Below are 1,153,433 nucleotides of genomic sequence, written 5' to 3'. Positions count from 1 at the left end.
AATATTTCTGTAACATTGTAATATAACAGTCTACAACACAACTACAAATACGGTTAAATTTAAGTAAAGACCATATCTGGTTACTGTTTGGTAAGTTACCTGAATTCTAGATAATGACACCCTATCAACTTTTGACATTTTAACTGAAATAACAAAATCACAGAAGGAAATGTGAAGACACTCCAGACTGTATCTGACTCCAAACTATGCTCAACCTACTATCACTTCGTATCAGCCATGTACAATGAAAATTAATCCAAATAATCCCCACTTGTTGTTTTATGTAAATAAATTTTACTTCTCATGGAAAAAGATTAAAGTCTTTCTGTTTGCAACTTGCCATGATTAGGGCAACAGATAATAAGTGAGTTCTTGCCTAAATGGGCACGCAATCCTTCTCTCAAATGAGGAAGGCAAACCCATGTCTCATGTTCTTTATAGAAGGCTCATTGGATAGTAGGAGAAATGGGATGCTCTCAAGTAAAGCCTTGGATCTGAGAAGTAAGGGGTTAAAACACATTTAATTTGTTGTTTTGCTGAATTTTAAAACTCTAGTGCTATTTTTCACTTGTGACAGATAGACAAACTAGTAATTTAAAGATATATTATCAAACTTACCATCAAATTTTTATAGTCCATACATAAAATACAATCAAGAAAAAGAGATAAACTGTATTCAAAGTTAGAATATCAAGATTCATTATTATTGCCATTAGTACAATATAATGAAATTACTAGTGATACTAATATGAGAAATGTAAAAATGTATAATGTCTAAAATCAGCCTAATACAGCATTCTTATATTGATTTTCTGCAATATTGTATGCTCCTCATAATTAAGATTTGCAATGATGATTGAAAAATTCTCATTTGCTTTAAGAAATGTTAATACAATATGGCTCCACAAGCAGGCTTGACAGCTCATGCCTGTAATCTCAACATTGATATCACATCAACCCTACTCTGAACTACTTATAGTGACGTTAGTGGGAACATATTTCAGAACAAAGGAACAGGTAGGTGATGTAGCACAGCATGACATCCTCTGGATCAACCCCCACACTCAGAATCAAACAAATTTATCTATATCTATCTATATATCTATCTATTTATCTATAAACACACTGAATACACAGTGCATGTGATACACAAACGTGTTCAATATACACTGAATATAAAGTCATTAAATGGGGGGATAAGTCACTAAATAGGAGGAACAGTAAGTTCTGGTGAGTACAGTGACTATAGTTATTACTGCATTGTATATTTCTAAGTAGTTGAAAGGGGATTTCAAATGTTCCTACTAGAAATAAATGATAAACATTTAAATTGATAGTCTAATATCCTGATTTGTTCATTCCACAATATATGTATGTGGTATAACATCACATTGTGTCACAGAAATATGCACATCCATAATTTTAAAATTAAAAGCAGCACAAAAATTATCTGAAAATGATCTAATATGTGTATTTCTTGACTCATTTACATAAAATGTTTATTATTTTTATCTAAAATTATTTATATTGATTTATTGCAATAAAATTTCATATCAATGTAGAAAACCAAAATAAGTGTATACTAATATTGATCTTTATTCTCAGTCTTGTTAAAAACAAAGTCCTGAACTCACTCATATAAACACAAGGTGTTATCATGTAACCAGATAAAATAAAAGAGAAATATGGAAATAAAAAAATATTTCAGAATTGTCTTAAATTGTGGTAAAAGAAAAATGTACAAAAAAATCACCCACATTAGTTCAAAAACATTTATTGAAGGATTCCTACTGTAATGTTTTTTAAAAAGAATCAGACATATGAACTTAAATATATCGTGGCTTATTTTCATAAAACCTCCAAAATATAAATAAATTAATGAACCAAAAAAAAGTTAGTTTACATGAAGTAAGAATAGAAATTTCTTGTACCAAAGAAGAGATGGGAGTGGGGAGAGAGGAGCAGGGACCTGCAAGCAAAGCGAATCAAGATGTGAGATGTTCATGTTGTAACTCAACACAATGAATGCTCTGATTATGTACTGCTTACATATACTAATAAAATCATAAAGTGGATATGTAAATATATATTCAGGCTTTAAATTCAAATATTTGTCCAACTTTCAGTACTCACTGAAAAATTCTTTCAAATGATTATAATTTGTGGCAAAGACTGAAAAAATAGGAACTGAATTACAGAAAACTTTTACCAACCTGGTTCACTGTGGAAGAGATGTTCATTTTGTATATGGTTGCTATTAAATGGCATTTGAAAATAAGGCCAAGACCCATGTTTATATCAGCATTACAAAATTAAATATGGTAAATGGGAAAAGCAAACCACAGAAATTCCTAAAGCAAAACCAAACATAATAAAATTAAACACAACAGCATGAAAACAAAATCACAAGTAATAGATGCATATGAGGTAACAGTCATGTGTAACAATACTACCAGAGATGTAGACAGGGAAAGGTACAGTTAGTGAACACAGAATTAGAGGGAACTTTATTTTTTCTATGGGGAATCGTTTGGGCCAACTGCACCAGATTCCAGCTAACAGTTGCCAAATCCTGTCATTTTCTCAAGAGCACCTGGCCCTGGGCTCACAGTTGCTCCAAAGCCTGTAACTCTAAAACAGAGATAATTTCTAGATGGACAAAGCAAACATCTAGAGGGGTGAGATAGTGGCTGTTTTAAAAGACTTTAATAATACTTCTCTAGCTCTCAACGTAATTGCAGCACTACCGTTCATGGTTCTATAGTTAAGCAAATGTGATGTTTGTATCAGGCTCCTTTCTAAAGCCCAATGGGGTGTTTTATCTTCCCTATTATAGTGCCACTATCATGCCTATTCTTTATTATTATTATACACACAGATAATCATTGTTTCTGTAGATCTGAAAGTGTTATTACAAAGAAAATTACATTAATCACCTGATAAAGTTTTCCCAAACAGTGGGCAATTGTATATTTTTAAATGACATTTTCTAAAATTGTGTCACACACCACATCTAAGAGACCAAATGAAACATGATAGGGAATATATCTGGGGTAAGTCAAAACTTTCACTTTGTATTTTCTCTAGTGAACGTCTAGATTTGATAAATTAGAAATCAATTAAATACTAATTGACTTTAAGTAATGGAATAATTTCATTTGAAGGATTGTAAATAGATCTGTATTTTTTTGCCCCCAAAATACTATTGCTAATAGTTTTTAAAATTACTGTATGCCAGCAGACTCTGAGCATTCAAGAAAGTTTAATCTCAGTACAGAAGAAATCTTCAAAACACTGGAGTCAAGGCACAATCATAAATGAGAAGCAACCTCCAGTCTTGAAAGAATTAACATAATCTATCAGTCAGAATGTTCACAGATGCAGTAACAAACATCTCCAAGTCATGGTGAAATCAAACAATAGAAATATATTTCTCTGCATGTCCACATAGGTTCCCTAAGAACTCTTGTCTGAGAACAATCTCTAAACATGATTTGCATTGTCAATCAGAAAAAGGAAAGGAATGTTTTGACTTTTAAAATGACTCTTTGGAAAAGGTAGCACTCAAATTTTCTCATGTTTAATTGAAGTCATGTGACTACTCCAAATTTCAGAGGTATCTGGGATAGATATAAACTTGTCAAAAATCCATTTGCATAAAGAATGTGTTTATTGCCTGTTTTTTAATTGACCAGAGGAGGTGCTTCACTAATATTCTCCTTTTCTTTCCTTTCTTTTTCACTTCCTTGCTCTAAATGACACACTTTCAAAACATGATAGTTTAACAGTGGATGCAAAAACAGTACATAGAAAAGCTGACATCATCTTTTACAAAATATATAGTGCTTTGTGACACTTATCTGATATCCCTCCTGAAAGTAGTGATTTCTCAGCAGGGGTGACTAATGATTTCACAAGCCATCACTGTGAAATCTGAATTTAAAAATATATTGTTTAAGTACCTACCTAATACATTCCTGAAATAATTGGTCACTCAATATTAATTATCATCTAATGGTTTCTTTAACCCATTTTTATTGTGTCGATTTTGGCATTATCCTCTTTCTTGTTAATTCTCTCAAAGCAATTTCTTGTTGCCAAGGCTATATGATAATTCTTATTCTTCAAGGTACATAATCACCTAATTCCTACTGTGCCTCTTTTTCTCTTTCTAAATCTGTAGATTTCCAGTATTGCAGGATCCCTCTCAGATGCTAAGCATCCCAGGAAATACCATTTAGTGGTCTGTCCAGGTCTCCTTAGAACTAGGCTTTCATGTCTCGAAGCCTCCAAATAATATTTGACAAGAGTACAAATATTGTGCATATATTTGAATTCATTCACACTGACCATAGAACATTTGAACTGTAATTAGAATATATTGATCAGAACAGTGTAACCCTATAAAAGTTCAAGAATGTGGGTCTTGCTCAGTAAGTGGGTCACTTACTCAGACTTAATATGACATACTATGCATTCACACACACACACACACACACACACACACACACACACAAAAAGAAAGTGTCAAAAAGGAGTTAGGCTTAAAAACTGTTAGAGATGAAAAAGAAATAAAAGAAAACTAGTAAAAATGAGAAGAGTACTCAGCAGTAAATAATTTCCCTTAGTGTGAAAAATTGAACGTTATGACACCAAGTATTATGTCTCTTAGTGACGGTGACTAAGAAGTTTGAACTGTGTTATGCATCAACACTGAGACTTTTTCAAAATCAACTAAGAATAAACCAAGATAGGAACACATTACAATAATATGAGGGAAATTAAAAGCCTTGGTGAATGTTTCATTAATAAAGAACTCTGAAATAAAGTGGAGAAAATGGAAAAGAACCTAAGCTAGATTAAGCATATGTCTTGCGATTCTAAATAATGCCTTTGGAGTTTTCAGCGTGTGGATGGAAGCCAAAGTCCTCAAACCCAGAAGCCTAAATTTAAGCAAGATAGAAAAACATCAAAAGAAGTAATGGACTGATGCTGAAAAAAAAAATAACAGGTAATAAGTAAATGTAGGAGATAAAATAATAGATAGCATATAGATAGCAACTGGGAAGAAATGTTACCATAGAAACTGAACTTAAGAAAAGACAGGGTTGGTAACTCCTCTTGAAAACTATAGAATGATTATACTGGAAAGTGTGGAGGTCACTAAATGTAGTCATCTTCATTTCACTAAAAGTATTTCCTAGTCTCTTGATATTACCACAGTCCTCCTACACAGATACAACAAGAGTAAGAACATGGAAAAAAAACAAAAGAGAAGACTGTGACACACAGATAAAGATGGAGAGAAAAAGAGAAATCAGACTGATATGTAACTGTACGTTAATAGTTATTCTTAACACAATAGTAATTTATTCTTTTTAAATGACACACACTGTAGATAATCAAACAAATTGGGTAATAATGTGAAGAAAAATGTTATTTGCAGTCCTAGTACTAGTTTTATAATGTTTATCAGATAATTATCATTAAGCGCATCTACATGTCTTCTTGTATGAGTTTGGGAGAATCAAAATTGCAGGATAGATAGATGGTGAAATGAAGGAGGGGTGGATTTTCAGTAATAAATGGAACTTGAGTCTGCGTGATATTTTAATAATTAAATTTACCTTTAATTGAAGTTCTTATTACAAAAATAAAGCTTATTGGATGGATGTGAGGGAGTGTTTTTCCATAAAAGAAACCTTTGAAGTGACCATAACCAGGATAGAAAGTGAAAGAAACACAGAGTGGATAACTTATGTTAATTAGTTTATATGTTACTGTCACTATGAGACATAAGGAAATTCAGTCCTGATGCCTTGCTTCCCTCTCTGTAATTCTTGATTTTTTAGAGGTGGTTGTTTGTTTTACCATTTTGTTTACTTTGGTCAACATGTGGGATATCAGTATTACATCCGTTCCCAACATCCTCTTAATTTTTCAGAATGCATCATTTTCACATGCACAGTATTAGTCTCTTCACAACGGGTTTTCCATGCCAGATCTGTTTTCTCACTGCATAATTGGCTAGAATTTGTCTATAAGTTAAAAGCTTCAAGACAATCTCAATGTCCTTTTGTTTATAATTTTCTTGAGACTTTTTATGCATGCATGAGAACTCAGCTGGATAAAATGCTCCTATATGATCACATTTATTCCCTGGAATCATGTAGTATTGATCCTTTGTCTTCTGGCATGGAATGTTGCAGTAAAATGTCAGACCTAAACAGACTGCCCTTCACATTCCAGCCCTCTGGAACACAGCACAGATTTACATAGTGGATTAGTAAATGCAGCAGACTGGCAGGCTCCAAACACAGAACTTGATTTCTCAGAGTTCTGCAATCTGAATTCAAGATCATGACTTCTCCTAAGAATGAGATTCCCTCTCTAAGGATTCATGCTGTATTAGAACCAATCTTAAATACCTCAGTTGTTTTAATCCCCTTTTCCATGACTCTGTCCATAAATTAGTCATATACTGAAGTCGTAGGGGACTATGGTTCCAACATATGGATGGCAGTGGGCACAATTCAGCCTGTCACAATCAGTAAGCAAAATTGACAATTACTCAATGATTTAGAGAATTAGAAAATACATTTTTTTTTCTTATGATCTGTTACTTTCAGATGTGGCGTGGCTTTTACAGGCTATAGATCACCTGTTCCATGCCTCTTCTGAATGCCTACTGTTGTCTGCATTTAGGAAGTTTCATTGTTTCCTACTTTATTTTTTAGATTTATGCCAGTGTTATTTTCTTACTGTATTGAAATCTTTGTTAATACCTCATTTTTAAATATATCCTTTATTTATCTTCTGTTACTATTGTATTTTGTTAAACTTTTTAAGAGATTTTATTTAAATTATTATTTCTTCTCTTCCATTATATGTAATGTTTTATTTTGTACTCTTTCATTTATTTCTCTTTTCTTTACTTTTGTTATATTTGATTTTTCCCATCATATTCTTTTGTAGTTGCCAAATGCTATTAACACAACATTATTTTCAGATTCTTAAGCTTGGGCAACTGTGTTCAGACCATTAAGAACCTCACTTTTTATCATTATTATACAGATTGATGACTTCTAATGAAATCACTACTTGCAATTTAAAATATAGTTTGAGCTATGGAGTGATATATATACATAATTGGCTGAAGTATATGAAATCTGAAAATCTCTGAGATTTGTTTCTGTTCTCGGGATGATTCCTCCACTTTTTTAATTTGTTTCATGTTGTCAAAGTTGTCTAAAGTTTCTAAGCAATAGGAGTGAGTTTTCCTTGGTTTCAACTTTCTTGACAGCTCAATGCATAATAATAGCTCTTTGGATTCAATCTGACAAGGTTAGTGTTGTGAGTCCTTACTGTCTTTGTCCATTGCATTAGGTTGCTATTTTCACTAAAACGTGTCAGGAGGAAGGAAGAGACACTACTTAGGTGTTCCCTTTAGACATAGTTAAAGTGTAAAATAGTGCAGTTTATTTTTAGCTTTGTCCTTTATGTTATCTTTACATGAGAGCATGTTTAGAAACTATTCTTAAGAAATTTGTACTTATTTTATAATGTCCATAAGTGTTTCCTTCTGTATAATTATTATTTTCATTTATCTAATAAATAATAAATCTTATAAATTTTAAGTTATTAAAAGATAATGAGATAAATGAAAGAAAGAAAACCTGAGTAGCTTTGTTCTACAGCTGCTAACTTTTCCACACCAATGAGAATATTCTCTTTGAAAAAAATATGACTATAAATAACTGTAAATATATGATAACTTTTACTGTTAATTTCTGGTAGATACAATAAAGTTGTTATTTCCCTCAGATAATGACATATGGTCTTAACAGAAAACTAACATTAACACCATTTATAATAGTAATAATAACACTCTTTTTATTAGAAAAAGATTCCTGTGATAGAACTTGAACTTTCAATGTACTTAATCCTTTGTTTCATGCATCAAATTTATAACTAAAAGTAATAATACCTGCTATAGTCAGAACAAAAGCAACTGAATATATACTTGTTAAGATGTAAAATTTTATGTTGAGTCAAGAAGCAGATAAAGATGTGATACAAAATTCCATATGCAGCGATGTGATCTTTTCTTATATGTTCTTAAATTATCCTAAAAGTCATTTGAAATCAATTTTTGCTATAGTTAGAATAAAATCTTCATACTTATGAAGTCTTTATTCTATTAGCATGCATACAAATATGCAAGGTTTATGCTTTTTATCTTTGTCCTTGCTTGCTAAAAAATGGATAAAGAAATATTTAATTTACTAATTAATCAATTATATATATATTATTTCATAAAACCTGATATTGTATGGTCATTTCCTCTTTCCTTGTGACATTTAAACTAAGTCGTTACTAAGAATCTTAAATTGATGTACATAACAATCTCCCCTCCTCTACAAGTAATCTAAGACTCTATATTATAAAAACATTAAAATTCATCCAAAAGAAGTGAAATTAATAACATACATTAAAGACATAGCAATAAAGACAATAATTCTGAATTCTGTACTGTTAAATAGTCAACAAAGCACCAGGATACACAGAATTAAGGGTTAGCCTAATTATGTTATTGGTGGCTATAGCATTTTGATTTTTTTATTTGGAAATGACATCACTGTAATTTATGTTTGCATAATAGTTTATTTAAAATTTAAACCAATAGTGTATATGTGATTTTCATAGAAAAATATCATTACTCAGAATAAAGAACATAATGAGAGATAAATACATCTACAGACAGATACACCACGGAAAAAATTGAATATGGACACACTTTAGAGTGAAACTTTTTATGATTATTTTTTCAAATATGTGATAACTAGATAGTGATTAATAAGCCATCCTTCCCGTAGATAGGTAAGTAGATAAAAATTTGTGCACACAACCATGTCGGTCCCTATATGATTAATCTTGTGTGTTTCAAAATAGAAAACATTCAGTACACTTGCAATTTTCTTGTTAATTAAGAATCAAGTAAGTGAAAAATCAACTAACTCAAGAATCAAATAATTTTTATTGTTTTAATATATATATATATATATATATATATATATTTTTTTTTTTTTTTTTTTTTTTGTCTTGTTCCTTTTTATGGGTACCGGGGATTGAACTCACGACTGCCTGCTTACAAGGCAGGCGCTTATGCCGCTGAGCTAAATCTCCATCCCTCTATAAATATTCTTAACCTATAAATATTATGGGTCACCTATTGGTTCCATCCCACTTTGGGATGGGAGTAGCTACTTATTTTAACAAAAGCATAAAGGCTGGAATGCCATGGATTATGATTATCAGTGCAACTGATGCACCACTATCCAGATGGGGCTTCAATTACTCCCTTTTTTCTGCATGCAAACATACTCTCAAGAACTTCATACGCCTCATTTGATCAGAGTATAGTGCTCATAGGGTAAGAGTCTACACTTCGCCAGATCAAGACATGCACTTCCTAATGCAGATTTATGGTACGATGTGCTAATAGTTAATGACCAGCTCTCTGGAGGACAACCGTGATCTGCAGCATGAGTGGTATAACTACGCCTATCATAGCCAGTCTCAAGTCACTAATGTGATGTCATTGAACACTAAGTTGAGAAGGATGCTCATATTATGGTTTGGGGACCCTTTGGTGTTTGGGGACTTTCCCCACACATCTTGGATGTAGAGTGATGTAACTGAATAACTGAAATATACTTGCACAGGTGAGAGGAGTGCTTGAACTTTTGAAAATTTGGAAAAAAACAGAAGTCAGTGATCCTTAGAAGTTCTTAAATGTTGCTAAAAATGCTAATTATCCTTTACTCTGGAGAGAAAAATGTTACTTAATTAGTTTGTCATTTGCTTTTTGTACAGTTTCACTGGTCTCTATGATTGAGATTTGCTTTCTGGGACATAATTCTCCTCTCTCTTACCTACATGGTTATTTCTGAAGAAAAGTACCATGGTGATAATTTCAGTGTTTTTATGGTATGCCGGTGTTTCTCGAGCATGTGATTCTCCCATACAAACACTCCAACCTTCTTTTTATTTGATTCAATTAAAGCCTACTTGGAAAACAAATGCAAACTCATTTATTTTCCTAACAAATGTGTCTCTCTATAGTCTTGATATAAGTACGTGAGGCTAGTATGGGATAGATTTTTAAAGCATCCATTTTAGCTGCAAGTGTTTCTTAGGCAAAACTTCATATACAACCTAAGTACTTACACGAGGTTTTAGGGGCTGGGTATTTAGTTCAGTGGCATAAGTGCCTGACAGGCAAACATGAGGTCATGAGTTCGATTCCACATACCATCACCAAAAAAAAAAAAAAAAAAAAAAAAAAAAAAAAAAAAAAAAAAGGTTATAAACCACAACACTGACTTGAATTTGTATTCAATGTCTAATTTCTACTACTACAAAATGTGCCTGTATATGAAGAAACCCTTTATACAGAAGTAGTTAAATTAAAATGAAATCATATATATATATGAACCCTAATCCAATGTGAGTGATTTTAGATCCATTATATTAACAGCAGCATATATCATAGTTATAATTTCACTATTTAGCACAAAATCTAGAATTGCAAAAACTTAAAGCACAAGGACAAGAATGGTACCACAGGTAAGTTTTAGTCCATAAAAGAGGATTTTGTGTTCTAAAGAATCATTTCTTTTTTTTTTCCCCTGTGTCAATATTATGTAGTACAGGATATTTGGAGATATTAGAAACCTAGGATAAAATGCTCTTTAAATGTAGACAGTAACATAATTGAGCTAAATGTGCAGAGTTTGGGTCTATTCTATGCTGAAAGTTAGAAGCACTGAAGCTGGCAGAAACAGCGTGATTTCAAACTGTATGCTAAATACTAATTTGTGTCATGGATATTTTATCTCTTCCTCCTCCTCCCCTTAATCTTTTTTCACAGCATGCTCAAGCAGAAGAAGATAATAATTATGCTCATCCACATTGTCTTTCACTGTCTTTGGGAATTTATGAAATGAGACAGAAGAATAAGCCTCCAGAAAGCTCTTTTAAAAAGTGATACGATAGTTATGTCTGGTGAATTTAAATAAAATCGCCAACATTCCTGCCTCTCTTTGGAGCTCTCAGTTCCCATTTTCAATTATTTGCAATTTCTGAAGCAGATCAAGATGGAACTGGACAGGCAATACCAGTCCATCATAGGAATTTAAATCAAATAGCTGGTTATACAAGAATAAAGCATCCAGTTTCTGTCTCAGGGTCTTCCCTGGTAAACATTGTTTACAAAAAGATTAGGGACTGTGAAAAGTTTTGAATCTCTATACTGCATCTGATTGCTATAACTCGAATACTATTGACCATTAGAAATTAGTCATCTACTTTGCAAACTATGCTTGTCTCAGTTTGATGGAAAAGAATTAAGATATTTGTTTCTATGTGGGTTAACTCTTTATTACATGGCCTCCTGCCTAGAAAATAAATACACAAGCAGGTAGAGACATTATGTAGCATGCTTTAAGGAGAAAGCTCTCTTAAGGTTTAAATGTTAAGTATTGATTATAAAAGCTCATTTCTTTAATATCCTACAATGCTATTATGTCCTCTTTTATCTCAATGTCCTTCCCTTTTTTATTGTTTTTAATAAAAAAAAACAGAAACAAAGAAACTTATCTCCCATATACTTTATCAAATAAAAGAATGGGTGAAAAAAATAGTATCTTACCGTTCAAGCTCAGCTGCACATACCTTGATTGGTAGATATTCTTTTTTTGTAACAATGTGATGTCTCATAGTGGAAATTTGTTTAAGGATAAGTTTTACTTACTTGTCATTCATCAATAGTAACAAAGTAAATATAAATTAGGCAATTGACATATTTTCTTATTTTAAAAACCAAAAAAGAACAAAAATAGTGAATCAGAATTTCAAAACAAAATAATAGGAGTTTAACACTGGTTAATATATTGAGTATTGTTCTCTATTAAACTATGGTTGGTGGGGATTTTAAAATTTGAGCATGAACAATACAAAGCAAACATAGATTAAGGTATAGCTTCAATTCTTAGAAAAACTAACTATAATTGTCTGTTAAAACAAAATATATGGAAGTTTTTCTTTCAATTTGCTAATTTCAAAGAAAATTCAAACTATTAAGTTTGTGAACAAAGCATCTGAAAAAAGTTTGCTTCAGTTTGCAAACTCCACATCAAGTAACAAACAGGACCTCAGGCATCTTCTCCACACAAGCATGAATGCATCCATCTTCCCCTAAATCATGAAAAAAAATTAAGTTCATAAAAGGAGATATCATTGTATTTTTACTAGAGTGAGCAATAGCTAATAGTTTTAGAATTTTTAAAGAAATAATACATTCCAGATAAAATGTATCTATCTTAATTTATTGCCATCCTCCTTTGATAACACCTGATATGTTAGCTTTCCATTACTGTGCCAAAATACTGTACCTAAAGTAATTGACTTGAAGAAAAGTTTACTTTGGGTCATATGTTCAGAGGTTTCGATCTATAATTGGCTGGCACAATTGCTTTTGGGTTCATGGTGAGGCAGAATACTAGGGGACAGGTGATATAACAAAGCTGCTCAGCCCCTGCCATCTGAGAAGCAAGAGAAACAGCATAACATAACATAACAGCATAACATTCATAAGTCCATCATTCAATATCTCCTTCAGGTGCACAGCCTAAGACCAAATTTCTCTCTCATTACACCCACTTCTTAAGACTTCCATCACCACTCAAAAGTGTCGAGCTGAAGACCAAGATTTTAACACATGTACTTTGAGGGACTTTCCACATCCAAACTACTGTAGAGAGCCAGGCCAATTTAAAAAAACTATCAACAACTTTTGTGTGTTCTATTTTTAGTCCCATTGAAGTTTGCCTGCATACGTGCATACATGCACACATACATACATGTACATGCATACAGATATATTTATATATACACACTTACACATAATCTCCATATGGCTATATATTTTTACCCCTATAGTCATTATATGTATGTATATTTCTGTGCATCTGCACTAAAGGTTATATACACTAGGCATAATATCTATATACATCAGATGCCTGCTTATCTATATAGATGTTTGCACACGTGCATATGTGTACCTACATTTATACTTCAAATCATTTTAAGGTTATTGATAATAATGCTTAGATCAAGCTTTAAATATACATAAGAATGTTTTATGATAAAAATTGTTTTATAATGTAAATTTTCATATGGCAATATGTCAGTATGTTTTAATATGTTCTGATTCTAACATCTGATTTTATTAGATGAAAGTCCACTTATTATTAATACCTTATTGAATATGATTTAGATTTTTTCCACTTTTTATTGCAAATGAGTTTTTAATGAAAATTTTCTTTGTTTCTCCCCTTTCTCACTTTCTCACTCTCCCTTATTTCCTTGGATTTGTGACTCAACTAAGGGCTTAATGAGCATACTTTACCATTGATCTATACCCGAATCTCAAAATTTAAAATTTTACAAAAAAACCCTAAACATTATATATATGTATTATTGAGTGTCATGTGATTTTTTTTTATTCACAAAAGTAGAGACTTTTATTCTAATTTACAAGTATGTGCTAAATATCAGAAAATAGGTACATGCAATGGAACGTATTTGTGTACATACACATGGCTTTAAAATAAGCACAAGTACATAAAGAGTTTGGATAGTTTATACTATATTTACACTTTAATAGGTGCTACTGTGTGGGAAGCCGCCTATGATGGCGCCCATTTCCTGCTTCCGGGTTCTTCCCGGCCTGAACAAGCCCGCCAAATTGTCATGTCTGCCCAGTTACCCGTGACGCTAGCCTATCAGCTTGTTAGACGCGCTTCTCTGTGATTGGATACTGCTTCCCCTTATAAGAGGTTGTTCCTGCCCCCAACGGGCGGAAGAGGAACCAACGTTGAGGGTGGCGGACCTTGTTAGGTCCGGTTCGCTGTACGTAATAAAGTTTGAGAGCTGATCCTGCTCGAGTTTGGTCTCCTGTCTCCCGCGGCTCCGGTCATCTGGTGGCCCCGTACGGGGAATCGAAGATAAAAGACTCAGCGACGTGCCTCTTCGGCCGGGAGGTGCGATTGCTGTCGCCTGCGGTATGACGGAGGACCTGGCTCAATAACAACGGAAGGCCGCGAGCGCCTCTTCTCTTCACCCTGATCAGCTACGTGAGATACAGCGGTTCCCGGGACAGGTGAGTACTGGGTCACCTGGGTTGGGTGGACGCACCTAACAGATTTTGAGCGCCACACGAGTAGACGCTGGGTTTTTTTTTCTTTTCTTTTCCCTTTGCATCTGTTTTGCTTTCGCTTCGCTAATACAGCCCGACAGGCTTTTGATAGAGCTCGATCGGAATGCTCAGAGGAGCCCGGAGCCACTGCTGATTGTGGGTCTCCGGAGGACCCTCAGGGCTCTAATTCTGATTCGGATTCAGAAGGCTCAGAAGAGGAGGTCGTCTTTGCTAAGCATGACCCTCCTACACCGTTAAAAGAGGAACTTAGGGCTCGGGAAGATACCACCCTGCCTGAGCTACTCCGCCTTACGGGAGGAGCTTAAGCCCTTCCGCCCTTTGGCAAGTTCGCGACCCACGATCGCCCCTTTCAGGGCGCCAGGCCCCACTGCACCGCCGTGGCCGGAAGAGGAGTTGCTCCCTGGGCTGCCACCACAACCTATGGCACCGCCCTGGTTAGAGGGAGAGCTACTTCCTGGGTTGCCTTCTGCGCCCCCATCTGGGGAGGGAGGAGGACGTTCCTTCCACCAGAGGGTATGGTCGCGGCTTCCCTTTGAGTGTTCCGGTCTCCATGCATTCCCGGTACAAGTAGGAGGCAGGGGAGGAGGAGGATATTATGAGCCCTTAGAAATTAAACAACTTAAAGCTATCAAGGACGCAGTTTCAGCTTATGGGCCCAATGCGCCATTTACCATGGCGCTTTTAGAGGCAAGAACCTGGAGAAAGGGCCACCCATGCTATTAATCATTGCCTGGCAGCCTAGGGCTGCTTGGGGAAAGCCCAATATATTAAAAACAGACAATGGTCCTGCTTACACCAGCAAAACTTTTGTAACATTCTGTCAACAAATGGATGTTGTCCTTAAGCATGGCATTCCATATAACCCTCAAGGACAAGGCATCATTGAACGGGCACATCGGACACTCAAGGGTGTCTTACAAAAGCAAAAAGAGGGGATAGGCCACGGCCTAACGCCCAAAGGAAGAATATCATTGGCACTCTTTACCATAAATTTTCTCAATTTAAACCACAATAATCATTCCCCTGCCATGGAACATAGCAATCCGTCCCCAACCGACAAAGGGCTGGTGAGATGGAAAGATGTCCTTACAGGACAATGGATGGGCCCGGATCCAGTGATTAGCTGGACCCGAGGTGCGGTTTGTGTTTTCCCACAGGAACCAGGCTGCGAACCGCTGTGGGTCCCGGAAAGATTGACGCGAGCAGTAAACTCCCCACCAGTTCCTGATAAAGCACAGGAGGATAAGCCCGCAGACACAAGTCAACTCGACCCTTCTGGGACCGACGCTCAGCACCCGAGACCATCTACAAACTAAAATGTCTGGTTTGGAGTTTTTTCTATTCTGTGGGTTCCTATTAATCACCCCTGTGATATGCTCAGATTCCACAGAACCACCACAATATCTTTGGGGTCCTTGGCACCACCCGCCCACATTGGCACCTTTCAAATGCTTGTTAGACCGCCTTATGCAAACCCAGCAACAGGTCAAGGTCACGGCTATGACAGCCATGCAAATGGCAGCAGGTGGCCCATCAGGCCAGCAGGCCGCCGCATATCTCCTTCACATTGCGGAACATCAGCTATAAGAGCTGAGTGGGCAAGCCAATGATGGGTAAGACGGGAAAAGCCCTCCCGGTCAACCTAAGACAGGCTCCACTCAGATATACATGGCCTATAAGGCCAGGGGTCCCTCCCGGAGTCAAATTATTGGCATTGAGATGCGAGACCAAGGGTACTGCAGTGCCATCCGCCCCAAAGGTTGGGGGGAAGGCAGGAATGAATGTCTATATGCATCCAGGTTCGGTTCACAAAAGCCTGGCCCTGCGAAAAAATGAACCACTCACCTTGAGCATGGTCCTGGCGCAAGGATATGCACAAAACAGGGTGATGCACAGCAGGGTATAGACCTCTACATTCTCTCATGCCTCGGCCTACAAGGTAGGCCCCCTCCTAGGTGTCTAACAGCAACAAGGTCATAGACACCTTGGAGGGACCCACAGACCATCCTATTTTAATAAATAAAAAAGGGGGAGATGTGGGAAGCCGCCTATGATGGCGCCCATTTCCTGCTTCCGGGTTCTTCCCGGCCTGAACAAGCCCGCCAAATTGTCATGTCTGCCCAGTTACCCGTGACGCTAGCCTATCAGCTTGTTAGACGCGCTTCTCTGTGATTGGATACTGCTTCCCCTTATAAGAGGTTGTTCCTGCCCCCAACGGGCGGAAGAGGAACCAACGTTGAGGGTGGCGGACCTTGTTAGGTCCGGTTCGCTGTACGTAATAAAGTTTGAGAGCTGATCCTGCTCGAGTTTGGTCTCCTGTCTCCCGCGGCTCCGGTCACTACTGAATTGCTTTCCATCATAGTAGGATAGGGAAAGTTTTATTTCCCTATATCTTCAATAATTATTTGTATTCCTGAACCTAGATAAAATGTATTCTGATGGGAAAAATGATATTATTATTTTAATCTTCCTTTTATTATTATTCATAATAAGCTTAAGCAAGCTAAGTTTTTTATTGGTGACTTCCTTAAATTTCTTGTTTATATGCTTTGTCTTATTTTGGATTACATTGTCTATTTCAATATGAATATGTGATTGTTCTATTTTGAGTATCCTTCATTCCCATGATTTTTATCTTTCACATATGTCTTCCTAATTTTTACCTATATTTTAATAAAATGATCAGTTATTTCTTTTTTTCTTTTAGTTTATAAAGTTTCTTCTAATTAATTAAGCCTATATTATTTAAGTGATAAAAATGTTATTTATTTTTGTAGTGATACTTTTCATGTTTCTGCATTTATATGATTATCATATCTACATATGAGACAAAAGTATATTTCAATACTGAAATTGAGCACTATTTTCAATTCTAATATTTTCACAGTTTATAATTTTATAGCTATATTTTATAACTTTGCCATATTGCATAGATTCTTCTTTGTAAAGTATTACACATCTCTATTGTATCCTTTAATTTAGGGTGATGAAATTCTTTTAAATTAGATATAATTCCAGCTTTTTATTCTTGAGGCCATTTCTTGTGCAATTGCAGTTATGTTTAGAAAGTTCTTGTCTATACCTATGTCTCCACCACTAAGTGTTTATGTTTTAATACTTAGATTTTTGATTCATTTAATTTTAGTTTATTACCTGGTGAAGTATGAGACTATTTGGCAATTTTCTGCATGCATGTAGCCAGTTTTCCTAGCACAGTTTGGTAAAGGGGCTATTTTTCTTCTAATGTGTGTTTTTGACTCCTCCCTTAAAGATCAGATCGTTGAGTATGCCTGCAACCTCTATTCTGTTCTACTGATTCTCATATCTGCCATTTTGTCTCTACTGTGTTGTATGTATCACTTACTATTTTAATACAATCTGAAATCTGAGATTGTCATGCCACTTTTTTAGTTTTGTTGGTTGGGATTGCTTTTCCTCTTCTGGGTCTCTTGGCTCCATATGCATTTAGGATGGTTTTCTCCAGTTCTATGAAGGATTCTGTTGGTATTTGGAATTGGTATCCCATTAAATTTGTGTACCAGCTTTGAATATATGGCCATTTTGACAATATTTATTCTGCTTTTTGAGGAATATAAAGTATCTTTCTTTTTACTAATGTAATTTTCCATCTCCCTTTTCAGAGTACTGTAGATATCATTGCAGAGGTCGTTCACTTTTTAGGTTAGTCTAATTACTAAGTATTTAATTTCTCTTGATATGTTTTAAGTGTTACTGTTTTCCTAAATTATTTGTGTGTAAGTTCATTACTGATATTTATGAATGGTATTGACTTTTTGCATGTTGATTTTGTATCTCATTATAGTGCCAAATTTGATAATTAATTCTAGTAGTCCTTTGGTAGGATATTTTGGGTTTGCTACGTGAACAATCATGTTGTCTACAAAGTGATAATGTCTTCTCTCTTACGTATATCATTTTTATTTCTTTCTCTTACCTGATTTCTCTGTTTTTTCTATTTTTTCAACTTTTTCTTCAATATTCTTTATACATTTACCTATTCATGGAAATTTTAAAAATGTTTATTGTAAGGTCAATAAATATTTTGGGCACTTTTCTTGAGTTTAAATTAAATCGGCAAATTCTTATAACTATTTTACAATGCTAATATTTGTGGTCCTAGTTCCTATTAAATCTTACAGAATTAAATTCATGCCTGCTGACATGCACAGTTTAGATTTAATTTTAGAGTACTATGTGAGTATTAGCAATACTACAGCTTTAGATGTTCAACCTGAAATTTTTGACCTTTTATTTTTTCGTAGATTTTAGACCTTTAAAAGTGTGTGCTACTTCACATTACTTTTGTTGCATGATAACATTTTGAAAAGAAAAAAATGCATATCAATTTCTAGAGATACACCTAGTACTCATCAATAATTTTAGCAGTCATCCTGACTGTAATCAACTATAGAATTTTAATTTTTCTTATTCTTGATAATCCTTATCTATATGTCATGCTTTTGATAGAAGTAAGTGATGAAGTAAGATATTGATTATCTAGGAACTATTAAGAAACTGAATTTGATGTAGAATCTTTGATTAAGTTATATATGCCAAATGAGGCTTTATGACTAATGTCAAAATGACATCACATTGGATACTGAATAAATAATTCCTATCACACAATGAAAAGAAAGAAATGTTGATAACAGTATTAGATATTTATAACTTATTTTGAAAACAAGTTGACAGAAAGCATAGGCTAAGTCACTGCTGCTATAATAAAACACATTTTTAGTCTAGTTCCCTTTTGGCATAAGGCAATAAACAAAAAGAAAACAAAAATCCAAAATGGCACTTTATCACATGTCTTTAATCTTATTTTTCCCAAATCCACTGGAATAGATAGAATATGCATCAAAAGAAATACAATCATTATTGTTCCAAGAATATGGGCACTGGTAGACAAGATATTTGCCAGATTTATGTAACATAGCTAACGCTTGGCCTTAGATTGTGTATTAACCAGGCAAGAGAGAACCTGTCTTAAAGGCACACTAATTAAAAATAAAAATCAGAGATTCTTGTACAAGTCCACAATTCATCAGTCAGTGTCAAGAGTATAGATCTTCAGTAAGTAATCAAGGTGGTTATTTAATAATTAATGATTTTTTATTATAGATGAGCTGTAAAGGTCCCCTTTTACTTTCATTCGTCAAATTCAAGCACAATTTGAATACACAGAGACAACAGATAACCAGTGTATTGGTTAATATGTCATAGCTGACTGTCACCAGTGGGAATCATTCCTTACTTCAATGCTTGAGATGGGTCTCAGGCAATTTTTCACCCTCTAGTGTAGCCACACAGCAAGTCTTTCTCAAATTCTCCTGCCAGTTATTGCAAGGAGAACTAGAAATTTATACATCATTCCTTTATATTAACCTTTTTTTTTTTCATTTCAAGGATACATGTGAATCATCAAGAATGCATGTGAATCATCTGAAATTTAAGACATCTTAAAATTGAAACATGAATCTGAACTACAATACCAACAATTCAAAGAGAATTACTAAAACAAATTTAACATCTTAAAGAGAATCTCATGAAGATAAACTCATAATAAATAAGAATAGCTTGCTTTAACAAAAGAACTGGGCAGAAAATTTTTACAGTTCAGAAAATAAAATAGAAATTTTAATTTAAAGTATAATTATAATTTAAAATACAATTCAATAGAATGTTTATGTTAAATTTTAAGAAACTCGGAGAATTACATTAGAATAACAAAAATACAGAAATTTGGTGAACACAACAACTTAATTAAAGGGAAACAACTGATTCAAGGTTGACCATTCATGCTTCACTGAAGTGGTAGAGAGAACAGAAAACTTGTAATGAGGATGCATTTTCTCTGAGGAAAAAAAAACAACTAGAAATTTTTAGCACCATGTGCCTGTAACACCACTTTTTCATCCCCAAGACTTTTTCCAAGTCAGGGGTGTTCTGAGAAGATATGGACTGGAATGTTCAGATAAGAGTTATCTGAATGACCTGGGGAACTGGGCAACCCAGTATTATCTGTAGGAACTTTTTTGCTACTGGTATGCTAATTAGCTAACCCTTAGAATGATGGTCAATAAAAAGAAAGCTATGATTACTTTTTAACTTACATTGCAGTGTTAGTTTATAAAGTCCCCTCCCTGCAGTAACCTGGTGAAGAATTACTCCTGAAAGACTCTAACCTGCTGCCACTAAACTTTTTGTGTGATGCTCTTAACTGGTATGTGCCTGTAATATCTTTTGCATGGCAGGGTTCTTGACCCGTACAGTCTTCTTCAGATTTTTCAGGGAATACTTTGGACATAACGTGCTTTATGTGCACCCTCCTTCCTTAATAATTTGCACAACCCTATTCTTCACTGTTATTTAGTCTCAATAAACCAAAAAAACAAAAAGGTTATCTACACGTATTTTCATTCATCTCTTAAAAATTTATTCTATTGACCTGGCACATGTAGACTCTAGATGAGACTAAAGATACTATTTATTTTAAATAAAACTTTATTGTTAAGAGCTGAATCATCATGATGAAGGTCATACACACTAACAAACAATAGGAATTAATAAATAATAAATTGTAGTTTAAAAGGAAGCTTATAAATTTATCCAGAAAAAAAGAAGTTAATCTGCAACTAAGCCTAGTGGTGCACACCTATAATCCCAGTACTAGAGAGGCTGAAGCAGAAGGCTTACTGCAAATTTGAGGCCTACCTAAACCACATAGTGGGACCCTGTCTCAAAAAAACCAAAAATGAAAAAAAAATAAGTGTCTTCAAAATGACGAACTAGAAACATTCATTCTGAAAGCAACAAAATATTATCTAAATAATTTTCAAGATCGAATTCATCATCAAACCAAAAAATCACTCAGTAGTAAACATAAAAGACATAAAAAAATTAAGGAAGATTATTTTCCAAACATTCTTTTTTTTTTTTTTATAATTATCTGTACTGGAGATCGAACTTATGCACTCTTTTTTGAAAAAAAAAATATTTTAAAGGAAAAAGAAAAAACAAAACAAAACAAAGCAGTGTAAGGGTACAAGTAATACAGAACTACAAAAAAGTAAACAGTAAGAAATCACCAGTTAATAGATTACATATTATCATCTTAGAGATAGTTGCTCAAGTCACAGTATCAAAGCATACAAAGTGGACATTCAGACAGTGAGACTGCAAACAGCTGTGTTCAAGGATCCAACCAAAAACATTAATATGGTCATCTATTTAACACCTCTAAACACATTTGCTGTTGTATCTTTTAGAGCACTTTTTTCCTTCTCTTTTTTACAACAAAATTTACACATTTTGGGTTTTATTACTCCTTAGTTCTTATTACTTTTTTTTTGGGGGGGGCGGAGAATAAAGTCAAATATGGCAAAACAAAGCTGTCAGTCAAAACCAAGGATAGACATAGCACATGATGTAAAAACAGAGTACAAGGTTATCAACAGTGGTTGCCATAACGTCTCTTGTTTCCTTAAAAAGAATTGTCTTGCAAGGCAGGTACTTATGCTGCTGAGCTAAATCCCCAGCCCTCCAAACATTCTTTTAAAGATTCTCAGAACGATCTTTGGCAAACTTAAAAATAAACTCTAATAAGGAAGAATACATGAAATGTAAGAGGAAGTAAAATAAGGCATTGTTTTGGTAGGTTCACAATGCTTTAATAAACCTAATCATAAATCCAAGGTAAAATAAATAAAGACATGGTACAAAAGTGAATAATATTAAATGTTGATATTTGATCAAATGACAGAGAAAAGTGAATATAAATGTTTGCAAATTTTAAAATAAATATAAAAGATACAAAATTTTATTGCACACCTGACAAATATTTATGTAATCATAATACAGTAAATATTGCTTGATTTCTTTTTAAAATTTATCTTTTGTTTGAATTATTGTAAATGGCCTATTTTTATTCATTTTTACTCTATAAAAGTAGTAAGATATTAAGTTTAGCACAAAGTATGAACAGATACATTTAAAAGTTGATTATGAAAGTATATTATAGTTAAAGAAGTAACAAGGATAAAGCTAAAAAAAAGCAAAATAATACAAATATTTTAGAAAAAAATGAAACACAGAAGTAATATATTGATATAACCTGGATAGATGAAATCAAACTTCAGAAAAACAATTCACTCTGATGAGTGTTGAAGCCAATAGCATCACAGGGTACAAGGGTAAATACAGGCGAAAGGGAAATGGTTTACGTTATGGCTTATAATTTCCATATAGGATCATTTTATTTCACAGCTAAAGATTCATGCCTGTATTATCTTTTTTTTAAAATCAAACTCACAACCTCGTTTTATAATTGAAAGAAGGAATTATCACAGTAAGAAAACAAACCCAGGATCCTCTAGAGTCTGTCTTCCTCTAATGTCTTCTGTATCTGGAACACTTTCAAGATCTCAGGTAGGAACAGGTAACTATTGAATTTTAAAATAATCTCAGAACTTGTCAGAAGTTAGTTTTACAAAAGCATTGCCAACTAGTCTTCACAAAATTAATAACTATTTGCTTTAGAGATCATGGCTTGAGGGTTATAAAATGGCTTCCTATAAAAATAAATCATAATTGACAAGAAATTGTTTTTTAAAAAATCATTGGAGACCTTTGGAGACATCCCAAGGGCAAGTGGTAAAGGAAGATGTATCTAAGAAAATCTGCTTATTTTCAATAGAAACAGCATGAGACCCTCAAGCCCAACTTGACTTTACTTTCCTTAACCCTAACTTAGTAGAACTCAGTTCCATTCTGATCTTCTGCATTTGGCTTCTGTATTAAAGTTCCTCTGAGGAAGGACCAGGACACCCATTTTCTTATTCTCTCAGATAATTACTACCATGGTGGAATTATAGGTGAATACCAAAGAGTTTAGAAACTTTTTCCTCAGCTCAATACCTACCTGCTACCCTGGCAGTTCTACCCAGGCATTACAAGCCAAGTGTAGCTAGGCTGAAGTAGCATTTGCTAAGGCTTACTCATTGGTTCACTCCTGGGTGGCAGCAGACATTACTGTGACATGGAAATCCAGCTTGAAAAGAAGGCTATCACTTTGAGAAGGGGTTTCTGTTGTAACTCCAGATTAAGGCCCAAGAACTTTGCCAGAGAGTAACAGTGGGTAGCCTCAAAACTCTACAGGAGAGCTCTCATTATTTTGAGTAGAACTTTCAAGATCAAGATAGGAACCCTAATGAACACAGTGGAGATCTGAGTGGTAAGCAATTTAAAGGAAGCTGACCACCTTGAAAAGTCACAATGAAATTGTGTTGCTTGACCACATGAAGGCTGATGTTCACGGGTTCTTTCTCCACTTAAAGAACTGGGAAGGACATTGAATAAACTTGAAACTTGAATATTCATTTAAAGGTAAAAGATGAAAAGAAGCTAAGTGCTCTGAAGAAAAGTGAAGATTCATCCTTCATGTAGCGCAGGGCACTATTATAATAAGAAGACCATTCTGCTGCCCTTTATCTCTTTTTCTTATCAGATTCAGGTTGTAATTTGACAGCTCTCAGTGATTTATTGACGGGTCATGGCACTATTGTCCAGTTTTCCTGCCTTGCCCTAATTTCCTGCCTAAATCGTAAGTGAGAAGATTCACCAGCGAGAATGAAGGCAGGAGTTGAGGAACACTCTCTCCTGTGGTTAAAATGATTTCCCAGATGTATTGGGAGTGGATGTTTTTGTGTTTACCCTATTTACCATGTTCAGCTTTTTTAGTTTCTTGGATATATGGATTAATATTTTTCACCAAATTTGGAAGCATATTTTTATCATTTCTTTGGGTATTTTTGAGACAGAAAAACAAAAAGCTGTATAAATAAAATTAATACCTGTTTCTTGTCAAACTTTATTCTCTGATAAACTCATAAGCTTATATGAAGAAGGTAAATCTTAAAATCTAACAAGGCAATTTTAATAGTATCTTAGAAAACCTGGAAAATCAGAATCCACCAACGTCATTTAGAAATAAATTCCAAATTTGCAGCAGTTTTCATAATTCAACAACAAAAAAGAAATATATCAAAAGGATCTCTGAAAAAGCCAGGGAATATTGAAAGAAATATGTCATAAAAAAGCACGATTAAATGTCTCTCTGATGTTAAATATTCTATTGAAAAACAACAACTCTTTGCACTCTTAGAAATACAAGTAGTGTAGACTCTTGAAACAGAAAAGAAATTAGCCATAAGAATAACAAGCTAAGTTGAAAAGATAGTTGATTGTGTTAGGAATGAAGGAAAAACAATATGCCTAAGTACCAATATGCCTATGGTTTTAGAAAATGATACCAGTGTGTTGTGAATGACATAACTTTTTATAATAAAATGAATAAAAGGGAAATTTAAAAAAATAAATAATAAACAATAAAAAAAAAACTTCATCGAATTAGAAAACAATCTGAATCATACAAGAACCAAAAAGCCAGACTTTCCGAAGAACTCTATAACCTGCCTTCCATAGCCTTTTTTTTTAACAAGGCAAAGTGTACTAGTAAGTAAGTATATGCACAGATACATACATGAATTCTGTTAAGTTAGGAAGATTAGCTTCCACAAAGAAGTAGTCACAAGAATATTTTATGAAGGCAGATACTTCAGGGATAAAATCAGAATAAATTTATTTTGTATTGCAAGGATTTCAGTTAAAAATGATTACAACTAACAACCTAACCTGATTGTACGAGCCTGTATTTATGTACACAATTCAATCAAAATATATTATGTATATTTAAATTTAAAACAAAATTTTGCAATAAAATCATGTTGCCATTAACTCCCTCTAGAACACTTCCCTGTGTTTCAAAACCACTCCACACTTCTTGCCACTTTCTGAAGCTGCTCTGGTAGTCCTCTTTGGTGCATTTTCATTAGGTGTGCTCAACAAGTAATACGGTGAATCTACTACGCAGTATCACCCACTGGAAAAATGGGCTCCCAAACACATCATGGTGTGTCCTCAACCCCTGATTCCTTGGATCAAAAGGACAATGAAGGTAAATGCTTTGAATTAAGATATCAAAGAAACTGTGACAGGGCAACTAAAGACACTCACAAAAAGGACTTCCAGAACTGCTTCAGAAAATGACAAGAACTCAATTGTCTCATGAGATAACTGTGTTTGAAGTGAGAGGCAATAAAGGAAACACAGTGTGCTGTGTTTTTTATTGCAACAAACTTTTTTAGATTTATTCACTGTATTATTCATTCACGTCTTGTTCATCTGTAGTTTTGTCATGTTTCATGTACTTATTCATCTCAATTTCATGTCCCCAACCATTAATTTTCCCATTTTATTTATAGTGTTGCATCATTGTTAGGACAAAGCATAAATTCTTTCAAATCCAGCAGCTGCCCAGTATGCAGCTGCTTTTGTTTCCTTTTAATTGGGGCTGATTCCAGATGGGAGTATTAATTACTGGTTTCCATTGCATTTTTACTGAGAGAAGTTCACATAATACAAATTTCACTCTGTTTTTAATAGACTCCCAAGACAGTCTATAAAACCTCACTCCGTACAATAAGCACCTTTAATATCAAACCAGGAGAAATCATTTCTCTCTGATTCTTTAAGACTTGAGTACAATTAAGTTTCTAAAATTGGGGAAAAATGGTTTAAGTTTTTCCACATCATTAGAACATAAGCCAGAGAGTAAGATTTGTAGAATTATGATAGAAATAATTGCAAACCATAAATTATATAAGAAATATATAGCGTGCATGTAGATTATGTTTCTAGTACACTGTTTATGTAAATGGATTGAACTCACTTATTGAGTTGCTGACCCAATACCATCTATACAAGTTAACAATCAAAAGTAAATATGGATAGTGAAGTCAGAAGGTCTTACATAATTACCAAAGATGTATGCAGTATATATTCCTTCTTCCTGCTCACAAACCTTTTATACTTGAGATGTCCATATACTAGCACCACACAATGTAATTACTGAATGCATCTTGATAAAATACAATTTCTGGCATCTGGGTATATGTGACTAAATTACCACATCGCTATTTTCTGTTAACCTCAAATTGTCTGTATTTCCATTTTCCTTTTTCCTTTCATTTAGGTATTGTTGTCTTTATTATAACTTTACTTTCTTTTCTATTATAATGTTTGGTGCAATTTGACTTTAGAAGATACCTTGAGTATTACAATATGCAATCTTGCCTTAGTAAATTCTAATGAAAATAATGTTTTTGTTAATATCAAGAGAATTAAATGAGCCTACAACACTTCATTTCTTTTACTACTCTCTGAGTTTTAAATTTGGTAGTCATGTGTTTTAAATGTATCATATTTCACAGTATATTAGTATTGCTATTTTAAATGTTTGCTAGATTAATCCAAATATTTCCCTTCTAATACATTTTTTCTTATATTTAATGTATCTTCTTTAAATAATCTAGGAAAATTTTAGTTATCTCCAAATAATATGTGTTATTTGCAAATAATACATTTTTCCTTTGAGTATTCTGCTAACAATTTTTCTCTAAATTTACTTTTTGGACGCTGTGGCAATTTAGTGTTTATTTAAAATATTCTAGTTTGCAGATTTTTTGAGTCATTTGATTGTTTTGGTTCTAAAATGTTAAATTCTTGGTTCCCTGATTTTGATTAAGAATTAAATTGTCAGTTTTATCATTATTCTTGGGATATATTTTCCATTCTCTCACTACTTAAAAATAGTTTCTCTTTATTTGTTTTTAAATAGTTTTAGTGAATATCTTTTTGTAATTATCTATCAATACTATTTGAAGTTTAAGTGATTTCTATCTGTGACCTGGTATCTCTGACACATTTGTTAAATTCTTAGCCATTATTTTTTTTTCATTATGAGTATTATTATATGTTATCATACTGTATTAATTTTTAATATTAGTGAGGTTTTATGCACAAATTTATTTGAAAAATTAGCCACTATTATACTTTACTCTTATAGTAATATTATCTATTATGCAATAATATATGATAGTTTTATGTATCACTACTACTTACTAAAATATTTTCATTAGTTTATAAGGTCAACAATTACTGAGATGTATCTATAATTTTTTCTCAGAATCCTGCCATTATTTCTATATCAGCATTCTCTAGTTACCTACCAAATGGAATTGCTTTCCATCAGCCTGAAATGCAGACCGTGAAATTTTATTTACATATATTTTCTCAAAAAAATTTAGGATTATGTTTTAGTTGCATGAATACATTGTGTAATGATATCAGAGTGTTATCATGTCCTTCACCAATGCTCAGAAATTCATAATTTCTTTCTGATGAGAATATCCAAAGTTATTTTGGATAGTTATTTTGAAATACCTATATATTCCAGTGGGTATGAAATTATGAGCTGGCATGATTTCTTTCTTTCCTTTTTTTTGATCCGCCTTTCTACTCCAGTAATGCCAGGTCAATTGACAGTATTTTTCTTGCTCTTTTAAGGTAATTCAGCTTTTGGTGCAGCTCTATTTAAGTTTTTCTCCTACTTCCTTTGTGTTGGTAATTTCTACTGTTATCACCAAACACTCCCTTTTGTAAGCTGCCTCATGATGGAGAGATGGAGACTCATCAAACTTTTGCATTTTCATATAGATTCCTCTTTGATTCAAATCAAATGAGTATATAGAGGAGATGTAAAGGTTGTCGGGATAAAAAGGAATTTGTTTTGGTTTGGTTTGGTTTGATTTGAATTTTTTGTATCCATACCTTGGTCCCATCTTCTATCTCTTGTTTCCATTACCCAGTTTTCTCTATGTATCTTGATTAACCTCTTCATGTCCCCTCTGAACATTACCTGCCTGTGCCTCCTCATCCATCCAAGACCCATCTCTGAGAAAACTTTATCTGTTTCTCACAGATCTTTGCAACTGTTTTCTCAGTTTTCTGTATCCCTTTCTTTGGGAATCCTTCCCAACTTTCCACATTTTAATAACCTTAGATTTTTCCCATTTTCTTTTCATTTTTCCACAGTATTCTCTGAAGCTCTGTGGTCACACATTTATAGTTTTTCTTTCTCAACTCCCAATAGTCTTTTATTCAATTGCTTGTATTCTTAGTGAATTTTATCTGTCTGCCAATTTGTCATTGCCTAATACGTGTTTTTATTTTGCCAATATAATGTGTCTGACATTGTTCTTTTTGCATTAAGATTTCTACTATTATAATATCTACTTTTCTCTTATTAATTTTGAGTTGAATATTTGTAAAATGAGCAAAATTTTGATTTTTAAATTTACTTTGCAAAATAATCTTTAAATATTATCATAAATGTGATTTTTAAAAAATTACTTGGTTATTATAAACAATAAAACAATGTCCTTTAAATAAAATATTATTTCTCCTCAAATCTGTATACATAAAATTATTCTTATTATATAACTTTTGCTTAGGACTTCCTGTGCTCTATCAAAATGTGGTGCATATCTTTATCCTCTTCTAACTTTAACGTACTATGTCAATTACATTATTCTTAATTATATTCTCCTGGCTTCTGACACAAGTAGTTAAGTTATAGTTTTTTTTTTTTTCTCTTACTAAGAACACAATAAATTTCAGTATTTGATTTCCTAATAGTGATCCATTTCCCCTTTCCTGGAACTTATTCTTTGTATATACTGCTATCAATTGGCTATTATTTGGAAATCCCATATTTTATTAAAAGTACGTGTGAATGTAATATACATGTCCAACAATGCTGTTAAGGTTTGATAAGTCATATAAAAAGCAGACGTATTTTCCTTTTGTACATATGCTTCACTTCACTAAATGAAATAATTTTACTTTAATATTTAAGGTGATTTCAACATCAAATGATTTCAGCACATTTCTCTTTTGATTATAAAGTTTGTTAACTTTCTAAATTCACAGTGGTTGTTGGTTTATTCTGTATTTATATCTGGAAACAGTTGTGTATTTATTTTTCAAAAATGTTGCTTATTTTCTTTTGGGTTTTTTAGTTCATTAATGTAATATACACAGAAAGCGCTTTCAGGATTTAAATTTGTAAGGTCTCTGGTTTTTGATCATTTTTTCATGACCAAATCTTGTAATCTGAACAACCACTTTCAAGGTAAAAATATGCAGTATATTAACTAGTGTTAATTTCCTATTTTATTGTTTTGGAAATCCTGCATTGTTTTTATCCTGTTTTGTTTGTTTTTTAGAATAAAAGAATAAAAATAAATAAAAATAAATCTGTAGTTGTTATTCCCCAATGTTACTATTAAATTTATTTTGATGATTATTCTTTTAATGAGAGGTTGCAAGATAATTTATTATTTTAGTGGAATAACTTCTTAATATTATTAATGTTCTTTTTCTCTAAAATATAATGATTTCAATTTGTGTCTATTTCTGTTTTTATAAGTTCTTATTTCAAGTATTCTACTTGAGTATTCTTTGTCTTTATTTTCTATAGTTCTATACTTAAAGTTTTAAAAAATATTTTAAAAATTCAGAGTAATTTTGGGCTTTTTTGTTTTCAACACATAGTTCAATTAGTATCAAAGGACTATTGACTATTCTTGGTGGTATACTATTTTGTATTTTTATAAAACTTAAAATTGCCTTTAATTACAATGTAGTGTACTTTGACTAAAATTTAACACTATTATTAATTTCTATGTGCTTTAAAATATAAATCAATACAATGAAAAAATGTAAGGGATATGCTACAAAATCTATTGAGCTTAAAAATTAGAAAATCAATTTGTTCGTACTTGTTTACCTTAGCCTCTCAGTATAGTACTTTGTCTTCTATTTTTTCATGTCCTATTTATTTAAACATCTAACAAGCATTTTCCAATTATTAGATACTAAATTTCTAGTCACCAGTGATGTCATTTAAGAAAAATACTCAGGAAGTGAGAATGTATTCATGTTATCCTGTTCATTCTTCTTTTCATTTTTCCTTAATGATATCTTAATTTTCTTGAGATATTAGGCAAATGCATGTCTAGTGTTTCATAACTGAAACTCTCTATCCAAATCTCATTTCCTTTGTCTTTTGCAAGAATGAACTTTCTGAGACCTTGGATTTTTAGTTTCTTCATTATTTCTCCTGAAATTGCCTTCATCAATGTGGATATCATTACACAGAGTTAGTTGCAATAGGTTCCTAGGAACATCACAGCAAATGAATAGCATAAAAGCTTTAACTGATTGTCACTGAAGTAGAGAATCTCAATAGAGGAGATGCTCTAGAATCCTTGCCTTTTGTACCACTTTTATTGAAACCACTGCCTGTGTTCCATTGCTATTATGTATCCTGGTTTCTTATTATTGTAGCTCCTCAGTCCTCCTGGATAAGCATTTTCATTTGTCTCAACTTCTGAACATTGTAGCTATCGCAAATTGCTGTGTTTCTGGTTCTAGACAAAGAAAATAGAGCCTGTTTGCATACTTCACATCTACCTCTTTCTCTATTTAATTCTTTCTCTAGGTTTTCCTAATTGAACTTCTCTGTATGATAACTATAAAAGGAAAGTCATAGGAATGCTAATTTTATGATTAAAACACATATATCAGTAAAACGCATATATCAGTATTTATAGGTAATGCTTTAGAAGTGGTTTTTAAAAGAAGTTACATTGCTTTGTACAAAATATTGCAAGCATGCTTATAATATTTGACCTTTTTTATTTAAAGTTCTAGTTAGTATTTCAAGCTCTGTTAGTATTTGTCCAATTAGGCAAACTTTACAGTTTCCATTGTTAAATTTGTTAGTCAGTTTAAGGAATCAATTTTGTTGTTTAAATATTTAAAAACACTAATTATGTAACTTGATAAAAACTTATTACATAGTTTGCTATAAAGTTGGTTAAATTTTATAATCACTTAAAAAAATGCAGAACTCTGACTCTTTAAATTACCAAAACCCTAAAATTCAATAATACCAAGATAAAGTAAAATGAGTGGCTTATATATAAATCCTAATCTTGATTTCAATTGTTAATTACTTAACACAATTTTGAAATATTTAGGACAGTCTTTTTGATATTTCATAAGACAAGTACTTCAGTTAACAGTTGGAACATCTGTTACCTCTCTGACAGGCTGATAATTCTTGCTTTTATTCTATACATTGCATTTATCTTTTATTAAGTAAAAAATCTATTATTAGTAGTAAATTTATATATAACATTTATTTTTATTAAGTAAAATAATATTCATAAATCAATTTTTATCCTTTTGAAAACTCAGCTCTTTGATTAATTTTTTGCATTTTTTTCTTGTCTCAATTGCATTGATTTCTGCTCTGATCTTTATAATTTCCTCTCTTCTAAGAGCTTTGGGTTTGACTTGCTGTCTTCCTCTAGAAGCTTAAGGTATAGCATTAGATTCTTCATTTGTGCTCGTTCAGTTTTCTTGATGCGTCATTTTATCGCTATATTTTTCTCTCTTATGACTGCTTTTATTGTGTCCCACAGGTTTTGGTATGTTGTATCTGCATTACCATTGAATTGTAAGTACTGTTTAATTTCTGCTTTAATTTCACCTGTAACTCATTGGTTGCTCAACAGGTTGATATTTAATTTCCATGTGTTTATGTAGGTTTAACTCCTTCTTCTGCAATTAATTTCCAATTTCAGTGCACTATGGTCAGACAATATGCATGGGATAATTTCAGTCCCCTGTATTTACTTAAGAATGTTTTATGGGAGTTACAAACATGGCGGACAGACAACAGCAACTACTGGAGGCTCTCTGAAAGGCTCGGCTCAGAGGCCAGGAATGATGCGGACTAAGGAGACATGAACCGGTAGAGATATGCTCTGCTGACTCAGGAACGAACTGGGCTGAGAGAAACCAACTTAGAATACAGTCCTGGCGCTAAAATAGGAACAGAAAAGACTCGGTGTGGAGGCTCGACCCCGCGCCATTGGAAACCGCGATTTGGGTTTCCCACTGCCCGGCGGCTGGCTGCCTCCACAGCGGCTCGGCAAGGAGAGACGCGCAGAAGCTCTGGGAACGGGAGTCTGCGAACGGAGTCGAAAACAGGACGGACAAGGAGGCGTACACGAAAACTGACTGGTGGTGAGGTGAGTGAGAGAAACTGACCCCCTACCACAGTTTGACTCCAGCGGAGGACTTTCTGGGCTCGGGCAGTCCTGTAAGAGCAGGGTGTGGTGGCGACTCCAGCCACACATTCCCCTCTCGGACGGGATTGGTGAAAAGTGCCTGGCCTGCGTGACGCTGCGGTCGGACTCCCTAGGCTGGCCTAACCCAGATCCCAGAGCCAGATGGTGGCCCTGAGGAGCGACTGACTCCCGCGTAGGCTGCCTCCTCCGCAACTCCCTGGTGCGCAGCGGTGGGCGGGAACACCTAGCCAGCGCAATTTGATCAGGCTATGGCTGACAGGCAGGGAAGCCGGGCCTCCTATGTAAGCTTGCATTTTATAAGGAACAGAAAATATGGGGAAAGGAAGCAACAAGAAAGGCTCCTCGGCCCCCAATTCTGAGAAACAGGCAATAGTGGACACCGCACCAATATACATTAAGCGCCATATAGAGAGCCTCATAGACCAATTCAGGAATGAAGTTATCAACGACCTGAAGCTAGAAGTATGCAGAATAGTTAGAGAAATGCTAAGCACCACCCAGGAAAAAACAGATGGTGGAATGGAAGAACAGAAAAAGAGAGGAGAATTGCTTGATGGAGAAAACAGAGAAAGCATTGAATATGTGAAGCAGGTTCAAAGGGACTATCAAGAAATTAAGACGTCTATCCAAGACTGGCATAACAGCTTGAAAGAAACTAAGGACAGACTATCTGAACTGGAGGGCAGACTTGTAATATGGGAGAATGAAATGAAAAACTTCTTAAAAATAACAAAGAAACAGACAGCAATAATACAAGACAAGAAGATGATAAGAGGAGCCATAACTTAAGGATTAAGAACATAAAAGAAGAAGTAGGGGCACAAACAAGTGAACTACAAAAGCTACTCACAGAAATAATCCAGGAGAATTTTCCTAATTTAGCAAAAGGTAAAGATACTCAGATGTATGAGGCATACAGGACCCCAGCTACCTACAACCCTAACAGAGAAACACCCAGGCATATAATAATAAAAATTCCAGAAATTCAATACAAGAACAGAATATTAAAAGCTGTAAGAGACAAGAAACAGACCACTTACAAGGGAACACCCATCAGAATTACAGCAGATTTCTCTGCACAAACCATCAAATCACAAAGAGCATGGGGGGAAATAATTCAAGCTTTGAAAGATAATAATCTCCAGCCAAGATTGAGATATCCTGCACAACTGTCCCTGGAAATTGATGGAAAAACGAGGTGCTTCCAGGATAAAGAAGAACTGGGGGAATTTGCAACCACCAATTCAACCCTACAGAAAGTATTGCAGGATATTCTAAAAAAAGAAAAATACAAAGAACCCAGAAATAGTGGCGGGGAGGCCACAACGAATGGAGCAGAGAACAAAATGAAGAAGACAAACTGACAGCTACTGACAGAAAAAGAGCTCAACAGAAATGAGACAGAGAAGATTGGATGATAGGAACAACTATTTTGGAGAAAATGACATCTTGATAGGTAATACTGATTTAGTACCATCTTGTTTTGAAGTCTCATCTAGCTTTTGTTCTTCTGTCTCCAATGGTCTAAACAGGTTGTATCTTATTGGATTTTATTATGTATGATAGTATAAGCAAAAACCTTTTAAAGACAAGGAGATTATACAGAAACCATTGTTCATTTTCTGTTAGTCGATTCTAAATACTCTATAATGCTGTCATTCTCTTAAATGGTTTTACATTGTTTTGATATACTTAATGCTACAGTATACGAAGTTGTACTCAAGGACTTCAAGGAAAGAGTCAATATGGTAACTACTTTTGGGTCGGAATTATCTGGTGGTGAAACACTATTCTGCTTAAATGGTTATGTTTTGATCTGCCCTGTTTCGCTGTTATGCCCTCTTTTTTCTCAATCTCCACTCCATTATTTACTTTTTTATTCTTATCCATTTAATTAAAGGGAAAAAAATAGCAGGATATAATATAGTAACCCACTTTGACTTTCTATTATCTCAATTTGAAGCCCTGTATTACTCTCACCATCTTGTTTTTGACTGAGGTTCCTCTATTCTGTTTTGCTGGATAGTATCAGGTTCGAAAGTTAAGGCATAAGCTGAGAAGATAATGAGATTCACTATAACGCCCATTCTCGTTGACTTTTATCTACTTTTGAAGACCTACAATGTCTCCAATGTTTTGGTTTTGTCGGTTTTGTTCTTTACTGTTTTGTTCAATTGTATTACAACTAATGATATAGGCAATTCTATTAGAGATAGCGGGAGGCATTATGGTAACCATTGTTGATCACCTTGTATTATGTCTTTATATTATCTATTATGTCCACCCTTTTGACTTGACCGATTCTGTTCTGTTATGTCACATTTAGTTTTACTCTCTTCCAAAAAAGCAATAAGAACCGTGGGAGCAATGAAACCCAAAATGTGTAATAGTCATTGTACAAAAGAGAGGAAAAGAAAGTGCTCTAAACTATATAACTGCATGTATATTTAAGTGTATAAGATAGAAAATGATATCACAGAGTTTTATTGGATCATTGAACAGAACTGTTTGCAGTATCATTGTTGGAATGTCCACTTTACAAGCTTTAATTTTGTGACTTGAACAATTATTTCTAAGATGGCAATATGTACTCCATTAACTAGTGATTTCCTACTGCGCATTTTTTTCTTCTGTAAATCTGTATAACTTGTACCCCTTCACTGTTTTTTTTTCTTTTCTCCTTAAATTAAAAAAAAAAAAAGAATGTTTTATGGGCTAATATATGGTGTATTTCAGAGAATGTCCCATGAACAACTGGGAAGAACATGTATTCTGATGTGGTTGGGTGGAACACTGTAAACATCCACTAAGTCCATTTATTCACAGGTTTGATTCAGTTCTTTTATTTCCTTACTGATTTTTGTCTATTTGATCTATCTCTTTGTGACAAAAGGGTATTATAGTCCCCTATTACAGTTGTGTTATTGTGTATTTGGTTTTCCATGTCTGTTAGTATTTGTCTTATATAATTGAGTGCTCCTGTATTTGGTGCATATATATTTATGATTGTTCGATCTTCCTCTTAAATTAGTCCCCTTACAGGTATGTAGTGAGTATCTCTTTTGATCACTTTTGGTTTGAAATTCACATTGTCTGCAAATAGAATAGCTCCCTCTGCTTTTTTCTGGGTTCTGGTTGCATGGAATATTATTTTCCATTCTTTGATTTTTAGTTTATGAGAACTGCTATCCTGTTCCTTTTGAATCAGATATGTTTCCTGTATTACACATATTGTTGGATCCTGCTTCTTAATCCATTCTGTCAACCTATTTCCTTTAATTGGTGAATTGAGGTCTTTTACATTGATGTATATAACTGATACGTACTGGCTTAACTTTTCATGTTATTTTCCTGCCTCTTTCCTCTCTGTTTAATTCCTTCCTTTGTCTGGTAGTTTCTTTTTGTTGTTGTTCTGGACATGGTAGTCATTTTTGTCACCACCTAGTATGTCTTTATGTACTCTTTCTAGGGTTGGTTTGGTGGATATGAATTTCTTCAGTTTTTCTTTTCATGGAAGTATCTTCTTCCATTAATTTTCAAAGAAAGTTTTGCTAGATACATCAATATGGGTTTAAAGTTGTTTTCTTTTAGAGTTTGAAACACTTTACTCCATGCTTGTCTTGACTGGAGGGTTTGTGATGAGACGTCTGCCATGATTCTAAGGGGCTTTCCTTGATAAGTGAGTTGTGTCTTTTCTCTAAAAGTTTTAGTATTCTGTTTTTATGCTGTATGTTTTGGATCTTAATTATTATATGTCTGGGTGTATATTTATTTTAGTTATAACTGTTTGGAATTCTATATGCTTCACTTATCTGCATACCTGATTCTTTTTCCATGTTTGGGAAATTTTCTGCTACTATTTCTGCAAAAAGTTTACCGATGTCATTTGTTTTGACTCTTAAATTTTTGTGGATGCCTATTCTTCTTAAATTGCTTCTCGTTGCATGGTCTTGAAGCTGACAAATTGTCATTTCATGCTGTCTTATTATTTTTACATGTTCTTTCCTTTCACGATTGCTAGCTGCTATCCTGTTCTCAAGGTCCGAAATTCATCCTCAGCTTCATTCAAATGGTTTTTCCAGCTTTCAATAGAATTTTTTATTTCCTAGATATCTCTTTGAGTTTATTTCATGCATTCTACTTCTTTTCTATATTGTCCATGCAAAATTTCATCATTGTCTTATTCTCCTGTACTTTTTAAATCTGTATCTTTTCTAGCTATGTTGAATAATTCCTTTATTAAGGTTGTCATTTTTTTCCTTATGTGAGAGATTATTTGTAATCTGATTTCCTATATGGCCTCATGGATTTGTTTCTTTATTTCACTTGCTATTGTTTCAGAAATTTCAGGTGTGTGACTTCTGTTATTCTCTGTTTTGGTATTTCCTGTACTTTTTCCTGATGGACTGGATGTTTGAGATTGCATTTTACTTTTTTGTTTTGTTTTGTTTTCACTTGTTAGGTTAACATTTTGGTCTTTTCAATCCCACTAGTCTCAACTGTCTGTCCTGTGTGTTTTGGGGTCCTACAGTGTGGTTGATATTTATCCAATTGCTGGGTGTCACAATGAACTGGAGAGCTCCATCACCTGAAATTCTCCTGCATTTTCATATGTCCAGTGAGTCCTATATTCTTCCTAAGCTGACTAACGTAGCAATATTGATGTAACTCAGTCCTTGGTTTCTATTGTTATTACAACTTAGGCTGTTCCAGGCTGCCAGATCTCCCTGGATATAGTGTATACCTCTGCTGGGACCTTACTGTGTTACTGAGTGTTTAGTAGACTTTCAATTTCCTCCAGGTTGAGGAGAGGCCTTTTTCCATTCTCTTCAACCCATCTGGGTATTCTCTGTACAGAAGAAGGACTCACCCACCCTCTTGCCAGACACCAAGGTCCTACAGTTGGGGAGGATCTCACTGTTGCTTCTGTTGACTCACTGAGCTCCTCTGTGTAAAGGGTAAACTCATCACCCTATAGCAAGTCTGCTGAAGTCCTCTGTGTGAATGAAAAGGTTCTAAGGCTCCTACCAGCTCACCAAGGTTCTGCAAGTGGTGGAAGGGGTCATTATATGCTGTGGTCTTTTGGGTGAGGGGAGATGGTGAGTGATATTTCCACCAACCCCTAGGTCTGTGGAGCAAGGAGGAGAAATGAAGCCAATGATTCTGATGTCTAATTGTTTAGTCAATAAACTTTCAGTTCATAGATACAGAAATTTAAGGCAATAAGATGTGTAACATTTTAATTACCAAACTAAATAAATGCATCTAAGTCATCAGAGGCTTATTTCAGACATTTCAACACATCTAAGCTCACAAATTCTTCTGCTTTCTGCCAAGCTTTAATTTTGAGTTTCTGCTACGCATATGTGCAAATTTTACATTATGCAGTTATTCTTCCTTTTACTGAATATGTTCAAGATATGTACAATACAATGCTTTAATATACATATACACGGTTAAATCATTATAACAGAAAGATAAATAAATATATTCATCATCTCATCTTGTATGTTAGAAAATATTTGAATTGTATTTTCTGTGAATTTACAATATGTAATACATATTGTTAAATACAGTCTTAATGCTATTCACACTAAATCTCTAGAACTTATCCATCCTGCAAATCTGCAAACTGACATCGTTTTTTCAGGGTTTCTCAGTCACCTTCCTGTAACTTCTCTGGCAACCATCCTTTATTCAATGTCTGTGTATTTGAGTGTTTTGTTTGGGATTTTACATGAAAGTAAGAAAATGTACTATTTTTTTCTCTTTCTTATTCATTTTGCTCAGTATAATGCTTTGTGTGTTATCCCAAAATTACCACTTCATAAAGATACTTGCACTCCAAACTTAAAACCATAAGTTCTTGGCAGCATTTTTCACAGTGAACACAATGTAGAAATAAATAAAATACATGAATTGTGATATACATATAGTTGTATATAGGCACAAAAATATATTATATTGTATTGAATATGCTTATAGACACATACAATGGAACATCATTCAGTATTAAACATATATCACTCCTGGTAACATTCCTTACTGAGTGGGTGTTTTACTTGTCTCAAAGTAGAGAATATTAAGAAACTATGTGAATTCCTCTAGTATTCACTTTTCACTATTCAATGAAGACAATCCAAAAGTTAAAACATTGAAAATTCACCATTATAATTGAGTCTGAATGTTCCTGAAGTCATGGAAAATTTGAAATAAAGATATTTTGGAATCTGATATTCAGAAATAAATATGCATGACCTAGCACATAATTAGGGTGATTCAGAAATAAAATATTGCATAGGACAGAAAAAAGGGAACTAAGAGAAAATACTGATATGACAGTTTATAGAGATTTGAATATGGAAAAGAACTCAAACACTTCTAAAATTAAGACATGATTTTAAATTTTATCATGTACAGTGAAGTTGGCTTTCTGATCCAACATTTTATTCTTTGAAGAAATAATTAGAAATAAAGTTCCTGCATATTTCTTTATATAAATTAAGTAAATGAATATATTTTGACTCTAAATGTTCATAATTTTCATTGTGATTTCGCTGATCTTCTCAACTGTCTAATGCTTAACCCTTGTCTTACAGAAAAACTTGTAATTCCAGAAACAAAAATGGAGTGGAATGTGTGTGTGTGTGTGTGTGTGTGTGTGTGTGTGTGCATGTGTTTGTGTGTGTGCATCATAAGTGCTTAAATTCTAAATGGTATATATGACCATATAATTTAAATGTTCTGCTCTTGGCACCAGTAAAGAGGTCTGGGAGAATCTTCTGCAGCTAAATATTGGACAGAAGGCTTCTGAAAAATCCAGAGATTGCTGTCAGAAAGCAATTAAGCAGAAGAAATTAAATTAGAGGAGAGCAGATGCCATATTTAAGTCAGACCCTTATTTTTCATGCAGTTGAAATTCACTCATCTTTTATTTCCTAATAAACAAAAGATTGACCAACACCTGTCCATTCCATCATCATCAGATAATTATTTATCTGAACAGTAGGGCAGCCCCACGAACACTTTCCCTCTGCTTTTCTTATTATATGTTCATTTCTGATGAGAGTTAAAAGGAAATCAAGGAACTTAAGACTGCTTACCCTTTGTTAGATTTAACTTCATGGACATCATTGTACAATTATTACATGGTCATTTCTCAGTAACATTCTAGCTTACATTGTTTAATAGTTGCTCTTTTTCATTTGTACTTTCTGTCAATGAAACACGTTTAGTACTTTTTCAACTGAGGAAATATCATCAGCAAATTACAAAGCATAATTAAGCAGAACTGTTTTAAATCATCACCAAATTCACATTTCCCTTGTTCTCCTATGAAACAGATCAAGGTAAGCTAAATGTTAAATGTGTTTTTAAAATTTCAAATTTTATTTTAGTGAAATCCTGAATTTTCCCATGCTGTATTTTTTTCATACTTATATCTTGTTTATAGAAATGTGTAGATGACTTTATCTCCCTCTTGACACTTTAAAAATGTCTTTCTATTTTTCAATTTAAGGATTCATTTCACCATATGGTGTGTTTAGCCTGATAAACTCTCTTGCACATTAGGAAATAATTGTAGCTGTGGCAAGCCACTCATATCTTAGCAGTTAAGGTTATGTTGGTGTTTTTATGTGCACTGACCCCTTATTCAATTCCAGAAATTTATCACCGAGCAGTCACTTTTGTGTTAAATCTGCAACCTCATGAACAGGAACTATTTGCCATGATGTATGTGGCTCAATAGATTACTTTTGTTCACCAATATGAATGTCATATTAAATCCATTATTTTAGGAAGTTGAAATAAGGCAAATATTAAAGATCATTATGAATGACAAGTTAAAACTGTGATAGCCTTTCAAATTAAATCAGAATTAAATACAAAATACTTTTCAAGAGAACTCTAGCTGTGTAGAGTCAAGACAACAATGCAGAGGTAAGATTCTCATGTCAGTGGTGGCTAACTGCTTCACTGCACACAAAGATAAGCATATGTTGTTTTTGTGTATTTAACTGATAGTAGAGTTATTCTCCTTACTATGTTACTTAATTTGTATTTCTTAATGCCAAGTTCATATGCATTAGGACATGAATAAAATCATTTAACATGCTGTAAAATAATCATGACAAGAAAAAAAGCAATAAAATGTTTCCAAAAAATGGTGTATTCTGACTATTGCCTTTTTTAAGTGTCCCAACTCTCCATTGTGTTTCTACACTCTCTGCCAAACAGTATATTCATTCACACCTTGAATAATTCCACCATCATATGTAGCAATCCCACTTGCTCTTGAAGGCCCACTTCATTATGAAGATACATGGATGCATGAGTTATAATTAGTCATATGTTGTTTGTTATAAGGTATGCTTCATATTTTCCAGGCATCTTTCTAGGTGTTGTTTTTCAAGGATCTGGTTTTATGGATGGGAAGGAAAAAATAAGACATAATGTATCTGTCATTCATGTTTCTACTGCTGGGACAAAGTACCCAACATATATAATTTAAAGAAAAGAGTTTTATTTTAACTCAAGGATTCAGTGTATAGAGAACTGGCTGCAAAGAAGAAATGACATGGCAGAACGAAGGGTAGACAAAAGCTATTCAACCCATGGCAGTAAGGAAGCAGAGAGATAGTGAAAGTCAGAGCAAAAATATACTCACAGAAACCATACATCCATTGATCTACTTCCGTAACTGAGCCACACCTCCTAACAGCAGTTTCAGGAAAGAGAACCTTAATGAATTAATCCACTGATAAATATAGGGCTCCTCTTATCAGTTACCTTCCAAAAGTCCCACCTTTGAAAAGAGGAGAACATTTAGTTTTAAACCACACAAGATTTAATCTAAAATATTTTTAATTTTTATATCAACATTGTTGTACAGATTAATAGTTGTACACATAAAAATTAGATAATTTTGTTATAATGTCTTATTTCACTCTGAAAAGTAATATGGTTCTTTCCATATTAAAATTATACTCAGCTATTCATTACTATAATTTGTCTTTATTTAATTTTATTTCTTCATATTTTATGCATTAGATTTTTTAAAAGTTTAGTATTCTGAGATTTGAACTATATATTCAAATTCTGCACTCAAGCAAACCAGTCATATTTAAAATCACTGAACTTTAATAGTAAAGTAAACAAAAGCTTGAAATTTGAAATTAGTATTTCCAAATTTGATTTGGAAAATATTTAATTTTCTTAGGTGCCTCAGAGGTATACGGCTGGAGAAATTTGTAAGTGTGAACACATGTAATTTCTGGGATTTGTTACCATCTTATTACATGGTTCCTATGATCATACATTTCAATGGGACCTGCCATCTGAGGCTACTTTATTTGTATATGCATGTCTACCTGGCAAATATGACTTTTCGTGTGTATAATGGAAAATGTCATGAAGAACCCAATCTTTAGTAAGACTGCCAGAAATACTAAGATTTCAACTAGCCAGTTGTGTTTGGACAAAAAAAATATTTTCTATACATTAAGATAAAAATTTTAAGACCTCAGTGGTGAATTAACATGTGTTCAGTATACTTAGAAGGGAAAAAAAATTAGTCCACAATTTTTGTTGTTATAAAAAAGTTGTGCAAGAAACAGTACCTTTGTCAAACTTGAAAAAGTAGTTAAGTATAAGATTAGAAAATGTACTAGTAACACACCAACTGATAATCAGAGAAACCCGAAAGCACATTCAGGGTTTTCCAGCAAAAGTCTTAAAATAAGATATGAGTTACTGATTGGTTGATATGAGTTATTATTGATTCTCAAAATGTTAAGAAAAACCTTTTTTGCCTAACTAATACCTCACAATAATAAAAGGTGCAACAACAGTACTAGTAATTACAGTGTAAGTATAATATTCATAGCACCTTATGTTGAATACTATGTTCCAGTAACTGTTCTAAGAAATTCACAGCAAACTCATTAAATGATTCCCAAATATGCAATACTTGGAACTATTATTTCAGATTTGAATACTTCGGAATGTTTATATTAGGTATAAGTTGCTGACATCTGTTTGCTCCCACTAATAGGAATAGTAGTTATTAGTGCTCTTTATTGAGTCTTGATTGTGACGCGTATGGCGATGATCATTTTGCAGCTTTTCCACCACCCAGTCCTTATGGCTCCAGCATACAATTTAACTTGCAAAGGTTACAGTGTAAAATATGAATCACAGTTATAGAAATTAAATTGAGTGCCTTAAAAATTATTCATGAGTTTTTTATAAAAAAATTATGTTCCATACACATCGTAGGAACCCAAGAATAAAAGGAGTGGTCCCTGTTATTTAATTTTCATCACACTCATTACATCTTCATAGTTACAATTTTAATCACTTAATTTTTAATTGTTCCTCTTCCTTATTTTTCTCTGAACACCTTTAACAAATATTGTATCACTAAATTACATACATTTTACCACCTCAGTCATTTTAAATAAACAGTTCAATACATTCCTATTTTTAACAATAGAAATCCAGAACTATTTCAGGCACCAAAACTAACATATTGTATTTACTTAATAATTATCTTCTTTCCTTCATCATTTGACAAACACCTTACTATTTTCCAGTTTTTATGATTTTGATTATTTTAGATACTTCTTAGTGAAATCATATATTATTTGCCCAGTTAAGACTGGATTGATTCACTTGGCACTGTATCTTTGAGACACAAAACAATGTATAGAAAATAAAAATATATAAATCACTCATCTTTATCATTAATGTTGACAAAACATTTGAAATGTTTTAAAATATCATTTTTAAGAACTAAATAATTCAGGGATAGTACCTTAATACGTGTTTGAGCAGCCTCATTTGGTACGTGGCTGCATGACTTTTCATTTGGCAAATAAGAATATTAACATTGTTAGTTATCCCTCATTTGTTCTCTTATTAAATGAGGGTTTATTCCTTGTTTCCATGCATTTGGCACTGTTTATAATTTGGATGTATAATATAAACAAAGAAATGTTTTAAAAGCAAAAGTAAAGCATGTCTTCAAAGAGCATTCCTTCCGATAAGCAAGTGTGATGAATAATGTCTAACTAAATGAAGAATTCCATGAGAAATAAGTGCTTTGGAGAAGGTAAGGCAAGGAGAATAAGCAAGATGGAGAAAGGTAGAATGTCAAAATGAGTTGGTAAGAAGGCATTAGTGTAAAGATGACTGTTTTCCCAACCAACAAGGTAAGTGGATCACTGAACCTGTATTCCACTCAGGAAAAAATGTTGGAAATGAAAAGTCAGTGTAGCTGGTACAGCTGCAGCAGAGTATCAAGTGATTAACACAGGACACTTGCAAGTGATCAACCAAGAGGGTGAATAGGGAAGGTATATGCCCACTATTTACAGGGGAACAGGAAGACGTAAGTGTTACAAAAGTGAGGAATGAGATTTGCTCAGAAGTTCCAGAGGAAGACTCTAACTTCTCTATGTTAAATGTGTTTTAGGAGACAAAATAGAAGCAACAGAAAATAGAGTGAAGGCATTAGAATGAAGCAAAGATATTTCCCAAATGTTTTCGGAAATGATTCCAGCAAGAGTTACTTCTCCAGAGAATGTGGTATGTGAGCAAATGCAGAAATCAAACTTACTCTATATTCTTGATAACAGAAGAATGGATTTGTTAGTAACAGGGTTGGGAATACCAATGAATTCAATGAGAACTAACTATAATTGACACATTAATTAAGAAATTAAAAGAAAACAATTTGATATAAAAGACTCGAATCTAGGGAAGCTTAGTCCTGAGTCCACGAAAAGAGTTCAGGCTAAAACACTAATTAAGAAAGAAATAACAAAAGAGAATGAAAAGAAGGAATCACAATGAAAGAAAAACTAAAAGTGTGTGACACACCAGAATGAGTGTCATTGCTAACACTTTGATGCATCCCACAATACTGTGGTTAATTTGTCATTTGTATGCATTCACAAACATGGGAAATAGCTCATTATTATACATTTTTATATCAAGACTGTTCCTAAAACTATTTGCAATATATCTTATAAGTAGGGAACCACTTATAATCTTACTAATCATGGATTTGGAACAGGTTTTTCTATCTCTCAGAAACACAATAACACTGTAAACAGAAAAGTTTTGTTATTGGCAATTGAATATTAAAAAGACAGTATTTTCTGGTTATAATTTAGAGTCATTTTCTTTTGAGCTTTATAGATTTCTTTGCCATTTTCTTTCTTGTGTAAACAGTTATATTATTATATAATACACTTTTATGTTAAATAACCTATTATCTCTAAAGATTATTGTATAAATATTTCTCCCATCAGTCACTTGTTTCAGATTCTGTATGTGCGCACACCTATGTGTATGCCTGTGCTTTTATATTACATTTCCAAATTTGTATCAAAGCAAATTTAACAGCCTCAGTATTTGTAGGTAACTTTTCTTTTTGTCATGCTAATATTATGAAAATTATTATAATATTTTTCTTTCCATGAAATTTACAGTTCATTTTTGCTTACATTTTTGTCATGAATTTATTTTGGTGTAAACTGCAAGGGAGAAATGAACAACTTTACTAACTTTGTTTCTAGCCATTTAATTGTACCATATGCTTACTGAATAATATTTTACCTGCTGATCTGCAATATTTTCTTCAGTAAAAACTGTTAAACTCTCTCCTATTTTACTGCCCTCTTTTTTTTTATCTTATAGTGTTAGATTCTCTGGGTTTCACTAGGCAAGGAGTCTATAAACTGAAGTTTTCCTTGCTCTCGTTTGACAAGTTCCATGTGTGCCAAGTGATGTGTGTGATTTATGAAACACACTTCTTTAATAAAGATGTTTTTCTTTCAGCTTTTCTGTTGCCACCTCATGAAACATAAATGTGGTGGTGATAGAGTTCAGTTTGTCTAAAGGACAAGAGAAGCATTAAAAAATATCAAGGAAAGTAGCTGCACAGAAAGAAGCAGGGACTGGATTACATCATAGATTAGAAGTGCTCTCTATTCTGAACAGCTTACGTTCTAGATTGAAAAGAAATTTAATATATATATATATATATATATATATATATATATATTATATGTAATATATATAAATATATATAAAGAGAGATTGAAATAGCAGTAGAGAAGTTGATATCTGGAAGTACCACACTGCTGTTACAGAACCATAAAATATATGCCATTGTCTTGGCTTGCATAGCAGGAAGTAGAATTGCAGCTGTCAGAAATTGAAAGCGAATTCTATAGATTTAAATATTCTAAAAAAACAATACATTTACTCTAAATACTTTTACTTTCCAAAACAGAAAACACAGCAAGATTTTACAGGAATTCATTACAAAATACATAGACTGCTTTAACGTTGTAATGCACAAATGCTGGATGTGAATCTGCAACTTTCACTTCTGATAGGTGACACAAGGCAATATTGTGGCAAGTGTAATAAAGAATGAGACCCCATAAATTGAGAAGATGTGTTACCCAGGAGATCATTGCATTTTCCAAGCAGGATAATTTTGCAATTCCTGCTCGATTGCATACCTTTATGTCTTTAATTCTTATGTTTCATGTTTTGACTATCCATTTTTATAGCACTTACTCGTATCTAAAGTTACCCTTTTATATTGGAGTTGAAGGAGTGGCAAGTAATTTAATAGAACATGAGTCATCTGACTCAAGGGAGCCATATTTGGGTTTGACAAGAAAGATAAAATGTTGCATGGAGTTTCCGGAAACTAAACTGGATGCAGTAGTTAATGGCAGATGACATTATGGATTATCTTGGGGTATGTGGCAAGAAGAGTCTGCTTACAAATAAATGTCTGTAGCCAGAAAACTGCCTGAAAACAGATTACGAAGTGTCTGTAAATATCCATTCTTTCCTCTTTTAGTTTTAGCTACTGCACAGAGAAAAAGCCAACAAATGATGACAGAAGCACTAGATGCATGGAATGAGTCCTCTTACAATATCACAGGATCCAGCTGCATCCTTTCTTACAGCAACCCACATCCCTTTCCAAGGCTGGCTTCTGGACTAACTGAGCAACAAAACTCAAAGTTTCCCATACGTCACTGTATCTTGAATTTCTTTTTGCAAAGTCTTCACCTTAATATTGCATGATCTTTGTCCTATAAATAATTTCTACAAACATCTTACACTTCTGGGAATTAGTATGTGTTGTATTAAATTGTGTCTTTTTATGCCTGTATAAATTTTAAAACTTGTAACAGATTTATTTTATTTCTATATGTACAAATTAAAATGATTCATTTCAATTTTTATTCTTTCCCTAATTTTCAATTTGTATTTGCAAGTAGATATTTTGTCATAAATCATAATGTATTATCAAGGAAATATAAACTCTAGAGAACTTATTCTATTTTCAATATATTTTCACATATTTTTTGATATGTTGATATCAACTGCTTTCAAAATATTCATTATCCATATTTATTGGAAACCAAAACTTTAGAAATGCTGAGTAAGTAATTAAAAATTACCTCTTCAAAGGACATGTGTAAAATATCTGTAAGAGTTTTAGTTTTGAATGTGTTTATATGTATAAAAAGGCTGAGGATTTAGGTCAGTGCCATAAGCACCTGCCTGGCAAGCACGAAAGAAAACATGCATTTCTATTAAATACTTTTTCTGAATCTCATTTGAATAGCCAAAAAAGTTTCTATATATAAACTTATATAAGAATTCAAAATGAAAGTCAAATCATATAGCTGCTTATAATAAGATATCAGCCAGTATTTTATTTGTTTATCACTTTATTTACTTTGGTAAAAAGATGAGAGACACAGAATTGAGCAATTAAATTTTTTATACAGAAAAACTATTTGCCAGTAGCTAAAAGAATCTCAAATAGCCAATAATATTCAGAAAGAAGATTAAATTATTTACATTCAATGTAATGCAAATTAAAATAAGGGAATGTCTTTCTAATTCAACTGATTTTCACACAAAAATAATTCACAAATATACTTCCTTCTAAAATGTATGAAGAATTGATATTTCTTATACATTGATGCCTGCCATATGAAAGGATAGTGTTTTTTGAAAAATAATCTGCTCATACACAATATATTTGAAATTATACTATTATAACTGTATTTCTGGAAATTAAGCCGATCTGTATATTAACTAATGGATCATCTGCCTTCCTTCAGTTCTTTACTCTGTATGGGTTGATGGACAGATAGATAGATGATAGATAAATAAATCTATAATAAGCTATTTGAAATGAGTACATGTGGCTAGGGACTACTCTAATAACTGAAGAATTTCAACAATCAATTGTGTACAAAATGACAAGCTTCAGAATTATTTAAATTTTTGAATAACTTCTGAACTGTAAGGTCAAAATAAATGACATAACACATTGACTGTCAGGATGGGCAAAATCCCTAATATATGTTTTTTGATTCCCTAAACATCAATAATCTAAATAGTATTCATGTATTCAGTTTTTTTTTCCAACAAAACCTGCCATTTCATATGGCAGTTATCGATGCATAAGAAATATCAATTCTTCATACATTTATTTCATTAAATGTAACCTCTTATTTTCCAAGAAATACAAAAAGGAACTCAGAGGCTGAAAAAGTCTTTGTAAAAAAGTCTTTGTATCACTTTTATCAGTTAAATTTATCAATCATTTTGGTAGAAGTTCAATTCACTTGTCTCACAGTCTGGGTTGTGTAAACACTGTGATAAAAAGGCAATTGATTACGAATATCTGAATGGATGAGGGACCACCTGCCTGTTAAAAATCTTGTTAAAATCTCAGGTATAGCCAAAGATGTGTGTGGATGACCTCTTGTTTCACTTGTGAAAGATTTGGTATCCATTCAGGTTATTAGATAGTAGATAAGGAAACTGCTTCACACCATCTATGGTGAGACACTATTTTTCTATACTGGTTTTCTGTAAGGACTGATGCCTTCACCATTCACTGCTCATACCATATGAGGATGTTGCTGCATTGAGGGGGACAAGGTTACTTAAAAATGATGTTAAGGAACAGAACAACTACTAAAGTTAAGGAGTTCTCAATCTCATTGTGGCAGATGGACCTCCATCAAGGTAGACCAAGAGTCATGTCCAGAAGAGTGGAGGAGCAGGTGGTTGCACCCTAGGTACCAGAGCCTGAGAATTGTAAGGGTAGGGCTGGCTCAGTCCCACAGTAGGTCTTTGCTTACCATGCATAAATTATATGAAAAGTATGTAGATAATCACTTTTTAAAAAATCTTACTTTGAATCACATAATTTCTGTGAGAATTCTGTATTATTAATGTCCTCAAAAGACAGCTAGGTTAAGATGTAAAGTTAGTCTAGATTTCTTCTCAGAATTATCAGTGTTTTCCATTAGTAGAAAATTTAACTAATTCATACATTTAGCATTGTTTTAAAACATCTTTAATGATTTTAAAATTGCAAAATAATACAACAAATAGCTTTTCTACATACAAGAAAAAATAAAGTAAAATATACATGCTTCTGCATTTACATGATAAAATGCACACATTAGCTAAGAACAGCACCAATAAAGTGTGCAAAGAAACTATGAGACATATTACAAAATTCAGTTCACATGAACTCTATGAAATACTCAATAAAGTATCTGTCAATGATTCAATTAGAAAAGACTAATTTTTTGAAGAGAGTACTCCTTTTCAAATTATATATATTTACAATAGAAGGATTTATACCAACAAATATAAAAAAGTAAAATAAAAAATAAGGAAATTTTAGACTCCTAAAAGAATGATACTAAAGCAAACATAGCCGAGAATTAAAGAGAAAACTATTTAATGGTAGTAAAAGATTACATTAAAACTATTTAATGTAATCTTTTCATTATTTTGTAATGCCTCACTTTAAATAAATATGAAACTTACTTTACTCCATTATTTATATATTATTCATAGTATGTATTATATAACATACATAATGTATACTATTTACAAGATACACAATGAATGTAATATAAACAATATACAAATTATATACAATAAGAGCAAAAATCACTACACAGCTTGAATTACTTAATAAATGTGACTAAAGTATTGACTATATGGAAAATATTTACTCATACTGTTCCTTATTCAAAATATAATTCCAGTTGTGGTAGAAGAGATAAAGGGGAACATACAACCATTAAAAGATTAACATCTGCCAGTTTTCCATGTAAGAAAATCCTGCAAAGTTTAGATAACAGATGAAACCTAATGTCAACAAAGATTTGGTAAGTGTTCACTTTAGTGTTGGTCACCAGGAAAAGCTACAGACTAGGTTCAGAGCCATAAAGGAAGATGCTGCAGAAAGGACTGACTTGAGTCTTTTCAAAATTTCCACATGGACATGCAGCCCCTTTTTCCTTGTAATTGAGTAGAGAATTAAAAAACAAAATTTCCTTTAGTTATGACTTTGAAGTAGCACATTATCAAAGATCAGTTTTTTTAAAATACACAATTCAGGACGCTAAGAAGATTTTAGTATAACTTCTACTGAAGGAATTTTAGCAAATTCAACCTTGAAAGGTAACAGTTTCAAAATTCAGTCTGCCTCTGTGTAGGATTTAGGGTGGTTCTCTTTTACCTCACAAACTATTTCACATAAAATATACTTATTTTGGGGCATACCATTTTCTTTCTTTTTTTTGTAAGGCTATAGAGGCTTTGTATAGAATCCTTCATTATTTATGAAAGTGAAAGATTAGAGGTCAAAGACATAGCAAATTCTTTTTCATTTGAAGTTGCCAAGGTAACTGTCTACCATGGGAAATTTGAGAACGATTATTTTGTTTTATGTATTACTGTTCATAATAAATAAACAGCAAAATAATATCTTTATGGGGGAGAAGGGAAATAACATGAAACACAAATATCTCCTTTGTTGATTTTCACAAAACAATGTGTGTATCAGGATAAAGCACAAAGTCAAAATGGAATCAGCAGAACCTAAGTCATTAAGATAGAAGTGGCTATGTTTACTTGTCTCTCATACAAAGGAAGTATCTGTCACAGGGGAATCAAGAACAAGACCCTAAACAACAATGACTACACATTTAATTCAACCCTCAAAAACATAAAACCTTATGCTGCCCTTAAGGTGAGAAGTGACTTTGAACTCTCCACTCAGCAGCTGCTGGGATTCTTTGAGCTCATAGATGAACATCTACCTGCTCCATGCCACATCACAGATCCTGTCCTGCAACCTGTATGTACCACATATGCTCATTTCCCAGATCAAGCAGGGGAAATCCAGCACCGTGCCGCAGCCAACTGCTTACCCTCCTGCTTTCCAGTCCCCAGCCTGCACTAATTTTCCTGCAGATACTATGTTAATCTTCATCATTTCACATTTCCTCTGGTTGACCTAGGATCTTGAGTGGCTTCTTCCCTTCATTTCTTTGTAATATCTTTCTATCTTTAAAAGTATTATAGCCAACTTTCCTTTGGTCCCAACTTGGAAAGCTCCCTGTACATTTTGCAGTACAGCACACTGTCCTCTGCGTTTGATTTATTCTAGGCTCCTTATAATGATCTTACCTCTGATAAAGAGGCTGACTCACATGCTTCCCCAGATTTTTTTCCACACTTAATACAATGTCAAGTAAAGTCTCATTGTGCACATTTTCAAAGTAAACCTCGTGTTTTTTCCAAGAACATACATATCTTCCTCTTTCAGATGCCCAGAATTCTCTGACTGACCTCTCATGTCGTTTTGGTGTTATCCAACTCCACAGAACTCATTTCCTTTAAATTTATGATCTGTAGGGAAATGGGAAAAAAACTTACATCATGTACAGGTATAAATTCTCTATGATTAATGTGGTCATTATGTATAGCTAAAATATACCAATAAAATCTGATTTAAAATAAATAAATCTTCATGTACCCTGTGCATTTGTACTCCCAGAGAGATACCTGGGTACCTTTTGACTCAAAATGTATGTTTTCTAATTTTCTACAAAATAGGAATAATTACAAAAAGTTTAATTTCACTATTTCACAGGTAACATACCTGCCTTGCTCTTTTTTAAATGCCTTCTGCAGAGAGTTTGATATGTTTATTACAGGCAGTTTCTCACTTTTGTGAGAAGTAAAAGCATCTGGAATCAGGTAATGTTTTCTGATTAATATGCTCTTTGCCTTGTTGAAGTTCCTGACATTTCCACCCATTCCTGAATTCCAGTTTTGTAAGTACTTTCATGTTGCATGTAGGTAACAAAGCAATTCATTGCCTGCTCTAAAGTTCCATAAAACATGAGTTGTATGAATTTAATATCAATGAAACAGGCACTGAGGTACAAAATGCTAATGCAATTTGGGTAAGATTAAGTAAGTAAGTAAAGCTGGTATAACTTTACAGTGTATTGTTGCCATATTGTTCATGGTCTTTGAATATATCTCCACTTCTCATTCACTATTTCTAACGATAGTATTTATGCATGCTTCTTGAAGACACACATAAATATGTAACACATGCAATTGCTTACCTATCAGTTAAGTGCATAATGTTAAGATAAATATATTATCATTTAGTAACCTTACATTTACAAAGAAAATTTATTTGTGATTTTTTAAAAATGTAGATAAATGTTGTAGGAAAATTTAAACAAACTAATTCAAGTCTTAGGTCATATTCTAATTTTATGCTCTAATTTTAATTTTTTTATACACTGATCATATTCGTTCATTTATAAAGTAAATGCTCATGAGATTTTTTTCTATTTTGACTTTCACAGATATTTACATGGGAAATAAAACCCAAATGTCTAAATAGGAGTCATATTCACAATAAACTATCTTCTTTGTTGTTTTGAATAATGTAACTGTATGATAAATGAACACAATAAAGTTCATTCAATTTTCAATTTACCTAATAGTCACTACAGAGATATTTAATCATTGGAAAATTTGTAATTATCTATGCCTATTGACATTAATGAAAATTTGACATTTATAGTATGTACTAAATGTTGCTATTTATTAATGCAAAATATTTTTAAAAATCAAAGAGGTAAATGAATATTCTGTTAGATTGGGTTTGGCCATTCCAGTGTTAGTATTTTTCCTCAACTATCAAATCTTTGTAATATAAGCTACATTTCAGCAAGAATTTTACTAGAGTTATACTGGCTTGTATAAAGACTCATAAACATATTTATGCATATATGATATATTTCAATACCAGATATTTTACGATCTTTACATACATATATAAAGAAAAGCTGAAATTAATATGAAATTACGACAAAACTCATTTGTTTTACAATAATTAAATGAAAATATTATATCACACATGTATGTTATTTGAAGAGAGTTTGGGGAAAGTACAAAGAAAAAATGAATAGTTACTATAATTCTATTATTTCTATATCTACAAACAGCATTATTTATATCTACACAGTCTTTTGTAGCCATAAAATATAATTTGTATTGCCATGTTTGAAATTTGTTGCATTATTTATAACACAAATTACATTATTCTATAAATTTTTAAAATTTTATTGTTTTCTTTCATTGATGTATGTTTGAAATACAGGATAGCAATATTCAGTTTGGGAAATTGGTATATGTATATAACATATCTTGATCATTCTCTAACCTTTTAATTTCCCTTCCCTTACCTCTGCTCTCAAAAATTTGCTTTTCTTTCCTACCCTCTCTCTTGTTTGCTAATTTATGTACTTTGTTTTATATAAAAGAAACCATGTGATTCTTATCTTTCTCTGATTTATGTTCCTTAGAATTATAATCTCAAGTGGAAAAAGTAATTTTTTATTCAGCATAAACAAATTCTATTGTAAATAGTAGTAATTAAGAAACTTTTTAAAAAAATGCCCATTCTTTCAAAATAAAAAGTCCTTACAGCTGATTGGAAGCTCTTTGGTGTATCATTTCAATGTGCTATTTTATTTGACAACATGTAATTAATACTTGACAGCTCAGCATTCATGGAACACAACTTTTCTTCTCCCTGTTTGCTTTTCACTTCTATGGGGCATTTGCAAAAGTGTAATACTCAATATCTACATCCAAATTCTGAACTTGAATTAGAGAAGAATAGCTTTCCCTTGCTGAGCTCAAGCATTTCTAAACTGGCTGCCCAAACTGAGGAAGCCACTTTGTAATGTCTCTCCTGCTGCCTGTTGGTCCTACTACCAAGTATGAAAAGTCAGGACAGATGAAATGATAAGGGCATACAGCTGTGATCTTTAGACATGAAGTGTGGGTCTTATACTGCTTCTGTTTGTCACTGCTGCACTCTATCTACAACAGCCAATGCTCACCCAAAGTGATCATCCCATTTCACCTTTTGGGCTCTGTCATTCTAGTCACATGAGCAGAAGGATTTATGTGATAAATTGGTCACAATTTTCCTACTAAAAATAGTTAGCACCTGGAACCTGTACTGCAAACAGTACCAATTCCCAAACTTGGGTTGAGAGACTTCTTTTCTTTTGTTTTGTTTTTTAGGTTTTATTTAAGGAGAAAAAGAAAAAAAAAACAGAAAAAGGGTACAAGTTATACAGAATTTCAGAAAAAATAAACAGTAGGAAATCACTAGTTAATAGATTACCTATTGTTATCTTAGAAATAGTTGTTCAAGTCACAAAATTAAAGCATATAAAGTGGACTTTCAAACAGTGAGACTGCAAACAGTTTTTTTCAATGATCCAACAAAATTCAGTAATACAGTTATCTATCTTATACACTTAAATATATATGCAGTTATATCCTTTAGAACACTTTCTTTTCCTTTCTTTTGTACAATGACAATTACACATTTTGAGTTTTATTACTCCCACAGTTCTTATTACTTTTTTTTTTGAAGAGAGTAAAACCAAATGTGACATAACAGAACCGAGTCAGTCAAATCAAAAGGATAGACATAATAGATAATGTAAAAGCAGAATACAAGGTGATCAACAGTGGTTACCATAATGCCTCTTGCTATCTTAAAAAGAATTGCCTATATCATCAGTTATAATAAAATTGAGCAAAACTGTAAAGAATAAAACCAAAACATTGGAGACACTACAGGACTTTAAAAGAAGGAAATAGTCAACCAGAACAGGCGTCATAATGAATCTTATTGTCTTCACAGTTGTTGCCTATACTTTCAAACTTGGTACTATCAAGCAAAGCAGAATAGGGGAAAATCAGTCAAAACAAGATGGTGAGGGCAATACGGGGTTTCAAATCAAGTTAATAGGAAATCAAAGTGAGTTACTATAATGTATCCTGCTATTTTTTATTTATTTTTCCCTAAACTAAAAAGATAAAATTAAAAAGTCAATAATTTAAAAAAGGAAATTGAGATAAAAGAGGGCATAACAACAAAACAGCGCAGGTCAAAGCATAACCATTTAAGCAAAATAGTTTTCACCACAAGATATCCTGACATAAAAGTAGTACCATAGTGTCTCTTTCCTTGAAATCTCTTAGTATAACTTCGTATACTGTAGCACTAAACATAAGGGACAATGTAAAACATTCAAGAGAATGACAGTATTATAGGGCATTTAAAGCCAAGTATCAGAAAATGAACAATGGTTTCTGTATAATCTCCTGCAGTATTCTCTGTAGAGTTGAATTGGTGGTTGCAAATTCCCCTAGTTACTCTTTATCTTGGAAGCACCTTGTTTTTCCATCAGTTTTTAGGGACAGTTGTGCAGGATATATCAATCTTTGCTGGAGTTTATTGTTTTTCAAAGTTTGAATTATTTCCCCCCACAGTCTTCATGATTTGATGGTTTGTGCCGAGAAGTCTGCTGTAATTCTGATGGGTGTTCCCTTGTAAGTCATCTGTTTCTTGTCTCTGACAGCTTTTAATATTCTGTTCCTATATTGGATTTCTGGAATTTTGATTATTATATGCCTGGGTGTAGCTCTGTTTGGGTTGTAGGTGGCTGGGGTCCCGTATGCCTCATACATCTGAGTATCTTTACCTTTTGCTTAAATTAGGGAAATTCTCTTGGATTATTTCTGTGAATAGCTTTTGTAGTCCATTTGTTTGTATCCCTACTTCTTCTTTTTATGTTCTTAATTCTTAAGTTACAGATCCTCTTATCATCTTCTAGCCTTTTTTCTTGTTATTTTTTAAGAAGTTTTTCATTTCATGCTCCCACATTACAAATCTGCCCTCCAGTTCAGATAATCTATCCTTAGTTTCTTTCAGGCTGTTATGCCAGCTTTCGATAGAGTCTTTAGTTTCCTGGTAATCTCTTTGCACCTGCCAGACACTCCCCACCAATCCCTCTTGAGAGGGAAATATGCGACTAGAGTTACTGCAGCATCCTGTTACGGCAAGTTTGCCTGGTCCCAGTATGCCCTTTGCTGATGCCTCCTACTCTATAGAAGGGTCTCTGTTCTGCTCACTCACCACAGGTCGATGCAGGGCTCCCTGCCAGTCCCGTTCTCAACTCCATTCACCGATTCTCACTCTCAGAGTTTTTGCCCGTCTCTCTCCCTGCCATGCTGATTTGGACCCAGCAGCAGCAGCAGGAAATTCAAATCACAGCTTCCAATGGCGCGGGATCTAGCTTCCACACTGAGATTTTATCTGTTCTTATTATAGCACCGGGATTGCCTTTCCAGTTGGTTTCTCTTAGCTTAGTTCATTCCTGGGTCAGCAGGGTATATCTCCCCTTGCTTAGGATTCCTTGTACCGCCCCATTCCTGGATTCTAAGAGGGGTATCTCAGAGAGCCTCCGAAGCTGCTACTATCTATCCACCATGTTCTTCCGGAAGTCTTGAGAGATTTCTTTTAGAAATAGAAAAAGTGAGTGAAAGTGCCTTCTTTTCTATTGCCTTTTAACTTTTTTCTAGTGCCTAGTCTTGGCTACAAAACAAATAAAAAATTATAAAGCATTATTGTATGGGGAGTGGGAAAATATTTTTACAGAGTCCCCTTCATCATAGACAAGTAAAGGTATGATAGATTTGGTGTTGAACAGCAACAGACAAACAGTCACACAAACAGCTGTTGCCTAGTATCTGTGACTTGATATCTTTCAATATAAGGAACTACCTGATTCTCTCACTTATGAATCACCATGAGCATACTAATTTACAAATGTGCTCTTTCAAAAGGGAATATTTGATATTCTATGGAGTCCATTTATTGAACTCTGAATATCTTTTAGGAATCAAAATGAACTTCGTAAAGTCAACTAACTAGCTGACAAAAAGGCATTGATTACCCCAAATAGTTGCAAAAGTTAATGAAGAATTTATAATTACATTTTGTAAATGGATTTCAGTATAGAGTACCATGACACCACAAGCATAAAAAAAAATAAAAATTTTGGTCACAGGGATTGGGAGGCAACTTCAGATCTCTGCAGCCATGTAGGGACCCTTGATGAGCCCTGGAGGACAAGGAAGCCATTCTTATTTTGGGGGCCCTCAGTGAGGCGGGAGAATTGATCCTAGAAATTCAGTATTAGAACAGATATTAAAAATCATTAGAGAAAATAAACTGATTACTTATAAAGGAAAGCCTATCAGAATCATAGCAGAATTCTCAACACAAATCATTAAGTCAAGAAAAAAATGGAGTGAATTATTTCAAGTCCTAAAAGAAAACAACTGCCAACTCAGTTTAATGTACCCTGAATATCTGTCTTTCAAAACTAATGGAGAAATAGGATACTTCTAGGATGAAGAATAACTGAAGAACTTTGTGACTTCCTAGCCAAAAAAGAGTACTGAAAGACATTCTACAGAGAGATAAAAATGAATGAAATGTCAAGAATAACAACATAAAGAAACCACAAAGTAGGGCAAATAATTTAAAAAGGGAGAAAGTAAGGAACTAGCCGCAGAAAGATAACATGACAAACAAAAGCCAATATGTGTGTTATAACCATTAATTTAAATGGCTTCAATTTACCAATCAAAAGAAATAGACTGGCAGAGTGAAACAAGAAACAAAATCCAATAGTATGTTATATACAAAAAACATATCTAATGCAAAAAGAAATTTATAGACTGAAAATCAAAGAAGGGAAAACAATATTCCATGCAACAAGAAACTAGAAAAAAACAGAAGTAGCCAGCCTGTTTGCAGACAAAGTGAACTTCAAGCCACGAATGATCAAAAGAGATAAAGAAAATCAGTATACACTTATTAGGGGGAAATTTCAAAGGAAGAGATAACAATCACAAATATATATGAAATAAATATGGAAGCATACAACTATATAAGATAAATATTAGACATGAAAAATCAAATATACTGTAACACAGTTATAACAGGATAACTTATCACTCTATGGTCACAAAGAGACTGATCAATTAGACAAAAAATCAGCAAATAAATAATAACTGGGGGCTGGGGATTTAACTCAGCAGCATAAGTACCTGCCTTGCAAGCAGGCGGTTGTGAGTTCGATCCCTGGTACCGATAAAAATGAAAAAGACAAAAAAAAAAAAAAAAAAAAAGAAAGAAAAGAAAAGAAAGAAAGAAAGAAAGAAATAATAACTGAATCAGACATGTGAACAAATGGACTTGGTAAATGTGTACAATATTCCACACAACAACATCAGAATACACATCCTTCTCAGGCGCACATGGAATGTTCTCTAAAATAGACCTATACTAGACCATAAAACATGCTTAAATAAGTGCAAAGGAATTGAAACTGTCCCATGCACATTATCTGATCATAGTACAATGAAATTAGAAATTAATGATAAAATAAATTGAAAAAGCACCATAAACACATGGAAATTAAGTAGCACCCTCCTGAACAAGCAATGGTTCACAGAGGAAATTAGAGAATAAATAAAACAATACATACAATCAAATAAAATGCAAACATAACTTTATTAGAACCTGTGAGACTCAATAAAAGCAATCCTCAGAAGAAAGCTTTTAGCAATGAATTCTCACATCTGGAAAACAGAATGACCTAAAACAAACAATCTAATGCTGTTCCTCAAACTTCTAGACAAAGAGCTAGTCAAGTACAACAGCCAAAGGAGGGAGGAAATTATACACATCAGAGCAGAATTAATGCAATTGAGACTAAGAAAACAATACAAAGAATTACTTAATCAAAGAGTTGGTTCTTTGAAATAAAAACAAGATTGATAAATCCCTACCTTATCAAAAAGGAAAGAAAAACTCAAATTCATGCAAAGGAATAAAAGATGAAATTACTATAGATCTTATGAAAATACAGAAAATTATCAATACCTACTCTGAAAAACTTTACTCTCATAGGATTGAAAATGCAGGGAAAGTGGAAAGATGTCTACAAAGATGTCAATTACCAAAGCTGGATCAAGAAGACACAGAACTGCGTGTAACTCAATACCAATTAATGAAATTAAAAATATAATTAAAAGCTTACCAACTTGACTCTGAGATATTACCGACATTACTCTGATGATACTTTTTACTCTGAGATTCCAAAATCTCCACCAAAAGACTTCTAGACAAGCCCTGGTCCTGATAGATGAAGAAATGAATTATACCAGAAATTTAAAGAATATTTAACGACAATACTCCTCAAATTTTTTAATGAAATTGAAAGGGAAATAATTCTCTCCAATTTATTCCAGGAGAAAATATTACACTGATATCAAAACCAGAGAAAGACTTAATGAAAAAAGAACTACAATACAATCTTTCTAATGCACATAGATGCAAAAATTGTGAGTAAAATGCTAGCAAACAGAAAGCATCAAATCATCAAGAAGGTTATACACCATGGCCAAATGGAATTCATCCCAGGAATGCAGGGATAGTTCAATATACACAAATCAATAAGTGTAATACATCATATCAACAAAACTAAGACAAAAATCACATATCATCTCAACAGATGTAGAAAAGCTTTTGATAAAATCCAACAAGCATTGATGATAAAAAAAACCTACAGAAAATCAAAATAGATCGTCTTTATCTCAACCCGATAAAAACCATCTATGACAAATCAACAGCTGACATCATACTAAATGGACAGAAACTGAAGGGTTTCAACCTAAAATCAGGCACAAGATAAGGATCCCACTATCACCACTCCTATTCAATATAGCTCTAAAACATTACCAAAAGCAATTAGGCAAGAAAGAGAAATTAAAAAAATAGAAAAGAAAGAAGTAAAATGATAGTTAGTTGCAGATGATATGATACTTTACTCTGAGACCCCAAAAACTTCACCAAAAGACTTTTAGATATAATAACCAAATTATATTGTGAAACAAAAAGAAACTGCTCAAAAGGAAAGGACAATTGGGATAGAGAAAAATAGAAAAGAAGAAAGAGGAAATATATACATATATACAATAGTTAAGATAATTTTACTGTTAATTCTATTAGTCTGTGTAAAGATAATTTTACTGTTAATTCTATTAGTCTGTGTAAAGAAACTGAGTGCTTATATTGTTTATTTTGCATGGCTGTATCTTGTAATCTGAAACACTATTTTGAAGATAACAATATACAATATTGTATATTGTTCACCTTATTTTGAAATCCTATATCATTTTTATTATTCTGTTTTGTTTTTATTGTTTTGTTTTAATATCTTTAAAATAAGAAACTATAAAAATCACAGAGGCCAAAAATAAATAAATATAAATAAAAAGGGAAGATTCATAGACTTGTGGTGCATTTTTGGCAATAAGTGAGTATACTGATCTTTGAGCATCTTTGTTCTTCTTTTTTAGTTTTTCATGATCTCTCTTGAATGTTCAATGCTTGCTTTTTCTTCTCCTCCCATATCCAGAGTTATGCTCCCTCTCTCAATACTCAAATGACTTATTAGGGATTTTTCTTTTATGAAGCTAATTGTAAATTTTCTATATTTTTCTGTTAAGAGAAATTTACTGTTTCTATTTTTAAATAGAGTATAGGAATTAAGTATCTTCTCTTTTTCTGACCTATGCATCTCTCTCTTGTGGATGTATTACATCTCCTCCCCCACTCCCCAATACTTCCCAGAGTAAAACAGATCATTCAGGGCAGTGGGACCATTCAAGTTTAAGAATAACAATTGTCTTAAACTATTTCTCTGATTCAACATTTTTCAGCTGTCTCGGACATGGCACTCATCTTAAATGCTATGACAATCAGACATTGGTCAGACCAACACTTATTAGAAAACTAGCAAGGTGTTAATAAATTAATACATAATAGATTACAATGTGGGTCTTTAGTGTAGTCATGAGAAAGTCAACTAACAGATAATGTTTAGCTGACTAGAAAAAGCAAGGAAAACACATGGCTACATCAACCCATTCCAATAACCCTTTTTCCTTACTATTTATTGTTATAATTCTACTACTTTAGGCTTTCAAAATACTGATTAGAACATAAACTGATAATACAATTGATTCTAAGACTCATATTTGATGTTTAATTTGCACAAACATGCTTTTCTAATGCTAAAACTTATTTCTGCAAAAAAGTATAACTAGAGTTTACTATCATGCAATGAAAAGCATAGTGTAAATAATTTGGAGTGCCATTCTACCCAAAAAGCCCTTGAGAAGATTACAGGTTTCTCAGTCAATGCAGTGACCATATCAAACAGCACAACACTAACATATTAGCGAAAGTGCTTTATTATAGCTTTTTACCCACCTATGCAACTCTGATTTTAAGTCATGCATTCTAATGTGTTTTGACAAGTAAATTGCCTGCCTTTTTCCATGATAGCCAACCACATAAATAATGCATGCATAGTAATAGCTAGAGCAATAATGTAAAAGTCAACCATGAAGCACGTGCAGCATGTTAATGATAAAAGTGTTTTAGTCTTTGAGGAAGAAAGGTACAACCTAAAGAAAGCTGACATATATGAGGCTATATATATTTTTGTCACAGTGTGACAAAGATTGCATTTGGATAATTTTTGATGTGCATGTCTTCCTTCTTAAAGTATCTACCTTTGTCTTAAACTCCATGTTCTGAATTTAGTTTTACTCAAAAGAATAAGACACATACACACTAATACTATCATGATTAGTATCATTTTCGACATCAGCACCCTCATTATATCCAGAATCACTTAGCTTATCATCAAAATCATCACTATTATGGTGATAAATTTTCACTCCATCATCATCAGCTTCTTTATCAAAAGCTTCATCTTCAACATCATTAATATTGTATCAAAATCAAATCAAACACTGCAGACAATGCCACATCCTCCTTTGCAGGTTCCTAAATTTTTTTTTATTTAAGAGGAAAAAGAGAAAAACACAAAACAAAACAAAGCAGTGTAAGGTTACACATAATACAGAACTACAAAAAAATAACATAAGAAATCACCTGTTAATAGATTACATATTATCATCTTGGAAATAGTTGCTCAAATCACAGTATCAAAGAATACAAAGTAGACATTCAAACAGAGAGACTGCAAACAGCTGTGTTCAATGATCCAAAAACATTAATATAGTCAGCTATTTAACACCCCTAAACACACTTGCTGTTATATCCGTTAGAGCTCTATTTTTTTTTCCTCCCTCTCTTTTTTACAACAAAATTTACACATTTTGGATTTTATTACTCCTTAGTTCTTATTACTTTTTTTGGGGGGAGAGAATAAAGTCAAATATGGCAAAACAAAGCTGTAAGTCAAAACCAAGGATAGACATAGCACATGATGTAGAACAGAGTAAAAGGTTATTAACAATGGTTATCAACATTGTCTCTTGTTTCCTTAAAAGGAATTGTCTATCTCATTAGATATTATAAAGTTGGACAAAACAGTAGAGAACAAGACCAATAAAACTTAGGCATTGTGAACATTATAGGACTTCCAAAGGAGACAATAGTCAAACCAGAATGGGCATCTTTGTGAATCTTATTGCCTTCAAATTAGTTGCCTATACCCTCAGACTTGCTACTATCGCACAGAATGGAACAGGGTCTAATCAGTCAAAACAAGATCGTGGGAGTATTACAGGACTTCAAAACAAGTTAATAGGAGATCGAAAAGAGTTACTATTATATATCCTAATTTTTTAAAAATTTTTTCCTTAATTAAAATAAACATAAGAAATAGCTAAATAATTTTTTTAAAGAATAGTAGTTACCATAGTGTCTGTCTTTTTCCTTAAAATATTTGGATAAAACTTCATATACTATAGCTTCAAATATTTCCATATCAAGAAGCCCAGAATAAAGCCTTTCTAATTAATAAGTGAAAATTTTATAAGGCTTCAAGGCCACATAATGGGGAATCATGATTACCACATATTTTTATGTATTTGAATCATTACTTACATTAGGGAAACTATTCGGTATTCATACATGCGAGATTGATTTATTTCACTTATGAGTATGGTCTCAAGCTGCGCCCATTTATTGATAAATATCTCAATGTGATCCTTCTTTATAGCTGAATAATACTCCATTGTATAGAAATACCACAACTTTTTTATCCATTCCTCAGTTGATGGACACTTGGGTTGTTTCCAAGATCTGGCGATTACAAATTGTGCTGCTATAAACGTAGGTGCACACATATCCCTGTGGTATGATGCTTTCAGTTCTTCTGGGAATATGCCTAGAAGTGGAATAACTGGAATAAATGGGATTTCCAATTCCAACTTTTTGAGAAACCTCCAGACAGACCTCCACAAAGGCTGTACCAGTCTACACTCCCACCAAGAGTGCAGGAGAGTTCCTTTTTCCCCACAGCCTCTCCAGCATTTTTTGTTGTTGGTTTTCTTGATCCTGGCCATTCTTTCAGGAGTGAGATGGTATCTCAGTGTGGTTTTAATTTGCATTTCTCTAATGACCAATGATGATGAGCATTTTTTCATGTATTTATTTGCCATTTGCATTTCTTCATCTGAGAATTGCGTATTCATCTCAGATGCCCATTTTTGGATTGGATCTTTGAATTTTGGAGGTCTGAGTTTTTTTAATTCTTTATATGTTTTAGACAAGAGTCCCTTGTCTGAGAGAGAGTTCACTAAAATCTTTTCCCAGTTTGCGGATTTTCTTTTCACTATGCTGGAGATTTCTTTTGACATGCAGAAACTTTTTAATAAGAAGTGGTCCCAGTTATTGATTCTGGGAAGTATTTCCCATGTGGTTTGAGTCCTGTTCATGAATTCTCTACCTACTCCTATGTCTCCAAGGTTTCTACCCAATTTGTCTTCCAATAGATTTAGTGTTTCTGTTTTAATATTCAGATCTTTGACCCATTTAGATTTTAATTTAGTACATGGTGATAGACATGGGTCTAGCTTTAGTTTTCGGCAAATGGAGAGCCAGTTTTTCCAGCACCATTTATTAAAGAGACTGTCGTTCTTCCAGTGAACCTGCTTGGCTCCTTTATCAAAGATAAGGTGGTTGAGTGTGTTTGTAGTTGTGGTTGTATCTTCTAATCTATTCCATTGATCTTCAATTCTGTTTTGATTCCAATACCATGTTGATTTTACTACTGTTGCTTTGAAGTATAATTTCAAGTCAGGGATTGTGATGCCTCCTGCTTTGTCTTTGCTGCTTAGAATTGCTTTTGCAATTCTAGGTCTCTTCTGGTTCCAGATGAAATTTAGGAGTGATTTCTCTAGATCTATAAGGTATGTTGATGGTATTTCTATTGGGATTGCATTGAAACTGTATAAGAGTTTTGGGAGAATGGCCATCTTCACATTGTTTGTTCTTCCTATCCATGAGCAAGGGATGTCTTTCCATTTTCTGAGATCATCTTCAATTTCCTTTTTCAGTGTATTATAGTTTTCACTGTATAAGTCTTTCACTACTTTCGTAAGAGTAATTCCTAAATATTTCATTTTTTTGCTTGCTAAGGTGATTAGTCCAGTTTCCCTTATTTCCCTCTCTGTGATTTTGTTGTTTGTGTATAGGAATGCTATTGATTTCTGAGTATTTATTTTGTATCCAGCCACATTACTGAATTTATTTATTGTATCTAAGAGTCTTTCAATGGAGCTTAGGGGGTCTTCTATGAGAGTATCATGTCATCTGCAAACAATGACAACTTAACTTCTTCTTTTCCTATCTTTACCCCTTTTATTTCTCTTTCTTGCCTAATTGCTCTGGCTAGTACTTCCAGTTCTATATTAAATAGGAGTGGTGATAAAGGACATCCTTGTCTTGTGCCCGATTTTAAAGTAAAGGCCTTCAATTTTTGGCCATTTAGTATGATGCTGGCTGTTGGTTTGTCATAAATGGCCTTTATTATATTGAGGTAAAGACCATCTATTCCAATTTTCTGTAAAGTTCTTATCATGAATAAATGTTGGACCTTATAGAAGGCTTTTTCTGCATCTATAGAAACGATCATGTGATTCTTATTTTTCGCTTTATTGATATGGTGGATTACATTTATTGATTTGTGTATGTTGAACCATCCTTGCATTCCTGGGATGAATCCCACTTGGTCATGGTGTATAATCTTCTTGATGATTTGATGGATCCTATTTGCCAATATTTTATTGAGGAATTTTGCATCTGTGTTCATTAGGGAGATCGGTCTATAGTTCTCTTTTTTAGTTGGGTCTTTCTCAGGTTTTGGTACTAGAGTAATATTTGCTTCCAGGAATGACTTAGGAAGGATTGCTTCCCTTTCAATTTCATTGAATAGTTTGAGGAGTGTCGGCATTAGGTCTTCTTTGTATTTCTTGTAGAATTCTGCAGTGAATCCATCTGGGCCTGGGCTCTTCTTGGTGGGTAAGGACTTAATTACATTTTCAATTTCAGTAACCGAGATTGGGTTATTCAACAGTTTTACATCCTCTTGATCTAGCTTTGGTACTTCATATGTTTCTAAGAATCTGTCTATTTCTTCTGTGTTATTAAACTTTTGAGAGTAGAGGTTTTCGAAATAGGTGTTGATGATCTTCTGTATTTCTATTGGGTCTGTAGTGACTTCTCCTTTTTCATTTCTTATTGCATGAATTTGAGCTTTTTCTTCCCTTTTTTTAATAAGGTTGGCTAGGGGCTTATCGATTTTATTTATTCTTTCAAAGAACCAACTCTTTGATTTGTTGATCCTTTGGATTGTTTTTTTAGTCTCTATTGCATTGATTTCTGCTCTGATTTTTATAATTTCCTCTCTTCTTTTGGCTTTGGGCTTGACTTGCTCTTCTTTTTCTAGCTGTTTGAGGTGTAGCATCAAGTTACTTATTTGTATTCGTTCTGTTTTCCTGATGTGGGAACTCAGTGCAATAAATTTTCCTCTCAGGACGGCTTTCATTGCATCCCACAGATTCCGGTAAGTTGTATCTGCATTTTCATTTTCTTTTAGGTATTGTTTGATTTCTTCTTTAATTTCTTCTATGACCCACTGATTACTCAAGAGTGTGTTATTCAGTTTCCATGTGTTTGTGGGATTTTTGCAGTATCTTTTATCGTTAATTTCTATTTTCAGAGTGCTGTGACCCGATAACATGCAAGGGATGATTTCAGCACTTTTGCACTTGTTTAAATATTTTCTGTGAGCTAATATATAGTCTATTTTAGAAAATGATCCATGTACTGCTGAGAAGAATGTGTATTCTGATGTTGTTGGGTGGAACATTCTGTATATGTCTATCAAATCCATTTGTTCACAGGTATGATTCAGTTCTGTTATTTCTTTACTCATTTTCTGTCTGGTCGATCTGTCCCTTGGTGTCAATGGCGTGTTAAGGTCTCCTGTTACAATTGTGTTACTGATAATTTGAGTTTTCATTTCTGTTAATAATTGTTTTATATAACTGGGCGCTCTGGAGTTTGGTGCGTATATATTTAAGATAGTTATCTCTTCCTCTTGGAGTTTTCCCCTTACGAGTATGTAGTGACCTTCTTTATCCTTTATGGTCATTGTTGGTTTAAAGTTCACGTTGTCTACAAACAGAATGGCTACTCCTGCCTTTTTTTGGATTCCTGCTGCATGAAGTATTGTTTTTCCATCCTTTGACTTTCAGTCTGTGAGTATCCTTCTGGGTTAGATGGGTTTCCTGTAAACAGCATATGGTTGGATTTTGTTTCTTGATCCATTCTGCTAGTCTGTTTCTTTTGGTTGGTGCATTGAGACCATTAACATTAATGGTTATTACTGTGAAATGTTGGTTAATTGTAGGAATCTTATCTCTCTGCTGTTGCATCTTTATCTTTCTGTTCTGTTTAATTATTTTGCCTTGCTTAGTGGTTTTTTCCTTTGTGTATCTAAACTGTCTTTCAATATGTTTTGCAGGGTTGGCTTGGTGTTCATGAAGTTCTTCAGCTGTTCTTTGACATGGAAGTATCATATTTCACCATCTATTTTAAATGATAGTTTTGCAGGATGTATCAGTCTAGGTTGGAAATCATTTTGCTTTAGGATCTGGAATACTTCACTCCATGCTCTTCTTGACTTTATTGTTTGTGATGAGAAGTCTGCTGTGATTCTGATAGGTTTTCCTTTATAAGTGATCTGTCTTTTCTCTCTGACAACTTTTAATAATCTATTCTTGTGTTGGATTTCTGGGATGGTGATTTTTATATGTCTGGGTGTAGTTTGATTTTGGTTATGACTATTTGGAATTCTATATGCTTCACTGATCCTGATGTCAGTTTCTGATCTCATGCTTGGGAAGTTTTCAGCTATTGCTTCTCTAAATATCCTCTTGATATCCTTTATGTTGTCTCCTTCTTTTTCATTAATCCCTATCATTCTTATGTTATTCTTCTTTGCATCATCTTGCAGTTGTTGAATTGATGTTTCCTGATTCCTTGTTATTTTTAAAAGATCTTTCCTTTCCTGTTCACTAGCTGCAATCCTGTCTTCAAGGTCTGAAATTCTATCTTCACTTTCATTAAGGCGGTTTTTACAACTTTCAGTGGAGTTTTTTATTTCCTGTATATCTCTGTGCATCTGCATTATGTATTCTGTTTGTTTCTTATATTGCTCATCTAGGGATTCTATCTTTTTGTTTAGTTCCTCCAATTTTTTATCTGTGTTTTCTTTAGATATATTTAGAATCTCTTTCATTTCTTTTATCATTTCTTCTTTTATCTGGGATATTATTTTGAGTTTGAATTTCTTTAAAGCTTCCTGGAGTTGCTTGTCAACTTCAGTAGCTATTGTGTCTGATATATGAGGAGGATGGGATATATTTTCTTCTAAATACATTCCTCCTAGGGTTTCCTGAGATGGGCTGGAGGTTTGAGGTTGTAATTTGGTCTTTCGTTTTGTCATTTCCTATATTTCTGTGTTTCAAGTGTTATTTGAAAGCCTCCTCAGGATCTGTTGAAAATCCCCTTCTATGTTTGCAGCTACTGAGACTCTGGCACCACGCTACCCCAAGCCACTGGGCCTCTAGAACCAATGGCCCTCCTATGCTTGTTCAGAACTCCGCGTTTCCAGACAAGCTGGGCCTCAGGGACACTGTGCGCCCACCTGCCCCTTGGTAGATCCACAGCTCTTGAATTGCAGCCGGGTTAGGGTACTCACCACAGGCTGCAGTGCCTCAGGAGCCTGTGATCCCTGCCTGCTTGCAGAGATATCCACAGTCCTCCAGACAAAGGAAGGGCCTTTTGCGGGCACTCCGGATCCACCCAGCTCTTCCTCTGCACACAGATGGCTAGGCGCGGCTGGGCTGGGGGCAGGGGGATAGTGTAGGCCCGCCCACCCGGTGAGCTCCACAGACCTCCAGGTATAGCCGGGATGGAGAGGAGGCTGTAGTGGCCTCTAACCCACTGCTCCACTTCACTGCACCCAGAATCCTGGGGGGTCCAGAACAGTCTGAGATTTGGGCAGACTGTGCTGGCCACTCACCACAGGCCGAGGTGCCTCAGGAACCTGGGATCCCTCCCTGCTTGCAGAAATATTCACTCCTCCAGACAAAGGAAGGGGCTTCTGCAGGCACTCTGGATCCGCCCAGCTCCTCCTTGCACGCAGGTGGCTAGGCTTGGCTGGGCTAGGGGGATAGTGTAGGCCCACCCACCGGGTGAGCTCCACAGACCTCCAGGTGTAGCCAGGATGGGGAAGCGGCTGTAGTGGCGTCTAACCCACTGCTCCACTTCACTGCACCCAGAAGCCTGGGGGGTCCGGAACAGTCTGAGATTTGGGCAGACTGTGCTGGCCACTCACCACAGGCCGAGGTGCTCAGGAACCTGGGATCCCTCCCTGCTTGCAGAAATATTCACTCCTCCAGACAAAGGAAGGGGCTTCTGCAGGTACTCTGGATCTGCCCAGCTCCTCCTCTGGACGCTGATGGCTAGGTGCGGCTGGGCTGGGGGCAGGGGGATAGTGTAGGCCCGCCCACCCGGTGAGCTCCACAGATCTCCAGGTGCAGCCGGGATGGGGAGGCGGCTGTAGTGGCGTCTAACCCACTGCTCCACTTCACTGCACCCTGAAGCCTGGGGGGTCCGGAACAGTCTGAGATTTGGGCAGACTGTGCTGGCCACTCACCACAGGCCGCGGTGCCTCAGGAACCTGGGATCCCTCCCTGCTTGCAGAAATATTCACTCCTCCAGACCAGGTTCCTAAATTTTAATCTCTGGTTCAAAGGAATAAAACTATGCTACATTTGTCAACCCATTATAATCTCCCTTCTTCCCTATTACTTATTGATCTTAGAGGAGTAATATGTTAAAAAATATCAGTGTTGACAATTTTTCCAAGACAGTACAGTCAAGTAAGGCCATATGTCTGAGCTGCTGTTAGATTACAAGGAAGGAGCATGATTATAAAGCTGAAGTATATTGTACTTAATGCAGTGTGGCTCTCCTATCAAAGGACCAGTATGTCCTAAAGTTATGTCTCAGGAATTTGGAAACAAAGACAGAAATCGTCTGGATTCTGTTCATAGCAGAGCCACTACATATGAGGTAAATTTTATGTAAATGAATAATACACCTAAATGCATTGAAATACCAAGGGAAAAGGGATTTTTGTCAGTCTACTTCTAAGAGTCCCTAAACTTGTAAGAATTTTACCCCAAGAGCTTTGACATGTTCAAGGTGAAGACTGTAGAAAATTTTCCTCATTTTTACAGGAGCGACAAACAAAGACAAATCCTTAATCACAACATTATAGAATGCTTCCTCTCCTCCACACATATGTATCTTATCACCTCATCACTAAATTCCTTATATATTGCTTTCATTTCTCCAGTACATTCAGTTTGTAACAAAATATTAAAATACATATTGAAAGGCAAAAATTGTGGTTTAAGGGGAAAGCACAGTATCAACAACAGTCTCTGACTGCTCATGAATATTGGAATTATCTGACTCAGAATTTGACGTAACAATAATTAATATCTGATATTAGTTCACAGGTAAAATGTCTAGGGAAGAATAAAACATATATGTTAGAAATAAAAAATATTTCTGATGGGTTCTTCAGTAGACCAGATGTGGTTGTGATAAGAATCAGTAAACCTGAATAACTGTCAATACTAACTTCCAAAAAAAGATAAGCAAAGAGAAAAATCCTTGAAAAAGTGAACAAAATATCCAACAGTTATAGAAAAAGTGAAACAGGAGAAACTATTTTAATGGGCATGTCATAGAAGAGAAAAAAAAACATTTGAATGAATAATGACTAGATTCTCTAGATTTATATCAGATTACAAACCAGAGTGTTATAAGGATAAAACAATTCTGAAACAGGTAAATTCTACATTTTTTATACTTAAGCACATCAAAATTAGAACTTCAAAGACTCCATTTTTATCAACATGAAACATTCAAATATAAAAATTGATAGTCAAAATTATTTAAAACCAATAAAGTAAAATACCAAATTAATGAAATAGAAAAGTAAAACCAAATTCAGTTCAAACTAAGCAGATAAAAACTATGAAGACAAAAACAAAATAAATAAAATTGAAATATGAAAAATAAAGACATTTTATGTGTGTCTTTAATATCTATGCAGATTAACAAAAGAGATGTAGAGATAAACAAAATCACTGTCAGAAATGAAAATACTACTAATTTATTGTTTCCATAAATATTAAATGTATCAAATAGAAGCATCATAAATAAGTCTCTTTACACAATTTGATGCATCAATTGGTGGAAAGATTAATATCCTCAAAATTCACAAAAAAATAGCCACATAAATTAGCAAAGAACTCTATTAAAATTTGAAGCAATAATAAATATTCTACAAAATAGGAAACTCCAGGTCCATCAACCTATGTTCATTAGTAAAATCTAATGACAAATTTAAAAAAGGAAAGATAAAATAATTCAATGTTTATGGGAAGGAAGACCCTACATTGTTGAGTTGTGAATTCTTCCCAACTTGTCCTAGAGATTCAATGCAGTCTCAAAATCTCAAAGTTTTCCCATTAAAACGTCTTCAAATATTGTAGATTAACTAATCTTCCTGTATTTGACAAAAATAAGGTGACTGAATGTGTCTGAAGCTGTATCTTTATCTTATAATATGATCCATTGATCTTTGGTCTTTTTTTGCCAGTACCATGCTGATTTTATCACATATCTTTGTAGTATAATTTCAGATGCTCCTCTATCTTACCTTTGTTTCTTAGTACTGTGATTTCTATCCTTGGTCTTCTGGACCCAAATAAATTTTAAAAATGTTTTTTCCCAGTTCTATGAGGTATACTAATGGTATTTTATTTGGATTGCATTTAATCTGTAAAATCATTTTGGAAGTATGGCCATTTTCACTATGTAGGTCTTCCTATCCATGAGCAATGGATACATTTATTTTTAAATATTATCTTCAATCTTGTTTTTCAGAGTACTGTAATTTTCAGTGTATAGATCTTTTACTTATTTGTTAGATTGATTCTTAAGTAACTATATTTTTGGATGCTATTATGAAAAGCACAGTTTTCTAATTCCTCTCTCATTGAGTTTGTTGAGTTATGTACAGGAATGTTATTTATTTTTGAGGGGTGATTTTGCATCCAGCTGCACTCCATAAAGACTGAGCTAAATAATCTTTTCCTCCTTTAACTTTGAGTGTCAGGTATTTTGTCTCATCAACAAAAGAAAAGTAAGTAACAAAAGACACAGTTCAAAAATGAGTGTCAGTGATGAATACACACTTCTCAGATGAAGAAATGCAAACAGCACATAAACACATGAAAAAATGTTCACTATCACTGATCATTCAAAAGATGCATATTAAAACAACACTAGGATTCTACCTCACTCTAGAAAAAAGGGCTATAATCAAAATCACCTAATAACAAATGCTGGAGGAGCTGTGGGGAAAAAGAGTTTTTTTTGATTGTTGGTGGGAATGTAGACTGGGGTAATCACCGTGGATATCAGTGTGGAAATTTTTCAGAAAACTAAGATCAGAGGTTCCATTTGACCCAACTCTTCCCCTCTTGAGTATCTTCTTGGAGAATTAAAAGCATACCACAACTATATATATATATATATATATATATATATATATATTCATATTTATAGCAGTAATAGGCAAATCTTGAAAACAACTCAAATGCCTATCAATTATTTAATGAATTAAAAAGGTGTGGGCTTTGTTTATATAAAATGGAGTGTTTTTCAGGCATAAAGAAGGATAAACTTGAGACATTTCTAGGTAAAAGCATATACTTTAAGACCATATTCTTAAGAGAAATAAATCAGAAATAGATGTGTAAACATTATTTTGTCTCCCTGATTTGAGAAGCTGAAAGAGTGAATGAGGACCAATATGTACAGAAGATATTGTGAAAGAGTAAGAAATTGATCGAAGGAAGAAGAACTAAGGAAGAGAAGAGGGAAAAGATGGAAGGGGAAAAAAGGATAAAACTGAAACACAGCTTTGTATATAGGGAGGAGAAGAGCATTTAAAGGAAGGGGAAGGTATTGGGAAATAAAGAGGAATCAATGTTATATCATATACTGGTACAAATTCCCTATAATGAATATGATTTATATATATATATATATATATATATATATATATATATATATATATTGCATTATATGATTAAATAAAAAAAGAAGGCAAAATGTCAATAGAACAAATAGTAACCCAAAAACAGATCCACATAAATTTTAAAAATCCTGATAAGGTAGCAAGAAAATTTAGTCCTGGTTTTCTTTTTGTGGTGCTTAGGATTGAACCCAGGGCTTTTACATGCTAGGTAATCACTTTAACACTGAGTCAAATTGCAGGCCCACAAAAAAAAAAAAATGCAATCAATAATGCTGGGGAAAAGTTGATCAAAATATGTAAATAAAGAAAATGAATCTTGGTAAGAGTCTCATACCAAGGAAAAACTAACTCAAAAGACAAATATACTTTCTTTTTGAAATGTCATCCTACAGATACAAACAAACAGGAGAAAATACAAATGATTTTGAATTTGGTAATTATTTTAGATACAACAATTAAAGAAAATAATCTTATGATTCAAATTTAAATTGAAAACTTCTGTACATCAAATGAAAATAAGAAAACAAGCCACAGACAGGGAGAACTATTTGCCAAACACATGTCCCAGAAAAGAGTGCTATACAAATCTTACACATTTTAAAATTTTTAACTTTTAAATTTAAAAATTAAGAAAATTAACAATCAATAAAGAAGTGGGCAAAAGATCTAAATATCTTTTAAATTTCAAAATTAACAAAATTAATCAATAAAGAAATGGGCAAAAGATCTAAATAAAGATTTAACTAGATATAATATACAAAAGAGGCATAAGTACATAAAAAGTGCTCAACATCATAAACCATTGGTTAATGGAACAATAAAACAATAATAATGAACCAACAAGCATATATTAGACTGGTAAAAGTCTAAAAACATAACACCAAATTCTGGAAAGGACATGATTTAAAATCCTTTCACTCACTGTACTTGGAAATAACAAATTCTGAAAACTCAGTGAGAGGCAGCTTGGCCATTTCTAAAAAAATTAAGCACTCTACATACAATAAAGATTTTCACACTTAGTGGTTCAAATCATTTAAAAACAACATAAAAAGATGTGCACAAATACTTACAGTTGCTTTATCATTGCCACATGTGTGATTAAAAAAGACATCCTTCAGTTAGTAAATGCATCAGTAAACAGAAGAATCCATGTAACAGTAAGAAGAAATAAATTAGGAAACTGAAAAATATGGGACAAAATTGCATATTAGGTAAAATAAGCCAATTTGAAAAGATTATGACTGATTACACTTCTACAGCATTCTAGAAAAGGCAGAATTATAGAAGTGGTAAAAACATCAGTAGCCCTAGGATACAGAGTGGGAGAGATTAATGACTAACTGGAGTACAGGGGATTTTTTTGACAGTTGAAAACATTCTACATGGTACTGTAATGGATACACTTAACTATCCATTGTACAAACCATAGAATATACAAACCCAAGTCCAACCCTCTTGTACACTATATAGTTCTTCTGATAATGATGTCTAAGTGTTGAGTCACTATTTACAATAATTCTGCTCTGAGAGATGTTGGTGTTGAGGGTATGTGTATGTATTTGTAGGCTGTGTGTGGAGGGCTAGAGAGGTTACATGCAGAAACTCTCTGTACTTTCAGTCATTCTATGAACTTAAAGTACTCCAAAAATGTATTTTAAAAAAATATAATGTAGAAAACTTCAGTACATGTAACTCTTCTTGAAACAATGAATAAAACATACTTTTTACTTATAATAAGACTATATTAATCTGAGAGGGAAGATAACGTATTTTTATAAAAGCTGTTTTTTACAGAACTAAAATGGCTTTTTGATAAGTATCTGACTATAATTTTTTCATATTTTCTAATAGGTACCATGTATTATAAGATTTAGCTTATGAAACTGTAATTTCTATCATTTTCACAGCATGCTGCTACATTATATAATGATACGAGGCTAAATCTATGTACAATCTGTTGTTTTAATAACAACAAAAATGCATTAAGCAAATGGGCTAAAATGGATTTATATCTACAGATGCTCAATTCTCACTTCCTTTCATTTCAATTCTTATTATCAGGCTGCCAACTGTCTTCTATGATCATCTTAATCCAATGGCAATTATAAGCATGGTGTTTACATGTGTGTATATCCCTACAAAGTTGTAGGTATAAATGTCTTCATTTAACCCTTTGAAACATTCAATAAATTAATTTGTTTTACTCAGCAGCAGAGTTCTCTATCGAATGATACTGTGTTTGGATTCTTATAAAATTAGTTAAATACAAATTTTAATGTATCTAAAACTTACTTTATCCAGCTTGAAAATGTGCATCATTTATACTTGCATTCTGACTGGTATAAAAACATGATACATTTGTGTCTTTGATAAATAAAATTATTCCAAGTTAAATTAATATAGATTCAGATATTCCCACACAAAGAGATCAACAGCTGCTCATAATCTCCAGTTAGAAAGTTTTCACTCACCCATCCCTTCACAGTTCTAGTGACGTCTATAATTTTCCTCCAAGCTCTGAATTCCCCACATGTGCCCCACATTCCCCCAATGAGGGAACCATGCTTATTCCCTAATATATAATCTGTCTAAAGACTTCCCCAGAAAGAATATAAAAATGGTGATATTAGCCACCTATGAAAAAGTAAAGTGAAAAGGAATGAACCAAAGATTATACTGTTCATTTTACAAGTAACTCAAGTCATTCCAATTTATAAATTATTTTTTATCATTCATATCTTTCTAATTGGCCCAAGAATCTCAAAATTAGACATAATATGAAGGCAAAAATCAAACTGAAATGGCTCTAGTATACCATATCTTAGTATCTAGAAAAATATCTATAAATCCAAAGAATTTATTAAGGTTTAACAAGGGTTAATGGGCTTATGGCATCTCTCCTGGACAAAGGGTCTTGTAAGGCATGCAAAGACTGCAGAAAAATTCTTATTTTAAAACAGATGAGTGCACAAGATCTGAAATACAGAGTCAGTTTAAAGTGAAAGTAGTTGAGCTTGGCGTTTAGCTCAGTGGCTCAAGCACTTGCCTGGCAGGTGTGAGTTCAATTCACAGTACCAAAAAATAAAAAATAAATAAAGTGAAAGTAGGTAGTCAGTCTCCCATTTTAAACACAGTTTCCTTTTGGAAAGAAAGTGCGGTTTAGACCATGGACCTGGACCTCCAATACTAGACCCAAAATATGAAAATAATATATTCTTAGCGAGCAGGAGGCCCTACCCAGATAAGTCTCTTGGTCATTGAAGAGATTTTTAGGCAATATGTATTTATCTGCACTTTAAACTCTTGCACAGGAACCAGTAAGTAGCAGCAATTTCAACAGACTTTTGGTTTTCTCTATCCATTTTTGTTAACTCTTCTTGTCTCCTAAAGAGACACTAGATATGTGAATAGAGATTTTGACATTTTCCCCCACAGGTCATTCCAACCTCCAGAGCTGCTGTAACATCTTAGAGCCTGTTGGTTAGGTGTGAGTTCCTGAGTTTTAATTATCAACTTGAAGGTTCAGTGAGACAGGAATCTTGTGGCAAAAGGAAAACTGTCAAAGTTAGACAGCTTTTAAAATAATGCACAAATGTTATTTTATGTATTTTTATTTTTACTAGTATGTATTTGTAGTGCATGATTTCATTCATAATGGAAAGTTAGTTTGTGTACATAACAAATTTTAACATTTTTTCCATTCCTTATTGTCACTTTCCCTACCAAGAAGTGGAGAATTCTTATCTAGAATCAAAATCATGTCCTTGATTAGAATTGTAGTATGAAATTTCATCCTTAGGCCTTAGAATGTTGAGTAGCAGGTGATGAAAGGGTAAGTACTGTTATGGCAAAATGTGAAAGATTCACCCACAAGAAACCAAGAGTTGAGAAACAAATGAGTTTTGTTTTGAAGAGCTGCAGAGATTGGCAGCAAATTCAGGCAGTTGCTTCCCTTTAAATAAGCATTTATGAGTTCATAAGATCAGTGGGTTGTCATGGATGTCATATTTTACAGCATCATTTCTTTGGAATGTCCACAAGATCTTTTTGTGCATCTGATTAGTTGACATTCAGAATGTCAATTTGATCACTAGTGGTCAATTTGAACACTTTGAGTTTAAACATTTTGTTCCTCCTTTTTCTCTTTTTGAGGTTTTATAATTAACTGTGGAGAGAGCTTTCTTTGGAGAAGTAGATTAATGCTCGCTAACTGTTTAATGTCTAACTACAACCTGAGCTATCAACTACAGGCAATAAAGTAAAATGAATTTTTTAGAGAAAAATGGAGCTATAATTATACACACACACACACACAAAGAGAGAGAGAGAGAAGAGAGGACAGTGAATCTATTGTGTGTAATACTGTAACAGTAATAGTGGACACACGGCTCTGCATTTGTCAGACTCCTAGAATGTATAACAGAAAAGATGAAAGTGTTATGATATGAATGTTTGTGTTACTTCAAATTTCACATGTACTAGCATTTTATGCAGTAAAGAACTTCTGAGTAATGAAATAGAATACCTAGCTGAAAAAACTTCTCCGTGTTGAAATGGGACTTATCTTACCTTGACTAGTTAAAGTAAAATGACAAAAGAAAGAAGTTATTCAAGGAAAATTTTTTGTTGAAAGAGAAAAAATTAATTTTGGGGGAAAATTCACAGCTTATCAATATAGAGAGAAATGAGAATGTGACCACGTATCAAATGATCAGATTAACTGACCATTTGATAAAGGATAGTACAGGTTAGATATTAATAGAAGCCTGCCCTACTCATCATTAGCATGAAGCATGATCTAAAGGCATTGTAGAGATCACCAGATCTGTTTCTCCCAAGAATCACAGGCTTTTGGAGAGCCATGTACAGGGAGGTACCCACAGCATCTGGAAGACATCAGCGTTTGCCTAAACTACCTCCTGGATTCCTTATCTAGATCCTCAAAATTATATTCTTTATCATTCTCCAGTACACAGTGCACCCAGAACAACTGTGATAGAATTGCAGGATCCAGGCAAAAAGCTGCTGTGGGGGGAAGGCCACACAGCTCAGGAGACAGGATCCTCTCACTTCACCACAGCGGTCCTGGAGGACAGACCCTTAAATCAAAAATTGTGACCTGTTACTTCTTTTTACTTTTCTAGATCTCCTTTTTGAAATAAGAACATCTGTGCTATATGTGTGCCAGCAATTATGTCATAGAAATTCTCTGATTGAATCTTACCTGGCATCTCACTTTTATATGACTTTTAGGGTATTTAGAGGAAATTGTTGGACTTTTGAATTTATAGTTGCTGCAATGAAGTAAGACCTGTAAAAATATTATCATGGAATTAATGTAATTTCCATGTGAGAAGACTGTAAGCATTGTGCAGAGCAGGGCAGAGTTACCCAAATATTTTGTCTTCTACCAAAATTCATACATTAAACAATGCTTGCCATAACAGTGTCGCAAGTCGGGCCTTTGGGAGGTAAGCTGGTCCAAAGGAATAGCCCTTATAAATGGGATTAGTGAGTTTATAAAATAGATCTTAAAAAGCTACCTTGTCCTTCACTGCATGAAGGTAAAGCAAAAGGACACTGTGACCTTGAAAAAGGGACGTGAGAAGGTACCGAATCTGTTAACACATTGATATTGGATTTTCTAGGCTTAAGATATATGATAAATTAATTTATGTTTATTTATAAGCTATTCAGTTTAGTCTTTGGTGTAGCAGTTCAAATGGACAAAGATGTAATTTTTTTTGTATGTTCTAAATTTTAATTAATAACAATCAACATTATTTCATCAATTGTGACAAATATACTACACTAAAAAAGTGTGATATGTCTGTTATAACCATGATGCTAATAACATCCGTATGAAATTATATCCATGACATAAAATTGTTATAAATTTTGTGTTCAGTGCCAAAGAAAAAATTTTCACATATGTAACTGCTATATATATATTAGAAATTAAAGCTGAGAACATTATCACATATGTTAGAATATAGTACATTTTGTAACTAACTTCCGAGACCTGCACATTAAAAAAAACTGAAAATAGAATTATTATTATACCAAAAGTTACTTTATTCAAATTTTACTGCATAAGAATTATTTGTCTACTAGAGGAGCATGGGTGTTTGTATGTTAGCAATTCACACAACTGTGGCAGAACTCATGATTAAAATTGTAGACATCATATAATTTCTGGTTTCTGATACAATGTGAACCATGTGAGACTCTTTAATCATTTAGCAAATAATTTTTCATGAAAAAAACAGATTGAAGATATTGAAGAGTTGTATGATGAAAAATAGTAATGTTTGAAAGTAGACTGGCTTTATAAATTGTTACATTTCCATTCATAATAATAGCACATATTCTTAGCTGTAAAATTATAAAATATTCTGTTTCTTATAATTATCTATTATAAATAGTAATTCATTTATTTCTTTAAAAACAATTCTTTTCTGATCTATTATTTTACAAGCTGAGTAGTAAGCTATATGAATATAAAGAAAAGTATACACAATTTTAAGTTACACATATGTGAAGAATATGTTTCTAAACTAAAAGAAACATAGGAACACTAAAAATTGAAGAACAAAGTAGATTTCAAGTAACAATCAAAACTTGCAGAAATTTTGCACCTTTCTTTTAACAATGCCCTATTTTTAGAATGTATATTTCCTGAGCTTTGAAACATTTATCTCACCTCCTACACATCTAAGTAAGAACAATTACTTTGAAATGAGTGGCTGTGTACACTCATATAAATAGAGGTCTTCAAGCTTCATTTTTAAAAAGTGCTACTGTAACTTAACAATGGAATCATTTTAATTTTGACATCTTAATTCTGTCTCCATAGGTTTGCTTTGACAATGTTTTGTTGTGTTTTGACACTGTTTGTAGTTTTATTCCAAAGTCTTAGAATTTTAATTCTTTGTTTCACATCAGAGACACAATGGCAATCAATTAAAATTTTTTTCCTACTTTGAAATGGAGGATAGTACTCTGATATTTGATGGATGCTATTTACTTCATTGCCATGAGAAGTAAGTATAACTCACAACCTTATATAAGTATTATATAAGATTATATAACATATATGACCTTTGTGTCTGTTTTTTCTCCTATCTATATGTGACCAAAAGTTAAAAATCAAGAAAACAATGGAAAAACAATTACTTTCACTTCTTGATTTAGGTTTGGATCAGTGAGATTTATAATATGGTGAATGTATTAAATCTTGGTCAGTAATGATCTCTAACTTTCCAAATATATGTGAATGAAGTTCTATTAATGGTTTAAATAAATTTTCCAATGCACTCAAAAATTATGTATACAAAAATATTATGTATTTCAAAGAAAGCATTCAATATTCACTATTACTAGAATCACACAAGTACCATCACAATGTTGGTCAGGCTTCTTGAAACCACCAGCCACGTGATGAAACTCACCATATCTGTATTAATAATTCTTTGCATTGCAGTCTCCCAGAAATAGTGAAGAAAAGGGTTGAACTAATTTGAAGTAAAACAATATATGCTGTAGTGCAGTTTAAGATAGTCTCTCGGTAGAGATGAAACTATGACCTTTGAGGTGCAGTTTAATATCCAGTAAGGCTCAATCACAATTGGCAATTGTCAGTCTTTCTTTTCAATCATACTTAAGTAGCCAATGGAGAAGTAGAGGTCATCCTTATATAATCAGTGAATATATTATCTTTAAATTAAGGTAGGAGCCCACCCCTGTACCCCATATGGGCAGAAAAGCCAATCCCTAAGGTCTAGGATTATACTCCTTGGACACAGTCACACATGAACTCCAAGCTTATGTTCTATTTTCCTTTGACAGAGAGTAGCAGAGGTGCTGATCAACTGGTCTACCTAATTATAGGACAGAGGTAAGGTCTAAAAAAGAGAAAGTAAGGCTCAAAGAGTCAACACTTCCAGGGAAAACCAGAATACCTAGCCCATAGCACTAGCCCCAAGAAAAGTTCATGGCTACAGCAAATTACAAAAGCAGTGTGGGATTTTATTTTGAAAGTGATCTCTGCACTGTAAGCTAGACTAGGAGAAGAAACCCAGTGTAATATCTGCCATATTTTTAGACAGTGTTTAATGAGGTTCATTTGGGGAAGTGGCTGTATAAATTGGAGCCACAGAGTGTCTACTTCAGTGCTCCCCATATTATCCTTTGACAGTGAGTGGATGAGATATAAATTCAAGGAACAGTGATGAGGAGGGAGAGGGCTATCTATAGATCTCCTGAAAAGTTTAAGATCTTGGCAGCAAGGGCACAGGTTCTGCTTCCAATGATGAAAAACCAAGCTCAGTGTGGTTTCAGAGGAGGTTGGATCTGAAAGTGTCAACGTTAAGTCCAACAGTTTGCTTGAATACCTACCCCATGACCTACATCTAGCAGAGAGCAGAGGTCTGATTGTTTTCCTATCTGCCTACGTGGGTAAAGACACACCTCAGCTTGAACTGTTGCCACAGGCTGATGTATACAGGAGAAGAGGCCCCTGGAGTGGGAGAGGATTGCAAAATCACAGGTGATAAATTTAGGGGGAGAAAAGTATGACTTATTGTATTCCAAATGTTCAAATTCACTAATTAAAAAAATACAGAGGAATAATTTTCTTTTATTTTTCTTTTTTTCCTTTCTTGTTCATTTTATCTATTACTATCTAATACTATTAATTTCTTTGTACTCCTTAGTAAAAGACTCTATCTCATTTTCTCATTTCTCATTTTCCACTTTGTCAACATCCATTGGTTAATGTTCCACATTATCGTTTCTTGTTCTCCAAATTCCCATTCATTCCTGCTTTATTAGTACAACTCTTAAATTTTTTGGATTTTTAGATAGTGAACACTATGCTGCGTCTTAAATACTGTTCTATTGTTAATGGAGATAAAATTGTTCCATTGAGTAGATGTTTATTGTTGATAGGTATTTGGTTTGTATTACTTTAACATTATAATTATAGGTCTCTAGGGTTGTGTATTATTAATCCTTAATGTATGTTAGTTTCAAGAGTATCTTCGATGCTATTCTTATTGCTAATTTTATTACTGTTGCCAAGGTGATATTGTTACTATTTGCTGTGTAGGCCAAAACCTAGATAGCCTTTGGGTTGTTAAGAATATTGAGACCCATTCTAGGGAAATTAGATACTAAGCCAAATACACCACAGCCTCTCCACCCAAATAAACAGAGGTGACTGGATTCTGGGACAGATGCAAAGCTCTATACTTAGTCATACCCATAGGGCACCACTGAAAAGCTGATATAAAGTAAGGAGGTCTGCATACTATTAACAAAGTCACTATATTCAACCCAAAAGACTCACTGTGAAATACAAGCAAATAGCAACAATGAAAGTGGAAATATGAGAAGTTAAAGCAACAAAATTGATGAAGATATAAGCTACCTCCTTGGTAAAGAACATCTCAAGAAATTCATGACCATCAACCCAGCACTCTAAAAACTTTTCAAGGATACCCTAGAAAGAGATAATGAAGCTAATGAATATGCCAGGCATGGGAAACATTAAGTAGAAGAGGAAAAAAAAAATAAATCAGCAATGGGAAAATAATATAATGACAGAAATGAACCAATATCTACTTGTCAATAATAATTCTCAAAATGAATTGTCTCAATTCTTTAATGAAAAGTCATAGATTAGAAGACTGGATCAAGAAATAAAATTTAATAAGATGCTGTATACAAGAAATATACTTAAGACAAAAAAATCATAGATTAAAAATTGAAGATGGAAAACAACACTCCATTTAATGGGACACTCTCAAATGCAGGAAGAGTCCACACAAAGTAGACTTCTATAGAAAACTGATCAGAAGAGGCCTAGACTATCACTACATATTAGTTAAGGGAACCATGCAACTAGAATAGATAATATGCACCTAACGTCAGCACACCTAACTTCATATAGTAATTACTACTGAACATAAAAGATAAGTTAAACATAAACACAATTACAGTGGGTAATCTCAATACTGTACCATCACAAATGGATCATCTAGAAAGAAATCACCAGTGAAATATCAGAGCTCAGAAAAATCTCTGAACAAGTGGACTTAATGAACATATACAGAGTAGCCCACCAAACAACATCAAAAAAGAAAGAACATTCTTTTCAGCAGATCTTGGAACTTTCTCCACAATTCATTATACTAGCCAACAAAGTATGCTTAACAAAGGAAAAAAGAATGTAAATTATACCACACATAATATCAGATAAACAGTAAAACTAGAACTTAATGGCAAAAGAAACCACAAAAATTAAACAAACGCAAAACAAATTAAACAACATAATCTTGCAGAAGAAATAAAGGAAGAAATAAGGCAGTTCTAGAATTAAATGATGAAGTCAATAAAATATTACAGAACTTATGAGACAATAAAACCAGTCCTAAGAGGAAAACATTGCCATTAATGCCCACATCAGAAAAAAGAGCAAACTTTATTTATTATTAAATAAATAACCAAATGATGTGCCTCAAGTGCCAAAACAATTGAAATTTCAAGCTAGTGTAAGAAAAGAAATTATAAATGTCAGAGCATAAATCAATGATATACAGAATAAATATACAAAGAATCAGTAAACTCAAAACTTATTTCTCCAAAGAAAAAACAAAATAAATCCTTAGCCACTTTACAAAAACAGAACCCTCAAATAAATGCAATTAGAAATGTAAAAGGTGATATCAAAATGGTCACTGCTGACACTCAGATTATTAGTAATTATTTGGTAAACATGTATGCTACTAAATTAAAGGATTCAGAACAAATAGATGTACTCCTAGATACATATAAATTATCAAAATCTGAACTAAAACTTTTTTTTAAAACCTGAATAATCTAATAGCAAATGAAATTGAAGAAGTAATTAAAAATCCTTACCAAATAATATAAGTATAGGTTTTGATGGATTCAGTGATGAATTCTACAAGACCTTTAGGGAAAGGCAATGCATTCACTTCTTTGATGAACTTTAAAGGAATGAAGAACTCCAAAAATTACTTCTGGAGGCTTGCATTACCATGATTCCAAAATCAGGAATGGACCCAACATTAAAAAAAGAACAATAGGTGCATCCATTTAATGAACAAAAATCTTCAACAAGATATCAGCAAATATGATTCAATAAGTTATCAAAAAGATCACATTAGACAAATACACTTCATTTCAAAGATGAGATTCAAAAAATTCCAACAAAAGACTTTAGAATTTATAAATATATTCAGTAATTGTAGCAGTATACAAAATCAACACACCAAAATCAATAGCATTCTTACACAATGATGAACTTACTGAGAAAAGTTAGGAAAACAATGTCAATCACAAAAGACTCAAAAAAAAAATTAAATTCATAGGAATTAGCTTACTTAAGGAAGTTAAAGAACTCTGCTACAAAAACTATAGTATACTGAAAAAGTATATCAAAGAACACATGGAAAATGGAAAGGTAACCCTGATTCCTCAATAGATGGAATCAATTTAGTCAAAATGATATTACTTCCAAGACTAAAGTACAGAATAATGATATGACAATTAAAATATCATATAGAGCTATACAAATCAACTAAATTCATATATAATCAGGAGATGCCCAGAAGAGCAAAAGAAATCTTGGATAATAAAAGCAAAGAAACAGGCATTTTAAGATGCAGATTTGAAATTATATGGCAAAGCTGCAGTGATAAACACAGCTTGGCACTAGAACAAAAACAGATATGATGGATCGGTGAGACAGATCAGAGGATCCAGAATGAACTCCAGGTACATGCAACTATTTGATCTTGTACAAAGTTCCCAAAAATATACAGTGGATGAAAGATAACATCTTTAATAAACAGTGCTGGTAAAAGTGCCTATCACTATCTATCTATATGGATATCTATATCTATATCTATATCTATATCGTACTAAACTGAAATGAAAACAAATTAATTTTCTAAATGTGTTTTAAAAACCTTAATTTTCTGGAAGATAAAAGGGTGAAAGACATAGTCAGAGGCAAAGAAACAAAAACACAGAAGCCCAAGAACACAAAAATAAAATCAAAATCAACAAGTGGGACTCAAAAGCCTCTATATAGCAAAAGAAACAAGCAATAGAGTGAGTAGACAACCTACAGAATAAGAAAAATATTTTTGCAAACTGCTCTTTAGACAGAGGACTAAAATCTAGAATACATGAAAAACTCAAAATATTAGACCCTACAAAAGAAAAGTCCCAGTTTAAAAAAAAATATGCAACTGAAATGAATGGGCATATCTCGCAATAAGTGCAAATGGCCACCAAATACACGGAAGAAAGTCTCAACATCATTGCCCATCAGGAAGATGCTAATTAAAATAACACTAAGACTCCATCCTATTCCAGAAAAGTGGATGTCATCAGAAATAAAATAAAAACACATTTTGGCAATCTGTGAGGCAAAGAAACCCCGTTACATTTTAGGGGAATATAAACTTTCACACCCACTGTGGAAATCAGAATGGTGATTTCTCAAAAAACTAAAAATAGAAATTACACTGGACACGCTATTCTCCTTTTAGGTATCTTCAAGAGAGAATTAAATATATCATATTACAGGAATACGTGTATACCCTTGTGTATACCAGTATAATTCATAATTGCTAAATTTGGGAAGTGGTCTTACAATTCCACAAACAGATAAAGAAAATGTGGCATTTATACACTCTCTTAGTTGTTTTTATCATTATTGAGACATCCAAAGTTAAAGGAAGAAAAGTTTATTTTGGTCCATAGTTTGTAGAATTGTCAGTTCATAATCGGCTGGCTCCAACGCAGGGGGAATCACAGAGCAGAAAGGATGCAGCAGAAGACAGGTAGCAGCAACAAGCCACAATTAACCAGAAGGACCCTCTTTCTGCCCCTTATGTTCTATGTAAGTCCCCCGCTCTTAAAACAGGTATCAGTCACACCTAGTGTGAGGCAGCATTAATCCTAACATTGTACCATAAATAAATCACAGCATTACAGACCTTAGATCCAGCCACCTCCAAAACACCCCACCTATGACACTTGAGGCTTTAGGGGAACAGCGAGACACAAGCCATAATATACATGATAAATTACTACTCTGGCCTGCTATAAAGAGGGATAAAATTGAGTTATTTGTAATAAAGTGGATGCATCTTGGAATATTGATAATTGAAATAAATCAATCACATATGCTAAATACAGATGGTTTCTCTTATATGATAAACCCAAAATATAAATAAAGAGCAAAATAAAAGATAACAGGAAGAAGAGCAATAATTTTGTTCAAAAGGGAACTAGATCAAGATATGGAGGGTGTGAAGGGAAAGAAAGAATGAAAAAGAATGGAAATGTGTTATGTATCAACACCAAACAAGGAACATAATTATCGTGTAATGCAAACATGTACTAACAAAAATAAAAAGTTAAAAATCAACTATCTAGAAGCTACATACAATAGAAATAAAATTTTTAAAATTATTGATAGTATTTCTGTGAAAGTTCACCAGAAAAAAATGATTGATTTTTTACTTTTAAAACCATATTTCAATATATTTGATTTTAAAATGCCATAATCCTCATTAGATATTGACATTAAGTGCACAACAAAGAAAATTTCTGAATTATATTATTGTATATGTATGTGGTTTTGTTAATTTGATATTTTGCCACATACTTAATTTATACTTATTGATTGTTTTACCACTGCCATATTTCTTCAAAACATATTTATTAAGAATGTAGCATAAGGCAAACAGAGAGCTAACCATGTGTTTTTTGAGGTAAAATATTTTGTACACAAAAAATATGTATCATGACAATGTAAATTGCTCTTCTCTGGGAAACAAAAATACGTACAAGCACCATAAAAATATTCCAGTTTCTCACTTAATAAGGATTATGCACACATATGGTGCTCAAGATGGTCTGTTCAAAAAAAGAGCAGTTTCTGAAGCACTTAGCCATATGATTTTCTTCTTTTGTTTTAAGAATAAATGATAATATTTAGGTTGGAGGACAGCTAAGTTGGAAGACAGATAAGTTGAGGTAACCATATCTCAGGCTATTGATGAGAGGAAATGCCATGACGTGAGGGTTTCAGTATGCCTTTTCTTACCCCTCGTCTGCATAACCTTTACTACCTGTAACAAAACAGGTAAGTGTAGTCCACGTGGAAGAACACAATGTGGGAAAGAATGTAAAATAAAAGAAAATGCAAGTCCAGGTGATTGTGGAACAGTCCTTTCCCAGGACAGTAGTGAGAAATCCTAGCACAATACTACAGGGAAGATAATCCTGCTTCCCACTTTATTGTTGCCAGTTCCGGCCAACAGAAATATTTTGTTAACAAAAAATATTAATAATTGTTGAATTGATCTATAAATATTTGCATTTTCCATGTTCTTAGTTTGTTTATTTTGTATTCTTCTTCTTTTAAGTAAATTTCCTACATAGGTAAATTAGGGGGAAAGATTTCAAATAACAATAGTTGTATCTACCATTTCCTGAAATAAAGGCAAAAGCTGTTCAGGCTGACATAACAAAATACTACCAACTGGGTACCTTAATAGCAAGAGCTTATTTTCTCACCTTTCTGGTGGTTAGAAGTCTAAGTTGCCAGCCGGTTTACTGCTGAGGGTCTTTCTCTTGGCTTACAGAAAGCTCCTCACATTATCTTCCCTTTGTGTGCATATACCTGATGCCTCTTTGAGTATCCAAATAATCTCTAATAAACACCACTAGTCAGACTTCATATTTAGGGCCAATCTAATGAACTCTATTTTCAATTAGTTACCTTTCTACAGGCTCTATCTCCAAGTCCAATCGCATTCTATAATACTTAGGCTTAGAGATTTGACATATGAATTTAGGGTGATATAATTTAACCCATGCCAATAGCATATTTGGTATGATAACTTTGGACTACTTTTTTATTTTTAAGAAGATGATGACTCTTTTGTGTTCTGCATTTTCCACTACAATGAGACCTTATCATCTTCCTTTAAATTAGCATGTCTTTTTGAGTCTGGACAGATCTGTAATTTTTTGTTCAATATCACATAGTTGAAGAATAGCCAAATGTCTTTTGAGTCTGGTTTACAAAAACATAAATAACTGCCACTTCAGTCATAAAGAAAGCACAGCTACAAGTCCTGGGTCACTCTCCAGGATCTGTTAGCCTTCTAGCTGTACAGACCAAGTCACATGGAGGAATGCAGTTGAGACTTTCCAGGTAATACCAGTTGAACTTCTGTCATTCTGCTGGTTCAGGGGACAGACATATAAATGAGCAAAAATTAAGAGATGGTTCCAGCCCCCCAAACTTATAACTGATGATACTGGTTTAGAATAAAATGGCAATTAGAATTAGAAAGTCCATGAGGGAATTGTGAATACAAAGGGAAGAGTCTCAAGAGGAGTGTCCACAGATCATCAAAAGATGATAATAAAGTTTCAGTGAGATTTTCAAGGAAAGTAGAACTGGAGGAGGCCTATTTCTGTTATGTCACTGTGGAAAACATAATAGTCACCTGTGGTAATGTGAACAGTAACACAATAATGTAGGTAAGGAAAATCCATGCCACTGTTTTTTCTCATTGCTTATTGTAAAATACAAAAAGAAAGATGAGCCATGAAATGATCTACTTGATTGTCAGGAAGAATTTTCTGGAAGTATAACAGCTAGGATTTGCTTGTTCTGCAAATCAAACTATTTCTTATCCCGAAGGAAAGAAAGGAACCAAAGGCAGTGATCAGTTTTTGACTTTTGTTAATATAACATACCTTGGTGTTAAGATGAGGTAAAAGTTTTGCCTATAAATCAACTAATTTCTTACCTTAAATATCCTCTTAGGAAAAACAACAAGCTTTAAAGATAATGAAGGCATGGCTTCTAGACCTACTCTATTAAAATACATAGCTTATTTGAGTATTGAAAGTCCCACAACAATTTCCCAGGGAAAAAGTGGAGACTTTTAAGGAGTTATGATTCTGGATTTTATCTAATGGGATGATCCCCACGCCATTTAAAATATTGAAAACAAAGTTCTCAGAGAAATATGTAGCAGAAACAATGTAGACTGAACTAAAGCAGAGACAATAAAAAGTGGCAACATTTAATGGAATGAAGCTGTTGCCTTGGGAGTTGTACAAACATGGGTCATTTCTTAAGAAAAAGTAAAGAAGAGTCAGATGAAAGCATCTGAGAATACCCCTGTTGTTGCTTACTGCACTAAGCTGAGGGTTTTTGTAATGCATCAATAATAATCAAATGAGATCCTGGTGCTTTTATTAAGAACAATATAATAAAAGTAGTTTCCTCAGTTGGCCGTATTCTCAAGGTGAGTTATCCGCATAACAGCATCAGAGAATAAATCAAAAGAGTTGAGCCTGAAAGATCCTATCTGAAAAAAATTCCAGAATTCAAAGTCATGTGCACACACAGCACCATTTTTACCATAAACATCCTTTTCACATCTCACTATGCACACACAAATAAGCACATCTATGTACAATGTATGTATGCACATGTACACATCTCCAAGCCAAACATGAATGGAAGAATTTTAGAAAGGGACTAAAGTGTATAGTAGGTATTGTGAAATAGAAAATGTATTTCTCAAAGAAAAGTGGAATTCAAAAAAATGTAAGAGGAAAGGAAAAGGGGAAAATAAAATAATGCTAAAAGGAGGACAAAATTGAAACAAAGCTTTGTAAACAAAGAGGGGAAGAGATTTTGATGAAGAGGGGACTGAAAAAAAAGATAAATCAGGAAAAATCAGGTATAGGTATAAATTCCCTATAATGAATGTGATCATTATGTATTCTAAATTGTACCAATAACTTAATCAGGAAAATTTAAGACGAAAGCTAAAAAAGAGATCAGTAGACTTTTAAATAGTTCAGTAGAAAAGCATGCCTTCACTCACAGTAAATTTCTCTCTTGGTTAGTTTTATATCATTGCTGAAACAAAATACTTGATGCCCAAAATGAAGGAAGGAAAGGTTTATTTAGCTTATAGTTTTTTGAGATTTCATGCCACCCCTGGCCTCCCAAAGACTCATGCACTTTAGAGCTCATCTCTTTAGGCAAAACACATTTAGCCCATTTCCAAGAGTTGCCAAAGTCCTAACAGTTTCAGCATTGCTAAAAAGTCCAAGTTCCAACTCTCCTCTAAGATATAAGACAAACTCTTAGCTTTTACAATCTGTACAAATGAAAACAAAGTTAAAAATGTGCAGTGCTCACTGACATAAGATAAATAATGGGACAAAAGCAAGTCTAAAATTCAGCAGAGTGAACATTAAGTCCTGGAGTTCCATATTTAGCACCTAAAGCAATCTGTTTGTGAGCTCCAAAAGGCTTGAGTGACCCAAACCTTCCAATGCTTGTAGCTCCCATGGCTTTTCTATAAGGCTGGCTTTGCTCCCTCCTTGAAGGATTCCTTAGATTGACCCATGATTCTGGTTTTTTCAAAATACTGAGTTCTCCACTGCACCTTTAGCTTCACACTCACATCTTCACATACTGCCTTCTTGGGAGCACATTGCCTGACCTCCCAAGCCTTTTGAAATTGGGGTGGAAGTCTTTTTAACTTCATAAAACTTGCATTCTGTATGCACCTAAAACCAGCACCATGGATGATGTCAAGTCTGCTGCCAGTTGGAGCAATAGCCAAGCTTTCCTCTCTCTTGATTGTAGGGCCTGAGTACCTGGATTTCTGGGCACTCTGAACCTGATTGTGAGGAACAGATTTTTTATACTGTCACCATTTTGAAACCTCATGTGACACCTTCCACTATTCTGGAACAAGGCACTCTACAGTTTTCTCCTCAAAAGTCTTTCACTTTTGTAGTTTTGTAGTTTTAAGGCTGCAACGCATGGGGACCCACTGTGCTTATGAAGTACTAATGACATCTTTTATATTCTCCTGTTACCTCTCAACAATAAGGATCTTAGCTCTGTCTTTACAGTCCACAGCTCTACTGGAGCTTCCTTTATTGTCAAACTCAGAATGTTTTAAATCATCCTTCTGGGCACTTTGCTTTTGATTTACAACATAAATCTGGCTAAAAGCCCCAAACAATAGTCATGCCCCCACCTCAACATTTGACTGCCTTGAAATTTCTTCTGCCAGATTAATTAGCCCACCCACCTTGTCTCAGTCTCAGACAAAAATCTCTGGACACAAGCAAAATGCAGACAAACTTTCTGCCAAGCCATTATAGTTATCATCTGTAGTGGAACACCCAATGCAGTCCTGCTTTTCAGTAGAAACCTCCAGAGCCTGCTCTTTAACAGTAAGATTTCTATCAGCCTTCTGATCTTCTGAGCTCTGACCAGAATCTCCATACAGAACAGCCTAATGTGTTTCAGCTCTACTCTTTTAGGCAACATCTGCGAATCTTTCCAAAATTTTCCCACAATCCATTCCCACAGGTTCTTGAATCACATGGTCAGGTATAGTCACAGTAATGACTCCACTTCACTGGAATCAAATTCTCCAATTCACTGGTATCAAAATGTTGGTTACTTTTCTCTTGTTACTGAAACAAAATATTTGACACTCAAAATGAATACAGGAAAGGTTTAATTAGCTTAAAGTTTTTAGGGATTTTAGTCTGTATTCAGTTGACTTTAAGTCAGGGTGGCATGGCTAAAGTGCAACCATTTTTGGTGCCCACAAATTATAAGAGTAAAAAGGGCAAAATGGGAAAAGCATGTCTCTTTCTTTCCTTTATATGCATGATGTCTACCCATCTCTTAGTCTAGGGTAAGTTGCAAAAGTTGGGCTTACCATTTTGCATGTCCAAGAAGATGTACAAATAATAATTCAGTAATGGTTTAATGTGACAAAATTGTCATTGAGAGGCACATTCAACATGTCTGGATTATTATCAAATTTTATATAATTACTCAGCAAAACTTGACAGAGTTACTGAGGAATATTTTGGTAACCAGGATAATAATCCTTAGACATTTGCATTTTGGCATTGGTTTTGATATGTGCACCTGCCAACAAATACTTTTCAGCCTAGAGAAAAGCTTTACTCTAATTACATGATCTATAGAGAGAACTGTGTCATTCCTTCATACCCTATCAGAACAAAATGCTTTCAGATTCACAGACAAAGATCCATGAATGTGTATTTGGTTATATTTTATGTGAGTTGACAGTTTTCACATTATTACACAAGTAGGTGTTTTTTAATCGATTATGATACTTAGCTTTTTCAGGGTTTTCCTCTCTTGATCAGCTGCATATCCCAATAAACCAAAGGTGAAATAAGAAGAATTTAGAGCAACTCAACTTGTGAAATCTTTGGCTTGGTTTTTATTCACAGTGTTAACATCTTGCTGTGTGTGATGTGTAATAAGCGATCTTTCTCTTAGGAGACAATTCCTCCTCAAGATAGGAGGAGCATAAGCAACTCTTAATTCTAAACAGCTAAAGGTAATGAGCTCACTTTTTAGGATACTGCCTGAAATGCTGTTGTGGTAGTAGTATGACAGTAGCTTATTTTCCAGTGAGTGCACCTTTTTTTTGTAAATCACACTGATGACCACTGGATCTTAAGAAGAAATACTCTATCTCATAGTATACAGATATATAAAGAATGGCTAATATAAAACTGCAGCTAATTCTGTGCGAATGTGTGAAACACTTAATGTGGGTAACTCCTCAATTGTTAATTGCTAAAAGTAAACATTATAGATGATTTTATTTTGTATTAGTCTAATTTTGTTTACACAGCACACACATAATCAGCTTCAATAATCCATGAGCACTTGCTGATTCCCATAGTAAGTTGTCCCCAAAAATTCACTTGAATTCAGTTTTTGTTAACTCATTCATACTTTAAATCATTGATAGGTACAGTAAGTGCCTTCTAAGGTAAGTAAAACGCCTTCTAAAATGCTTAAAGATGAATAAAATGCCAACTAAAATAACAAACCCTTACCTAACATAAGTACAAAGTATTCAATGCACTAAACCTGGAGAGAAGCCTCATTGACTTATTCCACAACTGTACCTCCGGCATCTATATGTACCAAAATAAGGAGCTGGGCAATTGAGAACACAGAATCCTTGGTACTACGAAACCTGCATTCTAGCAGGAACTCAGATTAGAACAACTGAACTGTAGTTGGAAGCATGTTAGATTTGTTTTGAACTCTTCTTTAAAACAAAAACAATGTTTAGAGGGGAAAATATCCACTTGCCATGCAAATAGAACAGCATTAGAACAAGAAGAAAGAAAGAAAGAAAGAAAGAAAGAAAGAAAGAAAGAAAGAAAGAAAGAAAGAAAGAAAAAGAAAAAATAAGAATGAAAGAAGTGAGAGAAAGAAAACTTAGAATGAGGACTACTTAAACACAAAAAACATGAAGGTAAAAATATGAGATTTGAGATGGGATTTTACCACAAAATGATGGCAAACAAGGTTAGGATAGATATCTCAGGAATCATGCTTGTTAAGATTACAAGAACTACATTTTTTTCAGAGTAGGATATGTTATCTCTTTTTCTCATTGAAGTAAATCTATTCCTAAAGATGGCATTGTTTCAAACTCTCACATTTTTTATAAAGAACAACTTTACTCCAGGAATCTGAAATGATGGTGAAATCTAGAGGCAATTTGGTTTTGTTTTTAGCTGAAGTCTGTTCCTTTTTATAACGAAGTTACCTACAAGTGTGCAAGGGAATTCTGTAATAGACATTCTACTTTGTTTTTAAAAAATGGGTAAAACTAAGCAGAACAAAGCAGATCAGAAGAAAACAATATAACACAGATTTCAAAGCAAGACAACAGGAGATCTACAGTAGCTACCATTATGTCTCTTGCTTTCTTCTAAATGATTGTCTATATCTTCACACACAACAAATCCACACAAAACAAAATAGTATAAATCTGATCAGAACAGAGTAATGAAGGCATTACAGGCCTTCAAAACCAGACAATACGAAAATTAACAATGGCTGCCATAATGTCTAGTTCTCTTCAAAATAGCTGTCCATACCTTCACATATGTTGAAATTAAACCATGAAAAATATACTAAAACCACTCTGCACAAAGAATAAAATATTACTGGATTTCACAGCATGATGATATGGATTCAGCAATGGATAACATAATATCTGTTTTTCTTCAAAGTAGCTGTTCATTTTATCACACATAATATAATCAATTCTCATAAACTGCTATGGGGAAACTCTAGACATGTATAAGCCTCTACATGTATACTTATCCTTTCTGCATTGGAGGGAAAAACAAAACAAAACAAAACAAAATAGACTACTAGACAAATAAGAAGCAAAAAAGACAAAGAGTCCCAAACAATAATGATATGCACCTTCAAAATACGGAACAGAACTAAGGTTGGTATTTTACATAGTGATCTTCAGAAGAGTTCCTCGGGTCACCTGACAGAAACATGCAAAATTGTTCCAGGTCTATGAATATTAACTGATTTGTTCTAAGAACTTATAGAATTTATAGCAAAATCATCTTAACTATCCTAAATTTTTATTAAAAAATTAGGTATTTTTTCTTTCCCCTTCCTTTTTCTTTTTTCCTCATTTTCCCTGAGATATTATTTTCCCCTTTGTGAAGATTCTTACTCTTTTCACAGTATTTATTGAAGATTTTGTATCTCATGTATCCTTCCCATTTCTTATGCTAGGTAGACGATATGATATTTACTCATGTGAGTTTGATTTATTTCATTTATGAGTGTGATCTCAAATTGCATCCACTTATAAGTATCTCAGTGTGATCATTCTTTTTAGCTGAGTCGTACCCCATTGTACAAAAATATCACATCTTTTATATCCATTCTTCAGTTGATGAGTATTTAGGTTTTTGACAAGATCTAGCTATTACAAATTGTGCTGCTATAAACATGGGTGCACATATATCATTGTGATATGATGCGTTCATATCTTCTGGGGATATGCCCACAAGTGGAATATCTGGGTTAAATGGGATTTCCAATCCCGGCTTTTTGAGGAACCTCCAGACTGACCTCCACTGTGGTTGCACCAGTCTACACTCCCACCAACAGTGCAGGGGAGTTCCTTTTTCCCCACAGACTTTCTAGCATTTGTTGTTGGTTGTTTTCTTTATCCTGAATTTTCTCTCGAGTGAGATGGAGTTTCAGTGTAGTTTTAATTTGCATTTCTCTTACGATCAATGATGCTGAACATTTTTTTCATAAATTTGTTTACCATTTGTACTTATCTGAAAACTGTATGTTCAACTCAGATGATCATTTTTGGGTTGGTTTCTGAATTTTGATTTTTTAGAATTTTTTATATGTTCTAGACAGCAGTCCTTTGCCCAAGGGACAGTTGACTAAGACTTTTTCAAAATTTTTAGGTTTCTCTTTTACTCTGTTGGATATTTCTTTCAACATGCCAAAGCTTTTTAATAAGATTAGATCCCAGTTATTGCTTCTGGGAAGTATTATCCTTGTGGTTTGACTTCTATTTATGAATTCTCTATCTACCCCTATGTCTTCAATATTTCTCCCTACATTGTCTTCCAGTAGACTTAGTGTTTCTGTTTTAATATTTAGATCTTTGATTAATTTTCACTTTAGCTTAGTACATAGTGATATGGATAGGTCTGGTTTTAGTTTTCAGCATTTGGAGTGCCAGTTTTTCTAGCACCATTTATTAAAGTGATTATCTTTCTTCCAGTGGACATGGTTGACTGCTTTACCAAAGGTAAGGTGGCTGAGTATGTTTGTAACTATAGTTGTATCTTCTAATCTATTTCATTGATGTGCAAGTCTGGTTTTTTCCAGTACCATGCTGATTTTATTATAGTAGCTTTGTAGTTTAACTTCAAGTCAGGAATTGTGGTACTTTTTGCCTTGCCTTTGTTGCTCAGAATTACCTTTACTATTCTAGGTCTTTTCTGGTACCAGATGAATTTTAGGAATGATTTCTCTAGGTCTGTGATATATACTGGTGGTATTTTGATGTGGATTGCATTAAATATGTATAACAATTTTGGGAGAAAGACCATTTTCACAACATATATTCTGCCTATCTTTCCATTTTTCTGAGATCCTCTTCAATTTCTTTTTTCAGGGTATTATAATTTTCTATGAAAAGGTCTTTTACGTCTTTTGTTAGATTGAGTCCTATGTGTTTCATTTTTTGGATGCTATTGTGAAGAGTGTGGCTTCTCTTATTACTCACTCAGTAAGTTTGTTGTTTGTGTATAGGAATGCTATTGATTTTTGAGTGTAGACTTTGTATCCAGCTACATTACTAAGTTTAGTTATTATACCTAGGAGTGTTTCATTGGAGTTTTGGGGGTCTTCTATGTAGAGTATCATATCATCAGCAAATAATGATAATTTAACTTCTTCTTTTCCTATCCTTACTCCTTTTATTTCTCTCTGTTGTCTAATTGCCCTGGCTAGTATTTGCAGCACTATGGTGAATAAGAGTGGTGATAATGCACATCATTGTCTTGTTTCTGATTTTAGGGTAAGGGCTTTCAGTTTTTGGCTGTTTAATGTGATTTTGGCTATTGGTTTGTCATAGATAGCTTTCATCATATTGAGGTAAAAACCATCTATTCCAATTTTCTGAGGTTCTTGTCATGAATCAGTGTTGGACTTTATCAAAAACTATTTATGCATCTATAGAAAGAACCATGTGATTCTTATTTTTGGCTCTATTGATACAATGGATTAGATTTATTGATTTTGGTATGTTGAACCATCCTTGCATCCTGGTATGAATCCCACTTGATCATGGTGTATAATCTTCTTGGTGATTTGCTGCATTCTGTTTGCCAATATTTTATTAAGAATTTTTACATCTATGTTCATTAGTGAGATTGGCCTGTATTTTGTTGTATCTTTCTCTGGTTTTGGTATTAGAGTAATACTTGTTTCAAGGAATGAGTTAGGGAATGTTGCTTCCCTTTCAATTTCATTGAAAAGGTTGGGGAGTGTTGGCATTAAGTTTTCTTTAAATTTCTTGTAAAATTCTGCAGTGAATCCATCAGGACCTGGACTTTTCTTTGTTGGTAAGGTTTTAATTACATTTTCCGTTTCATTAATTGAAATTAGATTATTCAGCAGTTTACATCTTCTTGGTCTAGCTTGGATAATTCATATGTTTCTAGGATTGTGTCCATTTCTTCTGTGTTATCAAGCCTATGAAAGTAAAGGTTTGAAATAGACATTGATGATCTTTTGTATTTCCACAGAGTCTGTAGTGATTTCACCTTTTTTATTCCTTATTGCATGAATTTTAGAGTGTTTTTTTTTCCTTGTTAAATAAGGTTGGCTAAGGGCTTATCGATTTTATTTATTCTTTCAATGTTTATTATTCTTTTATTTCAGTTTCATTTATTCTTTCAACTCTTTGATTCATTGATTATTTGTATTGTTTTCTTAGCCTCTATTGCATTGATTTCTGCTCTGATCATTATAATTTCCTCCTTTCTTTTGGCTTTGGACTTGACTTGGTCTTTTTTTCTAGATGTTTAAGATATGGCATCAGGTTGTTTATTTGTGTTCACTCTGTTTTCCTGATGTGAAAATTCACTACAATAATTTTTCATCTGAGGACTGCTTTCATTGCATCCCACAGGTTCCAGTAAGTTGTATTTGTATTTTCACTTGCTTTTATATATTGTTTAAGTTCATCTTTAATTTTCTCTGTGACCCACTAATTTCTCTGGAGTCTATTACTCAACGTCCATGTGTTTGTGAAGATTTTAGTTTCTTCTGTTATTAATTTCTAGACTCATGGTACTATGATCTGATAACATGTATGGGATAATTTCAATTCTTTTGCATTTACTTAAGCACGTTCACTCCATGCTCTTCCTGACTTCATTGTTTGTGTTGATAAGTCTGCTGTGATTCTGATAGGCTTTCCTTTATAGTTGATCTGCTTTTTCTCTTAAAAGCTTTTAATATTCTGTCCTTATGTTGAATTTCTGGGATGTTGATTATGATATGTCGGGGTATAGTTTTACTTTGGTTATCACTTTCTGTAGTTCTATATGCTTCACTGATCTGTATCCCAGTTTCCATTCTCATGTTTGGGAAATTTTCAGCTATTACATCTGTAAATAGCTTCTTGATATCCTTTGTGTTGTCATCTTCTTTTTCATTTATACCTATCAATCTTATATTGTTTTTCTTTGCATCATCTTGAAGCTCTTGAATTCTCTGATTCCTTGTTATTTTTAAAAGATCTTTCCTTTCCTGTTCACTAGCTGCAGTCCTGTCTTCAAGATCTAAAAGTCTGTCTTCACTTTCATTGAGGCAATTTTGCCCACTTTCAATGGAATTTTTTATTTCCTGTATATCTCTTTGATTCTGCTTCATGTATTCTGTTTGTTTCTTATATTCATTCAAGGTTTCCATATTTTTACATTGTTCCTGTGATTTTTAAACTATGTCTTCTTTATATGTGTTCAGCATTTCTTTCATTACATTTATCATTTCTTCTTATACCTGGGAGATTATTTCTGATCTGAGTTCTTTTATAGCTTTCTGGAGTCATTTTTTTTTTACTTCAATTGCTATAATTTCAGAAGTTTCAGGTATGTGGCTTACATTTTGTTCTATGTCCATATCTTCAAGACTTGCTTGGGATGAGCTGGAGGCTTGAGACTGCATTTTGCTTTTTCATTTTTTGTCATTTTCTTTTAGAGAGGCCTAATGCAAGGTCTCAGTTGTTCTTGGGTTGCATATCTATTGTTATTGCAGAGAGTTTCCTCAGTTATGTGAAGGTCCTTAGACCAACCTTACCGGATGGCTCCAGCCACTTAGAGTTACCAGGTGGGCCTTTCCTGTCTTGGAGAGCTTCCTGGTGGGCTTGAGAGGGCTATGTGCCCTTTTGGCTTGACAGGCCCAAGGCTGACAGCTGCATTCAGCTCAGGAAGCACTGGGTAGGGGATGGAAAGGCCCAGAGGGAATTCCTGTTGCATCCTCTGGTGATGTGGGAGACAGGGCAGGATCTAGTAATGAGATAGACAATTCTTTTTAAGGAAGCAAGAGGCATTATGGTAATCATTGCTGATAACCTTGTAGTCTGTTTTTATATCATGTGCTATATCTATGCTTGGTTTTGACTGACAGCTTTGTTTTACAATATTTGACTTTATTCTCTTCCAAAAAAACATAATAAGAACTAAGGAGTAATAAAACCCCAAATGTGTAAATTTTTTTGTAAAAAAGAGAGGGAAAAAATGCTCTAAAGGATACAACTGCAAGTGTGTTTAGGGGTGTTAAATAGATGACCATATTAATGTTTTTGGTTGGATCATTGAACACAACTGTTTGCAGTCTCACTGTTTGAATGTCCACTTTGTATGCTTTGATATTGTGATGTGAGCAACTATCTCTAAGATGATAATGTGTAATCTATTAACTGGTGATTTCTTACTGTTTTTTTTTTTTTTTTTTTTTGTAGTTCTGTATTACTTGTACCCTTACACCACTTCGTTTTGTTTTGTTTTTTCTCTTTCTAAAAGGAAAAATTTTATTTAAAATTTTTAAAAAATCAGTCAAAACTCTAACTCAGTTGCACAGCTTTGCATATTCCATCTGCACTGTGTCGCTGGGCCAGCTAAAATAAAAGTGCTTCTTCCTAAAAATGCTGTCGTTTTGCCCCATCTTTTCCATCTCAGGGGTTTTGGCCCATTTTTCATCACATGGCCTTTTTGGGGAAGTACAACAGTAATAACTAGTTATACATAATAAATTTATGTTGACAGCTAAATATCCAAAAATACATAGACAATTTTTTGACATTAATAAATATCAAATGTGTTAAAATGAAAATAGCATTTTTTTAAAAATTTAACTTATTTTGCTTAATTCAAACATATCCGTATCTCCTGAAATATATCAAAAGTACATTGGAGTGTAATTTAAAGAAAGGTTTGAGACAATTTGAGACAGGTAAGGACAGATGAATTGCTTAGTTGAAGAGAAGCATGTGAGAAAGACAGATGAGAACAGTTGATAGAGGATTTGATAGTGTTAATTAAAATGGATGAGAAAGAAAACCTTTTACCTATGTCAGACTCTTTCATCAAAATATCAGGCAAGGCAAAATGAGAAATGCTTACCAAAATATACTAAAATTACATCTTTTCTTGGTGATACAATAGGAATATAAAGTAACAAATATAATGCCTTAGATTTAAGAAGGGATATAGTATGTTATTATGCAAATATACCAATCAAAAGGGATATTATTGGTTAGAATAAAATCACATTTCCAACATGATTCAAGCCAGTGTTTCCAGACTTATGGTAATGAGAACAACATACACTTCTGTCACCATGGAGGCTTGTATGGGAGACTAGGAAGGGGTCTACATGCTGAGAACTGTGTGGGTGACATCACCCAAAAGGTTTTTGGTCTGATTGTGATAAATGGGGAAAGCAGCAAGCTGACTGGTATTTTGCTGCCGCCTTCCTGCTATGCCATGGACTGTTTCCATTTTGCACTGCTCCTGGGTGCCACCCTGTGCTGGAGCCAACCTACTATGGACTGAAATCTCTATAGACTATGAACTGAAATAAAGTTTTCCTCCTTTAACTTTGGAAGTTGGTTATTTTGTCTCAGCAATAAAATAAATATGTAACTGATTTTTTTGCATCTCTATTCACTGCAAGAATCTCTATCACTTGCTGTGAAAGATTATCACTGAGCAAGGAATTTTTATAACAGCAGTTTGTGTTTTGCTTTCACCAAGTATGCACATTCTGTGATTTTTTTTTTTTTTTTTTTTTTGTACTGGGGATCAAACTCATCACTTTGCCCTTGCCAGGCAGGCTGTTATGCCACTAAGCTAAATCCCTGACACATTCTGTGATCTTTAAAAAGTAAAGAACTTTGGAAGATTCTTTGAGAGGAAGGGACAAGTTTATAAGTAAAAAGATCACTTCAATCTTTATAAATAACTAAAGAAAAACAGGATCCCAATGGTGTCTTACAGATTTCTCCTGTGATTTCAAGTAAAAAATTCACAGGTTTCATATGTCATAACTTCTTAATAAATCATGCAATTATCTACCTCATTTTTCTTCGGTAACCAAATGATTTAAATAACCTAAAATTAGAAGTTATTTTACTTCTAATACTTAAGTCCTTCTGATTACTTTAATAAGATGCAAATTGCATCTTTATGACTCAAAGTTCATAATCACCTGACTATTTCTGCAAGAATTCACTGTATTAATTACATTAAAATGTATTCAATTAATTAAAGTCAGTTCCTTGCAATTATGAAATTGCAAAGAAAAATCCATTAGAAAAATGAAGGCATGATTGAAAAGAAGGGCACTTTAGGTATTTTTTATTTACTAAATCATTAACATACACAGATTATTTCATAAGATGTCTCTCATGACTTACTAGTATAAGTTTATTTGAATCATTCAATGATGAAATAACTTGAAGTGTAATAACAATTAAGAACTAAACTTCTATGCACAATTGTTTCTAGTTGTGTATTTAACACTTTTGGACAGATCTGCAATGGAATGAGATTGACTATTAACATGCCCACAGCAAGGAAATTACACTGGCAAAGTGGTCTGAAAGACACCACATTTCAAGAATTCACTGGGTCACCATCAGAGAGGCTAATATCCCTAAAATTTTCTGATTAGTTATTTTTATTTTGCTTTTTTTTTTTTTTTTTTGGTGTGCTAGTGTATTAAAGGGGAAGAACTTCAAATGAGTTACAGTCTACGTGGGAAACTGCAGTGAATCAAATGATTATGTCAGAGTGATGAGCAAGCAATTTTACCTAAATATAGTAATTTCTCTGCTTTTTCACTGTCATACACAGAATTAGATAACCTCAGGTGTAATCATGGAATATGGTAGTTGTTGATGTCAAGATCGCTTTTCTAACTATGATAAAAAACCAATAGGAGAAAACAGTTCATTATTGTAGGATTTAAATTGAAAACATCTTTAATATATAGTTAACTTACCAAAGATTCAAAGTGAAATGATTCAAAAGTAAATAATCTTTCAAAAGATATATAAATAAATTTCACTTGAAATACAATATAGTATCTGTATACATATTCAGGGATTCATAAACATGTGTACTTCCCACAACCTGCATCAAAACAACAAAGAGGGGAATCCAAGACTGCAGAGTGTGAACTACTGTTGGAAACAGGGATTACTGTGGAGTATTAACCATTGCCTACGCCTGCAATGCATTCTGCTGGATGAAAGAAAATAGCAGCATATCCTTGGAGAAATAAAACCAGTTTAGGAAATCTGCAACTGCAAGTTCTGCTTCTACTGGCATTAGTGAACACTTAGGTTTAGTGCCTTTTAGCAGTGTCACCATTTATCTACACCTGGTAAAAAGGAGGTGTTTACTAGGAAGCTGATAGAAAAGTAAAGAGAAAGAGAAAAGGTACTAAAAGACAAAATGAACAAGTTAGCATCATCGGGTATGACTGTTGCATTTGTTGTAACAAAATTTGAATTTTTGATGTAGCTGAATTAAAAAATGTTGTGCCTTCTTTGCATCTAGAATTCTGAGTACAAAAGCAAGCTTCACAGCAGGCTATGTCAAATATTTAGTGGAATCTTTAAAACAACCTAACAGTTTAGGCATATTTTCCATACCCATTTTACATTTGAAGAAAATAAAACTTAGAAAGATTAATTCAGTGGACCAAATTAGTAGACTTAAAAAAATAATAGAACTACACTACAGTCTGTACCAAAGTATCTTCTGTAAGAGTTTGTGAGTTTCTTAGGGCTGCAGCAAAAACTACTACAAACTGGATGCCTTAAAATATCAGAAAAGTATTGAGTCATAGATTTACAGCCTGGAAATCAAGTAAGATCAAGTAAACATCAGGGTCCGATTTCTTCTGAAGCCTCTACAAGAAACTATTTCCTTGCTTCTTTCGTGCTCTGTTGGTCCCGGGTAGTTCATGGTTTGTAGCAGCAGGACTTCACACTCTGCCTTCACCTTCCTATCTTGTTATTCTTTTATATCTTCACTTCTGTGCTGTCTGTGTCTGTTATGGTTTAGATATAAAGTACCGCCCCCAGAGCTTCCTGTGTTCAAAGGTGGGACTTTTGAAAGATGATTGGATCAAAGGGATGCTAATAATCATTGATTGATTGATCCGCGGGTACAGTCATAGCTAGACATACTGTTAGAATTTGACCAAGTCTAACAACTTCATTTTAACTTGATCAACTTTCCAAATAAGGTCATGTCTTAGGGCACTTCTGGTTAGCACTTCAACATATTCGCTTCTGGAGAAGTAATTCAGTCCATTGCAATCTATGCCACCGCCCCTCATAGTTAATGTCCTTTCAAAATACAAAATATATTTGTATCTACCCCCAGAATCCCAAAAGGCTTCATCCTCCCAGCCTTAACTCAAAACTTCAAATCTCTTAATTTACCCATTCAATTGGTTATAGATTATATGGAGTATATCCTTCCTCTATTTTAGGTCAAATACTCATTTTCACCCAATCCATTGCTAGAATCACCCATAATCTTCATATTTCTTCCAACAACATCTCTAAAATAACTTGGTACTTTTCTAACATGAATTATGAAACTCTGACAGCCTAGTCCTTTTCTAATATGAATTACAAAACTCATTAAACTTCAATCCATTACCTAAACCCAAAGACATTTTTTTGAATTTGAAATGTATGTTATAGTGGCACTAGCACATATCAGAAGTATAATCTGATCAGGCTGTCAGAACAAACTATTGCTAGTTTGGAGAGTTAAAGAATTATATTTTCTCGTGCAAGGCGAATCTAGAAATCAAAATTTGGAGCTGACTTGGCCAAGCTCCTTCTTCAGTTTCAAAGGGAGGATCCTATCTCTTCTATTTCCTAATAACTTCAGATATTCATTGGAATATTCATGGATCTTAATCATTGACTCCAATTCACATAATATTTTTCCTGTACATATATCTGTCTTTGGATTTCTCATCTCAAAAAGACACTAGTCAAAAAAAAAAAAAAAAAAAAAAGACACTAGTCATGCTGGATTAAGACACATCCTACTGATTTTAATTTGAAACACTGATATACAAATTCTCTAAGGTCACATTCTAGGATATTAAAATTCAAAACGTTAAGTAAAGATACTAATTTTTTTTTGTCTTTTTCATTTTTATTGGTACCGGGGATCGAACTCACGACCGCCTGCTTGCAAGGCAGGTGCTTATGCCACTGAGTTAAATCCCCAGCCCCAACACTAATATTCTTGAAAAATGAAAATTTCAATACATTGTAAGCCACATTGCTAAGTACTAATACATAATCAACTCTAGTTCTACAATATCAAACTTCTTTTGGTGAAAATATGTGAGAATATCTTTTTACTTACCATAAAAGGATCCCAGGACACAAAAGAATGCTCAAAAAGTGATTCAAACATTTCAATTCCCAAATAAAATTATACACTTATTTGTTATGTAGATATTTGCAATGAGTCCTAAATTAATTTCCATATATTGTGCTTTCAATAAAAATTTTAGCTTTCAATTATTGGCTTTAATTTTACCTTAACAATTTTGGGCTATTATTGCTTCATATCCTGAAAAATATTTAAATGCTTAAAGTCAAAACTTTTTTGATGCTAACCTAACCTAACTATGTGTATAGGTGCAACAAAATATCAAATATCATGACTGAAACTCCAAAAATGTAAACTGAGAAGTAAGTTACATATAGTTTTTCAGTATATAACATACTGTTAGAAAATGTTACAAACTTTAATTGTAATGGTATATATTTCTTAATAAAGACCAACATATGAGTAACAGGATAACTGTAGCTTCATACAGTAGTGAGAACTCAACTTTCTTTCAACAAATGGCTAGCCTTCCACTACCAGAAATTATAACATTTGGGATTTAGATACTGTGCATTGGACATATATAAGGATATATATATATATATATATATATATATATATATATATATATATGTTTATGCAGGCCAGAGATCTTTTTTTCAGGCTCTGAAAATAAATACCACAGTTATATAAGTGACTGTTAACATGTATGTTTAAATTAAGTAAACATGAACTAAATTAAAAAGAAATAAAATTCAGCTTCTGCAATGACTTGCCACATTTTAAGTACTCAAAGGACACATGTGAACAGTGACTAGTGTAATGAGTAACACAAATGTGGAACATTTCCATTATCAGAGAGTTTAATGGAAGGCACACCGCTAACCTAGAAAAATAACGTCCGATCAAGATTAGCTGTAGGTCCTTTCCCTACAGACTCAAATTGTTTAAAATGCTTGGGGAGTTCGTGTTTCTCTAGCCAATGCAAGATGCTAGGAAAGTAAACAAAGATGGCTGAAACAAAACTCCTAAAGGAATGGGAAATTTCCACAATAAATCAGACTTTGAGTAGAACCTACTAATGGTTCTAAAATCATATTAGAGTTCTTTCCTGGCTTTTGCAGGCAATTATTGACAAACTGGGTTTATGACAATTAATGATAAACACGTGACTTGCATAGATTTATTTAACAGTAAGAGCTGTAACTCATCCATAATTCCTAAGAATATGAATGATAACTTAGTAGACCAAAACCTCACCAAATATATTGTAGACACAAACAGAAGGATATCCAAAGGCGGAACATAGCAATGGGAGTACTGGAAAAGCTAGAGAGAAACAATTTCTTATCATCAGTATTTATAGAGAAACCTGAGGACTTCAATTTTAGAGTGAAATATAGAGCAATATCTATAAAATTACTTTCTGCCTTTAAATGGACCAAAACACTATGCAGTTGCTCTCTTTTGAGATCCTACCTAATTAGATCTCAAATAAATATGGTGCTGGTTCATACAAAAATATAACAGTTACACATTATCCAAATGATATATAAAAGCCATTGTATTTTTCTATTTATGTGCTGTTAGGAAAGCTAATTACCAAGATTAATAGACTACGATGTATGCATTCACACTTGCTAAATGTTATCATAAATTGATACTTAAAGTTATCAGTTGTTTCTATTTCTACCATTGAACCATATGGAAAAATAGATGACCATTTAGAAACATTGAAACCTGTATGTCAGAATATTGGAAACAAATGTGAACCAGTATTTATTAACACTTTCAAAACTTCAAGAATGTTTTTGTTTTGTTTTTGACCTTTTTTTTTTTTTTTTTTTAAGACAGTCTTGCTATGCAATTCAGGTTGGGTTTTGGGCTCACTTTGTAGCTTGGTTTGGTCTCAAACTTGCAGTGATCCTCCTGCCTCTGCCTCCCAAGTGTTAGAATTACAGGAGTGTGCTACTACACTTGCTTAAAATTTAAAGACTTAACAAAATGGGCACACGAAAAGTGCTCAAGGCTGCAGGAGTGTTAGAATCTTATCTGTGTGAAGCCCCACTACACCTAATGAGTGGTTTCCACATCATTCCTGGACATATTGATGCTACCACTGTACTGGAACATTAGAGATTTGTACACATAACATATTTTTGCAGAAAAAATAATATATTTTTTCTAGATATAAGAAAATATTCTTGTAAATATAAAACTGTACATACAATAGTATTACATTTATACCTCAAATTAGAAAACAAAATCTAAAGATATAAAAGTACTTTTGATTTGGTGAATTTTCATGGGCAAGGATTTTTCATTTTTAAAATTTTTGTTACTACATGTTTATAGCACATAATGGTTACATTTATTGTGCAGACATTTTTGTGTACATAATTAACTATTAATTCTTTTTCACCCCTTTCATTGTGATCTTTCTTTTCTTACTTCTTCCAACTTTTGTTCCAGTAAAGGATTGTTTTACAACTGAAAAATTACTCAGAAAGCAATAATGTTTATAAATCCAACTATGTGAAAATCAAAAACAATTCCAAAGAGGAAAAAACTTCAGGAAAAGTCAAATACAAATGACGATATAAGTTGAATTATTTGTAACTAACCCTAAGAGCAACAGCCAACTGAGAATGTGAGAAAGATTAACAATCTGAGTGACTTGCCAAAATGTAAATTAGAGAAAGAACATTATATACCAAGTGTTAGCTAAGTTTATAGTATTTAACTTAGGCATATACCATGCAGATTTTGAACTCCATTATTACATTGAGTCTCATAATTATGAGGGACAGCAAACCAAATATTGATAAATTTGATCTTTTTGAATGTTTGAGAGGAAAACATTCGAGTAAATTCAAGTAAAAGTAAAAGCATTATCATAAAATCAATGTAAGTTATATTTGCATAAAACAAACGCAGGTTGAAATTGCCTTAATAAATGAACTTTAATAATAATCGGTATATTGCTTATGAATAAGAAATTTTTCAAATGATTTGCGCTTTAACAAAATAAGTTAAAATAGTCATTTAGTTGGTTGGAAGAATCACTTGTAAAATGAGGGGTGCAAATACAAGAAGAATGGAATTAAATACAAAACAAGCTGCCAGCTACTTTTACTTCAATGATATTGAATGAATTTGTCATGATGAATCCCATGGTGTTACTACCTCTCCAGCATCAAAACGTGAAGCAGTCAGCCAGTATCTCTACAGCTTGACAAAAATACATAACATTTGTATTTGAAAATGTATTGCAAGCATAGAACAATAATTCATTCTCTGTCTCTCTTTCTGTCTTTCTCTCAGCCTCTCTCTCTCTCTCTCTCTCTCTCTCTCTCTCTCTCTCTCTCACACACACACACACACACACACACACACACACACACACACTCATATGTTTCAATAGTTTATGTTAAGTAGGAACTCATGTGCTTCCAACCAGTAGACACTGCAAAAATTTGAGAGAAAAATAACATCATCCACTGCTGAAATTATTTTTTTTCCTTGCAACCAAAGCTTGTAAAAGTAAAATCTTTGACTTTATCCATATATTACCCAGAATGTATTACATTATTCTGAAAACAGATATGAAACTAAACTGAAATTAAATAAATCTAAGCTTTAAATCGCACTTGAAATTTTAGTTCTAGTATTTTGATGGTAAAATGGGTAATATAACCAGGTATGGTGATGCACACCTGTAAACCCAGGGAAGCTGAGGCAGGAAGATTGGTGAGAGTTCAAGGCCAGCCTGGACTGTATAGTGAAACCATGTCTCACAGGAAGAAAGAAAGAGAGAAGGAAAAAAGAAAGAAAGAAAGAAAGAAAGAAAGAAAGAAAGAAAGAAAGAAAGAAAGAAAGAAAGAAAGAAAGAGAAAGAAAAATGATAATATAACCATTTGAATAATTTTATAATATACATGCTTAGTGCATAATACTCCAAATACCAAGTTCAAAAGGAAAACATTTTTTAAAAATATTTCAAATATTAGCATTTCAACTTGTGACAAGTTTATATCATTCATGTTTTTGTATTGTTAGGACTTTTTATGTGAATTCAATAAGGTGCTAAACCCTAAAAATAAAAAAATCTTTGGATAACTTGAAGCCTGTTTGTGTCATTTAACAAAGCTAATGAGAAACCTACAATCAATGTTGGATTTCTGAACAAATACTCTGTGAGAACTAGAGAGAATAGATCTCTGCAGACACTCTGTTATCCTCATGTTTCTCTTAAAATTTTGAAGAAAAAGTTCTTTATGTACACAGGGCAATCTCTCATATTTTGAAGATCTCTCATAGTTTGAAGATTTGAAGATATTTTGAAGATAACTATATAACTATATGACTATATAATTAAAGTCATAAATGATTTTAAAATATATAATAGCATTACTTTTACCTTGCTAATCCTTTTTTTTTTCTATTACGGTCTTTCATTGTCATTTTATCTGCTATTTAACTCCTGGGAAAGCAAATCATAGTTCAACCAATTTCTGCAAACTCTACACTAAATTCACTTCTTGGCATTTTTAATTGCAACAAAATTGACAGTAGGAGGTGCACTAAACACTTCTGGTAAATTCTAATGTGTAAACAGTAAAGAAGTTTAAAAAATTAGCATAGTATATTTCAGACATTTCAATACAGGGCTTTTAAAATTATAACCTGTAGAGACAGCCTGATGAGAAATGAAAACTAAGATTATTTCAGTTTCTAATAGGATATCAAAGTAAATCAAGGCTTGATAAGTATACAGACTCCTTGAGCTAAGTACATAAGTGAGAAAAGAGAAGAAGAACACGAGAAACTCGTCTGTCTCTCAGGACCAACTGAGCATGTCCCAGATGTTGTTAACTATTAAATTTAACAAAAGATATCAATTGCTAAATGAGTAAAATATTGATCCATCGCTTCCAGAGAGGACATGTAATGATGTTACATAGAGACTACCAGAAAAATCCATGTTTATGTCCATTTAGGAAAGTCCTTTAAACCTTGACTTCAATTAGAAAGTAATACTATAATAAAAAGGGAGAAGATATAAAATTCCCAATAATCAAGATTATACAAGAGGAATCCAGGCCTCACCAGGAGGTGATCCCTGCCTGGAAACCAGTACCACGCATGGACCACTGCCAGACCCAAGTCTCTCTGTGAGTCAGCACCATTCATGGATTGTGGAAGGAGAGAGCAAGGCCTCACTAGAAAGCGATCCCTACGAAGAAACCATATCATTTTCATTATTTTGTTAGTTTGGGTTTATTCTCATTTGTTTTGTGTATGATAAATCTGATGGCATGAGCAGCTACTTAAAAGATAGCAAGACATATTACGGTAGCCATTTTGGGTTTACTATTAGCTTGTTTTGAAGTCCTTTACTGCACTTACTGTTTTGTCTTTATTGTTTCTATTCTAATTTGTTCTGTTCTATTTTTACTATGCAGCTATTTTGAAGACAATAAAAGGCATTATGGCAACTATTGTTGATTTTATGAGGTTTTGAAGTCTTGTATCACTTGTACAGGTTTATTTTGATTGGCTTTATTCTGTTTTATTTTCTTTGGTTTTAGCCTCTTTAAAATAAAATTAAATAACATTTTAAAAGACCATACAGAAAGCAAAAGGACAAAATGTTAACCACTGCTAGCACACCAGAAAAAGAAAATATATGCTAGAAAAAAGTAAAATATTGCCATCACATGCCCACTGCAATTTGTAAGAAAATTATCACACTCCTGACTTAGAGGAAGCAGAAGAGAGACTGAAATTTCAGTATAAGATTCAATAAACCACAAGTCAATCCTTGACTAAAATGTAAACAAACATGGAGATTATTCATAGTAATAATGTTTCAAAAATAAAACTATTTTGATTCCAATTACTGTGTTTCTAAAAGAATAGGCCAGGGACTATAGTGAGGGATAAAGTCAAGTCATTAACAATGTCTAGAATTACACACTTTCCCTCAAAACTTCCTTTTGGAGAATCAAAGCCTAGAGTTCCACTATAACATTTATTTTACCACATATATTAGTAAGACGCCAAAACTTACATTGTCCTTTAACTACTTCTCATTAAGGGCAATTCAATGTAGAGTGTTATGTTTTTATATTAGAGGAATAGAATCAATGGAAAATATATTTATGCAAAAAGATTTATTAGGTAGGCTTAGAGGATCAGAGGCAGGAGAATCTACAATGACTGTGTATTGGAAAGCCTGAAGATCCAATAGTTGCTTAACTTAAAAAGCCAGAAGCTGCAGAGCAAGTGGGATTAAGCATGCAGCTCTAAGATCAAGGGCTTGGAAGTTCACTGAAGATTTACTGATCCAGGTCTGTGTTGAAAACTGAAGAAACTGATGCTCAAAGGAGACTGCAGCAAAGAATACAGCTGATCAAGAAGACTGGAGTTCTTCAAAATAGGCTCAAGCACTACTTCCTCTGCTATAATTCACCCAGGCTAAAAAACTATTGGTGAATGCCACCTCTAACAAAACTTAAGTCTTCATTCCTCAATATGATGGCCAATATCAGTCATCCACAGAGAAACCCAAAACTGTGCTTTACTAATGTAATGGATGATTCTTACTAAGTCAAGTTGACATATCACAATTAATAGAGTTGTCAAGAGGACAGAAATACAAACAGTATATAAAAATCCTGTTCAAGTTAGACTTTCTTCAAACTCTCTACTTAGCACAATTATTAACATTTCCATAATTAGTGCAAATTGTTTCTAAATTTGTAGTAACAGGAATAAATACTTATGTAAAAATGAAGTAATACTTATGGTAAAAATTAATTTACTTAATGCATTCCAAATAATTTCAGTATATTAAAAATTACATAATAGTACCAATTACAATGGATTAGATCTCAAAAACTAAATATTGTTTATGGTTTGGGGGTTATGTTTAAAGGAAATTTTTATGTGTACACATACCATTGGGCTAAAAACTTATTTTTAAATGAAGATGGAGGAAGATGCTTCTAGGTGTTGAAGAGGCCAGAAAACAAATTCTCCCCCAGAGCATCCAGAAGCCAACCATACAAAATCTTGATTTTAGCCCCATGAGGCTCATTTGGTCTTCTGATCTGCAGAATTATGAGATAATAAATTTATGTAATCTAAAAAATAGTGTCTGAGACCAAATACCTGACCCCCCAAATTACAGAGGGAAATATTCATTAATCTTACAGCTTTTGGAGGCTTCAGCCCATATGCAGCTGTCTTAAAGGCAGTGTGGTGAGGCTGAGGGGCAATGATTCATGGTGGCCACAAGTGAATAGGACAAAAAGAAAAAAGCATGCCTCCTTCCCTTCCTTATACTGTATATTTGTACCTAAATGCAGATTCTGGAAAGATGAAGAAATTAGAGCAGAAAGCTCCTCATGCATCCTTACCATTTTATTATGTGGAATGCTTTTTTAAAAATACATCTTTCATGTTAGTTACAGTAAATGTTTATTCCTCCCATGTTTTACTATTCACCTTACACTCTTCTCTATACCTTTGAAAGATCTGTTTCAGATTCTGTAGTGAGTTGATCTTTTTTCCTCAGTGCATTTGAACACATTTGGAAATCTACCCTAGTGTAATCCAAATTGAAAATATCTGTGTGTGTGTGTGTGTGTGTTGTGTGCAAATGTATTTGTGTAATGTCTCTTTCTTGACTTAGCACATAAACATCTTTTTAAATCCAGTCTGCTAAGCTGCTACATCAAACGTAGATCACATTTTGTATGTGGTCAATAAGCATTTAATGAATAGATTAATCATCACAATTTCTCTTGAAGCCCACTCTGAACTCAAAGTTGAGCTAATTTTTGTGACAGTTTTAATAGCCTGACCATGAGATATTGTACCCTCAAGGAGTTAACAATGTATTTAAAAAGATGATTATAATACATGACAAAAATGTGACTATAAGACAGCATGTAATTGAGTGCTAAATTGTGTGGAACACTGTCTACGTACTGTCAAAGTTGGAAAGAGACAAATTAGTGAGAACTGACATAGTTAGAAAAACTGTATAGAAGCAACTGAGCTATGTCTGTGAAAAGAGAGTTTGGATGGGTGCTGTCAAATGTAGATGATACTCTGCATCCAGGAATGAAAAGACGAAAAAGAGAAGTCAGTCTTCCAACAAAGTGGTAAGGGAATATTCTGCTAAAAGTGCTAATTGAGCCTCTAAGGGGAAATGAAACTTAAGTCAAGGGAACTAAAAATAGCTCATGTGCCTCCAAGTGATTGCTGTCTCATTTAGTTCTTGCAAAGCCATGGAAAGTCAGAACCATTATTATTTTAAGGACAATAATGAAGGGATAGTGACTGAAGTGGCCCAAGATCACTCAGTTGGTAGACCAAAGAGCTGAGATTGGAGCCCACAAAAGTGCAGAAAATGCACTAAGGAGAAGCGGAGATAGAATCAAAGCAAAGACACAGAATGAAGGGTCAAACGCAAGGGGGAGGAGGAGGACAATTCTAACTGAATGCTAGCAGAGGATCTGGTATTAAGCAGTATTATAAGACAATAGGAATTTTTTTATTAGTGATCACCATTAAAAGGAGGAAATAATTTAAAATGCTCATAAAAATAACAAAAATATAACTAGTATACATTATCAAATTTCACTAACATGTTAATTATAACACAGACTATAATGAGTCTAGGTAATATGTTATGCATGCATTATAAAATTATAATTTCACAAATATAATACACTACATAGTTAACTATCATCATGTCATACATAATATGTTATTTTAATATCTAAGTGAATAATGATTTTAATAAATGATGTAATATCCAAAAAGTCTATAATAAACCTTATTAGACTACAAATGTCAACATGCTCATTTACTGCATTTTTAAAAGTAAGGTATGTGAAATTTCAAAATTACAAATCTAATAAATAAGCACTAGAATTCCAACAAGTGAATGTCATAGAGGAGTATGTGATCTCCCTGGAACATCCGAAGGCCAGCAACTAGCAAGAATCCTAAGACTTAATTGTTAATTGAGAACAACACCCTTGTGAAAAGTGCTATGGTCGAAAAGGGGCAGTATTCCTGAAAATGTTGGGGTGCTACAATCTCCTACTCCCCAAGACAAGGACTGGAAAGCAGAGGTGTGTGAGCCCAGGCTAATTGCTGCAACTGACAAGAACTCTACAGTGCCCCAGTGTTCCGGAGCATCACCCACTCCTACTGAGCCTTCTTTTTCTGCCTCAGCATCCCTCTGGCCTCTGCAAGGTTATCTGAGTGCCAAACTCTCCTTCCCTGCATTTGCTTCTAGGAAATCTCAAGTAAGACAAAAGTCACTTAGGGAAATTAAATGAGCAAGTAGCAAACTGGTATAATACACCACACTACAAACATTTTACAGACCAAAATGTCAAGGAATTAATGAGAGAAGATTACCAGGGATTTCTAAGGCCATAGTAGTAAGCATAATGACTTTTGTAATGTGTGAAGGGTTAATATATAAATGGTAAACCTTTTAAAAGGTCTCCAAGTACCCAGATAAAGATAAGCACTGTATCACAGCTTGAGAATTATTGGTGTCTACCCATTAATAATCCTTCCTCACCTCTTGCCACACACCTTGACGTCTCTTCTACAGCCTAGAGAACACATTTTAGATTCTAAAATAAATTAACATTTTTCCTAAGAGCAGGGGGACATAGTCTGTCTGGAACTCTAACCCCAATTCAAGCCTAAATAAAAATATTTAAGTGTAGCTGGAGTGGCAGCACATTCCTATAATCCCACTACTGTAGGAGGCTAAGGCAGAAAGACTGCAAATGAGCCTATCCTGGACAATGTAGGGACTTACTGAGGCCCTATCTCAAAATAAAAAAGAAAAAATAATCGACTAGGGAAGTAGCTCACTGCAAAGGTCCTGAGTAAAAATCACCTGTGCTGGAGAGAGAGGAGGAGGAGGAGGAAGAGGAAGAGTAAAAGGAAGAGGAAAAAGAAGAGGGGCTGTAAGGGAACAGAGAAAAGGGGGAGGGAGGGGAAAGGAGAGATAGAGATGCTGTGTGCATACACATATGTACTTCCATGTATGTGTCTGTGCACATGGTGTCTAATATATGTACACTAAGTTCAAATAAGTCAAGAGTCGTCTTTACACAATGATTACCAGTTTTCAGATGAAGAGAGTGGAGAGAAAAATGAAAGCAAAGAAAAGAGGGAGAAGAAATGAAAGGGAAGAAGGAATGGAGGGAGGGAAAGAAAGAACAGGATGGGAAGGAAAAATTGAGCTAAATTATTTAGAAGAATAATCAGAATCAATTTAAGAGAATTGATTAGATATAAAGACATTTAAGAAACAAAGTGTAGCTAAAATTTTACTATTAAAATTTATGAGGGATGTATTGCTACAGAGACTGAAGAGAATGGATAAAGACTGACATTTTCATGAACTGAATGCATGGGTTGGTTTTCATCTCCATTGCACAAATATGATTGTGACACTAGTAGAAATACATGAGTTATAAAGTTTCTGGGTTTGAAGAAACAAAGAACAATATAAACATTTGATATTTGTTATTTGTTCTGTATTATTTAGAGACATATAAACAAAGAAATTCTTTTGCTACTTGAGACCTCTGAGAGTCTCTAAACACTAATGTGTAGGAAATATATAGACAGGTGCAGTTTTTTATTGTAATTATGCCGATGACTTTCAGCACCAGAAACCAGGAATTTAAATACACTGTGGTTTGTGTGCATACCTCACACAATGAAAATGTGTCAGTCCAAAATGCTAGTGTTTTATTTCCTATCTCCAGAAATCTTAAGACTGTGGAAGCTAGCAGGTTATCAACCAAAACATTCATTATGAAATGCAAAATAGGAGGTAAGGTTCTTTAAAATATTTAAAAACCCGGATATCATTTTCTTTTATCTTTGATAGTTTTTACAATAAACTACAAAGTCAGCGAATAGTGAAATGCTTCATTTCTCTGTGCCAGGAACAAGATGGATTATTACTTATTCCTTATTACTTATTTGATGCTCCCTATGTAGCTTAATAAGGATAAAAATGTCTACTTAGATTTGAATCCCTATGAATCTCATGCAATAGACAGACAAAGAAGAGATCATTTATGATATTTTAAATATATCCCTTTGGGTTTTTGTTCAGCTGTTCATGTGAACTGTTAAAGATAATGAGTGATAAATAAGCAATACCAAATTGGAATAATGACATGTTTCATTTGTTTCTAAAGATTTTAGGTATTTTTTCAATTTTACAAAGCTATGGATCATCATATTTCAACACTGACAAGTCATTTGTCAAGTTATAAAGTCTACCATTCTCCCTTCCTGACCGAGGAAACTATTCTTGGTGAATTATGATAATCCACATCACAGGTTTTATTAGAGGGGTCAAATGGTATACTTATTTATCAAAAATTAGTTTGCAAGAAACATTCAATGCATACAAACAGTATTTTTCTTCATGTTATTGTGTTTTTGTATTAAAACCTATCTATTAACAACTGACCATACTTAATGGCAATATTAACAAAACTATAAGATTTGAATATTTCCACTTGTACTATCTGTAGTTTTGAGCTAGTTCTGTTTTTGCAAGATAACATGACTATTTATTGAATATCATTATATTATTATAAAATTTCTTGGCTGAAGATTTATTGGGGTAAATATATATGAGTATATTTTGTGTGTATATGTAGTATATGCAATATAAATATGTTTATTACATATATTTTCTTCCTGTTACTTAAAATATGGAGCTAAATTGTGAATAAATTCCTATCACCAAGATTAAAAATTGAGCTTCTTATTCATAAAATTTATCTCCTTAGTTTTCCACTGTAGTGTGATTATGGAAATTCAACTCATAAAAACTCCTGAATCACACAGCACTATAGTGAGAGTTAGCTTTCTTCATACCTCCTCCATGTGACAGTCTGTTAACATTTTTGTCTACATGAGAGGTACTAATGTATGCTATGGAGAAAAAAATTATAATATTTCTTAGAAGAGCAAAACTCCATTTTTTAGTACTGGAGATTGAACTTAGAGCATTCACTTTGAGGTACATCTCCAGCTATTTTAAATGTATTTATTTGTTTGGTTACTTATTTAGAGAGACTGTCTTGCTAAGTCCTACATTATTCAGGCTTGGGTCAAAAATGGTATATATGGCTGCTTCCCATAGTGCTTGTATTACTGGCATGTATGACCATGCCTGACTTTGTATTATTCTTAGTTTCTTGTCGATTGATGAGGATCAAATTTAGATATCTATAACACATCTAAACTTTGAGACTCTACCTTCCAACCCTAAACAAAATTCTCTAAATTTAGATAACCTTGAATAGAATAACAATTTGTTTAAAATGTTAAAATTAAATTTCATAAATGCAATCATTATTATGGATTTTCCTTCATAATATTCTTATGATGTCACCTTGTGTACCTAAAATAATTCATGTTTTGATAAGCAACATACTGTTTAAAACATGTAGTATTTTAAGAAGATGAATTATAATTTTATAATTTTCACCAGGGCAATGTTTTTCTACATATAATAAAAGAGAAAATTATAATCATCTTATTTTCTTCTGAGTGTATTTGAGAAATGTTACATCATGACACCTGATGTAAGAGTCTGGGGGAGACGGAGCGAAAGCTTCACAGATATGAGTAACTGCATAAGTAACTGTAATTTGACCAAGAAATAAAAAAAAAAAAAACAACTACTTCCTGTTGAGGTGTGTGCAGCACTCCTGAGCGCTCAGCTTTCTCTTCTAATCTGTGTTATAATTAGCAGTGATTCCTGTGCAGCTCCAGGAAGGCTGACAAAATGTACTCCAAGATAGAAAATGCCCAGGAAGGGAAAACATACAGTCCTTTTATTAGGAATTGGCAGTCAAACATATAAGCATGCAGAATGAATTATTTTTTACTTACTACACTTTCCCCCCAAGTTGCCACTTGTCCTTGTTCAAATGCAAAATTTGGAGACAATTTAATTGACCTGGCCAGTGGGCATAATATACTGATAATAAGGATGTGTACTAACCATTTGCCAGGTTATTGCTTTCATTTTTTTCTAGGACCAACTATAAACAAACTCTCTCTGCCTCTCAAAAATAATGAAATATGAAAGGAGAAAAAGATGGCAGATAGATAACAACTGGCTACAGGAGCTCACTGAGATAGTCAACTTAGAATCCAACATAATACAGAGTGGGGATCCCCAAACAGAAGAAGAATTCTCTCATCCCAAGAAGAAATTAAGGCAACTTGCCTACCATCTGAGGTCCCGCCATGACTGGCTGATGTTGTGACTTGCTGGGGTCCCACCACGACCTGCTGAGTTCCCATTACAACTTGCCGAGGCCCCACTGCAATGACTGGTCGAGGCCCCACTGCGACTGGCCGGGGACCCACCATGACTTGCTGAGCTGTCTGAGGTCCTGCTGCTTCAACTCACTGGAGGCACAGTTACATAGAGTTCAGGGGTCAATGAGCCGAATGGAGAGCTGAGTTGGCAGGGAGCCTATATCAACCTGTGGTGGGTGATGGGGGTGGATCAATTCCATAAATAGGGGGGCTCCAGCAGACAACATTCTGGGATCGGGCAGAACTGGCAAGTACAAGGGGCAGCAGTGACTTCAGTTAACTGTTCCCTGTAGAGATTGGTGGAGTGAGCGAGGCATGGGTCACGTGACCTAACTGAGACCCAATAGGTTACCCAAGGTCAAGTCCCTGCAGCAGTGATGCACACTAACCGCACTGGCCCAGTGGGGCCTTGGAGGTTTGGCTGGTCTGAAGGGAGGTGGCACAAAGTAATACAGTAATGCAGGCCACACCAGCTTGACTGATCTGGAGGGAGGGGCCAGCATATGCTTTCTCTATCTGCAACTCACTAACAGACTGTAGTGTGAAGGGTCACCTAGCCAGCGCACTTCAGAATTGTATCCAACAAAGAAAGAAACTGGGGCCTCCTGGAAGAAGCAAAAAAGATGGGAAGAGGAAGCAACAACAAAAAGTTCCCAGGCCCCAACCCTGAGAACACTGACCTAAGACAGGTAAATACAAAGGAGAGTGAGAACAGCAAACATACAATATCCGACACAGTGCCAGTGGACATAAAGAGATATATTTGAGACCCCATAGATGAGTTCAAAAGTGAGATAATTAGCTAAATAAGGCAAGATATAAGAAGATCAATAAAAGAGATATTAAGCACCCCTCAAGCAGACACAGATGGAAAAAGGGAGGAACTCAAATGCAGGAAAGAACCATTTAGTGAAGAATATATATATATATATATATATATATATATATATATATATTACATGAAGCAGACTCAAAGGCATTACCAGTAAATTAAAAACTCTATGGAAAGATGGCATATCAGCTTGAAAGAAACTAAAGATAGATTATCCAAACTGGAGGACAATTTTGCAATGTGGCAGTATGAAAGGGAAAACATTTTAAAAATAACAAGGAAATAAGCAGTAACAATACAAAGGCTAGAAGAGGACAAAAGGATTTATAACTTGAGAATAAAGAATGTAAATGAATGAGCTGGGATACAAACAAAGGAACTACAAAGGTTATTCACAGAAATAATTAAGGAAAATTTCCCAAACATAGGAAAAGGAAATGATATTCTGATATATGAGGCATACAGAACTCCAACCATGTACAACCAAAGCAGAGCTAAACCCAGGCATATAATAATCAAGATCCCAAAAATTCAATATAAGAACAGAATATTAAAAGCTGTTAGAGACAAGAAACAGATAACCTACAGAGGAAGGCCCATCAGAAAAACAACAGACTTCTTGACACAAACCATCAAGTCAAGAAGAGCCTGGGGTGAAATATTCTAATCCCTGAAAGAAAATAACCTCCAGCCCAGGTGGATATACTCTGCTGAATTATCTCTAGAAATTAATGAAGAAACAAGATGCTTCTAAGACAAAGAGGAACTTGGGAAATTTGCAACCATCAATCCAACTCTACAGAGAATACTCCAGGGCATTCTAGAGAGAGAGAAAAGTACTAGGATTCCAGGAAAACTGGCAGAGAAGCCTCAATGAATGGAGAAGAAAACAGAATAAAGAAGATAAGCAGACAACTGGTGGCAAAAAAAAAAGAGCATAAAAGAAATGAGGAAGAGAAGATTTTATTCAAAACTGATATGATTGATAGCATCAAGTCTGCGAGTATAGGCAACTACACTGAATATGACAAGACTCTACAATACACATTCTGGCTTGATAACTGCCAATTTTTGAAGTTCTATACTATATACAAAGTTGTGTTTTTATTAATACTGTTGTGTACTGATATATTGAATTATAGTATGTCTGATGATATAGCCAATTCTATTGGAGATAACAAGAGACAACATAGGAACCTTGGTAGAACTCTTTGTACAATGGTCTTATATGTTTATTTCATTTCATGTGTTTATAGGAATATGTTTGTTTTGCCTTGCTTTGTTTTGTTTCCCCCTCTAACACCTAAAAGATAGAAATACATGTTAAGACTCATGCATGTGTACAATCTATAAACAGTTTATGAGAACTGATCATATGACACATGATGAAATGAACAGATACTTTGAAGAAAAAAGAGACACTAAAATACCCAGTGCTGATCGTGGGGTGTCGTAAGGTGAAATCCAGCAATAGTGTTATTCTTTGTTAAGAATGATATTAGCCTGCTTGGGTTTATTCAGTCTCAACATAATTGAAGAGATGGATAACTTCATGTATATTTAAGTGTATAGGATTGATAACCATATTTCTAAGTTTTTGATGGATCGTTGAACAGAACTGGTTGTAATCTCACTGGTTGAATTCCCACTTTATATGCTCCACTTTAGTATCTTGAATAACTATTTGTAAGAAGACAATCTTTAATCATCAGCTGGTGATTCCTTACTGTTTATTTTTCTTTGAAATTATGTATTATTTCTACCCATCTGTTTTCTTTAATCTTTCTCTAAATTAAATTTAAAAAAAACAGTACAGTACCCAGTGCTGATCATGGATTGTCATGATGTGAAATCCATCAATACTATTATTCTTTGTTCAGAATGATTTTAACCTGCTTTAGTTTGTTTAATCTAAACATAAGTGAAGCTATGGATAACTGCATACATGTGTAAGTGTATAGGATTGACAACCATGTTACTAAGTTTTTGTTGGACAGAATTGTTTACAATCTCACTGTTTGAATTCCCACTTTATATGTTTCATTTTTGTATCTTGAACAACTATTTGTAAAACAACAATATGTAAACATCAACTAGTGATTTTTACTGTGTATTTTTTCTCTGAATGTATGTATTATTTCTACCTATTTTCTGTATTGTTTAGTCTTTCTTTAAATGAAATTTTTAAAAATGAAATATATGTACTTTGTTCCTATATAGCCACCTTGAGATATAGTTGCCAATTTTGGTTTGAATTCAGTATCTCTGGACCAAAGCAAAATGCAAATAAATTATATTTTTAAAAAATTATCTAAAATAAAAATAAGCTGTTTCAAACAGTTATGGAATACATCTTACTGAAAGAGAAAATAACCAACCGGAAAGCAGCCCTTAAATTTTCAGACATTTACTTGAAAGCTGCAATAAGGACATTAATTTGTGGCATTGTATAGTAAGATACACCAGCATCTATTCACTTGTACTCTGTATAATTAAAAAGTTAATTATTTAAAACTGTGTGCCAGCCAGACATAGTAGCACAGAACTGTACTCCCTGCACTTTCTGATACTAAATAAGAAAGATCATAAGTTTCAGCCCTGTCTCAAAATAGTGACTTAGTGAGACCCTATCTCAAAATAAAATAAAAATAAAAAGGACTGAGTACATAGCTCAGAGCAAAGGTCCCGGGTTTAATCGACAGTACTAAATAAATAGATAGATAAACAAACAAATAAATAAATGCATTCCACTTGCCTCTAGCTAACTTTAGATCCAATGTTTTTCTTCTACTTCTAAAATCTCACTCCTTTTACTAACAATACTGCCAGACAGTAAATACTAATCAATTCCAAGAAACCTCTAGTGAGATGTATTTGTATCTATTCAACTTCTGAATTTTTCAGTGCTTAACCCTTTTCTTGAGAATCTGACCTTGATTTTCTTAGCACTATACCAGTTATAATGCTTCTAACAAGGCTGGATAATTCCTTCCCACCTGATTGTTACCGCTTCATCTTTTATCTTTTCTAAGGATGCAGAATGAAAAGAAAGGTTAAACTATATCCTTTGTGCTAGACCAACAAGAATTTGTTTGAAGCCCTACTTCTTGCCCATTCAATACCTTAAAAAAAAATTTGTTAACTTCTTTTGAAATTCAGTTTGCTCAAATATTAAAACAGAATGATAATAGTGACAGATACTTACACATTTATTTTGGGTCACTTTATCCTATTATTTCATAAAAATGAATATTCCTTAGGATTCCAGGCCTTTTTAGATAGATGACAGCTAGCTAGAGAGGTAGATACATTTGTATAAATGAGGGAAAGCAAGATGATTTTTTAGTACAATGCAGAATGATTAAATCAAGCTAATTAACATAGCTATTATGATGCAGGTTGTCAATAGTATTTGAATACACTTCACTGAAATGTGTATATTTTCTTTTACTAACAATTCCAAAATATAAGTGGTACTTAATTTGTATGAGTGTGGTAGTAAATATATCACATATATATGCTGTTTGATCTTTGTTTTTAATTTAGTAATATTGTCTATATGTTACTTAATAGCTTTTCACATATAGATCAAGCACAAAAATAACTGTTATCCCATGTCTTAGTTATTTTTCACTCATTGCTGGGACAAAATACCTGATATCCAAAGTTGGGAAAGGAAACGTTTATTTCTTACAGTTTTTGGAGGTTTTGGTCTATACTGAGTTGGCTCCAAAGACAATGTGGCATAGTGAGGCTGAATTTCATGGGGCTGCAAACAGCAAGGCAGAAACTGGCAAGAGAGAGAGAGAAACACACTTTTTTCCTGCCATCACATTGTATGCTGGCTCCACTCCTAGATGTGTGTAGCACTGAAACCATCAATCCAAGCAGTAGACAATGAACCAATCACAAGTGCACAATGCAAACACATGAGGCCTGGGGGCCACTGAACATAAACCAAAGCATTCCATCCCTGGCCCCCAAGGAATCATGTACAGCTTTTATATAAAAGACATTTAGTCCATATCCAAGAATTGCCAGTCTGTTTCAGCACTGCAGAAAAGTCTAAGTCTCAAGTCTCCTCTAAGAACTATGGCAAACTCTTAAATGTTACCCCCTGTACAAATGAAATGAAACAATGTTAAACATTTATGAAATGCAAAGTCACAAGCTAAACATTACCATTCTAATAGTTACAAACAGGAGAATATAAAGTATTGGAAACAAAGCTAGTCTAACATCCAGCAGTGCAAATATTAAGTCCTAGATTTTTATGCTCAACATTTGAAGGAATCTGTTGCAAGCTCCAAAAGGCTTGGGTGATTTTTACCCCTATGTTACTTATAGGGATATCAGTTCTCCCAGCTTTTTTTCTTAAACTCTTTGTGTTCACTTTTTGCAGCTTTTTCTGGATGATCACGTTTTTGGCTTTTTTAAACTTTTGTGATCTCTATTGCACCTTTGGCTTTACTTTTATATCTTTACATATTGCCCTCTCAGGGGTACACTGCTTGGCCTCCCAGACTCTTTGCAATCTAGATGGAAGCCATCTTATTCTCATAATTTGTGCACTTTTTTGTACCTAAAATCAGCCCCATGTGGATTCCAACAAAGTTTGCTGTCAGCTGGAGCAGTAGCCAGGCTTTTTTTTTTTTTTTTTTTTTTTTTTTTTTCTTGGCTGTACGAGTTGATTGCCTGGATGGGTGGGCTTTGTGAACCTGATTGTGAAGAAAGGCTTTTTTATGTTGCTGTCATTTTGGAATTCCATGTGGTTGCCACCATTTTGGAACCTCATGTGGCCACTGTCACCATTCTGGAGCACAGTGCTGTGAAACTTTTTCCTCTGGGCAAATTATTTCACTTTTGCAGTTTTAAGGCTGCAAAGGGTGGAGACCCACTGCTTCCTGGAATGTCCTGCGGGCTATCTTTTTTATCTCTTTGTTTTTTTTTTTTTTTTTTCAGCAATCAAAGTTCCAGCTCTGTCTTTACAAGCCACAGCTTTACTGGAGTTTTTCTTTTGGCCAAACACACAGCATTGTAAATTATGTTGCTGGGCTCTTTGCTCTTGATTGTAATGTAAAACTAACAGCCCGAGCAATAGCAAACATTTGACTGCCTTGAAATTCCCTTTGCCAGATTAATCAGTCTATTGCCCTTAATCTCAGTCTCATGGAAAGTCTCTTTGCATGAGCAAAATGCACACAAACTTTCTGCCAAGCCATAACACACATCATGGGGAGTTCAACAACCTATGAAGTCCTTCTTCTCAGCAGAAACCTCCCAAGCCTGGTCTTTAGCATCAGGCTTTTTATCAGCCTTTTGGTGTCCTGAGCTCTGAACAGAATCTCCTCTATAGAATAGCCTAAAGCTGCTCCAGATCTATGCATCCAGGTGACATGTCCAAACCTTTTTAAACTCTGCCCACAAGCCATTTTCAAAGCCTCTTGAAAACATGGTCAGGTATAGTCACAGAAAATGACCCCACTCTTGGTACCAAATTCTGTCTTAGTTACTTTGTACTCATCGCTGAGACAAAATACCTGATGCCCAAAGTTGGAAAGGGAAAAGTTTATTTCTTACAGTTTTGGGAGGTTTTGGTCTATACTCAGTTGGCTCCTAGACAGGGTGACATGGAGGGGCCACAGTTCTTGGCAGCTGCAAATAACAAGGCAAAAACCAGCAAGAGATAGAGTCACACCTTTTTCCTGCCATTACATTACATGCTGACTGCACTCCTAGGTGGGTGTAGCACTGAGACCATCAATGCAAGCACTAGACAATAAACCAATCACAAATACACAATGCAAACACATGAGGCCTGAGGTCCACCAACATAAACCAAGGCATACCAGTTATGAAATAAATTATTACTTGGTAGAGCTGTTCATTTCCTAATGAACAACTTAATGAACCGTATCAAATTTACCTTTCAGAATTTCCTGTAAATCTTTTTCTAAAATAAAGAGTTTAAGGGTTTTAGCCCATGTTTGGGGAAACAATCTCCACTGATGGGGTGAAAATCCATGCTTGATACTCCTGCTTTCTCTTGCAGATGCACATGCTTATCTTTCCAGGTAACTCCTTCACCCCAGCAAGGCAACTGCCACCTTCTACTACCATTCTACACAGACAAAGTCCTCTTTCTCTAGCCTCTTAACCAAACATACCCTGGCATCATACAGTCCTAGGTATTCTCTAACTTTTAGCACATACTTTTCCTGTTGCCTTTTATATTAACTTATTACAATGCAATTCCATGAAATATAATCTCCTAAGCATCTTAAAGACTTTATTCTTCCTATGTATGATCTACCTCTAGTAATGGAAGCAAGAACAGAGCCACAAAATGGATTCACTTTTGAAACAGCAGAATCCATATCTTTTAAAATTTTATTTATAAATTTATTAGTATGGGTTTTACAATACATGTTTCAATCCATTGTGTGGGGGTTTGTGCAGGTATGCAGTATGTCTAAAATGTTTTTATGTCTTCTCATCCTCTTTGTCACGCTTGCTTCATCTGTTTGCTCTCTTCTCATTTTCAAAATACCTATCAACTTGCTTTCTATTATCTATCTTTCATTTTTCTCTTTAATTTATTTACATTCTATAATTGTGACACTCTGGCCTCTACAACTTTGATCATTGGGAGAGATACTGAAACTGACATGGCATAGTTTCTAGTAGTAGCTGTAAATATTCAACATAGATCGATAGACATCTACCTCTGTATATTTACCTGTCAATAAAGGAAGGTTCAATTCAGACACTAGATAGAAAAACTGACTTTGTATGTAATGTTAAACAAATAGCAAACTGGTTTCAAAGTATTTTGCTGTTTCTTGAACAATACTGATTGACAATCTTTTTTCTATATAATGAAAAACCTCTATGTCTGACCCCAGAAATTCCCTTCAGTACCAGAAAAAGAATTCTCCTGAAAAAATTAAGAAATGAACACTTTACTCAATGATAATTTATTTAATAATAGATTAGATTTATCAGTATATACAGAGTATTTTGTGCTTCACAATTATAATTAAGGAATATTTCTAAATTAAAAATAAAACAAACAGCATCATCTGTAACATTTTCTAATATATTTGTAAAAATTAAGCACCACTTATATTTTGGGACAGTTAGTTAAATAAATCATATGTGTATTTCAGTGATGCAGATTAATGAAATGTTTTATCATGTGGATTCATGAATATTTTATCAAATATCTGATTTCTGAGAAGTTAACAACAGGGAAGCTATGAATGATTAACAAGGTGCTATTATCAGGACCACAGTGAAAGTCAACGTGGTTGACTGAAGACTGTGGAATGAAATTGAGGAGGTTCAAATCCCTATTCTGTTACCCACTCTTGAACTACTCTTTTTCTTTTTATCATTCTTATAATCTGTAAAAAAGGACAATGAATGCTATCTCATGTTATTTTAGAAAAAGAGTAATATAAACATATATTTAAAGCCAATAACATAAGTGGAATTATGTCTATGCTCTCAGATTTACTAATATCACTACAATTATTGCATAAGGGGCAATTTAAGTAATCCAAAAACTTGATGATAGGCATATGTCACCGAGCAGAAAAGTCATTATTTGAAAGCTGCCATTTATTATGCTATATCTTTTGTTAGTAAGGGAGGGTCTCATGAGTATTTGTTTAAGGGCTAAACAAACTAAATTATGTCCATTTTGACAGCATAAATTTATAACTTGTTTGTGCCTTTTGATGCAATATATACAGAAGTATATGTTTAACACAATCAAAATATCTCAAAATTCAAACTTCAATAGTTTTACCCCTGCAATGACTTTGTTCACTCTGAAACCTTATCATAAGTAATTTGACAAGAGGAAGGCGTTCATTCACAAAAATCCAAGAGCTCTGTATGTTATAAGACTGGTAAAAAACAAAATCATATGATCAAAGAATCATGTTGGTAAAATATTAAGAGAATTTGTGGAAGAGGTAGCTATGTCCAGAACACTACTGGAGTTGTAAGAACTGAAGAATGATTACAATGTGTATAAGAATAAATATGTTGATGGATAAGCACATTGTGTAGTGAGGAACTTAAATATAAGTAGAGAAAGATAAGGTTTATCTAAGATGGTACATGATAAAACTATAAAAGAGGTTGTTGTTTTTAAAGAATTAATACAAGAAGAAAAAGGAGAAGGCAGAGGAGGTGAGTGAGAAGGAGAACAGAAAGAAAAGGAGAAAGGGGAAGAGGACAAGCAGGAAGTGGAAGAGAAGATAGAGACATAAAATTATAAAATATAATTTTACAACTATAAAATCATAAAATATGACAAAATTAATTAAGATACAATACATAGTCATGTAGAAGGGAAAAAGAATCAAGAAACTATGCCTTCCCATGAGCCAAGGGCAGCCATACAGAATTGAAAGAGAATCAAGAAGCTAAACCACAACTTCTGGTGAACCAGCCAGGGTATGGGCTGGGAAACGTGAAGAGCAACACCCACTCCATCCACTCTATAAGCAATGGGGTGGTGGTCTGGGCATCTATTGGAGGATAACCATAAGCATTGTGACAACTGTGGGGGATTTCCTTCTGTCTTGTTTTTGAAATCCAATGTTTTATTCTGTTTCACTGTTTTGTTTTATTCCTATATCTGGTGTCCTGAGCAACTATTTTAAAAATAACAATACGCAATATAACAACAACTGTTAAATTTCTATCATCTTGTTTTGAAAATATATATAGCTGTTGTTCTTGTCATTTTGTTTTTGTTGTTGTGGTTTGGTTTGTTTGCTTCTTGATTTTTCTGGTTTTTTTTCTTTTTTTCTCTTTAAAATAAAATTTAAAATAATACAGTATGTATACCAATTTCTCTAGATGAATGTAATTGTTACATATTGTAAGCATATCTAAATGATGAAAAAGAGAAAGAAATATAATATTGATCCATATCAGAGAAAAATGGCAGTGAATAGATGAAAGGTAGAGGTTTTTCTTTCAAAACAAAAGAAATATCATAGTCTCTTTCAATAGAAATGATTCATGAGTTGTTTTTATTAAAAAAATCAGAATGTAACTGATCTTAGATAAGAGAAGGGAAAATGAATTTGTCTTTCTGAGCAATAGGAATACAAAAAGTTACTAAAAAGTAGACAGTTGAAAGGTGCATTTAGTGTTCAGGGAATCATGAGTTAGTAAAAGCTTTAGGTAGGAAAAGAGATAGTGTAAAATAAAACATATCTAGGAATAAAAATAGATGCTAAATTTCATGAGACCTTGAGAGCCACTTTATGAGAATGCCATGTGATATAATCAAAGTTCTCTTTCTTCAGTTGTCAACTTTATGCATTACAAAGTGCAAAATGTCTCAATGCTGCAGCTTGCCTTTTTGTTCTCTTAAAGGAACCTCTTAGTCCTCGGCATTAAGGCAGTTCAATGTAGTAATTACTTTTTTTGCATACCTTTTAAAAAGTCCTGAAATCTAAATCATAAGCAAGCATAATCTATGATTTTTATAGTTAAACTATTATATTTGTAGTCCAGTTTTGATTGATTTTGTACAGAGTGTGAATTATTATGATTCATTTCTCTAGATAAATCTCAATTTGACCTTTGTCCTCCAAGATATCCATGCTCTACTTTCCACAGTCTGTGAATGTTAGGTAAACTGAGCATTTAGTTGCTACAGTTTTATAATATGTCTTGACAATGGAAAAAAGGCATATTGCAAATATGATATCAACATCATTGTTATTCTAATGCCTTTGTATTTCCATATAAATTTTGAATTGATTATCTAGTTTAAATACCACAATCAAAATCTTATTGGAAATTTTACTGAGATTTAATTACAATATGTGATAAATTTTTACATAACTGATGACTTTTAAAAATGTATTAATCTAAAAAAAAAAAAAAAGAAAGCTACATGCTTCATGTGGGTCAGGAATTTAGCTCAGTGGCATAAGCACTTGCCTGGCAAGTGCAAGGTCATAAGTTTGATCCCTGGCACCAAAAAAGCCATGTATTAATCAACTTCATGCATATATTTTAATATATTCCAAATTTTATGTAACTTTTTAAATTCATATAAATTATATATATCAAGTATTTGTGAAGAGGAAGCATTCATTTTGCTTCACATATATTTGTCTGATACTTAATGCTCTATGCTACTGGAAAATGTTTATGTTACTGATCTTATTTTGTAATTACATCTGGTGATATGTGGAAAATATTATTATAATTTGTGAAAGAATGTTAGCAAATTTACTAGCATTTGTTTTTAGATTCTATTGGGTACCTATAAAATTAACATGTTTTCTTAGCTAAGTTCAATTTTCTCTCTTTTCTCTTATCATTTATGTTTCAATTCTTTCTACTGACAACTTACATTGTAGAAAAAATACGTACTTATTTAATTTTCAATTTCATTAAAAATTTATTTTACTCTAAATTATAATTTTTACTGTAAATTTTGGTGAATATATATGAGATTGAGATTTTTCTATTTCTATTTCTATTTCTATAGTAAAAGAAAAAAAAATGTAGAATTCCAAAACTTTGATTTGAGCTTGTATTAAGATGATCACACATCTTATTTTCATTTTAGAAGACGATTATTTGAATTTTAACACTGTTAAATATTAAATCACCCTTATATTTATGAAATATAACCCATGTAAGTATATATATGTTTCCTTTTTAATATAATATATCTGATATATTGACTTTTTAAAATATTTTTGCAATTTTCAAGGTGCATTATTTTTTGTTGAATTATTTTCAATAGATTTTTGTATCACATTATGCTGAACTTTAACTCCTGCTTTATCAATCTTAAAAACTGGAAAAAATTCACTATTTAATGAGTCTTTTTCTATTTTAAAGAGGGTAACAGAACAAAGCAGATCAGAAGAAAGCAATATAAGTGACACAGATTTCAAAGCAAGTCAACAGGTGATCTATAGCAGCTACCATGTCTCTTTTTTTTTTCTTTTAAATAGTTGTCTATATCTTCACACACAATGAATTCATATGAAACAAAATAGTATAAAACTGATCAAAACAGTAATAAAGGCATTAGAGGCCTCCAAAATTAGAAAATAGGAAAAATCAATAATGGCTACTTTAATGTCTCTTGTTCTCTTCAAAATAGCTGTCCATACCTTCATGTATGTTGAAATTAAACAATACAAAACAGACTAACCTGCTCTGAACAAAGCATAAAGGCATTACTGGACTTCACAGCATGACGATGCGGAATCGGTGACAGATACCAACATGTCTGTTTTTCTTCAAAGTAGCTGTTCATTTCACCACGCATGATATAATCAATTCTCATAAACTGTTTTAGAGAAGTTCTACACATGCATAAGCCTCTGCATGTATTACCTATCCTTACTGTATTAGAATGAAAAACAAAATATTACCTATCCTTACTGTATTAGAGTGAAAAACAAAACAAAACAAGAAAAAACAGATTACTAGAAAAACAAGAAACAAAATAGGCAAATAACAATAGCAAAGAGTCCAAAATGATAACGATAGAGGCCTCTAAAACAAGGTGGTAGGAACATAATTAAGGTTGTTATTTTACATAGTGGTCTTCAAAAGAGTTATTCATCAGACAAAGACTTGTACAATTGTTCCAATACTATGTTATTTTAACTGCTTTGTTCTAAGAACTTACAGATTTTGTAGCAAATCATCTTAGCTATCCTGTGTGTTTATACAAATTTAAATATTTTCTCTTCCTTTTTCTTTTTCCTCCTTTTTCCTGAGGTATTATATTTTTCCCTTTTGAGCAGACTCTTACCCTTTCACTATATTTATTGAGGATTCTGTATCTTATGTGCTCTTACCATTTCTTACACTAGGAAGATAATATGAAATTTACACATGAGAGTTTTATTTATTTCACTTATGAGTATGGTCTCAAATTGCATCAATTTACTTATAAATATCTCAATGTGATCATTCTTTATAGCTGAATAGTACTCCATTGTATAAAAGTACCACATCTTTATTTTATCCATTCCTCAGTTGATAGGCATTTAGGTTTTTTCCAAAATCTGGCTATTATAAATTGTGCTGCTATAAACATGGGTGCACATTACATCACTGTGGTATGATGCTTTCAGTTCTTCTGGAATGTGCCTAGAATTGGGACTTCAAATGGGACTTCCAATTCCAGCATTGTCAGAAACCTCCAGACTGACCTCCACAATGGTTGTGCCAGTCTGCACTCCTAGGAATAGTGCAAAAGAGTTTCTTTTTCCTAGCAAACTCTCCAGCATTTGTTGTTGGTAGTTTTCTTAAACTGACTATTTTCTCTTGAGTAAGATGGAGTTTGGGTGTGGTTTTAAATTGCGTTTCTCTTATAATCAATGATGCTGCACATTTTTTCATGAATTTGTTTGCCATTTACATTTATCTGAAAACTGTGTGTTAAACTCAGATGGTCATTTTTGGATTGGGTCTCTGAATTTTGGGAGTCTCACAATTTAAAAAAATTTTTATGTTCTAGACAGCAGTCCTTTGCCCAAGGGAGTGTTAACTAAGACTTTTTCAAAATTCGTAGATTTCCCTTTTACTCTGCTGGATATTTCTTTCAACATGCCAAAACTTGTTAATAAGATGAGATCGCAGTTATTGGTTCTGGGAAGTATTACCCATGTCATTTGACTTCTGTTCCTGAATTCTCTACCTACCCCTATGTCTTCAATATTTCTACCTACATTGTATTCCAGTAGATTTAGTGCTTCTGTTTTAATATTTAGATCTTTGATCCATTTTTACTTTAGTTTAGTACATAGGGGTAGGCATGGGTCTAATTTTAGTTTTCCACATATGGAGAGGCAGTTTTTTCCAGCACCACTTATTAAAGAGACTATTTTTATTCTAGTGAATGTGTTTGACCCCTTTATCAAAGATAGGGTGACTGAGCACGTTTGTACTTGTAGTCATATCTTCTAATCTATTCCATTGATCTTAAGGTCTGTTTTTATTCCAGTACCATGCTGATTTTATTGCAGTAGCTTTATGGTATAACTTCAAGACAGGGCTTATGATGCCTTCTGTCTTGCCTTTGTTGCTCAGAATTGTCTTTGCTATTTTAGGCCTTTTCTGGTTCCAGATGAATTATTGGAATCATTTCTCTAGGTCTATGATATATATTGGTGGTATTTTGATGGGGAATCCATTAAATCTGTATAACAATTTTGGGAGAATGGCCATTTTCACAATATTTGTTTTTTCTATCCATGGACAAGGAATGTCTTCCCATTTTCTGAGATCCTCTTCAATTTCTTTTTTCAGATTATTATAATTTTCCTTGAATAGGTCTTTTACTTCTTTTGCTAGATTAATTTCTAAGTGTTTCATTTATTTGGATGCTATTGTGAAGGGTGTGGCTTCTCTTATTTCTCTCTCAGTGAGTTTGTTGCTTGTGTGTAGGAATGCTGTTGATTTTTGAGTGTTGACTTTGTATCCAGCTACATTACTGCATTTATTTACTATACCTAGGAGTCTTTCAATGAAGTTTTGGGGGTCTTCCAAGTAGAGTACATGTTATCTGCAAATAATGATAATTTATCTTCTTCTTTTCTTATCCTTACTCCCTTTATTTCTCTCTCTTGTCTAATTGCACCGGTTAATATTTTCAGCACTATACTGAATAGGAGTGCTGATAATGGACATCATTGGTTTTTTTCTGCTTTTAGAGTAAAGTCTTTCAGTTTTTGGCTGTTTAATATGATGCTGGCTGTTGGTTTTACATAGATGGCTTTTATCATATTGAGGTAAGGACCATCTATTCCAATTTTCTGTAGGACTGTTATCATGAATGAGTCTTGATCTTATCAAAAGCTTTTTCTGCATCTACAGAAAGGATCATGTGATTCTTATTTTTGGCTCTATTGAATACAGTACAGTACAGAACTGTACTGTACAGTACATTACATTATTGGTTTGGGTATGTTGAACCATCCCTGAATTCCTGGGATGAATCTCACTTGGTGGTGGTGTATAATTTTCTTGGTGATTTGCTGCATTGTTTCCCAAAATTTTATTGAGAATTTTTGCATCTATGCTCATTAGGGAGATTGGTTTGTAGTTCTCTTTTTTTGGTTGAGTCTGTCTCTGGTTTTGGTGTTAAAGTAATTCTTGTTTCCAGGAATGAGTTAGGGAGTGGTGCTTTCCTTTCAATTTCCTTTTTTTATGCTCATTCATACAGAAAATAATTATTGAAGTGAGTTTTATGTGTTAGACGTTGTTTTAGGGAAATGGAATCAATCAATGAAACCCTAAATATGTGGCAAAAAGTGTGGTTCAAGCGGAGACTAAGAATTATATTAAATTCCTTGTTAAGGGCAAATTTGACATCACTCAGTGTTAGCTAGGATGTTCTGGGCTTCCAAGGAAGTGAGATAGGGAAAGAATGAGGTCCTAGAATTAAAAGGATTTTGGTTATTAAAGGGAAGATCATGATCAGTTTTCATGAAGGTTTTGGCTTTTATTCCAAAAGAATTTCAGATTGATTATTTTTTATCATTTTGCTATTATATACATATATAGTCACTTGAATGATGAATAATCATTGCAAAGAAAGAATACGTGTTTGAATATGTGTTTGCCAGTGCCAGCTGTGAGACATGCAATATAAAGATAGAACCAATATGATTTCTTGATAGACTGGGAATATTTTCAGTATGAGAATAAAAAATACACAGACACACATAAGTCTCTTAGCAAAGTGACTAAGCAGGGTGGAAAAAAGTGAAAATTCAGTAAGAAACAGTGCTATTAGTCTTTGGAGAACAGTGATTATAAAAACATGTTATTCCCAAATTAGTCATTCCTCAGATTTAAAAGACCAAGTTATTCAGTATTTGAATGTTTTCATAAGGATATTTGGCAGCAACAGCTTTTTCCTATTCACACATACCCACATGTACAAAATTTAACAGATTGTGAGCAATAGTTTAGACTGACATTAATGTTCTTTCACTGGCTGTTTAAGTTGAGCATATTTTGTAAAACAACTTTCCTGACATATCAGATAAGAGTAGTCTCTCAGCTTCATTATTTAGAGTTTTTATTTTCTCCAATGAACAAAAAACTTCTTAAATTTCTGGTTCTAAAAGCATAGATGGTACCATTTGCCTTTAAATTGATTGCTTTAATGTCCTAATTTGCTTTGTTCCTCAGTGTTTTTATTAATATGATTTTGAACACTTGTCCCTTCAGCAATGTATTAGATTTTAACTGAATGTTATTTTTAGAATTTTAAAATGATTTGTTCTTCTTTACTCCTGGAGTTATACATTGCTGAAGGAGTTGCTGGCTAGGTGTGATTTTTTATTGCATTTTTATAATATGTCTATCACCACCAGTGACCAGACTTTCCATAAAAATGTATTAATCAATTTGTTCTATATTCATACATTTGAATCAACAATAGTTTGATTATTTTTCCTAAGACCTTTTCATCATATTGCTACAAAATTGGTCTTGGTTTCCTTCAAAGTCAGTTGCAAAGGTTTCATTCTGAGACTGGCTCTCAGTATATCAAAAAATGTGTATCTCCTAGGCTGATCTACTCCTTAGTCTCCTTTATTTCTCTATACTTCTCTATTGCCATGTTTGGTGAAACTTCTTAAAGCATAGCAAGTAAATGCTGACACTTTTAAACTCTGATATATCAACGTGTTTTTATCTTTATATGCTGTATAGCTGAAGGAAGATTTTCTGTTGAAGATTTTGTGTGCGTGTGCGTGTGTGTGTGTGTGTGTGTGTGTGTGTGTGTGTGTGTGTATTTTGAGAAACTGAAGAGATTAGAGCTACTGTTCTCCATAGCTGCTTCAGAGAAGTCTGGTTCTATTTAGATTCATGCCATTTTTAAATTTTATTTGTATTGTACTTTGTACCTGTATATAACAAATGTCAAATCCTTTTTTCAACCCCCTTTCCAACACTCTTTCCCCCTTCTTTCTGTCTCTTAATCCTCTCCATTTGAGAAAGATCTATCTCTGCTCTGCTTTAGATCATCTATCTTTATTTTGCTCTACATTTATCATTTAGTTTTCTCATATAAGAGAAAATATATGATATTTAAGTTCATGTATCATACTTATTTCACATAATTATGGTTTCAAGGTGCATCAACTTTTCTACAGATAACTCAGGTATAACTTTGTGAGAGGACAGCATTCCATTATATGTAAATACCACAAAATCTTTATCGACTCCTCTGTTGGTGGATATATAGGTCACTTCAAATATGTAGTATTATGAATTATGATGTTGTAAACATGGTTATGTATGTATCAATGTAATATAATGGCTGTAACTTTCAGGGCTAGTAGCTGTGTCAAATGGAATTTCTATTTTTAGTTTTTTTCACGACTCTCCATACTAATTTCCACAGTGGTTGTACCAGTTTACATCCCACTAACACTATGATACATATTATTTGAATGGCCAAATCATTGTTATAGAACATATCATCCCACATGTTAAAACTGTGAAATTACCTAAAACATAGCTAAATATCAACATGTGATAATGCTTAGTGAACACAATATGTCAGGGTTAGTGAAGGGACTATATGATTTACTCTTCTCTGCTCCAAGACATCTAGGTTATCACTTACAAAGATTGTGTTGCTGGGGTGTTTCCATGGCTATATACCTGTTATCATAGGTGCATCTGCTCCTCAACAGCAATGTTGGGAGGACACTGTATGCAAGTCTTTTCTAAGAAGTCTAAGTTGCCTCATGATGCAGTAATCCCAAGTAGTTCTCTGGTAGTGCAGAAATTTAAAAAAATAGCAATATATGAAGTAGAAACCAGTTTACCTCCCCTTCATATCCTACTGTGACAGGTTAGAGAATGATATTCCCATCTTTTCTTTATTGGTTATGAAATAAGACACTAAAGGATCCAGGTTCAAGTGTAGGCCCCTTTCTTGATAGAGGTCTATGAAAATTCTTCAGACTTAATTTCTTCCTCTGCTCTGATGTTGCACATTTCTTCTCCCTTTCCAACTTTGAAAACATGCCTCCTTGTTCCTTAGATTGAACAATATCTCTTTAATACTGCGCCCCAGAAACAGCTCCAAGTGTGGCATCTCAGGATCTGGATCAGATCTAGATGTTACTGAGGGTCTTGGAGTTTGAATCACTTGAACCTAAAGACCCATGAAGTAAAAAGACAATTTGCTTCTCACATGTGTGTCAAAATATAATGTTATGTTAGGAATATTATAACCACTAGGATACTTTTTTAATGGTAGAAAATGGGTTGCATGGATTAGAACCATCACTACCTCATAGTGACTCTGAAATCTGCCTGGATGTGGTGCTATTTCCATGATTAAGGCTTGATTCTTCTTGCTCTCTGTAGTGGTTGATTTGAATTTCTAAACTCATGCTTTCATTCTGTAAGTTATCCTTGATTTTGCATAAGAAGAATCTATTGATGCAAGTGAGTAACCTGCTCAACTTGATCACTTAGAATTGCGGATCCAAAGTCAGTTTGCTTTTTTATTGTTTGTTTGTCTTTGTTTGTTGTCATCTCCTTCCACCCTGTAAAAAGTTATTTGATTTTAAGATCAATGCATCAATGCTTAATTCCCTTCATTATACAAAAGTCATACCCACAAATCTCCCCCCAGATTAGCATCTTTACCTTTGACACACAAAAGATCTTTCATGAAACAATACTTTTGGTTTCTTAGAATCTGGATACCATCTGGTATGATTTATCTTAAACCCTTAAAATGTCTTAATGGCTATCTGAGAAGGACTAATATCACCTTGGAAAACTTCCTAAGTTGTCAACAGAAAGTTTATAGTACTGGAGAAGCCATGGTTCAGAGTGTACTTTTCTCAGTCCCATCTTAGCTGATCCTGATGTCTATAATCCTCTGAATTAAAACTCATCAGAGAGTAAACCTCTTGTCACGTGCATAGAGGCAAGTGCATTGCTCACTTGGGCAAAGATGGGGAGACTGGTCCCACTGTTCCCACTGCCTTCAAATTATTTTCACCTTCATTTTAGCAGATACCTGGGGCCCTCAATTCCTGACGCTTTCAGAGTTCTGCCTCATGAACTGCCTATTGGGATCCAATAGGCTCCTGCATCAGCTTTTTTCCCCTCTAAATGTGTTATAATTTGAAATTTTTGAGATCTCCTATCTTTTTCCAGTTCTGTTCATCCTAAAATGGTTTTGTATACCTTAAAGTTCTTTCTCTTCATTTAGTACAGTTTTAGAAAAGAAGTACAACATATTTGAACATTCTATACAACTATTTTAAATTTTTTATTATGGAAAATATGCATAATCTTTAACATTTTAATCACTACAAAGAATACAATTCAGTTGCATTAATTACATTGACAATGAACTCACTAATACCTAAGCTATAATTCAACTATTTCATCCTTTGAACTCAAAAATGTCTAATTTACTTTTCCTATAAGAATTTGTGTATTCTAAATGATTTACATAAATATAGCTGCATGTTATTTTGTGTCTTTTTTGCACTTTTATAATTATTTCCTGTTCCACTTATAATGTGCCAGAAGTTCAATTCTATTATTATTATTATTCAATTGTATGTAAATAAGATATTTTTCCATTCATTTATTTTTTGACATGTGGATCCTTTCTATCTTTTGACTCTTCTGAATAATACTGCAGTAAACACTCATGCACACATAAATTATTTGATTCCTCTTTGGTATTATTTTAGGGGAGTGAAGTTGTTGGACCACACAGAATATTATGTTTCATATTTAAGGAACATCCAAACTTTTCCACAGAAAATACACAATGTTACATAGCCAGAAAAAATAAATATTTCAATAACTATCTATAAATTACAAAGAAAAAGATCATCACAGTTACTTTAAACTTATTTGTTTATCCTAAAGCTTTGTTTAAAAATTCTTCTTTCTAGAAGATATATATTGAGATAACCTTTATTTATAAGGAAACAATGAATTTGGGTCTTAATATTCAGTATTTGTTTTTTATCCATTTTATTTATACCATCATAAACATCATCTAATCAGTTGAGCATACTACATATAGGCAGTTAGTTTTGCTCTAAGTCTCCTTCTCTTAAAATGTGAAAGAGACTTTTACTCTCACTAAAGTTATGAATATTATCTCATCTTTCTTCAAATACATAACAATTTATTTGTTTAACCTTGATTGTTCTCCAAATCACTATATTCCTTTTGCTTTGGTAGGTTATCTATATTTCAGTAAGAGTTGAGAGAAGAATTGAAAGGAATCTCACTTGTTTTTTACTCATCATTACAGAGGTGTATGAATGAGCTTGTCCTTCACTTTGGCATTGTATTTAATTCAATATGCAATGAACACATTCAGCCCTTAACCTTTCTAACTGTAAAACTTAGGAATAAAACAAAACAACAACAACAACAAAAAAAACAGGTTTCTATAAGTTTATAAAGAATTCATAAAGGATCTAGCAGCAACATATGTGAAATATATCTTACTTTTATAATTGTCTCTTTAGATCAAGTTTGCTAAATAACTGCCTGTACATTATGATGTTTTCACATTAACTGTAGAAAAATATCTCATCCATGATTTAGTGTTCTTTTTTCTAGTACAAAAGTATACAGGTAGTAATCCTTTATTGATTCAATTATTTATTAAGTATTTCTCTTTTTTAGTTTAAAAAGCAAAACAGAAAAAAAGGATAAAAATGATATAGAACTTCAAAAATAGGAAATAAATACTAGTTAAAGTATTACATATTGTTACCTTGAAAGTAATTGCTCAGGTTATAAGATCTAGGCTTTAAACAAATGATCAAACAATCAAAGCACAGACTGTTCTTTTTGATGAACTAATAGAGATTCGTGGTAAAGTTATCTATCTTGTATATATACATACACACACACACACACACACACACACACACACACATATATTTACTTTCTTAATTTCCACCACATTTTTAAATAATTTTTTTATTTGAGGAATTTGAGACATAAAATTTTCATGAGTTTCACAAGTTTACATATCGTGTGACAAAACATAAACTTGAGGACTTTATGTTAACTTGAATGCCTGTGTTCATTTCCAATTTATCTCCATTGAAATTTTAAAATCATGTATAAAGAAGATGTTGATTAGAATATTTAACCTAACTGATGATGCTTTAAAAGCTAGGGGTTTCTAAACTTTCTATAACTGTTTGTTTACTTAATCATAGTTCCTCAATTTACAATGTCAGTGTAAGAAAAATATTGAAAATACATATTTACTTTAAAAGTAAAACAGATTAATTGAATGGCTACCAAAAGTCTCATAAAAGGAAAACATTTCATTTTCACATGCTATAACTTACAAATTTTCCTTCTTTGTAAATTGTATTTTATAGAATTTATTGATAATTTATTAATAATAAAATACTAATCATGTTGATGATAGTTCTGGCTCCCAAAGATATCTATAAGGCCACAAGTGTTGAAGCAGATTTAGAAAAATCAATAATCATATTAGATTTTTGTAAAGAGACAGAAAATTTTACCAATTAATTTATTTTTTTCTAATTTTTTTACCAATTAATTTAAAGAATAGTGTTCAAATCTCTATCCTTCCCTTTAATTCAGTAGACCACTACTAAATGAACTTTTTCTCTTTCACAGCCTATTCCCTACCTGTAAAGTTAGAATGCAATGTAAGACTTTGTGGAAATTAAATACTTTAATAACAGGGTTGTAATTAGTATGATGCTTGGCCACACACTTAAAACTCAGCACATGCTGAGAATTTAATTATTGATGAATAGGCAATATGTATTTCTATATTTTTAGTGATATCCTGTTCCATCTGAACAGGCTAGAAAATCCAATAAATTCATCTCCAGAAATTACGCTTTTGCTCCTATCTAATTAAAATATTTTATTAAAAAACATTAAAAATGCTTTCAAAATTTTTGAAATAAATTATTCTCAAGCTACAATTTTATTCCAAGAGATTAAAAACACATTATAGAGCTAATATTTGTATTCAAGACAGTGCTTGACATAAAATTAAGTGGTTTTTAGTGTCTTAAAAATAAACGTTAGTAGTAGCAAAGAAATATGCATTAAAAGTTTGAAAATTACATTCCGTTTATTCATTCCCAGAAACACATGGGGATCACAAAATAGAGGAGTAAAGCTACCAGCTGGGAGATTCACAAGAAAAATGAGGCACATCATAGGATGAGGTGTGATACAGGTGTGAATGCACGGAAGGCAGACGCCAGCAGTACCATTTCCAGTGATGAGACTTGGAAATGACTGGCTGACTTATCATTTCATCTTATTGAAAATGCCTTTTCTGAATTCACTTGAAGTTTTAAGAAATACTGGGAGATACATAAATATGAGACAGAAGGCACAAAATCAATTAAAATTTGTCAGGGAAAATGCGTTGTGACAAAATTATAAATGATTTAATGAAAAATTATTTATGACTAATTGGAAAATGTTGGAAAAGAGGAAATGTGTGTGTAGCTATGGTCTAAAAAGGGCCCATTATTAGATGGTTATAAACATACCCTGAGGAATCAGTATATAGTATGGTAAAGCACAGGCATTACAGGGAACAGCTTATATCCATAATAATATTTTACTTTTTAAAAATTATGTTAATAGATATAATACTTATTTTAAAAATATTTGAAGTATATAAATTTTATGCAGTTTTTATATCTGTAAAATATATTGTTTATATATTAGTATCATTAAATCTCAAAATAGGTGTTTAAAACATCACATAATAGTAAGAAGTTATAACTGTTTTGTAATTGATTTGCTATGAGTCATCTAGCTGGTAATGAAAGTGGGACAAACAGTGACCATTTAAAATTTCAAATGGTTTACTTTATTTATTTATTTATTGGTACTGGGAGTCAACTTCAGGACCTCATGCTCTTCAAGCAGGAGCTTGTATCACTGAGCTGTAACCCTGATCCTCAAATTACTTACTATTATTAATGTGCTAAATGTATTTATCAGTTTCTCCAACACTGGAACACAATATTGGATCCTTGCCATTTAAAGGAAGAGAGGTTTGACATGTAACATCATGAGATTCAGTCCACAGTCTGCTGGTTCCAAAGCAGAAACACATAATGATGCAAACATGCTACTATGAACATGCTTATTTCATGGCAACCTGCAAAGAGAACAGAGGAACACAAAGCCAAAGAGAAAGACCAGAGACCATATATAATGTGCAAGGTCACACTTCCATAACCCACCCAGATATACCTAAAAGTGTAATTTACTAATCCCCTAGAAGGTACACAATCTAAAGAAGATGACACAATGAAGCTTAGCAGTCTCACTAAACAACAATAAATGCATTGGAAAGAAGAAAATAAATAATAGAAAAGATTACAAGTGTATATATACTCATGTATATATTCATATATATATTCAAGATGGGTAACTATGCTAGTAATCCCACTAGTTAATCAAGAAGAAAAGTTTGTGCTTTCATTCTTTGATAATTTATTTCATGCCTGTATCTTGTAATCTGAATGACTACTTTGAAGATAACAATACACAATATATTGACCAGTGTTTATCTTTTTTATTTTGTTTTGATATTGTATATCATAGTTTTTGTTTTCTTAAAATAAAAAATAAGCTATATGTGTATGCCAATATTTGAAATACTTTCTGAATTTTCAACATCTCTACATATAAGAACAATTGTGTAGCATGCGATTCACCTCTTAGAATTCATTGCTATATCTGCACATTTACAGTAATATAAAGTTGGCCGGTCTACTTCCAAAAATGCAAATGTAAAATAAGGTCATATACTTAAGTGCCAAAAAAATTAAAAGTAATATTATTCTATTATTTTATGTATTGTGAGATCAGCTACTTACCTCAAAGGAAACCAGTACTTTTTAGTTATTTTTAATGATTTAATAAAATCAAAAACAATTGTGAAGGCCAGGGGTTTCGCTCAGTAGTTTAAGTGCTGTCTGGCAAGCATAAGATTGTGAGTTCGATCCCTGGTACAAAAAAAAAAAAAAAAAAAAAAAAAAAAAAAAAAATATATATATATATATATATATATATATATATATATATATATATACAGTGATTTTAATTTCTATTCATTTGCTCATTCAGTTACTAAACACTTAGCAAACATTTAAACATCATACTTGTTGAATGTCTTTACCAACAGCACTAACATCTTTTCCAAAATCCTTCAGGGCCCTGAAACGAAAACTAGAATACTCTTGTATTACCTCACCAAATAAAACTTAGGAACTGTGAAGCTGGATACTTACTGAGAGCAGTTCTGCAACATTTAAGTATGCATTTCCTATACTTCTATATGTAAGTATTCCAAAGCTAAGTGGAATAGAATTTCAAAAACCAACCCCTTTTCACAAGTGAGTAAAGACTCTGAACAGATTCCTAAGGTCACCTCTCCAGAAAGTACACCATTCCTGTGCATTTGCATCTCATACTCTTAGAAAGGTTTTTACCATACCAAGATACATAATCATTTTCATAAGTCATTCACATTAATAGTTCACTATTCCGGGCTCTGCTGTATGCATTTTAAGTGCACTGACTCACGTGTCTTCACAGTGATGAGCTAGGGAAAATATTCTACTATCATAAAAGTGAGGTAATTATGACAGACAATGCAGAAAACCCCAAATCAGTTAGCTGGTAGATAACCAGGGAAGATTGGATTAAAAAGTAGGTAGTATAGCTCCAGATCATGTGTCTTAATTTTCTGCTGGAGAAAGGAAGAATTGTTAAATAGGGTTTGAATTGCTTGCAAGTATAGAACACTTATATTAATGTTATTGGACAACAAATTACCACAAAATCTCATCTTACACTAATACATTTGTTCCAACAAATTGTCTGGACATTAGAAGTCCTGTCTCCACTGACTGATTCCTCTTCTCCGGTTCATCCAGTTGTTGATTCTTTGAAGTATTTCCCATGCAGTTTGGGTTTTCTTTATGCTAAATCTTGGAAACAACCCAAATACGCATCAATTATGGAATGGATTTTTTAAATGCCGTATTTTTATGCAATAGAGTATTACTTAGCTACAAAGAAGGATAAGTGAGGCTTTTATGGGTATGAATGAAACTTGAGACCATAATCATAATAGAAATAAATCGGGCTCACATGTATAAATATCATATTGTCCCCTGTGTAAAAATTCAAAGAGTAAATAAGATCCAAAATGTTCAAATTGTGAAAGTGAAAAAGAAAGAAACTGCTCAAAAAGAAAGAAAAACTGGGATGGGGAAAGGAGAAAAGAAATTAGGAAAATGATCCTAGATAGATAGATAGATTGATAGATGATAGATGGTTATACTCCTAATGTCTGTTAGTTCATCAAAAATGATGATTTGTACTTTCATTGTTCAATAATTTTTCCATGCCTATATCTTTTAATGTGAACAACTACATTGAAGATAACAATATGCAATATATTAAACGTTGTTAATCTCCTATTGTTTCAAAATTCTGTAGCACCCTTTTTATTCTTTTTCCATGTCAAAAACTGAAAAAACTTAAAACTTCAAAATTACAACTGCCTCATTATAGATGTGTTAATTTAATTGTGTTCCAAATATTTGACCTGAGGAAAGAATGTATAAATTCACCATGAAGAGGGACAGGAGGTACTAGGAGTTTCCTGGGGATATGTTACTCTCCAGACAAGAAAATGCATCATTTTTAAAAGATTAATGACCTTGTAATTTGAAATGAGAAAAAAAATCACAATCACATAGACTTCCTAAGCGTGAAATAGGCCTGTGGGGAGGGGAAACCATTATGGATTAACATGGATTAACATGCCCTTCTGGTTTACAAAAGCACAATGCCAAATCCAGTTAAAAGAGAGATGAGTGCAATTGTTTTCTATTTGTGATAAGCAAATCTGCTTTTAATCTCATCCGTCAGGGCTGAGATTAAAATAAAAATGACCCAACAGGCTTTGTACAATTTATTTCAATGTAAGAATACTTCTGTTTGGTGTATTTTATTTTCCTGCTGGAAAAAGTCTGTTAATGTCTTTTAACCACACATTCTACACATACCCACACACATATGAACACAAGTAGCAAGATATGAAAATGATTGAAAGGGGAGAGAATGTTTAGAAGATCCCTTGGCTGAGGAAAAGAGGGGATATACATTTCAAAGTGCATTCTATACATTTCAGATGTGTTTCTCACTTCTGAGTGAATGGTTGGATATAGAACTGCCTGCTGGAGAGCAAATTCACTTTCAGCTTATTTCTCTTCTATTCTGAATTTCTATTTACAAGAAGAGCCAGAGCAGTAGGAAGTACTGAAGCATTACTGAAAAGCTGCAGCAATAACTTCCCCGTATCATGGTTTAATACACTGATAAACTGGTTATTGAATTCAGTCTCCATCTGTATGAAGGAGCTTGAAAAGTAAGCACATGAAATCTGGCTTGATTTTAGTGTTACACATACTGAGAAGTGTCTTTTCCCCAACTGAGGGATTAATAGTATAGTACTTGCATCATAATTAAAGCATTCAACCATTGTTTTTCTAAAGTTTAACTTACTAGAAAAGTTATTCAAACAGCATGAGTTCTCATGGGCCACAAAAATAATATCAATACATGTAAGACATTAATTTATACAATAAATCATATTAATAACATTGACATATAGAATCACAGTGCTGACATTTTATACTTCCAAACTGTAGGACATATTATGGAAGATAATACCTATATCTCTTCATAAAGGTTTAGAGAAAGCCCACAAACATACAAGCATCACCACCATGATTTATCTGGTTTGTAAGATAAATTGTATTTTATATCAATATATTAAAAAAAGCATCGTTTTTAGTTCTGAGTGCAGTCTGAAAGGACCTCCATTCCTCAAAACTTGTAGGTTTTAATTTTAACTAATTCAGAAACATATAAGTCAGTTTGAAGTTCCTAAGATTGGAATTACTGTGCCAAGTCACTTTTCTGCAAGTATACTACTTTTCCCTCAGAAACCCATTCTTTTTTCCGATGAAATCATAGGGTAGAAGGACACTTGTGTTTAGTCTTACCAAGTTCTGGGCCTGAATTTCTCATTGCTTCTTTTAAACAAAAAAAAATGGTATCAAAAATTAAAAATCAAATATTTGAGGTTCAAATTTGAAGAACCTTTTTTATCCTCTCTCCTGAGAACTTTAATATTCAACTCTGATTCTCAAAAAATGAAAATTTACCTTCCTATATTTTATTTTGTTCTGCTGTGGATTTCCTCCTTACCAATTAGGACAGAAAAATGATCAGGCTGAAAAAGTCACATGAAATTACAAAAATTAATGCAAATGCGTCAGTTAATTCAACTATTACCCACTCGCAAATTTTACTTAAAGTTGCCGCTTAAAAAGCCTAAATTAGGGAATAACTAAGTGAATTATGATGAAAACTAAAACAGAAGCACTTCTCATAAACTTTCTTTAGAAGATTACTTTCTAAGTTCAGAAATGCTCATTACTCAAGAAAAACTAGCAAGCAGTGGCCATGTGAGGGCAGGAAGAGAAACAAGAAGCCAATTTACCCTTCCTGTGAGCTAGCTGGGCACATATCCTGGGAGACAAGAAAAGCCTCCCACCCAAGCAGCGGGCTGATTTGTAGAATCACAGACTGAGTTGATAGCACAACTTTATTTTTGTATTGTTTGACTGACTTTGTAGGCCTAAAACTGGTAGTCTGAGAATCCATTAAGAGGATTATATGCAATATAGCGATTATGGGGATTTTCTTCTGTCTTGTTTTTGAAATGCAATATTTTTCCCATTGCTGTTTTGTTTTGTTTCCTCCAACGCTCTTTTTTGATTGGTTTTATTAATGTTTTGTTTTGTTTGATTTATTATGTCTGATAATATAGGCATCAATTTTGAAGATAAGAGGCATTATGGTGACCATTGTTGATTATCCTGCTTTGAAGTCCTGTATCTCTTTCACTGTTTTGCTTTGATTGGCTTCATTCTGTTTTATTTTATTATCTTTAAAGTAAAATTTAAATAACAACTAGAGAAACAACCATAAAACTGAGTGGTTGAATATGTTGTAATAGTTGAAGAAAGTAAACTAATATGGAGTGTACTTATAGCTGTGTTTTGTTATGATGATTATATGAGATTCTTTCTTTAAATGTTTCTGTAGTTCCCAAGTTAAACACTGAGTTGTAATATATAACAAACATGCCTGCTTCATTGTGTTCTGTAGATATCTAGTATTGCCTTCTTCCAGGCCACTGAAAAATCATCTTAGTTGACATATAAGATTTGCAGCTGAGTAGAAAATCAATTATATTCTTCTCCATGATACTTTTCCACCAAATGTGTATATGTAAATTTTGTAAAAATTGTAAGAAAGTGAAATACACTGGGAAGTCAAGAGATAAGGTTTTCACAATGATATAAAAGTGAGATCATATTTTGGCGGACTTATTTTAGACACAAGTTTTTGTTTTTCAGCTAAACACTTCTGCACATCGTCAGTTCTATATTTAGTTTACCATGTAATTATAAAATGTATTTCATTACAAAAGTATTCACTGTGATTTTCCATGCTTTCTAACATGGTACATTTTAAATTGCATCTCCCCAATGGTACTTTTTTCCTTTGCTTTATCCAGATTTAGGCTTATTATTAAGTAGAACGAAATAGCATATCTTTCTATGGCATATTTTACTGGAAATAACCTTAGTATTATGTGCATTTATAATTTTAAATTAACCCCCAAGGTAAATGAAAATATTGCTAATATGGAAGATCAGTCACAGCCAAAGACCACCAATTAAATAATTCACCTCTTTGTCTCCAAAATTTCAAATCTCAGTAGCTATGAAAGTGATTGCCATCAGCTAGCAATAAGTAAGATATGGTCTAAGTATAATGAGGAAAGTATTATTGTTTCCATAATAAAGGGATCTATCTAATAAATGCATATAGAGTGAAAAATGGGAATATCATTCTGGTTCAAGTTTTTGGTCCTAAATTGCAATGAAAGAAATCATCATTTAAGTACTGAATTTTGGTTTTATGAGTCTTAAGTAAATCTCCCTGATAGCTCACTTAATTTTAATGGAGCAGTGAGTACATAAGGATGATCAGGTCTCCAAAATTGTGGTTAAGATCTACTTCATTAGCTCCACAGGAAATCACTGCCACCTGAAAACGAGAATGAAGAACTTAAGGAATATCACTTTCAATTCTTTAAAGAAAACAGTTAAAAAAAATTAAACCAGGCATAGCAGCACACATTTGTAATCCAAGCAGTCTCACAGACTGAAGCATTATGCCCAGTCTGGGAAATTCAGTGACTTAGCAGGAAACTATTTAAAAAATAAATTTAAAAAGCTTGAGATGTAACTCAATCTTAAAGACCCAGGTTCAATTTCCAATACTGTGACAAAATTTCTATAATATAAAAATACATTTACTTCTGAATATCATAAATTATTTCTCAAATGCAGTTTGATATGCATGTGTGTATGAATATATATGAAGCTTTTTTTGGCAATGTTGGGATCCAGTGCCTCACATGTATCAGGTGATAGTCTTCAGTATTATGTACAGTACTATGTTTTAATTGTTCCTTTGATTTTCAAGAAGATTATATTTTATGTAGAAATGTAGATATAAGAGATACAGTTAAGTGAAAGAGTTGCTGGCCCAGACTGGATACTTTAACCAGGAGAAGCCTCAGCCAAATAAGGGCTCCTGCCTCCCCCGCCCCTATAGATTTATCTGTAACCCTATACCCCTGTCCCTAAGAACCTGTCCCTGGCGCCAAACGTGTGCCAATGAAATACCTGTGCATCTCTAATGGCCTTAGGGCACTGCCCTAAGCTTAGGCTATTTATATTCCCCCACGTCACGTGTCCAAGAGAGAGATTGCCAGATTCCAGCGGCCAGTGCGCCAGTCTTCTCTCCCCGTGTTCCCGGAATAAAGGCCTCTTTTGTCTTATACTCCTCAACTTTTGGAAGCATCTTTTATCCTCTGAAGATAATCCTATCATTAAGGAAATGTTGCTTAATTAATGATCTAAATAAAGGATATTAGAGTTTTACAGAATTAGGCTCTGTCTTTACCTCCTTTAGCCAAGATCTCTGGAGTAGAATACAAACGCATGTGAATGAAGATGGATTAATTTGACTAAGTGTTTCATTGATTGGTTAAAAGAAATTAGGAAGGGTATGGGAAGATGAGCAGAGAAGGACAGGCATCCTAAGAAAGAAACACTCAGAGATAATCTCTTCCACAAACGATCAACATTACCCTGATCTTGCATGACATTCTGGGTATAAATTATGCCTCAGAGTTTGTCTTAATAAAAGTTAAAATACCTCATCTTCTATGATTCTGTTTCAGTCCTGGGCTAAGGGCTACCTGGGAATTTGGAGGCACACTCATGTATTGTGCAGATGGAGGGACTCAAGGCAAATGGGAGAGGTCAATGAAAAGCTAGATCTACAGAGACTCAAAAGAACTGAATAAGAAAATAGGTTGTAGAGGAATTGGACCGAGGATGTACAAATTTGCTTGCCAGTGACCCACAATAATTGAACAAAGAAATGGAACGTGGAAAAACAAAACACAGATCTACAGTTATTTTAGCCCTTGGTTCAGTCAGAACTTTTTTTTATTACTTTTAAATAACAAGGGCATAAACAAAAAAATTGATAAAAGTGTGTCAAATTCTTTAATAGCATTCATCACGTGAGGGATCCAGATGAGCTTGCTATACAAATCCAGAGACTATATTAATATTGTTTTATATATGTGTGTATGTGTATGCTATTTTCTTTCTTCCTATTCTTTTTTCCATGCTAATTATATTAAATCCATTATTTATTTGGTATCAATGCTTCATAACAATCAAAATTTAAAGCAGATAAATGTTGAGATTACAAACAAATGCAGAAATATTAAGAACGTATTGCTGCATAATCCTTTTAAATTACAAAAGCTCTTGTGAAACAAAAATTAATATGAAGAAAACCCAGGGCTTTTTTTGTTTATGAAGCTTTGCTTTTCATATAAAACCTAAGAAACTAATTTGACATTAATTGATCTATCAATTTTAGTTGTGAAAACTAAGAGGCCACAGCATGACTAGAATGACACCTGTCTGGTTTTATTTCACTGAATTACAACCTCGAACTCAAATGAGTATTTATTCAGCTGGATTCATAACACAATGAGAATTGCTCACCTGTTATCTCCCTTATAGATTTGATCCATCATAGTTTACATAATATAATGAGATGGTGTGACACTGTACCAGCTCTGCATGGATTTTCTCCCAAGTGTGATTAAAGAAGTGATTGCCTGCCAAATGGGATGGCTTCTTACTGAGCCAGCTAATACTGGGAGATGTGTTAAATTATTATTATCTGTTGCTATCACCTTTTCTCAGGAAGTAGAAAGGACTTTGGGGATTATTCATGGTACTATTTTAATAACACTCCTATAGCTCTGCTGATGTATGGTCATTAAAATTTTTATAGGTAGTGATTAAAGTGGAAGTGGATTTTTGGAATAGATATGAGACTTATAAAATGCTCTCTTTTCTTAAAAGATACTTTGAAAACCTTTTTTAAAATAATAATTTGACCCACAGGACATAGAAAACTCAGCCAAGCCTTCATCTATAAAGCCAACAAAAGGAATGATAAAATAAGAAAGCAAGTGAAAAGTTCAGTGAGGCTCTGGTATCCTTGGGAATATATCAGCATTGTATGAGAAAATGGAAGTGTCAAAAGGAGTATATAGAATCAGGGAAAATATGGAACACTAGATCTAATAAATATGTAAATAAACACTGAATTGGATTGAAAAAATTCAACTGCATAGTAATAGTAACATTTCATAATTTAAGAAAAGGATTTAATTAGCTGACCTTTAGAAACTCCAAAGTAGGCCTTGGGTAGAGATAGCAACTTTGCTAATCTTTGCTTAAAAGATCATGGACAGCTTATTCTATGTTTCTGTATCTAAGTAGTGATGAAATAGGAGGGAATATATTGCTTTATTTTGAATTATCCTTGAATCCTAATTCTGTTGACATTCTTATCTCCAAGCTATAATCTCAGCAAGTTATTGAGCTTGGTCCTTCCATTTTTCTATTTATAAAATAAGAAAAACGATAATGTGAACGTTATGTGCTTGTTTTAAACATTGAATGAATCAAATATTTGACACTTAGGAAATACAGTTTAAAATAGTAAATGATGTTAAAAAATGACCTAATAATGTTCTTAGTTATGATAGACAAAATTAAATTATACATATAAAAATAAAATATTTGAATGGACTATGAAGTCTAAGAGAATTCTGATATTTTTGACAATAAGTTGTCAATAGAAGTCACATAGAAAATTTTCTGGAAATATTAAATTATGAAAAAATAGTTCACATTATTCTAAATGGTGAATTAATTAGTCACTAAATCTACCACTTTCCTTGACATAAGCTGTCCCTGTATTCCGCAACCAAAATCAAGATCTATTCTGAAATCCACTCATCTTATTATGGTGCTCATTGAGAAATGTATTGTGGCCCTCTTCAAAGGCAGAAACAGGAACAGATTATTGGGAGCATCACCATATTTGTATAGTCTACTTAGCTAGCTTCTCATTATACTGTAACACAAAACTTGATATAAAGTGGTTTATTAGAAAAATTTCAATAATCTAAATATTTTCATATATAAAATAAACCACATCATTTAGAGTACACAAGCATGCATTTCTTTTCAGATAAAACTGATTAAATTTGGACAAATGTTTCTTATCTCTGGTAAGCTATATAAAGGACATTTAAAAGTGCTCATTTCTAATGTTTGAAGCAATTTTAATGTTTTCTATAACTCCAAAACTGATAAAATTAATTCCTCAGTGAATCACTCATGGAACGCATATGTTTAACACAATGCAGTTGATCAGGAGTCCATCTTTCCAACCTCTCAAGAGTACACATATCTTTGGATGTTATTGACGTGGATGTCTTTATAGAGTTGCCATTAAAAAGATATTTAGTTATGAATTTATAAAAATCAACACTGAAAAATGCAAGTAAGTGACCAATAGTTAAAACAAGTGGGAATCTCACTAGATACTAAACAGACAGAATATATTAGTGAATTAACTCCTCTCTTACATTTCAGGAGGATTGTGCACATTAGCCACGCAAAAACTTTGTACATATTCCAGAGAGGAAGCTGGGAATAATGATTTAGAGATCAGGGGACAATGAGCTTTGAGAGAAAATAATCTTATGAAGTTAAAAGACTGGCTTCTGCTTGATCTCCTTAGGATATATTTAATCCCAAAGGAAGAGTAACAGATTGCTGCCAGAAAACTACTTGGGATAATATGAAAAATTATAAAACAGAAATATGACATTATATAAGATAACAATTAGAATTAAAGATTCTTACATTATTATATTTCCCTAATTCAGAAATTCATATACATATGGCTAGATATAATGGCAATTACTGTGTAGCCAAACTTTCTTACTTATGTTAGTAAAAACTTTGGTCATTCCCAGATAAAACAAAATATATCTATATTTATATGTAATTTTTTTGAAACTAAAACATGACCAGATAGCTTATACTTGCACTTTCTCCTTATTCTCTCTTTATTAGAGGACATTTTACAGCTATTTCTTTCATATGTTTATAGATACAATTTTTTTCCAAAACACATATTCATAACAAATATATGTTCATTCCCGACTATCTATCTTTCCCTGTTTTCTTCTTTATTTCCCTATACATTTTTAAATTTTTTTCAAAATAGTCAAGATTTTGCCTTCAAGACTCTAAGGATTTTGATTACTAACATACATATATAGTATCTTACTGATATACTCATTTTCTGGCATGTTCCTTTCTGTAGAGTATTTATTACTTCTCCCAGTCTTTTCAATTTTACTTAATCAGTTTCATTTGTTAGTACTCATGTTATAACAAATATCATTAAAACAAACAGACAGTTATAAGTATGAGCTGTCTATCCTCCTCACCATTATATGTAGGCAGGAAAAAATAAACCCACAAATTGCCCTTTTCTTACCTTTCATTCCAATCTCTCAGGCATCTGCTTCTAAATATAAGACAACACAATGGAATGAAACATAAAACATTTTAAAATATTTGGAAATAAAATTCAAAGAGATGCAATTCGATTTTCATTCTCTTTCTCATTTCCAATCCCCTGTTTGTTCTTTCAGAAATTTTCAATTCATCTTGGTTCACTTAAATGTAACATTTCTATGTGCTCATAGCACAATCCATCAGAAGCCTCTCACCATCACCTGACTCTGACTATAGTGAGATCCACTTAAGCTCTTCTGTACTCCGTCTGGGGAACTCCTAGCATCTTTTCCAAGGATCTGTTAGAACTCAGCTTTTATGAATCCCAGTAACACAATAAGAGAATGTGTTGCCAGCCAGAATAGCAGCACCCTATATTGGATCTATACTCTGCCATAATTTATCACTAAACTTGCGCAAATTCTACCAAGAGCAGTAAAACTGAGCACTTTCTCCTATATACTACTCAAATTTAATTCTAAACTTGTATGGCAGTTGACATCAGGGAGTCACACCTTGCTTCATGTCCTTACTAAGTTCACTTAACACCTCTTCTGTGCACACAGTCTAGACATTTGGCCACATTGATGATCCAAATGTCTATTTTCCTACTGTGTCTAAGAAACTCTCCCTGAAATTTTTCATTCTTCTTTGTATCCAGAGTCTCCAACAGACATTTACACTTTTAGTAACACCAGCTTCTGACTTTGATCACTGCTCTGATTTTAACGGATATTTATTTAGTTGTGCTACATACAGGAATGTGATTGCATGAGATATTGTTCTTAGACTATTCACTCTCCCCTATTACTCGAATTGGAAGTCTTTGGTAACTTTTTTAAAACCAATACAGCAGAAGAACATCGGTTTATCATGTTGTATCTTATTGGATTTTATTATATGTGATAGTATAAAATTTTTTATAGACAAGGAGATAATATAGAAACCGTTGTTTGTTTTGTTAGTTGGTTCTAAATACCCTGTAATACTTTCATTCTCTTGAATGATTTTACATTGTCTTGATATGTTTGCTGCTATAGTATACAAAGTTATACTCAAATATTTCAAGGAAAGAGACACTATGGTAGCTACTGTTATGTTGAGTTATCTTGTGGTGAAACACTATGCTGCTTAAATTGTTCTGTTCTGACCTTTGTTATTACATTTTTATGTCCTCTTTTATCTTAATCTCCTTTCTAATAATTTTTTTAAATTAAAATACAGCAGTTTCATTAAATTGAGTTTTATTTTCTCTTCTGTTTTACACTCCACTGTACTATTCGGCATCAGACTATAAATGTCCTTTCATTCCCTATCAAAAGTAAGAATGAACTACATATCTATTGTTTGGGATTACCACATCTGTAACTAAAGCTAGAAACCCAAATCGCAGACATTAATTTTCATAAAGATAGTAGCTTTCTAGTTCTTTCACATTTTTCACCAACACTGTTTGACCTCACTTCTTTATGATATGCACTTCTTCAGCAGCTTTTGAATTCCAGCAACTCAGTCCTCTCAACTGCTCAAATTTGTTGTTCTAAAACTTATTTGTAATAACTCACCAGAACATAAAGTTCATTGCTCAAAATTATGATTATTACTTGATGTTTCTTTCAGAAGAATGGATGATAAAAATCCAGTAAATGTATGTTAACTATCTATTTTATATCCATTGCTGTAATACTTGTTCTGAATACTGAAAAATAATTCCAGGGCAAATTTTGCCCTTTAAGAGCTAATGAATGTAACATCTTACTATGTATCATTTGTATTCAGTTCTTGATAGAACCACACTTGAAATTTATAATTTTTAATGATGGTCATTAAAATGATTAAGATAATATGAGTACAAAAATAGTTTCTAGGATAAAATTCCTCATATTAGATAGGCTTACGGAATTTTGCTCAAGGAATGTGTTTTTTTATTTCCCTCAGTCTTTCTGTTCTCATTGTATTTTGCTAGAGAAAGACATGATTTGAAGATACTTCATATGGTTTCTATACATGGCATTTGGTGTTAAACAACACAAATTCTATTGATCTTGGTGCAATTAACAGTGAATACATAATGCAAATTTGATGTTACAATGTTCATTAGGTTCTGCCAAAAATTGTAAAGTCAAAAACAGACCAAAAATTTTACATGCCAACAAAGTCCATTACCATGTAACAGCTTGAGTCTCTGAGTCATGAGACTGTTGGGAAGGAACAAACAGGTTTCATGAGATTGCCTATTTAGCAACACTGGAAATCTTTACCACCACTGAATATTTTTAGCAATGGTAGAAATATGTACCAATTAAAAAGCTGAATTTGTTTCCTTTAAAGAACTAACTAAAAAATAATGGATTGATCAGAATATCAGAAATAGTTTAACATCCTAGATATTTCCTGAGTTTTAGAAAGTCATAATAAAGACTGCCAATTTAAACTGAATATTTTTCAACACAAGTAAAGGAAACAAAAAATGCATAATAAAATATCATGTAAAAAGTTTTGAGAAAAATATAGTAAATTATATCAATATACATGAAGATATCTTATCAGCATGCTACAGGTTTTGCAATTTTGCAATCATTTAGTTTTCTGTGATATCTTGTTTCTGAAGCATCAGAAAGATCACAGGCATTCCACATCCATGCAGCACTGAGGGGCTCTTTGTTTACATACTGGAGAAGTATTCCAGTGCTTTTCTTGTCTTCCTGAATAGCATGTTACTCCAGCTAACTGACTCATCAAGGTTAGCCATTCTTCTTGCCAACTTTAAAAATTGCATTCTTAGAGCAATTGCACAACCATGTCAGACAATGTGAAAGATTTAATTAACTAAGTGTCAGAGTCCATAGCTATTACAAATGACATAAAGGAAAAATTCAGGATAGGACATAACCTTGAGATACTTATTATTGTTGTTAAATGTTTTTAAAGGACTGCTCACTGAATACAGTATTTCTGATTCCAAGAGTATTTAGGAAAACTATGAATATATCTATAAATAAAAAATAACTTCAACTGTCCTATAATTACAGAATACTGAGTCAATATAAAAGATTTTAGAAAGTGGAACAATTTGAAGGTTTTTTTTTCTTTGATTCTGTTTTCTCTGAAAAGTAAAGTCTTGCTTTTAGCGAATCAGAAAGACCTCTGGATCATCTGCTGAGTGACAAATAGCACATATAGAGATGACCCAGACTGAGTTCATCAGTCTTGAAATAGTACAATCCTCTTTATTTCCTAAATCAACGTGACCATATAAAATAAGATTGCTATGTGAGCCTGGAGAATATAAATATTTGCAATACCTTCCTTACTTACCAAGTTTGCCGTGTTGTTGGTACTAAATATCTCCATTTGTTGCCATCCTTGTTTGTTTGTTTTGTTTCTTGGTCACCTCACCTCTTCTAAACAGTGGTTTCTAGGAAATCACTCATTTCACAAAGCACAGGTTTCACCTCTATCTGTCTCTTCAAGTTCTAAAAATATTTGTTGGTGGGTATAAACATTCCTTTCTTGACTCTGATTTTATTGAATTACACCAAGTACTTTACACTTGATCATGGCTCTCAATATGTGTGATCTCTTCCTGGTCATCTAAATTCTGTTACTGCCTTCAGTAGTGTGGAATAATAATATCTATACCTGGAACATGGGTTTTCATATTATTCAGTTTCAATATCTTTCCTTATTTATGAAATAAGTATTACAATACAACACTAGCCACATTTCCAGAATACAAGTATTATTCAAACCTGTTTCTACTCAAATAATATGTTATAAACTCCAACGTAAAAATCAAATTATCACCGCCATTTTATCATCACTTTTATTTATATTTTTATTGTGCTTGCCACAACAGTATAATAAACACAGTTTTTTTGAATAATTTAGATTGTTCCTTTTTATGAACTAACAGATTAGAATAGTTATCTATCATACATGCATATACATACATAAAGTTGTATATGCAGACCTACATACATATCTTGGGTATGTAGCTATGTCTGTAGCTAAACAACTACTTCTAAAACAACAATCTGCAGTATATTAACTAGTGTTAGTTTCTTATTATTCCTTTGAAATTCAGTATCATTTCTATCCTTTTATCTGTTTTGCTTTTTAAAAATAAACCAATCACAATAAATAAAAAAATGTATAGAGAAAATATACACTGCTTCAATATATCTAGAGAATCCAAATTATTACCCTTTGAAGTTGGGAAAAAATAATTCAGGAATTTGTTGACTATTAAATGTATAATTATTGTTTCAATTTCCCCTTTGCATTAATTTATTAATTCTTCACCAACTAAGACACCTGGAAATCTTGAAACAGAATAATTTCTATCTGCTATATTGTAAAATTTTTTGTCAATAGAAAAATGTTTAACACTTTTATAGTATCGATGCAGGAAATATGAGTGTATGCTTGTTGAATTCTCATGAAAAGCTCACTAATTTATTTAGTAGCAGTCTCATTACAGAAAAAGAATGAAAGAAGGGGGTTGGCTAACTTATTAAAAGTCATTCTTTTAGTAAACAGCTGAACCGTCATTCTAGTTTCATCCACTTGACTTCAGAGATGTGCTATTTTCTTTACAATATGCCACTCCTCTTACAAATTTGAAGGTAGTCATGTATTTTAACAAAGGAATAGATGTACAGCACAATGAATAGAAATCAACATTCTATGTAGCATCACTGCCTTTATCATAAACATAACCAAGTACTTTGTCAAAATTTCTGAATTAAATAATCTGTAAATGTTAAGAAATAATCACAATAGCCAGCTTGGGGGAAAAAAAAGTATTTCTTCTTTCATGTTGAAAATCAATGTACTATATAATTCAGTCTGTACTGGTACTTAAGGACTAACATTTACCAAATAATTTAATTAAAATGAAAGCAAATAATACTAAATTGCTTGGATTTCCATACATCAGAAAGAAAAACTGTCTAATTGCACAAATATCTACTATTTAATGTTGACTAAAAATCAAGATTGTTGAGTTAAATGTCAGTCTTTTATAAAAGCTTTTGTTTTTAAACAACTATATTTTATATTTAATAACACAAATAAAACTATTAAAGCAAAATAAGCTTTATGGACATGTGTGCATACAGAACATGGTTTAGTGAAACATTATTTTCTTTACTAGTAGGAAGTGAATCTTGTTTATATACATTGCAACACCTGGGAGCTTTCATTCTATGTCCTCAATTAGTTTTACTGGAAAAACTGAAGAAAGTTCTACTGAAAAAACAATTTTACTTATCTAATATAGAATATTCCAAAATAAACATTCTAAGGAGTTGTTTTAAAAGTATTGATACTATACAGCATCTTAATTAAAAAAAAAGAAAAAAGCCATGTTCATATATTCCATAGGTCAGAAAAAGAGAGCACCCTCCAATGTAGTGGCTCCTTGGATTTCAGCACTGATTCCCACCCAGAAAGCTCTGTAAACCTACTGACGATTCTTATCATGGGTAGAAGCTATAAATGCTAGGTTCTAATAGCCCCAAAAAGCTCCAAAAAGAATAATCAGAGACTAGCATCAAGTGATGAAGATGAGCCGTTTAACAGAGATTGTCAGAGCTGACCAGTGATGACTGGAAGTGACCAGTGACAACTATCAGCAACCATTTCTGTCAGTGAAGTTACTAGAAAAGCCTTCCAGAGAAGCAGTATAAGCTGCTCGCAGAGAGAACTCCAGAAAGCTTCTAAAGATGTCTATGAGTCTCAGCTGTTGAGAAGTTTATAGGGTCTCTATGAGCTGCTGAGAGCTGTGTTCCTAAAAGTCAAGGGCAACTGCACTCAGGGCACAGAACTGTAACATTAAGGGCTAAAAGCCCTTGATACTCAAAAGTCCATAGCTGTAAATGAAACTGAAATTTGCTAATTGATAATTTTGATCTTCACTGAGGAAATCTCAGCTGATTGACAAGAATAGTAGTGGATCCCACAATGATGGTTTCATAATGAAGAGAATTTGAAGGACATGACAATCATTACAGTTCCTGTGATATTTATCATAAGCTACAAACTCATAAAAACCTGTTTTAAGGCTTAGGCTAAACAGGTGCTTTTATATATCACACTGAAGTGTCTCTTCAGGTTCCCTCAGAAATGGAACATTAAAAATTTTCAGGCATATGTATTGGTAAGGGAATCTAGGACATATTACTTGAGAAACACACACAAAAAAGGGAAATCTTCAATGCAGGGTACATTCTTGAATTCATAACCCGTGTGGGCACATGGAATTCAGTGCAAACTGGAAAAACATGAAGTGAATCTGTACTATATTGTTTAGATTTACCTATATAGAACATAGGAGGAAGAGAGAGAGAGAGAGAGAGAGAGAGAGAGAGAGAGAGAGAGAGATTTGCTAATTCTCAAAGGATTCTGACTGCTCTGCCAGTGAAAATCAGGACAGTACACTATGCTATAACTCTGTAAGAAGAGCTGTGAAGGCCAGGGACATGATGAGCACATTTAGTGCCTGCTATAATTTTTAATCCCTTGAGTAACAAGCCCTTAACTAACTGGAATCTTTATACAAAGCTTTAGTTTCAGGTGCAAGGTAGTCTTGAGGAAGGCTGCAAGAAGTGAGCAAAGCCACAGATTGCTAGGAATCCTGGACACAAAGCTATAGGATTTAAAATTTACCCAGCAGAATTTTTTTTCTTGCTTTCTTCCCATTGCTTTCTATTCCATTCTTTGTACCTTTTGCAATGGAACTGTCCATCTTGTGCCACTGTGTGTTGTGTTTAACTTTATTTTCATTTGTACAAGGGCTTGCAGCTAAGATTTTGTCTTAAATCACAGATATTACACTTTTCAGAAACGCTGAAACTGGTAGTACTTTGGCAACTCTTGGAGATGGACCATGTACAAACAGATGTATGTGAGTCTCTTAATGGAGAATGGGAGAATATTATGGCTTTCATTTAAATTTCCCCTCGCCCAAAACCTCAAGCAATCACTGGTGGGGCTTTTTAGAGGTTGCTCAATCTAGAATGTGTGATGCTAGGATCAAGGGTGTTTGATTACTAGGTTATCCCACTAACTTGTTCATCATAGTTCTGTGTGTGATTAGGGGTTCACCACCTTGTGTATGAGTACTTCCTGCCCTAACATTATGTGGCCTGGATGAAATATTAGGGACAGAAAGAAAGCTAGTAGTGTCTTCTAGGGAAGTGTCACTGCTTGTTACTTACTTCCTCATTACCTCACTGCCTCTCTACCTTCTGCCCACCATGAACTGTTTCTCCTCTGTGGTGACCCTCTGCTATTCCAGTTTTCCTTGGAGCTGGCCAACTATGATCTGAAGCCTCTACAGGAAGACGTTAAACTGTCACTAATTGCAGATGACATGATACTCTGTATAGAAGACCCAAAACACTCCATTAAAAGACTACTAGAGGTAATAAAAAAATTCAGCAGTGTAGCTGGATACAAAGTCAATGCTCAAAAATTAATAGCCTTTCACAATAACATCTAGCAAAATGAAATACTTAGGAATCAAACTAAGAATGTAAAAGACCTATATGCTGAAAATTATGCTACACTAAAAAAGGAGATTGAAGAAGATATTAGAAAATTGAAGTATATTCTTTGTTCTTGGCTATGAAGAAGCAACATTGTGAAAATGACCATACTCCCAAAACTGTTGTACAGATTTAACACAATCCCAATCAAAAACCATTAACATACCTCACAGATCTAGAGAAAACACTCCTAAAATTCATTTGGAAACAGAAGGTTGCAATACTGGGCAACAAAGGCAAGGCAGGAGGCATCTCAATTCCTGACTTGAAACTATACTACAAAGCACAGTGATAAAATCATCATGGTACTGGCAAAGAAATAGATCTGAGGATCAATGGAACATATTAGAAGATGCAAACAAAGCTACAAAAACCCTCAGCCACCTGATATTTGACAAAGGAGCTAAACGTGGAAGAAAGATAGCCTCTTTAATAAAGTGTTGGAAAAAAGTAGGAAATTTTTAAGAAACAAAAAGAGAGGTTAAATGACACCAAAATCTTAAGACTTTTAAACAGATGTTATGCGTGATGCAAAAAGGGAGGAATAAAGAATATATCAAAGAAAATTTTATAAATGTTCAACACAGAAAATATTTGACTGTGTGATAGATTTCCAAGTAAGAGGGACAAGGGAAAAAACAAACTATGACTAAGTACTCAGGTAGAAAATGTTGAATGTAAGAGATGAATTACATTGTGCTATCGTGTACTTGGATTAAGAGACATGTTTTTAGGCAGCTCAGTGAAGGCACTCCTAGGTTAGAGCTGTAGCATACTAAAAAAAATAAATAAAGAGTAGAAACAATGACTAAAATATACAACAATTTAAACTGAGCCCACATTTGAGAGAGTAATGTTAGTAATGATCTTTGAAAGACATTGTAGGTATTCACATGGACTGGTGCTTAACTTAGTCTATTCATAGGACAGAAGTTCTGGCTTTTTCACGTCCTGACAAGTGTGTCACAGAATATTGTCTCATCACTGAAAAGGACTGTCATGGATTAAAAACTGGTGGTGAACCTAACACTAGCTGAATTAAATCAGCATGGTGTTGAGTACAGATGGCTCACCTGAGGAAAGTTGCCAGCATAAAAGGATTTGGAGAGGAACAGTAGGGTACTGTGTGTTCTCCTAAATTCACTGTTTGGAGCTGTTGGTTCTCCTGGAGGCTAGCTTCCCTGATAAGAATTAAGCAATTATCATCAGAGGAGCTCAGGACTTTGTCCCTGAGAATGGCTGTGGTTCACTTTGGGAGAGCTTGGGTGCTTACTTTGAGCATCACTTCCTGGCTCTGGAGATGAAGATGTGTGCTGTTTAATCTCCAGGAGAAGCTTGTCACACTGGCTTCCTGGCATGTACGTGACCGTTATTGTCAGTGGAGACAGGGACCTCATTGTTGCTGAAGATGGCTTGTGGTACCTTTCAGGGGACCCCTGGTCCTTATTTTGAGCATCAGTTCTTGGCTCCAGTGTAGAACCTTCAACCTATTGGCACAGATCCTACACCTTGCTCTAGCTTTCACCACCGAACTTTGAGCCTTCCAGGTACATAGCCATAAAACAGACTTGCATGAATCATTGTCATGGACTCTAGGCCTCCAGCTCGACTCATACAGGACATTGCCAAGGGATCCAGGCCATCAGCTGGATTTTCCATGTCTTTAGAGTGTGGAAAGATTTCTTGTACTTCTTGTATTTGACTCTGGGTAACCATCATAAAAAAATATAAATTCTGTGTCCTGTATGTAATTGTTCTTCTTGCAACTCCTGACTACAGTAAGGATATTGTGTGATCGCCACATAGAATACAGAGAAAGTTGCATAAAGTTTGCCTAAGACCTTGATTAACTTCTCAGGAAAAAAATCCTATTTATAAATATTTTTAAATTTCTTACCATCTTTTAGCGTAAATAATTCATCTATAAAAAACAAATATTATCTTAGAATCAGTCACACAGACTGTGGGGACATTTCTAAACTATGTGGAAGGACACTTGGATTTCTCAGGAAAAGTACTATTATTTACGTTTTCCAGTCTAATAATGTCTTCAATTTGTCAGTAGCATGTAAGACAGCTTAGAAGAGGCATTTAAGCACATCAACAAGCAGAAAACATTTATACCCATTTAAAAACTATTCAAGGTATTAGCTAGTGAAACAAAAGCAGCACCAGGATTAAAGAATTAATTAAACTTTACAAATAGAGTTTCAAGTAGATGTGGAGTTGCTATAAACATGAAAAATAGTATCTTCAAAGCTAATTTGTTTCTAACAAAAATAAATGAACTCCTTAAAGTAAAGTAGAAGAAATAAACTGGGAATCAAAGAGACCACAGAAGAGCTATGCATCTTACAAAAAACAAGAATTTGGAATTCTGTAATGTTGAACATGTATGACTATTCAACAACATTTGTTTATTACCTGTAGTGATTATTTAGAGTAAATTGTAAAATGAAGCCAATTTAGCTTGAAAAAGTGGATATTTGAGATTTTAGTAAAAATGTTTTCATGTAATTAAGATGAATGTATATGCTGAATCCAAGAGGAAAATTCTACCTAGTTTCAATGAGTTTACAGAATAATATAACAATATTGGGTCACATTTGTCATGACACTTTAAGGAAATAATGTATTATGGTATGATCCTACTCTTCAAAACAGTCACAGAAGAAGAAAATTGAAAACTCATTTGCTATTGCTCAAAGTGCCTAGAAGATAAACTCTCTGGGGACTTAAACTCTGATTTGCACCTGTAACTTGAAAATATGTCCCAAGAAAGAATTTAATGAGCCAACATCATTTTGTCCCTCTTGGGGGATGCTTTAATTATCTTTGCTTTATGTATTTGTTAACTGGGACATCGACATCATTCTTCCCTCGTCTTTGCCCTGGAGATATGATGTCAGCAAAGCAGCTAGGCAACCACTGGAAGTTTGCATTGGATCAGCAAAGTAGATAAGGAAACAAACTTTCCATTAGGTCACATTCTTTCAAACTCATGAAAAAGAATTATAAAAATAATACAAACTACTGTTAATTTCCACCAAAGTCCACCTACATTGTTTCGTGTTATAAAATGTCTTCTAATTATTTGATGTCATGCAATATAAAGTAATTAGTTATTTGATATTGCTACTCAATATCATATACAAAACATAAGAACAAAAAATATTTCTTGAATATTTTTCACTAGGCTTAATGCTAACGAGCTTTTGCCACTGGATATGTGCAAAGATAGGCTTATCAAAGTGTATGCATTGCAGCAGGAACAGGGCTCTGGGCTAAGCTGCTTCTTCTTCGAAGTCCCAAGGAGGGAACTGTGTTATTGATAACTCAGTTCTCAAACAACTTAGCTTGCCTTGAACTACTTTAAAATCTTTATTCATAGACTGTCATTCTTTGGTTTTCTTTTAGACCTAAAGGAGTCTTTTACATATTAATTTCTCCTCTGTTCTTGTCTCATCTTCTCATGACAATTAAATTACCACTCCCTGTTCTGAGCCCTTTTCCTATACTGAATCAAAGTTCCAGACAATAGTTTTATATACTGAAATCCCTCTTTAAAATTATGAATTATAAAGCATAGTTTTTGTACACTGATAAATGATAACAATAAGAAATAGTACCAGCATACAGAGCAACCCAAATATTTCATGAGGTTATGGATGGCTCTCTTTTGCATCAGAATTAGGGTTTGGGTGATGATCAAATGGAATCATTCAAGTTCCTCTTGTATATCCCGTTGTGCATTCTAATTTGAATAAATATCATGGAATTCACACCAAAGAATAAAACATTTGAGGTTTTGGCCTGTAGATGCATGCCCCCTCATCAGGAGTAGAGTTCTCTTAAAAATAGTATATAATATCTGAAATTTCTATAAGCAAATATAATTCTAGTCTTGTTTATAGTAATTTATTTCAAAGAGAAAAAAGAACAATGAAACAGACTTTCAGAACAGGCTAGTATGAGAATTAATACTTTGCATATAGATATCTTCATAATAATTATTGAGATCAAAAGATATAAGAATGAAATCTTGTCCAAACAATACTAGTACAAACCTTTCTTTTAAATGAACTAAGCAAAACCATCTGTATTACCATATCAATTATTTGTATATACATGCATTTTTTTCTTTTTCCTTCCTTCCTTTCCCGTTACCTCTATCACAGTTTGTCTTTAATTTTTTTCATTGTTTGTTTTTAAATTTTTGTCCTTTATTTTGAACATTTTTTCCCAACTCACAATATCTACTGTACATTTTGTTGTTGTTGTTGTTGTTGTTGTTGTTTTTGTCTTTTTCCTTTTTATTGGTACTGGGGATTGAACTCATGACTGCCTGCTTGCAAGGCAGGTGCTTATGCCACTGAGCTAATTCCCTAACTCCTATCTATTGTACATTTTGGGTATTATTTATTCCTTCAGTTTCTCACACAAGTGAAAATATTATGTTTACATATGTAGATATGATATATTTCACTATGAATATGATCTCAAATTACATCCATTTATCTAGAAAAGACTCAAGTTTGTCATTCTTTATGACTGAGTAGTACTCCATTCCATAATAAAAGCCCACATCTTTTGTATCTATTCCTCAGTTGACAGGCATTTAGGTTGTTTTCAAAATATAGCTATTACAAATTGCATTTTGTATAAACTTAAGTGTACATATATCACTGTGGCATAATGTTTTTAATTTTTTCAGAAGATACCAATAAGGGGAATAATTTGGTCAAAAGGAAACATTACTCCCAGGTTTTAAAGAAATTTTCACATTTAATATCACAGTGTTTGCACCAATTCACACTCCCACCAATGTAGAAGTGTTTCTTTTTCCCCCACAGCCTCACTAGCTTTTATTATTGGTTGATTTATTAAAAATAGCCATTCTTTCTGGAGTGAGATGAAATCTCATTTTTCTAATTTGTATCTCTTGACCAATGATATTGAACATTTTTTCATGTATTTATATGCCATTTGTATTTCTTTGTCTTAAACTGTGTATTCATCTTGAGTGCCCATCTTTATATTGGGTCTAATTTGGGGGGCCTGAGTTGAGAACATTGACATTGATGGCTATAACTGTTATGCATTAGTTTATATTTTTAATGTTACTTTCCTGTTATTTGTTCCCTATCTTTCTCCTCTGTTTAATCACGTGCCCTGTCTGGTGGTTTCTTTCTGTTGGTGTTCATTTGTTTGTGGTCTTCATTATCTCTTTGTAATATATCCTTCAGAGTATTCCAGAGAGCTGCTTTGGTGGACATAAATTTTGTGAGCTGTTCCTTATCATCGAAGTATCTTATTTCTCTTTTGACTTTGAAAGATAGTTTTGCAGGCACCTGTGTCTGAGTTGAAGATTGTTTTCCTTTAGAGTTTCAAATAACTCACTCCAAGCTTCCCTTGATTTGAGGATTTGTACTGAGAAATTTTCTGTAATTCTGATGAGCTTTCTTTTATAGATGATTTGTTTCTTTTCTCTCACTACTTTTAACATTTTTTTCTTCTTTGGTTGAATTTATGGAATCTTGATTATTATATGTTGTGTTGTAGATTTATTCTGGTCATAGCCTTTTGGAGTTCTATATGTTTCATTTATTTGTATGTCAGTTCTTCATCCATGCTTGGAAAGTTTTCTGTCATTATTTCTGTGAAGAGTTTTTTAGTGTCTTTTGTGCTGTCTCTAGCTTTCTCACTGACTCCCATGAATCTTAAATTTTTAATTGCTTGTAGCTTTTGGATTGGTTTTTTATTGTCTCTTGCTATACTTAGGATATATTTCTTTTCTTGGTCAAGTCACTTTCCTGTCTTCTAAATCTGATATTCTAATCTTAGCTTTATTCATTCTGTTGAAAATAGTTTCAATGAAGTTTTTTTTTTTATTTAACGAGAAAGAAACAAAAAAATGGATATAAAAAAAAGGGTAGAAATAATACAGAATTACAGAAAAATAAACGGTAAGAAATCACCAGTTGATAAGTTACATATTGTCATCTTATAAATAGCTGTTCAGGTTACAAAATTAAAGTATGTAAAGTGACATTCAAATAGTGACACTGTCAACAGTTCTGCTAAATAATCTAACAAAAACTTAGTAATATGGTTATCAGTCCTACACACTTGTTTTTTATCTTAAAGAGGGTAAGATTAAACATATCAAAGCAGAACAAAACAGTTCCAAAAAAAAAAAAAACAGTTTAAAGAAATACAGATTTCTAAGCAAGTCCACTGGAGATCTTCACTGTTTATCTAATTATCTCTAGTTTCTTCCAAATAGTTGTCCCCATCTTCACGCACATTACATACATCCTGCATATTATAGAACTAATCAAATCATTACAGGATAATGAAGCCTTTTTAGGTCTTCAAGATCTGACATTGGGGGAGACAATAACAACTACCATGGTGTCTCTCATTCTCTTCGTAGTAGCTGTCCTTATCTTTACATATGCTGAAATTGAATTTAAGAGACTAGACTAATATCACTCTGATCAGTGAATAATAGTATTGCTAGATTTTATATCATAATGCAGAATTAGCATTGGATTTCTTAGTGTCTCTTCTTCAGAGTATCTGTTCATTACATGTTGCATTATATAGTCTGTTCCCATAAATCGTTTTTTAAAAAATTTTCTCATATGTGAATTTCTACATGTATATCTATCCTCTCTGTATTATACGGAAAAATAAATCATAATAAGACAGCAAAACAAATTCCTAGAAAAACATGCAATGAAAAAGACACATAAGACCGCAATATTAGGTGATCTACTGTAGTTACTATGCTTTTTCTTGTTGTTTTCACTAGACTTGTCCACATCATCGGGCTTAATATAGTTAAACATAGTATTACCTAGCTATTTTTATAAATACACAACTTTGAAAATATTGTAGGACTTGAAAGCTGTTAATAATCAATACCAGTATGAATATCTTTTACATCTTGTCATCTTCACAGTAGTTGCCTCTACCCTTAGGGTTGATACTATCAAGCATAACAAATTCAAATAAAATCAGCCAAGGCAAAACTGCAATCTAATGAATTGGATTCAAATAAGGTCAATCATAGTAAGACAGTATAAGTAATATAGGGTTTCAGTTTAAGTTAATAGGAAATTAAGAATAGTTAACATGGTATAACCTGCTATTTTGGGGTCAGATGTCTGTGCCCTCAAATCTGATATGAGTGGACAGACCAGAACAAATTAAATTCAAACCAAACAGAGCGATAGGATTACTGTGTCTTTTAAATCCTGATACACTAATAACAATGACCTCTGCCTTTTTTATAGTGTATCAAAGCTATCTATACTAAAGACTATAGCTTACCATTTCTGCCTCATGTCTTCTACTCCACTTTACTGCTATAATTTGTTCACCTTACTCCCTCATTCCACTGTCCCGTTTATTGAGGCCTCTCTGCCACTGTTGCTGGAATCCTGGTATCCCTTCCTCTCTTTCTCTGGAATGTCCTTCAGCACTCTGTGTAGGGTTGGGTTGGTGGCCACGAACTCCCACAGTTCCTCCTTGTCTTGGAAGCATTTTATTTCTCCATTAATTTTGAGAGGGAGTTTTTATGGGTATATGAGTCTTGGTTGCAAATTATTTTCTTTCAGGACTTAGAATATTTCTGCCCATTCCCTTCTTGATTTAAGAGTTTATGTTGATAAGTCTGTTGTTATGTTGATAATTTTCCTGTTGTAGGTAATCTGCTTCTTTTCCTTGGCTGCTCTTATTATACTCTGTTTTTTTTTTGGTGGATTTCTGGAATCTTGATTATTATATGTTTGGGTGTAGATCTGCTTTGGTTGTAGGTAGTTGATGTTCTGTATGCCTCTTTTATTTGGATATCATTTCTTTTTGCTATACATGGGAAATTTTCCTTTAATATATCTGTGAATATTCTTTGTATTTCATTTTGGGTTGCTCCTGCTTACTTATGTGCATTATTCTTAAGTTATGTATCCTTTTGTCATCTTCTAGCCTTTGAATTGTTTGGTTCCTCGTTATTTTTAAGAGGTCCTTTCTTTCATGATCATATATCAGAAATCTCTCTTCAAGTTTCAGAAGGCTAACTTTGGTTTCTGTCAAGGCATTTTGCCAGTGTTCAATGGAGTTTTTAGTTTCCTGGTAATCTCTTTGGATCTGTTTCATGTATTCTAGGTTATATTTAAATTCTTCTTCAGAAGTTTCTCATTCTTTTCTGATTTCCTCCGTTCTTCCATCTGTGTTCTCTTGGGCAGGGCTTATCATTTCATTAATTACTCTTTTCATATCTTGCCTCATTTGGATCAGGAGTACAGCTTTAAATTCATCTATGAGGTCATGGAGGTATTTTTTTTATTTCGGCTGATGCTGTGTCCAGTATTGGATGGTTACTGTGCTGGTTCTCTTCTGTGTTTACTTCTCCTGGGCTTATTTGCCCATGTTGGGCAGCTGGAGATTTTTTTTTAAATTTCTATCTCTTGTCATGTTTCTGGTTTATTTCAGACTGGAGTGTTCTGGGGGGTCTCTGGGGCTCTCTGTATTGTTTAGGGCCTTTCAGAAGCATGCTGACTTGAGTTTTTGCTGCCCTCCCCAATTTGCTGTTATCTGGGATAGGCAGGGATGCAGGGATGGTCCAGGCTAGCCTCCAGCCTCTGTGCCAGTCAATCTGCAAGTTAAGCTGAACTTTTTGGATGTCACAGAGTCACGACTATTTTGTATCTGCTTATTGGGTCCCAACCAGTGACTTGGTTCAGCCCCAGCAGATCCTGCCAGTTCTCTCTGTGCCAGAGGCAGCTGACTTATGTTACCTTGGCACAGGGCTCTGCCCAAATCCCATCTGTCATCTACCAGACCTCTCTGTGCCAGAAGTGACTATCTAATGTCACCACAGCACTGGGTGTGCCCAATTACAAGATGGCCTCCACCAGACTCTCCATGTTACTGATGTCACTATTCTGGTGGGCTCTGCCCAATTCCAAGATGTCCTCCATCCAGCCACGGGACCCAGTCCCTTGTACGCACCAGGACTCAGTGCAGGTCTTCCTCTTGGGTCTACTGCACACTGTGCCACTTGCCTTCACTGGGTTCCCAACACAGCGCGGAATGGTCAGAAAACTGCACGGTGTCCGGCTTCTGAGCTCCGGAGCTTCTCACAATCTCCTCCAGCACAGCTGTGTGGCCCTGGCTGCTTTTCAGGGTTCCAGGTCACAATTTCCAGCAGTCGCCAAAAGCCAATACAGCTTTTCCTCTTGGATCCACTGGTCAGTGTGCCGCGTTAAAGTTGCGGGATTTGCAGACTCCCGTTATCAGTAGCCTCAGTCTCAGCACAGCTTTAAATCCTCCATCTGCACTGTCTTGGTTAATAAGAATCATTATCCATTCATCTGGCCCTCTCCTTGTTGTCATATTCTAGCATCTAATATGATTTCTCCACAGAGACTCTCTGCCCAATCCCCTAGCAAGCCGCCATTCTTGAAACTACGGACATCTACCATTTTCACCACTCTCAATGGAGTTTTTAATCTCCTAGATTTCTGTTTGGAACTGACTTATCAATTTCATTTCTTGACCATGTTTGGCATTCATGATTTCCATCATTTTCCTGAGCTCTCCTCTTTATTTCTCTATTTTTTCTTTAATGGTTTTCATTTCAATCGTCATTTCTTTTTGCATTTTAACTTTTTTTCTTATGGCTTCTTTCATTTTTTTTTCACTTCTACTGCTATCATTTCAGAGAATTCCCATTGTTGGTTTTCAGTTTCCTCTATGTGCCCTGGACTCGCTTGGGTGGGCTGAGTTTGGGGGGCTACATTTTGCTTCTTGATCTTATCACTTTCTGTTTTCTACTTTATATTTTTTTGTTTGTTTTTTTATTGATGTTATGGATTTCTTATCTTAGATAGCTTTATCCCTGGTTTTGAGGTTTTTCTAGGAGATGTCGGTTCCACAGAATGTCTTCTAGATGTAGGTAGTTTCTGGTCTTTATGCCTATGCCAAAAATCTACCTTCCCAATATGTAAAGAAGTGGAGTTGCTATCTGTTTGACTTAAAGCTCATTCCTTTGGTACTGGACTATGGTTATATTATGATCCCTTACAATTGCAGGAATGGCATCCAGGTTAAAGTAATCCAGCTACCAATAACAATGGACTCAAAGCTACTGAAAAACTGTGGTAACTAGTACCTGATACTTAAAACTATAGCTAGAGTTCTACAGATCTATAATATAATCCAATTTATACCAAGAATTTGTATGCAATCGTTTTCCACATAGTAGAGTTTACCCTGTTGTGAGGGGGTGGGTATTTCAAGAGAGACAGCCTATAGGATGGAGAGGTAAATTAGGTTAAATACATTAGAAGCCAGGAGGGCACAGGATGGTCATCCGGGTTTTGGGATATTGTAGGACACAAGAAGAAGGATTGGAAGTGCAGGCCTAGGAGTTCTGAAGTGAACCAGAAAGAGAAAAGACAATGTTTACTCATATGAAATAATAATAAATTCCAGCAAGATAATTGACGAGTGAGAGAGAGAGGATGAGTGGAATAACACAAAAGGAAAGCTTAGGAATCTAAGTCATGAAGAAAAGAAAGAAAAGAAAAGACTGAAATACCCAAAAGCATTAAAAAAATCCTAACCCACTGAAAAGAACAACAAACTATAGAAAGAAAAGCAAAATAAAACAAAACAGTAGAGAGAAAAGAAAGAGAAGACAAAGAAGCAACAAAGAGAAACAAACAAGCAAAATACTAATCTAGTGAATACCAAGAGGAAAACCAATCAGGCAAAAAAATAAAAGTAGTGAAATTCCTCTAGTGTCTGTATACCTGTGGTAGGTCAAAGTCAGATTCCAGAAATATGTGCTCCACACAGGATTGCAGATGGATTTGTGTTAAATTTGGGTCTGGTCTTTGTATTTGAATTTGGGGAATAGGATTAGGTTTCTGTAACCTGAGTTTTCCTTAGTCCATTAGAAAAAATAAATAAAAATGAAGAAAAAAAAAAAAGAAAGAAAAGAGAAAGGGGCTGCCTTAGCCACTTACTTCTATTCCATGTATCTTTGTCCCCAAGCAAAATACTGGTTCACCTAACTTATCAGCTATTGTCTCCTATTGTTACTGTTGCTTCAGACTTTTCTGCCTGCCCATAATGTGTACCTTAGCTTTGATCCTACTGTGTTTTTCATGTTCCTACAAGACTTTGGACCCTGAGTCCCACCAGGTAGAGTAAGGGAAGAGCAGATCTCAAACTCTTCCCACCAACCACTACTATTCTGAGTCAGTGGAGGGAGGGAGACTAGTCTGGTTTTGGTAGAAACAGTGCTCTAGAGATCTTAGGAAAATGGACAATTCTATACAGTACTAACAGCAAGAGACAGTCCTCTCTCTTTGCTATAATTAAGTGCAAATAGGTTTGCATATGTATATACAATAGATAATTACATTTGTTTATTTTATTAGCTAAAATAAGGACTTGAGAACTTAGCTCTGGGTTTCTTTTGAATGTGGAGAGAGGAAAAAATACCTACCACTTAAAAAGCGACTTTCAGATTGCCATAGTAAAAAGAGAGAAAAAGGTAAATCTTTGAGTTACTAATGACAGAGCTGTGGTAGGAATTTACTCTAATGATCAGAGATTCCACACAAATTCATTCTGAGTCTAATATTGGAAAATGTCTAGACTTTATTCAATTAAGAAGAACTATAGAAAGGTTGATATTTCAAATATCAATATATGTGAGTACATGATACAGTATTCCTTAATACAATACAAGTCAGTTTTGCCCCTGAAGCAGTAAACTTAAAATTTGCTATTTTGGTGATATAAAAGACACATTATCTACATGTATTTAAATACTACAGAGACATTTTGCTGGGCAGAAGAATATTAGCTACTAACTGAGATTCATAGGTGTGCAAAGCAGTAAATAAATATTTAATAAGAGACCATTTACTTCGAAAAATAATATATTACAATGAACTTCAAAGATCAATTTGAATTACCTCACCTAAAGTCATAATTACTAGTCCTAAGACAAATTAATTACTATCACCTCTTCAGTTTTATGATGAATGCAAATAGAAAAGAATTAATGTCTTGGAATCTACTCATGACTTACAAGACTGACGTTTTGGCCAAATCTAAACATTTTCTTTGAGATCTTCTTGTCTTAAAGAAATCTGTATTTTAATGAGAATTCAGAAAATCAATATAACTACAGGGGGATCTTAGCTGTACACTTAAGAAAATGATGTTGAACCTTACTTTAACAATAGCTATGTTGGCTGCTTATGTCTCTAACTAGACGAGATTAGTATTTCCGTGTACTCTCTTTTGCTACAAATCAGGTGCAAGGTAATCTGGTACCTAATATAAATACCTAGAAAGCTACATTTACATAAAGCTAATGACACCTTTTTTTCACTTTGTGCTTAGAAAATTCAAATTTTAGCTCAATTTTTAAAAATAAAACTAAAAGTATATTTTCAGCAAAAGATAATTGCTCAATACATAGGGTCAGCTTAAAACTCCTGAATTTCAGGAGTATAATGTTATGTGGACCTACTGACCACCAGTGTCTTTTTGTGGTGGAAATTGTCTTCCTTCATTGCTGTTTGACTCCTATCAGTTCAAGGTCATATTTTTGGATATAGCTCTGATTCAGGACCATTATTTTAATTAAACAATACTAGAGCAGAGTGGAAATATTACCTGTATATGACTTTGTTTCTACCAAAAAGAACCAAATTCTGTCTATATATAAACAATGAAGTTATGAATACTTCACTCTAAAATACTACTATTGGATAAGGAAAACAGCTTGCTCTTTTTTTTCATTTATATCTAAAGTCATAATAATAATAACTTTGATTTCATGTGTCATTTTCTTTTGTCTCGCCATTGTATTTTCTACATAAAAGTAGTTATTTTTTGAGTAACCAAGAGAGCAAAGAAAAGTCAGTGACACTAAATCTGATGGAGAAACATAGCAAAAAGCTACAGTAATCATTTCCCCAGACCCATTCCTAGTTCAACTATCAGTTTACTTTCTGCTTTTTTTAAGAGGTGACCATTTCATACACTTCAAAAGTGTACTCATTTTTCAACTCTGCCTAAGAAGAGGTGTTTATTTATGTTTGCTATTGCTCCTTTTATTACTTGTTAGCTCCACAAAGCTGTTTAGACCTCAGAAAGGCAAGATGTTATGCTCTGATGTTACTCACTGCTATGATGGCTTTCATCAAGTGGTCAGTAGGCACTGGTGCAAATAATTTTGGAAAATTATTACTTTGAAGGTGTGTGCTTCAATCACTCCCTTGAGGGCATAAAAGAACACAACAAAGAGTGAATGTTTGCTACAATGGTGCTTTCTTTAGTATATTCTGTATTGAAAAATAAATGAGAAAGGAAGTTTGAGGTAGAAAATAAGCAAATGAAAGTTTGTAAAGTTTTATTTATATTAATATTTGAATGAATATGAATTTATAAGTGGGAGTATCCAGGTATTGTTTCCATGCAACACAAATACATAAAAGTTAGAATTTTTTTAAAAATTAAAACTAATAAAATATTCTGAAAGATCCTAAGTCACACACACACACACACACACACACACACACACGCACACGCACATGCACACGCACATGCACACGCACATGCACACGCACATGCACACGCACATACACACACACTCAAACTAGCAAAGGAAAAGAGCAGCCAAGTGTACTGGGCACAATACTTCCTACTGGGAGTACTTTACTTTGCCACTGTCCTTCAGGGATGCCCTATAAAGAGGCCATCGTGCCACAACTATAATATTTAGGGAGAGCTTACCTGTTGGGCATAACCTCCTGAAAACCAAGGCTTAGTCATTTCTACCTCTGTCAATTTATGACAGGTATTTCTCTATGAGGTCATACTGTAACATGAGAGAGTGAGAGGGCAGGCAAGGAATTTCAGCTCTTATGGCTACTTTGTCATGTAACTTATTCATATCTTAAGGGCCTTCTCTGATCCCATCATGGTATTCCACTCCCATTTCTTGATGAAGTGCTGCTGTTTATGCTTAACTTTATACTTCCTAGTGTCAACTGTACCTGGTCAGTAATGATAGTTTCAATATCAAAGCAAATAAGCTAATTTCTGCCTACTCTAGGTCAGTAACAAGCCCAGAGATGTGTCTCCAAAGGAAGGCAGTTATCCAGGAATAGTAGGAAGTCCTGACTCAGCATCCCCACCTTTCAAGTAAACAACATGGCTGCTCAATCTTTTGAGCAAAGTGTCTTACTAGGCTTTAATAGGCCTGTTACAGAAACTTTCTTTGTTTTGGGCTTCCAAATGTACACACACACACACACACACACACACACACACACACACACAAAGAGATCTCTACAGTGTCTTTTCATTTAATGCCTTCTTCTATTTAGATAATGCCCACCCATATAAAAGGGTAGTCTGTTTTACTAAGAATCTGGAGTTGAATCATTAATTACACATTTGAAATACTTCCAAGCAACATTTAGACTATTGTTTAACCAAATAGCTGGACATCATAGGCTGTCCAGTTTAAAATTAACTCTCATAAAAATCAACTTCAGAGATGTTAATATGAAGAATAATGCATTAAGTGCAAGTCAGGGCTACATTGCAAATTTAATGAAGATTCTAGATCAAAGAATCAATTGATTCCACATTAATAAATTAAAAATATTATGACATAGTCATTGCACTAGATCAATAGATACAGAGAAAAATAGACTCTGATGGGGTAGTCTCTTCATTCATATTTCATTTGAACAAGGACCAACTGCCAAAACTCCTCAATCTGTACAACATAAAGTATTGACTCACAGTTTTGTAAGTTAAATGAACTCTTATTTTATTAAGCTGCTGCCTTTTGTTTGCATGTGATTTTTTAACAGAATAACTTTGCCAGTAACCTACTGATGCTGGACTACTTACTGGAAACACAAAGTATTCTGATTTCTGAAACACAATTTAAAAACAAAGAATTTCAAGTAGTCTATATATCTACATGTAAATGTTAATAAACTAAAAAAGGAAATATATGCATAGTATTAGAGTAGATACTATTTATAAACTGAATATACATTAAATTTAAAATTTTTTGATATATTAGAATATGTTAAAATTTAAGTATGTCCAGACTTGTCTCCACCTGCTGGCCTCTGCCCCTGGAAAGCTGCTTCCTGCGAGTAGCCAGCACTGGCAGAGAGATCAAGCAGACCCATTTCTGCCTGCTGGCCACTGCCACCAGAAGGCTTGCTTCCTACAGGCAGCCAGGGCAGGCAGAGAGACCCAGCAGACTCACCTTCACCTGCCAGGCCACCGCTACCAGAAGACTCCTTATTTCAGGCAGCCAATGTGGGCAGAGAGAGACAGCAGACCCACCTCTGCCTGCCAGCTGGTGACAATACAAAATTTGCTTCTTGTACGCATTGAGTGGGAACAGAGACATGTAGCCAGGTATGCCCCATGCATTCCACTTGTAGGCCAACATTGGATGTCCTTGCTTCTTTTAGACAGCCATCACCCACCAGGAGAATCAGACAAACACACCCTTGTGTGCTACCACCATTGTAGAAGTCCCAGTGTAGATACATAGGCTGAGAAAAACAGCCCTACCACCATGCACCCCTGGCCATCAGGGAAGCCCCAGTGTAGCTGTACAGATCTGGAGAAGCCCAATCCATGCCCTGCCACCTCCCTGTAAACCTGGGATCAGAGGAATACAGGTACCTACCTCATGCTCCTATACCACAGAGGGGCAGGCAAAGTGGAAAGTGCCTGGGACCCTATAACCACCTTGTTCAGAAGAACCCAGGAAAATGTCAAGATGAAGGAGCAAAAGACAATTTCAGACCTCCAGCCCACACAGAATAAGTCTGGTATATACAGTAATAGAGGAAAATGGAAGTTACAAATCTGCAATCTCTGAAAGTATAGCAACTGAAGTAAAGAGACAACTTCATGAGACTGTAAAAGTAATAAAATCAGAAATAATGTCTCAAATAAAAGAAGAAATGAATTTATCAGCATATATAAAGAAGACATAGATTTTTAAAAGTAGAACATAGGAAAATGATGGAAATCTTGAATGAACAATATAGAAAGGAATTACAGTGCAAGAAACATTTAAAAAGATACCCAGGAAATTAAAAAGTCAAAAGCTAGCAAAACTACTTGAAAGAGATAGAATAGACTTTCAGACCTTGAAGATAGGATTGCATCTAGCAAGCATGGAAGGAAAGATCTTTTAAAAATAACAAGCAACAGGAAATAACAATTCAACAGCTGCAAGATGGTGCAAAGAGAAATACATTAAGAGTAATAAGTATCACTGAAGAAGCAGGAATCAACATCAAATGAAATAATAAGGCTATTTACAGAAATACTAGCAGAAAATTTCCCAAATATGGGAAAGGATCTGGCATTCACATAAGTGAGGCACACAGAACTCCAACTAGCCATAATCAAAGTAAATGTACACCTAGACATATAATAATCAAGATCCCAGAAATTCAGTGCAAGAACAGAATATTAAAAGCTGTTAGAGAAAAGAATCAGATCACCTGTAAAGGAAAATCAGTTATAATCATGGCAGACTTGTCAACACAAACCATCAAGTCAAGAAGAGTTCGGTGTGAAGTGTTTCAAATCCTGAAAGAAAACACCTTCCAGCCCAGATTGATGTACCCTGAAAAACCATCTTTCAAAATTGATGAAAAAATAAGATACTTCTATGATAAAAAAACAATTGAAGAAATTCATAATCATCAAACTGACCCTACAGAGAGTGTTGAAGGGTATTCTAGTGAGAGATAGAGTGTTAAATAAACAGAACAGGTTCTAGGCACAACAGCAGAGGAGAATCACCAAACAGGACAGGCAACTGAATGAAGGGGAAAAGTGGAAGGCCAACAACAGGAGGATAGCAGAGCAGAGATGAACCAATGTATGCTAGTTGTAACCATCAATGCACATGGTCTTAATTCAGCAATAAAAAGAAACACAGAGCGTGTATCAAGAAACAAGACCTATCAATATACTGTTATGTTAGAAACACACTTAACTCAAAAGGAAATTCATAGACTGAAAATTAAAGAAGAGAAAACAACTGTTTCATGTGACAAGAGACCAGAAAAAAGCAAGGGTAACTTACCCAGTAATCACAGAATAAATAAGAAAGATATGGTGTTTTCATACAATGGAAAGATACCCAGCTATAAAGGAGGATAATCTTGAGACTCTTATAGGTAAATGGATACAACTGGAGGTCATGTTTATGGGTGAAATCGTTTTAACTCATAGGGATGAACACTAGCATAAAATAACAAGGAGTTAGTGGAATCCAAAAGCACAATAGGTATTATAAAAGTGATAGAGAAGAAAAACCTTGGAGGAATAGGTGGTAACCACTGTTAATTTCTTATTGTCTTGTCTTGAACTCTTGTGATGTTTTCACAATTTTGTTAAGTTTCATTCTGTTCTGTCTTGTTTTGTTAGATTTTACTGTATAAAATTTTTTGAGTGTAATGGGATATATTATGGTAACCATGGTTTGTTTCCTATTGCTTTTGAAGTCCTGTACTACTTTCATTCTTTTGTTTAATTGGTTTTATTCTGTTTTGCTTTGTTTGATTTTATTAGGTGTGATAGTATGAAAGCCATTTTGAAGAAAACAAGACATTATAGTAATCAATGTTCGTTTATTATTATCTGGTTTTGAAGTTCTGCAACATTTTCATTCTTTTGTTTTGATTGGTTTCAATCTGTTTCCTATTATTTGATTTCATTGTGTATAAGGGTATGGACAGCTATTTGGAAGAAAACAAGAGGTATTATGGTAGTCATTATAGATTTCTATTGTCTTGCTTTGAAGTCTCATACAGCTTTAATTCTTTTTTATTGGTTTTATATTATTTTATTTTGTTTGATTGTATTGTGTGTCAAGGTATGGACAACTATTTCAAAGAAAATAAAAGGCTTTATGGTAGCCACTGTTGATTTCCTGTTGTCTTGTTGTGAAGTCCTGTGTTACTTGCATTGTTATGTTCTGATTTGCTTCATTCTGTTTTGTTTGGTTTGATTTTGTTTTAGTCCCTTGACTAGTCTAAAAAAAATAATAAAATAAAATAAAATAATAAAATAAATAAAATATGTCTATTAAAAGGCACTATGAAAAGTTAATAAAGGCCAACCAAATATTGCAAAATAGTTTTTTAAAAAGAATCAAGAAAAAATGATATTCAAAATTTATGAAGTATTTTTATAAAATAAGGTAACATCATAAAATTAGGGGAAAGTTTTAAATAGCACTTCACATAAAATGGTTTTCAAGTATCAAATGAACGCACCTCAGAAAATTTAAACCTGTAATACCTTATCAAAATTAAAATTCAGTTTATCAACTTGTGATTTATTACTGTTAATTTTTTGCCTAGTAATTTCCTATTTTTTAAACTGTATTATTTCTATCCTTTTATCTGTTTTGCTTTTTTCTCTAAATAATGAAAAAGAAGTAAAACCCACACACCTCCCCAAATAAATAAAAATATAAAGTGTTGAAAAATATAAATATTGTGTAGATCTCTATCCAACCAGTGACTGAAGGATAAGTGTCCTCCTTACAAAAACACAGAGCAATGACATGGAAAAATATGCTTTACTCTGGAAAATAAAAGTTGTATTTTACAGATGTATACCCATTCTCCTAAATTGTGTACTTAAGCATATCCATTTGGGTAATTTGTTACCTTTTTCTTTTTGTCTTATTCTTGTTTCAAGTCATTGGCTTTTAAAAATATCCCAAACGAAAAGAAATCAGAAAACAATGTTATTTTGTGTTTCAAATGTGGACACAAATGTTCAATATTGTGTCTTGTTTCTAAACCTAGCGCAGAGTGCAGTTTGGCAAAAAAGAATACAATTTAATGGATGGACTGGAGAAATACAAAAATAAATAAATAAGACCAGCTGCATATGGTCAGGTGGTGGTTGGTGCCAATAACTGATTCATCTCAGCATGCCTTCATTATGTTGAATTGCTTTTCTTTGCAGGATGCTTAATAAATATGTACACCTCCAGCTATGCATGCTCTGGCACAGCAATAAAGAGGTCATGGCCAATCCATGTACTAGTTTGCACTTTAAAAATTTTTTGATGAAGTATATTAATTTCTACATGACTCTCTATAGTTTATAAATAGAATTGCATTTATAATTTCACCTTACTAAGTATTTTAAAAAATCTTTCACATATAGGTTATGGGTTTTATCATAAGTAGATTATTATATTTGAACTATTGCTACACAGAGCTCATGGTAGATAACTTCCAGGGGATTTGGCCTCTGTCTACCTAACATGGCACTTTGCTGCTGGTATCATCTAACGGAAGACTTTTATGAGGAGATACTAATTCCCTACCAAGTAACACTCCTTTGTAGTTAAAAATGAGGCTAATGAGTAACTATTTATTTTAGACTATTGCTGTGAAAATAAAGAAGGTCCATAAAGTTACCAGAAAATGACACTTAAATCCTGGGCCCATTGACTCTCCCAATCTCTACACAGTCTTCAATACTTTTACATCCTCTCTCCGCACAGCAAATACCTCCACCACACCCTTTCCCTTAGTTGATGTCCCCCTGCTTCCATTCAGAGCTATCTGGTGAGATGTTGCCCACACAAATATCAGCAGTTCATATGCACCCATGTTCTGCCTTTCCACGCTCTAGGGGACCAAACTTTGTATATACAGCCTTTGTATATACCCTCACAGTTCCCCAGATCTGAGCCTTTCCTGCCTGCTAGGGCATATTACCCAGAAAATCTCTTGTTCCCATGTATCACCAACCAATTCAATATGTTGTTATTCCACCCTTCTCTGAAAAGCAATGAGATTTCTTTCATTTCCCTATTTGTTTTTCCCCCATTCTCTCTTTCTCTCTCTCTGTCTCTCTCTCTCTCTCGCTCTGTCTCTCTGTCTCTCTTCTCTCCCTTTTGCACAAATATTAACTATCTGCAGTCCTTCTGATCCCACTCTGTCAAATCCAATCCACTATATTTTCCTGTTCTTTCTCAACTCTGTTAGGCTTTTTTGCTGAAATTTCCCATGACCTCTACACTGCTAAAATGAATGACAAAATCTCAGTCTACCTTACTTATCAGCAGAAAGTGTCATAGTTTTTCTACATCATGTTAGTTTCTAAGTTACTATTATATCTTACCTTTTCTTGGTAATTAATTAGCTGTGCATAAATTTAGCCCTGTCCCCTGAAGTCCGCAAAACTTTTGAATCTCAATGTGTCTGAGACATTAGAAACATTTTGCATGAGACTTGGAAGGAGGCAGCAAAACAGCAGTCATACCCTTTATGTTGTAAAGTCTTGTGTGATGTAAAAAGATCGGGTGATGTGGAGCTGCTAGCTCACTGTGTGAGTGATAACTTCACCCTAACCTACAGGGCCTCCACCTCCTGCCAAATCTCCTTCGTGTTCTCTTACTCCTGGAGTCCAAGAGTCTTAGTATAAATACAGCAGCAACAGCATATTTAAACAACTTAACTGGGCTTCACAGTTAACAGCAAATCTTGCCTCTATACTAAGGCCTAAGTTCTGTCTCCTAATGGTTTTGTTTCTCTGACCACGACTTTGCTAGTACTTCCTTCTCTCACAATTTATTCTTCGACCTCTTTGCTTGTTCTTCCTAATTTTTGAATATCTCAACTTGAGTATTTAGTCTTCTTATGTTTCCTGTCTGCACTCACTTTTTGGATGTCTTCATCCTGTCTCATAGCTTTCAATGACTTCTACATTCCAAAATAAATTAGACATGGATGTAAAACAGATAAAAACATATTTTTGAGAGTTCACATACAGATACCTGAGAGCATACTCAATATTGCCAATGTTGTCATATGCTTGTCTAACAGACATATCAAATTCATTGTGTTCAAAATTGAACTTCTGCTCTACCTCCCACAAAAATGTATCCTACTCTACCTGGAACTTTTCCTTCATCAGTTGATGCCAACTGAATTGTTCTAGCTGCTTGGGACAAACCTCACACCTCATCACTCTCTCACACTCATGTCGTTTAGGGATAAATTCATGGAGCAATGACTGCTGATCAAACGTCTAGCTCACATGTGGCTTAAAAGCTCCCAGTCCTGCAATTTCCTGACCTTGATGTCTGGTGTGCACTTCCCTCACAGCACGACCCATGGGTTGCTCCTTGCATATCCCTGGACTGTCTTCTTCTCTAATAATTTCCTTACTTCCTAGATAAGTCCTGAACAGACACAGTAACAACAGTCTATGGAACGTGTTTAGCTCTCCTTTTAACTCAGTGCTACCTTTCATTGTCGCTTTGACTCACATACTTATCTTCAGTTGTTACTTCAGTAGCACAATTTCAGTTAGGTCCTGCTTTATTTAATAACACAAACCACCCATCATGCCCTTTTGTACAGCATAAAAATGTATACCATTTTATACTCTGATATTCTACATAATTTATGTAATATGGAAACTTTGTCTCATGATGTTCAATAAGCCTGAAACAGAGCCTCGTTTATGGTAGGCATTCAACATGTATTTGTGAAATAAAAGTGAATCACAGGGGTTTACTCTTTTTCTGCACAATCATTTGTGAGTAATTTGAGCTCAGTATCTTCTTAGACTAAATGATGGAAAGATGTACAGTCATTTCTAATGGTTAGTCTTTTCTTTCTACATTTTCCTACTTTTGGGCTTCCTCATCAACTCTGCTTCTCAACTGCCTGCTTCCTCTCAGTGCTATTAATCTGAATTTGATCTTTACATCCAACTCAGCAACGTGTGTTCCCCAGTGTAGGACTATTGTTAAGCTATGGTATTGTAAAACATTTTTTAAAAAAAAATGATACCTTTAGAAACATGCAATAATTTAACTGTCAACTAGATTGTAGTCATTTACTGCTCAGCCTCATCCCTTCCTAAAGCTGTCATGACACTTAAACAACATAAGAAAGTCAGGACCTTTAGATAACCATATTTTCCAGATTTTTCTGAGATCGGAGAGTAGTGTTAAAAGGTTGTACTTTGTTATGCTATTATTTAAGGTTTTTATGTAGTTTTTAAATGTAGAAAGATTCTGTTATTGTTGTTGTCATTGATAGTTGTATCTTGTGTTAGCTTTTCCTTAATGAAATTCTTGGTATACTGTTTTCCCATAATAACCTAGACAGGAGCCTCATTTAAACAGTGTATATTGTTTTGTGTCTTTCTGGTAATATTATTTCAGATTAATTTTAAATGTCTATATATAACAAAAATATTGATCATTTTAAAGCAGTTTAAGACTGATAGTAGGCAATATGTATTGAAAAATCCCTTTAGAAAAGATGCGTATATATGTCATTCCGATAACTAAAAATGATAATGGCATAAAGCAAGAAATACTCTGGTACAGTATGTTTCATATTTCTTAGGATAATAAGAAAAATACCTGGAGAATTATGGAGCAGACACATAACAGTGATTAACTCTTTCTAAGTTGGGAAGTGAGCATAGGAATTTTCAATTATTCACATGTTATTTTCAGATTTTAAAAAGTGTGTAAATTTGGTGTGATAAAAATAATAGTTTTAACTCATTTATATATTCTAAAATGATGCCTCAGTCTTAAAAGTCTTTACTTTGAAAATTGATTTTAATGTTTATGTTCTTGTATAAAGAAATATTCATTATTATCTAATGTATCATCACTTTGTAATCAATCTTATTTAATAAACAGAAATTTATAACTATAGAATTTATTATCAGTTCTCAAAAATACAAAACAAGGTCTAGCAATATGTATAAGTATATACGTATATATATATATATATATACTCATTAATCTTTCCTGAAAATTATGTTTTAAAAAGATATACAAAAAAGCAATCAAAGGTAACTTGCATATTATTATAGTGTCTTTCTCTCTTAGCATTATTTTTATAATTTTTATGTTAATATAATATGAAATAGTGCTATATTTCACAACATTCATCAAACATAGATTCTTGGAAATTTTTCTACAGGTAAGTTTATAATCATGAGGGTGGGCGTTTAGCTAAGTGGCACAAGAGTCTGCTTGGCAAACGCGAGGTCATGAGTTTGATCCCCAATACAAATATATATATTCAGTTAAACGTTCAATAGTTCAATAAAAGTTCCTTTAGAATTTAGTGACAATTTCCATATTTAACAGTGTTTGTTTATCAGAGAACATTTACTTTAATATAATGTTAAGTTATGGTTATGTTACAGAAAAAATAGCATGTAGACTTGATTATAGTAAATCGCTATATATCAGTGTTGCGACAATTGAATCTTATAATGAGCTTGCCTGTGTGACAAGAGAAAAGGACTTTTTATGAAATAAAATCAGTGGTTTCCAGGAAATACTGTGCACACTCATAAAGAGAGATTAATCATATCCCTAGTCTCACTGGTAATAAAAGTTTTAGTATTTTAGCTCCATTAATATTTCTCATAACCTCAAACTTGTGTTCAAATATTTTCTAGATTTCTAATTTCCTCTTCTCTGGTTGACACTGCAAGCTTGTGTACAGGTGTCTTACTGAGTACTTAAAAGGAGTGGTACATAATCTGTTTTTCCTTCATTCTAATAGGAAATGGAAAAATAGTAATTTAAATTTTCAGTACGAAGCAAATAGCATTCCTTTTAAATTGGGATAATCCACACTGTGAATATAAAAAATTCATGAAAAATAGTTTACTTAAATGGTTGTTTTGGTTTAACCTTTGCTCTAGTTAATTGACAGCTTTGGTGGACAACTGTTTTCCTCTTTATGCAAGTTTTCAGAAAATATCTTATAGATGTCTAAGGAATCAACAATCTTCATGAGTACTTCTGTTTCTCATCTCCCTTCCACTGCTTTAGAACAAAGGTCACCAGACCAAAATAACAGAATAATGATAATAATGTACAAAATCTCACCACTATTAACCAGCTCTTAAGCAAAACCAAATAAGCATTATAAGGCTCTATTTCCTTATTTTTGTAATTTTTTTTATTTTATTGGTACATTTTAAATATCCATAGTAATAATATTCATCATAGGGAAGTTGTACCTGTACATGATCTATATTGCTACTTTTTTATCCCATTCCCTTACTCTCCCTTCAACTCCTCCTTCCCCTGCTTATTTATAAAAGCAATGTTTCTATTTTTCCTTTGTATTCTCTATTTTTTGTTTTGTACATTCCTACCCCTCCACTCTACCTCATTCTGCTTCTCATTCAAATATTTTGTTCCCATTTCCTGGTATCTATTATACATTTTTGGCCCTTATTTATACATTTGGTTTCTTGAACTGGAGAAATATTTTTAAACATGTCTGTATAGTTTATTTTACTTAAGAGCCTGATTTCAAGGTATATCCATTCAGCTAAAAATGTCACAAGTATATCCATCTTTATCATAAAGTAGTATGCCATTGTATAAAAATGCATCTTGATTATCATTTATCAGGAATGGATATTTGAGCTATTTCAAATTTTACCTATTAGAATCTTGGCAGGAGTGTACATATATTGCTGTGATCTGATGTTTTTAAGCCTTTTGAGAAGGCACCAACAAGGAGAATATCTGGGTCAAATGGAACCTCTACTTTTAGTTTAGTGGGGAATCTCCACACTGATTGTCACAGCGGCTGCACCACGTCACATTTCCACTAACAGTGAAGAGCGATTTGTTTTTCCCCATAGCCCTGTAATAGCCATTCTCCCTGGAGTTAGATGAAATCTCACATTGTTTTAATCTCTATATCTCAGATGACCGATAATACTGAAATGGCCAGTGATATTCTCTCATATATTTATTTGCCATTTCTATTTCTTTATCTAAGACTTGCCTGTTGATTTCAGGTGCCCATATTTTGGTTGGGCCCTTAAGTTTGGGGAGTCTGATTTTTTAATTCTTTATGTATCTTAGATAGTAGTCATTTGTCTGAGGAACATCTAATAAAAATATTTTTCTACGCTGAAGGTTACATCTTCACTCTTTTGGTGATCTATTTTGCTGTTCAAAAGCTTTTTAATTAGATGAGATCCCACGTGTGATGTCTACTGGCTTGCCTTTGTTGCCCAAAGTTACTTTTGCTATCTAGGTCTCTTTGGGATCTAAATGAGTTTGAAAATTGTTTTCTCTAGTTTTGTGAAATACGTTAATGGCAGTTTGATAAGAATTGCATTAAGACTGTACAATAACTTTAGAAGTATGGCCATTTTCAGTGTTTTGGTTCATACTACCCAAGAGGAAGGGATACCTCTTTATTTCCTGATATCTTCTTTGTTCATTTTTGCAGAGGTCTTTCATTTCCTTCATTAGATTGATTCATAGGTAGTATTTTTTTTTTGGATGCTATTATGAAAGCTGTTGTTTCCTTAATTTCTCTTGCTGTGAGTTTGCTACTTGTTGAGTGTTGATTCTTTATCCAACTACAGAACAAAATCTGTTTATTTGAGTCTTCTTTATAGAAGTCTTTTAGTGCAGTTTTTGGAGTGTTCTAGGACAATTCTCATATTATCCATTAAAAATGATAATGTAACTACTTTCTTTCTTATCTTTGTTCCCTTTATTTCTTTCTCTTGTTTAATTGCTCTGCTTAATGTTTCCAAAGCTCTATTAAATGGAAATGGTGGTAATAGATATCCTTGTCTTATTCCTGATTTCAGTGTGAAAGCTTTCAGTTTTCAACCATTCAGTATGATGTTGGCTGCCAGTTTCTCACAGATGGCTTTTATGATAAAGACCATCGATTCCAATTTTCTATAGGATTTTATCAGAAATGGATGTTGGGCTTTGTCAAATACTCTTTTCTGTATCTATAGATGATCATATGGTTTTGTCCATGGCTTTGTTAATGTGGTATGCTATGTTTATGTATTTGCATATGTTGAACTATCCCTGTATCCCTGGGATGAAGTGTACTTAGTAATAGTGTATAATCTTCTTGATGATTTGCTTTGTTCTGTTTGACAATATCTTGCTGAGCTTTTTGAGTCAATGGTCACTGGGGACATTGGCCGTTAATTCTCTCTTTCAGCTGGGTGCTTCTCTGGTTTTGATTTCAGGGTAATATTTGATTCCAGGAATGAATCTGGGAGTACTGCTTCCTTTTTAATGTCATTCAAGAGTTTCGGGAATAATGGCTTTCAATCTTCTTTAAATTTCCTATAGAATTCAGTAGTGAATCCACTAGGAGTTGGGCTTACCTTTGTTGATAATTTTGTCATTATATCTTGAATTTCATTGACTGATATTGATTTCTTTAGAATTTTTACATATTCTCAATTCAGTTTTGGTAATTAATATTCATCTAGGTACTTGTACATTTCTTCTGTTTTGCAATTTATTTGAGTACATGTTTTTAAAGAGATGCTGATAATTTTTTGGATTTCTGCACTACCTGTTGTTATTTGACCCTTTTCATTACTAGTTGCATGGATTTGTATGCTTACTTTTTAAAAATATGGTTGGCAAAGGGTTGCTCAATTTAATGTATCAAATTACAGAATCTACTCATTGATCCTTTTTGTTGTTAACTTTGTCCACATTGCATTAATTTCTGCTCATATTTTCATATTTTCCTCCATTATTTCCTCCAATTAAGTTTTTGGTTTAAATTGCTCTTCATAGTCTAGAAGATTGAGGTTCAAACCTAGGTTGTGTTTTTGAGCTCACTCTTTTTCCAATACGGGAATTCACTGATACAAATTTTCTTCATAGCACTATTTTATTGTATCCCATAAATTCTAGTATGTTTTATTGACATTATCATTTTGTCTGATTTCTTATTGAATTTTATCTGTACCCTATTGATTTTTCAGGAAAACTTTTATTTAATTTTCATGTGTTAATGCAGTTTTTTTTGTTTCCTTTTGGCACTGACTTACTATTTCATTGCATTATGGCCTGATAGTATTCATGAGATAACTTCAGTTCCTTTCCATTTCCTTATGCATGTTTTATGAGCTAGTATGTTTTCTATGTGTACCTTCTCTCATTATAGTTATTTTGGTTCTTCTTTGACTTTTTACGTCTGTTAATATTTGTTATATATAGTTGAATGCACAGGTGTTTGGTGCATATATATTTATGATCATTATCTCTTTCTCTTGGATTGTTCCCTTTACAAGAATATGTCTTTCTTAATGTGTGTTGGCTTGAAATCTGTTTTGTCTGAAAATAGAATGACTATTCCTGCCTTTTTTTTTTACATATTCCTGTAGCACGGAGTATTTTTTTCAACTTCTGACTTTAAAACTATGAGTTTATTTTTATTTAAATGTGTTTCATGTATACAGCATATTATTGGATCTTACCTCTTGATACATCCTATGTCTGTTTCTTTTGATTGATGAATTGAGACCATTAACATTGTTGCTTTTAATTAATATTTATCAACATATACCTGTTATGTTATTTTCCTAAATTTTGGTTCCTCCTTTTCCCCTCTGTTTAATTGCTTGCCTTGTCTTTGGGATTCATCTGTTGGAGTTCATGAAATTGAAGCCCTTGTTTTCTTTTTTCTAGAATGTCTTTCAAAAGATTTTAGAGTGCTTGTTTGGTGGATGTGAATTTCCTCAAGTGTTCTTTCCATGGGAGTATTTTATTTCTCCCTGAATTTTGAAAGACAGTTTTGTGTGAAATATCTATCTGAGTTAGAGGTTGTTTTCTCTTAGTGTTTGAAATTTCACCTCAAGCTCTTCTTGACTTGAGAGTTTGTGTTTCAAAGTCTGCTGTAATTCTTTTGGACTTTTCTTTATAGGTGATTTGCTTCTTTTTCTCTAGCAGCTTTTAATATACTCGTGTTGAGTTTCTAGAATCTTGACTATTTTATGCATTTGTGTAGATGCATTTTTGATATGGTTAGCTGGAGCTTTATATGCTTCACTTATCTGTATGTTAAATTTTTTTTCTCTGCTTGAGAAGTTTTCTGACATTTCTTCTATGATCTGATTTTTTGTATCATTTGTGCTCTCTCTTGCTTTTTCACTGAATTCATTCAAAATTGTGTTATTCCACTCTACATTGCCTAGCAGTTGTCGGATTGATGTTTCATGGTTCCTTGCTATTTTTAAGAAAACTTTTTTTCATGATCACTAACCATAATACCGTCTTCTATATTTGATATTCTGTCCTCTTATTGATTCATTCTGCTACATATAATTTTAATATCATGTTTAATCTTCTGAATATCTGTTCAAATCAGTTTCATTCTTTCCTATGTTGGGCATACATATTTTCATCATTTTGATAAGATCCTCTTTTTCTTTTATTTGTATCTATACTAGAATTACTAAGCATGTCTTACATTATGGTCACCATCTCTGTAATTATCTGAAAAATTATTTCTGATTTTATTTTTTCTAAAGCCTCATTTACCTGCTTTGTCACTTTCACTATTATCACTTCAGAGAATTTAGATTGGTGGCTTTCAACTTGTTTCACCTCATTGCCCCTGGGTTTGGCTTTGGTGGGCTGGAAGTCTGGGGTTGCATCTTGCTTAAGCATCTCTTCAGTGTCTTTCTTTTTAAAATTTTGATTCTTGGATTGATGCTTGTAAATTGCTTATGATGAGTAGTCTTATTTCTAATATTTAGAACCCTTAGTAAAGTACTACGTCTCAAGGATGTCTTCCAGGTGTAGCTGACTTTTGGGTTTTGAGTCTTTTGCAAGATCCTACCTCTTCAACTTATGGGGATGAGAAGCTGCTGCCTAATTGAGCCCTGGTTCTTTGGCATTGGCCTACAGTGTTGTATATGACTCTTAGGCAGTCTCAGCCTCAGTGTACTAGAAAAAACAATGGATTAGAGCAATTATGTTACCTTAGTTAAAGTAGTGCAATCAGCAATGACAATAGCATCACAAGCAGCCTATAAAATGGAAAATAGTGGTAACTACTAACATTACTTTTAAGTGTATGGACTAGATTTTTGGATATATAAAAAAATTTTTTTAAAAAACCTGGAAATTGTATATAGTGAACCCTCAAAAGGATAATTTTACCTTCAGGGGAGAAAATCTTATAGAGGATAGAGGGGAAAGAGAAATAGAAGAGTGAAAGTTTAGAAACAAGGCTGGAAGAAAAAGGGAAGACAATGTTCACTTCAAGCAGTATCTCTGCTGATAGAATTTTGGTGCAGCTGAAAAGATAAGAAGTATGAAATACAAATGACCTTTATTTTAAGAATGTGGGGAGAGACCCCCCCCCCCACGTTCCGGGGGCTGGCATTGTCTCCTGGGCCTGGCATTCTCTCTGACAGACACGTGGAGTGGGGGCATACATGTAGCTTAGGTTTGGGATGGTGCCTAAGGGGCATTAGTGATGCACAGGTAGCCCATTGGTATTCATTTCGCGCCACAGGTGAATTCCTAAGGGCGGAAAAGATAGAGCCCCTTGGTTCGGCCTCCAAGGTTTACTGGTTACAGTGTCCAGCCTAGGGCAAGATTCTTTCATCTGCTTTCACTGGTAGAGAAAGTGGACAGACAGAATCCAGACCTGTGTTTATTAATCCCATCAAGCCATCCATGTTTTAAAGTGTTATCCTGGATAATCCCAGAAAGCCTGCATCTTTAGTTCCACTGAAGTTCAGGCTGGTTTCTAGCTGTGAGGCTGGAATTCAACTTGTTAATCTGGTAACATTCAGTGTGTCCCCTGCTGACTTGAATTCATCAACTTCACCCTGACACTGATAGCCACTAGATGGACCTGATAGTTGCCCTGAGTTCCACTGCAGAATAAAAACAGTAAACTTTCCGTACCATTTTTGTTTAATGCAAAACTTAAATTAGTTTGGAAATAATATGTAATTTCCAGATAAAATTGTTTTAAATGATTATTAATTTAAGACTCGCATTTATTATCAAAAAACTCTCCACTGAGTTTAGCACAATTGTTTCAAAAATTATAACATTTACAGTTTTTCCTGTTTTACATTATTGTAGAAATGACCCCAACCTTGTTTCTTTGTGAAAAATAGGGAAAAAAAAAAAAAAAAAGAAAAATAGGAATAAGAAGCCATTCAATGCATATCACTATAAAATTATCAGTTTATGACTTATTGTGTGGTGATTAACATGGATATTTCTTACCACCACCTGTCTATTCTTTGTCCTTTCAATATGGTAAAACAGTTGCTAAGCTCTTCATAATCAGCACTGTGGATTAACTTTAAAAAGTTGATATACATTTTTTGTTCATCAAAATCAGTGTTTATATTTTGACTCTTATGAAATAAGGATGTGAGTGTTCAGTAATCTAAATTCATTTCTTGGGTCTGTTCCGGTGTCATGGCGTCAAAACAGGGAGAGCTAGATTTTTGCTAGACTGCGTTTTGTGGCTTCTATTTGCTGTGGACTGCTTAGAAAGAACCTGGGAGACCACCAAGCTACGCAATGGAGTCGGTGACCTTTGAGGATGTGGCTGTCAACTTTAGCAGTGAGGAGTGGACTTTGTTGAGGCCATTCCAAAAGAATCTCTACAGAGATGTGATGGGGGAATCCGTTAAGAACATGGCTGCTATAGAAATGACAAGCTAGGGAAATCTTATGGACATACATATTGGAATCAGTGTAAAGAAGTATTTCTTTGTACTGCAGAAGGTAATGTGGATGTGAAAGAAACAGAAACAAAACACCATGTTCAGATCCATGAAAAATATTGCAATGGAGGGAAACATGATTTATTTAAGCAATGCATGAAAGGTTTTACTACATATGGAATTTATAAGAAACATAAAATAATTCACAGTGGAGAGAGACCATACATATGTAAGCAATGTGGGAAAGCTTTTACCAAACATGGACATTGTAAGCGACATGAAAGAATTCACACTGGAGAGAAACTCTATGTATGTAAGCAATGTGGAAAAGCTTTTACCCAGCGTGGAAATTGTAAGAAACACGAAAGAATTCACACTGGAGAGAAACCCTATGTATGTAAGCAATGTGGGAAAACTTTTACCACACATAATCAGTGTAAGCAACATGAAAGAATTCACTCTGGAGAAAGACCCTTTGTATGTAAGCTATGTGGGAAAGCTTTTACCACAAATGGAAATTGTAAGAAACATGCAATTATTCACACTGGAGAGAAATCCTATGTATGTAAGCAATGTGGGAAAGCTTTTACCCAATATGAACATTGTAAGCAACATGAAAGTTTACACTCAAGATAAACCCAGTGTATATAAGCATCATGAGAATGGTTTGAGCACAAGAACATTTTGCATAATGCATGAAAACCTTCACACTTCGCAGATAACTTATATATGTAAGGAAATTGGGAACATTTCAGCAGAAACGCTCTTTGTCCAATACATGAAAAAATTCACAGTGTTGATTAACCCTATGTATGTAAAGAATGTGGAAAAGATTTCATCACACATGGATACTGTAAAATACATCAATAACTTCACAATGTTGAGAAACCCTATGTATACAAACAATGTGGCATAGCTTTTACCACATACAGTCATTGCAAAACGCATGAAAGAATTCACACTGGGAAGAACCACTGGCTATGTAAGCAAGGGGAGAAACTTTCAGCAGCCAGAGTGAAAGTGAAATACCTGAAGATACTCACTGGAAATGAATCCTATCTTTTATGGGAATACTCTCAGCACACATGATGATTGTTACATATCTGAAAGAGCTCACTGGGCAGAGATCCTATGTGGGTTTCCAGTGTGAGAAATACATCAGTCCATATTTGTTGTTAAACACTTAGAAAAAGCATCACTGCTCAGACTGTTTAGATCCAAGTGTACTTTTAAAATCACAAGGAGGCCTGAAGAAATAATCAATACTGAAATTTGATGTCAATATTTCTTCACAACTTTTCCAGAAATGTCAAATCTGAGGTGTAGTTCTCCTCAAGTACACATGTTGTATGATTTTCAGTTAATCACATGTACTTCTCTAGATTTTTTTAAAGTGTCTCTGTGTTTCAACATGGCATCTTGTAATTAAACATGGTAAACTTAAATGTGCTTTTCACTTTCAAGTATGATTAGTGTCCATGTACTTAATGTTTTGTCTTTAATACTTAATTTTTATATTTTTTGGTGAATTGTAATGTTTTTTATTGAAAGAGAAAAAATGGAAAAATAGAGTAGAAATAATACAGAATTTCATAAAAATAAACAATAAAAAATCACTAGTTGATAAGTTACACATTGTCATCTTAGAAATAGTTCAAGTTACAAAATTAAAGCATACAAAGTGACATTCAAATATGACACTGTGAACAGTTCTGCTCAGTGATCCAACAAGTCTTAGTAATATGCTTATCTGTCCTACACACTTATTTTTTGTCTTAAAGAGGGTAAGATTAAACATTACAAAACAGAACAGAACAGTTCATAAAAAAACAAGTTAAGGAAACACAGATTTCAAAGCAAGTCCACTGGAGATGTTCACTGTCTGTCTTATTGTCTCTAGTTTTCTTCCAAATACTTGCTCCCTTCTTTACATGCCTTGAATTTATACTGAACATTATAAAACTAATTAAACAAGTACAGGACAATGAAAGCTTTTTTGGTCTTCAAGACCTGATTTTGGGAAAGTATATAATGGCTACCATAATGTCTCTCATTTTCTTTGAAGTAGCTGTCTTTATCTTTACATATGCTGAAATTGAACATAAGAGATAAGACTAATATCACTCTAAACAGTGAATAATAGTATCCTGAGAAGGGGAAAGGTGAGGAATTGCCTAAAATGAAGGCAGAGGACGTTGTTAAATGTGTATCAGGATTTAAAAGCTACAGTAGTCTTATTGCTCTGTTTATATTTTGTTGCTCATATTAGATTTGAGGGCACAGACAGATAACCCAAAAATAGCAGGTTATACCATGGTAACTATCCTATTAACTTAAACTGAAACCCTGTATTATTTACTTTGTCTTACTATGACTGGTCTGATTTTAAGCTGGTTAGTTTGAATGATATTTTGTCTTGACTGATTCTCTTAACATTTGTTATGCTTACTAATATCAAGTCTAAGAGTAGAGGCAACTACTCTGAAGATGGCAAGATGTAAAAGATATCCATTCCAGTTTTGATTATTAACTGCTTTCAAGTCCTACAATGTCTTCAAAGTTGTATTTTTGTAAAAATAGCTATGTAATGCTATGCTTAACTATATAATGCCTGATGATGTGGATAATTCTATTGAAAATAATAAGAGAAAGCACAGTAACTACTGTAGATCACCTAATATTGTAGTCTTAAATATCTTTTTTATATCATGTTTTTCTAGGAATTTGTTTTGTTGTCTTTTTTGATCTGTTTTTCCCCATAACACAAAAAGGATAGGTATACATATTAAGATGCACACATGGGAAGAAATTCTAAACTGTTTTGGGAATAAATTGTATAATTCATGATGTAACGAACAGATACTCTGAAGAAGAGACACTAAGAAACCCAATGTTAATTCTGTATCATTATGACATAAAATCAAGCAAAACTATAAAAAAATAAATAAATAAATTCATTTCTTTTTTCTCCTTTGATTTATAATATCAATAGTTCTGCAATATTAATTATAGTGGTATTTGTATTATACTCATGAACGTCACCGTGTCCTTTTTTACCTGTCTTTTTACTCACCTCTTGTAAATACATGCTGTACGATTATGAAAAACAGCCAGTGCTTCCTACCACCCTCCTGTGAGCTCAGATGCTCATGTAAGTAGATGTTCTGCCACACCAAAAACAGTTTGAATGTTTTTGAAGTTCAGTCCTATTTTTGTCTATTTAAAGCTGTTCTGCCTTCTCTTAAATGAGCATTTTCATCAGATCATTATGTTACTTTATTATCAGTGTCTCAATTATTTCAACCACTGCATTTAAAACTAAATATTTATACAGTTCATTTGTAAAAATTAATATGAAATGGGTCATGGAGCCATACAGTTGTTTAAATGGAACAGATCCAGTTAAGTACTATAATAACATAGTGTTTGGTACTATAAAAGTCTGTGAAACCTTATAAAACCTATTCCTTCAAAATTTATGAATACTGAATAAAGAGGTAAAATGATTATGTTATGATGATAAGAGAAGTAAAAACTGATGTTCTTTATCTTTTGAAAGTAAATATATCTTGGTCACAGGGCTCAACTCCTTGCGCAGGTGTTCGGATTGGTCCACTTGTGCTTTTAAGTTACCAAATTAACAAGAATCACTGTGATTTGTAGAATAATCTATATTACAATTGCCAAGAAATTTGGGGTTTTTCTTGGATCATAAAAAAATGACATTTCTAAAAGCATATTGTCATCTGATTGACTTATAGAGAACTTAAATCTAAAGGATAAACAAAAAAGAACAGTTATTTACATAAAGATATTAGAGAAGAAATTTAAATCCCAAAATATAAAGGAATATATAGCCAGTGCATTATGTAACCTAGTAATTTATAACTTGAAGTTTAGAACTATAAATATAAATGTATCTTATTCTTATACTGCTCTGGATTAAAGAAGATACAATAAAACATGCAGTAACTGACAAATTTTTACAGTTGTTTGTGAAAACTTACTACCCCTGAATATGTGACAGATGATTTGTCTATGTATAGTACATGCATAACTTATATTCATGATTACATATTGCATATATACACATATAAAGTGTCAAAAGCAACTTGATAAAACTGTTTCAGTATTATCAATCTACTTTTATTTTATTTCATATTTAATTGCTAAATTAATGCTTCTCAAATCACTGCTGATTTTTGATGCATCAAACTAGAATGCTGTGGTTCCCATTCATAGAGATTTGTTTTGACAATGGAGAAATGGGATCATTATTAGAGAATTTATTCACTGTATGTATCTTGTGGTATTAGAAATGAGAGAAGCAGGCAAAACACTTTTATAATCAAAAAACAAATTTAAAAATTATTAAATATATGTAAGGTTTTATTAAAGAGTTATATCAAGTTTTTGAACTAAGAAGGGCTAACAGGCTATTGTCTATATAAAATAAATTAATCAAGACATCACTTAATGCAGTTAATTTTGCAGGATATCTAACAGAGTTTTACTTTTTATGTAATTAGAGAAAGTCACATTGTGGTCACCTTACTAAAAGTTATTCAGATATTACAAACTTCACAATTTTCATAGCAAATGCTTTGTACAAAGGAATCATCAGTCTTCAGACTGATCATTAAAATTTCATGTTTCCTCACATTGATTTTAATTTAGGCAGTAACAAATTGGGAAAAGTATTAACATATAAGCAGTACACTCATTTTAATATACTGACTTACTTTTAATTTTATTTATATTCAGTTTCTAGAGTCTGATTAAATTATTTTATCTCCCTAAGCATGGCAATTTTATACAATTTTAATTTTGACTACCACATCCACATGGAGATTTTCTGATGATGTAGTTTAAGAATATGAATGTATTCATTTGGCCTTAAAATGTTGACCCTTGAAGTTTTCTTCAGTATCAGCAGCTCCCAATGTGACATCTTTAATTTGCTAAGTGCTTTGCTTTTATTCCATAACAGTCCCAAAGCACAGGACCATTGCATTCACCCAACTGTAATTGCCACTCACAAATCAACTTTTACAGAACCAGATCAAAAGACTTTGCAAAATAATTTTCAGAAATGAAATTTTTCATAACCTTCTTTACAATCCATCAATATAATTTATAATCATCATTTTAAAGCTTTAATTTCCTGGTGAATGTTGCATTATTGAACACCCAGGGTAAAGGATTAGGAAAGTCTGTATTCCTTAATGTGAATATTACAGCAGACAGAAGTTTGCTTTCCAGAGCTTTGCTCACTAAGCTGGTCTTTCTCAATCCCATGCCATGCAAAAGCTAATTTCCACACCCTCTTTCTCATGCTCATCCAGAGAAAAGTGCAAGAGCTTAAAAACTAGGAAATCATCTTAACTAAATTTCCATATAATTTAACTCTTGAGTGCTTTTCTGTGCTTCAAGTTTTCTTAAAACTGATAAGTTGAAAGGTAAATAAAGAAAAAATATGAAATATAACCTCAGTTTCTATTGAGTTTTTATAACCTAAGTTTCTTTTACTTTCATATAATTTTTCAGATATATAAAACACAAAATTGATGATAGCTGGGAACTTCATACAATAAAAAAGAAGCTTTGAATAAAAAGATCACTAGCCTCAGTGGAAGGATGTTGAAAAGAGAAGGTATTATATGGAGTCTAATTAATGAATTCTTGTCTAGTTATTTGTTTACTTTCATTTTTTGATCATATTGAGACAATGTCTTATACTTTTTGTAATATGCACATATGTCCCACCCCAGTTCTAATAAAAGAATGATCACCTGTGTTTTACAAAGAGATTCTCATTAATAACAATATTTGAGAAACATATATATGTATCTATATTTATTTGTTGTACAATAGGGAAAGTTGAAGGTTTTTTTTTGATAACTCCAAGGACTTGAGAAAGGAAACATCTATTGCTTTTTAACATGTATAATGAATAATTCCTATGTACTAACTCCCTTGGTTAGTATTACACATGTGGAAGAGAAATCAAATGAGCATAGTATCTATTCTCAAAACATATACCTAGGGAAAAACTTCATACACATATTTTTTCATTTAGAAAAATTTTAAGCAATAAATGAGTGTCAAGCTCAATTAAGGCTAAGAATCACACAGGCTTTCTTAAATCTCCTTTTTCAGAGTACTGCAGTTTTCTCTGTAGAGATCTTTCCTTTTTTTATTAGGGTAATTCCCAAGTATTTTACTTTTCTGGAAGCTACTGTGGATATTATTTTCACAATTTCCTCCTTATCCTGTTCATTCTTGGTGCACACAATTTCTAATGATTTTTGTATGTTGATTTGTATGTGGATACACCACTAAAGTTTATTATTAATGATAAGAGTGCTTGGTGTAGTTCTTTGAGTCTTCTATGTAGAGTATCATGTCACCTATGAATAATGGTAATTTAAGTTTTATATATAAATAGACACACACACACACACACACACACACATATATATATATATATATATACATATATATATATATATATATATACTTTATGTATCCTTTTTATTTGCTTCTTTTGTCTAATTTCTCTGGATAATTGATTACAAGAGGTGATAGTGGACCCTCTTGTACTATTCCTGATTTTAGTAAGGAATGCTTTTTTTTTTTTCCACTTAGTGTGATACTAACTATTGGACTGTGTCTTTTTTTTTTTAATTTTATTTAAGGAGAAAAGAAAAAAAAAAGCAGGGAAAGGGTACAAGTTATACAGATTTACAGAAAAAAATGAACAGTAGGAAATCACTAGTTAATGGATTACATATTGTCATCTTAGAAATAATTGTTCAAGTCACAAAATTAAAGCTTGTAAAGTGGACATTCCATCAATGATACTGCAAACAGTTCCGTTCATTGATCCAATAAAACTCTGTGATATCATTTTCTATCTTTTACACTTAAATATACATGCAGTTATATAGTTTGGAGCACTTTCTTTTCCTCTCTTTTGTACCATGGACTGTGTCTTAGTTACTTTTCTCATTGCTGAGACAAAATATCCAACACTCATAGTTAAAGGGGTAAAGGTTTATTTAGCTTACAATCTGCAGTGGTTTTTAGTTCATAATTGTCCAACTCCACGGCATGGTGGTGTAAGATAAAAAAGAGCTAAAAGAAAGAAAGAAACACAAGCCTCTTCCTGTCCCTTATATTGTATCCAGTCTGTGGGTATTAGGATAGGCCCAAAACAATCAGTATACTGATTCAGCAATCACCCAGTCTTAAACCCAGGACCCTTAATCCCAGGATTGCACTGCCAATCACACACTCTAGATTCAGCCACTTCTTAAAAAGCCCTGTCTAAAACTGCATGAGGCTTTGGAGGGACATCTAGACACAAACCATAGAAGACTGTGATGAACAGCATTTACCATATTCAGGTAGAGTCCTTCTATCCCTGTGTTCTGTGTGAGCCCTTCTCCTGGATAGGCAAAATCAGTATTATCAAAATGGCCACAGCTTCAAAGCTGTTATACAGAAACCAAAATACCAAGAGCTTACTTTAAAGGTCTGGATAAAACAATCCCAAACCTCATATGAAACTAGAAGAGATACAGAATATCAAACACATTTTTGGGCAACAAGAGCAAAACAGGAGATATAACAATACCTGACTTCAAACTATACTACAAAGCAATCTTGACAAAAATGGCAAAAATAGTGGCTTAAAAATGGCATAAAAGTAGATACTGTACATGAATCAGTGGAATAGAATTGAGGATATAGGAATTTCCCAGACACATTCAGTTCTGCGATTTTCTAAAAAGGGGCCAAAAGCTTATGGATAGCCTAGTCAGCAACTGGTACTGGGAAAATTGCTTATCTGGGTGCACACAAAATACCAGCAAAAATCAACAACTGGGATTGTATCATAAAAAAATCTCTGTGCCACAAAAGAGTCAATAACTATTTTGAAAAGACAACTTACAGAATGGGAAAAAGGTTGGCCATTTAAAATTTTAAATCTAAAATATACAAACAACTCAAAACAATTTAAACTACCTAAAATTAAATACATAGCCAAGAAATGGGCAAGAGAAATGAGCATATACTACACAAACAAACACGAATGGTCAACAGTTATATAAAACCGTGCTAAACATCTCTGGTCATTAGAGAAATACAAATTAAAACAACACTGAGATTCCATTTTAGTCCAAAAAATAATGGCAATCATTAAAAAATAAAAAATAACAAATACTGGCAAGGTTGTGGTAAAAAAGGAAAATTCCTTCATTATTGGTAAGAATGTAAACTAGTGCCACCATTACAGAAATCAGTATAGAGATTTCTCAAAGAATGTGACCCACTTGTCCCTTGCTAAGTGAGCTTAAAATATCATACTACAGTAATACATGCATACTAATGCTCATAGCAGCTGACTCATAATAGCTGGAAACATCCTGATATCCATCACCAGATGACTGAATGAAGAAAATGTGGAATCTACATATAATGAAATACTACTCTGTTATAAAGAATGGTAGATTTGAGACATATGCAGAAAAATAGATGTACCTGGAAAATATAATGCTGAGTGAAATAAACCAAACACTGAAGCTTACCTACCACATGGTATCTTTTATTTGAGTGAGACAAAGTACAAAAATAGTAATATAATGGAGCGAAAGGGACCAGGAGGTAGTTCTCTTACAATACAGACATGGTCTAAGACAAAATGTACCAGGGGTGGGGGAGAAGTAAAAAAAAAAAAAAAAAAAAAAACAATATGCCATGCATAGGAACCTACTAATCTCAGTGAACATAAACATTATGTGCCGTAACATGAGCTTAGACTAATATCAACAAGAATGAAAACTGGGTTAGTGAAATTGCAGGATGAAGGAGGGAGAATAAAAGGAATTAGAATTTTAGAAAAAGTTTTGGTATGTACATCTACACACTCCCCAAGAAGATTATAGACTGTGTGAACTACAACTATGTACTAATAAAATGTTTTTAAAAACTAAAAATAACAAACAAACAGAAACATAGGTTTCTATAGAGAAAAAAAAATGTTAGTTTTTATTTTTAAAAAGCACAAAACCAGGCATGCTGCTCACACCTATAATCCTAACACTCTGAAGGCTGAGACAGGATAATCTTTGTGAGTTTGGGCCAGGTTGGGCTACAAAGTGAGCTCAAGACCAGCCTGAAGTGCACAGTGAAACCTTGTCTCATAAACACCAAAATAAATAATAATAATAGATAATTAACAAATTAAGACAAAGAGAGCCATAAAATCAGAGATTATCTCAAAATGTGTTTTCTCTGGGCTTTATTTCTTATCCTCCATGCCTCAATTGTTAATTCATCGCCTCAAAAACAATTCTATATTTTTCCAATTTTTCACATTAGGTACTGAGGATGTCAATGTGTTTTGGGGTAGCTCCTTCTGAAAGGGGCTTGCCAAACAAATGTTTTGTGTTGCTCATCACTCGTGGAGTTGCATTCTACTTTCTTCTTTTCTCAAAGAATTGGAAAAAAATAAGCAAAAACCAGTGGCAAAGTTTGTTTCAAAAAAAAGTAAGAGTGAAAAGTGAGGAAAAAACTGGCTCTGCAGAGTGACCTTGGGCCAAGTAAAAGAGGCAAAAGCAAGATGAAAATACACAGCAGCGATGTGGACTATTGTGAAAAAAGTTGATAGCAAAATTTTTCTTGATGTCTGTGTCCTTTTATAATGTGCAAATCTTAAGGAAAGCTGCAAGAAATTCTCTCTCTCTCTCTCTCTCTCTCTCTCTCTCTCTCTCTCTCTCTCTCTCTCTCTCTCTTAACAGAACAGGACTTTGCTCTGTAACTCAGGCTGGTCTTGAATTCATTATGTGGCCCAGGATGGCCTTAAACTTTCAGTAATCCTGACTCAGCCTCTCAAGTGCTGAAATTATAAGTGTGAGTTTCTACGTATGCATCCAGTTAGAACTTCTACATATGCGTCCTGAGAGATGGTGCTGGGATCCCATATCTCAGATGCCATGTTTTGGCCATGCCACTGAAAACCTGCTTGAATCCTTGCAAGAAGTCAATGTGCAGGACTGTGCTGCATTTGTGTTCAGGAATCCTGTAATTTCTTCCCCAGCCTGTTTTGCCACACCCTAACATGCCATTTCATTTCCCCCTGAGAGAAATAAATTCCCATAATTCTTTATGGAGTGATGGGGGAGTGAAGTTCTCTTTTACAGCTTCTTCAAACTTCAAGAGGCTGTAGACTCTACCTACTGGGGATTCTGTTACCTCCAAGTACCTTGGGGGACTGTGGCTCACTTGTGGGTTGAAGAAAGAAAATTCTGTTAGGAAACAAGAAGATTTAATGACCACTGAGCCCCACTAATAACCCAATTATGAGGAATAGGTCAGATTTCCAGTTCCAGTAGCCGTAGCTGAATCTGATTTTTGAAGAGAAATCTCACGTCTTTCAGGGGCAGAGAGGAGTAACTTTCTCCTTTTTGGGTGATCTTGTTCTTTAGTCCATACAGCTGGACTGGTTTTATCCTAGAAAGATGAATCCGGTTATCTATCTCTTCCACCTTGACTGCAGTGGATGCAGTGATTCTTATCTCTGAGAAAGGGCCTTTTTATCTTGAATTTTATTTGTCAGTGGATGTACTTCCTCTCCATGTTTCTGCAAGGACTTGATCCCCAGGATGGCCATTAGATGGTCATCTAGTCCAGGAGCTGGCAGGACTGAGTTCCCATACATTTGGGCACCCTGTTGTGCTTGACCCAGATTAATGAGATGTTATAAGAGCCTCATGGTGTCTGTATGTGCTATCGTATCAGGAATGGAAATGGCTTCCAGTATAATATCTGCAATGAGTTAAAACTTAGTCCAGTGTTGGGCATTTTATAAATCCTCATGAGCACTATTGACATCAATCAGAGCCAGAGAACAGAGAGCCAGAGCCAGCAATCAGAGATCTCTTGCCAAAATATTGCCAGAGCTCACTTTAGGGTCTGCTTGAACCTCTGCCTTTCCAGAAGATGGAGGCCTACTTTCCATGTAGGATTTTTATATCTTATCACCATGTCCCTTCATAAAGGACCAAATGGCTCCTAAGGAACTAGAAATAATTCTAGGTCATTGAGGAACTGAAGCCCTGTACTTTCTTTCCTATTAGACTTATGATTTTCTGAGGAGACTTCAGGTATGTCTCTTTGGTACTCTTAACAGTGCATAACTTCAACCTGACTGGGAAAATGAACTGCCTCTAAGAGTTGTAGAAGTCCCTGCCAATGCTTTATGGGTTATTTGCAGTGCTACTTCCATCAGTGAACCACATGTCCTGTGGGTCTTGGAGGGGCAGGTCAGTGATGTCCTCCCTCTTATCATAGGCCTGGGAGATCACTTCACAAGAGTAGCTAATATATGGCCCTATAGGAATCAAAAGAACAGGGTTAGTAGTTGTAAATGTTTTATAATATCCTTAGATGTATCTAAGAGCACAGCCTGATACTTTGCAAACCATTCCACTGTTAATCACAAGCAATTTTTTGTTTCCAGAATATCTCTCATCTGATGGGGAGTAAGGACTTCTAGACTCTATACCAAACTATAAATTCTTCTGTTACTACAGGTATAAAGAATCTCTGATTAATGGTGCCCTTGACTCAGCTAGGGCTATAGATCCAGAGGAGGATTTTCTAGAAAAGTATGTCAAAACAGAATAAAGTGATTTAATTAGCTCTCTGTCTTAGTTACTTTTTACTTGTTGTTGAGACAAAATACCTGAAGCCCAAGTTGGGAAAGGAAAGGTTTATTTCTTACAGTTTTTGGAGGTTTCTGTCCACATTCAGTTGGCTCCAAGACAGGAGGGAATGGCTGGGCCACAGTTCATGGTGGCTGCAAACAGCAAATAGGAACCAGCAAAGAGCAAGACACACCTTATTCCTGCCATTACATCACATCCTGGCTCCAACCCTATGTGGGTGGAGCAATGACACCATCAATCCAAGCAATAGGCAATGAACCAATCACAAATGCACAATGCAACTCATGTGGCCTGGGGGCCACAGACATAAGCCATGAAACTCTCCTACAACAGGAAGACATGGTGATGTCCATGGTTGGGTATTGTTAGGTTCCCTGGGCCTCTTCAGTCATCAGCACAGGAAATGAGGGTCTAGCTGGCCTAGCTCTCTCTAGGAGTGTGAGTAGTCAAACCCCAATGCCACAGGTCAGACATATTAGCTGCTTCATATAGAGCAGGGCATTGGCAAAGGCTAGTTGAAGTCTTATGTCCAATTTGCAGTCTTCTTGAACTTGAAACAAGACCCTTGTTGCCCTAGAGTTTTTCTCTAGACAACCTAGATGGGGTTTAAGCATTGACAATTACAATAGCTATAATCCTATCCTTTCACTTTTGTCCTTCCTCTGGATCCTAATTGAACACAGTAAAATGTCTGTGATCCCATCTTAAATTTTCATAGCTTATACTGAATAAGTTGGACTGATTGATAAATGAAATTATGTCCAACTAGTACTTCACCCTCCCTGAAATATAGATCTCTATTTGTGCATTTATGAAAAATTTAGTACACCTTTTACCTCCATGGTAAGAACAGCTAGTATGTCACACATCTCTCTTAGTCCTTCATGAATATTACAGCACAAGTCTGATTCTGTTGAAAGGGGAATACCTTTCCATAGTGGTTCCTTTTCCTTGTTACAGTACAATGTACTTTAACAAATGGGATTTCATCTTATTAAAACGCTTTTCACAAGAAAAAAATCACTAATAAAAGAGAAATTTAGCCAGTTGCCCCCTCATAAGTACATATCTATAACATGTAAAGACCTCAAGACACCAGATCACCCAAATTTAAAGACCAAATCCAAAAATGGGCATCTGAGATATGTATATATATATACTTTTCAGAAGAAGAAACACAAACAGCAAATAAATATGTGAAAAATGTTTAACATTACTGGTAATTCAAGAGATGCAAATTAAAACAACACTGAGATTCCACCTGAACCCAGAAAGAATGGCTGTCATCAGGAAATCAAGCAATAACAAATGCTGAGGGGCTGTGGGGGAAAAGGAACCCTTTTCCACTGTTGTGGGAATGCAGACTGGTGCAAGTACTGTGGAAATCACTACAAAGATTCCTCAAAAAACTAGGAGTAGAGGTCCCATTTGACCCAGCTGTTCCCTTCTTGTGTGGAAGAGTTTTGCCCTAGAATAAATTACAGGACATTATGGTGACGGTCTAAGATGGCAGAGGGTCAAAGCAGGAACATTTACCCTGATAGCCACTTCCTCCTTCTTCCCCTTTGACAAATTACAACCTTCCCTGTGTGCACAAAGAAAATTCTAATCAGTTCCTTGCACATCACAAATGCCCACCATAAAGGCCACTTCTGGTCAAAGTTCATATATATCCCTAGCCTCCTGTATCAAGCCAGAGGAGAAAGCCAAACTGTGGTGGATTGTCAGCTCCTCTCCCAGTCTTCAAATAAAGAGTCCACTTTCACTTTCTCTTTCTTTTTTGTTTTGCTTCTGTATTGTGCCAAAAACTCTAACATTGGATATCTTCCCAAAAGAATTCAAAACATCATACAACAGCAATATATGTGCGCCCCATGCTTATAGCAATATAACTTGTAATAACTAGATCTTGCAAACAGATTGAATGCCAATCCACCAAGGAATGGATAAAAATAATGTGGTATTATTATACAGTGGAATACTACTAAGCCATAAAGAAGAATACACTGGAGACTTTTATAAGTAAATATATGCAACTTGAGACCACACTCATAAGTTAGATAAATAAGACACACTAGTATAAATATCATTTTTTCTCACTACTGTGAGAAGCTGAAGCAACATACATATATGTATATGTGTATATATGTATATAAAAAATAGTTAAGATAATTATACTATTGATTTCTCTGAGTTCACTGGAGAGAAAGATTTGTGCCAGTATTGTTTGGACAATTAAGGGCAGATGTCTTGTGCTCTGGGCAATGATTTGAGAATGACAATGCACATTGTACATATCATTGTTGCCTCCTCATTGATGTGCTTTGAAATTTATTTTTAGTTAATCTTTCTTTTTAAAATAAAATGGATTTGAAACAAATAAAAATAAAATAAAATTGACTTACCAATCAAATGTCACCAGGTTTTGGGTTGCTCACCTGCCCTCTGGAGTTGGACTCCAAGCTCTTTTCATCTTGAGTCTTGAACAAAAATTGAACAAAACAAGAAAAAAGCAGTGGCAAAGTTTATTTCAAAAAATAAAAGTGAAAGGTAAGGGAGAAATGAACTCTTGTAGAGCAAACTTGATCCATGCAAAAGAGGAGAAAGCAAGATGAAAATTCACCCTGTATCATAAAGTTATCATGAAGGAAACAATGATAGCAAACTTTCCTTAGTGTCCGTGTCCTTTTATAATATCCAACTCTTACTGAAAACCATAATAACTTCTTTTTTTAAGACAGTGTCTCTGTAGTTCAGGCTGGCCTTGAACTATAGAACTTACACTGGCTTTGAACTCATGTTGTTCCTTCTGCCTCAGCCTCCTGATTGCTTGGATTACAGGCATGTGCTGCCACACCTTAGAGAACTTCTCTTATGGGTCCTGAATCCTACTGAAAACCTGCTTGAGTTCTCAGGAGAATTCACCATGCAGGATTTTTGGAGTTGTTCTATATATTTGTTGGAAGGTCTTGTAATTACCAGGTTACACCTACTCTGTCAACCAGTTTTACCATACCCTATTCTCCTATCTCATTAGGACTTTAGAGAATGAATAGTTTTAATTACAGTGATAGAAATTATTCATTATGCTACACTTTTTTAACCAGTAAGCACTGATATGGCTTTTAATGAAAATATTTCTGTGCTGTTTGGTAAACAGTTTATGTGATTAGTGGTAAAAACCATCAGTGTATACTCCTACAAACTCATTTGATTTGAGATCAGGTAGACAGAATGACTGAGTGTATTTTTGTAATGTGTTCTAAACTTTAGTGGAATCATCAATTTTCTAACAATGAAATCATCCTTGCTATTTGTCTCAAATAATTTATTTTTATAGTGTCTTTAACATTTGCAAAACACTCATATAACACTACTTATTTTGTAAAACATAGGTGTATAAATCAGATAATCTTCAGGAAAAAGAACACCAAATTCAGATTGAGAAAACAGAAATTTTTTATTAATGCACATAGATCTCAAATTTAATGAGCTTTAATCTTAAAACTGTCTACAGAAGAAACAAACATTAAGAATGAAAAATAATGTTGAAAATTGTACTAATGAAAGAATCTGAATAGGAAGACTATATATTGACAATAAGCAAGAATCAGTAAATTGAACTACTGTATTCAAGAAAATAAATAATTGGATTATTGTTTCTTGTCACATAATGTTGAAAGTAAATGTTGCTCAGAAGTCATATCATTAAAACCCTAAAGGGCTAAGATTTCAGTATCTCCCAAGAATGAAATATTTAACATCTGGGTCCCAAATTGATAAAATTTGCAACTACCAATGGAGAAAACATTTATATAACATAGATCCTAATTAAATCATACCAGGCTAAGAAATTACAAAAAATATTATTTCAAAGAAAGTTGAGGGGACAGAGAAAAGATGGCAGATAGATAACAGCAGGCTAAAGAGGCTCCCTGAGAAACTCAACTTAGATTCCAAAAATAATGCAGCATGGGGAATCCCAAACAGAGTGACATAGATCCTCCTGACCCAGGAACAAACTAATCTGAGAGAAACCAATTAAATATACAGTCCCACAGCTACTATTCGAATAGCAAAAGTCTCAGTGCTTCCGCTGCAGCGCTTGAACTTGCACAGCCAAGACTTACCAAGCTACCTGAAAGCCGACTGCTATATCAACTCATGGAAACGCACTCACACTGAGGACAGGAGTCGGTGAACTGAACAGACAGCTGAGCTGACAGGGAACCTGCATCGACCTATGGTGAGTAATGGGAATAAAACCCTTCAGTAAGAAAAGGAGCTACAACTGACGACATTCTGGGACCAGGCAGACTGGCGAGAACAAACAGCTGCAGTGACATCACTCAGCTGCTCCCAATTCAACCGGGATTGGTAGGGAGTGTTTGACTTGGGTCATGTCCTTGACTGAGACCAAATAGGCTAGCGCAAACCAAGTCCCTATGCCTGACAGTACACCCTAATGCAGTGAAGCCCTCAGCAGGTTGACTGACCCACAGGGAGGGCCCAGCATAGGCTGCCTGGTCTGTATCTCCGTAGTACACTGCAGTGGGTGGGACCACCTAGTCAGCATGCTTCAGACAAACTGTAAACAACAAAGAAAGAAACTGGGGCCTCCTCCATACATCTGTATGGAAGGCACAAAAAATATGAGAAGAGGAAGCAAGAAGAAAGGGTCCCTAGCTTCCAACCCTGAGAACAGATCCAGGAAAGGTAAATGCAGAGGAGATTGAGGACGGCAAACATGCAATATCAGACACGGCATAAAGTGGACATAGGGTGATATCTCGCAACCTCATAGACGAGTTCAAAAGTGAAGTATTTAACCAACTAAAGCAAGATATAAATAATGTAATAAAAGAAATGCTAAGCACCTCTCAAGAAAAGACAGATGGAAGAATAGAGGAACATTAAAAAAGGGGAGAATTGTTTGATGAAGAAAATAGAGAAAACATAAAATACATGAAGCAGGTTCAAAGAGATTACCAGGAAATTGAAACTCCATTGAAAGCTGGCAAAACTGCTTGAAAGAAACTAAGGATAGATTATCTGAACCAGACTACAGGTTTGCAATGTGGGATCATGAAAGAAAAATTTCTTAAAAATAACAAGGAAACAAGCAGTAAAAATACAAAGGCTAGAAGATGACAAGATGATCTATAACTTGAGAATAAAGAATGTGAATGAAGAAGCAGAGGTACAAACAAAGGAGCTACAAAGGCTATTTACAGAAATAATTAAGGAAAACTTCCCAAACTTAGGAAAAGGAAAAGATATTCAGATGTCTGAGGCATACAGAAATCCAGCCACCTACAACCAAAACAGAACTACACCCAGGCATACAATAATCAATATCCCAGAAATCAGATATAATAACAAAATATTAAAAGCAGTCAGAGACAACAAACAGATTACTTACATGGGAAAGCCCATCAGAATTACGGCAGACTTCTCGGCACAAACCATCAAATCAAGAAGAGCGTGGAGCGAAGTAATCCAAGCCCTGAAAGAAAATTACCTTCAGCCTAAATTGATGTACCCTGAAAAACTGTCCCTAGAAATTAATGGAGGAGCAAGATGCTTCCAAGATAAAGAGGAAATGGGGGAATTCGCAACCACCAATCCAACTCTACAGAGAATACTACAGGGCATTCTAAAGAGAGAGAAAAGCACCAGAATTTCAGGAACAGTGGCAGAATGGCCCCAATGAAGGAGCAAAAAGCAAAATGAAGAAGACAAATAGACAACTAATGACAGAAAAAGAGCACAACAGAAATGAGGCAGAGAAGGTCGGATATAATTTCTAATATAGATGGCCTAGATACACTAAATTAAGGGAAAAAAAGAGAGAATCACAGGCAGAGTGGATCAAGAGGTAGGGTTCACCGAGATGCTATTTATAGGAAATATATTTAACCTGAAGAAAAGTATATGGACCAAAAATCAAACATGAGAAAACAGAACACTATGTGATAGGGAACCAGAGAGTAATAGGGGCAACTGCACCAGTATTTATGGGTAGGTTGGAAAGCAGGCTTTAATAGGTAAAGAAATACAACTAGAGATCAGGTCCAGGAGTGAGAAAGTTCGGAAATACTTAGGTAAATAGCAGGTTGCCCCTCCAATATAAAACCGAAGGTGGGGGGAGACCCAAAAATGTATAGTACACCCTGGGGAAGGAATAGTCTTTAAAAAGACAGCAGAAGATATTGCTAATAATGTATCAGGAATTAAAGTCCATATTACTTGCACCACTCTGCTTAGATAGAACTTATTCCATGCCAGTGTGTACAAACACTAGATCTGAGGACATAGACAGCTATCCCAAAAATATTAGGATATAGCACAGTAATTACCTTTAATTTCCTATTAACTTAATCTGAATCCCTGTATAACTTATTCTGTTATACCATGACTGATCTTAATTAAATCTGATTTGTTTGATTACTGTTTGTTATTGACATATTTTATTCAAAACTGTTAAGGTTGATAGTATCAAGTCAGAGTATAGACAACTATACTGAAAGTGACAATGATTCGCTACAATACTCATTCTGGTTTGATTACTACCTGTTTTTGTAGTTCTACACTATCTACAACATTGTATTTCTATTAATTCTGTTATGTACTGAATTATTCAATTCAGTACAATTCAATTATTCAATTATTCTATTAATTCTGTTATGTACTGATATATTCAATTATACTTTTTCTGATGATATAGCCAATTCTATTGATGATAACAAGAGACAATACAGTAACCATGGTAGAACTCCTTGCACAGCAGTTTTATATGTCTTTTTAGTTTTATGTGTTCATAGGAGTATGTTTTGTTCTGTCCTGCTTTGCTCTGTTTCTCCCTCTAATATAGAAAGGATAGTAATACATGTTAAGACTCATGCTTGTGTAAAACCTATAAACAGTTTACTAGAATTGATCTTATGACACATGATGAAATGTACAAATATTTTGAAGGAAAAAAGGCACTACACTAACCAATGCTGATTCCGGAGTGTCATGATGTGAAATCCAGCAATATTATTATTCTTTGTTCAGAGTGATTTTAGTCTGCTTTGGTTTGTTTAATCTCAACATAAATGAAGACATGAATAAATGCATGTATGTTTAAATGTATAGGATTGACAACCATATTACTAAGTTTTTATTAGACAGGTGTACAGAACTATTTGCCATCTCCCTGTTTGAATTCCCATTTATATGTTCCACTTTTGTATCTTGAACAATTATTTGTAAGAGGACAATATGTAAACATCAACTAGTGACTTATTACGGTTTATTTTTTCCTTTGAAGGTATGTAATATTTCTACCCATTTTCTGTTTTGTATTGTCTTTCTTTCAATAAAATTTTAAAAACAGAAATTTGAGAAAGCATACTAAAATTATTTTAAAATTGAGAAGAAAAAATTAACACTATATACAGAATAGCTGAAAATAATCAGCAGTTTAGATGTTTAAGAATTACTAAAATCCCAAAACATAATCTCAATACCTAGATATATGTTTGATTTCCTGCAAAATAATTATTTTAATGAGAAAATTAAATTTTTGAAATCAAAGTTCAGTGTGGGGGCACTGATCAAATGAGATGGATATGCAGAGATAAGGGACTTTTGAAACCACATGCCCAAAACCTCCCAGAATGTATGATTAGAGATTAAAAGATAGCCTATTGGGCCACAAATTCAAGTAGGATCAAAACATTGCCTTAAACAATGAGTGCTCTTGCCATTTCCTCCCCATACTCCAATTTATCACTTAGAGTGGCCTTAAAACCTTCTCCTGTCTTCCCCTACATGAATTCCCCCACAGATGTCCTTCTGTCATCCTTTATCCTTGCTTTCTGGTTCTACCAACAAAAAGCACAGAAGCTTGGTTGAGAGGTGTATTTATGAGATTCTCTCATGCTGAGGCATTTTGGTTAAGGGCAGTCCCTCTAGGCCTTCAGGGAGTTCAAACTGGACAGTGAGTCTGAGTAGTTTCTCATCCTGTGCACTGTGCCATTGTGACAAACTGTGACAACCCAGGATAACATATATTCACCACCTGATGAAGATTTACTTCCTGTAAAAACAAGGTTTAAATAATTTCTAAATACTTGCCTTAAAGTAATTTCACTTTTTGTGTCATAGCATTGAAAGGAACAAATGCTAGTGGTTTAAAATTTTCCATTGTAAAAAGAGTATTGCTGGATTTTTGGTACAAGCCATATTAGTGAATTTACAGGAAAAAAAAATAACAACTATAGTTTTGTTAGAGGCAGCTGAGCTAATTAGAAATATTATAGGTAAACAGACAGAGCTAGGTCGATGAAGAAGCCAACACAGAGGACCAACTGTCTTGTGACCTTGGAGGAAATACACACTTCTTACTGTGGGCCAGAAGTCAGAACAGAAGGCAAAACAAATGTGACCACATGTTTAAGTATAAACTTTTATGGATAGGTATGGATCACTTTGAGAAGCCTGATGTTACCATCCCAACCCCCTACAGAAGTCACTGATCCATAAGAATGCTTGCTTGCTGTGTGACTCACTTCCCCATTTGTCTCTAATTTGGACAACTTTATCCAAACAATTAAACTGATTAGTTGACCTGAGCTCTGTCGCACCTTATGCCCACCTATCTTGTGAGAGTTCCCATTTTTCCCTACCTTAGACCTGCCTCCCTCATGGTTTTACTCTATAAAAATTTCTAGAAAATACAAAATCTTTGGCAACCCACTGGGGACCCCTTCTGTCTCTCTCCCAGACAGAAGCTTTCGTTCTCTCAGTAAGTATTTCTACTCTTAACCTCCATTGTTTCTAAAATTCATTTCTCAATTTTAGAGAACACAAACTCATACCGGACATATAGTAGGTTGGGATTTTTGTTCCTCTATATCAGTTTGAGCCAGAATCTTAGGAAAGTTTCTAAAAGTTTTATACTAACATTGTTTTTCCACATGAAATTATATCTGTCTGATGAAAAAAATGCAATTATTTTAAGTGTTTTTTACCATATGTCAAATAAATTTCACAGAGAATTAAATACCAAGAATTCAAAGCATGAAATTTGGACTTTTGTAGTTAGCCCCAAGGGTAAAAGAGATGAGAGTTTGAAATTCCTATCAAATCTTCTAAATTTACTCTAATGGAAGTTAATCAAAAAAGAATAATCACATAAAAATGTAATTATTAGACTGATTTGGCTTTCACAAAACATATTCAATGAGATATACCAATATTTTCTTTTGTTTTAAGAGAAAGAAATAACTTACTTACTAAACCATGAAGCTTTCACTTAATTAAATGAAGGAAACTTTAGTAAAGATTCACAAAGTATCACAGAAATGAATTAATTTGATTCAAAATGAAAAATAAAAGTGAATTTTCTGTGAATTAAACTAATAAATCATACTATAATTATATCAAAGACAATGTTGAGAAATATAAAATTTATATATTCATTCTTTTCCCTTTAGGATATATTGTACTTGACAAATGCTATTAACAGTTTTCTATGGAGGAAAACTAATCACAAATTAAAATTTAGATATAAATAACACATAAAATAACAATAAATTTCTTGCTGGGTATTAGTGCAAACATTTCATATTTGCATAATAAGTACACCAAAAAACCTTAATGCAATTTCTCCATTGGCTGAAACAAGATTCAACTTTACAAATAATGTGGATATCTCAGATGTGGAAAATCAATGTATGAGTTTGAAAATTGTTATTGATATCAGACCATAAGCCAGAAAAAATAATTACATTACATAAAATTATATCAGACAAAATTAAGAGAGGAAGCTTACCATTTTAAAAAAAGAAATAACTAAGAAATTATTAGAGTGACTATCAATTCATTATAGTACTGTTACAAACAGCTGAGTTAAAAATACTATAGGCAATCAGGCAGGGCTGGGCCCTGAAAGGAGCCAGTGCAGAAGGCCAGATACATTGCAACTGTGGGGGTGAAAGACACCTCCACTATAGGCCAGACCTCAAGACAAAAGACAAAACAAATGCAACCACACCCCAAATATAAACGTCACACACTGATATACTAAATAGGTTTTGATCACCTTGAGGAAAGCAGGAGTCACCATCCCAACCCCCTAGAGGATGTCACTGCTCTTTAAGCATGTCCATTTGCTACATGACTCAATTTCCCATTTGTCCCTGATTTGGTCAGTTTTACCTGAACAATTAATCTTATTGGTTGACCATAGTTCTGTCCCACCTCATGATCACCTTACTTTCCCCATTTTGTATCTATCTCACCTCATGGTTTTACTCTATAAAATTCTCCAGAAAAGACAGAGCTCTTGGCAACCCACTCAGGACACCTTCTGCCTCTCTCTCAGACAGAAACTTTCTTACTCTCAATAAATATATTCTGCTCTTAACCTCTATTGTTCCTAAAATTCATACTTTGATTTTATGGAACAGAAACTCATACTGGGACATCAAGTAGGTTGAATAGTTCGTTCCTCTATATCTATAGTACAACCTCTAAAACTTAATAAATATTTTATTAGTGTAATACATAAGTGATAATTGTATGACTAGATAAAAAGAATTTTGACAATGTAATTCTTTTTGAAATGTCTTTTTTATTATCGACGGCAAAAATGGAGAAAAATTAAAAATAAGAATCCTTTCTGTGAAAATTAGTCCAAGGAAACAATTGGTACTAATATTATATCTTGATGGATTAACTGATTCTTTAGTAATATTTTCTTTTTATTCTTTTTGTGTTTTTATTAAACCATGTTTGCAGAACATGCAATTTACAAGCATCATAGAAAGTGGGTACAGACACATAATACGAATTCTTTTTTAATTCAATTTCATTTTCCTTCCTCTTCTCTCCCTCCCACACTTAAGCTTCCTTTCTTCATTTTCATTCTTATCAACACTATCAATCTTAGTTATGTTTATGATATATAATACTTACATTCATTGAGGTTATTAGGGTTCTCTGCATGGTATAGCTTTATTCTATTTATTTCCCCTTCACCTCCCCATGTTCATAACAGCATAAATTGATAAAATCCTGGAAGCAGCCTGTGTATACATCAATAGATCACAGGGTAAAGTAAATGTGATATGTCCTCATAATGGACTACCATTTAGCTATAATGAAGGACATTTATGGGAAAGTGGATGCACCTGGAAAATGTAACATTGACTGAAATAAACGAGATATGGAAACTTAAATATCAGATGGTATCTCTCACTTGAGTAAGGAAAAGTATAAACAAAGAGATTATTAAAGGATAGATAGAAGACAGGGAGATGGACTTCCTAGACATGGAAGGAACCCAAGAGAATATTTTCATTCTAAGTGTGCCCAGTAATCTGGAGCTACTTTGGCAACTAGTAAGTGAATGATATATAAAGTCAGATAGGTGGCTTTTATAGGTTTCAATATGATGACTTAAAGAGAAGTTAAACATAAAATAAATGCATATTTGAGAACTGGGTTGATGGTAGCAAAATAATATTGTGACATAAGAAGTCAAAATCATATGGGAAGGTTTGAGACACTTTCTTTGAAGAAGTAACATTTGAGCTCTTTCTTCCCTAAGATTAAAAGCAACAAAGGTTATCTCACATTTGTCCAATTTTAGTATAAAAATAATGACAGTATATCACTTTATTGGGACAAAATATTTATGCAAGTTTTAAAAGGGTTAAACATGTATTTGTCACTGAAAGGTTTTAATTGATCAATACACTAGATGGTATCTTTAAGAAACATTTTTCCCTGTTCATCAACTGTATTCATACAGAAAGGGCAAAATGTTGCCACTTGCCATTCTTCATAATTCAGTGTCATATTTAAATGGCCTGATGTAGTTACAAGAAAAAGCAAATAAAAAAGAAATCACACAAATTGAAGATATTTGAATATCTCTGATTTTCCCTTTTAACTTTGAACAATCTCATAAAGTTTGATATGAACTGTATAAAAGGAAATGTGCAAAGCAAGTCATGTTTTTATTTTTATTAATACATGTTAGCTGTACATAGAGATTACATTCATTTTGGGGAGTTAATACAAATGCAGAATACATCTTAAGTAATTTATCACTTTTTCCACCCCCTTTTCTCCCTGAGAGGTATATGCTTTAGTTACTTCTCATGTAAAGCAAAAGAAATCATTATTTTTATGATAAATCTATTGTATTGAACAAAGTAGCATTCTTTTAATAGATAAAAGTTTAAAATGCAAGCCTTTTGATCACATGCCACCATTGAATTCCAATAGGTCTAATGATAATGACAAATATTTTTAATGATTTAGTAAGCAAAACAACTATGTGATGACCATATAACTTAAGTGAAAGAGCTATGTTACCCTGGAAATTTTTTTCAAAAAAAATTTCTCAGAGAATATTTAGGCCAATTAGGATGTGAGTTTTGGGAGGTATATCCCTAGAAACTATTGTATTCACTAAAACTTGTATAATGGAGTCAAGAATGGTGTTTGAAGCAGAATTATTTAAGCTATAGGATTCTTTCACAAATGTGTTTCACAAACAGCATCTTTAAAAATTATACTATAAAACAGTGTAGGTCTTCTAGAATTTTATGCTGAGATAAAATTTTTCTGACTTATCTTAAATTTTGAAGACTAAAGTTGTTCACTGTTTCATATTTGTGGATAGTTGTTAGTGCTCTTATAATGACAACTATTAATATTATGCCTGTCAGTATTGTTTGATTTTTCTCTCATGGTTTTCTGAGAAAAAAATTTCTGTGAACTTTCTACTAAGTAAAAAATTTTGTAGAATATATTTATTTAGCATCTCTTCTTTTATAATCACAACATATAATTAATTGATTGAGGGATACAAATTTGGAAGCCATATCCCCAAGTTCCACTGTCTCCTCCTAATGTACTATTTTGGAAGTTGAAGTAGTAGAGTTTATGATTTAAAATGTACTATCTCTGTACACATTTAATTAAATGTGTAGTGTAAAGCATGCTGACATACCACTTATACTGTTACTCTTTCTGTACAAAGGAAATACCATCTGCAAAGCACCACACTCTCTGTGGCCCACACAAATGGCAGCTCTCAAGGCTGGGCAATCTCAAGCTACTTGGCTGCACACAATGACTGCTATGATGTATAATATAATATATAAGAGTCACATAATATGAATTATACAATCTCACTTGGAGTTGTATGTATGTTCATGAACATCAGCATATATTATTTTGGAAGAAAAACATCAGTTTTTCCATTAGATTGACTTCAGTTAAACCATTGTTTTTCTTTCTCAAGTTTGCCAGTAGAAGACCTACCAACGTTAAAATAGTACCATTTGTGCTTATCTCACAGGTGATAAACTTTGTTATTTGTCTGGCCTTTACTGTTTCTTATGATCAGTTTAAAATGTAGTTTTCAGACCTTATAAACACATGCAATTTGGAGTCAAGAAAGGAGAGATTTGAAGTACTGGATATTACCTTGACTTACATTTTACAAGAGAACATTATTTATATTCTGTTCTGGCTACCATTGTTTTCTCCTACACAGAAATATTGATTTTTTTTTTATTCTGTTGCTCAAGCTTGTGAAATAGGGTAAGAAACAAAGTAAAATAAACAAAAGTTACAAATGACCCAAGGATATGAAGAAAAAGCAAAACTTGTTCCCCTCTCTCCAGTAGTAGATGCTAGTTCTTTTGAATGAATACCTTGCTATATCCTCTTAATTTTAAATACAGACCCCCCCCCAGGACTATGAAAGTCCAAGACATGTGTCTCACATACTTTCTAATGTGACAGTATTGGACTCCGAAAATTACTGAACTTCTTTCCTTGAATATTGAGAGCTAAATTTGTCTTGAAAACTGAAGATTTTAAGTGTCAGGTTCAACAAAGAGAAAGATTTATGACCTTTGGAGAGTTAAGAGAACTTCAGAGATAATATAGACATGTATAAAGACAATAAGTGATGCTTTCCCTACTTCCGTATTTCACATACAATTTCTTTTTTCTATCTCCACATGATATAATCTGGAAAATGTCTATCCAGCAAAAATACTTTTGTGTGTTTCGAGGTTTCTAACATAATACTGTGTTTATTTTCACTATATAGGAACCCAAGGATACCTCAGGAGATTGTGATACATGAGCTAAATAGAAGGTCATTGAGGTCTCATTTTCCACCTTTTTCCCTATATTCCTATTGCTGCTGTCTCTTGTAAAAGCCTTGAGTAAAATGCCAGAAACAGCAACAACAAGATAAGCACATAAAGATCCTTCTCATCTAGCTCCATTATCAGAAAGACGTTTTTGGGTTGCTTACCATACACTGAGTTCCTTCTCATTGCGCCCTATGAATCATGTCATTTGCCGTTGTTCAGTTCTAAGTAAGATGTTTAGGTGACCAGGCATAAGTCTGTATATTTATTTAAGAAAAACTGCTTTAAAATAGTAACATTAGGCAGGCATACATCACAAGTAGTCCACTTAATATTTGTGTATCACTTTCAACTCAATGAACTTTAGGCTGTTCATTTGTAGAATGAGAGTAACAATGTTGGCTACTCTGTAGAGTTGAATGCAGAGTGCTCACTGACACCCCAACAATGATGCTGACAACTAGGGATGCTACAGTACTTGGAAATTTTAAGACTGATGTGCGTATTTAATGAAGCCTTCAAATGCAAAACCCCTTCAAGATTAAAAGATTGTTTCTAAGGATAGAGTAGGAAGTGATTGGACTAGAATTTGGGCTCGGTTGATGAAAATTAGAGCAGGGAATGACTTTCATTTTCTTGTTACACAGAGATACAGCAACAGCAAGACTGACTCAAAACGTATGCAGAGCTGGATTTATTTGTGGCAGAATCACAAAGGAAATATTCTATTGCATTCAGACATTTAAAATTTTTCCTTAAAAAGCAATTGCATTAATAAAAGATGAATTTTTAGTGTTTTTTAAAATGTAGAAAGGTCTCTTCCCTTCTTTGAAGTTCACTTTTACACTCTTAGAATGAAAAATGCTAATATTTACCATTAATAGTACTTGTTCTGGTATTGAAATTTTATTGTTTTTAAGTGAGAAACTAACTAGACATTTTAAAGTTTGATATTCCTTGTATTTCGAAGCTTAGAAATTTCAAGTTGAAAATATTTATTGTCATCTTTTTTTCATTAGGAGAATTTGAATTTTTTTCTTGTGGGAGAAGGATAGAATAGAAAACAATGGTTTTTAAAAATTTTTTTATTTTAAAAAGCAAAACAGAAAAAGAATAGAAATGACAAAGAATTTCAAAAATAGTAGGAAATGCATGCTAGTAAATATAATGCATCTTGTTATCTTAGAAATAGTTGTTCAGATTACAAGATTTAGGCATTAAAAATGATCAAACAATGAGAGCACAAACTGTTCTTTTCGATGAACTAACAGAGATTAGTTGTATAGTTATCTACCTTGCATATACATACATACATACATACATACATACATGCATACATACATACATGCATATGTATGTATACTTATATAATCTTTTCCCTTCTTTTTCTCCTTTCCCCATCCTAGTAGTTCTTTCCTTTTGAGCACTTTCCCTTTCATTATCACAGTGTGTACCCATGTTTATAGCAGTATAATTTGTAGTAGCTAAATCTTGGAAACAACCCAAATGCATCTGCAGGATGGGTGAGAAAGATGTGTTATTTTTCTATAGTGGAATATTACTCAGCTGGAAATAAGGATAATCTTTTATTAGGTAAATGGAGGCAGCTTGATATGATACTCATAAATGAAGTGAATCAAACTCACATTTGTAAATATTTTATTGCTTCTCTAGTTTAAAAAAAAACTGAAAGAGTAGTAAGACCCAAATTCAATAATAGAAAACACTGTTATAAATCATGTCATGTTTAAAGTTTGTTCAGTCTTATAGTATGGTGAGATTTTTTTTTCTCTCACCATTTAATACTGGGTTTACCCATGTGGTCAATAATGTCCTAGATTGAATTAGTTTCCTAAGATTTTAGCAGTGCTTTATATCTCTCATGTTATTTTGTTCATCATTTCTTCTAATAGTTTTGTTGTTATTGTTGTTGTGTTAGAACTGCATATAAATTACCAGCTAAAATATTACCTAAAAAAATTTATTTCAAATAATTTGAAGAAATAAATAAACTGATCTAAAGTTATCACAATTTGTTTTCAGTCACTCTACAATATACAATCCAGAGAGGTTCTTTAACTCACAATCTCATCTCTTGGTGTCAATTTTATTTCCTACTGCATTCCTTCTCCTCCTTTCTGAGAAGTCTCAACTGTAAGATTTCAGGATTATTGCCATCCGATTACCTCTCATGGTCATATTTTCATGCTAGTCCCTTTTATTTCTTAGAAAGCTGCCTCTTAAATTGTTCTAAGTTATTTATCATGATATAAGAATACCTTGATATAAGAATATTTAAAACACAAAATAATTTGTTCTGCAAATTCTATGCACTGCTTCTACATTATTAATAGGATAACATGATAGACATATTTAAATAATATGGCCTGTACTTGAACAATCAACCCCAAATAGTTTACTTTTGATCAAATGCATATAATTTACTAGTACCTACAAATTAGGTTTAGACCATTTATAATACACTGGGCTCTTATACTACAGATTCAAGAAATTTTATTTGTAACTGTTATAAACTGTATTTCACTTTACCTTTCCTACTTTAATTTTTTCATAGTTAAATGTTAATGTTTACATTTGTGTATATTTTCTGCTTCTCTCACATCCATAAACATTTAGATATCAGCAGAACTGTTTTGAAATGTGTTTACTTTCTGTTGTGGAGATTTTTTAATGAGAAAATCATTTGCAAAATACATTAGGAGAATACTCTGCTTCTAAGAATGTTGCACACAGCTCAACATATTTTGAATATGTGAAATCATACAGAGAATATTATTTATACCCTTGAAATCTAATACTTGTACAACATCTTCATAAATTCATAAAGCAGAGTACTTCCAAATTACCCATAAGGAGACCCATAATCTATTGCATGTAATATTTGAAAATAAGAAATGAAAATTTACTTCATACAAATTCCAGCAGGACATTTTAAAATAAATATTTTATTTTTTTCAGACTTGATATGGAGGTTTGCATTATAAAATTTTATGAAAAAGGCAGAAAAGGTAAGTATTAAAAATGATAGTAGAAATCAATGAAACAATATACAAATGTTCTAGATAAGTGAACCAAAACAAGACTTAGCTCTTTACAAAACTCATAAACATTGACAAACTCTTGGAACCCTGAGCTTAAAAAATGCATAACATAGAGAGAACATAAATAATTGATATTAGAAGGGATAAATTATACTGTTATTAATGTAAAAGTTATTAAGCAAAAAATAACATTTTAAGAAAACTTCAATGCCAATGACTTGAAATATGTCTGAAATATACTAATACTTAGAGAAATAAAATAGAAAAGAGTTCCTAAATAGAGAGCTAAATCACCATATAATTTTTAAGCAAACTGAATTGATTATTAAAACATTACCACAGGGGCTGAGGATTCGGCTCAGTGGCATAAGCCCCTGCCTTGCAAGCGTGTAATCATGAGTTCAATTCCCGGTATCAAAAAAAAAAAATTATCACAAAGAAAACTCCAAGTCAGAGGAACTATGTGCAATAATCTTCCAAATATTTAATAAAGAAATATTACATATAGCTCACAAAATTGTCTTGTTCACATTCCAGAAAATTTCATATATTGACAGAGAAATGATACATATGAACTATTATGGGCAAATTTTATTCATTAATGTAGATAGAAATATCTTTAAAATCATAAAATTATATTCAAAAGAATTATAATCATAATTAATAAAAACAATAACATTCAGTAAATCATATTAAGTATTTGTAAGTAATTCAATTAAAAAAGTATTCATAAGACAAGGGAACCATTGTAGTTGGTACAACAAATCAAATGATTTCCTTCCGAATTTGAGACTAAGATGAAGAGTCTTCTGTTCTCATTTATTCTGTATATTTTAAAGTACTAATTTATTCCATAAGGAAAAAAAGAATAGTATCTATATATTTTTAAAATATTGAAGCCATAATAATTAGTTGATACCTAAATTTTGCATGTATAAAGACTGTGTGTTAAAATACACATTCTCCAGAAAATTTAAGTGTATATATGAAACATGTGAAAAATATTTCAAATTCCCTTTTAATCACTGCAATAAGAACTAAAAGTCAACCGAGAGACAATTTTTCATATATGTGAATATTAAATGTGACAAAAGAGAATCTAACAAAGATATAAGAAAATAGATTTTCACAGGTATTGTTAAGAAGAGTAAACCAGGACTCAGAGATAATTTTATAATACCTAGAATAAATATATATATGCAAATAAGTCAGATCCTCCAAATTGTTCTCCTTAGTGTTTGTTCTATGGATAATTTACAAACCTATATACAACTCTTGTGGCTCAGATCCCAAATTCTCCCTAAAAGGGCTCATTGTGTTGAAGTCTTGGTTTCTGACAAGTTCCTGAGAAGTGATTAGATCACAAGGCTTCTTCTAGCTTCACCTGTGGATTAGTCAGCAGATGAGATCATAATTTGATGGTATTATTACAAGACGATGAAAACAGAAGGTGGGGTCCAATTGAAAAGTGGATCATAGGTGAATGACCTTGAGGGACATGTCTGGCCCTTTTTCACCTAGCTCTGTCATTCTCTCTGCTTCCTGGCTGTTAGGAGGTGAGCAGCTTTCCTTCATCACACCCTTTCACCATTATTGTCCTGTGTCACCACTGGGTTTAAAAGCGGTGAAACCATATGACTGAAGAGACTGTGAACTGGAATAGATCCCCCTCCCCGCCCCGCAGAGGTGATATTCTCAGGTATTTTGTCAAAGTGATGAAGAAGACAGAAAGCCAAGATTTATCTGACATAGACTAGATGCATTTATGTGTTTGTGTTTGTAAGTGAAAAGAAGTGCAAACAAGTGAAACGTATTGAAGAAGCATGATTGAGTATATAAGGATCAGATGACCCTTACATTTTACCTTTTGTAGTTTAGTTTATAAACATGTATGATATATATTTATATATTAAAATAGGGTATCAAAAAAAGAAAAGTTAAGTAGTCAAATAACTAGCAATGGATACTATGAAGAATCATTAGTGCAAATGCTCTCATTCCTCCTTAACTCTTGTGATTTAGATAAGTTTTTTGTTTGTTTGTTACCAGGAATCAAAATCATGACCTTGCACTTGCCAAGAAGGCACTTACCCCACTGAGCTAAACCTCCTCTGGCCCTGGGTCAATTTCTTAAGAAGCAAAGCTTCCTTATTCTTGTCAGTTAAATGAAGGAAGGACTTAGAAACACCATGTTACTGTAAGTTCCTTATTAACTATCAGCACGATCTTATAAAGCAAATTAAATGATCACCAGTGCTTTCAAAAGTCAATAGTTCATATTTTATTTTTCTGTGACCAAAATACCTGACACACAAAACTTAAAGGAGGAAGTGCTAATTTTCATTTGGCTCACAGATTTAGAAGCTTCAGTCCATTGTCCCCAGCTTTCAGGCAGAAACATCATGAAAAAAGGGTGTGGTAAAGGACAACAGCTCACTTCATAGCTAACAGGAGTCAGAGAAAAGGAAAAGTGCCTGAAGGGAAGTGGCCAGGGACAACACGTCTCTTACACCAATGAAAATTATAATCAAGACTTAATTATCAGGGGCTGGGGATTTAGCTCAGCAGCATAAGCACCTGCCTTGCAAGCAGGCAGTCGTGAGTTCAGTCCCTGGTACTGAGGGGAAAAAAAAAAAAGACTTAATTATCACTGTGTAGCACACACAAGAAAGAGATGCTTTGCACAATCCCTCACTTACTGTATTCAAAATATAATAAGCCACCATACAGATATTACCCTTAATATCTAAAAAATTATGAATAAAGTAATAATCTAATCACATTCACCTATATTGTGCAATTTATGTCCATCACAATTTTGGGAGGAATTTGAGGTCCTGACTTGTGTACTGCTTCATGCATATGTTCTTTCATTGCATTCAAATAGATATCTTTTGAATAAGCATTCTTTTGTCATGATATGGTTGCTGCTCAGAGTGTCTACTTCCTAGACAAAGAGTTTTAGATTTTTAAAAATGAAAACATTGCCCACAAATTATTGGCTGGGAAAAGAATCATTTAGAGGCAGTGGCAGATTCACAGCTTTGAGTGAATACTGCTCATTATTTACCAGTTAAATATTGCCTACATGTACTTTTGTGTATGTGTATATGTGTATGCTTGTGATGCATCTCTTAATGCCTTACCTTTCTCTCTTTTCTGTTTTGTGCTTTCAATATGCCCATTAGTAGTAGGTTTAATTTCTCTGCCTCCTGAAATGTGTCAAGGGATTTATATGAAGCATCATGATTGTAGATGAAAGTCAATTGGCCTTGTTCTGAAACCTTCCTTTGAAAATAGACTAACTTTACATATTATATTTAAGTCATAAAGTGTGAAGTAGAGGATCTGATTGGGAATGGTTTGGTTTATCCTTTAAAATGTATGGAAAATAAGGTTTGGGTGAGAAATACCATTATATTGGAAAACTAGAACTATCACTGAATACTTGCCAGCAGAGAATCACCAAGATATGTTGAAAGCTTGAGGAAGTATAATTATGGTCTGATGAATAATCTTACATTTATCTTCAGAACTGAAAGTATTTCTCATGTGCCATAAAGGCCTTTTTGGGTAAAGAGATGCTTAGATGGTTAGTTGGGTAAAAGACTTGCAAAATAAAGCCATACACTATGATTGAGTTGGGATTCTTCTGCCCTTGGGCTAGACATGCAAATAAAGAAAGGAGTTATCAGTCAGTAAATTGTCAAACTCAAAGTTTTATGCAATCAATTTCAATATATTTTATTTTACACACAGTTTAAATTAAATTTTTGTGTAAATGATAATTAAACATTTCTACTGTTTAAAATCTAGTGACATAAAGAACCAGAAAAAATGAAAAAAAAAGATATTTATGATTGATACCATCATGCATTGACTAGAAAAACATTTTTCTAGAATATCTTGAAGACATACTCCCCTGCTGATTCTAATCCTTAGGGAAAAGTATAGTCTAGAATGATGTAGAATCATTTCTAATTCAGAATTAACTTTTGAATACTATCTTCTCATATATGAGAATGTTTGAAAAATGAGAGTCCTGGCTGTATATGAATTTCAATTAAAACATGTCAATTATAAATCCAAGATTTTGCAGATAAAATTAATTTTTAAGTTTATTTCAATTGCTTTGCTTCACAGATAAGAAAGTGAGATTTGTTTCGAATTTGTTAGTGACTGTTGAGCATAATATATTAGTTACTAATCACAATATAAATGTTAATATATTTGACAAAATTTAAAACATATAAATATATGTTAAAAATATATGATAAGAAATCCTCATAAGTTAAACACAAATAATAAGTTAGGAAAATACTGCATCAAATACACAAGAGAGTAAATTTTCAATTTTTTGATTTATAAGTTTTACTTGCCCTTTAATAAAAATTAGTAAGTTCTATAAAAGTTAAACTTGAAATAAAAGATAAAAGCACATAAAGATTTATCTTTAGGAGTAAATAGGGATATTTTTTCTGGAAAAGTTTTTTTAGTTAGGTTTTTTTTTTTTTTTAGTATTTTGCATTACTAATAAGTTTTCATATTCCCAATCTGCAAGATTAGTTCAAACCTTGGATATCTATTAATGTAATACTTTTTGTCAACAAGGGGAAATTATATAATCATATGAATAAACATAAAAATTGATCAAATCTAAGATATAGTCAGTTGGCGTCTCAGGCAGTTAGAAATCCAGAACTTACTCCCTGGATAAAGAATAGTTACACAAAATAAAAAAATAAAAGTAACTAAAAGCATACAGGTTGGAGGTGAAGAGGAAAAAATAAAACCCTTTTTGATTGCACAAGACATGGAAAAAAATCTATGTCGAAAATTTGAAAAAAAAAAACCTTTCTTTTAGCTAATAAGAAATTATAGTAAATTAACAGAATAGAAGATTCATATATAAAAATCAATTGCTTTTCTATACACTCAGGACTGAACAACTGGATTTTAAGTGATGCACACTAATATTTGCATCAAAAAAGAATAAATAATTTAGTCATAGATTTAATAATATATATTATATATACAGAAAATCACAAAACATTAAGTAAATCAGAGAAGAAATACAAAAATATCCCATATCCATAGATAATAAAGATTCAGTATTGTTAAGATATTGCATCTTTCAAATCTGATCGAAATAGCAATTCAATTTCAATCAAAACCTTAGCAAATTATTTTGGAGAATGCTACTGATTTTTGAGTATAGTTACAGAACAAAATCTAGTTATTGAGTCTAGAAGTTTTAGTGGAATTTTTGGATTTCCTGTATTCCATCTATTATATTATCCACAATGATTATGTAACGTCTTTCTTTCCTATCTTTATTCCTTTTATTTCTTTCTCTTGTCTAATTGCTCTACCTAATGTTTCCAGAGCTCTATTTAATAGAAGTGGTAGTAGTGTATATTCTTGTCTTATTCCTGATTTTAGAGTGAAAGCTTTCAGTTTTGAACATTCATATGATGTTGGCTGCTGGTTTGTCATGGATGTCTTTTATCAGATTAAGAGAAAGACCATCTGTTCCAATTTTCTGTAGGGTTTTTATCAGAAATGGGTGTTGGACTTTGTCAGGCTTTTGCTGCATCTATATGGTTTTGTCCATGGCTCTCTTCATATGGTGTGCTACATTTATTCAATTGCTAATGTTGTACCATCCCTGTATCCCTGGGATGAAGTGTACTTAGTGATAGTGTACAATCTTCTTGATGATTTGATGTATTGTGCTTGACAACATCTTGCTGTGTTAATTTGAGTCAATAGTCACTGGGGACATTGGCCATTAGTCTTTTGGAAAACATTTTTGGCTGGATGTTTCTCTGGTTTTGATTTCAGGGTAATACCTGATTCCAGGAAAGAATCTGGAGAACTCTCCTTTTTAATATAATTCAAGAGTTTCAGGAGTAATAGTATTAAATCTCGTTTAAATTTTTTTATGGAATTCAGCAGTGAATCCACTGGGAGTTCAGCTTAACTTTGTAATGTTTTAACTAAATTTTCAATTGCATTGACTGATACTGATTTTTTTAGAATTCTTAGATATTCTCAGTTCAGTTTTGGTAATCTTGGTATCTGTGCATTTCTTCTGTGTTTTGAATTTTATTTGAGTACAGGTTTTAAGTAGATATTGATAGTTTCCTGAATTTCTGTGCTACTGTTGTTATTTTACCATTTTCATTACTAGTTGCCTGGATTTGAATCTTTACTTTGTTTAATATGGCTGGCTAAGGCTTCCTCTTTTTAATTTAATGTGTCAAATTTTCTATTCATTGATTGTGTTATTTACTTAGTCTGCATTGCATTAATTTCTGCTCTTATTTTTATAATTTCCTCCATTATTTCCTCCAACTAAGCTTTTGGTTTAAATTGCTCTTCTTTTTCTAGAAGATGGAGGCGCAACATTAGGTTGGTTTCTTTTTCTCCCTCTTTTTCTGACATGGGAATTCACTGATATAAATTTTCTTCATAGCACTACTTCAATGCATCTCGTTAATTCCTAGTATGCCGTATTAGCACTGTCATTTATTTGTAGAATCTAATTTCTTATTTAATTTTATCTGTGACTCAATAGTTGTGTAATTTCCAAGTATTAATGCAGTTCTTGTGGGGTCTTTTTTGTCATTGATTTCCTATTTCGTTGCACAATGATCTGATAGAACTCATGAGATAAATTCAATTAGTTTCCATTTACTGATGCATGTTTTGGGAGTTAATATCTTGTCTATTTTGGAAGACATTTGATGAGCACCTGAGGGGGGGAAAAATGTATTTTAATGTGTGGGGCAGAATACTCTGTAAACATCTACTAAATCTATTTTTGTTCAACCGTTTCACTTAGTTTTGTTTTTGTCTAGTTGATCTGTCTCTTTGTTACAGTGAATTATTGAGGTACCCCACTACAATTGTATTAGTGCTTATTTGATTTTTTTATGTCTGTTAATATGCATTTTGGTACACTGGTATTTGGTTGATATGTATTTGTGATAGTTATCTCTTCCTCTTGGAATTGTTACTTATCAAGTATGTAGTGATCTTTGTTTCTCTTTTCAATATTGAAGCTTATAAATTGCATATGGTTAGGTAGATTTATCACTAGTATTCAGGTTTCCAAAGGAAATGTCTTCCTCAAGGAAGTCTTATAAGTTCATCTGGCTCTCTGTCATTATGTCTGTCCCAAGAACCTACCTTCCCAATTTATTAGGGATAACAAATTGCCATTTATTCATCTTTGTACCTGGTGTATTGGGACTGAATTATGATAATGATTTTGACCCAAACAATTACAGTTCTGTCAAACAAAAACAACTGATTACAACAACTATGATACCCTGTGTGGTACAACTTATAATAACAATAATATTCAGCACAAGCTAGAAACTGACAAATTGTGGTGCTATTAATTTGGTACGTTTAATGATAGCAACAAGACCTACAGTTATATTTAAAAATCTAATTTAAGACAGTGGGTGGGAGCACCTAGTCAGCATCCTTCAGACAAACTGAAACCAACAAAGAAAGAAACTTGGGCCTCCTATATATGCTTGTATGGAAAGAACAAAAAATATGAGAAGAGGAGGCAACAAGAAAAGGTCCTCAATGCCGAATCCTGAGAACATTGATCCAGGAAAAGTAAATGCAAAGGAGAATGAAGACAGCGAACATACAGTAACAGACATGGCACCAAAAGACATAAAACGATATCTTCGGGACCTCATCGATGAGTTCAAAAATGAAGCATTTAACCAAGTAAAGCAAGATATAAATAGAATAATTAAAGAAATGCTAAGCATCTCCCCAGAAAAAAGCAGATGGAAGAGTGGAAGAACAAATAAAAGGAGGGGGGGAGAATTGTTTGATGGAGAAAAATAAAGAAAACAGAATAAATGAAGCTAGTTCAAAGAGATTACCAGGAAACTAAAAACTCCATTGAAAGCTGGCAACACTGCTTGAAAGAACTAAAGATAGATTATCCGAACTGAAGTACAGGTTTACAATGTGGGAACATGAGAGGAAAAATTTCTTAAAAATAACAGGGAAACAAGTAGTAACAATATAAAAGCTAGAAGATGACAGACAAGAGTATCTATAACTTAAGAATAAAGAATGTGAATGAATATATAGAAACCATTGTTCATTTTTATGTTAGCTGGTTCTAAATGTTTTCATCTGCTGAAATGGTTTTATACTGTCTTGATATGTTTGGTACTATAGTATATGAAGTTATATTCAAAGATTTCAAGGAAAAAGACACCATGGTAACTACTATTAAGTCAGGTTATTTGGTGGTGAAGCACTAGGTTGCTAAAACTGTAATGCTTTAACCTATATTGTTATGTTGTTATGCACTCTTTTATCTCAATCTCTCCCTTATTAATTAAAAAATATTTAATTATTTTTATTACTTTTTTAAACTAAAGGGAAAAAAATTTAAAAACTAGCAGGATATATTATAGTAACTTTTCTGATTTCCTATTAACTTGATTTGAAGTCCTGTAATACTTCCACTATCTTGTTTTGACTGACTAGACTCCGTTCTGTTCTGTTCTGTTCTGTATGATAGTATCAAGTATCAGAGTAGAGGCAACTACTTTGAAGGCAATAAGATTCACTATGATGCCCATTCTGGTTTGACTATTATCCTCTTTTGAAGTTCTGTAATGTTTACAATGTTTAGGTTTTATTGGTCTTGTTCTCTACTGTTTTGTTCAACTTTATAATACCTAATGAGATAGGCAATTCTTAAGGAAACAAGAGGCATTATGGTAACCATGTTGATAACCTTGTACTCTGTTTTTACATCACGTGCTATGTCTACCCTTTGACTGACAGCTTTGTTTTATCATGTTTGATTTTTTTCTCTTCCAAAAAAAAGTAATAAGATCTATGGGAGCAATAAAACCCAAAATGTGTAAATTTTGTTGTAATAAAGAGAGGGGAAAAAAAGTGCCCTAAAGGACACAACAGCAAGTGTGTTTAGGCGTGTTAAATAGATAACCATATTAATGTTTTTGATTGGCTCATTGAACACAACTGTTTGCAGTCTCACTGTTTGAATGTTTACTTTGTAAGCTTTGATCCTGTGACCTGAACCACTGTCTCTAAGATGATAGTGTGTACTCTATTAACTGGTGATTTCTCACTGTTTTGTTTTTTTTTTTTTTTGTAGTTCTGTATTACTTGTACCTTTACACTGTTTTGTTTTCTTCTGTTTTTCTCTTTTTCCTTTTAAATAAAAAAAAAGAATGTGAATGAAGAAGCAGGGGTACAAACAAAGGAACTACAAAGGCTATTCACAGAAATAATTAAGGAAAACTTTCCAAACATAGGAAAAGGAAAAGATACTCAGATGTATGAGGCATACAGAACTCCAGCCACCTACAAACAAAACAGAACTACACCCCCAGGCATATAATAATCAGTATCCCAGAAATCCAATATAAGAACAGAATATTAAAAGCTGTCAGAGACAAGAAACAGATCACTTACAAGGGAAAACCTATCAGAATTATGGCAGACTTCTCGGCATAAACCATCAAATCAAGAGCATGGGGCGAAATAATTCAAGCCTTGAAAGAAAATAATCTCAGGCCAGATTGATGTATCCTGCACAATTGTCCCTAGAAATTAATGGAGAAACAAGATGCTTCCAAGATAAAGAGAAACTGGGGGAATTTGCAACTGCCAATCCAACTCTACAGAGAATACTACTGGACATTCTAAAAAGAAAGAAAAGCATCAGGATCTCAGGAACAGTGGCAGAGAGGCCTCAATGAATAGAGCAAAAACCGAAATGAAGAAGACAAACAGAAAACTAGTGATGGAAAAAGAGCACAACAGAAATGAGACAGAGAAGGTTGGATATAATTTCTAATATAGATGGCCTAGATACACTAACTTAAGAGAAAAAAGAAAGAATCGCAGGCAGAGTAGATCAAGAGGTTGGGTCTGCCGAGATGCTCTTTATAGGAAATATAATTAACCTGAAGGACCAAAATCAAATATGAGAAAACAGAACTCAATGTGATAGGGAACCAGAGAGTAATAGGGGCAACTGCATCAGTATTTATGGATAGGTTGAAAAGACAGGCTTTAATAAGTGAAGAAATGCAACTAGAGATGAAGTCCAGGAGTGAGAAAGTTCAGAAACTCTTAGGTAAATAGCAGGTTGCCCCTCCAGTATAAAACCAAGAGTGTTGGGAAGATGCAAAAATGCACAGTATGTCCTGGGGAAATGAAAGGGGGGGGAGATAGTCTTAAAAAGGACAGCAGAAGATATTGCTAATAGTGTATCAGTGATTAAAACGCTTATTACTTGTACCACTCTGCTTGGTTGGAACTTGTTCGATCCCAGTTTGTATACAAGCACTGGATCTGAGGGCACAGACAGCTGTCCCAAAGATATCAGGATATAGCACAGTGGTCATCATTAGTTTCCTATTAACTTAATCTGGATCCTTGTATGACTATGCTGTTGTATCATGACTGATCTTATTTAAATCTGATTTGTTTGATTGCTGCTTATTATTGACAGACTTTATTCAAAACTGGTAGGTTGATTGTATCAAATCAGAGAGTATAGACAACTATACTGAAAATGACAATGATTCACTGTGATACCCATTCTGATTTGATTATTACCTGTTTTTGTAGTTCTACACTATCTACAAAGTTGTATTTCTATTGTTATGTACTGATATATTTAATCATACTTTATCTAATGATATAGCCAATTCTGTTGATCATAGCAAGAGACAGCACAGTGACCATGGTAGAACTCCTTGTACAGCAGTTTTATATGTCTTTTTAGTTTTATGTGTCTATAAGAATTTTGTTCTGTCCTGCTTTGTTATGTTTCTCCCTCTAATATAGAAAGGATAGAAATACATGTTAAGACTCATGCTTGCATAAAACCTATGAACAGTTTATGAGAACTGATCTTATGACACATGATGAAATGAACAAATACTTTGAAGGAAATAAAGGGGCACTGCAGTACCCAGTACTGATTCCGAAGTGTCATGATGTGAAATCCAGCAATACTTTAATCTTTGTTCAAAATGATTTTAATCTATATTTTGTTTGGTCTCAACATAAATGAAGATATGGATAAATGCATACATGTCTAAGTGTATAGGATGGATAGCCATGTTACTTAGTTTTTGTTACATAGTTGAACAGAACTGTTTGTAGTCTCCTTGGTTGAATTCCCATTTATATGCTCCACTTTTGTATCTTGAACAATTATTTGTGGGGAGACAATAAATAAATATCAACTAGTGATTTTTTACTGTTTATTTCTTTTCTTTGTAAGTTGTACTATTTCTGCCCTTTTTCTGTTTTGTTTTGTCTTTCTTTAAATTTTTTTTAAAAATCCAATTTAAACCATGAACTGGTATGCAGTGAGTTTTCCTTTAATAGAATGATTTTCCCTTGTGGGAGGAAATTTATGAGGACTAAGTAAAATAGAGATATCCATAAGAATGTTCACTGGAAGAAAGATAGCCTCTTAAATAAGTGTTGTTGGAAATGGCTTTCTACTTGTCAGGTGCTTAAACTAGACCCATGCCTATCACCATGCACTAAAGTCAAAATGGATCAAAGATCTAAATATTAAGACAGACACACTATACCTAATGTAAGTAGGTAGATAGAAAGTAGATAGAAATCTTGAGGACATAAGTATAGGCCAAAAGTTCATGAACAAAAACCAAACCGCATGGGAAGTACTAAAGAATTAACAATTGCAATCTGGTCTTATTAAAAAGTTTTTGCTCATTGAAATAAATCACCAGTAGAGTGAAAAGAAAACCCACAAAGTGAGAAATTATTTTGCCTACAATCCTTCAGACAAAAGACTTTTAACTAGAACATATAAGGAATTTTTAAAAATTGGGCCCTTCAGATTTAAAGATCCAATCCAAAAATGGGCATCTAAGATGAATACACAGTTCTCAGAGAGAGAAATACAAAAGGTAACTAAATACATGAAAAGATGTTCATTGTCATTGTTCATTCGAAAAATGAAAATTAAGACAACACTGAGATTCTGCTTCACTCCAGAAAGAATGGCTAACAAGAAATTATCCAATAAAAATGCTACCAAGACTGTGGGAGAAAAGGTATTCATCTCCATGGTTGGTGGTAGTATAGACTGGTACAACCACTGTGGAAATCAGTGTTAACATTTCTCAAAAAACTAGGATCAGAGATTTCATTTCAACGCAGCTATTCCTTTTCTGAATATTTTCTCAGAAGAATTGAAAACATTTTACCATTTTACTGATATATGTGGACCCACCCTTACAGCTGCACAATTTATAATATCTAAATCTTAGAAATAAATGCCCATTAACTAAAGAATGGATAAAAAAAGATGTGGCATTTTTATACAATGGAGTGTTACTCAACCATAAAGAACACTAAACTCAAGACTTTTTTAGGTAAATGGATGCAACTCCAAACCCTACTTAAGTGAAATGAATCAGACTTGCATGTATAAACATTGTATTATCTCACTAGTATAAGAAACTAAAAAGTAAATAAAATACAAAAGTTACAATCGATATAGTAAAAGGGAAGGAAACTGCTCAAAGGGAAATTATGTTGTTTGATCAATCTTGCAAGCATATATCTGGTAGCCTGAACAATTGTTTTGAAGATAGCCATATGCATGCAGGATAACCATCATTGCTAAATTCTTATCATCTTGTTTTGACCTCATATGTCGCTATTGTTTTTTGTTGTTATTGTTGTGGTTGCCATTTTGCTTTTGTTGTTTTTTGATTCTTTGTTTGTTTCTTGATTTGTCAGTTATTTTCTCTTTCAAATAAAAAATAAACACATCAAAAGAAATATAGTAGAAGCAAGGGTGAAGGACAAAGAAAGATCATGTAAACTCTGAAAAACTGGACAAGAAGACAGGAAAGAAAGAATGAAGGACAAATCAAGAGAATATTGAAGCAAACTAGGGTCCCCTCTGAAGAAATAAAAGAACTGAAAAAGACAGTTGATGAAAAAGAGGAAAAAAGATGAACAAAACAAAACAAACAAAAATGAAAGCCTAAACAACAATAATATAAAAAGATTGAAAAAAGAAAACAAAATTTAAAAAATGAAATTCCTTGAGATCCACAGTTCTGTGGGAGTATCCAAGTTAGATCCCACATCTGTGTGGTGTATCTCTGCAGCAGGATTAGTGCTGGTTGCAGGGATGATCTTGGCCTCTGATGTGGGCCAGTGTCTTCAGCCAGCAACTCTTTGGATGTCTTTAGAGGCCTTCCCGTATCTCCTAGCCCTGTGTACCTTCGCATCACTTGCCAAATTGCTATCACACCCTGAGACAGAGAGAGCGTGAGGTCACATTCAGTCCCACATTTGATCTGCGATTGCTGTTTTTTGCATATGTTGGTTTCTGTGAGGAAAGGGATTCCAAAAATGAGGCATGGCAGGTGAAAAGAAAACAAGAGAGAGACAAAGGTATGGGATAAAGGGAGGAGACACAGTCTCTAAGACTGAAACCTCCATCATGGTTTTCTCTAGCTATTTATTAAGAGTCTTCTCTTCACAAAAGCAGAAGCAGGAAATGGGAAGGGTAAAGTACATACGTGAGAATTTGTTTAGCTATGCCAGGGACCATCTTCAGCTGTGTCTGACCTTCATGTTTTGGATGTTCTTTTGGACCTATCTAGCAAAGCATCTCAGGCTGTCCCAGCAGCATTCCACCAGGACTAAGGTTCTGCTTTCATTTGTCTCTGCATTATGCTTAGCAAGACTTCTTTCAGAACAAACAATCATATGGCCTAGCGGAGTTCAAAGTCTCTGGAGTAACAAGAGGTAAGATTAATTTAAGACTTTCTTTCTCCACAGTATAGCCTCCTCTATTCCTTTCTGCTGGCATATGTCTCTCATGCCACTGGCAACAAGGAAGGCGGAGAGGTGTTGTATGCCTCACTTCCTTTGCATTAGCTGCTACTGTCTCTTACCTTGCTGTAACTAGGGGTCTAGTTAGCTGCTACGGTACTATGCCAGAAGATGCTATGGTACATGCCGAAATGAGAGAGAGAGAGAGAGAGAGAGAGAGAGAGAGAGAGAGAGAGAGAATAAAAGAAATGAAATGAAACAAAAAGAAAAGAAAATTAAAGCAAAGAACACAACAGAACATTGGCAACCTATACAGAAGGCACAGCTTCCTAGTTGCTTCTCATCATATGCTGACAAAATTTGCTACCAGGCTTAACATCCTCTCCTTAGAGGAAGATAAAAGAGGATGAAGAGCCATATCCCCAGATCTATCCTGTGTGGCTTGAGTTTGCCATGTTATTGCAGTCCATCAGTTTTTGGGGATCTTCCCAGAATGGTTGCTCCTGCTCCACACAAATACAGAGGTCCCACAGATAACCTTATGCACTGCTTCACCATTTAATAAGCTCCTATGCCTATGTATTGGTTAATCTACAAGACTCATTTCAGATTGATTCTGCTGTCAGGATGTATGCCCCTCCCTTTCTTTTTTATTTTATTTATTTTATTGTTTTTAGTTGATTTTCTCTGAGTAATTCTAATGTGATTCCTTTTCTGCATCCTTGCAAAGGTGATTTAATAAAAGAAAGAACAGAGAAAACCTAGAGATCAATCTTACATTTTCACAAAAGTTAACTCAAAATGAGCGTAAACCTAACTATAAAATGCAAAACTATAATATTCAAATAAGGTGGTATATAAAACAATTTGCTACCTTGGATTTAGTAGTTAATTTTTAAATACAACACTGAAAATCTTATCACCAAAAAGAATCAATAAATTGGACTTCGTTGAAATTAAAAACCTGCTCTGCATAAAAAAGGACACTGTAATTGTGATGAAGAGACAAGCTACTTACCTGAGCAAAATATTTTCAAAGATATATTTAATAAAAGATGTTAACCAAAATATACAAAGATTATTGCAACAAGAAAACAATCCAATTTAAACTCATGTAAAGTATCTGAATTAACACTTCACCAAATAATATAAAGATGGTAAATAATTATGTGCAAAGATGTGAACAACATATGTCATTAGGGAAGTTAAAACAACAGTAAGATACTAATGTATACATGTTAGAGTGACTAAAATTCAAAGCACTGGTAATACTCAAAGCTAGCAAAAAGAGGAACAGGAATACTCAATTATCACTATCATTAATCTGAATTTTGAGCATTTGATTAAGATTTTTGATTTTTCTACCCTGGTTTCAGAGCTTGTTATGGTTTGTGCATCCATCCAAAGCCTCATGTCTTCATGAAAGTGGCAGAGTCTAGCATTTATAGTTGGTTCATTGTTAGTGCTGAGATTGATGGTGTGAGTGCTGCACCTGTGCAGATGCCAGTAGCCGTCATACAATACAAGGGAGGGAAGGAGGCATGCTTTTCCCTTTTCCTCTTTTCTCTTGAGGCTTCTGGTATCTGCTGCAGCCACTATATTGCCCCTGTGTCATGTTACCCTGCCTTGGAGCCAGCTGAAGATAGACTGAAACTTTGAAAAACTGTAAGCTAAACTTTTCCTTCCTTCATTTTGAGCATTAGGTATTTTGTCTCAATGATGAAAGAAAAGTAACCAAGACTGAATTTGGTATCAGAGGAGTGGGGTTGTTGCTGTGACTATACTTGATCATGTGGTTCAAGAACCTTTAGGAGTGGTTTATGGGCAAGTTTGGAAAAGTTCAGAGATACCATCTGAAAGACTATCCCTGGAACAGCCTATGCTATTCTATATGCGAGATTCTGGTCAGAACTCAAAAGACCAGAAAACCAGTATAAACCAGGCTTGGGAGAACTACATTGGGTGCTGGACTCCAGAAGATGCATGCTATGGCTTTGCAGAAAGTTTGTCTGCATTTTGCTTGTGTCCAGAGACTTTGCCTGGGACTGAAATTAAGAACAGCAAGCTGATTAACCTCGCAGAAGAAATTTTAAGGCAGTCAAATGTTGAGGCTGTGGCATGGCGATTGTTGGGGGCTTTCAGCCAGATTTATGTTGGGAATCAACAGTAAAGCCCCCAGCAGGATGATTTAAAACATTGTGGTTTTGGCCAGAAAGTTGTGAACTGTAAAGATAGAACTGAGACCTTGATTGCTGAGAAGAAACAGAGAAATAAAAAAGATGGCCTGGGGCATAATGGGAAGAAATGGGTCCCCATTCTCTGCAGCCTCCAAAACGTGGAGGCTGTAAAAGTGAAAGATTTTGTTTGGAGGAAAAATCCACAGGGAGTCGTGTTCCAGAATGACAGTGGAGGCCACATGAGGTTCCAAAGGGCAGCAGCCACACCAGGCTCCAGAATGTCAGTGACATGGTGAATTTATTCCTCATAATCAGGTTCAGAATGCTCAAAAATCCAGGCACTCAACCCCTATAGACAAGATAGAGGAAAGCCTGGTTACTGCTCTAGCTGGCAATGGAGTTTGGCAACATCATATGGTGCTGGTTTTAAATTCATGCAGAAAGCATGAGTTCTGAGGTTTAAAAGGCTTCCAATTTCAGAAGGCCTGGGAAGCCAGGCAGTGTGCACCAGAGAGGGCAGTGTGTGAAGTTACGAGAATGAAGCCAAAGGTCCAGTGGCAAAACCAGAAGTTTGGAAAAGCCAGGCATGTGGATTTATCTAAGGAAAGCTGCAAGGATTGAACAAATCAGGCTTAAGAGTGAAGCCCTGTGAAATATAACCACCAGAAATGACATGGGGGTGAAGTCACTCAAGCCCTTCGAAGCTAACAACCACATTGCTTCAGATGCTGAGCGTGGAACTGAATTTCTGACTGAATTCTTTAATGTTTGTACTGCTAGATTTTTGACTTGTTTTGCTCCAGTCCTTGATATCTCCTTTTTAAATGGTAGTGTTTATTTCATACCATTGTGTGATGGAAATGTTTAACTATCTTTTCATTTGTACAGAGGGTACAGCTAAGAGTTTGCCTTAGATCTCAGAGATTTACAACTTGAACTTTTCAGCAATGCTGAAACTGTTAGGACTTTGACAACTCTTGGAGATGGACTAAATGTCTCTTCTATAAAGGATGTGTCTGAGTCTTTGGAGTTCATGGGTGGAATGTTATAGTTTGTATCTGGGTATTCCCCTAAAGCCTTATACTATCATGGAGGCAGCCAAGTCTAGCATTTGTGATTGGTTCATTGTCTAATGCTAGGATTGATGGTGAGTGCTGTACCTGCCCAAGAGCTGGGAGCTGGCACACAATATAAAGGAGAGAATGAGAAGTACTTTTCTCTTTTGCCCTTTGCTCTCATGGCTTCTGGTATCTGTTGCAGCTACCATGCTGCCCCTGTGCCATGCTATCCCGCCTTGGAGCCAGCTGAGTATGGAATGAAATCTCCAAATCTGTAATCTAAAACTTTCCTTCCTTCATTTTGGGTGTCAGGTATTTTGTTCCAACAATGAGACAAATGTAATCAAAACAGAACTTTTCCATTTTTCTTTCTGACTAACTTTATTCTATCCTGAAGTAAATGCTTATTTCCGGCAGCTCTTGCTTCCTTACCTGTGCATCCAGAAGTCAAGTTAAACAAAAAAAAAGTGCCATTTCACCTTTTCTCTTAATTCTCCTTTTGAAGAGACCCAAAAGATTATTTAACATGTTCTGAGTTCTCAACATGTCAGCTCACTACATAAGTCATCTGTTAACCAGAAACTTCTTGTATATAATATCTCTTGTAGTTTTATCTATCTAGAAATTTCACATTCCGTGTGTGGACAAATATAATATGTATCTCAGTTTGAGATGTTAAAAACTTTTTTTTTTCCATATCCTTTTCTACTACTAGATCTAAGCTGAAATAAGGCCAACAGAAAAACAGAAAGTGTTTTGGAGGCTTGTGAGGATTTTGACTTTTCAGCTAAAGAACATTATATTGCCTATAATCCTCTTAATTCTGCTGCCTTTCTTGAGCTTTGATCTGTCCTTCAACTCATCAGTGATTGTCTTGTTTTCCAAGATGCAATCAGCTTTTCCTTTTTGATGCTGTATTTCCTGACTTATGAAAGTCGTTATTCTTTCTCTAGCTCCAATTATTCTGAGACAACATTTGTTCACCCTTTGCTAGTTTCAGTTGTTTTATCATGTCATTTCATTTGTTTTTTATTTCCTATTGGTGGTTCTCAATTATAGAGTTTATAAAGTTTACATTTTTATCAATTGCATCTCTATTTATTTAAAAAAGATTGCTAAATATTTGCATCTAGTCAGAGATATCTAATCTGTAGCATAGCACTCTACATTTAATTTTGCATAATTATTTCAAAAGTAGAAATCATTTCCCATGAAAACAGAGTTTATGTGGTTCACATCAAAGACAATGTTTGACCATATCTTTAAGTGAAAATAACAAAATCAGAAAAACATATCACAGGCATAAGATCCAAAGAGAATCATATTTTAGTTCAAATAATAGACATCCAAACATTCAGAGAAATTTGTTCAGCATAGTTAGTGGCACAGTCATTGGTGTCAGTCATCTCTTAAGCCTTTTGTTCAGACATGTTTGCTGTATATTTATGTGCATTAAATTATGTAAAAGTATATCCTGGACTTTGAATATTATGGTAGTGAATGATATATGTACTTAAAATATTACATTTTATAATTTGATATATCTATTATAGGAACTTCACATTTGCAAGAACTTCAATTTATATTTTAGACCTATTTTGCATAAAAAATAATAAGTATTAAATGAGGTTACATTAAATTAAATGAAAAAAGTGCTCTTCATATGTCAAATGTATCCTATAACATTAAATCACAATGAAACCATAGTGATAACATTGGCGATCTTAAAATAATACGTGCTAGCTGTGAATTTGAAACACTGCAGGTTTTCATGATTCTAACATGAAACTCAAAGGAGGATAAAATCAGACAGGCATGATTTTAAGACTCTTGGGAGAAAGTAGTGAACTAATACTGCGTCATAGATGCCGCTTTGTGAGCAATGCACCTGTCCTGGAGTTTGTTTCTGTTTCAGCAACATCACTGCTGTGGATGCTGTGATTTTGTTGTTCTACCATAACTTGATCAATGGCACAGCAGCTATGTAACTGATTGCACATCAGACAGCATAGGTATCTTTTATTAATCTCCTCCTGGTAAGTATAAAGGACAGAAAAAGCTCCTCAGGATTTCTGTTTGCTCTCCTCTGCACAGATCAGAGACAAATAGTTCCTTCCTGCGTTATTCTTGTCTTGTGTAAAGAAAGTTTGTACAAGAAAGCCCCTGGTATAACAGTATTGAAAAATTGTTCTAAAGGATTAAAGTACCTCTAATGATCTGACCTCAGAAGTGTGTCTTCTTTCAGGCTGCATGGATGTAGCTAAAGCTTCCCAAAATGATACTTAGCACCTAAAATAAAAAATACATTAATTAAATAAAAACAGTAAAAATTAGGCTTCATTGTAGATTTTTAATATAAATAAAGAATGATAAACTTAATATATATGTAGTGTATCAAGAATATGCGTAGTATGTTTTTATGGACTCTGAGGGCATATCAATCCTAGATAAATTAAAGTACTAAGAATAGCTGCATCTTTAGGGGAAAAATCAAAATATAACTATGATGAATTACTAACATTGAATTTTGAAAACATATTCCAATTTATCACTTATTGGCAATTACAACAGGGTTTTTTTTTTGGTCCTGTTCCATCAAAAAGTGGCTCAATAGTAGTTCTTACTCCCTAAAAAGGAATGTTAGTCTGTCATTATAATCTTCTTGGATCAGTGAATCATTAACAGCTTAATCCAGCAAAGCACTGCCTTTATTTCCAGGCCAAGGATAATAAAGAAGACAAATGCCTGAGTGTTAGGCTGAGACTCATTAGACAACCTTCTAATGCCCTGACAATATTCTAAAGATTATAAATAAATCTAAAGATTAAAAATAAATCACTATCCAAAATGGCACCTTCTGTCCATCTGCTCTGGAGTGATGGAAGCCAGGATGCACTCCAATTACTTTGATGGCAATGAGTGTTCTCCCACAAGAAGCTTGGTCAGCTAACCTTTTAAGCTAATCTGTGTCATCGAAAAGTTAGGTTGGAGGAGCATTCACATGGATAATCTAAAAACACATAACTGGAAATGCACTGTCAAAATTCTCTGAAAGCAGATTTCAACTGCTTAGCCCAAACTTGAAAACATTTTAAGAAGAAAATTACTAGCTTCCCGTAATCCTTGGCACCACTGGAACAGAAATATCGTTCTATAAATATGCACACCATAACCAGCATATCTAAAGCATGTCCCATTTAAAAATGGCATTTGAAATTATGTGCTGTGAATTAAAAAAAAAAAAAAACAGCAAGAAGCTATGGGTTTAACAAACACATTAGAGATTTCTCCACTTCAGTTGCTGGGAGATTCTGTAATATACAAATGTACATTGTGGTCTACAAAAAAAATTATAATAGATATGATCATACTATAGATTTTCCAATAAGTAACATATGGTGTTTCTGAGATTATTAAGTCTTCAATGTGAATTGATTTGAGATGTCAGTTATCAAATATGTCTTAAATATTACATTTAATAACTGTACATTTTACAAGCTAGTTCAAGGCACTAGATTTCATGAGAACCTCTGAATATACTCCCAGCACCAAATCACCAAATTTGGGCCATCATGTTCTAAAATATACAGCAGTCAAATGGTAATTTCCTTCTTTTTTATATTTGCACTCAAATTAAATGGAAAATTATATCCCACGTGTCTTAGTTACTTGTTTGTTGAGGCAAAATACCTGACATGCAATGTTAAAGGGGCAAAGATTTATTTAGCTCGCAGTTTGTAGAAGCCTCTGTCCATAATTGTCTGACTCCAAGGCACAGTGGCTTGGCAGAGGTGCATTTCAGAGTAGAACTGGTTCATGGTGGGCAGAAGACAGAAAAAGCAAGAAAGCAAGGGACCTTAATAGTATTTTTGGCCCCTATTATCTACTTACCCAGTCTACTCAAATTGAGTAGCATTCAAATCCTTAATTGTAGTGCCCTGGAGCCTACCATTGCACCATGATTCAACTCCAACATCACATTCTCTAGACTTAGCCACCTCTGAAAAAGCCCACCTATGACTGCATGAGGCTTTGTGGGGACATCTAGACACAAACCATAACACCAGGTCCTGCAAAGCTCTCTAACTTGCACATCAAAACCATTATGTGAATCTGTAACGTCTGTCACTTCACACATCTCCATCAAAGAGCATTTATTCTTAGATTTCTAGAATACTTTTAGTCAAGGGTTACACTATATTGTGCCTTTACTACTTAGTTATAATTAACACCAGCAAAAGTCTCAAAGAGTTAGGGAGCAATTTTCTTAGCTACTTTGCCTATGTTAATGTTAAAAGCACAACTTTGAGGGAAATTTTTTTGATTCCAGAAAGGTTTCGTTCTTCATTCAGTTCCATTAACTATAAGGATATCATTATTATTTGTTATTAGCTATTTTTATCTCCCTCTTTCTATTGGTGTTTTTAAAACTCTTCTCATGTGTATTATATTAGGAATAATATGGTGGCATTGCCAAGAAAGCAATTTTATTACAGTTGAGCCCATGTCAGCCTTGATTTTTCTATCTGTAAGACAAAGACTCTGGGAGAACATAGATTTCTCTCCTATTTTCAGGTTTCTTGCAACCACAGTTGAGATTTTTGCTGTAATTGTGATCGAACACCCATGGTTCAGTGTCTGTGGTAGAACAGCTTATTTGCTATGTATTTAAGACACTATTTCACCCTTTGTTTTATTCTTTATGTTCACATAATCATAACATTTTTTTCTTTACAGTGCCCCCAACACTCTCTAAATGCAAAGTCAACAGAAAAGGACAAGAGAAATGAGGAGGCAAGTTCATAAGATCCAGTTTGAAAAGAAATCCCCATAGCTATTGTTTCAGCTAAACCTGTATTTCTGTTGCAATTGGCTGTGTGGTAAGTGTGCAGTTGTGTGACCTCGCTTGTCCTCCAACATTAATTAGTTTGCACTTTGTGACTAACTCCTGCTGCCTAGAATCCCAGGAGTTAATCACGTCATGAGGGAACTTGTGTTAGCTTAGAGGCTTTATATTACTACACTAATTGTACAATTAGTCGAAGGTTAGGTGGGCACAGGAGTCTCCCACAACCTCTTGTGGAAGAAAGAGCATAAATCTGGACTGGGGCAAGATTTCTCACTAGCAACTGCACATAGAGGGCACTAGGTACTGTAAATTGCAATGAAAATTCTACTTGGATTGCAATTTTTCTATTGAAAATCTCTGAACACTGACACAGCATATTAGGGGAATACTTTACTAACAATTCACATACAAAAATTAAATAAAATATAGAAGTCCAATGAAGAAGTAATAGGGTCACAATGATCTAATATTGTTCGTTATTACATGCCAATACAAAAAATCAAGTAAGGTAGATTTTTCCTTGTTTCCCTCAAAATTGTAAAATATATTCAATAAAGTTTCAGAAATTCTTTGAGTTAAATCCAGGGTAAACAATTTTGTGTGTATGTGTAGGAAAATGTTCACGTTTTCATATAAAACAAATTTGCTTAAATTCTAGAATAGCATGCGAGATGCAAAATCACTTTTATGATTCCATGTAATAGTTTTAATGTTTTTTAATATTTGGCGCGATTCTGTTAGGAGTAGTATTTCTAAAATAGTAGTTTTCCAGTAAAATGAATGTGATGTATTATATTTAAGTCTGTTCTATCCCCACAAACACCACCAATTTGTCTATTTTCTGTGCATAGAGGATATATATATATATGGGTATGAAAAATAGAAACAACACTAATTAATAACCATGGAGACAATTTACAAGTCTATGGTAAAACCACTTTTTGTTAAAGAGTTGATTTGTTTAGAATATTGCTGTTTCTAAAACTAGGGAACTCTATTCTGAATATTCACTGAGTTTATGGAAAAAATATTGGGAGGATGGGGTTTGTGACTAAATTGAGTATTGCAGGAAGGAAGAAACAGGAAAAGAGACAAGGTAAGAGATGAGCAGCAAAATGAGGCCCTGTGGAAAGAAAAATATTTAATGGATTACTTCGCTGTTTGTGTAGCATCATCTATAAAGCACGTGCTCAGTATTCTCAGTTAATGTTCATATCCTGTTCTAAAACACTGTGTCTATGAGTTTGTTTTTCTCATAGAATTTGGGAAATGGGATTTAAGAGTAGGTAGTAACTCTTATCACACTAAAGTCAGCATCTTATATATTATAACATATGGAACACTGCAGAACTGAGCCAGGAGTTCAATTTATCATGATTATCAAAATACAAGACAAGAAAAATTGAAGAATAATTATCAAATATCAGGTTCTACGCCTTCTGGGCTTGGATACAAGTTTTACCTGAGGTTGAATACAAGCATAACGAGTCTTTAAAACTTGAAAAACATACTTTAGTTTGCTCGTGATTGATTGATAGATACACAGTTGCTATTGATTCATCTAATTTTGTTCCAATAATTCTCAGATTTATTAAATTATGACTTCATTTTTTGCTTAGGATATAAAAATTTGAAAGAAAACTTCATCTTTGACATTCTGTCAAACTAATTCAAAAAACTATGGAAAAGTAATTTTAGCAAGACAGTAGAAAAAACACACACCAAACTTTAATAGAAAAGGAATTTAAGAACAGAAACAAGACTAAAATATAATTTTTAAATATTGCCAAAAGTTAAACACAACATAAGTACAGTATATAAGAACATTTGAATAAATATGATGAAAGGTACAGAAAAATTAAATTTAGGTCAATAAAAAATGAAAAAAATAAAAATGGAATTTGGATCTAATTCTTTAATCAAGATATTAGGATCTAAAATATATACAGCTGGAGTCTGATAAAGAGAATAAGAAAGCAAAAGTATTTGAAGAGATAATGCTAAAGAATTTTGCAAAAATAATAAAAAAACATCAATCCAAATATGAGAAACCCAAGAAATTTGAAACAGTATAAATTTAAAGCAAGCCACATTTCTATACTTATTACCAAAGCAGCGATAAACCAGAGATAAATGATAAATTGTGAAAGAATATCCCCCCAAAAAAGAGACATTACTTACAGGAAAATGTTGAAAATTTTAATAGCTGAGTGATTGACTATTGTGTTTACACTATATCATTCAACTAGCCTCAACATATAGTGTATAGTGTAGGAACATTTAAAACAGAGTATGTCTATATACTCCTTCTTCTAAATGTTTTGTTGGCACACACTATTAAACAAATATGCTATAAACCCAATGACACATTGATGTTCTTTTTTATTAAAGAGTCAATGATCATTTAAAAAATTAAGAAATATATATCTGCTCATATTTACAATTTCTCCAACTGTTGCTTTCTTTCTGTTGATACAAGTCTCCATCTGGTATAGTTTTCTTCCTGCATAAATAGTTTACTTTAACATTTCTTGTAGTCCAGGGATATTGGTAATATTTTCTCTCAACTTTTGTTTGCCTGACAAAATCCTTATTTCTATTCATTTTTATAACAGCCTTATTGAGCTACAATATATTTTAATGAAAGTCTTCAATTTTACGTTTATAATTTGAATTTTGGCATGATGTCCAGTCAAGTACCACAAATATAACTGTAGAATAGCCACTGAAAAATTTCCCTACTTTTTTAACAGCTAATGTCACCTTCTGTGGCAAACGCTAAAATGCCTTTTATCATTAAGGTCCTGTACACTATGAAATTTAAAATTTCATGCACATAAATTATACAAAGTATAATATTTGCCTGGCCCTTTCATTCAGACTACTGCTTCTGAAATTCTTTTAAGTTATTATATGCACCAGTTTGTTTCTTTTTGGAAAAATGATATTCTCATCTATGCATATCCACACAGTTTGTCTATTTACATCTGCTTGATTGACATTTTTCTTCTAATTATGTCTACTTGAGTAAGGCTATTAGCAACACAGGAATACAACTTTTGGGTTAATGATATTGTGTATTTTCTTTACATTTTCTAATTACTGAGTCATAGAGTAAATGTATGTTTAATTTTGAAAAAAACTGACAAGTCATGTTCCAAATTGACTTTTGTTTGTATTTCAAGTAATAATTAATGTGATTTCCATTTGTTCTACATAGTTTTCAGGATTTGGCTTCTGATAACAATTAACGAGAAAGATAGTATTTACAATCGCTCTAACTTAAATGTCACAAAGACCTAAACATATTGTTTTTTTTCTTATGCTTACTTAATAATAGCACATTTTATTTTCTAAATGTTTGTTCAAATTTTTTCCAATGTAAGAATTATGTTGTATTTTTTCTCATAGTTAATTGAACATGTTTTCCTATGGAACATGTTTTCTGGAACTATGTTCTTAATAAGAAAAAGTGTTTTTAAAAATATTGTTCTATGTCATAACTTGAAATTTCATTTTTTTAAAGTTACACTAGAGAGTTAAGATATTTTTGTAAATTTGAAAAGGTTAAAAGGTTTTGTATTTTTATTCATTCATTCTTTGTATTCTCTCTTTGTGGCTATCAAAAATTTTACCTTATCCAAGGCTATGAAGATTTTTCTCCAGTACTTTCTTATTAAAGTGTTATTGTTTCAGCTCTGGTATGTAAAACTATTATTCATAACAGTTATTTTTATAATATGAGGTAAAGGTTGATTAATTATTGTTTCAGGATCATTTTCTGAGGATACTATTTCTTCATTTTAGGTACTTTTGTTGACAGTCAATTGCTCACTATATTTTATTTAATATACACATCTGCTTTTCTATTAAGATGACAGTGCATTTATTAATGGATTTTCATATTACATCTATGAATCACTTTATATAAGCGATCCTTTTCAAAATTGATTTGGATATTTCTAAGTCCTCTGATTATCATATATATTTCTAGAATCAGATTATATAAAGAAGGTCACTACATACTTGTTAAGGGAAAACTCTAACAGATAGCAATCGTCTTAATTTATATACACCAAGTAGAAGTGCACTTGACATATAAAATAAATATTAACACACATGAAAAATCATAAGCATTTTGTAATGGAGGAATTTAATAATCTATTGTCATGAACAGATAGATCAACGACAAAAAACAGCAAAGAAATATGAGAATTGAGTCAAACTTTTGAACAGATGGACTTAATTTATGTCCACAGAGTGTTCCACCACATAACATCAGACTACTCATTCTTCTCAGTGGAACATAGGACATTCTTCAAGGTAGACCACATAGTACCACATGGAACATGGTTAAGTAAATTCAAAAGAACTGAAATTATCTCACACATATTCTCTGACCACGGTGCAATGAAATTGAAAATCAATGCAAAAGAAACCATAAAAACACAATAAACACATGGAAATTAAATAACATTCCCACATGGAAATTAAGTAACAACCAAAGAGACACAAATAAAATTAAAGAAGAAATTAAACAGCTAAAATTAAATGATAAGGCTGATACAATGTACTGAAACTTATGGGACACAACTAAAATAACCCTAAGAGAGAAATTAGCAGTGAACTCTCACATCAGGAAAATAGAATAAGCTCAAACAAACAACTTCATGCTGGACCTCAAATCTTTTAAAAAACCAAGCAAGTGAATCTCAAAGCTAGTATGAGGGAGAATATTATAAGGATCCGAGCAAAAATTAATGCAATTGAGACTGAGAAAACAATGCAAAGAATCAATGAATCAAAGACTTGCTTATTTGAAAGAGTAAATAAAATTGACAAACCCTAGCCAGACTTATCAAAAGAAAGAAAGAAAGAAAGAAAAGAAAGAAAGAAAGAAAGAAAGAAAGACAGACTCAGGTTCATGCAATTAGGAATGAAAAAGGTGAAACTACAATGGATTCTTCAGGAATCCAGGAGATCATCAATACCTACTTTAAAAACATTTACTCTAATAAGATAGAAAACACAGTAGAAATGGATAGATCTATAAATATATATGAATCCCCAAATTGAATCAAGGAGATGTAAAAAGTTAAATAAATCATTATCAGTGAATGAAATTGAAGATGTGATTGAAAACTTACCAACAGAGTAAAGACTGGGTCCAGAATTATTGCTGAATTCTACAAGAAAGTTAGAGATGCCACTACTTATTAAACTCTTTAATGAAGCTGAAACACAAGAAATACTCCAAAAGTCAATCCTGGAGGCAAATATTATCCTAATACTAAACCCAAAGGCTAACCCAAGAAAAAAAGAGAACTACAGGTCAATCTCCCCAATGAACATTGATGTAAAAAAAACTCAATAAAATATTGTCATGTAGAATACATTAAATCATCAAGATGATTACACACCATCACAACAAAATAGGATTCATCCCAGGAATGCAGGGATGGTTCAACATATGCAAATCTATTCTATAAACATAACACATCATAATAACAGACCCATCTCAATATATGCAGAAAAAGTATTTTACAAAGTTCAACACTCATTCATAATAAAAAAAAACTGACAAAAAATTGAAATAGATGGTCTTGTTCACCATCTGATAAAAGCTATCTGTGACAAATCGACAACCAACATCATACCAAATGGTTAAAAATAGGATGCTTTCACTCTCACCACTATAGTGAGTTGTCTCACTATCACCAGTACTACTTAATATAGTTCTGGAAACATTAGCCAGATGATACATGATACTCTGCATACAAGACCCCCACAAGCGTCACCAAAAATACTTCTAGATTTAATATCCAGTTTCAGTTGTATAATGGTTATAATTAGCATTCCTGTATACAAGCAAAAAACTCATTGAGAGAAAATGAGGGAAACTGTGCCTTCCATAATACCAATGAAAAAATGTAATATGTAGGAAACACTAAACAAAGGAATTAAAAGTTCTCTGCATTGAAGTTACAGCACTCTGAAAAAGAAGATCAAAGAGGATACCAGCAAATGGAAAGATATATCCATTGTTCTTGGGTAGGAAGTGCCAATGTGGTAAAAATGAAAATTGTTATACAGATTTAATGTGATCTCAATTAAAATACCAATAGCTTATCTGACAGAGCTAGAGAATACACTCCTAAAATTCATTGGGAACCAAAAGAAATCTATAATAACAAAAACAATTCTAGGTGACAAAGGTAAAGTAGGGGGTACCGCAATCTCTAACTTGAAATCATACTGCAAATCTACTTTGATAAAAATAGCACGGTACTGGCAAGAAAAACAGAACTGAGGATTAGTGTAACAGACATGCATCAGAAGAAAGATGCAAAAACAACTTCATGCACACTAAAGAACCTGTCTTTGACAAAGGGGCCAAACACATTTACAGGGAGAGAAATCATGTCTATAATAAAAAATGTTGAAAAAAAATGTTGTTGCTTATGCTGAAGACTAAATCTAGACCCTGGCCTACTATTGTGTATTAAACTACAATCAAAATGGATCAAATATCTAAATATTAAAACAGAAGCACTAAACCTTCTAAAAGAGGGAGATCTCCTGAAGACATAGGTGTAGGCAAAAATTTCATGAGCAAAACCCTGATGGTGCAGAAACTACTGGATTGAAGCAACACCTCAAATCTCATCTTACTAAAAAGCTTTTGCACAGCAAAAAGAATTACCAGTAGAGTAAAAAGACAACCCACAGAGTATGTTGATAGTACAATGAATATATTAATGTGAGACAATAAACTATAGCGACTCTTCTGATCCATAAATATGGTATAACTCCAAATTATTTGATTCATTTTTAAAAATTTTTGTCACAAAATCTTTGGTTTTCAGTACATATATCTTGTACAAATTTTGATAGAATTATCCCTATATAATCTGTGATTTAAATGCTTTTGAAAATGTTTTTCTTAGAAAACTATTCTCTTGCTTAATCTTGATTTTCTATTTTGAAAGAGAAATTATAATAGAATACAATTGAATTGTTATGTTGATCTTGCAGCCTGTAACTTTTCAGAATTTGACTGCTAATTTTGAGTTTTCATGGTTGTCATTATTTTGGAAAATCTTGGATTTTTCTGTTAAAAAGATCACATCACATATGCATGCATCTATTCAGTTTTCTTATTGTTTTCACCCTTTTTGTCTTTCTAAAATTTCCCATAAACTACTTATCAGAATTGGTAACAACAAATACCTTTTTCTTGTTCCTAGTCAAAGGAGAAATTATTCAGGAATTATTATTCCCGTGTGATAAAACTATGTTTGATGTTGACATAGTTCTTTTACATGCCTAATTTTCTAAAAGGATATTTCAAAATGGATATTGAAATATGACAATGTGTCTTCAACATGTTATGATAATCATGTAACTTTCTTTTTTAGTTAATGTAGTTGATTGATGTTCAAAAATAAAACGAGTTTGCATTCTTGTAATAAATTCTACTTGGTCACAGTATAGTTATGTATTACTAAATTCTGCATGCTAATATACCTTCTAAAATTACTGAGTTTATACATATGAAGAAATCAGTAGTTTTCTCGTACTGACTTTTAGTTTGAAAACCGATTAATTCTGGCACTATAAAATGAACATTTGGTATCATTTATTTCTAAAACTTTCCATAGACTTCACTAGCGAAACTGTTTTTAAATTATCTCCCGTAGCCTTAAAAAAAATTAATTTTAAAACCAGGTATACAGTTAATGATCAAGCTTTTTCTTTAAATCGGATTTAACAATTTTATGTCTTCAAGGAATTTTTGTTTCTTCTATTAACATAAATTCATATAGAATTATTATTCCTCTGATTATTTTTTAATGACCATAGAATCATATGTCACTACTCTTATTCTCAATATTAATACTTTGGTATTTTTTCTTAGTTTATATTAATAGCTATACATTAAAAATGATCAGTTTTACTGATCATTTGAAGAATTATCTGTTGTCTGAATTACTTTTCTCTCATTGCTGAGACAAAATACCTGATGCTCAAATTTAGGGAAGGAAGGTTATCTTAAGATTTCGGAAGTTTCAGTCCATAATCAGCAGGCTCCAAGGGGGTTGGCAGGCACCGGGAAGTGGGGAAGTGGTGGCAGGCACTGGGGCAGGCAGCACTTCAAGGCAGCAGCTCAGGAAAGCAGTCAGGGGGAAAAGGGAAGAAAACAAGCCTCTTCTTTCTATGTACACAGGCCACCTCCACGCCAGGGAAAGTGTTGCACTCACAAAATCTGTATGCATTGGTCTTAGACAGGATGAGGATATTTACAAAGTAAAAACCCTGGCTCCCTGCTGAGTCTCAGTTAAAACTTCTAAACTTCTCAAGTTGACACAATGTATCAACCATAACACCTGTTGAATTCTATAGTTGGTATGATTTTTTATTGAATGTAATGAATGTCCTTTCTTTTATTATTTCCTTTTTCATATTTGACTCATTTATGTTTCTATATCTTTTTATAGTTTATTAAGATACACACTCCTCTGACTGATTTCATAAATTTGGGCTTTTCTAATTAGAAAAAGATTTCTTCTCTCCTGAATGACCTGAAAACATTTTGCAGAATCATTGTGACTATGGGACTCAACTTATCAGCTTTTCTTTTCTGCAATAAGTGTAACAAATCTTGGAAAAATAGTGAACCCATATACTTTGTTCATTTTCACGTTTACTAATAGTGGATGGGATTATGCTATGTTGGTCATTCAATCATACCCAGAAACAGAAATGATACTTGTATATCTTTTAAAATGAAGAGACACATTTATAAAATACAGCCTATTTTCTCCGTATGTATTTTTCTGTATAAAGCGATTAAATTAAAAACAAAAACAAGACCAACTCATCTGTCCCTTACAGCGTAGCTTTCACAGCACATGTGGAGAAGTCTTCCATGAACATCTGCTGCTTCAAGCACCATGCCAGAGCTCTCAGCCTGCAAAAAGATGCCAGTGTCAGTCATGGCAAGCCTGCAGATATCTGAAATTACACCTGTCAGAGATATCTCCAGCTAGTACCATCAACAATATGTATTTCTCTGTTTTGAAAATGACAGTGATAACCAAAGAATGATATAATTCAGACATAAGTGATAAAAAGGCTAAGGTGAGGTATGTCTATCTAACAGAGAATATTGCTAAGTATGTAGGATTCTCATTGACAATATATTGCTCAGTTAGTACCATATAAGTATTTACAGAATCTTGGATGTATTTAAAATAATAAAGAAGCAAACTTGGTTATGAATATCTACAAGCAAAATATTACCGAGAGTAGCACACTTTATTCAACTATATATATACTTTTTTCCAGTTTTGCAAAAATTATTGAGCAAATAAAGTAGATTGAAGATTAGAGTAGTATACAATTTTTCTAAATTCAAAAATGAAAGTCATCAAATAATATATCATAGGCATAGGTATATATCTACATTAAACTACACCAAGGAATGATAAAATTTCAAAAATCAAGCTAATAGCTATACCAAAGGGATAGGAAAGAGATTTAATAGAGGCAAGAGAAATTTGCAACCCATATAGACTTTATCTATAGGTAGATAAAGGCAGAAAATATTGCAACATTCAATAATAATAGAAGAAAAACCAAAGCTTCCCCATGTTCTTTATAAATGCTGGGCCTAGTCTCTTGGATGAAACAATGAATGAAAAATCATGTCTGAATTCTGCTCAAGGACTTTATAGTATGCATATTTTTCAAATTTTGTATCTTAAATACCATAGATTATAATAGAATATTTAGAAAAGTTCTGAGATCAAAGAAAAGAAACTATATTTCTAACTACATAATATATTAAAAAGATCACATATTTTATTTTCGAGCAAGAAGCTACACAGAAATAATCTAAGAAATGGAAATTACAGAGAAACCTACACTGTTTCACTCTAAAGTTCTGCCTTTGGCACAAAAGACATTTTGTTCATACCATGGAGTAGAATTGATGGATCGAAAGTGGTCTCTCTCACTTATTTGTTCACTAAGTATCACCCAGGACAATAGGCAGGTTCAGCACACAGCACACAAGCTGCCCTAGTGGAGACATGCCATGAACAGCAAAAGAAGGCAAGGCTCACAGTGCATGTACTTTTGAAGACTTAAACTGATTTAGCATTTTTAAAATTTTATTTCGAAGAGAATAAAACCAAATAAAATGAAACAGAATAAAGCCAATCAAAACAAAACAATGAGAATGATATAGGATTTTGAAAAGAGATAGTAGGAAAATAACAATGGCTACCATAATGCCTCATGTTAACTTTAAAATAGCTGCCCATAACAAAAGACATAATAAAATCAAACAAAACAGAACAGACTAAACAAGTCAAAAAATGAAAGTGATCCAAAACTTTAAAACAAGGCAACAGTGTTCCATGTGACAGGGACCCAGAAAAAAGCAGTGGTAGCTTGCCCATCAACCATGGAATAGTTGGAAACATGTTTTTATACAATGAAAAGCTACTCAGTTATAAACAAGGATATCCTCAAGGCTCTGGTAGGTAAATGGATGCAACTTGAGATCATGCTCATGGGTGAAATGACTTGGACTCACACGGGTGAACATCATGTTGTCTCCTAGTATAAAAAAACCAAAGGAGTTAGTACAATAGATATTGTGACAGTGAAAGGGGAGGAAATGTCTAAAAAGGGAAGATGATAGCTATTGTTAATTTCCTATTACCTTATTTTGAAGTCCTATATCCTTTTCATTGTTGCATTTGGCATGGTTTTTAATCTGTTTTGTTAGATTGCATTATGTCTGATGGTATGAGCAGCTATTTTGAAGTTAATGTTTAGAACTTCAATGCATTTTGATTTTAATTTAGTATATGGTGAGAGATAAGAGTCCAGTTTCAATCTTCTGCCAAAGAAAACCAGTTGGTAAATAGGCTATCTTTTTACTAACATGTGCTTTTGGCACCTTTCTCAAAAATTAGCTAGTTGAATATGGTTGGGAAGGTTTTTGTATCCTCAATTCTATTTCACTAATCTATGTGTTGTTTTTGTTCCAGCACTATTCTTTCATAATCACTTTTGCTTTAAAGTATACCATGAAGTTAGGTAATGCTACGTTTCCTGATTAATTCTTTTATCCAAAATTGCTTCTGTGATTCTGGCTACAAATAAGTTTTAAGTTTGTTTTCTCCGAATTTGTAAATTGTATGATTGGTATTTTGATTGAAAATACACTGCATCTGTATAACAGTTTTGGAAATATGGTAATTTTGATGATATTTGTTCTGCCTATCCTGGAACCTGGGACATCTTGCATTTTCTGGTGTTCACTTCAATCACCTTCTTCAGAGTGCTGTAGTTTTCTTTGTATAAGTCTTTCACTATCTTGGTTATGTTAATTCCTAAATACTTTATTTTCTTGAACATACTGTCTAAGGCACTGTTTACACATTTTCCTTCTCCTATTCATCGATGATGTACACAATTGCTAATAATTTTGCTTGTTGATATTGGATTCTACTATTTTGTTGAAGTTGGTTATTAATTCCAAGTTTTTTGGTGGAGTTCCTTTTCTTCTATGTAGAGTACAATGTCATCTGCATATAATGATGATTTCAATTCTTCCTTTCCTATACGTCTTCCATTTCTTTCCCTTGCCTAATTGCTCTGGCTAATGTTTTAAGTACTATGTTGAATAGAAGTGATAGTAAGCATCTTTGTCTGGTTCTTGATTTTAAGAGGAATGTTTTTAGTTTTTCCCCATTTAGTATGATGCTGCTTATCGGTTTGTTTACGGCAATAGTCTTTATCATAATTCAGGTAGGATCCTTCTACACATTTATTCAGGATTTTTTAATGAAGGGTGTTGTAATTTATTGAAAATCTTATCTGAGCCTATTGTTGTGATTATGTGGTTTTTGACCTTTTTCCTGTGTATGTGATGTATTACTTTAATAGATTTCCATATGTTGAACCATTCTAGCACCTCTGAAATAAAAACTACTTCATCACGATGCATCATCTTTTTGATAATCCATGGCAATCTGTTTGCTAATATCTTGTTGAAGATTTTGCATCTGTATTTCTTAAGGAAATTGGCTTATAATTCTCTTATTTTAGATGACTATCCAGTTTGGGGATCAGAGTGGCACTGGCTTCCATAAAGAAATTTGGGACCACTTCATCCCTTTCAATTTCTTTGAAAACCTTAAGGAGTATTGGTGATATAACATCCTTAAAAGTTTCGTATATTTCAGCAGTAAATCCGTAAAGACCTGGGATTTTTTTTGTTGGTAGATCTTTATCACTGTGTCAGTTTCACTGCTTGTTATTTGTTAATTATATTTACGTCTTCTTGGGTTAGTTTTGATAAGTGTCTAGAAATCCATCAACTTTTTCAAAATTTCCTAATTTATTGGGTAATAATTTTAAGACATAGGTACTTTCTTTTGAAACATTAAAACTACTGAAAGATAAAATATCTCAGCTACATGTAAGGGAATGTGTTGGAAAATATTTTCTAAACAAAATTTCAATTGCAAAATAAATAACAGTAAGAATAAAAAATAAGATTATATCAGAATAAAAAATTTTGGATAGGAAAATAATCCATTTGTAGAATGAATAGATATCTTACAAAATGGGAAACAAACTGACAGAAGACCAACAACTAGAATATACAAACAACTCAAAAACTATTTATTTTTATTTTAATTTCAAAGATATTAAGACAAAACAGGACATAACAAAGCAGATCAGAACAATGTAAGCAACACAGTATTTCACAAGACAAGCCATAATTAAGAGTAACTATCACAATGTCTCTTTCTTTGAAATAGTTGAGTATAGCTTCATATACAATAGAATCAAACATAGCATAATAATATAAAAACATTCAAAAGAATGAGAGTATTACAGGGAATTTAGAACCAAATAACAGAAAACAAACAGTGGCTACTATATCATCTCAATTTCCATAGAAAATTTGTTTATACTTTCACACATAATACAATCCAATAAGGTACAACAGCCAATGGAAACAGAAGAGCAAGAGCATGGTAGAACTTCAGAGTAAGATGATATTATATCAGTACTGGTTATTATAATAACTTGTTTCCTTCAAGTTAGCTGTTCATACCATCACAGATAATAAAATCAAAAAACCAGGACACACCCATTACAACTAATGAATGCAATCATTATAAGGCTTCAAAACAATGTAATGGGGAATCGTGATTACCATAAACTTTTATGTACTCCTACTGTTTCTTACACTAGGGAGATTACCTGGTAATTATACATGTGAGTTTGATTTATTTCGCTTATGAGTATGGTCTCAAGTTGCACCCATTAATTAGTTAATATCTTAATATGATCATTCTTTATAGCTGAGTAGTACTCCATTGTATAAAAATACCACAACTTTTTTATCCATTCCTCAGTTGATGGACACTTAGGTTGTTTCAAAGATCTGACTATTACTAATTGTGCTGCTATAAACATGGGTGCACATATATCACAATGGTATGATTTTTTCAGTTCTTGTGGGAATATGCACAGAAGTGGAATAGCTGGGTTGAATGGGACCTCCAATCCCAGCTTTTTGAGGAATCTCCAGACTAATCTCCACAGTGAACAACTCAAAAATTAAATCACCTAAAATTAAACACCCAGCCAACGTCTGCACAAAAGAAACAAAGATACCTCAAGAGGAAGACATACAAATAGTCAGGAAACACATGAAAAAAATGCTGAACATCTGTGGTCACTAGAAAAAATTTAAATTAAAATAATGCTAAGACTCTATCGTACTCTAGAAAGAATAGCAGTCATTAAAAAATTGAACAATAACAAATGATGGCTAAGCTGTGATGAAAAAAGAACCTTGTTTCATTGTTTGTGGGAATGTAAACTAGTGCAGCCATCATGGAATTCAGTATGGAGATCTCTCAAAGAACTGAAATTTGAAACTCCATATGATCTAGTGATCCCCATTGCTAAATATCTTCCCCAAATAGCTTAAGACATCAAACTACAATAATACATGCAGTTTATAGCTGTACAACTCATAATAGCTAAATCCTATAAACAGCTTGTATATTCATCGACAGATGACTGGATAAGAAAAATGTGGTATCTCTATATAATGGAATACTACTCTCCTATAAGGAATGACAGATTTGAGACATTTATATAAAAATGAATGCACTTGGAAAATGTAATGCTAAGTGAAATAAACTGGTCACACAAGTTTAAATACGACATAGTATCGCTCATTTGAGTGAGACAATATAGAAACAAAAGAATAATAAAGGGTAGATAAAAGGGGATGAGGGCATGGATCTCTTGCTATAGGGAGATGGTCCAAGGGAAAAAGCACTAAGGGTGAAAAATGGAAGGGAAAAGAAAAAGAATTAAAATATATCCTGTACAGGAAAAAAAGAACCTAATAACTTCAATCAGTGTAAACATTATGTACCATAATACTCATGAGCTAAGATTAATAATATCAATAAGGATGAAAAATGGGATAGGAAGTATGGAGGAGAATATAGAGGGGAGGAAGGAAAAGAAAGAGGATTTTAAAAAAGAAACATGCTGCAATGTGCACATGTAAACATTTCACAAGATGATTGTAAACTACGTGAACTACAAACATGCACAAATAAAATTTTTAAAAATTATTAAAAAGATTGAACCTAAGTTATTTGTGTTCTTGCCCCAGTGACAAAGCAAGCTAAGTGATTGGGTGGTGACTCCACATGAATCACTCAAAATTGCTATGACTCTCCTGGAAGTGTTGATGCATTAATATATTCCAGGTTTGGACTTTAAGGATCTGCATCTCTTCCATACATTAAGTTTCCTCACATCAACCGATGCCCCTGATGACCATCCCATCCATGGTCACATGGGTCTCAAAGTTTAGGATTTTATCAAACAAATTATGTATAGATGTGACTCCTGGTATAATCTCACTTGATCTAGAAACCACCAAATTAAAAGATTAGCTATTTGGTCTTTACACACCAAAAAACAGTAGCAGTCAGGCATGGTGGTCTAAGCTTTTAACCCCATAACTCTGGAAGGCTAAGGCAGGGAGATTATAACCTGAGCAGTTTAGCAACTCTATCTCAAATTTATTTTTAAAAAAGACTGAGAATGCAGTTCAGTGTGAAGGCATTGGATTTAATTCCCAGTATTATGTAGTACTTACACTTACATACACACACACACACACACACACACACACACACACACACACACACACAGACACCTCTTACCTTTGACTCAGTCTTTGGCTCCAGACCTCATTATACTTTGAGGATCTTTGTAGATCTTGAAATGAAAAGTAATTTTACTTTTCAAATCAAGAAGACCTGACTACTGTAGAATTATTCAAACTGTTACAAATTGCTCAATTATTTCTTTAATTCATTTCCTTCTTTTATATCATAGGTGAAAGACAGTAACTTACATGTCCAACATCTTGGCTGGAAATCACTAAATATCCACACACTGGGGAGATCTATCTTCTCTCATTCATGTTATCATAGAAAACATTTTTCCAATCGCTTTACTACAATATAACATGAGCCAGAATTTTTACAACTCTGCAAGGAATCTTTCTAAACAGTTTCCACTAATAATTTGTCCATAATTTCTTCAGAGTTGGGCCTTTGCCTCCACTTAATGCCTTATTCCAGGGTCAATGCCAGTATTTTAGTTTGTTATAATTTTATCATTATTCTTATCATTCGATTTGCAGGTACAAGTATTTATTTATTTATTTATTTATTTATTTATTTTTGTCTTTTTCCTTTTTATCAGTACCAGGGATCGAACTCACGACTGCCTGCTTGCAAGGCAGGCGCTTATGCTGTTGAACAAATCCCCAGCCCCAAGTATTTTTTTTTTTATCAGTTAGTTTTTTCCATGTAGAAACTCATTCAAAACTCAGTTCAAGACAGCTATGTAATCAATTATAATTGAGCTCAGTTCAAGAGTTTTTCTCATCAAGGATCAGTAGCATAGTTATGCTGAAGTTCAAAGTCAATCAGAGCTTAGGTGACCAAGGTAAGCTTCACAAGGGTATAATTCACCTTATCTTCACAGCAAGGCAGAGCCACCTTTTCCATACGGTTACAAAATTCCATGGACAAAAGAATAAATTCCAATGTTGCATAAGGACTAGATTCAGAGAATAAGTCAGTGTAACCATTACATCTAATTGATCAAACCATTAAGAAGCCCAGCATGTTTTGTGAAATAAATGGCACTGCTACTTTTTGACAGAAGTTCCAAAATGTTAGCCCATTTCTGTAATATATACACTATCCTTAAGTTCTGAACCTTATTTTGATATGTTTTATGTGAGTAAGGAAAAATATGTTAAAAAATGATATAGACTTGCCTGTTTTCAATTCTTTACAGGTAAACCTTTGGGCAGTCACCAATAAACCTTTCTGTGTCTTTTTACGAGTTGGTTTTTTTAAACCCCATTCTTTATTTCTACACACAACAACACAAGTGGCAGAAGTCTTGAAGAATTGACATGTTGAGGTCGTAGAAGAGTAGTTATTTAAAACATTTCACTTGTTTCATCCCAATCACCAGATACATGTCAATTTTGTCTTATACAGAAGATTATCATGATTTACAGAACAAATACATTTGTTAAAAATGGCATCTATCTAAACAATGGAATGATTGGAAATGCCACAAAATGTAGAAAAATGTTTATATTTCCCCTTAAAATCAAACTATATTTTCTTGGCTTAAACTAATCTTAGTATGATGCATGTGTTTTTCCAAAGTCAATGTTTATAAGATAATAACAGTTGATATTCTAACCTCTGCTTGAATGAAGTGATTAAAGAACGTGTTGCCTGGTAACAAAGTTAGCACATTTAATGATTGTTGTGGAGAAGTTAGTATCTTCATCTATCTTTCAGGAGGTACTCTGAGTCAAATTAAAGTTTTGCTTTTCTATTAATATGGTTTTACTTTTAATACTTGTCAAAATTATGATAATAAGCTTTCTATATCATCTCAAAAATCGTAGTGACTTTTGAACATGCAAAGCTTTGGGGAATATTTTGAGCATCCCTGGAAGCAAGCAGGTTCCTTTAGAAAGGAAGAAAGCTGTTTGGTGGATTTGAATATTCTGCATGCTTTGTTTCTTTCTGTCCATCTTTCAAGTTTAATGATTATATTGTTTTTTATGTTTCTATGACATTTTTTTCTCTAATTCAGAAATTTGAGGCAAAATTATGCTTAATTCTAGGTATATTTCTAGCTTAATCTTGATATTATTATAAGCAACAAATACACTATTGTTGACAATAGAAGGGTTATATCCTTTAGAAAGTTTTCTTTACTCCATTATATGATTATCTTGTTTGCATCCCAGGATAATTTTTTATACTGATTTAGTAGAAATATCGTATGGTTCTAAAATATTGACTACTCCTAAAATTTGAGTAACTAAATCTTTAACATGTATACTGTAGCAATATGTTTAATAGCAATATCTTTATAGTTTATAGCATCAAAATACTGGTTTGATGACAGAAAAAAGAAAACTGCCATATGACTGCGTTATATGTGACATAAAATAAAAGAAAAAACTCTCCAAAGTAAATTTCTATGAATAATTTCTGCTTAGTTTTCTTTAATTTACCAACCTATTTGGTTTAACACAGGTAAGAGCTCAGTGTTTACATACTATGCAGAGGCTCCTTATAGTTCATTACACCACTGAGAAAAACAGATTGACTAAAGTGATAACAACTAGTGAAGAAAAAAGCTGAAATAAACTGGGCACACACACAAGTCACATGATAATTTATGTGTGGAAGCTAAAAAGAAAAGCTGGATTTTTAAAAGTAGAGAGGAGAAAGTGGCTACCAGAAGTCAGGCATGGTAGTGTAGAGAGAAAGGGACAACTTTGGTCAAAAGTAAAATGTTCACTTAAATAGAAAATGAGTTTAGTTATATGCATGGAATTCTGTCAATAATAGACAGTAAAGCATTGTATATTTCAAAATTACCTAAACAGTACAATTTATAAGTGGACCACAAAAAATAAGTATAAGATGTTATAGATTCGTTAATTTGCCTTACCCATTCTATGTCAACATGTCAAAAGGACACATTGTACCCTATTAATATATTACATGCAATTAATATTTTTCAATTAGAAATTAATTTTTTTCATCATTTTTATTAATACATATTGCAGCACATAATTTATACTTTCCTTGTGTGGAGTTGGTACACATAAATAATGCATCTTAGTTACATTTTATCGGAACTCTTTTCCTCTCCCTTCTCCATCCAATTCTTGATTCTCTTCCTACTTGAGAGAGATCTATATTTCTGCTTTATATTATCTTTCATTGATTGTGCTCTGTATATGCGTACTTAAAACAGAAGTAAAATGATCCTAAGAGGCACATTTCAAAAATAAAAATTAGTGGCCTACAATGAGATTCAGGTAAGGTAGAACTCTGAATATCAGCTTTACTTAAGAATTTTAGCCTGGGCAAATATATACATATACGATGCTTCAGAATCAACTCAGAAAAATTATTCTAACACCCCACCTCACCCCATGTCCCAACTAGTGACTTCCTGGATACACCACACATCTGCACAATTTTCTTTTGCCATCAGTCTCTCAGAAAGTTAGCCACGCTTTGAGAAGTAGATTATGTTGGCAGATCCAAGTGTATTTACTTGGTCCTGATAGATCCTAAATAGTGACTTTGCTTTCATAACTTCAGCTTTCTAGATATCCAATCTCCACAGGCACATCATAAAGTAATACTATAATTTCCATCAGTAGGTCTTTGAAGATACATTATATACATATTGGTTCCAATATAAATATCCCTTTAACCTTCCACATCATTAGAAAAGAGTTCTTTTAAATTTGTTGTTTTAAGAAATCTTTGTTTTTTAAAATAATATTGTTTATTTGGTATAATATTAATGTTTGTTAAATATCTTTATTGTCTGTAAAGATACTGAGAATCTCTTTCATTATAACACTAAAGCATGTATTTCCAGGAGTAAAAACAGTGTTTCTTAGACCATTACAGTCTCATTTGATCATTCCTTCCTTAGTAAAGCTTCTCTTGCATACATTTCAAGAATTCAGTTCAGAAAAAAAAAAAACTTCTTATAAAATGATCGAGATGATGCAGTACTGGCAAAAGAATTGACCAACAAATCAACGAAAAATATTTGCACACAGAATTTACATAAAATTAATCCCAAATGATTTGGGAATCACATAACTAAATGTAAAAAGCAAAACTATAAAATAGGAAAATAACAGGAAAAAATCTAGGTGATCTCAACTTTAATAATGGATTTTAGACAAAATACCAAGGGTGCAATCCATGAAAGAAAGGCAAGTTGGCAATAAAATTTAAAATTCTTTTGCTCTACAGAAATACTAATAAGAAAATGAAAATGCAATTCATGGACCCAGAGAAAATATTTGAAAATAACAAATTGGATAATTAACTGCTACTTAAAATATTCAAAATTGCTCTTAAATCTCAACAAGAAAACAATCTAAATAAAAAAATGGATAAAATATCTGAAAAGACATCTCTCATCACAGATGGACTATAGGTAGAAACTATAGGCATAGGTTAAGATTCTCTGCATCATATCTCATTTAGTAAATGCAAACTAAAACAATTATTAGAATGATCAAAATCCAAAACACTGATATCATCAAGTACTAGCAATAATGAAGAGCAACAGGAAATTTCTTTCATTATTGATGGAAATGCAAAAGTACTACAGGAATTTTGGGAAAAAGATTAAGGAAAAAAAATTTAAAAAGTGTTTGGATTATTTCATTTTCTTTTTGACGAAATTCTTACCAGATGATGCAGCAGTCATGATCCTTGTTCTTTACTCAAATGAGTTGAAAACTTATGTCCACACAAAAAATGTGCACATGGTTACTTATGACAGCTGTATTCATAATTGCTAAAACTGGAAGGCACTGAGATTCTTTTCAGTAGTTAAATAAGATGTGGTCAGGGAGTGGTGGCACTGCTGTAATCCCAGCATTCGGTAGGCCAAGGCAGGAGGATCGTTGCAAGTTCAAGACCAGCCTAGGGTAGAAAGTGAACCAAAGATCAACCTGAATTGGATAGCTAGACTCTGTCTCAAAAAGACAAAATAATAAAAATAATAAGACGTGGTACACCCATATAACAGAATCAATGCTAAAATATATTTCATAGGCTATCAGGCCATGAAAAGACACAGAAGAATCTTTTTTTTTTTTTTTTTTTTTTTGACTTTTTCATTTTTATCGGTACCGGGGATCGAACTCACGACCGCCTGCTTGCAAGGCAGGTGCTTATGCCGCTGAGCTAAATTTGTGTCCCCAGCCCCGACACAGAGGAATCTTAAGTATTGTACCTATTTCTAAATTGAAGAAGCCTCTCTAAAATACTACATGCTATAATGATTGCAAGTCTCTGATATTATGGAAAAGCAAAACTATAGAAACAATAAAAAAGTTAGTGATGTCAAAGATTGACGAAGAGAAAAATCAACAGCAAACAGACAGAACACAAGATTTTTAAGCTTGTGAAACTATTTGTTATGATACTTAGGGTAGGTACATGTTATTTTACATTTGTGATAACTGGTACAAAATACAACACTAACAATAACTTAAGAGAAACTTTTATCTCCACTTGGAAGGCAGCTTCCACTGACTGCTTGGGTCCATCAGTGTTTGGCAAAGAGTTAAATGCATCTGTCCAGTTCATATTTCATATTTCTAATGTGTCAACTTCTCTAGCAAAATAAAGGTATTTTTTTTCACTTTACACAGTTAATTCATGGGACTTCAGATGCATCCATGGTGGCCTGGGAGGGCAACTGGATCATGACGGTTTTAAAGATGTCCCTCTCTTAGAACAACTTCAGCTTCATGACTGTTATTGGAACGCAAGTGAAGGAAAATGTAAAAGCAAACAAGCAGCCAAGTTCAGTTAAACAGCTCAGTGTTTGCTGAAAAAAGGGCAGTAAAAATGTTCTATGGAGATTTCACATTTGGTCAAACAGAGTCACTTAGGCATGTAATCAGAGGATCCCTATGAGGACTGGAGGTAGACCAGTCCACATGCTTGTGGGAAAAGGAACGGGTTAATGGAAGCCAAATCCAGTATTATGTCCCTGTAAGCTTGGGAAATAGCAGATGAAGCAATGTGTATATAACCCAATTTCAACCATATAATGATACAGGTCATTAAAAGACAAAATTACAAATGGAGTTTAAAGATTTTAATCATGCTTTGCTCATGATGCCATACCAGGCAGAAGCCATCAGAACTAACCTTGTGAGAACTACAAGGTTTCAACATGGTCAGAAAACTAGTGATGCCCAGATACAGCTCACTTGATTACAGTTCAATGTTTTTTTCTAATTAGATCAGTTGAGGTCTGTGATTGACAGAAGCTTAGCTGTTAAGATTGACTGAGCCCCAACTCTTTCTATCAAAGTAGGTTTATTCCCTGAGAACTCCAGTACAATGGAATCCTCAGGTCTAATTTATTTAAATTTAATGGACACTTGATAAATCACCGTAGAAATCAGGCTTCCTCCATAGTGCACATTCCATTGGAGGCACAATGTAAAATACTTAGTGGGTTTGAAGGGAAACATGGCTTGAATACATGAATACATTGCACTGACTCTTGAAGCTGGGTAGGATGGCATCGCCTCTTCATTGACTTGAGTGCACTAATAACCAGGGTTAAACATTTTTGTCCTTTGTATCCTCTTTCTACCTTAATGGAAGTACAGATGCCTCCACTCAGGGTGAAATGTCTCCAGGTTTATTAGTGCTTAAAATAATGCACCTGATCTAGCATTAAAACTTTTATCACTGCTTCTAGGAAGGAAAAGGCATTATTGCATTAAGAATTTGTAAAGGCCCACTAGACATACCTCAAGAGCCAGTATAAAAGTCAAATTTGTAGGGCGCTCCCTAACATTTATAGTTGACTTTAATTTTTTAAAAATTAAGCTTGGTTTTTATTTTTTAAAGGTATGGCTTTGTTTGTTTAATGAAGTTTTGACTCTTTTATTCACAGTACATTCAAGATTCTTCAAGTTTAAATATGCTAATGATTTAGTTGTCTTGCTAAAAATTTCATATAGAGACTGAGCCTGCACCTGAACTGGGAGATATGTTATCCTTCTATGCTTGTTCTTAGCTAAAAGATTGAAAAGCTATGTTACACTTCTATAAACTAAAATAAAAAACATTTACATTCCCTCTAGAGTAGAAAATTCCATTCTTAGCATGTGCCATTTCACCTCCCACATTTTTAAAGAAATTATATACTGGAAACAAAGTATTTCTTTACAATATGGCTTACAGTACACAGGATGGACTTGAAATAAAAGAATATGAATAGATCTTCCCATTCCATTCTCTTGGGTTTCACTCATGTGTCTTTACCTTATGATGGTTTGCCTCCCAGAGATTCCTGTTCCCCTGTAGATAAACTGACTGAGAATTTAGAAACTATTCTTCAATGTCTGCTCTTCAGAGTCATCATCTTTGCAGAGGTGACCACCCATAGAAACGTCCTTGGTAGACAGACACCAGGATCTAACCACCTTGCAGAATCTCATTTCTTGGCCATTTCCTGGGCTCAAAGAGACCTGTAGTGGCATGTGGCTTCTAGTAACCCAATGCTTTGTGGCAAAAAGAATCTAAGAGCGTGGTTAGCTCCAATCCTAGCCCCTTCTAGAAAATCCTCCAACTACTCCACACACAACAATCTCCTCCACCTCTAGACACAAACACCACATTGTCCTTACTGGTCTGGCTTATATTTGTGTCTTCTCACCTATGTAATGAAGTCCAGAGAGTTAGAAAAGCCCTTAGGTCATCTAATATGCCACAACACTTCACTATTGCTTGGCAAATCATGGGAGCTCAACAAATGTCAACTGATTTTGGACATCTGTCATGGAATGCAGTTCACACCATGGGAACTCAATTATCAACCAAACATATCAGAACTTTTATATTCCTTCTTGGTGGAACATCTACATGAAAATTTCCCAAAGCTTCTACAGTTAAGTAGAAGAGGGGAACATTTTTTGTCATAAGGAGTTAAAAAATGCAAATCAAAGTATTAGTGAAGATGAATTGAGTGGACAAGTTATTTGGAGTATTTGGAGACTTCAAATGAATATTTTCTCTTTCTCTGTCTCCTTCTCTCCCTTCTATCTTCCTCTATGCCTCTTTCTTTGTTATCTACTCTGTCTTCCAGTCTTTCTCTGTCGCTGTCTCTTTTTCTCTCTCTCCCTTACATATTCTTACACATAAACTTAATTATGATAATTTAAGTAATGTACAACCCACTTTAGGAGTTCAGCTTCCTGAGGTGTGCTGTGACATCACTAATCTGCATGATGCAGCACATATTGAGGGATGTAGCTAACTAGTAGTCTGGCTCCATCATTATTTACCCTGGTAATCAATTGCAGACTTTAAAGTGCACTTGGGTTTGGAACTGCAAATCATGACATGGAATAATATCAAGGCTGAAGGGGAACAGCAAATTGAGCTCAATCCTACAGAAGTGTATAAACCAATAATACTTGTCTCTTTGGAGAATTGCAATTGAGATTTTATCACTGGAGGTTGTTAACAAAGTTATGACAAAGCAATTTCCATCCTAACCCCAGGGCATGAGTCTCATGGGATAGAACTCTAGGTTTATTTCATTTACATGCAGGTCAAACATTCGATTGATTTCTAACTATTTTGTTAACTTTCAATAAAAAGAAAAAATAAAAACAATTTTAAGGACGTTGTTCCCAAAGACAAATTGTTCAGTCTCAGTAGAGTATTTCTTGGTCACATATAGCTCCCACCGTGGGAAGTAGAAGGTTGGACCCATGCTAGCAAAGGTCACTAAGTTGGGATCTCTGAAGGGGGCTGCAAGAGGTTATTAAGCCTGTAAAGGTTTTGTTACCATTTTAACTGCTGTAAAGACGGTTTTGTTTACTCTTTGGGGTTAAAAGAATAACAAACTTTAAAAAGTCATCAGCCTTTTTGTACTTGAGCTTGAACTTGATTTATCAGGTTAACATATAGTTTTGAGCAGCTATTTAAAATCTAACTAGTTCACTAATTGGTTGGGCAAAACTGCTTGGCAGTTTGGGTTCTCGTGGGGTTTTTTTTTTGTTTGTTTTTGTTTGTGCTTTTGTTTTTTTAATTTTAGACTAGTTAAGTTTTCAGTAATGATAATTTTAATTGCACACATGTATCCAATGTCTAATGATCAAAGCAGGGTAACTATAGTTTTTTGTAGTAAACAGGTATTTTATAAATATCTAGGAAAGACAAGCTTTAAATCTTTAAACACAAAGTAATGATAAGGAGATAGAAACAATAATTACCTTGTTTTTAACAGTTCCTATTGTACACAGGTATTGGAACTAGCACACTATACTGCAAAATAACCATAATCAAGTATTAATGAAAATATACGCATCTGCTGGGTGTGGTGGCTCATGCCTGTAATCCCAGCACTCAGGAGGCTGAGGTGGGAGGATTGTTGCGAGTTCCAGACCAGCCTGGGCTACAAAGTGAGCTCAAGGCCAGCCTGAACTACATAGTGAGACTCCCTCTCAAAAAAGACAAAAAGAAAATGTATGTGTTTAAGTGTCAGAGATTTTAAAAAGTGTCTTTCACTCAGGGATCTTGAAAGTTAAGTAAAATGCTGTCTTAAGAAACTCAGCACATATAGTGCTTGCTATATAAGAAATCAAATATTGAAGATTTGGGGGTCCAATTCTTACTTTGATCTTTGTTTCCTTTTACATATTATACCCATCCAAATTTTCTGACATTTTAATCTTAGCTTTAATTCAGTTATCCAAACTAAGTTTCATTCATGAAACAAGGATAAGAGCATTGTCTGTTAAGAAACATTATGCTCTTTGGCCAAAGGAACACCTCACCCAATAGGATAGAAGAAATCATATGAAGATTTGGGGAAGTGCCAAGCAGGTGGAATAGTGTGAAACAGGTGAATGTTGAAACTTCGGTGTCCAAGATGACAATTACATTTTTGGTGCAATGTGATAAGGCTTCAGTATAAACTAAGGAAAACCTGGCATCAATCTTCAATTAAACATTTAATTTAATTTTGACCAAAGTCATGTTATACATCCTCATTTTCTCATTTCTTCATATATAAAATAGAATTCATAATAGTACTCGGTAGTACAAGAATTAAGTAGCATATCAACTGCTTACAACAACAAGTCAAACTGCTTACATTGTTAAAATACTCAATGAAATGCATTAATCATGAAAAGAAACATCTACTGATCATCTTATCTAAAAGGAGCTCTTATTTAAGGAGTTTTTTACTATCTTGCTCATTCTTTATGATAGCTACTATAATCCTTTTTCTAAAAATAAAGAAAATGAGATTCAGGAACATTAACAATAATAAAAATAAAATTCATTTACATAGAAAAAAAGTCATGTTGGATTCAAACCTACATCATCCTTGGTACTGTTTGCTAAATACTTTAGTTCCCAGTGAGATGATTAGAACAGATTTTCACTTTAGTAAACTCAGCAGTGACGATGCCTTGTTCACACCTGTGAAATGGGATGGATGAAAGTGCTGTGTGAGTTTCACCTTTATCAATGTTTTTTCTAAGGTAAGAACAAAGGAAAATATGATTCAAATGTGACTCTAATTTACTGAGAGGTGAGGTTGTTTGTTACCATGACACCTGAGACAGAGAAAATAGTTAATTTATTTTCTTCCAGAGTAATATGTCTTCAGATTGATTAAGATTAAACTGTAATGGTAATTTAGCACAAGGAAATGGTGACAAGTTATGTGCAGTAACCTCTGTTTATTTTGCAAATTTTTCTATACCTGCAATTAGTAGTCTAGACAGAATGAAGCTTTGTTATGTTATGTGATATAGCATAAATGTTCTTGTATTATTAAAACAGTGCTTTTAATTACTTCTTTTTAGAAAGTTTTTGATGCATACTGATAAAGGTGTACTTGATTGTTTGAGGTAAGATGTGATTTTTCAAGGAAGATTTCCTGAGATTTAACTTCCCAAAATAAGTTTGTTTTTATGAATATGCCCCTAGAATGAATCTGCTTTTTAAGTCCTTCTATTCCAAAAAGCCATACTTGGAAATTATATTGAATCTTGATAATTAAGTTATAGGTAGTTGCAATTTTCATGCATATGAATGATGATGAAATGAAATTTGGTAAAGACTTTCAACAATTCCAGAATAAAATATTGAGATAAGTAATAAAATGATTGAAGGACAATTCAGGAATTAATATAATAGCTACATTAAAGATTAAATGTTACAGGCCAGAAGAAAGTTGTTCCTGCTACATAAACCCAGTTACTTACATCCAACAAAATGACTGTTGTTGCTGTTTAGGATAAGCATTGAATTTTTAGCTTTGAATAAATTCATATACATGCACAAACCCGGTAATTTAAGATTTTCATTTTATAAATTATGTGATTCAAAAATCATTATGTTACCTATAAAAGAAGCAAGAATGGTCTATTAGAATATTTTCATTTTTACATTGGTTTGTTTTACAAAATTATTTTCTGAGTTTCTGTAAGAGGACTTCACAGCACTCCTAAAGCTGTCTAGAAAAATAGAAGCAGGTAGAAAAACTAATGTTTTGTTCAGCAGTACCAAACATGACAGAATAAGAAAATTTGAACACATAAACAATTGAATCTATCATAATAAATCCAATAACATAAAACATTCTGAAATGCACATGCCAAAATTACAAATGAACCTACTCAGGGGTGGTCATAGCTTTGTAGTCACAGTGTATGTAATGTTATAAAATAGAATGCTCAGTTTACTTTTACATTGGTATTACAGGAACTTTAAGAGTATTGAAGAAGGAATCAAAGATACTAATATCAAGACCTTCGTAAATCTTCAAAAGTGGTAGTGAAATGATTAAGCATTCTTTGAAATGGAAGAGATTGGTGGACTAGATTATGCAGGGAAGAAATGTCTCTTGAGGTTGGAATGGTGAGTGACTTTAGATAAGAAATGGTGAAGAAATGTGAGCCTTCTCTCTTCTAAAGTAAAACTCTGAAGGTTTCTTTTTTCTCCCATAGTCTATCTTTAAGGGTAATTCCAGAGAACTTTCTGGTTCAGTAATCTAGTAATGTCTCTGGCACCACCTATCATTGGCTTCCAGGTAATTGTAGTTATCTGTCATTTCCTTCTTGATTCAATAAACAAATACTTACTTAACAGTTCTCATCTGCGTGAGACTTTGAAGGCACCATGCAGAAGAAATATGAAAGCGACAAAGTGCTTCATTCAATGAATTATTGTAACAAGAACACCCTCTGTCACTCACAACACCAGAATCAGAAATGAGTGTACAGAATACCTGCCTTAAAGTATAAATGTTAGAAAATCACACCTTCCAAGATGAAGTTGACCAGGAAACTATCTTACATTTACACAGTGTATGTAGCTCTTCACATCACATTTTTCCATTCATGAGATTTTCTAAGAAGAACCCTATAAAATGATGAATATCTTTATTGTTGTTTATCAATGACTGATGACTTGGAAATATAAACATCTCATTACTTTTAATAAAGGAATTAACAAAAAGTTGAACCCAACAAAGTCCCTTAATAACTATCTCATTAACTGCTTCCTGAATGTAACATAATTCTAAAATGTCTGCTGGTGTTTGGTGAAATTTTTAAACATCTGAAGTGTTTTGATTGAATCATTTCAGTGATCAAATTAATATTTTTCTATCATATACGTTACCTAAATAAAGTGAATAAATATGACTCAAGAGGTCCATAGATAGATAGATAGATAGATAGATAGATAGATAGATAGCACATCCATACCTTATGCATGGATCAAACATCAAAAAGAATATTATTTACTTTCAAGGGTATACTTACTGTAGAGGGTATACAATATAGAAGATCTAACTTTGCAGTACTTTATGTTTCTTGTTAAACTTGTAAGATAAACTTGAAATAACATTAACAACAGTCACTTCTGAAGAGTTGATATTTGCCTTTTAATGACATTATTCCTTCCGTTCCTCTAACTTCTTTGTAATTACCAAATATTTTACCATTTTGAAACAAACATAATGACTTTCAAAGATTATTTACCTTTTCATATGGGCTTATAAAGTAGTTTTACGTGCTATACATAAAGGACAAGCTTTTCTAGGAAGAATGTTTGCATACAGCGTCTTTCTCTGGTGTAACAGTTTTCTACAAGAACTTCTTGTTTCAAGCACTTTAGGTAGAAAATTTTGCATCTCAGTAAGAGATGTGGCTAAGGCTGAAAAATAGCTTTGATTTAGACAAAATAAATACCTCCCCTGTTTGCATCTACTCATATGAGTTAACATATCTGGCCACTTAAGTAAATGGAAAATAGAGCTACAAGAAGTCTGTGTGAAAGGACTGAAACAAGGACTGCAGAGGCATAGATGAGAAATTATGGGATGGCACCGAAATCACTTGTGAGAGTGTGTTTATCTTCTGAAAGAAAACTAGCATTTTTAAAAAGGGAATCAGGCTTAGGTTTTTGCTCTGAAAACTTGGTGGATGATACATGGAATTAACCTGAGACAGTTATACATTCTATTTCTCATAAAGTATACTTGATGCAAAACTAAATTGAGGGGAAAAAAAGCTAACCTTTACAAGTCTAGCATCTAATACTCAACTTGGGAGAAGCTTAAGGGATAAATCATTTAAATTACTTCATTTTGTCTCTGAGAAAGATGTTCTACCCCTCAGTCCTCTGGTCCGCTTACTCCCCAGCCTGCGATGTCTCCTGACCATCTTCCCCTGTCTTCTGGCTGCCCTGTTGCCTTGAGTTCCCGTTAGTTTCTGTTGCCCTCTTAACCAAGAGACTATGTGATAAGAAATGAGGACCCAGGAGTGGCACAGAACACACAGGGCTTTAACTCACTGGCATGATTTAGAGCTTCATAGATTTTACTATTTTGAAAACATTTATATAACACTGGCTCAGGGAACTCAGGCTGCAGGTGCCAATTTTATGAATCAGATAAATCCCTATTGTTAGTTGCCATTGTATATAATAGGATTATTTCCAAAAGATGTGAAGTGTGAAACAAAAGAGGCCTTTATTCTGAGAACATGCAGAGAGATAACCGACACCGGTCAACTGCTGGAGTTTGGCCATCTCTCTGGCGGACACGTGGCATGGGGGGTATATAAGTAGCCTAAGCTTAGGGTAGTGCACTAGGGCCATTAGAGATGCACAGGTATATCATTGGCATACGTTTGGCGCCAAGGGCAGATTCCTAAGGGTTTGGGGGAGACAGAGTCACAGGTAAATCTCTAGGGGCGGGGGAGGTTCCGGTTGAGGCTTTCCTGGCTACAGTGTCCCATCTGGGCCAAAATCCTTTCAGTATACATTTCTCCATAAAGACACTGTGGCTCCCAACTTTATTAGTTCAGGCGACAGTTTAGAATCAGGTTCTGTATGAATGGCCAAGTACTTTAATCCAATAGTTAGCACTGCTTGTGTACAGATGCGTTCTTTATTGATGAGACCAAGCAGCTGGAATACACAAGGTAGTTTTTGAATTTATTTGGTAGCTTTATTTTGTTCAGAGAGTTGGCCATAGGTAGAAATCCAGGGGACAGTTCTATTTGAAAGGCAGAATAGCACTGTGATTCAGAGTTCTGAAGTCAAAACTGGGCTTTCAAACTATGTTCTATTAAATTTAAAAATTAGATGCCATGGGCAACTGACTTATATCTCCTATACTCAATGCTCTTAACTGTAAGATGAATAGAATAACATTTTGGTTATTCATTGTCACATGAAAAGTGATGTGACAATGTCTGATTTATAGTAGTCAAAAACCCTAGGCATTAACTTTTAGGTATAATAACAGCAGTAAATGATTCTGTAAGTAGTGGTACTGTGTAGGAACATTGGAAGTGTGATTGGAAAACAAAACTATGACAAATCATTGTTTAATGATACAATGAAAGTACTCTAAGGAGTGGGGTGGTTAATCGTGTTGTGAATATTCCTCAGTTTGAATGTAGAAAGAGCTTGTTTTCTAATTCAGGGAACAGAATGTATGTGATTTGAAAGACAGAGGGACAGTGTTGAATGGAGTTGCATTGTCTATGAATCTGGCTCGTGCCTGCTTTCTCCATAATCAAGGGCATTCTGCATCTTCCATCATATTTAACCCTCTAACTGAATGCCCATCATATTGTAGAGGGTCAAGCTTTCAATCATATAAACCATTATATGATGGGATCATGAGTTTATTTTGAATTGGTCTTGTTTTACTTAAGTAATTAATTATGCAGAGCTAGGAAAGAAGTAAATGACATCCTTATGGCCACGTTAAAGCATTTAAGTATTCCTAGCATGGCTCTACTACAGGTAGGCACAGAGCTCAGGGAGCAAATCCCATATTCAGTTAAGGACCAAATATATCTCTATCCAGCTTCAGGCAGTTTGGTCTCCTAAAATAGAATCCATAAATTTTATCTTCTTAATTAAAATTTTACATATAAATTTATTTTCTAGAAACTATTTTCCTCAAAGGTCTCTGTCTGAATACTATACTTGGTTTCACCCATATCATGAATTTCATGTAATTCTTAGTGTCCTGCATCTTGACAAACTATACAACTGTTCATCTCATTCCTACTTTTACTAATATATTTCACTTATGGTGTGTACAAACCATATTAGTGCTTAAGTCTATAGTTTCTTCTGTTCCAAGGACTCAAAATGAACATAGGGAGTTGAATAATTCCTTGATTTCAAAACCTATAGAAATTTATGCAAATAGAGTCACTTTGAAATCTCATCACACAATGTAAGAACTGTATTTCCCTATTTCAATAAATCCAGCAAAGGTAATTAGTTCCACTGGGTTACTTAAATATAAAGAAACAATGACTGGTAGAACTATGATCTACAGTTGAAATGGAAATTACATGAAAATTAGTAACCTTATTTGACCATAGGTCTTTTTTTTAAAAAATTTATTTTAAAGGAGGTAAAATTAAACACAACAAAACAACAAAATAGGACATAAGAAAGCAATGTAAAAGATATAAATTTCAAAGCAAGATGACCCAAGATCTACACTATCTATCACATTGTCTCTTGTTTTCTTTCACATAGTTGTCCATGTCTTCACAAACAGAATATTCATACAAAATAACATAGTATAAAACTGATCCAAACAAAATGAGAAAGGCATTTTAGGTCTTCAAAACCAGACAATAGAGAAGTCACTAATGGCTGTTGTAGAGTCTCTTGTTCTCTTCAAAATAACTGTCCATACTTTCATGTATTTTGAAGTTCAACAAAACAAAACAGACTAAAATAACACCATTAGGTAGAACAAATCAAAACAGTGATAGAAGTATTTGCCTTCAAAGAGAAGGTAGAAGGAAATCTTCCCTATTTGCTACATTGCCTATGACATAGGTCTTAATCTTTCTGGTTAGGTACTAAACTGCTTTTCATTTTCATATTGAGATTTCAAAGTATAACAATGAATTTCTTTGTCATGAATAGAATAAAAGTGCACAAATTAATGTTCATTCTAACCCCAACATTTTTTACTAGTGTTTCATATTAATATTTCCCAAAGGTGACCCAGCTTGTGTATGGAACCTAATAAAAGGTTGAGTTTTCATATGATTCGACACTGGATGAAGACAAGAAAAGCAGCATATTATAACCAGAGAGCTGTAATGAGTGACTCAGAAAGGCAGCTTCTGAATTCAGAAGTCTGAGGTTTAGTGCCTCTAGTGTTTGGTCTCCAAAACCAACATCTGTTTAACTGAAGCATTAAGACTTACCATCCTCTCTTTCGAAATGAGGAAGAGACTTTGTAAATAATAGAAAAATAAGCTAAAAACTGTGTGAGGTCACAGGCATTATGGTACAGAATGGTTATATTCTCCCAAGAACCTAACCTGAAATAGTTTTGTTTTATTTTGTTTCCCTCATACCGTTTGAAAAGAGGAGCAATAGTGTCACAGAATTTCTCCAGAATATGACAAGCATAGTGCAGTGTCATATGAAAAAGTGAATACTGCTTGAGCCATTTGAAAAAAAAAAATGCCTGTAGTTTTAAGTACGTGGGGTGGAACATAACTCCTGAGTTTAAATATTTGAAAGCCAGTCACAGAGATGCAAAACAAGTTTTAGTTCATGTGGCGACAGAGGGCAGACTTGACCTACATCACTGGTCAAAGACAGTCTGCAGTTTTTGTTTTAGCTCTTTACTAAAATCCTGTTCAGTTAGACATGCCACAACTCTATTTGATTATGCAACAGTAGGAGAACCTGTGCTAATGTTAAGAGAATCCTCATAGCCATGTACTTTTAGAAATTAAAAGGAAGAAAGAATGAAACATATGTTATTGTTTTTTGGGTTTTGGTTTTTTGTTTTTTGTTTTTTGTTTTTTGTTTTTTGTTTTTTGTTTTTTTTCCCTAGTACCAGGAATCAAACTCATGACCTCCCACTTGCCAGGTAGGCACTTGTGCCATTGAGTTAAATCCCCGCCCCTGTTACTGTTACTTTAAAGCATACTAATTCCAAAAGGCAAATAAGGCTCTGTCATAATTATCAATGTATCTACATGAAACTTCATTATGCTGAGGGAGAAAACGTGTCAACTAGGAACATTCTTTTACCCACAATAAATAATATCAAGAATGGGGAAATGAGAAACAGTTTTGAGTTAAGATGATTCTTCTCTAAAACTTGCAGAATTCCAGGTCATACCCAAGAGAGTGGAAAAGATAAAAACAAATAAAACCAATGTGACATTCAGAATCTTATTTTAAATTTTAGAACTCCAAAGTGTCCACACACCTGTGTTTATACGTGTCTCTAGTAAGATGAGCCACACACTCAAATACCTGTTTTGTGACTAACCAGCTATTCAGAGAAATTTGTTGTGTGTATTGCTAAATACTATTTAAATGTGGTTAAAACTAAAAATATGATATGTCCCTTTTTCACAACAACTATTCAAAAGCAAGTTCTACAGTCCTCTAAAACACTGCTGTCCTAGGTTAGATCATCAAATATTTATTCAGCACATTCTCTTTTCCTCCCTTCCAAAATGGTGACCTCACGCTACATTTATAAAGAGGCTTCCTTTGGTTTGGTATGCTGCCAGATTTTTTTTTCCTTCTGTTTTAACATTTAGTAGGAAAGTTGTCCTTGTGGTACCGATGATAGTGTCAAGGGATGCAATTTTTCCAAATTACTGGCTTTGTTTAGTGGAATGTAGTTGGCTATCAGTAGCAATTCCCGACAACACCACGAGGTATGTTTAAACTTGCAAAGCAATTAGAAGACTCTCAAAGGAAAACCCATGTGCAGCCAATTTCCTGTAAGAGTCAAGCCAGGATTTCAGAGCTGTGCCTCAGAAAATGCTTTCAAATTTTAGCTTTCAAAATTCACTTGCTTCTGTTTCCTCACTCAGTCCTTGCAGTACTGGGCCACTCTTGTCATTCCACATGTACACTGCATGCATTGTTGGCCACCTGCCCTACTTGCCTGAATCCTTGGGTTCTGAGTTCAAAGAAATACCACCACTGATCTTAGTGCTGCGTCCCTGCCAGATGTCACCATTGCTCACTGTTCTACATGCTGCCTGCTCTTTCACTCATTCCTCCGTGCCAAATACTTGCTAGTCCTCTACAATTCAATTGAGCTATTGCATATGTAATAACATGACCTGTATTCACCAGAAGAAGAAACTGACCACTTATTTCCATTGCTTCACAAACTGTTCTCCACTAACACATCACTTTTTCTAGGCATTGTTTCTCTTGCAAAGCCTGTTTAGATAATTAATTCCTGCAATGTAAAAGAAATGTTTGACATATGGGTGCCAACCAAACTAAAGCTTCATACAGCTATGTTTCACTGGAAGGGAGAACTTACAATAAATGAAAGCCTGCATCAAGATGCTTCGATTTACCTTGAAGCAAGTGGGTATATTTTGGAGATAGGAAGAGGATCTGGGGACAGGGAGAGATAGAAAGGTGGGGAAAGGAATGGGAAGTAAAAATGATCAAGAATGTATGTGTTAAAGCAACTAGCTACCCTCCCTGGTAAGCAACTGTGGTGTGGCAGGCTGCGAGGGGGAACCATCAGGGACTCCTGAGACACGCCATGTTGGAACTTAAGGCACTGAGGAACCAAGCAACCAGTTTGCCACCTTTGGTAAGCAGCTGTGACTCAGCAAGCTGCAGCTGCCCCAAGGCGAGAACCACCAGTGACTCCTGAGATCCATGCCACGTTGGAACTTAGGGTGCTGAGGAACCAAGCAACCAGCTCGTCTCCCTGCTAAGTGGTAGTGAGCCTACCAGAACATGAGCTGAGAATCAAACATTCCACCTCCCCACCTCCTATTTGTAAATGGGAGCCAGAGATCTGAGCATCTCTTGGGAGGTTGACCATATGCAGTATAGCAATTAAGGGGGATTTCCTTCTACCATCTCTTTGAAAGCAAATATTTTTATCACTGTTCTGCTTTATTCTGATTAATGGTATTGCTAATTCAATATTCTGTTTTGATAATTCTATAATGTTCTATATTTTGTTTTATTTTGCTATACCTGATTGAAAGAACAACTATTGTGAAGATAACGAGATATATTGTGGCACCTGTTACTGTTATCCTGGTAACCTGCTGTGAAGTTCTGTGCCAATTTCACTACCCTGTCTAAGATGGCTTTGTTCCATCTTGTTCCATTGTATTTTACTACCTTCAAAATAATAAAAAAAATTTAAAAAAAGAATGTATATGTTTCTCATGATGAATATAGTCATTATGTATGTCAACTATATACTAACAAAAAGTTGGGTGTATTGTTTATTTTATTTTTAAAGAATTTTAACTTTAAAAAGGAGTAAAAATATTTAAGATAGAAAATAATTTCTTCTTTTTTTCACTCTAATTCCATTTTTTAAATTAAAGTTCAAGGTCTGAAAACTAGTATGGCTTAAAGAAACACTTGCCTTTCAATAATAGCAACCTGAAGTCTCTAATATTTTACTAAATTAAATATGAAATCCTTAGACGAGGGAGAGGGAAAGAAGTGGAGGGGAAGTGGATGATAAAAGAAGTAAGATATGTTGTGCATGTGTACCAGCTCTCCACAAGGAATGTGGCATGCACAGCATATATAATAAAATATAAAAGTTAAGGAAAAATAGAAGAAAACTGCTGGCATCTGATACAGAAATGAAAAACAGATCCAAGTTTGTTTGAAAGGATCCATATTCTCTCCAGTTACTTCTAGCATGTGAATAATCATTGGGTGTAATCAAGAGAGATATTGTAGACATAACATATTTAATACATACCCAATAAATGCTTATCAGATAATTGAAATCAAAAAGAAGCTGAATAAAATGTACATAGAAACTTTGACCTGGGTCAAAGTTTTCACTGAAGAAGTCAGGCTGGGATCAAGTTTGTGACTCTCACCTCAGAGTCTAGTGTCATTGCCTGCCCTTTTTCTTTTGGTCACATTTATTTGAGATACAACAAAATTCACTAAATCAATTATCAATTAGAGTCTATACATATAGTACGATAGGAATTTCAGTATCTGCACTTCATTAAACATCTCCAAATGTAAACCATTATTTAGAAGCTTCAGGAACATTTGTTTGAATCTTCACAATAGCTTCACTTCTGATAATTATTATTTTTTACTGCTTTATAAAAGCATTTTCTATAGGTCATTTATAAAGTGGAAAACTGAAATTCAAATCTAATTGTTGCCCAGTACCATATTTCAGCTAAGTTATTTAATGTATCCTGAGGGAGTAAGATTATCTCCAAGAGGAGGCATACAGCATGCTTAGAGAATCAAAAAGCTGAGTACCCAGTGTGAAGGAGCCACTTATCACGCAGTCAGTAAGTGTCCATCTGGGTGAGAACAGCACTGATTAGGACCCACATTGTCCTTCAAACTATAAACAGAAAGATGCCTTTCCAAAGAACAGTGTGTGTGTCTGCGGAAGGGGAGGTGGAGGGAGTGGGAGAGGGGAGAGGAGAGAGAGAGATTAATGTTGGTAAAATGATGTTGTAGGGGGGTGGTAGGCTGGCAGGAATTTTGTGGTGTTGCCCACAATAGAGGAACCATAACTGGTGAGAGAAGTGGCTCTCAGGCATCATGGTTGGTGTACTTACAGGTGTCTCTCAGAACAAACTGAGTTCCCTGGTCTTAGTTGCTTATTATAAGAACTTTGTTTTACTTAAAGATATTTGAAATTGTCCATAAATAATTCAGTGTTATTGGGAATTCAGAAGCAATTGTGAGAACATTAAATTTCCATTAACTGTATTAATTGCAAGCCAACTGTCAAATGTTCTCTCGGTATCCACTCAACACAGTGTTAGATTGGGCAAGTGAGAGGAAGCCTGAATCACCAATGCAGAGTATGTTAAATTGTAGTTTTTGATTAAAACAGGAAGCCTATTCCAAAGTGTTTAAGGGATCCGAAAAATAAAAATAAATAAGAGCACTATACTACTTTAAGAAAGAAGAAAACTGTCATTCAAGATGACATGAATAGAAATGCAGGACATTATATACAGAAAAATAAACCAGGCACAGAAAGAAAAGCACTATATGATCTCACTTCTTTGTGAGAATTTCAAAAAAAATCAACTCACAGAAACAGAGAGTAGAAAGTTGAGTGCTAAAGGCTGGAGAAAAGGAGACTGGAGTGGAGAAAAGGGTTTTTGATCAAATGATACAAAGTTTCCCATTAGACTAAAGAAATGTTTCAGTAATCTATCACCTTGCACAGTGAGACAGTTAATATTAATGCAGCCCTGTTTCAAAATTGCTAAAGAAATAAATTTTAACATGCTCTTCATAGAAACATTATACTTGGTGAGGTAATAGATACATAGATCAAAACATATTTTAGCTACAACTATACAGTTGCTATCTGTAACTTAAAAATAAATTAATTTTAAAACCATGAACTTTGGTAAAAGACATTGGTTTAGAAAAATATTTAATGTAAAACAACCGTGAATCAAACTGGCACAAAGGTAAAAATTGAATCAGTTAAGAATATGGGAAAATTCTTCTATCTTTATCATCAAAAATATCTTAAGTTCTGGTGGGCAAGAGGATATCAGTTTATCTATTCCTTTGACCATGAAGAGAGTGTCAGTAACAACCAAAGAAAACTGTCGCTTTATAAAAAATCCGAGACAGAGAGGTCATAGGCCTCCACAAAGGAGAATTTCTGTTTGTACCAGGAGCAATAGGCTTTAGCCTTTATGCACAGTGCATTTTTATAAGATTACTTGTCCAATGATGGAGAAAGATATAAACATGAAAGCATCACTGAATGTTAATGTATTTTAATGCCTCTGTATGTTTTCATCATTCTAATAAAAGTTTAGTGTGGTATATATTTATTTAGTTAGCTATTATGCAGAAATAGGACTTGAATTTGGGTCCTTCCCACCAAGTTGCATCCCAAACATAGTGTTGCTACATTCTTGAATAATCCAGACTGGGTTCAAATTTGTGATTCTCCTGCCTCAGAGTTCCTGAATGCTTGGATTACAGATATGTGTTACTATGTCCAGTTACATTTGTATTTCACTGATTATTAATGAGATTAAATGTCTTTTCTTTTGCTTATTTAATAGCCACCTTTGTTTAATAAAAGGTACAAGTATTTTCCAATCATATCACATTACTTACCTTTTTATTATTTAAATTGAAGAACTGTTTATTTTTACTACAAATGTCTTTAAAATATGTATTTTCAAATAATTTTTCCCAACATGTGTGTCTTTTCATTGAGTTTACAATATTTTTCCAAAAAGAAAGTATCTTTAATTCTAATTTATTGATTTCTCTTTCATTGTTGTAAGTTTTCACATGTCATTGTTTACTTTTCTACATATGAATGTTCAATAATCTCAGGATCCTTCATTATATATATTTTTGTTGAGGTATTTTGGCCCAATTACCAGAAATAATTGAAGATCTGATTTATTTATGTTGTATCAATAAGTATGCCAATATAATGTCTACATTACTGCACTTTTATTGAAAATTCTGAAATGAGTTATTTTTGTTTTACAAAATCATTTTGGCTAATTCAGAATCTTCATTGTTTATATACATTTTGGGAAGAACATGTAATTTTAACACAAGCTAGTTGTTGAAAATGTGATTGTGTTGAACTTATGGATTAGTTTTGAGGAAACAATTTTACTTACTAAGCTTTTACGACCATCAACAGTGTATATGTTTTTTCTTAAGAAATTTTATTAGTTAATTATAGACATATATATAATAGTCCATAACAAACTTAGAAAGTTTACACATACTTTTAATCTTATCCATAACTTTAGCAGAGTTTTGGTGATATTGTTAATGTATTTGGTTAATTTTAATTTCTATTTTTATAGCTAATAGATAGAAAATTTATTATTTTCTTGAACTCATTTCCTTAAAGTTTACAAGTCATTTATTTTATTTGAATCTTTGCAAAACCTTGAGACATTCTTTGAAAATTTTCCTTCAATATTGATACTTTTATATTATCTTTTGAAATATACTTTTATACTATTTTTCTTATTTCTTTAGTTATTTGTACAATATTGAATAGAACTAAAGGAGAAAATATCTAACACATGAACAACCTCATTTCTTATTATGAAGGGAAAATTTTAACCATTAAGTATGACTTTTCCTTAAATGAAGTTTTGTTCTGAGGCTAATGACAAGAGTGATTTGATCTGTGTGCTATATTAACTAATGGTCAACTTGTAACACCCGGATGAACTAATCAACACGGTTCTGAGTGTGGAAGGCCCACCTGAGGCTTATTGCCAGCAGCATGACCGAACTGGAAGGGAAGATGCTGTGGTATTGATTCTCCGGAAGAGACTTGTCATGCTGGGTTCTCTGATATGAACTCAACTTTTCTCATCATCTTAGGAGTTTGGGTCCTCACTGTTGCTGACCATAGATGTGGTTTTTTTCAGGGGATCTCTAGTCCTATTTTTGAGCGTATTTTCCAAGCTCCAGTGTGGATGCCTCTCCCTGGTAGCACAGATCCTTCATCCTGCTGGCACAGACTTGCTCTCTTGTACCTCTGACCTTTGGGCCTTTGATCCAAATTTACATGAGACATTGTCGTGGACTCTAGATCTTCAGCAAGATTCATGCAGGCCATTGCTATTGGATCCAGCCCAGCACCTGGATTCTTTTGGTCTCTAGTGTATGGACAGATCTGCTCTCATCTGCACTTAATTTTTTGGGTGAATATTATGATATCCCTATAAATTATGAGCTCTGTATTAAATTATTCTCTCATACACCCTGACAAAAACCTGTAAACTGGAAAGGGCTTTTAAGATAATGCAACTTTATCCCTCTACTTTTGTTGAAATCCTTACCAACCTCAACCTGTCCCCAGTGCACCCACAATTCACAATAGAGAGGTGATGCCTTCATCTGCAGTCCTGAAGTAAGCAGTTTGTTTCTACTGAACCAAAATCTGCCTCCTTTGAATTTTGCATGTTGGTTTTAGCCAAATTCAAAGGTCAATACTTCCTATACTTAAAAAATTTACTGCATCCCATACTTTGCACTTCCCCAGGCCAGCATTTCAGGGGTTTCAAAAAAAATCTTGTCATCTGTCCACTAGACAAAAAATTTCTGTCCACTAGACAAAAAATTTCTACTGTCTGTATTCATCAATGTGTAAAGTTCAGACCTAAACAAATGCCTTCACTCTTTTATTGTTAGTTCCATTTCTTCTCTTTGAAATAAAAAAATAGTACTTAGCTATCATCTTGAAAACTTTAGAAGGAGGACTAGATCTCTTCCCAAACGATGTTTCCAGAAATGTTAACCAGGGGTTACTTTGGGGACCATGCCACAGTGTCATTCCGTGCCAAGCAAGGAACATGATTATATCTCCCTATATTTTGGTGGACTGTCACACAAACTTTTGTACTTGTTTCATGTACATTATGTTCAAAAGGGAAGAAAAAAGATGAGAACACCATTTGGTTTTCATATTTATATATTTGACTTTTAACAAAATAAAGTTCCTTCAATTCTCAAAATTAGACAATGAAAAGTAATTCTCATAACTTTGTGGCCCTAATACTGTACTATGAATAGATTATTCCTTCATCTTAAAAAGGACTTTGAAAACTACAAACCTAAGTCCACATATTAAATAGTGACAAGGCATTTTTGTCTGATATACATACATATTACTATAAACTTTCATAGAATGTTATAACCATTGAATTATATCTTCATTAAATCTGAGAATTGTACAAGTCCAAATTCTTTAATAAGCCATCATTTTAAGAGGCCCAAATTATACTAAATATTGATATTTAAAATAAAATCACCTGGTAAAATCATCACTCTTTCACTTTTCTGCAAAATGTTCAGTAATTGCATCGAGACATGGAAGGCATGATTGCTGCGTGATAATAGCAGGATTTTACATAGCGCAAGCTCTGGATTACATAGAATTGGCTGAGAATTGTAGCTCTACCATTTAGGAGTGTTATAAAATTGGGAAAATTACTTAACCACACTGGAGCTTAGTTTTCATAGATAGCAGACTTAAGCAATGGAAAGAACTGATGGTAAAGAAAAGAGAAACAGTAGGGAAAGTTTCCGTCACCAGGACACAGAATATGGGAGCCGCTATTGTTTCCAGTAATGAAGGCAATAGCCTAAATCTCCTTAGTTACTTTCAAAGAAATTTAAGCGAAATTGGTTTATTCAAATAAAAGTTAGTTCATATGAGCTTTTCTTGTTTCCTGTGAGCCAGGTTGTCACCCATCCCATTTGTTCCTCTTCACTAACAGCACTTTCCTCTGTCCAACTAAACTCTAGAAGGCGAAGTCAAGTGAGAAAATGTGGAATCAGAATCTGCTCTGTCTTAGTCCCTTTGTGCACAGCCCAGGTTTTAGATCATAAGCATCACCAATGGCTTTAGGAATTGTGGAATCTAATAGGAGAGATTAAGAAATGTATCTCAAAATTGCACTTATTCTATAGGATCATTCTGCCTGCTTTTGAAGTCTCCAATGGGAGGAAATTATGGGAACAAAACTAAAGGATGAATAACTTTTTGTGCATCTGGATGGTTATTTATTGTTTAAAAATGAACACAGCTGAAGACGACAGTGGAGCCTGTCTTCTTCATCACAGAATCTCTATGTTTTACACCTGTGATGTGTATAGAATATAGTTGGGAAGAAATGAATGAAACAAAGCCAAGCCACAGGAAATAAATAAGCCTTGTTGCATGTGCTGATGAAATATTAGATTGCTTTCCAACTTATATGAATGATCTACAAAAGAGTTCGCTGGTAGCAAAAACATTGGGAAATTTTTTCCCCAAAACTGATTAATTGAACATTTAACAGCTTGTTTTCATGTACAGTTTACCCAATTTATATAAGCAATTACTGAATTTGCATGTACAAATAGATGCAGCTGCAAAGCCTAAGGTAGTTTTATTAGATCTACTAAATTTGAATCGGAAAATAGGTTTAAAAGTAGCATTTGGTATTACTTTCTCTGCTAAGTATAAACAGAGCTCAGCATCCTGCATTTTAAAAGGGTACTGAGAAGGTCACTTTTACCAAATAAATTAATTGGGTTTGAAATGCATGAAATCTTATTTTACAGTGAAAATGCAAGAGGGGAACAAATCTTAATCATATCCTTCTTTGATCAAATCCTAACTCCTCAAGTGTCTAAAATTAATAATATAGAAACAATCCATAGAAATGCAGGTAGTTCACAACAAAATGTGTTCACAACTGTTATGTTAAAATATATTTCAACTTATATGTAAAGCTGATACGATTTCATTTTAAAAACATATTTGTGTACTTTCACACTGGAATTTAAGTGATGAAAATGACGTTTCAATGTTGTATTTGATAACTCCATAAAATTTTGACTTAGTATGTACTCAGATTTATAATTAGACTCTCTTCTGGATTTGCCAGAGACATCATCTATATACTGAACTGTATAAAGATAATATATAATTAATAAAAGATGTTATTTTAAATTTGTAACAACTTCCAGGACAAAAGAACTTCATAGCACATTTATATTCACACTTCCAAAATCTTGACCATGTACTGAATACATCAGAATTCTATTAATGAATTCACGTTCTTGAAAATTTGCTTCACATTTTACATAATACATAACTCAGTAAAGATCTAGCAGATTATCTTTAAAATCACTTATACACAAAAGTGATTATCATTGTTATTTGAAGTTTCTTAAATCAAAGTGTCCTAACATTCATATATTTTAAGTCATGCTAATGACTAAATGACTTGCAATTCCCTGGTTGTGTAGCTAACAGAGCCTTTCAGTTCTAGCCATTCTCACCTTTTTATCTTCATCAAAGTATATTCAGAAAGAATTGAAATGACAGAGACTCTTCAACCAATAAAACAAATCCAGTAATTTTCAACTTGTTTGAGGCTAGAACCTAAACTACTCTTACGAGAACTGTTCTTTCCAGCTAATATGAGTGATTCATTTTATTGTTTCTCTTGATGGAGAAATTACCTTAGAAGTTCTTGAACATAGAGTTCTATTACTGTTCTTTTAGTGACTTTTGAGATCCAACTTCTCCTGTGATGTAACCATTTCATATTTAATGGAATTCAGTGACAATTTTTATATATGGATTGACTTAACATCTCCAGACAACATCAGTTAAATGGCGTAGTGCATCAAGGAACACTTGAATTAATTATAGAATCACACACACATTATGTGTATGTGAATGTGTCATTGTTATTCCTACAGACTTTAGTTATTCATATTTTTACCAACTGCTATTATTTTTCATAAAAAATGGCTTGCACTGATGGGCAACCATAAATATATTAGACACTGCACAAATGGAAGTATGTTTATTCTAGTCATATAACTTGCGAGGGAATCCTATAATACAGGCATTAGCATTATCACTAATTTAAAAATAAGAAAATATTGAGGTCCATCAAATAGGAATAATTTGTTCATGATCTCACATCAAATAAGCAGTCAATTGGGAGTGTAGTAATAAGGCTTGAAATGCATTCATGTACTTAATATCTGTTGTATGTCTTTCTTCACATAGTAATGTCAAAGTCAAGCTTTTCAGCTACTAATGTGTATTCCAACTGAAAAATTACAGATTTGCATGAAAACTTTTATAACTTTAAAGTGTATAAAGTTTTCTATCTTTTAAATTTTCTTTTTCATTTTTAGATTACTGTTCTGAATCTTGAATCACAGTTTTAAATTAATTATATTAAAATAGTGAGTGATCTGAAACCATTCACATTCTTTGAAAGTTATAACATCTCTAATATACATTCTAGATTTTACCAAAATTTCTTCCATTCATAATTAAAGCTATTAGTTGTATTTTAAATCACAATTACTGCACCTGCATGCAAGTCATTAATATTCAAGTAGTGTTTGTGCTCATTGTACTCTTATATAATGAAAATCACATTTTAAAGTACCAAGTGCCAATAATCTACACCCTAGAAAATATGACATGGAGTTGTGACCTCCTGACATCTTAGGGGAACCCTCTAATTTCAAACACCATGTATACCTAAGAACTACATCTCCAAGTGTGTTTTTAAAAATCTTTGCTACGTCCACTGTTGCTTTCATGCATTGATATCTTTATTATATTTTTTTAAACTTGCACAATTGTATTAGGCTAGTTAAAAAAAAATGTGCCAAAAATTGCAATTAAATAATATGGGGATTGTTTGTAAGCAGCTGCATCTGTTTGTATCTAATTTGTTTCTACCCCAGAAACTATGTCCTACGGCTACATCCCTGATTTCATGCTTCTGATATACACAAAGCTGTACATTTGCCTGGTCTTTTTGCCCACCAACACTGTCTGCCTAGACCATATCAGGTTAAGCTGTCACCAGAAGCTGACAGTGCATGATTATTCCTAATTCTCTTGCTTATTTATGCCAAAATCCCTCTTCAGAATCAAACTTTTTAACTATCATTTGATGTTTATATAAAGACATGAACCAGTATTGAACTTTACAGAAACAACCTAGTAATTCAGGTAATGAACAGACAGTAATTTTTCCCATATTGCTGCAACAGAATATATTCAAGGTACTGTATATTTCATTGCAATAAAAGTAAAGTGACTTTCATTGAATTTATTCTCCCTTATTAAGCATATTTAAAGTACACTAAAAGTTAACTTTCAGTGTACTTTCAATATACATAATGATCACATTCATCATAGGAAAACTGTATCTGTACATAATACATTTGGATTCCTCTTTTCTCCCTAATCTTTTTCTCTGCCTTTAAGCTCTCTTCCCCTCCTTATTTACAAAAGGCTTATTTCCGTTTTTTCCTTCCATTCTCTTTTTTTTTCTCATTTTCCTTCCTCCCTCCCTTTACCTGTCACTCCCCCTTTATGAACAGTACTAACCTCTCTTTCTTTTTATACTTATAATTTCTAATATATTTATCAGAAATAAATGAACCCCAAAGTATATAAGAAAGATTGTCACAGATTTAGCTCAGTGGCATGAACTCCTGCCTAGCAAGTGTAATGTCGCGAGTTTGATCTCTGGTACAATAAAAAAGAGAGATCATTCTTTATAGGCTCACGACACTTTGATTTTTATTTACTTTGGGGTTATTTGAGACAAGGTTTCTCTATGCAGTTCAGGCTGACCTTGAACTCACTTTGTAGCCAATACTGGCCTCAAACTCAAACTCACAGCAATCCTGCCTCCGCCTCCAGAGTGTTGAGATGACAGGTGTGCACCACCATGTCTAACCTGTAGGGTTATTTTTATTTTTATTTTTATAGAGCTATCAAAAAGTTTTTCTATGAATGAAATCTGTTCAGACTATGAAATATTTTGAGTTAATGCATGGAGTGGGATATAGTTTTGGTTACTGTTACTGACAAGAGAGCTGTATTGCCTTTGAGGTAACATTTAGAAAGTTCTAGTATATTTAGTTTATTCATGAATTTTAAAGTATTAAAATCTTCATTAGAAAACTTGAACGAATTGTTGTCTTTATGTTTTTAAAAGCTATTTACCAAAGTGAAAGCTGTGAGAATTGAATTATGTAAATATAATTTTGTCTATGTGTTTATTCAATATATATTTATAAAAGTAAGATTTTAAATAATTTCTGAAATATAGACACATATTATGTGTATTGCAGAGAAAATCACACAAGAATAAAAGCTGAATTACCTGATTCGATATGAAATTTACATTTGTATTTTAAAGTAGCTAGTGTTATGGCTATTTCCCTCTCCATCTATAGTGTCATTGAGGCATTTATTCTTCCCTACTTACCCTGTTTTCAACTAACAAAAGCAACTCTGATCTCTCGAGATAGTCTTTAACTTTTGCTTGCTGTGATTGACAGCTGAATTATTGAAGGTCGTGGGAGTCTCAATGACACTCATAAATAAATTTGTTTCATCACATAATTAAGTAGTTTAGCCCTTCAAGATTTAATATAGAATATCAGTTTGTAATTATCACCAGCTGACATACATAGACAAGCCTTGATTATCTGTGCAAAGAACAGGTTAGAATTTTGCTTTGCCTTGTTTCCATTCATGTAAAATTCTGTTCTCTGTACAGCTCAGGCTCTATGGTCAAGATAAATGAATTCAAGTAAAGCTCTACCACTGCATCTTTCAGTCACCTATTACTCAGACTCCATCCTAGAACAAGATCATCTGCATGATTTGAATATTTAAATTTAAATGACTAGACACACAAAAAGATAAAAGAGAAAAAAAGCAAGCAAGAAAATAAAATGTTAGTTTGAGAGACATACTGAATTATACCAAAGCTATCTGGGAATATTACTCCTCATTCCTGTTGTTATCGTCACTTTTAATCATTGAATTCCAAGAATTCTGAAAGACAAAGCTGTTGAACAACAATGTTTTAAATTTGAAGACTGTATCTCAGATTGACCACAAAAGGAAATATGTATTTTAAATTGAATTTTCTCAGGCCATATATTTCTTGGGCAAAACCTAACCTGTATTCACAAAGGTTAGATACTGTCTCAAATGACTCTCCATCCTTGACTCATATCTCCACAATCTTGGAAGTCCTCTGAGAGTAGCATCTCAAAAGTGATTCTCTGGGCTGGGAGTGGGGCCACAAACAGTAATCCCAGCCCCTGGGAGGCTGAGGCAAAAGTACTGCAAATTTAAGGATCGGCCTGGAGGACACCCTAATGTGAATGTATAAATGAATGACAACATTTCCCACGATGCCTACAAACTTAGTTTACAAACATGACTTTGATTTCTTGAATTGAAAAAGTAAAACATCCTTCCCTCCATATTATCAGTGGTTACCAATGCAAAATATGATGCCAGGTCTCATAAAATCAGCCAAGATAAAAGTGTACTGTTTGCCTCCTGTGGCCTTTCTCTATAAAATTTAAAAGCAATGTGGAACATCAAAATCTGCATCCACCACAGATTTTTCACTTTTCATTAAAATTTTAAAAGACTATGCAATTTTGTGCCCCGAATTTTATTGACTTCATCAGCTGTACTCAAGAATTTTTCATTGAACATACTGAAATATTTCAAACTCTTAGCTTAGTATCTAATCACTGTTTTCTACAGAAGTATAGCAGAAGCTGATGTGAGTGATTTATACATATCTCAAGAATTACTCATGTCTTTACTCAACAAAAACTTTTTGAATTTGAAAAGATGTCAAGGACTATTCTAAGTAAGCAAATTCTTAACACTGGGGAGTGGTGGGAAACAAAGCAAAAACATTACCTGCTTTTATGAGCTGATTATTTAATCCCCACTCAGAAATGTGAAAACAAAGACTTATAGTAACTCAGTAACTTTCTTCAAGTGTTCTAGATTATAATCTGCATTGTTAATGTATTACGCAATGCCTTGGATTTTCAAACAAGAAAAAAATATCCCTGTTATATAAAACACCTTCAAGGAAGTTAAAATATATATATTCACAACCTCACACTTTCCAGACAGGCACTGTATCAATGAACTATATCCCAAATATATATTTTTAAATTTAACTACAGTTTTTTTCCCTTGATTTATAATTATGTACTGCCGAAATGTACTAATAAAAATTAAAAAATAAAAAATGTAACTAAAACTAATAAACATCATTAGTAAGAAAAAATTCACAAATTAAAATGTTCCTGAAATACTATCAATGGAGTTTGTGAAAATTATCATACCATAAATACAGTTAATAACATTATTGTATAGTTTTATAAAACATCATTGTATGGAAATTTTTACTTTAACCCACAGAGAGTCTGCATTAAGATTAACAATATAAGGTGTGCAAGACTAACACTATTTCCCAATGTTAATGACATCTTTGATTAAAATTACTCTGAAATATACAGTAAAATATATGAAAAGTAAGTAGAAGTATTTGTTAGTTATGAGCCATTTCCAAATATGAAACCGAAATGTTAAGAACTTCACTTAAGTAAAAACAATTACATTATGTGAATCAAAAGTGAATTTTTATTTCTTAAATATTTTATTTGTTTATTATTAATATTGATAATGTATTGTTAATTTAATAGTTATTATCAATTATTAATATTTAATTTCAGTTATTGGTTTAATATTAATTTATTACTCATTTGATTTACTTATTTTATATTGTGAAAATACATGCAGAGCTCTTGTTTCAAAAGTATAAACACTATCATCAGCCAAACTGAATAAACATTACTTGTATACTGTTTTCCACTGTAGAAGCTTCTATCTACACACAATGTGTTCATATATGATGAGTAGAAGAGGGACATGTGTGTGTATATGTGTGAGAATTGGTGGGTATAAGATATGATGAAAATAAGGTGAATGTTTCAATTTTAAAAATTTATTACACTCTGCACTCCCACCAACAGTGGAGAAGTGTTCCTTTTCCCATAGCCCCATCAACATTTGTTATTGATTGATTTCTTGATGATTTCTTAGCCATTCTTTCTGGAGTGAGATGGAATCTCAATGTTTTAATTTGCATTTTGCAAATGACTAGTGATATCAATGTATTAACTAGTGTTGATTACCTAGGCTTTTTAAACTTCTGTATTAACATTAACCTCTTTAACAATATTCTTCCTTGTTTCAGACATACTAATTACATTATTCTTTGCACTTTCTGATGCAATTCTGGGTGTCTTTCATCATGAATATCTTTAGTTGTGCTATCATGGCTATATTGATAGACTGAATCAGCTCAAATTGTTTACCTTTAAATGTTATGGTTACCCTGAGAATACTTCCTCAAATCATTATGCACTCAAAGACAGAGCTCTCAAAAAGAGATTGACCCATGAGTACACCATACTCACAGCGTGCTCTTGAGAATGGATCTGGTCAGGGAATGCAGCTAACTGGGATCATGACCTGGAAGTATATATTTATCTCTTGAGCTTCTGCTTTTACCTCTCAAGTCTCTTGATTGCCATGACATAGCAACTTTCCTCTGCCTCGCCATTTCACCATCCACTTCCTGCCCTGGAACTTAAAATGTATGAACAGAAATTTCTAAAACTGTGAGCCAAAATAAACCTCTTCTCTTTTAAAAGGTATCATGCCTCATTGATGACAAAGTGGTTAAGACAGCTTTTCAGAGTTTGGTCAAGGAGTCATTACCATTATTATTACCAGACCATGGAAGTGGTTAGTGGAAGTAGTTTGGAAAGGTTGGAGATACTAGATGGAAAAGCTGTAGAATCTTGTAAGCCAAGCTCAGTAGGATAAACTGGTTAGAGCTCAGAGGACCAGAATGCTGACAAAAATTTAGAAAGAAAAGATGTTTAGAAGGTTTCAGCTGGGACTAAGGCTCCGTTGATACCATGTGTTTTATACACTGGAAGAAAAAATTGTCCTTGTTTTGCTCGTGTCCTAAGACTCTACAGGAGATTGAGAATAAGGCTAGTAGATTAATTAACCTGATGGAGAAAAAGTCAAGGTTGTCTAAGGTTCAGGTGGTGGCATGGGTACAGCTTGCTGCTTTTAGTGAGATTTTATTGTGAGAATCAGAAGCTAAAAGCCTATTTTCAAACTTTTCCAATTCCATAGAAATCAAGAAGTTAGAGCAGAAGAGTACTTGGTTGCTAAAAAGATTAACATTAGAAAGAAGTCAAGTACTTTGCATCAGTAGCACACTGGAAAATATGCTTTGACAGCATCATAGAAATCCACAAGACTTCCACCAATCTCAAACTCAAGGAGACAAAAGTATAAAGCTTTCATCTGAGCAATGAGCCCCGGAGGGCAACTTAGGAAATTAGTCCTGCAGGATTCTGTTCATGGTCCTCAGCCATCCAGGCACTTCTAGCCTCTGAAGCCATGATTTAGGTGTAAACAATATAATTTTCATTAGTTAGCTCATATATATTTATCATTTATGAAAAATAAGTGATAAAAAAGGGAATTCAATATTAATTTCCTCTTCACTGAAGAACTGGTAGAAATTCTTAAGGTTTTATTTCCACCCTCTATAAAGCATCTGATGAACTTCTGTGTATTGTACACTGTTTTTGTCTTGCTTAATCTACACCAGGATCTCATTTTGCTTATAGACCTTTATCTTCAACCTACTTATAAATTTTCTGAAGGTAACCTTAAATAGAAGCTTACCAATGAATTTCCTCAGAGACTTGCTTTATATAATGTCGCCCATTCTTTTGTCATTACCCAAGAAACGAAACGGCCTAGTTCTTCTAATTTGGTGTCCTGGTTTCTATTGCCAGTTCCCTCATCCTACTTTGCTACCACCCTTCCAATTACTCCTGACATATTGTGGTGACCTTGAAATCTATATTCTGCTGATTTAAGACAATTTCTCTACCTTAGCTGAAACTGATGCTCCATTGGGGTGGGAATGTTGCTTTCTTTAAACCCATTTGTACAGAAAATATTGCACATCTCATGACATAAGATAGATACCATGCAGATAACACTTTTGCAAATTATTTTTCAAAGTGCAGAACATACCTTACAAGTATCTGTCACTGTGATTAACAAATAAGTTGGCTGGTCCGATGGCAGTGGGTTATCAGAACTTATTAACATTAGTGTCACTAAAGTTGGTATGCCACCCCCCCACACTGCTAAATTTGACTGGCTTTAAAAAAAAAAAAAAAAAAAAAAAATAAGTAAACTTACTTTTAGTATAATTCAACCAACATGCATCTCCATTTGCCAAAATTTAAATTATTTAATATCACTCTGCTAGTTAGGAAATACTTATGTAGGACTTATATACGTCAGGCACTGTAATAAATCCTTAAATGTTTGCAAAATGTATGCTTTGTTTAATATAATTTCCCAATAAAGTGAGGCTTAACTACAAATCTTTGCGACTGTTACATAATGAACCATAAAATCACAGACTCACAAGGTAGAAGGGATTTCAAATTTCTTTGGGCCCAGTGCCCTGAGAAATTTTGAGTTTGCAACGTCAGGTAACCAACTTGAATATGGTTACATCATAGAGGTAACATTGTCTTTTGCATCAAACTGTGGAAAACACAAGGTTGGTATCTTAGTTGCTTTTCTCATTGGTGAGACAAAATAAGGGACATCAAAATTAAAGAGAGAAAGATTTGTTTAGCACACAAGTTGTGGAGGTTTCAGTATGAAACCATATGGCTCCAAAGCAGGATGGCATGGCAGACGGTCAGCAGTTCCAGGTGGAGGAAGACAGCACAAGTGACAAGATCATAAAAGGGGGAAACAAGCCTCTTTGCCACTCTTACATTATAAGCAGGCTACCGGCCCTGGCTTGGGTGTAGTACTCACATCTCTCTACCCTCCTCTTGCACAGGCTCAGAATGTTTACAAAGTGAAGCCCCTGGCCTCTGCTGAGTCACTTAATCAAACTTCTACTAAACTTCTCAACCCTATATATCAATTCTTACCGATGTACTTTCCTGGGCCAGTGGAAAGTGGGGCAATGGGAGTAAATCTGGGGCTGGGTCCTGAGTCATCTTTGTTCTATGGGGAGCTCTTTACCACCTTTGGATGAAATCACGATTCAGCCCTTAAATTCAGGCTCATTCTATTAAAGTCTCACAACTATAGAGAAATTTTTGTTTTTGTTTTTTCAGCTCCTGTTTAAAAGAAAATGAACTTAGATCAACCGTCAATCAAATAATCACTCTCATATAATCTACTATTGCCATGATAAATGTGTCCTTATATAGTGGTGGTTCCCATTCAAACAACAAAGAAAAGATACATTTTCCTAAAGACAAGATTTGCTGATTCTTAAAGTAGGAAGCATTACTAGGAGAAGAGAAGAAATTTAAAGTTCTACTAAACCTTTCATTTTACAGTTGTGCTATACCTACTTAATGACAGTTGCTTACATTTATATTGGTCACTGGTTGGGTGGTTAATTTAGAATCTAAAGATCTCTGTGCTCCAGGACAAATGCACACACACTTGAAGGAAATATTTCTAAGAGTTCTGATTCTTTTGTTAAGAAATTAAAGTATATTTGATGACTAGTGAGCATATATCACTTTGGCAGTCATTATCTCCTTTGCACAGGTGAACGTATTAAAGTCCCTAGTTCTTACCGACATTTAATAAACTTACTCATGTTAAATGAAGATTTTCTATCATTTCTTCTCTTTTGTAAAATAATTAAGAAGAAATAGTTTATCAGTCTGCCTGGGAACTCCACTTAGACACATTACAATTCTTAAAGATTTGTACACTTTTTAATGAACTTAGTTTGTTTATACACCAGCAAACATTTTGTGATCTAATAAGAAAACCTCCACTTACCAACATACAGCTAACAAACCTATAAAAGCATTTTAAGAGAAGCAACATGAATAAACTCCTAGCTAAAGATGTACTTTGGTGAGTTGATTCAAATTTATTTTAATGAGAGCATGTGTAAGAAGCTAAAATTAAAATTCTGTAAGTTTATTACCATACCTAATACACAGGATTCTTTTTCATCTAGTTAATATATACTCTTTCTTTGAAATGCTAATTATTGGTTTGTAAATGCAGCTGAGCAGAAAAATACAAAAAGCATCTTAAGATACAAGTTCTAATTGCAACACTCAAGTATTTAAATGGACAATATGTATAAAGACATGTTTGTGTCACACTGCTCAAGGGAAGGTGGGACCAGGAATTGCTCTGTCTTATTATCCTGAGAATTTGATTTTTAGTCTTTTCTATCCTCTTAAGTTTCTCATCTCATGCTCTTTAATATTAAGCTCTTCCTGTTTTATGCATAGACTGTGATCTATATCTAGATATGTACCCCTTTATAAAGAAATCTATGAAGTAACCTTGGATCTTACCAGTAGTTACTTAATACCATCAGCACTTAGAAGAGTTGAATGAAGTTTTCCTTTACCAATGTTCCTTCTCAGAAAAGCAGAAATTTAGTACACTAAATCTGTACTGAGAAAAGACCTGATCAGACTTGACCTGAGCCCAAACTACACCACATACACTGGATACACAGTGTGTATCCGTTCTCAATATAAATATGCAACAAATAATACAAATTCCTAGTATTTTTCAAATATATTCTCAGTTACAAATATGTCCTTACTTTGTACCTTGGATACCCAAATCACAGTGAAACAAGACTAAAATGCAAATGAACATACCCACTTAGCATTCAGTATGCATTAAATGATAAACTAGGCCCTGCTAAAAATAACGAATACCTCATTGAGTAATTTGAAAAGAAGAAATAATCTATAAAAATAATTGCCATTGATCTTTTTAATTGCAATTGAGCTTGAAAATTGCATTCCAAATAATTTATGGATGGTGCCTGATCAACCACAGGAAAAATCATTTTCACAAATTCTGATCTTTTTTTTTTTTCTTCTGTCTCTCTGGAATAGACTACAGGAACATTTAAACATGTCCAGGCTTCTGAAAGAAGCCTGCTAATATTTCAGCATACAGCTTCAAGCATCTGGCTCCTGAAAGAATAGCTAACGTTCCTGTGAATTTTAGTTTAGGAGCTAAACAAGCAATAACTTTGGTTCATACTTAATACCAAAGCCCTGTAAGAAAGGTCCCCTGTATTCTAGTACACACTATCCTCTATCAACTAGTACAAACCTCCAAAGACTATCCTGCTAAGATTAACTGAAATGTATTGAACCTTAGTCATTCAAAGATATATATATACACCTATACTGGGAAAACAATAATTTATCACAAGGGGAAGAGATTTCCAATTTCTTTCTGTTAGGTTTCTAACTATATTACTATATTGTAACTATATTAACTGTTAGTTTTGTAACTATATTAATTACATAATAAAACTATATGTAATTATAGTTTTGTAAACTATATTTTATAACCATATTAATAACTATAACTATTTTAAAATAATTTTAATACTTTTCAATACTTTAATTTCCAAGTTGTGATTCTAGCATGTAATGATTACAGTAATTAACAACTAAACATCTTTGAGTTCTTCCAGATATAAAAATGATTTCCTTCCTAAACATTTCCTATGTTAGACATTGGAAAGGAACACAAGTCTAAAAGCCCCATTGTCTCTAAAAGATCCTTCATTTGTGGAAAATTTCCAATTTTCTTTTGAATTACTGTTTAATTGACAATTAAATATTAGATGTATTAAACCCATACAACATTTTTTTGAAATATGTGAACATCATGGGATGGCTACCTGAAGCTAATTAACATACTTATTGTCTTATATACATTTTATGGAAAGAAAACTCGAAACTCACGGTTTTAGCAAAGTTCAGGACCATATTACATATTATTGTGTGTTAACCACAGTTACTGTGCTTATTATCAGCCTCTTGAACCTGGAAGATGTTACAGTCCATTAAGTAAAGGAAGCACCTGAAAGTCATTAGGTGGATAGGGGAGGGAGGTGAGTGCTTCTCTCACCACCTTCCCCATCAGAATGTTACCTCCAGCCTCTGCCTTCTTGGTGCCTGGCAGCACTGGATCACAGAACCTACAGGGGAGCTTCCTCCTCCTTCCTAAAACTGTTCCTGGACGTCATCCTCTTTAGTCACCTAGATTCTCTTCACTGCAGATTGAGTTGCTCCTGCCTCTGGGTTCTCTCTGACTCTCCCCTTTCGCCGCCCAGTCCATCCCCATCTGTTTATTACTGAGCCGGATAATTAACATTTACAGAAGGCCACAGGGCATCCTGGGACGCACCTGGGCAACTGGGTTCAGGGCTCCTGCTGCACAGTGTGATCTGATGTTCTCTGCTCTGGTGTCTAACCCCCTCCTGTGCTCCGCCTTATCTACCTGGCTCCTTTGACACTCCATTTCACATTGTCTATTAGCTGTCATTTGGCTCTTTGTTTATCTTCCTCTAATTTCCCAAACAGTTCCTAGAGGGTACAAACTGCACTGTATTACCATTTTGTAAAACTGCCTTGTGCTTTAATTTCCTGTGTTAGTAATGACAATCAATAATGCCTTAAAGAGATATGGCATAAAAATAATATGAAATCTCACAGCTGTGAGAGACATTATAGGTAATACCACTTAATGTATATATGGAAAAATAGAAATAAGAGTTCTCTGAGGCAAATATCAAAGTGGGCTTTTTCCTCCCTGGATTTTAGACTAACATGAAGTTTAGTAAAATGAACTGGTCATTTGCATAACGTCCTCATGTCAAAACAAGCCATTGAGAAGGGATGGTGTTTAATTATTTGATTTCTCTTAAAAATACATTGTCTATTTTCTATTAATTGCTGAAGACCAGACCTTTTCGGCATTAAAATTATTTTAACAGTTGTACCTTATTTCAAAAATATGTGAATATCATATTAAACTCCAGATAAGTTACTAAGAAATAGACAGCTGATTACTGTATATAATTCTGCAGCTCTCTTCTTTTATTACTTTTATAACTATATTTTCAAGACAGATATTCTGTTCTTAGCATCTATTCGCTTAACACTTTCATTTTCTCTGAAAATCTAATTAACAGGGGAATAATTAATGATGAAAATGGAGAAAATTAAAACACAATGACTACTTCAAGTGTTAGTATTGTAAACCCAAAAATCGAGTTCAGTCACCCAAGTATTGGAATCTTCTTTCTAGTTATCCTCACAATCCAAAAAGTTATATTTGTAATCCCAATGAGATGTTATTGGAATCCCAGCCTGTCAATTCCAATCTACCACCACCAATGCAACTCACAGGGAGAGTAAAGACACCAAGACATATTCCAAGTTCAGGGCAGCCAAGTGGGCCCAAGTCCATTTCCTGTGAGGACATGTGGACAAAAGCCTCAATCTTAGGCCTCTCCCAGCATTTATTCTCTTGTGTAGAAAGGCAAGTAGCTCAGAGATGAGTGATAGTCAGGATGCTGAGGGGATTACTGAGTAACTTGAGTGGCTGTCCAGGTGCAAGAATGGCATCTCCGTAATTTTCAGAGATAAAGATATGCAGAAGGATCAATTTACATAAACTGATTAAGGTAACAGTGGAATTGTTTTGGGGGGGGGCTATTGCTTCGGTTTTTGATATGCAAACTCTTGTGCCCTGGGGAGTAATAGCCTCTTATCTTGAGGCTCCTACCCAGTTGACATTCCCGGAGCTATTTGCTCTGTGTCTGGACAACTCAATCTTGTAACATGGAGAGCATCATGCAAGGAAACAGGACTGTCTAATGGCTAGACTTTGCACATTAACACCTCAGCTAGCCTTATTTGCAATGCTTAGAGCCAATTGAAGAGAAAAAGAAATACCCTAGCCAGCCTTTCACATATAAGGAAATGAGTCCCCAAGTAATCAAATCACAGCAATTGTTTTGATCCAAAGAGAGTCACTGGAGTTGTCTCTCACATCTATGATGGCTGTAGATTTCTGCACATTAGCACCTGAGTTAGCCTTGTTTGCCATGCTCGGAAGTTAATTGAAGAGAAGGAAATACCCTAGCCACTCTTTTACATATCAGTATAAGGAAATGAGTCTCCAAATATTCAAAGTTATAGCAATTGTTTTGGATTCAAAGGGAGTAACTGGAGTTGTTTCCCACATGTTAGCTGTGATAGCAGTGAGTGCACACCCAAAACATATGAAGTCTCTAACCACAGACTGTATAATTGTTTCACCATAGAAGAATGGCAATTTGAACTGAAGAGAATGAATATTAACTTCCAGGGTGAATCATCAGCTATAACGCTATTAGACCAAGTAAGATATTGGAGTTAAAAGTCAATTTAGAAATGTTGAGAGTTTATTTATTTGGCAAATACATATTTAAGCCTTCTTGTATACCAGGCATGGGCTTAGGCTTAGAAAAATAACACACAATAAGAACCTTTCCTCCTTGGCCTCACATTCTAGCAGAGAGAAAAGGTGAGTACACAAGGTGAGTCCACTTTGTGATGACAGACAGTGACAAGTGCTTGACACAGGTGGCAAGGCGGGGAATCACGGGCAGGAGGCATTATTAGTGATACAACTGCATCCAACCACGAGATCACTTCCTTCAAACAAGAGGGCAGTGACCCTAAGTGCATTCAGGGAGACCTGCAGGCTTCTGGGGTAGATTTTCACATCTTCATGCAATACTCCTTATTTGGTGCACATTGGTATTGAGGTGAAGCTAACCCCTGTGTCAAGCCAGATGGTTCACAATGGTGGTACAACATTCCAACTTGTGATCAAAGATGAAAGAAAGGTAAACTCTGTATCTCTTTGGATGCATCCCCTTCTGCTAACCTCAGCCCAGCTCAGGCGGTGTGTATGTTAGTCGGCTTTCTCAAGCTGGAGCAAAATATCTGATACACACCGCTTAAAGAAGAGTGATTTATTCTGGCTCATGGTTCTGCAGATTTAGTTCATGGATGGACTAAAACAGAAACATCATGGTGGAAGGGCATAACAGAACAATGATGTTCATGTACTGGCAGTCAGGAAGCAGAGAGAGAAAGGAGAAGGTAGACAGGTATAGATTCCCTCCAAAGTTATCTCCATAGTGATACACGCCTTTGAACACACCACACCTCCCAAGAGTACTTTTAGCTATGAACTCATCAGTGGATCAAACCACTGCTGAGTGTAGTGTTGCCAGGATCCAGTCACTTTTAAAAGCCCCCCCCCCACCTCTGAACATATGAGATTGTAGGGTACTTTTACATCTAAAACTTAACATTGTTTACTTCCATAGAACCCACTTCATTGAATACCGGAAAAGATGCCAGTTTCTGTTGTATCATTTCAACTCATAAACAAAATGAATAGCCCTGCCAGAGGGCACAACAAAGAGGCTCCAACTAGCACACAGCATACAAAAAGACATACTGAAGGACCATCAGAGACCCTCAGTTTATCTGGCGTGTTTTGCTACAAGGCAAAAATAAGTCCCTCATATTTTATTTTAGGAAAAATGTTGAAAATATTAACTCTATAATAAGGAAATGGAAAAAAAACCAAAACATTGCTTTAGTCATTAATCTCTTGAGGAAATCAAAGATGATGTAGCAATGTTATGACTCTGAGGATTTTTTAAAATATATGATAAAGAAAAAAGCATCCAGAAGTTTGTTACGTACAACTATCACCATGATAGCATCCTCATTTTTTAATTAGCTGTTCCAATGGGATTGTGGTGATTTAAATAGACAATTACTTAATGGGTCACAATTAATTTAATACCAGGGTGATGTGGTGTGATATAAATAATAAAAGGAATTTTCAAAAAATTACAAAGAAGACTAAAAAGTAAATATTTCTTGCCTAAGGTTTGCAGGATCTTAAGTATTACATAGAAAAGACAAGAAGAAAAAGTACTGATTACTTACATGCATTTACATTTTCTGTGGTGTGTGATATTAGACAAGTAGAAATGACTTTTTTGTATCCAAAATTACCTGAGTCACAGCACATATAACAATGTATCCTTATGGGTGAGTGTTTTTATTATTGATATAGATCATATTTAAATTCATGGAGAAATCTCAATTCAAGGAGATTCCTTCTTGAATTCCTACAGGTGGTAGGAAAAAATATTTGGCTTTGAAATACATTGTTTGGAAATTTGATGAGCAATTAACAGGCAAGAAACATTTAATAGATAAAAATATTTTACATAGGAAGTCAAATGCAGCAAAAGTGAAAAAAATCAGAATACCGAATAATAAACATTTCTTTGGCATTCCAATATCTTATTTTTGAGATCAGACAACGAATGACAGGGAAATGAATGGTCTTCTATATTTCAAACACCATGAGATGGTTCTCAAAGAAGTTTCATGTAAGTAACATGCTTATATTTCTTTCTGTGAATCTTTCCTTTTATAAACACTTACAGGGAAAGATTCTCCTATGCCCTACTGTGCAAAAACAATCGCATAGCTAACAGAGAGTGTTACAGTATTTCCCTAAAAACTGCCATAAAACAACCCCATCACTCCTCTTTGGTGCTCAAAATACTTTTTTTAAATCAAGAAAACTATTGGTAACTGTGAACATTACTTTTCAATAGATATCTATTTTTCTGTTTCAAATTCTTACCATAGACTGTATATTAATTTATTACACTTGTGTTTTACCAAAAAAAATAATTTTTCTTATAGGAGAAGCAAAAGGATAGCATAAAGTCCCTGGCCTCTACCTGCATTAAATGTAAGAGTGTTTACCCAAATAGAAAAAAGATTAACTCATTGTTTTATAGCAAACAAAAAAACGAAACTGTATTCTCCATTGAGTTAGCACTACATTTGCTTCTGAATAAATGTTTTCTTATTATCTTTGGTGATTCCCAATAGAAATCAAATAAATAAATTCAATTTGAGAGGACAATTTACTGATTTCAAAACCTTTCATTAAATGTTAATAGTTCTCAGGTTGTACAATCGAATATGCCAGTCAGTATGCACACTTCTATGATATGCGAAAGTTCCCAATTTCCTTAAAATCTAACACTTTGAATAATCTCTTTTCCAAAGTTTGTTGCAATTAGCAGGTTTACACTGGCAGTGTTCAAATCTCCTTAAATCAGCCAAGATGAATGGTTCAGGAGTCCACATTATGATCTGAGTTGTACTTTATAGGAGAAATATATAAATTTTTCTATAACCTATATTTGTTTTAAAGAGCATTCCTACGCTAACTTTCAATGAGTTATGAATTTATTGACAAAATAAAGGTCTATTGAAACATATCATGTGAATAATCAGGACACAAATGCATTAATAATTATTATTAATCATATTAAACATAAACTAATATAATCTGATCTGAACTACATTTAAAAGTAATTTTTTTAACTAGAGGAAAACTTAATAAATAGTAATTAGGCAAGGTGATTCTTTTTATATTACTTTATTTCTCAAATGTCCTAGATTAAGCACTAGCTAATACTTAAAAACTGGAAAAACAAAATGATAATAATCTTTAATATATCTGAGATATAGTGGGTTTTCCTACATTATTTACCTTTTTTTTTTTTTTTTGCTGGTGTTGTTGTTTCATCTCTTTTTTTGTTTTTTGTTTTGTTTTGTTTTGGGTTTTTTTTGCACAGAGGATTGAACCCAGGATTTTCACACTAAGCTACAGCATTATTAGCCCTATTATATTTTGATGCAGGTCCTTACTGAGTTGATAAGTTGCCCAGGCTGGTCTCAAAATTGTGATCCTTCTGTTTCAACTTCCCAAAGGGTTGATATTACAGACATGCATCAATATACTGAGCTAGTTGCTAGACTTTCAAACATTATAGGGCAACAGAAAATTTCTCTTGTAAGTCAATTGCAAATATTTTTGAACTTGTGTTGCTTTTAATGTACATTTTTAACAAAAATATTTACTGATGCATAATTTACTTTTAGTAAAATTATCTTAACGTAAATCTATTGATTTTGACAGATGTGCACACCTGTCAAACCACCACAAATTGTGCATTCTTGCTTGAAGGATTTGAAGAATGAAATGGTCATTTATTAAAATGAAAAATTATCTGGAAGTTTCATTTTGGAAGTGGAGAAAAGATGAATAGTTCAGCTATGGGTAGCTTCAGTTGAAATGCTGACTAAAATACTGATTTGTGTGGGTGACATGTAAAGCCATGAGCTCATGAAATCCTCCAAGAGGTTAGTGCAGAGAGAGATGAAAGTGGTTTATGGAATAAATCTTCATCTGAAACTGCAGGGAGGGAAGACAACTCAGTGCCACAGAAAATGAGCACCAGAAATGGAGGGAGAAAGCGCGAGAAAGGGGCTCTGTGAGAACCTGGTGAAATACACCGAAGGGAGAGAGATCAACTATGACAAATGCTGCAGGGAGCTCCAGTGATGTGAGGAATGAGCATGGATTTATAAACATAGAGGTTACTTTTGTTACTACTGTAGGGAGATATGAAAACCGTATTACCTTCTAATAAAAACTCTGATGTACAAAATAGGAGGATATATTTTTTGCTAGTAAATATGTAGTGTTTGTGCTCTGAGGTTTTGTACAGCTAAAATTTTTATTTCATATGCAAAGTAAGTCAAACAAATCAACTTTTATGTTATCATATGATTGTGAGTGCGATAAAATCTGTAAAAGAAAAGTTTGTGTATATGTTACCATACACGAATGACCTGCTCACCATCAGTGAGTCAGGTATTAACAAAGATTAACAAAAAAATAGAAATTTACATAACCATTAAAAATAAAAATAAGTAATGCAAAAGATGAAAAGTCTATTTAGAGTTATAAATGTCATTTGAGGTTTTTTTTTACAAAAAAAATTAAAAACAAAACAGATGAGCAAATATTTGCATATATTGGTTTGCTCTTAAAATAGTTTTGTTACAGAGAAATATGCATGCATGCATTTCAAAATAGCCAATGATCAGTAGCATAGCAATATTCTACATTGTGAACTAGAGATTTTAATTATAGAATTTCTTATGAAAATAGATAAATTATTACCTGTATAATCCAAAGACTAAGAATATGAAGAAGCCTTAGTTTACTATCTAACACCAACACAGTTTCTACCACTGTGATATGAACTCCAAGTTATTTTATTTCTCTCTTTTTAAATTTCCTCTTCTATATATAGGGATAATAAATCCACTAATATCATCATATTCTTATAAAAATTGTACAGAGGCAATGTTTACAGCATGTAGCACAATTCCTGGCACATGCTAAGCACTAGTGATAATCTTCATTATTATTATTATTAGTGGTTGACTCAGTAAAGAAACTTGGAAATCATTTTGTTACCCAAAGAAGAATCAAGTATCATGTCTCAGAATTTCTTGTCAGCCTACAGAGGTTGTAGAATGTCAGCGGTCCATTCCAGCTCAGAAGCCATATATTCTTTTCCATAGTCACAGGAGAAAGCATTCTGGGAATCAATATTCAAGACATTTGAAATAAGACTAATTTGCCGCATTGAATACTCCACATTGAGTAATATGATACTGATCAGAAAAGCCAGACTATTTTTTGATCAGCTCTAAAAGGGGCTCAAAATTCAAGAAAATCACCAAAATAAAATAAAATTATTTCTGCAGATACATGGGGATTCTAGTCACTATCAGTAATGAAAGATGAGGATATCAGAAACTTCTATGCTGGAGAGAAAAACCTGTATCTTACCCTCTTAATGTTAAGTCTCTACAAGTGTGATTTTTTATAAAAACATATGGCTTTTTTAAAAGCTTTCTTACTTAACTTCCATGGTCCTAGACTCCCCATCTTTATGCTACCAACCCAGTGCAGCAGTGTTTTAGTTGCTGTCCTTGCATCACCTCAAGAACCCTTTGTTCTATAGGATAAGAACAAAGCTACAGAACAAGCTGTGATTCTGATTTTAACAACAGTTTCACACATATGGTACCTGTTATATCCCATTGGGTAATAAAGTTTTTTGTATTCAAATATGCATCTTAACTTTTGTGGTGGATAATAAGTTGCTTGAGAACAGAAATAAATTTGACTTACTGATGTATTACTTCACAGTTCCAACCAGAGTATTTGCACATAGTACTCAATAAAGTGATGTGAATGCATTTGCTAGAAATATTATGGGTATTATTAATGCCCTGAATCTCAACTGAAGGTGAAGCTCAAGGTTCTTTAAGAGGAGAGAGGAGACAGTGAAAGAGAGAGACAGGGAGACAGAGACAATGACAGACAGAGACTGAGAGAGAGAGACAGAGAGAGAGAGATTCTTAATGTTTAGCTCATGATGTGACAAAGTAACAATTTCAGTTGGAATAGAAAAATTGAAACATAGCACTAGACACAAAGAAAGCTGATATGATATAGAGGATGCTGCTGCTAAGAATAAAGTACAAGTTTCACTACTGAAAGAAGCACTGTGGAGACTTTCAATGCAATTGATAGTAGGTGAGATGGAGATCATGAGCATGAACAAATGCCCCGCATGAAATAATGAACCAGAGTTAACAAGGCAGTACGCTAACAAGGAGAGAAAAATTATGCGCAGTGCTTGAGGGGATAATAGGATTTGAAAAGGGAAACTTAAAGAGAAAGTGAATGAGCCGGCAAGGAGCTGTATAAAAATTTTATCTGGAATAGTTTAAAAGATAGCTTTTGTATTTATATGCAAAGCAAAAATAGTGCACTATTAAGACAGAAAGTTATAAATAATGATAAGAATCTGGTTTAAACTTTCAAAATGTACATTCATATATCAAAATGTCTCTTTGGAGTTGCATTTTGGAATTTGCACACTTGAGCAGAGATCAGAGATGAAACAGCCAAGTAAGAGGTATGTGATTCTATAAAAGTCACCTCTCAGATGAAAAGGGTCACATAGGGTCAGGATTCTGGGTTAAAAATAATGTTACCAAGATAGGTAGCCATCCAAAAAATGATCATAGTTTATATGTTTCACTTACAGTTCGTTCCTAGGGGTGGGAAGTGTCCACAGCATACTGGATGCCTACGAGCAAGTGGCATTCATGAACTTCTCTCCAATTCCTGCAATATTGTCCAGGAATCCATGGGGCCCTGACACCCTCATCCTATGTTGTCTTTTATGTACACAGAATCTCCTGCTTTGAGATTTAAAGACCAAATCCTCTATTTGCCACACTGCTTCTTTTGGTTTTCAGGTTCAGGTCACCTTATATTCAGTAGTAGCTGCCTTTCTTAGGTTCAGGACAGGTGCAATTGTTTCCTGCTCAGGTGATTTCAGGATTCTCACCTGTTAAAATTATCTTTGCAATAACCACAGAAGATGTAGTACAACACTATGGCTCGTTAAGTTGGTGGCTAACTTTGTGCAAATTGGCTGTTGCACAAAGTATTTATTGATTTCTGAAGTTCCATGTCCTTTTCAACACTGTAAGTACTAGAAACTACAGAATATCTCTACTGTGCCAGCTAGGATTGTGCTTGCCTTCTCAGATTCCCTTTCAGGATCATAAAATACAGAACTAACTTTCTCCTTATTAATAGACATTTATTTGCCTTTTTATTGTGATTTTTACAAGTAGCAAGTCTACTTATAAACGGTCTACAAGGATGTTACATTTTATTTATCCAGAAATAAAATTTTATATTGCACTTATAAAATTTCATTTGTGTCTGAGGCACTGATGAGATTATGGTGCAGGATGAAAAGATGGATGCACAACATCATATCCTACTGTAGGCAAAGTCCTCGCCTCATGAGCAAAATTGGAGGGTGACAACCAGCTTCAGGATGTGCTTTCTCCATTTTTCTCTACCTTATACTAGTTACTGATTTGTCCCTAATCGTTGTTGCTGAGTAAAAGGATTTTGTTATTAATTTATAAAACATACTACTTATAAAGTCTGTGAAATAATCACAGAATCTGTCCTAGCCAACTTTTGAAAGTCAGGAAATTATTCAGCCTTGCTGCATCCCAAGAAATCGTTTTTTTTTTTTTTTTTTTTTTTTTAAGATTTTATTTTCATTAAGACCAGAAAACTTTTGTTGTAACTTCCAAGCCTAACATTAGCCACACAAATGCAGACTACAACCCCCAATTAATATGCTGAAGTCCTAACTCCTGGTGCCTCATTACGTGAATCCAGAGCTAACGTAAAATTAGGTCATCAGGGTGAACCTTAATCCAAAGTTCTGATGTGCTTATGGCAAGGGGATCCTTGGATAAGGACAATGGGCTGAAGAAACAAAGGAGAAGATTGTGTCTGCAAGCCAAGGAAAAGGACCTGGAGCAAACCTCCCCTCCAAGCCATCTGGAACATTCTGGTGCACCTCATTCTTAGACTTCCAACTTCAAGAACTGTGAGAAAATAAATTCCAACTGTTTAAACCACCCAATCTGTAATAATTTGTTACAGCGGTCCTCGATTTAAAAATAATTCTAGTATATAAAGATGTAAATTATGTGAAAATTCACATAAAACTTTTAGAAAGCTGAACTAAAAAATACTTGCTGAGGTACAAGAGATTGGTAAAAGACTCGGTACACTGGCGGACAGGTCGTCTGAATTTACTCAATCAGAAAAGCAAAAAGCACTAAACAGAACAGGAAGAAAATTTACATGACCTGTGAGAGGCTAGAAAAACAAATTTTATATACAAAAAACCAGTATCAGGAAGAAAGGAGAGAAAAAGGCAAAAATAACACTTCAGGAAATAATAGCTAAAATTTGATCTACACATAAAAGAAGCTTACCAAATTCAGGTCCGAATAAAAATCAAAGGAATCAACAGTAAAATACATCATGACATAATCGTTGAAAGTAGACCAAAAAAAAAAAAAAAAAAAATCATAACAGCAAGAAGGAAACAAATGTTTAGTAAACTTATCAGCAGTCTTCCAACAAGAAACAATAAAGGCTAATCAGTGGGTTTGTTGTTAATAATTAATGTTCTTTGTACATATCAAAAATCAATATACAAGAGGAAATAATACATGAATATCTCAAATTGCATATACACAAATAGATTCAAAGACTGCTTGCTCATAACACATAAATACCTATACCACACATACCAATACCAAATGTACCCATGTACCCATGCCCATATCAAATATGCTACATATGTATGCACTGAAATTGTTCAATATTCATCAGTAGTGGGAATTTTTAATGGTTTATCGAGGCACAATTCATAAACCACACAATTTACTAATTTAGTGTATGCAGACCTCTGTGACTTTTTACCTGCAGTGGTATATACACAATGCTTGTCTAACTATGACCACAATTGATTTTAGAACATTTTCCTCACCCCAAAAAGAAGCCCTGTACCCATTAGCACTCACTGTCTGTGAGCACAACCTCCTAGTTCTAGCCACAAGTGGCTGTATGCATTGGCTCTGTAGCAGGATTTAGGCTATACATTTAATAAAAACTTAACCACACATTTGGAGACTACCTTCTTTTATTTAACAAAGTGTTTTTAAAGACTTCTCCATGTTATGTTAGATGTGTCAAGTACTTCACTGGTTTTTGTTATTGGAAGAAAAATAAATCTTTTTTTTTAAATCCATTTTATGGAAATAGCAATGTATTTTCAGTTCATTCAATAGATTTTCATTAATTTCTTTATTAGTTGAAATGGATTATATTCACTTCATCTGGGCCATATGTGAGAGTTTATGTGGACATTTTTCCTATTGTATTAGGATGTATTCCTAGGAGTAAAATTACTCAATCACGTGATAAGCTAACAGTTGACCTTTAAAATAGTTGCCAAATTACTTTACAAAGTGGCTACACACTTTCCCACAAGCAATAAATGAAGGTTCTATTGTTTCATATTCTAGCATGTTATTGTTTTTCTTTCTAGATACTTAAATGGATACAAAATTGTTATTTATTTTTAAGTGATTTTTATCTCCCTAATGATTAGTAGTAGCAAACATCTTTTCAAGTGTTTGTTGTCCGTGTATGTATATTACTTAAACAAAGATCTATTTATTTCTTTGGCATATTTTAAAAATTAGATTACTATATTTTCATTTTCATTTAGTTGCGAAGTTCTTAAATATCCCAGATGTAAATCATTTTAGCTTGTAGACATTTTCTTCTCTTTGTAGTTCATCTTAATTTTTTGCTTTCTTATGGCACCTTTTGAAGAACAATAGCTTTTAATTTTGATGAAGTAAAATATTTTTGCTTAGTTGCTTATGCTTTTGCTGTCCCAAATAATTTCTGCCTAATCAAAGAAAAGCTATTCCTATGCTTCTAGTAACAGTTTTATACCTTTTGTATAAATCTTTGATCCATTTCACTTTAATTTTCATATGTAATAGGAGGTAGGGATCAGATTTACAGAGAGCCCTTCCTGGACCTCGTCAGGTCCAGGAAGTCTGTATTTGTAATCCCAGGTAAAAGTTATTAGGATTCCAATAAATTAATCCCAATCTACCACTTCCAGTGAAAACCATGGTGAGAATAAAGATACTAAGGCATATTTATTGTTATGGGGAGCCAAGGAGTTCTAAATCCAGCCAGGATGAAGCTTCATTGGAACAAAGGCCTCTACCCAGGGTCTAACCCAGATTTTAGTAATTAAGGAAGAAGGGAATGGTTTGAGGATGAGTGACTGTGAGATGGAGGGAAATGTGTGGGTACTGTGAGCTGGGCTACGTAGGAGACCTGAAAGCACCTCACAATGTGCAGAGAGTAGGATGTGCAGAAAGACTTACCTGTATAACACAATCGAGGTAGCATTTAATGTTTTGGGGTCAGTACTTCCGCTCTAATGTGAAAACTTTTCTGCCCTGGGAAGTCATGGCCTCGTATCTTGAAGTTAATCGCAGTTGACTGCCCTGGAGCGTGGCTCTTCATCCCACCCAGCTCAACCATATTTTGGGGAGTCATGAGGCAGGGAAACAGCAACTGCCTCCTAGCTTCAAAGATTACGCATCAACACCTCAGCCCTATGCTGTACAATGCTTAGGGCCAATTGAAGGGAAAAGAAAAGGGCCCAGCCAGCTGTACAAATCAATGGAGATAGAGCCAGGGTTAGCCAAAGTGAAGATAACTGCTCTTTGTTCAAGGAAAGTCATCCAGGTGGTCCTCAACACAGATTCATCTTTCTGTAAACAAATATTCAGTTGTCTCAGCACCAAGTGGTCAAAGGCTTCTTTTTATTGCAGGTAAGTTTTGGTTTCTTTGTTGAAAATCAACTGGGTTTAAATGTACAGGCTTATTTCTGCACTCACAGTGTTATTCCCTTTGTCTATGAATATACCTTTATATCATTTCCACATTATATTGATCAATATACATTTGGACTAAATTTTTTGACAGAGTCTCAATAAATAGTTCAGGCTATCTTTGAACTCCCTATGTAGTCTAGGCTGGCCTTGCATTTAGCTATTCTCCTGCCTCGGTCTCCTGAGTGCTATGATTCCAGACATGTGCCACCACACCCAGCTAATTTGGGCTAAATTTTGAATCTGGAAACTAATTCCAACTTTCTCTTCTTCTTCAAAATATTTTTATTATACAGTAGTCCCTGCATTTTCAAACAAATATAAGACCAGCTTGTCAATTTCTACAGTGAGTATAAAACAGCTAATATTTTAACAGGGTACCATTAAATCTGTAGGCCGTATTGACTAATATACCATGGTAACAGTATTATCATTTTCAGAAACACGAGAGACACATGTCTTTCCATTAGTTGTATCTTCTGTTGTTATTTTAAATAATGTATTATAGTTTTAAGAGTTTAAAATTTGCATCTCTTTCACTAAAATTATGTCTAATGGACAATGCTACTCTAATTGTTTCGTTCATTGCTACTGTAGAGCAATTAATTTTTTTGTGTACTGATTTTTCTGTACTGCAACATTCTTGAACCTATTAGTTTGTTTAAACAGCATAATAGGTTTATTTCAATTTTCTGTATACAAGACAATGTAATCTGCAAGTGACAATAGTTTTGCTCATTCTTTTATATGTGGATGGCTGGTAATCCTTTTCCTCCATAGGATGTATAGTATTAATTGAGTCTAAGGTGCTAATCCAGTCTGAACTGGGATAAATTTCTCTTAGTCTTGTTGTAAAATTGTTTTATATGATCGCTTTGTTTACCACTAATTTTTTTCTGTGTTTATTTTTCAGATATATTGGGTAGTAGGATTTTGCTATATCTTTGTTTTTTGCTTTTCTGTTATAACACTGGCCAAATGGAATGCTTAGCAGTGGGTCCTCTTCTATTTTTTTGAAAAAGAAAGGATTGGCAGTAGTACTTTGTGTCTATTAAAATTTATCAGTGAAACCAACTGGCTTTGGGTATTTCTTCTTGAAAGTTTTTTTGGTTAAAGTCACTGTCACTGTTAGGTCAATTCAATGTTTCTATTTCCTCTTGGGTCAATTTTAAAAGATTTATGCAAGCTTTTTTTTTTATTTAAGTCATCCAATTTATTTAAACACAGTTGTTCATACTCTATCTCTCAATTTGTGTAAGACTGGAAGATTGGTGCCCTCTTTCACTCATGAATTTAGAAAGGAGCTTTTTCTGAATTTTGTTTTACCAGTCCAGTAAAAATCTATCAGTTTTCTTGCTCTTCTCAATTAATCAACTTATGGTTTTGTCATTTTTCTCTATGGATTTTTCATTGTGTACTTCATTAACTTTTACTCAGGTATTGATTTTGTCCTCCCTACTTAATACCTTATGCTTAGTTTGTTCTTCATTGTTCATTGTTTGAAGACATGCAATTAGATTATCATGGAAGTCTTTATTTTTTTTCTTAACATAGACATTTTTACTGCAAGCTTCACTTTAAATATATAGTGGATTTCATATTTTTTAAGTGTACATTTTAATTTCCAAGTATTTTTTTAAATTTTATTTAAGGAGAAAAAAGAAAAAAAAACAGAAAAAGGGTACAAGTTATACAGAATTTCAGAAAAAATAAACAGTAGGAAATCACTAGTTAATTACATATTGTCATCTTAGAAATAGTTGTTTAAGTTACAAAATTAAAGCATATAGAGGGGACTTTCAAACAGTGAGACTGCAAACAGTTTTGTTCAATGATCCAACAAAACTCAGTAATATGGTTATCTATCTTATACACTTAAATATATATGCAGTTATATCAATTTCCAAGTATTTAAAGTTTCTGTTGTGATTTCACATTTTATCCATTGCTTATTTGAGGTTGCATTACCATTCATATACATGTGACTCTGTCAAGCATTTTTCTTTTGTCCATTTCTAATTTTATACTATTATATTCAGAAAATAATGGTTATTATTTAAGCTATTCTTAATGGCTATGGTTTACTCTGGAAAATGCCTCATGAATTTGAAGATTGTGAATATTTTATTGATGTTGGATAAAATGTTCCATAAGAATCAGTTTTAGTTCTGGGGTTGGGGATTTAGCTCAGTGGCATAAGCACCTGCCTTGCAAGCAGGCGGTCGTGAGTTCGATCCCCGGTACCGATAAAAAGAAAAAAAAAAAAAAAGTCAAAACAAGAATCAGTTTTAGTTCATAGTAAGTTATCATTAGTTGATCAAGATATATGTCTCTGGGGGACTGAATGCTTAAGGCAGGGCCCTTAAAGAATTTATAATCTAACTGCAGAAGCAAGCACTTGAAAAATTCATGTTCAAAAGAACATAATATTTGTATTCCAATTAAAGGTAGAGAAAATAATTATTTGCAAATATCCAATAAACTACAATATATAGTTTTTAGATAAGGAATATTTTAAGAAAGTAAGGCTAGAGTTTGGGGCTTGAAAGATTGGCAAGATTTATAAGCCATGTAAGTAAAGAAGTGATTGCATGTAAGTCATTAAAAATGATGCTTTAGAAGCCTTTTGGTTAGTATAAATCAATCTTGCAAAAAGAAGCTTAAAAGAGTTGATGATTACAATAGTTGTAAAATATGAAATAACAGAGGAAAAGCAGGCAAACAATTTGGAAATAGAGTGAGAATTATGTGAGCGTGTTAATTCAATAATTTGATGAATCTACACATGTTCTAATCACCTTGGGCTTCATGGTGCCTCTTTTTGCTCATACCTTCAGCCTCATGCATTCATTTACATCTATTTGAATAATACTCAATTTACTGCCTAAACCTCTGAGGACAAATATTACCTACCTGACCTCCAAAGGTATCTGCTTTCAAATAAGGCTATTATAAAAACTGACATCCCTGTTTCAGTCTAAGTGAATAATCATATATTTTCTCATATTCCCTTAAAAACATTCATTTTATTCTGCTGAATAGATATTTAGTATGAACTCTAGGAAATCACTAATAATGAAAAGATTTTACCTACAAACATAACATATTCGTGTGCTTCATCTTAGGATGTCATTTTCTTAGGCAGTTCCAGAAAACCCTGAGATGTACAACTTTGCTAGAAGCTGACCCCTGCACCCCATTGCTGTACTGACTGAAGGGGAGGCTGCAGGACACCCCCCAGTTAAACTGTGTAACTTTATTATTTGGAGGAAATAAATACTACAAGATCTCAGGCTCGCCTCTGCATCTGTGTGCCTTGATTTACATAACAGATTTGTTCTAAATTGTTTCTGTTTTGTGTCTTAACACAGCAGGCCACATATGGAGTTCTAATGAACAAATTTAATGAACTGGTGATCCATTTGTAAAGGACAAATTGGTTTGTAACTTAAAGAATTACTACCAACATTTATTTACAACTTTACATGTGCACAGATGCATGGTTGGATACAGTTCTTATCCATATTGAACACATTTAATGTATTTGAATCCAAACATAAATTTATGTTTCACTTGATTTTGATTGTCTTCTATTTGAAACAAAAACACTGATACTAAAATGCTAGATTCATTATATAATTTATATGTACATGTAGGTGAGTTCATTATCTTAGATTTATTACTTTACCGTATAACAAGAAACTTTCAATATATTAATTTGAATGTGTATGCATGACTACACCTGAATGAATGTTATGAAAAATGGAACACGAAGTTAAATACTGTATTTTAAAAATGTCTTAATATAAACTTGTCTTTTTAATGACAAACGACACTTTACCTGGCCAGCTCTTTAATTTTTTGTACTAAAGCTGAGATCAACATCCCAAAAGAAACAATGTTAAAGGTAAGACACGAAAATCATGCAAGTGCGAGGTCCTGAATTCAATACCTGGTACCAAAAAAAAAAAAAAAAAAAAGAAGAAGAAGAAGAAGACATCAGAATCAGACTTTATGTTATGCCAAATTGGAGAAAAGTGGCTCTCCTTGCTTATACAGACATTATCTTCAAGGTTGTCTGATATTTCAGCCATAATTTTGCATATACATTGATTCTGATTGCATTTTCTACATTGGTTTCTTGGAAAAATTTAGAGTATTTATTTTTTGTTGTAAGTTAAGACTCCTAACCTTGAAAGTTTGTTGAATTACTTTTATACAACTACTCAGTAATATATCCATATGTAGAAATCTCTGGTGCTTTATACAGTTCCCTCCTCTTTCCTTTCTTTTTCCTTTCCCATTCTCTTTTCCTTTTCTCCATTTCTTTCTTTCTTCTTCTCTCGATGTATCTCTGCTCTTCCTGTCTCTCTTTTTATACCATTTCTGTCACCTGTTCTGTGTCTGTATCCTTTGTATGTCTTTGTGTACCTGTAGGTCTCTATTTCTCTCAATACCTGCATATAACCTAACTTGTTATGTATACATTGTTATATAGGTAAAACATATATAGTTTGTGTATGCATTATATATAGTTACAAATGTACAAATATGTCACTTAATTTTACACGTTGGCCTGATTAGGTGACCAGGTATTATTTTGGGGGCTCTTTGACTGTGACAGGATTTATGGATCAGATCAAGATGTGAAACAGATAACCCTCCCTATTGCTGGTGCCCTCATCCAGTCCCTTAAAAACCTGAACAGAACAAGAAGTCTGACAATCAATGATTTTTCTCTCTGCATATCTCTAAATCAGAACATTGGCCATTTCCCACATTTGGGCCCAAATGGCTTTCCTGTCTGCAGATCTTGGAATTTCTCAGTCTCCTTTATGGCATGAGCTAATTTTTTTTAATAAACCTCTTTCTCTATATTATTGGTTCTGGTTCTCTGGGGAACCCAGACTAATATGCTACTCCTTATACATCCTATTATATCACATATGAATATTCATATTTCACACACAGCAGACAGATATCATTGGAATTTCTTGATGCAGGAGACTTCCTTTTTCTTACTGATTTGACAAGGAGGACTGTCAGTAGCTCTCAGTACAGATCCAATATAACTAAATGGAATGGTAAAATTGTATCTCTCAAGCAGGTAACATGACATGTGTAGTGCTTGACAGTTGAATTCTGCTCTTACATAGTAAACATAGCCTGGAAATTAATCTTATATATTTCCTTAAAAAGAAATCAGCAGCTATGACATTTGACTATACAGCATTCCATCTCCACCATTCTCATAAACTGTGCTTCTCGCCCTGAGTTCTGTCTGTGCACTGGGTTGCTAGGCAATCCTTGACTTGGGTGGATTTAAATAAGCATGTGGAGGAGCACGCATGCTTACCTTCCTCCACAAAGGCCAACATCTCTTAATCCAGGTTCACTGCTCACTTCAGTGCAATGCAATGAAAGCATTTTTTCCATAATATTTGAAATATTTAGAGAAGTTATTTTTCAAAAGTATGTGTAAAAAGAGAATTAAGATAAATACAATTTAATGTACAAAGATATATTTTATTTTAACTGTAACTTTGGATATAGTAATTACTTCATAAACTTTCAAGAATAAATTTTAATGTTAAATCTCCTGGTTCAAAATTTCTTTACTTATTTTCTATGAAACTGGTACTTTTCACCACATCCATTTATTTTATTCCCATTTCATGGGAACTGAATTTCTTGTAGTGAATAATATTTCCTGTGTTTAGACTTCAGAATTAATTGCTCAAAAATATTTATGACACACATGTAAAACTACTCAGCTAGGTGTGATAAAATCAGCAGAGATAGTGAAGGCTTAGCTTTTAAATACCTTTATAGTACCCACACAGTTATCTCACACACACTTTCTCCTCCACTTCTTCCCTCTCTTCCGTTTGACCTTCCTTGGAAACTAACAGACAGCAGCACAATGATGTAGACCTTCCGACCTTTCATTTGGCCAGTACGACACAGAAATATGGGCTGAAGAAATGGCTGACAAAGTTAACTTTGAAACATTATTGTAGTTTTTTCACATCAAATGACACAAAGGGAAGGGGAATTTCTCAAATTCAGCAAATATTTGAATATTCCTGCTTTTGTTTTCATTATGTAGATTTTCAGGAGAATTACAATACATTAAAAAGGTTTACTTTTAAACTTAAATTTTTTCTAGTTATTAAAGTTACCAAGGCACACGTGTACTTCAGAAGTTCTCTTCTTAAGAACTGCCATTTCTTAAAAACAATACATACATAAATAAAATAATAAATAAATAAACACCCATTTATAAGGGTGCTAAATATTCCATGCTCTGCCATGCTAACACCTATTACTTTTTGTCGCATTTTTTTCTCTTTTCCTTGCTACCTTTCTTTTTGTGTTTGCCTCTGCTCGCATTGTTAGGGAAACCGAAGTGGAGGCCCCTTCTTAGAAGAGGTGATACTCCCTTACACCTGTGGGTGTTTGCCCTATAGACAACAGGGATGGATATTGCCAACAGCAACAAGTCTTCCAAGAACCTGGAAGGAAATCAGAACACTGATCACTGTGACACATTTGTAGCGAAAAAATAAACAACAACAAGTTCTAGACAGACACAGCATAATCAGAGTACACTGAGCACACCCTGGTGCTCCTGGTATTAGGTATTAGCATGGCAGACCATGGAATATTCTTTTGCCATGACATTTGGTTCCTTCAGCAAAAATATAGCAAGTGAGGGACAAATAGAGTGACTGAATGCACTATGATGAACTTCAAAAAATGGGCAAGATTTTCAGTCTCAGCAATCCTACCTGACCCATTATCTGCTCACTCAATCCCTCCATAAAATATTTGCTGATATTTGTTCACATGAATGGAATCAAGTTCAACTTGCAAGAAGCTGCACTGACCTGGTTTTCCCTGCAATGCCATACAGCAGGTCTTATCACAAACAAACTTCATTTTAACATCCTTGAGCAGTGCGAAGAAGAGGGGTAAGAAAGATCTACTTATGGTGGAACCATTAGAAAAATTCTCTTTTCATCACAGGAGGGAATCATTACGAAATCCGTACATATTTCCCACACTTCCAATACCATCAGCTCAGCAAATATGGTACAATTAGAAATGTTTGGGACCTGGCAGAGTCTTGTAAAAAATTATAGGAAAAAAATTTTTGTGACCAGAAAAATTTCACTCAGAAACAAAGCAAAACAAAGCAACAACAAAAACAATGATTTGCGTTTCTTCAGTGGAGTAACGAGATCTTTAAAAAGCAAATATTCATTAGAAGGAAAGTCCAAATTAAAAAATCATAAGTAAAAGCCATACTGTTTCCCTTTTTGTTTCCCAAAGCAAAATGTGCAATGAATTTAGGAAGAATTTGTAGGAAATTTCTGAGATCATATTTTATGCAAGTCATAATCATTCCATATGTTGTTTGACTTGCTTATAAAGTTTAGGAATAACTATTTAAGAAAATGCATCCCTAATGGGATCTGGAAAAGATACACTTCTAAAGAGAAGCCCATATGTCACTGCTAACAGATATATTTTTCCAAAATATAGTTACTCTCTTTGATCAATTTATTTCTCCACAAATTAATTTTCCTTGCTTACCTTGGTTTTGATAAAATATTAAAAGGCAAAATATTTTATCTTTTAAACTAGAATTTATTAGGCATTACATTTGTTATTCCTTCCTGCCCATTATCTGTTGCAGGAAAATTCTTAGATTATTTTTTCATCCACATTTATCACTTGCTATACTACAGAATATACGAGTTTTTAAACACAAGCCTTCCTGAGGTACCACACAAAACAGACACGTTAATCAAATAACAGAATGGAGGATGCAGAAATGAGCTCACGCATCTTTAGGCCTCTAACCCTTGACAAAGGGGCCAGTAATATATGCGGAGAAAACTGGTTATCCATGTGCATAAGAGTGAATCTAGAACCATATCACCCACCTTGTATTAAACTAAAATCAAATATATCAAAGACATTAAAACAGAATCATTGACTCTTCTGGAAGAAAAACACTAGTAAGATTCTTGAAAACATTAGCATAAGCAAGGACTTTTAAAACAGAACCCCAATTGCACAAGAAATAATACTTAGGATCAGCAAATGGAATTATATCAAATTAAAAAGCATCTTCACGGAAGAAAAAATCCTACAGAATGAAAAAACAACGCACAGAATGGGAAAAAGTATTTACCAGCTACTCCTTAGAGGACTAATATCTAGAGTATAGAAAGAACTCAAAAAATTAAACAGCCCCAAAATCATATTACAGTGACACATGCATACCCATGTTTATAGTAATGCAACTCACAACAATAAAATCATGGAAATAGTCTATATTCCCATCAAATATATATATTTGATCTGTAGAAAAATGGATGGACCTTGAAACCATAGTACTGAGTGCAATAAGTCAGACACAGAAAGTTAAATGTTGTACAGATTCCCTTGTGTGATAGACTCAAGATATAAATAATCATAAAGCAAAATAAAAGGGAAATGGTAAGAAACAAGGAGGTAGGCTCCCTATGGATGGAAGGAATCTTCAGATAGTAAAGAGTTGGAAAAGTGAGTAAAAGTGATCAAAATCCTGATATAGGGGAATAAAACTCCTAACCTACTATATGTCTGTTGGTGTTCTCTAAAATTGAGGAATGAATTTTAGGAACAACGGAGGTTAAGAGCAGAAATATTTATTGAGAGAAAGAAAGCTCCTGTCTGAGAGACAAACAGAAGGGGTCTTAGTGGGTTGCCAAAGATTTTATATTTTCTTGGGATTTTTATAAAACCATGAGGTTAGGCAGGTCTAAAATTGGGGAAAACTGGGAACTCTCAAGGCAGATGGGCATGAGGTGGGACAGAGCTATGATCAACCAATAAGTTTAATTTTTCCGATAAAATTGACCAAATCAGGGACAAATGGGAAAGTGAGTCACATTAGTGACTCTTCCTATAGGGGGTTGGATGGTGACTCCTGGCTTTTCAAGGTGATCCACATTTAATCCCTAAGGATTATACTTAAGGGTATGGTTATATTTGTTTTGCCTCTGTCCTGAGATCTGGCCCACAAGAGGTGTGTGTCTTCCCAAGGTCATCAGACATCTGGTCCTCTGTACCAGCTTCTTCAAGGGCCTAGCCCTGTCTGACTGCCTATAATATTTTTAATTAGCTCAGCTGCCTATAATAATCCAATATCTATATTTATATGGATTTTTCAAGGTAGATGAAATTACTAGCCTGCCTTGCATGTGTCTAAATGATTTAACTGAAGAACAATTATAATTATAATCCATACTAATTGTGTACCCATTACAATATAAGAATCATGCTGTAAAATTCAAGGTTCTTCTTCCTCCTATCATAAATTCGTATGTTCCAGAGTTGCCAGCCTGGAGGAGAACATTGGACAAACTGAAGAAAGACAATAATTGCCATTTTTGTAATACATCACACAGTTTTTGGAGCCTGCTTGACCTGTTAGGGCTAATGGTATGAAGGTCTGTAGATGGAAAGATTACATTACTCAGTGCTGTTGTTTCTGTGGACTCAGAGAAGACACCATTACAGGCTGAATTTCACCATCCCCCTGTCCCCATTTATATGGCAAAATCCTAAGCCCAGACTGTGAATGCATTTGACATAAGGCCTTTAGTTAGATGATTAAAATAAAATGAGATCATTAGTGTGGGTTGCAATTTAATCTAATGTGTGTCCTTACAAGAAGAGTAATTTAGAATACAGACAGACAAAGGGAAGACCATATGGAGACTTACGGAGAAGACGCCCAATTACAAGCCAAAGAAAGGCGCTTTAGGAGAAACAATTCTGTGAACATCTTGACCTTGGACTTCCAGGCTTTAGAACTATGGGAGTACAAATGTCTGTTGTTGAAGATGCCCAGTCTGGTGCTTTGCCACGCTGGAGAGGTGAAGGGTGAGAAAAAATGGCAGAGGACAAAGGGAGTAGAAATCATTTCTTCTTGGTTGTCAGATAAAGATCAGACCCACAAGATCACATATCACATGGTTTCTCTTATATGCGAAACCTAGAGTAAAAATAAAAGGCAAAATAAAAGATAATAGGAAGTAGGAAGATAAATGGTTCTCCAAGGTTAAAGGGATCAAGAGCTCAAGGGAGAGGGGAAGGAGAGAAGGGATAGGGAAAAAGGAACTGGGGTGTGTTATGTACCTGTAGCAACTCCTGGAAAGGAATGTAACCATTATGTACTGCAAACATGTATTAATAAAAAGGAGGGGGGATCAAGAGATGGAGGGAGGAGAAGGAAAGGGGGATTAAAGGGGAATTAAAATGTATTATCTACACGTAGCACCTTCCTACAAGGAATGCAAACATTATACACTACACCCATATGCTAATATCTCCAAGAAGTTAAAAAAAAAAAAAAAGGACATGGATCAAGAAAAGAAAGTTCAGCTTTCCTTTGCAACTTCTACAGAGACTCACAACCAATAAGTTATAAAATGCTACTTGTTATGTATTCACAGGAAAAGAAGACTAAAACACATACAACTTTGTAACTTGCTTCCCTCTGGGAATTTCAGTACAATCCCATTGACACTAAAATATGCAAATAAAACAAAAATATACTCTTTCTGCAGAGCTCAAGGGTTTTAACTATGGCTCTGAGCCAGATAGTAGAAAAATATATATTAAAATTATTACTTCGGGGTATGCATATTTTTATATGTTGATATTTAGCTGAATAATTTATTTAGTGAAAAGAGTCTTCAGGGATGGCAAGAATAACACAGATTTTATTCTCAGATATGAATCAAAATTGTACCAACTCTTCAGGTATTTTTAATTGATATTACAAATATTTTCAAGGCATAAGAATAATCTCTACAAGTCTGGACACTAACTTTAAGAGTTCCTATAAATGACAGACAAAAAGTATATTTATCTACCAATAAACTTTTATAAAAGATGAAGTTTTGACTATAGATTTATCATTATCAGTATCATCATCATCATAATTATCATTATTATTTTTGTATTACTAGGCATCACTCCCAACCCCTTATTAGGTAAGTGCTCTACCACTAAAATATACTCTAGATCTTGAACTTATGCTTTCTTTATCCTGATGATGATAAAATAATATTAATAGCTTAAATTATCAACAAGGATTTTCAGCCATGACAGTTTTTATAAAAATGATTAAAGGTAGGCAAAAATAAAAATGCTTTAAAAAACTAGAAAATAAATCATTCCTTCCTATCACTGAATAACAAAATACAAAAGTTGGCACCAAAATGCAATATGGTATTTTCTCAAGATCTTCATATTCTTCATAAGACCACCATTTGCAAAGTTGATATGCAAAGGATATGCAATTCCTTCTAGGGTTCAAAGTTTTCTGCAAGTTTCATGTAGTTGTAAAAACTGAGGCCTGTGTCTTTACCAGCTGTCCCCTGGAGACTATCTGATTTAGAGATCTCCTGCAATTCATGGCAACAGGACCCATCACCTTATGGTAGCTGATCTCTTCTAGGTCAAGAGGAGATGTTGTTGCCAGGACAAGACTGAGTGTTCTATACCAAAACATCACCTGGATGTGACCCTTGTTATATGCTTGGTGAGATGCTAGTCACTAATCCTGTCTTTGTTCAAAGGAAGGTCATTTCACAAGGGTGGGATCCTTCATAGGCCACCTGTTAGTGCCCCCCATTGCAGATGGAAAGGATACTGCTGTGAAGATTATGCAAAACACATCATGTAACTCAAGGTGCTCTACTGAAGAGACAAGTGAAGGTTTAGAAAAAGGAAGGGAGCAGTTCTGAAATGATGATAAGACACAGTTGCTATAACTAAAGTTCCAGAAAGAAAAAAGTACATATAAGAACAATAGGAAGGTGAGAAAGCAGAATTGAGGCAGAACAGTAGAGAAATAGCAAAGATCTTAAGTGTAATAACTAAAATTCATATTGAGATTTTTTAATTCCAAAAATAAAAGGCACAGTATTTAATGAATGGCATGGAATGCCACGTGTTATGATTTAAATATGGCTTGTATGTCCCCAAGGTTTCACACATTGAAAAGTAACCCCAAGGAGGAAACAAGAAACTGACAATAATGTTTTAATGTCATTAATCTGACAATAATATTCAGAGGTGAATCCTTTGGGAAGTGATTAGGACTAGATAAAGTGATTAAGGTGAGTTCATCAGGATTAAGTACTGGTGACTTCCAAGGAAGACAGTCAAACACCAGAAAAGTGATACAGAGACATGCACCATCCCTTACCCTGTGATGCTTTGTGCCACCTTGAGATTCTCCAAGTGGCAAGACCATCATTAGATGCAGCCCCCTGTATTTCACACCTCCAGAACTGTGAACTAAAATGAACCTCTTTTTTCTTATAAGGTACCAACACATACATTGTCATGGCAATAAAAAAGAACCACATGAAATAACACATGATAAAAATTATAAATAAAGGTACTGTAAAAAGATGATGAAACAGTAAAGCAAAGAGACAAGACCAACATTGCTTTTTGAGTGAACCTCAAGGAGAATGTGGAAACACTGAAATGGAAGACACAATCAACAGTGCAAAATAACAAAGAAACTCACAAACAAAAATACTACAGTACAAAGGGTGATTAAAAACTAAATTAATGCTTAAATTTTTTAAGTTATTGCTGTAAAAGACACATTTCTCTTAACTTCCCTCAAAATATGCTTCCTTACTCTGAACACCCTTGTTTACCATTGTTGCCATTTTCTGAAGCAGTTCTGGAAGTCCTTTTTCATGTCTTTAAGAGATGCGATAAAGGAATCTATGAGAGTTACTGCCAAGTGCCACCCACTGAAAAGGCAGGCTTATAAAAACATTACAGTGTCCTCACTATATCTAGCACTATGCAACTTCTGGCTCTTCCCCAAAGTCAAAATGACCATGAAAGTTAAACGCTTGAATTGATGAAGAACTTCAAGACAACCACAAATGCACAACTAAAAACGATCACAAAAAAGACCTTTCAGAACTGCTTCACAAAATGGCAAAAACAATGAGATTGTGTTCAAAGTAAGAGAGAGTATTTTAAGGAGGAATAATGGTGATGAGATTTTTCCTGGAAAGATTTTTTAAATTTAAGGACATATTTTCCAAACATATTTTGTGTATATTCTATGATTCCAAAAAAGTTAAATATGGAAAATACTACATATTTTAAAGAAACTAAAGAAGAATATTTTACAAATACATTGATTTGAAAATTTTAAAGAATAAAGATCAGATCAATTTATAACTCTCTCTACCCTTAATTTCCAAAAGATAGTATGTCATTTATAAAGTAGTTAAAGTAAAAAATGAGGACTTGAAAAAAGTTAATAGTAAGCCAAGGTGTTATTGACATATAAAGATAGCTCAAAAAGCATCTTAAATAAGCAGATGCAGAATATAAATTTTATGTCCTTGAAAGAAACTATATTATAATAAGGAATTTAAAAGTACAATAATGCAATTTAGAATCAAATAAGTTTAAAAAGGAACAAAATAACAGGCAAACATGGAAAATTTTCAGCAAAAACTTGGTCAAGTATTCTAAATGTGGTAAATATGAGTAAATAAAGGCTAAATTATATAATTTTGCAAACCAATGTTTATTAAGTACAGGCATCTCTCAATATAGAAATGAGTGATCTTAGTAATAAAATATAGTTTCCATACAGAAGTCAAAATATGGTCTAAGTCTTGGTACTGTTTAAGTAAATAAGCATATAAACAATGATAAAGAAATAATTTGTATTCTTTCTTTCTAAAACACTGCATGGATAAGTAGATCATTACACAGATGACCATGCAAACCAGAAAAACAAAACAACAATAATGACATAACAGAAGAAAATGGTGTACTAAATTTCAAAAAGTCAATGTTTCTCACGTTAAGTTGCCATATTTGAAATAATATCACCAAAATATAGGAAGCACGTAGTTATAAAACAGACAGGAAAATAAAAAGAAACCTACCAGAACTGGAGTGCTTAGAACCAAGGTCAGCCTTGATATAGCAGATAGACATACATGCACATGAAATTAATATGAATGCAGCCAATATATAAAGATTTGCAACTGCAGTATGTATGAATCACAAACTATCCCCTATTGTCTGCATTCAGTGTCAAGCCTATATTAAATCATTCTAAGACTCCCAAGTGCAAAAAACATATAGGTTGTATTTGCTCCACATGATGTTGACGGAATCACAGGATTGCAGATATTTGTTAAAAAAAATGTAAAAATGTGTATTTGTTTTTCTTACCTAAGAAGTATATAGAATGCTTGTTTTGGGATTCAGTTTTGATTCAAAAGGTCATATCTAATTCACTTTTCTGGTCACCTCATTTTATCTGTATCTTTGTTGTAGTATGCACTGCAGATAATTTTTTTAATGAATGAAATGAAGAATAACAATTTTTTCCAATGTGCTGACCAGTGAATATTTATTCAGATTGTTACTCATGAATGCATTTCCCATATATGGCTATGATAATGCTAAAGCTCTATGCTGCTAGAAAACAAAATAAGTCTGAAAACAGTCACACAGGGAATACCCCAGGACTCTCAGGCACAGACCATTAGACATGAGTACAGGCTCTCCCTTTAGAGTTTTGTCAAATGATTATTCATAAATTTTCATAGAAAGGACTTCGTCCTGATTCTTCTCATAACAGTCCAAAAGGTGTTCTCTTATAGATTTGGGTTTTATTTCTAGCATACTGAAGATGAAATAGTTGTTCCCTTCCTCCAACACCACTACACTGTCATTTTTTTCCTGTGCCGTATTTCCATTTCCAGCCTCTGCTTCCCTTTTCCCCACCACATCACGTCAACACTGGCAGATGGTTGTAAGAGGCACTAGAACTGCACATTTACTCTGCAGGTTCCCAAACACATTCCAAAAGTAACTTGGGAAGCATGCAATGTAATGAATACACTGTAAATTGAGATTCTTTTACCTAATCAATTATGCCCACATAGACACACATTTGTAGGTACAGATTATATCTATATTATTTGGATAACTTTTCTTGCTTGTACAATCCAAATTTTTCTATAGCTTTAATTAGAATAATGAGATGTGTGTATGTATGCATTCATTAAAAAACTTCAAACATTGAAAGGGAGAAATACTACCACAAGGATAAATCTTGAGTTTATGTAGCATCTTTCACTTAAATATCAAAGAAAGCTTGGATTTCGGCATGACATTGGTATTCACTTGCTTTTTCAATGAAGATTTGTCAATTCAGACTCAAAAATGCTCAGATCAGTCAGAAGATGAAGATATTTCTCAGCCTAAATGAACATGAGAAGAAGTTATTTTCTTTTCTCTGCTTCTCAAAAGGGCTTGCTCAGAAGATCTGTGGACAGATGCTTTTGTTTCTTCATGAAAAACTATTGAACAGGCTTTGTGCCAGAAGCTGTTCTAAGGTGCTAAAACTAGAGGGGAAAAAATAGGTAAAATTACTCCTGACTCACTCTTAAGTGTCACCCCTCTATAAGAAAATATGTACAACAAACCAACTATAGAGCATGTGGAGTCTTAGTAAGCTGGAGAAAGACACAAAAACAGACTGGAGTATTCCAAGGGGCTGACTCACAAATGGACAGACCTGTGTAGCCTAATCAGGAAGGCACCTTGGGAAAGAGCTGAAAGCTTGACCACACTTAAACACATTCCATTGTTCATGGGCAGACATGTTGGGGGTAGAAATGGGAATAGCTATAAGGAGAAGTAGTGCCCAGCTAAATGACTACAGTTGATATAATGAAATTCAGAGGTTTAAAGAGTAACAGAAGTGGAATTTCTAGGATGCAGTCATGGGGAGCAAAGAGGACCTGCATGGCGTGCTGGATGCTGGAGGATGAAGCAGGAAGGAAACAACACTCCCAAGGCCCACGTCTGGAGCAGCCATGCTTCCTCTTAGCCTGAGACACAAAGTAAAATTTGGGGTCAAGAATCAGGGGCATTGATGAGGATTGGGCCCAAGTGATAGGATTTAAGGAATTGTAAAGAAATGTGAATTGAAGAAAGTGGTAGAGATGAGGGCCTGGGAGGAGGCCCAGTCTCAAGATCCCAGGGAGATAGCATTAAGGGTCTTAAGTGATGGCACATGTATCCATGATCAGTTTATACTGATGTATATTACACCAACCAGGTGTATCTTCTGGAAAACTCCTGCTGATTTGTTCTACACTTTCTCACCACAGTCAGACATAGTTCCTGCTTATGTTTTCAACTTCTACAGAGACATCATCCCCTATTCATCTTTTCTAGTGATTAATTTCTCAGGTTGTCTCAACACTCTTCCCTGTTTAACTCATCTCATCTGCCTCTTCCACTTCTCTTCACTGTGTCTTTGTTTGTATCCTTTAGAAAACTTTCCCCAATGTGCTTTATATAGAAAACCTTTACTCAATTGATTAAATCTTGATAATAAATTCATCTTTTATTTAAAAGTTGGTAATAGCCTTATCATTTTATATGGTCTTTCAGGTTACCAATAAATATTATCAAGTTACTATAAATATATGACTTAAATTAAGGCTACCTCTTGTGATTTAAATAATTGCTGCTCAGACTCCTATTTCTTAGCTTGTGGAACTGCAGTGCTGCATCCCCAAAGCCTCAAAGCTTCAGTGCCTAACTCTACAGGTGCACTCCATGTTTTCCCAGACCATTCCCACAGTGCCTCCTGCTAAAAAGAGCAAACTAGCAGGAAATGACTAAGTAAGAGTTTACCAGCAGACTTAGTGGCCACAGTGTGGCCACAGTTCCTATAAGGAGTCAAGTAGCATCAAGTGTTCTTCATTTGTGAACTCACATTAACCTATTCGCTCATGCTCTTGCCTGCTTTCAGGCATGTGGCGTTAGTCATGTTACTTCTGTCTTCATTATCTATCCTTATGTTCTCTTTGCTGCTTTTTTTCTTCTTCCTTTCTACAGAACAATAAATACATCCTGTTTGTTTTGTCGTGCAGAAAAACATCCCTTTCTCTGACACTTTGTGGGGTGGGGGGTGTCACCAACATTTAGAGTCTTACCTTGATTTACACAAAGAGCAAGAGGTAATTGTTTCAAATATTATTTCACCCCCTAAAATGAATTCAGAAGCCTGTTGTAGAACTAAACAAGTAGCCTCTACCTCACAAATAAGTGTATGTGTCAAATATTGGCAAATAGTTTTTGAATCTCATTTAAAAGTGCAATATATTCTTAGTATTTGAAGATGACTATACTAAGCAAAAAATAATGGGAAATAAAAAAACTCATTCCCTCAGATTTTTGCACTCAAACTTCCAAGCAATTAACTTGCATGCTTGCATGACCCTTTTTTTCTGAATTGGTAGAATGCATAAGTTGCTCAGGTATCACACAGAGGCAGCCTAGGACATTTGTCTTGATTTCCTTATTCCCTCAGGTACTATTGCCAAACAAATATATGCACTCCATAAAACCCATGTCATAAATATAGACAGCTGACTCATAATGCTAACAGGATTTCAATCTTTTTTCCAAAAAATGTGAAAACCAATTTAGTTCCAAACTGGGAGGGGGGGGGCTCTAAAACTTGTATTTCTAGTATGCATCTTATTTTATTATATAGGAGTGTTGAAAAAACAATGAGCTCAGACACTGGGTATGCAAACCATCCAGAGACTCAGTCATGCCCATAAGCTCTCCTGAGGACTAGAATTCTGCACATATCCCCTCCTGAGTCCCTAAATTTCTGCTTGGTATCAACTGACCAAAAAAAAATTATAATCTGTTCTACACAGAGCCCTGTGCTTATTACCGTAAAACAAATACTAAACTATACAACACAGCTTTCATCGAAATCATATAATGTGTTATAGTCTTAAGATTGACATGTAGAAATTCAGAGTTTGGACATTGTAAGTGGTATCCAGCAGACTGCATTACCAAGCTCAGAAAGAAATGAAATGATGACAGTGCTGTGCATAGAGAAATCAGTGTGTGCAAACATATGTGCACATGCACAAGCATATGTACTCATGCAAGTATGTGCATATTTGTGTTGGCACTCATGCATATTGTATGTTCATGTGAGGACAAAATATCTTTAAGAGACAATACAATACATGTACGTTAGAACGCTCAATAAATGGCCATTTTAGAAGGCAATGTGTTTAAGGGAAATTTTATTTTAATCTTAACAAAGGAGTTAGCTATAAAACTGATGTGCATTCAGTTTGCATGTTGGGATGCTCTAATAAAAACTACAGTACATATAGGTCTGAGAGTGTCTTGGACTCTGCATCAATGGGAAAATGGTGCAGAATTAATCCAGGATCATTTTATCCCATTTTAATAATTTATTCACCAAAGTCATCTTTTCTACAATCCTCTAGAGCCTATGATTTAAAATACAGGTACATTTTTAGTTACCTCCATTCTTTCTTTTCATAATTAAACATTCTTGCAATCTCAATTCCTTGTTTTGAAAAAGTTTAAGTGAATGACACTGAGAATTTAGGTGCACGGGTTCTCCTCTTGTGATGATTAAATTAGTGTCAATTTGATTGGCTTTGGGATTCAATTGGATTATTGGTGAAACATACTATCTGGGTAGCCCATAGAGGTGCCGCCATGAAGGATTCCTGGGTCCTTTTGCTCTGGAAGTGTTGCATGGTTCTGATTTCCAGCCACTGTAAGTTGTGTCTTTGCTTCATGACTCCTTTCTTCCATGATGTCTATTCCTTGGAGCCAGTCAGTAATGGACAGAAGCTCCCAAAACTGTGAACCAAATTAAACCTCTCCACCCATTGGTTTTGTGTCTCACCATAATAAAGCTTTTTTATTGCTTATTTACTTTGTTTTTCTCTACCAGATTGTCACACACACATACTCACACAAACTTTTCTGTTATGTACTATTTTAGCCACCATATGCTCTATTTGATCTGCTTTATTATCTGAATTCTTTTAAAATAGAGTTGATGCTCTTGATCTTCTCCCTGATCTTCTTGGCCTTCTTTGGTTCCACAGGAACTTCCTACATGAAGCAATACCAGGACTACACAGGCACTGCCTGTGCATTTATTTTACTTTTCAAATTATTTGACTCAGATATGCTGCTTAAAATCTTTGAGGGCCTTCTTCTGAGGTGTCTCTTCTCTTGATCTCCACAGCACCATTTCCTTCCTGCTTCATCCTGACTTAGGCTCACTTACAACTTCATTTTTCTCACCTGTAAATACTGGTGTGTGCAGGATTTGGTTCTTGGAAGGCTTCCTGTCTCAGCCCAGTGGAGTCTTACGTACTAGTTACTTACCCTCTCTGTGCCACACTTTCCTACTCCATATGGCTTTATGATAAAATATTAATCTCAAATTGTTTTTGATAGATTTTTAAAACTCTAATGACTTGAAAGTGGGTTGCACAGGAGGCAATACTGATTTATTTCAAGGGTGCTGTACCAGTCAATGATGCTATGGAAGACATAATTTGATCATAAGTCAAATAGTAAAACTAGAAAACTATATAAATTAAAATCTCTACATACAATTCATTTGATATCCTTACTTCATATACATGTCTTTAACACATGGAAACGCTACTTGAAGAAAATCCTAAGAATAACATTAGGGTATCTCAATGTGTCACTTTTTAAATTCTGAGCAGGAAAATCCAAATATATAAGAAACATAATATTGTCTCTTTATGACATACTGAAAAAAATTTTTCTAACAGTTACCACTTTATTTTTTAGTGTTAACATGTATAGATCAGCCTTTCAATATCCTGGAAAGTCAATTTCAACCTTTGCAAAGAGAAAGAAGAGATAGTTCTTCATATTACCACACTCTGAACTTTGGAACAAGCAGTCTACTGGGTAGCACATTCTCATTCATTGTTAGACTACAAAATCAAGCTGGCACAAAATGCGGAAAAGGAGCAAAAAATTTCAAACCTCATGGATTATGCTTTTTCACAGTTAGAGAATCTGTCTTATAATGATTATGACCTTATAAGAAGAAAATAAAATATTTAATAAAATTAGAAATGAAAAAATTAGAAAGAAAACACAGAAATAGTTGGGTAGACAGAAAGAGAAGATAAGAAACTTTCTGGAATGATATGTTTATTATATTAATGATAGGACTAGATTCCTAGATGTTTACTAATGTGAAATCTCATCAAACTCTATCCTTTAAAACATGTAGGTAATTGCAAATGAATTATAAAATCATAATTGTTAGTGTATTTTAAACATGAAAAATAAGATATCTAAGAAATTCCTGGCTAACGAGTATAGTTTGATGGACTATCCTTCAAGTAACTTCCCCAAAAGGATAATATGGACTATTAAACACTGGAAAACATCAAATTTCACATATTATTACCAATAACAAGGAAAAGAAAGCATCTACATCTATTGAATTTTGGTTTTGTGGATGCATTAGAAATTGATTTCTTTCACTTTAACTAGTACAAGTCCTTCAACATAGACTGGAAGAGCCAGTAGGACTGGCATAGAAAATTAATTCTACCAAATATTCACTAGAGTAATAATTTCATTCTTATGTGAAATATTCCTGGAAAAATCAGAAAGAACTTTACAAAAAATTTATTTTATGAGGTAACCTACTCTTTGAATTCATGAATTACTGAGGAATAAAGGATTAAAAAATCTCAAATCAGTATCATGCCATAAAGATTAAAAACAGTAAAATATAATTAAATTCATCTATAAATATACACATACTGAATATTTTACATATAGTACATAACTATAATCTGTGTAAAACATATAAATGTTTATTATTAAATATATATGAAATATACATTAATTAATTGCTAAATGACAGTTATTTCAAGAATGCAAGGTCAGAAATTTTTTAAATTTTTCTATTTTAAAGAGAACAAAACAAAACAAATCAAATCAAAACAGAACAATGCAAGCAACACAGGATTTTCAAAACAAGACAATAGGCAATCAACAGTGGCTATCATACTGTCTCTTGTTTTCTTCAAAATAGTTGCCCATACTTCATACATAATAAAATGAAATAACAGAAAACAGACTAAACCCAGTCAACACAAAGAATGAAAGCATCATAGAACTTCAGAACCAAATCACAGGAAGTAAATAGTGGTTACTATAATGTCTCATTTTCTTCAAAACAGTCATCCATACTATCACACAGAATAAAACCAAATAAAACACAACAGAATAAAACCAATCAAAACAAAAGAATAAAAGCATTATAGGACTTCAAAACAAGATGATAGGAAATCAACAATGGCTACCATAATGTCTCATTTCTTCAAAGTAGCTGTTCATTCTATCTCACATAATAAAATCAAACAAAACAAAACAGAATAGTCAGTTAAACAAAAGAATGACAGCATTATAGGATTTCAAAACAAGATAATAGGAAACCAACCATAATTACCTTAATACATCTGATTATGTTCTTGTGCTGAATTAATGGGCTCTGAATTACTATATGTTTCAATGTAGATTTACTTTTGTTATGGCTAGTTGGAGTTCTATATGCCTCATTATCTGTTCAACAAATCCTTTTTCCATGTTTGGGAATTTTCTGCTATTATTTCTGCAAATAGCCTTTTTTATTTCATTTTTGTTGCTCTGCTTCTTCAATGATACCTATCACTCTTAAATTATTTCTCGGTTATATTATCTTGTAGCCATTGAATTGTTATTTCCTGGTTCTTTGTTATTTTTAAGAGACCTTTCCTTTCATTATCACTAGTTTCAATCCTGTCTTAAAGCTCTGAAAGTCTGTCTTTAATCTCTTTCAAGTAGTTTTGCCAGCTTTTGATTGACTTTTTAATTTCCTGGATATCTCTTTGAATATGCTTCATGCATATTCTATATTGTTCATTCAAGGTTTCATCATTTTCCTATGCTCCTCTTTTTTTATTTATGTCTTTAGATATGCTGAACAATTCTTTCATTATGTTTGTGGTTTCTTATTTTACGTGAGACACTGTTTCTGATTGAATTATTTTATAGTCTGATGAATTTGTGTCTTCACTTCAGTTGCTATCCTCTCAGAGATTTCAGGTAAGTGACTTCCATTTTTTTCATCACTGTATCTCCCAGACCTCAGGTTTACAGAAACGTTTAGCTGGGCATGGTGCAGGCTTCTCCAGGCCTGTGCAGTCTCACTGGCGCTTCCCTGATGACCAAAAGTGTGTGGTGATGGGGCTGCTTCTCTCAGCCTGTGTGTCTATAGTGGGACTTCTGTGATGGTGGCAGAGACAGAGTGGTGTGTATGTCTGATTCTCCCAGTGACTGATAGCTGCCTAAAGGAAACAAGGGGCTCTAATGGTGGCCTGTGGCTGCATGGGGCTTACCTGACTGTGGGTCCCTGCTCCCGCTGGCTGCCCATAGGAAGTAAGCATTGTGATGATGGCAAGCCAGTAGACAGAGGTGGATATGTCTTAGTCTGATATTTTGGGGGCAAAATATTACTCAATTTTTAATCCTTTCACAGAATTGAATTTCTAAAATAAAATATTTTTCTGTAGAAAAGACTAAACTAATCTGTGTAGAAATACATTAGCTTTTCAATTTCAATACAGAATTTCAATAATGTAAATGTATAAAATATTATAATTGTAAATTTTCTGAAAATCTCACTGAGTGCCGACAAGTATCATGCTTTCAGACAATTTCTTGATAAGAAAAGACACTTTTTGTTGGCATCTGTTGATAGAATCTTGGAGACCTAGCATTGACAGAAGCTGGATTGACCCATTCTTCAAGAGCCAAGCACAGATGTCATCCCTGCAAAGAGAAATACTACATGCATAGGTCTATTCCGAAAGTAGTGGAAGAGGAAAGAGGAGAGGAGCAAAATAAGGTTGACACCCAAAACAAAGATTGTTCTCTTCAGTTTAGGTGTATAATCACTCTTCAAGACTCATCAGGTATATAATCACTCTTCAAGACTCATCATGTATTCATAATTATATTCTTGCATATAAAATGAGAAACAATATATACTGCTCACACCTCCACCCATTCAGAGACTTCTCTGAACCACTGTTCTTTAGAGAAAATGATAAAATGGCTATAATACAGTCACCACTACCACCACTCCCCACAAACCCATAAACCTTTCTTTCTAGGTACAACAAATTATAAACATTTTGTGAACATGATGCAAAGTCAATTTACGCTTTATCACTAATACTGAAAACCTTTCATGAGGTCAAGTATGAGTTAAGAATGAGGCACCTCAGGCCAGAAGCACTTGATACAGGAGGCTTCTCCATCCACCTATTAATATAATCTACTCTTGTCCTTCAGTCTGATCCCAAATGTACCATGATCATACCAAATACGTATATAATTATCACTGGATCCAAGGGTCTTATGGCATGTCAAATCCTAAAACATCAAAATCATGATTAATGTGTGAGTCTGTGTCCAGTTATTTGCAAGAACCCAGTAGCAGCCAATGGGCAATATTTTCTTAAATGGGACATTTTCTCAGCCAAAGAAAATGCTTGTACCTTTGGTTAGGGAGTTTATTCCTGTAATACAGTTTATACTTTCACATTCACAATAAGCAAAGGAATAAGGCAGGTAAACAATCCTCTCCAAATTACCAGCTTTCAGTTTGGCCTTTTAGAATAAATTACAGTACTGGATTTGTTAGTCCTTTCTATTCTCTGTGAAACAAGGAATTAAGTGAGGTTTTTGTGCTAAGATCCTAACAGGAAGTCATTTCAGCATAGAAGATGAATAAAAAAAAGTGAAAGAAATAAAGGAAGTGAAGCAAGAAAGTACTATAGAAGGAAAAATAGTATGACGTGGTAAATTACTCGGGTGGATACAACCTCAGAGAGATGATAGGTCTTGCTAACACTCCACACCTCAGAGAAGACCCATAATGGGAGAAAATATTAGTCTAAAGTTTCTATTCTATGGGTGCTTTTGGTCAAAGGACACCCCACACAGTGTTTGTTATTTTGTACTCCCAGATTCTAATGGAAAGGAAGATAGTCAAATATTCCTCTAGGAGCATGGTACTTGTGATTTAAGGAGAGATAGGAGGGTGCCATAAGTCTATGGTTCCTATTGAGCCAGACCTTGGAGATCCCACATCAGTAGACACCATTGTGGCCACTGATCCTCATCCCTAAGAAGGCAGAGGGCCAGAAAGATAGAGCAATTAAGACAGTACAGATGGAACTTGAAAATTTCCACCAAACCTGTAACAGAGACTTATGTTGCAGCTGGAAACAAGATTGTGTAAACTCTTATAATCTAGGTGCAGTGAAACTCATAAAAATTCTAAGAACATTATAAACTACTTTGAATCAGTATTGTGCTCATCATTGGATGTGGATTCTTCTATGGGCCCATCAAATTCCATCAATATTCTGACTTATCTGTTTCCATATGGTATCACACAAGCAGGAGACAATGATACAGGAAATTAATGAGAGAGAGTGAGAGACAGACAGAAACAGAGACAGAGACAGAGAGAAACAGGAAGAAAGAGACAAAGAGAAAGAGAGGAAATAAAGAATACATGAATTCATTTTTGCACACCTACTGAGTACCAGTTGTGGAGAGTGGAAGAAATTTGGCACACACTGCTTCATTTTATTCTCATGTCAATTTGTATCTAAACATCAGCACTGAGATGTGTAAATGAAGAAGTCTGTGTTGGTTAGACTGTCTTACACTTAAGTTTTACAACTGACGCACAAATCAGGTTACTGACTACAAGTTTATATATCCTAAATTTGGACTAAGTAATTTCTGACATTTCTACAAGTAATATCTTCCTTCTCTAAACTAGTTTATCATACAACATAAATAAACTTATTAACATATTCAATAACATGTGCATATATTTTGAAAGAAAATAAATTTGTTTTGAATTAACAGCTAGATTGAAAAAAGCATAGGCTGTCATTGATTAGACTTGGAGGATGATAAAACTGACTGCGGACTTCCAGGAAAGGCTTTTGCCAAGGTCAAGCAGCAGCTGTAAAATGCTATAATGGCCCCCTCTCTGAGTGACTATTGCTTTCTTTCTAATAACACCTTAGAAATGCTTTGCTATTTCCACCTAGAAATTGGATATCCAATTGCTAAACTGCCTTTAACTCATAGCAGCACCTAATCCTTAATTAATCCTCACTTTCACTAATCCCTCCAAAGAGCAAGCAATTCACAACTGATCCCCGCCTTCCCTTCCCTAGGCCCACAGCATATTTCCCACCTAACAAAGCATTCTCTCCTCCTTGTTGTTGAAAGTCCTCCTTAGTTCCTAGGTTCTCTCTAGTTGTACCAGAACAAATAACTAACTACAGGTTTTTCTAGTGAACAGAGGGAAGATATGCTTTATACAAAAGCTCATAGTACCTAAAACAACCTGATATACATGGTCAAAAATATTATTCAGTCACTTATATTATCTCAGTAGAAACTATATGTATATATTTATTATATATATATATATATATTTTTTTTTTTTTTGAGATGTGGTCTCCTATGTAGCTCTGTCTAGTTTTGCAGTCCTTAGGCATCCCAAGCTGTCCTGGAACTAGTGGTAATTCTCCTGCTTCAGCCTCCGGAGTGTGGAATTATGGGAATGCACCACCACATATAACTATAAATCATATTTTAACCACTCATCTCATTTTATTTAAGCCAATTGTTTGACAAATATCCTACTGGTATTACAAAATAACAAATGCTAAGTTACCACAGAGTATAATGACTGCAATACTTTAATACTATCTTGCACAAAAATCTATTGCTTCCAAATAAAAATGGATGACCAATGAAATCTTTGCTATTAATAATGTTCTCGCATGCTGTCTAGCTCCATTATATAAATCAAATGTCTATATTGCATCATAAATATATACTTATACTAAACCTATGAACACTCCACTAAAAAAATTCCTTGAATCCTAGATATATAAGAAAATGTGATCATTTTACAATTGAAAACGTCAAGAGATTGTATATTATACAGATAACACCATGGAAACTCAGAAAGCATAATAAATCATCCCAGGATGCCCAGAATCATGGATATACACATAACATCTAACTTCTAGTCAAGAGCTCTTTTTTTATATCTTTCTAATATATGTGACATTTGAAGATTTAAAATATCATCAAGATTGTTTCAACATTTTGTAAACGGTAAAATCATGCTGTTATGGATCTATGTCTTGAATAAAATAATATGAAATGTAATTGCTAAACATGTTATTGCTAATAACATGTTTGAAAAGTTCCATAATGAAATTATCTTATTTCTGTTTACTATATAATTATTAAGAAGTATAACAAAAACATATGCAATGAAATAGAGCATGATTGTACTCTTGTTAATTTGGAATTTTCTTGTGTTGATTTGTATATTTTATTGTCTATAAAACTTTTAACAAAAGATTTTCAACATATCCCTCACATTAATATTGAGAAATCATGCAATTGTAGATACTGGTAACACTAAAAGGTCATTTTAATTTTCATTATTATCATATTGCAAAAATATTTCTGCTTTCACCCTAATCACTATGCATAAAAGATTAGAAGTTCATCTATTCAACTGTTATCTTCTTGAACCCTATTTTGAAGTAGTGAGGAGCTTTTTCACTTTTCATTATAAAAGGTAATTTTTGAGAACAGATTAAATATATTTAAAAATTTGAAACAAGACACATTTCTAAAGCTTATCATATGACAGAATCTCAATAAAATGCTACCAGGTATTCATAAACTGCATTAATTTGTATTTTACTTGTAGATCTCTCTAAAACTTGAGTAAAAACTGTTGCAAGTGAGTTTCTCTGTAACTTTGAAATGCTAGCTACATTTTTGAGATCAAATTCAGCACCTCATTTTGGAAAGCATCGATTCCCCCTCTAGATTTATGAACACAAATACTAAGTTCCCATTAAAACCATTTATGTGCTGGTATGAAGCTGACAATTCTTGAGATTTCCCAGATTTTATATTGTAGGCACATCCTATTTCTTCAGTCTTACTTAATTACGATACTTTTTAGAGCAACACCACACACATGCACACATGCAAAAGGATATACACAAATGCACATGTATATACATGTTCACAAATGTACCCATTTTTACACAAACTCATTTGTGCATGCATGATTAGACACACACACAGTCAGTTTTTATGCATCTGGTATTCACTGTCTCCACTTACTTCTCACCTGCCCTGACCATATCACAGTCTTTTTCAATTAATGGTTAGCTCAAAAGTTCTCCTCTCCATTAAGTGTTCCACATTTCTCAAATATACATTGGTCCTGTGTTCCTGGTATTGTCTGATTTCTCAACATTTCTCCAGAAAGATAGATAGATAGATAGATAGATAGATAGATAGATAGATAGATAGATAACATTGTGATTATCTGAGTGTCTTTTTCCACTAAACCAACAGATTCTTCTACTGGAGTACTGACCAAATCTGAACAGTATCAACTGAAAGTCTATATCAAACAGACTTTTGAACAAATATCATATCATGGGTAGTTTTTCTTATCCCAATTTTTAAAAAGGAAATTAACATTTAAAAGGTTTAAAAAGATTTCTGTGCACTGATTAATGGGCTATATAACCAAATGCTACTGAGCTCTAATCATTGATTATAAAATACAGAGTTTGAGTTATGATCAGATAAAAGCTCTTTCAGAAAACCTTTCAGTTATTTCTGAAAGCTATTGAAGGAGCATTCTATATGTCCCCATAAAGTATCCCAAGACCTGGATCACTTCGTGCTAGCCACAACTGGTCTTCTCCCATGAATCTTCAGGCACAGAAATTATTTATGTTACAATATCTTAACCACAGGCAAATCACTCATGTCTAGTGTGTCTTCAGAGTGATGTGAGTTGCACATAAATGGGGATAATTGGTACCTCGTGAACTGTACACAACTGTAATTTTGAAGCAAATCACTTAGGTTTTCCTTCCACACTAAGCAAGAGAAATAATTTTGGCAGGTGGCCAGAGAGCCACATGAAGTCTTCTGTCTTTCTATGCCTTCATGCATCTTGGGGCCAAGCACATGCCTCCATTCCATTCCTCATTATAGCATTCCTCATTTGTGTCTTTGGGGTTTTCCAAAGACACAAACAACTTGGAAATTTGCTGGTAAAATGATGGGGATGTCACAAATGGAAATTTCAAAACCTATAGAAACCACATTACAGCTAAAAATTATTCAGGAAGAATTTTTTTTACATGTGTAGAAATCATCCTCTTTGCTATCTGCAAGCCTTCAACTGAGTAGATAAGCCCCACCCACACTAGGAAGAGTAGTCTTTTTCATTTGATCTATTGATTTAAATGTCAATTTTAAATAAAAACACTCTTCTTGATATGATCATATACATCTCCTTAGCTTTTTTTTTACACCTAAGATTAGCTAGCTTCAACATAAGTCTGCTCTTTCATTTATTCATTTTTTGACTCAATAATTGCCAGAAAAAGTTAGATATATGTTATCAGTCTCCTTTAGATTGATAATATACTACAGTTTTTTTTGAGTCCTTGGTTTTTCTGGCAAAATATTTTGTTAGTATTTTACCTGCTTATAGTACCTCACATCTATTTAAGATCCTCTTATGCTGATGCTAGGATTCCTAAAAGAGAAAGACACAGGTTCTCTAGAATGAACAGGTAGAATAATTTTACTGATTTACAGAGTCCTGCTAAAGTAAATAGAATTTTGTAACATAATGTTCCCTTCTTAAATATCTATCTCTTTGAAAGATGCAATTTATGAATTTGTGTTTTAGTGTATTATTCTACACATTCAAAAAGAGTGATTGATACTATATTTTTCTTTTTTTGTATCATGAAGAAAAATACACTGAGCCTTTCAATAAAATTTTTAGATTTGAGTAATCACAATCAAAGTACATATAGATGTAGTCATTTATAACCCTTCACTAAAAAGCTAATACCTAATGAACAATCTAAAATGTTACAATGGGCAGTGCTTAACTGAATTATGATACAGCTTTGGGTAGATGTTTTGAGACACCCTGAATCCAAGTCCTTAATGTTCTCTAATATTCACCATGAATTTTTTTTCTGTGAGAAGCAAATGAAATATATAACATATTAAATGTGTATCTTAAATTTCACAAGAACTCTATAACACTTCAACAAATTATCCCATAGAAAGTGAAGCTACAGCCTCAATTCCTTGTTGAAGTCTCTATTAAAAGACTGGTTGAGAATTTAAAACTTTTCCAGAAAATTAAAAAATGGATAGAGGTGGATAGATAAAGGAATGATTGATGATAGATTACAGATAGATGACAAATATACTAGAAGAAAATTTAATTTAAAAATTTCTCCCACTTATCTTCTGAATTAATGATAAAAGAATTAAGACTCACAGAAGCAGTTGCCTGGCAAGCACAAAGTCATGAATTTAATCCCTACTACCAAAAAAAAAAAAAAAAAAAAAAAGAATTAAGACTCCTTTTCCCCCAAATACCACAAGTTTCATTTTGCAATAGAATTAGGGGACGATGACAAAGAATTTTCAATTTTATCCCAGTGTTTATAATTTTTCCACATTTAATATTTTCATGGAAGGTAAAAATGTGGCAAGACTTTTTTCCTATGAAGGCAGACAGAGGCATAATATGTATCTTAAAGTACTCTTACAAAATATAAGAATCTCTGAGTCTCTCTAGTTACTCTGGGTATATACTTTAATTATTTTTTCATTATTACATAGTAAAAACATTTATAAATTGTCTTTAACTTTTGAATATATTAAAAAACAGTTAATTTTTGAGTTGTAACTATCACTGTTCATTAAAAATAAGTATATTTCTCTAAACAGAAGTTTTCACACCATTATGCAAAACTCACAGTTGCTGTTTTGCATAATAATAAATTAATTTATACGCATACATGATGTTGTAATGAAGAAGTTCCTCAGAAAACCAGTGCTAACCTTGAATGTTTTATTTTTCTCTTTTTAGCTTAAGTATTTCCCTCTATCCCATTTGAAAAATTTAAGAACAATCTCAAAGTATTTGTATAGAAACATGTGTGGCAAAATGTCCTATTTTAATTTACATTCTAGGGCCAGGGATACAGTTCATCAGCACAGTGCCTGCCTGGTAAGCTTGAGGGCGTGAGTTCAATTCCTGGCACCAAAACAAAACAAAACAAAATTATATTCTATATTCAGTAAGGAAATTTATTCATTTGCTATCTACAAAAATATTTGTGTATTTACTTTTAAGCAATATTTTACTTCTTGATTGTATCACAAAGCTTGTTGTAGTCAGGATTTGCCAGGGAAATAAATTAGTACAGAATACATAATATATAGGATTATTTTATAATAGTCACCCAAAGAGTCAAATACAAAAGTGTGCAGGAAATCTCTCCACACACTAAAGACCCAAAGAAACCACCTGAGGATCTGGACCTCACTCAGAGTCCTGCGTGAGTCCAGCTAAGGAACTGAAGCCATGACAGTGTCCCCCACAGGTCCAGCGGAGGCCTAGAGCCCACAACAATGTCTCACACAAGTTTGTTTCATGAATCTGCTCTGGGAAGGCTCAAAGGTCAGTGGTGGAAGCTAGAAGGTCTATGTTAGCAGGATCAAGAATCTGTACCAATAGGCTCCATCTGTACTGGTGCCAGGAACTGACACTCAAAGCAAGGACCAGAGCTCCCCCGAAAAGTATCCCAACTATCCTCAGTGACAACAAGGTCCCAACTTCTCCAATGGTAACAATCGAGTTCATACCAGGAAAGCAAGCATGACACGCTTCTCCAGGTGTACCAATAGCACCACTTATTCTTCTCCAGTTCTCCTCATGTTGTTGACAACAATCCTCAGGTGAACTTTCCACAAGCAGTATCATGCTGACTCAGTTCAGCTGTGTGTTACAAGTTGATCACCAGCTGTCAATCCACCACAATGCTTCATTAGGAAATTGTATTTGTATGGGAAATTTCCTTATGTTTTGCTTTGTTTTATTTTTTTGTTTGTTTGTTTGTTGAAGAGGGATGATAGTGTTGGAGATTGAACCCAGAGATTTTCCACTGGGTTATATCCTTAGTTAGTTTATTGTTGAGATGAAATTTTTCTAAATTTTTCAGGATGGTCTTGATCTTATGATCTTCCTGCCTTATCTTCTCATGGTAAATATGCCTTTAAGGAGAAACAGCATTTGACATGAGGACAATTCAAATCATGACAGGTCATCCTTGCCAGCATGTTCAGCTTGTTTGTGAGACTATGATGTCCCAGAAACAAGATAGAGGGCAAAATCAGGACCAGTCTTCCTGTCTCCTGGCTCTTGAGAACCTCCTCCGAAATCAGAGCTGTCTAGAAAACATTAATGGAGAATTCAAAGACTGTTACACTTTGTACTCACTCTCATAGTTCCAAATGTGGTATTTTCTCAACATCTCCTTGTAGCATATTTTTCCATTTTGTTCCTTTGATAGTCTTTTTGCAAGTTGCCTCCGGGGAGTATATAATCCTAACTTGGGACAGCTCTTCCAACATTCCAGATATACAAGTAAACCTGCTGCTGGTGCCTCTGGTCTTGGGAAAAGTTTTGATTTACACATGTGGTTTCAGCAAAATGATTCCTATAACCCAATCTGTACTATGAAAATTATCTAGATTTTCATGAAAAACACATGGTAAAACCAGGCATAATGGGGCAAGTCTATAACCCCAGTTCTCTAGGAGGCTGAGTCAGAAAGACTACAAGTTTCAGCCCAGTCTGAGCAATTTAGTGACTTAGCAAGATGCTATCTCAGAATAATATAAGTTAATCAATTAACCAAACAAACAAAGTTTGGGGATGTAGCTCAGTGTGACAGCCCTGGGTTCAATCTCTAGTATCATACACAACAAAAGTCATATTGATCATGAGGAATTCAACACAAAGCAGCTAAGGGAGATAACATCAACAGAACAAAATATCAAGTTCACATATTATTTATCTTGGTAGACAAGCTCATCCCTGACACTCAAATTGAAAACTTCATTTTCAGTGGTCTTTACTGGGCTTCTCTGAGCTTTTGAGTCAGAGGATTTAATTTTCCCAGTTTTCCCTCTTGAAAGATATGCACATTCCTCTCACCGGACCTTGCTAGAGACCCCACACATCCTTACAAACATCAAAGGTACTTCTGCACTAAATCATATAATTCAAGGACAAGGCACTTTGCATTTCACACTGATCCTGCTGCAGATAATTCTCTTGATCTTAGTTCCAATTAAAATTGAAAACTTTCCAGCTGTAATGAGTTAGTATTTCCAGTGCAGAATGCAATATTTCTAAAATTCTACCAGGCCCAAATTTCTACACTATTTTTCAATGATGGCAGTTAGTATAATGTGTAGTAGCTTACCATTTTGTAAGTCAAGTGGAGATTCCAAATTAATGTGATCATGATAATAACTCCCAAAATATCACTGATCTGACAGTTCCCTGAAGCCCCATGTGTTTTTTCCTCTGTCCCTATGGAATTATGTATCGCATTTTAGAACAAACAGTAATTTGCACTTCTTGGTCACCAGGTCCAATTGACATAGTGCCATCTAGAGAATAGTACAATAATTTACAGAATTTCAATATAATCAGGACACCTACTTTCTACATTGTGAGCAAGAATAGAATTAGGATAGTTCTGCAATTACATTTAATATGTACTTCTGTCCTGGTTGTGTATAGGAAAGTTGTTCTGACACTCTATTTATGAGATTCAAGATGCATTTATAGTCTAGTGTGAATGTTGTAATCAAGATTCTATTTCTAACAGTTCTTGAAAATTCTACTTGTGTCATTCTTCAAGAAGTGTTTGTCTTATTGTCTTACTTTTATTGCTGAAACAAAATATCCAACAAAGTTAAAGAGGGAAACGTTTATTTGACTCACAGCTTATAGAGGTTTAAGTCCATAACTGACTGGCTCCAAGGCAGAGTGACACATGGAAGAGGGGCAACAATTCACGGGGGCAGAAAACAGCAAAGTAAAGAAATACTCTTTCTGTCCCTTGTATTATATGCTGGCTAGCCTCTCTAGTGCAGGTGTAACACTCACATCATTAATTCCAGCATCAAGCACTCTAGCTCTAACTACCTTTACAAAGCCCAAACCCATGATTACAAGAGGCTTTGGGGAGACATCTGAACCATAAGCCATAAAATTCTGTCCATGTCCCCCAAAGACTCACACACATTCCTTTATGTAAAAGATATTTAGCCCAACTTCAAGAGTTGCCAAAGTCCTAACAGTTTCAGCATTGCTGAAAAGTCCAAGTTCTCCGCTGATCTTTAAGGCAGATTCTTAGCTGTGAGCCTCTGTGCAAATGAAACTTCAACACTTCCAACAATCAATGACACAAAATAAACATTTTCATTCCAAAAGTTACAAATAAAATACAAAGGTATGGGACCAAAGCAAGTTCAAAATCTAGGAGGCCAAACATTAAGTCCTGTAGTTCTATATGCACCATCTGAAGCAATCTGTGACAAGATATAAACTCCAAAGGGTATAGTTAGCTACACCTCTACAGCACTTCTGGCGGTTGTGGCTTCCATGGCTTCTCTCTTGGGCTTGCTCTGCTCCCTGTTTGCAGTTTCTTCAGACAATCCACAATCTTGGCTTATCCAAACTTCTTGGGTACTCACTGTACCTTTGGCTTCACACACTGCCATCTCAGAGGTACACTGCTTGGCCTCCCAGGCCTTCTTCTGAAATCTGGGTGGAGGTCTTTCTGTCCTAACAACTCTTTCATACTGAATGCACCTAAAACCTCCAGCACCTGGTCTTTACTGACTCTGTGGTCTTCTGAGTTCTGACCAGAATCTCCCATATAGTACAGCCTGAATTCCAGCTCTACTTTTTCAGCTGGCATCTCTGAACTTTTCCTAACTCTTCCCATAAGCTATTCACAAAGGCTGCCAAACCACACGGTCAGGTATAGTTACAACAATCTCACTTCTTCAATACCAAAGTCTGTTTTAGTCTCTTTTCTCTAGTTGCTGAGACAAATACCACACACCCAAAGTTAAAAGAGGAAAGGTTTATTTGGCTCACTGTAGAGGTTTCCATCCATAAAAGGTTGGCTCCAAAGCAGAGTGGAACATGGCAGAGGGGAACAATTCATGGCAGCAGAAAACAGCAAAAAAAAACAAGAGAGAAAGACAAGACTCTTTCTGTTACTTATATTGTGAAGGCTACCCACCCTAGGGCAGGTGTAGCATTCACACCCTTAATTCCAGCATCACACACTCTAGATTCAGCCACTTCTGAAAAATCCAACCCCCATGAGTGCGTGAGGCTTTGGAAGGACATATAGGCACAAGATACAACACCTAACCAAAGAGCCATATTCTGTTTTGGAAGGAAAACAAAGAAGTAATTTCCATCTATACTTGCAAACCACTGAAAAGAATTTCCTTAAAGGGAGGTAGTCTTCTCTTTAATCAGTATATTCTAGGTCTGTAAACTGGCACAGACACTGGGCCTGAAAGAGAGTGTGACTTTCCATTGTGACATTACTTGTCAGATTTTGATTGTTGTTATGGTTGTCAGCATTACAATGATTTAAATAGAGAAGCTTTCTAGCTGATTGACCTTATGTTTCTTCACAAGAAGTATCATTATCCATCAGCCATCACCACAGGGTCCAGGCAAAGGAGACTGATGTCAGCCTTTGCAACTGATGACAATGATAAGACTCACATCTTCTCTAATGGTTAAATGCTTCCACTTGGCCTGTGTCATGTCATAGCCTCATCAAAGCCATTGATATCAGAGTAATGAAAAGAATTTTTTGCTGAAAATTCTGTGATAGAGGACATGCCACTTCATTTCTTATATTTTAATAAAATGAGTGTTCTTTGGTCCCTACTAGGGCACATGCTCAGTGATTTCTCACTGCATAGTAAATCCGTTCTGACAGACTGGTTTATTGATACTTCTGACTTTTCCTAATAGTAAGACAAAAAAGTATTAACAATGCCACCAAATCCACCATTGGCCTTCAGTGTGTGCAGTTATAAAGCATCATCCCAGCCATTTACTAGGACTCAGTGTCTTTGTCAGAATGCTAGATTTTGTTTCACAGGTGTGTGTTACCATGAATGATGCATTGCTACCCAATCTTACATTCCATAGTCTACCTAATAGACCCATGATTTTGTCCTACCCAGATTTCCTTAAACCTTGCAGGTACACTGTAGCTAGTTCCTGTGTCCTGTTCTTCCCAGAACACAGTTCATGTTTCCAAATTCAGCAGCACTAGCTATGACTGGTTAATGGAAGGGGGATAGTGAATGATTAAGAAGCAACTTTCAGGGCAGGAGTCATTAGATCTGTACATGATCTCTGCACCACTTCAATCAGAGGACATTTCTCTCTACTGGTGAGGAAGGATTGTCCCTTCTAAAGTGTCAGGGAACCATGCCTCCCAAAAGGGCCTGGACTTGGATATTGTAGTTATCTAGAGACAGTGCATTTAAACTCTGTTGTGGTTCTGCCATTCTTATTAGCAAACCCTGAAACTAACTTTTAGCACAGATTCTGTGACTAGACAAGTGGACGATCTGCATAACAGAGCCTGACCCTAAATCTTGAAAGACTGACAGTATAGTAAGACTACAGAATAAGTGTGAATGGCAACTTGCCTTTCCTCAGAGCAAACAGAGGGCAGGAAATGGGGTTAAACCAAATACGGAGGTGCAGAAATCAGGATTATATATACACAAGTCATGTACAGGATATAGGTACAGATATATATATATATATATATATATATATATATATATATATACCTGTGTGTATATGATTTATTTCTCCTTGTCATAAATTACTAAAACTAGAGTAGCAAGTAAACATTGAATTCAAAGAGTATTCATGCCTAGTTCCTAAATTTTCATCAAGATCAACAATTGCTCTGGGAATTTAGTTCCCTCTATATATCTTTTCTTAAGATTCATAATCACATTTTAATATGTATGTGTGTATTTTCCATATATATGGGAATTCAAGATTTATTTTCATTTTTATTTGTAAGTATATATAAAGTTTGTGAACATAATTCATTCCACAATTCTTGGGAAGATGGTTGCAATCACGTCTATTACCCCATACAGAGTTTGCAAATGGAAGCAAAATTTTGCCAAGTGCTTCTGTTCACAAACTGAATTATTTGCAAATAGAAACATTCATGAATTGAGGTACTGTATTACTATAGTCCAAGTTTATATGAGTTTTTATCAAAGACTGTTGTACATAGGATAATAATTTTTGAACTCTATTAAAATTTTCTTTAGGATTTAGCATACTATCAATTTTTAAATGTTCCATAAGCTATACATAGATTGTGCATCATCACATTTTTATTATACGAATGTATTATTTTATTATACTAATGTATAATAAAAATGTGATGATGTACAGTGTATGTATATATATATATACACACATGTGCACACACACATATATAAGCACTGAATTCATGCACAAGTATTTTACATATTTATTAATTTTTATTTGCTTGAATTAATCATTGCATGTTGAGCTTCATATCATGATAGTGGACTTATCCATTTCTGCCTTTCTCATGATTCCTTCCATTTTTATTTCATGTGAGGCAAGGCTAATTATTAAGTATATGTAAGACTGAAACTTTTTTTAATTTGTCTTGAAATTTGACACTCATTTATTAATCATCCATATCATTATAATTTTCTTTATCATGAAAATTTTTTCTGATAATAATAATATCCATTTATTTGTTTTTGTTACTGTTATTATATACTTCAACTTAACTCTCTCTGATCTACAAACTTTCAACTTCTCTGGGCTCTTATATTTGAGATTTTCCTTTAGTTGGGAATCTGAAATTTCTAAATCCAACCTAATATTTTTGTTAACTGGATATCTTTAATCATTTACATTTACCAGAATTTGCTGTTATAGATTTATTTCCCATATCTCATCATTTGCTTTTTGTGTGCCATTTTTATGTTCCTCATCTTTTCCCTACATTTCTATTATTCTTTATTTGCTTTATATTTTTACATTTTTATACCAGTCTGGAAATTTCGTACCATATTTATATTGTGTTTATCATTTCCATTTACATTTTGCAATTGTACTGACTTCACATTATAATCATAAATATCCCTCCACCTAAAAAAGGGACATGGGAATATGTTGGCTTTGGTCTCAAGTCTCCTAATTAACTTACCATTTTTATGCTAAATTTTATTCCTATCCTTTGTTTTTTAGAGAAAAAAATCAACACAGTAAAAAGGGTAGAAATAATATAGAATTTCAAAAAAAATAAGAAATCACTAGTTGATAAATTACATATTGTTATATTAGAAGTAGTTGTTCGTTACAAAAGCAAAGCATAAAAAGATAGACTTTATTCCTGTCTTTTAAAAAAATCTACAAAAATCAGACATTTCTCTTACATAAATATAAAATTGATTTTATAATTAATTTCTGAAATTAATATTCCTCATGATAATTTTTCTCCTTTCTGAAGTCCATTTATTAGAAATTCCTTTCCCATTATCAACATACTGCATTAGAGAACTGGCTTTATTATAGCTGATAACCTCACACTGACATCATTATCACCCAAAGTCCAAGAGTTTGTGCAGAATTCACTCTTTATATTGCAAAATATGTGAATTTGGGGTAATGTATGAACACATGTTATGCCAGCACACAAATACTTTCAACATTTCCATATCCTAAAAATCCTCTGCACTGTGCGTATTCATTCTCCCTTTTCCCAACCCTGGTAGTGCTGATTTTTGGGGGGGGGGTTGTTTTGTTTTGTTGGTGCCCTGAGGATCTAATTCACAACCTCATGCTTGTCAGGCAGTCACTTATGGTGCTGAGCTAAATCCCCAACCCTCATTGCTGATTTTTAAATAAGCTAATAGATTATTAACTTCTGGAAGACGTGTGAGCAGCATTATCATTATCATTATCATGCTGCCTAGACCAGTGCCAGGCACACAGTGCTGATGGGATTGAACAAAATAGAATTTATCTTTCTCCTTGGTCTTAGCTTCCAGTAACATCACAATGGATCTAGCCTGATTAATCACTTACAAGATGTTGGGAAAATCACCGAGTACAGTTCTTTTGCAAGATTGCTCTATTTGAAGACTCTCAACTTCCCATTACCATGGAAACCACCAAGATTCAACTGTGAGTTACAGTTGAAGATTTTCTTATTTGGCTGGTTGTGTATAATTAACTTTTGTTACATCATATTTTTAATATGTCAGAAAAGACTGATGTACTACTTGCAAGCCCAACTGTACTCTTATTTCAAAAGGTGTGTTCTCTGCCATGGGAAGCAGGAAGCCATGGCTCTTGCTTTAACACTGCTACAGTTGTTACTACACACATGACTTTGAGCAAAGCACTTTTGCTTTGCCTATCTTTCCTCATAATGGTGGCTTTTAGAAAGGGAACTGCTGGAGAATTATTTTAAATTGTTTCCCAAAAGAAACCCTGTGAAACTGTTTTAATGATTGCAATTGTCTTCCCTTTCTAAATTACACACAGGTGAAGCATTAATGTCTGAGCTTTTTTAACTAAATGATCCCATCACAAAGGTCTAAATTCTCTTCTTGATCATGCTAACTTGACATTATAACTAGGGCATATTAAATGAAGTTTCAAATATTGACCCTACAGACAAACTGAAGTCTACAATACTCAATCTATTACCAAGTAAAACATCGATGATAATAATAATTATAACTTACTAAATATATTCATGAACCAGGCCCTAATCTAGACTTGTTTTACTATTCCATAGAAGTAACTCTTTAGCAGGTCCTAATATCCATTTTATAAGGACAATGATATTTAAAAATTAAATATCCTCCCTATTGTCTGTGTTTTAGCCAATGGTTGGCCAAGTTTAAAATTCATGTCTCTTTAAACTTTTGTCCTATTATTTTCCTGTGGTGCCTATTCCACTATGGATTCACCATGTGGTCAAGACAGACACTTCCATTCCAGTAATAGGTTGTGAAATTATTGCCCCATAATTTTCTGAGAACATAATAAAAATTGGTAATTTATATTGTGACAAAAATTAATAATATTTGAAACATAGTATTTCTAACTTTTTTTCAATCACAATTCATAGCAAAAACATTTAAAGCAAGGTCTCTCTTTCCAAAAAAGCTTTAACAATATCAAGAACTGTCTAGGAAATAGTGTACCAAACAAAGTGCCAAAAGTATCTAACATGACACCAGTAAAATAATTCATTCCATGTAAATATGCATACACATGTGCATTTGTGTGTATATGTTTGTTTTTATTTTATTTCCCTTTTATAATCTAATGGTCAAAAGTTTTATTATAATGATTCAGATTATTCATAATCTTGGGCAGATTTGTACCTAATATTCAAAGACAATTCTGGTCCTCACATCAAGCATTTGCTTCCTGGCTCTGGAGGGGAAGACATATGCTGCTTGGTCTCCAGGATGAACTTATCACGCTGGCTTCCTGGCAGGTACTCGACTGTGTTTGTTGGAGAAGCTCAGGGCCTCAGTGTCACTGAGAATGGTTGTGGTGCTTTTCAGGACAGCCCTGGTCTTTGTTGTGAGTGTGACTTCTCGGCTCCAGCAGAGAACCCTCAACCCACCAACACAGCTCCTTTGGCATGGACTTTCTGGCTGCCACTGCTGACCTTTGGCATAGATCCTGGCACAGATCCGTAAAAGAGATGGCATGAATCCTTCTTGTGGATTCTGGACCTCCAGCTGGACTCGTGGGAGGCATTGTCATGAGCTCTGGGTTTTCATCTGCACTCATGTGGAACATTGCTGTGGTATTTAGGCCCTTGACTAAGTATTCTATGTCTTTGGTGTTGCGGATAGATTTCCTGCATTTTCTTGTGTTAACTTCCGGTGACCATCATAAGACTATTATAAACTCCGTGTCCTGATTCTAACTGTTCTCTGCACAACCCCTGACTACAACAACATACATTTCAGGTATGTCTTTCTCAAGGACACAAGAACCAGTGCTTTGAAAAGTTCCCATCAGGAAGGACGATGCTACTGACTCCATGTTGCAGGGCTGGAGCCGCATTTCCATAAGCATCAATTAAAAAACCCAGGGATTTCCTGTGGACCATTCTCCTTCCCATGTTTTGCCACTTTTCACTTCCCTACTATCCCAAGTCCTGGATGCCAACCCTCTCCACTCTACTTTCTCCTTTTAGAATGGCCAGGTACCTCCATACAGATAGCATGAGATTCCCCCTTTTCCCATTCTGTTCACAGGTATTGGGAAAAAAAAATCTTTCACCCCTTTGAGTACCCTGGGGTTGTTGCTCACTTCTCTCTCTGCCCAGGTCCAGCTCCTCCAAGACATCCCTCTGGCTGCATCTTTTGCTCTGCACTTGGCACCGGCTTTGCCTCTTCCAGTGGGGCTTCACCTTTGCATCATGCCTCCTTTCTGTCACTCAGCATTCATATTGTCACTGAGGCCTGACTGCCAATGGAAAAACAAGTGGCCCCTCTATTTAGCATTAGCCTATTTGATTTCCCTACATTGTGCTACTCCTCTGTAGAAGTTCCTTTATTAATATATCTTTGGTGTCTTAGTCCCTTTCCTTGCTTCTGGGACATAATGCCTGACACCAGCTTAAAAGAGGAGAGGTTTATTTTGGCTCATCTTTTCAGTCCACAGTCTGCTGGCTCTAATGTAGAAAGGGAATGGTGGAAGAGTCTGAAGAGGGAAGATGCTCACATCATGGCAGCTAGATAGCAGGAAAAAAGGAAATTCTAAGGAGGGATTTATACCATTCAAAGTGACATCCCCAGTGGTCCGTGTCTCCTGACCAGATTCCCATCTCCTCACATCACAGTCAGGTATGGGCTCATCAGTAGATTAATCCACTTATGAATATAACAAACCCTGAGCCAATCACCTTCTACACACACGTGTGTTAGAGGGACATTTAGATCTAAACTATAACACCTGGCCTATTTCTGTCTACTGTTGGTAGACAGAAAGGGAGTTTTTTCTATAGCACATACACAGATATTAACAAAAATCCTTGAATGAAGGGCAAGTCTATACATTTCATGGTTCAAAGACCTTACAACTACGTTCCACTTTTTTTCTACTTTTATAGTTTATAGGTTATAGGGTTATTTATCATCCCTCATTTCAAATCCTAAAAGCCAAAAGCTGGATTTCCTAGGAACCTGAAGTTGAGAACAATGGATCATGCCCAACATATTCCTACTGCAAAGTGACTTACTGCTGGTGTTCCAGCTATATTCCTGGTTTTACCACCACTATTAAAAGGCTAAATATCAGGCCTCTCTGAAACCTGTCTGCATGTTTTCCCAATCTACTTCCAGGTGTTATCTTTTTATTATTTTTACTTCCATTTATTTTACAAAGAACTGTGGATTTTTCTCTTCCTGTCTTTCACTGATAAGCATTCTGCTAAATGAAATACAATGAGGCTATTGGTGCAAATTACTGAGTAGATAACGTTGTCTGACATTAGGGTCAATGGTGTTGTTTGCAGTGGGAAAGTAGTTAAATTTAAACAAAAGATTGTTCAAATTAGAGAACCTGCAAATTATTGACTGGGCACAAAGGGTAAAATTATAAATATGCTAATATATCTTGCTATCATAATATGACTTTGTTGTGAATAAAATATTGAAAAATTATAATTATATTAAATAACATAGACACTGTCCTTTTCAAATGCATATCTGGTATTTGCATTTTGAACTTTTATTCCAACTGCAAGTTAAGAGAGAAAACACACCACAAGTATGACTGATTTTGCCATCATCTATTAGAGCACAAAATGCCATTTTTTAAATTTGAGAATCTGAAGAATGAAGCTTTTGAATTGAATTCATGATGAAAATCTTTCTGAGGTCAGTGTGGGCTTTTTTTCTGTTCATTTTTTCATTCGATTTTGATTATAGATTTCATATCTAAATTTACAAAGTAGAAAAAACTCCTGCCCTGTTTTGAGGGATTTCTCATAGGCCTCCATGAGGATTTTGTACCAGGCTCAAATGCAAACATCTAATGAAAAATTCATGTTCCTCATTATATATTCATATCACTTATAAACTAACCTTAGTGATTAAATAAACTAAATTTAATGATTAAGTAAGGAGATAGCTCTTAATGTAAAATGATTCATCTGTTCTGCCTAATATGTAAACTTCACACACTCTCAGATACATCCCTTTTCACATCAGTTTCTCCCATACATAAAATAAGAGACTGAGATTTAAGACCTCCATACTATTGCTGTTTACCTGATGCTCAAAAAAAGGAAGAAGAGGCTTCTATCAAGAAGCTCATATTGTAGGGATAACACTGGGATGCCCCTGTATCTTCTATAGAAATTATTTTCACTTGGACCATCTGGAAATTGTAATGAAAGGTCAGTGTAGCAAAAGGTAGACAATATGGTGAGTTAGTCAGGGAGGCTCTTCAGAGAGGACGAACCTCACCTGGAGCTGAAGGACAGATATGATCCAGACAGACAGGAAACTGGGAAGGTGGAAAAGAGATAATATGCATACTAATAAACACAACCCCCTTTACTGAGCACCCACCATATGGCAGACACTATACCTAAACAGTTCAACTCAATTCTCATAGTTACTTCTGCTTCCAGCTTAAATTTGAGGACATTCTAAGTAGTCTTCTAAAGAGCTGACTAGCCCTAAGTAAAAAAGTACTTGGCAGAGCAAGGATCTGAGCCAAAGTCTCATTTCAAAACCCTTCCTGAACAAATGTGCCCCATAGGGAATTATGATACCATTAAAACTTACATAGAAAAAGTAAAACAAAATACACTGAGAAAGGATTTGGATACAAGCAAGTAAGTGTTCAATGTTTTATCAAAATTTCTACTGCTAGAGACCTAAGGGCTCAATGCAATTTCCATTCAGAAACATAGTGCGATTATACTCTCTGTGGTGTGATTAGCATATTAACAGTTGGATCTAGGTAAGAAATAATGATCTAATTAAAGAAAAGAATTCCAACTAATATGATGATGGTTCAATTCTAATACTGCTGCTAGTATACTTCCTAAAGGAAGAGCCCCGTGGAAAAATGGATGCTTGATATCTTCCTGGATGGATCCCTCTTCCATACACTTGCCTGGGCAGGAGAGGTAAATATCCATTTCTCTGAGCAATAGATCTTCAATTTACCTTTCTCAGGGAATTACCCTTGCCCAACAAGAGCCTTCTCTTCAGTAGTGACCCAAACAAAGAAAATCTGATGCTTTTAAAGAGTCAAACATGAGGAGTTCATTAAGTAAAGATCTCTGGTGATGATTGCCCTAGCTAAGACCCTGAGTTTCACACTTCATTGTCAAGGCTGTGAAAGTGAGGGCAATGCCCATTCTTACTCCATGGATTACTGCACAAAGGCAAAGCAAGTAACTGTGTAAAGATCATAGATGCCCTGCCAATCTAGTAAACCATCCAAAAATGAACATCTGTACTACCACTTTTCATGCACCAAGTAAACTGCATTCCCAACAGACACCCATAGAACTACATTGCATGTTTTCCAATCTTCACAAGAAATCTGCTTTGAGAGCTATCTTTTCAGTAAGAAACTCTTACACTATTGTCCAAGACCACCTCCTTGAGGATACTTAGGCATTTGTCTTAGTCCAGGTTTCTGAGCTATGTACACCAAACACCCAAAGGATTTCTAAAGATTTAAAAGTAACACCCAAAACAGGATTTCTGAAGATTTAAAAGTAACTTTTGACAGTGCTCCTTCTTTGTCTTCTTCAGGTTAAGCAAAAACAGGCTGAGCCAGGCATCCTCTACAGATAGGGTCTTGTAGTAGAAATAAAAGTGCTAATTACCAATTGATTATTATTCCAAATAATTCTAGTCATTCTTTTCTGAATGGATTATGATTTTTCAATGTGGCTTTCATTAACCATCCAAGATATAGTTCCTGTTCTGTCGCATCTATCTTCTTAATATGTAAAAGTTTAGCTACTGAATTGAAGTGAATTTATCAACAATTAAACACTGCAATTTCATTCCTGGGTACTTAGTCCTGACAAGAGCCCTCCAAATCTATACTGTAGTAGTTTACTTTTTGTCATTTCTTCAAAAATTAAGCTTTCATAAATAGGTCTGCCCAATTTTCTTTCATTGACCTTACTCTACCGTTGTAATGTGTCAAGATTATGGAATTGGAGAAAAAAAGAAAGATTAATGTACAAATTACAAGGAAAAGACTACAAAGAAATCAAAATGGGATAAATATAAAATGAAGAAGTCCAAAAGGAAATAAAGAAGAGTGGTTAGTTTCAAAGATAATGTCGAGTAATTAAATAATAATTGGGAAGGAGGTGGTGGGTTTCATCAGCCTTTGTTTGGGGATAAGGGAGGTAGTATCCACATTTAAATATTTTCTGTTAAAGGGAAAATATCACTCTCCATAAACACACAATGCTAAAGTATAATATCTCTCAGCAAAGCCATTTGTCTCTTTCATGTCTCCAATATAGATTTTTCAGTAACTTCAGATATGCCAGTCAAGCAGAAGGGAACATAAAAATAAACTGAACTTAACTGTGTTCTCTGTCCCATATTAAACACTAAAACTGAATTATGTGTCCACATAATTCCCAGCTTGCCTACAATCACTTTTATTTATGACATGCATCTAGGAAAGGAGTTCAGAATACATAAAGTACTCTAGAAGAATTAAGTACACTAAAAATTATTAGCTTTGCATCATTATTATTACTATAAATTTTTATATTTATATTTTTGTTTCATACATCTAAAGGCATTTTTCATGTAATTAAGCTCCCTACTTAATAAAATCACAAGCAAAAAAGTCATCATTCTCAGTCTTCCAGGCAAGTACAATTTAAATAGGTAGTGGAACATCACTTTTAATAAAATGCATTAACACTGATCAACCCCTTGGCATTTAGATAAACAGCCCTATCACTAGTTATTGTGAGCTGAAAACAGGATTTGGGTTTGTTTTTCTTCATTGTCTGTTTGTTTTTCTTATTAGTTTGCTAACTCATTTGATTTTTTTTGAAGCATAGTCTTAACTTATGGTTCTAAATTTTCTAAAGAAAAGAAAATTAAGAGTAGATAATTTCTAGAATTCTCTAGACAGTGTTAATTTGTGATAGTAGCAGTCTTTCCCTGAAATAATTAAATATTGAGGACTATCGTACATATTCTGAAAATTCAGCCTATAAAATTATGTCATTTATTTATGTCATATGTCAGGGTACTTAACAACATCACTTTTAAATTCATTGCTTATCATTTATGGGCAGAAGATGTGTACTTACTGAGTACTAATCAGCTGTCTGAGAGAATTCTAAATTCTATCAAATCTAGGTCAAAATGATCAATGGAACACTATTGCCTAATTTTAAGACATTTGAAATTAGTAAATGTGGAGCATAGATCAATACTATTTTGACACTAGTACACAAATACAAACCATTTTTTAAATGAATGCTATTTTCCTCATAAATCATTAAACAGAAGAGTTGTAAAATCCTGTTACCTGGGGCAGAGACTTCTAGTTTGGCTTTCAGAATTGTTCTCACTCAGCTATGTACATGAAAACATCATCATCAGAGCATATACAGATATCATCTAGAAGAAATACGACATGTAAACTTGTGTGCTATTACTCAATGCAATATTATCTTTGATTCAAAACACATTTTGACTAACTTCCTGTTAGGCTCCTTGATTCAACTAATTCCTTTACTTGTGCTTCTAGAGATAAAAGCTTTGTTAACATAGATGGAACACATTGATTTTATAGTCTTTGTTTTCTGGGCTGTTTTAACTGTAGTCAGTGTTCCTCATCTTTCTGGTAATATTCAGTGATTGTATCTGGAGAACCATGTAGGGCATCCTTATATGGGCTCTTTCTCAAAGCTATGATCTTTGTTCCATGAGATTACCTTCTAAACAAGTAAAAGAGCCATTGCTCAGTCAGAAGTCTATGAGAATGCACGCTGCACTGCAGGTACATCTGGAAATTTCATGGGAGACAATATAATTTAAAAGACCAGGAAGTCTCAACTTGGAATACATAAATTGTTTTCTCATCTATAGCACTCAAAAGCTATGTTCAACTTAAATTAAGCATCTTACAAGGTCTAAAGTTTCTTGCCCATAAAATGAATATTTGAGTAAGTTCTCTCAGATGTTCCTTCCATCTCTAAGTCTCTATGGGCTTTACCACTGCAGTGACATTTCCTTCTTAGGTTAGACACGACTGTGAATTTGCCACAAGATGGAACAGACAGGCTTATAGTTCTGCCTCCAGACTTTTGGGAATACCTAGCAACAAAATAATTATCTTATGAAACAAAAAAATGGTGAATGAGAGGTAAGGAAAAATGAAGGAATAATATAATATGGATAATAAGTATTATAATGTGGGTTATATTATAATTTGTCATGATTTTATGATAAATATTGATTTTGCTTATGTGATAGATAATCAAATTTCAGATAGTGGAATTTAAGGAAAACTTGCAATATCAGAATACATACAAGGAAATTGAAGCCATTAAAATCCAGTCATTAATTGGAAAGAGCACATAAAATGAACTCTTCTCCATTGTTGGTAGAATGTAAATTATTATAACCACTATGGTAATCAGATGGAGATTCCTCAAAAATCCAAAAATAGAAATTCCTTTTGACCCAGCTATTTCCCTTCTGAAATATCTTTCCAAAATAATTAAAGATATCACATTGCAGTATAACAGCATATACATGGTTACACAATTCATAATACCTGAATCTTGGTAAATGTCAGTGTGTCCATCAACGATGAATGTAGAAATAAACTGTGGTATTTATATAAAATGAAGTACTTCCCTCCGATGAGGAAGCATAAAGTTTGATTCATTTGTAGGAAAATGGATGTACCTTGAAACCATAATGAAAGTGAAATAAATCAAACACACAAGCTTAAATATCATATGGTTTCTTTTATGTGAAACACTCAAATTATAAATAAAAAGAAAAATAACTACAAACATGGAAGTAGATGTTTTACAAAAAGGAGGAAAGTGAGCTAGAGATAGGAGCAAAGGAGGAGCGGTGAAGGATATGAAAAATATATCAGATATATTATATACACGTATCAAGTCTCCACAAGGAATGTAAGCATTATGTATTGTAAACATGAAGCATAAAAATTTAAATTGAAGGAAAAGAAGAAAGAACATGAACTATGCTTATGAGAATTAAATGGTTTAATAAGAATAAACTAAAGTTGCTCATATTAATATAGAAAAGCTTTTGAAACAATACAACCCACCCATACAAATCATCAATATTTTTCAATATAAATAATAGTCATCCCTGGGTAGAGCCTAATAGGTATAAGGTGGCACCTTCAAAGATTTTGTACCAGGAAAAGTTTTCCACCTTTCGGTTGTATGGAGGAGGAGCCCTGCATGATAGAAAGAATGAGGACCTGTGTCAGATGTGAGTCATAGGACTACAAAACAACATTCTCTCTTTTCTAAAAGGTAATTTACAGTATCTGTCGTCCTTACTAAATATTATTAAATAAACCCACAACTTTATACATTAACTGCTCCTAAAAGTATATGTTGTGTCCTTTAGGTATTTTTCTGGGTAGTTTCTCTCAGATGTTCTCCTAACTCATTCTATCTGTGTTGGTCTCATGAAAGTGCTTCCAATACTATTTGATTTCTCTTCTGTTTTGGTTGATATCTAAATCCTTCCCCCACCCCAACACACCACCCAGCTGCAAGAGACTCATGTGATAACAACAGGGCTTTCAGAAAATGATAGAATTATGTAAGTGATTCAACAGACTTGCCATCTGGAGGTGTGCTATGATCTTGTCAGATTAATTGAATCATTAGAGCATCACCTGGAAGGATCTCCCTTAGTGGCTCTCCCTTCCCTCTGCTTTCAGGAAGCCATAACATGAGAAGTTTTCCTCCACTATTCCTTTTACCCTGCCTTTCTGACTTGGATTCAGCCAATTATGAACTAAAAATATGAGCCAAAATAAACCTCACTTTTTCTAATTTGTGGATGCTGGATACTGTGCCTCAGAGACAGGCAACAACTAAGGCAGATTTTTGCTATGATAGCTAGGACCACTGCTGTGAATTGTCCTGAGGATGGGATATAAAAGTCTTTAGACTTTGTATGTAGGAGAAATTTTGAAAGGTTTAGAAATGCCACCCAGAGAAGCAATGTTACAATCCTGTAAACTGGACATGGTAGGAGATTCTATTCATAGCTTAGAAGACCAGAATGTGGATATAATAAGGCAGACAAAGACCAAGCTGTGGAGGTTTTAGTTGCAAAGGATTCCACTAGCAATTGGACTCTAAGCCTTGTGTGTTATGCACTGAGAGATGATCTGTAAATATTCTGCACATGTCCTGAGACTGCAGAAGACTGAGATGTGATGGATTAATTAATCTGTTGAAGGACTTTGGAGACAGCCCAACATTTAGGCTGCATCGTAAGTACCACTTTTGGTAAGATTTGTACTGAGCAACAGAAACAAAGTGAATTTGAGAAGTTTCACTTTTACAAGAAAGAAAATATATGTAAAGAATTGGCTTAGGAAAATTGGTTACTAGAAATGATTAGCATTAGAAAGAAGTCAAGCAATTTATATCAGGACAGTAGGAAATATGGCTTGAGAGCAACGCAGGAGTTAATAAGACTCCTCCCTTCACAGACTCTAAGGTCAAAAATGAAGTACTTTGCTTTGAGAAGCCTTGTGCTCCAGAAGAGCCACCTAGGGTATGGTGTGTTGAGCTTTATATCACAGTTTTCAGCCATGTAGACATTAAGAGGCTGTTGTGGCCATGTTTCAAAGTCTGGCTACTCTTTACACCAGCAGAAAACACTGTCATCATCCCTGTAGTCCTAATTTTATAGGCATACAGAATACAAGAATTGTAGAGTCAAGAAGACTTTCACCTAATTTTCAGAAGGCCTGAAAGGCCATACAAGGAAGCTCTGTAATACACAAAATTGTGAGAATGAATCTGAAAGTTAAGTGGAGACCACAGGAAATTGGAAAAATGAGGAGTGTGTAATATCATCCAAGAAAAATCATGAGCAGTGAGTAAAGCCAGCTCAACAGAGAGCTCATCAAAACTCCAGCCACAGGTAATACATAGTTGCAGAGTTTCTAAAGCCATTTTGAGACCTCATTTCATCATTTATTCCAGGCACATGACATAGAGCTGTAAGATTCAATGTTTGCCATGTAGGGTTTTAATCTTCGTTTGATTCCATTGGTTTCTAGCTCTCTACTCCCCTCTTTTGAATTGGGTATATTTGCCCTGTGCCACATGCATTCTGAAAATGTTTAGCTTTCTTTTTTATTTTTATATGGCTTAAATTAATAATTTGCTTTGAGTCTCAGAGAATCCTTTGAATTTGGGCTTTATAACAATAGTAGAACTTTTAAGAATTTACCAAGTCATAAGGATGCACTAGATTTATATTTCATAAAGACATGCATGTGAGTATTTTGGGGTCCAGAAGCAGAATGTCATGGTTTATATTTAGAAGTCCCAGAGACCCTTGTGCTGTCATAGGTGGGTCTTTTTGCCAGGTGGTTTAATTGTGAAGACAACACTCTTGTTGTTAGGAGATAGGATCTGGCATGGCCAGACAAAGTGGGTCATTGGAAGCCTGACCTGAGAGGTTATATCTCCCATCTCTACTCCTCCCTTCCTTCTCTGCTTCTTGATTGCCATGACATAAGTAGCTTTCCTCTGCCATGCCCACTGCCATGCTTTCCTGCTTTGGAGCCAGCCAAATATGCACTACAAATATGAGCTAAAATAAATTTCTCTCCATTTAAATTGTGGATATTGAGTAGGAGTTGTATCTCAGTGACCATGAGATCTTCTAATCATTTCCTCTCATTGTCACTCTTGATGCCCTGAGATTTTGAAGATCCACAGGAGACCCCTATGTGAAAATTCTGGGTTCAATTCTATGTTTTAGGGAACCAGGGTGAAATAAATGTGTAAGAAGAGCAACCCAACAAAACAGACCTTAAAAATATGAATCTTGACTATGCTAAGGTCATAAAGAGGTTGTTCTGCTTTCTTCTATGAGTTCCTATTGCTAGAAGTTACGATTAAATCTGCATTGGTTTTAAGTTACATTTTTACATGGTGTCAGATATTTATTATAGTATTTTTTCTGTGTATGCATACCCAGTTGTTCTATCAAACTTCGTTGAAAGTGTTTCTTTCTCTGTGAAATGGTTTTTCACCTACATCAAAAATCAGTTCTGAATATCTGGGTTTAGCTTCTAGACTTGTGGGTTTATTTCTAGACTTATCACCCTTTCTGGTTGACCTTTTTGTCTGCTTGATGCAAACACCACGCTGAGTTGATTATTGCACGTGTTATGACTTGTATACAGATGCTCCTCCAAAGGTTCATGAGGTGACTGGACCTAAGATGTGTGACATGAGGATTAAAAATGTGATGCTGCCATTAAGGAAGGCCCACCACATTGTGATATGAGTCTGAATATGGTTTTCTCTTTTTAATTAGTTTTATTTTAAGTTGTATCTAAATCTGTTTTTTAATAAATGAACCCTCCAATTTAAATAACACAAAATAAAAAATTAACCCAGAGATGCCAGAGGAAACCATCACAAAAGATCTGAAAGAGTTGAATATATTTTACATTTTACGGGTAGAACTAATCCTTAAACAAACAGGATGATTAAGGTGATAATCAGAAATGTAAATGCCATAAGCCTTAACAATGTCACAATGAGTCAACTAACAAAACTGGTAAAGGGAACAAAGATGAGCAATAAACAGTGGTAGGTTTTGAAAGCTGCCAGAACAAAGAACTATAGCCTGGGTGGCTTAAACAGAGAAATTCATGGTCTACCAGTTGTGGAGGATGGAAGTCCTGGATCAATGTGTCAAAAGAATTGGTCCTTTTGAGGCTGGGGACAAGGATCTGTTCCAACCCTCTCTTTGGATTGTAACAGCCATCTCTCCCCTATGTTTTCAGATCATTCTACCTTTGTGCATGCCTTATTTTTGAGACACTCCTCTCCAATTTTAAAGGACACTATTCTATAGAATTAGGGACAATTGTAATGCACTCAGCTACCTGAAATCTTCTAGAGTCACATTCTGAGATATTAGAGGTTAAGATTTCAACATATAAATATCATATGTGGTAATCAAAAACACTATTTAAACCAGAAACAAACGACTGGAATTTTATGGTTATATATGGGGCATCTTTAAAATTCAGGTTTATAATGGTGTAATTGAAAGAGTTTTCAGCGTGGTTAGAAGACAGAATATAAAGTAAAGTGGCCTTTATTTTAAGGATGTGGAGAGAAACTCCATAACTGGGGCCTGGCTCTCTCTGCTGGACACGTGGTGTGGGGGGCATACATACAGCTTTGGTCTGGAGTGGTGCCTAAAGGGGCATTACTGATGCAGATCAGCAGCCGATTGAAACTCATTTTGCGCCACAGGTAAATTGCCTAGGGGTGGAGAAAATGACCTCTTATTATTATCTTTTTAAAAGCAGAAATTTTTAATCTAATTTAAATCCTAATAATTGATTATTCATTTATTGTTTGGCCTTCTGATATAGCTAAGCAATTATTCCTTAAACCAAATTCACAAAATTTTTTTCCCATATTTTATTTTAGAATTCAATAGTTTTGGGTATTACATTGAATGTATTACATTTTATGTAGCACAAAAGGTAGAATGTTTGCTTTTGTGGTCCTGGATTTCTATTTTTTTAGACCATTTGTTCAAAAGACTGTTCTTCTCTATGGAACCATTTTGATGTTATTCAAAATCAACTGAATATGTGTGTGAAGTCACTATTGTGTTTTCTTGATCAATATGTCAACATTTACTTAGAATGTGCAATACTAATTAGTTTATAGCTCTATTAGCAAAAGAGATGGAGTTGCATGGAGTCTCCAAATTTGCTTCCTATCAAACAGTGATTTGGCCATTCTAAGTCATTTACTTTAAAATACATTTTAGAATCTCCTTTTCAAGAATAAAATGCATTCTAAGATTTTGATTATGACAGTGTCTAATCTATATATCAACAGAAAAAATTGGCATTATAATAATATTGAATTTTTTTATTTTTTGTAAATTTTATTCAAAAAAAGACTAAAAACAGAAAATAGGTAGAAATAATACATACGTTCAGAGAAAAAAATAAACAGTAAGAAATCACTAGTTGATGTTTACATACTGTTGTTTTAAAAATAGTCATTCAAAATACATAAATGGAACATGTAAAGTGGGAATTCAAACAGTGAGACTGCAAACAGTTCTGTTCAACTGTCCAACAAAAAATTAGTAACATGGTTGTCAATCCTATACACTTAAACATACATGCAGCTATCCATATTTTCATTTATGTTTAGATTAAACAAACTAAAGCAGGTTAAAATCATTCTGAACAAAGAATAATAGTATTGTTGGATTTTAAATCATGACACTCCATGATCAGCACTGGGTACTGTAGTGTCTTTTTTAAAAATTTAACTTGAAGAAAGACTAAATAAAACAGAAAATGGGTAGAAATAATACATGATTTCAAAAAAAAATAAACAGTAAGAAATTACTAGCTGATGATTACAGATTATCTTCTTACAAATAGTTGTTCAAAATACAAAAACGGAACATGTAAAGTGGAAATTCAAACAGTAAGACTTCAAACAGTTCTGCTCAACTGTCCAACAAAAACTTAGTAACATGGTTGTCAATCCTATACACCTAAACATACATGCAGTTATCCATATCTTCATTTATGTTTAGATTAAACAAACTAAAGCAGGTTAAAATCATTCTGAACAAAGAATAATAGTATTGCTGGATTTCACATCATGACACTCCATGAACAGCATTGGGTACTGTAGTGTCTTTTTTTTTAATTTAATTTAAAGAAAGACTAAACAAAAGAGAAAATGGGTAGAAATAATACATAATTTCAAAGAAAAAATAAACAGAAATCACTAGTTGATGATTACAGATTGTCTTCATACAAATAGTTATTCAAGATACGAAAGTAGAGCTTATAAAGTGGGGATTCAAACAGCGAGATTGCAACCAGTTCTGTTCAACTATCCAAGAAAACTTAGAAATATGGTTATCAATCCTATACACTTAAACATACATGCAGTTACGCATCTCTTCAATTATGTTTAGACTGAATAAACCCAAGCAGGTTAATATCACTCTGAACGAAGAATAATACTATTTCTGGGTTTCACATTATGACACTCCAGGATCAGCACTGAGTATTTTAGTATCTCTTTTTCTTCAAAGTGCCTGTTCATTTCATTATGTGTCATACGATCCGTTCTTATAAACTGTTTATAGATTCTACACATGCATCAGTCTTAACGTGTATTTCTATCCTTTCTATATTAGAGGGAGAAACAAAACAAAGCAAAGCAAAACAAAGCATATTCCTATAAACACATGAAACAAAATAAACATATAATACTGCTGTATAAATCGTTCTACCATAGTTCCTGTGTTGTCTCTTGTTATCTCCAATAAAATTGGCTATATCATCAGATATAGTATAATTGAATATGTCAGTACATAACAATATTAATAAAAACACAACTTTGTATATAGTATAGAACTTCAAAAACTGGCAGTTATCAAACCAGAATGTGTATCATAGAGTTTTGTCATCTTCAGTGTAGTTGCCTATACTCTCAGACTTGATACTATCAATCATATCAGTTTTGAATAAAATCTTCTCTGCCTCATTTCTGTTATGCTCTTTTTTTTTTTGCCATCAGTTGTCTACTTATCTTCTTCATTCTCTTTTCTGCTCCATTCATTGAGGCCTCTCTGCCACTGTTCCTGGAGTCCTAGTACTTTTCTCTCTCTCTAGAATGCCCTGCAGTATTCTCTGTAGAGTTGGATTGGTGGTTGCAAATTTCCCAAGTTCCTCTTTGTCTTGGAAGCATCTTGTTTCTCCATTAATTTCTAGAGAAGTTTTGCATAAAAACCATACTCTCATAGGCTTGATAACACAGAAGAAAGGAACCAATTCCTAAAAACATATCAATTACCAAAGCTGGGTATAGAAGAGGTAAAGCTACAGAATAATCCAATATCAATTAATGAAATTTAAAATGTAATTAAATCCTTACCAACAAAGAAGAGCCCTTGTCCAAACAGATTCACTGTGGAACTCACAAGAAATTCAAAGAAGATTTAATGCCCACACTCCTCAAACTTTCAATGAAATTGAAAGGGAGACAATTCTCCCTAACTCATTCCTGGAAGAAAATATTACTCTAATACCAAAACGTGAGAAAGACCCAACTAAAAAAGAGAAAAACAATTTTCCTAATGAACATAGATGTAAAAATTCTCAAGAAAATTTTAGCAAACGGAATGCAGCAAATCATCAAGAAGATTATACATCATAAACAAATGGGATTCATCCCAGGAATGCAGGGATAGTTCAACATATGCAAATCAATGTAAATCAAATGTAATCTACTATATAAACAGACCCAAAAATAAGAACCATATGAGCATTTCTATAGATGCAGAAAAAGGTTTTGATAAGGTCCAACACTTATTCATGATGAGAACCTTACACAAAATTGGAATGGATGGTCTTTACCTCAATATGATAAAATGCCGTCTACAACAAACCAACAGCCAGCATCAAATTAAATGGCCAAAAACTGAAAGCCTTTACCCTAAAATCAGGAACAAGACAAGGATGTCCATTATCACCAATCCGATTCAATATAGTGCTGGATATACTAGCCAGAGCAATTAGGCAAGAAAGAAATAAAAGGAGTAAGGATAGGAAAAGAAGTTAAATTATCAATATTTGTAGACAACATGATTCTCTACATAGAAGACCCTCAAAACTCCATTGAAAGACTCCTAGGTATAATAAATAAATTCAGTAATGTAGCTGGATACAAAGTCAACACTCAAAATCAATAGCATTCCTATAGACAACAACAAAAACACTAAGACAGACATAAGAGAAGCCATGCCCTTCGCAATAGCATCCAACAAAATGAAATACTTAGGAATTAATCTAACAAAATAAGCAAAAGATCTATTCAGGGAAAATCATAATGGTCTGAAAAAAGAAATTGAATCACAGAACAGAAAGCTATTCCTTGTTCATGGATAGGAAGAATAAACATTGTGAAAATAGCCATTCTCCCAAAATTGTGACACAGATTTAATGCAATCCCAGTCAAAATACCACTAGTGTACCTCACAAATCTAAAATTCATCTGGACCAAAAGAGACCTAGAATAGCAAAAGCAATTCTAAGCAACAAAGGCAAGTAAGGAGGCATCACAATTCCTGACTTGAAATTATACTACAAAGCTACTGTAATAAAATCAACATGGTGTTGGAATAAAAACAGAACTGAACATCAATAGGATAGATTAGAAGATACCACTACAAACATACTCAGCCATCTTATCCTTGATAAAGGCTCCAAACATTTCCACTGGAAGATAGTCTCTTCAACAAATGGTGGTTGAAAATTAGCTCTCCATATGCTGCAAACTAAAACTAGACCCATGCCTATTACCATGTACTAAACTAAAGTCTAAATGGATAAGAGGTCTAAATATTAAAACAGAAACACTAAATCTATTTGAAGACATAGAGGTAAGTAGAGAATTCATGAACAAGAAGCAAACTGCACGCAATATACTTCACAGAATCAGTAACTGAGATCACACTGTATTAAAGAGTTCTTGCATGTCAAAAGAAATATCCAACATAGTGAAAAGAAAACCCACAAATTGGGAAAAAATGTGAGTGAACAATCCCTCAGACAAAGGACTTCTGTCTAGAAAATATAAAGAATTTTAAAAAATACAGATTCCCAAAACTCAAAGACCCATTTCAAAAATGGGCATCTCAGATGAGTACACATTTCTGAAATGAAGAAATACAAATGGCACACAAATACATGAAAAAAAAGTTCAGCTTCACTGGTCATTAGAGAAATGCAAATTAAAACAACACTGAGGTTCCATCTCAGTCCAGAAAGAATGGCCAGGATACAGAAAACTACCAACAACAAATGCTGGAGAAACTGTGGTGGTGGTGGTGGGACTCTTCTGCACTGTTGCTGGGAGTGCAGATTGGTCCAACCACTCTGAAGTCTGGAGATTCCTCAAAAAGCTAGGATTGAAAGTCCCATTTGACCCAGCTATTCCACTTCTGGACATATTCCCAGAAGAACTGAAAACATCATACCACAGTGATATATGTGCACTCATGTTTATAGCAGAACAATTTGTAGTAACCAGATTTCGGACCCAACTTAAACACCCATCAAATGAGAAATGGATAAAAAAGGTGATATATTTATACAATGGAGTATTACACTGTTATAAAGAATGATCACATTGAGATATTTATAAGTAAATAGATGTAACATTGTTGACTTCCTTATTGTCTGGTCTTGAAGATCTAAAATGCCTTCATCATCCTGTTCTTATCAGCTTTATCCTATTTTGTTTTGTATGAATTTATTATATGTGAAGATATGCACAGCTATTTTGAAGAAAACAAGAGACAATATGATAGACATTGAAGATCTATGGTTGTCTTGCTTTGAAATCTGTGTTTCTTACATCATTATCTTATGACCTGTTTCATTATGTTTAATTTTATCCTCTTTTAAAAAAGGACATAAATCATGTGTTTACCTCTTTCAGAAAGATACCAAGAAGAAGAATGGCTGGATCAAATGGAATCACTTACTTTTAAATTTTTAACTTTATCTCCATACAATTTCCTTATTGATTATACCAATTTACAGTTTCACCAAAAGTAAAGGAGGGGTCTTTTTTCCCTACAGCCCTACCAGAATTTGTTACTGGTTGATTTCTTTATGATAGCCATTCTTTCTGGAGTAAGATGGAATTTTAGTGCTATTTTAACTATCATTTCCAGAACAACTAGTGATGTTGAACATTTTGCCATATATTTATTTGCTGCCTGTACTTCCTCATCTGAGAAAGGTCTATTTACTTTAAAGCCCATTTTTAGATTGGATCTTCAAATTAGGTGAGTTTCTGTTTTTTGTATTTTTTTGTTTTTATGTTTGATTTTTTGTTTGTTTGTTTTTGAGTTTGTTTTGTAATATTTCTTGCACAACTGGGATTTTGTTCATAAAGTCTTTGACCACTGATACTTTGAAGAGTTATACCTATTCTTTCTTCTATCATATTTAGTAATTCTCTTTTAATATTTAATCTTTTATTCATTTTGTTTGTTTGTTTTTGAGTTCTTCATATATTCTAGATATTAGTCCTTTGACTGAGGCATAGCTGATACAAATGTTTCCCATTCTGTGAGCTGTCTCTTCACCCTGTTTGGTTTCTTTTGCTGTACAAAAGCATTTTAATATGGTGAGATTAAAATTGTTGATTCTTTGTAATATTTCCTGCACAACTGGGATTTTGTTCATAAAACCTTTGCCTACATTTACACTTTGAAGAGTTTTACTTATTCTTTCTTCCAGCAGATTTAGTAATTCTGTTTTAATATTTAGATTTTTTATTCATTTTTATTTTAATTTTGTACATGGTGAGCGATATGAGTCTAGTTTTAATTTTCAGCATATAGAAAGCCAGTTTTCCCAGAAGCATTTATTAAAGAGGATATCTTTCTTCCAATGAAGGTGTTTGGCTCCTTTGTCAAAGATAAAGTTGACTGAGTTTGGAGTTGCATTTGCATCTTCTAATCTGTTCCATGGAACAAAGCCAGTACTATGCTATGTTTATCTTGGTAGATTTGTAGTGTAATTCCAAGTCAGAGATTGTGATTGCTTTTGCTATTCTAAACTTTCTCATTCCCTCTGTGATATATGCACAATTAGTAATGGCGATATCTTGGAAACAGCCCAAATGCCCATCAATGAATGGATGGATAAAGATACAGTTTGTATATGCAATGGAGTATTATTCTGCCATAAATAAATATAAACTTGAGACATTTCTGGTTAAACAGGTTACCTTGACATAATCCTCATAGTGAAATAAATCAGACATGTTTGTTGAAATATTTCATTGTTTCTTTTGTGTGAAAAATTAAAAGTGAAAATAAGGTCCAAAACAGATAATAGCTATCAAGAAGTAGGAAAAATTTGTTCAAATGGGAAGGGGAACAAGAGAGGGGAGAGAAGAAGGAAAGGAAGGGAAAAGTAAAAAGAGAAAATAGAAGGTGAAAAATTGAAACGAAGCTTTTTTTAAGTAAGGATGCGAGGAAAGGTTGAAATGGGGAAAGGGAGGGGGAAAAAAGAAGACTCAAAATATATTTTGTACAGGTACAAATTCCCTATGATGAATGTGATCATTTTGTATATAAAAAGTATATCAACAAAATTAATTTTTAAAAAAGACAAAAGTCATGTTTTCAATATGAGAAGAAGTAAACTACAGCCCAAAGCTATCTTTTTATCAAATAAGGGCCATTAATAGAACCAAAGAATACAGTTCATGATGAATATATAATAGTCTTATAGCAATATAGCAGAATCATTTAAAAAGGAGAATTAGTAGGTGGCATAAAACATAGAAATAAGGTAGTACATATTTATTTGTTCTTCTCACACCATGGCAAAACAAGTGTACAAACATAAATAAATAAAATTTTGAAATTATAAACTATCTAAGTCACTTAATTACTTAGATAAATTCACTATGTGACCAACTACATGTTATGTTAAAATCCCTGTGAAACATCCAACAAAAATAAATAAGCAAGTTGTATACATAGCCAAAACAAAAGTCTCAAGAGAAAAATGGAGGGAAAATAGTAAAGAGAATACTCCATAACAATAATGAAAACAGAAACTCATATTCTTATGAGTGTGCATCTTATCTTTAATTTTATCTAAATAAGTTTGCAAGTAAAATGTCTTTTTACATACAAATAAATTTGTATACAATTTACATTAAACTCTAAATAAAAATTTTAGCTGCTGTTAAAAACAATGAAAGTCCAATAACTTAGAATCTGTGGTATATAGCTAATATTCTTCTTTAGGAAGAAGCTGATAGCACTAATTAAAGATAAAATATTAAGATGAACATTAGTAAATATAAGAATAGACTCAAGTAAGTAGAACCTAAACAAAATTACAGAATGAAACAAATAAAAAATACACAGAGATATGGTCCTAGATTAATTATATTGAGACTAAATAAGAGGAGAGAATTCCCCCACACAATTCCACTAGCAAAGATCTTTCTAATGATGGCTACAAGTCATAAAACATGAAAATGATAAGACTATCCACCTTTTTGGCAGTATTTGAAATTAAACCCAGTGCCTTTGCATTGAGCTATATTCTTAGCACTTTATTTTTTATGCTTTATTTTTGAGACATGGTTTTATGAAGTGGCTACATTTTCCAGACTGGGCTTGATTTGTAATCTTCCTGTCTCAGCCCCCACAGTGTGCCACCATGCCCAACTATTACCTATCTACTTAACTAGGAGTTATTCGTGTCAAAAAGAAAAATACCAGAAACAAGGCCCATAAATGAATGACAAATTTAAAAATGCAAATTATAAGTTTTTTTTAACAGTATGTAGTTCATCTACATGTTTAAGTCCAAAGAACTGTTAGAAAGTGAATGGATGCAAACTTAGTAAAAATTTAAAAATTTGAAAGTTTGAAAATTGTATGTTGGACATCTTGGCCCACCTGCACTGCTATAGCAGATATATGAAAATATACAATTTATAAACAACAGATTTGTTTCTCATAGTTCTGCACAATGGAACATGCAAAGTCAGGATTCTACATGTGATAAGGGCCTTCTTCTTATGTTATCCCATTGCAGACATTGGAAGAGCAGAAAAGCAAGAGAAAACAGGAAAGCAAACTCACAGTCTTTAGCCCTTTAGTATTCAACATTCTCCTGTCCCAGACCCCTCTTACAACCACCCCCCAATGCTTGGTGATATCTCCAACTCAGTCTCTGCACTGTCTAACCACGCCACTGAACATTCACAGCTAAAAATAACTAAGACAGTCTGACAAAATTATTTGATCATAACATATTTAAATTTTTTTCTCATAATCATGTGCCTCAGCCAGTACAAATTGTTGCCAAATGATGGTCTACCTCAAGTTAAATACTTTGAATGCCCAACTAATTCAGAAATTGCCTCTCCCCATGCATGACAAGGTCCTCTGCAGTGTTGACACCTAAAGCCCAGTGGAATAGTCACCCTTGGAAATACCCAACTTACAACTATGGCTGCTATGGGAAGCCATGTCATTCTGAGCAGCACAGGGGCAGGAATCCTATACCTTCAAAGCAGCCCAACTGCTACTGAGATTGTTCCTTTTGTCAAACTTTCTGTGAAGATGACAGAAGACAAGAGCTAATGGAAGAGAGGTGTTCCTTACCCCAGTCTGCCATACAATATTCCGATACAGCTTACCATGGCTACCGTCCTAATTTCACTATTGGAAGCTCTGGTGTGATAGGAATTCCTATTCATCCTGAATCAATCTGAAAACAAGCAAAAGAAGTTGGAAAGGAGTTGCTCAGAGAACCTGACATGTGTGTGTTCACTTCAATGGAGGGCACTAGAAGACAAAACTGACCGGTGGAGAATGCAGAAGCCAAAGCAAATTCATGATCAGTGCTCAATCCCAGGGCTCTCTACAAAATATATTTTCCAGAAACAGAACTGGGCAGTGTAGGGAGAGGGCCTGCCCAGTAGTCATTATAAATTCTGCCCAGTGTATTAATCATGATGAATAGGATACCAACACGTAGTGAGAGTCTGAGACAGGTGCACTGCAAAACTCTAACATAAGGAAGACGTGGTCACCTCTGTTTCACATATTCCTGAAGTTAGAGGGTCTGGAACATGAACAAAAGTGATCAACAAAGAGTGAGTAAATCTGAGGCTCTGACAGCATCATAAAATAAGAAGTCAAAGTAGAACTTTTCTTGAACCTGGTTATGCTCTCCTTTCCTGACATAATTAGGAAGTCAGAAGCAACTAAGCGGAAGATAAAAAAAATTCAGAACTCATCCCACTCAGCTTTGAGAACCTCAGCTGCTGAGTAACTGGTCTTTATTCATCACATCTTTATTCAGATGTTTTGATGGATTGACAAGTGACCATCAGTTTGTGACACCCGGGTGAACTGTATCAACGTGGTTCTGGGCGTGGGTGGCCCACCTGAAGACTGTTGCCAACAAAATAAAAAGGAGAACTAGAGCAGAACAAGTATATTGTTGGTTCTCCTGGTGCTGTTGGTTCTTTTAGAGAAGCATGTCACTCTGGCTTTCCTGATATGAACCTGGTGTTTTCATTGTCAGAGGAGCTTGGGACCTTGTGTCGCTGAGGATAGCTGGGGTACTTTTCAGAGGAGCTCTGGACTTTACTTTGAGAGTTGCTTCCTGGTTCCAGCACAGATCCCTCAGCCTACTGGCACAGATCCTTCGCTCTGCTGGTGCACACTTTCTAGTTTCCACCACTGACCTTTGGTCCTTCCCGGTACAGATTTGTGAAACAAACTTATATGAGATATTGTTGTGGGCTCTAGGCCTCCAGTTGGTCTCATGGGAAGATTGTCACGCACTCTAGGTCTTCAGCTGGACTCATGCAGGACATTGCTGTGGATTTTATGGGTCTTAGTGTGTGGCCAGATCTTCTGCACTCTTTGTGTTTGGCTCTTTGGATGACTATTATAAAATAATCTTATGAATTTTGTGTTCTGTATTGCATTGTTTTCCTTGTAAACACAGACTACAACACCCATGAAAGCAAATGAAGTGGTGATCACTAGGCCAAAATGAATCTGTTAACATAAATCACTTTTCTTTACTTTCCATAGAGAAAGAGAACAGCGATTACCCTGCCTTCTGACTAAATAAACATGATCTGAAGAATCATTGAATACAACAAAAGGCAGAGGGCTGCTCAGTTCTGTGTATTGATAGAGATAAGATAATGAACATTATTTATGGTCAGTCTATTTGGGATAGATATACTGATAGAAACAGTTATTTACTCTCCAGTTTAAAAAAGTAGTATTTGCTCAAAGCATCCATCTCAAAAACAACTACTCGATAATAAACATTACTTAAATGATGATCTATTATAGTTTAGTACGAGCCAAAACTAGTGTCCACAAAAATGCTGTGTCTGGGAAGACCTAGTCATATACAGAAATTTATTTTAAAAGTATTATTAACAAATCAGAGCAAACATGTTCCCCTAATTTAGAATTCATATTTTTTAGGCTGTGAGCTAGACTTCAATTTTGACAGATTTAAGGGGTAATTTGTTATAGTATAAGATGGCATGAAATGTATTTATTGACATTTCAAATTACAGCATTTTCAATGAGAAAGATATCTAATTTTGATCCACTAAAACAGCATGATGTCATATATTTCTTGTGGAATACAATCACTCAGATATAAGATTCTTATTTCTACTTGGTACCTATGATGGGAGTACTATGTAAAAAAAATGATGTTAAATAGACAAAAAATTGTCATTGTAATTATTAACATGCTTTAATTCCATTTTAAAGTGCTAAAGAATTCCCTGGCATTTCTACATTTAATAATAGTGCTGGTTCAATAAAAATATGAAATCATTATTTCCTGACATTAATGAAGTCAACTTTTCTAGCCCCATTTGAATAGACCATTGAACAACGAGACTCAAAAATGCATAAAACCAGGTCAACTGCTCTGCATTTCCAACAATATGTCCACAATTCCATGAAGGGTAATCTTAAACCATTTTTTAGAGCAGGCTGTACATCTTTATCTTAAAATTCCAAATGTTTCAACAATAGACAATTGTTAGGAACTAGACAATTATTTTTCAGCACCCATTGATTAATGACTTAGTCTATGACACAGGGAAAAAGCGCCGAACAAAAGAGTCCATTATAATAATGCACAGGCATTAAACCATCTTCATTAATAGAATCTTCTGAATTCATTTTAGTATGAAGCCAAATATGCCATGAAGAAAGTGGAGAGGTAAGAATTTTAAACATATTCTGAAAACTCACTTTATAAGAAAGAGATTAATTAATATTACTTCCCTCTAATAAAATTGTCTCTTCCTGTTTCTCTCTTTTCTTTCTTCCTCCTTTTATGTTTCTTTCTGTCTCTCTCTCTCTCTTGTTCTCTCTTCATCTCTCTCACACACACCCAGATAAAATTATCATAAAACTGCTTTTTAGCAGTATAAAGAATCCTTAATACTTTTGTATTCACAAGCTCTTCATTGTTATTAGCACTCAGGAAACTAGTATTTTATGTAATTACAGTCTATTGAGCAAAAAAATGCAATATAGCAAGAGAGAGGTGATTCTAGTTACCTCATTTGAGTAACCTTATCCAGTGAGTAATTTATGTAATCATAATTGGGAAGAGGAGGTTTTAGAAAACAAGATTTTTTTTTTCTCAAATGTTTTGGGAGTTGAGATTTTTTTCTGTAGAATTCCTATTCATCACAGAATTACTATAAAGTATATTATTATTACCATGCCATTCAACTCTTTTTAGAATCTTGTTAGGTCACAGCTCATCTTCCCATCAAATTTATTATATACCAGTCAGTTGCTTTGCATATCTCACAATAAATGCAAGAACCAAATCACAGTAAATCCAAATAAAACAACTATAGAACTCTATATATCTAATATTTGGAGAAATTGCTACATTCGGGCCCTGTGTGAAGTACTTTTCTCAAATGATTCCATCAGTTTTTCAATCACCCCAGCAAGTAGGAGCTGCAGACACTCCATTTGATAGAAGAAATCAAGCTTTAGAGAGATTGAAATAGATCATACAGTATCATTACTGCTTAATATAGATATGACAAAATTTGAAATTCTACATGTGGCTTATATCTGTGACTTGCCTTATATTTCTATTAATCAGCCACAATATCCCACAATAATTTGGAGGCTCCTGTTATTGTATCATTTTAGTTTTTGTTTGGTACTGCTTCAAGTTGTCTAACCTTAGTATGGAGCTAGTGTGGACTGTGGCAGTCAACCTTCCAGATGGCCCCAGTGGTCCCTGAGTGCTATGCTCATATCTGTAGCAGGTATGACCGGCAGTACATTGGGGAGATTTTAAAATATCACTTCCATGGTCCATTTTCAAAATGCTGCCACTTCCATCCTGGATGCGTTCTTTCTTCTCTCTCTTCTTGGCTATTTCTTCTCTCTCCCATCACTTCCTCTGGGGGAACCTTGCTGTTTTGCTTCAGGACACTCCAGCAGCTTATGGAGAGATCCAAGTGCTAAGAACAAGTCTCTTCCCACTGGACCTGAGTTTGGCCCTTCACCATTGGAGTGAATTTGGAAGCTAGTCTTCACCAGTCAAGCCATAAGTGAGACATTGTTCCTGGCCAGCACCTCAGAAATAGGCAGAGGTAACCAAAGGAAGCTGTTTTGAGCTACTGAATCCCAGAGTAATTTGTCACTTAGAACAGATGATCAAACGGGGAGGAACAGAAGGCTCACTTACTGAAAGTATAGAATGTGTAGCACTATTTGACAATTATTACATCTTTTGGCTTTTGTAACAAGTCTGTATAATGTCATCAATATCATTTTACAGATGAGAAGATCCATTCAACAAGGTGTGAATACCGACTGCAGACACAACGCATGGGACAGAAAGAACTAAAGCCACAGGGTCAAGGTCTTCTCAATTTTCCACTCCAACATGTGTGTATGTGTGTGAGCACATATAGAAATCATGTGAAAATATGAAGGAATATCTAATCAATTAGAATACAAGTCCCAAGGAGTCTGGTGTTAATCTTACTGTGAGGGTAAGTTTTGGCCTTCATGTTCTGAACTACTTCCACATTCTTTTCAATCACTGGACATCAACTTTTAATCGAGGTGATCTAACCCAACCTTGAGGTTAATGATACAGAATGCAATTAATTCATGAGATTTTCTGACCATGTAAGCCTGAAAGACATCCAGCTGCTTTTGCTGAACTGCTTAGGATGATAGTCAGGTTGCTGGTTTTCGTGGAAAAGACGCATTAACACTTCAGGGCAAACTTGGAAAATGTGAAGTCATTTAGTTTCTCCTGTAAAACAGACAACAATATACAACTGAAAGACATAAAGGCTGCAACTGGGGTGGAGTAGGGTAAGGAGTGGAAAAATAGGAGCAGGAACAGCAAATATATAACTTTAATCTAATCAAAACTATACAAGCCAGGCAGCAATGAATGTATGTGAATATGTGATTTTCATCAAGTTGCTTCTCTTTCACAGTCTATTCCCTTCTCTTTAAATTTAGACAATTGATCATTTACTCATTACTCTACAGGAAATTTTTTTTATTAACAGAACCTTTAGGATATGCTTCATTTCTCTTTTGGATTTAGTAAATATTCTCATTTGGGGAGGTACTTTCTGCTTCCCTCTCCTTCTTGATTTAATTGTTGTCACTGTTCAATTCCCAACCAAATTTTCATGTCCTGCAGAAACTGTGAGTGCCCCTGACTGTGATCGCAGAGTTGGCTGTAACCTCTTATAATCTCTTACATGCTAGGATAACTACCTAGTGGCATGCTATGTTTGTTATCATTGCTAAGATGCTAAGAACACTGTTGTGTCTGTCTGTGTCCAATCCACCCATCGCAAAGCATAATGATCAACAGAAAAAGTCCTACACTAGGTAGCTAAATTAAAGTGTTGTGCAGATTAAACAAAATTGATTCTTGCTATTTGCAGGAGTCACATTCTATAAAGTCACCAGGAACACAAAATAAACCTAAACCTTTGCTCCATGGGGAAATGCAATGAGATTCCTAAAAGCTCTTGTCACACTGTTTTCACCAACAAATCAATACATAAACTTGTTTCAGTCTTTTGTTTAAAGGTATCTTATAGGATATATATTATGGCTTATTGACACTGGGCTCACAGCCACCAGCTCCATACATGACACCTGAACAAAGTACAGCTAATATTTGTATTTTCTGAGGGGTAGATCAAGAGTTCTTATGCTTTGAACCACTGGGCAACCCCTGGGCATAGTGCTTTGGGCAGCTTTTGACTTCTAGGTCACCAAAAGGAAGTGCAAAAATGAAAACACATGGCAATAAGTAGATGGTGAAAGATGAAAGAAGGGCTCAGAGCATCAGTCCAGCAGCGAATCGACACTTCACTTGGAAGTTGTTTCAGCTTCTCAATTTCTTATGGCTGAAAGTAAACCTTGAATAACCTTGAAAGTACCTCTTTTTGGAATAAAAACTTTAACAAATTTGCAAATACTAATCTTGAAATAACAAGAATTGACTTCATATTTCAAAACTTTATCATATAGATGAACAAATCATTGCAGAGAACTTAATTCATCTTTAGAATATTGTGCTAGTGACCAGCCAGGACTCCAGTGAGGTGAAGGAAAGGATGAGTCTCAGCAGGGACCAGGACTTCCTTGGTCAGAACAGTATTCACAGGCCCCAGAGCCTCTGCACAGACAGATGGAGGAAACGAGTCCTTCAGAGAGCAGTTTGCTTCTAAGTATTTTTGGTCAAAGTTTTCTCCAATTCTAATGTTCTTTGGTTCTCTGCTTTTAAGATTTTGTATGGTAACTCTGGCAAATTTGAAGACATTAACAAAGTATTGTTTATAACAATAAAACATTTGGTTTATAAGTAATAGCTATTCTTTTTTCTTTTTTTCTTCTCTTTCATTTTTCCCCCCTACCGCTTCTGTTTTGGTTTCTTTCCAAATCTTGTTGCTCCTCCGCATGATACGCTAGTAACGTTAAGTCTGTGTACCACTGAAATAACCTTTTTTCAAACACTAATTTTACCTCATGAAAAATCATAGTTTAAGGGGCTGGGGATTTAGCTCAGCGGCATAAGCACCTGTCTTGCAAGCAGGCAGTCTTGAGTTTGATCCCTGGTACCGATAAAAACAAAAAAGACAAAAAAAAAAAAAAAAAAAAAAAAAAAAAAAAAGAAAGAAAAATCATAGTTTAAAGCTATATCCATTTCATTAAACATTCTAAGGTTTAAGCAACGAAACTGCATTTCTTCCAAGTAACTGTGATACATATGGATCCTGAAACACGTTTTGCTGTCTGCCTCTCCCTAAAGTTCTTACTATTCTTTTCATTAAAAACTCCTGAGGATGTGTTTTGTGATAAATTCAAAGTGGAACAGGGTGTCTAATCCTATGAGCTCCTTTTTAAACCCTGATTATTGAAAAACTGACAGGCAAAACACACCCTAGAAAATCACTTGAGTTCTTGTCACGTTTAGAGGAATCTGTAAATTATTGACCTCAAAGTTCATAAAGCCTTTTAAAATGCCCACCTTAATCATAGACCATGGCTTCTCCTAGGAATTAGTGGCTTTCATGAATATTGGTTATGCCTTTTTTTTTCATTGTACCTCAGATACCAAAGACATGTACCTAAGCATTCTGTAAAGACTAAAACTCTTTTCAAAAAAGAAATAGTTATTTTTAGCTATTTCTAAAAGTTGTTTTTTTCTGGATCTTTATGCTTCATGATAGGTTAGGTTGGGACTAGAGACAAACACAATATTCTTACCACCATTACAATGAAAAAAAGCAAACAGGAAGTTATCCAAGTATGTAAGAGATCCACACACAAGATTGTAACCAGCTCTGCTATTGCAAGCAAGGATACTCATGCTCTCATCTTTTCTACAATTTATGTGTCTACTAAAAAACCCCTTGATAAATTTAATTCTGATTTTGTAATAGAAACTTGTGGGATCAGGAACTCCTGAATTATGTATTTTTGAGTTTGGCTTTTTGTAATGTGGAATTTTGAAATAATCCACTTAGGATTTCCAATTATGATACTACATTCTTTACCTTCATTATGGAAAAATTATTGTATGACATAGTTCTCATAATTTTACACAACATTCTAAAATATGCATAAGATATAAAACTTGCTGGTTGTTTATTTAGGAAGGATGTGTATGATTCAATATGCAATAATTTGTTTCATAACACTGGTCAGTGTTTAGTAGGAAAATGATATAAGCATCCCATTATGGTTGGTTGCAAATTTATCAAAAAGCAATCCTGTTACAGCTTCTTAACTGACTTTTTTTTTTTGAGACAAGGTCTCACTATCTAGCCTGAGCTGGCCTTGAACTCATGGTGATCATCCTGCCTCAGCTTCTGAGTGCTAGGATTACTGATATGTGCCACCACAACTAGTATAAACAGGTGAATTATGAAAACTGACATTTTATATCATTAGGCTGTTCATACTGAATAAACAATTAAAATTAGCAAGAAGTAAAGCACATAATTATAGGTATATACTTAGATACTAGTAAAAAAGCATTTTGGCACAACATATTGTATCCTTATATATATATTATTGGTCACAAATACAGTCATGAAACTGCTACAAAATTAGCAGACAAGATTATTTTGATAAGTAATCATCAGCATTATTAATATATTTGAAAATATACCATAACTTTCTCTTCATATACCAATAAAGTCAGATTTAGACAGGGTACTTGCTTTTCTCAGACAGTTACTCTAGGTAATAGGTTTCATGTCTTAGCAGAAGCTTTGAAAGTTTTTTTTCAGGTTTCTTTCATGGTTCTTGCTACAACAAAGTCCTACATGGAATTGCCATTATCTCAGATTGAGACTGCTGAGGACCCTGTGGAGCAAAATTACATCGTACATGCATGCAATCAAGAAAGGAACTTTCATTATTGCAAGTCTTTTGAACTCTGGAATTGGTTGTTTCTGTAGCATAACCCTTAAATGATGACAAATACAGCTGGTTTTAGTAGAGGTAACTGTAAACTCTTCAACTCACCATTGTTTCTTCAAGTATCCCATTGATAGCACATCTTAGAGCCATAAAAACCACACTTTCTTCTTATTGTTGTTTTGTTGTTCTTGTTAAAACAGGTTCTTACAATGTAGTTCAGACTGGCCTTAAACTCACAATATACAGGCTGCCGTCAGCCTCCCAGGTGCTGGAATCATAGGCTTGTACTACCACACCCAGCTCACATTACAAATCTTGGTATCTTCCTTTTTCATACTAGACTAAATTTCTTCTCTGTGAGAAACCATGGTGTGCATATTGCATAGTCCACATGAAATAGCTTCCCTGCAGAATCAAAAATAATAATGAATGTTTACATTACAAATATTTATTGTCGTTAAAGAATACCCCACCATTCTTCTCACATTCTAAGGCAGTTCTTGAAGTTTTCTTTACCAGTATCTTTTTTGGGGATCAAACTCACGACCTTGTGCTTGTCATGCAGGTGCTTATGCCACTGAGCTAAATCCCCAGCCCTACCACTGTTTTCAAACAATGTGGTCCAAAACATGGTGAGTGCTGCTGCCAACTACCAGCCAATGAAAATGCAGGTTCTTAAAATATTATGCTGCTTTCATTGTGTCCATGGGTTCTGGTATGTTGTACCTGCATTTTCATTTATTTAATTTTTTTTTATTTAGGAAAAAATACCAAAACACAAAAAAGGATAGAAATATACAGAATTTCAAAAAAATAACAGTAAGAAATCACTAGTTGATAAATGACATATTGTTGTCTTAGAAGTAGTTGTTCAAGTTAGCAAAGCATAAAAAGCAGACAGACAAACAATGGCAGTACAAACTATTTGGTTTGATAAACTAACAAGAACTTAGTGGTATGGATATCTCTCTTGCACTCTTAAACTTACATAGTCATATCCTTTAGAGAAATTTCTTTCCCTTTCATTATTATAATATCTATTATATATTTTGGATCTTATTAATCTTTTATTTTTTTATATTAAAGATGATACAATATTTACAAATGTGAGTGATTTATTTCACTTATGAGCATAGTCTCAAGTTGCCTTGATTTACCTATAAAAATCTCAAGATCATCGTTTTTTATAGCTAAGTAATAGTACATCGTATATAAATGCCACATCTTTTTCATCCATTCTGTAGTTGATGGACATTTTTGTTGTTTCCAAGATTTAGCTGTTACAAATTGCGCTACTAAAAACATGGATGCACATATATTGCTGTGACATGACTTATTCAATATTTCTGGAAAAATATCCAGGAGGGAAGAGCTTGATTGGATTGATTGGAACTTCCAATTCTAGTTTATTGAGGAATCTCCATACTTTTCCACAGTGGTTGCACCAGTCTACATTCCCACCAACAGTGGAAAAATATTCCTTTTTTCCCACAGCCTACCCAACATTTGTTATTAGTTGATTTCTTGACGTCAGCCATTCTTCCCAGAGTGAGATGCAATCTCAATGCTGTTTTAATTGGCATTTCTTGACTCACCGGTAATGGTGAACATTTCTTCATGCATTTATTAGTCATTTGTATATCTTCATCTGAGAAATGTGTGTTCATCCATTTTTAGAGAGGATCTTCGAATTTGGTGGCCTTGATGTTTTCCAATTCTTTCTATGTTCTGGATATAAATCCTTTGTTTGAGGGATTGCTGGCTAACATTTTTTCCCATTCTATGGGTTTCCTTTTACTTTGTTGGTGATTTCTTTTGAAATGCAAAAGCTTTTAAATAATACGAGATCCCAGTTATTGATTCTTTGAAGTTTGCATTTTGGTCATGAATTCTTTGCTACCCCTTATCTCCAAGATTTCTACCTATCATGTCTTCCAGTAGATTTATTATTTTGTTTTAGTACTTAGATCTTTGATCCATTTTGACTTTAATTTAGTGCATGGTGCTATACATGGGTCTAGTTTCAGTCTTTGACATGTGGAAAGCCAAATTTTCTAACACCATTTATTAAAGAGGCTATCCTTCCAATGAACATATTTAGTCCCTTTGTCAAATATAACGTGGCTGACTGTCTTTGTAGCAGTGTTTGCATCTTCTAATCTGTTCCATTGATCCTTAGGTCTATTTCTTTGCCAGTACTATGTTGACATTATCACTGTAGCTTTGTAGTATAATTTCAAGTCAGAAATTGAGATACCTCTTACCTTGCCTTTGTTGCCCAGAATTGCCTTTGCTATTCTAGGTTTTTTCTGTTTCCAAATGAATTTTACGAATGTTTTCTCTAGATCTGTAAGATATGCTAGTGGTATTTTGACTGAGATTAAACCTGTGTAACAGTTTTGGGAGTATAGCCATTTTCACAATGTTGGTTCTTCCTCGCCAAGCGCAAGGAATATCCTTCCATTTTCTAATATCCTCTTCAATCTTCTTTGTTAGAGTAGTATAATTTTCAGCAGATAGGTCTTTTACATTCTTGGTTAGGTTGATTCCAAGTATTTAATTTTTTTTAAATGCCATTGTGAAAGGCGATATTTCCATAATTTCTCTCTCAATGAGTTTTTTATTTGTGTACAGAAATGCTATTGATTTTTGAGTGAAGACTGTATTTAGCTACACTGCTGACTTTGTTTATTAATACTAGTAGTCTTTTAATGGAATTTTTAGGATTGTTACGTAGAGTATCGTGTCATCTGCAGATAATGATAATTTAACTCCCTCTTTTCCTATTTTTATTCCTTTTATTTCTCCTTCTTGTCTGATTGCTCTGGCTAATATTTCCAGAACTATATGGAATAGGAGTGATGATAGTGGACATCCTTGTCTTGTTCCTGATTTTAAAGTGAAAGCATTGAGCTTTTGTCCATTTAGTATAATGTTGGCTGTTGGTTTGTCATAAATGGCCTTTTTCAGATTGAGGTAGATACCATCTATTCTGAGTTTCTGTAGATTTTTTATCATGAGCAAGTGTTGGACTTTATCAAAAGCTTTTTCTGCATCTATTGAAATGACCATGTGACTTTTGTTTTTGGCTCTGTTGATGTTGTGCATTACATTTATTGATTTGCGTATGTTAATCCAACCCTTCACTCCTGGGATAAATCCGCTTGGTCGTGATATATAATCTTCTTGATGATTTGCTGCATTCTATTTGCCAGTATTTTATTGAGAATCTTTACATCAATGTTCATTAGTGAGATTGGCCAATAGTTCTCCTTTTTGGTTGGGTTTTTCTCTGATTTTTTGGTATCAGAGTAATATTTGTCTCCAGGAATGATTTAGGGAGGATTGCTTCCCTTTCAATTTCATTGAAGAGTTTGAGGACTATTGGAGTTAAATCTTCTCTAAATTTCTTATAGAATTCAGCTGTGAATTCATCAGGACCCCAAGCTTGTTTTGTTGTTGTTGGTAAGATTTAATCATGTTTTCAATTTCAATAGCTGATATTGAGTTATTTAAAATTGTTATAACTTCTTGACTGAGCTTTGGTAGTTCATACATTTCTAGAAATCTGTCCATTTCCTCTGTGTTTTGCACCCTATATGAGCAAAGATCTACTTTGAAGTAGATATTCTGCTCTCTTGAATTTCCATATGATTTGTAGTAATTTCCTTCTTTTCAGTCCTTATTGCATGAATTTGAGTTTTTCTTTCTTTTTCTTGACAAGGTTGACTAGAGATTTATCAGGTTTTTTTTATTCTCTCAAAAAACCAGCTCTTTGATTCATTAATTCTTTGTATTGTTTTTAGTCTCAATTGCATTAATTTCTTCTCTGATCTTTATAATTTTCTCTCCTCTATGAATTTTGGTTTTTACTTGCTCTTGTCTTTCTAGGAACTGGAGATGCAGCATTAGGTTGTTTATTTGTGCTCATTCTATTTTCTTGATATGACAATTTATTGCTATATGTTTCCCTCTTAGACTCACTTTTATTGCACCCCACAGGTTTTGGTATGTTGTGTCTGTGTTTTCATTGAATTGTAGATATTCTTAAATTTCATCTGTAACCCACTGATTGTTCAGGAGGTTCTTATTTAATTTTCATATATTTATGCAGGTTTTACAATTTCTTTTGCCATTAATTTCTAATTTCAGTGCATTATGGTCAGATAATATGCATGGAAAATTTTCAGTTCTTTTGTACTTACTTAATCAAGATCTATGAGCTAGTATGTGGTCTATTTTAGAGAACATCCCATGTGCATCTGGGAAGAATAACTATTCTGATGTTGTTGGGTAGAACACTGTAAAGATCTACGAAGTCCATTTGTTCACAGGTTAGGTTCAGTTTTGATATTTCTTGATTTTTTCTAGTTGTAACAGTAGTGTTTTAAGGTACAATTGTGTTATCACTTCTCTGAGTTTTCATGTCTATTAATATTTGTCTTTTATAGTTAGGTGCTCCTTATTTGGTATGTACATATTTATAATTGTTATGCCTCTTTCCTGAAGCATACCCCTAAAAAGTATGTAGTGACCTTCTTTATCTCTTTTGATATTCTTGGTTTGAAATTCACATTGTCTGTAAACAGAATAGCTACCTCTGTTTTTTTCAGGGTTCCTCTTGCATGGAGTATAATTTTCCATCCTTTGACTTTTAGTCTATGAAATTGTTTTGAGTTAAATGTGTTTCTTGTATATAACATATTGTGGGTGTTGTTTTGATCCATTCTGCCAGTCTGTTTCTTTTGATTGGTGAATTGAGGCCATTTGTATGGACAATTATAACTGACGTGTATTAGCTTATCTTTGTCATGTTATTTTCCTACTGTTAGTTCCCTACTTTCCCCTTCTGTTTAATGTTTTCCCTGCTCAGTGGTTTCTTTCTGTTGCCTTACAAGTAAATGGATATATCTTGAGACACACTCATAAGTGAAATAAATCAGATTCATGTGTAAACGTCATATTGTCTGTCTGGTGTGAGAAAGCGAAAGAGTAGAGAAGCTCTAAAATGTACAATAGTTATTGCAAAGTGGGAAGCAATTGTTCAGCTGGAAAAGGGAAGTAGGATGGGTGGAAGGGAAAGTATGGTAGACTAAAGGGGGGAAATGTGAGTTATTTCTACTACTAGTATCTGTTAGTTCATTAAAAAAGAAGATTTGTATTAATATCAATTGGAGAAAATTTTATGCCCATATTTTGTACCTTAAACAGCTACTTTAAACTTAACAACGTGCAGTGTATTAACTACTGTCATTCTCCTATTATTTTGTCATGAAATTTTGTTTTATCTTTTTTCCATTAAAAAAATGAACAAGCAAAAACTTTGTGTTGTGTCTTCGTCTGTCTTAATCACCAGAACTAAATCTAAGTGACTTCTAGTTCCCCCAAAATCAAAATGACTATGAAAGTGATGTAGGGAAATGAAACTACCAATCTATTAAACGTCCAGTATGAGTTTGTGGTCCCTAAAATAGAAGAATGAATTTTAGGAACAGCAGAGGTTAAGAACAGAATGTATTTATCGAGAGAAACAAAGTTTCTGTCTGAGAGAAAGCGAGACAGAAGGGGTCACAAGTGGGTTGCCAGACTCTGTCTTTTCTAGGGATTTTTATAGAGCAAAACTAGAAAGTGAGGCAGGTCTAAAGTGGGGAAAACATAGGAGCTCCCAAGTTGGGCATGAGGTGGAACAAAACTATAGTCAAGCAATTTAATTGCACAGGGAAAATTGATTAAATCAGGGATAAATGGGAGTGCAAGTCACTAGCAAGCAAACATGAATACAGAACACTGATCCTTCCTGTATGGGGTTGGGATGGTGACTCCTGGCTTCGTAGGTGACAGGGACCTATTAGAATATCAACCCCTAGGATGTGGATGTGTTTGATCTTTTGTGTTAAGGTCTGTCTACCCCACAGTTAAAGGTAGCTGGCCTTCTGCGCTGGTTTCTTTGAGAACCTAGTCTGGTCTAATTGCCTATAATATTTCTATCTAACTCAGTTGCCTATAAAAAAAGGTAAATATTTTGAATCAATTCAGGATATGAAGCTAGCCAGAACATTACAGCTAAAGACAGTTAGGAAAAAAACTTACAAAACTGCTTTAGAAAGTGGCAAAAATGATGAAGGAAGTCTTTTCTAAGAGAGTGGGAATATTTTGAGGGAAACTAATAGCAATGTGCCATTTAAAATTTAAATATTCATTATATTTATCAATTATACGTTGCATAGCAAGCACTCAAGTGCTTCTTGATTATCATTCTTTCACTCCCTAATCCAGCTCTACATAATTGCTACCCAAGATATACCTATCAAATTATTAAACACTTTTTCATGCATTCTGATACAGTAGATTTCATGAAAGTATTAAACAAGGAAATCTATACCTCTTACTTTGGCTTTTAGATACAGGATTTCAATAGTCAATTTCCTTTTACTAAATGAAGCACATTAGCTATTATTAAGCTTTTCTAATTTATTCTCTAAACCTTGTAGCATTCTTTCTAGTCACTTGTGTGAACTTTTTTCTCTTTTAGCGATTCCTTTATAGCAAAAAAAAAAAAAAAAAAAAAACTTCCTTTATTTCTCAATTTTGTTGTTACTTTTTCTCATATCTGCCTTCAGGCATCTAGAAAGAAGTTATCCTCACAGAAGAATTTATGAATTACTGAATTTTGTTCCCCTCTGCTAAGTACATACAAATAAATTCTTTTTAAATATCCTTGCTTCAATTTTCATTTTTAAAGCTATTCATCATGAGATCATTCTAAAGCTAAGAAGGAAAACTTCTGGTAACTTCAAGGATGCAACTGTTGACAACACCCGTGCTCTTGCTCTGCAGTGACCCCCTGTGGCTACACAGAAGAGACTCAATTTCCCAGTGTCATCTATGTCTAAATTACTAGTGAGTATGGGTGTTGTGTGTGTGTTTGTGTGTGCGTGCGCGTGCGCACTCCGGCACTCATTAGGGAAAAAAAAAGATATTTGTTAAGTAAACCAGAAAAGTATGACTGTTGAATAAGAACCCAATAATAGAAAATAAGCATAGTTTGAGATGTAAAATGATCACAAATATTTGGAGTTACACAAGTCCCCTGACTACTCCATCTGATGGTAGAAAATCAATGAGCTGTGTTAGGGAAAGATGTCATTTTTAGGGGAAAAGGAAAGGCAAATATTCATCAAGAATGTGAACTCATTTATTACCAAGCACCGGTTTAAAAAAACAAAACTAGCTAACATTTTTCTTTGATGAGTATTCAAAGACCTGGAGCTATGAAGGTCATTTCTGGTACATTAAAACAGGGCCTTTTCCAGGGATTTATCCCAGTGGCTTAAGTGCCTGCCTGGCAAGCGCGAGATTGTGAGTTCGATCCCCGGTACCAAGAGTTTTAAAGATAAATAAATAAATAATAAAGCAGGGTCTTTTATTTCCATATTTAAAAATCTTTTCCTTTGAAGTAGGCTTTCACTGAGTCAATAAGCTACCCAAGCTGGACTTGAACTTGTGATCCTCCTGCTTTAGCCTCCCGGAGTCCTGGGATTCTAAACTTGGTAGTATTCCTTGCACTCACCTGTGCCTCAACAGCCACTTTGCGTTTCTTTCCTTAAACATCATGCCTGAGCTCAAAAGTGAAAGCAGCTGTTCTTTCACCCCTGGTTCTAGCCTTTTGCAGGCAGAGCTGGACCTCTGTGAAGAAACGCGTATGAACGCAGAGTTTAACAATGGCGTAAGTAGGTGATGGGGTAAGAAATACGGAGGTCAGATTTTTTGCTTCTCTTTAAGTTACTCAGGTTCCTAATAAAAATCTGAGTTTCGGAGACAAAACATTAATTCATGGCCCTGTTTCAAGTATAATGTGGTATTAGAAACTCTGAGAGTGATTACAGCTTCCGTGCAAGGTCTCTCCACTCAATCCCCACTGGACCCAAAGTCCCCTCTGAGGCTCCCACAACCCCTGCACATTCAGTCCATCCCCTTCCAGCATAACTGAAATTGACCTCAGCAGCTTGCTCCAGCTCAGTACAAGCAAACAGGACTTAAATTATTGTTCTCCTACAACATAACAATCTGATTGTTATGACCCTTCGTGTCTTGCAAAATACAGTAGAGCAGTAATTGTGGATGCCTCATGTACCATGTATTACACTTGGCAGGGGTCAGCATTAGCTGAGTGGCTTTTGCCTGGTGCTCAAGAGGTGACATCCATCTCTTGCTCAGCTGATGAAATGTTAAATAGCATCAATAGTGACCACGCTTCTGTGACACACAAAAAAAGAATCATTTTACACTGGGACTTTGTTTTTCACAATGAGGTTGAGTTGAGATGGATAGTTTTGCATGCCCTTTACTAACAAACACGTACATTTAAATATCGGAAAAGTATTTATTTTATGCAGAAGTCTATGTGTCCTGCCAAGTTACCTTGTGATTTATTTCAAGAAACACAGTAGCTGTAAGAATCCAAAAATTTTAGTCACCATCTTACCCAACATATACTTGACATTACTCACATTAACACATGTATAAACATACTCTCAAGGATCTTTTTGATTTGAACATTCTTTGTTGCTTAATGGTGCATGCAAAATTCTAGAGTAGTGAGAGGCCCTCAACTTGGCATCTAAATATTACCTTTTTAAAATATTTTTTTATTTTAAAGAGAAAAATATCAAGGAAAATAAAACAGAATAAAATCAACCATAATGAACCAGAATAAGTGATACAGGACTTCAAAACCTTATGAAATATTATCTTTAACCTTTTTCCCCAGACAACATTTGAATCGGTAATTTGCAATAAAAACACAACAAAATTATTAGAAAAAAATATTTACATACCTAAATACTTATGAAATACAGAGCCAAACTTGCAGGAGTCATTTAAGCTTGAAAACCTTAACTTTAAACAAAGAGAGATTTTTTAACTTTTTCCTACGTTTTTTTCTGTGTCCTTGAAAAAAATTTTAACTATAGACAAGCAAACAACATACCATTAAATATAAAACAAACTACTTGGGAAATGAAGACATGAATGTTAATCGATTTTAAAAATTTACTCAGATCCTTTTTGGTAGTAAGAACCATGCAATTTTCCATTTTAAGTAATTAAAGAAGAATATTTAGAATAAAATATGTAATATCCATGTCCAGATAGAGTTAGTACAAAATGTAAAGGAAGATTTTCTTTAAAAGTTGCAGAAATTATAATAAGTTTGTATGGAAGCAGTGGTTTTTCTATCTTCTTTTACAAAGATGTAGATTTATTATTTTTCCCCTGCTGACATTTTTAGAAAGCTGCCTGCTTTCCAACTCCTCTGGGACATCATGTTGAGAGGTACTGTGGCTGTCACATCATGAACCTTCTCATAAGCACAGGTTCAGACACATTTGAAAGCACTGCCAGGGAAATGGAGATTTCAGTGACCCGCTCAGTAGCCAAAGGCGTTTCTCCTAAGCCATTTAGGTCTCAAGAATAAGCTTGATGTCACTATTTGTCTCAAGGTTTTTTCATAAGATAATTTAAGTAAATACATAGTTCTTTCTCTTGTACACCAATAATTTAAACATCCTTTTGCATACATATACACACAGGATGTAATCTTGCAGCCTGTTGCAAAAAAATAATGTATCCTAAAAAACTTGCCAGTCTCCTCTATGCTGTGTTCTGCTAACCCCTTTCCAGCATGCGTCTTTCACTTAGCACACCTAGTAAAATCATTACTGCATTCACTCTCTATTTTTTTCTTATAAGTATATACCATATATAAATTTAACTTTATCATTTTCTCAATGCTTAAGATAATATCTAGCAGGTTTGTTAAATTCATACCTTTTGAATTAATGTATGAATGATTTATAACATCAGAAGATCACAGTACCTGTCATTTAGATATATAACCATTGTTTCTGTTCATATATATTCTGTTCATTTCATATTTTAAATGTCTAAAGCAGACACAAATGCCAAACAAGTCTATGGAAAACATGCCCACTATCACTAACGTGATACACAGGGAAATACAAATCAAAACTACAATGAGAAATCAACTCACCCTACTTACAGTGAGTATGATCAAACAGAAGAAACAAAATTCTGGAGATGATAAGGAGGGAGAGTGACTGTTACGCATAGTAGGAATATGAATTAGCACAACAATTATGGAAAAACAAGTAGTATGGAATTTGTTCAATAAATTAAATGAACGCCACTGTCTTACTATCTTCACTGGTGGGACACAATATCCAACACCCAGAAATTAAAAGATAAAAAGTTTATTTTGTCTATGCTTTTTAATCCCCAGAAGGCTGGCTCTAGGGTAGGAAGGCGTGTAGAAGGTAAAAATGTCTAGCAGAGAGAAGCTGCTCACAGTGGTGGCCAGGAAACAGGGAAACCAGGGAAAGACACTCCACGAAGCAGATCCAGAGAAGGATACTCTTCCAAGTCACATGCCCATTGACCTGCTTCTTCTGACCAGGCCTCCACTTGTGAGAGTAAGTCAGCTGTCTCACTCTCATAACCTAATCCGTTTCTAAATGTGGGATTTGGGGGCCGTTTTAGGTCTAAATCATGACATTCTACCCATGCCACTTAAAACACTCCTAAACATCTCTTTATTCAAACTACATTTAGTTCATTTTTAACAGTGACCAAATTTTGTAACAGTTCCAGTGTTAGTGAAAAGCCCAAGGCCAAAGACCATTCGGTAACTCAAAGCAAATTCTTAGCTGCAAACTCTATAAAAGTCAAAAGAAAGTTAAACACTTCTCTTGCACAATGGCCCAAGATAAACATTTCCATTTGAAAAGGGAGGACTATGGGGATAGAAAGGAATGGGACCAAAGCAATACCAGATCCAGTAGAGCAAATGTTAAATGCTATAGCTCTATGTTCAGTACCACAGGCAAATATATGAGCTCCAAATGATTTGGGTGGCCCTGCTTCTACAGCATTGTCACTGTTCCTGTCATGGCTCACTGCCTACAGCTTTCCTCAGATGTGCCATTTTCATTTTCCTGGCTTCTGCAAATTTCTGCCATCTCTATTCTTGGCATCAGTTTCTCAGATTCACACACTGTCCACTCAAGAGCACACTCCCTGCCACCAGACTTCAGAAATCTGCATTAAAGCCTCTGTGGACCCTACAACTCTTTCATTCTGTATGCTTGAAAAACCAGCACTACACATAACACCAAGGTCTGCTAGCACCTCAAGTGGTAGCCAGTCACCTTTTGAAACACAGCTGCAAAGGTCTCTGACTGCCTGGATGGCTGAGCACAATGAAACAAATACTAGGAAATCATTTCACTGGCTGGTACCTTTCAAGGAGAGCAGCCTGGGGCTCTCTTTCCAAAGCAAATTCTTTCACCTTTGACCTATGAGCTGTAAAGAAAGGCTGGCTAATTTCTGTGCTGCCTTGATGCCTTTAAGCCACATTTCCTATTGTCCTGATCCAAAGTACTTGGCTTCTTTATAAAGCTAATATTTTTACCAACCCAGCTGCCCTCTCCTCAAACTTTAAAAGAACTGCTTTTTCTCCTAGCCAAACTGAGAACTTTTAAATGGGGTTTTTTGTTTCTGTTTCTCACTGTAAATCTTGCTACAAAAAAAAAAAAAAAAAAAAAAGCAAACAGTGTCCATACGACAGTCTGAACATTGATATGCCTTGAAATTTCTTCCTCTTGATTAATTGGTCAGGTAGCCATAATTTTAGTCTCCAACAAAGTCTTAGGGCATCAACAAAATGAATGCAAATTTTCTTTCAGAGTATAACAGGTGGCCAGGAGTCTAACTACTGATGGAGTCTTCCTTCCCAGCTGAAGCCACTTGAGCCTGGTCTTTACCACTTTACTTTTTTGCTTTGCTTTGTGTTTTGTTTTGTTTTAGCATACAGGTCTCCTGAGCCCCAGTTAGAATCTCCCAACAAACTTGTCTCACAGCTTGGTACAGTTGCTTCTCCAGGTGGTACCTCAAGACCTTTCCAGTCTCCTCCCAAGTGCTATTTTAAGACACTTGGTCAGGAATGACCCAACTTCTCTGTTACCAAAATCTTAGTTACTTTTTGTGGCACTGGGACCTAATACCTGTCAACCTCAAATTAAAGGAGGGAAGCTTTATTTTGGCTCACAGTTTGCAGATCCAGTGAAGGAAGGTTTAGGAGAGGGGTCTGGAAAAGGAAAGCTGTTCATATCATGGCAGCCAGGAAGGAAAAAAAAAAAAAGAACAGAGGATCCAGTGAAAGAGACATACCCATCCAGGTCATGTTCCCTGTGACTTGTCTCTTCCAAGTAGACTCACTTCCTAACAATAAGTCAGCCTTAATGTCCCCATAGCCCAGTAACCTTCCAAACATATAGGTTTTAGGCCACTTTGCATATAAACCATAACAAGTACTACTGGGTACTGGCAAAAAAGGAAGGAAAGGATATCATTATATTAAACTGACATCTGCATTTTTATGTTTTTTGCAGCACTACTCATAATAGCCAAGATGAGGAGTCAATCAAGGAGCCTAGCAACAGATGAATAGATAAAGTTAAAGGAAATATATATATATATATATATGTGTGTGTGTGTGTGTTATATTTATATATAAGTGCTTGATGAAATATTATTCAATCATAAAAGGATGAAATATCATCATTTTAGGCAACATGAATAGAACTGGAGGACATTAACCAAAAAAAGCTATACTCAACAAACAAATATCACATTTCACATATATATAGAAGCCAAAAAGTCACAGAAACAGAGAGCAAAATGGAGTTAAACAGTCTAGGAAGAGTATGCAAAAGAAAGAGAGAGAAAGGCTGAATAATGGATAGCATACAACAGGATTAGATATAAGGAATTAGTTGTTTTCTGTAGTACAAAAAAAAGTAAGTACAATCTACAATAATTTTATATATTTATAAATAATTAGGAAAGCTTGAAAATAGCTAGTACATAGATATAATAAATATTTGAGAAGATAGATGTGTTAATTATCCTGACCTGATCATGACACATTTTATATGTGAATTGAATTATGTTGTACCTCATAAATAGGTACAAACAATGTATATCAATTAAAAGATAAAAAATAAGGCCAGGGATATAACTGAGCAGCATGACTGCCTACTTGGCAAGCTCAAGGTACTGAGTTTGATTCCTGGTACCAAAATAATTAAGAAAAGAAAAAGTAAAAGATAAAAAATAAAGTAAGGTTAGAAAGCAGCATTATTTAGGTATTTCATCAGCTTGCAAGTGAAAATGATATTAAATGGGACACAATTGTGATCTTCAAGCTCTTGGAGGATAGGAAGACATGTGATCCACAACCTTCCCATGCAGACGATACAAAACAGTGGTCATCAAATTTGGTTGAATGTTAAAAGTTCTAATGCTTGGATTCTACCCTCAGAAGTTCTGATATATCAATGGAGAATACTTAGATTCCTTTTTTTTATTTCAAGACCTCCCTAAAGTTTTTGTAGTAAGAATGAGAATACTATTGATGCAAAGATGAACTCTATAGTGACTTAGGAACTTTCTAAACGATTTTTGAAGAGGCCAGGGATTTAGTTGAGTGGTATAAGTGCTTGTCTGGAAAGCACAATGTGGTGAGTTCAATCTCTGGTACAAAAAAAAAAAAGATTTTTGAATTTAAATAAATGTAAAACTCATCTAAGTGCTGCAAAATTATAGCTAGTGGAAGGACATAGTGATTTGAGATCTTTTTAAATGAAATTTAGCTTTGATAAATTGATAAGCTATATTAAACTATACCAGTTCAGGCATATATAAAAAACTGTATTCCTAGAAGGCTAATGTAATCCATCAGCAGTCAAAACAATTAGGGTCCCATACTAGTTTTAAAAATACGCACGCTTTAATAATTCTTTGATTTTCAAGAGGGCTTGATATTCCTTATCAAAAAGAAAGAGAGAGAAGAAGGAAAGAGAAAGAAAGAAAGAAAGAGAAAATAGACCAAGCTTTGAGCAGAATGACTTGTTACAAAGAAGGATTAAAGAACCATGTATCTTGTCATATAGTGTGTTCTCTGATAAACATCAACATTTCTGAAGGGTTTGTGCTGATCCTGTATGCCGTAAACACATACTTTACCTTCTCCCAAAGTGCTCTGAAAGCAGAGATTTTTAAATTGATTTTTTTCTTTTGTAACTAACAGACTTCATTTCTGAGGACTGTTTCATCTCCAGTGCCAAAGACTGAATGAAAAGACCTCATGTAAGTGCTCTACTATGGAGCTACACTGTCAGCCTGACTTTGTGTTTTTAGACCAGTTTCAGGTAATCATGAAAACTAAGAGAAATAAGAAACTTCTCATTTGATATTCTGCCCTCTCAGTTTTTCCTATCTCTAAAATCTTGCATTGATGTGGTGCCTTTGCTGTAATTGATGAATTTACATTAGGTATCATTATCACCCAGAGCTTGTAGTTTACATCTGGAACAACTTCTGTTGTTATATGTTCCATGAGTTTGGACAAATGTATTATCACAAGTATCCACCACTACAGTATCACTTCTTATTCTATACGATCTCCACAATTTTGCCTTTTCCATAATGTCATATAATTGGATTCATACAGTACATACCCCTTTCAAATTGGCTTCTTGCGCAGTTTACCTAGTTGACTTTGTGATCAGTTCCTCTCAGTCCCAGCCTGGCCAGTTCTCAGGAGGTGCTGACTTTTTTCTTCCTACAAGCTGTGCGAGTTCCAGAAGAGAAAAGTCAGATAGTGCCTCTGGTGAACCTACTGGTGCATTGGCTGAGAATCAACTCCCCCACACACACCCTGTAAATAACCAGACGGTTCTGTGGACAGGCTCAGTTGATAGCAACTAACGTACAAAAAGCAAGTAAATGCTTGCTTGTATGATTTTATGGGACTAAGGTCAGCAGTTTGAGTATCTACGGGGAGGATGACAGTATACAATTTAACAAATATGGGGAATTTCCTTCTATCTTCCCTTTGAAATCCAACATTATTCTCACTGTTTTGCTTTGTTTTGATTCATTCTTTTGGTTTATTCAGTATTCTGTTTTTATTGGTTTTATTTTGTTTTGTTTTTGGTTTGATTTTGCTATACCTGATGGAATGGACAACTATTATGAAGACCAAGATATAAAATAGTAGCTATCATTGTTTCCCTGGTATCCTGCTTTGAAGTTATGTACCAATTTTGCTGCTTTGTTTTGATTGGCTTTATTCTGTTTTTTGTTGTGGTGGTTGGATTTTTATATCTTTAAAATAAAAAAATCAACTTGGCCTCTTTCACTTTGTAATACGCACTTATGATTTCTGCATTTTTTTCATGGCTTGCTAGCTAAATTTTCAGCACTATATATTATCCCAGTTATGGTACTTATCAACTTGTTTATCCATTAACTCATTGAAGGACATCTTTATTGCATCTAAATTCTGGTAATTATGAATAAATACAAACTTTTATGTTTAGGTTTTGTGAGACCACAAGTTTCACCCATTGGGTAAAAACCAAGAAACATGATTGATTGACCATATGGTAAGAGTATATTTTGTTTTGTAAAATCTGCTAAACTGCCTTCCATTTCTCAGTTCCACCAATAATGAATAAGAGTTCCAATTGCTCCACATTTTTGCCATTTGTTATTATTGTTGTTGAAAACCAGATACCGTATACCAAGTAGAAAGAGCAAGTATGAAGAGAAGTTTGTCTCAGTAGGCGTTGGACTGTGTTTCCTGCTTGATCAAGCTATGGGTATTCAAGACTAGTATTCTTACTGTTTGTCTCCTTATCTTAGGTTATTTGGTTTCTCTTACATATTTCTTCCTAAATAAGGTCTGAGCTACGAGCCTTTTTCAGTTGTATTTCCGTATTCTTATTCAGGTGTGCCACTGAGGTGGCGAGAAGGAGTAACAAGAGGCAAAATGCTCCACAGTCCTAGAAGTAAGTCTCATTCCTTCCTTTGTGCCCTAGGCTGTCATCTTTAAGGGGTTTGTTTGTTTTCCCTGAGGTACATATCTCCCTCAGACTACTAAAATCTAAATAGGCTGTGCTTTAGGATAAGTGCTTTTTCTAAAGGCAGGCTCTTGAAAGTGAAAGGCATGCCCTGACCTATCTCAAAATTATTTGTCCCTTTTCTTTGATCTTCACTGACAATCCGGTTGGGTTCCAGAAGGTAAAACTCACAAATCCGTGAAACCCCCTCCCCGTCCTGTGCCCAGGGCTTCCAAAGGTTGCACCCTGAGGCCAACCATGCTCCCATTACCTTTCAGGTTTTCCTCTTCTGCCAGGTGCTTGTTCTCGCTAAGGTTCCTGCTTCAGAATTTGTTCTGCTCTCTGAGGTTGTTTTTCTCCATATCCAGCTGTCTCTTACCCCAAGTTTGGGGGCAGCAATTTACACTTTGACCTCACTTTTCTAAGAAGAGTCAGATTTTTTTTCTTGCTATACGGACAGGATTAAAAATCTTCAGGCTCCTTAAATCAGAATCTTATAAAAACAAATAGAAAAATCAGTATTTTGCAACGTTGATCACTTCTAGAAATAAAACAGTGAAAAATAAAGGTCACTTATCACTTTTCTGTTTCACATGGGCAGAAACAGTTGAGAGTAATACACCAATCTTATGTTTCGGCTGATGTTTAAAGGGTAGTAGCTACCCAGTTGGGAAGTAAACGAAATGAAGCTTCGTAAAAAACCTTCCAATTTTTTGGTATTGAGATTCGAACTCAAGGCTTTGCTCTTGCCAGGTAGGCACAGTGCCGCTGAATTAGCCCAGGAACTTTCCATTTAATTTTGATAGAAAGTAAGCAAAACATTGTGAAAGAAAGTTTATTAGGTATAAGGCCTTGGATGATATACTTACGATTAGTTGAAGAAATCTCTTAGTTCATTTACTTAAATTTAGGCCTCAGTTTCTCCATCTGTAATCAAAGGGAGGGGATACTGAGGCAGATCAGTAACTTGTGTATGTGTAGCTCAGAGATGTTGACTTTGGCAGTGCCTTAGAGGCCTCCTTGGATAGCAAGGAATGGGGGTGCAGGTTCATTTGAACACAAGTCTGTGTAGTAATAAAAGCTTTAGAACACTCCTTACTTTTGTTGATCATTCAAAGTTGTTTTTGTTTTAATTTTTGAAAAACTCATGAAAAGCTACAAGAAAAATCAGACTGTTTGAAGAAGAGGAAAGAAGGCAAAATGTACTTTATTTTTCAATCTGACTTCCCTTTGCATTATGTCCAAGGTCAGTCAACCTGTGAATTTGTGCCTCCTTTTCCTCAACACCACTTTCCATTTGCTTTTTTATGATTTTCTTTTCTTTACCTGGATTGTCCAGCTGGTTACACCAGAAAGTTCTTTCTAAGTCCTACCTCCAAAAACTGTGATGCTCCCGAGGACACCCCCAGCCTGGCAGCATCTCCACAGGTCACAACCTCAGGGCTTTAGCACATTTACATACCTCAAATGGCTGAATGAAACCACTCAGTAAAACTCTAATACATTCAAGGAAGTGTTATAATTTATACAGTACTGGCTATACTTACAATAAATATGGAGCATGGTTTAGAAAAATTTACTATGTATATTTTATTATAAATAGAATCATATGTTCTGACCAAAGAACACAATTTTTATCAAAGTACTTTGTTCAGAAGCATAATCTTTTGTACCTGTGAATCTTGAAAAAAAATAAAAGATGTGTGTTCATTAATGAACATTACAGTGCTGGCTTCAATGAAGCCATGCGAAAGCCCTTTGGCACAGGTCAGCCTCCCTTCTATGGCTTCCTTATCTAAAAAATGCAAGAAATTGTGTTTGATTTCCAGTTTCCACCTGCTTTATGATTGTATCTGAGAATGTGACCAATATGAGACCTTACTATTTTTTTGACCCTCCCAATTTTTTGAACACACATAGTATTGTAAGGACACAATTAGAGGATAATTTCATTTTTCCATTACACTTAAGTTATAAATTTAAACAACCTAAAAAGTAACATGTTTATAAAGCAATTTTCACATAAAAAACAATCATTTTAGCTATAAGATCTTGACTTCCTTCAAAAAGGGTAATTAATCATGGCAGTACCTACTAATATTCTACCAAAAAATAAAATTTTAAAATCATTATTTTAGGGAAGTACAATATTAAAATTATTGAAATACCACTGTACATGTAGGTATAAGATTTTTTTATTTCGTCTTTCAAATTTTCTCTTTTAAGAAATACTATATTAGCATATTTCCAGTCACTATCAGAGACTGTCTCCTAGATACTGAAGACACTGAAACATTTTAATAACAATCAAAGTGATTTTCCATTTTAATCCTATTCCAGGAGAGCCAGGAATCATTATTGTTTTAATGACAGGCCTCTTGACTCTGGCTGCAAGAAGGATTAGTGTTTTCTGTGGTATCTTGTCCACTGGGAAGTGGTCACTGACACTATGGATCAGCTGGTGGCATCCGGAGTGGATTGTATTGCAGAACAAATGCAGGCTGAATGCATGCCCTCCGTGGGTCCAGCCAGCTCTGCTGCCACTAACAATTACAAAGGACAAGAGCACAGACATTTGAGCAGTGGGGACGCTGACCTGAGCATGGCAGCTCGTTTGGCACCGCACCTATTCAATACAGAACTGCACTGTAATTTCCCCTCCATTGTTATCTGTGAGCGTTTACACAGTCTCACCTTCATTATGTCCCCTGTTGCCAGCATTGGCTGTTTGTCACATCTATTGATTGCACTCAAACTGCAATTTACATGAATTGCTGGCGACTCTTCTCAGAAAGTCCTGTGTCCCTGTGATGAGTTGGCGGCTGGCTTCTGAGGACCAGCAGACATCACTGAGTGTCCCATGGAAAACAACATGACCTTAAACAGCTCTGTGTCACCGCAGTCCACAGTCAGGCTGCTCCTAGCTCTCAGATGCTAATGTGCCCTGGCCAGGGGATGCAGTTTAAAACTCTGAATTTTGTCAAAGTTGTGAACTATCTAGTTGAAAACTGCCTATTTGCCAAGATATTATTAAGCAAAAAGCACTCACAGGAAAGTGGATGTCAAAAATAATAGGTCATCAGTAACATTCCCCGGATTTTTGAGTAGCAGCAAAATTAAGTGCAAAACAGTTACACAAATGTTCCTAGAGAGTTTATGAGTAGATTGCACGCAAATAAAGGTGCATAGTGATGACAACACTAAAAGATGATTATGTGCATCTCCAGATTTAAAAAAAATAAAAACAGCTAAAAGCACATAGCCAGTAAGTGACTCAGCTGAGATTTGAATTCAGGGTTGCTTAGCTCAAAAGTCCATGCTCTGTCTAAATTCCTATGTACACCAAAGCGTACGCATCTCAATGGGATGGGACTTTTGTAGCACATTTATGTCTCCATTGCACTTACATGTTTTTAAATCATCTCTCTTTTTTCCTTGCATCCTCTTCTCATCTTAGACTGCAGTTCTCACTCCATGGTATTTCTAGTATCTCTATTAACAAGAGTGCCAATCAAGGAAGGATCTATGAAGAAAAATGAATTAATCAAGCATTGATATTATCTTATGCTGCACCTTATTCTACTCCAAAACTGTACCCTGGGAAGGAGGGAATACATTTAGTCATTTAGTATCTATAAGATACAAAGGAACCCAATCATTGCAAGATGTGGTTAGAAAAATTCCAGTATACAGTGGATATGAAAATTGGATTATCAACACTAATCACAATGACAGGAGACCACTGGCCATTTTTATCATTACTTAATACTTATGTAACCATTATTTAGTATGTCCCAGTCCTCCTTCTGACCCTAAGTAATGGTTACTGATGTGCTCACTCTGTCAACGAGGAAAGTGAAGTCACAGGTCAAATAGCTTCAAGATTCCTTGGATCTGTCCTCTGTCTACTGCATGCCCTTTTCACAATACTAGGCCATCTTATCTGGTTGTAAATGTACAAGGCCATCCATTGCCACCTGTAAGGTGTTTTGGGAGGCAACGACTGGCTTATTTTCTTATGTGTACCCACAGATTTCCACTATTCCAGTAACTTTCAAAATGTTAAGTCTTTAATCCTCTCCATAGTACTTCGAGGAAAAACTGCTTTCTGGGACACAGAAGGCCAGGTCAGGGTCAGGGGTGGGATCTTCCCCAGGTAGTGAAGTTTTGAAGTTCTGGATTGATGTATAAATAATTTGCTTGAGCACTAAAAATATGAAGATGAAAGCATGGCCATAAATTTGAAAGAACCCACTGAACCCTAGTAGGATCACTTCATTCTCAGAATATACCACAGAAGCACCTACATCTGTAAGAAAATTATAAAGCAAAATGTCCAGAATTATGACCAGGCTTGCTAGAACTAAACTGAGAAGGACTGCTTCACTGGAAGGTTTCAATAAGTTTTCTTTCTTTCTTTCAACATCAAACATGAGAGAGAAGCCAGTGAAAGGATCCATCACTGCTGCAGCAGCTGCCCTTCACTTTGGTGACTCCTCTGCAAACTTGGCCTACTGCTATCTTCTCCAGCTTCATTGTGTTTTTTTCTGTTTCTTTTGTAATATGGTTGTGTGTGCTGTCATTATTCACAGAAATTAGTGGTGCTTCCATTATTTTCCTAATATATAAGAGTGTTAAGAGGAAGGTTTTTCTGTATCCAAGATTTTGATTAATGTGAGAATAATACTGCATTTCATGGAATTCAGATATGTGCTCTATGATTTTGAAATTATACATGATAGCAAAGCCCTTCTCTGAGAAAGACTACCCTGTCACATACAGTTTGCTCTGTTGAAGTTCAGAAACATTTCTTGATAAGCATACAAGTACATCCACTGACAATGACATTGGTAACATGTTTTGGGAGATTATGCCTGGTCTGAGTTACTTTCTGATACCTTTCATGAGAACCACATTTGCTTAGGAAAGGTTTGATAATAAGAGATTTCCTTGCACCCCTATAACCCAATTAAGTGCAGGTTCCAAGGGAGGACATGAGGATCTCTGGGCAAATAACACTGGTCTCTACCCTGTTAAGAACCTATGTCTATATTCCTCCTAGGACTTTCCCAGCTATTCCTGTCCCTATCACAACCCAATGCATGAATTATAATACACATTTTAATTGGCAACATAAATAGTAAAAAGATCCTGGTTCATGCCATTTGAACAATGTGACAAACAGCTGTTTATTCATTCCTCCATACATGATCATGCTGGCCAATGAAAAAGGGGAAATGGGTAAGTAACATATTACAATTTCACAAGCACATACAGCCTATGTCTCAGATAATGGGAAAATCAAGGAAACCAGAAGAGGAAATGAAGTGTTTAGACTTTAAACATCAGAGGAGAAAATTGGAATAAATTCATTGCATCAGCCTAGCCTATCTTAAATAACAGAAATGTATTCCTGACAAGCTCCCATCCTTTTCTTTCAATTTATTACATTGATTAACATCCCAAACCATTAATTCCATCTGTATTTTGTTTCCTTCCTTTCTTCACGCTGTCATACAGCACTCTGGGGATATGACATCATTCATTTTGAAAATCACTGGTTTCCAAGAGAAGATTTGGAAAGTATGAAAAAAAAATTAACTCTTTCAACTATATCTGTTTAAGACATAAAGGAGCATCTAACATGAGCTATGGATTAATAGGGCTTTAAGTAATGGTAATTCTTTATGATTCAGTAAAATACTAGATTTTCACATGAAACTAGTCAAGAATATTTTAAATGTAAACAACTACATCTAAGATAACAATATGCATTACATTAACTGGTGTTAATTTCCTATTTTTGTGAAATTCCATATTTTTTCTGTCTTTTTTGTTTTTCTTTTTTAAATTAAAAAATATAATTATTTAATTTAATTTTAAATTAAATAAAATGTAAGTAATTGAATCCATCCAGAATGTTGAGAAGGATTGTTTCTTGCCACTATTTCTCATATCCTGCACAAATATTTAGTAGTAAAAAGCCATGCTTTGCTCTATCAAAAGGTCACAGTTATCATAAAACACTGATTGTGCACATTGCCAGAGCACCTGGGAGAACTATCTCAAGAATGATCTGAAGCTATAGGGTGAAATGGAATCAGCTGCCACAATTAGCCCTGAGAAAAGATTAATAACTCAAGTTCACCTGCAGGGCACAAGAGATGGGCCTATAAGCCTGCAGACTTGTGAGATGTTGGCCTGGATTGTTTAGATCCCAACGACAATCTTGATTTTAATGCTTTTTCTTGGTTGCAAACAAGTCAGTGGTTAAAATCAATATGCCACATTATGTTGAAAAAAGACAAGTGTTTTATGTGACTCCAACATTTCAGGGTCCATTCACAGAAAGTATTGCATATTTGTTCTTATTTGATTTTGTAGCAATTCTGTGGTATCATTTTCCCTCATTCTAGACATAAGATAGATGTCAAGAGAACTTCCACCCTGAGCTTAGGATTATAAATATAAGACATTATTGTCTTTTATCTGTGTTTTGCAAGTAATGTCTCTTTAGACATTAATACAGAAACTGTGTAAGTTTTCCCTTGAAGATAAGAAACATATTTGGGGGAATTAAAATTCACGTAATATTTGTCAATAAAGACCCCATATGCCAAAAGTATTTTACCTGGGGTCTCTTTTGGGATTGTTTTATGGCAACAATCAAAATCCTGTGGTACTCTGAAAAAGATACATTGCAAATCTAGTCTATATCATGTTCACTGCAGAAATTGCTAAGTATGCATTTGGTGTTTTCAAACCATAGGCATGCCTCAAAGAAAAGTAAGAGAACAAAGGGGGGAAAAAATTTTAGTGAGACCATTGTATAAAGAGCATTTTCACATTCAAGACTTTTCTCTGCTCCTGGGACCACTCCACTGGCCCTCCCTTCCTTACCGGCCTACTTCTATACATTTCCATGAAACTATGAACAAGAATGTGTTTGGTGTAGTGGCTGTTATCTTAAAATATCATTTTGCAACACTTTCAGGTCTCATGTCCAAGTACTTTGATGTGGGTTATTTAAATTTAAGAACAATGGTACAAGATGAAAGACTAAAAAAGCCCTCTTGTAGTATTTCTCTGTTTGTAAAAAATAATAACTTAATGTCATATGTGATGATATAGTGAGTCAGGAAACATAAATATATCCAGGGAAAACTTTGTTCTATTATTTTCTACCTTGTATAATTATCTGAAGAGGAAAGGATGTTACGTAAAATTCTGGTTTGAAATAAATCATGTTTGTTTGTGCAGTGTTGTTATTTCTTCTTTTAAACTAAGTGTGCAGAAGACATTATAATGAATTAAGAACTGGAGTTATTGCAAGTTAGTATTAACCATCAGCGCTGTGAGAGTAAGTGTCTCTGGATTTAGACAAATGAAAGAATACAAAAGGAAGCATTTCACAATAGGAACAACAGGACTTCAACTTGGGTTAAAAGGTATCATCTGGGTAACTGCACCATGGTACCTGGGTTCACCAACTTAATTCTTTCCACAACACGGTTTGCAAACTAAGTTAGATGAGAGCTGAATCAAATTCAATGATTTGGTTCAATGCTGGCCTTATGGGGAAATTTGCTTCAGTTCTTGTCCAGTTCAGTTTGCAACATTAATCTAGAAAGAACTGAGTTTGCAAACCAAGACATCACTGCATTTTTTGTAAAAGGTATGCTCTGGGTCTCTCTTTTGCAGAAATACAAGGTCAGGTGAGTTATATAAACCTGTGGTATTTCTCACACATGTTCTGTTTTGAACATTAGAACCTTCTAAACTGGACTTGCTTCTACCAACTATTTGTTTTTGTTGTTGTTGTTGTTTTGTCTTTTTCCTTTTTATCGGTACCAGGGATCAAACTCACGACTGCCTGCTTTCAAGGCAGGCGCTTATGCTGCTGAGCTAAATCCCCAGCCCCCGGTTCTACCAACTATTAATAAATGTGGTATGAGTCCAGACTCGTACACTCAGGGCCCACACGACCATAACTGAAAAACAGAGGATGCAGGAAAGAAACATGGATTCTATATCCTTGAGACTTAGAAATACCGATAAGGAATACTGTTGTTGTGTTTAGTAACAATGGAAGTTATAGTCAATGTGCATAGCCAGCATATATATATTTCTATATTTTTATGTTGTATTCATATATAAAAACTTACTGAAGCTGTCACTATTTAATATACTTTCCTCTATTTTCTGAAGGTTTGTAGAAGTTCACAAAATTAAATGGTTTCAAACTCTAGAATAAAAATCAGTAGAGCATGCTGACAGAAAGTCCATATTGTAAAGTTAAGTGGTCTGCCTATGAGTCCTGACTAAAAATCCATGTGAGCTTTGGAAAGTTTCTTAAGTTCTCTAGCCTCAGCCTCCTTATCTCTAAAATGTCTATCATTTCATTTTTGCTTTCCTAGAGGTGTTGTATAAATGAAACAACAACTACTATGATATCCAAACTTTGTGTTGTGCCTTAAGCAGAGCAAACACTGTGATAAACTCTGTGATGCATGAGGTGGGTGAAACATCTGCGCCTCAGCTTGAGAGTCTGCAGTGGCGAGCTAAAGAGACATAAGAAACAAGCAAAAATTTCATACCAAATTATGTGGAGCACTACAGTACTGATGAGAGCAATGACAAAAATCGAGGGATGTTTCAATTGAGGGCAACCAGAGATTCGTCTGATCTTTATTAAAGAAACCTCTTCCTTCATGCAAATATATCTGTACCTCGGGCAAGTCAAGCATGTACTTCTATCCCTTGTCCATCTCTGTAGCTGACAGGTTCACACTGGGTTGATTTTTGAACAGCCCAGTCTCACCTTGCAACTTTTCTGCTGGTGTTTTGTTCTGTAGGAAAAATGAGAACTGGGTACACACTAGCTTTGACCACATCAGCAATGTCTCCTGATGAGCAATAAGGTGAGACTGGCTCCTGATCCTAATACCATTTCCAAATACTGTTCATCATTTCAGGCTGCCAAGCTGTGCTGTTCTAAGGAACAGACGCAAAGCAAAGGGCTCATCAGAAAAATGGCAGATTATCAACACTGCTCACTTAAAGTTGTGTTTGTGATAACAAAATGAAACATGTTCGAGTGTGTTTGTTATTATGAGCCTCTTCTTTAGAAGACTGTGTTCCTAGGATGAGACACATACATTTGTCACTCTGCCCGTACTCTTACATCTTGTAGGATGCATTACCTCCTGGAAAAAAAAAAAACACAGAAAACAGCATCCATCTCCATTTTAAAAAGTTTGCATGAATTGTACACAAAATAAATAAATTGGAAAATGTCAAGAAATGTAATATATTGGCCAGAACTTTGATCTGAACTAACTTTCAAATCAGGATCAAAACTGAGTATTAAAAAAGAGGTTTGAATTTTGTTCTCCCATTCCACCAAAATCAGAAGAAAACTGTGACTTAGTGACGCTATTTTCTGCCTACCCTACTTAACTGTCCTCATAAAGCAAGCATCCTTATGTACAATCTCAGAGGCAGCATCTTTGCATTGTGTGATGATAGGACTATGAAAGGGCCACTAATAAATTCCAATAGCCTGGTGGTGATGAGTCGTCGGCTTTCAGTGTCATCTGAAACATCATCTTTGGTGACTCAACTCTGTGATGGTTTTTTGCAGATACATAAGTAGGACAACTTTGGATTAACACAGGCATACTGTGTGATGCTCAGAAATTTCACCGGCAGTTCTACAGCTGCAGTGTGGAATATAATTTAAGCTCTCAAATATTGTAGGTTATGTTGACAATCTTCATGATTCTCCCACACTCACTAGAAAATATCAGCAGCATTAAACTCAGTTACTGGTGGAATGGAATTGTTGAACCCAACACAGAAGAGGGAAATTGTTGTTGCATGTCTGAGACGAGCCAGAGAGTTAAATGTGTTGAAAGAAAAACAGGTAAACCCTGTCTCTCTGAGGCCTACCTGTAAGAGGCTTTCAAAAGTATTTATTCGCTAGATCAATTTAATAGCCTATCATAGAATGATTTGTATGTACCAGTTACATTTTATACCAATTCAAAAGTATAAATCTCACAGATGAGAAAACTGAGGTGCAGTTTAAAGACCTTGTCCAAAATACCAGCAATAGTTAGAATTTTACATTTTCTCTCTCTCTGTTCTTCTCTTTCACTCCCTCTCTCTCTCGATTACTCCCTTTCTGTCTCTCATAAAAACTAAGGTATTACCTGTCATCTTAGCATATAACAACACACGAAAATCCTATTCTCAGTGATCCCCAGAGGGATTCTTTTTTTTTAATGGAAGCAAAATCATCTGGAAATTTATAGGACTATAATGATCTTGTAAAAGAATGTGTAAAGGAGGTGATAACAGAAATGTGAGTGTTGATTTCCATATCAACATGCTAATACATGTTAATAAATATTAGAGTAGATGTTTTTCAAACCATTACTATTGCAACTAAAGTTTATACAATTTAAATACAAGGTTCAATGAGAATTGCTGGATTATATTCCTTTTTATATTTCATGTTAGAGTTTTATGATTTCATATGTATAGTTTTCAAACCTGGATATCCCTGAAAAAAAATGTTCAAAATTATTTCAATTTGCAATTCACCTGTTAGTAAATGTTACTTTGTTTAATCTGAATATTACATTTGGCAATAAAACTATCAGATGAGAGCACTCTCTACCTTTCACATAATTGTTCCCTAAATAAAGGGACACATGAAATACCTCACCATACAATTCTGGCTCAGATCCTTGCACCCCAATCTGTATACAATATTTTTCATTAGCAAAGGAAACTGCCTATGAAGGGGACAAAAACAAAACAAAACAAACAAGCAAACAGACAGATACGCAATCTCTTAGAAATAAATACCCCTGAAGAGGCTGTCTTCCAGGGAATTGCAAATCTCAGTCTCTTTCTGAGGAATTGAAGTCTTCATATTTCTGAGAGTTATTTCCCCTTCTACGCAATGAACGCTGTAATGAATTAACTAACTAAAAACTGTTGTGTTGGAGAAAGCAATCTGTGCTTCTTCCTGAGCATACTCAGCTACCCGAGTGGAGTGTTAGCGCCAAGAAGCCCGCTCATCCCAGCACAGGTCACTCCTCTGAACCACCCCTTCGGCTACCCGCAGTTAAAACGCCCCGATGTCGTCCTCCTTTCTTTGAGCAACCTCTCTCTTTACACCCAGTCCTGGGCAGCTCCATCCGTCCAAATGGGAGCTGAGTTTGCAAGCTGCCAAGGGCGGCGGGGCTGATGCTGCTGATGTCAGAGCCAGAAGACAGTTGTGATTGGATCTAATTAGACTTTGCAGCAGCAAATAGACAAGCTCCCCGTGTGATTGGCTTCAAAGTGGCTGGTGCCAAACAACTAGCAGAGGTGCAAAAGTATCAGCTTTGTGTTGGGAGCCCAGATGAAGAAGCAGCCCGAGGAGAGCTTGGGGCGCTCAGGACGCGCGCGCACACCTTTCCCCGCGTTGGCTGTCCAAAGAGAGGCTCAGTCCTCGGGCTCCGGACAGAGGCTTGCAGCATAGCTGGAACCAAGTGACAGAGAACAACTGGAGAACGCGCGCGCTCGCCAGCCTGCTCGGACTAAAAAAGTGAGTCGGTTCGCTGGTTTGTAAAAGAAGCGTTCGCGCGGCCAGCGGCCGCAGCTGCAAGAGCGAGGAAGGTGCGATTGCTGGCGGAAAGGCTGCTCTCCGGCTTTCCTGACTGGGTCTCAGCCATGGCATCCGTCCTGGGCAGCGGCCGGGGATCTGGAGGGCTAAGTAGCCAACTCAAATGCAAGTCCAAGAGGAGGAGGAGGAGGAGGTCCAAGAGGAAAGGTAAGACCCTCGCTGTGCACTTGCCTGCCCGCCGCAACTCTCCATCTTCCCCTCCTCTGTCTATCTGGGGGGCTTGTATATTTCGAGCAGTTTCCCTTTAGGATGCTCGTGGAAGGTCCGCACAGAGCAGGGCACTTGCGAGTTCCGATGCCTTTGTAAACGGCCAGGCGAGCAGCAGCGCAGATCCTCCAGGATGTTTGACAGGCGCCAGCGGGAAGGGAAAGTCTGACTAGAAGCCAGTTCTGATCTCTAGGTACCACCGTCCCCATTCCATACCTGCGGCTGGCATTGCCTTACCCCCTCTTGAAGAACACATTATGAAACGGTGCACATAAAAACAAGGCACGGAGTTCTCGCGCCAGCTCTTTCTGTCCAAATTGCCTCCTCCGAGGAAGGAGTGGGCAAAACTCCCCTGGCAATCGACTCCCCAAATTGGCTTGCAGTTTTTACTTAATGTTGTATACTGTCGTTTTGTCAGCATGGGGACCTACACAGAGCGCAGAGCTTGTCCTTGGAGAAATAAGCAAAAATTAATACATGGAAAGGAAAATAATTTAATTGCTAGTAATAATTAAAAAAAAAAAAAAACTTTGCGAACCAGAAAAGGAGAAAAAGCAACTGAATGACAGGTTGCTACTGGCAAACTGTCTTACTGTGCCTCCTTACTAAATATTCTTGGAGACCTGCCCTACTGAAGTTAGTCAGTGTCTTCACAAACGACGGGCCTCCACACTCTTCTGTAAAACTGGCAATTGCTCCAGCATGAGAGACCTTGTCCTAAACTGCTGTTGCATTGCATACACCCCACAGAAAGATTAAAAGGTTATTCTAATACTGCACCTTCTTTCACAGAGAGGCACTTGTGTTTTTGCTAGCTCCTTATTGCAAGTCTACAGGAGAAAAGTTCAGCTCTTATCACTACTGGAAATGTGTTGGTTTTCTTTTTAAGTGAATATAGAGTTCTGAAGAGTAGTTGGAAAGACACAACTAAAATATGTTGTATATTCCAGTTGCTCTGATGCAGTCTGTATTGTTAGAAAGGGCAGTGGGGGGGTACATTACCCTTGGAGAATTTTAATTTTTGTCATGGTCTAAGATAAGTTGCTCACAGACTGTTCTACAACTGCTCTCTAACAATCCCCAAGTCCTTTATTGCTTCTTCCAATAGCAGAAATTAGCTAGACAGTTTGAAAATATACATGTCAGTAGCAAACAGTCATTAATTATTATTACATGTCAGAACCACAAGGAGCAAATGTGGCCTGACAACTTCCTTAAAAGGTACAAGAGCCTTCTTTCAGAAGGAGGACAATTTTGTAATACCAGGTTAACTCTTAAACTGCTAAAATACATGCTTGCTGTTCATTTTGCCATTTCCAAACAGTTTGAAACCAACTTGCTACTGTCTCCCAAAGATACGGTTTACAAAAAGTAACATTGGAATAGAGAAAACAAGAGGATTCAATAGTAAATATAACTTTAAAGAAAAACATCATCTTCCCACTTTGTGTTCTTTCCCAATATCTTTGTTTAGTCTATTTAAATATTTAACATGAAGGAATATGAAATAACATTGTTAATAATGTAATCTATAGAAATATAAGCTGATGGAAATTGATACCTTCAAATTAATTTTTCTTATAATTAAATGTCAGGTATGCTAATGTAGAAAGTATTAATTTGGGGAGAAAAAGAAATCTAAACACTTCATTAGCTATAACCTTAATTATCAAAATTCAAACAAATTATTATAGGAAATATGTCTACTTTATAATTTTGATTACACCAGGCTTCTTAATTTTCCAAGCCAAATATTGAAGAGGAAGAAGGCCATCAAGATTTGTATATAAATTCCTATTATAAGTAGATTTATGTAGTGGGACATGCTAGCTGCTATTGTACTAAGAAAGTCACATCAAGCTGCTAAATATTCACAAGTAAACAAGGTACATGAGCTTAACTAAATTAAAAGATAACAAGGCAAACTATGGGACACACTAAATAATTGCTTACATTTGTGGGAGGATATGTTAGTTTATAATTCCTAATTATTATGAATGCTTGTTTTTCTGTTCTACAAAGAACAATAGTGAGTTTTGTCTTAATAGTCTAGCATCATAACCATAACTTAATAAAACATCCTCAACTTTTAATGTTATCTATATTGAAATTCTTTCCTTGTCACAATTTAAAATCCACATGTGCATAGATGACTGCTAAAATTTTTACTGAATAGTAAGCTCAACTTACAGGCTATTTTTATAAGTGAAAAAAACATAATTAAGATAAATTTTTGCCTGTGGTATGTATAATTCTGCCTTTTCTAATAGATGATGGTCATATTTAAAGATGCAAAAATCCATGCAGTTTGGCAGCATATTGAAATGGTTCATCTTCCCTGTGCATACCTTGAGTGGCTGTAGAACGGCATGCTTCCTATTGTAGAAACTACCTATGAGATCTCAACTAAAACACAGTAGCTTTAGCTTCTGTGTGGCATAATATTACACTTTCATTATTATTAAGCACAATTGAATGTATTATCCTGGAAATGAAATGCTTTCCTATATAAGGTAATTTGTGATCATTGCCTTACATACGAAATACTATGTATCTTCAAATAATCTGAAAAAGAAAAAAAAATTAGTCTCACAACATGACTCTCTGGAATTAACTGATAGTATCCTGCATTTCTCTGTCAAACTTTAAAAAAGATACTAGGAATTAATGTGCCTATCTGACTTCTGTAGATCTGGTATTGTAGTTTTTCATTTTTTCCATATGTACTTTTTTAGTTGGAATTTTCTTTTACAACTTATTTGCAAGTTATTCATATTTTCTATACAAATAAGAAATGCCAAAATTTGACTTTTATATGAATGAAAGATAGACAAATAAAAATAACAATAACTGTGAGGATAGGAAATTATCTTCTTTTTTCACATATGACAAAGCAATGTCCATATCCTGTGTAACATGTGAACATCCTCAGTTCATCCTGCTTCTATGCCATTCAGGAGCCTTGAGAAAAATCACAGTAGCACTTGCAGTTTGTGGAGAGTGACATGGATACCTGCCATCACTAAGTACCCCTGGATTTCACTGCTTACAGAGGGTACCGAGATTGCCTTTTATCTTCTAGTTCTTGATAGAATTATGCAAGGTTATTAGGCAAACCAAATCTATTATGTGTTTATATAGATTATATCAGCATGTATTTAAAAATAATCACGTGTGAATATTATAAAAGTATGTGCTTTATCCCAAAATAGTAAAGGTTAAGGTTGAAGTGTTTTTATTTGTGTCAGATCAATCAGATAGTCTAACAAGTAAAACTCATCAAAGACAAAGTGGCTCATGAGGATAAATTGCTTAAACATTTATCAATTAATCTTTGAACCATGGGATAATGTCAAGATAAAATATTTAAGGAATCTCATACATATGTTGTTGTTTATTTAAACTGATGCATATTTTTCCTTCTTTTGTAAGTAGATTTGTTCCTCCAGGAAAGCTATACATTGGCATAAAAGGCATTTTTTCAGATAAAATATTTTTCATATTTCCTGTATAACTATATACAATATATAAAATGATTAAAGTTTCTGGAAATTAAAAGAAAAAAATCTCTTTCAAGGCAAGCATAATTAGGATATATATTTGGAAGCAATACAAATTTAGCCAGTTCCACAAGATAAATTGAAGGACAGAGTTATAAGACATGCATGTTGATCTATTATACATCAGAAAAAAGAAGATACTTTTGGGAACTATTTGCAATGTCATATATAAACAATCATTTAATTAGTCAGTTAAGTTGAATTTAGGCATTAGCGATTGATATGTATTAAGGAGAAGGGTCATTTGGCAGCAAAATAAGTTAACACTTTAAATTTAGATATTGTTCTAAGATGGTTAGTTACACAGAGTTTAAGGAAACTAAAAATGCATTTTGAGAGCAGCACAGGTAGCTGTACGAAAGTTAAGTGATGGATCACAAGAAGGTAGTGGAGAATAAAACAGGTTGCTGAATATTGCGAAATGCAAATAAAAAAGTTGGCAAAATGGATGGAAGAAGTAGAGCAGCAGATGGATGGCAGACGCTGACTTGTTGTGAAATGAAATTCCATGAAAAATTAATGAATAGAAAGATTGTGCTCTGGGTGAGGGTGCAGCGGCCATGTGGGTCTCTATCCCCTGCAATGCCAGAGTCACCCATGCCGTCCTCACCTGGCTAGCTAGGGAGGCAGCCCAGATATCCTTTGCTTATCTCACTCATCGACAGCTTGAGAAGAAGGACTAGATTTAGTGGTAGAGTCAAACTGATTAAACCATTAGCCAGCTTCTAATTGTGTGGGGCTTTATTTTTTCTTTCTTTCTCTCTTCTTAAAATTTATATTAGTACTGTTGTTTCTAGTGACTCATGTAATAGAAGTAATCTGAGATTGTTTCAAGGGTGTTAGATATGAGGAATGAACTTGAATTTAGAATAAAAATATGAGATTAATATATCCGTACTTAAATAGTGGTGTTTGTGGGAAAAGCCAACCTCAAAGCATTATGTAAGAAAGCATGGAGTAAGAAATTCAATTTTAATTTTTAAGTTATGAAAAGGTAACATGATTTGAGAGCATGCTGTGTTAAATTTAAAAATCATATGTGTAGATTATGTATATGCAAATATGTATTACTATTTATGTGTGTATATATGTCAAAAAGACAGCTAAACATTTGAGCAATTTTTATATCTGCCTACTTCTTTTTCTCAAATGCTAGAGAGTAAATGTTAGTATATTTTTTTTACCATGAAGAGTTTTGAGTAACTAAGACCAAAAGTAATCTTAAGACTCTGCTTTTTATCACTTACAAATATTATTTCTAAATACATACTGCTGTGATAATGTGGCTTCTAATTAGTTGCAAATAGAATTTCTAAAAGGGCAAATTTTCACAGTATTAGCAAGACTTTAAAAGCACTTAGCCTTTTAAAAACCAAAACAAGAAGAAATGAAAAAAAAATGAATGCCAAGTCAACTAGGCAAACCATGAATGCCCTTTACAAAACAGTCAAACCGCTGAGTGTTAATGCTACTTGTGTGGTTATTTGACAATACAAAATACCGAGCTCCTCAGTTATGTGCACTGATTGATAAACAGCCAACAACCAGGTTCATACTCTTAACTATTTGTTAATGAACCTAAATTAACTTCTCTCTTTCAATTAAATAATTTTCCTTCTTTCAAATATGCTGTAAATACCTGATTATGCAAAGACAATTGTTTATTCCTTATCATTATTATTACTCACTTAAGAATGAACCAATAACAAATAAAGAGACCTTACTTTCAAAAAGAGAATAAACACTACATTTAAAATTTTGAATCCACATGTGAATCTGTTATGCTCTCATGAGACAGTAGAAAGCAAAAACAGAAAGGTAATTTAGACATTTATAAGCTTGTGCAAGAACTCTCTTTCTACTTGTATTCATTATTAACATGATAACAAGACATTTCTGTTTAGTGACTAAAGCTGAGCTCTTATTTACTTATTTATTGTATTTAGAAGGAATGAAAGTCAAGGGCTATTGCATCTGATTTCTTGGCTGACTTTGCCTAAGAAATGTTGTAACAAACGTGGCTCTTAGTTTTAAATCTCCAGTTGCAAATTTACCAGTAAATCAATTTTCCCAGGAATTGCAATCAAGAATTAACAATTTAGAAATGATTTATTTGCTTTCAAAAAGATCTATAATTTTCCCCAAAATAAATTTGGTCACTCGCAGAGACAACAGACCATTTCTGAAGAATAATGTATGCTTGAATATAAAGGATTAATCTGAATCATTTGGGTCTTCTGTATACACTGTGGATAATCACCTTTTATTTCAGTTATAAGTATAAAAGGAAGTGAAATAATTGTATTTTATTATCTTATTGATGGGAATGAATACAATTAATATCTTGTTTCTGGCAAGGAAATGTTTAGTAAATGTTCTTTTTGTGCTATTGAATACAAATATATTGGAATTAATTATAAACCTTTTATACTGTAAAACTATCAACAGTTAAATTAATTTTTAACTTCAAAAATAGTGAGCAAGTCACAAAAATTTTATATGGGGGGATTTTATACTTAAGAAATAATGTCCAATTGATGAAGCATTCATATAAACAAAGAAAAGTAGCATTTATGTTTAAGGTTGAAGAGAAATATAATACAAATGCTCAAATGACTTTTAGATTTTAAGGTGATTTCTTCCAAATCCCTAAAGATGAAAATGCAAAGCTTTTTTGATCTGTATACACTTAAAATGTTAAGCTGAAGGGTGGTTTATTCGAGGTATGTCTGATGCAGAGGCCAATTAGGGACATCATGTTTGTGTAATTGCTAATTTGATTCTAAAGTGAATATTCACCCTGACTGAAATCCCTCCACACCTTGTGAGATCAAAATCTTCTATGGATTAAAATGAGAAATCCAGCAGAGTACATGCAAAGGTACAATAGGGCAGATATCATTTTTAATGTAAATACCTGTTCAATTATATTAGCACTGAACTCCAAGCTGGTTGCATTCACTCCACTAAGCATTGTTATAACAGTGCCAATAAATCATTCATTTACAACAAAGACCAATTTTCTTTCTGTGGTATTGTTTTGCCATTTGGATAATAAATAAAATTAATATTATTCAGAATGTATTTGTAAATCCTGTTTTCTAAGGTCTGTGCTAGATGAAGTGAATCTTACGCTTAAATAAGAGCTCAACACTTTCAGATGATTTGCACATAATGGAAAGTATTCCTTTAAATACCTTCACTAGGATGTGCTTTGGAGCATTTTATAGATTTAATTAATCTTTTCAGCTCCATTTATTTGAGATGAAATCTCTGATTCTTGTTTCCTACTGCCTCATCATTTTGTAATGTCTTACATGATTTCTCAGATATGTCTTCTCAAATGTGATATTAAAATTGGATGGGTGGGGAGACTTAGTTCTCACACACTGAAGTCTGTGTCTAGTAGAAATTGTTAGCCCAATTCAAATCCCTTTTTATGGTTAAAAGAAACAAAAGTGAGGAGGCTGCTGTTTGTAAGAAGTAGGACTTGGGATTCATAAGCTCGTACTGAGTGTATAACAATGATAGGTTAAAAAAATACTGTGTCATTCAAAGTCCTTTTCACCTAATTGGTTTTCCTCTCTTTAAAATAAATGCTATATTTCTTAAAAGTTTAATTGTGTTTAGAACAATGCAATTTAATAAACATGACAGAAACATCAGCAAAATGGATTTTTGACCTCCTCTAAACCCCAAGTCTGGCTGGGCTCACTCATCCCTGTCTACAACAGATGCTGTGCTCACTTTGGGCTCATAGCTGTAAAAATAGCTGTGTCCTTAAAGAAAATATCCACCTTCTGTATGTTCAGGTCTGAATACTGAACAGAAATATGTACAAATATACACAGGCTTTGATACCTATAATTTCAAGAAGATTGTTTTGTAGATTTAAGAACTAGATAGAAGGTTATTGAAAAATAGTGCCTTGTTTTATTTTTTAGGTAAATGAAAATATTGGCCATTTAATTTAACCACTAAGGTAAAAATATTTTATTCATGCTTCAGCTGTAGGTATTATTGCTATAGTTGAAACTTCTTTACAAAGGACTATTTCGATTCTAAAAGAACCCCAATAGAAAGTGACTCTTTAATATAAAACATGGCTCAAAGAGAAATTTTTAAAATTCAAAAATTCTATGCTTCCAATTTTCTCTCTAAAGAAGAAACAATATTGAAATAAAAATCATGTGTCCTATCCCTAAGAAAATTACTAGAATGATGAATACATTTGGAAACACTTGGAGATAGCAGTATGGGGAATGCACTAACTCTGACAGCCCTTAAAGCTATTAACTCAGGGCAAATGATATTGCCTCTAAAGGTAGCTTTGATGTGTGGTAACTCATTACTCCTGTACTGTAGCCACTCCCATGTCAGGACCTGTAGATGGGTATAAATTCAGCACTGACTGAAATTGAGGGGCAGATTCACTACGGAAGAATTTAGGTAGATAAAGTTATTTATCATTAAGTGGAATAAATAAAGAATTCATATAATTTTACATGATCACCTTAGGTTTTAGTGTAATTTTTTGTTTAAATGAAATCAAATCACTGCATGGTTTTTGTTTCTAGCTAATGAATGAAATTTAAGTCATTAAAATGTGCATTTGCATGTTCTATGTAGACACCTAATACATGCATGTTATATACATAAAAAGGTGCGATCAACATTTCACATGCATAAGCATTTATTGCACTATTGAATATTTAAATGTTAAATGATTCTCTAACTCTAGAATAAGTAATCTAACATGAACATTTAAACCTTAAACATGAACATTTCATGCACTGAAAACCAATTTACCTAAATTTTGTAAAAACACAAACACTTTAAGAGTTAGTGGTAAAAGATGCTGGTTTGATACTGAGAACAGCATTAACTGTTTAATTCTTAAAGTTCCAAAATATCATCATATGAAGTTTCTCTGTTTGCGTATTTCACATGACATAAAATAATTTTGGCCTTTTCATTAGCAAAACTAGATTCTTACGTCAAAAAACAAGCGAGAAACGATCACATTGATGTGAAAGAGTTTTAAATCGACGGTACTGGAAAGACAGGCACAGGCTCATGCGCACATGCACAGTAACTTAGAAGTCTTTTTCTGTGTCTCACTAGAGTTCATATCTCTTGAAAGCTTTTATAAAGCTTTAAATCCAGGAAAAGCATTTGATTTTAAAATATGAAATATGGTATCTGATTCTGCTCTGCTTCATATTTTGCCTAAACTTGTATGTACATTCAGACAAGAACTGTATTTGGGGTGCCTTATTCATTTATTTTATTTATATGCAGCTCTACCTTCTTTGCCTAACATAAGTTAGGTAAGGAGCTAATTCTACAAAGACAAGAAAAGAAGTTGACATAGCCCTTCTCTCTGAGCTCATAAAATATAAGGAGATATAGCATCACATATGTAAAATCAAAATGGGAGATGAAATGTACTATGATTCCAAAATAGTATTAGGTTCCACGATAACTATTTTAAAAATACAAAGTGATATGAATTGTTTTTTTAAGATTGTACATATGTTACATTTTCTTTATTATTTCAGTGAACCTCCTAAATAAAACTAAGACATTAAAATATAAACTAGATTGGAAAATTTTTATTCCCTTCACAGTATCAAAGCTTAATATCTACTCAATTAAAACTCACTGAGAATATAAATTTCATTCTTGAAATTAGAACTTTCTAAGGAAAGTCAAAAGGATAGAGAAGAAGGCAATATTCTCCACAGAGATTGTATAGAGAGCATATGAGTTATAGCAGCTAACATAAAGGAGCAATCAATGCGGGCTTAGTATGTGAGCTTGACATCCATAAACCATTTTCAGGATAATGAAATCTAGGAAAGAATAGTCCTTTCAGTTCTTGGCTTGCAAAATTCTCGACAGGTTTGAATGTGAGATATTGTTTTGTCTTCCTTATAGTTTCTTAAGGAGGATGTGTCATGATACGCATTTTGCATTCCTCCAAATTAACATATTGACCATTTCAGTTTAATGCTCATTGTAGAATTAATTATTAGACTTATGGTACTATCTGATTCATTTTTAAACCATGGTTGTAGAAATCAGGGTATAGCCATTCAATAAATATTTGTTGGACACTCTTTATTGATCAGTCACCATCCTAAATATAGGAACTAAGCAGTATCAGAAACTCTGCAAAATGTTCTAAAATACCCAGAAAAAAACATCAATATTATTCTGCCTTCCCTGCCGAGGAGATATTTTACAAAATTCCCCTGTAAGAAAGCATGAGAGGCACACTTCAGTTGTTTACCCAACTGGCACCCAGATGACTGGCAAGCACATGGCTCAGTGGGATTTTGCATGTGAGGAATGAGATGAAAGTCTTACTCCCAAATTGAAAAGAACTTTAAATCTTTCTCAGGAAGCACGCCTTCTAAAACCTGTGCCCTCGCTGACATCCCAAAACTGCGGTACTCTTCCTAGCCTGTTTCTGCAGTATTCTGAATTTGGGCACCTGTCCTTCCTGTTAGAAAGCACACTCTGCTTTGGGTACAAACTATCCTTCAATCCTCATACCTGTAACGAGTGCCCTAACTGGATTCCCTTTTCTATGACGGTTCAGGCATTACCCAAGAGTTCAGTGACATCACTATTGAAGGCCAGTATTGTGTACCTCTGTGTAAAGTAAAACTGTAGGACCAAGCCAAGGAAAATAACTGAAATTAGAAGCTCTTCCATATGACATACTCTGGCACTTTTTGTGATCAAGGAGGACAGCTCTTTGCCTGGAGGTCATATAAAGTAGGATGTACAAGCATCTGCCTAATACAATTTAAGTAGTGCTCATGTATATAATCTTAGAATGTGTTGACACTCTCAGATCCACTCAGTGTTATAGATTTAAGATTCTGAAAAAGATAATGGGTGCCAAATTTTTTCTATTTCTTTGTAGATGGTATGTTTCATACGTCTCATAGACACTACTTGATTTGATCCTCTCATTTTTTACTACAGCAATAGTGACTACAACAGTTATTTAAAGCTAGACATTTTTCTCTAATGGTATTGTGAGTATCTCAAAACATGATCATCATTGAAACTAAAAGTGAAAATTGATAAAGTTTAAATCATACAGTGGACTAAGTGCTATATACTGTTTTCATATATACATGCATAAAAACTTGTAAACTAGCCACACTAGAATTTTGGTATTAATACTCTTGCCACTTCACTCAAGAAAGCATTTTATTCCCAATCCAATGTGGCTAAGGAAATGGACCCCTGCTTCTCATGCTCTTGAACTTGGCTCCTTCTTTCTGACTTCAGACTGAGCTATTTCTTCAGTGTTTCTCAAGATGGCTTGACTCATGGTCTCTCCACTCAGGAAGTCTATTTCCTTATATTAGAGTTGTAATCACTAATAACAAAAATATCTGTGACTAAGAATGTTCACATCTCTGCTACTAATGCCATGACACTACAGTATCTGGTGTAAATAAAGCAAGTTTCTTACCTCTGTGGTTTTCTCCTGGTATCGACCTGGAGAAGCCATTCCTTCTTGGCATTGTCCAGAGTTTCCTTTCTCAGGTTACAAAACTCACTTGAAAATCATTCTGTTTGACTGAAGCAATGGTATGTAATTTATTCTAATACATCTTCACAAGAAGGAATGTATTCTAGTCTGAAATATGCCTCTGATATTTCCCAAAAGTAGAGAAATAAATAAAAACAAATAGAAAAAATAAAACAAGAAGAATCCATGCTGCTGATTTTGCCATCAATCCACATCACAGTTATAAAAATTCAAGAAATTGGAAGAATCAGTTTGACAAGAATGTTAACTGAGAGGTAACCTCAAAGGTCAACACAGTACAAGAGAGACTGCATCCTAAAACTACTGTTTGGTTGAAACTCACCCTTCAGTGTTTTCAAGGAAATTCACTTGAGTAGTCAGGTATAAATCAACAGAGACATGGCCATTTTAAACAACTGTCTATTTGGCTCTTAGGCAGCATGAATTAAAAATTCTAACTAATATTTATTGAGCATTTACACTGTCCTAAGAGTTGAAAGAACTCATTTAATTCTCTCAACAGCGCTATGAGGTAGTGACATTTGCTGTATTCATTTTACAGATAAATTGCTGAAACGTGGAGAGGTTAAGACATGTGCCTGAGGACACATTTTCAGGAAGTGGCCACATCAGGCATTGTCGCTGTCCACAGTTTCATGGATGACACTCCTTACTTATTGAAATTTGTGCTCCCACCTTCCTAGATTGAGTGTTAGTTTTTCACAAAGGATTGAGGAAGCTAGAGTTTACACTTTTAATGCAGAGTTTCTGGCAATTTCTTTTTATCTGGTTCCTCTTATTACTCTCTATTACCGAGCTTTTCCAAGACTCCAGCAGACTGTCAATAGTTTAAGCAGAGAGTACAGTAAGACCAAGAGGACAAGAATAAGGAACACCCCACTCGACTTGCTGCTCATCGACACTACTAGGAATCTTTGGTCCTGTGTACAGGAGGAAGCTCAGGGGGTACTAGTGTCTCCATCATCTTGGGCACCATCTCTTATGAAGATGCTTAAGGGAACTTGTTACACTTGCAGATGAAGACAAACCTGGCAGAACACGTGCCCTCACCTTTCAAAGGGAAGGGTGCTGTCACGTACTAGTATGCTAGTATCCTTCAGCACATCAGGAGTTCAGATAACAATTTTCATATTTACAAGTATCAAGCAGTCAACAGTTACTCACTTTGTAATTCTCTGTGGAATAGGCATAGAGATCACAGGGGCAGCAGCAAAAAGGAGCAAGAGCCTTAGCGTACAGATACATGTGTGACCTCACACCATCACCTCTAATTTCCAGAAATTTTTCTCTATTGGACCACTTATACAATACAAACAAGATTTGAATTATAAGGTTGTAATATGTGTGAAAGAGACTTCACTTTACCTTAATCACCTTTATAAACACCTGTCACATATTCTGAAGCCCTGTGGGTTAGAAGTTTAATATATAGATTGAAAGGAACAGTTGTGAACCCATAGCAGACCAAAATCCACAATTCTATTCAACTTTCAAGGCATTTCTTAAAAAGTTGAATATATGGTTAAGAAGTCAGTATGCTTTTCCAGAAGCAGTATCTCTTCCTCAATAAAGACCACAAAATTCATAAATTCCATTTCCACTACTGCAAGATCTCTAAAAGGTAAACCATAATATTTCTGGTATTAAGGAATAGTTGTAAAACTGAGCTAGCATCAGATTGGATTAAATAATTTCCAGAAATTTTTTCTTGATTGCTTTTCATTTTCATTAGTGTTCTGTCTCATGGGATCATGAGTACATGTGCATGAATTTCATTGCTTCCGTCATCTGCTTTCATTTCCTGACTTATCTGAAGATGCCTGTTCCTTGTTAAAAGTTCCAGGAATTATCAAGATTCTAAGAAGAATTCACATTTCCAGTGTAAATAACAGGAGGGTATTTTTTTCACTTCCCATTGATGGCTCTTTTTTTAGAATCAGAATATAATCAATCTTGTATCTTTGTGATTAAGAGGAAACAAATAACCTATGAGACTGTAAACTAAACATGTTTGCTTTTTTTGATGAGAAAAGAGGTCCCAAAAAGTGTGGATAGCTACTTCAAGAAGCAAGGTAGTAAGTCAGTTGTGTTAGGTATAGATCCTTTGAGATTCAAACAGATGAGTTTGGCTTTTAAGAAGGCACCATTTTCCTGATGTGAGATTGAAGCCGGGTCCAGAAAAACCATCAGGAGAACCTCAGTTACATAAATTTGTGATTCAAAGATTAAAGGAAACATAGAGATTGCTGAACTAACTCATGCATACAAACTTGATTTTCACCAACCTCTACAATATGCATATTTAATTTAAAAATAATTATTAACTATATTAAGGGAATACAATAAGTAAAAGCTAGAAATAAGACAAGTTGTTTTCTTAAAATACAAATAGAAAAAGGACAGCATATGTACTATAAAAATACATACAATGCACACACATATAATGCCAAGCACAGATGAGTACACTGCTGTAATATCTAAATCAGCTAATATTTTTCAATGAGATGATGCAAATTTTTCAATTAGAAAAACCCTGGAACAAAATTCAAACTTGTACTCATCAGATTTAAATACTCTTTGTGGCTTTTGTACATCTAGGTTTACAATGAGAACTCTGCACTACCTTTGTGTGTCTCTGTGTCTTGTTTGTGGTACAGTTTTATCCGGTTAAATGCATAAATGCTAAATTTCATTATCCAAATTCCTAGATTAAGCTTGTTCAAATTCTGTGCTGGCAATAAAAGTCAAAATCAATTCAAGCCCTTGGTAAACATTTGTGTTCTGTTTCAAATTTAGTAAGTAAATAAATGAAAAGTAGATTACAGAAATGAATTTGATGTGGAATAATCAAATACTACATTTGAACTCACTGTATTGTTACCAATTCTCAGAATTTCAGTTTAGCAAAAAGGTTAAAGAATTGACCCCAGGACCACTACCACAAGTAGACATACTATGCCACCATCAGATAACAAAGGAATACTCACCAAATAATGGATTAGGTACAACTCCACTCCACAATTCAAATTAACTAAAATGCTCTTCCTCCATCTGTTGAATATCTTATCTTATTTATAAAGTCACTTTATATACACATCCATAGAGAAGATTTCTCACTTTTAAAATTTCTTTGCAAATGAGTACTAGAGATCGAGCTCACAACCTCATGTTTACCAGGCAAGCACTGTGTTGCTGAGCTACATTCCTGCGCCTATATTTTATTTTAATGGATCCATGAACATCGATCCTTAATTATTATTCTTGAAATAAAAATATGAGGCTCCTGTATGCCACTGAACTTAAAGAAGTGGACTGAGATTATTTCTTTGGGCCCCTGTTCTAGTCATTTGAGTGGAAGTGAGGGGCCTTCAGACTCAGAGCTGGAGCAAAGCAACAGGCAAGGGTAGATATAAGAAGAGCAAATTTCTGAAGCTTGGAACTCAGCTCAGACTGATAGGTGCATACAATCTCAACAACACTACACTGAAATTATACATGGCAGTCCATATATCTGACTTTAATAGGCTGTTGTAAATTTTCCTTATTGTGAAATAAAAATGCATACAATTATTTAAACAGCCATCCTTTATTATGTGCAGACAACTGGTTTCTGGAATTCCTGAATACCCAAATCTTTGGATGCACAAGTTCCTTACATGACATTATATATTTGCAAAGAATATATTCATACCCTCTTGAATTTTTTAAATCATCTCTAGGTTACTACTAATACCTAATACAATGTAAATGCTGGATAAATAGTTACATGTGTTATTTAAGAAACCATAAGAAAAAAGTCCATATGGGTTCAGTACAAATTCAATTGTTTTTAACATTTTTGATCCATGGATGCTTGAGTCCATGGATACAGAATCCTCTGCTATGAAGATCAGACAGTGTGCAAAATGCCTTTATAGGTAGACATAACTGACAACAGCAGTTTTTCTCATCCTGGTACTTAAATATGAGAGAGACTGTGCATTTATTTTTGTGTCTTTGCACTTCACATTACAAGTATAGACGACAAAGACACACTAAATCTATACACATACATATATATCATCTGTAAATGAAAACCTCATGGGCAAATTTAGAAAGTGTATTGATAATCTATTTTAAAGTGTTTTCTGTACTTGTCCTTCTGAAATACTTTAACCCAATATTAAAATTTCTTTGATTTTTTTTCTTGGACATACAGTAAAACTTCATCATCTGCAATATGGTTGTTTATTTTCTTTGTCATTATAAGATTTTAAAAGTGATTTTAAATCTACAAAAATCTTGAAGATACTGAGTCAATTACTGTACTGACATCATAGACTCACTGTTGAAGTCCTTATAAGCTGTGAAATGAAAAAATGTCCAGGCTTGAAATTTAGGTTTATTAGTTAATCTCTTCCTTCATTCAAATGAGCACTAATTTTGTTTTCAGTCATGTTAATTGTACTCTCATTATAAAGTTTCACAATCTTACTGTTTTGCAATCATTACCATCAAAGCAATGGGAAGATCAAATGGAAAATGTTCAATGTACATTAACTGAATGAAAATTGATGGATGCTTTAATTTTCTGGTAGGCAGAAGCATTCTGCTTTTCAGGTAGAAGCATTCTTACTCAGAAAACGCTGCCAAGAATCAGACATATTCAAGTTATATAAGAAAAAATGATGATTATACTATGCAATTATATATTTGTTAAACTGTTTCCTCTTCTCTATCAATATTAAGTTAGTTGCTGTCCTAAAATTTGCCTTAACTGAAAGGTACAGCTGTACAACTAGCTCATAGCAGGATTTTTTGTATATCCACCTTTTTCAGATCGTCCCAGTACACACTGCAAGGTGGGGTTTATCAGAAATATTGCTCCATTTCAATCATAAGGATCTTGAACTGTAGCAAGCCATTTACTCACATATTTCATAATTACAAATAATGTTAATTAACAATTCCAATTAAAGATCCCCTCCAATACCTCCTTCTTTTGACAATTGTTTCTTTCAAGGTTAATATATAAAATTTCCCCAATCTATGAAGCTTAGAAAAATAATTTGTTCTCTGCATATTACATGTTTTTTTTTATTTAAAAGTCATTTTCCTTGAAGGTCAAAAGATTATAAATGCTACACTAAAATGAAATGTAAGTGGTTTAAAATGATGAGATTCCCAAATTGGAAAACAAGGAAATAGAGGGATTATACTAGACTCTGATGCCCTGGGATGTTATGGGCCATCCTTGGAAAGAAAGACAAATGAAAAATAAGCACATTTGTCAGGCATAGTGATGTACATCTGTAATCCTAGCAGTTGGGAGGTTGAAGTAGGAGAATTGCTGGGATTTGGAGACCACTCTGGGCTATACAGTAATGGACTTACTGTATAGACAGTAAGTGTATTGGATAGTCTAGGCTGAGCTACATAGAAAGACATTGTCTCAAAAATAAAGTAATAAATAAATGAACACTAAGCTTTTTGGTAAGTTATATGATTGTTTTCTATATTATGAATAAGATTGGAATAAAATGTTTATCCTCTCAACAAAACACACAGAAAATCATCTCCTTATTCCATAATCGTTACATCTATCTAAATAGAATGTTAGGGTGCAAATTGAAAAGACAAAAGTTGAGTATCCAAGCCTGGATTATAGAGTCTATAATGTCATTGGTAGAACCTGTGAACTGATGATAAACAAGTCCCAGACAACCTCACTGGAGCCAGCTGTGCTAACCTCCAGTTGCACACTTGCTCCTCGGGAAGTTCAAAGCATCCTGCAAACACCCGTCCCTCCTAGTTCATTCCACAGGGCAAGACCCTTTTATATGATGGTGGGGCAGGAGGCATCGGAGCAATCAAGTGTGTGTTAAGGTGCTCCCTTGTGGACTCACATAGAGGCATATACACATGTGTGTGCTATGCATTACATGCACTCAGAATGGCGCAAGGAAGGAAATTTAGTGTAGATAGGACGAAGAACACACTGTTCCCCAGTGTTCTCCAGTTAGCAGGAACTTCAATGAATTATGTGCACTGGGATGAAGTTGCAGCCTTCTCAGCCAGAAGCCTAAGAAATCCACCTGCCTGAGAGCTGAGAAGAGTTTGAGTGATGCTTCCCAATCACCAACAAGGAATGTGATACTCAAAAAAGCTCAGCCCCAAAACAAGAATGAGGGACAGAATATAATTTTCCCCAGATTATCGTCAATCACATTTCACTGTCCCAATTTTGGCCTTAGTGGAGTATCACATTTGCTATTATTTCTGTAATGTTTTTCTTGATATATTATCCGTGATATTTTTTTGTTTCTCTTTCCCTTCCTTCTTGTTTCTCTTCTTCCCTTCCTCCTTCCTTCTTTGGTATTGTTCTAGTTATTTATAAGTTTAATGTACCTGCTTTACATTTTTCCAAATTCCATTAAAATATACTATAACACTTGAATTTTTATTCATTACTATTACTTGAATAATATATTTTTAAAAATTTTACAGTTTCACGTGTCACCCAAAATCAACATGTTTGCCATATTTGTCTGCATCCTTACTAGGAGGCCTGGCATCATTTCAAAAGAAGGATCTGAGGATGAGAAGCAAGCAGTGAGTTTGTCAGTGAACCAAGAACTATTGGCTGAGAAGCAGAGAACACAGCTGGGAACAGGACCTGATGCCCCACAGTCAGACTCTGGATACTCACTGTCTCCTGGGATTCCAAGAGCTGACTCTACTCAGGTCCCTCCCTATCCTAACAAAACAGCTCCAGGGACAGTGGCCAATTCCCACATATACACACAGTGCTAGTTTATGTCCAAAAATTGCTCTGAAAAACAAGGCTATCTGTGTCTGCTAACAGAAAGACCTGAGTGATTTTTCTAAAACAAAATAAAAATTAAAATCATACACCAAAAAACCCATATAGGGGCAGAGAACATTTTTCTTGTTAAACTGATGTAACAAAGCCCCATCTCCTATCTTATAAAAAGAGGGAAAATTTTAACCTAAATAAAATGAACATATCTGAGAGAATATGCCCTCTAAGGAATTATTAGAGTGATTTTAATCCTGTATATCCCAGTGAATGGAAAGGCTTATGTATGTTTTATTGTTATCCAAGGAGTATGTGAACTTTGTTATTTTCTAGACATTTTATTACTAGAGATTTTCTCTATAGTAGTTCCTTGATATTCTTAAGAGACATATCCTCAGAGATTTCAGAATCTTTAGATCTGCCAGAACTTTCACAGCATGCTATTTCTTCCATGGAATGGAGTAAAATTTCCAAATGAACATGCAAGATGTAATTGTCTAAAGAAAGTCTGAGATATTTTGACTTACATAAATTTAACAAGTTTTGGGGTAAGACGTCTCAGAATAAGTGCATATTAACCATCTCCAGAGAAGATAAGTATGCTTAGTTTCTAGACTTATTTCAACTATAAGCACTTTTGAGGGGGAAGCACAGAGAATGGTGCGTTAATGTCTCACTAAACATTGGATTTCCATGGGATATCATTTAGGAAATGCTCAAGTATTTAAATAGTGATTTTCATTGACTTCTTTACAGTACTATTTACTATTAAATAATTGATATTGCTGTTTTCAGTTTATCTGAAGTATCTGTTTCTTTCTAAGAATTGCAATGTATTTTAGATCCTTTAGTAGTATTGCCATCACTACCTATGTTAGAAAATTGCTTATCAGACTTACTAAGACTAAGGGTTGATATCTGGCTACTCAGGATCTAAATTACTTTGTTAACTGAGGAAACCTAAGAGACTGGCCAGCTTGAGTCTGGAGCTTTGGGGCAATGTTGCGTGAATATCTAATAGAATATGATACTGTACTTTGAATTTATGAATTGGGAGCAAATTACAAGTGTGTATGTAAAGTACAACCCACATAAAGTATTTATCACAGCCACGTTGTTGTCCAGGGAAGTGTTTAGACATTTTGTCCAGCATCTGGGGGATAAGAGAAAGAGGCAATGATGAAACATTGACCTCATTGGGCTGCCACCTATCTCTGGAATCTTCTAGAAAGTTCCAGAACCTTGTCATTTTTTTCACTGCAGCAGTGTTCTTTAAACTGTGGGGGTCCTCTATGGACATCAGATATGTGCATGTTTGGTTCAAAACCAATGTGTTTAGGTTTAACTTCTTGGAAATATGAATAGAACATTATTTTACTTTTAGAACTTTTTTAAAAAATAGAACAAGACAGAAGAAACACATTAGTAAGATGTGGAATTTGAGCCACTGGCTTAATTACATTACAGCATTATTTGATAAATATCTTCCTTTACATACAGGGTATTTGTTTATCATTGATTTTTCTAGATATTTAGGATTAATATCCACAAAATTTAATAAATCACATTTGGGGTAAAATGGCTTTGAAAATTTCCCAATCAAATCTATTATTGATGCAGCAAAAAATACTAAAAATGTACTTAATAACTTTTATTTTATTTTAAAACCCTATGTGCTTTCATCATTGGCATATAAATATGCAAGAAAGCTTTGCAAATGAAAATATACTTTCAGAATGAATAGGAAAATCCGGGACATAAAAAGACTACTGCAACTGAGAAAAATAAAGTGCTGGATTTCCTAGAAACTGAGGCAAAAAGGGAAACATAATGAGCAAAAGGCTTCTTGTATTCTAGTGAAAGCAACCAAACCAGGTTGTCAAACTATAAGAAGAAAATAATAGACGTTATTATGTTGCTTAGGGAAGAATGTGATCAGATATAAGTAACTGAATATAATCACTGTAAAAGCATCTCATTAAGATTTCTTTACAGCTTTGGGCCTTGAGTTAGCTGGTTTCAATAGACTGTCCAAGGAGAGGCAGTTGTGAAATATTTGCCCAGGTAACCAAAACAATTCTCAAGTTTTGTAAGTCACTTCACATGATTCTGGCTGGCATGAAAGTGACAAGACCATAAAGTCAGGCACTTATCTTCCTATTTTCTATGACAATAAGGACGGTATCAAAAGAAAGAAAAACAATTAAAGTATGAAATGTAAGAAAGGAGTTGTTAGGACCATTTAAAGATGAATTCTGAGAATCCCAATTTTAGATTTTGAATGACACACAGATTCTGAAAGACATTAAATCGATATAGATGGTTTAAAAAGAAGCCAGCTTTGATCAGTGAATTAAATGTTCCATACAGATTAGAATGTTTAGTAAGTTATTTTTTCTTTTGTTTTTAATAAAGCAAATATTGACAATTATACTTTTAAAATATATATTAAATATAATATTAACAATTATACTTTTAAAGTGTGTGACTCAATTCTGTTTGCTCCTTAAACCAGTTCTGAGATATTCTCATTTCATTTTACTGAGATACTTCACACTGTCAATTGTAAACTCAACCTAAATGATGTAAAGTGACCCTGGACACTGATTCCAAATCCCTTCAGATCCTAGCCTTCAAAACTTTTCAAATATCCATGATTTTGCTATGTTTTCAATTTTTTTCTACCATTTTAGCCCTAGGAACACTTTTTTCTCCTAAAATTGCCTGCATACTGTCCCATCAGTTCTAACTAACCTATTTTAAAAGTGATGGAGCATCTTTTAATTAGGTCCACACACATGAAGGTAGAGTTTCTTTATGCAAAACAAAGGACTATATGTGTTAGCTTTTTATTGCTGTGACAAAATATTTGAGAAAATTCACTAAAAGATGAAGAGACTTATCTAGTTTCAAAGTTTCAGATAATTCATTCCGTGGTCTCTTGACTTGATTGCTTTGGACCTGTGATAATGCAATGTACCATGGCAGCAGGAACACAAGGCAGAGGCAACTGCTCACCTCATGGCATCCAGGAAAAAAATAAAGGAGAGGAAACAACCCCCACCATGTACCACAAGGTTCAACTACCTCTGATAGTGTCACAGGCTGGAGAGCAACCCTTGGAAGGACATTGAAGCTGCAAGCCATAACTCTGGGCTGTGCAAATCCTTCAGACAACTAGAAAACATATGCAGAAAACCACTAATTAACAAAGCATTTGACCCTGACCCACGTTTGTATTGTCAATATCTTTTTATAGCTTGTTTCTATCCTAAGACCTCTAACTTAGCACTCTCTGTTTTTTCAAGGAAACAAGTAAATATAATACATCAATAATTAACTTGCAACTGGTAAAAAAAATATGATTGTTTCTGTTCTTCATGGGCTCTGAAGCATGGCTCTTTAGCTACAGTAAGAATTTTTATAATGCATTTAACTTGAATTCTACCCACTACATTTGTTTAATAGGTTTTTTCTCTGGGGATATTAAGTATACCTGCAAACTCATCTCATTTCTTTTTAGCCAAAAATGAGTGTTTTGGCCTTTAAAATATTGTTTAAAAAATCTATTTTATATCACATGAGAAAACCTTGTAACACAGTCCTATGAATATTTACATACATATAGCATTTACAACTGTGTGTTTATATTTGTCATCTATCTGAATCCTCTTCCTTTCCCTCTTCACCAACTCCATATCCTACATGCTTATTAGAATGTGATATTCTAAGAGCATTATACCCTAGATTAGTTTTTCTCCTATTTCTCCATAAAGCCAGGAAAATTCTGTAAGCAAGTTGGATAGGTGTTGGTTAGCAGCACTGACTGTCTTATTAGGATTCAGCACTAGTCAACCCAAGCTTTTGTGAAATGGATTAGCTGACTGTGACTTTGCACATTTCATCTTAGACTGGAATCACCTGCCACGCTCTCCAGGTATGTGTGGCATCCTCCTCAGTCCTCCATTTTGCCAGTCTGGGTTCTGATGGCCCAGGACCCTCTTTTCACTTCAACAGGTTGCTAATAAAATCTGACGGTGGCTATTTGACAACCGGACATGATTTGATAGACTATTTCACAGAGGTATGCACATGACTGATGAGAACCACGCTGTCATGACTAAGGAGCTTCATGTTAGTACAAAAAAAAGTAAGTTTTTTGTGCAATACAGTTAAAGTGTGATTTAAATACTAAGAAAACTTTCTGGGCAGGGTGAAGGTGGTCTTCCTGATGCCCTTGAGTAGCATTCACAGGCATTGGGCAGCTCCTCCCAGTACAAGGACATAGCGTGCTTGAAGTGTATATTCAAAGGAAAAGGAAAAGTTCCTGTCATGTACTCAGTATTTCTTACATTTACGTGAAACATAATCCATCAGACGGTGTACACTTTGCTTGCATAAAAGCTCTTTGAATTCACTGAAAAAATATTAATTTTCAAAAGATAAAAATTTGTTGCATTTCTACTTGGTTAAGTTGCAGAAAGCAGGCTTTGAATACCAGGCGTGTACCAGGATAGGAGCACAGATCCATTCATAAACAGGAATGTAGTCAAGGGTACTTAAACTTTGTCCTGAAGGAACTTCAGGGCATGAATTTGAGGATATCTGTTTTTAGATCTAGTTTACAACATTGTTTTGTCTTATACATCTTCTTAATGTGTCTTAGGCACATATAAATTATAAATTTCTTTTTTACTGAGTAGATGTTGACAAAAACTTATGGGCTGTTTGAGAACCTCAAAAGATGAAAAGTAAGCATAATCTAACAACAAGTGGCTAAAACACCCACAGAATTAATCTAAGTTTTGATTTCTCATTAAGTTGCTTTGGTGCCATGGATACATAGTTCAGAGTTATATTAAATTCTAAGCAGCTATGAGAATTCTACTGCAATCTGGAATAACCTAGCAATGTCATAAGCCCTCTTCTGCATACTTCTTATAAAATAAGATGTGACACATGTAAGTTTGCGATAGAATTGACAAAAGGTGAACACATTTATCACTTATTATCCTGAAAAATATGAATAAGTCATTAGTTTGAAGAATATTAGTGATGCATGCAGCTTCCATTTATTGGAAACCATAATGCAAGAGAAAATTGACTTACTAAGAAACTAAGTTACTTGCTTGAGGTCAACTGGTAAATTAGCTGTAAATATCTCTTAGTCTCTCATTGTTGTCAACCTTTCCTTTTTTCAATGATAGAAAAACAGCTCCAATCTTAGGAGAATGTGTTTTCTATAAAAAGCAAATCTGTGCCAAGGCACTCTCATCAGCTGTGATGATGTTTCTGGAATCAATATAGGTCATGGCCAGGTCTAAAAATTTCCTTCCAGAACATCTTTTAGTTCTGGATCTTTGTACCCAACCCCCTGAACATCACATGGAATCTGGTCCAGCCGAGGTACTCAGTTTGATTATCTCTGTAGAGACATTGAATTCTTGGCCTTTTGTATTGAGAGTGTAAGTCAGGTCTCCTCTGACTAAGCAAGGAGTGATGTTTCAGACTCAGTTTGAACCCACAACCCAGAGTTGTGAAAACAGCAACCTGCTTTCCCCGATGGTGCCCAGGATTAGAATCAGTTGTCTCCAGCCACAATAGCCTGTTTCAGGGAATATGAAGAACACCTAGACTCAGAGTTCCACTGGCTGAAACTCCTTGAGAGTTTGCAAGGACTGATTTTTTGTACAGGAATAGAAGCTTCACTGAAAACAAATGGAAGATTCAAAAAGTTGGACTCTCAGTATTCTCATGTTTGGCCCTGGGGTACTGCTGAGCAGTCTGTGGAAACACTTCTGGAGCATGTAGAAACCTTTCCACTTTTCATAGCAATCTGAACAGGATGAGAAACAATATAAGAAGTGAAACTGAGATACTAATATGGACTTTATGGCCATTAATGGCAAAGTTGAAGGCAGGACTGGCAAACAAAAGCTGGAGCAGCCAATAAGACCTTCAAGTTGGCGATAGATGGATACCCAAGAGCAGACACCCATGTCCTCCTCCAGTCCACATCTATGGGAGCCCAGTGGGATGAACTCAGTTAAAGTAAATAGTCCTTGCAAATTAGCCATCTAGGAAAATCTCTCCATTTCAATATGAATGAATGGAATACGAGTCAGAAAGGAGCCAAAATTGAGCGAATCATGATTTTCAACCCCTAGATGCTATCTCATTCTTACCGTTCCAGCATATCCTTTGTATGAATATATCCTAATTCCAAATACAAGGTTTATGTGATCAACTTCAAACTCAGGGAAATACATAGTTATTTTAGCTGATTCATCCTATTTTATTAAACAGTAACTTTTTAAGAGAAAAGATGACAATTATCAAACATATACCATGCCACAGTACCTAATTCAGTCCCAAAGGATACCATGGAACATTCTAAAACTTTATATTCATTATCAAGATTCAGAGATGATGAAGGGAAAATGCAGAAATTAAATTTAGTCTTTGTATAACTATCAAGGAAAATAATTATTGTTGGCATGTGACAAATTAATAATGAGCATATAATCAATGGACATAGGCTCCCCTAAAATATTCCATACTTTTTGATCAGTTGTAAACTTTCTTGTGTTTGGGGTTTGGAAGTTTAGGACATGCTGTCCTCTACCCAACACTGCAGAGGGAAGGTTATTTAACACTGTGAGGGGACTGTTCTCTCAGGAGAGAGCCACGTAAAATGACCAGGGAAGAAAATAGCAGCAACTTCTCAAATTAGCATAATTAGTAATTATCTCTTAATAGCCCCACTTGGCTTTAGAGACTTGGCACTTGAAATTCTGCTTAAAGTTCAGTGAGGAAAAACAAATTTCACACTGAAACATCTCAATAACCCAGCTGAGCTGCAGAAATAGTCAGCTGGATGAGGTGGGGGGAAGGAGTTTGTGGACATTTAAATTCTTCCTTGTGAGCACCAGGTATGTGACATTCCACATTCTGACAAAAAACACCAAAGAGCCTGTAGCATGACTGCAACTCACCCTATGCTTTTGTTTCCTGACTTTGAAGATACTTTCAGAACTGTTTCTCCCTTAGAAGCCCAAGTCACCACCTGCACTGAGGGTCATTCTGTCTAATGAAACATAATCTAGTTTTCTTTAGATCAAAAGTCTGTCCAAAGTAAAAAGAGTATGAAAATGCTAAAGAAATTATAATAATGCTAATGATAAAATAAGACAGAAAAGAAATGGCACTACCCATATCATCACAGCTAACAAACCTGGCTATTTGCTTATTGAAATTCAAGTCCAGATAAGATTTATAAAGTTAGATCCTACAGCAGAAAAAAAAGGTTTTTTCCTCCTTTTATGAAGATGAGTTTGACATCACACATGGAAAGCATACCTACAATTTCACAAAATTAAACATCTTTCCTGATCCTAACTAGCAATGAAGACTTTGCAATTTACCAAAGCAATCTGTTGTTATTAATTAGCTCTACTTAACATGTACATTAGAACAGTTTGTAGAAAATATAAACTATCACCTTATAAGACTGATTAGTAAATCACAGAACAGTAGACTTAAGGAAGAACATAAGTAGATCTCCACTTAACAATTTGACACAAAAGCTTGCTCAATAGGTGAACTGGAAACCCTTATGGAGCAGTTATTCTACCTTTAGGCCATCTAATGTATCAATAGAGAGGATGAGGGTGTCTACCAGGATTGAAGAATGCTTTCCCACATTCCCCCACGTTTAAATCGCACCGTTGACACTCCCACTTCTTAACCTCAGGTATTTCCTGTGTCCCAGAGAACCTCTTCCTTTATATTTCCATACCACTCCCCTTCACTTATTAGCCAACAGCTATGGCAATGGGTCTCCCAGATGTGGCTCACAGGCTGATGAGCTTCTTATGTAGTGACTCCTGAAAAAAGAAAGAGAGAACTTAACATTTCATGAGGTGCCAAGCATCAGTTACTCTCTGCTACACAGAATAGTCTACTGCAACTGTTTTCAAACACTGCTCTAATAATGAGTTTTGTTTTTCAAATCATTGTTTTATGAAACTGGATCCAAGTGATGATACGTAGATCAAGTGTTTCTCTGCCTATTACTGCAATGAATGTTCATAACTCATGGAGGTAGATGCTATTATTTCCATTTTTTTCAGAAAAAGACAATATTACCATAAAGTGATATAAATATGGCACAAGTGGGCTTGAACGTTTTTCCATGACTCCAGCTTGTATCTCAAAACCATGCTTCTTAAAACATCTGACACCATTTAAGTAGCTTATGGAAAAGTCAAAGCTAACAATGTTTACAAGTTTAACAACTCATCTTGAATGAATCAGTCTTGTTTTTTATAGGTGACCAGCATAATACTTCACTGCTCTGAGCAAGGATGATGTAGATACAGTAGTACTTTCCATCCAGTAGAAAATGAATACATATTTCGTAGGCTGTCTACTATCATGAATTATTAAATAAATGGACACATTATCACCTTTGATGGTCAGATTGTGCTTTTGCAGACTAAGGTTTGGTTTGGTTGTCTGCCCTGGTGAAATTGCAAATTAGATATTTGACCTTGGCAGCCCATGATGCTTTTTCTTTGTCCCCTTTAATTTTCTCACCTCACCTCTAACACATAAAGAATTTTCCTTGAGTTTCTATAATCTTTCACTTTGTGTAAGGCACTGAATGATATCAAGTTAAATTAGAGTCTCTACCACAGAGAAGCTGAAATCCACAAAGCAGGAGGCAAGTAAGCCTGCAAAGAATCCAGACAGCTACTATAAACTGAGGGGTTCCCGAATCATACATTTGTCCGTTTGTCTGTTAACAGGAATGAGTCAATGTGTCATTTTTTCCTAGAGAGACTTATGTCTTAGGTTTTCACACATTGTACAATGTTAAATTTGAATTCAGTGTTTTTATGATAAGAAATAATTGTCAACAGTAATTCTTCACAGACCTCCCCCCCATCCCACCTATTGTTAAGGAGAAGGCCTCTTTTGTGATCATAGATCACACTATCTCAATTCCTCCAGATAGAGAATAAATCAGGAAAAATCCTGGGTTCTGTGCTGCCTGCAGCAAACAGAGATTTAATCTTTAATTTTAACTTCTCATTTTCTGAAGAAAATGATCACTTAACATACAACCAAAGGAGAACTCAAATTATTTCTTTTGGAAAATTCTAAGAAATGCCAATCCAAGTCCACTAACATACTTATTTACCTTGTTGATTCACACATTCAAATGTCTTTGAGTCTGCCTGGGATAAGGTCAGATGTAGTCCCAAGCATCAGCTAGTCTCTGCTCCACAGAACAGAGAACAGGCTACTCTAACAATTTTCTAACACTGCTCTAATAATGCAATTAGCTTTTAAATCAGTGTATCATGACACTGGATCCAAGTGATGATATTAACAAAAATATGGTTGTGAGGAGACTACAGGATGGAACAAGCTACAAATCAGAAATTAAAATGCGGCATAAGTAGGTGACAAAGGTGTTTGTGGAAAGAAGAAATTTCTAGAAAAGAGAATTAATGAAAATTTGAAAAATGATAGTGTTCTTCTATTTCTTCCTCCTATGCTACCTCAAGTGAGATAGATGTAAAATTTAAGCAATTAAAAAGACAGTATGTGTGTAAGTCAAGAGTACATTGGGGTCACAAGTGTTGAACCGTTAAATTGCTCAGGAATCTGGGACCCCTGGAGAAGGAATTCATTTCATTAAAATGTAAATAATTTTGATATCAACATTTTTAAGAATCCTAAACTTCTTTCTTTTGAGTATAGTTAATCCTTTATTCTGGACTGACTCTGCAGAGAGGAGCGTGAAAGTTTTATTGGGGGGCCCTGAGCGAAACACTTTGTCCAATAGAAACCATGCCATCCTCTATTTTCCTGTGAGACATCACTGAGAATATAGATATCTGTTCTATAACTTCTCCCTATGGATATGTCAGCACTCTGGTGAGCATTGTCTTTGTGATTAGTATGTCAGTGTATGTTTCTTTAATGCAGTGGTATCTTTGACCTCGCACACAGGAACAATATAACATCTGAGGAAACCAACTTTAGATTCACAAATTACTGCAAAAAGCTGTATATTCAGTCTGCCAGGTAATAGTCTATAAAAAGAACTGCAGTTTATTGAAAAGAATGATTTTATTCTTGAAATAAATATGCTTAATGGAATCAAAAGTAACTGAAAATGGTCCCAAAATAGTAGATTTGTTAGATTTGGTGCTTTGAGAAGAAAAAATGGACTGAAAGATGGAATGTGTTATTTCAACACACAAATATTTCTGAATTCTGTGATTGCCTTCTGCTGGCTTCTACAGCAAAGATGGGAGCTTGGAACATACCAGAAAGGAAGGGAAGACTCTGAAGAATGGGGATGGATTTTTTCTCCTCTTCTATTTATCCCTTTATTCTTCCATAATTCTTCTTATACCCATTTCTCACCATTTCTCACACATGGAATTTTCTACTTCTAAATGCAGACGATTTGCTATCAGTGGTGTTAGCAAGTACGTCTTTAACAGGAGTCAGTGGCATTTGGGAGAGGAAGGTTGCCCTGGTCCACTCAGAGCAGGTGGAAAGAGCAGCAGTGGCCCAGCAGACACAGCAAACAGGAGCGCCTGGCTGGTCTACACATGCTCTGATTTAGCAAAAGCAGGTCAGTGTTTTATGCTGCTCCTAGCAAAGCCTCTCACTTAACTTTACTAATAAAAGCTAATAGCTGGTTAAGCATTTATATGGTCTAGAGCATCAGATAAAGACTAAAAGTTAAAAAGATAACATGACATAAATACGGCACTAAACTCTTGAAACTCACCCATAAAGTGCTTTGCAATTTTCTTGTCCTAGAATATCTGAAGAAAATATTGAAAAGAAAAGAAAAAAAAAAAAACAACCAAAATTGGATCTCCAGTTTTAAATAACTTTCAAATTCCTTTTTAATAGCTTTCATTGTCTCTTCAAGTCATTATTCACAGATACAGACATTAGAGCTAGTCACCCACTGGAACATTCAGAGCAATACAATACCAAGAGGTGTCACAGGCTTCTTTGTAAGAAGATTTTAGATGGTGACATATGTAAAAGCATCCGATAAGGAATATTGGAAGGGAAAAAATAAAGGGCAGCTTGATGCATCTGGTTCAATTGCAACAATCTGCATTTTACAAAGTTACATATTTGATTTTTCAGTTTATCGTTGCTATTCTCTACAAATTGTCCTATAAACACTCTCAGTCTTTGTTAACCTCTGCTTAGCCTCCTGCCTGTTCTCCTCAGTCCTCACCCTTATTTGTCTCCCCTTCTTCTCCTGTAACCCCTTCCTCTGGCAGCCTTTCCTTCCTTTATCTCCTCCCTCCCCCACCTGCCTCTCTGCCCACTGGTGCAACTGTCCGCCTCCCCCGCCGGCTCTGAGCCCTGCCAAAACCCAGAGAAACTATCAGGTCTCTCCAGTAGTGTCTTGTACAACCTGTATGCCTCACTTTAATTATTCCATTACAACTTTTGCTATCCCTGGCCAGCCTCACCAGTCACAGAGAAGACAGGTTGGCCCTAAAACCCAGAACCACCCTGAGCTACCCTTCATAAAGTCATGATTACTGTCACATCAAAATCATCCTATGTCAAATATGAAGACAATGTAATTTTAATTAAATAATAGACCTTGCTATTATCTTCTCTCTAAATTTTAATGAAATTATGAGATGTCAAGAACAATTTTTTTTTACACAAATGGAAAAAATCAAAAAATTTCAACCAGCTAGTTTCCTAATGGCTCGATGCTCATGATAGCAACATGTCAGGGATTTATAGTTTGGTTATGTTTGATGTGCTCATTTACTCTAGTTTATCCTTTTCTCACTCAGGTAATCAGCTGGCAGGCAACAGGAAATAGAGGCCATCAAGGTTGAGTATTTCTATGATCCTCATTATCAGTAATGACATATACTACGACATATACATCCATGTTCATTTCTTTTCTGTGCTTCCACATTCTTTCAGATCCTGTAAAATTTTTCTTAGAATAGTAATGACCCCAAATAATTTCTAACTACCTTACATGTGTTCCTTACAAAACACCTAAGTGTTAGGTATCAACCCAATACTGCAAATCCAGAGGCCATGCCAACAGCTGCTTTGTGGAGAGGCAAGAGACTGAAGGGGACCTCAGGTCAGGCTTAGGAATTGGATCCTTGCTATCATTTCCTCTATCTTAAAACAAGCAAGCAAGAAAACTGTTAGGCTCCCATTCCAAACATATGATCTTCCTCATGGCTCCTGGAATGTTCCTTTGCCTTCACTATGCTGTCTGCCTGGAATGCTGCTATTCCACATCTCATGCCTGTCTCCCTCCTTCCCTTGTATATAGATGCAAATGTCATTTTCCAGATAAAGCATTCTCTGGCTGCTCCACAGAACCTGCACCCTTGAGCCCCCTTACCCCAGCCCATGCCTTCCATCCTCCAACATGTTAATTTCCATTATGACAAGAGTGTTCATTGACTTTTTTGTGTGTGTGGTTACTGTATCTCAAGAACCCAGAATAGGTCCTAGTAGGCAACAAGTGCCTATTGAATATGTGTAATGAATCCATGAACACATCTGCTTTTCCACATGACTCACAGTTCCACTCTCAGATTCACTCTGCATCTATTTTGTTTTCTGAATTGAAAAAATATTGACGCTTCATTTCAAGAACTTCCAAAAGTATAGATAAGTATTAAAAAGAAAATGAGAAGTCTTTGGCCTTACCACTTGAAGATAATAGCCTCTAATTATTTTTATTATATTTCCTTTCAGTCCTTTCCCCCATTGATTACAGGTGGCTTATACTGGGCATGTTTCAATGTAATCCCCTTTTAAAAATTATCCTTATTGGGGCTGGAGATTTAGCTCAGCAGCATAAGGGCCTGCGTTGCAAGCAGGCAGTCGTAGGTTTGATCCCCGGTACTGATAAAAAGGAAAAAGACAAAAAAAAAAATTATCCTTATATTATCCCTTTCATATTCCAGTAAGGACAGTGCAGACAATGCTATCTAAACCTATGGGAGAAAATCAACCAGAAAACTGTCTGCATAATGTCTATGCCCAAATGCAGGGCATGTGGAGGTTGGAAGGGCACAATATCTTACAAACCCTTAGAAGGAGCAAGGTCACTGCAGTTCAGCAGGTTTGAGAAATGGAACAGTTGTCATCGTGAATTAGCAGCCAATATTTAGCTAATCTGAATTTTAGCACAGTTCCTCACTCAGGTTAATAGACACCCATATCATAGTTTTTTAAGAAAATGTTTACTTTATCATATTAGTATCTGGCTGTACATCTCAATTTTTGTGTTCACCCACAGCAAAGTGTATGCATGTGTGTCAAAGTATCAAAGAGTAAATTTTACCCATGTAGTGCATTGTGTTACATTCTAGAAAGGTGTAGCACTCTGGGAGGCTTAGGAAGGAAGATCACAAGTTTCCACCTAGTCTAGGCAGCTTAATGACTTGGTATTCTCTGAATCAAAAGTCAAAAAGAAAGAAAAGAAAGAGACATGCAATATCCTTGTATTCAATCTCCAGTAGAAAGAGAGAGAAGGAAAGAATAAGACAACAACGAGAGAGAGAGACAGAGAAACAGAGAGAGAGACCCAAATGCTACTTTGCTGGCAGATTTGAGCAGCATTACCTCAAGACAGGGTCTAAGACCCTCCCTTGATCCCTCCTTCTCCAAGAGTGAGAACCTGTTTTCTAAAACATATCGACTACGTAACAATTCCATACTGCCTTCACCCTCTACTACCAGTAATTATATTATTTCAAAAATTTTGCATTTATCTAGCAAGTTACAATACTTAGTTGTCTGTACTCTTAGGTCTTTATATATAAATAGCTTATTGCTTTTAAAGGTAGAATAAACAAGTTACCTATAACAGTTGGTAGTTTTAATTCTATCTGATAGAGGATTCTTAATCCTGACGACATAGAATATAAAAAATTTAATTTTCTGTAAACAGTCAAATAAGACTTATTTATCAACAGGTGAAATCTGAATGTTACTTTTGCTCATCTAATTCTTTGTCTTGAGATTTCATTGACTTCTAGTTCTGTTTTTTCATTTCCCTCAAATTTAAGATACATACCACTTTACACGAGAGAATGAATTACAAAGTGACTGGTCTTCCAGTTGAATGCAATTGCAAGGTGTAGCTGCTCGTGGATAAATACTTAACTTGAGAACAGTTCTCACTTAAAATTGATCTAGTATCATCCTTGACCAAACCAGCTTTAAAAAGAAAGTGATTTACCTCTGTAGTCATTCTTAACTTTACTATTTTATTACAATAAATTTATTTTTTAATCTAACTTTTCATGACACAAAACAATACCTTTTGTCACCTTTGGAAAACCCTTTATTAATCAAATTTTTACCAAAATACATTACCCATTCCCAACAGTAATGTTATCCTGCAGCTGTTCCATGGCATTAGGGATTGGAATGTTTGAATTCTACCACCTTCAATGAGCAGCATATTGTTATTCTGACAAGAGTTGTAGCTTCAGTTCCCTGCAAGGCAGGATGGTACAGCTTGAGTCTCTTTTTGTTTTCTATGCTCACAGCGATATCAGTGCTTAAAATCACCTCCAGAGGCTGCAAAAACTGTCTTTGCTAGAGTGTATGAGCATAAATATGACCACTACCACCACCCTCGCAAAACTCTTTGTTTCTGCAAGCAAACCCCCATTTCCCAGACTGCTTAGGGTTATGTGTTTTCACAGAGTGGAAGATAAATGATTTGGGCTGTTCATAAAAGGAAAAAGAATAATCAAAAATGCTTTTTTTTCTTTGGTACTGAGGATCAAACTCACAACCCTGAAGTTGCCATGTAAGTACTTGTACTGCTAAACTAAAAATCCCTGGCCCAACATAAAAGTATTTTTAACTCTTTAATCTCTGATTAATTCAAATCAGAGAATTTAACAAATATTTGTTTAAGTCCTGAAAAGAATGTATAACCCCCCACTAACATATGCACACCCAAGATGTAACTTGCTGCCTTTTCATTGTTCAGCTACTTGGATGATGAGCTAAAATCCATGCAAACCCCAAAAATGGATAAAATAAACTAGATCAATAATTTTCTATTTGCATGGATAAGAGGATTTTATATCATAAAACATCCATATGTACATTGCATAGTATATGACAGAATCTGTATTAGCTTTCTAAGAAACAATTCAGTACACCAAAGTCCTTTCAAGCTTGCCAGGGATACTTTGGGCTACTCATCTGGGCTACAGATGAGTAACAGAAGTTTTTAGGAGTTGAGAGAACTCAGTTGGGTCAAAAAAGAATGATCACCAGGATGGCATTGCTCGTTAAATCTTGCTTGTTGCAAGATTTTGAATACCAAGAGAAAATGCACCTAGATAAGCAAACTCTGAAGATCTGTGAGCTATAGTTGCCTTGGAAACTATCCATAGCAGTTTCTAAACTATAGTGTGGCACTTGAATGTATTAATGGGTTAAACAAAAAGGCCATCCAGAGTCAGCTTTCTAGGCAAGCTGGATAAAGACCTGTCCTTTAGTAAAAGAAGAGATGACAAAAAGGACAAGGTAGATAGGACCAACATTCCAGAGTGGGATGAAGGAGACAGAAAACTAATGTTGGGTGGGGGCAGAGGAGTATCTGATAGGCCATGGAGTGTCACAAAATAGTGGCCATAAGCATCAGGGAAAGTACACAGGAGCATATGATAATTAAGAGGAGTATGTGAGGAAGGGAAACATGTTAGTTTATGTATATATTTGGAATTAATCATTCTAAGGAGCATGTGCTTTGTGCTGACAGAGGAACTGTGTGTATGATTTGGTTGGATTTAAGAAAACTCTGTAAGAAACTGGCCATTCTGTACTTTCCAGAATTAATAACCTGGTTTCTTCTTTTCTGTCTTATCTGAGATAAACCCTCTCTTAGGGATGGATTCAATTCACAGATACAGTATAGTGTGATTGAATGAAAGTTTCCAAGAGTTAGAGTTGGATGATGAGAGGATCAATTAAAGAAGTCCATGGGCTTCATAAGAGGTCCTTACACCATTGGCTCCAGTATGCACCAGACTCTTAACTGCTCTAAACCTGCCTAAGGCTTATGACATAGAGCGTGATGAGAAAAGTGTATGATACATCCATAGATTTCTCTTTAAGTTTGCACCTGTCTTGGATGTAGGATGGACACAAGACAGTATATTAGAAGGTATTTCAATATATCTTTTTTGGGGGCTCATTTGAGCTTGATTGGTCTGTGTGTTTCTCTTCTCACTTTCTCAATATACTTTAGTTTTTCTTTTCTACCTAATTTCCCTTCACACTTTCCTAGCTTTTCCTTGTAAATATCTCTGGTTATGGACAAGTCAATGCAATTTTCCCTCTTAATTCACCTTACTCAGAGTTTAGTAAATGTTGCTGACTGACTCAGACTTGAAACCTCAACAATAAATAGAGGAAATGAGGTTAGACTTGGAAAATGCTGCCTTCAGATATTGCTTGATTTTCCTTCCCACAAAGAAGCTGCATGCAATGCCTCTGGTGTCATGTGATCGTGGGGTGACAGAGACGTTTGTGTGACTTGCAGGATGGTGTGCAGTGGGCCAGTGACCTTTCCCGTACCTGTAGTCCTATACAGGGAGCCGAGCAGCACCTGCCTGACTGGAAGGCAGGGTGGAATCAAGAGAAGGACAAGAAATGAACTTTGAGACTCAGGCAAATGCTGGGCAAGGAAGGGAGTGAACGTGGAACTGTTGGAAGAAAATTATTAAGAGGGAGCAGCAGGACATCTGCCACACTCCCCTGAGGTGGCCCCAAGTCTCTCAATAGCCAGCTGTGGTACCCTCCACACCAGGGTTCTTCAGAGTGTGTCAGAAGGTGTTACCAGCAAGGCTGAGGTGCAGTTCCCCAGTAAACTCACCCAGAAAATGGGATTCTATCAGCTGTACCTCTCAGAGCTAAAGGCCTATTATTTCATGTTACAATATATGTAGAGAGTAAAGCAACATGATTGGCTTTAATCACAGTGTAAGGAATTCTACTGGAGCTATTTAAAGCAGAAATGGTGTCACTACAAAAACAACAAAATGAGAAATTTTAAGTTTTTCCACAATTTTAAGAGAAAAAGAATATATAAAATTATTTCTACATAAAGTTCATCAGAATCTCACTCCCACTACATGCATACCATATACATACACAAACATACCCACGTGATACGGACACATGGACATACACATATGTGTGAACATATGCATGTGCATGTATGAGCACACATGCATGCATGCTGTCTCACACACATGTACATGTAGACACATGCACACCCAAGCACATTGACATGCATATGCACATCTGTACATGCACACACAGTAAAACTCTCTTACACAGACGCTGGCTCCCACTCTCCTTCTTGCCTCATTTATGTACGCAGCACCCTTACCCATCTCCATGTAGTTAGGGATTGTTCCAGAAACACTTGATGAATAAATTAGTGACTGATCAATGGTAGTGGTACCCTACTATTTGGTAACCCTTGGTAACCAATAACCCTAACCCCTTACTTGAGTAGATTGTCAACAAAAAGAAGGAGAGTATTGCAGTTAAAGTCCTTGTGTATGCTTTGCTCCTCACTTGTGTGCCCCTGTGACTGATGAGGAACAGGGGCCTAGGGCTGAAACCATCAGCCTGGTGCTGCAGAGCCTGTAAAATGATGGTCAGAGGCATGGCAGATGTGGTCAGTCCTGCAGACTCTCTTCTCAGGCGAGATGGTCTCCACGCTTTCTGTGCAGGGCAGCTGCTTTCTGCTATATACCAAAACAGAGAAGCTACTTGGTATCTCCAGGATCACCAGTGTTGGCAAATTGCTCTGCTTACCAGTTCCTCTGGTTCATGGGATAAGACTCTTTCCATGTCACACAAATTTAACAGGGGACCTTGGTAGGCACTAGAGATCTATGACCTTGCAAACCCCCAATAATTCTTACTGCCCCTGAACACCAGAGCAAGCTAGATGTCCTCCAGGGGTAAATATACAACCATTTTAACCCTCCACCCAGCTGCTATACTTGAAAACAAACCCTTGGGTTACACATAGTACAGTGGTACAACTCTGCTTTCTATCCACAAGAGTACACTGGGCTGTTTCAGGGAATGTGAAGCTTAATGGTTCCTTGTAGATTATATTTGTAATAAAGAGGTACGTACTATCTTAGAGCTATCTGTGTTTCAGAACTAATTCTATGGCATCATATAACTGTTCAAATAATCATCAAATAAGTATAGGAAATATCTCAATGAGATATACAGTGTTAGATTATAATAGTAAAGGATGTAAGAAGTTCTTTAGTAAGTAAAGGCTTACTTGGTGGCAGAATCCTTTCTCTATGAAGTGTCCAGTGCCATTCTAAAGTGATGGTATTCTGAGAGAGGTGATATGTACTTTGGGAAACCACGTAGAGGAGACCATTATCATTTTACTACCCTATTTTTAGGCAAGACACAGCTGAACAATGACTGGAAAACTAATCTTGAAAGTAACAGAATATTACATAATGTCTGAATTCCTTCTTTAAAGGGATTTCCAAGAAATGTGTCATTTCTTTATTTCCTCGATGTAAGCACTGTGCAAAATTGAAGTCATTTTATCTTCTAATTTAATCTGTTATCTATTTTACCTCTACAGTAATGATCTTGGATACTGAACTTCAGTATCTTTTATGAGTATTATCATCCATGAATCTGCCTTTAACTTCTTATTTGAAAACAATACCAATGGTTACTTTAGTGAAGTAATTCTAAAGAGCCTCCAACAGGAAAATATTGGATTTTTTTTAGTTATTACCAAATAATTAATAATTGACTTATTATTTTGAATTGTATTTTTATTCTTTTTCTACACTGAAATAATGACAGAAATGAAAAGAAAGAATAAAAATGAATGCAAAGTGTTGGTCTGGGGTTCCTTTTGTTGATTTAGAAATCATCATCAGGGAATTACACCTTTTCAATAACAAAAATAATTTTCATAAATTATATCAATCATTTTGTCAAACAATATTTAGCAATGTTTTCCTTAGCTAAAATAATTATTTAAGTTATACAAATATCTCTAGTTATAAAAAATATCAGAAAAGTTATCAGAATTAACCTGATTTTACAAATAGTCTAAGAATTTTTAAGCTGCACAATGTTTTAAAAAGAAAAACACTGATCTTAAAATAGTTTGGTACTTTTTCTGGGGTTTATGTGCACATATTCAGCAGAATCCTGCTTTGTAGTTTGCAGCACTTCCCCTCGACTTTACCCCATTCTGCAGCGGATAAGTGAGTTTGCCCTCAAGCTGGACACCGGGACCTTGACAACCACTTAATCTCCCTAGACTCAGGTTGATCATCTGGAAAATGAGAAGCAGACATGGATTGTTTCTCAGGCTCCTTGCAGGTTAGAAACCCCAAGCTTTTTGCTCCCCTGTGCTCTACAGCTTTTTGCAGCAGACAAAGCCATTTGTTCCATAATTAGAGATAAAAGGCTTAGCCAATACCTAAGAGATTAACACACTGGCACTAATGAGTTTCAGTCACGTGGGGGTGATGACATCAAATACTTCTTCCTGGTAGTGGGAGAGTCTTCCAAAAAATAGAAGGCATTGGACTGGCTCCTGGAGGACAAGAATAAGTGAGGAATAGAGGAACAAAATTTATTAAACCAACAACTTGAGCCCAAAAATGTTAGGGGTGAATAAGCCTGTGAGTTTCAATTAACCCGCTAACTAAAACAGAGTTCAATTAATTTAAGTGGGCAAACCTGACTCTTGAAAGTATTATAATTCTGCCACTGTGTTTTAGCAAAAATTTTGTCCATACTCATCCTAATTGTCTTATTTATTTATTCACTTATTTATTTTTATTGTTTTAAGGAAAAATATCAGTAATCCTCCAGCATTCAATTCATTAACTAAAGACATACAAAGCATGTAGTATGAGCAGGGTACAGTAGCACATACCTATAATCCCAGCACTGTGGGAGGGTGAGGCAGATTTTTACTATATCCTGAGCAACTCAGTGACTTAATCAGACCTTGTCTCAAAATTAAATGAATAATAAATAAATAGTTGAAGATATAACTCACTGGGAAGGCCATACCCTCAATTATTTGTACAAAAATAAAGGAAACATCTAACATAGAGCTTGTACCAAAATTTCATCCTTCTTCAGTTGCTATAAGGTTTTATTTTTTAATTTTAAAGACAATAAAACAAAACAAAACGGAACAGAACAAAGCAGATCAGAACAAAACAATGAAAGCAACACAGGACTTCAAAACAAGACAACAGGAAATCAACAGTGGCTACCATAATAATGTCTCTTGTTTTCTTCCAAGTAGTTGTCCATATCTTTACACACAATGAATTGAAATAAAACGAAATGCTATAAAGTTTTCAATACAAAGAGACAACTATTTCCTTCCTCCTCAATAATCTTTCAGGGTTTTAATTGATGTCCGAGAACATGAGTCTACAACTATCACTACAGAATTTGAAACCCTGAAGACATACAGAGGCAGTATTACTTGTGCGCAGAGGCTGAAAGTTACCAAAGCGAAAAGAACCACCAACTCAGTGGTTTCTGTGTTATGTATCTCCTGACTTTACTGAAGTCAGCAACTTTCTGCCCTCAGAACATAATTCAAACAAATGTAACGGGAAATGTCTGCGTGAATGTAAACCATGTGACAGTTTCAAAGCATCTTGGTTAAATGAAATTATTCTGTGCTATTAATCTAAACACGGATGCTGAACCTTGTATGTGATACTTTAGAATTGTAACTTAGTCACTAACCACTACTGCTCTCCCATGACATAAGGTTGTTTGCATTCGAAGGATAATGGTTGGCTATTAAACACATAATAGAATTCAGAGCCATTCATTAAGGACACTCTATCCATTAAGCCCTGTCTATGTAATAGGCACTGGGCTGTCAATCAGGGATGAAGCAGTAAGGGATACAAACAACAAAACCAAGATTTATCCAAAATGGTTAACATGAATCAAATAATCAGACCTACACACATGTATATGATGTAAGAAAATTACAAATAAAAATTATGAAAGAGAAAGTTAATCTAAATTGGGTATGAGCTTAAAGAGGGAGGGTGTTTAAAGGATGTTCCCCTTTCTGATCTCACTGGGCATAGGCCACAGTGTGAAGGAATGCAGAGTGAATGCCTCTTATTGGGGAATGGAAAGCAGGTGGTAAGAAATCAGAAGTGCAGGAAACGTAAACTTAAAATGTCACTGTACTCTGTGAGATCAGATCGGGTCTAAGACCTAGCAAATTATTGTAAATGATTTGTGTGATATAACGCACACTGATATAGTAGAGTGCAGTTTCTTTATTTAGTTATAACTGACAAAGCCTATGTATTTAGAAATGACTTCAAGTATGAAGAGGTATAAAAACCACTCGTGTATAACAGTAGCAACTCACCTATTTTGAGAAAGCAGACCTAAACGAATCAGAGCTGATGTCTCTGAGTGAAGAGAGTCACCATGAGTGAGCCATGAAGTGAGTTGTGTAAGGATGAAAAGCTTCTCAGCTTCCTTAGCACAGAAACTATAGAAGGTAAGTCACATGAGCCTTGGGTTATTTCTAGTAGCCACATTAAGACTATGAAAAGCCAGGCAAGATTAGTTAGAATCGTAAATTTTTTAGTTCAAGAATTACCCTTTCAGCACAGAGTCACCATGAAGCCTTATAAATTACCAACTTGTATTTTTTCCTCATTCAAGTCTGTAAGATCAGTTGTGAGTTTCACAGCATACTTTAGCATTAGTCCAGTGGCTGCCATACCAGAAAGCACAGGTCCAAGCAAAAAGAAGAACAAAGACTATGAAGCAAAAGGAACACAGCAAATCCCAAGAATGAATGGGCATTGTATTAAGTTGCTAGAGTTGTCCTAATGAAGCACCACAGCCTGGGCAGGTTGAAGAACAGGAATTTATTTTCTTACCATCTGGAGGCTGAAGTCCAAGGTCAGTGTGTCCGCCAAGTGGTTTTTCAAGGCCTCTCTCTCTTGTTGCATTCTAAGGGATTAGGGATAAGAGCCAGCATGTTGATTTTGGGGGCAGGAAACACAGTTCAGTCCATAGTGGAAAGGAGCCAGGACCACCTTCACCCAGGAAGAAAGAGATAGAGTAAGGGTTGAGAACTTGGGGTAGGAGGAAACATGCTGGGTTCCATGGGACCACTGAGGGGCAGATTTCCCTTTTGATGAGAAGCTCTTGGCCACCTGGAGAACAGATTTCCAACTTATAAGAGTGAGAGGAGAATTTGAAGAACCCTCAACATATAAGGGGCAAATGAAGAACGCATGAAATAGTCTGGTTGGAAAGTGGAAGGCAGTGAGAAGGAAAGTCCACACAGCTTTGGGTTGCCTTGGAGAAGGGGTATGACAAGCTAAACAGTTTTCTAAACGAAGAAGAAAATATGAAAAAGCCATACGCACACGTTTCTCTCCCTTGTACTTTTGTTTCTCTCCAATTGATTTTTTTACCAGAACAAAGATCTCCTTGTATTGTAGAAGAACTAGCCAACAGGCATCCATGTCTAAAATCTGCTCTCCATAGTAACTTGAATCAAATATTTGGAGTTGTGTGACTTTTCCCTCAGGACCCTACTCTTTTCCACATCATCGTGGCTGACCTAGCACTCTTGTTCCTTCACGTGCAAGCTTAGGTTAACCATGCTGCAGCAGCACAGGACTGCTTGTTTGAGCACCTAGAAGCAGATACATCCTCAGTGCTAATATCTGCAAGGGCTCATTTACATTTCATTAGGAATCAAAACTAGGCTTTCTGTTTCTCATGCAGGAAACTAGCATTAAGCTTCAGCTCATGCTTCTACAAGCCACAATGCATCCCTGTGACATTAGCTGCAAACTAAATGGAAATTAATATACCCATCTGCTTGGGCTTTTATACTGACTTTTGTCTAAGAATAACTACCATCAACAACTCTTTGCTTTCAAGAAATCTCAGGTAAACCAACTTTGCAAAGAAGTTTGTTTCATTCTAAAAATCTTTGTTTCTTTACTAATCTGTAATAGTAATTTTTTTTAATTAACCCAAAGGTGTAAAAACTGGCACCTATTTAATTGTTGGGGCTAATGTTGCGTGGTGGATAACTTTATTAAATCTGAAATCCACATATTAAACCCAACAATGTTGACATGCTAGCATACAGTATATACATATTTAAGTACATATGCATGTACACGACAAATAAGATTTTCAAAAGGATATTTAGTGCAATGTTTTTGGAAAGCAAAGTCTGTTGCCTATCAAGAGACTGATAAGTGAATTATAACATAGCCTTGTGATGAAATACTTTGTATTCATAAAAAATAGTAAGGCAGGTTCACATATGCTGAAGTGGAATGTTGTCCAAGACACACTGTTGGGAGAATGACCAATGATGCATCTTTTATTTCAGTACTGGGAACTGACCCCAGTGCTTTTGTACTGAGTTTAATCCTCAGTATTTTTTTTTTTTCATTTTTAGTTTTGAGACACATCTGGCTAAGTAGCTAAGTTGCCTCAGATGAGCTCAAAGCTGTGACCATCCTGCATTAGACTCCAACAATTCCTGGATTATGGACATGTATCAAAAAGTCCAGCTAGTGATGCTTCTTTATGTGACTTATCACATGAATTTTGTATTCCTACAGGCATAACTGACTTCAAAGAAGTAGACACAATTATTACTGGTATTCTTTCTACAGGGTTCTGAGAAAGCAAAGTGACATTTTATATATATATATGTGTGTGTGTGTGTGTGTGTGTGTGTGTATAGTCATGAGTCTCTAAATGATATAATACATTACGCTAAATATATTATTAGATGGGTGTATCATCAGATGAACGTACAAAGTATAGTACACAAGTTGGGCCACATTAGACAACAAAATATTTCTGGACTGTTTTATAAGCTGCCCATCACTGACTAAAAACTCAATTTCTGATCTGACTAACTGTATTATTTGAGAATTTTTTAAAATTCAATTGCGTTTTTTACTTTAAAATTTGAAAGATCTATCTATCTCTTCACTTCAGTAACAGGTACAGAAACAAGGAGGAGGTTTTTATTCTGTGATATCAGCACTGGTCTAGGAAGTCCTACAACCAAGCTAAAGAGTATCAACGCTAATTAAATCACAATTTCCCTCTCCAGTGAAACCAGGAAATTAGAAGTTCCTTGTTATTTCTAAGCTCATTCATTTAATGAGTAATCAATCTGTTAACCTTTTTAAAAAATTTTTCACATGAAGGGCATAGGTGGAAGGGTTAAGTATAAAGTACCAGATGAGAGCATGGAAAAGTCCAGGGAGCTCATCATTTTCCTTCAAGGTCTCTACCATGGTAATTTTCAAAGTCTTAACACATTTTACATTTACTAGACAAATATTTTTCATGATAGAATCTCCCTGCCCTTGGGAACAAGTGTCATCTGAGTGACACTAGTTTTTTTGGGAAGTTGGTGTTTAAGACTCTTTCCTGCTTACATTTAAGATCTGAGAGCTCAGAACAGAATTCATCTGACTCGGATCAGGGAAGGACTGAGGGAAGGCATCAAGAACAACCCTGTCTGTCCCCAGAATGTTCAGTGATATGCATTGCTGGGGCTGACTCAAGAGTAATCCTAGGCCTCCTCCCTACAAGAAGACTCAGCAAAGCTGAAAATGTGCCCTCAATGAATGAGGTCAGCTACACAGTTTGCATGATCAGAACCACTGTGTGAGCCTCACCTCTTCTCAAACTTCAATTTATACACTGATTAGTTATGTTCCCAAATCTAAATTTCTTCTTATCTTCATGCTCAGATGACTGAATATCCTTGGCATTACTTATTGTTTATTCATTATTTACTTACATAATGGGAATAGGTTATATTGTTTTATTTAATGTGATGTATTTTCAAACCATTCTTCTACTATATATTTGAAGAGAACTCATGGTAAGAAAAGCACCATCTGCTCTCAGCCTTTTAAAAAGGAGGTTGTGAATCTAATGACATATGTGGCATGCAAACATTGAAAATACTCTATTAAGAAGAACTGTCACTTTATACACCCTGGTAACTTTAATATTTACCTATTCAGTTTCTTTACTCAAGAAAACAGTGAATTCAAAGGAGTGAAGTGGTTTTCTGTTTCTTTCACCAAGCATCTAAATGTTGTGACACATGCACTCTGTCCTCATTGGGCCCCTAGGTCCCTATCACAGTCCGCAGCTAGGCAGTCATTAACCATTTACTGGGTGATAAGAATCCAAGCATAGACTCTGAGCCTTTAAACTCATTGCAGGAAAATCTTTGTCATAAAAATTGTCATTTATATGGAAATTTACATAATTACTTAAAAGTTTAACACATGTAATATTTATTATTATAAATCTTTTCTATGAATTACATTTCTAAATTCACTGTGTTATAAAAGCAACCAGAGAAGGATGAGCCTATCATACCAAATTTTAAATTTGAGAATTTTGCACATGAATGTTATATTAGAAGATGCCAAGACCTTACTTACTTTATTTTGCATATCATTGTGGACAAGATACAGATTTCCACAGGTAGCCAAGTTAATAGTATACAAACAGTGATCACGTTTAAGAGATAACCCAAAATTCAGGGAGATCTGCTCTGAAATCCAGGAAATGGTAATTTGATGACTTTGGTAGGGAGAAAAAAGGAGGAACCAGACTTGACTTTTAGGCATGCCCTGTGTAGATCACAAGTCAGCAAGATATAAATATGTATAAAATAATTACCTTATCATATTAATGGACACTTTCACATACCAAAGCTTAATATATTTGCTTTTTCAAATTATTATCACTTATGAAAGTAACCAATGATAAAAATGCATTAATGTTAGTATTACATTATTTGTAGTCTTATCACAATTAATGTTGTAAAAAGTAGTAGAAGGTATAGTCTTTGATCTTCAAGTGTGCACAAATTAATTAGTAAAATATTATACACACAGACATGAGCTAGGGTACACAATAGCAGTGGCTAATTGTGCATTCACAATCACATCGGTTAATTGTGCAATGACGTCCATTTCATTCACAGCCCTGTACATTTTCTTCCCCATGCAACGGGTACTCATCTATTCCTGGAAGATTGATGGGCTCCATCAGCACCCCACAGCCTTTGTTTCTTATCACCTAAACACCATTAGACCTTTCTCTAGTTTCGTGCAAATTAACTGCTCATCAATTTCATGATTGCAAGAGCGTATAGCAGCTGTAGCTTTCAAACTATGATTACTTCCAACCTATTTGGGTCTAACTTCCCTACACATGATCCTCTCTTTGTTTAACTCAATTGATTCATTCCAATGAGTTTATAACCAGAACATTCATTTCAGCCATCTATCTTTAGGGCCACAAAGAGGTTTTGCTGTCTCTTCTGCACCTGCAGATCAGTGATCCGAGCATTAGCACCAGCCCTCCAATTCCAGTGCCTGTCTTCACTCACCAGCTCCCATTGGCTGTTGCTTTATTCTGCAGCCTACTTTAAGAGGCAGAAAAAAAGTCTAATAGCACTGTAATACTAAAGTGTGTTTCACTTCAAAGTGTTTATCCTTTCACTTAATTAGACTGACAAAGGATAGGGAAAGGAAAGAGCTGGTGGATAATAATTCTGAGTGAGTCTGTGGATGTCAAATCCGGACAGCACGCATACCATAGCCTTCATTCTGCCAGAGATGACCCAGGCACTTGTCAGCCAGACACACACTCAACTTCCCAGTGGATCAGCTCCTTTTAGTACTCTGCCTCCTGCCCATTTGCAAGGTGTACAAATGTTTGTGATATTTTCTGTAACGCCTTCCATTAGGAGCCCAGTTCTACCTCACAGAGAACTAAGCAAAACCCTGTGGATGCCTGTGTTTTGAAAGCTGTGTTAAGCTTAAGACTCTTAAAAAGTGTAAAGCCTCCCTCCCAGGCCACTTCCTTTCCTCTGCTGAATATTCGCTGCAGACAAACATTAGAGGTTAGTCTTATTTTTAAACAGAAAACAAAAATGTAGCAATTGGTTTGAGCTATTCTTTATATTCCACTGTAGAAGGAAATGAGAATTTATTATAATTTGTCCCAGAGAAAATTCTAAATTTTCTCTAAGACTTTTCACTTACTAAAAATGTCTTATTTTATTCTACAATCTCTCTAGTATATGCATGTCATTTAGAATTCTATATATAAGGCAAGAGACATTGACAAGAAAGGACAGGGCAAAAATGAAGGTTATGATGATGAAATTGTAAATTGTGTACAGTACATCATACGTTCAGGTCATATATTAACTTAAGACTGATCTAGTTCCCAGTGAGTCAGGGACAGTGACATGCTTATGCTGCTTATTCTACTGGTTCTCTCTCTCTCTCTCTCTGTCTCTCTCTCTCTCTCTCTCTGTCTCTCTCTCTCTCTCTCTCTCTCCCTCTGTCTCTCTCTCTGTCTCTCTCTGACTCTCTCTCTGTCTCTCTCCCTGTTTCTCTCTCTGTCTCTCTCTCCCTCTTTCTCTCTCTCTCTCTCTCTCTCTCTCTCTCTCTCTGTCTCTCTCTGACTCTCTCTCTGTCTCCCTGTTTCTCTCTCCCTGTGTCTCTCTCTCCCTCTTTCTCTCTCTCTTTTGCCTGCATGTACAACTAAACACACACACCTGCGCGCGCATGCACACACACACACAGACACACACACACACACACACACACACACACACACACACACACAGCATAACACAATATGCCCAGCATATAGAACAACCTAGTTGCAGCTTGAACTCGGATTCCTTGTCCACAAATCTGGAGTGATCCTTTGTCCTTTATTCTCTTTTCAATCAATCCTCACATCCCCCATCTATGAATATGAAATCACCTGGATTTAGCTCTCCTGATTTGCCTGACTTCTTTACTAAGAAGCTCTTGCTCATTCATGAAGAATTTCATACTAAAATTAAAAAAACGTTTTAGATGCATTAGCTTCTGTTTACCAAAATCTGACCTGTCACAATACTATTTCATACTTAAAAATAAAACATCTACTTGAAATATATAATCAAGATTAGTAGCGTAAGTGTATTTCTAAAAATTCTACAAAGATGTTTCCATTTGATCCAAGATATAATCTTTCAGTTAAAAGATTCGAGGAGAAATTTGCAACTCCCTTTCTGTAATCCAGTACAAATATCTTAATGCAAGTGTCCCACGCTCATTATTATAGTACATTCATGCCTTTCATTTGAAAAGTTTCAAGTAATATCATTATGTTATTCTAGATAGATAAATACTAGTATCTTTGTGTTAGTCACTTCTGTCCCTACAATGATACTTGAGATTATTAACTTATAAAGAGACAAGACTTATAGTTTTAGAGGTTTTATTCCACATTAAGTTGAGCTTGTTGCTTTTAAATGGGTGCAGGCAAATCATGGTGACAGCATGTGGTGAGTGACCCTGGGACACAGAAGGGAGGAGAAAAGGATCAACAATCTCCTTTGAAGACACACCCATTCAATCCACCTCAAAGTTTCCACCACCTACCATAGCAAGAAGCTGGGTCTAAGCCTTTAACTCATGAGCCTTTGGTGGGTGTTCTATATTCAAATGATAGCATTCTCCCTATGTGTACAGATGTATGAAGACAGGTGGGTATATATACATACATACATATACATATTTTTTCAGCACCAACTTATACTTTGAATCATGACAAATGTTGCATTCACTGCTTGAGTTCTGAAAAAATGTTTGAGGGTGACTTGTAGGTGTCTTACAGCTTCTTGAAGTTTAAACAAGTTTTGAAAACCTTTAGTAGCTAAGAAAGATATCTTCAAGGATTTTCCTCAGACAGAAGCTTATTTTTCTGTCATGAATTTCAAAGATACATTATTTTGGACTTAATATCTTAGAACACTAAAGATAGAATTTTCTTCTGTGCTTTGCAGAAACACTCAGAAGTTTACTTCATGTATTTAGGTGCTTTAAGAGGTGCTCTCGAAAGTCTTAAAATGCGTTTCTATTCTGTAAAGGGACACTTAGCACATCTCTTTTCAATCACAGTACATGAACTTCCACACTAAGTTCTGTAAATCTGAAACATTCATTGACAGCAATTTTTTCATACCAACCTAAGTTACTCTTCACATACTCCTTTAAAATGTCCTCGATTCAAAACAATCTCCTCGTAAGTCAGAGTGCACCCATCATAGCTGTCTTGGGAGATGTGCCCATCATTTTCATAGGTGAATATCTGGCTTAACTGCATCTCCCTGATCATCCAAATCAAGTTGTAATCTCCACACTACAATTTGGAATTGGCCATGATGCCCTCTTCTCTTCCATCTTCCTGCCACTTCAAAGAAGAAGGGTGTAAAGTAACCACCACATATTTGTTATCATCATCTGTCTTACTCTAACGTTAAGAAGTCAGCAAAGCGGGCATTTCAAACTTTGATATCTGTCCTGATATCTGTCCTAAAACTGAAGACAAAAGTTGATCTGAGAATCAACTAACTGCCCCTGACATCTGACCCCACGGACTCTGTATTGCAGCCAACATTGAGGAAACTCATTCAGGGTTCTGAGAACTTTCCAATGGTAAGTATTTCTGACAGCCTGTCAATGGACACTTAACTGTGTTTAGAAAAAAAAGCAGAAATTTTCAGTTTTTGACTTACTATCCCCAGTTCCTCCTATTAGAATTGTATTCTAAAATGGTGTTAATCTGATGAGTTTGGACTAGCTGTGAAATATATTTTCGGAAATGACATACAACTTAGAACCTAAAGGTACATGAGCCAAAAGTGGAAATGTGAACACACCTCAGTAGGAATTCTAGAACTACTCAATTCTATTTGTGTAAACTCAAGGAAATATCCCAATATTTTCATCTATGTGTGAGGAACAATATACATCTCACATGAAAATTATGGAAAAATACACACAGAAGATATATAGGTAAGTGTTTATTATCTGATTCCATACAAGTAAACTTCTGATTAACTGCAGGATTTAATACTGATGTACTTTTCTTTCCCTTTTGGAACCAGAAATCAAACACAGGACCCTGTGCTTGCCAGGAAGGTATTGTACTGATGTGCTTCTTAAATCTAATTCTATAGTCATTTGTTTTTTGTCTCAAAGATTTGGACCTTATTTAAAAAGATGTATCAGGTGTTCACCTGCACAGCCCCTGTCACAATTGCTCTGACTATAAAGAGAACAATTTTTTCTTCCAGGGTTCTTACAAATCCTTCTCAAATAATTCTTCCACTTTGTGAATTTTTGTGAATTCATGGAATTAAAATTTCTTAGAATAACATCTGATGTTCTCAACCTCTCAACACCCATAGCACATGGTTTTTAGACAACTTAGATATGCTTTCCCTCCCCTGAAGTTAGAAATACATGAAGCCACACAAAACATGTTGAAGCCTAAGAAAAAATTGACAATTGACTGCAATGAACTAATTGGATACCACATTCACATTCAGAAATTATACCTGGACCTAGCTTAATTCCAGATTAAATGGAAGGAAATGATTTACCTAGGGAGAAACCAAAGCTACTAAATAATGTTGATGGCACTTTTTAGATTTTTTTTTGTTTCAGTTATTCTTATCCGTTTGTTTAATTGGTTGATATGCTAAGACAAACCTTTAGGTAATATTTTCTGTGGTTATTTTCTCCTGAAAATGTTCATGGCTATTCTTAATTCATTGTTCATTTAGCAAATTATCCAGTGGTTCCCCAGAAGACACAGGACAAAATCCTGATCTGTGGCACAGCTGTCCTGGTTCCTTATTTCATGTTAGTCTCTGTTACATCATTGAACTTTAGGCATTCATTCTGGAGACTGTAAATGTTTTCATTCTAGGGCTATTTCATTCCTGTATTTTCCATCTTTGTGGAGATTTTGTCCCTCTTTTTGTCCTTAACTATAATTCCTCCCTTATGAGTAAGCTCAAATGATCATATGTGAGGTGATTTCAAATATAATTTAAATATCTTAGTACCACAAATACAAAATAAATAAAATATTTCTGCTTGTTAATACCCAGATATAGCAAAGTATATAACTATTTTTCTGTTTTAAAAAAAGAATGTATTCTGCCTGGGATGGCTGAAGCCCATGAAATTTTATTTGCCATCAGCTGCTCCTAACTCAGTCCATCTGAGGAGCTTTCCTTCATTAGCACTGAGGCCAGCTTACTCTTGTCCTTGAATCACTGCTTTAATTTACTGCCCTTTTACAGGATTCAGTGGCAGGAAGAATTGTTTGCAGAGAATCACAGCAAATACACAAGCCTTTCTAGGTGACAATACTTGATTGCATATGAAATAAATGTGATTATACACTATTGTAAAGGTGGAGCCAAGGTTTGGGCAGTAATGAAAGCCCTTTTGGGGACCCAGAAGGTCTTTGGAGAGCTTCAGTGCACTGGAGAATTGCAGAATAGTAGAGCTCTTGGAAAGCTCAGGAACATCCAATTTGATCACCTCATTTTACAGGTGAAGAAACTGTGACCCTGAGGCCAAACAATTTGCCCAAAGTCATACAGAGAATTTATTGTAGATCTAGGACTAGAATGTATGTGTTCTAATTCCTGGTTTAAGTCTTCTTTAAAAAAAATCTATACATGTATTACTTCACCTCTCTAAGTTTTGGACTTTCCTGTAACAGAAAGAAATAAAATAGTAATAGTCATAATAATATTTCTTTGAGAATTTTTCTTTTACATGGTATTGGGAAAAGGGACATTAAGAGTCATGCTGTGTGTGTCCTGGTTCAGAATAGAGTGTTTTGAGTAAATGAATTTGAGAGAAATGTATTCTGCTCTCTATAACTTGGACATAAAAATTATTTTATTGCTACTACAAGGTAAACTTTTTCTCCCTCAGAAAAATAAATCAATTGAAAACAAGTTAAAATGATGTGCATGCAGGTGTGTGGCTTCTACAATTAGAAGACTGTGCTTTATTCTTGAGGTAAGACTGCTGTAGCTGCATATTATTCCTGGTCAGGTGATGCCTTTAAACCTGATATTTTCAGCTTCTCTTGTGACTCCATAAGTATCCTGAATCTTTATTTTGTAGACATTCTGCCAACATTATTTGCCTGAGAATACTGCATTCTACTAAGGTGTTGTCAATGTCTGGGGAAAAAATCTGATTATTATATAATCTGATGTGGAGGCAATGTCTAGCATTGACTTCATGAAATAGAAAATATATTTTGTTGCTCAAAGTTATGTGTGCATCTTGAAAACTGAAATCACTGCTTGATATAACCCAGACAGACTTGTTATATTGATATAATTCTAGCAAGAGAGTGGCATTAGTCATTTCATCCTGGCCTATTCATAATGAATTGTTAGGCAAAATGGTCCTTGTAATTTGGGAGATGGTAAGAGATAAAAAGGCAGGCTTTTCTCTAATAAACCAGTAAATCTAACACATTCCTCCCTTCCCTCATTCAGTGTATCTATATTGAGAATCTTCAATGTAGAAGACTGTTAGAAAAATGCAAGAGTCTCTATCCACGCTTTTTAAAGTATTCACACAAATAGTACAGTCTTGTGTGAAAATGGCATATGAGTGAATTAAAGAGTCCCAACGGGTTAAAGAGGCCAGCCTAGTTCAAGACAATCAGCAAGTGTTAGTGAAAGAAGATAAACTTATGGATTTGGAAAGAAAAGAATAACAAAGAGATGGGATAAAAGTAACTGTCCTTTCAACTGAGAAAGGAAAAAAAAGAGTTAAGGAGAAAGTATAGGAGATATACAGTCCCGAAGTGACCTAATTAGCAAACACTTTGTATAAATTATGAATTTTTCACAGGAAAGGACACACAAACAAAAATTTTAGGAAAACAGAGTGACTTCAGTTTGTAGAAAACTGTTTTGCTCCAATTGGTACTTCGAATCACTCTGACACATTTACTTGATCCCAAAAGCCTTTGAGTGCACCTGCTTTGGCTAGGTACACTAGGTACAGCGGGAGACGTCTACTTTGAAACACTGATAGATTTGGAAAAGTGAAGTAGAGAAAGAAATGTCAAGTAGAAAAGATTGATAACCATATGATAAAGAAAAATGGAATTCTCCAGTTGTCTGTGTAACATGTATCCCTTGTGTTTGATGGCACTACACTGAGCTCCAAATCATTGGAATTCTGAAGATTTTCTCATTAGATGATAGATGATTTTACTATGATTTAAATACAGGATGTGTACTAGAGCAGTCTTTAGATCTAAAATCTGGAATGGAGACTGGTCGTGGTGGAGAGCGATCAAAAAACTGTAACTGAAATTCTCCCTTCCAGGGCCATAATGAGGCATTAACATAAAAACTCCTCAATTAACCAGGTCACACAAAATGAGATTTTAAGGATCCAGGAGTTGCACTGAGTGGTATCCGATCACCTTGACTATAATCAGCTTTTCAGTCCAAGACAGATTTCAAGTCAAAATAATAGCACAAGGGTAAATCCCTCATTAGTAATTCCATTTATGCAAAATTCTAATTAGCTCTGCTTGGAAAGATATGTGTCTGATGAAATGATAGAGTGAGGGAAATAAAGAGGCCTTTGCTATTGTGCACATAGCACGATCTTCTCTAAATAGGGTGCTCGTATAATTTATCATCCAAACCAGGACACTCTTAAAAGTGAAAGAGGGTGCTATTAATAATTATTCCAGGACAATAGGCATAAACTGGGACTGTCCCATGCAAGCTCAAACATACAGTCACCCACCCCACCAAGGATAAATAGAAAGGATGACTCTTTTTTTGTCTTTCATTTCTCAATGGCCTGCGTTATCTTTGGAAAGATGAAATAGTAAGTGTCCCATATTTGTTTTCTAAGGCCACTTCTCTGGAAATTTAGCCCAGGATGTACATTTCTTATTGTAAGAATGACCCCAAATCATGACTGACATAAGCTTAGAGAAAATGACAGAAGAATTTAGTACTATCCTGGTTCAATGAGTATTGGCCTGAATTGCTGTTTAGGGGTCAGAACAGACTCCCCAGAGCACTGAGGAACTCTGTTCTCTTATGCTAACAGACAGCATAGCTAGCAAGACCAGACTTAGACACCAGAATCTAGAATGGAAATTAGCAAACAGGATGTTGATTGCTGAGCAGTAATAGGGAGTGGCAGGAACAAGCCATGAGTAGAGAGCGTTTTGTGGACAAACAAAAGAAAAGCTGCTTTCAAGGGTTGGAGCAGCATGATCTACTGCCACTAGCAACCTTGGAAATGGAGAAACATTCAGAGTCGGCTGCAAATGAAAATGCCCCGATGAAGAGAAATGAATTTCTGGCCATAAAATCATCAACTTTCTGGCTACACTGGAATTCATGGGAGAGACTTGAGCAGGCTATATCACCATTTCCACTTTAGGCTCAGAGTTAACAAAAGGCGATACTGGAAAAAAATGTATGAGAAAAGAGAAGACTTAGCAGTCAAGAGACTCAAGTCCCAAATCACCCAGATGCAAATCTCATGGCTCTTCACCCCATTAAGCATGAGCTGATGCCCATGACAATTATGAATATTGAGAAAATACCCATCAAGTACATTTTGACTTGAGCATCGGCTGGGTAGCAACTGGTTCTCTGTTACACCCTAAAATTCTCATTTCCAAGTCTCCTATTCTACTCCCAAGTTTTTGGTCACAGGAATTGGCCTATAGACACAGAAGGCCTGTGATGCATGTCAAGTGATTCAGTTTGTCATCCAGGTGTCTCCATGCTGTCATAATCCAATAAATGTGTGGAGAATTTACTAGAAGAAGCAAACTGAACTTATGACCTGGTAACTTACTGCTATCTGCAAAAATAATAATAGCCTTATTTGCCAGATAAAGTTAAAGAACATTGAGTAAGATTTCATAGGAGAGGCAAGGACCCCTGTGACTGCAAACCCCTGGGCAATAGGAATCCAGAGAAGACATGGATCTGTAGCCAGAGGTCGACCAGGGTAAGGCTGTCAGAGATGTTGCCCACCCTTCTATTGTGATGATAATTGAATTATTCAAATACATAATTTTAGTTGAGTTTTTTCATGATGAAAAATGAATGTAACAAGGAGACTATAGAAACCTTCTTAATGCTTTGAATCAGTGGTACCTCTTACAGGGAGGGAGGAGCCCCATTCTTATGAGAATATGGCTTTGAAGTGTCCCAGCAAACACATTCCCATTTTCTTATCCAGAGCTCTCTATTCTCTGTCTTCCTCTGGCTGGCTTCCTGCTGGCCTTAAGCATTTCTCCAATGGGCTAACACCCTGCCACCCACACCCACACCCATTTATGGGCAGATGTTTTTCATCATTCTGTCACAACACTGATTCAGTTCTGCCTGATTGCAGTGCGTTCTATTATTTAGAAGATTTTTCAGATTCAAACATCTGCAACTTTAATTCACAGACCAACAACAAATTCCTCTACAGAAATCAAATAAACTCTAGGCTTAAAAAACAAAATTTGAATCTTTTGAATGAAAGCAATTATTTTGGTCTGGAGATCAAGCTTGCTCTTTTATGTATAATTTTATTATTTAAACTGAATATAAGCATGTTAATAAAATTTTATGCCATTTGAGGACTTGAGTCCAAGTCCTTTTTAATTTTTATTTTGAAACAGGCAACTGTGATCCTCTTGTTTTAGTCTCCCAGAGTGCAGGAATGTGTTACCAGGCTCAACTGATAAATGAGTGTTTAACAGGCAGCAGACAAATTCCTTCTGTGCCAGGAGTTAAGAAGCCCAGCTTGAGTCATGGTGGCGCAGGACTATAATCTCAACACTCTGAGAAGTTGAGACTGGAGGATCAAAAGTTCAAGGTTTCTATGAGTAACAGCAGAAACCAGTCTTGAAGGGGCTGGAAATGTAGCTTGGTTCTAAGGAACCAGGTTGAGTCCCCAGTACTACAGAAAAAAGGAGTGTTCATTTTTTAAAAGTAGACAGAGGAGACCCTTACTCAGCTCGTCAGATACCAGAAAAGAATTTGACACTGAAGAGATGTGTGAGGGCCCATAGGATCAACAATGAGACCCTAGCTTCTCATAGCTTCTAGACTCCATTCGATCTCCATCTTTGTAACTTTCCTATGACCACTATTTCATTTAACAAATGCCCTTTACATCTTAAAATTAAAAATTGTAAAAATTGCAATTTGGGATAAGAATGTCAATGAAAGCAGAATCTTTGAAGTTTTAAAAACAGTCACCTTAATATTTCTCAGACCCCCATTATTGTTCTCTTTAAACTCCTTACACAATTGGTGCAAAATTGAAGTGGAGAAAAATTACAGGCCATTTAGTGGATAACAGGATCAAACTCATGTCATTCTGAGGTACATTATTAAAACTAATGATCTACTCTTCTTTAAGAGCATCATCTTTACTTTAAATATATTCCTATAAAAACACTCATGAACTTCAAAACAATTTTTAAAGACATCTAAGTTTATAAAAGTCAATGGCTCATGTGCCAATACTCATCTGAGGAAACTGGTCACAGCTGTGGATGGAAATAGGTGAGGTCTTTGGGCCTCTGAGCCATGCACAGAGATGCTTTTGGGCAGACCTGAGAACATGGGACCTTTTCCTATTCCCAGTGGCAACGGTGGGATTTTAATGTTTCTCCAATAACTCATTCAAGATTATACTTTCAGTAACCTCCTAAAGCACTTTCTTGTGCTATTGTGTATGTGAACCTTCAGGGTAGGATTCTATAACCCAGAAGCTTCAGAGTACAACAGCTATCAACCCACGCAGACTCCTGGCATTTTACCACAGCCAGTGGCATGCATCTTCATCTAAGTGGGTGAGTCATTAAGTTCCCAAGCATTTGTGCATTTGTTCCTGTCTGGGAGGACCCAGAACTGTCTGATCCATATGGAAATCCTCAGCACCCTCTGGATGTCACTCACAGCAAAGTCAGGCTTCTGTCCTCTGTGGGGAGAGGAGAGACAGGGCTCCTCTGTTCTTCCAGCAAAGATCCTCAGTTCCCCAGAATTCATTTTCTCTCACATTTAATGAGTATCAACAAAGCAGGAGGCACCTCATTCAATATTGTTCACACACAGTGCCATTGGTGCTGGATAATGGTCCTTTGAAAGTGGCATTATTATCTCAGTTATTATAGATAAAGACACTGGCTCAGACAGATTTAACACCACATCTCAAGGTCCTCAGTGAGAATCTGTCCATTCATCCCTGTCCATGGATTCCCATGAATCCAAACTCCAAACCTCTGGCCCTTAGCTTCCTTATGTCACCATGTGAATATCAAAAACAGTGCCAATGAATCCCTTTTTTTTAATGACTTAAAACCTTTCTTAGTTTTTTCTTAATTATTAGATTTACTAGAGATGAATTTTGTCCCTTTCATATACTTTCAGTTGATTAGTGAGTAGAAAGTGACCTTTGGGACAGGTATTCTCTAGGACATGCATCACAGTATGATCTAAAGGCCAGAAATAAAAACCAACATACACTGTTTAGCTTTCCCAACCACAACATGGGCAAAAGTCTTGGCACAAATAACTGGAGGTTTTGGGCAACAATTTTTATGCAGTTTATGGAGCAAAGATTGTCACAGTTTCATGTGAAGTTACATAAATATTTTCTTCTTCTGCCTACATTACTTAAAAAAGAATGCCATCAAAACCTTTACAGATGTTAACCAGGAATGCTTAAGAAGCCAAATGCAACCTCACAAATACATGCAACCAACTCACTGAAATTCAGAAATGTAGCAATTGCAAATTTGAAACTGTTGGGACCGTTGCACTTGTCAATTTCCTAACAGTGGTATAAGGGGATTTTTAAAAATGGATCTTTCAAAGAATCATTTGTTCTAATGCAGAGAAAGAGAATGTGAACGTAGAAAGCGCTCACAACATAAGAGCCGATTTCTGGGCAAGTTTCCAACGCAGTCGTTCCCAAATGCCATTTCTCATCCTTCACGTCCAACGCTCAACTTCATTTGACTACAAAGGCTAAAAACTCTCTCATAGAACCTTATTAAATTTGTTAACACACATTCTTTGTTAACTTTTTAAATTTTCTCTTATTTCTCAAATATTTATGTTTATTATTCTGAATAGCTTATGGGTACTAAAGCCTTTACTCTTCTCAATAATCCTTTATGTGAAGTAGATGCTATTGCTTATTTTAAAAATGAGGGAATGAGAGCATAAAGAAGTTACATAATTTGTCTCAGAGCCCATCCCAGAAGTGGCTGAGCCAAGACACAAACATCCACCCTGGCCCTCAGTTAAGATTAGCAATAAAACTACATTGAAGTTTAGCCCTGGAAGCCTCTTTGCCACAAATATTTCATCACTGTAACTACATTCAATCAAGGGAATAGATTTAACATTTCTGTATATTATCTTCATGAATCAACTCTTTGTAGCGTTCATCTTAATTTTTCATGTTTTCCTTATGTTACTCTCCTTCTTAGAATAATCAATATCTCAGTCTACAATAATAATTTATAAGTGATTATTTTCTGTCACTACTGCTAAAAGATACATTATTTTGAAATTTCATCATCATACTTTTTCTTGTTTGAATGAATTAGATTTGCAAATATTTCCCTTAAGAAAACAAAACTATGGCTACTTGCTCAAGATATTCTGAATCCTCGACTTTGGCCATAAGTTGCCTGCTTACATCAAAATGTGTGTGTGTGTGCATGTGCATACATGCATTTATAAGTGTGTGTGTGTGTGTGTAAGAATAAATCATATTTTGCACTTGCTAATACATGTGTATAAAATATAAATATATGCATTCTGCCATTATAATATTCATATTTTAGAATTTAAATTGTAAGTTCTCCCAATGCCAAGATTATAAGCTTTTAAAATTGTTCATCAACTTTCAGATCAGAATCATGAGCCCTGGAATATGCTACATCTGTAAGAAGCTGAGATGAAGTGTGTTTGACTCAGAAATAGTTTCAGTTTGAGGCAGAAACAGGCGTTGCTATTCATTCTGACTCTGGGTTCTGTCTGTTAGTATCTCCTGAAGGTAACGCTGATAAAATCTGATGAACAGCAGTTGAAATCCCAACGTTAATGATTTGTTTTCCCTTTATTGATTTGTGGACTACCCTGAGTAATTACTCCCATTTCTAGCATTTGCTGTCTCATTTGTAAAATTATTTGTCTTCTATAAGGTATTTATTCCACCTAGAAAACAAGAGGTGGAAGTTACTGAATGTGCATTAGCAGGAGAAAGAAAGGAAAAGCCACATCACAGAGCAGAGAATAAAGCAGCAGATGCTGGGCACAAAGAGAGAAAATGTGCATCACCTGTTAGAGCCAAATCCTCCTCCTACACAAGATTGTGTTTGCCTCTCTCTACTTAGTGCTGTCCCTAAGCTTGTTGGTAATTTTGAAGCAATCAAAACCACTTATTCAACTAAATGAGGGGAAGAGAGGTGATTAGAATGAGAAAAAAATACTCCCCATGATGAATTTTAGAAATATTACGTGTATCTAAAATGTACTAATAAAATAAAAATTTAAAAACACATAGAAAAGAAATATCCATTACAAACCTCATGCCATTTAAGATTAAGTTTCACTGAGGGTAGAAGACAGCAAAACAGAAGTCTCAAAAACAAGACAAAAGTTAATTTCCTGCTTTAATAAGTGCAGAGGTGGGTCATCAGAGTAGATAAGGACTCTGTGGGATCAAGGAAGGACCTCAGGTCCTGTCTTCCTGACTCACCCTCTCCTGAAGCTGGCTTTCATTTTCCACACTGGCCCTTCAGCTGTCAGCACTGCAAGTTAGGGAACTAGGTGGCTCAATAGCCTCCCAGGGACTTCCTGGGAGTTCCATACATTGTCCTCTATGGAATCCTGCATAAAACAAGAACCCTATATGCAAAGGAGGGTAAAATAAATAGTCTTAGCTCTACACATGAAGACATTAAAGAGGGACAAGAAGACAATGAATGAAGCAGAGGACCTACTGCCCCCAAACTAGTCCATATACCATTTTTCATCAACTATGTTGGGTCTGGATCCCAAGCAGGTGTACAAAATTAAGAATATATGAATAAAAATCAAATATGTTGCTAAAGGAGCTTTTCTGGTGAATAAGATTTCTAAAGTACAGCAATGATACCTGAATGGGAAGATTTGATTTGTCTTGATTCAGCATCAAGAATCAGATCCTTGAACTTGAAGATAAGTCCATAATATGTGCTCCTAGAAAGATGAAATCAGGTGCACTGGGTGTCTCATTACAAATATTTCTAACACAGTAACAAATGAAATCTGTGCATCATCTGAGTTGGTGTTAACCAGAATTATTAGTTGCATAAACAAAAACACAAGGCCACATATTTGTCCCCTCCAAAAGAAAACCTTGATAAAGAAGTACTTATGAGGTTTAGAAGACCTAAAAATGTTTAAAGGAGGGAAACAGATGGAAAACTTACAGAAATCTTAACATATACAGGAGAGATAAGATGAGCAAAAAAAGATAATTGCTCTTTTCTGGGATCCTCATCACTCCAGAAAGGGGCCCAGTCACTCAGATATATGAAACAAGAGGAGGATGCAAGAACATACAGCAGAACTAGAAATTATGTTTGAAAAGTTGGTGTCTGGCAGAAAGATGACATTACCTGTATTTGACCTTTTTTCTTTCCATATAGAGAATTTGAAATTCCATTTAAATATCAAAATAAGAAAAAAGCTTGAGTTGCGTAGCTGATTCACTCAGTAGACATGTAATAAATGCAACTCACATTTATCTATGACATCGACTTCCTGCCTCCTCCACCCCTTCCAAGAATCTAAGTCTCCCATTGTCTGAAATAATTCCTTGTCAGGGTTCTTGTGCAGACATCCTAAGCACTAGTTATAATTACTGTCATAAAATCAAGGGCTACACAACAAGAAGCCAAAATGGACTGAGCAGATCAAGAAATCTGAAGTCTGGTCCTGGCTCTGCACTTATGGTCTATGAGGTATTTATAAAGTGACAGCTTTGCTGAGCCTCAGTACTGAAAGATACAGTGAAAATCACCGAACTTGATGAGGAGTTGAAAAAGCCTTATATCCAGGCACCACGCAGATTGCAAGAAAGCATAAAGCAGAGCAGATATCACACAAATTAGATGGAAGATTTTGGTACCATGGACAGCTACACCGCGGGTCCTTTGCCAGCTACAGGGCTAAAGAAGTCGGATCAGATTGCTTTTCCCCAGAAAGGTAACAATTTAATCAAATTGCAATGTCAAAGTCCTTGATTTTTAAAGTAGCCTCTTTAAAATGTGTAAAAAAATGTGCTCTAATCAAAATCTAACTGCTAATGGATTCAGTCCTCTAAAGACACATGTTCAATCTTTGAGAATATATTACTTTACCTTTAAAATTCAATGTGCATGAGAGAAACCTTGATCAAAAATCAGCTATGCAAAACCTTCCACATATCATTTTTAAATAACAAGACCATGTTTATTGCTCTGGGTTAAACCAGAGGAGACAGGATCATGGAGAGGATGATTACACTCTTCTTAATGGCACTGTGGGAAGCTGACCTAGCATGCTGGGGCTCTGCTGATCACATGACCTGGAATGAAGCCTTTACTGTATACTCAGTGCTGACATGGGGGAGTCCTCTACCTCTTGGTGCAGCCTATAATGTCACTTTCAATTCTCAGCACAGAAATGGGGGCTACAGTGCTAGCCAAACTTTTATCTTCCCACAATACAATTTTATAAATAAGAATTCTACTCTAACTTTCCTGAACATTAACTGAGAAAAAAATAAAAGTTTAATACAGGATAAATTAAAAACTCATTTTTTCAAATACGTGACGTCTTTAGTGCAGAAAAATCCATGTGTTAGCCTTACTCTTGCTGGAATCTCAAAATCTTACTAGATCTCCAAGCCTCTGGAACATGAGACATTGCCATGTCTTTTGGTGTCTGTACATGTGTGTATCTACTTATGAGTGTGTGTGTGTGTGTGTGTGTGTGTGTGTGTGTGTGTGTGTAAGGTATCTATTCTGTCATAAAAGTTGACTATGTGTGACAATCTTCCAGCTCCCCTGATGTAGCTGGTCCTGAGCATCCAGTTGTCTCTGAGACTGCCGTTTCCTTCTTGGACTTAATATAAACCCATTTCTGAAGACATGCAGCGTTGTTCTCTCAGGAGTTTGTTAAAGCTTTATATAGCTAGTTCCAGGATTGCTGTGAAGCCTGTAAAAGGTCACCAGCCTGTATGACACCATGGGAACTGACCAACCTCAACAGCAGAACTCAGCTCCTGAGAACACCCCAGGCCTGAGTGATCTCCATGTATTTTTGGATTTACATGGAGGCGATAAACAAGCAGGACAAAATGTATAACCCCAAGGCTGAAAGCAAATGGGAGGGCAAGGTGTGCAGATGTTGGAGCTTTTAGTGGTAGGACACAAAGCATCCTGAGAATTTGCATTCTACATAGAAGAAAAAGGAGTGAGAGAAAAAAGCAAGAAGACTTCTTGGCGGAGGCATTTAATCTGACAGTTAAACCTGTACCCAAAACCAAGATGCTCTCACTTCACACAACACACAGCCTATGTTCACATTTTTGTCCTAATGTCATCTGGTTTGAGGGTGGGTGAGTGCAGCTTTCTTCATAAAACTTCCACTGCACTCCTAAATCTTCATCACCATCTTCCATCAGTATGACTAGGAAGACAGACCAGCTTCAGTGGAACAGAAATTTTCTCTAAGCAGAAAAAGGAGGAAAATGCTTTATTTTAAAAATTAATGCTCTACGATATAAAAATGCACTTTGGCTACATTTAAAAACTATAGGAAACATAAATCTGCTTTCCACTTCTCCATTCTGTCAGGGTGCACACTAGCCCCTCTGCTGCTCCTAGTTGGCTAGTTTGAGTGTGTTGAGAATTTAAAAATCAAGAATTCAGGCTTTCAGATATTTATTTAAAATATTGGCAAGTTGTTCCTGAGGAGCTTGCTAATGAACTAATAGCACAGATATCCGCACCTAACATTTGAGCAGTTTATTTTGACTAATCAGATGCTCCTAAAGCACCATTTATGGAAAAGCAAAATTGTCAAATATAAAAAGAAAAATCACATCAGGCAACTCTGTCAAGATGGACTTTATTCAAGTCATTGCAATAGGAGAAAAAGATGAAAGCCACTCTGAATACTGATGGTCAGATAAAGGAGTAAATGAGAATCATTAAGACAATCTTGGATATTCCTAAGTTAAGAGATAGTTAATAAACTAGCTTAGGAGGACTAATGCTAAAACTGACCCGAAGGCCAAGCATAAGACCTAGTCCAGACAGAGCCTACAGGAGCCCAATGAGTATTGGTGAAGAAGAGCATCTTTGTCAAAAAACACACCTGAGGTTCTCATCCAACCTAGTGGGAACAGGGCCATACAAACAGGGCTCAATCCCTATGTTAGGGTTAGTGTTTATTTCTACAAATGGGGTTGCCTTTTGAAAGGTCATTAAACTTGGACAATAACTCTTGTGAAGTTCAAGAAAAGGACGGATACAAATGAAAATCAGAATTTTATCATTACATCCATAAATCACTAATGATAACCCAGAAATGCTGTTAATTTGTTGCTTTTTAGGACAATGGAGAAGCACTCTTCTTGTTTATCTAAGGGTTTGCAACAAATAATTTAGGCCTTATTTTCAAGCCTGCTAAGTGTGGGCTACTTAAACTGTCAAGTGTCCTCCAATTATGGTAAATATCCCTCTGAATATTCAGCTGTGAATACAAGGATGGTTCTCAGTTCCACTGCAGATCAGAAGATTGCTTCATTCACTTCTTTATAAACAGCAATTGCAGTTTATAAATGCATTACTTATTTTATTCAAACTAACTCTTGTATTATCTCCAAAATGAAATATATTTTATTAGGAAAGATGTTTACAAAGAGCCTCACTTGTAATTTGGTGCATAATTTTACTTATATGAAATATGAGTCCAACTTAAACACCGCATATTTGAGTGTCTCTGCAGTCCTTAAGAATAGTAAATAGAAAGCTTGCATATTTTATAATGCTCAAAAAACATCCTCTTCAGTCCTGATGCCGAAAGAAAAGAGAGAAGGAGATTTGGAGAGATCTTAGGTAAAGCTCATAGTAACTCATCATTATTATGTGATATTTAAATTAGTGTTTACTTTATCATTGTGGGCTTGTCAATGAAATGAGATCATTAAATCTCTGGTTTCAGATTAAATTCCATTTGACATAATCTATGCAAATGTTTTCTCACTCAAATATACGATTCAAATGCAAACATATTTCCTAAAATACAACTAATAAAAGTATTTTCTAAATATAACTAACAATACGATGTAATTTCACAACATTAAATGAAAAAATTTTAGTAGCTTATTTTAGGGATCATTTCAGAAGCTACACAAATTCTGAAAGTATATAAATTCATATTTCTTTCCCAAAAATTGCTATGCAACCTTTTAGCAGTAAGGTCTATAAAATCCTTGACCCATCTTAATTTGCTGAACACACAACGTCAAATAATTGCAACAGTGTTTTTCAAAGCTAGCGGCATTAAGTACTGACCCCTTAAAAGACTATGGTTCTTTTTTTTTAATTGGCGTGTAATAATTACACACATTTTGGGGAGTAGAGTGTGTTTTTGTTGGTTTTTTGTTGTTGTTGTTTTGGGAGCAGGGATCCAACTCACAACTTCATGCTTACCAGGCCAGAGCTTGAGCCACTGAGCTGAATCCCCAGCCCTAGAGTGTGATTTTTTTAATACATGAATACAATTTATAATGATCAAATCAGAGTGATTAGCATTCCCATCTCCTTAAATATTATTCCTTTGTACTTGGAAACAAGAAACTCTTTTTCCTCTTCTCGTTCTTTTAAAAATATGTATTAAATTGTTACACTATAGTTACTCTAACACTAAGTATCTCATTCCTCCTAACTGCATTTTAGTACTTGTTATCTGGCCTATTATTCCCTCTTTCTCTCTTTTCTAGCTTCTACAGAACACAATTCTACTCTCTATTTTTGCAGTCAACTTTTGATCTTATATGGGTTAGAGAGAACAAAAAGATATTTGTCTTCTTGTACCTAGTTTATTTTACTTAACACAATATTTTTGTTGCATCTATGTTTTTGCAAATGGCTAACTTTTGCCCTTGTATGGATTATTAATACTATACTGTGCCAACATATCTATTTCCTTTTTTCATTCAGCTATTGATGAGTACTTTTATTGATTTCATATTTTGGCTATTGTGTCTAGTGCCTTGTAAACACTGGAGTACAGGCATCTCTTTGATAATACTGATCTCATTCCTTTTCAATATAACCCTACAAGTAGGACAGTTGGACAGTATGGTAACTCTCTTTTCTTTTCTTTTTTTCTCATTTTATTAATTTTTTAGGAAGCTCCATACCTTCTCCAATGGTGGCTACACTTGTTAACATTAACACCAACAACGCACAAGAGTTCTGCTTTCTCCATAGACTTGCCAGCATTTGTTGTCTCTTTGGATAGTAGTCATTCTAAATAGTTAGAAATAACAGAACCTTATTAATAGATCTTATCTTTTTGTATTTCTATTGTTCAGATGCTTTTGTGAAACAGAACAATGAAACAAAAACATGGGATTGGAATAAATGCTTGGAAACTGAGTATTGATCAGACTGTTTCTTGTACAAAATTTGAAACTATCCCCGAATGAAAGACACACAGCACACTGAAGGAGGAAGCTAACTACATGTGACAGAATAGACTACAGAAAGTTGTGAAAGAAAATAGTCTTCATGTTGCCATTGTTCATAATGGAAAACTTCTTTTAACTTTCCTAAGTGAAATGTAATCCAGAGAATACAGACTAATTCTGTCAGCTAGTAAAGACCTGTCCGCTCATAGGATCCACTGGGTGCAGAATATAAAATGTATCACTGTTAGGCTCTACCTATGCAGATGCTGACTTGACTGGAGCCAAGAAATATAAAGGCATAAAAGGTTATAACTGAGCCTGACACACGGGCCAAATGAGCCATCGGCTGTGATGCCTCTACTTGCCTTTAGAGTTACACAGTTTCAGAAGGTTCCTCGCATTTTTTTCATGCTCTCTTTTGCTCCAGCAGTGTGTCTTCCTTTCCGTCTCTGTTATACACTGCCCTAAATTCTTCTGGAAACAGCTGATGATATTCAATAGGTGTGTCCTTTCCTCTACCTGTGGATTATTGGATCCTGCATAATGACTATTCTGAACTGACCTCCCACCCACCCCACCCAACATTACTTCTCAGCTTTGAAATTCTACTGCTGCCCAGCCCAGTTCAGCTCATGGAACTCTGCTTTTTCTGGTGTTTCCTGCAGGTGCAGTTCTTTGTTTCTGAATACTGATCCCCAAGGCTCTCCTTCTCCTCTGCTCTGGGTCTAGAAGTTTGACAGAAAGATTGAGATTTTGCAAATCTCAGACGCCTATAGGTCCTTAACATTGTTGATCTAAGATTCCTTACTGGGAATCAAAGTCTGATAGAAGAGCATTGTCCCAGGGACTTGTGAGAGATGTGTCCATCCTCCTCCCACCGACATCCACACCCAGTACAATCACCATCTATTTCTGTAGTCTATCTCTTTTAGATAGAGGGCCTTGATTTCTCTGTGCTGCTTTCCTAGCTGGTGACATGTTCTTTCATCAGCAATAATCACTTCTTGGTATGAAGCACATTTCAAAGAACCCTATATTGTAGCCAAATGATCAAGTGCCACCAAATCCAAATAACCCTTCCACCCTGAGGTGAGGCACTGGTCCAGGTGAGCAGGCCTCTTGAACTTCAGTTGACTCGTGTGACACAAAAGGTGTTTTTTCCAGTTGATCTCCAAGATTTACTCATTTCTCCTAAGTTAAGTGTGGATGCAAATGTGTATTTTCCCTGGACTGAAAAATGTTCCCACACATTAGCCTCATTGTCTGTTTCTACAGCCCTCTTCATGACCAAACAAAGGGTTAGCACACAATCCCCACTATGTGTGCTTTTTGAATTATCTGGAAATGATCGTGGAGGCTTTATATTAACTGTTATGCAAAGCCTTAAATATTAAGGAAAGATCTAGGACAATAAGCAAAGGAGCCAGGGGAAATAACCAAAATTAAAGACATTGAAGTTTGAAGTTAGCAATGACCTAAGCTTTTTTTCTTCTTTCTTAATTATGTCTCCACTCCTTCCTATGGGAAAAGACAAATTCTTAATACAAGAAGTTCTGCTAACTCCAGTGATCTTAGTAACGAAATACAGAGGGTCCTTTCACAATGCCTCTGGTCATGGAATACACATGATCAACTTTGAATTTCCTGAACTTTTTTCCTTTGGGCTTTGTGCTCTACATGTGATCTATTTTCTTTGTTTTATGTTTCTTCTCCCCGCTCAGTCTAAGCAATTTGGCTCACACAATTCAGCTGGGCATAGAACTACCCTTGATAATGCTTTAGAAGGTATTTTAGTAATGTGATGTGATTGAGAGAATGTACCATGGGGTGGAAAGAACACAGGCTTCCGAGTAGGCCAAATTTGCGTTTCAACTTCTGCTCTTGCTCTTTGCTGACTGTGATCTTTGAAAAGTTACTTAACCTTCTCAGTCTTTGGCTTCTTATTACCAAGAGAGAGATAACAGTACATATCTAGCAAGTCATTGAGATGATTAAATAAGATAATGAATATAAAATATGCATCACGTGGTATGCATTGAATGGTGACTATTTATCGCCTAACCAAAATGTCATTAGTAAAGTGCAATTCTTTGAACCATGAAATCTCTTAAAAAGGAAGACCTGCTAGCAGCACTGTGTATACCAATAATGGTGAAGGTTTTAGGGACCCCATGCCCAAACTGTAACCCAAAAATCACTTATTTATCACAAAGTTCCAACAGCAATTAAATCTGAATGCTTCACTGATTGGGATAATACTGGAATAACTTGTCTCCCTGGGATGACTGGCTTGTGTGTCAACAGAGAGGGCTCTGCATATCTGCTGTAGCATACATGCCACAGTTTGCTATAGGCTAATATTCATTGCCAGTGAGAATGTAAAATTGTACAGTCATTTGGAAAACATTTGGAAGTTTGGAAGTTTCCTATAAAACCATACACACCTAGCAATACTATCTAGCAATCAATCTCCTTGATACTGACCCAAATGAAGTTAAAGTGTATGTCTTTAACAAAAACTTGAACAGGAATGTTTACAGCAGCTTTAATTGTACTGCCAACTTGAAATCAAGCAAGATGTTCTCGAATGGGTGAATCAATAAATCAACTGTGGAACATTGAGGCAACACAACTGTCTTAGTTACTTTTTACTCATCACTGGGACAAAATACCTGATGCCCAAAATTGGGGAAGGAAAAGTTTATTTCTTACAGCTTTTGGAGGTTTTAATCCATACTCAGTTGGCTCCAAAGCAGGGTGGCGTGGCGGGGCTTCAGTTTATGGTGGCTGCAAATGGCAAGGCAGAAACTGGCAAGAGAGAGAGAGACACACACCTTCTTCCTGCCATTACATTGTATGCTAGCTCCACTCCTAGGTGGGTGTAGCACTGACACCATCAATCCAAGCCCTAGACAATGAACCAATCACAAATGCATAACTCAAACACATGAGGCCTGGGGGCCACCGACATAAACCATGACAGCAACATTATTGAGCACTAAAAAGAAATGAACCATCAAGTCACTAAAAGATATAGAGGTAACTTAAATGTACATTAAAGAAATCTGAAAAGGCTACCTATTAAATAAGTCTAAATGTAAACATTCTAGAAAGGGAAAACTATAGATAGTATAAAAACACTAGGGATGTTCAGGAGTTGGGAGAGAAGAATGCATAGGAGAAACATAATTTGGGGGCAATAAATATATTTTATGAGATACTGTAATTGTAGAGAGCATCTGTTAAACCCATGAAAATGTACAAAAACAAAGTAAGCCAAAATGTAAATTTAGTTAATAATAAAGCCTCAATATTGTTTCCTTATTCATAACAGATGTACCACATTGATGTGTAATGTGAATAATTAGGGAAAATATGTGACAGAGGAGAGGGTGTATGGAGACTTTCTGTAATTTCTGCTCAATTTTCCTGTAACCCTAAAACTGCTCTAATAACAGTCCATTCATTTAAAACATACTTTAATTAAATGCTATAATCATTTATTAAACAAATGTATCAAATAATTAAACAGTACAAGTAATCACATACATCCTACTGGGATTTAAACGCAGCTTCACTCTGGAATACACAACCTGTGTCTGAGTTTTAAGCTGGTCAACCATAGTTGTTCTAGCTGGTAGTGTGAAGTCCAGTGGGCTGCGAAGCCCTGGTTAAGAGGTTTGCATTAGGTCTTTACTGTTCATTGCATGGATTACCATGACTAGCTGCTAATCCTTTCAAATTCAATTCAGAGTATTTAGTCTGCTATGCTGTACGTTTCCTAAGACTAGAAGTTTTGTAACTATTTTTCATTCCTTTTAATATAATTCTTAGCTTGAAATAAATTCTCAATAAATGTTTGTTGACTCAAGAGTAGACAGAACCAGTGCTTGTTAACACATCTGCAATAGTTCACATATGACTTCCACAGAAAATCAGTGGTGCTTTGCATGTGTTCTCAAGAGAACAAGGTGAAAGAGCTGAGAGAATATAGTTTTTCTCCCACTTCCTTCTTTCTGCAGGCTGTAATGGGTGACAGAGGAAGGAGATCTGCTAAGTAGGGGCCCTATTCTCAGAAGCCACAAAGGAGTGAGTTAGATACATTACAAAACAGCAGGGTGATACAATCTAGTGTAGGGCCAAGCAGATGTTCTCAGCAATTGCAGATCTGGAGTAGGATCTGAAAGTTGGACTAGAATTACTCAGGTTTTAGGGACTAATGGTGTATGTTCCAACCTTCTTGTTCCATGGTATCTATTTAGCAGCTTTTAGGAATTCATACTAAAATGCAAGAAGGAGCTTCTGGGCTCAGCTCCAGGATCCCTTCAGAGAAGGGAAACATTTTCACTATTACCTTTTGAATCTGAAGGCCTGTACATATATAAGTTTTGGCAGGTGGACATTTTTTTTGTTTGTTTTTGTTTTTGTTCTTCTTGTTGTGTTTTGCTTCTCTTAATTGTGTGTAGCGCCAACTGTTAAATGTTTCTCTTTAGCAGAGATGCAGGGGGTCTTATATTCTGTCTATGTGTCTGGAATATGCCTTTCTTCTGCTCCTAAACACGATGAGAATTTGATAAGCAGATACACCCTGGGGTGAGCTAGTAAAGATGGCCATTATCATTTATTAAGCAGGTGTTGAATGAATTGGTCTTTTTATCATAATGTAGATTTACAGTGCAATAGGCAATCCATTTTTCAATTTGGTGTACCACTGCTGATAAGTTAACAGATGTCGATTGATTTTTTTCCCTCTAGTCCCCTGTTTACACCTGACAGGCTGTACTTTATAGCTGAACAGTTATTTGAAGTTATAAACATTATAATTAGCAATTTTTTAATTAGCCTGACAATTAACAGGAGATTTGCAAAGCTGCTAATTTGACATGTCATACTCTCTGTAGTGTTTATGTTAACCACAACTTGAGTGAATTCAATTGAACAGAACCACAGTGTCTGGAAAAAAGCAGTCTCTACAGGACTTTCCTCCCCACTTGACTAACATCATGGCACTTTCGACAGAAAAGTGGAACCTGGGTAAGATTCTCAGAGTGACAAAACTGACAGCTGAACTGGAAACAATAGATGCCTCATAAAGAGATTAGCTCAAGGTGCACAACACAAAAGCAGTTCCCATTAATTACATCTGAGGCTGATACTTGAAAGTCCTGACAGTCTATAACAGTAGGTTTGTGGCTCTATTAGGGTTCAAAGGCAGGACAGGAAGCTGACTGAGGACAAAGCAGCTCCTCATGGAGAAGGAGACTCATCAAAAGACATGGTCACTTAGTGAGGGTCATCACAATTGGCTCTGACTTTTCAGCTAGGAGCTATTTTACAGTGATTGTGTCCTGCACTGAAATTGATGTAATGAGACAGATATTCTGAAGAGAGACAGACAGAAATACAGATTGCACCTCTAAATTTCCAAGGAAGTCCCCAGCTTTTCTCTTGTCCTGACTATATTTTCCTATCAAAGGATACTCTCATTATGGCTCTCTGGCTCTGGAATTCTAAAGAATTAAACTAAGTTTCTAGGGCACACTGCATGTAAATCCTTCCTGGCTGTCTGAATTTTGTACCTCGGCAACAGCTTCCAGCAAAGGAGATGTCACATTCTGCTGGGCCCTCAAGAGATTTATAAAAAGGAAATATTCAATAATTTGTATTTTCCAAGGTGAGATGGATGTGGGGCTTACCATTGCCACCATCTGTCCAAGGCCAAGAAAGTAGAAATGAAATTACTTGAAAATTTTTAATATGAAGAAGAAAAAATGTTCCTTCTTTAGTGCTTTTACAAAAACGGAAATATTTTAAAGGTAGGAGAATATAGGATTTCCACATTCTGAAAGTTCTTCTTTGCTTTCTTTTCCCAAGGCTGAATCTTTCTTCCAATTTGCAATGAACAAGCCATTAATTAAAATTTGCAGTTCTACGAGAAACAGCTTATTGAAATTGACATGTGCCATTGAGCTTTGATTAATAACTTTTTGCTGCTTTCAAATTTTTGTTTTGAAAATCTAGATCTGAAGAAATTTGCCACCTGGAGATACTGAATCTGAAAAAACCTCCTTTTGAACTTTTCACAAGCCTGCTGCTTCGAAGGTGTGTGTTACTAAAGAATATAACATTGAGGAATTCGCTGTCACTGAACTTTAAAAATTCTGAGCTTCATAGGAACCTTTGTTTTAGAAAAAATTTGAATAGCATTGCTTTAAGAAAAAAGTAGCTTCTGATTTTTTTTCTCCCTAAAACATGTTACTTTTTAATAAATTTGCTTTCTCTTTCTCTGGCCTAACTAAATGCCTCCACTTCATCTCATGGAAAAAAACAATCCAGAGCATTCTCTGCACAGCAGAATAGCTGAGCCTTGAGATTAACTTTACAAATGACTTGATATACAAGTGCATTTCTTGTAAATGTATTAATTATGGTTATTACAACTAGCTTGAAATAAGTGAGCAAACTGATTTTTAAAAATCTGCTTTTAGTACAGAATGAAATTCTACACACATCCTACCTACTAAATAGCCATATCTCAAGTCTTAACCCAGTGTTAAGAATAAAGTACTTTATGCAACAAAGAAAGCGACATTCACTGAGTCATGTACTTTATTACAGTGGAATGTAAGGTTTATATAATTGACTTCCCTTTCCTCTCCCTGCTCTATGAAAGTTAAATAATCTAACATTTTACATCTCAAAAAGCACAATAAGACATAAAAAGAAGTATGTGTTATCTTTTGGATTAGGGGACACAGCATAGGAAGAAAGTAAAATTAGACGTGAAACCAGGGAACCTGGAAGGTGACAATGAATAAAAATAGAGGCTGAAAATCCCAGGGTTTTAGGTCATTGGGGACCCTCAGATAAGCATGAAGTGTTCTGAACAGTGTATTAACCCAACAGGAATTATTTCACAGTTACTTTCTAGGGTATTAATTGATACCCACATGGGCAATTTCTGTGTCTTTAAAAAGGTTAAATTATTATGTATTTTCTATCTTAAAAATACTATAAAGTAATCCCAGAAATAAGTTAACAAAAATGCTTACAAATATATGCAGACTTCATACATAAGTGATTTCAGTTCACACTATCTGAAAGATTAAATCTGAGCACTATTTTATTATTGCAAAGTTAGATACACACGTTCTGTGTGACATCACACATAAGACTCAAAGCTTACTTCAAAACAAATTGTATTGAAAGGCACTAATTTATAATATAATGTATAATGTAAATATAAAGAATGCATCCTTTTCCTCCCTTCAGGAGGTAGTTTGAGACCTGCCATGCTAACTCAGAACACGATGCTGTTTAAAACAGTCAAAATCTTGCCAGTCTCAGTACTGCTAAGTTCAAAGCGATGTCAGGTATGCACTTCCTGCTGAAAGTGGCCATGCCCATAAGGACTTCAGCTTTGATTTTCTTTAATTCCACTTTTTCTAAGGTAGTTTCCCACCAGTTCTGCAGAATTGGTCAAAATGCTGAACTTTGACCTAGAAACGAGAATATTTGAAAATATAAATGATTTCAGTGCTTTTTGGCTGTGATGGTGAAACACATAGGACAGTTTTAGAGTGGCTCTGTTAGAATAAATAACTAATCAATAGCAAATTAGTTATAATTAGGTATACATCACAGAGGTGTTTTCAGCTTACTGATTGAGACTATTTATTTCTAATGGACCCAATGAGCCCTGTAGAAAACTCAGCCCAGAAAGGAGGTATCTGGAGACCAGCCTAGAAGGTTGCTTTTTGTACTCTAAACCTTACCAGCCCCGTTAAATTCCTAGTTTTCCTAGAAATACTCCTCTTCCATAGCCCGGCATTTTATATTAACTTAATAGCCCCAAGATACAGGTAGTGAGAATGGTGAGTGGCAGGTAGATTCAGGAGGCTATGATTGCTGAACTTTGGGGATGTACCCCAGAGAAACCCTAAGAAAAAGTAAAGCAATATTCCATATACCTCTATTTGAAGTATTCATGCCACCCACCACTCACTCTGTCCTCTGAAAGTTTCCTCTAAGGATTTGAGTGTGTGTACCAAAAATTAAAGATTCCTTCTCGCCACTATCATCATCCTTGATATGTCCAGCTCCACCTTGAATTTATCATCACAATGTGATCAAACACAGATAGTGAAGAACACTGAGACACAAACATTTCAGCTCTCATGGATTTGTCCACACCTTAACACAACCTTAGTTGGCAAGTTAGTCTGTTCCAGTTGCTACCAAAAAGTGGCATGGGCTGGGTGGCTTGTGAACAAGAATTATTTCTCACAGTCTGAAAGTTAGAAGTCTGAGCTTGGGGAGCCAGCTCAAATTCTGCAGAAGGTCCTCTTTCTAGGTTTCAAGGAGTAAATTATCTTGTTTTTGCAGAGTAGAAAAAAAGAATCGAGAACCTCTCTGGAGTCTGTCTTAACAGCACTAATTCTGTTTCGTCATGACTTAGTCACCTCCTCAAACCCCACCTCCTGACACTGTCACCTAGGGGGTTAAGATTTTCATTCAAAAACTTAGAAGGGTAGCCACATTCAATTCATAGCCCAGTGGTATGGGGCCAGAAATGGTAGCAGGTAGGTAAGGGGCCGGTATATGAAGGTACAGTTTTTTGACAGTCTAAGGGAGAACTAGGCTTTCCATGTGCATTGAACATGGGGCATGAAGGAGAAAGAAGTCAAAGATAACCCACACTTTCTTAATAAAACAAACTTGAGGAGGGAAGGGTATGGATTGAAACAGAGCAATTGGTGTGGATGAGAGTTGGTGAGTTGTGGAGTGATCTGAAAAATGGACACCAAGGTGAATTTAAACACACAGACATTTCATCTGAGAAAATATCTGTGAGAAATCACTAGTTCATTGCTGTGAGCAGCTGGGAGGATGGTCAGACAGGCTTCCAGTGTAGCTCCACTACTCTGGAAGAGAGGGAGAGAGGGAAGGAAGAAGAACTCCTAACTACCATGCAGTTCAGGGTCTGGGAGGTCTTTAGGATCAAGCCAGCCTCAATATCCCAACTATGCCTTGATATACAATTAGAAGTCACCCAAGGGAAGAATGACACCAAACACAGAATGGTGGCCACCAGAGTAGTCACCCTTGGGTGATTTGAGTTCTTGCTAGGAGAAATATGTGACACATGTTCTGAGGGCCATCTCAGAAGCAAAGTGGTCAGATGTAAACCGGCAGAGACTGAGCCTGAGATCTGAACTGTGGGTATCCAGGATGCTGCTGATTAACTCTTGTGTGGATTGGTTCAGCCCTCCTCATTGCCACTGGATTTAATGTGGCTAATCTGAGCTAAGGCATCAGAGGTGAAAGTGATGGTAGTTAATTATAATTTTTAACCTGACTGGCATGAAAGACACTTTGGAAATAAGTAAAGCATACTTCCTGTGTGTCTGTGCGGGTCATGGGGGTGTAACTTCTATGCACTACATATGTTTGCTGGATCCTTTCTTTTGACTCTTCCCTGCTCTTAGCTTCCTGTATGCCATAAGTGGAGCGGCTTACTTCCACTACTGCCATGACATCCCTGCATTGGAGCCAGTTACCATGGACTCAACCTTCTGAAACCATGAGACAAAATAAATCTTTTGTCCTTTAAATTGCAGGTGTAAGTTTGTCTCAGCAATAGAAAAGTGACAAATATAGTGGTGAAAACTAAGGACTAAAAGACACAGGCAAGGAGAGATACAGATATGAGGAAACACTATCAGATTCAAAAGGGACTGGGGGCCTTGTTGGCTACAGATCCAGACATGAGTTATGTTCAAAGAACTAATCCTTCCATGATGCCCACCCACTATGCTTGCCACTATTTCCTGTTCAGACTGTCACTCCTCCTGGAGACTTGAAGAGTTATGATGGTGGGCCTTGGGGTTTATTTCATTTTTGTCTACTTTAAACCCAAAAGCTAAATACAAAGCCTGCAGTCCCTTGTTGTTGACCAACCATCATATTAAAAAACAAAACAAAACTCTATTTAGGGAAATTTTAAAGGAAAATAGAGTTGATTGTTTACATTAAATTTGATTTTATCATTTATTGAGGTTCTAGTATGTCTACAACATTAGACCTAATCGTGAATTCAGGGAAATAAAGGAGAAGATGAAATCAAGCTTGCTGATAACTAACCACAGATCCCAATACCCCGCAGACACAAAATCAGGTAAAGATTCCTGACTAAGATTAGTGTAACTCTCATTCCTAGGCTTCTCTTTACAGCCTTTCCTACACTCGCTGCACCGAACTTGGCCCCTTCATACCCACTTCCCCTTCACCAACAACTTTTGCTCAAGCTGCTGGCCAGTGATGACTCCTTCTGCATCTCAGAAACCAGCTGAGCAGACTGTCTTTCCTGCTATATCTCTAAGAACAGCTTCTTTAGCTGCTGACTATGACACTAGGACCAGGCAAGACAAGCTCACCAAACTCCCTCCTCTTGTGTCTGTTTGTCCCCAGCCCAGATGACTTCTCCAGTGTTTCTTATGGATACTCATCACTTCTGAAGGAGGCAATACTACTAGTGGCTTTGTGGGCTCTGCCTGCCCTTCACACTACACTGGGAGCTCTAAAGTATTATTTCTATGCATCTGTGATAGAGTGACTAAGAAAGAGATTGTCACCTCTGGCCATGGGTGGGGGCAGGGTTTAAGTCATCAGAGATTGAGCAGAATTTTATCATTGGTCTTTGAAAAATAGACCAATAAATCAGCCAAGAAGAGAAAAAAAGTATTTTACACTATGTAAAAGTCCTAAATTATCACTATTGACTGCTAAGTTGATTTATTTGTCTAACCCAACATTAGGACTGCAGAGAAAGGTAGGAAAGGTATTAGTTTGAAAATACATAGTCAAGTTAAGCAACACGCAGTCTTCATCAAAATAGAATCCAAATCTTGGGTTCAATGTCTAGTACAGAGAAAAAAATGTTAATAAATATCTTTCATCAGTGACATTGTTCTGTGCTATCAAAGACAGCCTCATGATATAGTACTTCAGTCTCGTGAGGATTGACAAGGTCATAACAAAATCAAGAAATACCCAATAGCAAAAGAAACAAATTCATGGGAGAATGCAATAAATAAAAATGTTACAAAGCAATGACTATCTTGTCCTTTCACTGAAAGAGCTCATTTCTATGAGAGACAGTAACATATTAGTCCACAAATTGGCTATTTATTATTGGCCCTAAAGAAATTCCTTATCATGCTCTGAGAGCAGATGAAGGGGGCTGTCCAATGAGAGCAGCATGAATTGCCCTCAGCTTTCCCCCAGAGTGAACAGAGACAGTCTGAGGGTCACACCGAATGAATGTTGGGGGACTTGGCAGGGTTGGTCTAACGATCTCTAGAGTTCCCAGCACATAGTAGGCATTTTACAAGCTGGTGTCCAGTTAGAATTAGTGCTCTCGTGGAAGACTCAGCTCCAGCAGCCCATCTGAGCCATTGTACGAATGCATCGATGGCAGTTATTGCCTCATATCATGGGGCTGTGTTTCTCAAGGACAGAGCTGTGCCTGGAGATAACATGTGGCACTTTCCAGCACAGGCTGACAGAGGACAGAACCTGTCGATTTTCATCCTGTAACCTCCCAAATCATGAAAGATACCAGATAGCCATCCAGAAACTCACTAGGATTAGCAGAATACAATCATCATCATCACAAAGAGTAACACATGGTCTCCATAGTCTGTGACGAATGCAGGGGATTGCTACTAGAATTGGTAGGACCAGTTTCTTTGTTTTTAAAACCATCTTATTTACTTTATCTTTTTCTTTCTTTTTTTCTTTTTTTTCCTCAGGGACTGACTTCTTTTTGAGTCCTGGAGATTTGCCTTACTTACTTTTCTTGATGCTGAAACAAAATATCCAAACTTAAAGGAGGAAAGGTTTAGTTCTTATGCACAGTTTATAGAGGTTTCAGTTCCTAGTCAACTGATTCCAAGATAGGGTGGAATGACAGAGTGGCATCACAGGAGAAAGATAGCCCATGGCAAGGCAAGGCAATCAGAAGGCAGCCAACTGAGCAGCAAGCAACAAGTGACCAACAGCATGCAATAACAGCAGCCCTCTTTCCATCCTTTATATTTCATGTAACATAGGTCACTCTTAATCCTAGCATTGCACTGTAAATCAATCCCAGCATCACACACCCTAGATTCAACCACTTCTGAAAAGCTCCACCTTTGACTGAATGAGGCTGTGTATGGACATCTATATACAAGACATAATAGGATTGAACCGAGGACCTTCACACTGATCTGATCCTGGGTCCTTTTATACTTTTTTTAAAAAAAAATAAGTTCCCACCAAATTGCTACATTATCCAGGCTGGGCTTATATTTTAAATCCTCCTGCCTCAGCCTCCAAGAATGCTAGAATTACAGGCATGTACCACCACACTCAGCTAAAATCAGTTTTTCAACTGATTTTTACCCAACATGGCATGGAGCCCATAAATGATTGAAAGACAGGATAAGGAAAAGAACAGAGAGCAATCTGTTCCCAGTCAGCTTCCCGCTGTGGACCCACTGTTGTTTATATGAGAAGCCCCAGTACCAGAGGTCCACATTCCTGCATGGTCCATTGTCTTGACAGAAGCAAAGAACACGCCATCAGTAGGTCCATGCAGCCCCTATTCCTCTCTAGATTAATGTGCACCTGAGCCCACAAAGCTGGATAATAGGTTCCCCACAGTGCTGTTTAGCATCTTGATTCATTATCCATAAAATGTGTTCCTTATGTGGCAATAATTATAAATGACAAACAATGTTTGTCTTAAATTCCTGTATGTAGTGAGAAATGCATTTAGCTAATGAGGGACTGACATGTGGAATATACAAGATGATTCTCGGAGCATTGGTGTCAGGAGAAGCAGCTTTATAGAAGACAGCAGCAGATGGGGTACAGCTGATGGCAGAATGACCCTGGCAGTCAGCCGGAGGAATGTACTGCCCTCCTTCATCCTCCCTCATGTCACCCATCTCATTGCTCATGCAGCACTGGGAGGAATGAAGAACTACATGAAGGTGGCCTGCCGGAATCCAGGCGTCCCCACCAGACTCACTGAGAGCAGACCTTGGATACCATATACTTAAAGGACTGAAATGGAGAGGCTGTCAGACGAAGCTACTTGTTTAAGCACAGGAGGGCTTTAAAGGAACCATCAGACCCTGTTTATTGGATAATAGTTTCATTAGGCCTATCTGAATGCCTCTGTGATGAGAACTACTCTGACTCTGATATTGGCAGGGAAATAATTTGTCATTCTGTGGCCAGTGATTGATATACGCCACTAAGGAACAGCACTGTTCATCTGTCTTTTGAGAATCAAGCTGAATATCCAAAGCATTTGTGTAATTCCCTTTACTGCTGAAGAAGAAACAACACAAAACTCTCCAAAATCTTTGAGTCAACTTCCACAAGGAGAAAAATTTTCTGAAATTCAGGCAGATACTACCCTGCTGACCAGTCCTGACCTACTGAAGAGGTGTCTCCACCAGACATCTACCACACAGTTGGAGTAACTGCCCTTAGCTGTGGAAGTTTGCCCCAAGGCTAAGGGTCTTGGAGCACATATGCCTTTTCCAATACATCAATTAAATATCAGGCCTCTCTATATACCCTAGAGACTACTTCAGGGCATAGATAGAGAATTAAAATTTCACAGCATGGAAGAATTTGCTGATGATCATGGTGAGTTATGTGCTCAGTCTAAACTTTCAAGGGACAGATTATATTAAATCTTTTATGATCTAATAGCTAAGATATCTGATTCAGTTAGATCACTATCTGACACTTTATATGAGGAGCTTTTATAAACTCCACAAAGAACAAACTTGAAGCAAAATTATATTTTTACATTGTTAACTTTGAAATAAGTGTTTCATATCTGCCTACTCAGTTTTACTTATGAAACTTATGAAATGCATTTAGCTAATGAGGGACTGACATGTGGAATGTACAAGATGATTCTGGGAGCATTGACAATAAAACCACTGCCTTATGGGCAGCACTATCCTGTTCTTTTTGTTTCTTTTTGTGGCCTTCTCTTCTGTCATGGCTCCCAAAATATTAGCTTGTCAGATATCTGATCAAAGTGTTTTTACTATCTCATAATGTGGATACTGACTTAACCAAAACATCAGGAGGCTCCCCTTGCAAGCCCAGCATTTTCTTTGCTTTTAAATGACACAGACTGAGGTTGGGTAGCTTCTAGGGACATCGATAGCTTTAAATATTTACTTGCATGCATGCATTGTAAACCTCCCTCTTCGTAAAGTTGTCGTTTAACATTAAGCATTTCCTGTGCTGCAAAAAGGTTTGACAACAACATCAATATGAAAAATTATATAGAAACCATTCCAACATTTAGAGCTGCTTGCTCTGTAGGAAGAAACACCAACTTAATTGTTAATATCAGACATTGTAAAGACCCTCAGCAACAATCTGTAATCTCATTGATAATTAGACAGAATGGGATAAGCAATGACAGAAGCAGGGTTTCCAAACTGTTGCATGTTTCTAGAATCATCCCCTTCAAGAAATCAGAAACCACAGAATTCCAGACATTCTCTTAGGCATTTTTAGGAATAATTAGATGCAGATTACAGTTTCAAGAACTTTAGAAGATGACAGCCACCTTTTTTGCCTAAATGTATACTATTATATGGATGATACTTCAGAAATCTAGAAAGCCAGCGACTCAGTGAGGTAGTAGATAGAAGAGGAGCTGGGTGCCGGTGATGTCAAGTTGCAAAACTGCCCTAACCCAGCCTAGTTGATGTAAAGAACAATTCCATCAAACCGGCACACTCTCTCCAGTCTGTCTAGCAGTCTATACTAGATTACAGAATTCTTTATCGCATTGCAAACAATAAATTAGGATTGTTCTTCTGTGTGTAAGCATTTGAGTCAATAGTATCTTTCATATAAACTGAAAAGAAAACAATAGTGTAAGTAAATATAGGTGAGCTGTAGAAATAAGCCCTAGAAAACAGTAGGAAGGAGAAAGTATTCCAGGTTATGATTAGTAAAAAATAATTGTGGCTAAAATTTGGGAAAAGTATATAGATGAAGTTAGGAGGCCTGTTCCATGTGAAATTTGGGACTATCCTTTGCTGAGTATAGTACGTTAAGAATCACGTTAGCCTTTGAAAATTCTGTTAATGATGCCAATTTATGGCATGATCTTAAGTCCAACACAGTACTGATGACATTTTAATAACCATAAGAAAAATCTTTCTTTCTCTGACTTTTATTCCACACAATCAAATTAAGAGAATCCAAGCAAATATAAATTTAAGGGTTTAAGTCAATGTAGTTAAGTTTAAATCTGAGATTTTAGCCTGTACTGTGTTTTAGTAGCTGTGCACACTGAGTAATTTATCTGGCACTTAAAACTTCATCCAAGCATTTACTTTTTCAGGATTTCTGTACCAAAAACTATACCCTTAGTAGAGTGCCATATAAATAGAACCATAGACAGTTTGTTAATAGATCAACTGAGACCACTTGCTAGCGGTCTCTTATTACCAAAGTTGTTTAACCTGCCAAGTTTCAGTTTCCTTTGTAAAGCTAGAGGATCACAATAGTGCTGCCCATAAGACAGTGGTTCTAACACTATGCTCTCATACCTAGAAGATGCATTTTAGTTAGCATAAAAGTGGTCAATAAGGAGTTATCATTTCTGCTACAACAATATTGGTACCATAATGATGTAGGTTTCGTTTATCAGTATGAATACAGATTTAGTTTCTGCATCTGCATTAAAATAAAAAGGCAATTAAAATAGTCCCAGAGATTGATAGAAACGCTAACAAAAGTGTCACAATTTCTCAACTGAATAGTCACATGGACCAATTCTTGGGTACACATTTAACTTCTAAATGTTTACATCTTGGGAGGATACAGGGATGATTTAAAGCATAACATGGTTGTAAGACTAGAAGTAGTGTGGGAAAACCCTTAACACTTATATTCTAGAAAGGTACACTTTTCAACTGTTCAAGCCATTCCTAGCCTATCTTCAGACCAGTGTGATTTAATTCAGTTTATAAAAAGTCCTGTGGTTGCTTGGGAGAAAGGTTGAAAATAAAACTTGCTAAACTTCCTGCCCTGTGTCTGTAACGTCAAGTTAAAGAACATCGCTTTGTGCCTGGCTATGTGTGAAAGGGTTAGAAATAAATCTACTTTGAAGAGAATGTTACTGAGAATGATGAATTATTTTAGGAAGCAAAGGACAAAGTCTAGGATAGATGCAGTATAAACTTCATATAATAATCTTCAGAAGCTCAAAAGTCGAGAGAAATGTTACACTTTGTTTAAAAAAAGCAAAAGTTTTTTAAAAACCTCAAAAATGTATTTTCAGTTTCCTAAGCTTTCCAGTAACATTCCTATGTGTCCTCAAACCCCAATCTTATTGAATTTCTCTAATTTACCCTACTCAGAAAAGACATGTTCTGACTATTTAGAATTTCTTATACCAATTTAATGGTACTTAAGGGTAATGTAGATCTTCCCATTTCGGATATATCTTAAAAAATAAAATTATATGTAATATAAAATCACATACATAAATGCTGCATTTTTCACATGGAGGTCAATGGTAAAAAAGACCATAGGTAAGACAAAAATAACTTCTTGCAAGTATTTTCCATAATGTTTTTACAAAGAACTATAAAACACTTTATTTTTTCAAATGTTCTTTTAAAAGATATCAAAGTGAAAAGTCCTCAAACCATTTATCTTGGCGAGGGTATCTACAGTTATTTGTCCTTTTAAATTATTTCTCAAAAGCAGCAAGAAACTATAATAAATACACTAGCAGTGAAAGTACTTGTGTTAAAGTACTTGTGCTAACAATGGCACTTTTGTACTACAGAATTCATCATCCCCAAAGTATACAGCCTTCCCATTTCCTCATCAGCTTTCCCTCACTAATTGCTGTGCTTTTTCTAAAATTAAGGGAAATGTACTTCTGGGTATTTAAAGTATAGAGACCGTGGCCGAGGATACAAGGATACAAGGCCATACATACAAGGATATGTGTACTTTTACTAACTGAAGGCTGGGGAGATACAGCTATCGCACTTTGACATATCTCTAGAGTCTTTAATGAGTTTATCAGTACTTCAAAAAATACATCACAATGGCAAATTCATCAGCTCCCACACATTAAAACAAATTAAAAGAGAGGTGGGCACTGGCTGGAAGATCTTACACTAGTATAGAAAATCTAGAAATAGGGAAGACTATTGCAAATTAGAATTTGTATAAGCCAACTGAATTCTAAGAATCAATAACATCTCCCATGCCCTGGATTCCAGAGCACCACTTCCATGGTCATGAGATGATTTGTGTTTTTCTACTGTTGGGCTCAACGTAATGGTTTTATGTGATCCCATTGGTATCCTTCTGACTTTACCATGCAGTTAAACTAAGCAACTCTACCTTCAGGCTCAGAAGCAAGCACCTTTCTTAATAGCCACTCATATCCAATAGCCATCAGGAGTTTTTCTTTAAATAATTAATGTGTGTATAATAAGTTTATAAAAAGTATAATAAATTTGTTATTTGCAGATTCAAAAAAAATGGGCATAACATGCTTAGGATCTCCTGGAAAAAAAGGATATCAAGATATATCCAGTCTGGTTATGGGTGGGGAACTGATGCTGTACCATTGTGCTGTGTTTACTAAGGCTTGAGACATGATGGTCACAGAATGGAAACTGACACAGGTTAGGATGGGTTCCCAGGACCCAGTCTTTTTAAAACATTTAAGTCATGTGAATAAACCCAGATACGTTCTAATGAAAATCTCTAAAGAATTTCAAGCTTTCCTTAACTGGTCCATACATATTAGTCAGCACTTTTCTCATCACTGAAACATAATACCTGACACCCACAACTTAAAGGTAGAGAAGTTTACTTTGGCTCATGTTTTAGTAGCCTCAATTCTTCCATGATTTTCAGGCTCCAAGGCAAGATAGTACAGCACGTGGCTCCTCATATCATGACAGCCAGGAAGCAGAGAGATGGGGAAATCTGAGTGAGAGATAAAGCTTCCAAGCCCTAGTAAATTACCTTTTTTTTCGCCAGTCCAACCTCCTAATAGCAATTGAGTTATGAACTCCCATAATTCCATCACCTTTCAAAAGTCCTATCTTTGGGGGCATGAGATTTTAGGGGTGGGGAAACATCTAGATAATAAGCAGAGCTCTTTCCAAATCATCTGCTTAAGGCTGGGTGACTTTGCCATGTAAATACCTAAAATATTTCCTATTTCTCATAGTTGTCATTATTTGTCAATGTCTGCCTGCCTTTTCTGCTGGATGTTGATCCCAAATGCAGCAAAATGGAGTGTGTTTCAGGAGTGTCTGCCTCAATTTATGAATAAGTCCTGATGGATAAAGAATTTTGAGTGATAGGAAAAGGTGTTAAAGTATCAATAAAGAACCCAATCCTGGGGATATTGGCATTAAAGTCATTGGTATGAAGCGGAGGAAGGAGAAGGGGTTGGACATCACCAAGAGATCTACTATGAAGATGAAGCAGGCAGAATCAGAGGCAGACCTAGAAAGAGCTGACCTAGAAGTAAGAGAGAATCTCAACTGTTTCGAGAACTGCTTAGGGGTATATAAATTGTTTAAGGTTTGGTTTTGTGTGGCTGAGAATAGCCTATACTGGGTAAGACAGCTGTTACAATGTGACTTAATTTTTAGGTATTCGTTACCATCTTGTTAATTTCAAGAACTCAAATTAGAGATCTTTGATTGTGTTTGTGTATCTTCCCACATACCTGTTGATAGCACTGATTGGGTGATCAGGATTCCATGAGCTATGCCTATATGCATCTCTTACTTGAGTTTGTCTATACCAGCAATAAGAACTTACTCATGTCCTATGTTTTTCTTCTCCCTATCCAAGACTTTACAATCAGTTGTATAATAAAGTTGAGGTAAACAGTGCACCAATCTATCACTGAGCCAGTCTATCATTACTTATTCAATTTTAACATCTCAAATTCCCAGTCTTTACCCCTGTGTCACACCTTGATCCTGTGACAGTAAAGTATTCTTTAATCCCCTTTGCTTGTCCCAGTACCTGCAGTACCTCATGACTTTGCTCTCTGGGTCAAATTTCCATGTGTTGGGATTGTTGTCAAGTAATCTGTTTCCTTTATATTCAGGAACCACAAGATATTTTTCAACCAGATATTGACATCTTATATTTTCCCTAAATCTTTTTTCCTGTGTGTTTACAAAGATATCACATGCACTTTTGAAAATTAGCATTACAGAGTCACACTTGAAAGCCTTAGGTATTATCATTTGAGAAATCTCGTGCCAGAAATTGAAACATTAATAAACAAAGTGAAAATTCAAGCCTCAAAAAAGAGTTTGATGCCAATACAGTCTATCAAAGGGTCACTTAAAAGACTTCAAACCCTTTTCAAAAGTATGAGTCACATCATCAGCAGGGAACTCTACAGGGCTTCTTTATTTAGCCAGCAAAAACTGCACACACCACGACCATCATCATTGGCTGTGCACTTCGTGCTGGTACCTGACAGGACAAGGCAAAGCTCACGTGACAGCAGCTAAAACAGCCTGCATGGTTCTGTGTATGATAACCTATGTCACCACCAGTGTGCTTGTGCTTTTGTTCTTTTTGTTTTTTAAGGAAAATCTTAACCATCCACTCCTTTGTCCTTCTGCTCTCTGCACCCCCAACCAAGCCTTAATAGCAAAGTGAGGTGATAGATGTAGGCAGCTAAAAATAGTTTGTTTTGCATGTAACATACAAGCAAGTGAATAATTTTCTTCTGTAAGCAAGATGCCTGGGGACAGGGAGAGCTTGGTGGCAGTGGCAGCTCAGGGACATTGATGGAATGCTGCTTCGAGTGCAGTAAATCAGTAATGGCATAGCTTGGCACACTCATGAATGTGGCTGCAGCCTGGAGGAAGAAAATACCAAACCCCTGGAGAAATACTTCCTGCATTTAAAAATTATGCTTGAGCTGTTTGTGGTTGACATAGGGAATTTGATCATTTATCCTCAGCCCTTGTAAATGACATAATGAATGCCCCATCTCCCTACATTAGTGTTGCTACCCTGCCTTTGACATAACTTGGATGCTTTATTTATCCTGAGCAAGAGGACCCCAGAGATGGTCAAGTAGTTGTGAACAGTTCAATAACAAAGCCCTTTGTAACGCAGGGAGAGGTGGAGAGGGCAGGAGACAAATCGCCATCACTAGTTTCACATTACTATCTGTACCCATCTGACGTGGCATTCAGTTTTTGAGGAAAGTTTGCCAACAACAGCCAAATTGACCAGGTACCTTGTCACTGTCAGTCCCAAAGTTCCAAATCATTTTCAGAACTGGGTTTAGAAACCTGCGATTGGGTTTCTGCAGAGATAGCAAGTTAAGAAGAGCATCTCTTTTCAGTAAAAATTAATTAATGTTGGGATTAAATGAAGAGAGTGGAAATGTCAAGTACTGAGCATCCCTTCATAGACAGAATGTGATGAGCCCTCTGTGGTCCTGATGCTAGTCCCTGCTGTGCTGTACAGAAGGCTCTCTTGTCCTCCAAGATTACGGGGGCTCCTGCCTTAAACTTGTACAGCTACTTTTTGCACCTTTGTGAAGCTGAAGTAGCTGTTTGTTTGTTTATAGGAATTAAATAGTGAGGTAATCCTGGCTCCCTACTGTAAGTCACTTTCCAGGTGACTTTGATCTGGGAATAAAAGCAGTTTTGTAGTTAGGAAGAATATAGCCTATGAAGTCAAACATTGGTCATACCTAGTGCAAGAATGGATAGGAAGGAAAATAGAATCATCATCTTTTAATTTGGATGTTCAAGTTTATCAGTGCAAAGATTTTATATTAAAAACTCCACAAAAGAAAACTTTCTATATTTTACTTAAAGTCATTAATGTTCTGTAGGCAAGAATTTAATTTCATTCATCTTTTTCTGTACTTTAGAGCATGTTCTATTTTCTGATGTAGCATGTAAAAAAAATGCAAACATGTTAGAAATGTTAGAAAGTGTCAGAAGTGAGTGCTAAATCCTAGTATGCTACTTATCGACTGTATGGCCTTCAGGCATCTGTTCCTCAGTTTCCTGATGTGTAAGTGGAGAAGAGTTCATTTATCCTAGTTAATTGGGAGGATGACATAAAAAGGATGACATAAAACAACACATATCAGTCCCTAAACACCGAGCTTGCATACAAAAGCGAATCACTCAATGCTGACGTTATTGTTTAAGATGGAAGGCCAGATAGAATGCAGATGTCCTGTTTGTAGAGACATTGGTGCTAATGTTCACTTGTCTCAGACTCGAAAACATACCTGCCATTCCCAGCCAAGAGACCAAGTATATGCATTTATCCATGAGTGTGGGTGTGCTATGTGTAGGCTGCCTGTTCTTGTGAGTATGTAGAGGCATGCATTTGTTAATCGATATATTCTTAAGCTAAATAGAAATTTTTAAGGCACTGAGATAAATTTTGCTTTTTAGTAGTAAGCCAGTTTCAGGAACTACTTCATTATACTTTTGTTCATTTTATCTATCTTATATCAGTATGATGGCATTATGTTCATTGGATGACCATATGGTGTAAGATATGATTTGGGAAATAAAAATTTGAACTACTCAACTATAATAAATAAATACTTAAATATACTTGCCAAAATATTCAAGTCATCAATATTAGTCATTGACAAGTTTGACCAATATTTAACTCACCCCCCACCGCAGGCATGGGAAATAAAAGCAGAAACTAAATGAAGGAACTATATCTTTTCTCTGAGGTAAGCCCACAGGTGCCAAGAAAATTTAAAGTTAAAAGATGTAGGCTAAGTATTCATTCAGCAAAGAAATATTGATCACCTATTTTGTCAAACAATGCTTTAAGTGTTTTATAAATCATGTAGACAAGAGGGATGGATTTTTGCATGATATAATACAAAAATCTGATTTTCATTTCTGAGCATCTGGGCCAAATTCTCAAAAAGATGTTAATACTGAGAAAAATGCAGAATGAAACTTTTGTCTGAAAAAAACTAAACAACTCCAAATTTATTTGTTCTGAGATGAAATGTAAATTATTTGTAACTGGAGTACATTTTAAAAAGAGATTTATAAGTAATCTTATCAGACCAATATGGGGAGGTAGAATGATTAATTAGCAGGACACACAGATATAGAAGGGAGTCAGGCTTTCTGGCCAGACTTCCCCAGCAAAGGTGAGGAAGACGCATCTTCCAGAGATCTAAAAGATATTAGCATTTACTACTTCTTTAATAGTAAGTGACTTCTTTAGCTTAAAACTCCAAAATTTCCTATGTTCCAGAAAAAAATATAGACTTTTTTCTTAAAAAATATACTGTAGCTTAAATAATAGTATATGTAGATTCTAGATTGTTCACATAATTTGTTTCTGTATAATTATAACAAGCAACAAAACTCAATTATAATAAGTGAGTAATTCACTTGTCAAAGAATGAACAAACCTATTTCATACTCTTGGTTTTATGGAAGTTTATTGACTTTTATAACTCTTTTGAAGATATTTCCTTCTTTGCCAGGGCTATATTAGATTTAACTGTCCTAAGATTTTTTATTGAACAATTTTATATGAGAAATTAAATAATATAGTAAGTTGTAACACAGATAACTCATGGCTTTTATATTAATTACAAAATGTTTTCTTTGAAGATATGTTGTGATTCATTGCATTTTTTCTTAGATTTATCTAATTTTATCTTTTCATAAGAGTTAATCATATCCTTAAGCAATTTTAAGTCATAATGAGAAGAGTAGCAATTATATATATATATATATATATATATATTTTTTTTTTTTTTTTTTTTTACCTGAAAGCCAAACATTTCCTGAGTTGATAGTACACAGCTGCCACAGCCAACAATACATTTTGGTATCTTGTTGTTTGCTGTGGAAGAATACAAGGGAACTTTGGTCTTGTCAGTATGGATTATGCTCACCCTGTCATCTCATTTGGAAATTATTTTATCCTTTACTTTGTATTACTAAATTTCAGATTCTACTACCAGTCTTCATTTGAAAAACTATTTTCCCACTAATATATTTTGTAGCTAATGTAGGCAGAGAATATTTTTTCACAAGATCTCCTATAAAATATTTCAAGAAATATCTATATATGCACACATACACGTATACACATTTACACATGTACATCATATAGCACACAGGCATATAAGTATCTCAGGAAGTAACAGGACTTGCTTTCACTTGGTCTGTGGTCTGTAATATCCCTGAGCTTTTTGACTCAACGTAGGCATTTAGTTTGGAGCATCCATGTTTTTCTTCTTTATTATTTTCTCTCTCAACTGTATTTTCCTACTTTCAAGTCAAATATAAATAGGCCACTTGAGCCCCTTTAACTGTGAAAAACCGCACTTGCTTTTAGCCTCTCCTGAGAAGTGGAATTGCTTTTTTGCTCATTTATCACTTTTCACTCACTTTCTTTTAAACATCTCTTGTTATTATCATACTGAAAAAGAGAATAATATTCCATTAATCCCTCTTCAACTTGTCCACCCTAAAGAAATGAATATTTGCAAAGAGAGCTTAAACTTAACTCCTTTCTGAGGAGTAAGACTATCATAGGCAAGTCTAAATGACACAGTTAAACTGTTGTAAGGGTACAATTTCTAGCAAATTGCCTGAGGGAAAAAAGAAGAATCTTCCCTGGGGAGAAACAGGACACATGTACAGAAGATAGTGATTTCTTCCACACAAGAAGTGTTTAAACATAGATGACCTATCCCTTGGCCAACAGCATCTGAGAATTTTGTACAGTGGCATTAAAACATACTTTGGTTCTTTCCAATCTGGATCCCCCAGTAGGTCTGGGGTTAACTCTGAAACAGCCACACCGACTACAGCTCTGTCTGTTACAAGGTAACCTGTGGTTTTTGAGGCTCAATCTAAGCCACCCCACCCCACAGTGCTCTGTAATAACAATGATGAAAGCCAGAAATTTTGGGAATTGTAGAACAAATCTATATCATTGTGTTGTTCTTAGAGGGCCAGAACAGTATTAGAGATTGAAAAGAAGAGAAAAATCTCACAAAACTGATAGCATTTCCTGAGCCTTTCCTGATTAATGTTTTTGTGGTACTGTGTTGTGGATTAAACCCAGAGTCTTCTCACGCAGAGATACATCCCTAACACTTCTACTTTTTATGTTGAGACACAGTCTTATTAAGTTGCCCAGAGTAGGTTCAAATTTGCAGTCCTCCTGCCGCAGAGTCCAGAATCTTAGAGTTCTAGATTACGAGTGTGTGTTGAACACTTGACTGTTCTCCTGATTCTTAACATCTGGGACACCCACCTGGGAAACAAGCAAGCTCTGAGCCAGGCTTCTAAGACAACATGCTAAGCCCAGCAGCCATGCTCAGAGAATGAATGTGAATGAAGCCAAGTACTCTTGTAAAAATTTTGCTGATACCAGATGCATATTTTATAGTTTTACTACTCCAGCTGCAAAAAGAGTGACGATTTTGATAGTCCCCAACTGAGATATCCAATAAAACTGTTTCTTCCTGTTGGCAAACTGTGTGGCCAGGGGCAATTCAGCTATGTTCTTTCTGCTCTGTGTGTGTGTGTGTGTGTGTGTGTGTGTGTGTGTGTGTGTGAGAGAGAGAGAGAGAGAGAGAGAGAGAGAGAGAGAAAGAGAGAGGCAAGAGAGAGAAAGAGACAGACAGACAGACAGACAGACTGAGAGACAGACACAGAGAGAGAGACAGAGAGAGACAGACAGAGAGAGAGAGAGAGAGAGAGAGAGAGAGAGAGATGGGGAAAGACAGAGACAGACAGAGACAGAGACAGACAGAGAGAAATTTCCTTCAAGGTAAATGCATGAATTAGAAGTATGAGAGCACCTGTAACACTGTATTAAATAAATAGAAAATAAATAATGAATGACAGTTCTTCCTTCTCCCTGTATTAGTCTGCATCTGATTACATGGTGTTGTAAGTAACTCATGAGAACTGGCAGTGATCAGAGTCACTACTTATAATTGTGTGACCTTAGACAAAATATTTATTCCTAACTTTCCAACTCTCACCAATAAATGATGGTAATAAAAATGGTAGAGCTATTGTAAGAAACTATCTGATGCACATAAGACTCAAAGAAAAATATTCGGTTTGTAGTCATCATTCAATAAATGCTAACTTGGAATATACATTCTTTGCTATAATTAGCCTACAAAAAAAACACTAGGGAAAGCAAAACTATAAACTGATGCTTTATAAGGTCTCAGTTGAGTAAAATTGTTTTAAAAAGCATGCCTTTAGCTACATTCATTATAGCTTTTTATAAATGCATTTTATATTAATAACAAAAGATTTATTTGACATCAAGTTACTCAAATATATGTACTTTTAACATTTAAATTAACTTCTTGTCCCAAACTCTAAATGGAGAAATATGTCATCTTTTTTTCAATCAAGGTTCATTGTTAATTCAAAAGTTAATGATATCTTCAAGCCACTTCCATATATTGGAGTATAATATCTACATCTGCCCTCTCTCTCTCCTAGAATGATTAAAATTTGCTTCATTTATATTGAGTGTTGAATTTGCCACGGTAATTCAAGAACTATAATAGCAACTAATGAGAGTTGGAAATGCAGCTTTTATTGTTGTAAAGTTTCCTCCCGGTTGAAAAGCAGCCGGAGATATTTTCTCCCCACCACCTAAAACCCCTGTTGGCACCCAAAGACAGAATAAAACCAGTTCCACTCCCCTATGGTTATGTATAAAATATTTTCTTGGGTTTTCTCCAAGACAGTCAAACAAGTTTGTCACTTTAATTTATATTTTTCCTCCTGGCACCCTAGATGCAATTATTGAGAAAGAGAAAAGGAAGCATCGTGAAATGCTCTGGAGCAGTAGGACCTTCATTTGGCTCCTTGTCAGTCTGTCATGTTAACTTAGTGAGGAGACACCTTATTCAGAGCAATTATTGATTCATCGTCATACAAGAATAGATTTAAGAACGCCAATTTTAAATTACATATGTTTTCTCTAAGATAAGAATTTTATTAAGAATATTACTGATGAAAATAAGTTGTAATGTTTGCCCTTTATTTTGCTATGGGTTCTGTTTAACATTTTACCATCCAGAAACAAATGATTTATTTTGTGTAAAATGATTTGAAAACTTGAACACTTTTAAACTACAAGTTGAGAGCAATTATTTAAGAAAAAAATGATCATCACTTATAAGAGAAAATGAAATTTGCTTTTCAAGACTATCCTGAGCTTCATTGGACTTGTATTTTTCACCAGAAATCAAGATTTTGCAAGCACTATATGATTGTAGCTCTAATCAAGGAAGCGTGCCACAATTAAAGAATGAAACTCAAGACACACGATGCCACTCACTCTTTCCTGCTCTGAACTTGGTAAGGCATTGGATAAAAGGATTCTGTAGAAACAGAAGTTACATCATCACTGGCAGAAAAATAAACTACCAAGTATCTGATGCTGTCTATAACAGGGACACTTGTGAAGGAAGATGCTCCAGTATTTTAAAATAAAGTGATTCATTATAGCACTTGACTGTTCTGCTCTGTATGCCTGCTTCTGTTCAGTCAGGGTCAGCTCTCTTCCAGATTTAAAACAGTCATCCTTTAAAAGTGAAAGAATATTCAAGATATGATTTCTTCAGATAACAAAGATAATTCTGTTCATGGGGAGGAGGGTAAACCTACGGCCATCACACTGAGCTGCATCTGTGGTCTAGACTTTTTGTTTTTAATTTTGAGACATAATCTCACTAGATTGCTAAATTAACCAAGGCAGGCTTAAACTTACAAATCCTTTTGCCTCTGCCTCCTGGACTTCTGGACTACAGGCATGTGACACCAAGCCCTGTGAGAAAGACCTCTCTTTTAACTGCTAAAGGGTAAGCAAAAGTACCTAAAAATTGCTGATTGGAAAATTTAACATATATATTAACATTAAAAAATTCAAACATTATATCTTTGAAGTCTTCTTGCTGACATCATTGCTTGTAGTAACTGTAGTACTAACTGAAATGTCTTTTTCGAGTATTTGTGTCTGTCAAACTTCCTCATGGCAGACAGGCGTGGTTTTTTCACATTTCAGTCTATCTTTCCCCGGTTTTCCTCCAAACTCACTGTCTCTCTGCTTTCCTGCTTTTACTTGCTTCCATGTTTTTGATGACTTTTTTTCTCACTACGTGTACTGGAAAGCCAGGATGCCACCGTGTAAAGCCCTGCTTCAAGAAGGGGCGAGAAAATCCTCAGCATCAGCCTGGAGGAAAGGACATCGATGTCCTCACATGGACTTCGTAACATCAGTTTTTCACTCTACACAGTAGCCTTGATTTGTGTCTTTTATACTTTGGGCACAATATTTTGGGTAATTCTGTTTGCTAGAGAAGAGACCTCAGGGTAAATAGAGGCACTTTGCTTGAAACCCTAACAGTAAGCCAAAGAGAAAAGAGGAGCCTGGGATTTAGCTCAGCTGCATAAGTGCCTGCCTGGCAAGCGCAAGGTCTTGAGTTTGATCGCTGGTACAAGACAGAAAGAAACAGTCCAAAGAGAAGCCAAGGCTTGTTCAGAGAAAGCCAAGACCTGTTTGTAGGGAAAATAAAAAGTATTAAAATAATTCAGCATGATATGGAAATAGATGAAAAGTGACTAAAAGATGATTTTTAAATCTACGAGAGAAACATGACAACTGATTCTCTCTCCAGAGAGGAAAGGAAATGGACACAGAGTAGGGAAACTTCAATCTAATGCAAGGGTGTCCAGAGGGAGCGATGAGCACTGCTAACCAAACAAAATGTGGAGACCATTTCCCTGGAGATTATCACAAAACTATAGGCAGAGTCACACTTCCCTGCCAAATTTCCTTAGCATTTTTTTAATAATTGGATTCCAAAAACTCTTTATTGAATAAATTAATAGCAAAACACATCACCCATAGAAGTATTTTAAGTAAGGAATGGAGATAATTGTTCTCAAGAAAACCTATTAAAACTGTGAGTATGTTTAAACCTTAACATCTACGATTGACATAGGCAAAATTAGCATAGTCAAGATAATTTAAAACTGTGAAAGTGTCATAAACTCTTTCAGTGTATATTGTAGTCTTTTCAGTTTCATGACTATACTTCTTTTAGTTAACATGTGTTGTGTCCTAGAGAAATGCTTAAGCTTATACTAGCTTTCAAGAGCTTAAATGAAATTTTACATTTATAAATAAATTGGTTTGCTTAACTACATTCAGCTGTGACAAGGAATCAACTAGAATAAGAATAGATCAGAAAAATTACAACGTGTTTGTTTTAGAAAGTAACTACTGATTTTACGAAAATCTTATTACAGCTAAAGTTGGTTTACTAATGAATAGTTGCAAATGTGTATTACTTTCAATTAACTAATACTGCTTGTTCTGATGAGTAAAATTCAATTAAAGTATGTTTATTGTGCATTCATATATTTCTTTAAAGTGTATCTACTGGAAAGATTACATGGATATTATATTGCTTCTAAAGCACTAAAAATAATTGGAAATATTATAATAAACATAAATTAGGTGCAGAAATGTTACTGAGTATATGACAACAGTAAGCAAATTCATTTGCAAACATATAGTACAAATAGAAGATTTAGAAACCAAGAATTTCAGAAGAAAGCAAGCCCTTACTGAGGAGAAAGGGTCAGAGGGACCACAAGTGTATGTTAGTGTAGGATTAGCTGGCTTTATGTTGTATGAACTTAGATGGTAAATGAGGAAAGATGTATGGGGGGAGGGCCATTTTCTCAAAGCTACAGCATTGAGATTAACCAGGAAAAAGATCACTCTAGCCCTCTGCTTGCACTGGGCACATGGAGGATTTCAGAAAAATGGCATTGTTGTTGTTTTCTTTAGTAAGCAATATCTTTATGGATTGCATTTATGCACACGCATATGTGTGTTCCATGGGTGGGCACACATGCAAGTGCAAGCTCACACGTGTGTAAGCATTAGCAGCTTCAACATCTGTCTTGTTTTTTTCCACAGGACACAATGTAAGGAGGACATTATCACCTAATTTAGATTATTTTAAGAATCAAAAAGTAGTTTAGGTATTAGCCAGAAACCATTATGTTTCTAAGGTTTGTATCTATGAAAATCAATAGTATTTTGTTGAAATGTTTTGTTTCTTTTTAATTTTAACCATATAAAATGAGAATAACAAAAAACAGTTTTGAAACAGAGTAACAATAATTAATACATTGTGTATTGTTATATTCATAATAGCTGTTCAGAGTACAAAATATAGGCATGAAATATTGTTCAAAGAATTATTCACACAAAGCTCTCTTTTCAGTGAACTAAAGGAAACTAGTTATTAACTATCTTAACTATCTTGAGTGTGTGTGTGTGCATATATATATATATATATATATATATATACATATACTTTTTTCTTTTCCCTTCCTTTCTTGCCCCTTCCTTCAATCACAGTTTTTCTTTTCTTTTGAATAGTTTCTTTCCAGTTTTTTTGTAATATTTGTTGTACATTTTGGATCTTATTTACTCTTTCAATTTCTATACCAGTGAGACAATGGATGTTTACACATGTGTGTATCATATATTTTACTTATGACTATGGTCTCAAGTTGCATTCATTTACCTATAAAAGTCTCAAATTTATCTTTCTTCCTGGCTGTGTAGTATTCTGTTATATAAAAATATATCTTTTTGTCCACTCTTTGGTTGATGGGAATATGGGTTGTTCCAAGATTTAACTATTAAAAATTGTATTGTATAAATATGAGCACACACATATTGCTGTGTTATGACATTTATTCTTCTGGAAGATACTGGTAGGGGAATAGCTGGGTAGAATGGGACCTGTAGTCCTAGTTTTGTAAGGAATATCCACACTGATTTCCACAATGATTGCACCAGTCTACACTCCCACTAACAATGTGGAAGGGTTCCTTTTTCCCCAGAGCCTCACCAGTATTAGTTGTTGGTTGATTTCTTGATGCTAGCCATTCTTTCTGGAGTGAGATAGAATCTCAGTGTTGTTTTAACTGCTTCTCTCAAATCACCAATGATGTCAAACACTTTTTAATGTATTTATTTGCCATTTATATTTCTTCATCTGAGAAGTGTGTATTCCTCTTAGATGCCCATTTTTGGATTGGTTCTGAGAATTTGGGGATACCTGGTTGTAGCTATAAGTCCTTTGTCTGAGGGATACCAGGCTATATAATTTGTTCCAACTTTGTGGATTGTCTTTTCACTTTGTTGGTAATTTCTTTTGTTGTGAGGAGCTTTTTGATATTTAGATCTCATTTATTGATTATTTTCCCTGTGCTCTTGATCTGGTCATGAAGTCTCTGCTTATTTCTGTTTTAATATTTAGATTCTTGATTCATTTTAACTTTAGTAAATAGTGGTAGACACAGTTCTAGTTTTAGTCCTTGACATGTGGAAAGTCTGTTTTTCCAGCACCATTTATTACAGACATTATCTTTCTTCCAATGAATATATTTGACTCCTTTGTTGAAGATAAGGTGATTTCATGTGTTTGGAGTTGCATCTGCATCTTCCATTCTGTTTCACTGATCCTCAGATCTGTTTTTCTGCAAATACCATATTGATTTTATCACAGTAGCTTGCAATACAATTTCAGGTCAGAGACTGTGATGTTCTCTGACTTGCCTTTGTTGCCCAGGATTGCTTTTGCTGTCCTAGGTCTTTTCTAGTTCCAAATGAGTTTTAGATATTATTTCTCTAGCTCAGTGAGGTATGCTAATGATATTTTGATTGAGCTGGTATTAAATCTTTGTAACAGTTTTGGGAATATGATCATTTTCACTATGTTCTTCCTATCCATGAAAAAGGAATTTCTTTCCATTTTCTGATATATTCTTCAATCTCCTTTCATTAAGTACTATAGTTTTCAATGTTTCAGTCTTTTACTTACTTTGTTACTGATTCCTAAATATTTCATTTTTTTGGATGCTATTGCAAAGGGTGTGGTTTTCCTAATTTCTGTCTCAGTGAGTTTGTTGCTTGCATATAAGAGTGCTATTGATTTTTGAATGTTGGCTATGTACCCAGTCATACTACTGAATTTGGTATCAAATCTATAAGTCTCTTGGTGGAATTTTTGGGATTGTCCATGTAGAGTATCATGTCATCTGCAAATAATGATAATTTAACTTCTTCCTTTCCTATTCTCATTTCTTTTCATTCTTACTCTTTTCTAACTGCTCTGGCTAATGTTTCCAAAACTATATTGATTAAGAGAGGTAATAATGAACATCCTTGTCTTGCTCCTGATTTTAGAATGAAAGCTTTCAGTTTTTTACCATTTAGTGTGATGCTAGCTATTGGTTTATCATAGATGGGTTTTTTAAGATGAAGATAAAAATCCATGTATTCCAATTTTCTGTAGTGTTTTATCAGGAATGGATTTGACTTTGTCAAATGCTTTTTCTGTATTTATTGAGATGATAATGTGATTTTTATGCTTGCTTCTGTTAATACAGTGTATTACATTTATTGATTTGCATTTGTTGAACCACCCCTGAATCCTGAAAAGAATACTCCTTGGTCATGGTGCATAATCTTTCTGTTTTCCAGTACCTTATTCAGGGTTTTTGTATCTATGTTCATTAGAGAAATTGGCCATATTTTTCCTTTTAGTTGAGTTCTTCTCCAGTTTTGGAATCAGGTAATACTTGCCTCCAGAAATTATTTTGGTAGTACTGCTTCTTTTTCAATTTCTTTAAAGAGGTTAAGCATTAGTGGCATTAGCTCTTCTCTAAATTTCTTGTAGAACTCAACAGTGAATCAGTCAGGGCTTGAGCTTTTCTTTGTTTCTAAATTTTTAATTATATTCTCAATTTTATTGGATGATATTCAGTCATTTAGAAATTTGTATATCTTCTTTACTTTTGACAACTTGGCTGTGTTTAGTAACGTTTATTTCTCCTGTGTGTCCCATCTTATTAACATATAGGTTCCCATAGAAGGTATTGATGATCTTCCGAATTTCTGTAGGATCTGTCGTGATTTCACTCTTTTCATTCTAAATTGCTTGAATTTGTGCTTTTTCTTTCCTCTTTTGAATGAAGTTGGTTAATTGTTTATCAATTTTATTAATTGTCTCAAAGAATTAACTGTTTGATTCACTGATTGTATTGTTTTCTTAGTCTCAAGGGTACTAATTGCTACTCTTTATAATTTTCTCCCTCATGTGAGCTTTGGATTTGATTTCTTCTTTTTTTTCTAGAAGTTTGAAGTTCAACATTTGCTTGTATATTTGAGCTCATTCTGTTTTCCTGATATGAGAGTTAATTCATCACTATAAATTTTCCTCTTAGGGCTGCTTTCATGTATCACTTAAGTTTTGGTATGTTGTTATCAGCATTATCATTTGATTCTATATAGTGTTTAATTTTGTCCTTAATTTCCTCTGTGATTCATTGTTTGTCCAGAAGTGTGTTATTTCATTTGCAGGTGTTTATACATAGTTATTGTGATTTCTTTTGTCACTGATTTTCAATTTCATTGCATTATGGTCAAATAGTATGCATGGGGTGATTTCAGTTCCTCTACACTTAATTAAACATGTTTTGTGAACTAATATTTGGTCTGTTTTGGAGAACATCCTGTATGCAGCTGACAAGAGTGTGTATTCTAATGTTTTGGGGTAGAACACTCTGGAGACATTTTCCAAGTCAATTGGTGATAATGTTAAAAGAGAATAATTGTCATTTGGAATTTCTGTGACAGTATGTATTTCCAAAAGAATTAAAATAATCTGAATCAATTCTAACAATTTCTTTTACAAATTGCCACTAAATTATATTCTCCTACATAAAACTGTATAGATAGACTCGCATTTTCCTAGATATGGTGACAAGGGGGAAACTGAAATATTTACTACCCTTCGTCCCAATATAGTTTTATACTTTATAAAATAGAACCATTTAAAAAAACAAATAACCAAATTTTTCCATCCATCCATCCACTTATCTATATTGTCTCACTACATAAACAATTGATATTCAAAAATTACCTACCATTTATTTGATCTAAAAGTTCTTTCTATGCATCAAAAAATGAAGACATCATTGTTCATAACAGATTAGTGGTATATTTTCTTTCACTTCTAACATGGTGCATTTAAAAGTTTAAGTGATAAGACTAACTGGCTCTGAGCCTAAACTTGCTCAGTCACCAGGAATATGGCCTTGCAGTAACAACATCCTAATATCACATCTCTTCTAACTAGAAATTTGAGTGATCTGTTTACAGCTGGGTCCTCATATCTCAGTGCTTAGTAATGGTAAGTGCTTTGCAAACATCATTAAAAGGAGGAAAGAGGGGCTAGGGACTTAGCTCAGTGGTGTAAGCGCCTGCCTGGCAAATGCAACGTCATGAGTTCGATCCCCAATATCAAAAAAAAAAAAAAAAAAAAAGAGGAGGCAAATGAAGAAGAGAGAGAGGATGCATATCCTACAGGATGTTGTGAAGTTCATGCACAAAATTATCTCAAATATTTGTTTCTTTTTGTCCTATAGAAGTTAGGAATTCATGAATAGTGGATTGATTTATCAACTATTGTCTTGACTCTACTGAGATACATGTATTTCTCTTAAACTTCCATAACTGAAGAATGTAAAATACACAATCACTTTAACAAACCTTCCCACCAGAATATGCACTGACACATGATATCTAGCTTGAATAATTCTCTGCCTAAAACTAAGCATTTCAGTACAGGTTAAAACCCTCAACACCCCTCTCCCAGGTGAGAATTTCCATCAATTAAGATTCAACTAGTTGAACTGGGGTACAGACCAAAGTCACATCTTATGAACACAATGCAAGTGATCCATTTTTTCAGGTCAATGGTTATTCTGACCAGTGTCAAGTCTAAAATACATTTATCTCAGAAACAAATTAAACCAGAGGTCTAGGACATGAGCGATTCGACAGTTACCTTTATTTAAAAATTATTAAAGCATTTATCACTATATGAAATTGCTTTTTACTTGTGTGTGTGTTTTCTGTCCATAGTGTATGTATGTTTTCATGGAGCTACTGTTATCTCTAGCCCATACTAGCTTCTGTTTAGTTTGAAATACTTACAGCAAAATTGCCCATTATTGATGATTGGTCATCTCAGAACTAAATAGTACTTTGGAGCAGTAAGTCTCCAGGTTGCTTGAAAGGTACCCATGAGCTGCAAAGTGCCAAGTACATGTTCTGGAGCACCAGCAAGGGGCTGACATAGAAAAAACTCAACCAAGGGGTGCTGAGTAAATAAATGAAGAAATGAGGTCAGACATTGAAAGTCTCCTCTCCTACTTTTCTTTTTCTGTCATTTTCTAAGTCTCATCTCAGTGTCTCCCACCTACTCTGTCCTCTCATTTAAGGTCATTTTACATTAATGCATTTGTAGGTCCTGAGCAAGGCTGCGGTGTTAACCCCTGTGGAAGTCGAAGAATGCTTATGCTTACAGGCAGACGCTGAGTTGCTTCCTGTGAAATCACACGCCCTCCCCAATTTTCCTTCTTGAATTTCTGAAAGTTCAAGAGCACAACTCAGTGATGTTTCCCAGCCTCTTCTCTGGGAAAGTCACAGGGAAAAGCAAAACCACTGGCCCTGTGGTGATGAATGAGGGAGGGTATAGACCTGAAGTTTATAAAAGAGCCCTGCCAGTGTGGGACAGGACAGTCTGCAAGAAGGTTTGTAGAGAAGAAAAACGTGAGTTGCACCTCCTGAAAGTTCTGCAGATATCTGGAGTACCAAGAAAAGAACCAGAATGGCCACATCGAAATATTAGTTACCATTTTTGGGGAGTGGTAGGAGCTGTGGACATGTGCTGAATAACAGGAGAAGATAAAGCTGTAGAAAATGAATTGGAATCTGAATGTAGGCGTCCTGAACATCACAGTAAAGACATGATTATCAATCCCAGGGAAGCAACACGCTAAGGAAGAACCGGGCAATTGTTTCAGAAATAGCTTTTTCAAGAGCTACAAAGCTACTGATAAACACTCCTTACTCTGGGTTGCAGACTCATCACTGTGTGGCTTTGGGTCAAGTTCTCTGGCACTTGTTTAGTTCTCTGGTTCTTATTTTTCTTATTAAAATGAAAGAGGAGTGGGTACATCAATTAACTACGAATCTCTATCTCTGAAAAAAAACAAAAATTCAAACTCCTTGAATATAAGGATTCCCTCATGGAATCTTTATGTATTTTAGGGACACTGGAAAGAAGACATTTATGAACAGATTGAGCCAGTGCTGACTGCAATCTCCATGGAAGGAACCTCTCTGTTTCAGTAATAACAACTTTCACGTGTTTTGACATGACACCTTGAAGACAGAGTGGAGTGAGCATTTCTCTTTTACATTGTGTACAGACCTCACAGTCCCTAAGACTTTTACTAAATAAAATTAAACTCAGCTACTTGCCCAGTGGTCACATGGAACAAAGAAGCACCAACTGGCTTTTAATTAAAATCTCTTGATGCCCAGAAATGCCAGGCAATGATTTACATCGTTGGCTTGAAAGTGGGCACATGAGTCAGGTGAGAAAGCACTGGCAAGAGGCATGAGCCTAATTTCATTATTTTTTCTCCAAAACCTAGTGAAGAAAGTTAGACTCACTAGGTAGATCTTTTTATACACCTTGTAATTTGCACAAGTACTGATACTAAGCATTTGATGAAAAACCCAGGCTGAAGCATTTCTGGATTTGAATTCATTTCCCTCTAACCTGACTTTCTTCCATCCCCAGAGAAGCATTCTGTTCCACTTGTATGCTGAATAAAACAAGAATCCAAGGTAATGTACACTTAACACTAACACTCAGCAGAATGTCAGAAATCAAGTTTTTTCACCAATAGCAAGAGAAGAAAAAGCCATAATTGAATTATTTTCATTTAAAAATGTTTGTCTTCCTCATGTAACATAGTGGCTTATTAAGTTCCTCCCTATGCCATCACAGTAGCAGAATTCTAAAATGTTTTGATAACATTCCTTGGAGCCACATAACAATAATTAACAGCCTAGCAAGTGCTGAACAGCAAGCAGCTGATAATAGCAGAGCCTAATGTGGACAGAATGCAATTAATCATGGCAACTACCCATCGCGAGGAGGATTTATGCTTAGTTATCATGAAGTGCTGATGAGGCCTCTTGGTCCTTTATGATGTATATATTAAACACATCTTTTCTCTCTCAGCATACCAAGCATAGCAGAAAAAAATGGGCAGGGAGCTAGATTTCTTCATAACTGTCGTCTTCCTATTATATAACTTCTTGTCGCGCTTCTCCAAGGATAGCCGTGTCCTGGGGACCCAGGAGCCTATGCTCCTGATCACCCCACAAATGTATAAGAGTGAAAGTTGGGCCACTCATAGAGTGATCACAAATGCCCATATCAACTGTTGGCTTTCTTAGATCTGGAAACAAACACGACAACAGGATCCTGCTGATTCAGGCCAGTGATCAGCCTATACTGCTGTTGTGATGCTGCAAGGGGAGCAAAACACTGAGATTTGCTCCTTCTTTGTGGCCACTTCCTACAAGATCTATGTTTTGTGATGCCCCAGTGAATTCTGAACCAGGATGAAAGATAGGTATTGATCATTGCATCAGTGAAAGTGAATGTACTCACCATACAAATTGATCAAAAGTCCAATCTCTAGCCAAGACGCATTTGTCAGTAAAGATGGTTAGTGTTTTGTGGGATACAGCCTTATGCAATTCACTTTTTTCTTTCAACTGGCTGACTATTGCTAGTTTATGAAAAAATATGACAGCATGTTAGTGTCATATGAAATGTAGTCACAATTTGTCAGTTCCAGACGTACATTTCTTTCTCATATAATAACATCAGTGTTGATTAATTTACTGTCCTCTACTGAGTAATGAGGAACAATGTACAGCCGCTTAAAGAATGGGGACAAAATCATTGAGTGAGAGCCCCACTCCCTGATGATCTCAGTTCCTAAACAAAACAGGGCTCTATGTGTGTGAACACATTAGTATGCAGTAAGGGCCACACAGGAATAAGTACAAAGTGAGAAATACATGAAAAAAATCTAGTGAATGGGTAGGAAAGAGAGATAGTGTCAAAATCTGTACAAGAAACTGGATATTTGGACTGGGCAAGAACACATGTTTCCAAGAGCTGTAGAAATTCACATTAAGGAGAAGTATGATCAAAACCACAACTGAGGCCGGTGTGGTGGACCCACCTCTATTCCTAGCTATATGGGAGGCTGACATAGAAGGACTGGAAATTCAAGGCCAATTTAGGCAACTTAGTGAGACTCTGTCTCAAAATAAAATTTCTGGGACATAGTTCAGCATTCCCTAGTATCCACAAAAGTAAAAAAGACAACTCATTTCAAAATATTTCCTTCATATACTCTTATTTTCTATATTAAATACATATGATTAATGGGAAGGATAGGATTCAATAGTGGAGAGAGAAGACAGCAAGGAAAGCAGAAAAAAGAGCAAAATTCCTTTTCCTACTGTTAGTTTAATTTTACCTTAAAATCTAGGAATTTAACTTTTATAGCCACAGTATTGTATGTACAGGTAAATGTCTGCACAGCTTATGTTTTAATACTTTGCTTATGAGGTTTGTGTAAGGACAAGATTTACGATTAAAGTCAAAGTTGTGTGTTAGGCAGAGACTTAACCTTGAATGGATGTAAGAAGGTCATGAAAGAGAAAAAATTAAGACAGAAAGGCATTCAGGAGAAAAAAAGGGGGAGAACGTCTCCCTCTTCGATGAGGCAATCTCAAATGAACAGATTGACCCTGCTCTCAAAACAGAATCAAGTGCCTTATGATCACCAAAGTCCTTCTCATGTCTCAAATGCTATAATACAATCTTCCAAGATTCTAATCTTCAGTAACTTTGGCTAGAAAAGCAACCTCCAAATCAATAAATCAATCTGAGACTAGTCAGGCCCTTTCTTGTGCACATCCACAGTTATTAAAATGTATAAGTCTTAGTTTTGGTACTTGAGGACCTAACAATTCACATGAGGAGCTGAGTTCAATATGAGAGGTGACAGAGTCATGTGGGACACATGCAGAGAGAGATCGCATCACAGCCAGCATGATCAGAAAGAGGATCAGGGCAGCACAGGTGAACCGAGCCTCATAGGTGAAGAAAAGCCCCAAGTTAGTTAGGCAAGGAAAGAAAGGACATAGCAAAGAATTCATTAGCAGGAAAACATGATGTGTTTTAATAAAGACCACTAGAAAAGACCGTGCATGTCAAGTGGAGGCCACATCTGGTGTGTTAAGATGAACTGAGATGAGACGTGAGATGTGGTGTGAGGGCTGGAAGTGAAGTGCAGACGGATGTCAGTGCAGCAAAACCAGCACAGAAACAGGGGCAGGAGCTGAGCGTTCACATTTGGGGAGAGCAGGGAAGAGAGAGAGGAGAGAGAGAGACAGAGAGAGAGACAGAGACAGAGACAGACAGAGACAGAGACAGACAGAGACAGAGAGAGAGTCCTCCTTGGCTCAGGAGTAAAGAAGGCAGCAAGGACCAAAGAACACTGTAAGACATTTAAGAAATGTGAACAGGTTCTTATGGGCCAGGACTGTTGCAAGATGTCACCTTAATGTTTATGTACTATCTGTGAGTAGACATTTACTTGCTATCAGGGTATTTTGTTAAGTGCCAATTCTTAAAGAAGCTAGAAAACTATTCAATGACCTCCACAATAAAATCTTAGCTCCTGAATACAAATCTCACATTCCTGGAGTCCTATTTTCTTGTCTTAAGATCATTCTTTATTATTCTTCACCAGTGATCTAGATATTATTCCTGTCATGTTCTGAAGAATATTCAGATAAAGATAAGTTCCAGACCAAAGTCCCTCCTGGTCCCAGTGCCAGCTCCCTCACCCACTTGACTAGGTCGTTTGGTCTATATGTTACATTGTCTCCTCACATCCAAGTTATTTTCCTTGAAATGAGGGTGAGAATGATGATTTAGACCTCAGGCTCCACTCAAGACCTGGATTTGATGTCTAAGTTAAATAAGCAGATTGCTGTATTATGCCAAATTCTTATTTATATTACAGAAAACAAACACAAAAAGTATCTGTGGGGATTTGGATTTCACGATTCATCAGTAATTCTGAATAATTTATGGAGAAATTTTGCCAATTTATAATAGATACAGGTAAATTCACATTTTTCCAGAAAGGAAAAAAAAATCCGTTAAAAACAACAATGTTGAAATAAGTTGCCTGCGTTTGGAGGGTTAGCACAAGTGTAGGGCATGTGTTTGTAGGAAAAAGGCCTTCAGTTCAATCCCCAATAGTAAAAACTTAAAGACAAATTCTAGAATGTTCTCTAGTTGTATATTTTAAATGTTATTTTCATTAAATTTATACAATTGTTTTTAGTCTCCTACTTAAATGTAGAATAACATTATTCATAAATTAATTTTTAGATCTTTTATTCCAATTCAAAAAACTGTCAAGCACTTGGAAAGCCATCTTCTGTTATTAGTTTCCTTCCTTTTATATTACATTTTATTTTTACCTTTCCAAACTCTAGAGATGAGATTAACAGACATTTTGTTCCTGCATACTGGTAATGAATAATTATACTGTCATGCAGTACATAACTACTAATTATATGACGAGCTCTTTATTTCAAGGAGATATTTAGTAATTTTTAATAGAGAGTTACATATGTCATTCTTTTAAAAACATATCCATCAATGTTATTTTCAGAAGTGGAGAACTGTCATAACCTGGTGAAGATTCACTTGGTTTGTGATTATCAGTTTCACTTATACACAGGCCTACTGTCGTTAAGAAACATTAGCTTTTGGAAGCTCACACAGGAGTTCTTGAGTGCTCTGGACCAGCACTTGGGGACTCCAGGACAGAACAACATAATCTGTTACATAGTTAGAATGCTTAGATCACCTGTATAGTTAAGAGTGTGAAAAGGTTGTCCTGTAGTTCCATTAGAAAATATAGAGAAAATCCAAACTTGTCCTTAATGTTTAAAAATGGAGACAGTCTGGATTCTTACACCGAATCCATTTTTAGCTAGCTGAGTTACCTAGCAGATGATTTTTTTTTTTTTTTTTTTGGTCTTTTTCCTTTTTATCGGTACCCGGGATCGAACTCACCACTGCCTGCTTGCAAAGCAGGCACTTATGCCGCTGAGCTAAATCCCCAGCCCCTAGCAGATGAATTTACCTCACTTGCATTATGCCTCAGTTGCATTATGCATAGAAACAGAAGAATGCTGCCTACCACATAGGATTGTTAGAAGACTAATTGAACGGTATTTTTAATAAACTTTGTAAGTCAGAGATGTAGCTCAGGGACACAGTGCCTGCCTGGAAAGCATAAGGTCCTGAGTTCAAATCCCAGTGCCAAAAATAAACAAATAAACAAACAAATATAATCTATAAATACTAGTTATTGTTACTGAGTACTCAGCCTTCTTACTGGAGATTCATGAAAGTAAAAAGAGCCACCGTCCTGGTTCTATACACAGGAAGTTTCATGCACAAATTCATGCACAAATAACAATAACAAATTCATGCACAAACCAGGGAGCTCTCATGTACCATGTGATGGTAGCTGATAACAGAGAAGATAATAACAGCTAAACAGGACAGACCAAAAGCTGAAGGGAGATCATTTACTACAAACAAGTACTACAGATAGAGAAGCGTAATGATGGAAATCTGCAGTTGGTAACAAAAATAGTCAAAGAAGCTGTGTAAAATCTAACATTGTAAGAAACTTTTCCAAAATAATACTCTTTAGATTCTTACTGAAGTGTAACAGTTATTCAGTTCCAACAGAATGTACTTAATTTTAGTTTTTTTGATATATAATTGTCCATGCCATAAAATTTATTCATATTAAATATACAACACATAGAGTTGAGCAACTACCACCTCTCTCAGAAGCCTTTTTATCCCCCATGCAGTGAATTCCTATCCCCACATCCAGTCTTGGGCAACCACTTAATCAAATTTATATCTGTTTGCCTCTTCTGAGCATTTCATATAGTAACATCATGCAATATAGTGCCTTACTTTTAAATTTTGCTCAGCAAGATGTTTTTGAGATTTATGTTGTAGCAGGTGTTAGTAGTTCACAGTCTTTGACTTGCTAAGTGGCATTTAATGGTTTGAAATATATCTTTTGTCTATCTGTCCATCGTGAATGAACATTTGTATTGCCTCCAAATCTTAACTGTTATGAATATCCCCTACATGCCTTTGTGTGGCTGTGTTTACATTCTTTTCAAGTAGATTCCTGACTATCTGAATTGTTTATGATAGGGCAAGTATATGTTTAACTATTTTTAAACCTACTGGAAATATTTCTCAAAGTAGTGGTACTATTTTAGACTACAAATTACAAATAGGCCGGTTTTTTATATGCCTTGTGCTACATTGAGTGTTATCTTTTAATTAATTATATACAAGTACATATTTGTACCACATTGTGGTTATATTTGCATTTCCTTACTAACTAGTAAAGCTAATGATCTGTTAATGCTTTTATTTGGTTCCTTTACATATTATATTTGATATGACTTCCCAAAATTCCAGTCCTTCTTATGGATTTTTGAACTGTAAGATTCTCTATATGATCAGGATAAATTCCTTAATTAGATATATAACTCAAATTTTTAAAGTACGACAGTCTCATCTTTTAATATCTTCTTTGGTGGACTCTGTCTTTTCCCCACAGCTAAGAATTACTTGCCAAATTCAACAGTTAAGAAATTCTGTTATCTTTTGTATTAAAAGTCTTTAAAAATTTGCTATTGACTTTAGATTTATGATCCATTTTGTGCTTATATTTGTGTATTGCAAAAAGTTTAAATCCATTTATTTGACGTTATATGGTTGACCCAGAATTCTTTCTTTTTATTTTCCTTAAAAAGATGACCCTTTCTCCGTGGAATACCTTGGCAGATTTGTAGAGATAAATTGTCCATAAATGTAAGCATGTATTCATAAATTCTCGATTCTAATTAATGCAAAACTAAATGTTATAGCAAATGTTGAAAGCAGTTAGTGTATGTTTTCCAGTTTTGTTCTTCTTTTACAAAAGTGTTTTGGCTACTAATCCTTTGTATTCTCATTTAAATTTTAAGAGCAGTTTGTCATCATTTTCTAACAAAAAAACAAATTTACTAAAATGTTCAGGGATTTGAGGGGCCTTCACTGAATCCATAAATAAGTTTAGGAAGAATTGCTATCTTAACAATACTGAACCTTTCAATCCATATACCAAATGGAATAGCTCCTACTTACTTAGATAATTAATTTCTCTCGGCAATGTTTCATAGCACCAAGTATACAAATCTTGCATGTTTTTGTTAAATGTATACCTACTTGTAATGCTTCTTAAAACTTAATAATTGTTTTTATTTTCAGATTATCAATAATACATAAGGATTTAATTAAGGTTTCTATATTATTTTGGTACCCTACCAATCTTTCAAAAAATTACCTATTGGATTTAGCAATCTTTTTTTGTTGATTTAATCAGATATGCTACATAGATGGTCATGTCATCTGCAAGGAAGCACAGTCTAATTTCTTCCCCTGCTGGATGCTTGCACTGATCTGTTTGTTTTTGAGTATTTGTTTGTTTATCACGTTATGAAAGTAACTAGAACTGGCATACAATGCTGAATTGTGAAAGTGAACATTCTTGCTTCGTTTCCAATCTTAAGAGAAAGTACACAACCATTGACAAATACAATATTGAATTCTTTGGATCCTCACCATAGGTGTCATTGCTGCCTCCATGGGGTGAGAGCATCTCAAATTCTCTGTGAACCATTTATGGCCTTCAAGAAAAGAGCCCCTTTTCTGACAATTGGTTTAGGCACTGGAGGTGTAAAAAGGTCTGCAGTATGATCTCAGCCTCTTATACAAAGAAAGCCCGGGATGTTCTATTCTAAAGGGATAACCCCTTCATCACTAAACCTGCAGAGACACTATGCCCAAGGTATGGGGATAGAAAAGAACAAATCCTTGTTGTAAGATATGATAGTGAGAGAAGCCACATGCACTTCGCCCTGCACCCCTTCTCTACATCCTGGCTCAGAGGGAAATGGCACAAATGCAGACAGAATGTGGTATAAGGCATACACTGACCCGTGGGCAGCATCCCAACAACACAGCTGTTGCAATACTTAAGCTCTGGAGCATCCACTCTATCATGCTTCCAAGTCAAGTGTCACCGAATGACGGGCACAAAGCAGCAGCAGTGAGTCCTGGAAACCAGTCCAAGTATGCACTCCCTTTCCAGGAAAATGTTTTCCATGTTGGGGGTGATGCCGGGCTACTCTGGCAATGGGCAGACATTCTCTAAGCGATGAAAGCTCCTGCTAGCTGAGCATCACAGGAAAAGAAAACAAACCCTTAGGCTTCAGCTCCCTGAGACAAAACAGAGGAAGGTGAGTCTGGAGGGCAAAGTGAGACTACGAAGCACAGGGCACTGTCTGATTGCTTCTAGAACTTTTTCTTTTTGCTATAATTTCACTACTACAATCATTTTCATTATCTTATTCGAAAAAAGAAAAATTCTGACCTCTGAAAGAAGTATCAGTTTTTGTAATTTTAGAGGCTCTAGTACAAACCCATCTCAGAAGACAGTCATCATGGATCCACCCAGCTGCTCCATGATGAGGCTGCCATGAAAGAGAAAAACTCACCAGCCTTCAGAACTTGTTCATTTTCTTGGATTCCTTCAAAAAGGAATATTCTTCTAAAATTCTCTCATAGGATCGAGAAATAGACACATTTTCTCTCTTGAACCACACAGTAAGGGAATATGCTTTCCTATACCATGGCAACTAATCAGAAAAACTCCAACATTTTTTCTAACTTGATTTAAAATTTCATAGCAACATTTTCCAGATTTTAAGTTTTAGAAAATTATTCACAATCTAGAAAAATAAGATCATTGGGGTGTTTTTTTTTTTTTGTATGTTTTAGTGTTCAAAATAAAACTTGGATTAAAATACCCCAAATGTGTATGTATTTGCCTGGCTTAAAAGTCCCCGGTGAGAAAACAATGGTTTAAGGAAAAGAATATTTATTTCACTTTTAAGGCTGTAGTAAAGTGCCCATTTTAATATTCTGATAGTGGAGTATAATCAAATTTTTTTACTTGTCATCAAACAATAGCCTTTGCTTTTACCTTTTTAACTCAGTGCCATGTGTACCAAAATATTTATTTTCCTCTAAAGAAGATGGAAATGCTGTATTTCTCTCTGTAACAGCTTTAGCTACTTCCAGGCTTGAACTAACGTGTCTGTCTGCATTTTGTGTCGATGATGGACATTTAGACTTCAAGGTATAATTTCCAGTATAGAAAAGTCATTTTTTTCCATGTGAATAAGCACTCTATCATACCAACCAAGTCAAACAAAGTTATTATCTGGCTTTTTGCCAATGTATAAAAAATAGAAAGGTCATATTTTTAATAGCTTTGTACTCTATAGTAATCAAATTTGTAAGCCTGGAGAAATAAATTCCTCAAGTTTCCTTATGTTCCATGAGCATATTTAACCACTGGCTTGCTGCTCTCAGGTGCAGTGCTATAGGTTTGTGACATTCTGCCACAGCCTTATCTTTGCTACTAGCTTTGCACATGAAAGCGTTATATTCTAATCATAAAGTGGCAGAAAACTGCTGCAGTAATTTTAAAAACCTGTATATTCAACTATATCTTTGAAGACTGTACCAAAAGATAACCACTAGTCAAATTTCAGCTCATGAATGAGCAAGATTGCAGCATGTGCAATACTTAAAGTGTTATGGATTACTGAAATTGGCATTAATTAAATTAATTGGCATTAATTAAAATGAACACCTGCTTTAAAAGTTACTTTTGTTTTGGGTGACTGCACTGCTGTGCTTGATATTCTAAATAAATTACTCCAGAATGTTTCTAAAACAGACTTTCAAGATCTACTTTGAAATATGGATCATCCTCAGATTTGAAGAATGCCCTATATGTATTAGCATCAAAACAATAATGGTAAGGAATGGTAGAAAAAACCATAAATACATCCTATTGGAGAATCATACAATTCTATCTTTCTTTGTGGTGCTAGGGATTGAACCAGAAGCCTTATATACGCCAAACACATGTTCCACCACTAAGTTCACGTAAGCCCTTCATAGTTTTATTTAAAAACCTTTCCATAGAATTGGTGTTAGGCTATTCAATAGATTAAAAAATTATGTTTATTTTAGTCATGACTAGTGCTTATTTTGTCTCAAAGACTTCCAAAATTATATTGCTGCCTATAAATAAACTGTTTACTTTGTGAATTTTTCATTTAACAACTTCCTGCTCTTGAAATATAGGCATAATACTAAAATTTTATCTATTTTTGTCTGTGTCATATACATCCTGGGAAACCATTCATTAAAGTCCTTATAACTCCAAAGCCCCACAGATTTATTAGAAATCATTTCACCTTTATGAACCACAATTTGAAAAAAAATGCAAGTGTTAATCTTCTTACCCCCATTATCAATAGTGTCCATCAAAACTAGAAAGTTCATTAATTTAAAATAAAATTCTTTCAGCTACTATTCACTGTAGCACAATATTTTTCAGTAAGGTTTAGATAACTTTTCCTCAATGTCAGGTGATAAATATATTAGAATCTACAGAACAAGAGGCAAAATCAAAATAATATATACCCACTTAAATAAGCCCAAAATGAAACCATTTAAAAAATTAATAAGTGCATGAATAAATGAAATATTAAACAAGAAAATAATCAGGCTACCATCTGGCTTCACTCCAAAAACCATTGAAGAAAAGAGCCTCATATGGGCTGGGGTAACAATCATAGAAGAACACTCTCTAAATTCACACCAACCAGGAATGTATTGGCCCTACCACTAACCAAGTATTGGAACATGTTCATTAGAGTATTTCCACTCTAATTGTCTCATCAATAAATTAGAATAATAATAGTGTCTAGTAGTAGTAGTGAGTAATACTAATAATAAAAATACCTACTAAATCTGGCACAGTCTTAAAGCCTCTGATTCACCAAAAATTCACAAGCAACTACAGTACTACTTTCCAATGGGACTGGCCAATGGAGTAAGGCACTAAGTGATACCCAGAGAGCTGGGAGCCAACAGTTCTCAAGATCTTGGCCTCTTCTGGTGTTTTAGGAGAGCTGAAACTGAAAGATATCTCAGTCCTTCTGCTCCCAGTTACTCTCTATTGGTGACACTGCCAGCTCTGTTGACTGCAACAGTCAACTCCTCCCCCATCTGCTCCTTCTCCCTTCCCCAGTGCTGAATCTGAGTACTTCCTGAAATGCCATGTTTATGGAAACTTTAGCCTCAGAACTTGCTCCTGGAGCGCATTTGTACAAATAAAGCCAGGTAAGACTAATGGGCCAATAAAAACCCTGGAAAAACAGAGTGCATCCCATCCCTGAGGAGGAATACACTTAGAAGTTATAGACTGAAAGTACTGTTCCAGTTTTTCTAAGTTGGTTAGATGAATCTCACCATGCCCTTCAACAATTGATTCATGATCCTTCTTGGTTTATGGTTATACTGGAGACAAACCGCATGGATTAACACCAGGTGAAACAGAATGAAAATGAGCAAAGTGTCTCTAGGTGGCCACTTACCCACTCTTACCCCCAACCATGCACTGATAGTACTATTCACACAGTGAGGACATTTCCAGGCTGCCTCTCCATTGTTACTCACTGCTTCAAGTTTCTCCCAGAAGAAGAAGGGTGGATAGGAGCAACACAAAAAATCTCTTAGCCAGGAAAATATATGAAGTCACCTTGAGCTAAGGTCATCTGGAATGAATCCTGTACTTCTGGGAGGAAATTACACCAAAGGCTTTTTTTCACCATTTGTTCAGTTCTTCAGCCTAATGTATATGTCATATTTCTGTCTCACAAATGTCAATCAGATGGCTGCTTTGTTCCCAATGAGAGAGAAAAAGGGTAGAGGCATTTAGGATGAGAGTGGGTAAAGAGAGGCAGAGGAAAGTTCCCATCCTAATGAGATCTTTCAGTCCTGGGTATTCACAAGAACAAGAAGCCCCACAAGCCCCTGGATTAGTGAAGCTATGAGAGGGAGAAAACCATTTATAAGAGGAAGAATATCATCCAGACAGGTGATTTCCAAAAGAACAGGAATATATTTCCCCTTTGGACCAAATATACTGCCACTGTCTTAATGCCTTAAATTATTTGTTCTGAGAGTAAGCTAAAAGAGGAATCAAGTATTACAGATTTTAGCAGCAACATAGAGCACAGGTTGATTTATGTTCCTTCAGCATGCTGAAGGTCCAAAAGAAAGAAAAAAAAAAAAAACAGATCGGCCACGTTTTTTTCTACCATGCAGTCATTTCACGCTACTCCTCCAAGCCGGACTTAGTGAGGATCACTCCTGGGTAACACTTCTCAGCCTGTCAGAAGAAAATCCCGTGGTAGAGAGAGGAGTTTCCTTACCCTTTTCTGCCTCCATTTCTTGGATAGGTTTAGGAACTAAAAGACACACACACACACACACACACACACACACACACACACACATACTTCTCAGCAAGAATAGAAAGTAAAAAATGTTAACATTGATATTGTAACATAGGTCATATATATTTTCTATCACTAGCTTATGATTCTATAACCTTTTGTATTTCAAGTGGAGCAGATGTTACAGATTGCACTGGGCTCCCCATAATTCATATATTGGAACTCCAACCCCCAGTACATCAGACTGTGACTATGTCTTGAAACAGGGTCTATCACAGGGTGATTAAAGTAAATGAGGACATTAGGGTGGGCCCTAATGCAGCCTGATTGTGGTCCTTATAAGAATAGATGAGGACACAGACACATAAAGGAAAGATCACATGAAGGCACAGAGAGAAGGTGGCCACAAGCCACAGAGAGAAACCTCAAGAGGAACTAACCTTTTCAATAGCTTGGCTTAGGACTTCCAGGCTCCAAAACCATGAGAGAATAGATTTATTTTGCCTAAGCCTCCTGATCTGTGATCATATTTTTTTAGGAACAAATAAACTAAAATCCCACTAATACACGCTGTAGTGCATAGAAAATGAGCATTGCCACCAATAGAAGGAGAGGTGACAACATGGAGTGGATGTCTGTGTTCAAGCCGGGTGTTCCACAAGGGAACAGGTGTCAGGATGAGCATACTCCCAGCAAAGGGGGTAGCACACAGCAGGGTGGTCCTGGGAACCTGGCCTGAGGATGTGACAAGAAAATGGCTGCCACTCCATTTTCTGGAATTTGAGGCCTAAGGAGTGAGGAGGAGGCCAGATCTGAAGGCTCCAGAAAGATGAGGCCTTTCATCAGAAGAGAAGCTCCCAGCCATGGATCTGACCGCTGGGCACAATGATACTGGGAGAAACCAAGGGAGAAGCTTGACATATGACATGACGAGATCCTGTCCTTGTGAGCCCCACAGTTCTGACATTCCCTGTCAACCATACTGCCATAGAGACCACCTGACATGCTACCAGGCAGGCCAGAGATCCATGGAGAGGGAGTGTGCTGTGAGGCCAAAGGAGATCAGTGATTTAGGGACTAATGGGTTGGTGGATAACCTATGTTGCTTTCTCTAATTTTACTATGAAACATACACACAGATCCTCAGAAAGCCATGTGTGATGTAGTGACTGGTAGGTCCCTAACTTACACCTGACACCAGGAACTAGCTTTAACTACTTCTCCATACTCCACCAACTATTTCTTTAGGTTTCAACCTGCTTGTTCTGTCATCTTGCCTGGTTAGTTTTGCAAGAGGTTGAATTGTCCTTCATTGAAAGGTGCATACGTGAGTGTGTGTGTGTGTGTGTGTGTGTGTGTGTGTGTTTGTGTGTGTGTGTGTGTATGTGCATGTGTGTGTTCAGCTCTATGAACAGTCTTTCTTACAGGATGCTTGCTTGCTTGGCTTTAGTTCACTGAGTATTTTGTTTTGTTTTTAGCTTTGAAATTCTATTATAAAATTAGAGAGATTATTCACAAAATGAGTTGTTAACTGTGAGGCACTTATAAACCAGAGCAGAGTCAAGCAAATCTTTGGAGGATGGTCAGTTATCACAAGCAGCACAGCATGGAGGACCTCACAGTGGAGCTTTGTCCCCAGTGTGCCAGCCACAGCAGCAGATGCTGGACAAGAATGACCATCTTCCCTGACCCTAAACAAATTATTGAAGACTTATAGATGTTTAGTATTCTGATACTTTTCTTCTAACTGTTTTATCCACAAAAGTGATTATGGCTACTCAAAAGTGTTCTTTCCATCTTTGAGAAGATGTTCATTGATCAATGAGTTGGCACCACAAAACATGTGGATCGGAGGTTAACAAAGCATGTTTCTGCCCGTGACTGTAGGGGCAGAGGAAAAGAGTTGTGAACATACAGTTGGGTCAAACATCTGGACTCCATGTGAGTACTTTGTGCACAAACCCCAAGTTACTGGAGAGGGAATTGACAGTGTACAGACTCAGAGAAGATGAGGACTCTGGAAGGGTTAATGAGGAGGGACAAAGGCACAGGAAACCTTCCTTCATTGCTCTCTATGTTCAAATCCCATTCTCCTGACTAGAGCAGGAAAGCCTGCCTCAGAATATGCCTACCAATGTTGGTCACCTTTCAAGGCATTTAGAAACATGACCCGTCTACGTGAAACTAGGGAAAACACCAAAGACTACAGAAAATAAAGGTGAGCTCACTCATGGTCAATATCTGTTCTAGCTTGGGTATTAGAAAGGATTGTGTTACAATACAGTTTACTAGGACTTCCTCTCTGAGCCATACTGAGAGCAGCAGGCATGTAGATCAATGAGATTCCGCGGTCTGTACCTTGGGCAGCAATGAGATGCTAGGGCCACTGTGTATCTCTGCCTTGGAGAGGCTCCTGAAATCAGGGTGACTCCAGGTACTCATCTGCAGACCATTTCCCACCCACACTTGAAGTGATCCCCGCCTTTGCCTGCCCCAGCCACAAGCCCACTTAAGTTGAGCTATCTTTAATTGTCACACATTACAGTTTATCACTGTGCAGTTTAATGTCTCTGACCTGTTGTTCCCTTCATAATAAAACAACCTTTAAAAGAAAAACAGGCAGTAACAATAAAAAATATACAGCAATTCAGTTCAGCTGGTGGCTGCCCAAGCTTGAAGGTCTCTTGGTACTGCTGCTTAAATAGCTAAACACAAAATTATAATAAACGGAAGCATTAGGAGTCACTCTGAAGCCAGCCTGCTAGAATCATAATGAAAAGGGCAGGCTGGGGCTCCATGCGCCCTGCTATTAATTACTTGCCTTTGAACGTTGGAGAAGTGTATTTAAACCAGACACCTGGAGAGGCTATTTGCTAATTGACTACAGACACATGGAGGAACACACTCATTTCAGCTACACAAATTGCCTTGCCCACCAAACCTAATACACTGATGATGGCCACACCCCTGAGCCTGCCCAGCCAATGAAAACAAACATACTTGAGTGGAGTTTGCTTTTCGGACTCTCTCACAATAACAGGCAGTATGCTGGGAATTTATGTTTTTAAGCAAACAATTAGAAGGACAAGCAACCCTGTGGTATTACATGTGAATATTAAACTTCCCTCCCTCTGTGCAACCCCAGTCAACTAATACTCTGGCTGAGACTAAAGTTTCTAGAAAGAACAGATGATATGACAATGGGATGAGTGCAGAAATGAGACACTGTGGGCCCCATACATGCTTCACCGACCTGAGAGCCAGAGCTTTGGAAACAGAGATGACTGGCAGGTTTCCCCTCCCCTGGATGCAGCCTTTACCATTGTGTTGTTTAGATTCCAGCACCAGGCCAGCAAACAGTTAACCAAGGAGACAAAACCCACTGTGACCAGCAGGTCTCCACGCAATCATCAGTAGAACTAGCTATTATAGCCAATTTAATAGCTTGAAAATGAACTCATTAGTGGTCTTTTATCAGTGGAAAAAAGTCTATTAAATCCGGATGTGTGAAGCAGCAGCCCAGCAGCTCATTTCCATCCCACTGGTGACCTGAACAAATCTGAGAAACACTTTTTGAGGAGCAAGGGTCAGGATCCATACAAGGAGAGAAAGGGACTGACTTTGCCATCTCTCCGCCTGCATATTTCCTGGAGGTCTTTATATTAATTTACAGTTCAGCGGGATGTTTTGTGTCATTTCTTTCTCACCTTCTGTTACCCATACACACCCCAACAATTTATAAATGCAGCAAAAAGAGGAGGACCCTACTCAACCATGTTTTGAAAATTAGATGTAATAAATGATAAAAATATCTAGCACTGCCTACAACCATAAGCAGGGCTTACGGTAAAGCAATTAGAAACAAGATAGAGAAAATATCTTTCTGTACTCTTTCCTATGCCCTGGCTGTCTCCTCATTTTTCCTTTTTTCCTTTCTTTTATTTTTCCTTCTTCTTTCCCTTTATTCATTCATTCTGCCTTTCCCTTCTTTTGTTTTCTCTGCAACGGTCACTAAAGACAACAAGCGAGCACTTTCACATGCTGTATGTTCAGTATTTCCTGCTGATGATTAGAATTTAAATTCTCTTGAACAAATGGCTCAGTTTGATCACAAGCAAGCTAACTCTTCATTAGCTGTGGGACCAAGGGACCAAGTTAGCATAAATCTATGAAATAAAGTGTGGGGCATATACAAAAGGTTCTCTCAAAATGCTTCTTCCTTCTGTAATAGCCCTCCAATTTTCCAGGTCCTGCTCTAAATACTAGTGTTTGCTTTAATATTCTATCCAGCCACTTTCTTTCTGCATGGGCTTTGTCTTATAAACAAAATAAATGATTTGATGGCAGAGATGTATTCTTTTTTTTCTTTCAGATTTTACTCAAAACCTAGGTTATTGTCAATGAATGCATGTGGACTTAATTTCCCACTGTGACAGGATTAACTCCTCAGGAGCTAATTGGATTATATATTATTTTTATTACACATTATTGTGTTAGGTGTACTCAGTAGATAGCAATCCTTGGACCTATCAAGCCAATAATCTTGCTGCATGTGACCATTTTGGTTTATTAGAAGCTCCTTTTCTGTTCAAATCTCTCACATCCTCTGGAGGAATAGGCCATTAGTCCTCTTCAAAAATCAGCTAGTGGAGGTTCAGGGTATCCAGAATGTTTTTTCAGGAGAGATCACAGGAATTCTAGTATATGTGAATGTGTAGGTTTCCCAGAACAAATTAGGAAACACTGGAGGACTCTTCTTGCATCACATTTTCAAGTATGTTCCTATGGTTCACATTGTGTAAGACTCAAAGGTTCTATGACCTCATGTGAGATCAAGGGCCAAAAATATTGAGCTGCTGACCCCTAGGGGGTCCTCAGCTAAAATCTTCAGAAGAAAGGCAGCACTAGGACACCAATCTTCAGCTCAGTCATGTTTCTCAGTAACAAAAGAGTTACTATGTGAGAAGAAATTTCAGAACCAAGGTTAGTTCCGAGGATCCCGGTCAATGCCATATTTCTGTGACTTGAGAACTTTAGGTCCTTTTGACTTCTCTTCCTGCCTAAAAGCTCAGCATCAGTAGCTTGCAACAAGTAACCCCTCCTTTCTGACCCCTGTTGGAAGAAATGATTACATTATCACATTTGGAGAAAGAGGTCAATCCACACTAACTGGGCTCCCAGGCATGAAGAGGAGCATGTTGAGTTAATGATTCGATAATGGAAAGAAGAAAACTAAAATTTCATGTTAATTTATCAGAGCTTAAAAGACAATTTTGGCATTTTTTTTTTACTTGTAGGAATGTATAAGTTGAAAAGTTACTGTTTTGTTATGTATCTAATACAAACATTCAATTTTAAATTAAAAATCTTCACTTCCCTTTAGAAAGAACTTCAGTGAAGAAGATAGTGGACTTCTTCATTCTCTCCCATAATCACTGGTTTATGCATCCCATATTTTGTCACAAATAGATAAAAATAGAACAAGGTAATACGAAAGCATGAACCTTTCCCTGAGATAATCTTAACCTCAGACTTAATGTGTTGGCAAACACTTATTGGTGACTCACCATGCTTAGGCTTCATGGGCTCCTCTTTACCACATGGGAAATAGAGTCTAGCCCGTACTTTTCCTATCCTGTCTAGTGGGATACTGGCTGATTCCCTGATGAGGCCTGATGCAAACCCTGTAGTCCTTCCTGCCTTCTCTGAGTTCATTGGATCTGATGAAAAAAACAAACTTGCATCAGGAAAAGAATTATTATTTTCCTGATACTTCTGTTTCTCTGGACAATCTTCAGATTCTGGCTGGCTTTCTCAGTTCTATTTTGTTTTGATGTCCACACAAGTGTGGAGAACTTATCTCCTTTCATTCTACAGGAACCAGATTCTTTTCCAGAAATCTTGCTGCTAAACTCAGCTCTTGCTAGGAAGCCTAGCTAGGAAGTGTTCTCTAGGGATCCTCATTTGCAGCCCCAGAATCAGCTGGAGGGCTTGCTAAACGCAGATTGAGACTCGGGGTTTCCAGCTCAGTAACCTGAAGAAGAGTGGTGCTAATCTTTGCAACTAAGTGTCTCCAACCGACACTGATGCTGCTGATGGCCCTCAGAGACCACTGAGAACCCTGGTTTAGACTGAGGACCTTCTGCACCCCAGAAAGGTGCTAAAACCCCAGACAATAATATCTACCAAGCATTAGAATAAGAAGGAAGAAAAAAAGAAAAATCCTGCCAAGGAATAACCAGTAGGAGACAATCTACAGGTTGGCTGTAAGTTTCATATGCAAAAAAATCTAAATGCCATATTTTTAACTAAATCACTAACAAATTGATTGGTACACACCATGATTATTGTACTCTTTGAATATATAAATTCCAAAATTGTGCTGTGGCTCACCCAGCCTGCTTGCTCTATGGATATTTTATCATGAACACCAAAATGTTTCATTTTAATCATTGATTTTGTGCATTCATTTGTCAAATAATGGGCTGCTATTCATCTTAACATTTTCTGCTTCATCCATGAATTCATATTGTAGGTCAATACATTTTGAAGTCCTTAAGCATGATTATTCCTGCCACTGAGATATCCAGAGGAGAAATTCTAATCTTTACAAAGTTGAGCACCGGTTTTAAATGTCAGAAATCTCTAATCTTTACACTGTAGCAGCTATTGAGTATTCATTGTTTAAGAAAATACATAAAATAGTCAAAAGTTACTATGATCTTCTTTATCTTAATAGGAACTACATATAAAATAAATTAGAAATATAAGCAGACTAAACACTAATTTACAGCTACACAGAATTCCTGGCCAACACAGGGAATTTTTGCTCCTTGGAGCCTGGGCATTCAAAGACCCAGGACCACCCTAGAGATGTACAAACTCCTGAACCCAGATGGTTTAGAGGAGATTGCTCATACTATTCAAATCAGAATCAGAGGTTAACTCAGAAGAAAGGGCAAACAATTGATATCCTGGCCCACCTTACACCTATAATATTATCTCTAATAAAACGGGACAGTGATACAATTAAAATGAGTTGTATGTAATAAATCTGACTAGATTAGTGCCCAAAAAGTGTCTAAAGGTTCCTGTAAATGACTGACTGATAGGAGTGAGGTTCATGGTCATCCCCTGAGGCCACAGGGCAGATCTGGTTTGACAGCTAGAATGAAAGACACGAAGAAGTAATCTGAAAAAGTGATTTTCACCTTGGAAGTGTGTTTGGAAACAGCTTATTCTGCCTGGTTTTATATGGATGAGATTTTCATCATCTCTAAGTTATTTTCCCAACAGGAAAATTTAATATACTATTTATTAACATAATTCCATTATATAAATGAGTTTATACTGATATTACAAAAATAACTGCATGGGATATGTGCCTTATGAGTTCTCTGGCCATAATAGTTTGTCCTTTTTCTTATCTCTACTAGGGGCACAGCAGAATTAGCAGATAAAAGATTGTGTGCTTCTTTAGCATAGCACAAATAATGGAATCAGGAAATATTTGTAGTAGTATTTAGAATTGGAAACACACATGTTTTTTCACCAAATTAACTGCGAAAAGTGGGTAGGTGCCCTTTCACTCTAGAACCAAATAAAATAACTCTGATGCCACCGTCAATGTGTGAGTTTATTATCACACTTTCACTAATTAAGGAATAATGCAGTTAGAAGATATATGCATCAGTTACAGATGATAAATTCATACTAGTCATTTCCTTTTGATGCCAGCTGTAATAGGAGCATACTACTATGTATTTCAATATAGAAAAAGACAATTGCACCAACCAGCTGTTTAAAAATTAATATTTCCTGTCAGATTTTAAAAAGCCACCCACAAGCTGTTTCAGAAAAGATATTTGACATAAACTAAAGAAAAAAAAGGAAAAGACTGTGTATTCAACTTGGAATGCATAAAACAGCACCTTTGATTTTTCTTTTTCCTCATGACTCTCCACCTGATGACTCCTGGATGTGATTTTAGTTTCCATGGTAAAAGCTGTTTTTAACTTTCATCATTAGATAAATGCAACCATGTAAGATATGCTGGGCAAATACACTAAATATTTAAATTAAAAATATTTAGTAGGAACATTGGCATTAAGCCCCCTTCAAGACTCCCCCCTTTGAACACAGTTAACCCGTCATTCTCAACACCTTCTAAAGCAGTGCTGGAAGCCTTCTGTGATTGCACTGTTATGGCTGCCTCAGTATCCTGAATCACTTAGAAGCATTTACCTATTGTGGTCTCTTTGACACTGGGGAAGAGTCAGAAGTCACACAGAGCCAGATCTGCTAACTAAGGTGAATGGAGATATATCATAATGTGTTCACGATGTTGGATGGCACTGGGCAGCAGCCTTCACTGTATTTTTTTCCAATATCCAGTAAAAACACTTACAAAAGGGAACAGTCAGAGCTGCTTTAGAAAGTGGCATAAATTGTTTTCAAGATGAGGAGAGTTTTGAAGTGAGTTAATGGCAATGTGTCTTTAATGTAATAATGTTTTAATCTAACTCTTCACCATTTTATCATACCTCATATACAAATATGTGCTTGGGTATTTATGAGTTTGAGTCCAGCAATAGTGTTATCTGAAAGTTTTTAGCATGTGAAGTATTGTAACCCCAAATATTGAGTTCAGTCACCCAAGTATTGTAATCCTCTTTCTAGTTTTCCTCACAATCCAAAAAGTTGTATTTGTAGTCCTATTGAGACACCACTGGAATCCCAGCAAGTTAATTCCAATCTACCACCACCAATGCAACCCACAGCAAGAGTAAAGACACCAAGATATGTTCCAAATTAAGGGCAGCCAAGGGGTCCTGAGTCCAATCCTCGTGAGGACATGTGGACAAAGGCCTTGATCCTGGGCCTCTCCAAGAATTTATTATCTTGTGAAGAAAGGAGGTGGCTCAGGGATGAGTGACAGCGAGGATGATGGGAATTATGTGAGTAATTTGAACTGGCTGGCCAGGTGGAAGAATGGCACCTTTGTAAATTGCAGAGATACAGATATGCAAAAGGATCGATTCAAATAATCTAATTAAGGTAGCAAGGGAATTGTTTGGGGGGGCTGTCACTTCAGTTTCTGATATGCAGACTCTTGTGCCCAAGGGAGTCATAGCCTCTTTATTTTGAGACTGGTACCCAGCTGACATTCCCGGAGTTATTGGCTCTAACATCTCACTGTGCTCATACCCCGTACATATCCATGTATGGAGAACACTATGTGAGGAAACAAGACTGACTGTTGGCTTTAGAGATTATGTACCAGTACCTCTCGGCTAGCCTTACTTGCAATGCTTAGAGCCAAGTGAAAAGAGAAGGAAATGCCCTAGTCAGCTTTTTACATAACAGTATAAGGAAATAAGTCTCCAAACAATCAAAGTCACAGTAATTGTTTTGCATTCATGGGGACTCACTGTAGTTGTCTCTCACATAAAGCATTTAGCTTATTTCTTGTTATAGAAAGTTAGAAAATATTTCTCACAGGGTCCTCCTCCCCAGGCCTCTGGTACTGTCTGCATTTGTAGCCATTCTGGAAACAGCACCCCCAGAGGGAGACGGGGTAATTGGAGACTTCATTCCCCAGATACATATGCTATTGGGAATCACTAGAACTCACAGTGGTATGTAAAATTCTTCTGCATGGAAACCACTAGGTAAAAGTTCTTGAATAATTTTGCATAGTCCTATTGTTGAGGAAACAGTTCTGCATTATCAAAGGCCCAGTTTTGTATTTCAAATGTTATGGAGCATAACACCAATTTTGTTATAAAACCACATTATTGTGGGTGTAAAATACTCATTTATTTCCTTAAAATTTTTCTATTGATGGATTTTTAATTTTAATTTTATGAGTTCTATTGTATTAAACAAAGAGTATTTTATAGAAAAAATAAATAACAAAGTATTGAAATCATTTAATATCATTAAATTCTAAAAAAGCATCAAAATTTCAACACCAGCTGTTTTTTGGTATATGAAGTCTAAAATGTACCAAGAGAAACAAATTCCTATAGGAACTACAATGAAAATACCAACAGAACTCTACAAAAAGCTTTACTTCAACATGACAACAGTGTATTCCATACACACCTGTGGCATACGCTGATGACACGTCTGCTTTGCTTTCCTGGCCCTTGCATTGGACATGCTTGACACCTCACTGGTCTTGCTGTTTTGTCAGGAGGTTCTTATTATATTATACAACATATAGCTAACAGAAATATGAAGTATCAAAAAATAAAGTATTAAATTCTAATTATGTATTGCACATTTAGAATAAATATCAACATTTTCACATCAGCTGATAACTGCTTACAAAGATAACATCTCAAATAAATTCCTATTATGAATTACAATGAAAATGCCAATAGGACTCTACAACAAAAGTAATCTTTGCTTCAATTGTCACAATCAGAACAGTCTTTTTGCAGTACAGCATGATGTCCCATGAACACTTCTCACTTACAATGACAGCACATATGCTGAGCTTTCCTTTCCTACAAGGCAGGTCATTCTTCCCACCTCTCTTATGTCCCTGTTTGTCAGGAGTTTCCTACTATATTGTACAATCAACTTAACAGGAAAATAAACTATCTATAAAATAAAGTATCAAATATGCAATGAGTGCTTAGAGCAGAGATCAACATTTTCACATCAGCTGTTTGCATACTTACAAAACTGAGAAGATAACATCAGATATAAAGACATACATGAACTACTATGTAAATGCAAGCAAAAGTCTACCACAGCAATAAAGTTTTCTTCAACTGTCACATTCAAGGCAATCTTCACACGTGAAAACTGCATTTTCCATGCTCGAGCATTACTTACACTAATAGCACATCCGTTTTGTTTACCTGTCCTGTCCTGTAGGGCACAGTTGACATCTTTTCGGTTTTCCTGTTGTTGTAGCAGGGTTTTAGGATACTTCACCTGCCTGTTTATCTGTCACCTCACCAGTATGCTCCACAGTTTTTTTTTGCATAGTTCTCTGGGCAGAAACATTTCGCTTTTCCCTCTGCTGTAAATGATTTTATAAGTTCCGGTCACAATCTCTAAGAAAATTTCACCACAATATTTTGCACTTGTTATTTTCTATGTAAACTATCGAACTATTTATGTCACCCATGTTTAGAATGGAGTAAAGCACAGTTTTGAGTGACATTATAGTTTCTGCATAACTCATTGATAGGATTATTTCCAAAAGATGAAAAATATTTCCAAAAGATGAGAAGTGTAAAACAAAAGAGGCCTTTATTCTGAGAACACGGAGAGAGATGACTGGCACACTGGCCAAACTCCTCGCGGACACGTGGCGTGGGGAAATATAAGTACCCTAAGCTTAGGGTAGTGCCCTAAGGCCATTAGAGATGCACAGGTATTTCATTGGCACATGTTTGGCGCCAGGGGCAGATTCCGAAGGGTGGGGGGATACAGGGTTACAGGTAAATCTCTAGGGGCGGGGGAGACAGGAGCTCCCTAATTCCGGCTGAGGCTTTTTCTGGCTACAGTGTCCCATCTGGGTCAACAACCCTTTCACTCATCAACAGCATCTACTCTACATTTGGTTTTGTTGTAGAAAGTTACAACAGGCTGCCATTTTGTTGAAGTGTCCCTATCAACATTTCCATCATGGTGTCATGTTGACATCAGTAGTACCTGTTTGTTTTTCTTTGCGATGTATGAGGCCAGTGTTATATCTTTCTGAAATCCAAAATTGTCCTATATGATTCTGTTTTGAAATTGCAACATTTCATTTAGAATTTTATCTTTGTTCCTGAATACAGTTGCTGTGCTCCTTAATTTGTGCTCTTTTAGCAAATGTAACATCAATTGGAAACTGGTAAACCAATTTTAAATATCATATTCTGATCAGTTTGGAAGATGGAGCAACAAGTCTGTTCACAACATCATTCGATTTATTCCTACATGAACAAGGATCTAGTAGCTGAGTCCCAGAACAAGTTTCTAAATTGAAAGCATAATAAGTCTTCATATCTACAAGGGCATAAATTTCTATGCCACATTTTGAAGGTTTTTTTGGAAATATACTGCCTGAAGCTATAGTGATCATGAAATTCTGCAAGATGCTCATTAATGGTCATGTATTCAGATGGTATGTAAATTGCTTGACAATTACCCACAATCTCAAACTATGCATGGATAGCAGTCAGATTATCAGCCCTTTTTCTTTCTTGGTGAGTGGTGCTGTCATGAAGCCTCTGGCAATTCTGAAGGAAACTAAATCTCTTCAGTGTCATTGTTATTCTACAAGACTATGAGATTACCGTGAGAAAGATCTGCTAAGTATCTGTCCCAAGGAGCATTATGTGGCTAAAAAATCTGTTTGACACTTTTGCACACATGCACATACTTTGTTCATCATACCAAGTGGACATAAATGAAGATTGCTTCCTTATTTTACATGCACAGCTATAGAGATACTCAGCGAGCTACTCTTACACTAAAAGTACAAATTTACAATAGAAAAGTATGGGGTGGAATGCTGTAATCTACGGTTTTGCCCCTGCTGCTAAACAATGCTAAATTTCCACAAAGATAAAGGGTACAGATTTAACTGATAGCGCCTCAATTCCTACCTAACATGGACCAGCCAAGACCCAAACCAGACCACATCACCCACACAGAAAAACTGTTCACCAAATTCATTTGTACAGGCTCCTAAATTTGTGCAAAGAAAGCTAAAAGAGTAAAGCACAATTAATTGAAGCACACAGAAGCAAAAATTTTCTAAACCTATAGAATGATTTTAGATGAATAATTCACACTACTGTCCAGAAATCATATGGTTTTATCTATATTTTTGCCATCAAAGTTTTCTTCCTGGTTCCATATACCATTTCTTTGGTAACCTGATACATAGGGAGGTCTTCCAGAGATCAACACAGTGAAACTCAAATCTAAACTTGATCATATTCATGGGACTGTATTAATAATAGTGAAGAACTATAACTCCAAATGTGCTAGATGCCAGATATCCTCGATTTCTGTATCCTGAATATCAAAGAATGAATTCCAAGGGACAACAGAGGTTAAGAGCAGAAAAGATTTGTTGAGAGACAGCTCCTGAGAGACAGGGGGACCTTCCAAAAGTGATTTGTCACCAAGGCCCTTTGTCAGGGATCATTTATAGAGTACCCCAGTGTGGGTACAGCATAAGTCAGATTACAATCAATCTATAGGAGTGCAAGTGTAGCTGCTTAACTAATATTGACCTGATATGGAAATGAGTCACACAGTAAAGATATGTGGATAGAAAAAAGGCATTTTAGGTCCAGATGCTCTGGTCAGCCTCCTGGGCAACTGGGGCCTGACTGTAGTTACTGGACCAGGTGTTGCTAATTACAGTATAATCTCAAGTTATTGTTTGTCCCTTAGGGAGGTAGGCAGGCCTGCCCACTGCATCTTTATTTTGAGTCCCGGCCTTCCTCAGGTGTACCTCTCTCCACAAATCTGATGTCTTTATTTCTGTGCTGAAGCCCTCAAGAGCCCAGTCCCTCTCTATATTAATTTCTACTTTACTTTGCTGCCTATAGTAGTAACATCTTGATATTTTATCTTATAAGGAGCTCAGTGAAATTTAAAGTTACCAGTTAAAGGAACAATTTCTTAATATGATCTCTACTTTTAAAAAATTGTGAACTGTTTTTTATAAAACATAATGGTGATAGCTGTTGGGCATCCACTACAATGAATATATTCAAATGTAATCTATAATGAAATTTTAGCAAGACAATGAGACTGTAAGTTTGTAATTTTCCAAAATCAAATCTCAAATAAATGTCAGACATAAAATTCAAAGAACTACAAAACCAGTATGTTTGTATTTTCCCTCCTAAATCATGCTGAAATGTTTCTAACCATGAAGTGCAAACATAAATATGGTATACAATCAGAATAGCATTTCTCCTATCCCTTGGTTTGTTTTCCATCAGTTCCATTTCCTTTGTCCATGGAGTACTGGGACCATGAGCTTTGTGGACTTGAGGGTCAAAATCTCTCTTATCAGTTACTAGTACGAGACCACAGAGACATAGCATATCTTTAACACCAATTTCTTCTTGCATGAACAACAGAAGCCATGTCAACTTTGAGTAATTTTATAAGGATGAAAATGAAATAAAATTTTAAAAGCATATGGTATTTAGTGACTCTAGAGGTACTAATCTTTTGACAATTTATAATGCAGCTTTCTTAAGAGCTGAGGTAAAATGTATGTGGCTCCTATAATAGTTATAACAATTATATTTATCAGGAAATCTTAGAATAAATATTGATTAGTGACTGATTATTGTACACTGTAGTTTGTCTACAAAGCAAATGATTAGATTTTTTGGAGAGGTATGCAGTTTCTTTCTATGTAATTTAAAAATAATAGAAAAACTGATCATAGTGTTAAAAAGGTTATGTACCTATGATATTTATGACCACAATATATTCTCTCTGTTATTTATGTATTACGGCACAAACTATGTAAAGTTGCATAAAGTTGCAATAAGTTGCAATAAATATAAAACATAAAAATATAAAACTGTAACGACACAGTATAGGCTCTCCATTGTATATAAATTTCTCTTAGAGCCAAGGAAATTATTCTAATTAGAGTAATTTCAGATGCTATGAGCAGGATGTTAGGGAACTCTGTTTTCACAAACAGAATATTTCTGTCTTATAATCTTCATCGAGTGGGAGACTTATGAAACTGCACCAGTGATAGGATGGCCCCTGCTATGAACGCACAGATTCTACCATTCTTAGTACGAGGGACCACAGGGGAAGGAAGCTCTAAGGCCTGGGCTCCTTCTCAGTCTTTGACTGACATGGCACGGGGCTGTTTGTCCTACACTCACAGATATGGTGACAGCCATTTTCTCCACTTCCCTGCCTGTCACCCCAAGTGAGGTACTATGCTGATTTCCCCAGGAATTGATTTTCCTCACGCTTAGCTCCACCCTCTGCTGTGTTCCCTATTTGTGCAGACAGCTATAATCAAGGTGTATTCTTGAAGTAATAGCCAGGATAGCCTCCATACCCTGTTGTTCACTGTGATGGAGTCAGTTTCTTCAATGACAAAAGGGACTGCACACCTCCTCATTTATCATGGGACAGTGAATGGACATGTCAAGGGACAAGGGATGGGGAAGATGAATGACCATTCCTCCTCCTCCATTCTTCAAAGAGTCTGTCTGTGAGAACGATTCTACCTCTCAGGGATTTTGTGAAGAATAGCTAATTTGAGGAAGAGGAGGACCAGGAGTGTACAAAGTGGAACAGAATTGACATTAAAAGGTGAGTGGGCCAGATTTGCAGGAGTTCTCGGGGCACAAAAGGAACCTTGAGGAATGATTCACTCATACTGGTGCAGAGATTGCCAATAGCGTAAATTCAGCAGATATGAGTTAGCTAAGTATGTACATCTTCCTGGTTTCTAGAAGAGTTAATCCTCCTTGAAGGACTGAACAGACTTCCACCACAGTCATGATTGTCCCTAAATTTAATCTGATCTTATAACACTAATGGGAAAGTGGGTGGAGCATTCCTGCTATATGTAGACCTCTGTGTTGTATCTTTCAATAGCGTGTTTTCTTCCTCAAAAGATCAAACAGACACTGATTTGTGTTAACTCTCCTCACTGAAGAATCCATCAAGTTCAATCCTGGAGGCAGTGTTTGTTAAAATGATAGAAAACTTCATTAAAGAAGCTCATGTTTTCTTCTATATCATGGTTTCTAAGAATACAATGAGATTTCCCTAGAAATGTTCTCCCCTTGTCTTTGGCTTAGTGTTCCTCTGAAAGTTAACTTTAAAATATATGGTCTCATAAGGATTAATTCAATAATACGTGTTCTTAAAGAAGTTTTAGAATAATATCTGGGGGTATCCCAAAACATAGATAGCAGCTGCTGCTTGCCTTTGGGGTGGAGGCATGCTCTTTTTGAGTGCACTGTCCACTACCAAGCTTCCTTAGATATCATCAGCTTCTAGATCCTAATAATAATCATATGCTGCTACGTGTATGTAAGATGTTCACACTTAGTACCCAGCTAGCATATGACAGCAATCTCCACTTAGCTATTGGAACCTAGGCTCAAGAGCCATTAATATGTATGAATATACATGTTGAATATACGTGTATGAACTCTACCCAAAGTATAGAAACATACTTTAAATGTCTCTTCAAAATAGGAATAATTTAGTTTTAATTTAAGGAGTTTTGAGGACAACAGTAACTGACAAGTTAAATTCTTACTATTAAGCAGTCTGTGACCAATAGAAGCTGGTTGGGTTTTGCATCTGAGTGTCACAGGCTCTTCACACTAACAGATTATTTTCTATAATAAATTGTGACTAGCATCAACCCTCTGTCACTAAAACCCTGATACTGCTACTAACAATAAAGAATTATTGCTTCTGTTATTGTTATTATCACTGCTGCAAGCTAATCTGTTCTGAGGGCCATACGCTGACTGCTTCATATTTATCATGGAATGTAGCCTTTGAAATACCTGTGAAAGAAGTACCATTAATAGCACTGTTTTACACAACAGGAGCCAGAGGCTCAGAGAACATGAATGCATCCAGAGAGAGACAGACCTGTTAAGCAGCAGTACAAAACAGGGCAAATGCAAGGTTGGAAATAAATGTGACTCACTCACTCAAATCAGAACATCTAATACTTGCAGTAGAGTGTGGTTTCTGACTTGCATTTTAATCTCTATCATGTATTAGCTTTTTGTAATAATACTGAATGATAAAAAGATGAAGAATAGCAATGTATTGGCTGTGACTTACTGCCAGTGCCAGTTCCTATAAATGTTGTTAAGAGTCAGCAACTGATCCAAGGTTAATGCCTAAAATATCTATCTGCAAATTTAAACTTTTCTCTGTAGAGAGATATTTATTTTCTGCAACTTCTATTCCTTATTAGGAACATATGCATGCAATTTTTAAAGAATTGTATGTGAGATGATGATGATGATGATGATGATGATGACGATGATGATGATGATGATGTGAAATTTACTGATAGTAAACAGTAAATGTGTGAAGCACTTCCTATTTTTTCACTCCACCTTCACAATATTTTCAACTATACAGTAAAGGAAGGAAATGTTTCTGCAACAAGTACCCATTAGCCACGGGTCTCCCTGCACATCTGTTGAGCTCTGCCCTAATGTGGGCCTGTACACCTTACTTCACTCAATACAGCAGATGCATGGGGCCACCTTAGAGGCTTACAGGACAGAACGATGTTCTGGTATCTCTCCCCTGATATGGGATTCTCTTATTCTTCCCTGTGTATGATAGTCATTTTGAGTCATTGTGACAAATTACCCAAGAAAAATAACTTCAATGAAGAAAGATTTGTTTTGGTTTACAGTTTTAGCAGTTCATGGATCACTGGTTCCTTATTTCTGGCATTTGGTTGAAGTTGAAACAGCACCTCATGGGAGAAGGATGTGGTAGAGAAAAGCTCCTCACTGCATAGAAACTGGGAGAGGAGGCAGGCCAGGGACAAGCTATAGTGCCAAAGACCATGATCCCATGACTCAAGTACCCTCAATCAAGTACCATCTCTTAATTTTCCATCACCTATTAGAATCATGCCAGGTGCCGCGGCCAGCGCGGGGAAGGAGTCAGGCGAGAGACTGAAGACACAGGGAGACCAGTTGCTCAGGAGGCAAAAGGCGATTTATTGAAAGACTACAGAGTTTTTATAATGTTTCAAAACAAAGAGCAGTACAAGTCATTTCAGGACACTTTCTTGTGCACACAGCAAAGTTAAACATGCTCCTGGGCCCGTGAGAAACTTCTATGTTGTGCAGCCCAGGAGGTAAACATGTTCTTGGGCCCATGAGAAACTTCTATTGTTTATGTTATGAAGCTTTTCCCAGGTTAATATCAGCGCGATGCTTTGTCTAGAATGCTGAGGTCACTGTAGGATGAGGAACTGATTGAGGTCCAGCTTCAGTGTGTGGTTTCCCACACCCGTTCACTGCCGGACCCCTGGCTCCTGCTCCCAACAGAATCAGTCATTGACATAGCTTATTGCTACCAAACAATGAAGCCATCAGTGGATTAATTCATTGATGATTCAATCTCCTTCCAAAAGTCCCAGCTCTAACATTATTATAGTAAGTACCAAGCCTTCAACACATGAGACTGTGGGAGAACCTATGACACCTATTACATCAGACTGTGGGTGACACTTTTTGTTTCTAGCTGAAGATTTGGTTCAGTCTCCCAATCAGGCCTTTCTTCTGGGATCTGTGACTCCCTTATGGAGGGAGTATTTATCATTTTGAGACTTTTGGGAGAATGATTTCAAAGTGACTGCATGACTCCAGAACTCCTCTGATAACCAGATCCTGAGCAGCCATGCGCTGGCTTCCCATTGAGTAATGCTATGCTTGGAGGACTGAGATTCTCCAAGGGTTTTCTACTCCATTCTTTGTAGACTCTTCCTTGCTTAAGGTTTCTCAGAGAAACTTTCTCATCTCAGCATGAAGTTTGTAGCCAGGACTTTGTTTAACTGTGCATAGATCCATATCATAACTCTGAGAGGCTGACTGTATTCGCAATTCATTTCTAGATGGGCATTTTTCCAGTAGGGGCTTTGAGTAAGACTGAGTAATGGGAAATTGCTTTAAAGTTTATAAAAATCACAGTCATCTAAATATCTGCTTTACTTTTGCTACATACAGATATAGAAATAAAGGAATAGGGAACAAAATAACCCAGAGGGCTTTACTTGAAAGTTGAAAGGCTTTATTTTCATTTCACTACTGTCACTTGCAAGATTTTAATGAAGGCTTACAACTCTTCAAAAGAAAGGCACCATCAGCATAGCATATAATTATTTTGTGCTCTTTGCTTATATAATCATAACTCTTTAAGATGGTGTCCAGTAGTTCCAGTGAACTTTCATGAGTCTAATGCCTCTAGGCAGAAGGCTGATATCACTCTGACATAACACACTATCATTACACAGCTCTTCAGTTCATGTAAGCCTAAAAAACTTCCGGACACCCGAGAGAGGAGTAAGGAAAGGCTAAGTCCTCTGGGCCCCAGTGAACTGTGGTCTTGCTCCCTATCTCTGTTCTTGCTTTTTGTAGTATTGTAATTTTCATTCTGTTTTCTCATCAGCACTGACATGAGGTCTTTGGTCAGATGTGCTCCATGGACTGGAGCTCACTGTTTGGTGGGCACTAATCCATTCTTCCTCTTTTGGCAATCACTTTGGCCCTGGCCTTAGGCAAGGTTCAGAGTCACCAGTTTCTGGGTGCCATCATTAGCCATCCCCTGTGCCAGTGTGCAGAGCACAGTGTCTGTGTTTAGTATGCCTGAACTTCAGGCTCTGCTCAGAGCACCCCCTCCCAAAAGCATCAATATAGTTAGCAGGCTATGTGAACCCCCAGCAAAGGATTTTGTATGTAAATATTTACTATGTAACACTCCTTCCCTGGCATAAGATTTTACTCTCCTATCAGCTAATACTATACCAGTACTAAATCATTTATAGTGTAATAATGCTTTCAGGGAAGTGAAAAGGATCCCTCTTCATCTAAGGAATTTGCCTTGTTTGTTAACCATTTTGTCCCTGAGGAAGGCAGATATGCTGCTTTTCCTTTTTCCAAGAAAACGAGAAATAAGGAAAGCCATGATATTAGAATCCTTGACTTATTTCCTTTCTTTTGTAAGCATATCATTACCATGGAGCACCTATAAAAACTTTGTTATTGTTGAATATGAATTTTAGATGCAAAAACTCTAAAATAATGTACAAATAAGCAATCCACCAACTCTGGTAATAAGGACCACTTTGCATTTGGCAATTTCACTGGCATGAATTAAGCATTCTTCACTATTTTTGTAAACAAATCTTAAAGCCCTTCCAGATAATACATAGCTGTATATGCAAAGCTAAAGGCAGAACAAGCTTGTCTATGATACCACAAACCTGAAGGTGAGTTGACTCCAGAAAACATTAAGCAGGATAGGAGGGTGTGGTTCAGAACACAGCTTCCTTGGGAGTTTGCTCATTCTCAAGTGATTATGCTCTGAGATGCAGACTTTTAAATCTACACAGCTGGGAGATATTCTAACCTCTATGGACATCCCCAATAACAAATGTTTCAAAAATCCTTCACATGACATGATTTTGTCTTCTTGGATGAATTTTAAAACTCATGATGGCAAGGACCAATTCATACCCTCTCTTCTCTAATGTTCCTGGCACCCAGATGGCATAAGGAGATGCTTGAGTACAACTAGAAGCAAAAGATCACAAAACTGAACCTAAAGGGAAAGGTTCCAGTACCTTACTCCATAGTCATAACAGACACAATAGTATATTTATATTTACAAATAATAACATATCCCATGTATCTTTAAATTAAACGTTTATATAAATAATTTATGCCATAGTCATAAAGTTAAAACTGACCCTATAGTATATAATAGGGTCATTCTGATTGCAGCACCACCCTGATTGCAACAATGGCTTCCAGACTGATTGTCCACCACTAGAACTCTCTCTCCTACTTTGTCTAATATACATCTGACTGCCTGGATCCCCTCCGAACACTCACAGATTTCATATATATACAAAGTTCAGAATCCACACGGTGCTGTCAGAAACCTTCCACCACTAGGATCCCAAATTGTCTTTCGTATGTTGTTCTTTTTCTGCTCTCAGGCTCGCACTTATTGAAGACAGAATATTGTTTTAAGTGTTTCATCTTTCTTTTTCTTGCTTTTTTCTTTCAATTCTGGATATTAAACCAAAGACCTCCATACTGAGTTAAATCTTGAGCTCTTTTTACTTTGATATAAGGTATCACTAACTTGCTAAACTGCCCAGGCTGGGCTGAAACTTGCTCTTCATATTCCAAAGGCTCCTAGGTGGCTGGGATGACAGGCATGGCCCACACACCCTGTTTAAAAGTGCTTCTCGAATGCACGTTTCTCTCTAAGAGGCAAATTCCTACTCATTTTCCAAAAGCTCAAAGATTATATATCTGGAGAAGTCTCTCCTCCATTACAGTTCTACCCAAGCTTCAGCTTCTTTGCAGTATATAGAGTATATCCCAGCCCCAATGACATTGTGTTGCTTGTGCTAAATGTGCGTCTCTGAATTATTCATCACAACTACAAACTCCCAAGAAAGATCATTTCTTGTACATGTTCAGATTTTGCACCACCATCCTGATTCCCAGCAGAACATGATCAGGGGCACTTTTCTGTGGAGCTCATTTAATGGATGGTTACATAAACAAATTTGTACCAGCCTTTTCCTAAACCTTAATGTATGCACAAGTTATCTTTTCAGGCCTTTGTTTACCCACTGATAAAATGGAGGGGCTGAGGAAAACAATCTCCAATCTAAAAACTGAATGAGTTTCCACTAACAGGATTTTAAGGATTCACATTTCTGCAACTGGCTACAGAATAGTTGAGGTTCCTTAAACTCTTTCCAAAACCTTTTCTTTATCTTGCTCCAGTGCCTTAAGCTGCTTTAAATGTTAATATTGAAAAGGAGTCTTCTGCTCCGCCAAGAAAATGATGAGCAACTGTTTCCAGGAGCATTAAAACCATTATGAAGTATTTGTCAGAGTCTCTGGGCTGGCACAAGGAGGTGTTGACAAACACAGAGCCCAGGCTATGTAGTGTTCATCCCACTCAGAGGGCTTGGGCCATTGGACAGCTAATTAGCAACATCAGCTCATAGGAAACATCAATGCCAAAATTCTTTCCAACAAATCTTGGTGGAAAGCATTCACTCTTGGAGTCTGAGATTTGTAATGGCTTCATCACAAGGACTTTAACGGGAAAATGGGGAGAAGAAAGTTATGGTAATGTAGACAGAATGTATGATGCCTGGTGCTGATACATTGTAATGTAAACAAGTAGCACAAAAGTCAATGGATATATAATATTAATTATGTGTTTAACAGGCCAGAGTTCATGCTCCAAGCCTATTGTATGTATCTTTGTGTCCTCTAGCTTTCTAAGCCCAGTGAAATGGTCTGTATGGATGAGGAAGAACTTTGCATATTGTCAAATGTTGTTCTCAGGCAAAGAATTATTCTTAGGAAATTTCTCCAAATTGCTCCACTAAGAACTACATATATGTAGATCTTATTTCCTTCTTAGATAAAAAATAAATTTGGAAAAAGTTGCACACAATAAACATATATATTCACTTATATTTATGTATTGTTTCTAAGGAGTCTCACAGAAACAAGCCAGCAAGCTAATTAATTAATGTAATAATGGATTCCTTTTTTAAAATATTTTTCAAGCTCCTAGAAAGAATTCATTGTCTTTTAAAAATCAGTCACTTTTTAAATTTTTCACAGAAACAATGTACAATGGAGTATGCTTTGGAAATTATTATGACTTTTAACATTACTCAGATCTAATTGCAACCTACCTAAAGATGTTTAATGTAAGTTAAATAAATTCAAGGCTCCTGGTCACTTGTGGTGTGTCCCACACTGTGTCAAATAAGAAGTGGGACATAAGATGAGACAGGATGCCAGGGTGCCCTAGACTGGCAAGAAGCAGCACAGGATGCCATAGAGCCTGGATGCTGAGGAAACTTGACTTCATGGTATTTGAACTGAAAGGATTCTGAGTATTCTTGCTATCATGAAGGATTTTATTCCCCTCCTCAGGTGTCTGATGGTCTTAGTATATTTTTCCAAATCTTCTTAACAGGGTCTCAGATTAACTCTAAGTTGATCCCACTGTGGCAGGAGAATCTGAGTAGTACAAGTCAGTGTAAAGCTCTTCATATTCAAGTCAGATATGGGAGAAAATATCCATCCTCAGGAAAGGCCTGATGGCTCATGTAGCCTAGGCTTTTAAGGAAGGTGACTAATGCTGGCTAGAAGAATTTGATGGTGCATTTTCCAAGACTAACTGGTGAGCAGATTTTCTTTCATTATAATAATTTATCACTTACAGGATACCAGAGCTACACAGAGACTGCTGAATAATAGATGAAATTGTGCTGAACCGAGTTTCTGCCCTAAGGAGTTTTCCATGTAGAAGTGTAAGTGGAATCATGTTGGACAAGCATAATACAATCCAGCTGCCTTGTCAAACATGACAGTGACAGAGTTCTAGTTAGTGCGTGTGTATCTCTCTATGTGGGTTTGCATGTGCGCTCACGGTGGGGCAGAGACATAAATAGAGATATGGAGAGACAGAGACAGAGAGACAGAGGGAGAGAGACAGGAGATTCATTTAATGTAGAAGAGAAAATGACATATTGTATGTTCTATCAATTGGGAAGTCATTGAACATGTGCATAGGTATAGAATGAATTTAAAATATTCTACGGATTACCCCACCCCAAAATATCACCCCCCCTCTCTGAGTCCTTAATACCAACAATTTCAGACATTTTCCAATGAATAAAAATGACATACTATTACAGATAAGCCTGTAATGGTGCTAAATATAAATGGGAGTATCAGTTGGGAGTGAAGCAACATTGTTTGGAGGGAAAAAAGTAGACACATACATACCAAAGAACAGTTTTGCTGATGCCAGTTTGAGATCACCTCTGGTCTCATCGATTGTTCCTCCTGTATGATGATGTCTCTGGAATTCAAGAAGTTTTCTCCAGCCCCCACATACCATCCCTACTTGTTGCTCATCAGCAACAGAAGCCAAGCAATCTTGTGTGGGGAGTGTCTGGGCCGTGGCTAGCTGGAGGTCACAAACTCCTTGGGATTGGTGCAAAACCAGTCCAGGAATACGGAATGCCAAAGGCAAACCATGTAAACAAATTGACCTCTGGCTCCGTTGCACAGCAGCAGGTGTCCAGCCTTGGTGTTCCTCACCTTTAACTACAGCACAAATAGCTCTGAGAATGGTCCACTTTCCATGTTCTCAGCAAGACACTGAGATCTTGTACTTTCTGTCCCATCAGGCACTCCCCGCCTGCTTAGTGTATAAAAAAAGATACTAGGGCCAGAATGTTGCCACTGTTTCTCCATCAGAAGGTCACATCCTATACAGTCCCAGATTTCTTTTACTTATGTGTCTTGTCTTTTCTTAATCTCCTGTCACCCTCTCTCAGGACCCCCACTGGTCTCATAGGACTCAGCAATCTTGGAGATCAGGCTGTCTGTTTTAGACTCCCAAGCTAAACACACACTTGAAGGATCTTCCTTTCAGGAACCACAAAAGATAGTTTTGTTAAAAATTATAGACACCAAATTCTGTAACAACTTTATTAAGATCTAATTGAATATATATATATATATATATATATATATATGTATGTATACTACATATATATATGCAGTATATATATTTAAGATGTACAATATAATATTTTGATATACATATAAATCTGAAATCAATCTAATTAATGTGTTCCTCATCCTATGTTGTTTCTATTATTTTATTATGTCTAATAAGAAGACTTGAGAAGTAAATGATACTCAGAAATTTCAAACATATAATATGGTACTATTAAAGTCCACATTAGATTTACTAAGCTCTACATTAGATCTCCAGTATTTAACTTATATTGATATTCATTAACCAATACTTTTCCTTTCCCCTCCTTTAAAATTCCTAGTAAACACTGTTGTATCCTCTGTTTTATGAGTTTGAGTAGTTTACCAGCTTTAGCACCTCTCTAAATACAAGAATGGATACAAATTTATAAGCTCTCACAAAATGGCATAGATTCTCCATTAAACAGTTTAATGCTGCTATTAATGCTATTAATCTTTGGTTACTCATTAGTAACCAAAGATTAGCAGACATATTTGAGTTGCCTCCAACACAGAAAAGAGCACACACAAAAAAATGCCTCTACGGTTTGGGAGTGAAGACACCCATCTTATCTCTATGAATCTACTTTTTCTATTTGATCATATTACATACTATTTAAGAGAATAAAATTACTTACATAATGAACTTCAAAATATGGAACTGTTATCCTAACCCTATTTCTTCTATGTTTAACTAAAATGTGATTTTCTTCTATTAATTTCCAATCCCAACTTGTTCACACATTACAAGGTTCTTAATTGGCTAGGATACCAAAAATAAGAAATAAAATAGCAATGTCCAGAAGGACTTATTGAAGGACTGCGGTCTCCTACATGAGCTATACTATATGACCTGCCCCCCACATATATCCTGGAAGGAGGCAGAATAAAAATGAGGCAAATCTCCTATTGGAATCAAAGTCTGAAGTAAGTGATCAAGCCATGATTTACATGGTTTGTGTCCAGATCCAAACCCAACACTTGACACCTCTCCTTTCTGTCTCTGTCCTTGTGTGGGTCCTATCTGAGGTCGACACTTTGAATCCAGAGCTGTGGAAGGGGCTAGAGTTGGCAAGATCAGATCTCAGCTCACTGACTGATGAAAATATCTTCCCAAGTCTGGCTCCTGGAAAGGCCACCTGAGGAAGCTAAAAGAAATTAATTCAAAATGATGTATCACATGCAGATGAGGACAATGGTCAAGCTTCCCATTGAATGAAACCTTACCAGTGAGAATAGAGAGAAGAACTAGAGAAGTCTAGTAATTAACAGCGATAAAGCCAAATACCCCCAAGCATGGTGTGACTGGACATTTCAATAATTCATTCTCTCCTACAGTGTTGGCAGTTGAAGTGATGGTCAGTATGTTCTGCTGCCAAGATCTTGGTCACTGAAAATATCCACCATCCCTGCTTCAAAGATGCTCCAGAATTTAGAACTCAAGAGATATTTTATATTTTAAAGACAGAACACAGTGTAGCTCAAATAACACCACAGTGGAGCTAAGAGTATATTGCATGCTAGAACACATAAACAGACAACTGTGGTGAATAATGAAGTAGCCTCATTCACTTCAAGTCAAGTTTTGTATCCAAGAGAGTCTTGTAGAATACACTGGTTTGGGGGAACCTTTCACAACATGAACAATGGAATACAGGTGTGCAATTCTGCACTGGTTCGTCAGTAACCAGTGCCTGAAACTCACGGTGTACCAAATACCATCTGGCTTCTTGTCCTCTGACTCTTCCAACTCATTTATGCCTGTCTTGTTTTGGTTTGCTATATTGATACTTAATTACTTGAATATCATACATGGATGATATTAGATGACAAACTCAAGCTGGGCATAGATGCATAAAATAGTGAAAGAGTCTATCTCAATATCTTCGTTCCTTTTCCTAGATTGTTACTCTCTAGCCCCTGTGGGTGTGTGTTTCTAATCCTATATGGCTCTCATCAGATGAAATGTGCAAAGTTGGTCTTTAAATCCAGTAAAGCTCAAATTCTTTCTATATGTTGTTATAGTACTCTCCACATGTTGAGACTTTCTTCCTCACCCAAAGTTCCCTTCACAGATAACCCCCACCACCAACACACCTCTAGTGACTGCAGTTCTGCTCCTAATGGCCTCCTCCTACATGCTCCTCACTTCTCAAATGATGAGAACTACACCCATCTGTGCTCACGGAAATGCCCTATGTTGCCAGAGTTCCATGTGTTTTAAAACCTCAGGGCCAAACACACATTCTTAAGAAAAGTTCTCCATGGCTTAGCGTTGATGGACCATTGGGAATTATCTGGGAAAAATTACCAGGAAAGCCCTCCTGACCGAGCAGCTACGACAGGGAACCACTGTGAGAATTAAGATTAATTCTGTCCACTTGATTGGACTTGGGACTCCCTTAGGAGATTTGGGGAATACTCTTCTGGATAGAAATATGGCCTTAAGGTCTATGTCTAGTTCATGTCCCCTTCTCTTTGACACTGATCCAAGCATCTTTGCTCCTTCATATGTTTCCATTTTGATGTTCCTTTCTTGGAGTAGCTTATCATGAACTGAATCCCTTGAAACCATAAACCAATTTAAATACCCCAACATTTACCTTGTGGCTGTTGAATATCATTTCTCAGTGATGGGAAAGGTGATTAATACAGCCACTGAGGAGCAGGATGCTTGCAGGGCCAGATGGAGAGATGGGGATGTGAGGGAGGCACCAAACACTGAGTTTGTTTGATGTTTGATGCCAAAATAACTCACTTCTGGAATTTAGGAGAATGCATTGCTAGTAATGACTCTACTAATATTCTGTTTTTGGAGGTGTTATTCAAAATTCACACTCTCAGGGGTCCATGGCTCCTTCATACTGAACACCTGGGCCATGCTGCTCCTCATTAAAACACACCACATATGTCCTGGAGGCCCACCTTGCTCCTAGAGCTTCTACAACATGATTTCCAGCCCCTTAGTCCCAGAGAAGAGCCCTTTGAAACCCTTTGAGGCTGAAATCAACCATCTCAGTGGGTAAGACCTAGACATTCATACTTACAGCAAACCAAAGTCCCCATGGTAGCTGGGTTGAGGCTCTGTTTCAGTTACATTTTTCTCATTGCAGAGACAAAACACCTACACCCAAACTGAAGGAAGGAAAGATTTATTTACAGTCTTGCTATGCAGTTCAGGATGGCCTGGAGCTCCTCAACTGCATAGCAAGACCCTGCCTCAAAAAGACAAAACTTCCGGGGTCTCCATTGCACCTTTGGCTCCACATTCACAGCTTCACATGTTATCCTCTCAGGGGAGCACTGCCTCACCTCCCAGGCCTTCTGAAATTGAGGTGAAAGCCTTTACAACCTCAGAATTCATGCATTTTGTATGTGCTTAAAACCAGCACCATGTGGATGACACCAAGGTCTGCTGCCAGTTGGACTAGTAGCCTGACTTTCCTCTCTCTTGGCCATAGGGGTCAATTGTCAGGATCACTGAGCACTCTGACCCTGATTCTGAGGAAAAAATTTTCTATGGCACTGCCATTCCAGAAGCTGGTGCAGCCACCACCATTTTGGAACTTCCTGTGGCCTCTGTCACCATTCTGGAACTAAGAGCTTGCAGCTTTCTCCTTAAAGCAAAGTCTTCCACTTTTGCAATTTTTAGGCTGTAAATAGTAGAGACACACCATTTCCTTTGATTCACCAGGCCATATTTTTTATTTATTTATTTTGTTGTTGTTGTTCTTCCTCAGCAGTTAAGATCTCAGTTCTATCTTTACAGTCCACAGCTTTCCTGGAGCTTCCTTTATGGCCAAATGTTTTAAGTTATCCCGTTGGGCTCTTTGCTTTCAATTCATAACACAGGCATGGCTAAAAGCCCCAACAATAGCCATGCCCCTGCCTCAACATTAGACCACCTTGAAATTTGTTCTTTCAGATCACTTAGCCCACCACCCTTAATGTTAGTCTCAGACAAAGTCTCTGGACACAAGAAAAATGCATACAAACTTTTTGTCAAGCCATAACATAAATCATCTGAAGTCTAGCACTGTATATGGTCCTTCTTCCCAGCAGAAATCTCCCAAACCTGGTCTTTACCAGAGAGATTTCTATCAGTATTCTGGTCTTCTGAGTTCTGACTAGAATCTCCCATACAGAACAACCTAACACATTCCAGTGCTACTCTTTCAAGTGACATGTCAGAACCTTTCCAAGCTCTTCTTACAAGTCATTTTCAAAGGCTCCCAAACCACATGGTCTTGTAGAGTCACCGCAATAACCCCATTTCTCTTTTGCCAAATTCTATCTCATTTACTTTTTCTTTCATTGCTGGGACAAAAATACTACACACCCAAAATTAAAGAAGGAAAGGTTTATTTAGCACATAGTTCATGGAGGTTTCAGTGCATAATCAGTTGGCTCTAAGGCAGGGTGGCATGGCACTGGCACAATACTTCATGGCAGAAGAAGACAGCAAAGCCACAAAGACAAGAAGGGAAAAAATCAAGCCTGTTTTCCTTCTTTATATTGTAAGTAGACTACCCCTCACCTCAAAGGGGCATAGCATTCATACCACCTCCATGTCATCCTCTTGCACAAGCAGATGATATTCACAAAGTAAGGATCCTGGCTCCCTACTGAATCCTTTAGTCAAATTTCTAAACTTGATACAATGTATCAAACATAACAAACTCCAAAGCTCAGAGAAGTCCAGAAACTCCCAGTGAGTTAGTATCATTCCTTTCTGGAAACCAAAATGCTCAGGACACCCCCAGCCCATACCTCCAGGGAAAACTTCTTCCCAGCACATTTCAGATCAGGATTGGCTATCTTCTGCCTTTCACAGATGATCTCCTGTGGTCCTCAGTGACCCACCCATCCTTGTACCACTATGTGGTTTATTCAGGTGTATCCCTATGCCCTGCTAGAAATTCTACTGCTTCTGGGATCTGTGATGAGAGGAAGGAATTCATATTGTGTTATACTGCCAGCAACAGGTCACTCATCCTGCTGGCCAGTGTGGCTCACTGAGGTCGGTAAGCACCAAATCTTCTGAGACATGTGAGATTGCCCTGTCAAGCACACAGTGCATGCTCAGGGGATGACCATTGCTGCTGTTTCTAGGACTTCTCTTAGGATCAAAGGAACTGATTGGCTGCTATGTGTCTTCCAGGCCATCTTTAACCTGTTGAATACTTCCAGCCTCTCTTTCCTCTTCAGAGCAGTGGACATGGCAACCTTGCCTGTTTTCTTGGAGCAGCTAAACAGCAGCTAAACAGGGTTTAGAACCCTGTAACTTCTATGGGGCAAATGAACCAGAAAACATTTGTATTAAAGCCACCACCATGTGCCTAATGGCTGACTTTAGACTTCTGAAAATAATAGCACTCTAAATAACTAGAAGGGAGAGGACAGTGGACCTGTTTAATTTCAGCCACACACCTGGAAATGCCATGAGTTTTTTACCAGGAAAGAGAGAAAAGTGGAAGATCCTCGGGTAGAGCTGGCAGTCAGGCTTTGGATTCATCAAACCCCGAGTTTAGCTGTGTTCAGGTGACACTCACGAGATGAGCTGCCTCTCCTTTTACTCTGACCGTGTCCTTTCAGATCTGAAAACAACTCTAGTGACCCTCAGCATGGGACTTGGGCACAGACTTCCCACTCTACAGGAAAGTATGGAAAATCTACAATCTGTACTGTTTTCAGATTGTCAGCTCATGAAAGTGATGGTCCACAGGGATTATTAAGTTTCCAGTATTAGCAGACTTCAAAAGAAAAATGAGTCACTGTCTTTAACATGGAGACAGCTAAAGAACACTTAGCAATCTTTGTTTTCTGAAGCATGTAATAGATACTTTGGGCTTCATGTTTGCTAGGGTCATGGCCATAAGAAGTAGGTCCCAGTGCAGAACAGACTGAACAAGCAGACTAAAATCAGACATTTAGACCTATTTTCTGCAGATCTTTCTAAGCCTCAGCTGAGTCACTGTGTGACCGCTTCTATGATCTCATGAACTTTCCTATCATGTAACTAAAAAATGAATTAACAGTGAGGGGAAAAAAGCAGTAAGTATTGATGAAGGTAGGCGCTTGTATCTTTCTCTGTCTTATACACATATACACACAAGCACACACTTTATGTACACATATATACTCAGGCACACATGTATATATAGACACTTCTTGGCTCTTTGTTCCCATGTCACAGTAGAGGATGCTAAGTTTCTGAACATTTCTGACAGCCTTTTCCTTTAGTATTCCTTTCATCATCTAATTCTTTCTGGGTTAGTCTCATAGAAGTGTCAGATTATCATTTAAAATATGATTAAACAAAGTTTTCTATCTTCTTTATTTAAAGCATGGCTTGGTGACCTGCAACATCAGCATACATCGACATACAAATTCTTAGACCCCATCCCAGACTGACCTACCGAAACAGAAACAGCAGCACGGGCTAGGCAACAATCTGCTCGGAGTGTATGCATGTAGCCTTCCACCATTCTCAAGTCTATTAATTTTAGGAGGCACCAGCTTAATTGAAATCAAAGCAGCAAAACAAATCAGCTACAAAAGTTAAATGTCATGTGATCTGTTTTATCTAAGAAACTCAAAATATAAAAAAGGAGCAAAACAAGATAGATGATGGAAAAGGAATCTGGGAATAGAGGAAGATGAAGAGATAAGGAGAAGTAAAAAAGATCAAGATGCAACATACATATGTATCAAAGGATCAAGATGCAGTACAAGACAGAGAACTATACTGCTAATCTCTGTTCATTCATCCAAAAGAACAGCTTGTGTTGTTTGATTGTTTGATCATTTTTAAATCTTGTAAGCTGAACAACTACCTCTAAGATAACAATATGCAATATATTAATTAGTGTTCATTTCCTACTAATTTTTTAAAATTCTGTATCATTTCTATCCTCTTTCTGGTTTGCTTTTTAAAACAAAAAAGATGCAATCCTAATGTGTACCAAGATAAATGTATTTATTGTGTGTCACAAGCATATACGAGTTAGTAAGGGGGAGGAACAAAGCCAACCAGGCCTCCAGTTGACTCCAGGCTGGCTTCTGTATTTCCGCTATTGCATCTTGAGTTTACATTATCTTTGTAAGATTGCTGCCCTGTTGGCCCATATCAGTCTTGTCATCTGTTGAGTATGCCAAATCTTTGTATTATGAGCTTTTATTAAAGCAGATCACTTTGATCTATTGTCTCTAGAATTCAATTTGAACCCAAATTGAGGAATTATGTTTAGCCAATTGTTACTTTTTTTTCTTGCTTTTTTGTTTGGTTGTCTGTTTTTTGTTTGTTTGTTTGTTTGTTTGTTTTGATACAGAGTCTTGCTATGTACTTAAGGCCTGCCCTGATCGCACTATGCAGTGAGGCAGGACTCCAACTCACAGAAACCTTCCTGTCTCAGCTACCTGAGTGCTGGAATTACAGGTGCATGCTTTGTTTCTTGATTCCTAACTGTAAAATTCACTTTCTTCTTGTTATTTTAGAAATCCTTTGTGTAGTTGGCTTTTCCTAGCATGATCTCATGCATAAAATGTTTTTTCTGGCTTCATCCAAGTGACTGTCATACTACTAAGGCTGGATCTCAGCATATGCCCAGTCCTTAACTGTCACTCTATGCGGTTGTTCACCAATATTCAGCCCACTTATTTCCATTATTATTAAACAGCGATTTTTCTAAGATACTCTATAAATGAAATCCTATCATTTGATTTCTCAACTTTCTTGTATTAATTCCTATCTCCAAAAAATGAAAAAAACATAGAAAAATTTTATTGATCAAGCAAAGCCAACTCTATCAAACTCCCTGAGAATAGAAGGATGGCACTTTGACATAGTATTCAGTGGCTCAAATGGGAAATTTAAAGAGAAATGATTTTAGGGTACTAGGGCCTTGCTGGGTTACTTAAAAATAGGTTTTGTAAGACAGTTACTGTTGTAGCTTAGACAGTATTCATAACCTCAGAGCTTAGTAGAGGTCAGCACACAAGGCAAATGTGGTTCTGGCAAATAGCTATTGTGGTCAGCTGAGTCTTTCATTTGGAAGCAAGGATTTCCTGGAGCTAAGTTAGTTTTCCTTGTTATATTATTGTTTACCACAAAAAACATGTGTCTCCAAATTGCATGGCCAAGAAACAAGAAAGATACTGGTATCATTTATTTTGTAACCATGCTAATTTTCAGGATTTATCTGCACTGTTTTGTAAGTTCTCACAATAACAGTAGTAAGAAAATCAAAACCAACTAATAAAGTAAAGGGTATCCCTAGCTGCATGAAATCACCTTCTTCTGTCTGAAATCGAACCTACATAATGAATATTAGCTTGTTTGAAGCAGTAACTTTCAAATATAGTTCTCTTTTATTTTTCTCAATAAAAAGCAACAAGCCATACTTTTGAAATAAAACAAAGTTCCTCTGTTTTCTAGTTGAGGGGTGAAGCATGAACAATTCCCACATTTTGCAGAGGGATGTGTGAGAAGTACTCTGAAGGGTCCCAGGAGTCTAAAGCACTCATTCGAAGCCCTAGAATCTCATACCAGAAATCTGTGTATATATAAGCATATGTGTGTGCATGCGTGTGTGTGTGTGTGCGTGTGTGTGTGTGTGTGTGTGTGTGTGTGTGTGTGTGTGTGTGTGTTTTGAGGTCAAAGTCATTGTTTAAAGCAAAGTAATTTAACAATCTAAATTACATATAAACAAGAAATGAGAGGAGAACCTTTGATAGGAAAAATGAGTACACAAGTAGTTGTAATAATTTTAACCAGAAATTAAAAGCAAAAATCTTTTGAGTGCCAGAAGACAGAAAATTTGCAATTCCCCAGTGTAATTGAGTATACTTCCATAGACTTTATTTTTGTTTTAGAAGTAAATCTTTCTACAGTGGAGATACTCTGGCTAATTTAAGTTATAATTAAAAACAACCCTAGCTTATGTATTGATTTCATTACATTGTATTTCATTTCTGTTTATTGTTTCACATTTAATGAGTTAATAAAGGAGGTGTTTTATGTATTCCTTTATACTGCTTACAAACCCAAACTACTTTTTGAATAGAAATCACATTTGCACAACACACTTTTTTTCTCCCACTATAATAATAAGGATGTTCAACTTACATTAAATTATCAAGGAAGGGGCTGAGCCTTTAACTCAGCAGCATATAAGCACCTGCCTGGCAAGTGCAAGACCATGAGTTCAATCCTTGGTACAAAAAAAAAAAAATCAAGGAGATGCAGAAATCCATCATTTGCTTAAATGGAATTCAGTTTTCCAGATTTTTTCAGGCAAAATCAACTCAAGTTTCACTTAAAAGACAAAACTGCTCAGAAAGTTCTAAGCAACACCATAGGGGAAAAGGCAAGCTAAGCTCCTAGGGTCAGAGATGCTGGTATTGACCAGAAATTAAGATCTGAACAGTCACCCCACAATCAAACTTCCACCACTGTGGATGTCCCACACAAAATACTTCACTGCATGCTTGAAGTAGTCAGATACATCAGCAGATGCGAGTTGAGCCATTTTTACTGCCCTGAAAGCTTGTTTTACATTTCTCAAGTCCAACGAGTCCAAGAACTCAGTGGTTCTCAAACCAAGTAACCAAAGTCCATTCAGTCCATGTTCTTCTGCATCTTTTCTTTGGAGTCAGCACAGAGGTAGAAATCACTGCCAGAGGTTGAGAGACCTGGGTTGTTCTGTGTTGCTGTTGTTGTTGCTGCTGTTGTTAGCAGAATAGTTTTCAGGTTCATGGCCAAACTGAGTACAAAATACAGATTGACCATATACATGCTGCCCTCCCACACACAGACACCCCACTCTCAGTATCTGCCATCAGAGTGGCTCTCGTGCTACAGTCAGTAGACCTACACGGTAGAGTGCACCATTAACACACACAGTCTAGTGAGTATTCTTGGCATTGCACATTCTAAGGGATTGAATGAATATGACACAGTCGTCATTGTGTTTCACACAGAACAGTTATACTACCCCTAAATCCTTTATGCTCTGTCTTCCTTCCTTCCTTCCTTCCTGACTCCTAGAAATCATTTCTTTTTATCTTCATAGTTCTGCCTTTTCCAGAATGCCATGTATTTAGAATGCATAGCCTTTTCAGATTGCCTTTTGTTCACTTAAAAATATGCACTTACATTTCCTCCATGTCTTTTCATGGCTTAATAGCTCATTTTTTTTAGCTCTGAATAACATCACATTGTCTGTATATACCAATTGATTTACCTGCTCACCTACCAAAGGCCATCTTGGTACTTCTAAGTTTAAGCTATTATGAGTAAATTTGCTACAAATATCTGTGTACAAGGCTTCATATAGATATATTTTTTACTCTTTTAGATAAATACCAAGGGGCATAGGAGCCAAGCCATAGGATAAGCACAGTTTAGTGTTAGAAACCACCAAGCTGTGTCCGGCAATGGCTGTGGCATTTTGCATTCCCACCAACAATGAATAAGAAATCTCATTGCTTCACAGTATCAACAGTATTTGATGCTGGAGGTTATGGAGTCTACACATTCTGATAGTTGTGTACTGGTTCCTTATTGATGTTTTAAATTTGCATTTTCCCAATAATATATGGAGCAACTTTTTATATTTTAATTGCCATCTATATATATTCTTTAGTTATGTAAGGTATCAGTTAAGGCCTTTGACCCATTTTTTAAATTGAGTTGTTTTCTTTTTTAAATTTTTTTATTTAAAAAAATTTTTTTAAAAGGAGAGATTAAGATGAAAGAGGACATAACAACACAGGACAGAACAGAACAATTTAAGCAACATAGTGTTTCACCACATGATAACCTGACATAACAGTAGTTATCATAGTGTCTTTCCTTGAAATGTAAGAGTATGCCTTCATATACTATCAAACATAACAAGACAGTGTAAAACCATTCAAGTGGGTAAAAGTATTACAGGGTATTCTAAACTGAATTGTTTTCTAAGTGATAAATTTTAAATTATTTGTGTGTTTTGGATAACAGCTCTTTATCTAATATGTTTTTTGTAATTATTTTCTCCTAGTTTATAGCATGCTTTCTCGTTCTCTTAGTATTGGCTTTCAGAGAGTGAAAGTTTTTAATTTTAAATAAATCTAGTTTATCAATCATTTCCTTCCTACGTTGTGCTTTAGGTGCTACATCTAAAAAGTCATCACTATAGCTAGAGCCATCTAGATTTTCAGCTATATTATTTGTAGCAGTTTTATAGTTGTACGTTTTATATTTAGATTTGTGAATCATTTGAAGCTAGTTTAGAAGATGGAGTATAGAACCTGCGTCTAGATTGTCTTGTGTGTAAACATCAATTTGTTCCAGAACCTTTATTAACGATCCGTGGACTACATTCAGGTGAGTCTGTTTCAGGACTTTGTGCTCTATCCCACTGATCTACTTGACTATTCCTTCACCAACACCACATTATTGTGATTACTGTGTATCCAAGATAAGTCTTTAAGTTGGCTAGTATCAGTTTTCTGACTTTGTAATCTTCCTTCAGCACCATAGTGGCTGTCAAGGGTGTTTTCCCTCTCTGTAAATCTTTTGAGTCAGTGTATTAATGTCCACAAGATAACTTACTGGGATTTTGACTTGAGATTGTACTCAATTGTAGATCAAGTTGGAAAGAACTGACATTTTAACTATACCAAGTCTTTCTACCCATTCCATTTCTCCTATTTTTCCATGCATTTAGTTCTTATTTGATTTTTTAAAGATTTCCTCATATAGATCTTATACATATTTTGGTAGATTTTACCTAAGTATTTCATTGTGAGAGTTACTCTGGGTTCTTTTTTGACATGATTTTTCATTATTGTCACTTATGTCCTCTGAGCCTCCATAAACTTGTCTAAAAAGCACTGCTCTATATACTGAACAGAGATATTACAAAGACCAAATAATAAATCAAATTTCAAACCCCTTTGTGAAATACAAAGCTCTGCAAATGCCCAAGATCATATTTATATTAAAGCCTCTGTCAATATAAAAGTCTATGACTCTTTGTAAGATGGTGACAAGGGGTTGCTATTCTACTATGTGGCATTTTTCACAAATCTCCTGGGAGGCAAAATTTTGTCACATTTAATGTTGGAATGTGAACTCTGCCAAAGTTTGGTCAAGTGCTGATCTATAGCATGTAGTTATGGTTTATTATAATCCTGAAGATGTTTTTTATCCTTTGATCATAATAAAATAAAATAATTACTTTGATGATAAATGAGATCCCACAGCTACCAAGAAAAACAGTATTGATTATTAGAAGAAGTGCAAAACGGATACCTATAAGAATATAGAAGACTTGTTCAGTTCATGAATTGGACACAAAGATACACAACTAATCCTTAATATAATTACTAAGTTCAACAGAGCTGTGAGGTCTCCTACACTTACTAGGATTGATCAGAAATGTCATGATTATGAAAACAGCCATGGAGTGCTACAAGAATAATCAACACAGTCTAAGTTGATATTTGTAACCATTATGTCTCCCTAGTAGCTGGAATATTTGGAGTATTTATTAAGAATGGCAGACAGTTGAGAATAGTTCTATCTACACTGGGGTTAAAATGGGATCAGGGAGAGATTTGGGTTTTGATTTTTTGGTGGGGGGATATAACTGCAATTTAGAAGTTAGAAATTACTGGCTGGCTGGGGAACAACATGGCTCTCAAAAAGTGATTGTACAGTGGTTGTGACTGAAGTTATAGTAACTTATAGTTACTATAAGTTATAGTTAAGTTATAGTAATGATTACTTTCATTAATCTCAAGTAAACTTAGAAAATACATTAAGAAAAAAATACAAGGTTAGTTATTCTTTCTGTCATTTTAAGTCACTGTCTAATCTCCAGTGACTGCATGTAAGTATAACTTCTGGTGTTTACTGGGTGCTCCCAAAGAGCTATTCTATTTGGTTACAGACAAACAAGTCAGGGCCATAAGGTCAGCAGGAAGACTGATTTTTCTTCCTAATATCTGAATTGTGGAAATGGCTTCTGGAAAGCTAACTCAGTGACATGCAAGTCCTCCACAAGTGTCTGGGGCTGATGATGGGTTTGGGTGGCCCTCCCTTTTGCAGTAGTCACTCTCTTCATGCTGGGTGATGCTATTTCCCAAGCAGCTGTAGTAGCTAGGACCACAACCATCCCTGAGACGGTCTCCTCTTGTCCCAAGGTGCTCATCTACCATTTAATCCATTCTGCATCTCATCCATCATGTAAATGAAATGTGGAACAGCCCCAAGTTTCTTCAAGAGGCTATTAGTCTTTGACAGCAAGTATTTCAAAATTGATTAGATTAGACAGATTTGCTTGGACCTTGATCTAAATGCTGTTTGTGCAGCTTGAATGCCAACCAAGGGGAAAAAGTGGCCCAGGGGTTAGGGGATGGGGCAGCAGGCAGAATCCTGCTGTGGGGCAGAGAGATAGCTAAGTACAACTCAGCACACAGCAAGTCCTGAACAAATTTAAAACAGTCCACAATAGGAAGATACACACACAGGCAGACAGACAGTCTAGATAGGTAGGTAGGTAGATAGATAGATAGATAGATAGATAGATAGATAGATAGATAGATAAATGAGACAAATTGATAGATAAACTAGATAGATCTATAAAGATCCAAATATAACTTTATATGTTTATGTGTCTCTCTCAATATGAATCTATTATCTCATGTGTGTGCACATACTTCCTTCTGTAAATATAGATCTACATAGATGCAGATATACATGAATACATGCATATATACACATTTGCTTATTTCATATTCAGAAAAACAATCTCATGAGGTAGATATTTTCAAACACTTCTTTGTACACCATGATTGTTCTGTTTTTCAGGTTATGTTGAGACTGACTGATACCGAGTCATAGCTGACAGGAAGTGAAGCCAGGTTAGGGACTCAGTCTCACCGCTCCAGTTTCGCTCTCTGGTGTCGCATCTCCGGCTCCCTGAGGGAGAGTGCTGTGTAGCTGCTGTGCTCCCTGGACTCAGGGGAGATGGTGAAGGTCCCTCCGCAAGTACATGAGTGAGGCCTGGGAATTCAGATCTGGTGCAACTAGATGTGTCCTCCCCCTCATCTCTCATGGGCAAAGCTCACATGAAGAGAACTTCTGACAGATTTGACATTAACTCACCATAAGAAATACTGCTTTTTAAAAAAGCTTCAGACAGGTTTCTTCATCTCTCCCTGAAAAGATAACTACCAATATCAGACCAAGAGATAGATAGATAGATAGATAGATAGATAGATAGATAGATAGATGATAGGTTGATCAGAAATAGGTCATTACAATTTAGACAATTTTAAAACATTGTTCTGTACTAGAGAATTTGTTTGTCTCCTCCATAAGATTGCAAATTTTTAAAATGGAGACCGTATTTTTATAAAAGGGGATAACAAATGTTTGTTGGGTGATCAGAAGAGATTTCAAAGGTGAGTCAATTAAGAGACATCAGTAAGAAATTTCAAACAGTGTCACCTGACTACAAAAGACCAGAGCTCACATAAAGTGCAAGAAAGGATTTGGAGTGAGAAATCAAATGGGAAGTTGGGGCCAAGGAATGCTTAGCTTAGGCAGAGAGAACATGTCTTTAATCTTCTGCATATGATGAACTGCATTTATTTAACCCTACTACTGCTGATTTGAAATTTTTACTTTATTTGATGTAATGGCTTGTGTCTATGTGTCCCCTTAAAGCTTCATGTGGGCATAGGCGGGGTCTGTTCAAAACTGACTGAATCTACATTGCGATGCTGGAATTAAGAGTGTGTGATTACTAAGTCACTGTTTGGCACCACCCTAGTCCCAGTAGCCTAAATACAAATTAAGGGAAAGAAAGATGCTGCCAAGGTCCCTTCTTTTTGCTTTGCTATCTTCTGCCCACTATAAACAGTTTCTCCTCTGTGATGCCTTCCTGTCATACCACTCTGCCTTGCAGCTTGCTGATTATGAATTTAAACCTCTACAAACTGTAAGCTACATAAACTTTTCCTTCTTTAACTTAGGGGGCTGGATATTTTATCAAGAAAATTAACACAACTAACTTTTTATGAAGTATTCCATTTTATGTAGAAAAAATGAGGAGAGGAATGACTTTAATACAGCACCATTATGAGACCTAGTTTGAACATGTTTTAGAATCCCTTCCCATACTTAGAATTATATGCAATATAATCAAAAGGAATTGGTTATATTGAATGGATGTTACATTGTATACAGTTGGCAGTTTGCTAACAACAGTTGAAACCATAGTCCACAATTTTCTTTATTCTGACAAAATGATTACTTGGAGTTATGCTTATACTATAATTTTCCCATTTTTATCTTTAATAAAATTCATAAATTACAAGAATCAGCTAAAAAATAAGTGTATGATTAGGCCTAATTTAACAATGGTCTGAGGAAATTAAATGAATATTCCATTTATGATTTGGTCTTAGTATGGCTGTGTGTCTGCTGAGAAATGTATCTCTTGCAACATTCTGGGTATTAATGCAAATCATCTTCATCTACCTCCCTCACATTAGAAACGGGGAAAGAAGGATGCACGCCTAAGGTATAAACTGATCAGAGTTGGAAGCCAGGCCAAACTGAATCAATATAGACCAGTGTGGATTTTCTGTTTCTAGATTTTCCTACCTCCTCATTCTCTGCTATCGCAGATTTTGTTTGACTCAATCTCTCAGTGTTCCTCCTGTCTGAGCACTCACTGCCAGTGCTTTGGTCAGTCTAGATCCCAAATCCTTATCCCCATCCAGGAATTTGACCAGCTTAGCTCATCAGCCCTAGTCAAATTAACAGGCACTTTTCTGGGGGCTGGGGATTTAGCTCAGTGGCATAAGTTTCCACCACAAGCAGGCGGTCGTGAGTTCGATCCCCGGTACCGATAAAAATGAAATGATAAAAAATGAAAATGAAAAACACAGGCACTTTTCCCAGGACCTCAGACCCTGGGTCAGAAGTACCTTCTCCCTCAGGAAGCCAAAATAAAGGAATACACGTGAGTGTGTATATGTGCATGATATGTCTATGTGCATATTTTTGTACATATGGGCATGCATATGTGTGGTGTGTGTGTATCATATGTGACATGCATATGTATAGTATGTGTGTGTGGTGTATGTATGGTATGGAGAGTGTGTGTCTGTGATTACACATCTCTGTGTACAGGGGTCTGTGTTTGGAAAAGTAAAATGCATAAGCAGCAGTATTATGTAGAAAGTGCATATAGAAGATAATCTTGAAGCTTAAACACCCACACCAATGCCAGGACCTCAGAAAAATGGCTCTCCTGCATTGTGGCCCTCTTGGAAAGCTGAGCATGTAAGCAGAGTTTGCAATGCTGTATTTGGCCCAATACAAAATACTATCACAACTAAGTTTCAACACTGCTCTAAAATTAAGACACTCCACACATATTCCAGAGCTACTAACAGTAATGAAATGAAGCTATGTTGCTTATGTTTTCTTAATTTAAAAGTGTCACAAAATACTATCAGTGAAAAAAACTTTAGTTAACAAAGTATTTTTTATTAAAGTTATTGGTACATTTTAGATATACATAATGATCACATTCATCACATGGAATGTGAACCTGCACATGATATAACTTGGTTATTCTTTTTCTCTCATTCCCCTCTCCTCAACCCCTGTTCCCCTCCTTATTTACAAAGTTTTGTACCATTTCTTCCTTCTTTTCTCATTTTTTCTTTTCTTTTCCTCTTCCTCTCTCTAGTTCCCTGTCCCTTTTGAACAATTTCTTCCTATTTTACAATATCTATTATATGTTTGGTTCTTATTTACACTTTCAGTTTGTCACACTACAAACAGTGCAGTATTTATAAATGTGTTTCCAATTTGTTTCACTTACTTAGCTATAATGTCTCAAGTTATCTTTCTTTCTGGCTGAGTAGCATTTCATTATATAAAAAACTTTTAAAATATATTTATCAGCTGATGGGCATTTGCATTGCTTCCAAGGTTTAACCATTGCATTGTGTGCTGCTATAAATATGGGTGAGCAAATAGCCTGTGGTATGATGTTTTTAATTCTTTTTAGAAGATACCAAGAAGGGAATTAACTGGGTCAAATGGGATCTGTAGTCCATTTTTTGAGGAATCTCCACACTGATTCCCACAGTTCCACCAGTCTATACTTCCACAAACAGTGGAGAAGGATCCCCCTCTCTCCACTTCCCACTAGCATTTGTTATTGGTTGATTTCTTCACCATAGTCATTCTTTCTGGGGTGATATGGAAGTTTAGCACTGTTTTAATTTGCATCTCTCAAATAACTAGTGATGTTGAACATTTTTATATATTTGCTGTTTGTGCTCTTCATCTGAGAAATGTGCATTCCCAATCCAAAAATGGGCAAAATATGTTTAAAACTCTATATAAATATTTTATAACCTGCTTTTATTCTCACTTAGTAACCCTGACATTAAAACCACATTCTTCCACATACTCTTTAGAACTGTTTGGGAAATGTTGGACAAATTCTTTAAACTTCATGTTTGTTGTGTGTATCTATATCAAAATTTCCTCTTCTTATGAGGACATTGTATCTTGGAGTAGAGCCTACTGCAACAACCTCATGTCACCTTGCTCATCTCTTTAAAGATCCTGTTTCCAAATACAGTCACCTTCCTGGGGGACAGGATTTCAACATGGGGCTCTTGGTGTAAAGAACGGATCCACAGAGCAGATTGCATCGTAACCTGACCCACATTGTAAGAGATAGTTACTACTAATGTTTCTTCCACCCTTATGGCTGTCAACTGCTTTTCAGGACTGAGAAAGCTGTATTTGGCTCTGTCCACCTATTCATCTCCTGCACCATCCCCTGGCAGCATACCACAAGCTGTACCTACAAGTTCTCCAAATCATCTGGGCCATTTACAACACTGCCCTCATCAAAGACCAGTGCCTCTGTGAGTTCAGCTCTAGCTCAGGTCCTTGAAATAGGTTTGAGTTGCTAGACAAAATAGAGGATACCTGGTTAGATTCAAAACTCAATAAATAATAATTAGTTTTTGTTAGTTTCTTTATTCAATTACATGAAATATACTTCTACTAAAATGTGTTCATTGTGGAATTTTTTTTCCTGAAATTCACTTTTAACTGAGTATATTAATCCACTTTTATCACTATAATGAAATGCTTTCTATTATAAATTTATAAAGCAAAAAGGTTTATTTTGGCCATTAACGAGGGACCAAATCTCATGCTGACTGTCTTACTGGCAAAGTCCTGTGGTGGTACAGAGCATCATGTGTCAAGAGACAAAGAACGTGTGTGTGTGTGTGTGTGTGTGTGTGTGTGTGTGTGTGTATGTGTGTGTGTGTGTGTGTGTGTATGTGTGTGTGTGTGTGTGTGTGTGTGTGTGTGTGTGTGTGTGTTGGCTCTTATAGGGACACTTGTGGATTGAGAGGATGACCTAATCCAGGATAATCCATTTCCAAGTAAAGTCACATGCATAGGTCCTGGGGGTTAGAATATGGGCATCTCTTCAACGTGCCACCATCTAATCAATTATGGTTGTATGCAGTTCTTTCTGGAAACCCTAAGGAAAGATTCTTCCTGCCTCTTCAGCTTTTATGGTTCCAGAAATTCTTGGGCCTGTGACTATAATGCTCTAGTCTCTGCCTCTACCCTTATAAGGGCCTCTTTTCTGTGCCTGCTCTCTCTCCCTCCTTTTACAAAACCACTAGGATTCAACCATGGAGGTTCTACCTCAATGACCTTCTTTAATCCTAATCATTTCTCAAAAGTATCATGTCTGGAAACAATAAATGAATGTTTTCACCCTTAAAGCTTCACAATTTGGATGAAATTTCAATACAGGAGACCTTGAGTAGTGCATAAACCATACCCACACCATAGCATGGGTGCCCTTGAAGTTTTATTTAAGTCTGGCAACTCTACTTTCAGGCATGACTGGCTACTCATTACTCATTTTTGCTAACGCACATTTATTTTAATTGCTGTTTTCTAGAGTTATTTTGTAGATTCCAAGGAGAACTGTCTGGATAGTGAAAATGGGCAGCTCCGCTTAGGCTTACTGGCCAGTAATGTAGTAAAGATCTTCAATAAGCTGATGAGGGAAGGGCAATTCAGGAAGATACCCCTGGCCCTGCTTCTGAAGTTAAAACTACTGTCCTTCTCTGAAAACCACAGAGCACAGCCCTGCCTGTCTCTCTGGCTTTCCTGGCTCCTCCCTGTGCCCCATCACAACTCTTTGTGACCATGCTAATCCTAACCATTACGTGGTCCAGGGGCCAACACACAGGTGAGAAGAGCCACAGAGATCCTTCAGCAGGTGGGCAGAGGAAGACAGGGAGGGACAGACAGATCAGCATGGATACCGAGCCCTAAGCAACAATCCCAGCATGTGTATTTATTTATGTCATGTGTGTGCAGCAGAAGAGTATTTAAAAACAAGATATTTTATGGTGCTTTGCTCCAGCAGGTACTTACACTGAAACACTGCTTGCCAGTATGTTAGATTTTTCACCCTGTGTATTTCTCTGCTGTGAAACGCCTCACTTTGGCATCTTTAAGACCCATTATTCTCCATGATTACCACCTGTGAGCTGGCAAGGAGGAATCATATGGTTTTCCCTCGCAGAGAAATATCAGCAGTGAGAATACAGAATCAAACCACCACCTTTTTTAATGAGGTAAGCAGCCTGGCCATTAATTTATAGTCGCTTCTTAACCAGCCAGGGGAATGTGTTAGGTTTAATTTTTTTTTAAGAACCAAAAATAGCACAATTGCTCTGCTTATAAAATCTAACCACAAGCAAGCCACTCTGAGAAATATAAATTAATTAGCACTACTTATTATGGTTTTACTATTATTGATTCATTCTGCTCTATTAATAATCTTAATTCACCCACAAAACCAATCCAGTTTAATAACCTGTAAAAGGGAGTCAGGAAATCAAGTTGACTGTTAAGATATTACTTCTCAGAGTTTTCTCCTGTGGGTTCAGTTTTTCAGTCTGTCAGCACAGTCCCTGAGATGCTGACCCTGGGATCTCCTAGTTAGTATTTCGAGGCACCCTCAAAAATATCCATCAACTCTTATTTTCTCTCTCCTCTGCCTGCCTGGGCCCCAGTTATCTCATACCAGGTACCAAAACAGCCTCCTTCCATGGGCTATACTGTGATTTAAATGTTGATCTTTGACCCCCAGTCTTCTAGAATGTGAGTGTGTTTGGAAAGAAGGGTTTTATAGAACTGGATGGGGTAAAATGGGGTCCTAAGAGTAGCCCCTAATCCAGCCTGACTGTATTCTCACAAGAAGGAGGGATTCAGGACTCAGATACACATAGAGAAATGACCAAGGAGCAAGCCAAGGTGAGGGGCCTTAGGAAGAACCAAGTTGTTAACACCCTGACTTTTAACTTTCAGCTTCCAAAACTGTGAAATGATAGATTTCTGTTAAGTGTCCCCAGTCTGGGATGCTACTTGCTGCTGCCCAAGATGATGGACACACTTTTCAATGCACTTTCTTGTATCCTCTCTCTTTCCTCTCTGTTCTTTCTTTTCTAAAACCTGATGTTTTACATCACCTCATAACGCAGAGCACAAGGATTCTCAATCTGGGATTAAAAGGTTTTTATCAGCCTGACGCCTCCTTATCTCCCCAAGCCTTTCACTCAAGTTCCTCCCATTTAGTCTGTTTAGGCTGCTGCTGTCTTCGTTTCTCTGCCCTGCAGGAGGCCAGCTACTTTCTGCAGGTCTCTCCCAGATCTGCACAGTACAGGTCCTCCAGGCCTGCCAATAGAAAGCACCCCTGAGAGGCCAGGAAGATGACCCTTTTTCTCTCAGAGCCACATCCTTGAAGGTGGAATAGAACCCAGGCTTTTCTGGTCAGTTTTGAAGAGTTTATGAACATCTCTGAGGTTTCCCAGTGAAAGATGGGCAGACTACAGAATATGGTCGATGGAAATCTGACTGCTCTGAATGTAAGTGGCAGGCAAGGCCTTGACTCCACTTCCCCTGACTTCGCACCTTTCTCTCTTCCTTAACCCTCCTCTAGGGCCAGATCTGGAAATTTGCTCTCCAGCCTCTATCATGAAAACCAAGACCCAACTTACATGCTGATCCTGAATCCATACTCCACCCTTATCTCTCTTTGGTGTTTGTGATCAATATGATATGGCTTGGCATCTTATTTTACAAGGTCCTTTTGGATGTTTCAAGTCTTGTATAGTAACTCTAGCCTCCCCGGCAGTTTCTCCAGGGCAGAAACTGAACCTCTCACTTCTCGTCCCATCTAGAATGGTGTCTCACAGGTCAATACCGTAGGTCCATGTCTACCTACAAGTAATACAACCCTAGTTCCCTTCCTGGTTTTGTCATCAAAATGCAGTTAAGGTGGCTGCTAAAATGTGCCCCCTTTGAAGAAAAAAGGCTCCTTTTCTCTTAAAACTGGAGACAGTTCTATCACACGATTTAGAAACCAGAAAATAGTTGTGGGTGTAATTCTTTGTGTGTATATTGTATTTTTTTTCAGAAGCTGTTTCTAGTAAAAACTATTTTGATCCTCTAAAAATGTCATTAACACCTGGGAGGTATTATTATCTTTACTTTAAAGAAATAAAGACTCCAACAGACTAAGCAACTTGGTTCACGACATTGAGAATTTGCATTCAAGTGTCTGTTTCTGCTCTAGCAGAACTTTCCCTGCATATGGCTGATATTTGTCAGCTGTCTGAAAAAGCCAGTTTATTTAGTGACTCAAGGACAGCAGGAATGTCAGTGTGGCCAGACCTGTAAGATCTCCACCCAGACTCAAACACAGACACCACTGAGCTGAGGTCAGCATCAAGCAGGGATAGACAGTCAGAGCTGCCAGCTCAGTAGAGGTCTGCTGTTCCAGGATCATTTGTAACTAGCTCCAAATATGTTCTTCTCTGTATCTCCAGATGAATGATGCAGCTCTTTTTCTATTTCGAAAGTGATCTTGGGGTTTAGGTCTGGAAGGCACAGGAGAAAAAGGAGTGAAAATTTATTTTCTTATGCAAACACGAAATAGAAATGGCTGCCTTGCTGTTCCATGGGCTGCTCTGATGGATGAACTTGAAAATATACTGAGAAGCTTCATGTACACTCAACACCTGGGGAGGAGAAGGAAATTGCCTCTAAATCTCCCTCCAACCACAGCAAGCTCATGGAATGAGTCTGTTTTTCTGAAGGAGCAGTTATGACTTCTTTCTCTTTGATAGAACATTAGAGGTTTGGGGGCCACAGTTACTCATTCCACAAAATGTGATCTTGTTTCCCAACCACCAACCAGGACAGTGCAATAGATCAATAAGACAGTATGATATAAGCACCTCTGGCCTCTGACCCCTGACCTAAAAGCTTTTCAGGAAATACCAGCTTCCACAGTACCCACAATTCCTACTCACTTCCAGTGGGAAAAGATTTGAATTCCAGTGATAGTTCCAGTGATAGCTTTGAATCTCAGTGGTAGTTTCTCTGTTTGACTATGTTTATAAAGAAAAAATATCAGATAAATCAAATGGAGCTGAAATAAATTATAGCATTAGCAGCAAGCACTGAGTAAATATTTTTATGAAACTGTAAACAAAACTGTCATACAAGCTTCGAATGAAGAAAGTAAAAATAGATCAAAAGCTAAGCCTCTAAATGTATACAAATTTATTTAAGTAATGGCTTATTATATCCTTAATATGTATGGAGAAGTACTAATCTCCCCTCTGCCTAAGAAAAAATCCAAGGCAAGAGTAAGATGTCAGGGCACATTTTTTCTTTGAAACGTACCTTAATTTGGGGCTCACTTAAAATTATTCTTAGAAATACAGATTCTTTCACATTACTCTATATTTACTTAATGGAGGAAATAAGTGGAATTAGTTTAATTAAATTGAAAAAACCCCTGTACGTCGTTCCTTCTGAGAGACAAATTCCCCTCCCGAAACTCACTAGTGTTCGTTCTTAGTTTATGAGTTCAAAAGCATCTTAACGTTGTTAGATAAACAAAATGACATCACTGTCTTCCACTTTTTTGTTGATGTCAGTTGGCTGACATTTCCAGAGAGGACCCTAATGATACAGAAAGTTTCAGGAGAAGTCGTTGTCTCTGTGTGCCCTGCCCTCCAGCTCAACACCCCATCCAACTCCATGAGTCTACACATCTCCCCCTGTTCTCCCAGTCTAGATTTTTGTTGCCTGACTCCCACGTTACTGGGTTTCAGTTAGGCATCTGTCTTGTTGGAAATCCTCCACACACTCTTTTTTTCGTTTTACCATTCTCTTCCAGCAGATCTGCTGATGCACTTTTTACCATGGTATAGTGACAGCTTATTGGTGGCAAAAACTCACATTATATTCTGACAATATCCAGGGCAAGTGTTTGTGCTTCTGTAGCAGTTTTTACAAAGGAACAAGCTTAATCTTAAAAGCTGAAGCAGGTGAGAGACCCACAATTAGGAAGAGGACTGTCCCAAACCCCTAGCACTGAACAGCCTCTCTGGCCCACTCTACCTTCAGTTTGTCACTGAAAATCCAACCAAGTGCCTACTCTGTTCTACTACAGCTTTGGATGCTAGCAAACTTCAATGTGAGTAGGTTGTATTCATCAGACCCAATCAGTAACATCCCAAGCAAAGTACAGCTAAGTGAACAAATGTTTTTAATACATTTTACCAAAACTCAGTTTCTAAATCACCACCCAAAAAATCCTAAAATAAGAGTGCATTCAGTTTCACAAACTTTCATTAAAAACAAAACCTCACAAATTTATGTGCTATAACAAGATGCATTTAAAAACCTAAATTATACTAAGTTTTATGGCAATTGCAAGATCTATTTATGTATGTATGAGACTAGAAATCTTGTTCTTGTTCCTTAAATTAAATGTATGTTGTTTTCATGCACAGAAAAGACTGTTCATCTCTAAATGAAGTTCTCAGGATGATTTAGTAATTTATTCAAGGAAGAAAAACAATGATGAACAGTTTAAATTATCCTTAGTTTCCTTTTTGATTTAAATAATAATTGCCAATAGCTCCAGGCAGTGTGGAAATGTGGGAATAGAAAACAAGCTGACACAAATTCTGTCATTCTCTCAAAATATCATCTACAAGAGAGTCACGTATATATACCTACATATATATATTTTATAATATTTTGAGCCATAAAAAAGTTCAAGAAATGTTTTAAGAAAAAGATGACATTTTACAAAACGATTTCTGTGTATCTAGAGTACTAAAGTAGAAGATGATCAGATTTATATGCAATTAAACCCTTAGCTGATTTGAAGATATGGTAAATGGATCCATGTAATTTCTAGAAAGGAGACAGGTGCTCAGGTAAAATTACTTATTTCCTAAGGCTTCCTCCTCTGCAGCTCATCAGAATGGAATTTAAGAGTAAAATTAGAAACTGAAAAATAGACTTCGTAGGCACCCAGAGGCACCTTTGTTGACCTCATTATGTGTTACAGATGTTGGGAAGGCAGCAGCGCTCCTCCCCAGGGAATGGGAAGTCTGTGGTTCCCAGCATTCCAGCTTCTCTGTACGCGGCAGCAGAGGCGGCAGCAGTGTGGTGGCCTGCAATAGGTCAGAAAGATGGGCAAGTGCTGTCTAAATGCAAGCAAATCACGACGCAAATTCCGTGCCATCTTTCTGTCTTTGAAACTTTGTCCTTGTCTGTCCCTCTTTTTCCTGTGTCTGTCTATATTTCTGTTTCTCCCCATTTCTCTCCGTCTTTGTGTCTCTCTGTGTCACTCTTTCTTTTTCTCTTTCTCCCTGTTTTTCTCACCTTCTTCCTTTTCCTTTCACCTGATCACTTTCCTGTTTTCTATATGAGGCCACCACATAAATTGAATACAGACCACCACATAAATTGAAACTCATATATTTGGAAACATTAAAAGAGACAAGAACGTAGAGATGAACTATGTGTGTCTTGTCTGTCTTGTTCATCAGTATTTTTGTTATTTTAGATTCAACATTTCAGGAGGTAGGGGAAGCAACCTTCAGTCTAGAGCACTTCCTCTTACTGAGCAGAGCTTCCGAACAGCAGAAACGGACAACACTGTTCACTCCATGGAAAAGTCTGCAATACTCTTTCTTCCTGCCTTCTCTTTTTGTCCTTTCCTCTGTCTTTCTTTCTTTGTTTCCTTTTTTTCCTTGTCTTTTTCTCTTTTTCTTTCTTTCTCTTGCTTTCTTCTTTCATTTGTTCTTTTATTCTTCTAGTTTGTAAACTGGCAAGTTAGCAAATACCTTTTGCTTGAGCATGTTGTTTAAACGTCCGGGTTAAACTTCAATTAATTCACCCTGGTCCATGTGAAATTCTGTTTGTATTCAGCACAGCTAGTTGGGGATCACTCTCTGACACGTGTACACACAGAGATGATCAATTAGGACAGTTTTCCTCCGGTGCTGGTGTAGGAACCCCTTCCCTCCTCTGCTGGATGCTGTCTGGCCCCAGGGTTCAGTACCTCACAGTCAAATATCAAACTCTCCTCTGGCCTGTGCAAGCCACATGGCAACATTCCCTGTGCTGTGCTCTCTGCACCTGGATCCTGAGGCTCTTCCATGGTGTCGCTGTTACCTAAGCAGCCTGAGCACACTTGTCTCTCCATTGTTCACTAAGATATAATTAGTCTTCTACTTGCATTTCTTATTAAGCTTCTAAGTTCCCTGTGAACTTAAAGTGAAAGCCACAATCACTGCCTTAGGATAGGTATCACCAGAATGAATGTGACTCAAGCTGAGATGAAGCTCTGTTCCTAGCAGTATTTTTGAATTATTTTGGGGAACACTGTGCAAAGACTGCTCTTTGGGGAGCTGAGAACACAGGTCACAAGCCTGTCCTGCTTCAAAACAACATGTAGGTTGGTCTTCCCAGGATTCAGTTTCTGCATCTGAAAATGCTTCAACAAATGTTTTATGAGGATAAAACACTCTGTCTTCAAGATGCTGTGCATTTAGAAATGCTGCTAACATAAGTCACATTACTAAAATGTGAATACAAATAGCATTTCTAGAAGTGCCTTTCATATGCTTAAACAAAGCACTAAAACAGTGCTGAATGCACTGTGCATGGCCTGTCTATGGGGCAGGATGAAATTCATCTTTTCCTTTCCTCTTTGGGGCAGGGATGATGTTGACACAGCTGGGTAGCAGGTTGAGTTCGGTCTTAAAGCAGTGAATGCTATGGTGGATGATGTCTCCCAGTGTAGACATGGCGGAGGCAAGGCAGGCTATACCTGAGCAGTGAGCTAGACTGCATGCTGAAACAATGAAGAATACCACCTCCATATCTTTATATGGAATATATGTTGATCTAATAATATTTGAATGTACTGTATTGGTTGAATAAAGTGTATTATTACAATTATTATTAAAATAAATTTTACTTATTTCTTTTTAAATGTTTTTCTATAGCCACTAGAAAATGTAAAATTATACATGTGGCTTATATTTTATTTGTAATGTACAGTATAAGTTTGAAGCTATAGGCAAAGCACTTGGAACTACAAATCTGTAATAAGCAGGGGGATGGTTGAGTCATAAATTGAATTTAACATAACTCTTTGGTACTATAATCTACAAGTTGCTGTAGAAATTAATTATGAAATATATGTTGCTTCAAGTTTGAAAAGACTTACTCTTGTATGCTCGAAATGTGTGAAGCACTTTTGGCTGTTACAGAGAACAAAGAATAATAATAGAAAAGAAACAATCTAACCTATGCTCGGAATTTTTTTTTGCACATTGGTGGAAAAGTGACATCTGCTGCAATGTGCCATAGTTGCGAGTTGGAGGGGCAGTGGTCAATAAAGTGACAGGGTAGAAAGATACACCTTTTCAATGAAGATTTAGTCTCTCTTTAGTAGAGAAAAAAGTGTTGGTGGTCCTTTCAGGGTCTTTTTAATTACCTTTTTCACTGCTGAGACATAATATCTGACACTAGCAAATTGAGGAAAGAGGAGTTCATGTTGGTCCACAGTTTTCAGAGGTTTCAGTCTGTATTCCACTGACTTCAAGGTAGGACAGCATGACAGAAAAGAATGGTGGCAGTGGGGCAGAGAGGAGTTGGGGAGGAGATAGAGAGAAATAGCCAACCCTTGAAGGCCATGCCCCAGTGACTTGCCCCTCCTGACAAACCCTACCTCCTACTAGCTCACCAGCTATGAATCCAGATAATCCAGTTACCTTCCACGTATCTCCTGTGAGCATATGATGCTTGGTGGTGATGGAGGTCAAGATAGAGACTACACAATAGTATTAAACTAAGAACACAAAGTCATTTTGAGTATTTCAACCATAGAGAATGTAATGTGAGATGTTGATCCCATAAGCAAGGAAAATTCTAGAAACCCCAAGAAAAAGAAAAAAGCCTGAAGCCACTGCAATCCTATGTGAGAGGGATGGAAGGAGAATGGAATGGGGATTTCAGAGCCCTGGGAAACTGGGAGAAAAATAACCATGGCACTGCTCTGTAAGACCAGAAGAAGCACAAGATGGGAGAACCGAGACCAGGCTGCATCACCTGGGAAGAGTCCAGACCCTGAATTCTTTCTCTTGCCCAAGTTCAAGGGCCTTAGGCCCCTTGAACAACAGAGCAGCCCAGGCCACAGGGAGAGCAGTGGCCATGGGTTCAGCTCCCAGCAAGCTCAGGCTTGCACTGACATCTCAGGCCAAGCCTCCTTTACCTGCCATTTACGGAGTTCTGTAAATTCTACTGATTTTAAGTGATGGTGGATTTTATTTATAAATGAGATGGCTGGGGATTGTGTTTGGGAAAGTGGAGAAAGGCAGGTTCCTCCGGTTCACTCATGTATAGATGCTGTAGCTCATTATCTTTGTGATCACCTCCGTGCTCAGAAGAAGAAAAGTACAAGTCTTTTCTGCCTGTGCTCCAAATACCTTTTATACTCTTAACCTACTATGGCACTGATCTCAAAAGCATGTATTTTTAGGCTGCTGGGTAGAAAGGACTGTGGGTTCCTCTATGAATAACTTGTTTCAAATCAAACAGAGAAGAAACCAGGATGTTTCTGAACAATGCAGAGACAGGGCCTGCCTCCTCAAGTCTATTACAGCAGCATTTCCCTTTGATGTCGGCTTCTCTTGTATAACCCGCGTGCTTTCTGTGAGATCCTCTAGAATCTCCTGTCTGATTAAAGGGTCTCCTTGCTCTCTCTCTCATGATTAGGTCAAACAATTTTGTGAGAAATCTGGTAACTCTTGCTCTGTTGAAACCATTAGAATTCAGTGTTTTTGTCTCTGATTGCCAGTTCTCAGAAGGCACCCATGTGCCAGATAAGTTTGAACTGGATCCAAAATGTGTGCGCCATGTAGCTTGGGAAAATTTAGCAATTAAAAGCAGCTAAAACTAAGCAATTTATGACTTACAGATGTCAATTTATGACAGAAATCACTGAGTATATTGTACCAGCAAAGTGACATTTATTTGGTAATTAATGATTAAAACAGCAATTTCCCAATGTTATTGGCCACCTGGTGTCTGGTAGCGTTTAGAGAACACTCCTCATGTGCTGTCTCACCAGGCTGGGAGGACAGTATCTTCCCTGTCAATGGAGCAGTGTCTCTGACAGACAATTCTGTGCTCTGTTCTCTTCCTCTCTGCTCTGTCCGAGTGCTCCCACAGCAAATTGGCACAAACCCTGCAGTTTATGTTCTGCTTCTGCCTCAAAAAAAATCCTTACAAATGTTTGTTGAATAAATGACCACAAAATTGACTAATTAATGCTTCAATTCCATAAGAAGCAAAAGCCAAAACACATATAGAAAACTCTGGTTAATGAAAGCATCTGCAAGAATCATATGTATCCATCCTGTTTCCCCTGAAGACCAGTGTCCAGCTAGACCAGGCCCAGTTGTTCTGAAAGCCTCTCTGTTTCTCCTTCTCACTTTTCCTTCTTTCAGTAAAACTATTGGTTTATTAAAGAAAGGCGCCTCTGACATTTCACAGCTCTAACAGAGCACCAGACAGGACAGCAAGCCTCTCTCTGTGCTGACCTTCTGTGAGGCCCAGTGTGCCCAGTGGGTTGTTTCTGCCTGAGGCGAGCAGGAGTGCCCACTGCCTTGGCCCTCAGCTGTCTTCCTCCCTGCGCTCACTCTCAAGGGTTGTCAACAGTAGACCTGCCCCTCACAGCTCTATGCATCCGAGTGAGAAGTAGCAAGGGAAACCCAGGGCTGTGTGCCTGCTCTGGGTGTCATGCAACACATCTGTTCTTGGAGTACAGCCAAAGAGTCCCAACAGGGAAGCTCCTTGTTCCACCGACCAGCTCTAGTTATATAAAATTCCTCCTAGTCACTGTATGCAATGCTACTCTTACAGAAACATACTCAGGAGCAGCTTTCAGTCCTTTCTTTGGTCGAAGTATTTAGTAACCAGCTATGAGGGGACAGATGCTGCGTTCCACGGATCTCCAAGGTTTCTCCAGAGTCCTGCCTTATTAGAGAACACTCAGTGCTAAGAGAAGGAAGCTGCCCACCAACAATTACAGCTCTCAGCCTCTGTCTGAGGCTATAGCACTCTCTCCATACCACCTCCATGTGCTACAGTCCTTCCAAGGTTACTCACATCCACTGTAGCCTCCAGCCAGCCAGCCTGTCCTCTGCTTTTCATACCAAGTTTCAACAACCGTAGCTCATCTTCTTTTCCAGAAATCATTTATTTGGTACCTTGATTACCAGGCAGGTTCACTGGTATCAGTCCTGCAGGTTTTTGTCAGCTCCTTCTTCAAAGAGGGGGACAAGAGGATCTATCCCCTTATAGAAGGAGTCTGAGAGAAAGATAAGTAAGTCATGGTTGCCTCTCTGAAATCTATGTATGACTGCTTGACCATGTTCTCCCTGAAGGGGACTAGTTCAATGGTTTTTTAGATCTTAGGTAAATCATGGCATTTGGCTCATGTGGGCCATTGGTCTTCAATCAACTAGAAAGTGTATATGCCTAAAGTCATTAGCTGCAAAATCTTAGCATATTGTTTTGAAAGACCTATGATGCCTCCAAGGTTTGCTGATAGAGCCAGCAAAATCACTACAATTGCACTAAAACTCTCAAAGAATGGACTTCCTTAGAAAATAGCTACTATTCACCATTGTCAGGCCAAACTTATAGGAGGGAAGGGATTTTCTATGAAACTTTGAAGTTAGCACTTCTGGGAAATTCAGTGAGAACAAAGCAACAAAGAGGTACTTGAAAATTTGATCAGAGGTGTAAAGAGGAAAACAAATCAAATACAGTTGTGTATTTGCTGAATACAGAATGGGCACACTGGTCAATGGAGTCTGCAGTAAGGAGGGTCCTTAGCAAAACCTGCAACATCAGCGGGGAAAGGATCCTGTTACTCTGAGCTGCTTGGATAGGGGAAATTCTCTTTACTGCAGATGTGGGCTATTATTGTCTGTTTATGTGTGGGTGCTTACTCTTAAATACCTTCATGTCACTCATAAAAACATAGACCTTTTTTCTGAGGAGATTCCTTCTACTGCAATCTCTTACTATTAAAACAAGTTCAAGATGCCAAGAGCAAAATAACAAAGTCAAAGCAGCCTCTGCCACAGTATGAACACACACTAGAGACAGCCTGTGACCAGCACATTCCCACCAGCTCTGCAGTCCCTCAGCTAAGCACTGCTCCACCTGCCCCATGAAAGCAGGAGGAAGTGGCACCAGGGTACATTCTCCACCCTTTCCTCTACTCAAGCTTCTGTGTGTTTTGAAAGTTTTGTTTTGCTTTTTTGAGGGTTTGTTTGTTTGTTTGTTTTGGTGCTGGGAATCAAACTCAGGATTTTGCACTTGCCAAGCAGATGCTGTATTGCTGAGCTATATCCTCTGCACTTTTGCGTATTTTGACTGAGTACAAACATACCAGACCTAAGAATAAAGAAGCACTGATTACTTTATTCCTTCCTGTCTTAGTTACTTTTTACTTGTTGCAGAGACAAAATACCTGAAGCCCAAAGTTGGGAAAGGAAAGGTTTATTTCTTACAATTTTTAGAGGTTTCAGTCCATACTCAGTTGGCTCCAAGGCAGAGTGGCATGGCGGGGCTGCTGCTCATGGAGGCTGCAAACAACAAGGTGAAAATCTACAAAAGAGCACGAGACACACCTTCCTGCCATTAAATCACATCCTGGCTTCACCCCTAAGCCAGTGTAGCACTCACACCCCCAACCCAAGCACTAGACAGTGAACCAATCACACATGCATAATGCAAATGCATGAGGTCTGGAGGCCACCCACATAAACCATGACATTCCACCCCTGACTCCCAGGACTCATGTACATCCTTTATACAAAAAACATTTAGTCCATCTCCAAGAGTTGCCAAAGTCCTAACAGTTTCAGCATTGCTGAGAAGTCCAAGTTCCAAGTGTCCTCCAAGATCTATGGCAAACTCTTAACTGTAACTCCCTGTACAAATGAAACAAGTTTAAACATTTCTGAAATGCAAAGGCACAAAATAAACATTACCATTCTAAAAGTTACAAACAGGAAAATATAAAGCATTGGTAACAAAGCAAGTCCACCATCCAGCAGGACAACATTAAGTCCTAAAGCTCCATGCTCTGAAGCAATCTGGTTACACACTCCAAAAGACTTGGATGATTCCACCCCCACAGCTCTTCTAGGGATTTCAGCTACTGCAGTTTTTCTCTTAAATCCTCTCTGCTCATTTTTTGCAGCTTTCCTTGGATCATCCACATTCCTGGCTTTTCCAAACTTCTGGGATCTCCACTGCACCTTTGGCTTCACCTCTACATCTTCACAAATTGCCCTCTCAGGGGCACACTGCTTGGCCTCCCAGGCCCTTTACAATTGAGGTGAAAGCCGTCTTACCCTCAGAATTTGTTCGTTTTCCTTACACCTAAAATCACCTTGTGGATGCCGCCAAGATCTGTTGCCAGCTGAAGCAGTAGCCAGGCTTTTCTCTTTCTTGGCTGTAGGGGTCAGTTGCCTGGATCCCAGGGCTCTGCTTACCTGAATGTGAGGAAAAGCTTTTCTATGTTGCCGCCATTCTGGAACCTCATGTGGCCTCCGTTGCCATTCTGGAGCATGGTACTCTGCAGCTTTCTCCTCTGAGCAAATTCTTTTATCTTTTTGTATCTCCTCAGCCATCAAAGTCTCAACTCTGTCTTTACAATCCACAGCATTCCTGGAATTTTCCTTCTGGCCAAACTCACAGTATTGCAAATTATCCTGCTAGGCTCTTTGCTCTCGATTTGCAAATCTAAAGCTGGCTAAAAGCCCTCAACAATAGCCATGCCATAGCCTCAACATTCGATTGCTTTGAAATTTCCTTTTCCAGATTAATCAGTCCATTGCCCTTTGTCTCAGTCTCAGGCAAAGTCTCCAGGCATGAGCAAAATGCAGACAAACTTTCTGCCAAGCCATAAATCACATCATGGGGAGTCCACCAACCAATGCAGTCCTTCTTTCCTGCAGAAATCTCCCAAACCTGGTCTTTAGCATCAGGCTTTCTATCAGCCTTTTGTTCTCCTGAGCTCTGAACAGAATATCCTCTACCGAACAGCCTAAACTGCTCCAGCTGTATGCATCCAGGCAACATGTCTGAACCTTTCCAAACTCTGCCCACAAACCATTTCCAAAGCCTCTCAAAAAATATGGTCAGGTATAGTCACAGCAAACAACCCCACTCCCCGCTCCCTTAGCAAACTAAGACAGGTACCAAATTCTGTCTTAGTTACTTTTTACTCATTGCTGAGACAAAATATGTGAAGCCCAAAGTTGGGAAAGGAAAGGTTTATTTCTTTTTGGAGGTCCATACTCAGTTGGCTCCAAGGCAGGCTGGCATGGCGGGGCCGCTGTTCATGGTGGCTGCAAACAGCAAAGCAAAAACGGACAAAAGAGCAAGAGACACACCTTCTTCCTGCCATTAAATCACACCCTGGCTTCACCCGTAGGCCAGTGTAACACTCACATCCGCAATCCAAGCACTAGACAGTGAACCAATCACAAATGCATAATGCAAATGCATGAGGCCTGGGAGCCACCCACATAAACCATGGCACTTCCCAACATCAATAATCCCACACAACTATGATATTTGTTGATCCTTATATTAAGAAAGTGTTAGAATACTTTAAAAAGAATAAGAAATATTGAAGAGTAAAGGCTTCTTTTATATTTGAAATGCCGGGAAGAGGCAGAAAATGTAAATACAAAGTCTCTTTTGACTTTTAAGTGGTTTTTCTGTTGTAAACCTAATGATGTCATATAGACTTAGCATTTACCCATTATTAATCCAGAATCACAATTGTCTTAAAAGAGGTTCAAGATTCTTTGTAATTGAATAGAAACAAGACCCTCAATGACTTTGTTTTCTGTTCTCAGTTCTTCCCATGATTGTATTTCCTCCTTTCTCAAAGCATCGCTTTCCATATCTGAAAAATGGAAACAAGGGGTATGGCCACCTCCTTCACAAAAAGTTAAGGAAAGTAAGAAGCTACTCTTGATGATTACCATCCTTTTTAAACTGTTTGATAAGAGTGCAGCATAAAGGAAGATCAAAATGTCGTGGTACATTCAAGACATTCTTTCTCCCACTCTTGCTTCTTCTTTTCCCTTTCACCTGCTGTCCTGCCCCTTCCTTCCTTGGTTCCTTCCACAAATATTATTTGCAGTAATGTAATGGAGCTGCATGCTCCACATGTACACAATTTTGAGAATACCAAAGTGGAGTATAAGATTTCCTTCTCTCCCAGATCTTTGTAGCAATGACTTTGGTCCCTGCTAATCAGAAAAAGCAAGATTTTGATAAGTACTCTTGATTGTTGTCAGACTCCTAACTTGTAGTCTTAGCTGTATCTGATGTATGCCCCACCACATACACACCTTCACAACAAGAGAGGTTACCCTCCTCTGAGAGACTTCTTTTCAGTATTTGCACTTTGTGTAAGAGATTTCATTCCCTAGTACCATCCCAATGCAGAAAGCTTACTGCATCCTGCAACAAGCATTTTCAAAGTCTTTCGCTTTTAGCATCTTCCTAATTGGTACCTCAACAAGCTTAGTTTAAGAAGAAGTACAAACACACATCTTTCTTCGTTTAATGACACTTTTCAGTTAGATTTCTTTCACAATTTGTCTGGATTCACTGCCTCAATTCGTCATATCCTGGCTCTTTACCTATCTGTTGTAATAAAACTGTTAGCCCAGGTCACAAATATCTTTGTCACTAAATCCCATGGCAATTTTCCAGGTTCCTAATTTACTTGATTTCTTGACATCATATAACTGGCGTATCATGTGATTGACACCTGCCAAATCTCCTTTTGAATACTGTGGCTTCTGTGATAAGACTCTCACCTGACTTTTCTATTTTTTTTCTGACTACTGTGCAAGCTTATCTTTCTCTACTTATTCTAGACTATTACTCTGTCTACTCTTTCTGGGAATTTAATTCATACCTATGACTTCAATTGTAATTCATAAGGTGATATTTTTTCAATCCCTCCCTCTGGTAAAACTTCTCTTCCCAATCCTGCTTCAGCTGCCTTATGGACATCTGTACTTTGACAACCCATTGGCATCATCTAACTCAAAGTCTGAAAAATTAAATTTATTGCCACTGTTTCTAAACCTATTCTAATATTCACTGTCTCAGTGAAGGAGTATTTTTACCATGTCAGGGACCCTAAGGACACCCTTAACTTGATGATTCACTACAAAGACCTGCAAAGCTCAGGAAGGCCAATTTACTCACAGTTACAATTTACGACAGTGGAAATTTACATGTTGTATTGAAGAAGGAAGGAGGAATGAGTTCAAATCTAAGAGACATCAGACAGAAGCTTCCTGGTGTCCCTCTCCCTAGGATTACACCAGCATGTTTTATTACCCCAGCAATGATTTGTGACAACACATGCAAGGTATTCCTGATGAAGGAATCTTCCCTGAGACTTGTACCTAGGGTTTTGATCAGGGGTTGGTCACCTGGACAGCGTAAGAGTCCATGTGACTGGATATAGCTATGCAGACTCCAGACCACTAGAGAGAAAACAGGGATTCATCACATACAGCTAAAGTCTGGCTAATAACCCATGTAGCTCAAAACCTCATATACACAATATTCTTATTACACAGAATACTCATTAAATAGAGCACTTTGTAAACCCAGAGCTCCCTTTCCCAGAGCTAGCCAACAACCACTCCTGAAAGGAAGACTTTCTTACAAATATGTAGTGTTTGAGAAACACAGACCTGCTGAGTTTGCCCTTTCTTTCTCAGTGGCTGACTCATTTGCTCAAGCAGGAAGCTCAAATCATTCTTTGTTCACCTTTTTTTCCCCTGATATCTCACACCTAATCACTAAGCCCTGGTGAATCTTTCTCTAATATTTCTGAATGCCCCTTCTCTACATTGCTAGAACTCTGACCTACTCAACCCAGGTGATGAGGTTCCTGCGGTCTGCTTATAGCTCAAATGATCCTTTATAAATTAATGCTGAGAAAATTTTTTGTATGCTATAAAATTTCAGTGTTTCTCATCACATGTGCATGACCTTGTATACTGATCTTATGGACATTCTCACAATATTTGTATGCTCCTCCCCACTCTAGTCTATACCTTCACAGTGACAGCCCTTGTAACTTGTTGGATATATAAAGTTCATGGTCCCAGCCCAAACTTCCTGATCAGGGTCTGCATATGAACCAAATCCCTAGGATTCCTCTGCAGATGCATCACTGCAGCTTGTCTATTTCACCTTGAATTCTCTTATTCTACAATATAGAACTTTTTTTTTCTTTCTTAACCTTGCAAGAATCTGTTCTTCAGGCTGTAGTCTAAAGTCATTTCTTTCTAGAGACTTCTTTGACCCTGGCCTTCTGCTCCTTCTTCCACTGCACAAGTCATGCATGCTGACGGTGGGTGACATGCTTTTCAAGACATAGTGCCAACCTTGTAAGGAGGAATATCAAGTCTTCCTTTTCCTTATGTACCCCAAACTAGCTAGACACTGTAACTTTTGTTTGTAGCACCCTTCCTACAGCCCTGGCATTCCCTAAGCATATTAAATATATCAACTCATGTAAATTATAAGAATAATTTCAAAGATTATCCTATTTTATTCTCAGTTTATGAATGAGCAGACTGAGGCTCACAGAGTTGAGTAACTGATAAGATCACCCAGGAGAAGAGAGGCATAATTTATCAACACTCAACCCTAACAAGCTCTGGTTTCTGCATTGCTAATCCTGCCCTTGACAACGTGTATGCATTTAATAAGCATGTGGGATAAGGAAATGCTGTATGAAAGAGATGCATATATCCAAGGTTAAGTGTATGATATGGCCCTGGGGCAATTCCATCTTATGTGAGATCAGTCCAGGTAGATCTATACTGTCCAGCAACCTCCGTATCATCTTTCCTAGATGTGGTATGGTGACCTGTATGTCTTTCTGTCTGTGCAACAAAAACACACATCTTTTCTGCACATCCTACTTTTAAGAAGCCCCAGGCCTTTCTTCAGGTTCCTACCCTTAACTGCCTTCTGGCTACTCTGGTTACGTCTTGGGTTGCATTTGCTTTGGTTTACTTTATCTTGGCATGAAATACTTACCCAATAGCTCATTCACTCTCCAAAACCAATGTTAACTGTGTTTATATTGAACAAAACTATCTTTTCTTGTGACTGTGGCAGCCAGTCTTTACCCAGCATTACGCTGATGAATATCAAGGCTTTATCGGGCTTTGTGGGGAGTAATTTGTCAGGGCTCTTTTAGTTGAAATGGTTATCAGGAGCTCCATAATAGGTTCTGGACCTTTATGACCTCTCCAGCATTGTTTTCCCCTTTAACCCAGCTGTGGTTTTCTAAAAATCATTACCTTTCTTTAGATGTGAAGGGGTCTTTCTGCAGAGATTTCAGCACCAGTCTTAATGGGCAAAAAAGGTGCCATAAGGGCTTATATTCTTGTCTTTAAAGCTAAAACACATAAGACATAGAGGTAAAAGATATGCTGTGTTTTTTACAGTGACTTGGGTCATTGTATTATGACTTGACCGAGTCTCTTCTAATGAGTCTTGGCTGTGATTCCTCATCTCCTCTGCCAAAAGCAGGAGAAGGACAGACAGACAGTCTTTCAAATGAATGTTGCTGGTGGTAATGATGCCTCCTTTATTTCAACTGGAAATATTTCACCATACCAGCCCCATGTGGAGACAAAGTCGGAGAGGAAAGGCAAGGGAAGGAACAGCTAGGATTAAAATCTGTTTTCTGAGTCTTAGCCCTGGATGACAGTCTGGATAGAACAGAGCTGCAAGGATATGTTTTCCACTAAGTAGAGCCTGGGATTACGGATATTGCGATCCACTTTCTCTGGAGCTGTCACTGCTTTACTTAATTCCAAGTACCTGAGTGCCTCAGGTAGCTGACTACCTCCCTTGGGAGGCCATTGCTCAAGCTTGGGGGCAGTGTTTCCTTCTCTGGTGACATCATGACTTTGTCATTGCCTTTATGACACCTCCTGGTGCCCGTATCACCCACTCCCACAACAAGGTAATTTTCCTCAGGCTGATTTGGCAGCAGGATTTCCAGCCTGGGTGAGATTCCTTTCCTAATAGTTATAGTTATAAAAAGAGGAGGGGAGAAGAAGGAGAAAAAGTCAGCCTGCACAAAATAAATTTCACACAGAATGTCAACTTTTACAGCCTCTTTAACACATTTGCCCTATCTGCATGCAAAGATATTGGTTCTCTCTTCTGTTTCCACTTGATGTTAAAATGTTTTTATTTATACTGCATCCCAAAGAATATATGACTTATCACTGAAAATATCCCCCAAATGTCCAAATCAAATTGATCTTAATCCTTTTTAATTATCTTTAAATTTATGGCAGATAAAAATGGAAACAGAAAACCAGATGTAGATAGTCTTGTATAACAAGGACATGAATGTCAACTACAGCCACCATATTTGGTTTCTGTGTGCTTTTCATAATATGTTGGGCATCTCACAACTCAAGCACACAGGAACACTAGGACAGGCAAGGGCTAGTGTTGGAAGCATATTTATATATGCAAACATACATACATGTGTATTCTCTCATATATTCTTTAAATATTATCTGGCTTACTTTTGGCTATGGTTTAGATATAGTTGGGGGATCATGTGTTTAAATTTAATCTCCATTGTGAGATATGAAGAGGAGAGAAACTTAATCCCACCTGGTGTTTAGTAGTGAGGCTTTAAGTAGCGATAGGAGTAAATAAGGTCATTAGAGCACTATGATTGAATTATGACAGCTTTATAAGAAGAAGGAAAGAGGACAGAATATAAACCCACCCAAACTCCCTCTCTCTTGCCACATGATGCCCCACATTGCCTTGAGGTCCTTCCAGTGAGAAGGAAATCAGCAGATGAGAGCCCTTGAACTTCTAGAACTATAAACTGAATAAATCTCTGTTCTTTATAAAGATACTCAGTCTTGGATATTTCATTATAGTAATGCACAATGGACTAATATAAATATTACCTAACTTCCCATGCTATGTAATCTTTACATATTACACACACCTTACATGTTATACATGTATACTTTGCATTCTGCATATACTTTACACATAACACAAACTTTACAGGCAACCTTTAGTTCAGAGTAAGGATCTGAACATGAACAAGTATCCCTGACTTCATACCCTCTGTCACAAGCCCTGGACCATTCTCCCACAATAAATTCATACCAAAATAGCCTCCTAAATTCATACCAACATAACCTCTCCACCTGGCTGCTCTATCAGCATCCACACTTGTTCACCCTGGCATCTCCCACATCAGTCCAAGCTTCAGGGAGAAGTCCAAAAATGACAATCACTATGAGTGAGAAGCCAGTTTTCACTGCCCAAGATCAGTGGGTCATGTGAAAGGTTACCAAAAAATCTTGGGTATGCCATAAGCAAAACAAAGACAGATACACTTCCGAGCCACAGTCATGCACTAACCAAACTAACCACATTTCATGTGGCTACTGGCCACAGAGCATGACCAAGGGGGATCTCAGCAGCTCTGGGTTCTGTTGGCACACTCAACTTGGCATTTCCAGGCTGGTTAGCCTTATGTGACTTACACTTTCTGGTACTCCTGTCAGCTTTCAATATTCATCATCAGTGAGACTGGGACTCTCATGACTGTCCTTAGATGAGACAACATGATTCTAACCAGGACAATTCTACCTGATGGACAGGAAAATATACATTGCAAACACCACTGCTAATATGTTGAGGTATTCAGTCAATAGCTTTGTATTCTTTCTTCACTGCTAATCTTGATTTGTGTCAGATCTTTGTAGGAGCCATTAATCTTGCAAAACCCCCTTTTTGAAGAGGTAAGTTCTTAAACTACAGACAAAATTGACTTGAGTGGAATGAGCTTGAGACTTCTGGCCATAGCTACCTTTTAGCCCCTGCATCGGCAGAGCCTAAAAGTTTAGTACTTCTCTGCTGGCAGCACTAATAAGTTAACTCAATCCTGCCCCTTCTCAAAGGAGGAATCATGAATACAAGTCCTGGTTATTCAGACAGATGTAGGCACAAATATTTCCACCACATCATTTTTCAGATGTACTCTTTTATTTCAAAAGCTCCCTTCATCCGTTGAAGAATGAAGTTGGTGACAATTCATCTTTCTTCTGATGTTAACATTTCTTTTTGGGTGTGAAATCTCTTCCTCTGCAGAGGGTTTGTGGGAGAAATGAATAGTTCTAAGACTGAATAAATGCAACAATGGACAGCATAATCAGTGTGCTACTCTGATGTCTAAATTGTCCCTTCAATTAAGTTTGAGAGGTTTGTGAGAGCTTTAATTTATCTCTTTTAGATACAATGAGCTATCAAAACTGGAATACTAAATAACAGGCTTTTTTGTCAGCATCTGCTATTAAAGGGACTAGGGACCTATTTTAAAATGTGTTCCCAGCATACTGATTGCAGAAGGTCCTTGATTTGTTCTGAAGCCCACCTGGAGGACATCCTTCACAGGAGTTATTCTGGAGAGGTGTGAAGGTCCTAGATACACAAGCCTCTTCCCTGAGGAGTAGAGAAGATGCATAGGATGCTAAGATGCAGCTTTTTAGAGTTTCACTTCACAATCACATTTTTATGGCTCTAGGACATGGGAATCCTAGGACATGGGAATACAGAGAATAGGAAGAGGGAAAAGTATCCCATACATTTCAGATATGGAATCTCATCTGCTCTAAAACTCAGACTAGGAAAGCCACATAATCACTCTGAATAGGGTCTGACACAGTCCAGACACCTTGCAGTTGGTAAAACATGCTTTAGGCAAGCAATCTGCTTGTGGAGATGACTGTGGCCACCAAATGCAGATCATGTCTGAGTGGGTATATTCTGCCCCAGAAGGCACAGGTGAGACTCCTGCCCCCTTTCATGAGGCAGCCAACCCAGAAAGTTGCTTGTGCTACTGCACAGAATGTTCCAAGTAGCATAAACTGACATTACTTATATTACGTTTCTGACAATGGTATCCACTGAGAAGTCTCCTTTATTCCCCACATGTTGAGTGATGTTCCCTTCTCACCTTCAGGCCCACACACTTTCTGTTAGAGACAAGAAGACATGTATCAGCCAGCAGTGAGAAACTGCAAATGAAGTCATGTTTTCTTCTTTTACTGAGTTTGAGAATGGAAAGCTTGATTTTGGTGCCTAAAGCTTTAAAAAATGTTAGAGCTGCCATATACTCAGATAAAACCCAAACTGTCTGTTACACCTCTAATTATCAGGTTGCCTTCTGGGTAAAATGTTAGTATTCAATTATTGGTTTTTGTTCACTTGTCAGTTACCAAAAAGAATTATCATTGCCTTCAAACAACTAAAAGAACAGAAATTCTGCAAATTGCTTTTTAAATGTAGTTACTTCATACCCAATATCTCTCTGCAGAGTGTCAGAAACTGTATAATACTATGTTGCATGCAAACTGTATTTAATGTGGCTGTTTCAATGATTTGTTGTACATTGTGTAATTTTATTGAAATGATTTCTTTTGTCACCACTTTCGATGTGACTCATTTTGACACTTTCTACTTATCACATAAAATATATGTTTGATTCAGTCCCTGTAAATAAAAGCAAAATTGTCAAACAATAGTGTGCTGCTTTAAATTCCTCAGTGAAGTGAGGGTGATAACCAGCTATACTAGGCAGATTAACTTCAGGACTTCATGAAAGGCTAAGTTCTTCCAGATTTTTCAGTGTCTGGATCATTATCTCTGTTTTTGCTCACCTGTGTTAGAGAAATGGGACCCACCTAGGTAATACAGTCCTGGAGATATTACTTTAACATTAGATCTAGTTCCTCTGAATCAAAGTGCTTACACCAGACGAGGCTAAGGAATGGGGGGAAATCTCATCAACTATAATTTAGTGAGGACTGGGAGTGTACAAAACTTTACTCTTCTTACTCTTACGATCAAGTTTTTGCTTAAAACTTATGAAGTCAGTAACATAGTTTCTGAACCAAGAATTTTAATAAAGAGCTTAGTAGGTCTTAAGAAACATGCCAAGACCCAAATCTGGTTACGTCATGAAGCCAATTGTTGAACTGAGATCAGTGGCCTTCAAATTTCCATTTTCAGCCTCTTAACATTGTTATACCTTTGTTGTAACTTCACAGAGGAGGCTCTGGCCTTAGTCCCCAAAGATTTATGTGCCAGGACTGCTGTTAATGCTGTATAGACTGGGTAGGCTCCTTCCTTCTTTGTCCTGAGACTCCTTGCCTGTCATGTGATAGCTATGGTGTTTGATGTCTTTAATCCAGCACTCTGAGTGGCTTACGCAGGAGGATCATAAGTTCATGCCCAGTCTCAGCAACTAAGTGACTTAGCAAGAACTGATTTCAAAATAAAAAGAGCTGGGGATATAACCCAATATGAAGACCCTGGATTCAATCCTTATTACTGTAGGGATAAAGGAAGGAAGGAAGGAAGGAAGGAAGGAAGGAAGGAAGGAAGGAAGGAAGGAAGGAAGAAAGGAATCAGGAGTCCCTGGAGTAGCACATGGAAGGATTTAAATCCTTAGTGATATAATCCACAATTCTCCACATGAAATACCAGGTGCTGAGCTGCCTGTTGTGACTGGACCAGCAACCTGGGTTTATAGCTTCCTTGCCCTCAATTTCTTCTCTACAATCTTTGTTCTTGGTTCCCAGTAGTGCTATGCTGCATGATATGCTCCAGTCATCTTGGATGACCTTGAGCTCCTTGGTGATCTGGCTTCAGCCCCTTGAGTCTTCACATAGTCTTAATCTCTGTCCTCCCAGCATACCTTGTTCTCCAGGTCTCCACAAGGCCTCCACCGCCACTGCTCATCCTAACTGCTCTCTCACTGCCATGTAGTCTTCTGAAATAATGCAACTGCCCTCTAATGGTTCTGCTGCTCACCCATTGCTTCTGTAAGTGCTCATGTATTGTGTTTCTTCTTTCCAGATTTCCAGTGTCCTAAGCAAACTGAGGAGTGAGGGAATGGGGGAATAGATGACACAAAGGTGGTTGAAAAACACAATAATGTTCAAATTTTTAAAATGACTGGAAAAGACATATTGTCAAGAACAACAAGGATATAGGTGCATTTGGAGTAAAGGGAATTATTCTGAGAGAGATAAATACTAATGTGTCTTTTACTGTAACAATTTTTTTACTCAAAATCCTATGTATATTTTGATCACCCTTATTGGTCAAACATTTGTGGCCATTTCTAATCAATAAACACATTACAGCATGCCCTCACCTACCTTATTCACCATGCAACCTCTAGCCCCTCCCCAAAGCAAAAATGACCACAAAAAGTAAATGCTGTACATTTGCTCAGGACATCCAGACAGCCATGACAGCACAACTGAGACATTCATAAAAGAGTGACTTTCAGAACTTCAGAAAGTTGCAAGAACAGGATCAGGGTGTTAGAAGTGAAGGGAAATACTGAAAGGAGCATTAATGACTATATGTCTTTCACTGTAATATATTTTTTAAATTTTAAATATTCACTGAGGGGTTTATTATTATTGTTATTACACCTCATACTCCTCTGGCATCTAGGCTGAAAGGGGTTCTCAATCTGGCCAGATCAAAAACCTCTATGGAAAAGTGCACAAGCCACACAGGCTGGGCTGCTCCCTTGTCTCAGGAACACTTTCTAGAATGACTTCCATACCACAGCCAGCAGTTGCCTAGACAGACTTGAATATGCTCGATAAACACTGGTCCAGAGGATGAAAGGAAGTAAAGATGTGCAAATGCGCCTGCTACTGTATCTGTTCAGCTTCTACATCATTTTAGAGGAGGTTCTATGACCTGCTTAGTGCTTCTGTGTCTTAAAGTGAATCTCAAATGCATTCAAATTTGGCTTTGTAATTGCCTTGCTATTATCTGTGTGTTGTTGTATACAATATTGTATATTGTATGAACTTACTTTCCATTTTTAATGAGCAATATCGATCTCATTTTGCTTGGGAGTGCTTGGGCTCCAAAAATTTATAATTGGTCATTTTAAGTCAGAGTCCCGATATAGATGATTTTAGTTATTTGCACAATAACTATGCAATATAGATTCTACAGTTGAGAATAATTCAAAAACTACACAGTCAGCTCTATATATTAGATGCTGCTTAGAGCTTAGGGAGGCATGTAGATATTATACCTACATTTTCCATAAGCTTTTCTGATTGTTAGTGTCTTTGACCCTATATGGCAAAGAGAAAGGCAGCCCTAAGATCGGTAGAATACCATGCTGGGAGTAAGACAGTCTGTCTGCACAGCCGCTATACCAAAATACTGTAGATTTGGTGGCTTAAACAACAGATTTGTTTTCCCCTATTTCTGGAGGCTGGCAGTTAAAGATCAAGGTGCCCAAGCTGGCCAGTTAGGTTCCTTGGAAGGCTACTCTTCTGGCTTACAAATGGTGCCTCTTACTGCAGTTTCATGTGATAGGACAAGGGAGCTTTGGTCCCTTCCTCTCCTTACTAGGAACCCCCATGACATCACATAACCCTTAACCCTAATTCCCTTCCACAGCCCTCCACCTCCTAATACCAACCCCATAGGGATCTGTACTTTACAGTGCAACACATTCTAGTATTAGCAAAGGGATTGGGATAGTCCTACCATGCTTCCTAGGTCTCCACATTTTGTTTCTTTCTAAGAAACCAAGACTCTGCTTTCCAGAAAATCAGGAGACAGATTTGTCTTTGGCCTCCAACTGAACTAAACACAATTGAGAAAGACAAGGTTTGGCTTTAACCTACATTAAAACCATGTTCACGGATCAATATTTAATGTCTGTAATTTCTACTGACTGACAGAGACATGGGAAGGTGAGTCAAGGGCAAGGAGATTCTGGGCAAGCAGCCACTCATCTGACCCAGAGAAGTCACAGTTTATTAGGTGGCCAAAAGTAAGTGGAGGCATGGATCTACTGCTGGACAACTTGAGTTATGTTGACAGAGTCCCTTCAAAGGGAAGCAAGTGCCATGGCAGCAGATGAAACATGTTTCACTGTCACCTTCCACCCAGGATAAATGGATGGCCTAGAATCTCACCATCAGCGACATTGCCATCTGGGGAAAAATGGAAGAGTTGAGTTTGATGTTATAAATCACCATAATTTGTTACAATTTCCAAAGACAAATATGACAGGGTGGAATTACTTTGCAGCACTGAGGCAGTCATTTGCAGAAGCCATAAAGTGCCAGTATAAATCTGAGGATGAGATATATTTAATCTGAGGAAACAGTACAATATGACTTCAGGATATTGTGTTTACCAAGAACTTAGTTACACTGATGCTGAAGTATTACTGAATATTCACTCCATTTCACACTCAGAATCCAACTGGTTCTTGTGTGAAGATTCTGTTAAGAGCTGGAAGGGATTCTCCTCAATGTTTCACGTGTGCTCTGCGGCTGAGAGAAAAGCTTGCTTCTCTGTTGCCCAGAGATGATGAGAAACAGCAAAGTGTTGGCAGAATCAAGATTCCATGTGGTCTCTTCAGCCACAACAGACTGGAGGTGGAGACAAGAGGAGCTTTGCGCTTTATGGGCGTCCTACTGAACTTATCATCACTAGCAGACAGCAAAGTGGTGCTAACTTTGTTGCATGTTGACTCACTCATGCAGCCTCTTCTTTCTTCACTGCTCTCTGCAACCACTATTGTATTATTTCCCTCAGTTCTGGGGCTACATGCATGGCTTGTAATTCCTATAAACAGATGCTAGTGAAAGCATCCAGAATTAAAAGCACTATTTAAAATAGGCAAATACAGCAAGTGCTGTCAGTAATGCAAAAGAAATTCTGAGTTTTTTAACCTCAAAATTAGTTTCACAAACATTAAGGAATGCTCCAATAATGAAATGAAGCCAAAATGATTGACTACTCCTAGAAAATCTGATGGGCTGATGTTTTGACCTGCCTCATGCAACGGATTCATCTTGGATCTTAAGATCTGTGAATGCCTGTCTTGATCCTGACTATGCAAATAACACCAGCACCATTTCTCTTTCACTGTGTTGTCATATGGACAGGCAAAAGAAGAAGCTTCCAGAATGACTTTCTGCTATTTCTTAAAAGACAAGTAATTATATTTTTAAAAAACCCAATATGTTATTATATTTTTAAAAAACCCAATATATATTCCTCCAAAACCAGTAGTATGTGATATAGAGACAAAGCCATTATAATAACAGAAAAAGTAACAGCTGTAGCTAGACTTTTCAGAAAATGTGGTTTGCAAGGAGTTTGAAAAGCCCAAGATGTCCTCAGCATCCCTGAATTAGCATCCCCAGCACCCTGAGTCTCCTCCAAATGGTGGGAATGACTAGGTAAAGTACATTCCCTGACCATGCAAACAACTTCTGCACTACCTTTCTTTAGCCATGATGTCATATGGACACAGAAAGAGTAGGTTAGCCATAAATAGCTCCTAACTTCTCTCACAATATGGGGAAAGTGGGTCTAAAGAAAATTTTGTATGTCACATTATCATAGACTTGTGGCCTGGCAAATTGTGGAAATATAGAACCACTTTGGAAGTCCCCCAATAAATACGACTGTTCCTAGGTGACTAGTGTATCTTCCAGGTGTTTTTAAACTAAACATCAGTGGGAACTTCACTTACCCTTTAGGATGGGCACAATTACTAAGAAAATCCCAGGAGTTTAGCTGAACCTCTTGTTTCCTTGACAGTCAATAACTCTGAAATTCCCAGTCAAAAGTCCCTATAAGAGATCAAATATAGTCATTTGGTTGATAATCATAAGTATTCTCTGGAAGCCAGTTACCTTTAAAGTCCATATCCAAATTTTTAAGATTTTATTGAATTATAAAATAAAGAACATGTGATAATACAGTTTGATAAATCTCTACCAAATGTATACACCTACTTATCAAACACCTAACCAAGAAACAGAACTTTGTGAGCACCATGAAAGTCCCCAATGCTCACTCAAAGGTCTGAGACCCCAAATAAGCCTAACTTCTAACAATATAGATTAAGTACTCTCCTTATTAATGTATTCATATGCATATATTTATGTATTTTAAGTGTAAAATATTTATAACGTACCTATATGATGTACAAAATAACTAAATACACAATAAGGTGAAAATTATAAACTACAACTATATACAAACAGGTGTCCTAAAATTTTCTTCATACATTCCAGCTGGTCAACTCAGTACACACTGACAGCTTGCAGAGCCACTGCTTTAGGGCAGAAAGGAAAAAGCCAGACGTGATAATAGGTTTCAATAGGTGCTTACTTGGCATCAAATAATTTGAGTTTATCAGGCTTAAGAGATTCAAAAGTTCCCAAAGAGTGAAAGGATCTTAATCTTTAGAAATAATTAGATGATCCACATCAATCCATTGTAGAAAAGAATGACCAGAAAAGTCTTTTCCTTCCTGACTCAGTGCCCTGGCATGGGCTTTTCTGCAACTTCTGCAGAAAGGCATACATCTTTAACAACTTGGTAATATGGCATGAAATATAGTTCTTAAAGCCAGTGTCCAATCAGACATTCTAAGAACTTCCTGAATACACACACACCATAGTCCTGATCTAGACTGGCTCTGTGGGTGTGGAAATGTCCAGGTAAGCCATGGTGGCAGCAATTAGAGCCACCACTATTGTGCTTATCTTCTCAGTATCTTCCTGCAGGAGTCTCAGTCTCAGTCATGTATCTTTTTTATGACTAAGGTTAATGAGTATTTTCCTAAAATGCTTTTCTTTTGAAAAAATTACCGTGGTACATTACATAGTGAATGAAGTCACCATGATGAAATTATGTTGATCAAAAACAGGGCTTCTACCCCTTAATGACTTGAGGATCTTTGAGGCCGTGGAAAACCCATTTCCTCTCCCCCTCAATCACCTGGCTCTTAAGAAGGTGGCAAAAAATAAGAACCAAGGCTTAATAAAGCCCTCAAGGTAAGCAGAAAGGTACACTATTAACAACTGCAGATTTAGCGGGAGTATTGAGTCCATTTTCACCTTCTGATGCACTGTCCGAAAACCTCTCTCCAACTGCTCCCTCCATCTCTCCAAACCATGTGACAGGCTATTTGCTCAAAGCCTTTTTTCTTCTTCCATGGGTGCTTTATTTCCCTTTTCCTGTTTCTCCTAGGATTGGTTATCTCCTCTAATTATCTCACCTCTTCCTAATCTTTCCATATCTGCCTATTTCTGTTCCTTTGGCCTGAAACTCATTCTTAGGCAACCTCCCCTGGTCTGAACATAACCTCTGTCATCTCCATCTGGACAACTTTCCTAAAAGAGTAGTGACAGAAGTCACATGTAAATACCAAAACTCTGCTAGCTCTTCCGATTTCTGAGATCAGCCCCTGCCCCTAACCTGAATCCACATTTGACATTAGCAGGAAAGCTTGATGCTTAAATAGTACATCCAGAGTCCTGAAGCAAACACTACTGAAAGCCACTGTTGCAACCTCTGTTTCTTGGTTTGGGTGGAATTATTTGACTCAAAGATACAGATACCAAGGATATGCATGGAACACCCTCAAAATCCCCAGCCAGCACCAAGTGTGCCCTGAGAGCTACCCAGCTTTCAGAAATACCTCAGCTTGCTTTGTTCTGACCACACAGCCAAGCTAAAACAGCAGAATTAGTTTTTTCAGCCTTGGGGGGGGGGGTGTCCCTTGTGCTCCTGGTGAGAGAACCCACTCTTCTCTCCAGCCGTTAGATGGCCCAGATAGGACATTGTGTGAACAGAGATGCCCCAACAGTTCCCAGCGTTCTCTCCTCAGTACAAACTCTCTTTAATGGTAGAGAGGAAGCAGACAGGATGGAACAGTCCTGTTACTTCTTCCACTAAAGCCTTGAACTTTTACCCAAATGTGCGTGATGAGCCTCTGTCTGGTTCATTCTGGGCTGCTCCAGACATGGCCACTTCCTTGACCATGGAACTCATCTATCTAATTATCTATGTATTCCAAAAACTCTTTAAACTCTACATGTTATCAGTGACTTAGATGACAAAGGAAACTTTACACTGAGTATGGATTTCTAAGTCTCGTCACTTGTGGAATTTTGAATCGCATGTGCTTAACTTCTTGAATCTGAGGGCTCAAGTTAAAGGGGGAGCCATCTGCTAACATTAGTTCTAATGAGAACTCAAAGCCACAGAGATAGAAGTTAATAGTTATCTGACCATGCTTCTATCCTGCATAAATTTCTCTTCATGTGCCTTTTCCACCTATCATGTCTCCCATATGTGTCACTGACTTCCTCCCACTCAGTACTTGAAAGTTTAAGGTGTTTCTCTTAGATAATACCACATCCCTGTTCATAACCTTGTTCTTTATTTTCCTCTCAAGGCTATGGTTTGTGTTTCCTTAGCCTGGAGCTATCCTTTCTGCTTAATTAGAAATAAAAATTCTGCCGAGGTGTCATCTCCCTCCAGTAGCCTAGATATGGCCATCACAAGCTGCCCCGTTGATGGGACTTACAGACCTGTCAGACTCAGTGTCAAAGCATAGATTGCATCAAGTTAACCTGAAATCCATTCACATGGGCCACTAGAATAGACTCACTGGTGTCAGGATCATATCTTGTTCCTGTCCCTGAATCATGAGCTCCCCAAACTGAAATTTATCAGCCAACAGTGACTGTGACAGTGTGGCACTTAGTCCCAAGTCATTACTTGGAAATAGCAGAGGCAAAAGTATCTTATGATGGAATGCTTGCCACAACAAGAAAGAAAAGAAAATTCTTGTCTTTCAGAAAAAGTCATCTTTCAATGATGTTAGTAAGCTGGGGTATTGTACCCAAACTTTCTACCAAAATCAATTCTCATGACTCTAGCAAGAAACCCTTGGAAAGCAAATCTCTTTGCTTGTCCCTGAGCCCCTCATTTTGTCTAGTACAGATTTGTGCCCCGAGGAGAAAAATGGCCTAATTTCTGGCCTTCTATAAACAATCCTCCTATGACAAACCCCAGGGACAGGGACACTAAGGAAGTCACTGACTTTCGCCTGTGTGGGACAACTATTGGCCCTTCCTGTTCAGTCTCTCTCTCTCTGTCTCTCTGTCTCTCTGTCTCTCTGTCTCTCTGTCTCTCTGTCTCTCTCTCTCTCTGTCTCTCTGTCTCTCTGTCTCTCTCTCTCTCTCTCTCTCTCTCTCTCTCTCATTGTGTGTGTGGGGGGGGGTCTCTCTGTGTCTGTGTCTCTGTCTCTGTCTGTCTGTCTCTCCCTCTCTCTCATTTATATAAATTCAGATGTATTCAACCCCAAAGCCTACGCCCTTCTTATGCACTACACCACCTAGAAGACTGATCACAGAGGCTCACAGCTCTACCCTAGACAGTGTCTCCTTACCCAACCACTTCCCCTCTGACTCCAGTCAGGGACCAAGGGAGAATTCTGAGTGCCTCTCTCAGCCGCCCCCCAACCCTGACTAGAGCCAGTAACACAGGCAGCTTAAGCCTAGCTCACCAAGAAACTCAAGGCTCTCTCTACTCCTAAGCTTTTTTAACTTTCAAACCAAAACACAGATGAGGCAAGCGAGACTTAAAATGTCCGCAGTGGATCCTCACTTTCTCAGCATCTGGGTCCGGCCTGCCACACCCTGGCCACACAAAAAGCACCCATGGGCCGGCTCTTGATGTCTGCAGAACAGATTAAGAGGCTGAATCTAGGTGCCCTAAGTCTGGGACCGGGCAGGACCTGGGCCTGTCTCCAGCTAGGGACACGGAGGACAAAAACTTCACATTGCCACAAACTCTAGCCTATACTCTTTGTACAGGACACGAATAATATAGAGGCCTCCTTCCACAAGGGACAAGTGGCCGCCATAGCCAGGAAAAAGCACCAAGTGAGGAGTCCCTAAGGCCTGAGGAGGGAACGAAGTGAGTGGGTCGCCCAGTCCACGTGAAAGGGAAAGCGGCCATCCCTGTCGCCATTTTGGAAATGAAGGAAGCCTGGGGATAAGGCCATACCTCAGGTTTCTTTCTTTTGTAGCCCTTGCCATATTTTTTTCAAGAATTGTATCTCCTTGGGATTCTTTGTGGCTGAACATCAGACTGGCTCCTAAGCACCCTTTCCCAAAGTTTTCTAGGACTCTAGTCTAGTCCCCACTGATTTAGCCTAGAGTGACTATCAAAAATGTTAAAGGGACAAGAGGAAGTTTCTGTGGAAATAAAACTGCGACATCCTCAGAGTTTACAGTGGACATATTTTGAGAAGTCCCAAACTTGTGGACCCAGGCAGGCACTTCATCTGATGCATCCTGTGTACCAGTGTGTGAAACAATATGCAAATCAGAGGTCTGCAGACCTGCTCTCAACCCTCAGCTCTCCAGGATTCAAATGCGTTTTACATTAGTCTTGACCTAAATTGCCTCTCATGGGTCTTTGCTGTGCTCAGAAGCAGATGGACATGAGTGTTATGCCCCCCATAAAGCCTCATGCAGTTGTGGAGGGTGGGCTTTTTAGAAGTGACTGAATCTAGAGTGTATGATTGATCTGTAGTGCAATATTGGGCTTAAGGGTTCTGAGATTAAGGGTGTGTGAATACTGGATCAGTCCACTGCTCTAATCCTAGTACAATGAATATAATGTAAGGAACAGAAAGAGACTTGTCTTGCTTTCTCTCCATTGTTGCTTTCACTGTCTTCCGCCACCATGAACTGTTGCTCCTCCATTATGTGCCACCCAACCTTTGAGCCAGCCAATTATGGACTGAAACCTCTACAAACTGAACTAAATAAATCTTTCCCTTTTTAACTGTGGGTGTTGGATATTTCGTATCAGCAAGAAGAGAAAATCACTAACAGTGGAAAATCTGAATAGGAAATGCCAAAGCACTTGCAAGGCATTGTGGGCTTTAAATTTTACTGGAAGAAATTTTTACTGGAAGAAATGGTTCTCTAATCTTTTCTACAACTCAGGTTTTAAGAAACCAAATCATATTCTCTCTCGCGTACGCGCTCTGTCTCTCGCTCTGTCTCTCTCTCTGTCTCTTTCTGTGTCTGTCTCTCTGTCTCTCTCTGTCTCTCTGTCTCTCTGTCTGTCTCTCTCTCTCTCTCTCTCTCTCTCTCTCTCTCTCTCTCTCTCTCCAATCTTTTTATCTTGGATATACAAGGAGTTATTTCAATCAATCATGTCATTGTGGTATTAGTCATCAATTGATATTTGGAAAAGTAATCACAAATAATTGGATTTAAAATGTTTCTCAACATGATGGGCCACAGAAGCTGATTGGTTTTACAGGAGCCACAATAGTCAAATAAAATTAAGAAAAGGAAGACAAAAGATGTTTCACTCACCCTTGGTCTTACTTGGCTATTTTATATGCTGATTGTGTCTCCAATGAGAAAATTGAATATGTGTCATTTTTTTCCCAAGTTCTATTTTTCATCTTCTAAATATCTTGGAACACTGTTTGGGAAATATCCTAATAGAACATTATTAATTCATTCCAGGGTCATCCAGGACCTTTATTTTGTGACAGTGATACCCAGGGTTTTCTTGCACTAAGGTATTACAGAGATAAGAATGAAAATGGCCTTGGGGCCCTACACATTTGAGGGGCTTCAAAAGTAGTCTTCATTCCTGGTAGGAGTCACATCATGGCTATGCCCCTGTCACTGCTTCCGCATTGATGATTATAAGATGATGTTTGCATAAGTAATGATGATTACAACTCCTTACTCTCCAGGGCAAATAGAAAAATGTAATAAGCATTTGCTTCAGTGAAGGTTGAATGCCAGGACCCCAGCCTTACACCGCCTCTGGAGTAATGAAATGGAATGCTATTTCTCCCCTTCATTTAAGTGAAATCTCATTATAGGCAATGCCTACATGCCTGTAGGTTTATGTGGGTCTCCTGGGGACAAGCCTGAGGTGTTGAGATGTGCCTTATTATGAAGATTTGTGCTCATTGAAAACCCTCCATCCTCCATCACACACATCCATTTACACTTTCAGGTTCTGGCCTGGTGCTTCTCCACCCACCCACCAAAATAAATGCATTATGGACCAGCTGAGGGAATGGGCTTCAAGTCATTAACCAGCCAGTCATGTCTTTCCAAAGAAATGTTTTGGTTTTCCATCATTACTGCTAGTGATTGAGTTCATAAAAACCCCATGATCAATTCCTGACAATGTCTCAGTGGTCCTGGCTGAACTGCCCAGCATGTGGCTGATGAGACAGTGACTGGAGAGACTGTCCAGTGAGGTGTGGATAATTTCTATGAGATGACATTTCCAAACAACTTGAAGCCCTTTCTAGACATGATCCCAAAAACCATTAGAAAAATGGCCCACAGAATTTATGTGGCCTTCAGGAAGAGTAATATTTTGCTGTGGTTCACCAAGCCCAGGGCACTCTGCCAGGGATTCATGATTTCACTATTACAATGTGACCCAGAATACTGACTGGGCAACTCTCTCCTCATGCACTTACTATTAACTGTTAATGAAATATACTATAAAGAGGTGTTAGCCATTTTTTATTTCACTTTTTTATATTAAAGGAGTTTAGATAAATGATTTGTAAACCTACCATTTGCTAAGAATAGTCACTATTTCTAACCCATCATCAAAATAGCCAAGAAAGTATTTGTCCTTGTTTTCTAGGTGAGAACTGGAGCTTAGAGGGCTTTCTTAAAGCCACACACCCCACTCCATCACCCACTCACCCTTTGTGGACTGTCTCATTGGGACTGTCTGCTCATTGGACCCACAGCTTAGGAGCTCACAAAATATGACCAAAGGTTACAATGTCTGATTATACAAGATTGTATATAGATTAAATGTAATGCAAGGGCACTAAGATTAACGGTGTTAGTACTACCCACCTTAAGCAGCCTCGACAAGGGGATAAAGAACTATGGTTTTCTCTTGCTGTTTTGCTACCTTCTGCCCACAATTAACTGTGATGCTACCCTGTGATGCTACCCTGCCTTTGGGTATCAGGTACTTTGTCTCAGCAATGAGGAAAGTAACTAAGACAAGCATCAATAATCAACAAAGGGGATTATGTCATATTACAAAGCTTCTGCACAGCCAAAGAAACAATCAGTAGGGTGAACAGACTACTTAAAAGAATGGAAAGATTATCAACTGTTTTTCATACAAAAGACTATCATGCAAAATATATTAAGAACTCAAAAAAATTAGATTCCTCAAAATGAAAGACCCAATCAAAAAATCAGTGAGTGAAATGCACAGATACTTTGTAAAAAAAAAAAGAAATACAAGTGACCAATAGATGTTCAGCATCTTGGGCATTAGAGAAATGTAAGTCCAAACAACATTGAGATTCCACGCCACTCCACTAAAAACAACTATCAATAAAGACTCAGAAAACAAATGCTGGTAAGGATGTGGTGGAAAAAGAAACCCTCTTATACTTTTGTTGGGAATTTAAATCAGTACAGTCATTCTGGAAATCAGTAAATATAGACCTTGAATATTCCACTTGACCCAAGGGTGGCTTTCCTGAGTTTCTTTACAGAAGAGTTAAAGTCATCATATAGAGTATACATACATATCTGTTTATAGCAGTGCAACCCACAATAGCTAAATCAGGGAATTACCCTGTGATTTATTTGTCCATTTACAAGTAAATGAATTATGAAAATGTGATATATTTATACAACAGAATACTACCCAGCCATAAAGATGGATAAATTTGAGTTATTTAAAGGGATCTCAAAAACATAATACAAGGCAAAATTAATCAGTCAAAAATTGATAAATATAGCATGGCTCCTATAATATGAGAAACCCAAATATATAATATCAAAATCAAAATCAAAAATCCAGTTAAGAAAAAGGAGGCAAACTCTAGTAAGAAGGTGGATTTGGTGTAGTGACACACGTATTCCCAGCACTTGGTGGGCTGGAGCTGGAGAAGCACTGTGAGTTCAAGGTCAGCCTGAGCTACATAGTGAGTTCAAAGGCCAATCCAAATCAATGGCCAATCCACCATATAGTGAGATCCTGTCTCAAAAAAAATAAATACAAAATAGGGTGGGGCAGGGGGGTTCTGGTAAAGGGGACGATAAGATAAATGAAGGGTAAGTATAAATTATTAGATGCAGTATATAAAACTGGTATTAATCTCTCAAGCTGAATGTCATCACTGTGTCACAAACTTACAGTAATGTTTTTAAATATGCACTGAATGTTTAATTTTTAAAAATGGACTACATAAAAGACACATTACTTTAAGCCCTACAAATGCTGCCCGATCATTCTTGCAACTTTCTGAAGCATTTGGAAATCCTCTTTTCATAGTGCCTTTACAGAGTGTGATCAAACATACATTGAATGCTGCTGCCAAGTGTTATCCAAAAAACTAGGCCCATAAAAATATTATGATATGTTTTCATCCACCTTGCCCATCAGACCTGGCACAGTGAGAATTCTGGCTAAAGACACTCATGTAAGATTTCCAGAACTGCTGCAGAAACTGGCAAGAACAATAAGATATGTTCAAAGCAAGGGAGGGTGTTTTGAGAGGGATTAATGATAATGTGTCTTTTACCATAAGAGTTTTTTAACTTAAGCATTCATTGTAATTTTTTTAATCACACTCCATACCTAAAAATAGGCTTAAATGAGTTTATTCAGCAGTTGTCTAAAGGGAACTTGTGTTGGAGCAGCCACAAGAATAGGCTAAAGATGTTCTACCCAGCTCTCTGAATTTCATTTTCCACATCCAGGAAGCAATGTCAGGGCAGAGCACATCCATTGGGAATCCTCCTATATAGCTTTCTTTGTCCAGCATACCTGAAAGAGCCTGCACCAAAGATCAGAAGCACAGAGCCATAGCTAGTAGAGCTGTGGTAGGGAGGGGGCCAGTAGAGGAGACCATCAGGAAAGTGAGTGCTTAAGGAAGCTGAAGTTAACACCTTTGCAAGATGTCCAGGGGCTGATTTAGCATTTGCACAATTTTGCTCACGGAAGGAAAGCTATAATTTAAGGACAGAGGATTGAAAGCAGAGTTTCAAAGAAACAAAGGCAAGGTGACTCTCCTCTCCTGACTATTGCCTTCTCAATCCCTGGCAGTCTCCTCACCAGGACCTGCCACCTCTCCAGAGCAGAACTACTGAGGGAGGCAGAATTAAGAGCTGTGTGGCCCCCGGAGAGGTCCTCTCAGGAGGGCTGCATAAGCTACTGAGATGTAGGGATTATAAGCTGGCACTGGACTTCCCATGGTCCAGTCGCCCAAAAAATCAGCCTTCAGCATTCCAACCCTCTGATTTTTGAAACAGCCTTAAGATCTGAGCAGGCCCTGCTCACCCACTGAGATCTGAGTGGTTTGTTTGATCGCCTCTCTCACTCCTTTTCGAAACAGCAAACTCTGTTCCCAGATCTGGCATAGTCTGGGGTAAGAGTCAATAAAAGGCAGAGGGCAGTCCCCTGAGGAGAGCAACACACACGTATTTATATGTACTTGTATTTTTCTGCTCCGGGCTTTTTCTTTCCCTGACAGAGCTGGAGAGTTCTCTGTGATGTCTGCTCAGCCAACATGGGGAGTTTCAACATCAGATAGAGATCCGGTCAGACCGCTTGTTTTGCACAATTAAACCATCTCGGGCTGTCTGGGTGCTTTCATTTCATGTCAACTACACATCTCTGAACACCCCAACCTGCTTCTTGCCCATATCTTGTTTATTTTATACACAGAGTCTTGAAGCTAATATTTGGTTTGGAAATAATGGCCAACAATTTATAAACCTTCTGTTTTTCAGAGAAAACATCTCTGACCACCAGATATCACAGAACAAAATTCTGACCCACAATGGAGACACTGGGCTTGTAGACAAGACACAGAGATGTGGGCAGGAATCAGGCTTCCACGTTGGCAGTGTGGCCTTTCTGTGTTTCATTCTACTTCTTTAAAATGGAAACAAAACTTGCAAGATGATGAGATGTATAACTGCTTATGGAATGTTCAGAACAGTCTCTCAAAGTACAGACGCTGTATGGACAACTGGTTTCACAGAGACATACTCACGGGACAAATGGATAAATGTTCTTCATCACCAGCCTTGCCATAACCAAGGCAGTTACAAAAACTGCCACCTAGTCTGTTGTTCTTTGTTCACACTGCTTGATTCACCAACGCTTCCTGCCCTCTCTGGAAAGATTGGCACCCAAAAGAAATTATGGTCCTATACCCTACCTGCAGGGACTTAGAGTTATCTTCATACACTGAGGACTGGATCAAAGGATGGGCAGAGTTTATATCAGTTCTTCCCAGATGAATCTGATTATGTTTTAACATCCAGATCAGAATCACTAGAAAACAGATGACTTATTGAAAATAAAATGAGTAAATTCCTTGACAACATCAGATCTGTTCCTCAAATGAAAAAATCAAATAGGGAAGAAGGAAAAAATAAAACAATCATTTCAAAAGCTCGAAGTTTAGCTTTTGATCAGTATTTTCTCAAGCTATTGTCAGAACTGCAGTGTTTTGTTTAGTTGAAGTGGAATTTACAGAATATGCAGAGAGAATTCCAAGAGGTAATTTACTTTCCTCTGAGTCAATAGCATGTAACAAGGTCCTGCTGTGCAGAGGGGCTGAGACTCATACAAGACACAAACCCATGTTTTTCAGCTCATTATAGTTATATTTCTAACATTAATCTATGGTTTATGCTTGTAAACTTGGCAGAAGATAAATTCATAGCAAAATGATAGCATTACTTATTTACAATTATTGGAAAATATACAGGAAGGTACCTCTATGTATGTACATGAATGTTATATAAGAATCAAATCAGACATCTGGGCTCCCCACCTAAAATCCAAAGTGTTCAAGACTAAAGCCTGGCATAGTGGTGCATGTCTGCAATCCCAACGCTCAGGAGGCTGAAGGAGGAAAATAGTTGCAAGTTCTAGACCAGCTTGAGCTACAAAGTTACCTGAAGGTCAGCCTTAGTGAGACTCTGTCTCAAAAAATACAGAGTCACAGACAGACAAATAGACAAGCAGGCAGACTAAAGGAACCAGGATGTTCTAGAGTGTACATGTCCTTATTCAAACTGGCCTGAGTACACTTCCCAAATTGCTGACACTAATTTATTTCTACTCCTGGAATCAGAATCCTCAAGAAGATGCAGAACATTAGCAACACACTTTACAATTATTCTGGCCTGCACCCAGTTGAAGCCCAAGATCACAAGCCAACATCATCACTTTATAATGGGTGTTTTTAGGGTTTCAAAAAATCCAGGAAGTTGCCAAGTACATTCCATGAACCAACAACAAATCTGCAGTAAGAAATCTCATGGTTGTACTATCAGGCCTAAATGTCTGTGATTCATACCTATAAGACTTGGAAGGCAGATGGCTCATGCATGCTCCTGTGACTGTGTACCAAGGTGTAGACACTCTGCCAGGAAACTGAGGCAATACCTAAGCCCCAGAAACAACACAACTTAAAGAGTTTCCCAGGTTATGCCCTTTGTTTCTGCAGCTTATCCTAGTAGTTTTTCTCTGAATCATCCTTTTTTAGGTGTAAAAGTATTCAATAGACACTTGCCAAATATCTTTGTCTTTCATAAATGAAAATAAAATAGAACAAAAGGGACATGAGTATTATTAGAAAGAGGAAAAAAATCTTTAAAAGAAAAGAAATTTTCAATTTGCTTTCTGATCCTTGGAAGTTGTTTTCCAATTCTTCAGTAGTTCACATCTTTCACTAGTTGATAACAACAGGTGAATTTCCCAGTGATAGGTATAGCCTCCCAGGTCTTCATGTCAAGGGAGATATTTCAGCAAATCCTGCCAATGCCCTAAAAATGCTCTCTCCATTCTGTGTGATGTTTTCCCAGGCCAACAGTCTGTAGTTACCTAGATGATCTTGTCAAATCTGTCAAGTCTATCACAAGTACAAATAGACACTTTGAAAATGTTCCTGTACTAGTAAAATATTGCTGTCTAGGTTGCAATTAATTCCAAAGCATATAAAACTTGGTTTTTATAGTGCCTTCCAATCAAATTTATAAGTGAATGAATTTGAAGAGGCTAGAATGGAGAAGAAGAAATATTGAGAATATGCATATGGTTCATCCTAAACAATCCTGGGAGAGAGTTGTAGGATAAGATATCAGAGCATAGGTCTATATAAAGTCCCAAAGGACTAAAAAGCTCATAATGCCTCATTCAAATGTGACAAGAAGCTAATACTATACCTTAAAATACATTTAAGACCAATAAAGGTCTTATTTTGTTAATACAACACATGTCTATAATTATTTTTAAATGCAAATATTAAATTAAAAAACCAAACAAACATTGCATTGTTAGTGCCTCCCATGAATAATGAATATTTAGTCTGCCTCTTGGATGAAGCCAGATCTCTCAAAACAGTGTGTTCTGACTTTCACTCTGCTCCTAGGACAATTTATTCATTCACTTGCTTCATCTTGGCACCCATTTTTCTATCTACAAAATGTATAGCGCACTCATTCTTTCTTCTCTCAAAGAGTTCCTTCTCTGTGCATAAAAGACAAAATGACTCTAAATTTTGGCTAGCTTTCCTTGATTTATTCCTCAGACAAATGAAAGGAGATGGTGCAGAGGGACTGGATACTTAAGACTCACAAGGAAGAGATCAAACAGAAGAACACATCATGAAGGCTGTGGCCACTTTCTCCATCAGAAATAGAATTACTGACCGTTTAAGATTAGAACAAGAATTAATGTAGGATAAAGCTTTAGGATAAGGGCAAAAGTCTATTCTTGAAATTGACATTTTTGGTTTCTTAAAAGAAAATAAAAACATCAGTGGAGAAAGTTAGAAGTAGAAATAGTATCTTGAAAGGAAAAAACAGAATAAATAAAGCAGTCAAAGAATGTCTACAGTGTAGGAAAAGTTGATAAATTTTTTTTAAAAAACATATGCATAAAGTATATGATGGAATCATTAATAATTCCTTCTTTGGGGACAGTGACCAGGATTTTTTTTTGCTCTAATTCAAATTACAAGAATAAAAGTATTTAAGTTTCCAGCCTAAGATATTGTACAATTTTTAAAGCAGCATGAAAAAAAGCACACAAAACAATTTGAAATTGTATTGAAAATCAGGTGTGGAACATAGAGTTTGTAGATTCCTTTAGGAACAAAGATTGCTTCAAAGATACTGTCATATTTGACAATAAGAATAATCTACCTGCAAAGTTATCACCTCAGTGAATAAAACGTTTGAGTTGCAATCAGAATTGAATATTTTAGATCTGTAGTCTACTTTAGCTAGCATGAGAATTTTTAAATTTGGGAGCTTTAAACACCTAGGGGCACAGAAAGTCTTTATATCTTTGGAATATTGCTTACATCTTTCACTAAAGGGTGCCTGGGAGCAAGAATATGTGTGTTAAAGCAGCTTGCTCCACTTTTATCACCAAAACACAGATTTGTATCACGAAGACAACACTCGTTCATTCACTTATTCAACAATTATTTAAAATACGCTTTGAGGAACACTGTGTGTGGCTCTGGAGTTGCCTACAGAGTCTTCCCGGAGTTCTATGGGCAAAATGGCCTGCTAGTGATCTGGAGTTTAATTAGTTATTACCATATCACAGCTGACGAGAAAGCCTCTCGTTGAAAGATGTAGTCTAATAGAAAAGTGAGCATGATCAGAATACGTGCTTTTGGGAATGGGTAATTTACATGAGACTTACAAGTTACAACGGGTAACTTACAAGGGATGAGTAGGATTGAAGGAGGTAAAGAGGAGCACACATCAGGGCCGAAGACATGGGTCCCAAATGAAAGCAGGGAGCAGCAGAAGCCAAGGATGTTTGATACTGTCATATTTGACAATGTGGCGCAGGAAGAAGGCGGGAGACACAATGGGAGATATGTTTCAGGAATTTGGGAGCATTCAAAATACATACTGCCTTAGAGATCTTATAAAGAAATCAATATAATAGGATACATGCATAGAAAGAATTTGTACAGAAGAGGTTCCTAATAAACTTATGAATAACGAGACTATTCTGGCTCAATGTTAGATGAGAACAGAGAGTAGTTCATCTGTTCTAGTAGACCTCGTAGAAAGCTACTGAGGTAGTACAGGTGGTCTACTTCCTGTAGCAACCCAGTGATGATAAAAGTTGATACATTAGTACCTGGGTAAACTGGTGAAAGGAAGATGTCTAAGTTATTATAGCCAGTTGTTCAGTCCAGAAGCTAAACAAGGAAAACCAAGGCAGAGAATGTTCTAAGAAGGAAGGGAAAATTGGGAATGTGGGATGACTTTCATTTAAAGGCAAAGCAAGCTGAGATCTGAAGAGTCTTCATTCAACTTGACCTTATGAAGGTCACCAGTTACCATCAACAGGGGAATTCAGTAGGGAGAGCCAGAGTCCCACTGCAGTGAGGTGAAGAGTGAGAGATAAGAAAGGTGAGAGGGAGTAGGAGCAGGTGGCACCCCTAAGTCAAAATGACTATAGTATTTCTTTCCCAAAATTGACACTATTGATGCTGGGTTATGAGCTCTGTGTAGGAAGTTTGTCAGCATTTCTGATCTCTGTCTCTCCAGGGTCAGCATCACCCTTCACAAATTGTGACAGAAACACAGAATTGTAGACATTTTCACGTGGCCTCTGAGGGAAACTTTCCTCATCTTATGAAGCCAGTGATTTAGAGGAAAGTGAGGGCTCCAAGAAGAGTGACTTTTTTCTTTTCAAATGGGAGAAAATTTTAAATGTTTAAAATCTGATGACAAGGATATGGTTGAGGCCAAGAATACACAAAAGAGGACCAAAAGCAGCATATTGTACCTGAGAAAGAGGCAGGGGCTAGAATTCATAAGAAAATGTCTCAACCCCTGGATGCAAGACAGTCAGGTCCTTCATCATAATGGAAAAAAGCCACAGAGGATGCAGATATAGAGAGGTCACTTTTCAGGTGCTGGTGACCCCAGTGAGTCTAGCATTTCCCAGATCCTCACCTTTCTTGTTTCTCCCTATCAGAGTGTGAAACACAGAATAAAGTCACAATGCATCAATGAATTTGATGGACATTGACTGTGGAGAAGCAGCTAATTACCTAATTACTCTAACTACAAAGAGCATCACCTGCACAAAGAAGAGCTGCTTCACCCAAGGAAACGCTGTATCACCCAAAAGGCAGGAGAAACACAAAGGAGCTCTGATAGGAGAGAGCTGTGGGGGGATGGGGACCCAGGAACCCTGAAAGTCAGACTCTGCTGACATCACAAGGAACCTTGGACTATTATCAATTGGGCTGTAACTTACTAATCTATATAATGGAGATGAGGGCCAGGGATTTAGCTCAATGGCATAAGCAGCTGCCTGGCAAGCATGAGGTCATGAGTTTCATCCCCAAGTACAAAAAATAAAAAATGGAGATGAACTGTGTACCTCAAGAAAGTAGAAGGAAGACTCAGAGTGTGAAGAAGAAAGAGATTGGAGTAGGGGAAGGAAGGAAGGAAGGAGGAGTAATAAGGATAGGAAATAATCAAAGTATATGACATGTATGTACAAATATGCCCAAATGAATCCCATTATTCTATATAACTAATATGCACTAATAAAAATGTGCTTTTCATAGAGTTCTTATGCACAATAAATTTTAAAAATTAGCACATGTATAATTCCTTACCTGAGTCCTCAACATACAGAAAGAATTCAATAAATAATTGTTCATAGGTTATGTGTTGGATCAGCTATTTCTTTTAAAAATATGAACTGTGACCAGCGATTTAAATATGGAACCCAAGATAATATTAAAGGAACTAGAAATGAAACTGTATCATGGATAAAGCCTCAAAAAGCTTGGCAGACCAGTGACTCAAGAAATAAACATTTGAACTCATGAGAGTTGTGGAATTGCTATACTGTGCAATGACTTCAATAAAAGTCAAATGTGTTAAATGGATCTCTTAATTACTTCCGAGGGAGTCAAATGGTGGTGAATGTAGGGTACAATCCATTGCTGTGTCTTTGGCAAGGGGTTGTGTGTGCATGTTAGTTATTCATGGCTGCTGCAAAAAGAAGAGAGTTCATAAAGTGTGGGGGCTGTTATTGATGGTGGCATGATTATAGTCCCTTACTGCACAGATATATCAGCCTGGCATTTTTCTACTTACTCTGGAAATTTTATAAGGTACAGTTCAATAGCGTCTTTGCTTAGTGAATAATTTTAATTTGTGAATCCAGAATGATAGATTCGTGAATGTTAGCGACAGCAAAGACCTATCACTCATTCACTTCTCCTCCTCTGCTGGATTGCTCTCTCTGCCCTATCATCTATCTGATGTTCTCACCAATACAACTTTAAATATCACAAGCTGGAAGGCTTCCCTAGCCCTTTGATAAAATGTACAATCAAACTATTTATTGTGACATAATATCTTATTCCCATTTTGCCAATCCAAATGGCATCACACAACATAATATTTTTAACTTTATAATCATCATGTACTTTTATTGCTTGGCCTATCAATTGCCCCTTCACAAAAGAAGTAGTATCATTCTTACCAATCATGTAAGGATTATTCATTTAGGTTAAGTTTTTGCTATTTTGTTTGATTGATTGAAAGTAACTATCAAGGACAAAAAGTTTTCAAATACGACCAACCACCAACAGTTCACCAAGTTGCTACTATAAGCAAATCCCACAAAATCATGAAAGCATAACACGAAGCACCAGTTTGTATCACCCATGAATAAAATCTACCTCAAAATGCTAAAAAACACCGTAGGGATGAAAATGTTTTTATTTTTATCAGGAAAAGTACAGTGTGCATTTTAAATGCTAGCAGAATCATAATAAATGAGGATGCTAAAAAGTACAAGTAGATTTCCATAGGAAATTGGCAGGAAGACTTTGTAGTAAACATATTTTTTTAATAAGGTAGGCTGTGGATGCACTTTCTCTTGGATTCTTTTCCATTTCCCTTTGCATCTGACTAGGTTTTGGGCTAAGGAGTAATATATAATGTCTCCTTGCCTTACTCAGTTGATATTCTCCCCAAACACTGAAGATTCTGAACACTTGAAATAGGGTTAGTTTTGGAAGCCATAGTTCCAGAGAGAGTCATTTCCTATATTTCACACAATTATTAGGAAAAGCAAATGTGAAGAAATGTTCAGGATGTTTCTATGCCAGGATTCATTCTATAAAGGTGTGAGCTAAGATGTAAAAGCTGCCAAGTCCCACATATGGCATCTATCTTCTGTATGTCCAAACATGTGACTTACAGAGGTGTAGTGAGGCCTAAAGAAAGCTGAGAAACAACTATTTGATTTCATCAGTGCCACTGCTTAGGAGACATGATGAATAGTTATCCACCTGGCCCACAAGGTGAAGGATACAGTGTAACCACATGCTCAGTAACACCTGTTCTACTTAGCCCCCAGCGTCTCCCAGCTTCTCATCTCCAACTTCTTCAACTCTCACGGGTGTCCTCTCAAGAGGCATGACTGTCTTGCTCCTTTGACACCTGCTGATTCTCCACAAAGCCACCTCCACCCAGGACATCACTGAACCTCTCTCCTTCAGCCACCCCAACTCCCTCACACACAGAAGACCAGCTGTCTCAGCTGGTGGCCGCTAATGTGCAGTTGTGTTCAAATGACAGGTGTCTCTTTGTGAAGAGTCATCCTGGCCTGCGGCAGTCAGGCACCTTCACCAAGTGTCATAAGCACAACTTTTCCAAGGTAATTTGAAACAAAAACAGTACATCTTGCTGATAGCAGAATTTCAATCAACAATGTCAAGCTGATGAAATAGCTTGAATTGAAAGGCCCTGTGGATATCCAAGGACTAGAAACAACTGTAGCAAAATGAAGATAAGAAGAGTTCTGCACAACCAAAGAAAAGTTAAGGAAAGATTTTATGGTAACATGAACCATAGTTAAGTGAAATAAATGTTTTCACATTTCACATCCATTCCCCCAGATGGAATTATGAGATTTCTGAAGAAAAATTGTGGCAATATTTATCATTTCATACTATGCTGGTGATTATTTCAAATGTGCAGGATGATGGATATAAAAAATGAATCTAGACATAACTTGACTGCTCTGTTATAAGTAGACCCTGAAATTCTTCCTCCCATAATTATAAACATGGCAAAGAAATTAGTTAAGTCAGATCCCTGCCTTTTTTAACTGTTAGCAAATAAAGCATTTTCTTGTTGTGAAAATCAGGATTCATAGAATCTACTCCTATTTTGTGATAGTGTTACTATTTTATTACTAAAATTCATAACTAAAGCAAGGATGCTTACTTAAATTGGCAATTAGCTGTGAAAATGGAAGGGTAAAAAAGAGGTAACACTGTGTATTTGTGGGTATAAATTATCTTTAAGCCTTGAGGCTCAAGCATAGATTTGATTGTGCTGTTTTTTGTGTGTGTATAAATCAGCTAGATTGCAAGCTCCAAGAGTAGAAATACATCTTTAACAATAAGCCTTCATGTTATCCTTCAGTGTTGATAGCCAACAATACCTGGAGTCCCACAGTGCACAGAGACACCACACCTGGGTGCGCACACCCACACAGACACACACGTGTGCTATGATCCCATTCCCACTATCCAGCTGCATGCATCACTCTCTTAAAGGCAAAGAGAAAGAAAGCATCTGTCTACTGCAAATACTCAGAATTAGATTCCATGGAAATCAAACAAAACAGCAATAGAAAGGGGAAGTGGGAGATATTAAATTTTTCATTAGATCCTCTGCTTCAAAGCTTTTAGGCTTTGGACTCAGGAAGTGCTTTCTTGCTGACCCATCAGCTAGTGGAGTTAGAGGAACTTGGTAAATACTCAAAAGTCATGATGCCAATAGGTTTGAAAAATTGCCTCAGAGACTGTGAAAATAGATGCATGTCAGTGGTAGGGAAAAGGGATAACAAAAGAATCTTAATAATTTGGATTTTATCACACATTTTTTAGTGAATTTTAGGAAAGAACAGCTATTGCCTTGGTAGAATTAATATTTGGTGATTCTATAGTTATTAAAACATCTGCTAGATTCAAGTACTCTATGATCATAGAGCAATCTTGGTTTTGCTCCATTTCACCAAATAATTCATTATGCTACAAGAATGAGTTACATCTTAGTCTTTTTTATAAGCTTGTATGCCTGAAATACAGTGACCATGAATTATCTATCTGCCTATCTATCTGTATTTTATAATCCAAGTATATTGTCTGGAACATAGTTACTGCTGAATAAGTGAATTAAATGGTCAATAAAATAAATGGATGATGAGTGAACAAATAACCCACATTGATTTTAAAACAACACAGAAAGGATTAAGCAAATGCCTATAATATGCCTGTCATTTGTGCCATACAGGACACTTATCATACAAAAGATGAAAAGGACAACATGTTACAGTGGAAATGACTTACGCTGCAATAGTGATAAGATTAGGGGGACAAGGGAGTTCTAACTAGGTGTGAGAGCGAATTAAACTGCAGAGTAAAGCACTTTAAGTTTATTTCATTGAAAATTGAAGCCATTCATTGTTTTTTTTTAAAAAGGAAAGAACCACTAATAATGTTAAAGCTACAAAATAGGAATAAAAATACTATTTCAATGATGAGTACAATATGGAAAATGTTGGGGCTTGATTACTGTCAAATGTGGGACCTTGTAATATAGACTAATGTGATTGACATGACGTCTCAGACAGACCTCAAGGGAGATGCTGTAAACAAATCTGACTGAGGAGGTGACACAGCCCAAAATCTAAAGACAGTTTACTTGTTTTGTTCAACAAAGGTTATATGACCATCCAAAGTAACTCGATTGTTACGGTGCTGATTTGCAGTATAAGGCCTAACAATATCAAAAGTATGGTTCTAATGTATAAGATTTATTTTCAACTTTTACATTATATATTTAAGCAGATACAACTGATTATCATTGTTAATTAGAGAGATTCATGTACAATGATCCTATTTGTTCCTTTGTAAAGGAAATTAGGAGCTAAAACTGAGGAATAGTCATTTCTGCTTTTGCATTTTGTCATTCAGCTCTATTGGTTGCAATCTAAATGTTACTTGGTGCTGTCCTGAATGAGAGAGGTGGAATACAGGCAGCAGAGAAGAGAATATAACATTGCTAAACAATTTATTCTCTCATATCTGTCCATCTAAAGCTGGCCCAAGCCTACAGACCAGTTAGTGTAAGGAGAACAAGATTTGAAACATACCTAAAAAGAGCTTAAAGGCTTTATAACCAATAACATTGTAATCCTCATTCTAGTTTGAGTGAACAGTCAGTGATACCATGGGGAAATAAAGGGTACAAATGAGCCATATTGTTCAGAAGAGCTGACAGGCTTTACAGCTGCACCAAGGGAGAAGCACAAGGACACAGCATCCCCACCAATATGACGTGGAAACAATCTGGAAAGTAGAACTGAAGTGTTCTTGAAGGACTACTGAAAACTAGGATTAAAAAGACTAAGTAACTATTGTCTGAGTTTGAAGGAAGAAGAAAACTGTGATCACTCAACAGAGGTAAATTATTGTAGGGTCTATATTAGTTTGTAAAAGTAACTATTATGCAAAGGATGGCATCCTGTACACACACACACACACACACACACACACACACACACACACACGCAGAAAAGAAATAAATAATGCAAAAATAGAAAAGTTACACTAGCCACACAAATAGGTAGCTTTATGATCAAAAATTCATCAGTGCCTACATTAATCTGGCTAGGAAGATGTTCTCTCCTACTTGCCAGACATAGTCCTTGGCAAGCCTCTTCTTTCACTGAATAAATACATCCACAGAGTTAGGTGCCCACCTAGTTTTCCTCCTGTGCTTACCTTGGGAGTTCTATGAGGTGTCCCATGGTCTTCTCTAATTCTTTTAATTTCTGGGGATCCATATTTATGACCTTCTGTGTGCTTTATCTACTGGGGATAGCAAGATATGATTGAAAATTATGATGAATGTTTAAATAAAATTTTTAAATGTATCACAGTAAAATACATACTCCCATTAAACTCCCTCAAAATACTTCCCTCACTTTAAACACACTTATTCCATCATTCGCTCCACTTTGTGAAGCAGTTTTGCAAGTCCTCTTTCATGAGTGTTTGTTCATGGTTGCCTCAATGTCCTGAATCCTTTCAAACTGTTTATAGAAATTTTTATCAAAAAAAACCCACTATGGTGTGTCCTGACCACCTTATTTACCCTATCTGACACCATCTGGCACTGTGCAACTTCTGGCTCTTCCCCAAAGTCAAAATGACCATGAAAACTAACCATTTTGAATTGACTCAGTTCAGTGAGGCAGCCACAACATGGGACTAAAAGACACTCTTGAAAAGTACTTTCAAAAGTACTTAAGCAAGTGGCAACAATGACAGGATAAATGTGTGGGAAGTAAGGGGAGTAATGTGAGGTAGATTAATGGCAATGTGTTTTTTACTATAATCATTTTTAAACAGTTTAATATCAACTCTACATTATGATCTCATTGTGTCATTTGTATGACATATTTTTGAACATTCACTTTGATCCAGGAAACTGTGGTTAATCAGAAATTACTCTGGTCTTCTCAACAATCTTACGAGTTAGTGATTTTGGACTAAAGTGTATGTATGAACCACCTGGGATTTGCATAGCCGTTTTCTTAAACTTCAAGATTACATAGGTGATCAGCAGCTGAATTAAGATTCACCCTCAGTTCTGATGAACCCTCTGCATTTTACTCCTACTCCAAGGCAACTGAAAGCCCAATTCATTTATTTTAGGAGGAAGTAATAATAATAAACAAGTCACTTTCAAACATATACAATTTCTATAACTAATTCATAATTTCTACAGACATTGTAACTCAACCTGCTCTCTCTGTTAGCTATATGCAAATGTTATCAGCAAGTACCTAGTAGCTGGGATACATAGTTTTCCTGATTGATATTTGTCTTACTTTCTTCTTGTTGAGACAAAAATACCTGATACCTAAAGTTCAAAGAAGACAGGTTTTTTTAGAGTTTGCAGAGGTTTCAGTCTATAGCTAGCTGGCTCCAAGACAGAGTGGCACAAGGCATAGGGGCAACTATTAATGGTGGCAGAAGACAGCAAAACCAATAAGAGAGGAGAGACAAACTTTTTTCTGTCCCTCATATTGTATCCAGTCTACTGGGATTAGGGCAGTGTTAATCCAGTCAGTGGACTGAACCAGTAATCACTCACCCTTAATCCCAGCATCCTTAATCCCAGAACCGTATTATGAATCAATCACATACTCCAGATTCAGCCACCTCTGAAAAACCCACACCTAATGACTGCATGAGGATTTAGCACGACATCCAGACACAAACATAGCAATATTGAACTAAAATAACCAGAAAAGTAGAGCTAGATTAGCTCATTTGTTATTTCTGAAATGTGTTATGTCAAATTAAATTATGGCTTTACCGTATTCTCAAAAATCAAAAAGTTCTAAGAACCATTTGAAAAGTTTATGTCTTGATACTATAAATTTAGTTAACATGTGAATACAATTTGATATCTTCATTATGTAGAAAATCATGTCCTTCCCTGAGAAGCTCCTGAGAGCACACATTCAGGAACTGTGTGAAGTATTTTTTTCATGTTTCTCTTCTTACAGGAAGTGAAAATTAATGCAGAAAGAGAATAGCCCAGTATTTTCACTCTCACTACTTGACCTACTAAACAATGTAATTCTTATCACTGTGTATTAAAATACAAAAAACTAGATATAAGTTTGGTAATTTCTGAATGTTCTCTACATCTATTGTTTGGCTCAGATGCTTTAGATGTTACTATAGGCTGAACCAGAAAGTCTGTTCTATTGTTCTGTCTTCTATAACTTTGGATTTTTATTAGTCTGATTATTGTAAAAAATATAATGTGTGACTATGGTAAAAATCTAGGCACATCTGACATGTTTAGAAAATGAAAGGGAAAAAGCTTCTTAGAATGCTACTAGCCAGATATAGGTGGTGTTAAAGGTCTGATTTATGCCAGATGTATACAGATTATACCACTTATCTCAGCAATTTTGGAGGCTGAGACTGAAGGATCTTGAGTTAGAGGCTAACATCAGCTATTTCATTTAGTGCGACCCTATCTCAAAAGATAATGCTTTAAATAGTTGGGCATGTAATTCAGTGGTAGAATACTTGAATCTAAGAGGCATTAGGGTCACTCTTCACTATGTCAATCAATCAATCAACTTGGATTATAGCCTTCTAGTTATATTTTATATATACACTTACATATTAATTTAATGAAAAAACAAGATCATACAATTGATTCAGTTCAAAAATCTAATTTTAACCTGACAATAGATTAATAGGCTCTGAATGAACACTCTTAAATTATAAATTCAAGGTCATATATACCTCTATGTATGAATATGGCTTAATTTAGGCATTTATTTTACATTTAAAATGCTTGTGCTTTTTGATTTTTATTACAACAGCAGTATATATGCAATGTGAACTTTCCCAACTACTTCCATAGGGCAAATTCTGAAGTGAAGTTCCTGTATCAGAGACAGCAAGAAATACTCATTCTAGATAACATAATCTCTCTATGGCTTGTGGGCCTCTAAAAAAGATATTTGTAGTTTGAAGGATGCAGCCTCAATAGCAATTATTTGAATCTTGATTATTTTTTAAGGGACCAGAAAAGAAAGAAATTGCTAAACTTATGAAAGATGGGGAAATGGTTGGTCTGTGGCTTTGGTATTATGCTATGGGAAGCCCCAAGTGCTGAATGATCAGAATTTTTCAGGGTCCAGTAATATAATGAACATATCAGAGCAGCAGAAGTTAAATGAGCTCAAACAATAAGAACCTGGGCTATGGGAGCATTCCCCATGTAGCTTCAAACCCATTCTGGAGACACGAATGTTATTATCTTCTGGCTCAGCTGTAGGTTCTTCGATGGTGTTTGAAAGTTGCACAGATATGCAGACTTGCCACCTGAAGATTTCAGCTGGCACATTTTAGGAGCAATCCAGGTGTGTGATGTGTGTGTGTGTGTGTGTATGTGTGTGTGTGTGTGTGTGCATTACCCTCCAGGGGGTCTGATGTGCAGAACTCTTCCTTAATGGGATCCATGTGGAAAAATCAAGTAAACGAGGTTACAGAGATTATGTAGGGGTTACCTGGTATACCACATATGAATATACAAATTTACAAATTAAATTTGGAATAATTATATAACTTTAATGAAAAACCCATTATTTTTCTTGGAATTCAACAAATTGTATGAGTGTTTGTTTTCTTTCTTGCTTTCTTGTTTTTGAGACAGAATGGTGGCAAAATTTAGTAGTAAAATAGTTAGCCAGATTTGTGATTTTACATTTGTGATTTTACCATTTCTAATCTTCTGCTTCTATGTTCCCATTTAAGGACAGAAGCCCAATGGCTATGTAGTCAACATGATATTTTCTGATCTAATTAAAAGTCTGTACCCATGACTTTCATTGACATAAAAATGAAAAAAAAATTTTTAATGTTTTCTTCATTATACACAAAGTAACTATTAGTTGTTATGCTTCATTTTTTTGAATTCTTGAATGTTTTTAATCTTCCCATTACTTAAGCCTGTTTCACAGTGAGTTGAATTACGCCTTCTTTCATAGTGAACAACTACATAGCAGCCATGGTCTGCGGCAAGCTATAGCTATGCAAAATTAAAATGCTAAGACAATGACATTTTCCTTCTGAAGCTTATATTCTGATTATTCAAATGTGAGAAACAGAGGCTTCCTGGTTAGCTAATGACAGTACTGGCAAAGATTATCAATTTCATGATTCCAAGAGCATGTTCTTTAGGGTATTCTTTGTCAAAATGGATTGTGTTCTTGCAAACTTGGGAAGATGCTGGGGACCATGCATGACCATCCTGACAAAATCACCAACTTTTAATATGGGTTGTACATGACATTAGCAAATCTCCCACGTGAACATTAGTAAAGAGCAAAATAAGAAAATAAGTAGATAAAAAAAATAAGAAAAGGAAAGAAAAATTTTTAAAAATAAATTCTATATGAAAGAAAGTGATTTTCCCTCCCTCTTCCTAATCATATCAAGTTGATTTGCCAAACCACCAATGGAAATGACCACTTAATACCTAAAAATGCTTTATACTTAAAATGTTAGCTTTCATAATTACCCTTCCCAGAGGACATTGCAGCAGTATCTACTTCCCTGCACTTTTCCTAGGACTATAGAGAAAGACAAGAAAAGTTGCTTTTGGATATTAACTTGGTGAAATAATCTGAAGGAGAAAAAGATAAATTGTAATCATTCCCTGTCCAATTTACCAGGTAAGCAAATAGTGCCACTGTCCAGTCAAGGAAAGCAGAAGGCAACTCTTACTTCCAGGGGCCAAATCTGAGTGCCATTACCTCTCACATGCTTGATGCTAGGCAACTCAAACTTTGAATCTGAAATTTTCTAATGGAAATCCTCCCTCCAGTGGTTGAGGAATCTGGAAGCCAGAATCACTAAAATCAGAGGTTCCTCCTCACAGCAGATGCTAAAATCCCAGGAAAGCACTGAGCAGTGTAGAAGAGATAGATATCCGATCTTCTTTGCTGCTAGGATGAACAGTGATTTCTGAAACCACTTACAAAAGGGCTAAGTCACAAAGAGGAGCATTTAAAATAAACTGCCTGGTAAGAAATTCCCATTTACTGCCATTACCTGAGAATTTGAAAATCCAAATGCTTCAAGTGAGATTTTTGTTATCACTTATGGATTATTCTCACTTAAGTGATTTTTTCTTTATTTTTGTTGCATTACAGTTACAAGTGTGCACAGGGGCATTTCTGGAGAACTCTACTTTAGACAATATTAGCATGAAATTCCATTAAGATAAGAGTTTCTTTTGCAGTCCTTATTATGGAGTGAAATGGGATGACATTATCATAGGAAATTATGCAAACTTTCATTTTCTCCAGCACCAAACAGCCAACATAGGTAAATAAGCAGATGTTCACTGAAAAGTATGTGTGTGTAAAGAATGCATGCTTAATAATGAGCTGGCTCAAGCATTGGAATTTGAGCTCTACTTCCTAAAAGGAAGAAAAGAAAAAAGGAAAAGTTGCCCCTGTTAAATCAGTGTCTATTAAATGTGCCTATCAGTGAAAGATCTTCAGGTTGCCTTCATCTCCCTGAGATAGGAGAGATTCTCATGCAATGAGTGGAGCAGAAAGTGCTTCTCAGGATGAAGAATGAATTAACAGGACAAAGAGGAAGGTCAGCTGATGATAGCTACATCCTCAAGCCATGTATTCCAGCGCACAACTTGAGATTAATGCTTAACTGCAGGGTTTGATATAAAACACAAAGCCTTCAGACTGCTCTCCCAGAGGACATTGCAGCAGTATCTACTTCCCTGCACTTTTCCTAGGACTATAGAGAAAGACAAGAAAAGAGAAGAGGACAACATTCATGGCCAGCTGCCCTCCATGAGTGCCAGTGACATCTAGCACACTAGAACTGTCTAATTTGAGTTTACTTTAGATCTTGTTCATCCAAATCTGAGGCTGATTCAGATGTTTTTTTACATGCTTGGAAACAGCATAGGATTAGAAAAAGTCATTGCATTACACATGCAGCCTTGCAGATAAACAGAGAGCTAAAGTGAACTCTAAGAAGGAGAGGCAATATAAAGTACGCTCTTCCTAAAACTCACATAAGGAAAATTCAACATATGAAAAAATCTGACCACAGAACCATAATGTACTATATCATAGCTACAGATGCCAAATGGCCAGGCAGTACCAAGCAGCTCCTTCAGTGCCCTGGGACCCGGAAAAAAACACTGTTGAATACCAAGTTGCTTTCCCTGCATGTGTTGAACTGCACTGAGTGCAGGAGACGGGCTTGTTTATAAGCACAACCCGGAAGTTAAGATGGTCTATGCTACCACATCAAGAACAAGCTGGAGTAGTAGAAAGGAGATTGCTTTCAAGCCTCAGGGGGGATCCTGACACTAAACGACTTTCCCACATTTCAAATTGTGTTGATAGTGGGACACAAGCACGTGTCTTAGCTCTATGATAATAATATAAGAATATCCTCACTGTTCTGCTGCATTACTTTTCCCCAAACCAGCCAAAAAACTGGAACAATTGTAAGCTAAGACTAAATGCATCATAATGGCAGCCAAACCAGATTTCCCACCTGGAACTGGAAGGCATTGTGCTCACTTGGGCTCTTGCTCATCTGGCTGTTGGCTTGGGGCTTAGAGTCCAGGAGCCCCAGGCAAGGGCCCACACACCAGCTGTGTTCCATATCAGCCAGATCCAGTATTGTGATTTACACTGGGAGCTTCTGTGCTGTCTAGCAAGCACCACTATAATATCCAGACTTACTTTTAGGTATTTTAAAAGCAGAAGCTCATTATTCACAGATGACATGATATTCTACATAGAAGTCCCCAAGAACTCCACTGAAAGACTTGTAGATTTAATAACCAAATTCAGTAGTTTAACTGGATACAAAGTCAGCACTCAAAAATCAATCGCATTCCCCTACACAAACAACAAACTCACAGAGAAAGAAATTAGGGAAACAACACCCTTCACAATAGCATCTAAAAAACTGAAATACTTAGGAATCAATCTAAAAAAGTAAATAAAAGCTGTCTTTATACAGTGACAACTACAGTACTCTGAAAAAGATAAAAAAGATTAGCGGAAAATGGAAAGATATCCCCTGATCATGATAAGAAGAACAAACAATGAAAATGGCCCTGCTCTCAAAACTGTTACACAGATTTAATGCAATCCAAAAAAAAAAAAAAAAAAAAAAACTACCATTGGCATACCTCACATAACTAGAGAAAACATTCCTAAAATATATTAGGAACCAGAAGAGATATACAGCTGCAATCCCAGGCAACAAAGGAAAGTCAGAGGGCATTCCAATCCCTGACTTGAAATCATACTGTAAAGCTACTATAGTAAAAACAGCATGGTACTAACTCAAACCAGACCTGAGGGTTAGTGGAACAAAATAGAGCATTTATACACAACTCCAAACACACTCAGCCACTTCATCTTTGACAAAGGAGCCAAATATGTCCACTAAAAGAAAGATATCCTCTAATAAATATTACTGAAAAAACTGGCTTTCTACCTGCCAAAGACTAAAACTAGACCCATTGCTATCACTATGCACTAAACTAAGTTAAAGTGGAACAAAAATCTAAATACTAAAACAGAAATACATCTCAGCAGCACTGTGCCTGCCTGGCAAGTGCAGGATCTTGAGTTTGAGTTCCAGTACAAAAAAGAAAAAGAAAGAAAGACAGAAGAAAAAGAAAAGAAACTAAATCTACTAGAGGAAAAATAGGCAGTAATCTTGGAGACATAGGCGTAGGCAGAGACTTCATGAACAAAATCCAAATCATATGGGAAATACCACAAAGAGTCAACAAATGGGATCTTATCCTTTTAAAAAGCTTCTTCACAATAAAAGAAATCACCAACAAAGTGAAAAGAAAATCCACAGAATGGGAAAAAAGTATAATCAATTGCCTCTCAAATGACTTATATATAAAACATATAAATAATTTAAGAAACCACCTCCCCCCCCCCATTCAAAGACCCAATCTAAAAATGGACATCTGAGAAGAATAGACAGTTCTCAGAAGAAGAAATACAAAGGTCAAATAAATATGTGAAAAAATGTTCAACATCATTGGTTATTCTAGAGATGAAAATTAAAATAGCACTGAGATTCCATCTTACTCCAAAAAGAATGCCTATCACCAAGAATTCAAACAATGACAAATGCCAGTGGGGCGGTGTGGAAAAATAAACCCTTCTCCACTGTTGGTGAGAGTGTAGGTTGGTACAACCACTGTAGAAATCAGGGTGGACATTTTCTAAAAAAAATAGAAGTTCTATTCAAATCAGCTATTTGCCTTCTGGGTATCTTGCCAGAAGAATTAAAAACATCATATCACAGCAACATACATGCACTCATGTTTATAGCAGCACAATTTGTAATAGTTAAATCTTGGAAACAACTCAAGTGCCCATCAACCAAGGAATAGATTTAAAAAGATACGAGTTTTTTTATATGATGGACTACTACTCAACCATAAAGAAGGATAAAATCAAAACTTTAATAGGTAAGTAGATGCAACTTGAGACTGAACTCATAAATGAAATAAATCAGATTTGTATGTGTCAACATTGTATTGTCTCCCTAGTGTGAGAAGCTAAACAATGAATGAGATCCAAGAGGTACAATAGATATTGTAAATTGAGAAGAAATTGTTCTTAAGAAAATAGAAACTGATGTGGGAAAGGGGAAAGGAAGGAAGAGAAAAAAAAGAGAAAAAGAAAATATATATATATATATATACATATATATATATATATATATAGAGAGAGAGAGAGAGAGAGAGAGAGAGAGAGAGAGATGTGATAGTTAAGGTACTAATATACCTAGTTTCTCTTAATTCATTGAAAAGAAAGAGCTATGGTAATCTTGTATGGACATTATTTCATGCTTATATCTTGCACTCAGATAATGACTTCTTTTTTTTCTATTTTTCTTCTTTTCTTTAAAATAAACATAAAATAAAATAGAAACTTGGGCTGCTTCCTGGCTATTAGGTCTCTTTTCTCTCTTTTTATGATTCTGCACTATTGCTACTGTAACTTTTTTTTTCAAAAAGTTACAAAAAGCCTCCAGCTAAAATTTAACTTCAACTTGGTCAATAGATTTGTTTTACGGCTATAAAACAAAGGTTTCCCATTCTCTTCAACGATAAGCACTTGTTGCGTTATGACTTTTCTATTTTACTCTCTCCTTCATTTCTTCGCTGTTTACTTTTTACCTGTTGTGGATGTATAAATCATCTACCTGGAGAAATGAGGGCTCCTCCAGAATCAAATGAGTGCTTAACCCAACCGCCAGGGCACTGTCATGAGCACAGAAGGGCCCACTAGTTGCTGCAACAAAGCCAAATTACATAATCTTCTATGCATACAGTAAGGTGTAGATGCCAATTTCTAATGGATTTCTTATACTTACAACAGCAAAAGATATAAAAAACGTCAGTATACCAGAATTATAAGTCATTCCAGTGGTCTGTTTCTGCATTACTCTTTACAATGGTACAACCCCATGCAGTATTATTTAACTACATATGGGTAACACCACTGCTGAACTGAGACACACTTTTGAAGATTCTGCACTAGTATACAAGCTAGTTATCAAAATTAAACAAAATTCAATGCTTCTGTCACCAAACATATTCTTTTAATTAAAAATGTTTTGCTTTTAATTGACAAAAGCTATGAGGTGAAATGTGACGTTTTAATATGTGTATATTATGGAATGGTCGAGTCAGGTTAATATATCCATCACCTCAAATACTTATTGTTTATTTGCACTTATAATATTTAAAATCTATTCTTTTAGCTATTTTTATATGTACCAATTAGAACACCAGAATCTATCCCTCCTGCCTAATTGAACTTTACATTCTATCTCCTCTGTCTCCTCATCCTCTGGTTTCTAGTACCGAGAATTTTACTTTCCACTTCTATGAGCTCAACTTTTTGCATATAATCAAGATTTTACAGACCCATAGCAGCCCACCAGTCCCTGTTCTGTTAGTAAGTGGGCTTCACAGCAGGAGGTGAGCAGCAGACAAGTGAGAGAAGCTTTGCCTGTCTTTACAGCCACCGCACATCACTCAAACCACTGCCTGAGCTGCACCTCCTGTCAGATCAGGGTAGCTTTTGATTTTCATAGGCACCTGAACTCCACTGTAAACTGCACTTGTGAAGGATCCGGTTGTGTGCTCCTTTGAATCATCCTAAAACCATGCCCATTCCCCAATTCTGTTAATGAAAAAACTGTCTTCCACAAAACCAGTTCCTGATGCCAAACTCCTGAATTAGAGTTCAGGCCAGCAAATACCTACGCGGGCACTGCACAGTCCATCCATTCTGCAGACAATATGGGAGCCATATGCTTGAGCCCATTTTCCACACTTCTCCCAAGGGTGTAGCACCTGAGAGGTTCACATGCCTGTTTAAAACCTTGTCTTCTTTCTGTGATCTAAAAGACATGCTCTGTCCCTTCTGCTCCCAGAGCTAAAAGGCTTTGGATGCAGGGCCTGGGAGTGGAAGCTATAAAAGTTGGAACATCCAGTGTGTGAATAAACTTCCAGGAGGAACGGATGGACCTGGAGACAACCCTGGAGTGAGCTGGAGAAAAACATAGGAAGTACCAAGCTTAGGAAGTACCAAGCTGCTGCGCAGGCTCCTGGAGGGCTACTTAGTTTGCTTACATATAAACTCATTCAAAATTATTTGAGTGTTTAGTGTTTAACTTAAACATAATAGATCCAAAAAAGGGTAGATAATTGTGAGGAGGACAGTACAATGAAACCAGAGAGACTTGTTAGAACACAAACATACACTTCAGCATTAAATGGCTTTAACTAAAATTGAGTGCTCCTCAGCAACCAATGCAGAGATAAAAACACAATTAACCCCCTTTTTTATGTTGAAATGATAAAGCTGTTACCATCTCATGGATTTTTTTTAAAAACTTTTTTATTTTTATTTTAAAGAGAATAAAATCAAGCAAAATAAAACAGATTAAGGCCAATCAAAACAAACCAGTGCGAGTGACACAGGACTTCAAAACAATAGAAAGTCAACAATGATTACCATAATGCCTCTTATTGTCTTCAAAATAGCTGTAGATACCTTCAGACATAGTAAAAATCAAACGAAAAGGAACAGAGTAGAACCAATAAAAATAAAACAATGAATATGATAAAGGACTTCAAAATTAGATAACAGTAAATCCAAAATGGCTACCATAATATATCTTGTTATCTTTGAAATAGCTGTCCATGCCATCAGATACAATAAGTCAAAGAAAACAAAACAGAATAAAATTTGACCCAATGAAACAATGAAAATGATACAAGACTTTAAAACAAGATGGTAGGGAATTAATAGTGGCTACCACCTCCAGAAGGAGATCCCCCCATAAATGCTACATTGCTTATTACTATCTGAATAGGTGATCAAACTATCAGCTTTAGACCTGCAAAGTCAATGAAACACTAAACACTACAAGCATTAAATTATATTTTACCTCAGTAGCTATCAATGCAGCCTGTGTTTCTCCAGATCAGCCAGTTGCTTATTGGGTAGGCGGGCTCTTTGTGTTTCCCAGCCTGAGAGCCAGAAGGAACTGGCATCTGGCTGTCCCCTCCAGCAGCCTACACATGGTGCTGATTTGCAGAGGGGTGGGGTGGGGGGCTTGCTTCTTGGTGACTTCTTGTTCTCCTCTCCCACAGTCCATGAATGGTGCTAATTCATGAGAAAAGGCTGGCATCTGACTGTCCCCCCAGTGGCCCACACATGGTGCCAATTCACACGGAGGGCTTACTGGTTGGAAACTTTCATTCTCTTCTCCTGCAATCCACACATGGCACTCAGAGCTTTTCTTCATTAAACACATCTGTCCATTTTTCTTACCAGTGAGTCTCTGCAGATAGTCCCCGGACCTCTGAATATGCTCCTTGGATAAGATCATTTTGCTTCTCTTGTCAGGGCCACCTGTGAATCATGGTAGACCATGGACAGTATAGTTTTATAATTTCACACTGAAGTGCTTCTCCACTGTCACATGTAGATACCCTGTAGTGAAAGCCTTCCCATCTTCTTATAAAACACCCAGAGCTCCAGGACAAACTGGAAGAAAGCTGATAGCTCCATATAGGCAAGAAGCAACTTTTGAACTGAGACAAAATAAAAAGTAATTATCTGGTGCATCAGAATAGGAAAGCTACCACTTTATCAGAGTTAGCACAGAGTGCTACCACCTTCAGGAAACAGCCTGATTTTAAACTTGGTATCATTCAAAATTACATCAAATTTGCCCTATTATTGAGCAAATTTGTAGAGAATTTTTAGTTATATTTGCTATTAATATATGGGTATGAGATTTCTCACTGCTCAGGATGAAAATAGGTTTCTTAGAACTGTTAAAACTTCAGTAAATTTCATTTTATTATTTTTAGAAGTTTATTTTACTGTGTGTATTATATATCACACACAGCATGTTTTGAAACATGGACACATGGGAAAATGATCACCACAGACTAGTAAATTAATAGATTCTTCACTCTCCAAGGTTATCCTTTTTGTGTGCTCAGTGAAATCACTTACAACCTACTCTCAGCAAATGTCTACTGTCCAATATCATTAACCCTTATTCTATATGTGTGACCTCTAGACTTACTCATTCTCCCTAACTGTGAATGTGTCAGATAAATTTTAAACTAACCCATTTAGCAGATCCCATTCTCATGAATATTTGCCAAATGTTTGGTATGCACAACTCAGCAGTGGACACAAAGATAAACACAATGTAAACTGAATACTCCCTTGGCATGAAGAAATCAAAGCTATCTTCCTCCTTCACTGAGATAACCAAGAACCTGTTTATACATCTTTCTGGAACAATCAACTCTTTTAGTATCAGGAAGTCTATGTCTGTTAGACCTTCAATGCATGAAAAAGTAATATCTGGCAATGACAGTGGAAATTTGGAGGGAAAATTATTTGCTTTTGCACTGCACACTCTGCAATTTAGCTTTTTAACTAGCTTTTAGCTTTTAGTTTTTTAACTTTACATAGGGAGACATTATCGCTGGAAACAACTTCTATCCTTTGGGCTTCAATTTCTCATCCATACAATGGATATAATCATATCAATCTCAATTAGCTAACCTGAGATTGTTGGCTATGTACCTTGTATACAGAAGTATCAACTCTCTTGCCTATGATCAGATATGATCAGTCAATTCATCCTCAAATAACTTCTCATTTCTTTTAGGCTTCTCCATGGCCTACCTGACTACACAGGGATGTCATTATCCAAGCTGCAGCAATCCCTGTGTTGTTGACTTTTTTTATTTCTTCAAATAATTCCTCACTCTCTGGTATCACATGCACACACACACACACACACACACACACACACACACACACACACGTCTCCTTCAAAGAGAACACAAACTATCTAAAGAGATTCCTATTTTAATGCTACATTCCAAGCATGAAAACAATGCCTACCATGTGACAGGTGCCCAGCAAAATTGTACTGAATCAATATACTCATTCTGATAAGTAACCCTAAAATTAGATATTCATCTTAGCATTCTTTAATATTTTAAATAGACCTAGCCAGTTTCATACCCCCTCACAAACGCACCCAGAAAAGATACAAATAGAACAAAATAAGCAAAAAGAAATACTTGTATTTTAGATGCCTTCCATAATCATATTTAATGATTTCTGATTTTATGGCAAAAGTTTTTGGTGTTTTGCACAGATATAGGTTCAATTCTGATGCAGAAGTAACCATAATACAAGAAAATTGTTGATCTAAGTTTATCAGTAATTAGGATCAGATCAAAATGGCTTTAAGATACAATTGATTCTCTCCATTATCTTCAAGACTTGGATAATAAATCTAAAAAGATTTATTAATATGAAATTCAGGGAGTTCCTAAGATGACGGCTTAATAGGTAGCAGAGTAGAGAGCTTCTCTGAGAAAAACTCAGACACTAGAATTTAACAACATGGAGAAGACCATATGAAAGGAGAGGGATTCTCACGAGCCAGGAAGAAACTGAGGAAAGAGAAAAAGAAAGAAAGGAAGGAAAAATGTGGATGAAAGACTGGAACCAGACACGCTCACTGGAACCGGTCCTGTGCTATGCTGTGTGCGCCTTGGAGTCAGATGATTCATGGTCACACTGAAGCTGCGGCGGCCAAAATCGGGAGTTGGTGAGTCTGAGGCCCTTGGCATGAGGATGCAGTGCGCATAGTGTGGAGCCAATGTGGAGAGCTGCATTAACTCATGGTGAGTGCTAGAAATTGGGTCCTGCAGTGGGTGTAGCTGGCTGGTGGACATATTAGAGTTGTGCAGGACGGGCCTGAACCCAGAATCATAGTGGCATTAGTCAGCCACCCCTGGCCCAAAGAGGTCTGGTGGGATCTGCTTGGGCTGGGTCACGCCCCTGGTCAGGACCCAATAGCCAGGGATGAAACTGTTGCAAGCCTGTGATGTCTGCACAGCACAGGCTAACGTGCTGAAGGCACTCACTGGTTGACTGGCTCAGAGAAGAGGGCCCAGCCCACATCGTCCTTGCATGCACTTCAGATAACAATAAACTGGAGAAGGCACCAAACCCCCAGCCAGCACGCTTTAGAAAAACCATAAGCAATATGGAGAGGGTCTGAGACCTCCACCATACACCTGTCTGAAAGAAACCAGAAACATGATGAAAGAAATAAGAAAAAGCCTCCAGCTACTGACCCTAGGAAAGTAATTCCAGGAGAGGTAAATACAGAAGAGATCCAGGGCAGCAATCATGCAATATTGGCCACAACATCAGCAGACATTTAAAAAAAAAAAAAAAAAAACCTTTGTGACCTCATAGACAAACTTAAAACTGAAATTCTAATCTAAGAGAGGCAAGATACAAAAAAGATTAATAAAAGAAATGCTAAGCCCCTCTCAAGAAGACACAGATGGAAGAATGGAGGATCCCAGAAAAAGAAGAGAAACCTTTGGTGAAGAATATTAACAAAATCTAGAATACATGAAACAGATCCAAAGAGATTGACAGGAAATTAAAAACTCCATTGAAAGCTGGCAAAATGCTTTGACAGAAACTAAAGTTAGCCTTTCAAAACTTGAAGATAGATTTGCAATGTGTGATCCTGAAAGAAAAGACCTCTTAAAAATAACAAGGAATCAGGAAGTAACAATTCAAAGGCTAGAAGATGACAAGAGGATCTATAACTTAAGAATAAAAAATGTGAGCGAAGAAGCAGGAATAATCTCAAAGAAATTACAAAGGCTATTCACAGAAATAATTAAGGAAAACTTCCCAAGCATTGGAAAAAGAAATGATATCCAGCTAAATGAGGCATACAGAACTCCAGCCAACTACATCCAAAACAGATCTACTCCAGACATATAATAAGATCCCAGAAATTCACCACAAGAACAGAATATTAAAAGTGGTCAGAGAAAAGAAACAGATTACCTATACAGGAAAATCCATCAAAATAACAACAGACTTAACACAAATTACCAGATCAAAAAGAGCTGGAGTGAAGTAGTCCAAGCCCTGAAAGAAAATAACCTCCAACCTAGATTGATGTACCCTGAAAAACTCTTTCTCAAAATTAATGGATAAACAAGATGTCTCCATGACAAGGAGGAACTGTGGGAGTTCGTAACCACCAATCGAAACCTACAAAAAATACTGAAGGACATTTTAGAGAGAGAGAGAGAGAAAAATTCCAGGATTCCAGCAACAATGGCAGAGAGGCCTCAATGAATGGGGCAGACAGGAGAAAAGTGGACAAATAAGAGCAGAAAAATAGAAAAGCAGAGATGAGGCAGAGAAGATTGGCTATAATCTCTAATATAGATGGCCTTGATACACTAACAAAAACACAGGCAGAGTAGCTCAGGAGATAGTATACATCGAGATGCTCTGAATATGAAATATAGTCAACCTGAAAGAGGGTTAATAAACTAAAAGTCAAAGATGCGAAAATGATGCTCTATAAGACAGGGAACCAGAGAGAAATAGGGACCACCCATCCAGCAGCTGCAGATATGTTGGAAAGTCATGACACTTTTGTGCAGTGGAGAACTGCTCAGCTATAAGGAAGGAAAACCTTGAGGCTTTAGAAAGGAAAGGAATACAGCTCAAGATCAAGTTCAGGGGTAAAAAGATTCAGCACCACTCAGACAAATAATGGATTGCCCCCCTAATCTAAAAACTAAAGGAGCTAGAGGGACCCAAAATATACAAAGCACCCTGAGAAAGGGAAAGGGAAAAAATTTCTAAAAACGAAGGCAGAGGACATTGTTAATAGTGTATCAGGATTTAAAAGCCACATTAGTCTTATCACTCTGGTTAGTTTGATTTTACTCTGTTCCAGACTGCCTACTTATACTAGTTTGAGAGCACAAACTGCTGTCCCAAAATTGCAGGATATACTACAGTAACTATCCTTAATTTCCTATTAGCTTTAACTGAAGCCCTGTATTACTTACACAGTCTTACTATGACTGATCTTATTTGAATCTGGTTTGTTAGATCACTGCTTTGTCTTGACTGATTTTATTCAAATTTGGTATGCTTGATAGTATCAACTCTAAGAGTAGAGACAACTACTGTGAAGATGACAAGATTCAAAAAGATACCCATTCCAGTTTGATTATTAACTGCTTTTGAATTCCTACAATGTCTCCAATGTTGTGTTTTTACTAAAATTGATAGGTTCAATTATATTATGTCTGATGATGTAGACAGTTCTATTGAAAATAACAAGAGACAGCACAGTAACTACTGTAGATCACCTAGTATTGTGGTTTTATATTTCTTTTTTGTTTCATGTTTTTCTAGTAATTTGTTTTGTTGTCTTGTTTTGATCTGTTTTTCCCTATAATACAGAAAGGATAGATACATATGTAGAGATTCACATATGTGTAGAATTTCTAAACAGTTTATGGGAATAGATTATGTAATGCACGATATAATGAACAGATACTCTGAAGAAGAGACACTAAGATACCCAATGCTAATTCTGTAGCATTATGATATAAAATCTAGCAATTCTATTATTCACTGTTCAGAGTGATATTAGTCTAGTCTCATGTTTAATTTCAACATATATAAAAATAAGGACAGCTATTTCAAACAGAACGAGAGTCATTATGGCAGCCATTGTTGACTTCCCTATTATCTGGCCTTGAAGACCTAAACAGCCTTCATCATCCTGTTCTGATTAGTTTAGTACTATAATGTTCAGTATGTATTCACTGTGTGTGAAAATGTGGACAACTATTTGGAAGAAAGCAAGAGATAATATGATAGACAGTGACGATCCCCAGTGTCTTGCTTTGAAATCTGTGTATCTTAAAGTTGTCTCCTTATGATCTATTTGTTGTGTTTTGTTCTGTTTAATTTTACTCTCATTAAAATTATAAAAAAAATTAATTCAAAAAAAGAAAATGAAATTCAAAGAAGAAACTGTTTCCCACCATTTAAGACATTATTTACATTTTAATTTGAAAATAATCATAGTAGAAAGTGTTCTCAATAGATGAAAACTAAATTCAGACAAAGCTTCTGCAAATGAAACTTTAATATGATAGAATCTCAGAAATGGTTTTTAAAGAATAGTTTTTAAACCTTTCAGTATTTAGGTAAGGAAAGCTCATAATAGTGAGACCTTTGGTTTTGTACATAGAAAAGATTCAAGCTGATACCCCTTTAAAAATCCCTAACTGTAACTCTCATTTAAATTCCCTTTTCCATTTCACAGCTGTTCCAATGTTTTCCAAAAAAAGACTCTGGAGTTTAATTTGGATTTGAACACTTTTGAGCCCACACAGACCTAATGAGAAACTGCACATCAGCAGTCTGGTACCATGTACACATCCTTTCCTCAAACAAATAATCTAATACCTCTTCTGTGAGTCAATGTATTTATTAAAGACAAATAGTCAGTCCTGTCTGCAAATCTTGCAGAATTCAACAATTGACTAAATGACATTTAGCCAAGTTGTAACTCTAATGGCAAAGAAAACAGTCACAGTTCAGCTTTAAACCTCTGTCCCACAGTGAAAATCATTTTCAATACCCTGCACAAATTCTTTGAAAGATTTGGGTCTGGCAAAATCCCAGAGGATTTCTTCAGAATTAGTTATTAGTGAGAAAGCATCAGTCTAAATTTATTGGTTATTATCCCCCATGATTGCATAAAAAATAAAATTAAAAGGAAGCCTCAAAAGAATAGTCGATCAAGCTTGGTAATGATATCACTGCTGACAGTGAGGTCATAAAAGCATATTAGTGACCCCCTGATGGAACATGTTTACTGGTGAAGTCAAAGAGATTGATCATTTTTCCCAGGAAGTGGCATTTGAGTTCAACATACTGTTGCTGTTAGACTGAAAAAACACACTAATCATCTCATGCATGGAACACCATAAAAGCCTGAAACGAGGCACAATTATCAAGGTCTTTATAGACCTACTACCTCCTCATGAGACATTCTGAATGTGATTTATTTATAGACTACTCTTTAAAAAGTCAGAACTCTTTCCGTATTTCCCCAGCTTGTCCAGCAAGATGCAGCAATTCTAATCAGGAGACTCTGTTACATGAAGTTGAAGGACAAGTAACCAGTAGCAGAGCCCAACTAAGGGCCGAAATTTTAGAAATTACAGATTTTTGTTAAAATCAAGATCAGTTTTTGTCTAAGTCCATTTGTGCTGTGGTAATGAAATGCTTCAGACTGGGTAATTTATAGACAGAAACATTTAGTACTAGTTTAGATCCTGGGAAGTCGAAGTGCAAGGTGCTAGTACATTCAGTATCGAGTGACAACTGATTCTTCATAAACGATGGCACTCAGACTTCATCACATAAGGCAAAGGACAGAGAGGCAAAGAAAAGAAAATCAAAGGACCTATAAACCTCACTTTGAGGGAGGGCTTTCTCAGTTCCTAAGTTCTAAAGTAAGAATTCAGGGGCCGTATTCAGCTCACAGCAGTATTTTGAAAATTGAGAGAATAAATACGACTTCTTCAGAAACAAGTTTGTCTAAGTCACTATGAGAAGTTTCAAGTAAGTCCGATAAGTCTTCAAGGGAGGTTTACTGAATTTTCTTTGTTTTATAAATGAGGAAACTGAGGCTTCATATTCTTTAAAGACTTAAAACAAGTTTCAGAAGCAGTTTATGCCTGTTTTCTTCACCTGGCCCATGGTCAACAATGACATCTACTGAGGCTCTGAAAAAGCCTACGGCTTAGGGATGGAAGAAAGTCACATAACCAACGAGGGCTCTCCATTCACTAAACTTCCTCTAAAATGCATTTAATAAATCAAAAAGCAATATGAATTCACATGGACTTACTGGCCGTGTGCTGTGATAGACAATGTCTATACTTATGCATGATATCTTTTGACCTCCTTCAAGAACGTATGGATCTGGTATTTATTTATCTCTGTTGTATGACTTGAAGTGTACAAATAGTCCATGGTTTCCTCATTGTTATGCAGTTAATAAATTGTGGAGCCTGGATCAGGCATTCCTAAAATTAGAGAAACACTCTGATCATATCCCTATTGTATGGACAGTGCAAAGACCAGTTGATCAGAAAACACATCATCTTTACCTACCTTGCTATACAGATAATGACAAGAAAAATACCATGATCTGGTTCAAGGTCTGGAAGGAGAGGTGCTTCCAACTTCCCTCTCAAGAGTTCTTTACATATTTGTGCCAGGAAAGACTCAGAGATGTCAAGGACAAAAGCCTCCATCTTTCATATCTGTTCCATGCCAGGAGTCTACAGCTCACAGCAAGGTGTAAGATGTTGTCAAACATGACCCTGTTCTGCACCTATATTCAGGCCCAACTTGTCACGTGGATCAGGAAAAACATTCACACTGAGTTTCATTTTTCCTTCCCCACTAATGCTTCAAATGTAAACTGCTAGATTTTAATCCTGTTGTTGAAAACTGTCAGCCTGATCAAGTGTCAAGATCACTTCCAGGAGCTCAAATTCCACTTAATGCAGTTGTCAGGTTATCATGGAGAGGATTTAAGAACTGAATTTGTGTTTCAGAAAGAAAATATTTGAGGAATGGGCAAGTGTCAAAGGACAGAAGGAAGTGCACGCCTATGGATAACCTTTAAAATCTGTCATGGCTTCATTGCTGCCCTGTGATGATTTGTTCATGCATTTTTCTTCCCATCTACTCTAGTCTTGCTCTTTCATGCGTCCAGGGCTTGGTGACATTTTCCCACCTAAAATCAGATCTTCTCATACCAGTACATCTGAGCTATGCTCTCTTTTCTTTGTAGCATCATCATCTCCCATCATCCTATGTGTATTTATTGTGGCTACATTTTATTGTTTATCTCCTGCCCCTACAACCAGGCAGCAACTACTTGGAGAACAAGTAATTGATAGCCTACCAAACAGAATCATTTTAATCAAGGCATCATTTTAATCCCTTTGGCTAGGTAACTGGATAAGTTATCAATAATAATTTATTTCTCACAGTTATGGAGGTTGAGAGTCCAAGATCATGTATGAGGAGAATTCAATCTTTCGTTTACAGAAGGGCTTCATCTTACAGGGCAAAGTAGAGGAAAGAAATCAGGGCCCTCGTTTTTCTTACATAAACCTCGTTTCTTTTCATAAACAGAATTTCTTGATTTAAGAAGCTTTGCAGGAGGTAATTTAAAGTGAGCCATATGACCAAATCCAAAAGTGTATAAAAAATTCACAGATCACTAAATAGCCTCCTCATCAATAGCTACCATTTTACTCATTTTTAAGTGAAAAATGTTCTAAAGGACCTTTAAAGCTAACTACAAATGAATCTAACATACTTAATATGTCAGATACACAGACATGGCTATATAGAACATCAGATCAAAAGTTAGTATATATTGTCAGATATCAAAAGAAATAACTGGTAACAGGTGACTATTAGGTTGCATTCTGATTTTGACATCAAGGAGAAGAAAAAGTCATGACAAAAATAAAACTTAAAAGCTATTATCTTTCTGAGACATATCATATATATACACATACACACACACACACACACACACACACACACACACCATACAGGCTCGTAGTTTGGAGTTTTCTTAGTGAAAGAAGATGTTTGTTGAAAACAGATGGCAAGAAATGAGAGCAGCAGACCTTGGGGGCTGCTGAGTAGAAAGCTGCCCACCGGGGCTCTCGCTGTGGTAGTTAGAGCAAATGGCTCAGGGCTGAAAGGTGTTTGGGTTCCAGTTCAAGCAGAACGAGTCTTTTCTTTAGGAAGGTGCGTGTGGATGTGTGTCAGACGATGCCTTAGGGAAATCATTTAACCTCCCTGAGACTCAGCTAACCCAACCATAAAACTTTCCTGGAATGAAAAACTGGCACCTGAGTTATTTGTTACTAAAAAAGACCTACTTTAATATTACCTGTAAGTGCCCTCGTCTCTTTATGGTTGTTGTCTTTTTTAGCTTCATAATCATTTTTAGACTTTCTGACCCTGTACCATATGGGTTAAATGGAGCAAGACAATGCATACCATGAATTTCTAATTTACCCTGTGCTGTGTGTCCATTTGTAGAACGTGGGTCACAGATTTGGTAACTTCATAAACCAGTGCAACTTCAAAAATAAAAGAGGGATGTTTGGGCAGTTTGTGAGTCCATAAACTACTCTTGTCTGTGCCTTAGTAACAAGAAATAAATAGTAAAATTTTAATGATTTTTAAATGCTTTTAAAAAATGATTTTTAAATACATTTTCGTAGCTTCATAAAATTTCACTTCAAGGTCCTTGTTTTTCTCCTTTTGTCAGAGACTGAAGGTAACTGTTATAGACTGCCCCCAGCTCACAGTCTGACATCCTGAAACAGATGAGCCATGTCCTGCTGGAGTACAGAGGCAGTGTATAATACTCCACAACTGTGACAGGCATGACTGTGGATGTTGACATCCACACAAGCAGTGTACTATACATCAGTGCAGTCAGCCATCAGTGGTGTGTGCTGAGACGCTCACAACAGAGTTGCCCTGGCTGTAAAATGTACGCAAATATGTCTGCAGAGACATGCATAAAGAAATTTCCAGGATTTTCAGAGCCAGTTGGATTATTTCTCTTTAAACAGAGAGAAAAGTAAAGCAGAGCTGGAGAAATGAAGAGAAGATGCTTGATTTGACGTAGCAAGATGGGCTTGTGGGATGTAGGGCAAGAAATTCAAGATGCTTCCAGGCACAGCAAGTATGCATGCTTACAGAGTGTGAGGATGTGGCCACTCAATGCATGGTTTCTGCATTAAGTAAATTCATAGGGAATTAAATAAATTAGAGCAAATCTAAGGCTTCAACCATGGACAAGAAAGAACTAGCTCATAAATCTCTATCCAAGCATTAAGGAACATAGCTACACTGTTCACTCTCATAGCTATAGCTCTTTTCATGGTTCATCAGAAGAGCTGAGTGGTTACAAAGGGTGATTTGCCAAAACTACCTACTCTCTGGACCTTTAAAAAAGATATTTGCCAGATAAGACCTAAAACATGCTATACAATCAAAATACAACTATGGACAAGAACATTTACCAGCTTGAAAATAGGCCTGAAATGCAGAAGTCTGCTTTGGTCATGGCTTTGACCACACAGGGAGGTCACTGGATGTAGGTAATTCAACCCTTGTGTAGTCAAAAGGGGCTGAAATGAACAGTGGAGTAGTGATGAGAGAGGAGTCTTTCTGAAATAGCAATGCCATGACAGTTGACAAGGAACGTTGTCCACCAAGGAGAGTGGAAGGAGGTAGAGGACAGATGGATGATGTGATAAACCAAGCATGGAATCAAGCAATCAAGTTTGTAGAAGTGGCCAAAATATATGGGCAACTAGGCACACTGGCTCCTTTGTCTTAGCTGCTTTCTCATCACTGAGACAATAAAATACCTGACACTCATGAATTAAAGGACGAAAGGTTTAGTTTGGCTTATAGTTTGTACAGCATTCAGTTCACAGTCAATTAGCTCCAAGCAAGACAGGAAACAGAACAAGGGATCAGGAAAGAAGAGAGATACACCCTGCTAGGCCACGCCCCCAGCAACCCACCATCCTCTAACCAGGCTTCACCTCTCAAATCATATTTAGATATAAGCTCATCAGTGAACTAATCCACTGGTTATTATCACACCACCATGAACCAATCACCTCCCTAAAAGCCTCACCTATGAAGCATGCGCATGAGGCATTGAGAGGACATCTAGATATGCACCATAGCATCCTCAACCTGTTTGTGTGTGTACACATGCACACATAGGTGAGCATGTGTGTGTGTCCCTAGGAATTTCTCACTCAGCTGTACCCCCAGTCATTTTTATTTTTTATTTTAAAACAGAATCTAATTAAATCACCAAGTTACCTGGGTTTGAAATTGCAATCCTCCATCCTCAGCCTCTTGGTGTCCTTTGATCAAAGGTGCAAACCACCATACCTTGGTTGTTTCCTTGGTCTTAAAGCAATACAAAAGAACAAAGCTACTGCTTAAGCAGAAATTGTCTGAGTCTCTTTTTGGACCAAGCCCTAATTCTTACATTAGAGATAATGCTTACCTCCACATGTAAAATCAACAGTAAGCAATTCATAGGTGCCAGAAGCTTTATGGAGCCACATTTGAGTGGATACCTGAAGAGAAATAAAATATACTGAACATGCTAAGTTTTTTGATTTAGAGAGACATTATACTGTCTGAAATTTTTGAATTTAAATACTGTTTATCACTCTTTAAAACTGAGTATCAATTCTCATGGTATAGTCATAAAGATTATATTATAGGAAGTAAGACTGGGAAGTATTTACTCATTGATATTCCAGGAACCATCTTATTTCATTCTTTAATAAACTCCTCCTGGTACTTGCCATTATGTGATATCTAGATATTTTTAAAAATAATTCAATGTGTATGTATTAACTCAAAAGAACAATTTAATTAATGAAGTTCTAAATAGTAGAGGTAGATGGACATTTTTTGGCATTTTCTCCCTGTAAACTTTATGATATGATCTGCATTTATGCATAAGTTTGTTTAATTTCATCACTACTTTTTAAATTTTTTCACAAAAGTTATTTAAAACATAGTTAAGATAGTATGCTAGATTGCCAAAGAAAAAAATTTTAAATGAATAAAGTGGTGAGGGAAAAAGAAGTGCCACCATATGTTAGGCTATTACAAAAATCTACCTCAAATCCTGACATCTTAGCAAAATGCATTGAAAATAATTCTTATTTGCATGCTTAAAGACTCTTTTATAGAAACCAGACAATATAATATCATTTCTTTTTTTATCAGATAGGGGGTGAGGAAAAAAATAAATAGAAAGTAATTCAGGCTGGAAATTAGATTATTTAAACCACAAAACCATCACTTCATCCCTGGTATAGTCCATGCACTCAGGTAAAGTGGATTCACATTTCTGAAGTTTCCATATGTGATGTCCCCAAACTAGAAGCAAGGTGGGGAGACACAAAAAGCAGAGATCTTTTGTTGTTTGTTTATCATTTTGTCTTTTTGCCTCTTGTTTTATTTATTTATTTATTTTTTTTTTGAGACAGTCTCACTATGTAACCCAGATTGGTTTTGAACTTACTATGTAACACAAGCTTTTGAGTTAGCTTCAATTCGGGGCATATCTCTGCCTCAGCTTCCCAAATGCTGGGATTATAGGCATGCATTCCATGCCCAGGTGGATTCGCAGTTCTAAACTCACACACTGTAATTTAGCTCTGCCTTAGAGATAGACAAATGTAGTAGATTTACTTCTTCTGTAGAAAGCCATGGAGGAAATATGAGGATTTTGAAAGCTATATGTGGCTTACAAAATTGCACTTTATTGCCCTTGAAAAAATTAAAGATATATATATATATATATATAGATATAGATATAGATATAGATATAGATATATATGCTTCTGCATAGGGTAGAATTAAGACTTCTTCTCGGGATAAATATTAAATACAAAATATAAAGATACTTCATGGACTAAAGAATCTTTAACACGACTAGTCTAAGAGTTGCCATGGGTAGTGTGAGTAGACCCAACTGGAAAGCAGGCAGGTGCAATAGGAAACCCCAGTCACCCTCAGTCAGGTTTTCTTTCTGTGTGAACATAATGAATGTTGGGCTGGTTCTTGGTGGCTGCCACAGGATAGCAGATAGCTCCCTTCCCTGCTTTTTTAGCCAGATGCCAGTGATTGGTCTTTACAAGCTCCCTCTTTCAGCTCTAAATTCAGATCTCACCAAGTTCTTCCCAAAGTGTGACATACACTAACCTGCCTCAGTGTCTGAAGAGTGATAACTATCACATCAAGTAAAATACTTATAAAGAGTACAGTCTTTCCTTCTGTCCCTCCAGTTGATTAACAAATTCAGGAGCTTCTTCTGCAGTTAAGATGCTGAATTTCTATCTTGCATGTTCTTGTCAGGAAAAGAAACCTTGAATTATGCTTCCTAATTCTCCTGAAATACCCAGTGGGGAGAAATGATATTTGTAGAGGATTGTCTGAAGGACATGAGGTCCATAAATTCCCCTGGCTAGTTTACATTTTACCCTTGGATCAAAGCAGACTGCCAGAGAGCGATACATTGGAGCTGTCTTGATTGAGGCCCTCTGTGGAATTGTTTCTTGCTAAATTGATATTTGCTACTTTCTGTTTTTAACTGAATTAATGATAATTGTAAGAAATAGTGACATATATTGATTTGTTTATGTGTATGAGAGAGAAGGAACAAGGAAAGAGAGAGCATCATTTTAATGCAGATAATTGAGTTCTGCCTTCTGTGACTCTCTGGTTTGGGTAGGCCCAGGGCTCTACATTCTAACAAGATTCCTTGTTAGATGAATTCAATGCAACTGGTTTATAAAATACTGCATGGAAAACATAGCCTTGGGGAACCCAGAGCAAGTTCTGGATACCTAACTCTAGAGAAATTATGTATACATGTATACTAGGTTCTGCATATCACTCAAGGAGCCTCAGAGATTTTCACAAAGAACAAATTAAAACTTAAGCTATCCCCACACACTATCGATAATCCCATCTAAAAAGCATACTAGAGATGATTTAGGAATTGCAATTGTTATCATCATGAAGCCCTTTGATAGTTATGAAAAAACAGAATTTCCCTTAGAATCACTGTTTCAAAGAAAGGCCAGTTCTATCTTGTACAATTTAAAAAAGAGAGAATTACCAGCACTTCGATTTGTTCAACAAACTCTTGGATTTAGATTAAACTCTTTAGAATGCCGAAAGAACTTGTCTGAAGGAACCAGACAAGTAACAATACCTGAGGCAAACCAGTGAAATGTGGAGAGCAGAAGATGGGGGAAGCCAAGGGAACTGAACGCCTCAGATCTGGGCTTGGCAGGAGGTGCTACTGAGACATAGGGACCCAGGCCTGAAAGTACTCCAGTTTTTCAAAGAAACTCATGAATGTAACTTTTCTATGTAGAATTTAAGAAATGAATTGTATGGTTCCCAGTAAGATATGCAATGCTGATAATATTCGGCTCATAGTCTACTTAAGGGTGAAAAGAAGATAAATCATTGCTCTCTTGTGTAGATTTTGGCCACTGTACTGTTGAGTCAGTGATGAGAGATGAGTGAAGAGTGAAAGATAATCATGAATTAGCAATAGGTAATGAAAGCTATTGATTGATGAATAGTGAGTGAGTGATGAGTGAGTGATAAGGAATGAATGAGAGAAGTTAGCATTGAAATGTGAGTGATGACTCAGTGGTGAGTGAAAGCTAAGTGACGGGTGAGTATTGAGTGGGTGAGTGATGATGAGTGATGAGTGGGTGTCAGATGATGAGTTATGAGTGATGGATGTTGTGTGGTTACTGATGGGTGACAAGTGATGGGTGAGTGGTGGGTCACCAGTGATGGGTAATGGTGACGAGTGAGAAAATGCATGTCATGGCCACGTATGCTGAGTAATTCTTGTACGTTGACTGGTAACTAATGGATGACTAGCGATGAGCTGATGAGTGGGTGAGGGGTGATGGAAGATGAATGAGTGACGAATGATGCCTAAGTAATGGGGGACATGTGAGTGATAAGTGATGAATGAATAAGGGTTCAAGCGATAGATCGTAAGTGACAGATGAATGGCAGGTGATGACACAGATCAGTAAGGATGGATGATGAGAGGATGGATGCTGAGTGAGGACTGGGGAGTAGCTGGTAAGTGTTGAGTGAGGGATGATGGGTGATGGGTGAATAACAGGTGATAAGTGAATGTAACGAGTGAGACATGAGTGAGAAGTGGGGCTGAGGGTGTGTACAGGAAGGAGCAAAACTAAGGGAAGAATAAAGAGAAAATATATTTTCCAATTAATCTTCTAGCTAGTCTCTCTCTCCACATTTGAAGTCTCTCTCTACTTCACATTTTAAAATGACCACACACACACACACACACATGCACATATACTGGATTCATTAACATACATTAATTGAAAAAAAGTCTAATGAAAAATAAAATAATAATTAGAAAGTACTATTAGGTGCATAATTAAATTTTTACAACATTTGTACGAGGTGGTTCAGCCTTTGTGTGTCCTCACTGTAATCTTCTAAACCAGTGTCTCCTCACTTCCTGATTATGGCACTGTCATTCAAATCATGCTCACTAAATATAGCCTATACATCCTCATGTTCAAGGACTTGAACTGAACACCTTGCTTTTTAAAGTTTTGTCACTTCTTGCTTTTTAAACTATGCAATAAGCTGTGAGGTGAAGCTCTCAGTGAGCTTTCAGCTCCACAAGGCTGGAGGTGAAAGCCCACCAGCTCCACAAAACTTTTCGTGTTCCTCTCCAAGCATAGTCTCCCCTCCTCCCTACATGTTGCCACAGTTGTAATTCTTCTATCACTCTTTTAAATTACAGTCTTATCTCTTATGTACCATTAGCCTACAATGGAAGGTAGTTTTCCTTGTTTCTAGGTTTTACATAACAGTATGCATATAACCTACTGGTCATTCTACAATATTTTTTTCTGAGATTCATCCATCCCGGCATGTGCCATATTCCATTAACAGTGGAATTTCAGATGTGTTTTACACAAACCACCACAATATACCCACAGATGATATACATCCTCATGTGGATGAATCCTTTCTATTTTTTACTTTTATGAACAATATGTTTTGTATCCTATAGTATCTCTTGTACCTAAATTCATGAATGAAATTACTTGGTCATAACCTATGTGTAGCTTCACATTTATTGGATAACGCCATTTTCAAGATAGCCAATGCTTTATTTTATGCAAGCACAAAATAAGAGTCCCAACTGATTCATGTGTTCACAGATAACTGACTTCCTGAGAGCTTCTCATCTTTTAAAATTTTATTTTAAAAAGCAAAACAAAAAAGGATGGAATTGATACAGAATTTCAAAAAAATAGAAAATCAACACTAGTAAATATAGTGTATTTTACAAGTTGTAGGCATGAGAAAAATGATTAAACAATCAGAGCTTCTCATTTTTGCCAGTCTGATGGTAATGTTTTCCTACCTCTAGAACTGAGTTACTCTTTCCTATCCTAAAGGCTTACTTTTTTTTTTTTGCACCTCCACTTTCTTTATTAAGAATCCCTCTTCGACTCATCAACTTCTTTTCCTTCAACTCCTACAGCATTTACACAATACAACAATTAGTTCTGTGCAACTTTCAGGTGTGTATGTGGATCTCTCCAATTAATTTATCAACTATGGGTAGGTGGAAATGATATTTTTCCCACAGAACATGTGAATTTTCAAAGAGTTTTTATACTGAAGAAAAACTTAGGGATAGTATTTTTAAAAGCATAACTGATGCTGATGTATACATGTGTATTTATGTGTGCATATATATGTCATATGCACAGTGTTGGATTGATTATTTCTAAGAAGAGAAATATATTTGTTTAATACCTGAGAGGAAATGATGAGTAAAAAGCAGTTTATAAATTAACTTACATTTTAAGTGTACTTTCTTTCTAATACCAATTTCAAATTAAAAATACTAACTTTCATCACATTTATTTAAAGGTATCTTGAAAGTTTTTTAAAGGAAAGAAAAACATTAAATATGCAGTATTTCACATGGCAGAGCACTCTAGGCAAGTGCTTCAGGGCAGGAATTATTTAATCACAAAGGCCCTCGTTCTTCCTCAAACAGCTGATGTGCATGTCTCCTTATATGAGTTACCTGGCTTTTATGAGGTTTTTTCTCCTTGACAAATGGAGATTTTGACTATGAGCATGTGTTAAATTCATAAGTACTTCTGAAGCTTGTATCAGCCACTTGGATAGTGATAATTTAAACCTACAAAGGTTAAGATACATGCCTCAGACACAAAAACTAGTGATTAATGACTACAGCAAATAGGGCTATATCTGAAATACTCTGCATCTGTATTCCAATTTCTCACCACTGAATCATCGTGTTATAAATACTTGTTCTAAAACCACTTAATATTTGGTGTCTGTACTTCACATTTCCACCTAACAAACAAAACACAGTAGTGGAGCCACTATTCGTATCCTTTTATCAATTCATCATATGATTGAAGGTATGTTTCACCATAAAGAGGGAGAGGACAATAATGACAATGAGGTTTAATGTTTAATGCAACCAGGATGAGTTGTCCTGTACTTGAGATTCTAACTCAGTGACATAGTAATTTCTAAAGCTTATTTGAAATTCAAACATTAAAAGGACTGAAGACTGCCCTCAAAGACTTTATAAAGCGATGTCTTAAGCAGATCTAGCACTAGGACTGAAACTCTGTGCAGGAATTCAGGTATAAACTTTTAAGTCTGTGGCATAGGACCATTGTTTTTTCTTTCTTTTTATTGGCAACATAACTTCTAAGATACTTTTATTTGAATTCAGATATCATGAGCTCTCCTTTTGTCCTTAGCAAGGCAGAAGCCCTCGGAGAGATTTGAAATAAATGTGAATGTTTCCCCCAGCATGAGTTTTCAAACTAGCCACCTTCTACTGGTAATCCTCTTAAGATACATGCTGTACCTGAAGAAATGTTCTTTCAAGGTTGATTTGGAAGCTGACTTAATGAATTCACACCAACAATATGTATATCTATCGCTTATAATGAAAAACAATTTCCAATCAGCTTTGCCATATGAACTAAGGTCTAAATGCAATTTGAACTAGAATCAAAGTATTCTAAAAATAGCAGGTGATCCAAGAATTTGTATTAAGAAAATCACAAGGTTGGGGCTGGGATTTAGCTCAGCGGCATAAGCGCCTGCCTTGCAAGCAGGCAGTCGTGAGTTCGATCCCTGGTACCGATAAAAATGAAAAAGAAAAAAAAATCACAAATTATATTTGTGGTTTGCTTGGGAATTTAACATTGGAAAAAACAGAAAGCCTAAAAATGTTACACTAAAATAATTTCTAAAAATCATTTTACCTTTTTAACATGAAACCAATTTTAGGAAAGAAGTCTGAGCATATACAAGGTAGTCTGTCTTCAATCACTGCTAACATACCAGGCATACTTTTTATTAGATTATAAATGTATTTACAGTGGCTTGGAGCACATAGCAGACATTTGAGAGGTAAGACCGCCCTCCCTATGTCATGCCTTGACTCAGCCTGTATTACCCACTTAGGAATTAGATACTAAACCCAATTTCATTTTTTGCATAGTTATTTAATGACTCCAAAATGACACCTGGCTATAGTAAGTTTGCTATACTTAAAAAGAAGTGGAGCTAAAGGATAACCTAGCAGTTGGTGCTCTGCCAAGCTGAAAATAACATTTAACAGGCTCTTAATCTACTTCGTGGGTTATTGTCCCCAAGAGTGCTGCTGTAGTCTACAGATTTCAAAAATTGGAAGAAAGGGTCATTTTCTTTTAGCATTCGGAGCTAGTATTGTTATCATGGGTTTTGTAATTAAAGAGTTTTTCTAGGAAGCACAGCACTTCAGTGAACCATCCATGTAAATATTTGCATATTTAAAAATAAATAGGAAGCAAAACAACTAGACAAGAGATTATTTCAACGGTAGCTAGTTAACCTCAGACTCAAAGCTGATTTTCAGAAAAAGACATTGATGCTGTCTAAAGATATGCCCATTCCTTTAAGATTGTAAAGTTTATTTCTAGGAAAGTGGAAAAACTTTTGCCATTTACTCCTATTTGTGTTTTTCTAACTTTCTACTGCAATAGCTAAAATCAGGTCCTGAGTAAGAAACCATGGAAACAAACTGTTCTTGTCTATCATAGACCAAATTTTATCTTAGGCATGAAAGCACCATCCTTCCCCAGTGCCTAGCACAATGCCTGTATCCTAGGTTATACACTTATTCCTGTTTTGCAGATCCAAGGCAGGAGCACACCTATTCTATCATACTGTGCTCTCAACACTGAATACTTAGTAAATACATCATCAGTCAAGGTAAGAATTAGTAAGTTAATAAGAAAGAAAAATTCAAGACAGGCCACAGAGAAGACTGTGATCAGAACCCAGAGAGCAGTAACAAAAGTGAACTTGAGCCCTGTGGGTCTTCTTTTAGTTCTGTCTTTGTAGTTCATGTAAGAACAGGCCATTCTGAAATTGTTTTATCCTCTGAATCCTTATGTGTTCATTACTTTGACCTGAATCTATCACGATGTTAAACTATAATATGTGCACTTAATATAAAAATCCACCCCAAGGAACAAATAGAAGATGGAATAAAATTACCCACTATGAATTAACAAAAAATAACTAAAGAAAGAATTTGTATTTTTTCTCTTACCCATATCATCCAATACTTTCATAAATAAACACAAATACTTCCATTATTAAGCAACAGAAACAAAATACTATGACAGTTGACAAAAATCTGAATCTTGACTGCAGTACTGGGTTTGAACCCAGGGCCTTTGCACTGAGCTACTTATCCAGTTCCTTTTATTTTCTCTCTCTCTCCCTTTAATTTTGAGGCAGGGTCTCACTAAGTCACTAAATTGCCCAGGCTGTGGTTAAGCTTGTGATCCTTCTTCCTTGTATCCTACAGTGCTGAGATTACAAGCGTATGCCAGCACTCCTGGTTCTATTGAAATGTTTTCAAATCTTTTAAATAGAAACTGAACACTTCATGTCATATAACTATAAAAGTACATCTGAGACCTTTCTTTTTGGGTATTCTAAAGTCACAGCATGCATTGCTAGGCAAGTCCATGTGGCATTAAATATTTCCATCAAGACCTGGTTTCAGTAGCAGCAGCAATCTCTTCCTTGCTTCTCGGCTGCACTTGAATGAAGGTCAAGTGCACTGCTTCATCCTACACGTGCTCCTCTGGCTTTCTGATCTCCTCTCCCACTTACTTCCCCCTGGCTAACTGTCCTCTCTCTGTCCCATCCACCTTCTGCCTGTGAGACACTAGAAGCTTATGACTGCCAGTACTGGGGACAAATTCCCCTGATTTCCATGCTGACCTCCTTCCTTCATCCAGTCTTACATAAAAATATTGCACCTGCAGAGAAATCTTTTTTACTTCTCCTAGGGAGCCAAAATAAAGTACTACTCACGAGGGTGCTCAAAACAACTGAAATCTACTCTCTCATAGTGCTGGAGGCCCCAGGTCCAAAATCAAGATGTCCGCAGGGCCACTCTGAAGGCCTGAAGGAGGATTCTTCCTGCCTCTCCCAGCTTCTGGTGGTTTCCCAGCAGCCCTCCCTTCTCTGCCTCATTTGTCACATGGTAGCTTCCCGTATGACTCCATCTTCACAGATCTGTCTTCTTGTAAGGACACCAGTCACACTGGGTCATGGACCCGCCATACCCCAAGAGGATCTCATCTTTACCAGTTACATCTCTCACAACCCTATATCCAAACAAGATCATATTAGAAGTCCTAGGGTTAGAACATCAACATATCTTTTGGAGGAATATGCAACCTCTCTAAATAAACTCCTCCCCACTGTTATCATTCCTAGTACCCTGTCTTACTCTCTTCTGTATCACTTATTACAACCCCATGTTCATTTGCTTTGCCTTGGCTTACAGTGTGTTTGCGCCATTAAGCTGTCAGCTTCCCTATCATCTCTGCTGAGTTCCCCAAATTAAAAAGCTGAGATTCAGCAAAAAACAATGGAATGAATAAACAATGCTAGATCACAAAGTAAACTTATCAACAACTATTAAGGGCTATGAGAGACATAATAATAGTCATCATTTTGTAGCATTTTACAAATAGGAAGTAATTTTCTCTTGACTTCTTTTCTGATTTTTACAACAATCCAGTTAACCAAACAAATTGGGAAGCTAGCTGAGAAGACTGAGACTCAGAGAAGTGAATCCTTCAGCCATGAACAGCAAAGGCAGAGCATGAAAAAGGGACTTTTGATGATATTTTCTTTTTCTTAAAATCTTATTACAAATAATCTCATCATCTTGTTGAGGGACTGTATGTATAAATGAATGGACAGATAACTATGGTACAGTCCAGGCTCAATGTCAAATAAAGTCAGGGCAGGAATTTTTCAAGGTTGTAGGCTCATTAAGTCTAATTTTGTTCATTTCATTTTCATTTTCCACAAACACAGCACACCTCGATTTGGGGCTTGTCACTAATTGGCCCTGTTAATTGTCAGGCAGAATGACTGTGGAGGTAACAAAACATTGAATCAGGTGGGCTTCCCCTGAGAACATACTGCTTGAAGGCATTTCTTTTTTGACTGTTTTTCAGAAATGTTTTACAATTCAAGGGCAGTGATACATTGTGTAGATACAAGAATACCAGGCATCAAAAAGATTATAAAATTCTGATTAAAGCATAAGGGTTCAAAATGCTTCCTAAAAAGAAATTTCAAAGTTTTAAGAAGTACAGAAGGCAACGACTGTAGCCATTTATTGTTTTTTCATCATTAATGGCTATTAAGCTTGCTGTCATAATTTATACCTCAAGCTCCCTGTCCTTAGTCACTGCATACATTTTGATTTGAACTTGTATCTGCCAACGTGTAATTCAGGAGATGGGACGAGTACTGGCTTTTTGAACTGTAACAGAAGCAAGTTCAGCTCTTGGTTATTTCACTTTTTGCATTACTTTGGATAAGTCCCTTAACTTTTATTTTCAAAAGTAGCAATAGTTACCTGACAGAATTTTTAAATAGATCATTTGAACTAATATATTTTGCCTTGTCTTATAAATAACTGAAGTGCTTGTGGTTATAAAATTATTTTAGCATTAAATATATATATATATATACATATATATGTATATTCTATCGGATACTATTTTCTGCTATAACTGTGCAATTATTGCCATTCTGAATGACAAAATCTTTTTCTTCCTCCAGGGCAGGTGTACCTGGTGTGCTATGGGTCATGTCTTCTTTGTGGCCAACTTCATGGGCTCACTGACTGTTTGCTTATGCTTGATGAAAATGCTTTCTACAGACTAGCTTACCTCACAGCTAATGTGTGCTTTTATTTCCCATAATTAGATTGTTGGTCACCTGAAAGGGTATGCTTTAGTTACTTTTGCTTCCACAGCAGCAGGTTGCATAGATAAACTCTCATTATTCAAATGTGTGTGGTATTCTAATTCAAATGTCTGATGGTAGTTTCCCTCACTGGGTCTCAAGAGATGTCTCGCTAAAGAGAAGAGCTAAAAGAAAGATTGTTTGTAAGAAGCTCAGTGTCTTTTATCTTATTATGCTAAAATCACCTGGTGCTGTTCTTACAGTACAATTGTGTTGCAATCTCTTCTTCCCAAAATATTTAATGTTAGGGTTCAGAAATTTAAAATTCTTACTTAAAACCAGGCAGGTTTAAATAATTGAGGTATTTTTTAACTTAAGAAATATTATTCAAAATCATTTTCTATCTCCATGGGATTCCTTATGGTTTACAAAACTCAGAGATTGACAATATTGTCTTCCTTCTGCAAATGTCAATACAAAAAAATCTAAATTAATGGATTTAGTACTAACTACACATATTAATTTAGGCTGTGTAGATACTGGCTCCTTTGAAATCATGGGGGGGGAATGCTGTATCAGAGGATGCTGAGCAATGTAAATGGTGAATTAATGTACAAATGTCATCGAATGACTTAGGCAGGTTCAATCCCTTAATGTGCAGAAGCTTCCAGAAAAATATACTCATACTCTGCCAAAGACAGAAGGTCAGATGAATGTGTAGGCCTCCCTGAGTAAATGAAAACCTGGTCAAATGCCTGCAAGTTAAAATAACAGAAAATAATTTTGGCCAAGAAATGAGCAGATTGAGGAACATTTGGCCATAACACTTCATACAGCCTCGAGAAATTTGGAAAGAACAAAGCTAACCAATTTGAGCCACATAGTTGTACTGGCAGGGCCATTGCCAGGACTCTGTGTACCTTGAAGCAGAACCATTCATCTTTGCATTAGTAGAGGATCTCTTCCAATTTCTCTCAAAGAGGAGGACAAAGACTGGAAGGTAAAGCCTTCCTGACCAGAATGGAAAGCATCCCTGTCCCATCCAGACCAGGAAGAATCATCTTCCAAAAAAGGACCTTTCAGAGTCCTCAAGAACCACAGACAGGTTCATTAACAGTGTTAGCCACTAAAGAAAAGCAGATATCCTGTATGACTGCCTCGAAGAAGGAGCAAATGAAACAGGGAATGTCATTCCTCATAAAACCCCTGGGGGTATAAATTTATAGATGAAATATGCATACAGGACACATAAAATAACTGAACTTGAGCAAAGGGAGATTCATTCGCCAAAAAAAGAATAAGAGGCTTATTCTACTTCCCACCAATAGTAAGATCTTCTTTCCTAGGGGTAGGGCTAATTGATCATTGAAAGGGTCCAGCAGTCTGATTGATATCAATGACAACATAGTCTTATGGGGAAAATATATATTTAACATCTTCACTGTTTCACTGGTGCCATTTGGACATTTGTCTATTTCTACACCAATTCAGTAATGTATTCCCTGAAGGTCACTCTTCAGGAAAGGCCTTAATTAAGATTTTTGCCTGCAGCAAATTGTAGAAATGGTAATACATCACTTGGTAGCAACCTAGACACAGGTCATTGGCTACTCAGACCTGGTCATGTGGTATGAACAAATATTATCATTTTCATTTTGCTGTGGATCATTTTTGAATATGATTAAAAAGGAGCACCAAACTGTAGGTTTTCATACATATTTATTTTTACCCAACCTGAAATTATGTCTGTATCTTTTAAAAGAAAGTGCTTAGCTCGAAGTCTATACCAGCTTATAAATTATGAAACAGGTATATGCTTGACAGTGGTGTTAATATATTAAAAATAATAGAATGGATAAGTTATACTGAATGCTTTCAGAAAGAAAACCAAGAAAAAGATGGATGACCTTCTTTGGTAATTTCCAAAACTTAAAATGAATTTGAAAAACGAAGAGCCCATATATTAATATTCAAATTTGTACAATATCCAATTCACTTTAAATTCAATTAATTGCCATCTATGTCTTTTCTCCCTTTCCACCTCTTTGGAGTCATGCCAAGGACTCCTCTTGTAACAAGGACAATTCCTTTCAACTCATAGTAGGGAAAAGACCAACACTACCCTTTATCTTTCTGCCCATCATTGATTCTGCAATGATTTGAATGTGCATTTAATTCATATGTATCTGAAAATATAAATTACAAAGCAAACATCCTTTTACATCCTTTATACTATCCAAAACTTTTTCCCAAACCACTTCCACTGGTGGAAGGTACATTATTCTTTCTTGGTTGTCATTGTTTTAATCTGATTGTGCCTTAGGAATAATAGTTTTACCCTTCCTGACCCCTGACCCAAAATGAATTGTAAGGTTATAGTCTTTATTCCAGAGCTCTGAGACAAGAGTTGGTCACAGCTGAGTAAAGGTCAAAACACGTGCAGCCTCCACTGACTAATGGGGTACTTTGTGCCCTTCACTTTGGGAGCTATCAGAAAGCTCATCTCTAAGTAAAATCCTCTTGTAGTGCCTGTAGATTTTCACCAGCAAGAGTTTACCTTCATAAATTGTATATTTTAATAATGATGTGTGTGAGTGCGTGCAGAACATGCCTGGTCTTTTTGTATTTTATTTGTTTTACGTTCAAAGAGCCCGAGTAATTTAGGACAGTCTCAATCCTTACACCGCACCAGAATCAGTCAAGAAATATTTTACAATAGTTCAGCTTTTGCCTAAGCCCCACTCAACTCCAAACTCTGAAATTCTAGGTTTGCCACTCCACAATTATAGCCCAGGGACCAAAATCAAATGTTTAGGTAGGCATGGTGATGCATACCTGTAAACCCAGCACAAGGGAGGCCAAGGCACGAGGTGAAGGCCAACCTGAACTGTATAGCGAAACCCTGTGGCAAAAAGACAAAAAACAAGTCCAAAATCAGATTTTTCTCGTCTCTCCAGGGCTCAGGGCTCAACCTGATGAATTTCATAGACTGAGACTGAGAGTAAGGTCTCTATTTTTCTGAAGTTCAAGTAGATTATTCTGACATAGACTGAGGATTGATAACCATAGAAATTCCAATCTGCTGTGTCTAAACTTGGAAACTTAAGAGAAATTTTCTATATTTTATCTCTTTCATCTTCCAACCTCAAAACTGATACGTATATTTCTGATATCTAAATACAATTGATGGTAGCTTTATTTGTTTTAAATTTGGGGATCTTTTTCATGTGCAAACCTAGATTTCTGTCCTCTCTTGAAATATATCACAGTTCTGGACCCAGTTTCCTGAACCCATATTTTCATTGATAATAATGAGCTGGAGATAGTCTCTGGTCAGTCCCTACTTATCTCTTTCATCCTTGATTTTTCTCATTTTTGGCTTTTCATATTGTTACATTAAAAAAAGAAAAACTTGTTTTGCAGATCTTGGATTGAACCTATGACCTTCACACTGATCTACATCCCCAGGTCTTTTATGGCTTTCATTTTGAGACAGGGTCTCCCTCCCTAAGTCACTAAGTTTTCCAGGCTGGGCTCAAATGCCTGATCTTCCTGCCTCAGTCTCCCAAGGCACTAGGATTATAGATATGCATCATCATTCTCAGGTTGTCATCCCTAATTTTGAGGCAGTGCTGGTTACTATTCACCATTACTTTTATACTGCTACATTTCCATTAGGCTCCTAATGGTGTCTGTATGTCAATATCTCTACTAAAACTTAAAAGTAGACCAAAAACTACAGTAAAATACAGTTGGGCTCATGTAGCATAAGCCTTAAGTGCTTAACACATGGTCAAAATACACTATAAACCTAGTTATATTTGTTTGTTTGTTGTTCTTGTTATTTTTGGTTTAACTATAGTCAGGCACTAACCAATCCCTATAGAGATTTGAATTTTTAACCCCTGGATCAAAATTTTCAGTTTTGTCTACATAGTTCAATTTACTAGATAGTTTATTTATTCAGCTAGTTACTTCTACAGAATACACTAATGATCTAATTTAAGGAGAATAATGCATAAATTTAGAAGTCTACTCCTCATCTCTCAAACAACTTAGGGCTCCTTTCGTAGTTTCCATGTAGAAAACATTAGTGATCAGTGTATTGAGGCTTACTGAAGATAAATGCATGCATATACACATCATGAGACCAGACATGTGCACCTGTATACACATGTGCACAGGTGTGCTCATACACATAATTTTTCATTATTGTTTTTCTACAACAAGCTATAGCTTGAGATAATTAGCCCAATGACCAAACTTAGCAATGCATGGGAGCTGATGTGGCAGGTCTAGGGACTGAGCTGCTCTCCTCCCTTAAGTAAGGCTTTACACGTAGCAGAAATTCAGTGCCTCAGAGCATTAACCAGCTGACATGGATTTTTTTAGCTCCCTGCCAGGTCTTCTCAAACATATGACTGCTGAAATCATTTGATGCAGTCAGAAGAGCGAAAACAAGTCATATATTTTATTTTTCATTGGATGAAACTGCAGTACTCCAAGCCAAGGCCAATATTTTGTCAATTAGCATCACATCAAAAGTCTGAATCTGAATAAGTTCTGTCCCAATGTGTATATTGCCCAATATGCACAAGAAGGTAGACAGAGGGACAAACAGAGGAGATTCACTGCCACCTGTGTCTTCATATCAGACAATGCTGCATAAGCCCAAGATTTTCTGAGAGAAATATTATTATTTTATTAGGTTCCATCAAAGCATGCATGTATCGTGGCAAAGTGACAGGATGGCGGGGAACAAGTTAGTGTTTGAGCCTTGTGATTATAAGAAGGCTAGTAAGCCAGTGTGGCTGGCAAGGCCTAGGTGTTTGATTCCCCTCTGTTCCTCTGCCACACAGTCAGCAGCAGCTGGAGAACAGAGAGGGAAATTCAGTGAGCATGCTTCCATGCAGAGATTTCTACACAGCTACCTGAATTCCTACATGTATCCCTACATACACATCTACATAAGTACCCATACATATACCAACCTCTGTGTGTGCCTTTGTAGGTTATCTACCTATGTACCTACATACCTACCTGCAATGTGTGTACCAATATACATATCCGTATGTGCCCTCATATTCGTACCCATCGCTATCAATATGTGCTTACAAACTTACAGGTTCATGTACTTACACACACATCTACCATCTACCCTTGTGCATTTGTGACTTACCTAGCTATATATGTACCTATGTGAGTACCTACACATGTGCTCATATGTGCACCTACATACCTATATTTATTAGTACCTACAAAAATCCAATGAATATATCTACTTATCTATATACAGAGACAGCCATATATTTACATATTCAGTGGCAGCAGGTACATTTACACTGCTGTGCATACATGTGATCATATCTGCATATACCAACATATTGGCACATACCTATATGTATACCTATATACATACAAAACTGTATGCAAACCAACACAGGAACCTATATACCTACTTACCTACTACATCTGTTCATACTTTTACACGTACCTACCTCCTAACTTATATACTATATTTGCACCTACCTACATGTCTACCTATGTATACTTATCTAAATAGTTACCTACATGCCTACATGCAACTATGTGCATATCTGCCTACATATCTGCATGGATATTTATATATTTGCTTACATATTATGCATATACTTTCAGACTTATCCACTTATATGCAACATACATATATGTCTATGTACTTATATGTGTACCTACTCACTTACAAACATATATATAAAAGCAATTTTGGAACTGTACAGAGCATTTCCCTTTGGGCCTTGCCAAGCAAGTTGTCAGGTGAATGAATTCCTCACGCAGGCTTCCTATCCCTGTAACTCAGTGCTCAGTTTTCACAGAGCAGTAGTGGAGTGCTGGGGAATGGAGGAATGGGTTCGTGAAGCTCCAACATTGCAGTTGTTTGATGGGAGGATCAAAACAGGGGCTTTCAGTTGCTGAGTGTCTCTTTTTCATTCTTAATTTTGCTCACACATGAGTATTTAATAAGGGTGCCTCATGAAAACAAGAGTATTTAAGGAAATTTATGTTCACAAGGAATTTTAGCTCTGATTTTTTGTGCATCACTTTTCAAACTGATTTTCAAAGATTTTTTTCTTATTTGCAGCCAAATGAGAGAAATAAAGTCTGCACATGAGAGATAGTATTGTCCTGGGAAATATCAAGAGGATTAATGTATTTTGACTGAAGCTAGCAGGAAATTGTGTTTCAGCGGTGCTTATGGGCATATTGTGAATACGTCACATCAAGCACAATTTGTTAAACAAGAAATATAGGTTGTAGAAATAAGAAAGCAAAATAAACAAGGAGAAATGAATTCAATAGTAGCTTTGATGTGTATCTCCATTGTTAATAAAAGAGATGCTGACTCTTCCATTCAGTAAAAAAAAAAAAAAATCCCCTGGAACACAAAGGAATACGAAAAAGATATTTTCATTTAAGCTGCTTCCAAGTCCTGTTTTACATGCTGATTTGTAAATGCTTTGAAAGTTGAAACTGTTATAACAGGCTAATTCCAACTTGATTAAATGACATCAACATCATATTAGTCCCTCTTGTATCTTTCTAAACTTTAAAATGCTAAAATTTCTCAAAGACAGCAATAGAGAACACATTCAGCTCTTAAATACTGATGAAAAGGTAATTAAAAGTCACCAACTTGTCTAAAATAACACAGCTAAAACTCAAGTTGATTTCACGTTTGCTTTTGTTGTCTTTGTTGTTTGTTTGTTTGTTTGTTTTCATTAGTTGCTCCCTTATGAATGAAGAACAGTCAGGCCAATTGTTTCATTTTTATTGGAATCACATACTAGTAGACGTCTCACATTTAAATACATAAAAAGCACCACTGAGCATCAGAAAAATAACATCCTAGTATAGAAAGGACCTAAAGATTTCTGAGTTTTCCTCAGGGACCTATGTTTCTTCTCAACCAAAATGCTGCTGAAAATTACTCCCTCTGTAGAGATCTAAGCATTATTTTCTGTAAACAATTGTAAGACTGGGACAAAATGACTAAAATTTACTTGGAATTACTGTCAGATTGTAAAGGTGCTGTTCAGGAGAGTGCAACTCATTATTCCATTAGATTCGCATAGTTTCAATAATGAGGTTGCCCAGATCCTGAAAAACCTAGCGCTAACAGTGTCCAGAAAAATGACTAACAAAATAACTATGTTGTTGAAGTGGAAGAGTATCGAAATACACAATGAAATGTATTATTATTCTCAGGTTTTGCTTTCAGCATCATTTGATTCTGTAATTGAAATCCTTTAAGATTTTTAGAAAAAAGAAAACAAGATAGAAATTAAAAAGGGTACTCAAGAGTTCAAAGGTCTATTCAGTTATAACAATAATTAACCCCCACAAGTTTCTGAGGATATTAAAATCAGTTATTATAACATTTCCAAAGTCACAAAGTAGAAAATGAAATGCATTAAAATTATATCCAAAGACAGAATAAAATAGAAATACATTTTTATGAACAAATTACATATACATTCTATTGCTAAAATGAGCTAGAAATTTAGGTCTGAACTTCCTTGTCACTAATGTACAAAGAAAAATTTGATCATTTTTACAAATTTGTAATGTTGTTATTCCCAGGGGAGGGAAGTATACCAGTGTCTCCAAAGAAAACTAAAACACAGGGTTACACATGAGTTTTCAGACACAATATTAATGGAATGGAGTTTTGCAACTTCCCTCTGATGTGCATAACAAGAATATTACAAGATCTGTGGGGAAAGAGGTGTCTCCTGGAGTAAAATGCCTATAACATAAAATGTACCATTTTTAATGTAGAGTTCAGTGGCAGCAGGTACATTCACACTGCTGTGCAACTAAACCACCACCCTCCACTTGCAGAATTATTCATTTTCCCAAACTGAAATTGTACTCGTTAAACACTAACTCCCCATTCTCTCTACCCCAGGGCCTAGTAACCATTTTACCTCCCTATAAATTTGATTATTCTAAGTATTACCTGTAAGTGGCATCATATAATCATTTGCCTTTTGTGTTTGACTGTTTTCACTTAGCATAATTTCAAGGTTCACCTATAAATCATATTCCATTCCATTTGAATAATATGTCCTTGCATGCATAAATTTTATTTTATTTATCCATTCGCCCATCAGTGGTCATTTGGGTTGTTTTTACATTTCATCACAGTGAACAATGCTGCTGTGTACATTGCTTCAAACGTCTTTTCAAAATGAACTTTGAGTTATCTTAAATTTCTACCTAGCAGTGGAATTCTTGGTGATTCTGTCTTCATTTTTGAGGTGATTCTGTCTTCATTTTTTGAGGTGCTAACCTAGAAGAGCCCACAGCAGCTTCACTATCTTACATTCCCATTGGACATTCACAAGGATTTTCATTCCTCCATATTCTTACTAATGGGCATGATGAGGTATCTCACAGTTTGATTTTTATTTCTCTACTAGTTAGTAATATGAAGCATTTTTCATGGGTTGATTGACCATTTGTATATCTTCTATGGACAAATAGCTACTCAACTATTTGCCCTGTTCTGAATTGGTTTGTCAGTTTACATATTATTAATGTGCAGTTCTATATACTTTCTAAATGTTAATATTAAACCCTAATCAGAAATACAATTTATAAATATTTCCTCTGTTCTTGGGTTTTCTTTCTCCTGATGGTGTCCTTTGGTACGTAAAAGCTTTTAATTTTGATGAAGCCATATTTTTCCATTTTTCTCTCATTGCCTGTGCTGTTGGTATCATATTCACAGAATCATTGCCAAATCCATGTCATGAAGGTTTACCTTATGTTTTCCTAAGAGTTTGATAGTTTTAGGCTTTAAGTTTGCATCATGCATCCATTTTGAGTTGATGTCGATAAATAGTGTTAGGCTCATTCAACCTGATTTTTTGTTCACTCCATTTGTTGAAAAGTCTACCCTTTCTCCTTTGATGAACCAAAGCATCTTTCTCAAGAATCATTTGATCATATAGGCAATGGATCATCTTTCAACTCTGTTCTATTTCATAGGTTTTTATATTTTTCTTTATTTTAGTATCACACCAGATGGATTTTAGTTTTGTAATAAGATTTTAAAATCAAGAAGTGAAAGAATTCTTCTTCAACTTTATTTCAGGATTGCTTTGGCTATTTAAAGCCTTTTAAGAATCCACATGATTTGGGGATAGATTTTTTCATTTCTTCAGAAAAACAGCACTGGGATTTTGATAAGGAGATATGCAGAGGTAGAATGCTCATCCTAATAATTTTGCCTCCCATCCATGAACATAGTGATCTTTATATTTGTGTCTTTATTTTTTAGAGTAAAAGCTGTTTTACAGTTTTCAGAGTACAGGTCTTTTGGTTATGTTTATTCCTAAATATTTGATTCCTGTAGATGTGATTTAAATGATTTTTTCTTTATTTCTTTTTCAGAATTATTATCGTTAGTATATAAAAATACAACTGATTCTGTGCATTGCTTTTATAACCTGAAACTTTACTAAATTCAATTATTGTGGTTTTTTATAGACTCTTAAGGCTCCCTTCATAAAAGACTACGTCATTTATTAACAGAGGTAATTTTACTTTTTCCTTTCTGATTTGGATTCTTTATTTCTTTTTTCTTGCCTAACTGATCAAGTTAAAATTTCCAATATCTTGTTGATTAGAAGTGGCAGAAGTATACTTGTTTCTGATCCTACAGAAGGCTTTCAGATTTTTTTCTCTTAAGGGTGATATTAGTTTGTGGGGTTTTCATATATAACCTTTGTCATTTTTATGGAGTTTCCTTTTAGTTCTAGTTTGTTGCGTTTTTAAATATAGACTCTTGTGAGATGGGTTTTTTTGGTATATATAAACTCAGAATAATCTATGATTCAATGTATCAAAAGCAATTGTACGTAATATCAGAACAACATAGTTTAAGCATGTAGTTCTCTGATTGTTTGTCTTCATATATATTGGGAGAAAAGCTAAACCATATCTAGACAAATGAATGAACTACATGTCTTCCCAAGATTTTTCCCTGCAAAACAACCATGTTCCCAGTTCTGACAAACATAAGTCAGTTATAAAATGCGACTTTCAAATAACTAAATAAATTGCCTGACAGTCACCAATTAAATGTCAGAACCACTGTCCTTTTCATTTTCTCTCTGCACCACTCTGCCCTCCACTTACTCAAGTTTGGAGCCAGAAGTAATTGAGGCTGTGAAAGTCTACCCATACCGTCTCTTCCTAGCTGCCAAACTGAAGATACTCATCTCCTAGTGTGTGCTGTCCAGGCCCTGTGGCCATGTCAATCAAGCCTTACTTGATTTGAGGAGTAGGATCTGAAAGAAAGGTGATACCCCACATATTATGAATGATCTATTGTTTTCAAGAAAAACTGTCAAATGTTAGACTTTCTTCTCGGGGTCCTCAGGGTCCACACTCTAGACAGCTTGCCTGGGTTTGGGTCTATATCCTAGGTCCTTACCCTGAGCCCTGTCTCTCTATATGGGGCTCCAGTTTTCTGGCCAACTCCTGCTATAAAAATGGAACTCTATTCCCAGCTTGTACCTACAGTGTTGGTCAATTCAGATAGGTTGTCCTACAACTGAGTGGTAAAGGGTAACCTTGCGACCTCTGTGGATTACTGCACAGGTCTCCCAGATCCACACTTATCATCCCCTGTATCCATACTCCTGACTTGGGCCACTGAGGACTATTCTACTGGCTGTTGAATTCCTTGGGGTAGGACCCATGTGTATCTGAAGGTGTCCCTTTGCCTTCTGAGGATTCCTTTTCTAGCGTCTTCCTTTCTGTCTGATAGCAAACAGCTAACAATGTTCACCATCCTATTGAAAAGATGAAAGTTTTTAAACAACTATGTCAATTTATAGAGATAAAACATTTCACCTCACAAATATGGGCCTAGAGTATGAAGTTACTTACACAGAGATATTAAAACAGTATAGAGCAGAGAGGTTCTCATAAGTCTATTACACCCAGCCATTGAAATCTGCTTGTCGTGTGTCAGTGGGTAAAAGATAGAACTGGCACACCAATCTGTAGTTTATAGCATTGCTTCCTGAACTTCAATAGCATTGCCTACACAGCTCAGAGTTTATTGGAAACATGGAGAAAATAACATTACAATTAAACGGCAAACATTTTACATGCTATCACACAGTATTTCAGCTAGAGAATGTAGAACTCAGATATGACGGAAGTACAAGCATGTTAGAGCAACATTAGAATCCTACCTATTTTTGCACCTTGGCTATCTTTATTGATTGGTTCAGCAAAAGGTTTGTTGGCCTGGGAGTCTTTATTTTACAGACACAGAAAGTGAGCTCAGATATAAAAAGCACAGTTCACCTGGACATAATTGAGATCCCATCATGTGGACCCTAAACTCTCTAGAGAAAGACCTTTTCCTGACATGTGCTTTGGAGTATAAAAGAGCCCTGCAAACACGTGGAAATGCTGTGTATTCACAACAACATGAAGTGTTCTGGGAGAAAGTTATAGCTGTCACAGGATTTTCATAGATATTTGTGACCCATTACACATTCCAAATTATATTTAAATCCCAGATAAAATAACATACAAATTGAGTCTCACTTTAAGTTGCAGCAAAAAAGAATTACAAAAAAGTTCTCTGAAAATCAAGCATTGTATCTATGATCTACCAATATATGCACAGGGTGACATGCATTTCAATCCCCACAGGGATATCGGTTTATGTTTTCAGGTATTTCATCCAGCACCAGTGTGACAGTCCTATCCAGTAGGAGTATTAGTCCATTAATAGAGGTTAAAACCAAAGTTTGAAAAAGTTGTGTTGTACCAAACAGTACTGTTCCAGTCAGTGAATAAAAAAATGTAAAACTGTCCCCAACTGTGGTGCCCTCTCACGGGCAACAAAGAAGTGTTAGATTATTGATTCCTGTTATGTGAACATTCTGGGGGGAATTACTATGATTTGCCCCAAAACTTCCATTCTTAAACCTATATGAAGCCCAACACTTCTACCTCTGTTTGTTAAGGAGGGAAATTATCACAAGCTCTTTGTTGTCTGAACCATGTAGATTTAATGAGGCTTCAGCTCTTTTGAATGCCCAATCAGGCCTAACATCTGAAGTTATATTTACATACCATCCTGGAACCTCCTGGTGGTTTTCATCCAGACTCACTCCTGATGACTCAGAGGGGTGCGGTACTGAGGCTGCCTTTGCCCCTCCTGGATGCAGTGTTGCCTCACACTTGGTAAATCCACTGTGCAAATCAGAGTTTTCTGGCTGCCGATGGCCTTTCTGATCTGGTTGCCATGGGAACGGCGGTCTGATGGAAGAGGATAAGGTAGGGGAAAGTTATAAAAAGAAGGCTGTCTTTAAAACCTTACCTTGTCTCCCCCAGTCTTGTGTGTGTTTCCATGGAAGCAGCAGCAATAACCACTAGCCAAACGCATTCGGAGGCCCTTCAGCTTCCTGGGCTGTCAATCAGACAGCTTAGGCCCCCTTTCTGGAACCTTGAATTCATCTCACAAGAACTGGAAGTTTTATGAGCGCACTGACAATCCAGGACTCTGAAATTCAACTGCCTGGGGCTCCACACCTGGAGCTCCCCCAACAGAAGCTCAGCTAGGACAGAGTCTGGGACTCTGCTGGGAAGAGTCCTTGTTAGGAGCAATAGAGGGGTCAGCCCAAAGGCCAGAACCTCAAAAATCCTCCACAGATCTTGGTCCCTTCTCCTACTAGGTGGGAGGAGACTCACTCTGGCTCCCCTCTAACTTTGGTCTTGTGAATCCCAGCCCATCTGCACCCCCATCATTCTATCCTATCCCATAAAAAGCTTTCTGGTTGGACCCCAAAGAACTCATAACTCCCTTCTCCCCCACCTAACTGCACTTCTTTATGCTGCCTACTCTCCCCTCCAAGGGGTGTTGTAATTTTGCAGATTTCTCTTTAATTGTGTAATGACAATTTCTCGCCTTCAAAATACATTTCTTTTGTTGGAATCGCAAAGAGTTTTCACTGTTTTCAAAGCAGTTGAGAATTTTCACACAGTAACATTTAACTAACTGCCTCTAAGACAAGTGATTTTCACCTAGATTTGGGAAGAAACAGAAATGTTAGTGTCTGAGAATTAATAGATACTATTCTCATTGCCTAGAAAATTCATGCAACTATCTCCTTGGTGGAAGCTTTTCTGTGACACATTCCCAATGTCCTTTGTGTCTTGAGCTATGGAACAGGCCCAAAAGGGTAATTTTTTGTCCATCAGCTGGCTCTGTCTCTTCAAACTTCAGTTCCAAACTTCTGCAAAATATCCATCAAGCATAAAATAATCAGACATTTCCTATAACAAAGTCTAGCTCAAATGATTGAATTCTTAAAAATGTGTAAGAACATAAAACGTTAAAAAAAAAGCAGGGAATAACATTTTTTTATTTCCAAAGAATGAGGTTCTCTTGTTTTGTTTTGTTTTGTTTTGTTTTGTTTTTTCTCCTTTTCAAATGTTCTACACCATGAGGAATTCCTATGGAGTATTTCAAAGATCTCCCAATCTTTAGAGTGTGGCTCAGGAGATTACATGGTCTGATTCCTTTTGGTGAGACAGGTGAAATATTATTCTCCATCTTCACAAGTAAGGCCATTGCAGCCTATAGATAGGCAATGTATTGTTCAGAGACAAAAAATAATAATAATTAGAAGATTGAAACAAAGGCTACTTGCCTTCTCTGTCATTACACAACAAAATGAACCATTAAATGGCAGGAGAAAAGTTTTCTAGATAAAAATTATTAAAACAGGCCCTGAATATATTTTATTTTCTCCAAATTTCAAAACTGTCATATGTCTCTAAGCACAAGCTTCTTTTACTCTATTAATAGAGACACATGATTCATTGAACAACTACCAAGGATTAGGCTCTGTCTTAGGTCCTCAGGACAGAAGAGTAAAATTTCAGTATGTCAGTATGTCTTGTCAGGTACACACAGCTCACCAAATTTTCTCATATTTCCCCAACCCCACTCCTGCCATGCCCCATCCTCTTTGAATGTGCCCTGCAGTCCTGTGCTTACCTCCTAGAATGGAACCTCTTCAGTCCCCTTCCTCTGCCTCAGAAAAGACTTGTTGATTATTAAGTCTCTATAGAGACTCACATCCAATGCAGAACTGCCTCTTGCTCCTGTGTGCTGTTGTATTTCTTATATATTTCCTCACACAGAATGTCATCCCTGTATTGCAGCTTTTGATCAATGAACATTTATGTTCCTCCTTTCTGGGCCTTCACCTCCTGGAGGGTAGAGACTGGGGTTTATATCCCCCGTCTCCCTGAAGTTTACATAAGGATGCTCAGAGCTCAAGATCTAAAAATCACATAGCAGTGGGGAAAATAGTTTTTAAAGTGCAGGGAAGCAGGTGGATGTTATGAGACATACACAGAGTGCGTGACATTGAGGTTGAGATTTTTAACACAAAAATTGTAAGCACAGTGTCAGCAGAATGACAGATACTGAGTAGCATTAACACTGGGATTGGAAAGAGAAAGTCTGTATCTTGTGTCTTTTAGTTTCTCTTACTCCTAGAAATTATTCAGTAACCTCTATATAGTTCACCCTGGGTAACCTACCCACACTTCAAAACTTTAACGTTGAACTAACCATCCTCCCCACTACAAAGATTTGCTCCTCTTTTTACATTTTTCAACCTGGTGAATGCCACCAAGATCCACTCAAATTGTTCAGCTCCAAAACCTCTCTCCCCTTTTAGCCCAGATTTCAAGTCACCAAGCCCTACAAACTTGAATTTTCTTCATATATTGCAACTCCTTTCTATAACCAGTAGATCGTCTTCGTTTAAATCATTTCTCACTGAGATAACCAGACTCTAAAGTGATTTTCTAAAATGCAAATCTAAGTATTCTCAGTTTAAAATACTTCAATGATTTTCCTTTCACTTTGGCATGAAGAGCAGGCTCTGGATCTGTCTAATAAAACTCCCTGTGCTCTGTCCTGCCCCCACCATTCTACTCTTCTGTTTTCTAAACCTCCGATAACCCACTGTATTGATCAGCCATCTTATTTTTCATAACTCCCTAGCCCCATTTATATCCCCTTTCCTCACCTCTACCTTTCAGCAACCTCCTCGTCTTTGCTGGTTCCTGTTTGTCTTTCAAGTCTCCTCTGCCTGTTTCACGGTTTCATGTAAATTTTCCTCAGCTCCCCATAGCAGAAATGACACATGCTCAACTCCACCACTCCCTGGAACTACTCCAGCTGCAGTCACTCCCAACACTCAGCACTACCTTCTGCCAACTGCTCCAGAAACCTAAGAGTCCTCATGGATGCATCTCTCCTCAACTTCCAAATGCAGTATCTGCTAATGATTATTAAGAACTCACACTGCTCTGGATATTGTTATGATGAACACAATTCAATTGATCTGCACAGCAAATTCATCCAATGGGTGACATAATATTCCATTTTGTTGATGAGGAAGGTAAGGCTCAGAGAGAAAAGTGATTTCCCCAGTGTCATATGACCAGTAAGTCTTAACCCTAAGATCCAAATCTCAAAATATTGATTTCAGGGTCTCTCAGAATCACAGGGAAGTAATGTGTACTCTCTGTTCAGCATCATACGTTACGACAGTGACCACTTCACAACTCTCTGATTTGCTTGATCTTCCTCACTCCTCCTTGTATCTGATCAGTTATCTGTACAAAAGGGAGTGTGTCTCTCCTCTGCATATTTCTCCTTGTTAGTGTCCTATCACTATCACTCTTGGTATAAGATTATGAAGCCTTAAAATAATTTACATTCCTCCAAGATCAGTTACATTTTTCACTCAACTCACTTCTTTCTCTACTCAGCCATATTGATCTAAAATAATTTGATCCTAAAATAATTTGAATTCTAACTCCAAACTTTCAGACAGATGTTTCTTTCTACAGCAATGCTTCCCCCCCACCCCAAGAATGGCTAAGTTCCCTCAGTACTGAAATGAAACATTTCCTGACTTTCACAAAGGATGCATATACATTATAAAAACTAAAACTTGGTATAATATTAATATTACGGAAAATTTGGGGAAGGTCATACTATAGATCATTAACAGATACTTAAAATATTCATAAAGCAATGGGACAGATTTGCTAAGAAGTCATGCTAGATAAAATTCCTTTTCAGACATTTCTAGATTGCTGGATTGAGAAATTATTGTAGACATCAGCACCACGATTTCTCACCAGCTTTCTTCTTCTGTGTTCTAACTAGTGCTTCTCTCCAAGACAGTCTAGAATCCCTAGCAAGACAAGCAAGGCTCCAGCCTGCCTGAGGGCCACGTGCCCTCCCACCCTACCTCCCCCAATGTGGAGCTCCAGCACCTCACTGACATCCTTTCCTGGTGACACATCTGCCTTTGCTCATGCAGTTTCCTCATCTGAATTGTCCTTATGTCTGTGACTGGTTTTCCTACTAGATCTTTATAAAAAGCATCCATGAAAGATGCTGTGATCGTTGCCCCTGTCTTTATTACTGTATGCATTCTTCTAGCATTATGTTTGCCACAGTGTTTCCAAATGATGATGTAGATCCATTCTCTTTAAAGAAGTATCAATACTTCGATCTCAAGGGCCAATACATGTCTTATTCACCTCACTGTCTCATTTTCTGACACAAAATAAAAGTTCAGTGTGCCTTTGAACTCTTAGACTAATTTAGGTTTTTTTATGGAAAATTATGTAACATTTTGAATTGTAGTATATGCAAATTTAATTTTTATTATTTAACTGATCACAACTAAAAATTTCATTACTGTTTTGTTCAAGTGACCATATCCAAAGACTACTGTTCATAGGAAGAATGATCTATACTGGTGAAGTGTAAGATCTTGTCTTGTTCAATACTTTAGGTGTATAAATAGATTATATAATCAAGGAAGGAGATGCACGGATAATGCAATGAATATTAGAATATGAATGCAAAAATAACCCTCTCGGCTGCAATAATATAAGTAAATAAGTAACATAAAGTTTATTAAGAAAGCACATAAAGTTCTACACTACTTTCACCATCACCAAAAAATAAAAACAAAAATAAAGTTAAAGAGCAGAATAATATAAGCGGTTTTCTAACAGCTGAAAGCATGTGAAAATAGAGTTCTACTAGTTTTGTAGGGTTTCAGAAGGAAGCCAGTGGGTAGATTTTCAAGGAGTCAAATTGTACTAATCTAAGAAAACTCTCTGCAGGGCTCTGTGGAATGAAGTCCTTTATAAAATAGTGAGTTCCTGTTCTTTTAATGCTGAAAAACCACTCCTTTGGGATCGTTTCCCAGTAGGGTGCTCAGCTGATAAAAAATGTGAGGATGTCTTTATGAGTTCTTTTCTTTGGTTCTTACAAGAAATTGATTCCATAGATTTTTATCTATACTTACATTTTACAATCATGTACATATAATCCACTATATGAGTCATAAAATTCACAAAAAAATTGGTGTTTCTGGGTTAATAAAAGCTGAAATTATGCATTTACAATAAATTCTGGTTGTTAAAAAACTCTTATAAACATATGCACACACAGATAAGTGGAATTCCTGCAGTTTAAGAAAGGAATTTATTAGAAATACATCTTTAATAATATTTTGAGTTAGTCAAGGATTTAAATTGCCATTTTAATTTTGTTAAATATAAATTTCTGCTAATTTCATTTCAACACTTTCAATTATCCTGTTACGTGCCATTGTTAATACAGTAGAGCTTACAGGGTACAGAAATGTATATTTTGGAGTATAATGTTTGGAGTATAATTTGTTACCCTTGGAGTATAATTTGTTACCCTTGGCTTGATTCAAAATCTTTTTATGGTAAAAAATCCATTACCAAATTATTCCTCTTCAAAATATTCCTCCTCACTTTAATTGTGAGGCTGTTGTGGTAACTCACTATTGTGGCTATCTCCGTGTCTTAAATTGATACAAAACATTCATGTTTCATGATCATTTTGACTTTGGGGAAGCCAGTATGATGTCAACGCCAGTGAACAAGGTGGATGAGGACATAATGTAATATTTTTAGGAACCTGTTGGATGGCACTTAGCAGCAGCATTCCCCAGATTTTTTATCCTATTCTTAAAAATGCTCATGAAAGAAGATTTCCAGACTGCTTCAGATACTGGCAAGAGTGACGGAGAAGTGACTTCAAAGGGGGATGTTGAAAGGGATGTATAGCAATATATCTTTTACTGTGATAATTTTTTATTTAAATGTATACCTTATCTTTGTCAGCCCTTGTACTGTTGATACATGAGTAACTAATGTACCTTTTCATAAAGTACACGTGTACATAATACCTTTCAAATGGGCTTACATTGAAAAGAGGTATGCCTTACAAATAGTAGGCAATTTAAAAGTATTTGGTACATGTAGGAATGATTAAGTTATCAATTAATAAAACTGTCACCAAATAAATGTGTTTAATAAAATGGTTTGATTATTCTCCCACAAATCTAGAGATTTCTATTATTTGGGGTTTTTCAGTAAAACTTTAAATGTAACTTACATAATGTAAAAGTGATATTCTAAACCGTGATAATTGTCATCTGATAATTTAAGTAAAATCAGGAGTAGCAGGTGGTTTTCAAATTTCTTGCATTTTTAAAGACAAGTTCTAAGACTAGATAAGAAATACAAATAGGAAATATAACCCAGATGACATAAGTCATGTATGCCTACTGAATATTATGTGAAAATCTTGCAGTTTTTCAATCAGGGAAAGCTCTAGACTTCAACAGATTTGAGCAGGGAATAGCACGCCTATGGAAGTAAAACAGGAAAAGGGCCCTTTTTCTAGAATGTTGTGCTAAAGAAACATTCCAGATTAAATCCAGCCTGGAGTTTCTTCTCTAACAAAAATGACTCCTTCAATGTCTGTTATCAGCGTTTTATGTGAGAAAAAGAAGAAATGGATACAGCTGGAGGCCACAGCGAATTCCTAGAAGGCAATCTTAACAGATAAAATAGCGGGAAGGCTTCACTGCAGTGAAAGAACATGGGCTGGCGGTCAGGTGATCGGCCAGCTGTGCCACATGAGCAAGTCATTCTAATGCTCTGAGCCACAGTGTTCTCATCTGCAGAAAAACAAAATTGCTGGCATAGCTCTCAAAGCCTGCTTCCAGATTTTGTACTCAATAATTCAGAAGGTATAAAAGGAGTGTCATGGGGGCATGGTGGTTTACCTTCTGTGATCATCTCAGGATCTTTTCAGCACCAGCTTTGTCACAAACACTGTTGTCATTTTAGCAGTAACAAGGAAAAGTAACTGAATATCTGAGTCAAAAGAAAGATGTTCATTTGTTCTTTGGCTAGGTCAGATTGAAAGGTATTGCTCTGTGGTGTGAGAAAAGTCCAGTTACTCAAACAACCCTACTGGCAGACCTGGAGATGTCTGTCATATTCTCCATCATTAGTTGCTTGCTATCCACTCCATAGAGGAGTATTGAATAGGATATATAAAGTAATTGGAGCCTATATCAGTGCTGTGCTCTCTTAGCTAACTATAAAAATAGGGCTTCCAAATAAGTTAGACAAGAAGTGTTCATACACCATGTACAAATGCCAGGTAGCTCCTTCCCACTGATTCTGCAACAAGGAGCAAGGGAGTTTCCTGCTCCTAAAAGAAAATGCTGCTCCCAGCAGAGACCTGGAACAAGAGGTGCAGAGTATGCACCTGACCTTCCCAGGCGGTTACTCCATCCTGAATCTCTGCCTTAAAGAGCTTTTTACACACGTCCCGTCTGTAATAGGCTAGGCAACAGCCTTGACTTTATTTTAAGTCTGCTGGTATTTTTTTTCTTTCTCACACACAAATATTTTAGTTTTTAATTACTAATGTTATTTTTGGCAAAAATAACAAGGAAAAGAAGAAAAGGCAGGATTGATTCAGACAACTTTGTATGGATGACATATTAAAAACATATTGGCTGAGAAGCCACTATTTAAAATAGCTGGCATAGTGGCTCAATACATTAGTGTGCTAGTCTTTTGATTCCACTATAATTATAGGAAGAAAGCTTCAATCCCTACAGTGGGGGAGCATTTAAAATTACAGCTGAGGTAGTAAATTACTGGTCCTCAATGTCCTAGTCAGACAGATTGCTTTCATTTCATGAAGAGGGACACAGTGCTGTGTCAGAGCCAGCTTCCCCTGGTGAGCTTAATGTGTTCTATTTAAAAGCACAAGATGGAATAAAGGAAGTAGTAGGAGATTTTACAATCCGCCAGCATAAACATTTATTTTTATTTTCCCGTAGCATGGAGTGCCAGAATTGCATCATGAATGCTTACATTATTCATTTTGATTTTTGCTTTCCCTGCCCCCAGGAACAAAGCTGACCAGTTAATAGTCAGTGTGTGTTGGTTGCACTGGGCACAGTTTCAGCAGCGGGCTTAATTCTCACATGGAGATGGCACAGTGCCTTTTGTATTTGTTACTTCCTCCTCTGCCTAAGCCTCCATCTTACCCCAGTGCCAGCAATTGAAGCGATGGGGCTTTAGGATGTCAACACAGTCCAAACAAAAACACAGTTGGAACCGCTCTCTGATTTGCTTTCCAACCTCAGTCCCATTTCCAAGGAACAGAGAAGGAGACAGAGCAGGAGAAGGCATTTCTCATGAAGCTCCACAGCATTTAATTAGTTTGTGAAAACCCAACTAGGCATTTTTTCCCGTTTGGTTGTCAGAGAGCTGTTTGCTTTGAAGCCCTGACAGGAGCTTGAGGAAACAGTGAGGCCTTTTACACAAGTCCCGCCTGGATCCTGGGCGTCTCTCAGTTGGAACCAAGAGCAAAATTGATAAGCACTTACAGTGTTAAAGACAGACTGCTTTGCAAGGACCAAAAGTACTGCAATTTTTTCATGGTAGATAAAAGCTGAGAAGGCTCTCCTGGTTTATAAAAACTGATCATACTGTGGCAGGAAAGGGGGTGGGCAGAGAGGTGATATCTGAAACCAAAATTTGCAGTCATCTAATCAAGGCCCATTCTTCCAAAATGGTAAACTGAAACAAGTCTTTAGAACTCTTCAGTTTTCCTCTTCTCTGTAAAAATTCCTGGTATTCTTCATTCAACACTCAAGGATGTGCCTAAATCTGTCCTTCCCTAGATTCAATTTACATTACAATTGAATCTGTGCCAGACACCCAGACAGCCTCTGACAACTAGGCTGATGACCCCGTCACAGGAAATGTGCATAGTTTAAGGTACTAGTCTCCACAGACAAACCTGAATTTTATTTTAGGCCATCTCTGGATATAGTACCAGAAAAATCTAGTGAATTCTAAAGGCAGGAATTTTAGTCACCATGGCAGAGCCTTGAGGGGAATATTTTAGAGCAAATTAATCACCCACCTTTCATATTCCCTGACAGCGGCTATTCCACTGAGAGCAGAGTTGGCCTGAATCTATCTTGTGCTGTGTATGACCTTGGATAAGTCAAGTTAACTGCTGAGACAGAGTCCCCATCCCTAGTGAATCAAAGACATGTTCACCCATGTGTGTGGCATTTTCAAAGAATTTCAGCATATTTCGAGGTCAGTTTACACACTGGGGGAGCACATAGAAGAAAATGATGTGAAAATTCTCACGAAAACTATATCTCCCTGGGCAATTGGAACTTCCTGGTTTACATGGGACTTAGAGGAAGGGGACATCTATTCTTATCATTCTTGGAAACCGCAACAGCTTACTGTTACTGAAGAATCTGAACTTTAGTTCTCCCTAAAGTTCATGAAATGACAAGCAATGGACACCGCAGGCACCCAGATATGTTGCATCAGAAATTCAGGTGTCAAGCTAAGAATGTACTCCTACCCAGGCAGATAGAGGGCCATGGCCAGTAGGCTATGGGTGGCCTCGTGCTCATCTGAAGTGAGTTTTTAAAGAGATTTGGGCTTTCAACAGTACCACTATTCCCATGCTCTCTATGTACTTTCTACCACCAATGCTCCTCCCAAAGCCAATGTACACTCTAGTTCTAATTTAGCTTATTGTGCCATGTAAGGATTCAGTCAAATCTCACTCAGAACAAAGGCTGAAATTCCCAGAAGTGAATCTACAATCTTTCATCAGCCCAAAGACAGCAAAACATTCACAAAAAGAAATAAGTCCTGCTTCAGTAATAATTTTGCCACAAGAAATTTCAGAATAGGAGTCAGACTCTAACTAGTGGGCTACTCTGGTAGAACAGAGATCAAACAGAAGTTCAGAAAAGACAGTAAGCTTTCCTACACAGATACAGCTAGTTCCTGCTGTCAAACTTGGGCTGGAGGGTATCCCTGGGGATACAGGGCACACCTGCCTTCCCTGATCCTACACACACACAGAGAGAGAGAGAGAGAGAGAGAGAGAGAGAGAGAGAGAGAGAGAGAGAGAGAGAGAGAGAGAGAGAGAGAGAGAGAGAGAGAGAGAGAGAGAGAGAGAGAGAGAGGACAGAAACAGAAACAGGGTGGGTTCTAGTTGGGGTGGAGGTGAGCTCCTACCTAGACAACTTACATTCTGTTCATGAGGCTGTGGGTACAGCAGGTACATTAGCACATTCAAGGTGGCAAGAGAGTATGGCTTCACCACATGGTCCTGTGGGTCAGAGACTGGACAAGGTGTTTTACATGGACTATTTCATTTTATCTCAACCACATTCTTAAAGGATGATTACTAACACTTTACAGATGACGAAAGTGAGGTTCAGCAAAATAAATCCGCAGGTTGCCAGACCCTCCCTGAGTCTATGACCAAGTCTGTGACCTCTGCAGCCCGGCTTCCTAACTCGGAGCACCCTGCCTTCCAATAGAGGAAGCATTGAGTGGGCAGCAAGTGTCCAAGAAAAGCCACTGCTCAGGCTTGTGGTACCATTGCACCTGAGTCAAGAGCAGGTCTTCCTGGTCTCTCTCATGCCCTAGAAAGCACACAACTCTCAGAGAGGAAAGAAAGGCCGTGGGGCAGCCTTTCACACTCTGGTAAGACACATTCTGTGGGAAGCTGAACACTAGGTGCTGCAGGCTCTCCAAGGCCCCAGAAAGTTAATGTTTGTAGAATGATGGTTTTAAATGGGAAAAAATGTTTAATCTCATTTTCTTCTTCTATATTCTTTTTTGTAAGAGGACATCTGAGGTATTTACTCACTGCCTAGGCTACCCATGTGCTATCTATCACATGTCTCCTAGTTCGAATACATTTGAATTCCTTAAGGAGATTCCACAAATGTGAAGTTAAGTACAGGCACAAGCCAGGTATAGTAGTACATGCCTATAATCCCAGCTACTCAGGAGTCTGAGGCAGAAGGATACCAAGCTTCAAACCAACCCAGGAAATTTAAGAATAAACCTGTCTCAAAATTTAAAAATCAATCAATCAATCAATGAAGAAATGTTTGGAGATGCATAGCTCAGCAGCCCTGAGTTCAAGCTCAAATAAATAAATAAATAATAAGGCACAAAGCATTTCCTTAAAATTCCCTAGTGAGAAAATGATCCATTATTGACCAGTACAGGAGAGGAAGCACATATCATGTAAACAGGAGAGCAGATCCTGAGACCCAGAAGATAGGACTCCACCGCACACTGGCCAGCTCACACCTGGTGATGTAGAGATGTAAAGGCCAGCTCTCCTCCACCTACAGAGCTGCTGTGAGACTGCAAAAGGAGCCAGTGGTGCAGCACAGTGCAAAGCACTATCAATGCAGAGAATACTTACTTATCACCACTGCTTTTAGGCGAAGTCTAAGGCAGCCTTGGAAAAGACCTTTCTAGAATATTGTATCTGGAAAGAGTCACCTGCTCAAGAAGCACACCTAGGAAATGGGTAGCTTCAGGGACTTGGTGAATATTTTCAAACAAATCCTTGCCTGCCTCCTTTACTTAGCTGAGTTTTTATTGAGATATCATTAGCATCCAGTAAAATTTACTCTTTTTAGTGCATAGTCCTATGAGTTTTGTCAAATACATATTGTCAGAAAAGCATCACTAAATCATAAAAATATTCTGTTACACTAAAACAATTCATTCACAATCCTCTGTAATGAATTCCTCCTCCTGCACCAGCCTCCAGAGACCACTCATTTATCTCTTATCCACATACAATCCCACGTGAGAACTTCGTATAGATAGAATCATCCTCCCAATATCAGAATCTGGCTCTTTGCACTTAATGTGATATATCTCAGAATCAGTATTCATTCTTTCTTATTTATTACTACTGAGTAGTATTTCATTACCCAAACATACCTAGGTTTGTGTATCCATTGTCATCACAAAAACTTTAATTGGGGTGATTATGAATAAAGCCACTATAAACAATCATACACAGATTTTTGTGTGAATATAGATGTCCTTTGGGAAATTACTGAGATTTAGTGCTGCACTAGCTGTAGATTTATACCAAAACTGTTTGAAAGTTCTACATCTGTCTCCCCATGACCATTTGATATTGTTGGATTCACATTTTTAGGGTATTTTAATTTTAGTCTTTCTTACTGGTGTGCAGAGCTATTTCATCAGGGTCTACTTTGTACTTTCATAAAGTGTTGACTGCCTTTTCCTTGTTTGATTTGCCATCCATATCTCCTCTTTGGCAAAGTGCCTCCACAGATCTTTTATCCCACTCTTTTATGGGGTTCTCTGCTTATTATTGGGTTTGAGAGAATTCTGCATATTCTGATTACTAGTTCTATTTTGGATTTGTGATTTGCAAACATCTTATCCTTGTCTCCAGCTTTTTTTTTTTTTTCATCTCTTAAGAATGAACTTCAAAGATCAGACATTCAAAGATCAGGATTCTAATTTAATTTTATACTAAATTGAGCCAATAATTTTTTTAAACCACACAAACACAAATAGATTCATGCTTTGGACCAGTATTAAAAATACAGAATCTTGTTTATTGTCTACACTAAAAAAATAACAAAATATTATATTAATCAGTTATAAAATAATTCTCATACTAATATAAGAATTCACATTTATTAAGCCTGAATTACCTGCTTTCAATGGGTGAACCTATGACATTGCAGTTTTTTTTAACTTCTGTCTGTATTGCTAACCAGACAGTGATCTTTCTGACTATTTATAATTGAACTTTTTGAACACTGACAATGAACCAAGCCCTAAATCAGAAAGCAAAGGCACAAAGATGGGTTAAAGGATTCTGCCATTCCCTGAAATGCACACAAGTCGGGGTTCTGTATGACAACCTCTGGAGTAAAGACATCCACTAAATCACACAAAATTACCAGACAGAAAAACTGCTAATGGCACTATGGTATCCCTACCTACCAGGAGCTTAATACAGTCTCCACCAACCCCTGTGACGCTGATTCATTTGGCTTCAGTAGGCAGAGATCACACTCCTGGCTCATAAACTTGCCTGGGCTCGATGTCCACTGATCACTCAGTCCCTCCTAAATCTTCACACAGCCACCTCACTTGCTGTCCTGCCTCCCTGTCTCAACCGCTACCCTCCCCCTCCACCCATTAGTGATTTTTCCAAAACTAGCTATGACAAGTCCTAAAAGAGAAAGCCAAGAATTTCACATCAAGCATGTCTATCCTATATGTGTGTGAATTCCATTCTATAGAAAGTGCAGAAGTCTTTGGGTACATGCTATGATTTCATTTTTGTTTTAAATAATATTGATGTTATTTTAAGTTACTTTACCCATAATTGTGTATAAAACAAGCTCACTAATTTGTTAGGTAATTCTTAGGCCCCCAAACTTGACCCCTTCTCTAAATCACTTTAATTACTGATTCTTCTAGCCCAGAAAGCAGCCCTGGCAGTCATGAGAGGTACAGGCAAATCTGACACCTTCACTCTAGCTCTAGTTACACAATTTGTGAATGACCACTATTTTATTTGTTTTTATTTGTCTTCCGGGGACCAATATAAAACACTAACACATGGTATAGTACTTTAAAGATAAACCAGCACAGCCTCAGGAGTGGCCATAGGTAGCTATGGTTCAAAGCTGTGGGAAGAGTGCAGAAGGAGCAGGGACAGACAAGGGAGCACACAGTGTAGAGGAAGAAGGTTGGTCATGCTCTGAAATGGTGGGCCACAGGAGCTGACTGCAGCTTTTAATCACTCTGCTTTGGAAAACAGAAATCTGATGGCACAATAATCACAACAGCTTAGATATAGTATGTGATGTCTCAAGGGAAGGAAAAAAAACAGATTTACAAACTCATCTTGTAGCCTAATTAGGACAATTATTTAGGGTATATCAGAAACTGGGAAATGCACAAGAGATCAATATCTTTAAAGAATGTTTCTTGAAAATGTGCTTTTTCTGATGAGGGCAAGTTTCTTTTTAAAAAATTATATGCAGAGAGAGAATTAGATAAATTGCCCTTGAAATTTCTCCATTCTCATTTGGCGAGGAATAAATCATCCAACTGGATGATAAAAGGATTATGAGTTAGATTCTCATTTCCTCACCCTGGGAAGAACTATAATTACAGTGACCATATTTCCTGAACCAAACATCAGGACCATAGACCTGACAAGTGCACTTGTACTTGTAAAGACAATAGGACAAGTTATCTGAAATGGAAAATGACCTATGGGAACTAGAGCTGTAAAGAGCAACTCTGACACAGAAATAATTTGGTTTTAGGCATTTTTCATGATGTCACTGATATAATATTTCTTCATTAAGGTTTGAAATGTAAAATTGTCCCTGAGACAGTTTGCTCATATTTCCATCCATGATACACCAACACTAATTTTAAAGAAGTTGGTCCAGTTGAGTCAAATTAACTGCTTCTCTCATCTTAGTAAAGATGAATGAAAACAACAAAATATGCAATACCCAAATTAGCAATTAAATTTGACCATAAAACTTACCAGTGTTTTATTCATAAAATTGTTTTTTTCATATCAGGTTCATTGAGTACTTGATCTATCCCACTTTAAGTAAACCTAATGCTAAATTTTTTAAAATATAGTATGCGCATTGCTAAGTGGTTCTTCATTTTACAAGAGTTTTCACAATTTAATTCCTCTAGGTAAGTATTGTCCTTGTTATTTAAGAGTTAATAAATTATTAGCTATCAAAGTGTCAGGCAGGCAGAAAAAATGTAAAGAGTGAGGACATCTTTACCAGTTGAAGTTCTGTAAGGGTGGAGATGAGAGATCCCTGAAGGTGGGCTGTTGTTGGGTGGGACAGCATGAGAATCTGCAGAAAGCCCTCTTGGTGAGCATGTTGCTACAGTCACTCCAGCGGGCCAGAGGCACCAAGCATAGAGTTCCTATCTGGGTGCTAATAGAGGAAAAAAGCCTTTCAAAAACACATCAAGGGAGGCTGCCTGCTTGTAAAGCTTTGTGGTCTCTGCAGATAAACATAGTTTTAGAAAAGGCACGCCATGTGCTCAGAGCATCACAGTGATCATGAAATTGTCATACATACTGACTACTTTGAGGAAAAGAAGGCAACCAACAAAAACTAGGAAGTTCATCCACACAATCTCAGGGTATACTACTCTGCTAGAGCTGCTATGGCAAAACACTGGGCCAGGCAGCCCAAGAAACAGGCATTTTCGGTCTACCCACCCTAGAGGATGCAAATCTGAAATCAGTGTGAGTAGGGTTGTTTGTCCTGAGCCTCATTTCTCTCCTCAATTTATGTAGTTTGCCACCTCCCTGCATCTTCACAGCATCATTGCTCCTGCACACCTCTGGTTTCTCTCTGACTGTGCACAAATTTTCTCTTCTTTAAGGATCTCTGTCATACAGGATGCATCCATCCAAATAAACTAATTTTAATTTACTCAACTCTCTTGAAGACCTTATGTAGAAATGAAGTCACATTTGAGATTCTAAGGGTTAAGACTTCATCATATGAATTTAAGGGAACACAGACCCACATCTGGGGTAAAATAAGGTCTTACAGGAAGAATGGAAAAAGAGGGACTGAGCCTGGGCAGGACTAGTATACCTGCGATGACAGTGAGCAATGCAGGGAACTGGAAACCCTGATAAGATGTCATCTCTGGATGGGAAGGAAGCGTAGGAGGACTCATGAAGGGACATTAAAGTGCAAAAGGAAGAATGGAAGGCCCTCAGTTCCACACAGTTGGGCCTCACTAAAGGACAATGGGCAAGGAAGTGTCAGTATGAGGGGACTGACAGTGTGACTTTCTCCTTGTCATTGTTTTTGGTGAACAGTAACAAGCCACAACTAGTAATAGAAAGCTAAGAAACTTAGTTTCATAAAAATACTTGATCATGAAATCGTGGATGACATGAATTTTTCTGAGACTCAAAAAGCTTATTTACTAGTAGGATTTTTGTTTAATTACTTAGCAATTCACTGCTGTCAGAAGATTTACTGCAACTGTGAATTTGAAATGAAATACCTGTTTTAAAATATGGGAAGAATTTGCAAAAAATTTGAATGTACACATACACTCTTCCTCCTATGGAGACTTTCAGGGATTTGGGTATATATACATACACACTAGAGGCACAACAGAGATTCCCGAGAAGCTGTGAGGTGCTTTTATGTGTGTGGGCTAATGAAGCGTGTCTGCTACTGCATAGCTAGAAGAAATCTCACAGTGGCAAATCAGAAAAGAGAATTTGACATGAGAATTCAAGCTCAGAGTTGATCACTTTTCCCAATTAATTCAAAATGTTTCCAAAATTTCTTTCATGAAGATGATGCTGTGTCCATCACAACTGTTTATTTTGGCCCTTGTAGTTATTGCCCTTAAACAGCTAGCTGAGCCTTATATCTTTAAATTTATTTTCCTATTTCAGTTAGCCAGAATATTATTCTTTTAAGCTGTTTTGGAGTTTTGATTGGCTTTATTGTATCCAGGCAAATTGTATTGTTTAGTATGAACATCTGTCTCAGGAGGTTATGAGATGTAATCCCCTCTTTAAAAAAAAAAAAACAAGGAATTCACCTTTCTCAGACAATTCAAAGACCTTATTTTCCTAAAGTCTCAATATTTCATTTTACCCAAACTAAAAGGCTAACTACATACACATTTATAAGTGGGGAGAAAACAGGAAAGGGCCACTAGTGACATATTTCACTACTTCACCTATCTTCCAACTTCAACTTAATGCTTAATAATACTACCAAGTGTCCACTCCCAAAAAGACCACCCCAAGGATCAGTTATCTCGCAGGTACACATGCTTCCTAGAGAAAGTAGTAAAGTTAGTTTTGCTTGGCCACTGTGTCACTTAACATGGAGACAAGGCATTATACTGGTTACGTTTTCACTGGTAGATAAAATCTACAAAATTTTTGAAACTTTTTGGGTAGCTAGTATCATAGGTGAAATTAAAGAGTACAAGTTTCACTGATTTGAAATATTTAGTTATCTATGGAATTATAAATTTAGTTCAACCCTGGTAAATGCATAACCAAAATATTTATTCTGAATTCTAGATATTTACTATGAATAAAACTTTTAACCACTTTTTTTGAATGATTTGATCAATACATGAACTGGTATAATCCTTCATGTGACATGTGTTAAAAGAAGAATTATTTTTGCTTAAGATCAGGTGCTATTTATTTCATGTTCACCTGAGACATACTTTAGTGATGATATCAAAGAAGTAATCTTGGAATGAAGGAATAGTTTATATATATAAAGATTCCCCCTTTTTTTTTTTTTGAGACAATATCTCATTGTGCAGTTCAGGTTGATTTTAAACTCACTACGTAGCTCAGGCTGGCCTCGAACTGAAAGCAATAATCCTGCCTTGGTCTTTCAAATACTAGGATAATAGGTGTAAACCATCATATCCATAAAGATTTCTGTATTTTAGGGAATTTTTACCCTAAAAGAGTAAGTATGCAGTTGGATAACTTAGAAATGGATTTGTTTCCTTAAGGAAATTCGGAAATTCACAATCACAAATGATTCCTTTCCATAGAAAATAGTTATAGCAAGAATATTAATTTTTAGAAAATACTTTCAGTAAAAATGTCTAACAGTACAAAAAATTGGATCCAATGCATTAAACTTTCTTAGAAAATAAAATGACAAGATCTCAAAAGTAGTATTAGCCATGATGAGATCTTAACTTTCCATAAAGAAAAGTCAAATGTGTTTTTATCTATGCACATTATTCAAGTATTGCTTCTGTTTTAAGGTTTGTAAAAAATTATTTTTGCTTACTTAAGTCTAGATGCTTAATCCAGAGATATACCAGTAATTCAATGTTATCAAAGTCCTAATTCACATTTAATTTCAAAAAGTTACTATTTTTAAGTACATATCAAATGATTCAGTTTCTTCTAAGTGGTGATTTGCATCTGGCAAAAGAATCGGGAAGCATCTGCTTTTTAACATACCACCTTCTTCTCACCTGCAGTCCTTTCTAACCACCATCTGTTGACTGCTTAGAAATATAAGCAGGACCTAGAGCTGCTTTGTAAATAAATGATACCTGTGCAAACCACACTCTCAGTCACAGTGTGTGCAGACTTTCCATGGAGTGGGGAGCCCTCGAGCCATTTAATTCTAGTCCTGTTTTGTAAGTAAAATCCTATGCTGTGATTAACTCATTCAGAACTTCCTCTATAGCTTGCCAGTATACAGAGAGCTGCATGGCACCATGTGAACTTGTGCAGAATATTAGAAATAATAAGGAACAATTCTTAAAGTTTTCCAAGTGTCTTCTCTTCTTTTTCTGGTTTTTAATCTTAAAATACACATAACATGAAATTTAGCATCCTATTTATTTTAAGTGTACAGTTCGATGACATCATCCATCCATGAAATATTTTGCACATTCCCAAACTGGAATCCCAATTCCCTCCTCTCCTGGCTGTACCATTCTACTTTCTGTCTCCATGAATGTGAATACTCAAGGTTCCTTATAAATGAAATGATATAGAATTTGTCATTGGTGAGAGGGTTGTTTTATTCAACATAAAGCCCTCAAGGTTCATCCATGTTGAAGCATGTGTGAGAATTTCTTCCTTTTCAAGACAAATAACATTTCGTTGTATGGATATATCACATTTTGCTTAGCCATTCATGCATTAATGTTACTGTCAGATTTTGCCTTTTGCAAATGATAATGCTGTTAACATGGATGCAAAAACATCTTTTTAAATATATATATATATATATATATATATATATAGCTTTGAATATATAAATGGAGTTTTATTGAATATATAAAGAAATGTGATATTGCTAGATCACATGGTAGTGTTTTCTTTAATATTCTGAAAAAACACCATTTTCTATAGCAGCTGCATCATTTTTCATGCCTCCAAAACTGCAGAAGCTTCTATTTTTCCCACACTCACCAACATTTCTTGTTACCTTTTTTGAAAGTAGCCATTCTTGTCCATGTGATGTAGTATCTCATTGTAGCTATGACTGTGTTTTCTTAATAATCAGCGATGTTGAGTATCTTTTCATTTACTCTTTTGCTATCATATTTTTGGAGAAATTTCTAAAGTCTTTTGTCATTTTTAACTTTGATTTTTGCTGTGGTGTTTTGTATTCAGATGTAGGAATTTTTTAAATGGACTGGATATTAACTTCACATCAGGTATAGGATTTATAAATATTTTCTTCCATTCCGCAGGCTGTCTTTTCACATTGATTGTGCCCTTTAATGTACAAAAGATTTTTATTTTGATGAGATTCAACTTTTTTTCCCTTGTTTTCTACACTTTCAGCATCACATCTAAAAAAGCATTTCCAAATTTTATGTTAATTGTTTATTCTATGTTTTTTTTCTAAGAACACAATAGTTTTAGATCTTACATTTAGATTTTGAATCAATTTTAAATTAATTTTTACCTATATAGCATTAGGTAAAAACCCAACTTCAAACTTTTGTATGTAAATACGTAGTCTTCCAAGCAATATTTGTTGAAAATATTACCTTTTAACCATTAAATGATCTTAAAACACTTCCAAAAATCTTTTCCCATACAAGTAAAAGTCTGTCCTAGACTCTCAAAACAGGTTTTATGTCTATCTGTGTGTCATTATCATATTATTTTGGTTAATGTAGCTTGCCGTAAGTTTTGAAGGAAGTGTGACACCACTAAATTTGTTCTTCTTTTTCAAAATTATTTTGGCTATTTGAAGCCCTTTGCATTTTATATGACTCTTAGGATGACTTTTTTCTATTTCTAAAAATCTTTCATTGGCTTACTAACAAGAATTGCATTGTTCCATCAGTAGAATTCTGATTTAACATTAAGTATCTAAATCCATGAACATTAGATGTCATTGCATTTATTTTTGTCTTTATCTTTCTCAGCAATGGTTTTATAACTGTCAGTGTACAAGTTTTTACCTATTAATTTAAATTTATTTCTATGTGATTTCTTATTTTTTGTTACTACTGTAACTTGAATTATTTTATTTTTTTCCAGTTCTTAATTTTTTATTTAGAGAAAAAAACAAAATAGAAAAAGGGTAGAAATATTTGTCTCGCTTGTATAAAAAATAATAAAAAAAACTGAAAAAGTAATAAGATCCAAAATGTATAATAGATATTGAAATAATAAAAGGGAAAGAAAGTGTTCTAAAGGATATAACTGTATGTATATTTAAGTGTGCAAGATAGATAACAATACTATTAAGTTTTTGTTAGTTCATCAAACAGAATAGTTTGTACTGTCAGTGTTTGATTGTCCACTTTTTATGCTTTGATTTTGTAACTTGAACAACTACTTCTAAGATAATGATATTTGAAGTTGATAATTTATCAACTAGTGATTTCTTACTTTTTTGGAGTTATTTTCTTTATTTGCTGTTTAGATTGTTGTTTGGAGAAATACAACTTTTGCACATTGTTTTATATTCTTCAGATTCTTTTAGTCCATTATTAGTATAAAAAGTTTCCCACTCGCCTTGGAATCATTAAGATTTTCTACAAGGAAGTTCATCTATACACATAAGTTATAGTCATATAAGGCCCTATGCATGTTAGATCATCTACAGTTAGATGCTGTTTGCAAATAGAGATACTTTTAATTCTCCTTTTTAGTTTGGATTCCTTTTATTTCTTTTGCTTACCTAATTGTTTTGGCTAGGACTCCCAGTACTACTTTGAATAAAAGTGGCAATGCAGAGAATCCTTGTTTCTAGTATTATAGGGAATTTTTTCAGTCTTTTATCATTGCACATGAAGTTAGGTATGGGATTTTCATATGTGGCTTTATTATCTTGATGTAATTTTCTCCTATTCTTACTTTGTTGAGTGTTTTAACATGAAAGTATCTTCAATTTTGCCATATGCCTCTTCTTCATTTATTGGGTTGAGTTTTTCCCTGTCTTTGTGTTGTTAATGTGATAGAGTGCACTGATTTTCAATGTTAACTTAGTCTTGCATTCCAGTAATAATGTGGTCCTGGTATGGAAGTTTGTGAATGTGTTGCTGAATTTTATTCACTGATTTTTAAGGATTTTTGCATCACTATTCATCAGGGAAATTGATCTGTAATTTTCTCTTTCTATCGTATCTTTATCTGGCATTTCTATCAAGATAATGCTGGCCTAATACAGTTTGGAAATTCCTAACTTCCTAATTTTCACTCCTCAAGATTTTTGAAGGATTTCACGAGCAAATTATTGCTGTTAATTCTTCTTTAAATATATGCTAAATAACTATATTGTTATCTTGGGCTTTTCTGTGTTTGGAAACCATTAATATCTTTGATATGAATATCTTTTTCATGATTATTGACTTAAGCTCCTTATTTGTTTTAGACTTGCCCAGATTTTTAATTTCATGACAATTCAGTGTAAGTTAATATTCACTTCCAGGACTTTTTCACTTCATATGCATTAGTAAAGTTGTAAAGTTGCTCATAAAGCTTTCTTACAATCTTTTTTATTTCCATAATCTCAGTATTTATCTCCTTGTTTTATTTCTAATTATTTCAACTTTTTTTCTTAATCAATATAGCTCTATATTTGTCAATTTTATGCATCTTTTTGATGAATGAAATTGTGATTTCATCAATTTTCTCTAGTGATTTCTGACTTTTTATTATATCTATGCTTCAATTTGTATTACTTCCTTTCTTTGAGTAGTTTGGCTTTAGTTATATGGCTATATCCATATAAATTTATTTGGATATAAATTTCCCTTTTATCAATTTTCTGTATCTATCCTAAATTTGGGTATGTCATTTTTTTCAAAGAAATTCTAATTTCCTTTGTCATTTTCTCTTTGAATCGTTGGCTGTTTGATGCATTCATTTAATGTTATTTAACAACCATGTGTTTGTGATTTTTCCAATTTTTTATTTGCTATAGAATTTAGAATTCTAGAACTGAGAATTCAGAATTTAGAATTATACTTTCATCCTATTGTTTCTGGAGAAAGAACATGGAATGACCTCTAGCCTTTTAAAACTGCAGGGATTTGTTTTGTGATCTAGAATATAGTCTATCCAGTGAGTGCTCCACATGCAATAAATGCATATTCTCCTTGTCAGATGAAGTGCTCCGCAAATGTATGTTAGGTCAAACTGACCTATAATGTTGGATCTTCTGTTCCCTGATCAATCTGTATGGTTCTTCTATCAACTACAAAAAGTGAATCATTAAAATCTTCTACTATTATTACATAGCTTTACACTTTCTGCTTTGATTTTATCACTTTGTTTCATAGTTTTCAAAGTCTAGTAATGGATCCATATATGTCTATAATGTTATTGGTAAATTGATCCTTTTATTATTATTAATGTTTCCCTTTTGTAAAATCTTTTGACTTAAAATATATTTTATTTGATATCTGTATAGCTACCTTGCTCTTTTTGGTAACAATTGGCATGAATATGTTTGTCATTCTTTTTATTGATACAGATTTGCAACACACAATAATTATATTCATCTTTTTCATCTTTTGCTTTCAACTGATATGTGCCCTCTTAGCTAAAGTGAATATTCTATGAACACCATTTAACTTTAATCCTCTATTTTTTATCTATTTTATCAATCTATGTCTTTTTGCTGACTTATTTTTCTGCCTATTCAAATATGCTGTTGAACTTCTTTTGTGACTTATACTATTTCATTTTGCATTTTTCTACTTCATTCCCTTTTTAAGTTTCTAGATCTTTGCTGATAATCTCATTGTGTCCTTATATTGTTTTCCTGGTTTCCTTTAAATTTTTCTTCATGTTACTCTTTAGCTCTGAGCATCTAAAACATTGCTTAAAGGACTTCATCTAGAAATTTTGAAATCTATAGTACAGTACCTTAGAGGTGGTTTCTAGAAATTTATTAGACTTTGTTTCCCTATTTTTATTTAAATTCCTTATGCTCATTTGATGAAAATTAGCTGCTTAAAGAATCAGTCACTCCTCCCGTCTTTACAGACTAGCACTGTACAGGGCTGAATTCTCATAACCTGTATAGCATAAAAAGCTCAAGTTCATAGCAAATGACTTTTGGACATCAAAAATGTCTATGTAAGTGCTTTTTTTCTGCAATTTCCCCACATATGCATAACTAATTTTTTTTTGACCAGGGATTAAACTCACAACCCAGGGTTTGCCAGGCAGACACTTCCTACACTGAACTAAATCCCTAGCTTACATAAGTACCTTAAAATGTCTCAGTTTTCTAAAGAATCTCACCCTTGCTTTTTCCTCAGAGATTTTTATTTCTAATGTACTTTTTTGCCCATACTCCCTTACCACCATCTGCATGAGGTTCACACACTGCAGCCCCATCACTACTATCAGTGACCTCCCATCTACTACCCAAATTGTGCTACTGTTCTAGGTCCAAGTCAGACTGGACAAATACTAATCCTTTGGGTGCCCTGAGTAAAGCCAGACTGTCTCAAACGTGATGTACGCCTTGACTGAGGTAGGAACTTGGAACTGTGAAATTTCTACCTGTTTCTCACTGCACCAGGAAAAAGGTGGGGATAAGAGTGAGCAAAAACAGCACAAATTTGCCTATCACTTCAAGCATCATTTTCCAGATTCAGCTTTTACTTGGCTTCTGTAGACTCTTGACTGGTTTTTAGAACTGTCACGAAGTTATTTATTCATTGTGTTAATTTCTTGATGTTTCCATGACATGTCAAGGTCCTGGAGCTTTCTATTCTAACATTTTACTGATTTTACACCCCCGAAGGCTTCTTTTTCTTCAGACTGTGGAAAGGTCCAGGAATATGACAGTAAATTATAAGTGAGGGCCAAGATATTACAGACCTGTGCATCTCAAGTATGGTCCTGGCCAGTACTATTAGCATCGCCTGGGGCTTATTAGAAATGAGGATTTATTTCAACTCATTTCAGACCTACTAACTCAGATACTCTTGAAGAGTCCAGCAAAATACTGTAACAAATACCCCCGAGTGACTACGATGCAAGTAAATATTTGAAGACTATTGCCACTTACTTTAATTTCTAAGAAAAATTGTGGTCACAGAAAAAAAAAAAAAGTAAAAGTGTGAAGAGAAAGAAAATCAAAGGCCACCCTACCACCACCAATTAGTCAAACATAAGATCCCATGGTTAATTTACATGGACTTGTGCATTTAGGTTATTGGTTGTTACATGTATTACAATTGATCAGTGCACTCACATCTGTCACAGCTATGATTTGCTAAATCATTGCACCACCAGATTTCTGCAGCTGGAAAATTATTGCTACAGATTAAACCAATCTTTGCTGTTTGACAGTAACTGAGACTCTGACTTTGAAGGGGGTTTATCTGTTTTCAGATCAGATACCTGCCTCTTACCAGCCAGGAGGTGGTGCTCCCCATCAGAGGCCTTGACTGCAGTCCCTTCATTGCCTGTAATTCCTAGTCCATTATTTCATGCTATTTTTCATACATCTGTATTTTAGCAAACAGCTGAGATAATTTGTGACCTCTGAAAAAGTAGTGTTTAGAGTCATTCTTCTCAGAAGACTCACAGATTCCTGTAAGCTAAATGCCAAAGGTAAGTACCTCATTATGTATAGGGAGAGCAGAGCCTTAATTCTGCAATGTATCTAGTGTCTGCACATCTCACTGGGCTCTCAGTGCACCACTACAGCTCCTTTCCCAAGTACAAGAATCTCCTCCTCTGTGGATGTGTCTCTGCTCATGCATTCCTTCACATATGAGTATGTCTTCTCTCTGTTCATGTTTTCCTTCTTCTTTAGTGTGGCCCTACTTTGTAGCCATGTCCATCTATATCAGTATACTTTCTTCATGTGTATACAAATCCTAATCGATGTGACATCTCCAAATGGGCTCAGACTTACAACCTTGGATGGCCTTGTGAACATGTAGTAGTTTATTTTCTGTTGTAATAAAATATCGTAAAACTTCATACTTTATAAAGAAAGAAAGCTTTGGCTCATGGTTCTGGAGATTCTAGAGCATAATACTAACATAAACTTGGCTCTGGAGAGTATTTCACAGCAGATAGCAACAAAATGATGAGAGCATGTATGGGAGTAAAAGAAAAGCCAGAATAAGACTACAGACTCAAGAGAAATACTCTCCAAGGGGCGTTAGAGTAGAGTGTTGACCTAATTGGCTTGGGATCTACCCCAAGGATTGGTGGAGCATATTTCTATATGTAGCTGAATGGGGCACAGAGACATGACCTTGAGATCTTTCACCCCTTCCCCTCTAACACTCTTCGTCTTCTTTTGTTTCCCAGTTATCGTGAACTAAACATCTTTCTTCCTCCATCTCCTTCCACCACCATGTTATGTTGGCGCTCTGTGTCCTTCCATCATGATATTTCTGCCTTGGAACCAACCAACCATGAGCCAACCTCTTTTTAAAGGTTCTTAGGTGGTTTAAGGAAAAGGAAACCTCCCCTTTTAAGTTGTGGGTATCAGGTGTTGTGTCTCAGCAAGATTAAATACCCACAGTGACCTGACTACTTCCCTCTGGGCCCAACTTTTCAAGATTTAACTACCTCTTAACACTGTCACGCTGAGAACCAAGCTTCCAAACCAGGAGCCTTTGGAGGATAAAGCATACAAAGCATAGCACAATATCAAGAGCAAGTATCACATACAGTGTCAATTACATGATTGCTTTACGTTCCTGAAGGAAAATGTTATCCATGCATTCTCATTTATGTATACTGTCATCTTTCATATAAAAAGGACATTCACTTTTTCCTGTATCACTTATGTAACATTTCATAAAGTGCTTCCATTAGTATTACTAGATATTACCTTTTAAAAAGTGATCTGTGCTGAACCACTTCCAGAATATACTATATAGTTTAAAAGGGGAGGTTTCCTTTTCCTTAAACCACCTAAGAACCTTAAAAAGATGTTTAGAGTCCCTATAGAATTACCATTTTCCAAATTTTATTTGAACAAAAATATTTTGTTTAACTTTTCCTAGAGCATTCTTCCTCAGTTCTTTCCATGCCTGACACACAAGCACCTTCCTCTGCAAGTGCTTTTTGATTATGTAAACATTGTCCTGCTCAGGTAAGAAGCAAGCTAGAGGGCCCAAATGTTGGCACCTTGCTATCTGCTAGCAGCATTCTTCACTGATTGAAGAATGAGAAGCAGATAACCACTCACATTTCTGCTCTCTGAGGTAGAAAAAAGCCTGAGATCAATTTGCTTCATCTCCAAAAATCAAAAATAAGACTCCTGGTACTGAATAATCACCACAGATATGAGATGCAGAGGCAGAGACTGAGTACTGTCATGTCCACTGGGTCTTGCGTACAGTCCTTGACTCCTGTGGCACACAAAATGGAACCACAACTGCTTATCAAAAAGCATTGTCAAGGCCACAGCAAGAAAAGTGGGCAGGTACTTAATGACTTTTCAAAGAGTATGAGTGTCTTTGATAAAAAGAACAATAATTGGATAAAGTTATTTGCCACAATTCTTAAAAGAGCAGAGAAAGAAATAGACTTGTAATGGAAGATCTAGGCTACATATAAAGAATTTTTCTTTCACAGTGACAGACAGGGGCTCTCTTCACCTGTGCTCCAGACAGCACAGAGTTTCCCAAGAAAGCTCTGGATGCAGCAGGAGGGCCATGATGACTGGAGTCTCCTTTTCTCGGCTGGCATCTCCCATCAAGGTCAGCAAGACACAATTAGAATGCACAGGCTCTTCAATGGCTTCCACATCCACGCCCTTGGCTAATTGAGCTCACCCAGATGTTTTCTTTTCTGTTTAGTGAAATGATGACATTATCAGAGGTTAATAGTTAAGGGTTTATCCAAATTACGTATCCATAAAGTTCTTAATTTAGCTATTGAATGTCTAATAGAGATTAAATTGGACCTGGAAATACTATATTTCAATCTTGTGAGAATTACTTTGCACAAAGCTTCAAGGGCTGGTTTCACCAAGAAGTCCTTTCCTTTTTTGTAAGACCTTTAGTTTCTGCTAACGACAACCTGATTCTCTAAGATTTGCATCAAATTTTATGTCTGATTTGTTAGGCTTCTCTTTGGGGTCTCTGGGGATGAATCTGTGATTTCCATTGCATGAATCCTTTATAAGGCTCTTCAGTCTGCAAAGGTAGAGGATCACGGAAAGAGTTAGACGAGAAGAAATAGAGGTCATGGGGGAAGTGTGGGATAGAAAGGGAAGAAAATAGGTAGGATCAATGGCTGCAAGACATTTAAAGATGTTTTCACTTCAAGGATGAATTGAAGCTGCTTAAACATCATAGAGGAATTAGTCTAACAGCATAGGTTAATAAAGGACAGATCAGTGATATTTGAAGGAATCCAAGCATGAAAAAATAGAAGTGAAGGGATACTGACCAAAAGGAAACAATGAATGAGGCAGTATATTAGAAAATGGGGGAAAGTGACCTGACCGTTACTGATAAAAATGTGTGAAGCTAATTGTCCCTGAAAACAAAGAAAAGGAGATCACTTCAGGTGAGATAGACTCTTATCCATACTGATGAAAATACTAAAGAAAGAACCTTCGGTAGCCAAAAATCACTGTCTTTAACTCATGTGTAAGACAGACACACATAACTGAAGTACTCATCCAGAGCCTGATTCCCACATGAACTATTTTTCTAGGATGCCATGGGAGAGATCAGATTGCATATATGTCATGTGATGTGGCCATGAGGACAGCTCAGGGGCCACATGAGGAATCAGTAAGGGAGAGATGTGAAAGGGAGGATTGGGCTGTTATAAGATGAGGGAGGGGAATGTAGGTGTCAGAAGAAAGGGAGTTGATGGAGATCTATGTCACTCCCTAGGATTTATTTCCATGATTATGATTCCACTTTTCTTCTAATAAAACTTGGAGACTACTCTTTTCACACGTACCCATCTCCTCCTGGTTCTAGAAATATGAAGTGAGGGTAGTTTCAGCCTTTCTGGGAAGCAATTTACTTGTAAAATAGGCATACTATCCTTCTTTTATTGTTTGCTTTTGTAGGTTTTTTTCTTTCTGTTGTCTTTTTGCTTGTCAAATGAAACATGTAGCTTCCCCATGAGGTTAATAATTACTCATGCTGTGTCTAATGTGGCATACAGTCCACCTGAAAAGCGACTCTAACTACTAAGAAAAATAGGGCTTGCACTGTGCCTCGTGCTGTTTAAGGATATTTTAGAGATTCAATATATCATTTTTCTCTGAATTTCAAGAACTCCAAGGAGAATGACTACGGAATCAAAATGAGAGTAAAATGTCCTGTGTTAAACTAGAGAGTAAAAGTCTTAATTTGACTCTAAGGGCATCTTCCTCACATGCAAAAACAGTGTTTCTCATCATGTGGGACCTCTAGGTGACATAATGCACAAGCATTATTATCTTTCTGATTTAAAGTCAAAGTTAAAATCATAAACCTCACCATTTTTGGTAATCTTTCAAGGAACCAGTTCAGCATGTGCACCCACAACTCAGCAAATTGTTTCTACAATCCACTGGGCACAATCTCAGAGCAGATGCCAGGAGAGTGATAGCTACTTCTTGTCTCAACACCAGAAGATGATTGTAAGAGCTACGATCATACTAGACATCATATCTGTTGGTGTTGTACACCATATCTGTGTACAAGACTCCCTTCCATTTAGATCAGTCATTGAAGGACTGTGAACAGCAAAGAGCAATTAACTCAAATTTTTCCTTTTCTGGGGCAGAGCCAAAATCAGCTGGTTGCAAATATAAACTTTCTTTTACATCTCATTTTGCCTCCTAAAAATCCATGTGAGTTTTTTTATTCTGTTCCATGTTATACCCATATTAAATTTATTATTAGGGTAAAGTTTAAAATTCTGTAAATTGCTTAAAATATTACTTGCAAATGTTTCAGTGCAATTTACCTTTCAGGAAATTGAAGGAGCTTCATCCTGTGTTGTCATCTGAAATATCTCAACCCCAACACCAGTTCTCTATGCCCCTGGAGAGGGGGGTAGGTAGACACATATGTGGCTTCAGATAGAGCTCTCACATTAATAAGAGCTTTCATTCTTCCAACCAGTGCCTTTTAAACCCACAATACTGTCTTCATATTACATGTATTTTCCCTTTTTGCTTCTCATAAGTTGTACCATAAAAAGGTAACTACAGGTCATACATATTCCAATTTATGTATATTTGCAAAGTCAAAAACATTTTATAAAATTTGCACATAATTTTTCCCATGTGCTCAGTTTTTCAATCTGTTTTACTTTTATCAACTTTTACCTTTTCTCATTTTTCCATATTTTACTTTATTGATACCTTTTTAAAGTCATTACACACGTGACTCCAGATATCTGCTGCCCTTCAGCTTTTGTTCTTGAAGATATTTCCCCATACTCTATGTCTTTTGTAAAGTTTTTCATCAGAAATTCTATATTTTCCTGAGAGTGGTTGTTTTTCCATCTTCCTTTATTCTAAAGATACAAATCGGCAATCTAGAGAACTTTTCTGAGCTTCATTTTGGAGCATTTTAAACTATGTCTTTTGTAAAGTTTTTCATCAGAAATTCTGTATTTTCCTGAGAATGGTTGTTTTTCCATCTTCCTTTATTCTAAAGATACAAATCGGCAATCTAGAGAACCTTTCTGAGCTTCATTTTGGAGCATTTTAAACCGCATTATTCCTATTTCTTTTTAGGGTGTGTCATGAAGATATGGCCATTACATCAACATTACTATCATCATCCTCGAAGTCATTGTCATCATCATCCTATTTTCATTATAGCTACTTATAATATCATGGAATTTGCAAACACCAGGCACTGTTTTAAATATGCTATGTTCATAGAAACATGTAATCTTCATTGTCTCTGTCACCAGTTCTCTCTTTCTCCAGTCCAGTTACCATTACCTATGTATAACAGGTGAAGAAAGTGAGATTCAGATATATTAGTCACATTTCTCAAGAAGAAAAAGTCCTAGCACAGTTCTAAGTGACTAGATCCTACTCCACAGACTGTATCAGTGTACAGAGAAATTAATAAGGTAAATATTAAAATAAGAGTAGGGAGGGACTTTGGTAATAACAAACCACTCATTTATCAGAAATTTGACCTGGGAACTATAGAAAATAAGTAACTAGTTGTATTAGTTACTTTCTACCACTGAGACAAAATATACTGTACTCACAATTTAAAGATGGACAAATTTGTTTTGCATCACAACTTTAGTGGATTTCATTCATGGTTGGCTGGATCACAGGCAGAATTAGCAGGGTCAAAATGCATGGTGGAAGAAAATTATTCACCCTGTGACAACCAGAAAGTAGAGAGAGACAAGAGAATCCTAAGGACAAGGATACACCCTTACAGACAAAAACTCATACTCAAAGAAGTTAAATGACTTTTCCAGGATAATATCAAGTATTTGTGAAGCCACAGGTATCCTGCTCTCTTAACATACTATAAAGCATTTCCTTATATACTGTTCCATTTGATTTCATGAAATACTCTAAGTAGTACCCTACTGACTTGTCATCCAAAGGTACCTAATTTAATCCTCATCATTAAAACATTTTCAGTAAATCTGGCATATAAAATTATAATTAAACTCTTAGCCACTGGCTTTAATTAACTGAGAAGTTCCATTCATGTTTTACAATTAAGCGATTAAACAATCAATTTTCAGATATTTCCTTAATGAAGTCATGAGGTTCAAGAATCCAAGTGCTATAATTCAATTAAGCAGACTGAAACAGAACATTTGACAATTGCATAGGTTGAAACCTTCTGAGACAGTCAACCCTCTCTGAGTATAAGTCAAGTACTTTCAAAAGAATGTTAAGGAATGGAAAATGATTGAATAAATACAAAAGAAACACCGTTTACCAAAATCTACCATGAGTCAAGAATTATAATAGATCAACTCACAAACATGAATATTTTAATCCTCTTAACACTTTACCATAAACATTAATACTTTTTTAAACAAATGTACAAAGTCTAGCTCAGGAGGTTCAAGTAGCTTTCACTAAATAGTATAGCTATTAACTAATCAGAAAAATGAATCCATAGCTTCTGATTCTAAGCTCAGTACCATTCCCATGGGATCACAACTCCCTTCCAAACCCTTGAAGCTCACCGTTCCCACTTACTGGCTGTGTAGCCAGGCTGTGCTATTCATTATCTCTGCCTCAGTTTGTTAATTTGTAAGGTGGGAAACAATAATACCTATGCCACAGTGTTGTAAAAATTAAATAAATCAATATACACTTCCTAGAACAACATATATATTGTAAATGTCCAATAAAGGTCAGCTGTTGGTGTTTTGCTCCTAGGGTTGCTGGGTGCTATTCAGACAATTTAAAAAGCCTTTTCCTATCCCCATAGTGAGTACCCAACATGGGAATGCAAATAAATAAATTAATAAATAATAATGACACCATTTAAGAAAAGGATGCTCAAAGGCTCAAAGGACTCTTTTACTTTCAGGATCTAATTTTTTGGAAAATTAGATCCAGAAAACAGAAGAGCCCCAACATAACCTTATGATTTTAAAGTTCTTATCCTGTTTCATGAAACAGGATAAGTATAATGACTTCACATTTTTCTTTCATCCCTCCCTTCCATTCATGATCCTGTAGGATTAATCCTAATGAGCAGCATATGGTCACCTTTGTATAAGTTTTCAAGTGTACAGTGGAAAATATCCATTGTAAGAAGCTCATAATAGGGAGTTTGGGCTTTGTGTGGTAAGAAAGACTTAATGCAGTGTCATTTTTGACTATACTGTCCAAATACAAAGGCTACTGCAGTTTTCACACCATGGGTCTTTCCCCTAGTATATTGTTATTTATTTATAAAGTTTTGTCAGTTATATTTCTTATCTACCTTATTAGAAAAACCTTTATTTCTCACTCTTAACAAACTTTCCTCCATTACACTAATTTGCTTATTTGTTTTAAAAACACTTTCTTTCAACTCTGCAATCACTGTTTAATCTTTCTTTTCTCTGTGATTGTCTTCATACTGCTAAAGGTATATTCTCCTATATTATTTGTAACTTTTGATTTCATTGACTAACAAATAAATTCTTTAAGGATATGAATATATTTTATATTTCTGATATCCTAACATCACATAATGTACTAATGAGCACAGATAATGTATAAATGATGGATGGATGGATGATAAGAAGCACTTGTACAAGCCTGCAATTGCATATATTTCTATTCTTGTGCATTGATTTAAAAAATACTTTCCCTTCTCTTATTTTTATAATTGTCTTCAGGAAAAGATGCTGATGTCTTACTTCTCCATAAGTTTATATCATCTCCAATAACTGATTTCTTCAGTATCCTTAGATAACAAGAAAGAAGTGGCATCAAAGAAAGACAGGGAGGAAGAAACTTCCTCATTCCAGGGCAGTCAGGAAGCTAAGAGAAAAGAAGAGCCAGGAGACAAGAATGTGTGCTTCCTGGTCATACCACCAATGACTTAACTATTCCAAACAAGCCACTCTCAACAGCACATTCAGTACTAAACTCATCAATGGTCCAATGCACTGATGAATATGGTGCCCTTGTGATCCAATCATTTCCAAAAGCCCCATCTCTGAACATATGAGACATTTTAGATCTAAACCACAATAGATGCTGTTTTATGAACTTTTCACATGCATTGGTGAAAAGCCATCCTGAAATTATTTAAATGTTTTTTCTTTCAATGTTATTTCTTTCAATGTTATTTAAGACGAGATGGGGAATTTCCACACTATTTACTTATGAATTTACTTGCAACATAAAATCAAATGAATGCTTCTCATTTCCAGATTAAAAGAAGAGAATTCAGAATAACAGAATTAGTTCATGTCAGTTAATTTCTCTTTGTTCAGTTTCCTCATCTGTGTAGAATAAAATGATATCGTATTATCAACGTCAATTTTGAAAATTAAATGGGATCATCTGTATAAATTACTTATCATTAGAAGCCTCAACATTCCAACAATATAAAATTCTTCTTGATCATTACAAGATTGCAAGGTTGTTACAGAACATAGATAGATAGATAGATAGATAGATAGATAGATAGATAGATAGATATAGATTGTGGAAATAAACTATTGACTACTTCATGGTGACCTTGTGTAAGTTAAAAGTAGTCTCTACTTAACAGGAACAATTAAATGTGAGGGTTCAATGAAATAGTGTATGTAAAAAGGCTTAGCAAAATGATGTTAACTAAAATTTCATAAATTAAAAGTCTCCTCCAAAAATAACAGTCACATAAAAACAATGAATTCCCTGCAACAATTTTCTTCAAGAAATTACCTCTTTATTCTGAAAGATTAGGTGAACAAATGCTTCTTCATTTCAGGGGCTAGAAAATGTGTCAAAGCAGTGCATTTGAAAGGAATAAATGAAAAGAGCAGACAGGAATATTGCTTTCCCAGAAAACAAGTTTTTCGGATATCTTAGCTTATTGAAGGAAAAACTGTTAGAATGTTTTTTCCATTATTTTCCCCCAAAGAATGTAGGGCATTCTTCTCTGAGTAGATAATAAAAGGTAATTGAAAGGACAGAAGCTATTAACTACCTGGAAGCAAGTGAAACTAGTAATCAACTACACAGCTGCAAAAGCTGATTTCTGTTCTACCCAGCAATTGTACTTAGGGAAATGACTTAACTGACACCACCAGGTGAGCTGAAAACTGGCCTGACACCGCACTTGAAAAGGAAGTGTAGTCACAATATATCTCTACAGTTTGCAAGCTATTCATTTCTCTTGGTCTAGCAAAGGCTGAATTGAGGTGTACATGTGTCTTTTCATTTCTGGATCTTTCAGGCCCTCACAAGAAAAATTGCAAAGCTAACCTGAATCCAGGTAGTTCATGGTCTCTTAGATCCTTCATTTAAAACCACTTGGTTTCCTGGCATCTCACTCTTTTCTCCTATTGGACCCTGAAAAACACTTCACAGTATATTTAATATGTAATTCAAGGACTACCATGATTTTTTAAACCATCTCTAGGGCAAACTACAAATAAAGTTGTTTGAAACTAAGAATTTAAATTAAAAATAAAAATCTGTAGCTGGTATCATTCATCATCATGATACTAATTTGGGAAAGCTTTGTGGGCTATGGCTCCAATAAATAATCTTTGAAACCAGGTGCAACCTATTTTAAAAATGGTACGAGAGGAAAAAAATGAAGAAAGAAATAAAAGAAACCAAGTATTGGAGAAAATTTGTGGAATATTAGAAACATGAGATAAAATGCTGATTATAATTAACAGCATGAGGATTTGATTGACTGACCCAGGGTCATTTAGCTAGTAAGTAGTCAAGTTTAGTTTGAAACTAAAAAGCCAGGTTCTTCTGTTCACTTCATCATGGGTACAACTTGAATACTTGTCAAAGGATGAGCATACAACGGGACTCAAGGAGACAAAAAGTGATAGCCTGCCTCATCCAGCACCAAACATGAGAGCAGTCAGTACTCAAAGTCCAGAGCTGATGGTCCACTGGGGTTTTGGTATGAAGCCCCAACGTCACACCACTTAGCTAAATTCAGAAAGGAGGGAGTAGCAGGGGGAGAGACTGTGGAAATCTCAATTCTTGTCAGTAAAATGTGGTCAAGCCGGCTCCTGAGATCTAAGCATATATGAAATTAGATCTCAGGTCAAGAATCTTGCTCTAGAAAAAAAGAAAAGTTGTTCAGAATAAATAAGATTATTTCAACACTTATTTTTTCAAACTATAGCATGCATATTATCTTTGATCTATTTTAATCTTTTTAAAAACATTTCCTGTATATTCCATGTCAATTTTTTCCTCCAAATCTTTGCTTCTGTTGCAGCCTCAGACTAGAATGCTAGCCTGCCCTGAGGACTTATACTAATGTCCAAATTCCTCTCCTACCTCCGAAGCCCATGGAAATAGCCTTTCTATTGTGAGATTTCCCCCATCTTCAGACGCACTCAGCTCTTTCCTTCTTCAGATGTTTCATGCCATTAGTAATTTTCCAATTTAGATGAATTATTTCTCACAGTTCTACTTTTTAAATGTGGGGGATATATCTTATATGTCTTTTAGATCATCAGTGCACTGGGCACACAATTGTTAGTCAAAGAATATTGCTTGACTTATGTTACCTATAAACCATTGATTATATTTCTATCTATAAAAATCCTGGCTGTCATCTAATACAGAGTTCATGAACTATAAATATATATGAGTTGTAACTCATATAGATACTACAGAGACTATATATACTATAAATGTATATGAGCTGTAATTATAGATAAGCCCCATATATATATACTTCAACTATATACATGAATATATACATATACAAATTCACATAAACATATAAAGTAGCTATATATATGTGTGTGTGTATCTATATGTTTGTGTAAAAACTTGCCAAATTATTTCCAAAAAATAAATGTGTAGAAAATGTTTATTCACCATTTATATTTGTTATAAAAACAATCTCTATAATTTATTTTAACAAACTATATACTTATTTTTCTAGAGGATTGAAAAAATAACTTTTCCAGCAACTTTCTTTTCCTTTCTGAAAATGCTTCATAAATTTCTGAGTTCCTTAACATAATGAATGATGTACAACAGGCAGGCATTTTCAAGTGAACAAAATATATTGATTCTTGCAATTGTATTTATCCAAATACATCACCACTATCTTTTCTAATTTTTTATCCAACTAGCATGAACACAAGTATGATGAGATTAATAGAAAATGCCAAAAAAGTAAGAAATATAAGGATTCCTGCATAATGTCTTTGAGAATATTCTCCTTGAAAGAGAATATAGTCAATAATAAATCAAGATGCTTCAGGGTTACATGAAGCAGCTGAATTTTCATCACAGAAAATAAGATCCTTTTAGTTAAATGGAATCATTCGTTCAGAGCAAAAGATTTAAAATTTGAAATGGCAGTTAAAGAAGCTTGTCCTCAGGAGAAATACAGATGTATCTGTATGCATTAACATATTTTAATGTTGTATTTCCTAAAAGCTTTGGAAGGTGGAAAATTTTGGAAAACAAAAATTAAGTGTTCATAATGTAAATGCTTTTTGATTCTTATGGAACTATTTATAATACTGCAATATATCATAAGAAAAATAATCCAACCCCAATCCTAACACTGTCACATATTTTCATTTTGAAATATCAGAGTAGGATTTGAACAAAAAGCCAGGCATAATTGCCCTTCAAATTGCAGTCTTTACTGGTGTTAGTGCATATGAAATAAATAAGATTACTGAACATCAGTAAAGAATTTCTTTAAAACAAATAAGTATCTGAAGAATTACAAAGGGGATGAAAAAGCAAAATCAAGTGTTAGAAAAGTATAGAATTCCTAATGATGATTCTCATTATAGAAAATGCTTGAAGTGGCTCCCTGAGCCACTGCATTTGAACAAAGGTACACATTCTGTGCATATGCACTCATGCACACACACACACCCTCATACACACACAGAGCAAGAATATTGCAAGAATTGCTTTTATTTCAAAATTAAGTTATATTACAAAAGTCAAAGACTTGAACTTCAGCTTAAAATATCCTCATGATTTCTGCAGTGTATAGGTAATTTCATTCAATTCAGTTGACATTTATTTAGCTAATAAGATAAATACTATCAGGAAAAATGGTAGCATAGGCATAAACATGCCTATGCTCTAACTAAGGTATAAACAACATGCTCTAACTAAGGTGACTGTATTATAAAACTCTCCCTTTCCTGTAAAATGGATTTCTTTTCAAAGCATGATTATATTTTAGCTGGGTATGATGGTACATACTTGTAACTCCTGCAACGTGAACATCTGAGGAAAGAGAATCTCAAGTTTGAGCCCTATTTGGAAACCTTAACAATTCAACAAGACCCTGTCTCAAAATTTTAAAATTGGCTGAAGATGTAGTTCAGTTCAATCTCCAGCAGCCCTTGGTTCAATCCTAAGTACCAGCAATAATTATAATAATAGTAGTACAAATTTTATTCAGTTTCTTATGCATGTTGTGTAGATTAGAGCCTTCTCTGAAACCGCATCTTAATGGTGACCCCTATCTCACATTTATGACTGCAAGTGGATATAGAGAGGCAGGAGCCTTGAAGTCAGCAGGGCTCAAACCGGTACTCAGGCAGACTCCAATTTAGGTTCTCAGCTATGGAATTTGTGCAAATTATATGAACTCTGAAGTCTCACCTACAGTATGCTCAGCTGAGCTGCAGCTTAGATGAGAAGACCACACATAAAGCTGGTACTGAGTGAATGCTTGAGCCAGTGCAAAGAAAGAAGGTCAGGAGCAAAATGAACCAACAAAATCCCCATAACTTAATAGTCTTGACTCCCACAGTTGTCATGATTAGCCATAATCTTTCACAAGGATGGTAGGTTTGCTTTGACATATTTATCTTAGCTTTCTGTATGTTTGATGTGTATCTCTGAATTATGGCACAGCAGATAAAGGGTGGGTGTCCCTTAGAGAGAGACCATGAAGATGCATGTGTGGTCATGACCTCCTTGCAGGGACTTAGGCACAACTTAGGTAAGGAGGGTGCAAGACCTTCAGATTGCCATGAAATCACAGGTAAGGGCTTACTTAGCCACTGAAACCAGTGTTTCTTTAGTTTTGGTGGATAGACAGAGCAGCCTATGATTTATGTTGTTTGTTTTATTTATTTATGTATTTATTTAGCAAGCATTTAGAGGTTACACATTTTAGCCTCCTTCCCTTGAGGGTGGCCCTGACAAATGATAGTTGATTAGACTTTTCTTTTGCTTGAGCTGAGCAGAACTGAGAGATAGATTAACTGGTGTGCCTCCAGGGGTTTTACCAGAATCTGGCAGGCAAGCAGACTGTGTTCTGTTTTAGGGGAGGGGGCTTGCTGTGAGCCACTTGAATGGAGAGCTGGGAATCCTTCTTTAGAACTTTGAAGGAACTTGAAGAATTCTGAGGGTGCGCCATTTTATCGGGTCATACAGAGGTCCCTGGTTTTTTGTTGTTGTTGTTGTTTGTTTGTTTGTTTGTTTGTGAGAGCCATAACCAGTGACAAATGAATTAGCATGGCTGGTTTTCCTGGCCCATGCACCAGATGCTACAAAAACAGAAACACCAAAATGTCACCCAGGATTTGGAGACAGATTCATTTAATGTCAGATGGGCACTGACAAAGAATCAATTCTTATAAAAATTTCAGGACTTGAAGGATTTTATGGGGACACAAGCAAGAAACAAAGTACTTGGCTATCTTTAATTGGTTCTTACAATAGTAACCGGCTATGCATCACAGTAACCAACCATTTCTGAAAAACAGAAGTAACAGGAACTGTAACAGAAACTGTTACCTAGGCAACTGAAGTATGCTAGAAGGGGTTGGGGGGACATTTTCTGCTACAGATTGGTATTTACAGATTTTTTTTTTAATTCTGAAGGAGTCATTTAATTTTTGATGTCCAACACCCTTGAGCAGAACTACCCACTATGGTTCTTTAAAATATTTCTGTGTTGACTCCAAAGTTTTCATATTCCTCTCCCAGAAATTTCTCCTTATCAGTGTCATGAGAAAACATAAATAATGTCTACAGTTCTACGAGGCAAGATCAAGGTGTAAGATTAGACAGAATTGGGGTAGAATCCTTGACCCACACCAGGTATCTCTTGATATGATCTTGATTAAACACCTTAGTCTTACACATCAATTCCCACAACTGAAAAACAAGAATAAGAATTTTCTTTCCAAAATACTGATAAAGATTGCATGAGACCTAGATAAAGATACTTATCTATATATTTTGAACTATTTCCTTTGTAACAATTATTTGTTACACTTCCCTCTTCGTCCCAAATCTCTTTAAAATCAGTTACTGACCAAACCACCCAGCTCACCAGATAATAGAAATACAACATTTTTAAGTCTAGCATCACTCTCTGAGCAAAACACACCAAAAGGAGGAGAGGACATACAATGCAGCAATCCTAATTTCACTTAAGCTCAATTCAAATTGTGCCCTCTTTAGATTTATTCTATTTTTGTTTTCTTTATAATCATATTTGTCATACTTGGATTCTTTTATTACTTCCTCCTAACTTTATTCACTCTTGAATTATGATAACTGTTATTCTCAAAGCTTACATCACAGTTGAAATGCCAACTTGAATTCTGCCCAGACCAGGTGGAAAAAAATTTTAAATGTATTGTTGATAAAACATAATTTGGGTTTTATTTTTCTTCTCCAAAGATATATGTCAGCCAAGTTCATTGCCACATAGCATATTCATTAAAATTAAGTGTTTACTCAACTTGTATAGAGAACCACTGCTGTGATGGTTCCTGGTTTATGATACTGAGCGGAAAGGCCAATCCTCAAGATCAAAGGATGCCCAGCCTTTCTCAGGCTTCCTTACCCCAAGATGACTAAAACATGAGGGCCATCAATCAATAACAATGTACAACCTGTTCATTCATTCTTTAAATATTTATTAAGTCTAGAGTAAAAATTAGACATCAGTGTCATGCTATCAGATAAAAGAAACAGAAAATATTGCAACATTTGTTAGAGACAGTTTGAATCTACTAGCTTGGAACCATACACTTATAAAGGTGAATGATTAAAATATCTTACTAAAAATATTCTTAGCCAAAGCAAATATGTAAGAATGATAGTAATTACCTAATACTTCTTGAAATGGAAGAGAAACTCAATAGTTTGTAAAAATTTAGAGAACTAGGGATACGTGGTTTATTCTTACCTGTATTAATTTTGTTCTAACTTCCTAGAGACCCTAATTTCTCCCATAAGCTAACATTAAAAGTGACAAAAGCACTGCCAAACTATACAAACTTAATTATAATTTCTGTATATGGTACAATTTCAATAACCTAGTAGACGGATTTCTCACATCTAAAATATCATTCATTAATTCAATTGGCAACTATACACTTACCATTAGGTGTTAGATTTTTGCTGTGGACATATTGAAAAACTAGTCAAGGAATTTATAGAATTGTGGAAGGAGAATTCTAATAAACTAACCATCGCATGTATCATCATGAACTGTGATAAGTGCTAGGAAGGAGAAGAATAGGAGTTAAAGTAGGAGGATCTACCTAGTCTAAAGTGTTGGAACAAGGACCTGAATATCTCTTTTTTTGGAAGAGGTTCAGTTTCACATGACTTTCTTTAAAGATATAAGATTATTCTGATTGTCTTTCCATTCTCATTGGGTTTCTATAGCTTTATACAATTAGTTTATCTAGTATTTATGAAAATAAAACTGTTTATAGTTCTTTTTTCGTATATTTCTCAGCTTTGCATGATATTTCTCATTTTTACAGGTTATTTTTGAAGACTCAGTTTTGTATCATTGATTTTCTGTTTTTCTGTTTTCAATTTCATTGATCTCTTCATTGTTTCCTTCTGCTTAGGTTAGCTTTTAAAAAAATTAGAAAATCTATTTTCTCTAGTTTTATAAGATAGAGCTTGATACATTGACTTGAGGCTTTTCTTCATTTCTAATTAATCATTCTAGAGCAATAGAATGTTGAATATGTGTATATGCTAAATATATTATAAATTTCTCTCTCTCCACTATTGTGGCTGTATCCCACGTATTTAAGATATTACATTTTCTTTTTTACTTAGCTCAGCACATTTATATTTACTTCAGAACTTTCTGTTTGATTGCATGGAGTATTTAAAAATATGGTGTACAAACCAGAAGTAGTGGTGCATGCCTGCAATCCTAGCATTTGGGAGGCTGAGCTAGGAGGATCATTGCAAGTTCAAGACCAGCCTGGGCTACAAAGTGGGCTCAAGGCCAGCCTGAACTGTATAGTGAGACTCTGTCTCAAAAAGACAAAAAAAGGGCTGGGGATTTAGCTCAGTGGTATAAGCACCTGCCTGGCAAGGATAAGGTCATGTGTTTGATCCCTGGTATCAAAAAAAAAAAGACAAAAGAAGATAATATAATTTCTATGTATTTGAAGATTCTCTTTGTTTATTATTGATATTTGATTCAATTCCATAATGGTCAGATAACACATTCTAGAATTTAAATTATTCTAAACTTGCTGAGATTTGTTTAGTTGTCCAGTATGTAGTGACTATCAGTGAACAGTATATAAATGGTTGAAAATATATGTATTCTGTATTGCTGGTTGATATGTTTTATATGCATCAATTGGATCTTGTAGGTTGATGATGCTGTTTCATTTATTCTATATCTGTGCTGGGTTTTGGCCTGCTAATTATATTAATTACTGACAATGAGAGGCTAAAATCCCTATAGTAACTGTTGATTTGTTTATTTCTTATGTCATGCTTATCATTTTTTATATCACACCTTTTAATTCTTCATTGCTCAATGCATACACATTTAGGATAGCTATATCTTCATATTAGAGCCATATTTTTATTGTTATGTAATTTCCCTCTTTGTATTGAGTGGTTTTCTTTGCTGCATATTGTATTTTATCTGATCTTAAAATAGGCATTCCTAGTTTTTTATTAATATTTATATGATGTATTTTTACATGTTTTTTACATTCAACTCACCTATGTCATTGTAACAGAAATGAGTTTCTTGTAGACAGTATATGGTTGGATAATGTTTTCATGGAATACTTATTATCTCTATTCTGGCAAATTTTGTTAATTGATGATATATATCATTTACACTTAACAAGTCTTGTTAATTATTTGAATACTTTTAAGAATTACACATTGATTTATTCATAATATTTATCAGCATACTTCTTTGTATAGTTTTCTGGGTGGTTGCTCTAAGTACATATATTGTGTTACAGTTTTATTTAAATGTCCCAGCAAAGCCACATGTGCTCATGGGGGAGGGGGCTTTTTATAGCTAGCTGGATCTAAGGCATGTGATACTGGAATTAAGAATACATAGCATTAAATTAACCCACAGGTTGGAATTAGCATAACTGTGGACATGAATAAGGAATCCTCACCCTAGGTATGAGTGGCACCAATCAGTAGGCTTCTACAGATGGAATATAAAGGGAAAAATGAAGGCAGGCTTGCTGATGCTGCTTGTTGCTTCTGCCTGCCATGCCATGAACTGTTTCTCCTCTGTGATCTCCTGCTGTTATTTGGTCCTGACTTAGAGCCAGTCAATTATGGAAACCTCTACCTCTATGCACTGAAATAAGCACTTCCTTTTTAAATTTTTGGGTGTTGGATATTTTGTCTCAGCAACGAGAAAATTATCCAAGACACACAGTATATCATAATCTACTTATATCCATGTTTTGTCACTTTGTGTGATGTTCACAACTTTATTTTCATTGAAGTTCCTTTATCAGCCTCACTTTTTAAAAGTAATTATCTTAAGTATTGTTTATGTACATTGAGAATCATGTGAGTAATTGACTTCTTTCAACTTTGTTCTTTCCAATTTGAAGTCCCAGGTTTTTTCTGTTCTTATTTACTTTCTGATTAGAAAACATTCTTAAGCCATTCTTTTCTTTTTCTCCAAAACTAAGAATTAAGCCCAGGACCTTCAGTGAGCTACATTCTCAACTTTTTTGTTGTTGTTTTTTTGAGACAAGGTCTCATTAAGTCACTATTTCAGTTACTTTTCATGTTGCTGAAACAAAATACTTAATGCCTATAAGTTAAAAGAGGAAAGGTTTACTTAACTCACATTTTGTAAAGGTTTCAGTTCATAGTCAGCTCGCCCTAAGGGAGGGTGGCATCACCAAGGGGGGTCAGAGAGGAGAAATACCCTAGGCAGGCAGGCACCAGCAAGCAATAGCAAAAGCAGCAGCAAGTGACCACAGCTGCCCTCTTTTCTCCCTTATATTCCATCCATGTTACTTACTCTTAGAGCACGTAGCACTTATATCCAAGGAGCGGCATCTTTAATGCAAGGATCCACCCTTACTCAAAGTATCACACATTTAATCCCAGCATCCCATGCCCTAGATCCAGTCATCTCAGGAAAACGCCACCTCTGATCACATGAAGCTTTGGAAAATGTCTAGATACAAGCCTTCACAGTCACTCAGTTGCCCTAACTGATCTCTCATTTGGGACCCTCCTCCTCAGCCTCCAAAAGTGCTGAGATTACAGAAGTGTACACACTCTGTTCTTTTAACCATTCTTTAAAAATATGTTTTTCAGCAACAAAGGAATGAGGAGGACCAAGAGAAGAAGGGAAAGTGGGGAGAAATGCAAGCAGCAGGAAAGGAGGAGAGGAAATGATAGGAGGAAACAGAAAAGGATAGCAGACAAGAGGAGGAGAAAAAAGATGAAAAATAAAAATAGCAGTTATAGATGATGGAAGTAAAATAAGCAGGATCCCAAAATCAGACATTCATACTGATTCCTTGTAAGCATCATAGCCTGAAAGAATACATATCTAATACAGAATGATTATCTAATTTGAACAAATATATTATCTGAATCAAAGAAGTTGAGTAATACTTCAAAATCTAAAGCAATAGATGTCAGTAATCAAAAGTGTTTTTATATGTGCAAACAGAACAATGACCTGTGTCCTGCTCTCACATGTACATCTATGTGGGGTCAGCCCAAATCTATAAATTAGTATCTAACGATATTCTCTTTACAATGTCACTTCATTGAAAAACCAGAAATTCTATCTGCACGCCAAAGGTTCAGACCTGAAGTTTTGGTTTATGTTGTTTTCAGGCCATTGAATATGCTGTTCAGTAATGAGTGTTTTGTCCTACAGCAGGTTAATGAGATTTCAGCAGCTAAAATAACACCAGAAGTACCACTGTGGTTTATGACCATGATTTAATACATCATTTTCATTATGAAATTTATGCAAATATAAAGTCCACATCACCCTGGAACCATTTGACTAATTTTTTAAAAATTGAGCTCTTAAGATAATTCTATACTCACATGCCATTGTAAGTAGTATTACAAAGATATCACATGTACCCTTTACTAGGTCCCTCTAATGTTTAACATCTTGCAAAACTGTAACAGTATTTTGTAACTAACATGTAGAGGTTGATCTAGGCAACCCATCTTACTCAGATTTTCCAGTTTTACTTATTTATTTGTAGTAGAAGTAGTAGCATAGTAATAGCAGTCATAGTAGTAGTAGTATGTTTATTTTCTATGTACTCGACAAAAGGTGCAGTCTTGGGTATCCATTATCACTATCAGGATATAGAACACTTCATCACTACCAGGAGATTTTTATAGGCACACCCACCTCTCTCCTTTTCTCAATCCCCTCCTGTCTCTAATCCGTGGCAACCATTAACCTGTTCTCTACTGGCATAATTTAGTAATTTTAAAATTGTTATATAAAAGAAATCATAAAGTATGTAACATTTGGAACATCTTTTCACTTGGACTGATCCCTGGAGATTTACATAAGTTGTTGTGTGCATTAATAGTTCATTCCTCTTTGTTACCAAGAATGTTTGTATCACAGTTTGTTTGCCTACTCATTCCTAGGAGAACATCTGAGTTTATTCTAACCTAGGGATGTTATGAATAAAGGTGCTACGGACATCCGTGTACAGGTTTTTAGTGCAAATATAAATTTTGTTTCTTTTGGAAATAATGCCCAACAATATAATTTCTGGATCATATATTAGTTGCATGTTCAACTTTTTAATAAACAAAACCACCAAACTATTCTCTACAATATTTGTAGCATTTTATATTCCTACAGCAATGCATAAGCAATTCAATTTCTCTATGATTTCTTAGGACTTGGTGTAGTTACTGTTTTTTACCTCAGCCACTTTGCTATGTGTATGGTAATATCTCACTGTGATTTCAATTTGCATTTCCATTATAGCTAACAACATTGAACATCTTTTCATGCTCTTATTTTTCATCTGTATATTTCCTTCAGTGACATGTGTTTTGCTCATTTCAAGTTACACTGACATCATCTGTTTCGCTACTATCAAGTTTTGAGAATTCTTTACACATTTTAGGTTCTAGTCTTTGGTAAGATATGTAAATTGTAAATATTTCATCCTAGTCTTCAGCTTGTCTTATCCTTTAAGGTCTTTTATATAATAAAAGATTTTTAATTTTGGCAAGATTTAATTTATCAATTTTTGCTATTATTGTACTTTTGGCATCATATCTAAGGACTCTAGTACCCTGTGTTGGAAAGGCTGTGTTTCTTTCATTGTCTTCTTAATTTGCTTTTAGCAAAAATCAGTTGGGTCTACTTGTATGAGTTTATTATAGGCATCTAAATTTTAAATTTCAATACTGGAGAAAAGTTAAAAATTATGTCAAACAGAAGACACTGTTGTCCACCTTACTTCCACTCTTCTCCCTTCTCCTGACTGTCAATCCATCCTTCTAAGGTGGACTGAGATGCGATGCTCATCTCATCCATAGCAAAGGCCACATCTAATTCACCACAATACCCACAGCCTAGGAAAACTCTCAATGTCTGTTGAATCGATGAATAAAAATGGATGAAAACACCAAAGAAAATGAGCAAATAATGAGTTAACCAAAATGGAAGCAATGTTTTTATAATTAACCTCATAAAGAAAAGCACAAAGCAAGAAAAAATAACAGCTATCTTTAAAATGATGAAATGAAACCATAACAAATCCATAGCAGTCACAAACCAAAGTCCTCCAACTACACATAGCAACATAGTCAATTTGGAATACAGCTCTGCCTTACATGGCAAACATCAAGTATCAAGAACATGATGAAAGTCATAAGCTCTGCTCATAGGACTTTTCCACAAGAAAACCCAAATAAGGATATAGAAAGCTCTTTGTGTTAGAATGACTACAAGAAAGAGAAAAAATAGGTTACAGGTTCAAGTGATTTTTTTCAACATTAACTATGATTAGTTAATGGCATCAAAAGTTACTGGTCTCAGTTTCCCCATCTGTGAAGTGGGAATAATATTTTCCTTGCAGGGTTTTGGTGATGATGGTAAAATGCCATGGTCAAGATATGTCAGTTACTCAGTTCCTAACAACTGCTTTGTTTAACATGTAGGGGTTCCCTGTGCATATGGGCAGCTGCACAAGATGTTCAGGACTCCTGATTCTGGGAGTCCTATATCTGATCATGTGGATCTGTAGAACACAAGTCCAAACCAACAATAAAGGCCAGTCATGCAACTTTGTAGCATTTGATAGGCAGTGTTTGAGAACAGAAGTGGTTTAATGACAGAACTCTGGCTCTGTCTTTGCTGCGTTAGACTTTTCAGCACAAAACTACCAGTTTAGGAGTCTGCCCCTAGCTTGATGGGAGGATCAGGGGTACAAGGGACACAATGGCCCCAGTAAGGGCCTACAAAACAGGACTAGTAACACCCTGTCCGCACACCAGCCCTTTTGTTTCTTCCAGGCTAAGCCTCACCAGCCTCAGCCTCCCCAGCTCCTGGAACCCCTTCATCAGTTCCTTATGAAGCTCAACTTTCAGGCTCAGCGTATCTTCTAGTCTCAGCATGGTGGCCCCGTGCACTAACATTCTTCACTTTATAAATAACCTCTGCCCCTCCTCCACAGGCGGCAGATTTGGGGATGTGCTCATTTCCTTCCATAGTTCTTTCTTGTTTTCTTTTGATACTGTGAATATGACAGAATTTCACATTTCAAAGAATCATGTATCCAAGCTTAATGATACCAGCGTTTTAGAGACTTCTCACCCTGTGGTGGTAATCTGTCTGCTGAGCTGCTTAGCCTCATACCAATGACCAGGGAGACCAAAACACCACTATTTTTTAAACCACAGGGCCCTTTTATATGTCAGATCTTGATTCCTGCTCCCTACATTAGTTTTGTTTTGTCATTTTAGATCAAATATAAAACACAAACACAACCTTCTGACAAACTCAGTACTACTCAAAATGACCTGTCTGAGCAGAGGAAGGAAACTGTAGTAGACTAGTGAACATGTTTCAGTATTGCTGAGGAATAGTAGGTACAGAATTATCGCATGCCAGTCAGCTCTACACTGAGTCCTGGCTCTTCCTATTTGTATATCTTTCTCTGACAACTGAGTTATAGCTGGAAGACTACAATGTTTGGTAAGAGTCAGTACTTCGGCTTCCTTCCCTTCCCAACATGTGTATTACATGCCCACGGTGTCTTTATGGAGATTAAAATAAATCCAGTTTAATCATGAAAGTCAGGTTACAAACCAAAGTACTAACAAGGAGGAGAATTCAGAGCAAGGCAGGTACTGAAGGGTTAGCCAGTCAGGAACAAAGCTTTAATTGGCAGGCCACTTCTGAGACCTAAGAATGACTGTACTAAAAGAGAACTGTAGTCCCTAGAAGTCCTGATGATTGAGAAATCCAGAAAGATGGGGAAGAGCTCTCCCCAGATACCTGCTACATAAAAGACACTCAAGAGTAGGAAAAAATCTTCAGAAGATGGGATAGCAACAATTCAGTCTAAAAGAACACAATTCATGTGTTGCTCAAAAGCTATAAATTTTAGTTAATTCACTCCACATAACATTTGCTGAGCATCTATTGTGCTTTAGGACAAAACATAGTATCTATGCTCTGCAAAGTTTAAAATTTATTCAGGAAGAACAAAGACCTAAATGAATCACAGTAGGTCAAATGTGTTCTGAAAAACAGGCAGTGTGTATAGGTGTTGCAGCCACATCCAGATCAGACATCAGGAAATCAAATGAAGCAGACAATGAAATTTCAATTCATCTTTCTGCAACCCAAGACAAATTGCAGAATAATGCTATGTATCCTTGACCAGAAAACTATAAAACACCAAGAAGCAAGAAGAGGGATATGCTTTCTGACTACAGACCACTTCATCCTATTGTGTGCACATTCACACACATGCATACACACATGCATGAAACACACACACACATCAGGGCATGAGGAAGAATAGATTCACTCTCCTGTTACAGTGATTAGCTTTTTCTTGCAGCTGTTAAATGCTTTTGGAGAGCTTGTGTTCAGATTTCAGCTAAAAAAAAAAATTCACAGTTGATGTTACTCTGAACAGCTGGTGGTTTCCTCCACTCACTCCCAGGTGGCCACAGTTCCAATTTGTGGCTAGCCTTGTCTTCAAACATCTCGGGGCAACCAAACTACGACAGGATGACAGATCGTCCTCTCAATGGATACTGACAAACAAATTAGTGCAAAGATGCTTTTCGTAGCTGACCAGATGTGTTGAGTTCTATCATATGGAACAAGCAATGAGAAACTGTCCATGCCCCATCTGTGCCTTTTATTTTTTATTTATCTCTTTCTGTCTTTTTTTTAATCTCCTAATGTGCTATCATGACAAAATGCCAAATTTATATGTGCACTTAATGAGCACATGGAGAAGGCTGGCTTCATTGAAAAGGCTAAAACTTACCTAGGATATAATCCAGAAAATTACACTATCCAGTGATAAAAGCCTCCAGTGAATATTTGGCTAGACTGTGGAGCTTTACCACAAGGCATTAAATATCAGGAAGAGGCTCAAAAGCACTCCAGTGATCATGAAAGCTGCAACAATGACTCCAACATAGGCTCCCATTGGGACGAGGGTGATGTGCCTAATTGTCCACATACAGTCATACAGAATGTTCATCAGGTGAGAAGGTAGTTGTGTGGATATTTCTTCACTTCTCTTATTCCAAAACCATATGAAAGAAATATAACATTCTCCTGTGTTCTCATAACTAAGATCAATTAACAAAGCCTTTGAGATTTCCTGTATGCACCCAAACCAAGCACTAGGAAGAAAGTAAAGATGAATCAAGAATAATCTCCCTATCCACAAAGGAGCTTAAAATCTCCCAGAGAACAGTGAACACCCACCAACACACCTGTCTGTAAAATCCAAGATCAGTGGGACTGACCGCAAGCTCAACCTCCTACAGGCTTCAGAAGTGAGGGGGATGGAGATAGTTCCCAGAAGGCTCCTGGGATTCTGTTACAAAGTGTCCAGCTAGATTTTAAGGGATGAATGAGATCCAACTCATTAAGAGAGTGGGGAGAATAAGGACAGTAATCCCAGGAGTGGAAGGGTCCCATGGTCTGAGCAACAGTGAGAGCCAGGAGCCATAATCTGTGACCAACACTCTCATTTCTAGGAGGGCTCTGGAGAAGATGGCAAGGAGAGATGCTAGCATGTCAGAGCTGAGCCACAGCCACTTGATGAATCTGTGCCTCAGTGTGGAGACTACAGAGATCCTGAGTGGGGACAAAAGGCTTGTCCTATATGTCCTTTATTGGTGTAAACTCCAGAACAAATTATACAGGTCAGAACACTTCTTTGAGGCAGTAATGTGAAAAAACTATACAAGATGAGATCAAAAGGTAGTGTGTTTAAATATTTTTTAAATTACAGTAAGAGACACATGTTATTTGTCCCCCTCAAAAACCTCTCCCTAACTTGAAACACATTTAGCCCATAATTCTCACCACTCTGAAGCAGTTCTGGAAGTTCTCTTTCTTGAATGTCTTCAGTTGTGATGTCATGGCTCAATGACCTGGGTTGACTCAAAATATTTACCTTTCATGTTTATTTTTACTTTGGAGAAGAACCAGAAATCATACAGTGCCAACCCAGTGAATAATGTGGAACGCTTTATGAGCTTGCCTTACTGTTGGATGACAGAAGCAGCATTTATTGTATTATTTTTGATCAAGTCACCAAGATAGGGAAGTGGATTTCCTGAACTGCTTCAGAAAGTGATAAGAACAACGGGTTAAGTATGTTCAAACAAAATAGGAGTATTTTAAGAGGAATTCATGGCAATGTGTTTTATGCTGTAATATATTCTTAAAATGTAAACATTCACTATATTTTTGATCGCAGCTTGTACTTATTCTGCCTACTTTACTGGCTTGTGTGATAGTTTCAAGAGATCCTTTAATGGTAATGTTTACCATGACAAATACCATAAAGTGGCCATTTATAAGAATTCTCAGTTGGTTCCATCTGCAGATTAGACGGGGTAGAGCAAATAACTATACGCAGAGCTTGATATCTGGCCACAGAAAGTATACTGATGCCCTTCATACCTCAATCTGAGTGCTTTACCAAAGTCCAGAGATCTCAGCCAGACGAATGATGGTATAGCCTGTGTTCTTCGATTTATACTAACAGATTAGTGATCATTGTTACCAAAAGTTGTCAGAGTTTACTGGTCATCAATCTTACTTCATTTTCTATGATGGCAAGATACAACAGACTGATAAATACTTATAAGTATTAGAATTTTATTTGGCTCACAGCTCCAGAGAGTTGGACGTCTAACACAGAACTGGCACAACTGGTAAGACATTTCTTGCTTCATCGAAACAGGTGGAAGCCAGGCATGGTGGTGCATGCCTGTCATCCCAGCACTCTGGGAGGCTAAGGCAGGAGGATCAAAAATTCAAGCCCAGCTTGGACAACTTGGCTATTAAGCAAAACCTGTTTTAAAAAAAAAATAACAGAAAAGAAAAACAACCAAACATGTACAATACAGAGAAAGGCAAGCCACATTCATTGTCTTTTATCAGGAACCTACTCCCAAAATAACTAACTCACTCCTGTGATGATGGCTTTATTCCATTCATTAGAGAGGTAACCCATCACCTAAAATCTTCAAAAAGGTCATTGCCTCTGTTACCCTGGCAGTTGGGTTACAACATGAATTTTAGTGCAGATATTGCAACGTTGCAATAGCCTTATCTAATAACTGGTGGTCTCTGCCAACATATGTGCTTTGCATATCAATGACTCCTGGCTAATGAAGTCTTGGCTGCTGCAAGAGCCCATGCTATCAGGAAGTATCTGCCTCATCACCAGAGTTACTGGTCCAGTGTCATAGGGCCTTGTGTTCTGCTCTCGCACCTTCTTTCTGGGCTGCTGTACATGTCCTCCACCCCAGATGAAGAGTCCACATGTGACCAGTTAATGTCTCCACATCCTATCCAGCCATGCAATCTAGAAAACAGCATCTCCAGCAATTCTAGTCCCAAAGGCTTTGATCTGAGTTAGAGGGTGGAAATCTTGCACTCCCTCTAGTGGTAAGAAGTTTTCGATAACAAAGGGGTAGATGGAGAGCAGTCCGGAGGTGACAAGCAGGCTTATTTTCATCTGCCCGTCTCTCCTGTGCTGTGGGCTTGCTCAGGGCACATGTACAATACAAACTCCTTTGGAAACATTCCGTAAGATGGTATTCTAGTTTGTTGACCCAAGACAGGTATAAACTGATGTGGCCTTCCAGAAATATATTATCGTGTCCTTTTCTTTATCCTCCCCGAATCTATCCTGAGTGAAGGGTATATGTTTTCAGCTGCAAACTGTTGCTCTCCCCCCCGAGAATCTCTCTCTCTCTCTCTCTCTCTCTCTCTCTCTCTCTCTCTCTCTCTCTCTCTCTCTCTCTCTCTCCCCCCTTCCTCTTCCCTTCCCTCCCCTCCTATCCTCTCTTCTGTCTCCTCTCTCTCTTTCTACTTTTCAGTCAGCCTATTTCATTTCCTTGACCTTTTGTTTTGATTCCTCTTTCTGGAAGATGAGAAGCTGCTATCATCAATCAAGGACTTTATTTGTCATCATGAAAAACCATAGCTCAGAAGCCAGCTTCTATTTGGTATATAGAGACAGAAGCTCAACCTCAACTCCAAATTTTATAAAACTCTTATAATAAAATCCCCTCAGATGTAAATGCACTGTCTCAATAATTAGATAAATATACCCAGCTACTGGTTATCAGCCTATTGAAGGATCTAATTATATTATTTTCAGTGACTGCACTGGTTTGACAATCCGCCATCAAATATCTGTGCTTTTTGTCAGCCTTACACACAGTTATTGATGTAGAAATACTTATAAAAGTAACTGCTCAAACATAAAAATCACAAGGCAGGAGCTCATTAAACAAAGAAATGGTATGAACTGTGCTATGTACTAGATTAGAACTTTAAATGATATTTCCTGCCAGCAGGTGAGGTATGGGGCTTTTAAATATTATTATTCACATTTAATCATGCACTGAATGCTCCTGCCTAATTGCTAAATGTTTTCTCTTGTGCTTAAATTTCATGCCACTGATTATTAAAAATTGACTTTACAATATTTATTTTACTTATCTTCTCAAGCCAGGCGAGGCTTAGCCCATGGATTTGGTGAATTATTAATTTTTAAAGGCAATTTGTGCTACATTTTACACTTGGATGATATCCAGAGAGACCCTGGTTTCTAGTTCAGAACTTATAGAACTGAATCACTTTGATTCATCTTTAATCTAAAGACTCTTAAAGCACATATCTAGAGATGTAAGAACTAATGAATCCATCCTATATAATGTGAAAAGCTAACAAGCACTTAGTTAGCATTTAGATTCATGTGATGAAAGAGGAAAGTTACCATTTCCAGCAGGTTATCTGAGGAATAACCTTGGACAATATAATTCATTCAGTTATATAACAAGAACTGCTTCAAGACATAATGAAACATTAATAAAACCATGTGCTGACAGTCACCTCTGCATCACTCTTAATTCTCAGCAGATCCCCTATACCAGCCTTCTGGACGTATCATCTGAGGAGGCTGTGTCCTCCAGAAAGTCACCCTTGGCTTTCCTATAACTCAGTCTGCTTGGGAGAGAGCCAAGGTAAACTTTCTTTTATCCCGATCCCCATTTGATGTTTTTAAATTGTATATAGGGAAACTTCAGCGCCCATGCACTAATTCTAAATTTATATACTTGATAAACTTCAAAATAGATCCATAGGCATCAAAAAGTTAAAATGATTAATAAACAAATGACACGTCACTTTGCACTTTGTTCTGCTCTTGTATTTTTCCTTAAACCAACTTTGTCTACCTGTCTATTTCCTTAGCACCACTATTTTCTTCCTTCTGATGTGTAGGTAGTTGATTTACAAAAGGGGTGCCAACCACCCTTGACTAGTTGTGATACAAAATAAATGCAGTGGGGAAGGAAACTTTTCCAAGAAAATCAACAAAAGTTAAGACCAAGATTTTTGTTTTCAATATGTCTTGCAGAAATTTTGGAAGTGTTGGTACAATTACAGAAATTTGCCATTTTTTATGATTTTTATGATTTTATGATTTTTATGATTTTTATGCTTAAAAATCACTCTCATGTCAGTGTTGTTCACCCTAAAACTAGCCAGGGGACCAGGTATGTAATAATTCAGCTTAATTACACTGTTCTTCATCCACTATGGCCAGACACAATCCCATGTAATGTAGACTGAAAATAACGTACTCAAGACACAAGATAGAGACTTCAGAGAGCTGCTTTTCATCATGGACTTTACTTTTCTTTTTGATGCTAATGCATTTGGTTTTTTTGCTACCTTGAAGAAAATATTCAACAGGTGACAATCAGGATTTAGAGCAACTCTGCAGGACAGGATGCCTGGGTGTCTCTGGCCAGAGGCACCCGTAGAATGTGGAGGTTGAGTCCCAGCCCGAGGCTCTGAATGGCCCTGGCAGTGAAAGCAGTGGGGAGAGGAGGAGCTGCTGGAACTAGCACAATAGCAAACCCAAGGCCTTCCATAAATACTGAGATCTGAGCTCTAAATCTAAATCAAGAGTGTTTCCCAGGAGCTTCGGGGATGCTGACCACATACTTGAAATTCTAAGAGCTTCCCTGATTTAGAACTGATTTTCACAGACAGTTTAATGATACCATAGCCACCCTAATGATGACCCTGACAAGTCTATGATGTTCTTTAGTTTACAGAGACCCCTAGGATTAGTAGGACAGAGGCACAGTGATGGATCCCAACAGGTTTCATTCTGGCACATTTGCGAGCACATCCCTCAGAGGGATCAAATAGGCGTGAGGAAGAGGCTTGTTCAGCGCCTGCGATGAAGCCAAAGTGAGATCGACATGAGCTTCTGGTGTTTAGGGCTCTGCTGCATGTCCAGAAAGGCATTCCTAAGGCTGAAAGGTTCAGAGTAGGGGCAGAGCCATGGAAAATGACTACAGGGCTGTTACTGGCAAGGCTTTGCTCTGGAGAGAAGTGGCTTAGGGACACTTTCACCTGGGGCAGGTAAAAGCTGTAAGCAATGATGTTTTATACTCACAAGGTCTCTCAAGCTTCGCCTTACTGTCCTCTGGGGCTGGATCATTCTGAAGGTCACAGTCATCCTGAGCACTGTGGAGTACTGAGAAGCATCTGTCTCGGCCGGTATCTCCCACCTCATGGTCATTATAGTCTAAAAAAAATCTATAGACATTCTCATATGTGCCCTGGGAACAAAACTATGTCTCTGGGACACCCAGCTGCACTGATCTAACACATAATGTGTAACTGATGCTTTTGTTAGGTTTAACTGAGTAGAAGTCAGAGTGAGACTTTTTCTTGCCAGATAAGAATTTCTTAATCTTACTTTCCTGATCTAATATTTGACATTTATTTGAATATTGCTAAACATTTCTATCCATGTTGGTAGAACTGATTGCTTAACTTGAAAACTACCTTTTACTGAAAATGATTTGAGTTGTGACAAAAAGTCAAAAGGATGCAGTTGTCATTGTGGCCATGAGCATAGTCAGTACTCAGCCTGCAATTTCTCAAGATGCCACCAAGCAAAGTGAGGAAACAAATCCTGGTAAGAACTGGCTTCACTGCTACCAGCTACACAGCAGAATTTTCTGTGCCTTAGGATCCTTCACTGTAATATTGGTTGACAGCACATGACCCTTCTGGGAATTCACTTAGGACTCAGTGGGGTAAATGATCATATGATAAACATTGTCTGTGACTCAACTGTCATTTATAAGAGAAATAGCCAACACTGAGTGATTATTAAATGCCAGCAGGGTGTGAGTGTGAATCTAGGACCACAAACAGGCAGGAATAAATAGGAAGAGAACTTTATTGCCCTGGAACTCCCCTAAACAGTTCCCAGAGTCCTAGTTCTGCATGCTTGACTATTGTGTAGAGAATTGTCGCGGTGTTCGGAACTGATGTCAAGGGATTGGGTGAAGTCCTTTACTCATGTTTTCACTGGGACATACACTGTCCTAGGCAGTTCTCAAGGCTTTATCACTTGTTTCAAAATATCAGCCACTTGCATTGGGACATTTGGTCACCTGTCTTAGGCTTTTCAGAAAGCACAGAGTGGTATCCATAGCTGATAAACTATTCCAGACCATTCAGTGCTGAGGTCACTACTGAGGCATCCACGTCCCTTCTGCTGAGAAGCAATTGAGCAGACCCCAGTGGCATCCTCAGCTCAAGTCTAGCCACTCTGCTGCCAGCCCTGAGATACAATGCACAAGTCCTGCATTTCTCTGAAGACCAACTCCACCCATCTGTCCACACACGCTGTTCACTACATTGATTATGCAGTCTGTTACTCTTGATATCCCTCTTTTGTTCTTGCACCGATTGCCTGAAATATTCTCTAACCCACATTCCAGCTTTTGTGCTTTAAGTGTTGGCATCAAAGAAATATTTACTGCTGGCTTGGGTTTCTTTGAACTTATAATAGCTTAAGACAGGGAGCTACTTTAGAAACTCAAGCAGTGTCACAAACTCAAGTGACTAAAACTTGTATTTAAATTAAATATGAATTTATAATTTTTTCTTAAAGTGCACTTATTTAAAAATTATTTCTTTTAGCAAATTTTCAGCTTCCTTTTTCAACCAACACTGCCAAGGTGATACAGTAAATAAGAGAAGCCCAGGTCTATAAAATGTTTTCTACTTGCTTTCAAAAACCTAAGAGTTACCGCAGAACTAAACTTCCCTCCCTGAGGACCCCAAAGATGTCCTGAGCCTGAGCCTCCAGCAGGACATGCAGAGCCAGTGCAGGACGGAGACTTGCACTGAGAGAAGGCCCTTGACAAGGAGCACACATCTCAATTGCTCAGTTGCTTCCTTCACAGAAACACAGATGCTTTGGAGTATTGGAGACTTCTCGGAAAATGAGCACCCTGTACAATGGTAACTTGGCTAGGGTCAAAGAGAAGAAAGGAGGCAGGGGGAGTGCAGGAAGGAGAGGGAGAGGGAGGAAGGAAGGAAGGAAGGAAGGAAGGAAGGAAGGAAGGAAGGAAGGAAGGAAGGAAAGGGAAGGAAGCAAGCAAGCAAAGATGCCAGTTTTATACAGTTGTCATAGACTAGTGTGCCATTGTTAGGCACTTCTAAGTTAATTCTGGGTAAAAGTTGCTTTGACCTGCTGTTCTAATGTCTTTACACACAAAAAAGTACACTCACAGCTAATAAGATAATGACTTCCAATTTCAGCTGAAAGTGAGGGTGGTTTTGCCACAAAATCACATTTATTTGTCAAGCCTTAAAGTGGCACTTGCCGTATGTCTGGCTCTGTAAGATCTCTCTAAATACACACTAAATACTCACTACAGCTTGTATGATTCCATTCGCATCTTACAGCAGTTCATTCTCCTACGCTCTGATCTGCCTCCTGTAGCCTAGGAGACATCATGGTCTCATGACATCAATCATGAGTCCCCAGTTCCTAAGTGAGACCACTCCCAAGCCCCCTGCATGTGAAGTACTGTTGCTTTCTTTACAGAAGCCGTCCTGGCCTATACGCACTGTCAGAAAGTGCTGAGTAGGAAAAGTTTCAAATTCTTGACTTTGAGTTCAATTAAATTTTGGTTGTAATCATAAGCTGGATAAGAGTCAATAAAATGTTCTCAGAAAGTTCTGTTTTTTCTTGACCACCCCACATACACACTTGCCATCCTCGAGAGAGTCAGAAACGGGGAGTGGTGTTCTTTTCTGACCAGTTCCTCGGGAGTCGGAAGCCCCCAGGAGACTGGAAAGTGTAATACTCTGTGTCACTTGGGCTAAGGAAACAGCAACATAGACACGCCTGTGCTTTTGCCACTTGGGCAACCTGGAACAGGTAGAGAAGGAAGGGCACACCAGGACAAGTGATGGTAAAGAGAAGACGCATCACCCTGCTATTGGAGGACAGCCTTGTCGGATTTCCCTCAACTGCAACTCATCTGGCCCCACTTCCTCAGAGTAGTTGCTGACACACCACAAAGGACCCAGAACTCTCAGAGGGAAGGATGCAACTTCCTGGACAAACTGGCTGCAGAGATGACAGCTGACTGTGGTGAGAGATAGTGAGGAGCCAAGGCCATCACTCAAATCTCTTTAAGCCTTTAGAGTCATTGGTAAGCAGAACCCCAGCTCCCTGTCCAGGACAGTAACAGCAGGATTTCAAGGAGCAAACAGTTCATAGTCAGCAAGAATGCAAACAACTATGTCACTTACAAAGATGAACAGTCTTGCAAGTTTACAAAGACAGTCTTAGTTACTTTTCTGTTGTTGCTGAGACAAAAATGCCAGACACACAAAGTTAAAGGGGTGAAGGTTTATTTAGCTCACAGTTAGTAGAAGTTTCAGTCAGTACTTGGCTGGCTCTGAGGCAGGTTAGCATATGGTAGAGGAGCAACAGTTAATGGTGGCAGAAGACAGCAAAACAACAAGGGAAAGAGAGTGAGAAAAAGACAGAGACAGAGAGATGGAAGGGACAAGCCTCTTTTGGTCCTTTATAGTGTATACAGGCCACTAACCTTAGGGTGAGTGTACCACTCACAGCCTTATTCCCAGCACTGGACCATGAATCAACCACAAACTCTAGAGTCAGTTACCTCTGAAAAGCTGACACCTCAAGACTCTATAAGGTGTTGGGAGGAATCTAGACCCACCATAACACAGACAGATTAAAGTAGTAAGTTGTACTTTTTCATTTGAAATGGACAGTGTTATTTTAAGATACTAACCCTCATGTCTGGTGAGGGTTACATATGATGGACAGAGTGGGGGTAAGGAAACTTGATACAACTTTTTCTGAAAATAATTTCATCTTGCATATCAAGAACATCAACATTATTCCCTTTGACTCAACTAGTCCATTTCTAAGGATACTAAAAGAAAATCAGAGATATGGCAAAAGAGTCACGTATAAAGATGGTCATCATAGCATTAGTAAAAATATATGGACATCGTAAATATATATATATGTATAATATCTAAAAATATTAGATGCTCCATATACCCAACAATATGGGAATCATATTTTGGCATATGTCTCCAGTGGAATGATGTACAAACATTTAAACTCATGTTTTGAAAATATTTTAGATAATGAAAATGCTTATTATATATTAAATGGGGGAAAAATCTAGGTTACAAAAATCATGCAAAAGACAATCACAATTTCATTAAAAAGCATGCCAACACTTATGTGTTTATAAATTAAATCAACTTCTATTCATCCATTATCTTTGGCTCTCAAAACAAGGTAATAAAAATATTCTGCAAAATGATTAACAGTGAGTGCCATGGAAGCTAAGAAAGTAGGCAATTCAATTTGCTTTCTAAAAAAGTTACATATTTTTGTATTTTCTACAATGTCTGACTTTCTTTCTAGAAAAAGTCTAAGTTGAGGTTTGGAATCTTGGTCCAAATCTAGAGCAGATCCCACCCTAAGTAGAAGGGCAATCTCTGCATGGAGGGCTGAGTAGAGAGCAGTCACCAGAATGACTTCAGGGGGAACCCGTGATTTAGGAGACGGGGAGAAGACACCACATTCAGAACCATGTTGGACATTCTCAAAAACCTCATCCCTCATCTGACACAGGATTTTGAACTCTCAGAAGTCCCAAGGAAGTCTTTCATGATAGCGTCAGCCTGGAACAAAGCCAAGAGTAAGGACAGCCAGGGCTTCTAGCTCTAAGATGTAACTAAGGTTTCAGGCTAAGCTTGGGAATGTTGGAAACACAACTTTGCTCAGTGGCTCCTCTACTACATACAATCAACCTCACCAAGCCTTTGATTCTGAATAACTGAAATTATTTTCTAAATGCAGCCCAGTCCCGAGGAGAAAAGGGCCAAGAACTAAGTGATAGGATACATGGAAGTCAGAGGTTATTTCAGAGATCCCTCCCCTGTCACTGACCCAAGGCAAACAAAAACAGTGGCTGTGGCTGGATGAGAAAATGTCGCCCTGGGAGGTGCCAGGAGATGTCAGATCCAGGCTCCTCCTTATTGCCACTCACAAAAGATAAAGATAAGCCCATAGGAGGCACATGACTGCAGGCTGTCATCCAAGTTTTCTGGGAACAGATGAGCAGAAAGGGAGACAATTAAAAGTCAATGATGCTTTCCAGCCTAGCCAATCAGCCGTGTCACAGAAACAGCAAATCAATGCAGAGATCTGCTGCATTCTGGGCTGGCCTTGTCACCATGTCAGGGAATAGGGGAGCTGTTAGTGGGTGTTAAGTGATCTTCATAAGTGCTTATATAAAAGAACACATTTAACTTAATGCAAGGTTATAAAAATAAGTGAGCTTTATTGCTGCTAACTTCTCGCATTGAGCACAGCAAGAAGATACCTCCCTGCAGGGCCTTGTCATTCACCTCCGCCTGGCCCTCCATCATGAGGAGGGTTTGTTCTAATGGCCACAAGCTCATTCACTGTTCTACAGGGCATCTGCACTTCCTTTTTTCTCCCCCCTCCACTTACCTCTACTAAAGTAGGAATGCCCAGAATTCATCATCCAGTCCTAAAGGAAGGGCAGGGGCCAGGGCCTGGTCACAAGGGTGGAGGGTGATGATGGAGATGGAAGAACTTGCCAAAGAACACCAACTCTTAACTGCTTGGTAGCCCTAGATAGAGCAGCGTTACCCTCCATAGCTATCAGAAAGAGTATCAGCTTCCCACCTGGCCCAATGCTTTTAGTTTTTAAAACAATGGAGCATGAAGATTTCAACATGTTCCTCTAAGCTCACCTAAGGTTTTCAAAAGCCTATTTTACTTGTGCTATGTGAAGTTTGCCTAAAAATTAGATTATCTGACAGTTTTTTAAAAAGGTAGAAGACCCACTAGTCTAAGGCAGGAAAAGCCAAGGCCAAGTTTATTTGTAGGAACCAATAGTATCCATGTAGGGAAGTGCCAGAGATTAAGAAGAAATCCTTAAGGAAGATGAGTATCTGCGACTAACAATTACCCATAACACCAGCTACAAAGCCAGAAAAGGTGCCCATTCTTCTCCTCCCTAAGTATCAGATGCACACAGTTTTAGGACTGACTGGACCAGATGCAAAGATGAAGTCTGTTCAGGTCACTGTAGACAATGGTTGTCCTGAGAGCAAAGTGTGCCTTTCAACTCCAAATCTGAACGCTGGTTAGGGTCTAACATGTGAAAGGTACTAGCACGTGTTGACTAAGTCAGATAGCAGTGAGAGCAGCCACTCTATGAAAGCCAAAGAGGCAACAGGATCTGCTCAGCATTCAGTCAAGTCTATTAGCTCACTTTGAAATGAACAATTTGTAACCTATAAGCCAACGCTGTAATAGACAGGTTTATTTATACCTGTGAATATGTGAGTATATTATATATATCCCAAGAATAATATTGAACTGTGGGACTTTTATTTGTGAAGAACTCCTGTTTTTAGAGATTCTAGGGTCAGACATTCTGAATTTGAAAACCATTACTTAATCCCTTCATGCCTCCACTTACTTGTGATAAAAAGGGAGAATAATCATTGTTGCTAACTCGTAAGCACTAATGCCATGAGCATTAGTGGATGTAATGCATGTAAATTAATGCTTCACACCTTTTTCCTTGAAACATAGTCAATAAGTGATAAATATTTACTCATTAGTATTGTGCCTATTATTTCCATCTGGCACAATGAGGTATGTGTGTAATTGTGTTTCAAGACGTGATGTTTTCCTGTTGCCCGTGTCATGTCCACTAAGTCCAGCAGCTCTGAGAATCCCTAGGGATAGACATTCAGGAGAATGAATCCTACTGAGACCTGTTCAGCAGGAACTTTATGTGAGAAGCTTCCATCTGAGATTTAATTTGGGGAAAAAAAGACAACATAAGATATGTAGAAATAATCTACACTTTCTTAAATGATTTAAACCAAAGAACCAGTAGAAAATATGAGCTCCAAAGAAGTTAATCTATTGTTTCTTTGGGTCCTTATGTGTTTTGTTCTAGTTCTCATTTTGGGATTTCAGAACAACTGCTCAGCACTTTGTTTTCAGGGATCTGGTAAGAGTCCTCGAGGGCTATAAATTTCACTGTTGAAAACACAAGAAAAAACACACCCATTAGCAGCCTGGTTCCCACCTTAATCAGAGCCTGAAGTAGTTCCACATGAGTAAGAGAGGCTTAGGGTTTGCTGGATTTAAATTTTGCCCCATCCAGGACTATGCACAAATGGCCCCTCTTTCATCTGCAAAAATCCACTCCACTGTCATTTTAAGAATCAGTTACTAAGTTGCAGAGGATATATTTTCACCAAAGGCGTAGATGAAGGCATAGAGCTACTGTCCTGCAAAGTACCACCTGTTGCAGATTACCCATTGAGCCACATTACCTCTGCAGAGTTATTGGCCAACTGGACACTAAAGGACACAAGTCAACACCTACCAGGGATGTACAACTCCACTGTGGTTCCTGAGGGCACTGCCTACAAGATAAGCTTGAAAGTGTCCCAACAGTTTGACATGCCCCAACAGGAAGGTTTCAATCCAGTTTCCTCCACACAAATTTCCACCCCACCCCACCCAGGGCTCTAGCTCTCTGGCCAGCCAGAACACAAAGTCAGCTCCTGGCAATGCTCTCTTTGATGTAAAGAAATGGCTCCTCCTTTGATGCCCCAAACACTCACGTTTTAATTAAGTAAGTGCTGAGGCCTTCTCAAGCTTGTTATCAAGAAAAAACCTGGGCTGCAAAAGACCCTTGAGCGGCAGTTATTTCCTACCCAAATCAGTCTGGGATTTCTAAGACATATTAGTGGGACAGCAGCCTTAGGATCAATGTGACAGCAACAATACAGTGTGAGCCAGCCAGCTCTCAGTAGTGAGTTAGGAGACCAACAGAGGACAATGATAGAGCTATATTCGGGGTACCCCAGGATTCCAGAGAGTGATGTACTCACAAATATTGTATTAGATCAAAAAGCATGCAGGGATTAGAGAGGAAGTCTGTTTTGTTGCATGTCAGGGGATCCTAGTCTGCTGCCATGGGTATGGTAACTCTATAATCTCCAAGGGGGAAAACATTCTGGGTTGCTGGTCACTCTCTTAGAAGAAGAAGTTACAAAAGTCTGTGTGTTTTTTTAAAGTTCTGTGCATTTCATATGGATTCTCATTTCAGTTTGGCCCATGTGGCAATTCATTCTGGCATGAATCAGGCAAGAATGAATGATAATACCCCTTACTGTGTATAGCGGTAAAAGGCTTTTCAAAAATACATCACAATTTCAAAGATAGTAGCCTATACCTTGCCAACACCAAGTGTAGCAATTACTCCTACATCATGGGATGGGGTTTCAGCTGTCACCCAATGTAAGGCAACAGTTCTGTCTACCATGCAGAGGAAGTGAGAAATGATAACTGAGATAGGGTCCTAAAAATGATCCAAAGAGAGACTATAATTCCTATCCTACAAATGAAGGGCTTTAAGCCAACAGGAAACATTTCAACTATTTTGTAACGTATGTTATATAAGTTAGAATATGTTTGGTTGCAAGTGCTAGAAAACCAATCTTGGCTCACGGAGCCAAAGAGCTGAGAAAGAAGACTGACTCAGGCCCACTTGAGATCCAAGTTCAATGGCAGAGTGAGGACTAACATGCTTCTGTCTCCAGCTCTATTCTCTTCTGTGATGGTGACCACAGTGCCTAAAGGTCCAGTTACTGTAGGAGAAATGCAGCAGTTCCAGACTAACAGTGTCATTTCTTCCACAGGAAAAATAACCATGGTTGCCATCAGTTAGTCCTGTTTTAATTCTCATTGCCATGACTAGAGTCCTATGCCCATCCAAGGAAATCACCAGGCAAGGCAATGACCAGACATGTGGCTTCCTAGGTGTTGGATGGTACTGGCACCCAGGGTCTCACTTAGAAAGATCCTGCTCTTGGTTTTACCAAAGCATTAAGCATTTGAAATGTTTCATTGTTTTTGTAACAAGGACTCCACATTTTCCCTTTGCTCTAGATTGCAAATCATTAAGTTCATTTTGGCGAAGAATAGTTGTACTGATTAGGCTATCAAAATCCCCTTAGAACTGAGAGGGAGGTTAGCCTCACCCAACCAGGGAACTGAAAGGCAGGAATGGGTGCCCCATGGGGCGGATGGGGTTCTGTTTACTGGAAAAAGAATCGGTGCCAAATGGCAAATCCACAATTCTTGCATCTTAGCCTTTTATACAGTCTTAGTTCATTTAAACCACCATCTTTGCTCAATATACTTCATAATTCACGTTTGATGTAAATTACATAAATTTACTTGGACAAATTTTTGGCCACGTGTAAGTTAAGTTCTTTTTCTCAACTTAGTAACTAAAATCCTCATGATATTGTTTCTCAATAAAACATCCTCTAATTTTTTTTTTTTTGCTGCTTGCTGCTATATTAAGAGAAAATGCAATACAGTAGTTCTCAATAAAAATGCATAAACTATTAATGAACAAATTGCTCAGAAATAACATTTTATTTTATTTTATAGGGCAGCAATAATATTTTCAAGAACATGCCCTATCTCTGTCTAGATCAACCCCCTACACATAACACTGATGTTTGTACCAAGGAAAATTAAGACAGCCTTTCATTTCTTATCCCCCACCCTGGGGTTTAGCAATTCAAAGCTAAGCAAAACCTTTCCATTGCATGACTTAGAAAATGTCTGCAGGGCAGTTCCAAAGACATTAGGCTTGGCCTTATAATAGTCCATACATGTTAGCATTTCTCAAGTTTGTCCCTAGAACAGTTCTGTGAGATTCTTATGAAAGACACATCCAAGGCCATTAAAGATGTTACATGCTTCCTCCATCTAGCACACTGCATTGTCACCAGCCCTGGGAAGTCCTTCAGTAAAGAAGTCTGCTTAACTTGATAGAACTCAGCATTCCATGAGTGTATTTGACCATGAATTTTTTTTGCACTAATATCTACTTTTGTTTGATAAAGTATACTTTGGAAATTGGTCTCCCAGGCTTTACTAAAACTAAAGACAGGCAACAAAATTTAGCTGGTTTGGGAGCTCACTTGCCTCTAAAAGATGGTGTGATACAGAGAAACAGGAAAACTATGCAGAGCAGAGGTACACTATTGTCAACCCAGAATAGTCTACCAAATCTCTGCAAAGCTTCTATGCTTAACTACAAATGAGGAACATAAGCTAAACACTGCACAGTTTATGTTTCTGGAGTTCAGTCTTTATAGCAAGCTAACTCCCACTTATTGGCATTGTCTGTATAGACCCTTGTGCCTGAGAATGATTCCAAGCTGCCTCTGGTGGAAAGGAAACTGTGATGATTGGCAGCAGGCTCCAGAGCAGCACCTACCTCACCTCCAAAAATCCTTCGCCTGGTGAAGCTTTACATGCTAGTGTGTGAACCCCAAGAATACAGCCTCCCTTTTTGAGATGGATAAAATTAGTTGCTCACTGCAGCATGACTGAAAATCAGAGGTAATACAATGAGGCACCGATCACAGTACTTAACCAAAGGTATCTATTCAGATTTGCAAGTAAAATCAAATACTTCTTTATTGTTATCTGAGTGGTGTTATCTTGCTGAAACTATTACAGACTTCCCTCCCATGCTCCTGTCGATTAGAACTGAGCTGCCTCATCCTCTTGGTACCCACAACTCACGCCTCTTTTCTACTATTATACCTTATTGCAAAGTTAAAAACACTACTGCAAACTCCCAGATCCCACCACACTACCAACTCAACTGTAAGACCCTTTGCCTCTGCAGTTTCTTTCTTATCCATAGGTGGTGACACTGGTGTTGGCTTTCACTATCCTCAGAGCTGCGGGAACCCAACATAGTAAGGTTCAGAAGCCCCTGGGCCAGTGTGTTGTGGAAGGCTGAGGCAGTCTTCTTCTGTATTGTGAAGAACCCTGCTGACATGTTCTTGGAAGTCTCTAACTTTGTTCTTTCCCTTCCCAGTTTTCCAGTTGTTAACCCCCAAACAGAGCAGATTCCAGGGAAGATATGACAACTGTAAATTCCTCTTCACTCCAGATTTCAGATTTCATGTCACTTTCAAGCCCCACCAGACCAAGTCCAGGATAGCTCAACTACACCCTCAAAATGGACTTGTTCCTGAAATAACTTCTTCCAAGAGCATCCTGATGTCTGATTCTGAAAACATAAAAAGCATACTAGGGTAAATTAAAAACATCCATTTGCCACACTTTATTACCAAACCATGTGGAATGCAAAGTAAGAGCATAAAAAATGAGCCTCTTAATACAAGGAAGGTGACAGAATCATACCCTTCGTGGACAGCATTTTATTCGAGACCCGAGATTCTCAGAAAACACATAATGTGGAGTAATTCTCACCCAGGCAGAGGCGCACAGGAGCTGGTAATAACTCAAGGTATTTTATCACTGTGTGTCCTCAAGCCAGGCACTGGATGGGAAAAACACTCTGGAAACAAAATTAAATAGTTTTAGATCTAATTTCACCAGGCTGAACGAGGCCACAGATTGATTTTCATGGAATCTAATAGAGAGCGGCACCACACTGCCTATCTCGCAGAAAATCCATCTCCCGCACTGTGCTTTGTACTTACTTTCCTGTTCACTAGAAGTAATAAGAAACTAATATTTTACCACGCGATGTGTTGCGCTCTGTAAATGGCCTCTCTCAAAGGCTGCTATGCATGCTCAGTCCAGCTCTCCTTTCTGGCTCCTCTAACACCCACTGGCGTTGTGTTGCAAAACTGCTCCTGGGGGGAATTCACTCTGCCTTGCCAGAAGGCTCTGTGGAGGCCTGTGTCTACAGTGATGCAGTGCAGCAGGTTAGCAGGGCCTTCCCATCCGCCCTCTCATTGCACCCTTGAACCTGTGGTCACACACTTTCCTCACCTCCAAACCTGCGAAGCTCTCACTCTTCATCCTCTAAGCCAACTTCCAAAACCACAAGAAATAAAATCAACAATCACTTCCCTGCTTGCTGCTCTAAGCAGAAGTGCATCTATTTACAATATGGAAGGGAACAGGCCACCGGAGGGGTTTGTGGTGCTTTGCAGCAAAGAGCATTCTCCGTGTGCCTTCATCTGCATGGCCACAATGCACCTCCTCCAAGAGTGCACTACTTGAGGACAGCCACCTGTCAATTTCTCTCTCTCTCTCTCTCTCTCTCTCTCTCTCTCTCTCTCTCTCTCTCTCTCTCTCTTCCCCCCACCCCCGCCCCCATCTGTCTCTCTCTCTCCCTCCCTCCCTTCTTCCCTCTACCAGTAAACTTTGATCAGTCACCCCCACTGTAATGAGAAATTGGGCCAACTTCCAATAACATTACAGTAACCTGAAAACACGAAAGTGTTATACAGGCACAATTATCCACACAACACAGCACACATTCCCTTCAGAATATTTGTAACACTTATATCTATACATTTGTGAGAGGTTGAGATACCACAAGCAACAGCTATATGACCCCGTTCATTGACTGAAAATTAATCCCAAAGCAGAAAAATGCTGAATTATAATGAAAACCAGTAGTAAAAGTAAAGGATATTGTTGGCCAAAATTTTGCTTAGATGCAGTTTGTCTAGTACCTGCCCATTCCATCAAGTAGTCTCAACTGCAAGTCTTAGGTGGCATAATCTTATCATGAACATAAAATATCATTCTTCAGTTATCTGATTGCAAAATTTTTGAAGAAAAATTTTTGAGAAAGCTATCTTTGAAGCAGTTTCCTTTCTCTAACCCTGAATTTAGAACACCACTCTCTTTCTTAGGAAATGGGGTAGGGGAGCAGACATTAAATACAGTTGACCCAAGTCCTATTGATGTCAGCAGATTGTTCCCATAATGTCAGGACATTTTGTTTGGAGATTGGCATCCATGTCAAGCAAAGTAAAATAACCCAAAACTAATGACTAAGAATTGTCTAAGCTCATTTTAATCTGTGTTTCCTGTAACTGATATTATGCATTTTTGTATTCAACGAACATCTCTTGTGGCCCTGCTAAATACTGAAATCCATGCTGGTTCTTTTTTGTTTTTTAAATTTTATTTTAAAGCGAAAAACATTTTCAAAACAAAGTAATAGGAGAATAACAATGGTTAATACATTGCATATTGTTATCTTTAACTTAGTTACTCAGAGTATAAGATACAGGCATTTAATTGCCCAAACAATATTAGCACAAACTTTTCTTTTCAGTGAACTAAGAAACTAAGTTAGGAGTGTAGCTATCTTAAGTATCTGGTATGTTTATATGTTTCTTTCTCTTTTTTTGCTCTTTCCTCCATTTTTTCTCCTTTCCCCCATCCCCATTTCTCTTTCCTTTTGAACAGTTCCTTGCCTTTTCACAGTGTCAATTGTAAATTTTCTCTTATTTACTCTGTCAGCTTCTCACACTAGGGAAATAATACAATGTTTACACATGTGGTTCTGAGGGAAACTTTCCAGGGAACAATTACGCATGCTTGGTGTACACTCTCCCACCCTCTCTGGAAGGTTCCTGCCGTTCTTCAGCAAGTCATTGTCCCAGCTAGTCCCAGGAAACAGAACGACCTGTTTTCCTTAGCAACACTTTTGCAGGTATGCTGGTGATGCAAAGACAGAAAGGCTCTTCTCCCCAAATATAACGTTGGCCTTATGGTGGACTGAGGCACTTAAACAAAGCCACATGTGACAATAACTTGAGAAATGTCTGAAAACATGCAAGTCTCTTTCATATCTATCCCAATACCCAAATTTCCACCATCAAAACTGCATATGTATTAATTAATCCTTATTCTATTTCAAATATCTCAAGGAAATAAATGGTAAATTAATATGATCTGAAGTTTTTCTACCTATGTCTTTGCACTAAATTCTGACAATTTTGGAGAAAGTAAAAAAGGTTCACTTTGGGGATACTCAAGCGGGTGGGGGGGAGTATTTCTGAGACACTGCATGGAAAGAGTTATGAGGACTTCATCCTAGAGAGAAGAGTTCCAACAAAAGAGAAAAAAGCAGGAAGGACTAAGAGATAAATTTGCATCAATCATGTCTGTCAGGTATGATAGAATGTCACCTTGATTGGCTTTGGGACCCACTCTGGGGACAGATGGAGCATGCTTCTGAGTCACGGAAGCACAACCTTGGCGTCTGTGTCTCCTCCCATCTCACCTCCTTTATAAACACTTCCACTGCTCAGTTTCCCAGACACTTTGAAGCAACTTTGCTCTGCCACACCTTCCCACCATGATGTTTCTGCCTTGGAGCCAGCTGGCCAAAGATTGAATCCCCTGAAACCATGAGCCAAATTGAACCTCTCCTTTAAACTTTGGGTGTCAAATATAGTGTTCCGCAGTAGAAAACACATGCAACAACCATGCACCATTTGAAAGGTTAAGGTCTTTGGTCTTTTAGAAAATATTTCTGAAATTGAAGAGGAGATCATAAAATGGAAAGATATCCCTTGCTCTTGGTTAGGAAGAACCAATATTGTGAAAATGGCATACTTCTACAACTGTTGTACAGGTTCAATGCAATCCCAGTCAAAATGTCATTAACATACCCTACAGATCTAGAGAAAACATTCCTAAAATTCATTTGGAAACTGAAGAAACTTAGAATAGCAAAAGCAATTCTGGGCAACAAAAGCAAGGCAGAAGGCATCTCAATCCTTGACTCGAAATTATACTACAGAGCTACAGTGATAAAATCAGCATGGTACTGTCAAAGAAATAGACCTGAGGATCAGTGGAACAGATTAGAAGATGCAGACACAACTACAAAGGAACTCAACCATTTTATATTTGACAAGGGGACTAAACATGTTCACTGGGAGAAAGATAGTTTCTTTAATAAATGGTGCTGGAAAATTTGTCTTTCCACATGCCAAAGAGTGAAAATAGACCCATATCTATTACCATGCACTGAACTAAAGTCAAAATGGATCAAAGATCTAAATATTAAAACAGAAACACTAAATCTGCTCGAAGACAGGGTAGGTAGAAATCTTGGAGACATAGGGGTAAGCAAAGAGTTCATGAACAAAATGCAAATTGCACAGGAAGTATTTCAAAGAATCAACAACTGGGATTTCTCCTTATTAAAAAGGTTTTACACTTCAAAAGAAATCACCAACAAAGTGAAAAGAAAGCCCAGAGAAAGAATTTTAGCCAGTAGTCCCTCAGACAAAAGACTTATATCCAGCGCTTTGTTTTGCCATATTTGACTTTATTCTCTCCCCCCCAAAAAAAGTAATAAGAACTAAGGAGTAATAAAATCCAAAATGTGTAAATTTTGTTGTAAAAAAGAGAGGGAGGGGAAAAAAAAAGAGCTCTAACGGATATAACAGCAAGTGTGTTTAGGGGTGTTAAATAGCTGACTATATTAATGTTTTTGGATCATTGAACACAGCTGTTTGCAGTCTCTCTGTTTGAATGTCTACTTTGTATTCTTTGATACTGTGATTTGAGCAACTATTTCCAAGATGATAATATGTAATCTATTAACAGGTGATTTCTTACTGTTATGGTTTTTTTTTGTAGTTCTGTATTATGCGTAACCTTACACTGCTTTGTTTTGTTTTGTGTTTTTCTCTTTTTCCTCTTAAATAAAAAAAAAAGAATTGAATAACATCAAGCCCCCCAAATTCAAAGACCCATTCCAAAAATGAGCATCAGAGTTGAACACACATTTCTCAGATAAAGATATACTAGTGACAGATAAATACATGAAGAAATGTTCACCATCACCGGTCATTTGAGAAACGCAAATTAAAACAGAATTGAGATTTTATCTCACTCCAGAAAAAAATGGCTGCAATCAAGAAATCAACCAATAACAAACGTTGGTGGGGCTGTGGGAAAAAAAGAACACTTCTCCACTGTTGGTGGAAATGTAGACTAGTGCTTCCACTGTGGAACTCAGTATGGAGATTCCTAAAAAATCTAGGATTAAAAGTCCCATGCAATCCAACTACTTCCCTCCTCAGTATTTTCCCCCCAAAGTTGGAAATGTCATGTCACAGCAATATTTGTGCATCCATGTTTATAGCAGCACAATTTGTAATAACTAAACCTTGGAAACAACCGAAATGCCCTTTATAAACCACAGAATGGATGAAAAAGATGATATTTTTATACAATGGAGTATTATTCAGCTATAAAAAGGATGATATTGAACCTTTCATATGTAAGCAGAGTCGACGAGACTATACTCATAAATCAGATTTATCTTTGTAAATATCATGTTCTCTCTAGTGTAAAAAATAAATAATAATAATAATAAAGTGAAAAGATTAATAAGATCCCAAATGTGTAATAGAAATTGTAATAATGAAAAGGAAAGAGATTGCTCAACTACTGGGACAGGGAAAGGAAACAACAAAGAAAGGAAACAACTTACACATGCTGGTGAACATATATAAATTTATGTAGGTATATGTACATTAGATACATAACTATACTACTAATCTCTTAGTTCATCAAAAAGAACAGTTTGCATTCTCATTGTTTGATGGATCACTTTGTATTTAGATTTTGTAACCTGAACAACTAGTTTTGAGATAACAATGTGCAATCTATTAACTAATGTTAATTCCCTACTGTTTTTCTTTACTTTTTTGAAATTCTGTATCATTCCAATCCTTTTTTCTATTTTGCTTTTTTAAATTAAAAAAAAAATAGTATTTCTGCATACCCTCACTATGCCAAGGCTGTATGCTGGGCAAAGGAGATACAGAAACAATAACGAATGCAGGCAGAATGCCCAGATCAATTGAGCTTGCATTCTAACTGGTAGAGATGACCATTTAATAAACACTATATAACATATGCACTGAAGGTAATGATGAAAGCTGTGGAGGATAAAGCACAAGAAGGTCTAAGCTGTGTTCCCAGGCAAGCCAGTGCCTGGGTTAAATAAATGAGTAGTAGAATAAGCACATGAAAAGATGTTTGCTTTCAGTTCAAATAGCCCAACAGACTTGGAAAATACTAGATATAGCAAGTGAACAAGAGGAAGGTAAGGGACCACCCCATGCTCTGTAGGGCTACATTTGCTAACAAGGGTACCCGTGACATGCGACTCTCATACATAACCATATACACTGGGACAGAGAGGGCTGTTTTGGTATTGTGATCATTCTCTCGTCAGTCTTGGGAAGAATAACTTAGTAGAGTTCACTTGGCCTGAGAGGCTTCATGAAGAGACCAGTCCACGAGAGATTAGAAATAATAAATACCATTTTCATACATTAGTAAGGAACTCAAGTCTAAAAGCGAACACTTAAACTTTGACATGAAAATTCAGGTACTAACACTTCGACCTGTTCTCTGAACAATTATTTATGTGATTATTGTTCCATTTTCAGTTGTTAGAATAGTTAATCCAGTTACGAGATGAAAAATAAACTTAATTTCTTGCAGTGTTGAAGAACATGTTGACAATTTGGCTTAGTGAAGTCAAAGGAGAACAGGGTGACCTGACAGGGTCTTATGATTAGTTTTTAAATGAGCTCAGTTCAGTTTCTTAATAAAATCAATATTAGAAAATGAGATAAAAAGAAACACTATATCTAATTGCCTTAAGGAAGCACATCTTAAAAAATATATATAGAAAGCCTAATAAGTACAGAAGAGTCTAACTACCTTGTGTGAAATGTAATGACATTAATCAGGCTTAATAATTACATCAAGCTAATCACTGACAACATGTATTGATTGTATGTCAAAGCCAGGTGCCACATTCCACTTCATGTCTTCATCTCATCTAATTCCATGACAATCTCGTGGTACAAATGATGATCTGCACTTTAGAAATGAGGAAACTTAAACATAAGGAGATGAGACAAATGGGGCAGGATTGTACAGCTTGTGCATGGACTGGAACCCAAAACCACAGGAGCAACAGCCAACCCCCTGCCTCAGCCCTCATGGAGGGATGATCCAGTAGGGAAATGGCACACAGAGAAAACAACTGGGAAACTGGGAAAATAAGGCAACAGATGAATGTGAGGTATGGGCAGTATGTTGAAAAGAATCAGAGGATGAAGAAAGAAGCAGGAATAACTCAATGTCATCATGACCTTGCTGTTCTCTTACCAAACCACCACCAGAACATCTGTGAAGTGGAGACTTCACTGGCCCACATTCAGGACTATCAACAAATCTCAGGTATGAGACATACAGGGGAGACAACCATGGTCACTCATTTTATTGGGGTTTAAAATCTGTATTCCGTGTTAAGCTTTATTTCAAGACACCATTTTCAGGTGTCATGCAAGTTCTCTAAGCAGGAGTTCATAAAGGGCTTACTCTCTTTCAAGGTACATGCAGTTCCTTGGCCTGTATGGGCCCCTTCATCTCAGGCAAAGGAATTTCTTCATCCATGAGCCTTTATCCCCTTAGAAGCACAGGTAGTTATCTTTGTGGAGTGCATGTGTCACAGCCATCAGCGATGCTTCATCTGCTGATTGTTCTCTGTACCCTTCGAGGTCAGTCTGCAAATTTATGTGGACTGTGTTTCTTCTCTGGCTGCTGTCCACTTTTGACTCCCCACAGCCTATTTATAATTACAAGGGCTCCAGTCTTTGTCTTATGCAAGAACTTCTGCATAACTTGTAAACATAATAGATTGGAGATTATTGCAAAAACCCACAGGAAAGAGAATGTAGTGATAGTTGGCTGTGGAACTAAGAAATGACCAGAAGGTACACTCTAGAGAACTGGGTAACCCACTTAACACATGGAGTGAGGAAAACAGATAAGTGGAAGTAACTTAAGGATTTCTAATTTAGACCCTAGGTAGGTGGTATTAAGTGGGTCAAAGAAATACTGGACATGTTAGAGACACTCATTCACTTTTGAGCAGATGGAATCAGAAATGCCTAAAAACAATCTGATAAGATGTCCAGTAGGAAGGGAAGTGTTTAGCTTTGGAATCAGAAGGGAACCAGGGATGAAACCATACATTTGCCCTCAGGCTTGCCACTTTCAAATGAAACCTTTGTTATAAGTAAGATGATCCTATACTTTATCTTCCAAAGTGGGACATGGGTGAGTTGAAGTGATATTATTTAAAAAGCACACCAGAACAACGAGATAAACTGGGACAGATCAGATTACACCATCCTGTCCCCAGAGCACATGCTGAGGAAGGCAGTGCAGATGCTGCTCACCATGAGTGCGATGTCACTGTCAGGTCACAATCTGAAATCCACACCCCATAAAGAAATGTACCCTTCATACAAGCAATATGATGCATAGTGAAAGAAACTTAAATAAGACACTCACACTGGCCCCAGCAAATAGCATGCTCCTGCCCCTAAATTCTGGGATGAGTCCAGGTTGCACCACTCTAGTGCCAGGGAGAGAGAGACAGAAGTGCTAGGAAAGACAGGTAGCAGATGTGGATCACAGCCTGAGCTCCGCACTGCAGCAATAACTTGTGTCAGAGACATTTATAATTCAGGAGCAATATGTAACACACTACACAAACACCCTGGTGAGTCTCCAGGTCAGAGATTAGCTGTCTATGAATCTTCCCGTTCCCCATGGTAAGTGACAGTTTAGGTTGGAATTTGTAGCTTAGGAAAGCCAGGAGGCTTTTCTCTGGCTCTGTCCAGAGAAAACTTCACTAGGGCAATGTCTTCATAAAAAGGAAATAATATGAAAAATTTTAAAGTAAAAGGATTTGGTTATGATATAACTCCAAAAAAGGAGGAGAAAGTTCAGAAAAAGGTAAAGACCTAACCAAAAAAAAGCACCATGGGAAAAGCACATTTACAAGGACAAGAAATTCAAAATTAGTGTAGGATTAAGCCTTAGTGTGCAGAATTTTATCCACCATAGCTGTAGTTCACCAGCTGCACTCCTCAAAGTGCTAGGTAGATCTGTAAAGTTTGATTTCTATTTCACTAGAACTTCCCTCCTTGAACTGATTATCAGAATTCCTGACCAGAAGCTCAGTCTAATCATCTCTTATAGACTTCCTTGTACATTTACTCATCCTCAGAGCCAAGTGAACAATAAAGGCTCTTGATCCCAGACCCAAAATCCTTCACAATTTAATCTATTGCTACAGCACTTGGCCACCTGCTGTCTCTGACCAAGGGCTTCTTCAAATACAGCAAATACCATCACCACCATCCCCCAGTGGAAATAACTGCTTATGGTAGCAGAGATGGACACATTGAAGCTGTAAGATTTAACGTTGTTCTAAAAGGCTCAGACCCTTTGGAACTGACAGTAACTTTGTCCCAGGTCTCAATAAGCCCAACAAATATAAAGCATAAAGGAAGAGAACAGCTGGGAAATGTCCTACAGCAACATATAATTAGGACAAGAGACAATTTCTAAGCTGCAAGGGTGTCTGTGTGCTTGTTTGGGGGTTGGCATGTGGATATGGAGTTAAATATCCACATGCTTAATTTGAAAAATATACTTCAACCTGTGTAGAAACTTTTCTAAATGCCTACATAATTCCAGAATTAATTAGCTGTCCAGTCAAATGCTCTGTAGGCTATAGATTCAGGAGGCAACACTTGCCGAAGGAATAACTTCAGAGAACCTCATTTTGTTGGTTTTAGTGGGAGGAAAATCTGCTACAGCCACTGCCTAAATCTAGCTGGGTGTCAGGGTTTTAATGGCATTGCAGGTGAGCCCTGACCTTCTCTCCTCATCACATGATTCCTCACTGCTGTGGGCCTTTCAGATGCCCCAAATAAGGAAGACAGCAGACAGTTATGTCCTTGCTGAATGACTAGAAGGCCAGGTCCAATAGTCCTGAGTTGTCCTACATGACCTGAGTCCCAGCAATGGAATAAGGGAGCCCACAGCAGCACTCACACCTCAAATTTCACTAAAGAAACAGAACTCAAATGCAGAGAATGATGTCATTCAATTGCTATAAACATCCATTCCCAAATGGTATGTAGAAGGAGGAAATTGTTTCGAACTCTGCAAAGCTACAGAATGCCTTGGCAAATCATTTGGAAAGCTATGAGTCTAAGTGAAGTGTGAACACACACCTTTAGAATTTTATCCTAATTTAAATTCCCTGCAAAGATTCACCTTGCCCTGTCAATCACTTGTCAGACCATCTGTATCCATGCCCACTGTTCGCATCTGGGAGTGCAATGGAACAATCTGGTGTCTGCTTGTTTGTGTTTAGGCTTTTTCCTTGTTTCCAAAAATAAGCCAGAGCTAGCTGGAATGTGATACATACTTCAAGTTAAGAATGATACATGGTCTAAGAGACTGCTCACAGCATCACCATCATTGTCTGGTCAAAATCTATCTCCGTGTTGACACAAAGAATATGCTGAGGCATTTTTTTATTTTTTGACCCAAAGTGCTCATTGTATGTAGTTTTTAAATAACCCATCTTATAAAATATTTAACAATTTTTTAAAAACAGAATATCAGATTAACTTCCTCCATATTTTAGGAGTTATCTGATAAGGGTTTTCTTCATTATTTCTTCATAGCAACAGAATCTAAAATTATGTCTTTAGCTGTGCAATTATCTGCAGTCAACAAATATTTTTTAAATGTATGTACCAATTCAGTAGGGCTGCGGTAAAAAAGTACCACAGGTCAGTCAGTTTAAATATGAGATTTGTTGCCTCACGTTTCTGGAGTCTGGAAGTCTGAGATCAAGGTGTGGGCAGAGTTAGTTGGTTCCTTCTAAGGCCTCTCTTCTTGGCTGGCAGCTCTCCACCCACCCCCTGAATCCTGCCTTCCTTCTGGGTGTCTGTGTCCTTATCACCTCTTCTTTTAATAAAGACCTTGGTCAGATTGCATTGAGGCCCAACTTAATGACTTTAATCATCTCTTGTCTCCAAACTCAGTCACATTCTGAGGAGCTGCAGGTTAGGATTTCAACAAATTAAATCTGGGGAGACACAATTGAGCCTGTGATAGTAGGTTAGTGATACTGCCAGCTGGTCTCCTGTTAGGTTGGTTAGCTGGTTTTGCAGTACTGAGGCTTGAACTCGAAAATTTCACACAAAGCTGTACCTTCATCCCCTTTTTATTTTTTATTAAGAGATGGGGTCTTGCTCAATTGCCCAGGCTGGCCTCCATCTTGCAACCCTCCTGCCTCAGCTTTCTGAGTACCAGGAGTTATAAGCATGTGCTACTGCACTAGACTACTCTTGTTTATTTAGATGCTTTCAGGACCAAAATTATGAGTTTTATCCATCTCTAAAACTGTTAGAATAGATTCACACCCTATCACCACCACCAAGGAGAATGAATCTCCTAGTGTTTTACAAAACTCGGTGTGGACCCAGAGCCTTTTTCAAGTTGGCTGAGCTGTGTCATGTGCTCCTGGAAAAGGTGCTTGGAAACAACATTTTAAAAATTCATGTTTCTGAAAACCCGTGAGTTAAATTCTTTACCTTTACTCCAAAATGCTGTTCCTTTCTCCTGCCTGTGTAGAGGTTAATTATTTCCTCGATTCCCAGAGTACTCTGCCTGTTCATACTGATTTGCATTGGTGTTTAGGAAGATGCAGCGCATATTTAAAGACAAACACAGAATATACAGTTATGCAAGAAAGTGGGTCAAGCTTGAGAGAGGCCATCTGTCGGAGTGTGTTTTGGCCAAAGGAAAACATAAGAAGGAACTTGTAAAAGAGGCTGAAGTATTGTAGCCGGAGGGCACCAACAGAGTTCTGTGGACTCCAACTGTCACCCTTCTTTTCAGAGAGCTGCGCTAGATGTGGAAATGTGTGTGGCAACAAAAGGGAAAGGCAGAGGTACAAACCCTCACTTTCCCCTTTTGAAATAAGGACAGAACCAGAGTACTCAGTTTCTATATTTTTAAAATGACCCATCCTATAAAATATTTAGTGCATTTTTGGAGGCAGAGTGTAAGAACAAATTATAGATATTTTAACAATTGTCATTTTTATTAAAATTTCCAGCACGTGTTATTTTGCATGAATAACTTTTTCCAGATAACCTACCTGCTCATGTGTCAAGGGGTTTCTAATGATTTTATTATATGTGTTACTCAGATTTCTATCTGTTATATTTCCACATAAAATTTAATATTAGCTTTCATTTCAATAAAAAGCCTACTGAAATAATGGTTGAGATTGTATTGAGTCTAAATTTGGGGGCAATTGACGCTGTAACAGTATGGAGTCTTTCATTCTGTGAATATAGTATATCTTTTCATTTATTTAGGTCTTCTTCCTTCACCAATATTTTTAAATGTCAGTGTGGAAACTTTGTGTGCCTATTATTTCTACAAATTATACCTTAAGTATTTTATGCTTTTTATGCTAGCTGCATTAGTTCTTTAATTTTATTTTCCAATTTTTTATTACTGCTACATAGAAGGACACAGAGTTTTATATATTAATGTTGTATCTTGTGACCTTGCTGAATTTCTTTAGGCATTACAGTGGTCCTATGAATACAGTCATATCCAGAAAATAAAAATTCTATTTCTTTCTAATCACTATGACTTTTTTCCCTTTTTTATGCTAAGCATGTTATCAAGTACAATGTTGAATATTATGATCAGTCTAACTTGAAGTTTGTCAAAGCTATTCTTTTCAAATAACCAATGTTTTGGCTTTTTTAGGATTTTTTTCCCTGCAATGCTTTTCCAATTCTTATTTTATTAATTCTTAAACTTTCTAATTTTTTCCATCTACCTACTTTGCATTTAACGGGTTTTTTTATTCTTTCTTAGCTTATTTGAGTAGACATTTAGATAATTGATGTTTGGCATTTTCTCTTTTCTTATAGAAAAACATCAATTTAAAACAATAAATACTCTTCTGCATTAGTCAGCACCCCCAGTGTTGAGACATAAGACCCAACACCCACAACTGGAAGGAAAGGAGGTTCAATTTAGCTCAGAGTTTCAAGAGATTCAGTACAGGACTGGCTGTCTCCAAGGCAGGATTATCATAGGGGAAGGTCATGGTGGCGCAAAGCTGCCTAGCTCATGGCGGCCAGAGAGGAAAACAGAAGAACTGTGCCAGAGCCAGAGTTGAGAGACCATATATTACCCAAGGTCATGCCTCCATGCCCACCTCAGGCATACCCAGAGACTGTTTCACTTCCACTTGGCAATTCCTAATCCAATGATGTTGACATCAGAATTTGTGGTCACATTCTCCGAACATTGCTTTAGCTCCATCTCATGAATAGCAACATATTTTTATTTCATGACCATTGAAAATGAAACAAGTCTTAACTTTCCTTGTGATTTGACCTATGGATCACTTAAAATGATACTTGATTTTGAACATGTAGAACTTTTTCAGCAGCATTTTTATTGCATATACTTAATGTATTGTATTTTGGCCAGAATATGTACTTTTATTATTTCAGTTATTTGAAATTTATTGAGACATGTTACTTTGGGGGGGGGCCACTGGGGATCGAACTCACAACCTCTCACTCGCCAGGCAAGCACTTATGCCACTGAGCTGAATCCCAGCCCCAAGACATGTTACTTTTACAAATATATAGTTTATCTTAGTGGATAGCCATGTGGACAGACAAGAAGTATATTGTCTGTTTTTGTTGACTGGAATGTTCTATCAATTCCATTTAAATAAGATAGATAAGTTAAATAAGATAATTTTTTGTTCTGTAATTCTTTTCTTTTTCTACTTCCTATTCTATCAATTACTAAGGGAGAGTACTGAAATTGTTGTGAGTGTGTATTTGTCTACTCCTCACTTGTGTTTTGTTGATTTTTGACTCATATTGCTTGGAGCTCTAAGTGTATGCACTTCTACGACTATCTTCTCAATGACTTGATCATTATGAGATTTTTAAATTTTTAGCAGTTTTCTGTTTTATAAAACTTACCATGTCTACTGTTCATATAGCCATTTCATCCTTCTTATTAGTATTTTCATGCTATACCTTTTTCCATCCTTTTTTAAAATTAATTTTTAAATTAATTTTTAATGTGTCTACATCTTTATATTTAAGTAGATTTCTTGTGTGCATCAAGCAGATAGATTTTTGTTCTTTAGCTCAAACTGAATATCTCTGCACTTTAATTGGCACACTTAGTCCATTTATAGTAAATGTAATTTTTGTTATGTTTAGCTATAAGTCTACAATATTGCTGATTTATTTTCTATTTAGTCCACATGTCTTGTTTGTCCTTTTTGGACTTTTCTAACAAATCAGCCTTTTTTAGTATTTTGTTTTATATCCTTTTCAGGCTCTTTAGCCATATCTCTGCATTATTTTCAGATATTCAAGCTAAAATATTAAAATTTACTAACCACAAGATGCTCCCTCATGAACAAAGAAAGAAACATAAAACAGAAGGATAACAATTACTCAATCCCAAGCAATATACTCTTCATTTCATACATTCTCTAAATATATAATAAACATCACAATATATTGGCACTATTTTTTCGTTAAATATAATAGTCTTTTGGTGAAATTTAAATATACAGTCTGTTGTTCTTATAATAGATAAAATGTATTATTTACTTGGCTACTTAGAAATTTTTTATCTTTTTTTATAGTTTAACTAAGGTGTGCATTAGTAGTTTTCCCTGAGTTTATTCTACTTATTATTAATAAACTTAAATCTGTGCTGTCATGTTTTTAAACATATTTGAAAATTTCTAAATGTCTACTTAAAATATTTATTCTATTTAATAGGTTTTCCTAGCTTTTCTTGAACTCCACATCCCCTTTTTTCTTGAACCTCAGCACACACATACACACATACACACACACACACACACACACACACACACACACACACACATCCTTCAGTTTTGATAGTTTCTATCAACTTGTTTTCAAATTTATTTGTGTGCTCCTCTAAAATGACAAAACTAATGCTAAATCTATCCAGTGCAATTTTCATTTTATATACAGTAGTTTTTAGCTTGAGAATTTCATTTGTTTCATTTTTAGAATTTCCATTTCTCTACCAAGATTCTCTATCTCTTCCACATTTTCTTTTAAATTCTTAAAGATACTTATACCCACTGTTTAAAGTCTTTATCAGCTACTTTAAATATCATTGCATCTTGTTATACCTAATGTATTTCTTCCTGCCTTATTACATGTGTAGCAATATTATTATTAGTGTTCTTTGAGCGACATTGAGGATTCTATGTTGCAGAGAATTTAGATTTTTCAGTATTTCCTGACTTTCTGGGGGAAATTTTATTACTAGTCAATTAGCTTGATCATTTCAAAACTTGTTTTAAGTCACTCTTGGGATTTGTTTAAAGTAGTCTTTCTCCAAGCTAGAGTATCCCTGGTTCTAAATGACGACACTTCTAAAATCCCAACTATCAACTCTTTGGTGGCATGTCTTCATTCTGTCTAACAGAAACGCCTGTCTTTCAGTACTGTTCAGTCTTCTGAATCTTCATCCTGCCTTCAGGTCCCCAGCAGCTCCTCTCTCCCAGACTCAGAGTCTTCCTTTGCTCATGTGTAGCTTACCCTTAACCACAGACATCAGAAAACTGCACAGAGCCTTCTGGAGCCCTGTCCTGTGCACCACTGTCTTCTGCTCTCCAGTTCTAGTCACTTTGCTGGCACAAACTTTGATCTTTTCCTCTTCAAATTGTCAACATTTCCAGTTCTCTGTAAGGTCACCTTTTTTCTCTAGAAGATGCTTCCAGGAAGGGAGCTTGGGTAATTGTGAGACTCATCTCATATGTTCCCTTTTTCTAAGAGATAATATTCACACACAGATTTCTATTCAACTTCTGAAAACTGTTGCTTTGCATTTTTATTGGTGTTTACAAGGAGCCAGCTAGTGGAATTCTAGCAATTTCATCATGACCAAAACAGCCACATTCAGCCTTCCTTCCTGCTCTCTCTAGAACTGAGGGGTAGGCCAGAGGTCCTATGACACATTTATAAGTTCTGTTCACAATGGAGGAGATTATGATATTGTACAATTTCCCTTTTTCATTTAAATAGACCAGAAAAAAGTGATAAGCTAAAACTGAAAACTTATTACACTGTATTCTACTCAATGGCTACAGATTTGGGAAGAACATTTTTCATGTGAAGAAATTGTTGCTTAGCATCATCTATTCCTGGGTTTTATCTAACCCTTGATAACATTCATAACATATAGTTATGAATACACTATAGTTGACTACTTGTGGAGAAAATCCACTTAATTTTTATGCTAAATATTAACCCAGTCCCCAATTGAAATATTATTTTTCCTTGAATCAAAAATAATTCATTACACCACTCCTTTTGCTTCCTTTGGTGGCCTGGAACCAGGGAAATGCTGCTCTGCTGGGTTTAAATAAAACACGGGAAATCTAAAGTTTGACAAAGACAAACAAGGCAAGATAGAAAAATCAAGAAATTTTTTCAGCCACTTCCAGAACAAATTTTTACTTAGAAGAAAAAGAAACTTGGGAGGCCTTTAAATACACTTTGTTCTAGGGGAAGACAGCCACAGCTGGAAATTTGGGTATATTCATGGCCCTAAGGACAAACCTCAGTGTATCACTTTGCTTTAAGACGGTCTTAGCTTCCTTACCTAGAATAAAAACATCAAAGAGAACAAAGTGAGAATAATTCTAATTATCCAGGTTAACACAGAACCAAGTAACCAAGTTTCTTCAGTATGTATAATTAGTTCAATTTGGCAAAGAACTATGCTAACACTTAGTACTTCAAACGGAGGTTCTAAACCCTTAATGTTGCATATCAAATGTTCTTTGGGAGGGCCTTAGGAGTCTTGTAAATCCCTGATACTGCATGCAAAATTGTTTGTATATTCATATGTGGTTTTCAGATAAAATAATCAATACTTCTCATCATATGCAAAGATAATCTTCACCCCAAAATGTTAACAAAAAACAGTAAGTAAACTAGTGAATCTTTTAAGTTTCTAAAAAGGTGATGAGGAAATCTTCCAATGCCTAAAACCTATGTATGACAGTGTCACTTTCCTATATTGTTGCAATATTAACACCAGTAATGACAACGATAGAGCCTCTGTTTTGCAGATTCTATCTATGCTTCATGATCTCATATAGTTCCAGGAAAGGATTTCCACACCCTGAAAATATCTTCCCAAATGTTCCAAAAATACATAAAATCATTTCAATAAGGGCAAATCCATTTGTTCTACAAGTAATAAGATTTAGAATGCAAATGCCCTGGAATATTTGAAGTAAGGCATGAAAAATGACATTCTGTGTTTTGACTAATGGTTATCAGACCTTTTCTGAAAATGACTCTAGATTCTTACACGAGAGACAGCCCAGGTCTGTCATATCTCTCTCAGATCAATTTCCATCTGGTTCATGTTAGATAATCTGGACCTGTTCTGAGGAGAATGAATGACAGAGGAGCAGGGAGCGTTCAGCCTTGCCCGTCCAGATTTTTCCCTAGAGAAACACTTGGCCTATCACCCATCTTCTTCTAAGCTTGATATTCAGAGGGTAGGAGGCAACCAAAGTGTGGGAAATTTTCTGAACCAACTTCTGTTAGCACATTCAAAATGTCCACAATAAAATTATGGCTTCTATTTTTCATCAGCAACTTATATGAAACAAGACTTTCAGAAGATGTCTGTGAAAAACACCCAAAAAGTAGACTTCGTTAAATGCTGAAGCATCACTCATCTTGAACCAGTGTAACATACATGCCAAACACACAAACTGTCACTACGGGAACTATAAAGAAACTGACATCAAATATTTCAGTTTTCTATATAATAATATAATTGTTTATCCCCTTTTCTAAGACTATTGTAGAGCTATGAGCTTTCTTAGAAACCATTGTGTTTCAGACAGGTTTCATGTAATATGTTAGTCAACTTTTCACCACTGTGACAAAATACTTAAGAAGAACTTAAAGAGAAGGAAAGACTTATCTTGACTCACAGTTTCAGAGTTTTTCGGTCTGTGGTTGGCCAGCGTCATTGCTCTAGGCCCTAAGCTCTAGGTGGTAAGGCATAAACATCATGGCAGTAGGGGAAAGTTGCTCACCTCAGACAGGGACAGGGACCAGACATAGTCCCCAAAGTCTTGCCTCTCAATCTCCCTTCAACAAGGACCTACCTCCTATTTTCAATCCATCAATGAAGTCAGAGACTTCATGATCCAATCGGTTTGAGAGGCTTATCAGTAACCAAACCTTTAATATAATAAGGTTTTGGCAAGGCATATTAACCCCAGCTCTCACATGTATTCTCCGCATGAAGATTGTTTTTATAAAACAATATAAAGCAGTGGCAGTACTATGTAATAATTGGAATCTCAACTTTATTTACTTAGCAAATTAGTATGAACTATCCTGTTGCTTTCCTAATTACTTTGGTTGGCTTAGTTTGCTTTCTTTTTTATTACAGTAATTAGTACATATTAATTGTGTACATAATAGGTTACATTATTATATTTCCATACATGTATACAATATGCTTTGATTATATCCACTCTTCCTATTGCCTGCTTCTCCCTCTTGTCCTTCCTGTCCCCTTCCCCTTCTCTAATAGTGGTTTGTTTCATTTGTGTCAAGGGACAGAAAATTTGATAGAGCATACTTAGGGCTGCCAGATACAATACAGAAGGACCACTTAATTTTGATCTTTTTACCATAATAATTACTTATTTTTAAAATATTTTATTGGCAAACAAAAAAATATATATATATATTCAAATGTATAATGTGATAGCTTAATATATGTACATAATCCCTAATAATTACCACAATACAATTAACATATTACCACCCACAGTGTGTGTTTTCATCTGTATGTGTGTGTATGCTGAGTACAAAAAGTCTTTTCTCATACAATATCAGTATATAATATATTACAAAACTAACTATAGTCATCATATGTCTCCAGAAACTTAATCATCTTATAACTAAAACTTTGTACCCTCTGACTGATATCTCCCCATTCCCACCACTTCTCCAGCTCCTGGAAACCACTGTTATCTTCTCAGTATCTATGAATTATTTTTTCTGAGATTCTGCACACAAGTGAGATCAAACAGTATTTGTCTTTCTGTGTCTGACATATTTTTCTTTGCACAATGTCCTATGTTTCAACCACACTGTCAGGATGGCAGGATTTTTGATTTCCTTCTTTTTTAAGGGATTAATAATAATCTTTTTTAGGGAAGAATCCTCATTTTCTCCACCCATTCATCTTCTGAGGGTCACTTGAATTGCTCCCATCCCTAGACCATTGTGAATAACACTGTGACAATATCAGAGTACAAATATCTCTTTGAGCTTTAGTTCTTTGGGGAATAGACCTAAGGATGCAGCTGGTAGTTTTGTAGCAGATGCATTGTTTTCATTCTCATCAATAGTGCACAAGGGCTACTTTATCTACATCCTCATCCACACATTATTTTCCATCCTAATGGGTATAAATTAGTATTATATTGTGGTTTTCATTGCATTTCCCAGATACCAGTTACATGCATGGAACCATGTGTTTACTAGCCATTAATAAATCCACCATAGTAAATACTTGTTTCAAGTCTTTTGCCTTAAATATGAATTTCAAATAAACAATGAATTGAGTTGGATTATAGACCTCACACAATATTGGGACTGTATGTGCATTAAGAACAATCTCTTATTTATCTGAAACTCAATTTTAACTTGGTGTCCTATGTTTTTATTAGATAAATCTAACAACATCAGAAAATGAGAACTTCAGTGGTCCTAAAACAATTTTTAAATATTTCACAATTGTGCTAAGGTGAGCTCTGTAAGAGTTTAGGGTATTTTCGTGAGTGTTTTGCTGGTAGCCCTGCTTTATTACAAAATTGTAATTTCATTTTGAGATCTTCCAGACTAAATCATTTGAGCTTCACACTCTTTGTGTAACATTATTGGACTCCCTTAATGAAATTATAACTCAAGCAAGATATTTCATTCTCTTATAGTAAATTAGCTAGGGCTGGTAGAGTTCAGGGAGAGCAAATCCTTTCCCAGGTTTATTCTTGTTTGGTAGAATAAAGAAAGAACAGGCATTGTATATCTGAGTTATTTATTGTTCTCTTTGCTGAACATTATATTGTTGCCTGTCCCTACTGGAGACAACAGCTGTTAACAGGCTCCTGAATGAATTTCAGTGTGAACTCCACTGGCCCCTGGTAAATTTGGCTAAAGAAAAAACAGGCTCAACCTCCGAAGAGCAAGTTTCAGGCTCATTCTGGATGCCTGAAGGCCATGAGCATATAAAACCACTAGCAAGCATTTTCATGAGAAATCACACTTAAAACAAGACACACAGTACCAAAGTATAAATGGTGCAAAGCAGTTAAGGTCTTGATAGCCAATCTTCTCAGCAACTTGAACAACAGGAGACAAGTAGAGGCACACAGCTGTAATCCCAGCATTCTGGGATGTTGAGGCAGGGTCGTCACAAGTTTGAACCTAGCCTGGGCACCTTGGCAATTTAACGAGATGCTGCCTCAAAATAATAAAAAATAAAAAGACTGGAAACATAGCTCACTACAAAGGCCCTGGCTTCAATTCCCAATACCACCAAAAAAAAAAACAGAAATACAAGAAGTGACTCTGTTACACGTTTGTACCACACCAGATAAGTAGTGGCACTATTTCCATCTACAGCCTCTTAGTAAATATGCTGAAGATTCATACTGAAACACAGAGAATCATGCAGACTTCACAGGGATCAGTGTGCAGATGGTAGTCCTAGAACCAAGGGCACTCCACATTCAGTGCCCCTGGTAGGTTCTTTGTCAGGAAAATAAGTTCCATGTGGACAAAGACTCCCACCTTCTGCCATTGAATGTAATCATGAAAATTCTAACATAACAAACTTGAAATTTTGCTTGCTTCCTTGGTCTTTTTTTTTCCTCCTAGTAGTTCCTGCAATTATCACTCTATTTAATGAGAAATTACTGTGACCATGGTTGCAAGTGGAATTTCCCACTTTGGTCTGCTTGGCTCAGTGGCCAGTATCCAGGATACTCTGCCAGCCTCACCTTTGCTTTCCTGGTGACCAGGGCTATGGTCAAAGAACAGACCCTGGAACACATTTACACTATCAATTACACTTGACCATTTCCAAGAAGTACTACTATTCAGGCTCTCTGTGCTATGCTGGCCTTACTGCCTTCTCTCCTGTCTTCTGTATCTGCTCAGGCACTCCCAATCAACATAGCTACCATTTTGATAAACTCCCTTTGTCTTTCATGCATTTCAAGCCTATGAAGCAAATTCTCTAGTAAGAAGAACAAAAGTTTTGTCTTTATTTCCACAATGCTTTGTTAATTGTGGAAATGTTTTACTTGTGTTAGTTTCTGACACAATCTTGATATGATGGCTTGGGGCCACCCCCTCTAGTAAGCAGATGCATGGTTGCTACACTGAAAACAATTACATAGACGGGGGGGAGGGATGTGAGCATGAACCAGAGCAGAAGGATGCCAAAACTAACAGAAGAAAGATGAAAATCATAAAGTTCAGAATTGAATGGAGAAGAATTTGATTTGATAAAATGCTGTCAGAAATTCAATAAAAGACTGAGCCAGAATGAAGTGTCTGAAAGCAAAATGACCTTTACACCTCCCTTGTCCAACCCCTCAGTAATAAGAACAAATGAGAGCATTGAGTTTTGCTGAAACTCGATGTCAAAAGCACATTTCCTGTTCTTTTCTTTCCAGACAAAGTCAGCATACTGTCAACCTTCTTCGCTCCATTCAAGTACCTAAGTCCTGGGGCCACAAACACGGAGGATGAAGACAATCTCAGTAAGCAGCTCCCTTTCCCCAAAGAATGGCGAGGTCCTCACTGGATGTGGGAGGTGCCACTGTCCCCAAAGGTTGAGGCTGTGGTAGCCATGTGGAGGGCCTGAGTGTTCATCCCTGACGCAGGAGGTCCCAGGAGATGCGTGCTCCTGCAGTCCTCCTCTTATCTCAAGCACATTCTTACTCAGTGTCATATTCATCTAGTCTCCCCTACTTACCTGGGCACCATTGTCACCTGAAATCCTATCTCTGCTCAGAATCCTACCCTCTCTTGCGGTCCAATGCTCACCTGAAATACCAAATTGGGAGTCCCATGCTCACCTGGGATCCCACCCTCACTTTCAGTCCCACCTTTACTTGGAAGTTCCACCCTCATCTGCAGTCCCATCTTCATCCAGATGGCCCACCCCACTGCAGTACATCTTCAACTGGAGTCCCATCTTCACCTGAAGTCCTGTTTGTCTGGAATTCATTCTAGTTTCATCTGCAGTCCTTCAAACCCATCTTCAATTGCAGCCCCACCTTTATCTAAAATCCTTACCTGTAGGTCCATCCTCAACTCGAATTTCAGCCTCATAATTCACCAAGAATCCCACCCTCACCTGGATTCTAATCTCACTTACTGTCACCTGGAATTTCAACCTCACCTGAGATCTCACCCTTACCATGAAGACAGGAAAACATTACTAATTGTATGACTAAGAACTCTGGGGATTATAGGAAATAAACCAGAAATCTTAAAACAACCACTTCTCTTTCCTTGGTTTTTCTCTTCAAACAAAAGCATAAAGAAAAATTATTCTAGTGTTTTGGAACATGGTCTGTACAATTATTTAACAAGGAAAGAGCTGGACTGGAGCTTACCTTTCAGAATATTTTTGGCATATAAAACTGGATAGAAGTCAAAAAACTATCATCAGGACACTTGATTTTAAACAAAGCTGGCTTAAGGAAGGAATCTGAGCAATCACTTCTGTTTAGATCAATAAAGAGAGCTCACAGCAGATACTCCTGGTGAATGCGAGGTGGTGGGGGAGGAATATATATCCAGGTAATATTTGTCTTGCACTACAGTCTCCTCTTTCTTGTGCCTTACTATCAAGAATTTTAAAAAGGTGGAAAAACATTACAAATCATATGAATACCACCTTGAATTTTAATATCACGAAACAGATGAGCCCCCTTTTCAAATACATTGAGCTAAGAATGTGTTTGGTGTCATGGGATGGGAAGAAGCAAGGAATTTATTGAGGGATGATAGTAGTACTGAGTGGACCAAAACTAAACATTGACAGGGATTTCTAGAGGAATGTTGTCCATTCTGCTATCATCTTCCAAGAGCTACAAAATATCAACATAGACAACACTTCTCCAGACATGATTACTAATACTATTGAAAACTGATGCTAGTTCTCTGGATTGCTCTATCAAAGCCAAGTTATACAGTCATCAAAAGTCAGAACATGAGGAAATATTTGTGATCCTTTGCTTGAATTCCTTCATTTTCTAGAGGAAGGAGTGAAGGGAAGGCAAACAGAAGTCTACTGGAACCAGACCGGAGAGGGGATGGGTGTTGGCTGGTTGATTTGGTTGATCGGTTGGTTAGTTTCGGGCAATGCTAAGAATGGAACATAGAGCTAAGTACTTTACCACTGAGGTACATCCTCAAGTCAAGAGCTCTTGACCTTGGCTTCGAGCTCCTTCCTAGACAAGGCTTATAGGTTAAAGCAAAACCTTGACAAATGATCTTTTCTATCCTCTTAATGATCTAAATCAGAAAATTTCCCAGGTCTGTAAAGGTATTGATTGTTACTCCAGAAATTTTGAGCTGAAACAAAGAGTAATTGAGACGCATATACCAAATTTGTGGCATGCACAGGATTTGATTCCTCTTTATTGCTTGGAGCTGCTAAAATCCTGGCCAAATCTCACCTCTGTAAAGAAAAACTAAAAAAGGAGTTAGAAAGATCTAGAGAATTCAGGAGGAATGAAACAAAATATTTTTCCACTTAACAAATATGCACTAGCTACCTTTTTATAGCAAACAGAGGCTCAAGACCATGAGAAATGCACTGCTCACACATGTAGGAAGTCACTGCTCGGTCCTGAGAGTGATGAGAATCATGCCTCTTGAATGACTTTCTGCCCTTTACCCTGGTGCAGCATATGGACTGACAAAGCTCATTAAACCCTTGTGTGGGATCAAGGCATTCTGGATGTTCACTTACCTCCTGATCTTCTGACCACTCAAACATCATCACAAACCCACCTCTCAGAGCTCCCTGCCTTATTTACAAGACAAGGAGAGTCAACAGCCTGAGGCAGTGAGTGAGGAAAGGCCTGAATGTAAAATATAAAAAACTCCATCAAGGTTGGCTTATTACATGTACATAATCAAATCTATTTTCCCCTAAGTCAGTTAACTGGTTAATGGGTAGAAACTTACAGATCAAAATAACTTTTATTTTTATGTTAAAATACCTTCAAATGCTTGTGAAACTTCATTTTCCATTAATATATTAATGGATTAATTTTGAATAGATACTGTAAATTTACTTAGAAAACTCTATTTTCGGGGATAGTTCAAAGACAAATCTCTAAATTAATTGGGGCCTGCTAGATAGTTCCCTCCAAATATTGCTAATGAGATCTGACCAGTGTGTTACCAAATATCACTGGGAATTAACAGCTCTGTGTGTGTGTGTGTGTGTGTGTGTGTGTGTGTGTGTGTGTGTGAGATGTATGTTGAACATGTATGTGTATTAAGAGTTTGGTGTGTTTGTTGTATTTAATGAGTGTATATGTTTGTGTTATATGTAAATGTGTGATGTGTGCTATTTGTGGATGTGTGTAGTTGTATAGTGTGTATAAGGACATGTATGAGTAATGCTGTACGTAGTATATGGAGAGATGTCTGTGTTCATGATATACATATGGTTTGTGTGATAAGTACATTTGTGTATGTTTGTGTGATGTGGATATCAATATATGGCATAGGTTTTTTGTACATGTGTAAGTGTTTGTATGTGAGTGTATAGCGTGTGGTCTCTGTGCATATGTGTCTGGTATGTGTGTGCATGTGCATGGATGTGTGTTGTCTGTACATATGTTGGTACATGTGTGTTGTGTGTGCATCTGCATACATGTATGTGCGGGAGCAAGAACATGAGTGGCACTGAACATGAGCCTGCACTGCAGCCTTATGCTCCACACTTCTGCATGGACTCAGAGTACCTGGGCTGCAGCAACATAGAGACAACTCATGTCCAGCTTGTGGATTCCACCATGTGGGAATTGCCCATGCTTCCCTGTGGCTATCTGATCCCCAACATCAATATACATCACTGCTTTTGCCTAAAGTTGTGAAAGCCTTGTTTAAAGGTCCTGAGTTGGGTGTCAGAAAAAGATAACCAAGATACACACATGCCACAAACTCACACATCCTCTGCCCAAGGCAAGATGGTATCCAAGAAGTTCCACTGGAAAACACTCATCAGTAGGCTGTGCTTGAGCTTAGAGAGGCCTATGAAATACCATGATTTTAAGACTCACCTGAATTCAGCCTGTAGCTCTGAAAATTTCTCCTTCCAATACTGAAAAGTGATGAGTCTGTCTACCCTTGTTTCCAACCACTGACCCACCCGCTGCCAACTATTGCCCAGATGTCGGGATGTGACCCAGAGTCCAGGCAGAGTGGGCCTTTAAGCTGCAATGCTCACATTTATGTCTTTGGAACTGGAAGAACTCTCCCGCGTACCATTTCTGAGTCCTGTAAACACACACAGACCGCCCTCATGGGATCATGCAGGCCATGTACCAACATGGCAACAATTGCTAGGACTATGATTTCAGACCAAAGGCTCCTACCCTGCAATGTAGCAAATGAGTTTCCTTCTGGTGCTCTGTACACTATACACTGTTCCTCCTGTATGAATGGAAGATCCAGGGCCCTACCATTCTCCTACTGCTAGACCTAGCCTTATAGCGAAAGAGTTGCTCTTTTTTCAAAACTGAGGTCAATCGGCAGCAGAATAATCTTCACCAGAAACAATATTATCTCTTCAAATGTAGCATGGCACATTGGATGGCTGGTTCTCCGAAGCCATCCTGACCCGGCAGTGTCATTATTAGTGATGTATATGATTCCACTGATGCCAACCCAGGATCAGAAGCTGAGTGTGCATAATGACCAGGCAGAGGACAACAGCCCCCATGGAAGCTGAGGAAAGGGTGGCATATGGATAAATCTACAAGCAAGTGCAGCCTTCTGCATATGCATCAGATGGATGATAGCAATGAGACCCCATCCAAAGACCCCAAACTCACCTGGATCCTCCACTTTCGAATGACGGAAACCCAGATAATCAAACTTAATCAGTCCCAAAGAATGTATTTTGCTTGTAAAGTAAAAGTTTAGCCACAGCTATGACAATATAAAATATCACTCTTTTCCCCAAAATACAATTCTTTTATGCATTAAATCTTTAAACTTAGCATTACATTTGCTGACACTTTTGTCAAATGAGATAATGTACTTATGAAGCTCAGGGGAACAGTCCATGTGTGCAAGAAGCAGAATGGAAATAATTTCATTTCACATTTTCCCATATAGATGCTTCCCTGACTTACATATTTTCTTTTAGTGCATGGCAGTCTTTAAATTGCTTGTGATTGTTCTATTACTTACTACTGCCTCTGATATTTATCTAATGTAGTTTGAAGTTATTTGCCTGCTTTTTTTTTTCTAATTTCCGCAACAAATGGACACATGCCACTCTAAAAAAATACCTTACAGAAATCACAGTTCACTGGCACCTTCTTTTAAGATGACGTGAAGCATCAGGCAATTTTCCAGGGCAACAAAGCAGAAGTAAAACCACACATGAGTGTGAGCACTGGGATGCCACCCACCTGGTCTCACTGGAAGTGGGATTCTGCAGGAAAGGGACATGAATTTCCAGTTAAATTTTTTCTCAGGGAAATAAACATGACATGAGCCCCAGTGGGACAGGTGGGTGAGTGGGAGCCACTGCAGCATTCTGCTACCCTCTCTGCCTCCCAAGCTTTCTCCTGCAGGACTTGTACACACACACACAGAGAGAGAGAGAGAGAGAGAGAGGGAGAGAGAGAGAGAGAGAGAGAGATGACAGACAGACGGAGAGAGACACAGAGACAGAGACAAGGAGACACTACACCTTTACTTTAGTAGCCAGTAATTCTTTAAATGAATCTTAATGTTATCTGAATGGCATGTATGTGGCTCTCTGGTCCACTCTCAAGTTAGCAAGCCAATTACTTGCAGAGCTGCTTCCAGCTCTAACATAATGTGAATCTGTGAACTATGATCAGCAAGAATAATAATTATTTGAGATAATTAGCTCCAGAATATAATTAAAGGATTCACTAATTCTTATATCCTATTATGAGTTGTCCATCTGAACTGTCTCAAGTGTACAACAGATACATTTTCAGAATCAAATCACTATTAACACACGGATCTCTCACATCCTAAGATCCCAGAACTCCTGGGAGAACCGTGGGGTCAGGCCATCAGGCACCTCATTTGTACCCTCCAAAGTTGGTTGCCTGCATCTTCAGTGCTCATGACTAGTCAGTAACCTAACAACAAAATGCACATTTGCAGTGCCTAATACATTTGGTAAACCTTACTGAAGTTCACAACAAGCCAGGGTAGTAGGTTCTGGGTATAACTATAATGCAGACTACTGTGGTGCAGCAGCCATCGTGAGTCAAGATCTCTAGGCCAACACACAGGGAAGGCAGAATCCAGAGACAACACGCTAGTTCACCAAGCTGTGCCATGTGGTTTGGAGACCATTTCTTGAGAGAAGGTGGAGGCTCAGGGATTGATGGGTCAAAACATGAAAAGGACCAGCCAGGGAAAAGCTCAGGCTTATTTGTCTAACTGTGGAGGATCAGCCTGATGGGGCTACTCAGCATCACTGGTGAGGGCTGGATCAGACTGGCAGGAGTCTGGCTAATCAGGCTCATTTGGTTATTTTTTCACAGTATCTTTTTAGTTGCTTATATGTAAGATGTACAACATATTTTGGTCACATAAACATAGTAATTATTACAGTCAAGCAAAGTAATATATTCATCATTTTCCACATTATTGTGTGTGTGTGTGTATGCACATGCAAATGTGCCTGTGTCTGTGTATCTGTGTCTATGTATGTGGTAAAAGCACCTAAAATTTATTCTCTCAGTCAATGTGCATACACAAAATCCACCTAGTAATGACCTCAGTAATATTTAGAGAAAGCAATAAAGGTTTGTGACATAAGCAGAGTTAGCAATTTCACAGGACTGGAAGAACAGAAGAAGTCAGAAAATCCCCAGTGTCCCATCACAGCCCAAATATGTCCTGTTGTATACACAGACCCTGAGGGCAGGAAACAAAGCACAGAGCTGGGAATGAACAATGCAGTGGCCATCACAGTGGACACAGCCCTCTGCATTTAGATTCCAGGGTGCAGTGACCCTCCCAAGCTACATCGAAAAGGAGCTTTTCAAGTCTATATTTAGAAGTCAGTACTTTCTCGGTCTCCTGACTTTTTATCTGTGAATTATTATATATGACAATTGGGTGTGTGAAAACTATTAGCTAAGTGGAGAAAAAAATGAGCATAATTCCCTGGGTCAGAGAAAGGGAGGTAACATATTTAATGCCTTCCACGTGGAAGAAGAAAATGTTAATGTGTAAAATCAGAGCTGGAGGCCTGTGAAAGGATCATAGAAAATTGCCAAAGCAAAACACTGACAAGGAGCCTGACACCTGGACATGAGCTTCGTGACACCCAGACTTTGGGTACCTTCAGGCAGCACTAGAGCAGGGAAAGCGCCTCCCCCTCCCCCTTACTCCCATCTAGGTCACAGCAGGACCATTACCAGTGTCTGTGTTTCTCTCACCACACCCAAGTGGCTCCGAATGAAAAGGCCTATTGTTTTCTTCATTAGACTGATACTTGAAAAATTTTTAGACATGCAATAAGAATAACTGTTTGACTTGCCAATGAAAGGGAGAGACAAAGCATGAGTTTTGTTCTCTGTGTGGAGCAGCTGGCGTTAATCTTCACCATGTCAGAGGAAACATGGGATTTTCCAAGTGATAGATCCTGTTCTCTGATTCACACACACACACACACACACACACACACACACACACACACACACACACACGAGAGAGAGGTGAGAGAATTGTTCACCCCTCTTCCATGATACCTTGGAATTTCTGGAGAAATTGATCAAGAACTCTAGCAAATAAAACAAACAGGGAGAGAAATTTGGCCTAGACAAAAGGACACAAGTGAGAACCATTAGTCTGTACAATTTTCCCTGCTATGATTAAACATGTATTAGCCATTCCCCTGTTCACCTTTTTTGCAAAGCCCATTCTATGTACTAACTTACTGCACCCTTAGTTACATTATAAGGCAAATACTATTAAAATTCCCATTTTCTGTTTTTAAAAAAATGTAGTTTGGACAGATAGAGTGGCCTGCCCAAGGACACACAGACATAAAAGAACTAAGGGATCACTTGTGCTTTCACTTGCTTGAGTTCAGAGGCTGTGGAGAAGCCACTGCATCTCCCTACGTCATGAGGCTTCTGGAACAAAAAAAACCCCTCAACTTAAGGCTACAGCTGAGCTCTGCAGACCTCCACAGTCCCTGGCAATTTATGCAGGCCAACTAAGCAAAGTGAACCTCCTTAAGCAGTCAGTAACACCCCAGAGACCCTAGCTTTTCATCAGTTGCTTTTAATTCCTATGAAAACAATTCACACACCACATTCTGATAATCATAGTTATGCCATTAAAACTGGAATGATGAGAATCATGGGAGACAGAAACCTGCAGAAGGGAAGAGAAGAGAAATTCCAGGATGGTAGAGGGAAATGCATTCTTTTGTGAGTTGCGATTCTCTAAGATCCAGCAGAGGTCATCGGATATACTGGCCACTGTAATCGCACTAACCGTCTTACCCAATCCCCACATTGTAGGAAATCAATAATAAATTAGAGTCCTCCAAACAAATTTCCAGGAAATCTGATGTGGGATTTTGAGGATTGTACTGCTTGTTCTTTTTTCTATTTTTATATTCAGTTTAGAAAAGAACATGGTTATCTGATCTCCTCCCCCTTGGGTTGAAATACTTTAAGTGGTAAGGCTCACTGTTGTATATATGCCTAAAGTACACAATGATTACCACAAATTATTGAGATTCTCGCATTTTAGAAGGTGATTATTTCTGCTGGAATAGATTGTAAATGAATTGTATGCACCAATAATTTAGAAAGTGCACAGATTCACACTTTTGAATAAAAGTACCTCTCCAAATTTAGTGATTTTGGAAGCAAGTTGATAAAGACAACAGTAATGGAACCACTTCACAATTTAAAAACTTAAACAGGTAAAAAGTTGAGGTTACTTTCAAAGCAAAGTCTCACAGTAGAACATCCTGGCAAAGGCTGTCATTGCTTCTTTATAGAGACACGATGATAGCTGTGCCTGCATGACCAATGGGTTAACCCCAAGTAAGAGGAGGCAGTGTACAATCTGAAAAGGACATTCTCAAATGTCAGGATACCTCTCAAAGGCATCTTATTTTCAAAGGGATCCTTTGTGCTGTGAAACTGTATTTTTTCCCTTTATTATTTTCCAACAGCAATGTCATAAGCAAGAGATGTGGAGTCAGGCATGTCTCACCCTGTGTAACTTGAGGGCTTTCTGAGGGAAGTGGGTCCACGTGCTAACAGCCAGCCTGATACTCAACATCTGTTTTTAAGCTCTGGGTTAGCAAGAAAAATCACCCCAAGTTTCCACTTGTTTAACGAGAAAAATTCATTCAAAAACCTGCCATAAAACCTCTGCAGACTAGGACCTCTCAGTCTCTGAGGACAGGTCTTTAAAGAGAGAGAGAGAGAGAGAGAGAGAGAGAGAGACCTGATATCTGTGCATGGTCCTGCCTGGCCAGGTGATCTCACAGACACACCACACATAGGCCAGACTGTGGCTTCAGCTTTGCTATTATCTCCCAGAGATCCCAGAAAGTGGCATTTCTAGGCAATGGCCAAAGAAATGATGGAGCCATTCACTGTCCATGAAATCACCTTACAGCAATGGTACAGATGATGAGAGTTCCAAGACTGAATCACATCTTGGCCAATTAAATGATGTAACCTCTGTAAATCAGCTACTTCATCTCTTTGGGCCTCAGCTTTCTCACCTATAAGATGATAACTATCTAACACACACACACACACACATACACACACACACACACACACACACACACACACACACACACACACACGGCTGATCTGAAAAGTAAGATCCACATCAGAGCCCAGATTCTGGGTAGGAGCCATAGAGCCTGGTTGGGCTATGTTAAACACAATGGTACTACTTCTTACAAGACTTTTCAAGTATTTTATCATAGATATGATATTTTAGCATCCCAAAAGCATGCAATATAAGGACTCAGGAGGCCATGTGGTAATCCACAGTTGACATTTCTCAAAACAGAAGTGATGGGCTGTCTAGAAAGATAAAATTATCTCTAAATTCATCCATCAATTACAGCTAGCAAATAATGGTTTTGCTCAACTTCCTTCAGAATATTTTTTACAGAAGAAATAAGACATTATAGATACAAAATCAGCTTCTGGCCCCTCATATCATCGTCTTCCCTTTCTCCCCAGAAAAGAATGGAATGTGTCTTTGCTACACATGCTTTTGCAGCTGTACTTTAAGAGGCATGGTTACATGAGTAATATACAATGCTTTGTCTTTATTGTTATGTTAATGGTATCCCACCCTATGGATTGTTCTGCAAGTTGCTTTTTGTCATCTAACATTATCTTTCTGAGATTTATCTATGTTGAAGCATATAGACACAGTCCATCTGATACAGTGGTTACATACTATTCTGTAGTATGTGTATACTAGAATTTGCTTACCCTCCCTCTAACTGTGGGATCCTAGGAATTTTCTAAAGTTTTAATTTCATAAAACCTGCTGCAATTTACACCTTTGTTGGTCGCTGTCTCTGTGTAGCAAAGTTTCTGTAGGCTATAGCCACTGCAATAGAATTACTTAGTTGGATGTGTGTTTCCTGATTCTCAATGAATGCTCCCAAAATACTCACAAAAAGATCTGTATTTGTATTCATTCCTGCCAATCTATAGGAGAATATCCTTTAAAACACTTTAATATTTTAATACCTTTTATACACTTACCTATCTGGATAAGGTGCAAAAATCTCAGGGGCAGGAAACAAGAGGGTAGATGAGTTTCTCCTGTCAAGGAGGAGCCACAGCCCTACACTGCCTGGAATGGGCCCAATAGCTCATTTATATGTATGTTCCCTACACTGTGCATCACATGTAGGTCTTTTATTTACAGTGCCAAGGCACCCACTAAAGAACAAAAGACTTGGCCTATGTGTTGAATGTTCAGAACCGCTGGATAATTCAGAGAACTACATTTCAAAAGTAGCAGAAAATCCACATTCCAACATTCGTGGTCTTTGCTGTATCCCATTGGATTTTTCATCCAACATGGGGCTAGAAACACTTTCTGCAGATATTGAATAGTAACTCGGACTTCAGGTCATGCGATTACAGGCTCAACTCTCAGCTCTGCCATCCTCACTTGTACACAGGTGCATTTGAGGAGCATTCATGTATGAGAGGAGGGCTTCTCTCCCTTCTTTTGGTTGGCTCCTAGTCTACCAGCCTCTTTCTGACAGCCTCAGGAGACTCAGGCCTTTTTACCTCTGGATGAGAAGTAGGGGATCAGAGTCTGAGGCTGTGTGTGAAAGAGCGTGGTACCCAGGGAGGCCCTGCTCCCCAGGGCTCAAGGTATCTTGGGGCCTGAAGGCTCTGGCTGCAGATGGGAAGGGAAGGGCCTATCACAGGAAAGGTCTTTCTGAGTTTTAAGTTTTCCCAAAATCCATACACAGGGAAGCTGTATCTGTTTGGTTTTGAAGATGACGCTGGGAGAGAGGACAGTAACTCATGGTGATGACACCATAGCTCACACTATGAGCAGCACATAAAGAGGCCATGTGCAGGACACACTCCTTGCTGCCATTTTTTCCCGGGTTTTTGCAAGCCCAGCTCTCTGTGATCTAAAATCTGCCTGAGGACACAGGCCCTTCCTCTGTGGTCCCCTCACATCTAGCTCCCTTGGATCTGGCTCAGGCCATTATAGGACTTTTCATAGGCCTAGCATGTAGCAAGGGCTCCATACGCACCTATCTGGTGCTTTGTAATATGATCACTGATGCTAATATCTGCCATTAGTGGTGACCTGCCAGTACCCTGGGTCACAACTAATTTGTTCTTCCCTCCAGGTACAAGCAGTGCAGAAGTGAAGGAGAACCGAAATGTGAGCAACTTGGGAACTAGGCTCCTGCCACCAGGGGACCGAGCCAGAAGCAGCACTCCCAGCGTCAAAAGAAAAAGACCCCTGGAAGAAGGGAATGGGGGCCACTTCTGCAAACTCCAGCTCATCTGGAAGAAGCTGTCCTGGTCAATGACACCCAAGAATGCACTCGTCCAGCTGCATGAGCTGAAACCAGGTCTACAGTACCGGATGGTGTCGCAGACAGGCCCAGTACATGCCCCGGTCTTTGCAGTGGCAGTGGAAGTTAATGGACTCACATTTGAGGGCACAGGGCCCACCAAGAAGAAAGCCAAGATGCGCGCAGCTGAACTGGCACTAAAGTCCTTCGTGCAGTTCCCCAATGCCTGCCAGGCCCACCTGGCCATGGGCAGCAGCACCAACCTGTGTACAGACTTCACTTCGGACCAGGCCGACTTCCCAGACACGCTGTTCAAGCAGTTTGAGCCTTCGGCGCCCAGTGAAGGGTTCCCACCCTGCAGGCCCGTGGACTCCGAGCTTCTGTCTACCGCCTACCGGAGAGGGCGGCTACTCTACCACACCCTGGACCTCATGGGCCCAGCCCGGCCGGACCGGCCTTGGCCTGCTCCAGCAGCCTCGGGAGAGAGGAACCCGGTAGTCGTGCTGAATGAGCTACGCTCTGGCCTGCGGTACGTGTGCCTCTCGGAAACTGCCGAGAAACCTCGCACCAAGAGTTTTGTCATGGCCGTGTGCGTGGACGGGAGGACGTTCGAAGGCTCAGGGCGCAGCAAGAAGTTGGCCAAGGGCCAGGCGGCACAGGCTGCTCTGCAGGCCCTCTTCGACATCAGGCTGCCCGGCCATGCCCCCAGCAGGAGTAAAAGTAACCTCTTACCACAGGTGAGAATTCTCAGGTCGCTCGCAGCCTGCCAGGTACAGGGATGCTGGGATGGAGGTGAGCTGGGGTTGCTCTCTCAGCCACAGGAATGGAGCATGGCTGTGAGCAGAGTACAGTCCCCAGCACTGACTGCCCCAGAAAGGCCCCTCTTCCTAATCTTAGGGAAATTCCCAGGCTTTGGGAAGAGAGAGAATCATGTGAGTGTAGAAGAAAGGAAACAGAATGTCAGCACTCCAAGTTAGCAAAGGTCATGAAAGAATTCATGAAGCCAGGGTAATTTTTACTGCAACAGTGCCCACTACCAGGGCAGCCACTAGCCAGAAAGCAAGTGGCCACCAGATAGATGGGTGCCCTCTCTATCTCCACTGAATGGCTTGCCCTGCTGGAAGGGCAGGTTTCATGTACAGGCCCTTCATTAACAGCAGGCAGAAGAGAAACATTAGGCAGTGGTTTTGGTTCTTTCTAGCCAGGGAGGCCAAAGAAAAACAAGCAGAAAGAGTTTGTCCCACTGGAGGTCAATGCCTCCGAGGCCCTACTTGAGGCCAGGTAGAGGTTCCCTGGGTGGGACTCCACAGAGCCCAAGGATCAGAGGGCAGAGGAGACTGGAGTGAGAATAGAGGCCAGAGTCTCCCTCTGCCCCACAAACAGGATCCATTCTCAGGCATCTGCATGCACAGTTCGGTTCTGCTTCTTTACATGAGTTTACCTTCACTCACTTAAGAAGTATTTTTAGTACTGCCTGTGTGGCAGGAACTATTCTCAGACCATTTTAAAACAGCCTTATACTGACAAGTCTTGTAATTGCTTATTTATGCAAATTGTCTTTTCTCTTATCATTTTGAGAATTATTTGTGGGCATCACTAATGTAGTAGATACAGAAAATTATCTTTATTCATTGTGGGCATCAATCAAGGCAAGAAACACTTTACATAGTTAAAAAGCACTTAGCCCAGTGCAGGATTCATCCTAAGTACTTAATAATTGTAAGCTATTGCTATGATCGCTACCATCATTACATCACTGCACCTAGAATAGAATCCATTATTTTATCTTGAGAGATCATAAACCTGTTAAAGAATTCAAGGTACCACCCCAGTCTCAGATGCTGCTCAGGAATTCAGTGTGGGGACACAAAATGCACACAGAAGTCCTTCACCTCGAATCATGATTTCCAGTGGCTTCACGTATACATTAATTCAATCAATATGTATGTGATTGTAATCAGGCAGTCAATGGGCCAAACACTGGGAAAGTAGGCATTCTGCTTCTCACAAAGCTCGGACAAGTAAACAGAGAGAATATAAATAGATAAACAGGTGTGATGGAGGCATGACTGCTTCTCCTGCTAGCTCTACTTTTCACTCATACACTTAATTTCAGCATTTATGGACCATCCAGTGATTACTTAAGAAGGATCAACTGAAAGGAGTTTAGGCTGTACTTTCCACTGATCTTACATTTCCACTGATCTTACAACTCACCCCAGATATGTACACAATCCAAGAAAAACCATGGTGCTGGCAACACCAAAGCAGCTCCTTCGTACTTCTCTGTGTACCTCCTGATGAGAAATTCTGTGACCTTGCTTTCTCTTTCTTATGCCTCCATCTTTTTAAATTTTTCTCTCTTCTTCCTTTCTGTTCTGTTTCTCTTATTGGAATCTAAATTTGCCAAAACAGCCACGGGAGCACTTTGTCCCCTGATCCCTGGAACAGCACTGGGCAGAGAAGCAAGCTCCTTCAGCACTGCCTATGACCTGTGATATGACCTTGGTCAGCTGGAAGCTCTTGCCACATCTCTGAGAAGCCTTCCACAGTGCTTTGCAGGTGTCTCCCCTTTGCTGTTTTGCTCTTATCCAGCCCACACCACTTTCTAGAGAGCCTGTCACCCTCCCAAGGCCTTTCCCAAGCCTAAGGTTTTTCTGTTTAGTGAGAAATGTCCTTTCTCCCCACCACTACCACCTCCCTCTGCTGTGTCCCGCTGTGTGAAATTGAAGGATGTCAGTGAATTCTGGGTGTTATGCCTCCTTCTTTTATGTTGTCAACCCTGAGCTCTCACGATGGAAAAACCAGGCAGTGCTAGTACTTTGTAATAGTCATTTGACCCCAGAATACAGCACATCAGTTAAAGCCACGGCTGCTAAATTATTTTTCTCTGACAGTCTGCTAACCACTCCGACTGGATGATGAAGGGCACAGAGCTGCACGGAGGTTTCGGGCCATTCATCACACCATGGCCCGCCACCATGCCATGGGGCTCATTATCCTCTCTCCCAGACTCCTCAAGAAATGCACCCCACAGTTAGGTGGGGGCCAAGCGTGGCACTGGGACTCAGGACCAGGAACCACGGGCAGTTTTAGGAAATTAAAATCATGTCTTGGTTGAGCTCTGGACTAAGAGGATAAAATCAAGGGAAAATGTTCCAAGAATGACTATAAATGCTGCTTTGCCTTCCTGATCTGCCTAAACCCTGTCCTCTGAGGAACTCTGCCTGTATATCACGAACTGCTCATCTACATATCATAAAGCTTTCACCCATAGATTAGAAAAACCTCATTTATATCTTATGGAGATACATACACAGAAATTCCAGTTCTTAGATCTTGGACCTCCACACTTAAACATTATGGAATCTCCATCTACACATCATGGAAGCCCATGTTTATATCATAGAACCCCCATCTATATGTCATGACGCTTGTCTAGCTGCTGTCCTTACACCACAAACCAATGATCTTCCCAAAACTGTTGCCCATAGTCTCAGAAAAGGACAGACTCCACTTCCACTGAGTAATGACAACTCTACCAGTTTGGAAATATTGTAGCAGCACCTCCTGTCAAAAAGGCATAATTTCTGGAATCTGGGTATCAGCATGAATTTTCAATATTCTCTGACCAATTTCAGAGTCTGTGCTACATGAATAGTCTCAGATTTGAAGGATGACAACCTGCGTGTCTGTTTTTGAGATCCACCGGAATAAATAGCGAAGCATGTTTAAGATATCTCTATTAGACATTATGGAGGAAACTCACTGGAATCTCAAAGGGGGGTTGGGAACCCTGATTTGCAGTAGGTACCTCCACCTGATTCCTAGTTAGGGAATTGCACAATCAGGGACCTGAACCCCTGGCACATGTCATGGGCTGCTTTGAGACTCAGACTAGAGTGGCAGGACCACAGAGCAGGGCACGTCTCACTCTGTGTCAAAGACAATTATAAGGAAGCAGAGCTTTGCAAACTTGCTTCTAAGAGCTGCAGTATGTCTGCCTGCCTGACCACAGTTACTTTTACCAAAATTCCAAGTACCAACTTTCCTGAAAAATGCTTGGCATAGCTTTATAGTAGTGACCTAGTAAGACTTATTTGCAGTCTGAACTCTGAAAGAGCATAATATTCTCAATAAAGATCTAAATCACAGGTATGATGTCACCAAGATCTGATTTTTATCATTTCCTGTGCACAGAGGTGAATCTCAGAACCTAGCTCAACTCATACCTTCAGTTTTTTGGGGATCTGACTCTTAGCTACAGTGACAAAACCTAGTGTTTATTAAGTTCTTTAAAGCATAGAACAGACTTAAAAATGAAGGTTTTGTTATCCTGATAGAGCACATGAAGGCCAGTACTATATAAATATCTGTTGATAGTGACAATGCCTACTAGAAGATATCTGAGGGCTCAGTCAAATTCTTCATCTTCTTTTATCTGAAGTTAGTAACAAGGCTCCTGTGAGCCTACCAGATACTTGGAAGAAGAAGACCATATGAGGATATACTCATTACCTGAAAGCACTGTTGTGAAAAGTGTTAAAAGTACAAAACCCACTTTTTGCTTTAGTCTTCAACTTCTAACCTTAGTGTGAAGAGTTGAATTCATTAAAAATATAAATCCAGCAATGGAAGGTATATTTTCCAGCATTTACTTTTTCATGAAAAATGGTTAGAAAAGAGAATAAAGTAGATATAATGCTATTTTTAAAAAGTAAGATTATCTGTGCTCATAATAACTCTGAAAAAGGCACTCTGGCTTGTTGTAGATTTTTCATTTGCACTCAATTATTTTCTTTATTTTAAATTTTAAAAACTTCATGTCAGGAGCATTGGTGTTCACAATGCCTACAAAGATGTAAAGCAAATACACTATTCCTTCTGAGTAAGAGAGGGAATATCTTTAAAAACTATTCACAAAGGTTGGTTGCTTTAACGAGCCCTTTAGAAAGTCTTTTTGGGAAAATTAGGCCTGGGGCTTCATTTGTCACCAGCCCGGCATGCTTACCTAGTACCCCTTCTATCTCCTGCTCTTTGCAGTTATTACTACTTGGAGGGAAAAGAAACCATGGGAATATATAAAGTAATGGAAATGAACATTTTTTAAAGCTTTGGCATTTTACAGTGCATTTGGATCTAAGCTCCTATACATGATCCCATTTCATGAAATTTGTCCCTAGAATTAGTTGCAGACCAGAGGGACCAAGCCTGTGACTGCTTTATCAACAACTGCAATACAGGACACAGATAAGCTATTTGTACAGTGTCTCAGTTCGTCTCCCAAACACTCAGGTGACCCCATCTGTCTCAGACCACTTTACAGACTGTTTTTCTAATCTCACTTGTGCTAATTCATCTCATTCAAAAGAAGCAATGTCCTTGCAGTAAAAAAAGAGCTGTTCATTAATATTTCCATAAAAAATTAGCAATGGAAAGGTCCTCAAAATTTAAATAAACTTAGGGGCTAGGAATTTAGTTCAGCGGCATAAGCACCTGCCTTGCAAGCAGGCATTCCTGAGTTCGATATCTGGTACCGATTAAAAAAAAATTAAATAGACTTAGATTAAAAATGAATAGGTGTGGAAATCACATTCAGCCAGCTTTGAAATAGCTTAATGCCATCTGCAGTAGTTTATCTGAAAATATCCCAGAGGCAGCAACAAATCCACTCTCTGGAAATGGAACATTCACACACAAACATACCCAAGCATTTTCCTAGCTGGGTTCAAGATTAAGGGGTTGATTTAAACCCCTTCCTGGCTTCAGAAGGAGGTGAATTACCCATCAACTATATGTTCATTATTTCTATATGTTCTATAGAAATTACAGAATGACACCTAAGAGGGCACCTAGTGTTTTGTGAGTTCCACAATCAGAAAGAAACTGTTCTGGATCCCCGATGCTTTTCCTAAAAGGACTTACACCTTAGCAAAAGTGCACATTCTTATCTGTAGGCAGTCTTGTTCTTTGACATTGCTACCCATTTTTTTTTTCACCTTTATCTGCCTATTGTCTGCCTGTGGTGTTGGGATTATGGTCAAGCCTCAACATCTGGGGACCTACAAGTGCAGTTGACTATAACATGAGTTCCACCTCAGGAGGACAACTGCCCACAAATGTCCAAGCAAAATAGATCCTGACCTCCTGATGAACACATCTAGAGTCTCTGAAGACATGAGAAAATGATGCCTTCTGTAGGTAGCAAAGCCTTTTTCCCTCACCTCTCAGCTTTCTCTGTCACTATGTGGAGACCTACACCCCCCCCACCTTCCTTGAAAAATCAGGAACTAACAGTCAAAAATATCTCCCTCTAAAGGGAACATAATCTCAAATATGGTGCTGATCTCAGTAAAGTTGGAGTTAAAAGTGAACCTAAGAGATTGTAGAGTTGGAGTTCCAGCCACTCACCTATGAAGGATCCCCACCTAATTCTGTGGGGAAATGAAGAAATTATAATATTTGTATTTTACTCTCATTATGCATATGGCTGAAATTCAGCAAATTTGTAGCCTTGTATATCTGTTAGTTAGTTATCTTTGGATAAGACCATGTATAACTGCTTGTACACTGCTACTGAAGTTGAAGCAAGTTGGACTGTTATGATTGTAGTACTGACTCCACACCTTGGGCCATTGGCCACCAATGTACCTCACTACACACAGTGACTTTTCTGTTCCATTTCTTAATTTCTCCTTTCCCAAAGCAGCTAGCATAATGGAATTTAATACAATGTAGCCATGTCTCCTGCCTAACTTTTATTTCTTTCCTACCATCTACTGTCAGGATGTGAGATAGTAGACAATCTCCTAGATAGTTAAATGACAATTTAGTTAGTGTATTAGTCACTTTTCCATCACTGAAACACAATATCTGGCATTTGGAACATAAATAAGGAGAGATATATTTGAGCTCATAGTTTTAGATCTAAACCGTAATACTCTACCCCTGGCCCCTAGAAGGTCCATGTCTGTTTTATTGTGTAAAATACATTTAGTCCATCTCTAAGAGTTGCCAAAGACTTAATGGTTCCAGCATTACTAAAAAGTCTAAATCCAAAGTCTTCTTTGATACTCAGGGCAAACGTTTAGCCCTGTAAAAATCAAATACTAGGTTAAATACTTTCAACATGCAGTGGTATAGGTTAAATATAGTGAGAATTAGAGTGATAGAAGAAAATGGGACCAAAATAAGACCAAAACCCAGCAGGGAAAACAGTAAATCCTATACCTGCATGTCCAACATCAGGTGTAGCTTATGATAAGTCGTAAGTTCCAAAGATTTGGGGGATCCCACTTCTAAAACATTGCTGGTTCCAGCTCATATGGCTTCTCTCGGGCTGGCTTTACTCACGGCTTAAAGTTTTTCTCAGCATGCTTTCCACATTTTCTGCATTCTCTACAGCCTTGGATCTTCACTAATCGTCTAGATTTACTCTCATAGCTTCATATAGTGTTCTGTGAAGGGATTACTGCCTGGCCTCCCAAGTTTATTTTGAAATCTGGGTAAAAACCCTCACATTCAGCATGCCTGTAAAACCAGTGCCACGTGGATGATCTGCCACTAGCTCAGGCAGTTTACAGGCCCCCTTAGGCCATAGCTATAGTGACTCCTTAGTGCCTGTAAAGATGAACACAATAAATGAATCCCAAAGAACTAATTGCCTGGCAGGTCTTTTGTGAGCCAGGGGACCAGGGGTTCTCTTCTCAAATGAAAGTTTGCAATTGTACACTTTGACTCTGTGATGGGTGGAGTCTTGCTGTTTCCTAAGATGCCTCTAAGCCATCTTTTCTACCATCCTAATATAAAATGCATGGATTCTTTTTAATGCTTGTCTTTGCAACAGCCACACTCAGCATGACCCAACTTTGAAGTATTTCCTTTCTGGCTAGGCTAGAAGTTATTGAAATCATTTAATTTTGCTTTTAATTTCAATTTTTACTGTAAAACTGGATTTTAAAAGACCCAAAACTACCTATACAACAGCCTATATATTGGACTGCCCTGAGATTTTTATCTACCAGATTAATTAGTCCACTTTTTTAAACTTAGCCTCATGCAAAGTTTTAGGAAATGGGGAAAATGTTGATAAGATTTTTGTCAGAGTACAACACAAATGGCCTGTAGTTCAGTGTTCAACAAAGTTCACATTCCCATCTGAAACTTCCTGAGCCTGGCCTTTACTACCCACATTCTCATTGGAATTCTGGACTTTTGAACTCTCACTAGAGTCTCTCATAAATTTCTGCATACTGCATTCTAAATCTCCCCTAATTCACATTTAAACTTTTTCAAACTTTTCACACACAGCTTCTGAACAATATGATCATATAGCGTCATAGAAACCATACAACTCCTTGGTATCAAAATGTTTATTAATCACCTTTTTCATTACTCATACTCAACATCTACAATTTAAAAGACAGAGACGTTTATTTTGGTTCAGTTTCAGTGGTCCAAAAGTGTATGATGGACTCTCTAGGGAAGGGAATAGCTAAGCCCAATGGGATATTTAGTTTTATTTTTCTGAGGAATCTCCATATTGATTTCTATAATGCTTGTACTATTTTACCTTCCCATCAACAATATAGAAGAGTTCCTGTTTCTCCAAAGCCTTGTTAGTATTTGCTATTATTTGATTTGTGGACAATGATCATTCTTTCTGGCATCAGATGGAATCTCAGTGTTGTCTTAATTTGTAATTCTCTAGTGACCAACAATATTGAGCATTTTCTCAAGCACTTATTGGCCATTTGTTTATCGCCTGTGAACTGTCTACTTACTGCACTTGGCTGTTTTTGATTGGGTCTTTATTTGAGGAAGTCTAATTTTTTTTTTAGTTCTTCATGTAGTTTATATATGAAGTTGTTTCTTTTGCTGCCTGGAAGCTTTTTAATTTGATATGATACCATTCATTGATTCTGTATACTATTTTCTATGAAACCAGAGTTCTGTTTAGAAAGTCCTTGCCTATTTACATGTGTGAATTCAAGAGTTTTATCTACTTTAAATTTTTAAGTGGGTCAAATGTTTCTGTTTTAACATTTAGTTCTTTGATCGACTTTAATGATGAAAGATATGGGTCTAGATTCAGTGTTATGCATATGGACAGCCAGTTTTCCCATACTGTTTGTTAAAGAGATCATCTTTTTCCTCATTATATGTTTTTAGCCCCTTTGTCAAAGATCAAATTGTTTAATATGCTTATGATTGTTTCTGCATCCTTTATTCTGTTCTATTGTTACTCACATCTATTTTTGTGCCTAGACCATACAGTTTTTATCACTGTAGCACTGTAATATAACTTCAAGTCTAGGATTTTGATGCCCCTAACTTTGCTCTTGAGTTAAAGATATCATATTGCAGTGATTTTGGCATACCCTTGCTTATAGCAGCACAATTTGTAATAATTAAATCTTGAAAAGATCCTATAAGCTCATCAACAGATGAACTAATGAAGAAAATATGGTACTCACATACAATGGAGTACTACTCTGCCATATCTATACCCTTGTGACCATAATATTAACTGAAATAAAGCAGACACACAAGCATAAATACCACGTCATTTCTCTTATATAAGAATCCAATATTATAAATAACAAAATAAAAGTTAGATAATAGGAATTAGGACTGTGGAGCTTTCTTAAAGAGGATAGAAATGAAGAGATGGAGAGAGAGGGTAGAGCTAGGGGATGAACAAAGGAATTAAGATGTGTTATATACAAGTACCAACTCCACACAAGGAATGTAAACACTGTGTACTTCAATCATGTTCTATTAAAAAAAATTAAAAGAAAAGAAGAGGAAAATATGTGGTGGAGGAAAATGATGGACCCCATAGCTAGTAGACAGAAAGTGGAAAGAGACAATGAAGGAGCCAGGAACAAGAATACACCTTTCCAGGTCATGATCCTAGTAATTCACCTTCGACCAGGCTCCATTTCCAAACAGCATATTTAGCTACCCAGCTCATCAATAGACAAATCCACTGATGAGCACAGCATCGCCCCATTCAGTCAGTTCTCAAACACATGTGACATTGAGGGAATACATTGTAGATCTAAATCATAACTCTTATTTAATGAGTAAGAGTCTTAAGTAGGAGTCTCTGAGCCCCTTGCTTAGTTAGACCAAGCCGATGTGAATGTCTATTAGATTCTTTATGAGAAAATGTGCTTTAGTGGTACACTATAGAGGAAAAGGCATTGCTGGGATTGAGGACAAAATATCTCAGTCATTCAGCAGAATTAACTTAAATGAAATTAACCTGGGGAGTCACACCTCTGACCCACAGAACAGGAGCCAAAGGCTTTCCCCACAGCTCTGGAATGTGAGAGTCATGGACCTTTGCTTACACGTGGCTTTTGGAAGGAAGAATTTGAGTCTGAGACAGAGGTAGAGAATGTCACCATCCAAGAAGTAGTTCTCCTCCACAGGAGTTTGGAGATCTGGGTCAGATCTGAGCCCACACTCAATGCACTTTCTTCATCAGTCAAGGAAGAACACTTTCTTAGCGGCAATATTATAGATTATAAGCAAAAAGCCTTTGTTTTACTACCAAAAATAGCCTGTCATAGCCATTCAGCCTTGTGAAGTAAAGAACTGTCCTGCTGACAGAAAAGAGTCTGTTGCATGTACACTATCATAAAGACCTCACCAACAAGGGAGATTTGACGTACCTGAGGGTGCTGTCTCTGTTACTGTCCTGTGGTTTGCAAAGCTGCAGGGACGTGACCGTAGGAACAGGTGAATTTTGTAATTCAGATCTGATATGAAATGTGTCTGTAAAATCCCTTAAAAGGTACCTAGAGCCTTTGTGTTTACCTCCCAAAATAGACAGGGACAGCACACTTACCAATAATTCCTCATATATGGTGAGACAATAATGTTCCTTTTCTGTTGTATGTTATGGTGGATATTCATTCACCACCATGGCACACACCTGACACTTTGGAAAAGATGAGATTGGGGTGGCTATTATTAAGACTCTTATCATGTCCCTCACTCAGCAATTGCTGTCCCCATTGGGGAAAATTAGTAGTTATTCTCATTCACTTTTTGTAATTAAATCTCATGGAAGATGATCATGAGAGTTTCTAGTATCAAATGCAGGGTAGCATTTGAGAAATTAATTTCACTTCCCTGAATGTTGTTTAGAATTTCTGTCTCTTTGCTGCATTGAACTCTTTTATTCATCTGAGTTAACATTCACTGATTTCTTTGTGTATAAAATTATTGAGTTTGATATAGCGTTAGATGACCATAAAGGTCCTTTAAGGAACCTCCTGACAATAAAACCTATGAATCAATTATTAGAAGTGAATGTCAAGTTTCTCTCACTTCAGTGATCTCACTATATGAATTGAGTAAAGGATTAAATAGAAACTAGTTATGTAGGAACCCAGCTCTTTCTTACTCAATAATCATCAGTAATTCTATAACTTAGAGAAAAAAGAAAGGAAAATGTTTCTCAATTTTAAGATGGACATGTATGAGGTTAATTCTCATTTCTTAGAAGCTTTGACAGGTTGCTTTTTGGCACTTTGCTTGCTAGCAGTAGAACAAGGGAGACAGATAATCACATGGCTCTTTTATCCAGAACCATGATGCCTTTTTACAAATGGATTTCTGCAGATTTGGGTCAACATCTGAATTCCTCCAAGGACAAACATCAAAATTCCCAATTCCCTTTGGCTGTCCTGCTGGACCAGATTAGTGCCTTAGGAGGTTTCAGTAAATTGGGGCAAATTGGATTTCAAAGTGCGACTTCTTAGATTCTAGTAACTGGACCTCCTTAACGTTTGTGAGACATTCTGCTGCTTTCCGCTAGCACACCCTCCTCCAATGGACAGGTGTCTGTTTTCTAAGGAAGCCTCAGAAATTAAGTTCTGGACCTAATCCTCCAGCAACCAGGTCCTTGGGCTGCCTTCTATCCAAACAAGGCTGTCTGCCTCTCTGTAATTGTATTTCCCACTCCTCTGTGCACCAATTTGAAACAAGTTGTTTGAGCGGTTTTCTTCCTTTTGACAGGTTTCTTTCCTTTTGGTCCAGGTTTTGTGAGCACACATACTCTTTCATGGTCCATATAGAAGGGCAAGGTGGTCTTTTCACAAGAAGTGTCCTTTTTTACATCCAGCTATCTATGAACTTTGCCAGCCTTTCTTTATCTACCGTTTCCTCAGAAGAGGCACTGACAGAATAATTTGAGAGGTCACTTCATGACTATTATCAAAAACTTTTAGAAAACTCTTTAGGCATGAAGGCCTTATCGATTCTTAATACATTTGTATGATGATACAATGTCTATGTCATATAAACTACACAGGTGTACTATATACACTGCATAAGAATACCAAATGTTTATACAATATACACTCGTACATATTTGGGCTAAAACACAGTCAGTGTTTAAGTTTTTAAAAAGCCTAGTTGCTGATACTTACAGCTGGGAAGAGAATTTTGGGAACATAGCTTCAGGGTTATAGCAGTGAACTGGTCCTGGGGATGTTAACCTCTATATTCTCCCAACCTCCAATGGTTTTATAGGCTAATCAAGGAAATGGAACACTGTTACTTTAAAAAACAGCTTATGAGTTAGTAGGAAAAACCCCAAAAGACATTATTAGTTCCAAACAGGGAGGAGCTATCATGGGCGAGCCGAAAGGAGAGTTCATTGATTCTAAAAGACCACAGGGCTTGACAGTGTGAGGAGAAAGAAGGGAAGGCACCAGGCCTGGGTGTCACTTCCCAGCTGAATGGAGACTCCTGCTTGTGCACAAGCTTCTAAAGGGGAGGAGGAAACCTGGACTGGGTCCCATCAAGTGCACTGCTCCTGGTTCTCTGGTCTCTCAGGGAAACCTCTGTGGAGCAGAGAGGTGGTGGGAGCTTGCCAACAGCTCCCAGCCACTGGAGAAGGTGGCTTTTGTCTACAGGCAGTCTGCAGCCTCACTTGTGTGGACAGGCTTTGTTGGGACGGCTGGGTTCCCTCCTCCTTTGGGATTCACTGTTACACTGAAAAGAAAAGAGACAGCAGAAAGACGACACCAGATGGGAACGTGCCAGCATGTAAATGAGCCAGAAAAAGAAAAGAGGAACTTCTAGGAGGACAGAAAGAAGGCATCCCCAGTCACAAAGAGCCAGAGCAAGGACAGGAAAGAAAGCACATGGGGACTGTCAAGGTTGCCTTGGCCTCCCCAGCCCCTGGAGCCATGTAGGGAAGAGCCCAGCTCATTCGGAGCTTCTCTACTTTTCCCAGTAGCAGCCAAACTCTTTCTGTCCTTTCTCTCAGAAGCTGATGACTGATGGCTGTTTTCATTTTCAATCTATCTGTGTGTTCCTACACATGCTGCTAGCAGAGTTTGTGCTTCTTATGAAGAGAGCCCTTGGGACAGAGCAGGAAGTCTGCCCGTACCAAGGGACCATGTCAGTGGTGCTCATCAGCCCACTGAGATTATGTGACAATGGCAGAGAAGCCAGACTAAGTCAAAAAGTCACCTTTTGGAATCTGGACACCACACACACACACAGAGAGACAGAGAGAGAGAGACAGAGAAAAGAGAGAGAAAGAAAGGGAGAGAAAGAAAGAAAGGGAGAAAAAGAGAGAGAGAGACTTGCACATTCTAATCCTTAGCTCTACCTTTTTTGTGTCAGCTCAGGAAACCAATGCAGGACAGGAAGTGGCGTAAAAGAAGTTCACTGGTATTCTAGCTTATATCTAGACGTTCCCCTAAAACCTCACGTGGTAGTTGGTGGACCTTTGGAATGTGATTGGATTAGAAGGGCATCATAGCTGACTTGCTGTTAGGACGTAGGGCCTGGTTGGAAGAGGTAGTTCATTAGATGTGTAACCCAGAAGGTTATATCTCCCTTCCAGACCCTTCCCTCACTCTCTGCTTCTCAGATATCCTTTACCTCCACTATGCCTTATTGCCATGATGCCCTGTCTTGAAGTCAGTCAACTAAGGGCTGAAAGATGAATCAAAATAAACCTCTCCCTGTTTGAGATACAGGTGTCAGGTGTTTTGTACCAGAGACAAAGAGAGTGACTGACACAGCAGAGACTAGAGAAAAAGAAGAAAAGACAAGGGGAATTCTGCAGAGAAGGACCACAGACTTACTTCAGGGAAGTGGGAAAGAGGCCCAGTAGGGCAGAGGACCTCAGAGCATGATGCCCCACAGACAAGCTCAGGGCCAACCCTGTAAGGAGCTCCAGAGCAAACACTGACATCCCACATGATGGCAGCTTCTTGGACTCGGTTATTACATCCCCATAGCAGGTTGAGCCCCTCCTACTCAAAGCACAGGAGATGAATCCCTGACCACTCACCTGCAGAATGCAGGATCCAAGCCAGTCCAAGCCTGGATCATATGACTGATTTTGGGACCCTGAACCAAGTTTTAACTACAGCACACAATGTTTTCTCTAGAAGTGTTAGAGATGGTTTCCAGAAAGTGTAGAAAGAGTGGAGAAATGTTTCTCACCATGAAAAGTTATTTGGAGGCTGCTCCCATGACCATCCCTCAATAGTTGCGTTTGCATTTCATGGTCCACTAATCAATGCAAGGTCAGAGTAGGCACACTCTGCAAGGCCCTCGGCTCACCACTTCTCCTCCCACTCTTACCCTCTGCCCTTTTCCATTCACTTTTCCGCTAACCTGAACCCATTCTATTCCCACAATTAATGATACTGGCATACACTAGACGTATATTACACTTGGCACTTTACAGAAATATGATCCTGGAGGAATAATCTCTAGATGAACAACAAATCAGTGAACATTTATGTAGTGCTCATTGTATGCCAGGCTCTACTGCAGTGTCTGCAGATTTGCCAAGGACTGTGTAGCCAATGAGCAGGAAGAGCTGAGCTTAGAAATAAAGTCTCCTGGGCTCCTGCCCTGCTTGCTTTCAGCCCCCTTCTGTGGAGGCGATGTGTCATGCAGCTGCCTGTCCATGACCAGAGAGGAGTGCACAGCCCCCACAGAAAGAGGATTAATCTGGTCCCCTGAGCCAGACTGCCTGTGTTCAGTCTCCAACTGTGGGACTTACACCATTTTTAACCTCAGGGTCTCAGTTTCCTGACTTATATGATGGGATGATCATAAAAGTAGTATTTTCAGAGATTGATCAGGATATTCAAGTGGGATAATACAAGGGTTTAGAGTAGCATTTGGTACAGAAAGCACATTTTAGAGGTATCTCGCATTCTTATTCCAGGGGCACTAGCTGTGGACATGTGACATCAGTGGGCAGTTGTGTCTTGTTGGAGGAGAGAAGAGGGAGCAGATTCTAAGAAAAACTTAGATGTGCCCTTCTAATCCTATTTCTGAGATTGAGAACAATTTCTGAAGGGCCGTGTGGGACTGGCTTGGGAGCTAGAGAGCTAGGACCTTGGTGCCACTGCTGAGAACCATCTCTGATGACTGCTTTCCTGGGATTCAGTTTCCTCATGTTGAAAATGAGGCACTGTGATTGAATGTTCACTCGCAGCTCTCACAATCAAAGAAAATAAAGCTGGGTTTGAGATGTCCATATGTCAACCTGATGTATGCAATATGGGAACAACGTGCTGGCAGCCACTTATTTGATAACATTTAAAGAGCATCAGACACAAATGCCTCACCACACTGACATGCAATCTGCAGCATCTTACCCAAAACCAACACTTACATTTTCTCACTCTCATAGTGTTTCCTATTAAAATCTAGCTTTATAAAGACATTTTTATAGTGCTGAGCCACCATGCAGGACCTCAGCCACACTAGCTAAGTCAGGGCTTTATCACTCAGCTACATCTCTATCCCTAAAAGATAGCTTTCTAAACCAAAGGAAAAATATTGGGAGGTGGGAGAAGGTGGAGACAATGATTATATTGGTGCTTACTGCTCTTGAGGACTTGCTGCCCACTATATTGTCCAGAGAGAAAGGAGGGTCTGGAAATCCCCAAAGATCCGTTATCTGCTGGAAACTCACCATCTTACCTCGTGTTTCTTAGCACCCGAAGGGTTGAAGATTGGCTTAGTGTCAAATCTGTTTAAATGTGAGGCATTTCAGAGTTCACTTGGCCACTCTTCAAACTCCCTTTCAAGCTCTCTGGGAACATTGTCAAGTACAAGGATTCAGCCACATTCAGATCCAGTGTTTGCCTCTCACAACCAACTCCTGCCGTGTATTTTTAAATGCAGCAGCAACCTCTGTTCTCCCAGAGTTTGAAGGAGTTCCATGTGTGTGTGCCGTGTTAGGAAGTGCTGGGAGACCCTCTCAGCTTGGGCAGAGAAGAGCTCTCTTCATCACTAGGTCTCCATCCCACCCTCCCCTGCCCCCGTGGTCTTGTCACTCTTTCATCTGTACAACTCAGAGCTTAATGACTCCTGGGAGGAAATACAGTGGAATGATGGCTTATAACAATAGGACCACAATTAAACATTTTTAAATGTATTTTCACTCTCACAGGAATTGTGAATTCACTCAAGTTCTCAAAATTAAATGTATAAAGACAAAAGTTCTGCTACACACACCAAAGTAAGTTTTTAAAAACCCACAGGGCATTTTCCCTCTGATCAGCTTTCTAGTAAGTATAATGACAAAGAGTATCATTTGTCTGTAGTAAAAGTCTATTTTATCTTTACTGTGTTTCACTGGTAAAATGTTCAGTAAAATTAAATGTTAGTAAAATCCTCTCCAGATGCAGAATTTGAGGTAGGTGTTTTATTTAGTTATCTAAACTGAGAAATGAGGTTTCTATAAGACACACAGATTGGTGTATAGTATCTGTGTCACTATTGCTCTAGGAATTTGAAATATAAAAAGTAAGCCCAAGGTATACAAAATTAAGGACTCCATACTTAATCTTACAATTCACATCCTTTCCCACAAAAACACGGGATGAACCCCAACAATAAGACTCACAAGGCAGCATATTTTACCTATGTCTCTGCAGCAGGCCTCTCTCGGTAGCCTGCTCTCATGACAAGAATGCAGGCCACTAGAAGAGCCATGCATATGAAGGTGGAATCTCTCCACCCTCTGCATTCACAAAGCCCCTCAGCAAGAAAACATGGGCATAAATAGCCACAGGTGTGGTCACGCTGTGGTCAGGATGATCACAGGAGTGAGCTCAGAGTGCTGAAAAGGTCAAGGATGATTACATTTCTGATGGAATGGAAGGAAGCCTCATGGGAAGTCAACAGACTTGAACTGAAGTCCAGCACTACCTCTCATTGGCTGGGTAACCCGGGGCATTTCTCTGCAAAATGGCCAATTCTCCCAATGAAAAGAGCGGCTTTGAGCTCCGTGGAGGTCAAATAGCATCAGGTATATGAGACTTTCCTCACACTGTGCAGCCACTGGCAGCCCAATCCACATGGACATTGTTCCAGGCCTCAGGGTAGGTGGGTGTCACAATAATGACAGAACAATTGGTTTATTAAGTTGGAGGCCACAGTGAAGCCAAGTCCCTGAGTGCACAGGTTACGGGCAGAGCTGAAAGCTGCAGGCACCTTTCTACCTAGTGTAATCCTGTGCCCACGCATCTGAGAGCAATGGTCACTGCAGGTCTTAGGGCTACTGAGAGGAAGTAGAAAGGGAAATATCAACTTCCCCCCAAAGCCCCCTTCCCTGGAGAATTCGGGCTGGATGATGGCCAAAGGGTTCTTTTAGTAACGATCCATCTTGAGAGTAAGCTCAAGGCAGTGGTGGGGGTGTGGGGGACCATTCTCTGTGACCGTCTCTTAATATGAGGGCATTTAGCATGAACAGAGAATTAAAGCAGTAAATGCTCTTGTTATGAAGAGGAATTGAAAAGTCAAATGGATTTGGATTTAAGTCTTGGATCTGAAAGTCATCCTATGACGCTGAACAAGTTACCTAAGCTTTCTCTGTGACTGGGAATGTTGACTACAGTACAGGTTTCTTTAAATGATTGCATGAGATATATTCTGACAAAGTACAAGAATTCATGAAAAGTTCGATTTGACATCACTATTTTACCATAACTACTTGCCACTGAAAATGAGCAGGAGAGGAGAAAGAATGGGCAGCCCAAGGATTTGGACAGCACTTTCCACTGCCTGCTGAAATTCAGTTTCAGTCAAATTCAGGCCAAAATCTGGCTGAAAAAACATGTTTCAATGCCATGATTCAGAGAACCTAGGATTCACATAGGAGAGAGGAGCAATTAGAGAGCAGACAGGTTCCAGGGGAAGAAATGTGACTGTAAAAGATCAATATTCAGCCAGTAAGAAATAAGTACACAGAGGTATTTCTGTTGAGGCTAATCAAATTACAGACCAGTGTGGTTTTAAACCTGCTTGTGGCCATAGCACATATAAGCATTGATAATCGCACATAGGATGGGTCCCCCATCCACTTGACTCTTAGCTGTAGGCTATAAACCTATCTCTTATTCTTTCAAGAGAAAAAGGTATACATTGTTCTGGGTTTCAAGGTAGATGAAAGAATTTTGAAACTACCAAACTAAGTATCAAAAATCATGGTGAGTTTGATACCTGGTACCAAAAACATAAGGCTATGTATTAAAAAATCAGTCATTTGAGTTTCTGATTTCCTTCACTTCACTTAACCTAATGATTTCCAGTTCCATTCATTTTCCTGAAGATAACAGGATTCCATTCTTGTTTAGAGCAGAATTATACTTCTTTGTGTATGTATGAAGTGCACCTGTTGATGAATACTTAGGCTGTTTCCACAGCTCAGTGGTTGTGAACTATGTTGTGATAAACATATATATGCAGATACTCTATGATGACTTTCATTCTTTTGGGAATGTACCCAGCAGTATAGAGCTGAATCAAATGGTAGCTCTGCTTAGTTTTTGGAGGAATTTTCATTCCAAAATCCATGGTGACCTTACTAATTTACACTCTCACCAATGGTGTAGAAAGTTTTTTTCCTAAATCCTCACCATCATTTATTGCTTTTTATATTCTGGATGATAGTTATTCTGACTAAAATGAGATGAAAGTAGAGGGAAGAATAATAGAAAAAAAAAGTGAAGCTGGGCGTGATATTGCATGCTGTAATCCCAGCACTCAGGAGGCTGAGGTAGGAGAATCACCCCAAGCAAAGTGAGTTCAAATCCAGCCTGAGCTACACAATGAAACCCTGTTTCAAAAAGGAAATAAAAAGTGGATTGGGGGAGGGGGTGAAAGGAAAAGGTAATAGGAGATAAAAATAATCAAAGTGTGTTATATACATATATAAATATGCTGAAGTGAAATCCACCGTTCTGTTTAGCTGATATGCACTAAATAATTTTAAAAGACAAGTGAACAACAGAGAAATCCACAAATGTATTTAATGTAGGTTTTATGTGACAACAGAATCTTTAGAAATGAAGACCCAGAGAAGCAGGGAGAACTATAAATGTTTATAGACAGTCATAAAGATCTATGATTTGCATATAAACAATTAGTAGTAATAAACTTCAGAAGACTTTTTTAAACATCTGTAATGCAAAAACTTTCATATTTTATTTTTAGGAACAAATTTCTTGATAAAATCTGTACTTGGTCGTAGGTAGGCTGGTGCTTCTGGCAGATGGAGACCCCTCTCTCCTGAGCTTCCTAAGGAGGAGAAACCAAAACAATTACGTTTCCATGTCCTCAGCCACTCATGCTTGCTGAACTTTTCAATATTAAAAAGACGTCTGTGTTTTAAGCCGTGTTTATTGATTTGGAAATTTTTTAGTATTGGGCATGAATCCACTATTTCCGGGATTGGTTGATATTTCTGCTTTGTTTGGTTTCATTTGATGTCATATATATTTTTGTAGTCAAAGTAAATGACAGAATGTGGAAGACAAGAAGAGAAACGAAAACATCAAAATATAATCAGGGGTCCATCTTAACATCTTTTCAATCTGTTAAAAATAGACTAATAGTAGGAGATCTTTATTGACTTCCCCATAGGAAGTATCAACAAGACTGTGACCAATGACAACAACAACAAAAACACAATCACTTTTGTTTATTTTGTAAGATCTGGGACTCAGTAGAAAATAGAAGGATGCACTTTAAAAGTTTAAATGCATCATTATTTTGTTGCCTAGTCTGTAAGATGCAAACTTGATCCACTTTTTCAGTGGGGACCAGATTAGCTTTAAGGAAATGTTGCTACGGTGTGTGCTGGATCAATGCCCATCCATGGGGATGGGAAGGAAGATGCTGCAATACAACCCAGCTCATGACTATGCAAATGGACTGGAGTTGGGCACCCAGGAAAGAGAAACGTACCAGATAGAAGCCAAGGGAAAGTTGAATATTATGTCCTGTCTAATCAAGAATTGGAAAGGATTTCAAGAGAGTAAGATATTTGGAGACTGGGGTATGGGGCCCTGTGGATACTTCTTATAGATGAGTTAGAAAGATCAGCTTCTATGAAATGAGATAGAAGTTGAAGTGAGCCAGATGGCTAACTCCTCAGTGTCCCATCCATGCAAAGAAATAGAGAGCCCATCCACCACTGTTTTCACAGCCTGGAATTTGGTTAGGTGGGGAAGAAAGGAAGAGACAAATTTGTCTTTTTTCACCCTAGAAATCATCATAAAAATCATCACCCACAGAGCTGTCTACCCACCCACACTGCAATTTCAGGAAGCCATCTAGAGGCTTGGATTATATGTAGCTCTCCTTGAAGGTATTAGTTTCTTTTCATTTTAGATTTCTTTATAAAACAGACATTAGTGGTTAGTTTTCCCATCACTGAAACACAACACATAACACCTACAATGGAAAGGAAGAGAGATTTAATTTGGCTCATGATTTCAGGAAATTCAGGCCATGATTAGCTGGCTCCAGGCAAAAACATCATGGTGGAAGGATATGGCAGAGCAAAGTTTGTGGTGACCAGGCAGGAAGGCAGAGGAATAGTGCCAGAGAAGAAGGAGGAAAAGGTCAGATCATCCATGAGCCAGTCGGACACACCCAAGATGCTGCTTTACTAATCTAGGTGTTTGTTGATCCAGTAAAGTTGACATAGAGGATTAACCATCATACAGACAGAACTGCCACATTGAGAACTAATTTGTCCATATGGAGAATACAGGCAATTTAAAACTTTGCTTTATTCTAGACAATAACTCATGGTACTAACAGGATTTAATTATCTTTTTTTAAATTTTTATTTAAAGACTAAACAAAACAGAAATAATACATACATTCAGAGAAAAAAATAAACAGTAAGAAATCACTAGTTGATGTTTATATATTGTCATTTTACAAATAGTTGTTCAAGGTACAAAAATGGAACATGTAAAGTGGGAATTCAAACAGTGAGACTGCAAACAGTTCTGTTCAACTGTCCAACAAAAACTTAGTAATATGATTGTCAATCCTGTACACTGAAACATACATGCAGTTATCCATATCTTCATTTATGTTTAAAAAAACAAAAGCAGGTTAAAATCATTCTGAACAAAGAATAATAGTATTGCTGGATTTCACATCATGACACTCCATGATCTGCACTGGGTAATGTATTTTTTTTATTTAATTTAAAGAAAGACTAAACAAATAGAAAATGGGTAGAAATAATACATAATTTCAAAGAAAAAAATAAATAGTAAAAAATCACTAGTTGATGATTGAACATTGTCTTCTTACAAATAGTTATTCAAGATACTAAAGTGGAACATTCAGGTGGAGTTATTCAAGATATTAAGTGGGGATTTAAAAAGTGGGATGGCAACAAGTTCTGTTCAACTATCCAACAACAACTTAGAAATATGGTTATCAATCCTATACACTTAAACATACATGCAGGTATCTATATGTTCCCATATTTATGTTGAGATTGAATAAACCCAAGCAGGCTAATATCACTCTGAACAAAGAATAATACTATTGCTGGGTTTCACATTATGACATTCCAGGATCAGCACTGGGTATTTTAGTGTCTCTTTTCCTTCAAAGTATCTGTGCATTTCATCATGTGTCATAAGATCAGTTCTCATAAACTATTTATAGATTCTACACATGCATGAGTCTTAACATGTATTTCTATGCTTTCTATATTAGAGGGAGAAACAAAACAAAACATATTCTTATAAACACATGAAATGAAATAAACATAAGACTGTTGTACAAAGAGTTCTACCATGGTTCCTGTGTTGTCTCATTATCTCCAATAGAATTGGCTATATCATCAAACATAGTATATTTGACTATATCATTGAATAACAGTATTATTAAAAACACAACTTTGTATGTAGTATAGAACTTCAAAAACCAGCAGTTATCAAACCAGAATATGTATCGAAGAGTCTTGTCATCTTCAGTGTAGTTGCCTATACTCTCAGACTTGATACTATCAATCATATCAGTTTTGAATAAAGTCTTCTCTGCCTCATTTGTGTTATGCTCCTTTTTTTTGGAATCAGTTGTCTGCTTATCTTCTTCATTCTGTTTTCTGCTCCATGCATTGAGGCCTCTCTGTCACTGTCCCTGGAATCCTAGTACTTTTCTCTCTCTCTAGAATGCCCTGCAGTATTCTCTATAGAGTTGGCCTGGTGGTTGCGAATTTCCCAAGTTCCTCTTTGTCTTAGAAGCATCTTATTTCTCCATTAATTTCTAGAGATAGTTTAGCAGGTATATCAATCTGGGCTGGAAGTTATTTTCTTTCAGGGCTTAGAATATTTCACTCCAGGCTCCTCTTCACTTGATGGTTTGTGTTGAGAAGTCTGCCATTATTCTGATGAGTCTTCCTCTATAGGTTATCTGTTTCTTGTGTCTAACAGCTTTTAATATTCTGTTCTTATATTAAATTTCTGGTATCTTGATTATTATATGCCTGGGTGTAGCTCTGTTTTGGTTGTAGGTGGCTGGAGTTCTGTATGCTTCATATATCAGAATATCATTTCCTTTTCCTATATTTAAGAATTTCTCCTTAATTATTTCTGTGAATAACCTTTGTAGTTCCTTTGTTTGTATCCCTGATTCTTCATTCACATTCTTTATTCTCAAGTTGTAGATCCTTTTGTCATCTTCTAGTCTTTGTATTGTTACTGCTTGTTTCCTTGTTATTTTTAAAAAGTTTTCCCTTTAATACTCCCACACTGCAAAATTGTCCTCCAGTTTGGATAATCTATCCTTAGTTTCTTTCAAGCTAATTTGCCCTCTTTCCATATAGTTTTTAGTTCCCTGGTGATCTCTTTGAATCTGCTTCATGTATTCTATATTTTTTTATATTCTTCATCAAATGGTTCTCTCCTTCATTTGAGTTCCTCCCTTCTTCCATCTGTGTCTTCTTGAGGGCTGCTTAGTATCTCTTTTACTAATCTTCTTATATCTTGCTTTATTTGGCTAAATATTTCACTTTTGAACTTGTCTATGATGTCCCAAATATATCTCTTTATGTCCACTGGCACTGTGTCTGATATTGCATGTTTGCTGTTCTCATTCTCCTTTGTATTTACCTGTCCTGGGTCCATGTTCTCAGGGTTGGGACCTGGGGACTTTTTGTTGTTGCTTCCTCTTCTCATCTTTTTTGCTTCTTCCAGGAGGCCCTAGTTTCTTTCCTTATTGGTTACAATTCTTCTGAAGCACGCTGGCTAGATGACCCTTCCCACTGCAGTGTGCTAGTGAGTTGCAGACAGGGACAACATATGCTGGCCCCTCTCCTCTGGATCAGTCAAGCTGCTGTAGCCTGCACTGTATTACTATGTGCCACCTCCCTTCCAAATGGTGGTGGCATCAGCAGCAGTGGCAGACTTTGGGCCACCCATCCAGATCGGTGGTAGTGGCAGTGGCAGGGGCAGGGGTGGGGGTAGCCGATGGGCACCGAGTCACTCGCTCCTCCAGCCTCTGGCTGGCCCACGGTGACAGGTCTCACCAGCAGCCTGGAGGTGCTAGAGGTGGCAGCACGGGGATCAGTCAAGCTGCTGTGGCATGCACTGTCTTTTTCTTTGCACTGCCTCCCCTCCCAGTCAGTCAAGCTGCTGTGGCCTGTGCTGTCAGTCAAACTTCTGGGATTTCACTGGGTTAGTGTGGTCAGTCAGATTTAATTATCTTATTTCAATATTTTCGCCTATCTAGGGTTTTCATTTTTTAGGAAATGGCTAAAACTGAACATTTTATATGATACGGATCTGAAGAACAGATATTGGAAATGAGAAAAAGTTGTAAAAAATGAAGTTTGTCTGTGATGTAGTTATTAGAAACTGGAAGCAGTGAACTAAGACTAGTCAACTGAAACTGTGCAGCCCAAAATAGTTAAACTTTTGGTTGAGTGAATTTAAATGTCTTAGACTGAACTTCTGAGTTAGTATTTGACTAAGTGCTTATCAGCTGACATGAATGAAAAAAGAAATGACTGCCATATTTTTTAAATGCTCCCTGATTTTAATGAAGTATCTATAGAGTTTGAGCAATCTTCTTCTTCTTTTTCTTCTTCTTCTTCTTCTTTTTCTTCTTCTTCTAGTGATTTTCCACACAGGCTTGCCTTGATGAGTACCTCTGATTTACAATACATGTTTTTGTTTCAGACCATAATGATTTATGCCAATGATTCTGATTAATTTTGAAAGATGCTTCAGAAACATTAAATTATGATGCCAAGACAAAGCAAATGTTAGTCCTAGATAATAATACAAAATCAACACAACTCTTAGAGTATATATAAATTATACAATTTGAAGAACCCTGGTTTGGATTCTCACGTGAGAGGCAAATTCTGTAGTTGTACATGTTTTTGTAACTGTACGATATTAGGACTTAGTTTCCTTTCCTAGTATTTGAAAACAAAATTAAATAAAATTATGCTAATGTACTAAAGAGTATGAATAATTGAAAAGTGGGAACTGGTGGTAACCTCGTGCACTTAAATATTCAGTGCATCACCTAGATTTCACAATTCAAAAAATCGAGACCATTCACCTCAACATCTATCATTTCAAGCCAGTCGTCAGGTACAGCCTAGCATACGAACTAAGTGTGAACATTCTCTCAGTGTAGTTGGTACAGTTGTGCCACTGGAGTTTATATATAGAGTCTAAATGCTGGGTGAAAATCAATCCAGGTATTGTGCTTTTTTTGCACCTGGTTATTCAGCCCAGAAATTTAATTTGGAGACAAACACAGACACACAAACAGTCACACACACACACACACACACACACACACACACACACACAGAGCACACATGCACATAGCCCTCATACCATGTCCTTTTTTGTTAACACTATTTGGACATATTTTATCTTTTCTCTTGTAATTAACTTACCTCAAAAAAGTCAAGTTTTTTTATACCTAAAATAGACCAAAATATCTAAATAAAATGGAGGTGAAAATATTGTCACTGAATTAGCTCCAAAACAATTTAGTTCAGTAATCTATTCAGTGATTTCTGATTATCTTCTGTCATTGCCAATGGCAAAGTAAATAGATGTAAAAGAAGAGAGAGGAATCTTACCTACTACACTGAAAAAGACTGCACAAAGACCATGAAAGTTAATGCCACTGAGAATCAATGATGAAGATGAGAAGTAATGAACTGAAACATTCTTTTCAGCACTAAGGACAATAATAAAACTCCACCTGACATGGGTAGCCCTCCATGGACTAAGAAAATATAATTTTTTTTCTGCAGAGAAGTTCTGTGGTCTTCTGAGGGTAAGTAGGCTGTAGGAAATGTCATTTCCATAAGGAACCCCTCATAATTCATAAGTAACTAAACCTAAGAAGCTGCAAAGGTCATTCTTATTTTATAACATGAAGAAATATCCAAGGAACCTTTAAACCCTTCATTTTCCTTGCAAAGCTACACCATATTCATACATCATAATATAGAATTATTCACCTTCTTGCAGAAAGGATGTCCATTTAATAAATATGGGGAGGTTCCCATGATGTATTAGGAATGCTGAGGGATACGGAGATGTGGAAGGGATATAGAGATGTTTAAGTAATACAATAATGTTTTTAGATGCTTAAAGCATTAATTAGGCACCAGGTATTTAAGCCACTGAAGAAACCAAGATGTACATGATAAAATTTGTTAAGAGTCACACAGAGAGCATGAAAGACAGGCATGAAAATAACTCTACAATAATGAGATAATTGCTGTAATGGAGGGGCTACATTTCTCAAAGCACTGTGTTTGATTATTCTGAAGTGAGTAATGTTTTAAATACATTATAAAATCTTATTGTTTGAAAGTCCCCTACAGTGAAACCCAAAGCAAAGCAAAGAATAATTTTGAAATGAACTGGAACTGAATTCATGCATATTATAAATTTGAATGTTTATATATGGAGTGTCTTAAAATGGAGATGTTTAGAAATCATTGGATTTTACAAGTAAATTATTTTCAAATGAAGGCTAATTATGTTTACATTTGTTAAGAAGATATGTAGAAACATTCTATGAATGGTCATATTAGCCACCACACCAACTGGAAGGCCCACTTAGCACTATTCAAACCCAGATTCCCTGATAAGGCACTTTCAAGGCTGCTCACTTGTAATGCAAACATATTTCTGACTTGTGTATGCTAAATAGAGTACACTAAGCAGTGAGCTCTCTGCAAAAACAATGAGATAATCAGGATGTGAATGGTTTGTTCTGATGACTTTTCAAATCAGAGAAAAGAAGCAGAGGATTCCCTATTTAGGCAGGACTTACTTATTCTTATTTAAAACATAACAAAATATTCCTCAATGCTTAGAAAAATCATAAATGACTTCCAAAGTGTGTTCATAGATAAATCAGTAGCTTCTGATCAGACCTACCTACAAAGAGACTAGTTTTCATTTGTTTGTCTATCCCTCCTTCTCTCACACTGTCATGAGACAGGTTCAAAGAAGTCTTCCCAAAGAAGAGAAGGGGGATGTCAACTCAACCCACTGAATAAGTTCTTGACTTATATCACAGGCAAAAAAAATCCAAAGCACATCAGTGTGAAGAACAGGCAAATTTATTAGGCAGAGTTAGAAAGTCAGGGAGACTAGGAAGCGATCTCCAGTTTAAGTAGTTGAAAAGGGCTCACCCTAGTTAGGGGGTTCAGGCCCAGCTCAGAAAAGTGCAAGGCCAGATTTTATGCTACAGCTGAGTTGGGCCAGGGCCCAATGGATCATCTCAGTTCTGGTGTAGTAGCTCCAGAGGAATCCTTCTGGTTTGAACGAAAATTGGATTCCCAAGGGATGACTATTCTTGCTTTGGAGAAGACTGACTTGGTTCCTATCACAAGGTAATTTATCCTATTTGGGAGGAGGTGATTTTATCATGCAATGATCCCCTAAGCTCTGCTTTTCCTAAAATCCAATGTGATTGTAGGTTTGGAGACTTTTAGGCATTGCTTCAGGGTGGTCTGTAGCCAGATGTGAAACTGGCAATTGAGTGTCCCTATGTGTACTTTAGCTATTCTTATCTTGGTGCTTTCCATCTTAAAGGGGAAGGAGACAAAATAGGTAAATTTAAGGCTAAGAAACATTGCAAAAGGGACATTCTTTAAGTAATTATTTTACCTATGTACAGACTTGAATGGAGACCTGACTCAGAATTTTAAGGTGATAAGAAAGACCAAAAATTGAGATTTTTTTGCCTCCTTTTTACCTGTTTTTATTTCTTCTGCCCTACCTCACCACCATAAATCCTTCTCTCCCTCTTTCAATCCATTTATTTCCCAAATATTTCTAGCAATCCCTTTCTGTGCCCCAGGCAGCATGCCAGATGTTAGGAGTACATGCCAAGCCATGTAAGATAAAACCTTGCCCTTGACAAGACCTTAAAACCTGGGCAAGAGTTTCCTCAAATTGTTGCCCCAGTGAACAGCCAGCAGAACATTTGCCTGGCACACTTCACACTGGAGACACTGGGCACCTGTCCCAGACAGATCAAACAAGAGTATCTTAAGCAGGATTTTTAACACATAACCAAAAGTGTTCTGAGTCATGCTAAAATTTCAGAATCCAACTCATGAAAGGATCTGAAAAGAGAACAAATAATTACAACATTTTATTGTGCCATTGTGTTACAAGTTTTACCAAAGCACTGAAAAAAGACGGCCAAGTCAGAACTCATCCTTCAAAAATCCAACATTAAAATAAGAAGTTAATTTTAATTTTGGGTAAATATATTTGGCTTGCAAAAGAATTTTCTTTAAAGGAGAATTTCAAATAGCAAAAAATAGGAACTTCTATGAAATCTTAAGGACTTGTCTATTAAGGCTATAAATTCTAAAAGAGCCTGTATATAAGTAGCCAGGTGTGCAGTTGTGCATGATAACAATAAATCATATAGCTATATACATTGGTATTCAAAAACAAATACATTCTATGCACATATTTGTACATATGTATAAGAAACATTTCTAGTCTGCTGAAGCACGCTTCTCTCTCGGAAGCACAGGGTAGGTGATGGATCTGTGAGGTTTACACATGACAGCTGCCGTATCACTGCTCCTGGCACCCAACACCAATCACAGCCAAGGCATTTGATAAGACATTTTCAGATATGTTTGACCAGAATCAAGGCACCCTATCTCTTTCATATGGCATGTCATTAATTAACCCATTTTCTGTATAACTCTAACCACTGCACACTGCACCTGCTCCCTCTAAATACTTCCACTGCCAGTACAGAAAAAAAAAAAAAAACTTAGTATTAAAATTCAGCCCTTCTCCGCAAAAGTTAAGGGTACATAAATAATCCTCATTATTATTTTAATCTAATTGTTCCAGCTTATTTGAATAACCTGATATGTCAATACTTCTATGACACATTTATTTCTGTGCACTTGTGAAAAGGTTATTGGAGGGGATAGTGTGTGTTTGCATTGAAAGATTTTCAATTCATCATTCTGTGTATCCAGTATCGAGGGAAGCAAGGAATTGTATTTCAGACACAAGTTGCTCTTTCTGCTGTTGTGAATTAGCAGTCAGTGCCAATAGGGAAGCAGTGCAGACAGCAAGGCGATGTGCTGACAGCTCAGTCTTCTCTACCAGGCTCTTCTGGAGCAGGTGGCAGCGTGACAGTGCAGTGACCTGTTGCAGCACAGCCAATGTTGTCTCTCTGTTTCTTTATTTGGTTTTGAGATCTGCATCTAGGGAGGCATTATCGCTTTCCCCAGTAATCACCTGCCCAATCTCAAGCCCCAACCTCCATCCTGCACACACTTTTCTACATGCACACGCACACCACATACATAAGCACAACACGCTACACACTGTTTACTTATTACTACACAATATTTACTTATTGCTTATTTTGTGCATAATTACAATGAGAAACGATACGCAGAGGTACAAGAAAAAAAATGCCTGTTGAGGCCAAAAAAGCATCCCTGAAATGAATCTAGCTCAACCACAAAGCACAGTGAGGCAGTAAAGGGGTTAAGACCACCGATTCTGCAGTCTAATAGACTGAGCCTGAGTTTTGGCTCTGCCCTGTAATGCTATCTGCATGACTTAGACACATTATCCAAACAGTCTGCTGTGTAAAATTGGAATCGCAGCACACTTACCGCTTAGGGAAGTGGTGGGGAGAAAGGAACACTGTCTAGTACACTTGGAGATACCAATTCCTTCCCTGCAAAGCTCCACTAGCTGCCTAAAGATTGTGTGACATAACATACAATGACTCCAAACCGAGCAATTATGACTTCAAAGTGAAACAAGACCAAGAGAAAAGGTAGTAAAAATTAAGTAAACTCAGCTAAGTCTGGGTCACTTCTAATGAGATTGGCAATTGAATGAGAAACAGATCAAGCACTTTTCCTTAATGAGCTTAGGGACTTGAGATAGGCACTTGCAATTGGACTTACAAATCAATAGCAGAAAGCAGGCAAGAGACCAAGAAACACAATGACTTCAGATGAGGGCTCCCTGCACATCAGTTTTGCTACTGTCAACAGAAGTATCTGCCCTGATTGATTGACTGAGTGAATTTTTTTCCTCATCTTTCTCTAAAAACAGGGAAAGAGACAGGACCAATCGGCAGTCTAAAATCTAGAAGAGGGAAAACAATGTGCTATGTTCTTCTAGTGTAATCAAATACGTTATTTTGATTTAATAAGTTAATCAGTTGAGTCACACAAATCTTTGGGGATTTTTCTTCAGATGAATAGATGCATACTATCTGAATTAGCCAAATCAGCCCATTAGTTATTTTTGTATTGAAACATCACAGAACCAAAAACAAAAACTTTGAAAGAGGAGCACAGAAGAAAGCCTAGATATAGAGAATTCTCTTGAATTTTTTCCTCTTTTCTCTACTCTTTACAGGAGGACATCCCATGATGTTTTGAAGTCTTTTTGTGCCACTCCTTTGTTGCAAACTCATTAATTGACAAAAAGTGTTTAATACTTATTACATGCTCCCCCCCCAAAAAAAAAAAATTCTGGTTAACAAGTTCTTCCACTCTAGCTTGCCAGACAGATTTAAGATTTTAACTTTTTCAAATGCATATAACTAAAGAACATGGTGAATGAAAACAAATTAAATCTAAACCTTGTGCCTATCTCACAGTCACAAAAGTATCTTTCCTGAAAACTTCCTAAACCACCCAAATTACAACTACGAATCACAGATTCAAGAGATTTCTGAAGAAGCTCTAAGAGTTCTCTGACTATCGTAAGTGGATGAGTCCGTAACTGATTCGCAGTGTATGTTACAATCACTGAAATGTGGAGTGTATTGATGTCCTGCTAGAGTAAAAAATCAAACTAGAAGTTTTACTGGTACTCTAATCTCATTATTTTCTAATGGCTTTGTTAAGATATAAACCAGTTACCATAAAATTCACCTTTTAAAGTGAATAGTTTAATGTGTTTTTAGTATGTTCGCAGTGTTGCACAACCATCACCACTAATTTTAGAACCTTTTCATCACCCCAGAAAGAACCCATTATCATTTTTCTCTCCCCTGGCCCTCATCTACTTTCTGTCTCTGTGGGTTTTCCTGTTCTGGACATAGAAGCACAGAGTAAGTGAACTTTTATTTTTAGCTTTGCTCATTTACTATAATGAATATCTTTCAAGGTTCATCCATGTTGCACTTCATTTATTTTCATTGCCAGGTAGTCATCTATTATTAACATACTGAATTTTATTTATCATCTGTCAGTTGATTCATTTGGCGTTTTGATTATTTTCTCTCTATTTTGGCTGTTGTAAATAGCACCACTATGGGCATTTTAATACATAATTTTATGTGAATATATGTTTTTATTTCTCTTTCATATTTACCTACCATTAGAATTACTGGGTCAAAATGTATTTAACATTTTGGAACATTTCAAAGCTGTTGCCCAAACTACTAGCATCATTTCATAATCCCAAGAGAAATGTACAAGAATTCTATGTATTTACATCCTTGCCAACACTTATCTGTCTTTTTATTTTAGTTATACTAGCATGAAACGTTTCCTGATTATAGTTTTATTTCAATTTCCTAGTGGCTAATAATATCAAATATCTTTTAATTGGCCATTTGTATGGCTTCTTTAGGGAAATATCTAGTCAAATGTTTTACTTGAGTCTTTTTATCACTTAGCTATAAAATTTTATTGTATATTCTAGAATATGACACCGTTATCTGATATATGATTTTCAAATATTTCCTCCATTCTGTAGTTTGTCCTCTCACTTTCTTCCTTGGTGTCCTCTGAAATACAAAATCTTTTCGTTCTGTACTGTAAGTTTGAATTAGGAGCCTTCTTAACCAGAAATAACAAATCAAAATGGACCGTCTAATAAGATCTCATTTCACCATATTTAAAAATATTTATATCAATCACCATTTGTAAAAGGCAAATCAAGGAACCTGGCTGGTTTATGGCACCAGAATCTGGGGCCAGGCCATGGAAAAGATGGCTACTGAGCCATCATAGATGGATCTTAAATGAAGTGATTATAGAGGCAGTGTTTGGGGAGCAATTTAAAAACACGTCAGAGAGGTCAAAAGAGCCTGCAGCTTCCAAAGCAACGGGGCAGAGAAGCAAACTTCAGATAGACGCTAATGGGGCAGAAATCACAATGCAGAAAAAAATTAGTTTGAATGAGAACGTAGGATAAAGATGTTAGAAAGGGTGAGCATTAGAAACATTTATGTAATATCTTGGTGCCTTGGAGCTGGTTATGATGCTATCCACAGCTAGTCAACTACCTCACCACATAGACAATTGCTCTAAAATTTTAAAATATAAGAGCATTTTATACTCTGGTTTCTGGTCTGAATGACTTTGAATAAGTGATACATTTTAATAGATTTGATTATTTAAACTCTTAAGAATCACTGGAACAAATTTAATAGCAGAGGCTTTTTGTGTTATTTTACTTACACTTTCATTATTGTTAATGCCTAGATTTCCGTTTAGAAATAAATAGTCTGACAATTTTTACATCTCAACTGGCAGCAGGCACAAAATATGAGACAGCTGCCAAGAAGCTCTCTGTCAAGCTGAAATGCAATATTGCAACGTTTTGTTAAATCCTTTATCTACATAGCTGCCACAGGCTGCACACATTAGAGTGTGAACTTTGTATTGAATCAGAGCAATGTGTCTGAACTAGATGTATCATAAATTAGCACAATGACAAACTTCTGGAGCCCCGTTTTTCTCTTGCACTGTGTCTTGATAAGCAAAGTGAAGAGTTTTATGTTTCAAAGCTCTGGAGGGTGAATTTGACACAGGCATAATCCAGTGGAAAGCAATGAGATATTTCCTTCTACTTTACCAACAATATAGTGGGAACTATTCCTGCTCCACAAATGCATGAGGAAAATGTGAAGATGAGGAGGAGGAAGATGAAGAAGAAGAAGAAGAAGATGATGATGATGATTGAAATATATAAAAGTGTATGAACTGTCCAACAAATTTTTAAATGGAGTTTGCATTAACAGGTTTCCTAGAGAAACAGAACCAGGTTATATACCTATGTGTTTAGATTAATAGGTAGTATGATGGTTAACCTTTTTTAAACATACAAGTTTGGTTTTTTATTAATGCATATTAATTTTACAAAATATTGGATTTCATTGTGGCATCTATCTTGAGCATATCCATTCCCCTATTATCCTTTCTTATACTCCTTTCTCCTTTTATCCTTCTGCTTGTCTAGTAATGGCCTCCCTTTTATTTTATTGGTGTTTTCTGTTTAGATTCCATGTATTTAGGGGAATACATGATGCTTGTTTTTCTGAGTCTGTTGATGGTTAATCTTGATTGCCAATTTGACTGGGCTAGGAGACATTTTCAAAATTAGTAAAGTACACTTCCAGGTGTGTCCATGTCTGTGATGATTTTTCCAGAAATGATTGCCATCTGGGGGATCAAACTGAGGAGAGGGAGACTTGCCCTGAATGGAGACTTGGCTGGAACAATAAATGGAAGAAGGAGGAAGCCTGCCAGCCCAGGCTCTCTGGCTCTCGTGCTCTCCTTTCCTCTCTGCTTGCTTCTGCCATGAAATGAGTAGCCTTCTCTGCAATGCCCTCTGCCAAGGTGCACTGTCACAACAGAGCCAGAAAGAGTGCGGCCACGGGACTGAAGACTCTGCAACTATGAGTCAAAATAAATCTCTCCTCCTTTAAATTACACTTCTCAGGTGTTTTGTTACAGCAACGAAAAGCTAACATAGTTAGATAATAGATAGATTGATAGATAGATCGATAGATAGATAGATAGATAGATAGATAGATAGATAGATAGATAGATAGATAGATGAAACTGTCTCACACCATCACAGTGGTTGAAAAGTTCCGTGATGACTGTCAACAAGCTACAGAGCCAGAGCTATGGCAGTGAAACCCAACTCAAGTAGACAAAAGCTATTTCAACAGATCAGGCTCCTATAATGTCTTTCTGTGTCCAAAGATAGCACTTTAATGTACATCCCACTCTTTTCTGACCAGATCATTGCAAGATTTACTGGCTTTTCTCTTTTCCTCCTATACAATGTCTCTACAACATACAATATAAAGATTGCCAGAGCAATGTTTGTATGTCTTATATCTCATCCACTCAAAAAAATCCTTCCATTGTTCTCCATTACAAAGGCTTTCCCATGAATACAAGACCCCCATGATCAGGACAAGGCGTCTGAGCTAAATGCATCATGTCTTTGCACAATCACTGTTAGTTAGCTTTATAATGAAATGCCTGAGGCAATGAGTCTGTTTTGGCTTAGAATTTTGGCATTCCCAGTCCAAGATCAATTGTTCTGGGCATCTGAAGAGGTATCCAGCATGATAGGAGTGTGAACGAACAAACTGTTCATAAGGCAGGAAACAGAACAGAAGAGGAAGAGACTGGGGTCCCATGATCAATTTCCAAGGCATGTCCCCAGTGATCTAAGGACATTCCACAAACCAAACCTCCAAAAAGTTTCATGATCCCCAAACAGTACCATCCAGGAATCAATCTTTTAATATGTGGACCTTAGAGGGCACTTCCCTAAGTCACAGCAGGAATGGACTTCTGCCACTTGATGTTCTATTGATCCAGTAGAACTGCAAATACCATTTTTCCTGCCTAGAACGTCTTTTTGTACCTCTGTGACAAATTCCTTTATTTGCACATCAATTCTCAAATATTTCCTTCTCTACCATGATTCCCTGGCAGAATTTTCTGTTCCCATCTCCAATTTAGACCACCTCCTCTTTTTCTGTGCTTCTATGTAACTGGTACACAATTTCAGCTATCAGATATGTAGTATTATTTAATAGTACCCCACTGTGTTCCAATCACCTTCTTCCTACCTGTATCCTCCTGAAGAAAGATTAAGGACTGAAGCTTATTTCTCTGTACTCCAGCTTCTGTGTGGTTCTTAGAAAAAAATAAGGTACAAGAAGTGTTCTTTGGGGATGTTTAATATTCTTGTTTTCACATTTGTTTGGGCTTTTTTATGTTTGTTGTGCCTTCCATTTTTCTGCTTCTCCTTCACTGAATTGCTTTGGTACCTTTATCAAAAATCCACTCGGCATTTTTGTGAAGTCTATTTCAGGGTCTCCATTGTATTTCATTGATCTAACCATCCATCAACTCTACACAATTGATTCCCGAAGCCACCAAGTGAAAATTAATTTGGGGTAGACTGATCCTTTCCACTTTATTCTTCTTTTCCACAAAGTGGATATTTTAGGTATTCTAAAACTTATAACTTGATCTAAAAATAGTAGAATGGCCACCAAATATTTGCCAGTATTTTGATAAGAATTGTATTAATTATAGGTTCAGTTTCAAAGAATTGATGTTTTTATCATTTGAGTCTTCCAATTCACTAATGCAGTGTGTATCTCTGTTAATTTAGACTTTTCTTAATTTATTTTATTAGTAATTTATCATTTTCAACCCAAAGACCCTAACAGTATATACTCTTAGAACTTGCAGCTAGTCTAAAGAATCTGTAAGATACGGTGAATATGATAGTGATGATATTAAATAAAACTTATATTCTCCTATTAGAAACAAGGCCCTCTTCTAAGCATGTCACTATATTAGTTCATTTAAAAAAGAAAAGTAGCTTATATACCAGGGCTTCTCTCCTGTTTTGAATTCTAGTCCCTTGGAAGGCCTAATGTAGCTGTAGAAACTGTTCACCAGAAGACGCAAGAGGTATATTATTTTCTAGATTCTAACACAGTCACAGCAAACTCAGGAGCTGAGTCAATTCTTCCTCCTTCTGCTAAATGTGGTATGTTGGGTCAAGACCATTCGAGTAATGTGCTCTTGATGCTAACTTACTGACCTAAATTATGAAAAGAATAAAAGATGTCACAAATAGCTGAATTTTAAAATAATTTAAAGTATGACTTTCCATTCCAAATTTTTAATAATTCAGGTAAAAATCATAAATTCAATATGTTTGGCTCTTAAACAGTGTATACCCAATGCACTATTTTTTCTTAACTTTGTTCTGGACTTAGAAGATCTTATTCTGTGATAAGGGAGTGGCGTTGTCAGTGGCTGTTAGTTCTATTTGGCTATTTTATTTTATTTCCTCCATCTTAAATGGCTAGATGTTGTATATTTCCCTACCCACTTTTTTAAATATTTCAGTATCTTTCTTCAATGATGACTTAGCAAATAATTCATTATTTCTCAGTTTGGTGAAGTTCCTGAAACAAACTAGAATAATCATTATATGGCCTAAACCAAAAAACCTTGTAGTAAATAATGAAAAAGTCTAGCTCAGATATGAAGAAATGCTGCTCAAATTGTCTGTAGAAATACAAAAAAGCATGGGAGAAGGAAGTGTACAGAATTTGGATTCAAATAAAATCCATGTGGATCTGATGTTAGACTTTTTATGCTAAGCTGCACTTGATTGGGTTTTTTTGTTTTGTGGGGGGGGGGGGTTCCTTGGTTTTTTTGAGGATTTGAGGGAGGAGTGTAGATAAAAGCAAAACAATTTCCAAGACAGTGTCCACCAAGGTTTTCAGCAAATGGATTTGAGTTCCATTCTGCCAAGAAAAAAAGTAGAATTTAGAACCCTACACAGGAAATCAAGTTTATGGCCCATCCTTAATTATTTCCAACTCTCCCATCACCTCTTACCAAGCTGTGAAGACCTTCATTAAGACACAGCGAGAAATGTTGAGACCTGCACTTTTCTCTGGTACTAACTCATGTAGAAATATCACCAGGGACTAATTTTTGTCTCTTGAGTCTAATGCTTGGGTTGCTCTGAGGAGTTGGAAAAGGACAAAAAGAAAAATAAAATGGAGAGAGTCCATATCTACTGTGGGCTTTATCCCCAGTTCCAGGAGTCACAGATAACTTCATAGCCCCTACAATTCGTAAGGTGTTTGCTCTATCTTTTTCTCTCTCCTAACCTTCCCAGTCAGAAGTCAGACATAGATGCCCATAGGCAGGAGCTGGGCACTTAAAACCTATCCAAACCAGTTCCCTTTATGTTAAAGTATAAGGTAAATCCTTATACTTTAACATAAGGCAACCCTGTGCCTGGATGAAGGTTCTTATAGATAGAAGATTCTCCCTAGGATGGAGCACAATGTTTTACTTAAGACAAGGGAGATATTGAATAGTGGCATTGCCCTTTATCCAAGATATAGCAATTGTCTTTGTTCACAGTGGACCTTTTAAAACAGTGCAGGTTAAGACATAGTCTTTAAAATAAAAGAGACACTACTGGACTTGTTCACTCCAAGGCCAATTCCAGGGGCAAGAAAGAAGGAGATTTCCAAGGAGCTCAATTTAAACACTACCTCTGTATGTGGACAGGAAGAGAGAACTACAGGAAAGCCATCATATGGACAGACCTATAAAGATCCAGTGGGATGGAGTTCTGTTCCAAATGATTATATGGGTTTTTACTACACAGTCATATGGTACATCAGTCTGACAGATGGAAATGGAAATGAAACCTGTTGTCAGGAGCATGGGAACTTTACATTTTTTAGTGTAACCAGAACATTTCACAGTAAAATATGTTTTTACCAAAGAACTAATCCTAATAATGCTATGCTGCCACGGGGCTAAAATTCTGGTCCAGTTCAGTTCAGTTTATGGTCGCAATACTACACTGCACATCCTCATGAACGACCCTCTAAAATGGTTTATTAGAGTGCTTAAAAAACAGCAGCAGACATTTTATCATTTGCCTGCCGGCTCTTCTGTGTCCTAATATTTTCTTCTTAAGGAATTGTTTTATCATCTGTCCCTTCTTTTTTAGTTCACTGTATCATTTCCTCCCATTACAGAAAGATAGGGCCTGACAGACTGACAGAAAATTTCATCATGGCTTGTTATCTGACGGAGTGACAGCCAAAAGTCAACATCAAAATGACCAAATAATTTATTGTGAAAAACTCTCTCTTAGTTGTTAAGTGATGTATGTCACAATGAAGAACTATCTGTTATACCTCAGTGGGATGATTTTTCTTAGCCAGAGAGAGTAGGCTCTGCTTTCACCAAGGAGTCACACGAAGGCATGAAACTGGGTCTTTGCCTGAGCTCAGATACCAGACTCATCAGAAAGACAAGCAACACCTATATGATGCGATGTGAGATGCTAGGTACCAGACCCTGCATTGGGCTGCTGTGTTTATTTGCACAAATCACAGCCTTCTCTTTTAAGTCAAATACTTTTGATAGCCCTGTTCTGCTGAGTTTAACACAACAGTACTGATTGAGATACATCTTTCTCTCAGCTGCACAGCACTCATGCTACAAGAGGAAAACTGTAGCCACAACTTGCAGCTACAAGAAACATAGCCCAGTATGAATGATCAATTTCAATACACAGTTTTCATTTTGATAGGAGCAACTGAACAACATGCAACTGGGGATCATGAGAAAAGACAGGACAATGATGAAAGAAGGGAAAAGAAAGAGGCGTGTGAAGAAGCAAGTGGAGGCAAAATCTCAATGGTCATAGCCTAACATGCTAAAATGGTATCTGTAGCATCATCATCAGACACGGTGGGTGGACCACATTTTGTAGCCAACGATGTAACAGTGCATGCCAGTGATTTCAGAAATGGCCATACATACCAATACAATAATTCCACTTCTAGGAATCCATCCAAAGAAAATATTTTATTTACCTAAGACACAGTAATGTCCCAGGAAGTAAGCACAACAAGCTAAAATAGATACTATATTCAAGGATAGAATATTGTACTATTCTAGACAAAGAGAGACAGTTTTTATCATCCTCCAGGCTCCATTAAATGAAAAGTACCAGTTAGCCATTAATCAAGAAGTATTCACTATCTTTTTCAAGTTCCTATATGAGAGAAATTTATGTAGAGATTTCTTATCATTGGAGATTCTGTGATGTAATCATTTGGTTTGTGATCTTGATAATCCATCATTGCTGCAGATATATTTTATTTTTCTTTTTTAATTTGATTATGATGGAAGGTTTTTAATACAGAAAAATTTTAATTTCTGTGTAATCTATCTGTGAAGCATATGATATATTCTTCTGTGAATGATTTTTCTACCTACTCTCAGGAAGTTTGGTGGACATTCACTTTTGCTTTCTTCTGCTATTTTTATATTTTACTTTACCCAGTCATATATTTTGAGGTATGGTCTTAAGGCAAGATTGTGCTTGATTGTAGACACCTTGAAAATCCTTACTAAATAATAATTTCCTTCTTTACTGTTTTATTATGTCTACTCTCTCACATCACACACAGAATGTTTATATGTAATTAATTCTGTTCGTAACCTAACATTCCTATCTTATAAATTTGGCCTTATTCTTGTACCTTTATATTTTTAATAGCTGTTACTTTATAGTGTGTGTCAGCATCTGGGCAGGTTAGCTGTCCCGCTTCATTCCTAGCATCTAGGACTTTTAAAATAATCTTGAGAAAGTATTTTAGAAGAATTCATATGGCAAACAACAAAAACAAGATCATCAGCCATACCTATAAGCAGTTCGAACATAAGCATTCTGAATAACTTTCTACTAGAAGAGATATCTGTTTTGAGACTGGTAAGATCTTTAAACCCTGCTGGAATTTAAAGGCTGCATTGTGAGAGGCTTTCTCCCAGTGATGAGGGCAGGAACTAGATTGTTTTCTGTCTGTAGCTGACACCGTAACAAGAGAATCCCACACTCTTTGGTATTCTTTCTGACAAGGACAAATTACATTTTGACAACACTCTCTTGAGTTCACAAAAGGCATTCCCAAGCATCAGCTCACTCAGTCTTTGTACCAGTCTGAGTTGAATGAGCAAGTATTGTCATACCCACTTATAAGTAACGAAGTTGACTCTCAAAGAGGTCATATCAGGATATGAACTCTATCTATGAGGGAAGCCTCACTTTCTCCTTCAATTCTGCCACATCGCAGCACCAGTGAGGCACTCGGTGATCATGTGTGGAGCTGGTTAAACCATAAGTGAATGAGCAAATTATAAATAAACAAATGGATCTAAGCCATTCACTCCCCAAACTGGAAATACAGCTAGTACTTCCTGTTTTTAATGAATTTGGCTTTGCAGCCTAAGCCCAAAAGTGGTCTTTCATCAATGAGTGGTTATACAATCTTGTAGGGAACAACCAGTATTCAAATTTAAAAGAAATTTCTAATATACACACAGAATTTCAAGTTTATCATGAGCAGCAATAGGTCACCTGTGTATAAAAGAAGCACTGAATTGTATCACTTTGGGCTTTATCACATTCTTTACCAGCAGGATTTGTTACAGCACACCCTCTATATAGATGGGGTTTTTTTCCTCTGATTGCTTTTATTATGAAATTAATACAATAATAAATACCAGGAAATGTCATACATTTTGCTTTGTCTAACAACCCTATAATTTATGCTTCACCAACTTAAATTGCACAGCTGGGTAATAGATAAATAAGCAACAAATATTTCAGACCGAGTCAGAAAGCATAGAAGCCTTTCCCAAAATTACTGTATTGTGGATCTGAGTCTAGCATGAAGACTATCCACTCACAGTGGGTACTGAAAGAGACTGAGTGAAGGGCCAGTTTACCATGGAATGGGCATAGTGTGGGCCTCACAAACCCAGAGGCAGTGGGATGGACATGCAGAGTGTAGATAGGGATCTGGCCACCTGTTCAAGCTGAGCCTTTGGTTGAGGGATGCATCTGACCCGTTCAGGCCAGAGCAGGTGATATAGACTGGCTCACTTCCCTTGGTCCCCATTTTTGCCTGTGCCCCCACTAACTTGAGCCTAATCCAGGGGCTCAAAGTCTTTGGTGATGAGAAGCATGGGGAGTATACTCAGCAACACTAAGGAACTAAATCTGTCCATAGACTCCTGTGCAGAAGCAAGGCAGGAGACAGTGCCCACAAAAAGGATGTTTTCTCAAGGGTGATGTTGCTTATATGAAAACTCTCTCAGAGCTATTAATACCAAACCATGTGTACTTAGATATTTAATCATTTTCTTTTGCTGAAAGTAATAAATGTATGTGAGATCCACACTCTCCTGGAAAAATCCCAACCACAGAATCATTTACAAAGCCAATCAACTATGCATGTTGGGCTCTTGGTGATTATGCAATTATGCTTAGGATTATACCTGATTATGTAAGTGATATTTAGTGATTAACTCTCAGGAAACGTTATCTGACTCAAGGTGTAGAAGATATGGTATAATAATTATTTTTAAATTATGTCTGCCTGCCTCCATTGTCATTTTTCTTAATAAAGTAGAAAAGTAAAACATTAAACACAATGATAAAAATTCAAAATATGAAAATAAAATAAAAAGTAAAATAGAAATAAGCAGCAAAAAAATGGTGGGGGAGAAGAGGCCCATTCAATGGACTTCCCAAAACTTATTTTATTTTGCTACCACGACAATGCCTATAAAAATTATTTTTCCTTCCTGCTGCAGCAGTGGCAGCTCAAGAGGAAATGGACCAGATCTTAGATTGGGAGCTTAACTGGGAGAAAAATGGCGAGCCTGCCTTTTGCACACAAGCATGCACATGTATACGTGGATCACACACATGTACACACAACTGCAGCCTTGTGCTTCAAGAGCACATTTGCCTCAGGAGCAAAAAGCAAAGCGCATTATTCATTTGCAGCAAAATGATGGGAAAATCTATCATTTTAGTATTTCATTTTCAGGGCTAAATTCAGTGAAAAGCTAGTTGGTTTTTAGCCAAATAGCATTTTCATTAATATAAAATGGAGAGCTTGAAAGCATCCTCTGTTAAGTTTATACCTACATACCTAGGCGGGGGCAAGAAGAAAAGTAGAGAGCACTGTATGTGTGAGATACACAAGGTTTTGTACTGTTTGTAATTCAACAAGAACAGCTCTGTATATCTTGAATGCAAAGGATTTACAGGTACTACAGTTTTTTTAAACAATCCTATTTGAGTTAGCGGGAAAATCAATAACTATCAGAATGGCTGGAATTATTTTAGATCATACAGCAACAGGGGCTCAAACAAATAAGGAAACTACTGCACAGTGTATACTATGAGTGGACTCACTACCCTCAGCTTTTTCCACATATTTGCTCATGTAAGTCTTACAACAGTCCTACAGGACATAAAGCCCATTTTATGGATGAGGAAGCTGAGGTGAAAAGAGGATATAATTTGATGCGAGTAGCACAGAAAGGACTGGACCCCTAGTCTCCCAGTGCTGGAATCCACCTCTTCACCACTTTGCCTTTTTAAAGCGATTCAACAACTAAAGTAGAAATGGGAATGGATTCACTTTAGAAATTAAATAACAAGTAGGAACATCTCTCTGCTTTTCCATCTGAACAAGAATGAAATGAAGAATAGCAAAGTTCATCCCCGGTTTTAAAAAAATTAAACTTTTAACATTAATTGCTCCTGAGCATTAGTGAGTGCCCAAAATCCTGACATAAAAGCTTTAATTTCTATGCAAAGCAGATAGGATGATTGAGTTATAATTAAAATGGTAATTATAGCCTTAATGCTCCATATTTGACTTTTCAAAAAAATGTTATGCTCCAAGAAAAGCTATTTAAAGATCAGAGGAAAATGTTTGAAAATGAATGTATTCAAGACATTTTAAATCTTTTAAAATCCAGTTATTGATTTTTACATGCTTTCAAGTGTAGTCTAAAACATTTTCTTCATTTATTTTGGTCGATGGAAATAATAAAAAATCATTGGAACGTGAAAAGCTTAAACGAAGGCAATATTCTGGAGGTTGATATTTAATGTGATAAATATTTGAAATGTTGGGGCGTAGAGGAAAGACGCCTCCACCTGTGGACTCAAGGCTGAGCCCCTCAAAGCCCCACCCAGGGCGGGCCGGGACGAGCCGGCTGGCGAGACGCAATCATAGGAGACTCCCTTTCTGGCTTCGCTTGAACACTACAAATATGACATTTCCTTTGATCCTTCATTGACTGTTTAGAATTTTAAAAAAGAACACCTAAAGCTATAAATCAAATGTCAGGTGCAGCAGCGTAGTGGAACCATATCAATATTTCATGATGTATGGCTTGCTAGGAGGCTTAGAAACCTCGCTCATGCCAAGAAGCGGCGTTCGGAACGCTTTGCGCTGCGCTTATTCAGCCGAGCAAGGGGAAGGTGCTGGCAGCCGCTGCAGGCTGGGCTGTGGACAGTGAGGGCCCCGGCAGGAGAGACCCCTACTCATCACACAGCGCCACCTGCGGGCCCCTGGGCTGCAGCTCCGCTCTGGCTCCCCCTGCAAGCTCCACCCCATGGGGGTGCGGCTGGAAGGATAGATCTGCTAATCCACGTGACCCCTTGTGATTCATTGCTGGCCTCGCCTACCCATCTACAAACTCCTAGAGACTTGTGAGGGAAGAGGCTCCTTACTCCTTACCGTGCCCTGTTTCCTCTGGGTATACCTCTGGTACAAAGTCTTTCTTGGGTGGACGTTTCTTTCCCTTTTATCATCTTTAGGAGGGTGAAAGACATCCTGGTAGACACTGAAATGCCCAAGAGCAGAAGAGCCCCACCCTGGTTTGCTCTGAGTCTCCCACACAGAGCGGCACAGGTAGACCCCCTCAGTCCCTGCAGACTCCCTGGGTTCCTGTGTTTGGTTTGACAGAGGTGACACTGAGCAGCCCCTTGCCTAGGTAGGGCAGTTGGTCTTCACATTGGGGAACCTCATACTCAGGATTTCTAAAATCTGCACTGTCCACCGCTGTAAGCCCAGGTCATCAGGGAGGTGGACAAGGCATCAGTTACAGCAGGACAGAAGGGTGGGTGCAGCAAGAATGTCCAAGGGAAGAAGGTGCCCAGGAGCCCAGCGTGAGAATGTGGACAAGGAACAGCTCAGCCAGAAGCTGGATTCAGCATAAACCCACTGCCTGCAGGAACCGAAAGTAGGGGTTAAACCAAGGGGGTGTTTGCTAGGCTCCTCAAGGATTCCAATCCTGTCTGATTCACTGCAGGCCTCATCTACCCATCCCCCAACTCCTAGAGACTTGGGAGGGAAGAGGCTCCGAGAAAAACCTCTTACTATTCCGTATTCTCTAGGTATTCTACAGGACTCTCCCCAGTGTGGAACTGCCTAGGGACAATTCCTGGGTGGAGTAGCCAACAGTTGGAACCGCAGTGGTCTCCTGGGGTGCTCTTTCTGCAAAGGTGGAACAAATAGTCACATGGGCAAGGCTTGGGTAGGAGAGAGAAATCATCACTGAAGGGTGATCTACTAGGATAATTGTGTGCTCAATTTTGCTGAAGAGCAGGCTCCACGTACCAGCTGTGCAGGAACACATGAACAAGAACCCTGTTCGTGTGATTTTCACAATGGTACTAAGTGTTCCTAGAGCAAAAGAAATAAGTGGCCCTACATATTAATCTGAAATGTCAGGTGTATGAATGACTAAATCCTCACCCAGGAATCCTAAATTCCCCAGTGCCTCAATTCCAGAGGGCTCCTGACCTCTTGTCATATTTCATTTGATTTTCACAGATTACCTTTTCTTTCCTCATCAAGGGCTGAGGCTCGAAATTGCCTTGCAGAAGGTTCCAAATGACTGGTTTTCAGATATAGTGAATTTCAGAAATACTACCAGTTAGCAAAAGACACATTATGGATGTTTAGCATTGCCAGTTGGCTGGAGAACCGTAGAAGGAGGTAGCATTGATAGCCACAAGCAATTTGGGATACCTACACTCTCAGAAAAAAGTTCATTGGCAAGCACATTTTTGTGAAAGCTTTGCAGAATGGAAGTTCAGTCTTTGCAGCTGAAGGTTCCTCTGACGAATAGTGAGAGTAGTTTCTTTGCTGTGCTTGTGGTGGCTACAAACCTCCCACCTCCCCAACAATCACAGCAGGCTGCAGCCATAGAAAGAAGTAATTGCTTGTGCTGTTTGGGATTTGTTTCTCCTGTCATTAGAAGAAGCAGTGGCTGGCAGTGGCCATCATGATTTCTGGAAATGTTGGTGCTTTTTGTTATCAGGCACTCTTGTCACAAAGATCAACCCACACTTCAAAGCGATAATCAATCATGAGTTGTAGCAACCCTTTTTACAAGGAGCAGTTATAATTCTACTTCATTGCTTAATGTTGGGAGCCCCAAAAGTCCCTGTAATGCTCTGTGCATTCACATTAGGGACCTCACTGATAGCAGAGCAGCCAACCATGCCATGGGAGACAAGAGAAAAGGCCTTGGGCCACAGGGATTAAAGTAGATCTTTCAGAATTTCAGGTCCCACCCTTGAGTTGACCTGGAGCTAGAAAGGGCCATTGCCTCATGCCTTCTCCCCAAAGTTGCCCTCCACAGTGAGCCCTTTCCTACACAGAAAGACGCTGAAGCTCCCTGGACTCATACGTACCACCTCCACCTCCACCTGGCCCTCACTAAGCCCTCATCAAAAGTTTGTGGAAGATTTGAAGAAATGACCCCAGCTTTGATCATAGCAGTGTAATTAAAAACACTCACAAAAGAGGACTTCCAGAACTGCTTTAGAAAGTGACAAGAATGGTGGAGTGTGTTTGAAGCATGGGGAGTGTTTCGAAGGGTATTAGGTCAGTGCATCTTTTGCTGTAATAAGTTTTCTCTTCCTTTTAAATTAATTTTATTGATGTACTTTTGACATACACAATGATCCCATTCATCGTAAGGACTTTGCACCTGTCATAATGTATCCTGATTCTTCCTTTTTTCCCGTTTCATTTCCTGCTTTTTCATCCTTCTTCCCCTCTCCATTAACAAAATTTTTTCTATTGTTTTCCTTTCATTCTTTATGTTTATCCTTATTCTCTTCTCTTCCTTCCCTTCCTTCTCCCCTCTCCCTTGTTCCCCTTCCCATTTGAACATTGTCATCTTACTTTCCAATGTCTATCATCCATTTTGGTCCTTTTTTATACTTTCAGTTTCTCACACAGCAGAAACAATGTGCTATTTAAACATACATGTTTAACGCTTAATTTCACTTAAAGGTATGGTCTCAGGGTGCAGTCATTTACCTAGAAATGTCTCAAGTTTATCCTTCTTTATGGCTCAGTAATACTCCAGTGATTATAAAAACTGCATTTTCTTTATTCACTCATCAGTTGATGGGCATTTGGGCTATTTCCAAGATCTCCCTATTAAAAATTGCGCTGCTATAGGTAGGCATATATCACAGTGGTATGGTGATTTAAATTCTTTCAGGAAGATACCAAGAAGGGGCACAACTGGATCAAATGAAACTTTCAATTTTAGTTTTTTGAGGAATCTCTACGCTGATTTCCACAGTGGTTGCACCAGTCTACACTACCATCAACAGTGGAGAAAGATTCCTTTATTCCTTTATAGCATTAGCGGAATTGATTCTTGGTTGATTTCTTGATAGGTATTCTTTTTTGGAGTGAGATAGAATCTCAGCATTGCTTTAATTTTCATTTCTTCAATGACCAGTGATGCTGAACCTTTTTTCCTATATTTATTTGCCATTTGTATTTATTCAGCTGAGACGTGTCTGTTAATTTCAGGTGCCCATTTTTGGAGTGGGTCTTTAAATTTGAGGGATGAGCTGTTTTTTAGTTCTTTATATATTCTAGATATTATTCCTTTGTCTAATATGTAGATGGCAAAAATCTTTTTCCATTCTGTGGGTTGTCTCTTCACTCTGGTGGTTCTTTTGCTGTGCAAAAGTTTTTTAATATGATACGGTTCCAATTGTGGATTCTTTGCAATCAAGGAAGTGCAATCAAGATTTTGTTGGTGAAGTCTTTGCCTACACCAGTGTCTTCAAGAGTTCTACCTATTCTCTCTTTCACAAGACTGAATATATCTGTTTTATTATTTAGATCATTAATCCATTTTGATTGGCTTAGTGCATGGTGAGAAACATGGGTCTCATTTTAATCTTCAGCATGTGGACAGCCAGTTTTCCCAGCACCATTTATTACAGAGGCTATATTTCTTCCAGTGAAGGTATTTGGCCCTTTCATCAAAGATAAAATGACTGAGTGTGTTTGGTTATTTCTACATCTCATTCCGTTCCATTGATCCTCAGGTCTGGTTTGTTTGGTTGGTTGGTTGGTTTTAGGTTTTTTTTTCTTTGTCAGCATCAGTTTGTTTGTTTTTAGTTTTGGGGTTTTTGTCTCCCATAGTAGCTTTGTACTATCATTTCAAGTCAGAGATTGTGACGGCCTCTAACTTGCTTTTGTTACCTGGAACTACTTTTACTATTCTAGGTTTCTTGTGTGTCCATATGAATGTTAGGATTGTTTGTGTTATTGATATTTTTACTGGGATTACATTAAATCTGTAAAACAGTTTTGGAAGTATGGCCATTTTTGCTATATTGGTTCTAGTTATCCAAGAATAAGGAATATCTTTCCATTTTATGATATCCTCTTTGATCTTTTTCAGAGCACTGTAGTTTTCAATGTAAAAGTGTTTTACTTTCTTAGATTGATTCCTACGTATGTCATTTTTCTTGATGCCATTGTGAAAGGCATTGTTTGTAAAATGCTCATTGCAGTGCCTGTCATAAAGTTTTCAAATAAGCAACTAATAAACAGCTTTTCTCATGATGACCAGAAAAAGAGCTGGAGGAAGAGATGTCCAAAATATAAAACTAAGGTGATATTGAAATCTGTTTCACAGAAACTAGCCTTCCAATCACAACACGGAGCTGCTGTCCCAGGCCAACCTGGCAGCTAGCCATTGTTCACCTTGACCCGGAGGTGTGATCACACACAGGTATCTCCTGGGGTACTGGTATCTTAGCTGCTCCAAGAATTAATACTATTGATTTTGTTCCCATAAAATGCACAACCAAAATGCAGCCCACCACATCCAAGCAGAAACTGCTCACATTCATGCTCAGTCAGTCAGCCTATGTGTAGACCCATTACCCTATGTATAGACAGTTCTGGAAAAACATGAAGCAAAGCCAAAGATCAGCGCATCAGCAAAAACCTGCTGCTTGGGAATCCAAGAACAGGCAAGCTGAAAAGTTATTTTTCCATCCCATTTCACTTCGAAGACAAATTATTGATTTTAATACTTTATTTTCACATGAGTTTATTTGAGCGACAGATGCTACTCAGGTAGTACCTATGAACAAGAAATTCGATTCTGGTAATTAAGAATCCAATCCAGAGTTCACAGATACCAAGGAGGATTGCAGCTGCTCACTGGAGTGAGTACAGAAACTCTCAGAGGATTAGGACCGTGAGTCAATAATTTCTTCCAGTTCTTAAATTACACTTAAATTTGCAGGAAGGCTTATGATTCGGCCTGTTGGTTCCAGAAAGAGCTTCATTTAAGAGCTTCCATCAACTCAGGGCAGAGATCCTGGTTTGAGCACCTTATTGAAGAATGAGTATGTAGTTTAGTGATGAGGGTTAGGAGAGGGAACTGAGGCTGTCAGAAGAAAAAAAAGGGCCATCTTGGGGGGGAAACGTAGGAACTGTCACAGTTTCCTTCTCTCACTTAAGATCTTTGTCTGCATCATAGGAGAGGTACACAGAGAGGTGTCCCAAGCCATTTTATGTCTTCACTGAACTCTTTGTGTCCAAACCTACACAGATTGAGGAATGTAAAAATCCATATTAAATTACAAAAACTTCAGGCATCCTTTTCTTCCATCTTCCAGAAAAACTTGCTAAGATTGTATTGCATTCGTTCAGAGGTTGTCTAAAACACATTATCTCCACAACTGCATCTCCACTGTATCCCTGCCCCAAAATGGGAGACACCTCGAGTGGATCATACTACCATGGCCCCAGATCTAGCAGGTGGAGCAACATTACACACACCTGTATTTCCAACTACTTGGAAGAAGGAGGCAGGAGGATCACATAAGGACAGCCAAGGCAATTTAGGGAAACTACCTCAAAATAAAATTAAAAATGGTTAGGGCTATAGTTCAGTGGTAATATGCTCCTGGGTTCAATCTACCATATCAAAATTTTAAAAGAGCCAAATCAAAAACCACCACCAATGACTATGGTGGTATATGTCTATAATTCCAGCACTTAGGAAGCTGAGGAAGGGAGATTGTGAGTTTGAGGCCAGGATTACATGGCAAGACCCTGTCTCAGAACAAACAAGCAAACAACAACAATAAATGCAGCAGCAGAAACAATAATATTGGCATCAGCAACAAGATATCTAGCACTCTGGCCTTTCCAGCTGGTGGAATGGGCTGTACCCAGTGCCACGGTCACACCAACCAGAGCACGCCCACTAGACACAAGCTCACAGCTCCAGGAGGCATACACTATGGAAATGGTATTTGGATAGATTGTATTACTTGCTGAAGGTCACATAATTGTATAGACAATGCTAGGATTTAAATTCAGATGTATAAATTAAGCTTCAGGATTACTCTTCTTTTTTACAACTCGACTTCTTCACTCTTGAATTGTTACGTTTGTTTTACTTTTCATTTGCTTACAGCTATATCTAGATCATTGATAGACCATGGTAGATATTATCTGAATAACTAAAATCCTCATTTACTCAAAAGTACTCATTTTATGTTGAAGTAGATGAAATTTCCATTTTTGTAGGTCAAAAAGATGTCAATGTCATATAATTTAATATTGTGTTCGAATGTTAGGCTCAATTTATTTTATCCAAGGAACTAAAAGCTATTTACTGTCCCTACAAGTCTGCTTCCTCTGTGTCTCTTCCTCCACAAAATGAAAGTCAAGATAAAGAGGAAGCCAGGCATGGTGGTGCATGCCTGTAATCCTAACACTCTGGGAAACTAAGGCAGGGAAATCACAAGTTTGAGTCTTGGCTGGGCAACTTAGCAGTTAATGAGAGCCTCTCTGAAAAATTTAAAAAATGGTCTTGGGCTGTAGCCTGATGCAAAATCCTTAGGTTTAATCTTCTGCTCCACAAAGTAAAAATAAAAGTGAAAGGGGAAACAGAATTGGAGTTGAATATCCAAGAGAGGTCAACCTACCCAGAGACACCTCCCACCTACTTTTGATGCTCTGCTGTCCGACTTATCTCTGTCCTAACCTTAGAATTACACACAGAAGTACCAAGAAGGCTAGCCCTGAATGGACTTCAATAACATTCCAAATCTTGCACCAGTGTTTGGCACAGAATCAGTTTTTCATAGATATCTGGCTCAGTTCATATATTAATGTGGTGCAGATCCCATCACTTCTTCTATAGTGACTTTAGTTGGATTTCTCTTTACTTTATCTTCTCTCATTTGAGGAAAGTTATTTATAGTCAACCATACATGTACACAGAGAGAGAGTGAAAAGGCATTTTTTCATCTTTCCTAATATCTCCACAGTTTATCAGAAGAGTGTACCTTCTAATGTAGAAACTGCACCGCTGGAGCCTGCTTATCTAGAACTGGTAAATGTCAGCATCTGGTAGAGTTTCTCATCACAGTGTTTTTTGGAAATCAGAAATCATTCTGCTGTATAAGAGTAAACATCATCGAGTTTCTTATCCAGCATGATGACTAAACCATATACTATTTTTATGTTGCCTACTGCTTAGCCCAAAATTAACATTAAACATTTGCAGAATAAGTGAATGAATTAATGAATAAATGAATGAGCAGGAAATGGTAGAGACTTTGGTGAAATGAAGGACTGAGTAGTGGGTTGAAGTAAAGACAGGAGAGTGGGAATAAAACAAGGGAATACCCTAAATTACAGAGAGAACAGAAACAAGAGAAATGAGATTCAGCCAGAACCCAAAAGATAGAAAATGTGGTGCTGGAAAGTCCAAGTGAAAGGAGATATCCAAAGGTAGGCCAGCAACCTTCTGCAGAGCTAGAAACTCAAGGGCGATCAAAGTGTGATGTGAGGCCACATAACAGGACCATAATAAAATGAGTGGGAAACAAGGAGATCAGGGCTTTGGAAAGGAAGTGTAGCTCTGTCCTGGCCAGGCCACACCCGGGCTGATTTCTTGAGCAGAGCCAGCCGAAAGCCAAGCTCTGAAGACCACAGCTCAGCAGTTCAACCTGCTTTGCCAGATCTCACACCATGGATGTGCATGTGAAAAGAACAAGGATAATGTGCAGTTTCACTGAAATCTTTCTTGCTGTTGCTGTTGCTGTTGCTGTTGTTGTTGGAATAATAATAATTTGTTCTGGTCTGTTTCACAAAGTCACAAAGAATTTTACTGTTGATGGCAGCAATTTTGCCACAAAATTGCTCCACCACACCAACCCACAAGTGTTACAGAATCACTTTTCCTTGTTTATGGTCTTCAAAGTGTCTTGTGCACAACCAGCACAGGGAAAGCTAAAAAAGATTTTTTTCATAAGAAACCAAACTATGATCTACTGTATATTGAGGATACTAGACTATAATCACTGATCAGAAATAATATTAAATACTCAGGAATCCCATTATAGCTTATATCTAGATGTCCCTCCCAAAGACTCATATGCCTACAGGTGTGGATATTTGGTAATGGATGGATTGTAAGTGTGTGATACTGGATGATGGGTGTGTGATAATTGGATTAATCCACTGATTTGTTTAGTATCATTCTGGGTGTGGATGATGGGTATGTGATAATTTGATTAGTCCACTGATTTGTTTACTATCATTCTGAATGTGGATGATGGGAAGCCCCATGCTGGGTATGGTGGGACCAACCAATTGGCATGTTGCCTGGATAGAATCAAAGGGAAAGCAGGAGGAAGAATGCAGCTTCCTGTCTGCACTGCCATAGACTGTTTCTCCTCTGCCATGCCCCTCTGCCGTGCTGCCTTTTCTTAGAACCTGCTGATTATGGACTAAAACCTTTACAAACTGTGAGCCAAAGCCTTTCCTTCAATTTGTGAGTGTTGGGTATTTTGTCCCAGCAACAAGAAAAATAACTAGATATATCCCCTTGAAGTCAAACTCACAATGGTCATCAACGGTATTTTTTTTTAATCAAGTTCATGTTCCAAGGTGAAAATCAGTATCTATTCATCATGGAGTACTGAACTCTGTAAAGACAACCTCAGAAACACCCACAACATCACTCCCCAAGCACAAATACCCATAATCCAGCACACTAAGACATCTAGAATGTATTGTCACTGGGATGGCCTTAGTTAGTTCAAATATCTATTTTAAAATGCCATACTCCTTTTTAACACAGTACTTGAAACATTATCAAGAGCAATTAGATAAGGAAAAAAGCTAAATATTCATTATTTGCATATAACATGATCTTCTACATAGAAGATCCCAAAAATCCACCAAAAGGCTTCTAGAATTCATAAGCAGATTTAGTAATGTAGCAGGATACAAAGTCAACACAAAAAGATCAATAGCATACACTAATAATGAACTCCCTCAGAAAGAAGTCAGGAAAAAAATACCATTCACAATTGCACCAAGAAAAATTAAACACTTAGGAATTATCCTTACTAAGTGAAAGGCAAAATCACAGTACTCTGCAAAAGAAAATCAAAGATGACATCAAAAAACGGAAAACTATCCCTATTCCTAGATAGGCAAAACTAATACAGTCAAAATGGCTATACTTACAAAATTGATGTACAAATTCAATGAAATCTCAATCAAAATATCAAAAGTAGAAGATGCAGAAACAAGCACATTCAACTATTTGATCTTTGACAAAAGGACCAAAAACATATACTGTGAGATACTTAGCTTATTCAGTAAATGGTGTTGGGAAAATTAGGTATATACATGCAGAAGATTGAATCTAGATCTATAACTCTCACACATATTAAAATAAAAATGGATCAAAAGATTAAATGCTGGCTGGGGATTTAACTCAGCAGCATAAGTGCCTGCCTGGCAAGCAGGAGGTCCTGAGATCGATACCTATACAAAAAAAAAATATTAAATGTTAAAACAGAAACATTTAATCTGCTGGAAGATACAATAGGTAAAACTCTTGAGGTCATACGCATAGGCAAGGAGTTTCTGAACAGAACCATGGTTGCACAGCAAATGTTACCAAGAATCAACAAATGGGATTGTACCAAATTAAAAAGTGTCTAAACAGCAAAAGAAACAACAAAATCTACAAAATGGGGGAAAACTTTTGTCAACTATACCTCATATGGAGAACTAATATCTGGAATGTATAAAGAACTCAAATAATTAGACACTCAAAAATACAATGCCAATTGAAAAATGGACATGTGGAATGAAGAGACACTTCACGGAAGAAATAGAATTGGCAAATAAATACATAAAGTAATCCTAAACATCACTGGCAATTAGAGACATGCAAATTAAAATAACACTGAGATTCCATCCACCCATCATGATCTAGAAATTCAATAACAACAAATATTGCCATCGTGCCAATCTTTATATATATATATAATTGAATTTCTGTACTACTATTGAAATCCATAGAGAGATTCCTCAAAAACCTGAAGCAAGAAACTCCATTTGACCCACTATTCCTCATTAGATATCTTCCTAAAAGAGCTACAGACTGAAGTATCACAGTGATCCATGTATACCCATTTTTATAGCAGAAGAGTAAATTTGACTACTTAAAAATAGTTAAATCTTGGAAACAGCCTATATGTATAAATGGATAAAAACAAATGAAAAAAGAAAATCTGATATTCATACACAGTGGAGTACTACTCTGTCATAAAGAAAGATAAACTAGAGTCATTTGTAGGAAAAGTAGATTTATCTTGAGACCACAGGTTAAATGAACTAAATCAGACACATAAACTTAATATCTATGGTTTCTCTTATATGAGATTGTAAACAAAGCATAAAATAAAATTATAAATAAAGCAAAAAATGAAAGATAGATAATAGGAAGTACATAAACAGACATTCCTCAAATTGGAATAGGATCAAGAGATGGAGACAGGGGAGAGAAAGAGGATCAAAAGGGACTTAAGAGCTGTTTTGCACGTGTACCACCTGCATACAAGACATAAACTTTACATACTGCAAACATCTACTAATGAAAAAGTAACTGCCTGGTTTTTTTCAATAGAAAAATCTATCATGAGTCTGAAGGAATTTGATTCTTGCAAAAAATCAACTCATAGGAAACCATATCTGGGCAAGCACAGTGGCACATAAGACTACTGAGTCCCAGTAGTCTGGGAGGCTGAGTCAGGAGGATCACAAGTCTGAGCCTCACCTACAGAATTTAGCAGCTTAGTGAGATCCTCTCTCAAGATAAAAAAGGGAAATAAACAATTAATTAATTAATTAGGACTGAGACATATAAATAAAACTCTGGAGAAGAATATGTATTCCCTCTCTTTATCTAACCTGTCCTTTTAAGAGAAAAAAATAATCTGTAGTTCAAGGGTTCCCTACCCTGGTCATCACCAACAAAACTAAATTATATGATCAGAGATAAGCTACCTAAAAATAAAATTGAAACAACAGATGCCAGGACACACCTATTAGAGTGACCAAAATCCAGAGCTCTGACAACGCTGACTGAGGCGTTCTTATCCATTGCTGATGGCAATGCACATGGCACAGCCACTTTGGAAAACAGTTTGACAGTTTCCTATAAAGCAAAACACATACTCTGACCATGTAATTTGGCAACCACATTGTCTGGTGTTCACCCAAAGGAGTTGAAAATTTATGCACACACACACAAACATAAATATATGTTTATAGCAGCTTTATTTACAATTGCTTAAATTTAGAAATAAGATAATCCTTTAGCAGACGAAGGGTTGTACAAACTGTGGTAATTTAGACAATGGAGGGGCTGGGGATTTAGCTCAGCGGCATAAGTGCCTGCCTTGGATGTAGGCAGTCGTGAGTTCGATCCCTGGTACCGATAAAAAGGAAAACGACAAAAAAAAAAAATAGACAATGGAATGTGATTCAGTACTAAGAATGTATCAGCTATCAAGTATTTAAAAGCATGATGTAAACTTAACTGCGTATCAGTAAGTGGTAAAAAGCCAAACTGAAAAGATGATGCACTGTATCATTCTACCTGCACAGGACTACGGTCTGGAAAAGGCAAAGCAGTGGAGACACTGGAAAGATCAGGGGTTTCCAGGGGTTAAGAGGAAGGAGCCCTGAGAAGGCGGAGCTCAGAAGACCTGTGGAGGGAGCAGTAAAATCATTCTGTATAATGCTATATATGTATCATTATTCATTTGTGCAAATCCATAGATCTACAACACCAATGGTGAACCCCAGTGTAGACCATGGACTCAGAGTGGTGATTTTGCACCACAGCTGAGGAACAATGGGAGCAGATGTAGCACCTGGTGCAGGACACTGCTAGCAGGGGAGGCCGTACGTGTGTAGAGGCAGGGTGTGTGGGAAATCTCTCTGTCATGCACAATTTTGTTGTGAACTTAAAACTTCTCTAAAATATAAAGTCTACTTTGAAAAATTAAATACCTGGTAGGATTATACCAGAGTTGTTAGTATAAAATTCAGGAATGATAGGAAATAAACCACCAGAATTACTTAAGGACTTCACAAGGTTACCTGATATTTGCTCTAGATTTCAATTAGTCACCTTATTATTCAATCAGCCAATCTAATGAACTCTGAGGGGAGAGAGGAGAGAGAGAAGGGGAAGAAAATAAGACAGGGCAAAGATGTCTGTATAAAGCTGACTTTCTTGATGAGTCTATGGTGGGTGCTATATTCTTATAGGCATTATTTAGTAGCATATATAAAGTTTTGGTTGTGAAATTTATCAGTTCAATTGTAATTCACCTATATGAAGACAGCTATCCTCCTCTGTTGGTGGCAGCCAGAGTTGATAACCTCTGCTTAGCCATTTACTTTTTCTCATGTCTATGAACACTCAACATTGTCATTTCTATATTTGATTTTTTAATGCAACTATATAAATAACTCAGCTCACTCATCTTCTTTAAAATCAGTACACATGGTGTCCATAAATCTATAGGCCTGTTAAACTGTTGTGTTGTAATTTCATAGAAACAAATCAACAAAGAAACATTTCATAATTACTCATTATTTTACCAAGAGGAACAAGCCTTCCAAAAGATACGGTGTACCTGGGTACTTGAGCATTATCACTTAAATGTGGTAATTTTTAAAAAGAAGACACACTGATCTGGCCAGAGTGATCAAAGGAACTCTCATGAGCATGAACATGTTTTACATGTAAAACACTTATGTGAGGCCATGTAAAACCTGCTGATAAAAACATTTTCACTAGTACATTCTGGTTTACCGTCTACTAAACCTCTTCGTCTATATTTCTGCCTCCTTTGATATAGTGACTGCATCAAAATGATAGAACAAGTATCATTACATAAATTTCATATGTGAGAAAAAAAGCCTCAAGCAAAGGACAAATTAGTATCCAAAGCCACAGAGATGGTACACGACAGAGCCTGCCCACACTAGTGTGTTCTGATTCCCACTCAAAGATGTTTTCAGTAAGTATTTATAGTCAGGGAATTGACAAATGAAAAAGACACAATTGCCGCCTTCAGGGTGACACTTAAAATCTTATTTTGAATAAGTATTCAGTAAATATTTATTGAACGAATAAACAAGTTATGACATATGACAAGTAGCATCAGAAAGTTATTTTTAACACATTGTAGGTGTGCACATGAAGGGGAATTGATTAGTGGAAGAGGTAGCATCTGCCTGAGCCAGCCTTCCAGGAAGTGGAGCTGAACTATTTTTGGGGGGGTGAGTACAGGGTTACCAGTGTTGCGGGCTGCAGATATGGAGGTGGGCGAAGCCCATGACGGGCAGAAAGGAGCCTGAGGAGTTGCAGGGAATGGCTAGACTGCAGGGACAAGGAGGGCAAAAGTGGAAGAGTCACCTTGTGTCACAAGGGCACCCTTTGATGGGTGTGACCTATAGATGACATTCTGTTACATTTGAGAAAATTTAACCTAGAGGCAAAACTAAGAGGGTTTAGAGATAAGATAGAAGTAGAGACTATTTCAGAGGTTACCCTAATCATTCTCCTGAGAAAAACAATCCCCAAACCACTCAAAAAGGGAAGAATTTTCTTTAGACATCTGGGAAGTAAAAGTGAAACTCAAGCACTACACACTTCATTCCTCTTTTATGGGATGCAAAGTGTTCAGAGTGGGACTGAGGGGGGTCAGTTTGGGTAAAAGGTGTGACTATCGGTTATCAAAGAAAAGAGGTGACCACCAGGTAGCAGAAGCACACAAAAACTGAACTTGGGCTGTACTTCAATAGGTTTGAAAGTGAAGGAAGTCCCTCATAGCTGAGATTGTTCTGAAAGGTTTATACAAGCAGGGTAAGGGAATTCCGTGGGGAAGAGAGGGCTCACGTCACTCCCTCACTCACTTAGTGATATGACTCATCCACCAGCTGGGAGTGCCTGGGTCAGAGATCTCTGAAGGGGTCAGCAGCTGAAGGCCCGACAAGATCCATTTTATCAATGATCAACCGCTATAGTATAGCTGTCACCAAGTACATAAAACAGACAGACAGTAAATTGCTAAAAATTTGCTTGTTAGAGATATTTTTAAATAATAGAATGTGATAAAACTTAAGTTTGTCTCTGGTTGACTTTAGACCTGTTGAGTCTCAGGCCGTAAGGAAGAAACAAATTAAAAGCAATGCACAGCGGCCATTCGTGCTTTCTGTAAAACAGTGAAACAATGCCCAAGTCTTCCTCTCCTTTCTATTACAAAAACACAAGTCACTGGACTCAGGGATTCCTCTAAAGTCAGAATGATTTCATTTATATATCTCATATTAATTGTCTGCAGAGGCCCTTCATTAATCACTGCTTATCCACAGTCAATAACACTCCAATACCCCGGTCAATGCCCAAACCTCCATGTACTGCCAAACCCTGTATATACAGTGATTTTGCTCTATACGCACAACTACAGTAAACTGGTTACTGTACAAATTAGGTTACTTTACAAATTAGGCACAGGGAGAGACTGACCACAATAACTAACAATAAATTAAAATAATCATAAGCTATTTAAATCATAAGAATTAATCATTTCTGGGAGTTTTCATTTAACTTTTTCAATTGACTGTGGGTAACTGAACGGAAAGTAGACGCAGATGAGAGGGAATTGCTGTATTTCCAAATAAGTTCATATTCTGAGGCTGGAGATGAGCATAAATTTCAGAGGGACACTATTCAATCAGTGTGTTTTCTTATTGTTTAGATAGATAGTTTGTATAGAAGGAAAATAAGACAAAAACCACAAATACACTCGGGTAGACTAAAGTTAGAAAAGATAGAGCCAAATAATGATTTGAAGGAGATGAGAACAGATAGAATCAAAAATCTTGGCAGAGGGGCTGATTGGGAAAGGAGAATCAACATATCTCTGGTGTGGGGAAGAAGAGAGGACAAGTGAAGAAACAATTTCAATGGAAAATAAAGACTGCTTAAAAGTAAGCGTCGGAGGAATGTTTCTTAAGGAGAAGGTGAGCTCATTCACTGGGAATAAAGCGAATAACCACTGGATTGGGAAGATTCAAAGGAAATGAAAAATGTCAGAACCAAAACCCTAAAGAATCCAGTAGTCATTAGATCAGTAAAGTTAGAATCAGTAAAGCACCTCTACAGCAAACATTTCATTTTTAAAATTACAAAACTAAGGCTAAAAGATACCAAGTGATTCACTAGAGTCAGACACAAGGGATGGCTAAATGAATGTCAGTTAGCCGTAATGAACTCATGGTTAGAAATACTAAATTTGAAATGATGCCAGTCACTTCAAATCCTGGGGCTGAGGATGTCTAGTCCTTGTCTGGCATATATGAGGCCCTGGGTTCAATGTTTAGCACTTCCAAAGAAGAAAAAGTTTTTTTAATTTAAAGTTTTTTTTAAAAAAACTATAGAATCCATCAAATCCTGCTGCCACAATTTTCTCCAATTCTGATTTTCATCTTGAAATATATAATAGGATCCCTCCCTTTGCACAACTTGATTGTATTCAAGGAATTTCATGATCACTATTATGAATGGGAAGATACTAAATACAGACACTCCCTGGAAAATTTAGAGACAGATGCCTTGACCACCTTTACACATGTCTCCCCAACATTTAAAATGAAGAAATTGACCTTCTCTACCCACCAAATACCATATAAAAACCTCCATGCATCACATCCATCCCTCAATATTCCCCCTACTAATTAGATTAGGCCATTTTCTCTTTGGTTTTGTTTTTTGTTGTTGTTGTTTTGTTTTGTTTTGGTTTTGTTTGTTTGTTTGTTTGTTTGTTTTTTGTCTTTTTCATTTTTTTATCGGTACCAGAGATCAAACTCACGACTGCCTGCTTGCAAGGCAGGCACTTATGCCACTGAGCTAAATCCCCAGCCCCAGCCATTTTCACTTAAAATAGGTGTTGAAACCAGGTTGTGCAATGGAATGTACTTAATACAAAACACATAATTTATAGGATTATTTGGTAATATTCACTCAAAACGTCAAATGCAGAAGCATAAAAATGATCTGTCCACGCACTAGAAAGCCAAAGACTCCAGGCAGGGGCCTGGATCCTAGGGCAATGTCATTCACGAGTTCAGCTGGAGTCCTTGAGCCCATGACAATGTCTCATGCAAGTCTGCATCAAGGATCTGCACTGGGAAGGCCCAAAGGTCAGCAGTAGAAACTAGAAAGTCTGTGCCAGCGGGACTAAAGATCTGTACCAACAAGCTAAGGGATGTGCACTGGAGCCAGAAAGTGATGCTCAAAGTAAGGACCAGTGTTCGTCCAAAGAGAACCACAGCCATCCTCAGTGACAGCAAGGACCCAACCTTCTCCAACAATGAGAACAGCTGAGTTCAAATCAGGAAAACCAGTGACAAGCTTCTCCAGAAGAATCAGCAGCCCACCTTCTTCCCCTCTAGTTCTCTTTTTATGCTGTTGGCAACAATCCTCAGGTAGGCCATACACACCTAAGAACCACACTGATCCAATTCAGCTTGGTGTTACAAATTGAACTTTAGTTAATCCACCACAATAGGATAGATACTCTTGCTTACTTTTGGGTTCCCATTGCATGGAATATTGTTTTCCATCCCTTGACTTTTAGTCTGTGAATTTATTTTTTGGTTAAATGTCTTTCTTATATACAGCATACTACTGATTTTGTTTCTTTTCTTAATTTTATTTAAGGAGAAAAAGAAAAAACAGAAAAAAGGTACAAGTTATACAGAATTTCAAAAAAAATAAACAGGAAATCACTAGTTAATAGATAACATATTGTCATCTTAGAAATAGTTGTTCAAGTTACAAAATTAAAGCATATAAAGTGGACATTCAAACACTGAGACTGCAAACAGTTCTGTTCAATGATCCAACAAAAACTCAGTAATATGGTTATCTATCTTATACGCTTAAATATACATGCAGTTATATCCTTTAGAGCATTTTCTTTTCCTCTGCTTTTTACAATGACAAATACACATTTTGGGTTTTATTACTCCCACAATTCTTACTTTTTTTTAAGAGAATAAAATCAAATGTGACATAACAAAACAGAGTTAGTCAAATCAAGAGGATGGACATAGTACATAATGTAAAAACAAAATACAAGGTGATCAACATTGGTTACCATAATGCCTCTTGCTATCTTAAAAAGAATTGTCTATATCATCAGCTATAATAAAATTGAACAAAATAGTAAAGAACAAAACCAATAAAACCAAAACATTGGAGACATTACAAGACTTCAAAAGAAGATAATAGTCAAACCAGAATAGGTGTTATAATGAATATTATTGTCTTCACAGTTGTTGCCTATACTCTCAAACTTGGTAGTATTAAGCAAAACAGAACAGAGGAAAATCAGTCAAAAAAAGATGGTGAGAGCAACACAAGGTTTCAAATCAAGTTAATAGGAAATCAAAGTGGGTTACTATAATATATCCTGCTATTTTTTATTTTTCCCTTAATTAAAAAGATAAAAATAGAAAAATAAATAACAAAAAAAGGAGATTGAGATAAAAGAGGATGTAACAACAAAACAACACAGGTCAAAACATAACCATTTAAGCAAAATAGTGTTTCACCACCAGATATCCCGACATAAAAGAAGCTACGATAGTCTCTTTCCTTGAAATCTTTGAGTATAACTTCGTATTCTGTAGCATCAAACATATTAAGACAATGTAAAACCATTCAAGAGAATGACAGAATTACAGGGTATTTAGAACCAACTAACAGAAAATGAACAATGGTTTCTGTATAATCTCCTTGTCTATAAAAGTTTTGTTTATATTATCACATATAATAAAATTGAATAAGATACAACATGTTAAGACTGATGGAGACAGAAGAATAAAAGCTTGATGGGACTTCAAAACAAGATGATATTAAATCAGCACAAGCTATTATAATGTTTTGTTTTCTCCAAAATATCTGGTCCTACCATCCAACCTTCTCTGCCTCATTTCTGTTGAGCTCTTTTTCTGTCATTAGTTGTCAGTCTGTCTTCTTCATTTTGCTTTCTGCTCCATTCATTGTGGCCTCTCTGCCACTGTTTCTGGAATCTTGGTATTTTTCTCTTTTAGAATGTCCTGCAGTATTCTCTGTAGAGTTGAATTGGTGGTTGCAAATTCCCCTAGTTCCTCTTTATCCTGGAAGCACCTTGTTTCTCCATTAATTTCTAGGAACATTTGTGCAGGATATATCAATCTTAGGTGGAGGTTACTGTCTTTCAAAGCTTGAATTATTCCCCCCCCCACGCTCTTCGTGATTTGATGGTTTGTGCCGAGAAGTCTGCTGTAATTCTGATGGGTGTTCCCTTGTAAGTGATCTGTTTCTTGTCTCTGACAGCTTTTAATATTCTGTTCTTATATTGGATTTCTGGAATTTTGATTATTATATGCCTGGGTATAGTTCTGTTTGGGTTGCAGGTGGCTGGGGTCCTGTATGCCTCATAGAGCTGAGTATCTTTACCTTTTCCATATTAGAGAAGTTTGCCTTGATTATTTCTGTGAATAGCTCTTGCAGTTCATTTGATTGTATCCCTGCTTCTTCCTTTACATTCTTACTTCTTAAGTTATAGATCCTCTTATCATCTTCCAGCCTTTGTATTGTTACTGCTTGTTTCCTTGTTATTTTTAAGGAGTTTTTCCTTCATGCTCCCACATTACAAATCTATCCTCCAGTTCAGATAATCTATCCTTAGTTTCTTTCAAGCTGTAATGCCAGCTTTCAATAGAGTTTTTAGTTTCTTGATAATCTCTTTCAACCTGCTTCATGTATTCTATGTTTTCTCTATTTTCATCAAACAATTCTCTCCTTTTTTTTGTTCTTCCATTCTACCATCTGTTTTTTCTTGGGAGATGCTTAGCATTTCTTTAATTATTTTATTTAAATCTTGCTTTTCTTGGTTAAATACTTCACTTTTGAACTCGTCTATGAGGTCCCGGAGATATCACTTTATGTCTATTGGTGCTGTGCCTGATATTGCATGTTTTCTGTCCTCATTCTCCTTTGCATTTACCTTTGCTGGATCAGTGTTCTCAGGATTGGGGACTGAGAACCCTTTCTTGTTGCTCCCTCTTCCCATACTTTTTGTTCCTTCCATACAAGTGTATCTAGGAGGCCCAGTTTCTTTCTTTGTCGGTTACAGTTTGTTTGAATCCCGCTGGCTAGGTGTTCCTGCCCACTGCAGTGTACTAGGGAGACAGAGACCTGGGCAGCCTATGCTGGGCCTGCCCCTCCAGGTCAGTCAACCTGCTGAAGGCTTCACTGCATTAGGCTGCACTGCCAGGCACAGGGACCTGGTTTGGGCTAGCCTACTGGGTCTTAGTCCACGGCATAACCCAGGTCAAGTGCTCCCTACCAGTCCCACTTGAGAGGGAAACATGTGACTGAAGTCACTGCAGCCTCCTGTTCCGGCTAGTCTGCCTAGTCCCAGAATGTCCTCTGTTGGAGCCTCCTTATCTATGGAGGGGTCCCTGTTCCTCTCACTCACTGCAGGTCAATGCAGAGATCCCTGCCAGCTCTGCTCTCAATTCGGTTTGCCAATTCCCACTCTCAGATCTTTCATGTCTCTATCCCTGCTGTACCAATTCAGATGCAGCGGCAGCAGGAGGAAATTCAAGCCTCAGTTTCCAGAGGTGTGGGTTCCAGCTTCGGCACTGAGATGTTAGCTGTTCCCATCATAGCATTTCCAGTTAGTTTCTCTCAGCTTAGTTCGTCCTTGGGTGGGCAGAGTATATCTCCCCCTGCTTAGGACTCCTTACACCACACCATTATTGGAATCTAAGCCGGCTATCTCAGAGAGCCTCCATAGCTGCTGTTATCTATCTGCCATGTTCTCTTGGAACCTGGATTTTGTTTCTTGATCCATTTGCCAATCTGTCTTCTGAATGGGGAATTGAGACCATTAACACTGAGAGTTATTACTGAAGGGTATTGACTTATTCCTACTATTGCATTATTTTCCTATTTCTGATTCTTTTTCTTTGCCTTCTACTTAACTGATCACCCTACCAGATGTATTCATTCTACTAAACCATTCGTCACTGTTAGCTTCATGGTCTCTTTCTAGGATATCTTTGAAAAATTTTTAGAGTACTTATTGGTGGTGATAAATTTCTTCAAAGATCCTTTATCATATAAATGTCTTATTTCTTAAAAATTTTTGAAATATCACTCTGGGTTAGAAGCTGTTTTCTTTCAGGGCCCAAAACACTTTACTCCAAACTTTTCTGGCTTTTAGTATTTGTGTTGAAAAGTCTATTGTAATTTTAATGGTTTAACCTTTACAAGTAATACATTATTTTTCTCTAACAACTTCTAAAATTCTGTTCTTGTGTTAGACTTCTGAAATTTTGACTGTGTTTCACTGTGGAGAAGTTCTTTTCATATCACAGCTATATGTGGTTCTACATGCCTTGCTTATCTGTATCTTAAATTTGTTTCCCTTATTTGGGCAGTTTTCTGCTATTTCAGTAAACAGATTTTTTTATGCCCTTCACGTTCTCTTCTGCTTTTCCACTAATTCTAATTAATTTTAGATTAGTCTTCTTTGTGCCATTTAGTAACTGCTGGTTCCATTTTTCATGTTCTCTTGTTTTTGAGGTATCTTTCTGTAGTTGGTCACCAAACACAGTCCTTTCTTTTAGTTCTGACATTCTGTCCTCACATTAGTCATTTTGGTTGCCCATATCCTGAATTTCTGGGCAGGGGGTTTATCCTGCTTATTCATGCTTTCTATCATTTTGTTTAGCTCAGCTAGCTTTTTATTAGTGTCATCTGTGAACTCACTGATTGTTTTGTTTTTCAGGTTCTTTATCTGTGAGCACTCCAAGCACCTTATTGTTCTGTTTTGTTATCTCTTCTGTTATTCCTTTGAATGAGCTGGCTGAGTGCTATTTGACTTCTTCCCTTTGATGCACCATGGATCAGCTTTGGGGGAGTTGGAAGTTTTTCAAGGCATTTATGACCTTGTCTTCTCATTTCCTATTTTTAATTTTTTCTTTCTTTCTTTGTCTTATGTGCTGAGGCTGTGGGATGATTATAGTGGAAAGTTTCATTGTTAATGGGGAGTCCTCTTTAGTTAATGTCTGTTTTCAGTGATTCCATCTGCATGGGTCAACTATTGGCATTTAACTCTTTCCCAGGATCCATCTACCTCCATTTATTTAGGAGGTGAGGCTGCAGCATATTTAGCCCAGTACCCAGTTCTCTGGGAATGGGCCAGAGTATTGCTAATGTCACAAAAGCAGTGCAAATATTGGCATGCAGAGAAAACCAATTAACAGAAACAACTATATAACCTTGGATATAGTAGTACAATTGGCAAGAACAATAGTGACAAAAACAAGCTAGGTATTAACATACTCCAAGAACGAATAATGTACTATTCTTACCCATAGAAAAGGGATCTACAGTTATAAAATGAGCACTAACCAAATATTGACCAATAGTATGTACCTACCAACTGGAACAACTTCACCTCCCCTAACAATAGGACAGTATTCAACAGCAATGGCATAGCTTTAACTAGCTACCTAAGATTCATAATGCTTAATAATTATACTAGTAAAGATAGGGAGATGAAGAACTAGAGAATAGAGAGAAGTAAAACTTGAAAGTTAATGGAAAATGAGAAGAAGGAGAGAAAAGTGAGATGGAATGCTATGGAGGAGTGAAAGGAAATTAATACTATTAGTAAACAATCACAGGGAAAAAATGAGCAAAAAAAGGAAGAAAAAGACAAAGCAAATACAGTGGTACCTCAGCTTACGGATTTAACTCTTTCCATGATTCTGGTTACAAACCAAATTGAATGAGAACCAAATAAAATTTAATGATTAGGTTCAATGACGACCCTATAGAGAATTTTTATTCAGTTCTTGTCTAATTCAGTTTGCAACCAGAATTGTGGAAAAAATAAGTTCGTGACGTGAGGAACTACCACATAAGAAATTTTTAAAACTAGGATGAAAGCAGGAAAAAAGTTAAAAGGGGAAGACAAAAGTAGGAAATTTCTCAAATCTCTAAAAATTAATAAATAAAGCCAATGTAGAAAATACATTATAATTTTTTTTTAATTTAAAAGATTGGGTTAAAAAAAATCCCACTTTGTTTTCAAATGAGTGTTTTCTTTCCAGGATCTTCAGTCTTGGAATCCAGCAACTTGGAATTTTTTCCATATAACTTTAGGGCTTACAGGTTTGTGAAGGGCCCTCCATGCACCAAAGGCCCCTCTGTCCATTCTCTCCAGGCTGTGATAGCCATCCAAGCTGAGGTGTGTCCTTGCTCATGTTGGTACACAGGAAAAGCAGTCATCTCTCTGGCCTCTGCTGGATGTAGTCCATGGGGCTGGGGTTCAAGCAGACTGTTAGACCTAATGTCAATATTTACTGGCCTGGTTTCTCACTACAAAAGGCAGGACTCATGTCCCTTCCAGCCTGAGCTTAAACTTCTCAAGGGGTCTATGTCTGACCCACACCCTCTCTGAAGTGGTCTCCATGGTTTGTCTCTCAGTCATTGTTGGAGGGTAACACTGAAATCTCTAAAGATGCTGGTCAGGTCCATACTTTTTCACTGGGTCTGCTGGACCTCCTTACCTTCTCTCATGAGGTATTAGTTTGTCCAGGACCAGGTTAGGTGGTTAGTCTATGCCTCTGCTGCCCTGTGTCAAGAGGAAGTAAAATATAGAACCAGCATGAAACTGACAGTGATCACAGCCAGACAGCACCTTCCTGTGTTGTCCCACCAGATAAAAATCCTTTCCTCTCTGCTGAAATTGGCCTCATTCATGACCAGGTCAGCCAGTTGGTCAGCATCGCTGCTGCCTTGTTCCAAGAGGAAACAAAATGCAAAGCCAGCTCAGAGTTGGTAAGCAGCTGTGACCAGGGCATAAAATTCACAAGTGCAGAGGTGCTTGTGGATGCAGGCCCATCTGGTCCACACCATGTTTTTACATGCCAGCCTTTCCATTAGATGCCACTTGGCAGCAGCATTCGCCATGCTTTTTATTACAACTTGTAAAGATGCTCAGGAAAGAAGACCTTCAGAGTGGCTTCAAAAAGTAGAAAGAATGATAGCATAAGTGTGTTTAGAGTGACGGAGAATATTTTGAGGGGTATTAATGGCAGTGTGTCTCTTACTGTAACAAATGTTTTTAATTTAAGCAATCATTATTTTGATAACCCTTTGTAGGTAACTCTACTTGGGATACAAATGCATGGACTCCCCACATACCTTCCTGTGTGAAACTGTCACACCTTTTTTTTCCAGATTTTGTGGCACCATGAAGGTTAGAGCTTGATTTTCACTCTTCTGATTTTTCTCACTCTTATGTCACATTCATGCTTGCCAGGCCCCATCAATCAGCCAGTGAACATTTACAAATATCACTGTGTCAAGTCTGCACTAAACAACATGGCAAGATCACAAACATGGAGACACTGTCCTGGCCTGTCAGGGATATGGAAGTTTAAACAGCTAAAACAAGATGAGCACATGTAATTAAGACATTCCAAATGTTTTCACTAGAAAAGAACATCAGCTATTCCAGTAAAATCCAGCTATTTACTTCCTTATGAGTGACTCTCCACTCTGACTACACATTAAAATCTGAATTTTGAAACAGAGATGTCCTGGTCTCATCCCCAGACAGTCAATTATAATTGGTCCAGGTTGGGGCCTTGGCACTGGAATGTGTTTAAATCTCCCCAGTAAATGCAATATGCAGACAGGATTGGAAACCACCACTTTATAGTGTTGGTACACAAGGTTGTCAGAACCAAGTAGAGCTGATGAGACATGACTGTATAACCTGGGTAAATCTTGACTCAGTGAAGTATATGGTTTGGCTGGAATTTCATCAAAGATTCAATCAAAGCTTTTAAATTTGAAAGGGAAAATAGAAAAGCAAGAAAGCATAGTCCAAGAATTATCATCCCTGGGTAGGGGAACCGAGATGTCCTTGTGAAAGGAGAAATCTGGGAGTGTCACACATAGGAAAAAGCATCCCTGGAACTCTCAGCCTCCTCATTAATGGGAAATAGCTTGAGGAGGAAATAGCTCTGAGTCTCAGTTTCTCCAGCTGTAAAATAGAATGTCAGTTCTGTAACCTTATCTTCCCAGATAAGCCAGAGGACCCATCAACTCTGTTCACAAATGATTTCATCCATCCAGAAGGTGCTAGCAGTGGCGGGCAGAGACAAGGAATTGTTACTCATTCTGATAGCAAATAAGAATAAATGACAAATGATGTCACCCTGCCAAGCCCTACTGCCATCTCAATTTTTCCATAGCTTCTATTCACACACAAACACACATACGCACACACACACACAGGATGATAAATTTCAATACACCAGGATCCAACTGACATCAGAAATGTAAATCTCTCATAACAGAACTACAAGAACATTCTTCCAGTTAAGTGATATGGCAAGCACACTTAACTGATCCTCATCTTTATTGGCAGAAAGGTTAAATTATCTATCATTGTAAATATTCTGATTTTGAACCCTCTGCAGCTGATTTTTTGGCCATCTTCTAGTCCCACTGGCCCACCTGACTCCTTATTCATAGGAGATATTCTTCTGAGCCAGCTCTGCCTTTTCTTTGTTTACACTCTTTTCTCAACAACACAAGCATCAGCCCTTCCATGCCCCTAGCCCTTCCTAAGGCACAGATGCTGTCTTTTGTTTTGCATTTATGTTGCGAGAAAGGCATTGCCCTGCTGACACACTGAGAAGTATCAGTGAGTAAAGTCTGTTACACAGGCTGCAAAGCCATCTGGACTTTCTGCTTAAAAGGTTGGACATGGTTATAGGCAAGATTTTTATCACATCCGAGAAGGAAAAATGCCTTGAATACATTACCATCTTCCAAGGTTGGTGTCAGATTTTTTTTTCCCTTGTCAGTTGAAAAACAAAGCCAAAAAAACAAGATGACAAAGAGAGTTGGGAATGAAGATATACATCTCCAGAGAAGCTTTGTCAAAGGTAGCTGAGTATAAACAAAAAATAAATTAGTTTTGGTTTTATCAGAAAGTGGACAGACTTTCACTGGTACAATAGTTTGTGTGGCATTTCCATGCCTTTCCAAAGAGTGCCTTAAAATACAAAAGAAAAAACCCGAGATGCTCACAACAAAGGCAAGGATTTGCTTTCTAAAACCTATTAACAGTTTTTAAAACACACACAGGAAACACAGAGGAGAAAGGAAGCAACATAAACCACATGAAAGTAAAATGTTTTAAAATCTCTCTCTCTCTCTCTCTCTCTCTCTCTCTCTCTCTCTCTCTCTGTCATCTCCAAGTGACATGTACTTTTCTACTTTTCTCAAAGAATTCAACTTTTCAGTGAAAGGATGTTAGGTATCTTAGCAACATAAGGCTTTAGGTTTTTTCCCCACAAGTTGCTGATGAGAAGCAAGAACAAGTTCTGGCATCTGTAATATTCACTGTACACATTCTGGCAAGTGGGTTCACACCAAACAGTTGCCCCAAAGCTTCAGGCTGAAGACTGAGGGATCATTTGGAAAGCACTCTGCTGTCAGTCACCGCTACTGACTGCATTTTGAGCTGTGGAGTAGATAAGGACCCAGCAAGGTTTCATTGTGACAGATCAAGAGATAGATTCAGGACTTCTTTTATTTCTGGTAAATATGGCATGAACAAGGCACTTACCTAAGCTATCAGGAAAAAATACTGAGTGTCTCTGCATGTTATGATTTGGAAAGAAAATGTCTTAATGGAAAAGGACCTCACATGAAAGCATTTCGCCTAAACAGGGTGAATAAATAGGCTTTACAGTAAAGTGCCTGTTATTGACCCTATAAAAGTAATTTATGTCATTTTTTCTAAACATTGGCTTCAGAAAACATTTATTTGGGTCTACCTTTCTGTTCCTATGCTCTGTGGCATTTAAAAACAAAATGCGCCTTGTCCTCAACTTGCATTTAATTTACCTGGAATTCACTTTTGAGCAGATTGGCAAGCACAGGACAGACTGCTTATGTTAGTGTGAAAATTAGGCATGGGCATATTTCCTCATACACTGCATAGACAAGTGCTTTGAGAATCAAGCAGTGGCTGAATTACAAAGCACAATGTCCAGGCAGGGCTGGGAATGAGAGAGCAAGGAGTCTGCATTCTGAGCAGAAAAAACATTGTGAAAAGACACAGACCAAACAAGGTGATGGCCTGTCTCTAGACTGGAGGGCGAGGTACAAGGCTCAGGAAAATATAAGTGAAGACAGATGCAGGCAGCCATCTCGGTGTGTTGTGGAGTTGTTCCAGGCAGGCTTGGGGAAGGAGGAAGGAAAAGCATCATGGAAAGGCAGCCCAAGGCGTTGCTGTTGATGGCGGGGAGGAAAGGGCCACAGGCAGAGGAAACACTGTCATGACCCAGAGCAATGTGTTGTTTACTTCTTATGGCCGATCTGTGTTTTTGTTAGAAGATGGGTCCCAGACACTCACCAGTTACCATGGCAACCCATCCTAGATCACTACCCCTATACAAGGCTATTCAAAGAGAATCCTACAGTCCTACAGTTTGGACAGGGACTTCCCTCCCTGACTGGCACGATGTGAGATTCCTTAATTCACAGTGGGAATATTCCAACTACCCCTAGGATGGTGCCTAGGCTTGGGCACACTTGGGTCTTCCAGGTAGTATTCAGCTCATGTAAAAGAGGTAGGGTGGGCTGAAGAGAAGGCCACCCTGGGAGATGTACAAAAGGCAACCTGGAAAAGCTTTGGGCACATGGAATCCTCTTGAGGTGCCCAGAGGGGTGATGATCTGTTACCTGCTGGAAAGAGGCAAAGGCTCTCCACGAGGATGACAGGTGAGTGTGTCACTATACTACTTGAGGGAAAGGAAGGCTATATATCTACCCTACAATGCCCTTTCTCAGCCTGTGCCTTCATCTTGGTGCTTTGGTAGCATGGAGGGATAGGGTGGGGCTCTTGCACCTGCTGGGAGAAGATGAGGACCAGGTTCCTGTCTCTCTCAGCCAGGCAGATCCATGCCTCAGAGGCCCTGAAAGCCCTGCTTTGTGAGATAATCCCAAGATACAACTGTGCCCCCTCTGTCAACCCCAGAAAGCTGTGGGGACCCTAAGTTGGAGCATCCCTTTGCACAATATCCAGGAGCTGCTCACAAGTCCATCTTCATAGCTCAGAGAGCAGCAGCAATGGAAATAAGGGCGCTCTATCTTTCCTCTCCATTCCAAAGGACACTCACTAATGCCCATGTGATAAAGCCAAAAAACTGAAAGGCCATGCCTGGCAGGAAACAAAACAAGTCCTCTTTTATCACAGAGAAAAAACTCTAAACAAGAATTTTAAATTCAATCCTGCCCTGGAGTCCAAGTGTCTTTGGCTTGAGTTGGTAACTCTTGAGGGACACTGTCTCACAGAATTTTCCTGTATGATACAAAGCCATCCTGGCACATGGAGGCATTAAGGCTTATGGAAGGTTGCCACACTGATCACCTTAAACAACTGTCACAGAGAGAGGTCACCACATAATTAAATGGTCATCTTTCCTGTTCTTACTTCCAGACCAGCTGGAAACATACATGATGCAAGTAACTTCAAGTTGATTTAACATTTGAACAATGTAGTAGCCAAACACATCTTTCCAAATACTGGTGACAAAATCAGAGTCTCAGAGGAAGTTAATGGCACAGGCAAGGAGACATCCTGGTGAGAATCACATTTTTGCAGGTGTACCAGGGAGGTCCAGGTGGCACCAATAAATGCTTAAGCGTTTTCTACAAAGGCAGCAGAATCTAACACATTGCTGCAGGAAACACAGAAACTCTGCGTAACCAGAACTCAGTCCTCACTTATCCACCTCCACTGTCTCTGTCCCGGGTGTGAAATTAATAAAAGCCTATGCAATCCAATCACTCTTGCAATCGCTCTGCAGGGGTTGTCTCATATGCCCCCAGAATACAACTACAGGAGCCATCTTCATGTCATGTTTGTTCCACACAAATTTAAAATATCATCCAGCTGGGATGGGCCTTGTCTGCCACTATTTTTGTGATGTTTATGATTTTTCAAAATTTTGTTGAGTTCTCTGATCTGGCACAGGCCTTGCTAACCAGGTGTCTTAACTCAGTAAGGATGCCAGATCTGTAAACAGATAGTTGAAGTAAAGATATTACAGGTTTGGATAGGAAATATATTACAGCTGGTGTCTAAATGTTCCTCCAAAGCCTCATGCAGTCATAGGTAGGGCTTTCTCAGAGGTGGCTGAATTTAGAGCGTGAGACTGATTCATGGTAAGAGTGGGTGATTACTAAATCAGGCACCACCCTGCTCCCAGTAGCCTGGATACAATATAAAGAACAGAAAGACATTCGTTTTCTCCCTTCTTTGCTTGTTTTTGCTGTCTTTTGCTTGCCATGAACTATTCTCTTCCATATTACCTCTGCCAAGCCAACCAGTTTTGGAGCCAGCCAAATATGGACTGAAATCTCTACCTTGAGCTAAGTAAACCTTGCCCCCTTTAACTTTGTGTGCTGAGTATTTTGTCTCAGCAACAAGAGAGAAATAACTAAGACAGAACAAGACATCACAAAGGTGATCATTATTTTGATATAAAGAGGGAAATTTAATCCTGAAAGAATGTTTTCCGCAGATGCAGATCAATGGAGTTATGGTATGGCTCTGCTCTCCTCTCCTCATGACTTCAAGAAATGCTCAAAGAATCCCTTCCCTGGGTTTATCAGCACCTCAAATGCATTGTTTTGAATTATTTTACCATCTTAATCTACTTCATTTCTCTTCTCTGGAGGCTATGATCAAGATAAAGAAAGCTGACCGAGGGCAAAGTCATTAGAGGGAGAGGCCTGGGAACATTCCAAAGCTACTAGTTTTGTAAACCCACTGTTGATATACCTTATTGTTTAGCCAATAACTAAAACATTTCTCTTAAAAGTAACAAAAACTGGGAAAATACATCTCACTTTCTCCATGAAACAACTACTTTCCCCGTGGGATTCTTTTTCTCTAGAAGCCCTGAAATGATTCCTCTTGTTTATGTTTTTTTCAATCCAAATGAGTGCAAAGAGCCATGAATCAACCCCAAACTGAGGGCCTCATCTGTTACCATCTTTATATGAACACACTAATGAGAATTTAAAGATTCTAATTAAACCCAGACTCCAAAATGTCTTCCAGAGCAGATCAGGAAACATCCATTTAACAAAAACAGAAAGATTAATTCTTTCCAGTGAGGTTTTTAGTTTATTTTCTGTATTTTTATTGTATTCCAATTTGAAGTAAGTGTTAAAGCAATAACTGTTGTTAATTTGTGTAAACAGATTTATAGCTGTCTAACAATTTGGGAAACTGTGAACAACAGTAACTTTACTCAGCAAACAGGTAGACAGATGTCTGTATATGCAACCTTCAACTTTCAATTATCTAAAATAATGACCATTGGATCTCTTATCTTAGGGCTGTCTGAAAGTATCCATTAGTACATCATTGTCAAAAGTCTAAATACTGGAGTTTAAATTCAAACATTAGGATTTGAATTCTAACCCACCAATGATTGGTTGCATCAGAGAATCAAGTTGCTTCTATGTCGATCTCTTCACCCATACAACTCCTACCATACAGGTGCCTGGTTTTTGGAAGGCCTGCATCTGCAGGCATTATTAGTGTCAGGAGGGAGAGTGTCTTCACTGTACTGCTATTCATAAGTACTCCATGAACTTGACCTCTTTTTGGCCCTCCGCTTTCCATATGGGTGCTGCTGAGATGAACAATGGCCAGGATAATTCACAAAATAAGTAGCAAAAGCAGGGGCAAAATCTACTTACCAGATACAGTGTGAAGAGAGAAAGTCAGATCCTGACATCACAAAGCCTTTGTCACCATATGCCATCAGTTGCTCATGTGAGTCCTCCTCCTTTTATCTTCTTTGGGAGCTATATTTTTAAAATACTATTTCCCTAGATGATTCCTGTATTACAACTAATCGTATAGAATTAAAACATGCTAACAAGACAAGATTAAGATGCCTTATTGCCCATAAAATTGGAATTTAAAAATCCTAACAACCATCAGCATAGTCTGTGTCAGTTTGAATCCACCCTGTCATATATCCTGAAGGATATTCTTGTCCACAGGCTAAAGATTTTCTTTTTTAGCAAAGACCCACATGGAAAGCCAGAGAGGAGGAAACTTGCCCTCTCTGTTCCTGTACTGGTTTGGTTGACTGGGGCATGTTTACAAAAATGTGTAGGGACCAAGCTGTCTTCTTCCAAGAGGCTGAATTCACCTGGATCCCATGGTTTCCCAGTAGCAATGCACAGGATTGAAGCCTGCATACACACCAAGGAGGTAGAAAGGGGAATTGGCTATGGAATCAAAGGGCTGTTCCTGAGAGGCACCAAGGGCTGGGGAAGATGTTGCCAATCACCAAATTGCCATGGAATTTGATGCCACAAAGGTCTCATGAGAAGAACTCTGTTATAGTTTGTGTCTAGATGTTCCCCCAAAGCCTCATGCACTTTTAGATGGAGCTCATTTGGAGGCAATTGAATCTAGGGTTTGTCACTAATGCATGGTTCAATGCTAGAATTAAGGATGCTGGTATTAAGCATGGGTGATCGATGGCTCATTCCACTGACTGGATTGGCAATGCTCTAATCCCAGTAGACTGGATACAATTTAAGGGACAGAAAGAGACTTATCTCACTCTCACTTAATTGTTGCTTTTGTTGTTTTCTGCTACCATAATCTGTTACCCTTCTGCCAGGTGCAACCCTGCTTTAGAGCCAGCTGATTATGGACTGAAACCCCTCCAAACTGTAAGCTATATAAAACCTTCCCTTCTATAATTTTAATATCCTATATGTTGTCATAGCAATAAGAGAAAAGTAACTAAGACAGATTCAGTGTATCGTCGTGGGAGCCAACATATCTCCCAGAAGGTTTATTGCATTGATGCTTTGGTTGCTGATGGGTTTTTGGAAAGAGATTAGATCATGATAACTGTAATATCATAAATGAATTAGTCCATTGAATTCATAGCACAGTGAGATTTTAAGGAGTTAGGGCCTAATTATACGAAACAGGTCCACTTGACTGTGGCTTTGAATGGTATATATTTTTCCCTTTGTCCCTTCTTGGGCCCTGTCTCCCTCTCTCTGCTTCCTGTCATGAGATAAGCATTTTTTTCCACCATATCATTCCTGCCATGACGCAGTGCCTTACCAAAGCCCAAGAACAAAGTCACCAAGTTACCAAGGATTGAAACTTCTGAAACTATGAGCCAAATCAACCTTTCCTCCTTCAAATTGTTTTTTTTTTTCAAGTGTTTTATCCACTACATCAAAAACTTGACTGATGAACACATGGTTCTGCTGCCTTTCCAGCCTAGGAAGCAGGATTTGTCTGCCACTCTGGAACTCCCTGGTCTGCCCTGCTTGGCATCTCCTGATCTGATTTTGGCTTCCCATCTTATTTCTGAGGATAGAGGCCTCTCCTCTCTTGTTTGCTCCTTCAGATTCCTGCAATGTTTAGACAAGACTTGTAAAAACTGTAATATATAGAAAAGACTGTGCATCATAATCCCGTGAGCTGCACACTCAGAAGCCCTGATTCAGGTGACCTGGCATGGAGAATATGGACCTTCAGAAGCCCCCGATGTGGCCTTTGTGCAAGTGGTTATTTGCCTGCTTCAGGAAATTAGGGGTCATTGTTTCCCTATACTGCACAATGAAGGTGGTCATAAATCCCAAATTTGTGCGAGAAACATAATTTGTGATATCTCCCCTCTTACTCCATGAATACATTTGTCCTACCTCAGCCACATTTTGTCTGAGGATGTAAGTGGTGCCATGGTCCCCATGTTTCTCCCCGCCTGCCTCTCCTACACATCTCATAGGCAGCCATGAATTCTGAACAACTTTGTGTGAATCTTGAATTTATACCTTACTGGTACTATCTGTGTGATCTTGGCAAGGAATTTTATTTTTATTTGCCTCAGCTTGTTCATCTGTAAAACAGGATAATAACTGCAACTGTATTTTAGGATTATAATGTGATTGACAGAATTGATATATCGGTCACTGAGAACAGCACCGTGTACACAGTGAGCTCTTGAGAAACGCCAGCTACCATTTATCACATAATGTTTTTTATATCCTCTTTCATATTATTGACTTTTTTATATAGAGGACCTTGTCTTATTCATCTCTGTATTTCATTAGTGCCTTGCTCAATAAATTTTGATTAATTCTTTTTCCCCAGGGGACAAGTATAGAGATGAAATAAAAGAGAAATGCTTGAGAAATAATATCTCCACTATGACTTCTCCTCAGGCGGCTCTGGAGACAACCTAGCTTATCCAGAGGAATAGTTCTGACAAACATCTTTTCAATTCCTCTGGCTTCCCTTTAGGGGAGGGCTTCAGAGGAAATGTGTACCCATGCCAACTTCTCAAAGGCACATGCGCATTTAGACTGGGCTTATCCTGTGCATTTCATGACACTGCAATGGCAAAGATGAATGACAATGAATTCCTGGCCTTCAGTGTCCACTCTTCTAGGGACAATGTGCACATCAACAATCACAAAATAATGTGACTCAAACTATGAAATAAAAAAAGAGCACAAGTCATGAAACAATGTATACAGGGGATAAGCAGCTAAAAATACAAGAGAGTAAAACTTAAAATAACATTTACTTAATGTTTGAACCTGTTGTTGCCTAAATAATTTACTATTTAGTATTTAATTAATACTAAAATACTAAAATAATTTTTTAAAAATAATAAATTTAAAGGTAATAAAAGATCAAGCAAAGAATTTAATTGTTAAGCATTTCTTCACTAAAAAAGTACCTGCTATTTTCACTAAAAATGACTAAATGAAACAGATGAGCTATATGTAACTTTCCCTTCGGGTTGACTTTGTATTCAAAATGCACCCAGCATCTGCATCCATGGGTGTAGATTAAAAGTCAAATGCAGAGCTTTGAGTTCCTCATGATTCAACTTCTTATTAGATTCTTTTAAAGTAAGCTACACCGTGAGTGGAGTTGTAGGAAATAAATAACATGGATAACTGATCAGATAGAGTTAACCCAGCCAGGATGGAGAGACAACTCAAGTGAGCCTCTTAACAGAACTGAAAGATCTCAGAAAAGGTGGGCTTAATATAAGCTTTCTCAAAATTGTCTGCACCTGCTTAAATTTACTCAAACGTATCCTTTAAACAACTTACTACTGAGAAGACTTTAATTGCACTAATGATGCCAATAAGTGTGAAGTACTTTCACATTTTTTGTATGAAATCTTATGTTTACATAAGGTTTTTAAGAATCTTGTTTGAGCAACAGTAACAATGTAGTACTGGAGTACTACAAGCTGAGCACACAGTACTAGGTACTGTGTTAAGCAATTTAAACCTACGAGCTCATTTAGGCTTATAAAAATCATGTGCAAGGTAGATACTATTTCTATTCAGAGATGAGGAAATGATATGATGCAGCAGGTAGGGAACAAAGCTTTGGCCTGAATCTAGATCAGTATGATTTCACAGTGCCCATTTAAAGCCCAAGCTGAAAGCTTTCCTAATATAGCAATACTTTAACCATATCTGTGTTAGTCACTCCTGCTGTTTAACAAACTACTAAAACTTAGTGGCTTAAACCAATCATTAATTTGGCTTACAACATGCCATTTTTTCAGGAATGCCTCGTCTCTTTCCCATAGTGCACAGATGGGGCAATTAAACCTGGAACCAGAAGACCTGTCTCCCAAAGCTGGTCAGAGGAATGGGTTGGGCTGGCTGTCCTCAAGGAGCTGAACCTGTGTGTGGTTAGGATCTTGCCTCAGCTCTCCTCCCCATGCCTTTCCATGAGTTCTCCAAGGAAACAAGACACTTATAGGTAAAATTTTATGAGCTCACTCTGAAGATACAAGCCACCAGTAACCGGTTGGGATAGTCACAGAGCCCCCTGCTCATGAGAGGCTCTTTTAAAGTCACTAGCAGTATGAACAGGTAGTATGGGAGATCTTGGTGAGCTATCTTTGAAATATGCAATCTCCCAAAATATATCATTCCTGGCTTTAGCATCCATGGTATATCCATCAAGAATATACCAAATGAGGAGACAGCCACTGAAAAGAACTTTAAGAAGCTACATGCAGTCAGTCTTACATTGTTACCTGTCAGTCATGGTGCTATCAATGTTCCTTAAAACACACATCTGGGTGTGTCTTTCTCTGACTTTGGAATTAGCCTAACTCCTTTTTTCTTTTAGAGGAACCCAAAGCCCTCTCCAGTGTATTCCCTACCCAATCATTATACCCCCTGGCAGTCTCACTCAAAAAAGAGATGGCTCCTAGAAACACAACATGTTTTCCCCCTTAAAAAAAAATAGTACATTATCCAGGAACAGCCTATAGTAAGCCTGCAGGTATAGGTCTCTGGGCCCCAATTCGGAAACTTGGACCTTAGCTATCAATATCATGATGCTTCTTATAGATGAAGAATGTGATAGTTCAGAGGTTCTAGTTACTTTTAGGTGTTTGCACAGCTGGAAGATGGTGGTGGCAGAATGCAACTCTAGTTCTGATCCCACATTTATGACTACAATAAAAGCACTTTTCATGCCTTCATTCAAATTTGTTATCAGCTGCTAGGTAATTTGAGATACAGAATTGGATAGTCACATAATTTGAATTATTTAGTCAATGGTTTTACCAACCCCCAAGTTTTAAACTAATGAGGACTTACTGCAATTGTCAACAAACAGGACTCTTTACTAAGACATAAGAGACTGCCTTTTCCACAGAAACACAAAGGAATAGTAGGCTAGAAATCAGGAAGATTAACTTCCGTTTTCCAATTATCTTCCAGGCTGGCTGACTGATTTCTCTAGCAGTATTTCTCCTGCTTTCCCAGGACTGGGAAGGACAGATTGTTGAGGAGAGTGGCACAAGTCTGTGATGTGCTATTAAGACCTGCTCCATTTGCATGTGGACACATGGCCCTCACTCTTACTGGTCATACTCCCAGAGCCCCTCTGACCACTCTCTAGGATATACCACCCTGCACTGCAAAACAAAGTTCAAAAGAGAAAGGAGCGATGGAGAATGTGTTGGTATTGGTTTCCAGATTTGGTATTGCCCTACCCATATGCAAATCTAACCTTTCTGATATTTCAGCATTATAAACCCAAAGACGAGATTTCAACAGGAAAATATTTACTAAGGGCTTTCTCCCTTATAATCTATTGATTTTAATATCCCAACCACTTTAGCTGAATGTCAATTTTACCCTGAGGACTGCTATTGCAAATCTGAACACATTTTATTTATTTATGCCATTCAAAATATTAGTGTTGGAAATGAATAAACTTCCAATCTTGCAATGTTTCCATTTAAAGTTTATTTTTCCGATTTGAATAATGCTGGTAATTTGCCATGGTAATCAGGGCCAAGAGGCAAAACGTAAGCAACAAAAACAGCAAAAGCCAGCACAGCATTTTGGTTTATTTTTCTACTAAGTACAGTAGTATACAGCTCATTAAATATGGGGCAACTTCCCCACTTAACCTTTGGAGTGGGAAGCACCTGATTATCACTATCATTTAACAAGATGGCAAATCTTCTCTCCTCTGACCATTCCTGTTCCAAGTACCTAACATGTGCCAATTTATGCATTAGTGGATTCAACACTGAATATCTCAGATTTCTGCCCATGGGGCTCTGGAAGTAGCCAAGGACAGCATCTCAGGATTCCCCAGAGCTCCATCCTCTACTAACCTCAATAGCCACAGCTGCTTTGTGAGGTTTGAGAGGGAGGTGCCTTTCCCCACAGAGTAAACTGTGCCCTGGGAGGCCATAAGTGACTGCAGAAGACACATTAACCCTCCCATGCTACCAAGGGACCCTTTAGCAGGCATTTTCTAAATTGCTAAATCACCAACAATAATGAGTACAGCTGGATGTCTCTCTTTTTCATATTTAACAGAGAATTTATGTTGCAAATGACTCTTCTGTTGATTATTCTGGCTTTTTGAGCAGGTTTGAGAGTCTCCCTGTGGAGGGCTTTCCGTATTGCAAAGCAGCCTCTCACTTGCCTCTGTCTCCCCTCTTATCCACTTCTCAAGCGCTCACCAGGCCTGGAGCAGGGAAGTGGGGGACGTACACAACCCAGGCCATCTTGAGGTTGTCTGTCAGGACATCACCTCTGGAAAACTTGCCATTCTTTCCTGTAGTGACTGGAGCTGGATCAGGCTGGTAGGGGGCTGTCTTTGGGGGCTCCTTCTTCTGCTTTTCATTCAAGGACTGGGGCAACTGTGGAGATGGACTTCATTTTCAATGGAGATGGCAGTGGTGAAGGGCAAGAAAGGAGCTTAACTGGGTCAGTCATGTGCTGGGAAGCATAAAGAGGTTCAAGATCTGTCTTCACTGTGCTGACAAAAACTTTGTGGCTTTATAGAAAAAGGGAGCAAAGGTAAGTATTGGGGTTTGCATAGCTGGCAGGGTAGGTCAAGTTACAGTCTGGGTGATATTACCTCTCAGGACTGGTTTTGAGAAATTTTAGGAAAGCCATTATCAGTTGAGGAGACAATTTGGTTCTCAACATGAGACAACACCTCTGCTCTGGGGGAGCCTCAGTTTCTGTCACAGGGTAATTGCTCCTGTCTTGGAGAGATCAGCAAAGCTCTGCTTCTAGAATCTGAGGTGGCTGCATAATTAGGACAATGACTCAAGATCTGTAGGCATTTTCTCCAAAAGGTCTGGAATCTGATGTTGTGAAAGCTGGCAATTTGATGTCTGCAAATTCTGAAAATTATGTTACTCTTACCTTAGTGTTCTTGGTCTTTGAAGAGAAGTGGGTTCAGCTAGGTAAATTTTGGACTAATAAACCTTATAATACTCTATATGGGTTCAGCATGGCTGTGTGCAGAGCTGAGCAGGTATCTGACCCAAAGTTTTAAGGTAATAATGGAGAGGAAAGGAAGACAGAGATGCCAAGCATTTAGTTACCCATTGGATATCTGCAAACTTAGCTTCTAAGTCCCTGTTACACCACAGCTCAGAAGTCAGATGTAAAACAACTCTGTTTCTACTTCAACTATTTGCTTGATTTTGAGCTTTGGCCATGTTATCAACTATCTCTGTGCTTCAGTTTCTGCATCAATACAAAGAGGCAATAGCAATAATCTCTGGTGACTCAGTTGTTGATAGGATGGAAAGTGCCATGTCAGCAGGCTTGTGCAAAGTAAAACACTGTGGAAGTAACAACCTTGCCAGACAAATGTGTCCTCTCACAGTGCTACAGTCACAGCTCATGCATATGGAAAGTCAGGGATCCTCAATAAACATCCACTGCACCCCAAAGCAACATCTAAGTTCCACATGGGAGGAATACCGACATGTTTCATGTGTTGCTGTATTCCTGGCACTTACAATAGTACCTGGACCTGGATGCACACTCTACAGATATTTGTTGAATTAGCAGTTAAAATTCTTGCTTGGCAACAAGACTCTCTCCTTTGCCCTGGTAGCCTTTTTGGTGAGCTTCTTATGACTGCCCTACACAACTTTTCTCAAGGCCAGACTCATGGACTCCCTGCTCCTATTCCAAAAATTGATTTCCTACCTCTGAATTTCCTCAGGTTATGCCCTCCCCTAGCTTTTCCTTTTCTATCCCATGCTAAATTGGAATATGTGTCTTCTCCAAAGCCCAGAAAAATGTGATCTCCTCCAAGTAGGTTTCCCTGGTCATCCCAACCACAACATCCATCCAGAACTGGCCTCTATCTTCTATAAGCATCACCAGTGAGCCAGATGGAGAATGTGCACCAAAAACCATTCCAATGTAGTTAATTTACATAATCACTAACAAAAATAGAGATAATGGTAGCCCCTCCACCATAAATCAATTTGCATAAATTAACTAAAAATATCCTTCAAGCATTTAGAAATTTTTTGGTAAGTAGTAAGCTTTCGTAGACATTTGCAATTACTTCATATAACCTATAAAAATTCAATTGAAACAGTAACCACTTGTCCACAAGGCTTATTAAGTATTGTGCATACACGATACAAATAGGAGACAGAAAGGCTTACCAAGCTTACCAAGAAAAGGTACAGCTTGAACTGTTATAGCATTTTAGAGGAGACATCTGAACACCAAGATCTAGGTCACCTGGGAACCCTTTATAAAGGAGCTGGCATTCCAATTTTGTATAGACAGAAGTGTAAGTTTATCTGTCTACCTTCAGTGATGCGAGCTGAAACCTCCAGTGGAAAGACACAGTAGACATGAGTTATAAATGCCAGAGTTGCTACCACAGAGTCTCAGACATACAAGACTGAGTCCACAGATATTCAAAGAAGGTATATATTAATCATAATACACAACTAGATGTCTATGTCCTCAATATTGGGGGGAAATGTCTTATATTAATCTCGAAAGTCATAGTACGATATAACGTGGCCCATATGTTCAAAAATCACTCTTTAATTCAAGTTATTTGGTGCTAAATTTAGATATATTTATCAGTCCTAAGAGACTAAGTGAATACCCTAAGGCCCCCTAAGCATAAGTTGAAATTTGAATTTTTAAAATAATCAGACACAAGCTCATTTTTCACCATTTTATCTGCTTCTGCTATAAACCAAGTGCCAGGTGGGGAAGAAAATCAACTTATCGCAAGATCTGATTAGTTGAGTTTGCAGTAACCAAAGCTGACTGTATATTTAAATCCCATATGATTAAAACATTGGAAATTACTAGTGTTAAATTAGACAAGTAAGTATATCTCCTTATACGAATTCTAAGCTTCTAACTCCTAACCTCTGTGTAATCAAGAACAATGTCATTTGCATACACAAATTCAACTATGAAAATCTACATACAGCTGCAATCATGTATGTGGTTTAATTAAAAGTCAATCACTTAAAATAGCTGCGCTGTGGATACAGCCATTGAGGGAAAGGGTATTGTTAGGAAAATGGAAAGATCTAGAGCAAAAAGCTCCAAAGGTTGGTGTTTTGTTTTGTTTGTTTGTTTGTTTGTTTGTTTGTTTTTGGACTTTTCTAAAACCAAATTTCTTTCTCAAAGCCTCTCGCAAGTCCACCAAAAGAGAATGTGAACTCCTATGAGATGTCCTTTGTCCTGGTGGACATGATTATTCACAATTTCCCTTCCTTCAACTTTTAAAAACCAAGAAAATTAAGAAGTGTACATCACAAAACCCATGTTTAAAGCAACCTGGGTTATGTTGGACCAACAACAAAAGTTTTGTAGGTCTCTGATCAATATGTTAAAAATTAATGTCACCTGGGTGTGGTGGTGTAGTCCCTGGTACTCGTAGGAGGCTGAGGCAAGAGGACGGTTTGAGCCCAGGAGTTCAAGCCTAGCCTTGGCAACACAGTGAGACCCCAACCTAAAAGTTAAAAAAATTTTTTAAAAAGTGTAATAAAAAGATGAGGTGATGAATCTGAGGTACATATGACCCCAACCATTTGATGCTATTTTTCAGAGACAGAGACAAATGGCCTTGGGTTGTAGGTTATTCATTGAAGCAAGCTGCTCCTACCTGCTGGGATCTGCACAAGGAATGAAAGACCCTGCAGTTAGCGTTCACATGCAACACTTGTTACAGCAGTGCTAGAAAGTAATGATGGTTAAGTTCATAGAACTATATCTTAACCAACCACCAGAAAAAATCTCTCTATATTTTAACAAGTTCATCATCCAGAGTAAGAAGAGTTGAAAAAATCTTTTTCTTTTACCTATTTCATCTTTGTAAAACATTAGTTGATAAATATTCTAAATGTCAGTGTAGTAGAACTCAGGATTTTTCTCAAAAGACTAAAGAGAAAAGGATCATAGATGTTAAAATGGAAAACCCTCAAGGGGCCTGTTGCGTTCTGACATGAAGAAAACAGGCTTTCAGCACGTTGGCATCAAGTTCTCTCCACAGGGCCCTGGGTGAGTCTCTATGCACCTCTTAGGGCTGCTTCTGAGCCCCACTGAGTGAGCTGTTGAGCAATCGTTTAACTGGTCTTTCATCAATGACTTTTTATGAGATTTAGGTAGATTTTCAAGAACAAGTCCTCATCTTTCCACTCATCCAACATCAGATGGCACAAAAGTGATCAACATATGACCTTGCATCTGTTTTTTCTATGGCATATTCACATCATAAATCAACAAAACATGGAAATTAAACATCCCAACAGTGAACCCCACTTCATATAATGAGCAGAGCAGAGTGCGAAGTTAGTCCCTGACACTTACAGACCCGAACATGCCACCACACCTACTCCCAGCACCAGAGATGCCCTAATCAGGCACCTGATTGGCTTAGATGAGATGTCATCTGGGTTTTCCAGGGTGTGAAGCCAGCCTTGGATCATAGATCATCATGGACCCACTACACATGCCAGGTCAGGGAAAGATACACTGAACATCATATGTGTTGTAGCAGTGAGAGGTTTAGAGTCATTTGCTACTCACAACATTACAGAACAGTACACTCTTCGCTTTTCTCTAATTTGACTGTCAGGTTTTATTTGCCTTTTTACATGAATTCCTTTCCTTCTCCATATCTTGGAATAAATAATACTACTACTGTAAATACTAAGCCCTCAAATTAGTGGCTTTATATGGATAAAAGCACAGAGTTCACAGCAAACAGGAAATTCCTTTGCTCTGGCTTCAGTGGCTCAGCCCTGGGCATCACTGCCTCCAGCTAGGAGAGGAGGGAAGAGAAAATTAAGGACTAAGTAACAGAGGGACAGAAGGAGAGAGAGAGACAGAGACAGAAACAGAGAGAGAGAGAGAGAGAGAGAGAGAGAGAGAGAGAGAGAGAAGGAGAAAGAGAAATTCAAGGAAAGGAAAGGAAACATGGAGCATCCTTTTCCCCCAACACTCTAAGGGAAGCTCTGGTGGCATGAGTCCACCTCAATGTCAAGGACCAAGGCAATATCAAGGAAGAGAGGTACACGTCCATGTTGACAAATGCTCACCACCTGTTACCCTGACATATTCCTATGGTTTGGGATCTGTTTTATGAGGTACAAGAAACAGGGGAGTACTATGATGTGTAACTGCCAGACGAGGGCATTTACAGAAAGGGTGATGCACAAGTGAGATCATATCTGTGTGTTTTATGGGTGATTGTCTATGTTTCCCCACAAAATTCGTGTTGGAACTCCAACCCCTCGTGTGGCAATGCACATTTGGAGTAAGGAAGAAGTAAGTTAAATGAGATCATAAGGGTGGGGTCATTAGGTCTTGTGTGGAACTAGTCACCTCTTGCTTTTGTTCTATGACTCGCTTGTGAAATGGGAATGTCTGCCCTACACCTGTCCTATTACTGGTGGAAGTACATAACTTATACTTCTCTAGGTTCACAACTGGAGAGGAATTTTGCCTACAGGAAATTGTACCTAGAGTCCCACCATAACTGATTTAGGTGCCTTATAGATGAGCTTTTGGCCTTTGACTTTAACATTGGAGGCTGTTGGGATGGAATCATGTATTGCCATGCAAGAAGGGCATGACTTAGAGGGGGGTACAATAGTATGCACTGAATGCCATCTCCCCCCAAGCTCCATATGTGAAGGCCAAATCTTCAATGTGCCCATATTTAGAAGTGAGGCCTCTGAGGAAGTAGTTAAAGATAAATGAGGTCATGATAGTGATGCCTGGTCTGATGGGTTAGCAGCTTTGAGAGACAAAACACTGGAGAGCTTGCTCTTGCTGCCTTTCTATTCCACACACACACCAAGAAGAAGTCATGTGAGCCCACAGCATGAGGGTGGTGCATTCAAGCCATGAGCCTGAAACCTATCTTGCTGATCCCTTGATCTGGAATCTCCAGATTTTGGATCAATAAGAAAATGAATTTCTTTTGCTTAAAACTACTCAAGAGTCTGCTGTGTCAGCCTGAGCTTTAGACAAAGATAGTCTGAAAAAAAAATGTTGGTTGAAATTGAAAAAATGTTGAAAGTAGCTAGTGAAGAAAAAAAAATTTTTTTCTGAAAGTTTTATTCTTTAGACAGCCATTTTCATGTACTTCTAGTCCAATCCAAGACTTGTGTTTTCCCACATTCTGTAATCCATGCAAGATGTGCATATTATGGTTGGCATCCACGATCCCACCCAGTGCTATGGCAAAGGCAGAAAAGTGAAAAATGAACAGAAGCCATTGACCCATAATTCAAATGCAGCATTGAGCACTGAGCAGAGTTTATGTTATTAAAAACAAGAAAGTGTGAGGATATCTGCAAGACCAAATATATATATATGCCCTTACCTAGATATTGCCATTGTTCTCAACACAGCAGATTGCAGAGCCAAGAGGGAACCAGCATGCTGAAAGCAAGACTCATTTTAGCTGAGCACAGGATTTGAGACCAGAGACAGGGTAGACATAACAGATTTAAAAACAAGCTATGGAGTCAACAGTGTACATATGTGTTGGAGTAAAATGTTTCCACTCTGAAGGACAGCAGTCACTTCTGACCTTGAGCAGAAGTCCCAGGATTGAGCATGCCCTGACCAACACCGTGGCTTACAGCTGGCAGTTACATCCCAGGCCTCCCAGAGGTAACTGGATTCGGGGACACTCCCCACTAACACTCTCCTCATGGAACTTTGCTAGGTTCCAGCCTGTTTCTATTAGCCAGGGGCCCCTGTCACTCTCCAAACAACACAAGTCACCTGAAGTCCCATTGGTGGTGTGCTTCACCAAGCAAAATGAGTCAAGGAATCCTTCATCTGTGGAAGTGCTGAAATCCAAACCGAAATGTGATTCGTTCTGCTTCAGCATTTCCTCAAATGACTCTATTAGGGAATGGCTGTGGCCCAGGGCTAATTACTGCATAATGGGTACAAAGCATCCTGGGATGCAGGCCCAGAGGGTGTCCAGGGACCACAGGGCCTCTGTGTACAGCCAGCCCTTCTCAAGATGACAGTGCACATTCACGTATCTACCATCATAAAGCGTACTGCTAAATCTGCACCAGGATGAAATTAAGCTTGTGATTATCTTGAGAGAGATTCCTGCCCTACCTCAGAGCAATTTGCTTCCCAGGTCAGCATGAAGAATTGGAGTCATACCTCTGGGATTTAAATCCTGTGTCTGTCACATCCTGACCACACAACTTTGGTTAAGATTCAACAGTTACTAAAGATAACGTACCTTCTTTGTCAGGATTAAATGAGACAATGTGTACCTAGACCCCAGCACTGTTCAGTCACATGGCAAGTCTCTGTTACCCTGCTTGGGTATTTTCCCATCTGTAACAAAGACAGAGTGGGCTTTAGATTTCTAAAGTGAAGTCAGCTTTTGCATGTTCTATGTACTTATTCAGGGATTTGGGAACATCTTGGTCTGAGGGCTTCAGGGAGAGCTATCAGACAAACAGAAAGAATTAAAAGATACCTCCTATGTTAAGCATTCATACCATTCTTGAACACTGGAAATCTTCATTTTAAAAAGAAAGAAAAAATGTTCAAAGCATCATTTAGAATGACTCTGTGGAACACAGGATGCATGGAAATCCAGTGCTCAGTGCTGAGAACAGCATATTAGAAGAAAAAGATATACTTTGCAAAGTTCCCAAGAATGGAGATTAAAATACATGAACAATTGGAAACTGGCTTCAGAGAGTGACGACACAGTGATAAAGCTTTCGGAGCATTCTCCGCCAACAAGATGCCTTTAGCAGCATCCAGGTGGGAAAGTCATTCCCCTCTAATGTGAGCTTGGAAGTTTCTTCTCATAAAACAGCCCATGGATTTTCTCCTCATCTACTGACATGCTGTGGAGCTGACCAGACAGAGGAGAATAAAATTCATTCTTTCATTGAGAAGTAGGAGTTTGCAGGGATGTAGGAACCCCACTCTCCCTTCAAGTTCCTATGGAGTCAGCTTCAAACAAAGCCTTTATGGACTCTCCAACAAGATGGAGACCCTCAGGCCTCGTGGCCAATATTCACCTGTGGGGGACAGTGAGGACAGATGCACCAGGCCTAGGATCCAGTGTGTACAGTTTCACCCAACTTCCCAGATCTGCCAAAACTCAAACCCCAAGTCCTTGCAGAGCACAAGACTCTGTCTGTTTCTGCTCCAAAGCCAGGGCTGTCCCATCAAACTAGACCCCCAGGAATACCTTCTTCGCCTTGGGAGATGTTCGGTCAGTCCTAGCAGAGGGAGCTGGTGGCCTCTCACCTGCTATGCTACCACCTACAATAGGGTCTGCTGGTGTCATCTCTTCATGACTCACTGGACATGGTGCTGAAAGGCTGGTGACTTTTTCAAAACTCAACATGATCGTTGAAACCTCTTGAGGTTCTCACTCTGTAGACTTCATGTCCTCTGTGCTCCTGGAATGAGGAACTCTAAACTTCAGCCTGCCTCTGGGTTTCGTCTTAGTCTCAGCATGGAGCTCAGTGCTAACAGATGATCTCACATCTCTAGCATCCAGGTTGAAAGGAGACAATGACATGCTGTTGGGCCTTGTGTTCAGGTGCACCCTCCTTTGTGAGTATACAGGTTCCTGCCTGGGTCTTAGGTCTTCCACTGTGGACCCTCACTCATGACCATGGATTTGGTTGCACAGAAATTGAATCAACCTCTTCCTCTTCTCATTCAAATTAAGAATTTGGCTTCTCAGGACAAATGGAAATTAGTCAACTCCAAGCTTCTGAAAAGCTGTCAGTTTCTTTTTCACGGCATGAAATGGAGGAACAGGGTGAGGGGGCTGATTGGTAACCCCCAAAGACATGTTCAGTCCTGAGACTGTATATTTGGGGAAAAGGTCTTTGCAGGCATAGTCAAATTATAGAATAATTTGAGCTCAGAATGGATTGTCCAGGTGAGTCTTAAATCCAGTGACAGGTTTCTTATAGGAGACAAAAGAGGAAAAAACATAGACATGGGCAGAAGGCCACATTAAGACAGACAGAAATTCAAGCCATCTGTCCAAAAGTCTAGGAATATTGGACCCACTAGAAGCTGAAAGAGAAAGGAAAGATCTTACCCTAGAATCTCACAAGAAAGCACAGCCCTAAGGATACCTTAAACTTGGGCTTTGGCTTCCAAGGTTATAAAAGAATAAATTGCTCATGTTTTAACCCCTAGTTGTGGTTATTCTCCAAGCAGCCTCTAGGCAGAGTCCACTGTCTCTAGGGACATAGGTTGTCTTCTCTAGACCTCATTTTTCAAGACATAAAACAAAAGAACAGCCTAAAGCAGCCTCTAGGATTCAATTGTATACAATTCCACGATTCTATGGCAACCAGTTGAAAATGATGGCATCACACTGAGCAGCCTGGATAGGACAAAGAGCCCCAGATATACAGCAGCCCTTGAAGAGAGGGGCTCACCTTCTTCCCTGTCCATCAGGATCACAGCTATGTGGGAGAAACCCAATTTGTGTGCCTTCCACCTTTTATAGAGTTGCCATATTTACTTACACACATTTGAAAATAACAAGCCCTGACCACAATGGGAATAGTAGCATAAGGAAGACTTTCAAATCCCAGAAACAAGCTCAGAAGAGGCCACGCTGGCCCTCTGTGTTGCCCACTCTTTATCGTCAAAGAACTGGTAAGGAAAAGACATCAGTTTTTTTTTTTTTTTTTTTTTTTTGTGGCAGAGCTTTTCATGGATAAACCTTGCTTTCATGTGGACAGGTTTTATTGCTTACAAATGGAGTTTTAAAAACTGTCAGTCTCAGTTATATTTATATATTGGAAACCTGTCCATATCTGTATCAATGCCTGCGTAGTATCAAAATGATGAAAATTCAGTCAATCAGACTAAATGAACTGTTTGCTCACCCTCTGGATATACTGAAAGATTGATTTATCTCCATAAAGATTTGATCACTCCCTACAAAGGCCTAGGAAAATAGTAATAATGATGAGGATGATGATGAGAATAATGGTTATAGTCATCATTTATGAGCACTGAACAAATGTGAGACACTCTATTAAGCATTTAAGAAATGTTAATTCATTTAATCCCCACAAAAACAGTGTCAGATGGAAATTAAGAAGATTACCTTGTAAACTGGGAAAGTGAGGCTCAGAGGTTTGGAATGACTTACCCAAGCTCTGACACTACAAAACAGGATTCCAACCAGCCTTTTCTCAGTGCAATGTCTGTGGCAGTCACACCACTTACAATGCACCCTGAAGAAAAGCCTAAGGCCTCCCCAGCCAGCAAAAGGAAGAGTTTCAGCCACAGGATCTGGAGGGGCTGGGGAGAGTGTGGGCACAGGGCCATGCTTTCTGGGATGCATGGAGTTTGTTATTCTATATATGCTGCATTAATGGAGATGTGGAGTAGCTTTAGGACAGCTCAGTAGAAAATTATGGTGATATGATGGGCCTGTGTGCGTATGTGTACATGGTGTCTATATGACTGTACTTGCATCTGGATGCTTGCATACGTATATGTGTATCTGTGTGTACATAACATTTTGGGTGCAGGTGTGTATATGTGTGTATGCACCTACTTGCATATTGTATGTATATATGTGTTTTCTGGACTTTGTGTGCACTCCCATATATGTATATGTGTAGACATATGTTACGTGTGTACATGTTGTGTGCACTGTGCTGCATGTATGCCTGAATGTGTTCATATGTATATACAAGCGCTTATGTGCACATTTGCAGGAAGGAAGAAAACAGGTTGTGGTATGAGCTGTAGTAGCAGCTCATTCAGGATAGTACCCAAAGTTGTCCCAACTGTTAACACTGAGAAGAAACTGTTAGCCAGTCACCCCATGTGTCCAAATCACTTCCCTCTCATCTCAGGGTTCTTCTGGTCAAGTTTTACCCTCAGGTAGAAGCCTACTGATCTGAGGGGCAAGAAAAGGGAGAACTGGCACCATTTCTGTGCTGAAGTTCCCTGCTCAGGCACGGGTCTGGATTTCTGCCAAGGGCAGTGCTGGAGGCTAAATCCTCACCATCAATTCCTTCCTAGGGCTAAGAAGCAGCATAAGATAGATAGCAGATGCAGATTGGTGTACATGCGGTGATATGGGTGCCCTGTGATAAGCACCTCTGGACATCCTCATGGGATCATGTAAAAGAGAGGAGGACATTAAAGCCAACTGTCCATTTGTTGCCTCTGCTCACCCATCAAAGAGCCTTGATGCTTGTGTCTTTCAGGAATTTGCTGACTCAGTGTCCCAGCTGGTCACACAGAAGTTCCGTGAGCTGACAGTGGGCTTGACATCTGTGCATGCCCGCCACAAAGCACTGGCAGGAATCGTCATGACCAAAGGTAACCACCTCTTCCCTTTCCTATGGGAACTCCTGGCTACAAAGAAAGGAATTTTAGGGTTTACTGATCTTCCAGCTTACTACCAGGTGGAAATGTGACAAAAACAATAGAGAACATAGCTCAGTGACAGATGTTATGATCAAGAACATCCACACTGACTAGGGACATAACTTGTGAAAACTTGTCTCTACACAAGCTTCTCTCACTTTCCATGAAGAAGCTGAAAAAGACTGGCTGGTCTCCCACATTAGGGATTTCCCCTATCTCATTTTCAAAAGCAGTGCTAGGATCTGTCAAAGCTGATATATGAAACCAGACCAAGTAAGTCACTTGAGGCTGGTAGATTAGGAGATGCCTCCCTGTCACAACTAACAAGCCCAAGACCAGGGGCTGATGCTGTTACTTATACAGAATAAGTGTGTCACCTCCGGTCTTTGACCCCAGACATTGAGATGGAACCCTCTTGGATATGGAAAGCCTGGTGTGGAAATGATCTTGCCAGAAGAGGCTGCTTGTCCATCTCTGGTTCCCATCATAAAGTGGCATCTATTAAAGTGTCTCAGTGTTGACCCTACATTCACTGCCACAAATGAAGGACTATGAGGAAAGGAAGGGAGGAACAGCAAGGAATGTCAGAGGACACAGGGAAACAGAGAAGACAATGGGGACAAAGAGGGATGCAAGGAGCTCAGCAGGGGATAGAAGATGCAAAGGGACCACAGAGACACAAAATGGAACACAGAAGGGACACAGAGACACAGGGGCATGGGAAGGATGATCAGGAACACAGAGAGGACAGATGGGGCGAGAAGAAACACAAAGGGGCATAGCAAAGTGGACACTGAGAGAAATAGGATGGGGGACACAGGACACAAAGGGGGACAAAGGGACACAGAGGGACACAAAGATATGAGGGAATGTAAAGAGGAGATAAAAGGGGGTAGGGGACACAGAGAGATATAGGAAAATACAGGGACACAGAAGGCTCAAGGGAACACAGGGAGATATAGAAAAACAGGAAGGAGACAAAGGGAACACAAGGGGACACAACAGGGCCACAAAGTGCACTAGAAGATGATAATTTTGTGCCGTGAGGAGTCAAAAAGTGACAGGGAACACAGAAGGATCCCAGAGGACACAGGGGGACACCAGGACACATGAGGAGACACAGAGATAGGGAGGCCCATTTCAGAGAGCTGTCATCTAAGAGGTCTAAGGCCCTCTTTCTGGGATGTAAACCACGCCAAGAGTAGCCTCCTTCCTATCCATGTTCTCCACACCAAACTTCTCTGGGATGGAATTCCATTCTAGGAAGCAAGAGTGACCAAACAGGAAAGAATCCCACCACTTCTTTAATAAGCCAGGTTGGTAGAAAATGGTGACTGAATTTAAGCAATCAAATTCATGAAAACACCTAATTACTGACCTATTATAAATAGCCAGCTAGTTATTTGAATTCAACTGTTTCCAAAGTTTTGCATGAGTTTGTAATGACCCATTAGAGGATGGTAATCATAAATAAAAATCAGCTTTTGGGTAATTTAAGTTTCATGTTCGCACACATGACTCTGCATGAGTAAGCCAAGTCTAGGGCTAAAGAGACCATACATTCTAAAGATTTCCCTACTAAACATTTCAATTAAAAAATCAGATGATTGGTATCTTCTTGCTGCTGTTCTGCACCCTCAAAGGCAACTCCACTATGAAAGGTTAGTGGAGCTGGCACAAAATCCTTGGGACCCTGTCTTGGAGGTAACACAGGGCATGGTATTTGGACTTTCCAGTTCTGGCATCTTGGTAAAACAAAAATGAAAATGCTTTCCCACAATGCCATTTGTTTTTTTTTAAAAAAAAAAGATAAAGTATACAAAATGCTTTGGAAGGGGAAAGTTGATTTATAGATACAGTGCTCTCTTCTCAGCCAAAGAAACTGTATTGTCAATGACCCCACTACAGTGGTGGCAAGCACACTGCTTTAACCACTAACATTTGCCCTCCTTTTACACATATGATGGTACAATAGGAAATACTCTAAATAGAACTCTGAGTTTACTCCAACCAAAGTCATCACTGCTGGATGTGACACTTTTTTATCCGTTCAGCTGGGAACCATATATTATATAGATGCCTCTAGGCATGGAGCATTATTTGGCGTGCCCTGAAAATTCAAGGAAAAGACACATCCTCCATTTAAGGGACAGCAACCATGGAGGGAGCCGTAATAGGAGGTCAGGGCTGAGGGCATGGTTCTTTCACAAATTTGCTTAGATTTGAAATCCAGTTTACCCACAGCCAGCTCTGTGACCCTAGGCCAGTCACTTAGCCTTGTTGAGACTCAAGTTTACTCATACTTTAAAACGGAGATAGTTGAGAAATATTTTTCCAAAACAGTTATTTGTAAGGCTAAATGTGTTTATAAAACACAGAAAGGCTCTTAACCATAGTAAGAACCACATAAGCATTAGTTATTACTAGTAATGACACCATTTTATTCACAGATTACTTACTGAATACCTACTATGCTAAGCTCTGGAGGACCAATACAGGACAGAAATGGACCAAATGCCCACCCTGATGAATCTTATATGCTAGTGGAGACTGGGTCAAAGCACAATTTAGATCCAATACAGAAAGGATTATGAGATTTCTGTGTACAGACCTGTAGGACCACATAAATAAAACTACATGAGATGCGACATAGACCTCTACCACAGATTCCTACATAGTGCAATTTAAATGAGCGTCTTGGTCTGCAAAGGAAAGAAAAGAGAGGGAAGGAAGGATAGAAGGAAAAGCACAGAGACCGATGGTTTACATGCTGCTCACCACACTGACTGAGAAAAGATTAGCTAGTAATGTGCAAAATAACTAACAGAAATATTTGTAAATATTCATCTATTTAAAATCAATGTGACCTGTTGTCTTAATTCTAGTTGTTATTCAAGCAAATGCCTACGGAACTCTAAGAGGAAGTAGTGTATTACTCTAGTTGCTTTCTCTAACACAATGCAATAAGGTTAAACGTGTTCTGAAGTAAAACATTCAATGTGGACCTTTATTTGTAGGCAAGATGCCAAAATCACTTCCATCAGTTGATTCATGGAAAGTTTTTTACTTTAGCGAGGTAGACACCCATTTTAGCCATTATAAGAAATACTGTTTCAAAGGTACATGCTTATAAACCGATAGTTGATTTATCTAAACAAATGCAGTGATATGGTAAAAATTCAAATAGGAGAAAACTTACAAATCAAAACTATATTTTCCCACCCCACTTCTCATGTCTCTTCCCACCTTAAAAAGCCATTTGTAACCATCTTTAATTTGTTCTTACAGCTCTAACTACCATATTGGTTCTACATTTCTGGATCTCCAGTTCTATAGTGGATAACATCTATCATCTCATGCTATTACAATTGATTCTTTTTCATGCTCCATTGTTATAGTTGCAATTTCTGTAATTTTAGATAATGCAAACTTTTGTTTTTTATGTTGCCACACTTACAGGACCTCAAGAATAGGAAAGAATATTAAATATAATGGATTGTAAAATATAAAAAGAAAAAAGACAGTTGAGCTTATAAATTTAAGAAGTTTTCAAAAACCCAAGAGTCAAAGAGTAATGAAACTAAAAATAAAATACAAGGTAAAATGTGGTTCATTTAGAATATTGAAAATTCAATAAAAAATATGTAAAGGGAAGAATTTATTAAAGAATTGATACAAGGAAGAAAACACACAAGTAACATTAAATATGGTTACGAAGGTGAATAGCTCCCCCTATAAACATTCTTCTGAAATCATAAAATACCCCAAGTTTAAAGGCACTGTCATGAGGAGAAAAATCAGAGGAGAAGAGACATTTGTTATAGCTTAGATCTACAATGTCCCCTAGAATTCTTATGTGTGAATATGATTGAATCATGGGGGCATCATAGCTGACGTGCTGTTAGGAGGTGGGGCACTGGCAGCATGATTTGGGAGGGTACATTCTTGTCCCCAGCTCCTCCTTGCTCTCTCTGATCCCTGGCTGCCATGATGTGAGCAGCTTTCCTCTGCTAGACTCTTGCATTATATATTTCCTGCCTTGAAACCAGATGACCTCAAACTGAATCCTCTTAAAGCTGTGTGGCAAAATAAACCTCTCATCCTTTAGGTTATGGCTGTTGGGTGTTGTGTCTCATGACAGAGAAATGATTAAGACAGAAGACCCCAAAAACTCTACCAAAAGACTTCTAGATTTAATAACCAAATTTAGTTGTGTAATTACATACAAAGCCACCATTCAAAAATCAATAGCATTTCTTACATAAACAACAAATTCACTGAAAGAGAATAACAGTCAAAAAATTAAATACTTCAGACTCAATCTAACAAAGGAAGTAAAATATCTATACATTGAAAATTACAGTACTCTGAAAAAGGAGATCAAAAAAGATATCAAAAAATGGAAAAATATTCGTTGCTTATGGATAGGAAGTACCATCATAGTGAAAATAGCCATACTCTCAGAATCATTATATAGATTTAATACAATCCAGATGTTGGTACCAAGAGTGGGGTTTTTACTGTGACTTTAACCAACCATGTGGTTTAGAAACCTTTGGATGTGACCAATACAACATTGATCCTGGAATATATAATCTTGGAAGCAATGGGTCAAATGAGAGAATGGTCCAGGTCCTGGGGTAGATTCTCTGGAAGAAGTTATTATAGAAGACATGAATCTAGTTAACCATGACTTAGAGGCTATGCAACTTAGCAAACATTAAAGGCTCATTCTTTTCTTTTTTTTTTTTTAGTATACTTTTTCCAAAAAAAAACAGGTACAATTTCAAAAAGCATGTATAAAGGTTGAACTACAAACATAAATCAAGTTTAAATAGGACATGATTTTGTGCTACTGATAAAAGTGACAAGAACATATAAGGCTTAACTATAGTGGACCTGCTCTTCTAGGGGAAAATTGTGTTGATGCAGTATTAAATATAATGCCAGTTTATTGGTTGGCTATGATTTTATCTACAGTGTCACGACCATGTAGATATTATTTAGTGGTTTTCAACTCTTAGAATCTCTCAAAATATGAAAAAATTAATTATAGATATACAAAAGTGACCAAAATATACAATGAATGTTATATTAAAAATTATTACAGTAAATGACACACTGCCATTAATCCCCCTAAGATTAGTGCCCCTCTCAGGAATGATGGGATAAGGGTGTTCATTGTAAAGTGAGAAGTACATCAAGGGAGATTGAGCATCAATGGTCTTTTACTGTAATATACTTGTAGAAAATTTAAACATCCACCATATTTTATGATTACACCTTGTAGACTAGAATATGAATATTATATATTGTCAATCACAATCATATAAAAACAAATTGATAATTGAGAGAAACTGGCTAGTAAAGAAAAGGCTGAGAGGCAACCGTCCTCAATGCATGGAGCAGAAAAAAAGGTGTCTTCAGATTCCAAAATGTAGCATGCATTTGCTGTGATCCCAAAATGGACACATGAGGTTAAGAAATCTTGTCTTTCCAATGACCGTGGCGCACTTGCAACTTGAATAAAAAAATCATTTTATTGTGCCAAGCCAGAAAAAGATGATATTTAAATGTTATTTTCTCATTTGTGCTTGGCAAGTTGTGGCAGCTTACATACAATCGAAACTTCTCTTCTCAACATATGAGCATCTGTATGCCTCCACCTTCACAAGGCCTGTAGGAATTGAGACATAAGTGGCTTAGTCCCCAAATATCTCAAGGCTTCTGTCTTTCAATTTTTCCCCCTGAATAACTACTCATCACGTTGTTCTTAAAATTAGAAACAGAGTCTTTTTATTTATATTCAGTGAGGTTTGAAAAAGATAAACTAAAAAGAACTGGGCAAAAAGAAAAAATCCTTAACAGACACACCATGCCATAATGAAAGATGATAAATTGTCATCTGAATTGCAAGGAATAAATCTTAATAACTGCTAAGTGAATACATAAAATGTGATACATCTCCATGATCTGTTCGAGCACATTAAGATTCATAAAAGCTCACATCTCAGAATAATATGGAGTACTAACAGGCAATTGATTTTAAGTCTTTGGTTGAAACTGTTACTACAAAATGTGGTATAGATTTTACTATATCTATGTCTGACCTCTGTGTAGCTTGAATGCTGATCCATTCATAGTAAATGTCTTAAAATAAATGAAAAGAAAATTAGTCCCTGACTGGAAATTTGTCCACTCCAACCCCACTCATCGGTTGTTTAGAGATAAACAGCCTACAATAATTGACAGGATGCCAATGAAAACCTTGAAAGTTAAATTAGCTAAGAAGAGCAAAAGCCTTGGCCACAAGTTAAATTTTCAGAACCCCTGAATTTAAAGATCTAATCCAAAAACGGGCATCTGAAATGAATAGACACTTCTCAGATGCAGAAGTACACACAGCAAATGAATAAATGACAAAATGTTTAACATCACTAGTCACTAAAGAGTTGCAAATTAAAGCAATGCTGAGATTCTATCTCACTCCAGAAAGAACAGCAATTATTATGAAATCAACCAATAACAAATACTGGCAGGGATTGTGGAGGAAAGAACCCTTCTCCACTGTTGGTGGAAGTGTAGACTGGTGCAGCCACTGTGGAAATCAGTGTGGCAATTCCTCATAAAACTAAAACCAGCATTTCTGTTTGACCCAGCTGTTCCTCTTCTTGGCATCTTCTCCCCAAAATTAAAAACATCATCTCACAGGGAAATATGCACACCAGTGTTATAACAGCATAATTTATAATAGCTAGATCTTGGGAAAATCCCAAATGCCCATAAGCCAATGAATGTACAGGGAAGATGTGAGGTTTTTTATTTTACACAAGGAAGTACTAGTGAGCCATAAAGAAGGATAAACCTGAGACATTTATAGGTAAATGAATGCTCCTTGAGACCATACTGAAAGCACACGTAAGAACAAAAATGTATAATAGATATCATGAAATTGGAAGAAAATGCTCAAATAGGAAAAAGAACTGGGGCAGAGAGGGGGGAAAAAAGAATCAACATATATTATGTACAGGTACAAATTTTCTATGATGAATGTGATCATTATGTATAACTAATGTGTACCTATAACTTAATTTTTCAATTGCTTTATTCTTTCTTGGTAAGGAAGTGTTTAGAATCAAATAAATGTTTAAAAAGGAACCAGAAAATATTCTACTGTACGCTTTTGAGAGCAGATATTCTCATCAAAGCAGTCCAAAAACTCGGCATTTTTCTGATCCTAAATCTAACTGAGCAGTCAATTCTAACTGCAATCTAATTCCCCAAAAACCTTCACCCAGGAAAGAAAATCTAACACTACGTCTCCAGGTAATAAAATTAACCTCAGCTTTATTCTAGTCTCTTAAACTATGACTCCTTTTTGTTTAATGGAAACACAATACTGTTTTTGGTGAAAGAAAAAGAAAAGACATTAACATCTACTTGCCTAAGTGCCAGGTAACGTTAAGGGGTATTTAAACTATGTTCTTATTCAACAAGTTAAACAAAAACTCTTACATTCACCTCACTAGATGCATTAATTCTAATCATGTGATTAAATATATTTATGAAGAGAAGGAAGCAAAAAAGAAAGAAGAGAGGGAGAGAAGGAGGAAGGAGGGAAGGGCAGATGGGAGATGGAGAGGGAGAGAAGATGGGCTGCACTTCAAAAACTCCTGTGCATTATCCATTGGCAAGGAGTTCGTTATCACTGACCAGGGCCCCCACTGTGTGGCAGGAGACATAATAAAAACATGCTGAAATTTCCAGGCTAATTAATGAGCTAATATGAAACTCAGTAAAGCGGTAGCCCTTTGAACTACTTGTGGACTTTCATATACGTGCTTTTGTATCAGAGCTTATATGATCCCTTTCTTATCAAGTTGACCTTATACTTGAAGTTTCAAGATTTTTCTACCCATGGTAAATGATATGGATATGGCTGCTCTGTGGTACATATTGGGGAATAAATAGTACGGTTTCAGATACCTCTGTATGAACATGTGGGATGCTTTAACACAAAATGTTAGTTATAATAAACACCTGAGATAATACAATTATAAATAGAAAAAGGTTTACTCTGGAGCATGGTTTTGGAAGTTCCAGCCAATCTATTGGCTTGTAACGAGGCAGTGTAATGAGGAGGGAGAGTGTGGCGGAGCAAAACCACTCACCTCATGGCCTCAAGAGAGACCAGGATCCCACAGTTCTCTTCAAGGCAAATTCTTAGTGATAATGACCTAAAGACCTCCCACCAGGGCTCACCTATTAAAATTTCCTCCACCTCCAATAGCACTAATCCGGAGACCAAGCCTTTAACATACCAGGCCTTTGAGGGAGATAGCAGATCCAAACCGGAGCACACAGCAAAACTGAGGTCTCTTGGGTTTTTGCCCAGTGCCTTTGCAAACACAACTGCAACACACTCAGCTTTGGGGTCATTTGAGGAATTCTCAGCTAAAAAAGTGAGCCAGCTGACAAAGTCAATAGAGAAAGAGGGAGAGAGGAGAAACACAAAGGAGTGAAGTCATGAAGAACTAGAGGAGTGACCAGATAGACTTAAATTGGTGCAAGCCAGTATCCTTGAGCTATCAACCAAGGAAAAGTGTTTTAGGTAACCAACCATATTTGAGCCAAAAGCAACTCACATCGCCCAATAAAAATAAGAGAAATGAATGAGAGACAGAGAGAGAATAAGAGAGAGAGAGAGAGAGAGAGAGAGAGAATAGGAAGTAGCAAGAGGTTGATAGTAGCAAGCACAAGTCGGAAGGAGCAGAACTCATTGGTCCTGAATAACAGTAACCCTTTGAACTATTTCAAATCTGATCATACATCTACCTTCTTAAAAATAGAGACCAAGAGTAGAGAACAAAAATGAGAATATCAAGCGGTTGCTTACGGGCAAGAAAGCACAGCCACTTAAAATATTTAGTCCATGAATTATTTATGAGCTGTGGCTTTGCACTCTCATTATTTCTGGGTTTAGCGCCAGTAAAAAGACCTTGTCAGTCATCCTCGGTGCACGAAAGAAAAGACTTCTCATCGATCAGACCAGGTGTTTCATATTTGTTCCTTTGATATAAAAGAATGAGTTACTAATGAGACGAAGAGCACACTCAGCCCAATCCAAACAGGGAGATAAATAGATTTTTCAATCTATTAATTGCAAAACAGTTCCTTGTCATTCTATTTCTTTCTTGGGGGAGGGATGAGGGCATTGAATATATTCACTGAATGTAAGATTATAATATTTATAATATTTATACCCAGTGGGCCCCTTCATGTTTGGGAACATAACTAATAACCTCCTCCTAAGCTAGCCTGGTCGCCTTACATGTTTTAATGCACGCTATGTATTACCTTGAATTCCATATATTTCAAAATTGTATCAATTAGAAACACATCTGCCTGTGGGAAATGATATAGATGGTTAACAATGTCTTAAACAAATCCCTTTTTCTTTTTTTTTAATTTTTTTATTTTAAAGAGATTAAGACAAAAGAGGACATAACAAAGCAGATCAGAACAGAACAATGTAAGCAACACAGTATTTCACCACAAGACAACCCCATATTAACAGTAGCTATCATAATGTCTCTTTCTTTGAAATAGTTGAGCACAACTTCATATACAACAGTATCAAACATAACAAAATAGTATAAAACCATTCAAGAGAATGAAAGTATTACAGGGCATTCAGAACCAAATAACAGAGAACAAACAATGTCTACTATATTATTTCATTTTTCATATAAAATTTGTTTATACTATCACACATAATAAAATCCAATAAGATACAATATGATAGAACCAATGGAAATGAAGAACAAAAGTATGGTAGGACTTCAGAGTAAGATTATGTTAAATCAGCACTGGCTATTATAATGTCTTCTTTTCTTCAAAATAGCTGTTCATACTATCACAGATAATAAAATCAAACAAACCAGGATAAAACCATTCCAACTAATGAATGCAAACATTATAAGGCTTCAAAGCAATGTAATGGGGAATTATGATTATCATAAACTCATGTACTCTTAGGTTTATTTTGCTGATGAGTATGGCTGCATCCATTTATTTTATAAATATCTCAGTGTGATCATTCTTTATAGCTGAGTAGTACTCCATTGTATCAAAATACAACTTTTTTATCCATTCCTCAGTTGATGGACACTTGGGTTGTTTCCAAGATCTGGCTATTACAAATTGTGCTGCTATAAACATGGGTGCACATATATCACTGTGGTATGATGTTTTCAGTTCTTCTGGGAATATGCCTAGAAGTGGAATAGCTGGGTCGAATGGGACTATCAATCCCAGCTTTTTAAGGAATTTCCAGACTGATCTCCACAGTGGTTGCACTGTGCAGGAGAGTTCCTTTTTCCCCACAGCTCTCCAGCATTTGTTGTTGGTATTTTTCTTGATCCTGGCCATTAAATCCCTTTTTCATCACTCTCACATAACCAGCAGGCTGCACATGACAACATACTCACTGGAGGCATATGATGGTTTTAGGATCTCTAGCTTTTCCCTCATCCCATCCCAAAACTGCTCCAAGTACCAGTGTTAGCCCCTCCAGGACAGGAAGGATAACATCTTCTGCAAATTCTTGGTGACTGAAACTTTGTCACTCATTGACTCGGCTACAAGAGTAGTTACAAAGGGAGAATTTTGATTTTAAATCTCCATAGGAGGACTAGGTGAGGGCAGAGGGATTAGAAACTAGTGTATATTAACAGTTCCCATTCATATCCCATTGAGCCTCAAATCTCTCTTAGTTTTTGAGCTATAATGTTAAGCAATAACTCCAAGTTATCAGCAGTGGAGGGAGGAGTGCAAAAGAGCTATGCTAGCAGAAAATACTATGGGGTCTGCCCAATCCCTAAGTCCCAAAAGTTAAATATGGAAAGGTCAAGCTAATTTGTTGGAGAAAATGCCAAACTCTTCATCAAGTAGAGGAAGTCAAGGCTATTGGTTAAAACTTGACTGTCAGTGTGTCTTCTTGATTGGATGCTGCGTGCATTGGATTCCATCTGGTTCTGTTCTCTGATAGGGGCTTAACATGTTTCATTCACCCTAACTCACATCCCCATGTGAGAGACATGGTGGGGTGCATCAGGCCAGCTGTAACCAGAGTTGCACTGCCCACTGAATAATGCAGTCTTCTTTTGGAGACCCTCAGAAGAGTGACTAGCACTCCTGTTTCCTTCCAAGCCCACCTCTAACCTTGCCTACAGCCATCCAGGTTATGGGAGCTCATTGCCCAGCTAGGGATGGCAAAGATCACTAACCAGTTCATCCTGGCCATTCACTGGCCTTCTCTGGAGTTTCACCAGGTGACCACAATACCCAAGATAATCCCACATGCTCAGCATATAGTGTGTGCCTCAGCAACATTTCTGTACTCTGCTAGGTCCCTTTCTCTAAGCCGTCCATTATGTGCAGTGAGAAGCACACACAGTCAGAGTAGGGATCCAGAACTATCAACTATGCCAAAGAGAGCAAACCTCATAAGACGGCATCCTGGACCAGAAACCACATCCTTCCTCATCAGGCTCATGTATGAGTCTGTGTCTACAAAAAGATATCTTTGAATGTACTCTTTCAATTTCTCCAAACAAACCCTCTCACTCTTATAATTTATAGTCAATATAAGTGCATGGCTTTTTATGTCATTCTAGTTGCAGAGCTCAAAGAAAAGGCAGATAACTGCAGGTAGAAATACAAATATGATTACAGGGGAAATAAAATACACACTGAGTTATCAAAATACGCAGTGAATGTTCAGATTTTTTAAATTTGTTACATTGTGACATTGCCATTAATTTTCCTCACTTTACTTATCCCATTGGTCTTGTCACTTCCTGAAGCAGTTCTAGAAGTTCTCTTTGCTGAGTGCCTTTACAAAACAGTGAATGCTGCTGCAAAATGTCATCCAGTGGAAAGATGAGGCAGGAGAAAGAAGAACCAAGATATATTATATACAGGTATATATTCCCTATGATGAATGTGATCATTATGTACATCCAACATGTACCATCAACTTTTTAATAAAAAATAAGGCAGGCTCATAAAACCAGCATGCTGTGTCTTCATCCACCTTAATCTCTGGATCTAGTGCTGAATCACTTCCAGCTCTTCTCCAAAGTCAAAATGACCATGAAACGTAAATATTTTGAATGGATCCAGGACATCAACTGAGCCATGACGCACAGTTAAAAACAGTCATGAGAGCTGGCTTCCAAAACTGCTTCAGAAAATGGCAAGAATGATGGGCAAAGTGCATTCAAAGCCAAGGGAAAGATTTATGAGGGGGACTAAAAGTGATGTGTCTTTCACTATAACGAATTTTTGTTTATACATAATTTTTTCATTCACATCACATTAAAACAATAGATTGAAATTATGGAATTTCAAATATTTTTCAGCTTCACATGATTTTTCTCATATCTTCAAAAACTTTTTCCAGATAAGATGATTGAACATAGTTAAATATATAAGGCCAAAGTCAAGTACAGTAAGTATAGCAGAAGCAGGAATTCTGTGCTCTGTTGGGACTCTGCCTTCTAGCACCTAGTCATCTGATACTCTTTACACCTGTATTGTCATTCTTAGAGAAGCACATAAAACATTGACACGCTACTCATTTTTCCTCCAAAAACTAAGGTATTAGTAATATTTAGACAAGAAAAGACCAGGGGACACTGGTGTTTTCCAAATTCTGGAAACAATCATCATCAATCAAAACCCAGTCAGGAAAAAGAAACCTCTTCCATTGAAAGGAAGAGTGTTTTCTTTGGTGCTAGTCCAGTCATACTCCTTAACAGACAAGGTGTGCCCGGGGCAGACATTTTGAACTAATTAGATGAAATGTAGAGACTGAAATCAGGAACTTTAGAAGACAAAGGAATCGACTTGAAAGAGAAGATTGAAAATAAAACATAGATGTTAATCAAATAATGGCTAGAAATGGGTTGGACAGTAGATCGTGATATTTCCTGCAACTATTCAGTGAATAGAAACCACGAGGGTGTGAGATTTTTCAGACTAAACTTGAGTCACAGAATAAAACTGTGCACAATATCATTTAGGCTGAATGTTGCAAAAGATTTCATAATGCCAAGAGCAAATAAATTATGGAAGAGTCTCTCTCAAGGAAAGTATTGAAACCCTATTACTTGAATCATTAAGCTCCATGGACATAATGTTAGAAAATAGGGAGTTAGAACTAATTATACATTACACCCTTGGGGTAGTCCATATGTGCAATAAAAGTCATTCCTTTCTGCCTCTAAATTTTATAATTTTTGAGATTTAATTCTTCAGTGCAGGTTGATATAATTTACCTTTAGTTTTATTCTTCAAAATTCAGTAGTGTTTTCCTCCAGAATAAGGTATGATATTACACAGCTTCTATTCAAACAGTTACAACAGGTTAAGAGTTACTTAATTCCAGGGGAAAAATTAAAATACACTTCCAGAAGCTGCCTGGAGCTGGCTAGGCACTGTTTTAATTCATTTGTTCATTTGCTCTACTATAGCAGAATATCTGAGATTGGGTAATCTATAGACAACAATAATTTGTCATTCATAGTTGTGAAGACTGAAAAGTCCTAAATCAAGGTACCAAAAAGTTCAGTGTCTGGAGAAGGCCCACATCGCCACTTCTTAGATGGTATCTTGGTACTATATCCTCTCAGGGGAAGGAAAAGAGCGCCCTCAGAGGGCAAAGGATGGAAGAGCAAAATAGACCTAGCTAGTTCCCTCCAACCCTTTCCTCAGAGCACTAATCTATCCATGAAGATGGAGACTCCATGACCTAATCACTTCCCAAGGCCACACTTCTTGCTACTATTGCATTGGGAGTTGTATCTCATTCTGAATTTTGGAGGGACGCAAACATTCAAACCATAATCCTGGGAGTACATCAGATGTACCCCATGCAGACAACAAGCCATCCTGATCAATTTCTTCTTTTAGAAGTAGTTTCCATGGTCAGGAAGAGGATGGGACAGTGGGGCTGGGGAAAGATGATGTCATCAGAGGGTTGGACAGAGCAGTTTGGGGGCTGAAGAAGCCAAAGCAAGAGGCCACACAGATGGATATATTCACCTGTTCCAAGTCTTAAATCCCAGGGTGACTTAGAAAGAGGGAAGTTTTACTCTAAAAGCCCCAATAAAGTGCCCTGTACACAAAGAATCAGCTTGAATACTTGTTAACCTCCAAAAGATCCACTGTCCATTGTATCTAAATATTCAAGAAAAAACTTTGTGCCATGCTTTGGTTTGAACAACTGCTCCCCCAAAATTCATGTTGAAATTTAATTGCTATTGAAATAGTATTGGAATGTAGATCCTTGAGGGGTGTTTGAGTCGTAAGGACTCTCATAATCAATAGATCGATTCCCTTATTGTAGTAGTGGGTTTGTTACCACAGGGGCGAGCTCTCTCCTCTTGTGGGCTCACTCTCATTTTGCTCGTCTGTCATATGGCACCTTCTGCCATACAATGTTGGAGGGAAAAGGCCTGCATCAGAAGCTAGCCTTGAATCTTGGACTTCACAGGCTCCAGAACTGTGAGCCAATAAATTTCTATTCATCATAAACTATTCAATCCGTGACTTTTTCTACAGTAGTAGAAATCAGACTAGGATACAGTGTTTACAACTCCTTCCTCCATTAATTTCTCTCTAAGGATCACAGATATAACCTGAAAAACGGAGCAACAAAAGCAACAGAACTTTTAGCACATTAATATAAATTGACACTTAAAGTGTTTGACTACTGCAAGAAAATGGCCATTTTAGTTTATGAATTCAGCTCATCTGAGGGATATTTTTTACTCAAGAAAACAGCAAAGACTCTTATGCCCATTGCAGCACTGTTCACAATAGCTAAGATGCAGAAGCAACCTCAGCAAACTACAGCAAATGAATGAATAATGAAATGTTGTTTATACATACAGTCGAATATCACTTAGCTTTAATGAAAAGAATGAAATGCTGCCATTTGACACCCCAGGTGAGCCTGGAGGACAGTGTGTTAAATGAAATAAACCTATCACAGGAAGACAAATGTGCATAGCTGCAATTATATATGGAATCTAAAGTAGTCAATCTCACAGAAACAGTGAGGAAAATAATGACTGCTAAGGGGAAAGAAAATGGGGAGAAGCTGGTCAAGGGGCATAAAGTTTCTGTTATGTAAGATGAGTGCATGCTATAAATATGCTGTACAATACAGTTACTCTAGTTAACAATACTACAGTGTGTGCCGAACGGTCCGTTAAGTGGGTCTGTCTCACGTTAAATATTCTTAACAAAACAAAAAATTAGTCATTATAGGTAACAAATATAAAATGCCATGATAATGCCTGGTTTGTAGAAAAATCAATAAAATTGACCCCTAATTTGTACTATGAAAAAAAAATAAATCTGAGAACCTATATCAGCTGGCCAGTGGAGGAAAGGGATCTACAAAACGAATAAAATAATCAGGAAAAAAAAGCTTGTTTGTTTTGGTTGCTTTCTAACTACATTCAATGAATATTGTTTGTTCAGCATGCAATTACATATAAATCACTCTGAACATGGTCCCACAAAATGCCTGGTTGGTTCCAGTGGAAAAAGTGTACAATCTGTAATTTTTTGCTCTCTTTTTGTGCACTTCATTATTAGTTTTAATAAGTTACTAAATACTCTGATCCTCTGTTTTCTTACCTGTGCAGTGAGGACAATCACAGCACTCATACATCAGAATGCACTTACAACATAGGAAAAGTTCCAAACAGCCAGCCCTTGTTCTCACCCACCTCAGAAATGTATAAACCCCCACACACACTGGTGGAGGAGAAAGCTTTATTAAAGCTTTTCCTTAATGTGCCCAACTGAAATGTTAGAAACATTGTTAGAAGTAATGTACCTTGGCATTATCTAACTTAAATTACTTAATATATCACAAAGGTAATTACAATTATTTGTACAAGGTATTTTTAAAATGCCTTACATTTCTACTAACTACTGTAGAAGACCAGTTTCTTAAAGAGTTAAGATACCGTGCAGCTTTAGTATGTCACACATATGCCTTATGAGGCACTTAAAGAGCAAGGCATCTGGAGTCATTAAAAACAAAACCACCTTTACAGTTTACAGAGAAATCAATGTTGTTAAGAGTTCTCCTCTGACATGTCCTCTTTATCCAGGAAGAGCATTACTATGCAAACACAGTGGACACTTCTATTTAGTCTGTTATTTATTTATTACAAATCTTTCTTGTAGTCATTTCTTTTCATTACAAGTATAATGTGTCATAGTTCTAAGATCCAATTTTTGAACAGGAAGATATGTTATTTATGATATATAACCATAATTTTATTGTACCTTAATTTTCAGGATAGATAATACATTGCATTGATAAACATTAAATATATACATTGAAAGCCTGCCTTCCATCCATCTCCTATCTACTGGTTCCCATCCCTCCATTCCACCACACATGCACACTCACTGTTATTTTCTTGACTGTTGTTGAGTGAGCCCATCAGCTACCAGCCTCAATCCCCATGCTTTCCTGAGAGTGCACAGGAATTTGAGGACCTGAATCCTCTTTCCTTGGAATGTTGGTTAGAGTTATATTTGCAACAAGCAAAAATTGCTTGCCCATCTATAACTCGGAAGTAATGAATTAGCCAAGTTCAGTGTCTTCCAGTTTAACCAAAACCCACTGCATGTGAAGCATCCACTAAGTTAGGGGATCAGGAGAACAGCAAGGTAAATAAGAAACTCCTGTGCTGTCTGCTAGGCTGTAATAACATCTGTTTTCTCTGGCTCGGGGGCCTCATGTCTTCTACTACCATCCATAAGAAATAACAGGCTAACATTAGCATATCTGAAGAATAAAAACCCAACCCCTAATAGATACTTTTTCAGTCTCTTATCCAGGTCTCATGGGCAAGGAAAAGCATGTATTTTTTTATCATCTCTTTTTCCATACAAAAGGCAGGATATTACATACATTCTCTGCATTTTGCCTTTTCTCAGTTAAAAATATATCTTAGGAATCTTTCTGTATGTAGAAAAATTCTTCAACTCTGTCTCATAGATCCACAAGATTCCAATATACAGATTTTATATTTTAACCATTTCTCTCTTGGTGGACACAGCATATTTGTATTATTTTTCCATTACAAATAGTGCTGTGATAAATAGCTTTGTACATATATTATTGTACTAGGCAGTTTTCTGTTGCTGGAACAAAATGCCCAATACTTGGGGGGGAATTCTAGATGTAAACCTTGAAAATCATGTTCATATATATGCAGATATATGGATAACATAGTTTTTAGAGGTGAACTTACTGGATCAAATGGACTTGCTGAAATATACTATACTAATACATATTCCTGCCCAGTAATTTATAAAAGTAGTTGTATTACCCACTGCCTTTTAATTCTACATAAATAAATGTTTGGATTTTTACTAGTTTGATAGATAAAGAATTATAAGTCATTGTATCTTAATTTAATTAAACTGTACTTTTCTCAATGAAGTGTGATACTTTCCCATATATTTATATTTAACATTCATTTATATTCTTTCTCAGACCTGGTTTACTTAGTCTTTTCTCACTATTATACTGCAGTATTTTTTTAGTCACCAGAATGCCTTTATGTATCAGAGATAAGGTCCTTGACTGTGATACAAATTGAAATTTTTCCTGGATTTCTTACTAGTCTTTTTACTTCCTTTAAAAATGTTTGTTATGCAGAAATATTTTTACTTGAATTTAACAAGTTTTCCTACTTTGGGACTTTTAGTTATACTTATAAAGTCATTTTGCCTACCAAGTTTATAAAGAAATTTTCCTCATTTTCTTCTAGTACTTTTGTTAATCAATAAAAATCCATAACTTACATTGGGGTTCATTCTTGGTGGTGTATAGTCTATGGGTTTGAACAATGTATGGCAGGATGTATCTGCCATTACAGTGTCATACACAGAGCTCTCGCTGCCCCAAAAATCTCACCCCAGCAACCCCCAGTAACCATTGATCATTTACTGTCTTTATAGTTTTGTCTTTTCCAACAGGTTGTAATTTGGATCATATAAGGTGCAGCCTTTTCAGATTGGCTTCTTCCACTTAGTAATTCACATTTAAATTTTCCCATCTTCTCATGACTTGACAGTTCATTTCTCTTTGGGGCTGAATAATATTCCATGGTCTGGATGTACCACAGTTAATTAATCCATTCATTGATTTAAGAATATCTTGGTTGCTTCTGAGATTTGGAAATTATAGATAGAGCTGCTCTAAAAATTCGCATACACTTCTTCACCTTTTTATCTAAATTTTGATCTATCGGGTGTTAGTCTTGGTGCACAGTATAAGTTAAAGATATAATTTCATTTTTCAGATGACTCTACAGTTATAAAATGACATTAGGTGAATAGCCTTTCTTTTTTTTTTTAATTTTATTTAAGGAGAAAAAAAGCAGAGAAAGGGTACAAGTTATACAGATTTACAGAAAAAAAATAAACAGTAGGAAATCACTAGTTAATGGATTACATATTGTCATCCTAGAAATAATTGTTCAAGTCACAAAATTAAAGCTTGTAAAGGTGAATAGCCTTTCTTTGCCCCAGTGATCTGAGAGAAAATTCCTGCATGTATTTGGGTTGATTATGGGCTCCCTATTTCTTTCCACTTGTCTCATTCCATGCATCAGTACCAGGATGATTTGTTATTGAGTCTTTGTAACCTACTGGTATCTTTTAGAGTTAGGCTCCCAGAATTAGTCTTCTTTTTCAAAATTCTTAGAGTTTTGCTTAGGAATCATCTTTTCTGGTTAAAAATTAAATATCAAAACTACACTTCTGATCTATATGTCTTGGTCCAAAACAAAGCACTATTGTTGTTTTTTATTGGAATCAATAGTTATTGGAGAGAATTCACAGTGTTAAATCTCCTTATCCAAAAATGTACCATCTCTTTTCTTTGTTCAAATATTGTTGGTGTTCTTCAGTAGGGCTCCATAGTTGTTTTTGTTCACTGCTTGTTAAACTTATTCCTTTTACCTTGTTTGTTCCTATTATAAATGGAGTTGGGTTTCCTATATGGTTTCTCTATAGTTGTTGTGTGTATATATGAAAACTATTGATTTCTGTATATTAACTTTATTCTCTATTACTACCTTACTGTTTCTAGCAGTATTTCAGTAGGATTCTCATGAGGTTTCCACACCTACAATCATAACATGTTCAGACAGTGTTTACGTTACCAGCTCCTTTCCAATTACTATACCTCTAATTTCTTTCTCTTATGTGGGTTAACAGCTTCAGCAGATGTTAAATAACAAAGTTATATAGTGAAGATTCTTGGCATTTTCTTGAGTAGAAATTTCTCCAGTGTTTCCCATCAGATATAATACTGGGGGTATACGTGTGCATGTGTATAAAATCATGTTGCAAAAATTCCTTTATTCTACTTTATTGAATTTTTATCCAAGATCAGGATTGGATTTTGTTGTATTTCTTTTTAGAGTCTGCAATTATGATTGTATTTTCATATTGTGTTTCATTTTTAAATATTTAATATTTTCACACTACTAGAAACAGTGTGAAATTGATTCTTGAATATTCTACTCCATAGTAATGTGTTACATTATAATTTTTCTATCCTTCTTAATGGAGAGTATTTTATTTAGAATGAGAGCCTTCTAGATGTTTCTTTGTTTTGTGTTCTCAGCCAGGTAGATATATCAGGAATATGGGCACTCCATAACAATAATTTGAAGATTTTCCTTACTTTTATTGCTTGAGAACACTAGAAATAGCCTTCAAATGATCTTCCACTTAAAGGTTAAGTGTGCTCTGATAGGGAAGGAACTCTTCAATTACTCTTTTCTGTGTGTTTCACAGAAATCAGTATGATTATGTTTTCTATCACCATTTTGCATACTATCCTATAGGATTTAAGTCTTACTTTCATACCATTTTATGAGAAAAGAGATGACCAGTAAGTACTACATATTGAGTGATGCTTTTACACAAATCTTCATTTCATATGTTTCAGTGAGGTCATCTGAAGGACATAAATGCACTGATGTAGACACTGTTGGAGCCAAATTCATATCCCTTCCTGGCTGCTCCATGTGCTGGCTGGGAACAGAAGCCAGCACACTTAGAAGTATGCATTGCTGTTGACTAATTCACATCAAGAACAGAACCTTGGCACTCTTGCCTCAAGAAAAAATAACTACATAACTTTATAATCCATACTTTTCTTCAGATAAGCCTTTGTCTAGACTTCAACAAAAGCTCTTCCTTACCCAACTTCTCCTGCTTTTCTGACTCTTTCAATAATCATTGGCCAAGAATCTCACACATTTCCTCTATTCCCAGGTAGCCTATAACATATAGGCCATCACCTATAATACATTATCTGTACAAAGTATTAATCACAGAATCCATGAGCATTAGAGGTACATTATGTTTTTAATTCCTTGCAATTGCCATTCACCTCACCCAAGAAATCAAAGGTCTCCCGTTGGGAGCCCAACTGTGGAAAGAGGAATGTGATGAACTTCTGAGAAGCAGCAAGGTTAATATCCTAAATGCCATTAATTCAGAGATGAAGATTAACATTCCCAAAATCAGAAGACTTGTTTTTACTTCAGTTCAAGAAGAGGGATATTTATCTGGAAGTATGGTAAGTATAGTCACCACTGACTCCACCATCATAATTTGTATTTTCACACTAGAATCATAGGACAGAAAAGTTCAGGGGAAAAAGCCTACCTTACTTCTAATTAATGAAGTCTCTCTTCCTAATATTTTTTTCATTTGTATTTTTCAATTACTACTGAACTCTATTTTCCAACTTATAAAGTTAATAATGCTAACAAATCACCCTTCGTGGATTCTGAGGGGAAAGTTAATGATACATCTGTCCTCTTCTCTTCCCCAGAATAAGACAGTCAGCCTTGAATTTGGCCATTCTTCATAAAAATATTTCTAGTTTTAATCATCAGTATGCTTTTACTTCTTCCTGTACCTCATCCTCTAATTTCCCAATTCAATTTATTCACTCCTCATACCTTCTCTCTGAGCAACCCCCCAATTTGTCCATTCCTGCTGGGATTTCCCAAGTCCTCACTCATTATACAATGTCCAGACTCTAAATGGTTTCAGCACTTCCCAACTGCTATCCTGTCTCCACCCATCCAGTCCCTCTACACTGCACTCACTTATAGGCAATGTTACTATGCATAAAAATTCTTCAGCAACACCCCACTGTCTTTTGCATAAGATTTAATATCTTCAGGGTGGCATTCAAACCCTCTGTAATCAATTTCCACCTGCCTTTTAAGCCTAACATCCACCATTTTTCTATTTTAAAAAATCTCCTACTGTTACCAAAAGAGCTTCATTGTCCCCCCAAAACAAAACAGGCCTATGCATTTTCCCATCCACATCTTTGACCACTGGGCCATTGTGTTCACTCTGCCTGAAATAGCTTCTCTCTCTCTCTCTCTCTCTCTCTCTCTCTCTCTCTCTCTGTCTCTCTGTCTCTCTCTCTTTCTCTCTGTATGTCTCTCTCTCTCTCTCTGTGTATGTCTCTTTCTCTCTCTCTCCTCTCTTTCTCTCTCTGTCTCTCTCTCTCTGTCTCTCTCTGTCTCTCTGTCTCTCTCTCTCTGTATGTCTCTCTCTCTGTGTATGTCTCTTTCTCTCTCTTTCTCTCTCTCTCTGTCTCTTTCTCTCTCTCTCTCTCTCTCTCTCTCTCTCTCTCTCTCTCTCTCTCGGTTTCTATGTCATTCTGACATTCTGTGCAGCAGTTATGTGATATCATACAATATCTTATTTTACAGACATTTCTGTCTCTACATCATCTCCCTACAATGTATGCTAAAACATAGGACTGTGTCTCAAATAGCTTGTCTCCTGTTACTTAGCATGGTGCTGGCACAGAGGAGGTGGGATTAATGAGAAGCGAATAAGCAAATAATGCATTTCTTGAGCCACATAATTGTACTGAATATGGCACAGTCTGGAGTCAAGCAGAGTTGAGAATTAATGAGGGGTGGAAGAGGAAGCAGATCTATTTTTCTATAGCTCTAATTTCCATGGAATTAAAAGAGGAGAATCAGAACTGGGCCTCAAAAGCAACAGAACCTATTCTCAAAAAGTTTGCTCCTAACTTAGACCGTGTGTACACTAGCTACCTGAATACCAAAACATTTAAAGAATTATTTAAAATGTTTCCATTACTCTAAATACCTGCTTAATGGAACTGGAATCTGCAAAATGTTTTATCCATTGGGTAGTTTCCTCTTTAAGTGTTTTCAACATTCATGTTTCAGTTAAAAAAAATAGCTCCAGAATATTCAGAAAAGTGAATGGGCAACTGACTTGCCCTCCTCCCTGTAGCCTTATCACTAACAAACGATTGTCACCCCCACCTTTGGAAACCCCCAGCTAGGGGGCAGCCCTCTCAGTGAATAGCCAAGCCATAGGAATGGGCAGAAGTTGGTGACTAAGGATGGGGCAGCAGTCACATTTGTTTCGATGTCTTCCTGGGAAGAAAACACAAAGGATTGGTTGTATTCTCATTATGCTTCTATCAAAGTTGTATTAGCCCTGACCTGGTAACTAAACACACCCAGTCATCCAGTTGTTTCCCAAGATCACCAAGAACTTAAATCCTGCAATTGGAAGGAGGAGAGTACAGGGAAAGTATGACCAGGACAAGAAATCATGATCAGCAGGAGAAGCGGGGGGAGGAGGACGGTGGAAGTGAGTGGTTTGTGGCAGCTGTGCAGGGACAGCTTTGCTAGGGAAGTGAGAAGACAGGACAGACAGTATCCTGGCAGCTTGGACTCTCCAGAAGCAGGATAGAAGGCAACATGGCTAACGCTGGGGAATCCCACTTAATTCACATAAGTTTAAGGTCCTCAACTGCCACCAAATGCATAAATGTCTGCTTTCATCCTCCCCTTCCTTCCATTCCTTGTTCTCCCCTCTGGTCCAACTCACAGCTATTTATCATTCCCTCTTCCCCCTCTCTGCTCTCTTATCTTGCAAAGTTGGTAATGGGCTGCGTCTCTCAAAAAATGAGGGAGACACTGCTCTGGTCACTCACTGCTGATGAGACACCTGCCATAAAGGGATCTGCATGGAGAAGTACAATGATAGACACCCCTCCACTGGCCCCAGAATCAGCTTGTGAAATGTGACTCTGGAAAGAGGCATGTCTGAAGATAACACCTCAATATATTTTCACCCCTCTTCAGCCTGAGCATTCCCCCCCCCCATGGCCATTTCCTCATTCAGTAGTGCTCCCAAGGCACCTAAGCCTCCTGAGACATGTTATGTTACCAAATGCTCTCAGGTGTTCCAACCCACTGAGCCTCATGTTCTACAGATTTAGAGAACTGCTGGAGCTGCGAGGCAACCCACACACATGCAGGCACACACATACACAAACACACACACACACACACACACACACACACACACACACACACCATTAGGGCGAGAGAATCAGAAAGACAGGTGACTCCACAGGGTAGGAGTGTACTCTACAGAACAAAAGCGGGATCTGGGAGACTCTCCTGGATTCAGCCACTCACCTGTTCCCAAGTTCCAGGGAGCAGCTACACTCTCCTGTGAGGAGGTGAGGCAGGTGATCAGGGGTGCAGCTGTCTCCCCCATGCCCTGGGCTATGCCTCTGACTGTGGGACAGAGCCTCATCTTAGGAGCTCTCTATTGATTCCCTTTACCTTCTCCTGTTCGCAGCACCATCAGCAAAGATCTCAATAGAGACTCAATTGTGAATTTGGAGGAAGGAGCAGGTGAAAGTCTTTAGGTAGTTAGGGCACATGTGACTAGGAGCCTCTTCTCTTCCCCTTTAGGGTCTCAGAAGGAAACCCTGTAGCTACCCAGATCCCTCCTTCTTCCAGTCAGGTTTGGCTGTGGCTCTGAGTCCCTTCCTTGGTGGCAGATCACCAACCTGTTTCTATTATGCCTATCATTTCCCAAGACTCTCCTATTCGAAAGTGAGGACATATTGACTCCCTATTTCCCATCAGATAAATAAATAATCAGCACCTCAGTTGAGCTACTCAAGGGTGGCCATGCTGACTTGGGTCCTGAGAAGTCAGCAGAGATCTCAGAGTTCTACCCCCCAGCTGTCTTTGGAACACAGCATAAAGCAGTCCATGAGTAAGGCAAGGTCCTGCAGGAGGCACCTTCTATCATTCACACAAACCCTGAGACATACAACACTATGTCATGCATGTCCACCTGGGAAACTTGTGGGGAGTCCTCAAGGTTACCTGTGGTAGGTCTCTCAGTGAAAGAATGGGAGTTCATGAAGTTCGAGCTGTTCTTACCACTCTCTGTCCCTCAGGCTTGGACACCAGGCAAGCACAGGTCATCGTCCTGTCCTCCGGGACCAAGTGCATCAGCGGCGAACACATCAGTGACCAGGGGTTGGTGGTCAACGACTGCCACGCAGAAATCGTGGCCCGGCGGGCATTTCTCCACTTCCTCTATGCACAGCTGGAGCTGCATCTGAGGTAAAGGGGCCCATCCTTGCTAGACAGACCTCCACTGGAGAACAGCCAGGGAGCAGAAGGGGGACACAACCAGTCCAGACACATCAATGCCTTTATCGTGGCCAGTTTCCTACAGAGGGTGAGCAGTTACCCGCCATGAAGCATCCGTCTTTATCCAGACTTGAGATATCTTTCACATACCACACAGGCCAATACAATGTTAAACATCAGGAGTCTTCCTCATTATCCCACACTTCTCACCAAGACATACCCTGTTAGCCTGTGAGTTACATACACACATACCTCCACACAGGTGCCCATATACAGGAATGCACATGGGGAAACATCCTGTCACAGTTCATTTGATTTTTTTCCTATTAAAACATTGACAAATAGCTATAGCATCTCACAAGTCAAAATTTCCTTACTGAGGCTCAGATGCATCTAGAGTCAAGCAAATCACTAGACAGCTGTTCCTTGACTTTGTATACTCTAAGTCCAAATATTAATGGGACAAAGATAGGATCCAGCTCTAAGATCAGCTAATGGAGTACAGAGGTATTCCTCAAAAGGAACAGCAACACAGATCTGGCCTCAACTTTGTCTCTTTAAACTGTAAGTTTCAATGAAGGCATTTCTCTTCCCATCACCAGTCCCTAGTTATTACACCTAGAACTAGCCATGTGTAGGTAGGCAGGTAAGAAGAAAGGAAAAGAAAGAGAGGAATAGAGGAGGTAAGTATGGCGAAAAGAAAACAGAGAGACACAGAAATAGAAGAATGAATTCCTTGTCTCTTGGGAATGAAAGTCATTGCTCTCTCTGAATGCCATAACTGCACTGATTGAACTGAACGTGTGACGTGGCATGGATCAATATACCTGCTCCCTATTCTGTGTAAACTTCAAGCCATGGAAAGGTGCCACATTGAAGTTGACATCTGTGCTAAATTTTGACAAAACTGTCTCCATTTCAAGCAGTATCCATGGTGCAATATTTGTGCAGAAGTACCTCCTTCCTCCCTTGTCAGCCTTGTTTTAAGGATTTCTCAGTCAAGCAAACCTTATGAGAGCTCAGAATTTTCACAAGACTTGCCAATACCATCTCTTAAAGGCTCAGAGATGGGCTACCATTATATTTCCTGTCCCCAGGCCTTGTCCCTGAGGAGACAGGCTATTTCTCCTGAACAAGTCTCATGGAAGCATCTCTCACTAAGAAGTGTGATTGCAATACACAGTGCATATTTACATTTTTTTATCTTTTTTTTTTTTTTTGTCTTTTTCGTTTTTATCAGTACCGGGGATCGAACTCATGGCTGCCTGCTTGCAAGGCAGGCACTTATGCCGCTGAGCTAAATCCCCAGCCCCTCATATTTACATTTTTTATATGTATTTCAGTAAAAGACACATTGCCATTAATCCCCCTGCAAAACACTCCCTCTTGATTCTAACATAGTTATCTCATTTTTCTTGTCCTTTTCTGAAGCAATTCTGGAAGTCACTTTTCATGAGTGTCTTTATGAGGTGTGGTTTTACATATACACACACACACACACACACACGCACACACACATGCACACACACACACGGCAAATGCTGCTGTTGAATGTCATCTAATTGAAAGGTAGGCTTGTAAAACATTATGGTGTGTACTGATTTACCTTTGTATCACATCTGGAAGCAGGTCGCTTCCAGCTCTTCCCCAAAGTCAAAGTGGTCATGAAAGGTAAACATTTTAAATTGATTCAGGACATCCAGGCAGCTATGACAACACAACTAGTGACAGTCATGAAAGAAGATTTCCAGAACTACATCATAAAGTGGCAAGAACAATGGGATAAGTATGTTCAGAATGAGAAGTATTTTGGGGGAGATTAATGACAATGTGTCCTTTATTGCATTATGTTTTTTTAAAAAAAATTAAATATTTACCATATTTTTCAATCATATTGCATACAACATAATTGTACACCATACTTTCTAGTCCTCCTGGGTAAGTCCATCCTCCCTGCTCACATTCTCAATATGTTCCGTTTTCTAGACCTAGTTCTCAGGAAATGTGCCCCCAAAAGGCTATTAATAGATTTTGAGATGGGACCTGTTTCTGGGCTCCATCTCCAAGGACATCTTGATAAGGATTCTCTACACTAAAGAAGCCAATCAGACCCTAAGTCATGAGCTCCAGTGTTGAAATTGCCAGCATCCATGGCAGCTTGTCCTTACCATGAAAGCAGACTGCCTCCTGGGCTGGTATCTCTTTCTAAGACACCTTAAACAGAAACAGAAATGCGGGCAGACTTGAGCATATGACACCTCTAATGCATTCTTAGGCTGAGCTATTTAGTCACAATGGTTTGATTCCTGTATCTTCATCAGAATGTCCCTTCCTGCCTTGTATAGCTGCCCTGTGCAGCAGTGCCCTCAAATCCACTAATAACAGGATCTCAGGGGGCTTTTAGTGAATGGCTCGTTCATGCCCATTAGATATGCAGGAGTCACACAAAGGAAGAAAAGCCCAAGTAAATGGCAAACAGACTCGAATAAAAGCAATACCTTAATACACTCAATTAATTTTTATCTGAGCTTTGAGCAGTGAATAGCAGCCTGAGATATTGCCGCATTCATTCACGAGGCCTGCCCAGAGGTCGGCCAGACTTAGAAATCTCACCAAATGAGAGAAGAAAGATTTCTCCTGAATGTCCAGCCGCTCCATTGGAAATATTTCCAAGCACTCCTACATCCTGCTTGTGTTACAGAGGCAACTGAGCAAGCATTTATCAAGAGCTGGCTGTGTGCTGGGTTCTGTGCTGCCAGCTTGGGGGAGGGAGGTGTTCAAAGACAACTGCACCCTGATCCCCGCCCCACACAGGGGCACAGGTTACTACCCTCTGCAACAGAATGCCAGTTAGCTCCTGGGAGTCTCCACAGTCTTCCAGGGCATTCCTTGGGCAGACAGAGGGTGGATGGCACCCAAAAAGCAAAGGCTCAAAAGCAAGAAGACTGGTTGTCAACCTCAGGGTTTCCCGGGGAGAAAAATGTGTGTTCCGCTGACTGTGAGGTCTCAGGGTCAGTGAAACAGAGTCCATCAGCAATGGGGCAGAATGAGTGAAAACAGCGAGGGTGACAGAAAGCAGACTGCGGGAAACCAGGGCACGCCAACTCTGGGAAAGGATCAAGAGCCACAGATACCCCTGTAGCACCCTTCCATACCCCTGCAGCATTTCCCCTCCTTGTCCAAGCCGGGGCTCTCAAGTCTGAGTTTAGGAGGCTGCAGAGGGGGATTTTTAGAAGCAAAAGGCACAGATCCTGCAAGCTTTGAAGGAGACTTGATTTCTTCTTGATCTATCCTAGATAAGGGTTGCTACACCCACCTACCCACGCAGGTGACCAAGCTGAGCGATTCCCTCCCGCATGCACCTAACCACCCACCTGTGCTTTTTTTTTTTTTTTTTTTTTGAGAAGGGGTCAAAGTTGCAATCCTCTGACCTAAGCTTCCCAGAGTGCTGGAACCACAGGAATGTGCCACTACACCTGGATCCAGCCACCCTGTTAAGACCCCTTTTCTCTTGCTGATGCACATAAACACATTGGTAGCCAACACTGTGTCACATCAATAGTCCACTGAAATATACTGCCATGCGGAGTGTTTGCAAATCCACAGGATTACAGCTTTGTAAATTGTAGCTACAGGCTCTGTAAAAGATAAGCTTGAAATGTAAATGTGAGGGTAGAGTGAACAGTGCAGGATTTCTGCCGTGTGTGTTTGCTTTCATGGATTTCATTGCAGCCCATTGCTGAAGCATTCATGAAGGGGCAAACCCAGAACAGACTGTAAAGAAGGGGAAAATTGGGAAATAATTCCACAAAGCAAGACAAACACATTCACCTGGTTGAAATCCTTCTGGCTGAGTTTGTAATAAATGACCCAGATCCTCTTTATGACCCTAGCAAGCGACGAGAAGACTCAGAGCGATCAATATTTGTACGTTTAAAGGAAGGAGGCTACAGACTTCGAGAAAACATCCTCTTCCATCTCTATGTAAGCACATCACCCTGTGGAGACGCAAGACTCAACTCCCCGTACGAGATCACCACGGACTGTAAGAAACAGCACTTTTTTTTTTTTCTTTTGTAATTAACAAACAATGCCAAGCTCCCCTTTATCCCTCTAGATCCCATTCTGGGCTACCTTGGCCCGGAAGACTTGTTTGCAGGTGGCTATGGCTCTAAGATGCTAGAAGTATATCACAATTAACTAGATAATCATAGCTCCAAAATCATAGTCCGCAGTGCCCAGATCATTGGTAGAAAAGTAGTTTGAGGTCTAAAATTAGCTACTTAATTGCCATAATCCTCTGCTTCATTTTAATAGGTCAGATAGTCCCTCCATCCCAGGCTGGAAAATGGAATGAATATGGCAAATGAGAATTACATGGAGTGCTAGCAACTTCAAACTGGCTCTGTTTGTCTTTATCTGCAACTTTGGGGAGAATAAAGCTCAGCTTTTGTAACAAATTCAGCTTTGACAAATGACCAGCAAAAATGCTGTCCATTACTGAACACTTGAGCAGGACCTGCTCTACTTATGTCACTTAGTAGAATCCAAGAGAAAGCACCAAGATGCCCCGCCACCCCACCCAGTCATCCCCATCAGCAGAGTGGCCACACTGTGTTCCAGAGTTACAGACCAGAAGGCCACACTTTGATGTCGATGATAACAGTGTCTCCATGACAAGAGTCAAAGGCATGGCTTCACTCCTTTCTTTAAACCTTGTTATGGAATTCTATTATTGGTGCTACTTGCATATGTTTTGCACTTATATGTGTGCATGTATGCATTTATATACCACACACACACATTCACTCATACTCTCTCCCAAACTCATTCTAGAAAGACCCTAGGAAAATATTCCTACAAAGGCAATGAAAGTAAATATATGTACAGTGGTACCTCAGCTCACAAACTTAATTCTTTCCATGATCCTGATTGCAACCTTAATTCGATGAGAACCAAATGAAATTTCCCCATCAGGTCAGCATTGAATCTAACCATTGAATTTGTTTTGGTTCTTATCCAATTCAGTTTTCAACCAGAATTGTGGGAAGAATTAAGTTCATGAACCAACGTATCAATGTTTATGTATTTCTACTACCTAGACATAGTCACAGTCAAATTTTGTGGTTTTGGTTCCAGTTAAAAAACTATATAAAAAATATTTCACCAAAAAATACAATAAGTATGTGGTCCTAATAAAGGTAGTAAAACATTGAAAAGTTCATTTTATGCTCATGAAATCTCCAGTAGAAAAGCAATGGACTATGTACAGTTATTTAAAGGGTTGGTTTGACCTCTGACTCCTCATGTGGAAAACTACATTTGTGTATGAATGATGAAAGTCAGGAAAAAGGAATATCTATCGAATGCATTGTGTTCCAGGCTTCTCATGAATACTTCCATCAAAAATAAAGAAGATACAGGGAGGGTATAATAGTGTTCTTAACCCTATTGCGCTGACCCTGAAATTGGTTGCTGGACCAGAGAAATTCCTTCTCCTTTCACACACAGAGTTTCTATCTCTATAAGGGAAATCTTTTTACATCGCTTGAAAAGCAAACTGGAAAATCAAGTCAAAATAAGAATTTAGAAAAGAGAACTGTCTTAGTATCTTTTCTCTTGTTGCTGAGACAAACTACCCAACACCCAAAGTTAAAGGAGAAAAGGTTTATTTGACTGACAATTTGTAAACGTCTCACTCCGTAATAGACTGGCTTCAAGGCTGGGTGGTTTGGCAGGGGAGCACCACAAAGGAGAACAGTCCACAGCACCCACAAGATAGCAAAAGAAACAAGAGAGGAACCAGTTCATGGAGGCCAGAAGATAGCAAAGCACCAAGGGGGCTTAACAGCATCTCTCCACCCCTTAAACTTTATCTAGATTGCTGGGATTAGGGCAGCACCAGACCCATTCAGTGGTCTGATTAGTCATCACACACTTTTAATCCCAGCATTACACACTCTAGATGCAGTCACGTCTGAAAAAGTCCTATGACTGCATGAGGCTTTAGGGGGACATCCAGACACAAACCATAACAGGAATTAATTAACTAAACTGTCCTCAGGATAGTGAAAGGGTGGCCTGGGCAATATGAGAAGCACATAATCCCTATGCAGGCCTTGGTGAAACCACAGAGGCTATCCATTTACTACTAGAAAGAAAATCAAAACAGCACTGATGCATTTTCCATGGAAACATCAGCCTGGAGCTATATGATACAATCTTTCCTTATGTAATGGTGAAATCTGATCCATTTACTAATAGACAGCTACTAGGAATTAGCTCTCTGTCTTTTCTTGGAAGGTTTGGTATCTTGAAGCTCAGCCAAGGGACCCTCACACTGTGGAAAGAAAAGTCTTCTGAGACATTTAGGACTAGACCTACTTTATCCAGCTTCCTCCTTGGCCCATGTGTCCCCAGCAGGAGTCAGGAAAGGGCTGAGTGAGGACAGCAAGAAGCTTGGCCGTGGCTTAGACTTCCTGGTCTCCCCTGGGGATAGTTTCGGTCCATCAAGCTTCCCTCGTCTCTGTACATCAAGCACCAACTGTGGCCTCACCAGCTCTCTGAGTTCTAACTTGCAATGTTGGCAGTTTAGAAAAACAAACAGATACATTCTCACAGGCACCCTGGGGTTCACTTCCAGGCACAGATGTCTTTTATTTCATGGTGCTTTTAAGGAGAGGCAGGTGCTGGTAGGAGAAAAAATAAAGCATTTTCCTCCCATTTTGCAATAGATATGTCAGGCAAAAAAGGAGATGCTGTTCCCTGAGTTATGCCTCTGAATTAGGACTGATATCTCCCCAGCTCTTCCTACCTGGGGAGCAGGGAAAAGTCAACCACTCAGTGAGCTTGTAAAGTGGACTCAGTCAGCCAAAAGCTACTCTGCTTCCCCCCTATTCACTCAGCGAGGACAAGTAATTCAGATGCCTGGTGTCTCTGCTTGGAAGGAGCCTTCAGAGAGACTGCTCAGCATCCCTCACAGCTTCTGAGAGAGGAAAACACTCTCAGGAGCAAACCCTGCAATCTCAGACTTAGAGAAATTCCCTAAGCTCCACTTTGCAAAAAGAGAGCAGGAAGCACTCTGTTACTAGAGTAGTGTTCTTTCTTGCTATTTTTTAAGGAGGGCTGAACTGCTTGATAAGGGATTGTGAGTGACAAGGTCTTTGATCTGATGAGCTCCTGCTAGGGTCAGCTGTGGTGACAAGCCCCTGCAGGAAGGCTTGCTAGAAAAACAAATACCAGTAAGAGCTACACATGCCTTCTGCAAACCACACCATCTACCCCCCACTGCACCCCAGAATGTTGAATCTTTAAAAGGCCCAGACTCATGTTACCTCCAGACCAAGAATCCATGCTCCTAAGTGAAGTCCCAGGGACCATGTTTCCTAGACCAGCTGTCCCCCACAGGTCACTGTCATATCATTATGCTCACAAATGCAGAGACTGCAGGGCACAGATTTGCTCAGTGCCTGCTACTGAAATCTTCGCTGGGAATATATGGAGCTCATCCTAAACTAAAGGAAACTGGACTCGTGTTCTCTACATTCCTGGGCTTCTCATTCTCTCCAGCACTGTGCCTGGCTAAGACTGCAGCTCTTTTTTCTGACTCTCAATTTGTCTGCATGAGCCACTATGAACTCCACTTGGGGCCTACAGCATACTTAACTCCATCAACCTTCCACTGTGCTAGAATCCTCTCTCCCTCTGTCTCTCTCTGTCCCTCTGTATCTCCCCCCCCCACTTCCTCCCTCTTTCTCCCTTCCCCCTTCTTTCTATCTCATGAATATACATTCACATGCACATAAACATACATGCACAAACACATCTATGTATATGAGCACATATGCACACACACATGCATTAGTATATATCCACACACTCAGTGCCTCAAAATCTATAAACACAACTCATATATGTTCAAGTTTAGAAACTTGAACACATGGCCTAGACTGTGCCTATTCCTTTCAAAGAATGAACAGGAAATGGGCTATACTAAGAAAATTTTCTAGAAATCTCAGTCATTCAAATACCAAATAATCAGGAGGCCAAAAAAGAACAGAGCCTGACTTGAAATTTCTAGGAACATATTTCCAACTCCCTACCAGCTCTAGAGTCACTGCTTTCCACCAGGGACTTCTCTGGCCAAGCAGCTGTTGTCCAGGCTGAGTCTTCATGAGTTCCCTGAGCCCTTGTGGATTGAAGTCAGCTAGACTCCCTGAGGCTCAGAGTCAGGGGCTCTAAGTATTAAGAGATGACATGGACACTGATGTGGTCATCATGTCCAACTTACCTTCACTGGCTATTGTTAGAAAAAGTCTAAATTCTGAGTTTCATTATTTTCTACCAAAACATTTATCCAAGTCATTCATGGAGGCTTTGATATGGTATCAGTGCCAATTGGCTCATGATACTTAGGGAAATATGTTGCCTGTAAGTTTAGGAATTAGATTGGATTGTTTCTAAACCTGGTTTATCTCTCAGGGTCACCTAAGAAACTTTTAAAAATTCATGTTTCTACCATATGCTATTTGTCTGAGATGCTGCTGCATAGGGGTAGAGAGAAGCTCACATATCTGCAGTTTTCTGAGCATCAGTCATATTTCAAGTCACTAGATTTGAATTCCCTTAAATTATCTCCTGTCCAAATTGGGCATTTATTTTTTGCCGGCTTAGTGGAGGGTCTTTGAAGAGAGGGTGATCCAGCAGAGTACTTGCATAAGGCCAGACAGAGCCAGGCAGGAGGGACTGACCTGTCACCAAGTGGGCAGGTGAGAAGGCTTTTACCTATGCATTGCATGCGTTGTGAAGGAAAGGTTGCTTTCGTGACATCCTCTGCAGACTGAGGTCTTTCATTTCACACAGCCCAGAGCTCGTCTGTCCATCTCGGCTCCAAAATGCTAAACCATGTGACTTCCTCCCTCCATGGGCCAAGGTTAGTCAAGGGGGCACAAATGGCTAAAAGGCATTTCTTTACTCAGCTATGAAAGGACACTGTTTCTAGGTCAGAGTTGGAATTTTGACAACTGTCCTTGAGCAGCTTAAAAGCACCAGCTACTGCCAAGGAGAGAAAGCTTCCCCAGACCCACAAGGACCATACTATTTCCTAAGTAGTTCTGGAGGCCTGAGCTGGAACCCAGGCTGTCATCCGACATGTAAGATGTCAACAACCTTATTGAAATTCTTCTTATTGTGGCTTTTAAATAACCCGGTAAATGTAGCTCTTATTTCCATTGTCCAAAAATTTAACAGACTAAATTATACAATCTGTCTTCCATGTGCCATGCCATGACAAATAGCAAAGTCTTGTTATACATTTATCTATAAATAAGTGCTTAATACATTCATTCTAATCCGATTCCATTCATTACATAAATTGTCAGTTTAGGAGGCCAAGCAAAAACCCTGTAAGGTCAAGGAATCTAAAATGTATTCTTTAAATTTCTAGCTTCAGATTTCCTATTAAATTACAGAAACATGCAATATATGACCATTTTCATAAATTGTAAGATAATCAATATTAATGGCCTCGTACTTCAACATCATCACTGTCATTATCATCAAATAAAACAAAGATTGCCAGCATGATTATATGATAAATACTGTACATATTACTATTGTAATGAATGTGGGTTTCTTCACAGATGTGCCTGGTAGGCTACACATTTTGAAGAGATTTTGAAATTTTAAAGTTTATTTAGGGTTTAAAAGTATTTTTTCCCTTGTCATATCATTGTGGTGGATTTTAAATTTTGTGTGGGGATTTGTTTACTTTTAGTTTTGGCGCCCGCTCTCCCCTATATCATTGTAGCAACTACACATAAATCTTTTTTTTTTTTATTTTTATTTAAGGAGAAAAGAAAAGAAAGAAAAAAAAACAGTGAAGGGGTACAAGTTATACAGGTTTACAGAATAAAAAAATGCGCAGTAGGAAATCACTAGTTAATGGATTACATATTGCCATCTTAGAAATAATTGTTCAAGTCACAAAATTAAAGCTTGTAGAGTGGACATTCCAACAATGATACTGCAAACAGTTCTGTTCAATGATCCAATAAAACTCTGTGATATCATTTTCTATCTTATACTTTTAAATATACATGCAGTTATATAGTTTAGAGCACTTTCTTTTCCTCTCTTTTGTACAGTGACTATTACACATTTTGGGTTTCATTGCTCCCACAGTTCTTGTTGCTTTTTTGGAAGAGAGTAAAACCAAATGTGACATAACAGAACAGAATCGGTCAAGTCAAAAGGGTGGACATAATAGATAATATAAAAACATAATACAAGGTGATCAACAATGGTTACCATAATGCCTCCCGCTATTTCTAATAGAATTGCCTATATCATTAGTTGTAATACAATTGAACAAAACCGTAAAGAATAAAACCGACAAAACCAAAACATTGGAGATATTGTAGGTCTTCAAAAGTAGATAAAAGTCAACGAGAATGGGCGTTATAATGAATCTCATTATCTTCTCAGCTGATGCCTAAACTTTCGAACCTGATACTATCCAGCAAAACAGAATATAGGAACCTCAGTCAAAAACAAGATGGTGAGAGTAATACAGGGCTTCAAATCGAGATAATAGAAAGTCAAAGTGGGTTACTATATTATATCCTGCTATATTTTTCCCTGTAATTAAATGGATAAAAATAAAAAAGTAAATAATGGAGTGGAGATTGAGAAAAAAAGAGGGCATAACAGCGAAACAGGGCAGATCAAAACATAACCATTTAAGCAGAATAGTGTTTCACCACCAGCTAATCCTGACCCAAAAATGGTTACCATATTGACTCCCTCCCTGAAGTCCTTGAGTACAACTTCATATACTGTAGCATTAAGTATATCAAAACAATGTAAATCCATTTAAGAGAATGACAGCATTATAGAGTATTTAGAATCGACTAACAGAAAATGAACAATGGTCTCTGTATAATCTCCTTGTCTTTAAAAGGTTTTTTTCTTATACTATCGTACATAGCAAAATCCAATAAGATACAACCTGTTTAGACCATTGGAGACAGAAGAACAAAAGCTAGATGAGACTTCAAAACAAGATGGTACTAAATCAGCATTACCTATTAAGATGTCATTTTCTCCAAAAAAAGCTGTTCCTATCATCCAATCTTCTCTGTCTCATTTCTGTTGAGCTCTTTTTCTGTCAGTAGCTGTCAGTTTGTCTTCTTCGTTTTGTTCTCTGCTCTATTCGTTGTGGCCTCCCCGCCCCTATTTCTGGGTTCTTTGTATTTTTCTTTTTTTAGAATATCCTGCAATACTTTCTGTAGGGTTGAATTGGTGGTTGCAAATTCCCCCAGTTCCTCTTTATCTTGGAAGCACCTCGTTTTTCCATCAATTTCCAGGGACAGTTGTGCAGGATATCTCAATCTTGGCTGTAGATTATTATCTTTCAAAGCTTGAATTATTTCTCCCCATGCTCTTCGTGATTTGATGGTTTGTGAAGAGAAATCTGCTGTAATTTTGATGGGTCTTCCCTTGTAAGTGATCTGTTTCTTGTCTCTTACAGCTTTTAATATTCTGTTCTTGTATTGAATTTCTGGAATTTTTATTATTATATGTCTGGGTGTTTCTCTGTTAGGGTTGTAGGTAGCTGGGGTCCTGTATGCCTCATACATTTGAGTATCTTTACCTTTTGCTAAATTAGGAAAATTCTCCTGGATTATTTCTGTGAGTAGCTTTTGTAGTTCACTTGTTTGTGTCCCTACTTCTTCTTTTATGTTCTTAATCCTTAAGTTATGGCTCCTCTTATCATCTTCTTGTCTTTGTATTATTGCTGTGTGTTTCTTTGTTATTTTTAAGAAGTTTTTCATTTCATTCTCCCATGTTTCAAGTCTGCCCTCCAATTCAGATAGTCTGTCCTTAGTTTCTTTCAAGCTGTTATGCCAGTCTTGGGTAGACTTCTTGATTTCTTGATAGTCCCTTTGCACCTGCTTCACATACTCAATGCTTTCTCTGTTTTCTCCATCAAGCAATTCTCCCCTCTTTTTCTGTTCTTCCACTCCACCATCTGCTTTTTCCTGGGTGGTGCTTAGCATTTCTCTAACTATTCTGCATACTTCTAGCTTCAGGTCATTGATAACTTCATTCCTGAATTGGTCTATGAGGCTCTCTAAATGGCGCTTAATGTATGTTGGTACAGTGTCCACTTTTGCCTGATTCTCAGGATTGGGGGTCGAGGAGCCTTTTTTGTTACTTCCCTTCCCCATATTTTCTTTTCCTTATGAAATGTAATCTTACACAGGAGGCCCGGCTTCCCTGCCTGTCAGCTACAGCCTGATCAAATTGCGCTGGCTAGTTGTTCCCGCCCACCGCTGCGCCCCAGGGAGTTGCGGAGGAGGCAGCCTACGCGGAAGTCGGTCGCTCCTCCGGGCCACCGTCAGGCTCTGGGATCTGGGTTAGGCCAGCCTAGGGGGTCCGCGAGCAGCGTCCCTCCGGCCAGGCACCTTTCACCAATCCCGTCCGAGAGGGAACCGTGCGGCTGCAGTTGCCACCGCGCCCTGCTCTTACAGGACTGCCCGCGCCCAGAAAATCCTCCGCTGGAGTCAGACTGCGGTAGGGAGTCAGTTCCTCGCTCACCTCGCCACCAGTCAGCCTTCCTTCCTGTCCGTCGCGTTTCCGACTCCGTTCCCAGACTCCCGTTCCCGAGCTCGGCGGTCGCGTCTCTCCTTGCTGAGCCGCTGTGGAGGTAGCCGGGCGCCTGGCGGCGGGAAATCCAAACCGCGGTTTCCGATGGCGTGGGGACTCCGTTCGGAGACGCCCGTTCCCAGAGCTCGGCGGTCGCGTCTCTCCTTGCTGAGCCGCTGTGGAGGTAGCCGGCCGCCGCGCGGCGGGAAATCCAAACCGCGGTTTCCAATGGCGCGGAGTCGAGCCTCCACACCGAGATTTTTCTGTTCCTATTTTAGCGCCAGGACTGTATTCCAAGTTGGATTCTCTCAGCCCAGTTTGTTCCTGAGTCAGCAGAGCATATCTCTACTGGTTCGTATCTCCTTAGTCCGCATCATTCCTGGCCTCTGAGCCGAGCCTTTAGAGAGCGTTCAGTAGTTGCTGTTGTCTGTCCGCCATGTTCTCCAGAGTCCCTACACATAAATCTTTAGCTACCTAGGGAATTGATTTATTTGTCATTAATCGCTATCTCCTTTTGATTCTCCCCTAAAAATAAAAGACTCACTTGAACAGTTTCATAAAGCATATTATCATGCAAATTTACCATAGCATCAGTGCACCAAAACATAAGAGTTTTAGGCTAATAAACACTATAATGATGAACTATATGATGAACTAATAATGAATATATGATGAACCGATGATGAAGACTCAATAATGGATGATGATTTGGATTACAGGAGTTGACTAGAATGTCCTGATGGACTTGGGAGTATTTATGCATACAAGGCAGGCAGGATTTGAACATTTCACAGTTCACTGTCTCGGGCACACTACAGATTCAGTTCCCTGTAGTTGCTGGTTGGATTGACATTTCTTTCTACTTGAAGTGGCATCTTCAGCTCCCTCCTGCCTCTTGCAATTAGCTGAGACAGAGCCACAGGAAGAAGTTCTGTGAGTTTCCCAGCACTCAGAGCCAGCCTGGGGCTGCTCCAGCTCAGCAGGGAGTGTGCTAGAGAAAGCAGCCTGAGATCTAACTCCTCCAAAAATACACGCTCTCAAGAGTGTCTCATGCACCTGGCTCTTGAGGCGAAATGAATCTAACCTTAACTCCTAGAAACCAGTAGTTAATACCAGCTAAATCTCCTTGCTGTCTTTCCCTTAACAGATGTAAGAATTTAGAAAGGCTTTACAGCATAATAGGCAACTTTAGAGACCTGGAAAATCACCCAATAGTTGAAGTGTTGGGAGAATATAAGGACATTATAATTAACAGAAATAGAAATAATTAACAGAAACAGAAATAGAAGGTTCCCTGAGAAACTGCCTCCCAACAGGAAGGGTAAAGTTTTCAACATTGTGGTAACACTGTAGAAACTGAGGCATGCGGGCGCCCCTGTTTCCAGTGCTGCCTGCCACTGAGTTCCTAGTGAGAAAGCTCCCAAATGGAGAGTGTAACACTTCAGGTTAAACTCAAAGTTTTCTCAAGCATTTTCCAATTATAGGAACTATTTTGTGTTCAACTTATGATCACCACTAGCACCATCACTACTATCATCTTTACATGATCGTGTTATCATTATCATTGCCGCCATCATAACCATTATCATCACTATTATCGTCATCATTACTATTGCCATCTCCATCATCGCCATCACATCATCACACCGTCACCTCCATCCTCACTATTATCATTGCCACCATTATCATAATCATCACTATCCTGAGGAGCAACAGCACCATCATCCATCCTGCTCACACTGACACCATGGACATCTGGGCAGTCATCACCATTATGTCCATTATCTGATACACAGTACCACTTCAAGCTACCACAAAGAGATCCTCATTTCTCCTTGAATGACAGGGCTGGGTATTTGTTTCTTATACCCTGTCCAGGTTACTTTTCTGTCTTTGACCCTCCCTCACATAGAAGACTCACAGACAAGTCCAAGTTGGATCTCATCAAGTATTTGGTTGGTTACATAGTATAAAAATCTGTCTTAAACCTTCTAAAAGTTTATTTTTTCCAAGGAGTATGGCAATCTTTCTTCCCAAAAGGGATACAGCCCTTAGATACTCCAGCTCTTAGAACCAGTAAGACAGTACAGTAGAAGTTTATCTGCTATCTGTAGGAGAAGGTTCCCATAAAATCCAAATGTCTGCTATTGAGCATTTCAACAAGAATAAATGAGGAAGAGACACCAACAATTTCTAAAGCTTAAAAACCTTTTTTAAAATGTTTACTATTTCATATTTATATGTGTAAATGATAAGATCACTATGCTTTTATATATATATATTTGCAAGCAAAACAGGTAACTATTATAATCCAAAATTGATATTGAAATATTTTAACAAAAAATGCAAATTTCATCTTGTTCATAGTACTTCTAGTAAGCATCGTGTGCAAGGTATGGCATATGTGGGAGGATATGTATGTACAGTGCTTTGAAAGAAAGGGATGACACAGTGCACTTGAGGAATGAATAAAGATATCCTTATCTCATAATTTCTGGGCTGAAGAAAGTGCCTGTAATCAGAGGAACTTAAGACGATCTGAGAGGCTCCGAGCTATACAAGCACTTTCACATGTGATATCAAATTCTCAAGGCCTAGCAAGCAGGCACTGTTACTGTCACTATTTGATTAAGAGCAAATAACCACTTCACAGTGAGTTTAAGTAACTTTCCCAACTTTACATACTAGTAAATGACAGAACAAGGATTCAGATCTATCTTACTGTGAGGGCCAAATCCCACCCACCACCTCTCTCTGCATGGCCTGAAAGCTAGACATGAATGGTTTTACAATTTGTAAATGCAGAAAAAGTGAAAAGAATAATACAGTCACCCTTCGGTACCCACCAGGGTTTGATTCCAGGACCCTCTATGGATACCAAGCCCACAGATGCTCAAGTCATTTGTATAAAATGGTACAATATTTGTACATAACTTATGCCCATATTCCCATAGGTTCTAAATCACCTCTAGATTACTTATAATACCTAATATGATGTAAATACTATGTAAATAGCTGTTATATGAGGTATTTAAATTTTAAAAATTTATTACAGTAAAAGACAAATTGTAATTAATCCCTCTCAAAATACTCTATATATTGCCCTCTTCCAACACCTTTGTCCCACCATTCTTGGTGATGTGTTTTTTACTATAATAAATTCATTTAATTTAAACATTCACCTTATTTTTTCAATAACTACCTGTGTTTACTGTTCAGAGAAAAATGATAATAAAAATGGGTGTACATGTTCAGTGCAAAAGCAATTTTTTCTAAATATTTTTTATTCTCGACTGGCTGAATCCACAAGTGCAGAACTCATGAATATGGAAGGCAGACTGTATTTCACAACATGTCAAATAATGTATTTACATGTAGAAGTGTGTATCCATACCTTGAGGGCTGGAGGAACACAGTCAGACCAGTTCATCAACACATCACCGGGTGCTTTCGCGGGTCCGCGGCAGAGTTGGGTGGTGGAGACAGAAACTGTCTGGCACACTGACTTTCTGAGACATTACCTCGTGCCCTTCCCAGGACAGGGGACTGACACGGGCTGAGTGGCACTGCTGTAGAGCTCAGTTCTTAACCCTGACACTGCTGAGGTTAAGGAAATTCCCCCACTCTGCATTTACTCCTTCCCCCTGGGGAGACTTTGCCACATCTCAGTCTCCTTTCCCTCCTCATTTCCCACTTTTCAAACCCATGAACCCTTCCTGCCGCTGGACTAGTGCCCCTGCTATGTCTCATCACCACCTCTTCCTTCCCAGTGAACAGCAGCAAACACCTCGTCAGGAAATTCCGAGGGCACCTGCGCACCAAGATTGAGTCTGGGGAAGGGACGGTCCCCGTACGGGGGCCCAGCACAGTCCAGACATGGGACGGCATCCTGCTGGGGGAGCAACTGGTCACCATGTCGTGCACAGACAAGATTGCCAGGTAAGAGTCCAATTAGCTGTCCTCTTCCAAAACCCACCAGCTGACTCGATTCAACTCACATCCCAGTCGAGAGTGAGGTCAAAGAAACACAGCATATGTTGTTAAGTGCCTATGTGATGAAGCATCACACCTCTCTCCAACAGGCAGTCCACATGCTTGAAGTAAAAGTGCTCTGACAGTTGGTGTGGTGTTGCAAGTCTATAATCACAGCACTTTGGAAGGAAGAGCAGAAGGACTGCAAGTTCAAATCCAGCCTGGGCACCTGAGAGAGATCCTCTCAAAATTGAAAATTTTTTTCAAAAATAGGCTTGAGATATAGCTCTGTAGAAAGGCCCTGGGTTTGACCCCAACATGATCCATATATATATATATATATATATATATATATATATATATATATATCTGCAGAGAGAAAGTACCTAACAATTTCAGGTTGCCACTTCAAACAAATAAAACCTATGACTTGAATCCACTGTCCCTGAATGGCCTGATCATTGTCCAGATTGGCCACAGAATTAACTGAGAGGCAAAGGGGTCCTCCCTGCCAGGCCTCTCATCTTTCACTAAACCTTGACAATCACCCAAGGAAAGACACTGACTTTTAGATGGCCATGACATCTCTCCCTTGCTATTGTAAAAGAAACTTTAAGAAATTTTCAAAAGCCTCCATATGCTGGTCTCAGGAGGGGAAGCTTCAGTCCCTGGGTGAGCTGGAGGAGACAAACCTTACACGAAGGGCATCCCAGCCCCTTCCCAGAGCTCCTGCTGGTCAATGAGAGTCCCCAAGAATAGCATGCATCCCTCTGCCTCATTCTGATGCCCTAAATCAGCTCCCTTCACCCCCTGTCCTCCATGCTGATACCCCAAGAATGTTGTCCCCACTTTTGGAAACTTTCTATAAATTCAGTTTGGAAGATAATTATAAAGCACATTTTGAGGGGTAGAATGTGGAAGCCTGAGTTTGGCTGAAAAAGGCCATAAGCTTTTCAAAGCCATCCAATAATAAGAATGATAAAGTGGGCATAGAAATCTTGGTTTAGGAGTGAGTCAGATCTCTTAGAAGCTTTGACAGATGTAAGATTCCATAGTTTATAACGCAAGTGAAAACAGTATTCCACACTAATGTGGTTTCTAAACAAGTATATGCCATCAAATTCCTATAGAATGGCTGTTCCTGAAACCCTCTCTGTGAATATGTTGGTGGCTGAAACTAGTCAAAGCAAAGGTTGATCTCACAGGATGTAAAGGGGACAGAGGTTGTTGGGGAGGAGAGAAGGCAAATGAAGTCTGAGGAAGCCAAACATATCACCCACCAAGGCAAATGTGTGCTGAGTTAAGAAGCATCTTGTACCCCTGAGGTCTTCAGCTCCCTGCCTCCACTGCAGGATCTGAGCACTTGAGGGGTGGAGGGCACAGCGAGCTCCACAGTCTGCAGCTGAAATGCAGCCATTCCAGGGCTTCCCCAGCACACAAACTCTGTCTCCACGATCTATGCAGTACAGGACATGTCTTACACGCTCAGTAAATATTTGTGGACCAACTGAATGGGACTGTTTACCTAGGAGAACCCATGAAACTGGTCCGTTCATTACCTTTCACTGTGGAGAGCAGAGCATGAAGTCTGAAGAATGACAGGACTATTTTCAATTTAAGATCAAAGGTGGGAACATCAGGCAATGCTGAGAAGTGTAGAGCCAAGGACAGAAGCCACCAGGCCAAGTCCCAGCAAGGAAGAAGACAAGGTGCAGACTTTTGCCCTCTACCTCTGCCTCAGGATCCTCCTCTGTGAGGCTTCTGTGGCCACAGGATGGATAAAACATCAACTCCTGAGAACAGGGATTCAGGATTCTCACGGGAAATTACCGAACGGCTACAGGAAAAATAGTGCTATTTGCTTCCCCTGCTTTGATTGCCCCTGGCTCAGCGGAGGAAGGAGACGGCCTAATGACAATAAATCAAAGCACTGATTTCTGTATCAAAGGGAATAGCCTGTAGTCGTCAAATAGCTCATCTTTCAGAGGAAAATGTATTCCTCCTTTGTAATACTTCCATCTATTCATGGAGTAAAAGAAAAAATGCCACAATTTTCACTTTACCAGAAATTCTCTGGGTACCCTAAGATGGCATTGGGTTTTTAAATTAACTCTCAGAATCCCCAGGAAAATGAAGTAAATTAATGCTCCAGAAATGAAATTGTGTTTTCTCTTGGATCTTAAACATCAATAGACAATAAATTAAACAGGGGCTACAAACCTGCATTGGGTTTGTTGTTGGCAGGCCTATCGATGGTAATGCTGCAGCTCAAAACCCTGGCTTTTCTCTTTTTAATAAAATCTCCTTAAAAGACAAGGGTCTGCATTGCCTCCCCTCCAGAGATTTTCAAACAGCATCCTTCATGAAGAAAGATTCTCAGTTCTTTTTGAAATAGACAATAAAAATTTGGAGAAATTTTCACAGCCTGGCCCTGGCTGGTTAAAGTGAAAACTCCCCCTGAATTTGCCCAGGAATTAATCCACATGGGCTAGGTGGTTACAACTCGATATATACATCAGTCCTTCCCACTCCCTTAGTCTCTTACCCCTAAAGTGAGTGGCCAGGTAGGAGGAGACAGCTGAGAGGGGTGTGGTGGAGGGGGAGGGCACCTGCTGAGGCCTGAAGATGCCCCTCAGCCCCTCAGTCAGTCCCCTGAGAGCCCACTTCCTTCTCCCTGCCTCCTATTCCTATGTCACCCAACATAGGAATGCTTTTGCTTTCTCTTTCTCTGTCATTCCTCCTCCCTCATTCCTCCTCCCTCTGACTCTCCTTGTCTCTATTTTTCCTTCTGTTTCTCTCCCTCATCTCTCCCTCTTTCTCTCTACATTTTTCCATCTCTCTGTTTCTGTGTTTCTCTGTCTGTCCATCTCTCTGTCTCTGTCTCTTTCTCTCTCTTTGTCTCTCTGTCTCAGTTTTTCTGTGTGTGTCTCTCTCTGTTCCTCGCTCTATTTCTCTCCCCTGCTCCCCAGTCAGGTCCATTGCACCTTCACCCCGCCTATACTCCCTGAATGAGATGTGTGTCTAAAGGCTCACCACATACTGCCTCTAGGCCTCTGTCACCTACGTCCCCCCTGCCCACAGTAGTAACATCCTGCCCCCATCACCCCACCCAATCTCCTGCATTAAAACTGTAAGGATTCTCTTCTCTGATGCTGCCTGCTCTGCATCTGAGCTCTGACCTTCAAAGCATCTTTGGTGCCAATAGATTTGCATGGTATCTGTCACAGTGAGATGCACATGATGTCCTCTGATAAACACTGCCTGTTGGTAATGATGATGAGGACGGGGCAATGGTGACCATGACAATGACAGAAATAATGCCACCAGCTTTCAATGGTCCAGTCTGGGTCAGACAAAAACAATTGGCATCTAAACGCATCCTTTGGCATGCAGGTCCTTCACATCCACCACAGCCAAACCCTGAGCATAAGGATGTGGAAGCTAAGGCAGGAGCTATTTCAGAACGGAAACAAATTTGCCATTTTTGAGCAGGAGCATATGTTATGCTAATGATTCAAGACCATAAGCATCTGTAACATGCATTATTTGTACAAAGGCTTCAGAAAGAAACCATCTGATAATGTATGTGTTCATCTCCTTTCTATCCTGTACGAAAACAAAAATTCAACCTAGTACTTAAATAACATTTAAACTAAAGGATCTTTGTACACAAATACAGGTGCAACATTAATCTAACACAATGAATTAATGTTACTCAAGGCTCTTTGAGAGTAGAGCTCTGAGGACAGAAAGACATAGGAGTGGTGGGGTATAAAATGGGGAGGACACCTTGGATTTGAGAACTGATACACCTTACCCAGTGATACACGGCACCCAGTGCAACAGCAAGCGTGCAGAGAACATCCAGCCTTTGAGAGCTGACCGTTAGATTCTCAGAGAACTTTAAAGTCAATTAGTAATATAACCACCGGTAAAAATTACATATACTTAAAACTAAATAAATTATATTAAAACAAAGGTAAAAAATACTTAAGAGTCAGCACTTCCAAATTATCTTCCTAACACTTATCTTGAAATTATTTATGCTTATTATACCTGTATGGGGGATACTACAAAGTGGGGCACTACTGTCACTCTTTATCTCCTCCCAAGTCTGGCCCCAGCTCCCTCCCATAGCCAGCTTGAAACTGGCTGCACTAGTGGTATTTACGCCGTGGAAACTGACAAAAGCTAGAGCTTCAAGCTTTGCTTTTCCCACAGATTGTTACCGGTAGACTGCTAGATCTGCGTATCAGAAGAAACATATGTAAGCAAACACAAGAAGTAACAAATCTGAGACTGACTGTGTAGTCTGTAGGCCCTCATTCCTTCTTTAAATTTATCCTTCCCACCAAACTCAGCTTCTTGTGAACAAAGCCCAAGTCTTATTCTGTATGATAAGCACAATTTGTGCCTGCATATAATAGGCATTATGGGTGTTAGTTTAGTTTGGTTTGGTTTGGTTTGGTTTGGTTTGGTTTGGTTTGGTTTGGTTAGTTTGGCTTGGTTTTTGGCACAAGGGATTAAACTCAAGGCCTGTGCACTTTTTTGGCACAAGGGATTAAACTCAAGGCCCCGCCCTTTTTTTAATTTTATTTTTAAATAAGGTCTCACTAAGTTGCTAATTTGCCCAGACTGAATTCAGTCCTCCTGCTTCAGCCACTCAGAGTGCTGGGTTTTCATTAGTGTTTATGGGATAAACTGATAGAAGAGGAGGAGGAGAAATCTGTAAGAGACTGAACTGTCATATGAAGGGTGATGGCATGTAAATCCCCTCCCGGCTCTGCCTGTGCTACTTCCCAAGCTGAAAGGGTTAATAAAGGATAGAAACGAGACCCAGGGCTGGTGAGTACTAACACCTGTGTTGCCCATGTCACTTACTGAGCCAACTCACCGGTTAGCAGAGGAACACTACCAAGACCTACGCTGAAAAGACTCTCAGTCCAGGCAGGCCCAGTGGGAAGGGACAGGACTGGCTCTAGCTTTCAAGTCATTCTGTGTCTTTAAGGCACATCCCTGAGACTTCTCATCCCGCCTGGACATACACATCCCACCTCGTGTACAAAGTGGTGTGCGTAGGATCAGTACCAGAAAGTATTCACTGGCTGAATAAATGAAACCCACACTTTTATCATAGCCATAATTTTAAAAAAATAAATAAAAGCAACATCAATGAATGCAATATGGAAACTAAACAAAATAGTATAATCTTTCCACCAAGGCTAAAAATTATTTGTGTCACCCATAGATTTTAGGACTGTGTCTATAATGGACTAAACCTACTGATTTTTTTCTAACAAAATAAGAGTCTTATCTCAAATGATACTGGAACCCAGCCATATATAGTTAGTAATTTAGAAATTTCTCTATTTGTAGATTCAGTTCTCTTTGAACAGCCATAAAAGAAACATTCTGAGGACTTTTCTGATCCCCTATTTCATATGACTTTTATATATTAAAATAAAAATATATTAGTAAAACTGTGTTTATAATTAAAATAGAGAAATTATATCCACCAGAAAAGTCTGTAATTATCTTTGCAAATTCCCTGATATCAATGAAAAATGAGCTGGTGCCCATTGTGTCCAAAGATCTACAAAACACAGCTACAGTACTCCCCACTTACAGATTAAAAGTAATGTGCAAGTATCACCTTTTAAGATCAATAATACCTAAGAAACAATATCCCTAGGAAACAACAGGCATTATTCTTAGTATGGAATTCAATGTACAACAATTGATTTCATTTTACAATGTCATTGGTAAGATCACTTTACAGGAAAATATGGAAACCTATTATAAAAGCTTAAAATATTTCACAGTGGTTTATAGCAAGTCATAAAACATTGCAAAGAAAAGCTTTCTCCCATTTTCTTACCCATTATCTAATGCTGTAAGAGATTCTTCCCTCTTCCTCTGTACATGGACCTTGGATGTTGCCTGGAACTCCTATGGGAGAGAGAGGCTCAAGGGAAACCAGCAAAGGCTTCAACTTCTGGCCACCCCTAGTGGTCCAAATTTCTCATAAAGAAATAAGAACTTCCCTGAAACAGATCAGTCTCTTTGATGACCACTTTTCATGATTATTTTTCATGAAACCTTGTGTCTTTGGGAATCATCTAATGAATTAATTTCTCTCCAATATAAATAAAATCAGCCCAGGTCTGGGAATAGAAAATTCTTGTCCATTTCACTGCCTTCATATGAAATTTTCCTTCCCATTCAGAAAAATCCTGGAGCTATCACCAAGCCATGCCATGTTGCTCCATCTAAAATTCTGTTCTGTCCTCTAAGAGACCCATGATTCACCTGCACATAGGCCCAGACACCAAGGCAGGACCCCTCCCTGCCTCTGCACTGGAATGCCAGCATGGGCCACTCATCAGGTATTCATTGGCCTCCAGAAAGAAGAATAAGGTCTGTATTCACTCAAAAAGAATTTTGTTTTCCATGTTTACAACTAGTCTCCCCTGAAAGATCACACTCTCCCAGAAAGCAAAAACCATCCCTTCCTCCTATGCTCTCAGAACACTGTCTGCACATTTTAGGAGTTTGGCTAGCACACTAATTTGACTTATAGAGGTACATTGAAGAGACAACAGGTGCTGCCAGGTACGAAGACCAGCCTGGAAGCAATGGATGCAAGTGCAGCTGTGAACTCAGCCCTCTGAGAACACAGGGATCTGGAGCCTCCTTTTCCAGCGAAGAACAGGGTCCTTAGGGAGCTACAATTGCTGATCACTGATGATCATTGGGACGAGCAGATAAATAAAAGACCATAGGGCTGGGGATTTAGCTCTGTGGCATAAGCACCTGTCTGGCAAGTGCAAGGTCATGAGTTCAATATCCAGTACCAAAAAAAAAAAAAAAGAAAAGAAAAGAAGACCTGATCCTTTCTCAAAGAGAAAATGACAGAATGAACCAGATCAGACTCATGTGTGTGAACATCGTGTTGGCTCCCTAGTATAAAAACCTGAAGGAATTAGCGGGATTTAAAATGTATAATAGAGGGCCAGGGATTTAGCTCAGCAGACATAAGCACCTACCTGGCAAGCACAAGGTCACAAGTTTGATCCCCAGTACCAAAAAAAAAAGAACAATAGATATAGTGAAAGTGAAAGGAAAAGAAATATCTGAAATGGAAAGGTAGCCATTGTTAATTTCCTCTTGTTTTGAAGCTCTGTATTGTTTTTACTGTTTGGTTTGATTTGGTTTTATTCCTTTTTTGTTGTTTGTTTGATTGATTGATTGATTGATTGATTTACTAATGGATTGAATTTATTATGTGTGATAGTATGGGCAGCTATTTTGAAGATAACAAGATATATTATGATAGCCATGTTTGATTTCCTATTATCTCATTTAAAGTCCTGTGTCACTTGCATTATTTTGTTTCGATTGGCTTTATTGCATTTCATTTTGTTTGGTTTTAGTCTCTCTAAAATAAGAAAACAGTGAACCAGAACCCAGCCCAGGGACAAGCCACTACACTTGACATGCCAGAATCACAGAAGGTTTGGAAGGTAGGAACTGCAGATGACATAGTCCTTCTCTGTGACAATATCTCCAACATCAGGGGACCTCCCAGGGCTTGGAGGACAGTGCTTCCCATGGCCAGGCAGGTGGAGAGCATAGCACTTGGCCCAGACACCATGAGCACAAAGGAAGCTACACGTGCAGTGTCAACTCTGCAGTGTTTACAATTTTTCTCAAAGCACCTGGTGATGATATTCAAGGTGACTCTGGAAGGTAACGGGACAGATGTTTTTAAATCTGTGTGGCTGTTATTATTAACCTTATTTCCCAGATAGGGAGCCAGATTCAGAGAAATCAGTGAAACAGACCTGAGTTTGCATCACTCTTCAGCAAGAAGACAGAAGCACATCTCTTGTTTCGCACACGCACCTGTTCCCCTCCACACATGAGTCCCCAGAATGTCACAGACTCCATCATAAGTGCCTGAGTAGAAACTCAGACACCCCCTGGGCATCTGCTTTCTTCAAGTCTCCATTAAGAACACAATTCTCTTTCTAAAGCACGTAGCTCTGTCTTGCCTGAGTGAGGTCGCACTGTCCCTTAGAGACAGCTTTGCAGTGGGAGTTGGAGATGTTCTACTTGACCACCGTGTGAAGGTGGGAAGCCCACAACTGGGCAAATTAAATACAGGCAGAGAGTTCTGGAGGGCAAAAGCTTTTTACTTTCTCTTTGATGGAAAAAAGATACCCCTGAAGCCTGAAGTGGAAACATGCCAGCTAATTTTTCTCCTTCAAATATTATTTTGATATCGAACACAGCAGAAAATCAGATTCCTTTTGTTTAGAACAGAGTCATCAAACTTATAAGGAAAATTCTTGGACTATGAAAGCCTTTTGAAAGTGAAATTTCCTTTCTAGATTTTTCAGTGTAAAAGAAATTTTAGTTAATACCTTATAGCTAAAGACTATCTTAAAGATAAAAGCTCATATGTTCCAGGTGGGGAGAATTCATCCCCTTGGAGGTGAATTGGCTTTGCATAGAAACAAAACCTAGTTTGTATCACCACCAGCCCTCCCAAATGCATCTGCAGCAGTATTTTTTAAATAAGAAATATTCCCCCAGGTAGAAGAAGGATAATCAAGAAAGTATCAAAAAAAATTACCTATCCTATCCCTACTGCTGAAAAAAAAAAGAGTTCATAGTTAGCAATGTCCTTTATTTCAAAGTTCTCCTCATTAAAAAGTAAAGCACAGTAAAGTTTTTTTAAGTAAAAAAAAGGAAAGAAATAGGCAGTATTCCAACAGTCATAGAAAACAGCACCCAATTGTTGCTAAATTTCCATTAACCTTTTTTCTTAAACACACAGTTTTTTCCTGTTGTTGGGATTTTGCTGCATAAGCCAATTCATTTACAAGTTACTGCTTAACACTAAAACCATGACTCTTTTTCAAAATAACAAGCATCTCAGTGTATGCATGATGTTTTATCTAATTGTTATGCCATCAGCTGGCTAGTTCTCTGTTACTGAAAGTTTGAGGTGTTTCCAAATGACTGAAACTGTGAATAAAGTTTTCAATAATGATTTTTTTTTTTTTGGTACCAGGGATCAAACTCACAACCTTGTGCTTGCCAGGCAGACACTTATGCCGCTGAGCCAAAGCCCTAGCCCTCCAATAATGATTTTGTATTAAAGTTTCTTTTCTTAATCTCAGAGTTCCTATGTAGGACTCGATCCTTAAAGTGAAGTTGTAATGGGCTACCCATAGAAGACAGTGGACAGTAGCTTTTCATAAAAAGCAGACAAAATGGAATTATTTCAGATTAGAAGGTTGAATGGTGTCCTCAGAGATAGGAACAGGCATTCTTTCCCAGATCCTGCAATGCAACCTCCTAAATTAGGGACTGAAATCACAGATGCTATCCAGCCTTTTAAGAGGCTGGCAGAGGAAGTTTGGAGATAGGCCCAGGAGAACACACATGGAGAAGGCTATGTGAAAACAAAGGCAAAGATTGTAGTGATGTGGCCACAAACCAAGGAATGTCAGCAGCCATCAACACCTAGAAGAGGTGAGGAAGGATCCTCATGAAGCCTGCAGAGGAAGCACAGCCCTACCAACAACCTAGATTTTGGACTTCAGGCTTCTAGACCCATGAGAACATGGTCCTGTTATTTCAAGAACCCTATTTGAGGTAATGTGCTTTGGTAGCTTTAGAAAACTAACACAGCATGTAAAACAAATTGCTCATTTAGCTTGACTCCCTAGAAAAACCATGGAACCAAGTAAAATCTGTCCCTAAAATCCCACCACTAGTATTACCTGGAAGATTGAATGAAACTACAGAAAATGAGTTGTTTAACCATTGAAGGAAAATTGACTCTCAGAACCACACGTTGAGGTTGAGTAGCATACAAATGACCTCTCTGAGTTCACTGAAGAGAGAGATTTATGCTGGGTTTGTTCGGACAATTGAATGCAGAATTCTTGTGTTCTGGGTAAATGATTTGGGGATGACAATGCACAATGTATGTACCTCCTGATTGACATGTTTTGAAATTTTGTTGTAGTTTTTTTTTTTTAATCCTTGAAGTAAAATGGATTTGAAAGGAAAAAAATCTGACCAACCCTGCTCCTCCATAAAATAAGACATAGACAATGGCAAGCACATTTGTCACATCCAACATTCCTGCAACTTCGATCAATTCTTCTGGCCCTGAGAAGCAAGTCCATACTCTCCCTAAGACTCAGAAGCCACAGTCACCTTAAAGAAGCTAGAAAGCTGGGGCGGTGTTTTTTGCTTTTGTCTCCAAGAAGCAAAAGTTGAGTGGCATATAAAAATCTAAATCTTCTGGAACTAATGCTCCTTTAGAGATGGTTTCTAATTTTAAGTACCTGAGCCTGATTATTGATCACAGTGTGTCTTTAAATGAACAGATTAAAACTTTCTCCATAAAAATGAACTGTAAAAATGATAGCTGCTCTCTGGAGAATGAGACATTGTCTGATTCCTGAACTTAGATTCTAACTATGAAGAGCAACCTCTCCTTTCAAGTAGAGAGATCTGATGCTCAATATTCTCTCAGTGTAAGTCTCCCTCCCCTCTGTTCCAAGCCCCCCTCTGGAAAAAAAATTCTGATATCTTTTCCTCCTTAACTAATTGACAGGTATCTCACCTTCAAAGTGTTATCAAGACCAAATGAGGGTGTCATTCATTATTCTCATCTCAATATATAGGTCCTTTTTAAACCACTTCTCATTGTAAATATTAAACCCCCAATTTTCAGAGTTTGGTTTAAAAACCCTTTTTAAAACCCTTTTTAGCAAAGATTGCGTGATAATTTTTATTTTTATGCTTTTAAACAAATTTTGTACAATCTCATGGTAAAAATAGGAAGGAGCCTATTCAGTCATATTTATCAAACATAAAAGAAATAACAACAAATCAAGAACCTTGCTGTATCTGCCTCCTTTGTCACTACGTCAACCCCTGTGTGAAGTGGGCAGAGTGGTCAGATAGTCACCACAGTTTGCAGCTCAACCCTGGAGACTGTTCAGATGTGTAGAAACAGCAGAGGACTGAAGAACCCATTCTGCAAAAGGAAACCAACAATCCAGATTAGTGAACAAGAGACACCATGAACATGAAAATAAGATCATGAGGTGAGCCTCAACGTACGACAACTCTGCAGATGGTTCACGGGCTACCTCCCACAGAGCAGGGGGACTCTGGAGCTGTGGCCAGTGTTCTAACTGGATTGAAGAAAGAACCAGGCTTGTCAGGAGAGCGAGGCAGGCACATAGCAGAAGGGACACAAGGGAGACCAGGAGAGCCAGACAAAGCACCTGTGACTGAGCAAGACAATCCAAGGGGCGACTGGGAAGGACACAGGTGGTCAGGCAAACTACGAAACCATCACATCTGCTATACCTTGATTTGTTTACCCTAGTTAACTAGTGAGAAACCGCCTAGATTACTCCAGGTTGTTGTTTTTTTGTTTGTTTGTTTGTTTGTGTTTTTTTGCTTTCTCTTATTTTGTTTACTTTGTAATTGTAAACAATCCTTAATGACAACCTTTATTATATATATGCTGGCATTTTACTAAGAGTGTATCCATGAAGTAAGTTCCTAGTGATGACATGATTCAACCAAAGGACCATCAGACTTCTCATGAACTTACAAAAGCCAAAGTGTTAGTCAAATGGAAGAGGACTATGCCATATGGCTCTGGCTTGATATTAGTACCTGTCTTTATAAAGGAAGTGGGAGGAAGAAGGTATAAGCTTAGGGGAAAGAATGCAGAGGGAAGAAGTTATCCATCCCCATGTGAATAAAAAATTTAAACATTTCCTGTAGTCTTCAAATACCATGAGAATGAGCCAGTACTGTTTGGATCATATCCCAACATAGAAATTGGCGAGTCTAAAAATATCAGCAACATCAGAAACACTCACTGTTAAGCCTCACTCCAGGGCTGAAAATTGAACAGATCTCAGTGGGAGCTAAGAATGTGCATTTCTACAAATTCCTTGGTGAGACCCTCCAGCTGGTTGAAACACCCCTCTTGGAGGATCACTGAGTGGACTGTTGCTCAAAGCAGCAAGAGGTAGCCCAGGATGACCTACCTGGTGACATCTGGACTTGGATTTAACCTGAGCTTTTGACTCCAAAATCATGTTAACTAGTCTATTGCAGAAGTTCTCAGCCCTAATTTATACTAAAACCATGTGAGGATCACTGAAAAAGCCAGGCTTTCCCCAACCAATTATGTCAGAGTGTTTACTGGGGCCAAGGCACCGGGAAGATCTCAGATTTCCAAAGGCTCTTTTGTGCAGGCCTAGTGGAATGGCATGATTCTGTTACAGTGCTTGAGTACTGTCTCTACAGACTAAATGAAGGGTCCTCACCATCCCTCCTGCCACTCACTGTGGACTTCACAGGCATCGGGCAGAGCTGAAGTGATTCTTCCAATTAAGTGTGGCTGTTCATTCAGATAATGAGCAGATTTGCCCACAGAAGAGATTGAAGGAAGTGTAGATTTATGGTGGTCCCTGAAGACTTTGATGCAGGTATAATTTTATATACTTTTTTTATATTTTATTATAATTTTAAAGAATGATATGTTTTCTGGGGGAATACATCGAAATGGTCAAAACAATAGGCAAGAAGATTAACTGCTCAAAATATGCAATGGCAGTTGCTGTTCTTTGTCTTATCTCCAAGGTGCACAGCTGTGGTGACAGTCTCACATAGAGTCTGTCCTACAAAGGATCAGGTAACTGTCCCCATCATAACTTGAAGGCCTTGGTTTGAACTCAGTGAAGAGATTGCATCTTTTGGCTACAAAAAGGCAATCTTTTCCCAAATCTGTTCCCCTCTTATTCATGGTATTTCAATGATTGACAAACAGACAAAAATGTATTTATTTAGGGATTATCTATATTGAAAACTAGACACAGGATTTTTTTTCTGTCAACACTGCGGTAATATCAGCTATTTGAACAAAAGGAGAGGTATTTTTCCATTCAATACCGAATGCTGAAAATTCTCCAGTTTGTATTCAAGGAGACATTTGGTTTTATTGATCATGTTAGCTGAGTAAGTTTAAGCTCCTATGGCCAGGCAAGAAGAAAGTTGATTTTCTATTTATTGTAAAGGTTATTAGGAGGAAACTAGATATCGAAGTTATTTGTCTTTGGACAATCCTTGACAATCAGAATCATTCAAGAAAATTTCCAGAAGTTTTCTTCAAAACCAATACTTTGATGATCTCAAGAACTATGATATTTCTTCCAGAAGTACTTATTATTTTTTGTTTATTATTTTTACTTTATTGAGTTTATTATTTTTAGTTTATTATTATTTAAGACTTCACTTGTTTCAAACAAACACTTGGTTATAGATGGAGAAGTATACATTTCTCTACCTTTAATTGATAAGAAATTCTTACATTCCGTCAAAAGTCTAAAAATTAATGGGCCCCACTTAAGTTGTCTGTAATGCAGAACCTTTTGCCAAAACAGTAACCTTTCCTTAAGATAGTCCTCCACTATCACTAATCAAAAAAAAGTGAGACATCATGATACTAAGCCACAACTTTGTGAAATTTTCCCTCAGTTTTTGGTCTGTCTTTTGGTCTCAGATTTAATGGAATAAGCCATATCTTTCAGTCATTCCTGAAAACCAGCATTGTTGTTCTTTCAAGGAAAAGCTTAGATAGCACAAAACTCTTCTCTTGGGTTTTAAAGACATTCTGTAGCTCATCAGTGAAAAGCAAGGAAAAGTAGAAAAGTCACAGCTGATGTGTCAGATTGTGGTGGTGAAACTACAGGTCTAGCAGAAATGCTATTACCAAATGGAGAGGTCCCTGAACATCAATAGTACGTACTTGTGTTCTTTCCAGAAATGTCCTTTCCCTTGAAACCTTTTGATATTTGCCCTTAGATAGGATTATATATGCCCAAGGACAGCCCTCTCCTGGCTTCCTGAGAGAAATGAAGTGACTCAGAGAAATGACCACAATATTTTTTAAATGAAGTTATGCAAATCTGATAGGCTAAAGTAAATGTTTCATAAAACCAATGACTGTTTAAATTGTAGGACTAAACTGTTTGTATATAAATATTACCTTTTATATTCCATTTGAGTTTTATGTAGATGAACACATTACTTTAATGACCTGCATTTACAGAGGGAGAGGGAGAGAGTTGCTCCCTGAAATTCTCACCAGCCAGATGGCTGCCTTTTCTTGCATGAGATTAAAAGATGTTTCTCATTCACCATGATGCTTCAGAGGCAAATTAATATTGCCGGCTAAATTGCTTGTGTTTTGGAATAAAATTTAAAGAGAACTTTTTAAAGCAATTGGTGTCACAGGTTCTCAGAGCAGATTGCTCTCCAGGTAGAGAGACATTCAGTAATTAATGGAAAGAATTCTGTGTTAATTGACTGCTTCAGGAAGGGAAATATAATGACTCCTTATTAATCATGAAAAGAGATGTACAGCATAGAGGCCCCACAATAATTGCTCCAACAGTGGAGAAATGTTAATTAATGAAAAGAACAATGATGTAAGAAATTAGCTACATAATGCTTGCCACCAATGGAGATTGGGTTTTAAACATGTTATTTAGAGTGGAAACCACAAAATGTTGCCTTAAATAACAGATACATGGAAACTCATACCACCTAAATTTAGGGGAGAAAAGTCTTTTCAGTGTTCCTCACATCTTTACTTGAAGAAGCAAAAGCATTCAGTCAGAGCTATGTTTATTTCAGAGAATGTGGCCTTGCCCTTCATCTATGATCTGGGCTTCAAAAATCAAAATCATCCCCAGACCAAAACAAGGTTATTTATTATTGCCATTTGGTTTCAGCACAGTACGTCATCTGACCGCTAAGGACAAAGGGAATGAAAGAGAGAATTTTTCCCTAAATGGAAATAAACAAATTCAATTTCTGATATTTCCCAATTAATATGAAGAAAAATGCAGATTCACTTTAGGAACAGAGGAGTGTCTTTCTTATAGAATCTAATTTTAAGTTCCTGAGAGATTATGTAGCTTCCTCTCTAAGAACTCATTTTCCAGAAAAGGGACTGGTTTTATTAACATGCAAAGTAGTTGCAGAGCTCAGCCCCCCAGCGTTAGAGCTGCTCGGAATCATTAGTAGCCACAGGCCAAAGCCACCCGGATGGCTCTGCTGTGTCTGGGGAGTGCTCCACGCTCTGTGCGATGGAGAAAATAACACTTGCAGAGCAGGGGACTGAAGGGCAAGAAGGCACCAATACTGCGCACTATCAGCCCATTTCCCTGGTGGATCAGGGCACCCCGCCGCAGGGCAGGGCATCCCACTGACTCTGCCCTCACTCTCATTCCAGGTGGAATGTCCTGGGACTACAGGGGGCTCTCCTCTGTCACTTCATCGAGCCTGTGTACCTCCACAGCATCGTCGTGGGCAGCCTGCACCACACGGGCCACCTGTCCCGGGTCATGAGCCACAGGATGGAGGACATCGGCCAGCTACCGACCTCATACCAGCACAACCAGCCTCTTCTCAGTGGTAAGAAAATAGCACCCTGAGGGACCCACAGTCTTCACCTGTCTTCTTCTGTGAGCTGCACACAGGTCCTATGGGTGCCAATTCAGGACAGACTGTATTTATTTTGGCAAATGACTATTTGAGATTTAATTAGTAAAATGCAACAGTCCAGACTTTTAAGAGACCAAAAATAAATAAATAAGCAAATAAAATATTATAGTGCATATCTGAATATAGGGATAGGCAACATTTTAGCATGAACATATAATGGAACCAAGCATATATCTTTTTTTCATTTTCACTGCAGTGTCTAAAAGTAGCCAGTTAAAACAAAAGTCCCTAGTGATGAGGGGAGTGTCTAAGGGGCGCAGCATCTCTCGTGGTGCTGTTCTGCAGGAACCACTGCAGAGAGACATGCTAGCGGGTGAGCAGATGCAGAAGAAAGGAAAGTAGCAGCCAGACCCTCGAGGCCAAAGGACTCAGTCTGTAGGGCCTGCTCTTGGTGGCAGGGTCTGGCAGAAGCTCATCTCAGAGGCAGCAAGGTGGCTTAGCAAACACTGAGCCCAGCCACATCTCTACCTGTCATAGAGACTTACAGATCCTTCACTCCAACCCCCCAGGTACAGCTAGTTGCCACAAAAATACAGTACTACAGAAGTTGTGCTGTTTGTGTGCACCTACTAGAAAGATGCAAGTATGATATCTAAAAGGCTTTTAACAAAATCACATTTATTCACTGTGACCACTGTCCTTCCACACTAGGGAAACTTCCAGATATGTGAGAACTGAACAGAAGTAGACAAAGAGCATGTGGGTTTTAATATCTCGTAAGCCCCACAGAGAGGCCTGGAGGAAACCACTAGATTTTTTTTCCCTTAGTGGTGCTGGGGATTGAACCTAGGGCCTTCACACTGAGCCACATCCCCAGCTCTTTTTTAATTTTCTATTTTGAGACAAAGTCTTGCTAAGTAACTAAGTTGTCTAGGAATCTTGAACTTGTGATCCTGCTGCAACTTTCTAGAATGCTGAGATTACAAGCATGCACCATCACTCCCAGCAAACAGTTGATCTTGAAGTTAGCTTCCCTGGCTGGAGGAGGAGAGCACACACAAAGGATTGTTAAAAAAAAAAAAACCAGCCTGGTGCACTGATAAAGCATAGCACCCCAATGGGAAGTGAACACAGTTTCTTCACCAAAAGCAAGCAGACTCTGCTGATTTAGTCCTAGACCAAATTATCTGACAGAGAAAACAAGAAGATAGAGGAACTACTTTTAGTGTTTCATCTGGGAGTAGTTAGACCAAAGATTTATTCCCAGGACTCCAAAAGGGTTATACATTGTAAGATTCAGGGCCTCATGGGAGCAGTAGTGGGAACTAAACAAAATAATTCATGCAAAGCGCAGAGCTATGCTAAACAAGTATTTAAGAAAAGATGCTCCCTATCACAAAAGTAAATTCACTTATTCCACAATATTGACTACCTAGCAATTGAACAACTCTATTTATTGTTGTAAAAAATAAAACTACAGGGCCAAGTAAATACCTCAGCGGCACAGCACCTGCCTGTCAAGCACAAAGTTGTGAATTCAACCCCTAAATAAATAAATAAGCTTACAGACCTAAAAGTTAAAATAAAGAAGATAGACAAAGAATAACCCACCCTCACATGATCTCTGCAAATCAATTCTTTCACATATTGACATTCTAGACTTTCTAAATATACAAGGCCCCATTCATAAGATTCTGCAATTCTATCCCTTTTTGATTAGTCTTGGAGAGATTTTTGTGGCACTTGGACACCAGATTTAATGTCAGCACAGGTCAAAACTGGCTTCATTCTGTGCTTAGATCCACAGATGTTACTAGACTACAAGGGTCTGAAAATGCACAGTGAAAAAACACTTGGAATTCCAAAGTTAGCAAACTTCAGTGAGACTATATGAAAGAGGGTAGCATTTTACTGTAAGACTTTACCTGTCTGAACCATTGAGGGAAAAATAGTTTCTTCACCACTTGGACTGAGTTAATACAATAAGGCAGGAAGACTCCCACACACTAGTGGTGATCTTACCGTTTACTGTGTCATCCCAGTTGTACCCTACTCCTTTCCCCATCTGATTATCTGGCTCTAAACTCAACACATGGCATTATAGGGTCTTAGACACTAGCTTGTCCACAATATGCCTGTAAGCAGAGTTTTGGTTGACTTGTTGGGTCCACGCTGGAAAAGGCTGCCTTTGGATCAGGTCCATAGCTGTGTCTAGGACTGTAGATTCCCATGACCCAAATCATAACAGCTTTTTGAGCAATAAACAGATGAATTGGAGAGGGTGCACAATTTAGGAGTCTGGTATAAATGGTGCAATTATTATAAACTTCAGAAAACACCTTCTGAAAATGGCCGTATCATTTAGAGAAGGAAAAAAAGCACTTCTTGAATTCCCTCTGTGTCATTTGTGACAATTCAATTCTCACATCAACCAACAACTAATGGCATTATGTCTATTTTTTTAAATGCCAGAAGAGACAAAATTCTTATCAATAGAGTATTTGAATTCACATTTGATCAATTGCAAACTCTGCATTTTTTCATTATACCATACTGCATCCCATAGCAGTGTAGTATGATTTCTAAGATGCCTATTTTTTAAATCACACAAAAATTAATAATGCAAAATGAGCTGAAGAGGTAGGAACAGCTAACTCAGGGTGAATGGGTATGGGAGAAACTTGCCACAGATTAGCCTGGTCTGTGCAGAATTCTTCAAGTATATCTTCACTGAAGCTTGTCTAAAGCTCCTGGCTTCCTGCTGTTTTCACATAGCCACTGAGCTAAGCAAAGAACTCAAATTTGCCTCGAACTCATTCTCTTTACTTTTTAAGTGGTCAATAATTTCAGCAATTCTGATCAAGTACTGCAGGTCCAGTTTCACCAACTTTCTCACCCTTGACTTTCTTGTTTTTCTTTTTCTCCTATCTTTTCTTTAAAATGTGACTAAAATGACTAGTTTGGAACAAGATGAAACTTCACATATGGATTGCCCCCAAATTTACTGTGTTTCTTAGATTTATTTCTAAGCTAAATTTAAGAGAATTTTCATCTGTTAAGAGAGGGTCAAGTTCTCTCTTTTTTTTACCCATGTGGCTCCCTGGGCTATCCTTATTCTTTTGTGTTTATCTGCTACTGAGAAAGCTCCTCCTTGCCTGAGTGATGTCTGACCCCACTGCAACAAGTGCAGTCTGACTAAACATTTTGGTCTATACTTAGATGCTTATTTAGTATATGATTTATATTCTTACAAAAATGTAAATGAGTCTAAACCATGGTATCGCACCTGTGAACAAATCCTGAGGCCTAACTTCATTGTTCCTGATAAACATTTAAAACCCAGTCATGCAAATTCTGAAAAGAAATCCTCAGAATTCCTTCTCAAAGAAAAGGAGAAATATCTTGCATAAAGATATAATAGTAAAACACACTCAAATAAGCAAGTGAAATTTGCTTGAAGCTTTCCCCAAGGTCAGTTTGCAGAAATGCTATACAAGATGGAGCTCATGCATTAGCAGGATGAAACCCTGCAATTTAGAAATGGTTAAATCAGTTCCAGATTTAAAAAGAAGCAACCAAGCTGAAAAAGATACCCTTATTGGTACAACCATAGCATGCATATTAATGTTCTTGAAAGATATACTTGAAGAGTTCTACACAGACAGGCTAATCTATGGCAAGCTTCAGTACCAAAAGCCCAAATCAAGGTTGTCAAGAGCCATGAATCCTTCAGCAAAACCGTATCATTGCCTGATAACAGCTACCCTAAAGAAGTTTTATCCTTGCTCTTTCTTGGTGAAACCACTGGTGGATAAATGGTGAGAATAATAATTAATAAAAATCTATACTTGAATACTGATATTTTTAGCAAAATGTGATATGAGATAGAAAGCCATTTGTTCCATGAAGCTGAAGAGATCTGCTTCTGTGAGCTTTCAACTTTAAAACTGAATTTTATTTTTATTCATTGAAAAAAAGAAAATATCTGCATAGGATCAGTTTTCAAATTAATGGCATGTTTAACAGAATTTAGTCTTGAACTTTCCTAATCCACACTACAGATAAAATTATGATTATTTCTATAAAAAATAGATAGTCTTGACCACAAATATAAGATTTGAGAAGCAGATATACAGCACTGATTGTAGAACCATGAGTTGTTTAAGACCCTTGAGTGATATTCATATAAGCAGCATTATAGTATTGGTAATAAAATACTGATCATCTGTCTTTCTGCTTGGTGTGTATTATCTTGAAATAGTCCAAATGAATTCCTGAATTATCCATGGGAAGTCCTTTCTGGTATCCATATTTCACAGCAAGTTAATTAATAAGAAAAAAACTTGATGCCTATCAAAATGTTCACCAACAGGAGCCTGTAAATTTTGCCCAAAACCATCAATTTTTTGGATTCTAGCGATTTTTCTGTTGCCATTTATAGTCATATCTTTGTGAAATCAGATTTTTAAAATATTGTTACACTTAAATGAAGAATCTTCCATGAAGTTCTAGGCTTCTTTAATTCTGGAAAAAAATTGTGAAATTAATCATCATGAATAGTATTTTGCAAAATAATACAGTGGTGTAGTGTATATCTAGATGTCTACCCCAAATCTTATATATGGGGCTTTTGAAAGGTGACTGAATCACAGGGACACTATAGCTAAGTGTGATATTTGGGTATGAGGCCAGATTAAAAGCAGTGGGTGGGTCACTGAGGTCATGAGCTGGAATAGTGCACACCCTCCTTACCTTCCATCTGCTCCCTGTGCTTCCTCCCTACCGTCATGTGAACAGCTTTTCCTCCCAGGCAGGCCCCCTCCACGCCACTTCTGCTCTGCAGCAGCTATGAGCCAAAACAAACCTTTCCTCCTATGATTTGCTGGTGTCCAATACTGAGTCCCAGCACCCAGAAAGTAACTGAGACACCCAGTGAGATAGTAGCACCTATCTTCTTTTAGCTATATAATTGGTCACATTATTGGTACACCATTAAAAACATACATTTGTATATGATGGAGTTACTGATAAATTTTTCATGAATATATTGTACAGAACAATCATTTTTTGATACTTAAATCAGATGTTTCTTTGTTCACAGAGAGATTGGAGTAGTCATATTCCCACTTGGCTTACAAAAGTATATAATCATTGACCCACCTACCACATAAGGGAAACTGTTTGATTTATTAAACTCTATTTTTCAGTAATATAATTTTTTTGAATTTAATGATTGACAGGTCACAAAAGACTTCTTCCACTTAGGTAAGTTTCCTCTGACTGTAAGGGTATCCATTCCACAGAAGGTTCAACTCCTTCCCTGGAACTCTTCTCCCAACTCAAGATGGCTCTGTGCCTCATCCTTCAAGGTTCAGCTTTTCTGGAAGCTGCAGGGCAAAGAGAGGCAGGACCCTCCTTTCACCACTGGCCACTGCCTGTCTAGAGTTTCTAGGCCAGTAAATCTCAGACAATCAAACTGCCAATCTCAGAAGTCTTAACCTAATGAACCTTCTGGGGAAAAATTATGGACGCATATAAAACACGGTCTTTTAAAAATAGCTGAACAAGCTATTTTATCCTGCTTTCCCTAGTTCAAGGAAAATATTTCCATTGTTAATTTATTTATCTAAATATCAACAAGTAGATTAAATAATTGTTATGGTTTAGATCCAAAATGCCTTCCAAAGGCCTCATCTGTTTAGAAGTTTGTTGGATCATGGAGACACTGTACTCATCAGGAGATTCCTGCATTGATGAGCATAGTAGCCAAATGTGCCATTAGGAGATGGAGCCTGGTTGGAAATGGGTCACTAAGGGGCATAATCTGGAAAGGTCCATTCATGTCCCTGATCCTCCCTTCTCTTCCTGACCCATCCTTCCTCCCCCAGGCCCTTCTACCATGCCTTGGAGCCTGTCAACCACAAACTGAAACTGTGAGCCAAGATACACCTCTCCTTCTTTAAACTGTGGGTGTCAGGCATTGTGTCTCAGTGATAAGAAAGTGACTAAGACAGTAATCCAGGTATTCATTTAATTATTCCACAAATACATTTTGATTATTTATAATGTGACAGGTTAATCCTACATTTGGAATAGAGCTGTGAATAACTGCTCCATCCCAGTGTGGAAGAAGAACAAACAAATAAAATAAGTTCATTATAGGAAAATAATGCAGAAATCAGGGTTAAATAGTAAATTCCTTGGAGGAATTTTTTTTAATGACCCTTGAGACTAGGTGAAAAGGCCTGGAGATCTTTCATGAGGTGATGACATGTGACATTTTCCTGAAGAAATGAGGGACTAAAACACAGGAAAGAATAGAGCAAGGGGAGGGTAGAGTTCAAATGCAATGCAAGGAGCGTTTCCAGGGTAAATGGACAATGAAATCGGGCTGCAGACACACACTGGGATAAGCAGGTAGGAATGAGAAAGGCCTCTTCAAGAAAGGCTGCTGAGGACATGGTGTCACCTCCCCAGTGGCTGAAAACACCAGGTCACAAATGGGTTTGTCTGAAATTACTATTTGGCTTTCCAATCTAAGGCCAGGTAATATGGGCCTTGCCTCCAAGAGGCTGCAAAGATGCCTGTAAGGTAAACTGGGCAAAAGGCAGACTGTAAGTTACAGTAAATGTCATCTAGTTTACTCCTTAGCGTGTGGTAAGTTTGTAGTCACCATGAGCTGGCAAGTACTTAGGTAAATAGAGTCTGATTTTATATGAAAAAGAGTGGGAAAAACAAGCTCATTACAGTTTTCCAGCCATGGAAGTTTCACATCTTTTGAGTGATCCCTTGAAACTGTGTATTTCAAGTTATGTGGAATGCGGACCAAAGTCATCTGTCCTCATGTGCAAGGTCACAGTCCTATTGATTCCAAGAACAAAAAAGTCAGTAGGGCATGAAGTCTCCTGAGGAGACCAGAGGCCCAGAGCAATGGCACTGCTCTGGTGATGTTTATGCTACTCTCCTAGAACTCTCACACACGTTTGTGCATAGTGCAGCCGTCACATGGCTTGTGGCACATGCCCTTCACACACACGACTTAGACCATTCAGCTGTCACCTCCACAGCTAGCTAAATGAAGGAAAGCAGAAGGGAAACTCGTGGACTAGTTATTTAAACACCCAGAAAACTTGTCAGGACATTTCCACCACAGGGAGGCCAATTGTCAACCCTCAGTCCTAACACACTGTCTCCAAACTCCAAAGTACATTTTATGTATTTCCCACTGAATGTGCTCTATTAAAACAAGACAGCCAGGTATGGTAGTAGATTCCTATAATCACAGAATTTGGGCAACTGAGGTGGGGAATCATTCCAAGTTTGAGGCCAGACTGGACTATATGGTAAGTTCAAGGATAGTCTGAACTATATAGCAAGTCTCTATCTCAAAAAAAAAAAAAGACAGTAGCTATAAAATTATTAGTAATTATGATAATGTGCATGTTAATAATAATGAATAAAATGACACTATTACAGCCTTAATAGTTATTACCCCAAATCATATATATAAATTCATGTTAAATTTACTAATTTTACTTCCTTTAGGAGAGAGAGACAGAGAGAGAGAGAAAGAGCATATTGCAGTATATAAAATTCAAGCAATCCTCTCTAGTCCTGCAACTTTAGGATTCTGTGCATGCCTGGAAGCGTGCTACTCCATTCATTTCACAAAATTAAATATAACGCTACCCATATTATAGACTTGCCACACTTCACATAAAAATTACATTCCTGAAATGTCTTGTGTAAATTTAATTTTGGGAAAGTGACTTACATTTTAAATATAGTAGGCTTGCTGGCTATTTAAAAATATACTGTGCAATATACTGTGCAATACCTTTTTTAAAAGGTAAATAAGGATTTTCTTTTCAACTAGGTGTCGTTATATAGCTATGTAAGCCAGAATAAAACTAATTTTCATGAATGACATCTGGATTTTCTCTGTTTGCATTTAAATAGTGATAGGGGTAACAGTAGCAGCCACACAGACAGTAGTAATAATTTAAGCACTTGTGGCAGGAGAAAGAGAAGGAGCAGGGCTGGGGATTTAGCTCAGCGGCATAAGCACCTGCTTTGCAAGCAGGCAGTCGTGAGTTCGATCCCCGGTACCGATAAAAAAGAAAAAGACAAAAAAACAAAAAGAAAGAGAAGGAGCAGTAGTACGTTAGTGAACTTTGGGGCCACACTGCTGGTAAGTCATAGAGCTGAATCTTGACCTTGGTCTACTTCTGCAGTCCACCCTATTAATACAGTTGTGTGCACTGAAATGACAGATTGCAAAACCTCACTGAGTTAAACTCTATTCATCAACCCAGTAGAATATCTGTGTCAAAGGCAGGTAGAGATTGACTTATTTGCAGATAGATCCATTTCCAAGTAAACTACTTCTACCAAAAGTCATAGAAGACAGCCCATACATTGTGTAGTATATTTACAAATGAATAAATTTCCACACATTTGTGAGTTAGGTATCAAGTAGGACTTGTATTAACATTGTTTTCATTAGGGAATGCCCTGATAGAGAAATTGTGGTAGGGAACGGGTTATTTGTAGGACTAGACATAATTACTAAAGAAAAAATGATATTAGAGCACCATGAAGTTATGTAATTTTTCAGGGACCCCTGCTTTTCCCTAACACTTTCTTGGAGTTTGTATACAAAATATCCAAATCCTAGATCCTACTGAATTGGAGACTGATTGAGGGACACTTCTCTCAGATACTGTCCTAGGCTCCCCTCCATCATTCTGTACAGCCACTGGTTGGTGTGAGAACCTTCCTCTGAGCAGCCAGGGCACCAAGCTGCACCACCCTGACAGGGGCCTCACTGAAGCTGGCATGGAGGAAACCAGATGCAGCCAGAAGCAGTGTAAGATCTCCAGCTGGTTAGTCCTGCCATGAAGCAGTGTCTAGAGAGTGAGATTATTTCCCTCAGCAAGAGTTTTCCTTGATTCATGCACCTGCTTCCAAAATTCAAAGATAACACTTATACTTGGCTGAATAATGGCTCCAAAAGATATCAGTTCCCAATCCCTGAAACCTGTAAATGACGAAATTTGGAAAGGGGTCCTTGCAGGTTTCATTAATTGATTCAGAAGAAATGAGATAATCTGACATGAAGTCACATCTATATTTACAAGAAGAAGCCATCAGGAGATTGGACACAGAAAATGCCATGTGAAGTTGGAAACAGACATTGCAGTGTTGCAACCATAAGCCAAGGAATTCCTGTCACCACCAGAAGCTGGAAAAGTCAAGGAGGAGTTCTCCAAAGCCTCCAGAAATTAGTGGCCCTGTTGATGCCTATTGTGATGGTTAATCCTGTGTCAGCTTGGTTGGCTTGAGAAATGCCCAGATTAATAAATCACACTTTTATATCTCAGTGGTTCATGCAAGCATGGCCTTGGGATGGTGTCTGGTCCCTGATCACTTCTGCTCTTTCCCTGTGATCTGCTTCCTGGCTGTCAGAAAAGGCGGACAGATAACAGCAACTACCGGAGGCTCTCTGAAAGACTTGGCTCAGAAGCCAGGAATGGTGCGGACTAAGGAGACATAAGCAGGTGGAGATATGCTCTGCTGACTCAGGAACGAACTGGGCTGAGAGAAACCAACTTGGAATGCATTCCTGGTGCTAAAACAGGAACAGAAAAGCCTCGGTGTGGAGGCTGGACCCCGCGCCATTGTAAGCCGCAATTTGGGTTTCCCGCTGCGTGGTGGCTGGCTGCCTCTACAGTGGCTCAGCAAGGAGAGAGACGCGCAGAAGCTCTGAGAACGGCAATCTGCGAACGGCAGGGAGGCGTGCACTGACTTGTGGTGAGGTGAGTGAGAGAAGCTGACATTCTACCACAGTTTGACTCCAGTGGAGGACTTTCTGGGCCCAAGCAGTCCTGCGGGAGCAGGGCGCGGTGGTGACTCCAGCCACACATCCCCCTCTCAGGCGGGATTGGTGAAAAGTGCCTGGCCTGCGTGACGCTGCTGGCGGACCTGGTAGGCTGTCCCAACCCAGATCCCAGAGCCTGACGGTGGCCGGGAGGGGAGACGCCTAGGCTGCCTGGTCCGTAACTCCCTGGTGCGCAGCGGTGAGCGGGAACACCTAACTGGCGCAATTCGATCAGGCTGTGGCTGACTGGGAGAGAAGCTGGGCCTCTTATATAAGCTTGCATATATAAGGAACAGAGAAGAAGAGGCAGCATGGGAAGAGGCAGCAAAAAGAAAGGCTCCTCGGCCCCCAATTCTGAGAAACAGGCAATAGCAGACACCGCACCAATATACATAAGGCACCATATAGAGAGCCTCATAGACCAATTCAGGAATGAAGTTATCAACGACCTGAAGCTAGAAGTATGCAGAATAGTTAGAGAAATGCTAAGTACCACCCAAGAAAAAACAGGCGGTGGAATGGAAGAACAGAAAAAAAGGGGAGAATTGTTTGATGGAGAAAACAGAGAAACCATAGAATACGTGAAGCAGGTTCAAAGGGACTACCAAGATACCAAGAAGTCTATAGAAGACTGGCATAACAGCTTGAAAGAAACTAAGGACAGACTATCTGAACTGGAGGGCAGACTTGTAATATGGGAGAATGAAATGAAAAACTTCTTAAAAATAACAAAGAAACAAATAGCAATAATACAAAGACAAGAAGATGATAAGAGGATCCATAACTTAAGGATTAAGAACATAAAAGAAGAAGTAGGGACACAAACAAGTGAACTACAAAAGCTACTCACAGAAATAATCCAGAAGAATTTTCCTAATTTAGCAAAAGGTAAAGATACTCAGATGTATGAGGCATACAGGAACCCAGCTACCTACAACCCAAACAGAGCAACACCCAGGCATATAATAATAAAAATTCCAGAAATTCAATACAAGAACAGAATATTAAAAGCTGTCAGAGACAAGAAACAGACCACTTACAAGGGAACACCCATCAGAATTACAGCAGATTTCTCGGCACAAACCATCAAATCACGAAGAGCGTGGGGGGAAATAATTCAAGCTTTGAAAGATAATAATCTACAGCCAAGATTGAGATATCCTGCACAACTGTCCCTGGAAATTGATGGAAAAACAAGGTGCTTCCAGGATAAAGAGGAACTGGGGGAATTTGCAACCACCAATTCAACTCTACAGAGAGTATTGCAGGATATTCTAAAAAAAGAAAAATACAAAGAATCCAGAAATAATGGCAGAGAGGCCACAACGAATGGAGCAGAGAACAAAATGAAGAAGACAAACTGACAGCTACTGACAGAAAAAGAGCTCAACAGAAATGAGGCAGAGAAGATTGGATGATAGGAACAGCTATTTTGGAGAAAATGACATCTTAATAGGTAATACTGATTTAGTATCATCTTGTTTTGAAGTCTCATCTAGCTTTTGTCCTTCTGTCTCCAATAGTCTAAATAGGTTGTATCTTACTGGATTTTATTATGTACGATAGTATAAGCAAAAACCTTGTAAAGACAAGGAGATTATACAGAAACCATTATTCATTTTCTGTTAGTCGATTCTAAATACTCTGTAATGCTGTCATTCTCTTGAATGGTTTTACATTGTTTTGATATACTTAATGCTACAGTATACGAAGTTGTACTCAAGGATTTCAAAGAAAGACAATATGGTACCTACTTTTAGGTTAGGATTATCTGGTGGTGAAACACTATTCTGCTTAAATGGTTATGTTTTGATCTGCGCTGTTTCGTTGTTATGCCCTCTTTTATCTCAATCTCCACTCCATTATTTACTTTTTTATCTTTATCCTTTTAATTAAAGGAAAAAAATAGCAGGATATATTATAGTGACCCACTTTGACTTTTCATTACCTTGATTTAAAGCCCTGTATTACTCTCACCATCTGGTTTTTAACTGATGTTCCCCTATTCTGTTTTGCTGGATAGTATCAGGTTCGAAAGTCTAGGCATCAGCTGTGAAGATAATGAGATTCATTATGACGCCCATTCTTGTTGACTTTTATCTACTTTTGAAGACCTACAATGTCTCCAATGTTTTGGTTTTGTTGGTTTTATTCTTTACTGTTTTGTTCAATTGTGTTATAACTAACGATATAGGCAATTCTATTAGAGATAGCGGGAGGCATTATGGTAACCATTGTTGATCACCTTGTATTATGTTTTTACATTATCTATTATGTCCACCCTTTTGACTTGACCGATTCTGTTCTGTTATGTCACATTTGGTTTTACTCTCTTCCAAAAAAGTAATAAGAACCGTGGGAGCAATGAAACCCAAAATGTGTAATAGTCATGGTACAAAAGAGAGGAAAAGAAAGTGCTCCAAACTATATAACTGCGTGTATATTTAAGTGTATAAGATAGAAAATGATATCACAGAGTTTTATTGGATCAATGAACAGAACTGTTTGCAGTATCATTGATGGAATGTCCACTTTACAAGCTTTAATTTTGTGACTTGAACAATTATTTCTAAGATGGCAATATGTAATCCATTAACTAGTGATTTCCTACTGTTCATTTTTTTTCTGTAAATCTGTATAACTTGTACCCTTTCCCTGCTTTTTTTTTCTTTTCTCCTTAAATAAAATTAAAAAAAAAAAGAAAGAAAGAAAATGATCAGGTTTCCTCCACTATACCCTTCTGCCATGAGGAGCCAGCCAATCATCCTCTAAAACCTCTGAAACCATAAACTAAAATAAACCTTTCCTCATTTAAGTTGTGGGTATTATGTATTTTGTCCTAGCAATGAGAAGCTGATTAATGCATCTTGATTGCAGACTTCAAGTCTCTAAAAACTACCGGAAGGTACATCTTTACTTTTCTTAAGCCACCAGGGTTTTAACAGTTTATTACATAGTTGCAAAAAACTTCATATAGTGCTGCATTCTTAAAGTTTAATTTTCTCTAGCTAAGCCAACCACATTAAAACATGCAACATTGTTCTTGTACTACAAAACAATTCATTTAAGATGAAATTCATTAAAGGACAGAAGTTTCTTGAGGTTTATATTGTTTTTTCTTATTTTGTTTCTGATTGTTAAGGAGCAAGTGCACAAAATCTTTGGTTAAGGTGATCTGCAGTCTGCAGAGTGAGAGATGGGAGGCCATTGATGTGAGTATGTCAGGGGATCCCATGAACTTAAACTATGTCATTTGTTCAGAATACTGCACTGCCAAGGATTCATTTGCCATGAGGACATTCTTCTCTCCTTGGAGCATAGTGCTCATGTTTTCCATGTTGAGACCATGAAAACCCCCTCCTAAGATCTTACCTAACGTTAGGGACCAAGGACAACTAGCACATTCTGGTCTCTTGGCATCTTTCACTGGAGGGAGATTTCTGAATAAATCCCAGAATATGCTTAATGCTGTGAAAAGGGGACAGGAGGTTATATACTAATGTGTGTACTAATGAAGTATCTTGGGAAACATCATGGGTACTTTGAGCATATATTAGGGTATATCTGTTGCTATCATTTATTATGTCCTTGATGTTTACCTTAAATCATTTGCTGTCCCTTCAGGAAAAATGACCCCAAGACTATGTGTGCTCTTTCATCTTCACAGCTCTGAGACATAAACAGGAAAAAAGTTTAACAAACCAGACTTTCATAGTTAGACATGAGCAAATGCGTGTTCAACCTATACACTACCATCTAAAACTCATCAATGGTATAACTTAGCACTGACTTAAGCAAATTGTTTAACTAAGGCTCATTGTCAAAAGCCCAGTGTAGCCTGAAAAGAGCTTAGTAAATACAGTGTGAGTGAATGAACAAATGAGTTTTTGAAAAAGCTGCATGGAAATTTCTCAGTAGGAGGAGTGCCAACAATAATGCCTGGAAATTTGCTTTAAAATTATAAAATCAATACCTAATGGGTGAGATCGTAACTACATGTGAAGAAATTTCCTCATAAACCAACATCTCCCCAAGGAAAAAATAAAGACAGAAGGAAAAAGATAGAAGCCAACTAATTCATCATATTTATGTCTCCAGAAGACCAGTTCAGTATGAGAAACTATATATGACCATACAGTACAGGAAAAAGGGAAAATGGAGAGAATCATCCTGAAGCATAGAAAAATGGGAAAGCAAATTTAAGAGGCACAGGTTGGCAAGAGATGGTCTATGATAAGTAGATAGGGAGAGCCATCCTCAGAGCTTTGCCCAGGAGGTCTCACCATTCTCATAGAAAGAAGTAGCCAGCTTGGTGTTCATCAGGATTTGAGTGATAAAAATTAATGTCTCCAGCTCTATGTGGTGATGCATGCCTGAAATCCCAGCATGGGAGGCTGAGGTAGAAGAATCACAAATTCAAGCCCAGCCTAGGCAATTTAGCAACTTACCGAGAACTTGTCTCCAAATAAAAAAAACATTTTTAAAGGGGCTGGGAATCCAGCTCAGTGTAAAATACTGAGCTCAATCCCCAATCAGTATTCCAAAAGAAGAAGGATGAGGAGGAGGAGGAGGAGGAGGAGGAGGAGGAGGAGAAAGAGGAGGAGGAGGAGGAGAAAGAGGAGGAGGAGGAGGAGGAGGAGAAGGAGTAAAAGAAGAAGGAGGAGGAGAGAAGGAGAAGACGAGGAGGAAAAGAAGGAGAAGAAAGAAGAAAAATAATGTTCCTCTCTCTCTATCAGGGATTAAGAAACTACCTCCTGACTACATATTGTCTATCTATGCAGTTTTTCCTACCCAAAGGGAAAACAGTACTAGACAAATCAGAATATTTCATGAGGCAATTGTGTGTTTCATAATACATCAGCAAATTTGAATATTAGGCCCAAGTGAGACTGATGGAGCACAGTGGGTCTGTCTCTGGATATAATCAGTGCAATCATTAATCACAGTGATGTCAAAAATGTACTACTGGCATGAATATTTAGTAAACATTCCAAATGCTATCTCTTTATGGTGGATTTATTTTTTTCAATTTTTTATTATTTTGGAGGTAGTAAAATACAACAGAACATGACAGAACAAAGCCAATTGAGACAATGCAGTGAAAATGGTACAGAATGTCACAGCAGGTTACTGGAATAACAGTAATAGGTACCATAGTATATCTCCTAATCTTCACAATAGTTGTTCGTTCAATCAGGTATAGCAAAATCAAACCAAATACAGAACATTATAGAACTTATCAACACAGAAAATTGAATAGAGCAATACAATTAATCAGAACAAAGCAAAACAGTGATAACAATATTTGCCTTCAAAGAGATGGTAGAAGGAAATCCCCCTTATTTGCTATATTACATATAATTCAGGTCAACCTCCCAAGAGATGCTCAGACCTCTGGCTCCCATTTGCTAACAGGGTGGGCGGGGATGGGATGTTTGATTCTCAGCCTGTTCACAGGGAGGCTCCTGGCTGTTTACCAGGGAAGCAAGCGGGTTGCTTTGTTTCCCAGCACCCTAAGTTCTAACATGAGATTTATTTTTTTGTAAGTGGGGGAGTAGAGAAGAATTGTTATTCTTCCAGGTTGTTTTGGGAAGATTTTCATGCATATGTGTGCATATGCTTTTTCCTGTGCATGTGGATGTGTGTGCACATGTGTATGTGTGTATTTGTAAGCAAAGAACAAATGAAAAATAATCTTTAAACTACAGGCTCAAGATACAGGCATACAGCAATGTTTTCAAGGGAGGTATTGAGTGTGTATGTTGAACAAATATATAAATGAAAGAAATGTATTTTATGTAAAAAGAATCCTGGCTTAATCTGTTGGTTAGTCAGTCCATTTTTTGAATAGTTGGGTGATTTATAACTGAATTGAAAATGTTTTCTGTAACATAACTGGAACATTTTGATCTGTGTAACTTAGATAGCACTATTCAGACTACAGTTGACCTTTAAATCTTCCTTACATGGAAATAACAATAACTGTAATACTTGAGGCTTTAAAAGTGTTATCTGTCTTGTTTGATCTTCACATTACCTTGTGAAACAAAGTTACCACCATCAGCAAAGGAAGGGACAGAATGGTGTGTGCCAAGGTCCAAGAACAAAGATGAGATGGAGCTCAAGTCTCCAAATTCCTGACTCACAGTCTTGTCTGCAGACAAGCTGAATGCCACAAGTCCATGCCAACCTGCCCTTGACTATACCACCCTCGCTCCTCCCTTTGCTGTATCTCATATGGGTAGAACAGAGGGCATGCAGCTTGATAGGAGCATCCTCACAGGTCCATCCTGGCACTATCTAAGCCCTGGCAGAGCCGGCAGTCAAGAAGATTGGGACCAGAACCTAGTCAGGCTACATCCAAGCCTTCTCTAAGGCAAATGCCCATGTGCTAAGAGCCAGCAGCAAAGCAGAAACACTTTCCACAGCAAAGAGGTGATGGAAGAGAAGGAAATGGGGGAACCCAAGAAGAACAAGCAGGCCTTGTATGGACATCAAACACTCCAGGGCTCTCCTCTAAACTCAGAGCATAGGACTTTGGAAAAACTCTGATCTGTGGTCATTTCAGACCATTGTAAAGACTACAGGGATTGGGAAAGAGGGAAAAGGGGGGGGCAGGTGGAGCGGAGAGGAGGGGCTTGACACATTGCTGAGCCTGGCTACATGCAGATCCGGAGTAGGGCCTGTCTCTCTTTGTAACCCAGTCATCCCTGACCTGAGCAGCTGTCTTTTCCTGATAAGACAGCTCCCCTGCCCAGTAGGGTAGCCCACAGCTACCAATGGGCCAGCCTGTACCCCCTGCTCAGCTCTTGGGGGTGGGCAGCTGCCACAATGAATCTCTTGTATAGAAAAGAACTGACGTGAATGGAATCAACCCAAATGTCCAACATTTGCCCATCTGTGACTAGAAGAAGGTCACAGGGTGACTTTCAGTCTAGGAGCCAGGCTGTGTAGCTGAAAGACTACCAACTTAAACAGCCGTAGGTTCAGAAGGTGAGTCTTGGCTCTCTTGAAGAAGCCTTTGGATCAAAGGTAAATCTGGGAAGACTGTGGGGTCTGATATGTCCAGCTCAGAGTTGAGAGTCTTCCTCTAAATTTCAATGAAGGGTTCCTCTAGGAGGGGATCATAGTTACACTCAACATGAAGACAGAATTCCCACAGGGAGTCAGCTACAGCCCAGAGCTCTTGCTACTCGTCCAGTCAGGGTTTTGCACCTGAAAATCTTCCTGACTCTGGACTTCTGCAACAGCCATCAATGACACGTCACTGTGACCCCTGAGTTGCCTAAATGAAGTGCACCACCAAAAGCTCTGGTGTTTCTCTGCAAGCACTAATCTGTTGCACAATGCACAGCCCAGGCCTGAGAAAGGTCCATGGCTAGAAAGGACAAAGACAAGAAGGAGGCAGGCAGGGCTTTGGAAGAGCACAGCTAACCTTTAAAAGGTGGCCCTGGACTAGAGACAACAGGGCTGCTGGGCTGACTTTGAGAAAAGTGCCCTGCAGGAGACACTACAGGAGCTGTGAATGGTACAAGATTCAAAAGGCACTGATGGGGGGCATCTCAAGAGGGTTTCTGGTTTATAAACTGAATGCCCCACAGTATCATTGAAGTGAACAGGTGAGAGGCTGAATTCCTTGACTGCTTCCATCTGTGGTGAAGCACAGTACTCTGAGCAGAGATTTGTCCCTATGGCACATTCCCTAGAACTTTGGAGATCACATCTATCATGCATGGAGTTCTCATTAGAAAGTCCAAAGAGTAGAAACCATCTGGCTGTGGTCACCTAGAGCACCATGACTCCAGGTCATTGTTCCCCTCCTCAAAACTTACAAGTTGGCAAACATAACTTTCAAGAAAGGAAAAAGACGTACAACACATCAGGAAGGTAATCATCACCAGAATCTCGCACATATTGGAATCCTTAGGATGGTTGCACAGCACAGTCTTGGCAGGTATTCACTGCATGTTTCCTGGCATCTCAGCTTGGCATCTCCAGAAAGTTCTCAGCAAAAGGAGGAGCAGGAAAGGTGGCTGAGTAAGAGCTGAGGTTGAGGTTGAAGTTAGAAGCTAAAGAACAAGGCCAACCACACATTGCAAAGAAGATGTCGTCCCAGAGTGGAAACACTCCACCTCTTCCCTATGCTGTGCTGTATGAGGAAGCTATAGTTGTAGGACTATTAACAGTGAGAGCATACAATCAGACAAAGAAGAAACACTGTGAAACAAAGACTTCCTCAAAAATCTAGATGTTTATGGAAAGAATCAACTTCAGGGACATATGACCCACTCAGTCATACAACACCTTGAGTTTAGGAAGACCCAGGTTTGGTTTAATGTTCTGTTGTCATCTTCAAGTTATTTCTAACTTCTAAACAAGAGGCCTCACATTTTAATGTTTCTCATGATACTTGAAAATTTTTTAGCCAGTATTATTTCTAAATAAGATTACTTGATTGTCTAGCATGAATATCCCTTTCACTTACATTAGCTTTTCATTTTCTCTCATAAACTAAATTACAAACCTGAGGGTCTGTCTATCAACTATCCTTGTTATTTGCCTTGAACCCAATTGGGCGTGCAGTTAGTGCCCAAAGTGGTACATTCTTTGATGTTCTTACATGGCTGTTCTTACATGGTTCTGTTTATTAATTAACTCAACAAACATAATAGGGCAAAAACTGGGCCAAACATTTTTACAAGATGCCCCACAAAATCTTTTAAGTTAGAAGGTTAAAAATAGTAACGACTTTCAGCAGGTGGCTATCACCAGGGTCAGGCTAGATTTTCAGCCTCACCCCCTACAAGTGAAATGATGGCCTCACCAGGAACTCACTACATTTTAAAGAAAAAAGCAGGACGACATGTACATGTATATGTCAGAGCAATGCCAGCACAGGCTTTTTTCCCATTATCTGCTCTCACGGGAGCCCTGTTTGGGGCCAGGAATATTAATGCTTGGCTGCTTCCTATTTCTCTCTTGACAGGAGTGAGTAATGCCGAGGCACGGCAGCCGGGCAAGTCTCCCCACTTCAGTGTGAACTGGGTCGTGGGCAATGCAGACCTGGAGATTATTAATGCCACAACTGGGAAGAGGAGCTGCGGGGGCTCATCCAGGCTCTGCAAGCACGTGTTCTCTGCCCGGTGGGCACAGCTATATGGTAGGGTAGGTGGCACCTGTCCTTTCTGGGGAAAAGCAGGCTACCGCTGAATTCAGACTGAAGTCCTCAGCCAGCTCAGGGTATGGGCCGTCATTTGGTTTGTAATGAGGGTACTATGGCAGGTTGCAAAATCCAATTCCCATGCCCTTCCCCACCCCACCCCAAATGCCCAAACCAATAGCATTTCCCCTGTAAATTTAAGACACCGTTACCCAAGTGCAAGGTCCCCAGACCAGCAGCATTACAGTTCTGGAAGTGTGGATCTAAGAAATCAAGTAGCCAAGGAGTTTATTGATGAGCATTTAATATGGCTATGCAACATGGCAGTTACTTTACCCAAGGTATTGTTAGAAAGGTACACACAGCTTTTAAAATCAAAGTTATTATTAGATTAGCTATAAGGACATTAAAGCTCAGAAAAAGTGGGTTACTTGCCAGAATTTTACAGGGTTAGAATCCCCCCTCAACTCTGAAACCTACTCATTTCCATGACAACAATGATTTGGAATCTACTTTCTCCTCCATAAATAGAGATAGTGATTATATTTTCCTGAATTTCAATAGCATAAAAGACTATAAATAAAAAAAGAACAAATAACTGGGGAAAAAAGCCAACAGGTAAAAAGTGTTTGTTCACTTTCTATACTTTTTTTTAACCAGGTAATAACTCCCAATAGAAGTAACAATGTTGTTTATGTTTAAACATTTTCATCAGTTTAGAGAACACTGAACATCACGCATATATCCCTGAGCTTCTGCCTCTGCCACAGCCTTTGCACATGGACACTGATTTGTGGCCAGGCATCCTGTTTTAAAGAAAAAGCAAAGCTGAGCTCAAGTTTTACACACAGGTGTTCTGTATGTAAAACTTCTCTGGTAAGAGCTCCTATTTCTGCTGGCAGTTAATGTCCTCTCTCTCCTTTCTGTCCACAGCTGAGTACACGGATACCAATCCATGGGGATACGCCGTCCATGTACTGTGAGGCCAAGCTAGGGGCTCACACTTACCAGTCTGTTAAACAGCAGCTGTTTAAGGCTTTTCAGAAAGCAGGCTTGGGCACCTGGGTGAGGAAACCACCAGAGCAAGATCAGTTTCTACTAACTCTCTAAGTCATTAGACTCCTTTGCTATTGGACCACAGTGAAACATCTGGAGAGGATGGAGTCGTGTGTGGAGCGACATGGCGTGTCCAGTGGTTCTCGGCATTCATTTTCCTTCAGTGTTCCAGAAACACACAAGTTCCATGTTTGGATGAGCAACTAGATTTCAATTCAGGACATGCTGCTTTTCCTTAAGTTGCTAGTCCCAAGAATGCTGTTCACCATACCTAGAGGTACAAGTGCCATTGTATCAGCTCCGTCTCTTCTTGGTTGTATCAAAGGAAAAGCTTGTAGTCTGGTGAAGGGAGCTGAGTTGCAGCCTTGACAAATGATACTAAAGTGTGGCCAGTTAGAAACAGGCCCCATGAACCATCCTCTGGCTTCCTTCCCTTACCATAAGCCTCTCTAATGATGTGTTTGGGTCTCACTAGCACAAGTTTATGTGACACTTGAAGATAAGCCACAGTGAAGAGAAAAGCCATGGGCTCCCCCCAAAGAAACCAACAGGAATGCTCTATTATTTTTATTCATTTAGATGTCTTACTTCATCTTTTTTCAAAGAGGATTTGAGATGCACAACACTAAAGAACAACTAAAATAAGACCAGAGGAGTGAAAACCATTCTTGCAACACAAAGGAATGCTTATCCAAGGCACCAGTGAGTGCTAATCTATGAGAAAACCATTTCTAACCCTCCTGTTGAGTGTTACAAACCAACACATACCTATTTAGTCAACCACCACACTTCATTTCTTTTGGCAGATAAGGATAGATAGTGAGATTTGAGTCCTATAAGGGTTAGCCACTACGTACTCTCCCTACAACATAAAAGCAAACTGGATCATATGCCAAATTCTAATTATTGAACTATATATTTGTTAGAAAACAAGCACCCCAAAACCCCACATTCAAAATGACTCTCAGGTTTAAAGTTTTATTTTAGATTTTCTAATCACTATTTTGCATAATGAAAATAACTTACAAAATGCAACAGGCAGGATTCTACCACCTTTAAAATAGCCATCAGACCAAGTCCATACCTGAACATAGGACATTTAGAGTTTAGATAACAGCACTATTCCTGAGAGGAGAGGTACTAGCTTCACACATGAGAGAGTTACACCTTTAATATATCTTCTGTCAATACATATTCCTTGAATTATTTTCATTTTGCCACTGAGAATTCATTTTGAGCATTCATCATGCCAGTTAACAAGTCTCTAATTTTCCCAACTTAAAAAAATTCTTATCTGAAGTACATTATGTTAAATAACCAAATATAGAAGTAGTCACTTCCAGACTACAGGTTCCCCACTTAGAATTCTAACTGACCACTCCACCGAAACACAAGTATTACATCATGCTATATACAGTGTAGTGTAAATGGCAGATATCATAACAATGTGCATAAATGAAACAAACTGTGTTGTAGCTACTTGATATCAGAAATCAGGAAGTAGAGATATTAGTATGGAAATAGAAACTTTTCCTGGAATTTTATGAGGTCAAATCTATTACTCAAGTCCTTTTAGGAAAGAAAATGGACACTGTAGTGACAATTTCTTTAACATAATTTTGAAAGACATGAACATATTTTGCATGTAAATGATTCATAATAAACATTCATAAAAATTGAAGAAAATGAAATACTACTTCAATGTAAAAACTAAGATCAAAGGACCAGTTTAGATTAGTTTCTGATAGAAACCTAAGAGAACCATAAAACCTTGACAGCCAATTGTGGCTTAGAAATTGACTCAACCAGTAGATATTTAGAGCTGATCTTAGAAAGTCTAGGGGCACAGTTGGCTTCTAATTGAGATTTAAGACTCTAACCTCAAATTACTGAAATTACCCTAACCTCAAATTACTAGGGAAAGACAGCCTTCAAGGAGTGGGGTGAATGCTTCACAGAGTTGTGCTCCAAACAATGTTCTTTGTAGAATAAGAAGATTAGCAGCAGCAGCAGCAGCAGCAGCAGCAGCAACAGCAGCACCAGCAGAATCTTAACCATGATGGACAGAGGCTGGTGGAGCCTCCCATTAAAGGGATCAGTTAGACCCACTCATATGATCTGATTCAAAGAACATGGAAAGCAATTACCTTCCCAATAACTAACACCTCTACATGACACATGCATGTGGCATTTACTCACTTGGTCTAGGCATTGGCTCTTCAAAAGAAAACAGACTTAACTAAAACACAAATATCTACTTGTAAGGAAAGCTACCCACTGACTCCACTTTACCCTTAGCACTAACACTGAGTCACTTATTAAGTCAATAGGAGATGACTGGAAGGAGAGATGAAGACTTTGCAAAGCATTGTAGAGAGAGAAGAGTTTGCCAGGCACCTAAAAGTAAATCTGAGAAAATGATATCTTTCACATCTACCTTTCCAAATAGATATGAGATGAAATGGGAAGATGGAAAAAGAGGATCCCAGGATCAATCAGTGAAAGGAGAGAGTATTGAGGCAAGCTATGATGAGCAACGTGCTGGAAAGCCACGGGCTAGGGAAAGACAGCCTTCAAGGAGTGGGTGACTAGAAGGGAGTTAAGAGGGAGAATGAAAGGATTATATGCATTTATTCTCTGAATCAAACAGAAAGCCAAATTAAAACTGCACACCATGACCAGATGATGCTATGTATATGCTGCTCCTGATTGCAGAAGCCTCACCCAGCTTAGATGTGGCCAGCTGCAGGATTCTGGTGTAGTTTCTGGTGTTCCTAGAAGAGACAAGTCATGTTACCCCCGAGACTAATGGGCTAGTAGTGGAAGCCTGGATACCTCATTCTCACTTCAGTGTTAAGAAAAATATCTCAACAGTACTCTAGACTAGGTCTTTTTTGACTGCTGAATTAGTCTTAAAAGAGCTCATATACACCTCCTGAATGGTGATTTCCGAAAAGAGAGCAAAACACAAATAGGTGTTATATAGAATTTAACCATACCGAAAAAAACATAACTGGGAAAAACAAAATGAAAATACTCAAAGAATACTCAGGCACCTAAGTTACCTTACTAGCACCTCCATAATTATTTATGCCTCATATTACATAATGGCTCAAAGTTACTTGCTTTCAAATTTTCTGTACCCTGTATTCATATCTATTTTGTTCCACTACTAAAACCTAAATAAAATCAATATCATGCTTATTGCCTTCAAAACACATTGCTTTCCTTCTACAGAATTGAAAAAGTTAATGTTTCCTGCCTCGTTCTTAGTCAAAAAGTCAGTGTCTGATCATTTGTGAGCCTGTTTGCAGGACTGAGCCCAGGAGAAAAAGCCATGAGGCCATACAAGTTGTGCTCGTCCACCTCCAGCACAAGGTTTCACAGCAATGTATAATATAAAATTGTTGAATTTAGGATTTCTTTGGGTTTTGTTTTTGCCAATGAACGGATTTGTGAGTCTATAACTATTGTTTCCTTTTTTTATTCCTGTGATTCTCTTTAAATCTGTATATACCTCTCATACCATTACTGATTTTGTGATGTCTTGTTTCTCAGAAATGTCAAGCTGAGTTGCTTTTCAAACAAACACATAGTTCATATTTTTTCATATAAGTTCCTTTTCACAGGAAATAGTTCTTATCAATAAAGTTAAATTTTTTCAATATAGTGTTTACCATATCTGGAGAGCCATAAACAGTAAATACATAGTATATCAATCCCCAGAGTAGAATAGGTAGAGTATTTTGATGAAATCCTATTTTTAGATTATAAATTTTAAGATGAGTCTATAGAATCTTGTTTTAAAAAAATTAAAAAGACAATTGAGACGTAAATCTAGTAGGCATTTTTAATTTAGGAAAACTTAGATACTTGTTTTTTAAGAAGCCATTCTAATATAATCATCCAATTGGCCAAAACTAACACAAACATCACTTTCTAATAGTAACCAATGGGATGTTAGAAAAAAATTCGTGTTTTTATGTACTATCATTTGATTGCTACAGCCACATCTTTGACAGAAGTCCCTCACTTAGCACTCAGCAAAACCTGGTATATCTTTGCCGGTTTCTCCATCATCATTTTCTAACGCAGCTTGCAGAGTCTATAATCTAATTCAGGATCAGGGAATCCACTGTCTTGCACATTTTGAAGATCTAGCCCCACTTTGAGTTTCGGCAGAGTTCATACTAGGAGTGAAGAATTAAAAGCTTTCTGCTACAGAAAAGGTCCATGATGTAGCTCCTACCTGGACAAACCTATCCCAACCCTGAGGTCCTGCAGGAAGTTTATGTCTTGCACAGATAGAGCAGAAATAATACATGTGAGGGACAGTGTGGGGGCAGATGGAAAGGACCCTGTGAAGGAGGATGCGGACGGGCGCACTTGTCGTTGTCCATGGTCCTGACTCACTGTTGAACTTTAAGAGTGCAGCTGTTACTGGGTACTCTGGGATAGGGCACCTCCAAATTTTCTTCTGACTCAGAAAAAGTAAAGGATAGAGGGAGAAAGCAGAGACAAAAACATCGATGTAGACTACCAGAGACAATCATACCTTTATTCTCACATGGTTTCTCCTATCTCTCAGTTCTCTTTGCTCATTTTTCCACAAATTCTACCTCTTTTGATTCCTTTCTCATCTTTTTTCTCTCCCTCATATCCCTCTTACCATTCCTTTTGTCTGCTCTTCCCTACCCCTGTACTTTGCTCTTTCATTTTGATTTCCTGGAGTAACAGAGAGGAATGAAGTCTCAGGTCTGCATCTACCCCTGAGCTGATCTATGCATGCAGCAGATTGGTGCTCAAGGTGAGGATGCCCCTGTGTGTTCTTGTGATACCTTGACTACAGGGACTTTCAATGGTCTTTTTGGACTCTTGAAATATTTACATCCAATCTGACCTCCTATCAAAAGGAACACAGATGACACATTTCTAGAAATTTAGACCAGATAATATCATCCCTGCAGGGAATTGTGCCCTGTACCAAACTCTGGTGAAAGAAGTACCTTGTTTCCCTAATCATCATTTTGAATTAAAAGTTAAAGAGATGAAGTATCCTTTAAAATATATATATATATAATTATCTGGATTCTATTGCCTCTTTTCACAAGGCACCAGATTTCTACCACTCTGCAGTACATGCATAAGTAAAAACAAAATCTTTCCCAGCAGTGCCCAGTTAATTTTCAGCATTTTTTAAGCAAAATGAACTCAATAAATAGTAATTCTTAATTGAAAGTATGTACATAAAAAGCATGATTGAATGGCAATATAGTACCGATGAGTGTACATTTGTAATATTTGTAAAAAAAAAAACTTCAAAACCTTAAAATATGAATTTACATATGTTAATTTGCCTCTAAGTTCTGTAAATTGCACTTCGGTGATATCTAATAAGTGAATGTTTCTGTTAAGTGAATAAAAATATCAAGTAAAATTGGGTTTTTTTTCTGGATTGTGGAGCCTTTTTGATTGAGTAGAATCCCAGCTATCTCTGGAATTCTTTAATGTGTGGGTTTAATTAGAGGTAAAGGAGGTTCTGCCCATTCCAGAGAAATGGCATATTCAGCTCTGAAATGTTTTTCTCTTTGTAGTAGTTACATTAATCAGTTAAAGAAGCCAGAACAACTGTTACTAGCTCAGACATTACCCTTATAAATTTCATGTAAATGAACTAGTTAAAATATCATAGACCTAGGAATGAAAAGACTTACCTTCTAGCCTTCAACCAGCATCTCATTAACTGTATAAATGAATCACTTTATGCATGACTTTGCACCTCCACTTTCTGTCAAGCATGGGAAGGAAACAAGACATCCTACAACTTCACGAGATTGTCAAAGGGAATCAGTGAAGTCAGAATGTCACAAAGCTTTGAAAAGTTAAAGCATTATAAATATTTAATATATTCTGAGTTTCACACCCAACTTTGTCATCTGTAACATGAAGTACAAGTGTGGATGATAATTTTCCTGTATAACAGAAAGCAGATGGATATTGAGGTATAAGAACAATGTAAAACTATCACCTAAACATGCTTGTAATCTCAGTTTTATATAGCATTGTATGCCCTACATAGTCCAGAATTCAGATGAGTCTTTTTCCAATAATACATTTTTTTCCTTTCCAAGGACATAAGTTTGAACACAAGTATGTCCAGAAAGAGATATGTTTGCTAGCTAAAGGGACTTCTATTTTCATTTTTTCCCTAGAAATAGACAAAATTACAAAGGTGCTGATAATAGGTTTTGTATGCCATCACTTGAGTGATCATGAGTGAGATTTCTTGTTTGAAAGTATTCTCCTCATCCATCAAAGTGTCTGAAATTCTACCATACATTTCCTTCAGTACAGGATATTTCATCCACTTTTTTCATTCTCTACTTATCTCACATCAACTACAGTGATGCTTAACACAAGTGATAGCACACATGAAATCTCAGGTGAAATGTAGAGTCTGGAGATCTAAAACATTGCAGAAAGATCTTTGATGCCATTCCTTCAACTTCAGATGGGGGAGTAGTTCCTCTTGGTTGACTATCAGTGTTGTGTACAGCTTTTCTTTTTTAAAATCTGATAGTAAGTTACCCCTAGTTTAGGTAATTATGAAGAACCATGGTTATTAGTAGGAACTAAAAGAGACCTAAAAGTATAAATAAGGTTAAACAAAAATTTCATCTGCATTGTGACTGATACGCTTCAGGACATATCATCCAAATCGTCAAGCTTTGAAAAACCTAAGAATCTGATGGCCGTGATTCTGTATTGGTCAAAAGAGAGAAAGATCTCTAGACTATTCTTTTTGTGGCTTCCCAGAAATGATTTTAGGACTATTCAATGTCTTCTGTCACTCACAGAGGATGACCTCCCACCAGAAAAAGAAATCTATCATTCTTGGAAATGAGAGATTCAGTCCTTGGTAACCTCTTTAAACTTAATGGTTCTGTATATCCAAATCATTCTTCCAGCCACTCAAATTCCTGCCTTCCCTAGTCTGGATGTTAGTTCATTTCTCGTGGCATTTTTCTTTCTTGTTGAGAATGGTTTTTAAACTATGAAACATGAATTTTATGATATATTGTCTTAGTAAAAGGTTTCAGCTAAGTGTATGTTCCCAAGGAAAATAACTGAAATTCACTCTGATCCTTAAATTTTGATAGGTGTACATGAGGGCTGAAGGACAAAATAGCCATGGCAGGGGTTTTCTAAGCTTGAAGATTGATCACACCCTTGTCCACTTTGGAGCTATTAAATCACGTTCCCTTGGTTTGCTTTAACTTGATGACAGAAATACACTCTTCCAAGCGAGTTTCAAAAAACCACTACCTTTAAAGGGCCAGCTTTCTAAAAAGTCTTTCTGTCAACAAAGATGAAGCATGAATAAAACCACAAATAATAATGATGATCACAAACTGTGACCTTCTCCAAAGCTGTCATAGTCAATCACCTAGCCTTCCAGAATTATAGGTTACTTGACTAAACCTAAAACTGGACTCACTAACAATTCTGGTATTTTAAGTATTCCTAATTTGCTCAGAACTTAAGAGTTGCTCCTGAGTTTTGACTAATGTCCTGCATTCAGTTTTGGGGAAGAGCTTTCATGAACTTGCCAAACATGAATGATTTGGTCATGAAAATATGATATCCTTCAGAACTAGAAGGCTTAATTTCCAATTTTTGATATACTATTAATAAATTGTGACTTTGGGCAGGTAATATTACTTGTTTTTTCAGGGGCTTCAAATTCAGAATAGGGTAACCCCTGCAGAACTGTGGTACAATCAAACCAAATAAAGTTGAGGCTCTCTTATACTGAAAAATGCCGTTTAAATATCAGCTGCTTTTCTTCAGGGCATGGAGCACATTTGGCAGGGAACTCAGGTGAATGAGTAGCTTCTGAAAACAGCTCCACTCAAAGACACTATGATTTTGATGATAGCAATATTGCTCCCCAGGGTTAGGGAGTATTAAGGGATGTCACAAGGAATTGCATCCATGCAGGGTGATAAGCTGTCCTCAAAAACAAGATGATAGAATTGTTATAGAGCCTGAGTCAGGAAAATAATCGGTCATATAAATATAATATTTTGAAAGAGGTATATGCAGACTTTGAAAAGATTGTTATTAACCAGAAGCACTGAAGAAAAACATAATTAGAAGATTAAAGGCAAAATTTTGAAACAGTGACATAATAAAGGGAAAATAACAAGGCAATAGACAAGTAATGGATGGTGTATTATTAGGAGGCCAGAGAAGGTAAAAGTGAGATAGAGTCATCAGTCCAAGAGAAGGCTGGTCAACTGAAGAGCTCTTTCAAGCATGGTCAGTACAGGGAGTTGAGGGAATACTGCAGAGACACAACGGACCATCCCAGAGACAGTACAGAGGGAAGCTCCAAAATTGGCTGCTGGCTGGCCATTGCTTACACTCTGTCCTGGACTTGCCTTTCCCTGGGCAAAGGACAGATCCCATTGTGAGGCTTTGAAAGAGGTCCTAGCAGAACATTAACTACACCAGGACAGCTACTTGAAGTTGTTTTGTCTGTCTGTCTGCCTGTCTGTTTACTAGTATATCCTACTGCCTCACATATAGTAGGTTAATAAGTGTTAGATGTCTAAAAATTACTGTAAACAAACGAATAAGCATTTCATTCCTGGGGGAACCCAGGAATATCAACATTTGAGCAAGAGAAAAAGGAATCTTTGTAAGCACCTGACACAAATACAAATTTTAATTGTTTTTTAAATCCAGACACTTGGACCAAGAAGAGAGTCCCTGATCCCCCATTACCCCATTTCCCATTTGCAAAGTGTAGAGGACTGTGCTCTCTCTCTCTCTCTCTCTCTCTCTCTCTCTATCCCTCTCTCTTTTCTTTCTTTCTCTCTCTTCCTCTCTCCCTTTCTCTCTCCTCTCTCTCCTTTTTCTTTGTCTCTTCCACTCTTCTTCTCTCTCTCTCCTCTCTCTCTTTACTCTGTTCCTCTCTCCCTCCCTCTCTCTCTCCCTACACACACAACACCACATCTAGAACCTGCATCCCACCGTTGCATGAAAACAAACTTCTGTGGGAAAGCTCCTCCTTTAAAAAGCTTCTGTTCACACTTGTCTATGCTGCTCCATTTCACAAACACCAGCTCAACAGTCTACTGAATGACATCGTTTCTTTGTTTTTTGTTTCCCCTTAACTTCACTAAGTGGATAAATGTCCCTTGTGACTAGAGGCTGCCAGAGCTGAAACAGCCATGTCATGCCCTAGTACTCATGTGACACCACCACAGAAATCTGTATGTCCCCAGAGCCTACCAATTAGGGTTCGGGCTTATTGAATCATGACCATCAGGTCCCATTGTGTGAGCACAGACTCTATAACACAATTAGTGACAAGCCCTTGGGAACCTTAGCAAGGCACAGTCAGAGACCCCAGGCCATTAGGGTCTCCAGCTGGAAGCCATGCACCTCAGTCAGAAGGAGTGCCCAAAGGATCTGGCCTCAGGTCCCTCAAGGACTTCAGGAAAAATCACCAGAGGCCTTCAAGAAGCTGGAACATTGTCAAAATAGGTGTTATGGCTTAGAGACTGTGAGTAAATGGTTACTTGCTGAACAAAAGTGATCTGAGACCAGATGTATGATTTCAGTGCTTTGCATGTAATGTGTCAAAATCTGATGTGACTGAATTAAAATCAATGAGAATATTACTCTCCAGAACTAGGTTCCAACTGTTTTCAGGAAAGACACCAGACAGCTGCCTGGGAACAGAAGTAGAGGACCCCAGGCCAAGTTGGAAACTTCCCTGGGTGCTACAGAAGGGCTTGAATCATTACCTCAATTCAGAGAGGCTTTGCCCATTCTCCTGAACATGGTAAATGTGTAAAGAGACATATACAGAGCTATTTTTAAGAAAACTAAGTTAAGTCCCCACAGAGACTGAACCTCCACACTGTGCTTTATGCTCTAATAATACCTAGCTGCTAATAGAACCAAACATTCCTGTGTCCTAGTTCATACTGCTCTTCCACATTTTCTTAGAGTCTCCAGAAAGTTAGAGCCAATAAGACAGGTGTATAGGCAAAGGGAAAGAGATTTATACTAAGGAAATGGCTCTGATAACTCAGAGCACAAGAAGCTCATGAGAAAAGTGCGCAAAGGAGAGAGTGGGTGCTGTGTATTGACACTCAGCATGGGGTGCCTCTCATCAAGGTTGGACCGGCCACTGCTAAGACCGAATCTTAAAATCTGTCAGCAAAAGAGGCCAATGATCTTCCACCGACAGTGCACCATCCTTGAAAGAGAACAATCAGCCACTTGCTGACAAATTGATTACATCAAGATCCTTCTCCCCTAGAATGGGAAACCATTCATCTGGTGATAAGTTTGTCTTTCCTGTGTACAATGCCTAGCCAAACCCCTATCCAAGTGCAGAGTATCTGATGTGACAATATGAGGTCATCTCAAATGAAGGAACCCATTTCCGGACTATACAGAGTGGAAAAATGAATTCTTGATATAGCAGAGGTACCTTGGGATCATGCCCCAAAAGAGCTGGATTCTGTAGCCTTGGATTCATTGTATAATATATATCAATGGCCATGGTGCTGGGTCCCCACTGGATATAAAATATGGTTGAGGAGACAGAAGTGGAATTAGGTTTAGACCCGCTAGCAGAATTCTGCTACACACTTAGGGACTCTGCTTGTCAACCTGCAACTTTAAGTAAATGCTTCAATCAGGGACAAAGTAAGAGTTACTAGTTATTAGAGCAATAGCTGCTATCAGGTCACTACAGGTTCCTTATGTGTGTGAACCAGAAATAGAAGGTAGTTATTGTATTGGCAAGGGAAATGGACATGAAGTACACAATAGAAACAAAGGGTATTTTCTTGTCACTCAGGTGTCCACTGGGTCATCTCCTGGTGATCCTGTACCACATTTTTAATGGTGACTCACAAGTACAACAACCAGGATTTCATAAGACCATATTGATTAGGGGTTCAAACCCAGAGAGATGAACCTCTGGATCATTCCATCAGGAAATTCCACTTGGTGCCAGTGGATCCTGCCCTACTTCGTGGCATCTACACAACAAAAAGAGATGTTGGCCAGGAGGAGGGCGACCTGGAGTGAGTGATGAAGGAAGGAGACCACAGATATCAGTTCCCACTACAGGACAAACTACCCCAGCAGAAACTGTCACCCACACCACCAACCAGGCTTGAAATTCTCTCAAAACTTATGACTGTTAAAAGTCCTTGAGAATCTGTACCCATATGGAGAGAATCCAACGTAAAAAAAACAACTGAGTTTGAGAAAGACACAGGGAAACTCTCATTTAATCGAATTAGTATTCACTTAGCAGGACAGCGCAGCTATCTTATCCTGTGTTGAAGTTAATTTCTAATGACGCATCACCACCGTCTTCACCCAAGAGTCACCTTCAGCCAAATAGCACCATTTTATTTATCCCACCCCCCAGGGAAGCCCATGACACAAAGCTGACTGATGGAGTGGACAAAGGGTTGACCAGTTTGTCCTAGTGGGGCTTCTTGCTCCCAATATCTTTATGGGATCAATTCATCTTTAGCACATTCCTCATTTGCTGTGCCCTGAAAGTACATTCTCTCAATAAACCACTTGCACAGACCTTTTGTCTTAGGCACTTGCTCCAGATAACACAGGTAAGAAATTCCCTGTCTATCAACATGTATTAGGCCAGAATGAATGAAAATGTCCACCGTGCTTTCTGTTTAAGTATGATTCTAGCTAGGATATCCTCGATTGATGCTGAAAAGAGAAAGATTTCTGGTTCACTTGGGTCCAAGACAAAAACAGCATGGCAGGGGCATAGCAAAGGAAAATTGGTCATCTCCTAGCAATCAGAAACAGAAAGAAATAGAGAGAAAAATGGGGCCAGGAACAAGAGTACCCCCCCCCAGGTCATTCCCTAGTGACCACCTCCCCCAGCTAGATCTCACCATCTAACAACAGGTTCAGCTATGAATCTACCAATAGACTAATCCACTGAGATTAGTGTCCTTATGTCCCAATCACCTTCCAAAATCCTGCCTCTGAATGGATGAGTCTTTGGGGGAACATTTTTTATCCAAACCATAACAAAGAGTCCTCCTAGATTCAGCTTAGTACAAAATCCTGCTTAGATCTAGAGAACAAGAGTGTGAGTCCACCGTCCAGCATGATTCACTCACATCTGCCCTTTGCCCTAGTTTCCATGAATTCCTGGAACAGAAGAAGCAAAAGAAAATGAACCACGGGGGGTTTTGTTTTGGTTTGGGTTTGGTTTTGGTTTTGTTTGGGTTTTTTTTCTTCTTCTTCTTCTTCTTCTTTTCTTTTTTCACTAGAACATTTGCACATAACTACAGTGAACCAAAGGGGAATGAATCTTAGTTCTCATATGACTAAATATGGAATGGAAGACAGACATTTCCACTTCTACAGGAACTCAGTAGAGAGCCTGTAGCCTAAAGCAAAAGCCATGAGAAGGTCTTGGGCAGCTCCAAATATATATATCTCCCCTCTTAGTGATGTGGCCTTGTGAGGATCCCTTACAATTTCATATGCAGAGGTATGAAAGACTTCTGTGAATACCTATACAAACCTAACAAGGAGAACCCTACTCCCACCTCTGAATAGGAAGAGAGTTTCCAAATGAGTACTAGGGGCAAGAGCCAAAGAACAAAACATCAATTCCAGTGAAAACCCATTCCAACTGCAGGAGGGTGTGCCCTCCACCCACCTTTGCTACGGCCTCTGATTTCTTGCCCTTTTGCCCTCATTAGTATCCAAGCTCTACATTCTTTCTGGTTGAAGTCTCCTTTTGAAGAAATGCAGTATAGCTTCTTATTGCACAAATTTAACACAGCCATTAAGCTTCTTTGCATAAATATCAAAGACTGAGGTCTTGAATTGTCTGTTCCCTATGAAGAACTATTTTACATTTCAAAGGAAACAGCACTATCCTGAAAGCTCACTGTGAAACAGGAGCTACTTAATGGCTGTCGTGGCCTATTATCAAGTCCTAGTTACCTATCCCTATTTGAAAAGGAAAGAAAAGTCCTAGTCTGAGATCCAGTTTGCCTGCCTTATGAACAGCTGAGTTGCATACAGATTCATACTACAGTGATTTTTTTTTTTTTTTGGTCATAGATATGACATACGCCCCCTTCATCTGTACAGCCCTTCATGACTTGGAGCCACAGCAGTACCTATATATGCAAGATTGGTGTGCAAGGAATTCAGAGATTCCAAGTTTGCACAAACACGGTGTGGCTCAGTGATAGACAGCCACTGGGGCAAAAAAAACACTAAGTTACCATAAGCTATGATTTACTATTGGATCAATACACCAACCCCAGAGTTAGACTGAGTTAGAATCCCACTTGTGACAGGGAAGGAGGTCAGCTTAATTGGCCTCAGGATCTGTCCATATTGACTATGAGATCTGCATGGGGGATTGGTGGAGCATGTCCTGGATCGTCTGAGTGGGTCATGGAGGTGTGACCATGGTCTCTTGCCCTTTCTTGTCTAGCACCATTCCCTTACTCTACTTCCCAACCACTATGAGCTAAGCATCTTTGTTTTACCATACCCTTTCACCATATTTATGCCTTTGAATCACCTTACCATAGACTGAATCTCCTTGAAACATGAGTCAAATTAAAACTCTTCCCCTTTAAATTTTAGGTGTCCGAGGGTACACTTCTACTTCTTACCATTCATGTGACTTTGGGAAATACATAACCACTACATGTCTGTTTCCTCATCTGTAAACCTGGGCAGTAATGGTATACAAATTGTAGTATTATTGTTAGGATTAAATGAGTGAATATATAAAGATATAGAACAGTCACTGAAACACATACTTAACATTTGCTAGCTGTCGCTGCTACTGCTGCCATTGTTACTGTTATTATTTAAGGTACAAGTGAAGCAGAGAAAGCATTTCACTTGAGAGGCAGTCCACTGACTGACCTGATGCTTTTAGATGCAAAGAGGAAAAAGTTTGCCCTGTGTCCAGGCTTACATTTTCACTGCTTTGTCTAAGCTGTGTGCCACTGTGGAACAGCATCACATAGTTGTAAGAAAACACTCTTCCTGGATGTAAATCTAAGAACATTGCTATAGGACCCAAGCACATCAGAAACTTTATGTAGAGTTGGAGTCCTGCACTAGTAAGTGGGAATTAGAGTTAATAATAGTTCAAATTACATTAAACTTAAAAAGAGATTCTGCCACAACATAACGCATCCTAAGCAGATCAGCCTGCATGTGCAGGGCATTTGCTAAGTAAATCAAGCCAATTCCAGCAGCTACAATTCCCACTGGTCTTGATCAGGCACAGTGAAGGGACAACTTTCAATTTTCTGAAATGTGCACAACTGCCCTCTTCATTGTCATCAAATAGTTTTTATTGAGCACTGGAGAAGAGTATCATGTGAGAACAACAAAACAGATGTGGTTCCCATCCCACCTGGAGCTTATGTTTGACAGACAAGGTTGCCTGCAGCATCAGGAAATACAGAATCTCTCCTGATTCAAGGTAGTTAAATCCAAAGTAAGCACAGAGTTCACAGTGAATGTCTACCCAGCTGTTTCCAGATATAAGACACAAAAACCCTATGGCACAAAGAAGGTACTCAACACAAGTTTTATAGAAAATATAGTCTCTCCTTTTGAGAGATGTCAGTCTAATTAGGGGAACAAAGGGATTACTCTGTTCTCTCTTCTCAATTCTCACCTACAACTTACTGTCTTTAAATTAAATCTCTTTTTTAAAAAACAGTAAATGTTAAGTGGAAAATATAATGCTTAAAATTTTGATGGGGCAAGACCTGAAGTTGTATGCAACCATCACCACTACCTAAATCCAGAATATGTCACTGCCCAAAAAGAAACGCTGTGTCACTAGCTGTCAGTCCCCATTGACAGTTCTCCCCAGCCCTTCGCAACTCAAATCTATTTTCTGTGTCTACAGATTTGCCTACTCAGAACATTTTATATAAATAGAATCATATAATATGTGGCTTTTATGTGTAATACTAAGCGTAGCATAGTATTCTCAGATTTATCCATGTTGTAGGAAATATCAGTTCCTTATTCTTTTTGTGTTCCATGTCCATGTAATATATTTTATTTATCCACCCATCAGCTGGACATTTGAGCTGTTTCCACTTTTTGAAAATCATGAATAATGCTGCTTACAGCATACAAGTTCATTCTCTTCGGGAACATACCTGCTCGGTGGAGTGGTAATCTTATACTTAACATTTTGAGAAAGCACAAGTTGTTTTCCAAAACCACTGGTTGCCTTATTTTGTACGTCCCTAAGCAATGCATAAGCAGTTCAGTTTCTCTGCTCCTCCACAGCACTTATTACGGTCTTGTTTATTGCCATCTAATGTATCTAAAGTATCACCTCATTATTTTGCTTATCTTCCACTTGTGTATCTCCTATGAAAAAAATATTTATTCAAATCCTTTGCCCATTTTTAATTTGTGTTACATGTCCTTTTATTATTGAATTATAACATTTCTTCACATGTTCTGGATAGTAGTACTTTATTAGATTTATTACAAAAATTATTCATATTTCTCCCATTCTGTGCAATGTTCAAATTACATTAATGTCCTTCTAAGACAATTTTTTGGTATCTAATTTATACTTGTCCTTTGCTTCTTCTCCTTCCTTATTCACATCTAAGAACAATTGCCTAACTCAAAATCAAGAATATTTACTTCTATGTCTCCTTTTCTAAGAGTTTTATAGTTTTAGCTCTTATATTTGTAACCTATTTTTAGATAACTTGTGCATATGGAGTGAGATAGATATTCAGGCTCACTATTTTGCAAGTTATTATCTAATTGTCTGGTATTTTTTGCAAAGAGTATTTATTCCCCACTGAATTGTCCTAGCACCTTTGCTGAAAACCGATTGACCAAAGCAAAAGAGATTATTTCTGGACTGTTAATTCTATTCTATTTATCTACATGTCTACTCTTAAATTAGTATCACATTATTTTCATTAATAAAACTTTACAGTGACTTTTCAGGTCAAGAAGTATGAAATCTCCTATTTTGTTACTCTCTTTTAAGGATTATTTTACTAGCCTGGATCTCTTACCGCAATTACATATGAATTTTAGAATCAGCTCATTAGGACAGCTGAGGTTTTTATAGAGAATCCATTGAATCCAAACATCAGTTTAAAGATTATTGCCATGTTAATGATACTGCTTCTTCTAATCCATGAACATGGGATGTCTTTTCATTTAATTGATTGTTTTTTATTTCTTTCAGCAATATGTTATAGTTTTCACAAGTATTGTATGTATTTTGTTAAATTTATTCCTTAATACTTTTAAATTGTTGAGAATGATATTTTTAAATTTTTTTAAGTTTAATTTTTAATTCCAATTAAAGTGTAATTTTTAACTACACTTAAAGTGTAATTCTGTACACTTTCAGTGTACAGAAATAAATTTTGTTTGCTGATCTTGTATCCCAAAACATCATGGAACTTTATTTAAAATATTTTTGTTTCATTTTGTTTTGTGTGTGTGTATATGTATGTATTTGCATTGAGATTTTCTATATATAAGATTATACCTGTCGCTGGGGATTTAGCTCAGAGGCACAGGCGTCTGCCTTGCAAGCGCGCAGTTGTGAGTTCGACCTCCCGTACTAAAAAAAAAAAAGATTATACCTGTCTCAATAAAAATCATTTAGGGAACCAAAAGATGGAGGGAGGGTAAAGGAAAAGGAGGGGAAGGAGAAGTTTACACATCAAGGTGCTTAGGCTCCTCTCCCCACTATTACTTGGGCACTGCTCTGACTGACAGGTGTGACAGGTAAGTGCCTGTTCCCACCATTGATGGGACTCGGGGACTAGAGACCAGCAGGAAAGCCAGAGAGTAAGTAAAACCCCAGTTAGAGTGCACACAATGGCCAGGCAGGGCTAGAGATGCAGCAAAATCCAAAACAACAGTAACAGTATGAGCCAGCATGTGAAGTATGGAAACTGATCAGGGACCATAGCAGGCTGATAGAAGCAGCAGCGAACCCTATATCACAAGCCCAATAGCCACCATCAGAAACCTGTAGACAGCTTGGCTGAGAGACCAGCCAGCCATACTTTGGAGAAGCTGTGTGTCTCAAAAGAAGTCTGCCCCATGACCCACCACTTCCCCCAGGAACCTGGGTTAGGAGAAATCCAGGTTCCTGACCAATTCTCTTACACTGCAGACAAGTAATCAATGCAAGAAACACCTGGGACCCCCACATCCAGCTCATCTGGAGGAAACCAGGAAAATGTCAAGAGGAAACAGGAAAAGGCAATCCTTGACCTCTAGCCCACAAAAAATAAGTCCAGGAGACATAGGAATGGAAGAAATTAGAAGTTGCACACCTGAAATTTCTGAAATAATGGAAACTGAAGTAAAGAAACTACTTCATGAAGCTGTAAAAGAAATCAGATCAGAAATAATATCTCAAGTAAAAGAAGAAATGACAAGCACAATAAAAGGATTTTGGAGTGTATTTAAAGAAAATATATATTTAAAAGAGGAGCAAAAGGAAATTTTGAATGAGCAAAACAGGAAAGAGCTCTAAAGGATATAACTGCATATATGCTTAAGTGTGTAGGACTGATAACCATAATACTAAGTTGTTGTTGGATGTTGAACAGAACTGTTTGCAGTCTCACTGTTTGAATGTCCACTTTGTATGCTTTAATTTTGTAACTTGAACAACTATTTCTAAGAGGACAGTATGTAATTTATCAACTAGTGATTTCTTACTGTTTAATTTTTTGAAATTATGTATTATTTCTGCACTTGTTCTGTTTTGCTTTTTTTCACTTTAAATAAAACTTTTTTTAAAAAGACAGGAAAGCATTGAAATGCATAAAACAGTGTCAGAGATATCTAGGAAATTCAAAATTGCATTGAAAGCTGGAAAAACTGCTTGAAAGAAACTAAAGATAGATTCTCAGACCTCAAAAACAGGACAAAACATCTCTTATGAATAACAAGAAACAAGGAAATAACAATTCAATAACTGCAAGACAATGCAAAGAAAAATAATTTTAAAATAATAGATATCAGCTAAAAAGCAAGGAGAGGAGTCAACACAAATGAAATAAAAAGACTATTTACAGAAAAAATAGCGGAAAATTCCCCCAAAATGGGAAAAGGGTCTGGCATTCAGAGAAGTGAGGCATATAGAATTACAACGAGCCATAATCAAAATAAATCTATACCCAGACATATAATATTCAAGATCCCAGAAATTCAGCACAATAACAGAATATTAAAAGCTGTTAGAGAAAAGAAACAGATCACGTATGAGGAAAACCCATCAGAGTCATGACAGACTTCTCAACACAAACTATCAAGTCAAGAAGAGCTTGGGATGAAGTATTTCAAGTCCTGAAAAAAAACAACTTCCAGCCCACAATGATGTACCCTGAAAAATTATCTTTCAAAGTTAAGGGAGAAACAAGATACTTCCATGACAAAGGACAGTGGAAAGAATTCATGACCACCAAACCAACCCCAGTATTCAAAGAATACTGAAGGACATTTTAGAGAGACAAAAATGACCACAGTTCCATGACCAGTGGCAGAGGAAGATTGCCAAGCAGGGCAGGCAATAGATTGGAGAGGGAAAGTAGGGAGCCAGGGGCAGGAAAATAGCAAGGTAAGATGAGTCAGTGCATGTTGGTTGTAACCATTAATATAGGTGGCCTCAATTCACCAATAAAAAGAACCACTGGTGCCCGCCCTCTTTGTAAACGCCCTTGGCGCTGGCCAGGAGGAGAACCAGTCAGCTGTTCCTGTGAGCCTACCAGTGCATGGGAGGATGACCATATGCAATATAGCAAATAAGGGGGATTTCCTTCTATGTTCTGTTTGAAGACAAAGGTTATTTTCACTGTTGTATTTTGTAATGATTGTTATGCTCTATTCAGTATTCTCCTTCAATTGGTTTTACAATGGTCTGTTATTGGTTTGATTTTGCTATATCTAATTGACTGAACAACTATTGTGAAGATAATGAGATGTCGTATAGTACATATTAGTAGTATCTCAGTATACTGTTTGAAGTTCTGTACCAATGTCACTACATGGTCTTGATTGGCTTTGTTTCATTGTTGTATTGCTCTGTTGTATTTTAACTACATTCTAAATAAAATTTTAAAAAGTTAAAAAGAAAAGAAACACTGGCAGAGTGGATCAAGAAACAAGATCCATCAATATGTGGTATACAAGAAACACATTAACTCCAAAGGAAATTCATAGACTGAAAGTCAAAGGAGAGAAAACAATGATCCATGAAACAAGGAACCAGAAAAAAGCAAGGGTAGTATGCTCATCAAATGCAAAATGGATAGGAAAGATATGGCATTTTATACAATGGAAACTCAGCTATAAAGAGTGATAATCACAAGACTGTTGTAGGTAAATAGATGCCACTTGAGACAATGCTCATGGGTGAAATGGTTTGGACTCACCTGGGTGAACATTGTTGTCTCCCTAGTATAAAAAACGGAAGGAGTTGATAGGATCCAAAATAGAAATTGTGACAGTGAAAGGGGAGGAAACATCTAAAAACGGAAGGTGACAGCCATTGTTAATTTCCTATTATCTTGTTTTGAAGACCTGTATCATTTTCATTGTTCTGTTTTCTTTGGTTTTATTGTTTTGTTTTGTTTGATTTTATTATATCTGATGGAAATGGGCAGCTATTTCAAAGATAACAAGATATATTAGGGTAGCCATTGTTGATTTCCTATTATCTTGTTTTGAAGTCCTATAATGCTTTCTTCCATTGTCTTGATTGGTTTTATTCTGTTTTGATTGTTTCATTTTATTATGTGTGTTGATACAGGCAGCTGCTTTGAAGGTAACAAAAGACATATGGTAATCATTGTTGATTTCTTATTATCTTGTTTTGAAGTCCTGTATTGCACCCACTGTTTTGTTTTGATTGACTCTAGTCTGTTTCATTTTGTTTGGTTTTATTCTATTTAAAATTTTAAAAAATTAAGATCTTTTATGTACATGATGAATGTAATCATTTTGTGCTGAAAACATGTGCCAATACAAATAATAAATTTTTTAAAGAAATTATTTACTTCTATCTTCCCAGTATTAATGTGTCTTGCTTATTTTCTTGCCTAAGTTCCCTAACTAGTAAGAATCTTCAGCACAAGGTGGAATACTAATGTTAAGAAAATAATTATCTTATTCCAAATCTCAAAAATGGGGAAAGATTTCAACTCTAAGAGCTAAGTATGATATTAGTTATGGGCTTTTTCATGGATACTCTTCAGTAGGTTCAGAACATTTTCTTCCAGCCCTAGTTTGCTGAATATGTTCATCATTAAAGGGTGTCAGATCTTGTCAGATGTTTTTCCTGTACCTGCTGATGTTATCATTTGCTTTATTGTCTAGTATACTTTCACTTCACCCAGAGAGACGAAAGTGTTTCTCATAGAGTACGACTGCTAGTGACAAATGCTCGGTTTTGATTTGTCTGGGAATATTTTTCTATCTTAACTTCTTCATTTTTAGAGGACAGTTGGACTTTTTGTATCTTGCTTCCTGGCTGACTGTGTTTTCCAGCACCTTGAATGTGGTCATCCCAATGCTTCTGCCTCCACAGTTTTTGAGAAGAAACCAGCTGTCAACATCATTGGGAAATACTTATACATAATGAGTCATTTCCTTCTTGCTGCTTTCAAGATTCTCTCTTTGCCTTTACTTTTAGAAAATCTGGTTATGATGTATAGTTCTAGATCTCTTTAAATTTATCATACTTGGAGTTCATTGAGATTAATCCATAGAATTTGAAATGGTTTTGGCTTTTTCTTCAAATATTCTTCCTACCCCTTTGTCTCCCTCCTGTCCTTCTGTAATTCCAAGTATAGATATTTTGGTCACTTTGATCTTCCATAGGACTTTGGTCTTCCATAGGTCTGAAGCTCTGTTTATTTTTCTTTATGATTTTTAATCTCCATTCTTCAAATAATATAATTTCAACTGACTTATCTTCAAGTCCATCAATTCCTTCTTCTGCCAGATGAAACTTGCCATTAAATCTTGCAGTAATCTAAATAATGCCACTAACAAGCATGTGAATGCATGCACACACACACACACACACAAAGATGTCCATATCCTAATCTATGAATGCTACTTTATATAACCAAGGGAGTTTGTAAATATAATTAATTTTAGGATCCTGATATGAGCAAATTATCATGATTATCTGAGTGGTCCCAGTGTAATCATAAGGGTTCTTATAATAGGGGGTTAGGGGGGGAAAAGTGCGTAATAGGATATATAATAAAAAAGCAAAAAATAATGTGCTGAAGAATGCAGATTCTAATTACCGTATAGGGCAAGAAATTTCCAGAAGTAATGCAGCCCTACAAAATCCTTGATTTTAGATTTCTGACTGACAGAATTTTAAGGAAATAAACATGTTTGAAGCCACTAAATTCTTATAATTAGTTTTGGCATCAATAGGCAACTAGCAAAACCCTTTTTTGTGAATATTTCATTTTGGCTATTGCACTTTCTAACTCCACAATTTCTATTTTGTTTTTTTTTTGTAATTTCTTTTTGTTGACACTATCTATTTGATGAGACAAAATTTAAATCTCACATTTTAGTTCTTTAGACATGATTTCTTATCTTTTTAAACATGTCTGTTAACAGTTTAAAATTCTGTCTTGCAAATCTTAAAATCCGGGCTGGGCTTTCTCATGAACAGATTCTAATGACATTTTTTTTTCTTGTATACAGGGTATAGTTTTCTGTTTTGTTGCATGTCCCAATTTTTTGTTGAAAACATGGACATAAAACATTACTGTAATATGTGCCAGTTTGGGACATCAGATCTCATACCACACACACAAACACACACACACACACTAGAGCTTGCATTCGTCGCTTTTTTGTGTGCTTCATGACCTTCCTGAAGTAATTCTGCAATCTACACTCTTTGTCATATGTAGCCCCTGAAGTCACTACTTAGTTTACTTACTTGTTACCTCCTTACATGCCTTGTACCAATAAAATTCTCACCGTTTGCCAAAGGGCTCTATGAACATGTTGTATCAGGCCTTTAACGCTCTTTTCAAATCATCGAAAATTTTGCCTGAGGCTTCACTTCCTACTTTTAGAGAACTTCAAAGTCATACAGAAGTGAAAGGTCTTTCCCTGAAAAAAACAATCTTTCACTGGCATGAGCATATTCACAGGAGTACACCTCATGTGTGTGGTTATCTAGACTCCTAAGAATATACTGCCTTTGGACAAGTACTTCCCCTACATTTCCTTTTAAATTTTTTTACTCAGCTCCTTGTTTGTTCCAAGTGTTATTGTCACCTCAGACAGCTATGATGTTAAACAACTGCCACTGATTTTTTTTCAACTGTTGCCAACACTCCCAAAGCAGCCAAGGTCATAAAAAATAAACAGACTGAGAAACTGTCAGAGACAAGAGGTGACTTCAGAGATGGAATGATTAAATGCAATGTGACATCTTAGATAGGGCCCTGAACAGAAAAACAGGCAGGTAAACGTGCAAACCCAAAATCAAGACTGGAGCTTATATTGAGTATACTAAGCTAACACTAATGTGCCTTTATCAATCTTAGTTTTCAAAAAAGAATATATATATATATATTCTTTTATATATATAAGAGTAACTCCAACAATAGATGTTTACTAACTTTATAGAGAAATTACAAACCTTTATTAAAGAAACATTAAAAATAGAAACATCTAAATAAATGAAAAATTATCCCAAGAAAGTATATTGAAATACACATTGAATTGTCAATTCTTTCCAAATTAATCTTCACACTCAAAGGAATGTCCACCAAAAATCACAACTGGCCTTCCTCCCTTCAATTCTGAGCACAGTCCATTATGTATCAAGATTTAAAACAAAGCTCAATTAATTAAGCTATTGACAGAGGGGCTGACAAATTCACAATGAAATAGAGTAAAAAGTCTAAATACAGTCTGGAATATAAGGAGATTTATGCTTACTTGATAAATGATAGAGGTCAAATTATATAGATCATTAGTGCTGAGACTATTGAATATTCATGTAACAAAATAAAAATGGAGTCCATCCAACTCATCAGATACAAAAGTTAATCTATGTTTGTGTTAGTCAGCTTCTATTATGACATTATCACAAATATCTCAGATAATAAACTTCCAAAGGAAAAAAGTGTTATTTTGGCTCACAGCTTTGAGGATCCAATCCATAAAGACTGGTTCCATTGCTTTTAGGCCTGTGGTAAGGCTGCACAGCATGATGAGAGCACAAGACAGAGCAAAACATCACTCATCAGGAAACAAAAAAAAAAGTGAGGATAGGGCCTAGGTTCTGCATCCCCTTTGAAGAAATGCTCTTCCAAGGACTGAAAGCCCTCCCACTTGGTCACACCTTGTACAGGTTTCCCCATCTTCCAATAGTGAGAGCTTTGGGGGAATATTGCAGATCCAAACTATAGCACAGTTGTATTGCAGAGAAGTATGAAACCTCTTACAAAATTACGTAGAAAACCATGCTCTCAAACTTGGAATAGGAATGATTTCTTAAATAAGATTTTTTAAATCTACTAAGTAAAGGATTGATACACTAAATATTGAGTGGGAAAAAAGATAGTTATAGCATAAATACAGATATTCCTCACTTAAAGACCTACCTGGTTAACAACTGTTCGAACTTACGATCGAGGTTCACTGTTCAGATTTAGAAACCACAGCTCAGACTTATGACCTGTATTCAGATTTAGGATACAAGAACATGAACAGCAATGTGGCCTTTTGGTGGCTCCTTTTACTTCTGTGTTTGATTCTATGTGTGAAAACTCCACAGATTTCATGGTGAGAATACTATCTATACTATGTTCTCAACAGTGAATGCAGCTATATCAGAATTAGAGGTAATGGGTCCAAATGTTAAACAGCTCACAAAAGTTGTCCTCTTAATATTACTATAAGTAGTGATCAAACAATAAAGATACATTGCCATTAATCCCCTTCAAAATACTCACACTCATTTTACAGTGAGTGTGAACACACATCCCATCTTTCTTGCCACTTGCCAAAGTAATTCTGGAAGATGTCTCGTTGAGTTGTGATCAAAAATACAACAGCAAAAGAGAAGTTCATAAAAACATTACATGGGGATCCAGGAGCAAAGATGGCAGATAGATAACAACTGGCTACAGAAGCTCCCTGAGATAGTCAACTTAGAATTCAACATAATACAGAGTAGGGAGCCCCAAACACAGGGAGATGAATTCTCTCATCCCAAGAAGAAATTAAGGCAACTTGTCAACCATCCAACGTCCCGCCGCGACTTGCTGAGGTCCTGCCGTGACTTACTGAGCCATCTGAGGTCCCACCATGACTTGCCAAGCCATCTGAGGTCCCGCTGCTTCGACTCACTGGAGGCGCAGTTACATTGAGTTCGGGGTCAGCGAGTCAAATGGAGAGCTGAGTTGACGAGGTGCCTACATCATCCTGTGGTGAGTGACGGGAGTGAGCCATTCCGTAAATAGGGGGGCTCCAGCAGACGACATTCTGGGACCAGGCAGGACTGGCAAGTACAAGGGGCAGCAATGACTTCAGTCAATCGTTCCCTTCCCAAACGGGATTGGTGGAGTGAGCTAGGCCTGGGTCACATTAACCGGCTGAGACCCAATTGGTTATCCAAGGTCAAGTCCCTGCAGCGGTGGCGCACACTAACCACACTGGCCCAGTGGGGCCTCAGAGGTTTGGCTGGTCCAGAGGGGAGGTGGTGCAAAGTAATACAGTAGTGCAGGCCACAGCAGCTTGACTGATCTGGAGGGGAGGGGCCGGCACTCACTGTCCCTGTCTGCAACTCACTAGCACACAGCAGTGTGAAGGGTCATCTAGCCAATGCACTTCAGAAGAATTGTAACTAACAAAGAAAGAAATTAGAGCCTCCTGGAAGAAGCAAAAAAGATGGGAAGAGGAAGCAACAACAAAAAGTCCCAGGCCCTGAGAACATGACCTAGGACAGGTCAATACAAAGGAGAATGAGAACAGCAAACATACAGTATCAGACACAGCGCCAGTGGAAATAAAGATATATATTCAGGACCTCATAGACAAGTTCAAAAGTAAAATATTCAGCCAAATAAAGCAAGATATAAGAAGATTAATAAAAGAGATACTAAGCACCCCTCAAGCAGACGCAGACGGAAGAAGGAAGGAACTCAAACAAAGGAGAGAAACATTTGGTGAAGAATATTTTAAAAAATATAGAATACTTGAAGCAGATTGAAAGAGATTACCTGGAAATTAAAAACTCTATAGAAAGATAGCAAATCAGCTTGAAAGAAACTAAGGATACATTATCCAAACTGGAGGACAATTTTGCAATGTGGGAGTATGAAAGGGAAAACTTTTTAAAAATAACAAGGAAATAAGCAGTAACAATACAAAGGCTGGAAGATGACAAAAAGATCTATAACTTGAGAATAAAAGATGTAAATGACAAAGTTAGGATACAAACAAAGGAACTACAAAGGTTATTCACAGAAATAATTAAGGAAAACTTCCCATAGGAAAAGGAAATATTTTGATATATGAAGTATACAGAACTCCAGCCACCTACAACCAAAACAGAGCTACATCCAGGCATATAATAATCAAGATCTCAGAAATTCAATATAAAAACAGAATATTAAAAGCTGTTAGAGACAAGAAACAGATAACCTATAAAGGAAGGCCCATCAGAATAACGGCTGACCTCTCAAAACAAACCATCAAGTCAAAAAGAGCCTGGAGTGAAATATTCCAAGCCCTGAAAGAAAATAACCTCCATCCCAGATTGAGGTACCCTGCTAAACTGTCTCTAGAAATTAATGGAGAAACAAGATGCTTCCAAGACAAAGAGAAACTTGGGAAATTTGCAACCACCAATCCAACTCTACAGAGAATACTTCAGGGCATTCTAGAGAGAGAGAAAAGTACTAGGATTCCAGGAACAGTGGCAGAGAAGCCTCAATGAATGGAGCAGAAAATAGAATGAAGAAGATACGCAGACAACTGATGGCAAAAAAAAAAAGAGCATAACAGAAATGAGGCAGAGAAGATTTTATTCAAAACTGATATGATTGATCGTATCAAGTCTGAGAGTATAGGCAACTACACTGAAGATGACAAGACTCTATGATACACATTCTGGTTTGATAACTTCTGGTTTTTGAAGTTCTATACTATATACAAAGTTGTGTTTTTAATAATACTGTTATGTACTGATATATTCAACTATACTGTGTCTGATGATATAGCCAATTCTATTGGAGATAACAAGAGACAACACAGGAACTATGGTAGAACTCTTTGTACAACAATCTTATATGTTTATTTCGTTTCATGTGTTTATAGGAATATGTTTGTTTTGCCTTGCTTTGTTTTGTTTCTCCCTCTAATATATAAAGGATAGAAATAAATGTTAAGACTCATGCATGTGTAGAATCTATAAACAGTTTATGAGAACTGATCTTATGACACATGATGAAATGAACAGATACTTTGAAGAAAAAGAGACACTAAAATACCCAGTGCTGATTCTGGAGTGTCATAATGTGAAACCCAGCAATAGTATTCTTTATTCAGAATCATATTAGCCTGCTTGGGTTTATTCAATCTCAACATAATTGAAGAGATGGATAACTGCATGTATGTTTAATTGTATAGGGTTGATAACCATATTTCTAAGTTTTTGTTGGATAGTTGAACAGAAATGGTTGCAATCTCACTGTTTGAATCCCCACTTTATAAGCTCCACTTTAGTAGCTTGAATAACTATTTGTAAGAAGACAATCTGTAATCATCAACTAGTGATTTCTGTTTATTTTTTTTCTTTGAAATTATGCACTATTTCTACTTGTTTTCTGTTTTGTTTAGTCTTTCTTTAAATTAAATTTTTTTTAAAAAGACGCTACAGTACCCAGTGCTGATCACAGAATGTCATGATGTGAAATCCAGCAATATTATTATTCTTTGTTCACAATGATTTTAACCTGCTTTAGTTTGTTTAATATAAACATAAATGAAGATATGGATAACTGCATGTATGTTTAAGTATATAGGATTGACAACCATGTTACTAAGTTCTTGTTGGACATTGAACAGAACTGTCTGAGGTCTCGCTGTTTGAATTCTCACTTTACATGTTCCATTTTTGTATCTTGAACAACTATTTGTAAAACGACAATATGTAAACATCAACTAGTGAATTCTTATTTATTTTTTTCTCTGAACGTATGTATTATTTCTACCTATTTTCTTTTTTGTTTAGTCTTTCTTTAAATATGAGTCTAGCATTGTGCAGCTTCTGACTCTTCCCAAAGTCAAAATGACCCTGAAAGGTGAATTCAGGATAGCAAAGCAACCACACCAGCACCAGCACAGCTAAAGACTCACACAATAAAGGACTTTCAAAAAAGCTGTAGAAAATAGGACCATAACTTGTTAGACCTTGGGAAATTACTTAATCAGCCTGTGCTTCCATTTCTTTTTAAGTAAATACAGTAAGAACACTGACTCAGAGCTGAGCAAAATGCTCCAATCTGTGTCCTGAGAGTTGACCTCACAAATCGCTTTAGTGTGCTGTGTCTGAGACGGTGTCTGTATGCACTCTCCTAGAAAACATGATTTGCTTCATCAAGGTCTCTGCAACAGCATCCAGTCTTCTGGCAAACTTCTTACATCCTGCTTTGTGCTCTCTGAACAAGAAAGATTAACCAGAGAGGTGGAACGAATGATAGCACTGAAGAGATGCAGGAGACAGAATCGTCTCCTGAACAAGCCCAGAGCAATGGGATTGCTTCTGGCCCACTTGCCTGTCTGTCAGAGACCACTGGCTCAGGGTCTAGGAGTGTGAGAACCCAGCATCAGCTGTAGAATTGCTTCACTTCCCCTGCATTGCACATGAAAGCACCTGGCCTTGCTCCACAGCTGACTCCACATTGGATCATTTTTCAAAATAAAGTATTGTCAGGCTGGTTTTAGAAATTCCCTGACAGGCCTGGCAAACAAAATGACCCCAGGGGCTCCCACAGGTGTGGGGAGCAGGCCAGAATGGGAGAAGCGGGCAACCTGAGCCAGGGAATTCTGAAGGTTGAAATTAATCACCAGATGGCCTCCGAAACTCATTTTCCTCACTCAACAGACACAAGTGGAATTGCTGATACCATGTTTTGAAGCAAAAACATGGACCGTTTATGCAGATTGTGAGACATTTAATCGAACACTTGTTAGTATGTCTGTTATGTACATACAAAGTCCTGTGCAGTTTTCAGTGGGGGAAAGGCAGATTAGCAAGACGGTCCTCAGGTAGCACCCGCTCTGGAGTGGAAACAAACCAACAGGCGCACAGAGCAAGGGAGGCCAGAGGAGGAACTGCTTCCTCTGCCCGTGAGTTCTCTGCAGTTGCTGGTTTCTCATAGAACAGAGGAAAAGTTAGTTTCACTGGCTGCTAGGATGAAACAGATAAGTCAGTCTCCCAGGGGGCCAGTGTGTTAGGCTTAGCTGAACCTACACAAACCCACCAGTGCTTTTCAAGACTCCCAGATTTTATAGAATAACCAACACTACCAACATCATTGAATAAGATGCTTAAAGCATTGTACTACAAAATTTTATTAAAGATAGTGAACTCTTCATAGTAGATCCCACTTAAATGTTGCCTCTCTCTAAATGTTTTTAAAATCATGATTGATTTCTTAAAGGGTACAAGCATTCTTGAGTAGACCTAGTAGTCACAGTCCCAACGTTCTTCAGATGCTGCCTTTTAACATCAAACCCTAGTGTGACAGGCTATGTTTGCATACAAAAGATCTAAACAGACAGAAGGCGGCAAGAGGGTTGAGAGAGAGCAGCATGAGAGCCTCCCTCGCTGCTGGCTTGCTCCCTGGCCTCATCACTCCCTCCGTGTTCTTCTCACTGCCTCCTTCCATCTACTCAGCCTGCATCTGTAGGCAGTGCCAGGAGCACACACCTGGCCAGTTTTGCTGAGCTTTTCCCATAACTTTTCAATAGTGATCTCATTTACTGCTCCCCAGGCATCCATCACAAGAGTGCTCTACATTCTTCCAGGGCCTTCCCTGATCCTGACCTCCACGGGTCACAATGCTGCCCATTCTGCGTGGACCAGATCAGTTCCCTCTTCCATTCACGCTGTCATCTACACTGACAGGCAATGACAGCGTCCACACCACACAGACACACACTAGCTGATATCCTGCCTCAGAGCACCCAGGTTTTTTCCCGTATTTGGGACTTTTGTCTCAAGTTTAAGTTTTTGCAAGTGAAGGCTTTGATATGTCTTCTGTATCTCGTAGAATCTGCAACACCACCCTGAGCATATGGTAATGTTTCATATAAGAGAAAGGAGGAAAGAGTTTGGAATTTAATAGACTTGGAATCAGGTCCTGATTCTGCTATTTTCTAGTTCTATTATTTTGAAAAATTATTCAACTCTCCTAAGTTGATTGATGCATTCGTGTAATAAAGATGAGGCCTCCTGGATCTAATGTAAGGATTAAATGAGATAATTTTGTAAAGCAGAGTACATAACACTTAGTATGTAAGCAGTAAGGGCTAATAATACTTGCCAAAATAATATCTGTCCATTGAGTACCTTAACTCTGAAAGGGATAAAACACCAACAGCCCCAACTCTAAATTCACACCTAATTCTGTCACTGATTAGGGACATGACTTTGGTCAAAGTCTTTCACCTCTCTAAGTCTCCTTTTCTCAACTCTAAAATGAGGTTAATGTAACAATCAAATTAACTACTATATGAAAATTGTATTATAAATGTAAAGCTACATACTAGGCACAGTAGAAGTTATATTAAACGTATTGTTGTATTACCCCACTGACGCCCCAAGTCAGTATGCACCTAGATGAGAGACAGAAACAGAGAGAGAGCAGAGACACAGAGACAGACAGACTACATGTCGGAGATTCCGGATTAGCAATGATGAATTCTGCTACTTATACCAGCTGTGTGATCACAAGTACACTCTGTGCCTTTGTTATGTTTTCTCCTCCTTGAAATAGAGACAATTACAAGAACCCACCTCAGAGGCGATGTGAGGACCCTGTTGCAAATGCTGAAAGTAATGCTGGACAGACTAGATACTTTGTTAGTGTTTCCACTGATACATTTGGATGAGGAAGAGATTGAGAGACCAGGAGCTCCTACACTTTAGGGGAGCAGGTGGCCTTGACCATGGGGAAACCAGAAAAGAATACCAGAGTCAAAGTTGCCCTCGGCAGGCTTCTTGGTTGCTCACCCTTCAGGATAAAACAGCAAGAGTCAAACTCTGCTGCTCTCTTCTGGTAGCTGCTGGAAGCTACATAGCTCATATAATGTATCTACATAAGACAGTGTTGATTATTTCTTTTAAAACGTGATAAAGCCTTATGAATATAATTCTCCAAAATAAAAATATAGACTTTGGGATATTTTACACTGAGTGTAGCATTTTGGATCACTCAGCTCAGAGGGCCACAAAAGGTACACAACCACTTGGGACATGCTCAACATCCTGTCCTGGCTAGGCAGAGAAGCTGCATTAGGTCTCAGTTCAATTCTGGGTCTGATCAAACGTGAGGATTTTAAAGAAGGACACAGATTTCTTGGTAATGTACATTTAGTCGAGTTGATTATGTCTCTGTGTCAGGATATTGCTTCGGTTGTTTTAGCAGACAATAAAGTAGCAGTAGCCCAAACAAGATAGTGATCTATAACTATCCCAGTCTGAGGAGATCTCTGATATTGGAGGGAGAGTGGGAAGGTGGGAAGATCCTCCATAGTGATTTCTGGGCTCGCACACTCTCTTAGTCTCACTAAGGCACAGTGAGAAGTCAGCCTTGTGTGTGCTGAGTTGTTAAGATTGGTCCTAAAATACCTCCCAAAATTTCCATGTGCAGAGCTAACTGGATCATGGAGCACTGTGGCTGATTTGTGGTTAGGAGGTGAATCCTGGTTGGAGATAGATCACTAGGAGTGTGTCCTCCTCGGGTACATCTCCCTCTGTGGTTCTTCCCTTGGCTCTCGACTTCATGGCATCCATGGTGTGAGCGGTTTCCTCCTGGGATGCCCCTTCCACCATGCCATTTGAGCCTTGAAGCCTGAAAACCATGGACTAAAACATCGGAAACCATGAACCAAAATAAACCTCGCCTTGTTTAAGTAGTGGGTATCAGGTTTGGGATTTTGGTGAAGAGAAAGTAACTAAGAAACAAGCTATACCTCCAAGTTTGATCATGAAGACAGGATAGTGGGCACTCGGGGTGCCACAGCTGTGTTCAGTACTCAGTTCCAATTGTTGTTTCCCATGAAGACTCACTCAGGCTTAACATAATTTTCTTTGCTCTGCCATGCTGGCCCCCTCTGAGGCAGAGTATCATGCTTTCAGATGCCTTGCAGAGCCAGCCCTCAAATTTGTTGTTCTTTCTTTCCCCATTTGGTACTGAAGATCAAGTCAGAGCTTCACACATGCTAAGCAAGCATCCTACCACTGAGATGCACCCCCAGTCCAAATTCTGAGGTTTTTCTCAACAAGTGAATAAAGTCTTATGACGCCAACAGGAAGGGAGATCTACCAGCTACCAGTATATTCTTCAGTTCAGCTACCCCAGGGGCTTGCTATAAGGATCAAAGGAAGTTGCACTAGAGAGCCCTGTGCAAACTTTCTGAATACACACATTTTGACCACGCAGGCCACAAAGGACAGATGCTGCAAGAGTGGCAGTGTGGAGCCACCATTACTGCCCACACCATACAAGTTATGTACACTCTGCAAACCTAACCTGGCATTCACTTAGGGTTCCTTGGGTCTCAGACATTCCTGTCCTGCTGTGAATGACATTTAAAACCACTACTGTATTCAAATATGCCACAATTGTCTGGCCACATCCAATGACACCTTTTATTACTTTAATTAAAGTTGCATGTTTAATTTGGCCATGTGGACAGAGAACACACAAGGGATGATTGAAATATACAGTGAATGTTCAAAAACTCATTACAGGAAAACACATTTTGCCACGAATGGCCCTCAGAATACTCCCCTTGCTCAAACAGATTTGCTCCGTCATTCTTGCTACTTTCTGAAGCGGTTCTGGAAGTCCTCTCTCACGTCTTCCTGCGTTATGATCAGAAACATGAGGAATACTGCTGCTAAGTGGCACCCAGGAAAGGCACGTTCCCGTCTACCCTGGCACTGGATCAGGGACCTTGCGTCTTCTGGCTCTTCCCCAGAGTCAAAACGACCATGAAAGGTAAACATTTGGAATCAGTGCATGCCTTGATGAAGGCGGTCGTGACAAAGTCATTCAAGAAAAAAGACTGGAGGCCCCTCCACGAAACAAATGTCCCCCAGGAGACCCACAGGTTCTGCGAGAGGAAGGCGGCCAAGCCCAAGGAGCTTTCGCCGCAGGCTGGGCCGGGGGAGTGGCCGAAGCCAAGGTGAACCGCAGCAGCAGCAGCAGCAGCAGCAGCAGCAGCGCGTGGCCGCCAGAGGGACGGAGCGGAGCTGCGCGACCTGCTGCCTGCAGCGCGATGTTTTGCCGCCGGTTAGTAATGGGAAAACCAGACCAGCGCCGCCGGGAAGCAGGCAGCTCCGTGGGGCAGAACGTACAAGACGAGTTAACACCTTCTACCTTTCTTTATGAAGCCAGAATTATCTAAGCCAGACAAACCACAAACGATAAAAGGAGGACAAAGGAAAAAGAAAGCTTATGGACCAGTTTACCTAATGAACATACTGCAGAAATCCTCAAAAAAAATTAAGCAAATTAAATTCCACTGTTGATAAAAGGAAAAACAATCAAAACAAACTACAACCAACAACGTACTTAAAGGTGAAGGATTGAAAATTTTTTTCCATGAACGAGAACAAGACAAGAATGTCTACTCTTAACCTCGCTCCAGTTCAGTATTTTACTGGAAATCCTGGTCAGCATTAATAAGGCAACAAAGGAAAAGAGGAGGAAATTGGGAACGAAGAAACAAAACTGTTTTCATTGGCAGACAACATGATTGTCCCAAAGAAGCTTCAAAAAGAACCTAGAGTTTAGCAAGGTCCTAAGATACAAGATAGCATGCTCACACACACGCACAAGCCTTAATTTTCTAAACCTTTGGCCCTCCATTTCTTCAGGTTATTCATCTGCAGATTCAACCAACCATGGTTTGAAAATATGTGAAAAAAAATGTCTGAACTAAACCTTTGTTGAAACGTTTCCTAAGTATTATAATTATTTATACAGCATTTACATTTTATTAGATATTATAAATAATACAGAGGTGATTTAAATTCTACAGAAGGGTATGGATATGTTATATAGAAACTCTGTGCCATTTTAAAAGGGAACTTGAGTATCTGTGGATTTTGCTTTCCTAGAACCGCTCTGTTGTGGGTACTGAAAAATCAGTGTCTATCAATAATGTACACAGGAATATGAAGTAATGAATTGTGTTCACAGTAGTTCCGAGGGAACAGATACTTAGGCATGAATATACAGGTATAAGTGGTCTGCAGACTGAAAGCTAAATAGTGCTGAAGGAACTTAAAACAGACCTAGTGAATGTAGAAGTGTACTGTGTTCATACAGTGTCAGTCCTTCCCAGGTTGAATTATAAATTTAATACAGTTCCAATAAAAACTCTAGTGGTATATTTTATGGGCAGAGGGAATTTGAAATCAAACTTTAGATGGAAATGTAAAGAAATTAGAATAGTTAAAAGTTTTAGAAAAGAAGATTAAAATGAAAGGATTATACTTTGTGCCTTTGAGGAGCACAGCGCTGTGAGGGATACAAACACCCTCCCTGCCTCCCCTCTGCTGATTTCTTCCTGTGTTTTGGGTCATAGGACAGAGCACTAAATCAGCAGAATATGGTTGTCCTTTCTGGAGAGTCATATGCAGATACATTCCCATCCAAAAAAGAAAATGAAGTGATTTGAAAGAAGTTCCCAAAAGCTTTGCTTCTGGCTTACAAGCTTTGACTCTAAAGGCAGACTCTGTGTCCGTTTGTCGTATTTGCCAGAGCTTCAGGTTTAAACAGATAAAGCAGATGTGGTCTGAGGAGCCTGTCATGCTGTACTACCTCTGCTGGTACTGATTGCAAATCACGGCTGACCCTTTTTCATATTCACACCTAAAATGGGGAAAACTAGATCAGTTCTAACAACACTAAACTGAATTTTCTGGTTAGCTGAAAGTCCAGTATTTAACATTGTACTTGTACAGTACCTTGCTCCTTCATTAACAGCATACAGAAAAATTCATTATTCCACAAGAGGAGCATGATTATTTCCTAAGATCTCTTTCATGAGAAATTTTAAGAAAAGTTCTGCAAAACCTTACTGTCTGAAAGTGGAGGAAACCTTTTGGTGATGTGTGGGGGACTCTGTAAATAGAGGAGATCATCGTTCTTGAAAATTATATCCTCTGAGGTCAGCATGAACACTGAATTGGTAAATAATTTACTGTTCAAAAGCGAAAGACAAGATTTAGTTTGCTGTAAATATCTGCACTCATCATTTCATTAAGTGGTCAATACGTACCTTTGTTTTATTATGGTTCTGTTTAGCAGTGTTTCATTGAATGTATATTATTGATTCATTAACATGCAACTCATAGCCTTCAGAGTATCTCATGCCTAAACAAAGCTTACCTAACACATTTTCTCTATAATCTGTACCACAGTCTGAGATCAGAAACACTAGGCAGCATTTAAAATGGCTGGAAGGCATTTTTTAAAGAGCAAAATCACCAGCAAAAACCACAAAATTAAATTAGTAAGGCAATAAATAGAATACTCAAAGGACACTTGTTTACAGTAAGAGCACCAAAACAGGAAGGCTTTGTCCCAGGTTGGCTGGGAATGACTGGTTGGTTACTCAGAGTTTATGTTGCTCTTCAAATATCCACAAACGACTGGAAAGTCTAAAAGTTTAGTTAGACGTATTGCAAATATGAGATCTGAATAATGACGTTCATCTGTTTCTAATGGTCCTTGATACTTCTACAAGTATTACGCTATGCTTTCTGGATATTTTCTCCACTGGACTGTGAAATACTGCATGCTTTCCTCAGGCTTCTGTTGAGATGTACCTTGAAGAATCAGTGTTCCATGGGATACACTTGGGGAAATAATGCTAGCTTTAATAGTCTCCCTGTAAGTCCTTCCCGTAGATATCACTTCTGGTGTTGAAACAAAATGGATCTATTTCTTTTTTTAACAGTCTGTTGAGTATTTTTAAAAAGCTAGTCATCCTAATTGCCCTTCAGTGGATTACCAAGTATATTATATTTTATTGGATATATTGATATTGCTTTTATTAGATTATAAGGTCAGTTATGACAAAGGATGCGTCTTTGTGTGGTGTATATAATAAATAGTTGTATGTATTTATGTTCTTAGTTGACATTTTATAAATAAAAATGAACCCTTTAAAAAAGAAAAAAGAAAAAAGATTCCCAGAACTTCTTTTAGGAAATGGCAAGAATGATTAAGTAAGTCTGTTCTAAGCAAAGGAGAGTATTCTGGGGGGAATTAATAGCATGTGCATTTTACCATAATAAATTTTAACTTATTTTTTTATTTTCTACTAAAAGTTTTTTATTTAAACACTCAGTATCTTTTCTATAACAGCTCAGCAATTTTTACCTTAAAATTTGCTATTTTTTTACTAGACAGAGCATATTCTTCTGGGAAACACTACCATGGATGGATTCTGTCCATGGATTTACAACTTAGTTCCATCACCTGACCATATGATATTTCACCTGTGTTCTCCTTGTCTCCTAAATAAGAATCATAGTAACTCTCTTACAGGGTGTTTAGGAGACTAGAAATAAAATGTGTCAGATATCCAATAGGTAATGCCATTAATAAGTAACAGTTATTAATGATAGTTATGGAATAAGGAAAAGACCTTATTGAAGAACAAAAATACAATGTGAAATGAAGAATAAAAATACAATCCAACATGATTAAGTATATTTTATACACGTCTGTCTCAATTGCAGACAGCAACTTCCTCAAAAGCAAGGGAGATACTTATCTCAGAGACATAGTACATAATTTTCAAATCAGTGTATGTATCCATTGTTTACATGATCAAACTTTATAGCAGACGACCTGAGTGAAAAAGGTTTATTAAAATTATCCTTTTTTTCCCTTAGGAAACAAAAAACAAAAAACCTGAGACCATCAATTGTGCATTCCTAGTTCATTGTATTAAGAAAAGTTGTCTATGGATATTAGATTGGCATGATGCCCGTACCTCACTGTGAGAAGCTACCTGCTTAAAGACAAAAAAATGTCACTTTTAACCAGAGAACCTGAGCCCCGGTATCAAGAAAATGTGACATACACATGCTCCCTTTCCAGAAAACCTAGCACAAGAAATTCCAAGTGACTAAATCTCTAAGAGCAAAAACCTTTAGAGCTAAACACTTGTCAAACTCTCTATTAAATGATGATTTTCCAGCAGTAAATATGAACACTATGTTATCAAATTATCTAGTGCATAAAGTTAAACCAGTTTGTATTTTCAATAGCCCAATGACTATTAGAGAAATACCTACCCTAGCCAGGGGTTTAGCTCAGCAGGATAAGAGCCTGCCTGGCAAGTACGAGGTCATGAGTTCAATCCCTGGTACAAAAAAAAGAAAAGAAATACCTACCCTAAGAAAATAGCAAAACTAACCAAACTGGGAAGAATTCTCTTACAGACAGAAATTATAGAGTAATTCTGGTAAAATACATAACACATAGGAGGTATTCCAAAAAAAGTATTTATATATAATCAGTAAATTATGCAATATGTCTAATTTGGGTACCATTTCATGTTCTGTCAGAATATATTGTGACAGAGCAGAGTGTGCATGCCACAGAGTCAGGCTGAAAGTGGGTTACAGTCAAAGTTACTTAACAGATACTCAGTTATTATCAGGGGTTCTCTCTGAGTGAAAAGCTTGTGAATAGTACTTCTATAATTAATATATTTCACATTTATAAATAGGAAGCATAATTATTTTAGAGCACCAATGCCCATTTAATTAAGCTGTGGGAATGATTTGCCCAATATTTTAATATAGTGCAATACTAAAGAACATGAATACAGTCAGTTCACTTTCATTAAGATGAAAGTAATTTTCACTGGAACTATTTCTTCTGCCTTACTCAAGGATATTTTTAAGCCTCTTTCATGTGAAAGAATAATCATAGTGGAGTTAACCTCAAAGATATCCCTGGAAATAATATTCCTTCTCACCGCCTCTGCGCTGCCCACACCTTTTTGTGTGCATATTGGATTTCATGAGGTTTACCTGAAAGCTTGATAGGGCATCGTTTTCTCAGTTTAAAGCAAACAGCATTATTTCCACATGGTACCAAATCTCCACACAAAGATGGTCCACCAGTAGTCCACCCTGGGTGGGGTCAGCATTCCTAATCTTCTGGCCCAGTTAATGACTGATGCACATTAGTACACAGCTGGTGGGCAGGTTCCAGAGATACTGGTCAAGACTTAGCTCATGGGAAGCCACCCTGAATGGCCACACGGCATCAACAAGGAAAAGGAATGATGAACCAACTTGGTATCAAAGGAAATAGGCTACAATGTCCTTCACTAAGCCTGAATTACTCCATACTTACACAATCATTGAACTTTCAATTTTCCTAACAGTATTAAAAAGGAATCCAGGAGGCAGTTGATCATTGCAATGGAAGCAAAATTAGAAATTATACCTAAACCTGAACTTTGACCATTTGACTTGCCAGTTAGGTGCTCACATGCACAACACGTCACAACATAGACTGAATGATAACGGATTCCATGTGCAAATGACATTCATTTTAAACTACAAACTATCAAAGGAACATACTGAGGTATGAAATATTGTAGTGTAAAATGCATTGATGCACTATGAATGCAACATACCCTTGTGGAACACAGTACCCTGTGTGATATGTATGGAGCATCCCTAATTCTCAGAATCAGTTTGGAACCATGAGTAGATACCAAGAAAATGTGTCTCTCTCTCTCTCTCTCAACTTTTATTGTTATAGTGTGTGTGTGTTTGCATATGTGTGTGCATATGTACAATTTGTAAGTAAAGAATATATTGTAGGTCAATTTGCCCTTCTTGTGAGCCCATGCAAGCCATTGACTTTCAGTCTATGAATTTCCTTTGGAGTTAATCTGTTGCTTGTCTACCACGTATTGATGGTTCTTGTTTCTTGATCCTCTCTGCCTGTGTTTCTTTTTATTAGTGAATTGAGGCCACCTATACTAATGGTTACAACCAATATGCACTGACTCATCTTACCTTGCTATTTTCCTGCCCCTGCCTCCCTACTTTGTCCCTCCATTCTATTACCTGCCCTTCTACGCAATCTTCCTCTGCCACTGGTCCTGGAATTGTGGTCATTTTTATCGCTCTCTAAAATATCCTTCAGTATTCTTCGTACGGTTGGTTTGGTGGTCATGAATTCCTTCCACTGTTCTTTGGCATGGAAGTATCTTGTTTCTCCCTTAACTTTGATAGTTTTGCAAGGTACATCATTGTGGGTTGGAGGTTATTTTCTTTCAGGACTTGAAATACTTCATCTCAAGCTCTTCTTGACTCGATGGTTTGTGTTGAGAAGCCTGTCATGATTCTGATGGGTTTTCCTTTATAAGTGATCTGTTTCTTTTCTCTAACAGCTTTTAATATTCTGCTCTTGTGCTGAATTTCTGGGATCTTGAATATATGTCTGGGTATAGATTTATTTTGGTTATGGTTAGTTGGAGTGCTATATAACTCACTTATTTGAATGCCATTTTGGGAAGTTTTCTGCTATTTTTTCTGTAAATAGTCTTTTTATTTCATTTGTGTTAACAGCTTCCCCTGCTTTTTAGCTGATACCTATTATTTTAAAATTATTTTTCTTTATATCATCTTTCCTGGTTCCTTGTTATTTTTAAGAGATCTTTTGTTTCATGATTGGTAGCTACAATCCTGTCTTTGAGGTCTGAGAGTCTATCTTCAGTTTCTTTCAAACAGTTTTGCCAGCTTTCAATCCATTTTTTAATTTTGAATGTTTTACGCACTGTTATTCCCCTATATAATTCCCCTAACACTGAATGAACATTCAGTGTTTCCATCACTTTCTTATGCTCCTCTTTTTTATGTACGTCTTCTTTAGATATGCTCAGCAATTCTTTCATTATGTTTGTCATTTCTTCTTTTACCTGAGGTATTATTTCTGATCTGATTGCTTTTACAGTCTCATGAAGTTGTTTCTTTACTTCAGTTACTATCCTCTTGGAGATTTCAGGTGTGTGACTTCTTCTCCCGTGACTATATCTCCCAGACTTGTTCTGTGTGACCTGGAGGTCTGAGATTGCCTTTTGCTCTTACATCTTGACACTTTCTGGGTTCCTCCCAACAAGCCTGTTGTGGGGTACCAGGCATTATCCATGTTGGCTGCCCCTTCACAGTGCCAGATATGGGTTAGGCACCTGGGTTACTCTAAACCCAGGTTCCAGAGAGGTAGCAGGGCATGAGGAGGGGCTTCTCCAGACCTGTGCACTGAGGCTTACCCAATGGCCAGCTGCGTGTGGTATTGGGGCTGCTCCTTCTCTCAGCCTGTGTCTTCACCCTGGGACTCCCCTGTTGGCATCAGGTACATTGAGGTGTGTTTGTCTGATTCTCTTAATGGACACTTACTGCCCAAAAGGAGCAAGAGTTGCCAATGGTGGCTTATGGCTATTTCTTCCTACCTATGCTGGCTGCCCATCAGAAGCTATTTTAATTGGTTTTGTTCTATTTTGCTTTGTTTGATTTTGTTGTGTCTATTTGTATGGACAGCTATTTTGAAGAAAGTAAGAAACCTTATGGTATACATTGTTGATTTCCTATTATCTTTTTTTGAAGCCCTATATCACTTTCATTGTCCTGTTCTGATTAATTTTATTCTGTTTGGTTTGGTTTGGTTTTATCCTCTTTAAAATAAAAAAATTTAAAAAGAATATATTGTATTCACAAAACTGATTACCTTGAAGAAGTACAGCCAGCAATGATCCAAATTCATTAAAGGTTAATTAATGAAATTCTGTGCTCATTAACACAATAATGTATAACTTCTAGGGAAAATTTTAAAAGGGTCGTGCATATGTATGATATTACCAGACATTCATCATCAGAAATTTCATGGATTCTTTCCCAGTAGTTCAATTTATTGGGTTGTAAGAACAATTTGAAAACTAGCTCACAAATTAAAATGCATGAGGACCGACCAGTCAGACTTCATATTCATACTATCATCCTCATGCAAAAGCTTGCCATTGTTGAGAAGAGCACTAGATGAAAAGTGCCATCCATTAATTCAATCCTCCTTCATATGAAATAATAATGTGAACATTTGCCGCTGTTATAAAGAAACACATGCCCCGTGATATTGCAGCTCTCTAGAGTTGTCAAAACTCCTCAGCATCCATCCCCCTTCCAAGCTGTTGGCTGATGTCTTGGGGAGCCTCCTACCTGGACCCTTTTTAGCCTTGATGGGAGAATTTTTTACCATAAAAGCCAGAAGATCTAGAGACATGTGCCTCTCCCTAAGAAGGAAGGTAGACATGTGTATCAAAACAGATGGGTGAGACACTCACTCCTGAAACATGCCATTTTGTGCTGAGAAAACAATGAAAGATCCAACTAAATGGTTTCTGCTGAACAATCCATCCAGCTTCTTACTTTCTGAAGGTTCTCTAGGTTTTTCCCACCACCAAACATCATTAAAGACTCCATGAGACTCTCTATATTAGTCAACTGTCTGTCACTGTGACAAAATACCTGACATCAACAATTTAAGGGCATTTATTGTGACTCGTAGTTTCAGAGGTTTTAGTCCCCAGCCAGCCATTTCCATTGCTTCTAGGCCTGTAGTGAAGAACAACACGACAGTGTCTGGGTGTGTTGAAAGCTGCTAATCTAATGGAAGCCAGAAATCTGGGAGAGGGAGGTGCAGATGTAGTTTCCAAGATCTCCCCTCCATGATATATTCCCCTCATTAGGTACATCAATTTTCAAAACTCCTATCAAATTTTGATCTTATCGGTGGATTAACCCACTGAAGAAATAAAATCCTACAGATCCAATCACTTCCCAAACAGCCCATTAGCAACTCAGCTTTCAACATCTTTTGAGAGGATGTTTGCATCCTAACTATAGCAACCCAATATCCTAACAGCATGTTACCCTTTGCTGAGCTGTCTGAGTCTGCTTTTTATATCTAGAGGCCCCAATGATCAAACAGCCCACAACCTGTTCAAGCAGAAAAGGCAACAGCATTGGTCTACAATGGCCTCCACTGGCAGTAGAAAACCTTCTGACAAAGCTGTATCCTATTTCAAAGGTATTTTCTGTTCAACAGAACTAGACTCTGAAAATATGAACCAAGGTTGTAATGAAATAGATGCTGGACAAGGCAGTTGCAGAGACACTACTACAAATCTTCTTATTTAGTATGAGAGAAACAGTAGGCATCAAAAGTATGGCAAAGTTTTCCTTCTAGAAAATTTAGAAATACCAAAGCCACTCTGGAATAAAAAAGTCACTGATACACAGAGTACACTGAACTGTGTGTGCCAGACATCAACAACACAGTGTTCCCTCAATCCACACATATTATCTCTCATATATCAATATTCTGATTTCTTAGGAAAATGAATATAGCTTCATTCGAAGCAATTAGCTATGACAGAAACCAAGAAGCATTTAAACACAGATGTTTTAATAGCAAGATTAGCTTTACTTATGTTGCATTTCTTGGTGTGGATTCATCAGTGTTTATCAAAACAATGGATTGCAGAATCCCCATTCCCTTCAGAAAGAGTCTGGTTATCCTGTGTGTTTTTCCTATTGCACCTTTCCCATTTACCCCAAGGTAGAATTATCACAAAAAAAATACTATCCCTATAGTACTCCCAGGGTGTTGTTTCCCAATAATCAAAACCCCAATCTCCTAAGGAAAAACAAAACACCTCTGTTCATTTACCCCAAAAATGCTTTGAAATTGACACTGTCCAGCTTCAAAATGTGGCTCATATCTGTTTCCATAGAAGCCTGGAAGGTTGAAGCAAGAGAACTGTAAATTGGAACCCAGACTGTGCAACACAGCAACTCTGTCTGAAAATAAAAAATAAAATTATAAAAAGGACTGCGATGTAACTCAGTGCAAAGATCCAGAGTTTATTCCCCAGTACCACAAAAAAAGGAGCCTCTGAAATATTTATATAAAATGAAGGTACTAGTACTTCCTAATTTAAGAAATCATAAATCACAGATGATCAGGGTGGGATCAATGCTGAGGAAAGACTTTTATACATGCAACTATCACACCGCTGCCTTGAAAAAACATGGCAAATGGTAACTAAATTTTCTTTTCTGCTTCAAAACCACTTCACGCTTTTTCTTATTTCCTTTTGCTTATTTATTCTTTGTTAACAAGCCAACCAACTAATGTAACAAATTGATTTTTATTCAAGCAATGCCAATAGCATGCTGGTTTAACTCCAATACCTTCCCTCATTTAGAATATCATTAGGGATGTGATTTGAGGTGTGAAGGTCTTATCTCTTTACAGCTATCCAACTGGATGTAACAGATCTGGAAGCAAGTGGTCCAAATAGACACAGCCTCCTGGAAAGGCAACCTCTGGCACTGAAACCAGAGGCAGAGAATACTAAATGCTGCTTCTGGAACATGAATCATCTCTGAAAAGCAACTCTTTGGCCTGGATGGCAATTGAAGTATGGTGGCAATGTGGATTTCACAGTATCCTATGGCTTGAGTTCTTCTAGAAACAGTCCCCAAACCAAAGATTTTGTTGCAAATTATTTATTAAGAACCTGCTCTCAGGAGAAAAGATCAAGGTTTGGAAGAAGAGAGGTAAAGGAACCAAAATGTAAGTGTGAGTCACTCTTACATTTAAATATGGCTATGTGGCAAAGTGCTACCTGACAGGATGTCCACATAACTAGTAAGAAACTTCTGTACTCTTTACATGGAATACAAGTGTAATGTATGGAGCATATGCAGCCATGTTGAACAGTGACATGATTCCAGAAACAAAAAAAACTCAATTTTCAGGCTTCATACAGCACATACTAAGCATTGGAAGAAGATGACTTCAAATATGAGAGAGACATAAACTCCTTTTTTTTCTTTGAGACTAAGGTTTGATATACAGTCCAGGCTGGCCTCAAACTCACCATGCAACCCAAAGCCACGAACCCATGGCTTCAAACTCTCAGTGACCCTCCTGCCTCATCCTCCTGAGTGCTAATATTACAGGCATGGACCACCATTCCCAGCTAAACTCTCATTTTCAAATCAGTGCATTTCAAGAATTAATGTGCATATGAGTCAGAAGGAAAAATCAAAATGTAAGTTTTCACTATAGCTAGGATCAGGACTGAGATTAGACATTTCTTAAAAGATCTTGAATAATGATGACTTTACTGAAATTCAGAACCCTCTTTAAATAGCCAAAGATTAAATTGCTATTATTCTGGTTTTCTATTATTTACCACTGAAACTAACACTGATGATTTAAAACAATTTTTCATTTGGGAGAGAAGTATATTTCTTTCTTCTTTAAATCCATGTAACTTGAGGACTCTCCATTAAAACTGTAAAGCAAACCCAAAAAAACCCAAATTAATGTGTTCCATTTCCATCCAGTTTCATTTAGCATGTTATGATTTAGATCTAAATTTCACATGTGTGTGGAAGCTGACAGGAGCATTGATGAGTTCAGCTCATTGTGCTGTCAGGAAATGTTCCCTAGTTTGAGGTGGCCATTGGGTACATGACTTTGAAGGATATGTTCTTCTCCCTGACTCTCCACTTTGTGCCAGCTATCTGGATGCCATGGATTGAGCACCTTTGTCTCCTCCATGCCCCTGTACCATCTTGTTTTTAACGCAAAGCCATGGACTAAAACTGTGAGCCACAATGAACTTCTCCCCCTCTATGTTGTAAGAGGTATTTGTCCCAGCAATGAAAAGGTCATTAAAACAGATTTTGGAACCAGGGAAGTAAGGTTGTTGCTGTGACTTTACATGAACATGTAGTTTTAGAAGCCTTTGGAACTGATTCATGGGAGAAATTTGGAAAGGTTTGGAGATGCTAGCTAGAGAAATTCTAAAATGCTATAAGCTGAGTTTTATGGGAGATTCTAGTTGGAGACCAGAAGATTGGAATGCTGACAGAAATGCACACAGTAGAAACTCAGGAGGTTTCAGTTGGGAGCAAAGACTCCACTGAGAATTAGACAAGAGGCTATGTGTGTTACACCCTGGCAGAAAATTTGTCTACCTTTTGTGCATGTGCTGAAACTTTGTAAGAAACTGAGATTAAGGGTATGAGAGTCTAATTAATTTAGAAGGGACTTCAAGGAACTTCCCGGAGAACATGGCAGACAGATAGCAGCAGCTACGGAGGCTCTCTGAAAGACCCAGCTTAGAATTCAGGAATGGTGCGGGGTAAGGAATCATAAGCAAGAGGAGATATGCCCCGCTGACCCAAGAATGAACTGGGCTGAGAGAAACCAACTGGGAATGCAATCCTGGTGCTATAACAGGAACAAAAAAGCCTCAGTGTGGAAGGTGGAGCCTGTGCCATTGGAAGCCGTGATTTGGGTTTCCTGCCGCTGCTGTGCATCTACATTGGCTCAGCAGGGAGAGAGACTCACGAAAGCTGAGAACGGGAATCAGTGAACCGAGTTGAAAGCAGGACAGGCAGGGAGCTGTGCATTGACCTGCAGTGAGTGAGAGAAACTGGGACTCTTCCACGGTCTAGGAGATTCCAACAGAGCACATTCTGAGACCAGGCAGACTTGCGGGAACAGGGCACTGCAGTGACTTCAGTCACATATCCCCCTCTCAAGCGGGATTGGTGAGAAGTGCCTAGCCTACGTGACGCTGCTGGCTGAGACCCAGTAGGCTAGCACAACCCAGGTCCCAGCGCTTGATGGTAGATTGACCTGGAGGGGCAGGCCCTGCATAGGCTGCCTGGTCTGCAACTTTCTGGTGCACTGCAGTGGGCGAGAACACCTAGCCGGCGCAATTCAATCAGACTGGGGCTGACAGGGAAGGAAGCTGGGCCTCCTATATACGCTTGCATATATAAGGAACAAAGAATATGGGAAGAGGCAGCAACAAGAAAGGCTCCTCAGCCCCCAATCCTGAGAAAGAGGCAATAGCAGACACAGCACCAATAGATATAAAGCACTATCTCCAGAGCCTCATAGACAAGTTCAGGAATGAAGTTATTAATGACCTGAAGCTAGATATAAGCAGAATAGTTAGAGAAATGCTAGGCACCACCCAAGAAAAAACAGATGGTGGAATGGAAGAACAGAAAAAGAGGGGAGAATTGTTTGATGGAGAAAATAGAGAAAGCATAGAATACGTGAAGCAGGTTCAAAGAGATTATCAGGAAACTAAAAACTCTATCGAAAACTGGCATAACAGCTTGAAAGAAACTAAGGACAGATTATCTGAACTGGAGGGCAGATTTGTAGTATGGGAGCATGAAATGAAAAACTTCTTAAAAATAACAAAGAAACAGCAATAATACAAAGACTAGAAGATGATGAGGGTCTATAACTTAAGAATTAAGAACACAAAAGAAGAAGTAGGGACACAAACAAATGAACTACAAAAGCGACTCACAGAAATAATCCAGGAGAATTTTCCTAATTTAGCAAAAGGTAAAGATACTCAGTTGTATGAAGCATACAGGACCCCAGCCACCTACAACCCAAACAGAGCAACACCCAGGCATGTAATAATTAAAATACCAGAAATCCAATACAAGAACAGAATATTAAAAGCCATCAGAGACAAGAAACAGATCACTTATAAGGGAACACCCATCAGAATTACAGCAGACTTCTTGGCACAAACCATCAAATCATGAAGAGCGTGGGGGGGAATAATTCAAGCTTTGAAAGATAATAATCTCCAGCCAAGATTGATATATCCTGCACAACTATCCCTGGAAATTGATGGAAAAACAAGGTGCTTCCAGGATAAAGAGGAATTAGGGGAATATGCAACCACCAATTCAACTCTACAGAGAATACTGCAGGATATTCTAAAAAAGAAAAATACAAAGAATCCAGAAATAGTGGCAGAGAGGCCACAATGAATGGAGCAGAAAACAAAATGAAGAAGACAAACTGACAACTAATGACAGAAAAAGAGCTCAACAGAAATGAGGCAGAGAAGATTGGATGATAGGAACAGCTATTTTGGAGAAAATGACGTCTTAAGAGGTAATACTGATTTAGTATCATCTTGTTTTGAAGTCTCATCAAGCTTTTGTTCTTCTGTCTCCATTGGTCTAAACAGGTTGTATCTTATTGGATTTTATTATAGGTGATACTATAAGCAAAAACTTTTATAGACAAGGAGATTATACAGAAACCATTGTTCATTTTCTGTTAGTTGATTCTAAATACCCTGTAATACTGTCATTCTCTTAAATGGTTTTACATTGTTTTGATATATTTGATGCTACAGTATATGAAGTTATACTCAAAGATTTCAAGGAAAGAGACAATATGGTAACTACTTTTATGTCGGGATTATCTTGTGGTGAAACACTATTTTGCTTAAATGGTTATGTTTTGATCTGCGCTGTTTTGCTGTTATGCCCTCTTTTATCTCAATCTCCATTTTATTATTTACTTTTTTATTTTTATCCTTTTAATTAAGGGAAAAATAAATTTAAAAATAGCAGGATATATTATAGTAACCCACTTTGACTTTCCATTATCTTGATTTAAAGCCCTGTATTGATCTCACCATCTTGTTTTGACTGATGTTCCTCTATTCTGTTTTGCTTGATAGTACCAGGTTCGAAAGTTTAGGCAACAGCTATGAAGATAGTGGGATTCATTATGACGCCCATTCTGGTTGACTATTATCTACTTTTGAAGACCTATAATGTCTCCAATGTTTTGGTTTTGTTGGTTTTGTTCTTTACTGTTTTGTTCAATTTTATTATAACTGATGATATAGGCAATTCTATTAGAGATAGCGGGAGGCATCATGGTAACCATTGTTGATCACCTTGTACTATGCTTTTACATTATCTATTATGTCCACCCTTTTGATTTTACTGACTCTGTTCTGTTATGTCACATTTGGTTCTACTCTCTTCCAAAAAAGTAATAAGAACTGTGGAAGCAACAAAACCCAAAATGTGTAATTGTCATTGTACAAAAGAGAGGAAAAGAAAGTGCTCTAAATGATATAACTGCATGTATATTGAAGTGTATAAGATAGATAATGATATTACTGAGTTTTGTTGGATCATTGAACAGAACTGTTTTCAGTCTCACTGTTGGAATGTCCACTTTATAAGCTTTAATTTTGTAACTTGAACAATTATTTCTAAAATGACAATATGTAATCCATTAACTAGTGATTTCCTACTGTTTATTTTTTTCTGTAAACTTGTATAACTTGTACCCTGTCTCTGCTTTTTTTTTCTCCTTAAATAAAATTTTAAAAAAAAGAAGGGACTTCAAGACAGCCCATCGCTCAAAGTATGGTATGAGTATGCTAGCTTCTTTTACCCCAATGTCTCACATTTCTGAGACAAGATGCCTGACACCCAAAATTAAAGGAAGAAATATTTATTTAGCTCAAAGTTTGTAGAATTTTCAGTTCATAATTGGCTGGCTCCAAGGCAGGGGGTGGAGTGGCAGATGGGCCTTACAGAGGAAAGAGTTCATGGTGGGTAGAAGGTAAACTCTTAGCTGTAAGCCCCTCTACCAATGAAAAGAAAGTTTTCTTTTGTTTACTTTCAACGTTCATTCCAAAAGATATAAACAGGGTGACAGCAAGGACTAGGAACAAAGCAAGGCAAACACTCAGTCCCACAATTCCACTTTCAGTACCCCAACAATGTGTAGCACACAGTGAACTTCAAAGGTCTTGGGCAACTTTGACCCTATGGCACTGCGGATGGTTGTGGCTCCCATGACTTCTTTGTGGGACTGGCTCTGTTCTCTCCTTGGAGTTTTTGTCAGATAATGCTGATTTTCACAAATTTGTTGGGTCTCCACTACACCTCTGTCTTTACATTCACAGCTTCATACACTGCCTCTCAGAAGCACACTGCCTTGCCTCCCAGATCTTCTTCTAAACTCTTGGTGGAATCCTTCTTGACTCCACAACTCATGCATTCTGCCTTACCTAAAACCAGCATCAGGTGGATGATGCCAGTTGGAGCAGTAGCCAAGCTTCTCTCTTGACTGTATGGGTTCAGTGCCTATGAAGCGCCTCCAAGGAACAACTTTCCTAGGCAACTGCCATTCTGGAACATGGTGCTCTTGGGCATTCTTCTCAAAGCAAAGCCTTTCACTTTTGAAATTTTGAGAGTACAATAGCTGAAGTTTTGCTGTTTCTTGTGATGCCCTCAGGTCATCTTTGATATTTTCCTGTTCCTCCTCAGCAGTCAAATTCTCCTCTGCTGTATCTCTGGAGTCCACAGCTTTATTAAAACTTGCTTTCTGACCTAATTCACAACAGTTTAAACCATTCTGTTGGACTCTTTGATCATAATTCTCAACATAAATTTGGCTAACAGCCCAAAAGCAACCATCCCACCATCTCAACATTAGACTGCCTTGAAATTTCTTCTGCAAAATTAATTAGTCAACTCCCGCCAGCACTGGGGAATGTGTGCTGCCCTCGGACTTTGGCCCATGCAGCCATGCACTTCCTGCATGACTCCAGCCAGTACTGAGGAATGCCACGCTACCCTGGGACCTTGGCCCATGCCCAGCAAACACCCAGACCCAGGACATCTGCTGGCCCCTTAGGAACACTCCCTATCTCCTGGATCTAATACTGCTGTTTATCTTCAGCTCCCACCCTTTCTCCCAGAACCTTGGACTACAGTGGAGTAACTGTGTTAGCTTGAGGGGGGGATTCAGTAACTGCCTCACCCAAACAGAAGATCTCAGCAGGCTCCAATGTGCCCACCAGGAGCAAGTACAGGAGACATTGAAATAGAGGACTTCAAAAGTAACACACCAGAAACACATAGTTTGAGCCCAAAGGAAAAAAATTTTGGGCACCTGTTCACCACTAGACAGAATGGGTTCTTTCCCTCAAGTTCATGTTGGTTAACATATTGAATTGTGGAGGATTTTTGTTGGTTTTGGTTTGGTTTGGTTTTGGTACTGGGGATCAAACTTGTGATCTTGCAATTGCCAGGCAGGACTTACGCTGCTGAGCTAAATCCCCAGCCTGAATTGTGTTTTTAAAACTGTACTTAAAATTATATTCTTTTTAAGTTCACTGGAGCTTTTCAGTCTGCACAGCACTCTTTTGTGTACTTTTATTAATATTTTATTTCAGTGAGCTGGGGATTTAGCTCAGTGGCATAAGCACCTGCCTGGCAAGTGCGAAATCATGAGTTCAATCCCCAGTACTACAAAAAAAAATTTTTTTATTTCAATAATTGGCCAAAGAGGCTCCAGTGTCAGTGAAGCATTAAGAAAGATGTTAATATGAAATTCTTTATATGTATATGACTATTTTTGATTTGGAGAGCACCTAAAGAAAATGAATGCCTACAGTTGCAGAGACAATTTAAATCAAAAGTGTCCCCTTGGAAGTTTTGTGTGTTCAGAACTGAGGCTTTTGGGCTATTAGTGGCACAAGTGCCTGCTTGGCAAATACGAGTTCGTGAGTTCAATCCCTGACACCACAAAAAAAAAAAAAAAACTGAGGCTTTTGAAAGATGATTGGATCATGAGTGTTCTCTACTCACCAGTGGGTTAACCCACTGATGAGTGAATATCTGAATGTGCTGTTAGTCTATCTATCTACCACCTATCTATCATCTATGCACCTGAAATATAATTTTTCCCGGCTGTCATGACATAAGAAATTTTCTTCCACCAGGCCCTTCTACCTTCTAACATCCATTTCTGCCTTAGATTCAATCAGCCTTGGTGTGAACCCTCAGAAATTGGAAGCCAGAAAAACCACTCGGCCTTTAAATTATAGGTATGGGTATCTTGTCACAGAGATAAGTAACCGACTTAGAAAGTCATATGACAATGAAGGTCACATGACAATGAACCAAATGCTCTCTGTACGTGCTGAAGTGTGACCTGGGGACTCGGTTAGAAGCAACTCTTCTTTCATCAGTGACTGGGGACAAACTATCAGGCATGTCCCATGTAGATTTGAAATCTAATATTTGGAAAGCTGAACTCATTATCTTTAGTTTTTCCTTCCCAGAAGTTAATTTTCAGGTTTTTTTTTTCCAATCAACTCCTTTCTTGGTTCATTCTCAGCATTTTGTAATTATCGTTGTTTCTTTCTTATCTCTTCAGTCCCCAATTCACTTCGTCACCAAATTCCACTGAATTCCTACCTCAGAGCAGCCAGTGAAAGTTGTTCTTTCTCAGAAATGATGTCTGTCCTTTCAAAAGCCTACGGTTTCCACCTTCTCTATAGACTTCCCAGACCTTCTCATAGTTTTCCCCATTTCTTTCCAAATTGTATTGCCTTCTTTTTTTTGCTATGATTACCTGCACAACTATTTTTATTATCTATTAAATTTTTATTACCTATTAAAAAATTTTTTTATTATCTATTAAATACTGAACAAGTAATCTTTAGAAAAGTGTGCCAGGAGCTATGAGAGATTGCTATCAACTATCAAAGGCAAATATATACTTGCCTTCTCTTTACGGCGTCTCTGTGCCTTCCTGCCTTTCAGCCTGGGTAGCCATTACACTGTCACACAAACCTCCAGAGCTTTTGCATCTCCAACAACCCTTTCTGGCACTCTGGCCAGATTTGGGTTTGTTCTCCTCTCCCATCCTACCCCCAAACATGGGGACTGAACTCATGGAGCACTAAGCTATATCCTCAGGCCTTGTTTATTGCTTATTTTGAGACAGTGTGTAAGTCACCTAGGCTGGATTTGAATCTGTGACCCTCCTTCCTCAGCCTCCCAAGTAGCTGAGATTACAGGTGTGCCCTATTGTACACAACTCCCTACTTAGACATATATGCTGTATGGCGCTCTGTCATGCTCTCTCTCCCTTCCTCTCTCCTTCCCTGCTTTCCTCCCTTTCTCTGTGTCACACACACACAGACACAGGAGAACATGTCACAACACTTAAAAAATCCTTCCAGAAATATTTTTCTTGTAAATACTCAACAGCTAGCTCTTAAAATTAAGATACTTCTAAGTCTTTTTGTGGTGTTAGCTAATTCCTGTGGGGTAAATGTTCCCACAGTGGTTGAGGCCAAAGACATGGAAAGACACACACGCTAGCTCCAAATCTTCATGACCTGGCTCCTTCTATTCAGGATGTCCCACCATGGTAGCGTTGGAGGGATAAGGCAATTCTCAGCAGACTCCCTCAGGATGCAAATGTGGTCCCACCTGGAGAAAAGTGAAAGGAAAAAAAGAGGAAAAAAAAAAAAAGACCCACTGGATGATGACTTCTCAGCACTTCTGCTTAACTTGCATGGTTTACTCACTTAGATGCAGGTACTAACAGATAACAGGAGGGGATTTTTTCTCCAGAAGGAATCACATAAGGACAGCCAATTTGTACTCCAAAAATTGTGCTCTCCACCCTACAGCAGCATATACACATGAAGTGAAGACACACCTGCAACCTTTAAGCTTTGAAAATCAGCATGGCATGGAAGGACACCTCTTCTCCACCCTGGAACTTATATTTGTTGCACATCACATCATAAACATAATCTCACATTTATTAAAGAAAATCATCAATGCACCAGACAAAGTGGTTCTCCAGGCTCTGAAACAGAAACCAAGCTGCTGTTTTGACAAATTTGTTCTGTGCTTCTGAACACAATGTGGAAAAAGTTAATGAATGAGGCCCAGGTAAGCCTGGGGGTTTTCTTTAAATCAGTGCATCAAAAGTCACTGCACATTCCCAGCAGTTTTAAGAGAGGTTGTTGATAGGCATATTTCAAAGCAAACAACACTGCTGCCCTGACAGGCCAATTATATTACCTTACAGTGCCTACAGGCACATAAATTATACACTAACATTTTTTACCCTATTCCTAAGAAAGCAAATGTTGCTTGGCAGCCATGTATTCCCAAGCATCTGATGGTGTGCCCTGCCCCCTGGTGAGCTCTCAGGGAAGGATTCTGCCCCTTCAAACATCCCATGTCTATGTGCAGAGAGCAGCTGAAAACTCAGACAGAGGAGTCAGACTAAGCTAGGAGAGAGCACAAAATGAACGGACAAGCTCCATGCTTGTAGAGCTTGAGAGGAGACATGAATGATCCAGAATGACTGGTCTTTAAAAGACCTTCAGGAAAACTGAAGCAGGTTCTAGAGAAAACTCAGCAGGGTGACAGGGAGGGATGTGGTCGGTCATAGGATGCTGAATAGAAAGAAGCTAAAATAAGAGTCAATGTTTGTTCTGGACCTAAAACCAGGTACCCAGATGACACTGTGTTCATTTGTTAAACTTTAAAACTACAAATGAAAGGTTATTCATTGCTCTTTCCTTGGGTTCTGTCTTCTCTGACAGATGGCTTGTCAACTACTCAAGTGCCACACAGTATGAGGGTGACACCATGAATCTAATAAAATGCTTTAGAAGAATCAGAAAGCTTTGACAGTTCCAAATGACCAGATAACCAAATTAGCTGTTCTGCCATCCCCACGTTACTGAATATTGCAGCAAGTATTTGAACATAGTATGAAAGGATCCCAATACAACTCTTCTCCACCTGTTTCCTCCCCTGAATCTTTATCCCTTTTGTGACTACTGATCCAGTGCCTAGAAAATGTAGGTCCTTATTCAGACTGTTTTTAGGTAAATGATTGTATGTGAACTACACTCCTTTGAAAACTAGTATTTCAGCCAGAGATATTAACCCAGTGCCTGCCTGGCAAGTGCAAGGCCCTGAGTTCAACTCTCAGAACCAAAAAAAGAAAAAAAAAACAGTATTTCAGTAAAGAAAAAGTCAACCAAAATTATAAATAATCTTGTGAAAGTTCTTAATTTTAGGAAAATGGCTCCCTACATATATTATAAATTTCTTTGCAACAAAGACCATTATTTTATAACTGATGTTTATGATACATTAGCAGGAATTCTAAAATTCTCATTTTAGAGACATGGAAATTGAGATACGAAGAACAATTTGCTGCTGTTAGACTTTTTTCTGGCTTAGAAAAAATAGAGATAAGGTAGGCCAATAAGTATATTTTTAGAGAATGGATAAGGGTTAAAAAGTGTGAAAAAGAAGCTTATTATAAAGCAGGAGCTATCAACAATGTCACAAACACACAAAACAGGTCAAAGCTACATTGGTATTTTCAAACATTGCATTACTAACTTAATATTGTGCTCAAGGAAAAGAAAGGAATTAAAAAATAACATAAAATTTGTACCTGTTGTGTTGGTCAAAATAACAGCCTCTCAAAAATGTCCAAATCCTAATCCAAGATCTTATGAGTATATTATGACAATGACAAGGAGAAATTCAAGTTGCAGGAGGAATCAAAAGTATTAATCAATTGTCCTTAAAATAGAGTGATCATCTTGGATTATCTGGATAGGTTCAATGTAATCTGTAGGGTCCTTAAGGGGGAGACAGAAGCAGTGTAAGTCAAAGACACTGGACAGTGAAGGACATGGAAAGGTGAGATATGTCAACTTTGCAGATGCTGGCAGGGGTCCCAGTCTAAGTGGTATGAGCAGTCCTAGAAACAAAAAGTCACTGAAACAGTCCTCCAGAAAGGACCATAAGCCTAAACACCTTGACTGCAGCCCAGTGATGCCCTATGGGGCTTTTAACTCACAAAACTATTGAATAATAATTATGTGTTGTTTGAAGCCATTAAGTCGCTGGCAATTTGTTATAGCAGTGAAAGAAAAACTACTGTACCAATCTCTCAAGGTTATGAATTTATCTCTATGTCAGGTACTCTTTAGGCCAGTGATGTCTAACCTTTTTGGCAGCAGGGACCAAGTTTTGAACAAGGGTGGGGTGGGATGGGGTGGGGGTCATTTGGGGATCATGAAAGTTCATTACATTTATTATTCATTTTATCATTATATCATGCACTTTGTTATTATTATTACACTGGATTTGGATTCTCATAAAGAGAATGCAATCTAGATTTCTCCCATGCACAGTTCAAAGTAGGGTTCACACTTCTATGAGAAGCTAATGCCAGATAGGAGGCAGAGCTCAGGGAGTAATGCAAGTGACGGGGAGTGGCTGTAAATGCAGATGAAGTAGCACTTGCTCACCTGCCACTGACTTTCTGCTGTGCAGCCCAGTTTCTAATAGGCCACAATCGGTACTGGCCCAGGGCCTGAGGGTTCCGGACCCTCGGCTTAAGCTACCATCCCTGATACAGAAATAAATGAAGTTAAAATACAGAAAAAGGTGGGCTACTTAGTAGCTTTTAAACTCATAGTGATGTTTGGATAAATTTGGTGCTTGGTTGAGAAATTTGTAAAATATTTCATCTTGCCACCCCTCAATTGGTGTCTCTGAAGAGTCACAGATTAGCTTTTAGGTGGTCCCATCTGAGGTGACTTTTTATTTTTTACAGGACTTAGCATCATCTGGCACTCCTCCTCCACAATGGAGCGGATAAAATACCAATAGCTATCTGTAGAATAAAATGCGGGCATGCTAAAGGAGTGACAAAAGGAAGAAAAAGAATGATACAGAACCTAGGAGGAAAGCTTAAATGGGGGGACTGTAGTGAAAATAGGATGACAATAATTTTTCAGCTACAGAATAATCAATTCTAGAGATAAAAGACAGAATAAAGAGGTACAAGAAGATAAATGAAAATGTGAAAAAACTTTTCCAAACTTGTGCCCAGAAGCCTGCCTACTGGGAAAGGCAGCACACATGGACAAAATGGCCAGATGTGGGCAGAGAATGTAGGGTGTAATGCCAATTTGGCCTTTTCTAGGCCTCTAAATAAGTATGCTAGACATACTATATGGTTGTATCAGTGTTTCTTAAAATGAACATGAAAACAAAGAGTAATTCTGACTTCTCTTTTCCTGGAAGTTTTAAAATACAGAATGCAGGCAACATTAATTTCTGTACCAGTGTGTGTGCATATTCACAAAGCAACACAGTTTTCTTCTCCTAAACAAGCAGAAACAACGCCAATGATCTAAAATTGTTTCTATGGGTATTTTTTGGCTGAGTTTAAACTACACTTCATCAAGGCAAACTAGACTGCTGGAAAGATGGCTGTGAAAACCTGAGTTTTTTCTTTCCCAATTGGCTTCTATTTTCCCAGATAATAAAAATTACTTCAATGCAAGAATAAGGTTGGTTATTCTTTTAGCTCTTCCATTCTTAATCATTAATGTATTTTAGAAATCTGTTAAGCCTTTTGGATTTTATTATTTATTCTGTAATCTATCAGTATTAGATTTGCTGTGATTATTAAATATGTGAAATTTCTTCAACTTCCTAATCAGTCTTTGCAAGTAATAAGGCCAGGCCCCATTCCACTTCCTATCAGCATAAATGCATCTGTTCTGAGGTTTGGAGAAACTGAACTTGAGTGGTCAGGAACCTGAGATTCATACATTGCCAAAGCCAACTCTCCACGTTTCTAAACGGAGCAGAAGCCAATTGGATCTGTGTGTTCAGTTGCTCATATGTGTAATTTAGTTTTCTCATGAAGAAACAATGAAACTTTAAATCTGTATTTGTATGAGTCTGCAGCTTACAATTGTAAAATCTAATTGATACATCCAAGTACATAGTATACTATAATTATAGAATTATAATCTAGTAAAGCCCCAGATTCTAGAGAAAGCCCTAGATTTTTAATTTTTGGGCAGGGATACTGGGGATTGAACCCAAGACTTGTGCATGTTAGGCAAGCAGTCTACCAGTGAGTCATATACCTAGATCTTTTTATTTTGAGAAAAGGTCTCACTAAGTTGCCCAGGCTGGCCTTAAACTTGCACTCCTCCCAGTTCAGTCTCTCCAATTAGCTGGGATGACAAGTATGCACCTGGATTCTATTCTCACACTTAACAACTACACAAGATATCACCTCCTTAAAGATGGTAATACTTTTTTACATGGACAGCCCTCACAACCTAGTAGCAATACATTAAGTCAAGAAAAGAGGAAATTCCTGAGTCAGCCCCTGGTGTGGGGTGGACATTTGTTTTATAGGTCATGTGCCACCCAAGTTATAGCCTTCTTTCTAGTGGCAATATCCTTGTTTGATTTTCTTTTCTAATTTCTAATGAGGCCATGAGCAAAACTGAATATTTGGAATCCAGAAAATAACTGTTTTTAGACAATTTGTGATTCAGTAAATTACTTGTTGAACACACCTTTTTATTTTTTAGCTGTTGAACTGGAACATGAGAAATATTTAATAGCTGAAAATACAGTTCATTATCTGTAGCTTTTCACTTGAAGGACAAGCAACATTATTTGCAAACAACTCACATGACTGTATGTCCTGGAATCTTTATGAATTGTTCTGTTTGACAGAAATGTTGGCAAAAGGAATATTACCTTTTCTCCTCCTGCTCCTGGCTCATGAGTCTTTTGAGTATTTTACCACACCCTGGAAGCATCAAGAGGTGGCAGATTTCCATGTCACTGATGGATGCTGGAAACCCAATGGAATATTGGTTCATCCCAGCAGTCCCAAGCCAGCATGCCTTCCTAAGGGATCCCATTGAACACAAGAAATCAGGAACTGGGAAGAAGCATCATAGACTGTTTCTCTGGGTCTTGCTCTATCTGAATAATTAAGAAATGTCGGGGCTGGGGATTTAGCTCAGCGGCATAAGCACTTGCCTTGCAAGCAGGCGGTCGTGAGTTCGATCCCCTGTACCGATAAAAATGAAAAAGACAAAAAAAAAGAAAGAAATGTCATGAAGTTCCCGTGCCAGGGTTCATGGCTCTCTATGCTCAGAGACTGACTTCTAGAGTCACAAATTGTTTCAGCTCTCATCACCCACAACTTCCACCAAACAATCTCATAATCTAATTCTCTTCCTTTTCTACTTTTTTTGATTTATTTTCTTCCTCTCTCCTGAAACCTCTGTCTAGGATACTCCTCTCACCAGAATACCCCTGGTGATCCCCAGCATCTCTCCAGCTTCTTCCTCCTTTCAGAGATCTTTGTGGATTTGACCAGGAAGCTCCCTGTGCTTCACGAGTGCACTACACTGGGAAAATGTGCATCAGTTCACATTTTACACTCCACACACATTCATCGTGGAAATCAATCTGCTTGCTTCTGGTGACTTTGTCCTTAGCACATCTGCATCCCTAGCTTCATTTCCTAAAGGCAGAAATGGGGCAGATTATTTCAATATACCACAAATATGTGATGAAAGGGGTTGAGGTAACAATACAAACAAGACTTATGGCAAAAACACAACAACAAAATGACACTTCAGCTGCATCTACAACTGAGGGAGATAATAGGAGCCAGAGTAAGAGAAGCACAGGAGTGCTTCTGTACTTTGTGTGCATGTGCATGTGTGTAAACCCTTGTGTACATGTATGTGCTTATCTGTGCAAGTTCCCATGTATGACTGTATAGTGTGCACAGCCATATGCGTGTGCATGTTTGTGTGGTGTATGCTCATTTGTGAGGGCTCACATGTGTGCATGTTTGTGAAGTCAGTGAATGTGTGCATGCTGGACTGTGCATGTGTGTGTTCACATGTATGGAAATTTAATGGAGGACAAAACAGGAAGATACTGGATACTGGGAATGGATGGGAAGGGAAGCAGCAATGGAAAGGGAGCTTAGAGACAAAACAATCACCGTTGTGCCTGGGTGTCCCCCGCAGCACTGGCCACCAGCTACAGGCCCCACTTCCATAGCACACAGGCTCCTGAGACCAGTTAAAATGTCTCTGCTGTCAATTAGGATCAATGGATTCAGGATGGCAGATATTATGGGAAATATTCCTCTTCCTTTATCTCTCCCTCTGCCACAAAGAGACCCTGCCAGAGCCACTCAGTCTAACAATAGATCTGTTTTTTCTACCAGGAACTGATTTGCAGCATGGGCTAATGTGCAGATTAAAAATGGACACTGCTGAGTGAAGCAATTTCCACCCCATGATATTTGAAAACACTGATAACTACCATAGTAACCTGCTCATTGCATTTTAGCTTTCTTCAGCTATGATATTCATGGCTGTTTATTGTGACCAAGAGGTTAAAATAGTGTTACCTTTCCAAAGCCTGGTAAAAATGTGGCCAGGATATTCTGTAGAAATTTATGACTTCTAAATTCTAAAGTTAAAGTCATACTGATGGAAATTTATTTATTTCGATGTTTATTTTTTGTGCTGGCAATTAAATTTAATACCCTGCACACGCTAAACACATGTTTTTTCCACTGAGGTATACACCCTCAGCTCCAAGAATGTAATTATGTTAATCATAAAAGCTAAATGGTAGTATTGTGGGTTTTCACTGTAAAAATCTTTCAACTTTTCTGTAGGCTTGACACTTCTAAGAATAAAATGCTATGGAGAAAAAAAAGAATGTTGGTATAAAGTACTTTGCTGTTCAGGACATCAGATGAGGAGTCCAGGGCTTGGTATAGAAGCAGGCTGTAGAGATAAACTTTACCAGCTGACTGGCACATTCCCTGAGGTTTGAACTCAGGATCTTACGGACACAAGCACTCAATGTGGTTGAGCAAAGTGGGGCAGAAGCAGCCAGATGCTCTGTAGTTAAGTTATCCACATGGGGCAGCTCCACTGCAGCTCCAAGAAACTGCAATATGGAAAGACTTAGTTTCATCTGGTGTTCTAATATTTTCAAGAAAAGGAAAAAAATCTGAATTCTGAACTATTAAGTTCATAAGTGATGTTTACATTCAATTGTTTATATAAAAATAATAGATTATAGGGGCTGGGGATTTAGCTCAGCAGCATAAGCACCTGCCTTGCAAGCAGGCAGTCATGAGTTCAATCCCCGGTACCAATAAAAAGGAAAAAAGATAAAATAATAATAATAATAATAACAGATTATATTATATCTGAGGAGGTCCTTGAGAATGGCGCTGGGGTTTGGGCAAACTTCTTCCCTTAAAAAGTCTACTAGGACCACCTAAGGGAGCTGCTCTGGTCATATGCCATCTACTAACCAGCCTTGAGCCCTGTCTTTAGGTTACCCAGTTCCTTGCTCTAGTCTCCATAAAAAAATCACACAATTTTTTAAGAATTTGACATTCCGGGGGCTGGGGATTTAGCTCAGCGGCATAAGCACCTGCCTTGCAAGCAGGCAGTCGTGAGTTCAATCCCTGGTACCGATAAAAACGAAAAAGACAAAAAAAAAAAAAAGAATTTGACATTCCACAAGCAGTAATAAGTTGAATACAACATTGCTGAGTTCCTTTTCCTAGCACATTTGGAAATCTTTAAAATACGAAATATGACTACTAGCTAGAATATTAATTGAAACTATATACTGCTTCTGAGCTATACAAGATATTAAATAAGTTCACTGTACGTACATTCTGAAAATTTCCAGAAAATTTCAATCACAAGATCACTACAACTACAATGTTGTATTCCTTTTCTTGAACAGTCCTAAAAACACTTGAGATATCTTAAGTACATTGGAGTAGGGGGGGAAACCCAGAGGGTTGAGTGTCCTCTTATTTTGTTCAAAATACCCTGATATCCACATGTAATGGACAGATGCCTTTAAAAAATTCTGCAAGGAAAAGATACGGATTGAAGTTCATCATAACAATGCCAACATAAAACGGCAGAAACACAACAAAACAACAAAAGACAACAAGTGCTGGTGAGAAGGTGGACAAAAGAGAAGGCTTGTGCACTACTGGTGGAACTGTAAGTTGGTACAGCCACTCTGGAAAACGGCTCCTCAAAAAATTAAAACTACCATGCAATACAGCAATGTCAGGATTGGGTATATATCCAAACAGAGTGACATCAGTATGTCAGAGACGTGTGCATTTCCATGTTTTTGTGGCACTAGTCACAATAGCTAATAAAAAAAATTGAAAAACAGATAAAGAAAATGTGGCATACACAGATAATGGAATACTATTCAGAAATAAAAATTATGGAATCCTGTCATTTGCAGCAACATGGATGGAACTGGAGGACATATGTTAAGTGAAATAAAGATATGTACAAGAAGACAAATATTATGACTTTACTCATATATAGAACCTGAAAAGGTGGTCTCATAGGCATGGAACAGAGAAAAGTAATTATTAGAGGCTGGGGAATAGTAAGGGTGAAGAAGTGATGGGCAAGGCTGGTCACTGGTACAAAACTAGTTAGGATAAAACATTCTGGGTGTTTTATTTCCCATTTAGAAGACTGTAGATAATGATAATGTTCTGCATGTTTCCAAAAAGCTGGAAGAAATTATTTTGGGTGTTTTTAACCATAAAAAATGATAAAGGTTTGAGGAAACAGGTATACTTATCCTGATTTAAATACTACACAATGTTATGTGTAAATTGAAACACCATAGGGTATTCCATAAATATGTACATCTTTATATGTCAATTGAAACAGAATAAAACATTACAAAAAAGAGCAAACTTGAAGACAGCAATAGAAGCTATGCAAATCAAACACAAGGAGAAAAAAAGACTAAAAAATCAGTTCATGGTGAAAAACTGCAATAAATGAATGAATAAGCAAGTAACTGAAGTTACCAATAAAGGACAAGAAACAGAAAAACTAGTTTTAAAAATAATGCCCCCAAACATTCTGAATTTGGTGAAGATCAGATCAAAGAAGGTCAATGAATACTAAACACAGGAAAGATAAAGAAAAAACTAAAGATCTACCACAATTAAATTGTTCAAAATAAATATAAAGAAAAATATTAAAAGCAACAACAACAAAAACATTCTGCATACAGAGAAGCAAAAGTAACAGTGGCAACCAATTTATTGTTTGGAACATTGCAAATAGTAAGATACTAGAAGACTGGTGAGTGTAAGTAGAATATCTGCCTAGCCTGCATGAAGCCCTGGGTTCTATCCCCAGCACCACTAGGGCAGGGAGCAACCTACAGTCAAAAATCTTTGAAAATAAAGGTGAAACATTTTTTCAGACACACAAAATCCAAAATACAAAACTCAAAAAAAAATTACACTACAAAAAGTGTTAAAAGTTCTTCAAGAAAAAAGATAATGATGCTTGATGGAAATATGGAGTTACATGAAAGAATAAAGATCAACAGATGGTTGCTCTGAGTGTTAAGTATGATTAGTTTTTCTTATTGAAGTCCTTTAAGAGGTTATTTAAACCAAAAAAGTGCAGGAGAGGATTTATACATGTAAAAGTAGAAGCATGCTGACAAGTTCAACTTACATACTATAAATCCTAAATCAAACTAAAACAACTGAAGAATTTTCTAGTAAATTAATCAGTTTCATAAAAATACTCAACTACCCAAGCAAAGGTAGAAAAACAGAAGACAGATGACAAAAAGATGGAACAAATCTAAAAACAGATTTAAACATAACCATGTGACTAAATCCCATTCAATGTAAATGGTCTCAATGCTGCAATTAAAAGGTAAAAAAAAAAAATCATCTGATATTATTATGGATATATGAATATTACATGATGAATGTTGTATATTATTAAGTTAACCTGACTATATCCTGACTATAAGAAATGCACCTTCCCCACAGAGATGCAAACAAATTTATGAGGATGAAACAATTATATCATGCAAATATTAAACAAAAGCGAGCTAGAAACACCCTATTAATGGGTTTTTTTTTTTTTTTTTTTGGTCTTTTTCGTTTTTATCGTTACCAGGGGATCAAACCCACGACTGCCTGCTTGCAAGGCAGGTGCTTATGCCGCTGAGCTAAATCCTCAGCCCCCACCCTATTAATGTTAAATGAAGTACATTTCAGAAGAATATTCCAAAGGAAAAGAAATTCATATCATGATAAATAATCAATTGGTCAAGAGGACACAATAATTCTAAATATTTGTGTACCTAATAACAAAGCTTCAAAATAAAAGGGGTTAAAATATAGATAAAACTCGTAAGGAGACACAAACATTCACAATTTATAATTTCTTTTCTCAGTAAAAAAACAAACAATAGGAAACTAAAGACAAAGATATAGAAAACGTGAACTATACTATCAACCAACTTATTGATATTTAAATAATATTCCACATCAGCAACAGAAAATATATTCTTTCAAATGCACAAAGAACATTTAACAAGAGAGACTATATTATGGGTTGCCAACGAAGATCTCATATATTTAAAAAGATTCCAGGAATACAACGTTGACTCCTATTTATTCTAAATAAACTAATAATAAAAGATGTTTTAAAAATTCTACATATTTGGAAACTAAATAACACACTTCTAAAAAGTCAAAGAGAAATATCAAAAGTTTAAAAAGGCCACTGCAAAGTAGATGAAAATGGTAAGACATCAAAATTTGTAAGATGCTACTAAAGTAGCACTTAGAAAAATTTAAACCATGAAATGCCTTACACAGAAAAAAAGGATCTTAGATCAAAAAACTTACCTTCCATCTTAAGACGATGGTGGGGGGATTTAAACCCAAATTAATAAGAAAAGGAAATAACTATAAAAATAAAACTCAAAATACAAAAATATGTCTATCAATGAACCAATGATTTGCATCTTTCCAGAATACCAATAAAATAAACAGACTCAGATTGATGGGGTGGGGAGAATTCTATTTTGGGGGGGGGGGGATTTATATATGCATTATCTTAAATGTGATGCGTTTCATGGGTAAATATGTATGTCAAAACTCATCAAGTTGACTACCAGCCTAGCCCAGCCTGTTTAGCTGCCGTGCCTGGCCATAGGTCTGCAGAGGAGGAGCTGGGCAGATCTGGGGTGCCCTCACCGGCCTCTCTGCGTGTCTGGAGGACTCTGGATATCTCCGCCCAGACTGCTGGAGTTCCCCCAGGCTTCCAGGTGCAGTGAAGGAGAGAGGTGGGTTTGAGGCTTCCATATCAGCCTCCCCATTCCGGCTTCACTTGGAGACCTGCTGAGCTGCGGACGGATGGGCGGGCCCACACTATCAGCCTAGCCCAGCCTGTTTAGCTGCCGCGCCTGGCCATAGGTCTGCAGAGGAGGAGCTGGGCAGATCTGGGGTGCCCTCACCGGCCTCTCTGCGTGTCTGGAGGACTCTGGATATCTCCGCCCAGACTGCTGGAGTTCCCCCAGACTTCCAGGTGCAGTGAAGGGGAGAGGTGGGTTTGAGGCTTCCACATCAGCCTCCCCATTCCAGCTTCACTTGGAGACCTGCTGAGCTCCCAATAGGTGGGCTGGCCCACACTACCAGCCTAGCCCAGCCTGTTTAGCTGCCGCACCTGGCCATAGGTCTGCAGAGGAGGAGCTGGGCAGATCTGGGGTGCCCTCACCGGCCTCTCTGCGTGTCTGGAGGACTCTGGATATCTCTGCAACCAGGGAGGGTCCACAGGTTCCTGAACCACTGCGGCCTGTGGTGAGTACCCTAACCCGGCTGCGATTGAAGAACTGTGGAGCTTCCAAGGGGCAGGTGGGCGCACAGTGTCCCTGAGGCCCAGCTTGTCTGGAACTGCGGAGTTCTGAGCAGGCAGAGGAGGGACACTGGTTCTGTAGGCCCAATGGCTTGGGGTAGCGCGGTGCCAGAGTCTCAGTAGCTCCAAACATAGAAGGGGATTTTCAACAGATCCTGAGGAAGCTTTCAAATAACACTTGAAACACAGAAATATAGGAAAATGACAAAACGAAAGACCAAATTACAACCTCAAACCTCCAGCCCATCTCAAGAAACCCTAGGAGCGATGTATATAGAAGAAAATATATCCCATCCACCTCATATATCGGACACAATAGCCACTGAAATTGACAAGCAACTCCAGGAAGCTTTAAAGAAATTCAAACTCGAAATAATCTCCCAGATAAAAGAAGAAATGATAAAAGAAATGAAAGAGATTCTAAATATATCTAAAGAAAACACAGATAAAAAATTGGAGGAACTAAACAAAAAGATAGAATCCCTAGACGAGCAATATAAGAAACAAACAGAATACATAATGCAGATGCACAGAGATAAACAGGAAATAAAAAAACTCCACTGAAAGTAGTAAAAACCGCCTTAATGAAAGTGAAGATAGAATTTCAGACCTTGAAGACAGGATTGCAGCTAGTGAACAGGAAAGGAAAGTTCTTTTGAAAATAACAAGGAATCAGGAAACAACAATTCAACAACTGCAAGATGATGCAAAGAAGAATAACATAAGAATGATAGGGATTAATGAAAGAGAGGGAGACAACATGAAGGATGTCAGGAGGATATTTAGAGAAGTAATAGCTGAAAATTTCCCAAGCATGAGATCAGAAACTGACATCAGGATCAGTGAAGCATATAGAACTCCAAACAGTCATAACCAAAATAAAACTACACCCAGACATATAATAATCACCATCCCAGAAATCCAACACAAGAATAGATTATTAAAAGCTGTCAGAGAGAAAAGACAGATCACTTATAAAGGAAAACCTATCAGAATCACAGCAGACTTCTCAGCACAAACGATAAAGTCAAGAAGAGCATGGAGTGAAGTATTCCAGATCCTAAAGCAAAATGATTTCCAACCGAGACTGATATATCCTGCAAAACTATCATTCAAAATAGATGGTGCAATACGATACTTCCATGACAAAGAACAGCTGAAGAACTTCATGAACACCAAACCAACCCTGCAAAAAATATTGAAAGACAGTTTAGATACACAAAGGAAAAAACCACTAAGCAAAGCAAATAATTAAACAGAACAGAAAGATAAAGATGCAACAGCAGAGAGATAACATTCCTACAATTAACCAGCATTTAACAGTAATAACCATTAATGTAAATGGTCTCAATGCACCAATCAAAAGAAACAGACTAGCAGAATGGATCAAGAAACAAAATCCAACCATATGCTGTTTACAGGAAACCCATCTAACCCAGAAGGATACTCACAGACTGAAAGTCAAAGGATGGAAAACAATTCTCCATGCAGCAGGAATCCAAAAAAAGGCAGGAGTAGCCATTCTGTTTGCAGACAACGTGAACTTTAAACCAACAATGACCATAAAGGACAAAGAAGGTCACTACATACTCGTAAGGGGAAAACTCCAAGAGGAAGAGATAACTATCTTAAATATATATGCACCAAACTCCAGAGCACCCAGTTATATAAAACAATTATTAACAGAAATGAAAACTCAAATTATCAGTAACACAATTGTAACAGGAGACCTTAATACACCACTGACACCAAGGGACAGATCAACCAGACAGAAAATGAGCAAAGAAATAACAGAACTGAATCACACCTGTGAACAAATGGGTTTGATAGACATATACAGAATGTTCCGCCCAACAACATCAGAATACACATTCTTCTCAGCAGTACATGGATCATTTTCTAAAATAGACCATATATTAGCTCACAGAACATATTTAAGCAAATGCAAAAAAGTTGAAATCATCCCTTGCATATTATCGGATCATAGCGCTCTGAAATTAGAAATTAATGACAAAAGATACTGCAAAAATTCCACAAACACATGGAAACTAAATAACACACTCTTGAGTAATCAGTGGGTCCCAGAAGAAATTAAAGAAGAAATTAAACAATACCTAAAAGAAAATGAAAATGCAGATACAACTTACCGGAATCTGTGGGATGCAATGAAAGCCGTTCTGAGAGGAAAATTTATTGCACTGAGTTCCCACATCAGGAAAACAGAACGAATACAAATAAATAACTTGATGCTACACCTCAAACAGCTAGAAAAAGAAGAGCAAGTCAAGCCCAAAGCCAAAAGAAGAGAGGAAATTATAAAAATCAGAGCAGAAATCAATGCAATAGAGACTAAGAAAACAATCCAAAGAATCAATGAATCAAAGAGTTGGTTCTTTGAAAGAATAAATAAAATCGATAAGCCCCTAGCCAACCTTATTTAAAAAAGGGAAGAAAAAGCTCAAATTCATGCAATAAGAAATGAAAAAGGAGAAATCACTAAAGACCCAATAGAAATACAGAGGATCATCAACACCTATTTCGAAAACCTCTACTCTCAAAAGTTTGATAACACAGAAGAAATAGACAGATTCTTAGAAGCATATGAAGTACCAAAGCTAGATCAAGAGGATATAAAACTGTTGAATAACCCAATCTCTGCTAATGAACTTGAAAATGTAATTAAGGCCTTACCCACCAAGAAGAGCCCAGGCCCAGATGGATTCACTGCAGAATTCTACAAGAAATATAAAGAAGACCTAATGCCGACACTCCTCAAACTATTCAATGAAATTGAAAGGGAAGCAATCCTTCCTAAGTCATTCCTGGAAGCAAATATTACTCTAGTACCAAAACCTGAGAAAGACCCAACTATAAAAGAGAACTATAGACCGATCTCCCTAATGAACACAGATGCAAAAATCCTCAATAAAATATTGGCAAATAGGATCCAGCAAATCATCAAGAAGATTATACACCATGACCAAGTGGGATTCATCCCAGGAATGCAAGGATGGTTCATCGCAAATCTATAAATGTAATCCACCATATCAATAAAGCCAAAAATAAGAATCACATGATCATCTCTATAGATGCAGAAAAAGCCTTCGATAAGGTCCAACACTTATTCATGATAAGAACTTTACAGAAAATTGGAATAAATGGTCTTTACCTCAATATAATAAAGGCCATTTATGACAAACCAACAGCCAGCATCATACTAAATGGCCAAAAATTGAAAGCCTTTACTTTAAAATCGGGCACAAGACAAGGATGTCCTTTATCACCACTCCTATTTAATATAGTACTGGAAGTACTAGCCAGAGCAATTAGGCAAGAAAGAGAAATAAAAGGGGTAAAGATAGGAAAAGAAGAAGTTAAATTATCATTGTTTGCAGATGACATGATACTCTACATAGAAGACCCCCTAAACTCCATTGAAATACTCTTAGATACAATAAATAAATTCAGTAATGTGGCTGGATACAAAATCAATACTCAGAAATCAATAGCATTCCTATACACAAACAACAAAATTACAGAGAGGGAAATAAGAGAAACTGGACTATTCACATTAGCAAGCAAAAAAATGAAATATTTAGGAATTACTCTTACGAAAGAAGTGAAAGACTTATACAGTGAAAATTATAATACACTGAAAAAGGAAATTGAAGATGATCTCAGAAAATGGAAAGACATCCCTTGCTCATGGATAGGAAGAACAAACATTGTGAAAATGGCCATTCTCCCAAAACTGTTATACAGATTCAATGCAATCCCAATAGAAATTCCATCAACATACCTTATAGATCTAGAGAAATCACTCCTAAATTTCATCTGGAACCAGAAGAGACCTAGAATCGCAAAGGCAATTCTAAGCAGCAAAGACAAAGCAGGAGGCATCACAATCCCTGACTTGAAGTTATACTACAAAGCAACAGTAGTAAAATCAACATGGTATTGGAATCAAAACAGAGCTGAAGGGGCTGGGGATTTAGCTCAGCGGCATAAGTGCCTGCCTTGCAAGCAGGCAGTCGTGAGTTCAATCCCTGGTACCGATAAAAAGGAAAAAGACAAAAAAAAAAAAAAAAAAAAAAAAAAACAGAGCTGAAGATCAGTGGAATAGATTAGAAGATACAACCACAACTACGAACACACTCAACCACCTTATCTTTGATAAAGGAGCCAAGCAGGTTCACTGGAAGAACGACAGTCTCTTTAATAAATGGTGCTGGAAAAACTGGCTCTCCATTTGCCGAAAACTAAAGCTAGACCCATGTCTATCACCATGTACTAAATTAAAATCTAAATGGGTCAAAGATCTGAATATTAAAACAGAAACACTAAATCTATTGGAAGACAAATTAGGTAGAAACCTTGGAGACATAGGAGTAGGTAAAGAATTCATGAACAGGACTCAAACCGCACGGGAAATACTTCCCAGAATCAATAACTGGGACCACTCCTTATTAAAAAGTTTCTGCATGTCAAAAGAAATCTCCAGCATAGTGAAAAGAAAACCCACAAACTGGGAAAAGATTTTAGTGAACTCTTTCTCAGACAAGGGCCTCTTGTCTAAAACATATAAAGAATTAAAGAAACTCAGACCTCCAAAATTCAAAGATCCAATCAAAAAATGGGCATCTGAGATGAATATGCAATTCTCAGATGAAGAAATGCAAATGGCAAATAAATACATGAAAAAATGCTCATCATCATTGGTCATTAGAGAAATGCAAATTAAAACCACACTGAGATACCATCTCACTCCTGAAAGAATGGCCAGGATCAAGAAAACCAACAACAACAAATGCTGGAGAGGCTGTGGGGAAAAAGGAACTCTCCTGCACTGCTGGTGGGAGTGTAGACTGGTACAGCCTTTGTGGAGATCTGTCTGGAGATTTCTCAAAAAGTTGGGACTGGAAATCCCATTTATTCCAGCTATTCCACTTCTAGGCATATTCCCAGAAGAACTAAAAGCATCATACCACAGTGATATATGCGCACCTATGTTTATAGCAGCACAATTTGTAATCGCCAGATCTTGGAAACAACCCAAGTGTCCATCAACTGAGGAATGGATAAAAAAGTTGTGGTATTTCTATACAATGGAGTATTATTCAGCTATAAAGAAGGATCACATTGAGATATTTATCAATAAATGGGCGCAGCTTGAGACCATACTCATAAGTGAAATAAATCAATCTCGCATGTGTGAATACCGAATAGTTTCCCTAATGTAAGTAATGATTCAAATATATAAAAATATGTGGTAATCATGATTCCCCATTAGGTGGCCTTGGAGCCTTATAAAGTTTTCACTCATTAATTAGAAAGACTTTATTCTGGGCTTCTTGATTTGAAAATATTTGAAGCTAGAGTATATGAAGTTTTATCCAAATATATCAAGGAAAAAGACACTATGGTAACTACTATTAAGTCAGGTTATATGGTGGTGAAGTACTAGGTTGTTGAAACAGTCATGCTGTGACCTCTATTGTTATATTGTTATGTCCTGTTTTATCTCAATCTCCCCCTTATTGTTTTAAAAAAATTAGTCATTTCTTATGTTTGTCTTAATTAAAGAAAAAATTCAAAAAATTAGGATATATAAATAGTAACTCTTTTTGATTTCCTATTAACTTGTTTTGAAGTCATGTAGTACTCCCATGATCTTGTTTTGATTGATTAGACTCTGTTCCATTCTATATGGTAGTATCAAGTTTGAAGACATAGGCAACTACTTTGAAGACAATAAGATTCACTAAGATACCCATTCTGGTTTGACTATTGTCTTCTTTGGAAGTCCTGTAATGTTTACAATGCCTAAGTTTTATTGGTCTTGTTCTCTACTGTTTTGTCCAACTTTATAATATCTAATGAGATAGACAATTCTTTTTAAGGAAACAAGGGACAACGTTGATAACCATTGTTGATAAACTTGTACTCTGTTCTACATCATGTGCTATGTCTATCCTTGGTATTGACTGACAGCTTTGTTTTGCCATATTTGACTGTATTCTTCCCCCCCCCCAAAAAAAAGTAATAAGAACTAAGGAGTAATGAAATCCAAAGTGCGTGAATTTTGTTGTAAAAAAGAGAGGGGAAAAAAAAAAAAAGAAAAAGAGCTCTAACGGATATAACAGCAAGTGTGTTTAGGGGTGTTAAATAGCTGACTGTATCAATGTTTTTGGATCATTGAACACAGCTGTTTGCAGTCTACCTGTTTGAATGTCCACCTTGTATTCTTTGATACTGTGATTTGAGGAACTATTTTCAAGATGATAATATGTAATATACTAACAGGTGATTTCTTACTGTTATGTTTTTTTTTTGTTTGTTTGTTTGTTTTTTTTGTTTTGTTTTGTTTTTTTGTAGTTCTGTATTACGTGTACCCTTACACCGCTTTGGTTTGTTTTGTGTTTTTCTCTTTTTCCTCTTAAATTAAAAAAAAAAAAAAAAACTCATCAAGTTTTACACTTTAAATGTGTTCACTGTGTTGTATTTCAATCACACAATAAAGCTCTTTGTTTTTGCAAAGAAAAAATGAAATTAGCTCCATCTAACACAAACTGGTTAGGGAATATATACAATTAATTTTAACATGGAGAAAAAAATTAAGCTTACAGGATATTTTCTATTATTTATTAAAAATAAGTTCAGAAAATAGAAGATACTTGCAATGCATATGCATTATAACAAATGATACTTAAGCAAATATCCCAGAACTTACTCACCTATCCAAATAAATGCTGTTTTCTCAAAATACAGGGCTTGAGAATAAAAATTCTTATTCACACATGTAGCCATTGCTCAACACAAATTTTGGACTGTCTCCTGGGCTTGAAATTATCTTCAGTCTCAGTTTATGAGCAACATAAGAAAACTACTTTTATTGTTTTATGATCACACCTGGTAAATGAAATCCTTATTACATTTCCTATTTGAAAGCTAGAATTTCTATAATGTATTTGAAAACAGTCCAATTTTGACACAGTATAGCACACTGCCTTTTTACAATTTCCTTAGTGACCATTTTTTCAAGAACATTTTCTTGGAACAAAATTGGCTTTGTGTTTTCTACTATGGAATGTTCGCACCAACTGAAAATCTAACAATCTAATGTAATAAAGCTACCTACTGTTAAATGAATAAAAACAACCAGTATGTGAAATGAATATGGTTACCCAGTAAGTTTGAAATTGATGCTGTCAAAAATTATTATAAATTCCCCATCATCAGCATTCACTTACCCATCTTTGAAATAGCAAACGCTATAACTTTATTACTTTTAATTATAAATGCATTAAATTATGAAAAAAGTGAAAAATCACAACTTGGGTTCCTACCATTCAAATTAAGAATGGAACAATACCAGTTCTGAACTCTTCCCTGATTCCTCTACCTCACTAGCTCAGCCTTCCTAGCTCAGCCTTGGCCCAGAGAACATTAGGCTGAGTTTTGTATTTTCATTCCAATGTCCCCAAATATGACGATGATGATGATGGTGGTGGTGGTGGTGGTAGAGATACTGATAATGGTAGTATAAAAAGTGTTTTTACTTGTTTTGTAGCTTATAAAAATACGGTTTCATATTGTGTGTATTCTTTATTTTTTCATTCAATTATATGTTCCTAAGTTGAAAGTTTGCATGTAGCTGTGAATAGTTCCTTTTTCCTGCTATGCAATATATCAGTTTAGATAATTATTCATTTTCTTGTCCCCTGTCAATATGTACACCTAGTAACTCCTGGAGTATGAAAGCATGCACATTGACAGAAGACAATGTTTTCTATTTTACTATTTTACACAACTGACAATGTACAAAATTTCAGTAGTTAATATCCTTGACAAGATTTTCCTAATTTGAGGTTGGGGATTTAGCTCAGTGGCATAAGCACCTGCCTTGCAAGCAGGCGGTAGTGAGTTTAATCCCCGGTACCGATTTAAAAAAAAATTTCCTCTAATTCTAATAATCTAATGATTATGAATTTTTACCTTTTTATATGTATCTCATTGGCTATTCACATTTTTCTCTTATGTAACGTATCTATTTTTACCTGCTGCCCAATTCTTCCAACCTTCCTACAAACATGTAGAATTTTGTTTTGTTCTTGAGACAGGATCTCACCATGTAGTTCGAGCTGGCTTTGAATTCAGTATGTATCCCAGGATAGCCTCAAATCCGCAGTGATCCTCCCACCTCAGACTTCTTCTGAGTGCTGGGATTATGGGTGTGTGCCACCACACCTGGCTCCGTCTTTTAGTTTCACCTGGGCTTTCAATGGATTGGATGATGCCTATCTGGGCATCCCTTAGCTAAACTGGCATATAAAATTAACCACCACTCAATATCCTCCCACTAATGTGTGATTTGATGAGCTGAAAATTTCAAGATTTCATACATGTATGCTTTTATTTTGGTTTCATACATGTATGGTTTATTAATGGTTTATTTTGATCTTTCTGTTCTTTTTTTTTTTTAATCGGTACCAGGGATCGAACTCACGACCATGTGCTTGCAAGGCAGGTGCTTATGCTGCTGAGCTAAATCCCCAGCCCTGATCTTTCTGTTCTAATGCATCCATTTTTCTCCTTTCAAACTACACTTCTGTAATTACTACCTTACTAAGCTGAAGATAAATCCTTTGTCTTTTCATTTCCTTTTCTTCTTTTCTCATGTTGAACACCTTGCTAACTCCAGCTTTTGTTTTCAAAGAGATTTTGGAATGAAATTGTCAAATTCTGAATAAAAACTGATTTGAATTAAAATTGCATCAAATCTACTCATCAAAATGTAAAGAACTGATATTTTTAAAATACTGACTCTGATTTCAAGCCTAAGTTAGAGACAGCTTTTTACATTTCTCCATGCTCTTACTGTAACCATTTCTAATTTTCCCATGTGTGTTTTTAAAAGTAATTACTCTTATAATTTTATTATACATACTTAACTTCAGGAAAGTTATTACTATGAACTTCAGAAAGTTATTTCTATTTCAATATTCCAGCCAAATCAATTTACTCTCATCATATATTAATTTGGTAAGAAGTTCTAATAGAAAGGTATACGGAAATAGAAAACTATTTTTATTTCCAAAGTCTATTTCACATATTCTTGAAAGGTAGTGTTTTTAAGCATACAGTTCTAATAATTTTCTATTAGCACACTGAAGCACTTAGGTTATTTGCACTCAGGCTAAAAAACATAGTCACTGGTAACTTCTGAGCTCTGCAACTTACTGGAGGGAGACGGGTTGGTTTGCTTTGGATTACCAATGTCCCCCAAGAGGCCCTTGTTCAGAGACGGAACTTTTGGAAATGATTACATCTTGGGATCAATAACACTATCAATGGATTAATGCATTAATGAGCCCAAAGCTGAATACATGGTTAGGAGTGGGGCCTGGTTGGAGGAAGTAGGTCACTAAAGACGTGACCTGGAAAGATATAAGCCTTCCTCTCTGGCTCTTCCCTTGGTCTCTGCTTTCCAGATGCCATAAGTTGAACAAGCTTTCTGCAGTCATTGCCTTCCACCATGATGTTTCTGCTTTGGACTCACTCAACCATGGACTGAAACTTCTGAAACTTTAAGCCAAAACAAAGCCTTCTTTTAAGTTGTGGTTATTTTGTCCCAGCAACAGAAAAGCTAATACACTGGCTTTCTCAGTTCTAAATTCTCTAAAATTCTCAAGGGATGATCCTGATTGGCCAGTTTGAGTTAGGTGTACTCTTTCCTCAACCAATCAATTTTACCTGTATAAAGAGTGACTTAATAGAAAGTAACTGTTCCTGCAGTATCCCCATGGGTTAGGGAAGGACACAGTACATACACATTGGAAGAGTGTTTAAGTGGTGGTAACAAAAAAACGCCTATATCATTACAGGGAGTAAATTCAGCAAAGGTAACAAATTTAATGACATGAGATTGAAGCTGCCTAATACACTGTTTACCTTTTATTGAGGGGTATGTAGTCTGTCGGTGCTTAAACCCTACTGAGTACAGTAAGGAATGCCTATGGTCAACACTGTAACAGCATTTTTTACAGTTATATTCTGAATTATAGAACAAAGAATCCCTCCAACAAAAACTACCTGTTCTAATTCCAAAATAGACCCCAAATGTATCCTTTCTTTATTTTATTGCCACCAACATCATCTGGCGGGCAGCCAGCCTCCCTCATCTGAAAAGACTTCATGGCTTCCTTTCATCCAATCTCTACCTTCTACAGTCTACCTCCATAAGAAAGCTAGTGCACACAGAATAAATCCACTTTGCTCTTCATGGCCTCCGAGAGACTGTGCCTGTTCATCCTCTTCCACACATACACACACATCTCATCCTGGGCTACTCCCTCTTTCACACTGTGCTCCAGCCACACTATTTCAGGACCTGCTGCATGCCAAGCTCTTTCTCATGACTTCTATGTGCAGCATCCCTCTCAACAGGAACTGTTTCGCAGTTTTCCGCAGTTTTCTTATTCATCAATCCTTAGGCTTGTTTGTCACTCCCTTAGAGAAACCTCCTTGATCCAATTACCTAAGGTACTATAACTCCCTCTAAACGGTCTGCATCCCAGCCCATAAATTTTAAATAAGTTTCCCTAAAACTATACTCTTAAAACTGCAAAGACCTGTTTAATCTATTTTTATTTTTACCAAAAACTGCTCAACAAAAGATATTTTAGTTTCTTCCTACCATAGTATCAACTATAATTTGATTTGTGCTCCCAATTTTTAAAATATGTTTTAAAAATTCTAAATGATTAGGGGAAAACAAATCTATACATATTAGGAAAGAGAAGTTTTAACAGCATTTTGATGATACAGTAGTCTGGATTTTTTAATGCTAACATAAACTTTGAGATTAAAGATCTAATTATGAACTTTAGAAAACCACATGCTATCTAGAAAGTTAAGAAAGTTAAGCAGTTAGGGGGAAAACACCTCTGGGGATCTGAAAGTTACTTTCATTCAATACCTATGCAATTTAGGCACTGTCCCATACACGTCTGACAAAGGAGCCACCATCAAGCAAGAAGAAACCAGTACTTTTACATCTTTTGAGGTTTCTATAACAACTATAACACTTCACCCACTTGGTTTGGAATATAACAATGTAACAAGTAATCACTATCAATCTTGATTTTCGTTCTCCCATAGAATTCTCCCACAGAAAATGGTGCTAACTTCCTGTAACATTTTCAACTTTCAAACAAGCTTGCTGCAATAAGAACAGTAAAAGCATTTTATGATACTCTGAGAAACTTGACCAAAATCTCCTATTAGGTCAAATTGTTAATCCTTTCAGGTTTTGCAGTAATGATGAGGGATGATCAATATAATTATGTATCATTTAACTTTAGCATAAGAGACGGACAGGAAATATAATGCGATTGGATTTTAAGCTTAAAACTCAAAATTTCTCAAGTGGGCAATACTATAACTGATCAATTCCTATTCAACTGTGATTTTAAATAACTATTAACAATGTTTCACAAAGTAAACATGAAAAAAGTAAAAATAATAACAGACTCAGTAACATAAAACTTTTATAATAATCATGGAACATGGATGTTTTAATGAATTTCATATTGCAATGAAGACACTGAACACTTAAAAACAATTACATCAATACAATAAAAGTAACTGATTCCACAGGACACTTATAAATGCATACTTTTTCCTCCAAACAAACTTGTTTTCACAGATTTAACTAACAAATGATTTACATAATCTTTAGATCAAAAATATGTACATAACACTTGACTCTACAGAAACTGGTGTGCAGTGTTTGAGAAAAAGTCCTGTTTTGTCCAACAACAAATCCTCTTATGAAATTTTATATTAACACACATTTTTAAATAACCACACATTTTCCTTCCATTATTAAATGAAATTCTGGACATGTCAGCACATAATAGTGTTCTTATTTCCAAACACTATTTCAGATGAGATCACATGTGGCTGGTAACATAACTTAATTTTAGCCACATGCACATATACACACACTTGCACACACGCACACAATTGCACGCATGCACTATTTCTAATTCTTAAAAATAACAATACTTATGGCCACAGCAGCAGTGAGATAAAATCACGTTAGAAGATGACACAGCTGTTAACAGAAAGTCACATCCTGCTCCTGAGAACTCTGCTTAAGCACCGTTAGGATCTTCCATGCTCACAGAAATGAGTGAGAAGCCTCAATTCTGGTATCAGAGGCTGGTCCCTCCAATTAGCAAGAGAAAGTGAGCAGCTATTGGCAGTGAAAGTTGCTAGTCTGCAAAGAACTGAATGGCCATCACAAATACATTTTTAAAAGCTTCAAAATATTTTCATTTGGCAGAAATCTCGTTCTTAGGTTTGAGTTAGTTATTTGTAAATATTTTTCAGTGTTCCTGTCATCCTAAGACAGCTACACTTCCAAATTAAAATACAAGGAACTCAAGAACACAGCTTGTGCAGCTCACCACTGGAAGTCATCTATGTTCCTGCCTTTATATATGCAGTGAAGTGAGAAGGGATGTGGCAATCATCTCTCACTTTAAAGTAAAATTAGGACACAACACATACCTTGATACAGTACAAGCAAAATACAGACAGCAGGAGCTGAGACTTGAAATTCTAATCAACCACAGTAACCAGCCTGATTTCGTTCTCAAAAACCACTAGTCAGAACTAGTGATAAGAAAATGTTGGAATTTTAAGATCATAAATTTTTGAGCTTAAAAAATAAAATTGCTCTATAAAACATTCATGGTTTGACCCTTAGTTAACAATCTCAACTCTATACTACATCATTATTGGTTATTCCTGGGTCCCTCCTACCTGGCTAGACCTGTCATGTCAGAATCATTCTGCATGATTCAGAACTGAAGTTGCTAAGATCAGTTCCTGTAGGACCTGTATGAAATATGCCAATAACGAGATGCTACTCACTCTTATCCTTGTTCCACCAAAGAACACTCAAATGTCCTATGTACTATAGTACTACGCCTTATCTGGTGACTACCAACCAGTTACCAGCTCTGTTGCCCTCCTGTGTCACCACCAAACAAGGGTAAACAGAAAGAATTGGGAGGTGTGGGGAGTATGTCACCGTGATAGTTTTAAGTATTACCTTCCTTCCTGTGCCTCTCCACATGATCAGTCTCCAAATAGTCATATGTAAAGGATTACAAAAATATGAGGGGCAGTAAGTGAGATGTCTCTTTACTAAAAGTGTAACTCAACATGAAACATTAACTTACAAATTTCAGATGAACAGTAATTTCTAAGAAGGCAAGAATAACAGGCTTACTTTCACAACAGTAGGATTGGCACTGAGAGGCATCCCAGCTACTCAAGACAAAACTATTTTGTTAACTATGAACTAGATGTTATGATAATCATCATATTAGCCTAACTGAAGAACTTTTAACCTTCAGGGTACATTTGGTATGATTGTCTTTCTTGCCTTCTAAATTGAATTCAGTATTCCAGCTATAAATCAAAAGTGCTTAAGCTAGGTAACAGTGAGACTCCAAAGTTTTCCAAATATTTATTTTTGAGGTAGTACTCATTTATTTGCATTGTTGGCTCTCAAATACCAGCAAAGAAGTGAACCCATTCAGAAATATGCAAACTAAAGATGTAAAAAATAAATAAGATTTTGCTTTCAGGAAGCAGGGCCTTCTTATAAAGGTCAAGTCACATTCAATGGATATCATTTGAAACTTCTAAAATCTGTTTATAACCACAGCTATAAACTAAAGTGCTTTGTATTTTGCTTTATATCTAAAATTGGTGATTAGAATCATTGTATTGTAGAATTTGCTAGTATGAGACCTCAGGAGATTGAAATGATTTTCTATAAAAAGAGCAGAAACATTTTCGTTTCAAAAGAAACTGAATGTTACAAATCCAGGTTATTTTTACAGAGCTATAATAAAAATTAAAAGTTAAAACTGAATTATACAACAGCACATGCTAAAACATCATACAGAAGTAAATGTGAAATCTTTGATGATTCCTGCCACTCACTAGCCAACACAAATGCAGCTCAGCAATCTTCCCATAAGGTAGATATGTATAATTATTCCAGAAAATGCAACTACTTATGCCTCACAGAAAGTACATAGGTTCACATTTAATTCACACAAATGTAATGCCCTACTGTTCTTCTCTCAAATGTCAACAACTTACAAGCATTGTATGTGCTACATGGAAGGTGAGCTTCACTTCTACTGACCAGAGGATGCCAATATATATATATATATATATATGTATATATATGAGACAAAAATAAAAAATATGATCACACATTTTTCTGTACATTTCATGCAAGCTGGGCACAATGTGAAAATAACATATATAAAGCACCCTTCCCAGGGTCAAACTCACACAAAAATGGCTGATTAATATGCAGAAAAGCCTGCATGAATCAAAGGTCCATGGCAAACCATAAAATTAAGGAACAATGGCAACCTTATTTTTCTTGTAACAATGCAGGAATGTTGATGTTCCAACCAATGGCTTGCCTATCAAACCCACAGGTGAACAGGTTGCATATGGGATGGTCTTCACTCCACGCTGAGCAGCACACCATTCTTCTGTGGCCCTATCAATAATCAAACAATCTAAAATTAGGGCATTATTCTGGAAATAAGAGTTACAAAACTTCAGCTAAATTAACAATACCATTCAAAATGATTAAAATAAAAGGGGGAAACATATACACAAAGACACACACAGAAAGTCCTAGTGAGCCAAAAATACTCAGTATGGCAGTATAGGCTTTCAGTGATGTGCTAGTCAAGGCACCATGACATGTGTGATATCAGGACATAGGATGAATGAACAATGACTTGCATTCTGTGAATCTTTCTTTTGGAAAATAAATAACAAAATAAACTCATTAATTTGAACATTTCAAATGAATAAATAGGACAAGAGAATATTATAAGTTAAATGAAATTCACTCACAGACTTAAAATACTATTTTACAACTAATTGGTGTAGGTAATACAGGGGAGCTGGAAAACTACATGTGCCCCCAAATGAAAGCCCTTTCAGAAATATTCCTGTCATCTTTAGGAATTCCAATTAAATATCTTAATACTGGAGAAATTATTATAAAGTAATTGACAAAGCTTACAATGTGACATATTAGTGTTTTGATTTATAAATGTAAGCACTTAAGATAATGCCCAGTACTTAGAATGTATTCAGTTGACACCTTAGGAGTCACCTGTATTTTTCTAAGTTAATAAAATGGCTAATATGTAGCTGTATCACATAATAAGATACCAAAATTACACTTAACCAACAGTGACAGATTAAATAAAAGAAACGTTCAAAGAATGGCACAAAATTCTCTGCAAAACAGTCACATAAAAATAATGTTGTTTATATAACTGGGAGAGAACTGCAATAAGCTACAAAAATAAAGTAACTGTGAAAAAAGAAAAGCCCACACAAAAAGTACCTTTTATTACTTGTTGAAAGAAAGAGAGTAAGTCAAACCTTTGCACAAGAATTATTTAAAGATAAATGAAAACTAGGCATGGTGGCATATGCCTGTAGTCCCAATAATTTAGGAGGATAAGGTAGGAGGGTTGACAAGTTCAAGGTTGACCTGGACAACTTAGTAGACCATCTCAAAAAAAAAAAAAAAAGAAAAGAACTAGGGATTCAGTTCAGTAGTAGAATCCTTGCCTAGCATGGGCTCAATCCCTAGTACTGAAAAAAAATAAAAATGAAAACAAATGCAAGGTATTCGTGTACTTGACAATAAGGTAGAAAGGATCACACAGCCAAAAGCTACAGAAAGCAAGCTTCCAGTTATACCCCTTGGTCTGAAAAGATAACACTTGCCAGCGTAAACTGGAGATTTCTGCATCTCATGTACTCACAGCATCATTACCCACCCAGAAAAGATCCACGAACAAACATACTGTCAAGATGCTTCATGGCCTCTACGGACAGTCACAACACACACTCGGGATACTGACAGTACAGAATTCTGTTTATTCATCTACAAAACTACATTTTACAATCAACTGCACTTCAGTAACCTATTACCCTAGAATTCCTCCTAACAGACCACAGAACTTCTCTTTCTGAAACATACTTTTGGGAAATGCTGTTTACATGATCCTCAAAGTCAAACAACTTTAAATCATTAATCCCTTCTACTGGACTTCTTAAAAATTTTAGAAGTGTTCTTTCTCTTTAACAGGTCAAAGGAAAGCAGTTACAAAATAAGCCAGTGATTCCTAGCTGTGATTCTGTGACATGGATCTATGTTTACCTACCTGAAGAAGTGCTATAAGTTCAAAATGAAGTTAAATGGTATTTGTTAATCTTAAAAACAAATCTATTTCATGTATCACTCTAGGAGGGAATAAATCTAGCCACAAAGAATTCTACGATTGCAAGAAAACTGAATATTTACAGGTAATTTAAAATGAAATTGTCTATATGGATTTTTTGGGGGGGGGGGTTACTGGGGATCGAACTCGTAACTGTGTGCTTGCAAAGCAGACACTTATGCCACTGAACTAAATCCCCAGCCCGTCTATATGGATTTAAAGGACCAAATCATTCAGAACTCGTAATTTTCTTGAAGGAATATATTCTCAAAGTAATGAAGCCATACTCTCTTATAAATCTGTTCAAATACAAACTCTGTATGTTGCAAAACAATCTTAAAACACAATAGAAAGAAAACACTCTACTGTGTTGAAGATGTTGCTTAGGTGGTATCAGTGACAGTTAACAGTTATTAAAATATTGGGGAAAAAAAGTCCTGCACATGAAACTCATGAATTTGCTAGAAGATGTAGAAGTTTTTAAATATTTACTTTTATTTTTTATTTACTTTTATTTATATTTTAAATATTTAATCTTATGAGGAACTGATAAAAAAATCAATAATTAACTTCAAAAAGTACATGTAAAAGCTATAAAAAAAGAAATGGATGAAACACCTCTGCAAAAGGACAGAGACAGTTTTCAGAAACTGCATGACACGTAAGGAAAAGAAGTGCTATACTGGTGGTAAATCTCCACTTTACAATCTATCTCTGTGTGCTCTTAGTCTGTGCTCTTAGTCTAGTTTTTGAAGTACATATCCAACTTACAGCTTATGCACTGTACTTTGAGGCTATATACCATAAAACAAGTCTAGTACCATCACTGAGTAATATCAAAAGAACAGCAGCCAGAAGGCAGCAATCCTGAGGAGTTTTTACTACGTTTGGCAGTGTCTAGAGGTATATGTGCACGCAGACACAGGCAAGTAGACCAAAAGGGTCAGGACCAGATTCTTTAACAGAATGAATTGGCTTATTCATCATACAAAATCAAAAAAATATTCAGAAAAGATCAAAAGAAAACAAAATGAGAGTGACTGGCTGTGGGACTCAAACACAAAAGCCCGAAGAAATGCTTTTACCAGCTACCTCCATTCCCTACTAATAGAAACAAACTACTAATACCTATGCTAAAGACTCTGATCCCAACTTCAAAGAACACAGAATGGTCTAGGGAATCACCTAAATGCAGGCTACTAGTGTCTCCATAGGAGACTCTGACCTGTGAAGTTGGGCTGACCTGATATCCAAGTCTCAGCCACAAAAAAAAAAAAAACCATCCAGCTAACACCCCTGTATCACATCTAATGTTAGCAGTGAATGACACTCAATTCATATGAAAGTAACACTTATAATTTCTTCTTCTCATGACAACCTGCAATTCACAAAGATGGTTTTTTGGTTGGAAGTAAAGGCAAAGATCCCACCTTCAAGAGCTGCCACACCCATTATGATGAACATCAACCCTACCTGACTATAGCAGTTATGTCCCATTTCATACAGTCCTACCCTGTATAAACGTAACTGAAAAAAAACTAAGGTTCTGCTTTCCAATATGGCAGCAACTAACATGTATGCTAATAAGCTCATCAATCAGGCGTAAGGAAATTAGAAAAAGGAACATTTGATCATATCCAATTTTAAACTCAAATACTGATACTCAGGATACTGAAATACTAGTCTGGAACAACTCGAATATGATGACTCTACTTTTTCAACTTTAAATTTTACAAACTCTAAAAACAGATCAAATTTTCCAATAAAAATTTAGTATCCCAAAACTTGCAAGGAAGTATGAATGTAAAATATTTCTAACATCTTTACACTTATTACATGCTGAAATTGTAATATCTGTGGCATATTCGGTTAAATACAATATGTTAAAATTGATTTTTCATTTCTCTTCTTTTTAGATGTAGTTACTAGAAAACCAAAAAGTATATATGTGATTCTTGAGAGACAGCAATAATTGAAGGTGTGAAATGCCAAGTTCTCCTTTTTTATGTGTTGCAAATGCATATTTACTGTTACCTGTCGACTGCTGCGGGGAAGTCGTGCTAGTCGCACTCCTGACATGTCAAACAATCGCACTTGTCGGTTGTCATGGGGAAGGGCTATGATTTTTTGGCCAACACATACATTGATCCTGCAAACGGATAAAAATGGGCTATATGTAAAATGGTAGCAACATAAATTTTTACTTTACAGAAGATAAAGTAGGATATTCCATATTATTCACATTTTAAGGACATCTAATTCTTGTAACTGTAACCACATCAACCTAATTCTATACTGAATAGGTCTGAAAATTTCTAGACTACTGAATTTGACTAGAGGGTCAACAAAATATATTCCCAAAGTCTAAACCATTTTCCGAAGGTTGTATCAATTAAATACTAGATCTATATAATAAAGCATTATATTACAATCAACTGTTACCTGTTAATGGCAGAGTCTGTGCGAATAGTTGCGATTGGGGATCTCATGTTTTTTAAATCCCAGACTTTTACTGTGCGGTCATCACTGCCTGAAACAACATTGTCTCCCACGGTGAACACGGCTGAGGTCACAGTGCTACAAGTAAAGGGTATAAGATCAGAAGCCTCAAAAGTAAGGGTGCAGGATGCTCTAACACTTCCTTCTCATGCTGCATGTTAACACAGTCCTGTTTCCAGAGATGGCAAAGGAGAGGCTGGAAAGGAGACTGGAGCCATGCAAGCTTACAGCAGTTTTCTACCTCTTAAATTCTCCCAAGTGTGTTAAATGAGAATATGTGATTTCTCAGCAGAGTATAAAAATACAATCTACTATTCTAGTTCACTATCCCTAAGCTAAGAAGCAAAGAAGTTACCAGAAAAATATGGACAAGATAAAGTCTGTCAAAATTTCTATACATTTAGGTCTGATGATAGAGCAGGGGGGGGGGGGATCTACAACTTTCAACCAATTTAACCGGAACACAGGAGTTAGAGAAAAGTAATGTGACAACAATCTAAACAATAATCTAAAAAGACATTTTTAGACAACAATCTAAAAATGGCAAAGGATTTCAAGAAACATTTTTCCAAAGAAGATACCATATGGCCAAAAAGCATATCAAAAGATACTAAATGATCACTAATCATCAGGGAAACACAAATAAAAAACAATAGATACCACCACCCGTCCATTTCAATGGCTAATCCCAAAAAACAAAATTTAAAAAAAAAAAATTAGAAATCATTGCATGCCCTTACCCTCAGTTAACAACTAATGGCAAGGCAAATCTTCCCTGTTTGGAAAGCACTGCACAACACATAAAGGATCAATTAAAAAAAAAAAAAAAAAAATATATATATATATATACACACACACACACACACACACACACAATCCTGCACACAGCAACATGCAATACAGAGGGAAAGAGCCTGGAACAAACCAAACCAATGATCCATCTGGGTTTTTTCCTCCTCCAAAAAAAATATACAGCTAAGTCTACAACACTTTTTAGTAGCTCTTTTGCAGCATTAAAACAGAGACCTTGATAAATCAGATATTTTTGTTCCTTATGCAAAGATTGCAGTAAGACTTAAAGAACTACTTATTGGTAGGTCTCTGAAAGCTAAAAGTAAAGATGTCTACTGACTTCTTGTCAGAGGTTTTGGCCCAGTTAAATTTCAACCAGCATTCTGCTAAATTAATAGGGGCGGGGAACCTCAACAAAAGATTCTCTAAACCTATGTTAATGAAATGCTAAAAGACATTAGGTTTTTAATAAATCACAATCTTGACAGGTATTGTAGAACATCAAAAGAAAAAAAACTGGCAAAGAGGCAGTAGTTTTAAAGGCACCTTTAGACCATGGGTCCCACAGGGAGGCTGGTGAGCTACAACCGCTCACTGGAAAAGCTTCAGACTCTGCCAAACTCCAGCAAAACTCATTTATCTTGTCGTGGCGAGCAGCCGAGCATGTACTTCCAGCTGACAGTATGGTACCTTCTCACCACACACCACTGCCTGATCTGGAACATTCTGCTCCCTCCGTGGGTCTCAATCAACGGAAATACTGTAATGCTAGCACTCCTCATTAGGACTAACAGCTGTCTTCCCAGTCACACAGAGACACAAAACTCTTTTGCATAACAATCTGCCGAAATTTCACGGCTAAGAAAAAAAATATATGATGTGGAAAATGATAGACCATGAAATGCTAATGCAGTGTGCTTTTCTGGCATCACATCAAAAACTGACTGTTTCCGTTTTTTATTTTTTAAATGTAGAGTCCTATAAAATCAGCTTTTTATATCTGAAAAGCAGATGAGTGTATTTACAAAAACAGCATTGCCTAAGTAGAAATGGACACCTCATTCCTTAGAGCATATGCATATACCTGTTGAAGGTACAGAGAATCCATCTTTAAAAAGATGGCATCATTTTGGGACTTTATTATTACTTTGATCAGTCAACTGTTTAGTATATTCCAGCATTAGTATAAAAGTTCATATACAATACTTAGAGCATCCAATTGATCTGGACTTTTAAATCGAGCACTGTTTGGATGGAGTTAGTAACCAAAATGAGTTCCCAGGAGCCAAATTAGAATCCAGTGATGAAACTGCACAAAACACTGCACAGGGGAAAGCAGAACACAGTTCCACTGCATTCCTTTGTCGGCAAAACAATCAAACTGCCAGAGGTCTTCCTGGCTGTCATTTTCCAAACTATTTGTACAAAGCAAAATTTCTAATAAATCAATCTCCACCCTTTGTAGCCAGGCAGCCTAAATAAGTAGACATTCTAGGACCACAGAAATTAAACATTCTTTTTGCCTTCCTATCCTATGTGCTTTTCAGAATTTAAAGAAGTCACTCAAGCCTGTATTTTAGCAATTTAGATGCTAAAAAAAAAAACATGTCATGTCTAAATGAAATACATTTTTCGGTATTCCTTGATGGCTCTCAAAAAAATGGGCTCTATAACATAAAAGCAATCAAAGGAAAATTCAAATTTGTATCACATAGGTTTCTTTTTCAGGATTTAACAATCAACTGTTCCCTGGAAAAATAAAATTGTTGATACATAACACGTACACTACCTCAAAACCCTCACTTGGTTACTATACTCTCTAATCCTCACTTGTCAACAACCATATAGAGGTTCAATCTAATAACTGATTAAGTCTGCACTAAGCACCCACCATGTGCCACGTCAGTTGCATGAGAACATGCAACAAAGATAAAATTGCTGCCTGTGAAGCTTTCACTTTGACAGAGACAGTAATGTTACAGTAAAGTGACTTCATTCTTATAATAACAGTCAAGACTATTTGGTGGGGTTTTATTATTATTTAACAACATGATACAAAACTATCAATAAGTTTAGAAGATTTGCAATTGTACCGATAATTTTAAAGAAATCTGAGAGCAATGTCCACATTTAAATTTTGTCAGGAATGACCTTTCTTGGGTTTTAAAAATCTAACTTTCCAGTCTCTTCTTGGATCTAAGATGTTGTTTATCGCATGTTTACAAATAACAGTTAATGTCCCAACAGCACCCATTATATAATTAGAAGTACAAAAATAATTTTGTAGGTTTTTTAATTTTTAAAATATCATGAAATAGGTAATACATATAATACAAACCTTAGTAGCATAAAAACAAAAACTAAAGTCAGAACTTTATTTAAATATAAAGTTTTTATTCTCAAATATTAGATTAGCAAACTGGTGATACAAATGAATCTAATCACTTTTACTGATCTTTTTACTAAAAAAACTAATAAAAAGGAACCAAGCATGGGATGCACACCTATAATCTCAGCACTTAGATTATTATAAATTCAAGACCAGCCTGAGCTACAAAGAGAGTTCAAGGCCAGCCTGAACTGCAGAGAGAGATCGTGTTTCAAAAAAATACAAAATAATAATAATAATTAAAAGGCGTCCAATGGGACAGTCACGTATGTACCACTGGCGATTCAAGTCACCCAGCAGCACAACTGTTATGAACACTTTAAGGCAAGTTATGTCTGAACTTTCTACTTATGAAAGAGGCTAAGAAGAGAGTAACAGACTGATACCAGGAAAGTACCCACGAGTCCCACACTTGGGTGAGAATAAACTGAAAGTCAAATGTCACTTTTAAAACTTCAGAATACATTATTATCACAATCCTCCAGGAGAGCCACCCAAATGAGAGCCACTGCTTCCCTTCTAGCATGTGTGGCACTCACCCATTTTATGTCTGGTCATCCGGAGACTGACATTTAAGGGACACACAACACGGAACAATCAAAAGCCTTCCATCCTCTACAACTCTTAGGAGTTAACTAATGGTGGGCAACTGGCTTCAGTGGGTCTCAGACTCCACAGAACATAAGAATGGTCACAAACTACTTCTTGGGTAGAAAACACACCTGTCCCCATCCACCACATACTACTGGATTTGTGGCATTACAGAAATGGTGGAGGGGCTGACTGTGAAATACTGCAATGGAAAAATGTGTGAGTTCATAAAGATGTGGCTAACAAATATGTATTCCTTTAAGGTAAGGTTCTGATATTACAATGCATGACTCAATGAGACCAATCAGCTCTCCAAAGACTGCCAGTCTGTCTCTGCCATCCTCTGTGTTATGTAACGATCACAAAATGTTCATTATTTCTAACATGAAGACAAACGCAGTCATGACACCATTGTTTTCATACCAAAAACTTTCAGAGCTTTCACAATCACACCTCAATGACCTTGGGCCCGCTCTTTACATTCACTAAGGGAAACCTAATTAACCACTCTGCACACTCTGCACCTCCTCCTGCAGATGACTATAGTAATGTTACGGGCTCCACACCCTGAAGCTGCGTGGACATGCTGCCCTCAGTCCCAAGTGCCTACTGACACTTTTCTAACTTTTTACCTCAGGATACTTCCATGCCAAACTTCCAGGAAAACAAAAACAAAACACCACAAGGAGCAGAGACCTAACACCCACCAGGGTCTGACACAAATATCGCCACCTCTGCTCCTGGCTGAGGAACACGGCCGTAATGACTGTCTCTTCTCCCACCATCACGTACTTTTTTCCAACTCACCATCCCCAACTTCTCCACCTAAAAATCAATCCTCTGGACTCTTCTCTCCATACCCCTCTGCAGCAAGCCTTCTTCTGGTCAGGCTGCCCACGAGACATGGATGGGGTCACCATTCCTACCACACCACCAGAAAAGCTCTATGAGACAACTCAAAACAAAGCCCTTCCACCTCACCCCTGACAGTCTGGGGTGACGGCTGATTTCTGGATTCACCTTCCTCACTGGGATGCTTATAGTTTCTCTTACTTCACTAATTGTGCCTACCCACTACGAACTGGAAGAAATGAGAGAAATGAATTATTTGACACTTTTTAAATGACAGCTCACAAGTATAACACATTCATCAAAATTAAACCTTTTTCACCTAGGTGCGGTGGCACAAGCCTGTAATTCCAGTACTTGGCAGAAACAATCTTGAGGCAGGAGGATCCTTGCAAATTTGAGATCAGCCTGGGTTACAAAGTGAGCACTAGACCAGTATGAACTGCACAGCAAGACATGTCTTAAAAGCAGAAAAGGAAAAAAAAACCTAAACCTTTTTTCTCAAGAAAATGATATAATGGGCATGATACATTTTAACTCCTTCTTGTAAAAGATGCATCTTGGGGCAAATATAGTACCTTAATATTTTAGAAGCCTCCCCACAGCAATTCTTAATCCAGGAAAAACATTTAAAAAGATTCTTTTTGTTAACCAAATTAAACTATCTTTAAGAAACTGTACTTACTATACTTGATGCCTGAAAACATTCAGCAGTCCTCTAGACAGAATAAGAACCCTCTTGAGTTATTAATTAAGCAAACAAGAGCATATCACTTTGGCCATTACAAAAAAGGAAGCAGAGCCATGATGGAAATGGCAAATTGTGGTGCCTGACCTAAATAGTTCTGTGCTCTATAGACAAAGCACCAGCTCTTAGCTAAATTCAGTTCTCTGGACTAAGTAACACAGCACTTGGCTCTGGCTGAACTAAATAACAGCACACAGATTTGCATCTTCTTGATTTTTTTTCTGTTTCATGTACTGGCTAATCTTCCTAGAAGACCAATATTAGTCAAGGACACATATCACTTCTTACAGCTACCTACATGAATAGTCTTATGTATGTATGTTTCAGATAATAATAATAATAATAATAATTAAAAGGCTCCTGGCTTTTTCTGCAATATGCTCTTTCAGAATATCACAGGAAATCCCTAACATTTATATATTCATGTTATTTCTTTATAGGAATAATCCTTAAATTTTCATTCAGGGTTAACTTTTGTTATTGTATCCCTTTAACAGTATTAAGAGCAACAAATAAGAGAAACTGAGGTAGATATTAACACAAAAGTACCAAAAAGCAACAATTTCCAGAGAAGTCAAAAAAAAAAGCAGAGGCCAGATTTGGGCACACACCTGTAATCCCAGCACTCAGGTGGCTGAAGCAGCAGAACTGCTGAGTTCAAGGCTAGCCTGGGCCACACAGTGAGCTCAAAGCCAGTTAATGTAGCCATGAAACTACATAGCAAGACCCAACACAAAACAAAGCACAAAATTTTGGGGAGCCACTTACTGCAGAAAAGCAACATAATAAAACAGACAAGTACACTGAAAGCATTCAGTTCCCTTTCTTTACACACATACACACACACACAGTCTCTCTGTCTCTCTCTCTTTTAAAAGAGTTAAAGTCTAAAAAGTTTTGGTTCTTGTGGGATTACTAGAGAAATCACTTATGTGGAACATCTTGATCCCCAAGGTTGGCAGTTAAATGAAGTGTTAACTCTGCTCTATTACTGAGTGTCAGAACCCTGCAGCTGGGTTGCAAATCAGAGAATTCAGGCACTACTTGAATGTGACAGGAGTGAAAACAACAGCAGATACGACCACATCATAGCCTCACTTCAGCCACCTGTGGACGGGGCTGCCTGTCCAGCACTACTAGTGCTTGTACCAAAAATACATGCCATTGCTACCACTATCCTTTCCAAAACAAACCTTCTGGAAGTTACTCTCTTCCCCACCCTAATCGCTCGACACAACACACAGAAAGGTATTTTTGTTTCTGTCTTTTTGAGACAGGTTCTCCCTACATATAGTTCAGGCTGGCCTTGAAAGCACAGAGGTTTTTGCATACCCTTGGAATCTGATGGGAAGACGTCTCATGTCTGTCTCAGGGAATATCTGAATACTGAAGTATCTCAGAAGTTTTCTAGATTGGTTTTTAGGTCATCTCAGTGAAAGTGATGGAATGTTATACTCATAATAAAGCTGTCAAGTAGAACAATTTAAATGGCACTACTTTCTTCACAGTCTTTATTTTTATTAGTTTGTCTGTCTGCTTTTGTCTTTTGGAGACAGAGACTCCTTATATAGTTCACCATGAGTTCATCATGTACCCCTGGCTGGCCTCAAATTTATGGCAATCCTCCTGCTTCTGCCTCCCAAGTGCTGGGATTACAGGCATGTACAAGCATGCCCAGCACTCTTTGGTTCTTGAATGATAATCTTTAAATCAATAGTTTTAAAAAGGAAGAAATGGATAAATATTGAATCTCTTACTTTTGAAAACAAAATTCTGAGTGGAAAACAATTTTAAAATGCATCAAGAAGGGACTGGCTCACTCTAGGCTTTAAGACAGTAAGCCCAGAAGACAGAATAACACCCCCCAGCTGCCTAGCCAGGAAGAGCCTCCAGCAGAATCAATGACTCACAGAATGGGTCCTCATTCCAGGAAAGAATTCTGTGCACATAGGTAAGCATCTACTAGCATCTCCTTGTTGTTTCTGTGGTCACAGACAAAAAATTCACTACTTAATACAAAAGAAATACCCAAAACACACTTGCACACAACACTGCAATTACATGTCACTTCTGCTTAATACTGCCTATTGTATTTCTCAATGAATGTATGTTACCTGTCCTGGCTAGTAATTAAGCTGAGAAAAACCTAAAATGGGCCAGTACATTTGGAATTTATACTATTGGCCTACTAAGTCTCTAGTTAGGCTTAGGTTAACCAATCACTGCTAGAAATTATGCCTATAATTTCCTTAAAATAAAATTATTTGTAATCCAGCAATTAAAAAGAAAATAGAATCACTATACTTTCAGGAGTATGAGTAAGGGAATGTAAAACTGAGAAAGGAGTTTGAGTTCAAGGCATAAAATATAGTTTTGAAACCACTATCATCTTTAGGTCATTTTATTTCTCAAAATGCCTTATTTCCACTTTGGAAGGTACTTCTGGTTCTACTCCACAGGTATCTGTTTCTCCTCTTCCTTCCTCCTTGAAAGCATGGCTTAAAAGTAATCTGTACTACTAAAACATTTGTAAATCCAGTGCAGTTTCTAAATCACCCTCTAAGGCCACTTGCCAGCAGAATGCTCTCCTCCTTGCTGGTGCTCAGTCACAGCCCACACAAGTAATTCCCACATGCTGACTTTGACAAAGCACAAAATTCGATTATAATTAAAATCAACCACCATCAAGATAAAAAGGTCATTTTCCAAATATTTTTCCATTTCTGAGGCATAAAGAAAACTACAATGATGACACAAAATCTACAGCAATAACTTCAAAGTAATCATTACAGTCTTTAAGCTGATTTTTAATTTTTATTTTGTTAGATGTGTTGTTCTTACAAGAAAGTATGTAAGATTCACAATTTGAGGATGAAAGTTACAGTCGTGGAAAGAAAGCAAGAAAGCAGGAAAAAAATGGAGCATTCTCAAATATTTTACCCATGTTGAGCTAATTTCAGATTTTTGTTAATACCAAACTTTATTCACACTTACAAATAGTATCAGCCAAGTATTAACTAGTCATCGGCCACCCACGGAGAAAGCTTAATGACCAGTGACTGCCTCAACTGTCAGTTTCTGTTTATAGCAATTGAAACAAAAGAAAATAAAAGGAGGAGTAGGGACCAGCAGGGACTCCCGACCCCTTTCAAACTCCTAAAGAAGGCCATAAACAAGAAGAATCTGAGAGGCTGGAAGCTGGAGTACTGCTGAAGAACAACCTCCCATGTTTCTTTCAAAAAGTGTTAATGACTTTAAACTAAAAATTTTATAATAGTAAGAGTCACCCGCAAGCCACGTGTGGTGGCACACTTCTGCAATCCCAGCACGCACGAGGCTGAGGTAGGGGATAGTTTGAGACAGTCTGGGCTACAAAATCAGCCCAATGCCAGCCTGAACTGCACAGCGAGCTCTGTCTCTTTTTTTTTTGTTTTTGTTTTTTGTCTTTTTTCCTTTTTATCGGTACCGGGGATCGAACTCACGACTGCCTGCTTGCAAGGCAGGCGTTTATGCCGCTGAGCTAAATCCCCAGCCCCGAGCTCTGTCTCAAAAAGACAAAAAAAAAAGTCACTCACATTATTACTTACAGTCCACAAAGTGAGAGCCATGTTGGAAGGCCTACATGAGCCAAAAATCAACAAGAGAGTGCAAAACACAGGACAGGAGAAAGGGCTGGCAGATGGGCTTACTAAACTACCTGTCCGGGTGAAAATACAGGCATATGTAAGGATTTAATCAAATTCAGGTAAACAGCACTAAATTTCCGTTCTAGGTCACTGATTAGAAGTATATATGAAATAAACTACCAACAGCTGAAATTTCTGTCACATTCCAAGTTTTCAATGTGAATATTTCTATGATTTGTAAGAAGATATAGCCAAGTATGGTGGCACATGCCTGTAATCCCAGCACCCAGGAGGCTGAGATAGGAGGATCACAAGTTCAAGACCAGCCTGGGTTACATAATGAGTCCAGGGTAACCTGAATTACAGAGAATCAAAACAATAAATAATAAATAATGAATATTATATAAACATAAGAATGAATATTATATAAATATCTCAAAACAATAAATAATGAATATTATATAAAATATGCAATATTTTTCATATAATGTGGTACACTGGGTTACTCACAACTATTCAAATAACAGCTAGTTATATCAAGTAAGCATTATTATACTAGAATTCCTATAATAATGAGAAAATATCACAATACAATGTGAAAATAACTGAAACACATCAAAAAACATAAAAGCCTTATTAGTTGTCTAAAAATGTATGATAAAAATCTTAAACAGAGCTTACATCAAGGAGCTCCATCTCTAACCAGCAAAGAGAATGACTGCACAAATTTCAAGGAGACCCATCTGGCCATAGTTTTTTTTATCTTACAATTGTACCTCAAACTCTGGTTTTTTAAACTGCACAGAAGTGCTGTAAAAATACAGGGGCATTAATAAGAGAAAATAAGAAGTACATTAAAAAAAAAATTCTCTCCCAGCTTCTAGAGAAATTAGATTACAAAATCAAACAAGTAATCTTGAAATCTATGCAATACATCTTACCTTAACAAAAACCAATATACAGAAATTCAAATTAACTAGTTAAATCAATTATTTACATTATAAAAAGCATTAGATTCTAACATACTTTATTAAAGAATCTATGCTGAGGGCCAGGGCTCAGCGGCACAGCACTTACCTGGCAAGCACAAGGTCGTGAGTTCAAGCCCCAGTATCCCCCCTGCCCCGCCAAAAAAAAGAATTTATGCTGAGTTACTGTAATTGAGAAAATGCCCTAAAGTAAAATTTTCAAGATTTTCACATCACTACATGAATTGCATGACTCATGCTTCTGTAGTCACATGTTTAAAAAATAATCCCTTTTAAGAGTCACTGAAAAACACTTCTGATATAAGTTTTAAAGACTACACCAATGAGAACAGCAAATTTTTTAACTGGAAATCGTAGTTTTACTTTTAACACTTAGGAAAAGAACTGACAATGTGACTAAAGAAAACCAATAAAGTTACTTGCTAGATTAGAAAATAAAGGACTAGGGGCTTGGGATTTAGCTCAGTGGCGTAAGCACCTGCCTTGCAAGCACAAGGTCATGATTTTGATCCCAGGTACGGGTAAAAAAAAGAAAGAAAGAAAAGAAAAAAAGGACTAAAATTCTAACAATGAACTTCTTAGCTCTCACAGAACATTTCCACTTATTTATCAAGGTGCTATTTATTAAGGTGAAAACCCTGGGCTACATACTAGACATGTAGACAGGTAACTACTCCCCTCAGACTCAGGGTGGTAATAAAACACAAACACTTCAGAGGCTCATAGATGTCAACAAGGATGCTATCTATGATCACTGCCAAAGAACTCTTAAAATAGAGGAGCCAACAGAATGCTAAAGTTGTTGGGGAAAGGAAGGAGACCCAAGGTTTGTTTTCGTGAGTCACATTCAGAACACCATAAAGTATATAATTAAATACAACATACAGAGGACAACAGCCATTCCTCTGTTAATGAGAAAGATGAATATGCTCCTGTTTGCTCTTAGTAAAAGCATGCCCTGGTGTAGATACCCTACACCAATGATGGCAAACATTCTAGAGCTTGCAAAGATACAAACAGCCTGCTATAGGTTTGTCACCACTACCTATACATTTGCAGACAGTAACACTGTGAGTTTCATTTGTCATATGGACTCAAACCTACAGAACCCAAGACAAAGACAAAAGACAATAACTAGTAAGGCAATTCCTCAGATAAAACCTTATGAAATACCTCACTTCCTGCTTTTTATAAATTTGAATTATTTTTAAGCTTACTGTTGATCAAATATTAGGAAGAAATACTTTGTATGCAATAAAGATGTCTACAGCTCCACCTGCTGACCAAGCCCTAAACCTACATGAGGAAGATTGGAAGGTACACCAGCCCAAGCAACCTCCTTCTTCCTAGAACCTGCAAAAAGAGAAAATCTAGCTCCTGAAACTCAGCATGCCCTGCCAAGACAGAAAGGTCTAAAACATCAAAATGTCCCCATATCTGACACTGCAAGGAAATCAGTAACAAAGAAACTTTCGAAAATTTGTTTCTGGAGCTACACATCAGTTAAAATGCTAGTTCATACTTAAGGAAGGAAAGAAAAAATGAAAATAATCTGAATAAAAATGATCCTTCATTTATATGAGCAACTCAAAATATAAATAATATTTAAAAACAAAACAAAAGATAATAGGGAACATGAAGTCAGGTCTTTTGCAAATGGAAGGCAGATCTAAAGACAGAGAGAGGAAGGGGAGAGAAGAGGAGAAATAAAAAGAAGGCATTTTAATACATACACCTACTCTCTAAGATGAACATGAACACTACGTACTGCAAACATGTGCTAACAAAGAAATAAATAGTAAGACTTGTACATATATACTATTTTCACTAAAACTTTCATCCATCCTGAAGAACTAGTCAAATGGTCTTCTCATTTATAGAGAAGGATCAGAATAGGAGAACTTTGTGAAAGAAAGATATCCTCATGCACAAGTTGCCGGAAAAAATCCAAGGAGAGGAACACATACTGGATTGAGGGTCTATGCTTGCAAGTGCCTGTGTATGTGTGTGGACACCTTCACCCAGAATATGCTGCAAATATATGTAATAATGAAATTGAGATTTTAAAATGCATTAAGCTTAACTTGAGAATGGCTGCCAACACTTTCAGTCAGAGTTGCTTGAAGATGATATGACCATCTTTCCCACTATCATGCTACCAGCCCTGGACTACTTTCTAAATTTTTCCTTTATCCTCCAGGCTCCCTCTGCTCCTTTCTATCCCCATCCAATTTCCTTAGAGAACATCTTTCAACTCTTAACACGTTCACAACAGGACCATAATTTGTTTGTCTTGCTGGTGGGTGGCTCTGATTTGAATCTGGTTGTCCCACTAGCTTGAAGCACTGGCGATACACACATACCATTTGAAAAAAATGAGTGCCGTTGTAGCCACTCAAAAAAAAGTCAAACGAGTTATAACATTTAGAACACACTGCACAAATCAGCCACCAATGATGTATAAAATATTTTAAAGAAATTCATGAATATAAATTTCAAAGTAATGAAATTAATTTTTTGATTATTGTAATAATTTTAATTGGTATGAATGGTATTAATATTTATATTTGGGCAGTAATTACCCAAATTCAACCAACTACTGTAACTGGATTTAGTCTATTTACAGACTTTTCATTAATTTTATTAGAAGATCGATAAAAGTGATTAGATCTGTTTGTACCACCAGTGGTAAGAGCCATCCAATGAGACAGTCATTTTATGCTTTATTAGCGGTTTAAGTTGGCAGGAATGTGTTAGTCTCCAAAATCTTTTGAAAAGCAAAACTAAGTATTAAGGAAAAGAACCTTTTTTTTTTTCAAAAAGAGTCAGTGTAAATATTGAAAACTAAGGTTGAAATTAACTTTTAATAAAAATTCACAAAACTTTTTCATGAACAGTTAAGATCTAAATGACCACAACTCACTCTGTGTGTCCTTGAAAAACATTTACAGAGTGGATTGAAGGGTCCCTGAAATCCCAGAGACGAAAAGTCGTGTCACGGGAGGAGGTCACCACAAGCCGCTGGGTGGGGTGTGTACAACAGTGCGTTAACTCCTGGTCATGCCCTGCAACCAGAAGACAACAAAAATGCAAGGTCATCCACCTGCAGATACAGAGTGAAGCTTTTTTAAAAACACAACAACAAAAAATACACATCTTTACAGTCTCCACTGCTAATATCGAATGGAAAGGTAAACCTAAAGGAATCGCTAACATGTGGACTCAGAGTGGGACCAGTTTTCCCTCAGAAGTTGAAAACCCCTTCAGTCACCCATTTAAAAGAAGCAGAGAACTAGATGTACATACAGCCCACTTTCTGATCCTAACAGTTATATGGTCAGACCAATCACTTTAACAGGCTAAGTACAACTTAAATTTCAATTCTTCACTTCTAGAATTCTAATGGATAATACTTGAGCCCTCAGTAAAATGCATGCCCTGTACATGCCCTTCCCCTGCACTTGGGCAGAAATTATAAATATGATAAGATAGTAACTAGGATGCATTATAGGGCAAGAAGAATTTCACAGATCTAATAGGATCCTTAAATCAGTTGGTTCTGTGTTAATTAAAAGAAAGGTTACAGTAGGTGGCCTGGCCTAAGCAGATGAACCCTTACAAGAGGTCTAGATCCTCATAACAACTGGAAAATTGACAGCTAGTCAATAAGATAAAAACCTCTCTAAAGACCTCTCCCCACATGGCAGTTTTTTTTATCTTATAGACTAACAGAAAAAGTCCAGCCTGGGTAATACCTTCACTTCAGTCTTCAAGGCCCCAGGTTGAGGTGGAGCTCCATGGACTTAGAAATTCTGAACAGAAAACCATGAAATAGTAAATTCTGTTGCCTTGCTACATTTGTAGAAATTTGTCACAGAGAAATAGAAAATTGATGCAACAACCACACTTCAAATACCTGTTACATACTACAATTACTCTCCTAAAGACAAAAAAATGTAGCTACTAATAATTCCATTAATTAGAGGATCTCCAAAACTTGTAATAGAAGGGATTAAAAGCAATTCTGTTAAGAAGTAATTTGCAAGATCTGACTCAAATACATGAACATAAACTGAAAGCACCCAACTAGGAAGTTTAATGTTCTCAATAAAGTACCTGTGAGAGAATGAACAAGTTCAGAAGTCTCAACATCATATAAGTTCGCCGTTCTGTCCCACGAGGCTGTCACTGCCTGCTTCCCTCCAACCAGCCAATCGGCAGCTATGACCACTCCCTGGTGGCTTTTGAGAGATGTCAGTGGAACCCGAATAGTAGGGCAGTCACTGGACACATCCCCATCGATATCAGGCTCATCTTTATCAGAGCATTCTATTTCATCTTCTCCAGATATTTGCTGCTATGAGTAAAATCAGAAAAGAAAGATTTCCTGGGAATCTTGAATTTTTTTCTGACATGACTATACTTCTTTCTCTTTCCAAGACTTACTTAACATGTACTTACTCATCATTGTAACCAATACAAACACAGTGTCTAATACAAACCTAGTGATTAACTTATTAATTTTTATGATAGGTTATAACTGAAAGCCAACTATCAGAAAAAAAGGCCACTATGACATCAAATGAACTACAATTTTTTTCCACTAACCAATAAAATCACAAAATGCTTTTCAGTATTTTAAGTTTTTACCACTTGTTAAGAATAATAATTATATTATTCTTAGTTGTATATTATGTAATATAAAAATAAACACAATTAAGTCAATAATTTATCACAATACGAAAAACACTTCAATTCTTAGAAGACTTCAAAATACAAGCCTTGGATTCTAAAATAATTCTCAGTTAAAATAATAGCTTTCATTACTATAACATACGAGAATTCACTTTACTTTCCTATGCCATCAATGAAGACTTTAGTCAAAGCTACAAATAAAATAAAAGCATGATAGCTCTTCAAGGAAATATATTTATTTAACAAATATCCATCAGGTGCTTACAAACAGACTGGGTGCTAGCTACAAAACAGTGAAGGTGACAGATAATATCTGTCATATGAAGACGATGATCATTCCAGGTCACTAAAATGCTGGAAAAAACAAGACCTGCAAAGCCTCTGCCCTTGAAAATCTTTTATTCTAAAGAGAAAAAGACTACCACACAAATAAACTTGTGCATGTGCACAGAAACACACTGTAGTATGAGAACGTGTATAACATGTAACTGCCCATTAGTATGAGGGTATGTGTCACATGCACACAAACATACAAGGGAATATGTTATATGCTTATACACTAAATATGTAAGTATGTTTACACAAATGGTAATAAATGCTATGAAGGAAACACATAGGGTGGTCAAAGAGCTGCGATTTTTATAGAATTACTGAGGAAAGTAACAAGGTAACATTTGAGCCAGACTGTGAAGAAAACAAGGAATTGAGGCATGCCAATTTTGGAAGCAGCAGTACTCTAGGCAGAGGAAACAAGTCTAAAGGATTCTGTGCTACACAAACCAAGGTTATCCAGTAGCACAATGCAAGAGGAGGGCAGACACAGGTGAAACTATGCTAAGCCTGGTAAGGCAGGCCATGCAAAGACTTTGGGTTGTATCCTGTGTGTGATGGAAAATTAGATAATTTTAAACACAGTTGTGATATAACTCATGTATGCTGTGTGAACAAAGGGAAAAATATAACTAAATTATGTCTCCTATAAATTCATATATGAAAGCTCTAACTATCAAGACCAGAATATACTTGGAAACAGGATCTTAAGGGAATTAAGATTAAAAAAGAGGTTATCAGAACAGACCCTAATTAGGGCCCAGTGGCACACCTACCTGGCAAGCACGAAGTCCTGAGTTCAATTTCTGATGTCAAAAAAAAGAACAGACCCTACAATATAATTGTTGTATCCTTCCCCAACCCCACCACCCTTTTTTCAGTAGTGGATTTTAAACCAAGGTCCTTAGACCTTTTCCGTTTCTAAAACGAGGGCTTATTAAAATGCCCAGGCAAGACTCAAATTTGCCATCCTGCCTCAGCCTCACCAAGTACTGAGATTACAGGAGTGTGCCACTTCATCCAGTTGTTGGTGTCTTATAAGGGATTAGAATGCAAAAAGGCAACAGCATATGAGGACATGGTGAAAAACTGCAAGCTACAGAGAGGCCACTGAGGAAAGCGGTCCTGCTGACATCACTTGAACTTCCAGTTAGGACTGCAGTAACACAGATTTGTTGTTGAAGCTGTCTGGCTGTCTCTTTAGTCATGGTATCCCCAGAAAACAAGAGAAAAAGTGAAAGGTTATAGAAGGACAGGTAAGGTAAGATGGCCTGGACTAGGATGATGGTGATGAAGGTAAAAAGAAAAGCTGATTAAAATAGTCTGTGAGTGGGGCTGGGGATTTAGCTCAGCAGTATAAGTACCTGCCTTGGAAGCAGGCGGTCATGAGTTCAATTCCCAGTACCGATAAAAAGTAAAAAAAAGATTAAAAAAAAAATACCCTCTGAGTAAAGCTTCAGAATTTGCTGATAGATTGATATTACATGGAATATAAAAAAAAAAGAGTTCAAAAAACAAAGTTCAAAAATAAATGTCCAAATCACTGAGCAAATGATGGTGACATTTCCTGAAGTAGGTAGCACAATAAATGGAGCAAGGTGAGGAGACATTCAGAACTCAGTATCAGATACAACAGGTCTGTAATGTCTACACGACACTCAATCATGGAGTAAGTAAGTACAGAAACCTGGATTTAAAAGGAGTCACAAACAGTATGCAAATCTGGGAGCCAGCAGCAATACATGGTCCTCAAAACCACAGGTGTTGAGAACTTTGTTCCCAGGTCCTTCCACTCAAGGTAAAATGACATTTTGTGGATAAAATACACCTAAGCAAGGAGGAATCCAAAGTTATCATAAATTCCTGATGAAAAGGATGCAGCTTGAAACCTGGTTAAGCCCTTACCCCTGGCTCTGCCCATGGAGTAGTTCAGGAAGCACTAGGTCCTGAGCCCTAATAACTGCGGCAACTACAAAGAGCCCTAGTCACTTGCACCTGTGCCACCCCTGGATGCAGAAGACCACAGCTCTGGGCAGCTCTATAGTCAGGTCCCTCTGTGGATGTGTGTGTGAACAGCTGCAAAGACTCTAGCAGACAAGACTCTGCATCCTCTAAAGTAGGATGATCCATGGGGTGCCCAGTGGGAACCTGTTGTAGAAGAAGTATCCTAGTATAGAGAAAAGGAGATTCAAGAACTGGAATCAAAGCCAGGCACAGTGGGGCATTTCTGTATTCCTAGCTACCCAGGAGAATGAGGCAGAAGGATCACAAGTTTAAGGCCAGCCCAGGCAACTTAAGACCTCCAGCCATTTCAAAGAGGAAAAAAAAAAAATTGGAATCATGAGATTTCATGTATTGCTCAGAAATGGGGATTGGAAAGGATTAAAGAGAGCAGTATGCCAAAGAGGATGCCAATCTTTCTGACAGTTTTGTTAAGTGCTGGACCGCTGACCCAGAACAGTGAACTCGAAGGGCTAATTACTAAATATTTTCTTACAGAAGACAGACCACTAGGAATACAATGGAGTGACTTCCTCAGAGAGGAAACATCTGAGGAGGGTTGAGAGTAAGACTACGTACTCAGCTGGGGTAATGGTTAATGTCTGACACATGAAAGAGTTCACTGAAATGACTGAGCATGGTGGCTAGACAGTAGAGGGGCTCAGAAAGGAGCCCTGGAGCTTCTGGGTGCCAGGACCATGTTTTAAAAAGTGAAGTAACATTAATACTTTACAGAAGTAATTTTTCCAAACTACATAATATACTAAAAGACTTTAGAGTGTTAGGATAAGTTCCATATTTAAAAAATGATTTTAACCTTCATTTGGCAAAGGGCAAGAAATAAAAAGGTTACGAATTGTTTATACATATTCTTCGAAATAACCTATTTAACTTTCATCATTTTATTACAAACAAAATTCTAAAAGTATGTTCAAGAATTGTTGATTTATACTAACAAAAGTATCTGCTGCATTTTCAGAATCAAGCAATCACTGAATCAGCACCCAAATGTAGCAAGAGCCATTAGAAACCGCTTAGTTAATACCTTTCCATTTTTACTTTCAAATGGGAAAAATCAAACTCTCCTAGTTAAATTAATGACTCAACATCACATAACTAGTGTGTGACATAGTTATTTCATTGGTAATCTAAGTCAGTTTACACTACATCATCCAAATAGTTATCAACATTGCAGATCAAGTAAAACTGATCTAAATGTAAAGAAAATAATCTATGGGAAAGCTGTACTAATTTAAGACAAACACAGATTAGAGTTTATTGTAAAATCTAAGAATAGAATAGCTACGCAAATCTGAGTAAAGACTCACCCCTATAAAGTTTAAGAAAACAAAGCTGATTTCAATCAAAGAACTATGCATTTACCAGTTAACTACCTACCTACCTACTAGGGAGGTCAAAGCAGAAGTATGTCAGCAGTGTTTCCAAAGCCGTTCAAGTTAATAATCAAGTTACAGTATGCATTACGGTCCCAGCTTTAATTCAGACTCAGCTCCCCTGATTTGGGACATCGGTCCCAAATCCAGTGGTATCAACTATCCAGCAAGACAAGTGTATCAATCACAAGCCAAGTAATAAAGAAAATAAAATTAATATAATATTCAAAGTAAATTGCCTCTCAATTTTAAGTACTATACAAAAATCCCTCTGACAAAATTGGTGCTCTTTAAACTTATTTGGAAAACAATCCATATGATATTAAATCATTTTCTTAAATTTTCTGAACACTTAATCCTCACCCTCATTTCTCTGCCTTCCGTGTTCATTATGCATGCTTCTTAAAATGATGCACAAGTTAAATATGCCATATAATGGACAGCTTGGTAATTTTATGACAGAAAATAACTGTTAAAATACATAGTTTAAAAAAATACATAGAGGTCCTTCTTTACCCATGGGAGATAATATTCCAAGTTCTGCAGCTGTCTGAAACCAGCTAGTACTAACCCTATACAATTATATACTATATTTTTCCTATACAGGATATACATACCTATAATAAATTTATAAACACCAATTTATACATTAGGCCCAGTAAGTGACTAACAATAGCAAAACAGAACTGTAATGCTCTTTTGTTAAAAATTTATTCAGAACTTACAAATTACATATCTATGGAATTTTCCATTTCATATTTTCAGACCACAGTAAAAGTAACTGTAACTTCATAAAAAAGCAAAACCATGTATAAATGGGAACTATTATATGCTAATTTAAAGTCAACAGGCAAGACCTCAACTAAGTAAAACTCATTTAGCATCACTAGAATTAAATGCCTAACTTATCTGCAAATAGAATGTTTAAAATGTTTGTAAAGCACAGGGGCTGGGGATTTAGCTCAGCGGCATAAGCGCCTGCCTTGCAAGCAGGCAGTTGTGAGTTCGATCCCTGGTACCGACAAAAAACAAAAAAACGAGAAAAAAAAAAAAAGTTTGTAAAGCACAAAACTAATATTCAAAGACTGAAATATCAAAACTAGAACATTATCATCCTCACAATCATAGCCCAACACAAACTGAAGTTTCAGAGGTTTATATTTGACTACACACAACCATTCACTGTCACCATTTCCACTGGCTTATGCAACCCAGGAAAGCGGTAGCCAACTATGATGACAATATCTCTAAACTTTGCACTAACAGAAACTACTTGAAAATATCTGTCATTCAAAGGAGAATCAAAGCCCTGTTGATTATATTTAGGGACTCCAGCTGAAGTATATATCGAACAGCACAAAGTAAACAGTAACTTAACAATTTCTTGTATATCAATTCATTCTTCTCAATACACAGAATCTTTTGTTAACTACATCAAAATTTTACTTACATAAAAATGATAATGCCTCCTTATAAGCCATCAATTTAGACAGTAATAAAAATCTATGAAAGATGCAAGCATGTCTAATATAATATATACAAAGAAATATAATCTAAATATGTAATTTTTTGTTTGTTTGTTTTTTGAGACAGAGTCTTGCTAGGTAGTCCAGGCTATCCTTGAACTCACAGGATCGCTCCTGCCTCAACCTACCAAGTGCTGAGATTACAGGTGTGTACCACCACAACCAGCAAAACATGAAATTTAAGGGGATTAATGTTATAAAAGTTAAAGGAAAAGATGCTTATGTAATAAAGATATTTTGGGGCTGGGGCTATAGCTCAGCAGTACAGCGCCTGCCTGGCAAGCTTGAGGTCATAAGTTTGATTCCCAGTACCAAAAATAAATAAATAAAGATATTTCTTTTAAGATCATGTTATAGCTTGAGCTGCCATAACAAAATACTATAGACTAAAAGGCCTCACACAAATCTATTTTCTAAAACAGTTCTAGAAAGCAGAAGTCTATGATATAGTTACCAACCAGCTGGATGTTCAATGAGGGCTCTTGTCATGGTTGGCAGACAAGTCACCTTTTCTCTACGTCCTCACATGATGGGGACAAACAGAGAAAGTGATCTCTCTAGTGTCTGTTCTTCTAAGGACACTAATTTTATCAACTGAGGCTCCCAACTGTATGTCCTCACTTACCCTTAAGTACGTCTTTAAAAGCCCTATCTCCAATATTCTGCCCCTGGTCCTCTAAATTTCATGACTTTACCTGGTAAAATACATTCATTTTGGCCCCAAAACCTCCCTTAACTTGTTCCAGCAGTAACACTAAAGTCTAAAGACCAGTCTTACCAAACTATCATCTAAATTGTGGGTAAGCTAGTCCCACCCACAGGTGCAATTCATCCTAAGGCAATACTTTCCAGCAGCAAAGCCGAATTATATTTTTCCAAAATACAACTGTGGGATATCCCACTCGATAAAGGAAAAATAGGAAGTAAGGAAAACCAGGGACCAAGGAAGTTCAAAACCTAACAAGGCAAATTCCTTTAGATCTTAAGGATCAAGAATCTTAAGACTCTCTGACTCCATGGCTGGCCCTCAGACCCCTGAGGTGGCTGGTGTCATCATCAAATAGCTTGTCTGGGAAACCCCACCCCTACAGGCACTGGGCTGTGGTATCCTGGCCTCCAGACACCAAACAGGCAACGTTCTTTGAAACCAAGAAGGAACCAACCTTGTTCCTGGGCCAGCGGTGGGAGTTACAGCCCTGTCAATCTCCAAATCACCTTCAAGTTGTTCCCACATGAAGGATGACTGTTCAAGCCACAGAGCTATTTTCTGGTGCTTATAGAATCTCGACAGTCTTTATTTTATTCCATATTCTCTGGTTCCTTTACTCCTACTTGGCAGTGTCTCCACTAGAATAATCTCTTTTCTACTCCTAACTATTGCAATGAGTGGTTTGAAATTCACACTTACACTAACTAACCTCTTTATCAAATGGATGTTGATTAAGTGTTCTACATTCTGCAATACACATACAGAATTTTCCAAAGCTTACTATCTCACTTATATTTCACTCTAACCAGACCAGAAAAACCAGGCCACAGCTTTAACATTTTCTTCAGAAATATTTCTTAGTCAAATATCTGAGTTTATCCTAAAATTAGAAATTCTACCTTTCACAAAACACTAGGACACTGTTCAGCCAAGTTCTCTGGCACTTTGTAACAAGGATGGCTATTTCTCCAGTTTCCAATAACATCTCATTTCCTTCTGAGACCACACCAGAATGGCCTTTGATGTATGTATTTGCACCAGCATTCTTGTCCATGATAACTGTATACCTCTAAAGAAAACAGAAGCTTCCTTGGCAGCTCTCCTCTTTTCTTCCTCAGCCACCATCAGAATCATCTTTAACATCCATATTTCTGACAATAATCCCCTCATGGCAATCTATACTTATTCTAACAAGTACCTCATAATGCCTCAAACCTCTACCAAAGCCACTTAAATAAATATTTCCAGGTACTTCTTATGTCAGCATCCCCCTGCTGGTACCAAAATCCATCTCAGTCAGCTCCAGCTGCCATAACTAATTACATAGACTGTATAACTTACAAACAACAGAAATTAATTTTTTCATGGTTCCAGACGTCAGAAGTGTAAGATCAAGATTCTTGCCAATCTGATTTCTGGTAAAGACTCTCTTCCTGGCCTACAGATGGCTGCTCTCCCAACTCTTTCCTTATATGACTGGGGATAGAGTGAATAAGTGATAGTGAAATAGTGAACATGCACACAACTGCATTGTTTGACATCTCTTCTTACAAGAACACTAATTTCCTTATATTAGGCTCCATGTTTATGACCTTCAGTTAACCTTATTTACTTCCTGGAGGCCCCATCTTCAAATACAGCTACACTGAAGATTAGGGTTTCAATACATAAACTTGGGGAAAATGGAGGGGCTACATTCAGCAGATACTATAAACCTATTCTAAAATTGGCAAATGCTCAGAATCCTACATTAGAAGACCTATGTTGAGTTTTCAGGGTAAGTAAATGTGCTTACACTAGTGTCGGCAACAGGCTGGGGTGTCGGCAGCTGTACCACATATCTCCAAATATGAGCAGTCTGATCGCCAGAGGCTGAAGAGAGAAATTGGGGGAAAATTACCCAATGTACATACCATACATAAAATGTCCTCTTTGCTATGCTCTACTAAGCAACATCAGATTTTTTTCTAACATTAATCACTAAAACGAATGTACTTTAGCCATTTCAGAGACTATACACTGCTATTAAGAACAGACTAAATGTGCAAAATTAGGATTATGATTTCTTACAGATTTTTCTCCATTGGGGGGGATAGAAAGGTGTAGAGATTCAGAAAAAAAATTATGAATAGATTTTACGTTCTATCTATCCAAGAGAAATTGTATTATACTGTAACTTGTCACTACAATAGATTAGATGTTTCAGGAAAGTAATATTCATTTTCATCTACTCATCAATAGGCCTTTATAATGTAACAGGCACAGATTTTTACTATTTGTCCTACTTCCCTATTCTCTGTACCAGTCAAAGGTTATAAGGAAATGCTTTGAATTAGGAGTGAAAAGACAAAAGAAATCTTTACAGAGTACAAAAGAGGCCCTCTAATATACCAAAACAATCAAGTCTCGCCTCTCACAAAAGCGATCTGGCTTCTGTCTTTTCTTCACTGCTGAGTGCTGCCCTAAAGCAGATACCAGGTGCTGATGGCAGTATGTTTTTAATGGCAGAAATCAATTATTACTGTACTTGTCAATGTCTCTTCAAGTCAACATTACACAGAAATTGCAGTTTAACTTTCCTCTCTCTATATTCAACCTCATAACTTTATCTGTTTCAAAATGTCTATCAGTTTCTTCTTCAAACGCTTCTTGGTTTCACTTCTCCTTTCTAGCCCTTTGGTTTATGTCGAACAGATACAACTGGCACTGGTCTCCTGGCTCTTCTCCTTTCTCCAATCAACGTACTAAGGTTTAAATTCCATGCCAACTTTATTCCTCAAATATTTATTAGGGTCTAAAATAGCTACTATGGTCTAGGATTGTGAAAATGGCTCTTAGATTAACCTGCCCACCACATTCTTCTCACATATAAAAATTCCCTCACCAAACTGAGTAATTCACTGCATTTCACATATTAAAAGCACTCATGTGTGAGCTCGCTGCCTAAATAAGTCCACATGCATGAAACACCTGGTCACCTCAACTTTTATGTTCTACCCTAGGATCAGCAAAATCTGATGAGCCAAACCCAGCCACCTACCCATTTGTTTGTAAATAAACAGCTGCATCCCTTCACCTGTACACTGTTCTCTGTTCCTTTTACACTATAACAGCAAAAAGGAGTAGCTGTGACAGACTCTCTTCATTGTCGCAAAGGTGAAAATAGTTACTATGTGGCCCTTCACAGGAAAATGTGTTGACCTCTGATCTATCACACATATGCACAGCCTTTAGGGTTATCACCAGTAACACCAAAGTGCCACAGAGCTCTATAGGTATCTAACAATTTTATAGAGAATATCTTCACTACATTAAGGCTACCCTCCAAAAGCAACAAATGAAGATGTCTTTAAAACAACAATATAGAATATGCCAAATCCAAGTTACTACAGTGTAGATAAATTATCTAAAAAGGAATGAAAATGCTGACACTGGAAAAAACTGCTTTCTCAGTATTATTTTTCTTAATTCTTTATTTTAGATACATATAAAATTAGGAAACAGCAACAGGGCTTCAAAGAATGTCATAAGCAATAATAAAATTATTTGTAAAAATAGACTTCAAAAGAATATAAATTCAGTTAATTCTAATTGGTGGTCCACTATTAATTTTAAGAAGCATTGCTCAGTATTTTCTTTATTCATTTCTCATTTAATTCATAAAATGCCCAAATTTCATAAAAGCCACAGATAGTTCTGATACTACCAATAAAAGAATGTCTACAGTTGTTTTAAGATTATTAATAACTTTTTCAATAAAGAAAAAACAACATACCAGTGAGAGCCAACTGCTCTGAGGGATGAAATTTTATAGAATTTACTGCAAAATAAAAATATTTTAAACAGGTTTAAAGTAATAAAAGCATGTTATAAACATTAGCTACAGCACACATTGCAAAGATCAAAAATTAAAGGAACAACTTCAAAATTAAATCCTCTGACTCAATTCAACTATGAATAAATTAGAAATACAATAAAAATAATTATAAAATTACTCATCACACAATTATCACTTTTAATAGGGAAGTCATTCAGAGCTAGTAACAAGTGAGGAGAAAAAAAAGAAAACAATTGTGACAACTGGCAAGGGCAAATTATAGTGTAAAGACACCACTTACTGTCTACCCAACGGACCATAAGCCCCACATTGCCCACCTTCCCACCTTACAGACCCCCAACCTATCCCACAAGAAGAGACTCTAAGACGGAACTTCCACAGCCTCAGGAAACAAACTGGAGTTCAGTTAAACTGGTTGTAACATTCTCCTCAGCCAGATGTTTCAGTGAGACAAAAACGTAAAAGTGTGGTAAAGGTTTCGTTAAGGTCTTGTGAGGAAACTTTGTTTTGTTTTTGGTACTGGGACTCAAACTCAGGACCTTGCACTTGCCAAGCAGGTGCTTATGCCTGCTGAGCTATCCCCAGTCCTAAAGTTTTTGAGACAGGATCTCACTATGCAGTTCAGGCTGGCCTTGAACTCGCTATGTAGCCTAGGCACTGGGAATTGCTCCTGCCTCAGCAAAGCTGGTATTACATGTGTGCACCATCACACCTAGTTGGAAGTTCTCACTTTCCTAATAAAGGAAATAAACTACAATAGAGAATCCCAGCACCTCGCCTTCCCACTTTTTCCTTCTTTGAATGTACATGGAATACCTCAGTGGGTGATCAACAGGACAGCAAGCATAAGCACATAAACCAGCACAATGAGGTTGGAGTTTATCAGCAGGTCTGCTCAGATACTACATTGATCCTGAGACCGCCTACCCACCTAGGATTTTCCTAAGGTAAACTCTAGCTCTTACAATGGATTTAAACCACTATCTGCCAGCTTGACAAAAGCTGAACTGAAGTCACCCTAGGGATGTTTAACCCTCATCTCCATATCTTATAAAGCACAGCAGAAATTTTACTGAACTTCAGTAAGTTTTTTTGTTGTTCCTGTTTTTTGTTTTTTGTTTTGGGAATAGAACTCAGGACACTGCACTTGCCACGCAAGCACTTGCACTGCTAAGTTCTATCCCCAGTCCCTCAGTAAGTCATTTTAATATCAGTGTGTTAGATATACCATTAGAATTGTATTTTTCTAAGAAACTAAAAGGAAAAATATAGGAAATGCTCTATGATTATAAAATTACAATTTAGGTAACTAAGAAGAGCTAGTAATTGTAGACAACTTTTAAATAATGTTTAAAGATTATATAATGCTAAAAATAAATTTATGAAATCTTAGACGACACAAAAAATACTGACTCTTTTAACAAAGTTCTATTACATTTATTTATTTCAGGCCTTATGTTAGAAAACTGCAGGCAAGACATAGTCTCACAGGCAGCATCTGTGGGATATAAGTGAAAAAGAAGATACGTAAGTAAGAAGTATGAAGATACAGAAGTATGAGTTTATGTACATAAGTAGTATGGATGTTTAATATGAAAAATGTATGACCTTTTTTATACCCCAATAAGAAAAAGCCCATGGGAAGAATAAGACAGAACACAACAAAAATACCTAAAGCACAGAGGATTCTAAGGAAGTGAAGAGTCTCCAGCTCACTCAGAGCTGTGGCCTTGCACAGGACCACTAAAAAGAGCCAAAAGGTGCTGGGATGAGGGACTTGCCCAAGTACATAACTCTCAACAAACTAAAGGCAACGCTAACACAGAACCTGTCTACAAGGTTAAGGGCGCAGTGGCAACTGGTACAGGAGGTGAAAGAATGGGCAGGCAGCCTCTGACAGAGCCTGGACATGAGTGTATTCCAGGTAGAAAGGACTTCACAGGGTGCACTGAACAAAAGTGAAAAATCAAACCTGGTCAAGACAACAGCACATACACAGGCATAAATAAAAAGGCAGAAAAAAGTTACTGTAGAGAGCATAAAGTACAGACAAGCACAGTAATACACACCGTCCTTTATTTAGCCTGAAAATAACCAAATTGCCATTACATTACATTTCTAAAATAAATACATATTGTGTAAGTAATACATAGTTGCAGTTATAAGACTTTCTACATTTGGGTTAGATACAAAGTTAAATAAAATGTAGGCTAACATTATTTGTACACTGTTATGATTTTTTTTTTTTTTTGGTCTTTTTCTTTTTATCAGTACCAGGGATCGAACTCACGACCACACACTTGGCAAGGCAGGCACTTAGGCCGCTGAGCTAAATCCCCAGTCCCTATTTGTACACTGTTAACAGAGTTAAGCTTTTTCTCTTGGTTAAACCCATATAAGCTGAAGGCAGTGGTAATCCTAGTCACCAAAAAAAAAAAAAAAACCCACCACACTGTCCACTTCCAACTGAAATGGTTAAACTCTATCTCGCATATAATTTTCTACTGATATAGTTGATTTGAGTTACAGAAAATTTTAAAACATATTAATGTAGTGAACAACTTTTGACTGTAGCACTCATTTAAGTAAATGCTTACCTGAACCCACGTGGCCTGAATATTTGACAAGACACTTCCCTGTCTCTATGCTCCACAGCAAAGCTGTATGATCTGCAAGAACAAAATAGAAAAATCACTTCAGCCATCATGAAATGTAGTCCTTTTAATAAAAGAATGAGGACTAAGATAGCTATTTAAATATGAGAATTCATGCTAGCATTAATATTTCTTCTTTAGGTCTACTAATCTTACATTTAACTGCTATAAGGAACACATTTCCACAAAGATTGAAAAAGTTGTGCCTTCTCTGAGGCGATGTAGTGGACTAGTTTACCGTTCTAAGTGGCTGGCTGGTTTTCTCTAATAGCTTTTAAGATTCTATCCTTGTCTTAAAACTTCTGCAATTTTTTTTTTTTTTTTTTTTTTTGTCTTTTTCGTTTTTATCGGTACCAGGGATCGAACTCACGACTGCCTTCTTGCAAGGCAGGCACTTATGCCGCTGAGCTAAATCCCCAGCCCCCTGTAATTTTGACTAGGATGTGTCATGGAGAACTTTTTCTCTGATTAGGGTTAACTGAGGATCCTTATGCCTCACTTACCTGTGCATTAAATTCCTTCCCCATCCGTACTAAGTTTTCTGCTACCATTTCTGTAACAAATTTTTAATCCATGTGTGATGTCTTCTGGTTTTTTTCTAACTCCACTTAACCTTAGATTAGTCTTCTTGGTATCACCTAGATACCAAGAAGCAGTTCAAAGTTGGATCTACCTCCCGTACTCTCCAGTTGTTTTTGAGGTATCCGAGTGTAAAGTCATGTGCATTAGCCTATCTTCTAGGTTCAACTCTGTCCTCTACTTCTGCTGCCCATACTTTCAATAGAATTTATCTCTTGGACTTCTATTTGGTGACTTTTCATGCTCTAATAAATTGGTCATTCGTGTTTTAAATCGTTTTGGTCAGCTCTACAAGTTTTTATGTATTTGTATCTTAAAAACTCATTGGCCACTTTGTTTATTAAGTCCATAATCTTCTTAGTTATATCTTTGAACTCATCAAATTTGTTTCTTCTCTTATCATTTCATATAATTTACCCACTTTATTTTTTAATTTCCTTCCTTTCTATGCCACTTAGATCTACTCTGGAAGAGTTGGGAGTTTTTAAGATATTTTGTTTCCTTGTTTTCTCATATGTGTATGCAAGCATGAATATTACGCATGTATTTTTTGTCCAGCTGAGCATTGAGGATCAATTAGAATGGAATAAAGACATTGTCAATTGTACAGTATCTCTTTTCTAGTGATGTGATCTTAGCTTTGTTTGCACTTCAATATTTAGATACCTCTTTTATCTACTCAGCTTATTAAACCCAGTCACTGTTGTACAAGGAGAGAATTCCTACTAGTTCTAACAACGTCAACAGATCCAACCACGTAATTTCGTCCTTTTATTAATGCCTCCTATACTTTGTAGTATCCTGCCACTAACAGACCGGGAAATGGAGAGAGAGGAAAAGAAATAAAGGAGAAGAAAAATGAAGAGGAGAGAACTATCAATTGGTGAAAAACAGAAGTTTAGATTCTGCTGGAATTATGTGAGTAAAGAGCTAAGGTTGAAGGGGTTACAAAAAATATTTGTGGGAGCTAGAGGACAGATGCGAAGGGAAGGACATGTAACAAGAGACTGAAAGAGGTGTGACATAGTTGTACCATTAATTTATTGGTAGATTATGTTTAGATTCTCTGTACACAATTTTGGTGAGACTTACTCTGACATGTCTGTGAAAGGCACATTTAAAGCACTGGTTAATTCGTATTCTCGTTGATATACATATGCCAGATGACAGGAAGAAACAAAAGGAGGGAAGACAAGAGGGTAAGAAAGGGTTAGAGAGGTAAGGGAAAAAAAAGTAAAAAAAGGGGCAGGATTAAAAGATAAAGAAAGGGAAAATATTAGAAAATGAAGAAACAACAAGAAAAAAGTCTCATGTATGTGCAAAAGCACAAAATCCAAGAGTCCTCTGGGTACATTTACATTGCAGCCTGAATTCAACGGCAAGTCTCCAGGCTGGTCCTTCCCTCCTTTTGGTTTAATTTCCTCCCTAAGAACAAGCAGGCCTGCGGATCCAGAAGGCTCCCTCCCTAGGCCCACCTCCTGGCTCCAGCAGTGCTTTAGCCATGGCTAACCATATGGTTCTTGTTCCAAGAACCAACCACCTGTTACTCAGGAGAGGGGAGAGTATGGTGCATTTGGGCCAGAACCCAATTCTCCATCAACTTCTGTCATTGCCCTCTCACTCTCTGTTCCTTTCCTACTTGTTTTTCCTCCATAAGCCTTCAACCTAGTGCATCCAGAGATGCCCTGTGACCCAGGTACAGTGTCTCTCCACTTGCAGTCCTGTTTCGGTCTTTCTCCCCAAAGCACCACTCTCCTACGCAGTCCCAGGGCTTCCTGTTTTCAGCAGTCCTCAACAAGGGTTGTTGAATGGTCCCTTGAGGGTGTCTGCTGGAAGGCATGAACAACACACAAGAACAACACTCCAAGTATGAGCATGAAATAGGTTAGATAGTTATTTCTGAGTTGATCTTGCTTCTTCTTTCCCCAAGAGTCTCACTGCTCCTAGGTACTGCACCCTTGCATAGTCCCCAGGCTGCAGTCTTCTCAGCTCTAAGATTCAGGTCCTTAATTGGAGTGGCACAATTATTTTAAAATTCTCAAGGGTCAGCTCATACACCACTTTCCCTGTCAGTTTTTCTGCCCTGATTTCCAAGTCTCTCCCTCCTTGTGTTCCTCTACCCAGAGAAAGGGTAATGACTGAAAGCCTATTCCACTGGCCAGGCTGCCACTGAAATGCCAATTCCTTCCCTCTCTTCTCTTCCCTCTCTCTCCTCCTCCTCTCCTAGGTGATCCTCTCCTAAGAAGGTATGTATGCTAGACCTGGGGTACAAGGAATGTAAAATCCAGGAGCAATCCAGCTGCCCTTTCTAAACCTTCCTGGTACTTCATTTTAGTTAAGTGAGTTTCTCCTTCTTTTTGCCTTCCTGAATCTGCCATTTTTATCCCCCTTGTCTCAATGTACCTACTTTCCACTAGTGCATGAATCAGTCTCTCTCCCTTACTGCTGCCACCTAGCCAAACATGAAGATCTCCCACAATTCAGTTAAACTTAAGTATTTTCTTCCTCAGAAACTGGAATTTACTTTAGCTGTGACATTCTCACCCACAAGACCATAAGACAGGGCAGAAGTACATGCTCTCACATCGAGGCAACTGCTTTAGATTTTTGGGTGTTTTGGTTTGGTTTGGTTTTTTGACCAGGAATCAAACTCAGGACCTTGCACTTGCCCATGAGGCACTCTGCCACTGAACTCCATCCCTGGCCCAAATGCTTTAGTCTTAATGGTTTCTCCACCACACTTTTCCTTCCAGGAACAACTTGGCTTACTGACAAGTACTCAGGCCCTTTGGTAAGTTATCAGCACAGTCACATGTCAATAGTCATCCAGAACAGTGTCCAACTCACCAGCAGATGCAGTCCCAAGCACCACAGGCTGTGTCCTTGCAACACTGACATCCCAGATGCCATCTCTATGGCCAATGTACTCCTTCACAAGCTGGCAGACAGCCCGCGATGTGGTGGTCTTAAAGCTAGACACAATCTAAAACCAATAACGGAAGGAGTACTTTTAAATATTTACTGAAATGAATTGCTCTAAAACAGGTAAAAAACAAAAGTCATGAAAAAACCACTTAACAGAATACTGTAAACACTAAAGGAACACAACAGCATGAACACGACTGCATCACACTGCGTGGTAACACTAGGCTCATTCAGCTTGATGTTCTAAAGAAAGAAGTCCTTCCAGAGGATTCAGAAGACTTCTTCCACTCCACAGTTTGACAAGGATTATCTTACTACAGGAGAAGGGTACAGCAGGGATTTCAAGGCAATCTTCCACAAACTGAAATCATCAGACAAAATTTCAAAATTCTTTAGCAATTAAAAAAAAAAAAGGAACTAGCCATCCCACCAGACATGACAAATCAGGATACCCCAAAGCATCAATCCTAATTACTATACTGTGCTCAATGAAGAACTTTCATTTTTTTTCCTTTTTTTAATACTTTACACTGATAACATATTAACGGGGGGGGGGGGTCGACCCATGCTGGGAGAGGAATCAAAAGACGACACTCATAACAGAAGAGCAGGTTTGTACAAAATAGTTTATTGAGCACTTGCTCGAAGCCAGCCACTGCATTAGATGGAAGACACAGAGCTAAATGACACATGGGCTCCTTGCCTTTCAAAAGCTCACAGTTCAATGGGAGACAGACACAGAAACAATACAGACAATGAGGTATACACACAGTAAGGTACTATCTCATAAAATGACACACAATTGACAATTCTCATTTTCTCTTACAAGGAGTAATACAAAGTAAGTAAGAAACTATTAAACTCAAAGATTTCTTCAGTTTGGTTTTTACATTGTTTTCGAATTTTTTAAAAAGTTGGCTTTTAAGTAAATCAGAATAATGTAGATTATTTGGAAGAATGAAACCATTAAACCAAGTGAAAAAATCAGAGGCATCATACAGTTTATTTTAAAAACTGAATTAGCAAAGCTCTGGGAAGAAAGTATCTAAATTAATTCTTACACAAATGCATTAAACCACAATCTAGTTATATTAATTTGGGATGAGCATTCAAATTATGTCCCTGATACAGTGAGAGACTAAAAACAAATGGTGAGGGAAGTTGACATTTTTATCGGTAATATAAAACAAGATTCTATTTGATATGCATTCAATTTAACAGAAAACAAAAGAAATTGAGCGACCTCAAACCATTCATTATCTTCTTTTCTTTCTGAAAGTTATTCAGCCTATTTAATCCAGCAAAATTATCACTCCACAAAATGATAAAGTGCTCTTGCTTATGAAAAGTGCCACTCTGATGTTAGATAACATTAAACATTTTAGGATAGAGTAAAATTAAAAACTACTTAAAACATTCCCCTATAACAAGCTATAGTAAATTTCACTTTCTAAGTTGCTCATTGTTTCTAATATAAATATTACTATTATAAGAAACTACCAGAGTCACACTTTTCATCTACACCCTTCATAGGGTAAAACAGAAGGGTCATTACCAAGAGCATCCAGCTGTAGTTCTAGTGTTATTGCAGAAAATAACAATATGCTATTCATGAATACTGTAAACATATATTCTCACATGTTGCTTCCAAAATGTTCATTACACTTTGAGTATTATCTATTAACTAACTCTTTGTTCTTAAAAACACTGACTTAGTCACACTTACAAGAGGCCCAACAAGAGTAATTACTTAGAAGGAGCATTTCCAACAGAAAGGTAGCAGAACGAAGTAACTACTTGATGCTTACACTTCTCATCCTAATTCACTTCAACTGAGACACAATCTAAAGCATTTTTTTTAAAAATCAGAAATGGCTTTTTTTTCCACAATGAAAAGTATTTTATAAAAACATTTGCAATCATTTTACAAGTTCTCTAAAGTACTTCATAGGTTAGGCTGCCTTACTTTACCTCCCAATGAAACATCAGAAATTTATCATCAGGCACTCAGGAAGGGGGAAAACCTATATTTACTCAATATATTTCTGTGATCTTACTATCTCATCAAATATGCTACTTGTTTTTCGTGGCTCTAAGTCAGAAAGAGGGAAAGTTATAAATCTATACTATAGCATTTTTCTTTTCTGCATGCATGCTTAATTTTAATACTAAGAATCTATGCTGTAGTACAAATCGGAATATAATGCTACCAAGTTATTTGCTTAATATTCAGATGTATCATCTTTTCATTATTTTTTGAGATGAGTACCCACCATGTGCAACATGCTTATAAATTCAGATGAGTTGCTAGTCCTAAAATGACTGTTTGCTAATACATTTTTTGAAAGCAAAGCGTTACCGTACACATCTTTATCTTTATTATATGGTAAGGATTACCATAAAAGATAATTTTATATTTGCTTCCTCTATTTCAGAAATGTTTAGAAAGTTTTGGAATCTTAAGACCATACATTGTATACAACTAGAAGTATCAGAATAAGCAATATATTTCAATATAACCGAGAGAAATTAAATGAGGAAGCACTTAATTTCTTTTTTTTTTTTATCGGTACCGGGGATCGAACCCACGACCGCCTGCTTGCAAAGCAGGTGCTTATGCCACTGAGCTAAATCCCCAGCCCTGAAGCACTTAATTTCAATCTAAAGAAAAAGGTTAAACTTATTAAAAATTTCAAAACTAACTGTTTAAGCAAGATACTACAACTGAAACAATCAAAATCAAACAAATGAGGAACTTACAGTCTAGGTGTTATCAAAACAAACAAAACATGTCAGCAATATTCATATTTTCTTTTAAATAGCATTTATTAAAGATTGTCAAATAAGGAGAAATAGCAGTAAGACTGAATTTGCCCTATTGCAGTTTATCTTGCTGTACCTGTGATGCCAAAGTTAGTATCTATGCATTCATAGTACACTCACTGTAAATTTCAAATCTTTCTCTCAGGGTTAGCCAAAGGAATAAACATTCACTAATGTCAGATACATACTTGAAATACTCCAAGGTAGAGAGATAGACACAAAATTACTTGAAAATACTGCTTTCTCATAGATGACTTCCCAATTAATTCCTCGTCACTTTAGAAGGATCAGCACAATTTACTTGAAGAAAAAACATCATCCCACAAATGTCTCCATTTTCCTCAGTTAGATCTTTACTTCCTTATCATATGCAGAAAATTTTTTAAAAGATAATGAACTAAAAATGTAACGTGTTTTTATTTCCTCACACTTACAGCCTTTTCCAAACTCCAAAATTATTTTTTACTCTAAAAACAATACATTTACTTATACATATTATATTGATCTAATTAATTATTACAGCAATTTAGTGTGTTAAGTTTCTGTGTACTGTGGCCATTTATGATACTCTTTTTAAAACTTAAATTTCCTCAGAAATCAGACATTCATCTTTTACTATTACACATTTCCAACTGGAAAATATGCAAGTTAAAGTACACATCTGCACACCTTAAACACCACATGACTGGTTCAAGAGCCAGCGCCCTGCATACCTTGCTGGTGGAAGCCTTGTAAGTGGTCTTTAGTTTCTGAGAAAGCTGACTGGTACTGTGACTAGCTGTAGAGACAGAAAGAGAATCGACAATCAACTGGAGAACTATAGCATGGAAAAGCAGATCTTTGTCTTAGAAAGAAAGAGGAAGGCTGTACCACAATAACTATCCTTAATTTCCTATTAACTTAAATTGAAGCCTGTATTACTTACATTGTCTTACTATGACTGATCTTATTTCAAGCTGGTTTGTTAGACCACTGTTTTGTCTTAACTGATTTTATTCAAATTTGATGTTTGATAGTATCAAGTCTAAGAGTAGAGGCAAATACTCTGAAAATGACAAGATATAAGATACCCATTCCAGTTTGATTATTAATTGCTTTTGAAGTCCTACAATGTCTCCAAAGTTGTGTTTTTATTAAAGTAGCTATGTAATGTTATGTTTAATTATATTATTCCTGATGATCCGGACAATTCTATTGACAATAACAAGAGAAAGCATAGTAACTACTGTAGATCACCTAATATTGTGGTTTTATATGTCTTTTTCATTTCATGTTTTTCTAGGAATTCCTTTGGTTGTCTTGTTATGATCTGTTGTTCCCTATAATACAGAAAGGATAGATATACATGTAGAGATTCACACATGGGGAGAATTTCTAAACTGTTTACGGGAACAGATTATATAATGCACGATGTAATGAACAGATACTCTGAAGAAGAGACACTAAGATACCCAGTGCTAATTCTGTAGCAGTATGGTATAAAATCTAGCAAAATTATTATTCACTGTTCAGAGTGATATTAGTCTAGTCTCTTATGTTCAATTTCAGCATACGTAAAAATAAGGACAGCTACTACAAAGAGAAAGAGAGACATGGCAGTCATTATTGACTTCCCCAATGTCAGGCCTTGAAGACCTAAAAAGCCTTCATTATCCTGCTATGATTTGATTAGTTCTATAATGTTCAATATGTGTTTTCAATGTGTGTGAAGATGGGGACAACTATTTGGAAGAAAACTAGAGACAATAAGATAGACAGTGAAGTGAAATCCATGTTTCTTAAAATTATTTCCTTATGATCTGTTTTGTTATGTTTAGTCTTACCTTTTTTTAACATTAAAAAAAAAGAAAGAAAAAAGAAAGTGAAACCCAGATGTGTTTACCCAAAATGAAATGGAGACCACAGCAGGGTAGAAGCAAGGATCCAACTGGCTCTTTATTCCCCTAGACCTGAACCTAAGTTTTGCTTGTAGCAAAAAACAAAGGATTCAATGTGTCCTTCATCCTATTCCAAATTGCTTTGATAAATAATCCATAGGACAACACTGTAACACTGTAACACCTTACCTTTTGTCTTAAGTTGGCCCTTACTCAGTTCTGCCCCATCAATGGCTTGTCCTTCAGCAGCTAAGCGTTCATTAAGAGTATCGATTTCTCTACGCACTGAGGGAAAAAAAAAAAGTTTTTCAAAAACATAAACTGTTTTTATGTTTAAGTACACTGAGCACTTCCAAAACCTGCAAACATATAAATGGCATATGCAAGTGTTGTCAAAACAAAGTTTTAAGTGACATAAAACTACATTCTCTTTATAAACACACTTGTGAGGTTAAAAAAATAAAAAGGTAGCTTAATATAAAGGCTACTTGTTGCTATTCAATTTTTGGAATCAAACAGGAAAGGATCAACTATAATTAGTAAGATATAATTCTTACACACAAAACCTATAAAAATAAAAACTAGCAAGTAATGGAATAACAAAAAATAACAATTGTTTCCTAACATTTCATGTTAAGTCATTAATGCATACAGCCTAAAGTAAAAAAATCTAAAACTGAAAGTAGATTGTTTTTGTTTACAGAAATCACAAGAACAACTAACGGCAAAAGAAAAAAAAAAGTTTTTCTTTAAAGAATACAATGGGAAGCCAGGCATGGTGGTGTGTGCTTGTAATCCCAGCATTCAGGAGGCTGAGGCAGGAGGATCGCTGCAAGTTCGACAGTCTGGGCTACATATGTGCCCTGCCTCTAAAATAAACAAATAAATAAATAAACCAAAAAAATAAAATAAATAATACAATGGGATCAAGGGTAAATGATAGACAGCTTTTCCTTTTATACTGCTTGATTTTTTAAGCATATGTAGACATAACTACAAAAATAGAAAAACTAAAGCCAAGCTAATTCAAAATATTTTGGGGCTGGGTTAGCTCAGCAGCATAAGCGCCTGCCTTGCAAGCAGGCAGTCGTGAGTTTGATCCCTAGTACTGATAAAAAGGAAAAAGACAAAAAAAAAAAAACGAAAAAGACAAAAATATATATTTTTTTTATTTTACTTTGATAAATCAGATATATTTTAAAAATTTTTCAAATGAGGCTATATCCAAGAAAACTATGAATCAAAGTTTTCTCAAAGTACAGTATACCTGGGGTAGGAAAAATAAAATGCATGTATTTTTTTATAAAATCACAATTTGGATGGGTAGGTACAGTGGACAGAATAATACTCTCCTCAAAGGTGTTTTATAACACATAAATATGTTACATCACAAGCTACTCTGCAAGTAGGGGAATTACTCTAGATTGCACAGGGCTCAGTCCAATCATATGTGCCCTTATAGATGGAGGGGAAACAGAAGAATAGGTCAGACACACCAGAGGATCTATCACCAACACAGAGGGTGGGACCACATGCCAAGGAGTGCAGCACAAGGACCTGTCCTAAAAACAAGGAATTAAATTCTGTCACATTATAAACAAGTAGGAAATGTCTATTCCTCATCTCCAAAGGAAGCACAGTTCTGCTAATAACTTGACTTTAGTCTGGTGAAAACAAGCCAGACCTAAAGAACTGCAGGATGATAATGTATTATTTTAAACCACTAAGTTTGTTACAGCTGAGTAGAAAGCTAATATGGTGATGAATGTTCAAGGACAAATTTTACTTTCAAGAATTTCTATGGATAAGCAAAAAGTTTAACAAGTATATTGACAGGAGTACTCACATTCTAAATTTTCAATATAAAGGTTTTCAAATTCTCTTTCTATTTGACCAAACAGTTCCAGAAGAGTACTACGAACTGAGGAAGGCAGTTTAGAATCCTGCAGAAGAAAAATGCTTTGTTTAAAATTAAGAAATTAATGAGAAGCTTTGATACCAAGTATCAATACACTTTTTCAAAGTAAATTATCTTTCATCCTGAATTCATTTTATTTCACTACATATCTTGTTTCTTATATATGATATGCTTTAAGAATTTAAAGAGGCATAGCTCAATATTAGAGCATGTGCTTAACATACACAAGACCATGAGTTCAATCTCCAACACCAAAATTTAAAAAAAAGAAATTTCAAATTTCTACAGAGAAAACTATAATCAAATTATACAAATGGCTACCTAAGGTGATATAAAATTTAGGAACAAGTACTTCTTCAATACAATTGTTTTTTCCTTTTACAAAGAAAACATAAGCCTACCTTTTCAAAATTTCCCAAAGAAAGGCAATTTCCACAAGTTGAAGGTAAGGGTATAAATAGCCTTTATACTCCATTATATGCACTTATAAATATATTGTAATATGCCATAGGCTAACAGAAGATGTACTTTATCATTATTAGAGTCACTGTGTCTCAAGCAAAAAACCAGGCACTCTCTGTAATTCTACTTAATACCTAAACAGGCTGCTGTGAAAAGGGGAAAAAAGAAAAATCTCCGTGAAAAATGGAAAAAAGAAAAATGCAGATTAGCTAAGTGAAAATATTAATTTTTAAGCTGCCAGTTGGGCTATAGTAATGGTTCACACAGGGGGTATAGAGGACAAGGCTTTACAGCTCTAGGACATTCATTGTGTCAACTTGAGAAGTTTAGAGATTTACTTAAGTGATTCAGCAGGAAGTCAGGGTCCTCACTTTGTAAACATCCTGAGTTTAAAAGAGGAGGGTACAGACATGGTGTGAGTGCTGCACCTACTGGAGGGCGAGCAGCCTGCTTACAATACAAGGGAGGAAAAGAGGCTTGCTTATTCCCTTCTTACTCTTGCTTCTGCTGTCTTCTGCTGGCTTGAACTATTGCCCCTCTGCCATGCCACCAGCTGATTACAGACTGAAACTTCCACAAACTCTAAGCTAAATAAATCTTTCCTTCCTTAATTTTGGGTGTCAGGTACTTTGTCTCAGCAATGAAAGAAAAGTAACCAAGACAGCTACATTCTTTGTACATCTCCCTTTGTATATCTTCTCTCACATCTCTATATCTGCCTAAAAAGTCAGGGGAAACAATGGGAAAAAGCAACATCTCAGTTATATTTTTAAGGAAGGTCAAAGTGGCAGGATAGGCACCAAATAAATTCACAAAACATTCACTTTTCCTAGGTACTGCCAATAAGCAGAAGACTACTTGATAATGGTCTATATTTTATTCTCGTCTCCTTGACGACCTGACCTACACAGTTATGTTTTAAGTGCCCCCACCCCTCAGCACTCAAAGAGTAACATTTCAAAAAAAAAATCCTCAAAAAATATTTCTAAAACATTTCAATATTAACTGTTATCAGTATAACTTTCACATTGACTTTTCAAGTATTTATTCAGTACAAGTATTTATTAATTGATAAGTCACAAGTTAAAAAAAAAAAAAGAAACAGGGTTTATTAAATTCCCTGTCAGGTGAACTTTTGCCTTTTTTCATGATGGCAGTTTCACAGTTATCAAAGGTACAAAAAGTAGGGAAAAAACAGGCACATAAAACTTATTAGAAGGCAATTTTAGGAAAATGATAACAGTTTAGCAACTTGAGTTTTCGTCCATCTTTTTTTTTTTAATCGGTACCAGGGATCGAACTCCCAACTGCCTGCTTGCAAGGCAGGTGCTTATGCTACTGAGCTAAATCCCCAGCCCCAATTTGAGTTTTCTAATACTCAGATTTCTCACGTGAATTCTGTAAACTACTTAAAAACACATACATGTGAAACTTCTAGTTTAAAAACTGAATCTGGTGAACTGGTAATTTCAATATTCCTCCAAAATGCTGATAACGAATGTTAAAAACAAATAATAATGAAAACTAAAGATCAAAAAGAAAATTCTGGAGGCTGGGGATATAACTGAGTAGCATAGTACCAGCCTGGCAAGCGTGAGGTCCTGAGTTCTATTCCTGATACCAAAAACAAACACATACACACAAAAAGACACATAAAAAGGAAATTCCTACAACTACAAAATATGACCTGAACTGAAAAGCACCAATAATATTTCTCTCTCCCAGCTGCCTTGCTGTCTTTGCATATCCCACTCCTCCATGGAATATTCCCTCCTCACAAATGTACCTCCAGAGAGAAGCCTTGCTCACTCCCACACAAGGCCTGAACTCCCTCACATCCACCATTTTCTACTCATCTATACACATAATGTTTTAAAATCTTTATTATTCAGCAACCAAAATGTTGTATTTACTTGAATATTAAATGTACCTTAATACAAAAGTAATTATTATGAAAAACAAAAATAAGATGCATTATACATAACAAATCACCAACTTCACTTTAGAAAATAATTTGCTTAGTGAAATAAAGAAAAAGCTCTAGAGGACAAGTTGAGCCATGTAACAGAATACCTTTTAAAAAATTTACATTTCAACCTTTTTTATGGCATTCAATTTCACGGAACTTAAAAGTGCTGTAATTTTAGTACCACTGGAGAAATTCAAGACAGAAGATACTGTGATTCAGTTAAACCTTTTAAATGAATTTGTATTTTCTCACACCAGTAATGACATACACCTAAAATAACAGTGTATGTGTACAAGAATCTTTAAGCCACAGTCAACACTTCAAGTCACAATCACAAGAATGAGACTGATGCCACCATCCTGTGCAGCAACAGCTTTCCTATTCTCACACTAAACACTGCTTTGTAAACTACTTCAGAGTTAAAATGGGATAGGGAAAGTGAACCCTAAATATCTCATTCAGACTAATCATCATTAACCTTTTTTGAACAGTACTCCTCAGAAACTCAAAGAGCATTTCCATATACCTTGCCTAAAAAGTGATTAATCCCATAATTCAAATCTACTAACAATCGACAATTCTATACTCCTGTATCATTCCACCTGCACCTACCATGCCAACTGCTTGCACCAAACATCTATCGCTCATTCTTTCTTGCAGCAGAAGGAAGGCAGAACACTTTACAATGGCCAATCATAGAACATGCTGATTGGTCCCACTCCAAATCACTGCACTCATTCAACAGGGAAGGACCATTTTGGGAAGGCAGGAAAAGCGAAGAAGTGGACTGGAAGAACAGTATAGAGTGCTAGGTTGTTCAGCTCGGAGAATTCTGCATTACCTTCAAAGGGTTACCATGAGATGCAATTACCTCCTTGTACTACATCACAATGAAGAACAAGCACTCAACAAAGCCAAAAGAAAAACTAATTTATATTTACCTTACATAGGTAAAATACCAGCAAGACAGAATTTTCACTGCTAAAAACACAGCTGTGGGTCAGGGGTTTAGCTCAGTGGCATAAGCGCCTGCTTGGCAAAAGTGAGGTCATGAATTCAATCCCCAGTACCAAAAAATAAATAAATAGATAGACAGATTAAATAAATAAATAATACAACTGAAAGTTTTTAAACACTATCTTAGGACATTTACCTGCCCTGTTCATTATAGTAGCCATGACTGTTTAAATTTCAATGTAATTAAAATTCCTCAAAAATTAAAATTTCAGGTACAGAAACTTAAAATTAAAATTTAAGTCAGATTTCAAGTGTTCAACAGTCACCTATAGTTTGCTGTTCCATATCAAACAGCAGAGAGCATTTCAATGAGCAATGAAGTCCAACCATATAGCTTTGGCTTCCTTCCCACAAGTGGCTGAACTATGTCTCCCAAAACTTTTAATGGTGAAGCCCCTACCTCAAACATCTCAGAATGTGACTATATTAAGAGATGAAGTATTTAGAGAAGTAAAGTAAAACGTAGTTATAAAGGTGTGCTCTAATCCATTATGACTTATGTCCTTTCAGAAGAAGAGATTAGGACATGCAGAGTGAAAAGATCATTTAAGAATACAAAGAAAAAGCAGTTATCAACAAACCTGCAGAGAGACCTCAAGAGAAACCAACCCTGTCCACATCTTCATCTCAGATATGAGCCTCCAGAACTGTGAGAAAACAGGTTTCAGTTGTTTAAACCACCTGTTTACAGGAGCCAACAGTAAATTAAAATGTAATCACTTTATAAAGGAAGTAGAACCAGTGGTCTAAGTAAGCAGCCCAATGGCACAGCACTTGTCCAGCATACATGAGGGCATGGATTTGATTCTCAACACACCACAAAAAAAATAAAAAAGAACCAGGGCTACTCACCCTCCATATTCACAGGATCCATACTTGTAGATTCAACCAAGTGTAAGTCAAAAATTATGTACATTTTTTCTTGCTATTTCCTACACAATATAGTGTTAACTACTTTACATAGCATCTACATTATATTAGATACTACAAATAATATAGGGGTGATCTAAAGTATACAAGATACACATAGTTTGCAAGCAAATGCTATACTAGTGATGGCGAACCTTTTAGAGATGAGTGCCCAAAGCACAACCCAAAACCCACTTAATTATGGCAAAGTGCCAACACTGCAATTAAACCTCAACACCAAGGTTTTAGTTTAGAAAAAAACAACTCATACATTAACATCTTTCATCTTAAAACACAGTAACATGTGTGCCATAGGTTTCCCACTGGTATATAAGGACTTAAACATCCACAGATTCTACTATGCTCAGGAGATCCTGAAACTAGTCCCCCACAGAAAACACATAGTAACTGAGTTCAAACTAAATGTTTACTTTATGGCAACAACTGTTCTGGATTCTGTGCCATACTACTGTCCTTGTGGAGGTTACACCCTAGAGGTCTCGGGTATAAAGTTATCTACATGGTTCTAACCAGATCCAATATTCATTCATAAGAACCAATTTCTAAGATTTAAGCATTAAGGGCCAGAGATTTAGCTCAGCATCTTAAGTGTCTGCCTGGCAAGCATGAGTTGTGAGTTCAATACCCAGTATCAAAAAAAAAAAAAAAAGATTTAAGCTTTATTTTCCTCCAGCATTATGGCTGATCAATTAGTTCTAATCGTGAAGGAATGGTTATGAAAATATATCCATATTTATATAATATTTATGTAAGCATACATTTATGCACATATATCTATAGTTTAATATAATATGCTTTTATCTAGGATTGACAAAATGTACTTTACAAATTCTACTATATCCATCATCAATAGAGCAAATACAATCAAAACTTCCTAATATCAATATTAGTACATTAGAAAACAGCTGAGCATGATGGCACATGCATGTAATATGTAATCCCAAAACTTGGGAGGCTGAGGCAGCAAGATCACATGGAGTTTGAGGCTAGTATGGGCTACATAAGCTAGTTTAAGGCTGGTCTGGACTACACAGGGAGACTGTCTCAAAAACAAAACAAAAAGAAAAAGAAAACAGTATGCATTTGGCGATTTTAATAACATTACAAACATAATCACCATCTTCACAATAGGGCAATGCTCTGTAATAACTTACTTGTCCTTCTAACATTTCTCTTGGTAGGCCTGTCCTCTCTTGTTCTGAGCTGTTAGTTCTTCGTATAGAAAGGCTATGTGATTTGCGCTTTTGTTTTGCTTGACGAGCAGTTGAACAACTTCCGCTTTCTGTGGGCATTACTTCTAGAAGGTAGTGTCCTGGTCACTTCTGCAATAAGCTAAGTAACAGTAGGAAAAACACAGACTTTATTTCTGATATAGAAAACAATTAAAAATGGTAACTATTGCTTTTAATTACAAGCCTCCTTACTATGGTTAACATTTGCATATAATATAGACCAGTTAAAATGTTTTAAGGTGGAGACCACTGCTTTTGTAAAATAGTTTTCAATGTCACTAACACTTGAAAAAATTAAATAACAAAGAACATACAAAAAAACAATTCTCCATTAGCTCGACTTGTCTTAGGCTCTGGTTACTATTCAAAAGTAACTAATTATAACTGTATATTCTAAACTATAGTAGATTCTAGGGTAGTACTGTATAGTCCTAAGAGAAACACAACACATCACAACACACAAACATAGCCCTAAGAGAGACACAAGTCATACATGTAATTTTAAATTCTCCTTTTATTTTTTTGAAACCTACGACAGGGTTTCATGACATAATCCAGGCTTGCCTCAAACTCACTATATAGCCCAGGCTGGCCTTGAACTCATGGCAATCCTCCTGCCTCGGTATCCCAAGTGCTGGGAATCCAGGCATGCACCACTACGCCCATCCTAATTTTAAATTTTCTAGCGGCCACATTTTAAAAGTAAAAACATGTGATTTTACTTTTAATGATTTATTTAAACCACTTTGTCCAAAATAATTTAATTATCAATACGAGAAACATTAATAGTATATTTTATACTGTATTATTTTTGTGATTACTTCTTCAAAATTCAGTGGGTACTTTTATATTTATATTACATCTCAATTCAAGCTCATCACAAATCTCTCGGTAATTTTAAATACTGTGGTATACCTACTTTGGACATTTTCTACTCATTTATGCCATTTTTCATTCCTCCTATCAATATATCAAAATAATAAATTTACACATTGCATCTTCCTTCTTCGGCTACAGATTCACCTGTTTTGAAATTACCTACTTATTTTTTGCTCCTAGGTACTAATTCCTTCTTGGAATACAATCCAATCACTATGCCAGTTCAGGTAAATGCTGACTAGCAGGACTAGGCTTCAGTATAACAGAATGTTTTTCCTACAAGACTGTGTAAAGTTAAATTGAATATGACATGACCCAAAGTTATCCTGATTTACAAAGGAAACTGGTCTAAGCCCCAATATTAGAGGGATGGTTCTACTCAATGAGTATACCAACGCGGTGGGAAAATATGCTGAACACTGAAATAATCATACGGACTAAACAAACAACCACATTCCAAGCACGGAGCTGAAACTATGACTTAAGTGACTGCATTACAGGTCGCTATTCCAAGGCCAGCTAGATTTATTTCTATTGTCAAACCTTGTAATTCCTCAAACACCAGTAGTACATGTGACAAAAATCCCTATCCCTTTCCGTCTAAATGGCTCTTGCTTACTTATCATAACACTTCCATACTTTGCAGTAAAACTATTTAACACAAACTCAGTTTGCTTTGAAGAATGTTTATTCAAGCATAAAAGAATAACATACCAGAGATAGATTATATTCACACAAAAATTGAATGTCTTCCATAAAGACTCTCGATAGACATATTGCCTATTTGGTTTATTATGCATCCTAATTATAATCCTAAACACTGATCCTAAAAGAATTTCTTTTTATCTCATAAAAATACCAATTCATTTTGATTATTTCTAGTATTATAACTGAAGTAGCAGAAACCAATTAACCTTAGAATACAAGGGAGTCTGTAATTCTTTTTTTTATAGTTCTAGTACATGAATGTGGATATATTGAATTTTAACTAGTTTTGTTTCCTTTTTATTATCTACTGCTCAGAACGCACACAGATAACTCTTTTTATTAAAGGTTAAACCAAGCCTAAGCAAAAAAAAATGTCAAAAACCTACAAAAAACATGGGGCATATTATTAATGTGTAAAACTGTTCTTAAAAGCTTTCTTTTATTTGTAAAGCTTTTCATGGCTCTTAACCAAAACTTGTGAATTATGAAGTTGCTATTCTACCACAAAAACCAGGATCATTGTTTCTTAACTTTTTATTTTGAAATAACTGCAAATCCAAAGGAAGTTACACAGACGGTATGGAGAAATTCCTTATTTCTCCAATGGTTACCATTACATCTCAAATAGTACAATTTGTTGATCAATTTGTTAATTTTGTTAAACCAGCAAATTGACATGTAGTTTCCACTTTGTTCCACATATAAACTGTGTAGTTTTCACTTTGTTACACATACACATTTCTGTAACTACTGCCAAACTTTGTCATTGTTACAAAAATCACATTCATGCTCCTCATTAATCATTCTATCATCCCTCCTAAGCACCCCTAATTCCTGACAACCACTGATGTGAATAGCATCTCTACAGTTTTGCTGCTTAGAGAATATTGCATAACCATTCATCTATTTCAAAAAATTGTTTCCATTATTATATTACACATAAATTGCTATAAATGATAATATACAATTTTTAGTGTAGATATGTTTTCATTTCTTTTGGATTAAGAGTCCAGGAGTTACACTGCTGAGTTTTAGAATAAATGTATATTTAGTTTTTTTAAAAAAGGAATCTTATTGAAACATAATTCATATACCATATAAATCACTAATTTAAAACACACAATTCACCAGGTGTAGTGGCACACATCTATAATCCCAACACTTGGAAGGCTTAGGCAGGAGGACTGCCCTGAGTTCAAAGCTAGTCTGGGCTACATGGTGAGTTCAAGGGCAACCTAAACTACATAGCAAGATTTTGTTTCAAAAAAAAATAAATAAATAAAATAAAATAAAACATACAGTTCAATGATTTTCAGTACATTCAGAGTTTGTGTGATCATTTTCACAGTCAACTTCAGAACAATTTTACCACTCCAAAAACCTAATTTCCTTTAGCAGTCACTCCTTATTTTTCCCATAGCCAGCCCTGAGGGGAACCACTAATTTACAGTGTCTAGGCTTGGCTATCAGTGTCTACACTTGGCCTACAGTGTAGGCTTGGCCATCCTGGCCATTTCATGTACAGTCAACCCTAGGAATCCCAGAGTTCCGTGTCCAGTGGTCTGGGTCACATATCAAAAATTGTCTATACAAAACAGGTAGACTGGGTATGGTCAACTATTTCGAAGAAAACAAGAGACATGGTAGCCACTGTGGATGATCTCTTGTCTTGTTGTGAAGTTCTGTGTTGCTTGCTTTGCTCTGTTCTGATTTGCTTTGTTCTGTTTTCTTTTTTTTTTTTGTTTTATTCTCTTTAAAATATAAAAAATTTTTAAAAACAAACATGTAGATTTTTTCTTGTCATTAGTTGCTAAAAACATAATATCACAACTATTACACAGTGTTTACACTGTATTTTTAGTTATTTGTAAGTAACCATGAGACTACAGATGGAATTTTACAATATATGATCTGGTCTGGTATGAATGGCTTCTTTTCCTTAGTCCAATAGTTTCAAGGTTAATTTATATTGTAGCTTAAACATCTGCAGATTTTGGTATCCTCAAGAGCACTAGAATAATTTCTCCACAGATTTGAAATGACAGATGGAATTTTACAATATATGATCTGGTCTAGTATGAATGGCTTCTTTTCCTTAGTCCAACAGTTTCAAAGTTCATTTATTTGTAGCTTGTATGGTAATTTACTACTGCCAAATATTTTACTGTGTGGATGTACCACATTTTATTTATCTATTCATCAACTAAAAGGCATTTGGCTGTTTCCATTTTTTAAGATTTTTACAAACCCATACAATTTCATTTCCTTTGGTTGTACATTTATGAATGGAATTCCTAAGACATATGGTAACTCTGGGTATAACCATGGTCACTTTTGTTATTTTTTCTTTTTAAGAAAGAGTAGCAGCTATTATCCTTTCCAGAGTAGCTGTATCTTTTTCAGTTCTGTAAGTCTTCATCAGCATTTGATATTGTCACTATTCTTAATTCTTGCTGCCCCAGAGGTGTGGTCTAATTTATATGTCTTTGATGGCCAGTAATACTAATTCTCTATTCCTGTTTGACTATCCTGTTCAGTAAAATAACTTGTATTTTCCAAAGGACCTAAGAATTCTTTGTCTAATTCTACTATATGAATTTTTCAACAATTTGAAATATTTCATGTATGTCTATTGCAAATAATTTCTCCCAACCTGTTACTTGTCTCCATCCCAACAGAGTTTTTCACAAAGCCAATTTTTTTAATCTGATGACTCTTTCTTAGGTTCATACCCTTGGAATCATGTCTGAAATCTTTCCACCAATCCTTAGATCCCACAAGCTTTTTCCAACCGGGCATGGTGGTAGACACCTGTAATCTCAGCACTCAGGAGGCTGAGGCGAGAGGATCAGTATGAGCTCGAGACCCAGACTATGCTACAAACTGAGCTCAAGGCCAGCCTGAACTGCATTATGAGAACCTATCTCAAAATGAAACAAAAAAATTTTTTTTCCTATTTTCTCCTATAAATTTTAAATTTTATGTTTTGCAACTTAATTTAAGTACTATTTGATGTTCATATTTGTATAAGGTTGTAAGGTTGACTTTTTGTTTTTGCCTATGGTACCAAACTACTCTAGCACTATTTTTAAAAAGACTGGCCATCCTATACTTGTTTAATTACTGAGGTAAAAGTCACATAATATAAAATCTACCATTTCACAGTGTACAATTTAGAGGAGTTTAGTATATTCACACTAGTACTTTCATCCATCCTATATTGAAATATTTTGACACCCTTGTCAAAATAATTTAACTGGTTATGTATGTACGACTATTTTTTTTTTTTATTCTCTATCCTTTTCCATTGATCTACTCCTACAATAATAGTCTTATTATGCTACAAGTCTTTGTTGGAGTGATCCCCACCACTTAAATCTTTCTCAATTTAAATTGTTTGTTATTCCAGTTCCTTGGTCCTCCTTTGAAATTTCAGAATATTCTCTTTTATATTTACAAAATTCTTGCCAGAACTGTGATAGAAATTTTTTTTTTTTTTTTTTTGGTACCGGGGATCAAACTCACGACTGTGTGCTTACAAGGCAGGCACTTATGCCATTGAGCTAAATCCCCAGCCCGCTGTGATAGAAACTTTGCTCCATCTGTATATGGATGTTAGGATTGGTGTTTTGTTTTGTTTTTTTGTTTTGTTTTGTTTGTACTGGGGATTGAACTCACAACTCACAGGTGCTTATGCTGCTGAGCTAAATCCCCAGCCCAGGATTGGTATTTTTATTTTGGTAAGCCTTACAATTTATGGAAACAATATTTAGATCTTTCTTCAGTTTTGCAATGCTGCAGAAAAGTTCTTTATTTTCTCTTTAGTGTTTCAGCAATTTTAAATAATGGTGTATTTTTACTTTAGTTTCTACATGTTAACTGCCAGCATACAGAGATATAAATAATTTTGTGTTAAACTTGTATCATGCATTCTTGCAGATTTATAAATGAGATTATTTTGTAAACTCCTCCGAATTTTCTATCTGTTCCATCATTATGAAAAAGGCAAGATAAGTTTAATTTCTTCCTTTCTGTTTTGTTAGCCTTTTGCTTCCTTTTCTTTATCAACTTGGCTAGGAAATTCTAGTACTAAGTTGAATTTCAATAATGACAAGAAACATCCTTGTTCTGTCCCTAATCTCAGGGTAAAGATAATCATCCCTCGTCCAATAAGTATTTAGTAAAAGGATTTTTGCAGTTGTTTAAGTACAGAACACTCTCTCTCTGATTGATTTTCTAAGTGTCTTTCACAAGTGAATATTGAATTCTGCCATATTCTTTCTCAGCATCAATTAATATAGGGACAAAGCTTTTCTTTCTTTCTCTCTTTTAATAGCTTTTCTTTTTTATCTAACATGGCTGGTTATGGGCCAGGGATTTAGCCCAGCAGCATAAGCACCTGCCTGGCAAGTGCAAGGTCGTGAGTTTGATGCCCAGCACCAAAGGGAAAAAAAAGGTCAGTTATACTAATGATTTTCAAATACTAAGGTAACTTTACATTTATGAAATAAAATGCACTTGGGCATGCTGAGTAATTTATTCTCTTTCTCCTCTGTATTTTATTAGGCCTTTGCACAAGTTACTTTTTTACAATTAATTTGTATTTATCTACATCATCTCTGAGTTCATCTCTTTTATGTAACTGTTAGTAGCTGCTCTAGGTATTAAATTACCACTTTACCTTTTCCTATTTACAACAATTTTAAATATTTCTTCTACATGCACTGAGATAGTTATGCTTCAAATTTCAAACAACCTGAAAAGAAACAAGTACTGAATTTACCAATATTTCTGTTCTTTCCATTGTTTTTCCTTATGATGGTCCCCACGTTTCTTTTACCATTTCCTTTTCCTAAACAGAACTTCCTTACCTACTACGTAGAGTTGGCCTATCAGAGACAAATGACATGAAGGACATTTTCACTTGACCTAGAATTGTGAGTTGATTTTTCTTTTCCTTTGGAACCTGAAAACATTATGTCACTTCCTTCTGACTTTCATAATTTCTGATGAAAAATACAGTCATTCACATTGCTTTTCCACTATAGCTAAGTCACTTTTTGTTTTCAGTGTTCAAAAACTGGCCTACAATCTGTCTGAACATCTTTGTGTTTATCCTCAGCACATTTTGTGTTTTCACTCAGCCTCTTCAATCTGAAGGTTTAGAGCTTGGCAAATTTAAGAATTATTCAGCCATTAGCACTTCTAACACCTTCAGACTTTTATCTCTCAGGAACTCTAATGACACAAATATAGACCTGTTAAAATCCCAGAAGTCCCTGATATTCTGTATGTTTATTTTTCTAGTTTATTTTCTCTTTGTTGTTCAGAATGGGTAATTATATTGTTCTATCCTCAAGTCTACTGATTTTTTTCTGTCTTAGCCATTCTGCTGTTCAGCCATCCATTGTTTATTTCATTTATAGTAATTTTTTGCTTCTAAAATTTCCATGTTTAAGCTGGGCATGGTGGCTCATGCTTGTGATCCCAGCACTCAGGAGGCTGAGGCAGAAGGATCATTGCAAGTTCGAGACCAGCCTGGGCTACAAAAGTGAGCTCAAGGCCAGCCTACAACAGTATAATGAGACTCTAATGTCTGTGTCATCTTTGTGTTAGTATCAGTTGTATTCTTTTATTCTCATTGAGATTTTCCTGTTCTTCATATGACAAATGATTTTCAACTGAAACCTTGACACTTTGGGTGTTATGGTATCAGACTGAGGCTCTAAAGACCTTGTGTAATAGTAGGACTGTGCTGACACTGCTTAGGCAGACAAGAGTGCTATTTTGTTTCTGTCACGATAGAAGTTAAGGTTCTCCATTCAGCTACTGGACACCTCCAAATGAGGAGGTATTCCTGGTTGCTGAGTAGGGTCACATTAGGTAGTATTACAAAATCTCGCCTCTCTCTAGGTCCTTACTTGTACCACCAAGACTGAATCACAGGAGTTTCATTACTGCACCCTACACAGCCTCCTTAACAGGACAAGGGGATAGCCTCATTCCTGAGTCACTGTCAGGTCTGCTATGATGTCATCTCAGCACGAATAGATGAGTGTACTTGTTGGGACCAAGCAGATATGAAAGTCTCAGCTTTTCACTTATCTACTTTGATACTACACCTGCAGAGAAACAAGTGCTCTATCAGCCGTTTTTTTTTTTGTTTTGTTTTGTTTTGTTTTGTTTTGTTTTTGAGACAGTATCTCACCAAGTTGCCCAGACCGACCTTAACTTAGCAATCATACTGCCGCTCCAAGTAAGTGAAGCAACTGCACCTGATCTTTGGCTTTTCTTTTGTTACTGCGCAAAGTCAATTAGCAATCTTTTTCCACATTTCCAACTATATTATGCATTTTAATTATCTCCCCAAAACCTGGCACTAGATGGAGATTTCTCTCACCAGACTAATTTCATCTTTTAGTAACTTTCTAAACACTGTAAAGTCTTATCTCAAAGATGAGTTCACAGAATCTATGCAAGACTATGTCATTAACACTAAAAGATACTTACCTAATTGAAGTTTAGCCTCTTCCTATAACTTCTTCAGCTTTTGTTTACCTATGAATATTCTTCCAAAATTAGTTCTCTAGTTTCCGCTTGTTTTTCCGGTCTTTTTAAAAATTTTTTTCTTTCCTATTGTTAGTCTATTTGGCACAATGTTCCTCTAGCTTTTTCTAATTTTACTTTCAACTCTGCATCCCTGTCTTCCATCTTTCTCCCAGCAGCCTATATAGGTCCTATGAATACCTCCTGCCTCTCACATCCAGAACTTTCATGCACAGTATGGCCCTAACCAATGGACTAAGTATCTTAAAGCCACAGGCACTACAGGTCTTCATCTTAGACCATGTGTCAGTACTAGCATCAATCATAATCAAATGATTAGTAAGTTTAGCATCTTTTTAAGATTAGTGTCATGGAAAAAGGGACAAGGAGGCTGCAAACAATTTTTAAAAGGAATATTGAAAGGATATAACAAGGAATCTAAGTTAGACAAAAAAAAAGTGGAAACAATTAACAGAGTTACTCTAGGAAAATAAACACATTGGCAGATCTACTGTAAGTTTAAAACAACTACCACAAAGGAAAACTATGAGCCTTTAAATTTTTAGTAAGATTTATCACGATAGCACTTTTAGGTGAATTCCTATAGGGTTGAAACAACAAATGTAACTTCTGTCCAGTATCAGAGGAAAGAACAGTTTGTACAAGCCATCTCAGAAATCTACTATCAGCATTAACTTGTTAAAAAAAATTATGATCATTGATGAGATGAAGTCAGAGAATACAAACTTACTGATCCTACAAATAACACTGAGTTGAGACAGATCACTAATTAAATAAATATCACCAAGATTTTTTTAAAGCTTTCAATAACTAAAAGAAGAAACACAAATCTAAAATTTAATATAAAAATCTTTTCCTTGGAAAAATCAAAATAGAACACTTAAGAAAACCTTAAGTATTCTCTGGCAGAAAGACCTTGCGATTCAGCTTCAGAGCTAGTGCAAAATAAGTTCACAGTCTAACAAAGTTATCCAAAGAGAAGTACTAGAAGAGGGTGAAAAAAGAGGAAGAAAACCTAATTACTAAAGATCTCGCAGAAATTTGCAAGAATTTCTGGTATATGTTACTTAACCTTCTCAATAACAAAATGAGACTAATACATACATACTTTAGAGGATAGGAAATAGTAAGTTATGTGCCCAAGATTATACTGTTGTTACATAAAAAACATTTATGCGGCCAGTATTCCATTATCCTACCATCTCCTGTGGGCCGTATTAATAGGCAGTGGCAAAGGGCTAAGAGCACCACTCCACTCACACCACTTCGGTCAGATGGTATTTATATACTATGGGGGCCACACTTCAAAAGGAATTTTGAAACACTGGGTTTTGATCAGGAAGATTAACTAAAATAGTAAAGACGGTGGTGGAGTGGAGAGGCTCTTAAAACTATCTTATTTACAGGAATACTTTGAAGGTCGTATTTCATAAGCCAACATTATTCTAAAAGAAAAGCAACTGAATTAAGTGAGATTTCTAAGCAATTAGCACTCGTAAACGGTAAAAGACACTGCCACTATAAGCAACGTTGTAGGGTTTACGTTACATGAGAAAACCTCTAAACCCCTAGCCAATCATAAGCTATTTCTGCTCATAAGTGAGAAATGTTTATTCATGTAATTTTGTTTGGTAAGCGGTTTCATTATGTTGACAGTGTATTATTACAAAAACAGCTATTTTAAATTTAATGTTTCTTTTCATAGGTGTCAGTGCACAGGAGAGAGGGAAAAACTCTTTAGAAGAGAAACAAAAGCATGGCGGGAGTTAACCACTTCAGCATCTACTCATTCCGCATGCAGCGCCCCTCTCACCTCCCACTTTCAAAACTACAAGGCTGACGTCCCATCTTTGGGTAAATTAAAGCCATTCTCCTTCCACTCAAGCACCCCAGGCGAGAACCACTCCTGGGACATAGGGAGGGCAAAGAGAGCCTGCGGGCCCAGAGCCGGACCCTTAGTTCAGCTGATCCCTTCGTCCACCAGACCTCTTTGCCAACCTGAAACCTCGTCCTTCAGGTCCATTCCTGTCCCCTTACCTCCTCCATCCTGACCCTTCTTCCAAGCATCCCAGGAAGGACGAGGAACCCGACAGCTGGAAGATGGCGGCACTCACCTATAACAGCTGCCGCACTCACGGAAGTCAGCCCAGGTTGCACAGTGCCAGTAGGTCCGTATGACACGGAGCTCCGGACGTAGCGGCAAGACGTGCAGGACACCTACAGACTCCGCTCCGACGCGACCCAGCGACCCCAACCTGGCGCACCCCCACTTCCGGCACTTCAGGAAGTCCCGCCCAGACCTCGCCCCACGCCCAGCGCCACGGAAGTCCCGTCCCCACGACAGCCGGAAGTTTCCTTTGGCTTCCGCCCTCCGGCTTCACTGCGTTGCGCCTAAAGATATCTTTTCTAAGCTTTAGCACCTGGCGCACCCCCACTTCCGGCACTTCAGGAAGTCCCGCCCAGACCTCGCCCCACGCCCAGCGCCACGGAAGTCCCGTCCCCCCGACAGCCGGAAGTTTCCTTTGGCTTCCGCCCTCCGGCTTCACTGCGTTGCGCCTAAAGATATCTTTTCTAAGCTTTAGCGCTGATTCCTTGCGGCCTCATCTGCTTCGCCGCCCCAGTTCTTCCTAGAACGGCGCAGAACGTAAACGGAGCATGTGACCTCAAAAGGGGAGCGAGCATAGTGCCCTCTGGTGGAGTGGGAGTATTTGGCGCTTTTACGCGGAGCTTCATGGTGATGCTGTGTACCCAGGCCCTCTAGACCCCAAACCTGCATCTTCCCGGCAAAAGCAGTGCATAGATGGACCAGCGGACCGCCTCCCCAGAGACCCAAAGCGTCTGTAAAACGTGAAAAAGCGTACACGGACCCTCATTGGATCGGTCTACTCACCGCAGTAGTGGCTCCGGCCGAGGGTCCACCGTCAGGCGGGTTTTAAATCCATTCCTAAAACCTTGCGTAAATCTAAGAACTAGGAAAGAAAAGAAAAAATAATTCCTTGAAATGCGAGGTCGATCGAGTATACTGTTTGTAACTCTTCATCAGTTTCAAATCCAAACCGCTTTAAAGGCTGTAAACCGCTTCCCTGGTTACGGCTCTGTGGGAATCTTGCTATTTGGCTGCAGGGAAGCCTGATGGAGTTAGAACTATTAATATTTCAGCTTATCTGCAGAAGATGAGTCACCCAGTTTTCTTCTGAAATATTTGATCACCATTGGCTAAAAAGAGAAAACAGAATCAGCTGTTCGCTGCAAAAGGTGGGACATCAGCAGCTTTTTTTTTTTAATCTAGGTTGTCAGAAGTGCATAATAAACTGGAACCATTACATAAACCTGTGTCTCCGCTTTACAAACAATATGCCTTGAAGACTCACCTAGGGTAAATCAGGAACATGAAACCATTTTTGTTCTATATGGGTCAACATGTTTCCTTTAAAAATAAAACTAAAGATTCAACTTTAAAAAGCAGAAATATGTTTGTTGCACAGGAAAAAAGAATAGTGATTCAAATATCTCAAAATGTACAATAAAACGTAAAGTTAATTCTACATTAAGTATTTTTTAGAAAGCTTATAACTTGAACCAATTCTGTAAGATGAAGTAAGGAAATGATGCTTGGCTCTTTAGATAAATAATTTTCTTCAAACTTAGAGGTTATGACATTCAAGTAACAGTTTATAGCCAAAACATTGCATAACACATTCTGCTGGGGAATGATAGCAAATAGAAAGCTTTGTAAACCACAATATCATACATAACATACTATATGATTTTATAATATAGCACCCACAGTTTAAGATAGTGTAGATAGAAGTAATTTTTTATTTGATTTAAGATTCCACAAGTCTTAAAATAATTGAGTGCATTATATTAAAAAAAGAATCCAGTTTTGAAGGTCATCAGTTTATAATGTTGAAGCTTGTTTAATCCCCAAAATTATTTTTAAAGTTATTCTAAACTCAATTTTAGTTAAGAATATCGAAATGACTTATCAAAGTCAAAAAGTGTGCAGAGCACAGATTAACATCTAGATGTCAAAGCTCATACTCTCTTTTTTTTTTTTTTTCCCTGTCTTTTTGAAACAGTATGCTGGCCAGGGATTTGGCTCAGCGACATAAGCGCCTGCCTGGCAAGTGCAAGGTTGTGAGTTCAATCCCTGGTACCACAAAAAAAAAAAAAAAAAAAAAGACAGTATACAATTCAGGCTGGCCTTGAGCTCACTTTGTAGGCTCATTTCAACTTTGCGGTGATTCTCCTACCTCAGCCTCCCAAGTACTGGGATTACAAGCATGTGCCATCACACATTTCCACAGTGTTAATTTTTTTTTTTTTTTTTTTTGTCTTTTTCCTTTTTATAGGTACCGGGGATCAAACTCACGACTGCCTGCTTGCAAAGCAGGCGCATATGCCGCTGAGCTAAATCCCCAGCCCCTCCATAGTGTTAATTTAATAGAAAGCAGTAACAAAATACCACAAACTAGATGGTGTAATCAGAAATGTACAGTATTGTAGTTCTGGAGGTTAGAATTCTAAGAGCAAGATGTTGAACAGGGTTGTTTCCTCCTGAGATTTGCATAGGTGTATCTGTTCTATGCCATTCACATTTCAGGAATTTCTCAGCAATCTTGGTACTCTTGGCTACTGGCAGTATAACTTCAGGGTTCACATGGCATTCTCCCTGTATATATTTGTCTTTTCATTGGAAAATATCTGCACTAACTTGCTGGCCTAAGTCTCCTGAATCTCATCCATGACACTGGAAGTGTACAAAGAGTAAATGCCACCTATATCTTACCTTGAAAGACATTTTTACATCTTTTGTATTAAGTGATCATCCTTAGTTTTTAAATACAGCTTATTACTTTGTGTATTGTCCATGTGACGAAAAGCAGACAGCTGTTTTATAGCAAGCATGATGAAGCCTTAAACTGTAGGCTTCATCTTTTTTTTTTGGTCTTTTTCCTTTTTATTGGTACCAGGGTTCAAACTCTTGACTGCCTGCTTGCAAGGCAGGCGCTTATGCCACTGAGCTAAATCCCCAGCCCCAGTTTTTCAGATCTTTAATAAAGAAACTTATATTGTTCATACCTACACTTAAGAGTTACAAAATGGGATAATTATCAATGGATAAAATGTTGGAGACCCTTACTTAACAACCAAACATACCTGTAAACTATTTCTGTGATAGCAAAAAGTACATATGAAAGGAAAAAAAAAGGTACTGTGAATAAATTTATACTGGTCTCTAATCCACACAATTGATACCTTTTCTCATAACTTAAGTAAAAATAATTAAGATGTGTTATGTACACGTACCAGCTCCTCATGATGAATAGCCATATGGCACTATAAACATGTACTAATAAAAATACTTAAAAATTTTAAAACAATGTAGCCCATAAGCATTTACATGATTAAAAATATCAACAGCAGATATTATGAGATATCTCATATTATGCCTATTTGGAAAAGAAAATCCTCAACATAGTAAATAGTTTAGGGTCACAGAATAAGAGACTGAGCTGAAACTCCAAAATCTCTTTTTGCTAATATTAGCCATTTGGAAATATGTGTATGCATCTCAATTACATACATAGACCTATACACACATAGTGTACTTCTTCTATTGTGCATTCAGAATCCTGAATTTCTCCAAGATTATATGCAAAGACATTATGATGGAAATATTAGTTGTCACCAGTTTTGATGGCACCATTTTACTTAATAGAATCTTCAAAGGAGTGTTGGAATGAAAATACTGTGGTGTATGAGTACTTCCATAATGTTTGGTCACATCAATCTATGTTATCACAAAATCAAAGAGAAGGTAAGACCATCAAAAATATAAATAGAGGGAATATTTACTTCCATCCCTTTTATTAAGGACTCCAGCTATTATTATAAGGAATGTTATTGGCTTTTATTAGACATACATTCTCAGACCCCAAGAAAATTAGAAATTCCTTAAGAAAAAACTAACAATAATGAAGCAAAATAAAGTCCATTAACTATATTAACTACTATGTATTTATAGTTTAGGGATTTCTGTTGGGAAATGCACTGAAAAAATGAAATTTAAACTGGACTTTGAAGGCTGAATAAGATATACTGATTGATAGAGAAATGGATGAAGAAAAGGTACATTTCAGACATATAAAGAAAGTGAAAGAGATGAATAAAAATGTTACTACAAGGAAACTGACTCAACTGGTCTGTACAGATGGGAAGAGACAGAACCCACGCCCACAAACCTTCCTTATAGATGCATAAATCTTCCCACAAAGGCGCAGTCCTGACCTAAACACCTCCCATTAGGCCCCACTTACCAACACTGCTGCACTGGGCTTAAATTTCCAGCACATGAATTTGTGGGGATACATTCAAACTATAAAGTGAGAATTTCTAACTTTAATTTGTGTAGAGTTCCATAGTACACCATAGTAACTCACACATAAACATTTCTGCACATTTCCCTGCAACCTTTCCTAAATTTACCGTTTTAAATGAAATTTTCAAAGACATTTTCTTTTACTTTAATACCACTCATGTTATATTGTCTAAAAATACCCCTCTTTATTTTGGATTTTTAATCTTCAAAGAATATTAAGTAATTCGAACATAAGATCATAGAAGAGCCATCATGACACAATCATATCTTATGCCCCTACTTCTTGACAGCATCACAATGGACTTCACGCCCTAACACTGAGATAGGAACTGGTCTTCCACAGCACGGGAAACAGGCATTCTACAACATGGGAAGTTCTCAAAAAGTGGCACAGCACCTTCCGAGCATTCTGGAAAACCATCTGGCACTGTATGAAATAGAAACTAATTTCATAACATCGACTGTCAGTTGCCTTTTTAACTCTGATTTTCTCATGAGTGTACAGGGAAATTTTCCATATGCTACAAGATATAGGATGAAATCTCTATAAAGGCTAATGAAAAGTGTGCTGTGTATTACTATTTTCAAGAATTTTTTGTTTATAAGAATTTTAGGATATTAATGATGTTAAAATATTTTTATAATATTAAATGAGGTGTGTATTTCATCTGTTCATAGTGCTGATATTTGCATCACTGATGCAAAAACGAGAACTGCAACAGTGAAAGGAGTAAGGAAGGTGAGGGCACGATTGGAAGGATAGGGATAAAACTGCTGCTACCTTGCCTTAATCAAGGCAATGCTACCAAACTGTAAAACAATCACTGTATCGGCTGGTCCAAAGGTAGTGAGTTATCTCAATTCATTGTTCACAGTCAGTACAGATTGAACTCCTTGTTCTACTCTTTCCCCCTTCTCACTACTGCACTTGACTAGTCTAAAAAATAAAAATAAAAAAAAAAGTCACTGTATCACCATTATGCTCTTGGAGCAATATACATAGAGTATGTTTATAACTTATAAATATATTTTTATATTATATATAAATATATTTTAATAAATTAAAATATAAAATATTAATTTTAAGGTACTGTGTGTATTTTTCCTGTAACCATGACAAAACTGAGAGAAACAATTTCTAAAAATGTCTAGTTTGGCTTATGGTTTCAGGGCCTATTATGGGACAGAACATCATGGCATGGAGCATGTGGTGGCCAGGAAGAGGAAGGAAAGAGAAACACACACACGGGTACACACATACCCAGAAAGGGTTGGAATGGAACACTCTCAAAATGGGCACCAAGCCCTTAACACTTGAGCTTCCGGGAGACATTTCAGATCCAAATCACAACAGTATTATTTTTTTTTAACGGTTTATGTAAAAAATGGGAAGTACACTCAGTGTACTTCTCTACAAGATGAAAACTGTGCTATCTCCAAGAAAAGCACTTGTGAGAAGTCTGAGTTGTAAGCTGAACTAAGTAACTGGGGTTTTTTTTTTCATGAAATATCATTTTTACTAGAAGTAACTCATAAGATACACCAAGTTTGCTCAGACGTAGGTATTTGGCAGTCACTTGGAGGAACATGACATGAGCCTGAATTTCAAGAAAAATAACTTATTGTACTTGCTGCCAGTAACAAAATTAGAATTTTCATGCAGAAAATTTTCTAATTTTAAAAGCTCCTATCTGCCATCAAGCATCTGACAGCTTTCCAACACGTAAAGCTTCTTTTTATGAGATTTCTGGGGATATTAATAAATGTGGTTGTTTAAACTGAATAAAATGTACAGCATTAATACTTTAAAGACCTAGATAATTCAGCAAGATCAATATTTTCCAAGTGATTAACATATTACAAAATCGCACTTGGGGAAATACACATTCAAGGTACAATCAAATCAAATTAAATACAACAACATGAAATACTCAGTAGAATTCAGATTCTAAATGGCAAATACATTTTTAAAAATACATATCTTGTGTTCTAGTACAGTACCTAAAAAGAAAGCCAAGCCAGGTGTGGTGCTGACCTATGCCTATTATCTCAGCACTCAGGAGGCTGAGGCAGGACTGTAAATTTGAACCCCGCATAAGCAATTTATCAGCTATCCTGTCTCAGTACAAATGAGACCTGTCTCAATATGAAAAAATAAAAGCTGTCAGGACTGTCACTCAGTGCAAAGGCCCTAGGTTCAATGTCCAATGCCAGAAAAATTAAAAATAAAAACAAACCTTAATTATCTGAAAGGCTAATACATCTCAACTTTCCAACCACACTTATTTAGAAAGCCAAATTTTCTTTAGAGATTTGCAAAAATGTAGAACAGCTATTTTGCATGTTTTACTTAAAAATGTCATCTATGTTGATATGCAGTGTTTACTTTTAAGTGAGTTACTTTTGAGTTGAGGTTTTAATGTTTTAAATTTTAATATAAATAAAAGTACAAGTAACAGTATGAAAAAACTTATTTAGGTCAATAAATTTTAAATGCAAAACTACCCATAGACCCAGTCTGACCAAGTGGACCACGTATGCATAGCTGACAATTCACTATTTTAAATTTCATAGACATAATAGAAGAAATAACTCAACTGTATGCATATTTTATGATTATCTTAAAATTTACAAAAAAATTAACCTGAAGTAAAACATTCCTAAAAATACAGCCTTTATTCAACAAGAAAAGGACTGCCACCCGACAGCATAATATAACGTGCCAAGTTAACTCTATACAAGTGTAGAAGTTTCTCGATCTGTCTTGTCATCAGCAGGAATTGCTAAACAATTTTTCACTAGTTGCGAATCAGCGGTAGTCTTATCACTGCTTTAGAATGTACAGTACATTCTTAAGGGCAAATTCCATTTCCAAATAATGTAACTCTTGGTGGTGGTGGTGGTTTCTTCCCAACGAACATATCAAGAGTGATTCTTGGTTTTTAAAAATGTCCATTATGAATCCTGTTAAGCAGAGTTTTGGCACTTAATGCTTTTCTTAACGACACCACGGTACGAGTCCAAGTAATGAACTCTAAGCGCTCTACATCTCGCTTCAGAGTAGCAGACACACAACTGGAGGAGGCGACCTTAAGCTTCGCCTCGCTGGAGCGCTGGCCGAGACGTCTGACGTCAGCACGTGACGCACCCGCGCCACCCCCACACCCCGGCCTTCCTCAAACTCCCTGGTGCAGACCCGTGCACCCGGCTGGCGGCCGATGGGCGAGTCTTGGCCGAAGTTCCTCAGAGGTTTCCCCAGTTACAGAGCTTTCATTAAGCAGGTTTGGAGCACCGGCGACCAATATCTCCTTCCGAGAGCACACGAGGCCCGAACTCTCGACGCAGGACCTCTACTTTCCCTCAAAGGCCCCGACTTTTCTTCGCAAGTGCGGTCCAGGGAAGTGGTACCACCTCGCCACATTAGACGCGTTTCTTACGTCACTCACGCGCCACCACTGATTGGCCGGAGCCTATGGTGCGGGCAGTCGCTGGCGCGGACGATTGGACGCGCTGTTTGGGGGCGGGATCGGAGGGGAGAACACGTTGTGCTTTTTGCTTAAATAGAGCGCGCCCCTGACACTGGTAGCATCACCATCCTCAGGTACCTGTCTCCCTTGCTGGGATATAAAGGGGCGCGGGGCAAAGGCCTAGGGCGGATATAAGGGCCCTGTCACGGGGTTCATACGGTAGACCAGTGGGAAAAGTCGGGGAGGTAGGTAACTGAGAAAGGTGGCGTCTTTGCGAGAATTGACGGACTGCCCTCTCCTGCTTGGTCCTCAAAAGCGGGCCGGGTTCTTAACCTTTGAAATGGCTGAATTTCTTATTGTACTCAGATGTCGTGTCGTTGTTACTTTTGTTTACAACATCAGAAAAACAGCATGTAATGGCCTTTCTTCCTCAGTGTTAGTGTTTTGGGACACATCAGACGTTTTGACAAGATGCCTGAAAGAAATATGAACCATCTCGATAAGCAACAGGTTCAACTGCTGGCAGAGATGTGTATTCTTATTGATGAAAATGACAATAAAATTGGAGCTGACACCAAGAAGAATTGTCACCTAAACGAAAACATTGAGAAAGGTACTGTTTTAAAAACACTGTTTTAAAATGAGTTTGTCTGGGCATTTCAGCTTGGCAGTGTGTGTGTGTGCGTGTGTGTGTGTGTGTGTGTGTGTGCGCGCGCGCGCGTGCTAGGACTACAACTAAGGTTGTGTCCACCACGTCTTGCTGAGATGAAATTCTTGATTAGAACCACTTGGTTCCAATTAAATGGTGTAGTTATAAAATTTACATTTTACTTTCCTGTTTAATGACCGTTTCTCTTCACATCATCGCTTTCATGAAGGTGTTTCAGGGTTATTCTCTTTTCTAAAAGGGAATGGACTAAGCCTGACATAGCAGTTATCAAGTTTATAAGTCTAATGAATAAAGTGAGAGGCAGAAACAAAAAGGGAAGCATGTCTGTACCTTCACAAGTCCCCCAGGAATAGAAAAGAGTCTTGGCTAAATATTCTTGATAGGGCATTTCATCAGTGGCAGAACTGTCAAAATCACCCTTTCTTTCACTGGGTAACTGCTTTCCATGCTGTTATACTACAGCTCTTCTTCATCATAGCTATGAAGAACCTCTCCACATAAGAGACTATGGGAAAAAAAAACAAAGCAGCAACAAGTTACTAATAGTATTTTGATTTGCAAGGAAGAATTGCATGATTAAATTAATCTTTCTGCTTGCAGGATTATTGCATCGAGCTTTCAGTGTCTTCTTGTTCAATGATGAGAATAAGCTCCTGTTACAGCAGAGGTCAGATGCTAAAATTACCTTTCCAGGTTAGTATATATAGTGTACTAGGTTGATTTTGGGTGGAACTATGTTTAATTTGACTTTTTCTCATTGTGAACTTCTGGAGCCAAGGTCAAAAAGGAAGATGCTGGGGTTGGGGATTAGCTCAGTGGCATAAGCACCTGCCTTGCAAGCAGGCAGTCGTGAGTTCGATCCCTGGTACCAATAAAAACTTTAAAAAAAAAAAAAAAAAAGGAAGATGCCATGAATGATGGTTTTATGTGCTATACAAAATAAGCTTATGCAGGGCCAGGGATTTAGCTCAGCAGCACAAATGCTAGCTTGGCAAGTGCATGGTCATGAGTTTGATCCCCGGTACCAGAAAAAATAAAAAACATAAAAATAACAAAAAGAAAAACTTACACAATGAGAGTAGCCTAGTGGAACAGGAATGACAAAACTATTCATATAGACATAAGCATATGTCTGTGTTTATACAGATACTTCTAACTTTGTACTATTGACTGATTTTGATGCTTTTGATTAAGAAGACATTAAAAAGAACCCATATATTTTTGTCACAGAATAATTGCTAATAACACATTATAACTGATTTAAAATCCTAAAGGATCATTTTTCGTATTTTTCATTTTTAAAACCTTTCTTCAGTCATTCAGAGCTACTTTGAAATAAGATTAATCTATATCCATGTTAACATTTTCCAGGTTGTTTTACCAACACTTGCTGTAGTCATCCATTAAATAATCCAAGTGAACTTGAAGAAAATGAGGCTATTGGTGTCAGAAGAGCAGCACAGAGGCGTTTAAAAGCTGAATTAGGAATTCCCTTAGAAGAGGTAACTACTTTTATTGGACAGTAATACAGACTGAAGTCTAAGCATATAGTAAAACATCTATTTATCTATCTCTCTCTCTCTTTATGTGGATATGTTATTGGGTCAAAGGCAGAGCCTACTGTGCATATTTTCCTCAAATGCCCTGCCACTGAGCTATATCTTTAGCCTAATACAAATTGTAAAATCACTTGTCAGAGCTTTGCTCAATACTGAGATGGGTGGGTCTGTTAATTAGTCTGTAGCATGAACTGTTGGTATAATTTTTTATAATTAATTGTATCAAAGATGACCATGTTCTTTTTTTTTTTTTTTTTTTTTTGTCTTTTTCTTTTTTATCGGTACCGGGGATTGAACTCACGACCGCCTGCTTGCAAGGCAGGTGCTTATGCCGCTGAGCTAAATCCCCAGCCTGATGACCATGTTCTTATGGAAATATAAACTAGAAATTGATTGAGTGAACTTAAATAAACTCTCACATACTCTACTCTGTTGAAAATAACTAAGATTGGCAAGTTTTCTCTCATCTAGTTAAAATGATAATTGTTTTTCATCAAGAAGTAATTTGAAAAGATGAATATTTCATTAAAAATTATGAATGAATGAATAACTACTATTTTTAAGAATATTTCTAAAAATGAATTTACATGCCTAGTCCTATGGGAAAAAATTGAAATAATGTAATTTTTCTGTGTATTCTCAGATTAATGATTTAAAAGTTCTAATTCTAGAACTATACTGCCTCTTTTTGAGATACTGTTGAAATGTGAATTTTAGAATGCTTTTTTTTTTTATATTTTCATCACATTGCTTTTTCTTTTCTTTAATATCCTAGGTTTTACCAGAAGAAATTGATTATGTAACACGCCTTCATTACAAGGCACAGTCTGACAGTATCTGGGGTGAAAATGAAATTGATTACATTTTGTTCGTGAGAAAAAATGTAACTTTAAATCCAGACCCCAATGAGGTTAAAAGCTATCGTTATGTGTCAAAGGAAGAACTAAAAGAGTTGATGAGAAAAGCAGCTAGAGGTGAAGTTAAGATAACTCCGTGGTTTAAGATTATTGTAGAAGCTTTTCTCTTTAAATGGTGGGACAACTTAGATCACTTGAGTCAGTTTGTGGACCATGAGAAAATACATAGAATGTGAATATATAGATAACTACTAGTGTCTTTACCTAGTGAATCAGAATTTTTTTATTGTGTTGAGCTCCCTCTTAAGACTTTGTCATGATACATGGGTACTTTACAACCAAAATGTGTGGGAAACCAACTAACTTGTAATTCTGTATCATGTACTCCTCATATTTGTACTGCTAGTTGTTTGTAAGAGATTGGGTTGCAATGTAGAAATGCAAATACAGGTTAATTTAGCCTGTCCAAGCACAGGGGTATGACAAATTTGAAAAAATAAGTAAAGCTCTTCCCTTTTCAACTTTTTCAAAGTACTAGTTGCCAGGTGCTTTATGTATCAGTAAATTTGTATCCTAGTCCAGAAAAATAGGTAAGGAAAACTCTTTGGGTACCTCAAAACAGTCCTACTAGATTAAACTGGCAGAGCAAGTTCAAAAGAAATGAAATGATTTAAGCGTCATGTCTCAGTTACAGACAGGATTGGTTTAAGGCTCCTCTCATCCCAAAATGTGGAGATACTAAAGTTCCTTGTACATAGTAAAATAGTGTAGTATTTGCATATGCCCTATGCACATCTTGCCCTATAGCTTAAATTGTCTATAGGTTGCTTATATTAACTAATACTATGTACATGCTGTGGAACTATTACACCACGTCATTTAGAAAATCATGATAAGAAGCCTGTACATATTCAGTGCAGAAGCTTTGCCTCTTTCAGATTATTTTCATTCCACATTTGTTTGGATGCTTTGTTCCCACAGGTAAGATGCCAGTTGTAATTCTGATTTGTATCATTTTAAGTTGCTTTTATGGTTTATTCATTCTGGAAAGTTATCATTCTGATACTTAGAGTGAATTCTTTTGGTAATGATGTCAGTTAGAGAGAACTTTAAATGGGAATTTTAGTTAGGAAAGTCTGTTTTGAGAATTACAGTACCCAGAGAGGAAACTCAAAATGGGAATTAGGTTTCACTTACTAGGAGTTAGCCATTGGTCATATCAGCCTTTGGTGTTTGTCATTCTTTGCTGGGTGCATGGTAGGATGAGTGAGTAGCATCGTCTACTCTACACACTAATTGCCATTTTGCACCTTTTTGCCGTGATGACCACAATTACATCAGCAACACATGGGCCCTGGAGGGCAGAGAGTCACCACTAGTTGAGAACTCCTGAAAACTATCAGAACTTACATTGGGAGGTAATAATCAAGGATTGATGTTCATGCTGAATACATTTTAGTTGTGATATATGTGTAAATTAAATTTAAAATTATACCCTGATTAATGCATTTTTAAAACTTGCCATAGATTTCTCAAATTCGAATCATAAGATAGTTTCATTACTCTTAAATACTATATAATGTTTGTGAATGAAAAAACAAGCTAAATGGTTTATAAATTCATGTGTTGTTGACCCTGGCTACTTAATTTATAATTGCAGAGAAAACTATGTAGCAATATTTATTTTGTTGAAAAATAAAAATGTTGTTAGATTTTAATGTTGTTACCTAGCTTCTTAAAATTGTAATACCAAATAGATTGATTTGCGTCTAGCATCAAACATGAAGATGTCACATAATTTCTAATGTATTTATGATATTTTTGGTTCTATAGTTTTACGTTCTAGGAAGATTTTTGAAGGTTTGGTTTGGTTTTGCTTTGTTTTTTGGTACTGAGAATCGAACTCGGAGCTCAGTGCCCTTGAACTATATCTCCCTCCCCCATTCTAAGAAGTGTTGATGATCACACATAATTAAAAACTGAATGGTTTCACACAGCTTAGCTATTAAATTGGACAGTGGAACCTTAGACTGCTACTAGCATTTTGGAAGTACTAGTAAGTGTTAGATATTACTGTTAATTTACTTGAATACCACTGGAGATCATGTGGCTCTTAGATAAACTCCTTAGAGCCCCTTCTCTTTCTAATAAAGGACGCTGTCTCCTGGATTATAACTTTGTCTAACCCCTAAAGGCAAGAATTTACATAAATTAGTTTTGAATTTAAAAGCTAATTGAGCCCCCTCTGTCGTTTCTGCACTGGGAACAGCTCTGCTGCCACAGTCCCTCACCCCCTGAAAATGTACACGTGCTTTACATTTGTTTCCACCCTGTCCTTGGTCAGGAGCACCTCCCAGCTGCTGAGCTGACCACTATCTGCAGTAGTGCTGAACAGACCAAAGACACCGACAGATGAGAGAGCCTCAGCAGCTTTGCAGTCCCTCATTCCCTGACCTCACTTGTCCCTGCCACAGCTTCCAAACTAGCATCATTTCAAGACACATCGACACAGCAGCCAAGTTCATTGGAGCTAGGGCTGCCACAGTTGGGGTGGCTGGCTCTGGGGCTGGGATTGGAACTGTGTTTGGAAGCCTCATCATTGGTTATGCCAGGAACCCTTCACTGAAGCAGCAGCTCTTCTGTGCCATTCTGGGCTTTGCCCTCTCAGAGTTCATGGGGCTCTTCTGCCTGATGGTGGCCTTCCTCATCCTCTTCACCATGTAAAGGAGCCATCTCCACCTCGCATAGTTCTTTCTCTCATGTCTTGTCTGCCCTATATGTTCCTTCCAGTATACTTCCCCAGGCTGCCTGGGGAACTCAGGGTGTGACACAGGGAAAATAAATACTATATTAAAAAAAAAAAAACACAGCTAATTGAGACTTCTACTTTTTTTTTCCTTAAACTGTTTAAAATTCTGTCTCTATAACAGACAGTTGATTCTGGCCAAAGCATTGTCAGCTTCTTTATGGACAAATAGAGGTGACCTATAAAATTGTTCATTGTTTATCTATAACTCAATGAACAAGGGAAAAAGGAAGGGAAATTGTCTTTATCCTCGATGGTGGGGGGTGGGGCCAGGTACTTGGCTTTCTGAATTTTAGAGCACATTAGTGGAACCAGAGAGTTCTCTGGTCAAAGTTGTACTTGCTCTATCCTATCTTTTGGGCCCTTACCATGTTGCCAGTGCCCTTTTGAGATGATAGACCCCTGGGTCTCTTATCTAATAAATGGTTTTGTTTTTCTTTTTTAATACATCTCTTCCTCACTCTTCAGTTGGTACTTTTTCAGCCTTTTGACATGCACTTCTTGTGTATTTTACAAAGCAAATGTCTATACATACCCCAAATTTAAATCTTCAGCCCAGAATGCTCTTTTATATTCCTAAAGATAAGTGAATAAACAAAGTGGTACAGACAATAGATTATTTAAAAAAAAAAAAAAAGAAAAAAAGCAACATCTGGGCCAGGGATATAGTTCAGTGGCATATTACCTGCCTAAAGCTCAAGGTCCCCAAGTTGATTCCCAGTACCAAGAAAATAAAATAACTCAGCTACAAAAATAGATGGAAGATCGTAGGATGTATCACTAAGTGAAAAAAGCCCCAAAAGTATTGTATATGTATAATTTACACTGAGATTCTTGCAAACATCAAGAATTTCTTGTGATTGTGTCACTTCTGTATAAAGTTGTTCTATTGGTGATCATAACTGTCCTGTCAAATGCTGTTGTTTGTTTCTTTTCAAGTAGTGCCAACAATGGCACACAATCCACCTACCAAAATTTCTGTGAGAAACCATAAAGCTCTAAAAAGAAGTATGGAGACTAGCCTAAAAAAAAAAAAAAAAAAAAAAAAGAAGTATGGAGCTAAAGCCTTAGCGAAAAATCCTAACCAAAATCTTACCTTCAATCTAAGCATTCTTTTTCCCATAGCCATTGCCAATTCAAGTAAAGAAACAGGAAGGCTGAGAAATGGAGTACCAGGGTTTTTGATAGAAATGAGGATACAAGGACCAGATATAAGGGTCTGCTAAGAGTAGTGGCTTAGGCTAGGCTGTAAATCCTAAGGTAGATGTAAGGGGATCAGCCTTAATATACTAAGGATGATTCTGATAAGAATGTAGTGCCAGTTAAACCAGTCAAATTACACATACTTGTTCCACTCTGACTTGCAAGAATTGGATTCACTGCCTTCCAAAAGCTCCTGTTTTCGGTATTTTACTATTTCTATACAACGCACAGCAGTCCATAGGCACACTATGTATTAAGTGAGTGAATGAATGACTCATTTTGATAAGTATTTTTAAAGTGATTTCCTTCACTAAGTAACTCAGTATTTTCATTACTCAAAAAATAACCCCAAAAGCCTATATGTAGTTAACTTTTTCATTTTACTTCTATATGGAGGGTGGAGCACTATTCTTGGGAAAGTTATCTTTCATCACATTTTATTAAATTTAGCCCTGTATTTGGAAAGTAATGGTGTGTTTTTCAGTCTGTTCCCACACTCACAGGCTATATATGACATTATTGGTTCACCCATCAGAGTCAGTTCTCAACCTCCAGGGCAACTTTGCCACTCCAACACCTTTACATGTCAGAATCATAGTGGCCACAGGAATTGATGGATCAGATAAATAATGGGACTTTGGCTTAAGAAAGTTTGAAGAAACCAAGTAACAAACTGCATTATAGTGTTTTGCCTTGAGACTTTTCAGAGTCACACATTTGCTAATTATGCAGTATGGACCTATAAACAGGGGTTATGTAGTGATATATTAAGTGCCCAGACCAATTTGGCCAATGATTTCAAGTGTATCAAGTTTGGAGAGGGGCTATAGCTTAGTGAGTGCTAAGTGCTAGGTTAAGAGTGTCTACCTAGCATGATTAAGGAACCACTGGACTTGATCTCCAGTATCACAAAACAAAGTGAAAAACAAAAACACTTTCAAAGTTATTTTTGTTACTTTTTTTTTTTTTTTGTCTTTTTCCTTTTTATCGGTACCAGGGATCAAACTCACGACTGCCTGCTGAGCTAAACCACCAGCCCCCTATGTTACTTCTTTAAAGAACACATTTTGGAAAAATTATTCTTGTCTATACATGTCTCAACACAATCCTGAGCCAACTGAGGTGACAATCCTCTCCCATCTCATTCCAGTCACATACATGAACCATGAGGGGCTATTTTCTTTTTCAGATTTGCTTCAAATTGCATTCTCTGTATTCCCCACACTCACAATCCATTTCCTGAACTCCATCTCTGTCTTTCCTAATCATATAACCACATGGCCTTTTGAAGTGAAATCGAGTTCAGAACCTAAAGATAGGTGTGGATGTTGTAGCTGAGAGTTCTTGTTCGCACATAGCCATCTGTAATTAGAGATTCTCATTACCCAGCATCCTGGAGGAGATCTGAGAGAAGTGTGAGCTATAAGACAGTTCAGGACAACCTTAAGAACATGTCCCTGTAGTTATGGTGAGGACTCGCCATAGTTCACTTTTGCTAACCATCCAGCAAGTATTATTCACTTTCCTACTGCTGGCACAAAATACCAAACATACACAATTTAGAGGAAGAAAGGGTTATTTTGGCTCATGGTTTCAGATGTTTCGATGCTAAGCTGGTTTTATGTTAGAAGGGCATGACGCAAGAAATCTGCTCATGGTGGAACAGGAAACGTAGTGAGCAAGAAGAGAGCCTGAAAGAGAGGAGGTAGAGACAAGAACATATCGTCATAGATTGTGTCCCTACCTATCCACCTCCTCCAACTGAGCCCTACCTCCTAAAAGCACATTCAGCTCTGAGCATATCAATGGATTAAGCCCATTAATAAGATTAGCATCTCCAGATCTACTCACCTTCCAAAAACCCAAACTCTGAATACATGAGCCTTTTGGGGGACATTTTGGATCCCAAACATAACATTCTACCTTGGCCCCCAAAGGCTAATGTCTATCTCATGCAAAATGCATTCAGTTCATCCATAAGAGTTGTTAAAGTTTTGACAGTACCGGGGCTTCTCAAAAGTCCAAAGAATCTTCTGAGGTTCAGGGCAACTCTTAGCTGTGAGCCCAGTAATATTCAAAGAACAATCGATGTGCTCCCCAGATAAAATGGCACAAGATGAACCTTCCCATTTCAAAAAAGAAGGAATAGCAAAATCAGAAGAGTCAGTCCAAAGCAAGACCAAATCCCCACATGGCAAACATTAAATCCTGTAGTTCCATGATTGGCATCAGGGGCACTTGGTGGTAAGGTGAATTCCAGAGAGACTGAGCAGCTCTACCCTGATCTGCTACCCTGCTTTGCTATTTGCAGTTCATGTGGCCTCTCTTCAGGCTGGTTCTGATGCCTCCCTGCACTGTTCCTCATCAGAGCTTCCAAGTTCCCAGCTTCACTAACTTCCTGGGGTCTCCACTTCAACCTATACTTCCTGTTCACAGCCCCATGCATTGCCCTCTCCAGGGCCCCACAGGGATACTGACTCTCACACATGGGCTGGTCTCCCAGATCTTCCATTGAAATCTGTGTGGAAGCCTTGATGACACCATATCCCTGGCATTCTGCATGCCTGAAAATCCAGCATTACGTGGATGACAGCAAGGTCTGACATCAGCTGAAGAAGTAGGTAGGCTACCTTGCAGCACAGCTGCCACAGTCTCTTAGTGCCTACATGCCTGAACTTGGAGAGACCTCTTTACTAGATGCACTGAGTGAGCATAGCACTTTGGATTGTCGTGCATTTCAAAAGAGTTGACAATTTTCATTTGGAACTCACAAAATTCTACCATTGTTTGGGGCCTGGCCAATTCCTCATGCACCCTCAGGGTGCCTTTCCTACTGTCCAAGTACAAAGTACTTGGCTTCTTCATAATGGTACTAACCTTTTCAGGAAACATAACTTCTCTTGCTGTCATCCACGTAATGCTGGATTTTCAGGCATGCAGAATGCCAGGGATATGGTGTCATCAAGGCTTCCACACAGATTTCAATGGAAGATCTGGGAGACCAGCCCATGTGTGAGAGTCAGTATCCCTGTGGGGCCCTGGATAGGGCAATATACATACTTATTTTCTAGTCAAACTGCACTTTTCAAATCTTGCAACTCTGTTTTTACTGCCTGTTTCTAACTGCATATCTCACCAAAACCAGGCAGCAATACCCATGCCATGGTATGATCATTATGCTACCTAATGCATAATGTCACATCAATTAGCCAATCACCCTTAAACAGCTTCACATGAAATTTTAGTGTGGAAAAAATGTAGACAAACTCTAACGACCTCTAGTCCAGTTCACAGTAGAGCCCTTGTTTCCATCTGAAGCCTCTGAAATCTGTCTTTATTGTCCACATTCCCATTAGCATTCTAGTCTTCTGAACTCATACCAAAATTGTCCATCAAGCTCTGCTTATACCATGATCCATTTTCTTTAGCCACTTCTCCAAATTTGCTCAAATTCCTCCTGAAGCCCAGATCAAATGAATTCTGAACCACATAATCATCTACATTCAGTGCAACAAGCTACTTCTCAGTATTAATATTCTATATCAGTCACCATTTCACTGCTGGGACAAAATACCTGACATATGCAACGTCAAAGAGAAAAGGTTTAATTTGCTTCATAAAGTCAGAGGTTCCAGTATATGGGCAGCAGGTTTTAAGGCAGAAACAATATGGCAAAAGGGCATGATGTAGGAAATCTGCTCATCCTATCATCAACAGGAGTAAACAGGAGGAGAACATGAGAGGGAGGAAAGATTAGGGACAAGAACATATCCCTAGATTAGGTCCCTACTGACCTACCTCCTCCAATCAGGAACCACCTCCTAAGAACACATTTATCTACGAACTCATCAATGGATTGGTTAATTTCCCATGTTCTGATGACGTATCACAATTCACTGCTGAACAGAGGAGCTGTTTGGAAACACCCATCTCATATCCTGTGAAGGTCTTAGGCACATTCACAGGTGCCTAATGTGGCTTATCCACTGTTAATCTGTCAATTGTCAATTTACACTAGCAGATTTGAACTTTTACAAGAGGAATGAAATTTTCTATCAGTCCTGCAATAGTGTTTGTTTGTTTGTTTTGGTTTTGGTTTTTGGGTGGTTTTTTTTTTTTTTTTTTTTTTTTTGTAGTACAGGGGAGGGAGCCCAAGGTGTGCTGTGTTATATCCCCAGATTTTTTAAAATTGGAGACAGGTTGGCCTCAAACTTCTAGTTTTCTAGTCTCAGCCTAGAGAATAACTGGGAAGACAGGCACACTCCCAGTGCATGGCTCCCCTTGTATTGTGTGGGAATGGATATTATGTCTTAGAAGTTCTTCAACTGAGCCTTGTAAATAAAGACCAACTGATGAAGTGCTCATGAAAGCCAGTTAGGAAAGTAAGGGTTGATGGAATGAAGGTAAAAGTTGATAGGACTGTTGCTATATCTGAACACATTTCAAGTGGAGTGGGCTATGTCTCTTCCATATGATTGTATTAGGGAGATAGATACTTCATCTGACTGGATTGTGTTTCTGCTACTTGATATTGTAAAACAGAAGGCGCATAAATATGCCCTTTAATCACTATTCATTGGCCAAGCTATGTTCTCTAGGAAGATGGCTTGAGGCTACACCTTGTGGAATAGAAGCTAGAGTGCTGACAGAGACAGTTTCTGTTTAATCGTCCTTTAAAGAGTATGGATTGAGGCATGTGACCAAAGCCTGGGAGCTCTCTCACTAACAATCAATGGACTTTGAACTAGAGAATCTGCCAAAACAGTGCTTCTCAGGGTCTTACTTTTCTCTTTGCTGAGACATAAAGGAGGAAAGGTTTATTTAGCTCACAATTGTGGAGGTTTCAATCCATAACGGCTGGCTCCAAGACAAAGTGGCACATGGCACAAGGGCAAAATTTCATGGCTTCAGAAGACAGCAAAAGCAACAAGAAAGAGGGAGACAAGTCTCTTTCTGTCCCAAAATTGAATCCAGTCTCTGGGATTAGGGTTGTGCCAATCTAATCAGTGACTAACCCAACAATCCTATCCTTAATTCCAACACCTTTATTCCCAGCAGGGAACAACGAAGCATTCACACTCTAGATTCAGCCACCCCTAAAAAAGACACATGATAGCATGATGTTTTGGGGGGAGGCATCTAGACACAAATTATAATACCCTCCACACTCCCAGCTCTGGTTGAAGCTATCTTCATGACTGAAGGGCATAAAATAATCTAGAAACAAAATACTTTTGGAAATGTCAGAGGAACACTGCAGTGTGGATGTTACAGTTAGAATATGACCATCCCCCAAAAGCCACATATTAAAGGCTTGATTGGCAGCTTGTGATGCTATTGAAAGTTTGTGAAATCTTTTAAGTGAGATTCAATGGAAGAAACTTAGATCATTTGCATTAGAAAGATAAAGCTTGATTGCAAACTCCATTGGATTGGGACATATGTAGATTAATACAGAATGCTTTTGGGTGTATATGAGTGAGTCATGGGTTTGTGACTAGGGGCAAGATCTGGTTCCTGGACCAATCTCTAGTGCTTTTCCCTTAAACTCTCCTTCCCAGCTTCCATGAATTGAGCATCTATGCTCCGAAGTGTCCCTTTGCCATGATGCTTTTTCTTTGGAGGCAGCTGATGGTGGACTGAATCTGGTGACCTCTGAGCCAAATTAAACCTTTACTGCTCCAAATTGTGGATATCAGGTAATATACCTCAGTATTGGGAAAACTGACTGAAACAGAGGCCATGGTCTAGAAAAGAACATTCTATTCCTGACTCTTTCCCTTCTCTCATGCTCTGGTTCTAGAGTACTCTGGGGTGAGAAGATTTCCTCCTCAACTGGTCCCTAACCATAATCTGCCTCACTACAGGCCAAAAAGCGCTGGGGTCAAGTAACTCTGGACTAAAACCTCTAAAATCACAAGCTAAAACAAACTTTCATGCTGTTAGGTTATCTCAATTGTTTTTTCATAACGATGGACGATGGACTGACACAGAGGGCAGCAGAACTCAGAAAATTTCCATAATGAAAGGGGGATGGTTCATACAGAATCATGCTACCTGGGAAATGCAAGGTGGAGCTTCTCACAATCAGGAAGCGTGTTTTCCATGACTGATCTGGTACTGTGTGATGAGCTCCTGGATCTTTTGCCACCCTGACAAACAGCTGTCAACTGACCAGCAAAGAGCTGCTCAGTTTGTGAGTAGTATGTCCAAGGTCAACAATGGAAATACCCTCATACTGAAGGATGACATTCTAAGTGAAGATGGTAAAAATAAATCAGCTCAGTGGGCAAAACTGTGTTGTCTTTCTTAGTGATGAAAGAATTCAAAAGTGGTAAACAGCCCTGTCTGCATTTTTACTGATGCATAAGAGGAGATGGCTGGCCATATGCTCAGGAGGAAGAGTAATAGAAACTTGTCCTATTACAAGGATGCTTGCGCAGGACACAGCCATTCAGAAATTTGAAGAGTGCATTAAACTAGACTATATAAATATCCATCCTCAGAATCAGGGGGTGACTGGAATCCCCAGAAGATATCTCCTTCTGCTTACTTAACAAGTCCACCAGGGTCCGTGAAGTGAGATGATTGCTAACAAGAGGACAGAGTGTGCTGAATCTAGATTCGCTGTCCTGACATCCTCTCAGGTATGTGATGCCAGAAAGGACTGTGCCTTCTGCTAATATAATGACAGTGGCAATGGCTCTAGACTCCTGGTGTGAGGACACTGACCATGTGCAGCAAGTGAGAACAATGTCAGTGATTTTTTGGCAGAAATATGCATGCTCGCAGGAGTGGGCTTTGCTTTCTCATGAAGATTAAAGCTCTCAGAATGCTGTAGAGGAGCCAGAACAGCAGGCATTGTATGGCTTTGGACAGCTAAATGTCATTTATTTAGACCAAGGAACATACTGTACACTCCCATAATATCTAAGAATGGGCAGAGAGATATCCTTCAAAGAGTATTTCTTGACAAAGAAATATAAAGGGAAATCTATCTATCTACCTATCTTGTCATGCTCATGCACATGCACCCATTTTCCCTTCATCACAGACACTAGTCAGGTTTGCAGACTTTTCTTTTTTAAAAAATCCAGTTCTTGTCCACTCTGCATCTGAACGGGATAAAAAAAGCTATAATCCAGAAGACAGATGCCCTTTATTAGAAAGAGAAGAAGCTCTAAGAAGTTTATCAGGTCATAAACACTTCAGAACCACATGTTCTCCAGTAACATTCTAGTAATACTAACAACAGGTAACGTCTAACACTTGCTAGTACTTCCAGAACGCTAGGTAGCAGTCTAAGGTTCCACTGTCCAATTTAGCAGCTACAAGCTATGTGAAGCCATTTAGTCTTTAATTATGTGTGGTCATCAAAACTTCCTAGAATTTAAAAATATCATAAATGTATCTGAAATTATCATAAATGTATCTGAAATTATATGGAATCTTCATGCTTGATGCTAAAAGCAAATTAACCTATTTGGTATTAAAATTTTAAGAAACCAGCTAACAGCATTACAATCTAATAATGTTTTTATTGTTTTCCAATAAAATAAATACTTGCTACATGGTCTTCTCTGCAACTATAAATTTATTGTCCAGGATTAACAAGAAGTAAATTTATCAACCAGTTAGCTTTGTTTTCTCATTATCAATTATTATACAGTATTTAAGGGTAATAAAACTAGCTTAAGGTTTCAAATTTGAGAAATCTATGGCAAGTTGTAAAAAGTGCATTAATCAGGATACAATTTCAAATTTAATTTACACATAAGCTACAGAAAATTTATTCAACATGAGCATTAGTCCTTGGTTATTAACTCCCAATGTAAGTCCTGATAGTTTACAGTTTTTAACTAGTGGTGACTCTCCCCACTCTATGGAATGTGTGTTGCTATCTGATGTAATTGTGGTCATCATGGCAGAAAGGTGAAAAAATGGCATTTAGTGTATAGAATCCACAAGTGATGCTACTCACTCATCCTACAATACACCCAACAAAGAAAGACATACACCAAATGCTGATACTGCCAATGGCTAACTCTTAGAAAGTGGCACTTAATTTCATTTCATGGATATCCTTTAACTCCACTGTAATTCTCAAAACAGATTGTGCTAACTGAAAAATTCGATTTAAAAATTCAGTCTAACTGACATCATTACCAAAAGAATTGACTTTAAGAATCAAAATAATGGGCTGGGGATATAGTTCAGTGGCACAGAACTTCCCTGGCAAGTGCAAGGTTATGAGTCCAATTCTTGGTACCAATATATATATATATATATATATATATATATATATATATAAATGATAATTGCCAGGATGATTAAAGCACAAAATCAAATTAAAGTGATACAAATCAGAATTACAATTGGCTTCTTAACTGTAGAAACAAAGCATCCAAACAAATGTGGAATGAAAATAATCTGAAAAGGCAAACTTCTGCACTGAGTATGTACAGGCTTCTTATGATTTTCTAAATGATGTGGTATAACAATTCCACAGCATTTACATAGTATTAGTTATCATAAGCAACCTATAGACGATTTAAGCTATAGGGGAAGATGTGCATAGGGCATATGCAAATACTACACCATTTTACTACATACAAGGAACTTTATTTACTTATTTATTTATTTATTTGTTTATTGTACGAGGGATTGAACTCACAACCTCACGCTTGCCAGTCAGGTACTTACACCACTGAGCTAAACCCCAAGCTGTATAAGGAACTTAGCATCTCCATATATTTGGATGAAAGGGATTATGAAAGTACTATAAGCAAGTGTACACCAACAAGTGGAACATATGAAATGGAAAAATTCTTAGAAATGCAAACCCAGTGAGACTGGACCATGAAGAAACAAAAATCCTTAATAAACCATTAGTTAAAAAAATCACAGGGTGAAACAAACTAGAAATAGGAGGAAATTTCCTCAACTTAATAGTATTTATTTATGAAAAACCCCACAGCTATCAGACTCAACAGTGAAAGATTAAAAATTTTACATATAAGCTCCAGAGAAAGACAAAGACGCTTGCTCTGCTGTTTCTTGTTCAATACACAGTAATACTTAGAAGAGCTGTTAGAGTCATTAGATTAAAAAAAAGAAGTGTGGGGGCTAGGGATTTGGCTCAGTGGGATAAGCCCCTGCCTTGTAAGCACGTGGTCATGAGTTCAATCCCTGGTATGGACAAAAAAAAAAAAAAAAAGAAGTGAAAAAGAGAAAGTAAAATGTTCAAATTGTGAGGGGAACAAAAGAGGGGAAGGAGAAAAAGAGAAGTTAAAAAATGAGAAAAGAAGGAAAACATGGAAACAAAGCTTTTGTAAATGGGGAGGGAAAAAAGAGTCAAAGGGAGAGTAGAGGAATGGGAAAAAAACCCAGTTATATCATGTACAGGTACAATTCAGGCCTAAATAGTTTTTCAAGTACATTTTATTAAAAATTTTTAAATAGTTGCCAGTATAAAAGTACTATAATCATATATGGATGAGTATTTCTATGATACTGTGTAAAGGAAAGACATGTCATCAAGGACATAAATTTAGACACATAAAAATAGTGAACTCAGACACATTAAAATTATCCTTCTGCATATCAGAAGAGAGAGAGAGACTCCTGAGTTTTGTGATTACAAGCATACACCTCCATGGCCACCTACGCCCAAATAAGTTCTTTTAAAATATTTGCCATCTTCTTTCAAGGAACAAAAAGAAAGAGGCCTTGGTTGATGTCTTCTTTAGGTGCCTCTTCTGGGCACAGATATTCTGCAAAAAGATTAATGAATTGGTTTTGGTCATTCCATATGTATGTCTTTGTAAGTAGATCTTTTAGCTATGTAGAAATTTGGAATATGACGCCTGGAACGTTTTCCTTAGGAATCAGTTTGGTTCTGAGACTTAGTAATAAACTAATGTTTGTTTTTTTCTGCAGGTAGAAGAATAGAGAAAGGAGAAATGTTATTTTTTTTGTATTTTTACTGGTACCAGGGATCAAACTCACGGCCACAGGCTTGCAAAGCAGGCGCTTATGCCACTGAGCTAAATCCTCAGTCCCGAGAAATGTTAATTTCAATGATTTGAAAAATTATAACTAAAGCAATAAACAACTTGGACAATAAATTTTTACGAAGAGATAAGTGGGAGAGAACAGCTTCCAACGAAAGGCTTTTATATAGAACATATAACTTAGACAAATCAATGTTAAAAAAAAACAGCAAAAAAAGGCAAAATCTTCAATAATCATGTCACCAAAAAAATCTGCATAGTGATAATTGTAAAGAAAGAAATTCAGCACACTAGTCAATAGTTACATGCAAAAGTCAAAATAAGTTACCAAAAAATTACCATACAGTTGATAAATTAGACAATACCAAGATTTGATAATGACAGAGCATGAACAGAACTTTAATGTACTCATATTTCAAATACAATATTGAGTGAAAGAATCCAGATACCAAAAAACATTTTTATTTATGTGCATATCAAGATTAAGCAGAATGGGCCAGGGTTTAGCTCAGCCATGTAACTGCATGCTTGGCAAATGCAAGGTCATGAGTTCAATCCCCTATACCAAAAAAAAAAATACAATCTCAAGATTAAGCAGAACTAGTTTACATTATTAGAAATCCACAGGCCTATAGCAGCACACTTTGTAATCGCCAGATCTTGGAAACAACCTAAGTGTCCATCAACTGAGGAATGGATAAAAAAGTTGTGGTATTTGTATACAATGGAGTATTACTCAGCTATAAAGAAGGATCACATTGAGATATTTGTAAATAAATGGATGCAGCTTGAGACCATACTCATAAGTGAAATAAATCAAACTCACATGTATGAATACCAAATAGTTTCCCTATTGAAAGAAATGATTCAAATATATACAAGTTTGTGGTAATCATGATTCCCCATTATATGGCTTTGAAGCCTTATAAAGTTTTCACTCATTAATTGGAATGGCTTTATATGGGCTGTTTGATATTATTGCCTGTGATGATATGAACAGGTATTTTGAAGAAAACAAGACATCATAATAGCTAGTGCTGATTTAATATCATTTTGTTTTGAAGTCCCACCAAACTGTTATTCTTTTGTCTCCATTGGTTTTATCATGTTGTATCTTACTGGATTTTATTATATGTGATATTATAAACAAAAATTTTTATAGGCAAAGAGATAATATAGAAACCATTGTTGGTTTTCCGTTAGCTGGTTCTAAATACCCTGTGATACTTTCATCCTCTTGAATGGTTTCACGCTGCCTTGATATGTTTGAAGCCATAGCATACAAAGTTATACTCAAATATTTCAAGGAAAGAGACACTATGGTAACTACTATTAAGTCGGATTATTTTTTTAATTAAGGGAAAAAATAAAAAAAAATTGCAGGATATATTATAGTAACTTTCTTGATTTCCTATTAACTTGATTTAAAGCCCTGTATTGCTCCCACCATCTTGTTTTGACTGATTTTACTCTGTTCTGTTTTGTTTGATAGTATCAAGTTTGAGGGTACAGGCAACTACTTTGAAGACAATAAGATTCACTATGACACCCATTCTGGTTTGACTATTATCTTCTTTTGAAGTCCTGTAATGTCTCCAAGGTTTAGGTTTTATTGGTCTTGTTCTGTACTGTTTTGTTCAATTTTATTATACCTAATGATATAGGCAATTCTTTTTAAGGTAGCAAGAGGCATTATGGTAACCATTGTTGATTACCTTGTATTCTGTTTTTACATCATATGCTATGTCCATCCTTTGTTTTGACTGACTGCTTTGTTTTGTCATATTTTGTTTTATTCTCTTCCAAAAAAAGGTAATAAGAACTATGGGAGTAATAAAACCCAAATTGTGTAAATGTTGTTGTAAAAAAGAGAGGGAACAAAAGTGCTCTAAAGGATACAACTGCAAGTGTGTTTAGGTGTGTTAAGATAGATGACCATATTACTAAGTTTTTGTTGGATCATTGAACACAACTGTTTGCAGTCTCACTGTTTGAATATCCACTTTGTATGCTTTAATCCTGTAACTTGAACAACTATTTCTAAGATGACAATATGTAATCTATTAACTAGTGATTTCTTATTTTTTTGAAATTCTGTATTACTTGTACCCTTATACTGTTTTGGTTTTTTTCCTTTAAATAAAAAAAAGAAATCCATAGGCCACAAAAATATGAAGAAAATAAACACATGTTAATCATATAGATCAAAACATGTTCATCATATAGATCAATTACCAGTATGTATACTTGGTAGTTACCTATTAAATTGGACAGGTATACTTTATACATTTTCCCACATATATATTTCACAATCAAGATGACAAGAACAAATATGTGTAACATTAACAGCTCCTTGGCCTCTAAAAGGCCATCATCATGTTCATTATGCTCAGGGGGCCCAGGTGATAAACATCTTGAGTGGAATGTCCAATCTATCTTGTCCCTGTCTTGGTACTTCAAATCACTCAATTTTAGGGTTTTCATTTTGTCATATCGACAAAGTATTCTACAAGCAGAACAAGTGTCCTCCTGGCAGAAAGTCAGGTTAAGGCTGATACTGTCTGGCGTGGCCTCTGGATGTGGTTTTATTTGTTTTATGATTTCATAAAAACCCTAAGTCAGACTTGACTTGAAGCCATGGAAGTACAGAGAATCTTATTACTTATCTCTTTAATGTGCAATCTGTTCTAAGGTTTCCCTCCCTGTGAATCTAATCTCAGTGATTCAAAAGTAACTCTACAGAGTAGCTGATACTGGGGCACTTCATCCCTCTAGGAATCAAAGAAAGATAATTAGACATGGGTGGAGAGCATCTTAGAACTTACTATTGATGTATATCACTCCATGGTACACATAAAAATGGGGATTTGTTTTTCAGTAGGATAAGTATTTTAGTAAAGTAAGAAGATGAAATAAGAAAAATAAAATAAAGAAAAAAACAAGATACTGGAGCATGTGCTCAGCAATGTTTATTGAGAGATAAATGAAGACTGTTAAATAATATATGACTGCTTATATTTTAGGATAATGAAGCTAGCATGCACATGGTTACATAGTAGTGTAGAGACTGTGACAGGTCACGTCTAAAAAGTGAATTTACAACATATTTTTCAAAAAATTAAGAAATCACTTTTTGCTGCACATTTTTACAAATCTCACTAATGTTTGGCTTCACAGAAGACAGCTATATGTGTTGCATTGGCTAAAATAGATTAAAAAGTCTGGCCTAACATAAACATGTAACTTAAAAATTAAGCTGTATTGTAATAGCCTTTATAGGTGATTATGGTTATTCTGTTTTGGTACTGTATCAAAACACATATGGTGTTTTTTAAAAGCCTATTTTGGGGTTGGGGATTTAGCTCAGTGGCATAAGCACCTACCTAGAAAGTATAAGGTCATGAGTTCAATCCCCGATACAAAATTAATAAGAAGAAGAATATCTGCTATTTGAAATTTTAAGGGACATTTTCTGTTGTAAAAATTCATTAATTCTGGGGGACTAGGGATTTAGCTTAGTGGCATAAGCGCCTGCCTTGCAAGTGTGGTCGTGAGTTCAATCCTCAGTACCAATAAAAAAAAAGAAAAAGACAAACCCCCCTCCACACACACAAATTTATTAATTCTGATTGCAATTTAAATGCATATTTTGTTATATGTGACTTTGTGGTATTATTCATCAATCATTGCAAAAATGTTGATTTAACTGAGTTATATAGATCTTACAAATATTAATGCATTTCATTAATCTGTGTCAAACAATCACATTTATTAATATCACCTTCAATCTTTCAATCCTTCAGAATTGGTGGCAGAGACAAGCTATTTTAATTTGAGATTTTTGCATGTAAATTCAAATTTTGTTAGTGGCAACCAATTTTATGTTATTTTGCTAAGGATGAACGATACTTCATTTGTTTTCAAGAAAACATCTGCCAAATACCAGGTTTGAATGAACTTGCCATACCTATTCATAATCCCCATGAGTAAAACTGATGTTGCACAGAAAAAGCAGCTGTCTGCAGTTCAGGTTAGACTCCAACTTTCTCACAAGTGCTTTTCCTGCATATTACTACAGTAATTCAGTTTGTACAAGGGCTTTGTGCTTACTTTCCATTTTGTTACACAGAGAATTTAAAAGGTGATACTGAAAAGCTCTGGGATCCACAGACCACATTTGTGAGCCACAGTCCTGAACATACAACTTCACAAAAGGAATAACATAATGATACACAAGCACACATTCCATTCATCTTCTGAGAGATTTCATCACACAGTTCTGGAAAATTTCACTGTACACTCATGGGAGAATATGAGTTAAAAAGACAATTTGATATTGTTATTGTTGTACCCCCCAAAAAACAAGGCCGCAGGATGTAAAAATGAGGCAAGATGTCTTTTTAAAAGAGCACTTTTATTTAAGCTGGCACCAGCAGCACAGTGCAGATGGAGTTTGCAAAGCTGTGCAACTGCTTAGAATTTTGACAGATTTTTATAGTTCATTACCATTAGCTCATTGACCATTAAGTACATTGCGATGAGAAACAGGAACAAGGAAGACCTTTGTTTCCCTTTGCTTGAGGTCAGAAGTATTTCGCAGTTGGTGGTTAGCCCTTTCTTTTCTTGGTCTGCTAGTTCCAGGAACATTTGTTTCTCACAAGGGGAACAAAGGTTGACACAGCAAACAAGTTACTAAGGCGATGACATGTACAGAACAGTATAGCGACATGTCAGTTAGTCTATAACTATGTGGTCAGTGCTCTGGGTACATGGTTACTAGGGCAAGAAGCATAGCACAGAATGACAAAGCTCTTTTTGCTAATAACAATCTTTTTAACTTTGCATTTTAGCTTTTTTTTTTAGCAAATAGTTATGAAATAAATTTCAACATCATGGGCTCTTGCAATATTTTCTAGGGTAACTTCTTGTCTTCTGAAGTAAGAAATAGGTGAGGCTCTGTAAATATGTCAGATGCTCTGAGGTGGGAATAATGTAGCCCTGGGATGAAGGAGCAACATAAACACTTTTACATATGCTTTATTTGTAACATCTAGGGCAATGGAAATTACAGCAGAAAAATTCTTCTGTAGTACAGATATCATTGAAAAGTTGAAAGTTTAATTTTTTAAAATAATAGATAAAAGACATATTGTTTTAGTCTCTTTCTGAAGCAGTTTTGGCAGTCCTCTCTGATGAGTATCCTCAGTTTCACTGCTGTGGGTTTCTCTATGCCCTGTGTGAATTCAAACATTTAACTTTCAGAGTCATTTTGACTTTGAGGAAGAATCAGAATTTGTACAGTGCCAGATTCGGTGAATACAGTAGATGAGGATAAACTGTAATTCCTTTGTTTGTTTGTTTTAAAGAAGACAAAACCAAGGAAGATAATAAAACCAATCAAAAATAAACCAGTATAAATGATACAGGACTTCAAAATCTTACAAAATCAATAATAGTTACCATAATGCCTTTTGATGTCTTCAAAATAGCTGTAGATGCTTTTGAACATAGTATAAACTGAACACAACAGAACAGAATAGAAACAATAAAGCCAAAATATTGAATTGCAATAAAGGACTTCAAAACAAGCCACTAGTGAATCCAAAATGGCTACCACAATATGTCTTGTTATCTTTCAAATAGCTGCTCCAGCCATCATATTTAACATAATCAAAGAAAATAAAAGAGAATAAAACCCAACTCCACAAAACAATGAAAATGATATGGTTTCCCAGGCGGGATCACTTCCTGGTGAGGCTGAATCTCTCCCACCCTTTCTCAGAGAGTCAGTCCAGGAATGGTACTGACTCACTGGCAAAGGTTTGGGTGTGGCTATCCTCACTCTGGTGGTAGCCCACACATAGTGTTGCTTTCCAGGTGAGGATCACCTTCTTTCTGGTGAGGTCCCTGTGTTACAGGCAGCTGAGCTCATTAGAAATATTATAGGCAGTCAGACAGGCATAGGCCCTCGAAGGAGCCCACATAGAAGACCAGATGTCTGGTGACCTTGGAGGAGACACACACCTCTTGCTTGGGCCCGATTTTGGGACAGAAGGCAAAACAAATGCAACTACACCCTTAAATATAATCCTTAGGGATTAAATCTGGATCACCTTGAGAAACCAGGAGTCACCATCCCATGCCCCTATAGGAAGAGTCACTGATCCCATAAACAATTCTCGCTTGACTCACTTCCCCATTTATCCCTGATTTGAGGTAATTTTACCTAAACAATTAAACTTATTGATTGACAATACCTCTGTCCCACCTCATGCCCATTTACCTCATGAGTTCCCAGTTTTTCCCAACTTTAGTCCTGCCTCACCTCATGATTTTACTCTATAAAAATCCCTAAGAAAGACAGAGTCCCTGGCAACCTACTCGGGACTTCTTCTGTCTCCTTCTCAGACAGAAGCTTTCTTTCTCTCAATAAATATTTCTGATCTTAATCTCCATTGTTCCTAAAATTCATTCTTCGATTTATGAGAATACAAACTTGTTCCGAACGTATAGAAGGTTGGGAATTTCGTTCCCCTATATCTCCTGGTTCTCTCGCCCTGCAGTCTGCAAATGGAAAAGACTCACAGAGAGAGGCTTGGGTGTGGCTGTCACCACTCTGGCAGCAGCCAACACATGGTGCTGCTTTCTGTTGTAACCTCCCCAAAAAACAAGGCCCCATGAGATGAAAAATGGGGCAAGACCTCCAATATGAAAAATTGGGTAAGACTACACCTTTTTAAAAGAAGCACTTCTATTTTAGCTGGTCCAGTGACACAGTGCAGATGGAATTGGCAAAGCCATGCAACTGAGTTAGAATTTTGACTGATTTTTATAGTTCATTTATGATTAGCTCATTGATCATTAAGTACATAGTGATGAGAAACAGAAATAAAGTGGGCCTTTGTTCCCCTTTGCTTGAGGTCAGAGACATTTCACAGAAGGTGGTTAGCCAATTCATAGCTCTTGGTCTGCCAATTCCAAGAACGTTTGTCTTTCATAAAGGGAACAATGGTGGACACAGCATCATTTGTCTCTTACAAGGGGAACAAAAGTTGACACAGCAAACAGGTTACTAAGGTGATGATGCATACAGAAAAGTATGGCAATGCCTCAATTAATTTATAACTAATTTATAACAATGTGGTCGGTGCTCCAGGTACATGGTTACTAGGGTAATAAGCCTAGAGCATGACAATTTCCAGGTAGAGATCACCTCCTGGTGAGGCCCCTGGTTCTCTCCCCTCCCACCCATCTCTCCCTACCCCACCCCAACCTCCACCCCAAAGTCTGCAAATAGTTTAAACTGTAAGTCCTCAACCTGTCATTCTATTGGGTGATATTCAGCAGCAGCATCCACCGTGTTTTTGAAAACATTTCATAAACACATGAAAGACCTTCAAAATTGCTTCAGAAAGTGGCAAAAATAATGGGATAAGTATGCTCAATGTGAAGGGGAGTCTTTTGATGGAAGATTAATGATATTGTGTCTTATTGTAATTAATTTCTAAAGATTCACTATACTCCAAAAGCAGGGCTCCATTCCCACCTCTAAGAACCCTCTCCCCTTTTCTTGGCAGTATTTCTTCTCTCTGCTCAAACAATATGATTTTTAAGGGAACTGCAACTGTCCCATTGATGATAGGCATGCATGAGCACAAGGACCCAGTTTGAGCACCTGGTGTTTGTTCCCTGGATTTTAAAAATTGAAACAGGGAAAGGTTCAATCTCAAGTAAAATGTGATGAGCCAGTTTGGGTGAGGTATAGACAAGAATGGACTTTTTTTTAAAGGAAATATCTGCAGACCTGAATGGGGTTTAGGTTGAAGTTAAATGAAGGATAAATGGACAGGGAGATGAGTAGATAGATAGATAGATAGATAGATAGATAGATAGATAGATTTTCTACTCCTGTTTGACAAGCTATTGCTCTGTGGAGGGCCTGAGCTTTAGTTGGTAAATAATATTTACAGTATGATAGGAAGGAAATTATACAGTTTATTAGTTTTTCTAAACACTTTGATTTCCAAAGTCTGGCATTTAATTCATTAACACTTAATTACTGAATTTGTTCAGTAATTTCAATTTTCATTTTTTATTATTTATTCCTTTTATCTGACATATTTATGTTTATTTTTCTTTCACTTCTACAACCTAAGACAATATACACATTAAAAGAATTGAAAATATGTGATTGGAGCCAACTGGAGCATGGACCAGGGAGAACCTGGAAGGTAGCTAAGCCCTTTCTCCCCCACCCCCACCCCACCTGTGAGCCAGCCTAAATCCAGTAGTCTGAGCAACTATTTAGAGGACAATAATCTGCAATAGAGAAACTATTATAGATTTCCTATTGTCTTATCACTGTTTCATTTTATTGTTGTTTTGGTCCCTTTAAAATACACAAATTTTTAAAAATTTATTTTGACACCATAAAAAAAGAAAATATGTAGTTAAGAATAGTTGTTTTCAGTGATGTGATCTTGAATGAATGATATACAATATGATGTGAATTTTCTTTTTTTTTGGTCTTTTTCTTTTTTATCAGTACTGGGGATCGAACTCACGACTCCCTGCTTGCAAGGCAGGTGCTTATACCACTGAGCTAAAACCCCAGCCCCAATATGAATTTTCTTCATGATCTAATTTACTGAATTATCTCACAGTATAATTTACATTTCTTTGTGCATCCAAGCAAATGACTTTTCAACCAAATGCTTTCTGTTTTTAAATTTAGATGTTTGTTATCAATACCAAATATTATTTGTGACATCCTACAGTATGTATATTACAGATACAATTTCAAATTTTGTCATTGTTGGGTCCATGATTTGGCTAAAAATACGGGTATTTCTTGAATTCTTTAAATGTCTCTATCTAATAGGATGTGGAGTTTAAACTAAAAACGTTTATGATGCTTTAAAATTCTTTGTTATACTCTTTTGTTTTACCCCCAACACTTATAAGTTGCTTTGTGAGATAATGCCCACAATTCAAATTTCTCTTACTTCCCATGAATATGGAGAAATTATGGTTACCCTTTTTTATACTAATTTCATGTGTAAACCTTACAGTATGACAAGGGGCACAGACAGTTGATCAAACATTATTTCTGAAAAAAAAAACATTATTTCTGGGTACATCTGTGAGGGAGGCTTCTGGGTAAGATTAGCATTAAACAGATAAACTAAGTAAAACAGATTGCCTTTTTAAATGTGGGAACTGGGCATCTCTGAATCTTTAGAAAGCCCGAATAGAAAAAGGTAGAAGATGTTGTAACCTAACCAAAGCACCGCCATCCTGTTCTGTAAACATTGTTACCCTGACCTTCATTCCAACTTCTGCTTCCCATGAACTTCCTGACTCTGAGAACAGCAACTTGTTAATATCCTGTAAAGCTAAGAAACTTGTTTCCAAGGCAAATCAGGAGACAAAAAACCTTCTTTCCTCTCAGCCCCTCCCTTTGCTTTGTGGTTTTTCCCTTTATAAACCTCCCAGGGACCTAACCTAGTTGCACAGCTCTACAATTCCAACACGACTGTGCCATTGGGTACCAGCTTAAATAAAGTGCTTCTTTTATTTTGGATAATGCCTCATTTTGAGTTACAACAGAAGAAAGGAAAATTCTATTTTCTTTCTCCCTCCCTCTTTCTCTCTCTCCTCTTCCCTTCTCTTGTCTTGTCTTGTCTTGTCTTGTCTGTCTGTCTGTCTCTCTCTCTCTGTATCATGGCTTTCCTGATATATATAAGCGTAATTTTAATGTGTCTAAGTTTACCATGTGTCTAAAGTTCCGCCCTTGATATCATGCCTAAGAAGTCTTTCCTTTACACAATATCATGGAAATACTCATTCATATAAGATTTTAGAACTTTTATGCTTTCATCTTTTCAATGAAATCTTAAATTTACATGGATCTCTAATATAATGTTGCAAGTAAGGATGTACCTTTCTTCCTCGCTGAAAAGCTAACCAGTTATCTTACCAGTTCTGAAAAATTAATCTTTTCCAAATCTATTTGTAATGTCACCATAACCATACATTAATATGTTATGCAACAGAAAATAATTCACTCAAGATTTTAAAAACCAAATGCATGAAGAAGTATAGTTGTACCAAAGTAAATTTCTATTATTCAGTTTGCAAAACAAGCCATTGAATAAGGTTTGTTACATTCACAGTTCTGGAGATGGTGTGACCTGCCAGTTATGTAAAGGAGCAATGATTCAACTTATGAGTTGAATAAAAATTCTGAGAAGAAATTGTATAATATGAGCAATCAGTATTAGGATTAGAGGGAGAGGCAGAAATAGAGAGCAATCAGGGTCTTATTAAGAATATAAAAGTAGGGGCTAGGGGTTTAGCTCAGCAGCGTAAGCGCCTGCTTGGCGCAGAACGTGAAGTCTTAAGTTTGGTCCCCGGTACCAAAAAAAAAAAAAACAAAAACAAAAACAAAAAAAAAAAACAAAAGAGAACATCCTAACTGGGATCTTTTCACATTATAGTGGTATAAAAGGACCTTGATTCAATTGGGGCAGACCAGAACTTAGGAATCTCTAAGGACCTTGATTCAATTGGTCAGACACCTGGGCTGAACAGAAAATCTTTGTGAAGGTGAGCAAGGTCTGACCAGAACTTAGGAGTCTCTAATTTCCAGAGCAGTTATTTTCTAACTTTTTTCTTATAGGTATTATTTATTTATCTAATTCTGTACATAGTAATTGTTTTCCCTATATGTCTATTAATTTCATGTTCATTGATCAAATCAAGAAGCCTCTTTGTTAAGATAGGATGGAAAGGAGAGCATAATGATAAGGGACTAAAGCAAATGCATTTCTTTAAAAAGTAGGACAAGATGATTTTGGTGAAGATAAGTGGTGCTGAAAATACAATCTTGGGAAATCAACAAATGAAAAGCTATTGGCACTGAAAAGGATGCACCAGGCTTTGTGTGGTGAGGGTGGCTTTCTTGAAAGGTTGAGAAATGTCTCCATGTCTGCCTCAACCCTTTGGCTTTGCCCACAACACGGTACACAGTGTATGGCCTGAACTTTTTCTCAGTAATTTTTCTTTTGTGTGAGATTTATTGTATCAGTCTTCATTGAATAAATCCTGGAAAACACGATGAATCAAATACATATAACTCATGTACATATATATCATATTTCTCCAAAATTTCCCATTCAAAAAGATGCTAAATTTAAAACACGTTATACCCCTTTTATATTTAATAATAATGGTGCTTCAATATAATTTTGGTCAGTCATAGATGAAAGTATATAATGACCTCTAAGGTACTCATAAAAAAGCAAAAATCAGGTAGACATAGTGGTTCACATCTATAATCCCAGCAATCAAGTGACTGAGGCAGGAAGATCCCAGGGAGTTCCAGACCAGCTTAAACTACGTAGTGGGAATCCATTTAAAAACAACAAAAACAAAAGCAAAGATAGGTGATGTCAACCCACAAAAGTGAAATTGTGTGCATCCATTTCAGGTTGGAACCCAGGAAGTAGCTGTGTCTGAAATCAAGCTTGGTTGGGTCAATGGGCATCAACTAAGATGCTTAGCAGAAATGTTAATTGTCATGAATGAAAATAATAGCGCTTGGTGCACAAACCAAGAGGAATTGCCATTTGAACAAAAACATCAAGAAAGATACATTTTTTGGGTCCATTTTACAAGGTCTTCTCATTTCCCCTCTGACAGAGAGGTAAAGGGGGGAAATATGGGCTTTTCTTAGGAGAATACCCAGCCTTCTTGTGCTCTCATGGCGTATTGTAGTCAGGGGATGATCCTGGGGTGCTCACCTTCACAAAGATTCTCTGTTCAGCCCAGGTGTCTGACCAGAATCCTGAATCTCCTAGGCCACTGTGCACTCTGTGCGCTGAATTTTTACAAATTCAGTTTTGGCAAGGGTGCTGCTAAGTTGGCTCAGAGAGAGCCCCTGGTCCCAATGTGGATCTAATCAGGTTCCTCCTGCCCCACATTTCCCAGGTGAGGTCTAATCACCCTGACCTGTCTTAAGGAAGAATCCTGGTAATTTTGGCAACCTAATCAGAACTGTCTTCACTCCATAAATCCCTTCTTAGTGATTTCTCACCCACTAGCCCCTACTGGGCTATGAATCCTCACCTCCCTACACTATCTTCACAGTTGGTCCCAAAATTGAGGTCTCTTTTCCCCTAATGCAATAGTCCTGAATACAATCAGTATTTTGTCACCTAACTACCATCCAGCTCTGGTTCTCCTTGACCAGTTTATATTTTTTTCTTGTTATTGTTTCAGTTTCTCAAGCAAGTTTTAATTAGCTAAAGTTTCTGAAATGGGAATTTAAGGTACTACATATCCCTTAGTCTACAAGGGTGGCACAATCATGAAATTTTCTGATGAGGTAGACTGAGGATAAGACTGTGCTCACATTATGTACCATTTACCTTTGCAGGGCTGCTCCACTGAACCTTCAGCATCATCTTGTTTAATGCAAAAGAGGTGAGATTGATGCTAAACTTACTTTTCCTAGTGAGTTCATTCAGATGAACCAATGACTCAGGAGAACACTGCCATAAGATTTGACCTGGAGAGTCTGGGACATGCATGTCTCATTGTAGCTGCCAATGACAGTCAGATCATCCTGGAAGAATAATAAAGGGCTGTTTTTGTGTTTTTGGTTTTGATTTGGATTAGAAAACCATGTGAGTTTCTAGTTTGTGTTTTATTTCCCCTTTCTTTGCTTCCTGTGAAGAGTGATTTAAGGGCAGAAGAACATAGTCTAAAGAGAAAGGGGCTAAATTAAATAAGATCTAGCCTAAAACTAAGGCTATATTGATAAAATTATTGTCTTACAAGTCATGTCTCAGGACTGAAATTTTTTGTACCTCCTCAAATCACAACTAGAACAAAAATAGCCCTTTTAATGGATAGCATTTATATTAGCTATGGTCATTTAGACTGTTTTGACTCAAAATGTGCTCACATTTTCAAAGTCACACCTTGCTAGATCCGTGAATAGAAGTCTTCCCATCACAGAAGACAATGGCAAGGAAAATCCCATCTCTTTATCTTTTCTTTCTCCAAAGTTCAGAGGATATATGCCATTCATTCTCTCAAGCCATGTGTGTATTTATGGGATAAAGTGTGATCACTTGGCTCCTCTGAAGCTGAGTAAGGCATGTGTCTGAAAAATTGAGGAGCTACTAAGTGAGAAGTTTAATTGGCACAGATGTTCATATTATGCAAACAACGCACTTTTGTAAAGACCACATGGAGTGTAGTGCTGGAAGCAAGGGAAAACTAAATGACCCCTCTAGTTTCACTTGCTTTTAGTTGACTTTGAAAACCACTAATTTTGGAGGCTACACAACTGAGCAGTCTGTACTTTGGGTCATAATTCTATACATTGATATGTTAACCATTTAAGAAACATTTTTATAAAATTGGCAATAGAACATTAACTGGGCCTAAACGTACCTAATCTCTCTCCTTCCTCTTCAAGACTGAAGACTGAGTAACTAAGTTGTTTCCAAGACTTACAGAGCATCATGATCTTCCTGGTGGGAAATTTCCAGGGCATTTTACTGCCTTCTCAGAAGAATAAATTCATGATAACTGTACTCCTTTTGATGGTCTGCCTTTAGTCGCATAAGGCAAACTGAGTGAAACCCTCTCCCTGTATTTGCTGTTCACCAGATCTGCTCCATTAGAAACCCAAAGTGACAATTTTGGGGTGGCACCTTCCAATCTCTTACTGTCATACTTTGGAGCAACATGTCCTAAGTCCAGCACTTCCAAATTTGTCCATTATTTCCCCAGTACACTTCTGATTTCATACCATACACCTGCACTCACCTCTGCCTGCTGTCATATGGATGTCAAGACCTTTGTACGTCATATATCTCCTTGGGACCAGGTCTTTGAGACACACCTGGACAGCTAAACCAGGCAGAAGGAGCCTCAGCATCAAAGGCTGAGTGTGCCTTCTCAGGAGGAGTCCCAGCAGGTTGTTACCAGAGGCACATCACCCACTCCCTTATATCCCAACCCTGGACACACAGGGCAGCCCTGCTCTTTTCATCTTCCAAGCTACTGCTGATGGATAATGAAACTTTCACCCAAAAGGTCTGCATCTGTATTTATGATGTTCAGTTTTCAGGACAGATGTAACAGGAATTTTTCTATGTGCTCCTTTTCTCCAGAGCATTTTACTGACTCAGCATGAGCATCTTCCTTGCAAGCCTGTGGTCATGAGTTTGATCCCTGACACCAAAAAAAAAAAAAAGAGGCTTAATCAACTGAGGAATAGTTAAAAATGACATGGTATTTTTATACAATGTAGTACCATTATTAAGATAAATTTGAAGTTTTTATAGGTAAATGGATGCACTTTGAGATCATACTCATAAGTGAAATAAATCATGTGTAAATATCCTATTGTTTCCTTAGTGTAAGAAACTAAAAGATTCAAAATCTATAATAGATACTGTGAAAGGGAAAGAAATTTTTCAAAAGGAAACAAAAACTAGGAATGGGGGGAAAAGAGGAAGGAACGGAAATATTATATGTGTATATATACATACACAAGATAACTAAAAATAGTTATACTACTAATTTCTTTTAGTTCAATGAAAAAATGATTTGTGCTTATACTGTTTGATCAGTTTTGCATACCTATATCTTGTAATCTGAGCAACTACTTTGAAGATAGCAATATACATTAACAATATATATTAATCATTGTTAATTTTCTATTATATTGCTTTATTTATTTATTTATTTATTTATTTATTTTTGGTGCCAGAGATCATACTCATGACTATGTGCTTGCAAGGCAGGCACTTATGCCACTGAGCTAAATCCCCAGCCCTCTATTATCTTCTTATGAAATTCTATATCATTGGTGTTTTTTTTCCTTTAAAAAATGGGGCTTAGGTTTAAGTAAATTTGGCGAACATAAAGCTAAACAAAATCCATCATAGCATTTAGCCTTGGGACTCCTCAGAGTGGCACATATGCCAATGTGAAATATGGAGTTGCTAGAGTTCATTATGTAATAATGTATTCACTGATTATAAGTCTGATTTGGCCACCAGAAATGTCTGATATTGAGCTTCAAGGTTGGAGCTGGAGACAGAGCCTAGGGTTAAAGTGCTGGCATACTATGCATGAGTCCCTGGGTTCAGTCTTCAGAAACACACACACGTGCACACACACACACTACGGGATCAAGGTTACTTTGGTGTCACTTTATAAAGATCACATTTTGGGAAATGCTGTCTTATCCACACATGAGAGTGCACAGTAGCCTGGGAAGTTCAGCTGACTCCAAGGCATGTTGGCGTGGCAGAGGTACACCACAGAGGAGAAACAGTCCATGGCAAAGCAGGGCAGGCAGAAGTAAGCTAGCAGTGAAGTATCAAGCAGCAAGCAATAACAACAGCCCTCTTTCTGTCCTTTATATTCTATCTACTCACATTTAGGGTTGGGCACCCTTAATCCTAGCATTGTGCCATGAATCAATTCCACCATGATTTTTTTTTTTTTTTTTTTTGTACTGGGAATCGAACTCATGACTTTGCACTTGCCAGGCAGGCGCTTATGCCACTGAGCTAAACTCCTGGCCCCACCATCATATTTTTAATCCTGAGCATCACACACTCTAGCCCCACTCATCACCGGATGAAGCCTTCAGGGACATCTAGATATAAGCTATAACATCACTCAAACATAAAACATCAACGTGATACATTTTCTTCATCTATTTGCAAGGTTTTCTTATTCCCTTTCCACTGACAGAGAAGTAAAGGGGGGAAATGTGGGCTTCTCAGGAGAAGAATGCCCCAGTCTTCTTGTGCTCTATTGCCTGTTGTATTTTGGAGACGATCCTAAAGTGCTCACCTGGACAAAGATTCTCTGCTCAGTCCAGGTGTCCGATCAGAGTCCTGAACCTCCCAGGCTACTGTGCACTCTCTTGTAAAATCCAGTTTTGGCAAGAGTGTTGCTAAGTCAGCTCAGAGAGAATCCTCCTGTCCCACATTCCCCTGATGATCACCCTGACCTGTCTCAAGGATGCATCCCAATAATCTTGGCAACCTAATCAGAACTGTTTTCACTCCAGAAATTCCCTCTTCATAATTTTCCACCCACCAATCCCTACAGTGCTGCGTGGCTATAAATCCCCACCTGCCCACATTATATTTAGTGTTGGTCCCAAGTGTAGAATGAGGTCTCTGTTCCCCTATTGCAATAGTCCTGAATACAATAACTTTTTGTCATTTAACCACCATCCAGCTCTGGTTCTCTTTGACAAACTTATTTTTTTTGTTATTGTTTTAATTTGTCTAACAATTTTAATTAGCTGGAAGTTCTGAAATGTCAGTTTCAGCTCCCTGGGCTGCCACAGAGGACTTTTTATGGTTCACATTCCCTAGTCATCCTAGATCCCTGCAATAGCACTTGACTACTAAATTACATGGGCTGACCTTAAACTTGGAATCTTCCTGTCTGGGTCTCTCAAGAAGCTAGTATTACAGGTATGCACCATTATACCTACCTCTACTCTAACATTTATAGGAATGAATATTGCATCTGGCTGAGAACTTTCCCTACCTTGTGTTATGAAACCAAAAGCTATTGATAAAGTCCTAATAAAGGTCACAGTTAGGAAAGCAAGAGTTGATGGAATGAAGCAGAAGTTCATAAGATCATTGGCATATTTGAACACCTTTCACATGAAGTGGTTGGGTCTCTTTCACCTTGATGGTATTAGCAGAATAGATGTTGCATATGACTGGATTATGTTTTCCCTACCTAGTATTATAAAGCAGAAGGCACATAAAAATGCCCTTTTATTACTATTAATTGGATCTGCTAAATGGGAAGCAGAAAAATTGTTTGAGGTCACACAGTGTAGACCAGAAGCTCACATTTTTGGTGGAGACAAACTCTCTGCTTGGTAGCTGTTGTACCCCAAAAACAAGCCCTGTGATGCTGTCTGTTGTCAAGAAGGGGGCAAGACATCTTTTAAAAAGAATGCTTGTATTTGTATCCCAGCTTGTATTTAAGCTAGTACCAGCAGCACAGTGCAGATGGAGTTTGCAAAACTGTGCAACTGGGTTAGAATTTTGACAGATTTTTATAGCTCATTTACGATTAGCTCATTGACCATTAAGTACATAGCGATGGGAAACAAACAAAGTGGGCCTTTGTTCTCCTTTGCTTGAGGTTAGAGGTATTTCACAGTGAGCGGTTAGCCAATTCATAGGCCTTGGTCTGCCAGTTCCAGGAACATTTGTCTCTCACAAAGGGAACAAAGTTGACACAGCAAACAGATTACTTCAGATGATGCAAACAGAACAGCAGAATCACATGGTCAGTTAATCTATAACTATGTAGTTGGTGCTTCAATTAGGTGGTTACTAGGGTAATAAGCACAACACAGAATGACAATTCTGCTAATAACTATCTTTTCAACTTTTTAACTTTTAATTTTAGTTTTTTAGCATTTTCATTCAACAGTAGCCTTACCAATGCATAGATTGAGACTTGTAGTCAAAATCTGTGAAAGAATTTGGGACATGTTATAAATACATACCAAGCACTCACAATAAATATAATCATTATATTTTATCTTTCTTTTTTTTTTTTTTAGTATGAGGGATCGAATTCATGACTGCATGCTTGCAAAGCAGGTGCTTATGCCTGCTGAGCTAAATCCTCAGCCCTAATCCTTATATTTTAGAAATAGTGGTGGAGGATGGAGGGGAAGAGAAAAGGATTAAAAGTGATAGAATTTTCAGCACAGCTAAAAAGATAAAAAATATGAAATAAAAGTGGCCTTTATTTTAAGAATGCAGAGAGACTCCATGACCTCTGGGGTCTGGCATTCTCTCCGCCCGACATGTGGTGTGGGGGCATACATATAGCTTAAGTTTGGGGTGGTGACTAAGCGGTACCTGATGCACAGGTAGCCCACTGGAATTTATTTCATGCCACAGGTAAATTGCCTAGGAGTGGGAGAGGTGACCTCAAGATAGAGTCCCTTGGTTCCACTCCCAGTCTCCCACACCTGCAGCTTCCCATCCAGGGCAAAATTCTTTCAAAAAGTATTAAGATATGTTAACTCCATCTGTCTGTCTGTCTGTCTGTCTGTCTGTCTGTCCGTCTGTCTGTCTAATCATCTACCTGCATATGTATCCATTCTTCCATCTTCATCCTGGACAATAGTCAAGTCTATAAACTTTTCTTTAAAAATCATCTTGTTATTGTCCACTATCTTCTAAGCTGGCTCTTCTGTTACTTGACACTCAACATTTTCCCATTGCTTCAATTTTAAAAATCCAGGGGGACATCCGGGAGAACACAGCAGATAAATAGCATCAGCTTTGGAGGCTCTCTGAGAAACCACACTTAAAATCCAGGAATGGTGCCAGGCGAGAAGTCCTAAGCAAGGAGAGATACACCCTGCTGGCCCAGGAATGGACTAAACTAAGAGAAGCCACTGGAAATGCAATCCTGATGATATAACAGGAACAGATAAGGTCTCAGCGTGGAAGCTGGAGCCCACGCCACTGGCAGCTGCGATTTGAATTTCCTGCAGCCGATGCTGCATCCCAATTGGCACAGCAAGGAGAGAGGCGTGAAAGCTCTGAGAGTGGGAATCGGTGAATGGAGTTGAGAGCAGGACTGGCCAGTAGAGCTGCATTGATCTGTGGTGAGTGAGCGGATCGGGGACCCTTCCACAGAGTAGGAGGCTTCAGCAAAGGACATACTGGGATCCGGCAGATTAGCCAGAACAGGAGGCTGCAGTGTCCTTAGGTGCATATTCCCCTCTCAAGTGGGATTGGTGGGGAGTGCCTGGCCTGGGTGACACCGCAGACTAAGACCCAGTAGGCTAGCCCAAACCAGGTCCCAGTGCCTGGAGGTGCACCCTAGCAGTGAAGCCTTCAGTAGGTTGACCTGGAGGGGCAGGCCCAGCAGAGGCTGCCCAGGTCTGTGTCTCCCTCGTACACTGCAGTGGGCGGGAACACCTAGCCAGAGCAATTCAAACAAACTGTAACCGACAAAGAAAGAAACTGGGCCTCCTATACATGCTTGTATAGCAGGAACAAAAAATATGGGAAGAGGGAGCAACAAGAAAGGGTCCTCAGCCCTCAATCCTGAGAAACATGCAATAGCAGACATGGCACCAATAGACATAAAGCAATATCTCCAGAGCCTCATAGACGAGTTTAGGAATGAAGTTATTAATGACCTGAAGCAAGATATAAGTAGAATAGTTAGAGAAATGCTAAGCACCACCCAAGAAAAAACAGATGATGGAATGGAAGAACAGAAAAAAAGGGGAGAATTGTTTGATGGAGAAAATAGAGAAAACATAGAATACGTGAAGCAGGTTCAAAGAGATTACCAGGAAACTAAAAACTCTACCGAAAGCTGGCATAACAGCTTGAAAGAAACTAAGGATAGCTTATCTGAACTGGAGGGCAGATTCGTAATATGGGAGCATGAAATGAAAAACTTCTTAAAAATAACAAAAAACAAACAGCAATAATACAAAGGCTAGAAGATGATAAGAGGGTCTATAACTTAAGAATTAAGAACATAAAAGAAGAAGTAGGGACACAAACAAATGGACTACAAAAGTTATTCACAGAAATAATCCAAGAGAATTTCGCTAATATAGCAAAAGGTAAAGATACCCCGATCTATGAGGCATACAGGACCCCAGCCACCTACAACCCAAACAGAGCTATACCTAGGCATATAATAATCAAAATTCCAGAAATCCAATATAAGAACAGAATATTAAAAGCTGTCAGAGACAAGAAACAGATCACTTACAAGGGAACACCCATCAGAATTACAGCAGACTTCTCAGTACAAACCATTAAATCACGAAGAACGTGGGGGGAAATAATTCAAGCTTTGAAAGATAATAACCTCCAGCCAAGATTGATATATCCTGCACAACTATCCCTAGAAATTGATGGAAAAACAAGGTGCTTCCAGGATAAGGAGGAACTAGGGGAATTTGCAACCACCAATTCAACTCTACAGAGAATACTGCAGGACATTCTAAAAAAAGAAAAATACCAAGATTCCAGAAACAGTGGCAGAGAAGCCACAATGCATGGAGCAGAAAGCAAAAAGACAAACTGACAACTAATGACAGAAAAAGAGCTCAACAGAAATGAGGCAGAGAAGATCGAATGGTAGGAACAGCTATTTTGGAGAAAACAAGACATCATAATAGCTAGCGCTGATTTAATATCATCTTGTTTTGAAGTCCCATCAAGCTTGTATTCTTCTGTCTCCATCGGTCTTAACAGGTTGTATCTTATTGGATTTTATTATATGTGATAATATAAGCAAAAACTTTTATAGACAAAGAGATTATACAGAAACCATGGTTCATTTTCTGTTAGCTGGTTCTAAATACCCTGTAATAATGTCATTCTCTTGAATGGTCTTACAGTGTCTTGATATGTTTGGTGCTACAGTACACGAAGTTATATTCAAAGATTTCAAGGAAAGAGTCACTATGGTAACTACTTTTATGTCAGGATATCTTGAGGTGAAACACTATTTTGCTTAAATGGTTATGTTTTGACCTGCGCCGTTCTGTTGTTATGCCCTCTTTTATCTCAATCTCCTTTTTTTTCTTTCTTTTTTTAAAATTATTTACTTCTTTATTTTTATCTTTTTAATTAAGGGAAAAATAAATAAAAAATAGCAGAATACATTATAGTAACCTACTTTGATTTACTATTAACTTGATTTGAAACCCTGTATAGCCCTCACCATCTTGCTTTGGCTGATTTTCCCCCATTCTGCTTTGCTAGATAGTATCAAGTTTGAAAGTATAGGCAACAACTGTGAAGACAATAAGATTCATTATACACCCATTCTGGTTGACTATTATCTTCTTTTAAAGTCCTGTAAAGTCTCCAATGTTTTGGTTGTATTCTCTACTGTTTTGTTCAATTTTATTATAACTGATGATATAGGCAATTCTTCTTAAGATAGCAAGAGGCAGTATGGTAACCATTGTTGATCACCTTGTATTTTGTTTTTACATTATCTATTATGTCCGTCCTTTTGATTTGACTGACTCTGTTCTGTTATGTCGCATTTGGTTTTACTCTCTTCAAAAAAAGTAATAAGAACTGTGGAAGTAATAAAACCCAAAATGTGTAATTGTCATTGTACAAAAGAAAAGAAAAGAAGGTGCTCTAAAGATTATAACTGCATATATGTTTGAGTGTATAAGATGGATAACCATATTACTGAGTTTTTTGGATCATTGAACAAAACTGTTTTGTACTCTCACTGTTTGAAAGTCCAATTTATATGCTTTAATTTTGTATCTTGAACAACTATTTCTAAGATGAGAATATGTAATCTATTAGCTAGTGATTTCTTACTGTTTATTTTTTAAATTTTGTATTACTTATACCCTTTCTCTGTTTTTTTTCTTTTTCTCCTTAAATTAAAAAAAATCCAATGGAAAGAAATAGGGGCCCTGTGTTCAACCAACATTATCATCAATGGGATAGCTGCAGTTTAATTAAAAATTGTATTGTTTGAGGAGAGAGAGGAAATACTGCCGAGAAAAGGGGAGACTGTTGCAAGAGGAGAGAACGGTGCTGTGCATATGTGATATGATCAAAATACATGGTGAATGTTTAAATTTAAAAACTTATTACAATAAAAGACATTGCCATTCATTTCTCTCAAAAGCTTTCCCCTCACTTTTAATATACTTAACCCATTATTTTTGCCCCTTGCTGAAGCAGTTCTGGAAGTACTCTTTCATGTCTTTAGGAGGTGTTATCAAAAACATAATGAATGCTGTTGAGTATCATCCAATAGAAAGACAGGTTTGTAATTACAGTCATCTACCTTATTCACCAGGTCTGGCACTGTTCAATTTCTGGCTCTTCCCAAAATGAAAATAACTGTGAAAGGTAAATATTAATTCATTGAAGACTGGGCAACGGACACAACCATGCAACTAAAGATGCTCTTGAAAGAAGAGTCCCAGAACTGTTTCATAAAATGGCTAGAATGATCAAATAAGTGTGTTGGAATCATGCAAGAGTATTTTGAGGGAATTCATGACAATGCATCTTGTATCTGTAATAACTGTTTAAAATTTAAACCAAGTATGTTAATAAATGTGTGTAATCATAGCATCCTGGAGGCTGAGGCAGGAGGCTCTGCAATAATTGAAGGCTATCCTGAGCTGCATAGTGACTTCAAGAACAATTTGAACTCCTTTTTGTTACCCGGTCTCAAAAAAATGCAGTATATTTTTCAATCATACCTGCTACAGAAGAATTGTCCACTGTAATTTACATTGCCTTACATGTTACAAATAAAGTATATCCAGAAGTGCTTATGTCCCTTGTCCACTTCAGGACTACAGCACTCCCATCACATCACATCAGAAAAATGTCACATCCCAGAGTGAATGACATTTTTGCCTGGCCTAATTTAGTTCTTTTTTTATTTTATTTTATTTTTTTATTGGTACTGGGGATCGAACTGACGACCGCTTGCTTGCAAGGCAGGTGCAAGGCAGGTGACCTCATAAAAGACCTGGTCTCTAGTGCTATAGTGCTCCTTTTCAGGTTTGTTCTGAAATAAACCTGTGTGTTGAGCTCGTACCTGTGTTTCCTTTCCTTTTTACAGTCAGTATGTTCTGGCTGCTATAATAATATACTTCAGATTGGGTGATCAATAAACAAGAGAAATTTGTTTCTTAGTATTCTGGAAGTTGGGGAAGTTGGGAAATCCATGATTAAGGTTAGAACCAGGTCTTACAATCAGTGTTGTGATCACACTGTGAGGGATGACACTCCCACTACAGCGCTTGTGGAGAATTTAGTCACGTCCCAAACTTCACACACCCCTCCTCCTGGTCACCACTGTTTGGCGTGGGTAGACTTTTTACACTAGAGAAGACAAAGAAATAGAAAGAGAGTATCTATAACAAAGGTTCATTCAAAAGAAGTGTGGGACACTCCAGATTGCCTCCATCAGAAAGATTAAGACAAAGGACTTTTAGCAATTGGAACTAAAGGTAAAAGGACCTGGCTGGATGATATCATCAGATTAACAGTGTGTGGGACTTAATATCCACATATGATAGTCATCAACAAAGAAAAAAATGTAAAACATCTTTCCTGTTAATAGAAAATGAAGAGGAAGCAAAAACAAAAACAAACACGTAGCAAGCAATCTCTGATCTTCAGTTTCATCATACGCAAAATGAGGATATTTACATTATAGTGTTATTGTAAAGATAAATAAGTAACTGCCCAGCACAGAATCTAACAAAGGCCAATATAAAGCTGGGAAGACAATTTAAAGACCACCCTAGACTTTTCTAAGCATTACAGGTGAAGGAAACGAGGCTAGTTCTCATCTAGGATTACTTAGCAAGGAGGAATAAAACCTAGCATATTTGTTTATTTGTGATGCTATAATGAATATACAAGGTGGTAATTATCAATAGAAATTAGTTTCTCACAGTTATGAAGGCTGGAAGGTCCAAGGTCAAGGCACTGCAGATTTGGTGTCTGGTGAGGGTTTTGGTTTCTTCTTCCAGCATGGCACCTATTGTTAAATCCACCAGATGGAATGAACAGAAAAGGACCAAAAATAGACTAGGATGGTGCCATTGAGTCTTCCTGTAAGAGTGCCAATGCATTCAGTATGATGGGGCCCTCATAACTTCACCGATCCCTCACAGCTCCATCAATGAAATATGGATTGAGTTTCAATATGAGTGTTGAGGAGACATACATTCACATCACAAAACCAAGACAGAAACAAGATCTTCCAGGTCCAATAGAATCTGTCTCCAGTAAGGAAGTTCTATACATACTGATGAAGAGATATTTCTACGATGCTCTGTAATTTCAGAATAATTATTACTTTTGTCCTTTGCGGTTTTCTCTGGACTGTTAAATTTTTTACCAACTCCAAAACCATGAAGATGTTGTCTATTTTTGCTTCTAAAAACTTTTATTGATTTACCTTTCATATTTAGACATAATTCATGCAAATTTTGTGTGCTAAAGTATGTGTCAAGATTCACTTATTTCTTACGAATTTACAGTTGGCCAAATATAATCTACTGGCTAAACCATCCCTTCCCACACTGCACTGCAGCATTAACGTCATCATGCATCACATGATTGTGTTTGTATGATGTGAGGTCACACAGAAATTACCTGGATGAAGGCAAAGCTTGGAAGTACTCTGACATATACACCTACATTCATTTCAGAGGACACAAAGGGTCATAGGCTAAGTTATTTAAGTCACAGTGTTTTTTTTTTCAATCAACAAAAACACAAAAGGAAATACAAAAGGAAAGAAAGGATAAATTAAAAGTTTATGGTAAGAAAATAATTGCAAAATGGGTGAATGAATCACTACATTATCAATATCCTAACTACTTTCGTATAACCTTTCTCTATTGCTTCCTTAAATGCACACACACACATGCACATACACATTCACACAGAGTACCACACGAGATTCAGTGACACTAGCTTTAATAATATGCAGTTGTCATTGTACAAGTTTGTTAAATTATGATTTATAAATGATTTAGAATTTAAAATAATTTTTTTTGTCTTTTTCCTTTTTATCAGTACCAGGGATTGAACTCACAACTGCCTGCTTGCAAGGCAGGTGCTTATGATACTGAGCTAAATCCCCAGCCCCGAATTTAAAATAATTTTAATGAATCAGTTCACATGTATCTTAGGAATACATGAATATACTTTTGATGGGAATTGAGCTTTTCATTCATAGTGTAAATAAACGAGACAAGTAATTTGTTAACAATGTGATACACTTTCATTCACTATTTTATTTAAATTATCAGACCTTACGTTTGTGGAAACATTCAGTGAAGATACGAGACATAAAAAATTTTGTATTTATTTGCAGGTATATCTGAATATCTTTTTAAAAGTTTTTTTTTGTTGTTGTTGTTGTTCTTTTTGCCATACTGGAGATTGAACCCAGGGTTGCTTTGTCACTGAACTACATCTCCAGCCCTTTTCATCTTATTTGAGACTGTGTTGCTAAGTTGCCTACGCTGGTCTTGAATGTGAGATCTTCATGCCTCCCAAGTAGCTGAGATCACAGGCATGTGCCACTGCACCAGGCTAAATACTTAAAATTAAGTAACCAAAGTTCCAAATTAAAAGTGTACATTCAAAATTGGGCTTTAAAGATTAACAGATTGGCCAAAACCTGGAGATGAATTGTATGGATTCAGTACCAAATCCAAGATTCATGTGTAGTCAGATTTCTATTACTATGACAAAAATTCCTGACATAAATCAACTTAAGGAGGAAGAATTTATTTTGGCTCATGGTTTTAGAGGTTTCACTCCTTGGTCACTTTGCTCAGTTAGTGGTAGACGTGTGATGAGGCAGAATCTTCAAAAGGGGGAGAGTGAGGGGGAGACAGAGAAAAGGAGAGAGGAGAGGAAGTAAAAGAAGAAAAGGAGGGAAAGGGACACAGAGAAAGAGAGGGAGAAGGTGGGGGGAGAGAAGACATGCCGCCCCAAGGGAGGTGTACCTACAACCAGGCCCCTTCACTGAGGACCAAGCTCTGAACATACGAGCTTTTGAGGGACACTTAAGATCCAAACCATAGCAATGTCAAAAGGTCTTTCCAATTAAAAAAAAAAAAATCTTTCCTTACTGTCACCGGTTTCTAGGATCCCATTCTGTTTGAAGTAAGTAAGAACACGCTGGCTGGGAGGAGAATGAAGAAGCCAAAACATGCCTTCTCATGAACCAGCAGCAGCCATGCAGGCTGGGAGGAGAATCAAGCAGCCAAAGCACACCTTCTTGTGAGCCAGCCAGTGTGAAGGCTGGGAGACAAGAGCAATGCAGTCCCCCCTACCTCACACTCCAGGCAATTGACTGATTCAGAGGAACTCAGGCTGATATGATAGCAACTGAAGTAAAATAGTAATAATAATGCTTGTATTGTTTGATCGATTTGTTTGCAGGCCTAAGGCTGGCATTCTAAGTATATATTTGGATAACAGTATGCATTATAGCAACTTGGTCTTGGTCTTGTTTTTGAAATCTAATGTTTTGTTTTGCTTTATTCCTGTATCTAATAGCATGAGCAACTATTTTGAATGTAACAATATGCAAAATAACAACCATTGTTAAATTCCTATCATCTTGTTTTAAAATCCTATATTGTTTTGCTTTTATTGTTGTTGTTTTATGGTTTGTTTGCTTGTTGATTTTTGTTTTTAATAAAAAAGAAAAGAAATAATAAACCAGCTCAGTGAGCAGAACTGGGCACTGTTTTTCTAGAAGTGACGGAATAATAATTGAAGAGTAGTAATCAGCCACATTTTGAGTTCTTGTGGAATCCAAGGAAAAGGTCAGCAGGAAAAGCAATAGAAATGTGGCCTAGTAAAGCAATGCCTGCACAGAGCACAGCCTAATGGAAATGTGAGGGGTGCCTTAGAGTAGAACTTATCAATGTGCATCTGAAGAACTCCCTTCCAGAATCAGAAGGTGGAATCCACAGCAGGGATCCCCATGTGCTCACTTAGCAAGTCCACCAGGGTCTGTGAAGAGAGAATGTGGGGGAGCCGCTGCAGGGTGGAGATAGCTGAATCCAGACTCGTTGCCTTGGCATTCTCCCAAGTCCTTCCTTAATTAATGCCAGTAAGAATTGTTCCTTCTGCCAACAGTAGAGACTGCCAATGGCTACAGGCAGATCTCCTGATGAAATGAATCTGAGCATGTACAGCAAGTGAGACTGATGTTAGTAACTTTGAAGTTCCAAGTGGATGTTGTTGCTATTGTGGTGGTGGTTTGAGAGAGTCTCGCTATGTAATTCAGGCTGGCTTGAACTATGTAGGCCAGACTGTACTTGAATTTATGGAAATCTTACTACCTTAGCCTCCTGATGCTGGGATTACAGGCCTGCTTTTTTTTTTTTTTTTTTTTTTTTTTTTTTTTTTGGCACTGGGAATCGAACTCAGGACTTCATGCTTGCCAAGCAGGCACTGTGTCCCTGAGCTAAATCTCTGGCCCTGGACTGGACTTTTCTTATTCATGAAGACTCAAGTGCTTAGAATGTTAGCAGCTAGAACAGCAGATACTGCATGGACTTGGACAGCTGAACAGCATTTCTTCAAATTAAGGAACATATCCACTAAGCACAACAATGTAATTGTTTCAAAGAGTAACAGTTTCGCAGATAAGTAAAAAGGGCAATTCTTCTATGTGTATGTGTGTATGTATGTATCCATCCACCCATCCACCCACCCATGCATGTACTCATCATCTCCACTACAGATCCTGGTTAAGTTGGCAGGCCTTTCTTAACCAAACCTTGACCTTGTACACTTCCCATCCAAGCTCCTGTTTCTCTTGTTCTGCAGCTATTTCAGAAACATGGTGTGTGACCCCCATGCTCCAGTGGATACATGTAGCTCCTTAACGTTCTTCATATCACCACTTTTAAACCCAAACACTGGAACCCCATGAAATCGAGTTAGCTAGTGTCTCTTCTCAGCTGCTAAAACAGCACTCTCTGCAGGCTTTTTTTTTTAGTGTAACAAGTTCCCCTTGTCACTTCCTGCTGAGCTAAAAGCCTGAAACAGGCAGGTACCTGCCACGAGTATGCAGAGTAAGAACAAAGCTGGAAACAGGAAGTTGTGCTCACTGCTGCCAGGCCCCTGAACCATATTCAGATTCCACTGGTCTGTAAGCTTCGCAAGGAAAGTTACCATTCCTATTAATCTCTCCTAGTCTGGATCCATCCTGGTCATTTGAGGATAAGTGACAGCCACTGTCTTGGTTACTTTTCTACAGTTGTTGGGACAAAATACCAAATGAAGGAAGGAAAGGTTTACTTAGCTCAGTTTGTAGAGGTTTCAGTCTATAATGAGCTAGCTCCAAGGCAAGGTGGCGTGGAACTGGGACAACACTTCAAGGCAGCAACAAGCAAAAGCTGCCAGAGCAAAAAGGTGGAAAATAAGCCTCTTCTTCCCTTATATTGTACATAGGCCAACCCCATCCCTCTCCAGGGCCATTAAATCATTAAATCTCTGTGCTCTTCTCTTGGACAGGATGAGGATATTCATAAAGTAAGGATTCTAGCTCCCCGCTGAGTCTTTCAGTTAAACTTCTAAACTTCTCACATTGACATAATGTATCAACCATAATAGCCATCTAGGAAGTTTTCACAATTTTGAAAACTACCAGAGTTGGTTCCTACTGACCCACAAAGCTTCACACAGTAACGGGTGGGGCTTTTCCAGACTCAGCTGAATCTGGAGTGTGACTGACTCATGGTGCAATGCTATGCTTAAGGGTGCTAGAATTAAGGGTAGGGCACTGCTCTGTCAGTCCACCGATTGGATGGGCATTGCCCCAACCCTAGAATGGATAATACAGGGGACAGAAAGAGGATTCGCTCTCTTTTTCTCTTGTTTTTTTGCTGTCTTTTGCCACTATGAGCCTTCCCCGCTGGGATGCCCCTCTGCCAAGCCACCCTGTCTTGGTCCCAGACTACTATGGACTGAAACCTCTATAAAACATAACCTAAATAAATCTCTCCTCCTTTAACTTTGGATGTTGGGTATTTTGTCTCAGCAACAAAAAAGTAACTAAAGAGGGTTAAGGTGGTGTAGCCAAAAGTAGAACACATTGCCTCTCTTTTTCTTTCTACATTTTTTCCATGTACTTATTTGCCCTATGTGCTTTTTCTGAGAAGTATCTATTCAATTCAGATGCTGATTTTTAGACTGGATCTTTGAATGTGGGGAAAAATCTAATTTTTTTCAATTTTTTATATGTTGTAGCTTTAGCTGAAGAATAACTGGCTAAGATTTTTTCTACTCTGTGGGTTGTCTTTTCACTCTGTAGTGATTTGTTTTGCTGTGCAAAAGCTTTTTAGTAAGACGAGATCCCAGTTGTTGATCCTCTGTAGCATTTCTTGTGAAGTTGTGATTTGGTTTATGAAGGCTTTGCCTACACCTATGTCTCAGATTTAATGAAATCTCAATCAAAATACTATTAGCAGATCTCAAAGAACTGAAATCATTCCTAAAATTCACTTCATGTCTAGAAGAGACCTAGGTATCAGAAACAATTCTGGGCAACAAAGGCAAAGCAGAGGGCATCACAATCCCTGACTTGAAATTTACTATTGAGCTACTGTGATAAAAACAGCATGATACTGGCAGAAAACAGACTTGAGGATCAGTGGAACAGATTAGAAGAGGCAGAAACAACTCTGAATACACTCAGTCATCTTTGACAAACAGCTGAACATGTTTACTGGAAGAAAGAAAGCCTCTTTAATAAATGATGCTGGAAAAACTGGCATTCCACATGCTGAAAACTAAAACTAGATGCATGTGTATCACCATGCACTAAACTAAAATCAAAATGGATCAAAGATCTAAATATTAAAAGACACTAATTCTGATGGGAGAAAGAATAGATACAACTCTTTAAGACATAGGTATATTCCCACTTTTGCTTCTAATTTTGGTAGTCTGTTTTCCTCAGTCTAGCAAAAGTACTTCTAAAGTAAACTTGATTTACTGTTTTTTAACCCTCTAATCTAGTCTTTATTATTTCTTTATTCTTGGTGCCTCTGAGTTTATACTGTTCTTTACTATTTCACTGAATTGTAACATTATTGATCTTGTCCTTTTTTTTGACATAAGATTTTCTACTGGTTTCCTCTGAGTCCTTCCATTTTCACTCAAGTTGCCCCATAACAAAGTACCACTGTGGGATGTCTATATCAAAATTCATTTTCTCACAGTTCTTAAGTCTGCAAAATCAAGATTAAGAGGACAACACGGTCAGTGCCTAGCTTGCAGGTGACCACCTTTTTCATTTGTGCTCAAATAACGTCTTTGTCCACATGTGAAGAGCGCTCTTTGGTGATTCTTACAGGAACACGATGCTGCCGTATCAGGGCCCATCCTTACTACTTCATCTGTTACTTCCTTATCAGGTCTATCCATGAGCAGTCATATAGGAGTCAGGGCTGTCTCACTAACATTTGAGAATGTGTATTTGTTATTGGCTGAATATTCTGTATCAATGGCCCAGCTGACTTACTGTATGGCTCAAATTCTCCATTTCCTTATTTATACTTGTTCTACCTGTAACTTAAAACTGTACTTAATTTTCAGCTTTTGCTGCACATATCTTTAAAGTCTGTCATTAATGTTTATAACCCTATAGAATCAATACCTTTCATTAATACATAATATCCCTTGTATCTTGAAACTACTTTAGTCTATTTGTCTGTTATTAGCAAGCCACCCTTTCCTTTCGATTATCTGTATCTCTGGATCCTCTTGTAGACAGGATACAGCTGGATCATGTTTATAATTTTTAAAAAATCATTCTTTCAATCTGTCTTGACAGGAAATGTTAATCCCTTTGCATTTAAAGTAACTACTGACAAAGAAGGACTTGCCCCTTAGCTATTTGCGTGTATGTCCTACATTATTATCTTCTTTTAGCTGGTTTTCTTAGCAAAATTTTGACTCCTGTAATTCCTTGTGTGTACTCTACAGGGTTTATTTTGTTTTGTTTTTTTGGCGGCTACCAGATTTCATCTAACATTCTAGTTATAGTACCCTAATTTTTTTTTTTTTTATATCGGTACCAGGGATTGAACACACGACCTCACGCTTGCAAGGCAGGCGCTTATGCCACTGAGCTAAAACCCCAGCCCCTGCACCGTAATTTTATACCACCTTAACTTCAATAGGATACCTAAACTCTTAATAGGTTCATTCTCATTTCCTTTTTGCTCTTCCCAAAATAGACTCACAGGTTATTTGTTTTAAAGTATGCAAAAAATTAAAAGTAGTTGCACTAAAATTATAAGTTACTTTTATTTTGTTGTTTTTTTGGTATCGGGGATTGAACTCATGACCTTGTGCTTACCAGGCAGGCACTTACGCTGCTGAGCTAAATCCACAGCTCCTAAATTAGCTTTTGTAATTGCTTGTGTATTATCCTTATGAGATTTTATTTGTTCAGCTGTCTTTACTGTCCACTGCCTTTTCATTCCAACCTGTATGCATTACGTTAGCCTTCCTTAAAGCATAGGTCTAGTGGTCAAATTTTTTTTTAATCTGAAAATATCTTAATTTCTCCTTCATTTTTGAAGGACAGTTTACCAGATAGAGAACTCTGTTTACTTTTTTTTTCTTTCAGTATATATCAACCTATTGCCTTCTGGACTCCCAAGGTTCCACCCACCCACCGATCTTTCCAGGTGTTGGTGACTCAAGCATTGTAGGCAGTGTCTATCATGAAGCTGCTTTCCCTGGACTCCAAAATTTCTGATAAGAACCCTAAAATCTCATTTAGGACTTTTTGTGATAAGTTACTTGATTAGTCCTTCTCTGTCTACAAATACTTTGACTCTTCATTTAGGGGGCTGGGGATTTAGCTCAGCGGCGTAAGTGCCTGCCTTGCAAGCAGGCAGTCCTGAGTTCAATCCCTGGTACCGATAAAAAGGAAAAAGACAAAAAAAAAAAAATCTTCATTTAGGCCTCTGGGTTCCACATGGAGCTTCACATCTTGCTTCTGATTTGGGGAAGCAGTGCTATCAACCATTATTTTTTCAGGATGTCTTCTGTCCATTTATTCACCTTCTTTCTGTTTGGGAGCTAACACTCTGCTTGATCTGTTGATCTGCAGATCTCTTTGGTTCTACTTTCACTCAATTTTTTTCCTGTTCTTTGGACTTACTTCAACTGTTTGCGAGTTCACTGATTTCATTCTTATGCTTTTCAGTCTCTCCAGTAAAATTTTCATTTCAGTTACACTTGCCAAATGCAGTTTATCTTTGTGGTTTGCTATTTGTACACTGAATTCCTGATGTTGTCCATGTCCTCCTTCAGCATTCTGAGTAAACTTAACACTGTTGAAAGTCTTAATCTAATAAGTTTACCATTAGGGACAGTTTCTGCCAATGTACTGTTTTTCTCTAAAACCCATACTGCGTTCTTTGGACTTTGTTGTTGTTGAAAACCTGACATTTGCAGAAGGTGGTAAATTTTGGAAAATAAAATTATCTGCCTTCACTATGATTTGCTGGATTGGTTTTGATGCATTGTTTCAGAGATCATTTTGCAAAAAAAGAAAAAGAAAGGAGGAGGAGGAGAAGAAGGACCCCCCCTTTCCCCCAGCCTTACAGTCTTTCTCAGCTCTTTTCTGAGCAAGTGCTCTTCCTTGGAAATGTGCAATGACTCTAAATTTTCTAGAACATGCAGTTGTTTTTCAAACTCCTTATCCTTAACTTTTAGAAGGTCTAATTTGAGCTCCCCTCCCTGTTGAGTGGCGGGTGGTGTGGCTGGCTACAGCCCTTCCAGGGGGAAAACTACCAGCGTCTCCTGAGATCTGCACCATGCTGGAACTTAGGATGCTGGGAAACCAAGCAACCAGCCTGCCTCCTTGCTAAGCAATAGTGAACCTACTGGTGCACAGCCTAGAGTCAAACATCCCACTTCCCCTGTCCCCCCATTAGCAAATGGGAACCAGAAATCTGAGCATCTCTTGGGAGGTCGACCATAGCAAATAAAGGGGATTTTCTTCTACCATCTCTTTGAAAGCAAATATTTTTATTACTGTTTTGCTTTATTCTTATTAATGGTACTGCTCTATTCAATATTCGTTTTGATAAGTTCAATAATCTTCTGTATTTCATTTTATTTTAATATGCGTGATTGAAAGAACTACTGTAAAGATAACAAAATATACTGTGATACCTATTACTGTTAAAAAAAAAGTTCTAATTCTTTGTTTGAGACAGGGTCTCACTACATAGTTCAGAATGGCTTTTCACTATGTAGCTCAGGCTGACCTCAAATTTACAGGGATCCTCTTGCCTCAGCCTCCAGAGCTGGAACTGTAAGCATGCACCATCACATCAGCCTAGAAGGTTTGGCCCCAACGGGGAAAACAAACATGTAAACAACTTCTGCTAAGCCAGTTTCAGCTACCAGCGTTGGCAGGTTTACAATAGTGTACCATCTCTATGGCTGGGCATCCACGTTCAGACACAGCAAATAAGTAAAAAACAATTCAAAATAAGGAAATCGCTAGTGCCCACTCTGACTTACAACCAACTCCAGGAATCTTACTGTCATGAGGGTGGAAGCTGCTATGCTAAAGGCTGAAATTAACTATAACGTACTGAATGAACAAACTCTTAACCATGCTTGAGGATTTTGAACTTACAAAAACTTTACCACTTTATCCACTAAAAATACTTGAAAACAGGCTCCCAAAAAATACCCTTTATTGCAGTGTTGGGGAGTTCTTGTGTTTTACAGAACATGCAATTTTCAGGCATGGTACACTAAAATTGGAGTTGTCACATTTAACTGCTGTAACACTTTAGGCACTTTAATCCCCTAACGTACTTTTGTTTCAAAAGCAAATGTTATATCTTGTTCTCCTTTCTCACTTGGTCAAATCAATACTGATTTGTAGCTAAAAACAAGCCTAAAAAAAAACCACCCAAAACTTTAGTATATCAAAACTATTTTCCTCAGGAGGTTTATTTTAGATAAAATAGTTTAAGATAGATTACAATGATATATTGTACAAAAGGACTAGAAAATAATTTAAGAGAGTATTTAAGCACAGAGTCCTGACATACTCATAAACAGGTTTTCTCCAAGGCCTGCAAGTAAGAGCTGGTAGCCTTCTGCATAGACCATAAAGTGAAGATGCTTTCTTCATTAGAAAATGGCCATTTATGTGTGATAGACCAAAGGTGCCTTTTGCAAAGTACTTTTTCCATCAAAAACCCTAGTCATCACACCAATAAACCTTTCAGTTTGAAATCTGAATCAACTCTATAAAATGCAGAAACACTATCTAGTCAAAATATTTATATAATGCATACCTCTACAAGGTTAGTCACCATCTTCAGCAATAAGCCCTTTAGCTATTTCAATCATTTTTTCAGTTAAAATTTAATCCCAGTTTTATGAAACCATACCAAACGAAGCAGCAGTCTAGTCACACCATGTACTTAAAAGGACACTATCTTCTGTCCTTTTTACCAGCTTTCCTCTTTCCAGAGAGTAAGTGCTTGGGTTTCATATCAAACACGTGTCTATCTGCCTCCCCTTTCTTCCCTAAGCGATTCATCTTCTTCTGAGCATTCTTCATCATAGTCTTGGCTTTCTTCACCATCTACAGAGGGGGAGAAAATAAAGTAAGAAAATCACTGTATGCCTTGCAGGACTAAGTCTGTTCTACACGAGACCCAAGTCCCAGTCACTGTTTTTCCTTAGACACAACACAACATCTGCAGGAACTCAATAGGTATTTGTGTTTAAAATTCAAAGAAAATCAATTTAGGACAAGAGTTTTTTATTTTTTAAAATTGGGAGACAGGCTGGCCTTGAACTCGCTATGTAGTCTAGGCTGGTCTCAACTTTGCAGCAATCTTCCTGCCTCAGCCTCCTGAATGCTGGGATTACAGGTGTGTAATACCATGCCCAGCAGGACAAATTTTAAACCTAAAAGACCTAAAACATTTTAGACTTACAAGATTAGAGTATATCTGTTTTAACTCCTTATACAAACTAAGAATGAAACTCAGGCCCACGAAAATATATTAATCACAAAAAGATTAGACAGTGACCAAACTATGAACTGGAAGGACAGGTGTGTGGGGATGTGGTCTCCATAATAAGAACTCAAACAAGATCACATGATCCACTGGAGGAATCCCTCTAAGCTGGTTCCTCCTGGGCTCTCCAGAACTGTGGCCTTCATATGTTGAGGGGCCATTTGCCAATACTTTCACTCGCCTAAACAGGTGAACCTACCCTCAGACTGCTGATACATTATGAGAACATGTTTTTGTTCATTCTCCAAAAAAGGAGTTACCTAGGTAACGCCAGAGGCATCCAACTGTTGGTGCCTGCTCTCAGTTCTGGTGTAAATCACTTCTTTTCTTCTATTACATATCGCAAAGACTAACCTTCATATCTCGAAGACCAGAAACATCACGTGGTGTTCGAGAGCAACTTCGACTCCGGGCTACAGAAGTGGGTGGAACAGAGTCTTCCCGCTTTCTTTTCCTAGTGATGCTCCGAGACCGTCTTGCCTGGATTGCGTAGTGAGTCTGAAATGCACAGAAAACAATCCTCAGAGCTCAAGATTCCTGTTCTGCTTCTAGGTTCAGTGACAATCAAAGCTACTCCAACAAGAGGAGAGGACAGTTACAAATTTGAAGAATCATTATTACAAGAGCAAAAAGACTTTAAGATATACAAAATTAATTTCACGTAATTACTGATAAATATTTTTTTCTGATAAATATTTTTAACACAGCTGCTTTACATTACAAAGCTAAACCTTAGATTTAATACAATGACTTGTATTTCAGATATACAGAATTATCTCTCCTTTACTCCTGCATTTCAGGATTATATATCTGAGCACAAAGAGAAAATACCAGAAAGTCAACTTCAAGTTTAAGCAAAGACATGTAGATTGCCCATCTATGGGTACAGGTCTACAGTCTGACCCTTCACACGTCCCAGCTCTGCCTTGGGCTAGTTGTGGAGCTTTAAATGAGTCCCTCAACCTTGCTCACTTTTGATAATCTTGTTTCTAAGAAAACGATAATACAACTACTTCAGGAAGTCTTTCCAAGATTTAAGTATTCTCTTTTTGAGACAGGGCTTCTTTATGTAGTTCAGGTTGGCCTTGAATTCATAGCAGTCCTCCTACTTCAACCTCCCAGGATGATGGGATCACAGGTTTGTGCCACCACATTCAGCTGACAGAGTGTTTGTGAACCAAGGTACCAGTGTACTCTTAAAACATTACTGACAAAATTTAAATTATCCCAGCCTTCTTTGAATGAAACTATAAAACAATACTGTCCTTCGGTTAATTCTAATTCTGGGAATCTCTTAATGCCTCCCTCACTCATAAGTGAAATAAATCACTCACATGTGTAAATTTTGTATTGCCTCCCTAGTATAAAAATATGAAACAGCAAATAAGATCCAAAATGTACAACAGGTATTGTAAAAGGGTAAGACATGGCTCAAAGGGCAAAAACTGGAATAGGGAAAAGGAGAAAAGAAGGAAGGGTAATGGAAAAAAGATATAAATTTGTATAAGATAGCTAAGATGATTATACTACTAATTCTATTAGCTCATGGAAAAGAACAGTTAATACTCATGGTCTGATAATTTTGCATGTCTGTACCTGGTAATCTTAGCAACTCTTTTGAAGATAATATGCAATATAATAGCCAGTTAAATTAGAATAAAATTGTAAGTTTCAATGAAATTGTAAACGTTATTGTTTTTGGTTTTTTTGGTTTTGTTTTTCTTTTCTGTTTTCTGCATTTAAAATTTTAAAAATTATAAAAAAAATTATTAAAATGCCTTCCAGAAAGATACTTACTTATTCACTTCAACATCCTACTCTAATTTATATTTTCCTCTGATGCAAAGTATTTTATTTTATTATATATTTACTACTTATCACCTGGACTGGGAGGTAACAGCAAGTAAATAAATTTCTTAAATGAAAATAACCTAAAAGATCTAAAATAAAAAGACACTAAATTCTATTAAACTATAAGGATAGGCACAGTGGTACATGCTGGAAACCCTAATACTCGGGAAGGCTCAGTCAGGAAGACGGCAAGTTTGAGAGTAGCTTAGGAACTCAGCAAGAACTTATCTCAACATAACAAATACACAGGACATATAGCTCACAGTGAAAGCCACGGATTCTATCCTTATACTACCAAAAAACAAATTAAAAAGTGAGAAAAAAATGCTTATACCACAATGAGTTGTATCTAAGGTAAGTGGAATGTGAAATAAATGTATTATAAAATATGGACAGAGAGGGCTGGGGATTTAGCTCAGCGGCATAAGCACCTGCCTTGCAAGCAAGTGGTCGTGAGTTCAATCCCCAGTACCGATTTAAAAAAAAAAAAAAAAAGAAGAAAAAAATATATATAAAAAAAGAAAAAATATAAAAAAAAAGAAAAATATATTAAAAAAATATGGACAGAGAATAAAAACAAACATCAGGACCACCTCACATAACTGATAGCAATTAAAATGGAAATGTAACACACAGGGAGTCCTTCCCTACCTTCAACTAAGGAAATGGGAGTGAAAGGTCTTCCTAAATTCTTTTCCAATGGTGACCAAAAGCTGAGTTTCCAATTGCATGGATGTTGAACTACATGTTCCCAAATTATTCCACAGAGCAAACAAGAGTAACATGGCTAATCATCCTTCATTTCAAACCAAACCCTCTGCCAATAAATCAACAGAAATGTGGAATGCTCTAAATTCTTTTCCCTCCAATTTAGAAACTAATTTTGTATTCTCATAAGTTTCTAAGACCTTGGTCTCTTTATTTTAAAAACCGTATCTAACCATACCCAGTTATGTGCCACACAATGCCATTCAGTCAACAAGGCACATATACGATGGTACCATAAAATTACAATGGAGCCGAAAACTTCACACTGCTCAGTGATGTAGCTATTACCACTCCACAAGTATAAACAACTTATTGTGCTGCCAGCTGTATGCAAATACAGCATATACAATTATTAACAGTACATCATACGATGATAATAACAAGACTATTATTGACACATATTTACAATTTTTTGCCATTATTTTAGTGTGGACTCACAAGAAAGAGTCACTAAAACACAGTATACAGTATTACAATGGCAGCAGATTCTACATCTCATGTTACTGCATCTTAATGATATCATTTTCTCATATACTTGATTTAATCTCATGTTGATTTCAGTGGCCTTAAAGTAAAAGGTAATACCATGTGTGTATGTTACGTAGCCTCAGTACGCAGTAGGCTGCATCATTTAGGTTTGTTTAAGTATCCACAGCAATGTCTGCATGACAGAATCACTAGACAGATTTCTCAGAATATGGTCCTGCCATTAAGCAAAGTGCTACAGAATCTGAAAGCATCTTTGTGTACTTACATTATCTTTATCATCCATGTCAATACCAAGACTTCGCATCTCATTCTCCAAAACTGTCCGCTGAACCTGTAAATAAGTTGTTTCAAGCCCAATTAGTTTGATAAAATGCCTTTTTTTAAAATCAAGGAAAAGATACATGTGATGCCATGGTTCATGAACATTCTGTATGCAAACAAAAGCATTCAGCAAACTTTTGCTTCCATTTGCAAATTCCACATAGGGTGACAAAAATGACCTAATGAGTAGAACAATGAGATCTAAGTATGTGGCCTTTCGTGTTTGATTCCTGAAGCAACTTCTGAGTGACAGGGGTGAAGGACAGACTGTTACAAACTGGGTGCTTCAGGGGTCAGAAATCAAAAATTCGCTCTGAGCTCCTGCCCTCTTGTTTGTCTTTCCCCCTAAAGAAAGTATTCTTTTTCCCCATAGCAGGTCATAAAAACTAAAAACATACTCTAATGTTCCTTTGCCTTCCAGTTTTACCTTAGCATTAGGTCAGATCCTTTTGCCCTATCACATTTGTAAGCTGTCCATATTTCAATCATGCTCATGCAATAAAGTCTCCATAAAACCCCAAAAAGTCAGTTTTGAAAAAACTTCTGGAAAAAATGAGAATGTGAAGGCCTGCAGAAAAGTGAACAAAAACTCAGCTATGAACAGAGAGGGTGGTACATATCAATTCCACAGGGACACAAGTTCCTGCAGTCAAGACCCTTCTGGATCTCATCCTATTTACTGCTTCATTTGGCTGTTTATTTCTGTCCTTAATAATATTCTTTATCTGACAGAAGTTACCTATGTTGTGACCACAGAATAGGAAAAAGTGTGACTTTCCTCCTCTTTGTCTTCTAATTAGATCTTTTACAATGAACCCAGCACACTTATTTTAACTTGGAATCACCTTCATGGTATCAGTTAACTAAATCAAACCTCACAAAAAGTACCACTGACTCAACAATTCCTATGTGTAATAACACATACTTTATATCCTTTCAGTTTCAAAACAACCTAGGGAATAAGACAGTGCTATTTCCAAGGTATATAATTTAGAACAGTTCAGAACTTGAAGCTAAAAGTCGCCAAGAAAAAAGCACAATAATTAGAAGATAACAGATCAAAGCAAACCATCTTGTAAATCTATACACCAACAAATTTTCAAAGTATCTGCAATTTTAGGGCCCCAAATGGGTTTAAATGTGGCATTTAAATGATTTATACATGAATCCAATACATAAGAAATATATGCCTCTTTGGCACAACATAAAACTTGCCTTCTTAGCAGTTCGAGGCATCCTTGGTCCCTGGGTATTTTTTTCCTTTGATTGTAGAATTTTCAATTTCTTTTTTTCTCTAATTTGTCTTGCCAGCTCTCGGATTTCCAACATTTCTTCATCTTCACTTTCAGATTCACTGTCATATTCTCCAGCAGCTGTTCTCAACTCTTCTTCTTTTTCTAACTCTTCCAATTTCTTTAAAAAGTCATAATTAGACAATATGAATGAAGGAAAAACTCCCAAGTTAAGTAGGTGTGTCAACATGTTTGTGAGAACTGTGAAGTGATTACAATTAGGCCCCATCTATATATAGATTTTTTTATTCACAGAAAACAAATTGTGGGAGGAAAATGGAGACTGCATAAACACACTGACAGCATGCCAGTACTATTCTGTGCTATTTTGTTTTCTCTAAATAAACTTCAACACTAAAAATTTGCAGAGAACACTTTCCTCATTCCCCAATGCTTCCAAAGGAAGCATAAAATGAACTTGTATGACACTCACTGATCCATTTTGACACTGTATTAAATAGAACCTCTCTGGCTACAAAGTTAGTAAAACAAAAATTCAACTTAAAAAACACATGTGCATATATTTTACTCCACTAAACCAATCTAGACAGGAGCTCAATGGGGTGAAAAGTTCATGGCCTGACCTTGGTGAAAAGCACAAAGGGAGTGAGGCCAGGAGGGGGTGGTCAAGGCCTTCTATAGACCACCCTGTCTTGTCCCAAGGAAAGCAGGGTGTGACACAAGCTGAGAGAATTCATGAAACACAGCTAAAGAGTTTAAGGAAAGGAGTCGTAAGATTTATAAACTTTGGGGGTATGGACAGGATAACAAAAGTGAAGAGAGGGAAAAGACAAAGGCACATAGGATGAAAATGAGCAGGTGCAGGGCAAGGATAATTTGTAAATGAACAGAGGGACAGAGTGAGCAGGCTGATGTTTAGTTTCATTCACCAAGCTCTCAAATTATGATACTGCTAGCCTGCTCAACTTTCAGACAGGAGATAAATTTTGAGATGCAGGGTGTAAAGAGTTCACAAAGATTAAATAGATCGCCATGAGTTTGAGGCCCATCTGGACTACATGAGTTCAAGGCCAGCCTGAATCATATATTAAGATCCTGCCTCCAAAAAAAAAAAAATCTAAAATTTAGATAAACAAAATATAAAGCAAGAAGGACATTTAGGAATTGAATATAGAAAAATGAGGAAATGTAGACATCAATATTGTATAATTTTTTTCCAAAAGACTTGAGAGAAAAACAGGGCATCAACTGAAGGAAAATATTTTTTAAAAAGATAAGAGAGACTTAGAGACTTTTATGTAAAAGTATGGGAGCTGGGTGTGGTGGTGCATGTTTGTAATCCTAGCACAGGGAAGCTGAGGCAGGAGGATCACTCAAAGAGATCATCCTGAGCTACAAAGTAAGCTCAAGGCCAGCCTAAACTGCTGAGCAAAACCTTGTCTCAAAAAGGAAAACAAGCAGAGAAGAGGCGGGACAGAGGGAGGACACAGATGTCAGCTATGGAGCCAAGATCTAGAGAAGTTGTACCTGAGAAAATAAAAAGCCTCGCCTAAAGCGCCACCTCCCTCTCAGACTTCAGAGGAGTCATTGGGATATGGACAAAAACTTTGAGTGCAGAGCTCACACCTACAAGCTCAGTCTTCTTGGTAACATGGCAATATCCACTGAACTGAAGGAAGGAAATATGGGTAGCAGGTATGAAAGAAGTAAACCACCCGCAACAGAAGCTGCCCAGCTAGCACCAGTGTCCACAACGCCAGCACTACTGAAAGGTAGCCTGTAACAGCCGATACGAAGAGCCTAGGCTTTCTCCAGGACCTGCAGTGCAGAGGTGGCAGTGCCAGCAGCTATAGGAGGAGTGGTGATTTCTTTCAGTGAGTGTAGAATGGGGTAGCAGAGTTTGCATCAGGGCCAGGGTACGGGGAAATGAAGACAAAGTATTATCAAAAAGCCAGGCATGTATCTGCAGGCAGCCATATCAAAAAGGAGAAAAAATGAAGATTTAAAAAGGGACACATACCTTCATAATAGCAGGATCAATATAATCTGCTACATTATGGCCTTCCCAGATTTCTGGTATCTTATCATATTTTTCAGATGAATTCATTAAATCCCAGTATTCTAAAGTTAAAGAAAAGTATGTTACAGTAGTTGGTAATATCTTCAAATATAGTGTGTCCAAATCAGTCAAAATTTTTGCCAAGTCATCACAAAAATTATAGATCAATTATGTTCAATACTATATAACATATTATTAATAAGACCAGTACTGACCAACATTTACAAGCTGTGAAAAAATAATCTTCTCATCTAAAAACAATAGAAAATGACCTGGAAGGAATAAGTTTTATACAATGGAATATTATTCAGAAAAAAAAAAAAAAAAAAAGAAAAAGTTTTAGACCCCTAATAGTACATTAATTTCTACCCTTCAGGAAAATACAAATTATAGCTGGGAATGGTAGCACATGCCAGTACTTAGGAGGCTGAGGCAGGATGATCATGGTTTGAGTACAGCCTAGGCTACACATTAAGTTCAAGGCCACCCTGAACTACACAGGAAGACCCAGTCTCAAACAACCAAAGACATGTGTGCTGGAAGAGCTTTACCTATTTTTGTTTTTCTGAAACATTGCACATGTAACTACCTATACAGCACACAGGGAATGAGGCCAGGAGGGAGTGGTCTAGGCCTTCCACAGTCCACCCTGTCCTGTCCCAAGGAAAGCAGTCTATTACAGTCTAGCTCTTACTTTGAAGATCCAAAATATAATCATCTCCCATTTCCAGCTCAAGATCTCGTTCCTGTAATGGAAAAATAAATAAATAATATAAAATCAGCTCTGTTTTAGCTGTTAAGTCCAAAAAATACCTCCATCCCGTTTTAGTGAAATAATCTTTTCAATTCAACTCTTTCAGTATCTGTAGGATTCTATTTCTGTTTCTAGTTAGAAAGCTACTGTGGATCATCTGAGGGACTATGTGTCTTATGTATTTCATTCAGCACAACCAACTGGGCAGGGACTTCTACTGGGAATTCACTGCTAGATCCCAAAACCTAACAGGGCTATCACCTGGGAATGTTCCTCTCAAGTCCAATGCCCATATCACCTCTCTGTTCTCCTTTCCACAGAAGAATAGATGAGTTAAAGCAACATACCCTTTTCTTCTTGGGTTCCCCAATGTCCATTCTCTTCTTGCGTGCCACCACTCCTTCTGGGATGAAAGGGGGCCTCTCCTAAGAAGAGATCATTGAAAATATTTATGTGAAATGCCTTGCTAAATGTGAACGAAACTTTAAAAGATGGAGAAAACTACAAACAGCTTTTTTTTGCCTGCAAGGGAAATATAAAATCATTCCCAGGGACTCTCCCCCATGGGTAACTGGCATGGGCAGGGAAGAGCAGCCCCAGGCATACACCCTGCCACCTCCTGGGGAATCTGGGTTAGAAGAAACCAAGGTGTCTGACCCATTCCCCAACACTGTGTACAGTTAGCTAAATGGGAAATGCCCAGAACCCCACAATTTACTTGTCTAGAGGAACCCAGGAAATGTCAACACAAAGGAGCAAAAGACAATCTCTGGCCTCCAGCCCAAATAGAACAAGTCCAGGAGATACACACATGGAAGTACAAGCTGCACACCTGAAATTTCTGAGATGACAGCAACTGAAGTAAGGAAACTACTTCATGAGACTGTAAAAGAAATTAGATCGAAATATCACAAGTAAAAGAAATGATAAACACAATAAAAGGGTTGCTGAGAATATCTAAAGACACAGACAAAAAAAAAAAAGAGCATAGGAGGATGACAGAAACCTTGAATGAACACTAAAGAGACGAACTGGAATGCATGAAACAGACTCAAAGAGATATCCAATAGAGTAAAAACTCCACTGAAAGCTGGCAAAACAACCTGAAAGAAAGTGAAGACAGATTTTCATTGTTGAAGACAGGATGGCAGCTAGTGATCACGAAACGGAAGATCTCTTAAAAATAACAAGGAACCAGGAAAAAAACAACTCAATGACTGTGAAACAAAGCAAAGAAAAATAGTGTAAGACTAACAGGTGTCAGTGAAAGTGCAGGAGTCAACACAAATGACATAAAGAGACTATAGAATCGCAGAAACCTTCCCAAGCATGGGAAAAGGACCTGATAGGCTGATAAGTAAGGCACTCAGGATTCTAACTAGCTCTAACCAAAATAAATCTATACCCAGACATGAAATAATCAAGATTCCAGAAATTCAGCACAAGAACAGAATATTAAAGGTAGTTAGAGAAAAGAAACAATTACCTATAATGGAAATCCATCAGAATGACAGACTTCTCAACATAAACCATCAAGTCAAGAAGAGCTTGAAGTATTTCAAGTCCTGAAAGAAAACAACTTCCAATCTAGACTGATGTAACTTTCAAAACTTTCAAAATTAATGGAGAATAAGATACTTCCATGACAAAGAACAACTGAAAGAATTCATGATCACCAAACCAACCTTATAAAGAGCACTGAAGGATATTCTAGAGAAATAAAAATGACCCCATCCAAGGAACAGCAGTAAAGTGGGATTGCCAAGCAGAGCAGATAGTTGAATGGAGGGGAAAAGTATGGAGCCAACGACAGGAAAAAAGCATGGCACGGATGAGCCAGTGTATGCTGGCTTTAACTGTCAATGTAGATGTCTCAGTTCACCAATAAAAAGAAACACATTAAGAGTGGATCAAGAAATAAGATCCATCAACATGCGGTATACCAGAAATACATTAATTGAAAAGGAAATTCAAAGACTGAAACAATGCTTTATGCAACAGGGAACCAGAAAAAAAGAGAGGGTAGCTTGTCAATCAACCACCCCAATCTTATAGCCTATAGCACTCACATGTACGATGTCTGTCTAACAACCAGATTCAGGGGATACCTGACCTAGTAGAGAAGCTCTAAGCCATAAACTCAACTTGAATCAGAACCAGGTCTAGAGCTTAAGGTTTGTTTGGTCTACAGTATCTCAAAACCTTCTGTCTTCATGCATGGGCTGCTGTACAACTGAGAAAAGCTAGACCCAAGCCTCTCCCCATGAGTCAGTGCCATTGGAGGACTAAAGGTAGAAAGAACAATGGCCACACCAGCAAACAAGCCTGGTCTGGGAACCAGTCCCATGTGCAGGCTGCCACAAAACTAGGAACAGCTAGACCTAAGCCTCTACCTGTTGAGCCAGTGCCATTCCAGGACTGGGGGAGAGAGAACAATGGCCACGTCAGCAAACCAGTCTGGGAACCAGTGCCGTATGCAGGCCACTGCTGGATCAGGAACAGTCAGACCCCAGGCTGAAGCACAGGCTGGCAAACAAGAAGCACCAACTCCCCCACCCCCGCCACTGCCACAAGTAACCTGTTTATCCAGAGAAACAAAGGTTGTGATCATAGCTATCAAGGTGAAATGCAACTGGATGCCTGTGGTGCTTTGGTATTTTACCAACATTGCAGGTCTAGGGCCAATGGATTGGTCATAGGTTCAGACGATATTGGTACGCAGTGTAGCATCTCCTTCTGACTGATGTGGCCATATTGACTCCCTATCATCTAGTTTTGAAGTCCTACATTAGTTTCCACATTTTATTGGGTTGGGTTTTCTTTTTTGTTTTGTTTAAGTTAAATCTGATGGCAGGAGCTGCTATTTCAAGGACATGGAGTATATTATGGTAGCAATTTTGGATTTACTATTCTCTTGTTTTGAAATCCTTTATTACATTCATTGTCTTATTTTTATTGATTTTCACAATGTTTTTACAATATCTGCAGCTATTTTGAAGACAATCAAAAGGCATTATGGTAACTATTGTTGATTTCATGTTTCAAAGTCCTGTATCTCTTACACTGGTTTGTTTTGATTGGTTTTATTCTATTTTATCATCTTTAAAAACAAAAAAACTTCTTTTCTTCTAAGCCGTAACCACAATGTTAAAAGTATCAGAGCCCAGATGTGAGGTATATTTCATAAGCTGAGTAATTTCAAAGCCAAAGTGCTATGGAGTTGGTTGAGACACAGGGTGGATGCTGCACAGATGGTTTGGGGGAAGATGAAACAAGTAACTGAATTAAGATAATCTCAAAAATTAGGTCACTAAAAGTCTCACGAACATATTTTTTGTTTTTGTTTTTTTTTTTTTTGGTACCGGGGATGAATTCGCAACCTTGCGCTTAGCAGGTAAGCGCTTAAGCCACTGAGCTAAATCCCCAGCTCCGTATTTTTAAAAATAGTAAATCTTCCTTTGATTTACAAAAAATATGAGAAAAGATTAACTTAATGAACAAGCCAACAAGCATATAAATGTTTAAGTGTATTCATCTTTATACAGAAAATACTTGGATCAGATAAGAAATTTTATAGCCCAAACTGTCAATAATATGCATTCTCAAACAGTGGAGCATAAAATCAAAGACATTTTTGAAGGCCAGTAATACTTTTAAAGCCACATCTTGTAATTTATTTATAAGAACATACCAACAAACATGTATAAAAAGTTGTGCACTATTTGTAATGACAAGAAAATAACTTTAAAAGCACTTTGATCTGCTTTGTTTTTAAAGAAAAATCTGATTTCAAGCTATTTCTGGAAGAAAAACAAGTTGAAAAATTAACAGGAACTACTGCTGGCTGAATGAGAAGCAGGTTTTACATAATACTTTGCTTTCTTTTTGACTTCTTACCAAATGCATATGTAAGTGCCCTTATTACAAAAGAAAATGAAGTCTACTTAAGAAATCCATTTGTATGTGAGCCCGCAACTACTATAGCTCCAACAGTATCTCAACAGTGTCTTCAAAAGACAACCTTACCTTATCATCTCTCTTGTTGGGTATAGCTAAATGCAATCTGTTTAGCACTTCATTCACTTTATTTCCTTTCATTTTGGTTTCTACTCGATGAGCCAAAAGTCTATCACAAGCCTAGTAAAGCATAAAAACAAGGTGCAGAGTCACAAAAACATGTAACAGCTCCCAACCATATTATCCAAGAAAAAAACCCCTTTCACTGAAGTTGTGGTTTGCAAGTCCTCATGCACTTCCCGTTTTTAATGAGGCACATCTCTTTCTCTAAGAAGACCGTTAACTCTTCCTGGCCTAGAATTCTGAAGCAGCCCTGCCATGTCTCGCATTGGCTTCCCTCCAACCCTTAGTGACACTGTGCAGACTCAAGGGCCCTTACATAGATGCAGTGTCCTTCCACCCCAGGACTCCTAAAACTCAAGTCTTTCTTTCTTTCTTTCTTTCTTTTTTTTTTTTTTGGAGGTAGAGTCTCACTATGTAGTACAGGCTGGTCTTGAACAGCATCCTCCAGCCTCAGCCTCCAGAGTGCTGTACAGGCATGCTATGTTTGAGGCTTTTTTGTTCTTTTTGAAACTTGAGCAACTAATCGGTTTTAACAAGACCAAGTAAGACATAATTAACATAGCATGTGAAATCAAACTGGTGACTGTGTCCCTCAACTTGCTCCTGCTTTGCAGACTAATCTTTTTTTTTCTTTTTTGTCTCTTTGAAACAGGGTCTCGATATGCAGTTCAGGATGGCCCTGAGTTCACTTTGTAGCTCTCAACGATCCTGCTGCCTCAGCCTCCTGAGTGCTGTGATTACAGGTGTGCGCCACCATGCCCAGCTTAGACTAATCTTTTCTTTCTACTTCTGAACAAGTTCCATAAAAGTACAGTAAGTCCTTTACTTATAAACATGTGAGTTGCGAACTTTCAGACACAAATGGACCTCACATTACAAACATGTGTAGATGTGAACAAATCACAGAAACATGGTCACAGCTGTGCTGCTGTGTGAGTACTTGGTAGCATGGTATTTTAGTACAGTGCTCCATTGGAGCCCAGAATGTCTGGAAGCAAGAGGGAAAGCGGTGGTGATGTGGCGGGAAGGCTAAGAAGTTCAAAGCAATGTACGCTGCACATCTGTGTCAAAAGTGAGTTAAGTCTCACTTTGTCAGACTTATGAACAATCTCAACTTATGACCATTCTCTCCAAATGGAACTCACTCATAAGTCAAGGACTTAATGTATTCTTTTCCCTATAGTTATTAAGAAAATATGTGAAGACACAATTGCATCTTTAAGTAGGAATTATAAAGTACACACACTCTCCAGATCCATAGGTTCTGTATCCATGAATTCAACCACTGCAGATCAAAAATATCTGAAGAAAAAATTCTTACTTGCATTATCATTTACAATTATTATATATCATAAGTAATCTAGAAATTATTTAAATAAAGTATATGAGAGGATGTAGGTAGGTTACATGAAAATACTATGCCACTTTATGTAAGAAACACGAACCCCACAAAGATTTGGATACCCCACAAGTTATGGTAGATTTTGATACCCCACAAAGGGAAAAGAATAGGTACAAGCAGAGCAATTTCCCAGTAGCTAACAAGGGACACAAACACCACCTCACTTACCACCATTCACCAAAGTGGGGCAGGGCACAAGTCTGAGTGTGTTTAGATCCACCTTACAATGCACAACTCCTGTGTGGCTACATTGAGTACTCTGAGTACAAACTCTAAGAAAAAAATATTTTTTTCTCCCAATGATTGACTTCATCAGATTTAGGGAAGCACAAACCTCTGTTTTAACTTTAATAACACCTTCCTCAGTCAGGGTGCTGGTTTCTATAACAGGGAATCCTTCGGCCTGCAAGTCTATAAATATTTTCTGAGAAAATAAAGGAAAAAATGAGACATGTATTATTGATTTTCAGTTCCCTGTGGAAAAAACTGTACTGTTCTACAAATGGAGGATGCAAATGCTAATGTTTCAACACCTATTATTTTTTAAACCTTAATAGTTATTTTTCTCTATATTGTTCTGCAATTTTTAAAAATGCAAACATTTAAAAAGATCAAATTATACCATAGTTGAGTAAAATTTCAAGCTCTATGAAACGTTCCATAAGATTTCATATTCCAAAACAGAAACTGGAAAGATCATGTTGATTTAAAAAAACAAAATCTTCATGGTATTTTTAAAAAACATTTATCTTCCATGGGCCAAGAGAATTCCTTACAAACCAACAGAAATTTCAAATCTAGCAACTTGATAAATCATCAACTGTATAAAAAGGTCAAGGTTTGTACAGTCTCCATGAAATACTTGATTTACATTTAATTGTAAATGTGACCACAGTTCAGAGAAAGGTGATCAAGCCATGATAATGGAAGCTTCCCTTCAAGGTCTAGTCCCATTACCATGGAATCCAAAGCAGTAGTTTCAGAGAAAATCATAGTCTGAACACCAATTCTGTTACTTAGCAGCACATGACAATGAGTAAGCCAGTCACTGAGCTAGGCTCATTAGGTTCATGTCACATTAACTGTCAAGTGATATAACTGTGTGATAACTGTCACACTGAAAGGCAAGCTATACTGTCAACCAAGCAATACTATAAAAGTGTCCATTATGCACTTGCACCTTAACTCCATAAAATCTTCTCAACAACTGATACAGGCATTTTTTCCAGTGAGTAGATAAACTTAGGCTCTGAAAGATGATCGTGTTTCCTTTGTACCCAGTTGACAAGTAATCAATGATGCAGGTTCTTGCTACCACTGGTAGTGAGCGCGTCTAACTCCAAAGTATAAGCATCTGACCATAACTTAATAAATTACTTAAATTTTCCCTGATGTTACCTACTCTCCTTCTCCTCTCACCAATGCTTTTCCAACTGAAAAACTAAAATTATGTAATAGATAAAAGGGATTTTTCAATTCTGGTATCAATGTTCATGTAATAAAGAATGTATTATTGTCCACTGAGAAAACTAGTATGGCCATTTTAAAAAGCTAATCTTTACCAAGTATTAAAAGTTCAAACAGAAAAGACACTAACCGGGGAACATGCTTCTCCTACCCTGGCACCTTCCACTTTAATCTAGTCAATAAAGTATATTCCAGAAGACGTGACCAGACACATTTACCCTTCTAGTGAATGGTTCTTAGACTCAAGTGGGTTGCAACCACCTGGAAAGGCCTGTTCATCTCAGACCAGGGTTTCTGACTGAAGTGCTAGATGTGTCCATGATAGGTATTTCTGACAAACAAGCTGGTAAAGAAAAGTGACTCAGTGCTGCTGTTCCAGGACCAGTGTGAGAACCACTGTAACAGTGTACATCTCTCAAAGCGCTTATCTGAAAGCTGCCTATATAAAGGGCTACAAAATTATGATTAACAGTTGCCTTTTAGAGAACCTCAGCAGACACTGCATGCTCACAGTTCTGGAAGCTTCACCTTACAAGAGCTTACAGATCTTATTCTCCTTCACTCAATCATTTGTTTACTGAGCTCACTCAATGATATAATCTCTTTTATTAAGTAACACCTATGAATGAATATCCATCCTCATAACAAACTTATTCTGGAAACTGTTGGCCTGTTTGTTATCTTACATCTGATACCTTGAGGCCTACCAAGAGACAAAGTACACCTCCAAGTGTTCAGCTTTCTCTAAAGCTCCAACTTAAGTGAATATTTAAATTATTACATTCTGAAAGTCAAATGTGTCGACATATCAAACACAAATGTTTCTGAGGAAACCTGTATTTTAGGGGTTTTTGTTTTGTTTTGTAGGTGCTGAGGATCGAACTCACGACCTCACACTTGTCAGGCAGGCGCTTGTGCTGCTGAGCTAAATCCCTGGCCCTTAAGGATTTATATTGTCATGTTACTGCACCACCAAGGAGATTATCTTATACCATAGTACTGAAATTCCTTCTAACCATTAATTGTCTAAGAACTGCGAGTCAAATCCGAAACACGGATTTGAAACATTTAGGTGATTTACCTGATCATCCTCAGGAAGTTCAGCTATTCTCTTCACATCACATTTGTTTGCTACAACTATAAGAGGCTAGGAAAGAAGAAAATTATTACATTCAACTGTGGAATATGGTAGTTCCCCCCCCCAACCATAGTTTTGCTTTCTGTAATTTCATTTACCAAAGATCATCTGCAGTCTAAAAAATATTATGTCAGAAATAACTCAAACTGTGTACTATTCTGAGTAGTATAATGAAATCTCACAGTAACCTGCTCCATCTCGTCTAAGACACGAACAGTATTTTAATTCAATGTATGCTACTGGCCAGTCACTTACCCAAGCAATTATCTTCATTATCAAATCAGCAGTTGTGGCATTACAGTGATTGTGTTCAAGTAGTATCTGGTTTCATAAGAGGTCTTAAAATTTACCCCCCCCCCAGAGTAATATTGTGAAAGTTAAACTATTAGCTAGCATACTTACTTTGTTGACAAAGAGGGGTCTGATATTCTGGAAGAGCTCTAACTGTTCTTTCAATCCATGTCCACATTGCTCAGACAAATCCATCACATATAATATTGCGGCACGAAGGTGAGCCAGGGCGGTGATAGCCTGCATTTCGATGGTGTTCCGATCCTCTAAAGGATGATCCAAAATCCCTGGAGTATCTACAACCTAATGACCAGTCTTTATTACTTCAAAGTACATTTGTTTACAACTTTCTTGTCTAGCAGTTATTCTCACAGTCAGACCAGAACGTAGGTGTCCAAAACTGACCATGTGACAATAACAAAGCAGTAAAAGAAAAATTATGTTCTTATTAAAAAAAAAAAAAAAAAAAAAACCAGTAACAATAACAATAACAACAGGAGCAGGGACGCTGCAGGGCTCATTAAAGAACCAGCCAATAAATTCAAGAAAAATAACTCTCCTTTTCATTAGTGACATCATAAAATATAAAAGCTGGAGTAACAGCAAAGTTTCTCCGGTCTTAAAAATTACTTTCTTCATCATTTGTAAAGTTAAATGGAATTCACTCATGGAAAAAGACTACTTCATGCTTTTAAATAGTATATGCCATTTTTAGGCATAGAGAAATGATACAAAGAGATTTCACTCCAGTAGAGGCATCATTATTAAAATGAATCACAAATGCAGAAATCCCTACTGGAAGCTGACTGCTTTCTAGGAATTAAATAAATATAAACTGCCCATATGCATCCTCAAAGCTCAGAAAAGTTTTCCTTATGGCAATGGGAGAATTTTCTCAGTGATATCAGAAAATCTATTCTCCCCACCTCCTCAGAATCCTCCATAGTGGCTGCTGTTCATAGTTGATTCTGCACTATAAAATATCACTATAGTTCTTTAGAAATCATCAAATTCCATTAACCCTCAAAATGAAGATGTCTATTCTGTCTCAAGACTCACCTGCCAACGTAGATACTTATAATCCATGTGCCCAACAAACAGAGACTTCGTAGTAAATGCATATGGCTGAACATCCACATCTGCTCTCGTCACCTTGAAACAAAACAATCAAAACTTCCACCATCACAATTCTATACCACAGTTCTTCTCAAAGAATGCAGTATGGCACCTGCATATTATTAAGACTGATTTTTGGCAGGAAAAAAACTTCGCAAGAGATTTTACATGATTAAACTGAGCAGGACAGGAGTTATCAACCTCCTTCAAGGCCAGAGGCTCATCAGATATCAGGGAGGTCAAGGATGGGCAGCATTTGGAGGCTGGCCATCACCCTCTTTTCACTCTTACCACCTGCATCATTGGCCCAGCAATGCCCAACAGTACTCTCCGAAGATGGAAATGCTCAACATCTGCACTATCTAGACAGGACCCACCAGTGACACGCTGCTAATGAATATTTACTATGTGGGTCAATATAACTGAAGAACTGAATTTTTCTTATGTAATTAGCTTAAACTACAACTTAAAAAGACACATAGCCAGTGGTCACTATGTTAGCCCCTAGACCACATGCCAAAGTCGGTTTCAGTTATGTTGATAAGAACATGAAACCTCAGCCAGAACAGGAGACAGTTTTGTTTGCCAACATGTCAGGGCACTTTTGGGACAAGGTAAAACCTATAAACCTACTTCAAACCTTAAGTGTTCCTGGCACTAAATTACAAGCCCTAACACAGTAATTCTTTGGCACCTGAGGGCTGCTGTTTAAAAATGATTACTTAAATGCTCTTTCTACTCTTTTCAGATCCTTCATGATCAGCAGGATTGTCCTAAGTAAAATTACTAGGTTACTTAAATGCCACATTTGTTAATAAATTCACTCAAGAGAGACTCAGCAACTCACCACTTCAATAAACCCAATTTCAGTGAAAGTTGACCCAGCAATCAATGTTACAAACCACCTGAGAATTAACTGCAAACTGGAAGATTGTAGCTCAGAGAGTATTGTCTGTCAGCAGAAATCACCTAGCAGAGAAATCTCTCTGGCATGACCACTTTCAGAACAAGCTGACACAACACAACAGTTGGAGCTCTCCATTTATCAACCAAAATGTACTTATCTCTCAGATTCTTTAGAAATTATAGGATGCACACAAAAATCAAAAGTAATGGATTCTGTAATAGCAATAAAATCCAGGTTTCTCACAGGAACTTAAGAGTGTGCTCAGCTGCCAACACTAGGATAATGTTTACTAAAAGATTAGCTAATTAGTAGAAAAATATTACCAAGTACATTCCAAATCCCATGAAGTCAGAAAACAGTAGTACTTTGACCTAGGACAGAGCATCTGCTTTACAGTAAAAAACAGACCTACCTTGTTGATGAAGCTGGATTTCCCAACATTTGGGTACCCACACAAAAGCAGAGTCCTTGTATTTGGATCAATGGTTGGCAAGCGGGATAAATGCTGACGTACTACAAAAAGTTTAAATTAATTAAAAAATTATCAAACTCAAAATTTAAGATTTTCTTGTAATAAATGATTCTCGTTATTTGGACAACAGTGTATTTTGAAGTACACATGCCACAATCTTCTTGCTGCAACATGGGCTATGTGTGTTAACTTGCTCATCTGTAACACCAGCATCACTCCAAGCGACAACTATGTTCAGGGCTACACTGCAGACCCAAAAGATCTGTAGGGTAGCACTTTTAAGGCACCAATGTGCATGAATCTTATGTGAAAAAAAATTTACAAGATCCAGGCAAAAGGAGAATAAAAGCAAACATGTCAAAATGATTTATAGTATAAAAATGCATACAAAAGGACAAGCAATTTTTTGATAAAACTTTGTATTAAATCAGAAATGTTTCTATTAAAAGCATTTTTTTTTTTTTTACTGGTACCGGGGATCCAATTCACGACCGCCTGCTTGCAAGGCAGGTGCTTATGCCACTGAGCTAAATCCCCAGCCCCTAAAAGCATTTTTAAAGAATGAAAATGTCACCCCATAAAGCTATGAGTCATTTTATTGCCTACATTTTTCAGCATTTTCCTAAGATTCATGTGTCTTACCTATCCAATATTAAAAACATACATATTCTGAATAATCCCATTAGTTTGTAAGCATTAAAATCTCTAGCTACATTTTTCTTCAATAACAGATGTATTAAAAGTTCTTGTAGGGTAAGCTGGAAGAAATTTGATCCCACAATCTCTGAAACAAAAACAAACATCTCAAGAATAATTCTCCAATAGGCATCAATTATCTTAACAGAACACGTTAAAAATCACTTCTGTGCTGGGGAATAGAGCACACCTACGATCCCAGGACTTGGGAGGCTGAGGCAGGAGGATCATCCAAAGTTCAAGGTCAGATTGGACTACATAGTGAGATGAAGGATAGCCTGTACTACACAGTAAGATCCCATCTTAAAAAAAAAAAAAAGAGAGAGAGAAACCATTTCTGTTAAAAATGTGAACGAGTACCTTGTTCCAAATATTCCAAACTTTGCTTTTGTCTCTTGATGATAGTGCACATCCGCCCAAGGGCAGCGCGCTTCAGCTGCTTGCAGCGATAGAGAGAATCACCGTATTTCATTAGCCGCACATAATCTTTAGCAACACTTCAAAAAATTAAAAAAATCTGTAAGTATTTTTTTCCACTATTGCCATTAAATTAAAAGATTTTACAGTAAGAAAATACCTTACTTGTCCACTAAATTTTTGGCAATATTTATTTGTCCTAGAGCCAACTTGTAATGATCCTTATCATAGAGAATATTCATCAAATCAGCATAAAATGGATGGATATCCTATAATAAACAAATAAAAAACGCATAGCAGTCATTCTGGTTCAACAGTTACTTATCTTTGCTTGTAAATAACACGCAGAGAAATCAGTTCCTTTTCTTCTCTCCTCAAACCTCTAGCTTCTCTCCAGTTCCCTCTCCTAGACAATGACCCTGCTGAATTAGCCCTCTAAAGACAGTAATACACAGGAGGTAGCAAAGGTGCCTTTTATTTGCCTGAACTCCCATTCCATTACAGTGACAGAGCTACCTAGAGAACCAGCCAAGGCCAGTCCTCCCCAGATTCTTTTCTTCACAGGACCATTTCCACCAGGCTGCAAAGATAACTCTCAGGTTTTTTTTTTTTAATTTAATACTACCTTCACCCAATTCTACACCTCCTACCCCATTTTGTTGCACCCTCCCAAACTGTAAGCTCATCAAGCTCACCTGTTAACTCCCCAAATGCCAATCCTGATTTCTACACCTCTAAGCAGCACTGGGTGGCTGGCTACTCATCCCACTTGAAGTATTTTCCGCTTCCTCTATAACAGCCACTTCTCCAAACTCTGTGCTGACTATCACAGCCCAACATCACACATTCAAGCTCCTAGCACAGTTGTCTTCATACACCCACTCTCAAACTGTATGATCTCAAAGACTTTAAATACCATCTATACTTTAAAAACTCTGCCTCTGTATCTCCAGGCCAGACCTCTCATGAGCTCTGGCATTTCTACTGAGTCTCACACACTTCTCACAGTAGTACATACAGATTGGACTCTTGCCCTCCTTCCCGCTGCACCCATTCTCAGCCTTCTCCAGCTTGGGGAACAGCAGTTCTGCTGAGATGGGAGAAACTCAAATTCTTCTTGTTCTTTCCCTCAACACTGTACCTTGTCTGTGAGCTCTTCTTTCTAATTATGACAAGCCAATCACTTCTCAATAGCCTCACCACTATCACAGTTGTCTAAGTCACTGCACTGACCTCTTGATGGTCTCTTCTCCTCTCCTACCCTGAGTCCAGGCATCTTTTAAAAGAGAAGTCAAAACCTTACAATGGATTTAGGCCAAGTTTTTACTTTATGTTACTACTGTATTTTTAAAAAATAAGCCATTTTTACTTTTTTAAATATAAAAGAATTGCTACATGAACCAACCTCATCTACCTTCAAGGACCATTTTGGAGCAATGCCCAATTTTGGCTCTAAGATTATACCAATCCCCACATTCTTCACAACTTCAACCTCACAACTGTGTGATCCTACACACTTATAAGACTTCATTTACAGGCTCTGTCAAGCAATCGCTGCTCTTATGTGTTTATAGTTAAACAAATAAGCCAAGTAAAATATGCTGCAGAGTAAGGTATTCTGACTTTTTGGCTTAATATAAGCATTATACCTCTCAATGCAATGAAAAAACTGTCAGTACTGAAATGATCATAAAATGATTTCATAAAATGATCAGCTAATAAAACAGTAAGATCACAGTCATGGATTTTTGGCCATTGGCTCTAAATGAACCTAGAGGAAAAGATGCCTCAAAAATGGAGGAGACAAAGTCTAGAGGAGCTGGTGAAGCATGAAAGATTCCTGGGTTTCAGAGTTCACAATCCGCAGTTTTTATCTAGTTTGGGTTGAACCTGGTAAACCTAAAACTTACAAAGAAAGCCTAGAAAGACACTTCTGGATCTCTTCAGATGGGGTTTAGTTGAGATAAGAAATTCGGATTCTGTTCCCAGCTTTGCTACTTCTGGAGTAAATGCTGACAAAAAAATGTTTCTTCTGTCAAATGAGTACAGCTAAAATACTGGCTAAAAACTGATTCTCCAAGTCTCACATTTATATGATCCATGTCCCCCAGAGTCACTTACATCCAATTTGGGAAAATCTGTTAAAATCTGTGAGAGTCTGTCATGGTAATTCTGCTGAGTAAATTTGACTTTTCTCATATAAAAATGTCTAATGCGATGAATTTGATAGTGTTTATGAATAACTGTTGGAGTCTTTCGTTGAGTCTTTGACAATGTTAGGTCAATGAAGTCCTGCAATAAAACAAAATAAAACACAACTCAAACACCTGTTTTTCAATCATTTGTTTGAAAACTTACAAACAACATCTAAGAGTACTACATATTTTAAACTACAAATATTTACTTTTTCTAGTCAAATCTTTTATATACAACTTTGTCCTTCGTATAGCCTTTAAAAAACACCAAGCAGCCGCTGAAATAAATTTTACTCCATCTTTTCTTGATATTAACTTCTAAATACCTAGAAATATTTGCAACTTTGGACAATTCAAGCATAAATCAGAAAAAATGCTGAAAAGAAACAATACTTCAATCTCAATATAAATAGCTTTAACTTTTACACAAAATGGGCAAAAATTCACTGTTTGTAATTTCCTGTGCATATATAAGGTGACTATTTGAGGATATACAAGGTAACTGCATAAATTCCCAGTGCAAACAGCCGCATCCTCTTTAGCAAAGCTTCTATCCCCATGCTTCCTCAATCCCATGTGCCCAGCCATGTAAAATTATTCAATTTTCCCTTAAACACTGATTAATACAACTATACTGACTAATTCTTATAAAGGGTAATAGGAATACCCAGGTGCTGAAAATAAAATAATGAGTTTTCTTCAAAGAACTCAGAATCCAGTGACAGAAAACAATAACATGATCACAACAGAGTCTGTGAAGTATTAAAAAGAGCAAAAAGTGTTGGAAAAGTCTGACTACACAAGATCTCCTCTAGTCTTCTCCAAAGTCTTTTCATTTGTATGATTAACGGGTCCATTAAAAAGTTACCTACTTCATAAAGTTTCCCTGACTACTCATTCACCAATCACTCAGTCTCTCAAATTCACACACAGTCATCGCTTCGTTTGTGTCTACCCAAACACCACCAAAATCTAAGGATGCTCCAGTTCCTCACATAAAATGGCACAGCATTGAGTAGAACCACACATATCCACTCATACACTTTAAATCATCTGCAGATTACTTGTAACATTCAATACAATGTACATGTTGCATATAGTTGTTACACCGTATGTTTAGAGATTGGTAAGAATAAGTATATATGATCAATGCAGACACAATTTTTAAAAAATATTTTTGATCTGCTGTTGGTTGAATCCATGGATGTGGAATCCACAGGTAATGGAGGATCAACTGTATATACCTCCAGAACCACAATTCTATTTCTAGTGTGGTTGTTTCTACTTATTCCTTTAGGGAATGACTTTCAAAAAGATAGGTACTTTATCTTATGCAGGTACAAAACCATTTTCCAAATTCAGCCCAAGCTCAAAAGCTGCCACCGTGCCTCTGAGGGAAGGCTAAAGCCTCTACTTCACACTACTGATATGTTGCTGTATTTGTCATATTAATAAATCTTTCTGCCTCTCTCGGTAATCTTGAGATCCTAAATCAACCAAACATTTGGTGCCAAAACCCAGGAGGTCTCTGTGCAGTGACTGATCCATAAGGCTTCCCTTGCCATTGCTATCCTTCCACACAACACTGGCTACCCTCTCTGATCCATGTTGTCACCTTCTCGGGGTCAAGCAACTCTCTAGGTCTCATCTGATGGATCTTGTGTTTTCTTCTGCCTGTCCATATGTCCAAAAATCCTGGCACCAGATCTTGGTCCTTCTCAGCCTGGGAACCTGACCTTTTTGGTCCAAACCCTTAAGATATTCGGGTCACAAGTCTCCTTCTGTTGGCCACCATTATTGTGGGATATCCAGACACAAAGATGACTGTTGTTTTTTCAGTCTACCTAAGTTTCACCCGTGCCACTATGGGCAATTCCAACACCACGGATAGCTTCCATAAAGAACATTTTCCTACATTTTCCAGATGAGATATATATATTGCATATGTTTTTTTTTTTACTTCCAATTACCAAGACTGTCACCCATCATTTAGACATAAATTTGTCTGTTTTCTCAAGACAGACAAAAAAATGGACATTGCATTAATATAAAATAACTCAACAAACTTGAGGGATGGCTGAGAAAACATCATGAGATCAAAGATATAACTCAGATGTGGTTCCTATAAATGATTTCCTTGCAAATTCTAAAATGTAATGAGAGATGTGCCAGAATGACTGTCAGAAGGGTGAGTGAGAAAAGACTGAGAGAAATGATAAAGCAACTCGGTTATCAGGAATGTAAAATAGCAGCTCTTGACCAAGTTTTCTAACGTAAGCTGATTGCATCGCTGGAACCATTAAGAAGTCACTGAAAGAAGATTGATAGTATTTCCACTGAACAAGTTAGCTAACGACAGCAATGCCTCCTCTGAACTGGTTCTTCCTTTCAGGGCTTCAAGAACTTCCCCGAGAAACACGTTTCCCGTAGGTGTTTTCACCTATTAACTGCAACACGTTCCTATTCCTCAAAAGTTGCCTACATAAAAAAATGACTCATTAACAATCTCTACATTCAACATTTTTGAAATCTCTTGCTACATTGAATGACATATAAACTTGAACTGATCATGTTTATCCTGATGATAGGCCTGAAAACAACTGTTTCGAAATCCAACAGCAAAAGAAAACGTCTTTGTTAAACTGAGACAGCAACAAGCCAAGACTTGCAGAGAAAAGTGGGGGCTACATTGAGCTCAGAATCTCAAGGCTGGGTTTCGGCTCATCACTGACCACGACAGGCTTTCTCCCTAGCACCTCCCGATCGCAGCCGTCCACTTATCTAGCTGGACCCCTCAGCGGCCCCTAAAAGACCATTTTTTCTTAAGAGGCACTTTAGTCTCAAAGAGTCCCTGGTCTCTGACGGAACGAGGTGAGAAGCTTGGTTTCGAATGGTGCGGTGGATCCCTGGAGGCCTTCATTTGAGAGAACGCGGCCTAGGACGTGAGGTCCGGCAATAGGGGACCACGGTGTCTTCCTCCCTCAAATTCATGATCACAGTCCTGGATGCTCCCAGGCAAAAAGACCGCAAAGTGATAAGCGTAAGAAGTGGTGAAGTTTGACGCCCCATACCTTAGCGGACGGCACCACCGTGATCTTCTTAAAGTTGTAGTGCGCCATGCTGACGACAGGCAGCACGAGGAGGAAAGATGCAGTGAATAGAACTTCCGCCGTCCGGGGTAGGCGGAACTTCCGCTATCGGCGGGCGCGAGTAAGCGTCACTTCCGGAAGCGTCATTTCCGTGGCGCTGACGAATAAAATAATCGATCTAGTTGCCCGGCGCCACCTCCTGGCGCGGATGTCTGCTGCGGAATGATGGGGTGCAGTTGAGCTGGCGACATCGGGAGAGAAGACCGCGGGGTTTGAGGGTTTGGGGAGTTTAAATCCTCACAAGAAAGGAGTTCGAACATCTATCCTGAGCCCGGAACCGGGGTCCCCAGGGTTCTGGTGGCACACGTGGCGCCGCGGTCAGGACAAGTCACCTGGAGTAGAAAAAAAACGCAGCCCTGGGTTTTGGTGTCCGGCTCTCGGGGCGTGCTGCGGTTTGGATGTATAGAAAGCAGTGCAGTGCTAAATAATGTCGAGAGGGAGTTCATTCCTCAGGGACAGAGACTGCGCGTTCACCAGGCCTCCCGGGCTTACTCTTCCGAGCTTTTCCTACCTGCGGCCATCTGCCAGGTACACAACCTTGCACCACCGCCCAGGCCTCACCAGAGAGGTCGCCGTGCACCGCTGAACGAAACAAGCCTAGGCTAGGACACAAGCACGAAGTACCTGACCTCAAGGGAACCACAGTGGGTTAGGCGCTTTCCCTTTGCTCCTCCTGGCCTTCCTTCTGCCAATTTAATGTGACCTTATTTTATTCCTATTTTTGCTATCTGGTTTCATTATATCATTCCATACTGAGACAGTTTTATCAGCGCTTTCTCTGACATACTGTTTGATTTTTATGACCTTTTCCCGGCACCTCTTTCCCTTTGAGACAGCTAGGTTAACCCTTATACTCCTGGGATTAACAGACATACCAGAAAATTGGGAATTAAAAAGTGGAGTCTTCCAGGCTATACAATTAAGATAACACAGCGGGAGACGGGAGGATGGAAAGTCAGCTCAGCCTTCAAAGACTATGTAATCAGCTGAGAGAGCCAAGACAAGAAAACCCCCACCCAGGTAATTAAAATCATACTGACTGCCAGGGGAGTGATTTGCCTTGTACCAAAACCCATTTCCCAGGGACTTTCCCAAATGATAAGGAGCAAATTCCAGGTGATGAGGACTGAACAAAGTAACCTATAGTAACCTTTACTTTGTTAGCATAGTAAAATCACACACCAAGGCAGAGACATATGATGTTCATGAGACAGACATCCCATGCAAAGGCACAATCAAGTTGATCACAGGTGCAACTAAAACTCAAGAAACTAGGTCCTTGCCTATCCTGCAGATGCCATAAAAGCTGTACATCTTTATTGTTTGTTCGGTTCAGCATGGGATTTCTGTCCCCCCATGGGCTTTCCTCTCTGTGATCAACCACAAGAATAAAAAGCCTTATTCCAGTGCTAACCGGCTTCTGTTTGCTTATTTTGTTAGCACAGGAATTCATAGAGTCAATAACATCTTTCCATGTCCTTCAAACCGTCTTCTCTTTATTCCTGGGACATCTATTCTGATTCTCAAAATCTAGAATTTAATCTTTACTAACCTCTTGCTGTCTCTCACTGTCAATATTTTCAAGGTTTTCTCTTCCCTCGTGCTCTCTAGGCCTCCCAGTGCATGACCCTGCAAGCTTGATTTCTTCTTTCATTTCTAGTCTAACACTTCCAGTTATGTAGTCTTTACCTGTATGATTCCAGGTATGTCAGGTCCACCTATCTGAAAATCAAAAATTACTTCTTTATTTTGTAAGTAAACCCAGCCCCATTGTGTTGTTTGAAGCCACACCCTGATTCCCTCTGAGGCTCCAGAATCGGACTGGGCACAGAGCCAAAAGCAAGGCTGACATCTTCTGCAGACTCTGCAGGCATATCCAGTTACCAGCAGTCAGTGTATGCATTGTGACAGAGAAAGGCAAACCTTAGCTATCGTGAAGGACATTCTTCCTGGTATACTGTGTCTGCAAATGACTTCATGACAAAAAGCCTTATTTTTTAGACTTTCTTAGGATTTTGTGGAGTCAAGCTCCTCTTTTTCACTTTCTCATTGTTCTAATTCTCATTGATGAAAAGTACATCTTGCAGTAGACTCTGTGCTAGATGTACTTGTATTTAACTAAACTCATGTCCAAAAGGAACCTTTGTGTGGGTAGCTGTAGCTATTAGCCATAGGTAGCTGTCTGGTCTTAGAAGGTGTTACTGGTGCTCCAGGGTGTCTATGGATAATTTGCTGGGTCTCCTTAGGAACTGTGCTGTGGCCAACTCATTTAGCAGGAGTAATATGCTTTGTAATGTATAGATGTTTCCCTGTGTATATATCATTTCCAAAGAGCCAACTCTTCAAGGGCAGAGTTTGTCTCTATTACTGTTTCTTCCAACAAGCCACATTGTCCTGAGCAGTCACAATACCTGCAGAACTCCATTGATCAAAAGGTGGACTGATGACATTTCTGATACTACTGGGGCTGGCGTAATTGGGATCTATGACTTTGGTGCTGCTCAGGTCATCTCACTGAGTTTTAAAACCTGTTGAACCCCTGTGTACAGCCCTGAAATGGGTAAGAAATCCAAACTGTACCACAGAGTGAAAAACACCAGTCCTCCAGGCTTATTACAGCTGAATCTGTTCCAAGGTCTGGAGCAGTCAGACTCCCACCTTGTGAAGTGTCAAGAGATTCTGAGGTCCTCAGGTTCTGAAGCTGCATATCTTACATTCTGAAATGAACCTGCGGTCAGTACCCTCATAGCCAGTCCTGCACATGCAGTGTTGAAAACTGCAGCAGAGTCCTTGAAGCAGGTGGCTAACACCTCATTAGCCTACAGATGTGTACATGTGTATTCCCAGCCTTTACCTTTTTTTTTTTTTTAAATCTGTATTTATTTTTGGAACAGAGTCTCACTTAAGTTGCCTGAGCTAGACTGAAACTTTCTTTTCCTGCATTAGCCTCCTAGAGTCCTGGGATTAGAGGCATATACCTTCCATGCCAGCCTGCTTCTCACTTCCATAGCCTCCTGGCATAAAGTGATTCCTCATCTCCTGGATGAGGGGGCATGAGCTGAATCCTTACAATCCTTTCATATACATGTCTTTCGGTGTCGGAGTCATTGATACTGAAGAGAACTCACTGAAGGATAAAGAGATAATAGTTTTCCTCTTTTCTTTTAATACAATGCTGAAAACAAAGGGGAATTCACCTCAAATGGCATTCCTTAGCAAGTGGATTTGGTAAATGTAAACAAATTTGTACAGTGTCTGTCAATGCAGTTCTGTGTATCTTGTTGGATCTTAAGTGTAACTGTAGAACAGACATTATTTTAAGGTCACAGAGGTACATACAGACCCAACAAGGAATATGCTGCAGAGGACAACGATAACATTAGAGCCACCCTCAAAAGTAGCTACCCAAAAGTCTTTTCAGAATTGTGTGATTTAAAAGTATGGTATCTGTTTTTTGAGATCTAGTCCCACCCTACATGGAACTTCAACTTCACTAACTATTTTTTCAGCTGTAGATTGGGAGAATAATAATGTCTATAGAATAAGGTTAATGTGAAGCTAAACTAATCACTAAAATATTTGTCACAAGTCTGGTACATAGTGTACTAATAGATTCTATTGTGTTAATAGGTATTATCTATGTACTTACTGCTTAGTTACAATAATATTCCCTAATTTTTTATTCTGTTCATTAAATTCTCATCAAAGCTTAATAATTGCAATACAGTAAATCTCTACTACATACCAGGTAAGTATTTTCTCACAATAGTTCAGTGAAGTAGGTATAGATGTCTTTTGAGAATGAGACTGGGGATTGAACCCAAGGTCTTGTGTACACTAGGCAAGCACTCTATCACTGAGCTACATCATCATCCCTGATTGTCTCTATTTTACAAGTGAGAATGCTGGTTCCTACGTGACTAAGTGGCTTAGAAAGAGTCACACAACTAAGTAGAGATTGAAATCTAGAACCACTGAACTCTAGAGCTGCTTTTTCTGTTGTGTTACCTTTCATGAGTGACTTCGTTCTTGCTTTCTTTTGAATTGTTACCTTTCTTGATATTTAAATGTAGAGTGTGATGAGTTATATTTGAGGTCATACATGTAGGTAACACTATTGCATAGCTGTTTCAATAAATATCTATGTTTTCACTTGCAAGGTTTCTGTCATTAGACTATGACATACAGGTGGAATATGTAGCTCTGTTAAAGAACATCTACTCTTGCTCACAGCTGGACATCTGTGATAAGGGATGGTTCCATGTGTTAATTATACCACCAATACATGAATGATTATATTTTATTAATACACTGTTAAAAACAGTCCATCTTGCAACTTGTGAAGGACCTATATGTTTAAAGGAAATCTTGTAGAATACTTATGATGATAAAAGATTTGCAATCTGTGTGCTTATGTTTGAATGATGAATTTCCAAGTCATTCCAACTATCTACAGACAAGATTTCTTAAGATTAGCATCCTATGCCATACTCAAGAAGAGATTCAAGATAAGCAAAGATGAATTTTGTGCTGCAACAGACATCTGAATTCTTAGTATTTATGAAATCTAGTTAAGCAACTAATTTTACTGTCTACCCTGCAGGATGAAACAGCAAAAAAAAAAATTGACTTTACTGATGTGATACTATTTTCACAAATTTAAGAATTAATTATGAATTTCTTCATGCAGAAAGTATGATGTTCTAGCACTTTAGTTTCCAACGGGGGGGGGGAAGCTGAAAGTTTTAATCCAGGCCTATCACCAACATTTAGAGTACTAGAAAATCAAGTACATGCACTACAATTTCTTTTGGATTAAAAGCATATTCACGTATGAAAATATATCAATCTGGATGGCTTAAATTGTGCTGTGATAACAAACAATCCAAAATTAGCATTATGTTACTTCTCTCTAAAGATTCATGCCCACAACTATGGACTAAATTGTGTTCTCCCCAAATACATATGTTGAAACTGATTCAGTGGAATGGTATTTGGAGGTAGGACCTTTAGGCGTATCACATTTACTTTGTTCATTGCTAAAACAATACCCAGTATATCCACAAATTAAAGGAGGAGAAGTTTATTTTAGCTCATAGATTCAGCCCATGGTTGGCTGACTTCAAGTCAGAAAGTACGTGGTAGAAGGGAGTGGGAGAGAAATCTGCTCACATCAGGATAGCTAAGAAGCAAAGGGAAGGAAAAACTGAGAAAAGAGTTATACTTCTCCAGGTCATGGCTCCAGACCCACCTCTTCAGACCAGACTTCTCTTAGCAGCAAGTCAGCTGTTTTTCCCCATGATTGATTCACCTTCCAAAAACCCTGCTTGTGATCACATGAGGCCTGTGGGAGACATTCTTGATCTCAACCATATCAAGAAGTAATGAGGTTTAAAGGTTATGAAGGTGATCATGAAATTGGTGTCTTTATAAGGTGAGATACAGAGAACATGTTCATCTCATCTCTTCTTGTACCACATGTAGGCCTTGTATGCACACCCTCACCAGAACCCAACCCTGAACTTCCATTTTCAAAACTGCTAGAAAAATAAGTTTCAGTTCAGCAGTCTATGGTATTTTGTTATAGCAGCTCAAGCTGACTGAGATACTCACCATGGTTTGCCAGGGCTCTGTCCATGGTGGACACTGAAGCAGCCAGACTACTGGAGCAAATGCTGACATTATCCACACCAAGGAAAGAGGGAAAGTTTGACAAATATTTCAGCCTTGATTCATTGTATGCAGTTATTCAAATAAAATGTGAAAGGAAAAGATTAATAGTTATTTTTAAAGCTTTAATGCCCATTACATATCTAAAGCAGATGTTCTACCATTTATGTTTTATTAATAGTAATTCATGATCATGCATGATATAATATCAAAATACTTAGGTTTAACTAGAAAATTTGAACTATAACATCTTAAGGAACAGACAATAAACCCTCTTCATCCATCTCAAGCTCACTACCATACTAGCTAATACAGTAATCCTTCATAAATAATAAGTTTTTCATAGATCATTCCTTGGAAATTTCCAAAATGCATCACTATTTCTAACAATTGATAAGGTAGAAACTCCAAACTCCTTAGCAAACAGAAGAGTCTAATGAATAAAATCTACCTGGTATTTTAGGACATCTGATTTCCTTTCTCCTTATAGTCTGTCTTCATAGTTCCTTTTCCTTTAGGATTTATTCAGATCACTTTTTATATATTTTATTAAATTATTCTTTGTTCAAAAATTCTGTGGCAGAGTTCCATAATATTCAATAAGCATAAATTGAAACACGTTCAAAGTGAAAAAGTATCAGAACAAGCATGTAACAGATGGAGAAAATTGAATGATACAAAATTTTGATAACTAAATAGTAAATCTAGAAGGTGGAAAAATATATAAAAAGTTTATGGTTTGATTTTTTAAAGAAAAGATGTGGCTTCATTCCAAATGGTTATTTCCATTTTTTTTTGAGCTCCCACAATTTTTTCTTTCCCCTTTTTATTTGACTGATCCACTTTGAGCAAATGTGCTATAGTCTAAATTGTTTTTAAAATAAAGTATAAAAAAACTATAGATTGAGAATGTAGCAGATCTAGAATAGCTTTAACTAGTACATACGCCAAATGGCAGATTTAGCCTACTGGTATGAGATGCAGGCAATTTCAGCTTATTCCTGTGCCATGCATCGTAACGAATTTTAAAATAAAAAGTTCCATTTCTTTCACATGATCAGCTATGAATCCACATCAGTTTCATTGAAAATGGAAGCTGTCCCAAATATGCTAAATATCCTTTGCAATTATGTAAATGATTACTTAGAAGTTTTTAGTGAACACACAGAAAAAAGATGATAGGAAGACAGAGGGAAGAGGCAGCAATGTGACTGGAGAGGTACCTATAAAAGCCACTGAACACTAGCCAATACAGGCCAACGTGAGACACTGGGGAAGACAGGGAAGGATTTTCCCCTAAGCCTTGCAGAGAGCATGCCCTTGATTTTAGATATCTAGGGCCAATCTTTGAAGACAGTGGACAATCAGATGCTGTTTTCTAAGCCATCCTGCTTAGGGTACTTTGTTACAAAAATCCTAGGCAATGAGTACATAAACATTACAAAGTATTAGGAATCTTTTTCATTTTGTACATACTTTGTACTGTGCATCATGACTGTACTCAGATACCATCTGTCATTTAATGAGCAGATAAATTGTGAAGGTCAAAATAAAATGAACTATGCATTAAAAGTAATTATGCTAAGCAATTAGTTTCCTTGAAAACTGACAACAAAAACAGAAGCATTGGCTACACAGATAAAGACAACATTTTATCTTCTTTAAATGTGGTGAAAACGCGCTAGGGTGACTTTCAGGGATGGATATGGAATATAATATGACGCCACTAATCAATTGACAGACATTGGTGGCTGTTGACAGAGCTCTAATATATGTCAGTGGTCGAGAGGAACATAAAATAGTATACAACATCTGACCTGTGTTTAATTTTCATTTTAACCTGAGAGAGAAGAACATGTAACAGTCTAAGCCAATGTCACTTGTAATACCTTAATAGTTATATCTCCACTTATTGCCTCCTTGTGGCCTACTCTGCTTTTCTTCCTTCTGATTCTCTACCCTTCCCTCTTTGAGGTCTACTGTGTCATCCCCATCAAATTAAATACCCCCTTCACGTCCATACTTGCACACAAACTGGCACATATACTCACACCTCTCCTTTTCTTCCCTCCCAAGTGAATCAATGACACTCCTTCGTGCTGTCAGTGCTCTAGCTATGTCCACGTACCACCACACAGGTGCTTTTAGCATTGTAGTCAACAGTTCTATCGTGAATGTAATGTGTGAGGTGTCGAGTCCCTAGTGATATTTTATTTTACAGCTTATAGGAAAGTAAATTTAAAAGTCCAAAAGAAATCCTTTGTTTTAAAAAAAATAACCTTTAAAACTTTTTAAGACCACCCTATGAAAACTACCTGTATATTAAAAGGCAGATTAGAAACATAAACTAGTGGTTCTCAAGCTCTCTGGTATAATGTCATTGTCATTTTCACTGTGAGATTTGTTATAGGAAATCATTGCTATTTATAAAATTCTCAAGTTTTCCCATGATTTTTTATTTCATAAATGAAATGACACAAACTAAAGACTCTCCCTATAATGTCATTCATTGAGATCTCTACTAGGATATGAAAGGTAGTGCTCCAAGAATTATTATAACCCACATCAAATTAACTGGTGCTGTAAAAGTGTCATTTCTGCCCACACACAGAAATGTGTAATACCCTGAACAAAATCAGCCATGGGCACAGCAGCAAGACACAGTTGAGTAAGGCTGCTCTAGGCAGTCTGTAAATTCAGAGATAGGAAACATGGGTGGGAACTGCTGGAATCAGGAAAGGCTTCAGAGAAAAGGTAGGATTCAGTCTCCAACTTGAAATGTACTTAGAACTCAAATGGTGGGGAAAGGGCACATCCAGGGAGGAAGGATCACTTGTTCAGTAAGAGTGACAGCAAGTCATGGGACAAGGAGTGTTTAGGAAACTCACTGGGGCCAATGGAGATCCACACATCCTTGTGGTGTGGTTTGTTTTTTATTTGCCCTATTTTGTAGTTAATGAGGTATAGGATGCCTATAAGGCAGACAAAAAAATCTCTGAAATGGTGTTTTTGGCACTATATATCAAATGCATCAGAAAGAGTCAATGATTCACCTGCAAAGCAGCACTGCCCCTATGTTACCTCACTTATTCCTTACAATAAGCCGGGGGAGGAGTTGAGGGTCAGTAACCTGGGGTGAGCACCACCTTTATCTTGGATGGCATATTTAGAATCTTATGCCTACAGTATTCAAGTATCTTATCCGAAGCCCAACAGAGGGAACAGAGCCAAACCCAAACTGTTGGACTCCAGAGCTTTGCTCCCACCTCCAAACTGCATCTCAGATGTCCTAAGACAGTCCTGGACACACTGACCTCAAATCATCCACTGATTGGGCAGAAAAGAGGAGACTGTCAATGCATGTCCACTCATGTATAAAAGGTATAGGAAAAAGTGAGTAATCTGCTTAACAATGTGGCATTAAAGCACATAGAAAGTGATGACACAAATAAATTCTAGTTTATTCTTTGTGGATTGTCAAGTTTTAGTCCCTGCATATTCTAGCCTTGGGAGATGACATTAAATTACACTCAGCTGAGCAATTCTTTGCATGAATGGAGACATAAAGCCTTCATAAATAATCTTTAGTTAAGCATCCCTCCAAAAGAAGACACCCTTCCACTATTGTCAATGGCATACCTTGAGCACAACGTAATTTGTAATAAGCCCCAGTGCCTAATTTCTTAGGATTATCCCAGCTCATTTTTTTCTGTTGTAAGAAATTTTAGGTTTTGGTAGGTGTAGAGGGGTACCAGGGATTGAATCCAGGGTCTCCCACAGGCCAGGTTAGTGATCCATTGCTAAGCTCATCCTCAATTCTTTTATTTTACTTTGAAACAGCATCTCCTAAGTTGCCCAGGTTGACTTCAAACTTGTTTTCCTCCTGCCTCTGCCTCCAGAGTAGCTGGAATTACCACCATGCCTAGAATTTCAAAACTTTTGAAAGCATTATTCCTAAATGAAGAATGATTTGGGTAGTCAAAAACTAGTCTGTTCAATACAAAGATTTTTTGCTTCATCTAAATCAACTTGTGTTTAGTCAAGGTATGTCTAGGTAGGAATATTTCTAAGTCTGAATGCTATAAATCATATGTCCAAATGAACTTAGCATTTGTCTCCTTTCAAACAAAACAATGGTGAGTTCTGAAACTAGTGGGAAATAATTAAAGCCACCTTAAGACAGCATATTATCAACATGATAATATACTCTGATCTGATTGTTTTATAATGCTAGTTTTTTTTCTTTTTTTAAATTTTGAAAGTAGTAAAGTACCACAGAATAAAGCCAACTGAGACAGTGTAGTGAAACTGGACAGACTTCACAGCAGGTTACCAGGATAACAGTAATAGGTATCATAGTATATTTTGTTATCTTTACAGTAGTTGTTCTTTCAATCACGTATATCAAAATAAAATAAAATGAAATACAGAACATTATAGAACTTACCAAAACAGAATATTGAATAGAGCAGTACCATTATTCAGAATAAAGCAAAAACAGTAATAAAAATATTTGCCTTCAAAGGGATGGTAGAAAGAAATCCTCCTTATTTGCTATGGTCAACTTTCCAAAAGATGCTCAGATTTCTGGTTCCCATTTGCTAACAGGGGGACAGGAGAAGGGAGGTAGGGGGAAGTGGGATGTTTGACTGTAGGCTGTGTACCAGTAGGTTCACTACTGCTTAGCAGGGAGGTGAGCTGGTTGCTTGGTTTCCCAGCGTCCTAAGTTCCAGCATGGCACGGACCTCTGGAGACACTGGTGGTTCTCTCCCTGCAAGGGCCACAGTCTGCCACACCGCCCTATAATGCTAGTTTTGAAAAGACTATAAAATATAAATTAACATTGTTATTGGGCATGTCACAATAGGAACAAGGATGACATGTACTGCTTGCAGGGTACAATGAACAGGAAGCAGTTACAAAGCAAGATGGCTTAGCACATCAACATCCTGGTACAGGATCATGTCTCTGAGAACACCCTAGCATTTACAGTAGTTTTTTTCAGATTTCTAAATATATAGAGGGCTACTGAAATTTATATATACTGTCTATGGAAATCTACTTATATGTATGTGGAAGTCCATACATCTGTCTATATGTGTTGATTGATCATGACTATATGGAAATTGAGAATTGAGGCAGATTTTTTTTTTCCTTGTTGAACAAGTCTAGTGAATTACTTCTGTATTACCAATTATATCTTAGCCAGATAGTAGCACTCATCCATAATCCTAGCACTTGGGAAGCTGAGACAGGAGGATCACAAGTCTAAGGGCACACCGAAAACTTAGTAAAATTTTGTGTTGAAAAATAAAAAGGGGTAGGAAGGTAACTCAGCATTAAGGCCCAAGGTGTAATTCCCAGTAACACCACCACCGAAACAAGAAAAAAAATTTTATATCTTCTTCCATTGGGCCATTAAATGTCTTAATATAAAAATATTTAAATTCTCTTTCACACACCAGTTTGTGAACATACTCTATATTGCTTACAAAAATGTAAATGGCAGTTCTCCCATATAATGGGGTCCCATCAGATCTCATTTGCTTGAAAGCTGACCTTTGACAGTTTAGAGTGGAGGGCTGGGAATTTAGCTCAGTGGGACAAGCACCTGCCTGGCAAGTATAAGGTCATGAGTTTGATCCCCAGTACCAAAGGGGGAAAAAAAAAGACAGTTTAGAGTGGAATTTAGGTTCCTGAAAATACGTAGGTATTTTAAAAATAGCATCAAATGTTGTGGCTCCAGATCCTGGGTGGCCAGGCCTGGCGGAAGCACCTGAAGTGGGCAAAGTCTCCTGGCCATGAGCTGGTGGACATCAGCCTCTTGACAGTGAGGGACCCTGTCAGGATTTCCATACCAGTATTTTCATACAAGTGGTTGGGAATGGTGACTATGGACAAATCTACAGGGCTCAGTGTGTTAAAACAGGTCAGAGGGTAGCTGTCAAAGTTATGTCAGTAGGGATAGAGAGGAAAAAATCAAATTGGAGATAAATATACCGAAGAAACATTCTCATCATAGAAATTATCGTAACATACTTTTGTGATTTTATTAGAAAGCATCCTCTGGGCCATGATGGCCCACTATGGCTTGTCATGGAGATGCTTGGAGCAGGATCTATCACAGACCTCGTGAACAGTACTGAAGGGAGCACCCTCTCAAAGAGGACTGGATCATGTGCATCCACAGAGAAATTCAGAGGGGACTGGATTTTAGTGTGATTCTCTGGGCCAGAAGGTACTGCTAATGGAGGACACTGAGGTAGGTGATCTTGGCGTGAGTGCTCAGGTGGACAAGACAGTTGGACAGAGAAATACGCTCAAACCCTTTCCATGGTGACCTTTAAAGGGTCTTGTAGCATGATGGCCACTGAGATGGCAGAAGGCACTCCCCCTCTCAGGGCACTGTTTCTCTTTCCCAGAAACCTTCTTCCTAGTCCAAAAAAGGACAAAGTAGTTTTCTAGAAGGGTGCCTGGTGAAGAATTACCTGTGGCAGCCCATCATAGACAAGCTTCTTTCTCTTTTTCTTTGCTTCTTCTTGGTACTGGGACTCAAACTCATGACCTCGCACTTGCCAAGCAGGCACTGTACCACTGAGCTAAATCTCGGGCCCTAGACCAGCTTCTGAAAACATCCTTTTATAAGGGATCAGCCAAATGAAAAACAGGCTCAAATCCAGCTTACGGACAATATAGACTAGACCAAAGTGAAGAGACAAGAGAAAGATGAAAGGCGGTATGAGTACCGCAGCGGTGGGGAAGAAGAAGAGGAAGGGTCTGAGCAGGAAAGAGCGCCAACCTCCAGGATTAATGCACCCGGAGGGTCCACTCTGAGCCTGCAGCAGAACAGCAGCACTCCAAGGCTCTGCCAGGACGGCATCTGCCGCAGGAGTAACAGCCGCAGATGCACAGAGGCCCCTGGAGTGGCACAAGAAGCAACGAAGAGAGAGAGCTTGAAATGAGGGGGCAGCAGGAGTAGGAGCAACAAAGGAGAAAACAAGAGGCCTCTGGAAACAAACAGCAAAGAAGGGAGGAGACAAGTAGAGAAAGAAAAGCACCTGGAAATGCCTCTGTGGATCCCGGTCAGGAACAGGCCTTGTGACTGCAGGACTGCCGCTGCTCAGCAGCAGAAGTTGAGCAAGCCTGGCTGTCTGGCTCCTCCCCAGCCCAGTCCCCGCTGTGAGCCTGCTGATAGGCTGTTCCTGTGAGAACAACATGTTCTCCTGTCCACCCATGAGATTCCTACTGTACGGCAAGGGGCAGCAAAATAGCCGTGCAGGACAGAGAAAGTCCCCAAGCAGTATGGAGCCTGGGCTCCCGTGGTACAGCATGCAGAAGCTGTTCCTTAGGGTCCAGCAACTCAGGTCACAGCCTGGGTTCCCCTGGGTCTCAGAGCATGTCCAGAGAGTGCTTCTAAGTGAGAGCATCGGCTAGGGCCAGAGGGCTGTCCATCTCAGTGCCTCAAAAACACAATGGTGGGGGGGGGCAGAAACCAAAGATGAAAACCAGAAGTGTTTAAACCTCTCAACTCTGCTGATGAAGTGGATTTGACAGCGCTGGCCAAAACACTCTTCAAAGTGGAAGAAGTGCAGCCACTTCACAAAGTGATAGAAGAGTTCAGACAACAAAGGAGGAGGCTGAGGAAGTGGAGCAGGATGAGGCGGAGTCGTCTGCCTCAGGACAAGAGGACCCATGTCATCTCTGAATCTGAGCTGTGGTGA

General features: G+C 36.8%; 4 protein-coding genes and 2 pseudogenes across 11 annotated transcripts; 4 read left to right on the top strand and 2 right to left on the bottom strand.

Annotated features, from left to right (window-relative positions):
• Nucleotides 1–403,709: 403,709 nt before the first annotated feature.
• Adarb2 (adenosine deaminase RNA specific B2 (inactive)) lies at nt 403,710–925,383 on the top strand. 2 transcript variants are annotated; one of them, XM_063260139.1, is made up of 10 exons: nt 403,712–404,396; nt 740,840–740,926; nt 752,305–753,212; nt 842,905–843,019; nt 867,468–867,636; nt 871,560–871,711; nt 884,085–884,253; nt 899,639–899,820; nt 918,717–918,895; nt 919,824–925,383. In XM_063260139.1, the coding sequence occupies exons 1-10, from the start codon at nt 404,297–404,299 to the stop codon at nt 919,998–920,000; spliced, it is 2,238 nt and encodes a 745-aa protein (XP_063116209.1). In that variant the 5' UTR covers nt 403,712–404,296; the 3' UTR covers nt 920,001–925,383. The 2 variants fall into 2 exon arrangements, with proteins under 2 accessions (XP_063116211.1, XP_063116209.1); XM_063260141.1 differs by lacking the exon at nt 740,840–740,926 and having other exon boundaries at nt 403,710–404,396.
• A 69,857-nt stretch (nt 925,384–995,240) lies between these two features.
• Wdr37 (WD repeat domain 37) lies at nt 995,241–1,056,966 on the bottom strand. 5 transcript variants are annotated; one of them, XM_063260134.1, is made up of 15 exons: nt 1,056,455–1,056,966; nt 1,045,333–1,045,510; nt 1,043,830–1,043,895; nt 1,039,729–1,039,825; nt 1,038,072–1,038,167; nt 1,036,719–1,036,783; nt 1,033,105–1,033,240; nt 1,029,622–1,029,693; nt 1,026,962–1,027,006; nt 1,024,982–1,025,058; nt 1,016,648–1,016,888; nt 1,015,455–1,015,596; nt 1,002,491–1,002,625; nt 1,002,083–1,002,197; nt 995,241–998,295 (listed from the first exon to the last, which is right to left on the bottom strand). In XM_063260134.1, the coding sequence occupies exons 2-15, from the start codon at nt 1,045,468–1,045,470 to the stop codon at nt 998,164–998,166; spliced, it is 1,557 nt and encodes a 518-aa protein (XP_063116204.1). In that variant the 5' UTR covers nt 1,045,471–1,045,510; nt 1,056,455–1,056,966; the 3' UTR covers nt 995,241–998,163. The 5 variants fall into 5 exon arrangements, with proteins under 5 accessions (XP_063116204.1, XP_063116205.1, XP_063116202.1 ...); XM_063260135.1 differs by lacking the exon at nt 1,056,455–1,056,966 and adding an exon at nt 1,055,679–1,055,912 and having other exon boundaries at nt 1,016,648–1,016,885; XM_063260132.1 differs by lacking the exon at nt 1,056,455–1,056,966 and adding an exon at nt 1,055,679–1,055,905.
• A 5,880-nt stretch (nt 1,056,967–1,062,846) lies between these two features.
• On the top strand, nt 1,062,847–1,068,220 carry Idi1 (isopentenyl-diphosphate delta isomerase 1). Of its 3 annotated transcripts, none has more exons than XM_003473402.5 (5): nt 1,062,847–1,063,424; nt 1,063,851–1,064,029; nt 1,064,687–1,064,779; nt 1,065,458–1,065,588; nt 1,066,421–1,068,220. In XM_003473402.5, exons 1-5 carry the CDS (start codon nt 1,063,168–1,063,170, stop codon nt 1,066,736–1,066,738), a joined length of 978 nt encoding a protein of 325 aa, XP_003473450.1. In that variant the 5' UTR covers nt 1,062,847–1,063,167; the 3' UTR covers nt 1,066,739–1,068,220. The 3 variants fall into 3 exon arrangements, with proteins under 3 accessions (XP_003473450.1, XP_013011954.1, XP_013011955.1); XM_013156500.3 differs by having other exon boundaries at nt 1,063,387–1,063,550; XM_013156501.3 differs by lacking the exon at nt 1,062,847–1,063,424 and adding an exon at nt 1,063,565–1,063,661.
• A 245-nt stretch (nt 1,068,221–1,068,465) lies between these two features.
• LOC106028465 (ATP synthase F(0) complex subunit C2, mitochondrial-like) lies at nt 1,068,466–1,070,210 on the top strand (annotated as a pseudogene).
• A 43,643-nt stretch (nt 1,070,211–1,113,853) lies between these two features.
• Gtpbp4 (GTP binding protein 4) lies at nt 1,113,854–1,140,108 on the bottom strand. The gene is made up of 17 exons (XM_003473401.5): nt 1,139,965–1,140,108; nt 1,136,820–1,136,990; nt 1,134,864–1,134,967; nt 1,134,642–1,134,778; nt 1,133,526–1,133,626; nt 1,132,150–1,132,242; nt 1,131,202–1,131,393; nt 1,130,743–1,130,808; nt 1,128,529–1,128,618; nt 1,126,739–1,126,849; nt 1,123,060–1,123,137; nt 1,122,653–1,122,704; nt 1,121,920–1,122,020; nt 1,119,862–1,120,059; nt 1,118,591–1,118,656; nt 1,115,572–1,115,715; nt 1,113,854–1,114,775 (listed from the first exon to the last, which is right to left on the bottom strand). The coding sequence occupies exons 1-17, from the start codon at nt 1,140,010–1,140,012 to the stop codon at nt 1,114,623–1,114,625; spliced, it is 1,905 nt and encodes a 634-aa protein (XP_003473449.2). The 5' UTR covers nt 1,140,013–1,140,108; the 3' UTR covers nt 1,113,854–1,114,622.
• Nucleotides 1,140,109–1,152,776: 12,668 nt separating this feature from the next.
• Nucleotides 1,152,777–1,153,433, top strand: part of LOC111757868 (mitogen-activated protein kinase kinase kinase kinase 4-like) — a 1,141-nt pseudogene continuing 484 nt past the window's right edge.

Source organism: Cavia porcellus, unplaced genomic scaffold (assembly GCF_034190915.1).
Source record: "Cavia porcellus strain 051 isolate PalLab524CR breed Dunkin Hartley unplaced genomic scaffold, mCavPor4.1 scaffold_13, whole genome shotgun sequence".
In the NCBI taxonomy this organism is placed as follows: Eukaryota; Metazoa; Chordata; class Mammalia; order Rodentia; family Caviidae; genus Cavia; species Cavia porcellus.
Note: the sequence above shows the minus strand (reverse complement) of the source record. Positions and strands in the feature narration are given on the sequence as shown.

Excerpts from the sequence above, each read along its gene's own strand:
- Adarb2 (XM_063260139.1), top strand. The coding sequence starts at position 404,297 with ATGGCATCCGTCCTGGGCAGCGGCCGGGGATCTGGAGGGCTAAGTAGC. Across the intron at positions 871,712-884,084 it reads GTACGAGATCACCACGGACT|TGAACAGCAGCAAACACCTC; the intron begins GTAAGAAACAGC and ends CTTCCTTCCCAG. Across the intron at positions 899,821-918,716 it reads CAACCAGCCTCTTCTCAGTG|GAGTGAGTAATGCCGAGGCA; the intron begins GTAAGAAAATAG and ends CTCTCTTGACAG.
- Wdr37 (XM_063260134.1), bottom strand. The coding sequence starts at position 1,045,470 with ATGCCCACAGAAAGCGGAAGTTGTTCAACTGCTCGTCAAGCAAAACAA. Across the intron at positions 1,027,007-1,029,621 it reads TTCAGGCCACGTGGGTTCAG|TAAATTCTATAAAATTTCAT; the intron begins GTAAGCATTTAC and ends TTTATTTTGCAG. Across the intron at positions 1,015,597-1,016,647 it reads ACTTGTTCATTCTCTCACAG|GGCATGACCAGGAGTTAACG; the intron begins GTACTTTATTGA and ends TTCTGGTTGCAG.
- Idi1 (XM_003473402.5), top strand. The coding sequence starts at position 1,063,168 with ATGGGCGAGTCTTGGCCGAAGTTCCTCAGAGGTTTCCCCAGTTACAGA. Across the intron at positions 1,064,030-1,064,686 it reads AAACGAAAACATTGAGAAAG|GATTATTGCATCGAGCTTTC; the intron begins GTACTGTTTTAA and ends TTCTGCTTGCAG. Across the intron at positions 1,065,589-1,066,420 it reads TAGGAATTCCCTTAGAAGAG|GTTTTACCAGAAGAAATTGA; the intron begins GTAACTACTTTT and ends TTAATATCCTAG.
- Gtpbp4 (XM_003473401.5), bottom strand. The coding sequence starts at position 1,140,012 with ATGGCGCACTACAACTTTAAGAAGATCACGGTGGTGCCGTCCGCTAAG. Across the intron at positions 1,134,779-1,134,863 it reads GCCAAAAATTTAGTGGACAA|TGTTGCTAAAGATTATGTGC; the intron begins GTAAGGTATTTT and ends AATTTTTTGAAG. Across the intron at positions 1,123,138-1,126,738 it reads CCAACAAGAGAGATGATAAG|GAGAGGCCCCCTTTCATCCC; the intron begins GTAAGGTTGTCT and ends ATCTCTTCTTAG.